Below are 1,007,768 nucleotides of genomic sequence, written 5' to 3'. Positions count from 1 at the left end.
CAACTTTAACAGATTCCATTCCTTTACACGCACAGTGGCGGAGTGGATAAATTAGGTACCAATAAAACGTGCACAATAAGCTTTTTCCCAAGCTCAATGGTTCACAATTGGGACAATAAAATGGACCACGGTCATAACCTTGGATAGTCAGAGTCATAATAGACTCGGCGTGAGAAAAAGTCAAAGCTGTCCAACTTACCCTGTGTAATAAACATATATAGAGTAAGAGTGTCTGGTATTGCTCCACAGAGGCTGGATTATCCTTGGACAAATCTGGCCAGAGCAAAAATAATGTGAGAGGGCGGCCTGAGAAACAGTATAGACAAAGGTTCAAACAGAGTCAACAGAGCTCAGTCACCCGGGAGGAGCTCGGAGTAGAGCTGCTGCTCCTTCACATCGCCAATAGGAGCCTGCTAAGGTGGCAAAAAGGCAACCACTATAGAGAGACAAGACTGGACGTCATCTGCAGGGAATGAACAGGTCACTTTCATTCTGTTAACGTCATCTTGAAATCCAATCTCTATGGAGCAGTACCTCCCTCTATAAAGTGCATAGAGAAAGTCGGGCGCCGAGTCAGAGTCACGAAAGCAAGTTTTTGTCCGTTTGTAGGATGAACCTCCATCTATTTGAAAGTGTTGGAGAAGCTCTTGTGTGGCAGATAAAAAAAGGTTACGGCTCTCCGGAGACAATGTGGCAGTAAAAGTAATACGAGGTGAACGCTATAAGACTCTTTTACGGTTTTACGAGGACTAAATGAGAGCTCTCCATGGTGCTGACGGCACTCATCAAAAGATAATTCATTTTTTTACGGTCAGAGATGGACTGGGAATAAAGCCTGTGTGGATAATGTCGTTCATCATTTTCGAAAGGCTTTAATGATGGATCAAGGGCTCAGTGCCACATTTCATTGCGGAGAGGTTGACGTTCATATTTGTCATTTTGGACGTGATTTTTGGATACTACAGGAGTATGTCGCTGGAGTATTTAAACTTTACATACAATCTGTTTGGTTGCTTATAGACAATTTATTTAAACGTCCATGAATATGTAGCTAGTGCTTTCTGTACATTTCGCAGCCTGTTACTTACTTGCTCATGTCGTAACCATGGCACCCAAAACTATGTAAGATCAGCCTCTGTCATCTAAAGCTCCCTGTAAGGAACATAAAAAACACTTTATCACACTTCTGACGTAGCAAATACCTTGAAAAAGTACAATAAGGCCTGTCTTTTACAATAGAAATGTGTGTGTAAAGATGACTGTGAATAGCTCTGGATTATGAGGCGACGGTCAAAGCTATGACAGCTATAGCACTTGGCTAACCACAGCTGCCTCACACAAAAAAGACATTTGTCAAGCAGAAAGGAGATATTTATAATCTCGTAAAACTTTATTGACTTGGGAAGATTGAGAAAAATGAAACTACTGCGATTGTGATAGAGGATTTGGATTAGCCATACAAAAAGCAAATTATGAAAAAAAGCAATAAGAGCCATTAATGAAGTCCATGGGAGAGAGCACACTAACCAATAATTCATATCATCCAAATTGCTTAAAGGCACACTGCGTAACATTTGGGACTATATTGTTGGCCTCAATACAAACATGTTCCTAATGACCAGCTCGATACAGAAAATACTATTACTGCAGCGGGTAATCAAAGGATGGGTTTGGATGAGGACCGAACCTGTTTGAATCTCAAATTCTACCGACTTTAGCCACATCGCCATGGAAACGAGCTGGAGACGTACCCACATAATTGCCGGTTACATCTTTCCTTTGGGTGGCTCACTATTGATATTTTCTGTAAGTCTTTGCAAATAAGAAAACAGTGAGAGACTGTAAAAGCGAATCTCTTTAACCGGTGCTAATCGAAGAACACACTTTGGAAGAACACCCTTTGGAAGAACACACTTTGGAAGAACACCCTTAGGAAGAACACCCTTTGGAAGAACACACTTTGGAAAAACACCCTTTGGAAGAACACCCTTTGGAAGAACACCCTTTGGAAGAACACCCTTTGGAAGAACACCCTTTGGAAGAACACCCTTTGGAAGAACACCCTTTGGAAGAACACACTTTGAGCGCAGTGTCCATTTAGCCCAAAACCGCGCTATTGAAGGCAAACACTGCTCCAGGTCAGTTTCCGATGAGGGAACAATGTACGTCAGAACGTTGTAACGCTGTAAAATGAACTACGAAACCAATACCAAAGAGAACACGACTGTCTGATTGAACTTGGACGGAGCTGGCGTTCCTCTTTGCCGGCTGTAAAGGAGGTAAGCCGGTCTTGTCAGTAGCGCTGTAGGTCCGTGCCCCACACCCCCAGGACAGATGATGACTATTTTTACCCCCGGAGGTGTTCAGTTTCTATGGCTGGTGCTACTGTATCCACTATCCCGCCCCCTCAACCCTCCAGAGACTCGACAGGCCTGGACACATACATGAATATGGATACAGGCTTAACAGAAGTAGCATGGCATTGTTTTGCTGATCTAAAGATGGGTTATTTTTGTATGATATGTATGGTCTCTATACCCGAAGGACGACTCTCTCACAACAACAAAAAACTATTTGAATTAAAAAATACTTACATGTGAAGGTTCAATTCCAGATTTGGCGTTACTTCCTCCATCTGTGGCAATTCTCTACACTTCCCCCAGGCCATAGACTATACTACAGTAGTAACAGCTTTACAAACATTAGTTTATTTCCAGACAGTGCAAATAACATACTTTTCACTTGGTGTAACTCATATCCACATGATCGTTTTAATAAAATAAAAACATGCTCAAACTAGAAACTGATCTATTTACAAGAAGAAGCAAATTTACACAACATGCACTTTGTAGCACATCTGTAAGAGGTCCTTCAGGGGGAAGAACAGGAGCATGGCACAGACTTTGAAGCGTTGAAAACAAGCAAGTTCATTTTAAGTTGGGTCTAGTATTTCTTTGCGTAATGTGAGTAAATCCGGTGGGAAGGTAATCGGTCGAGTGAACGGCAGGGCTTATACCTCGAACGCGGGGAACTTGGCTCTCATTGGCTGCAGGAAGTCGGCCAGGAAGTAGATGGTACCGGCCATACCTGGGGAAATAGAAGCGAAGAAGTATATTTCTGGACATGTTTCACCAAATTGTTTACTTTCAGTGAAATCTAAACTGTTAATAGGCCTGGAGTCAGACCTTATAATGATATATCCCCCCCATTTTTAGCTAGAGTTCATCTCACCTCATCACAAGTGCATCATTTTATGTTCTATTTGGGCCTCTTTTATTGGACCTTTTCATTTCTTAAAAAAAAAACTTTGATGAGGCCATAGACACATAAAAGGAATTGCGGATAATGAAATAACATTATTTGGTCTGGTGTTTTTTATGTTTGCAAGTACTAATATTTTATTGGCACCATGAAAATAAATGTTTTATGGTTTATGTTCGAGTAGGACCCTGAGATTTTGGCACTCACTTGAGTCACAAAGTCACATTTTATGGCCAAAGCAACACTAGTAAGAAGAGAGATGTTTCAAATGATATTAAAATGAGAAAATTAAGCTGGTTCTATGATCAGATCAGACGATAAACCTCACACAATGGGGACGTTTCATTGTAGGAGCAATTAAACGCTGTAAACGTTGCATAAACTGCTTAGAGAAGGTGTTATCTATTGAGTCTCTTACAGTAGCTCTCAGGTTTATGAAGCAGAAGTAAATTATGTGACCAATACACTCTGGATATTTACAACATACTGACAAGAATTGAAGTAAGTTACCCTTCTGCTCGCTGAATGTACTTTGGTATGATACAAGTTGCACGCTCATGTCTGCAGGAACCATTTCTGTTTGTTAATAAAGCCTGGTAGTAAGAGGAGTAAAGTACATGTAGTCTGCTGCCCCCTTCTGTTCAAAAGAATATTGTGCAACAGAATATAACAATCGATTCTTAACACTTGCAGCTCATCTATCGTTTGCGACATTAACCTGGATATGTCCCGGGTTCAGCAAATGCATTGTTTGGCCATTTTCTACTGCTTAAAGATATTGAATAAATAGTTTTACTGCAGTGTGTTCTTGTAGCTTATGCCTTCGGTGTTTGCTGCGTGTTCGAAATATGTATAGCATGCTTGGATGGTGCAAAATGTTACCTTCAAACAGTGAGAAAGGGGTGTCTGGGGTCCGACAGCCATGTCTGCCATAGTTCATGCACCAGTCTGCGAACTAGAGAGATGGAGAGCGGAATAGAAAGAGGTAGACGTGGAGAGAGGGAGGGGGACAGGAGCAAAGAAAGAGGGAGACAAGAGAGAAAAAATGAGATAGACAGTAAGAAGTGAGAGGTTATCATTCTGTCAAAATGCTCGTCTGAGGAGATCCCTGAAAGGACAACACATGTTTGTAAAGTGCACTTGCAACTCCTCGCGATCTTCCAACTCCTCGCGATCGTCCAACTCCTCGCGATCGCCCAACTCCTCGCGATCGTCCAACTCCTCGCGATCGTCCAACTCCTCGCGATCTTCCAACTCCTCGCGATCTTCCAACTCCTCGCGATCTTCCAACTCCTCGCAGTCTTGCAACTCCTCCTCGCAGTCTTGCAACTCCTCACAATCTTCCAACCCCCCCAGCGATCTTCTAACTCCTCCTCGTGCGCTTGTAACTCCTCAGTCTTGCAACTCCTCTCAGTCTTACAACTCCTGCAACTCCTCGCAGTCTTGCAACTCCTCACGATCTTCCAACCCCCCCCGCGATCTTCTAACTCCTCCTCATGTGCTTGTAACTCCTCGCAGTCTTGCAACTCCTGGAACTCCTCTCAGCCTTGCAACTCCTCACAATCTTCCAACCCCCCGCGATCTTCCAACTCCTCCTCGCAGTCTTGCAACTCCTCACGATCTTCCAACCCCCCGCGATCTTCCAACTCCTCCTCGCAGTCTTCCAACTCCCTGCACTTGCAACTCCTCCTCCCGCGCTTGAAGCTCCTTACAAACTCCTCACAATCTTCCAACTCCTCATTCCTTCTTACGTTTTAAACATGAGATGCAGTTCACATTTGAGACATTTTAAGGATTATCTTTTCAGTCAGACAGGGGGCGCTCTCACCATGCATGCGCGGAACAGGTGCTTGGGGTCCTGCGTGTGCCGGTACAGGGTGAGGAAGGTGTAGGCGTTCCCCGCGGCTCCGTGGCACAGCCCGTAGCCCTTCTTCAGCAGCCCATACCGCCAGACCACCTCTCCACACTGCAGCGCGTCGTCGAGGTACCCCGGGCCGCCAAACACCTACACACAGACGGTTACGCAATCAGTTCTGAAACGCTTATACGGACAAAATGTGACTGAAATACCATTACATTTTACACCCCATTTTTCCCCACTGCTGGTTTACGTCCTGGGACTTTTCAGTTTATTAAACCCTTACCTCCCCACCTGAACCGAGCACATTTTCTCCAGTTTGGCTTTACCCCAGTCCAAAAGCTTCTGGAAAATAGCAACAAAACTGAGACGAAAACAATGATGGAAATGTGACAAAAAAGTGATGAAAAATTGATGAAAAAGTGGCAAAAATGTCACAAAAATGTCACAAGATATTGACAAAAAATTGAAGAAAAAAATGACAAAAATGTGACAAAAAATATGACAAAAATGTGACGAAAAAATGGCAAAAAAATGACAAAAATGTGATTAAAAAAAAATGACAAAAATGTGAGAAAAATTTGAAAATAAAATAAAAATAAAAAAATCGACTAAAAAATGACAAAAATGTGACAAAAATGAGTTGACTACCCAACAAAAAAATTATAGAAAAACAATCTGATGACGTGAGGCAAAAGATCCTCTCGGTTCCGGTGGGAGTTAAGAGGTTAAAGGCATTTCCGGTCCGGTTCACCCTGTCTGTACTTAATGACCAGCGTTCTATACATTATCCCGCTTCTTATATGGCTTTTTGGAAAATCCCATTCAAGTCAATAGAGCTTTCTACTTGTATTGTAAAAGAGCCGTATAATAAGAAAAAATAAAATCGAATCCAAAATCGACATCGATCAATATGGGGAAAATTATCGGGTTTATATATATATTTTTTTATTTTTAATTGCCCAGCCCGATGTGACATACATTTGTAAAAAAGTTATGATAAAGTCTCATGAAGCAGGAAAAATGTCTCCAGTTTCCACCACCAGATGGCCCTGTTGCTCTGTGCTGACATTCTCCCCCGCCTGTACCTTGTAGGCCTGCAGCAGCATGTAGACGACCCCTGGGGAGCCGTGGCACCAGTGCACCAGCAGGTCCCGCTCGTCCCCGATGCAGGGGGGGTAGTTTCCTGTGGGGAGCTTGAGCGCGCACACGTGGTCCACGCTGGGCTTCACCAGTCGATGCAGGTACTCCACGGACCGCACCAAACCTGGCTGAGAGAGGGGGGCACTGTGGTTAGGAGGGCCTGGATGAAGCTCTGTTCATCTTTGCATTGGCATTTCATTAGGGAGGAATTAGGATCGGATGATTTTAGGAAAAAGAAAACATTATATGGGACTAATGAATACTAGCAACAATGGCATAATACACAGGTTTTTTTTAATCCCATTTTAATGCTTAAAACACAATATTTTTAATGTCAGATAAATAATTCTATGTTTTTATCTTTTGAAAAATATCTGGGACATTCTAGCAAACAGATGAATGAAGGAAAATGTGGATATTCAAAAGAAAATTCTCAGCAAATTTTGTGACGGATTGTCTTTTGGATCATATTGCCTGACTGTGGAGTAAAAGAAGAGTAAAAAAACAAAGACTATGTCACTGTATCCAAAGAAATTTACATGAATGCCTTTTGGAATCACAAAACAAACAAAAACAATCCAAATTCTCTAACTATACGAACAATTTTCCAAATGAATAGAGCATTAGACAAAAGCAGAGTGGCCGAGTCTGGCGGAGGATTGTGCCGTATATCCACACCATGGGCCCCGTACTGTATAGAAAATGTAATAAAAGGGGACAGCAGGCTTAACTCATCGTTTGATATAAAAGACGATCTACAACATTTGTCACAACTGTCCAAGAAGCCCCATAAAAACTAGTTTTCGGGGAGTCCAAGTGAACATTGTGGCCGGCGTCTAAGTGGATTTATAGGTGTAGCTGTTACAGGCAGAGCTGCGGTCGCCTGGGGGTGAAATCGCACTTTTACTTACTCCCAGAGGACTGCAGCCGTCCACACGCTTTTCAAACAAACGTCAACTCAAAACACATGATGCAACACAAAAACTTTTCAGGGAAGAGAGGGGGGAAAAAAACAGACGTCTGCTGATGCCGAAACCCCCGATGGGACGTGGCAAACTTTGAGTTTTCGGAGACTTTCTGACCCCGGGAGTTTGTCCGTTTACCTGCATGAGGTAGTAGTAGATGCCGGCGAGCCCGTGCGCCGCTCCCACGTACTGCTCCTGGTACCACTCGAACATCAGCGGGCTCTGCCTCTCCACGCGGAACTTCCTGCTCTGGAGCTCTCCGGACACGATCACTGCCTCGCAGACCTGAGCACACACGACACGTTCGTCGCAAACGTCAGGCCGGAGCTGTTAAACGGTTCTAATCTAAATGACAATGTGACCTGCTGGATGTAGTCCAGGGGGATCTTGTCCTGTCCAAACTGCTGGTTGATGAAGAGGAGTGAGTAGAGGTAGCCCACGCGTCCGTACAGCAGCTCGTCTGGTAGCCCTCCGGAGCCCTTCACCACCGTCTCATAGTACTGCATTAGGCTAGACCAGGAAACATCAGGAAAAATCAACATTTTAAGTGGAAAAAAGTTTACATTTGTGAGTATTTGAACTTGTAGTGACCCAGTGGCTGTATGAGTGGTCAGCATATGCCTTTATTTTCCATCATAGTGGTCTCTAGGACGCTCCAGGATCCATTGTTTGGTAGGATTTCACTGCTGACGGACCCTCTCACCAGAAAACCAACAAAACAATTGATCCCGAAGCGCTGTAGAGACCACCATGAACGAAAGCAAAGGCACCATGCAGACCACTCATACAGCAAGATCTCACATACAAGGTCAACTATGCAGAAACGGAAACTTTTTTTCGCATAAAAAGTTGTATAATTCACCTTTAAAGCTGCCCTAAGCGATATCAGAACTTTTTTATTTTTTTCGTCAGTAGGTGGAGTAGTGAACCCTGCTCTGCACCTCCTCCCTTCACCTGGCTTACCCCCCCCATCACCCACACCCCTCACTCTAGACCACACGCTGCTCTGATTGCATTCAATGAGACACGGAAATGTCACTAAGTTTACAGTGCAGAACTTCTCCCCCTGTAACCCGTGAACGCCTCACTCTCAGCCTCTCCGTGCTGCTGTAATTGTGAGGGGGAAAAAGACCTGAGGGCTCCCTGCAGATATTGGATTATTAAACAGATGAACATTTCATGAGGATTTCAGCTGCATCAGAGCAGGTCGCTCAGATGTTTATCAGTTCACGATGTTTTGGGTGAGGGGTGTGTGTTGTAGGGTGAGCTGTGAGGGAGGTGCGGCGCCGGACTCCTTCTGCCCTGTGGTGCATCTAGCAGTGCAGAGGGCAAAACAAGGTAGCTGAGAGTGGCTTTAATAAATGAATTTTGGGGTAAATCTTGTCTCTCAGCACCGCCTGACCAAAACATCTTCCCACCGCTCTGCTCCCTGCTCTTCAACCTGAGCATGGACAATAAACTTATCACCACACACTGACCGGTTGATGCAGTCGTCGGCCTCCTGGGGCCTCTGGAGCCGATGGTACACCGCCGCGGCCACCGCCAGGGGCCCGGTGTCCCCGCACAGGAAGGTGACGTCGTGGCGCCGGGTCAGACACTGCAGGGAGCGGCACACGTACTCGTGGGCCTTGTGGAGGAAGGACGTCTCGCTGAAGACTCTGTGGAGGTGCAGGTACAGCAGGGCCACACCTGGAGAGAGCGACAGTTAGCGCTACCAACTACACGATAAATCACTTTCTTCAGCCCGTACCTGCCCAGCCTGTGTACGCGGTGCAGTCTCGGGGGTCAGCTGACTTCAGTCCATTCTCCATCACAGCCAGCAGCTCGCTGATTTTGCCGCTCACCCTCTGGGAAAACTCCGGGGTGAGCTAAAGACATGACGGGGCAATGATTATCCTCACGCGCTACATTTGCATATATTTGACAGCACATTCAGCTGCTTACTCTCCCCTGGAAGTCAAAAAGCGCTTGGGTGGACAAAGGGTTCCCGTCATAGTCCGCGTAGGGATTCCTCAAGGCGCGCGTGTCCATTTTTCTGGGTGGAGATGGAAATGGTTAGTTTTTCAAACAGCAGAATCGCATATTGCCGCTTCTTGTGGTGCAAAAGCAACACTAGTACTTTCTAGTCCCCAGGCTTCAGTGTGGAACGACATCCTGAGTGTCCCTGTGGCTGCGAGGACGTCCACGCTGTTGTAGTGAAGTCCTCTCCATGTCTAGTTTTTACACTTAACATTGTCCCAAGAATTCAGCACAACAAGGCTGTGATCGTGTATTTATGTTAAGCTCTTAACCCCCCACCTGAACCGAGAACATTTCCTGTTTGACTTTAACCAAATCTAAAAGCTTCTTACAGCCTACAGGCCAGTGTAATGCCTCGTTTGAAAGCTAAGACCTACAAAACTGATGTAAATGTTTCTTTTCTCTTGTGTTGTTGCAATATTGTTGTCACTTAGACATTTTTTTGTCATATTTCTGCCACATTTTTCTCTTTTTCGTCAAATTTTGTGTCTTTTTTGTCACATTTGTTTATTTTTCGCCACATTTTTGTCCCCTTGTCTTATTCGTCATATTTTTGTCTTTTTTTGTCATATTTTCATCACTTTTTCGACACATTTTTGTCTCTTTTTCGTCACATTTAGTCTCTTTTGTTCTATTTTTGTCTCTTTTTAACCATATTTTTGTCTCTTTTTTGTCATATTTTTGTATCTTTTTTGTCACATTTTTGTTTCTTTTTTGTCACATTTTTGTTTCTTTTTTGTCACATTTGTCTTTTATTAATCATATTTTTGTCTCTTTTTTGTTATATTTTTCGTCACATTTTGTCTCTTTTTTGTCATATTTTTGTCTCTTTTTTGTTATATTTTTGTATATTTTTCGTCACATTTTGTCTCTTTTTGTCACATTTTTCACCATATTTTTGTCTCTTTTTTTGTTATATTTTTGTATATTTTTCGTCACATTTTGTCTCTTTTTTGTCATATTTTTCACCATATTTTTGTCTCTTTTTTTGTTATATTTTTGTATCTTTTTCGTCACATTTTTGCTTCTATTTTGCCATGTTTTTGTTTCTTTTTCGTCATCTTTTCATCACTTTCCCGCCACATTTTAGTCTCTTTTTTTGTCACATTCTTTGCCAGGAGAGAGACATTTTTGTCAGGAAAGAGAATGAGTTTGGACTCCAAGAAACAATCTAAAACATGCCCCACTGAAATAAATTCCTCTCTAGCCTATGTGATTTGAAAAAAAGAGCCACTAAATAGCAGTACAGCCATAAAACCAATGGCAACTCTGTGGACGTGAATTCTACCAGAGAAGTTGATCAGAAACAACATGGACGCCATTCCTGTCTGCTGATTTCTCTCCCAAACACACGGTCTCTCATCCATGAAGTTATTGGTCTCGGCCTCTGCAGCTCCAGCTGAGATTTCGACACCACTTTTCCTCGCACATGAACCCATCCTTTACGAAGCACGATCGACGAGGGGCGAGTTTCGCAGACATAAAAGAGAGTTATCGATCTTATAAGAGGGGGCAATAAAGCCGCGCGGCAGTAACGGCGACGTGATTCTGCGGGGAGCACACGCCACACACCCACCCCAAAACAAACACTCACAGCTTTAAACGCCTTTAGCTGCCTCTGTTCTGCTGCAGACAGGGCCAGGTTAGCCTAGCCACAATGCTAACAGCTCGCGCCAGAGCGTCACGCGGCTCCGCACCAGCTCGCGCAAATGTTCTAACGCAAGAGCAGAAGCTTTACGTGCTTTAAAAAGAGAAAAATACTCAAATATACCTCGATATGTGCGTGCGTTGGGGCTTGCTCGCTGACTTGCTCGTGAGGCTGTTACGTGTTGTTATTTCGGACGCGCTACCGCCATCGTATGGGCTGGAATAGTTACTGCCGCTGCTTCTTCTTCGTCTGCTTTTGGATTTCAATGGCGGCTGGCATCCACAACATGGTGCATTTGCCGCCACCTGCCGGGCCTGCTGTGAGTGGTCACGAGATACGTTGTTACATTTTTTTTAATTTATTTTTATTAACCTCTTAACTCCCACCTGAACGGATCCCATTTTCTCCTACCCAAATCAAAAAGCTTCTTGGGGAAAAAGCACCAAAACAGCCACAAAAAATGAGAAAACAAGGATGTAAACGAAACAAAAATGTGACAAAAAACACCACAAAAATCTGACAATAACTCAACCAAAAAGTGATAAAAATTCAACAAAAAAGTGACAAAAACGCACCAAAAAAGTGACAAAAACTCACCCAAAAAGTGACAAAAACGCACCAAAAAAGTGACAAAAACTCAACAAAAAAATGACAAAAACTCAACAAAAAAATGACAAAAACTCAACACAAAAATGACAAAAACTCAACAAAAAAGTCACAAAAACTCAAAAAAACCCTCAAAAAATAAAAAAAGGTGACACAACACAGCAACAACGCGAGGAAAAAAATCAGTTTTGTGGGTCTTAGCTTTCAAATGAGGTGTTACACAGGCCTATAGCGAAAGAGGACAGTATGCATTCGGTTTAGGCGGGTGGTGAGAGGTTAATAATTCAAATACAAACAAAGTAGGTACAAAATAGGTACAAACAAAATACAGTACAGTGTAAAGACCTCACTAGTACAGTGCACATCTTAAAGAAAATAAATAAAAAGAACAAGGGGCTTGTTATAGATTGTATAAATGGCATTCATAGTATAAAACGAAAAAGAAAAATATAAAGGGTTATCTCATTCTATAAGATTGTCTGTAAAAGAAGCCAGTTTTTCTGCATTTTGGTTGTTGATCAATAATAAAGATTCATAAAAAAGTTTCAGCTCATTCCTCCAATGAGTAATGTTAGGTTTTGTCTTGAAAAAACGACATTTATGTATATAATGTTTGAAAATGATATTGTTTAGACCAAAATCATTATGATTATTGCGGGAAAAAAAAACATATTTCATATCATTGTTAGATTGATCATCTGAATTCCTTTGGAGACAATCCATTGTTGAAGGTCCAGTCAAAACCTTTGGACAACTTCACGCAAACAAAAAAGATGATCTAAATCTTCTGGTTCACTTTCACAAAAGCTACAGTTTCCTACATCCATTTTAAATCTCTGTTTTAAAAAATGACTTGTTGGATAGATCCGATTGATTATTTTAAACTGAATTTCTTTTATCTTTTGACGGGACTGGGAATTTTAAAGCCACATTGCACTGTTTATAGGAGAGAAAAGAAGAACATAGCTAGCTTAAAGTGCATGACAGGCTTTAATGCTTTTGAAAATATGACTTATTTATATGGATGACATCAGCTGCATAATTTTATTTCATTGAAGCACAAATTTTAATAAAGAAATGTTGAAATTTGAAGCTACAGACAGGAAGTGACACAGGGGAGGGAAACATTCCATAGATTTAGAATGTGATGATGTCATAGTGTCAGATGGAGGGCGGGGCTAACACAACTCTATGGGAGAATTAGTTTTTGTTAGAAATCTCCAAAATGAAATGGAACGCATGTTTTTGCTGATCACTATTTGACAGTGATTGGACAAACCTGTGATATTGTTTTACAGGCCTATCTGAAAGTCCTTTCTACTGGACAACATCACGCTTGCGTCACGTGACCGCGGTATGCCGGTAATCCGGTTACCGCCCCCGGGCTAATTGTCAGCAAATTGCTCATCTAGTTCTTCCTCCCATTTACTCTTTAATTGATTCAATGAAGGAGATGCAGCATCTCGGATTCTGTTGTACAAGGCTGACACCAGGCCCTCATCAGATGGGTTGAACTCTAAACATTCATCAGGCCATGTTTTTGGGGATGAAACTAAAGAGAAAGTTTTCTTAACAAAACTGCGAATTTGTAGGTGTGACTGTTATATTTTGAAGTCCTTTTTCAACAGCTCAAATGGGACAAATTTGCCGTTTCTAACAAGATCCTTAACACACGATAGGCCTCTCCTATGCCACTGCTGAACAGATGGATCGCTCAGTGATGTGACGTGGGCAAAGTGGACATTAGAATGAATAGTTGAGTTGTGGCTAAAGCACTTCTGAATTTAAAATGAGTTCTAAACTAAAACCATATCCTCAAGGAGCCCTGGATAACTGCATTGTTTGACCAATGGCGCTTACTCTGTGGTAGTGCATTATTTATTAGGGAGCCTGGTGAGACTGGACTGCTAGAATGTTTTTCCAAGTGGACCCTGGAGATTCATCGTCCAACTCATCCAACAGCCAGAATAATAATTGATGAATATTGGTGGCCCAGTAGTACTAGAGAAAGTTTGGTAAAGCAAGTCCCCCGTCTTCTCTCGGTCTCTCCAAGAACTCCCTTCTGATTGGAGGGATATTTTTATTCCAGATGAACATGGACAAGCATTCATTCAATTCTTTGAAGTAAGATTTAGGAATGAAAACCGGGATGGTTTGAAATAAATATAGAAGTCTAGGCAAAATGATCATTTTTATTGAATTCAGTCTTGCCTCGGGCGCCAAATTGGCTAGGCCAGCCCCTGCTTATCGAGTTTCGTTTGTCCGCTCCTGAATCTTTATTTGGTTTTATCTGACAGATAAACGCTGCGTGTGCATTCAGATCACTTCATTCCCCTGTGATGGCGTTTGTGTGAGTAGCTGGTGCTTTCTTTGCTGCACGAACTTTAAGAGTTACAGTTCTTTTGAATCGGAGCTGAAGCTCAACGTCGATGTGTGAAATAAACAGATATTTGTCCTTTCATGTGATCTCCTCTGGAGTCGGAGCCTGGAGCTCCACTGTAGAGACTTGTTCTATATTGTTGCCTGCAAACATAGCCTCATGTGTGAGAGTCTCTGGAAGTCCAGATCAGACAACAGTGACAGTGTGATGCTGACCAGGCCATGAGTAGAAATGATGACCAGTTCTGACAAGAATGTTCAAAAAATGCAGTCAACATGCATACAATGGGCTGCTTGTGTCTTTTTGTACAGGCTTTCATCAAATTTAACAGGATGTTATTGGCTACTGGCCCTTGCAGTGACAATGAAAACATGTCTTTGAGGAAAGCTCCACAACAAAGCTGAAAGTCCTGCCACCTCTGCACCCACGATGTAAACAAACACAAGCCCACTGCCGTTTGCACAGCGCATCATGCTTGATCTCAGAGCAGCATGAGGCTCCATGCAGCTGTGGCATCACTCAGCAAACCGGGCGCTGTCCTTCCTGTCCGCTGTCTCTTCTCATTAAACATTAGGAGGGTCCCACAGAAATGAAGCGATAGCTCAAGATTTGGTAAAGAACAGTGAGTAAAAGTTCGGATGTGACTGGAGCGGGTTAATAAAAAATGTGACTTTAAATTATATTTGTTTGCATTTTATATGATCAATATTAAACACCAGCCATTAGCTCCAAGATAAAAGCTCTATATGAGCGCTGGTGTTTCCTTTCATCTCCCCTTGGTTTTCAGGCGCCAGTGGCTACTCCCCAAATCACAACCAGCCCTCCTGCTTTTACCAGGTGTTTTCCCAAAAGTGGCAAAAAAAGCTTCTCTTAAAGTATTCTGTGTAAGTATTCAGTGTGTAACTTGGCTCTGTTTGAGCACAGATCGCATAGTGAGTTGTACTCGTGTTCCCCTGGCGCTGTGTGTGAACTCATTGTTTGAAAGATCTTAACAAGTGATGTCTATGCTCCAAGTACAGCTGGGAAGATTTGATTTTGTGAACGGGAAGCAGAGGCGGCTCCAGATGTTCCAGTCAGCCGGCGGCTTCTCACTCAAATCAGACTGAAGGACATGAGCTCTGACTTTTCATACATAAACTACAACTTCTCACTACAAAAACGAAGCATCAAGCATGAATTGGGAACATTAATCTTGTTTTGAGTGGTTTTCACTTTCCTCCTGATCAGACTCTGCACTTGTGTGAACTGTATTTTAAATGTGCTTTATAGATAAACTTTGACCTTGACCTAGATCTTCTTTGCTGTGTTTCGCGTAAATGCCACTGGTGGAGGTCCTTCAGGCGGCTCTCGGGGAGCTGCTCCAGGCTCGTCTGAGTGCGCACCCCAGAGATGTACAAAGAGGCCCATTCAGAAGATGAAACACTGTGGGTCCCCTTGCTCCAGAGGCCTGCTGTCACAAATGCAAGCCATGAACTCTTTATGTGTGTCCCATTCTCCTGATGGGGAGTTACCATTGATGATATTTGCTTTATGTTTTCACAGGAAGTTAGGGTAATCAGAGGAGACACCAAGAGACTTCAGTATTTATGCATTTCAAATTGCTTTTAAACCATTATTTAGCAAATTCTGACATTACATTACAATTTGTGCATAAAAGATCATAAAAGCATAGATATACATTTAGCTATAACAATACACAGGTCATTTTTACTGCAAATACTGAGATAGAAAGGGGTGCTGTGGATGTCCCAGAGGTTTGGTGTCCTCATTGTGTCCTCAGGCTATAACACACATCGCCACATTCTTTTAGCCACATTCTGGCTAAAGGAGAAGGGCCCCTCAGGGAAGTCAAAACCAAATGAAGCCCAAAGCGATGATGATGATCAGGAGGAGGATTCCACACACAAGGCCAAGCACGTTCAGGATCTTAGCCGTCCTGGAAGCCTCTGCAGCGCTAGCCTGGTCTCCCACAGCACTTGCATCCTGTGCCTTTAAACAGAATCACATGCATTTAAGTAAATTTAAATCTCAAAGTAAATGAAATAGTCTGAGTTGACTGTTATTTGTTTATTTGTTCATTGTGCATATGAACAATAGTCTCCTTACCCTGTAGGAGCAAATAATGGCTGCAATCCCCAAAGGCAAGCAGCAACACAGCGTGTTGAAAATCGACCATCCCAGGTAGGATGGGACAGCGACCTGAGGTGCCCCTTCTTCCATTATCCCTCTCGTCACAGACTTCTCTTCACTGTTGCCAGGCAAGACAGTTTGGGGGATAAACTTGAGTGGAGGTGTCATTCCTTTAAGTGTGTGGGGCGTAAGGATGGGCGGATCGACACCATGGAATCGATTCTCAGCCGTCACTTTCTGGGTATCGATCTCATGATCAAAATATCGATACTAATTAATATGTACATGAGATATAAAACTGTGCGATCAACACGATTTGTATTCGGGCCAAACACCCCCGTTTTACGCAGCAGAATGGACCCTTCCACTCAACCGTGCGGGCGTGTGTGTGTGTGTGTGTTGTGTGTGTGTGTGTGTGTTGTGTGTGTGCGCGCAGAATGTCTCACCTAGCAACGACAATCTGATGGAGGAGCAGCAGAGCCCATGTGTAGCGTCAACTAGCAATTAAGGTGATAATGTCTGAGCGAAAAAGAAGCGCGGTGTGGGCCTATTTTTGGCCTCTCGACCAGGCAAAAGCACGGTGTAGTTTGTGCGATAAGACAGTGCTCCACAGCAGCAACACTAGCAACCTTTTCAAGCACCATAAGTTCACCCGCAGACTCATGCGGAGGCTGAAAAAAAAAAAAACAGACGGCAAGATGTGAGACTGCTTCGGCTGCATCTTTTAAACAGAGGGATTTGCTGGAAAGTTTCAATAGAGTTCGGGAATGTGACGTCATATCACTAAGCATTATGGGATTAGCAGCAATTGTAAACTAATGGAGATTTTAAAAGTTAAAATACTGGAGGTACTGTTCAATTAACACTTGGAGACCACAGTGTGTTAGATGTGTTTACCAGCAGTAACTCAGCAGCTAACGGAGTCGTTCCACTGGTTTTTTCTCCACTTTTTATACTGTTTTTAGCTAATGTTAGTCTATGGAAATGTTTGCTAACAGCTGCAAAGATGGCGGATCTCCATGGTAACTGTGGACATTCCCGAACTCTCTAAAGGCCCTTATAGATACAGACGGCATCTCTGGAATTGCCCATATATGGTCATTTTTGAAAACAGTTCAGGGGGAAAACAATTTTGAAAAAATCTGAACTTTGTCCAATTATTCAAAAACTACTGTAACAAATGCTGAATTATTATGAATATAGTTTCTACTAAATAAAGAAACAAAGACATGGAGAGGAGCAAAGTGGTTCAACAGCCCATAAACACATGAATAAAGGAGAATGCTAACATAATGCTACATGTTAGCATCGGGCTAATGCTAACGGTTAGCTAGCGCTTGCTACAACTGCCGTTTTTTCACTTCTACTGCACAATCTGCTGTGAGAAAATATCCATATGGGCCCGATTTACATTTGACTTTATTTACGTGATAAATAAGTTCATATTCGACAAGAAAATGGCTAAAAAGAGGGAAAATTATGTGTCTCTAAAGATTCTATTTTCCCCCTCGGCGAAGCCACGCCCCCCTCTATGATGAGATGTCGTATGTATCTATCCATGTAAGAGTTCGGGAAATTCCACAGATACCATGGAGATCGGCCATCTTTGCAGCTGTTAGCATACATTTCCATTAACTAACATTAGCTAAAAACAGTATAAAAAGTGGAGAAAAAAACACGTGGAACAACTCCGTTAGCTGCTGAGTTACTGCTGGTAAATGCATTTATTACACTGTGGTGTCCAAGTGTTTAAATGTGAACAATAACTCCAGTATTTTGACTTTTAAAATCTCCATTAGTTTACAATTGCTGCTAATCCCATAATGCTTAGCGATATGACGTCACATTCCTGAACTCTACAGTATTTGTATCCTTATGAAATCACTATAAAATTACAAAAAACAGTTCATTTGTAAAAACAGAGCAGTGCCATTGAAAAAACTCAACGTATTCTTGCAAATTTCTCCTTACGTAGCAGTGCATTTCACTCCCAGGTCTATTTCTTGATCAAATTTACACAACTTTAGCTTCACAAGTGTCATCTGTAGAGTGCAGTAACAAATATCCAAAATGCTTCTGACAAAAATTCAAAACCGACTGATCTGCTTTTGCAAATGAACTCAAATGTTTATCAACCGCTTAACCCCCGCCTGAACCGAGCTCATTTTCTCCAGTTAGACCATGCCCAAATCTAAAAACATTTGTGGGGATAACACTGTAGATCAGATTTTAAAGCATTCGTATCAATTTCATGAACTTGGAGACTAGTTTTCTAGCATTCTTGTGAAAGTGATCCTGAAAAGTGACCCTGCAAGTTGTCATATGTGCCTATAAACATGTCCCTGTTAAGAATTGGGATGCTACAAAAATGTTAGGAAGATTAGGGATGAGTTTGTACCCCCACCAACATTTCAATGTAGTGGCTTCTTCTTTCATTGTTTGAAATGAAAAAAATCAGGTAGCTTTAGGACCTTTAATACTCATATTATACCAACATTTATTCAGTCAGCACTAATTCAATTAGAGTGTTTTTTATTAATTAATCACCAAGAGACTTCAGTATTTATGCATTTCAAATTGCTTTTAAACCATTATTTAGCAAATTCTGATATTACATTACAATTTGTGCATAAACAAATCACAAAAGCATAGATATACATTTAGCTATAACAACACACAGGTCATTTTTACTGCAAATACTGAGATAGAAAGGGGTGCTCTGGATGTGCCAGAGGTTTGGTGTCCTCAGTGTTGTGAAGGTGGAGGCTTTTCAGGCTATAACACACATCGCCACATTCTGGCTAAAGGAGAAGGGCCCCTCAGGGAAGTGGAGCCCCAAGGACAAAGAGCACAATGAAGATGATTAGGAGGAGGATTCCACACACAAGGCCAACCACGTTCAGGATCTTAGCCGTCCTGGAAGCCTCTGCAGCGTTAGCCTGGTCTCCCACAGCACTTGCATCCTGTGCCTTTAAACAGGAATCACATGCATTTAAGATCTCAAAGTAAATGAAATAGTCTTATGCGCTGATTGTTATTTGTTTCCTCTTCTAAAAGTCAGGATAACATCTAACCAGTATTTTAAGTCTGTGCATATGAACAATAGTCTCCTTACCCTGCAGGAGCAAATAATGGCTGCAATCCCCAAAGGCAAGCAGCAACACAGCGTGTTGAAAATCGACCATCCCAGGTAGGATGGGACAGCGGCCCGAGTTGTCCCTACTTCCATTATTCCTCTCGTCACAGACTTTTCTTCACTGTTGCGAGGCTAGTCAGCTTGCGTGATAAACTTGAGTGGAGGATGGTCATTCCTTTAAGTGTGTGGGGCGTTGTCTTCACTGATTCGACCGCCTGAAAACAAGTCCAGGCACAATTATGCGTGGGCGTGTTCCATTTCTTATTAAAGTGAAAGTCTGGAGTTTGTCAGGAATAAAGAGAGAGAGAGCTCTCTTTTTTGGAAAAAAACGGTCCCGCCCCCGCCCCTCCTGATTGGTCTGGGAAGTCACGCCTCTTTTCCCGTGCACGTGAGAGGTTCTACTAGGAGAGACATTACGGTGACAGTGTCAACAATAGAGTTTCCAAGGTAACACTGCATTTTATGTTAGAAAATGGTTGTGTTTTTTGACGGGGGTAACACGTTTATGCAGCTAACTTTGAACTAAAATGTCAAATAAACTGGTATATCCAGTAAACATGTAGTTTTGACATCGTTTCGCATGGTTTATAGTTTACTTCTTTGATATGCTAACAGCTAGCGTACGATTTATTGTCCTGTCTTTTTGGTGTGTTTGAGTTCGGGAAAGTCCACAGTTACCATGGAGATCCGCCATCTTTGCAGCTGTTAGCATACATTTCCATAGACTAACATTAGCTAAAAACAGTATAAAAAGTGGAGAAAAAAGCCGTGAAACAACTCTGTTAGCTGCCGAGTTACTGCTCGTAAATACATCTAACACACTGTGGTCTCCAAGTGCTTTAATGTGAACAATAACTCCAGTATTTTAACTTTTAAAATCTCCATTAATTTACAATTGCTGCTAATCCCATAATGCTTAGCAGTATGACGTCACATTCCCGAACTCTATTGCTTTTGTTTTTTCTAATTTTATCTTTCATCTTCTGCAAAGCTCTGTAATGGGAGGATCCTCCGATGATGAATAAACCCCACCTGCAGCATCAAGCAGACCAGCTCCAAAAGCATCGGTGGCCGGGTCGTGGAAGCATGTTGGAGACCCAGCTTTAGGAGGACAGGACGGTGGACTAAGACCCAGGTGTTCTGCTTAACATCATCTCTCACTCACATTCTCTCTCTGACATTGAAAAAAAAACATGCAGCCTGCAGCCTCCAGAGAACTGCACATCTAAAGTGTCACAAGTAGAGACTAAATCAGATACATTTTTTGATCCTAGTGGGCACGACATCGGATTTATACCACATCGAGTTGTTTTCATGAGAATAAAGAATGCAATATAATACAGTTTGTAATTTCAAAACACACACAGCTAACACAAAAAAAAAAAAAAACATCTCATAACTTGTCAGGGAAACAGAAGATGAGGTGCTGGAGGTCCCGTCATGGGAGGACAAGCCCCTACACGGCATGTACCACCGAAACATAACTGAAGTGGCGGATATTCAGAAATCCTACCAATGGCTAGACAGAGCCGGACTAAAGGACAGCACAGAGGCTCATCATGGCTGCACAGGAGCAGGCCATGAGCACCAGAGCAATAGAGGCCCAGATCTACCACACCAGACAAGACCCCAGGTGTAGACTGTGCAAAGAGGCCAATGAGACAATCCAGCACATAACTGCAGGGTGTAAGATGCTGGCAGGGAAAGCTTACATGGAGCGCCATAACCAAGTGGCTGGTATAGTGTACAGGAACATCTGTGCAGAGTATGGGCTGGAAACCCCAAGGTCAAAGTGGGAAACACCTCCAAAGGTGGTCGAGAATGACCGAGCCAAGATCCTGTGGGACCTCCAGATACAGACGGACAAAATGGTCATGGCGAACCAACCGGACATTGTGGTGGTGGACAAAGAGCAGAGGAAAGCCACTGTGGTCGACATAGCAATACCAAGCGACTTCAACATCAGGAAAAAGGAACAGGAGAAACTAGAGAAATACCAGGGGCTCAGAGAAGAGCTGGAGAAAACCTGGAGGGTGAAGGCATCAGTGGTGCCCGTGGTCGTTGGGGCACTCGGGGCAGTGACCCCCAAACTGGAGGAGTGGCTCCAGCAGATCCCAGGAAATACATCAGACATCTCGGTCCAGAAAAGTGCAGTTCTAGGAACTGCAAAGATACTGCGCAGAACCCTCAAGCTCCCAGGCCGACGGTAGAGGACCCGAGCAGGAGGAAGAGACCGCCCGCGGAGGGTGAGGAAGAGTTTTCCTTTTTTTTTTTTTTTTTTTTTAATATAGAGGTGGGCACATATATAGAGGTGGGCATAGATTATTTTTTTAAAATCTAGATTAATTTAGATTAGTTTTGAAATTAATCTAGATTAAAATGGCCCGCTTGAATTCTGCCGAAGCCATTCAGAATATGTGTGCTACTCAAATAATGACTAAAAGTAAGTCTTTGAGAACGAGTTTCCCAGGTCAGGTGGTGCGTTAGACCATATCATAACTCTATCATAACTCTATCATAACTCTACCATAGCTCTACCATAGCTCTATCATAACTCTATCATAACTCTATCATAACTCTACCATAGCTCTACCATAGCTCTATCATAACTCTATCATAACTCTATCATAACTCTACCATAGCTCTATCATAACTCTACCATAGCTCTACCATAGCTCTATCATAGCTCTATCATAACTCTATCATAACTCTATCATAGCTCTACCATAGCTCTATCATAACTCTACCATAGCTCTACCATAGCTCTATCATAACTCTATTATAACTCTATCATAGCTCTACCATAGCTCTACAATAACTCTACCATAGCTCTATCATAGCTCTATCATAACTCTACCATAGCTCTACCATAACTCTACCATAACTCTATCATAACTCTATCATAACTCTACCATAGCTCTATCATAGCTCTATCATAGCTCTACCATAACTCTACCATAGCTCTATCATAACTCCATCATAGCTCTATCATAGCTCTACCATAGCTCTATCATAACTCTATCATAACTCTATCATAACTCTATCATAACTCTATCATAACTCTATCATAACTCCATCATAGCTCTATCATAGCTCTATCATAACTCTATCATAACTCTATCATAACTCTATCATAACTCTATCATAACTCCATCATAGCTCCATCATAGCTCTATCATAACTCTATCATAACTCTATCATAACTCTATCATAGCTCTATCATAACTCTATCATAACTCTATCATAACTCTATCATAACTCCATCATAGCTCTATCATAGCTCTATCATAGCTCTATCATAGCTCTATCATAACTCTATCATAACTCTATCATAGCTCTATCATAACTCTATCATAACTCTATCATAGCTCTATCATAACTCTATCATAACTCTATCATAACTCTATCATAACTCTATCATAGCTCTATCATAGCTCTATCATAACTCTATCATAACTCTATCATAGCTCTTGGGGACATTCCTTGCACATTCCAAGGCTTCAATTTTAATTTCTGGATATTTGGGAGCTGAGCCAGGACGGATTGAAGAGCTTCCATTTCTTTCGTATCCGCCGTCATTAACAAACTACAACCAGCAAGTCGGCGAAAATGCTTGACGTCACCTACAAGCCCCGCCTCCCCCGCTCGCTGAATGGTAGGTAGAAACTCAACCGACGTAACGCAGCCACTGAGATCAGACCCAGACGTACATGTAGGGAAATTATAATTGCCCGGAGTCTACGGATGGCTAAGGCCAGGCTAATGGTGACCTGGTCTGGACTTGGCCTGGCTTCTGTGGGTTGTCTGGATCTGATTTTTGATAATGCAAACCCCCCCCCCCCACAGGCTGCGCTTTTTTATTTAGTTCAAATCTCACCATTTACCGCTTCATGAAAGTCTATGTCCTCGCCTGCCGTTTTCTCACAGCAGACGTCGTCAATCCTGGGTGTGAAACAGAAACGTTGCCTCTCGAAAACTTCACCAAGATTCCGTCATGATCAGCGCAGCATTCACCTTGGGAACATTTTTTTTGCGTGCTCCAAACTATTGAAAATCGATACTCTCTCTAATTAATATTTTCAGTTTTCTTTCCCCCTGGTGGCTCTGCAGAAAAGGAGTGGCTCGATAAAGCCAACGTCTGTCGATGTCTGAGCATTAATCAAAGCCAAGGCCACACTCTGCCACGCCGGGGCCGCGACAGTCGATGACGTCCCTCAGCGGCCGAGGTCTTCACTTTCACATGGAAATGAGGAATAACGATGACAATGCGTGGGGAGGTTGGAGTTAAAACACGGAGGAGGGTGACAGTGACGAGTAGGGTAAAGGCTGGCATTATGTTGTCAGCCTGATGAGCACTTTTCACCACCAGGCTGCGACGCCGTCCAACGCGGAGGCGGATGGGTGTTGAAGAATAAATAATCAAATAATTACAACGTGCTTCATTGTTTGGCTTTCCCCCCACTTTGGCTGTGGTCCAAGTCACTCGCGAGTTATGTTTGAGTCGAGTGCAAGGAGAAGAACTAGTCCCGGATGTTGGAAAATTGGCCTGTGAGCGACCGGACTGGCCTATACCCCCAGCTGGATATAGTTTTCACCAGGTTTAGTCCACCTCTTAACCTCTGGAAACATCACCATGAAATCCGTTTGCTGTGTAACCTAATTATCTCCAGTTTGGTTTTAATGCAAATCTAAAAGTTTCTCGAAACAAAGTGTCAAAATAGAGATGAAAATTAGGTTGAAAACATGACAAAAATGCAACGAAAAAGCCATGAAAATGCAACGATTCGAATTTTAGATGAGTTTTGTAGATTTGGGTAAAGCTGAACTGGAGAACTTGGTTCAGGCGGGGGTTAAGAGGTCACTGATGGTCTCAAGGATTTCAACAGGTTCAAGGATTTTAACAGGTTCAAGGATTTCAGCAGGTTCAAGGATTTTGACAGGTTCATGAATTTCAGCAGGTTCAAGGATTTCGACAGGTTCAAGGATTTCAGCAGGTTCAAGGATTTCAGCAGGTTCAAGGATTTAAGGAGGTTCAAGGATTTCAGGAGTTTCAAGGATTTCAGGAGTTTCAAGGATTTCAGCAGGTTCAAGGATTTCAGCAGGTTCAAGGATTTCAGCAGGTTCAAGGATTTCAGCAGGTTCAAGGATTTCAGGAGTTTCAAGGATTTCAGCAGGTTCAAGGATTTCAGCAGGTTCAAGGATTTCAGGAGTTTCAAGGCATTTTCAAATCAAATCCAGACAACCCACAGAAGCTGGTGGTCGGTGCACATGTCTGCACCAGCGCACATTTGCCGCTTTTTATATGTAACTAGAAACCCTCAATAAGAAAACACTTAAAGGCCTAAAGCATAATTATTATTTTTTGTAGTAATGGAACAGGATTTGTTTGTCCCTCCGAATATTGTATAAGTAGACATTTAAGGAACAAAAGACATTTTTATGGGTGGTGAAGAAGGATGATAATACATTTCCGTTCCCCTGCAGTGTCTCTAATGCAGGTCGATCATTGCAGTTTCGCAAAAGCCTGAGTCTGAAAGTTCCGTTGGAAGTCAGACCTTACAAGAGTTGTGCTTGCAAAAACACACCCCAGGATATACTACCTCAGTGTGGCCAAAAGAACAGGACTCCAACAGATCTGACCTTCATCAGGCCTGTCTCATGGGGCCTCTCGTTGCAGGATCAATGGGATCTGAGCCACAGCCCTTTAGATTGTATTTTTTTTTTTATGTGTTTATCTTTCCTGCCATGTCAATATGTAATAAAATCTAATCTCTTCTGTAATATTTCTGTCTGCCTACATTTCTTACCATAATGCTGTTAACAACCTGTTGGAATTGAAGGCACAGCTTCTCGATGCGGACAAAGAAAGCTGATTACCTGACGTTTTCCAAATGAATCCATGCACTTCATGATTACAAGAGTCTGTCAGAGTGATCAAGTGCTTTTGTTGTGTGCAGTAAATGTTTCATGTATCACAAGAGCAAAGAGTGTATCTGCAGTTCTGTTTAACACCAGTAGGTGGAGCTCTTGCAGTAGAGATCAGTAAGATCCAGATGTGGTCATTACGTCACCTCGTCTTTATTTTTGAAAATGTAAAAGATTGAAATGAAACATGATTTTGTCTGAAATGTAACGGGAAGGTCTTTGTTCCTTTTTCAGATTTCATCCTCCATTTGCCTTTTTATTGTTTACATTTACAGACACTCAGAACAAGAGGGGGTCTGAACTTTTTGTCACGTGACTATGATGGAGAAATGAGGGGCGATTTGGGCTTTAAAGTTCCCTGTATGATCCTTTGTTCAAGCTTTTACAACTATTTTAGCCGCAAAGCCAATCTCAAGTTCGTCTGCACACACTCTTGTTTCCTCCCAGCCTCCCTCCTCCCCCCTCGGTCGCATGTCTAACCCCAGTTCTCTCAAAGTCCCTCTCTCCCGGCCGGCGGACTCGCACCGGGGGCTGTTTAGCTTGTCTAATTAGGAGTGCACAAAGCCAAACAGTGGCCGGCCCCTCCCTGAGCGGACTAACAAACAGCCTGCTCATTAAAAGCCAACCTAATGGGACACCCCCCACTATCCACCATCCAAAAAAACAGCAGCACCCCGCCCACATCCTGCCCACCCCCCCGAAGCCCCCAGAGCTCAGGAAGGAGGAGCAGGAGTACTGACGATTTTAATTACGGGCAGAAAGTCAGCGGAGGCGCTAAAAGACAAGTGCTGAATACCTAACGCGTCCAAGTTTGGTGGAGATGACTTTACTGGAATTAATGATGTTTTTATCTAAAAGCAAGATTATATTTTGACACTGAAGGACGACCGTGATGGTAAAATAATATACCTATCGGTCGTGTGACACTTCAAGGCTTTCCAGAAAAGCCTCGTTAAAAATTCAGAGCTTCAGAGCTGCTTCATTCTGTTTGAACACTGACCTCTTGTGGATAAACATGCAGCACGTTATTTAAGCTTTCACTTACAGTTAACACAATATGGACCAGAAAACATCTGTGCACTGAAAGAAATGTTGTGGTCTTTACTTGAAAAAACCTTGGAAACCGATTGTTAACTCTGTTAACTCCTCATTATCCAGTACTGTTAACTCGTCCTTATCCAGTACTGTTAACTCGTCCTTATCCAGTACTGTTAACTCATCATTATCCAGTACTGTTAACTCATCATTATCCAGTACTGTTAACTCATCATTATCCAGTACTGTTAACTCCTCATTATCCAGTACTGTTAACTCGTCACTATCCAGTACTGATAACATTTTTCAGTAGTGTTTGTTAACTTACCAATGTCCAGTACTGTTCAATTGAGTATTTCTTGAAACTGCGGACTATATCTCAACTTATAATTACTTAAACTACATTACATTAAATACATTCCTGTCACAAATAAAATTCAAAGAAACTGATTGCCTTGAAAATACTCAACTGGAAGATTTCAAGGAAGACTTTCCTTTATTACTGTCAGTACAGCAACACAATGACATTGAAAAAGTGGCTCTACAGTAGTGTTGTCATGATACTAACGTTTCAAACTTGATTCTCAATACTGATTTTGATAACAGCAGAAACAAAATTCCCTTTTAAATACACAGTATACTATATTTGCTGTAGTAAACTTGTGTCTAACGTGCCACTTTAAAGGCACACTGCGTAACATTTCGGCCAATACATAGAACAAACTACAGGCATTTATTTTATTATATTATATACTTTTATTGATGAAAAATAGCACCAATAAAAGCTGTGAGTGGCCCACCCCTCCTCAGGCCTGACTAAATCTACTTGGAGCGGGACGTCTCCAGCTCGTCTTTATGGAGAAGTCAACTAAAGGCAGCCAAATTTCAGACTTGAATAGGTTCCGTCCTCATCCAAAATCTATTCTTAGATTACCCACAGCAAAAAAAATGCCTTTTCTATGTCTAGCTGGTCATTCAGGACATGCTTTGAATCGGCAGTAGAATCCAAAATGTTGGGCAGTTCGCCTTTAATCAAACAGAAGCATGAAGGGAAATTTTAACATCGCTGACAATCTCCGCCAACTTTCTCGGCCTGTGGCGCCATTTCAATTCTCACCTGAACTTTTGCCGCCCCACAGTGACGCACAGCGAAACAAACTCTCTCACACCAGTAAGTTCAAGTTTAACTCCGCTGCTAAAAGTGGAGATTTAAGGGCGTGGAAGTGGATGATGCTAATTCTCCTGGTCCTCAGGAGACTAGAGCCCGAGCGGCCGGAGCAGTTAGCATGGCAGATTAGCATAACAAACACTGTTTACTTCTCCGGCTTCTCGGCTTGAAGAGGGACTCCATTAAAATACTCTGCCCGTCATGCGCCGCTGCAATTAGGAGAGCGCAGCATTTCGTACAAATCCGAGGGGAAAATCTTTAATTTTTATTTATTTACCCATGTGGCAGGTCCAAGTCATTCACAAATAGATACTTCTTTTTTATTTCCTATACATACATGTGATGGGTTTGTGAACAACTGCAATGAAATATCCATCTTGCCTCCGCCATAGTCCTTAGCTGAATAATGTCCAGTTAATTTTTACTGGGGAACAGAAAAGGGAGTATCGGAAACAAAATGGAACAAAAATGGCATTACGGCATCTACACGAAAAGTTCATTTACACCATTTAAAAAAAAGGTTTAAATCTAAACTTTGTACGATATAAATATGTTTTTCAGTGCATGACGATTGTTTTCTGTTCGATAGTTGGTGAATGAAGTCAAATTGTTCTAAGAATAGCTCTCTGATATTGTTACAAGCTTGTATCCCTCACGTGTGCCTCCCAGAACAATCTCCTTCCTGTCTGACCGGCCATACCTCCGAGTGCATTACAGTCCCATTAGGCGGCGGGCAGGGGGAGCTCACCCGTGGAGCCTGACTAACGTGCACCGGGCCGGGGTATATCCGTCACACTCCCCCCAGAGAGGAGGAGGAGGAGGGGGAGAGGAGGGGGGGCGAGCCTGGCCGAGCGCTGGCACAATGGGCCCGCGGGTCGCTCAAAGAGGGCTATTGATCCGCCGGCGGCTGAGGACAGGGGGACGTGGACGGAATGACAAGGGCGCCATGGGGAGGCGGACCCCGGCTAAGAGGAGAGGGTCAAGGCTGGAGAGTTTGGAATACAGCGCTGGACAACTTTACCAAGCCATGAATAAACCAAATGATATTAATGCTTAGTGGCCATGGGGTCAGACCTCACAAAAAGGAGATACTTAACTGGATATGATTTAGGATTTCGCTCAGAGGACAATTCTCTAAAGTAAAATCTCCAAAGGTCTGTACAGTCATTAACCTCTGACATTTTCTCCAGTTCGGCATAACCCTTTACAAAATTTCCAAAAGCTTCTTGACTGGACAACAACAGTGTAAAGCCTCATTTGAAAGCTAAGGCCAAAAACAAAGCAATAATAGTATGGATTTGACCTTAAAGGTGCACTATGTAACTTTTCATGGTACGAACCCCTAAGAACAATTGGTCCTGGAGCGTCATAGAGGCCACTGTGAGGGAAAACAAAGGTGCCACGCTGCACCCATAACGCCACCGAGTCACTAAAAGATCAAATGCGCACAAATATTAAGTTTTTTGTCTTCATCTAAAAAGTTGCATAGTGCATCTTTAAAAAAAAAAAAAACATATATTGAGTGAGTATTTGACCATTCCGTGACCCATTGGCTGTATGGATGGTTGGTGGCTTAATGCCTTTGGTTCTTAATGATCAATTTTTTTTCAGGTTTTTTAGGATTTCTGGTATACATATGTAACCATGGATACGGTGCAATAGATACAGACGGCATCTCGTCATAGAAGGGGGCATGGCCTCACCGAGGGGGAAAATAGAATCTTCTGGGAAACACAATTTTTCACTCTTTTTAGCCATTTTCTGGTGGTATATTACTTATTTATCACATACAAACAAAGTCCAGTGAAAATCAGGTCCATGTGGATATTTTATCACAGCAGACTGTTCAGTAGAAATGAAAAAACGGCAGTCATAGCAGGCGCTAGCTAGCGTTAGCATTAGCACGATGCATGCATAACATGTAGCATCATGTTAGCATTCTCCGTTTTTTTTTTAAAATGTATTTATGGGCTGTTGAACCACTTTGCACCTCTCCGTGTTTTTGTATCTTTATTTAGTAGAAACTATATTCATATTTCAGCATTTGTTAAAGTAGTTTTTGAATCATTTTCAAAATTGTTTTCCCCCTTAACTGTTTTCAAACATGACCTTATATGGGTGATTCCAGAGATGCCGTCTGTATCTATCAGCAGTGATAACCTAAACAAACCCAAATGATCGTGGAGCGTCCTACAGGCCATCGGGATGGTCAGTAAAGGCGCTATGCCAGGGGTGGCCAACCAGTCGGAGACCAAGAGCCGAAATTTTCAACCTTGATCCTGTGAAGAGCCACAAAGGCACCGACCATTAGCGAGATCCCGGGGCGGTACTTTATTGTGATTAAATAGAATGTGACCGTTTTATTTAATCACAATAAACTATAACTTTATGCCTTTTTCTTTTCTTTTTTTAAATAATTGTGTTAGATTGAATGGTTTTACTCCTCAACAAGATTGAAATACATGTATATTAAATGACATTTTGTGTTTCCTGTTCTGACTGAGACAGAATTAGATTATTATTATTATTTTTATTTATTTTTAATGCTGGGGTGTGTTTGTATGTGGGGCCCTGCCCACTGAGCCCCCTTCTCTGATTCGCCCCTGGCCTGTGCGCTCAGTGCCTGCAGCTTTGTCCTGACTGGACTGTGCAGAGAACGCACTCTAGGCTGCACTTAGTTCATAAACTTTAACCAGGAGCCTCTGGAGGATTTGAGAGTCTGTTTTAAGTTGCATCTGTTACAGTTTCAGTCACATGTGAAAGAAAAGTCATGACTTTGCGTATTTCCGCGTTACGATGTCGCGCTTCGCATCATACGCTTAATAAGAGCTCCGCTTTTTTCCATTTCCTAATTTTGATCTTTTTCTGTGAATATGTGGCCAAATTACATCAAATAAAGAGTAGCTGATCAGAAACCTGAAAAGCACAGAAGCTAATCCTAGTGCCACGATCTGCCTGTCTGTTGTTCAACCTACATCCCGCTGTGAGTGAGGCTGCACGGGCACCTTTTACACGCCGCCTCGAAAAGGAGGGAGATACAGACTCTCATTCATGTAGAGATGGAAACAGGGTCTGTAGGACGATGGTTGGATTTTTGGTCAAAGACTGTTACAGTTTATGGGAAATATTTACCAATTATTTTGCAAAGAGCCGCATTGTATTAAACATCTCCAATCATGCAAAGAGCCGCACTCTGATTGGCCAAGAGCCGCATGCGGCTCGAGAGCCGCGGGTTGGCCACCCCTGCGCTATGCTAACCACCCAAGCATCCATCGGGTCACTGAAAGGTCAACACGCACTAATATTAACTTTTTTTTCTATATTAAAAGTAGCACAGTGCACCTTTAAGCGACACACACAATGGGCGGTTAGCATGGTTCCTGGTAGGCTTTCGATGCTGATGGAGCCATCACCATGGTTACGCATTCCATCCAAATGTACAGTATGTTTTTTCACATAAGAAGTTCCATAATGCACCTTTAAATCAGACTTTTGTTTAAAATAGTTCTCCAAATGTATTTTATTCTTTGCCAATCCATTCATTTTCCTTTTTATTTGATCGTAAATGACATAGTTTCAAAACCTCCTCATCTTCACTGCTTCGGTCAAGGTTAAAAACATGTTCTGAACATATTTATGAAGGGAATTACTGCTTATATTATTAACTGGAGAGCTTGGTAAGTTTTTGGAAAGCTTTCACTGTCATCATAAAGTGTTACATTTGATCACATTATAGTGAGTTATTGCAAAGAAGAGAAACATTACAGGAAATTCTCCCAAAATGTGGCTCTTCAAAGCCTCCGTCGTCATTGACCTTCCAAAGATCACAACACGGAGCTAAACAAATCTAAAATATTCATGCTTTGTCCCCGAAATAATGTTTTAAAAGACAATTAAGCATGATATACTGTTTCCTTGGACGTCTCAAACAAGATTGTCTTTCTCTGCCCCGTTTTGCCGAAGTAAAGCTGTTTGTGCAAAAAGTGTCATGAGTTTCTGAAACGCGTGGATGTGTCAGTGCCTCTCACACGTTAATGAAAATAAAATATGACGGACAGCCGTACAATACATGTCTTAGCCGAGTTTTTGACCCTTTCTTCCCCGTTCATTTCACAATAGACGTTTCCGGGACACTTAAAAATCCCCTTTATTCATGAATGTCAGTCAAAGAAGCCCATGTTTTGCCGCTGAAATATAAAGTTTGGAGCCAAGTAAGTTTCACAAACCAATTATGCTCGACTCTGTGGTGTGTGAGGGTTTCTGAAGGCAGCACTGGCGTGAATAACGGGGAAACGTGTGTGTTATGGGGCCCGAGCTCGTGGGGTTGCCGTAGCGGTGATGTTGCAAACTGGACATCTGGAAAATGATGGAAAAGGGAGAGACAAATGAACACACGAGGGCGGCTGTTTATGTCCAGATCGCTTTGGAGCAAAACAGGAAGTTCACCGCAAAACCACCCGGGGGCAACACCTCGCAAATGTTCCCTACCCTAATAGCTTGTTTCCAGCTACTCTACTTTAATCTTTTTAGTGCACTGGTTCTAAGCAGGCCAAGTAGGTGCAAGCAAGAAGTGGCTTGTTTCTACCAGCCCTACTCCACTCTACTCCACTTGGTCTAGCCTTCTTGGCCTGGTTGTGTTTCCATTACTACTGTATCGATGGTGACCAGGAGCATAGATACAGACGGCATCTCGTCATAAAAGGGGGCGTGGCTTCGCCGAGGGGGAAAATAGAATCTTTAGAGAAACACAACTTTCCACTCTTTTTAGTCATTTTCTGGTGGAATATGAACTTATTTATCACACATATGTAAAGTCAAGTGTAAATTGGGCCCATATGGATATTTTCTCACAGCAGATTGTTCAGTAGAAGTGAAAAAACGGCAGTTGTAGCTAGCGCTAGCTAACCGTTAGCATTAGCCCGATAGATACAGACGGCATCTCTGGGATCGCCAATATATGGTCATTTTTGAAAACAGTTAAGGGGGAAAACAATTTTGAAAAAATGTAAATTTTGTCTAGTTATTCAAAAAACTACTTTAACAAATGCTGAATTCTGAATATAGTTTTCTACTAAATAAAGAAACAAAGACATGAAGAGGAGCAAAGTGGTTCAACAGCCCATAAATACATGAATAACGGAGAATGCTAACATGATGCTATATGTTAGCATCAGGATAATGCTAACGGTTAGCTAGCGCTAGCTACAACTGCAGTTTTTTCACTTCTACTGAACAATCTGTTGTGAGAAAATATCCATATGGGCCCGATTTACACTTGACTTTATTTGTATGTGATAAATAAGTTGATATTCCACCAGAAAATGTCAAAAAAGAGGGAAAAATTGTGTTTCTCAAAAGATTCTATTTTCCCCCTCGGCGAAGCCACGCCCCCTTCTATGACGAGATGCCGTCTGTATCTATGCTAACATGAAGCATCAGGTTAGCATTCTCGGTTATTTATGTATTTATGGGCTGTTGAACCACTTTACTCCTCTCCATGTCTTTGTATCTTTATTTAGTAGAAAACTATCTTCATATTTCAGCATTTGTAGTTGTTTGTAGTAGTTTTTGAATAATTAAAGAAAGTTTAGATTTTTCTCCAAATTGTTTTCCCCCTTAACCGTTTTCAAACACGACCATATATGGGCGATTCCAGAGATGCCGTCTGCATCTATTGCACAAGTTACTATTTTTACTTCCTGCAACAATTCCCACTTCACAATCCAAAACATATAGCCTAATATTCTCCAGGCGATTGCTTCTAAATATAAACCTATACCTATAATATCATATATACCTAAATATATAACTATATTCACAATTCAGCGTTGGTAAAGTAGTTTTTGAATAAATTAGATTTTTGCAAAATTGTTTTCCCCCTGAAATGTTTTCAAACATGACCATATATGGGCGATTCCAGAGACGCCATCTGTGTCTATAGCCATGGATTTATTTTGGCGTGCTGGATCAAAACAGGAAGTCACTTCTTGGGCGGGTTGTTATGATTTGAAGTTACGCACAGAGTCAATTCTACAACATGAACGCAACCTATTGCAAAGCCATGTCCATGAATATGCCCTTGTAACAATGGATACAGAACTGGATTCTACAGAGTAATGGAAACACAACCAGGCTTAGCAGAGTAAGGCCAAACCAAGTGGAGTAGGGTTGGGTCGGGCTACATCAGGAAAGCACTAAATAAATCACTTAATGAGTAGAAATGTAAATAAACTATAAACAATATGGTCAGATTTCTTGTGTCAGGGAAAGATCCATTTTTGTGCTCGCCTTCGAAACTACCCAAAGAACTTGTACTGTTGAAAATAGTGTCCTCGTCTTGCCCGGCCTGATTGGTCGCCGTGGAGACGTCCCCCCCCCTCGTGTCCACTCCACACCCCTCTAACCTTTCTCTGATTGTCTCCTCTCCTTCCCGATGTCTCCGAAAGCGTCCAGACCACACACACGGCCGGCGCGGAGGACGCATCTGCCCGTAATCACGCCGGCCGCCGCCGCCGCCGCACAAAATCCCTCCGTACCCCGACGCCGGAGAGCCAATCAGGAGCGGCGCGCCCGTCGCAGCGTGCGGGCCGCGGTAATCACAGGGCCGCACGCTAACTCCGCTAACGCGCTAACCGCACAATATTGAGTGCAATCACGGACGAGCGGCCCCCGTCGTGGCGGGAGGGGAGCGAGGGGAGGCCGGGGAACGGGGAGAGGCGTGCTTTTCGGAGATGAAACTCTATTCCGTTGGAGAGAGGGGGAGGAAAGATGGTCTGGGGGGAGCAGCGTGGAGCTGGACGTGTGCGGCGTGACAAGAGTTGCACTTTTGGTATGAGAATTTGTTGTCAGTCCGGCTGCTCGGAGGGGAAAAGGAGTTTGGTAAATTGGTTTAAAGAGAAAGCCAAATTAACTTCGTTTGGGCTTTGATTACGCCGCAGAAATGTGAAGAAAAATAGATTGCAAGTTTTCTTTCATTTCATCAAAACATCTGAGGAAAAAACAAGAAGAAATGTGGAGCAAAGGGGTAGTGAAGCTTTTGTTCCACCTGAGTCTGTGGTAAGAACGGGTAGTCTTCACTGAATACCTTGGATCATTAAATTTGCTGCATTAGCACCCAGTTCTGAAAACCTTCCACCTCATCTTTCACTGAGAATACAACGTTGTATATATAGATTTTTTCAGGAGGATAAAAGTCAAGCCAAAATCGGGTCCATATGGATGTGTTTCACAGCAACTTGTTCAGTAGAAGTGAAAAAACGGCACTCGTTGCTAACGTTAGCATATGTAGCATAGATTCCTGGCTAGCATTGGCCGTTTGTTTGTGTATATACAGATGGCACTGCACCATAGAAGGGGGCGTTGCCTCGTCGAGGGGGAAAACAGAAAAAAGGGGGAAAACACAAATTTTCACTCTTTTTAGCCTTTTCTGCCGAATAATGAACTTATTTATCACATACAAATAAAGTCAATTCTAAATCACAGCAGATTGTTCAGTAGAAGCGAATAAACGGCAATCACAGCTAGCGCTAGCATTAGCATCATGTTAGCATTCTCCGTTATTTATGTATTTGTGGGCTGTGGGCCATTTTGCTCCTCTCTATGACTTTGTCATGTTACTTAGTAGAAAACTATATTCATAATTCAGCATTTGTTAAAGTCGTTTTTGAATCAGAGAGAAATAGAAAAAGAATTGTTTTCCCCCTTTACTTTTTTCAAACCTGACCATATATGGGCGATTCCAGAGATGCCGTCTGTATCAATTTATGGGCTGATGCAGTTTACTCCTCTCCATGTCTCTGTATCTTTATTTAGTATATACTATATTCATAATTCAGCATTTGCTAAAGTAACAGTGGAGTAGTGGGAGAAGTTGTTTTCCTCCTCTGGTTGCTCGGAACATGACCATATATGGCCAATCCCAAAGAGTCACATCTGCTTCTATGTACCCAATACGGAAGTAAAAAAACCAACATCAGCAAAAAAAAACTTTCATGCAATCATGTTTCCTGGCTCTCATCTGGTCCAACTCCTAGTTTTGTTTCCACGTCCAAACACACAAACTTTTTCCTTTCGCTTTTGTTTTTTTCCCCCTCCTTCCACGTCCGAATCCCGCACAACACTCCACACTTTGTCATGATGAGCGGCTAACCCACAATTACAAGCCCCATTCTCACACAAAAAAAGCGAGCGGTGGGTAAATTATAGCCGGGGGAGCGGGCCCGGCCCACGCGCAGAGCCACGGCGGAGCGGAACAATGCGCTCCTCCCGCGGCTGGAGCGAGGATCGTCTTTGGCGGATCAGAGGTTACAGCCAATCACCTCCATTCAGCGCTAAAATGACGGGGTTCGAGTGGGAAGATGGCGTCATTACGAACAAGAGTGGTTAGAAAGTTCTGAGAAAACAGTAGGATTACGGGCAGAAACTTCTTCCACACGATTGTACTGCAGTGGAGTATTCCCTGTAGAGCCATGTATCATTTATTTACCGTCACTAGATAATGGCTTCATGAACCCGCCTCATTTACACCGAGCACGCTACGTCCGCGTCTATGAGCTAGCTGTGAGTCTTACCAGGATACCTCCTTGTTCGTCCCATCCTTGTGCTCCTCTGTGCTGCAGGTGTGGGGGGGCTCCCTTCAGTGTCTCAGAAGAAGAAATGTGTACGTCCCAGTTTGTTTACTTTGAAAACGCTGCTTCTTCAGGACCATTATGGACTCCCTGCAGTAAAAAAAAAAAGAAAGAAAAATAGCAATGACGTACAAAAGCATCCAGTAAAACAATGTGGAGCACAGAAACCAAAAAATGCAGTTTGCAGAAAAAATCTAATAATGCTGCTGTACCAAGAGAGAGGGAGGTTGCTGCTTGTTTACATGCCGCCATTACACAAAAAAAACAAAAAAAAAACAGAGCAAAGACGTACAAAAGCATCCAGTAAAACAATGTGGAACACAGAAACCAAACATGCAGTATGCAGAAAAAAAATCTAATAATGCTGCTGTACCAAGAGAGAGGGAGGTTGCTGCTTGTTTACATGTCGCCATGACACACACACACACACAAAAAAAACAGTATACCAGATTTTTTTTTTCGAGTAGTGGAGAAACAATTGTTTTGCGATTTATAATAATATAACTTCCACATGTCTACAAAACACCAGTCATCCCAGAAAGAGGATTCATGTTGCATTTTTGAGGCCTTCAGTTAGTCTTTAGAGTGGCACTTTGGCGGAATCGAGCAGCGTAGACACTTTGCACGGGAACTTGAATTAGTCATGTACTCTGGGGCAGGTAGAATGAGCCCAGAGTGTCACACCAGCTAAACATTTGGTTTGGACACAAAGGGGAACTTCAGTCATCTTTGCCCCCCCATACCTCTTCTGTTCTCGGAGTGTGTTTTGTGTCACATTGTCCCATTAAAGCCGGTAATAAACGGCTGTTCACTGCTTTATCTGCGTAAGCATCTTCCCCCCCCCCAGCGCCCATCCATCTCTGCAGAGAGCCCTCCGCAGCTCAGCGACGTTAACAGTCCCATTATGAACCAATGGTGCGGCTCCGGAGCTGTCCAGGGTCCTGACTGCACACCGGGATTCCATTAAAAAAAACGCACGGAGGATTTGTCTGACTGAGCAATGCCAGTGACAAAAAGTTGTTTGGGGTTGTGTTTGTGGATTTGTGGCGCGCAGATGGGCAATGTTTATGTGTGTTTGTTTACTTATTTGTTGCCTTTATTGTCTCACCGTGTTGCATAATATCAGTTCAAAGTGTAATTGATTGATAATTGATAATTATGTCATTCTCTCATTAAAAACATGCCTGAAGTGTTGCCTTGGCACATTCACGTATTTTTGAGTAATCTGTAAAAACTCTGATGGCGGCCATTTTAGGGATAGGTTTGCCTGAGTCCTCCTAGGAACGCCCCCACCTCCTGGAGACGCCTCCGAGCTTTGGTCACCAGCCGAGTAACCAACCACTGCTCCTCAGCAGAACCCCCTCCCCACTGATGCCACAGACAGCGTGTGGAGGGGGCGTGTCTGAAAGGGTCAGAGGTTCTTAAAGGGACAGAGGCCTATTTCAAGACATTCACTACAGCCATTTTGAAAGAACAATTTCATACAAGGCAGTTATTTTAATTTACTGCATTTACAGACCAACAGAAGGTTTGGTCATCATTGTAGTGTGCTATAGACTGGTGCTATGTGACTGAAAAAAGCATAATACCCCCTCTTTAATGATTAATGAGCACCAAAGTGATCGCCATCATTGTTCAGACCTGGAAGTCCCAAACTTAACCAGACACAAAGGGTTCATGTTAATATGTACTGTTACTATGACATCTGTTTAGATCAGGGGTAGGAAACGTTAGGCGCAGGTGTCAAATCAGGCCACCCACCTTTTGAATTGTGTACAGTAAATGTGGACAGATGGTCAAATGTTTTAAAAATGTTCCGGGGGAGGACTCCAGGATCCCCTTCTCTGTGTTTGACATACAGAAACTGACACACTGACACTTAGGACAATCATCAATCACCCAACACAGAGAAAACCCCTCATTTACACAGTACATTTTGGTCCAACACCAGAACAATAGATGCAGATGGTGCTAACACAAAGCAGCCCCCAGTATAAAACATGCATCCGATTTAGAGGAAAATCAATTTAAAGAAAATAAATCTACTGAGCACAAAACCTGATCTGATACAGACTACAGAGAGGACAAACCAGCATGTGGCTGTGTTCACAGAGCAAAGAGGTCAGTCAGAGGCAGTGAATGATTCGGCTAAAGATCTGCTTCCACTCTAAAGTCTAAATGAAGGCATCAAAAAATAACACAAAGCCTTTTTTTTTGCAATAATCTTTTTTTTGTCTGAGTCAACAGAGCCTCTGTCAGAGTCTTTGTTCAAGCTGCTCAAGACGTTAGCAGTTGCATAGATACACACGGCGTTGTGTCATACAAGGGGGCGTGGCCTCGCCGAGGGGAAGGATATATTTTGGAAAACTACGGGCCGTCATAGCTAGCGTTAGCATGTAGCATGACTGCTTCAAACATGACCATATAGATACAGACGGCATCTCTGGAATCGCCCATATAATGGTCATTTTTGAAAACAGTTAGAAAACAATTTTGAAAAGATGTACATTTTCTCTAATTATTCAAAAAACTACTGTAACAAATGCTGAAATATGAACATAGTTTCTACTAAATAATGATACAAAAACATGGGGAGGAGCAAAGTGGTTCAACAGCCCAGAAATACATGAATAACGGAGAATGCTAACTTGATGTTACATGTTAGCATCGGGCTAATGCTAACGGTTAGCTAGCACTTGCTACAACTGCCGTTTTTTCACTTCTACTGAACAATCTGTTCCGACAAAATATCCACATGGGCCCGATTTACACTTGACTTTATTTATGTGATAAATAAGTTGATATTCCACCAGAAAATGACTAAAACGAGTGAAAAATTGTTTCTCTAAAGATTCTATTTTCCCCCTCGGCGAAGCCACGCCCCCTTCTATGACGAGATGCCGTCTGTATCTATATGGGCGATTCCAGAGATCCAGCAACATTGAACCTCCATAAAGTAAACAGCACCTGTAAGGCTCACATCTGTGAACCCTCTTATAGAAACGATACAGTAACAGCTCAGCTCTTGCCTCTGTCACTTGTTTTACCCGAGGCGGTTGACGAGGTAATCAGGCGGTTGACAAGGATCAAATCTATTTTTGGATGTAGCAACTGGAGATGCATGAACTCATATAGAAAAGCAAAGGAATATGCAAAAGAATGTTTTGACTCATAGCTGTGGCATATCCTCATCTCAGCACCTTTATCCACCAATAATCACTTGAAGCACGTTGTAAACTGTAATGGAATTTGTCCTTCGGAAAGCCCTCCCTCCATCGACCGGTTTCCTCCTCGCGCTGGAGAAAGAAGCACCATCTTCATTTGGACTCATTTCGTCGGCGCGCTCCCATAATGACTTTTGTTTAAGCGTGTGCGCCCGGAGAAGGAGGGGATGATCTGAAATCGATGTCCGAGGATTAGGCGGCACCCTGGGGTGAGCTGCAGTCTGCCGGAGAGCGAGGCCTGCTCGGTAAGGCCTGGAGCATGGGTGTTGTGAGGGTGTTGGACGGTAAAGGTACTGTAGAGTTTTGTGAGTTATCCTTTAAAGTACACGTAAAATCAAATCAACTGCAAACAAGAAATGAAGGGGAAAAAAATATATAAATAAGTGTAATTTGTAAACCCTTATGGAAATATGTATGTGTATTCATGTGTACTGTAGTATTTCAAATGACGTCACACAAAGTTAAGGTCGCTATTTTGAAGATCAGACTGAACTGCAACATGCAACAATATCTCCACTCAGGACGAAAAAGAAGGGAAACTGATCGCCAGCAGCATTTTGTTTTGTAATCGTAATCATTGCTGAAGAAGATAATGGTAAAAAGACGGCTCCAGAGAGCACGTTTATGTAAACATGCAGCATGTGGTTATGTTTTAAAGGCTATTTACCAAGGATCTGCTTCCTCTCCCCAGACTCAGTGAACACATCCAAGAGGAAACAGAAAACCTTGAATTTTACACTTTGTCAACAGAGCCTCAGACTGAGTCAGAGTTTAAGCTGGTCCAGATGTTAGCACCGACCATGGTTAGCATTTAGCCTCAGCACAGGCTGTGGCTCACATCTCTGAACCCTCTGAGGAAAAACTACAGTAAGAGCTCAGCTCTCACCTCGCAACATGTTGTATCCAAAGCTAGATGTTTGGATTGTGGTTCAGGGCCAATGGGCGAGGAAAGCCTGTCTCTTTTGTCCTCATGGCGGGAGCTGACATTACTGTAATACCACCCCCTGGTGGCCAGGGGCGACTCCAGAAGACACTTTGGAAACAGGATACTTATGTAGCTTTGGGCCTTGTTTGCACTGCTTAAAAGCCTGGCTCCAAAGAGTTTTATTTATTTCTAAAAAATGCTCTGACTCATGTGACAATGACTTTACTGTGCGGACGTCAAACTACTCCTGGTATTATTACTTCTTATAATATAGTTCCCCACTTGTTTTTTTTTAATAGAAAATCTACATTGTTTAATTTTGTGTAACTATACTTCACATAACCATATTTAAATAGGGAAAAAGTAGCTTCTATCTTCACCTCGTTTGGAGCTATAGAGGAGAGGAGGAGAGGCTAAATGCTAAATGCTAAATGAATTGGGCTGAATGGATAATCAGCTACAGTATCTCTTGTATATTATATCTATGTTCAGGGCTTTCTCTAGGAGAGAAACCTGTAGCTCAGCAGCTCTGTCTAATGCAGACGGTGTCAGTAACTCTCCTGGAGGTTTAAGGATCAAAATCTGACTTTGATGCTGAGACTAATCACTAAAGGTTGGACGGATCCTCTGCACATTCTGCTGATTTAGTTGCAATGCTAGCTCTGTGGATGTGAAGGTTTCTCAGTTCCTCATGCACAATGCTACTGAAACATCCTGGCAGAGTTTCTAGTCATGGTAAACTGTATGTACGGATAAAAACATTGAATACAAGGGTCTGCATTTTGACCGTTACCATAGTTATCACTATAGAATTCTGAGCTGTCCATCTTCAGAGTTTTAAACAACAGACTGAACGCAACCTTTCACACGAACTGACTGCGCATCTCCTGACGGCAGAAATGAAGAGGCGGCGTGATGTTGATCGAAACGTGCCAAAGGTCTTCATGCTAGCAACAGCGCTAAAGTGCTTGGAGTCTTACCGCACGTGTCGGGGAAGGTGGACTGAACTAATCTCTTTTTCTCTTCACACTGCTTCGCATCACGACTTGTTTATCAAAACTCTCTAATGGCAACACGGGCCTGTATATCTGACATTTTACTTTTACGAATGCATGCCACATATCTACGGACTGTGCCATAAATGAGCCGCCCCAGGCCAGGAAGTAAAAAGCAATTAAAAGCCATGTCTCATTTAAAACGCGCTTGTTGCTCTTGGTTACTGCTCAGGGTCCGGAAAAGTGCCGCTCGCACAGGTTTGTGAGGGAGGTCGCCCTGGGGAAAAGTTCCGATGTGTGGAGTCGGATTTAAATAGAATTGCAATAATGGAAAATATGAGATTAGTCAAACGGATGCTCCTGCTCAGATGCGTGTTCCCCCCTTTCTTTCTCTCTGTGAGCTCCAGAGAACACCATGGGCTGCTAACTTTCTGTCGGTGCATCTGAACTTACATTTGCTGAGGAATTGAATATGTTTTGTTTGTTAAATGAACGGGGAGACTTGAATTCTCCCTGGATCATATAAGCGTGCTTTGGCTCTTATCGTCCTCATTCAATACGAGGACGTTTCAGTGTCACCAAATACGGTACGATGCCATTTGATCACAGGCCTCGATACGGTGCCCCTCAGAGCACTTGACGCCCGACGCACAGTGCGGTACGAGCTTAGAGCAAGCGGCAGTTATGTTTCTGGTTGTGAGTTGGAAGGTACGAGGGCATTGTGGTAAAATGTAGCAAAGTAAACCCTGAAAAACTCACTTGAATACATTGTAAACAAGTAAAATCACATATGATAGCTGAATGACAAACTGCTACCTCACTCCTGCAAGTTGGACTTTGAGTGTAGTGTAGGCATCAAAGATACAATATTAGCTAAAAAAGCCTAAAAAGCGTATTAATACTCTGTCAATTTGAAACTTCAAAGCTTATCTCCTCTCGGAAACTTGGAAACATTGCAAATAACGTCAGCACTAAGAACTAGGAACGATTCTCGTTGAAATAGTTTGCCGTTTGCTGCTGATTGGAACAGACGTACCTCTCAGCCAATCACTGTCAAGACAACCGAGTCAACCAAAGTGCAAAACACAAATGACATGAGTGCAACAATAAGAAAAATCTGTTTCTGAAAGACAGTGTACATTTAGTAAGAGACCCCAACAGCCACTGAAAAGGTAGCCTGGCCAGTGAACCACTGCTGTTCAAAAGCTGGACTGCCTGGAAATCTACTGACAGCCAATCAAATCTTGTACCACCATGCGTCTTCATCTCTAAGTGGATTTTCTTCTTGTATTTTCATCCCGTTCCAAACAGCAGAGTTGCCAATGACTTCTTGCGTCCTCAAGTCTTTAAACTGTTCACATTTTGCACACTTACGGCAGATGCCATAGTAAAAGCACTAACGTCCTTGTTTACAAAAGCGTGTATTCTGACTGGCCAGGAAAAGTTGGTAGAGCTTGATTTGCCAACTTCATGGAGCAAGAGGGGCACAAGCCGATCACATGTGTTTATAATGGACAATACCTCAATATCTGGTTATGGTTCGGGCTGGGAGTTGGAAAACGGTTAAGTTTAATAACAGGGGTACAATTGATGGTAAGGTTGGAAAAATGGTTTGGGGTTGGTTTGTTTAGCGTTATACAATGACATGAGCGTTAAAAAAATCAAATTAGTCAAGCAACGAATCGTTTCAACCCATTACCAAGTGCATTAAACTGACATGAGGCGTCTTTTTTATGGTTTATCGTAAGGGGATGGCAAAACGACAAAGAGTCTGCTGCTGTGGGACGGTTCAATAGACAACAACAACAAAGGACTCAAGCAATTCAACATTCAGTTTGTAAGTCTGCAGCAACACCTCATGTTGTTAGTATTAATATTGATCAATGTACTTGTGTTTTTTGAGAGACAGAAAATAAGGTAAGGCCTGTCTTCAAACCGATCTTTTCAACATGTGCTGCTTTGACACGGCCTTCCATCCCTGTACAGCGCATACAATGAACTGTCAAAATACCTCCATGCATTGCTTTCCCAATCTAATTTTAGCAACTAAAGGAAACCTCATTAAACTGCTATTTCTTCTATTATTTTTTAGGGGGGGCTGTTCATAAAATGTGCGAACGCCACACTTTGGCTTGCGCGGCGAAGCACATTTACATCCCTCACAACATTTCCCCATAATTAGATTTTCCCCCTGCAAATTAATTGCGCTTTTTAGGCGTGTAATCGTTTTCATCCGGGCAATAGGCATGAGCGTTTAATTGAGTGCATTGTGAGCTTGCTCCAGTCCCCGGCTCGCTCACCGTGGCGTTGGGAGGTCCGCGTGTATGGGGGACTGAAGCGGGAGTCCCAGCCCCGCCGGTCGGATCGCAGGCTGACGAGAGCGCCGTGGGGAAGGCTCTGACAACGGTGGGCAAGAATACTAAGTCGGAAAGTCAATGTACCGGGTAGAAATGGTTTGGAAAAGGTTAAAATCAGTGCGGGTAACGGCCATTCTGGTTTCAGTATCCGAGTTTTCAGTCAGTGTCTTTTGTTGGTGTGTAAATGTTAGAAATCAACAGCTCAATGGCCACTTAAAATCTAGGCTCTATGGATTTATGAATGGACTTTTGCTGTTTGGTGAGAGTGGCTCAAGTGGCTCACTGTGCCTGGGTTTATTCGTAATCATGACATTTACAATCAGAAAACGTGGAAAACACAGAGATTTAACACATTACAAAAACCTATTAGTAGGAATCTCTGCGACTTACTAAACTGAGGCTGTAACTCTAAATCGCCCCAATGGTTCTGGACGTGCCAAGGTCCCCGTACAAACAGTGGGCAGATGGTTTCGTTGGTGGTGCTGCACCTAAACTGTGGAACAGCTGCCCCTCAGTCTGCTCACGGACCAAAACGTTTTTTTTTTTTTTTTTATATGTAGAACTCACTGAATTAGGTTGTTAAAATGTTGTCTTTTTAAATTGTGTTATCTTTCTGTGAAGCATTGTGGTCTTCCTTGGAGTCGTTGTAAAGTACTCTATAAATAAACTTTCATTGATTGATCACGAAATACAACATGACATGGGATACAATCGGCGGGACTGAAGTCGGCGGGACTGAAGTCAGCGTGACTTAAGTCGGCGTGACTTAAGTCGGCGTGACTGAAGTCGGCGTGACTGAAGTCGGCGGAACTGAAGTCGAAGATATTGGATTAATAAACAAACTGACATTTCACGAGGATTGTCAGTTCACCATCTTTGTAATAATGCTAAACTGTTAGCTGCTAACTGAATCATGCTGGTGACAAGAGGACACCAAACATGCCGCTACTTGTGAAATGATAGGTGTGAGAATCCTGCCACAGTTTTGCGTCTTATTTTTACTCTGAGATGATAAAGTAGAAAATTAGCCAAAAATCCCAACGATTGATGTTTTAACATGCCGCGCTTCTCTTTAACATGAAATCCATGTCACAAGAAACATTTCTTACGAAATCCATGGACAACTCCATGGTCATGTGATCTGTGGCTCGTGAAAAGTGCCGCACTTATAGTCTGCTGACAGATCTTTGGAGATTTTGAAGTCATTTTGGCTGCCAGAGCTGCACATGATTTCCAGATTTTCCATCTTATCAAGAGTTTTAATAAAATTGGTCTATTTAGTTAAATTGTAATGCGATCCAAACGTTTTCTTAAAAGTTGGAGTGATGCGTCGTATGCCTCTAACAATCAAAGAAAATCTTGTTAACGCATGAAAAGTTGCGCTGGCTCTGGACAAATCGCCCTTGAAGCCTCTAAACGAGTACATTAAGAGCTGTCCACGCCGCGACTGACACGGGGAAAATCCGCTGGCCCGGCCGTGTCGTCTCTGTCAGGTCGATGCTAAGAGCGCGTTTCCAGTCTGATTAAGTTGCGGCGCGGGCCCGTTAGCATGCAGCTAGCGTGTGTGATGGATGGGGAGGGGCGGTGTCTCTAATTGTGATGTCGGGTTGTGTCCACGCGCCCCCTCCCCCATAGACACACATGGCAGATCGCGGAAGGCGCTGGTGGGGTTTTCGGCGGACTGTAAATGTGATATCCCTTTAACAGCACCACCGTGTTATTTTGAGAACATGGCTGATTTAGTTTTAGCAGAGCTGGTTACCGTTAAACGATACCAGCCAGTATCGGAAAAAATTAAGGTACTACCAGTATTGAAAAAATAAAAGAATCGAAAGCAGGTGCCGAAAAAAATTCAAGTTTTGATGCTGTTGGTCCAGGGACAGAATTAACCTCTTAACCCCAACCATAACCGAGATTTTTAGTAGTGTTGTCGTAGCTTCTTTTCAGCGCTTTTGTCACTGTTCTGTTGTATTATTGTTGCTTTTCTGGCATGTTTTTGTCACTCATTTGTTGTTTTTTCATTGCGTTTTTGTTGCGTTTGTCACATTTATGTCGCTCTCGTCTGCGTTTTCATCCTTGTTTCTACAGTGTATAGTAGTATATTGGTTGGTTTGCCCCATTTTCCCCGATTTTATACCCACTTTTTTTATTCTTGCCCCAATTTTTCTTTCAAATATTTTTTCCAAATTTGTTTTCCTATTTTTTCCTTTTTTTTTGTGTGTGTGTACAATTTATGCCCAATTTCCCCCCCAATTTTTTTAATCCAATTTATTCCCAATTTCCCCCCCCATTTTTTACTTATTTCTGCCACAATTGCTCCCAATTTTCACCCATTTCTTGACACCAGAGATGGAGATGAACCTGATAATGTAAATGTGCAGATCTTCCGCACACATTATTGTTCTGTTTTCTGGTTCTAAACGACACATATTTTAGTTTAGGCATTGGAAAAGTATTGTTCAGGTAAACCAAGTATCATTGAAGTACTGGTATTGAAAAAAATGTAACCACCCAGCACAGAATGATCACACGAAAGCCCTTCACCCGGACAGAGGATTCTATCCAGATGAAGGTGCCACACACATCTCACTGTTATTTCATGCATCAGGCCATCAGGAGGCTGAACTCTCCTCTTCCTCACCTCTGCTGCCCCCTATTGTGCACATATGTATTTGATAATGCTGTTCACCGTTGTCTTTTTGCATCAACTTATGTAGAGTCGAATTGAATTAGCTTGTTATCTACCATCTTAGGGTTAGATTTAGAGTGATTTTGCCTTCTAGACCTTCTAGTTTCTAAAAATATCACATATGCCGTTCCTAACCCTATCATAAATACAAATAAGTTGTTAAAAAGAAGCAGAATAGTTGGGAGTAGTTTCCTTACACACACATTTCAGTCAGTCTTCTGCAGACACATATACAGCTGCCACCGGAGGCCGCCATATTGATGATAAGTCATGAGACGATATAAAATCAATATCAACAGCGCTGTATCAACACACCATCATGCCAAATGTGATGCAACCAAGCATTTCATCAACCGAGATAAAAAAACTACGCACATATAAATGAAAAGAGATGGAAAATGATCGAACCTGACAATGATAGAGTTTGAAAGAGCCTCAAATTCAATCGACTAAAATCACATAAAACATCTCGAATTAATTGTGTGAGTGACAAGGAGCAGTTCAAATGCATTGTCCATAAGGCTCCTCACACTCACTGACAGATGTGGCCCCTGAGGTGAAGGTCTGGGGGCTGTTCTGACACCACGCGGTCAGCACTGTCTCCCAGCCGGTGTGGACTCTCCGGAGAGCTGCTCATGAGGGGGGGGGGGGGGGGGGGGGGGGGGGGGGGGGGGGGAGCCGGAGTGAAGTGCGGACAGTTGGACAAGTGTCAGGCAGGATGAGGCTCTCGGGGGAGCGGATGGGAGCAAACGAGAGTCCTCCCTCTCTGCGACTGAGCGAGGATGTGCATGCACACCTTTGGGAGAGCCACTGTCGGCTACTGCCCCAGACAGGAGCCAGAAATGTAAACAGAGTAAGTATTTCACCATCTCCCTCGACTCACAGCCACAGCCAGACACTATTTTATAACTTAAAGTGCATTTGATTTTTCATGGTTCTGCTTTATTTAGTTGAAGGAATAATGTCAGAGTTTTGTTATTAATTATGTTAGATAGATGGATAACTTCTGTTGTAAATAATAGTTATAGTTTTATTTAAGTGAAGCAGCAATTTCTTGCTAAGTAAGTTAAAGTGGGGGGTATTATGCAAAATGGACTTTTTCAAGCTTTACATCATGTTATTATCTCATTCCCTCATTAAAAACATGCCTGAAGTGTTGCCTTGGCACATTCACGTATTTTTGAGTAATCTGTAAACACTCTGATGGCGGCCATTTTAGGGATAGGTTTGCCTGAGTCCTCCTAGGAACTCCGGCAAACTGCATTTAGTCGACCAATGAAAATCTTGGTCGACCATCCGTCGACTAAACGACCAAAAGGGGGCAGCCCTGCTTTTTTGTGATGTTTATTGTTTCACTTCCTTATTATTAAAATAACTTCTTCTACTTCTTCACAACTTTCCTTCATTAAATAGCTGCTTCACTGAAATAAAATGAGTTATCCATCGGACTAAAGGACCTTAAGTAAACAATACAATATTAAACAGTTCACCTTTATAATACCACCAGGCCTAGATTAAGAACAGATCAGGACTAAGCCTACAAAGAGTCTTAAACAGACCTACCCAGGTCTTTGCACTGACTGCCCCACACCGTGAGCTAATGCCACCTCCAACAAAGCAGGATCATCATGGTGCTGTTGCTTTCACCTCTGTCCGTGAAATGAACACTTCCACAGCACTTAGAGTTGGGGGCGGCACAGCGGTTAGTGCTCATGCTTCCGCAGAAGGTCATGGGTTTGATTTCCACCTGGACGGGGCCTTTCTGTGTGGAGATTGCATGTTCTCCCCGTGTCTGCGTAGGCTTAGGGTACTCCGGTTTCCCCTACCACTAAAAACATGGAGGTGAATCCCCCAGCCAGGTGTTTCTGACCACCAGCCTGGCTCCACACATGGAGATGGGAGATGAGCTGCACTGCCACTGCCCACTACTCCCTACAAGTCGTTCGTTATACAGTTGATACATAATTGACCTCGAACTCACAGCCTTCGAGTTACATTTGGCACACGTCCATCCAACAGCTCCACTCATTGAACTACTTCCATCGAGTAATCTGAACTGTGCCGATTCAGCTGAGTTTAACAAACTCATGACAGTGAGACTGCAACAGCTGGTAATGTGCTGATGTGGTTGAGTGAGTCAGATATAGGGCTTTAAGAAGCTTCATCTGCCCTGAGGTCGGGGGTTCAAGTCCCAACTGTGTCTGTCTCATGTTGCATTCAGGTCTGAGAAACAGAAATTTAGTAAGACTCAAACTAAGCTATAGTTTAAATCTACGATCTGTGGGGAGGTATCGAACTCAAAGCCTTTGGTTCATAGATAGATCTTTTTTAGAAACAGTGTTTTTTCCAACATCATATCCAACGCTCATTCAATCCAGCACCCCTTTTGTAAAACGTGCTTACTTCATGTAAAGAATTTCATGAGGAAAACATTTAAGATCTACTAACTGGTTTATTTGACCACAATTCACAACTACTACTACTACTACTACTGCTATTAGGAGTACTACTACCAGGGGCGGACTGGGACTGAAAAACAACTCTGGACTCTGACCAGCCTGGCCCAAATTAGCGTAATTGTGCACTTCCACAAATACATATTTTAACCTCTTACCACCTGCCTTAACCAAGTGCATTTTCCCCAGTTCGGCTTTTTATTATTATTTTTCTGACAGGTATCATCAGCAAAAAGAACGGGAAAGGGGGTCGTAAAAACAGAAGCAAAATCATTAATATAAATAATAAATAATAATGGTCCCAAAATTGAACCTTGTGGTACACCATGCTCCACGGAATTCCTTTTAGATTCATGTTTTTTTATACTGGGCTTTACCCAAATCTAAAAGCTTCTCGACTGGAGAGCAACAATGTAACGTCTCATTTGAAAGCTAAGACCTACAAAAGTGATGGAAACTTTTCGTCATGTCGTCATATTTTTGTTGTTTGTTTAATCATTTTTTGTAGTGTTTTTCTCACGTTTTTGTCGTTGTTTTTTTGTCTGTGTTTTTCTCATGTTTTGGTTGACTTTTCCTCCTCTTTTTCTCGCTATTTTGATGCTTTTCTTTTTAGCTTTTAGATTTGGGTAAAGCTCAGTTGAGGCGGGACCGGTGGCCCTAGAGCCAGTGGCCCTTCTGTGCTCTTCCAGAATGGACATATGGCCAGTCCACCCCTGACTACTACTACTACTACGACTACTGCTATTAGGACTACTACTACTACTACTAGTCAAGAATGTAAATTGTTGAATTATAATCATTTATTTGTTCAAACACATGTCAAACAAAATCTACCTTCAAATGTGCTTTTTTTAACTGAAGATTTTTTATTTAGTTGTTTTACTGATTTGAGTTGAACGCTCCGATGCAACAGCTGCAGTTCACCTCACGTCCAGAGGGTGGTGCTGTTGTACTTACACTCCAGCCTCCTGCTTTCCGCATAGCCTAACTTTCTACATTGCAAATCCATTGTATTTCACCAGGCGCATGTTGAAAACCAATATTGGCTCAGTTTCTTACTGGAACCACGCAGAATTAAGAAAAAAAACCTGCACTACCTCATGAAACATTTGACAAAAGCTTGAAGAACAAATCGTAAATTCACACTTTTTTGTTTTGCCGACATAGTCTTTAAAGTCGAAATTCTTAAAACATCCTATCTTGAGAGCTCGATTTTTTTTTTTTTTTATCATTCGATTGTCTTGCTATCGCCGGGTTGGTGAGAATCCCTAAAGCTGTTTGCAGAGTCAGGAAATAGCAGAGCTGGAGAAAACATACGGGACTTCTTCAGGGGGAATCTATAATGAGGAACACAACTTTTAGTTTTTTTTTCCTTTTCCAGGGACTAAGTTGTTGGAGACACACTGGTAAACAGACTCCAGACTGCACTAGACTGCTGAAGATAGAAAAGATAGGATGTGTGTCTTTTGGTAACGGAAAGCGGGGGGAAAAGAAAGGCAAAGGATGTGGGGCCGTGCAACTGCAAACGAATCGATATTGCAATTCGAGGGTAAACAACGATAATTACACATTCGCGGCTGGGGCAGTGCAGCCTTCGCGATTCATAAAAAGTTAAGTTAAAAACCTGCTAATCCTGTAGTTTAGATCTATACAAACACTTGATTGTCACTGTCCTCTAGTACTTGACTTGTCGAGAACACTACATTATGGAAAGAGCATGCTAACTATTTTCTGATTGTTTTCGACAGACATACACACGGACTGTAGCCCATTTGCAATCCAGGAATGTGAATATTTGACCGGTCAACATGAAACAAATACTGTTGTGACGCCGATCGTCCTCTCTCCGAGCCTAAAGTATCCATATCTGTGTAAAGTCTTTGTGAAAGATCGCACAATGAGGTTGGCGCAGACCATTGTTCGTTTTGACAACATATTCTGATTTCATTTGAGTCTTTTGATGAATTTCAGTCTAGTTTTAGAAGACTAATTTAGTCAACTTTGCATTTATAATATTTATTATACTCCTATTCAATCAAGGTCCTCTGATTCCTGTTTGTTCTCCCACATGGACAAAGCAAAGAGCTGTCAATTTGATTTATAAAGCACATTGAAAAACAACCTTAGTCGAGCAAAGAGCTGCACAAGTACAGTAACAATATGTACAATAAACACAATGAAACTTAAGCACAGGTAATATAAAGGCACGAGCTGTGTCTGGTATACATAGAACTGAAGGCCAAAGCCACCAATTTGGCTTTGAACTCCTCTATAGACTGAGCTGAGCGTACATGTAGAGGGAGGCTGGTCCAAAGTTTAGGGGCCACCACTGAGAAGGCTCGGTCACCTCTGGACAGTAGAAGAAGGGGCTGGTCTGTAGACCTCAGAGCTCTGGAAGGGCAGCAGATACTTAGGTGCCAGCGACATAAGGCTCTTTCAAACTGTCATTGAAAGTTTTGATGACTCACTTCTTCTCATTTTTATTTAGTCATATTTTAGTCAATGAAAATACTTGGACATTTTAGTCGTAGTTTTAGTCTCATGAACAACTTTTCATTTAGTTTTAGTCTCATTTTAGTCAGCAAAGAAATTACTAAACATATTTCAGTCGACGATATGAACACTGGTGGGGACAACTATGGTCATCTTGAAATAGTGGTCCTCAAGTCCCCATGGTCCTCGCCCATGACCTGAACATCCTGGGGGTGATTCCATCAGTGGATTTCTTCTTCCCTCCCCTCCTGGAGCCGCCACCTTAACGTGGTGGAGGGGTTTGAGCCCCCGAATGATCCTGGGAGCTCTGTTGTCGGGGGCTTCGTGCCCCTGGTAGGGTCTCCCATGGCGAACAGGTCCTAAGTGACGGGTCAGACAAAGAGCGGTTCAGAAGCCCCTTATGAGAGACCAACAGGCCCGATTAATTGTGAGGCCGTCTTTCCGTGGACCCACCACCTGCAGGAGGAGCCATAAGGGGCTGGTGCAATGTGATTTGGGCAACTCCAACAGCTGCCCCCACGACCCAGAAACAGACAAGAGGAAGAAAATGGATGGATGGCTGGATGGATGGATGGATGGATTTCTTCTTCCCTGATGGCCCAGGGATATGCCAAGATGACAATGCCAGGATTCAAGGGCCTCACGTTTTGAGTGGTTCAAGGAGTCACAGAGTCCAGATCTAAACACCATTGAGAAACTTTTGGGATGTGCTGAAGATCTGCTCCCATCATCAAAACGAGATCTTGGGGGGAAAATGAAGGCGATGCTGGATCTTTTGAGCTTATTGAAACAACAGTGCTGGCATCAAGACACTATGAAGATATGAGCCGCTTCTGAATAAGGCCTCTTTCGGGTAAAACTCTTCATCTCAAGTGCAAGTTCATCAAATTAATCCAGACTCTTTTCCCTTGGTCGAATGCCCCCTCGGCCTGTAATGGGATTTGTGCGGCGGGTGGGGGGGAAGAGTCTAGGAAGCTTACTCTGGTGTGGTTAGAGGTTATTGCGCTGTGAACTGGCTCTTCAGTCCATTTAGCCACATGGCGGGCAGTCGGCAGTCCCTCGGAAAATGGATTTGTTTTGCAGCGCGGCAACAAAGGAGTGTTTACACGCGCGCGCTTTCAGCTCGGGGTGCTTTCATTTCCCGAGTCAATGAGTCGTTGGCCGGGATCTCCACCGCCGGGCCGGCCTGAGCGATGATCACTCACCGGGAGAGGTAAGAGAGTGGCCGGTGGAGAGAGGAAAGAGAGGGGGGAGCGGGGGACATAAAGACACTTAACGACTGGGAATGTGCTCCCTTTGAGAGTAATGGCGGTGATGAGGAGTGGACATATCATGGATAATAAGGCTTAAAAACATTCTGTTGGCGAACTTTAAATGTGAAATATATCCATGGAGGACAGTGAGTGATCAGGAGTTCAGACTGGCCTTGGAGCGCTGTCTGCAGTCGGTAATGGGAATGGCACAATCAAACGGCGAAAACAGACCTTCACTTTCAGCTAACGGCATGGCGCCATGATGAACACACGTTGTTATGATTAAAATTCTCGGAGCACTTCAGCAATAAGTGAAGATGAAAGGTGTAATGGTGACGAGCTAAAAAAAACGTAATGAGACGTTTGTGAGTTTTCGTTGACGGGACTCGTCAGCCAACTAAGCCTTTTGGACAGAGTACAGAAGATGACTCAAGAACCATCATCTAAAATGGACAACTCTTGTGCGACTGAAAGCCTACACAGACACTTCTGCCTTTTGTGGAGGGATAACAACAACAACAACAACAATAACAATAATAATAATAATAATAATAATGCATCGCTTTTATATAGCGCTTTTCTGGACACTCAAAGACACTTTACATTGCACTATTCATTCAATCCATACTTGGTGGTGGTAAGGTACTGTTGTAGCCACAGCTGCCCTGGAGTAGACTGACGGAAGCGAGGCAACCAGTCTGCACCATCGGCCCCTCCGACCACCAACAACCACTCACCCACTCATTCACTACATTCGCTAGGCTTCCTGGTGTTACCAAACGGTCTCCCATCCAAGGACCGACCAGGCCCTTCCCTGCTTAGCTTCCAAGGTCTGACGGGATTGGACAGAGCAAAGGCGGTATGACCATGGGATCTGTCTGTCAAAAGCTTAGTACAGTCTGTCAACCTTCATTCCAATTTCCAATATTTATTTTGAATGCTTATGGACCTAGATTAATTTGTTGAAAGACTTATAGCCTACTTCATAACTTTTTAAAATGAAACGGACAACAACTATGCTCAAACTAAAAGCATTTTCATCCAAAAGACTAAAACTAAGAGGGCTGTCAAAAACAACACTGGGAGTAGATCTCTATAACCCGGCTCTGTACCAGGGTAAGTTCCTGTGTAGGATTGTTTCTCAAATCACACAAGCCTTTCATGAGTGTCACATTCGTTTGTAATAAAGATTATTGGCTTTAAATGCACTTAGCACTGACTTCATATAGTGCTAGTCCTTGCCTTCAGTGGAGGAGTTCAAGTATCTCGGGGTCTTAGTTCACAAGCGAGGATCGGAGGGAGTGTGAGATTGATGTGGCAGTGATGTGGTCGCTGTATCGGACTGTCTTGGTGAAGAGGGAGCTGAGTCAGGGGTCAAAGCTCTCGAATCACCGGTCGATCTACTCACCTATCCTCATCTATGGTCATGAGATCCAGGTATAGACTGAAAGGACAAGATCATAGATACAGGCGGCTGAAATTAGTTGGCTGGGAGGAGGAGTAGTCCACCCTGGACCCGCCCATAGAAGCTGGAGGAAGTGTGCGTGGATAGGGAAGTTTGGGCATCTCTGGTCACGACCGGTTTCAAACGTTAAGGTAGACAAGTAATCAAAGTCAGGTAAATCAATGCATTGGGACATTTCTTTACACAAACGGCTGACAATTCCATTTATCCAAATCCCTTTAACAGACCCAAAACCTGGTGCGAGCCCTCTGGGATTTGGACGCATCTCGAAACGTCAGCTGTATTGATTCACCAGGCTTCCATTAAGTGCTTTTTGCAATTGCCTTATACCATCTGTTCCTAGAACTGCAGTGACTTAATGCATTCAGCTTCACGGCTGAACCAAGCTGTGGTCAAGTGAGAGCTCCTCAGAGACACAGCCAGGGCCATATGCTTTCACTTCAACCCCATGGAACAGGAAAAAAAAAAGAACTACAAGAGAGAGGGGGGAAAACAGTTTTGACAGTCCATCTCCCATTTCAACTGTCCCTCCTGTCCAACGCCAATGACCCGATCGATTCGAGATCTTTCTGCTTGCCCATCTGAGATAATAGCGCCGACGCCTGTCCGTTTTGATGTTTGGTCTCTGTATAAACGACCTGCTTTTGTATTCCGCCGTAGAAAAGGTCCCCCCCAGAACAAGCGACATTCATCTCGAGCTGTCAGGTTCCACGCGCCGCGCACTGACACTTGAAATCTTTATTTGCGGCTAAACAAATTCATTAGAGGGAAGACACAGCAAGGCCCCGTGTTTGTGAACTGCTTCTGTTTATGCAATTATCACGAGCTAAAGGTTAGCATGCGCGCACTCATTCGTTATCAGGTGTCAGGGACGGAACGATTCAGAAAGTTGCACGGAAAGTTTAAAGGCTCCGTATTCAGCCGGTACGTTTCTTCATTTAAGAGCAGCGATTTCTGAAAATAAAATAAACAGACTGGCCTCAGAAAGTTGTCAGATGTGCTTTGATTACATTTCAAAACCCAATTGTTTCCAGGTGAAAGTTTATAAGCTACAGGACCATACTGTTCCCAAATCTGAACCTCATTTGCTTAACTGTTCAAAACCCGAATTTCTTCCTCCATTTTGGGTTGGACACTAGAAACGCAGATGCTTCTCCCTTTAATCTCATTGTCCTCCAGTACTAGGACTCCTCCCAACGCCAGGCCAAAGTAAACGCGACAGAGAGAGAATGAGTTGTCCCCCCGTCGGCAGGTTTATTTGTCACGGGAGAGATTGGATTCTCCAGAGGGAGCCTTAGCTTTAGCATCGGGTTAGCACGTGATTATTAGACGGCGTTGGTCAGTGTAGCTCGGCACAGGAATGGGGAGCGCTGTGTTATAGATCAAGATAAAACCATATAGGACAAAACGATTTCCTTCTGTTTTTTCAGGATATTAAATACGTTATTGTTCGGGTATCAGAGCGTGATGCTTTGCTACGAAGTGGGACATGGGCAGGAGGAAAGGACATCACTTCCTGGTTAACACATGGAGTAAAAGGAGTTGCATTTCTTAAGCTTCCGCCGCGTCCCTATGAACAGTCACCCCGGAAGATTCAAAGATTGATCAAACATGGGGCTCAAAACACAACTAAAGCCCTTTTCACATGGGATTAGAATTACCTAGGGAAGCAAATCTTTCTGAAGTCCCTAGAGATTCCATGCCCATGCAAATCTGCCATGTCAGTAATTTGGAAGGTAAAAAAATCCCCTGAAATGTACCTTTTGGGTACTTCTGCAAACTCCATTGTGTACATCCATCCATTTTCTTCCACTTTTCCATTGCCGGGTCGTGGGGGCAGCTGTTGGAGCTGCCCAAATCACATTGCACCAGCCCCTTATGGCTCCTCCTGCAGGTGGTGGGTCCACAGAAGGACGGCCTCATGGTTCTCAGGCCTGTTGGTGTCTCAAAAGGGGCTTCTGAACCGCTCTTTGTCTGACCTATCAAACTCCATTGTCCCCGGGTAATTCGAATCCCATACGGATAGGGTTTAATTATATATTTTTCATGTTGGGAAAACCTTGTAGCATGGAAAAAGGTTCTTAAAAGTCGCCCAACAACCGAGCCCTTAATGTACCGTTTAAGTCCGCGGAACATTACAACACTCATGGCCCGAGGAAATTCATTATTAACTTGAAGTCGCACCAATTAATGGACCTGTTGATTTGATCTGCCGTTTACTCTGATCCTCCATTCTGCCAGAACTATTGAACTCCCATAACAGCCAACAGTCACGTGATCGACTGGCGTGACGTCAACATTTTCACTGACGTAAAGAAAGGTAATGCAAATCTTCTGCTTTATCGTTGCTTTTTTTGTCATGTGTTTTGGCGATGACAATCTTTTCGAGAAACCGTGGACGGCCCGGCTCCCCTGGCAGGTTCCAAAGCCCTTTGCATCAAAAACTCTTGCCCATTCCTGATCTAACAGGAGCGTGTCGACGTAAGCGAAGTACGGGCAACACGTGGATGGAGTGCAGATACGTATATGGGCCTAGATTTGCAGCTAACATCGCTTGACAAAGTGTAAACACCGCCAACACAACAGCCATTGATTCTGATACCCTGCTCTAAGCTTTACTCTTTAATGATTATATGTGATTTGTCCTGAATCCTGCCGTCATTTCAAGGTCCGCTTTTGTATTTTCGGATGGATGAGGCTTAAACCAATTGGATCGATGTCTGTCAGACCAACGTGGACATGCCCTGACTTCTGCATGAGCAAGCCTTAAGGACACTCTTTCAATACTTTCCTCCACTACTAACGTTTCAAACACAGAAAACATACTATCTTTAGACAACTTAACGACCACAGATTTCTCTTGCGGTCCAAAGGGAAGCAAAGGCATTCAGAATTTCCGAGCAACGCGGAGAAAAAAAAAAGCAGCGTTCGCCTGAGGATACATCGGCGATAATTGGACTTATCTGTTATCATTACAAGCTAATAGTGTTGTTATCAAGCGCTATCCTCCTCCAAGGACTGAATTATGGCTGGCTCGCTACTCTAAACAAACTCCTATAAGCCGTGTCGCCATTTGTTTTCTGACAAACTAGTGCTGAGCTAAAAATGAGGCCCTTTTTTGTTTGTTTTGTTGATCTCGGACAAGCGTTTTTTTTGGTACCTTTTTGATCTGAAACTTTTGCAGTAAATTGCTGTACTGACTTTCCTTTTAGGTTTTCAAACATGTGTGTCTGTATTTTCTGACACAAAATCCAAGTAATGAATAGAGCCAGGCTTAAATTTGCAGTACAACTATCGAGGCTAAAGAACCGGCCTCATATGAGATCAGGGGAAAAAACAAACAAACTCTCGCTACCTCAAATCGCAACCAGAACAGTCCAGTGTTGATTTATGCTAGCTAGCCCTTCGACTACTGCTTGTGCGCCTGGACTCAAACTTAAGCCTTCTGTGCAACTTTCGCGGCCAGCCTGAGGTCTGTGGTTCTCATTCGGCAAGTCATCCAAGTCATGATACTCCAGCCGCGATGTCCCGTGTGCTTTCAGTGATGGAAAAACAAAACCACTCACTGCTGGAATAATATAATATATTCACTATCAAGCACGTCACGCTTCCTGGAGTACTTAAAGGAATAGGCGAGGGAGAGATCAAATGCTAGCAACATCTTTTGTTGTTAGAGTGACTGAGCGCACGCACAAAGACCTGACAGGTACACATCAACTCGTCTAAGCTTGCGCAAGAACATATCTTAACTCCCGCCTGAACCGAGAGGATCTTTTTCCTCACGTCATCTGTTTTTTTTCCCATCACTTTTTTGTTGGGTATTCATGTCATTTTTGTAACTTTTTTGTCACATTTTTGTCATTTTTTCGTCACATTTTTGTCATTTTTTCGTCAATTTATTATCACATTTTTGTCATTTTTTCCTCCATTTTTTCTTCAATTTTGTATCAATTTTTTGTCATTTTTTTGTCACTTTTTTGTCACATTTTTGTCATTTTTTTGTCACTTTTTTGTTACATTTTTGTCATTTTTTGGTCAAATTTTCATCACATCTTTGTCATATTTTTGTATTTTTTTGGTCACATTTTTGTCAATTTCTTGTGACATTTTTGCCACTTTTTCATACATTTTTCGTCACTTTTTTTGTCAATGTTTTCTCACTTTTCTGTCACATTTCCATCACTGTTTTCATCTCAGTTTTGTTGCTATTTTCACAGCTTTTTTCCCAAAAGCTTTTGGCCTGGGGTAAAGCCAAACTGGAGAAAATGTGCTCGGTTCAGGTGGGAGTTAAGGGATTTAAAGCAAACGTGCCAGATAGTCCAGCGGCATAACCAGCTTTGTTGCGACAATGTCATGAAACTCTTGGCAAACGTCAGAACGGATGGTAAACCAGTCTTACGTTGGCTTAAAAGTTAGCAGGGGGGAAAAACATCCTGCTGTGCTTCACTATTCTCTTCCTCATGAGATATGGAGAATGACAGATGGAAACGGTTACCATGAGCTACGATCGGACAATGGCCGTTTTGGGGCGGGCTTTCGCGAATGGTCAACCAAACAATTCCCCCCCCTTCAGATCCTGGAACTGAACCTGTGGCCTTCTGTCTGAGCCACACCTCCCTTGCTCTGCTTCCCCGCTCTCTCTCATCTTCCCTCTTCTCTCCCCATCCCTCTTGTCTCCGTCCTTTACATGCCGCGCTGTAATTGCTTGTCAGAGCTGTCTGCGTGCCTGTTTTCCTTTTTTTTTTTTTATCCCCCCACTCGTCGCACCTGACAAGAAACACATATTTACACACAAAAATCAAATTACCAGACATTTCAGAGGGCGGCTATTGAGTTGCTATGTGAACTGCCCCGGAGAGTGCCTGGGCGGCGGCGGCGGAGATAACGCTTCTGACCATCCGTGTCAGGTGTAGGCCATGGACAGCAGGATGGGAGGGGGGTAACACGGTGTGACCTACAGTGACAGCCTTGACATGTGGACCAAAGAGGGCCAGTGCAGGTTAAGTGGGTACGGCTAAGAAGGAGGCGGAGACAGTCTTTCCTAGGTTGATGGTGTGTTTTACTTTTAGTTTTTAAATTGAATCGTGAAACGTGATCACAACAGATGCAGGAGGGTTATTCCCTTATAAAAGAGTTTAAGCATTGAAATCATATCAAAGCTGGACTAAACTATTCATTTTCTTATGGAGTATATTAACTAGAGTACATTTCTTCTTGCCACCATGCAGTCCATTCAGTTTATTGCAAACTCAGCCATTCTAAAATTGTGAAAAGGCCTATTTAACCTCTTACCATCTGTCTAAAATGTGTCTCTCCACATTGGCAATAGGCCAGTGTACAGCCTCATTTGAAAGCTAAGACCCACAAAACTCATCTTTTTCCTTGCGTTCTTGCCGTGTTGTTGTCACTTCTGTCACGTTCCCTTTCATCTCATTTTTGCCACTTTTTTGTTGCTCTTTTGTGGCTTTTTGGCTGCTTTTTGTTGCGTCTTCCTGCTTGTTTTCTTCTTGTTTTGTCACTGTTTTGATGCTGTTTCTTTAATCTTTTAGATTTGGGTAATGCCAAACTGGAGAAAATGTGCTCGGTTCAGGTTTAGTTGAGTTTGCACCAGATTTAGCTTGAACTAGTTGTAATCATGCTAAAATTGCGACAATAAAACATCACTAAAGGATATATTTACATTCACAGTTTCCTATGCTGACACGACAGGTGTGGGTTAAGAGTTTAAAGGTGCATTACGCAACTTTTATGTAAAAAAGACAAGATAACATCAGTGGGTATTTGACCAGCAGCTGTATGGGTAGTTAGCTTGGCACCTTTACTTTCCATCCTGGGGGCCTCTCGGACGCTCCAGGATCAATTGTTTTTCAGGTTTCAGTTAAGTTTTTCACTGCTGACTGGACCGTCTCCATGGTAGCGTGTGAGTTCCATCCAGAGAACCTACCAGAAACCCTAAAATGGGTAAAAGCAAAGGCGCCAAGCTAAAAATCCAGACAGACGCTTGGGATGCTGAAAGGTCAAATACATCAATATAACTTTTTTTTTTTTTTTTTTACATAAAAACTCTCATATTGCACCTTTAAATAGCCTATAGCACTATGTATTTCTATGACTAAGCTGTACACGCACCTAAAACAAGCATATAACTTTCACTATTCAAAAATATGGGGAAAATGTATCAGTGCAGTGTTAAAAATCCCTTTATTTCACCTTTTTTTAACCCCAAATCTCCTGCTGGTATTTCGAATTCTCTTTTTAGCCGGGCGTGAGAATGAAACCTGGTAATGAGTGTCGGGCAAATGTACAGAAAATTGGACCAAAATACAAGGGAACAGCCATCCAGAGCCGCCCATTCTCTGCTAATTACCCGTTTTAACTAATGGCTTCTCTGAATGAAATATTCCCCTTTGGAACATTATGGTAAACGCATATCAGATCACACCTCTCCCCCTAATTCGCTCCTCTGATAGTTAAATGATTCGCTGCGCGCCGCGGCCGGTGAATTAGAATGTCAGCGCCATTATCCGGAGGTCAGACGCCCGCAAATTGTCTCAGCTCATTATCGCGCGGCCGGTAACATTTGACGTATCACTGAACCATATGAAGACCGTCTATTCCAGCGGGCCACTCGTCACGGTGTCCGGGCCAAAAAAACAGGTGTTTTAACGGCGGAAATTGGCACAGAGTTTGCACGTTCTCCCTGTGCCTGCGTTGTTTTCCGTAACACAAAAAAAATGTTGACACTGTGGCTGCTTTGCCTAATGGTTCGTGATTGGATTTGCGGCTCTTAACTGGGAGCCGAGTCTTTGGCTGTCTCAAAAGAGGCCGTCAGACACACAGACAGTGATCAATACAAGGCATTTCATTTAAATCATCTAAAATTACAATGGAATGAAAAAACATAATATCTGTAGCGCCACAACAAATAAAAAGTGGCTGCAACAAATCCTTTTTAGTGCATTATGGCTTTCACTTGTGTCGCCTGCACAGTGTTTAATCCTGACTCTGGGATCAGCAGGAGACCTCTCACAGAGGTTGCTCTGCCATGTCAGAGACCTTTTCTCTGCAGCAAAAAGAAGCCAGTGCAGAGACCTGAGCGCTGGACTAACATGGTCGTATTTCTTTGTTTTAAGTGAGGATTCGCACTGGTATTTCACATTTTATAAACTTAAACAGACAGCAACAAGTGAGAGATTCAGGATTTGATTTGTATACACTGAAGAATTCACTTTCAGCTCGCGGCACAAATCTATGGTGCCATGATAAGCATGTACTTAGTAGTAAAAGAGGAAACAACCAGTTAACGCTCCCATGCGTTGTGTGCTAAAAATAGAAAAAATATTTTTCGTGGGTTTTTTCATAGTGAAACTGGACACTTTAATACACTTTATGTGTGGTTTTGGCGGCTCTGTGATGAACAGAACTGAAATAAAAAAACATTTTAGTCTGAGGGGGCGTGGTGTTGTGTAGTGAACAGCTGTAAAAGCGGTTTCCCATGGACATATCGGAACAGTTGAGATTTTAACATTTCTCTGAGTTTTAAAATGGTCAAAATCGGTCCAAGGACGGCTGAGAAACATCCTGTTAAAGTCTTCAATCCGAGAACCAGGCTGTTTAAATGCACACGCCATAAAAAGTTAAGTGTTTCAAAACGTGTCAATAATGTTGTCCTCGAAAATGAACTTGAAACAGAGATATTTAGGGTTTCATAAAACACTCGATATCTCCGAATCTCACTTACGGAGAGCTTCGAGTCTCGTCTTTCAAACGAGCCGTAGCATGTATCCATAGCTAGAACATAGAATACGCTGTTGTGCTACAAATATCATGAAAAATGGTCTGCATTGTTGGCACTCAACAGCTAGATCCCCAAAACAGCACGGTGTTAACACTACATTTAGTCAAAACTGTGTGAATGAAGCAAACTACTTCTCCAGGTCTGTTTTTGATGAGACTACAACGTTACTACATGTTTAGCATGATGATGTTGCACAATATCCCCATGGGAACATTTCATTTAGACTCACCGCACTCATTCGCTCCAGTTATTTTGTCCTTTTCTTTCTTCTCCACAGCGGACTATATCTGCTGTGCTTTTGTCATGAGCCGACCTGGCCTTAGCATAACGTGATTCCCTCATCAGTGGCGAGGACAATGCCACCCACCATGCAGGTGCTCAGACCGCGGCTATCCGCGCGCATGAGTGGCAGCTAACACGACGCACGCAGCATATATGAATGTCTAACAACGGAGCTTGATTAGGCCCGTATTTGTAAGTACAGCCTTTGTGAGGAGAATAACAAGAATGTTTACAGCTGTGCGAGATGGTCTGAATGTAATACCAATTAGGGAAGGTGGAATTCAAGTCGGCGTCTGCCCGAGATGAAAAGAGCGGTGTTGGCGAAGCATAAACCAGCACCATGTTATAACATTGTTCCCCCGACAAAGACAGACCGGGAGCAGTATTGCTACATTCACACAGAGTAATCCTGTTTAATTTAACCACTTCTTCTTCTACCGTGTCAGCACTTTGTTCTGTACTTCCTGGAGATTATAGACGGCCAGGCTTTTTGGTTGTGTGCGTCAAACAAGAGACGAATGGTCCGAAGTTGAGATCAAGAATGCACCCCACGCCACGCGAGGAAAATACATGTTTTTCTGCACTCCTGCAGTGAAACAGTCTGCACCAAGAGACCACAGGACACTCTGTTGTGAGGGTCAAGATCGAGGAGCAGCTGATAAACAGAAACTATGCTTCTGTGAGAAACTGTGACACATTTTCCCTCTCTCTGCAACAAGGACGTGTCTTATTTTATTCATGATGAATGGATAAATCACATGTTTAAAGCGCTGCACGGCTTGAGAAAGCATTAGAAGTGCTGTGACGCACCAGTGTGTGTTGTTGGCACATGGAGGAGTTGGTGTTTAGATTCATCTTGTAATTATTGGTGCAGGTCCTACATTACTATGCTCCCCTTGAAACAAACGTTGATTGCCGTATTTAAGAAGTACATCTACATAGCTGACGTTGGCCTGCATAACTGTAGACCTAAATGTTCACCTTAACCTCTTACCACCCGCCAAAACCAAATGCATTCTCTCCTCTTTGCCATTGTTGTCACTTTTTTTTTCCCTTATGTGTTTTTGTCACTATTTTTGTATGGCACTTTTGTTACTTTTTTGCTGGATTATTGTCACTTTTTGTTGGATTATTGTCACTTTTTTGTTGCTGTTTTGTCACATTTTTTGCTGAATTTTTGTCTTTTTTTTGCTGTATTTTTGTCACTTTTTTGCTATATTTTTGTCACATTTTTGCTGTATTTTTGCCACTTTTTTGCTGTATTTTTGTCACTTTTTTGCTGTATTTTCATCACTTTTTTGCTGTATTTTTGTCACTTTTTTGCTGTATTTTTATCACTTTTTTGCTGGATTTTTGTCACTTTTTTGCTGGATTTTTGTCACTTTTTTGCTGGATTTTTGTCACTTTTTTGCTGGATTTTTGTCACTTTTTTGCTGGATTTTTGTCACTTTTTTGCTGGATTTTTGACATTTTTTGTCAATTTACATCCTCATTTTCTTCTCGTTTTTTTGTCGCTATTTTGAAGAAGCTTTAAGACTTGGAGAATTTGGAGAACAGGAGAAAACATGTTCAGGTGGGAGTTAAGAGGTTAAAGTGAGTTTCCTTAAAGGAGCAGGCCACCGTTCTTCCATACTGTGACATGTTTTGTGGAAGAGCGTGGTAGCTTCCAACTTCACCCCCGTTTGGAGCCATAGGAAAACATTGAGAGAGGCCACATGCTAAAAACATCTTTGGTCGTTTTGCGTGACTGAGGGCACGCACAAAGACCAGACAGGTACGCATCAACTCGTCTAAGCTCAGGCAAGAACATATCTCAGTATGGAAAAACGGTGGCCTGTTCCTTTAAATAAGCACCGCCTCCTCAAGTGAAAAGCTTTCTACGGACTTTGAACTATTTTCGAGCCTTAACAGCGGTTCATTCATTGCCAATATTCGAGCGTAACCCATGCAAACAAGTGATATCAAATATAAATGACTGAAAATGACCCAAAACCCAAAACCAAAGCCCATAATCCAACATTATATCATCATATCTGTTCTTCATGCTGTCCTGCAACTGGTCACCACGCCACCAAAGTAAGTCGTATGTATTTAGAAATGCACAAAGGTTTTCACAAATATCTTCTTAATGGTGCTCGACGACAAAACAAATAACCAAGAGGTGTCAGGTTTGCACAGAGAATCTTCCGGCCCGTGTGTGACCGTTTCATTGACCTGGCTCCTGTTTGGTCCTCTTCATTACAATACCTTTCCGAATCAATCTCCGCGCCAATGTCAGTGTCACTTGTGCGCGTCGCCACTTAGGCTCCCCTTCCACACCTCATTCTCCATGCCACCTCCGCCCACATTAACAAAGCTTTATGACTTGACAGCCTCATCATCTTGTCACCTAAATATGACACGTGACAAGCATGCGGAGGAAGTCTCCCAGTGTGTCGGCCATGCCTGCTAATGTTTGCTGGCGTTCGACATTTCCTCATTGCTTATTTACGAAGGACAGACGTTGCAAATAACGTGAGCCCTGTAATATCAGTCTGGAAAGGCTCCCGTTTACATTGTTTGTTTGTGAGAAAGAGGGACCTTTAGGGGAGCTTTTCCTGCACATCGACCAAAACGCCATGAGCACAGTATAGTCACAGCACGTTAATAATATTTACTGTGTTTTGTAAATGTGTATAACAAGCAGACCTTTACAGGCAGGGCCGGACTTAAGGAAAATGAGCCCCGGGGCTAAAGTTTTTTCAGGGCCCCCCATAATAAATCAATATGTATTTATATAGCGCTTTAACTTATACTCTCTGTCCATTTCCTATATGTCTGTCGGATTTCTCTCTCTCTACAATGAAAGGATAAATGGTCTTAAACATGCACTAGTTTGAAAAAAAAATACAAATTTGTGAACCCCCCCCCCCCAAAAAAAAAACAAAAAAAAAACACATTTTAATATAATAGCCCCAATTTGAGCTCCGTAGCCCATGCAGAAGAACCTTTGCTGCTGCCTGGTGGCGGGACACATTTAAAAGGGGGGTCTGGGGGTCCTCCCTCAGAGATCTTTTTTATTTTAATGGTGCATTTTTGGTGCATTTTCATGCATTTTAACAGACCTGGTGTAGTCCTGGTTTAGTCTTGGCTTAGTCCTGGTTTAGTTTTGGCTTAGTCCTGGTTTAGTTTTCGCTTAGTCCTGGTTTAGTTTTGGCTTAGTGCTGGTTTACACCTGGTTTAGTGCTGGTTTAGTCCTGGCATAGTCCTGGTTTAGTTTTGGCTTACTGCTGGTTTACACCTGGTTTAGTGCTGGCTTAGTCCTGGTTTAGTCCTGGTTTAGTCTTGGCTTAGTCCTGGTTTAGTTTTGGCTTAGTGCTGGTTTACACCTAGTTTAGTGCTGGTTTAGTCCTGGCTTAGTCCTGGTTTAGACCTGGTTTATTCTCGGGTAAAGGGGGGAAGTATGCAAAGAGAGGAACTAGTTTACAGCCCGCATGGAACATGCATTTTTCACCGTATGCCCAGGGGCCCTTGAACCTGCTGGGCCCCTGGGCTTAGCCCCTGTGAGCCCCTTCATACATCCGGCCTTGTTTACAGGCACAAAAGGTGAATCCTCCAGCCAGGTGATTCTGACCATCAGCCTGGCTCAGCATCTGGAGCTGAGTTCCTGGACAACAAAGCACAACTTAAAGTAACCGCTTCAGGGAGCATCACTTTTGCGCTTCAATTGTTCTCTATCAGGTCCAGTTTTGCTCCAGTGAAGCAGAAATCTATGAAGAAAAGTTGAGAAAGAAAATCCGTGTTTGCCCCCGACACGTTTTGTTGTGCCGGTTGGTATTTGGCGTCCGGGAGCTTGTGCCGTGTGAGGAGGGCTTCGATGAGGAGGAGATGATTGATATTCTCTATTACGGGAGTGACGAGGGAGGACACTGTGCTCATAATGAATTGTGACACTTTAATGGGCTTGTCCACAGCCAGACAGAATCCGATCGCACCTCTGCCGTTTAGCCTTTGACCCGGGCGGAGGACGAGCGGCGCGCGCAAATGAGGCGCACGCGGCGGTCGCGGCGTTCGTGGCAGGACGGCGAGTCAACGACAGCTGCGCGTTGGTGCTAGTGCTGCTTTTCATTTACAGTTACACCGAAGACTGATTAGAGGAATAAAAACATCGACAGCTAAACAATATTTTTGAGCTCGTAAAGTAGGTATCTCTGTTTTAGATATTTGTTACAGTACTCGACAGATGCCACTTATGAAACTAAAGTTGTGCGAATTTATGGGCGATTCCAGAGAAGCCGTCTGTATAGATCTCTGCAATCACCCATATATGGTCAGGTTTGAAAACAGTTAAGGGGAAAACTGGAGAAATATCAAAACTTTCTCTAATTATTCAAAAACTACTTAAAAGGGACTATACAGAGTTTAAAAATGTTAAAACGATGTATTTTCCTGCACTGTCACTCATGCACAAGCTTAATATAGAAGGTGCAGTTATACATACGACCTGAGGTGGCAGTAGTGAGTATAAAATGGCCAACTTGCATCCAGCCCCTTTAAACAAATGCAGAATTATTGATGTAGTTTTCTACTCAATAAAGATACAAAGACATGGAGAGGAGCAAAGTGGTTCATCAGCCCATAAATACATAAATAACGGAGAATGCTAACATGATGCTACATCAGGGGTGTCCAAAGTGCGGCCCGGGGGCCAAATGCGGCCCTCAGACCAATTTTTGGTGGCCCTCTGCCTTCTTGCTGAAACGGGACACATCATCAGAGATAGTCCTTTTTATTTGAAATGTAATAATTCTACACAATTCTAACCAAACAACTAACCTTTTACTGTGAGACAGAGCTGGCACGAAGGTTTTGATCATAAATAAAGGTGTGGGGCGCAATTTAAACCTCTGCTAGTCAAAGGTTTTGCGGCACTAACCACCGATCTATGGCCCTTCACCCTGTGTACGCTTCAGTATGCGGCCTCCCATGAAAAAACACCCCTGTGCTACATGTTAGCGTCGTGCTAACGCTAGCTACGATTGCCGTTTTTTTGCATCTACAACAATCTCCTGTGAAAAAAACTATCCCTATGGACCCGATTTACACATGACTTTATTTATGCTTGATAAACAAGTTCATATTCCACCAAAAATGGCGAAAAAGAGTGAAAAATTGTGATACGAGGCGAGACCACGCCCCCCTCTATGAAGCGATGCCGTCTGTATCTATACTTGTTTGCTTACAGTGAATTTCAGCTCTTTCTTTCCGGGCCCACCAGGGAACTGCAGACTGTCGTGATCCTACGGCTCTTGGGGGAAACTTTCGGTCGATTTCTGTCCTTGTAATTTGACCAGGGACCAAACCTCCCAATCAGGGCCCAAAGTGCCGCTTTCATCATGTCTGACCAAATGAGGGATTTAGGAGGGCGTCCCTTTGGAATTTTCCAGGAACTAACACTGGTATTTGATCGCTGTTGTGTGCAATTTCTTTTTTTACAATTGGTTTTCATTTGTTAAGACATTTGTGACCTTGATTTTTATCAGGGAAAAGTTTACCCTAAGCCATGTGCATGCAGCTTCCTCTAAGACCGGCCATCTCTTCCTTTACCTAAACAGTTTTCTTCCCGAGTCGTCCGCCATCCCTGGTACGTCTTACTTGTTTACATGTTGCTGTGGCGGTCCCCCACCCCCCCTCACCCTCCGATCCTCTACCGGGACGCGGGACTAAAGCGCGGCCCCGTGGGAGCTCATTAGAATCATCGGACGGCGGCGGGGACAGAGGACGGTCAGCATGGGGCGGCGTTGTGAATAAAGATGGCTTCCCTCTCCTTCCCTTTGTGCGTCAGTGCCGTCCGTGAGAGATTGGCCGAGGATAGCATCTGACAAGTGTGGGACAGTTGTAACGAAGCGCGTGACAGGGAAACTTAGCAAGCGGCCGCCGGAGGAGTCCGAGACAGCCGTTTCCACCACTGTGACTGTATTTCATTTTCGTATTTGTGAATTCATTTGAGAGGCGGGGTCATGTGTTCGCGAGTTTATTTCACGCTGGTGATCTTAAACAAACAAATGTATAGGACAGGCTTCTGTAGAAATCAATACATTAGCTAAACTATATTTGTATGTCTTTGGACCAAAATGGTACTGCACATTTCTCCGATAATAAAAAAGCACAACAATGAGACATGTAACCCGGGTGACAAAACCCTATTAAATATCCTTTCTATTTGTTGTCAGTTTATGTTACATGCGTTTACGTTTCGTGCGCGTCACTACGTCACCTAGCGCTGCTATCAGACTAGCATAATATCCGGTAGTGGGTAGCTACCGGTAAGAGCGAGAGGGAGCCGTGGGTCGTCGCGCGGGAGTGTTTGTGCTTGCGTTAACCTGCGGAATTAGCCAGGTTGGATGGCGAGCTTAGAGCCCGAGCTAGAGCCTGTTTGAAACGTTGAGCCTGGATCCAAATGAACTGAATGAGCTGAACTGAATTCACCCAACCGAACCCCGGGCTGGTAGGAGGCTCCTCAGCAGCCGCCCTCTCTATTTTTGTTTCTTTTGGCGTCGCCAGCGGAACCCGTTCATCGAGGTCCCTTTACGAACTGTTACTTGCCCTGTTCCCTCACCAAACCCCCTGGATTTTGCCACCCCAACGTGGAAGTTGTGGGCTTTTTTTCCATCAGTGTTGCAATAATACCATCGTTGGTAGCAAAGAAAGGTCTGGAGAGTGTAAATATTGTACATAATGTTACACTATGATGAATACAATGTGTGAATGGCCTTTCGAATATTTTTGTTAAACATGCTTGTTTACTTTTCTATTTATCACAATATATTATTTGGTACCACTGAAACTTAATCTTGGTGTTCAGTCTTCATTACTCCATTCCTAGAGCCGGATTTAGTACTTCTGATCTAACCTAGTTTCATAGTATTTGATACTCTAATTAACTACTTAATAGAATAACTTGTAGGTTACAGACATCTTTTTCCTGTTTATGCTCTAGGTTCGTAATGAATATACTATGTTACAAACCTGGATTTTGATGCATCATAAATGTAACAAAAGACTGTCCTCCACATTTTTAAGTCCTACAATCCATCAAGGCTCAAAGTCATTCCTTCATGACGCCATCAATTGTTCCTTGATGGACCTTTGTAGGGTTACTGGGAAAAAACCTAAATATACCAAACACGCACAATGAGTGCACTTCAACGAACGCCACATCCTGGTCATATCTGGCCGACTGGAGGACGCCGTACTTGTGGCCAGTTGTATCAGTTACAATGTCACATGACTTTCCATCAAAATGGCGACCTCCAGTGGCAGACACTAGTCATGTCTGCAAATGACCGACTGACTTTGTTTGTTACCACTGTGAACGTTGTAGTTTTCATAAATATAAGGCATTACGGCTCGTAGTACAGAATGAAACAGAAGAGTGGGGAGAGACATTCGGCAAATTGTCAGAGCAGGGACTCGTACCTTCAACGCAGGAGTCAGGAGAGTGTTTCCAGGCGTAGTCGCTTTACCAGGGAACATGCAGCTTTCAAACTGTAAACAAATGTGGACAAAGTTGTGAAAAGCCCCGTCAATCTGTTTTCGACATTGACACGGACATTGGCGTGTTTTGGATGTGAGTTGAATCCTCTACAGTCGTAATGTTTTGGCTTAACCCTACTGAAATGCATTGGTACTAACACTCGCAGAATTCTACAGAAAAATCATGGCAAAAACAACATTTCTAATATCATTTCTGTGCCATATCCGGCCTCCAGTCTCGCAGGAGTGTCCCGCGGCTGTCCCTCCCCTGTCCGCCGCAGCGTGATTGACTCCATACATCAAACCCAGGCAGAATCTCCGCTCGGGGCCCGCGGGAGGCGTGCGGCTAATTGGGAGGGAAAAGGAAGGAGGAGAGGCAGCGGGGTGTTTGGTTTTGCCTTTCCCTGACCACCGTGGGGGGCTAGAGAGTGTTTATTGATGAAGTTTTACCCCCCTTTTGCTCTGCGGTGTCGGTGCGCTCAGCGCTGGTGCAATTAGGGAGTGTGAAGGAAGAGGGATCAGCGGTCAGGACCCGGGGAGGGGATCGGAAGAATGTCAGCGCGGTCTTGGACGTCCTGTATGTGTGAGGGGGTGTGTACAGTGTATGTGAGGAACTGGCATATTTACTAGAAATGACAAATTCTGCAGCCTTTTAATCCATCTATACACACAAATACAGTGGGAGGAACAAGAATGTAAACCCATTGGAATTTATCACATTTCTGCATAAAATGTGGTCTGATCTTTCTATAGATCACAAGAATGTGTAAACAGTGTCTGTGTAAACTAATACCACCCAAACATTTACATGTTCAAATATTTTCATTGGGGATAACATGTAAGCATTCACAGGACAGTGTGGATTAAGTAAGTGAACCTCCTGGCTCAGGATGCTCCTAGAGCTAATAAGACAAGTTTATGCAGTCATTTAGAGTCAAGTGTGAGCCAACCGGAACTGAGCTGATCACTGAGGTGTGGCTTAAAGCTGCCCTTCCCATTGAAAAACACACACGAGTTAAGAATTGTCTGTTGTTGAGAAGCACTATCTGATGTTGTGCACCATGCCTCGGAACAGAACACAAACATCAAAACCTTATCCTCACTATGAAGTATGGTGCAGGAGCCTCATGGTGTGAGGGTGCTGTGACCCTCAGGGCCTGGACAACTTCCTATCATGAATAGAAAATGAATTCACAGGTTTATCAAGATATTTGGCAGAAAAGCTTGAGGCCATCCGTCCAACAGTTGAAGCTCAAAAGAGGATGAGTCCAGTCAAAGTCCTGACCTAAACCCTTATCGAGATGCTGTGGCATGAACAGTTTTGTAAAGAGGAGTAGTCCGAGATTCATCCTGATCATTGTGCACATCTAATATGCAACTACAGAAATCGTCTGGATGAAGTTATTGCTGCCAAAGCTATTGATTCAAGGGTTCACTTACTTATTCCTCCCTGTCCTGTGAATGTTTCCATGGTCAATAAACACGTGCTCACATGTAATTGTTTGGGTGGTATTAGTTCAAGCAGACACTTCAGTTGTAATTTGACCAACAATACAAACTAACATAGGGAGGGAAGGGGAGAACTCAGCTTCCTGGCCATTATTACCCATAAGCTACACCAGCCCCATCTACGGCATTTCCCTTTGTCAAGCCGCGTGAATCCAGCCATTTCAACACTGTAGCGGTGCACTCATTTGTTCCATGTTCACGGAGCGCTCGCTGATGCTGCTCCCTGCTATTTTTCACCTGGGTTGAGTTCGAGCTGATGACGCAAGACACAAAAGGTACCGGTCGAATCAGGTCGAATCAGTTGCAGAAAGTTTTCAGCTATATGGGAGCAGATTTCATGGTGTAACGCAAGCAGAGTGATAACTTATTCAGGGCTAACCCAAACACGGGCAGTTAAGAGCCATTTGATTTAAAGGGTCGTCTTTCTTGTCAGGTGGTCAGGAGTTCACAAATTTCTGACTGGCCTTTAAAGTCTTGATATTTCCTTTCATTCCTTTCTACTGGCCATCATCACACACATGTTTTAGAATATTGTCACCACTTTTGGACACCTTTAGAGGTCAGGAATGGGATGTCGGGATTTGCAGCAATAATAAACTAATGGAGATTTTAACAATACTAGATTTAATGTTCACATTGAAACACTTGGACACTACAGTGAGTTAGATGTATTTACCAGCTAATGGAGTTGTTCCTTTTCACTTCTGTCAAAAATGTATGCTAACAGCCACAAACATGGCCGATGTCCGTGCTAACAGTGGATTTTCCTGAACTCTGTTGTCGTGGTCACGTGGCATCACAACGTTCTAAAGAGCCTATAGGTTGCGTTCATGTTATAGATTTCTCTTACACACAAACTAGCAATAAGTGAAGACTAAAAATTTGCTAGTCTGATGAACCACACCCACTTCTATTCTGCGTGAAAGAAGGTGAGTCTGGCCATACACGGTAAACAAGTGGCTGATTGGCGGCTCAGGTTGAACCAATCACGGTCATCACAGAGAATTGACATGGTCGCTGTGCCACTATGTTGTTAGTCCTATTAACATTAACATTATCCAAAACTTATCATGGGTGAAAGAGTCGAGGATTTTGCCTTTGCGTGAGTTTGTATTCTGTTAAAATTTTGTTGGGTTTTCGCTGGGTTAATCACAATATATGAAACCAGGCTGGTTTTCGTAATATGAATTTTTGAAATCTCGTACTTAATGAGGCTCGGACTGTTAGCATTGGAGCAGCGCGAGCTACACGTCACGCAAGGGCCGAGTCTACGGTGAAAATCCCGCTCGTATGTCCTTTTTAGGAACATGCTTCGTCAGAGCTGGGGAGGGGGAGTCTGTAAATCCGCCATGAATTCCCCCACGGCCGTGGTCATTATGGTAAACGGGGAGGAGTGAGCAGAAGACGTTTTTTTTTACAGTCTATGGACCAGACTAATGCCCTGCGTGGAATGGACAGGGAACAGTATGGCAGAGCCAGGCAAGAAATTTGCATCTTGGACAGTTACCATAGTTACCACCATAGAAGTTTCAGCTGCCCTCCACCTCAATTTCGAACGATACAGATGACATCGGCGAGGGGAAAAATAGAATCAAATAGAAAATAGAATCAAAAACGGCAGTCGTGGCTAGCGCTTGCACGATGCTAACATGAAGCATTAAGTTAGAATTCTTTGTTTTTTATATAATTATGGGCTGTTGAACCACTTTGCTCCTTGTTTGCTCCGTGTCTTTGTATCTTTATTTAGTAGAAAACTATATTCACAATTCAGCGTTTGTTAAAGTAATTTTAAATAATTAGAGAAAGTTTCCCCTGTTTTCAAACATGACCATATATGGGCGATTCCAGAGATAGGCTCTTTAGTATGCTGTGATGGCATGTTCTCTATAGAGCCCTGGTGGTTTGTGGGGGTTGGTCTATATCCACCATCGGCTGTTGTAGTGAAGCGTCCCTGGCTGTGGCTGGTGTGAGAGATTGCAGAATAGTTATGTCCAGTCACCGCGGGGCATGACCAGGGATGAACCCATTAAAATAGCGGCAGACAGTGTTGTGGACAATTGTTTTTCTATAGGAGACAGTTTAGCCGTGGGCAAAGTGCGCCCGGTTCCTGCCAGGGCGGCACTCGGCTCCTCTTCCACCGCACTCCATATTAGAGCACACTCGTTGTCAGGCCACAGGGGGAAAAAAGAAGTTATTTAACAACGGAATGTTGCTGTCGTAACAGGGATTTGACTGTCTACAAGAAAAGCTGAAAAGCATAGTAATGTATAATCAGCAAAAAAAAAAAAAGGTCAAAATATTTTTTTCCTGAGCTAAAACAAGCAGAGGTTGTACTCAGTTCCATTTATTTTTTTCACAGAGTTAAGGGCGCTACTTAGCTGTCCAAACTCTTAACTTCCATAGCACATTCCTAACATACCAATTCATAGCTAAAGGAAGGATCGGCAAAAACAATAGACTTTTATTCACTCAAAATATAAACTTTTTGTGACGCTGGTTGTTTTGGGGGCTTTGGATCAATGTCGATAAGCTTTCAGGCTTTTGTCCCCCCAGACCTAAACGATAGGAGGAATGAAAAGTTGTGAAATATGAAGGGGAGGGTGAGGCTTGTAAACGGGAACACCAGGGAGATGCTGAGGAGAGATTTATCCTACAAACACCTCCCATATTTGTGAGACAGAGAACAGAAAGGGCGTACGTGAAAACTACCTATACAAACCTAAATAAATCGGGCTGAAATGCTTAGCTTAGCTTAGCTTAATGCTACACATGCTAACTTTAGCTACAAGTGCCTTTTTACCCGCTTCTGGACAATTTGCTGTGAAAAAAACATCCTTATGGACCCAGATTTTGCCTTGACTTAATTTGTGTGTGATGAATATGTCTACGACTGCCTCGGCTAGGCCACACCCCCTTGTATGACACATTGCTGTCTGTATCTAAAGCAGGGGTGCCCAAACCTTATGTCTGTGAGGGCCAAAAAGAAAAAGTGCCTGTGCGTCGCGGGCCAAACACGGCGATGTGTGAAACACACATAACTGCATACAATAATAGTTACTTTCTTTTCTTTATGGTATACATTTGCATTTCAATCTATCTATGCAAATGAAATGCTAATTTAAAAACAAATATTAACTATGGCAAAAGACAAGTTTCAGTAGAACAAACTCAATATAGTGCAAAATGTAAACAACACCACCACCTGTATCTGCAGCACAGTGACTTTACCTCATTCATTTGTTAACTCAAAGAAAATGCCACATTAGATCATTTGGAAAGTGTCAGTTCAGCATAAATTCTTTCATAAGTCAATTTCTAACATGACCTTTGCAATAAAAGTTGGAAAAATGGCAAAGTTGATGTGCTACGACGCTCTGTGATTGATAAATACCACAACAGTGTTTCCTTAACTTTGCGAAAGGAGCAAAACAGTGCCCCCAATTTGACGCTGGTGGCCAAAAAGTGTACTGCATCCATATTTACCATTGAGAATGAATGGGAGAGAGTTGGTATTAACCCCTTAACTCCCACCTGAACCGAGCACATTTTCTCCAGTTTGGCTTTACCCCAATCCAAAAGCTTCTGGAAGAAAAGGTGTGAAAATAGCGACAGAATTGAGACGAAAATAATGAAGATGTGACAAAAAAGTGAGAAAATTATGACAGAAAAATCAACGAAAAAATTACAAAAATTGGACAAAAGGATGACAAAATTGGCAAAAATTGATGAAAAAGTGCCAAAATGGACAAAAAATTGACGAAAAATTGACAAAAAAATCGACGAAAATTGGACAAAAGAATGACAAATGTGACAAAAATTGATGAAAAAGTGCCAAAAATATCACAAAAAATTGATAAAAAATTGACGGAGAAATGACAATAAAGTGACAAAAAAAAAAGACAAAAATGTGACAAAATTTGAAAAAAAAAAGAAAAAAAACTACAAAAATTTGTTGAATACCCCAAAAAAGTGATGTGAGGAAAAAGATCCATTTAGATGAGTTTTGTAGATCTTAGCTTTCAAATGAGGCATTGCACTGGCCTACAGGATTTGGGTAAAGCTGAACTGGAGAAATTGCTCTCAGTTCAGGCGGGAGTTAAGAGGTTAACCAGATGTGGCGTAAAAGGCGGGCCAACGTAATTGTTCGGGACCCACTTAAGGCACCCCTGATCTAAAGAAATAAAAGTAGTGATATTTACACATGAAGACTTAGACTTATGTATAAGAATAAACATATTGGTGTTTAGATTACTTGTTGAAGCCCATGCCATCCTGTTAGCTATGACAATTGTGTACATCGTCTACCCAATTGTGACGGCTTTTATTATAGTCTGCATGTTTTTCAAGAGATCATAACAGTAAAAGGAACAAATCTTTTCTCATCCTTTGCGAAACAACTCTTTTAAAGCGTTGTGGTTTTTTTTCTCTGCAGTTTTGTCCAGCGCCTCGACGCCTCGGGCTTCCACCGTGCCCTGCCTTCACCTCCTGTGTTTATTTTCGGCCTCTTAGCCACCTGCTCGGCCCGCCGCGGCTACGGGAAAATTGAACTGTAATATCTCAATTTTCCAAAAGCGCGACGACGGCGCCTGACAGATATCCGCGCCCGGACGTAACTGATTTCGCAGCGCGCCGCGGTAATGCCGGGCGCGGCGGGGAAGGCGGAGCGGCCCCGCAGTGAGCCGTAAGTATGAATTATGGACGCGATTTGTACCTCGCCGTATCGCCGCGCGCGCGGAGAGTGATCGTACATGGCAGGGCGCGGGCGTTTACAAGGCACCGGGGGCCCGAGCGCGGCTGAAGGGTAAATAAACTGGAAATAAGAAACTGAAATGTTGGGAGTAATAACGTCGGATTAGTGCTACGGTGATGTACGGTGAGCCGAGAGGGACAATCTTCAGGACGGGCGTCGGCGACTTGGGGAGAATTGGGTGTTTAAATATGAATGAAGGTTTGGGAGACGGCGATGCAAAGTAAACTTGTGGGATTGCTGAGTATATTTCAAGTCTATTGAATTAGACAAGCCCATAAAATATGATTATTTATACTTTAAAGCATCTAGACTGACTTTATCGAGATTTGAACCACAATGTTCCTGAATGAAATACTGACCTGGAGTTATGTTTAAGTAGTCCTATATCTGATTATCGACTTCTGATATATATGAGCCTCCAGCAAACTCCAGATATGAACAAGACAGAGAATTGGCACCAGGTGTTGAGGTGGAGAGGCCATATGCTTTTTACCATAGGGGTATACTACGAAGATGGATGAGAGGGTTAGCTTGATACTACAAAGCAGGAAAACGTTTTAGCTTTGCAGATCTCCATGGTAATGGCCATGGCCTGTTCTATATAAAGATATATTTAGTGCAGAAAGGTACAGTGATCCAGGTTTAATGCTTTTCAATTATATTTTCTGAAGACATAATTGATATGTTACATCTCGTTTGCAAGGAAAGATAAGACTTTAATGATCTCACACTGGAGGAAAGAAGACCAAGCTACTTTTAAGGAAGTCTCTAGGTATCCGTTAATATCAGAGATACTTAACCTCTTAAAGGGACAATACCTAATTTTGAACCTTTTAGTCAAAATGTGACAAAATTACTATTTGGGTTGACTATACACATGAACGAATGTCACACAACAGGCTGATTTTTTCACAAATGATTACTTTTACAACATACTTTTATGGGGCAGAAAAGAAAAAATGACATGAACCGAGCACATTTTCTCCACTCTTCCACTACAAAAATGTGCTGGAAAAGCAACAATACCACAATAAAAAAGTGACGAAAAAACATGACTAAAGAGTGATTTAAAAGCAACACTAAATAAACAAGAAAGCCACGAAATGGAGACAAAAATGTGATGGAAAACATGACAAAAAAAAGTGCAAACACGCGCTACCTGGCCAATTGGCTGTAAGCTCTAATCCAGAAGCTTATAGATTTGAGTAAAGTCGCTCGGTTCAGGCGGGGGTTAAAAGATTAAACCCACAGTATCGGCATCAGAAGCAAAAAGCTGGATTGGCGCATCTCTATTGAAAAAAATAAAAAATATATACATGTAATGGATTGGTTTCATATAGTGCTGTTCTGGATACTCAAAGACGCTTTACATTGCACTATTCACTCACTCCATACTCGGTGGTGATAAGCTGCTATTGTAGCCACAGCTGCCATGGGGTAGACTGACGGAAGCGAGGCAACCAGTCTGCGCCATCGGGCCCTCCGACCACCACCAACCACTCACTCACTCACTACATTCGCCAGGCTTCCTGGTGTTCCCAAACGGTCTCCCATCCAAGAACCGACCAGGCCCTTCCCTGCTTAGCTTCCAGGGTCTGACGGGATCAGGCAGAGCAAAGGGCGTTATATATGGACAGTAAAAAGCACCAAACGCTTACCCAGTTAAAGAAACGTTCCTTAGGGGAAGCACTCATCACGATGGCAATGGTCACACGACCCTTTTTTGGGTCCCAACCCACCAGTTGAAAACCACTGGCTTAAAGCACATCTGTACACTTTTAACCAATAGTGGCTATTAGCACAAGTTAGCTACATTAAGTCAAACATCTGCCACACTCTGCAAGAGGACAACTGAGCGGAGACAACAAAGCACTTACTTTAACATTTCTGGAAGCAAAGAGTTGAGGGAGAGTAACTGGTTGAATTAAATACTAATTATCATCTAGTTTCAAGTTGTCTTCATTGAGAACACCTTCAAATCAACTTTAAGGTAAGTCCAAGCTCGTCCCACTCCCCCTGCTGTGTACACTGCTGTAAAGCCTCTAGTATCTCACATGTCGAACTCTGCTGTCTACCTCTGTGCAGGTGTAGGGGATTGTGGGTAAGCCCCCGGCCGTGTCAAGGTGACGAGCTGCAATTAAAGGCTGCTGTGTGTGGATGTAATCAGCTGCAGTGCGGTGGCCGGACTGGAGTGTAATTGTCTAAAAGCCCGGGGGGGTGGTGGTGGTGGGGGTGTGTGTGCAGAAAACGCCACGCTCGCGGGCCAAGCCTCGCAAATGGAGACAAATGGAGACAAATGGACACTGACCGCCATAACAGCTGACCAGGAGGATGCGCCTCGATCGTATGTGACCCCGATTAGCCGCTGGTGTTCCCATATGGAGGTACAAACCAGCTGTGTGCGAGAGGAAATGAACCTCAGCAAACTGAATGAAGTTATTTGGGGAGAGGACGGCGGAGCGACCAACACTCTTCACTTTGTCCCGTCATTGTGAAAGACCAATTTATGCGTATCCCTCTCCGCACCCACATGGGCGCTCGTGTCGCCTGCTCTGCTGATTCTAAAAATTGAATTAAAAGATTAGGAGATTAGGTTCGATCCGTTGGAAAGTCTTCCAAAAAAAAGCCAATTCAGTCACGAACATCGCTCTGTGGCGTTTGGAAAATTCTGATCTGTTTGTCGTGAAAAGATCCTTGGATAAATAGGGTCCCCTTTTGCCTGCAGTCTGAATGGAGCCTGGGGCAGCAAACTGTGGCCATGTCCCGCTGGTGTGGCCTCTTTGTGAGACACTCAAGGTCATCTCAGGTTTAGACTTTATTCATTTGAATCAGAGAGAATCTTGTTCGTGTTCAGACGTGGTTTTACACCCAGTCTGGGCCAGGTGCTCGGATGGGTCGTTTCTGTGTTGGTTTTTGATGTGGAAGAGTTTGAGGATCACTGCACTAGAGGACTGTGAAATCCTTTGCCAGTTTAAAACCTGTTATCTGCCATCTGGGGGTGAAGTTTAGAGTTATTATCCAAATCTCAAAGTGTATTGACTGTAGAGCTTACAGCCGATTTGCCAGTGTGATGCCTCATTTGAAAGCCACAACCTTCTAGTTTCTTAAAATATGTGCGAGATCTATCCATACATTTTCTTCCACTTGGCTCCTCCTGCAGGTGGTGGGTCCACGGAAGGACGGCCTCACAATTAAACAGGCCTGTTGGTCTCTCATAAGGGGCTTCTGAACCACTCTTTGTCTGACCCGTCACCTAGGACCTGTTTGCCATGGGAGACCCTTAGCCTGGCATCCAGACTAATCTCCGATGTTTATTAATAAATAAACAGGAGACTAGTCTGGCGACCCTATCGTAGAAAAGCTACTGCTTGAGGCGGGACTAATGTGGGACAACCGAAGCGCAGCAGCCAATGAGATGTAGCGGATGTGACGACAGAAACAGCGACAAGAAAGTTGTCGTCATTCGGACATTAACAATGGCGCTCCTGCCACACGGAGTTCAGTAAATGACTTCTGTCATTTTTCTGTCTTAAAAACTTAAGAATACAAGCATACCGGAGCATTACGTGAAGTGGTTGCTTGTGTTGAAAAACTACAAAACAAAGGCGCAACAACGTGACGCTTGTTCAGGGAGCTGCTCTGATTGGTCGGTGGCTCCATATCGCTGCGTCACTTCCTTTGAAAGCGCGCAATGGAGTGTTGCCAGATCCTCTTCTGTAAAGAAGCGGAGTCTGGTTGGCGAGACTAGGAGACCCTACCAGGGGCACTTAGCCTCCGACAACAGCCCCGCAGGATCATTCGGGTGCCCAAACCCCTCCACCACGTTAAGGTGTCGGTTCCAGAAGAGGATGTGCAAGATCTGTGCGACTGAAATACAACTTACATGAAATTTGCCAACAGGAAGGAACAGGTTTCTGTCACAAGTTCCCCAATGAGTCAAGTGATCGAACGTGAGGCTTGGACCGTCAAGACCTAAATAAACATGTCAGAGTGCTTTCTTGCGTCGTACCAGCAGCAAGAAGGACACGAATAGAATGGCGTCACTCAAATCGCAAGCGACAGCCATGAATATCAGACATGGTGCTTACGGTTTGAGGTTTTGGAGGCTGCGAAACCGAGAAATAGTCACATGAAGACCGCCATGACAAATGACGAGAAAGTCTTATCCAGCTCAATATCAAGCTGAACTCCTCTCGTTTGTCCCCAACTTAAGTCACACAGTTACCCAAGTATCCTTATCTGGCCTGTTAATATTACGAGAATAAACCAACGGGTAGTTGATTTTGCGGTTATTTAAAGCTGCGTAAACCACTGCGGTGTACTCCATGAGCTTACTAATTGAGTCCTGCTGCACTGAGAGGAGAAATCAGGGCTTTTCCCCGTGAAAATGTGTTTACTTACAGCACCCCATCGCCTTATTAGTATTAATCACAGTGACTTCAGAAAGCTCATATTCCGCCATTGGACAGTTTTGTATTATTTATGGCGCGTATGAAAATCCGGGAGTGCTGCGGCGGTGAGGGAAAAAAATAAAAAAATCTGCATAGCTAAAGATGTTGCCTTTTTCTTGTGGTTTACGTAAGTGTTCGGTAAACATTGGATTTAAGAAAACGAAAGTTAAGCGTTGTATCCCGCCACGGACCAATGGGAGCGGCGCGCTGGGTGCACTGCGGACCTTTTTGAAGCGGACCGAGCCTCATCTGCGAATCCTTTTGAGGTTCAAAAGAGGGCCGCGGCGGAGGATCTGGCCTCGGGTCCGCAGTGTTCAGCCGCTGGAAGGGTCAGAAAGAGGGGAGGGAGAAAGAGAAGGCAATGGAGCAATTAAAAAGCCATCTGTTAAATGTGATTAAAGGAGCTGGTCGCAGCAACGCACAAGATGGATTGCAAAAGAAAAGTGTGGGATGTTGAGAAATAGAAGGCAGTTTCGCGGTGTCTCTCGAGTGAGGGGGAGAGCGTGCCAAGGACCTGCTTTACGAGCAGTTTTGGAAATTGCATTCACTGAAGGACTACGGTAATGATGTAGGTTAGGGACTTATGTGCTCTCTGGGATCTGTTCACGTAAAAGAGTCATTCAAAAGACTGGCTAGTTTTTTTTTCTTCTTAAGTCACACACCTTTTCACTCAAGGCATACAAACTTACAGCGTGACTGGTTGTTTGACTAATAAAAAGGCTGCAACTTCTATTCCATATAAATTGTGTGGCAAAAAATGTTCTCTCGTCATGCTTGTTTAGATGTTATACGGTTTGTTGTGTTAGGTTAGGAGTCACCTTTGTAAAATTGAAATGTTGGAGAGCTGTTTAAAATAGCCCATAGGATCATGACTGTCACATCACTAACCCGGGAGCCTGTTGTACCCTGGTAGTCAGTTTTTTTCATCAATCTCCAATGTGCAGTGCCTATGCCAATAAGAAATGTGAATAAATTGATAAAAAACCAAAAAATTGTCAACCAAATCTTTGAGACCACTCACTTCCGACTACTCACGCGGACGGTGGGTTTCTGGTGTTTTGTAAATGGGTCCACGTCGACCCTTCGGGCTGAGTCCAGTCGGACCCTGTGGGCAAAGGCCCAACCACCAGGCGCTTGCATGCGAGCCCCAACCTCAGGCCTGGCTCCAGGGTGGGGCCCGGGCGATGTCACGGTCCTTGATTTAACGTCCAGAAGAGTCTTCTGAACTGCTCTTCGTTTGGCCCGTCACCGAGGACCTCTTTACTGTATAACACCCCAGACAACATAGCTCCTAAGATCATCACAGCCCTTAAACAACTCCAGGTCCTGGGATTGGAACAAACAAAAACATATATTACGTTTAAAGGAACAGGTCAGCGTTTTTACATACTGAAATATGTTCTTACTTGAGCTTAGACAAATTCATGCGTACCTGTCTGGTCTTTGTGCGTGCACTCAGTCACGCACAACAGCATTTGGCCTCTCCCAGCATATTCCTATAGCTCCAAACTGGGTGAAGTTGGAAGCGACCAAGCTCTTCCACGGGCACAAAGACCAGACAGGTACGCATCAACTCGTCTAAGCTCAGGTAAGAACATATCTCAGTATGGAAAAACGGTTGGCCTGTTCCTTTAAAGCCTATAATTTTTTGAAGGATCTGATAAAACGAGGGAAGCTTTCTTGCTGGTGAATTCTAGCTTTATAGGCATGCACTGTACATTTAGGCTACTGTTTGAAGGTCTATTTATATTCCTGTGCTCTGAACACAACGTTGTCCTAATCACCTCTTTGCAACATTTCCAGTGTGTCTAATGTAATCGTTAGCATCTGAATGACCTTTTCAATATTCCATGCACACGGCATTAATGCCATAAAACTTTGTGTAACTATTTTGAGCCATAAACTAATTCTGTCTGATATCTGTTTACACTGCGGGTTTCCTCTCGGTCTCATTTTGTTTACATGTGTTCTGTGCTTTCCAAATCCCTTTTATCCCTGCAAGACGCACAACCCGTTCCCAGCAAAATCAGCAAATAAAAAAACACCGCTATGTTTTACTGAATCTTTATTTATATTAAATTAAAAATATAGTTTTGACAGATTCATGTAACAAACATGAGGAACAGTATTTCTATGATATAAAGCTTTGGGTATGGTTTTTCAAAGAGCGGTGGTTTTGCAGAAAGGGGATGCTAACAGGGAAGCTAATGGCTAAGCTAACAATTCTGCCATGTCGTGGTGTTGATTCAAAGCATGCAAAACAAATGTGACAAATGAATGCACTTGGGAAGGCTGTGGTTAAAACTTGGCTCAGTTGTACTTTCGGATAAAAATTCCACACGGATTGGCAGCGTTTGGGGGATTCACAGGTATGCTAACATTAGCTTGGGTAGTGGGCGATAACGGTTTGCATGGTTGCTATCTTTCGTCATACCGATTTTACACATTTGCGGCAAAAGGTCCACTGAACAAGAATTCCACATGATAAAACAAAAATCAACAAGCACTTGGGGGGGAAAATTAGTCAACGACACACTTACATAAAGCAAATACTGTATGTACGGCTCGTATTTTGGAGACGGCGATCCCAAATCTCCGATATTTACAAATTCACCACATTTTGGCTGAGGTTTTTTATAAAAATACTATTCACATTTTGTTGTTGTCATGTGGTAGTATCCCCAAAAAAGATTCTGTACAGATTGATAATTTAAACACCATAGTAAATGACAGCCAAAAGCGACATATTGTGCAAGAAAGATGCAACTGAAAACAAAACAAAAAACGCTGCTATGTTTTTACGACGGCATTTTTGAATAAATAAAAAAAAAAATCCCAAAACAATACAGGGTAATGCACACGAAGAAAAAAGTTGAGACTCCCGTTTTGTGCTACTAACGTCGGTAAAAATAGCAGGGAGTCTTTCGTTCCACTTTCGAAAGGTGGTAGATTATATTCATACAAAGGTAGTAAGGGTAGTAAAACACACGTTACCATGCAGGATGATATTGGACTGTACATTAGACTAGTCTTAGCCTATTTTATTCAATACATGGTGGCTACATGCCTCTGCACCGTGGCTTGGAGAAAAATCGTAGAAAAGATGTAAAAAAACAAAAACAAAATAGTAGTCTAGCAGCAGAAAACAATATCAAAAGATTTCCCATGTACAGGATTTTTGTTGGACGGTGTCGATTTCACGGCAAGACCCCAATTTCAAAACCATCTGTCTGAGCAGTCGCTTAATCTTGAAACCGACTCACGGCCAGATTGACAAGGCGGCCATCTTGCCAAGTGGGATATTACCTAACCTGTTAAAAATAATGGCCCAAGTCGATTTTTGGTCACAATTCCTGCCTTTTTCATTCGACTCTCCAAACATTGCTGCGTTTTCTTTTTCGCTAAGTGATCATTGACTTCCTCCTCCGACTCCTTCACCTTCTGAGAGTGGAGTCGTGGCATTGGTTGGCTCCGAAACACCGGAGGCACAAACAATAATAAAATGGCATAATGAATGGACTGGAACCAGTAGACAATACTCTAAGAATGCCACGTATACAGTTTATCAGATGGAAAAAAGTTGGCGTACTGATTTCATACATAAATGGGAAATGTTTTATGTGCCTTGGTTCGTTTGAAGGAATTACGGAGGCTGGCACATGGATCTAGTATAAAAATCTAGAAATGTACCGAAAAAGGCCCTCGATTTATTCTCACTGATTAAATGTCCTGCCAATTTGTTAATGCGCACTTCTGCCGGCAACACGGGCAAGAGTGGGGTTAAGCTCTCGCTCTGAAAATAGATCTTAGTTACCAATCCCGCGGTACGTCTTTCAGTCTGATACAGTACTATTTCGCCAAGGAGAGAAGACTGGCCTTGTGAGATTTTGAATCCGATGTCATTAACAATCTGCCTTTTATGAGCAAGAGAAATAAGCTTAACACTGGGTTGTGACAAGAAACGTCCTGGTTTTCTTGCACCTCTACTCATTCGCATTGTGTTGGTCTGCGTTTGCCGTTTAAGAGTCCCCCCTCTCCTAAAAAAAAAGTTCCTCTGGGAGACCTGGGGGGGGGGGCTCATGAAGGGCACTCCGAAACAAGTCAGGTCTAAGTCTCATCTGAATTCCAATCTCCAACAAACACCTTCCCAGGGTCCGCATGATAATTTATAGCAAACACGAGCGAACCCAACCGTCGCCGTCCTTTCTGGGAAAACCAATTTTTTTTCCACCATTCCATCACGCCATATAAACAAGCCCTCTATAAATATTTTACACCCATATTAAATGCTGTCTTGGATTTCATTACGGCTCCCGAAGGGACTACAAAAGACCCCTTCATCAAAAAATGATGAGATCATCAAAGCGGCGTTAGCGATACCGTTTGAAGCTAACTAAATTCGCTCATAATAAGGGAACACTCCAAGCCAGGCGGTTGTACGTCAACATGTACTTTCCATTGACTTCTTCCTTTTTAAACGGTTGGATCAAAAGTGCTCGACGGGGGGAGGGAAAAACACTCCGCACAGCAAAATAGTTCAAACACATACGCAAAAACTGCAAACGGACTACACGCTAACATCGGCTACGTCAAAAATAAAATCTCGCAACGTCTTTCTCGCACAGGTTTTTGTATGGCTTGGCGGGAGCAGTGATGGCTGTTAACACCAGTGCTTCTTTAGCAGCATTGACTGGCACGTTGCCTACACTTCAGTAGTAGCGAGGATTCCCAAGGGTACTTCAGTGTTGTATCAAAATGTGATTCCTTCTCTGTGTGGGTAGGAGTCTGAATGCACAAGTCAAAAAAGACACGCAAAGTCACAGTCAATAAATAGGCGTTTCAGTAGAAGGGAAGTGGGAAAACTGACACAACGGAGATCATTACGCAAAGACATACTTATTATATCTTACATGTACTGTATATTTCTGCGAGAATGATCCAAAACAGTCAGTGGTTCTCAACTACAGTAGAGAGCAAGAGCCCATTTGATTCATTTTGTGACTTTTTCCTCCAAACTAAACCCATTTTAATAGACCGTCTTATATAAATAATCTACATTAGTCAAACAAACTAAGGGTCTTTATCCGCCTGGTAAAAACGGCAAGGCTGCCTGATTTTATTCTCGAATAAATATCGTGAGAAGAATGCTAAAACTTATAATTTATATATTAATATCTGTTAGAATCAATAAATGTACTGAAATATTGGCACAATTTTTTAAATAAATTTTAAAATAACGGAAAGCTCTATTCAAAATAAATACTTTCTGTGCTGTTAGGTCCAATTATTATTAGCTAGCAGCAATTGGAAGCTTCATTTAACCCTGTCGCAAACATCTCTATCCAACAATGTCGCCCTATATGTTAAATAACATAAATAGCCATGTAAGTAAGTTACAGTGTGCTGTGCTGGTGTCGTCTCTCTTACTTACTGCTTATCCGTCATGTTTTTGTGTGTGTCTTCCTCTGAGCTAGGTCTTTTTCAGCGCTCGACAGCCGGTGTTGGCACTTTGTTTACCGTGCAAAGGAAAGGCTTCGTCTAAATGCGCCAATCCACCATAGACACAACAGCAGTTCGCCCGGCACGTTTGGGGCATTTCTGAACGCAAATACACACATTAAAAAAGCATGTAAAAATAACAACGAAGAAGCTGTCGTTTTGGCCGTCACAGTATCACAGGTACAGTAGAAAGATAATGTCACATATTGGATGGAAAATCGGACAACACATAGTTATATTAGTATAGGCAAAACGATTGGATATGATTGCGTTTCAGTTGTCCGTTGAGTCTTTTGCGAACCAAGAGAATCCCTTCAAAGAACAGTCTTGTCTGCTTTATTACCGGCAGACTTATTGTAAAATTTGAGTAAAACTCCTCCTCAGTGACTGGCAGTGAGTTCAAGTCCTTCCGAAAATACTGTACGTCCCGAGAACAGTACGTCCCATCCCGTTCTAGGAGCTTAGTGTCTATCTACAACCAAAATGGACTAGAGATGGTAAAGGTGCTTGCGCGTTTTATGGACCTCTCCTTGGAACGTCGCTACAGTCTACAGCGGATGGCACATCGTTGGAAGATGCTGGGGAGCTAGCGAGCCACTTTCTGGCGTATTGCTAGCCCCACCTCTGGATGGGACCATGGATACCGGAGGAGGAGAGAGATGTTCGTTTAGGCAAAAGTCTTCGAAGGTAGGGAGGGGGGAGGTTTCTAGACGACAGTGTTCCTTTGCCGGTACGGAGGAGGCGGCAGGACGGTTCCGGGTTTGAGGGTAAACTCGGACATATATTCGGGGTTCTCGGCCACCGCTGGCCTTATGTGTCCGTTTTGCTTGTAGAATAGCTTAGCGTTGGTGGAGCCGGCTTGCGCGGCGTCGGCCCCCATCTGAGTTGATGATTTCGGCGGCAAACTGTGCTGCCAGTATTCCGGATTGTCAAAGGTAACCTTCAGCTTCTTGCCACTGCCTTTGCCCGTTGTGTGCATGCCGTGTTTCAGCAAGCTGGCCGGGTGCATGGTGGCGGAGGCGTGCCCCTGGTAGGCTGGAAGGGTGCCGAGTCCCATGGGCGCCGAGGTTGTCAAGGCGCCCGACTGACCCGCCTGGATCGCTTGGGCTGAGGTGCCAAGCTGGCTGCTCGGGTTGCTGAGTTTCAAGGTGTGGTGGAGGATGTGCCCGGGCGGGAGGTGGTGGCAAGCCAAGCCGGCCGGAGAAGGCTGGGCGGAGGGGAGCGGGTAGTGGGGCAGGCTGGTCTGGATGGTCAACGGAAGATGGGATCCTGAGGTGGTCGCGGAGATGGAAGCGGGCGCCTGGGAGGGCAGAGGTAAGCCGTTCCTCCGCAGCACTTCCAAGCCGAGGTCCGCGGGGCTGTGGAAGGTGTTGAGGTACAGGGGTTCGTTGATGTACTCGTCCTCCCCTTTGCCGGGCTGGCTGCTGGTGGGCGTACTGTGGTAACCTGGGTTGTCCAAGGCATGGATCTCGCCGTTTTTGCGACGGGTGACAAACGGGTTCTCCTCGATCGGATTCAGAAACTCTAAAGCGGAGAGTTGGGGGTGAGGACAGGGGAGAGGGAAAGAGAACAAAGAAAAGGGAAAGGTAAGTGAGATCAGAGTCCAGAAAGTCCCAGAGAAAGCATTGGAAAATACAAATCCAGTTTGGAAAAACCTAGAGCATGGACTACATTTGACCCAGTTGTCTAAAGGTTGTTCTTGCTTGGTTGCAAGATAGATTTTGGTAATCCCTAGTTTCCAGAATGGTTAAGTGAAGCAAGAAATGTTGGAGAGCTGTACAGTAGAAAGAAGAAGTCACATTTTTCCCACTGTGTGACATCGAATAAAGTAAATTTCTTTGTAGCAGTTACTTAAACATATTTACAATTCACAATCTCTCAGCAATGTTTAATGTCTTTCATCTTACTTCGCGATTCAGTCGGACATAATTGTACAGTCATTACGAGTTGCAAACCAATCAAACCCATTTAAATCCACATCCTCACATTTTTTCACAACTCGGAATCGCATTTGTAAATTGACACACACAAAAAAATGCACGAGGAATAAATGTTAGTCTAATGAGCGGAGAAGTTGTAGGCGGAGAGGATAATGAAAATAAAGACAGCCTTTTCCCGGAGCAGACGGGCACCGAGCCAGCACTTCCTTGGCACGGTGTACTCCATCAGCCGGGGGCGGAAATGCCGGCAAATGACCCCCTCTTCACGAGCTTCCAAGCGCTGTAATAGTGGGGTGCCAAAACCTATTGATTGTGCCCACTCTTCTTTGCTCCTTGACATCGGATCAGATGTGCATTTCGCCGCGAGCTTTGTTATATTTGGAATTGTGGAAAGAAAGAGAAATCAAAGAGTGCAGTTTGCGAGCGGGTGATGGACTGAATTATGATCAAAGGCATGACTTGGGCCAACATGCACCGCGCGACGTCAAGGGGGAATTGCAATCACTGGAGAAATGACTACAAAAGATGATGTTTGTGAAGAATGAGCGTGGAAGGCATTAAAGGTTAATCTTTGATGAACAAAAACATAATCTGATTTGGACAAATACTTACAGGGTTTTGTGCCATTTTCAATTCCGACACTTTTAGCTTGCACAATTGTCAAGTCAGAATCAATTTTAGTCATACCGTGCCGTTTGCAGTATACAAAGGGTAGCGAGTAGCAATGGCCTGCTAAGCACATACAATCATGCTAATTATTTTCAGGCAGGTTTTGTAAGTTGTGAAGTTCTGGGAATGCTGAAGCAGAGGCAGCTTCAGAACAAAAGTAGAAATGCACGATCCAGCGTTTTTGCTTCCGATACCATGACCGATACCAATAGACTTTTTTAATGGTAGGTGCTGTGAGTGAAAAGTGGATGTTTGTAACTACTATCAAGTCAACGAAATGTTACAGATCAAATGGTTTTCTGCTCATAAACTGTGATGGAAAAACATTACACAAGGATCACTGGACTTTTCTACGGCTACAGCTACCTGACTGAAGCTATTTGGTTTTGGTACATTAATGAACAACATCAATCTGATCATTATGACTTTATCTACATCATACATGTCTGTGGATGAACATTACTTCAACCACGCAATGTTCAGTAATCCCACTTTGGTTGGTTCTTTTTCTACCGCTAAAATCCGTGACACCTGGATTTTGTCGTGACATCGATGCCACACGAAACTGACCTCCACATCTCAGAAGTGTGTGTTGTCCAGCATAAAGTATCACTTGGTGAATTCCATGGAGCAGTTTCAAAGGGAAATCTATACGGTATAGATCCAGCTATCTACACTATAGTTTAAGGCCAGGCATTGGTTTTGCAACATAACTGACCTACTTGTGGATGTTGTTTGCTTCAATGTCACTTATGTTATGCCATTCGCAACACACTTTATCCTTCAATGAATCACTTGGACCCAAGGTTTTTTTCTGGATTTGGTAACATAGGCACAATTATATAACGCATTAAGAAACACAACTTACTCGTGAACTAATAATGAACTCATTTCCCTTGTGTGTGACCTTGCGTACCTGATGAGCTCTTGTCCTTCATGGGCGTCATGTATCCGTCCTCGTCCGTGTCTCCTCGGGACGTCCGGTGACTGTCGCTGAGGAAGATGGTGGGGTCCGCGCTGTACCTCTGTCCCACGCTGTCCTCCGCCGGGCCCTGGCTGTACCTCTGCTGCCCGACGATGTCCTCCCCCGGCGCCTGGCCTTTGCTCTTCTTGTGCAGGCTGCCGTTACAGCGCTGGTCGTCCAGAGCGGGACCCCCGGACGCCTCCTGGGTCCCTCCGGCCTGGGCCCCAGACGAGGAGCCTTCGGAGGGGTTGGGGCCGCCGTCTCGATAGCCAAACTGGTTCTGAGGACAAGGAAGAGAAGACGCATTGAAGTCATTGCTGAGAGTGTCCGAGTTCTGGGTTTCCTCTTCAATGAAACGAGTCCCTTCATGTTTTGTAAATGGACAAAATGAAGCTTTAATCATGGAACACAATGTAATGCAACAGTTTCTCCTTTAAAAGATTATCCATGGATTTTAGTAATGCGTGTCTCTTTGAAAGAACAAACAAATGACTTAATATTATCAAAGTGGAAGCGAGCTTACGCAACTCTTCCAGGTCGCCAGATCAACAAACATTTCTTGTGTTGCTGCCAAAAAAACTCCAACTTCTCCGCACTTTTGAACCAGTTGTTTTATCACCTGGAGCTAAGGCAGCGCTCCTCTCGACCCGCGCAGCTGTCTGTGCGAGGTAGGTATGCGCGCAACATCCTCCCGGGACAGCCAACGGATCGGGCCCCCTCAACCTCGGCAAAGAACAGAACGCCCCAAAAGAAAACTCCAAACATGACACGGCGGGCTGAAAGGCCCTCTTCGCGGCGCTGCGCTAGCCTGCCGCGGGCTGTTTCACCCGGGCCGTACTCCGCCAACTGCTTACTATAGCGGCAATTACAGAGAGAACACAGCAGACGGGGAGAAGGAGGGAGGGAGGAAGCGTCTGGGGAGGTTTCTTTCCACCTACTCCCGATGCCTTTCTGATCAGATCCGTCCGCCTCCCCCCAAAACTCTTCAAAGTCAGCCATTATCCGCCGTTTCTTTTCAAGTATGGGGAGCAAATCGGCGCGGATTAGATAACAGACTGCAACCGGAATAGCTAACTTTGTACGGAGGAGTCAAAGTAGATTTTTGAACTTTCTTTTTCGTGACTGACGTTACAAGGACAGTCCTATAAAGTCCTTAAAGTCACAGGGTGGAACGTTCTAGGTTACACGGTGCCACGTCAAAAGATAAACTGAACTTAACTCGATCTACTATGGGTGGGAACCTCTGGCTATCTCACGATACGCGATACATGGCTTACGATAACGATTATCTCACGATACGCCGATACTGCGATAATCGATACATTGCACAAAAATAACCTACGATACGTCATCATGTTTTTAATCTTCATTTTAACATACTGCACATTATTCATCATATACATTTTTTTTCATGTACTTTGTACCCCTTTTTTCTGTGTCTATAAATGATCCCTGACTTACTCACTGAAAATGGGTCTATAGATCTGTCAGTGACTTCATTTACATTTAAATAAACAAGAAACCACAGTCCTATTTAAAAAGGAACAAATCAACCCCAAATTAATCTTATATACAAATCTAAAAACTATTATTAAAAGTAAATTATTCGTGTGACGATGTGTGGTTCAAGTGCTTGAAACTGTAGTGCTGCCCACTGCTGTCCTGACTGAATTCTTGATCATTATTGGCCTCTACTGTGAAAACAGTGGAGCACTGCTGCCTCATTAATATGCATGACGTCATCAAAAGTACAGATATCGGAATAAAATCGGTATTGTATCATCCCGCAAAATATCGTGATATATTGGAAAATCGATATATTGTCACAGTTCTACGATGTACACTGCACGAGGTGGTCAGAGGTGGTCAGAGGTGGTCCGTAACTAAGTCATCAACCTCTGAACTTTACTTGTGGTGTTCTTGTTGAGAACTTATTGCTTTTATTCCATTATATTTGAAAGGCAAAACATTTCTATAAAGGTTCTAAAGTAAAGAAACAAATCAAGGCTAGTATGAATGCCTTGTATGTGTTAAGGCGGTTTTGCTCCTTCCCTCAGAGGCTTCTTCTCGCTCATGAGACCTGGTATATAACATATCAAGCTGCAGGCATAAAGAGCCCTATTTACTTTGTTTACACAGTTTTGCTTAATAAAATACGCTCTTTGCTGAGGAGCCCATTGCTAGTGCGAGACGCAAACATGGAGCCTAATGGATAACATTACATATTGACAAAATGGCTTGATCCTGTTTCCTATTACAAAGGGTTTTCCTTTTTCTTTGTGGAATCGGTTATTTCTCCTGAGGAAACCATTAATGCTACATTTTGAATGTAATTTTCAAGGTTTTATAGATAGCAGTCAGAGCGGGGAGACATAGACGGAAATATATATTTTTCTACCAGATAAAGATACAGAGACATGGAGAGGAGCAAAGTGGGTCAACAGCCCATAAATACTGTGACGTCACACATAATAATAAGCTACTATACTACTACTACTACAATCTGCTGTGAAAAAAACCTGCCAGAAAACAGCTAAAAGAAGTGATGAATGGTGATTCCCAAAACATATTCGTTCCCCCTCTGTGAGGCCACGCCCCCTTACATGATTATAGGAGGAGTCTGAATCCCAGATAGACATTTGGTCCAACTCAGAACTTGAAATTCCTTTCGAATTAATGAAAAAAAGCGAGATGATGCAGTGTAAACAAATGTGTTGGCAAACATTCCAAAGCTCACTGGAGGAGAGAGAGATCAGTACTAGGAGTGTCCGAAAAGAAGTCCAAACTTCCCGGCGCATAGTCAGAAGAGTTCTTGACTTGATGGAGTGGCTGTCCTTGAATATTTGCCGTGGCTGTCCACTTGGGAACACAGAGCCGGCGGCGCGAGCTGGGTCACTCCGCGTACAAGTGTGTGCTACAGCACTAGAGCCCACAATGCAAACAGCCCATCCCATTGTCTATCAGCTAACGGGCGGCTATTATACGAGCGACTGCGCTGTTTGCTTATAGAGTCCTGAGTAATGAAAGTCGGGGCCGTGGGAGTGGGGAGCCACACAAGCCCAGGTACAGATGATGGAGGGCGGCCATTAGCGGCAAATCAGCGGAGTATTGGAAGTTCTTAACCACCTTGAGCATAAAGGACAGCGAGTGTGGACGGCGTTTAACTGGAAATTAAAGACAGTGAAGGAGAGGTGAGTGGAAAGCTAAGAGAGATTTGGGGTAGACAAAGTACCGCTGGCAAGTACTAATTAGGGCCACATGGGTTTCCAAAGCGGACAGAAGCTAGCTTTGGTGCACCCACTCACATGAATACTACATTTAAAAACCTACTTGTAATTTAGTCCTTATTAGGCTTAGGGTTTTTTCTCTCACTGTATGGGATGTAAATGCTACATATCTTGTATTTAAAGATAGTAGGCAACACTTACAATAAAACTAAATAATTGCATAAAACCAAAGCAAAATAAGTTGAATTACTTCTATGCAAATCAGTTTTGACCGTGTCACTATTTTAAAGGTGCATTAAGGAACTTTAATGCTAAGAAAACAGCTTGTGACCCAGCGGCTGTACATGAGTGGTTAGCATGGCACCCATACTTTCTGTCACAGTGCCTTCTCCAGGAGCAATCGTTTTTTAGGGTTTTTGGGGGGGAATGTAAGCGTAACCATGGAGATAGTTCCATCAGCAGGGAAAACCTACCAGAAACCATGAAAGCAAGTGATCCCAGAGCGTCAGAGAGGCCACTGATGGAAAGCAAAGGCGCCATGCTAACCACTCTTACTGCTGCTGGGTCACTATAGGCCAAACATGAACTAATATATATTCAATAATGCACCTTTAACTTTTACTAAGCACAAAGTTATAGTCATTGTCAGTCCTATCTTATTTTAGCCATTAGTTTCAAGAATAAACACATGCATTCAAGAAAACAGAAGCATTTATATATTACGTAGTTTAAAGCAAATCCACAAGTATCCACGACATATAGGGTTTTGACAATATACCGATTTTGTGATATATCGCGATATTTTGCAGCACAGTACAATGTTGATGTTTTTCTTCAGATATCGATACGTTTCATGATGTCATTCAAATTAATGCTCCACTGCTTTTACAGTCAATTGAGAGCCAATACTGGAGTAATGAAATGTAAATAAAGCAGTGACGTTGACACCTGAGACAATCGGCCCATTTCCAGTAAGTTGGGATCCACTTAAAGGAACAGTCCACCGTTTTTACATACTGAGATATGTTCTTACCTGAGCTGAGACGAGTTGATGTGTACCTGTCTGGTCTTTGTGTGGCCACTCAGACATGCAAAACGACCAAAGATGTTGTTAGGATTTGGCTTCTCCCAACATATTCCTATAGCTCCAAACGGGAGTTGAAGTTAGAAGATACCACACTAACCCACGGGCACAAAGACCAAACAGGTACGTATCAACTCGTCTAAGCTCAGGTATGAACATATCTCAGTATGGAAAAACAGCGAACGGTGGCCTGTTCCTTTAATGCAAGAGAAAGGGGAATAATGTGCATGAAAACCAATGTTAAGCATATAAACTATGTAGCATGTAGTTGTTTAGAAAAAAAAAAAACAGTGTTATAGCACATGTGCTAATTTTCAACACCTGACCTAAGGAAAAATCGCATATGTTTATTATCATTGAGATACATCCTTGTCATGCTATTTGTGCAATATATTGATTATCGCAGTATCGTGAGGTTATTGTGAGCCATGTATCATGAATCCTATCGAACCGAATTGTGCAATACACAGAGGGTCCTGCACCTATTACCATCTCCAACTTTTAAAATATTGATTGATATGCAGTGAAAACACTGTCGCGCCATTGGCTGACTGAAACACTACCAAATCCGGAAGAGCAAGAGGCTGACAAGTTTTTTTGAGGAAAAAGTCAGCTGCTGCAGACTGTATACTGCTGTATATGTACTTATATGACCCGCTGTAAGTGACTGTGTGCGTTTCTCATTTCTCACCCGGTTGGAGTCCACTCGAGGTCGCGTCGAGTACGACGGGGGAGGCATGCTGAAGCCCCTGGGCACCAAATACTCCTCTGCATCCATCAGCTCGTCCAAGTCCTCCTCATCCAACAGGCTCTGGAAGAACTTACTGTCATTCGGACTGGGCAGCTTCATGCGGTCGTCCCCCTGTGAGCGTCAACTCAGTCAGTCTATCGAACATTGTCGAAATGTTGGAGGAGGAACAAGGAAGTTGAAAAAAATGTGCACCCACTTGAATGACCAGGTATCTCTGAGGGTCACGCGCCATTCGGCAAAACTCCGCCGCCAGCTCTTTAAACTTGGGCCGGCTGTCCGCGTCAATCATCCAGCCTGAGGGAGAGAGAGACAAAGTTATGGCTAAACTTTTGTATAAAAACGGAAAAAAGAGGGAAAAGACTTCAGCCTGTTATTAGTATCTATCCGAAAAGAACAGGATTGTGGCGTAATTACTATGATTACGAGTGCGGGGATGATTTCAAATCTGCTCTGAAGAATAAGACACACAAAAGTTTGGAAAATAAACTCTTGGTAGCGGTTAAATTACAGTGTGGAGGATGAAACACAATTGTCCAGGATATCCGTTTGTAAAGCAGCAAAGGTACAAAAGTGGGAGAAAAACAAAGCACATTTTCTTCATTAAAATTGTGCTTCTTAAAGAAATAATGGCAAAGTAAAAACACCGTCTCATTCATTAGTTCGTTCAGCAGTGCATTAGTTCAGCCCCGGCTCCGCCTCATCTCAGCTCTGGGGGAAGTAATGGTGAAGCTGCTCCGATGATAAAAGCCGTTCATGGACATCTTTTGCCCCTTTGCCCCATGGATCAGTGATAGGAATTTTTCTAAGGTCTGTTGTTGTTTTTGTACAACAGGTCAAATGCTAACGTTAGCTCTGCTGCTCGCTATGTCTAAACTTTAAGCTGTTGCTGCTGGTTTATTTGTGATCTTAAACATGCTGCCGAGCTTCACCTCTTTTTATTATTGTCACCGAATGCTGAACAAATGACTGAGACGAGCTGCGTGCTTTTATTTTGGCGTGCTGCATCGAAACAGGAAGTCACTTCTTGGGCGGCGTTGTTATGATTTGAAGCTATGCACAAAGTCAATTGGTAACTGGTATTTTTCCCAGTTGAAAATTACGACGACCTCGGAGCGTTCCAGGTGTATAAACTCATATGTAAACAAAACGGCCAATGCTACAACAGCTAGCTAATAAGACGCTAATGTTAAATGAACGTCTCTCCACTGTCAAATAATTCAAAACATCCTAATAACCAAAAGTAAAGTTCACTTCACTGATGTAGTGGTTTTGTTAAAGTCGTATCATTAGCTGGGAGCCTCCATTACTGTCTTCATCTGCATGCGAACTCGGAGAACTCTGGAGGTCTCCGAGTTTACAAGTTGTAATAACCAGTTTGAGCCGTACTCCAAGGCATTTTTCCCAGTCGGAGGTCGGATATTTACCAGTTACCAGTTGCCTGCAAGGCACCATCATTCCTTTCTGATATAATCAACTCTGAACCCCTAAAAACAAGAGAAAAACTGATTTTTACAGACTTTATTCCACTAATAGCTAGCCTATTCAAATTCTAACCAAGATCCAAAATTGGCTGTACCCCACTGATTCCTTCAATATACCTTTAATTGGGGTACGACATTGCAATAGCTTTTGTATTATTTACCACAGGGGTCTGGAGAGAACATTGTTAAGCATATGATTATTAATATATGGCCTCAAGCGTTTTCCTGCTTGTTATGGCGATCACACTTGACGCATTAGCACCTGGACAGCGCCAAAAATATGTACTTGTCCGCTCGAGGCGAAGGAATCCGCTGGCAACATTATTAGCAAAGATGGCTGCGGGGCTTACACACACACACAGCATTGTCAAAAAGCCACTTGGCACAACATGCTTTTTTTTTTATTATTTTGCACAATAATAATTACAGCATGACATTTCTTTTGGATTATGTTGAAGCTGGAACGCGTCCTTCTCTTTCCGCGCGGGTTTATTGTGAGAAAGTATTAAGAAGAAGTGAAACAATATTTGCTGAAAAGGTAATTAATTATGCGTAATGTTGGCGGGCGAATGAGTGCGTGGGAGTTTTTGGAGACGGCGTAAAAGTCATCCGACGCTGGCCTCAGACAGTCCGCGTTGAGAGGCGGCCAGTCGCTGGAAGTGGTCGAAGCGCAGAATGGTCCATGTGCCAGAGCGGTCCTCAAGGGGTCGGGGCAAAATGTAAAAATGTAAATAAGGGCGACTGTTTCACTGGAATTATCCGAATTAGGATTTGAACAGTTAAAGTCACACTGTGGAACATTCCTCACAAATGACACCAAAAAAAAAAAAAACGGCACAGCATATGTAGCATGAAGCTAATGTCAACTGGTAAATTTCCCACCTCCCACTTGAAAAATGCTTTGAAATGTCACCTGAAGTGGTAATTACAACTTGTAATTACAACTTGTAAAAGATGTCCAGACTGCTCCGAGTTCAGATATGAGATGAAGACAGCAATGGCGGCCCCCAGTGGAGGAGTGCAGCAAATGATAACATTTTGAATTGTATCTGGTGTGGAGAAACGTTCATATAAGGTTAGCATCGTATTATTAAAAAAATCAGTTGCCTGGAATGCCATTAGCTTCATGGTTGTCATTTAAAACACTTTGCTCCACTCCATGTCGCTGTATCTTTATTTAGTAGAAAAATATTTTCATAATTCAGCATTTGTTAAAGTAGCCTAATGGTTGAGGAACGGGAGAAAGTTCACTTTTTTTCTCCTCTTTGTTTTTCCCTCTGGCTGCTTCGAACATGACCATATATGGGCAATTCCGAAGATACCGTCTGTATTCACCTTTTTCCGGAAGTTTGTGTGGGCGCCCCCATGAATCGTGCCCGCCCCTTTTCTCCTGTCTGTTAACATTGGACTGGAGAAACCCAGATAAAATCAGTTACTATACAAAAACAACGTTTCAGTGTTGACTTGTTGGTGCAAATGAACATTGGACATTTTACACAAATCAACTGACTTAGCATCAGATTTTAGCTGCAAACCTTTCCCCTCGTTCTCCTCTTAATGAACGGGCTTCATGCTCAACCGGAAGTGTCAGAACAACAGAAGTGCCGAGACAAGGCAAAAAGAGGCAAAAGTGGGCAGAGCGGAATAAGGTGAATAGATACAGACAGCACTTCTGGAATCGCCCATATATGGGCATAACCATATTATGGTCATATTTGAAAACATTTAAGGGGGAAAACAATTTGTAGAAAAATCTCAACTTTCTCTGATTATTCAAAAACTACTTCTACTAACAAATGCTGAATTATGACTATAAGCGGTTTGTAATGCGCTGGTAAATACTTAATTACCGTGTAATAAAATATGGATTTACAACACAATAAAGTTTTTATTTATCACATTTGGTTATTATAAAATGTGGGTTAGCGGAGTTTCCCTTTAGGAAAACTCCAGATTTGGAGAGAAATCTGCTGCATTGCGTTTCCATTTCTCCACAATAGCACCCAGGCCTCGCAGCTCCAATAATATTTAGCAGATGAATATTAAAAGAGTGCAGTATTTGATTAAAGTGTGGTGAATGTGCGGCGCCGCGGGCTCGCAGGCGGAGGTGTACAAACACGATTTAGAAACAATAAGGAGCGAGAGTCAGCGCCGGGATCAAAGGCTGAGAGCACTACGCAGCATCTCTTCGCACATGCTGCAGAAAGATCTGAATAAGATGAAACGGAGGGGGATTGTGGACTTCTGCCGTGGCAGAATAAAAACTACTTGGAAAATGTGTTTTATTGGATTCTTGTCTTCAAAATCTTCTTTTAGAATTGGTATTTTGGGTCACTGTGTAATGATATGAATTTCAATCAATCCTAAACACGTACAATAGAAGGGAATCTTATTTGTAGAGCACATTTCGCATGATACAAGTCACCCAAAGCACTTTACAATGGATCACTTTTCCTTTACTCCACATTTGGTGGTGGTAAGCTTCATATGTAGCCACTGCCACACCGTTTACAGACTTTCTTAGCCCATGGCAAAAAAGTGCCACATTTTCTATGACTTTTCATACAGTTATGGCTCCTTCATAGCCCCCTTGGATTCCTAGAGGCCAAGTGCTCCAGTAAGATGGTCCTATATCAGTTTTGCTTAGAATCAGTTGATGAACAGGCATTGCCTTTTCCAAACAGATGACTGACCATCTGAGTGTTCACACATTACGTTGAGTAAAACCTTACATTTGACCATGACCATGTAGACGTCGATGGTGCAGATGGGCGGCTGAGGCAGCCTCTCTCCCTTCTCCAGTATGTCCGGGATCTCCCTGGTGGGAATCCCATCGTACGGTTTCCCCCCGAACGTCATCAGCTCCCAGATGGTCACTCCTGCGCGGTCAAAAAGGGGGACGGTCAGATACGGAATGTGGAGATGAAGGTGGGTTGTGGAACAGAGCCCTCACCGTAACTCCACACGTCGCTCTGGTGCGTGAACTTCCGGTAGTGGATGCACTCCAGGGCCATCCATTTGATCGGCATCTGTCACAGGAAGGACAAAAACAAAAACACATCGGTTAGACCAAGAGGAAGGGGACATGTGTTTAAATGTGATGTCCTGGTCCTAATAGTCACGAGTCAGGTCTTCTTCTTCTTCTTTGATTTTGACATCCGGATAATTCCTGTATTTATTCACAGCTCAGTTGTTGACAGTCGACGCCATTCTAATCTGGCTTTTGTGAAATATTGGAAAATCGACGTTGCTTTGAGGCACACTTACACTTCGCCGATATGAGCCAAGTACCTGATCGATTCGCTCCTGTCAATAGCGGATGTGCTTTTTAGGATACTAACTATGTCGGTCTGTGGGAGATGGAAAAGAATTTTGAGAAGTCTGACAAAGACACTACAATAATACCAAATGTTACATTGTTTCACAGCAATTATGTTCTGATCTGAACGTAGTCCTAAAAAGTAACCCAAGTTCTTTGACGTGTCTGACAAGGACACGGTGAGCGCCTACCATCACCGTAAGCACGTGATTTCCATTTCCCGACCGCGGCCAGTTTAGGAGCCAGTGAACAAGGCAATTACCCGTCTGTTTGCGCGTATCCGTGTGGGGCCTTGACACAGATACCTGCTCTTATGGGAAAAACGGTATCGGCACGGCGCTTTCATCTGCTGTTGATTTATCTCCCGCGGTCGCGACCATGTTTTGTGCTGACGACGGCCAACGGACAATACCCACAAGAAGTCGGGATCGTTTAGCGAGGACAGACAGACGTTCAGGCTATAAATACCCGCGCATTAGCATACTCAAATAAGGTCACGGGGAAGTTATTACAGGGAGAAGACCTATAGTATATGTCTGCCGAACACAGCATTGTGTGTGTGTGTGTGTGATGGTAAATACTTTGGTAACCTGGGCAGTGTATGCAGCATGTCTCATCACTTTTACGCTGATGACATTCCATCGGATTGACGGTCTTCAAACTACCTTCAGATCATTTCAAACAAAGTAGACCCTCATTGGTTCCGGTAGTATTTGCTTTGGATGACTCGAAGAGTTCATTTCACGAAGGGCGTTGAGATTGGCCAGCATTCAGGACTCTCGTGGAACAATGGTAAAGTAAACAGGAAGTGGAGTAAACAGGAAGTGGAGCAACCAATCAGCGAAGGGCGGACGTGTGCCGTTGTCGCTATGTTATTAGCAGTTCCGTAGGATTATGAGTCACGAAACTCACCTACTGTTAATGTGTTTTTGGTCATGTACCGCTCATTGAAAACCAAAACAAAACAACAACTCTCGACTCGCGCCATTTGTGGATCGTTTCCACGACCCAAGCGTGATGCTGCTCGAGAACAACATGTGACGGCAAAAAACAAAAACAAATGTGAACTGTCGACTTTTCTCAATCAGCGAACGTTGGTGCAGGGCCCAGAGTGATATCCCGGTGTATAAAAAAAAACAGAGCGGGACCATTCTGGATGAAGTAAAACCTTAAGAACTTTGACAGGATGTGGCATAATGTGGTTAGTCAAGCAAGCAATAGCCTACACTGAAAAATGAGAAGACAGTAGGGCTGCATAACTACGATTTTACTAAACACAATAGTTCCATTACATAGACTTTGGCCAGATCCCTACTTTGTTCTGAACACACAATTTGCAAACATTTGAGTGAATATAAGGCCACTCAAGGCATTTCATTCCTTTGTCTCACCTACTGACTGATCCAGGATGTTCTCCGCCTAAGGCCCGATTTGCTTGAATACCAAAACCTGTTCCGATGTGTCAATAGGGCCACAAGGAAAGATGAAACACATTTGCATGTTTTACTGGGCCAATTCTTCAGGGTTAAATATCTACATAAGGTGATGAATGTGTTAGCTGGGTTATTATCTCTTAAATGTTCCACGCAGGAGGTTTAAGTGTATAAAGGCCGTGAGAAATACCGGGGAATACTAATGGTTTCTATTGGGAGAGACTTATGTGGCTGTAAAAATGATGCAGTGCACATCGACTCCACTGCAACCGATAAAAACGTTCTTGTTAGACATGTTCTGCATGTTTTTTTGGCTGACTGTGGATTTGTTTCCTGTCTCTCTGTGTGAGTGTAAGGTCTCTGTACTCTCTTCTGAGTAAACCAGCATCAACTACAGCTAAACCGAGGGTTAAACCAGAAGTAAATTGGACCAAAACCAATGCTAATCAGGGCCTAAACCATGAAACCTCAACCTTTGGGAACCACTGCTTTAAGTATTAAGTATATTATGTATATTATAACACTGCAAGGACAAACAACACAACACCTACATGCATGTGGCGACACTTACACCAACCTTTCCTCCGTCCGCGTTGTACTCCTTCTCGTCGGCGTCCAGCAGCCTCGCCAGCCCGAAATCCGTGATCTTGATGTGATTGGGCGATTTGACCAGGACGTTCCGCGCCGCCAGATCTCTGTGGACCAGCCTCCTCTCCTCTAGGTACATCATGCCCTGCGAGGACGAGAAGCAAGAGAAAAAAAAAGATCATTTCATTAGAATCTAAGTATGCTAATGTATGCGAGAAAAGTGTCAGCGCTAGCATTAAATCGGTGTCATAACTGTCACGGTGGCCGACATTTAAATGCAATTTCTCACTGTGATCCCTCCAGACGTCCGGGGAGAGCGAGAGACAAAGCAGCTTTTACAGTGTTAGGCGTTTTGATTTGAGACGAGATGAGAATACGGAAGAAAGAGTTCTTGATTTGCTCGCTCGCAATTCACAGCGCACAAGAGACAGCGACATAGACTAACATGGCTGCGAGGCGAGAGCGGTTTTGCATACAGAACGGCGACTTTGCGCAGGGCGGCCGTCGAGGGATCACACTGCTAACAGAAGACAGAACAAACGAATGCGTTGTTTTGAATATCCAAGTCTCGAAAACATGGTTACTGTGAAAAGGATTGTCGGCGAAAAAGTGCTCGAAGTTTGTGGGAAAATTGAGGAAAGAGGTATGACACTGTTTGTTAACATGTGTGTGTCCGGATACTGGTCAACAGTGTCATGTGATCACTGTCGGTCCAACACAGTTCAAACCATTCACCCAACAGGAACCAGATGGATACAACCAATAATATTAGAACTGACATCAATCTGGGATCGCTCCGGCTTAAATCGTTCTGGAGGAGGACGCACTTTTGGAACAGCAAATCCATGAAATATTTAGTATTGAAAATGCTGTGTGTTTGAAAGTACAAGACGGGTCAAACGTTTGGAAACACTTTTTATGTCTAGGGTTTTCTTTATTTTCGACAGTATTTACACTGTGATTCTTATTGGAGGCGTTCAACTATGAACGAAGACAGGAAGGAAACAAAAAAGGGTAACTCAAAATATGTTTTATGTATGAATTATTCAAAATCCCCTCCCTTTATTCTTGGCATTTTCTCAGTGAGCTTCATAAGGTCGTCCCTGAAATGGTTTTCAACAGTCTGTGGAGTCAAAACTATTTTTGGTGAAGACATTGTGAAGCTTATTGAGAAAATGTCAAATGTGTGCAAAGCAGTAATCAAAGCAAAAGTCTGCTTTGAAGAAAACTTTTTTTGGTTTAAATTACAATTCCATAATGATTGGTTCCTTCAGTCAAAATATACAACGTAAAAAGCCTTGAAATCAAAGAAAACCCAACACATGAAAACGGGTTTCCAAATTTTTGACTGGTCCTGCATGTAGCAGCGCAGCTTTTTTTTCCTCATTGTGGTGACGTTGTTAATTAATTAGCATCAATGCACTCCACTTTTGGTTTGGTTCAAACAGAGCGGCGGGAGCAGCACAAGATGGATTCTTCAAATACAGCGACAATAGGTTATGATGATGTCACCATCATGATGTTACCATAGATGACCCCGAACAACAATTGAAAACTACAGATACAGACGGCATCTTTGGAACTGCCCATAAAACAAACTAACCTTAATCCTAACCTTAAGGATGGCGGAGTTTACCTACCAGGAAGCTAACGTTAGCTTCATGCTACATATGCTAACATTAGCATTTTTTTTGCTTCTACTGAACAATTTGATGTGAATAAACATACATATGGACCCGATTTTGGCTGGACATTGATGTGTGATAAATATGTTTGTAGTCTGCCAGAAAACGGGTAAAATGAGTGAAAAGCTGTGATTCCCAGTAGGGGTTTTTCTTCCCCCTCGGTTAGGCCACGCCCGCTTGTATGATGCGTTGGCCTTAGTATCTATAGGTTGTTTAGAAATGTTGTGATGCCAAACCATAACTTGCAGGAAAGGGTTATTAAACCATAGCTTGAACCAGTATAAAGGAGCATAAACGTTGCCACAGTGACGACAAAAGGACTAGAACATGTCTAAACCAGTCCAAGAGTAAGTATCATCATAATGCAGCTTGGTGAAAACTCTTCCAGCGGACTCGGACACAGTGCTGGCTGACAGACAGAGATATAGTATGCTGTGTGCGATGTGGGGTGGTCTCGGGTGGTCCCTGTCAGCCTGAGCGCACATGTGTATCTGTGCGTGTCAGCGGAGCGCGGCCCCGGGATGATGGATGAGGAGTCCGTCCAACGTTATCGATTTCCCCTCACATTTGTCTGGGAGCCGGCTTCGTGGGGCGCGCGCCCGGCCACCGCCCCGCACATTTTAACTCAATCTGCCTCCGTGTGTGCAGGCCGTTACCAGGGTCCTCCCGCACCACTGGAGGAGGCAGGCCGCGGCGGGGGCGGGCGGGCGGCCATGTCTGCCGAGGACAACGCAAACGGATTCATCGATTCTCCGGCAAAGTGGTGTTCACTACTTTCATTATGGGAAAGAAGTAAACCCAGCCAACCTGCTGAAACCAAATAAATACATCCAAAAAGAAATGCAAAAACACCCAGCAAGAAAGAAAAAAAAGATATATAGACAAAAGTATTGCATTATCCAAGAAGTACAGAAAGAAGCGCCGACACCGTAGTAGAAGAAGAAACGTAAATTGAACATCTTTCCCCGAGGATTACTCAAAACTGCATATGTGTATAGAAATACTGCTCCAGGTATTTCTATAAATGTTATAACATGGCTCAAAAAAGTCAACTTTGCAGGATATGTGCTCTTCAATCTTTATCTTGTAAGGTTGGACTTTTTTTACTTTCCCGGTTAGTTTCTGCACTCATGAGAACAATAAATAAAAAATCCGACTATACTGTATATCAATATCAGATCATGTTGTTTATATGCCACTTCCAATAAAGCATGTAAGTGAAGTTAATAGTTATACTTTATTATACTCTAGAGAAATTCATTCTCTGCATTTGACCCATCCTCCTGGGCGACCTGTAGGAGCAGGGAGCTCCAGCATGGGCCGGCGCTCGGGGACCTATCTTCATGATGTGGAGCCAGGCTGGTGGTCAGACTGGCCTCTGATTGGTCTGATCCATAGACTGTAAAAAATAATGGACGTCTTCTGCTCACTCCTCCCCGTTTACCATAATGACGACGGTCGTGGGGGAATTCATGGCGGATTTACAGACTCCCCCTCCCCAGCTCTGACGAAGCATGTTCCTAAAAAGGGCATAAGGGGCGGGATCTTCACCGTAGACTCGGCCCTTGCGTGACGTGTAGCTCGCGCTGCTCCAATGCTAACAGTCCGACCCTCATTAAGAACGAGATTTCAAAAAATGTTCTTACGAAAACCAGCCTGGTTTCATATATTGTGATTAACCCAGCGTTATCTCAGGAGGAATATCTAGCCTAGTCTAGTGTTGAAAAAATTGAAACCAGGCGTTAAAGTTGTTTTTAAGGTGTCGAAACTCCAATGCTTTTCAATGGGGGCCTAGTGGCGATATGGAGGTACTACAGCAATGGCAGCCCCCAGTGTCGTGGTCATAAAGCATCAATAGCTTGTGCAAAACTGAAAACTCCATACGCCTGAAACTTCTACTACACACATGGATTTGATCGTGTTGGCGTTTCAGTCGTGTTTAAGAGAAGTCGCAGTAATTAAGTCTGTCCAGAAGAGGGCAGTGTTTAAACAGGACGAAGCAGCTCTGAAGCTCCGAATCTCTTGCCAGGAAATCCTTTAAGTGTCACGCGGCTTCAATCGGCCATCACTAGTGAATCTTCCTGCACACACTACACTGGGAATCAATCACATAAATAACTTTGAATACTTTGAAGTAAGAAGGGAAATAATAGCGAGAAACTATTCCCCCCCTCGGTGTTTCACTTTAAAAGTCCCATTCAACTCGCATTTGTCTGAGAGCAGGCTTTAACGGGGCCCGGGCGTTCTAACTCAATCCGCCTCCATGTGCGCGACTATTACCGGGATTCTCTCGCACCACTGGAGGAGTTAGACCTTGGTGGGGAATTTTTCATTGTCTGCTGAGTACAATGAGCGTCTCCCCCCCTCGCCGCGCTGTTTTTATCGATCCCTCGGCAAAGTGGCGTTCGCTTGTTTAACAGCCAGTCTAATGCACTTGAATCGGGCCGGCCTCGCCAGCTCATCGCGGCCGCTCTGTTCGCTGATGAGTGCCAAACAGGAGGGGAGGGGCGCAGTGTGGGAGAGTGTGGGGGGGGGGTCGTGCTCACAGGGGCATGGTGATGTGGGAGCGTCTGCATGACAGGAGAAATAGTCAGGGGCCACAAATCTCAAGGCGAGACACTGCAGGTGAACAAGGGGAAAAAAATATTAAAAAGAATAAAGATATTGAAACTTTTGCTGAACATTACTGATATAAATATGGGAAAAATAAGTATTGCAAGTTTTCTGTCATTTTATGTTTTCATATTAAACATTGTATGCATCAAAATTGCCATTTTTCTGCAATAAAATCTAAATAATAACCCCGGATTTAAGTGTAGGCTTTTTGTTGTTGTTGACATATTAATAACAAAGACTTTTTCATTGGTGCTGCTTTAGTTTTTTAATAAGAAAACAAATCGGTAAAAATTCAAATTTTGCCTTGTTTTTTTTAGGTTCAAAGCTCAATTTATCAGGCTGTGATACAGTGTTTTTCATGACTTGATTTGTTTCAGTGCCACAAATATATGAAGTCACTTGTTCTTAATTAAATGTACAAAACTTTACTTTCATAAGTGGCATCTGTCGTTACAAATATCCAAAACTATTTACTCAAAGTGTGTAAAAATAGCAATATCTGCTTTTGCAAATGAACTCTTCATGGTGTTGTTGCAACAGTGGAACAGAAATCCTAACAGCCCTAATGTTTTGTGCCGTCTACACATGTGCAACTACATGTATCTGGTCTTTTTGTACCGGGTTTCTCCCAAAAAGGAAATTACCATACTGGGACTATGGCGTCAGGTGGATGCAAAATATCATTATTTGTGAATGAATAGGCCTATAACTAGTATTTAAATTCATTCCCATATAGTTGTGAACCCTTTCATGAGCAGAAATGGAGGTCTCAGATTAAATCTGGTACTGAGGGTGAAACTCAGCCCAGGACAGATGAATAGGCAGGTAATCAGCGGTGATCAGCTGAGAGTTGGGCCGTTGAGACTGAAAGGTGTGAGTTGGGTCGTTCAGACTTAGAACTACAAAGGTGTTTACACACAACAGAGCGTGTCCGTTAATAAAGGGGAGGGAATGAGCCAAGCATAACTCCTCCCAGTGGTCTATATATGGTCAGCAATCTGAGCTGGAAACTTCAGTGTTGCTGATGAAGCCTTTAGGACAACAGGCGAAAGGTCCTAGACTTCAACTACAGAGTACAGAAGATGAGTCAACAACTCCTGTACGACTGACAACCTACACAGACATAGTTTTGAGTAATCACCTGTTCATTTAGGTTGTTGTTTCTACAGCTGAGGCGCCAAGATCTGTACTTCCTGGTTATAGTGTGTCATTGGCAAAACTCAAAACTGTCCTCCACATTTTTAAAAGCCCATAATCCAACAATGGATCAGGTTCTTGGACCTTTGCCCGCACGTACAGACACTTGAGTTTGAATGATATAGAGCTCTTTCAGACTTTATCCTTTCTGTTAGTCAGCAAAACATTTATGTGATGGCGTTAGTCATTATCAACTACTTTTTTTACCAAAGAAGCTCCATTCCATCCTTGGTTAGAAGTACTACACATACACCACTTACTCTGGGCCTTCCACTGTCCGCCCTCACGCTGTTGCTGTCCTGTCTTGAATAAACGTCCTTTTTGTTCGGCCATGTTGTGTCAAATCACCGTCCAGTCCACTGAACAAATGACCCCGACGCCACTCACTCGCCGGCGACTCGGGCTTTACTTATTGCGCGCTCATCAGGTGTTCATAATCAGCGCTAACAAATTGGACAGGCGCCTATTGTTGTCGCGGCGGCGGCAATCTTCGTAAAATGACTCCAATTACCGCCGACAAGATATCACTTATGACAGGACAAGATTGCGAGCGGAGTCGGACAAGAGCTAGCCGTGAGCGCCCCTCGAGAGCTAACGAGACCTTCGGATATGCACTTCAATATCCTCGCCCCAGGGGTATCTTGTACCGCTTTGGAATTTCGAAACTCTTTCAATAACATTAGCATTTCCCTCCGAAGTGCGAGCGGTAGATTGACGTTGTAATTTGGCTTGACACGCGCTCCGCCTAACCTGTGAGGTTTCTGTTGAGTAAGCATCCAGGCTAATGTTACCTCGGCAATTAGCCTAATCTTTGGGAAAATGCTAAATTAAGCACTAAATATGCGCTGTTCAAGGTCCAAGGTGCTCGTGGCACTCGGTGTATAAATGAGATTGATTGATGGCGGAGATTGGTGTGCGTTTTTTTTTTCCCTCCGAAGTTTCAAAGAAGTTCATTAGATATGGAGGAATGCAAACATAGGGGAAAAATATGTCGACTCTAAAAATGTCACACAACTTTAACTTTGAAGCGGCTTGTATTTCAGAGACCAAAGCAACGTACTCGAAATGTTTATATGTACACATTTCTAAAGTGGCATTTCAGGATATCATCAATTCTTTATCAGGAGTTTGTAAGCATTTTGTATTCCTTGCCTCTCCAGTAGCCCGCAGTGCACTGAACACACCAGGAGAAAACGTACAAACAACTATACACTGTGTTGGGGAGAATGGATTTTTGTGACATATTCCATTGTTTTGTCCAATCCGAGTCCTGTGTTCTGAATACTTAGAATACTACTCATTTAAATACCACCCATTAGGAATGCAAAAAAAAAAACGATTTGGAAAAGCCCACAGCCCAGAAGGACAGAGGTAAACTTTAATCGGCTGTTGTGATCTGTTCTCTCTTATTAATGTAAAGATTATGAAAGTGAATGAGCATTGGGACGTATTCCTTTGACATCAAGAAAGTACTTGTATTCTAATCTATCCAGCCATCCATACATTTTCTTCTGCTTTATCCGGGGCCAGGTCACGGAGGCAGCAGTCTGACCAGAGATGCCCAGACTTCCCCATCCATCTATTCTAATCCAAATGCCCTAAAATGAAAGAGTTACTGTACCTGAATACAGTTATCCAAAACACGTATTCTAATTATGTATTCTAATTATGTATTCTAATTATGTATTCTAATTATGTATTCTAAATACATGTATTCAGTTACCCCTCCTGGAACTGCCAACTTAATGTGGTGGAGGGGTTTGAGCGCCTGAATGATCCTTGGGGCTCTGTTGTCGGGGGCTTCGTGCCCCTGGTAGGGTCTCCCATGGCAAACAGGTCCTATAGGTGACGGGTCAAAGAGCGGTTCAGAAGCCCCTTATGAGAGACCAACAGGCCAGTTTAATCGTGAGGCCGTCCTCCCATGGACCCACCACCTGCAGGAGGAGCCATAGGGGGCTGGTGCAGTGTGATTTGGGCAGCTCCAAACAGCTGCCCCCATGACCCAGCAACAGACAAGTGGAAGAAGATGGATGGATGGATGGATGGATGGATGGATGGATGGATGTATTCAGTTACTACCCAACACTGACTATGCATGGTTGGGATTTAATGGCCAAAGAGACTGTGCTACCTCTACTACTACAACTACTAATACCAAATCTCCAGCCGGTTAGACTAGTGTAACGGCCATCTTATTGTCAGACAGCTGCAGTACATCCAGAACTCTGCTCTTCTGGTCTCAGCTCCCATCTCAGCTCTGAGAACTCCCAGAGTCAGGACTAAACACAATTGTGATTCAGTTTCATGCAGCTATAATCTGGAACAGTCTAGGAGTTGACAATGTTCAAAAGAAATATCCAAAAGAAAAAAAACACAAGTGGTATATTCCAAATCTCACAGAAGATGTATCAATCTGCCCTCTTCACTTTAACACTGGTACCGGGCACAAACTCTTCCATTTAACTCCGCTGTATTTAAAATAGATTACTTCTGGCCGGTTCAGACGGGCCGATCGATAACATTGCTGATTACAATAAGCCCCAAAGTCGAGCGTGCCGCGAAATATTTATCCCCGCTGTCCGCGTCGGCACGAATTAGGAATCAATGGGCCACGCGGTTCATTAATACACTCCGGCTTAGGGCGACAGGCCGGCGAGGGGAGAGCGGCTCAGACTGGGGACGCAGGAGTCCATTTAGTTTCAGCCACTCCAGGATCGAGACTCGGGGGGTCCCAAAGGAGGAGGATGGGGGATGATTTTAGGGCGGGGACACCAGTGCTGATGGGGACACTTTGGCAATACTTTTGGACATGTTTTGAGGCGACTTATTGTGTCTGGACACTGAATAAGTTGCGTTCACGTGACACACATAAATCACTGATCTTCTTCTCCCAAACCAAGCATTTCCACGCCAATGGACGAGCAGTGCGGTGTTTTGGAGAGTAAAGACGAGCTTCTCTAGCTTCACTCTGTCACAGGTCATTATTATGCCAGTAGCCACGCTTCAGAACAGAAAACAATTTAACAACAAACAACTGAATCACAAATGCTGAATTATGAATGTATTTTCGACTAAATACAAAATGGAGAGGGAGGGACATGGAGAGGAGCAAAGTGACTCAACAGCCCTGAAATACTTAAATAAATTAACAATGCTAACCAGGAAGCTAACGTTAGATTCATGCTACATGCTAACATTAGCTACAAGTGCAGTTTCACTTCTTTCCTGTGAAAAAAAACATTCATAAGGACCAGATTTTGGTTTGACTTTATTGGTATGTTATAAATATCTTAAAGGGGGGGGGGGGTATTATGCAAGATCGACTTTTTCAAGCTTTACATCATGTTATTCTGTCATTCCCTCATTTAAAACATGCCTGAAGTGTTGCCTTGGCACATTCACATATTTTTGAGTAATCTGTAAAGACTCTCATGGCGGCCATTTTAGGGATAGGTTTGCCTGAGTCCTCCTAGGAACGCCCCCACCTCCTGGAGACGCCTCCGAGCTTTCGTCACCAGCCGAGTAACCAACCACTGCTCCTCAGCAGAACCCCCTCCCCACTGATGCCACAGACAGCGTGTGGAGGGGGCGTGTCTGAAAGGCTCAGAGGTTCTTAAAGAGACAGAGGCCTATTTCAAGACATTCGCTACAGCCATTTTGAGAGGGCAATTTTATACAAGGCAGTTATTCTAATTTACTGCATTTACACACCAACAGAAGGTTTGGTCATCATTGTAGTGTGATATAGACTGGTGCCATGTGATTGAAAAAAGCATAATACCCCCTCTTTAATAGTCTGCCAGAAAACGGCTAAAAAGAGAAAAAAATGGTGATTCCTAAAACACACCTCCTTCCCCCTTGGCGAGGCCACGCCCCCTTGTATGACACATTGTCGTCTGTATCTATATGTAATAGCAAAGTTCAACAAATCAAGACAACTGGACACGTCTTGTTTCAAACAGTCAATGTTTCGTAAATAACAGTCGTCCAGGAATTTTCCATCTCACAAATTTAAAAACCGTTGACCGGCCTGGGTTTGAGGACATTTTCGGTTCTTTAGAATACCCCGGTGCGAGTGACCAGTTAACAGTTAAAAGTAAGTTCCTTGAAACAAACAACTCTCTTGCAGCTGTAAGACTGCAACCGCAGGAGTTATTCAAGGACGTGCTACTCCCACAAACTACAAACAATAAAAACTCTTTCCTGTACAGAGGAAGTACCTGTCTTTCTGACCAAAAGGCACAAATCTCTCTTTTAACCATTCTTTTCTTTTCTTTTTTCTGTGGAGGAAGCAGAAAGCTCCCTCCTCAGAGGAAGAGCCGCGACTTCTTTAAACTTTCCCCAGTGCCGGCGCACTCCCGAGTTCAAAGTCTGTGTTTACTGCTGACCTTTCAAAGCAACATGATGAGCGCGCTGATGCTGCGGCAAAACTAGGAGGGAAAATGCGTCTCGAACCGAGGCGTAACAAGGAGCGCGAGGAGAAGCTTGCAAATTATCACACTTAGATGCTTTCTCTGGGAAAAGTACGAGTGGATTTGGGACTGTGCAGCAGAGGAGAAATTAGACCAAAATATTCTGCTGGTGCAAGGAAAGGACATATCTGTAAGTGTTCAAAGTCTTGTTAAGTGGCTGCAATCTTTTGAAACTCTAAGATGGAATATCAAAAGTTCAATATCAAGGTTAGCAAATGGCTCAAATGTAGCATATTTACAGCAAATTGAGATTGGTAATACAAAATGAATTTGACTAAACTGTTTGTAAATTTAGGCAAGACACAAACAACATTTCCTTGGGGTCTGCTTTAGTCTGGAAATTCTGATGTGACACAGAAAAGCTCACTCCTTCATCCCCTGCTGGGCGCGATCGGGGAATGATCCCCGTGTGGTCATGATGTGGAGTTCTTCTTTTACAGAGACTTCCACCAAAAAAACACTTGTTTACACTAAAAACACACGAAAACAAGATCCGGGAAGATGACTCTAGAACATCCCCAACTGGTGGAAGTGGGGCCAGATCTGGACCTCCAGAATCTTTAGTCCAGACACCTAAGCCTTTTCATCATCTAAATATACTTAATATCTTAAATAAATAGAAATAACACATCTACCTGTGCTAATGTTTTACATGGTTAAGAGCAATGACTGCATATGTCCAGACCCTGGGACAAAAAACGTGGAAGAGCTTGGTCGCCTCTAACTTCACTCCTGTTTGGGTCCATAGGAATGTGCTGGGACAGGTTCACGACTTAGGTCTTTTTGCGTGACACAGGGCTCGCACAGAGACCAGACAGGTACGCATCAACTCGTCTAAGCTCTGGTAAGAACATATCTCAGTATGGAAAAAAACGGTGGCCTGTTTCTTTAACCTCCTACCACCAGCCAAAACCAAATTCATTCTCTCCTCTTTGCCATTGTCGTCACTTTTTATTTCCCTTATGTGTTTTTGTCACTTTTTTATTACTTTTTTGCTGCTCTTTTGTCACTTTTTTGCTGGATTTCTGTCTTTTTTCTGCTGGATTTTTTTTTCTTTTTTTTGCTGGATTTTTTGTCACTTTTTTGCTGGATTTTTGACACTTTTTTGCTGGATTTTTGTCTTTTTTCTGCTGGATTTTTTTCATTTTTCTGCTGGATTTTTTTGTCTTTTTTGCTGGATTTTAATCATTTTTTTGCTGCTCTTTTGTCACTTTTTTGCTGGATTTTTGTCTTTTTTTTGCTGCGTTTACATCTTCATTTTCTTCTCGTTTTTTGCCTCTGTTTTGAAGAAGCTTTCAGATTTGGAGAATTTGGAGAAAACATGTTCAGGTGGGAGTGAAGAGGTTAAGATTCATTGCCTGCAAACTGGTCAATTTCCAACCTCCGACTAGAAATAATGCCTTTGATAGCTGTTCATACTGGAAATTACATCATGTAACTGCCTCCGTGACGTGAACCTATGTTATTGATCACAGTCAGTCAACCCAGTCCAGCCAACAATATTTCAAAACAAAGTCCCACTGACTATGGAGCCTGGGCCACAGAGAGTCGACCAAACAGAAGCAAAACTTGTACGTTTGTCATTTCCCGTTTTGCTTTGGATCAGGAGAACGTAAACGATCCTTCCTAAAAGTCCGCCGGTGTGTGTTTAGCGCTCCCTGCAGCCGCTGACATTTCCCTGATGGCCGCGCTCGCTCGCTAATTGTGGAGCAGAATCTGAATGTCAGGCCGACACGAGGTCGCGAGCGGACTCGACGCGGGTGTCAACAGCGCGTGAAGAGCTTTTTGGGGGAGGCCGCCGTTCCTGACCAGGCGCTCGAACCCTGGATGCGGAGCGCTCGGCGGCCCTTTCCCAGGCAGCCACTCGCGCCGCTTTAGAGAGGCTTCAGACGCGCTGCACCGGCACTGAAAGGTTAATCACCCGCCCTCCAAATGACACCCGTTTAGCATTTCAACAAACTTCACCTTCGCCTTGGATTTAATGGGTCATTTATGGAACACACAAAAAAGATCAACTGTTTTATCTTCAGAATGATCAAAGCGAGTTTACGGTTTAGGTATTCAGAAGTTTTTTAGACAGAGCTCACTGCCAGTAATTTTATTTTTCCATACTGAGATATGTTCTTCCTTGAGCTTAGACGAGTTGATGTGTACCTGTCTGGTCTTTGTGCCTGTGGAAGAGCTTGGTCACTTCCAACTTCACTACCGTTTGGAGCCATAGGAATATACTGGGAGAGGCTAAATGCTAACAACGTCTTTGGTCTTTTTCAGTGACTGAGGGCACAAAGTTCTTCCATACTGTGATATGTTCTTACCTGAGTTCAGACGAGTTGGCTATGGCTCCAAACGGTAGTGACGTTGGAAGTGACCAAGCTCTTCCACGGGCACAAAGACCAGACAGGTACGTATCAACTCGTCTAAGCTCAGGTAAGAACATATCTGAGTATGGAAAAACGGTGGCCTATCCCTTTAAACTAAGGAGACAGCATTAAAGGTTGGATTTTAGGCCCGAGCCTGAGCCCGGCCCGAGATATTATGCATGAGAGTCGGGTTTGGGTCGGGTCGGGTTTTAATTTTTTTCAATGTTTTTAAAATCTCGAATAAGATACACGCATCACTTTTTTAGTTTCAATAATACGAAATCTGATCATAACCTTCTTTAAAATGGACGAATAGTTTACTACTCTTGTGGAAAGACATAAACTTTAGTAACAACTGTTATTAAGCAGCGCGAGCAGAGCATGCAGTGCACACGTGAACGTGGCCCCGCCCCCGCCCGCAGCATCAATCTCACAAATATGATTGCGCGCTTCAGTCAGGTCTGACTCTGCAGCACTCCACGCACGGGCTGTCCGGTCTGGTCTTCTGCGTACCTTTTGGGCAGAGCTGCGGTGCATGTGTGCGCGAGCCCATCCCACCCTCCCCCACCCCCGCTGCGAGGCGCCGCGCTTCTGGCAGCAATAAAATGAAAAAATAACGTCAAAACGTCGGGTTTATTTCGGGCTCGGGTCTACATTTTACGATAATTGGTCGGGCTCGGGTCGGGTCGGGCTTTATGCCCGCGGGCTCGGGTCGGGTCGGGCTGAATTTTTTGGGCCCGATCTAATCTCTAGACAGCATGGACGTTTTGCAAAGACTTGCACAGCTCTATCAAAGGAGTGCCGAGACGTGTACGAGCTTTTCATCCTGTTCATATAAAAGACCGTAATGAAATAATGCATTAAATCACAAATCAAGCTTTGAGATACTGTTAAATTCATGAGACAGCTGCAAAGAAAAACAGTTTTGAGCGGTAATCAGAGCGATATATATCTGTGTTTCGAGGGACCGCTGTGAGCGTGCATTTCAATAAATCATCCTTGACGTCTTTCGCCAATTTTGGACGCCGCTTTCTCCAACTACAGCTACGATTACTGGGTAAATAACTGCTGCTAATGATGGAAACCCAGCTCAAATCGTGGAACTGGAGAGTGGACAGGGAGTTGTGCTCAAGAAAAAAACTGAAACGAACTTATAAATGTACAAATCCTCTGGTAGAAGCAAATGATTTCCTTTATATATGCTGCTTTTCGTTCATGTACTGTAGCTAGGTGATAAAAAAAGAAGTGATTTATTTTCTCGGAGCTAACAATCCCGGCAGAGAACCCAAAGTGAAAGTCATTCTGGAACAGCCCTGTTGGTTAAGTCCCCAATCCATCCTTATCGACTGCACCATTTTTACCGGCGAGACAATAAACTCCATCTCTTCAAGCACTCCGCGAGCCCTCTTTCCAACTCTGTCAACTTGTGAATTGTTTACCGAGGCTAAGAGCGCTCGGGAGAAGGGTCAAGGCGAAAGGGGCCGCAGCCATTAGCACCTGGCCCGCCGGGGAGCGCGGGATGTGAGGCCGCGGTAATGGAGAGAGCGGGGAGGATGAAGAGAGGCCGGGTTTTGGAGGAGTCGATGGGAGCGGCGGGGGAGCGCTGACGGCGAGGCGGGAGGGGACGGCCGGGATGGAACAGAACAGAGTGGAATAAAAGAAAAGCACTTATGTATCGGCGTGGTTTTTATTGGTGAAAATGACCTCTTTTCAACTCTCACACGTCCTCAGACCTGACCCATGTCTTGGCTGGGGGCGGGACATCACCTTTGCTTTGACAACAGTCCAAAGATCAGGATCAAATATGCGATGTTCAGGGGTTAAAGTGGGCCAATGGAATAAGTTGAAGAGTATCCTGGGCACATGTGTTTTGGTCTTGCCCCTGTCTGTAAAAAATGTGGACTTTCATATTTAAATGTATATCATTCACTTGAGGTAAAGAGCTGGACGGAAACAATAACTGTAATTTTTGGGGTAGTGAGACCAGAGGAAGGACAATTGCATTCAGAGAAAAGGCCAGTCGCCTTTACCACTCGCTGCATTCTTAGCAAAGGGAAAGCAAAAGGTCCTCCCTCTTTTTGACAATCAATGGATAAAGGTAAAGAACTCTACTAAATATCTATGACTATACTGCGATCATGCCCTTCACTGTGGAGTGAGTTTATTGCAGTCAAAGTACATCATCATTAGTACTTCAATAGTCCAACTTTTAAGAGGACTATTCAATACTTATTTTTGAATTAATTTTGGGCTTGTGACACATGTTTAGGCTTATAGGTGAGCTGGACCAAGCTATAGTGGAAGATAAACCTATTAATAATAATGCATTAGTTTTGTATAGCGCTAATGACGCTTTACATTGCATTATTTAGTCACTCTATACTACTGTTGTAGCCACAGCTGCCAAGGGGTAGGCTGGAAGCGCACTACATTCACCCATGCTTCCTGGTGTTCCCAAAAGGTCTCCAACAGGCCCTTCTTGCTAGGCTTTCGATGTCTGATAGTATTGGGCAGAACAAAGTGCACAAAAGTGCAACTCTATTTATAACCCCCTAATTGATCTCACTTGTTGGCTCTCAAGAAACACTCAGGGGGTACAAATAATCAAGATAATGTGATAAGAAGTAAATAGAGGCCCCCATGTAGCCTGGCCAACCAGCCATTCCTACTTTGTGGAAAAAAACTGCTAATGTTTTTAGCCATTTTTTGCCACAGATTCACAAAGAATAACCAACTAACCCCCTTTCAGATGAAGCTTTTAAGGTTAAAGGGAACTTTAAAGTCCCTGTAAAGATATATGTCCTCTGCATTTGACCCATCCTTTGAGTCCACTGGGGTGAAGAGTTGAGCTGTTTGTGTTTGTCAGAAGATGATGAAGTTTCTCAGTCTCCTCGTCATCGCAACATTCAAGACAGACACCAAATGTTGCCAAAAAATGTCCAACCCTAATGTGCAATGCAGATCTAGGTCAGTTCATCCCCCCGCAAAAAAAAGACTTCCATGAAAACCAACTACTTCCAAAGTTCCCAGACAATAAAGCAAGAAATCACATGATACATGCTGTTGCTTCCCCCATTCACCACGTCCAACCCGAGCTGGACAAACAGCCCGGCTTTGTTAGCGCCCAGCGAGGTGTGCTTCCAAGCGGGCCGATAAGAGCTCCACATGTGGTCCCGCCGCCCACCTCTCCTGCCCTCCCCGGAACACACCCGCACCGTGACCAATGCCGCTGTCCACCCGCCGAATCCTGGTCCGGGGCCGATAAGCGAGGGGACAATGGCTCCGCTCGAGGGCTGGACGGGGGCTGAGAAATGCCCGCAGACCTGGCATGGTCCCTGGGGGGAATGGAGCCAGCGTGAAAGGAACAGGTGTGTGGACATTGTGAGCGGGTGACAAATTCGATTTCAACCAAACTGCACAGCGGGGGGGAGTTAGCGCGAGCAAGACGCTGTTGTAGGCGCACGGAATATGTGAACAAATGCTAGGCGTGGTTCATCCGCTTGATTTCTTCCGATGGATTGCTTCAATATTTTGTTTTGGGGGCACTATTTAGCTATGCATCGGAATAATTGTTTCCATTGTTTGTGTCTGCATGCATAAAATAGCATTCCAGGGCTCAAAGGTTCCACCATTTTAGTATACATTCTACCATTTCTCCACTTTTCCCTTTAAAAGAGAGCTTCAAGTTCCAACGGGAAACATAAATCATTATCATTTACAACTGTTCCTCATAATAACTGGAAAAAGAGGGGCAGTAGGACCTCCCCATCAGGCCTTCAAAAACGCCTCCGCTGGTCAATGTCCACGAGAGGATACTTCTGTGCGCCGGAGTGAACAAAACAGCGGAACTCTCCTCAAAAGATGTTATTATCTGAGCAATTAAACGCGCTAATGTACCCGCAGATGACTTAAGGGCGGCGAGGTGGCTGCGAGCGGCGCGGATTAGAGTGGCTAAAAAGACATGCTTGTAGCCCCGCCACCGTATTTAACCGTCAAAGTAATGGCTATAATTTGGGCGCTCCTGGCTATGACACTGAGAAGTAATAATTTTTAATCGCGGGGCATAATTATCGCGGCTTGAAGCTGTCTTTGCGCGTATAACCTGCCCACAGGCGACCTCCGATGTGAGGGGACGCGATGTTGGTGTAGGAACACGGGGGATTTTAACAACAAGCTGCTGGACTAACATCCCCAGAGGTTCAGTTTGGAAAATAAATCTTTGTCAAGGAAGGGACCAGAACATACAGTGCGTGGTTACTGGGAATAATAGGCCGGCTTAAATCAATATAGACAGCGCTTTGAAAAGCATGTGGTCATATTCCATTATTTTAACTGGATAAAGGTTTCATCCTGGCTCAGACCTGCTCACTGCTCTTGCTAACAATCGCAAAAGTCCTTAATGAAATAGCTTCCCTTGTGATGGCATTTTTTCGTGATTCTCTTTAGTTGGCAGGGCACTGATAGAATACTGTATAGTGCTCTTCACAAAGAGGCTTCGCCCATTTAAAGACCAGTTCAAAAGACTGGCTCAATTCCAGTGGACTTTTGTTCAGAGTCTGATTACTTACTTTATCACAGAAATTTTGATTGAAATCATCCAAATTTTAAAAATGGACTGGTCTCTCTCTCTTATCCCTCTGACTCAGGTCTTCTACTGTCGGCCTGGGAGTATGAGGGGTTCAGCGAGCATCTTTCTGATTTCTGATGAACTTTATTGATCCCAGAGAGCAATTCATTTGTAGCAAACCTCCCAAGATTTCACCAACACATCATAGTGACTGTGTGTCAGTCTGCAGTAGCTGCTCCTTCAGTTTGAAGGTCACTGCCCCGAGTGGCTCCACTGATGCCTTCACACTGCAGGCCTTCACCCTCCAGGCCTTCCCCAGCTCTTCTCTGAGCCCCTGGTTTAGTTTAGTTTATTAACAGGGTGCCCCGTGAGATGTGCCATTTCGTTTTTCTCTTGTGTTCCTTTTTCCTGATGTTGCCATCCTTTAGTTTTAGTAACGGCTTTCCTTTACTCTTTGTCCACCACCGCAATGTCCGCTTGGTTCGCCATCACCATTCTGCACGCCTGTATCTGGAAGTCCCACAGGATATTGGCTTGGTCACTCTCTGTCTCTTCCCACTTTAACCTTGGGGTTTCCGGCCAGTTCTCTGCCCAGATGTTCCTGTATGGTAGACTTGGCTATGACGCACCATGTAGCTGTCCCTGCATGATAATCTGGCAACACACTTTACTCGCCTATCTCACAAGTTCATTTCACAGGGCTTTTGGCACAGATTGGCAAAATGTATTTGTCTCTTTGCCCAAGAGCAACTGTGGCTACCGCATCTGCAGCTCCTCATCGTGAAAGTGCGACTGAGACAAAGCAATGTCTACAAGCACATTTTCAATCGATAAAAGATCATACATGAGATAAAGTACACCCAAACCGTCTTCAATAGCCTTCCTCATTACCATCTATAAGTCACACAGCTAACACAAAAGTGAAAGTTGAAGGTTTTCGCAGAGTCCCAGAGAATGGCTGCATATGGCCGTGTATAATGAGCCCTAGCTCGCGGCGCTACGGCTAACGTGTGTGTGCGCGGAGAGGTGACCGTTCCAATCAAGGCGCTGTGTCCCTCGCAAATCCCGCTCTCGTGCATCCTTGAGCACTGCTGATCCGCGCAGATAATTACAAAGACCCGCGGGCTTATCCCCCTGACAGTGACGCGCCGCCATTTTGGCATCAGCGGGGACATGGGGATCTCCAGGGCTATGGGGGGAGTATATACACGTATATCCAATATGTTACAGAGGCTGCTTCTGAATCAACAATTGGGGATGAATCCGAGCCGCTCTGTAGCATTAGAAGCAAAAGTCGAAGTGGTGGCTAGAGTGGTCGTGTTGGAGCTGCAGTCATTTTAGTGGGATTACTATTAGTAGGAATACAAGCTTGTGAAGTGAAAAGACTGGACTTACCATTGCCGATTGAACAAGAAGCCTGAGGGCCACGAAAAGGTGGTGTTTGGGTGCTTTTAAGACCAAGCTCGAACTGTTTGCAGATCTGATCAATGGTTGACCTAGTCAGCGCCAATAGGCCGGTGTCCTTTTCTAAGCTCCTTTAATGGCTGCATCTGCCCCATCAGGTGGAATAGAAGTAAATAATGGCGAGACATTAGAGGATTTAACAGCTTCCCTTGATGCTGTATGTTTGATCTTTTCACCAGATTCATTACTGTTGGAAGTGACCGGGAGACAAACCATGTCTGGTGGATGTGACAGTCACAAACTGCCATGAGGAGGCTCTCTGGATGGAGAGCGAAATGTTGTTGTACAGGTCAAAATATGTAGAGTCCACTTGTCTTGTTTTAACCTGTTATCTGCCAGGATTAGAGTTATTTTCTCCAATTGTGCATATCCAAATCTCAAAGCGTATTGACTGGAGAGCTTACAGCCAGTGTGATACCTCATTTGAAAGCCAATACCTTCTAGTTTCTCAAAATATGTGTAAGATCTGTGTGAGTGAAACACAACTTACATCACCTAACCCTAAACCCTAACCATAACCATAATCTCAACCCTAACCCTAACGGAAAGTAACAGGTTAACTTTATAAGACTGAATGACCTGGATGACTGACATTTACACCCTTGATAACTGACAGAAACAGTAGTAAGCAACAGTAGTGGTAATCGTAATAGTAGTAGTAGTGGTGGTGGTAGTATTGCAGAAACCACCGCCACCTCCGCATGATGCACTATGGGCCAAATTCCTTTGAACTGTGGAATTAACGCTTCCCTCATTGGTTTGTAGAAAGTGACAAATGGGGCCCTGGTTGAAGGAACTGGTGAGTCCTGCAGTGCTCCAGCCTCCATGACTACATGGTACACTTGCCTCCGGGCGAACAACCCCTTGGTAAGGGATGTGTCGAGCCAAAATGTGTCACTGAACATCCTGCAAAACATGACTAAGGACCACTGGAAGCACCGCAGGCATGAGGCGAGTCCTACAAGTCCCTCTGTTGTCCATACATACTAAACAGACGCCATGTTTACAAGCAGATGCATTAGCGTGTACAATAATGTCCTTTGCATGTTCTTTATTTGCTCTTTATCTTGTCAGGCAGGAGATGTTTTGTAATCACGCCGCAACATGCTCCCTAACAAACTCGCCGATGCACAGGATTGTGGGCTTGCACTATTAATGAGGCCCTGGGGGAATGGAAATGTGGATATGGATCATAACCGAGCTACATCCCTCTATTATTCAATTCACTCCAACTTTATGAATACAAACTCGGGCGCATTAGTCATTCAGAGCTTCACTGGCGCCTTAAATGGCCAAAAAAACCCAAGTCTCTTTTGAATGGGATTTGCATTTCAAGAAGCAGATGGCTTTTGATAGCGTCGGTTTTATCACATTTAGATCTCTTTCTACACAGACTGTTAGAAGGGCGATGCGTAGCGTCTGTTTTAACATTATCAGTGCCTTTAATGGTTGAAATAGCCGAGATTTGGAGGGTATCTACTGACATAAGTGGATCATTTCATTTCAGAGAAGCTGTATCATCTTTAATCTTTAAAGTCAAGGGAAAGGTCCACTTGGGGAAACATTGTCACTCTGGGTTTGGAGTAGGAGAAACGCATAGTTGGAGCTGCATGGATTTGGGACGTGAGTACGACCTCTTTCAGGGTTTGTTAAACTTTCAGGGTGGAGGATCCTTTACTCAAGAGAAAAAAGATGACATGGACCCCCCATCGTCCGCTCCCAATCAGTGTGACGTCTGGGAATCGAACTTTGAACCCATCCAATTGGTTTGATGTGTCGGACTGAGAGTTCATATGCCTGATATGCCTGATCATGATCTTCTCAAAGATTCTCAATGGGGTTCAGGTCTGGACTCTGCTTCGGCCAATCTGTGTGCGAAAAATGTCTCCGGGATGGGGACTGTTGACTGGTTCCTGCTGATACTGAAAAAAGTCAAGGTACGACAACTAAGTAACTAAAACTGGTAGCAAAAAATAAGTTTGGATGCCTGGTCAGTCCTGAGACACTGAAGAAAGTCTTCTATGAACATTCTTTATGTGCTGGTTCTAACTTCTAGATAAGTGGTTCTCAAACTGTTCGCGCCAAGTACCACCTCATGAGACACAGTACTTATTGGCTTTTCTTCTTCTTCTTTTCAACACTTCCAACATTGTCCGATTCTCATTGAAGGCATTAAACTATGAGTGAACACATGGGATTATGTAGGAGACAAAAGTTCTTCCAAATTGCCACCCTTTATTCTTGGTATTTTCTCAATGAGCAAGGTCGTCACCTGAGATGGTTTTCAACAGTCTGTCAATTGAAAACCATTTCTGGTGACGACATTGTGAAGCTCATTGAGAAAAGAAGTTTACAAAGCGGTAATCAAAGCAAAGAGTGGCTATTTTGAAGAATCTAAAACATCATTCTTATATGGAAATAGTCTATACAAAATAAATTCTTCTTCCCGAAACAAGAAATCTGACACTATGTATTGCCTGACGAAGCCCAAGTGGTACATGGACTGCAATTTGAAGACCACTGTTTTGGATAAAGAATAGTTTTGTACTGTTCTGGTACTACTATAAAGTACAATTAAAGGAATTTGGTCAAAAATGGAAAGGTACTCCATCCTACTACTTAAACCATGCACTTTCTCACAAGCAAGATGACATTGTTGTCTTGGAATACTATACACAGGAAGTCAGTGGACCTTAATCTTTGGAAACATAATGTTGCTCTTGGTGTTTTTTGTTTTTCTGTATTGCCATGACTGCAATATTGCACAGCTCTGGTTCATGCTATGGAGAAAATATTCATATGAATGTCCCAAACAGCATAAAACGTGGCCACCAGTATTTATGAAAACAGGATTATGAGCAAAGGCTCGGCAGACCTTGTCCAGTGTATCGACAGCTCCTCTCTCCAAGCTCTAATTGCTTCTCATTTGCACCTCAGCACACTTCCAATGCCATCAAGCGGCGCTCCATCATCATATTCATCATATCCATAGAAAATAACAGGCCTCGCTGCATGTTTTATGGCCATGCAGGTAATTAGTTGTGCTGCGTGGACTATTATTCACACCACTGAGCCAATGGCACCTGGCTATATGCTCGCTCTGTTAACAATGGACTACAGGGTTTTCAATTTAGTGTTAGACCGTTAGCTTGACCATTATCCTGGATATTTGCTTACTCCGTGTGTTCTATACTTAACAGGTCAGTCAGGTGCTGCTTCTGTTGAATTTAATTTCAAAGGTGGGACTAACCAAACCACTAAAGGAATGTGACTTGTAAATTTCCCTCCAAAGAAGAAGGGTTTCTGAGCGATTTTCTCTGCTGATGGATACAGTATAGACATTAAGGTATCAGAGAAGGGGCGGGGCCAAGCCGAGGAGGAAGGAAGTGTGTTTGGTTTGGTTTATTAAAAACAAAGCAAAGCTGTTTTTTCACGACAGATTTTTTTAGTAGAAGCGCAAAAATGGCACTTGTGGCTAATGTTGACATATGTAGCATGATTGTAATGTTAGCTTCCTGGTTAGCATTGTCCGTTTTTTAAGTATTTATGGGCTGTTGAACTACTTTACTCCTCTCCATGTCTCTTTATCTAGAACGAAAATATTCAGAATTCAGCATTTGTTAAAGTAGTGGTGGAGGGATGTGAGGAAGTTCAGCTTTTCCTCCTCTTTGTTTTCCAAAGACCATATATGGGCAATTCCAAAGATGCCGTCTGATCTATAGCATTTTTGATTGATCACTCTGAAGTAAGAACGGCCCGCTGAAGAAATAAAAAAATGATAGACAGATTTGTATTTTCAGTGAATTCGACAAACACGATTTCCAAAAGTCCTTCGGAAAACAAAGACAGAGACAAACAACAGACTCTAAATCAAATCAAACTCTTTTTGTTTTGCCCAATATCAAAAGCGACGACTTAAACATAAAATGTATCTTCCATTTGAAGATAATCAATTTATTATTTGAAACTATACGTATGAACTTTCCCCTCTCTACTTACCTGCCGCTTCTTGTCTTATCCCTTTAGTTATTTTTTTTAATAGGGAAAGTAAGGATACGATCTACAATTATGTATTGTTGATTACGGAGAAAAGAACAGCGACTGAGCAGTCCTTGTGTTCACACAAGTGTCAGCGTGGGAGCAGAGACGGCTCATTCTCACATAAATGCGAGCATATAGTTGCTCCATTAACAGCAATTATACTCTGGAGTGTACAGGGAGATGAAAGCGTCTGGAGGACACAGGTGAAGTAAGGATAAGGCCATGCTTTGTTCATGATCTACTGATAAAATACAGTAGCCAGGGCTGTTTATGGGTTTGACAGGGACAGAGCTTAGAAATAGGGCTGGGACAAAGTACAGTTTTGGGATATACCGCAGTACGTCTTTGTTGTGATTGTATCGGAAACTATGCATTGCAATACTTTTGATATTCAACTCAGCTATAGAAAAAAGATAGATTTGTTCATTTACTTCTGATTGAGCGTCCTCAAATACTATTTAATAATCTGTAGTTTCTTCCTGATACACATAATTATAACAGCAGACATGTCACTGCCAAGAAATGTATTCTTCCAAAAGAACAATCAAAAAAGCCTGAAAAGAACATTCTCTTATAGAGCGATGTGCGCATGGAATAAATTACCAGAAAAAAAAGCTTACGAAGGAAAAACAATTACATTCAAACTATAAAACTGAAGGACTGATAAGGGACTGACATTGGGTTCAAACAGCATAAACTATTCCAAGGTAAAAAAAAACAAAAAACATTGGCTTAAAGAAATATGCCAAACCTTTTTTTTTTTATTATTATATACTTTTGGGAAACTTTAGATGACTTTATGGAATTGTTCAGAGGTGCCAAGGCAAATGCAAGAGGAGAGAAGCAACTAAAAGACAAACTATGAAGGTGAGCTAATGTCATGCTAACGGCAGCTAAATGCTACCATTGGCTAAATCACCTTCTTCAACTGCGGTGTGATGTTCATTCCAAAGAAGGCACATCTTAACACTGTGTTTGAACACAATGCTATCTCTGGTCACGCTTCCAATTGAGATGCGACGGCATGAGGAAGCGCGAGGGGGAATTCAGATGTCCGAGCGATGAAGGGTATGTGTGAAAGAGGAGGAGATGGAGACAAACTAATGAGTCGTGCAGAGATTTGTTAGCTCAGCACCCGGAGGAGCCGCTGACACCCAGGGCTAATCGCGGATATTCCGACCGGATTTTGGTGTCACCGAGGGGGGGAACCACGGGGGAGTCCGACGCAGATAACGGTAAACTTTGAAAATGCGGTCGGCGCGCTCGGCAAACACGGGCGGGAGAGGGGTTCAGAGGTCGCGTTGGCGCCGCGGGTTTTCCCTGACGAAGCACAAACGGGGTGTTTGCACAGACGGATAAGAGTTTCGGAGTCAAGGGTTCAAATTGTGGGATCGGAATTCCAAACGAGATTTACTTATTTAGTGCTAAACCAGACGTAAGCAAGGGGGAGTGGGAGAATTTGAACCCCGAGCTCTTGTGTCAAGTACATGTGGTTCCCAAAGGCACATTTTGAGAAGAATCTTAAGTTTTAAGGCCAGAAGCTGCAGGTGAATAGGGAAAGACAGATACAAACTTTTTTCTGTAGATTATTGATATAGGAAATAGATACGATATTAAAAAAACGCGATGTTGGTGTTACTTCCTGGAAATCCCCGGCTCAAGAGCGACATAAAATAAGCACCATAAAGGGTACGCTTTTTAGTCTTATTTGTATACACCTGACATTAAAACTTGTTAAAGGAATAGGCCACCGTTTTTCCATACTGTGATATGTGTGTTCCCGTTTGTAGGTATAGGAATATACTGGGAGTAGCTAAATGCTAACAACATCTTTGGTCTTTTTGCGTGACTGAGGGCACACAGTTCTTCCATACTCAGATATGTTCTTACATGAGTTTAGACGAGTTGATACGTACCTGTCTGGTGTTTGTGCGTGCCCGTGGAAGAGCGTGGTCGCTTCCAACTTCACCCCCGTTTGGAGCCATAGGAATACATTGGGAGAGGCCACATGCTAACAACATCTTTGGTCGTTTTGCGTGACTGAGGGCTCGCACAAAGACCAGACAGTTACGTATCAACTCGTCTCAGCTCAGGTAAGAACATAACTCAGTATGGAAAAACGGTGGCCTGTTCCTTTAAAACTGAATATTATTGGTATGCAGTACAATGCGTCAGTCCTGGATTAATCTACTACTAGTACTAAAAATGATTTCAACTCCTTTCAACCTGCGTACACTCGACCTGTGAGCATGTATGTGGTATACTTAATGACAGACAACATGGCGGACACTGGGGCTGTTGTGTCGCCGGGCTGACACGTCGCCCACAGCTGCTGTCGTGGCCGACCTGGGTGCCGCTTTGGAGATTGGCAGAACTAATGATGCTGCTAAACACTGACCTTTTGGAAATTCCGCCCCGAGGCAATGCCTGCTACTTAACCGCGGCGCGCTAAAATATGAATGCTAGCATGTTCTGTGTGTGCAATAATGGGCTCCTCTGATGCAATATGCAGAGCGTGGTTTCCTGTTTGGGTTATTTCACACGGGAGCGCGGTGAGCATGCTAACACGCTAACGCCAACTAATTAATCCTATAGACGGCAAACTCGCTGCAGTGCGTGTGAAGTAGTTATTTAGGGGCCTCGGGCTCATTTCAAGCCAGGGCCAAATATGCAAACACGAACTAAGCCTTTTTTTAAAGAGTAAATTATAATTCAACTACTTTTTTATAATTTGCTATTAAAATAGACTGTACATTATGCATCTGTTTTTAAGCTTCCAGTTTTTGTTTAATCAGGCCAACTATTTGTTGAGCTTGTTTACAAACTCAGACACCCAGTTAGTGTTTTTGTAATAAATGTGTTAGCTAATGATGTATTTATGAAGTGCTAATTATTGATACTGTTTAACCAGTGGCTCACTGCAGCCGCTTTTAGGTTCAGGGCTTTCATCTACCACAGAGTCAACACACTCCAAAAAATGAATATCAGCTTACATGTCTCAAATTGAGCAAAAATATTTAAATTTAAGTTGTTTTGATGAGCTAAATCAGTCATTAGTAACTCATGTCCCTAGAGGCCATAAGCGCCACTGCCGGTGTCGTAGCATGTTGCAGTTTTTTACTCATTAATTGTCCGTGGGAGTAAATACTACACTCACAGAAAAGACAAAGGGACAGAGGGATATTGTACATCCAATTACACAATGGAGATCTTTTTTTTTCACTGAAACTTGGCTGTAAATACTGTTAAAGTGGTGCTAGCCCACAGTTAGCTTTGCCCATTAGCCTATTAGCTTCTTCTTTGTGATTCTATTATCCAGAGACACCAGAGAAAGATGAAACAATCCCATTAACACTTGTGTTACCCCCAGAGGGACTACGAAAAGGATTTATTAAGGTAAACAAGTTACTGCTTTAAGATTGAGTTGGGCGTTTCACCCAGATTATTTCACTTGTTCTGACAATACATTTTGTCTTTATTCCAGGTTAAATTATCTGCAAGTGGGGTAATGCAATTGTACTTGTCTCATTGGTAGTTCTTATTTCAAGCTAAATGACCTCAGAACCTGTGAGACATGTCCTCAAACTCGCAAAGTAAGCTTGGTCCGATCAGGATAAAAATCGAAATGAGTGAAAACCATTGAAAATAAGATTCATATTCTCAACTCAAGTCATTTAAACCCATGCTAGTTTTTGTAGTGCAATGTCTGTTTCTTAACATTACATTATGTCCTCCTTTATTTATCCATTAGAAAAACAAAGATTAACATTATGTGCTCCTAGGCAATAAACGATAAAATTGAAGACATTTTAATGCCACAGAAACTAAATCCAAAGCTTGTGTCCGTGCCTTCATTACTCCACACAGGACGCTGCCAGCCTGTTCAGAATTACCCTCTCCCTCGGCCTGCACTCTCGCTCCGACCCCATATTTAATTCAGTGATTGATTCGTTCATTAGAATACATCCCAATCCTAATTATTCCATTAATAATCCACCGACGGATTAAAAAAGAAGGAAAAAAAAAAACATCTGTAGAGGGTAACGGAGACCGGAAAGATTACTCATTGATTTGGGGGAAATGGGGGAAAGAGAGGAAAGGGTTGGATCTTGCAGATGAAATACAGCTTTGTGCTCAGAAATGTGGGCCAAGACTGTGTCCTGCATTCACCTCCAAACGCTGGTGACAAAATACAGCAAGCGGGGATGGAGGCCACTGAGGCGGAGAATGTGGGAGGGAGGTGAGTTTGTTCGACCAACTAGTTATTTGTGGGGGAAAAAAAATAATCAAAGTTGGCCTTGTTGTGTGGGTTCAAAGAGCGCAATAAAGGAAAGGAAATGACCATATTTGGATTACAGAGTCATCTCAGTCGCTTTTCGTGCTACATGTGGATACCAAACAGGTCAATATTTGTGATTGGATAAGCTTGGGAAATGAACATGTGCAGGAATCACAAAATACCGTGTGTAGACAAAGATCTTAAATAAACTCTAGATAGGACATGGCCATAGTAAATGAATGGCAATTCTGGCGGCCATCTTGTGACTGGCCCGTCTAACCCAGTGCAATGCAATCAAATGGGAAACACCACTTACTTCATTGATGCTGTTCTGATACTGATCTATTTCTAGTTATTTCATGACACTTTGATAATTGTGACTGATCTAGATAATAATGTTGTGGCAGTTTTTCAAATGTTTTCCAGTTACACAGGAGGCATAGACTTAAGCTACATTTGTTCATGGATTCTCCTCTGTCACTTCAAATCATTCAGCTCAAATATAACATTTGTTTCCCATTTAAAACTGTACTTTTAACACTACATGACTATGTTTTGAATATGGGACAGTGATAAATGAATGCTAACCATTGAACCCTGGGAATGAATGGAGAAAACAAAGCTAATACGGCTAAACAACGCGACTAAAAAAAACAGACATTTCAAATAAATGACCTGATCCTGACTGAGATACGAGACTTAAGTGATACAGCCAACCACAAACAATGAGTGGGTCTCACATTCTACCGTTGAATCAATGGTTTAGCATTGGTCGCGATAGGGGTTAGCCTAGCCGGCCAGTCTCAAGATGGCCGCCACGCTTACCACGTCAACGGGAGCCATGTCCGATGTAGAGCTTTATTAAACATCTTTGCTTAAAACCTCTTAACATCCGCCTGAACCGGACACATTTTCTCCAGTTCAGCTTTACCCAAATCTAAAAGCTTCTAGAAAAAGTGTAAAATTAGCAACAACTATTGAAAGGAAATCAATGAAAAAGTGACAAAAACAGAACAAAATGGTGACAAAAAAGCGTAGAAATTGCAACCACAGAAAAGCGGAAACATTGTGAGCATAAAGATCTGTCTCAAACAATGTAGTAATTATTATGTTCACTTTGCTAAACGTCCATCACGGGTCAAAGTTAGTTGAAAGAATAACTTGACTCCACATCCTGAACACTCTCAGGTCGGTGAGGAAGTGGGTCAGCTTCACACGTGAGTGGAGCACATTGTGGATTTTAATTGCATATTCTTGCCGTAATGTGAACAGGTAATTGCTGTGACCGGATTTAAGTGGATTTGGCCCGAGTCATTTTGGACAGATGTTGATGCGTTATAGGCATTTAACCCGTGAAGACGCTTTCAAGTCAATGTTTATGTTCTGCTGCTCTTCTCGTCCCTGTATATTCAAAGTTTACTCGGGTAAAACATGTGACCTGGTGTGTGGAAGTGTGCTTGTTTTTAGAAGTTTGAATAACTGCAGTTGAACAATAGGAACATGGACCAAACCATCCGAGACAGTTGTTGGCTGATGTCTCTGAATGGACTTCCAATCTGGACCATTGTCTCATGAATGGTCTTTTACTCATCAACTGCCATTGTTCAAAAGAAATATCGATTCATAGGATTCATTTTCAATTGGATTCAAATTGGAAAATCATGACATTGCTCAATAATTTTCACAAGTTCATCGGAAATAACAAAATGATGGTCTAAAACGGGTACGGAACCTGGGGGTACTTTAGCACTTGGAATATTAGTTTCAAAGAAAGTTAGTGTCAATTATGTATTTAGTGTATTTAGCTAAAATTTGAACATAAAACTCAACACTGAAGAATCTATGTTTAGTTCTATAAATCCATGCCTTAAGCGAAGTATGGAACCAAACAGTGTATAGTTTTGGCTGATATTGACCACATTATTTTTCTCAAAAGTTTCCCATTTCGTCCAAGTCTCTTTCCTCTGTTTGATGAAATGATTGCACTTAAAGTTTCTCTAAGTTCCCCCATTTTGCTGGACGGGCGTGGTTGCATTCCCACATTGCATCCCGTCGCCTCCGCTCTGCCGACTTAAACCTTCTCAAACCCATCACCAAATCAAAGCACCGAACCCTGGGGGACCGAGCCTTCGCCATCGCCGCCCCCACCCTCTGGAACTCACTCCCCATCCACATCAGAAACTCAGACTCACTGGCCACCTACAAAAAACTGCTCAAAACCCACCTGTTTCAGCTCAACCAACAATAGCTCTGCCATCTTTGTTTGTCTGTCTCACTTGTAAAGCGTCTTTGTGTTTCCTGAAAAGCGCTATATAAGACCTATGTATTATTATTATTATTATCACTAAATGCGCCATTGATATCGGGCCGATATTTGGGGATTTTGCAACATAAGCTACCATCCGTTCTTGTGCAGATAAAAGGCGATATCTTTGGGACCGGCATTGGGAAGAGCAAAGTCAGGGCTTTTGAAACGAGTCTTCCCAAAACTCCTCAGGCCTCAGGGGACGGAGAAACTACAAGTTAGCTACAAGTTTGTTAAATATAAGTTTCAGTAAACCTCAGTCTACATAGAGAAGCTCCATGTCATTTTGAGGCACAGAACCTAGAGAGTTAGTTTTGAATGTGCAAACTGTCGCAGCTAGCAACAGTGTGCGAACCACCTAAAGTAATCAAATAAAATCGGCCACGTAGTTATGTTTTTACAGGATTATAGACCAGACAAAAATATCAATATCAAGCTTCGGCCTTAGAAAAACCCATATCGTGTGACCTCTCATCACAGTGGTCTCTAGGAGGCTCAAAGATCAATTGTTCGGAAGATTTTCTCTGTTTTGTGGGTTTTTCTCTCCAGAAAACCTACAAAACGATTGATCCTGGAGCGTTGCAGAGATCACCATGATTGAAAGTAAAGGGGCCATGCTGACCACTCATACTGGGTCACTACAAGGTCAAACACGCAAAAATCTAAACTTTTTTTTCCACATAAAAAGTTGCATAATGCGCCTTTAAGAAGTGAAACATATGCAGATTTTTTTCTGTGGTATTAATATATTCCCCGTACTGTTCTATAATGTATGAACTACTTCAGGACAACTTCACACCAAAAATAACTCAAAATTAAAGGCCACAATTCAAACATGGAGGATGTGGAAATATCAAACACTGAACAAACATTTACTGACAGTTTAATTGTATACTGTCATTATCTGTCTTTTGCTTTCGACCTGGCTATTGTACATGTTTTTGGTAGTTGGGGAAACAAAGTGCTCACAGTCTGACCCAGGACCTTCAACCAAACCCCCCATAAGTGTCGACCGATGACAGAAGAAAGCGCGTCTGACAGGTAAAGGAAAATATCATCAGTGAAACGGAGTGCGCTGTGTGTAATGTGTGTGCGCGTGACAGTTTGGGGCCCATTGTCCCCGGGGCCGCGTCCAGATTAATGGCCCCCATTATCTCAATGCCCAAAACACTCAGTGATGAAGAGTCAGCGCCGCCGTCACGCCGCGGCCGATCAATCCACTGAGCCGCCCGGTCACCGGCCCGGCCGCAGCCCATATACAGGCGCTTCACGTGTGTTTGGGCTGTCGTCATGGCGATGGCGGACAGGGGGGAGGGCTGGGCTGAGAGCTGAGAGGTGGTGGGGATGTAAAAATAGTCATACATCTAAGCACTCATGCAGTAATTGTGTTTGCTTGGAAATGCATGATTACAATTCTCAGTCTTGTTACAGTCTAGGCTCAATTTATTATGTTTGTGTAAAATATTACAAAAATGGAGGACATGGGCTGTTTCTACTTCCCTGACTAACAGATACAGACGGCATCTCTGCTTTGAACCAGTTGGGGGAAAACAAAGAGGAGAAAAATCTAAACTTTCTCTCTATTATTCAAAAACTACTTTAACAAATGCTGATATAGTTTTCTTCTAAATAAAGATACAAAGACATGGAGGGGAGCAAAGTGGTTCAGCAGCCCATAAATACATAAATAACGGAGAACGCTAACATGATGCTTCATGTCAGCATCCTGCTACATGCTAACGCTAGCTAACATTAGCTACGACTGCCATTTTTTCCCTTCTACTGAACAATCTGCTTTGAATAAACATCCACATGAACCCCTTTTCTCCTATCTGTTAACATAGGACTGGAGAAGTCCAAATAAAATCAGTTACTACGAAAACAAAGCGTTTTTTAGGCCTTGCAGAAAAACGGTGCAGTGTCGACTTGTTGGCGCAAATGAATATTGGACATTTTACACAAATCAATCTACGAAACAAACTATTTCCCTCGCTCTCCGTTTAAATGAAAGGGGTTCCTGCTCGACCGGAAGTGTCAATACAATGGAAGTGCAGAGACAAGGCAAAAAGAGGTAAAAGTGGGCGGGGCTTAATCAGGTGAATGGGCTGCGTTCACGTGACGTCACAACACTCTTAAGAGTTTGTAATTGAGGCTGAGGGCAGCTTTGGCGGTCACTATGGTAACAGCCAAAATGCTGATTTCTAGTCTTATTTTATTGCTAATTTCTCTGTAATTCCTGGGCCAATTCACATGAAACAAAAACTGTCACAAAGTTTAAAGCCCTCTCTTCCAGCACATGAACTATGATCTAATAATTCCCTCATAAACACGTCCAAAAGTGGAGTGTGTGTGATGTTGGCCAGTAGAAAGGACTTTAAAATGAATACTTGTTTGTTAATCTGGTCAGGACAGTGCCATGGGCTGATTTGCATTCGTTGTCCCACACTCTCAAACACACTGTCATTCACCCTGGCCTATTGTACATGTTTTCCCTGTTTTGTATGAAATATGTCAATGAAAACCAGACAGTCATGTAGAGTTTCAGATTTATCTCCATATGCAGCGTCTCGCCTCAAAACGATTCCTTTTTTTACTTGAAGAATAAATGACAAGAGTGAACTCCTTCTACTTGTTATTCCAGAATCCCCCGGTCCACCCTCCTCTCCGCTTGCACCTCCCTTGACCTTCCCCCGTGCTCTTAACATCCCCCCCCCTCCTCTCCCTGTTATCCAATCCCACTCCTCGGTCCTCCAACTTAACAATAGGTTTTGCCGGAGCCGCGCGCCGGCAGAATTATTCTCCCCCCTTTTGAGGGAAAATTGCAAGGCTGTGGAAGGATGCTCTTTGCGCTCGGAGAGAGGGTCCCTGTGATTATGTGGAGAGCTGCAGACGAGAGGCGCACGCACTTATTTATCCACACGGCGGAGTGGTCGGACGGAGAACACGTGGATGTACAGCTTTGAGGAGGTTACAAAGCGCCTCAGGTTCAGATTCTGCTAAATATAAGGCGAATCTAGGAGACAAAGTTAAAAATTGAATAAACATAAAGCATAAAGTAAAGAAATGATCCTTCTTCCTTGATCAAATTCAGGCAGGAAACCGTAGTGTTGTCCCCCCCCCCCCCCCCTCGGCGCAGACTCATCACGGCAGTCGTGGAGTAATAACGGGGACGGCCGCTCTTCCGCTGGATAATGTGAACATGCTAAGCTCTATTGACTCGCCCGCATTGATTTTTACAATTCGCTCAATCAGTCAGTTTCTCTGCGGGGAAAGTAGGCTTTGGGTTAATTTAAGAAGAGCGAAATACTGCTCTGATAAAAGCAGTTTGTTGTTTTACTTTTTGACAGCCAAATTTACGGGAAAATAGCGCTGTTTTTTTTTAAGATGGAAGCATAATTTAGAGGCAAATTTCCCTAATAGGAAGATAAAGTACACCTTGACCTTAACTGTATCTACGCCCAGATTTTTTCCAGTCCTGATATGCTTGATTGAAGTGAGTGACTTCTAAGAGCACTGCACAATCCGTAATGTACTAACTACAATATCAAAAGCCATACGAAAGGTCAAAACAGACCTTTGGGATTGTCCATATATGGTCATGTTCGAAGCACCCAGAGGGGAAACAAAGAAAAACTGAACTTTCTCTCATTACTTTAACAAATGCTGAATTATGAATATATTTTCTACCAAATAAAGATACAGAGACGTGAAAGGGAGCAAAGTGTTTCAAAAACGGACAATGTTAACCAGGAGCCTTATGTTAGCTTCATGTTACATGTGCTAACGTTAGCAACCAGTGCCGTTTTTCGCTTCTATGGAACAATTTGCTGTGAGAAAACAGCAACATCCATATGGACCCCGTTTTGGCTTGATTTTACTGGTGTATGATGAATAAATGTATGCAAGAAAACAGGTAGGTCCCTTGTATGACACGTTGCTGCCTGTATCTATGCGTCAAAGAGGAACAGACCCTCATCAATTGGAAAACAGCACAGAGAGCCGCAAAACTCCAACCACAACAAACAATCGCAGCTAAAAACAAGCTTTCGGACTGCGAGGAAAGCCGAGCACAGGCATGACATCCCAGACGACCCACTCATACTCTACCATGTAAACACAGTGCCCTCCGTCATGGTTTTACCGTCTAATAAAAAAATCATGTGACCTGAGACGGGTTAAACTCCACACACATACATCGCAGTCACAAGGTTTGATATTTGTGTGTAATTGACCATGGGTGTTCATCATGGCATCTTTACTTTCCATCACGGTGGCCTCTACAATGCTCCAGGATCCACTTTTTTGCAGGCTTCCTGATGAGAGGGTCCGACAGCAGTGAAAATCTACCAGAAACACTCAAAACAATTGATCCTGGAGCATCATAGAGGCAGCTGTGATGGAAAATAAAAGCAGTTGGGTCACTGGAAGGTCAAATACGCACAAATAGTAAATTGACATAAAAGTTGCATAATGCAGCTTTAAGGTCTTGTTCAGGTCTTGCTCACTTTCTAGTCAAGCCAGGAACTCCTCTGTGACGTAGCAAGACACGTATGTCAGACAAGTGCACGTGAATCACCGTGAAGCCGTAACGAAGTCCCTCGGGTCCTTACCTTGGCGATCTGCACACACCAGTTGAGCAGCAGCTGCGAGCCGATGTTGTCCTTGTGCTCGTGCACGTAGTCCAGCAGGCAGCCGTGGGGCATGAGCTGAGTCACCAGCTGGATGGTGGGGCTCAGGCACACGCCGAGGAGACGCACCAGGTGAGGGTGGTCCACGCTGGCCATGATGAGAGCCTCCTGGGCAGAAGAGCACCACTCAGAAACACGCAGCAGACGTGAACTCTCTGCGACATGCAAGCAAATAAACACCCCCATCCACACGCTAACCCTGTTTACATGTGTTACCAATGGCGGTTTCATCCATTTAAAGCTCCAATGTGGAAAATTCAATGCTATATGATGCTGAACACCGATACTGATCTATGATGTGGAGGAATAATATCCAATAAAATTCATTACAAGGCATTGGTGGTTCTTCTGTGGTCTCATTTTGTCCAGTGTAAAAGTCCGGGCAGATGAAGGGTCACCGAGATCCTACATCTGTGTGTTTGTGTTCAAGAGCGGCGCAGAGCGTGACCATGCATTACCACGAGAGTGCGGGGAGAAAAAAACACTCTCCTCGCTTACACACACTTCAGCACCAAGGACAGCTCCCTCAAACAGGTCTGTGTCTGGACAGCGAGTGCCAGCGTGGGAAATGAACAGGCGCAAGTGTCATCGTCGTTGATGTTGGTTCTTTTTCTCCCCACACAAATGTATATAAAACAAATAGACAGATACACTCATTTCCGACGGTGGTTAAAGTGATAGATTTCAAGAAAAAAGCAACAATGTATTATGATAAATAAATGTTTAGAATATGAACTTTCCAGCTTCATAAACATAAATATGATGTCCAAATTCGCCACTTGTACGGCAACACGACGGGGACTTTCTTTCTTCGAGCACTGGCCGCACGTCAGCACAGCGCCACCTGCTGTTCGGGAGTGTGCGTCATGAGGCCTTTAAAGAGCATATGACACAATAGACACATTTTTGGCTAAAACATAGTTAATATAAGTATATTTAAGATTTTGTGAAAGATTTGACCCAGCTTTCTTTAGTTTGGCCATTGTGATGTTTATGGTTTCACTTCTTTACTGGACACAAACAGGAAGTGACATAGATGAAGGCAAACTATTTTAAACTGTTGCCGTGCCAACCATGTTAAGTCATGGTGCGTTCATGTGGACTGGGAGATGTGACGTCATTGTCCCCAGTTGGTTTGTGTTCATGTGGTTTTTATGAGGGAAAGTCAAATAAAAACGGTCTTTTATCATTGATTAGCGCTTAGCATTGCTTATCATTTAAATGTGTTAGCGTCTCAAAAGCTAAACGTCAAGTTTCTTAGCTTAATCTTAATTAAAATTGCTGTTTCACTGAAATATAGTGATAATAATGCGACTGATGAACTTGCAACTGATGTTATCCTTCTCAATAAGTCATATTTTCAAAAGCATTAAAACCTGTCATATGCTCTTTAAATGGGACAAAACACACAACTTTTACTTTTTGTAAATATAGTGTAGAAAAGTCTTTCATCTTTCAAATTTAGTAAAAGCAACAAAAATCCGACTCAAGTAAAGAAAAAATACAACTTAAGTACGGTGAATTTACTTAGTTACTGAGCACCTGTCAGTTTAACATATTCATTTCATTTTGTCTATGATGTTAGGGCTGTGCAATTAATTGAAATTCGATTACAATTTCGATTATACCACTAAACGATTACAAAATTAGCATAATCAAAAAAAAGCGATTTTTTTCACTTAAAAACACTTAAAAACAAACAGCGCTGCTCAGTTTGTTTGCGCAGGTGTGAGGGCTGGCCAGCAGGGGGCAGGTGTGAAACAGAGAGCTCTCCTTAATCGAGGCAAACTTGAAATCATTTGTACTGTTCAGAAAACAGAAAATATTCAGCATAGTTTTTTTTTATATTTATAAATATATAAATAAATAAAATAAACACCTTTTTTTATAGGGCCCAAATAATAGTTTGAATAATCGTGATTTCAACTATGACAAAAATAATCGTGATTATTATTTTTCCAATAATCGAGCAGCCCTATATGATGTAATAAAATCCAGGAAGTACAGATCTGTGCGCTTCAGCAGTGGAAGAAGAAACAACCGAAGTGAACAGTATAACACAAACCTGCATGAGCGAATAGAACTTGCATATGTTTTCGACAGAGAAACAATGTTGTAACTTGGTTAAAAGCATATTTTTCCATCCCATCTCCCTGTTTGTTTCTCTGTATGTGAGAAAAGTCCGCCTCCTCAGTCCGGCCGCACCGACACTCACGGAGCCGTGTCTACCCAGGCTCGCTCCGGGGCATCTGCGAGATAGATGAGGTGCCTTTTTAAATTTAGATGCTAAAGAATGAGCTCAGAGCGGGGGGCCGCGGCAGCTGTGGGCGGGAGTAGATTAATTCTGAACAGGAGGAGTCCAGGGGCCACGCGGAGAGCCAGGCACCATCAGCGCGCTCATTTAAAACACAGCCGTCTGAGCCAAAAGAGTGCCACGCTGCAGCTCGGCGGCTCTGACACACCTGCGACGCGCCGGACTCAGGCTGATCGGAGGAGAGCGGGGAAAAATGTCCGGTCAGATACGTCAACGGGGCTGCGCTCAGACTGCGGGGCTACAGTGACCCAAATCGGATTTCTTTGACCCCCGTACGTGACCTGTTTCTGACCCTTTGGCTTTATACTTAGCGCTCCACTCTGTCCAGACACGGCTAATACAGTCATTACCGCGGTGTTATCTGACGTGCCGGCTGCTGTGGAGCCATTACCCGGAGCAGACAAACCGCTGGTTCAGATGTAGGTCGGCGTGTTGCGGTAACCTTGGGCAAAATGGGACAGTTTATAATTAGCCAGACCAAAAATAACTCTGCAAAGATATGTTTTGTTTCTCAAATAAACTCCATGAAGTTGCACGTTCTGACCAGATTGCAGTATATCACATTTTTATAGCAAAAATAAACAGAAGAATCTAAAACAGCTCCTGCTACTGCTACTGGTACTGGTACTACTGTACTGTAACGCACAGTGATGGACTGTTACGTGCGACCTGGCAGCTCGCTGTGGAGACGGACAAAAGGTGGACAATATTTTGGGAGAAAAACTGTGAGAACTACCTGCTCTAATGCTGAGAACAAGTAAAAAGCTCATTCATTATAAATGTATTAACTTTTCTGGAATAATTCTCTTCCTCCTGAGAGAGGAGATTTGAAGCAGCTGGACCTCTTATTTCTCAGCACTTTCCCTTCAAGGCCAAGCCACGGAGCTTAACCAGATAAGCTCCTTCGCTCATATTTTGCATAACACTGACTTTCAGGATTGTAAACAACAGCACACACATACCCCCCCCCCCCAACAACGCCCCCGTCGTTCTGCGTCTTGGCCCCGGTCAATGGCCAGCTGACCTTCTATAGAAACTTCCTTGATGTTTCTATATATGTGCTTTGCCTTAAAGGGATATTTCAGGATTTTTGACATAGGGCCTCACTTCCTAGTTATCCAGAGTTTTTGTAATTCATGCAGTTCTTATATTTGAAGAGTTTAGTGGCGCTAGGCTAGTGCTAGGCTAGCACATTTCTATGGTATCAGCTAGCCTGCATTAAAAACAGTCTGACCCGCTCCACAGAGCACCTGAGACAAATCACTTATAACACCAGACTAACCATATAAATGTCTGTGTTGATAGAATAATTTTTGGAATATAACTGACCTTGCATCACATGAACGATCGCATTTTGAGGGACTATTTTCTAGCAGATCACTCCGCCGCTGTGTAGCTTATACAAACTTACACAAGGTGATGCTGCTCAAATATAAGTTATTTTAAATACAAACTGGGATGCCTTGTGTTCGAAATGCGTGGCATTAATAAACATGCCTTGCCTTAATACTTTCATGATTACCAACACTTTTGTTGTGGAGAAACAGCAGGTGAACAGGAGATAATGTATTGAGAGATCACAATTTTGAAGCTCCCTGTACATGGGCTTATTGTGGTTTGGATTCCGGACACCTTGTTTAAAAAAATAAATAATCTGTAAACAATACTAATTACTTAATTTTGACTTCAATAAATAAAAATAATTACATACTAGATTCTTCTGAAAGTACAAAAGTCTAGGTTACAGCAACATTAATATTGTTTTACCAGCACTATGAAGGGCTGAACTCTTTGGACAAACATATCAATGCACCGTTCCTTCCTCCTGTCCCAAAGTGCTCTAAATTACAACATTATTAACTCTCTTCACGCTGCATTTCAAACAATCCGGCGCGTGCCTGCTAAAGCCGTGTTTACCAGAGGCGGCGCACTGCCCTCCCTTGCCACCAGGGGGTCGGCGCGCGGCAGATAAAGCGTTTTTGTGTTTGGTTAGGAGATGGCGAAGTCCGCACTCCGGTGGGCCGCCTTCCCAGTGGCTGAGCGTGAGCCTGCCTTTAGATTGCTGTTTAACAGGGACGGCAGACGGCGCATATTGGCTCGGGCTGGACACGGACACCCGCCGGGACGAAGGGGAGGAGGGGGGGAGGAGAGAGATGAGGAGGGGGGGGGGGGTGAGAGGAGAGGGAACGCTTCTCTGTCTCTTTCGATAAAATACAGTTTTCAGCTCTATTTGGGAGAGCTTGGAAGTAAACGCAGCAGACCTGATTATTCAATTATCTCATGTGTCCAGTCATGTGACCAGTGACGACTTCAACAATATTACAGTTATATAAATGTGTTCCTTAGTTTTTGTCTTAGTCTTTTGACAAAAAAACCCTGTAAATTACTTTTTATGAAGATTTATTCACCCACAATCTTATGTAAGAATTAATTTTGCAACTTTATTGATATTGATATATGACATATTTAGTCAATTTGCACCGCTTCATGGAGCTTCTCCCTCCTGTTGTTTTAGCAGTGAATATATAGGATGTGAGGCTCTTTCAAACAGTTTTTAGATGATGAAAACATTGTGAAGATTATAGTAGGACTGGGTGATTTGGCCTAAAATCTCTATCACAATATCACGATAACGATATATTTGACGATATAATTGACAACGGACAAAATACTTCAAAATTCCAGCCTTACGCCTGTTTGGAAGATCAATGCAAAGATATATATGATCTACTCAAGTATTTTACATACTTCATTTCATTTGACTTTTTAAGCATATCGCGATATATACGATACGATATGGCCCAACCCTAGATTATAGTCATGGTTTTAGTCAGCTTAACAGTAATCATAGGTTTAGTCTTATTTACTACTTTAGTCTTAGTTTTACCGACTAAAATTATGACAAAAAATGAACAGTCGTACAAATAGATGTTGTTCAATGAATAACAGCTAAACGATACATTTTGGAGCTCAATATTTACTGTCTGTACATTTATTTATCTTTCATTTTCTCTTTTTTTTTTCTCTCGTCACGGTGTAAAGCAATCTCGTGATTCCTTCTCTTTTGTTTTTTTAAGGCTGCAATTTAGATACAGACCTACTTACTGTACAATGCTGAGAGGCCTTAAGGGAATATGTAGGGAATAGTACTCTTACTGTGTGTGCTTAATATATTGATTGGCACTTAAAAAAGAACGATAACTTTGACAAGTTTTCAAGTTCAGTCTCTTGGGAGCTCCGCCTCTGTGTTTAAACCTGCAGATACAGCGGCCTCTTTACTTTCTCTCAGCACCTTGTTACTTTCTATGTCACATTGTCCAAAAGTCTCCGCTGTTGGAAGCTACGAGTCCGGGTCGATCCATCCTCTATAACGTACAGCGTAGTATGACGGGATTATTAGACTCACTCTCCTGTGTCAGTCCCTGGCACAGACTGCTCCTGAAATCAACTTTTAAGCCTGAAATTTTTTTTCATAGTTCATTATTACAATCTGAAATTTAATCAGAATACACCTTCTGTCAAAGGAGTCATATTTCTTCCTCTTGTTCTAATTATGTCGGTAAAATCTTATCAATTCCCATCGTTATTAGTTTGTTTCTCCATACAAAGGAAACCGAACCAAACATTATTTATTAAGTCAAATTCTGTCAAAATCCCGTCTCATCGGCAATTAACCGAAATTCGATTACGATTTCGATTATTACACTTAACAATTACAAAATTAGCATAATCGAAAAAAACGATTTTCTTTTTTTATTTTCAAATTTTTTATTTATTTATTTTCTTTTGCAAAGCAGACATGCATTATTTCATGGCGCTGGGATTATTTTCCCTTCGCATATCACCATGACTCATGCTTTTGCCTGACATAAAAACAAACAGCGCTGTGTGATGATGTCATCAGGCCGCGCTGCTCAGTTTACTTGCGCAGGTGTGAGGGCTGGCCAGCAGGGGGCAGGTGTGAAACAGAGACCTCTCCTTAATCGAGGCAAACTTGAAATCATTTGTACTTTTTTGACTGTCCAGAAAACAGAAAATATTCAGCATCGTTTTTTTTATTAATAAATATTTCAATAAAATAAAGACTTTTTTTTAAAGGCAACAAATAATCGTTTGAATAATCGTGATTTCAATTATGACAAAAATAATCGTGATTATTATTTTTTCAATAATCGAGCAGCCCTATCATTAGAGTCAATAATATCGTTTATCGCGATATTTTCCTGCCTCGATATATCGAACTTCAAAATTTGCTCTCATGACAGACCTAGTTACAACTTCCCCTCGTCACTACCAGTAATCCTGTTCACTTTGGTTGTTTCTTCTTTTACCGAAGCGCTCCGATCTGTACTTCCTGAAACAGAAAGCTGTCCTTCCACATTTTGAAAGCCTATAATCCATCACCGACCTTGTTCTAATTAGATTTAAACCTTAATTCCCGATGCCGAGGCTTGTGCCCGAAAGACTGTTTTTCAGCCTTGGTTATAATGTGCTTGCGTCCACTTTAAGTTACACAACAACACATTCTATTGCCTTAACCCAATGCCAAATCCATACAAACCAGACACAAAGCAATACCCTCGTAACACAATACCAACCATTCTGCCGAGCGTTTTCAACAAATATAGAAAGATATCGACGCCCTCTTTGCAAACTTTACTGCCGTCACCGCTGCATCGCAATAAAGCGCCAGCTCATAAACAAGTGAGTTTTTAATAGAGCCTGGTTCGATACGCGGCTGTCTCTCCCCCTTTTATTACTGTCAGCGTCCCACGTTCTGCTCTCCCAAGAACTTAGCGCGCAATTCCACGGCACAAGTGGCGAGCGGCGCCTCCACCCGCATTTAACAAGGAGAGATGAAATGAAAAATCGAGTGAAGAGCGACAGAAACACTCACGTCCATGAACTCCACGTTGGCTTTGGGGCCGGTGGCTTCGCTCAGGATTTTGATGGCGACGGGGATCTTGACCGTCTCGCCCTCCGGGACCCAGATGCCCTGCACAAAAAAGACAAGTGTTCGATTGTTAAGGATGGGAGTGCGTTTGGGAGTGCGTGAATGAGTGAGTGAGGAACAACGTTAGTGAGTAGGAAGTCAGCACGAAATAAGGTCTGTGCAATGAATGTTTTTGGGTAACTCCCTTCCATCCTCTTCTTGTTATCACCCTACTTACGGGTCCAATGGAACTGGGGTACCTGAGTTTCTAGTTCTCATTTCGAGCTCTCACAATCTGTCCTACATATCCGAATTGTTCAAGCAAATTAATTGTATGCACGCCTATGTTTCACGCCTATGTCAAATAAATGTACTCTTCAACAACAACAAAAAGTCAGGTACCCCAGCTTTAAGCCGTATAGCCAGGCGGCATCTCGTCATAGAAGGGGGCGTGGCTTCAAAGGGGGGGAAAGAGAATGTTTAGGGAAACACAATTTTTCACTCACCCTTTTTCATTTCATCGATAAAGTCAATTCTAAATCGGGCCCATATGGATATTTTTTCAGAGCAGATTGTTCAGTAGAAGGGAGAAACAGCAGTCTTAGCTAGTGCTAGCTAGAGTTAGCCCGCCGAAACAATTCTGTTGGCCCGCCAGAGAGTGACCTACTTTTGCGCTGCATGGTTCCATTCATTCTCAATAGTAAATATGGATGCAGTACACTTTTTGACCACGAGGGTCAAATTGGGGGCGCTGTTTCACTCCTTTCGCAAAGTTAAGGAAATACTGTTGTGGTGTCTTGGTATATATCAATTACAGAGCGTTGTAGCATCAACTTTTACAGTTTTCCAACTTTTATTGCAAAGGTTGTTGACATAAACAGTATATGTTAAAAAAGTGACTTATAAAAGAATTGATGCTGAACTGACACTTTCAAAATAATCTAATGTGGCATTTTCTTTGAGTTAACAAATGAGGTAAAGTTACTGCACTAAATTGCTACAATTGTTGATTTTGTTTTACTAAAATTAGGCTTTTGCCATAGTTACCATTTGTTTTAATATAGCATGTTATTTGCATAGATAGAATTAAATGCAAAGGTAGGCTTTCGAAAAAAAGGAACTTTATAAGTGACATGCTATCGTGCTTGACATCGCCGTGTTTGGCCCGCGACTCACAGGCACTTTTTCATTTTGGCCCTCGGAGACAAAAACTTTGGGCACCCCTGGCCTATACTATTATATAGAGGAAAAATTATTTTGTCTTTCAGGACATTTTTGGTCTTGTAAAGAGAGATCATGGACCCAGTGACTGATATTAATGATATTTTTTCTAATCCATACATTTTCTTTTTGGCTACGACTTGTGAAAGTGTAGTGTAGTTAATAGGAAAAACTGGCTCCTGCTGGGTCCTGTGACATGATCACATTCTAGAACCTGGAACCCAGCAATCGGTTGCGTTCACATCATTCTAGAATGTTATGTGATCGTTTGAGTTGGAACATGGGCCGACACAATTTTGGAAAGAAATGTTTTCCCGGGTCATTATTTGGGTGTGAGTGGATTCACAAACATGAAAGTCTTTTAATCTGATCAACATTGTGCACACTATTTGGAATATTGTCTCCCCTTTTGGACCCGTTCAGAGACAGTCATGTGACTTTAGTTCAGGAGGTTTAGTTTAAGTTCCTGTTTTTGCTTTGTTTGTTGATGAAAGTAAATACATTCATCAATAAAGAAAGATTTTGTTTGGCATTGCCAGAAAATGGTAATACATTGACAGCAGTGGAAATGGGATTCTGAAAGCAGCGGAGGATGTGTTTATTCAGGGCTGTACTTTTGGACTTGGGTGTGAATAATTTGTCCGAGGGCAGCAGGACAAACCTGTTTTTAAGAACTTCTCTGCCCTTGGATCAGCCTTGGTTTCTGTTTGAGCTGTACACACAGCTTTGTCGTATGTCTCGGTTGTTAGACAGCTTTTTTTAATGACTGTTGGTGTAGCTTTAACCTTGTTTGGAATATTGGTACAAATCATAAAAAGGGAGCGGATCAGAGCTAAGTGAAACTACTTTGGGGTTTGTGAAATTGTGAATGCTGAGGTTTAAAAATACACAAAGTTCTGGCCAGTTCTGTGCTCAAAGTATTATACAGTGTTTTTTGTCCCAGTCGTGTGGCCGTACGGGAGGTGGAATTAGCCGTGTTCATGTTTTTGTGAAGCTCCAAAGTTATTATTCACAACGCTGAATTAATTCATCTGATTTGATCGAGCAACTTTTATCGATCAAACGCTTTTTATATGTATTGTTTTTTTTCTTTTATTTCAAGAGTATTTGCATGGTGGATGACCTCACACAAAAGGAATTATGTTTTAAACACAAAAGGTAAAATAGATTTGCTTTGATACTGATGCTTCGGACTTTTGACATTGTCTCAATGGGCTTCGCGATGTTCTGACTTCAAAGCCTGTGACAAGAATACAGGGCGGCCATTTTGAAGAACTTCAAATACATCCTTCAATATCCTTATGTCTTCAATGAGAATCACACAATGGAAATAGCGTTGAAAATTGATCTAAAAAGAATAATCCTGCCTGATTTCATGATTCCAGTTCGGATTTGAAATAGAACCAGAGCATCGTGAATCTTAGGTCTATATTTTCTCTCCATACCTTGTAGACTGTTCCAAATGCCCCGGAGCCCAGTATCTTGACCCTCTTCAGCTCGGTTTCCTTTAGAATCCTCAGCTGAGCTTGATTGGGCGCCGTTCCACTCGGGGTCAGAGGCTCCACCAACTGTAAAGATACACACGAACATTCTTAGCAACACGACCATCTTCCAACTCTCCAACTCGACCTTTCAGTCTCTGCTTTTAGAAAAAACGGACAACTTCTACAGACGCGTGCCGCGAGATGGTTCGACTCTGGTTCACCCCGCCTCCCCGGGACGAGAGAACGGGTTGGCCTCTAAAGACGAGTGTTCCGAGCGATTTCATGTGCCATCACGCTCCGCAAAGGCACACAGCTGTTCATACATAAAAGCCGGGCCAAAGTGGGCTTAAAGGAGTGGGCGCCAGTGACCGCGGTGTGTGGTCGACTGGTGGACGTGGACGCTGGCGGGAGAGATATTAGAGACAATCGGGAATTTGAAGATAAAAACTGGACGTGAGAGCTGTAAAGTATGGATGGATAATTGTAATTTGTAGAGTTGAGTCTGACTTGAAAGACTCTGGGGCGCTCCAGGATTCATTGTTTTTCAGGGTTTCTGAAATGACCATATTTGGTTCATTGCCCTTTAAGGGGTAAAAATATACAGAGGTTTATATATAAAATATACAAAAAGTACTTTCAGGTCTCGTGCTGGTATTCAGGTGACAGTATGTGTTTGTGATGTTGATGTTTGAATGATCACACCTGTCATAGACAAGAGTTTTTGTAATGTGATTGTGCTTTGCGTGCAGTGGGCGGGGTCAGTCACCTCCAATATTGTTTGGCTAAATATTTTACTAAAATAACCTTTGGCAACATAAACACATAGTCCTAGAAAGAAAGAAAATACTCTAAGTAACTTTAGGTTACTTAGAGGCAGGCACCATATGATCAAATGTGGTGCCTGCCTTTTTCATGCTGTAATTTCACTCATTTCACTACGTCCTCCAAAACCAACACAAACATCATCACTTAACACAATTATCCAACTACAAAATGTGTGAGTTTCATCAACTCACCATGGTTATTTTCAAGTTATGTAAAGAAATGTAGCATGAATGTAGCCAGACCTGGGTTTTTTCAGTCTTCAGAGAAAACAGGAAGTTGAGAGTGGGGCAGGTCTCTGCTGATTGGTCAAATGTCACAGAGGCGGGACCTGTGATGTAGGGTGATCTCTTCTGATTGGCTGAGTGAGGACTACATGCTCCTTTACCTTATACTGATGTGCAGCAGAGAGGAAATATGTAAAGTGTGACCGCATATAGTCACTTGTCCTATAAAGGGTTAAGAGGTTAAAGGACCTATTTAGCATGTTTTGGGTTGATGAGGGAACCCGCCTGCGAACTCCACTTTGTTTCAGATTGTGGAAAAGACCATGTAAAACTATAAGAACAAGAGCAACACTCAAAAGTCACGCATCGCTCTGGGCCGCTCATAATCATAATGCAATTTGAACCCACGCGTTTTCCCGAGGTTTTCCAATTCAGAAAGAGTGTGATGAATTATGTCTGTCGTCTGGCTACATTAACAAGAAAACAATTAGGCAAATGAATAGATGTCAACACATGAATAATGAATAAGTCATTTAGAATGGCAGGGACATTGTTGCATATGAGCGTTTTGCGGAGGGCGCAGTCGGTGACGATATAGAGCGGCGCGTGGGATCCCCCGCAATAACATTTACATTTTTTAATATCCACCTGCATCTGTGGCTGCGCTCGGAATCAAAGCTGCAGAGTCAACTTTGAAAAAGATATAAACAGAATATACGGCGAACTTTGGGAGCAGTCTGAGTAAGATGGACGGTTTTTGTGCAGACGCGGTGCCATTACGGAGAGCTCGACGTGTGGAAAGTATTTCTTTACTTTAAGAACCGATGGATTTGTAGTTTGTGTCATTAAAGCACGTTTGAGTAATCCTATGTTTTGGTTAATTCAAGAGTGGATTAAAGCTATTTTTCCAGAACAAAATGTGTTGGAACTTGTACCTATGCAGTACATACACAATGGAATAATGTGGTCCTCCTGGTGGAGAGCTGACATTGCTGCAATACCACCCCCTAGTGGCCAAAGGGTGAGTTAAAAAAAGAATAAAAAGGATTCCAATGGACACTTTGCACCACCCTAACACCACTTAAAGCAGAACTAAGTAACTCATGCCCCTAGTGGCCATAAGTGCCACTGTAGTTGTTGTAGCATATTACAGTTTTTTACTTATTAATTGTCCGTGAGAGTAAATACTACGCTGACAGAAAAGACAAAGGGACAGAGGGATATTGTTCATCCAATTACACAATGGAGATAAGTTTTTTCACTCAAACTTGGCTGTAAATACTGTTTAAGTGGTGCTAGCCCGCAGTTAGCTTTGCCCGTTAGCCTGTTAGCTTCTTCTTCGTGATTCTGTTAGTGTGTATTGGGGCCTCCGACCCGGTGCAGGAAAAGTTGCAATTGTGGATTTCTGGCCAGAGACACCAGGGGGAGATGAAAGACCCTCCAATCATCCCATTAATCTCCAATTCTTATTCCAAAACCATACATTTAAACTGGGCTCTATCCATTATTTAGATTTCGTCACCGTTTTTACACATAACATGCTTTGTTTTTATTTGAAAGCATTAATTAAATGAAAACTTGCTGTACGTTTTTCACATTTACGTCATACTAAAAGTTTGAATTAAATATCTCAAGTTTAAATAGCATCTCGTCATAGAAGGGGGCGTCGCCGAGGGGGAATATAGAATCTTTAGAGAAACACAATTTTTCACTCTTTTAATCCATTTTCTGGTGGAATATGAACTCATTTACCACATAAAATAACCGTTAGCATTAGCCCGATGCTAACATGTAGCATCAAGTTAGCATGCTCCATTTTTTATGTATTTATGGGCTGTTGAACCACTTTGCTCCTCTCCATGTCTTTGTTTCTTTCTTTAGTAGAAAACTATATTTAGAATTATTTTCTCCCTTAACTGTTTTCAAACATGACCATATATGGGCGATTCCAGAGATGTCGTCTGTATCTATGGTCAATAGTAATTTGACTGTATTCACAAGAACTGTACATTTAAGTGAAATTAAGCCAAATATCAAAATATATCCAATATGAAGCAGATTTTGAATGTTTTGCAACAGAAATGATTACAGATGCTAATTACATTTGACAGAAGGGATCCCTAGTTGTTGGGGAATTTGGGGGTCATGTCCCCAAAACAGAAAATGTTCTATTGGCATAAACGGGAATGAAAGGCAGAAAATGTAGCCAAACTGCATGAATATAAATAGATAAATCAAAGGAGAAAATGAAATGCCCATCTCCGCTGCCTCTCCCTCTGCCTGTTTACTCGCGCATATTAACATCCGCAGCACAGGGCGCGTAAACACATACATGCTCCGATCGATGTCCCTGATCGATACGCGTCTTAATGAGTCCATCAGCCTCACGGGGGCCCGCCCCGCCGCGGTTTATCAGCCATAATCACCCGGCCTATCCGCGCCATCAAACAATATAACGAGCGCGTATATCAGGGGGTCGGCAAAGCGGGCTCTCACTCAGGCTGACAGAAACCCATTCGGTACAATGCGCTCCATGCAAGTACAAAGGATGACATTGCCAGCCGCTCGGCAATGACGAGTGGTTTAACGGCAGGTAGTTATGGCCGGGCTGCGAGCGGGAGATAGAAGACACGGGGCCGGACAACATGGAGGTGGAGCATGACATAAAGAGAGGAATGGTGACGGGGAAGTGGAAGAGAAAGGAAGTCCTATTCCCAGACTGTTCGCACTTCTTCTGTGGGGAGTTTATGAGTTCTCCCTGTGGCGGTGGGGTATGTTCGTCTAAATGGAGGGTGGGGACCTCCTGGGGGCAGCTTGGATTTATGACAAGAGGGAGTCAGCTCTTGTGCTGATTTGGGGGGTCACAGCCAACAAAAGTTGCCTCCCACAGGACCTTCCTACACAGCCATGAAAATAAACATAGACACAGAGAAATGCCACTTCATTTAACAACATCTCATTCGATTCTATTTTCTTATTGTCATTAAACAAATGAATCATCAAGACGTTCTTGGCTGTTGTCAACCACTGACCACATTTAAGCTGAGCACAGATTGCATAATTTTTTTTCAGTCTTAAAGGAACAGGCCACCGTTTTTCCATACTGAGATATGTTCTTACCTGAGCTTAGACAAGTTGATGCGTACCTGTCTGGTCTTTGTGCTTGCCCCAAGTCACGCACAATGAGCAAAGATGTTGTTGGCATTTAGCTTCTCCCAATGTATTCATATGGCTCCAAATGGGGTGAGGTTAGAAGTGACCGAGCTCTTCCACGGGCACAAAGACTAGACAGGTACGTATCAACTCAGCTAAGCTCAGGTAAGAACATATCTCAGCATGGAAAAACGGTGGCTTGTTCCTGTAAGATATTTTGTGAAGAATGGGGGGAGCTTGTAAGTGTAGTGGGGAACTCTGCTTTGTAGCAACAGGCCCCTGATTCCGATGGTCAAGAGTAGCTAAGCAGGACGAGGGGGGTGATCTGGACATGGAAAAGAAAGCCCCGCTGCTCAATTTGTTTCAATCAAAACTCCCCGGTTCGAAGCTAGACCTTTAATCATTCATCCCCAAACGTGTGTTTTCTTTTTCCATTCCGTCCACATCGCCTCCGTCAGCCCGGCATTTGGGCAGTAACGTCTCAGCGCATCTCATCTGCAAATTACCACAAAACCATCAATTTAGCCAAGCAGGACACACAGAAAAAAAAACCCATCAACACCGCGCATAACAGCACACGGACGCGGTCATCGGCGGCAGCAGATGTTGACCGGCTTGTGTTTGTATCCTCTCATTAGGACGGCGGGGAAAAAAAAAAAAAACAACCAAAAAATTAGGCTTAGGTCCACTGTTTCTCGTCTAAACTTGCCAATCCACTTTATTTAGCTGCTAATAACACGCCGCGCTGTGCCAAATGAGCTCCGGCGGCGGCGGGATGGAGAGGACCGCGACGCTTCATTGGGCAAATAAGTGGTGCGCGGGAGCCCCGAGCTAGCATACATTCACCGAATTACTGGCTATTGAATAAGTAAACAGCGGCTAGCAGCGTCAACACGGGGAGCGGACCTGCGGGTGGCCCATTTATGTGTTTATTTGGAAGAAAACAGGGTATTTAGTCTGTTAGGGTGTAACATAAATAAAGCATAAGACAGGGGCGTCTGCGCATATTGTCGTGAAAGTCGGCCCTCGCTATCACAGTATCACGCTATCACATTACGGACGCAATATCTGGGTCACAACGAGCAAGAGTATGTCACAGAATCATGGAGGACGTCGATCTGACCGGGGTTTACATGTTTTTGTCAACGCAGCCCAAGATAAAAATGAAAAAAGTTGATAAAATTTTTCTGCGGCCCTCTAGGGGTCCTCAGAGGTATTGCAGGGGGGGCATCAAGTACATTGAAAAAAGACTTAGTTTGAAAGGAAATGTGTCTGTATTTATTAAAGCTTACTAAATTAAAATTGAAATCAGCATTTAGCATACTATCATTATCAGGGCGAGGATAAAATATCGTTTTGCAATATATCGCAATACGTCTTTGTTGTGATACACCTACTGCATTGCAATACTTTTGTTAACTCAGGTATAGAAAAATATGATACAAATGTTTTTGACTTTAAGTTGATATGGTTAACAGAGGTGGTAATGTTACTTTGAAATGAAGTACAAGTAAAACGTAGAGACACGAACAATTACTAAAAGTAAAAGTACTTGGAGAAATATGTGACTTGAGTACTGTGAGTACTTAGTAGCTGTTTTAGCAAAAAAGTCCAAAAGAAAATAGTAAATTTCACGGAAAAAATGAAAAATGGACTCAACTTATTCTACCTTTATCATACCATTTGGAGCTTTCAAAAATGTTTTACTCATGTCTTACTGATATAGATTTGAAAACTCAACTTGTACTTTCTTACTCACATTCATTGAGGCTCCGTTGTGACCCTCTGTATCGGAATACGTATTGTATAGTACCAAAAGTGTATCGTCCTAGCCCTAAACTACTATAGTTTTGATAAGGCCTCATAGCTCCGGCCTAGTGGATAAGCCTGGGGCACATATGGCTGTAGAGGGTTCAAGTCCCAGCTCTAAGGATCTGCTAAAAGTGTCTCTTCACCTTTCTCCCTGTGCTTTCCTAATTAAAGGCGCACTGCGTAACATTTGGATAATTACTAAACATGGCCCTAATGAGCAGCTCGACTCATCAAAGTAGCGACCGCCGCTACAAATGGTAGAAACGATCATCTTGACAACGAATGTTTAACTTTGTTGTTTGTTGTTAGTCAAGATTTAATACATTCAATTAGGAGAATCAGTTTTTTTTTTTTGTATTTTGTTGTTTGAGTCAGTGTGAGGTTTAAACTGTTAGAGATAGAGGTCCAAGATCTTTCCACACTTCCAAAACACACTCAAACACGGGATGATTTGTGGAGATTTACTTTCACTATCTACCACTAAGAAATGGGTACAGGAACTTGAAAGTAAATCACAGAGAACATCCATTAAAATAAAATAAATTTTAAAAACCTCAAACTGTTTCTGTTTTTTTGCCCGTCCTGCTGCACTTTTTTCTCGGCCAAACCTTGAAACATTCGGACCTTGGCGTCGGTGCTTAAGCCAAAGCAGAGAGCGCGTAGAGGAAATTATGCGCGGGCCTCGTCCCCATCGATCCAGCCTTGACCGGAGCCGGTTTGATGGTGGTGTCTCGTGCACCCATCGCCCACGGGCTGCTTTTGGACCCCAGTGCAGCTACATGGATGCACACACGGGAGGGATGTGACTGCACTGGTTCACATTAAGCGGATTACAGTCGTCAATGCAGGGGCCGAGGTCTCTCTGACTGAGGAAAGGTTTTACTGTGGTCAGAAGATGAAGCTGGTCGCAGTCCCTGGTCCTGCAGCGCTTCAGTCTCTGAGTCCCAGCCGGATCCACTGTGCAGAGAAACACTGACCAACAAGCCCAGCTCTTCTCTGCAGCTTGTGTAAGAGCAGAAAGAGAGGACGGGGAGAGATAAACTCAGCTTTAGCTCATTAGCAGCAGCTGCATTAACGGCACAGTCAGGACTGTCGGGTTTATGCAAATGAGCCTTGTGGACTTAAAGTTGTGTTTGTAAATGAAAAGCTGCCTCCATTTAGGCCATGTTGTTACAATAACATTTGTGCGGCTTTGTGTGCTGGTACATGACTTCTCCTGATCTGTCCTGTTTAACCTGTCGACGAGCGGCGGGTCAGTGTCGGAGAGGGACAAACAGATTTTGTTGGTCTAACGGACAGAAGACGTAAAAATAACGCACACAGAAATAAGTGATAGATCTTTTCCCCAGTTTGTATTGGGCATACGGCAATCCTGCAGGCTTTCTATTGCTTTTACATTGTTGAAGGGACTATACATTTAAAAATGTAAAAATTATGTATTTTCCTCCCTCTACATGTTCCAGCCATGTCCTAATGTGTAGAATGAGCTCAGACCTGTTCACCACAACTGCCTCTACAATCCTGCAATGCCGAAGTGCCGTCATGCACGAGCTTAATATAGAAGGTGCAGTTAGACATATGACCTAAGGTGGTAGTCTCTTTAAGGCTGCACAATATACCAAAAATATCATAAGGCGATATTAGGTGATGCAATATCCGCGACATCATTACAGTCTTCATTGGACTGAGATCGACTTCTTTGCAAACAACAACAACAGAACTTAAACATGTTTAAAAGTTCATATGTAGTTAAACATGTGCTAACTCTGAGTTCAATTTTACACATTTTTTGATGAGCTGCTGAAAAACATGCGATTTGTGTTTAAATAGAATATAACATACCATGTTAAAATATCGCAATATAGTTATAGCAACATTGCACCGCCATATTGCATATCGCAAGCAGTGTTGGGCAAGTTACTTAAAAATGTTAATATATTCTATATTTGTGATTGCAGCTTTAAAAATGTAGTATGTTTGTATTCCATATTTGCTGTTTTAAAAATGTAGCTGAGATACACTACTTTGAGTTACTTTTGAGTTACTTTTTCGCAAAATCTAAGCTGAAAATAGTAAAAATGCCCCATTCTCTCGTGTTTTGTTTTGACGACATTAACTACAGACTGCACATCTTCTACAACAACCTCCAACTTGATTTGGTGCTGCATTTTATTTGGGGGGAGTTTGGCATTTTTTCGTTCTTTCATTAAATATTTTTGTTTAGTTTAGTATATTGGTTTATTTGGTAGAGATGATTGTATCTGTTCAGCTCAGAGAGGACTCGCTTGTATCAAAAGTCAATGTAATCGAGACCTTGTAATTTATTATGTTATGTAAATGTATATTGAATTGAACATGGGGTTGGCACTTATAAGCTCATTGCTTCAGCCGACTCCATTTTGAGCATCCACACTGTATGATTTTGGAAGATAAAATGAATGTGAAATTGCTCCCTCCCAAAAAAAAGACAGTGCATGTTAAAGGGGCTCGATGCAAGTTAACCATTTTATACTCACTGCTGCCACCTCAGGTCATACGTGTAACTGCACCTTCTATTTTAAGCTTGTGCATGACGGCACTTCAGACCCGAAATAACACCTTTCTGAGTGACAGTGCAGGATTTCAGAGGCAGTTGTGGTGAACAGGTCTGAGCTCATTCTACACATAAGGACATGGCTGGAACATGTGGGCAAGGCCGTGGGAACCCAGGGTGCTGAGGGCTCTGCAGCACCCCCTGGTGGATAGTTTGTGAACTGCAGGCAATATCAACCCCTTAACTCCCACCTGAACCAAACACATTTTCTCCAGCTTTACCCCAGTCCAAAAGCTTCTGGAAAAAAGGTGTGAAAATATCGACAAAACTGAGACGAAAACAAGGATGAAAATGTGAAAAAAAGTGAGAAAACATTGACGAAAAAGTGACAAAAAATTGACAAAAATTGACAAAAAAGTGAGAGAAATTTGACAAAAAAATGAGAAGAAATGGACGAAAAAAAGATAAGAATTAGACAAAAAAAGTGACAAATAAAGTCACGAAAATTTGACAAAAATGAGACGACTGCCCAACAAAAAAAGTGATGAAATAAAAAACTGATGTGAGGAAAAAGATCAATTTAGTTTTGTAGGTCTTTCAAATGAGGCGTTACACTGGCCTACACGATTTGGGTAAAGCGGAACTGGAGAAAATGCTCTCGGTTCAGGCGGGAGTTAAGAGGTTAATATATAGGATTTGTGCACAGAAAAAGTATTTTTGGGGTACATTTTGTCCCTCAGCGCCCCCTAACTAAAACATCTTCCCACGGCTCTGCATGTAGGGGGAGGAAAAAACTGAATTTTGTCATTTTTAAACTCTGTATAGTCCCTTTAATGAGCAAGCCACACCGGATTCTAGCCTTGGGTTAATTTCCATTCGTCGTCCCACATGCACACTCTCAAACACACTCATCCATCCCGGCCTGTTGTACATGTTTCTAGTGGTAGGTGAAACCAGTTGTGTGGCGTTTGCGTAGCTAAGTGCTTCGGCTTTAGAAACTGAGCCTCCAACTCTCAGAGATCTAGTAATGACAGTGTAGCTTTTCAAAGTAGCACCAAACATCCGATGCAAGGTCCGTTTCCTCTCCGGTAAATCTCATCGTTCTCCTTTGAACCGGAACCCAGACCTGCCCTTTCCCTTCCCCATTCTCTGTGAAATCTTTTAACTTTTCTCTGTGTTATTGGGCTGTCCACTCAGCTCTGACCTTCTAACATGGACGAGCTCCTTCCTATCCTTTAGACACAGCGAACATGAAAACACGTTGTTCCTCTTTCCACACGCCGGGGCTGAGAGCGACTGCACCCGGCGACCCATCCTTCAGAAAACACGGCCTCGCACGGTTCCGGTTGCCTGGAAACTGCTCGGTACATAAACAAATTCGAGGGGGGGGAAAGAGGCTACATATTGAATGTTAAGACAGAATGGGATGTGGGTGAAGCGGACTGCAGCGGTGAGTTGTTTATGTCCGGTTTGACCGCGCTGAACCGCTGACATCGGCTGAAAAGACACTCTTTGGAGATAATAACGGTGTCGGACAGAAAGCTGCACTCTCGCGTTCCGAGCGCAGTGTTATGGGCTTTTATTAACAGGTCCAAGTAAACAAACCCAAACGTACAATTTGGATTTTGAGATGAGGTCAGTAAGGTAGAGTATATAGATCATGTGTTCTGCCTTTGGAGCTACAGCGATAATCGAAGAGACTGGCAGAACAGACTCTGTGACCCACATGAAGCTAAAGCGTGCTATGGCGCTGTGAAGAACACACTTTGAGCCCAGAGCTGGTCCGGTGATGGATCGTGGGCTTTAAAAATGAGGAGGACAAGCCGTATAACTAATTCAAGGCGAGACACTGCAGGTGAATGGGGAGAAAACAAAAAACAAACTACAGATATCAATTTGAAACTTTTGCTGAACATTATTTATGTAAATATGAGAAAAAAGTGTGTCGCAAGTTTTCTGTCAATTTATGTTTTCGTATAAAAATAAGGCATTTTGTGCATAAAAATGTTTCTAAATTTTTCAGCAACAAAATCTAAATAATGGACAGACTCAGATTTAAATGTGTGGTTTTATTTTACTGACATATTAGTAACCAGTGTTGGGCTTTACTATTGTAATATATTCTATATTAGTGATTACAGGTCTAAAAATGTAAAAAAAAAATATTCCATGTTACTATTTCAAAAATGTAGCAGAGTTACACTACTTTGAGTTACTTTTTGGCAAACTATAAACTGAAAATAGTAATAAAACCACCGAGCAAAAGTGCAGTCAGAGATGTCCTTTTATTTCACTTTCCCCCATTCTCTTGTGTTTTGACATTAGCTTCAGCTAACTGCAGATCTCATACGCCGGTGTGCAACTTGATTTAGCATTTTGTTTGGGCGGAGTTTGGCACTTTTTTGTTGCATTTATTTAAATGCTCTTGTAACTTGAGGTACTTGAAATATAATGACTAATATACTCCTGTATTTTCAGTAAGCAACATGTTATATTCCCTAGTTACTGAAAGATGAGTAATGCTCTATATCAAGGTGTGTATAAGGTATTAACAAGCATTAATAATACGCTTGTAAAGTATTAACACACTGCTTAGACTTTTATCTGTTAATACACTAATAGGCCATTAATAATACGCTTATTCATAGCCAACCCTAAACCTAACCCTAATGCTTACTAATATGTAAAGAGCACACCTTAATCTAAAGCAACACCGAAAAATGTTATATATTTGTGTAACTCATTACTTTTGTAATAAAGTAAAGACTTGAGGAAAGAGGAGCTAATCATAAGGGAAAATATCTGTAAAAACTCCAATGTTGCCTTGTTTTTTTGTGGGTTTAAAGCTGAATTAATCAGGCTTTGAATTAAATATTAAATGATCCCTGTGACAAAAGTTTTCCTCCACTCTTTCATACCCGGCATCTCACAGAAGGAAAAACGCCATATTTGGATTGTAGCGTCATCACAGACACCCTTCACAGGACACGTGGACGTAAAATCTGTCAATATGAGGCTACTTCCGGTTATCTCGGCCTAAAACAAGCATCGTACAGGGTAAGTTTTGTCATTTTTATACTCTGACTTAAAAACTAAGATGCTAAAGGTGCACTATGCAACGTTTTATGTGGGAAAAAAAACAAAATTTGCGCATATTTGGCCTTTCAGTGACTTAGTGGCATTATGGGTGCAGCATGGTACCTTTGCTTTCCCTCACAGTGGCCTTTATGACAATACAGGATCAATTGTTTTTCGGGGAGGCCACTATTTGACAGTAAAAGTTACATAGTTCACCTTTAAGGGAGGAAATGATCTAAAAATCTCCACTTCGAACATCAATGCTTTCACCTGCTGTGTCTCGTCAGTGTTTGCCAAATACTACAACATATATCTTGATGATCTACACAACGCGATGCTCGGTGACGCTAACCCCACTGAAAACGCATCACGCTCTCTCCATGGCACTATTTTAAAGTCACTTTGTTTACACACGATAAAAGGCTCCGTCGTCAAAGAAAGCCCCGAATCAAGGAGTAAAACAGCTTTGTTTTCCGTGTGTGTGAGTCAGAACCGTCTTCTTGAAATGGAAATAGCGCGGGACACTTTTTTTTTCTTTCTTTTTGACAGCCCATACAAGCTGCTTCATTTTTCAACTCAACAGGTTAGCGATCTGTGGAAGACGGATTTGAATAGAACCGGGGGTGGGGTGTGGGGGAGCCTTCGCCGTCCCTGGAATCCCTTCCGCCAGACAAGCTTGATCTCCCGGTTCTGCTTTTGAATGCAGAAGCTCCACACATGCAAGCTATCGCAGGGTTTTATCGGAGAGAGGAGAGGAGCCGCAGACTGCAAGCAGAGCACTTTTTTCACCCCCCCTCCCAATATGAGAGCGCCTACAGCATTTCAATGGAGCGCTAACAGAGGGAGAGGAGACTGTGTGTGATGGAACGCGAGTATTTCTGTGGGCTTATGAGAGCTGACAAGAAAATTGAGTCTGCGCGAGGGAAGATTTTCAGGATTTTTTCTTTTTTTTTTTTTTTGCAAGGAAATTGGAATATAGAAAAAGCGGTGATCTTGCAGTTAATGGCTTTGGGTGAACCTCATTTCCTCTGCTAAAGCGTGCCTGCGGTAGGGTTTTTTCTTCCTTGAGAAATTGTGTTTACTTTGGTGGAACCTGGAATCTTGAAGTACTGAATCGTCGGTGATCAGTCCTGCACTTAGACTGTGTTCATCATAGCGCCGATGATTTATTAGCTTGCAGTTAAGGGTAAAACTGGAGGCTTGTATTTTGTTTTTTACGGACATGCAAATTCCCGCGACCTCCGGGGCCTGGTTTGATGGGAGATTGTTTGAGGGAATACCCGTTTGTTTTCACTGTTCTATGTCAGCAGCCAGCAGAGGGCGCTCCGGCTCCTTACCATAGAAATAAAAAGGAGAAGCAGAGTTCAATACTAACGTACGCAGACAGTTAGCAAGCGAGCTAATTCGGGAAAGCATGGATTATTTAAGATATTTTTTGGGAGTTTTTGAAGGATTTTTAACCCCAAATAATGTGTAGCCTCAACCGAGCACAGTTTTTTTCCAGTTTGGCTTTACCCAAATCTAAAACCTTCTCAAAAAAAGTGTCAAAATAGCAACAAAACAAAATGAAAAAACATAAAGTTTGGTTGGTTTATTGGTATATTTGGTCCGAACAGTGCATGTTGATGAACATACGTGGGTCTCATGCATGTAAACAAGCCACACCGGATTGTAGCTTTGGGCTAAATTTCATCCGTCGTCCCCCATGCGCACTCTCATACACTCATCCTGGCCTAGTGTACATGTTCTTAGTGGTAGGGGAAACCGGAGCACCTGGAGGATGCCTAAGCAGACAGGGGGAGAACATGGAAACTCCACACAGAAAGGCCCCGTCCAGGTGGGAATCGAACCCGGGACCTTCACAAAAAGACTTGATACATGTGTGTAATAGCATGGAACCTTTACTTTCGATCACTGTGGCCTCTACAACGCTCAATCATTTTCCGTAGGGTAGGTTTTCTTGGATGGAATGTATGCGTAGCCATGGAGACCGATGAAAGCCTAACCAGACACTTAAGGAATACAATTGGAGCGTCATAGAGGAATGGAAAGTAAAGGTGCCATTCTAACCACTCATACAGCCACTGGGTCACACAGAAAGTTCTATAATGCACCTTTTACTTTCTTAAAACATCACTAACAGTAGGTCGCCTTTAGGTTCTGACACCTGTAGTGTTTAAAAAAAAATCCCTATTGTAGCTTTGCAAAGACGGCCCAAGACTCCTTTGACCCGGAGACGGCCCTGCCCTCATCTTTTTTTCTCCAACTGCTGTATTTTTGTAGCATCTTTTATTTTATTTTTTTTACCTCGAACCAAAAAGAAAATCACAGCCTTCCCACAGTCTCCCACCGCTTCCTTTTGACCCCTGAAACAAATTGCTTTTTCGCAGCGAGGCGCACACCGCCGCGGCGCCGGACTCGCAGTGCCACAGGTAACAAAAAAAAACACCCGGGCCCCGACCTTCGATCCCGGCTCAATGAAGCGGGACTAATGCGCTCGGAGTCGCCGCGGTTTGCGGTGCCGGCCGGCGACACGTTTTGCTGACCTGATCTCTTCCCCGGGAGCGGCGCCGCGGCGGGGGCGAGGGGAGCGGGGTTAGAAGGGACAGCAATTTAGGGTCACCGCACGAGAGGCGAAAGACTACGAACACAGACGGGAGCCAGAGAGAATTCAAAGACACTCTAAGCCGGCGGTCTCCGAGGGCTTCCCCAGCAAATTGGACTCAACAAGCTTACGAAGGAGTGGATCTGAGGAAAGCTGAGGTCATTTAAAAAAAAAGTTAAGCAATGTGAGAGATCGCAATCAACCTATCACAAAGAGTCCAGTAATGTGAAATGTCAATAGTGGAACAGCTTTGGCCAACATGTGTTCATTTTGTGATAAAGTGGTCACAGGGGAAGACTCGAATATATGTTTTTGAAGATTGCAACAAGCTTAAAAGCTCCCCAAAAGAGTCCATTTCGCTTAATTACGCCATTAACCATAAACCATTTCAAACCATTTTCGTCTGGCCTTGAAAGGTCACTCACGCCTCCATCATTGGCTCCTGGTTCGTTCAGGGTGGAGTTTAAGGTCCCGTTATTCATGTTTAAGGCCATCGTTGCACTGGCCCCTGGCCGACCTCACCGAACTGGTAACTATCCATCAGAAAGTCAGGAGTCTCTTCCAACCACACCTCTTTGGTTTTTCCCAGTTCCAATTACAAGAAGTTTGGCAACCTCTCTTGGCCCCAAGTTGTGGAACTCACGTCCTGGATATCTGAACAGTTACTTAGCTAAAAGTTTTCACATCTCAGTTAAAAACACATTTTTTCTGGCTGGCTTTTAATTAATGGGCGAGGAAAGCCCTTATCTTTGGTCCTCATGGTGGGGGAGCTGACATGGCTGTAAAAGCCTGGCTCCAAAGATTATTTCTACAAATCGCTATGACCTGTGTGACAACGCTGGGGTAGGTGTCACATTTTTAACCACACTGTTTTTTGTATATTAGAAATAAAAAGTGGAACTCTATGATTGACAGGCTCTGGAGCACTGTAGAGGCTCGTAGCGGGTCCGCTGGGTGGGGCTTCCCGCCTTTTTGCCCTTTTAAGGAACAGGTTTCGTAGGAGGAGATAAAGCAGCCATGTTAATTTAACAGACCACACAGGATCATTACTATGAATGGGGCTGAATGGAACCGACCGATCTCTATTATGTAGATCTATTTTAAAGGAACGGGCCACCATTTTTCCATACTGAGATATGTTCGTACCTGAGATTAGATGAGTTGATGCATACCTGTCTGGTCTTTGTGTGTGCGCTCTGTCTCGCACAACGACCAAAGATGTTGTTAGCATTTGGCCTCTCCCAGTATATTTCTACAGCTCCAAACAAGTTGCCTGGCTCTGCCATACTCTTCCCTGTCCATTCCACGCAGGGAATTAGTCTGGTCACGGAGCAATTGGAGCAGTTTGAAGGGGCGGGCCTAACGCGCACAGATTGTCAGTGAAATAAACCAATTAGCGATTAGCGGACGTGACGACAGCTGTGTCCAATTTAAAAAATCTGAAGTGACTATAAACTCACGCGGAGAACGCGAGGCAAAATCCTTTACTACTTCATCCATGATTAGTTTTGGCTGATGTTAACGTTAATTAAACTAAAAACATAGAGGTGCAGCGAGTGACGTAACCTTCTCATTTCTCTGTGATGGTCGTGATTGGTTCGGCTAGGCCTTAGCCGCCAATCAACAACTGGTTTACCGTGCGTGGCCAGACCCACTTTCTCACTTTCTTGTAGAAAGAAGGTGGGTGTGGTTTATCAGGCTACCAAACAAGGGTGAAGTTGGAAGCTACCACCCTCTTCCACGGGCACATACAAAGACCAGACAGGTACTCATCAACTCGTCTAAGCTCAGGTAAGAACATATCTCAGTATGGAAAAACGGTGGCCTGTTCCTTTAATGAACAGTCTTCCTTACTATGAATGGAGCTGAATGGGACCCACTGATCTCTATTATGTAGATTTATGCTTTTAACACCGAACCAGTGACTCGACTGCTGTTGTTTTTATGTCATTCGTGTTTTATTGATGTTATTTTATTCTGTGACTTGTGTATTTTACTTGAAAGCCCGTTGTGCACCCTTTGGCTGTCTTAAGATGCTATACAAACAAAATTTGATTAATTGATTGAGTCATAGATAAACATTGCAACTTCGATTTATACGCAGTATGGAGTCATTTCTCGTGCATGCTGCTGACATCGTGCACATGCGAACACTACGTTATGTCGAAACGCCCCTTCAGATTGAAACGGCCTGTGAGCACATTACATTTGTTTACAATCCCTCCCCCGACGGACGTTTTTTTTTTCTGGATGCGCGTTTGCATTTTCGCTTGTTTTGCCAAATGATCGTTTTGTTTCCTGGCACTTTCGCGGCTCTCCCCGGGCGAGTTATGAAGCCGTTCCCGCCAGATCCGCGGCGTCAGTGTACAAAAGGCTGTGTGTCTTTGTACTCTCATGACTTACGACGTGTTTGAAGAGCGGCACGCAGTCATTCAAAGAGAATTTCCTAGAGAGGAGCGCGGATCTGAGGCAGGATTCAACTTGTAACGCGTCAAAATAAGAAAAATCACCGCCATTCAAGCGCTCGACATTTTCGTCAATCACAGCAGAGTTTGTTGGTTGTGAACTTTTTTTTTGTTTGAACACCAGATACGGCTAAATGTCTAAACTCACGTATTTACGTACCTCGGTCTCCAGGAAGCGGCGCAGCGCTCTCTTCTTCTTGATGCTTTTGCGCCGCACGTACACCGCCACGCTCAGGGCCAGGATCACCATCAGGAACAAGCTGCCGATAATGCCCGCCGCGATCAGGGGAGTCCTGTACGTACGGCCAGACGGAGGGAGAAACGTGGTCAAATTTGACAAAGTTTTCAAAAAGATGGATAGTATCATCATTGGTTCAAATAACAATGTGTTTTATTATTATTTCACCTTTTTATTGGTGTTGCTGAAGTGTATGTATGAATGCTGACATAATTGAAAATAGTTACTTTAAGAATAACGTTACTTTAAAGGGGCTAGATGCAAGTTCGCCATTTTATACTCACTACTGCCACCTCAGGTCAAACGTGTAACTGCAGCTTCTATATCAAGCTCGTGCATGACGGCACTTCAGACCCGAATTAACAGCTTTTTGAGTGACAGTGCAGGATTTTAGGGGCAGTTGAGGTGAACAGGTCTGGGCTCATTCTACACCTTAGGACATTGTTGGAACATGTAGGGGGAGGAAAATACATAATTTTGAAATTTTTAAACTCCGTATAGTCTCTTTAAGATAACTTTACTCCAGTAGAGGTGAAAAGTAGTGACCCAAATAATTATAAATATATAAATTATATATAAAGTACTGCAAGTACTGAGTAAATGTTTGAGTGTCAACGTTTGATTCATGTTTCAGTAGTGACGTAAATTGAGAAACTACACTGCGTTCCAAATTATTATGCAAATGACATTTTTCGAAGATTTTCTAAATTGTCAACTCAAATGAGAGTCAGCATAATTTTCAAGTCTTTAACTGGTAGAGGATCATTTAAATGTGGTGGAAAAAATTTCCTAGTGATAACAGTATTTTTTTCACAAATAAATATAGTAAAAACCTTAAAATCCACTGTTCCAAATTATTATGCAACTCATCGTTTCAATACATGTTAAAGCTTGTAATTAACTGAAAATGGTCATTTGTTGAATTTGTAGCTTTAGGTCATATTTACTGAAATCAGAAGCTATTTTAATCCAAAAAAATATTAACAGGTCAAGTTATACAGTATTTTACCATAGGAGCCCTTGTGTGAGAGCAGCTTCAAAATTCTTAAATCCATTAAACTTGTGAGTTTTCTGCTTGGATTTCTTTGTAGGATGTTAGAATAGCCTCCCAGAGCTGCTGTTTGGATGAAAACTGCCTCCCACCCTCATAGAAGTTTTTTTTTTTGAGACTTTATAGTCTGGAAAATACGGTACATGTACATATTCTAGATGTCAAAATCAAGATTTTTTCCTTAAAGATTTACTCACAGTAGCACGAGTTACTATTTGTTTTTACTCAATTAAGAGTAATAGAATATACAATTCTATTAGTAAAGAATGAGAATAAGTAGAATGAGGATACTTCATTAATATTACTCAAGTAGAAGTAAAAAGTATGGTATGAATAAACTACTTGCAAAAGCACAATCGCTTCAAAGTATGTGTACTTGAGTAAACTGAGCACATAATTATAGCAGGCTAACATTGTTAACTAGCAAACACTGAGTCGCTTTCAACCTTTGTGGTGAAATTCAAAGCTCCAAACAAGCCAGTACAGATGACAGCTTAAACAACCCTTCACAACAATGGAAAACTCTGGTAGGACTGAGATTCAGCTCGAAGCAAGCTGTACACATCCAACTGTATTGTTTAAAGGGGAAAGGTGGATAATAATGAATACCTTACAGTAACCCAGCGGTTAGTGATCTATTTTATATTACTTTCCATCCAGGTGGCCTCTGGGACAATCTAGGATCAATTGTTTTTTGGGGTTTCTGGTGGGGGTTTCTCTGCTGAAGGACACATCTCATCAATATCCCATCAGAAACCTTAAAAAACAATTGATTCTGGAGCATCCTAGAGGAAAGTAAAGGCTCCACGTTAACCACATACAGCCACAGGGTCAATGAAAGGTCCCATATGCACAAATATCAACTTTTTTCCCCGTATGAAAAGTTACACAATGCACCTTTAAACAATAAAAGCGGGAGCATATCCATTTTAAGTAGTTAGCTGTGGTCCAAACGCATTCCTAGGTTTCTTAGTGTGTTTGTTATTATATACAGTACTGTGAAAGACTCGATTGTTACCAATGCCAAATATCTTGCTTGTTCACGGTCAATATAAAGCATTCGTAAGTAAATACACAGCACACGTTTTTATTTTTCATAAATCTCTGCTTTACGCATACTGAAGGACAAAGCACTTTTTATTCCACCACTAAAAAACAGACCAAAGTGTAGGACCTTCATGTGCATGTTTTTAGTTGTCCTTAAAGGAGTTATTTCTACAGAATTGCTTTTTGATGATTAATAATATCTATTGAACCTTTTAAATAGACGGGAGGTCATATAATGTACCTAATCAACGTACTGTATGAAGGTAAGGTTCCATTAGCACTAAACTATAGGTCAATTTCATGGAAAAAGTAATAGCTACCATTTTCCTGGAAGATAATTCATTCTGAAATCGTAATTGCGTTTTTTTTTTTTTCATGTTTGAGTTGACTTCTTTCTCCAACTCCTTTCACTGCGCTGGTACCCTTTGAAGGAAAAAAAAAGGCTTCCATCACTAGCATGTCCTTGCAACATCTTTGCCACATAAAAATTATAGCAATTTCCCCAGCTTTCCAGATGCTTCTACTTTCCGTCGGTCATTGGGAGAAAAGCTTTTGCAGCGAAGCCTTTTATTACCCCAAGCTAGCCGGCTAAAACTTCTGCCGCTAAAAGCATTCTTACTCTGGAGATGTGCGCTTTACGGGAAAGGTTAGCACACTTTCGCTAGCGCTAATAACATCGCTAATGCATTTGCCATTTACATATGGAAGAATGCAGAGTCACTCTGACTTTTATCTAAGAAAAAAAATACATACCCATCTAGCATGAAGTAGCAAGCTCCTCCAAGCGCATGCTTAAAACCCTATTAGCCACCAAAGCCATTAGCCGCTAATGGAAGAATCGTGTAGCTTATGTAGCTTGGGTGATGCTAAGGTTGACTTTTTTTCCTGCTGGGATCGATTATCCCGAGCGACGCTTCGAGTTTCAAATTTACAAAGAGGTGTAATAAGATAAACAAACCAGTGTTGAATAGTAATAGCGCAGTTTGCTAGGCGGAAAGGTCGGCCCGGTTGCGTGCATGGAGGACAAAAAACAAGCTAGGGGAAGTAAACACGCCGACAAGGGACCTGGAGTACAAAAGGGGATTGTGGCGGCGGAGCTAGGAGAGAGGAGGCAAGGATTTCTCTAATTAGAAGGAAGGATTTTGCAGCAAGGGGTCAAAAGAGGAGGCGAGGGAATAATGGCATTGTCGGTGCAAATAGAAAGACCTCAGAGGACAAGCCATATTCGGATGGTTGAAAAGCACCTTTTTTATGGACTTAGGCATTTGGTGAAGGCCGTAATGAGTTGGTTTAATTGTAAAGATCAGCTCGTTTACGGGCGTCGTAATGGGCTCCGAGTCTGCGGGCTGTTTGGGAAAAGCGGCTGAATGAGGAGTCCGTAAAATAGTCGCAATTTGTACTGTTGGCACGACTGAGTTGAATCCTAATAGGCCCGCTGAATGGTTAAATAGAATAAAAGAATTGGAATGCGGGGACAAATATGCAGAGTCGTTGTAGACTATTAAAAGGATGTTTTGTCGAACGCAGTGAAGAGCACCGTGGTGGGCTGTTGTTTAGTCAAGATAGGGTGACCAGATGTCGATGACTGAAATTTAAGCACATTGTACAGGCAGAGGAAAGTGTAGAAAGGAAATGATGGAGCAAAGCACGGCTGTGAGCCAAAAAGGCCGGTTCCAATGTAACCTTTCTTGGATTTGCTGTAGAAGTCTGTATAGAACAGGTTTGCTGACCGGGGCAAGGGTTGGAGTGTTGTTGTGGACTCTCTCTTAGACAATAATGGAGGTGTTTGGTGTGTGTTGGCCTTTAATCAAGCAATTACTGCTGATGATTCGGGACTAGGAACATTTTTGGAACAATTTGGGATGTCTGGTCACCCAAGTACAAGGCCTTGTTCGGGATCTTGGTCTTTTTTCTTCTTATATGTGTATACTGTATTGATCAAATACCCGGGAGTGATACTGATGCGATAGTGCCAACTCATCCCTAAGAAAATCAAAATGTCTGGAATTTTATACAAAGTTAAGAATGAGTTTGGACTGCGATAAAGGTAAGACAGTCCATTTCCATTTTCAGGTTTTGGGCCAACTACGTACATTCATTCGGCGAAAGGTTTTCAGTCACATCCAAATATTGAATTCTCTGGCTAGTTCTACGTTAGGAAAAGTACCAAAAATTTGACCAAGAAGGATGGGTCAAATGGCAGAGAACTTGATTTTCTCCAACAATCAGCACTGAGGTCAACTCGACACCTTGATACGTACAATAAATCATCGTAGGAATTGAGTCTTTTCTGAAACTTGTCAAGCGATTGCACTGCGAACATTTGAAGGTCGAGTCAGAAGTCCCCTGTATAAATACTTTGGCATTTTGGAAAATTACTGGACTTGTTTTCTTGCGGTGTCAGACAGCAAATCGATACGGCTGTAGTTATATTGGCTTGGAGTCAGGAGACTGCGGGCCTTGCGCAGCTCAAATGGAAGAATTAGGTCTGGTGTCTCGGAGTTTGTTACCTGCAAAGCAATATCGCTGGCGTGGGCGATAACCGAAGTGGAAATAATCATAGCAAACTGAGAAGGAGCAACATACTAAGCCACGGAACAAAAGCGTTTTGTCCAACGGTCCTGAGCAAGAACGGCAATCAAATCCGATCCAGCTGCATTGGCAACAAATGGCGGTTTGTGATACCATAGCGTTTGACACTGTTATTTTATTATTTTTCACTTATTCGTAAAGGTTCATTACTGTGGAGCCAATGTTCACTGATTGTATCTCACGCATGAAGCCCCACATGTGGTTTATGCTAATGCCGGAGATAAGGCCAAGGTGTAGGTGTAGTTTACTATCCAACTGGGACATCTTGAACTCTGCTTTAGACCCAGCTTTCAATCCATCAGGAGCAGGATCTCCAGATCTTTAGGTAGGTTTGCTCAGCTATTAAGATTAGCCTATTCACCCTATTCTGGAAGTTCCCGTGGGCGATGCCATGAATTGTGCCCCTCCCCTTCTCTCCTAACAGTTTACATAGGACTGGAGAAGTCCGGATAAAATCAGTGACTACATGAATATAAAGCCGATTTTAGGCCACGCAGAGAAACGGTGCAGTTTTGACATGTTGTCACCGAGCGGTGAGCACTGGCATTAGTGCTCACCGCCCATGAGCCATGGTTTTATATCCTAACCCCTAAACTGGAGGAGTGGCTACAGCAGAGCCCAGGAAAATCATCAGACAACTCAGGTCAGAAAAGTGCAGTTCTAGGAACAGCAAAGATGCTGCGCAGAACCCTCAAGCTCCCAGGCCAACGGTGGAGGAACCGCCCATGGAGGGGGAGGGTGCTTGTTTTGTTTTATATATATATATATATATATATATATATATATATATATATATATATATATATATATATATATATATATATATATATATATATATATATATATATATATGCAAGGGTCGACAGTTACTTTATACCACTGGTCAACAATCTTTTCATTTTAATTTGATTAAATGTATAAAAATGATTCCCCTTATATACAAAAGGTTTGTAGCCTAAAAGAATACAGAAAGTCTTTAACAAGCCACATGAATAGGTATAGAGAGCTACTGACTGGCGATCCCTGCTGGATGGGGTCTGAACACATGATGTCACTAAACAGTAGTGTTTGAAATGTTTTTAAATTTCAGTTACTGGTGTATTATTGTGAGGAAATCAGTGTAGGATTCTACCAAAAGAAAATACTTTTCTTTGATTTTTGCACCACACAGCAACATAATAATGAAATGTAAATAAACACACACACAGGAAGCCTTACCTGTCCATCATCCCCACGCAGTCCTGCAGCCGCGGCCCCACGCACCTGACGACACAAAACACACTCCATCACACTCCGACACAACTCCAACACTTCAGCTGAAGTTTTCCCGTCTACTTCCGACATTTGCATGATAAAATTGCAGCGATGACACATTTACTGGCCTGGATGTTTCACTGTTACACCCTCTGAATTTTAATGCGTCTGTTCCGAATCACTTTTGACAACTTTGCAGCTAATATTTCTTTTTTTTTTTTCAGCCCCGACAAATCGTTGGCATTTGAAAACTTCTGTATCCAACTTATGTTTACTGCCTCTTGCTCGTTCTTACATCACTATGCGCCCAGAACGCCTTTTTGCGCTGTTGCTTCCTCTGCTGCTGGCCCATATATACTGCAGTGGACAGAAATGGCACAAAGGTGATCGGAACGCCATGTTGTTGTTGGTTTTTTTTTGTTTCTTGCTGAGTAACTAATCGCGCTGGAGGCTATTTTTGTACCAAACAAGGATCGGGGGGTGAAAGGGCGAGACCATAACAAGCCTAGTGGTAAGACATCTTGACACGGACGCCAATTAAAGGAGATGCTTCTTCTTAAATAAAACATTTTTGCACAGGCCGAGGAGAAGCATAGACAGACACAAGTGTATTTTCTGAAAATGTACAGTTCTTCGTCCATTGCCAAAACTATAGATGGTTATTTTTGATTTGATGTTTTTGGTTTAAGCAAAAGAGCCCAGACTTTTAAAATGCTTCACAATGTTTGTATCAACATTAGACTGATTTAGATAATGTAAATCTCCAGGCATAAGGGAGAACCCGTGAACAAGTAAGAAAAGTGTATGAAGTGTGCGGTGAGGGGTTTTACAGCCTTCAAACATAATAATTGTAAAAAATAAAGCTGAATACTTCGCGGATTTCGCTTATTGCGGATTCATTTTAGAATGTAACCCCTGCGATAACCGAGGGAACACTGTATATCACATATTTTAGTATAGGTATCGGGAAAGGTATCATTAAAGTACCGGTATTAAATATATACATATAAGATATTCCCAGCCATAGTTATGATGAAAAATCATACATTCAATACTGCATGCAATAGAATATATTGTATCGCAATATGTATGCATGGTATCGGGCCCTCAGATAGGTATAGGATCGCAATCCAGCCCCTAGTATTAGTAGTGATAGTAATACAGGGTCCGCAGATACCTGTTTCATTTTGTTTTTTCATTTGCAGTGATCTTAACCTCTTACCTTGACCAAGCACATTTTCTCCAATTCGGCATTACCCAAATCTTAAAGCTTATTGATTGAATATAAAACTCATCCAGGCTTCTTCCTCATCATGATTGTCACGATTTCGTCCTTTTGGTTGTGTTTTCATCACGTTATTTTTGTTGCTTTTTTGACATGTTTTGGTCTCATTTTTGTGGCTTGATCACATCACACACAAAAAAAGAAATGCGGCAAAACTTTCAATCTATGTATCCATCTATGTAGCCGGAATAGTGTTGGTGCTATTATTGACTCGCCCCGTCTTCCTCAAACCCTTGGCTCACCATTGTGTGCCGTGGCAGAATGGGATCTGAACGTTTGCTAATTAGCTTCTTGCCGCGCTGACAGCGAGGCCCTCAGATTGCATTCCAAAGCTAGCTTACCGCTCCCCATTTGCCAGCTAATTTGTTGTGTCTTGTGTAGCGCGCTAACAAACACCGCCGAGCAATCAAAAGTGTTCTCTGGAGCCCGTCCCGCCGTCCCTCACTCAAGGAGGCAGAATTAATGACCAGCCAAGCGCTAATCACTTCCTGCTTAGCGCGCGCTTAAAAAGAGGGAAAACAACAGCAAAAAAAATCTATTTTGCTTACGTTGTCGTAGTAGTAGCAGTTGGAATAGTAGGAGTCGGATTAGCGGTATTTGCTCGGTCGGTTGTCTCATGGGTTGGTTGTTGCAGAAATAATATTGTTGATCTCTTTTCCTAAATGTTGTGATGACCAGTTCATAGTAGAAAACAAAGCGTGACGATGGGCTCCAGTCTCACCAAGTTATTGTAGTGTGGCATTATTTTACCAGGAGTCGAAGTGGACCTCCATCATAGACCAATAAAAAATACGTAAAAATTGCGTCAAAAGATGATGAAAACACAACAAAAAAATGACAAAAAAGGGATGGAAATGAACCGACAATAACATGACAACAAAAGTGATGAAAAAGTGACAAACATGTGACGAAAAAAGCGCAACAAAAGAAACAGACGTAAACCAGAAGAAAGCCAGGCGTAGACTAGAAGAAAGCCAGACGTAAACCAGAAGAAAGCCAGACGTAAACCAGAAGAAAGACAGACGTAAACCAGAAGAAAGACAGACATAAACCAGACATAAACCAGAAGAAAGCCAGACGGAAACCTGAAGAAAGCCAGACGGAAAAAGACAGACATAAATCGGAAGAAAGCCAGACGTGAACCAAACGGAAACCAGAAGAAAGCCAGACATAAACCACAAGAAAGCCAGACATAAACCACAAGAAAGCCAGACATAAACCACAAGAAAGCCAGACGGAAACCAGAAGAAAGAAAGCCAGACGGAAACTAGAAGAAAGCCAGACGGAAACTAGAAGAAAGCCAGACATAAACCATAAGAAAGACAGACATAAACCAGACATAAACCAGAAGAAAGACAGACATAAACCAGACATAAACCAGAAGAAAGCCAGACGTAAACAAGAAGAAAGCCAGACATAAACCAGAAGAAAGCCAGACGGAAACCAGAAGAAAGCCAGACGGAAACCAGAAGAAAGCCAGACATAAACCAGAAGAAAGCCAGACGGAAACTAGAAGAAAGCCAGACATAAACCAGAAGAAAGCCAGACGGAAACTAGAAGAAAGCCAGACATAAACCAGAAGAAAGCCAGACGTAAACCAGAAGAAACCCAGACATAAACCAGAAGAAAGCCAGACGGAAACCAGAAGAAAGCCAGACATAAATCAGAAGAAAGCCAGACGGAAACTAGAAGAAAGCCAGACGGAAACTAGAAGAAAGCCAGAAGGAAACTAGAAGAAAGCCAGACATAAACCAGAAGAAAGCCAGACGGAAACTAGAAGAAAGCCAGACGGAAACTAGAAGAAAGCCAGACATAAACCAGAAAAAAACCAGACGGAAACTAGAAGAAAGCCAGACGGAAACTAGAAGAAAGCCAGACGGAAACCAGACAAAAACTACGTCTGGCTTTTCTTCTAGTTTCCGTCTGGCTTTCTTCTAGTTTCCGTCTGGACGCAAACCAGACCTAAACCAGACCTAAACCAGATGAAAACCAGAACGAGATATAAACAAAAATGGAAATGAGAAATGGAGGAAGACTATCGGTCGGCCTCGAAGAGATTCTGGCAAACCATCCGGCGCCTCAGGAGGGGGAAGCAGTGCTTCACCAACACTGTGTACAGTGCGGGTGGGGGGCTGCTGACCTCGACTGGGGATGTCGTCGGGCGGTGGAAGGAGTACTTCGAGGACCTCCTCAATCCCGTCGTCACGTCTTCCAATGAGGAAGCAGAGGCTGAGGACTCGGAGGTGGGCTCGCCCATCACCGGGGCTGAAGTCACCAAGGTGGTGAGAAAGCTCCTTGGTGGCAAGGCTCCGGGGGTGGATGAGATTCGCCCTGAGTACCTTAAGTCTCTGGATGTTGTAGGACTGTCTTGGCTGACACGTCTCTGCAACATCGCGTGGCGGTCGGGGACAGTGCCTCTGGATTGGCAGACCGGGGTGGTGGTCCCTCTCTTTAAAAAGGGGGATCGGAGGGTGTGTTCCAATTACAGAGGAATCACCCTCCTTAGCCTCCCCGGTAAGGTCTATTCCGGGGTGCTGGAGAGGAGGATCCGGCCGATAGTTGAACCTCGGATCCAGGAGGAACAATGCGGTTTTCGTCCTGGTCGTGGCACACTGGACCAACTCTATACCCTTCATCGGGTACTCGAGGGTTCGTGGGAGTTCGCCCAACCAGTCCACATGTGTTTTGTGGATCTGGAGAAAGCGTTCGACCGCGTCCCTCGTGGTGCCCTGTGGGGGGTGCTCCGGGAGTATGGGGTCCGGGGCCCTCTGCTAAGGGCTGTCCGTTCCCTGTATGACCGCAGCAGGAGCTTGGTTCGCATTGCCGGCAGTAAGTCAGACCTGTTCCCGGTGCGTGTTGGTCTCCGCCAGGGCTGCCCTTTGTCACCGGTTCTGTTCATTACTTTTATGGACAGAATTTCTAGGCGCAGCCAGGGGCCGGAGGGTGTCCGGTTTGGGAGCCTCAGAGTCTCATCTCTGCTGTTTGCGGACGATGTTGTTCTGATGGCTTCAACGAACCAGGACCTTCAGCACGCACTGGGGCGGTTTGCAGCCGAGTGTGTAGCGGCCGGGATGAGGATCAGCACCTCCAAATCCGAGGCCATGGTTCTCCACCGGAAAAAGGTGGCTTCCCCTCTGCAGGTCGGTGGGGAGTCCTTGCCTCAAGTGGAGGAGTTCAAGTATCTCGGGGTCTTGTTCACGAGTGAGGGACGGATGGAGCGTGAGATCGATAGACGGATCGGTGCGGCGTCAGCAGTGATGCGGTCGCTGTATCGGTCTGTCGTGGTGAAGAGGGAGCTGAGTCGGGGGGCAAAGCTCTCGATTTACCGATCGATCTACGTTCCCACCCTCACCTATGGTCATGAGATTTGGGTAATGACCGAAAGGACAAGATCGCGAATACAAGCGGCCGAAATGAGTTTCCTTCGCAGGGTGGCTGGGCGCACCCTCCGAGATCGGGTGAGGAGCTCAGTTACCCGGGAGGAGCTCAGAGTAGAGTCGCTGCTCCTTCACGTCGAAAGGAGCCAGCTGAGGTGGCTCGGGCATCTGTTTCGGATGCCTCCTGGTCGCCTCCCGCGGGAGGTGTTCCAGGCATGTCCTAGTGGGACAAGGCCTCGTGGAAGGCCCAGGACACGGTGGTGGGACTATGTCTCCGAGCTGGCCTGGTGTCGCCTCGGGGTCCCCCCAGAACAGCTGGAGGAGGTGTGTGTGGATCGGGAAGTTTGGGCATCTCTGCTGAGACTGCTGCCCCCGCGACCCGGCCCCGGATAAAGCGGAAGAAAATGGATGGATGGATGGATGGAAATGAGAATTAAAACACAACAAAAGTGTTGAAAATGCGACGAAAACAAGGGTGAAAACACAACAAAAAAGTGTCAATAACACAGCAACAGTGTGAGGAAAAATATCTGTTTAAATCCATTTTGCATGTCTTAGCTTTCAAATGAGGCACTGGCCTATAGGCTGTAAGAAACCTGTGGGTAAAGCCGAACTGGAGAAAATGTGCTCAGTTAATGTGGGGGTTAAGAGGTTGACATGGGATTTTTTTGGTGGCGTGTTTACCACTTGACACCGACATATTTCTTTTTTATATCCCCTTTCTTCTTGCGCCGACACATCTCTATTTGATTTTACACACACTTTGACATCATCCTCTTTGTGTCCATTTGCCCTTTGCCATCACCCTCGTACCGGTCGTCTCCAAAGCACTACTCCTTCCCTTTGTTTCCGGCTCATCTTCAGTTCATCTGCCCCCTGATCTGGAGCGGTCTTCTGGGTCAACTGCCTCTGGCCTGGACCAACCGCGGTTACCTTTCTCTCCCCAGACGCTGCCCCCTCCAGAAGCTATACGCAGCGTTAAAGCTCGGATACTCCTTTCTTTTTCTCTGTGCTCTGTCATGTCTAGTCTCTCATTACGACAGTCCCTTTCCCACCTTTAATGTCAAATCAGGCCTTCTAGATTTATCTGTGGTGAGGTCTTTGATGACGCCATAATGTTAAAGACAAAGACATCTGCAGGTTGACAGTTACCATAGATACCATGATGGAATTGACACTCACCCCTGGGTGCAGTTGGCGTGGCATGGGTGGCACTCGTTGTTGGCCTTGGCGTATTTGAAGATGAAGCTGGTGGCGCCCTGGACCCCGTCGGGACACTTCTCCACGCAGTTGGGGCCGTCCTTGAAGTGGAGACATTTGACGCACTGGTCCGGGCCCTGGTGGACACACGGGGGACAGCAAGGATTAGTTTGTTGAGATGGGTCCAACAAGGAGTTATACAACGTAATAATGGCATCCCGAGATGAGGGCTGCAAATAGTGCTGGGTGCCATCTTTGTCTATGTGGCATCGTCATCAAAAGTTAGATAATATTGATATTTTATGTCTTAAAAAGTCAATGAAATAATGTCTGTTTAAGGGAAGACAGTCAGGAGTGATTTCGAAGAGGCCTTGAGTAGCAGTGAAAACAAACTTTCAGCTAATGACCTACTAACAAATTCATCTGTCACATCTGTCCAACTGTTAATCCATCATCATTTGAAGTTTTTTTTTGCAGGTAGTGGCGCGGGGAAATATTTCTTAGGTGTAACAAAGAATGGATTGAATTAATTTCTAACAGAATCGGATGGAAAACACAACACCATCTGTGGAAGAGGAGATGGGCAATGATCGTGAATGCACTTCGACATCAAGAGCTGCGGTTTGAAGGTTCTGTGGTGGCCTTCACAGTCTCCTGACCCAAACATCATTGATGACTGTGGATAAACCTCCAAAGAGCAGTGTGTGACAACCCAGAAGTCTCCAGTTCTGGAAGACTTTTGTAAGGGAGGAAGGGCTAAAATCCTTCAGACTAGTTTAGAAATGAAAGACTCTTGGCTTATGGTATGCAATGATCAATGGATTTGTAACATTCTCGTAGACAACTGTCAAGAATGAAAACGTAGAGCAAAAGACAGAGGACTCGGCTTGGATACATCCGGACGCAGTGAGCAAATGAGAAACGAGAGATAGAATCATACCGAGAGGGGGGGGGGAGAGAATTGTCCAGATTCAATTCAAAACCCGGTCATTCCGTCAATTTGCTCACTTCCTCCCGCGCTTAATGCGAACGGCGCGGCTCCCGATGAATCCGTGCGCTCACTTATTACGCCCCGCGACCGAAATTGGCCAGAGCGTATTCCGCGGTGGCGTGGCAACAATTGGCAAAACGGAATATGGAATCGGGGCGTCGTCGAGAACGTGATGGGATGACAAGTCACGTGTCGGATGAAATGGAGTTAAGCACAGAGGCAGACAGGTTCAGAGGCGTGAGGCAAAGGCTGTTGGGAGAAGTGAGGAGAGGGGCAAACAATATCAGGGCTGGAAAGGGAAAGGAGTGGGTGATGATGACATGTTTCCTTGACATTGTTGGGTGGAAGACTATGCGAAACACTATGCAACTTTGCATGTCAAAAACAAGTTGCTATCAGTGCGTATTTGACCTTTCAGTGACCCTGCGGATGCTTGGGTGGTTAGCATAGCGCCTTTACTTACTATCCCGATGGCTTGTAGGACGCTCTAGGATCAATTGTTTTTTTGGTTTTCAATGATGGAACCATACCCATGGCTACGTATTCATTTCATACCAGAAACCCTAAAGAATAAAACCCTAAATGAATAAAATTCATCCTGAAGCATCATAGGAGCCACCGGGATGGAAAGTAACATACAGCCACTGGGTCACTGAAATGTCAAATACTCACTAATATCAACATTTTTTTTTCCCTTAAAAGTGGCATAGTGCACCTTTAATATGCTATGTTATGCTATGCCATAGTAACTACACCCAGTTAAGCAGTCTGTAATGCATAATCAAGGAAAAATTATGACAGAACTTTATGGAAACTTGAGATCATGCTAAAAACACCAGAAAGTGATGACTGGGTCACTGAAAGGTCAACTACACGCACATAAAACGTTTTTGTTTGTTTTGTGTTTTTTCACATTGGAAGTTGCATCATGCACCTTTAATATCAACTGGGACAGCAAACGTTTTACGACAGATCAGAGTTGTGATCGGATTGATCAGTTCAACTCAAAGACTGGCTCATTTACTAGCTTTTCAATAAGGCTACAATAAGGGAAAAGAGGCATTTTCTCTGCAAACAAACTCGTTGCTCACTGCGGTATTGCTGTTATAGCATTTATTCAGTTACATCTGTGTCAAAATGACTGCAATTTTATTTTCTGCACAGGAAAAAATGCATCCAGCCACAGCCAGATAAAGAAAAATCTATATCCTCTTACATCGATAAATGTATTTTGAATGAATTTGGTCTAATGTATTGGAAAATAAGGACCTCGAGACTTGCTCTAACAACTTTATCAAAAGTGTCAGGGAAATCTTAACCCAGTTCACAAAAGAAGGGGAATTTAGAAAACCGAGATAATCCTCTTTGACTTAACAGCTGCATTAGCAAACTGATGACAGGGACAAAACAAGGACTTACAAGTGATCACACGAACCCCGAGCAGGTCCTCTCTGATCCCGCTCTCGCTGTGTGTTTGAAGTTGTAATGTCACGGTTTCTTTGTATTTCGCTCCCTGTTGTGATGCAGAGCTATAGCATCCTGACTGACAGCCTCTCTCGCTCGTCTCTCTCTCCGCCCATAAATAAACATGAGAGTGATGGCGCGTGTGTGAGGAGCAGTCCTCGAGCGCTGGGGTATGTCCGGGCGGCTGTATGCGTGCTGTATCTACGCTGGCTGATTGACTCCAATGTGATTTACTGCTCGAGTGTGACCGGCCACCTCTGAGCATGCTAACAGGCTCACTCTATATCCCATTGACTTCTCTCACTCATGGGGGGGGGGGGCGGGAAATGATACGCAATAGACTGGAGTGTGCTGAGCAAGTCAATGCAACTCTTTCTTTATTGTCTTATAACTGTGACTTTCACTAGTTAACCATTAACACTTAATACAAATAAATGCCCAGGCTGATGTTTTGGGCAGATGTCAGTGCAGAGCTTTGTCCCTGACTGTCTGTTTTCCCTTTACCAAACTTCGACTGGAGCAGATGTTACATTAACCGACAATTCGCCGTCATTTATGAAATATTTTTTAGCTTGGACGGGAAATGTTGTTGAAGGCTGTCCGACAATTTTGACAGATTGAAAATGAAAGCCTTCATGAAAGTCCAAACACTGCACTGCTCTGTCTCCGGACTCTAGACTCTCCTTAAAGCACGACACGGCATCTAAACAAGCTTTTACTGTCCCAACATGAACCGACACCGGAGCTGAGGGTGCATGGATTTGGATAAACAAGCGAAGGACAGAGTGGCGAGAGAGATCATGCGAACTGCTGAATATTGCCCTGCTCGCCGCCAATGGTTTCGCCCAAAGTGTTTCTTTAACATTAGGTTCAAATCGAAGGAATGCAAATAATAAGCTCCAATTTGCATGTACAGCAAAATATGAGCCTTAACATTGATGAGCAGATGATGCTCTGAAAAAGTCATCACATTCATGCTTCTGTCCAGAAATCATGTTTAATTTAACCAAATTTATCTCAGGTTTCTTTTCCTAACATAAATAATAGGTGTATATCTCATTAAACACATAACAAATGGATATAATGGGAGATTAATTAATGATAGATAAAAATAGCTCAGATTTTTTAGAACCCTGTCAATCAACACGACAGAGAGAAATGTCCCTCGTGAAACCACTGGTCGGGAGCAACTTTTTCTTTCTGCGGTGGTGTACAAACTACCGGTTAATCGCTCGAGGCGCTGGACACTCCTGTCTCTCATGTGGACCTGCCTTTGTATGGGCATAACACAGAAATCACACGTGCCAGACGACTTAGCGGTGTTGGGTTTGGACGCAGAATGTGAGTTGAATGCAGAATGTTTCTATCTGCCTTGTCTCGCTTTACAGCAACTACTGTCCCTTACTGTTTGCATGGTCCTTATTATGATGTAAATCCATGCCTGATAACGTCCTTTGGGGGTTTATGCGTCGCTAGCGTCGCAGTGTGTGCGCCTCCACCTTTTTGCCGGGGGTCAACATCCACAGTTTCTATGGGGAAATTCCTCCGTTTCCGCACCTGAATTCTCCAAAAGACTTGTTTGACTTTTGGGAAGGTCAAAAACTAATCTGGATGCGCCGATTGGAGTGTGTGTGCCAAAAAGAGCGCCTCATGAAGTAGCAACAGTAGTTTATCATTCTCTCCCCCATTAACCTAGCTCTCACCTCTGCAAACCTGGAGAAGATATCTTTGGGGGGTGGGGAAAAAAAAGTCAAGTCGTCTTTTCATTTGGGGCGCTACGGTGAACCGGATGCCTCCACCTGGCCCTAACTGTTTTTCTTTTCTATGGCTATTAGCATTTCAGATACACAACTACGGCTGTGCCGGCGAAGAGTTGCCGACAAATTTGGGGGCCCCTAGAAAAGAAAATGCCCTTTTTATGGGTCTAGCCTCCTCTTGAGATAGATATCAATGGGAAACTCTCCCTGTAAATGAGACCCATGTCACGTTTTCCAGTGGCTAACAGGCTTTTCTGAAGAACAAGGTCCCAGGCAACATTTATGCCACATTTGCGGCTTGTATCACAAAGTGGCCCAAAAGAATGGGCTTAAGCCGCTCCACTAAAACCCTCTATGCAAAGAAGAGAGTCTGGAGTGTTCTCTAATCCTGATTTTGTGCAAAGTACGAGCAGGTGGAGGAACCAATCAAATGCCAGGCGCGTTCAGAGCAAACAAACAGGCCAGGTTTCGCAAGTATGCAAAATGGCCGCGCGTTTGTCCTTCAAACAATCCCAAAAAGAATATCGTTGTAACAGCAGCAGAAGTAAGTAGCATAAACGTCATGACCAGTGATGATAGTTTTGTTTGCTTCTTTTTCAGCAACTCTCACCTCAACATCCTTCTGTCTCAATTAACTCCACCACACAGGTACGCGCCTCTTCAACCACTCTTTCCACACCGTGCATCGAAACAGTGGGACAGTCTCTTGAGCACGCAGCAAATATGGGTGGAGTGGTTTGAATCTAACGCCAAGAGTCGTTCAGTAAGGATCAGCGAGAGCGCCGATGGCACTGAGACGGTCTTTTGTGTAAACATAAACTAAGATAGTTATCAATGGAGGTGGAACACTGTACATAGTGTATCATGCAATATATATATACTGTATATTTCCTCTCTGGGAGCCAGATGCTGCAAAAGACTGGAGAGAGGTACTCACGCAGACGCCTCAAAAGTTTTGCGCTGGTTTTCTCAAAATTACTTTTTCAATCCACTCAACATTTCCACTTCAGCTGCTCCGACAGACGCCACACTTTCCAGTCTTGGACTTAAAAAGTGCACATGACACTGTTTTATGTTTAATGTTTTAATCCTTGTGTAATTATGACTTATTAAAATGGATAACACCTGTTGTAAGTAATAATCATAATTTTATTTCAGCTTAGACGCAATTTAATTTCTTTTATTTATTTAATTTCTTAAGTTAACGTTCCAGAGAATTGTGACTCAATATAGATACAGACGGCATCTCTGGAATCGCCCATATATAGTCATGTTTGAAGCAGTAGAGGGGGAAAACAAAGAGAAGAACAATCCAAACTTTCGAAATTACTTTAAAACTACAAATGCTGAATAATCAAGTTTTCTACTCAATAAAGATACAAAGACATTGAGAGGAGCAGAGTTCTTCAACAGCCCATAAATAACAAAAATAATAGATCATTCTAATGTGATGCTTCATGTTAGCATCATGCTAGATGCTAACTCTAGCTACAACTAATGTTTTTTTTCCGCTTCTACTGAACAATCTGCTGTTAAAAACATCCATATAGACCTGATTTAGACTTGAATTTATTTGTGCGTGTTTAATATGTTTATATTCTGCCAGAAAACGGCTAAAAAGAGTAATGGCATGGCAACAGTTTAAAATTGTTTGCCTCTATCAATGTCAAACTATTGAAAACTGGGTAAAATGTTTAGCAACTTAAAGGGGGGGTATTATGCAAAATTGACTTTTTCGAGCTTTACATCATGTTATTATGTCATTCCCTCATTAAAAACATGCCTGAAGTGTTGCCTTGGCACATTCACGTATTTTTGAGTAATCTGTAAAAACTCTGATGGCGGCCATTTTAGGGATAGCTTTTCTTGAGTCCTCCTAGAAACGCCCCCACCTCCTGGAGACGCCTCCGAGCTTTCGTCACCAGCCGAGTAACCAACCACTGCTCCTCAGCAGAACCCCCTCCCCACTGATGCCACAGACAGCGTGTGGAGGGGGCGTGTCGGAAAGGGTCAGAGGTTCTTAAAGAGACAGAGGCCTATTTCAAGACATTCACTACAGCCATTTTGAGAGAGCAAATTTATACAAGGCAATTATTCCAATTTACTACATTTACAGACCAACAGAAGGTTTCGTCATCATTGTAGTGTGATATAGACTGGTGCTATGTGATTGAAAAAAGCATAATACCCCCTCTTTAAGAAAAGCAGGTAAAGTATAGTTTTAGCTCCCAGCTGAATGACTGAGCGTACAGGTGGGTTTTCCTTTACACGTTTCCTTTTATTTCCATAATCACCACCGTAAGAGCTATATAAAAATATCAGTGAATTAATCATACTGTATCACAAAGAATCGAGCGTACAATAAAAACATACCTTATTTCCCCAATCAGCTAGGGCCAAGACCATTGTGAGGACGTCTGGCGTACCCACCCGGCCTATTCTATTTGAACATTTCCTCCTTCCTCCCAAACAGGAAGCATTCCACACCGGAAAAGGTTATTTTTAGAGGGATTTATTGAGCTTTGAACCCAAAAAAGCAAGGCAAAGTGTGAATTTTTCAGTTTTCACTTCTAATTTGCTAATTCGAAAACTAAGATCCAAAATCCCCTCTGTAAAAAAGAACATTTGTTACTAATATATCATCAAAACTTGCAATACACTTTCCCAGTAAAAGTTTGATAGCTCCAAATGACATGTTTCTCCCTTCTTCACCTGCAGCGCCCGGCCTTAATGTGGTGTTGTTTCCGAGAGCGTCTCTGAGGAGTAAGCGTGCTGTCTGTTACCTGGCCTAAGCAGGTCATGGTGTTCCCGTCCATCTTGTCGCACTGGCTGTCGCACTCCAGGCACGCCGATCCGTTGGCGAACTCCCGCACGTCCCTGATAGACACAGATAGGAGCATGCATTATAGATTTGAGAGAGTATGCTCGCGCTGAAATATTGATTCCCTTCTCCCCCAACCCCCCACCCCCCGTTCGCACCGAGAAAACCAGGAGTGTATAAGTACACAAGAAGAATGAAGGCTGTGCACCCGGCTACAATCGCCGTGCGGTCCATTTGAGGCGAGGTGTGAGGGAAGTGGATATTTTTTTGAGAGCGAGGAAGATTTTTTGATCAAGTTAAGGGTCCGGCGTGTGGGAAAGCGAACGGAGAGAAAGCATGAAATATTGATGTTTTTTTGTTTTTAAATATATATAAGCATAAACTCACAGATAGAGATAAGGAGATTTTGGAAAAAAGGAGGGACCAATTAAGTTGGATGTGCATGAAATAATAAACATAGCTTTAAGATATTGGCGAGATGCTGAAAGAGAAATAATTGAAGGTCGTGTTGGATTTTCAAAAACACATATGCGTTCTGAATATGAGGTTCTAACTGCCAAAAACACAGACTTGCATGGAAGTTGCAGTGAAGCAAATACATATCAATAAGTATCAAAATGTTTACTGCATGTCTTATAATGTGTGTAGCACTAGATAAATTACATTTTCCTTTCTCTTTTGAACGCATCATCAGGGCAGCTTATGAGAATAGCTTAAAGGAACAGGCCACCATTTTTCCATACTGAGATATGTTCTTACCTGAGCTTAGACGAGTTGATGCGTACCTGTCTGGTCTTTGTGCGAGCCCTCAGTCATGCAAAACGACCAAAGATGTTAGCATTTATCCTCCCCCAATGTATTCCTATAGCTCCAAACGGGGGTGAAGTTTGAAGCTACCACGATCTTCCACGGAGACCAGACATGTACGTATCAACTCGTCTCAGCTCAGGTAAGAACATATCACAGCATGGAAGAACGGTGTGCCCTCAGTCACGCAAAAAGACCAAAGATGTTGTTAGCGTTTAGCCTCTCCCATTGTATTCCTATCGCTCCAAACGGGGGTGACATTGGGAGCTGCCACGCTCTTCCACGGGCACGCACAAAGACCAGACAGGTGAGTATCAACTCGTCTAAGCTCAGGTAAGAACATATCACAGTATGGAAAAACGGTGGCCTGTTCCTTTCAATTTGAACATGGGAAAATACATTTGGTGCTGAGCTTCTGGTAGCTTTAGGGGGAGGATATTTACGTAATGGCAATGACTGTTGACTTTAATAGGGGACTGGTGGCGTCTGCTCACAACCTTTGCTGATTTTTTTGTCCATTGAAATTGCAATCCCGATGCAGTGTGACCCTCTCAGTTCCTTGCTTGACTGGCTCATTTCTCTGTCCAAAAGCTTCAAAATTGCACCAATGTAGCAATAAATAGAGCTTAAATTCAAAACACCGACGCCCCAAAATAAATAAAAGTATTGATTAAGCAGCCATTCAAATAGCACCACATTATTAGAGCATTGACTTGACTTCACCAGCCTCTCTTTAGCCCGCCTGAGTAATGCTTTTGCCTTTCCCCCCCACTCTGAAAGCACTGAAGTAAACAATGCAAACTTCAATATCGGCTCTATACTCCGCAATTACAGCTCGCCGCCGCGGGCCCCTGAAGCGCCGCGTCGAGCGGATTGCACGGAGACCGAGCAATCCATAAATTTTTTTCCACTTGTTTGTGTCCAAATCTGGCATTATCTTTGGGGGGAGGTTTTTTTTTAAGTCGTAGTGCCTCCCGTGGTCGTCGATAGTGAGCGGCGGCTGATCAAAAACAGTTTTCCGGTTTTCGAGGGATCGATAGCGGCGGAGAAAGGCGCAGGGAGATGGGTGGATTTGCATGGGAAGACATGGCAGTGTTTCAATACGGGTGATAATAATAACAATTACAGAGTCAAAACAAAGAATGACAATGCAAAATAGGCCCTCATTTGGTGTCTGGTGCCTTGTTTTGTTGTGGATACAGACGGGCCATCATACAAGGGGGCGTGGCCTCGCCGAGGGGGAAGGATATATGTTTTTAGTTGTTTTCTGGCAGAATATAAACTTATTTATCACACACAAATAAAGTAAAGTCTAAATTGGGCCCATGTGGAAGTTTTTTTCACAGCAGGAAAATATATTTGTAATTTAGCATTTTACTTTGACAAATGCTGAATTATGAATATAGCTTTCTAATCAATAAAGATACAAAGACATGGAGAGGAACAACGTGGTTCAACAGCCCATAAATACATAAAAAGCGGAGAATGCTAACAGGATGCTTCATGTCAGCATCATGCTACAAGCTAACGCTTGCTATGACTGCTGTTTTTTCACTTCTACTGAGCAATCTGTTGTGAAAAACATTCATATGGACTTTATTTGTGTTTATATTCCTCCATAAAATGGCTAAAAAGAGTAAAAAATAGTTTTTCCCAAAAGACACTTCCTTTCCCCCTGGGCGAGGCCACGCCCCCTTCTATGACGCGATGCCGTCTGTATCTAAAAAAACAAAATAAAAAATGCACACTGCTAGTTTCTTAAATAGTTTTTAAAATAGAGCATTGTTTTTTTTTAATTCATACAAGGGGGCGTGATCTAGTCAAGGGGAAGGAAGCTTTTTATGGGCATCACAATTTTTAAGACAAACTATGAACATATTTGTCACACAAAAATAAAGACATAAAGACATAAAGTCAAAACCGGGTCGTTTTTCCTGCAGCAAATTGTCCAGCAGAAGTGAAAGACCGGCACTCTAAGCTAGCATATGTAGCATGAAGCTAACACTAGAATTACGCACACCATAGAACATAGAACCGTTATTTATTCACGGGTTGTTGAACCACTTTGCTCCACTCCATGTTTCTGTATTTTTTTTGTGTGGAAAATATATTCATAATTCAGCGTTTGCTTAAGTACTTTTGGAGTAATGGGTCCAGAAATGAGTCGCTAATGCTATAGAACCATGGCCATCAACCTTTTTCAATCAAATAGGCTAATATCTACCAGCCTAGTCTATTTTTTAAGTTTTATTTGATGAATATTTTTGTTGCACAATAGTTAAACTTCGCCTGCAACCACAATTTAGACAGCAGTATTAAGTATCTGGTCTAAAGTTGGCAGATGGAACGATATTTCCATCCCAAAGGTCAGACACAATCTGCCAAATAGCTGCCTAATGTGAAGCTATTAGCGAAAACGGCAAAATAAGCGACTGCGTACTGACTTTTACTGATAGCCGCGAGTACTGACGCCTGTGCCAAAGATCGACCAATGGATCGTCAGATGTTGAAAGGTGAAATATTTCATCAGGAAAGTCAAGTATGTTTAAACAAGTTGGAGAGCCATTGTTAGAACATTAATAGCTAACGTTTTTGGAACTTTTCTTAATAACATTGCCACTTCACTGGTGCAAATCTATGACTAACACTTATTAGTCATTATCCCATCAAACTAAGAAATAAGAACCTTGAAAACCTGTCATAAAGCTTGTGGCAAGTCTGCATTTCGTCATTATAATTGCAATCACAGTCGTTGTTTACATTATGTGACGACGTATGTATGAACCTTCAGAAAAGGACATGTTTCAGAAAAGGAAACTCCCTTCATTTCTCTCTTGTAACAAAATAAATTGTCTTTTCGGAAGAATCCTTTCAGCGGCCGGTGCAGAGGTATCTCCTTTTGTTAGCGCCGGTGGAAAATACAGGAAGGTTGAATTGGTTCTGAGAGACAAAGGCTTAAGCAGCAGTAGCATTGGGTCTCCTGGGTCATTGCTATTCCGTTCCTCCTGGTTGGCCTCCTTCACGGCTGGGGTGCGCCCGTGGGGAGGGCCCTGATGGGGGATTAGACCTGTTTTAGCTGGATTTTCAAGCAGGACCGCGACCACCGTTCACACCCGGAACCTCCAGCTTTTTTAATTAACGTCTTGCTAATCCGCGCGCTCTCTGCGGACGGCCAGCCAGCGGTTCCTGTGGCTCCCCTTAGCTTTGCAGCCGCTCCCCGTCTTGCATCGCCTTTTGTTTTATTCAGGAGAAAACGGAGGGGTGTTAGCGCGCCGGCTAATTAAGGAAACAGGCACAAAATGAGGCTGAGTGGGAGGTTTGTGATCAACAACCTGAAAACTTTTCAGCAATGTGAAATGAAAAAGTTGGCAGTGTAATGTAAGGACAGGTGATTGAGGAGATTGTAGGAAAACTCTAGACCGGACGTTGCCACAGTAGCCCATTGGAACTAATGTCCAGCTCTGGCGGCCATGTTGTTTTTGTGCATTCTACCATGTTGTGTTGTAATTTCTAATGAATGACTTTGATGCTTTGATATTGACATGTATGTGTGTCCTATCTTACGTCCATGTTCGACCAGACTGAAGCGGAAACATCTTGGGAATAATTAATTTTGCTCATTAAAGCTTTTTTACTAACTGGTGTAAAATAAATGTTTTAATCAATGATGGACGTGTTCATACAGTGTGCTGAGACAAAGATACTGCAAATCTGTCATCTTCTAATTCCTTATGACAGATGGATTGCCTTGCGTAATTAGGACTCGGAAAATGATCACTGTATCTCCCCTTTAAGCAGTACTAAATAACTCATGCCTCTAGAGGCCATAAGCACCACTGCATGTTGCGTTTTTTTACTCATTAGTTGTCGGTGAGAGTAAATACTACGCTGACAGAAAAGATAAAGGGAGAGGGGGATATTGTACATCCAATTACACAATGGAGATCATTTTTTTCAGTCGACTTAGCCTGTTAGCTTCTTCTTCGTGATTCCATTATTGGTGTCCCCTACCCATAGGCAGCAAAGTTGCAATTGTGGTTTTCTGGCCAGAGACACCAGGGGGAGATGAAAACCCCCCAATTATCCCATCGAGAAAGAGTCTACGAAAAGGATTTATTAAGGTAAACAAGGTAAACAAGAAAAAAAATAAGTTCAGGATTGTTATGTCACATTGTGAAGCATTGTGGGATTTGCGGTTGACCTTTTAATAAACCAACAAACTCTAAAAGATAAAAGGCGGAAGTTATTGTTCACATTAAAACTTTTTGACACTAGTGTTAGATGGATTTACCAGCAGTGACTCGGCAATTAATGTTGTTCCACAGATCTTTTCTCCACTTCTTATACTCTTTTTAACTCACGTCTTAGTCTATCGACAATGTTTCTAATAAATGTATGTTCCTCTTTTCACTTTCTACAACTAGCAGGGTCACTTATCAGGGTCACTGTCATAGAAATGCTAACAACCTAGCCTGCAAGTTCATGAAATTGATACAAATGTTTTATAATTAGATCCACAGTAATTTGCTTTAGTTTTACTTCAAGGCTCAGCCTAAAGAAAGCATAACATGGGATAATTAATATTCTGCCACAACAACTGAATGTTGATGATGACAGCTTTTCCATTATGCTCAAAAATATAGTGTAAGTCACAGAAATATTCCACAAGCTGAATAACCCTAAACAAATGAAGCTTGGATCCGATTTTTATGGATTTGTTGACAGGAGATGGCCCAGCCGTCTACTGTTACTACTGCTGCAGTCTGCTCAGAAGCACTATTGTACAATCTGTTGCATCATTTTGCCATAAGAACATGCAACTCTCTGTGCGTTTAAATAGAAAGACCACACACCTCTGCAGATTCACCACGTACTGCTCTCATTAATAATTTGCCATTGGTTTGACAGAGCCGGGCCCCCCGTGTACTGCAGTATGTCAATATACAGGTTTTTACACTCCTCCATTTTTTACACATTTTGTAATGTTACAGCCTTATCCCAAAATAAAAAATAAAAAACAGAAAAACAATGAGGCTGTAACATAACGAATTATGGGAAAAGTGTAGGGGTGAATGCTTTCTGAATGCACTGTATATATTTTTCCCCATTCCTGATCTTATTCAGTGCCGAATGCAACAAGTGAATTTCTCCATTGTGAGATCAATAAAGGATTATCTTAAGATTTAGCCATTTGAATTCCTAACTACTTATCATTGAATATTATGTAACTGGAGTGCTATTTTCTTTTTACATATATTTAAAAACATACAGGTTTGGTTGTCTGTTTGTACAGTCTGATGAACTTTTAACATTAAAAGAATTCCACCAATTCAGAAATTGATCTATATATTTGGTGTGAAGTAAGCAGATAAGGATTAGAACATAGAATAGATTCATTTTATATAAATAACTTGAAAGACTCATTTTTAGAAGATGTGTGAAAACATATCTGTATGTAATGTGTCTAATGTCAACATAGTTAATTAACCATTAATAATAAGCTATCATGTCTAATGTATTGCATGGTTTCTTGATGAGTTCCTTTTTCATTTGTGCATTATTGTTGTTGCTAGGTATTTCAGTTTGTTTGAAATCGTACCTTGGATAGCTGAGATTCCTCCGAGTAAGAAACGGGTCATCTGAGGTATCTATGTCAAACACCCCTCTTTATATTGCCTTTTACACCTTCACAGGCAGGTGGCTGCACACTGGCCCCACTAACGCCCGGGGTTATAGACATTGTGATCCCTCTGTGTGACAAAAGCCCAGTGTATTTACTGTAGTATAGGCCTGCAGAAGAAAAAAAAAAAAAAAGAAGCGGAGAGAGCGGAGAGAGCGGACACCCCTGCCACGCGCCTCTCCTCTCCCCTTCAAAGCCCTTCCCTGGGAGCCACAGCTTCAAAAGCATCCCTCCCACTATCCCAGGCAGGCAACAAGTCAACATGACCGCGGCGCGCTCTCACCACTCCTCCAGGGAGGAAAGGGAAAACGCAGGCTCTAATGGTGCTGGGAAAAGATGCTATTTATCAAGATGTGGCTGTAGTGGCTTACTTTTCAAGCTTCAAATCTATTCACATAAGGCAGGGTGCTATAGAATATGCAATATGTTGTATGTTGTAATGAATTATGCAATAAAAGGCATTGGAAATTCCTTCCGGATGCTAGAACCTCAAGCTTCTGTCAAAGTTACCACACATTGCCAGATGTGGCACAGAACCGACATTAAAGGCACTATACCTGATTTTATTGCTAGAGAAATAAAGAATGTGAAAGTATTTTTTTCATCCTTTAGTATATTGTAAATTCAAACATTTGTGGGAAAAACAGTGTGCATATATTTATAAAACATTTGAATCAATTTCATGAACTTTCACGATAAAGCGAGGGTAAAAGTGATCTCGATTTTTAGTATGAATACAGACCGTAAAAGCAGGGTCCCGCAATCCTTCTGACTTTTTGGGTTTTAAGCAGGAGGTGTCAGAAAAGTTACCACAGGGATAACTGGCTTGTTTTGGCCAAGCATTCATCGCTTATTGATCCTTCGATGTCGGCTCGACGTATCACTGTGAAGCAGAATTCACCAAGCGTTGGATTGTTCACCCACTAATAGGGAACATGAGCTGGGATTAGACTGTTTTACCCTACTGATGATGTGTGGTTGCATAGTAATCCTATAGTAATAGCAACCTATTTACATCAGGGGTTTTAACCATTTTTGATGTATGGGGCTCAACTTTTCAGCATGAACCACCTGGGGTCCATTGTCATATACATAAAGGCAATTCCGCTGTCTATGAAATGGTGCAACTTAACCTCGGGTCCTGGTCCTTTTTGTGTTTTCAGGTTACCATCATTTTAAAGTTAGCTACCTAAAGGTGTTTTTAAAGTCCACAGACTATGATTGGCCTTGTTCTGAGCAGTTCAGCACTCTGTGTTTGCTACGGCACCAAAGATTTGTTTGCATGCCTAAAAAGCTGGAAAGCGTGTATTTCGGGGATAAGGCGCTGTTGACGCTCATGCTAGAAGTTCCCGGGCTCCAGAGCCTTTCTGTGTGCTCTCCCTGTGTCTGTGGAGGTTTTCTCTGGTTTCTCCGACAACTAAATGTCCCTTCAGGGATGAATACCTTAATTGATCAATGAGACAACGGGGAAAAAAAGGTGCAAACTAGTACAGACCAGTGATAAAGTGTCCATTCCATATATAGAACAATTTTGAGATTTAAAACTAAAGTTTCTTCTGTGACATGCCGAAGAGCTGGTTTACAAGCCACATTCTTGCACATGTTAACTGTAAAATAGTTACAATAAAAGTTACTTATAGCTGCAATTTCTACTCATTCGAATAAGCTCTTTTACGCCACTGCTCGTTTAAATTCAATTACAGCAAGTTACCCACTGCAAGTAATAATCCGTCCCATTTTAATTGAGTTCCGACACTAATTTAGAAAATGAATTCAAACAGTAGAATGTAATTTGATATTTCGCTCAGTTATAATTGATTTTGGACACTGTAAACACCCCGTCTCTTCTGTGTGCGGCTCTTTATCGGTTCATCTCATTACATTTGTGCCAATCAGTGATGCGATTCTGCTCCTCCCGAGATGCAGAAAATTGTCTTTGCTTAATTTCCTTGTCATGTGCGCATAATCAACAGTTCGTTTCGGAGTGGCCGCGATGCCGCTGCATTCGGCATTGATCATTTTAGGTTATGCGGAGATGTGAAATGGCCGCCAGTGTACTGCGTTTGAGAAACAAGTTTTCTATCATGATGGCTTGTTGAAATCCGGGTGTCAGAAAGTGAATGTCGATTTGGATTAAATGAGATTACCCGTCGAACAGGTTGCAGGCCTCCACACAGGTGCGTCCGCGGCGGTAGAATCGACAGGAGAGGCACTGGTCTGGACCCGGGCCCCAGCATCCCTCATCGGAGCACATGCGATCACACGTCATACGCTGCTCCACTGCAAAAGAATCATATTCATCATCTCTGAGTCACAACAACAAATACAATCAGCAATATTTATGACACCAGACCTTTTATGCCTGTTGGGCATGTACCTCCAATTAAAAATAATCAGTGTTTGAGTGGCTCTGAGTGTTAGCGTAGCATTAGGTGTTCCCTATGCCCTGAATCCAGCAGCAGCACGTATAGGATGCTAGTTTGTGAATGAAAAGTTCAATACCCTTGTTGCGAGTCACTTATCGAAATCAAGTATCAAGAGTCCCGATAACTCCAGTAGTTTCTGTTTCACACAATTCAAAAATTGAGACTTTAAATGTTTCATTCACATCACAGCATTTGGACCCTGCACTTTCATTCTTTTTTATTTGTCTTTTAGATAATGTTTGCTAGCATCCAGAAACATGTCGGATATCCATGGCAACCAGGACTTTAAAACATTTTATAGAACCATATCCAGGGTTACACCAATGGCCGCTGGCTGCCCTGCTTTTTGACCACAAACGTGGGGGCCGCCATTGCTCCGCCGTTGCTGTAGTACCTCCATATCGCCACTAGGCCCCCATTGAAAAGCATTGGACTTTAGACACGTTAAAAACTACTTTAAAGCCTAGTTTTAATTGTTTCAACACTAGACTAGGCTAGATATTCCTCCTGAGATAACACTGGGTTAATCACAATATATGAAACCAGGCTGGCTTTCGTAATATGAATTTTTGAAATCTCGTACTTAATGAGGCTCGGACTGTTAGCATTGGCGCAGCGCGAGCTACACGTCACGCAAGGGCCGAGTCTACGGTGAAAATCCCGCCCGTATGTCCTTTTTAGGAACATGCTTCGTCAGAGCTGGGGAGGAGGAGTCTGTAAATCCGCCATCAATTCCCCCACGGCCGTGGTCATTCTGGTAAACGGGGAGGAGTGAGCATAAGACGTTCATTTTTTCTACAGTCTATGGGTTACGCACACTATGTTCCAGATGGTTCATGGCACATCTGGAATTGCCCATATATGGTCATGTTTGAAAACAGTTAAGGGGGAAAACAATTTTGAGAAAAATCTAAACTTTTTCTAATTATTCAAAAACTACCATGCCATGGAGAGGTGCAAAGTGGTTAGCCCATAAGTACATAGAAAAAGAAGAATGCTAACATGATGCTTCATATTAGCATCGTGCTAATGCTAACGCTAGCCAGCACTAAATATGACTGCAGTTTTTCACTTATACTGACAAATCTGAATAAACGTACATATGGACCCCATTTAGACTTGACTTTATTTGTATGTGATAACTAAGTTTATATTTCACCAGAAAATGGCTAAAGAGAGTGAAAAATTTTGTTTCCCAAAAGATTCTGTTTTCCCCCCTCTGTGAGGCCACGCCCCCTTCTATGATGACATGCTGTCTGTATATATCCGTCAACGAGGCATCCGTAAAATGTTCACATAAACCCCCCAAAAAGTGAGCAATTAGTAATTGATTACTCTTTCTTCTTTGCAACATTCAAGTAATGCTATTTTGCATAACAAGAGAATACTGAATGAATACATTTCATATTTATTTTAGTGTGTGTGTATGCTTTTGTAATCTAATCTCATTTCAATATAGTATTTCAACGTATCTGAAGATGACAATCACTGCAAACTTTCATACAATCTCATTTTCTTGGACTGAACTTGAACAGCTGCAAATGGCTCTTTAATAAACTTATCCCGATACAATGATAAACCCCATTAGCCTATCATTTCAGCAAATCTGTTTAGCAGCATCTACCCCCGTGCCCCGATTTGCATCGCTTCCCATTGCATTGAACCACCATTGGTATTCCCCGCACTCTTTCTATTAGCCTTCAGCTGATCCGGACCCTCTCTCCCCTCTCACGCACCCCCAGCGATCGATACTCCGGGGTGGTCAAGGGGGTATGTGAGCGGTGACTGACACCCCGGTCCTCCTGCTGGTGCTAGCCGGGGGGGAGGGAGGGGTTGCAGTCTGGTGGGGGCTAACCCCGGAGTCGATGCTATAGTCAAAGAGCCAAGTCCAAATGAAGAAGTGGGTGTAAGGGGCCGATCGATGTGGCGGCTAACACTGCGCCTCTCATTAGCGGGATAATGGTGTTAGCTACGAGAAAAAAGGGAAGTGGGACGGCGCGGTGGACGTCAACATGGGAGTCAAGGAGACACCAGTCACTGGAGCTGTCTCAATAAACGTCTGTGGAGGATTAGTTAAGGCTTGATTTGATGGACGCAAGAGGTTTACTTACAGTTGGGCCAAAAGGAAAGCCACAGTTTTGTTGCATGTAGCAGTTAGCATGTCCATCGAGGAAGACACAGGGCTAGCTTTGACTACGAGATTACTTTTTCAAACTAGACTTTGTAACCTATTCAAAAGGATTTCACTTAGTCAACTTTAAAAAAGCCAAAGAAATTCTTGTCGAAGCAATAAACTTATGATGACATCTGTTATTTTTCTCCTGCTAAATCTCATATTTCAACATCTTTAACTATAAATCAGCGACTTCAACGCACACGCACAAATGTATGCGAGCCATAAAGTGATTGATATTATGCTTTTGGCGACAATGTGGAAGGTAAACATCTGTTGACATCGTTTTGCAGGCGCTCGAGAGATTTCAGTTTCAATTAAGTACTTTTCATTTTTGGCATTTCGCAGGTGTCGCGTAGCGGGAGTATGGACTTACAAAGCCCATTCTGAACAGATTAAACAGACCAATATTATGCCGTTCCCTCTTTGCTTCCATCATTTCGGCGCTAAAAGGGTCTTCAATACAACACATGTGCGAATGACTCTGGCACAGTAACATCAATCTGGAAAGGCTCCTGTTGAAACTGTTAGTGAAGAGGATGGACTTTTACTGGGATATTTGTAGCTGATGTATGTATTAGGCTATGTATTAGCTTCTTCTATCTCCACGTGATAGTCTGTACGTTTAAATGTTTTACAAATGTAATAGATTGCGTATAATTGATCGACAGGGCCTGCAATTTTACGCAACGTATTATTAAATAGTATTTTTCCCTGCCTTTGCTGATCTCAGCCATCCCCGGGCCCTCACTTCGACCAATGAGATGAGCTTTCTGTGACCTGGCCTGTCAGGTCCAATCAGGAGAGAAGGAGGAGGGACTTGATCGTTTACTTTTGAATATTTGTTTCTCGCACTCCTGCTTTTGGAAACTAGGAGTTGCTTTCTGGTACAATCAATGGGGAGGGACTCGATTGTTTACTTTCATATTTCACTCCCTCCTCACTTTGAAATCTTACAGACGATCGCTTTAATATTAAGTTTTGAATAAACCCGCCCAACAATACCACGTGAATGGTCTGAACCAGTGGATTCAAGCTAAACATTTGAAACATTTTAAGATGGAGTTTTGTGATTGAAAATTCAAATTTCAAAACAATTTCTCGTACCACTTAAAAGCATCCGTGTGCTTGCTAACAATGCTACTGTTAGCATGAACTGGGAACATAAATCGCATTGTGGCGGACAATTTCCTATCATTTAAGTTTGTAATATACGTACAAAAATATCAATTGTAATACACTAATCAAACTTACATAAAAAAATAAAAAAATAAAGTAGTAAGTCAGCCAAATATAACATTTTGCTAATTGCTAGCATTGCTTCTAGCCGTATTTAAACTCCTACTTAAGCTTCATCTTGCGTCTTTGGTGGAGACTTACTGCACTCCTTGGGGTCCCTGTTGTTGCGCACGAGGACCTTCTGGCTGGACGTCCTGAACAGGGACGTCCAGTTGACCGTGTTGTAGAAGCAGAGGCGGCTGTTGTTGAATATGTAGACGTTTCCCGCGCTGATCTCCGACAGCGACTGGAACTGGAGCGAGGAGATCCAGCGCTGCTTCAGGATGAGCAGGGAGATGCCACTGCCGCTGCCAGACAAAAGGCCACAGACAGGTCAAAACCCCGGGGGGGGGGGGGGGAGTAGAAATAGGGACATGGTGTCTCCTGTTGACACACTAATGCATTTTAGAAGCATAACACAGACTCATGCGTAATGATGCACTTCTCTATTTACACTAGTACTAATTGGCACCCTGTTACATGACTACTGGTGTCAGCTCGTATTGATCTTTACATGTACACATTCTATAACACGGCTTCTTAATTATTTATCATATCTCCCTGCACTCCATATCACCCCGCTTCCTTCTATCCTTCAATTGCCCTGTCGAATGCATCCTTCAAAGTACACCAAAATACCCACCGACACCGAGTTAGTGGGCGTATCGCTGTTAGATAAAAGCCTTTAGCCCCTACATTACGTAAGTTCCAATAAGATTAGAGAATTGGCGCGGCATGAATCCAAGGGCGCCGCGCTTTTGGAGTGAAGGAAAGCGCCGCTGATCTCCTCTGTCTTTCCCTTCCACTTGTGAAGCACATGCAAGAAGCGCCATCAAAACCACGGGCCTAATCAAAGCTGCAGCGGCGGGCTTCAAAAGTCCATGTGAAATCCGCTAGCAAACACACCACCGGCCTCATTAGCCCGCTACAATAAGCATCAGAGGCTAGCCGGGGAATGGGTGGGGGGGGGATGCGGCGAAGCAGCGACAGCTCAATGGGAAATGCTCCTCGTTTCATTTGAATCGCAGGACAACAAAACGGGATTCGGGGCGAGAGACCGGCGTTCCCTGTTCAGAGAGGGAGCGGCTTTGTTGGTAGACGAAGGAAAACGCTTATGGAGGCTGAACAGAGTGGAAGTGTCTGACTGGGTAATGCTGGGGACAGGGCTGGGTCGGTGTTTTGGGCTGAAATACACTGGAAGGAGGATTATAAGTCTTGAAGTTTGGTGTGACGGCCCCCGACCATAGAAATCATAGAAATGCCTTCAGCTATCTGAGCCTGTTTCTACAAATACGTTTGTTAAGTGGTGACGTCACATCTCTACTTCCGGGTCTGCATTAAAAAACTCTTCAATGCCACAATCAATATTTCTGAAACTCGACAGAAAGTTACTTAACATACTTATTTATCAGGCCCTCTAGCCAAAAATGCTGTGCCTACTGCTATAAAAGTAATATTTACCAAAACATCCGGGTTTAGCGGAGAAAAATGCTAACGTCCGAGGCAGCGCAGTAGCTATGCTAAGCCCGGCAGTCGTGACTCTAGTAAATATTCCTTTTTTTAGCAATAGGTGAGGCATTTCTTGCTAATGTGTCTGATAAGTAAGAAGGTTCAGTAACTCTCCGTTGAGTTTCATAAATAGTGATTGTTGTTTTTAAAGAGGGGGTATTATGCTTTTTTCAGCCACATAGCACCAGTCTATAGCACACTACAATGATGACCAAACCTTCTGTTGGTCTGTAAATGCAGTAAATTAGAATAACTGCCTTGTATAAAATTGCTCTTTCAAAATGGCGGTTGCAAATGACTTGAAATAGGCCCCTGTCTCTTTAAGAACCTCTGACCCTTTCCGACACGCCCCCTCCACACGCTGTCTGTGGCATCACAACACTCCGCTCGTCTTTACAGTATTGAAACTACGATCGGTGCATTTTATTTTTTATTGTTGGAAAGGAGCTACTGTTTATCACTTTGTGAACAATGGCCACACAGTATATTATTTGGAGACGAACCTTCCACACCGGACGCTTGGAAGGGGCTCTTGCCTGAAAAATAACTGCTGTTTGGAGGCTATCTCTTTGCATCTGCCATGCCCTATGGATCTCTAACTATACCCCCATGGACGACACCAGGATCTGCAGGAGCCCATACGATTCAAAAGACGGACATTATCTGTGCAGGTGGACAGTGGTTTTTCGAGGTTACCCCGTTAGCTTGTTATAATCGACTACAGCTCATTGTTGATGAAAAGTCTGTAATAAACCACAAATGTGTAAAGCCAGGCTCATTGTGTGATCATCGTAAAGGCTGCTTCGAGTAGTTGCTGCTTTATTGACGTTATTTGTGCATAATATGCTGCCTGTTTTCAATGAATGTTGTGAAGGTGAAGGTTGTTAGCTTGTCGCGGCTAATAGTGCCTTAGCTCCGGGAGAAAACCACTCGGCTACGACTCACTGTAGATGAAATGTGAGCAATAAACTACACAATCAACAAGCCAGGCTCCGTGTGTGATCGTCATAAAGGCTGCTCCAAGCAGTTGCCTGTTTTAGTGACGTTTTCAATGCATAATATGCTGCTTGTATTCAGTGAATTTTCCCGTTAGCTTATCGCGGCTAGCTTGTTAGCTCCGGGAGAAAACCACTCGGCTACGACTCACTGTAGATGAAATGTGAGCAATAAACTACACAATCAACAAGCCAGGCTCCGTGTGTGATCGTCATAAAGGCTGCTCCAAGCAGTTGCCTGTTTTAGTGACGTTTTCAATGCATAATATGCTGCTTGTATTCAGTGAATTTTCCCGTTAGCTTATCGCGGCTAGCTTGTTAGCTCCGGGAGAAAACCACTCGGCTACGACTCACTAGATGAAATGTGAGCAATAAACTACACAATCAACAAGCCAGGCTCCGTGTGTGATCATCATAAAGGCTGCTTCAAGCAGTTGCCTGTTTAGTGACGTTTTCAATGCATAATATGCTGCTTGTATTCAGTGAATTTTCCCGTTAGCTTGTCGCGGCTAGCTTGTTAGCTCGGCTATGACCCATTGTAGATGAAATGTGAGCAATAAACTTCCAAATCAACAAGCCAGGCTCCGTGTGTGATCATTGTTAAACGGTTCTTTATGTGTGTGGTGGTTTTATTGACTTTATGTGTGCATATTTCTCGTTTTCACGTGATGACTCGAGGTTTAGCTTAGCATTAGCTTTCTCCGGAGGCTCTGTGCATCATCAAGGCCCAGCGCAGAATCAGACACTGAAATAAGTGTTCTTGTCACCGGTTTTAATCCTGGGTGTTTCGGTAACAGAAACACTGATGTGTGTCTTTGTAAAAGTTTCAGAACTGCTGTAACTCCGGTTCACAACACATGAAGCTAATCCTCCATGATGACTCTGTTTACATCTTAGGGCTAGACACTGCGGGGAGGGGGTTCTGCTGAGGAGCAGTGGTTGGTTACTCGGCTGGTGACGAAAGGTCGGAGGCGTATCCTGGAGGTCGAGGGCGTTTCCTGAAGGAATCAGGCGTTTTATCCCTAAAATGGCCGCCATCAGAGTTTCTACAGATTACTCGAAAATACGTGAATGTGCTAAGGCAACACTTCAGGCATGTTTTTAATGAGGGAATGACTTAATAACATGATGTAAAGCTTGAAAAAGTCCATTTTGCATAATACCCCCCCTTTAAGAGTTTAAAACAAAAACAAAAATGTTATCGAATATTTCTGCTAGGACCCAGAAGCGGAAGTCGTGACATCACACTTAACAAACGTATCCAAATGAATAGGGAAGCCAGGTGCCATACTGAAGTACAGCGAGGTATGTTTAGTCCTTTTTCTTTGCATTTCTATAATTTCTAGAGCTTCTGTATCATGATCTTATAATATACTGTTTAGTAGCCACTGAATATGACTCCGACCCGCAAAAAGCAGAAACATAACTGAATTTGAGTTAGTATTTAGCTCGGAGTCCACTTTTATACACTAAAGTAAAGTCTCCAAAGTATGTACACCTTTATGTGGTCGATAAGTCTACAACGGCTAAAAAAAAATATGCATCGTTCATTATTTGCGATGATTGATGGCTAATGGTAATGGCTATGGGATAAATACAGGCTAAAGGCTAAAGGACTCTGAGAAAAGTTGCTGGGACTAGCCAACGTGGTAACTATCCTGATACGAGAGGATCGAATGGAACCTGACCAGCTGTCTTGGTCATTTCACACTTTTGAAGATAAAGAAGTTGAAATTCTACGATGAGCGAGGAATACTTCCTGGACGAATGAGAGCCTTCACAAACAGGTGTCAGCATATTTAAACCATTTTTTTTTTTGGCTCTGTCTTCCTGCTTTTCTAGGTATGAAACAACACACTGGTCTGGCAACAAGAACAAAGAGTCATCGCTACTCGAAGACCTGATGAATGTAATCGCTACTGTTCTTGCCAAGACTGCCATGGGGCTGAACGACAGGTAAGTGGTGGCCTATCCACACCAATGGCATATCCAAGCATCACTCAAACCTTCACCAAATTCACACAGTTGAAGTCACCTTGTTAAGTTAGTGCTTTTCTGACTGTTCACTTTGAAAAGAGCCGCACTGTTAGCGTCATACAGACTTGCGCCAAAGCCGGGTTGCCATACCTGTACAGCACCCTGCCTCCGATGGTTGCCAGGTTGGAGAAAACCCCCAGATCTGTCATGTTCTCCGGCCACGACTGTATATTGAGGTAACCTGCAAACAACGACAGAACATGTTCTAATTAACACCATTCAGCGGGGAGCTCATTAGATCCTTTTGTGCTACAGAAGCGATGGAAAAGAGTAAAGAGTTTTTACCCGGAACTTTTTTCTGTTAAGTTCAAGCCATTCTTTGTGCGATGACAATACGGCACTAATTAAAAGAATGCGTTTAATTCGCCGCGCAATTTGTCCGGTTACACTTGCCTTTAATGACGGATTGTTACTCGCGGAAGCATCTGCGGAAGGCATTAAAAGCGGGGATGGCGGCCCCGGATATGGCGCGGGGCGAGAACGGTCATTGCTCTTCCTTATTGCCCGGGTTTTCATTATGAGAATGCAGTCTCAGTCCATTAGCTTGTTTGGCTGCGCGGCGATTTGCACTTTAAGATGACAGAGAGCCCCGCGCGCTCCTCGTCTCTTAGGGGCTCTAGCAGATAATGAATAAATACGCAAGCTGAGGTGAGAGCAGATCCCGCGATATGCAACCCCCCCCCCCCCTTTCCCAACTCCAAAAGATTCAATTTCCAACAAAGGTACACCGCGCTTCAGGTCATTTGGGCCAGCGATTCCAAATTATGTATTCAGGGTGACGATAAGGTTGTTTTACGCACTGCCTCTAAGCAAAGGAACATGGGCATTGTTGTTTTGGGAAGATGTTTCTGTTTCTGGTTTTCTGGCCATGTGCTGTAGAAGTATTTGATATTTTCTGTCTCCTCCGCTGTGCACTTAAACTCTAAAAGTCTATGGAGATTATGAATGGGAGCTTACTCTTGGTTTGAGTACTACAAAAGCCTGGAGTTCCAAACTGGAGGATTAACTAAATGTGTAACATGGGCTGGCACGAGATCGGGATTTTCTCAATGACCCTGGAAGAAATCCAGTTTGAAAAGCCAGAGCTGAGTTTCAAATCCGCAAGTGGTTCAGACCGATCGAGTTTCAAGATTTCCGTGAGTGGGCAGGTTTCACTTTCACCGACAACACAGTTTTATTATTAATTAACAACATGGTGGATAAAGAAAAAAAGAGGGATTTTGATCATGAGTCATTCCAGATTGAAAGTGACTGAACAAAACTAGCTTGAATGGATTCAAGTATCAGGTATCAGAGCCAACCCACGTCTTTGAGGATTTGAAGTGGACATATCATGCATGATTGAAGGGTGCCATGCCATTTTTATTCCAAAAATTTACCATTGAGCAGAGGTGCCATTGGTCCGACATTTCTAACCCAGTTGTGTTGTGGATTAGAGAACCATATACAACCATTGGCCCTAACCTTAAGGTCAGTGGACTCTTGCCTGAACCTAATATTATTTTTCAACCCTTACGCAATGGGACATTTTCAGAATGACACGTCGGACTAATGGGTTGTCGGACTCATGGGCCGACCCCTGATTGAGGCCTGAAAACTTAATTTTGGGTACCCCTGCATGGATGGACGTTTTACCTTTTTATCATTTTAAGGAAATGTGGATGAAACGGCAATTAAAACACTCAGGTACCAAGGCTAGTGAAGAGTTTGCTTTTGATTATCTCTGCAGGCATTGTTGGCAACTTCATGACGGCTTAGAACCGAACCAATGTTAGATTATGGGCTTTAAAAATGTGGAGGGCAGTTTTCCTATGGCACCGTGCAACCCAGGAAGAGCAGATCGGAACGCTTCAGGAGTACGTCAAAGAAGAAATACCCAGGTCTGTTTTTGACGAGGGACCAAAGCTCTTACATGATTTTAGAAATAGCTGACAAACGCCTCCTAGACAAACATTTCCAGTTATGAACAAATTAATGCATGATCTTTGTTATGGACGTCCATAGCCTGCCCCGAGCCAGGAACGTCTTGCACACCGTCATATTATTCACTGTCACCGTGCTACATTCCAGCCCCCAAGGTGACTTCCACAGCGCTGCCTCCTCCTCACCTGTGATCTCGTTGACGGTGCGGAACACGTTCAGCCTCTCGGGGTCCATGGGTCCGATGCCGTGATACATGTCCCTGTCCACACAAAAGCACACATTTATTAAAAGCAACAGCACGCCCCTACACGCGTGTTTCCCCGTACGCGAGCTTATCTACAGTTTGCCCTCGCCGCCGCTGTGCGATCTTCAAGTAGACATGAAAAGTACGCGTCCTCCGTGTTCACAAATGTGTCCTTTGACGGTATTTTTTTCTTATAACATTTCTCTGTTTCCCTGGATTTTTCACGGCCCTCTCTGTGTGGATACAATAAAGCGAGCGCACGGACTGTCCGAGCTGCTAATTCTCTCATTGAATCTCATGGGTAAACTTGGGGACGGCGCGGTGGAAGGGTTCAAATCCAGTGTAAAACGTGGAGGTTTCAGTCGAGTATCAATTAATCATAAGGTGCTGAATAAAATAGGAGATGCTGAACAAAGAAAAATGAGCCGTGGAAACAGATTGAATTGGTAATTGCGATACAGTCTGGCACAGGAAGAGCCGTGAATTGCGTCCAGGAAGATGATTTGTAACCGGAGATGTAAATATTTTGTTATTGAATATGGCTGAATCGGAAAGAAATGTTTAGGTGGATGGGCAGTTCAAACTGAATCATTTATGGCGTATTGACTGTGTCCTTCTACCTGGATGTAACCAACTCTCAGATTCCGCATTCTCTCCGTCCATGTTGCTATCTTAATGAACATTCTACATCTTCTCTCAAGGGCCTCCGTCGCCGGCCCGCTGCTCTGTTCCTCCCCGACAAAAATACAGATCAACTCTATTTTCAGCTCCGTCAGAGTCTGGAAGGATCGAGCTCCACAGTTTAGCCAACGGCCACAACGTACTGGATTTTGAAAAGAATTAGCCTCTTTACGAACATTATTCAACGAAAATGTCACTGATTAAGCTTCCATTGCTCTCATGATGTGGAATCTGGGAGTAACTGTTCTGATCCGGGGCAGCAGCAGTTGCTCAGGTCTAGGTTTAGCAACACGATATATGCCCAGATAATGAGATCAGATGACAATCCTGAATGACCAGGTTATTCCATCCATGGATTTCTTCTTCCCTGACCGAGAGCATGAGATGGATCGGCCGCCACAGAGTCCAGATCTTAACCCCATTGAGAATCTCTAGGATGTGCTGGAGAAGGCTCTACACAGTGGTAAAACCTCTCCCATCATCAGTGTAAGATCTTGGTGAAAAGTGAACGCAACTTCTTCTTGGAATTATTCTTACAGTCCAATTCTTCCAATTCTGAGTCTATGAAACAACAGCTTCGAATCAAGAGCCTTCACAATTACTACTCCGCATCGACACGGAATCCTGCCAACAACGCCACATTTGCACAAGGCCAATTTTTTTTTTCTCATATTCTGAACGTCTGCATACACACAGGACCTTGAGTGTCACTTACCCTTTAATTCCAGTGATGAGAAAAATGAGGTTGCCATTGATTTTGGTGCAGTTGACGAATTTGTCAATATTGCTGGCATCCACGGTCTGAGCTGTCTGCAGGCTGCCCGTCCCTATGCCGTCACAAACTGTAAAAGAACAAAAGAGAACTTCAATTAAGCCAAGTTTCTTTCCCTCTGAAACAAATGAGTCCACGACAAGTTACTGCAGGCAAAACTACAGCTTCTATTGGCGGTGTCTTAACATGTGCTTTTCACCTGTACTTTCTTATACCACTGAATAATAATTCATTCACAGTTTTATATGGGAAAATTGTGTATTCAAGGACTTCTTTTCCCGTAGCCTAAGGACAAAATCTAAATATGAATAAAGTAGCTCCCACATACAACATTTTCAGTCTTTTGTGTTAGTCTTGCAGCATGGAACTTTTATGTGGAAAAAAAACCAAAACCAAAACCTTGATATGAGTGCGTATTTGACGTTTTAGTGACGTAGCGGCTGTACGGGTGGTTAGCATGGCACCTTCCATCACAGCGGCTTCAATGACGCTCCAGGATTGATTGTTTGAAGGGTTCCTGGTCACCTGTCCGGCCAGAACACACACTTTCCCTATTCTTTACACATATGTAATCTGGGATCAGGGGTGATTTCTCAGAGTTCCCAATGGCTGTGATTGACAGGCATATCGACCAATCAGAGAAAAGCCAGATTTTGTAAACAAGGAATTTAGTAGTCTTACTATGCATCGGCCAAAGAGCGGAGACTTCTATGTCGTCAATGCCTCAAAAACGTAAGGATGCAAGGAGTCATTAGCAACAAGATTCAGATTGTAGGGCTGTTTCAAGCACATTTTGGAACGGGACGAAAAAACGTTCAATAGATGGCAACAAGAAGAAAATGATCTTCCAAAAGATGAAGCAGGTACAAGGTACATTCTTGTTCAATACATTTAAGAAATTATTCATGACAACGTGGTCTGTGTTTTACATTGGTTTGGGTCTTTGAAAAGTCCCAGATGGTCCTGGATGGATGGCCAGTCAACGTTTCCAGTTGGTTTTCAATGCTGATGGAACCATCTCCAACATAAAGTTCCATAAAACACATTTAACTAACAACATTTTGGATTTGGGGATTATTACTTGCTTGCCTGAATTTTCGAGCTTATAACCTGTTGCTTGCTGTCCCCTCTGATAAGGGGTTAGGGTTAGGGTTAGGAACGGCAAATGTAATGCAAGTTGTGTTTCACTCACACGGATCTCACACATATTTTTAGAAACTAGAAGGTCTTGGCTTTCAAATGAGGGATCACACTGGCATATAGGCTGTAAGTTCTCCAGTCAACATGCTTTGAGATTTGAATATGCATTATTGTTAACCCTAACTCTAAACCTAACCCTAGCCCAAACCTTATCCCTAAGGTCTATTTTCCCTCGCAAAAGTTTCAAAGGGGTCTGTATCGAAATGGATTCAGTTTATTTTGGGTAAAACGTTCCTCCGAATGACTTTAAATGAACGTCAAATTTGTTTCTCGCTCTGTCTCTTTTATCTCCCTCCCTCCTCCAGCTTAGTCATGCACACTTCACATTCAAGTCTGCGGCGTGCATCGGGATCCTTCTGATGAAAGCCTCGGCCGATCCGCAGCCAATTCCCCCATATAACGAATCTATTACATCTGCATTAATTAGCGCCGCCCGGTCTAGCGCGCGCGCCAAGCCGCCCCGACGCGAGCCCCCGCCGAAAAATGATGAATAAGCTCGCCGTTAAGTGGTGTAACCAGTTTTTGATGGTGATTTATACCAGCCAGTTCCATATCTGAAATGTTAATTTGTTATCATTTCCCACAGTTCCTTGGGCTATCCCTCATTAACTCCGCCCTCCCTCCCTCCCTCCCTCCCGTGGCGTGACGATGTAATCACGGGGGATTAGCCGATCGATGCGGTGGCAAGCAGGAAAAGGGGGAAAAGAGGGCATGCGAGCTAACAATGAGATCAATTTGTAGCATGGAAGTGAGCATTTCGATTAATAGCCCCAGACAAATTGATTTGTTTTGAATCTCGGAGAACTCGTCATTTCTAAGGAGTTAAGGATCAAGAATTATGAATGTAGTGTTACCATAGAAATCCACTGTTTTATGGGGTAAGTGCAAGCAAACATCTTTAACCCCTGAGCTCCCACCTCAACCGAGCACATTTTCTCCAGTTTGGCTTGACCCCAGTCCAAAAGCTTATGGAAAAAAGCTGTGAAAATAGCGACACAACTGAGACGAAAAATTGATGAAATTGATGATACAAAAATATGACAAAAATGTGATAAGAATTGACAAAAAAATGACAAAAATGTGACCAAAAGAATGACCAAAATGTAACAAAGAAATGACAAAAAATTTATAAAAAATAGATGAAAACATTACAAAAATGTGACAAAAAATGACAAAAATGTGATAAAAATTTGACAAAAAATGACAAAAATGTGACAAAAAATGACAAAAAAAGACAAAAAAGTTACAAAAATGAGCTGAATACCCAGCAAAAAAAGTGATGGAAAAAAAATCTGATGACGTGAGGAAAAAGATCCTCTCGGTTCAGGCGGGAGATAAGAGGTTGAAAGAAAATATTCTGATGATAGATGGGAGCAATGTCTATGTCAATGAGAAGGTTAGCGCCCCCTGTGGGTGAAACAGAAGCTCTCGTCCATTGAAATGAATGGGCAGAGATCGAGTGAGAACTTCTAATTTAAACTTTTGAACTGAGCAGCTGAACCCCACTGTGACATGTCGGTAACATTTGCTTGAGTAACTTTTTTGATTTTTGGTTTAAAATGTCATTACGGCTTTTGCCTTTTCTCTGTCCTTTTTAGATTGTTATTAAATGAAATTCATGCAGCCTACGGTGTGGTTTTCTAGATTGTACGAACAAAATCTATGAGCTACTATTGCTAACGTTAATGTGTGAAGTCACATGGCCACCAGGTGGAGCTATTCCCCCGAGAATGACCATTGACAGATAGCAATTGATAAACTAGCCTCTAATTTTCTTCCCATTCTAAATGAAATAGCTCCCGAACTGATGTGTCCATAAGCAAGACTGGACATCATCCTGTGGTTCTGACACTGGCTTGGAATATCTTATCCCCAGAACAAGAAATGATGCACAATTTCCCTCTGTTTTCAGTCAGAGGGGGCGGGGAATCAGCAAAAGTGCCCGGATATCACTCCCATCAATAGAACTGCTCAGAACCGGTGAGGTTATGGACCTTGGGATTTAAAAAATTAGGAGGATAGTTTTATTACGCAATAGATAGGATCTATTACCCAGTACAATACTGATTGGGATGCTTCAGCAGGAGAAGAAGAGGAAACTTCATTGTGTGAATGAAACTGAATACCACAAAGGGTATGTTTTTGATGCAGGGTACACCATTCTGACATGGTTAAAAGCTCAAAATTTTGCATTAAGTTCCATTTAAAATCTCTGTTTGTAGTTTCATTATAGCAACTTTGGAAACACAACATTACATGCCAAGTCCAGTCACGAGTGGATTCTGTTTCTCAAGGCTTTTACAGTGGTTTGTGTAGGCCACTCTCATGTCTGTTTTCATAAAACCATTAGATTAAAGGCTTTAGGGACAAAGCCTGAGTACACAGAGGCGACAGAGGTAGTGATTATGGGGGAAATCAGGAACGCAGCCTTACCGCGGTTAATTCAAATCAGTCTTATAGGCGTCTGATCAGGTGTTTAGTTACAGCTAGCACCAATAAATCTGTGATCCATGTAGGCTGGGAAAAAATGTGTTATTGTTTCTAGAGGAATGTTTTCTTTGCATGTGACGAGGTGTTCAGCGCCTGGTGCCCCATGTCTCATATTGTAGGCGGACTATTGCAAATACTTAAAGAGCTACTAACCCCTCCTTCCAGAGCCTCAATCTCAGAGCCTCAGATTTGAAAATCTCAACAGAAAGGGGGCGTCGCCTGGAGGACTAAGGGGCACGCGGGAGGGGTGAGGGGTGGGAGGGGCTTGAGGCTTCTGACTTGACGCTGCACCTGCAGCGCTCCTCGTAAACAAAGTCCGACCATGGGAGCATGGAGTTCCAGCGAGCTAACTTATTTAGTAACTTGTTCCACTGGGACAGCTCTACAGCTCTCTCTACACAGGGGGGGCATCGTGGCAGACAGCGGCCTTGTACCTGAGGCGCTGGCTCATTTATTCCTCTGTCATTTACAAAGCTAGCGGCTTAGCATTGAGCTCGATCGACGTTAGCATCGCAGCTAAAGGACGTAACTGTCCTGGCTGCTTCAGAATTTACCGATCTATTTTAGATGTAGACTTTTGCTGTGGTCTACGTGAACATGGGAGATGTATCTCTGTGTCCTCAGCAGAGTGTGTGATATAGAGACGTGGCTATTTGTGTTACACAGATTTTTATTATTTTTCTTACAGCAAAGTGCACAAAACATATCAAATAAATATGTAGGCCTGTATTATAGAGCAGGAACACTGTCTTTTTGAAATTGTTTTTGGTTTGCCATTGAAGATGTAAGACAGAATCATTCAGGTTATGTTTCTCTAAAGGCTTGACTGTAACATTGTGAACCCAAAGAGCCAGTTAGCCCTAAGTAAATAGCCTGAACTAATTTCTATTACTAAATTTAGTGAACTAAAAGGTTTAACCGACGTAACACATACACGAAACTACCACTGAATGATGACACTGTAGAGTAACGGCTATAATGAAGTATTTATATGTATGCTTTAGTTGAATATTGAAATATTAATGAAAATTATAGATCTTGTTTTGTACCAGTACTTGATTCTGCACTTCTGGCTCTTACAACAGTGCAATTTCCAAATTATAGCACAATTTCTTTGGTAAAACTTACTACAAACTTACAGCTCACATTTCACTTGAGGTTGAGCTGCATGTGCCACTCACTTGGCCTACATAGATGTGTGCAATAAACAAATTGAACAGACAAAGTTGACTGGTTATGTTATACAATACCAACTGTAATAAATATACATGCAGTAAGTTTTCAGCTTCTAGAAACAGAAAGTGGTGCTGCATATACCTTCCTGTGACATATCTGACAGAACATATACAGGCTTCATTTTTTTTTTACTGCCCACAATTAAATCTTGCATGAAACATTGATTTTAATCTATTACGTTGTCCAATGGGCACAGAGTGGTTCAGGCACAGGTCCTTTGTGTGCTCCTGATATGGGAGAGGATCCTCGACCACACTTTCAAACAGCAGGGCCATTAGTTGGTCAAAGTAGACTGTAAACAAAGCACAAAACATTTGTCCTTGTAAAAGCATTGGTCGTGTTGTTTTTAATGTGACATACCTGAGGTAGCTCTGGTCTTCATGGCTCTCACTGTGTAGTCTCCACGCTTGAATTTTGGATACACTATGACATACAGCAGCAAAACGATTTGCCTTTTTTAATCATAATTCAAGGCACCAACCTGCATCCTAAAATTTCACAAATAAACATTAATATGCAGTATCTATTTTCTAAACATTTCAAAGTGATAAAATAACTAGTGAATATTTGTTGAACCTTTAGGATTCATTACCTGGCCAGCATTCCTTTGGATAAGAGGCCCAGACTATTGTGAGAGAATCAGACTATGGATGCCTCAATATTTGAAGTGTGGTATTGTGGGCTTATTTTAGCTTAATCTTTCAAAATATGTGGTGTTAACAAAAGAGTAAGAGTCTCTCGCATGCTGCTGTGCCTACAAAGAATTATAAAGAATTACAAAGAATAATAAATTGATATGTGAAGTGTAAATACATCAATATAAATTAGATATTGGGAGGAGTAGTTGTAATTACACATACTTGATTTTGGCCACACTCTTGCATCATCCCCAACCAAAGGCCTGTGAAGACAGCGAGGGAACAGGGGGTTTTCCGTGGACATTCTGAATGTAGTTGCCCAGATGTCCACTCAGCCACAGCCTTTGATGGTGACCAGTAGAGATGATTCATATAGATAGTTCACAATGCTTTTCTTCCACCTCGTCATTTCCTCCGTTCACCTTTTCTGGCCCAGCGCATCATTTTTTTCCAATCTCTGGGACACAAAACACAAACCCCTCCTCCTCCATGCGCACACTGTTTCCAACCTCATTGCTCTAATAAGACAAAAAAATAAGAATATGAGTTCTATCATAATGCACAGTTATCCCAAGTTACATATTTATGTTTGTATTGTAATGTTTTACCTGGACTAGCTGGATGTCAATGACTTTGTTACTCGTTAGATTCATCATGGTGTAGCTGCCATACTTGGCTGAATGTCCTACATGAATGCAAGTTATACATTAGCTGACTTTTATTAATACTTCAGATAAATGTTTATGAAATGTATTTACCAGGTGAATCTGCCCGCATGTCCCCGCCCAGTGTAACAGAGCCGCTTTCAAGAGCCTCCCTGATGAGGTCATCCTGCTCCAACTTCCACTGCCAGTTGACCGTAGGGATGAGGAGCTTTGCCTGATGCCTATAGAAGCACTGCTCTGACAGTCCCTGAATATTGAAGGCCCCCAAGAACTATAAAATTAAAACATCTGTTATCATCGGATAATATATGGAAAAATAAAATGTTTTTGCAGTACCTTTGAAATCTGACTAAACGATGAGCCGGTGAACAGCACAGCAGCACAGAGCTGTAGGTTTCCAGCTGGGATGTTGTTCACCATGGGCTGACTGGACCACTGACTGGAGAACTCACAGCGAGGACACTGTTGAGTGACCCGCAGCAGTGTGCCGACTGTGATGGTGTCCACAGCACAGCGACCAGTGCAGACAGGACATCGCCTAAACAGCTCCAGCAGTTGGTCCTCAAGAACAATATGTTCTTTGTCCTTGTGTGGAGGGACTTCAGCAGGAATGCTATATAAAATAAAGGATATTTCATCCCTCAAAAAACCAGGACGCTGTATATATTTTTTCAATTAAAACTCTAGATTTCCTTTGTACCTTGAACAGTTCACAGTGCTGGCACTGTCATCGATGTGGAAGCTGGGGTCAGACGCAGACACCTCACACCTTCTCCTTTTTAAAGATGTAGAGGCTGCTCTGGGACTGTCAGGAAGAGGGATTTCCATCAGGTCCCCTGTCCCACAACCGACGCTTGTGTAAGCGGTCCGGGCTTGAGTAGCTGTACAAAACACAAACAAAATAAACACGTTTAAAATGGCAGTAATTACACAACTTGTGTCTAACTACAGTATATAAAAAAACAAAAGTGTAGACTGTTTTATACATAAAATGACAGTACTGTATAAAGGATAAATAGATTTCACCTTTGCGTCGCCTGCTCGGCTTCACATTGGCCTGGACACCTGCATGCCTTATAAGGACTGGATCAGTTTGGACATTTCTCTCTGCTCACTTTTGGCTGAAAACATAACAATAAATAATATTTATAAAGTGCACACACAAGTGACATGCAAACACATTGTTTGTATTGATGATTTATAGGAATACAACCTACGATATACTTCAGAATATGCCCCCTGTAGCAGATCAACCAAATATTTGTATCAGGTTAATTCTGGCTACAGTCGGCTACTAAAAACTTCCAAATGGTTTGGCATTTTGAAAAGCTGCGTCCAAATAGGTGTAAACTTTGGTTCACTTCAGAAAACTTGTCAACATGAACATAATTATCAGAATTTATCCTACTTTGTGAACCTGTTCAACAACAATGGCAATAACAACTATACTGATTCTGAAAGCACGTAAGAACAGCTCACATCTGTGAGCGCCCAATGACCACACGGTCCACCTGGAGAGGTCAGCCCTCTCCTCACTGACCGCAATCGAGCATCAAACGGGAGCAGAGCGCGCACGGAGCCGGTCAGTTTAGCCTCCGAAACACAGTGCATTCTAGCTATACGTTAGCTTTACAGGCTAGCTATACGTTAGCTTTACAGGCTAGCTTGTAGCTACTGTCAAAAGCTACAGTCATGTCAAACTTAGATTAGTTTGGTGCTCAGACTCGTGCACATTTGCGCACAGTGTTGGCGTAACTTTGCAGACTGATGCATTAGCAGGCTGCCCCGGACAGCGAGTAGACGCGCTTATAACCGGTGGCTGCTGTTCCTCAGCCACAGTGAGCGAGTGCGGGACACGTCGCCTGGAGCTGACGCTGCAGAGTCTATTTACACGCCATATTTTTTCAACAGATCTACACGACTCATGTGATTGGTATTATCAGAGGCCAAAACGGAGAATTTGTTTGAGACACTACAATAACGATCTATTCTGACGTGCACATCAAAATTCTATATACTGTACATGACTCAATCTGTGAGCAAAGTAGCTTCTACTGACAGAAATGACCGGGACAGAGTGAACCAAGTGCCTCTTTTTACAGCAGCTACAATCAATGCAATTACTACCAAACCCAAAATGGGTAAATCATTATTTTTCTCACTCACCTCACATTGTTGGCGGGGCAGCAGTGTCGACGGGGACGGCCTCGCTCTTCAAACGGAGAAGACTAGCATAGCCCAGTTAAACCTCCATGAAGTTGGCGAAGGAATCAGCACGTAAAATGGTCTTTGCAAACTCCAGCCCCACTACGCTACACTTCCTCCCCATCCTAACACAGTACAATTAACAACTAACAATTAAATTATACACGATAGACCACTAAAAACAATACTAACAAACGCCCTAAGCTAAATTGAGCGAACTAATCTAACAATAAAAGCAACTAGTGACTACAACTACAATATTCAACAACTAACACTACTAAAACTATACACTTATTTATAATAAAAAAGCTATCCTAATAAAATCTACCTAAATGCTATGACAACTAATCGCAAACCTGACAATCGATGAAAATATTCTCGCTATTCCAACTCCAACTCGCTACGGGGGCGTGAGCGAGACTGAGCCTTTTTATACCCCAGAGCGGCAGGGCCCGTGACATCATCTCTCGCCTCCTGACATCATCTCTCTCCCCTCCGCTAATTGGGTGCCGAATTCAAAAAATCAAATGCAGTACCGACAGTTCGCTGCAGATGGCGCCACACAGACGGTTTGGGACACAAAGACAGGATTTCAACAAATTTGCACTAAATTGTTAAAATAGTGACAGATACACGTAGACAACACTATAAGATACCCATTTATACAACTTAGCTAGAAAAAAAAGTTGATTTTGGGGTTAGTTGTTCTTTAAAGAGGGGGTATTATGCTTTTTTCAGCCACATAGCACCAGTCTATATCACACTACAATGATGACCAAACCTTCTGTTGGTCTGTCAATGCAGTAAATTAGAATAACTGCCTTGTATAAAATTGCTCTTTCAAAATGGCGGTAGCAGATGACTTGAAATAGGCCTCTGTCTCTTTAAGAACCTCTGACCCTTTCCGACACGCCCCCTCCACACGCTGTCAACACTCCGCTCGTTGTCTCAACAGTATTGAAACTACGATCGGTGCATTTTAATTTTTATTATTGGAAAGGAGCTACTGTTTATCACTTTGTGAACAATGGCCACACAGGATATTATTTGGAGACGAACCTTCCACACCGGACGCTTGGAAGAGGCTCTTGCCTGAAAAATAACTGCTGTTTGGAGGCTATCTCTTTGCATCTGCCATGCCCTATGGATCTCTAACTATACCCACATGGACGACACCAGGATCTGCAGGAGCCCATACGGTTCAAGGACGGACATTATCTGTGCAGGTGGACAATGGTTTTTCGAGGTTACCCCGTTAGCTTGTTATAATCGACTACAGCTCATTGTTGATGAAAAGTCTGTAATAATCCACAAATGTGTAAAGCCAGGCTCATTGTGTGATCATCGTAAAGGCTGCTTCGAGTAGTTGCTGCTTTATTGACGTTATTTGTGCATAATATGCTGCCTGTTTTCAATGAATGTTGTGAAGGTGAAGGTTGTTAGCTTGTCGCGGCTAATAGTGCCTTAGCTCCGGGAGAAAACCACTCGGCTACGACTCACTGTAGATGAAATGTGAGCAATAAACTACGAAATCAACAAGCCAGGCTCCGTGTGTGGTCATCATAAAGGCTGCTTCAAGCAGTTGCCTGTTTTAGTGACGTTTTCAATGCATAATATGCTGCTTGTATTCAGTGAATTTTCCCGTTAGCTTGACGTGGCTAGCTTGTTAGCTCCGGGAGAAAGCCACTCGGCTATGACCCATTGTAGATGAAATGTGAGCAATAAACTTCCAAATCAACAAGCCTGGCTCCATGTGTGATCATTGTTAAACGGTTCTTTATGTGTGTGGTGGTTTTATTGACTTTATGTGTGCATATTTCTCGTTTTCACGTGATGACTCGAGGTTTAGCTTAGCATTAGCTTTCTCCGGAGGCTCTGTGCATCATCAAGGCCCAGCGCAGAACCAGACACTGAAATAAGCGTTCTTGTCACCGGTTTTAATCCTGGGTGTTTCGGTAACAGAAACACTGATGTGTGTCTTTGAAAAAGTCTGCTGTGGCTCCGGTTCACAACACATGAAGCTAATCCTCCATGATGACTGTTTACATCTTAGGGCTAGACACTGCGGGGAGGGGGTTCTGCTGAGGAGCAGTGGTTGGTTACTCGGCTGGTGACGAAAGGTCGGAGGCGTATCCTGGAGGTCGGAGGCGTTTCCTGAAGGAATCAGGCGTTTTATCCCTAAAATGGCCGCCATCAGAGTTTTTACAGATTACTCGAAAATACGTGAATGTGCTAAGGCAACACTTCAGGCATATTTTTAATGAGGGAATGACTTAATAACATGATGTAAAGCTTGAAAAAGTCGATTTTGCATAATATCCCCCCTTTAATGGTTTACATGTCATAAACATACATTTTTTCCCACCTACGTTCTGGCCCTAACCTTAAAGCTGCCTTCAGTTACTCTCTAGGGATATCTCTTGTCAGTAGGTGGCAGTAGTGAACCCTGCTCTGCACCTCACTCCCCTCCACACCTGCCCTGATGGTGCCTTCAAAAGGAAAGGGAAATCCATCAGAATAATGCTAAGATGTGTGACAAAGTAAACGTTTTGGATTCCAGTTGGTAGAGCGGGTCGTCTCATGATCGGAAGGTCGAGGGTTCGAATCCCAGCTCCTGAACATGCACACTGCCATTGTGTCCTTGGGCAAGACACATCACCCACATGAGAGTGTGAATGGGTGACTGGTTCCGTGCTGTTAAGCGCTTTGGGGCTAATGAAGGTAGAAAAGCACTATACAAGTTGAGACCATTTACCATTTAGTTGCCAAACTGCTACGTTAATGCTAGTCTGTGTTTTTGACTTTCAGAATATCACAGTCCCATTGAGAACTAAACTTCTGTCATCATGCGAAACTCTTGGCCGTGTTAGCGCGCTAAGGGCAGCTTTAACCAGACAGTATTATCCATATCAAATAAATGACAGAAACCTAAATACTTTGTGTGTCTTGCCACATCTCATTGCTAGATGCCCCACCTTCAAAAAGGCAGACTACCCAGACTTTTATGCTTGGGATATGAGATAACATAAGACTTAAAGGGGGGGTATTATGCAAAATCGACTTTTTCAAGCTTTACATCATGTTATCATGTCATTCCCTCATTAAAAACATGCCTGAAGTGTTGCCTTGGCACATTCACGTATTTTTGAGTAATCTGTAAAAACTCTGATGGCGGCCATTTTAGGGTCTCCTGGAGACGCCTCCGAGCTTTCGTCACCAGCCGAGTAACCAACCACTGCTCCTCAGCAGAACCCCCTCCCCACTGATGCCACAGACAGCGTGTGGAGGGGGCGTGTCGGAAAGGGTCAGAGGTTCTTAAAGAGACAGAGGCCTATTTCAAGACATTCACTACAGCCATTTTGAGAGAGCAATTTTATACAAGGCAGTTATTTTAATTTACTGCATTTACAGACCAACAGAAGGTTTCGTCATCATTGTAGTGTGCTATAGACTGGTGCTATGTGAGATACTGATACACTGAGAGTACAAGTATACATAGTTGTAAAACCTATTGAAGAAAAACGAGTTCAGTGAATGCCAGAAGCTCCGATATGAACAGTTGCAGTGGATCACCTTTGGGACAGATGTCGGTACACGGGATGCACATCTTGATCCGGTTCTCCTCCACCTCCATCTTGTTGCTGGGACACGCTCGCACACATGAACTATGGTCCACCACGAAGTTATCTGCAACAAAGACCATTTTCAACATTCAGGGACAACATACTGAAGACCAGAAATGCCACGAGGATGTTGAAGATCGGTCCTCACTAGTTTGAATCTTTCTCTTTAAAGATATTTAGTCGTAGTTTGTGTCATAGTCATCGAGGCACAAAACACCCAGCGTTCAACTCGCCTCACATCAAGGCCTAATCCCCTTCTAAGTGGCCTATTCAATTAACAGAAATTGATTGTGTTTTTTAACCACGTTTGTGTTATAATCAAAACTAATGGCGTGGGCTCTTATTGCTCGGCAGCCGTAATGAGTCACATTAGCGCGTGTCGAGCGTTGACGATCAGCGGGACCTGAACATACGAAAAAATATAGACAAGATTTGAACATTTTCAGTTTGTTTTTTTCGCCGCCAGAAGCTTGAACAGATGGCGAACGAAGTGAAAGTCCTTGATCATCTCGAAGCATTCAGAGAAACTATAATAAGGTCGCCGGTTCTCTCCAGTTAAACATTTCTACAAAGTCGTTTAATCAAAGAGACAAAACATAAAGCGAGGAAAAGTTGTGTTCGCAGAGGCAGAGGCATTTTTCTTTCACAGACTTCTCCTTACACCCCCTGTTCGATTCCAACCTCGACCTCCGAAGCAAATACGTCGCTATGTTAACTGTTAAGAAACATTCCACATCGTCCTCTTCGCTCCGACGGGCCCCGCTTCTGTCCCTCCCCGACAAAAATACGAATCAACTCTCATACTTTTCTGCTATTTGGGAGTTTATCATCACAAAAACAATCACGCTACCCAATTTCTCCGTCGCACAGTAGGGGGTGGGAAAAAAAGTGACAGTCTGGAGCGGAGTGGAGCTGAGCGAACAGGCGGAAGATGTGGAAAGTGGGCGTTACTTGAGTTGAAAAAAAAAAATGGCTGCTCGTGCCAATCTGTAATTTGTTTACGGTGTAATCTTTGGAAACAGCAGGATTTCCGCCTCGTTTTACAGTTTCTCTGCCCAAGGAACATAAACACTAAAACTTAACCGCTCTTTCCCGGATTTTGTTCTCGATGTGGAATTAAATTGAAGTCTTCGAGAAAAGAAGACCCTGTTTGGATCATGAACTAGCAGTTGGTGTTGTTTACATTCCTATGATACTGTTATTGCTCCTTAGGAGGAAACTTATTAACTCTTCCCTGAGAAGATTTGGGATGTCAGAAAGGCGTAAGGAATGAATGGACCAAAACCAACCATTTCAAATCCCCGCACTCCCTCTTTGACTGTTTGGAAACAACAAAACATGAGGTATTAAGTCTTTCACGCTCGGCGACTCAATACTCGAGTGGTATTTCCACCGAAACCATGCCCAAAAACAAAACGGGGATTATCCGTTTTTGCGCGGTGAACTTACGTGGACACTTCTTGACGCAGAACGCCCCGTAGGTGTACTTGGCCCTGGGGTTGTGCTCCAGTTGGAAGGACGTCGGGTTGTAGACGAACGGCTGAGGGCACTGGGTCACGCACGCCCCGCTGTCGTTGAAGTTCGTGCAGGCCTGAGGGGGAGGAGGAGAAGAAGAGTCATCTGATCATAAGGCAATAACATTTAGGCTAATATTGTGACTGGAAGTGTTGATCTCGATATTCAGATCATGTAGTGCACATTTTGAACATATCTGGAAGCGTTAAAATAGGCCTATCCCGCATAAGTGTGGCTTATAAACCTGCTTTTGGGCAGAGCAGCATTGATATTTCACGTTGTATAATTTACAACACCTGAACCGAGCACATTTTCTCCAGTTCAGTGCTACCCATACCCAAATCCCCAAGCTTCTCGATTAGAGCCTCATTCGAAAGCTAGGACCTACAAAACTGATGGAAACTTTCTTGTTGCATTTTTGTCACATTTTAAAAACATCTTAGCAAATAAATGTATTTTTCCTCTGGGCCCCCCTGTAGAGCAACGGTAATGCAACAGTATTATCCACTCAAAAAATACACCTGGTTTGTCCAATGTCATTGTTTTGTTGCATATCAAAAATGTCTTAAAGGTTTTTACATACTGAGATATGAGTATACTTACCTGAGTTTAGATGAGTTGACACGTACCTGTCTGGTCTTTACGTGTGTGCTCAGTCACACATATAGACCAAAGATGTTGTTAGCATTTAGCCTCTCCCAGCATATTCCTATGGACCCAAACGGGGTACTATATTGTGAGGCGTAATAACACATGAAGAGCACTTTGACCTTACAATATAGTACCCCTTTTTATTCTCTTAGAAAATGTTTAATTTTGTGTGACTACTTGGATCGTGTAGCTACTCACGTACCCCGTTTGGGTCCATAGAGGAGAGAAGGAGAGGCTAAAACATGTTCGGTGTTTTTGTGTGACTCAGCACACACGTAAAGACCAGACAGGTACGCATCAACTCGTCTACGCTCAGGTAAGAACATATCTCAGTATGGAAAAAACAGTGGCCTGTTCCTTTAAATAAAAATAATCCACTGATCCTGTGCTCCTCCCACAAAGTGTACCTCTCCTCCTCACCCTTCCCGCTCCTCAGCTCACCTCAGCTCACCTCACACTGCCCTAGTCCCAGCCCTGACTTGAGTAATAGAGCTCGTTTTATAGTGTGACAAACAGAACCGCTAAAGTGACTGACGTCTTAGCGCTGACATTGTCTGGACACGCATCGTCGCTCTATCGGCCCTTTGTTTCCATCCCCTCCGAATAATCCAGACTTGTCGCGCTAGTTTGCACATAAAAAAAAGTTATCTTTACTCTGTTTACTTTACTCCCGGAGCGTCGTAAAGAGAGGGGCTGCACCATAAGTCTCAAACGGGGTAAACACAGGGACAGTGCAGTTGCCCTTCTTTGATCAGGCCACACATCAGCGTCACAGCTCAAGAGGCAGAGGAGGAAGTTGAAACTGTATTTTCAGCAGGCAAATATATATGAAAAAAACACTTCTTGAGCACCTTGGAGCTCTCTGTGCATGTACACCTACATTCAACTCTAACACATTAAAATGTAGCTAAAACAAGAAAGATCGACATCAGAAAACAACTTTTCATATTTCCCATTTGCCCCAGCAGGAGACAGATAGCACCCATTACGGCTGTGCTGCGATGTAAACGCTGAAATGTTGCTCCTATAAACCCCTTATGTTCGGCATCAGCCGTCACAAATGGCACTAATTGAATGGAATGAGGCTCTCAGTGAGTTACAGCGCTAATATCAGGCGCCTGGTTGGGTCCGTGTGAGGAGGAAAAAAAAAAAAAATGGGGGCTTTGCGGTGATAAAGGGGGGATTAATTGGAACCGTGAATCACCAATTCCGCAGGTTGAAGAGACGGCAGACGTTTACGGCGCTGCAAAATGACGGTCTATTCATCAGGCTGTAAACAAAGTGGATCTTAGTGGAGGCGGCGGCGTGATAAACAGGTGAAGGGGGAATAGGCCGAGCAAAGAGCGTTCCAACTTGTACGGTACATGGATTAAAGGGCACGCAGTTTGGTCGGAAAGTTACTTTGAGGCACCAAAACTATATGAGGGGGATATGTTAACGGGATCAGTCATGATGATGCGAGCTATAGTATTAGCCACTGTTAGCATACTGGTATAGAGTTCGGGAATGTGATGTCATATCGCTAAGCATTATGGGACTAGCAGCAATTGTAAACTAATGGAGATTTTAAAAGTTAAAACACTGGAGTTATTGTTGGACACCACAGAGAACAGAGTTGTTCCATGGCTTTTTTCTCTCCACTTTTTATACTGTTTTAGCTAATGTCAGCCAACTCTATAGGATATCAGAGCCAATACCTGAGAAAATACATTATTGTTGTATCAAGGCATGTTTACTTAAACCGCACATTTCGTACACAGGGCAGCTCAATGCAGTAATACTGAACCAATACCTATTTTGGCTCTCACCATATTAAAAACACAACTTTCACCATCTAAATCTAATATGGACATGCTACTCATTATTGTAAAGCTCTGAACCTGGAGAATTCAATCGCCGAGTTAGCTTTAGCATTTGCTAATGTATTTTTGATTGCAGCGCAAAATGCTGCTGCTAGCAGTAGCATGCCAATGCTAGCAGCAACTAATCAAAGCTGAGATCAGGCGACCAAAAGCAATAAAATTGTAGTATGATGCATAGTAGTACTGCAGCTTGTATGTTTTTTCCATTGATATGTAGCATCTCGTTTGCAAGACAAGATAAGACCATTCACGTTTTCGTTGCATCTGTATAAGAATAGCATTTGCCACGTTAGCTTACCTTCGTTGTTGTCTTAGCCGTTTCTTTCCTCTGGTTTTTGCCTTGGCTTTTTTGAATAATATTAAAAAACATCATCTAAAGGTGTTTTTTTTTCTTCTAGTGTTAACCTCGCGGCCCACAGGCTTTCCGGGCTTTACTGTAGTGCATTTCATTATTGCGTGCTACTATCATGTTTCAGCAGGACTGCCCACTACAGTAGAGTAGAGAGTAGAGTACGTATAGGTCTATCTATCCATTCTTGAACCATGTTGGCTTAAAGTGTGCTGTATGGAAAACCAGATGAAGCACACTATCAACCTTAATTATCTGACAAAATGAGAGCGGAGACATGAGACTTTTGACTTACGATGCAGAACATGTTCGCACTTCAACTCAAAAGCAAGGCAAATAGGACGCGGCTGTGTGTGTGTGGATAAATGTTTGAAAAATCACTGTCTTAGAAGTGTTCTCGGTGCATTATTCTTATTTTCATACAACAATACCAAAGTCAAAGTGTCCGCATAGAGTACAGGACCTTTTAACAAAAAAAAAAACCCCACACAGAAACAACTTTCGACTGTACTATTAGGGGCCACATGACTCACAAAGCAGTCGGTGTCCTTGGGGCCCGAGCAGCCTCCGGCGCACTCCCGGTGGCAGCAGTCGCTGACGTAGGGCCCGAAGCAGCGGCCGTCACACTGCTCGGCGCACACCGTCTTTGTCACTGCAACACAGGAGAGGAGAGAGAAACAGTCCCGACACGTACAGAGGGGGCGCCGACGGAGACAAATGGGGCCCCGCCAAAGGTTGGGACGCGAGGATGTGCGAGCGTATTATGACCACAGGAGGAAATGTCCGCCCGGCCTTGGACTGTTGGGGGATGTAAACATAGCAGCGGTGCAAGGGAGGGCTTTAAAAGTACGGCAAATGAAGCGGGAAAATGTGTCCTGTCATCTCGGTGGCCACTAAGACGCTTTTAGGGTTTCTGATAGGTTTTCACTGCTGATTGACCCTCTCCATGGTTACGCAGACAGTCGATCCAGAAAACCTACCAGAAGGATCACGGAGGCCACGGGGATGGACAGTACAGGCGCTATGCTAACCACCCAAGCAGTTAGCATAGCGCTGCTTTGGTGTTTTATATTTTGACACAAAAACTTGAAAGACTGGGTCATTTTCATATTGATTTTGTGTTTTTGTTTTACGAAAGAAGCCAGAACACTTTAATCATCTAAATCAGTGGTTTCCAACCCTTTTTGCCTCGCATACGCCTTGAGTCGCGAATGTATACTCCGAGTACCCCCTACCTTGATTATTTTGCCAATATTATTACAAAGTGACCGACTAAAGTAATATTATACAGTATTTAACAGTGTGTTGTGTTCAAAATAATGCTAAAATACTCTCACAATCAAACCATTTACTGAAAAACATAATTAAAACTAACTTTCCTTTGAAATTCATTTTGAAATTCTAATCAGTTTCACCTTTTAAAAAAAAATCTGAAATAAGTCCAAGTACCCCCTGCTAAGTGCTCAAGTACCCCCAGGGGCCCCCGTACCCCTGGTTGGGAAACACTGATCTAAATGACTGATTTTTACCCTTGGAAAGGAATGGAAGTCGCCCAAAATGTTTCAGTTGTAGGATTTGTTCACTCCACACACGGTGGTTCTATATTTCCCCTGGGTTAGACTGTCAGAGGTGCGACCACACACATGCATAGCCAAACACAGACAGTTAAACAGTGGTGGACAGAGGGCGCCCTGTTAAATTATTCTAAAAAGATCAAAATAGCTGTTAAATTAGCTCGGACATACACTTCCATGTTAGCAAGAAAAACAGCCAATAGATTGTTAGCTAACGTCATCAACCTTTGGCGGCTTTAGACAAGAGCACACTTTGCAGCAGAGTAAATAATGTACCTACAGCGCCATAGCGTTCATTGTGGGCTAACAAAGCTCAGCCGTGCTAGCAATTTGAGGTTGTTTTTTTTGAGCCAGCTCCACCATATAGAGTAGGAATGTAGGAAGCTGTTGCGCATGTTCAGATGAACACATGGAGGTCAGAATGACAAGCCTGTGTACAATAGTGACAGTGAAAGTCCATAGGAGCCAGGAACCTTCGGAGCCAGAGGCCATTTCCTTATGGTTACAGGAAGAATGGCCACAATAACTCCATCCTTCATTTTACAGTCTATGACGCCAACAGCCCTCTGTCCACAGTTCATTCACATCATTCATCCTGCCGATCATACATGGTTTTAGTGGTAGAGGAAACATGTGCAGAGACAAGGAGAACATGAGCCACAAATAATGAAAACGTTCACGTGTGTCGCCTGCTCTGCTTTTGTACATATGTATCCTGAACACATTTGTGAATTCGTTCAGGGTTCATACTGTATGTACATATTTTCGGACAAACATGGTATATTTATTTTCACGGTTCTCCTTTGGTTTTGAAATGTGTTTGTTTAGTTTTACAATATATTCAACGCTGCATAAAGGATTTTACCTAAACTAAATCAAACTAAAATAGGTACAAGGCCTTGCACCACAATGTCCGTTGGTTTCTTTGTACACATTTCTAACCTTAGCAGTGGGCCTAATCCCTCCAACTCAATGTGTTGAGGCTCAGTTTATCGGAAGCCGCACAGAGCCGTTAATCTAATATTCCAAATAAATATGTCACCGGAGATGAACCCAGATTATTCTGTTATTGAGCGTATCCTCATTTTGCCCACTGTCCAAGTGTTTAGCCCAGATTAAAACGGATTAAAGACTTGTGTTTTAGAGCGTCTAAATCATTTCTAATATTTTGAGGAAATTTAAAATCTTCAAACAGAGAAACAAACATGAACAAAGAACTAGATTGAATGGGAAATATTGTACCATATGGTCAAAATGTGCTATTCTGTTAAAGGCATTCGCTTATTGATTTTTGTTTGTAATATGTCAGCAAAACATGGAATCCTGACCCGTTCTATTATTCACATTCTGTTCACGCTTAAGATTGAGACAAACATACATTAAAAATCCAAACAATAGTGTGAAAATGGCCGTTCTTATTAAGCACTGGGACTGGGGCGTGTGCGCTGCTGATCTTTGACCCCGTTAGTGTTGGAATATATCGGCCCGGGACATGCCATGACCTGACGGGCCCCGTGCGTGTCGACCTGTGCTGTACGTCATGCACATGTGGAATAATCTGCAGTAATCCATCCACAAGGACAGGGGGGCGTTATTACGGGTCAGCCGTCAAGGAGGGTCAAGTGTCAGGGCTTGTGCCACAGGTTAAAGCCAATAGGGTCGACCGAGGCAAAATACCACGGAGCAAACCAACATAACAGAGAAGGCGAGGCACGGCTATAGGGAATAAAGGCTACAGGTATGAATTTGAAATGTTTGCTGTGCACTAACATTAATATAAGTTGCATACAAATGGACAAAATAGCATGTATTATCAAACCAAATATCAAAATGTTAGCTGTTGAAGAACAACATTTCACAACCTGTAGGGTCACTTTTCAGGATCACTGTCAAGTAAACAATGGAAAACTTGTGCAAATGCCATCAAATTAGATGCACAGTGTTTCTCCAACCATTGTCAGAGTTTAAAGTATACCAAGTTTAAATGTATGTGTTTACTTTGTTGATACAGGACCGGTCAAAAGTTTGGAAACACTTTTCATGAAGCTTTTTTCTTTATTTTCAACACTATAAAAACGTAACAATTCTTATTGAAGACATTAAACCAGGGGCATCCAAACATTTTCATCGAGGGCCTGATATTGAAGTTTATGCGGTGTTAAGGGCCACACATTGGAGGTCAATGCAAAGAAACATTCACGTGGGCTGATTTAAGAGAGGTTTAAAGTATGTCCCACACCTTAATATAGACTTGGAAGATTAATGCAGCTCAGACTCACAGGGTATATTACTTTTTGAGGCTATAATTGTCTAGAATTATCATCATCAATACCATCTCTGGCCATATGTGCTAATCCAACAAGAAGCTTGAGGGCCACACTTTGGGCGCCATTGCATTAAACGTTAAATGAGCACATGGGATTATGTAGGAAACAAACAAGCTTCAAATAACTCTTCTTCTTCAAAACGGCCTCCCTTTATTCTTGGCATTTTCTCATTGAGTTTCAAGGGTCGTCCCTGAAATGGTTCAACAGCCTGTGAAGTGGAAATCATTTGTGTGACGACATCGTGAAGCTCATTGAGAAAATGCCAAAAGTGCAAAGCAGTAATCAAAGCAAAAGGCTATTCAAACTTTTTTTTTGCTTAAACATAATTCAGCTCAATTCATTTTTATTTGTCAATTCATTTCACAATGAATTGAAATTGTTCATTCTCTCGGCCTTGCTGTGGAGCAGGGGGTGGGGAGTGAGGGTTGGGAGCACAGGGAGGGCAGGGAAGGGAGAGAGTTCAGCTTCCTGACAGCCTGGTGTATGAAACAATTCTTCAGTCGACTGGACCTGGCCCGAGGATTACGCAGTCTCCTTGAAGAGACAGTGTGATCTACAATGTAAATAGTCTTGGAAGAACAAAACAACAATACATACAACAAGTGTTTCCAAACCTTTGACTGGAAATGAATATTAGTTACAAAGATTTGCGCAATGGGAAAAAATTCAATACTTCAGCTGCTAAACATTAAAATAACTGTTCCCCAACCCTCGACCCGCCGACGACAGCTCCACTTACACGTCTGACACTGGTCCTCCTGATGTCCCCAGCACCTCCCGTTACACGAGCGGTGACAGCGTCTGCCTGCAAGGGAAAAAAACAAAAAAAAACACAAACTTTTAGACAACTTGAACTCGGGACTTTTGACAGGCAACAACTCCTCTCCGCTCAAACTTCCCCTGCCAGACTCCCTCAACCCGCGGACGCCTCTCTCTTCACGCTCGTCCCCGGCACTGGCAATAAGCGGAGACGAGCGAGTGACTTGTGGCCCCCCTCGCGGAAGAAGAAAAAAAAAAACATAAAGCGTGAACGACAAGCTAAAGCGGGGGGGCTGACAGCGCGAGCTCGTCATCAGCCGCTAATTGACTACGGGTTAATTACACGGGCGAAGTTGAGCGGTGAAGTGGGACACGCCTGCCTCGTGCACGCGCGGTAAATGCTAAGGACGAGTTTGGCTACGCCGCCGACGCACAGCTCATTTTGTCACTGTTTATTTCATTTTATTTTTTTTCCTGTTGGCACGGCCGTCCTCTTTGTTCCCGAGGTGCCGTCCCCCCCGCCTTTGCCGAGCGAGTCAACAGGAAGCGGCGTCGGGATAACAATACGGTGGCTTTTTTAATTAACTTTGATGGAGGAGACAGGCTGCCAAGATCCCCCTCTATGATGGGACTCCGGGAGAAAGGTGTTCCAAGTGCAGGGGTCTTCCACATTTTATCTTTTTAAAACATACTTACGCTGCTATGCCACGTAAATGGAGTTCACCCCGGAGAGTTGGCAAACAGGATGTTTCACATGCAAGTTTCCACTTCTGATTGTGGACTGTTTCCGTTCTCTTGCAGATTGTGTTCAACATGTTCCGAACAGTAAGAAAACACACGTAGGAGAGACCTTCAGCAAATTGTCTGGGCCAGAACCCAAAACTCTGAGGCTAGAACAGTGCTGAGTGTATGGCATTAGCCTTACTCAACTACCAAATGCACCTATTTTTTGGGAGATGTTTTTGGGTCTATTTTAAAGTGATAGTCTGTAAGATTGTAAAGTGAGAGTAAAATATCGAACCCGGGACTTTCTAGCAGCTCAAAATCTATTACATTTGCAAAACTTACAGACTGTCACTTTAATATGTAGTGGCACACCACACGAGTGGTCAGGAGAATGAAAGGTCTTGAGTTTGACTCCTGGACCATGTGGACCCTGTGTATGCTCTGCATGCTCTCTCCATTTCTGTATTTTTTGTTTGTTTTGTGTCACTTTCAGTCGAGCAGGAAGCCCGTTCATTTAAACGGAGAACAAGGGAAAACGTTCTCCGCTCAAATCTGATGTTTAGTCGATTGATTTGTGTAAAATGTATAATAATATAATGAGTTTACACTGCACTGTTTCTCTGTGCAGCCAAAAATCGGCTTTGTTTTTGTGTAGTAACTGATTTTATCTGGACTTCTCCAGTCCCATGTTAACTGCTAGGAGAAAAGGGGCGGGCACAATTCATGGTGGCGCCCACACGAACCTCCGGAATAAGGTGAATAGTTTAAAATTGAAGTGACAAGCTGCGATTGAAACCGTGAAAAGGGGGAATTTTGGACTGATGGACCTATCCATGATGTTCTCATAAAGGTGTCTGAATGCGGTGTGATATTAGTCACTTGAAAGGACTTTCCACCGAAAAAGATCAATATAGCAGGACAGGACCCAATCCCTCACAAACAATGAGCAGGTGACCATTTGGAGATTTCTTTCAAAAACGTCTTTTTGAATGTCAGGTGCCCTCCACCTGACTTTAGATGGATTCAGACGGAGGGCAGGAGTAAGTTTAACACGGTTACTGAAAGAAATCTTCAAAGAAATGAATGACAAATGTTTTCCCTGATCATTATTTTGTAGCAGTTGGATCCACAAACCTGTCATATTCATATTGAAGCTTAAAGTCTTTCCTACTGACCAAGATCAAGCTCAGGTTTTTGAACATTGTCTCCACTTTGAGTTGAAACAATGGTAATGGCAAAGATGCTTGGACAAGTGCAGTACAAACCTAGCTCAACATGTATCTGCTGAACCCTATAATGAGCAGCTACTAGACTCATTATTTTACACACCCAATAATGACAGCCCTTGAGCCTGTTGCAACGATGTTATTAAAAGCTTTTTACCGGCACCTTTTCCGATCGCTTTCCCTCGCTGCCTCCGACACACCTCCCGCTCTGCTCTTGCGAAAGGCTGCGAGTTTGCGCGCTAATAACAGGAATTATTTTCTTAAACTACGTGCCACTTTGCGTTCGTCATCCGGCAGCGTGCACTGTTCCCCAAACAAAAGGTCGCCATGCCCACATCAAAAAAACACTCCCAGTGTCATCGGTGTCGCAGCTGTCCCCATTGTTTCCTTCACCCGGAGAGAGATCGCGCTTAAAAAGAGCAAAAGAAGAAAACTGACACGCGAGAAAAGTTTTGAGTCAAAGAAAGAAGCTGGAAGTCCAAAACCGTAAGGGACTGAGGGATCGGGAGGGAGAGAGAAAGAGGGAGCATCGCCAAGTGCCTCGGACTAACTGTCAGATCGGATTTAGGCAAAGACGCGCCCTGGGAGACGCCGGCACCACGGGCGTCGCTGGTGGAGGGGAGAAGTGGTAGCGTTACATCGGGAAGGGCTAATGCTATGTGATGGTGGCTCGGGATGACCACGAGGCGAAGGGAACGGGTGACTTCTGGGACGGACAAATTTAGCGTCGGTGAATATGCAGAAGGTTTGGGGGTTGGCGTCAATGTTTACCAGTAAAGCGGAGCACAGATTCGTGATTTTGACAGATTTTACTAGGATTTTCAGGTTCCGTGACTTGTCGTGACTTGTTGAAGGCAGTGGAAGAGAGTCTGGTCTCGTATTGTGGAGGGTCGACGACTGGACTCTTGTTCGAATCGTGAAAGAGTCTTGTAATGTTTGCTCATGAGACTGAACATGGAGGCCCTGAAGTTCCGTAGAGAGGTCATACTTTTGATTCAGACTTACAGTGGGACGGATTTTTACCTTGAGAAAAGTGTTGATGTAAAAGAAAAGAATGTTTGTGCCATAATTCATGAAAGGAGGCTTCAACTGTCTGGCAAATATCTTTTACGTGAAGATCGTTCACCTCAGTTTGTTACTCTGTCCATTTTTGTGTTCAAGGTCACTGAAAGAAAATTCTGTTACAACCGTCCATTCAACGAACAATATCAGCAACTGACATTATCAAAATTGTCCCACACCGTCCTGTGCGACACGTTATATTATTCACTTTTCACAATATTCACTCAATTCAGACTGATGAACGTTTGGTTTGAGCCACGCCACTGGCTTTTTTCAATTAACTCAGGTAAACGTCCAACTGCAGAGGAAAGATGACAAAAGAACCTTTATCTGTGTGTATGGGGGTGAATGGGGAAAAAGTCAACCACTTACTGAGCATTTTCTCCATTTCGGCTTTGTCCAAATCGGAAAGCATCTCTGGCTTTTTCATCACTCTTCAGTCGTGTTTTTATTGTTGCTTTTTCAGCACGTTTTTTGTCGCTCTTTTGTCACTTCTTTTGTTTTTATCTTTGTTGACCTTTGTTTAACTATGAAAGTCCCACTGAGATAAAGAATCTCTTTTTCAGAGGAGTCCTGGCCCCAGAGCGGAACCTATTGTACATGTTTAAGTGGTAGGGTAAACCTGGAGGTGATAATCAAACTTGGGAGTCAGGTTTAAATGTATGGCTTTATTTTGTTGAGATTTGCTTAGGGATTTTGGATCGTGTTAAGTTTTCGCCTTGTTCTTTGGGGGGTTCAAAGCTCGATAAATCTGAAAAGTCCTTAAAAATATGGTCCAAGACTGGAACAAGTGGAGTTTGTAGGAAAGTGGAGAGGTTATAATAATGGAACGTAAACCTAATTTGGAGAAAACGGGGCCTACACGTGCGAATGTATATCCCGCCTTTAGCCCCATATTTGGATTACAGCGCCATCTCGGTCGCCGTTCAAATCTCCGGCTTGGGAGAAACATCTCAAAATAAACATATACTCTGACATTAACGCCTAAACGAATGTGAACCACTGAGTTTGATTGTTTTGCACTTACATCCGAGGTTGCTGTTGTTGGACGGCACCACCAGCAGCTCGGCCTGCGGGTTCTTGATGATGTCCCTCCAGTGGATGGTATCGGCGTGGCACAGGAACTTGTTCTGGTCCACGTAGACGCCGCCGTGGAGGATTTCTGCCAAAAAACAAACACAAATAAGAATGAAATAAATGAAGAGATGTATCACTCTCCAATGAGCTCATCGGCTCGTGCACGGGGCCGCGTATAGGACAATGGCAGGAAATCGATATCCCAAGGTTAACCCGCTCGAGTGCATCCGGGCTTGAGGAAAAGCGCTATTGACAAATGCGCGGCCTAATCCAATGCCGCGTCCAAAGACAATGATATTTCATAAAAAGAGCGGGGCCGCATTAGGGAAATAAATGGGCGCAGGCGAAAGCGCCGACTTATACTGTTGAAGGTTTTGAATGTCAACGTCGAAAAGAAAAGACATGAAATCATTCTACAGTCTTATGACCGACTCGTGCACAACAAGGCGTCTCCGCTCTCTTGACCTCTCTCCATCACGCCACCGTTAGAGGCGTAATCACCAAAATATGTTTCTGCCCAAGGACTGCCGCCCTCGACAGATGCGCAGGCGACGCGTGATAATCCCTAATCCCCCGTTCAGTCTTATAGGAAGCGCTGGGAAACAGGGGAGCGAGGCGGCGCGCGGGTAAATCCAGACGGCCGGCCTCATCAGCGGCAGCGCGACAGTGGATTTAGATACAATCAGCCGCGTCACACTTCTCCTTGGTTCAGGGGCACGGATTCCGTGAATGGACTTGTTCGACTTAATGAAATTTGGATAAAAAAGAGAGGAGACCTTGTAGCGGTGATTATGGCGGGATTAGCCAAAGGAGAAGAGCCCAGAGTGGATTATTTGTATACAGCCAGTGATATAAAGAAGCTAATATTACCCTCCGGCGTTTGATTTTACAAATAAAAAATGAAATTACAATAGAATAATGGAAGATACCAACTTTGTACTATTTTCGATCAAGCCAACCATTTGGGGAACTTGTTCTTTTAGACCTTTTTTACATTGTGTGCGATGTTCAACTTATTCAGCAAGAGCTATTTCTGCAACATGCATTTTACACCATATTTCTTTAGTGGAAAAAATTGCATTTAAATTGATTTTCCTCCACTTGTTTCTCTTTTCTGGATGACTGGCGACTGATTGCATAGATTGCATCCTGGATACTTGACATTTGCTTATAGATCTGAAGCATGTAGCGAAACTTCAGTTTTCTAGTGCGCTCAGTCACGCAAAAAGGCCAAAGAGCATTTAGCCTCTGCCAGTATATTCCTATGGCTCCAAATGGGGTGAAGTTAGAAGCGACCAAACTCTTCCACGAGCACGCACAAAGACCAGACAGGTACGCATCAACTCGTCTAAGCTCAGGTAAGAACATATCTCAGTATGGAAAAATGGTGGCCTGTTCCTTTAACATAGTAATAGGCCATTAATAATCGGCTTAGTCATAGCAAACCCTATACCTAACCCTAAAATGATTACTAATGCTTATTAATACTTAATGAGAACACCTTAATCTAAAGCGATACCGAAGCATTTGTAGATCATCATTTCTAAAACATTTACAAAATAATGACTGATCATTAGGCAATCAAGTGAAAATGTATAATGCAGTGTTAATATAAAATATGGATTAACAAGCACGTAGTAAGTAATTCTTCCATAATCTTAATAGAAAAAGTGGAGTGTATCGCCAGTTGTAAAGCAGCGCCTCATCTCCCTGGGCGCATATTCATACAGAGTCTATTCTTCAGCGCGAGACGAGGCTAAAGGAAGCTAAAGGAAGCTAATCATTCCCGTCCGACAGTGTGATTAAGGGGCTGGGCCTCGCCGTAGACGAGGACATCTATCCCCGAACTCTTTAAAGAGGTGACATAACGATGGTGCCCAAGGAATGGCCCCTACAGCCGCCTTCGTGTAATCATGTCCCAGTCACTCCGGGCGATTTATCAGCGCGCACACGGCCGTGGGGGAGAGAAGACGCGCTGTTCTTTAGTCAAATAACATATGGAGCGCCCTGTCAGCGCCGGGGAAGGAGCGAACGGAGGAGGGACAAAACGGTGACTGCGATATGGCGTGCATATGCTTAAAACTCCACTATGGGTTACGGCACCAATGTGAAAAAAAGTACAAGATTGGAAAAGGGGACGTCTGTATTATACTTCTGCATTACTGTGAGAAAAATGCCTTTTGAAGTTGCCATCCTTCAGTGGAATATAACAGCTCATTGTGAATAAAAATAGTTGTTTACCATCACCGAGTATGTTATGATGAAACAAAGCACAACTATCCATCGGAACGTTCTCGTCGCAAAACATCGTCGCCGTTTTTCCTCAGCTAACCCCGAAACAATGGCGTAACTTGGCTCGGAAACTAGGCTAATTTTTCTTTTTGCTCCACATTTCTTTAGTTGGTCACGGGAGGATTGGGCCGCGGCGGGTTTTTTTTCACTCTGTGGGAACCTAGTGGCACACTGTACTACATTCAAAACTGGGACGCTACTACGGCGATCTGACTGCTAGTATGGAACGCTTCTGGGTCAGACCAGTACGATTTGTTTGATTGTGGAAACACTCCAAATACTCTATTAATAGGAATGTTTTGGAAAAGACTGCGGCAAGATAATGGAAACGTTAAAGAGAAGGAGGAATTAAAGCTTAACATACAAAGTGTTGATATTGAAATTGTGAAAGAAAATAAACTTCTCATTGATGAGAAACTAAATGGGAAGAGTAACATGACATATTCAAAACAAAGTATCATGGAATATTGCAATCTTATACAGAGCAAAATACATTCAACAGAAATCCTCTACATACATTATATTGTTCACTAATATTAACAGAATTTAGTTAATGTACTGAGATATAGGGCAATACCTACAAAATCTAAATCCAAGCCTAGGGGGAAGAAAACTTCTCATGGGAATCACAATTTTTCCCTCTTTTTAGTCATTTTTTGGTCGGCTATAAACATGTTTGTCACACACCAATAAAATAAAACCAAAATCATGTCCATGTGGATATATTTTTTTCACAGAAAATTGTTCAGTGGAAGTGAAAAAAAGTCACTTGTTGCTAACAGTAGAATATGTAGCATGAAGCTAAAGTAGATTGCTAAAGTAGATTCCTGGTTAGCATTGTCAGTTTTTTTTAAAGTATTTATGGGCTGTTGCTCCTCTCCATGTATCTGTACCTTTATGCAGTATAAACATATGTTAATATTTCAGCATTTGTTAAAGTAAAGATGGAGAAAGTTCAGGAAAGTTTGACCCATTTTCATTTGTTTATTTGGTGCGTCCAGAGGCCTGGTTAGCAACACCCTCTCCGCTCCTTTAGAAACCCCAACCTCCCCAACCCCTTCGTCTCTCGAAACTCAACTTTCTCTGCCTGAGATCACGCAGGCAGGAGCAGCTGGTTGGTGTGAGGTTCTCCCCCAGGGGTGGCCTCGTTGTTACCCCTGCCCCCGCGCTGCTCGTGTGTGGGTTCTCCGCTGTGGGCGTCCGCTAACATATGTCCAGGTCAGGCGCGGGTCAGAAATGGACATCTCCTCTGGCAGTGAGACGCGGCGCCCGACCGAGAGGGCAGGGCAGAAAACGCACCAAAGTGTCACGCGGAATTAGCCGAGAGGTTGGAGATTTTTCAGAAGATGGTGGGATGTATAGTTCACACGCTGATACTGATATTATTCATGCATGAGTCTAAAACATATGCTCTTAAGCTCTTAAATACATCAATTAAAATGTATAGGCTTTGTAGTATTGATCAGTATTCTGAGAAAATAAACTAGTTTGAAAACAATCAAAAAATAAACTTACAAATCATGTACCGGTCGGTTTAATTCAGACTTTATGAAATACTGCTGGACTTTTTTGCTTACATTTTGTAAGCCAATGGGGAATAAAAGTAATTCAGCTTGAGTAAAGCTCATTCATATGGGACACAGAGGAAATGAGTGCGGTATCAGGCTCCATTCGTTATCAGCTCAGTGCCACAGCCCAATGACCTGCCACTGAGTGACATCAAGATCACAGAGATCGAGACATTTCCATAGTTACCACAGCTGTCACTACAACCATGTGCTAGAGGCAGATGACCAAGTGTTCCACTGGTGAGAGACACTCCCTTCAGTTTGTTGCGATTGTGATGCAGCATTAGCTGCTGACTGGATCAAGGTCGCCTCGTTTTAGCCAATCACAGCCAAGTGTCAAAACAACAAACCGCTAAACAAATCCATTAAACATTAGTTATTTGTGTATGTAGTGTAAATGTATGCAGCAGCACCTCAAGGATTTATGAATGAATTAGTATCAATGAATCTGCTTGGTTTTGTCAGTATAGAACCACCGGTGGTTCAGACTCAAATAAATCAGCGAGTGTGGCACAATATGGATTCACGTGTTTTTGTGAACAATTACGACGATAATAAAGCTTGAACTCAGAAGTGAACATTTTGAGTTTTGAAGAGCTGAGACATGTAGAAATACTCAAAGAACGAGACAAATCAAAGCTCCAGGTTAGTCTCTCATGAAGGAACATCATAAACATGGTCACAAACCTCAAATGACTGAATCCAAGACCTAAAAGGCCAATCAAATCCATTTTGCTGCTAATTATTAAACCGCTGATCATCCTCTCCAACCAACACACGACACTGCATGCCCAGACAGTTGCGGCGAGAATGATCTGTGCCAAGCTGCCTTTCCTTTGTGAGCCAATTACCTCGCTTTTAGTGCCTGCAGCCGAGCGCGCAAGGCCCATATTCTGAAGCAGTTTGGAGGCTCGCGATGGCCCCAGCACCAATCAGCGCTCATAGCTCCGCGGGGAGGCGGCTGATTAGCTTCATCAGTGCTGCAGGCCACTCGTCCCCGTCCTCTTTCACTGCCTAATTACACTAAAGAATACGGTGATAGCGGTGATCGTCCTCAAGCTTACGCAACCTGGACTTACTGGAGAAGTTTGTTTTTTCTGGTTGCTATAAATAACAACATAACTTCAACCAGGAAGATTTAGACATGGGTTAGACTTGTCCGTGTGACTTTGAAGGGATATTTGGTGGATAATTTATGACCAAGCTCTGTAAAAAGTTATCGGAAGAGGTGGAGATACCATATTGCAAGTAATTGGGACAAGCTCGTGGCCCATATGTAAGTCTGGTGAGATCCTGTGCCCAACTCCAATAAAGATGTGGAATCCTCAACGTCAAATATTTTAGGCAAAAGGTCCAACTATCCAATATCCGTCATTATTTTACCAACGTTTATAATGAAAGAACACTTGATGAGTAAGGACTTGTGTGTAGCTCGGAGTGATTCCACTGTTTAACTGCGGTTCGATACAAGCCACCATTTTACGCCAACAACGGCATGCTAACAAATCAATGACACCATTGTTAGAAAACCAAGCCAGGCAGCGCTCCCCCGGTGTTAGGTGTCAATATCTTCATGCTGTGGCACCAGTGGGTGAGCGGCCGCATGGCATGGAGGACACGCATGCAAGACCAATTAAGGACCCTTTTCAGTTTTACCCTTGTTTTTTCCGTGCGTTTATGATTTCAAGGTAAATGTATCTTTATTTTACTCGTTTGCATTTTTGTGTTGTTAATTTTGTGTTTTGAATCTAAATTGGCATATGCACCTCTGTATTTTGTTTGGTTCATTAAGCCTTATTAAGTTTATCATTGTGATTTCTCTATATATCCTTGTTTCTTCCTTCTTTTTAGTAATAATTTCTGCCTAATCAGTATTGTAGTGCTATTTTTATGCTTATGTTTACTATATGTAACCCGAGTTAGCCTTTCTTTCTTTTTCTTTCTTTCTTTCTTTCTTTCTTTCTTTCTTTCTTTCTTTCTTTCTTTCTTTCTTTCTTTCTTTCTTTCTTTCTTTCTTTCTTTCTTTCTTTCTTTCTTTCTTTCTTTCTTTCTTTCTTTCTTTCTTTCTATTGTTTCAAGCCACACACACATTCACACAAACACATGTAACCCCAATAAACCCTGCTAAACCACTTCAACCATGATGAATGCAGATACAGGTCGGCTCAGAATGGCTTTGGAAACTTCTTCCAGGTTTTATCTACAGCACAACTAACTTCAGGTAATCCAGATTGGACCACTTTATGTAGTAGAAGAACAAAACGATCAAAGCAGGGTTAGTTGGAGTCTATTTTTTGTCAGTTTCATTAAACAAAGTAATGAAGTATTGGTATTAGATCGATAAGTATGCCTGATATGGGTCTGGACCTGATTGCAAACGTTTGAAGAACCACTTTCTAACATTCTCGTCTCGCTTTAGTCGCCAAAGAGCTCTGAAAAAGGTGCGTCACTGAGAGTAGTTGCTGTCAAACACTGTACCAAAGCTCAATCAACACCGCGTGAATCATGCTACAGCGTCACGGCTAAAAGCTCCAAAAATGCCCCCTTTAACTCGATATTTGGGCCCAAGCACCAAAGTTTATCCATTCAGCAAACTATTCATTGTTTTCACCTCTCCTGGCTGAATTATAAGGCTCATTCTCCGTGACCAGAGCGCCCGGATTTGTCGGAGAAATGCAGCGCTTCACTCCAGACTTGCTGAGCACAGGAAACCGCAAAATGAAAATGATCCCTCTTTCTCTTCACAGCTGAGCGCTATTGGATTTTGATAGAAATTCAGACGAAGGCGGTGGATTCACAAAGGCTGCCGTTGTGCTGCCTGGCGGTGAACGCGACCAAATGATGATTAGGATAGAAACACAGGCATTCTTTTCGAGAAATTAATGAGGTATAAAGTTTTGCGCAGCCGTTTTGACGGGAAACACTTTTCTTTTCGGGAATTGATAAGACTTTTGTCTTGTTTAAACTTTGTTGTCGTTGGCGCTTTGAACAAAACATTGACATCTAATTATACCTAATATACTGCACTTATGCCACTTGCTTGTTGTCTGTTTTTCACTAGAACGCGCCAGTTAGGTCTTAGTTTGATTGGAATCGTTTGTGTGCGAAAGTATGTCTAGTTCACTTCTCAACACGGTCTCAAAGTCAAAGTCCCAAAACAATATGGACGATTTTCCAAACCGTGCCTTCACAACAGACTAGACTTTCTTTTCTGTCTTTAAAAAGGAAACTTACCTTCTGGTGGCACCGACAATTGACCAGGCTAACGGTAGCTAACGGTCATCAAGCTAACGGTAGCTTCCACAGCCCAAGAAGTGAGTTCCGGTTCTTGCCTAGTCGGCACTTGAGGAATATGATCAAATACGCACATTTTTAAGTGTCACGGTAATACTAGCGAGATGCATGTCCGCTCGACCTTTCTTCAGTGACAACAATTAAAAAAGAAGGGAAAAGCTAAGCTAGCAGCATTTTTACGATAAGGGCTTGTCACGGCCAGGAGCGATGTTTTCAGAGTGGAATCTAAAGGATAAATCGCCCGATAAGCACTACAATAATTAGGTAGAAGCGCGAATAAACCCGTAGGCTAATGCTAAGCAACAGCTTCAGGCATTTGCGCTAGCAGCGTTGCTAAAGTTAGCATCTGATCCGATCCCGTCAGACCTTGGAAGCTAAGCAGGGAAGGGCCTGGTCTGTACTTGGATGGGAGACGGTTGGGTAACACCAGGAAGCCTAGTGTGAGCGAGTGAGTGGTTGGTGGATGGAGAGGCCGATGGCACCGACAATAGTAGCTAACCACCACCAAGTACGGAGTGAATGAATAATGCAATGTAAGGCGTTTTTGAGTGTCCAACAGAGCGCTTTATAAAACAGATGCATTATTATTATTAATAAACCGTAGAGAAGTCTGATGCTGTCATCGATCCATCGAGCAAAGGAGCCAAAGTGTTCGAAAAGACCTCGGACTCTGCTTTAGAGACGACGAGGAGCGAGAGTGTGGGCGAGTGTGGACGGGGTCATGTCGCCCGATAAAACTCTCTTTTCATTGAGAGACTAAATATGAGTTTTGTTGTTCATAGTTTGGTGTAAAGAGAGACATGATTGAACAGGTGAACTAATCAATGATGTGTCAATGCGGTGCTTTTATTCACACACAGTACGTGCAGGATCGGAACCCAATCACACTTCTCGGGTTGTGGCTTTACCGTTAGCTTGATTTTAACAGACAGGAGAGAAGGATTTCGTTTTGAAGCACAATTTTCGGTAGGGATTTGACCTTTTGCCGGTGAGCCGCGGTGTCGTGCTGAATCCTATTGATTAGAATAGTGTGCCAGGTGCACCTTCGAGCTCAGTTTCAAAAGTGCTAGAAAAGCATTTGGGCTGCAGCTCAGAGGTTTGACTCAATGACTTCCAATTTGGACGATTTGAAAAATGGGAAGCGGCGCAGCTTTTTTACGCAGCGACGTGATCCGAACAAGTCAAAGGTGCCACCTGCTTCACATTACTCGAAATTTCACCCCCCCCCCAAAAAAAAAAAAACATAGTCGCGCTAATTCCCCATCCGGCGCTGACGACCCACTTCGCCTGAGCATTATTCGCGCGTTGTCTCCGTTCCCCCCGGCGGCTCTCGCGGGCGCTCTTCACCGCGATGCATCAGCGCTGGCGGCGGGCGTCGGCCTGTGACACTGAGCAGGCAGCTGGCGCGACAGAAGGTGCCCGACTGGAGAACCAAACAAATTACCTTCATTTTCCGAGAGTGAAAGAGGGAGAGACACACACAAACACAAACACACACACACACACACACACAAACACACACACGGGTGAGCGATACACAAGAGCGAGTCAATGGAGCGCGGTGGAAGAGGGATGGTGCCGCGAGGAACTGGTAGGTGAGGTTGTCCGGGAGCACGTTTTCAATTTACTGCGGGAAAGATTGTTGACGGATGAAGAAAATGGTTGTTCTTAGAGATTCTTGTCGAGATAAGTGCGAGGAATATTCGTTCATGCATTTATTTAAAGGCATAAAGTTTCCTCCACAAAAGCACACCTTGAGTAGGACTTCAGTTACGCAGTTCTGAATTCTCTCGTTCACTTTGACCATTTCGACTTCTGCTACAACCTGTTCCATGCACAGATGGAACACTTAACTGCCCTCAACATGTTTACAACTCAGCTCAGGAAGTTCGATGTTCAAAGTGCGCCGTCATGGATTTGCCATAAGATGAATGAGAACATTTCTTTTGATTCCCACAACTGATACGGACCGATTTGAAAACCAGTCCAGATCGTCACCCCGAACTGCCTTCTCTTTACATTGATATTATTTCAAATGGGCAAATGGGCTTTGTTAGATACACAATGGAATAATATGTATGTGTACTTTGTAGGTACATAACGTAAGATCCTTCAGGTTAGGGCTTAAGATTAGGGTTAGAGTTATGTCTTATTACATGATGTACCTACAAACTACTAATACATATTATTCCATTGTGTATTCAACCCATAGGTACAACTTATTACGCATTGGTACAGAGCTCATTACATTGTACTAAATGTAGTTAGGTACAATGTATAAATAAAGTGTTACCTTTCAAATTTTAATAACATAATGCTCTGAAAGTCAAACCTTTCATTGAGAAACATAATTGTAATTAAAGTTCATTTGAAAGTAATATTGAAATTCTGAGGTAATTCCAAGTACCCTCCCCTCCTAATGACTGTAATCTCTGTTTCAAGAATAGTGTACATGAAGAAAAGGGTTTTCAGTCAGAGCTTAGGCTGAGACAGCGTTGAGGAGTGAACTCTTTCGCACACAAACGATTCCAATCAAAATAAGGAAACAATAAGGAAACAAAAAATACATAAAAATGTACACAAAGTGCTACATTAAAGTCATAATTCATTCACACCATATTCCGACGGAAGCGAGGCCACCAGTCTCCTCCGACCACTACTAACTTCTCACTCACACAGGCAACACACACTTTCAATCATTCTGGCCTATTGTACATGTTTTAGTGGAACATGCAAACTCCTGACTTAACACATCTTTATAAAGTGCAATACAAATGAAATGTTAGGACCCTGTAGTAGCCTCTGCTATCCACTACGCTACGTCTGCTGAGCCCCGAGCCGCGGGCAAGAAGAGACTCAAACGGGCCAAGAACGGGACCAGAACGGGACAAGAAGAGACTTTAACGCTGCGCCACAAGTTCCCCTAAGAGCCCCTAAGAGCCCCTTTACCCCTGGTTGGGAAACACTGCCCTATATAACTTGTTTAAGCAGGAAATAAACACTCTGAACGACTGCATTACGGAAGATCTACGTTCAGGTTGATCTACGTTCCTACACTTGAAGGACACAAGCTACATGACGATGAGGATGAAGACACATTTTTGGCTAAATCAAACGCATTCGTGCTGCTTGAAATGAGTGGCGTTAACCTTAACATCGGGGCTCCGGGACGGTCGTCTGATTCAATTTGGCGTTGCAGCCTGAAAAGTTCGCTCCATCGACTCATAAAGCGTTTTGGTTTTGAAGCAAGTCGGATGTCGAGTTACGCGCACTCGCTCGGTAACTGTTTTTTTGTTGTGCCCGTGTTTCATGTTGCCATGGATAAAATATATTCAGCCTGGCCTCCGGAAGGATCAGCCTACTGGTAAATCAATAGGCCTTACAGCGTGTGTTTTCAAAGCGTTGTATATCTTTGCCAGCTCCTCTCACATCTCCAACCAATTTAGCCCCACCGAAAAAAGAAAAAAAAAGGCAAGGGGACGCTAAACGAGCGGTCATCCCAAAGGAGGCCATGAGTGTGTGTGTGTGTGTGTGTACAAGTCCCCACTGCACCGCGCCTCCCGGCATATTTACACAAGAAGAAAGCCGGTTGGGGAGGAGGTGGGGGGAAAGAGTAGTTGTTAAAGTGAAGTGGACTTCCCAAATCCGCGGTGAATAAGTGTGTAAGCTCCGAACTGCAAAGGAGCCGGGGGTTCGGCAGATAGATGGCGGAAGATTGGGGAGATAATAGAGAGGAAACGAAAACTATAGTGGAGGCAAAACAGCTAAAAGGCCAAAAATAATGAGCTTACAAAACGAGGCTTGTCTCTCTTTAGAAACGCTGCTGGATTAGGCAGTAGAGCTTCATGCACAAATGTGGCTCATAAACCTGTACTTTTGGGCATCTCGGCGTTGATGTTTCGAATGTGTGCACTTAGGAAAGATGTTTGGTGTGCGGCATAGGGAGCCATTATGTTACGATGTTATTGCAAAAAAAAAGTCCAACCCATAAAACACTGTGCCATTCGGTGTGCAAGAAAGGAGCTGTATTTCCTTAAAGCTGCACTATGCAACTTTTGGAGTGAACAAAAAAATCTGAATATTTGTGTGTATTTGACCTTGTAGTGACTTAATGGCATTATGGGTGCAGCGTGGCACCTTTGCTTTCCCTCACAGTGGCTACTATGAGGCTCCAGAATCAATTGTTTGAGGGTTTTTGGTTAGTTTGTGGTACGAACCCTTAAAAACAATTGATTATGGAGCGTCATAAAGGCGACTGTGAGGGAAAGCAAAGGTGCCATAAAGCCACTGAGTCACTAAAAGGTCAAATATACACAAATATCAAGATTTTTTTTTTCACTTCAGAAGTTGCATGGTGCAGCTTTAAATCATGTTGATTTAAGGCGAGACGCTGCAGGTGAATAGGGAAGAAAGAAATACATTTTGAGATATCAATTTGAAACTTTTGCTGAACATTGCTGATGTAATAATATATAATATTCTTTACCAGAAAGGAAATGACCATATTTGGATGATGCCATCTCTGTTACCTTCTGCAGCACAAAACATCTGTGAATGAGTAAGTGTGGAGAAGATGGCCGTTCCTGCATGAGCGCTTCCACATCAGAAGAAACAACTAAAGATAAGCTCAAAATAGTGGATTGTGCACATTAAGTCAGATTTGAAGCTTTATTCAGGATTTTACAACTACTTTAGACGACTTGGCCTTGGTGTTTTCGTAATACGTAGCGCGAGGCACACTTGGCGCCAGTCACTCTGTCTCCGGGTTTATCTGAGGGACTTTGAACTCTACACGAGCGCGGGGAGAGAGGAAGGAAGCGGCGCAGGTAAGGGAACAAACACGCGCTGTGTGGAAACGCCGCGATTCATCTGTGGGCTGGAACAGTGGCTTTTCTGCGAACGGCTGCGATGGAGGAAAAAAATGAACAAAGAGATTTGGCAAAGGGAGGTTTGGAATGTGATGAGGGAATTTCCAGTGATTGATGAGATGTAGTAGGCAGGACTGTAGAGCATACAGTTTTCTTAAAGCAGCCGAGTTATTACAAGTATTTGTTCATCATTTCAATTACATTTAGATCACAGTCTTGTTTGGAACATATCGTAGTTATCCATAATATATTAATATGTGGCATGCTTTCACTGTTTCACTTTTGTCATGTTTTTGGGCCATTTTGCTTCCTCAACATGAGCTTTCCCGGGACACAAAGCCATTTTCATACACAAGTTTGTTTGTTGTGTTTACGGTCAGGATCAAATCCACATTTTGCATAGTTGAATCTTACAAAGGTTCATAAATAAATAAATAAATGAGTAAACCTTTCATTGAAAACAACAAATAAATACTGGCTGAAATAGACTTTCGCAACTGATCGAAAGTTAAGAGCCATACATCTTTAAAAGGTCAAATCTGTGCAAAAAATATGGATTTAGTGTCATTATCTGTCAGGTCGTCCTGATGGCAAAGGCAAACAAGCGTTCTTGTTTTGAACGTGGTTGGGTTGTTGAGCTGAGGTGGGACGCAGGGTTACGGAACCAAAAAGTCTAGTGGAAGACCCACCAAAAAATGTGACCAGCACTGAGCCGGATGATCTGATTGGCTGTCCGTCAGACACTAGATGATGCTCAATCCACATTAAGGCCTTTACTGGAGCCGACTGAAACCCAATAACCATCAGAGGCATCTGCAACTACAGGTCTTCAAAAACAGCACATGCCTTCAAAGGCCTCATCTCCTTGAACGCCACAGAGCTGTCCATTTGGACTTTATAAGAGAGCACGAAACATGAGGCATTAAAAGGTGACCTGGGGTGCTTTTTCCTTCAGCTGGTGCAGATGTTACAGAGAGCAGTCTGTGGGACCCACTGGGTTTTTCAACAGGACAACAGTTCACAATGCCCGAGGACTTCTTCAGAAGAAAATCATCACTTTTTGGACAATCCTGCATGTTCCCCTGATCTAAATCCAGTTGAGAACCTTTGGGGATGGACGGCAAGGAAAGTTTATGAAAATGGACAACAGTTCCAGAAAGTAGCTGCCCTAAACTTTTGATCAGCTGCAAAAAACAGCCTATTTCAGTTTAATTGTTTCATTGTTCACATTGACATTTGAACCACTGGAGGAACAAACGTTTTGTGCACCACTGTATAGATTGATCATTTCCTTGTAATTTAAAGTTTTCTGAAAAAAAAGGCCTGTACGCGGTTTTATTAACGCTCCTGGCTCGTTGAGAGAGCCGCTCCCGCCTGTTCCTCCGAGCCTCCCCGACGCCTCGCGCCTTATCTGATCTCGGCGGCGTGAGGCGGAGGTGGGTCTCGCGGGTCCTTACTTCCCCATTATTAGCTGTGCCAGCCAAAGCGATATTGCGCTGGGTGACAAATGGCGCTTAGAGTAGACAGCTGCGGGGGTGGTCCGCTCCATCTCACGAACCTCCCCTCCCCGTCCCCTCTCGCGGATGCCGCCGATGTGTCTTCCCCGATAACTGTAATTGTGTTCTAAAAGCCCTGATTAAATTTTGCAAGTCTCGAATGATATTGTTTTGTATTGAATCCTTATGAAAAATACTCGGGGTTAAAAGACGTGGGCGAACGTTTTCCTTCCCTCTTCTTTACCGTTTCCAATGAATCTACGCCTCAAGTTCTTTTCTTCACACGCCAAGGGAAAATCCATCCGCATTAATAACTAATTCTGCCAACAAATTTACCCTGGGGTAAGGGAGAAAGCATCAAAATAAAATCAAAAGAAATGTGTGGCGTTGATAGGCTACAGTGGGGGGAAAGGGGAAAATAATGCTAAATCAAATTTTGATAACTTCTAACCATGTCATACATTGTTTTCTTGTAGTATTTTGCTTCTCGACACTGACAACGACTGCCTGGACCAGTTCTGGTAAGAAACATACAAATACTGACTATTCATGCACATATGGCAATTCAAATGATCAATCAGAGTTATCAAGCTGCCCGATCCCGTCAGACCTTGGAAGCTAAGCAGGGAAGGGCCTGGTCGGTACTTGGATGGGAGACCGTTTGATAACACCAGGAAGTCTGGGCGAATGTCTTAAGTGAGTGAGTGGTTGGTGTTGGTCGGAGGGGCCGATGGTGCAGACTGGTTGCCTCGCTTCCGTCAGTCTACCCCAGGGCAGCTGTGGCTACAATAGTAGCTTACCACCACCAAGTATGGAGTGAATGAATAATACAATGTAAAGTGTCTTTGAGTGTCCAGAAAAACGCTATATAAAATCGATGCATTATAATTACTATTATCAAGTCTCGCTTCCTCCCCTCCTGGAACCGCCACCTTAATGTGGTGGAGGGGTTTGAGCACCCAAATGATCCAGGGAGCTCTATTGTTGGGGGCTTCGTGGCACGGTAGGGTCTCCCATGGCAAACTGGTCCTAGGTGATGGGTCAGACAAAGAGCGGATCAGAAGCCCCTTATGAAAGACCAACAGGCCCGGTTTGAACCATGTGGCCATCCTCCCTCGGACCCACCACCTGCAGGAGGAGCCATAAGGGGCTGGTGCAATGTGATTTGGGCAGCTCCAACAGCGGCCCCCAACGACACGGAAATGGACAAGTGGAAGAAAATGGATAGATGGAAGTCTTGCTTCCTTTCACTCCTGGCTTATTAGAAGTGTCTGCCGGAGAATCATGTTTGTCTATGCTGCAGTGCACTACAAACTCCACATGTGTCTCTCGCAGCACAAACTATTCTCACCGCTAGTAACAAGCGACGCAAAAAGACCAAATATGTTGCTAGCATTTGGCCTCTCCCAATGTATTCCTATAGCTCACATTTTCTTGGAGATTACAGTTACAACAGTGAACTTTATCGCTCAACAAATGGGCATTAGAGTCGGTTGGTGTCATCAAGTAGAAGTGGACTTTTCTTATCTTCTTGAGTGGCTAGAAATCAAACTATTTTAGAGTGCTCTATGAATGAGCAGCGTAAATGATTACCATCGAATTCCCCACATACTGTAGTTAAAAATCTGTCTCACAGCTACTCTTACAAGATAAAACTATTATGGTTGAACTAATTCTGCGAGATATCTGCGGCATCTACACCTTGAGACACCTCGGCCGTCTCCGACACAAGTGGAAAGCTTCGCCGGGGAGAAATCGCCTTGTCGTGAAAAAACAAATGTGGCTGATGCGCAGGCCGTGTGGGCTGTTTGCGGTCGGCGGTAATTAAATTCACAGAGCTCGCTCGTTTTGCCGGGCCCAGAGGCTCGCGCTCTTCTCCGACGCGCAAATATGGTATGGTGTGTTTGGGCTCCTGGGCAAAACGATCGGGCCGCTGTCTCTCCACAACTCTCCACGTAACCTGTTTGACTCTCCGAAGCTTCTGCCGTCATTTGTGGAAGGGGGAAAAAACTCAAAAGCCCTAGAGAGTGGATGCCATTAGCAAAGAGCATATTCTCTTGGAGTAAATATGTTGAAATATTGAAGTAGTTTTGTTATCTGAAATGTTTAATGCGGCAATGTACGAATACGTTTTACATACCTAAACTTATTTTCTCTCAAAGCCCTCAGACCACTCTCTCAGCTGCAGCGCCCACCCCCGAAATGTACTTTTTCCCGCAGTGGCTGTTGTGTTTCCCTGAGTTTCCAAGTGAGCTAATAGGTCTCGGCGACTCCCAGGTCAAGAAAGTCACTCATCAAATAAATTGCCAGGTACAGTGGAGTGAACGCGAACAGCTCCGGCAGTCCCGTCCCATGCCATTTCCCGCGCCGTCCCGCCACTTTGTTATTTGCCCGAAAATAGCGGTTCGCTACAAAAGTAACTATAACAACATCGATGTGGAAAACTAGAAAGCGATTCGGATGTACCTCGGGGAGCCATCGAGAAATGAGTCAGTGTCGAGAGGAATGACTATGTACTGAACAGAAAATGTTGAGTGTAAGATAAGGTTAAATGTCCTGTACCTGTTTTTTTATTTCAGTTTTCAAACCAGTAAAAGAGTGAGTGAGTTCAGAATCACGTTTCACACTTTTCAATGAGCAGAACGGCACAATTGTATTTAGCATCACCAGGCAAGTCGTTTTAGCACCTCCAGTCTAGCTGTTTTAGCATCACCAGGCTTTTCGTTTTAGCATCACCAGGCTAGTCGTATTAGCATCTCCAGGCTAGTTGTTTTAGCATCACCATGCCAGTCGTTTCAGCATCACCAGGCTAGTCATATTAGCATCTCCAGCTTCGTTGTTGTAGCATCACCAGGCTAGTCGTTTTAGCATCTCCAGCCTAGTCGTTTTAGCATCTCCAGCCTAGTTGTTTTAGCATCACCAGGCTAGTCGTTTTAGCATCTCCAGCCTAGTCGTTTTAGCATCTCCAGCCTAGTTGTTTTAGCATCACCAGGCTAGTCGTTTTAGCATCTCCAGCCTAGTCGTTTTAGCATCTCCAGCCTAGTTGTTTTAGCATCACCAGGCTAGTCGTTTTAGCATCACCAGGCTAGTCGTTTTAGCATCTCCAGCTTAGTTGTTTTAGCATCTCCAGGCTAATTGTTATTCGTATCACCAGGCTAGTCATTTTAGCATCACCGGGCTAGTTGTTTTAGCATCACCCAGCTAGTCGTTTTAGCATCTCCAGCCTTGTTGTTTTAGCAGTTCCAGCATAGTTGTTTTTCACATCACCTGGCTAGTTGTTTTAGCATCACTAGGCTAGTCGTTTTGGCATCACCTGGCTAGTCGTTTTGGCATCACCTGGCTAGTTGTTTTAGCATCACTAGGCTAGTTGTTTTAGCATCACTAGGCTAGTTGTTTTAGCATCACCAGGCGAGTTGTTGTTATGCTGTGTTTCAGTCACATCGGAAGTTGGACAAGGATCAAACTTTTTGCCCAACTTGTCATGTTCCAGGACAGGTCGGAAACATCAGAGAGTAGAGGTGTGGCATGGCGTTTCGCGGTCCGGGGCAGTTTCACAATACTGATCCGATATCAATACCAAAGTGTTTTCAATGCATATGAATCGGTACCGAAGCTGTAATCTCTCATGCTGCTATGGTAGTTTCCATGTATCAAACAGCCATTTCAGATGAGCAGACAGACAAACAAACCAAAAAAATGAACATGAAAACTGATCCTTTAGATAGTGATAGCTATTGAACAAGGTGAAGTACCAAGGCTAAAGCCTGCAAAAGCCAGAATGAAATGCAACATGGGATCTATATCCAACAGTTGCGCCAAATTTCCTTCGAAAAGCCATTTTTTAAAGTCATATCAGATTTACAACACAGCATTTCCCAAAGTGGCCAAGAAAGCGTCGGAAACACAGCTCACCCAGACGCATTAAAATTGACACCCACAATAGAGCTAAATGGGCAATTTGTCATTTTCCCGCCAAAGAGCCGCAGCACTCGCGGCTTTCCCTCGCTTAATGTGCGAGGAGCGCGCACAGTCGCCCGGGCAAATCAACTATGACCGCTAAATCACCGCCATCTGGTCCCGGCGTATATTTAGGCCCGGGCCGCTTTATTTTGCCGAATTCACCTTTAGCTCATGAGCCCAGCAGATGCCCAGCCGAAGTGTTGATGAGTGATAATGATGGCGTATGGCGGCGATGAAGTTTGAACAGTAAGCAGAGTGGAACGTGGAGGGCGAAGGGCGCTGCGTTAGGGGTCAAAGCAACACTTTGGAATCAACAGTTTTATGGAGAGATGTGCAGTACAAACATCCGGCTTCTTCCACCATAATATGCTTCCATTCACTCATAAAGAGGTCGTTTTTCAAGCGCTATATTTTATGTTTTGCTGTTCAAAGCCTGTAGGTGAGTAGTTTCTGAGAAAATATAATATCTGGCAGAAAAATAAATGATGGGCCATAGCTTTGAGCCACCTTTGAGCTGCAGATAAAACCGTGTGAGAAGAGCTTACAGTGTGTCAGGATTTTCGCACAAAGGTCCAAAGATGTGCAATTTCTTACCAACTTTGCGACTATTTATGAGTTTAAAATGTTCACATCTAGGGCTACGTCTTGTGTGCTGTACTGTATTTGTGTGACTAAAATTTTGTATTACCATATTTTACAGTTATTAATCATATTACTACTACTGCATTTACAACTAAAGGCCCGGCCAAGGACAAGAGCTGCAAATGAGGACGAGCTAGAACCTCTTTATGCATCGCATCAGCTCTATTATGTTGATTGCGTCTAGCCTGGGAATACCCATGCTGCTGTGTGCGCTCGAATCATTTCCAACTGCACAGCAGCCTGGGGACCATGGCCGAAATCTGGGCATGGATTTGGGGACCAATCACAGAACGAGGAGGGACGGCAAGACGATGACACGCTATTCAACATACGGAAGATTGTAGTTTGTTGAGTGATAAATGTAGCATCTGAGGATGACCTTTGCTCTTCACCTGGTTACCGCATTCCAGAGATAACCAAAACCCCCACTTCAAGACCCAGACCATTTTATGGTCTTCACTTCCTGTCTTGTGAATGGCGGTTCAGGACAAAATTAAGACTGTGACGATCTATCCTTAACCTTCACAACCAGAGATGAAAACTCTCTATTGACCTTCGAATTGGACTAAAGACCGAATCTCAAACGTCCGATTTGAGTAATAAGCCAATTCTTCAATTCATGGACAGTGAGAATGAACTCAACCAATCTGTTCTAATGATGAATTCTTCCCCAGGTCAACAAAGACGCAATGTACAAACATACTGTCGAAATGTTGTTTGGAAAGTTGTGAAGTTGTTAATGTGTTTATCGCAATAGAAATGTATTTCTTGAATTCTCTCCCAAAGACATTCCCACTTGGGATCGTCATATCGAGTTACGGAGTGAATCGATTGGTCGAATCCACGGAGAAAAAGGGGCCGCCCCCTTGGTATAAAGGAAGGAGAAATAGCCAGAAACTCCCCTTACCCCTTCCTCTTCTTTAAAAAAACGCGCTTCTGAGAGGGTTGGAGAAGGAGAGACGGCAGGATGACATCCCCCGCTGAACTCTGACCTCTCCTTTGTCTCAGATGGACCACAAGAACTTTAAGTTTGAGCCCGTCAGTTGACGTGATTTTGTAACTATCTGTTACTTCTTTTAAGAACATTTGCATTTTTCCTACAAGACAACAACATTTTTGATCGCTGAGCTTTCAGCGAAACCAATTTGAGTCTAGCAAACCCCAAGGCACCGAGGAGCTGGAGAGAGACCCCAGCCTCGACCTGCATCAGCTTGAGAATTGCCACCCGAGAGACCACGACCAAACAGGCCGTCGGACACCAGAACTTTGGATTGCCGGACCACAGTTGGCGTGGAAAACCTTTCTCACGGTCGTAAGCGTATCTCACAGACCTAGCTCAATAAGACTCACATAACCACCTTACTGACTTTCAGATACAATTTTAGAACATTTTATCTGATTATTCATCCTGTTAGCCTTCTAAATATTCTGTTTGCACTTTAATATTTAATGCCGTCTGTTAATTGATTTCGATCATTAAACCTCCATAAACCACAGTTTGCTTTGGTAATGTCTGTGTTTATTATTCAGACTAAGGGTCCATGTGTACGTCCAAGACCTCATTTCCTTCAGATAAATCTGTAGTTTAGCCTCCTATTCTTACTTTTATTTTGTTCGCCTTTCGAACTGGTGCCCCGTTAAATTTTAAGGCTAATCTACAACCTATTAATTAATTAATAAACAAATTAATTGATTAATAAACCCTCTTACCCTATACTACATAAAAATAAAAAAAGTTGGTTCATGGATCCAACATGACAGCAACAGACGTGACATCTTTCGATCAACTTTTAGACCATGTTCTAAATAGTTTAGCTCGAAAGTTCACAGCGGGTACGTCATCAGATACGATGGTACGATTGGCTGTGGCTATGTGCAGACACATGATAGACATTCAGCCCAATAAACGACTATGGACGATCGTAAACCACACCTCTCCTATGAGAAAATGAACTGGGGGTCTCCAGACTAAATAGAACTTGTGATATGTTGTCTGGCGATAAATAAATAATACAATTTTAACAGTAGCTTTTGTAGAGGCCATATTTTGGGACATTGATACACTTAACAGCTCATTATAGAATGTCTGAAGAAAGGAAACAGCTCAAGCTAGTGGATGGAACACACACTTATTTTGAGTTTGTAAATTCATACACAAAAATAACTCTTTCATAACGATATTGAAAACCAACCTCAGGTAGTAGGTGAAAGAGAATTTGAAATTATAACCCCAATACAAAAAAGGATTTTGGAAAAATAGTGCTTCACTTCAGGCAACAGATGGGAGGTTTGTCTCTGGTCTTTAATGGGAATGAAAAACTTCCTTTATTTATTCCTAAAGTCTGGAAGGAATAGAATCCCACATTCTAGAAAGGTGAGAGTCCCGTACCACCTCTGTGGAGACGCTTACGCAGGCACAGGGGAAAACATGCAAACTCATATGACCCTTGTGGGATGTTCCGTCAATGAGCAGAGGACTCTAGAAAAAATAAAAGTGTGACAAATAACCCCCGGCTCCCTACCTGTGGAGCAAATAAATCTCCAGAGCCCATCTCCTCATTTGAATCCCTCCATGCAGACGTTCCTGGTTTGCAGTGCCCGCCAGCGCCGTCCACTCCCGTCATTAGTATTCGCCGCTCGCGGAGCCGATCCCGTTTGGATGGCTCTTTTGTTTGCCCGTGCTGATTGGAGGGCCGCCGCTCTCATTTAGATGCAGGGAAGCGCTGACAGAAGGGGCTTATTAGGGCCGCGAGCCCATCCCGCCTTAAGAGCCCGTGCTGCCTTAAGTGCAGAGTCTCCAGCTCCATTTTCATTTGCCGCCATTATTGAATTTGCCGGCTTCTCATTCGGCCTGATTGCATTTAGTGTCACCTCTAAGGAAAGGGGGGGGGGGGGGGGGACTGCCTGACGTACGGTGACACTCAGAAACAAACTGGGATTATGATTTTAAAGTCAAGAGGCAGGCACAAAGTTTGGAAACAAAGACACACTTGTTTGTCCTTTCACGCAGTGGACAAAAGTTTGGGTTTTGCTCCAATGTTGCGCGTTCAAAGCTTCTATTTTACTCATCCTTTACTGTATACTTTTTAGAATGCACTTATTTCATGGTTTACAACTTCAAACAAAGAAAACAAGTCAAATTAGTGCTTGGACTCAACTCTCCATGGCCTTGGTTTGCTGGAACTCCATGGCATGCTCAATCAGATTTTAATATAGAACCAGGAAATAGGACCACATTAGTCCAGTGCTCTATTTTTCCTGTTGGGTCCAGGGTGAGCATTAAAAGTTATTTTTATTTGAATTTTTAAGCTGCTGACAGGAAGTGACATAGTAAGAGGTGAAGTTCCAGAGCAGCTTATTTCCCATTGACATAACATGGTCGGCACGGCAACAATCGTTTGCCTCTGCCTATGTCACTTCCTGTCAGTGTCCAATAGATGCAGACGGCATCGCGTCATAGAAGGCGCCGTAAATGTTCCACTCTATTTAGCCGTTTTCTGGTGGAATATGAACTTATTTATCACACATAAACAAAGTCAAGGCTCATATGGATATTTTCTCACAGCAGATTGTTCAGAAGAAGTGAAAAAAAAAAACAGCAGTCATTGCTCGCGCTAGCTAGTGTTAGCATTAGCACGATGCTAACATGAAGCATCATGTGGAAACTAATATCAAACTGAAGAAAATGTGTCTAATGTGTCATATGCACTTTGACCTCTTAACCCCCACCTGGACCGGGCACATTTTCTCAAGTTTGGCTTTACCCGAATCTAAACATGTCTTGACGAAAAGTGTCAAAAGAGCGACAAAATGAGACGAAAACGAGGATGAAAGCTTGAGGAAAACGACAAGTTTAGATTAGCTTTAAAATAGGGTGTTACACTGGCCTATAGGCTGTAAGGTTTTAGATTTGGGTAAAGCTGAATGCACTTGGTTAAGAGGTTGAAGTACCGGCGCCGGGAGAAAATGTAACAGTACCCAGCCCTTCTCTGCACTGGCTCCTGTCACTCGGAGAATAGATTTCAGAACAGCTCTGCACCAATGTATATCTCTGACATGTTAGAGCCATATGATCCATCTAAGGGAGGAGCCTCCTGTTTGTCCCAGAGTCAAGACTAAACACAGCGAGGCTGGGTGCATCTAAAATCTGGAACAATCCAGGCTGAAAACAGTTCTTTTTAAGATTAGACTTTATCTTAATAAGACGAGACTCACAATGGTGGAATTCTCTATTCACAAGCACTTTGTAGAATTGAGGTCTACACAAATAAACTAAATATGTATCAGTGTTTTCCCCTTTTGTGTGGGCCTCAAATATATTTGTCTGTGTAGTTAGTTAGTTTTCTTCTTCTTTCATTACAAGATAATAAAGTTTTGAAATGCCAGTCAAATAGAAAACAACTTTTCAATAGGGCCTTGAGGTCAGCCTGACAAATCTTAATAAAGAGAGAACTTCATCTGAAAGTATTACATCCGGCTTCAGCAGAAGACGGCCGTGGCTTTGAACACTGATCTGTGCGGTAGCCCCCAGTAAACCCGGTATCACTTGATAGATCCTCTGCCACTCTCCGTCTTAATGAAATGACATTTGGAGGCGCTGGGCAGTGCTGACACAGCCGTGGGCAGAAAGCCGTTTGCTCTGGCCCCACCGAGTGACCCCTGGCCACTGAAGCCTCGCATCAAAGCTCCGGGTGCTGACAGTGTCCGCCGAGACTATTAGTTTTCCATTAGAGATCATTCCGCAGCTCGTTCCAACGCGAGCGAGCGCCTAACAGGGAGAGCCCGGGCCCCTGCCGACTGCCTCATCAATGGATTGTGACAATAGTCGGGAATATCATCATCACATCAAGGACTTACTCCAATATACTACATGGATTTAACGAGCATAGTGAGAAAGTGAGAGTCAGTGCGGTTTACAGTGAGTATTGTGACTGGATTTTCTTTTTCAAGCTCAATGAATCAGGCAGGATGATCAGAAAAACCTATTAGCCACAAAAGGGAAAAAAAAATCCCACCATTCATACCCCATGTGACAAATAACCATTTCGGTCCGTGTGACAAATAACCCAGAGTGTCCACTTCACCAACGTAGTAAGCTAGCTAACAAACTTCTTTAGTATGCTAGCTCTAAAACGGCTCAAAGCTGACATATGTGTCTTTCAGATCAGTGTCTTTTGTTTATGGCAATAACAAAAAGCTCTCAATACAGAAATAACCCATTGGAAGAGAAGAAGAACACCAATACACATATTACATATCAGTACCAGCCTACAGCGCCCTCTAGTGAGGCTATAAAAAGCTATGCCCCTACAGGGTATGTTTAGTCTTTTTTTTTTTACACTGGCATTAAAGGGATATTTCAGGATTTTTGACATAGGGCCTCATTTCCTAATTATCCAGAGTGTTGTTTATTTCTGGAGTTATATATATATTTTTAACTGCATTATTTTCATGCAGTCCTTATATTTGAAGAGTTTACAGGTGCTAGGCTAGTGCTAGGCTAGCGCATGTCTATGGTAACTAGTAGCCCGCATTAAAAACCTCTTCAAAATCATGGGGTCGTCCGCCAAACATTGCCATATCTGATTTGAACAAAACTACTATAGATCCAGTAAGCTAGCAGATCACTCCGCCGCTGCGTAGCTTACAACCAGGAAGCTGCTCAAATATATAATTTATTTTAAATGCAAAATATTCAGTCAACACAGACTTTTATATGGGTAGTGGTATTAGAAGTGATTTGCCTCAGGTGCACTGTGCTTGGGTAAGACTGTTTTTAATGCAGGCTACTAGTTACCATAGACATGCGCTAGCCTAGCACTAGCCTAGCACTGCTAAACTCTTCAAATATAAGGACTGCATGAATAAATATATATATATATATATATATATATATATATATATATATATATATATATATATATATATATATATATATATCTACAGAAATCAACAACACTCTGGATAACTAGGAAATGAGGTCCTATGTCGAAAACCCTGAGTTGATATTTGTGGGTATTTTACCTTTCCGTGGCCCAGTGGCTGTATCGGTGGTTAGCTTAGCGCCTTTGGTTTCCATCACGGTGGCCTTTGACTATCCAGGACCAATTACTATTTAGGTTTTTAAGGGTAGGTTTTTACTTGAAACCCTAAAAATCTACTAGATCTTGAGGCCACCGGGTGGAATGTTCATCATGTTCACCACCCATAAAGCCGCTGGGTCAGTGAAAGGGCAAATGCGAACTTTCTTAAAAGTTGCATAATGCACCTCAAAGAGACGGTTTGTACGAAGCTAGCCTGAAAACAGATGAGTGAAATTGCAAAAAAGGAACCGCCGGAAAATCTCATCCACGAACGCCAAACGTCTGGCCCGCTTTCTAAAACACGTGTAATTTCTTTGACATTTCCCAATCTCGTCGAAACAAGCTGTACTCTGGAAGCTGATATTCACCCGACATCTTGTCTCTGGGTTCTTTTCCTTTCGCGTTGCGTAACAGCGATTTTTTCAAAAAGCAACACGGGTCCTTTGGTGTTTCAACATTCTTTAAAAAAAAAAAAAAGGCCAGAGCTAAAAGATGAGAAGAAAAACAGCAAAACTTTCTTTCACAGGCCAAAAAAAACACACATATATATATTGAAAAGGGCTGTTCTTGCTCGCGCGGATCCACAAGTGCAGCGTTTTTCTGGACTAGCATTGCGCCGTTTGAAGCTCGCAGATATGTTTTAATCATTTGGCGCCTTAATGATGACACTCCATTTATTATTGATGGGCCCGATCCCTCGTCTCTCCCTCGGCTGCTGGAACAGTCCGCGGCGCCAGTGCCTATATTCCCGTTTTACCCCCTCCCTCTATTTGATCTAACCGTAATTAAACCGCTTTTTAGAGATCACACCACAAGTGTTCTGTTGAGCAAAGGTTGGGGAGTTTTTTCTTCTTTTTTTTCTTGGCCGGCTTTACTCTGCAGAGGGTCAGGGGAGATGCTGACTTCGGGCCTGTTTGCTTAATTACTGTATAAAAACCTTCACTTGGAAACAAATAATTGGCTGCTTTTTCACTACAAGGTGTTCCAGTAGTTTAATAAGCGGTTCACACGTGTCCGAGGAGTCCTGCACTGCCCTTCCCTTGCGTGTAATGTGCTCTCAGAATTTCCTAACGGCCCCGCCCTGCCCCGCCTACCCAGGAAGAGCACAGCCCTGCTCTCACGCTGCTCACTCAAGAAAGACAATCACACTCAGAGCTGCTAGAATATGCGCCGCTATAGCTTTTTATCACTGCAGTTGTGCAAACGTTTAACCAGCTCGTGTTCATTTCTGGATTACACACACAAATGTTTCTTTGGATGTCAAGGAGAAGCACCTTTCACAGGCAACGGCACAAGGCCAGATAAGAGAGTTTGTCTTTCGGTTCCGACAAATGCTTCCCAAACAAGGTCAGTACATGAAATACGAAAACATAATAAGAATAGTTCTGTAAAATCTGCACATATTTAGAGAGTTGTACTGTGTACTATGACACGGAGACGCTAATGCATGCTTTTATCACCAGCCGCATCGACTACTGCAATGCCCTGCTTTCTTCTGGTCTTCCCAAAACGAGTATCTCAGGTCTACAACTTTAACAAAATTCAGCAGCTCGTGTCCTGACGAAGACCAAGAGGCGGGACCACATTACATCGGTTTTAGAATCGCTGCATTGGCTCCCCGTGTGTTTCAGGATCGATTTTAAAGTTATTTTAATGGTTTTTGAATGTCTTAATGGTCTTGGTCCATCTTATCTTTCAGATTTACCTTATGAACCTTCACGGCTCCTTTGCTCCTCCGGCAGGGGTCTCCTAGTTAGTCCCTAAAGTCAACAAAGAGACTCATGGTGAGGCGTCTTTCCATTACGGCCCTCGCCTCTGGAACGACCTGAGGAGGAGCTCAGGGCTGCAGAGAACGAGAATGTTTTTAAGAGCAGGCTCAAGACCCATCTTTTCAGCTTAACTTTTAACTGACTAATCTATTTATTTAATCCTAATATATAAAGTTCATGTATGGGAGGTTATGTTAGGAAAGACTTTTGTTCTCATGTGGTTCTCTGGCAAGACAACTTTTAAGCGGCGTTGTGACCTCCGGCGAGTGACTTTCCAAAATGCAAAGAACCTGCCCGGCCTCCACAGCCCCGGCCGAGGATGCGAGCTCAGAAGTGCTAAGCAGTCGCATCACGCAGGATCAGCCGCATCTTTGCTGTAAATCTCTGCACCTGACAATTCAAAGACGCCGCGCATCAAACAATACGCTTCATCTCTTCCCCCCTGTACATAGAAAAGGTAAACACATGAAAATCCCCACGCTTTTCCGCTCACCCAAACGCAACACAAAGTTTGCTCCGTGTGTTCTGGCGGCTCAAGGCAAGACACTGCAAGTGAGTGGGAGAAGAATGTAAGTTACTGATGAAAATGGCATAAACATATTGCAAGTTTTTGTTCATTTAATGTTTGTATGTGAACAGAGACATATTATGCTTTTTATGCCAGTTTGTGATCATTTGTTACACTCAATACACAATGCGTTATCCAAATGGAACCATTTCGCTTTATTGTAGGCTCTGGAGCAGCAGCAGGGTCTTATAGAGAGCTTCCTCGCAGCTGAGAATCTACAATACGACAGCGTATTGCTTTATGTTAAAGAGACTAGAGGCAAGTTGGTCGTTTTATGCTCACTACTGCCACCTCAGGTCTTACATGTAACTGCAGCTTCTATATTAAGCACTTTGGACCTGAAGTAACAACTTTTTGAGTGACAGTGCAGGATTTTAGAGACAGTTGTGATGAACAGGTCATTCTACACATAGAACATGTTGGGGGAGGAAAATACTTAATTTGACATTTTTAAACTCTGTATAGTCCCTTTAAGGGTTGCTTGTTAATTATTTAAAAAGGTATTAAAAAGCATTAGTAATCTGTTTAAGGTTAGGATTAGGATTGGGATTAAGGTTAGGATTGAAATTAAGGTTAGGGTTAGGTTTAGGATTGGGATTACGGTTAGGATTAGGATTGGGATTAAGGTTAGGATTAAGGTTAGGATTAGGGTTAGGATTAGGGTATTGTTTCAATGTACATTTTTCTGGAATCCTTGTTATTTTTGTGCCCCATGGAGCACTTTGTGATTTTATCTGTGAAAGGCGCTACATGAATAAAGTTTCTTCTTCTTCTTCCTTTTCTATTCCATAAATAGCATGAATACGCATGTGATTCATGCCGCATTAGTTACACATATTAATTAACACCCTTTTCATACTTACCAATAAAAGCACCTCCTATATATAAATACATAGCGTGACCCAGGAAAGTAATTGAATCTCATGTTGCAACAGATTTCAGTTTGCCTTGGGAATCAGTCTTTATACTCACTATCAAGTGTCTTTGGTGGTTGTTGCTTTTGTTCGTTTTTGCTCGGGATTGAAGATGTCAAAGGGAAGCGCTAAATCGGATTCCCTTCCATTACTCTTTCCCTTTTTTCAGTAAACAACCTCACCTAATATCTCCCTCTCTGCACGTCTCAACATGTAACCAACATGTCCTTGATTACGAGCATTAACTGAATCTCAGCCTCAAAACGCTCTCCGTTAGTTCCACCTCCTGCCTAGATTACTATATCGAACTAGCACTTCCCTTATTGGGACTGACAAGACTTCCCATCGATCACCCCGGCCCATCGACCCGCTTGACCTTTCTCGTTATCATAAACAACATGAATAAATCATACATCCATCCAATCACGTCGGTCCTGAGAGGAAGTTATCAAATCATTATAGCGTACGCTGACTAAGCGGTGTTAGGAACTAAAACGGTTTGGGAACCTTTCGCGAGCCGACAAATCGATATCTAAAAAAAAATGAAGACGCAACGTGGGGTTAATTAGGATAAAGTCCGTTAATCAATGTTTTCGGCGCGGCGAGAGCGGCTGGTAATTCGGGGCCTAAACGCGGGCGAAAAAGTGTGCGGCGGACGGTGCAATTAAGCGCGGTGGAGCGAGAGGGTTATTAGCTTTAAGCGGGAGGAGATTTGGGAGCGTGCCAGTGCGGTCTAGATCTATGGAGGTGTCAACACCGTCCCGCTGTGTCCCGGGGGGAGCTGAGAGGGTGACAGAAGAGAGAGAGACACACAACAGTGCAATGGAGCTTTGTGTTGAGTCCATGTGCCACCAAAAAAACTCCTGGAACAGATGACAACCATCCAAATATTTGTTTCTCTTTCAATAGAAAATGCTCAGCCGAGTGACTATTGTTGTTTGCTCTGCTGAGTAATGGGAAGGTCAAATGATGTGGCGAATTCGTGTTCAGAACAATGAACAACAACTAACCGAAATCCTAGATGATGCCTACAACCGTAATTATGAAAGAAAAAAGTCCCTGGAGTCGCAAAAAACACAGCAAGGAAGACCATAATACTGTATGATGATGGTTGTGAGGATGAACTGCAGGATTCATTGGTTTCTTTCTTTTTTCTGCTTTTGTCTTGGTTTTCCTCGTTTTAGTATTTTCCCCTCCCGTTTGTGTGATTTAGTTCATGAAACTCTACTGTTTTTTGTTCCATTTCATTATGTTGAAGCTTTGGTAATTATTCTAATGTATGCATTAGATGTGGGACACTTGGGGATTTACTGACGCAAAAGCAATGAAACCATAACAACAAAAATCCATAAACACTTGAATTCAAAAAGGGAAGGACCCGCGACTAATAGTTCACGTGCAAAAAGAGTGGAGCATGTTCTTAATGAAACTTAAGACTTTCTGTTTTGTTTCAGACTGTTTTAAAATGATTTGGCATCTTGAGGAGCACATTTTAAGCAAAATCTGTGGGAAATCTTATATCTAAAGACCAGTATTGTTTAGCATTATGGCTGGTGTATGCAGTGCTTTTTTTTTTTTTCGTCTTATGCAATTTTTTTAAGATGTCACATTGCACGTTGTGAAGATTGTAAAATCATGAGCCCTTTAAAAGTAGGATTACGGTTAGAATTGGGATTAGGATTAAGGTTAGGATTACAGTTAGGATTGGGATAAGGGTTAGGATTAGGGTTAGGATTAAAGTTAGGATTACAGTTAGGATTGGGATAAGGGTTAGGATTAGGGTTAGGATTGGGGCTAGGGATAAGGTTAGGATTAGCATTAATGTTAGGATTACGGTTAGGACTAGGACTGGGGTTAGGGTTAAAGTTAGGATTACGGCTAGGATTGAGATTAGGGTTAAGGGTTAGGATTGGGGTTAGGACTAGGATTAAGGTTAGGATTATGGTTAGGGTTAAAATTAGGATTAGGGTTAGGATTGGAGCTAGGATTGGAGTTAGGGTTAAAGTTAGGATTACGGTTCGACTCGTCTCCACTGTACCATGTTTAGTTTATCGTAGTGAATATCAGGCTACAGACGCCATGTGTTCAGATGAAGCAAGTGCCGCATGCAAGTGGTGTTTACTTCCGCGGAAAAGTGCAGGGAAAGTCTTGTAAAATGCGGAGTCGGATGCCTGGCCTCTGTGGCTTGTGACTGCCTGTCATGCGGTGTTGACAGGACACTGACTGCGGTCCTATTTTCAGTAAGAGGGTGGCTCACTCTGCGACTAGCCTTCCCAAAATATCAGATACTGCCTGATGTCAGTCACAATTGGTTCAATTTGAAATCTTTGTTCCTGTCTCACTGTACGACCTCCGATTTTGAGCTATGACTTAAGATTTTTTCCTACCTCGAGTTGTCGTTCGTCGCAGATGGCCAATATCGTGCGGCGTACACCCGGCGTTAGCCAAACACATTCACACAAGGACTGTCCCACATCAACAGCACATTTAGCTGAATTATACTTATTAGTCCACGGCCGCTATCTCCTGTGTCTGTTGCGAATGAACTGCTAAACCGATTCGCAGCTGAGAGAATTCCTTCGAAAGGGTGAAATCAATCAACCAATAAACAAATACTAATTAATTGAAAAGAAAAAACAAGCTGTGTGTTGAAAGTGCAATTACTTCCCAGAGTCAATATCGCTGAAGGGAACTGATCGCACATCTGGCATCTTCTGAAACTTGTGAAATGCCTAAAAAGCCTGGGTTTTGCTGTCTGCTCCGGGGCGCGGGGCGAGCGCTGCTGGCAGATGGGTACTCACAGCTCCGCACTCACTTAGGGGACACCATTTGGCTTCCCTCCAAATGGCCAATTCCGCTAAATCGCAAATATATTTGGAAACACCGCCCCTCGCCCCGCACCTCCCCTCCAAACAAAAGCAAACATTAACTCAAACGGTTTTCACTCATCTGCATCTCATCGCGCTCATTATCGGCGCTTAGCAACATGGGGTCATTAGCTCAGCCGTCCGTGGCGTTGGCTTGCACGTGCGTCGGGGGCATAGCGGGGTGTCTCCGAACAAGCTCGTATCAGAAGATTATTCTATATCCCCCCGCAACTATAAAGACCGCCGTGGATGTGTGCATACCGGGCCGAGGCGAGCGGAATTGAAATCCGAGCTTTCTCCGGAGCGCCCCGCTGCGAGAGGAATGCGCGCGGGGAATAAGGAGCTGTTGTTTAATGTATTGTGTGCAGTGAGAAACGGGAATTATACCTCTCAAGCCATGGCGGCGGATCTGTGGGAGAGTGGAGGCTGCAGGAATTACTAATAAGTGCGTTGGGTGGAATGGTTAAAGAAGCTACAGCCTAATTACAGTGGGAGGTGTTTGATCTTTACGAGTAATTCTTAAACGAAAGGAAACAATGTGCAATAAGAAGGAGCTCCTTAATGCCAAGCTGTGTTTTCCGGAGAGAACATGTGCTTCCTCAGGTGGTACATACTCAGGGTCATTTCACATGCTAAGAATTCTATTGTGGTAACTGTGATAACCATCAAATGCTGATTTTTTTACGTGGTTTATGGTCAATATTTCTGTAATGGCTGGACCTATCCACATGAAACAAACATGACTGTCTCATAAAGGTGTCCAAAAGTGGAGATGATATTCAACATGATATCCTTGATGTTGGTCAGATGAAAGGACTTTCAGCCAAAAGATTGTCAGCTTTGGTAAATGGTCTCAACTTATATAGCGCTTTTCTACATTCATCAGGCCCAAAGCGCTTTACAGCACCCAGTCACACTCTCATTCATACACTAATGTACGCAGACGCTGGAGACAAGGCGGGTGAAGTGTCTTTCCCAAGGACACAAGTGTGCATCTTCATTCGAACCACCAACCTTCAGATCATGGGACAACCCGCTCTACCAACTGGACCACAGGCGCCCCTTGGTGAATCCAGATAATCATTTGTAGCTGTTTGGAGATGTATTTTTTCCTCCAAAACTGTGTGTCTCCCATTGACATTCTAGAATGTTGTGAATGGAACCCATCAGATGTTGGTTGTTATGCGTTAGTAATGCATTAAGGCTAGGTCATTATTTGGTGAGTATAAATCCGTAGATCTTAAGATGGCCGTCAGTTGCATTGCTTTAACGGTTATGAATACTATTTAGAGTATACATAGAGTATCTATATATTTTGCAATGTTCCAATGTTTCATTATGGTGTATACAAGCCAAGCCAAAGAGCAACTTCAACAACTTCTTGCACCTATGTTACTATTAAAGACATTCATTTGAGAAAATGTGCTCACTGCTTATACAGAGCACCTCTTCCAATGACTTTTATTTCAAAATGATCAAAATTGTATATTGTATATTGTAAATTGTCCGTCATCTTCACTGTTGAAATTCAAATTCACATACCGTTTCTAAGTATTAAGTTTACAAAAAAACTCAACGGGACCTAACACACAACCCTAGGGTAAGCCCCTAAAGAAACACCCACACGCAAAAGTAAATTGGCTGTTTTCTCCAACGTTAATAAACAAATGCAACATACAGTTTCTAAGTATTACATCTACCACAAACTCAAGGGGACCCAACACACACTCTTGGGGTACACCACTTAAAGAACAATAACAAACTGATCCTTTTGCTCTGGCTAAATTAACCATATATTGCCTGAGATTAGGCAATCTATTTCCCACTTCTGATGAATTATGAGTGAATCAGCGCCATGGTCTCATTGTCAAGGAAACCAGCCTAATTGTGAGCTTATTCAAAAGATATGTATCCCAAGGCTGCGGAGACGAGGGATTCCAGCGCAACCCGGCTGATTCATATGCAAAGCTGGAGCTGGCTAATTGAAGCAAAGGGGCACGGCTGGATCAGACCGGACCAAGGAGTCAGCGATTCGGAGTGTCCATCTTGTGAACTGCGGCAAAAAAAAAAAAAGAAAAAACGATTGGAAATATTGCTGGAAATGTGAGTGAAAGTCTTGTAAATTCTCCCTCTATGGATTCGCACACGGGCTGATTTTATGGAATTTCATATTCTGAAATGGAGATTACACATTGTAGACATGAATAATGCAAGTATCGAATGAACTGGTTATATGTTTTTAAAACTTGCATGAGTTTTGACCTGTTTTGAATACAACTTTCACATGAAACTGGTCTTGCAGTCTTTTTTGACGCTACATTCACCTTTCTAGAGACATTTCTTGATGTAAGGTGGGAACACTAACTGCTGTCACCCGTTTATCACGATATTTTCCTGCCTTAATATATCAGACTTCAAAATTTGCTATCGTGACAGGCCGACTGTCCCTACTGTTGATTTGTAAGGAGGGTGATTTCAGAATGTGTGGTTTCTCTTTCTTTTTGGAGCTAAGTTTATTTCAGGGAAGTGGCACAGGGGAAAAAAAAGAGAAAAGCTAACTGCGAGAATTTGGAACCCACCATTAAAATAAGAATTGTTAACAAACCTAAACTAAGACGGTACAAATTGCCAGCTTTAACGAGGGACCTGGATTCATGCGCCAGACAGACATTAGGCTTTCTCTCTGAGGTCAGGCGCAGAGAACATTAGATCCACATTTCATTCCCACTTTCTAATTCCCGCTTGGACAAAGTGAGTTTGGCTCTTTATAAATGTTGAATTGCAAAGTACTTTGTGCGTACTCCAGCTTCACGAGCAGCATGGCACGTAGCATAGTGGATTCAGTATTTTGGAAATCATACTGGGTGAAATGTATTCAAATATGGACAAGTGCTTGTCATTGTAATGGCATGGGCAGTTGGAAATGGGTGTTTTATATGAATAGTAGTAAAAGTAGAAGTCAAATTAGAAGTGTTGGATGTAGAAGCAGCAGTTGTAGTTGCAGTGAAAGTAGCAGGAGTGGCAAGAGTAGTTATAGAAGTAGTTGAGCATTTTTCCAAGGTCATGAACCAAAGTACATCTCAGACATGCTACAGCCAAATTAACCATCTCAGCTCTGAACCTCAGGGGGAGGTCTCCTGCTGGTCCCAGAGTCAGGACTACACATGTGAGAACCTCAGGGAGAGGTCTCCTGCTGGGCCCAGAGTCAGGACTAAACACTGTGAGAACCTCAGGGAGAGGTCTCCTGCTGGTCCCAGAGTCAGGACTAAACACTGTGAGAACCTCAGGGAGAGGTCTCCTGCTGGTCCCAGAGTCAGGACTAAACACTGTGAGAACCTCAGGGAGAGGTCTCCTGCTGGTCCCAGAGTCAGGACTAAACACTGTGAGAACCTCAGGGAGAGTCTCCTGCTGGTCCCAGAGTCAGGACTAAACACTGTGAGAACCTCAGGGAGAGTCTCCTGCTGGTCCCAGAGTCAGGACTTAACATGTGAGAACCTCAGGGAGAGGTCTCCTGCTGGCCCCAGAGTCAGGACTAAACATGTGAGAACCTCAGGGAGAGGTCTCCTGCTGGTCCCAGAGTCAGGACTAAACATGTGAGAACCTCAGGGAGAGGTCTCCTGCTGGCCCCAGAGTCAGGATTAAACATGTGAGAACCTCAGGGAGAGGTCTCCTGCTGGCCCCAGAGTCAGGACTAAACATGTGAGAACCTCAGGGAGAGGTTTCCTGCTGGCCCCAGAGTCAGGACTAAACATGTGAGAACCTCAGGGAGAGGTTTCCTGCTGGTCCCAGAGTCAGGATTAAACATGTGAGAACCTCAGGGAGAGTCTCCTGCTGGCCCCAGAGTCAGGACTAAACATGTGAGAACCTCAGGGAGAGGTCTCCTGCTGGTCCCAGAGTCAGAATCAGGTTGGAAAATCTGGAACAAACTTCCAGAAGAAGAGGAAGGCCTTAACTCTGACGATGGTCAAATCCAGACTGAAAACTATTTTATTTATCTGTGCATGTGGCACTGAAGTCATTCTATCAGCTCTCCTCGATTAATTTAATTCCATTATGATTTCATTAAGTGTCATTTTGTGTAAATTACTATATAAAGCATTTGTATTAGTTTGTAAAAGCACCACTACGAGCAGGACAAGTAGCATGAGCTGTAATAGTAACAGAAGATGAAGCAGTATTATTAGTAGCAGTAACCACAGCAGTCCTAGAAGTAGTCATAGTAGTAGAATAATGCAGGTGTTATTTCCTGAGTCTGGCGGTTGGTGACAAGCTGGGCCCTGGATGTTGAAGCCAGCCTAATAAGCCTTAGATTGACAGCGCAAAGCTTTCTACTTTCTGTCTTCCAAACGCGGTTGAGATCTCACACTGCAACCCCTTTTTTCCACATAAATCAAATGATCCTTTAAGATTCTGTTCGATTTGAAGTAATATCAACTAAAACCCCGGCATCGGCGCGGGGAGAAAGCGATGACTCATGATAAAAGTTAAGCGCGCCGAGCGGGACATAAGTCAGCCGGGGATAAGGACTCGCGCCGCGGTGGTCAGGATGGAAGCAGCCCATACATTATCGGCTAAGGGTGTCAACATGCCCTTACAACTCCCCCCGCTGTGCTTTATCACCGCGTTCCGACTCCATAAAATGCACCTTATTACACTAAATCTGTCAGCCGCTTTAATATGGATCACTGTTTGATGTGGCGCCATCCATCAATGCAACACCGCGGCAAAGTCAATGGCAGCGCGATGGATCTACGCACTTCCCCCCCTTCCCCGTCCCGTCCGTCTTTGGCCGATTCTCGACAGTGACGGCTAGCATTTCAGCGAGCGGCGTGGCATTTACAGTTGGTGATCCCGTCAGGTCAACTCACTGGCTTGCAAAGAGAGTTCACTGAGGTAAATTTAGACACTCGAAGTCCGATATGCCTTTGAAACCTCGAATTTAAAAAGGCCTACTCCATGCCATGTTGACTTGGAGATGTTGATGTGTTGAATTCTCTTCTTTAAGCGATCGTACATAGTTTGGAACTAAGTCACGTCTGTTTTCTCCTACTCCCCTTCAGAGTCTCGCCTTAAAAACAGCCTTTGTTTTTGAGTATAGTTTGACTATGACATGACAATAAATACATTTTGAATCGATGTTGCCTTCAAACTTTCTAAACTCTGACATATGGATTCACATTGAACTAGAATTACTGTAGGACTTCGGAATTTGCGCAGTTGCCCATTTTGACCTTCCAAATCATTGACATGGCAAGGCAAGTTTATTTGTAGAGCACAATTCATACACAAGGCAATTCAAAGTGCTTCACAGTTGAAAAGAATAATCAAGAAAACAGATCAAATCAATAAAACATCAACATAAAAGTAATCAATTACAGTAAAAGGAAAGAGTGCAGCTAAAATACTTTCAGTTATACGCATGGGCGTGTTTTGAGCCTGGATTTGAACATTGTCAGAGTTGAGGCCTGTCTCACATCTTCATGAAGACTGTTCCAGATTTTAGCTGCATGAAACTGAAACACAGCCTCACCATGTTTCTTATTGACTCTGGGAACCACCAGGAGGCCCCTCCCTGAAGTTCTCAGGGCCCGAGATGGTTCATACGGCTGGAACATACAGAGATGTGCTTTGGTGCTAAACCATGAAAAGACTTGTAACAAGCAGAGCTGTTTTAAAGTCTATTCTCTGAGTGACAGGACGCCAGAGCAGAGACCGGAGCACTGGACTAATGTGGTCGTATTTCCTGGTTCTTGTCAGGACCCGTGGATGTTCTGCAGCTCTAACAGAGAGCAGTTACAGTTGTCTAACCTGCTGGAGACAAATGCATGGATAAGTCTCTCTAAGTCTGGTTTTGACACTATTCCTCTGATCTTAGACATGTTTTTCAGATAGCAAAAAGCAGCTGATTATTGCTTTGATGTGGCGGATTAAGTTCAGGTCTGAGTCCATGATTACTCCTAGATTTCGAACCAGATTTTATTGGCAGCCTCACACGGGCATAGAAACGCCAAGGACGATAGTAATCTATAGGTTTTTACATGTTAATTTGCATTCCATGCTCATAATACTGTATCCCTCAAGACACTTCGAACAGTCTCTTGGTCTGCTGCTTCTTTCTTACATCTACAATCAAATCTTTCTCAAAACGAATCGAACAGAGTCTCATGTGATTGCCAGTGAGAAAGGCTGACACGTCCAGCCCGTATGTCCTCTACAGTACGGCCAAGGAACAAATAAGAACCCGAACTCAAGCCAGGCTTTTTTTTTTTGACAATACACCAAGGTACAGTCGAGATGGTCCAAGCTGCAGAGCAGGGATTGGGAAGATGTGCATGCAGGTCTTGCCTAAATCTGCAATTTACTTCCACACTTTAGGAATTCAACTTGTCAATTTGCATTTGGAAATAAGATTGGGGTTATTTTCCAATTCCTGAATGAATCTCCATCTTTTCGTGGAATCTAAAATGCGCACCGGTCCTCCCAACACGGATCTATTTGACCAGATATTTGCTCAGTTTCTTGATGTCCTGGGGAAACAAATCTCGTCTCCAATTTCGAAAATCCCGTGCGTGCCAACGGGGACTTGCTTTCCAACACGTATGTCCTCTACAGCGCGGCCAAATCACAAATACAATTTTTTAAAAATCCACCCACGAATGCGAGCCAGCCGTTCTTGACAGCGTACCAAGGTATCAGAAGTGGATTCGGCCTGTAATTTTGCGAGGGTTATGGGCGATTGTGGTGTTGGAGATGAAAGGAGTATTGGTCGGATTGGTCAGAGACACGGCCAAATCTGTGGGATGCGATGGATTTCTATCCGTCGCAAGAAAAAAAAACAAAAGAGCGACGGGAGGACAATGCAATGATTGTGCAACTTCCGTGCTGCCATTTTTGACATTCTACATGTTTATGGAATCCTGGAATGGTTTTGCGTTTATTCATTTAAGTAGGTAGAGCGGTAGAATACGTTTGGAAATTTACTGGGCGGATGAAATAAAGCATTCAGGACTCTGGGAATGGGCCAAGCAGATAAGCCGAAAAACCCACAAAGAAAGAGGCAGTGACAACGACCACACAACACCCGGCGGAGATGAGATCTAAAAATGGACATAAAACAAAAGAAATGAAAAACCTCCTGGGACGAACTCGTGAAAACGGCCCTAGAAACAAGACCTGGTGGGAAGAGGTGAAGAGAGATGAAGAGATGGAATCAAAAGATCTGATAGATTGCAGTAAAAAAGATATTGAATTAAATGAATGAAAAGAATAGATACCGTAATGTTTGCACTGTTGAGCACACTTAAATATAAGCCACACCAAGTAAATTCAAAATATATACACAATGGTTCAAAAGTTTGGCCAGTTTCTCTAATCAGCAGTGCTTGCATAATTGTACGAGGGCATCCTTAAACATAATGCACCACGAGAACACTGGAGTGATGGTTGCTAGAGATGCGCTTCTGCACACCTATGTAGGTATTTCATTAAAAATAATAATAATAATATGCATTGGTTTTGTATAGTGCTTTTCTGGACAATCAAAGACGCTTTACATTGCATTATTCATTCACTCCATACTTGGTGATAGTAAGCTACTAATGTAGCCAAACTGCCCTGGGGTAGATTGACAGAAACAAGGCAACCAGTCAGCACCATCGGCCCCTCCGACCACCATCAACCCCTCACTCACACACTACATTTGCCCAGGCTTCCTGGTGTTCCCAAACGGTCTCCCATCGAAGTACCGACCAGGCCCTTCCCTGCTTAGCTTCAAAGCCTTTATGGCCTTTGCTCTGTCCTAAAATCACCCATTTCCAGCTAGAACAGGCATTCACAACATCAACAATGTCAAGACCGTATTGCTGATTAATTTAATGTTATCCTCATTGAAAAAAAATATCTGTGCTTTTCTTTAAAAAATAAGGACATTTTAAGTGACCCTACACTTTTGAGCGGTAGTGTGTATTTTACATAATACTGTACAGGTCACACTTGTCTATAAGCCACAGGTGTCCACGTTGTAACACGCACCATCATCGCACTGGAAATACAGGACTTTTCTCTCCATGCCGGTGGCCTACAGGTGTTAAGAACTTAAAGGTTTATCAATCCTCCCCTGGGGAGTGTGGCCGTGGACAGAGCGAGTAGAAGACAGCGATAGAGTTTGCTGTCCGAGTTGTGCAGATGAGTGTCCACGGGAACCATGTGACACCTGCAGGTCATCGTCTCCACGCCACAGCTTGGATTTGGAGCTGTTATTATCTTTTCATGACGGAGTTCTTTCATTGAAAATAGACGAGAGTCACTCATGATTAAAATAACTTGGGTAGAGCTCTATCTATGATTAAATGTAGATGGTGAGAGATAAGTATCTTGTGCTTTAGCGAGGGTTATGTCCAGCGGTGGTGATGGCGAAGATGAAAGCGTGTTGGAACAAGGAAATTACCAGCGGTCGGTTTCCACAGCGGACCAATCAGCGGGCGCGTCCAAACCTCCGGGACGCGCGGCGGCTCTGTTTGCCTTTGTTGTATCTTGCCTCGGGCGCTTTCCCTGGCATCGATCGGCGCTTTGCACAGCTCTCCTGCGGGCATCGCCATTTATCCCTCATCCCCACCCCCCTCTCTCCACGGCTCCCACTTTCTTTCGGGCCCCGCTCCTGTCAAATACCTCGCAGCGGAAACAAATTAAATTTAGTGTCCAACAGCAGACGGGGACCACCCTTTTGTTCACTTTGGTAAACAGGGAAGGCGTGCTTAATGGGCTGTGTTGAGAGCTGCGCAGTTGAATGGGGAAGACATCAAGGGCTGATTTGTGCTTATACGAGTATGCAAATCATGTTGGCCTTGATTTGTTATTCATACTAGGGTTCTTATATAACGTTACGAAAGTGTATGTTTTACAAAAGCCCCACTGCAGAACAGGAGCAGGTAAATAGTCGTAAACTGTTCCACGCTCTGCTAGACACAGACAATGCGGTTTGGAATACGACCCATAATGTCCAGACCGTGCACAGTTTAGGATGCAGTACACGGCGTTAGTCAACAGGTTGCATTCACATGACAACATTGTAAAGAGATTCTCGTTTGAAACTGAGTTGGTGCGGCTAAGGGTTCTGTTGTGGTAACTATGGTAACCTTAAAAAGGTCAGATGAACTGAGATCAAATGACTGTCTCACAAAGGCGTCCAAAAGTGGAGATGATATTCCAAATGATGGAGAGGAGTAAAGTTAATCAACACCCTGTAAATATGGACAATGTTAACCAGGGAGCTAACGTTTGCTACGATAGATACAGACGGCATCGCGTCATAGAAGGGGGTGTGTGGCCTTGCTGAGGAGGAAAACACAATTTTTCGCTCTTTGTTGCCATTTTGTAGCGAAAAATTAACAGATTTATCACATACAAATAAAGTCAAGTCTAAATCAGGTCCATAAGGATGTTTTTTGTTCAGTAGAAGCGGAAAAACGGCAGTCATAGCTAGTGCTAGCTACCGTTAGCATTAGCATGATGTTATGTCCGTTATTTATGTATTTATGGGCTGTTGAACCACTTTGCTCCTCTCCGTGTCTTTAGTAGAAAACTATATTCATATTTCCGCACTTGTTAAAGTAGTTTTTGAATAATCAGAGAAAGTTTTGATTTTTCTCCAACTTGTTTTCCCCCTTAACTGTTTTCAAACATGACCATATATGGGCACTTCCAGAGATGCCGTCTGTATGGATTGCCATGCTGTGAAAGAACATCCATATGACTATATTTGTGTGTGATAAATATGTTTATAGTCTAAAATAGTGAAAAATTATGATTACCATGAGAGGTTTTCTTCCCCTTTGGCTAGGCCACGCCCCCTTGTATGATGCAGTGCCGTCTGTATAGGCCCCTGCTCCAACTAAAATGATCACATTGACACTGTAGTATTTGTCATTATTTGCATAATATCCCCACTTTAATAACAGGGTCAAAAAGTGACTGGCTTGTGACATTGTTACTTCAATGCGTCAGTTTACACCAGCTCGCAAAAAAGTTAATATTTAATTCCCTCCATTATATGGGCATATAAATGTTCCAACTTTTCACACCCAGTTCCACCTCGTGAAAATGTTGACCTTCCATGTATCACCTCATATTATACTTGATCTCCCATCTACCACCAGGCCAAACACCAGGATAACAATGGTGTTATCCTGGTGTTTGGCCAGGTCTGAAAAGAACTCTAGAGAAGCTCCGAGTCCAAACATTAAAAGTATGTTTATCTCGTAAAAGTGGTGTGAGAACGTCCTTAAAAGTGCACGCAGGAAATGTGAGCCTGCGTGCATTTAGAAAAAAGTATCAAAGTTCTGATAGAGTTTTGATCATTGGAATATTTCAAAGTTGGCCGCGGGCGCTCGTTCTTAGCTCAACATTAAGGCTCGTGATTGAAACATGAGTGATGAGGGTTGATGTGGGGAAAGGCCCCGGGGCGGAGGTGTCGTCTAATGGAGGAAAAATGCATATGAGGACAGAATGTGTGGAACCTGAGCTACCTTCCACCCAGTCAGAACCCAGGAAAATGTGAAAACGGAAAACAAACTATTGACTCATGCCCTGAATCCTTCACGCAGACAATGCATCATAATAATACATAGACTTTTTTTTTAATGAAAAGCAATACAAAGCTTTTCAGATGTAAAGATCGAATTGATTAATGTCCTTCGCTCCACTAGAAAACATTTCAAGTGATGATACAATTTGATCAGAATCATTTCGGTATGCGCTGCCCGTTCCTCAGAAGTTCTAGAGTTATCCTTTCTGGCAGCTAACATTCAAGTGATTGGACTGTCTCTTTTCATTTGAAGAATTTGAGTTCCTCTGCTGACCTTTATATCATATCACAGCTTTCCATTATGAGCTGTCGAGCAGACCTCTTCAGACCGACTTATCAAATAGCGCGAATATAGACTGTTACATACCCTGGATCCTCGGCAACGATATGCTCACTTTCTAAGGCTGTGACGTACAGACTGTGGACCATAAAAGATGCCAGTAACCCAAGGATAGTGGGATAGTGATCACTTTGCCCATTGCTTGAAACAGCCCTGTCCGACCCGCCTTCATTCCGGCACAATCAACTTTCTACATTGCAGCTCCTATACTTGAAAGCAGCCATTTTCCAAGCGTGTAAACAAAAATGCAATTACCAGGAAAATGGGAGTGTTCACAGATATTTGATCCTTATGTACAGCCAGGCGGAAGATTAGTTTATAGACTTCAAATGTTGAGTTTTAATTTGGGGGACCTAATTAAAAAGACTATTAAATGTGCGGACGCAAAAAAAACCCCAAAAAAACAAATCAAAAATGAACACGATGGGGTGCAGGGCTGAGGGGTAATTGGCGGTTTTCTAGCGAGCAACAAGTCGGGAGGTTTTTCTGAAGTGGGTGCGCCTTACCAGTGAGGTTGCGAAGTCCGAGCTGCCTCAAGCCGTAGTAGCCGTCCCGTCTGTAGTTGAGGAAGATGGCGAGGGAGTAGCGTCCCTCGTACAGCTTGGTGCCCCGGATGATTCTGAGGTTCTCCAGGGGAAGGGTGTCGAACTGGTTGAGGGCCACCAAGACGTAGCCGGTCACCTCTCGGATGGACTGTAAAGAGGGAGAGAAAGTCAGTTGACTAAAACGGAGACATGTGCTGCGTTTCAAATGGTAATGATAACAAAAAAGTACACCATGTGGCCAAAACAAATTCGCCATCTGGGTCTGGGGCTGCTGCAGTTGGTCAGGCCTATGTTCAGCAACATGATGTGGCCAAAGAAAGAGGTTAGCTGAATATACTGAATGTCCATCAGTTTCTTCCCTGATGGCACGGGCATATTGCAAGACGACTTTTAAACAAAGACTGAGGCACCCTATATGTTAGAATAATTAAAAAGCATTAAGTCATGTCTCGCATTAGAATAGTCTTCACCAGGGCATGTGTTGCATCAAACCAGTCAAAATGGCTGCCAGACCTCTTTTATACCTTACGGTCATGTGACATGTTCACAGAGAAACAAACAAAAGACGAATATGTCACACAAAAAGAATGAAGTCTACATTTAATACTGTGTGGCCTTTAAAGTATATATCAAAAAGGACTAAAACAACTTTAGTTACACATTTTGATGCGTTCAATTCAATTATTTCAGGCTTTCACAGCTTACATGTCCCACTTCCTTACAACGCACTGCCGTACTATAATGGAGATTACCATATTCCAAGATTACTTAAAGGTACACTGCGTAACATTTTGGACTATACTGTTGCCGGCGAAACAAAACATGTTCCTAATGACCAGCTCAACATAGGAAATGCTATCACTGCAGTGTGTAATAAAAGAATGGATTTGGTTGGGAACCTAACCTGTTTTTATCTCAAATTCTACTGCCTTTTGAGACGTACCCGCTCCCGGTAAAGTTTACAGTCATATCTTAGGAGGGGTGGGCCTCATAAATGTTTGTTTGTACATTTATGAGGTATTTTTCAATGGTGAACATATCTGTCATAAAAAGAATGCTTGTATTTCAATTTTATCTATAGGGTAAAATTCTACGCGCTGTGGCTTTAAGGCGATTCAATTAAATATGCCTTTTTTCTGCCTAGCTTGTATGTAAAGCTTGTAAAACACAAAAACAAAAACATGACGAAAACAAGCAAAAGTACAGAGGCAAAATTGCAAAATTGCAGAGAGCAATGTTCACATTTTTTTAAGATTGGACAATTTCATAACAGCACAACAAAGCCTGAAACCCATAAAATCAATATTACAATAAGCACATATGATGTATTTTGAAGCTATTAGGACATCTAACATATCAAGCATAACAATTTGATTGAATTTTCGGCAGCAAAACCTCCAGAGCCACTACACTGAACACGGGGGTCCCCCAAGGTTGCGTACTCAGCCCGCTTCTGTTCACTCTGCTGACACAAGACTGCACACCAAAGCACAGCTCAAACCTCGTCAATAATAATAATACCAGCTCCCTCTAAATGTGACAAAGACAAAGTAGATTTTTGGGGACTTTTGGAGAGTTCACATCAGCGTGCCCCTCTGACCACCTGCATTCGGAGAAAATGCTGCTTCTATGACATTATGAATATTTTCTGCTGGACAAACCACACCATTTGCTGCAGCGTCAGTTAATTCATGGAAAACTGTTTCACATTAACTCGCAAAAAAAGTATCTTTTCATCTCAGGCCGGGGTATTTAAGTGTCAAGACCAAAGCCAAATAATGTCATTATTCATAACCGAGGCCTGGCTTCTACCCTTTCTGTTTTGACACAAAGCTGCATTTTAAAGACCAGCACTGCCTCCTCGAATACACTTAAGCTGCTAATGGATTCTTCTCATTTTCCCTGTGCCGTGCGTGCTATTTGCATTTCCAAATGTCAAGCTCATGAAAAATTTGGACATACGGTCGGGAATGATTAAAATGTCAGCTCGATTGCAGAGTGATTACACTTGTCTGATTGGGAGCTTCCAGCCGACATTTCCGAGGAGCAGAAACACACTTTTAAAGCAGTCTATTGCGTCAATACCAGGGTTTTGAACTTGATTTTTTGGTGCAATACTCAGAGCTAACAGATATCCTTAAGTGCTCTGATTTCGTCCCAAGTGGTTTGCTGCCGAAGAGAGCGCCTTAGACCTATTGTGCGTCAAACGACCTTCTTCAAAAGTCCTTCTGATTAAAGTGGTTTGATGAGGCTAATTATGCAACCACAAAGTCAAGAAGACCAAAACTAGTGATGGGATTCTGAAGCCTTGTCGCTGCATCATGCTATCCACTGATTTTTTTCATAACAATAGAAGGCAGTATTGACACTGCCCAATGCCAAATCGAGATTTTTTTGTAAGATGAATCCAAAGGGAATGTGGAAAAGTATCCATGTTGATTTGTTATACCTGATGTAGACAAAAAAGAGACAAAGGCCTTGGTGTTGGTTTGGGATAGAGTTGAAAGGTTAAGATGAAGAGAAACAATAGATACAGACGGCAATGAATAATGCAAAGGGGCGTGGCCTAATGGTAATCACAATTGTTCACTTTTTTAGCAATTTTCTGGCGGACATTTATCACAAACAAAGTCAAGTCAAAATCGGGTCCATGTGGATGTTTTTTCACAGCAGATTGTCCATTAAAAGTGAAAAAAAAACATAGCATAGCTTAAACAGCACAAACATTAACCATGATGCTAGCGTTAGCTTCATCCTACATATTAGGATGAAGCTAACGTTAGCATCATGGTTAGCATTGTCCGTTTTTTAAAAGTATTTATGGCCTGTCGATCCACTTTGCTCCACTCCATGCCTTTGTATCTTTTTGAAGTAGAAAAATATATTCATAATTCATTTGTTTTGTCAAAGTGATTTGTTGATGTAGTTGTGGAGTAAAGGGAGAAAGTTTGTTCTTCTTCCCCCTCTGGCGGCTTCAAACATGATCATAAATGGGCAATTCAAAAGATGCCGTCTGTTTCAGCATGGAGAACAGAGCGGTCTTCAGAAAAGGGCAAACATTTCAGACAAGAATTTGGTGAATCCGAAGAACGTCAGTAGGTGGAGACTGAGATGAAAGTCTGCACAGGACGAGGACGGTAAAACCTGGCGCACTTGTACAGCTGCGGCACGAGAGCTGTAACAAAAGTCCTTTCATAATCATAACCCTTTTTAGCTTTCTGTTGCTGCTATTGCTGCTCTTGTTAAAGCACACATAGGGCCTGATTTACTAAGCCAGGTGCTAAATTGCATGAACTACTTTGAGTGTTTATGAAAGACAAAAATCGAAACTGCACCTCCACTTTGGCATCCATTTTGCACATGTACAAACGGGTAGTAAATCAGGCCATGCTAAGAAAAATAGTTCAACCTCTTAAAGAGACTAGACGGAATTTAAAGCCCACATTGTAAGAAACTACCGTAAAAATATGGCAAGTTTCTACAGTCAGATACACATTTTGGGGGGTTTTCTGTTTGGCAGGAGTTGATGGATGGTGGTTGGCTTGAATTCCATTAGTAAACAGGAGTTTTGTCTATCGGTTGAATTAAAATTTGTATTGATTCGTTCTTTTATATTATCAATTTTATTTCCGTCCCTGGCAAGTGGATGTTAAGTCTTGAGGGCTGAGTGATTTGCCAAGGCGAAGCTGGCTTCAAGGGTGGTCTTTCTGCATATCATCTTTTCCAACCTTGATTACCAAGAGGAAGTCTCTGACCTTGAAATTAATTCAGAGGTTTGCCAAAAAAAATGCATAGTGGTACTGTAATAAAACACAATTAAGCAAAATTAAAATGTGTTGCTCATTATTTTGTGTTTACTTGTCTCCAGACGTTTCATAAGCATCAACACCGAAAAGGGCTCCAAGGCAGGTCGAGGGAATGTCATTTTGAAGAAAACTGGGAAACTGGTGGTAAAACCGTGATCATCAATCCCAATGTTGGAACATATTGTTTTTCTAAATGATTAAAATTGCAGATTTGTAGTTAAAATGTGTTGATATTTCAGAGATCTGTGTTCATTTGAAAATGTTCCACAAAACACTGATCCTAGGAATTGCATTTGAAGTCTTATTTTGAAAAGCCCAGTTACTTCAATCAGTATGATGACGTAGGTAATTAATATTGTAGTTTACCGTCGAATATGACTACAGTAGTCCACCGTCAAATTACGCCAGAACATCTTACAGTAACCCCCCGTTAAAATAGAAATATTTATGGTTGAATACTGTAACATTTATGGTTCCAAGCTTGTCTTCTCTTTACTGTAAATTTACACTATTCTTTCTTACTGTCACTCAAAAGCACAATTACAGTTTTGTTTCTTATAGTAAGACAGAAGGTTTAGTTTACCTGCTTGACTAGTTTCGATCACTTCCTGTGATCTTCCTCAGAAGCGACACCTGGTGGTGGAGGTGACGTGTCGTAGGCAATTGGGACAATGCCAGGGTCATCCGTGCCGAAAGTAACAAGTAACAAAGTAACAAGTACCACCGCTGGATCAGAGAAGCCATCGAGATCAGGAAACGTGCATCAACATCTATGAACCGGGACGGGGGAGCGTACACCTTATCCCACACTTGGGATGCCGTCCTGGAGAAGGCGCCAGTCAGTAGGGGGCGTAAGCTCTCCCTACTGACTGCAAAATCCATGTAAGCTGCCTACGACACGGCACCTCCACCACCAGGTGTCGCTTCTGAGGAAGATCACAGGAAGTGATCGAAACTAGTCAAGCAGGTAAACTAAACCTTCTGTCTTACTATAAGAAACAAAACTGTAATAGTCTTAACCTAAGAAGACATTATGAACCTTCTACAAAGAAAAAAAAAAGTGTGACTCAAAAGGTTGTTTGGTTAAAGAAAAAAAAAGTTAAAGCTTATTGTCTCACAGGGCTGAACATATTCACATAAACGAAACAGTATTTTAGACATTTGTGATTCTGATACAGTGATTTAAAAAAGCTTCACAGGCTTTTAAATGTCTTAAAGGTGATCACCAACCTCTCACCTCTTGCAGTTTGATGCTAATTACGAGAAATACGCAACCGCCAAGCCGAGAAACTCCAACCACATATCGTCTGGGAGTGGAACTGACAGTGTGATGTTCTGGGTTGATTTTTTTTTTCACGTGGATTGCGTGTGCCCCTCTCCCTCCCCGCTTCAGCTCCCACTCCCATGCAATATTCATCTGAAGCAGGCTTCCTCTACACACGGACCCACATTCTACAGTTGTTTTAAAACCACAATAACAAAATCCCCCCCCCTCCCGTCCTACGCGCCTAATTAGAACGCCGCGTTTAATATTGAACAGGGGAGGGTGAAAGACGGCGGATCCTGTCAAAGACGCTTCTTTCGCTGGGAGAAATCTGGTACATTTCTTCTTCTTTTTTTTGCAACGGCGGAAAATGGAACAACGTGAAGGGAAGAAAGAGACAAATTGCGAGTAAACAGTCGTATTTTGTAAAGCGTTACATAGGGTCGTGCAAGAGCCGCAAACATCGGGAAAAATTAGCAAACATTTCATGACTAGCTCCATGTCATAAAAAAAAAAAAAAAAAAAAGAAGCAGCTCCAGCCTGTAAGCCAATTAGTTCACCCCCATGTTACATTGTGAGTCATATAGTGGATCTAAGTGGAGATTAAAATTGAATGCTTTGAGGGAATAGGGCTGGATGGCGGAGCAATTACAGAGAATATGTTGCCGCCTTTAGGTACAGTGCTTGCATTCAAGATTCAAGCTGCTGAAGCAACCAGACGTCACTTTAATCTGACGCAGTTAAAGTTAATGCGAAACTACAGGTCACCAGTGATGACTCTGTTGCCTTTTCACCCACACTACATCGCATTAAACAAAATTAATGGAATAAATCACAAGTGTGTACCTTTTACGATGGCTTTTACAGGTGAAAAATGACGACTCGTGACTCACAACTTAATATGTTAGGTCTTTTTTCCAACACGACCAGATTCCCACTCTAGGCCTTAAAGGAACAGGCCACGTTTTTTCCGTACTGAGATATGTTCTTGCCTGAGCTTAGACGAGTTGATGCGTACCTGTCTCATCTTTGTGCGTGCGCTCAGTCACGCTAATGTTGTTAGCATTTAGCCTCTCCCAGCAAAGGTCATCAAGCTGTTCCACGTGTCCCCTATTTAAATACAGTTTTGTGAAACATTACGCGATAGAAGTCTAGTTGCACAAAACAATCTTTGCTGGGAAGGGCTTAATGCTAACAACGTTTGCGTGAAGGAGCGCACGCACATAAACCAGACAGGTACGCATCAACTCATCTAAGCTCAGGTAAGAACATATCGGTGGCCTATTCCTTTAATCCTGCCGATGCCTTCGAACTCCTCCACTAACGGGTCCAACACCAAGCCGCCATATCTATCTCTAACCCCAAACCTTGGACCAAACCCGAGGCCACAGCAGAGTTTGGTTTGGTTGGTTTATTTGATAGGGACTGTGCATGTTCACCTCTTAACCCCTGCCTTAACCCAGAGTATTGTCTCCAGTTCAGCGTTTCCTAAATCCTAAAAGCTTCTTGACTGGAGCTTACAGCCAAATCATCATAATCAAAATAATAATGCATTTGTTGTACATAGCGCTTTTCTGGAGACTCAAAGACGCTTTAAATTGCATTATTCATTCACTCCATACTTGGTGGTGGTAAGCTACTGTTGTAGCCACAGCTGCCCAGGGGTAGACTGATGGAAGCGAGGCAACCGGTCTGCACCATCGGCCCCTCTGCCTCCCACCAACCACTGTCTCACTCACTCACTACATTCACCCAGGCTTCCTGGTGTTACTGAACGGTCTCCTGTCCAAGCCTTGCTTAGCTTCCAAGGTCTGATGGGATTGGGCATAGCAAAGGCGGTATGGCCACGGTAATACCTCATTTGAAAGCTAAGACCTACAAAATTGATCTGAACAGTTCTTTCTCTTCATGTTGTTGCCTTGCTATCTCTTTTTAAACATTTTTGTCATTGTATTTTTGCCTCTTTTCTGTCGCTTTTTATCAAGTTTTTGTTGCTGTTTTGTGGGTCACATTTCCATTACTTTTTTTCAAGAAGCTTTTAGATTCGGGTAAAGCCAAACTGGAGAAAATGTGCTCGTTTCAGGTAGGGGTTAAGAGGTTGATCAACACACCACACCGGATTGTAGCCATGGGTTATTTCGCATCCATGCCCCACAAACGCTCTCAAACACACTGTCATTCATGTCCTGGCCCGATTGTACATGTTTCTAGTGGGAAACCTGGAGGAAACCTTCACAGACACGGGAAGAACATGCAAACTCCACACAGAAAGGCCCCAGGAGAGAGTCGAACCCGGCACCTTCTAGCTGTGGAGCACGAAATGATGCATCAACAGACAATAGTCCACCCCAATTGCTAAATCCTTTGAGCCCAATGATATTTTCCCCCACCATAACAAAAAAAAAAAAACAAGAAGCATCAATCTACTTGCTTCTCTGTATGTAACACCGCTGTGACCAAGATCTACTGCCATTTAATCACCACGCAACAGGTCACATACCTCCGGGAGCCCAGTGATCATTAAAGACCTCGCCGTTCCCGTCAAAATAGCCCCCGTCTGTGCACCGAGGCTACTCTACACAAAGCTCATCGCTCACAACTCAACGATTGGTTGTCGAAGAGAGAGGACATTAATAATTCACACTTTTGATTGGCCACCAGACACATCCAGGCCATTAAAAGCGTGGCCCGGTGTAGCTGCGCACGCGAGATAACAGTAGGTGGCTCGGTTTAGCTGCTACTTTTGGCGGTCGGCGGCGGGATGCGCCATTGTGAGGCAGCACAATGGGAAGGAAATGGACAGGAGAGGTGCTTATTACCGCGATTACAAGGTGCCAATCACGCGGAGAGCCACAGAACAACATAATAAAGGAGTAATGGAGTTGGTTTCAAGCGCACACTTTGATTAGCACGGCGCTGACAGGAGGGCTCCATTGTCAAGTACTTCAAGACTTGTAGCTTTTAAGACTTAGAAGTCCAGACAAACAAAAAAGACTGGTCATTTAGCTGAAGAGACTGTCATAAAGTTACACCCACTGACCAACTGACTTTTCCTCGATTGAAAGGACACTGTAGTTTTCTTTCTTAGGTTCTCAAAGCACTGCACACTTTGTTGTCTGTAAATGAACTTTGTCGTCGGAATCCAAAATCCTCTAACCTGAGTCGACAAACCCTTACATGGAACTTCTGGATAAGTGGAACTTCAAAGTGCCTTGTCAGTCGGTTCAGCTAACCCTGGGTTTCTCTGAGGATTTGTGAGCTCGTTCATGTGAAACAGGAGGATCCAGCACCAAGGAAGCAAAGAGAATGTTCACATTTGTTACCGATCTCATACTATTATGTGGACGAGACATTGGCCTTTTTCATGTTGTCATCGGAAATCATCGTCCTCTCTTCCCTCTCTGCTCCGCCCTCCCTTCGCAAACCATAGAGTTTAGGTGACAAAGCTTCGGATTTTCTCGTCTGATTCGTCGAAGAGCTGTCTTCTTATCTAAGCTGAGAAGTAAACCTGGTCCAGAGCATGTAAAGTTGCAAATCACCCATGTTGCTTCGGAATATTTCACTAAATCTATTGTTAAAATTGCTTGCTTGAGATTTCGTGGAGAAAAAACGTGTCTTCAAGAGGTTTGCTTTGGCCCGTGTGGGAATACTAAGGATTTCAGTAATTGAGATTTAACGGTCAATCTATCTGTTGTGACGACTGTGTTGCACAAGTGTGTCCAGTCTTCAGTGGGAGTGCAAATGTTTTGGGAGCTGTGTGAAAATCAGTGCTCAAGGTTTTTCACAGCAGAGTCGTGTTTTGGAGAAATGTGTGCGATCAGCTGGTGGCTGTGGGCAGTCAAGGGAATGTAGTGTCTTTTCAATTGAGAAAAAAAAAAAGATCTATGTCTTAAGTCTTGTTTTGTTTTCATGTTTCTGCAAACGGCATATTTACTCAGGATTATTAGTGGCTACGAACCTCCATAATGTGTTGTCTGAACAGTCAAACACCATGTGAAATTATATTATATAACTTTTTGTTTCTGTTCAAAAGCAGGACCGTCTGGAACTTTGCTAACGGCCGATCAAATCTCGAAACGTTTTGTATCGATCCAATCACAGAGCACGTTGTAGAATGTACCTGCGCAGATGTTGATGATTAATCTTCTCTCAGAGGATTTTCTTCTTACATTGATTGAAACAGCCATTGTGCATTCGTGTTTATGTTTATTAAGAACCCTATTCGCTTCCGTCAGTCTACCCCAGGGCAGCTGTGGCTACAATAACCACCACTGAGAATGCAGTGAATGACTAATGCACGAGATTGTAAAGCAACTTTGGGCATCTGGAAGAATATATAAGACTAATGCATTATTATAACGTAATTTAAAGGGCCTCGATGCAAGTTAGCCATTTTATACTCACTACTGCCACTTCAGGTCATACATGTAACTGCACCTTCTATATTAAGCTCATGCATTACGACAATTCGGACCCGAAGTAGCAGCGTCTGTCAGTTGTGGTGAATAGATCTGGGCACATTCTACACCTCGTACACATGGCTGGAACATGTAGGGGGAGGACAATACATAATTTGAACATTTTTGAACTCTGTATAGTCCCTTTAAACAGCAGACTATTACCAAAACATATGCATTTACCCAACGCCCAATGATATGAGAGCATAAAGGAGTCATTTATGTCCTGCTAAAGTTAACCACAGCGCTGAACCCAGACAGATGTGAACCGTGGTGTAAACGACTCATCCGTAGCATTGAGGAGCATCGCGTCCCAACGTCTGTTTAGCCTCATTAAAACTCCATAAACAAACGGCAGCTTCGGCGCTTCATCTTGAGTCATCCAAAAAAAGAGTATCTGTATAATCCACCGGTGTTCGCTAGTTTCCCATAGTGTCTACAGAGGCCGCGTGCAAGTGAATGTGAAATATGAAGAGTCTTCAGCGTGGTTTGCCTGCTTTGTGATATAACAAATGAAAAGTACAATTTCTTTTTTCTTCTTTCTCTTGTGAAATATGACAGCAGGGGCTCAGCCATACTAGCCCGTTGATACCAGCCGTCCCTGAGCATGGCGCCTTTACTTTCGATCACAGTGGTCTCTCCAGGATCAATTGTTTTGAAGATTTTCTGGTGAGAGGATCTGTCAGCAGTGAAAACCTTCCAAACAATTGTTCCTGAAGCTTCTTAGAGACCGCTAAATATGCCGTTACATCCAACTTTTCTCTGATTGGTTGATACACTTGTCAATCGGGAATCTTAAGAAAACGCCCCTGTTCCCAGAGTCTTTGTAAGGAATAGGAAAAACCTGTATTCTGGCTGGCCGGGCTACGAAAACACACGTTACCGCCGTATTATCAAACACCCTCTTGGAAATAGAGCAACGCAACATCCCTTAATTCCCTCGTCCGGCCCCAAAGCCAGTCCTCCTGACCCATTGTAACCCCCGGCGGGCCCTCGCAGAGGCGCTGGCTTCGGGGGGAGCGGCTTGGCGCGCACCACACAGCCTCCTCTGTGCCCCTTTCTCCACTGCCAGCCTCCGGACCCCGCTGGCAAACGCGAACCGTTCCTCTGTTACCTAGCAACCACTGAAAATAAACCAAAAAAAGAAAAGAGAGAGAACGAGAGAGAGAAGAAGAAGAAGAAGAAGAAGAAGAGAAAAGCCTTGCTGCGGGATTGAGAGCGCGCATGGGCCAACGCCGACTTCGGAGGGATCTTTTGTTGTAATTTACCTAATTAAATTAAAGGATTACGCTGCCCTTTTGCGGATATTTCCTCCGCTTCCTCGCGCCGAATTGTTGCTCGGCGAATCAATATTTATCCGCGGCGCTTCGTAGGAGGAGGGAGCAGGCGGGTGAAGGAGGGAGGGAGGGGAGGGGAGGTCCGGGGGGAAGTAAACACAAGCACCTGTGTTTCCACTCCTGCCGTATCGAGCGAGGCTGCGTTTGAAGCAATAACAAGCCGCTAAAAGAGAGCGCGGCGAAGGCTACAGCGGGGTCGTCGGATGGAAACCATGGATGGTGTTTAAAAAAGTAAGAGAGATATCAATTTGGAACTTTGGCTGTAGGTGATGGCGAGTTTTCTGGTGTCTTTTGTTGTAATTTTCGGCAACAAGAATGGTCGGTCTTATTTTGTTGACTCTTTAGTTCCGTGCATTCGTTCTGAAGGAGTCTCGCGCATTTTCTTCCGTTTTGAAAGAGCTGTAAAGAAATCTGTTTTAGTTTACACTGCCGTTCAGGAGTTCAGGGTCACCGAGACTAGCTTTATGGTTTCCACAAAATCTCAGCGGCTAGAGACTAGTTTTATGTTTTTCACGAAATCTCAGCGGCCTTGAAGAATGAATCGAGGAGCTTCAGAAGACAGAAGGCCATATTGAGTGTAAAATCCAACACACAGCTCAAAGGAAAGCCAGTTTTACAGCTTCAATCATCAGTTATTCTTTAACATGATAAGCTCACACAATGTACAACTGGAACACTGGAGCGAGGGTGCTGGAAATGCGCCTCTATTCATCTATGTTGTAGGTATATCAGTCAAACTCACCAGCTAGAAGAGTCATGATGTCCAGACTGTTCCAGATTTATTTACTGTCATCCTCATTGAAAAAGAAAACGGTGCTTTTCTTTCAAAAATACGGATGCCTCCTGGTCCCTTTCTGGATAGGTGTTCCGTGCGCATCCCATTACAAGGAGGCACCAGGGAAAACCCAGGACATGCTGGAGGCATTGGAGAGGGAAGTCTAGGTTTCTCTGCTCAGTTTGCGTGACCCGGCCCTAGATAAAGTGGACTTAAGGTGTCACCTATGCATGCTGTGCATATGTTGGGTCTGGTTTATCAAAGTCCTTTTTTTTCTGCTGACTACAATTAGGAGGAGCTCAGTTACCCGGGAGGAGCTCGGAGTAGAGTCGCTGCTCCTTCACGTCGAAAAATGAAATATATGAACTTAAAAAAACATAATCAATATCAGTTACTGGGTCCATGATCTCTTAGTACAAGACCAAAAATGTCCTCAAAAACAAAATCATTTTTCCTCTGTATAACAGTATAGGCCTTTAGAATGCTGTGATGTCACCTGCAACCCAATTGGGAGGAGGCCCCGTGGAAGGCCCAGGACACGCGGACTGGACTATGTCTCTGAGCTGGCCCAGTGTCGCTCGGGTCCCCCCAAAACAGCTGGAGGAGGTGTGCATGGATCGGGAAGTCTGGGCATCTCTGCTGAGACTGCTGACCCCCTGGCCCCGGATAAAGCGGAAGAAAAAAGATGGATGGATGGATGGATGGATGGACAACAATTAGAAAAACTAAAACTAAATTAAAAGTTTTTCTAAAATAATAAATAGAGATGAAAAGTAGAAACTAAAATCATCCAGATTTCCAATGACAGTTTGAAAGTGCCTCAAAACATTTAAATTTATTGCCAAAGAAAAGCTCTGAGCTTTGTTCATTGTTCATGTGGGAAAAGAAAGAGGAAGCAAAGAACCTTGATTAAATATTATTCAGTGTTATAAACAGAGTGAATATACATGCATTTTTTAAGAGAATGATTTGAATAAAAAAATTGTCAAAAGGTGTTCATGGATACTTAATTCACCTGAACTTTGCATTGTCTTATTTACTGCTCTGTTTTACTGCCTTAATGTTCAGTGCAGCCCTGTGAGGCAACTCCTGTTGTGATATTGGGCTGTACAAAACCATTGATTGATTGATTGATTGACATGGGGCTCGAGCTCCACCCAAAGGCGAATTTCCCCTATTACAAAACGATTCAATAGATATAACCTGTAAATCACGACAGCCGTCACTCTTCTTCTAACATGCACGGGTCGCTTCATTGTATTAAGTAGGTGCGGTGACTGTGCGACTCTCCGCTCGTCTAGCTCCAAAGGTAAAGCGCCGGCTCATAATTACAAGTTCGTCAGATCAATACCAGCTCCGTCTATTTTCTTCTTTCTTTTTTCCTGCCTGAGCACCCACTGGGACAAACATAAATCGGTGCCCAAACATAAATCGGTGCCTATGCGCTGTCAACTTGGAATGAGATGCCGCTGGAGTAACTTTCTTTTGAATAACAAAAATAAAAGCACTTTCTATGGCCTTGTGCTGGACTGGAGCAGTCAAAGCAGACATCCCCAGCCTCCCCTCTCCACAGACCCTTGTTTCCCCGGGGAAATACCAAGGTGTCCCCAAGCCAACCATGCATGGAGACAGGCCCAGCGCCCCACGAGGCCGGCCTGCACACAGCTGTCATGTCGCGGGAGTTTTGATGTTTACTTCCAAAGTTTATATCCCATATCACAAAAAGAGGGAATGTTTTCCTGTTCAAGAAGAGGTTTGACATTTTATGGAGTTATTTGGTCACACTTACAAACACATCTTGATCAGTATCTCACTTTGTGTTCAGAAAATACTGTGTTGATCTATGAGGTTATTTAAAGGTTAGGTTCTTCTGGTTCTTCAGCATCAGCACTGTCCGTACACCCCTCCTGTCTTCTTTCTCCCCTTCACAACAAACCCCCATAGCATTCTGTAGGGCCATGAACAAAACTAAAGATGCACCGATCCAGTATCGGCTCCGGTATTTGACACCAGTACGAGATCGGTGCATCCCTAAACAAAACACAATCCGGTCTCCCTCAACGACTGCTTGAAGGACGGGATTTCCCCATGGAGACAATAGTCTACACAGAATATCAATATTTTTGCCAGTGGAAAAGCAGTATCTCGTTCTAACGATGCACTGGAGGATTGTTCAGTGGCTGAAAAACAACTTATCACTGGCTCCGGTTTAGTTCTGATTCAGTCCATAAATCACTGCAGGGAACGGTACAAGTTAGTTAGGCCTTGGGGCAGAAAGTCTGCCAAACTCAGACACAAAAGTACATCCATAATGGTTTTCATCAAGGATGCTAATGGTGGAGGGCACCATTCCTGGTTTCACATTTTCAGACCGAATAACTCTTGTCTCTTTTGATATCACAGGGCGAAACTTTAAGGGCCTACATATTTTAATTGTATTCATTTGAACTAGTTAGTAACCTCTCTGACACCATTCTGATTCTTTCATTTCATCAGAATCAGAATCGTTTTTTTATTGCCATTGTTTGAGAACAGGTTTACAAACAAGGATTTTTTGTTGGTGCAGACGTGCAACATAAAACATATAACACAGAATTTATATACTATAAGGCTATAGGGGTTCCCTCCTGGAACCGCCACCTTAATGTGGTGGAGGGGTTTGAGCGCCCGAATGATCCTGGGAGCTCTGTTGTCGGGGGCTTCGAGCCCCTGGTAGGGTCTCCCAGGGCAAACAGGTCCTGGGTGACGGGTCAGACAAAGAGCGGTTCAGAAGCCCCTTATGAGAGACCAACAGGCCCGATTTGAACCGTGAGGCCAGTGCTTAATTTGTAAATTTGTAGTTTCAGGAACACTTTCAGTCTGATGTGATGGATTCGGGAAACAGGCCAAAACATTTGCTGGAACTCTCTCATTAAACACCATTATATCAGATCAAATATTTCTCGCATCCTTTACCCTGAAAAACTGAAATAATGGGGGAATGTGTTCCCTCAAACGGGGGATCAAATTAAGCACTGCATGAGGCCGTTCTTCCGTGGACCCACCACCTGCACAAGGACCCAAAAGGGGCTGGTGCAATGTGATTTGGGCAGCTCCAACGGCCTCCACGACCCGGCAACGGAATAGGATGGATGGAAGGGCTATAGGGGCAGGCATAAAGAATATTAAAATCAATAAGAAAAAAGTGTAAAGTAAAATATGGTAAGATGACAACAATTGACACCGAACAACAGCGGGATTGTATTTACAGACGCGCCGTAGGTATATAAAGTGATATAAAGTGATAAGGTGATTTAAGTGCAACAGGGTTCATGAGTCTGATGGCAGAGGGGGAAAACTGTTTCATGGATCTGGATAGACCGCAGCCTTTCCTGAAGACCACGCTCATCTCCACTGTCTTCTGGCCGGTCAGCTCCAGGTTGCTGTGGCTGCACCAGAATGCCAGCATGGTGCTTTCATAAAAAGCTAAATATTTGATCATGAATTGACCAAATTGCCAATATTATCTGACACTACAAACACATTTCCAGATGACATGTTCCTGTCAAAACGTCATCCAAGAAACATCGTAAAAGGGTGAGTTTGGTCTATTGTTTACGAAGATGTTACAGGGATAAACTAGACAAAAACGATTTATGAACTGCAACCAAAAAGCCCATACGTAGTTTGTAATCTTCGCACTGCTGACCATCCTAATGACTCATGCTTGCTCTTACCAAGGAGAGCAATTTAATCCCGCAAGGTCCAAATGAGGACAACTCTGCCAATGCCTGATCAAAGAAATCAATGAATGCATCTCGTAACACCCTCCGGTTGGGAACAAACAGGTAGGAAAACATGACTAGCGTAGCTGGGGGACAAAAATAAAACCCATGAAAAGGGAAAAAGAAAAAAAAAAATAGCGCTAGATTTCTTTCTCCGCACTGGCTCGCATCCAGGTCATTATTTTCGGTCCGGACTGGTCTTTTGATTCCGAGCCCTCTGAAGGTTCACAGTTGTTTTGCTGTTGTTGAAAAGCGCCGCCGTTGGCTGCCGCGGAAACGGTCGATGCCGCCGATGCTCACTCGCAAATCAGCGCGGATAAACTTCCTCCACCTACGCTTCCAAAGGAGGGATGTAGGAAAAAAAGAAAGACGAGGGGGGGGGGGATACAGGTCAGAAACCCGCACCGCTTCTTCGCGAGCCTCTTTTTCATCCTTCAATCGGACGGCAATTAGTGTGGCCTAGCGTGGAGTCCAAAAGAGAAAAAAAAACCCCAAACCCCAAAAGATTAGCTTGCATCGTTGTTTCGCTCGAGGCAACAAAAAATGTTGGACGGTAGCGTGGAGCTAAATTGCGTTTTGTGTCTTCCGGATGCGTTGGAAGCCGAGGGAGACGAGAGTGCGCTGTTTGTTACTCTCGACACAATAAAGGCGGGAAAGGACTCTCTGCAGTCGACGAGCGTTAGCTGAGAGGCAAATGCGGGATGCTGGAGCTGCCAGTTATGAGAAAATAGTTTGATTTTCACATGGTACGGTGGGAGGATGTCGGCGATAATGCACCCTCACAGGTTAGTGATGGGCTGGTTTCCTCGAGACGGGGAGGAAGGAAGCAGGGTCATCGGCAGTAGGTGTTGAAAATGGTTGGAGAAAGCTTTTGAAGGCAAGACGCTGCAGGTGAACAGGAGAAGTCGTTTTTTTTTTTTAGAGATATCAATTCGAAACTTTTGCTGAACATTACTGATATAAATATGAGAAAGAAAGGTTTTACAAGTTGACTTCCGTATAAAAAATAGGCGTTTAATGCATAAAAAAATAGCCAAAATGATCTATATTTTCAGCAATGACATGACTTTTGGAATAAGCTAATTATAAGTGGAAAAAGATTCTGTAAAAAGTCAAATGTTGCCCTGTTTTTTGAGTTCAAAGCTCAATAAAGCGTCTGAAAGAAATGAAAAGTATTGTTAAAGCAGTACTAAGTAACTTGTTTACCTTAATAAATCCTTTCCGTAGTCCCTCTTTGGGTGATACAAGTGTTAATGGGATGATTGGGGGGTCTTCCATCTCCCCCTGGTGTCTCTGACTAAAAAAACATGCTTGTACCTTGACTGCCACCGGGTCGGAGCCACCAATACACACTAATGGAATCACAAAGATGAAGCTAACAGGCTAAAGGGCAAAGCTAGCTGCGGGCTAGCACCACTTAAACAGTATTTACAGCCAAGTTTGAGTGAAAAAAATGATCTCCATCGTGTAATTGGATGTAGAATATTCCTCTGTCCCTTTGTCTTTTCTGTCAGCGTAGTATTTACTCTCACGGACAATAAATGAGTAAAAAACTGCAACATGCCACGACACCTGCAGTGCCGTTTATGGCCTTATGAGTTACTTAGTGTTGCTTTAAGGCGAGACACTGCAGGTGAAAAGGGGGGGGAATAGAGTTTTCAATTTGAAACTTTTGCTGAACATTACTGATATAGATATGAGGAAAAAACGCACAGTGAAAGTATTGTGAGATTTTTAGCTAGATGTTTGATTGAATGATTTTTGCAGATGTTTTTTTAATATCTAATTCCTAACCTGATTTAAGCTTTGAACCTGAAAAACCCAAGGCAAAAATTCAGTTCTTACAGGTATTTCAAACTAAACAAGATCCAAAATCCTCTTTCCTCCCCCCTCTTTGTGAATATTCGGCTACATTTAAATCTGGGTCTATCCATTATTTCGAAAATATTGGCAATTTAGGCTATATTTTAGCACAAAATGCCAGACTTCCTCAAAGCAAATACTCTGCCAATTTGATTCCCAAACATGTAAAGCTTGCGGAGGGAAGCGGAACTCGGAGACCCCTGCTAGACCCCATTCTCCGTTACAGTCCATGCCATCTGACTAAACAGCCATTAAAGTAATGAAAACACAAGACCCCTATATAAATACACAGTAATAACTCCAAAGTGGGGGAATTACTGTACCTCAAATATGCGGCTATTAACTTAAAAGATAATTAAGAAAGCTAATCTAGCAAAAAGAGCATGATGTTTTAAGCTAATGGCCTAGATAATTTATTCCACCGACTTTGCAGATGCGAGCAAACCCAGCCGGTTCCCACAAATGCCTCTGGGTCTTCGGTTAAAAAACAACCAAAAAAACAACGACGCAGAATTACAACATTTAAGGAGTTTGAAAAGTAAGCCGCCTAAAGTTAGTAGACAGTGAAACGAATCTCAAGAGGAGCTGCAGTTTGTTCTGGTAATGGAAGAATAATAAGGGACTGTTTGACACTTTTTCCCCCCTCATTCGGTGTTTTGAAAACGGCAAAGTGCACGGCTGTGTCATTTCTCTTTTCTTGGCATCGTCCAATTCAAAACATGCCAGAATTGACTGCGCTTCGACTACTTATAAAGGTATTGGGTGATAGATATAGATGGCCGCGCATCATACAAGGGTGTGGCGAGTCGCAATTTTTCACTCTTTAAATGCTTTTTATCACACACCAATGAAGTCAAGCCAAAATAGGGTCCATATGGATGTTTTTTCGCAGCAAATTGTCCTGTAGAAGCGAAAAGGTTGGTGCTACATCGTATGCTCCGGAGGGACAGTCTGCTGTGAAAACGTGAGATATCATGACACAAATTAAGGTTAGGGCCAGGGAAATGGTCAACCTTAAAGTTAGGATTAGGGTGAGGATTAGGATTATTTGTATTTTTACACAAACCAACTCGATCTATACAGAATCACAGCAGACCGTCCCTCCCGAGCATACGATCTAGCACTAACCAAGCGAAAAATAGCACTCGTTAGCTAATGTAGCATGAAGCTAGTTTTAGCTTCACTAGCTTCCTGGTTAGCATTCTCCATTTTTTATGTATTTGTAACCCACTTTGCTCCTCCTCATGTCTCTGTATCATTATTTAATAGAAACATATAGTAATAATGGGTGAAAGTAAATTTTTTCCCCCTCTGACTGCTTCAAACATGACCATATATGGGTAATTCCAAACATGCCAGCTGTATCTATATAATAACAGATAGAGACGCTCTGGAATCATCCATTTATGGCCATTTTTGAAAACAGTTAAGGGGGAAAACCATTTGGAGAAAATCCCAACTTTTTCTAATTAGTTTCGTTCACTTGTTTATTTGAGCAGCTGAAATTCTGCTCAAAAGGAGTGGGCCGAAGAAAAAGCTTCTAAACGCCCACCCCCGGGGGCTAATTATTCAAAAACTACTTTAACAAATGCTGAATTATGAATGTAGTTTTCTACTAAATACAGAAACAAAGACATGGAGAGGAACAAAGTGGTTCAATAGCCCATAAATACATTAGAAACGGAGAATGCTAGCATGATGCTTTATGTTAGCATCATGCTACATGCTAACACTAGCTACTATTGACGTTTTTTTCACTTCTACTGAACTGATCTGCCGTGAATAAACATCCAAATCGACCCGATTCAGACTTGAGTATATTTGTATGTGATGAATAAGTTTATATTTTGCAAAAAAATGGCTAAAAAGAGTGAAAAATTGTGTTTCCCAAAAGATTCTGTTTTCCCCTTGGCGAGGCCACGCCCCCTTCTATGACGCGATGCCGGCTGTATCTATACTTGAGTATGCTGAAAATAATTGCCTTAAATAAGAAAATGACTTAATGCTTGAATTTGGAGAATTAATGCTGATATTGACAACCTTAAAATTTCCAATGGATAAAGTGTGTTTATTTTTGTGTTGTTGTATGTGTTTGTGTTTTTTGTGTGTATTTTTTCCTATTATTTTAACAAAGTATTGTGCGGTCCATGGGCAATTGTATTTCAAGACAGTCCAAAATATAATATAGTATAATATAAAAATGGCCCAATTCGGAACATTTGAAAAAAAAAAAAATCTTGAGAAAAGTTTCTGAGGGAAAAATAATTACACAATTCTCCTTCAACGGACTGAACTTGTGACATGGAATAGGACAGATTTTGGCGATATGGACTCAACTTTAACTTAATGGCGCATGGGGGTGTTTTTGGTCACGATTAGGGCCGTGCGAGAGCCGACCCGTGCCACAGTGGGACCGGCATAGGCTCCATCTCTTTCTCTCGAGACACGAACCCAGAGTAAAGAAGTCATTGTTGTGCTTGTTGTAGTTACTGTAGCATCTGTGATAGGCGCTTCATATTGAAATTTTAATTCTTCTGCTCATTTGGTCATATTTCTAAATCCGCACGCAGCTTACCCACCTTTGTAAACTCTCCCCGGTTTAAGCTGGAGTTTTTTGTTGTCTCCCCTCGCTCCGACAGCCTCCCTTTGATGCCGCTATAAGCCGATTTGTAAAGACAGCTGGATCGCCCCAAAACGCACAGATGTTTTATCACAAAATAATGAGATATTCAAATCCGGAGATGCAGCCCGATACCTGGAGATATCCAAATAAATCTGGCATTATCTCCGCATAACAAATACCAACAACAGCCCCGAATTTGATAATGAGCGCTAATACCATCCACAACAGAGCGGTGGGGAGGCCCGCGATAATGAGACCATTTCGTGTTGATGTTTCGGAGACTAAAAGAGTTTTCTCACCGTCAATGAAAACATGAAGTGTAAACTACAAAGCACATCGGTGAAATATTTGTAGTGTATTTTATTATGTGGCGTTTTTCTATTGTGCTAAAACGGTTCTACCGTTTCAGTACTTCTCTGGAATACATTGTAAGTTCTGCGTTTGAAATGCAAAAGTGTAAATAGATTAGATAAATACATAGTGAACACTGAACACATCCAAGCAGCTGGCAACAAACACAAAATGGATTTTTATTTTTTTGGCAGCAGAGGGAGTCTACACAGACCAAAGGAGGCAGCTCCACCAGTGGGAGCCTTCACTAAACGAACTTAAAACAGAAATGCCCAAAACTGTCTCTTTTTTCAAAACCTTGAACACAATTCATGAATTGCAGAATTTGATCAAATCCAATCAAAGTGAAAACACATTGATTGGATTGGAGATGAGCATTTCGCTGTGCCACATTTTTGAAAATGGCTTATTCTTATATAAACCCCAAAACTTCCATATATAAGACGACCCACTCTTATATATGAGCCGCTGATAGAAGCTAGAAGTTTGAGACCAAAATTCACTCAAAGACGCTTTACATTGCATTATTCATTCACTCCATACTTGGAGGTGGTAAGCTACTATTGTAGCCACAGCTGCTCTGGGGTAGCGAGAAGCGAGGCAACCAGTGTAACTACCACCAACCACTCACTCACTCACTACATTCACAAGGCTTCCTGGTGTTCCCAAACGGTCTCCCATCCAAGTACTGACCAGGCCCTTCCCTGCTTAGCTTCCAAGATCTGATTGGGCAGAGCAAAGGGGTATAGCCTTTGACCTAAGAACATAGTGTACAGTGTTGAAGGAAAAGACATGTGTGCTATGTGTCAGGAACAGTGTCCTATGAACTGATAAAACTGTATGTTTTAACCCCAGAAAAGTGATAAAACATGTCCTTTTGTACAATATATCAAGACCGGCGTGTTACATTATGCACTATAGAGAAAGACATGGCTTATAGTGAGCTTGGCTTGGCGGAGCTACATTTTAAAGAATAATTAATGGCACACCTGTTTGTGGCATCTGTACGAGTTGGTGAAGGGAGGGAGTTCACTTACTAAAGATTTGATGAAGGGACCGGGACGGAACTGCAAAGTGGAAAACGAGGAGGGGGAGAGAAAAAAAGGGCATCCAGGGACCCAAAAAAAGTGCGACTCTGTTATAAAACACAAGAGATGGGACACACATTACGGTGATTATAGCTCATTTCCATACATATAGAGCTCTCCGCCACAGAGTCAAGGAGAGTGCAGCGGCGCATAGCAGCAACTCCGCCACTCCTTCGCCAAGTGCGGAACAGTCCTACTCCCCCCCCCCCCCCCCCCCAAAGTCAATGGGCGAGAGGGGACCTGTTTACCAATGTGCTTCTGCGGATTTCGCGCGAGAAGTACGCACTCCTTCACCTCGTATCGGCAGTTTAAGGATGCGGAGAGTACTCGGGTGTGACATTCAAGCTTTTCCGTAATCTGGTTAAAATAAGACACGGGGAAGATGAGGCTATTGACTTTGGGATAGAGTGGAGGCGTTTAATGTGTTCCTGGAGGTGGCTGAGTCGTTAGCGTGGCCATTCGGGAAGGTGGGTGATTTTCTTTGAAGAATAGCATGGGGTCGAAAACAGAGCCCTGAGGCACTCCCAAGGGCACACAGGAGTCAGTCGGTCAGCAGTTCAATACCAGACTCATACTCCACATGGGGTCTGGAAATCATATGTAAAAGAAAAGATGCACCTTGTTTGTACTTGTGCTGTGTAAGGGAGGCAATTTGAACACGTGTCTGGGCCTATATGCTTGCCTGTGAGTAAAAAAAGTAATATGTGCAACTCCCCTGAAAAAGAGATTCTGAAACCTTAGTAAGACTTTACCATAGACTGTAAAATTAATAATGGAGTTATTGTGGCCGTTCTTCCTGGACATAAGGGAATGGAGGCTGGCTCCGGAAGTCCCTGGCTTCTATGGACTTTACGTTGAAACGTTTTGGCCTCTCTTTAACTCATTATTAATTACAGGCTCGTCATTCTGACCTCCACGTGTTTGTCTAAACATGCGCAACAGCTTCCTGTATTTTCCTTTTGTTATTTTAGCTTGTTTTCCCACCCCATTCTAGTGGAGCCGGCTCCAAAAACTCCTTCAAATTGCAAACACGGCTGAGTTTCGTTAGCCCACAATGAATGGGGCATCCTCCGTCCATCGCTATTTAACTGACTATGGGCTTACTCGTAAATTATATAAATAACAGTGTTTTTACAAGGACAACTTAAATACATGATGTCCCCTGATGTCCCGCTCCCAGCAAAGTTCCCCAAAACAGCTTAGTATCCAATGCTGATGCATGTAAACGAATGGAAGTGGCAAGGCAAAGCTAAGCTATCGGAATGAATGGGCCGCAAAGCTAACGTTAGCCACACTAGCCACACACCTGAACACCAAGGGGCCCGTAGCAAGAATGTTGGTAGGGGGCAAGAGAGGACGTCATTCCACCTGACAACTCCCATAATGCAGTTCTCTGCATAAGTTTTCCTCAGAACAGAAGGCTGAGGTTCTTTAGGTCATGAACAGTGTTACTATTAACTGTTTTTTCACTATAATCTGGTGGAGCCATGAGTAAAACAGTCTGTCCACTGCTCTTTATAAGTTAACATTAGGGAACCATGACTCACTAAAGCAGCAGCAGGATGAGGATGAACAGTGCCACAGAGCAGTGGTGGAGAGATGATGTAACTGCATCGTCAATAGTCATTATCCTAATGACTATGAGACTGTGTACATGAAGCGCTTACTGCACGCTTCAGAATAACGGCTTGGTTCATGGGGGCCCTTGACTGTTGGGGGCCCCAGGCAGCTGCCTGCCTTGATAATGGCAAGCTACGTTTCTGTGTACGCTTGTACAATGACAGTAAAGCACTTACTTACTAGCAATTTCTACATTTTCTATCAAAATGCCTGTTCCTTTTGACCTTGTCCAGCAGCAAAGATCAGAGCCTACATTTCAACAATGGAGGCATTTCGTTTTAAAACTTTATTTCAGGGTGCTTGAGGCATCCAAGAAAATCCCCCATAATGAGATATCTGCTTGTATTTCTATCTGTCTCAGTATAGCTTTAAACATGCATGAATGAAACAAAACACAACTCCAGGTATGTTTTACACATTAAAACAGACCAATATGATAAAAAGTTAGTTTATTCCAGTGACAATGCCATCTTTCAGTCCCACAAACAAAGCCTCTAAGTCCAGTCAGGTGCCTCATTCACTCTTCTATGTGACCATTGCCGCACTTATCGGTGCATGTGAATCAGTATGAAAAGGTGCCCAGGTGGAGAGGACAGGGGGGGGGCCTTTGCAACTTCAAATACACATTCCTCATCAAACGAGCCCTCTGTAGTTGCACCCACACATTACGCTTCATACTCTCATAGTGGCTTCCCTTTAAGGCACTTTACTCCTCCGCCGGCACATTATAGTGAGTCAATTTTGTGCACGGCTTTATCAAAAGAGCCTAATTGGACAAGGTTTGGCGTTAAAAAAGAAAGAAAGAAAGAAAAAGGAAAAAAGGCGCACCGCAGCAGGTTGAATGTGAAAATGAAAAGGAGAGCCGTTCGCTGAAAAGGGTTCATCAAAGCGCGCTCAAATTACACTCGGCTATTTTAATGCACGTTTTGATCACTTGCCCGCAGAATAAGTGAGGAAATAATAGCGTGAAGAAGTGAGTAATGACACGCTTTTATAGCATTTGGACACATTTGTGCACCTTGTTTGGAAATAGAATCAAAGGTTTAAGATAATTACATTTAATCATCTGTTAAAGTCGAAGTGAGCGGGTTCTTTCGGCGCTAATTCGGGCCCAAGGCAGAGGATTCATTTCAGAGCGAGGATTGATAAAGACAGACCGGAGACCGAAGCACCGGCCAGATTAAATTTAGAAATATCAATTTGAAACTTCTGCTTCACATTACTGATATAAACCATGTAGTGGAAGTTATTTTTGTTTTTATATGAAAATAAGACAGACAGGAAATGAAAAATAAATAGTAGAAAAAAATCTTAAGGGGCGGAAATACAGTCTTGTTGTACAGGGTGTCTCAGTCTGTCTACAGTCCCGTGCAGTGGGTGGGAGGTGTTGTCCATGATGGAGGTGAGCTTGGCTAACACCCTCCTGTCCCTCACCTCCTCCACAGAGTCCAGGGGGGCAGCCCAGGATGGAGCTGGCCCTCCTGACCAGCTTGTTAAAATTGTATATTGTATTTCGCTGCTATCTTGTTTAGTCATGGATCGAGCCAGGTTTAAAGGATCTATATCAAGCGATTTTAGCCATTCCAAAGTTAAGTATAGGCATGTATATGATATATTGTACCGCTACCATTATGGAGCACTCATTTTTGTGATAAATATAAGTGTTTTCTGGAGGTATTTTTCAAACCCGGAAGACACAACGCTTCGATTCAGTTAACTCCGCCCCCTCTCTCCGCACATACAACTTTACCGTAATATAAATAAACAACAATAAGTGAAGTACTTCACGATGCAGTTATACGGAGTTGACATCTGCAACACAGCTTGATAAATGGCTAACACACAAGCTAATATGCTAACACACAAGCTAACCCGCGTTTGGATTGACTCACCGCTCTGGTCCATCGCTGTTTACATTGTGGGACTCGCGTTGGTTATAAAAGTTAATCCACTTTGGTTCTGGCGAAGGTTCCCCAAACATCCATCAGAGACAGTCACAGAAAAACACCATTTTGGTGATAGTCGCTGAATCCAGGAGAAAAAAACAACTTCGATTGGCCTCTTCTTGAAAAAAGTTGAATAAACTCCCGTCCTCGTAGCCAAACGCGTGACATTATCGTTAGTTAAGAATAAAGAACAGGTGTGTCCAGTTATAACGAGCTCCATCTTCAGCTGCAGCGCAAACATGACTGATCTGTTCAGATGCTCAAGGCGATGTGTTTGTTTTGGCCACAGCTGACCTGGAAGCACCTCTGGCACATCCTTTTTTTTTTTTTTTCTTTGCATCTCTCTAACGACAGAAATAATGAAAAAGCTGTTTTAAAAATTAAAACCAGGCTGTAAGACATTACATTACAGACGTCGAGCACTTCCGTTCCGCTGTTACGACACAACTGAACACTCAGTCGTTCACCAGGAGAGGGAGGAGCAGCTGCTCAGAGAGCAGGATTCAGGAGGATTACTGAGAGCTGCGTGGATGAAGCCACAAACCACTCTGGGGGTGTTTTTGATAAGGAAATATCATAACAACACGGCTAAAAGCTCTAAAATGTCGATTTTGCATGATATAGGACCTTTAAATGTATGGTTTTATTTTGTTGACATAATAGCTACAAACACTTGGATCATGTTTAGTTTATCGTTTAGAACAAGTTATTTATAAGTGGAAAAAATCTGCCTTGTTTTTTGCTTGCGAGCTAGCTACTTTCACACAACATGAACATCGGAGAGCTACTTATGCTTCAAAAACACTTGTGTAAAATGCAGCTTAGATGGAGTTCACTTCACGCAGAATAATGATGGTATTTCAAAGAAAGAGACTTGAGTTTTGTCCTTACAGAAAATGCATCTAAAATGTAAGAACTTCTGGCTCCTGAGCAACTGGTTGGAAATGAAAAAAAAAATGAAAATGTTTTTCAGTCCGAAACTGTAAAGTTTGGAGTCTGTAGGAGCTTCTAAAGTGCACTGGCCCTCGTCTACGCCCAGCCATGACTCAAGTATTGCTCATTTTAAAACCATTTTATAGCATGACAAACGAAATGACGTTTCAACTAGCACCTTTCTACCTGCTTTAGGCACTTAAAGCGTTTTACATCAAGGAACCAGTCACCCATTCACTCTCTCATTCGAACAACAGTGTACCAAAGACACTAGAGGCAAGGTGGGTGAAGTGTCTAGCCCAAGGACACAACAACAGTGTGTACTTGCGGGATTCGACCCGCCGACCCTCCGTCACAAGACGACCCGCTCTACTCTCTCGCCCCCAAGTTACTGTCTTCTTACCGCTGACATTGCCCGAATGGTCCCTACACGCCTTCTGAAACTGGGGAAAGTTGAATGAATGAATGAATATTTATTCGGACCATAAACAAAACATAAAAACACAAATTTATATGAACTCAAAATACAACCTGCCATGATTGAGGCCGTTGGGAGCTCAATACATACATACATACATCTTAGGACAAACTATTTTCGTTGACCTTTTGCACATTTTAGATTAGGCTGTCCGAAAAGGAGTACTTTAGTCCCACCCCTTTTAAGTACTCTCAGTATCTTGTTCCGTATTACTTATTAGGCTTCTTTATAACAATCATTTGAGCACTGTGATATAAATTGTTAGGGATAGTTGCTAGGGATACAGTGTGAATAGTACCAACCAATCAACATCTGGTTTACAACACAACAGCTTCAGATACCTAGAGAACATTCATTCTTTGTATCGACCCTTAAACTGTCTGATATTTGGACATCGTTTGAGGTCTACATGTAGTTTGTTCCATATTTTAGGACCACAAACATACACAGAGAAAAAAAAATGCATTGTTAAGCAGTCAAACTTTCAAAGTGTCTTTTCAGCACATATTGGCGTTGTAGGGAAAACATTAAATTGGGCACCACCGGGGCTCTATCTGTGCACGACCCTGGCAGGACTCCATCGACTTCGTAGAACATTTGATCTGAAGGTAAACAGCTTTCGAGGTGAGCTAAACCTCGCGCTGCTGGGCTGGTCCAAAACACATGACTCCCAGCGCGCCATATTAGCAATTATTATGGCCAAACGCAGCCTCTCAGACCACCACCAATCACTCCATGGCATCACTACTTTCACCGAAAAGCCCAAGGACACAGCAGCAGTGTGGAGTATGGGTAAACAGTAGCTCCTGGTGGGACTCATCCAGACCTATATAGTATTTCCAATGGCGCGGCGGTGGTGTGCGCTGCCTTTGTGTGCGTGTATCCAGGGCTGAGCCTCGGGCGGCCGCTGTACTCCCGGCTCTCGGCGCTGATCCTCATTGCTCTGGACAGCCCGACAATCTCATCTCGACCAATCCACAAGCGGCGTCAGGACACATTTGGACCCACAAAAAAAGAAGAAGACCCCGACTCCACACACACACACACACACACACATGCGCACACATACACACAAAAAGCACCAAAGGGAAGCAAAGTTAGTATCATTAACAGTGGCGGTGCTTTGAAGGCCAGGCTGACGCGGAGCTCGCGACATCACATTATGCGATCGCCTTTGGGGGAGCCTCCATAATGCAGTCGAGTGACACAGCCAGTGCGCGTCAGCCATAGGCAGACTTGACGCAAAGCTATGGGGGGATAGTGAGATGCACTGACTCCGGCGCCCGGGCTATATTTAAATTCAAAAGTTTTTTTTTTTGTTTTTTTTTACCACAAGGTCTGTAGAGTTTATTCAGCGGCGAATGTTCAATGGAGACGCGCTAAATACGATTCGACATCCTTCCTTCTTTAGACAACTTTTAACCTCTTAACCCCCACCTGAGCAGAGCACATTTACTCCAGTTTGGCTTTACCCAAATCTAAAAGTTCTTGAAAAAACAATCATCTAAATAGCCACAAAAACGAGACTTAAATGATGAAAATGCAACAAAACTGTGGCAAAAAGGTGACAAAAATTCAATGAAAAAGTGTCAAAAAATCCCAAAAAGTGACAAAAATTCAGCAAAAAAACTGACAAATAAGTGACAAAAATTCAGCAAAAAAGTAGCAAAAAAAAAATCCCAAAAAATGACAACATTTTTGAAAAAAGTGACAAAAAATTGACAAAAATGTGGTAAAGAAGTGAAGAAAAAAATCGGTAAAAAAGAAAAAAAGGACAAATAAATGACAATAAAATGACAAAAATGCTATAAAAAACACTTCATGGCAACAACAACGGAAAAAAAAACATTTTACATCAGTTTCATAGGTCTTAGCTTTCAAATGAGGTGTTTCACTGGCCTATAGGCTGCAAGCTTCTGTCAAGAAGCTTTAAGATTTGGGTAAAGCTTAACTGGAGAAAATGTGCTGGGTTAATGCAAGGGGTAAAAGGTTAAATGGAGCATTGTAGACAGGGAGCTAAACCGGGTCAAACCTAGGATGTAAAGGGGCGGACGGACGCTGACCAATACTGTACGAGGAGAGGGCGGGACCTGTGATACAAACTATGTAATACTGTAATACTGTTTCCAAAAGCCCTTCTTGGCCACACACTAAAAATACTGTCCTTTTCAAACACTGATGTCAAGACTTTTTGATCTCTCCTATAACTGATATTTCTAACTCTGATGCAGAATGAAACACCCCACTAACTTCATATAACAGTACATGAATGAATGAATGAATGAATGAATGAATTTCTGTTATACGCAGACTCTGCCCAGCCCTTCCATAGGCTCATAAGACACACAACACACCAACACAACACCAGGTGCCAGACAGTAGGCACTCCATATCCACCTCAAACTCTTATAAATAGACACGTCTGCCGCCTTTGCCAGGCTTTTCAAACAAACAAACCTAACACACATTAAAACTAAACAACTATTTCAACTTGTAAAGTCGTCACGGCTCCGGAAAACAAAGCATTTCACCACGAAGCTCCCCATCTCACCCAGCCGGGGAAAGCTACTCTGGGAAACTTCGAGTATTCTGTATTTTGGTCAGTATATATTTCCTATGTCCGGTAGCATTTAGCCATCAAATATCATTCTTACCTCTTACCTCCAGACAATATGTGGAGAGAAGCATCATTTCCAGGTCCGTGAAGCCGTTTACATCATAAGTGTTGACAGTTTATGCAATTTTTCCCCGATTTTTCTCGAACAGCTTCATAGCTAAGGGAAAATCCAGCATCTGAAGTGGCCCACAAGAAGAACAGTTTTGGGGACCACTCCTATGGGACTTTGCCAACCCTTACATTGACCATTAGTCCCATCGTCCTAACATGTCAAACTTAAGTACAATCGGACACTGGTTGCTGTCATATTATGGGACTGGTGGTTTACCATAGCCATGAAAGACCACATGCACCAAAAGAAGAAACTCTAAGAACACTTAACCAGTGACCACATAATCCATGGAGGTAAAGCCTTCTGTGGCCGGTGCACAATTGTCTCCTCCAGCTCTGTGGAAAAAAAAGCCGGTCCCAGGAGTCCGAATGTCACCGGAGTCCCGCGGGGTGAGACGAGGTGCTTAACGGCCCTTCTCAGTGATTGATGAGCGGGTCTGGGGCTTGCGGGACCACACTGTTGGCACAATGCTGGGAGGGGGGGGGGGAATCAATTCGTATGGGTGAAAGCGATTTGCTTGGAGAGTATATGATCGTATTTGGAACTGCTAAAAGCACCTTCGCAAGTGTTTATGTTTGTGCATCTGTCCCGGATAAACCAAACGATAAAGACAAATGAGCTGTCGTTCGCGCCCGTCTCTCAGTCACACTCACATTTTATGCCGAAAACACAAAAAGGAACAGCCTTGTGTCCGCAAATGTCCGAGCCTTCTGCTGGTAGTGAGGTTTCCACGGCAATAACCTCCGCGTGAATGCTTTTGGATTTGATTCTGCACAAATATACACTTCAGTTTCACTCATCCCGCAGCTCCAGCGTATTTTGGGGTGTTTTTGTTTTATTATATTCATGAAAGAAGTGTTCGGAGCCAGAAGGCAAAAGAGCAAGGTCACTCCTCACCCCCCCTCCCCTCCGCAGACAGCGCGTCCGGCAGCTGTGGGACTGATTACCACGTCAGCTTTGATCCGTCTTGTCTCTACATAACACGCGTGCAGGCAGCGTGTGCGTGCGTGTGCGTGTCTGTGTGTGTGTGTCTGAGGGGATTTTCAGACATTTTGCCTTAATGCCAGGGCCGTTTCCAGCTACAAACAGATAAAGTGCATGGACGGGGGTCAATAGGACACTCAAGGGGGCCCCTAAACGAAGGGATGAGTGCTTCATTTTGGAATAAGGTGTTCTTCAGAATTGGCCCACACTGCAGGTGAGGTGGAAAATATACTTGGAGGGATAAAATTGGATTCACTGATAGGGCCAAGTTTAAATTTGTCAACAAACTTAAGGCAAAATCCATCACAGAGGGGGTTTTGGACATCCTCTATCAGGGATCTCCAAACAGTCACTCTCCAGACATGGTTTGGTCACTCGCCCAAGGCTTTCTACATTTCATTCTGAACATTTTGAACAGAAACTGAACCAATCAGGTCAAGAAAGTAAAGGACGGGCACAAAATTCAGGTCCTTTTCTTTCATTCTGTTGAAATATCTCGGCTACAAACTGGTGAACGACTCCAAAGTCACATAGTTAACACTCTTTAACCTCTAAACCAAGAGCATTTTCTATCCAGTTCAGCTTTACCCTAATCGAAAAGTTTGAAAGCTAAGACAAACCTGATCTGAACGGATCTTTTTCCTTGCGTTGGTGCCACGTTGTCACTAACTTCTATTGACGTTTCTTTTCATTCCTATTTTGCTGCTCTTTTGTGGCGTTTATGTCACTTTGTCGTCAAGTTTTCGTCACTCTTTTGTTGCATTTTCATCCTTGTTCTCAGCTCTTTTTTGTTGATTTGGGTAAAGCCAAAGTGGAGAAAATGTGCTGGGTTCAGGTTAGGGTTAAGAGGTTAAGCATGAGAAGCTCTTTGATGGTTTTGTTATGTAAAAGTAGATCACAGGAAAAGACAGTTGGAGACCCCTTAAAGGGGGTTATTATGGAAAATTGACTTTTTCAAGCTTTACATCATGTTATTATGTCATTCCCTCATTAAAAAATGCCTGAAGTGTTGCCTTGGCACATTCACGTATTTTTGAGTAATCTGTAAAAACTCTGATGGCGGCCATTTTAGGGATAGGTTTGCCTGAGTCCTCCTAGGAACGCCCCCACCTCCTGGAGACGCCTCCGAGCTTTCGTCACCAGCCGAGTAACCAACCACTGCTCCTCAGCAGAACCCCCTCCCCACTGATGCCACAGACAGCGTGTGGAGGGGGCGTGTCGGAAAGGGTCAGAGGTTCTTAAAGAGACAGAGGCCTATTTCAAGACATTCACTACAGCCATTTTGAGAGCGCAATTTTATACAAGGCAGTTATTTTAATTTACTGCATTTACAGACCAACAGAAGGTTTGGTCATCATTGTAGTGTGCTATAGACTGGTGCTGTGTGATTGAAAAAAGCATAATACCCCCTCTTTAACATATTTACTGTTTATGTATATTTAGTCTACATGAAAAACCTTTGAAAACACAAAACAAAAAAATCCGAAGTCCGAAAAGTCCGAAGTGCCGTCATGCACGAGCTTAATATAGACACTGCAGTAACGCATAGGATCTGAGGTGGCAATAGTGAGTATAAAAATGACCCACTTGCATCTAGTCTCTTTAACAATATTTGAGAAAAAATTTATAGGTGCTTAAATATCATATTTAGGACCCAAATACTGTCATGTTCAAATGGAAATCGTAATTTCAAATGGATATTGTTATTATTCATCACATTTTCAAAACTCCAAAATGTGCCAAACTGAAAGACTATTGGATTAAAGCAAGTGATGGGGGAGGTGTGGCCAAAGCAGGTCAGAGCTATTACAGTCATTATGCAGCTATATGGGAAGCTATGGGAAGAAAAGGACATCTGACACTCTCTGAAAAGTCAGAAATTCTTAGTATGGTAAAGTATTGAGCCTCCTTTGGGACCCCGAAACAAAGCACAGGCCCATCTTGAAGCCAGAAACGTCCCCACTTCGTGTGACACAATACCCACACACTCCCTCTCTCCCGCAGTTATAAAACATGCCACGTTCCTGAGCTAAACTACTTCATTAGTCGGCAGCGAAATTGGCCTAATCGAAGATGGATGTGCCGCTTTGCGAAGGTGCGTTCCAGGCGATACAGCTATACCTCCGTGTGCCCGATCGCGGCGGGGATGGGCGCGCTTTATAAATCAAATTGTCCCCATAATGAGATTTGAAGGAAAGCATAAATGACAAATTGTGCTACCGAGACAAAACATCTCAATTGGATCAAATGGCGGCCACATAGTCACCGTCTCCTCCGTTACGGTAAAGTTGCCTTCAAATGCGGTTACGGCATAATTGATTTAATTACATTCGATTCATTTATCTCGTGATTTTCCCGCCATTATTTATGCCTAATCACGAGGACCATCTATCACTGTAAAACATACAACCAAGCTGCGAAACCTGTGTCTGTAAATCACTTAACACAGTTTTTCTCTGCATCAAACTCTTGATACTTCTACTACAGAGGCTTCAAATCGAGAAAATTCAGCTGGAGATTTTATATTCGTAGTAGTTAAGAGGTTGCTAGGTCAAAGTAGGACATTCAAACACCTGTCAAGTGTCCATCCCGATAAGTAAACTTGGTTGGGGCCGCGGTTACTAAACCGGCCCCGAAAAAGCGGTGGTTTGTGGCGGAGTGTCAGATTAAAAGTGAGGCTTTAGCCCTATTCACACGGGATTAGAATCAGCCAGGGACTTCAGGTAAAAAGACTGACATCCTCTGAGTTTCTATGCTTGTGCGAGTCTGCCGATTTTTACTTTGGGTACTGCTGCTAACTCCGGAGTCCTCATGTAAATGGTAAATGGTAAATGGTCTCAACTTATATAGCGCTTTTCCACCTACATTAGGCACTCAAAGCGCTTTACAGCAAGGATCCACTCACCCATTCATACTCTCATTCATACACCAATGTACGCAGACACTGGGGGCAATGTGGGTGAAGTGTCTTGCCCAGGACACAACGACAATGTGCACTTTCAGGAGGTGGGATTCGAACCCCCGACCTTCCGATCATGAGACGACCCTCTCTACCATCTGTGCCACTGTCGCCATGTGATTCTAGTTCCTTGCGAACCAGCATGTTGGAGATTGGAACGTCTAAACAAGGGCAACATCGATTCAAAACAATTTATTTTTGTCCGCATTTAAGGTACAGTAGTAAAATTATGCATCAAAGTATTACTCCAACCCAAATGCTGTTTGTTTATGCATAGTATAAAAGAGAAAACCAAGATGAACTGGAAGCACGACCCTGTTGTCATTCAAACTTTCATCTAACGGCATGCTAGCAAGCAAAAAAAAAAAATCCATTTTGCATCGTACGTCCACTTTAAGAAAGGAAAAGTTTCTCAAATCCCTCCTGAGAACACTGCCTTTAATTCAATTACACTTTGATGAACTTTGTTGGATGTTGTACAAAGCTTTGTCTCACATCTCTACTTAAATATTCATGGTAACTTCAAACTTCTTGTGATTTTTCGCCAGGGCCCTTCTCTCAAAAGTTATCGTCGGGGTTTGGTGTCTTCCTCTTCTGGCGCGCCTCAGATCTTGGCCTCGGTGAGGACTAACGGAGAAGAAAGAACGGCCCCGGGCGGATCCACGCTCCCCACGGAGAAAAGGAAATCATGTCGGACGCCGCCGATTGGTTGAGATAATGGTCTACACGCGCCCAGTTGGAGACCGGGTCATGAACAGGCGTTAAAGCAATCAAAGTTACAGTATTAGGACTGCAGGGGTGGTTAGAAGAGATCAGCAAGGATTGGGTAGATATATAGAGAAAAAAATAAGTATCAATGGAATGCTGGGAGTGTCGGGCAAAAATATTAGTAACAAGGTGGATTCATAGTTAGCTATATTACAGGCCTAACACTAACCTTCTTTGTCATGTAAATCTATGAATGACTGAGGTGTTGAAATCAGAACAAAAATTCACATCAGGCTTTTCCTTCCAAAGACCTGTAGCAGGAAAATACCATTTGACGTTGAACTAACTCAGAGGGGTCTTCAATGAAGATTCTTGAGTCATCTTCTGCACTTTGACTCCAAAAGGCTTTGTCAGCGAACTCCAGTTTGCTGATGAAGCCTTTTGGATGAGAAGCGAAACGTTCGCTTAGACTTCAACTGCAGAGTACAGAAGATGACTCAAGAACCTTCATTGAAGATAGACAACTCCTGTAAGACTGAGAGCCTACACAGACAACTCAGGGGGGTGTTCAAGTTCATTGGGCCAAGATGCCTGTGTAAACTACATTCAACATTATAGTTATTTAATTCGAGCTACAATAAATTGAAATTAAGAATTTGGCAAAGAAAAGTACTGGTCCGAAGATGGAACCTTGAGGAACACCGTGTGTGTTTTACAAAATGTTCAAGTAAAAATGCATCTACAGGTGTTATTATTATTAGAGTTGATCAAATAATTATATTGACAAACTAGGAGTGCAATAATATTAAATGTAATATAAAAACATGGGTATGAATCAGACGAATGGAAGTGCACTGATGTAGCTTTCCTTCAAAAGTCGGTCAAATCGTTTCTTTGGCTTGTGATTCTAGAGGCCGCTGGATCCGCCTTGTTCTATTATCCAGGAGACAGAAACGTGGACGCTGCTAATGACGCTGGACCATTAGCGCTAGCCAAGAATATTTACAGCCGAGTCAATAGAGGATGGACATCGAATTTTAGCGACTTCCCAAGAATATGTCGAGAGTATGGAGTCATTGAAGCCATGGAAATTAAATTTGTAAGAACAATTTCTGATGTTTGATCATTGATGTGTGCAATAATGTTTCTCAAAATCATCTTGGGGACCAGTAATGTTGTGCTGGTGGGACAAATTTTGCTCCTGGGCCAAGACAATGTTGGCATGAAAATAGAATGTGTTTTGGTTTCATCTCAATTCTCAAAACGTCTATCAATGAATGTAACTTGACAGATTTTTAGGGGTTTGTTTATCAAATGTAACTCAACAAGCTTATGTAGAAACCAAAATCAAAATGAACAATCCCAAAGTAGATTTCTCTTGCTTTTTTTTTTTTAAACATTCAAGACACTGTCGGTCCAGACTCCTTGCACTCTTTGGCACACTATTTGGATATGTTTCTACGCTCGCATTCGACTGTGCCGCAGAGTGCAAAACACTCCATTAGGGCGGCAATTTGTAATTCTGAACAGCTCATCGGGGCCCCAGGAAAGCGGCGCTGAAATTTAGACAAGTGGCACACGCAGATCGTATCAACAGATGCGGCGCGGTTACACAATCACGCTAACACCAGCTAAATGTCACCAAAACACAATCTGCTGCCAACCAAATGCACCATTGCATCCCCGGGAAGTGAAAAGTGGAAAATTTTGGGCCGCGTCAAATCCAGAGAATAATACGTCTTTGAAAGCTATTTAACTGTCGTGTTTGTCGTAGGAGGTTATTTTGCTGCCAGTGTCAAAGATCTGAGTGTGGTTCGAGCCTTGTAGTGAATGTCATTTCCATAAATCTGAATGTGGATGTAGAGGTTTGTCATCTCATTACAAACATGGATGAAAGAAAGCGTCATGCTCTTTGACTTAATTACAGACTGGGTTTCCTTTGCCTCTTTAGCCTAAAAGATGCTTTAGAATCGTGGTTTATTTTATTTTGAGTTTCGTGTGTTTCAAAAATATCTGTCTGTAATTATCTGTATAATCGTGATCGTAGCTTCGACTATATACATTTTAGTACGTTTCCAATTCGTAATTTGTAAGAATAAATTAGCCGCTAATTCTGTTAGCATCCCTATGGCTTTTTCCCATGTAAATTAGCATCGTGCTAATCGCTCGTTAATGAGATCGTTTTTGTTTTGTTTTAGCTATCTCTAAGCTACTTATTTTATATTTTCATCGTGTATTTGCCCAAATAAGATTGTAATATGCATCCTTTATGTTTCTGTATGCTACAGTTTTACAGTCCTGTGTACTGTTCGCTATCTGTAGAGCTAGTTCACACACTAGTAAAGGCAGAATAACGACGTACATGTGCCCGTTCTTGGACCGAAATGCTGTCCACTCCAGAACCACACATCAGGAGCCGAGCTTTGGACATGAGTGCGTAAAACATCTCGGAGACCTGGAATAGCAGCGTCTTTAACATAAACAGTTTGATTGAGTCGCAATGTCCTTAGTATCTGTCAAAACAAGAGAAGCATGTGACTAATTGGAGACTTCGATTTGCAACACAAGTTTTCCGCTCATTCCAATCCGAGGAGAAGCGTCTGCGGCCGTGGGGTTCCCCTCTTCCTGCGTATAAATTATCTGCGCATTAACGCATTCGGATCTCGAGCAAAACACTCTGCTTTACACCTTCACACAAACAGCCGTCGTTTTCAAGATAATTCCAAACTGACATTTTCTTTTAATACTTGTGTAGGCTATTTAATTAAGCCAACATATTCTTAATAGCCTATTACTCAGACGAGCCAAGATTTGTGTTTGAATGTGAAAAAAATGCTATGAGTTCACTGTAATAATGGAGGAAATCGATAGTTTATTGTGGTTGCTATAACAGTATTTGCAGCGTTTAAGTAGTTTCAAAGGGAACCCAGCTCCGAAAAGTTTGGGCAACTCCTTTAAAATAAACTACGTTGGTTTTCCTAGAGGCATACATCTTGTCTTGTCCTTCAGTATATTGTGTTTTTAAATCAAGCTAGCGTGAGCATTTAGCTTGTAGTTGTTTACTATTCTTAGCTCGGAACTTTGCTAATCTGTTGGGAACTTAATTCGTTGGTGATTCCTGTTCCTGTCCCAAAGCTTTACCTGATGATTTTGTAAAGTAGTTTGCATTGGATGGATCTGGGGGACCCAAACCAAACAGGAACGTTTTCGGGTGCGAGTCTCTTGAGGATATAAAGTCGTTGCTAAAACTTTGATAGACTAGATTCGTTCACTGTTGGGGGATCTATTGCTGTACCCGTTCTATTGTACCGTTGACAACTGCGGGTGAATCGTTAAGTCCTCGTCGGAAAACTATCTACAGTTCGTTTTGCTTTTGATGTAGATGCAACCCTTGCAGAATTGGTACGGTACAAATACGACTTACTATTGATGCAAATCTATCAACTTATGGGTGTTTGGAACCATCTCAGCCACACTTCTTTGATTTAATACCTACCTACTATCAGAAATAAAGCTTGAAAACACAGCCCTTGTCAATCCATATGCTGCTCTGCCTTAGGAATATGACAACCCTCTTTCCACGCACACTTTCCACGGTGAGCTCTTATGAAGACTTCAATCGCTGCGACTCTCCAAACGTGGAAAAGAAATATTCAACATCTATCAACTGTATGAGCTCTTAAAATTCTAGACACAAGTGAAACATATCTTAGGGCTATGATGTGTTGCCTTCAAAGAACCGCACAATCCTGCAGACAAGAAATAAACTTGTCCGCCTGGGAAACTGCTCTTCTCTCCGATTTTAGCGAACAAGATCTAAAGATTTTGTTCAAATTACCCAAAGTTGGAGGAGACGTGACTAGGACAAGAGCGGTTGCAATATTTATTCAGGAGTTTTCGCGGAGCGGGACACTGGCCCCGGCTTCATTTCCCCCGCCCCAAAAGAAAAAAAAATTATGAAGAAGTTAAGACACTTTTTTGGCAACTTTAAAGCTGGCAAAAAAGTGTGCCAATTTGAGCGAGGGATTGGAGACACAGTGATCGCAATGAGGCCAGGACATGAGGGCTAACAAGCGTTTAATTGAAGCAGAACTTGTTTGGAATTCAGAGCACATTCGGAGTTGGGAGAAGTTGCTGTGCGAAAGTTTGCTGAACTTGGTCTAACCCTGCTCTGTCAGCTTTGCAAGCCAGTGGAATCGTACGAGCCTTTGGCCCGTGGGAACCGGGGTGAGCCATACCGTCCCGGGGCCTCCACGAGCTGGACATGGTTTCGAAGCTATAGAACTTTGTCTTACAGTATGTTTGCTGGGTTTGGGAGCATGTTTTTTCCCTGTCAAGCAACAAAGGGCCAGGCTTACACACAGGAGGGAATTCTCAAAGGTAATTTCTTAATGTATTTATAAAAGTATTTAGATTACCAGTGGGTGTCTCAATATCATCTTGGTGCCAGAAGATACAGGCTGGCACCTGTTTGCAAGGTCATTGAGGCAAAGAATCATCCTTACAGAACCATTTCAACCATCCTTGAAATTAAAACAAAGACTCCATTGGTGAATATGAATCTGCTCTGTGGATTTATGATCAACAGGAGAGACAAGGAGGTGAATTCGTTCTTCAGAAGCAGAAACACTATCAGTGCCCGGACTTTTACAGTAAAAAAAACAACAACTCTGCGGTGGTTTTCTCCTTGTCACCTGTGGCTCGGGGTTAAGCAGAGGAGTGGATGATAAAGTCAGTAGATTATGGATTATGCATCGTCATCGTTTCAGGAAATGTTGCAGAGACGTTGTAACAATGGAGCCACGTAAAACGCTTTTTGAGATCTTAGGCTATACAGTGGGGAAAAAAAGTATTCGGTCAGTTTCACATAGACATTCTATTGGATTTTGGCCAAATACTTTTTTCCCCCACTATATCTACACGAAGACAAAATGCTAAAATGTTCAATTCCAGGCCTGTGTGAGGCACTGTGACGCTAACAGATATAACAAATAATAGAACAAGATGTAGAGGGCACATGCGCAGTACGGCACATGGAATGTAAACAGTGAAAATGAAACTGATGCAAGGATTAACGATCTACAGAAGAGACGAGGAGGAGAGTTGAATCTTCAGACGTAACGGGACTAAAGCAGAAAAACCTGTCAGTGACTTTTACTGTCAGTCCAAAAACACAGACTGACTTGGCCGTGTTTTTGTCTTTGTCACCTGTGGCTTGTGAACTGCAGTGGAGCAAAGAGGAGCGGAGTAAAACCATCATAGATCCATAAGGAAAAAGTTAGTAGATCATGCATCACAGACACCACTCTGGAGCTGTGATGTCATCGTTTTAGTAAAAGTTAGAGACGTCGTAACAACGGGGCCACGTAAACGGTGTTTTGAGATCTTTCCACTCTGGGACCTAGATTGGAAAATGTTCGTTTACAGACCCCCAAATCGCAGGTTTCCGTGTGGATGATACACTGGACTGAACAAATATTTTTTGCGTTTAGCCCTGAGCTTTACTCCATGTGGACGGTGCCGTAGAGTGTATTATGTTTAAAGAGAGAACTCAAAACCCACCTGTTTAAATCATATTCTATATTTTCTCACTTGTCTCTTAATCTGCCTTGTCTGATTTCTTTGTTAAATTGTACTTTTGTGAAGCATCTGAGTGTCTAGAAAATCCCTGTCCAAATAAATGAATTACTATTATTATTTCCAAACCAAATCCTGTTAATGAACACATACAGGACTTGTAAATGTGAGCGCGCTACGCCGATCGTGGGCTAATCATTCTACAAGTTAATGCATAATATTACATGAAACCTTTCAGTGTTCTTTTGCTTTGTCCTCCCTTTGATTTCAAAAATGATCACGAACGAATGAACGGGGGGGGGGGGGGGGAGTCAAAGTGGTGCGGAGAAGGTGCGCGTGGGCGTCATATCCCCGTCTCCGCCGCGGCAAATGCGCGTAACTGAAGGAGCATATCCTCTCCCATCCATCACGCTTAGACCTCAAAGAGCCTTCATGCATCCTCATTTGTGTCGCCGAGCTGCGGAAAAGACGGAGACGCCCGTGGCCTCAGATTAAAATCCACAAATCACCGGCAGGCAGGGGAGCGTTTAAGAGGCCGGGTCGCCAGTGTGGCTCGGTAATCGATGTGGTTACGGGCGGGGAAAGGGTGCAGGGCAGAGTTTGACACTGTAGAGAAGATCGAACGACAAAGGAGGTGACGTTAATATGAAGCGATTATGGGAGAGATGCGTTTAGTGGACTGAGGAGGGGACCTTTCTGCCCTAGAGTTTTCAATATGGCCGCTCTAATTTCATTTTTCCTTGGTTTTGATTCCCGAAAAAGTTCCTACAAGAGACACTTTAGGTTTGTTTTGGGCTTTTTAACATAAAACCTACTTCAAACTTTTGTCACTACAGATAGATGCACCCACACAGACATACTTTTCCAGTCTTGTACCTAGCAATATTTGAAGGTTCTTTTCAGAAGGACTTTTCAAAGGCTGAATGTCTTTTTTTTAAAGCCACTTTGTGTTTCATACGAGCACATGAACGATACTTTGACTCTGTACCTGTATTATTCCACATAGTGTAACCGCCCTATGTAGCTGGGTCTCAGAGAAACGTAAGGAAATCTTTAGTGAACACAGTCACAAACCAGTGAACCATAAACAAAGCAACGTGGTTTATTCTATTCGATGGAAAGAAGAGGAATGCAAAGAACATCAGCAGCAGAAGAGACTTTATCAACACAACTAAACCCCTCCATGAACAGGAATGGCCATCTGACATCTGTCCCCTGTGCACAGCAGCCTCCTGCGACCCAGGCCTGGAGAGCTCTGTCATGCTAATGCTAATGCTAGTCAGACTGTTAATAGAAGGGAGGGACTGAGCCAAGATGAATTTGGTCTATAAATGGTCTGCGATCTGAGCTGGAAACTTTAGTGTTGCTGACAAAGCCTTTTGGATGAAAAGGCGAAACGTTCTACAGAGAACAGAAGACGACTCAAGAACCTTCATTGAAGATCATTGAAGATCATCAGGGGGAGAACATTGAGGAGGTGGACAGTTTCAAGTACCTGGGTGTTCACCTCACCTGGACTGGTCCCACAACACCAACTCCCTGTACAAGAAGGGCCAAAGTCGCCTCCACCTTCTGAGGAGACTGAGGTCCTTCGGAGTGAGCAGGCCTCTGCTCAGGACTTTTTATGACTCTGTGGTGGCCTCTGCTCTCCACTACGCTGCCGTGTGCTGGGCCCCGGGCAGCACAAAGCGGGACAAGAACAGACTGAACAAGCTGGTCAGGAGGGCCAGCTCCGTCCTGGGCTGCCCCCTGGACTCTGTGGAGGAGGTGAGGGACAGGAGGGTGTTAGCCAAGCTCACCTCCATCATGGACAACACCTCCCACCCACTGCACGGGACTAAAAGAGCTGTGCAGCTCTCTCAGTGGCAGACTGAGACACCCTCAGTGCAGGACGGAGCGCTACCGCAAAGCCTTCATCCCCACTGCTGTCAGACTGTGCAATAAGACTGTGAAGTAACATGTGCAATAATCTCTGTATCAGCTGCACTTTATTCCCTGTACCAGCATCACTTATTGGCATCCTGCACTAGGACTGTAACTTTACTTATATGACCTGTTCTAATTTTTATCCTATTTTTATTGTTGTTGCTCGCCTATTTCTGCTGCTTGTTGTACATTGGATACTTCGTTTTTATTCTATTTAACTGGTTGCACATTTTCCTGTCTGTTTTTGCACAACTCTGAGTGATCTTCTTGAACGCCGACTGTAACAAGTGAATTTCTCCATTGTGAGATCAATAAAGTATGATCTTATCATAGACAATAGAGCTGTTCTGTTCTGTTCTGTTCTGTTCTGTTCTGTTCTGTTCTGTTCTGTTCTGTTCTGTTCTGTTCTGTTCTGTTCTGTTCTGTTCTGTTCTGTTCTGTTCTGTTCTGTTCTGTTCTGTTCTGTTCTGTTCTGTTCTGTTCCTGGGTTGCAGGTTCTAGAATGTGATGATGTCACAGGACCCAGTGGGGGGGAGGAGCCAGTTTTTTCTATTAACTGCATTACACTTTCACAAGTCATATCTAAAAAGGAAATTTAGGAATTGATATCAGTCACTGGATCCATGATCTCTCTGTACAAGAAACAAAATAGTTTTACCTCTATATAACATTATAGGCCTTTAGAACACTGTGATGTGACCTGAAACCCAGCAATTCCAATAATACCGTTTCAAGTAACCTTTCTGTGTCAGGAACCAACAGGCATCAAAACGTGGTGTCTTCAGAAGGAAAACAAACATAAAATGGGTACTTCCTTTTTTTTGTCTCTTAACCTGCTTTTGATTGACTCGCTTGATTTATTCAACTTTCAAGCCCCCAAAACAAGGCACATTTGAATTTGTACAGAAACACAGTTTATTTGATCAAATCTGACAACGAAATACATTTACACCAGGCTCAATCTATTATTCAGATTTCCTCGAGGCAATTTGGGTTTCACACTTGCCTTAGTGTTGCAAATGAAAATGACGTGAAAGAAAACATGGAATGATTTTTTTTTTCTTTTAAGTTTTGTATTGAAAAAAGTCCTGTTCCTCAGCCTTAAAGTGACAGTCTGTAGGATGGACTGTTTTACAAGTTTAATAGATTGTGTTTAATTGAGCGCCTGGCGTAACATAAGTAAATCATAATAACTTTGCATCTCTCATCACTTTACAAACTTACAGACTATCCCTTTAAGTTAATACAAAGTCAGATGATCAGAAATAGGAGAAATTGAGACGGACATGGGACACACCAGAGGCTGAACATACAGTATAAGTGCACTACATGTACTTTGAGTTTTTTAAATGCTGAATAAGAAACTTCCAAGTCCTGAAATGTCAAAAAGCCTCCGTAAAAGCCGTCCCGCGCTCTTCCACGTGCGAGCGCCATAATTCATGCTAATGCCGGCGTTCCCGGCAGCCCCTCTCTGCGCCGCGCCGTTCCAAATTGATTTAGTACATTAATTACGGCCCTGTTACGCCCGTGTCGCCGACAATATTTTACAATTTGATAAGCAAAAGACGCGCGGCGGGACGGCGCTGATGAATGGGCGGAGGGCTCCGGCGCGGCGCCCTTTTATGGTCGTACCTTTTAATTTAACGCTAATCACTTCCTGCCTGCGCGCGTTGCTCCGCCGTAGGTTGCGAGACTTTCCGCCCCCCCGCAGGGACCCCGGCTCCGGAGCGTGTCAAGTTCGATCACGGAGATAGAGGAGGACAGGGCGGAGAGGGCGGAGTGAGCGGAGTGAGAGGAGGAGAGGGCGGAGAGGGCGGAGTGAGAGGAGAGAGGGGAGGGGCCACTTATGACTCAGGTTTGGAACAGACGGACTGAGTCTTATGTCACATCACTTTCGTCAAGGAAACGGCCTCAGAAGGTTTTCAAGAGGAATATTAAAGCCATAAAGTCATACAAAAAATACATTTCAACATCTTGGAAAATAATGACATTGTTCAACTGTGGGGACTGCATAATGTCATAAAATTGTTTTGAAAAAAAATGTCTAAAAAACATACAAAGTTTCCCCTCCTCTGTTTGAATGCGCGGTAACAAATCTTGAATGCGGCTCTTGACCTCCTGTTCAGCATTACCCAAATCTAAAAGCTTCTCGGCTGGAGCTTGCAGACTATTAGGCCATGGATAACGCTTCATTTGAAAGCAAAGATGTGTTTTTCTGGCTTTTTGACATGTTTTGGTCACATTTTCGTGGCCCGATTACAGTGACATTACACAAACAAACCATAAATGTAGCGAAAACGCCCCCCAAAAATAAAGTCATGAAAACGTGATAAAAATGGGACAAAATGAAATGTGACAAAAACATGACCAAAAAAAGCAACTAAAACCTGATAATAAAATCAAGGCAGAAGCTTGGGTGAGTTCTGTAGGTCTTTCAGACAGCCCCAGTCTAGAATTCAGTGCCCAGTTAACATTTCACATTTTAAGGACATAAGCACTATCCTCTTTGTCTTGTTTTGATACAACATTTCTCGATCTGTCGTCTGTTCATTACTATTCACATGGTGTCTCCTGTCCCGCTCCCCCTCGGCCCATCTGCTGAGGGACTCCACTCGGCAATGGGTCTCTAAAGCCTGTCCGTCCATGGGAGTGGATCTCTCCCTCTGTGGCTCTCCCCAAGGTTTTTCTTTCTCCCCCTGGGTTTTTGGGTTTTTCCTCGCTGTGCTGCAGAGTCTATGGACAGGGGACACTTATTTGGACTTGGCCTGGATACTTCATTCACCTGAACTTTACATTGTCATATTTACTACTCTGTTTTATCGCAGCCCTGTGAGGCAAATCCTGTTGTGATAACGGGCTATACAAAACCATTGATTAATAAAGGCGAGGGTTAAGGGGTTAAAGCATGATCAGATCAGACTTGCTGCTGTCATGTCAATCATAGTGATTTAACAGAAAAAATATATATTTAGCCCTCGTTTTCTGGATCTGGAGCGAAGATGCTGCGTCCCTCAGATCGAGCAACGGCATCGGAAATGTTTATGCTTTTCATAAAATTGATATTTTGTTTGTAAGTTTTCTCTCCTCGAGCAGCATCGATTCCATAAAACTTTTGTAAAAACTCCCTTTCCCGCACGATCAACAATTCATCGATGAGTGGTGTGACTCACTCAAACCAAGCAAACCATTCTGAATAAAATGGCCTTGCCTCGCCCAATAACCTTCCATGTTCTGACCCCGGAATGTCCACTTCTGCCGGACAATCCACCGTATTCCATTGTGCTGAATCTGCCTCAAGTCCGCGAGCGAACGTCTCAGAAAGAGTGAGAAAAAAAAAAGGATTTGAAGCGGGATTTTTCGCAGGGGCCTCGGCGTGACTTTACCTAAGCGTATGCGAGTCTAATGTGTTGTATAAATATGTGCATTTGTCCGCGGCGCTCGGGGCGAGGAGAGCACGAGCGCCGCCTTAACGAGCGCCCGGAGTCTCCCGCAGGACCACCCCCCCCCCCCCCCCCCCCTCCCCCCCGCCAGGCTGGGAGGACGGTCCCGACGGACACGTGTCCCGCTAACGAGTGCTTATTATGCAAAAGGCCGCTGTCACCGCGTCGATATGGACGGATGGAAGCGAGAATGGACAGTTCTGGGAAAAAATCGTTTTAAGACACATGTCACTCACAGATGTGCCAGACGCTAAACACTGCAACACATGGCTAAATGGATAAACTATAAGGGGGGGGGGGGGGGGGGGGGGCATAAAGAGGCTTAGTCCACTATTTTGTTGAGTGGCTAATTACACACAAAGCTGAGATTAGCAAGAAAAAACTATCCTTGTTCAAAAAGTAAACACAAAATCCTTCTGAACAAAACTTTGTGACTAATGAGGGCTGGGATGAGGCCCTTTTGTCACGATCCGACACTTAGGGGCTGATCCGATATGTATCGTGACACAGTTAGTTATATTTACCTTCAAATGTGCCCAAAAGTGTCCACGACTAGAAAAAAAGAAAGGTTTAGTGCCTTTAAAGGAACAGGCCACCGTTTTTCCCATACTGTGATATGTTCTTGCTTGAGCTTAGACGAGTTGATGCGTACCTGTCTGGTCTTTGTGTGTGCCTTCAGTCACGCACAACGACCAGACAGGTACGTATCAACTCGTCTAAGCTCAAGTAAGAACATATCACAGTATGGAAAAACGGCGGCCTGTTCTTTTAAGGCGAAATATTTCAAGAAACAAAACTGAGGAATAACACCTCCACATTGGAAGTGGAAGTGCAAACATTTACTAAGACTGTTTTGATTAACTTGACATAGTTGATAAAAGTTCAATACTTTTGTGAAATATGTCAAGTTAAAAGGATACTTGGCATTGTGTCAAAAAGTATTGTGACATTTCAACCTGGATAGACTCAAACAGAGACAAAAGCAGCGACTAAATATATTTAGATTTATTGACATATATATATTGTTGGCGATCAGACCCCGGCAGTCGACAACGATTTATGGATAAAAGTAGGAATGCCTGGACACTGGTGGTGGTATGGGAGACCGGGGAAGGACGGAGCAGGGTGAAGCCACCGACAGAAGAGGCAGTGAAGGGGTGGAGGTGGGTCGCAGCACATTCGGGAAGCGGACATTGGCTGGAAGAAGGTGATGGTCGAATTTACGTCCAACATTTAATCTGAATGACACGGTGCTACATTGCTCTCAGCACTTTTAGCTAAGACCCATTTCCTTTAAACTTAGCATCCATGTTACAAAATCCATGACGAGATCATAAAAAACAAAACACTGTATCACTTGATTGATAAACCCTGACCTTAACGTAGCTCTCTAGACTAGCATCTGGATTCTTATTCCTCACACTGTGGCACTAATTGTGATGTTTGCCAAAGAAATGCCCCTAATCCCACCTCACGCGTCGACTCTTATGAACTTTGAGAACTCTTTACTCCGCAGATTAGCACGCATCTCTTTGTTCCTCTATTACCCGGCAATTAGCGTCTATAGGTCTCGTGCAGGCGGAGCGCTAATGTTCCCGGAGTTAACGGCTGTAATTATAGCGAGGCTGGAGTGCGCCCTGCTAGCCGCTAACAGCCTCCCGGAGCAGGCGGCGAAACCCAGGCAATTATTAGCTCCGCTGCTAGTAAACCAACAGCATACAGTTTGTTTACTGAACTCTGGGACGACTTTTTTATTGCTTTAACCCGGGGATGGGCAAAGTGTTTGACCCAAGGACCACATTTTTATATATCGATGCATAAAAGCTGACACATAATCAAACTTCTTCCTTATTGCAAAAGCCTGAATAAAACACAGGACGTTTAAAGGTTTCTCCACTTTACAATCGAGAGCGGGATTATTCGCGCGGGGAAAAGGTTAGCGGCAGCTTTTGTGCAAACTGACAATGGACCTGAATGTCTACAGAGATTTGAGCATGGGGGGAGGGGGGCTACTTGACCTCCGGGGTGGCCTCGTCCTCCGGTGCTATGTAAATATCATCTGGCGGTTGAAGAGCTTATTCACAAAGGCCCGTGTTTAGCTAATCCGCTAAACACACTCCAGCTTTCATTACGGGCCTAATTAGAAAGAGGGATTGTTGCGGAAACTGAACGTCTGCCAGAGGCGGGGGACGAGCGGCGAGGAGGGGTTAAATGTGAGGGGAAAGTGAGAAGAGTCGCCAAAAAAAAAAAAGATCTCAAATCTCTCTTATGGTTTTTTAAGGCCAGACGCCGTCATCAGACTTGATCCACTCGTGCCTGCGCTCAAATGGTGTGGAGTTAAGGTGACACATTAGACAATTTTTGCTAAAACATAGTTAACACAATTATATTTAGGATTTTGCCCCCAAAAAATGACCCAGCTTTCTATAGTTTGACAATTTTGTGATGTTTATAGTTTCACTTCCTTATTGGACACTGACAGGAAGTGACGTAGATAGAGGCAAACAATTTTAAACTGTTGCCGTGCCGACCATGTTACGTCAGTGGGAAAATGAGTCAAGCTGCTGTAGATACAAACGGCATCGCATCATACAAAGGGGCGTGGCCTCGCCGAGGGGGGAGGAAGTATGTTTTGGGAAACACAATTTTTCCACTAATTTTAGCCGTTTTCTGGCAGAATATAAACTTAATTATCATATACACGTAAGATCAAGTCTACATCGGGTTCATATGTATTTTTATTCACAGCAGATTCAGCAGAAATGACAAAACGGGAGGTGTAGCTAGTACTTGCTAGCATTAGCATGATGCTAACAAGAAGCATAATTTAGCATTCTCCGTTTTTGAGGATTTTATGGGCTGTTGAACCACTTTGCTCCTCTCCATGTCTTTGTATCTGTATTTAGTAGAAAAATATATTCATAATTCAGCATTTGTTAAAGTAGTTTGGGTATTTATTGCTGTCATTTAGTAATTATAGAATGTTTAGATTGTTCACCTCTTTGTTTTCCCGCTCAACTGCTTCAAACATGACCATATATGGTCAATTCCAGAGATGCCGTCTGTATCTCCGGATTCGCTCATATATGGTCATGTTTGAAAATAGTTAAGGGGGAAAACAAAGAGGAGAACAATCTAAACTTTCTCTCATTATTCAATAAATTATTCAATTATTCAAAAATTAAATATTCAAAAACTAACCCTAACCCTGCTGTTGTTTTATATAAAACTCAAAATAGGGCAAATAATGAAAATTTAATCAAAATCGCATTCTCTACTTTTGGTCAATCTCAATAATGGTCATGAGACTTTATAATCCACAGGTTTACAGCCTTTTCTTTGGCAGAAACAGAACATAGTTTTGGAGTTTGGACGAGACACTCGGGGAGTTTTTTGTGTTTAAATGAAAGTGGAGGAAAAGCGTTTGTTTTTGTCTGAGGTTTGTATAAAAGGTCTGTTCATGAATCAGACGTGAACTTATTTTTCATGACACATTTGTACTTGTGCTGTTCGTGATTGATGCGCTTCAAACAGGTCCCTCCTGAAACAAACTGAAACAAAGCATTTTCATTGTGACATCATCTGCACGCTCTCTATACGAGTTTATCGTTTGAAAAGATGCTTCAGCAAACACCGAGGCCACGGCGTCCAAATGAAGAATGACACTTTCTCTCGTCGACTTGTTGAAACACATCGAACACCGCACACAATCCTACAGTTTTGAACCCAGCTCTTCTCAAGTGTTATTTAAAAAAAAAAAAAAAAGAACCACTTTCCTCAAGTTCCTCCCAGCGCAGCGAGAGAACAGACTTTACTTTCTCCTCCGGCTGCGTCTGAGCAAAGAGTCGCAGGAATAAAAGCAGGTCTTATTCTCACCAGATCCCGCGACTGGAGCAAGGGAGATGTGCGTCTGACGATGGGTTACTGTGATGCTGCCGTCCCACCGGGGGAGGGGGGGTCAGGCCGGGACGCCACGCAAACTTTTCAGGAGGTCGGAAAAGGACGGATAATTGACTCTGCGTAACTTCAAATCATAACAACGGCGCCCAAGAGGTGACTTCCTGTTTCGATCAAGCACGGCAAAATAAAAGCACCGTCTTATTCAGTAGCTCAGCTTTCTTCCTGCCTCAGTATTAACAGACAAAACACTTCAAATGTGTGTATTTAATTATATTCTGCAAGTACCTGCTGCATGAATTAATGAGACGAGCTGTGTGCTTTTATTTTGGCGTGCTGGATCGAAACAGGAAGTCACTTCTTGGGCGGCGTTGTTATGATTTGAAGTTGTGCAAGGATCTGTATCCTGCTATTTTAGCCTCTGAAAGTAAAGTATATGCATTTATATGATATATTGTGCCTCTACCACTATGGAGTACTCATTTTTGTGAGAAATATACGTTTTTCTGGGGGTATTTCGCAAACCTGGATTTCAGGTTCACCAAGAGTAAGTCACAGAAAAACACTATTTTGGCTGATAGTCGCCACATTCTTTAGGAAGGTTGAATAAACTCCCGTTGTCGTAGCCAAAGCGCTTTACGTGACATTATCTTTAGGTAAGAATAAAGAACAGGCGTGTCCAGAGCAGGTTAGAAAGAGCTCCTTCTTTACAACTCCCAGTGCAAACATGACGTCTGTTCAGACGCTCGCGTTTGTTTTCTCCGCAGGGGCAGTTCTGACACCTCAGGCACTTCCTTTTTTTTCATTTTATTATCTTTGTTTTTTAAAATGTCTTTATTTCTTACAACAGAAATAATGAAAAAGCGGTTTTATAAATTAAAATAAGGCCATAAGGCACTACATTATAGACGTCGGGCTCTTCCTGTTTGGTACTATGACGTAAAAAACGTCAAAGTATCACGAGTCAGTGGTTTACCAGGAGAGGGCGGAGCAGGAGGATTGCTGAAACTGCATGAATGAAGCCAAACTAGTATCTTCATTTTACTGTGCGGACGCCGAACTACTCCTGGTATTATTACGCCTTACAATATAGTTCCCCTTTTTATCCGCTTAGAAATTCCACATTGTTTAATTTTGTGTAACTATACTTTGTCGTGTAACACTTCACGTAACCATCATTTAAAAAGGGAAAACGTGGAAGAGCTTGGTAGCTTCTATCTTGACCTCGTGTGGAGCTACAGTGGAGAGGAGAGAGGCTAAATGCTAACGCCGTCTATGCTGTGTTTACGTGATTGAAGGCACGGGTGAAGATCAGACAGGTCCTAAAGAACTCGTCAAAGCTCAGGTAAGAACATATCTCAGTATGTAAAAACGGTGGCCTGTTCCTTTAAGGAAAAGTGCTTGGAGGTTCCTTTTTGTGAGTTTGTTTTTTGATACGATCCAACAGCTCTGAGATAAACACAGACATTTCCAGCGTAGCCAGTGACTTCCCATCAGCATCTCTCTGTTTCCTTTAACTGTTCGTGGATTTGTGCAGGACATCGCTCATCCTGATTGGGAAAAACTCACACACATAGAGTCGATTCAAATGAGTCAGTTTGTTGATGGTTCACTTCTAAAGAGCACCTCAATAATGTGTTCTTTTAACAATGAAGTTCACCGGTTTCTAACTCACTGTAGCGGTCTGATTAAAGCCCCTCGTCCTCGCTCCAGTCACTCTCAGCTCAGTGTTCTGAACAGAGGGCCCGAAATATGGAACATTCTGCCAAGTCGTCTCTCAGAGCTTTCACCAGCTCACTTTAGAAAAGCTTTGAAATCTCTGCTCCTGAGTGAGAGCAATTCTCCTCACGGCATCCCTTTCTTAAACTTGATATCGTACTTCTGCAACTTTTGCTCGATGACGATGTATTTATTGACTATGGCATTACTTTACAGACATACTGGTGGAAAAATAACCGCCTTATCACGACTTTCTATCACGACCAACATGTCTGCCGTCCCGCACCTGGCCCGGCGTCATGGCCACATTGATCCGGCCCAGACCCTCAGGCGACATCATTAGCTCCTCGAGCCGCAGAGGGGCACCTGGCACCTGTCCGGACTTTAGAGCCAGAGCCGGTCTGAGCGAATGGCAGGAGGGAGACGGAAAAGAAGCCACAGAGTCTCAAATTGTGACGATGCTTGTAGACACATTCATGAAAGACGAGATGTATCACTTTGAAACTTTTCTACATGAGGTGAAGATGAAGTGATGTTTTTGCAAACCTTTGTTGCTCAGAAAATAATTGCCTTGAATAGACCAGAAAAGGGCAGAAAAACACTCTCCACATTTGATACTTTTTCTTTTTCACCTATTTATTTCTTTTTTCCAATTTTTCTTACCCCATTTTTTTTCGAAATGTATACCATTTTTTCCCCTCCATTTTCTTTCCCAAAGTTTTACTCTACTTTTTTACCCCAAAAAATTTCCCCCATTTTTTTTCCAAATGTATTCCATTTTTTTCTTCAATTTTATCCCAATTTTAATTATCGCTTTAAACTGAGTTGTGCTCATTAAGTATTAATAGGCATTAATAATCATTATAGGGTCAGGGTAAGGGTTGGCTATAAATCAGCCGATTATTAACGAGCTATTAGTATGTTCACAGATAATAGTGTAGTAAACCGTCCCAAAGACCGAGCGAAAGCTCAGAGGGGATCGGACTTTTGCGGTGGCTGCACCAAAATTATGGGTTGCCCTTGCACATAAGACCTGCTTCTTCTGTGCCTGTTTTGAAAGCTGTTCTTAAAACGCACTTGTTCACTTTGGCTTTGAACACAGCTTGAGTTTTTGACATTTTACCAGATTTTATTCTTTTGTATTCGATGCACCTTTTGTTTTGGGTTTTATGTTATGTTTGACCTTTGTAGCACTTTGGTCAAATCAGTTGTTTTAAAGTGCGTTATAAATAAAGTTGCCATAAACCGTGTGTTAACACTTTACAAGCATATGATCAATGCTTATTAAAACCTTTTTAATATTTAATGAGCACACCTGAATATAAAGCGTTACCCAATTTGATCATCTTTTTTCTTTTTTCCCCCAATATTTCCGAATTCCCCCCCTCTTTTTTAATTTCTTAAAGCTGACCTGACTTTTTGTTGTTGTCGAGCACATTTTTGTTGTTACCACCAGAGTATATTGCTTGTTGCATTGTCTGTAGAAGTAGAAGAGTCTACATTTATTTTGGGGGTGCTTAAAGCAGTACTAAGTAACTCTTCCCCCTAGAGGCCATAAGCGCAACTGCAGGTGTTATAGCAAGTTACGAATTTTTAACTTATTAATTGTCTTGGAGAGTAAAGACTACGCTGACAGGAAAGGCGAAGGGAGAGAGGGTTACTGTGTATCCAATTATACAATGGAAATATTTTTTTTCACTCAAACTTGGCTGTAAATACTGTTTAAAGTGACGTTAGCTTTGCCCGCAGTTAGCTTTGCCCGTTAGCATGTTAGCTTCTTCTTTGTGATTCCTTTAGTGTGTATTGCTTTCTCCGGACCGGTGGCTGTCAAGTTGCAAACATGGTTTTCTGGCCAGAGACACCAGGGGGAGATGAAAGACCCTCCACTCATCCCATAAACACTTGTATTACCCCCACAGGGACTACGAAAAGGATTTATTAAGGTAAACACGTTACTTAGTACTGCTTTAAAGCTATACACGACATGCATACCATTAATTAACTTGAACAATTCTGATGTGCAGGAGGGGATTGTGGCAGCTAGAAACAAGTTTGGGCCAAGATGAAAAATGTCACAGTTTGAACGGGAGAAATCAGGTTTAACATTTGAAATATAGTTTTTAAATTCATGTGTGTGAAATGTCTTTTGAAGTTACAAGGTCCATATAAATGCAGATGCAATGACTCAGTGCAATGATAACACCCCTTATCGAGTAGATTGGTCAGTTTCTTTGCTCCCAGGTGTAAGATTATGAGCTGAAATCATATAGATCAAAGAAAGGTCTCCTTAATAGGAAACTGTCCAGGTTCAGGAAAACAGCCAACCCATGAATGACGAGCCCGGCCTTCACAGCACGTCTCTAATCCTCCTCTGAAACACTCACCCCTTTCCGCTCTAATCCAAAGGTTCATTCATGATTAAATATGAAAATGTCCGAGTCCTCTCCCCAACTTTGAACACACAAAAAAAAAAAAAAACAGAAAAAAGAAGGACAGTGAGATCTCTGCGCTGTTCTGTTTTGAACCCAAACCTCCATCGCATCCATCTCCCTGTCAGCTCCTCACCGCCGCGCCATCGCCCAGTCTTGGCCCCCGCAGATGACCCCCCCCCTCCCCCATCAGCGGACGTGAAGAGAGAAGCACCCGCGGCCCCAACGCACGGGCGCCCGGGTAAATTTAGCTCCGCAGCTGCTCCTAAAGTTCCCCTTTTGTTTTGGGCCATTCTTTACACTGTCCTTTTCCTGTCCAGGCCGTCCACGCCGGCCACTCAAGGGGAAGAGTTTTCTACAGAGGCACCGTCGGTCAAAGAGGGTTTGAGTTTCAATCTGCATAAAAATCTGTTTAGTTTTTCCACTGACAAAAACCTCCCTGACAGATTCAATGTCACCGTTCTCAACAATGTGTCTAGCCAAGTTTGATATTTTAATTAGAAGCAAAAACGGCTGTACTGAAAGACACATTAAATATCCAAAATGTGCTCAGAAGACATTTAAGGCGAGACACTTCAGGCGACTAGGGAAGAAAAATAAAGACAGAAACATGAGAGAAATGTTTTCGTATAGTTCTTATGCATAAAAATGGACACAATTGTGCACATTTTCAGCAACGAAATTGAAATAATGGATAGAGCCTGGTTTAAATGTATGGTTTTATGTTGTGGATATGTTAATTACAGAGATTCCAGAGGGGATTTTGTTGTTTAGTCTTTGAATACACAAAGTGAAAATTGCCTTTGTTTTGTGGTTCAGAACTCAATAAAAAAGGCTGGGGATTAGATATTTGAAAAACACCTTTTTTAAACTTCAAAACTAGACACTCTAATACATCCTATGTGTGGATTTTGTAGCTCTGTGATGAACAGAAGTGAAATAAATGACGATCAAAAACTTGTAAAAAGTCAGGATCTGGACATTAATATATTATTGCGATTCTTTTCTTCTTTTTTTAGTCTGAGGGGGCGTGGTGTTGTGCAGTGAACAGCTGTAAACCCGACACTTCTCTCGTTTGACAAAGCAGAGCGGCTTCTCATGTAAAGATCAAAACGGCTGAGAAACATCCTGTTAAAGTCTTCAATCTGAGAACCAGGCTGTTTAAATGCACCAAAAGAGATCGATAACATGCAGTGGTTCAAAACGTGTCAACAATGTTGTCATTGAAAATTGACTTGAAACAGAGATATTTAGGCATTTGCCTCTTCACATAACGTTAGTGACCGTCCAGAGAGGAGAGAGGAGGAGAGAGGAGGAGAGAGGAGAGAGGAGGAGAGAGGAGGAGAGAGGAGGAGAGAGGAAGAGAGAGGAGAGAGGAGGAGAGAGGAGGAGAGAGGAGGAGAGAGGAGAGAGGAGGAGAGAGGAGGAGAGAGAAGGAGAGAGGAGGAGAGAGGAGGAGAGAGGAGCAGAGAGGAGGAGAGAGGAGGAGAGAGGAGAGAGGAGGAGAGAGGAAGAGAGAGGAGAGAGGAGGAGAGAGGAGGAGAGAGGAGGAGAGAGGAGGAGAGAGGAGGAGGAGAGAGGAGGAGAGAGGAGGAGAGAGGAGGAGGAGAGAGGAGGAGAGAGGAGGAGAGAGGAGGAGGAGAGAGGAGGAGAGAGGAGGAGGAGAGAGGAGGAGAGAGGAGGAGAGAGGAAGAGAGAGGAGAGAGGAGGAGAGAGGAGGAGGAGAGAGAGGAGGAGAGAGGAGGAGGAGAGAGGAGGAGGAGAGAGGAGGAGAGAGGAGGAGGAGAGAGGAGAGAGGAGGAGGGGAGAGGAGGAGAGAGGAAGAGAGAGGAGAGAGGAGGAGAGAGGAGGAGAGAGGAGGATGAGAGAGGAGGAGAGTGGAGGAGAGAGGAAGAGAGAGGAGGAGAGAGGAGGAGAGAGGAGAGAGGAGGAGAGAGGAGGAGAGAGGAGGAGAGTGGAGGAGAGAGGAGGAGGAGAGAGGAGGAGAGAAGAGGAGAGAGGAGGAGAGAGGAGAGAGGAGGAGAGAGGAGGAGAGAGGAGGGGAGAGGAGGAGAGAGGAAGAGAGAGGAAGAGAGAGGAGGAGAGAGGAGGAGAGAGGAGGAGAGAGGAGGAGAGAGGAGGAGAGAGGAGGGGAGAGGAGGAGAGAGGAGGAGAGAGGAGGAGAGAGGAGAGAGGAGGAGAGAGGAGGAGAGAGGAGGAGGAGAGAGGAGGAGGAGAGAGGAGGAGGAGAGAGGAGGAGAGAGGAGAGAGGAGGAGAGAGGAGGAGAGAGGAGGAGGAGAGAGGAGGAGGAGAGAGGAGGAGAAAGGAGGAGAGTGGAGGAGAGAGGAAGAGAGAGGAGGAGGAGAGAGGAGGAGAGAGGAGGAGAGTGGAGGAGAGAGGAGGAGGAGAGAGGAGGAGAGAGGAGGAGAGTGGAGGAGAGAGGAGGAGAGAGGAGGAGAGAGGAGGAGAGTGGAGGAGAGAGGAGGAGGAGAGAGGAGGAGGAGAGAGGAGGAGAAAGGAGGAGAGTGGAGGAGAGAGGAGGAGAGAGGAGGAGGAGAGAGGAGGAGAGAGGAGGAGAGAGGAGGAGAGAGGAGGAGAGAGGAGGAGGAGAGAGGAGGAGAGTGGAGGAGAGAGAGAGGAGGAGGAGAGGAGGAGAGAGGAGGAGAGAGGAGGAGAGAGGAGAGAGGAGGAGAGAGGAGGAGAGAGGAGGAGAGTGGAGGAGAGAGGAGGAGAGAGAGGAGAGAGGAGAAGGAGGAGAGTGGAGGAGAGAGGAGGAGAGAGGAGGAGGAGAGAGGAGAGAGAGGAGGAGAGGAGGAGAGAGGAGGAGGAGAGAGGAGGAGAGAGGAGGAGAGTGGAGGAGGAGAGAGGAGGAGGAGAGAGGAGGAGAGTGGAGTTAATCAGAAAGGAGAGTGTTGCAAAAAAACCCCGTTATCTCTGAATCTAGAAAAAAAAATCAGTGATTTTGATCAAAATTAGCCTCTGTTTAGCTTTGGATTTATCAAGAACCGTTTTCACCGACGGAGAGCTTAGAGTCTCAGCTTTCAAATGAGCCATTGCATGTGTCTAAAGCTACAACATAGAATACGCTGTGGTGCTACAAATATCATGAAACATGGTCTGGATTGTTTGCACACTACAAATAAATCCCAGAAACAGCGCGGCCTCAACGTGTTAAAAGGAGACGTTGTTACAAGAGTGCAACGAAAACCTCATTTTGAGAAACGGCTCTAAAGCAGAGTTTCCACTTAAAAAGCAAGTCATTAACTAACTGCACCAAACTTAAGGCCTTAAACATCATTAGATTTGTTTGTAGCATAGTCTTTGACACTAAATAAAACACGCTAAGGAGAAAACTTGCAAAAACATTGACCACCGCGTGAACAACTGATGCTTGAATCTCCTCAAACCCATGAGTTAAACCTTCCTGAAGTTTCCGCTGCCGCCACCAAACAACACCGTGACCTCTTCAAACCCCCTCCACTCTCCCTCTCTCTCTGTCTCTTCACTTAACGCTCCCCCAGATGCCTAATCGCCCCGATAACGCCGCCGCCTCTAATGGCACTGTTTATGGCGTTCATTTGAGAGCGCGTGGCCCGGTAATTAGACCGCGCCGCACTCCATTTCGCAGCAGGGGGGGGGTGGATGGGTTGGGTCGTGCACGCTCACACACCCGCCCTGCAGACAGCTACACTGGCTCTTCAAAACGCTACTTTCACTTCTAGCCACATTGTCTCTACTATTATCTTTCATTGTAATTCCATTATCAGCAGCGAAACTATCTTCAAACTTCACGAACAAAAGGGATTCGGCCGAGTTCTCCAAATAGTCAAAACTTCGCACAATTCTCCAAGAAAGATAACGTAATATCGTCGCGGGCGGGTGCGGGAGAGAGGGTGGTCCGACACGCATTTAAATTAAACATTGTGGGAGCTCGCCGAAGACCAAAGATAGCGACCGAGCCGGCGATGTGATGAAGAAAAATGGGGCGTTTTGTAAAAAAATAAAAGGCAATTGTTCATTGAGACATTTGCTAAGGCTGCAACTTTGGGAGAAGAAGTTGCGGAAACAATGGAAAAAGCGAAACTCTGAGCTAGTTTTTTTCCTCCCACGTCGCCGCTATCCGTGGTGCTGAATCAAGATGCTGGGGTTTAAGGTGAAACTCTGCAGCGAGGGTAAAGGATATTTAGAGATGTCTATTTGAAGCCTCTCCAGAAGGACAATGACAAAAACATAAGGAAATATGTCTGGTTGATTTGCATAAAAACGACCAAAAGTGAGAGATAGGAAGGTTTAAATTGATGGGATTATTTTTTATGCCACAAATAAATTGAACGAAATCAGGAACATTTTTGATACTTGAACTTTGAATCATCTGCTTTTACCTGGAATAAGTAAAAAAAAAAAAAAAAAATACAAAATCTGATCTTAGGTCTAGCATCTATAAAGCCGTTTTTTTTTTAGTAAATGTTTGATAAACAAATCCTTCAGAGCTGAATATAGAGCTGAGAGATTTGCTTTCAGTAAGCGCTCACTTAAGTAAATATGTTGTCACTTCAGTGTGGGAAAAATGCTTTTAGAGAAAACATGCTTTGAAATGACAAGTCCCCGTACAAATAAATAAATAAACAAATAAATGAAACAAAGCCATAATAACAAAAAAATTAATGATAATTGCCTCCCATTAGCGAAGCAGGGCAGAGCTGTCGCTGTCCGTGGTGCTGAAACCTAAGCGGCTCTGGAGCGCAGGGCAAAGAGACTTACAGTGTCGCTGTCTGTGGTGCTGAAACCTAAGCGGCTCTGGAGCGCAGGGCAAAGAGACTTACAGTGTCGCTGTCTGTGGTGCTGAAACCTATGCGGCTCTGGAGCGCAGGGCAAAGAGACTTACAGTGTCGCTGTCTGTGGTGCTGAAACCTAAGCGGCTCTGGAGCGCAGGGCAAAGAGACTTACAGTGTCGCTGTCTGTGGTGCTGAAACCTGGGCTGATCTAGATAGAGCACAGGGCAAAGATTTCTACAATGTCGCTGTCTATGGTGCTGAAACCTAAGCGTCTCTAAAGCACAGGGCAGACCCGCAGTGTCACTGTTCGTGGTGCTGAAATATCAAACGCGAGACATCCAACAGGATTTACATTTCAAAGGGGTTTTCCTACTTTAGTGCACAAGAACATCTATCAGTGTCGGTTCTCTATAATATCTAAAGGCTTCTTATATTTTTTTCTATCTTTTGATGTTAAAAGAGAAAACTAGCCAAACAAACAACCAACTAAACATATGTACATCTTCAATTCCCTTTCTCCACTTAATAACATGTACTGTAATAACATTGTACTGCTCTACCACATTCTGCACATTTGGATTGGTCATGACACAGCTCACACCCGCCTTCACGCTTCACGACTGGGGGACGACGGAGTGGCCCCGCCAGGTGCGGTCGGCGAGTACCTTGAGGAAGGTCAGGTTGCGGTTGCGGTCGATGCTGGTGATCTCCAGGTTGCCCATGACGACCTCGCAGTTCTCGTAGACCTTCTTCAGGCTGCGGTACTGCTGCTCCAGGTCCGACAGGCTGCTCAGCTTGTTCTCCGTCCCGGCGCACACTGGACACAAGGCACAGAAATGGACAGAAAATAAGGGAATCGGTCAAGCTGGAGTCACTGGTTTTCAAAATGGACGAAGACCAGCAAACAAATACCGACTTAGTTCAAACTGGACCTTCTGCACTTTTTGGAGAGATAACTTGAACAAACCACTGGCTCCAACGTATCTATCTATATGATTGTCAGTAGAAGCAAAGCTAGCTAGCATAATGTTAGCATTCTGGAGCATCGTAGAGGCCACTGTGAAGGAAAGCAAAGGCACCCATAACGCCACCGAGTCACTAAAAGGTCAAATACACGCATAAATCATGTCTTTTTTTTTTCTCACATAAAAAGTTACATAGTGCACCTTGAACAAATGCTGAATTAATAGCACATTTTTCTACTAAGTAAAGATACAGAGACATGGAGAGGAGAAAAATGGTTCTACAGTAACACACAAAAAACGGAGAATGCTAACCAGGAAGCTAACATTAGGGTCATGCTACATATGCTAACATTAGCTTAAGTGCAGTTTTGCTGTGAAAACAACATCCACATGGACCCGACTTTGGCTTGGCTTTTTTAATGTGTGGTAAATTTGCTTATAGTCCGCCAGAAAACTGATACAAACTATGAAAAAATTGTGCTTCCCATGAGAGGTTTTCTTCCCCTTAGCTAGGCCACGCCCCCTCTGTATCTAGTACTCTCTAGGAGTAAAAAAGAATCATGTGTCGGGCCTTTCCTCTCTCTCTGCTCTCTTGCTGATATCTTCAAAGTCCTGTAGCATAGACTCCCCCCCCCCACTCTCTCCCCCCGTCAGACCGCGAGTAAAGGTCAACCGCTGCTATTTGAATATGTCTGATTAAAGCTCGCCGCCCGCCCCTCTGTAGGTCAGCGCCTGTGAGAGAATCAGCACCTCCTCCTCTCCGCCGTCTTTACCCTCCGATCGCACCCAAACCTCTCCAGCCTCAGACACACCCACTTCCCGCTCCCCCCCCCCCACGCTTTCCCGCTCATTATCCGGGGTTTCCGAACGCGGCGGCTCAGTGGTTGTTCAATGAGATCCGCTTCAAAACTTCTGAGAGACAACGGAGTAATGAGTGGATATTAAACAGTGCTACGCAAACAAAAAAGGACTCTGGTAAAGCTGTACTATGAAGTCATATTAGTCAAAGTAAATTGGCAAATCCACAACACTGACTTTGTTTTATACGCTTATAGAACGATTGAAAATGATCACCCCCCTCAAGAGACGTGTCATGTTTAGCATCGATATGAAATAAGTCGGAGTCTTTAATGTCATTACCCTCGCACCGGTGGGTGTTCATTTCAGAAGGCCCTGGAGGAGCATGTTTCATCTAGAGGCTTACCGTATGTTTATGGAATACCACAGCTGATTAATGCACAGCGAAAGCGAGGAAAATGTCAATCATCAGTTCTGTGCAGAGAGTGGAGCACTGACGCAGAAGTTAGTCAAATATGAGCAAAAAACTAAATTCTTCCTGTTTGAAATATAGGGTCAATGTTATGGTTTTAAGTTTCAAATTACAACAGACATGGGTGATTTGTTTTTGCTCCTGAGATTTGAACAGTTATCCTCTGGTCGGTTGGAGAAAACTCAGACAAACTGCCGCACCGTCAGAGCCTCATTTTCACAATCAAGTGTTTCATTATTCGTGAGTCACTGTTTCGCCACAGGTTTATTTGAGGAAATGCACTTAAAGCAGCTCCTACAGACTCCACAGTTTCTAGTCTTGTATAGACGTCGACCGATATGCAGCGGCTGTCCGATATATCGATACTTCCGATATCAGCTCTCGGCCGATAGTATTCATTCTGGGAGATAATGATGGCGACTTTGCATTGGAAAGGAGTCCTGCCACGAATTTCTCGGCCTCAAGATTGAGAATTTCCGTGGTGAAAATGGGTCACAAGTTTGTACATTTCGTGTCATATTTAATATTTAATTTATTATATGTTGCAGCCTTTTGCATTATAACAAATAAATAAATAAATAAATAAAACAATGCCTTAATAAAATAGGAGTCAAAATGTATAATAATTGCCTGTTGTGTCGCTGTCCGTGGTGCTGAAACGGGAGGCTCTAAAGCACAGAGCCACAAGACTTCCAGTGTCTCTGTCCATGGTGCTGAACCCTGAGCCGCTTTACATCACAGGGCAAAAAGACTTAGTGTCTCTGTCCATGGTGCTGAAACTTGAGCCGCTTTACAACACAGGGCAAAAAGACTTAGTGTCTCTGTCCATGGTGCTGAAACTTGAGCCGCTTTACATCACAGGGCAAAAAGACTTACAGTGTCTCTGTCCGTGGTGCTATTCACAAACTAGTTTAGCCATTTAGTTTTGCATCTCTAACACCAACAGAACACATGCACACCTTTAAACCTGGCTCTATCTGTTTTTCATTGTGTTGCTGAAAACATTGGCAACAAAGCAGCAAAACAAAACTTCCAATTGCGTTTCTTTCCCTCATATTTGCAGCAGATTAATCTACAGTAAAAGTCTCAAACCGGCCCTTCCTTTACACCGCGCTGCACCCTTTATTTCTTCAATTCCATCCTCCCGAAATGATGACCCACCTATGAACCACACGAGGCCTCGCTCCTTTGTCCCATCGCCCGGTGTATTGCTTTATAGATCCGGCGTCGGAGCAAAGATCCCCCCCCATTAAACCCCCCCTCCCTGTATGAGTGGGACACAATGACCGCGGGGCCCCGGCCTGATAAACCAAAGCCGCTGACCGCACGCTTGAGTTATGAGACCGGGAGGAGGAGGAGGGAGAACGGGCGAGGAAATATCGGACGGAGAAATTGGCGCGGCGGATTTCTGTCTAAGTGAAAGGTGAGCCGGTGTCTGTAATAATGCGCTATTGAAGGACGCTTTTATGGGCCGGAGGTGAGAGGAGGTGAGGGGAGCCGATATGAGCACAAAAGGGGGCCGGGGCTGAGACACTTTTCATAGAGCTTTTTTTTTTCTTCTTCTTCTTTCACAGAGTTTCATGAACCGCGGCGATCGGAGAAGGGGAAGGGAAAGGGTAAACAAGACGGAGAAAAAAGGATCTGAAATTGCCAGAAAGTGTCGGTAAAAGGTAACGTTCAGAACCCCGTCGAAAGTAGATGAATGTGATGATGTGTCGGGTGTGAGAGTGGAATTAAACAGCACCAGTCTGGTTTTGGGGGCGGGATTAAAGTTAGGTTGGATGCTGTTGGTTCAGGTACAGCATTAACCTCCCACATTTTCTCCAGGCTGGCTTTACCCAAATCGAAAGGCAAAGAAAGTGGCAAAAGAGCGACAAAAATCTGCCAGAGATGCTACAATAACGCCATAAAAAAGGGACAAAAAATCACGACTAAAAAATGATGAAAATGTGATGAAAAAGTGATCAAAACTACAAAAACACTTAGGGGGTCTTAGCTTTCAAATGAGGCATTACACTTTGCCCAAATCTAAAAGCTTTTTCAGTGGAGAAAACGTGCTTGGTTAAAGCGTGAGGTGAGAGGTAATAAGAATAGACTTGTTTCAGCTCAAATACATTTTCTTCCCCCAATTATGTTTCCCATTTTTCCATTTTTTTTTCTCCACTTTATATCCAATTTTTTCCAATTATTTTTTGTCACATTTTGTCACATTTTTGTAATTTTTTGTCACATTTTTGTCATTTTTTTGGTCATTTTTTGTCACATTTTTTGTCATTTTTTTGTCATTTTTTGTCATATTTTTGTCATTTTTTTGTCATTTTTTGTCACATTTTTGGTCATTTTTTTGTCATTTTTTGTCACATTTTTGTCATTTTTTTGTCATATTTTTGTCATTTTTTTGTCGTTTTTTGTCACATTTTTGTCATTTTTTTGGTCATTTTTTGTCACATTTTTGGTCATTTTTTTGTCATTTTTTGTCATATTTTTGTCATTTTTTTGTCATTTTTTGTCACATTTTTTGTCATTTTTTTGTCATTTTTTGTCACATTTTTGTCATTTTTTTTGTCATTTTTTGTCAATTTCACTTTTTCATCCATTTTTCAAATGAGGCATTACACTTTGCCAAAATCTAAAAGCTTTTTCAGTGGAGAAAATGTGCTTGGTTAAAGCGTGAGGTGAGAGGTAGTAATAAGAAGAGACTTGTTTCAGCTCAAATACATTTTCTTCCCCCAATTATGTTTCCCATTTTTCAATTTTTTTCTCCACTTTTTGTCCAATTTTTTGCACAATTTTTCCTTGTTTTTGCCACAGTCTCTCCCATTCCCCCCTCATTTTATCAGAGATGAACCCGATATTGTACATTTGCAGATCTTCCACACGTTATTGTTCTGTTTTCTGGTTCTCGTTGACAAATATTATATCATAGATATCGAAAATAGTATTGTACAGGTATCGGTATCATAAACCAAGCATCATTAAAGCACCAGTATCGATTTTTTTTATATGGTACCCAGCCCTATGCTAGAGTGAATCTGCTGATGCGATTGTATTTCAGATAGATATAGATGACAAATTAAAGTGGGACAAAAATACACAAATCACATAACTAAAAAGGGTCAACAGAGACTATATTTTATGAGGAAACTGGTGGATGAAACCATGTTGAAAATGTTTCACAGTTGCTTTTGTGGAGAGTGTTCTGACTTTCTGTATCATCTGCTGGTTCGGGGTCATGACTGAGGCACAAAAGAACTCCCTTAGGAAATAAAAAACTGTTGTATTTGTGTATCTCCACTCACTGCAAATGAATTTCCCCACGGGGACAATACATTTCTACTACTACTACTACTACTACTACTACTACTACTCAATGGATCCAACGTGACAGGTCTAGTCAGGCCGATGAAACATGTGAAGGTTTAAATCGACTGCACCTCTTTTGATTGTACAGAAAGTTAGATTTCCGCGAAGAACGACACATGAACCTCCAGTGTGGTCCAAAGCACATTCTAAAAAAAAAGTAAGTAAGTAAAAGTAAGTAAGTAAAAGTATCTACAGATGCTCTCGTCGGGCGCAGACACTCTTGGATCCATACTCTTAGTTATGGCAGTAACATCCAGCAGCAGCAGCACTGGTCGTTTGTTTAAAAGGCCCGAGGCTGTGGTAAAGTTGCCGTGTCGCGAGTCAGAGACAGATCCATAGGTGGAACCAGGTGCACATTTATAGAAAGAGCCCAGTGGGGAGTGCGTTTACAGTAGCCGGAGCGGAGAGAATGCTAATGCCCCGGTCGGGCCCCGCTCTGCTGAATAAAAGATCTCGCTCTCTTTCTCTCACTGTCTCCAAATTCAATCCAATTCGGCTCACTTTCGCGACTTTACCGTCTCGGGCGGAGCGGGGTCGACTTTCGAGAAGGCTCTATCGCGCGTCGTCGCTTTAAATACTTGCCTGCTGAAGATGTAAAGAAACCGCATTCAAAAGGGAGTTACAGATCTCCTCAGTGTCTCTGTCATTACTGGGACGATTCACGGGAAACACCAAAACAGTCACAGAGTTTAGTGTCTTCTCTGTCAGCACGGATTGATTATATTCCTCATAAAGGTGTCTAAAAGTGGAGGGTTATGGAGCAAAAAAGTCAAGTGGAAGACCCAAAAGAATGTCCCAGAGGATCCGATTGGCCGTCAAGACACTGGATGATGGTCGAGCCAAATAAAGGCTTTTGCCATCAGGGTGAATACCTGCTGAGTTGCCCTTGCTATATGTGCTGTGTGTAACTAGAGCTAAACTCCTTCTCCTTCCATGTCTGTGAAAGGCGCTATATAAATAAAGATCTTCTTCTTCTTCTTCTTCTTCTTCTTCTTCTTCTCGACATCAAGACCCTGAAGACCGTTTATTGCTAAGGCAAGAAAACACTTGAAAAGGTGAAACTGCAACATAAAACAGGAATCAGCTGCTTGCTTTCCACACGCACCCGCTCAACACATGTGTCCGTCATGTCACGGTTTGAAGTAAAAATGAAAAAAGAAACGGCCCAAAATGCAGACTGCAGCGAAATAGATTGAATATGTGCAAAAATCAAGAAACAAGAAACGGACAAAAAACAAAAATAAAGCAGGAGCAACTGAAAGGCAAACTCAGACAGGAAGACAATGAACTGACTAAGAACAAGGGAAACACAGGGGTAGAAATACATGAGGAAACGGGGCACGGGTGAGACACATTAGGGCGGGGCAGGCAATAACGAGAGGGACGTCAAACGGAAAAGCACAACAGACCAAAAAAACATGTCGAAATAAAACACCAAGGACATAAACACGAGAAAACAAACCAAAACAGAGCAACAGAAAAAGCAGACCATGGCACGTCAGACCTGAAACCATACGTAGTATTTGCTGTTCCAAACAATAACAAAACTCCAAGGTCTTCCAAAGACATTAGAGGCTCAGTGCCATTATTGACGATTGAGTCACATGACCTACTCAGACCTACACCTTTTCTTAAAGGAGCCACAACAGAAAATGCAAAAACAATAGAGCAAACAGTGCCCTCATGTGGACATAACTCACTTTACTCATTTTGTCTTTCTTTTGTCTCATCCCCATGTCTCCTTGCAGCTGAAGCTCTACTCGGAAAGATCCAACCAGGCAACATGTGATATTGTTATTTTCACTTTTCAACTGGCCTTAAAGAGTATCTGACACATTAGACACAAGCTTTGTTTAAACATAGTTAACACAATTATTAAACTGTGATGTTTATATTTTCACTTCCTTATTGTGCACTGACGGGAAGATCCACGCGAAGACGAAACTTTCTTGTAAGCTCGAAGCCAGTTTAGTAAATATGTGCGTATCTTTGTGTTTGGTCTTCAGCTTGACTTCGCATGGCCTTAACCTCTTAACTCCCGCCTGAACCGAGAGGATCTTTTACCTCACGTCATCAGATTTTTTTCCCATCATTTTATTGTTGTGTATTCAACTCATTTTTGTCATTTTTTTGGTCACATTTTTATCACTTTTTGTCATTTTTTGTCATATTTTTGTCATTTTTTAGTCATTTTTTGTCACATTTTTTGTCACATTTTTTGTCACATTTTTTGTCACATTTTTTGTCATGTTTTTTGTCACATTTTTTGTCACATTTTTTGTCATGTTTTTGTCACATTTTTGTCACATTTTTGTCATTTTTGTCACATTTTTTTGTCATTTTTGTCACATTTTTTGTCACATTTTTTGTCACATTTTTTGTCACATTTTTTGTCATATTTTTTGTCATTTTTTTGTCATTTTGCAATTTTTTCGTCAATTTTTTCGTCAATTTTTTCGTCAATTTTTTGTCAAATTTTTGTCCATTTTTTGTCAAATTTTTGTTATTTTTTTGTCATTTTTGATCACATTTTGTCACATTTTTGTCACATTTTTGTCACATTTTTTGTCACATTTTTTGTCATTTTTTTGTCCAATTTTTGTCACTTTTTCGTCAATTTTTTGTCATTTTTTTGTCATTTTTTTGTCATTTTTTTGGCCAAATTTTTATCACATTTTTTTTATCACATTCTTGGTCAATTTTTTGGTCAATTTTTTGTGACATTCTTGCCACTTTTTCATCTATTTCTTATCACTTTTTTGTCAATGTTTTCTCACTTTTTTGTCACATTTCCATCATTGTTTTCGTCTCAGTTTTGTTGCTATTTTCACAGCTTTTTTCCAGAAGCTTTTGGACTGGGGTAAAGCCAAACTGGAGAGGGGTTAAACCGTTGCCGTGCCGACCATGTTACGTCAATGGGAAATGAGTGAGAAAAGCTGCTGTGGAGCTTTAACCATCTATGTCACTTCCTGTCAATAAAAACAACTCCCAACTAACAATTCCCAACTTCTCTCCATTCAAACTGCCGCTTCGCTGAAAGAAAATGATAATTATTACTTACAACTTCAAAACAACTCATCGCCTCCGACTTGTAAGTTCTCGTAATGATCTGTTGGTTAAACAAAGCCGAGTGTGAGAGCTCTTTGCACCGCCTGACATCCCGTTTCTGATCTTCACTCTGAGGCCCGTTACCCCCGTCTTTTAGCTCCGTCTCCTCTGATCATGAACTGCGCTCGTCCTCTTTCCGCTCCTTTTGTCGCTCCTTTCCTTTTTTTCCCTCCCCCTCTCCTTGATCAACCGTTCCTCCCGTGGTTTGGGATCCCTCCCCTCCGCGCTCTCCCCTTCATTACCATCTGGCCGTCGTTAAAAAGTGACACAGTGGACGTTCCGCTTTTAAACGCGGCCCAACGGTTTGACGACTTTTACGGCTGCGATTGAAGGGAATCAAAGTTTGGAGATTTGGGCGGCGGCGGCGGCGGCGGCGGCGGCGACCCCGGGCGAACCGCCGTGGAACTTTGTAATTGGGCGGCGTCGACGACAGCGCATTAGCGACCGCGGTGGTTTAAGGAAACGAGATGAGAAGTGATTCAAAGGAGGATTTAAGTGTTGTATTGGTCAGATTTACATACTGTATATTCAGCCTGGTCAAATTTGAATCATTGTTGGATTCAATATAGACCTGTAACCAAGAAAGCCACACTTTAATGGAGAGGATCTTCTCCAGTTCAGCTTGACCCAAATCTAAATATTTTCTAAAGAATAAGTATTCTTTGCTTCAGACTACTCCTTTTGGGCATTATTCTGTTTTAATGGCTCAAATAAACTGGACTAAAAAAGAAACTAGAAACTGATCTAAGATTTTTCCTTGTGTTTCAATGCGTTGTTGCCGCATTGTCACTTTTTTTTCTCCCATGTTTGTTAGTTTTCTGCTACATTACTTATAGATTACTTTTTTTATCATGTTTTTGTTACTCATTTGTTACATTTTTTCATGTTTAGTTACTTTTATGTCACGTTTTTGTTACTTTTGAGTTACTTTTCAGTTATTTTTTAGTTACTTTTTCGTTAGGTTTTTTGTTACTTTTAAGTTACTTATTGTCACATTTTTGTTACGTTTTAGTTACTTTTGAGTTACTTTTCAGTTATTTTTTAGTTACTTTTTCGTTAGGTTTTTTGTTACTTTTAAGTTACTTATTGTCACATTTTTGTTACGTTTTAGTTACTTTTGAGTTACTTTTGAGTTACTTTTGAGTTATTTTTTAGTTACTTTTTCGTTAGGTTTTTTGTTACTTTTAAGTTACTTATTGTCACATTTATGTCACGTTTTTGTTACTTTTGAGTTACTTTTCAGTTATTTTTTAGTTACTTTTTCGTTAGGTTTTTTGTTACTTTTAAGTTACTTATTGTCACATTTTTGTTACGTTTTAGTTACTTTTTTGTCTGATTTTTAATTACTTTTTGTCACGTTTTTTTTCTTTTTTCTTTCATACATTTCTTTATTAATTGCAACAACAACAACAAAAAATACAACAAGGGGAACAAGTGTTAAAATACAAATTTGGATTCCGTGGCCATAAGACCGTTGGAAGAGTTAAAAAATTAGTTTTTGTAATTTTTTGTCATGTTTTTTTGTAACTTTTTTGTCATTCTTTTATTTTATTTTTTTTGTCATGTTTTTTTTTTTTTTTAGTCATGTTTTTAGTTACGTTTTAGCTAGTTTTTAGCAAGGTTTGTGTTACTTTTTGGTGGTCTTTTCTGTCACGTTTGTTTCTTTTTTTTTGGTGCGTTTTTGTTCATTTATTGTCACAGCTTTGTGCAACAACTGTTGCATTCAACATTTTTTGTTGTATTTTTTTTTGTGTTTTTGTAACTTTGTTGTCGCTTTTTTGTTGATTTTTCATCCTCATTTTCGTCGCTTTTTTCAGGAACCTTTTAGATTTGACTAGATTTAGATTTTTGCCTGGATAATAACTGGACTAAATGTGCTTGTGTAGGTGGGGCTCAAGAGTTTAAGAGTTTTTTTTAAAGAAAGGCCCTGCATAGGAATTGATCGAAATGCATTCACCCTCATGAAATGAAATGGCAAAATATCCATAGTAAAAGATGAGTTTGGTTTCTTTTTGAAATGAAAGCTCAGGGATAAAACAAGCCGAGTGTCTTTTCCAGTTTGGCAAAGTAAATAAGTTACCGACGATCCATATGTTATAATTCTAAGATTGGATTCCTCCGACTGTGGCCGGTACACAGTGAAAATGGCGGCGTGTGTGGGCGGCTGCAGTCTGGGGTCAGCGCGGTGACACGACACACGTGAAACCGCCTCAGGGTCAGCTCTGTGTTTGTGCAGCGCGTTTCAAACTTGACGCTCCTCAGTCTGAAACTCTCCGTGTGTTGCACAAACTGAAAAGAAAGTAATTATGGAAAGAATGGAACTCTGGAACTATCAATTTAGAGGCACAAAAGCAAACGCTGCCACTTATAGAAGTCAATATCCATGAAGAAGTTTACTGCTCTGGACAGAGGCCGATCTGTACTTGACTGTGTAGTACTATCGCTGAGAACTTTTACTCCATACATTTGATAAGTAAATACAGATACATTCAAAAGATGACAAGATTCACCAGAAGTAATATACCACCTTTTTTCTCCATAAACATAGGTTTTGTGTCATTTATAATAATAATATTTTCAGGTTTTTCTGGAATTAATCATGACAGTGCACTTTTTCGGGTCAAGTCGGGGGGGCAAAGCTCTCGATTTACCGATCGATCTACTTTCCCACCCTCACCTATGGTCATGAGATCTGGGTACTTTATTAATCCTTCGGGATTAATAAAGTATATCGTATCGTATCGTATCGTACAAGATCGCGGATACAAGCTGAAATGAGTTTCCTTTGCAGGGTGGCTGGGCGCACCCTTCGAGATCGGGGAAGGCCCAGGACACGCTGGTGGGACTGTGTCTCCGAGCTGGCCTGGTGTCGCCTCGGGGTCCCCCCAGAACAGCTGGAGGAGGTGTGTGTGGATCGGGAAGTTTGGGCATCTCTGGTGAGACTGCTGCCCCTGCGACCCGGCCCCGGATAAAGTGGAAGAAAATGGATGGATGGATGGATGGATGGATGGATGGATGGATGGATGGAGGGAGAGATGGATGGATGGATGGATGGATGGATGGATGGAGGGAGAGATGGATGGATGGATGGATGGAGGGAGAGATGGATGGATGGATGGATGGATGGATGGATGGATGGAGAGATGGATGGATGGATGGATGGATGGATGGAGGGAGAGATGGATGGAGAGATGGATGGATGGATGGATGGATGGAGGGATGGATGGATGGATGGATGGAGGAATGGATGGATGGATGGATGGATGGATGGATGGATGGATGGAGTGCACTTTTTATTGGATAATATAATACGAGATTTAATATAAACAAATATATACGACTGGTTTTGAGCATGATCGTTCACAGAACTGGAGTTTTTTTCATTCGCAGAATCCTCCTGTCTGCTCTTTAGATTTGTTCTTCCAGAGGAATGTTTTCAGCCAAGAACAGCTAAGTTTGTGGTATTTTGTGAATCCCACCAACAAACTTATGCGTAAGAATGTGTCGTGAATGAGACCCATTATGTGGCAACGTTTAGCTCCTCTTTTATCAAACCGGGGCCGGGGCAAACGGCTCTAGACCTCATCACAGAACCAAAGGCCTCCAGTTTGGACACATAGCGGTTTAGCACGGGCCGTGGAGCGCCGCTCCAACGTGACCAGGGGTCTGCTAAAGAGAGATTGCAAACCAACGATTTCCATTCAATATTCCTGTTTGTTTGAGAAACGTGTTTACACAGTTCATGGCTTTAGTAAAGTCATGGAATGCAGTGTCCCATCAGTGGAGAAAAACAAGCATCTCCTGTATCACGGTCCGACGCAGCCTTCGAAAACCAAGGCCCGTCCAAACCGCGGGCGCTCTTCCATTCACTTCACATTCAGCCTCACACCTCTACAGTGGAGCCGCCTGATCAATACAGTTCAAAATAAAGAGCTTCTCTCGAGGTAGAAAAACCAATAAGTGAATTTCTAAAGCGCGCCGACTCCGGCAGAAGAACGCGTGACCTCAGAAAATGTCCGCTGATATCATTTCTGAGGCCGCTTTGAAAACCCGGAGCCATCGACCGGGGCGGCGAGGCAACAACGCCGGAATAACAAGGAATGGAAGAGCGATTCGTTTTCCTGATAACAGGGAGTGGAATGCAGGTAGGAACATGGTCAAAAGTGCACTTCCAGGCAAAGAACTGACGAGTAAAACACAAACGATAAAGACTTTAAATGGACGATTTTGTGTTTCGGTGTGAAAGGGTCAAGAAAAACATAGCCAGCGAGAGTGTTGGACCAGCTATTTCTTTTTGGATTCATACAACATGAACATAATGTCGGCAATGTCCAGCAGCTTTCTTGAGCAAACTTGCTTAAACCACTTTATCCTGAAGCGGCACAAAAAAAAGAAGATCTTTACAAATCTATTACAGGCTTTCGAAACGGCACAGGCTAATTTAACTCCCCCCTCCGAGTTCCTACCACACTATTAGCCCGGGTCGTCTCTGTGACCTCCTGAAAGCAGCGTTTAGAGAATTTCATTTGTGCTTTCAGACGCCCGCTCTTTTCTGCCTGATATCTCACCACTGTTGTAAAGCCCCTAATCCCGGCTCCTGCTTCGTCAGCGCCGCCTCTCTCCCGAAACCGTTCATCCGCCGCAATCACGACGTGGGACTGAGACTGTTTGGGTGGGGGTGAAATGTAGCCCGGGCGAAGTATGTGCTTATGTGGAAGATATGGGAGGGAGGATGGGCTTAATGGTCGTAATACGGTCTCTCCATGCACACCGTTTTCGGAAAACCTGTCCACACTGGTCGTATCAACTGCCTGAGGTGTATTTCCTGGATTTTGTTTGAATCTGGAAGTGTCCTTTGCCTGTTTAGGACCCATAACCAGAGTGTTGGGGTAAACATAAGCCTGTATGAGTCACATAATCACCAGTGCTCTCAGGACCGGCGCTAACTTTCAGTCTATGACCCAGAACTCAGCCAACTTTCACAACACATCAAAGCTACAAGAACAAAATGCAGTAAAAGAACTGATCCGACATCTTTAAGCAGCAGACGATGCCCGAACAACGCAATTACTAAACCCACAATGATGTCAGGACATATCGAGGCTGATGTCGCCGCTTTTATGAGCCTCATCCCGGTTATGACAATATCCTGGGTATAATGTGAACATGTGCCGAACACTTTGACAAATGTTGCTAACGTGCTGCACATTTTTAGAGCCTTTAACCGAAAGGACAAGAACTGTTTAAAGCAGCTCTTAAAGCAGGAGAACAAGGTCCCGGCTTCAGCAGAGGACACTGTGAAAAGGGGAACAGAAGTACAGGCTAGGTTTGTGAAGAAGTAGCAGTTCAGCCGGAGCAGCAAAGTGGTGGTTTTGTAAAGGAAACAATACAACTGGTTCGTCCAATGCCATTGCTATGTTACATAAAGTAAATGGGAACACATTCTTTGACAAGTTCAGAGGAATTCCACATGAAAAAAGAAAATGTTTTAGATATGAATGACTGTCATCCCATGATTCAAACGGATTTGGTTGGCCAACTTGTGGCCGATCCACAAATGATCGAGCCACCTGCCCGTGGCCGCCCAGGCATCCCCCGGCCTTTTCCACAAGGTTACCTCCCAAATTGTCCCTGGCGGAGCTCCAGAGCGGCTGATCCGGGAACGCCTCCATCAATCACGTCCCAGCAGGGGTCTTCGCTTTCCCCCCCTGTCTCTCCGTGCCCTCATACGTGCACCGGGGCCTCTCCAATCAAACAGGCCTGTGGTTTTCAGCCACCCGTCCACACGTTATTTCCCTTTTGTGCGTCAACCAGAGGAGCAGAGGATCATTTCTTTGGTAGAATTGTTAGTCCCCGTCGTGAAATGTCTACTTTTACAGTACACAACTGCTTTTACAGTGGACATAATTGAGGCTCGTATATACTTTATCTTGGGTACAACTGCATTGATATTGACGCTGAGAAACGAGGCCCAGAATTGGAAAGAGGTTTGCCTGGAGCTCCCCCTGCAGAGCTCCCCCTGCAGGCAGCAGTGGGAAAAACAAACTTAATTGCAGAGAATGTTGTTGTCCATGTCGCCGGGATGCGCTTTAAAAATAGCCTGTGTCTCAGAGAACAAATTTAAAGTATAAAGTTACAGATACAGACGGCGTCTTCGGATTGGCCCATATATGGTCATGTCCGACGCAGCCAAAGGGAAAACAAGGGGAACAAACTAAACTAAGACACAGAAACATGGTGGGGTGAAAAGTGGATCAACAGCCCATGAATACTTCAAAAACAGACAATGCTAACCATGATGCTAACGTTAGCTTCATGCTACATATGCTAACTTTAGCTACAGGTGCCCTTTTTTCACTCCTAATGAACAGTTTGCAGTGGAAAAAAAAAATCCACATGGACCTGGTTTTGCCTTGACTTTGTGTGTGTGATAAATATGTTTATAGTTGACAAAAATTGTGAAAAATTGTGAAAAATCGTGATTCCCATAAGAGGTTTGCTTCCCCATCGGCTTGGCCACGCCCTCTGTATCCATCACCGGTCTCCATGGAGATGCTGCTGCTCCACATTGACACACAAACAGCTCGGAGCCTCTTCCCAATGCTTCATTTTGATGACCCTACAGCTGATCTTCATGAGCACCTTTGGCGTAGAGTCTCACAACAATAACCCACAATGTTCCGCAGTGTGACTTTAAAACGAACAACCGGCACTGACTCCCACTGACTCCATCTCTCCTCGTCAAGGCGGGGAAAAGTTCTTGGGTGCAGTTCTGTACAGGTGGGTTGGCGCCATCATCGCAAACCCGTAAAAGAGATTATGTACGCGCTGCGGCCGGGCTTAATGACTCGTTTGGGCCGCTTTCCAGCCGCTGCCTTCTCTTTGAGGGGAAATGGGGTTTGCAGTTAATGTCGCACACAGGCTGGCAGCGCTCACGTGTGCGCCACTGGGCTGACTCACATATGAGGGGGGGACCATATGGAGAAGTTGGGCAGTGTTTGGGCGCGCGGAGTGGATAGACTGTGCTTACTTGGGCGCTTTTTCAAGTGAGTCACGCTTGGCAGGGTTTCAAAGGGGCGTGTGACACAAAATAAACTTTATTTTTTTACCGTGCAACCTGCAGGAAAGCTAAGCTGTTTTAGATCAAAAGAGCGGTTTCTAGCCAGTACAATGTGACACAGTGATCAAGATGGGTTTGACAATATCATCAGCAGCAACTCAATGCGCCAAACACTTTGAAGAATGTCCTGAACGAAAAGGACAGTGTGATATGTCACCTGTATCCCTTAAGTTAAATGGAAATGGCCATGTAGGGTCGAAACAGCTCAAATCATGATGAAAACAACCAGATAACAGCCGTTTTAACAGACTTGTGAAGTGTTTCTGTACTTTTTCAGGCAAAACCAGTTGAGAACCACTTATCTAAGAGACTAAGGGCCAGACCTTGTGCCTGCCCTGCTCCAAACGCATTGTTAGATGGGCGTCATCTTGCTGTTGGGCGCTGCCTCATGTTCTTCCTTTAGCATTAAGGGCTTTAATAAGCTCTATCGGTTCTAGTTCAGTGTTTTTCAACCTTTGTTGAGCCAAGGCACATTTTTTTCATTGAAATAATCACGAGGCACAACACCAGCAGAAAATGTTCTCATCAAAGTGTCTTGACTAGGAACACCGTATAGTCTCACTAGCCACAATGCCTCAATACATCACTAATTCTCTTGTCTCAAAGAAATTAACTACCTGATATGGAAGAGTATTATATGGTTACTCTGCCGAACACTAGACAGCAGAGACACTCGAAATCGGTACATTATTTGTGGATAATAATGCATTTGTTATAAAAAAAAAAAACAACTAGGTGAGATTGGATAATTTCCCAACGCACACCAGACAATATCTCACGGCACACTAGTGTGCCACGGCACAGTGGTTGAAAAACACTGGTCTAGTTAAGTAGCTGCTTGGATTAAATACTGTCCATGTCCGGGGGAAAACTGTTCCTGCTGGCGTTGTCGGCACTCGCTCGGCTGTAATTGTGTTAACTCGACCCAATCAAAAGCACAAGTTCACCGACCACTCCCTCATCCCCCATTCCACTCGCGAAGTCGGGTTGGAGGAAAACGGTTGTTCTAGATAACATCGCCATTAGCTACAGGAGTCTGTCCACATAATGTGCTCAGTCTTGGAGCTGCAAGATATCACAGGGCGCTCCTAAGTGCAAAACGTTATGCTATAGTCTGCGTTTAGAAACACAAGATCGAGACCAAAGGCTCTTCAACCATCATTTGGGTCACTCATCCAGTGTCGCTGAAGAAGCTTTGTGGGATGAGAAGCAAAACAACTTCAGGGTACAGATGACGGCTCGAGAACTTTTGTCCATGCCTTTACAGGTCACACCATTCACACCACTAAGACTGACTCGATCTAGACATTAAGATTTCATTGGACTTCTTAAGTTTTGCTTCTGTTCACCCTGTTTTAAATGCGTAATGTCTGCTTTTCTGGTTTAGGTCAGTAGCCACACTTTCCCCTTCCCTTACAGCCAATGTACTTCAAGGACGAAAGCGTTCATTCATCAAATGTTACTGGAGTACAACTAAGAGGTGGTTTAAGGAGAGACGCTGCAGGCGAATGGGGAAAGAATTTGAAACATTTGCTGAACTTGAATAAGCTATTTGTAAGTGAAAAAATGAGTAAAAATTCATATTTCGCCTTGGTTTTTTGGGGTTCAAAGCTCAATAAATCAGGAAACTATGACCACAGTGTGAAAAAATTCATAGGCATGACGTCAAATTCCTCCAGGCCCCACGGCGAATCCCAAACAAAGTAATGCCGAAAGACACTTGGTCGATGGCGGTTCAATCGAATGTCCCGCTGCACCGCTGAATGTGACCTCGGTAACAAAGCAGTATGGATTAGTCTTTAGTTGGACATAATGGAGCGCGCAGATGCATTGTGAGTTCAAACAGACATATCCGGCTCAGTGACCCCTGAATGGATCACTTAAAGGGGCCGTGTAAAGGTAAATGTGTCCTCAGCATTTGACCCATCCCACAACGCCACTGCTTTTACTTAACATGAACTAGGACTGCGGCCTTCAGCTATTGTTCTATACTGGGCTTTTCGGCAAACCAAAAACATCTCAGGGAGCCCCGCTGGGACACGCAGTTCTTTCATTTATACTCGTCTCAAACCCAAGGTGAGGTTATGGATTGAGTTTTGTTTATTTCAGTGAGTCACGTTGAACAAGCTTTCAAACTTAACCCTGAGAGCTTTCCTGTAAACCATTCACATCGATGTAAGAAAAACATGTCCTGCAAGTGTTTGTTTATTTAATGTGTTCATATGAAATTAAGCTTTTACTAAAAATGGTCAAAATTGCAGAGATTTGAGATTAATCTGTGGTGATTTATCCATTTATTTAACCAGAATCTGATCTAAGGTGAAACATCTGCCACCACCAAGGCTTTGGACCAATTCCATCAACTTTAAAAAGAGTTTGGAACATTTTGCAGCTGATTCCGATCAAAAGGAGCACGACATTGAAAAAGGAGGAATCGATCGTGTGAACGGAGGCTGTAGCCGGTGCTTGGTTTGAGAGTGATGTGTGATGTGAATACAGTAAATAAGCCGAGTCATGTTTTGTACATAAACATGTGCCGATGATTTAAGGTTGGAAACTAATCTGATCAAGTTGTGCTTTTAACTTCTTAACCAGACTTTGAATATAAGGAGTGAATGTCAGAGAACTGTCCATAATAAAACTGACATATATTTGATGTACTTTTATATATTAACAATATTATCACCATTTAAAGTGCTCACAGATGGCAGCATTTTAAAAGGTCACCATAGATAGATCCAGGTTTATATTTAATGGTGACATATTAGATACACAATTATTAATCAGAAGGGATATTGGACATTTTGTGAGGTTTTTCAATAAACTGTTTTTTGTTTTGTTTTGTTTTTAAATCTCAATAATGCTGGGAACTACATATCGCTAGCCACATAGCATAACTGCCTAAGTCATTTTGTATTGTTAAAATGGCAATAAGAGAAAAATAAGAGATAAGCGATAATAAGAGAAAATGTGTTTCCTATAAAACGTCTTTTTACATGTTTTCCAAAATCAAAACAAAAATGAGTCAGGCAATTATGCGATGTGGCTAACGATATTAGAAAAGCCTTGAAATATGGTAAGGCGAGGCAAGTTTATTTGGAGAGCACAAGGCAAATCAAAGTGCTTCACAGTAAAAACATCAACATAAAAATGCATTAGTTAGCTTTAGCTTTAGCTTCCGCGTGTTTAGCCCTGACTCTGTGAACCACCAGGAGGAGAGGACCCCTCCCTGAAGTTCTCAGGGCCCAAGATGGTTCACACTGCTGTAGCATGTCAGAGCTGTTTTCAATTCTATTCTCTGAGTGACAGGAAGCCGGTGCAGCGACCCGAGCACTGGACTAATATGGTCGTATTAGCAACGTTTTTCAGATGATGCAAAGCTGCTGATGTTATTGCTTTGATGATTTTTTTTTTTAATCAAGTAAAATACTGTAAATCTGGTGTTTGTTGGCGCATCTTTAAGTGGAGATGTCATCAGAAAAATTGTCCCTTGAATTTACAATTTCAACAAAAAACATGTGGTGATTACGAGAGAGAAAACTGGCCCAAACTCTATTCTTGCTGCCTGGAACTACTGGACACTCTGTTCTTTTATTTGTCCTCCCCATAAAAGATGACATTATGGACTGATTTGTGCATCTAATTTTATTCACAACATAAAAAATAAAAAAAAGAGCCTTAGAAGCCGTCGCCACGTGTACTGTACAGACATTCTGTGGCTACAAAGACAGAGAAGGTCGCGAGTGCTGCGAGGTCGCAATCATTCGGAGCCTTGAGAAAACTGTGCGTAGAGGAAAAAAAAAACAAAAAAAAGGATGTGAGAGTGACAGAGAAGGAGTGAGCTGGGAAGGAGGTGAGCGTGCGAGGGAGGGAGCGAGGCCGGGCATCAGATGACTGACATTTTGGATTCTCTCAGCAATAAAGCGTGTCCCGGGACGCAGGCTGTCACGCTCCGGATACAGCCAGTCACACTCAAGGCCTCATTTGCCTTTCACTTGCTCATTACAGCCAACACAAACTGATTTCCTCCCGCGGGGTCCCCGGGGCCCAGCGGAGGTTCAGGCTCCCGTGCACATGTGCAGTCATTGGAATGTGATGGGTGAGAAGAAGGGACTGGGATACAACATTTTAGAGCGCGAAGGTTAGAACGATACGGAACAATACAAGAACATTGTTTTAAAGGTTTCAACAATGCTACGTATATACATTTTATTACCAATCCAACATTTTTAAATACTCTATGTGACTTTTTCCGAGGGTTTGCTGATGTTGTGTGGGGCAAACCCAAATTGTCAATATGTCAATATGCACTAAGTATGTTTTTTGTTTTTTGTTTTGCTCCAAACACAGAACGCCGCCAAGTTGTTTCTCTCCAATTTGAGGTTTGTGAGGATCGTTGGACTTTCCCTGTGGAGAATCCAACATTGAGGGCTGTTCCAGTAGAAATTTCACAAATGGAATTTGGCCAGAGTAGTTTTTGGCAGGCCTCTTAGTTCTAGTCTGTTGGACGAAAATGCTTATAGTTTTAGCCACATTTTAGAAATTTCTATTTGTGATTTTCGTCTAGTTTGAGTCTATGAAAACTTCGAAAGTTTTAGTTTAGTCAACGAGAACTCAAATGATTTTAGTCTAGTTTAGTCGACAATGAACTCAAAAGGTTTGAGTCTAGTTTAGTTAACAAAAGCTCAAAGGGTTTTAGTCTAGTTATGTTGACAATAAACTCAAAAAGTTTTAGTCTAGTTTAGTCGATAAACTCAAAAGGTTTGAGGCTAGTTTAGTCGACGCTAAACTTGAAAGGTTTTAGTCTAGTTTAGTCGACGCTAAACTTGAAAGGTTTTAGTCTAGTTTAGTCGACGATAAACTCAAAAGGTTTGAGTCTAGTTATATTGACAATAAACTCAAAAGGTTTGAGTCTAGTTTAGTTGACAAAAACTCAAAAGGTTTTAGTCTAGTTTAGTCAACGATAAACTCAAAAGGTTTTAGTCTAGTTTAGTCGATAAACTCAAAAGGTTTGAGGCTAGTTTAGTCGACGATAAACTCAAAAGGTTTGAGGCTAGTTTAGTCGACGATAAACTCAAAAGGTTTGAGTCTAGTTATATTGACAATGAACTCAAAAGGTTTTAGTCTAGTTTAGTCACTTTCTCTTTCTCCTATTTGTGTCTTGTCTCAACAAAAAACTCATAAACGTCTCCTCATCCTCACCATCACATTATTGTGATTCCTTGTTGACAAAAACTGCACTGAACTGATGAACTGGATCGTCCAACTGGTCGTAGGAATACACTACATGTAAGAATGCCTGTGTCCCTGGTCAAGACTAAAAAATGTTCTGTGATTTCTTTAAAACCGCAAAAGCGAAACTTCAACACTAAATTAAAAAAGTGGTTAGTCTGGAGAAAAAAAAAAAACTCTTTTTAGATTGGCATATTTATATAAAGGATAACATAAAGGCGAGGAACACTGTCTGGCTCGCACTCAAGACGCCATATCTGCAGGTGCCAAGATTCTATCAAGCACACTCCAAACATGGGAGCGGCTTCAAACGGAGCGGCACAAACTGAACCCACATGCAGTCCATCAAAAGTGGAAATAAATAAAGATTCATTACACTGGGAATTGAGACACCGGAAAGTTTATCGTGTTTATTGAGATCCTCTTTGCATCTATGGGCCGTCATGTAAGCACCACCTACTGTTCAGGACGGGGCATTTTAAAGCTTTTGAATAGGACGCCATCATTTTGACTTTGGAGAATGTACTACAGATTTAGTGTGGAGTACAAAAGCATTACACTCACACATCGAGGCATATTGTCCTACGGTAAACAGCTAATGATGTCCTGCAAAATCCATCTATCGTCTTCACCATCTTCCAATTTCCACCCATCTCCTGCTCATTTTGTCTCCTGGATTTGAATTCCAAGTGGCCCCGGCCCATTCGTCTCGGCGCGGATCGATACCCATTCTGCGCTGCTGCGGGGGCGGAGGGATGTAAATAGCAGAAATCTGACAAACCCGGGATATAAAACAAAAGCCTTTCAATATAATCAACAGCGACGCCCGGGCCATTCCTCAAACGATCCATAGGCTTATTAAAAGGAGGACAATAATTTAGGCCCGAGTGCCGCGGATGGACGCGACGTGACAATAGCGGCGGATGATTCAGGGCGCGGGGCGGCGACGGGGCAGGAGATATGGAGGGAGAGACGGGGGATGAAACGGGAGCGAAGAGGCTTTAATAATGTGTTGGACATGCTTATTATGATGCACTATTATTGTTATGGTAAAAGGCGCTGACGCTGAGGTCATCAGAATGTCAAGTCTTTTGTGAAAGGGTCCGCGTCAGGGTTAAATATGCACAGTCGTCAAAGATCTGGAGAGGGGCCCCGGTTTGCCCAAGTGGCATCCTTCAAAGCAGAGAACAAAGGAATTGTCTACACAAGGAGGTCACAAGGTCTGAGTGCAAAGGTAATTTTCTATAAGGGCACGCGTCAGGGAGATCCAGCCTCTTTAACCTCTTAACTCCCACCTGAACGGATCCCATTTTCTCCAGTTTGGCTTTACCCTAATCAAAAAGCTTCTCGGGACAAAAGCACCAAAATAGCCACAAAAAATGAGAAGAAAACGAGGATGTAAACGCAAGAAAAATGTGACAAAAATTCAAGAAAAATTCAACCAAAGAGTGACAAAAATTCAACAAAAATGTGACAAAAATGTGACAAAAATTCAACAAAAATGTGACAAAAATTCAAGAAAAATTCAACAAAAATGTGACAAAAATTCAAGAAAAATGTGCCAAAAATGTGACAAAAATGTGACAAAAATGTGACAAAAATGTGACAAAAATTCAACAAAAATTCAACAAAAATTCAAGAAAAATGTGACCATAATTCAAGAAAAATCCAACAAAAATCCAACAAAAATTCAACAAAAATATGACAAAAATTCAAGAAAAATTCAACAAAAATATGACAAAAATTCAACAAAAATGTGACAAAAATTCAAGAAAAATTCAAGAAAAATTCAACAAAAATGTGACAAAAATTCAACAAAAATGTGACAAAAATTCAACAAAGATTTGACAAAAATTCAAGAAAAATTCAACAAAAATTCAACAAAAATGTGACAAAAATTCAAGAAAAATTCAACAAAAATGTGACAAAAGTTCAACAAAAATGTGACAAAAATGGAAAAAAAGAAAGAAAGAAAAAACATACAAAAGGTGACACAACACAGCAACAACGCGAGGAAAAAGATCAGTTTTGTGGGTCTTAGCTTTCAAATGAGGTGCTACACAGGCCTATATAATAGCCAAAGAGGACAGAATGCATTTGGTTTAGGCGGGTGGTAAGAGGTTATTAAACTTGTGCTGGGGGTTTCGATCTTAAAGCTAGGTATTCCTCGTCAAATAGACCAAAGTAATTGTACACTAATATAGATTTGTATGTATTTTAAAAGTTTTTACCATAAATTGCACAAGAAATGGGGGTGTTAAATTTACAGTAATAAACCGTGAAAAAACAGCTGGAATTATTTTTCAACTGTCATTTTAATGACAATTGTCCTGTATTTTTTACAGTAAAAAACTGGCAGCCGTGGTCGCCAGTTTTTTACTGTAAAATTGACAGATTTATTTTTTCTAAAATACAGATTTTTATGTATTTTAAAACTTTTTACTGTAAATTGCACAAGAAATGGGTGTTAAATTGACAGAAGTAAACTGTGATAAAAACAAATGAGACAGTGCTTAACTTTAAATTGAATACCAAGGATCCTGTATTTTTACAGTAAAAAAATGGCAACCACAGCTGCCAGTTTTTTACCGTAAAATGTACAGATTTTTTTTTCACAGTGTGCAAGGGAAAACGTGGAAGAACTTGGTCGCTTCTAACTTCACTCCAGTTTTTAGCTATAGGAATATGCTGGGAGAGGCTAAATCAGGGGTAGGCAACGTCAGGTCCTGGGGCCAAATCTGGCCCTCTAGCACAGAACCTCTGGCCCCCAAGATGATTTCGAGAAATATCATTATGCAAATAAAAGATCAAATACCTGTTAAAGTACTCTTAAAATGTGAGTAATGGTGTCAGTATTTAAAAAATGTAATGTCGGTGATGATCAACAGTGATTTTCCGCCATTTTCAGTGAGTCACGAGGCTATAGGGAACTTTTTTTCAATATTTTCCATCTGAAACTGCACGGACACTCTAACTGTGTCTGTTAAAATAAATGTTATTGGGTTGTTTTGATCATAATTTCAGTCTTAAAGGGAAATCTATTGGAAACTTGCATGGAAAATACAATATTTTTATTTGGGTCCTCTGCCTGTCATCCGAGGGTAATGGTGGGTCCCAAAGCCCGGCCACTTGGGAACCACTGATGTAAAACATTGGCATTTGCACAAAATAGTTCTTTACTTTTGGCTACAATGTTGAGATTCGGCCCTTGGGTGTTTTTCCAATGATGAAAATCGTCTCTCCACGATGCAAACTTGCCTACCCCTGGGCTAAATGCTAACAACGTCTTTGGTCTACTTTAAACTTCTTGCAGAAATCTCACTTTAGCGGTGATGTAAGCTGAGAGGCTGAAGTGGTCTAAACCCCTTCATAAGCAATCCATCCTTTGCTAATATGAAGAAATACCAGTTCATTCATCATGATGTAGATTACAGTACCTCAGACCTCTTGTCAGGGAGAAACTAATGCAGCTCCATCTGTGTCCGGTCTGTTCTGTGTTGCCATAGCAGCCTTAATGCAAGAGCGTGTTCATAACACTAGACCCTACATTTATGCTGTGGGCTTCTTAGATGTTTTATTTTTTCCCTCAAGTTGTTCAAGCATAATGGCCACTTTATTTCATATTACATGAGCCAGCTTTACCTTACCTTACCCTGTGCCAATCACTGAACAGGAAGAGGAGAGTAATATTTGGTTGAACACTAAAATTACCAATAAACTAAAAAAGTAATTGGTGCATTATTCAGATTTCCCTGTCGTAGATTTGTTCGTATCACACCGGCCCGAGTTGTTCCCTTTGCGAAGCCACTATTCACGGATCCGGCAGTCAACAAAATGATCAAGACCCGTTTTGTCTTTGAAAGCGGCGATCATTACGGCGTCCTCCCCGTCCGACAGCCGAGAGAAGGGGAACAGACAGGCGGAAGTGGAAGAGACGAGATGAAACCGAACGAGAGGCTGCGCTGACAAAAGAAGAGGGAGATGTGAAACGGGCCGGAAATTCCAACTTGTAAAGCGTGTCTTAGGAGGTGTTTTCCTTTTCCTTTCTTTTTTTCTTTTTTAAAGTATAGTTTTGGACCATCAATTTCTCGCTGTGCTTTTTCATGCGCGTTCAAGTCTCAAGTCTTGTTTTATTCTGGGGGACAAAAAAAAAAGGTAGAAAAACAAAATGCAATGGCTGTGTTTGTCAGCCAGTCCGCCAAACTTGTCAGACAGTCACTTGCTTCACTGATACCAACTCGCAATGTTTCGTCAGCGGCAGGTTCAGTATCCAGAAACCAAAAAAAAAAAACTCAAGCAGGAGAACTGGCACTTGAAAATATGACTTTGCGATGCAGTCGAAAGGCAAGACCAAGCAGAGTGAAGACATTATGTTCTTGCAAAGAATATTACCTCATATTCCCTTGTTTGACATTTTGGTAACGTCTATGATTGCTCCTTGGGTGCATGATGTGACACCAAAATCAACTTTCCATAACTTTTGCTGTCCAAACATACTGTACTTAGAGTTCTACAATCTAGATATAACTTAAAATAATGTTTATTCACTGTACAATAACTTGCAGGACATTTCTTGATGTTACAATAACTTGCAGGACATTTCTTGATGTTACACTCCTGATCACAATTTTCAGCCCGGTTGAAGTACAAAGGACAAAGTTCTTGCGTCTTATGAAGTGTGAAGGAGCCTAAGAACTAGGGCTGCACGATATTAAAGTGACTGATATGCGATACGGCTGTGCAATATCGAGATAACAATATTATTGCGATATTTCACCAAACATGATATGTTCCATTTTTTTCCAGCAAATTGTGTCAAAAAAACACCCCATCAGGACCAAAACAAGGGTAGAATTTAACACAGCCAGTAAATGTTTAACTAAAACTGAACTTTTACACATGACTTCAATGCATGAGTTTGAGTTTGCAAAAAAAAATGGGTCGATCTCAGTCAGATGAAGGCTATGGTAATGTTGCGATATATTGTGGCTTCTCACGATACGGATATTGCATCAGCTAATATCGCGATACGATATTTTTCGCGATATATTGTGCAGCCCTACTAAGAACCCTTCATCCATCTTCTTCCACTTGTCCATTGCCGTGTCTTGGGACAGCCATGGGAGCTGCCCAAATCACATTGTACCAGACCCCTGGTGGTGGGTCCACGAAGACTAGGTTTGACAAAGACAAACTTTGTTTGTTTGCAATGGGAGACCCAACCAGGGGCACAAAGCCCCCGACAACAGAGCTCCAGGACCATTCGGGCGCTCAAACCCCTCCACCACGTTAAGGTGGCAGTTTGAGGAGGGGCTCTTAAGCACCAACCATGCAAAATGTGTATTGTCACCATTTTTCAACAGGTCTCAAAATTTTAATCAGGCATGCATTTAAAGTTGAGTCATCTTGCAAAGAGACACATATGAGCGTGAGTTAAGACCTGACAGAAAAACAGGCAGATGGGGCTGAAAAAGAAAGGCATTTCTTTTTCAGGTTGCTAATGCAACCTGTGTGTAAAAAGAGGCCAAATACTACATTTTTCATTTGTGTTTTAACTCGACTGGAAGGGCCTCTGGCCTATGATGTAACGCCCTACGAGGAGGCTGAGCACTCTCTGGTCTTGTCGGCTGGTCTTGATGATAAACTTTAACACGCCGATGTCTACCTGGATGTCCAAGAGTTTATGTTACTGAGTTACAGACACGTTGAACACACTCTGCAAACATTTCTGCACATTTACTCAAGTAAGCAAATTGCCAGTGTTATCCTAGCTAGTGACTGTCCAGCCTTTACCACCTTGTAGTTCCTTGCAGTTTTCAACTCATGAAGGAAAAAAGGCCAAAAAGGGAGAAGAACCACAAAGTTTTCCCCAGGGAGAAAGAAGCAAAGTGCATGAAAACTCCTCACAGCAGTACAGTAACTTCAATCGTGTTACTCGTAAAAAGTAATTAAGCGAAAGTAAGTCATCATCACTTTTCCATATGTCGCACGGAAAGAACTTGTGAAAAAAAAGAGACACTCATTGTGACCTTTGGGCGTCTATCAGAAGCTGGGATAATTATGGGATGGAATGGCCTATTGCGCTGCAGCTAAGTGAGGGATGCTTATTGCTCATCGAGGTAGTAATGAACTGGCCTATTATACTCAGCGGCTCCCAGGGACAGCGGCGCGTTAATACATTATCTGATGAGTTCAGCGCAGATCAAGAGAAAGGACGCCTCGCTGTTCAGATGTGGTCAGAGCGGGCGGCTAATTGTGATTGAGACTGTTAAATGACAAGCCTTACACTTGATGAGGAAATATAATGTCCGGAAACTTCTGCAGTGAGTGTGAGGCGACGTTTTCACCAAATTTAAACGTTTTATTTTTAACAGCGCAAACTTAACACGGACAAAAGTTTGCATCTGCTTAAGGCAAGTGAACACAGTGATTTTTAGCTAGTTTTAATGACAGAGTCAAAACAAAGAATAAACTTGCCCCGTATGATCTTTATTTTACATCATTTTGCCACCAGGAAGTAACTTTAACAACCCGGCCGCTAAAAACATGGTAATATCCTTTCTGGGAGACAGCAGTGGCCAAAGAAAGTCTTGTACTTAAAGGTGAATTATGCAACTTTTTATGCATTTTTTTTTTTTTTTTTATAATTGTGAGTATTTGACCTTGTAGTGACCCAGTGGCTGTATGAGTGGGCAAGTTTATTTGTAGAGCACAATTCATACACAAGGCAATTCAAAGTGCGTCACAGTTGCATAAGAAAACAAATACAATCAATAAAAACATCAACATAGAATTAATCAGTAATTAATATAATAATACAGTAAGAGGCAAGAGTGTAGATAAAATACTTTCAGTTATATGCATTTTTAAGTCTTGTTTAGATTCGCTCTGTCTTGAGCACTATTTTTAAGTCTTGTTTGGACTCGCTCTGTCTTGAGCACTATTTCGCTCTGTCTTGAGCACTATTTTTAAGTCTTGTTTTTACTCGCTCTGTCTTGAGCACTATTTTTAAGTCTTGTTTGGACTCGCTCTGTCTTGAGCACTATTTTTAAGTCTTGTTTAGAGTCGCTCTGTCTTGAGCACTATTTGTAAGTCTTGTTTAGAGTCGCTCTGTCTTGAGCACTATTTTTAAGTCTTGTTTGGACTCGCTCTGTCTTGAGCACTATTATTTGCTGGTCAGCAGTGAAAACCTTCCAAACAATTGATCCCGGAGCGCCTTAGAGACCACTGTGATCGAAAGTAAAGGCTCCATGCTGACCACTCATACAACCGCTGGCTACAACCGCTACAAGGTCAAATACACACAAATATCAACTTGTTTTTCCACATAAAAAAGTTGCATAATGCACCTTTAATAATTTTAGAGACTTTTGAGCGAAGAAGACTTCAGAGGGCGAGGCAGCATTATGGTATCTATACACACAGTGTTTTGAGATGTGAATATCAATAAAACTTGATAAAACATTTCTATTAGACTTAATCAGCTGCCTCTTTTTTATTCAATTTACCCAAAACCCAGGCACCTCGTCTCACTCCAGCTCACTCCTTTAACCCTGCTGACAAAAGGCTCGCAGAATTGACACTAACGCCGCGATCAAACCGATTTGCAGCACCTTTAACAACGCGTTCGCTCTGACCTTAAAGAGTTCCGCCCTCCCTGTTCGCGGATTTCCCCGCTCATCGCGTTCCGAAAACCAAAGCCTTAATTGCTTCTGCCGCTTCACTCGCCGAGAAATGGGGCAAAGCCACCCGGCGAGGAAAAAGGAATTGGGATTGACAATAGCAGAGTCATCATTATTCCACTTAAAATGCGCAGGAGCGTTGATCTGTGGCTCGCCAAAGGGGGAACGGTCATATATATTGTCTTTTGCCAGATGGAATTCGAAGGAGTTGTAATGGAAGGCCACTAACTGTAAAGAGGAGTGTGGCCAAAGGTGTTTAAATACTCGACTCAGCGTTTTGTATGAAGGATCACAAGCCTCGGAGGTAGATAAAAATGGACTTACGATAATGAACTCGAGAGCGAAAGTGGTCGTGAGAAGCAGAAAGTTAAAAATGCCATACATGCCTCATAATTACAGTACAAGGATCATGCAGCTTTGGTCGCTAACAAGCAGTTTTCAAAAGAATCTAAAGAAACCAAAACAAGGCCAGGACCGTCCTCTCTGGGAAACGCGAGGTGAGCCAAGTCATTTCTCTGCCTGTCTGTTCGGAGACGGGACGGGTCGGGACACGGGGACTCGCCTTGGACAGCATACAACAAACAGCGGACATGCCAGAATGTTTTTTTTCAAAGTCTTGTCAAAGAGGTCTGGCAATTAAGACAGTTCCACCTTCAAACTGCACAAATGACTTAGGAATGGAATTTTAGAGCATTGTTGTTGTGCAGATTCCAATTTAAAGCATTCACATAGCAAACACCAAAATATTGGGGGGTGGAAATGTTTAACGATAATAGGAAAAACCAATACCGACAGTTGATAGGAAAGGCATTGCGTGGGTATATGAGCCTGTTTAATTCCATGTCTAAGATACTTCATTAAAGACAATGGCCACTGCTGGTTTATTAATTGATTAGGGCTGGGATTTCGCAGATCTCCCCCTCGACATCTCACAAAGTCAGGCCCAGCATCAAGGCTAATTAAATCAGAAGCCTGGACGAGAGATATTGGAATGGAAATTCAAAAGTGACGATGGATGGAAGTATTGATGGATGGATGGAAGTATAGATATGGAAGGACGGAAGTGTAGAGATGGATGGATGGATGGATGGATGGATGGATGGATGGACGGATGGAAGTATAGATATGGATGGACGGAAGTGTAGAGATGGATGGATGGATGGATGGATGGATGGAAGTATAGATATGGATGGATGGAAGTATAGATGGATGGACAGAAGTATAGATATGGATGGATGGAAGTATAGATATGGATGGATGGAAGTATAGATGGATGGATGGATGGATGGATGGATGGATGGATGGATGGATGGAAGTATAGATATGGATGGATGGATGGATGGATGGAAGTATAGAGATGGATGGATGGATGGATGGATGGATGGGATGGATGGGATGGAAGGAAGGAAGGGAAAAGGGTAAAATAGTATTATTCTAAATTCTTTATTTGTGGTATTTTCTCATGAGCTTGATAAGGTCGTCCCTGAAATATTTCTTTCAACAGTCTGTGAAGTGAAAACCAATTCTTGTGACTACATTGTGAAGCCCATTGAGAAATGTCAAAAGTGTGCTCAACAGTAATCAAAGAAATAGGCGGCTATTTTGAAAAATCTATTCAAAAACTTTGTGAAATACAAAACACAATTCCATATGTGTTCATTCATACATGAGTGCCTTAAGCGAGAATCTACAATGTAATAGAATCATTCAACACCAAAGATGAGACAATTTATTTGCTCACAACTCATTCAAAACCTGAACATGGCCTACAGTGTTTCCTCTGAAATTGAGTTCTCATCCTGTTGCTGTTTGAAAATGGAGGCAAACGCTGGAGCCTTGGTTGTAAAAGGAAATAGTTGGCACAAGAAAGAACGCTTGACTTGAGTATCTCACGAACCCATCAAGCCCATTCTGACGCACCTTTTTGAATTGCAAATGCCTCTGTAATTAAAACCCCTTCTCGCGCCGCTCTGGGGGGTATTCAGATGAGTTCTTATTTGGGCCCCGCTCCCCGCAATGACCGCACTCACTGTAGCCTTGAGCGCCTTGTCCCTCGCGGTCCCTCCTGTAACTTAGCAGCTTATTGCAGCGTTATTGCCCAGGCGTTCGGGAGAGCCTTCCACCCGGCCGCGGGGCATGTGTGACAGGGCTGACAGGCCCCCGCGAGTCCGCTGTCACTGTCGACGGGAAAAAAAAAGAAAAAAAACACAACCCCTCGAGATTTTTTGTGTACGGCGAAACGGAAAGCGAAGCGTGACACGGGCGGGACGAAATTGAAACATCATACCGGCACGCGAGACATGCGAGTGTGTGGGAAACATACGGAACGCGCAAAGTCTACCGGGAGTGTGGGGAGTTTGACAGGGCTGCCCGGGGAGGGGCCAAACACCCAACGCAATTACTCTTTCCCTCTGACGGCACCTGCAACAAAATCGAGGAGGATATACAGTACAGTACACTTTGTCACATAAGGTAAAGACGTTGAAAGGGGAAACTGAGCGGGGGGAAGTGCGCATGAGACGTTTGTTGACTGGAAGGAAGGACTTTTGCACAAATATCTACAGAGAGATCTTTTCAGGGTAAAATACCTTCACTGCAATGGTTGTCATGTTAATTGTAAATAGCGAGTGTTGGAGCCATTTCAGCGAAAGGTCTGATGAATAACTTTCTAACATGTTCGTCTTAAAAAAATGTGTCAACGAAATGATTACGTTCTAGTGTCCGTCGACAAAAACAACACTGGTGTGGCTGGAATCAAAGGTGTTGCATTGTGGAGGTAAATAGCCTCTTGACCCGGGCCTGTAGGGGCTTCTGAACCGCTCTTTGTCTGACCCGTCACCAAGGACCTGGTTACCATGGGAGACCCTACCAGGGGCACGAAGCCCCCGACAACAGAGCTCCCAGAATCATTTGGGTGCTCAAACCCCTCCACCACCTTAAGGTGGCGGTTCCGGGAGGGGTGAACCACAGACATCTCAACATATTGCAAACAACACAACGGATTCAGAGTAACAAGAATGTTTCTGTGCAAGGCAAAATGTGAGCTACAAAGTAAATTCATAATGTTTTCCGTTATTAAAGTTATTTCAGTGTAGATCTTTATAATGATGATGTGGCACCAGATCCTGCTTTATTTATACCACACAGATTGTATGTATTGTCTGCCTTTTCCCTTGTGTTTCTGTGGTGAGTCATAGCTCCAGAATACCATGCCAGCTAAACTTCCACTGTCTGGGACAGGCGGACTGCCAGAGATGTCCAGTCTTAGAGTTTATTCCTGATTCACACAGGACATGTAAGAAATAGCAGCCCTTGTTCTGAATGATAGTCTGTGATGCAGGTAAACTTTTTTAACCCAAAGGCCAGATTGCTCGTGAGTAAGAGGTGGGTATTCTCAGAAATTCTCAGAAAGTTCTTGAGTTTTGTCACTTCAAACATGGTCCTGAAGATTCACTCACTCCATCGAACATATCAGTGTTTTGATGTAAAAAAAAAAGCTTTCTCCAGTTAAACTCAGGGCATTTTCACACATGTTTGAGTATGTGGGCCGGCTCAAGACCCCTTTTGTTTCAGCCGCATACAGTACCCAAATCAAATGTTGGGAAACGCTTTGTTTGTTTGTTTTTCTGGACCATTTACATTGTAGATTCTCACTGAAGGTGTTAATTTATGAGTGAACACATTTTCTCAATGGGCTTCCCGATGTCGTCACCAGAAATGGTTTGCAATTCACAGACTGTTAAACCATTTCAGGGACGACCTTTTGACGCTCATTGAGAAAATGGCAAGAATAAAGAGGGCGGCCATCGAAAGAGTTTCCAAACTTTTGACGGGTGCTGTTTACTTCAAAGTTAGTTCAGTCGCATTCACAGGCTCCGCGCACCATCAGTCATGTAACAACAGCTGTTCGCCAAACGTACTCCCAAGACAACGGGCATCAACTGACCCAAAAGCAACCCTTCAGGTCGACCTCGCTATGAGCCAGTGTGAAAACGCCCTTGGACAAAACCTTGACTTTGCATTCTTCACAAACTCTTATGTTTTACAGCATGTTCCATCCACTTCCCATACATAAAATAAGTGCTTAAAAATCATCCCAAAGTTTGTGGAAAGCGTAAACAGCCCTGCATATCTTTCCACTCGCTGCCCTCTATCTAAACTCCTAACCGCGGACGCATAACAAATGAGTTCCGGCGACGAGGAGGCATTTGCCCCGGTTCGCGCTGGCGTCTGTGTTTAGAAGAACAGTCGTGAGGAGCCAAGTCTCCGCGGGCTCACCCCCCCCACCACCACCTGCTCCAGCTGCGCTCCTCCGCACAGATGTGGCGACTTAATTAGCTTTGCCAAAAGGTGCCGCGGCGCGATTACCCCCACTCCGCCCCGAGAGAGAGCCTGTCACGATGGGAGCTATATGTTTGCGGACTTTGACAGCCGGTGGAGAGGCTAGAATGAATAATAGTCTACCCCCCTTGTGTAATAGAGGACAACAATGTGAGATTACTTTTAGAGGAGGCACGTAGGCCATAACGGGACGCAGTGGAGTTTGATTGGGGATGTTTTTGTTCACGTGATATTAGTCACAATTACCACCGTATCCCCAAATGCCATCGTAGCAATCATCGTAGAAAACATCTCCACTGAAGTCGTGGTAAAGTAAACACTGATGTGTCGATTCCCACGGGACGAGAATCACCTGAGAAGTTTGCAGAATCACCCTATGGGAAAAAATCGGGTCTTTTTGTCCCCCCTGAGGTTTCTAGTTCATTCTAATCACATTACCATACCGCCCAATCCCGTCAGACTTTGGAAGCTAAGCAGGGAAGGGCCTGGTCGGAACTTGGATGGGAGACCATTTGGGAACACCAGGAAGCCTAGCGAATGTAGTGTGTGAGTGAGTGGTTGGTGGTGGTCAGAGGGGCCGATGGCACTGGTTGACTGGTTGCCTCGCTTCCGTCAGTCTACCCCAGGGCAGCTGTCGCTACGATAGCAGCTTACCATCACCAAGTATGGAGTGAACAAATAATGCAATGTAATGCGTCTTTGAGTGTCCAGAAAAGTGCTATTTAAAACCGATGCATTAATATTATTATAATTATTATTTTGAATAACTCAAAGCTCATTAAATCAGGCAGGAATTAGTTATTAAAAAAAATCCATCTCCGAACAACCAAGACTGTAAAGTTTGGAGTCTGTAGGAGCTACGAAAGTGGACATAATGTTGAGAGTGGAATAGATACAGACGGCATCTCGTCATAGAAGGGGGCGTGGCTTCGCCGAGGGGGAAAATAGAATCTTTTGGGAAGCACACTTTTTCCCTCTTTTTAGACATTTTCTGGTGGAATATGATCTTATTTATCACATACAAATAAAGTCAAGTGTAAATCGGGTCCATATGGATATTTTCTCACAGAAGATTGTTCTGTAGAAGTGAAAAAACGGCAGCTCTAGCTAGCGCTAGCTAACCGCTAGCTAACCCGATACTAATATGTAGCATTATGCCAGCATTCTCCGTTATTTATGTATTTATGGGCTGTTGAACCACTTTGTTCCTCTCCATGTCTTTGTATCATTAGTTAGTAGAAACTATATTCATAATTCAGCGTTTGTTGAAGTAGTTTCTGAACAATTAGAGAAAGTTTACATTTTGTTTCCCCCTTAACTGTTTTCAAACATGACCATATATGGGCAATTCCAGAGATGCCGTCTGTATCTATGAAAACCTCCCAGACAGGAAATGACCATAGTTGGAAAACACATCATAAATAAGCATCGTAAAGGTTAAGTTTAGTCTTTGTTTTACTGTGACATTAATCACAAACTGTTCTTTCTAATACAGTATTAATATCAGTCAGTAAGTGTCAAATTCATACCTGTTTTATTTATTTTTTTCCTCACACTCTATACCATGTCCCCACGCGAGAACGAGAACAATACAAGATTACATTTGGAGGAGGCCATAACGGCGTCGAGTGGAGTTTGATTAGCCATGTTTGTGAATATAATCACGAGCTGCGGCGGAATGGCGTATGTGCACAAGGCGTCCGGGGCCGTTCCGTCTGCCGAGCAAACCTCAATGACCTACTTGAGAGTGAAATGTGCCATAAAGAAACGCTGATGGACCGGAGGCAACGGCGCTAATGACGCTGGCCAAACGGCGCGCGCCAGAAAATAGTCCGCCGAGGCAATTTCACACCTGGAGTCTAAACTAATGTCGAAAGATGATGATGTTGATGATGATGGTGATGTTTCTATAGGCTGGACGCGTTCATGATGGTCGGAAATGCGCAAGATGTTCTCGGCGTGACTAATGGGAAATGCCTTTTCAATGGACACATCCTTGAACTGGTTCGTACCATCAGAATATGTCTTTTTCTCCACTATCATTCAGAACGGCAGGTCAGGCCGGCCAAAGTGACGAGACTCTGGCCACTTCTTTGAGGACATTTGTAAAATCAACTTTTGTGATACATAAAGTGAATGTTCTTGTCTTTTCTGCATCTGATCAAAACCACTGATGCCAGAACCTAGTTACTTAGTACAGATAACTATAATCTGTAATCTAACACATTACTATTTCCAAACAAGTAATCAGATTAAAGTTACTTTTCCAAATCACTGTGGGTGACTATTTTGTCGTTTTCCTTTGGAAAATAATACATTTCTTATATTTGCATCTCGGTGAGTGACGCAACACAATGTGACTAGTCACGTTTTCAGAGTCTGTAATACACCATCGTAGGGTTGGGTTTAGAGTTTTTTTCTCCTATTATGCATATCCAAATCTCAAAGTGTATTATCAGGAGCTTGCAGCCGACATGCCAGTGTGACATCTATTTGAAAGTCAAGACTTTCTAGTTTCTAAAACTATGTGTAAGATCTGTGTGAGTGAAACACAACTTAGATCTCATTCTCCGTCCCTAACCCTAATCATAACCCTAACCCCAGGTGTTAGTGTCCACTGAAACACAATTTGCCTGGCCTGCCAGACACTCCTCCTGTCTGTTAAAAGAAGAACCGTCAGGGCGGCTGCTCGCAGCCAATCATTTCACGATTTGACCCATATCGGTTCAATGACGCACCAAGAGACGGAAGCCGTCACCTGTCACCACCACGCACTCTTCTCAAACAATAAACATGGCGGTGCAGTGACCGATACACTGTTTTCTTCTGCTCTTTCGTCTGTTTTAAATCATTGAAAAATATTACATCCCTAAAACTGGAGCAAGAAACAGCGTTGGAAGCGTTCCTCGTAAAAAAGGACGATTTTGGAAAGGCTTCCTGCCACTTGTTACTGTGACGTATCTAGCGTTGCTCTAATTGGTTGATGCCGTCAATCAATCACGCCCACCTGGAAATAGTTGAGATCATACTTACTCCCAGACTAAATGTGATATGAAAAAGCATTTAGTTTGGCAGGCCAGGCAAACACAATATGGTTTCAGAAGGATTTTGGTTCAAGTACTCGCCAATACCAATAGATGAAAGGTCTGCGGTTCATGTTAGAATACTTCTTACTTCTACACAAATATTTTAAAGTAGTAACATGACTCTTACTTGATGTCTGTTCCTTATGGTTATGATTTTTGGGACACAGGTTTTCAATCTGAACATGACCTCATTGTTTCCATTCACTTTGAGCCCAGACAAAGTACATCTCCAACTAAACCCTTGTCTTTCGGGCCAGGGAGCACGGATCTTTCACTTTTCCTCTCTGACATTTTGATTCTGATCACACCGGAAAGCACCGGCCGAAGCACATCCCGACCAGAAGCCCGTGTCGAAGGCATTTCTCGCGCACGCCGACGGCTGAAGTTCAATGTTGTATACCACATATCAACAACAAGGCAATAACAAGAAAGGGCTCGCGAAAAATGTCATCTTCTCGCAGATTTGGGATTGAGAATGCCAAGTGGACTCAAATATCCAGGCCAGTTTGAAGCGTCTAGACTTCAATCCATCTGGGTTAGCCTTGTCATCACGAAATCTCTTTGAGAAGAAGAAGCAGCGACGACGGCGGCGGCGACAGCGACATCTCAAGAGGGCGGCATGGTTTAGGACATACAGTATAATTGTGTTATTTCTTCAAAGTTCTGCCATTAGGTTCTCAATTAGTTCAGTGTGTGAACTTAACAGGGTTTCCACAGGGCATTAAAGCCACTCAAGTCATTGTGCCATGATATGGGCTGGGTACAGTTTTGTTTTGTTCAATACCAGGACTTCAGTACTTGTTCAGTGCTTGGTTTACGATACCAGGACTTGAACGATACCCTTTTCGGTACCTATACTACATTATTCGTTATCTAGAACCATAACACGATAAGATAATGTTTCTTTTCAGGTATTTTAGCTAGAACAACCAAGTAACTTTCTCTCATGCTGTTTCAGGACGCACCAGGCCTCAAAACTCAGTTCCAGTCCCAGTTTAACAGTACCCAGCCCTAGTCATGATTAAGGCCTTAAATGTGGCCATACTGCATGTGCTCTGCCCAAGGAAGCTAAGCAAGGAAGGGCTTGGTCGGTACATGGATGGGAGACCGTTTGGGAAACACCAGGAAGCCTAGCGAATGTAGTGAGTGAGTGAGTGGTGCTGGTCGGAGGGGCCGATGGCGCAGACTGGTTGCCTCGCTACAATAATAGCTTACCACCACCGAGTATGGAGTGAATGAATAATACAATGTAAAGCGCCTTTGAGTGTCCAGAAAAGCGCTCTATAAAACCCATGCATTATTATTAATATTAAATGTCAGTGAAAACCATTCAATTGGGTTTAAACTGTAAGTAAATGTGACTCTCTTGTATCATATAAGTTCATCACAAACACAAAACATCTGGTCTACAACACATTCAACTACACTTTGACTGGGACACAATTTATTAGCTTTTTTGCTATTTTTTTGGTCCATTGTATTCGATGTTTGGTGGAATGTTTGCATATCTAAAGAAGCTAATTATGCAAAGATCTATTAATGTATTTCGATAACTATGCAACAACACATCAACAGTAAAGTAAGACAAACCTATCAGTGGGTGAACAATCAAACTCTTGGTGAATTCTGCTTCACAGTGATAGGAAGCGCCGACATCGAAGGATAAAAAAGCAACGCCACTAGCCAGTTATCCCTGTGGCAACTTTTCTGACACCTCCTGCTTCAAACCCACAAAGTCAGAAGGATCATGAGGCCCAAAATGAATCTCAGTCCAAGTCCAAGTCCAACTAAACTACTTCAGAAATGTAGTTATTGCAATGGGTTTGTCAACACAAAACAACCAGAAGACATAAAACAACCAGCTTTTATTCACCTGCCGTTTTTTTTTCTCAACAAAGCTGATTCCTATAAATTCCTATAAAGCACGACTCGAACCGAACCGACAACGAAACAGCGGACGCGGTGATAGCGATCGGCGGCAAATGAACACGGAAGATGATTTAATTAGGAATTCCCGCGAGAGGCGCCGCAAATGACGGCGCCTCTCATGCAAATGCGAGCGGATTGACCCTGGGAATACAAGATAGAATTATAGGCTGCGGCGCTAACCAGTGATAATTTACAATACAATAAAGGGAAACCGAGAGAGAGAGAGGGAGAGAGGGGAGCTAGTTTGAATGCGGGATGAGTAAAGGGACCCAGGAGCCTTGTTCATAAAAGCGCACTATAAAGAAATGGTTTGACAAAATGGCTGGCTATCAATCCTCGCGGAGAGAAGGCGGCTTTTAAGATCTCGCTTCGCAGAGGTGTGAGGAGAAATGTAGACGCGCTTATTCCGTCTGACAAAAAAAGGCGGTCAAATGCTTCAGCTCGAATCCGTCCACAAGCAGGACTGTTATTGGCAGAAAAAATATTGGCGATGTGCTTTTTTTTTTCTCCCTTGTTATGTAATACTCTGTTATGAAACCAGAAGAACGCTAAGATTACAACCTCGATAAATTTCAATGAATGCCAAAGTGAGCACACGAGAAAGCTCTAAGGCCACGCCGCGCTTCTGTTCAGCCCCGCCGCATCTTTCATGAAATAATACAAAGAGTTTGTCTCCTTCCACAGGAGAGCGCTGGTGAAAATGGGTCCATAAAGAATGAAAAACATCTCCTGGAAATGGGCTGCTCGAGCACAATCGCACCCTGTAGGTAAATGATGGCCTCCTCTGTGCGGGAAGAGAGCGAGCGCCGAGTGTTCCTGGGATAAAACACAAAAACAAAACAACGCTAACGCTAAGGAGGGAATAAATATAGCTGACCGTTTTTATGTAAGCGTTTTTTGCTCCAGCGGTTGTTTTATGAATCCCCAATCGTCTGCAACAAGGAGTAAATCTAGGTTAAAGAGTTCTGTACCAAACTGCTTAACTCTTGTAACATCCCAGTTCCACACAGCGAGTTCACCGTTGACCTGCTGTTTAGCTCACTCAGTAAATCATTGGACTTCCACTCAGAATACTGGGGTTTGCAGCTCATTTCGCCCCAAAGTCGTGATGCACAGCGCACAAAGGTACATTTTTCAGGCCATAGTGAGTGAGAGGGAGAGTACGGAGTGAATGAATCATGCAAGAAATCGGAATGCAACTTTGCACGTCTGGAAGAGTGCAACCTAAAACTGAAACATAATGTCTGCAATATACAGAAAGACAGGAGCCCATACTGCTTTCGCTTCATATAGTTTCCTTTGAGCGTTAAGATGCACTATGCAACTTCTTAAGGTGAGAAATGTTATGATATTAGAGCGTATTTGAGTTTTTCAAGGTTTCTGGTAGGGTTTCTGGATGGAATGTATAAGTAACCATGGAAACAGATGCATCAGCAGTGAAAACCTGCTGATGCATCTGCAACTTTCAATTTTAACTTTTTTTTCCCCCATAAAAAGTTGCATAATGCACCTTTAAAGTGCATATGACACATTAGACATCAAACATAGCTAACACAATTATATTTAAGATTTTGCTACAGATTGTACCCAGCTTCCATTTTTGTGATATTTATAGTTTCTCTTCCTTGTACGTTTGTGTGACATCACACACACCATAATAAGCTACCAAACTACCAAACTGTTGACGTTTCATGGACAAAAACAGGAAATATCACAACTTCATCTGAATCTCCTGCTGAAACACCAACAAATAAAAGACCCAAAACAATAATATAGCTCACCATTTAGTTAGCATTAAGTTATTTTGTTATTTAAAATAAACCTGTGTATGAAAAAGAAAATGTGATAAGTAATGGCAGAAAAGCCTTACTAAAGAAAGTCCAGAGTAAATGTAATACTTCTTGTGATCAGATGTTTTTTTAGAAAGAGCCTTGTAGTTTGTAAAAATCTGCTAAATCCCATTATAGTGAATAGGGCTAAAGTTCTGTTGCGATGATATCATCACTTAACAAACGTATAGATACAGACGGAATCTCTGGAATCGCCCATATATGGTGATGTTTGAAAAGAGTTTGCGCTAATGGCAACGCTAACTCGCGCTAGCTACGACTGCCGTTTTTTCCGCTTCTACTGAACAATCTGATGTGAATAATCATCCATATGGACCCGATTTAGACTTGATTTTATTTGTATGTGAGAAATAAGTTTATATTTCGCCAGAAAATGGCAAAATAGTAAAAAATTGTGTTTCCCAAAAGACTCTGCTGTCCCCCTCGGCAAGGCCACGCCCCCTTCTAAGACGCAACGCCGTCTGTATCTATGTCACTTCCTGTCAGTGGTTTAAATATTCAAATGAATGACTTCCTGGAGGAGTTGGTTTCACGTCTCAGCTGGAGGCCGTTCTCAGGTCAGCTGGACTGAACAAGGACTCACGGAGGAACGATCGACCTGAACTCACAATTGCAAAAATTGAATAAAAAAAAGAGCGTTAAAGTGCGTAAACAATAGCTATACTCCCCTCGTCTGTCTTTGCCTTTCGATTTCCCACAATATCTGCTCTCCAGACTGTGCGCTGGAAGTTTGTGCAGATAGAGCGTAAAGCCTGAGTAAATCGCTCATATGTCAGGCTGGCTCCCGTGGGTTTGCGCCGCCGCTGTCTGTGGATCAAATTAAACTGATCTCATAATGTTCGGATTAGATTTGCGAGACGTCCCCCCCTCGGTGCGACACCCTATTAGCTTGTAGCGAGAGCATCTTTCATTATATCCCCCCACCCACTCCTTTAATATGAAAATTACAGTCGTCAATATGATTTTAATACGTTTTCAATCGAGGAGACGGTAATGAAAACAGGGGCGACTGCAATCGGAGCGCGGCGTTTGACACATCGAAAACATTCGCAGGGAAATATCACCGACAGGGCGCTGTGCTAACGTAAATATTGAAGTGAATTAATGCCTAATAAAGATTGTAATTTGATCAGGTGTGGCATTTGTGAGCCGGCGAGGAGTTATTGCTTCATAAGGTTGTTGTTTTTCGAATGGAAACTCACTCACCATATTCATGCATGAGGTGGGTGAAGTGTCTTGCCCAAGGACAAAACTAATATGGCGCCAACTGTGATGTTTTTTTTTTTTTTTCACTCCATAATGACAGAAAATTAGTCGAGTCAATGAGGTGGAAGAAGTGATGGTTTGTTTGCAAATTCCCATCATCAGTTTTTGAAAAGTTGAGCCGTTAGTTCTGCTTGGGCTAACTCGTTTATGCCAGAATTGTGGGTCCTATATTTAGAACAGGACAAATGAAAAATGAAAAATAGCAAAAGAAAAGCCACAGACAGACACCTGGAGTTCACGATGAGAAGCCTGTGTTTCTATGATGACTTAAAGAGGCATAAAGGTTTCAACGGAAAGTCCAAAACAACGAGGAACTTACGGAGTCTGCCCTCATCTCCTATAGATACAGCGGGCATCTCTGGAATTGCCCATATATGGTCATGTCTTTCTCTAATTATTCAAAAACTACTTTAACAAATGCTGAATTATGAATATAGTTTTGTACTAAATAAAGATGCAAAGACATGGAGAGGAGCAAAGTGGATCAACAGCCCATAAATACATAAATAAAGGAGACTGCTAACATCGTGCTAATGCTAATGCTAGCTACGACTGCTGTTTTGTCGCTTCTACTATACAATCTGCTGTGAATAAACATCCATATGGGCCTGGTTTATAGATACAGACGGCATCGCGTCATAGAAAGGGGCGTGGCCTCACCAAGGAGTAAACAGTATAAACTTATTTATCACATACAAGTAAAGACAAGTCTAAATTGGGTCCATATAAATGTTTTTTCACAGCAGATTGTTCAGTAGAAGCGAAAGACCTGCAGTCATAGCTAGCGCTAGCTCGAGTTAGCATTAGCACAATGCTAACATGAAGCACTCATGCTAGCACTCTCCATTATTTGTGTATTTATGGGCTGTTGAACCACCTTTCTCCTCTCCATGTCTTTGTATCTTTATTTAGTAGAAAACTATATTCATAATTCAGCATTTGTTGAAGTATTTTTTGAATAATTAGAGAAAGTTTAAATTGTTTTCCCCCTTAACTGTTTTCAAACATGACCATATATGAGCGATTCCAGAGATGCCGTCTGTATCTATTCTATTGCTGGGTTGCAGGTTCTAGAATGTGATGATGTCATAGGACCCAGCTGGGGGCAGGAGCCAGTTTTTCCTATTAACAGCATTACACTTTCACAAGTCGTAGCTAAAAAGAAAATATATGAATTAAACAAATGATCATTAATACAAGACCAAAAATGTCCTCAAAAACAAAATATTTTTATATATAGTACAATAGTATAGGCCTTTAGAATGCTGTGATGTCAGAGAATTCTAAAGGCCTATACTTTCTTTTTAGACAAGACTTGTGAAAGTGTAATGCTGTTAATAGGAAAAACTGGCTCCTGCCCCCACTGGGTCCGGTGACATCATCACATTCTAGAACCTGCAACCCAGCACTCGGGAACCAGTGAGCGTCCCATGAAAGAACTGGATCGATTTGAAGATTTGACGATGGCACTGACACCGATTCCAACTTTGTACTATCTCATCAGGACTCTCACTACAATACAGCGCTCCGCTGTGCCAGCTCTCCGTCCCAGATACTGCAGACCGCGGCATAAAAAAAAGTGAGGCCGGAACTTTCCCCTCCACTTCTGTGTAATTTGCCCAAGGGTCCAACTTTTACTTTTTGTCTTTGGTCAAGAACCTTCCCCACTCTTTTTTATCCCCCGCTATATCTACTTCTGCACCTGGCCCGATTTACTACCCGCAGGCCGCCATTCGTTTCGTGGCCTGATCCCTCTGTCATAAAGCATGTGTGGAAGCGGGGCGGGCACTTTTGGCAAGGGAGATGCCAATTTATGGGGTGGCCGGTGTGGACAAAGCACTTTTACGGCCGCGATTTATGCCGCGCCGAAGCTCTCCGTTACTTTGAATTACAAAAGTTGGCAAGAACGACCTTCGTCCCGCGCCGTTCTCCCTTTTGAGGTAATTTGTGTTTGCGTGTAGCCCCGTGGGGTACGCCGGCGGAGATCTTGTATCATTTACGCAAACATTGCCGGTTTAGCGTATGCCATTTTAAAACGGTGGCTGGAAATGGGGAGCAAGGAGGAAGGTCAAATTAAAGGTCCGACGGAACGGCTGATGGAGGCTTTAGAAAAGGCTTTTGAGCACATTGGCTTTGGTAATGTAACATGGATGGTCACGAAAATCTGAATGCAAAACAGGTCATTCAAGTGATTCTGGAATAAATGGGAACCCAGTGATGAAATACGAGGACCAGTGACATCGCAATTAAAAATCCAAGACAAAGATAATCTCATCTTTTGAATGATGAAATACTCGTGTTTAGAGGCATTTTTATCCTGCACTTCTTTGTTTTCCAGCAAGTTACACAGCACTTTGCTACATTTTGTGTTCATGCACTTTTCAATCTTAAAGGGACTATGCTGAGTTTAAAAATGTTTAAATTAAGTATTTTCCTCCCCCTATATGTTCCAGTGTAGAATGAGCCCAGACCTATTCACCACAACTGCCTCTAAAATCCTGCACTGTCACTCTTGATATAGAAGGTGCAGTTACATGTATGACCTGAGGTGGCAGCAGTGAGTATAAAATGGCCAATCTAGCCCCTTTAACACTTCAATGAATGTCAAATGGCTAAAACGGAAAAAAAAAATGTTTGCTAAACCTATACTATGGCAGGAAAGCATGAGATCCGAGGCAACACTGTGTGCAAAAAAGACATGGACCACGGCAACGCATTTCGACGAGCATTTTCATCAGGGCAGTGAACAAACACCAGCTGTCACCATTTTAAAAGACTGGATAAGTCTAATGTCAAATGGAATTTAAACACATCACTTATCATAATGACTGTGTCACAGTTGGATCGGCCCCTGAGTATCGTGATAAGTATCGGATCATGACAAAAGTGTCTCGTCCCAGTCGTAAAAATGATGCTAGCTATCCGAGCTGGGTTAGCTTAAGGTACAACAATTTGTTCTCCTACATTGGACCCATTCTTCGATGCCGCAAAGATGCACCTATTGTACATGTTTTTAGTGGTAGTGGAAACCGGAGGACCTGGAGGAAACCTATGCAGACACTGGGTGAACATGCAGACTCCACACAGGAAGGTAGGAATCGAACCCAGGAACTTCTAACTGCTGACATGTCATTCATATCTTTTCTGTGGTTTGAACATATCAAAGGAGGGGGTCTCCTGGCCACGTATGATGCAAATGTGGTTGATGGTCGACAACAGCTGGAAACATCTGGATCGTTCAGAGTTTGATGGTTAAATGCAAACCGTTATAGGACAAATACAGAATGTCGTGATCTTCATATAGGACATCACAACACTGACAACCATTAAGGGGAGACACTACAGGCAAAACTAAATTTTTTCAATTTTCAGGTTTTGGGCCAAATTGGTCTCTGAACATACAAGCTTTCACCCGGAAACAGAAAATATACCTAATCTTCACAATAACATGTTTAAATATTGCGCTGATTCAATGTTCCCCCATAGACTTATATGGGAGAATGCAATTTCAAGGGCCTTTTTCTCAAAACACATTTTTCTGTCATTGTGGCGACACTATGTCCACGTCGGTCGGACCTAAAGACTTCACATTTTCCAGCCTTGGACTGAACAATATTTGGAACATTTTTTCAGAGGGATTTTGTATTATTTAATCCCTAAGCCCCATTTATTGAGTTTTGAATGTCAAAAAATAAGGCGAAAATTATTTTTTTTACAAATTTTTCCACTAAAAAACACTTTAAAACAAAAACAAGAAATCCAAAATCCGCTCTGAAAAAGCCTTGGCAACTCATTTATCAATAAAATTAAACCATAAATTTGAATGTAGCTCTATCCATTATTCAGATTTCGTCGCCGAAAAGATGGGAAATTGGGGAATTTTTAGGCATAAAACACCTTGTTCTTATATGAAAAGATAAAATGACAGAAAACTTGCCATGTATTTTTTTCTCACATTTATGCCAGTGATCCACAGCAAAAGTTTCAAATTGATATCTGTAAATATACATTTTTTCCCTATTCACCTGCAGTGTCTCGCCTTAATAATGTAACATAGAGTTGGCCTAGAACTCTATTGTGGTGACATCTGGCAACGGTCAAAAAGCTCATTTTCCGATGTCCATGGTTCTGTCTCATAAAGGCGTCCAAAAGTGGAGATTAAGGACTTTAAGCCATAAGACGGATGTGGTGCTGTGACGAGTTTGGTGAATCGATTCATTTCCCAATAACAATCAGGGGAGACATTTCTTTCCAAAAGCGTGTCTCTGCTCTTCCATCATTCGCATTGTGCATCGCGACATGGTCAGGAGCAGGGCTGATTTAGCAGTTAGAGACCTTCTCGGACGATTACAGACTAGGTTTAAAGGCCCTTGTGAGCAGGCAGAAAGGCTAAGAGTGTCTTTAATTTTATGTTTCACTGATCTAACGTGCGGGCCGTGACCTGTGCAGAGGAGGAGAGCGGATTCCTGCGCCCGGGGAGCGCTTAATAGGAGGAGAAGGTGGGGGGGAAAATGAAAATCTTTGTTCAATAATGTACTAAAGACATATTAAAAGAGCGGCGCGGATGTTGGACTAAATTGGCGTGGAGTGGAGAGGCTATTGTTAACCTTGAAAGCCGCGTTACAAAGAGCTGACAATGGGGCGGCACAATGGCTGCGGAAAGGAGTGAGTGGGAGGAAGCAAATAGAAAAGTATCAATCCAGGAGAAATGAAAAATGTTATTTTGTCTAGTTTGAGGCTTGGACTAGACAGAAATGATTTGACAGGGCCCAAAAATATGATGGAACCGTGAAAAATAATGATGGAACCTATGCAGTCTTGCCTGTGTGTTAAAAAGTATACAAAGTGTAAAGGGGAAAAATGTAACCAATGTTTACAAAGGGAAACAAATTTAAGCTGTACCCAAATCCATAAGGTCACAGCCTATAGGCCAATGTGATGCCTAATTTGAAAGCTAAGACCTACAAAACTCATCTAAATGGATATGTTTCCTCGAGTTGTCACTTTTTGACACTTTTTTGTCGCATTTTTGCCACATTTTCACTGCTTTTTGTCGCTTCCTGTTGCATTTTCATCCTTCATCCCGTCTCATATTTGTTGCTATTTTGACACCTTTTTCAAGAAGCTTTTAGATTTAAGGAAAGGAGGAGGAAACGCGTGGAACAAAGCTATATAAAGTGTAAAAAATGTGTACAAAGTGTAACAAGTGTATATAACATATGGTAACGGTTTAGATAGTGTAACCAAAGGTGTACAAAGTGTAATGAAGGTTTACACAGTGCAACAAAGGAGTACAAAAAGTGAAACAAGTTATTGTATATAATGTGTAATGAAAGTTTTATATAATAATTTAGACAAAAGTGTACAATGTGTAACAAGGGGTACAACCACAGACATATTATTAATAGACACAATGACAACATTCGAGGGGGAAATCATGGCGGATTTACAGACTCCTCCCCAGCTCTGACGAAGCATGAGCAAGAGCTCTTACGCCAAACCGGATGTGCGTCAGCGTCCGCCATGACAAGATGCTTCCGAATTGGTCTGTCAGTTAGGAAGTAGTTAGGAAAAGGAGCCTTGATGCTAACTATCATGGCCACTTTAGCATAGGGACCTCTGGTGCTAACTAACCGGTGATTAGGAGCTATGTGCCATCCCACAAGCCACTGCGCCAAACCCCCCCACCCCCCTCGCCCCCACCCTCGAGTGATTCATGCGCAACCACTGTTGATTGACAGGAGCACATTTAATAATAAAAATAATAATAATTTAAAAAGTAAGATTCTGCACAAGCCAAACTTAAGTGTGATAAATAAATATGAATATAAAAGTGATAAATCCATGTTGTCGTCCCCACAGCTCAGTCACATGTCAGTGTTAAAGAGGAAACTCAGTAAACGGATTAAATGCTTTTGTTTTTATTTAGTAGAAACTTAGGCCACATGGATCATTTGCATAATGTAGCTTTATGAAACAGCTGTTGAAATAAAATAACACTAAAGGGAAACGTTTGGATCATTTGGATTTATTTTTCTCTATTTTTCTTAAATGTCTTTGTTTGGACACTATGTTGTTGTTGGACACTGTACACTAGGGGGCGACATGCACTTTTGTTTGGCCTGCACTCCACCAATAACTTTAAAGAAGAAGAAAAACAGCTGTTGGTGATGTCACTTCCCTTTCCCCTGTTTAAGGACGGACGGATTGTTCAAAATGCTGCTGAAGCTCTAGTTCCCAAACTGCACAGACCTAACAGTCGACCCATGAAAGGTTAAGGAGTTAGTTGCTAGTGTTAGTGCTTAGAGGATACAATTTGATGGTTTCAGACGCAGCCAAAGTTCCTAAAAAGGGCATAAGGGCGGGATCTTCACTATAGACTCCGCCCTTGCTTGAGGTGTGGTTCGTGCAGCTCCAATGCTAACAGTCCGGCCCTCATTAAATACAAGATTTTTTATTTTTTAATTGTAACTAACCCAGCATTAAAGGGGGAATATCTGCAGAAAGATTAGGAAAATTAGAAATCAGTTGGGAACAACAAGATGTATTGAATCTGTGGTTGATCTCATGCGTCTGTTTTAACTGGTATATTTTTTCATTGCACAGTAAACTTTATTACCTGAACGTGCAACGCCTGCTGATATGGGTTTAATCTTTTTTACAACCACATTATACACAATTAATTAAACTAGAGTGCCCTTTGTGAAGCTGGAACATCTACGTGACGGCCAAACCTTTTTTGGTGGCTCATAATCGCCCATTGCTGTTTAGTATGTTCAACTCCCCCTGCTGCCAACCGTGGGCTACAGCGCTTCACTACCACGACCACAATGGAGACGTTTCATAACCAACCGCGCTGAACGGCTATTTCTTGTTCTTGTCCGCGCTCCCACACTTAAACAAACCTTTCTCTGCTCTCAGCTTCCCTTGACTTCACCTACTCCAACCCGTGGCCCATGTAATAAACTTGCGGCGGCTCGGCTCGGCGCTGCACCTAAGACCCCGACAACGCCGCCTCCCTCCCTCCATCTCCCTCTTCCCACCTCCACTTTTTTCCTTTTTTTTATTTTTAAACCACTTTTGTATCACACTCTGCGAAAAACGGCAGCCAGCGAGACACAGGTCGGCGAAGGGCAAATCAATCCACTTTCTTTCAAAAAACATCCAAAGTGGCTTTAGCTTCTCACCCCCGGCGGGATACACAAATCTATTCCGCAACATTCACAACGCTTTCATTTCGACTCCTTTTTTTTTTCTTCCTTTTTTTCTTTCTTCTCACCCCCCGAACGCTGTCCCCATGCGTGAACCTGACGCCCCCATTCCTCACCGACACATCTGAGAAAGGAAAGGAAAAAAAAACTTCACACCTGGAAGGGGTTTTTGAAAGCGCCACGACGCCGAGGAAAGTTCAGAGGAGGGGAAGGTGGGAGAAGGGGAAGGGGCTTTTTCGTTTTCCCGATGCTTTGCCCCTAAGGTTCTGTGGGGAACTGTGGGTTCAAGAGTGGGAGCGGGTACTTGTGTCTTGGAAGTGGAAGCGATGACCGAGAAAAAACATCGAAGTAAACAAAAAAAAACCTGAGAGGACATGATATTTTGAAGGGAAAACATGGACTTTTCAGGCAGTGACTTCTGACTAGTCCCTGTTTTAATCAAAAAGACGACATGAAGAATAGATGCTCGAGGGCTTCTGCGTATTCCATGGACAGGTGAAGGTGAAATCGAAATCTCAGTTGGCGCAATGAATTTTGGGATCGCTCAGAGACAACGGACAATGGCTAATTTGAAGATATATGTGTGGAAACTTCTATGCATACACCGTTTAGCCTTTCCTTCACACAGAAGCATTGTAATCCCTCCCCTCATAAAATGCTGAGAGAAAACATGCTCATGTCGGCCTAGTCATTGTGTAGTCTGAAAGTAAAGATGACTTACTTTCTGCTTTTCTATATTACAATTTATTCATTGTGTGTCATTTTCAGGGAAGAATTTTTGATGATTTGTTAATGTACCACAGTTTTGTAAAATAATCTTTATTGATGCATATTTTACATTGGGACTACTGGCAGATAGCGCATCTATCCCGATTGACGGAGGAGACAGAGAAGAAGAAGAGGAAGTAGAAGTGGAGGAGAAGAAGAAGAGGCGGAATAAGAAGAAGAAGAGGAGGAGAAGAAGAAGAAGAGGTGGAACAAGAAGAAGAAGAAGAAGAAGAAGAAGAGAAGGAAAAAGAAGAAGAGGAGAAGAACAAGAAGAAGAAGAAGAAGAGGAAGAAGAGGAGAAGTCGAAGATATCCACATGATGAAGAAGAAGAAGAGGAGAAGAAGAAGAAGGAGAAGAAGAGAAGAGGAGGAGGAGAGGAACAAGAAGAAGCACAAGAACAAGAAGAAGAAGAAGAAGAAGAAAGAGAAGAAGAAGAGAGGAGGTGAAGAAGAAGAAGAAGAAGAAACAACAAGAAGAGGAGAAGAAGAAGAGGAGAAGAAGAAGAGGAGGAACAAGAAGAGGAGGAGAAGAACAAGAAGAAGCACAAGAAGAAGAGAAGAAGAAGGAGAAGAAGCACAGGAAGAAGAGAAGAAGAAGGAGAAGAAGAAGGAGAAGAAGAAGAAGAAGCACAAGAAGAAGAGAAGAAGAAGGAGAAGAAGCACAGGAAGAAGAGAAGAAGAAGGAGAAGAAGGAGAAGAAGAAGAGGAGGAAGAAGACGAAGAAGAGGAGGAGAAGTCAAAGATATCCACATGACACAACAGGAACGGACAGTCGTTCTTTGGACATGTCATCAGAGCAGGTGGCGGTTTGGGGAAAGTCCTCACGGAGGGAAAGAGATGGAAGATGGCTGGACAATGTGCTGGAGAAAGTGGGAGGGACTCTGAAGAACTGTGATGTTAGGACAAGGGACAGGATGATGGAGACGTCTATGGAGATGATTTGGAGTCGACCAGATGGATTAAGAAGAACAAGATACACTACGCTGATCCTTTAAGATGCTTGTCTCTGAACGTCTTTGCTTCTTCACCTGCAGTGTGTGGCCTTCAGCGAGCAGAATAACAGAAGCAGATGGAGGCGCCGCACACGGACTCCCTCTGTCGCTAATCTGGGTTTTTATGCGGCGGAAAAGCCGACGTCAGCCCGCACGGCTAACCCCAGGACATCCTGTTAGAGCCACCTCCGCGGGCGCCGCCGCATCCCTCCGCGGGGTGACGCCAGGACAGGCGGCTCCAGCGCCAAAACAAAACTCATCTTTCACAGCGACCTTTAAGACGGGGGGATTTGGGAGGGCCGTGTAGCGCGCTGTCTGTCGGGTCCACTTCTGATTTTCAATGGATTCACACATACACCACAAAAAAAGACATTTTCACTGTTTTCCCCCCCAAAAAAAACCTTCTGCCTGTATCAACAACAACTAAATTTTAAACCGACTTTGTGAACGTCTCTCCTTTTACCGTCATTGAAGCTCCATCCTCGCCCGGCCAAAAGCGCTCTCTCTTATTGTGCAATTAGCCGCTGCCTTACTGGGTCATGCTAATTCCAAGTGCCTTTCAATCTACATTAGCCCAACTGTCAGTCTCCCCATCCCAAATATTTGGCCCCTATTATCTCCGGGCACTCGACGCGACGGCCTCTCGGAGAGGGAGACGTTTTTACGGGGAGGGAATGAACAATCCGGCAAAGTCGAATATGACGCGGTGACTTTTAACTTTCAAGCTTGAGTATTTAGCTTGCCGTCCATTTTGTTTTGTGTTTTGAATAAAGCTTTATGTTAAATCAAGTGGTAGCGTGTGCTTTTAGCCCTTATCCCACCAACTTAACAGAACCCAGCTGTAGATCAGGGATGTTTGGGTAAAATAAACACAATGTATTTTAGTCGGGGGCACCTGGGCCCAGCTGCCTCCAAAAGATCAGGCGCCTGAAGGGAGCGCCTCCGAAATCAATGCCTTCCAGTTCGAAACAGTCGTAGGAAGAGGAAGAAGAAGGAGAAGAGAAGAAGAGGAGGAAGGAGAAGAGAAGAAGAGGAGAAGACGAGGAGAGGGGGAGGAGAAGAAGAAGAATGAGGAGGAGAAGACGGAGGAGAAGGAGAAGAATGAGGAGGAGAAGAAGAGAAAAAGATGAAGAACAGAAGAAGAAGAGGAGGAGAATGAAGGAGATAACGACGGAGGAGAAGAAGAAGAATGAGAAGAAGAAGAGGAAGGAGAAGAGGAGAAAACGAGGAGGAGAAGAAGAAGAAGAAGGCGAATGAGGAGGAGGAGGAGAAGAGAAAAAGATGAAGAACAGAAGAAGAAGAGGAGGAGGAGAATGAAGAGGAGGTAAAGACGAATGAGGAGAAGAAGAAGAATGAGAAGAAGAGGGGAAGAGAAGAAGAGGAGAAGACGAGGAGGAGGAGAAGAAGAAGAAGGAGAATGAGGAGAATGAGGAGAAGGAGGAGAAGAAGAGAAAAAGACGCAGAACAGCAGAAGAAGAGGAGGAGAATGAAGAGGAGGTAAAGAAGAATGAGAAGAAGAAGAGGAGGATGAAAAGATGAAGAGGAGAAGAAGAGGGGGAGGAGTAGAAGAGGAGAAGAAGAAGAGGAGAATGAAGAGGAGGAGAAGAAGAATGAGCAGAAGAAGAAGAATGAGGAGAATAAGAAGTAGAAGAAGTAGTAGTAGTAGTAGTAGTAGTAGTAGTAATAGTAGTAGAAGAAGAACAAGAAGAAGAAGAAGAAGAAGAAACGTAGCAGAAGTAGAAGTAGCAGAAGAAGTAGTAGAAGAAAAGAAGGAGAAGAAGAAGATGAAGACTTACACTCCCCTCACCTGAATGTAAGCAAGTTTGTTTGTTTAGCTTTGTGTAGAGTTGACTAATCCTTCACTTCCACTAACTCCTCTGTGAGGGCACCTCCAGAGGTTCCTTCAGGAGACACTTGGAGCTGATGATACTTTTTACTTTTAACACATTTTTCCCTCAGAGTTAACCAAGCGATCAGACTCAGATTTGTCATAATTTAGCTTCTTCAAACTCACAGCGCTGGGTCTCAGGTCTCACCGTCGCATTTCCTCTTCATTACCAAACGTTGTTCAGTTCAAGCTCTCGCCTGCCTCGCTGTGAAGGAGCTGATCAGACACTTCTCGCCACATGGTCCTGTTTTTCGGACGGACCTTTCCTTTCCCGCATCTCGGCTGAGGCGCTAATGGAACACGTTTCAAAGGGAATGGAAGTGACGTCACTCTCGGAAATGAAACGGTGGAGATCCTGGTGGGGCTTCACAGTAATACTCATTTAAATACACATTTCATTGTGCTTGTTCCTGACCGCCTGTGTCGCTCTATGGTAGAAAAAAACAGAAAAAACTCTCTCTCTCTCTCCGGCTGCAAATGCACTTCCTGACTCCTGGACCCCTCCGTCACTCACTGCTTTTTTTTTTTTTTTCCCTCTTTTGTGCGCCTTCCTCTCTCCAAACTCCTGACAGCGCAGTCGCACCGTCGCGCTCCGAGCCTCTCCAAAACACACCGGTGGATAAAAAAAAAAAACACTTATTTATTTTTATTTTTTTTGGATGGCGGCTTCAAAGACCATTACTGGCACCTTTGAAAAGTTACCACGAGCTGGAAGTTCTCTCGGCAGAGCAGAGTGGAGAGGGTTGCGGATGGGGTGAGCGTTCTTTCGATTTTTTTTTTCTATACCCCCCTTTGCCTTTTTTTTTTTTTCGTTTTTCTTTTTTTTTCCCTCCTCTTGATTCGCGCTCTTTTGGAATACTAAGCAAATAAGATCAAGGCGCGTTGGTAAGCTCGCAGAGAGACACGGAGACTTCTTATGAGGCGCAATCGGATATTTGGTTTCTGGAAGGAAAAGAAAAAAAGAAAAGAAAAGCCGGCAGCCGACGAAGAGAAAAGCACCGGAAAGAGATACAACAGGGGACAAATTTCACCAAAACCAGCCTGTGATTGATTTATTAATGTTTACTGTGTCTACTATGATCAAAAGATTTTACTTTAGACACAAATTAGCGTTGAAAAGTGTCCTCTGAGCTAAATGCTAACTCCAATTCAGCTAACTTTTTGCTTTTAGGCTCAGAATCATGCCTTGCCATAGTTTAGTATTGTGCCTGGCTCCTCTATTCATTTGTATGACCATTTAAATCGGGTCCAGGATTTCGACGGCTCACAAAACGTGCGCATTTGTAGGAAAAGGCTCAGAGCCAGTGGCGTAGCAAGGGTACTAAGGGGCCCCGAGCAAGAATGTCAGTAGGGGGCCCTCCGGCGTCATTTGGACGGGAGCGGGTCACCTGACAACTCCCACAATGCAGTTCTCCGCATGAGTTTCCAACAGAAAAGAAGCTGAGATGAGTGTTACAATAAACTGGTTTCACTATTAGAAATAGATGAGGAGAAGGAGAAGAAGAAGAAGAAGAAGAAGTAGAAGCAGTAGAAGCAGTAGAAGAAGTAGAAGAAGAAGAAGTAGAAGAAGTAGAAGAAGTAGAAGAAGTAGAAGCAGTAGAAGCAGTAGAAGAAGTAGAAGCAGTAGAAGCAGTAGAAGCAGTAGAAGAAGTAGAAGCAGTAGAAGCAGTAGAAGCAGTAGAAGCAGTAGAAGCAGTAGAAGCAGTAGAAGAAGAAGTAGTAGTAGAAGAAGAAATAGTATTAGTAGTAGTAGTAGTTGTAGAAGAAGAAGTAGTAGAAGAAGCAGAAGTAGTAGAAGAAGTAGAAGCAGTAGAAGAAGTAGAAGCAGTAGAAGCAGTAGAAGAAGTAGAAGCAGTAGAAGCAGTAGAAGAAGTAGAAGCAGTAGAAGCAGTAGAAGAAGAAGAAGTAGAAGAAGTAGAAGAAGTAGAAGAAGTAGAAGCAGTAGAAGCAGTAGAAGAAGTAGAAGCAGTAGAAGCAGTAGAAGCAGTAGTAGAAGAAGAAATAGTATTAGTAGTAGTAGTAGTTGTAGAAGAAGAAGTAGTAGAAGAAGCAGAAGTAGTAGAAGAAGAAGTAGTAGAGTAAAAAATCAGTCCACTGATCATCATAAGTTAATATGGGGGAACCATGACTCACTAAAGCAGTGGCAGGATGGGGGGAAACAGCGCCAGAGAGCGTTGGTGGAGAGATGGTGTAACTGCAGCACCAAAGAAGCATTAAGAAGACTGAATATCAATCGTTTGACACAAGCTTTTAAATAATGGACTAGTTCGCGGGGGCCCTTGAGTGTTGGGGGCTCCAGGCAGCATAGATTTCAGTTAAAAACCATGACCAGCTTTGGGCATTGGCAAACCAGGCAGCCCCCTTTGATGCCATCTACATCTCTAAACAGTGGGGGAAAAAAGAAGTCCAAAGAGAGCAAACATACACTGGGACACATACTGTAAGTAAGTGACCCCTCACCTGCGCCCACCCCTTCGCACCCCCCCCCCCCCCCGCAAATTACCTCCATAACAGCAGAGCGGCAATACGAGCGATTTGTCCGGGACTTAGCGGAGCTCTGGAAACACGAGCCTTCCACAGCTGTGCCATGGGAGGCGGGAACAGCCCCAAACGGTGGATTAATCATATTTGTAATAAAATGGGTGGATTTGAGGAGAAAGAAATGGAATAGAGAGCTGTGGAGATCAGACCAATCTAAATATAGAGCTACACGGATCTTGGACGTTGCAGTTGTGATTTATTGGTATCATTTCGGATATTTCAAGGCCAACCAAAAGTTTTCTCCAGTGAACCTGAGTTTAATATCCAGGAAAGGAATACTACTAAATCAAAATAAAGTCTGGCAAAGGAATGAATACACTGAAACTAAAAGAAGTATATTGATGTCGAAACTCATTTTAACACTATTCATGTTTATTTTAATTGCCAATCTTGTGGTTTATGGAACTTTTTATGCAAATGTCGTTTTCCTCAATACTGCATATTGACAAACGCTTTTTTTTATTGGATTCACACACCTGCCACGTTATTTTTTACAGCTGAAAGTTTTTTTTTTTTTTTTTCTATTGGACAACATCACACTCATGAAAGTGGATGCTGTCTCCACTTTTGGACGCCTCTCAGACAAAATAATTGGATGTTTGTTCCTGTGCGCTGACAACGACAATGCACTTTGCTACAGTTTTTGTTTCATGTGGATTCTTCCGGACGTGAACCAAAAACAAAGGCAAAGAGATCCGCGGTTCGCCATTTGTGCCACGGTTACCATAGTTACCACTGCCCACAGACGCAGACGGCGTCGCGTCATAGAAGGGACCCCAGCACAGTCCTGACCCCCAACTCTGAGAAACCCTGTACTATAAAACAACAACAAAAAGTCTTCATGTAAACAGCCCTGCCTTCAGCACCACGGACAGCGCTCTCCCTTTACGCCATTGTTTTCCCTGCTATGTCTCGTCATAGCGGTGTTTGGAAAAGAGCAGGTGCGATCAGACCGTCTCCTCTCGGTCGCCCACGGTTCAGCCTCGGTCTTGGGACTCGCAAACATTTTTTTTTTTGGAACACGAGGTTTCTCACGGAGCTGGCGGCGGGAGGGAAAGGGGGGGAGAAGATTATGATCCGCATTAGGATTAAAGTGGCGGGGGGGAACACATCTCCAACATAGCCCGACCCCCCCCTCCCTCCCCCTCCCTCTTTCCGACCTTGAGAGGACACGTACAAGTCATAATTCGCCCGTGAGCGCATATAAAAGACCGGAGTGGGGGAATAACGGGAGCGTGACAGTGTTCGCGGCGGTGTTTAAATGATATGGAATGGAGTAAAACCATAAGGGGCAAATGTGAGTGCCGGGATAAAAGGTCAAAACACTTTGGAGCACAAGCACGGGCCAGACACGGCGCATTTGATGATTTTCGTCTTGGAATCGATAAAACTTTGCCATATTTCTGCCGACTCCCGACACGTGACCTCCTCCCCGGTGCTGTAGTAAAGCTCCCGTCCTCCTTCACAACACTGTGTAATCCAAATAAGGTCATTTCCTTTGTGGAAGGTTTTGATCACACCTACAGACAGTTTTCCACTTCTTTTTTCAGAACAATCATGCTGTTGTTTTCAGGATAACAATATGATGATAACGAAACTAAAAAGCCTCCTAACCCCCGCCTTAACCGAGCACACTGTAAATGTTTAGTACATTGATTACGGGGTAGGCGTTTTAGGCGTATAAGCTTCTCGCTTCAGCCTACTCCTTTCTTTTTAGCTCCTGTAAAAGAATAATGTGGATGTGAATGTTGTGAAAATGTAAACTGCTCAAAAAATAAATAAATAAACTAAACATTGTCTCCAGTTCGGCAGCTTCTTCAAAAAAGCATCAGAAGAGCGACAAAAATGCAACAAAACGGTCGACACAATAGTGATGAAAAAGCAACAAAACAGGCAACAAAAAAGTATTCAAAATACGACAAAAAAGTGACTAGTGCAGAGAGAAGCTTGTAGATTTGGGCTGAGCTGAAGTGGAGAAAATTTAAGATGTTAAATATGACATGACACATAAAATGTTTCTGAGTCATCATTTTATGTACGCCTGAAAATAATGAATAGTGCCTTAACCGTTTTCTATAGAAATGGAAAGTTCAGGCTAACCTAGCTGCTTACTCTCCTCTACTTCACATTTATCAAACGTTCTGGTCAAGTTTTGGCCAAAAACATTGAAATTAACCACACAATCCATCTCATTCATTCCTGTCCGTCACTAATAAAGTGTTTATCTGATTCAGCTGTGTCATGCGTTGCTATGGCGACGCCACAGTGCAGTGATATCCCTGTGATTTCACTACCGGACTACGTATGCGGTTATGCGAAAATAATGCACGCTTGTTAGCCCCCACCAGCCAATCAGAATCCAGTATTCACCCAGACCATGGTATAAAAGATTCGAACGCCCTGGCAATTTTCATCCACATTTCCAATATTTATTTTCAATATTTAGTGACCAAAAATACTACTATTATTATTATTTTTTTTTTCATGAAACTGACTCAAACTAGACATGGCATAGCGAATGGTAGAAAACATATTGATAAACAACATTTTGGGCCCGATCTTGTGCATCAAAACGCAGACGATAGCAGCACTTTGTGATCTTGCCACTCCAGACTTATCGCATTGGGTGGAGACACACACATTCACACAAGATCAGGCCCCACAACTTATAGGCCACGTTTATGAGAAGCATAAATAAAATCTCGCACACCGGCTTGAACCAATCATGCTTTCATAAAGAGGTTCACGATTGAAAAGTCACTCAAAGCAAAAGTCCAGCCTCCCCCATCCCCGGCGCCGTGACATCTCTCAGACAACTTCGCCCGACGCTCTGTATTGTATTTTTAATGGCTTCTGTCGTCATCTCTTTCATTCCCAAAACAGACCACGCAACAGTTGTTTTAAGCTTTTACACCAGGGCCTGTCACTTCTTGGGCTTTTTTTTCCGTTCTTCTCCAGCTCCATCGCCTTCTCTGCCAGAACCCAAAATCAAATTCCTTTTAGTCCTTTCAACGTTTTACTCCCCACATTGCCCTTGTCTTGGTCTATCAGCCGCTCAAATTTGCACTATCGGACGGAAGCCTTCGCCTGTTTTATTACGTCTTCCTTGTTATTTGAATTCCTATCAATGCTCTGCAAGTGCATTAACCGAGTCCATAACTCCCAAACAGCATTCTTTTTATCGCAGCGAGCGCCAGACTTTATTCTCCTCCGTCTTTTCACTGCGATTTATAATTAACCGAATGAGGGCTCGGTGTCCTTTGGATGGGATCACCCCGAGGAGACGTTTCACACTTCCAAAGCTTCCAAATGCTGCTTTTACGGCGAGGTATTAGCAACCTATGCGTCTATAGAGCGGCTGGGATCGTCTCTTTGCAGCTCCGGTCCTATAGAGTGGCTTTGTATCGACTTTAAAGACACCTGAGCTGGAAGGCAAAACATTTAAATCTGGTTTATCTGAGCTTCTATGTAAGCTTAACATTGTCATTTGGCCTAATTTCCCACAATGTTCAATCGAAAACAATAGATTCAACATTTACATTCAACATTTTTAAATACACGCCTGATCTAGCAAGCTTTTCAATACATTTCAAAACTATATTGATCAAAAATGTAGAAATTATTATCTGCGCAGAGCCACAAGCAGATTTAATGTTCTGGTTTAGACTTAATATAGGGCAAAACCAGGACCAATCTAGAACCAGACCACAGGAGAGCTTCTGAAACAGGGGTAGGCAACGTCCGCGGGCCAAAACCGGACCTCCATTATAGAATCTCTGGCCATCAAGGTGATTTTGAGGGATATTATTACACAGATAAGAGTTCAAATGCCTGATAAATTACTCAGGAGTCTCCAACAGGTGGCTCGCGGGATGATTCAATACGGCCCCTGACTTGTAGAGCACAAACCCGGAGCATATATATGTAAAAAAGAAGTCTCTAACCCATTCCTGTACAGAGTTATGAATGTTTAATCATCAGTGTGCTCATTCCAGCCACTAGGGAGCAACTGAAATAAAGGAAAGAATTCCACACGTGTCCAGCAGAGGGCACAGACATTAAAGAGATCAGGATAAAAACAACTAATTATAGCCACGTGGTGAATAATGATGAATAATGACTAAAGTGTAGCAGAGACTTGTGACATGGGCTTGTAAAGTGCAATACAAGTGGTTACAGTCCTTTCAGGCTCATTACTATTCATTTATCAAAGCAAGTTTCCTCAATAGAATCTTCCCAATCAAAAAAATGTTTTACTGGAGCTTTTGTTTATGGACCCCGGCAATACACTCCCGATATATTTTGCCCCCCAGGGAAATTTACTTGGAGACCTGGTGTTCCCAAACGGTCTCCCATCCAAGAACCGACCAGGCCCTTTCCTGCTTAGCTTCCGAGGTCTGACGGGATTGGGCGGAGCAAAGGCGGTGTGGCCTTAAAGCAAACGCAAACAAATCCCTTGGACTGACCTTCCGCTGGCACTGGATACAAGCAGTTTAAGTGTGGTAAAAAAACAACAGCTTCCTTAATTATTTAGCAAGATGTTCTTAGAAATAGCAGCAGTAGTTGGTGCTGAAACGATCAAAATGAAACCGGCGAAGCTGTGTGGACAGGACAAAACCTTTAAAGTCCGACTGAAAGCAACAGATGAATGGAGGCACAACAAAAGAACTTGTTAAAAAGCTCAAAAAAGAGTCAGTTTATCAGAATAAAGCCCGTTTCAGGCCCCGGGAAAGGTACTTGTAGCATTAGCTTTTCATTATTATAAGTAATAGGAGTGGTCGGCATCCTTAAAATGCCATTAGCCGCGGCGTGCCTTGCTCCCCGCCTCGTCTCGCTGCCCTCTTTGCCCTTCCCCATGCTCAGCCCTGAGCATTGTGATTAGCTTTATGGACGCTAAAGGCAAGGCGGAAGCTACAAATGATATTACTTAGAGCCTGAATAACCACACGACACACGGAATCATCATCAACTGTGGCAAAAAAAAAAAAAAAAGAAAGAAAATTCCCGGACGAGCCCACGTTTTTCTTTTTTCATTTGCGACGCCTTTTTCCCAGACTGGAATTTATGCGTGTGCAAAAGCGTGGCGTCAGCACAGGAGAAGGAGAACCTCGGCGGGCAGGTTGGGGAACATGGAGGGATATTAAATTACAAGGCGTGATGGAAGCGGGTGCTAAGGGGAGCGCCGTAGATCGGGCAGTGTCAGGTGCACTTAGGAAATCAGGCGAGACAGCGACCGGTTCAATTAGAATGTAATTATGGAAATGCCCTCCCCCACGTCTGCCCAAACGCATTCAGGTCCGCGGTGGGCTGCGCCTTTGTAGTCGTTTGACAGTGACTCTGATGGTTCCTGTCAGAAAGTTGGACGGGGGGAGAGATGTAGGGGGCAGAGGAGGTAGCGGAAGTTAAAGCAACACTACGGAATGTTCGAGGTCGTGGAAGAGACTGATGAATGCTCGCGTGTGGTCATTAAGACAAGGGCAATGCGAGGGAAAAGGTTTTCAAACATTCATGACTGATGGAGACTTTCAAAATAAAATCCAGTGTTTTTTTGTGGATTGAAACTTGTGTCGGATCCAATGGGCTAATCATTGGCGGTTTGGCAGGTCCGTGTGGAGAAATGGCACTCGGCGTCGCTGGAATTTAATCTTGTGGGATTTCCAAGAAGAAAAAAAAAACAAGAAAAAGAAAAAAAGAAAAACCCAAGGAGATAAAAAATGAAGCTAGTTTTCTGATTTCTATTCCAGATAGAGATTCAGGGCCAGTAAAAGAAATGACCAGTTCTGACCACCACTTTTAACATGCAGGAACCGTCCAAATAAGGAAATAAGCAAATAAATAAAATTGCCTTGAGATTTCTGCAATACAAGTATGTATTTATTATTAGCAGGTATTTTCCTCTCTGCTCAGTTTGGTTCAGCTGCGTGTCTCTGTCATTCCGGATTTAATCAATGGATTCCTCAATACATTCTGTGATAAAAATCCAACATACTCACATCATAGAACAACTGCGTTTGCAAACAGCAGTGCCTGTTACTACAGGCTCTACAGGCTCTATGCACGACTTCTGAGGTCGCGGTCCTTCCACTGCCTTTTCCCAATAAGGATTTTTCTTGCTCTCAATTTACCGATCCTCACCTATGGTCATGAGATTTGGGTAATGACCGTAAGGAAAATATCGCGGAAACAAGCGGCCGAAATGATTTTCCTTCGCAGGGTGGCTGGGCGCACCCTTCGAGATCGGGTGTTACCCCGGAGGAGCTCGGAGTAGAGTCGCTGCTCCTTCACATCGAAAGGAGCCGGCTGAGGTGGCTAGGGCATCTGTTCTGGATGTCTCCTAGTCGTGTTCCTGGCATGTCCTATTGGGTCAAGGCCAGACTCAGGACATGCTGGTGGGACTATGCAGCCCGCGACCCGGTCCCGGATAAAGCGGAAGAAAATGGATGGATTGTCTTGCTCAAATCAAGGAATAGTTCAAGAAAGCAAACGGAGAGAGAGTTGCTGATGGGAAGTCACTGGCTACGTGTTAAAAACATTGTTACTCTTTTTTGGCTCCAAATACTTGACGTCAAGACTTTTTATCTCAGAACGGATAAACAACACCACAAAAATGAAACAAGTAAAAGGCTGCATACGTTTTGAGTGGCTCGTTCAAAATCTCAAATTTTTACTTAGTGTTAGCCGTTAGCTTCAAGACACGATGAGCAGGAAGTGAATTATTTGCTCCTGACGCAATGTTTTTAACATGACGCTAATCACTTCCATAACTCACTGCCTGCTATGGAATTTTAGCTAGCAAAACACCACTACTAACTCCATCCATCCATCCATCCATCCATCCATCCATCCATCCATCCATCCATCCATCCATCTTCTTCCACTTTTCCGTTTCCGGGTCGTGGGAGCAGCTGTTGGAGATGCCCAAATCACATTGCACCAGCCCCTTATGGCTACCCCTGCAGGTGGTGGGTCCACAGAAGGACCACTACTAACTCATACAGAAATAACAGGACAGGAAGATCAGCGCCTCTTGAGGATCCAGTCGGAAGTCACATGACACTCGCGTATATACAGCCCATAGTCTATAACGTTACATGAAAATATTGTCAATTCCTTGAAAAGAATTTCCTTGGGGAGCACCCCCACATCCCCCTTTTCAGCCTATGACAACCAGCAAACTAAACAGCTGACTCATGTCCTTTGAACGTCTCCTTATTTGACAGCATTTAGCGTTTAGCTTTAGACCAGAGACGTGTTAACTAAAAACTAAAAATCCCCAGAGGTGAAGAAATGGGTGTACGACACTGTGTTCTTATTCCCTCAAATGATTCAGTACATCCATTAAGATCATGCAGAGTTATATATTACATGGCCCACCCCCATTGGGTAATCCTGCTTATTTATGGAAATAATAGCATAATCCCTCGCTATTTCCGTCGCATAAGTGAGAAAAATGCGATGTTTTCAAAATGTATGTTGTGGCGTGAAGGTTGATGGTCGGGAACCTGGTGATTTACGCTGCATGAGAGAGAGCGAAACATGTTCCCAGCCCTCCAGCTAAGAGGTTAAGTCTGCTGGTCCTGTCCGGTAATCACACCGACTAACATGGAGACCACGGGGACAGGAAGCTGGATCCAGGTGGTCACTCATGGTAAATATCTGAGCCGTAACGTCTGAAGATTGTGCCAAAAAACAGCTCCAGTTCAAGTTGCTGGCATTTCTTAGCCATGTTTTCCCTTTCCTGTCTAGTGTCTGCTGTCTTTTTGCCCTTCAGCGAGAGAAACTTTAAAGTGCACTTTCCTTACTTCACTACAGGCCGGACAGTTGCTGCGTCTACAGCGGTAGTGGTTTTTGATATATCCTGCACAGGGAGCAGGTGAGGCGCGGGTTTAAAGGTCTCTATCTCAGTCTTGTCTCTTTGGAGAGATCTTATAAAAAGGTCAAGGCACGAGTAAAGCTGCAAAATAGAAGCAATTGCCTTCTTGTCTTCTATAGTAGGACTTCACAGGAACTTTATTTGGGTTTTCGGACTTGTGTATTTAAATAGACACAATGCAGGCAGACCTTTTATTTCATATAAACTTCCCCAAACGAATTTCACAAAAAGCCTCAATGATTCAACAATTCATCATAGATTTTGAAATTGTTAAGTCAAAATTCATTTTTCTGACATTTTGGCAACTCACTTACAGATTCTACATTTGTCAGTCTTGTACTTAATATCTTTTCTCTTTTTACCAAAGGATTTTTGAAGATCTAATTCTAGGCCTGATACCGGGCACCATATGTTTATTTGATACCAGTGCTTTGCGATACTTGGTTTTCGATACCAATACCTGAACGATACTTGGTTTTCGATACCAATACCTGAACGATACTTTTTTCCAATACCTATAGTAAAGATTTGTCATCTAGAACCAGAAAACAGAAGAATAATGTTTGGAAGATCTGCAAATTTATAATATCGGATTGATCTCAAATGTGTGAAAAATTGGGAATAATTTGGGGGAAAATAGGGGAAAATCTTAGTAAAAAAATAGAAAAAAAAATAGGAAAAAATTGGGAAAAAAATAAGAAAAAAAAATGGGAAAAATGGGGTAAACATTAGGCATAAAATTTAATTAAAAAATATAAATAAATGGGAAAAAATAAATAAAAATTTGTCAAAAAAACAGCATCAACAGTTGGATGAGATTTATTTTCAGTACCTGTTTTCGATACTTTAATTTTTTCAGTACCATTCTGGTATCGTTTAATAGTACCCAGCCATCATAAAATAATTGGCCTTCTGAATATCACCAGGTTCGGATCAAAGCTAATAACCTGGGACTAAAAAGGGTGCAAAATAAACCTAAATTGCCTCTAAATCGTTTTCGAAATGTAAGATGTGATCACCCCTGTGGACGACTGAGACGCTACATAACATGATCTGTGAAAATAGTGACCAAAGTGCTCATAGGAAGTGCAGAAGTTGACTCTTCCTGCAGGTATAGGTATCCTGATGCCTCCTGTGTGTACTCATGTGCCTCTGCGCTCTCCAGCCTGAGCAGAGTGAGCATGTCGGGAGCAGATGCCCGCACCTAACCGCCCCATCTGCGCGCCGGCCCTGCCAAAGCACTAATCAGGCAATCCATCTCCTCTCTACCTGCCACCGACCATTACCGCCCGGCCAGTCACCGCACACCAAAAAAAAAAAGAAGAGAACCCCCCCCCCCCCCTGCATCTGGGCCCTCCGCCGCTCGGTCCCGCGATGGAAAGTGAGCGCGTGAGCCGGGGAGAAAGGTAATTAGTGGGATTTTGGCGGCGCAACATTAAGGTCACTCGACACATGGTCCGAGGAATTCGACATATGCCGCGGAACATTTGGAGTCCGGGCCAAATAGTCCGGGCTTTCTGGGAGAGGAATGGGGCGAATGATTCAAAACTAGACTCATTTTGTGGAGAGGAAAGTTTGGTTTGGGGAAATTTTCCATTAGCCTCGACACTTTAGAACTTTTCAGTCAAAGAATAGTCTCTAAACATGATATTGTTCTGAACTTTCCTTCAGAGGTCTCTTTTGGATTTTTTAAGTTAAAATTCAAGATGGAAAAATCTTCAATATTTGATAAGTTTAAGATTGGAACCAAAGTGAGAAAAATGCATTTTGAGAAATTGACCCTTGACATGACAATTTTCCAAATAATTCTATGAAATAACTTTGAATTAGTACAATAATGTCAAATATGGCCTGCCGGAACAATTCTGTTGGCCCGCCAGTGGGTGACCTACTGATTAATATGAACTTTTCCCATTCATTCTCAATGGTAAGCCCTTACAGTATGGATGCAGTACACCTTTTGGCCACCAGCGTCGAATTGGGGGCGCTGTTTCACTCTTCCCGCAAAGTAAAGAAAACACTCTTGATGCTCGGTGTTTATCAATCACAGAGTGTCGTAGCAAATCGACTTTCCCAGTTGTTGACATTAACAAAGGTACAGTGGGGAAAAAAAGTATTTGGTCAGTTTCACATAGACGTTGTATTGGATTTTGGCCAAATACTTTTTTTCCCCACAGTACGTGTTGAAAATGGACTTTAACCCTAGAACACTATTGCTTAAATTCATAACACCATCACTAACGCCGGGTGATTTTTACCCGAGATAATACACCCCATCAAAACATGATACATTTGAGTCGTGTTCTTTTATATTAAACTGTGTCATGTCTAATAAAATGAAAGAAAACATTCATGAGAGGACCATATGAAAATGCTCCAAAATTACTGGAAAATTTGGAATTTGGGAACTAAAAAATCCTAAAAAATAAAATAATGAAGATGGGAACTTGTTTTTTTTGGTCCACCCATTCCTGGGATATGTGAGACTTCTCTGGCGAAGGCTCAGTGTCCTTGGCTCACAAATATGTGATATTTTGAATGGGTATAAATGACCAGCTGACTAAAATAACTATGTGTTACTCACTGGCTGTAGTTGAAGTCGCAAAATAAATGTGGCAGCCCTGAATGTCAACCATGTAAGGGGGCAAGATTGCCTGATTAAATACACTAACCCTACCCTACGTTCTATCACTATCGCTGGGTGAAAATCACTCACACTCACATGTGCCTGTAGGAAAAAGTGTGTTTTGGATTAGGGCATGGTGGCGCAGCGGTTAGCGCTCACGCCTCACAGCAAGAAGGTCCCAGGTTCGATTTCCACCTGGACAGGGCCTTTCTGTGTGGAGTTTGCATGTTCTCCCCGTGCCTGCGTAGGTTTCCTTCGGGTACTCCGGTTTCCACTAAAAACATGTACAATAGATTCCCCTCTGGGGCCAGGACTCCCCTGAAAAAGAGATTCTTAATCTCAGTGGGACTATCCTGGTTAAATAAAGGTCAATAAATAAATAAAAAAACACCCAGGCCATCAAATATGTCAAAGACAAAGCTGAAGCTGCCCAGAGACCCAGGACACTCAGAGAAACGCAGCATAATGAAAATCAAATAAATGTATTTGTGTATAAATGTATTGAAAAACACCCAGCTATGATGTTCTAGGGTTAAATTGAATTCATGCTGAACTGACACTTTCAATATGTTACAAATGGGCCTGCAGTGACTCCCCTTAAAGTGCTGTCAACTATCCCAGACTGCACTTTCTTAGCAACACTGTCAGAGCTATACTTTTCAGGGGCCCCTGTGCACACGCCTGCTTTGCTCACACTTAGTAACGGCCCTGTAGACAACATGACATCTCTTGCCTCAGCCACATTTACTGTAACACGCGCCACCGCTCGTATTCACGCTTTGATACGCGCTCCTTTCGCCCAGCCTGTGCATAATATTTCCTGTAGCCCGCCGCATACCTGTCATCCCGGAATAAAAGCCCGCAACGACTTAACCATTTTGTTTCCCCCTGCCTTTCCAGTGTGTGTTTTCTCCAGCTTCCCACACGCTTTACTAGAAGACGGGGCCGCGTAATGAGCTCCTTAGCTGGTTTTACTCACACACAAAAAAAAAATCCACCTGCCGGCAAATACGCTCGCGAGTGAGTTTGTGCCGTGTGTGTGGTTGCCCGCGGCGACGACTGCACGAACCGCCGTTAGAACGCTGCCGTCGAGGCGGGAGGGATTTCGTCTTGGCTGTGAATGAAACGCTTCGGAAAGTAAACGTGCGTCAGCGGCTGCCAAAAAAAAAAGGAAAACAGAGGGGGGGAAAAAAAAGGAAATGTTGAGAGGGGAGAGTAATGGAGATGCAGCAGTTGTTAGAGGAACAGGGAAATTGGCTCAAAGTGGCGTCAAGCTAACAGTTGTGGAAGTACAAATGATGTTTCAGTGCTTTGCCGAGGCTCTAGCTAACGAGACAGGCAATTTCAAACGGTTTATCGGCGGCACGTTTTGAATGCGGCGCTAAAGTGTGGGGAATGAGGAGAAGTGATAGCCCGATGCAGCCGTTCTCAAACACTGGGGCAGGTGCGGGGGTGCGGACGTCCTGGAGAGACCAAAGTGAGGCCTGATTTAGTCGGATTTACATTCATTTTGACAGACATTTCCATTTGTGTTGCTCAACAGTGCAGCAGCTTCCCTGTCTCTTGGTACAGCTGCATTTTTGTCTTCCACATTGTTTTACTGGATACTTTGGAGCACTTTTGCTGTGTTTTTGTGAGGCTCAGTGGCTCATATATTATTATTTTTTTCTTACTGCAGAGAGTTTATAGTGGCCTTGAAGGACTTTGTAAACAAACAGCTAGCTTATGAGCTAAACCCATTTGAGACCGACACATTTCTTCTTCTGAAACAGCAAGAGGCGCTACCGGAAACACAAAAAAAGGGAGGATGGTGAAAGTATGTTGTGGAGCGGAGGAAGCTGCGCAGGAGGAAGAGCTGACCAGTGCAGGACACCACGCTCTGAAACAGGGACAAACCCCAAAAAACATGGTGGAAAGGTTGACAAACAAAACACTTACTTACTTTCCTAAAGGCTTCTTTGAAGATCATGTGAATATGTCAAGGCAGATTGTTAGCTACGGCCTTATTTTATTTACTGTTGTACATGTTTTGTTTGTGTTGTGAGAGAAACAGAAGCATCTGGAGCAAACATGGAAAATATGCTACTTCTGCCTGATGTTACTGTTCCATTATGACTAGGACTCACCACCGTATCAAAAGCAGGTACTGATAAAAAAAATCATATCTTTAGAAACCAAGTTGCCTGTTGGTCCAGGGACAGCATTAAAGTGATAGTGTGTAAGTTTGCAAAGTGAGGAGAGTGAAGTTGTAAAGTAAACAAACAAACTCCTCCCCTCTTTAACCTGAAAGCCACTCCGAGTTTGCAAACTGAGAATAGCAGGGACAGAATTTTCAAAATTAAATGATATAGCTCCTCCCCCTCCCCTCCTGATTGGACAGGAAAAGCTCGTCTCATTGGTCACAGGGACAGCCCAGGCGATTCTGATTAGTGTCTTAAATCAGCAAACGTTGGGACTTTAGAAAATATATAATTATTTTTCTTATGTTATGATAAATTTCAGGCCCATGTGGTCATCAATAAGCGATCTATTATAGTACATTTAAACTCACAGACTACCACTTTAACCTCTCATTTGAAAACAAAGGAAGTGCATTGGGACAGTGTGACTGCTAACCGATTGTCAACAGCTTTCCTCGTGGTGACATTTTGTTCTTTTTCTTCTGTAAAATAAGCCTTGGGAAACGCTCTGCTCGGGTCTGTCCGTAGCACCGCCTCTTCTCCGAGCGAGGGAACACGGAGCGCCGCGGACAGGCTGCAGCTGCTCGTCCAGAGACGCCATGTGGGCAGAGTGGGCAAAGCTGGCACCGAACGCCCCCCTCCACGAGAACAAGCCTGGTCAACACCTGATGTACTCGGACGACTGCACCACAACAACAAAACATTCAACAGAATGTTGTTTTGTCCTCAAACTCAGAGAAATACTGTGCTTCTAAATAGAAATGAATCCATTTGATGAACTTGCAGGCGAGTTCGTTGGCAATTTATGATTCTCAGTGATGTGAAAGAACTGGCCCCATACCTGGAAATTTAATTCAGACAGATTGATTATTTATTCATGCATAAAGTAGATAGATTACTGATATACATATGGAGGAAAGGTATTTAAAATGAGGCGTTTGTGTAAAAATTGTTAAAATGTACCTGTGAATCATCAATAAAGTCGGGTTTAAAGCCATTTATTTCGTCTCAAAGTCTTTTCTGAAGTGACTTTGGATATTTTGTTAACCTTTTAATTGCCGGCTGAACCGAGCACATTTTATACAGTTTGGCTTTACCCAAATCTAAACACATCTTGGGGGAAAAAAAGTCAAAATTATGACAAAAATGTGATGAAAAAAGCAACCAAAAAAAGCAACAAAAGCGCAGCAAAAGTGACGAAAACAAGATGTAAAAAAAGGTCAAAACACACCAAAAAAGTGACGAAAAAAATAACAAAATTGCAACAAAAAGGTGACCAAAAAGCGATGAAAAAGTTACTAAAAAGTTACTAAAACGTGGCAAAAAGGCAACAATAAAGTGATGACAACGCAAACCAAAAAGTTCAAAGAATGCAACAAGAATGAGACTAAGAAGTGTCAAAGATATGACAAAAAAAGTGGCGATGAAGCAAGGAAAAATATTCACTCAGTTTAGTAGGTCTTAGCTTTCAAATGGCCTAGTTCGTAAGCTCCAGTCGAGAAGTTTTAAGATTTGATCAATACCGAACTGAAGAAAATGTGCTCGGTTGAAGGCGGGGCTTAACAGGGTAAGTAAACTACTGTGGGAACACATGTATTATTGAGGTTTTAAAAGCTTAATTAATAAGGCTTAAGGACAAGAACAACTCATTCTCGTGTACATTGGATTGTTTCCAGGTGAAAGGTCGTAATGTCGGGAACAAACGTGGCCCGATATCTGGGAAAGTTGGGGAGTTGTGCCTGCAGTGTCTCGTCTTAATGGAAGGCTTGTGCGGATGGATTTCATAGCTCATCAATGCGGGCTATTGTCATATCGTGACGGCTTACGAACGGCTTCTCTACAGACGTCTGACGGGGGAGAATGAGGGCTTTGTGGCGTGGCAATAAAGTCAATCGGTTTTGGTCATGAGGTTAGTCCAAATGTGCTACCATTTCAAAGCGTGTCGGGGAAAAGTCCGACAAACGGTCCATGGAAAGGTCACGGACTGTGGGAAACTAGAGGCAGAATGAAACGGCAAATACAACAACATTGAATAACCATGATTGTGATTTCCTCGGTCTTTCTGGGCTGGCATGTGCTCCCTGTTTCTCGTATTATAGAATGCACCGTTTTTTTCCTCCCTCTCGACGAATATGCGAGCGGATAGAGAGACGATATGGCGCTAATCTGCCACCCTGCTGAGGCGCCGCGGAGCGGAGGTGTAGCTACAGCACCCACACTGGGCCCAATCACCACCCACGGGCGCCCTGTCCCTCAGCAGACCTTGAGAAAAGAAAATACAAGCTTCCGATGCCAGAGCTTTATATCCTGCCCTTCGGTTTCATCGGTGTCCGCGGCAAATGTTACGATTACTACTACTTTTAAGTACTTTCAACTATGAATGAAACACTTGGGATATTCATGAGGCCGTCCCTGAAATGGTTTAACAGTCTGTGAAGTGAAAACCATTTCTGGAGACGACATCGTGAAGCCCATTGAGAAATGTCCAAAGTTTGCAAAAGAATCAAAGCAAAACAGACTATTTCAACTTGATTTTAGTTGAATCTCTTAACCCCAGCCTTAACCGAGCACTTGTTCTCCAGTTCGACCTTACCCAAATCGAAAAGCTTCTTGACAAGAACAAGGAATAAAACTAGGGGTGGGAACCTCCAGGTACCTCGTGATTCATCACTTTAAACATGCTACTCTAAACCTTTACTTTAACATACTACATATTATTTATCATTTACATTTCTTTTAATGTGCTTTGTAACCCTTTTCTGTGTGTATAAATTACCCCCGACTTACTAAAAATGAGTCATTGATCTGTCAGTGATTTCATTTACATTTAAATAAACAAGAAACCGCAGTCCTATTTCAAAATAATCCTATGTATATTATACAGACAACATTAAAAGTAATATTTGTGTGACAGTGTTTGGTCCAAGTGCTTAAAATTGCAGCGCTGCCCTGTAGTGTTCTGACTGAATTCTTGATCATTATTGGCCTCTATTGACTGTGAAAACAGTGGAGCACTGCTGCCTCATTAATATGCATGACTTGGCTCATTAATATGCATGACATCATCAAAAGAATCGACATCGGAATAAAGAGTATCGTATCGTCCCGCAAAATATCGCGATATATTGGTAAATCGATATATTGTCACAGTCCTAATGAAAATCAAAATAAACATCGAAAGAGCGACAAACACGCAGTAAAACACGCGATAAAAAGCGATGAAAATGCAACAAAAAAGTGACAAAACAGGCGACAAAAATGCAACAAAGAAGCGACAAAAATGTGACAAAAAAGCAACAAAAATGCAAAAAATAAGTGGCGACAATTCAAGGCTCAGTGTGTTCATTCAGTTAGAATCTATAATGTACATAGTCTTGAAATAAAAGAAAAAACAATATGTTAATAAAGTGTTTCCAAACGTTTGACTGGTCCTGTCCTGATATAGAACAAAATCTTGAAAAAATCATTTTGAAATATTTGCTGTTGCTTGCTCACATAATTATCTGTTGTGAACTGCTGTATTCCCTTCTGCAAACAAACTAACCTGCGGGTACTAATAAATAAACCTTGGACCTTGAACAAAAATATACTATTGTATGTCTTGAAGGCTTGAAGCTCCATAAATCAGGCATGAATTAGAGAAATCCTTCTGAAAAACCTTGAACATATTGCTGAGTAAAAGACTTCTCCTGCAGATATGTATTGCAAGACTTCAGTTGTTTCTGTTGGCCTAAACTGCCGATAAGACAAGCGACTCAATCTAAATAATGGATCCAGCCGTTGTGGATAGTTGTGTATCCTTAAATAGAAGTTGTGAGTATCTGGGCCTTGGCCGCGCTCTCCGTAAACATTCTCCGCGGCACGTGTTTGTGTCCATGTTACACCAGCGTGCGGCCGCCTCCTCCAGGCCCGCTCCAGCCCGCTCCCGCCTGGGCCCGGCTCGGCTTACCATCTGTGGGCAGGCCGGGTGGTCAGGGCCTGGCGGAGCGGGGGCACGGTAACAGGGTCTGGAGAGAAGCTGCTGCCGCCAAATGGCTGAAAGGGCCCTGGGGAGACGAGGGGCCAAACTGCTCAGAACGGTGGGACGTAGTAGTATTTTTTGGTACTTTATCTCGCTTTGCATGGTCCTGTTTGCTTTGGTTGTTTCTTGTCGTTCTTTAACCGGAGCCGAGTATTTGGGATCTGTTATTTAAAAGAGCTGTTCAGAACACTGCTTCCTTTTGATATTGATTTTTTTTTTATTATTGTAAATATTAGTGCGTATTTGAACTTTCTTTAGCCCAGCGCTGTACGGGTGGTTACCTTGGTGCCTTTACTTTCCATCCTGGTGGCCTCGAATGCTCCATAATTTCAGTTTTTTTTAGGGTTCTGGATTGAATGTATATGTAACCATGGAAACAGTTCTATCAGCATTGAAAACCCGACAAAACAAATGATCCTGGAGTGTCTTCAAAAGGTCACCGAAGGGTCAAATACACATTTAAATAAATACAAATGGTCACATTTATAAAGCTCCGCTGACCCATTCACACTCTCAGTCATACACCAGTGTACGCAGACACTGGAGACAAGGTGGGTGAAGTGTCTTGCCCAAGGACACAATGATAGTGTGCGCCTTCGGGATTCAAACCACACCCAGAACAGCATCATCAGATGCCAGCGCCTAAAGCATCCATACCACACTTTACAGACTGGACAGATATGGCATTTTAAGTTATTTAAATCCAAGGGGTTTTGTAGAGAAAAATCCATCCATCCATCCATCCATCCATCCATCCATCCATCCATCCATCCATCCATATATCCCTCCATCCATCCATTCAATCTCTCCATCCATCTCTCCATCCATCTCTCTATTCATCTCTCTATCCATCTCTCTATCCATCTCTCTATCAATCTCTCCATCCATCCATCCATCCATCCATCCATCCATCCATGCCTCCATCCATCCATCTCTCTATCCATCCATCCATCCATCCATCCATCCATCCATCCATCCATCCATCCATCCATCCATCCATCCATCCATCCATCCATCCATCCACCCACCCACCCACCCATCCATCCATCCATCCATCCATCCATCCATCCATCCATCCATCCATCCATAAACATTTTGCCTTGTTTTGGGGTTTACAGCTCAATAAATCAGAAAGGAAATCTAAAAATCCTCAAGAAACCCTTCAAAATACTGTTCAGTCTAAGTTTGGAGTCTGTGGGATCTACTAAAGTGGAGATGTTGTTGCAAGAGTGCAACAGAAACCTCGTTTAATGTGGACATTTCCATCGTCTTCATCCGCTGGAAATGAAAGGAAATGGAAAAGAAGCTTATTGTAAAGCGCTTTTCACATGAGTCGCCCAAAGCGCTTCACACACAGTTTGTGAAACGCCCATATTTGGATCACAGCGTCATCTCAGTCGCCTTTCGTGCTACACGTGCTCAAACTGTCGATCCTCACTCGACGAACCCGCTCTACTCTATTCGCCACTGTCGCCCCAAAACTAATTCATATAACCCTTAACCAAGCTTTGACGACGTGTTTCTTGCGTAAACATGTATTTGAGTGGCAGCTTTCGGGCGCGGTGGGGGCGGCATGGCGGCGGTTGGTTTGGCAGTGGCGGTGACAGTCTTCCTGCTGCCGCGCAAGCTGCTCTCTCTGGCCACAGCGCACGCAGAGTACAGCCTGGTCACTCGGCCCCCAGAACCGTACCATCGCATGCCAGCAACCTCAAGCATCCATACCGCAGTTTGCAGACTGGACAGATATGGTGTTTTCAGCCATTTATGTGGTTTATACACAGTAAATCCACTGACGGTTAAAAAACAGCAACACAATGAGACGAGGAATGGCAAAGAAGGCTTTTGTTGGTTGGTTCAGGCAAATTGATGATGGTACTTCAGTTTTGGTCAAACGGAAGCTGCATTATATCCATTTAATTTGCAGCAAACCATATTAAGGAATAATATTCAAGATGCGATGATGCCAGTTTTACCTACTAGAGTGGACAAGAGTGGAATGAAAACTTCATTTAGAGAACGTTTTGTCACATGGACATTTCCACCATCTTTATCCTCTGTTGTCTTAGCTTATTTGTAAAGCGCTTTTGACATGACATGAGTCGCCCAAAGCACCGTGGACACACAGTTTATGAAACGACCATATTTGTATCCCAGTGTCATCTCAGTTCGTGCTACACATGGATACCAAGCACAATAGTCAACATTTGGGGATGGATATGCGTGGGAAACTGGGCAGTGCACCGCAAATTTGTAGATACTTCCTGGAAGTCTACGACTCGCTAGCGACAAAACGTCATAAAACAAGCATCGTAAAGGGCGGGTTTCGTTTGAACTAAGACATTAACCCTCGTGTCGCCTTCGCGGGTCTTTTTGACCCGCTGTCATGTTCCGGGCATTTGGATACAAGGTGACACAAGGGGGCGCCCTTCCAACCTTCTCAGTGTAAATGTGAGTTGACTTTCTTCAGAGTGAGACTTTAGGTCAGACACCATGAGTGACAGTAACATGAGGCTAAATACAGTGAGCTCTTTGTTTCCAGTAAAAAGGCTGAGGCCTCATTGCTCTTCAGTCACAGACTGAGAAGTGAAGAAGGAAGTCACGGAGCTGCTGCTTTAGACAAAACTTCTGACTTCTGCTGCAAGAGTCATATCATATTCTGAAACTCAAATATGTGGTAAAAACACAATATATGGAAAATTATTATTACAAAAAGAAAAATATTTGAAAATCATGTATCTAATAAAAAAAAAAGTTTTTTTATTTACTCTCATTCTAAAAAACAAAAACAAACAAACCCAGGTCATTTGTTTCTGCTGTAGAGTCACGCTTGACCCAGTTCCTCTGAGTCGTGGTGCAGCAGGACTGATGTGGACAGATGTTACAGGAGAAGCTTGTGAGGTTCATTTCTTCAACAGTTACTATAGTAACTATTTTCTCCAACATAAAAGTAGATCTACCACAGTCCTGTCCACATCTGTCACGGTCCACCAGGACCCACCACGACTCAGAGGAACTGGGACACACATGACTTTACAGCAGATACAAATGGTTAGGTTTTGTTTGGGTTTTCTTTTTTAGAATGAGAGTAAATTAGAAAACACATTTTTTTGATTAGATACAGGATTTTAAAATATTTTTCTTTTTCTAATTAATTTTTTTTTTCCATATATTATGTTTCTGCTATAGATTTGAGTTTCAAAATATGATCAATAAATCAATCAAAGCTTATTTATAAAGCACTTTCCATACCGAAAGGTATCACAAAGTGCTTTACAGATTACAACATTTGATATGATGTAATATGACTCTTACATGCAGCAGAAGTCAGAAGTTTTGTCTAAAGCAGCAGCTCCGTGACTTCCTTCTTCACTTCTCTGTCTGTGACTGAAGAGCAATGAGGCCTCAGCCTTTTTACTGCAAACAAAGAGCTCACTGTATTTAGTGTCATGTTACTGTCACTCATGGTGTCTGACCTAAAGTCTAACTCTGAAGAAAGTCAACTCACATTTACACTGAGAAGGTTGGAAGGGCGCCCCCTTGTGTCACCTTGCATCCAAATGCCCGGAACATGACAGCGGGTCAAAAAGACCCGCGAAGGCGACACGAGGGTTAAGGGAGAAAGCCAGCTCAATGAAGCTTAGGTGTTAATTCTATCAATCAATCAATCAAAACTTTATTCATAAATTCTACCTGGTAGACTAATTTCAGCATCCCCTACTTCCAGCCAAAAATCGCCTCCGAGAGGGCCACAACTCCACCATCCGTAGCAGATCCTCGGTCCCGCTTTTAAGCCCCAGCAGTCATGGTTCGTTCGCTTCCCAGCTGTGCTGCGACCCGCCTTCACTGCCGGGGTCTGATCGCTAAAACTAATATACATGTCAATAAATCTCTCTGCTTTTGTCTGTTTGAGTCTATGCAGGTTGAAATCTCAACACCATGTGAAGCCATTGTAACAATGGGGACAGGAAACTGACCACACAGGACGTTATAATTATGTTCCATTCCTCTTTTTCTGTAGTCAGCAGATCACCAAAAGACTCCACTCCTAGTTGTCAATCCTTATGTTTGTTTTTTCGTTTACTTCCAAGTCACAAACATCACAAACATACGTCACTGCCAGGCCCCGCAGAACCGCGGCGAGCTGCTAATAGCATTACCCGACTGTCAGTCATCCGGTACTGCTGATCGTGGAGAAATCCTCTCATGTTTACTTTGCATAAGGTCAAATGGAAACAGCCATTAGTGCCGCGTTTGGAGTTGTGTTTTCCAACGCCCCCCCAGCCCCCCTTCCACCACGCGTCGCACTGTGTTTACTGGACTCGCTGCTGAATGCCTAATGATGGATGGAGCGGTGCTTCGTAAACAGAATCCACAAGGCCAAAACCCGCAGGGGGGGGACTTGGAGGAAGGCAAATCCTCCCCAGATCATGTGACTGACTTAGATCTGCTCCCCTCCATCAAATCATTTACATAAGGGTGAGAATCACGCTGGGTTAGTTATCAGGTGGTTAGCATGTTGGCTCGATGTATACATTGAAATTGACTCGGGCAACTGGGGGAATAATGTGGGATATGGGATTGAATTGATGAAGAAGATGATGAGGAACCTCCAGAGCTGGGTCACTAAGCCTTAACTGCTGCCTTAGCATACATTAGGGCTCGATTGGGGACCGTTTCTGGGATGGTGGAAGCAGGAGGTCCCTTTATGTTCATTTTTAAACTGGTTTTAATCAGAAGAACTGTCAGAATGTGTAGCTCAGTCTGCTCTAAAAAAAAAAAAAATGATCAAACATTTTTTTTAATCAACAAATCAAACAGCTGGGTAGCCCTTAAGTCAAGCCAATCTCACTCTAAATGTACGTCTTTTATTGATTTTTTTTTTCGAAGGTTCATAGGTTCATTCTAAAGAGCTCATTGATACAGACAGCATCTCTGGAATCGCCCATATTTGGTCATGTTTGAAGCAGTTAAGGGGCAAAACAAAAAAGAGGGAAAATCAAAACTTTCTCCAATCATCAAAAATGCCATCCATCCATCCATTTTCTTCCACTTGTCCGTTTCCGGGTCGTGGGGGCAGCTGTTGGAGTTGCCCAAATCACATTGCACCAGCCCCTTATGGCTCCTCCTGCAGGTGGTGGGTCCACAGAAGGACGGCCTCATGATTTTAACCGGGCCTGTTGGTCTCTCATAAGGGGCTTCTGAATCAATCAATCAATCAATCAATCAATCATCAAAAATGACTTTAACAAATGCTAGCGCTAGCTTCCTACCCCCTTGGCGAGGCCACGCAGATGCAATGCCATCTGTATATCTATAGTTTGAAATTGCAGCTGAAAATTCCATTGCGGTAACTATGGTAACTGTCAAAATGCAGATTTCCAGTCTTAGTTCATCACTAACTTCTCTTTAATTACTGGGCCAATTCACATGAAACAAAAACTGTGACAAAGTTCAAAGTCCTCTCTTCCAGCACAAATGAACTATGATCTAATTATTTCCTCATAAAGGTGTCCAAAAGTGGTGACAGTGTTCAAAAATATATGCGTGATGTTGGCCGATAAAAAACATGAATAATGTGGCAGATTTGTGAGGTTTGTGAGTAGAGTTGTATTGGACACCTGCCTCCAACTGAGATAGAATTCTATAATATGAACGCAACCTATAAAGTGTCACTTTTTGAAGAAATCTTGACAAAACGACATCGGAAGAAGAAGAACTCTGCCTGGTATGAAAAGTTCCCCCCCGACTAAACTAACAAATATGCTACAAAAGCAAAATCTTAAATATAACCGACTCTGCTTGAGAATTGTAGTCCATTTCCTCAAAGTTTTTCAAGCATAACCAACCACTCCGAACGTGATAAGTCCTGTCCCCGGCTGTTACACAAACTGCTCAGCTCCTTTCCCCATTCACACCACAGTGTCAGCGCCGCCCGTGAAGGCGTCCCCACCAAGCGCCAACCCACTGGCCCAAACTAAACCAAGATAGTGAAACATTTGGCCCCGTCATGCGTGACTCCATTGTGCCGCGCGCCGCCGCAGGAAAATTAATTGCTCTAATTGAGTGGCGGCGTTCATCAGAGTGGTGTTCTCATTCGGCACATCCATTAGGCGCTCGCTTTGTGAGAGCATCCCCGAGGTGGGCGCTATCTTTCAGAAAAAAAACTGTGAGGATATCTGCGTGTGGATGTAAACATGTTGGAGGTTTTTACCAAGCTCCCTTGTGTACGAAATGCATGGTATAAATAAAGTTGCCTTAAAATGGCCCAGTCTCTATGTTTTTAAAGTGTGACACGGCAGGTGAATAGAGCTTTTTCTTTAATTCATAGATATCGATTTGAAACTTTGTCTGTGGATTACTGAGATAAATATGAGGAAAAAAATGTATTACAAGTTTTGCATTTTATGTTTTCATATAAAAATAAAGCCTTTATGCCTAAAAATGCCCTAAATTCCACATATCTTTGGCGACGAAATCTGAATAATGGATGGAGCCTGGTTTAAAATGATGGTTTTCTTTTGTTGACATATTTGCTACAAAGACTGTTCACAGGTTTTATTTGGATATCTCTTTTTTTTTTTAAATAATGTGGGATTTTCCGTGGGAAGAATTTTGTTTTCCCTCTGAAAAGCACATTCAAAATATTGTCCAAGACTGGAAAGTTTGAAGTCTGTAGGTGTTACTGATGTGGAGATGCTGTCACCACAATGTGAGAAAAATCAGTTTGAGAAAATGGCTCTTGAAATTTTCCATATACACCTATGGAGAAACATTGAGGCTATATCCACAAAAGTCTTATATTTTCAGAAACTTTCTTTGTAAGCTCGAAGCTGGTTCAGAACATCCACATGGGTCGACTCAGGTCTGTGAAACTGGCCTGTGTGAGGCGCTGTGACGCTAACACAGATAATAGAACAAGATGTAGAGGGTGCAGTAAACTTTTGTGGAATGTAAACAGTGAAAATGAAACTGATTCAAGGATTTAGGATCTACAGAAGAGACGAGGAGGAGAGTTTATTCTTCAGACGTAACGGGACTAAAGCAGAAAAACCTGTCAGTGACATTTACTGTCAGACTCGGCCATGTTTGTTTACAGACCCCCAAAACGTCGGGCTTGTATGGACGATACACTGGATTGATAAAATATCTTCAGCTCCTTCAGTCCTCAGCTTGACTTCATATGGACAGGGCCTGAAAATGTTAAAACTACGTATTTGCTCCAGCAATGTCCTAATGTGTAGAATGAGCTCAGACCTATTCACCACAACTGCCTCTACAATCCAGCACTGTCACCCAGAAAGTCAATAAATTGGCCCAAAACCTGAAAATGGAAAATAAATGATTTTGCCTGCAATGTCTCCAAGTAGAACCCATCCTTTAGCGCTGGCCTTCAACACAAGCTGCATTGACAAGTATGGACAAAAGATTATGAACTCGTCATGGGCTGAAGTCAACGCTAATTAAAAATTAGAGGAGTCGTTGAAAAAGAAAACAGCATCATTGGAGACGGCGGCCATTTAGAATCTTGCTTTGTTTTCTTTGCAGCCTGCTCCACTCCTCTCCGTCTCGGTAAATCAATCACTTGTTGCCGGTCCTGACAGTATGAAGTTTCCACCACTTCCGTTACACGTGCTGACAGCAGGTCACCCGTCCAGCCGACAGCCCCGCATTGATCTCCATGCCGCCATAAGTGTCCCACTGCATTAAGCAACTCTATTTGTTATTGTAGCAACAGCTCAGCTACGAGCCTCTGCTCCATCCATCATCCTCCGCTAGAGCTCGGAGCCTTTTTTTTTCCCCTGCGCAGACGGAGCTCTCCTTATGCACATACACTACATCTATTCACCACCGCCACATACACGCGTGACAAATGCTCTCGGCTCGGGGAGGCCCTTGTTTGCTGGGTGCTTTGTCGGCATTGTGATCGAGTCTGGGCATTGTCGCGTGTCGTGCGCGAAGGCAAACGCTGGAGAGGAGCGAGGTGCGATCGGGACGACAGCAGGCGCCGAGCTGCGAGTCTGGGCTGCCCGCGCCGTCCTAATGAGTTTGCGTTGCGACTAATTATTTTCGCATCTTCACACGAGGCCGGCTAATGTTGTCAATTAACCTGCATGTCTGAGGGAAGCCGGAGGCGAGGCGAGACTCGGGGTTCTGATTGAGTTAGCTCGCGGTTGTAATTCGATGTGTCTAACAAGAAGCTCTCCCAAAACCTGAACTGCTGTTGCTGCAAATGTTTTGTTCATCGACTGATGAGCCCACAACGCAACGCCACCGAGTGATTCGAAAACATCCCGCTTTTAAGAACTGTTGATGGTTTGCACAAAACGTTTAAGAACACTGCTGATAACAAAATGGACTTTTTGAGGCAGGAAAATACACCAATACTACGGAGGACCTTTCTTTTCCACACTCTAGAAAAGTCTAAAGCACAAAAATCACAATAAACATGAAAGACAATGGCACACAATAAAATATACAGTATTACAAAGAAAACTGGACAATAAATAATGAGCCCAAACATATACTGGTAATCTGTTATTCACTGATGGATAAGTCGATATGGTCGGAGCCAGCTGGGATCTGGCAAAAAAACTTACTTTGACCTCAAATATGAGTTCGATTTATGTTAAGAAATCTTCTCCTGAATGTTAACACTTTGCTCAAACCAGTCTGTCACTCACTCGGATCTGGACGAAGCCAAAAGCAGACATTCCATCCATCTGACCTACGCTCTTTTGTTATACAATTGTATAATGACAAAGCAAGATCCCAGATTGCTTCATTTGCCCCAAAAGAAATTTGTCTCGGACACAAAGGCTGCCGAATAATAAAGAAAACATCCAATGACATGGTGACAAGTGAATCCAAAGTTCCATAACACTCACATCAGCTTTGCTCTTTGAGGAATCAGCTCTCGACCCGTTTAGGTTTCTCTTTTTGTTTCTGATTGGAACTCGTGGTCCTGGATGGGGGAGCTCATACTGGGAGTGCTGGATGTGGGAGTCTCCTCAAATATGTGCCATTGTGATGGATTTTCTTTTACTCCCATCCCTTCTCGTGCCGTACACGCCGACTATGTCAGCTCTGATGAAGCTTCAGCACAAATTCGACCTGCAGCCTTCATTCGTCGCCTCATCAACGGCAACCTTCACTGATCATCCAATCACGGCCCCAGCTCAAGCCGCACCTTCACGTCAGCCATTCATCGGCTAGCATCATTGATGTTCAATAAAACTTTTCTAACGCAGTCTGTCTTTGTGAGTCTCTTCAGGTTTAAATGTTATTGTTTTGTTTGACAGTCAAGTTACCAAACCACGCGGACATGCCATATCTAATTACACTTCCAATTCCAGCATGATAGAAAATAAGCATCATCATCATCATCAGGAAGTACAGTCTTTGTTGTACCCGGCTTCTGATGTTGCCAGAAAGAGTGAATGAAAGACTGGACGTTGATTATTATTCATGATTCTTTCCATCTTGTTAAGTAAAGATGGAACTATGACCTGCTTGGGACTGTCAAAGAACCAAATCTTCCTTTAAGACTATCAGAAAAAAAGCGCATCTTGGAAGTTTTATGTGAAGACTTTCTCCTTATCTTGAAATTGCATGAAGCAGCAGCTCGTGTTCCAGCCCTGACAAGCCTGACAACACTAGTATGGAGACTTTGGAGTATAGCTTTCTCGCCCTATTCTTGCATTCCTGTCAGCCGTACGCACTCAGCCACGGCGCGGCATTAGTCGAGCAACAAGAGCACCCCCCCCAGCCCAAGGAACGACCACTTCAACCGCCTTCCGGAAAACACGCTGTCGTTTACCCGCGCGCGCTCAGGTGGTGACAAGCCGCCGGGTGTAAGAGCGCTTTCGACACGGCTTTCGAGAACGGAGGGAGAGAGGTATCAAAGCCAGGAGTGCGGAAGAGGGGGCCCGATGGGGATGGCTTCTCCGGACTGAGAGCCGCGTCGGAAAAAACACACTCAACGCACCGAGACAACGGAGAGGCCTGACCCCGTCACTCAGCCGGAGGAGGGAGAGTACGAGGAGCGAGGAGGGAGCCGAGATGAGAACACTTCGGGAAGACAAGGAACAGGGGGAGAAGAACTACTGCACTCAAAAGAAAGGAGAGATAAGAGAGAGTTGAAAGATATCATATGGGGGGAAATTAAGCAAGTAGTCTATAATGTGGTCAGATACACAGTGCATCTAGAAAGTATTCAATCCCCTTCACTTTTCCTACAGCTTGATATGTTACAGCCTTATTAAAAAAAAATGTAAATTTTTTTTAGTAGCCTAAAAATAAACCTTGAAAAATCCCACAAACAGAAGTATTTACACCCTTTGCTATGACACTCTGAACTCAAGGTCATCCTGTTCTCACTGATATTGTCCTTGAGATGTTTCAGTGGATTTGACTCGATTTGGAAAGGCAGCATTGAAGGTCCTGAACAGAAGTGTCCTCCGTCAGACGTAAATGGAAGAACCACTAGTTCCTGGTTCCTGGAGCCGCCCAGCCGTACAAACGAAGCAATTGGGGAGATGGGCCTTGGTCAAGGAGGTGACCAAGAACCTCATGGTCACTTTGACTGAGCTCCAACGTTATTCTGAGGAAATGGGAGAATCTTACCGACAATCATCTTTGCAGCACCCCAACCATCAGGCCTTTATGGTAGTTGCCAGACTGAAGCCTCTCCTCAGTAAAATACCCATGACAGCCTGTTTGGAGTTTGCCAAAAGGCACCTAAACAACTCTTATACCATGAGAAACAAGATTCTCTGGTCTGATGACTATTTGGCCTGAATGCCAAGCGTCATGTCTGGAGGAAACAGGCACCTCTCATCACTTGGCGAATACCATCCCTACAGTGAAGCAAGGTGGTGGCAGCATCATGCTATGGGAATGTTTTTCAGTCGCAGGAACATGGAGAATAGTCATGATAGAGATAAAGATGAATGCATCAATATACAGAGACATCCTGGATGGAAACCTGCCCCAGAGCGCTGAGGACCTCAGACTGAGGCGACGGTTCATCTTCAAGCAGGACAACGACCCGAGGCACCCATCCAAGATAAGTAAGGCTTTGGGACAAGTCTGTGAATGTTTTTTGAATGGCCCAGACAGAGCCCAGACTTGTACCGATTGAACAGCTCTGGAAAGAGCTGAAAATAGCTGAACTCCCCATGTAACCTGACAAAGCATGAGCGGAGCTGCAGAGAAGAATGGGAGAAATAACCCAAATGTAGGCGTGCAAAGCTTATAGCATCATACCAAAGAATACTTGATAATTGTCGCCAAAGGTGCCTCAACATAGCACTGAATAAACGGTGAATATTTATACATGTGATATTTTAGTTATTATGTTTCATACATTTGCAAAACTTTCAATTTATTACAGTAAAAGGTGGGTAAATATCAATTCTTATCTCGGGTAAACCTAAATGAAAAACCTCTCTCGCAGCATCAGCAGAAGAAGTAGACATCAGTCTTTCTGTTGTTTGAAAACATGGCCTGAGGAAAGATACATTTATCTTTCCTGATTCAGAGAAATTACAAAAATAATGTTGTATTGTCCTCTTCACAGATTAATCTAATAAATGGCTTGAGGACATACAGTTTTGCGTAAATGAAAATGTAAAAGGTCAGAGACAGATAATGGGGGATTGTACTTGGACTCTTTAACAGAAGCCTTTGGGCAATGCGTGCATCGAATAACATTGGAATGATTATTTTTTCATTAAGAATAATTGTAATGGAAACAATCTCAAGGCAAGAAAACAAGTCGAGAACCCTGTCACCTGACGGCTTAACCTGACCTTTCTTGACATTTGTACGATGAAAGTTCCTCCCACCTTCAGTTTTCCAGTCAAAAGCTCACAAAGAAAAGAGTTCTTCTGAATAAAATCTGTGTCTCGGCGCCGATATCTTCCCCTGCCTCGCTCTAACTGCCCAGTCCAGTCGAGGTCATTGGAGCAGACTTTCGGAAAAGCTACGATTCTTGCAGTTTTTGCCTAATTGCTGTGAGGCCTCGGTTTGGGGCGCTAAAGTGCAGCTATAGGGTCGGGGCGAGGAGCCGGAGAGGAATATGCACAAGCAAAGCGCTGAATCATGCGGCGCCCTGATCGTTTTATATGAGCTCTTTAGATAACAATTGCTGCGCTTTGACTAACTGCACTGCATTGTCTATTATACGCTCTAATGGTGTGGTCCCGGGCGGCCGTTTTTTTTTGGTGATTGTTAACTCCTTTTGCAGGACAGAGTGCGTCGTTATGCCGCGTCAATTGGTCTGACAATGGAAAGAGATGTGAACGAATGGAATCTTTTGAATGGATAAATTGCAAGAGTTCAGACCGACCTCGTTGGTGAAAAGAGAAATCTTTTGCTCCACATTTTGAACCGGCTGGCTCTTAACTCGGGTTGCAAAGGTGCGGTCAATCCCTGTTCAATTTCCAGAAACTTTCAATTTGAACTTAAGCTAGGAAACATAGATCGTGACCATACTGTATGAGGAGTGGGCGGGGCCTGTACCCAAGCCTCTACAGACTGACACATGGCACAGACTCTTAAGACTATATGATATTATAATAACTACTGCACACACATGTGAATGTATGGCAGATGGATCCAAACAGTGAGTTTGTTATTTTTCCTGAAGGAATTTTGAAACCCTACTCCTAACATCTAAACCCGTCTGAAAACAAATAAAGCAGAAACTTCAAAGGCCATTTCTTAAAAGGCGTGCTTGTTTTATTCAAAAGTATTATTCAACATCTTATTTCTTTCTGGATTTATTGAGGGTTGAACTCCAAAAAGAGGAAATAAATTGGATTTGTTTTTCCTTCACTAAAACTACTTTGTTTTGAGGGGATTTGGGATATTTGAACAGTCTTTGTATCTGCCCTGTCCATTATTCAGATTTCATCGCTTCAAATGGAAGAAAAGCTTGTAATCCATTCTATTTCTTATATCCCCCTCAGTAATCCACAACAAAAACAAATTGATATATGTTTTTTCTTCCTCTTTTCACATGCCTTGTCTCACCTTATAAGAAAATTCCCGTCCAATGTCAAGGGACCCCTGACCCCAGAGAGGTATCCAATGTACACACTTTTTGCTGTGAGCCATCACGCCAAAACTCTAATTCAAAGAAAGATTGTAAAGGTTCACAAGAAAAAGGCAATGTGCATAATTCCTTTGTTTCCCCGGGCATTTTTCATGTAAATGAATAAACAAACACCAGTGAAGGTCTTTCGCTGGAATAAACGATTCGCCAAAGTTGTTGTGACCTCTTTTCTTTCACTGCTGCTCAAGTTTCATGCATGTGCTTCACAAGTTATCGAGGCATTTTAAAGTACACCTTTGTGACAGCGCGTCCCCCCGAAATTAACAGATCGCACGGATTGGACTCCGGTGAAAGAGCCATAAATCCCATCACAATCATGAAGTGTTTTGCGAACGGCTGAGTGGGTCTTTACACCGTGTCGATTGTGCACTCGCGGTGGAATAATAACCCGTTCTGCTCCCCCTGACAGAGCGCAGAGGAGAGTGCGAAGCCGACATCAAGAGGGGAGCAAGCCGAGTGTGAAATCTATCCATCGAGGGCTCTCTGGCCCCAGCTGAGCTCGGCGCGTGGCACCACACGGCACAATAATCAATACACTATGTGGCTGGGACAGTTCAACAGGTTTGGACAATAGACAAGATTCTCGACTGTGTATGAAAACAAATCTGAGGTAGGATATGTGCCATCCCGAGGATTCCAGTCCAATATGTCAAATCAATCTACGGCCATCGTCTCGCCAATGTTCATGAGGTTTGGTTCAGTGAAGAGGAAGAGCTTGTTGAAGATCCGCTGCTTCTCCACATATAAAGGACTAAAGTGGACACCTCCCTGGGTAAGTAAGTAAACTTTATCTATACAGCACTTTTCTCCGATGGGAGGAGGCTCCAGAGAAGACTTATGGCACACTAGGATGATTGGGTTAAGGTATTGTCCCCATTGGGAAATTCGTCCCCTGCATTCGACCCATCCTTCAATGCCACTGGGACTTTTCTTTCTTTTCCTTTCCTTTCTATACAGAGACTCAGGAATTGCTGAATGTATTTACCATCAAAAGTAAGGCATTCCGTTTATCAAAGTCTTACTCTCTATCCACACTTCCTGCTGCTCCTCCAGGGGCCTGGGGATGTCTTAGGTGCTGGAAGTGTGGAAATCTCTGCCTCCACAATTCTGGAGAAAGCAGAAGATGGATGGTAGTACCAAAAGACTTTTATTTCCCATTCTTGGCGAATTTTAGTGTAACTTCAAATGTCCATCTTACTGTGTCAAGTTCTCAGGAGCTAACTTTCTCACTTTCTTGCAAACAGGACAGAAAATGTTCATCACTATTTGGAGTTTACGCTGTCATGCTCCCGTTTGAAGCGTATAACATGACACTTTCTTGTCGTCCCGTCTCATCCGTCAGAAGAAGCCTATGTGTGTGTTTACTGTGACGCGGCCCGCTGGCATCAAGGACACATTCTGACACGGAGATAATCCCCTCCACGACTTCATAGAGCCGCCTCGGAATGACGCGCCGCGCAGCACTAAATATTTACAAAAGACTCATAACCGGCGTGAATGGAGATCTATTGAGATGAGAGTGAGGAGATACGACAATGGGGAGGAGTGACCTTGGCGGGTCGGAGGAGAAGAAGATAGTGATTATGTTGGAGCTGAACGCCACAGTGGATGAGTAAAGTTTTGTTTGTTTTGAATACATTGTGAGGTGGTCCGCAGTGAGTATTGTACTTAAGTGGAGTACTTAAAGAGTCATTTAAAAGCCTCATAATGCACACTCCAGAACAGTAGGGGGCAGAGAGCAGATGTACTGTCAATGCCACTGACTTTCAAAGAAGAATGGTTGTCATGGGTGGCGGATTTGATCTCCAATCTCAGTCTTCAGGTCAGGTCATCAAGTCTGAACATCGCATAAGCAGAACAGATCCAATGAAGTTGCGATCAATCGGATGATGTTTTTCAGCCTTGTAAATGCACTTTCTCTGTTCTCTGTTGCTCTCTCCACAAATAACAACTGACTATGTATATATAAGTGTTTTTGTCTCCTTCAACTTCTTCCAACTCTAAAGTATTTTCTACAGCAGACATGAATGAATGAATTTTAATCGGACCTTGAAAAAATATCATTATACATCCATTATGCCAATGGACAAAAAGACATGAAAAGAAAATGCATGTCCGAATGGGAGCGGGAAGAAGAATATCAGCTTCCTTCAACAACAATTTTTAACACTCGCCGATGACTTATTTAGCAAAAATCATTTCTTTGCATCTTTTATTAAACTGAGTTATAGTTTGACATCGTTTGAGTTCTTGATCCAATTTATTCAATTTCGTAAAAGAGTCGTAAAATACATTCCAACCACCACAGTGTTTCAGACTTTGGCGTTGGTTGCATGTATACCTAAATTGTAGAAGCTACTCATGTATATAGACGTTGATTTGTTTGATTTTATGAGCCAAAACTCTTTCAGTGGTCACTTGTCAAGCATCAGCCGCCAGCCAAGAATGCTCGCCCCGCCGCCCGCTCCAGCCCCAGTTTGGAGGTTTATTTCTGGGTATCCTCAAGTGGATGCGGGCCCCGGGGAGCGCTCAGATGACACGCCGCCTGTTCCTGGAAGCTGGAGGTCGACTGAAGCGTTTTTCCATCGGTGCGCGAGAGTGGAGGCACCATGGGACTGTCAGGACAAACTGCCCTGACGAGCTGAAGCGCATGTCAGCAAGAGTGTACGTCAAAACTCAGTCACCCAAAACAGAACCTCACGGATCTGTGTATTTTTATTTGTATTTGTCGTCCTCAATGTCCCAAAATGTCTCCTCTGAATATGACCTATCAAATACTGAGGTCCATGTGCTACATCTTGCTCAACCATAGCTAGCTAGTTCCTTCTAACTAGCAATTTTGTTTTTTGACCATCTTCTCGCGAGCCCTTTTCTGTTCTTGGACATTGCATCTCCGTTGCAATTAAGGCATTTAAGTTCCAGTTCATCTGTCTGCTTACGTTTCTCTTTATCACAAGTATTATGACCACATCTAGCACATCCCCGCGTTCCTCTGCAAACCGCTGCAACAGAAAAAACATCTGAGAGGCGCCTTTTCAAAGGGCATAACCGGATAACTCACATAATCCAGGACTACTCTCTCGGGCAATTCATCAAAAAAGGTCAAACAAACAGACTCACTTTCTTCTCTCATTCCATTCACAAATCTTGACAGACGCTTGACTCCACAAACATTGGCGATACTCAAAAATCTCTTTTCATCAAAGGAGACAGCAACTCAACTTATTACCCCCTTTGTTCTTTTCTTTCCATCCAGTTCAAAACATTTGATACTCAGGTTGCGTTTATACAATGCAATATTAAGGGCAATAGCATTCCCTTTGACTTTGTGTTTTATAGTCAATATTTACCATGCCATTTCTTGTCATTTTGTCCTTCGTCCTCCCAGAGCTCTTCCTGTATTTTGATTATCTACTAGCTAGCACTTTTGTGTTTTGACTATAGCACTTTTGTGTTTTGACTCTTTTCTAGCTCGGACCTTTGTGTTTTGACTATCTCCTAGCTAGTACTTATGTGTTTTGACTATCTTCTATCTAGCACTTTTGTGTTTTAATTATCTTCTAGCTAGTACTTTTTGTGTTTTGACTATCTCCTAGCTAGTACTTATGTGTTTTGACTATCTTCTATCTAGCACTTTTGTGTTTTAATTATCTTCTAGCTAGTACTTTTTGTGTTTTGACTATCTCCTAGCTAGTACTTATGTGTTTAGACTATCTCCTAGCTAGTACTTTTGTGTTTTGACTATCTCCTAGCTAGTACTTATGTGTTTTGACTCTCTCCTAGCTAGCACGTTTGTGTTTTGACTATCTCCTAGCTAGTACTTATGTGTTTTGACTCTCTCCTAGCTAGTACTTTTGTGTTTTGACTCTCTCCTAGCTAGTACTTTTGTGTTTTGACTATCTTCTAGCTAGTACTTATGTGTTTTGACTATCTTCTAGCTAGTACTTTTGTGTTTTGACTATCTTCTAGCTAGTACTTATGTGTTTTGACTATCTCCTAGCTAGTACTTATGTGTTTTGACTATCTTCTATCTAGCACTTTTGTGTTTTGACTATCTTCTAGCTAGTACTTTTGTGTTTTGACTCCCTTCTAGCTAGTACTTTTGTGTTTTGACTATCTTCTAGCTAGTACTTTTGTGTTTTGACTATCTCCTAGCTAGTACTTATGTGTTTTGACTATCTTCTATCTAGCACTTTTGTGTTTTGACTATCTTCTAGCTAGTACGTTTGTGTTTTGACTCCCTTCTAGCTAGTACTTTTGTGTTTTGACTATCTTCTAGCTAGTACGTTTGTGTTTTGACTCCCTTCTAGCTAAGTACTTTTGTGTTTTGACTATCTCCTAGTCGGTACGTTTGTGTTTTGACTATCTTCTAGCTCTGTCGTATTTTTACTATCTTCTGGCTTGCAATTTTGTATTTTGACTATCTCCTACCCAGTACTTTAGTAATTCTGTCCGGTTAATGGGTAACATTCTAACCATGGTATTTTCACTTTTAACGGAGTACCATTATTAGGGAATTATACTCTTCTCCATCTTGTCGGAGTAGCTGTTTCTCAGAGCTCAAATTCCATTGTTACTTTTGAAATGCGAGACGGAAAAACCAGCACATCTCCATTGTTGCAGTAATAACATGACTTGAGGGGAATTATTTAGACAAGCCTATTTACTGCTACACCAAACTGAACAAAGAAACTCCGACAAAGAGTGTCAAAAGTCTCACAATCATTTCTCTTTTCGAGACAAACCAAAGCCTGCTATTGAAAGATTTTATTATTGTAATTATTATTGCTTTAGGACTGCGTTTTCCATCAAAACCTAAAAAAAACATGTTTGATATTGGGATCTGCCTGCTGAAAATGTGGAACAAAATCCCTTTAAAGTGAAATTAATTAAGATTTGAGCAAAACAATTAATTACAATCATTTGTATGGGTAATTTTTATTGTTCTAGGGATAATCTTTTGTGGATCCGCCTTCAATAAACACACCTGGAGTGTCTTGCTTCATTCCTGTTTAATTCTGTCATTTCTCTGAAGTGTCCTCATGTTTTCAGTCCATCCAGTCTGAGCTGGTCTGCACTGACCTTTTATTTATCATGGTGCCATTGATGTGTAGCAAGGCATGGCCAAGAATGTATGGCAATGTATGACCATTGTTAATTCACCTTCTTCACATATTTTTGTAAGAAACTCCTGAAACTATAGATTATTTCCAATTTATGCAGACCGTGTTAATAATTTGACCACATTACGCGCTCATGAAGCCATCTTTCAAGTAATATCCATAAAACTCCGCTCCAAACTTCAAATTCTGCATGAAACAAAGGGGGGCTCGGTTATCGCTAAGCCCACTCGGCCATCGCGGACCAGTTTATGGCCTAAAGCCCAGACATTTCCAGTCCTCGAGTTGATATAAGGACCCTATCTCAGCACTTCTATCAACATTGGTCAGCGCCAGGCCAAAAGTTCACCGCTGTCAGCCGCCAAGTAATGGCCAAGGATTTTACTACCTTTTGGGGCGATACGCAAGAATCATTGTCTGACTGTAAGCTCTACGGCGGTGCAATCAACCATTCTACGCGCGGTCATGGAAAAGTAAAGATTTCCAGCTTTCTATACACCTTTTTTTTTCTTATAGCTTTAATGCGTTTGGGCCGACAAACATAGGGGTTGCCAATTTGAGCCCAGATCAAACAAGTGAGTAATGCATGTCCAAGACACTTCCAGCAAAATAGTCTCTGAGACATGGGACACACTAGCGGATTTTAAATCTTTACGGATCTCATACATTTTTTTCCACAATTAATCTCTTGAATGAAGGCACGGACTAAAGACCTGACATGAGAGACAGCACACTATTTTGGGAAAGATTTCTAAAACGAGTCGTGTCAAACCCAAATAAACAATACTGAAAAACAGCGACCTGTGTCTGTGTAGGCTCTCAGTCGCACAGGCGTTGTCCATCTTCAATGGATGTTCTTGAGTCATCAAGAACCTTCATTGAAGATTCGTGACCTGTACTTTCATGCCTCATATCTGTAGAAAGAGGGACACAGATAAACATGTGCGGGAGAAATTCTGGCTTTGCATCCAGGCCACCACGTTACTGTTGAGACGTACGTAATTGTTACTTACAATTTGAAGTTTTGGAGGGTCTGAACACCATCGTGCTGACCCCACACATGACGAGCTCGGTGCCAAAGAATTATTTGCAAGAAAGGCTTATCGAGCCTCATGTCTCCGAACTCAGTGAGAGGCAAAAAGGGCTCAGTATCGAACTAAAACTCCTCTTGTGTGTCCCCAGCTTCAGTATAGGTGTGGTGTGTGATTGATGGTGGTCAGAGGTGTTGTAGTTGTAAATTGGCTGTCAAGCTTCAATCAGTCAGCCCAGAGCAGCTCTGGCTATTGACATATCTTAACACATCTTGTCTTTTTTTTCTTGTCTATTACTTCCAAACATACTTGCCTATCCACCAACTTACTTACTTACTTACTTACGTACTTACTTACCTCCTACATTATGTTGATTGCTTTGACGTACAAAGAGATAGAAGAGAACCATAGGGTGCCCATGAACCACGAGAAGAACAGAGTTATGAAACTTTTCCCGTTTCTCAGTGACAAAAGTTGCACTAATTCCAACTCCCTGAAAACTGATGCAAAAATATGTTTAATATTCACCACAGGCATTATCCCACCAAACACAACAATCCACGCCAATCCCATCCAATCTGTTTACACCCTTTCCCACAGACATTCTAACAGTAGTTAGTGGACAATACATCTAGAAAAACCATCAACTTCACACAAGATTGATTTGAAGCCCAAAGATGTTCTCTGAAATCTAACTGGTCATCAGCCTCACCGCCAACAGCCTGGTGCTCCAAAAAGGCTGTCTGTCCATCCATTCGGTTACACCTGAAGGGACGACTTTAAATCAATTTTCCCCTCTCAGGCTCCCTTTTGATATGCTTTCCCTTTAGCTGCTCTCTCTCTGTCTGCTCTTTTGAGGCACTGAGCTTCATACGCGGGATTTAAGTTTTGGGAGAAAAGGGAAAAAAAAAAACATTTGTGAAAGACTTTGGCTGATGTTTCAAAGACGGGAGAAGACTGAACAATATAAAATGACTAAGCTTGGTGGCCTTAAGAACTCTATTCACTTTGTAAACAGTGTATGGTCAAAAAAAAAGAGTGACTTATAGATGCAAAATAAAGTACATTCACGGTTTGAAATAGTCTCCCCAGACAACTTTCTGTTACTTTTTTCTTTTGTTCCTTCAACGTAAGCAAAGAAAGTATACTAGAAGGCACTGGAAAGCCGTCCTGGCCCTTCCAAACTCAAGCAAGTACATACAAATAGCCCTCTTTTATTCAACAGGGTAAATGTATTTATATTGCGGCAACGTATTACATGGTCTCCGTTGAAGCGTTCATTCGGCGATCCCTCACAAATTTTGAAGACGTGGAACAGATGGATCATTAACCTTGCAAATGGTAGGTAGAGTCAGCGTACCTTTTTAAACATAATTATGTAAACTTTACTCCTGCCTTGGAGGAACCTGGAGGCGGATATTTACTATAGAAAATAAGAGACCGCACAAACAAAAAACAATTGCTTAGAATATGCTGCCCCTTCCATGACTGGGGCAGCAGTCATCTTCTTTGACTGTCACCCAAACTGTTGGAATATGGAACTGTTTGGGAGTCCACATCACACCTTGATCTCAATTAAGTTTTCTTATGTTTTGTTCACTCATCACTTCATGAACCTTCAAGCAGATACGACTCGAGGAGCAGCAGACAGTCCGAATCATTTGAGTTGACAGTCTTGTGTTCGAGTCAAGAGTCCCAGAAAACTTGTTGCAAGTCCAGGAAATGATCATAGGAACCTTGAAATATAACAGAACACTTTTTATAATAGTCAAATATATATTGCGCTGTTCTACCTGCTTTAGGCACTCAAATCGCTTTACATCAAGGAACTAGTCACCCATTTACACTCTTATTCACACACCAGTGTATGCAGACACTGGAAGCAAGGTGTGTGGACACAACGACACGACGACACCTGAGCACCACTGTCGCCTTAACCTATACATTGTACCAAACTACCAACTTATACCAAACTGATTAAGTTTGGATTCAAGGATTCAAGTAATACGTTGTATTGGCTGCTGCAATAGAATAAAGATATGTGGAATAGAATCCTTCAGAGCAGGTGAATGTCAAACAACATCTTACACTCTCAAAGGTTTCTGCTCCAGTGGCCACTAAACATTATCCTATAAAATGCAAATAGTATACAAATACCATGAAAAGGACAAAACATACCTCCCATTGCGTTAGTATTGCGTCTGGCTTCATTTGTATGGGGGATGGAATTTTAAAACTGGCCTAATGGCTAACAAAAATGTGCGCATTTGTTGGAAGAGGCTCAAATAGCTAATGGCATTTCTGTGATTTCTACGGTTCACAATATCTATATAAACAGATTTGTACTTTCGCTTAACGCAGCAACTGTCACTTGCATCGGAGTTATAGTCGACCTGAAGAACTGCATCTATATGAAATGAAATCAATGCACTTCTTTCTTCAAATCGTCGCAAACAAAAGGCCGTGTTTCCCCAAGTCTGGGAGTGGAGTGGAACTGCGTGGGCTCGCGCCGCAGCAAACATCCATCTCCAGTAATTAGGCAAAAGTGAAAAGTGGCTGGCAGCTTCAAGTGCGTGGCAGGCACTAATTATTACCTGATCAGAGCTAAGCAGGTCACTCCGTCTCCCATTCTTATCTCAACCACGCAGAAAGGTGCTCCAATTGTCATGCAAAGCTTCGTCCCCCCCCCCTCTTTTTGTGACCAGAGAGTGCAAAGTCATTTTATTTTTGTGCTTGAGAAATTGCTCTCTTTTTAGTTGAGGGTTGGGGAGGGGGCAATTATTAGCCCTGTCAGTAATCCATCAGGAGTTAGACAAGGCCCCACTTTCTTTGGCGCACTGCACAATTGAAATCCGTGAGCCTGCGGGGCCAAATGTAGAGCACGGAATATATCGAGTTTAAAAAAGTCGCCGGAGAATTACGATCCCGAACGCAACGCGGAGGAAGAACGGGTTCGCGAAAAACATTGGGGTCAGAAGTTAATGTTTTATTGTTTTGTTAAACTGGGGGGGGGGGGGGGAAGTTGGCATGGGGGAAACTTATTTTCCTCGTCACTTTTTTTTTTGCATCAGTGAATGTGTTCAAAAGAGCGACAATGTGCCAGGCGCTCTGACAAAGAGAGGGTAAAACTTTGGAATCTGCATGCAAACCCTGGATTGTGTCGAGGGTTTTGACAAAAAGGTCATGTTTGTGAGACATGAGCTCAATCAGTGGCTTTGCGCTTCTGACGGCAATTAGCGACTCATCAACTGAGGAAAGAGTGTAGTTTCTGAGTGTTTTGTCAATTGCTGCTATCTCTCACCTTGACACCAAGATTCAAGTTGAAAGCTTCATAGCGGATTCAATTGTTGATACCGTAATGCGTCTTATCCCTGTTTGTGGCTAAAGGTAGATGAATATAACTTTGCACAACAAGTTTCCAAGCTGTGTCAAAAGTCTCATGAATGGGTCTAGGTTAATATTCTAGCTTCGATCTGCTTCAAATAAGAAGCTCGGAGGTTTTGATAAGACATGGAAGGGCTACTCGATTATTGAAAAAATAATAATCACGATTATTTTTGTCATAATTGAAATCACGATTATTCAAACGATTATTTGTTGCCTTTAAAAAAAAGTCTTTATTTTATTTATATATTTATTAATATAAAAAGAAAAACTATGCTGAATATTTTCTGTTTTCTGAACGGTCATAAAAGTACAAATGATTTCAAGTTTGCCTCGATTAAGGAGAGGTGTCTCTGCCCCCTGCTGGCCAGCCCTCACACCTGCGCAAGCAAACTGAGCTGATGACCTGATGACATCATCACACAGTTTGTTTTTATTTGTCATGCAAAAGCATGAGCCGTGGCACGTGAAATGCGAAGGGGAAATAATTCCAAAATCTTTTTTTTTTTTTTTCGATTATGCTAATTTTGTAACCGTCAAGTGTAATAATCAAAATTGTAATTGAATTTCAATTAATTGCACAGCCCTACACCGCACCAACAGTCGCCAACAGATTGAACTCTTTCAATTTCAATTTCTCAAACATATACTATTCATACACACAGCATGTTTTAAGACGTAGTTCCAATAAAGCCAAACTTTCACGCTGGTCATTCCTCAATCACAGTCTCAGTCGTTGAACACATTTTTCGTTTTGAGGCAAAAGGTACAAATGTCGTTTTAAATGAAGCCACATTGACTGAAAAGTGTTGAGTGTTTTGCTGTGGAGTGTGTTACGTCCTCTGCATGGGCGTGTTTTGATGACGAAGTTCCCGAAATGTGATTTTATGTGTGGCATGCGTCATATCGAAGGGCAAAAACTATAAACTGAACTGATTGTATGGACTAGTGGTTCCCAACTGGAGAGCTGTGACCCAAGAAAGGGCCATGGGATGAATTTCAGTTGCCAAAACTAATTGTTGATAGACAATTGGATTGCTTCTGGTAGATGCTTGAAATAGCTTGACTAAATTGGCGAACATACTGACATAACGTTCCTTGTGTTTGGATCGCAGCTTGTCACGACCATTCGGACGTTGCTCCCGAAGTTCCACCAGCTGAGAACCGCTGGTATAGACTCTGTGTCAAACTATACTGTTAAACAAAAGTCTTTGCAGAAAGTGACACCTCCACACCATGCAGGCTGTGTACTCTTGTATTAGCTGTGGTGAGTGGAGGCGTGAGTCAAATGAGCATGTGTTACTCACAAAACAGCCCTGACAGGTACAAGCGCCTGACAGACAGGTTCCTGACAGCAGCCAAACCAGCTCATCAGCACACATCGCATTATGGAAATCTCTCTCTCTCTCTCTCTCTACACAAATACATTGCAGCTCAAGTCTGATACACCGAAACTCTGACTGCACAGCGAATCAAAATATATCACTTCGAAATCAGCAAACATAGCATTGCAAAAGTAATACATGCTTTTCGAATGACAGAGTTGATGAATACTTTTTCGAGCTTGGTTTGGTGACGGGCCAAAGTATAATGGCAATGGCAAAGGCAGTTCAACTCACTTTTCTAAAAGCATTCCATGAAAGTTGTCAATCTAGACTTAGGATTGAAGACAATGTGGCTCACTATGATGTCCCCAGTTCCGATTCCTTCCCTTGAGAGAAACAAGGGATCAAGATTCAATTTGCCTTCCATGTACGATCACTTCAGGATAATATAGTTTAACAAGCAGAAACTACATCAATGTAAGTAGGTAGGGCTAAGGGAATGTCTAACTACTTCATCAGAGCGCTAAAATCCAGTTTTTGGACGAGAGGAAAACCAAACCTGAGAACTACCCATCAACTACCCATCATATACTGAAGGGGTTGCACGTTTCTATGGCATGGAGTTTACCCCACGCTCTTTAATATTGGCAACTACAGCCCGACCATCGATATATATTCAGGAGAACCAGTTTGCAGTTTCTCCTGCGAGTGCTTAATAAGATGCATGAGGCTGCTCGCAATATTAATGTAAAGAAGTGAAGAGTAGTCAGTTTGTTTGAGATTCCAACTTTGCCTTGAGAGACGCTGTCTTTACACCGGGCTGAGGATCAGGCCCTTAATCCACATTGTTGCTCAGATGTTAACCGTTGAGTCCAATTTGCTTATAGATATTCAGATTTTACTGGCACAGTTGGGCGAGAGGCGAGGGGAAGTTTGGGGATCGTCTTGGTCGTCAAAACCCAATCTTACTTAGGACGCCATATTGGCAACAATCCAGTCTGACTTTATGCTTTATGAAAACGTTCATCAACAAACCCTTTACAAACTTGGACCAACCCGGGTGGCACCTCACATAGAAAGTGCCCCCTTCGGGTCAACCCAGTGAGAAATCCCTGGACGCACCCCTGTTTATTCCAAAAACAAAACTCAACTCTTTGAGAAATTCCACCACAATCACGAAATGACTCCAAAATCCCAACATATTTTAACATTACTGCCATGTTTTCGCCATCACGACTCACCGATCTCACCAGCCTAAGCTCACGTCCTCTGTCTATTTCATCTCTCACTGGCATTATGCTGATGTGATCTGCTTTGCAATCAAGCGCACAGGCCCGTAAACACTATGAATAAGCCATGGTGTTTCATGAATTATGGCGCCGAAACAGCTTGGCCATATGACGCTTATGTATAATGATTGTTATCAATAAATCAATACAATACTCATCCAGCCGGAGCATCTGGGCAAAGGGAAGGAGGAGGCATTGCTTACCTGGAAGAGAGGAGAGAGAAATATTCAAGTTAGTCATCGTATTTCATCATTAACGTCACGGGAAGATGGAATGAGCATATAGTTTCAGGTTATCACAGCAAATCCCCCCCCTTTAGTACAATTAATTAATTTTGCTTGTTAGTAATGGGCTCTGTGTGCAGGGAATGCTAAACGAAAACATGATGCTAGTTCTGGTTCACTTCCTGAGCCTTTACCTGTTTCCTGTTTCCTTTTAAACCTATAGGAAGTTAGCCCCAACAGTCCCAACATTGTTCATTGTTTGGATGTTTCCCCAAAACCATCAATATAGCACTATAATAATCGCATAAAGCACACTTTTTTTGGAAGGAAACAGAGATGAATGTAGCGTATAGCAAACAGCACTGATATAGACGTCAGAATGCACAAAGCGTATGGGAGATTTCCACTGGGACAGCGAGGCACCGGAGACTTAGATGCCGAGTAGCCAAGCTTGACCGGGAAGACAAGACGGGTATGTTCAGAGTTGTTTGATTGATTCAAAGAATATGAAAAAGACTCATAGACTTGTTGACGATTGTATAAGGTGCACAAAAACAGTAATAGTCGCAGTTTGGTGATATTTTTTTCTCTACCACACTGCACACTGGGATCTGCTGGGAAAAGTCTCCTGGAATCCTAGACTTCAAAGACTTTCCTGACAAGATTATAGGGCAAATAAAACAAAGGGAATGGGAATTATCAAAGCGCTGTTCACAATAGAAAGTGTGGAAAGACGATTTGCTTTGGTCAGTAAGCAAAAGTAAAGTCGTTACCCCTGCTCTATCCTCCATTTACTCCCGGCTCAAGATCTGGCTCTCTGCTCCTGATCGCTTGAACCGAAAGCTGACAAATACAAAAAAGGACTCTGAGCACTTTCCTCGCCGTGTCGGTGGATAAAACTCCCGGTACTTGCGCGCGATATTGTGCAAAGATGTTAAGTGCACAAGTTTTTTTTTGTTTTTTTTTGCGATGACACCCCCTCGCTGTCAGCCGCTTTGATTTGTTTTGGTAAAAGCCCCATTCCTTTCCGCCATGAAAACACACGCCTATCAGCTCGCCGACAGCGCCACGCAGATAGCGCCGCCACCTTTACGGCTATCACGGAACACTTAGCCATTTTCACGCTCGCTGGCGCCGCCGCACACACACACACACACACAGACACAGACGGGAACGCACTCTCCGGGAGACGCTGCGGAATCGCTCGCCGAGTAAATAAGCCTCTCTGATCTTTATTCGCAGAGAAAGACATATGATGCTTATCGCCGCAAAGTAAATTTAGTGAAATATGTCAAAGCGGGAGTCGTCTGGTGGGGAGAGAGAGGGGGGAGAGGGGTGAGGGATGACGGGGCCTAGGGTGAGCGGGGCCCGAGGGAGATCAGGCTGTGTGCGTATCGATCTGAGGTGGAAGAAATACAAAACAAGTTCTGTAGTTTTTTGAAGTAATAAACTCGAGAAGACGGGAAAATACTACGACCTGCCACTGCTACTGCTACCACCGCATGTACTGATCAGAATCAGAGTAGTATTTATTGCCATTGTGTGAGAACAGATTCACAAACTAGGATTTTTTCTCGGTGCAATCGTGCAACATAAAACATATAACACAGAATTTAGATGCAAAGCTATGAAAACTTAAAACTGTAGGCTATTTACACATGTGCAGGTGCATTAAGTGATAGCAGTGGATCTAAGTGTGGACAGACCATAGTGCAATAGAGCAGATTACAGTCAATCTCAGGGAGAAGAGCCAGGGGGAAAGTACACAGCCCTGAGGAGTTCCATAATACAATACTTCAGCTCCTACTACTACAGCTACAGCTCGTGCCCAAAAATACTACTTCTACTCCTACAACTGTTTCAATTATTGCTACCAATACGACTACTGTTAGTTATTGTATAGTGATGCACTTCAAGTGCTGCTACCATTGCAACTATTACTACTACTATCCTGTTCATTTGGACAATTCATGAACTTGATTGCCAACAAATGTCATGGTTTTTTGGGTCACTTATAGTCTGGCATGGGTTAATATCAGCAGAGGTGGGTTAGCATGAGCAACGAGGTATAAAAAAGAGAAAGTACTTAAAGAAAATGTTACTTCAGTTCTGTGAGTGTTTGAGCCAAAAGTCTGATTTATGTTAGTGATAATAAATTATGGGTGACAGAACACAAAATAATTGCAGTATTTCCATATATACAGTATGTAATGTTATTTTTACACAAGTAAGAATGCAGTTTCTTCATTGTAATGTTACTCAGGTATGAGTAAAAAGTACTGTGTGATAAAATTGCTCTATGAACCACAGTTCTCACAAAAAGTAAATTGATAGGCGCATATGAAAGACAAATTATTCTTTCTACTTCTTAATCCTTAACTCTAATCCTTTGGGAGAGTCAGAAGGATGAGCAGAAATACTTATAATAACACAATAATGTCCCAAATCCAGAGTATATAAATGTACACACGTTTGTAAAGGCTACATTACAATGTTATTTCTGGACACTAAAAGATTATTTGCTGAAATCGTTCTTCGATAGCTGCGCTGTGGAAGACTGACGAAAGCGAGGCACCGTCGGCCCCTCCGAGCACCACCAACCACCCACACACTGCATTCTTGCAGAGTCAAGGTGGGTGAAGTGCCTTGCCCAAGGACACAACGCCAACCTTTCCGCTTTAAGACGACCTGCTCAACCATCTGTGTGGAATAGACTTCTTTATTCAAACCTTGTAAAAAGTTATGTCTCTGTTATTACTTAAGGAAAGCAAAACATTAACCTCTGAACTCCAGGCCTGAACTGAGCACATTTTCTCCAGTTAATCGAAAGATTCTTGAAAAAAGTGTCAAAATAGCAACAAGAAGACGAAAACAAGGATACAGTGTTACTACCATCACTACCGATACTCCTATACTACTACCATCACTACTCCTATCTTGTTTTTGTTTTTGTAATTTGTGTTCTACCACTTTGCACTCTCCCTTAATCGATTCCGAAACTTGATCGCTAACCAGTGCTATAGGGGTTTTTTTCGGGGGGGAAGAACACCTGTCTCCTTCCGCCGCCATAGGGCCAAACAATCCGCTCGGCTTTAGCTGCTGATTAGGAAGCGGAGGAGAGGATTCCGGAATGGTGTGTCCCCTGGAATGGCTTCAGCCCCGGCCCAATTAGACCGCTCGCCTCTCCGACGGAAAAAAAACAACGCCTCGCTCTCTCCGACGAGCGGGCCCTTTTCCCGCCGACTGATGCTTCATTACCGAAAGGCATCAAGCGCTGTTTCCCTCCACTTCAGCGCGGTAGCGAGGGTCCGATGGGGGGGGATTAGCGTGTTCACCTGATCCTATGGAGCAGCGGAGAGGCTGGTGGAAAGAAGAGAAGCTAATCCCAGGTTAGAACATATATAACTGTGAGCGGAATAATAGTGGCGCTGGATGCGAGCAATTGGCCTCCAGATGAAGTTTTGAAGGTTATTATGAAGGAGTGGACGGAGCTGTATTACCGTGACAATAATGGCAGTATTGGTCATTTTAGGAGTAGTAATAATAATAATAATAATGCATTGGTTTTATATAGCGCTTTTCTGGACACTCAAAGACGCTTTACATTGCAGTATTCATTCACTCCATACTCGGTGGTGGTAAGCTACTATTGTAGCCACAGCTGCCCTGGGGTAGACTGACGGAAGCGAGGCAACCAGTCTGCGCCATCGGCCCCTCCGACCACCACCACTCACTCACACACTACATTCGCTAGGCTTCCTGGTGTTACCAAACGGTCTCCCATCCAAGTACCGACCAGGCCCTTCCCTGCTTAGCTTCCAAGGTCTGACGGGATTGGGCATAGCATAGGCGGTATGGCCACAGTAGTAGTAAGGTGGTAGTAGCAGATGTAGCACAAATGCAGTGGTTGTGGTAACTTAGCTGTAGTAGGAGCTGTCGTAGTTCCTATTTTAGGGGTTACTGAAGTAGTAGTAGTAGCAGTAGTAGCAAAAGTAGTAGCAGATGTAGCAGAAATGTGGTGGTTGTGGTAACTTTGCTGTAGTAGGAGCTGTCATAGTCCCTATTTTAGTGGCAACTGTAGTAGTAGTAGTAGTAGTAGTAGTAGTAGTAGTAGTAGTAGTAGTAGTAGTAGTAGTAGTAGTAGTAGTAGTAGCAGCAAAATTAGTAGTAGTAATAGTAGTAGTAGCAGATGTAGTTCAAATGTAGTGGTTGTGGTAATTTTGCCGTGGTAGGAGCCGTCGTAGTCCCTATTTTAGTGGCAACTGAAGTAGTAAAAGTAGTAGTAGTAGTAGTAGTAGTAGTAGTAGTAGTAGCAAAAGTAGTAGTAGTAGTAGTAGCAAAAGTAGTAGTAGTAGTAGCAAAAGTAGTAGTAGTAGTAGTAGTAGTAGCAAAAGTAGTAGTAGTAGTAGTTGTAGTAGTAGTAGCAGATGTAGCATAAATGTAGTGGTTGTGGTAACTTTGCTGTAGTAGGAGCAGTCGTAGTCCCTATTTTAGTGGCAACTGAAGTAGTAGTAGTAGTAGTAGTAGTAGTAGTAGTAGTAGTAGTAGTAGTAGTAGTAGTAGTAGTAGTACTAGTAATAGTAGCAGATTTAGTACAAATGTAGTGGTTGTGATAACTTTGCTGTAGTAGGAGCAGTCGTAGTCCCTATTTTAGTGGCAACTGAAGTAGCAGTAGTAGTAGTAGTAGTAGTAGTAGTAGTAGCAGATATAGCACAAAGGTAGTGGTTGTGGGAACTAAGCTGTAGTAGGAGCTGCCGTAGTCCTTATTTTAGTGGCAACTGAAGTAGCAGTAGTAGTAGTAGTAGTAGTAGCAGCAAAATTAGTAGTAGTAATAGTAGTAGTAGTAGCAGATGTAGTTCAAATGTAGTGGTTGTGGTAATTTTGCCGTGGTAGGAGCTGTCGTAGTCCCTATTTTAGTGGCAACTGAAGTAGTAGTAGTAGTAGTAGTAGTAGTAGCAGTAGCAGTAGTAGTAGCAGTAGTAGTAGCAGTAGTAGTAGTAGTAGTAGTCGTAGCTTCCAAGTTCTGATGGGATCGGACACAGCAAAGGCAGTATGCCCCTAGAGGCCATAAGCACCACTGCAGGTGTCGTAGAATGTTGCAGTTTTTTACTCATTAATTGTCCGTGAGAGTAAATACTACGCTGACCGAAAAGACAAAGAGAGAGAGGGATATTGTACATCCAATTACACAATGAAGATAATTTTTTTCACTCAAACTTGGCTGTAAACACTGCTAAAGCGGTGCTAGCCCGCAGTTAGCTTTGCCCATTAGCCACTAGCTGCTTCTTCGTGATTCCATTAGTGTGTATTCGTGGCTCCGGCCCAGTTGCAATTGGGGTTTTCTGGCCAGAGACACCAGGGGGAGATGATATTACCCCGGAGGGACTACCTGGAAAAGGACGTTTTTGAAAAGCCTTCCTGCCTCTTGCTCCTGCGACATATCCAGCGTTTCTCTAATTGCTTGATCTCGTCTGTCAATCACGCCCACCAGGAAATTGCTGAGATCACGCTTGCTCCCAGACAACATGTCTTTGGAAATCTTTGAAAAAAGCATGTAGTTTGGCTGGCCAGGCAAAGTAGTATTGAAATCTAAATCATTTGAATTATATCCAGATCCAGAAGTATTAGCAATCAGCTCTAAAAAAAAAAGTCATATTATTGTTGCAGACGGTAGTTTAGTGGTTTCGCTACTGCCATGCACCTAGAACACTGCTCCGACCTCAACATCATGGGTTTGCGGCACAGCCATTGTGCTGAATGTCTCTTCCAACTCCGGCGAAAGTACTGATAGCAGTGGTAGTTGTTGTGCTTACCATAACAATTTGGGAAATTGCGTATCCTCCACACTCCCCATTAACAACAGCTGGAGTAGAGCAGCATTAAACTGACATGAAAAATAACCAAGCCCCAGAAGTAAACAACGGCCAATTTTCCATTTGAACAGATTTGTTTCCTTCTTGCAAAAAAAAAAAAAGAATGGCGTTCATTTTCCGCAAACTCGAGGGATTTGCCGCCCGGGCGACACCCGCGGAGGCACCGAAATAAACCTCATTACTTTGCAAGCGCGGGGCGAACGAGAGCCGCGGCGCAAGAGACTCAGCTTTTTAGCGGCCGCTTTTATGAGAATCGAGATTGTTTTTTATCTGTCAAACATCACATAAAGACAGAGTGGGAGAGAAGTAGAGCGTCTGCGGACATGTATATATATATATATATAAAAAAAGAATATAGTCTTTTATTACGGCTCGGATCAGACAAGAAACGGGCATAAGATGTATTGTCCACAAGATCAGGCGATAGCTCCTCGTATCGCTAACATCAATGCGCCGGACACCGGTGGAACAGAGAGATGGAGCCACGCAGCGGGAGATGGGAGGGTTTTGTACTGGCAGATAAGTGCGGAGAAGATGAAAAAGGCCTCGACTGATCTTATCCAAAACTACAGTCCCTTTTATGAGGCATGTGCAAGTCCTAAATAATGCATGTATGCGCGGAGAGAGTGGGCGTTTCAAGTTAGCTCCGATCTATGAAGTCAAATCTTATAGAAATCAGCGAGATACGTTGTGTTATTATCCTTTAGCTCAGAGAGTGGCCGAGCTTTCAACAGAAATGAAATGTCTGTGTGAGTCCAGCTTATGGTTTTTGCTGTGTTTGTTGACTGTTGGCTAACTTCATAGTAAAGACATCACAGCAATGTCCAAGATGTCAATGTCCAAGACTTCCCTGTAGAGTTCGAACTGATTTGATCAAGAGTTGGTCATACGTCGGGCTCAAGAATAATCAAAACAAATACTGACAGAATTCGTCCAAATTCGGATACCGCCGTACTTTTTGGCGAGTGAGCAAAGGCCCGTTTGGAGATGAAGGGGCACAGAATTTCATAAGAACATCTGTCCAACTGTTAATCCATCATCCTTTTGGGTTGTAGTTGCAGCCAGGGGCACAGGGAACATTTCCTGGGTTCGAACAAAGAATGGATTCTATCAAATTCCCCAAAATTTTCAAGGAAAACCTAACACTATCCGTGAAAAGGATGAAGTTAAAAGGCAAATTGCTTCAACAAATGGGTAATGATTGTATAAACACACGCCAAACACCATGAAGGACGACCTCAAGAGTTTTAGTTTCAAGGTTCTGTCAATAAAGGGCAAAAATCCCTCGAACTAGAAGTGAAAGACTCTTGGCTTCCTAGAAAAGTGTTCTTCTTCTTGACATATTGGGTGGCCTTGTGGTACCAACTCAAACTAAAGTTATTTTGAAAATCCGGATTTTATTTTGGAAGTGTTATGGGAACGTCTCATCTGTGACGTCACGCCTTTTGGAGATCATTCCATCTTCCCCGCGCTTCATTGTTCGCATTAATAGAAATTTTCCTCCGGGCTGCCCAAACTTTCTCACCTCACTCTATGTGTTCACCAAAGATATTTCCGTATGTGAACTTTGTCACTGGGTTTAACTGCAAAGAAGTCTCGCACGCAGCTGAAAATGTACTTTCAGACAGCCGCCGCCGTCGTCTCTCGCGCCCAAGCATTAGTTGTTTGTATCTGGCAATCCACACCACTGAAGGATCTTACGGTGACTCTATTACTGCTCCTGCATTACATCTCGTCTCGGCACAATCTAATCTGTTGTCCTTCACGCGGCGGCCGCCCTGACTGTTGATCCCCGCGAACGCACCCCCACCATCAAAACACTATCTTATCTGCTTTCCTTCCGAACCGGCGGCCGGCGGAAGGAGCGTGACTGCGCAACGAGCTGGCGGATGAAGAGGCTCTATCCGTCAATCTCAATCAAACGGCACCATTAGGGGATAGTGGATTAGCGGACTAAAGCGGCCCGGCTCTAACTAGCGCCCGCGTGGATCGGACGGATTTAATAACTGCGCGCAACGCCTGGCTGTTTCTCCAGCGCGCCCCCATGAGGAGCCAGGATGTTTCTTGTGAGGCGCATTCTGATGAGGGCCGTGTTTGGTGGACAGAACTTTGGTCAGTAAGTCATGCTCAGACTTTTCTTTTTTGGCCCGTTACCTTTAGTAGACAGGAATTTCCCATGGTCATTTTCAATCGTAAAATGTTTAATGTAAAGATAACACACCAGACCCAAAAAAAGCTTGTTTTTGTTTTTCATAAACCTATAATAAACGATGTACTGACGTCGACATGGTCCGCCAAATAGCTACTTGTGTTAATAAGCACTTTGTGGCTTTATGTCTGTGAAAGGGGGTATATAAATAAAGCCTACTTATTTAATTAATTACTAAGTCCCAAAAGCAGTCCAGTTGGAACAAAAGATTATGAACTTGTCATGGGCTCAGGTCCCCAACTGTACCTTGCGAACCATCCGGGACCTCAACTGTCAAAAAATAATTGCTGTTTACAGTAATAACAGGTAGAAAAGCATTAACAATTGGGCTGAATAATGTGTTATAGTTAGTATAGTGACTATCCTTATTTTATAACTCATACTGTTTGAAAGGTATAACTATCCATCCATCCATTTTCTTCCACTTGTCAGTTGCCAGGTCATGGGAGTTGAAGTTTGGGCTTTCCAAGTCACATTGCAGAAGCCCTCTATGGTTCATCCTGCAGGTGGTGGGTCAACGGAAAGGCGGCCTCATGGTTCTAACCGGGCCCCATTGGTCTCTCATAAGGGGCTTCTGAACCACTCTTTGTCTGACCCGTCAACTAGGACCTGTTTGCCATGGGAGACCCTACCAGGGGCACGAAGCCCCCGACAACAGCTCTCTCTCTCCTGGATCATTTGGGTGCTCAAATCCCTCCATCACATTAAGGTGGCAATTCGAGGAAGGGTTGTATATTACAGTGAATAATTACATAGTGTCATTTTTTTTTATCTTTTTGTATCTTGGGACCTAAAGCTCATGACTCCCACCAACTCCCAGAGTGGTCCATTTTGGGAACCACTGCTCTATGTAATAGTTAAAGAGGAAACATTAATATTAGGAGAGTATCACTGGAAATCCTTTTGAAAATGACATCCATCTTTTCTTCTTTTTTCATGGTGTACCGGCTTTCTGCAAACAGCTATTCTCACTCAAGTGTCGCAAAGGTAACAAAAGGTTTAATTTACCACATCCTCCTGAAACTTGTTACACAGTGATATGACACGGCTCCTCTCACATCGCACTGTCATCTCTTCAGCGTGCTGCCAACAGGGAGGAGACTGCGGAGTCTACAGGCCAGGCTGCTGGGATGCTGAACTCTCTCCCCTCCTTCTGTCGCAAACTGTGGTCCACGCTGAGCCCGAATTTGCACCAACTTCAATTTCTCTGTCAATTGGCATCAAAATAATTATCTTTTTTCTTTTAACAATGAACTATATGTTCTTCAAATGGACCATGGATTGTGTTTGGACAAAAGAGGAGTCATTTTTTGAGCTTGTCAACAGCTTAAATTGTCTGAACAATCAAGAAAAAAATATAAAAATACATTTCCTATTTCCTATTGTGCAACGAAAAAGAGGCCTTATCCCGGACGAGCCCCCCATTTTATTTATTTTCTTGCTTGCTGTAGAGAGATGGCAACATATTTTCTCGTAACGGCTTGTGAAACTAATGTATTATGAAGAAGGTATTTGTAAAGAAGTAGCCTCAGCGAAAATCGAAGAAGTGGAAGAAAGAAAGAAACACGAATTGATGCGCGGACTGGCAGACACATGCCATGCACCGCTGCGTCTCTGATTCCTCTGCTATGGCTCACCTGCGAACACGCGGAAGTCGGAGGCTCAGACCGCTATCTTCCATCTCTCCGCCATGTCACGCCGCTCGAAATCTCCGCCGGGGCCGGGGGGAATCGCGAGCGAGGAGCGTTCATGAAATAAAAATGATGTTGTGTACTGCAAACTACACTTATTTTCTCCCATTTTTTCTTTTTTTTTGGTCCAAATTTGAGCAGTTCTGATGTTGCGAAGGAAGTAATACCCCAGACTCGCAAAGTACACAAAATAACACAGTTGTCGCGGAGTTGATGGCTCTGGAGTCACAATCAGCAGATAGTTATGCTGACAGCGTGCCAGAATGGTCAGCTTGGATCTTGCTTGGGAAGAGGGGGAAGAGTAAAGATGATTGTTAACTTCGACTGAGATATCCCGGAAGATTTTAAAAGACTGTTTTAGGACACATAGAGTGATCGCTGTGTGGTTTGCCTGCCCTCGAAGCAACACTGAAAAACCAACAACGCCATAAGGCACTCAATTTCATTCCAGGCTGCACGAGTAAATAAGAATGAAGTGCCAAAAGATGGGGCGAGATGACGGGCTTTTATTTGACAGCAGTATGGGATGAGTGAGCGTTGCTTCTTGACTGGTGCCATTGAAGGACTGAACTTTTGTCGCATGTCATTTAGTCTTGTTCACGAGTGAGGGACGGATGGAGCGTGAGATCGACAGATGGATCGATGCGGCGTCACCAGGGATGTGGTCGCTGTATCAGTCTGTCGTGGTGAAGAGGGAGCTGAGTCGCGGGGCGAAGCTCTCGATTTACCGATCGATCTACGTTCCCACCCTCACCTATGGTCATGAGATTTGGGTAATGACCGAAAGGACAAGATCACGAATACAAGCGGCCAAAATGAGTTTCCTTCGCACCCTTCGAGATCGGGTGAGGAGCTCAGCTACCCGGGAGGAGCTCGGAGTAGAGTCGCTGCTCCTTCACGTTGAAAGGCGCCAGCTGAGGTGGCTCGGGCATCTGTTTCGGATGCCTCCTGGTCGCCTCCCGTGGGAGGTGTTCCAGGCATGTCCTAGTGGGACAAGGCCTCGTGGAAGGCCCAGGACACGCTGGTGGGACTATGTCTCCGAGCTGGCCTGGTGTCGCCTCGGGGTCCCCCCAGAACAGCTGGAGGAGAAGTGCCTGGATCGGGAAGTTTGGGCATCTCTGCTGAGACTGCTGCCCCAGAAAATGGATGGATGGACATTTAGTTGTGATCAACAAACGCGCAATCGTAGAGCAAGGCACTCATGATCAAGATCCCATCAGGCTCATCTACTGTATATCCGGTCACGGCTTCCTCGATGGTCCCAGTGTTACAAAAGTAGGTTTAAAGCCACTATAAAATATTCTTAATGGATAGTTTTAGTTGTCAGTGGTGAACACTATTCTGCCCTGAAGATGCTTTGGAAGAGAAATGGAACCTTAAATGTATCCTAAATGTAGCTTATGGATCATTTATTTGAGCCGAAACAACCAAGTAACTTTCTTTAATGCTGTCCCTGAACCCTATAAGCCTCTAGGTGGTGCGTTTCATTTTTTTTTGCAGCAGGAGCCTGTAAACAGAGGCACAAATGACCTGACAGTTCCCTTGACATGAACATTTCATCAGGATTTCAACTGCAACGGGACAAAAGGTTTTACCGTTCACCTTCTTTTGTAAACCTCTTTCGGAATGCTAAAACCCCGGCTGTGGTAGTGCTCTAGCTGCACTTAAATCCTCGAGTCTGCCCTCATCTGACAATGCAAACAAACGTTGAGTTGCATCAGGGCGATTCACTGAACAATTACCTCCTCAAGATAAAAAAAGGACAAGAATACCAACAATGCTTATTTATTCTGTACAGTAAGTATGCAGACACTGATCAATGGATTCTTTGTGTGAAACTTGAGTGGAGCTTGGAGGGAGCCACGCTGGTAAATGTTTGTTGTTTTTTCTCTTATTTCAGTTCTGTCTCATGGCACAGTACGATGAACGAACATCACAAGATCACAGGGCCATGGCTTATTGTTCTCTCAAGAAAAGTGAGCAAACACGACGGGATCCATGTGTGTTTCTGCGTACTCCGAGAGGCATGTATTGGCTTATGTCTCAACGCTTTTGAAAATGTTCTACTTCAGTGAAAAATAGAAACGTACAGAGTTATTTCATCAAAGTATTGCAGTGTTGTTCGTTTCTTCAATGCCCTCTTCAAAGATTCTGGTGAGTCACATCTTAGCTTATCCCGCCTTTAGAAAAACCCTCTTCCGCTTAATCTTACATGATAAAAAAAAAGCGCCCCATTATGCCAAAACTCTGCAAATAACTCCGGGCCTTTGTCAAACCCGCTTTCAAAGGATCTTAATTACCGCATTAGCAGCTTGTTTGGCTTGGAATCCCCTGAGCCTCCCTGCCGTCGCCGCGCCAACGTTCGACGGGGGGAGGCTCGGGCGAACACGGACCAACCCTCCGGAACTCCCCAGAGCAAATCCCCCCCCACAATGACGACGCTGGAGCCGCTTTATTTCCGGACCACGTCTCGCGCCACTCGGAAGATGTGTCCTCCGAGCATAATTTTCCGTGGAAATTTTTTTTTTCCCGCTGCATAAGTAGCGTTTTCACAGATTTGGCTAATTGTGGAAGCTGTGAGCTGCGTGGTGGCTAGCGGGGAATTCGCTTCATCACAGTGGTGCGATCGGCATTAGCATAAAGAGGCTGCGAATGTATAAACAGTCCGGGCGGGTCGCGGGTGATTTCCAGATGTAGGAGAGGCTAAAGCATGGGAGAATAAAACTGTGAGCTAACTTTACTTTTCGTGACCATCTGTCTCTTATAATTTGAGTATTTCACTTCCTTATTAGACCACAGCTGTTGCCGTGCTACCATACTGCCATGAGCGAGTCTCAGTTCTACCCTTGGAACATGGAGCTGTCTCTCTTCCCATGTAACTGATGTTGTAGAGCAGCCATTCTCTTCAATATAAGGCGAGGTGAATAGGGAAAATATTTAAATGTAGAGATAACCATTGGAAACTTTTCTGATCAATACTGATATGGATATGAGGAAAAAAATGTATTGCAAGTTTTCTGTCATAATACGTTTTCATGTCAAAATAAGACAATATATTCATAAAAATGGCCAAAATTGCAAAATGTAAATAATGCATAGATCCAAGTTTAAATTTCTGGTTTGATTATGTTGAAATATTACAGGGATTTTTCAGTATTTTAATAAGCTGTGTCTGGAATAATAAATAACAATAAATCTGTAAAATACCAAATTTCGCCTTGTCTTGTCTTTTTGATTCAAGGCTCAGTAAATCAGGCAGGGAAATAGAATGGCAAAAAGGTCGTTGCGGCGTGATGTTGTAGTTACTTCCTGGAAGCCTCATAAAATAAGCCTTGTAAAGGATAAGTTTTGCCTTTTTTTATACTTTAACATTCAAACCAACAAGGTAAAGGGACTATACAGAGTTTAAAATGTTAAAACTAAGTATTTTCCTCAACCTACATGCTCCAGCAATATCCTGTGTAGAATGAGCTCAGACCTAAACTCCTCTAAAATCCTGCACTGTCACTCAAAAAGTTGTTACTTCGGGTCCGTCATGCCGTCATGCACAAGCTTAATATAGAAGGTGCAGTTACTCGTATGGCCAACTTGCATCTAGTCCCTTTAAGGAAGTAAACTAGCATAGACAAAATACTTACTATATTCAAACAATTACACATAAAGTCCATTAATGTATTCAGCAGCTTAGACATAGTTTAGTCCCATTTAGTCCTGCTTTAGCCCTATTGTGATCTGGGTTTAGGCCTGGTGGAACTTATTTTATGGATAATTGTTGGGGAAGCTAACTTACAGCAGCTGGAATCGATGGTAATGTACAGTATTGAGAGTAATGACACTAAGCTCTATTATGGCATTTACCCCACAACAATCATTATGGCAGTGGCGGCAGTTTATCACTGTAAAGCTATGTCCAACACCTTCTTACCGCTTTATCTCCACAACTCAAACTAAAAAGTCATCTCAAAAGCATGTTTTCGTCAGCTGAGAAACATTATATCCTGCTCAAAATCTGGAGCTATGTTTCTTAGACACGTCGTCATTCAGTTTGAAGGACGGGGCAAATGCAGAGGGCACATTTTCTCACAGCTACGACAAAAGTCTCCAAACACGAAGCAACGGACTGCATCTGTAAAACAGCATCCAATCAACGTGTTTGTGCCACATTTTCATAATGCCACCGACCCACACCACAGCTGTGTCCTTTGCAAATTGTCATTGACTGATGCAGCCTTCTATTCCAGACACAGATTTTTTATGTTGACTGTAAATCTTGAAGAAGAAAATAAAGACTAAAAACAGCTCTTTGAATAGCTTTCCAAAGGCCTTGACAGTCCACTAGGCCGGACTGGATTACCTAAAGAATCGCAGCCTTTACCATTTCAATTCTTTCCAAGTCTCTACGTTCCTTCTCTCGATAGAAAAGCCTGCTTAAGAAAAATAAATGTATGCAACCCCTCCACAGCGCTGTCATCGCTTAACGGCTCATGTCTCCAGCTTCACCCAGAGAAAGGCTGGATGTCACTTTGGACAAGACACGACGCGTCACCTTTAAAGCCGTCGAGAATGATCGCACAGTCAAGCTCTCACCTGAAATCACCTATCCATCTCCTGTCTTCTCAATTCTATTTATAGACTCGGGAAAGGTAGGTGTACTGTTGGTATGTATATTTAAACAGCAGTCAGTGTTATCGATTGAAGGTTGATGCCGAAATGCAGCAAAGGTTTTGTTCCTTTTTCGTTTGACCAAGACTTAAGTGCCTCGAGGTGGACCTCCAACAATGTTCAAATGCTGCTCGCTCATGAAACACCCATAGAGCTGTGCTTTCTTACATTCACCATTCATGCAGGTTTGTATTGTGTAATCATTAGGATACAACACTGGTAAGATATTGGATATGAATTCTAAAAATCCAATACTGAATAGACACCTGTTTTGACTATGACTGTTTTAAAAATACACCTTCATCTAAGTGACTGTGGACAAGCTGTACCTCATTCTGAAGCTTTCTACCTGGAGGATTCAATCTCCGAGTTGGTTTGGCACTCCGGAGATGTACAGTATGTTTGATCGGCACGCAAAACTAATCAGAACTGAGACCGAAGCGATGACTGGTTCACTCCCAAGTTCAAATATAAAAAGGTTTGGAGGCCGAGCATTTTCCGTCCAAGGCCCAAAGCTGTGGAACGCACTTCCAGTGCCCCGCGAACCATCACTGAGTTGAGTGTTCACAGTTGAAGACACATCTATTCAGACAATCTTTCGATACGGAGCCACTGACTGATGATGTTAAAGAGTTTTACAAGTTGTAATGATCAGATTAACATTGAGAGTTGTTTTAATGTAACCTAGTAGTCATAGCTAAGGATATTTAGCGTACAAAAGTCTAGTGATCCTTGTTTAATGTTGTTTTTCCATTGCAGTTTATTAATAGATAATACTAAACTTTATTGATCTCACAAATTGAGAAATTCACTTGTTACAAAGAGGTCACTGTTTCCAGCCAAGCTACTTGTCTCATGGCCTCATGGCATCGGTTGGCATAGTACATCGGTAGATTCTCAAACCCCCAATATCGGAAGCTAAAGCTGGATGGCTGGAGTTATCATAGACTGTAGAATAGCAATGGACTTTGTGAGTAGGGCTGGGTACCGTTCGTTTTTTTTCGATACCACTACATTAACGATACCTGCTTTTCGGTACCGGTGCCTTAACGGTACTTTTTTCGATACCTTTGTTATTTTAATTGAGTTAAAATAATGTATATAAAAAGTATCATTCAGGAGAACAAACAGCACACCGGCACAAACACGTCACATCAGAAAACAGGCCGCAGCAGCGTCACCTGTAACTTCATTTTTTGAGCAGAATTCCCACTAAAGCAGTGATAAAAAGAGAGAAAGGACGTTATTACCTTCTGCGGTGCAGAGACAGATCCACATCAGGCACCGTTTTCTTTCAGCTAAACTTTTCTAAACACACTGCGCTGTTCGACAAAGTGAAAGCTCCTCACACGTCAAAGATCTGTTACATAGTGAGAGCGCTCACTCTGTCACTGAAAATGCACCATAACTGTTCCAAAAATGGCTAATGCAGAGTGAGCGCTCACCTTTTCCAAAAAACAATCTTTGATCCCAAATGCTCCGGTGCAGCCATTTGGTGCAGCATGGAGTTGTAAACAACAGCGCGTAACTTCTGCGGGGCTTTCGCTAAAGGTAAAGCCAATGTGTTTCTCGTTGTCATAGCGTGTTGTCACTAACGTGTTGTCACTGCTTTTCTATTTGTCTGAGAGATCTAGATTCTGATTCAGTCCTGGTTTAGTCCTGGTTTTTAACCAGTTTACTGTAAGTCCTGGTTTAGTCCCTGTTTAGTCCCGGCCGGCTCAGACGCGGCTCTGCCATCTCTGATAATGACTGAAGTGTGAGTAAGTTACAGTTTTGCTTCTGCATTTGCGCTGAAGCTGCTCATGAGTTCAGGCTTTTTTAGACTCACTGCGGATAATTTATTGACGTTTGGAGAGAAAAAGTACCGAAAATTAGCACCGAAAAAAAATAGTTTTTCGATACCGCCCCCTACCGGAGCTTTTCGGTCGGTACCAAGTAGGTACCGTTTAACGGTACCCAGCCCTATTTGTGAGCGGGGCTTCTCCCGTAGTCTTCTCTAGAATTCGATAAGTCAAGGTCAAGGAGGTTTGTGTGTTCCCAAATTAGTCATGACGACAACTTGTCTTTAGAGAGCTGTCTGACATGTTACAGTGTTGCCCCTTCACCAAAGATGTACGAGTTGTATTTTAGATTCATCTTGGCTTGTCCTTGGCCCCTCCTACTGCACAACGTAACCAGGAAGCTCTCTGTCAACCTCACACTTGGGCTCACATCCTCACCTCTCTGCTCTATCCACCGGGAACTTTACAGAACTACGGCTACTACTGTTTGTGGTCACGGTGGCCCATATTAGCTAAGAAAACTCTGGGCGGGCTGTTCGCTACAAGGAGAACTGCATTTTGATAAGCTGTTAAGACGTCACCGTTGAATAGAGTGATTTATATTCCCAATAGTGGCGGGCGGCGGCGGATCGCCCCTCGGTCAGCCTTGGAAATGAACGGGGCGCTCCGGTGAAGGTGCCCTTGCGGAGATTTGTGCGCTGGCGTCGTCACCTCAGCAGGGTACAAAAGAAACAGGGGGGTTTTGATGCCTCCTACATAAAATCCGTGATTAACTGCGACGATCAGAGCCGGCGGGCGCGTTGACGTGTGCATATGCTGCACGTCCGGGCGGATGGGTGGATCTGGCTAAGGCTCATAAATGAAAACAATAGAGGGAATTAGCATAGCGTGGCCGCAATTCAGGACAGGAGGCGGACATAACATTATTGGTGGCTTAGAAAGACTGTAGGGAGTGAAAAACTGGGCTGGGCAGGATTTTGAATTAACCTCGGCAGGCTGTAGTGGGAATGACAGTATAAAACAGTGTGAACAAGCTTTTACTGTATGCTAGCAAATCCATGGTGCTGTGAAGAACTGGCTTGTACGGGTAAAGCGATGGATTCCGGGCTTTAAAAAATATCAACAGCTTTCTATCTATGGCACAATCAAAATCCAGGAAATACAAATAAGATGAAATGACCAAAGTGAAGAGCATTCGTAATTGTGTGAATGAAGTTTAGTACGACCCCAGGTATGTTTTTCAAGACCAGAAAGGTTACTTTCAAGTGATATCACAATATTGTTGGGCAAGGTGGTAACTATGGTAACCCAGAAAATGCTGATGTTTTTGGCTTGGTTAAGGGTTGATATCTCTGTGATTCCTGGGCACATCCACATGAAACAAAACTGGCACCAAGTTCAACATCTTGTGTGTCTGCACAAATGACGGATGTCCAAAGTGGTGTCAAACGTAATATTAGTCGCTTGATGGGTATTTCAGCCAAACAATGAATAAAGCAGGATTGGACCTATCACAAACAAATATCAACATCTTTGGAATTGCCCATATATGGTCATGTGCTGAATTGTGAATAGATCTATTAAATAAAGATACAGGGACATGGAGAAGAGCAAAGTGCGTCAACAGCCCAAAAATACTACTTCTAACCAGGAATCTAAGATTAGCTTCATGCTAAATATGCTAACGTTAGCAACAAGTGCCATTTTTCACTCCTACTGAACAATTCCTTGTGAAAACATCCATATGGACCTGCTTTTGGCTTGACTTAAGTTGTGTTCGACTAACAAGAGTGAGAAATTGTGACTCCCAAAAAATACTTTATTCCCCTCGGCAGCTAAAGTACTTTGTCTAATGGACAATAGTCTGTTAGTCTGAAAAAGCAAAAAGTAGTTTAAGTAGTAGTAGTAGTTTTCTTGCCAATAAATCTGCTATAGGTTTACAGTTTCTTGTTTCAAACAGTTTGACTTAAATTACATGCTTTTTTTGATTGCCTATTTGTGGTTTTTCTCCACATATACACAGTGTGATAATGACACGGTTGACAAGTGCATCTCCCAGTGTTCCACCCACATTCTGAACCCGCAGCAGCCACAATCCCAATCCAATAGAAATTAAAAGTAGCTCAAAATTATAGGCGACGCGTCTTCGAATCCTCCACATTACCAGTCATTACCCGCTATTCATTCGCTCTCGACAGACAATAGCTCTCACTTCATAACAATTACGCCGTTTGACACGCGCGCTTGATGAAAAGTGCCGGCGTTATTTCAAAACGGCCCGAAAATGATAATAATGATTTATGCTTTAGACTTTGCAATGAACTCTTCAAACAAAAGGCAATTGACCCCCTTCGCTCAGATACGGTCGCCGCGCCACCCGGGCTGGGCTCGCCGCGCCGCATACCCACGCTCGTGTAATTGAACCAGGACGCAATCTGTCATTCAGTGGCCGCGCCGCTGCCGAGATTTCATTACAATGGGAGCTAATGTGGAGAAAGCAATTATTCCGCTCCCATAATGCACTACTTCAGCACAACGGTGACCTTTTCCGACTGTGATTGTTCATTTTCGGAAGGAAGACGAGTGAAAGGGAACTTGCCTTGTCGAATGTACGCGCATATCAAGGACTAGATATATAATTCTTTGCTGTGCGGGAGGGAAGGAAACACAAGTAATTGAAGTTTATTCTATATCAGAAGCGGGGGGATGGCGTGGGCTGATGCACCGCCCGTGATTATTGGTTGCAAGTTCTCGAGTGTGTTTGGCACGGATGATTGTCACCCATACGCCTGAGTACGATGATACATGCTTTTAAAAGCCTGCAGTGCGGCGGCAAATACAAGTCTGGCAGCCTTCGATCAAGGGGTTTCCAAACAATGTTCCATACTTAGAAAGAAATCCCGTTTTTCATCTTCCATTTGTTTCCATGACTAGGCGTCTTCCAGGGCTGGACTGGCCATCGGGAGAACCGGGAGTTTTCCCGGTGGGCCGACGTACTTTTGGGCCGGTCGGGCCAATCAGATCTAGATAAGCCCCAGAATACCTGACACCGGCCCACATTTAGCGGCAAGAGCCATTAGAGTCTCTATCATGCAATTGCACAATTCCTCCACTAGAGGGATGTGACGCCTTTATACCCTTCTGGTGGCGCTTTTTTGAGTTATGATTCCCACATAATCTAGTATAGTGAGCAATGGGCCTTTCGGACATAACTCTCATGCCCCTCACATTGCAAATATAAGAGGAAACACCCTCCAGGACCCACAGAACCTCAGACCTCTATTTTCTATACATTTTAGACAAATGTTTGCAAAGAAGTGCATGCTGGGAGTTGCCAGGTGACTTCGTCGTGCCCCTTGTCGTCAGTGCAGTTTGGAAATCTTCTAGTTTCCATTGAAAGGATTTACAATGTTTGGACTCTTTGGGACTTCAATTCTCACTCCACACCTCTCTAACTCCGTGGTGAGTTTTACCATTTCCATCCATCCATCCATTTTCTTCCGCTTTATCCGGGGCCGGGTCGTGGGGGCAGCAGTCTCAGCAGTGCAGTTTTACCATTTCATTGCCTAAATCTACAGTGCGATCATTTGGTTGGTTTTGAGAAGTTTATTTGTGTTGCAGTCGCAAGAGGAACCTCATTAAAGGAACGCATTGTTAAGTAATTTTACAAAAGTTCCATCAAGTTGTAAATGACAAGATTAAAGGGCTTATTGTTTTGCTTATCACCTCGACTATTGCATTGAATATGACTGTTTTTTGTTTTTTTTAGAGGGCCGGTCTTGACCCAAAAGTCCCGGGCCGTTTTCTTCTGTCAGTCCAGCCCTGGCGTCTTCACAACCTTTTCCCTCGGCAGCCTAATCGTCTGATGCACAAAGAGGAAAGGAACCTTTTAATTTGACGAGGTACATTATGGACTCATCAAGACCCTGTAGAAATGCAGAAAGACTTTGGGAGAGGACCTACAGGTTGGCAAGCTACAAAACAATAGCTCATTGCTTCCCTTGTGCTGCAACAGATCTGTCCTTTTCGAGGCCTGGATTTATCAGCTAATGCCAGCAATTCACCAAAACACCCTCGGAAGTAAACAACAACCGCGATCGCTCATGTAGGACCCCGCGTGAAGCCAATCATTACTCCAAAAAGTCACGTATCGTTCAGAACAAACTTCTCTCAGCTTAGTTCGTTCAGAAGAAAGATTGTTCTCCGATTGGTCAATCCCCCTGTCAGTCATGCCCGTTGGAATTCGCAGAGAAAACGCTGTATCCCAGATTATACAGAACAGAGTAATAGAGTTGTCTGGTGAGGAAGACATGGAAACTCTATTTTCTAACTGAGCAGTGCTATTTTTCTTACCTTTTGGCTGATTACGCTTGAAATAAGAAAAGATTATGTAAGCAGAACTCGCTATTCTTCAGATCTGGGGTTCCCATGGTTTGGAAACAGGCAGCTGATGACACTTTTTCCCGTTTCAAAGACGTACAGTCCGTGACCCGGCGTTTTCTTTGCGAATTCCGATGGGCATGACTCATCCGCGCCGAAGCAAATACGGCAGCTTACCCGAGTACAAAGACAATAAAAAAGGACTTATAAAACATGGAAGAGAAACAGAGCGAACCGTTTGCCAAATCAACACACGAGTTACGAAGTTCGTTGAGAATGATATCGAAGTCTTTTCACCAAGCTTCATTCTCAACAACCCAGTCCACACGACGACCTTCCAACTTCCACATTCTTCTAAATTGCAAACATGGCAGAAGCTTGTGGATTCCAGCCAAAGAGAACAAAGCGGTGATTTTTTTTATCGAAGTCTTCAAAACCTACAGGACTTATTACAAAGGAGCCGGCACCTTGAAAGATTCTCAAAATAGACCCCATTAATTCCGGCAGATCCCGGCGGGAGCGCGCGGACCTCAAACTTACTCACACTTTGAATCAGTCTTTAGCAACACTTCAGGTGCACCCGCCGGGCTCTCCTTTTGATAGATTCTGCATTAAACCTTAATAAGAACATTTAGAAGACTGCCCCGGATGAGACGGAAATCGATCACGTATCGACTCGGCAACGCAGGGAAAAAGGCAGAAAGATATTTAAATGAAAGCAGAGTGCAGTGTTGACTATTATGACCACTTTGGGCGCATTGGTCCCAAACATGTATCTATGAAAGAACCTACTTGGAATGGGGAGAACATCTTTCTGGAGTGTACATAAACCCAAGGAGCAGCACAAAACATGGACAATATCTACAACCAGAGTCAACAGGTTCACTCAAAGCCGTGGGAGTGAATCATAGACACAACTCCAGCTCTGTTTTTGACACAGGAAGAATGTTATAACATATGTCTCCTCTCATGTTTTGGCTAATTTGCACAATCTTGATATCACTTCGACTTTCTGAGTAAATCCTCGGCACACTATTGCACAGATGATGAAAATCTTGACCACTCACTTTGAAGTGTGGCGCGATTTTCCCAATAATTCCACTCATGATTAGCAGATGGCATCACGCTGTAATATTACACCGTCTAAATCCCAGAGAACCATCCCACAGTTACGTTTCCAGAGGAGTTTGTGGAGGCACTGCTTTCCGGAGGTTTCCCTTCATGTGACCCACTAACACAATGTAAACTCCATTTCTTTTTGGGGGACTTGGCCTCAATAATACATAGAGCGACTTTGGGACCAATTGGGGTCAGGCTGCTGTGGGAGTTCCGGCGTGATACTTGTGGTGTAGGTGTGCGTCTTGTGGGAAATGTTATGCTCTGTTTGGAGGGAAATGGAAGTGTTTGAAGTGCATTGAGGAGATAAATTGAGAACACTTCGGGTTTAAGTGTGCGGTCCCGGATTTTTCCTGTTTTCAACGCAATTTGAAATCCATTTAGGAAAAATATACTGTATTTTTAGTGATCATCCACCCAGAAGAAACAATCATCCTCTTCCGGTTGACGTCTGTACGTGTGTGGCAGATTAACCAGTCTCTATAAAAGAATCACACGTTTCACAACCAGGCGCGTAAACACCACGGAAATGGTATCAAGAAGCATAACAAGAAGGGCATGAAGGTGGCTCAGAGGAAGGAGCCCGCTGTCGCCCCGAAATAGACTGTTCTCCTTCACCCCTGTGTTAATAAAGTTATGCTTTGTTAACAAAAAAACAAAACAAAAAAACAATCATCCTAAATACAACTGTGCAAGCTTTTGTAGTAGCTGCTCTAAGCGATGTCTTTTTGAATTCTTTTTGTCTGTTCTGCCCCCTCATCCCCTCAACTGGCTTCCCCCCCTAACTCCTGTCTACCATAGACCACACGCTGCTCTGATTGCATTCAATAAGATACGGAAATCTCATTAATCATGCGTAAAACACACATTTATCAGCATAAATATGATATGTAAACATTTTAAGACTTTTTATTATTTGCTTAACTGCAACTTTCATGTAAGTCTTTTTTTTGGCATTCAGAACACAGAACTAGGTTTACAATGTAGAACTTTTTTTTCCAGCAACCCTTGAACGCCACACTGCCTCAACGTGCACAGTGGCAGAACTCACTTACGAAAAAATGTCGCATAGAGTGGCTTTAAGGGGTGAAAACAAATAGTAAAAAAAAAATGGGGGAATACCCTCTCTTGGAGCCGCCACCTTAACGTGGTGGAGGGGTTTGAGCGCCTGAATGATCCTGGGGCTCTGTTGTCGGGGGCTTCGTGCCCCTGGTAGGGTCTCCCATGGCAAACAGGTCCTAGGTGACGGGTCAGACAAAGAGCGGTTCAGAAGCCCCTTATGAGAGACCAACAGGCCTGGTTAGAACCATGAGGCCGTCCTTCTGTGGACCCACCACCTGCAGGAGGAGCCATAAGGGGCTGGTGCGATGTGATTTGGGCAGATCCAACAGCTGCCCCCATGACCCAGCAATGGAAAAGTGGAAGAAAATGGATGGATGGATGGATGGAAAATGGGGGAATACCGGAAACAAATGTGAAGAATTGGGAAATTTGGGGGTAAAGGTGTATAAATGGGATTAAAAAGGGGCTACAAAAGAGAAAAATAGTAACATAATTAGGGGGGACAAATAGGGAAAACTAGGGGGGAAATTAGGTCAGGACAATTACTTTATCTTTGTTTCACTTTGGACAGTGCATGTTAATGAACACATCACGCCGGATTTTAGCCATGGGCTAATTTGCATCCGTCGTCTCCCACTTGTACTCTCAAATACACTCTCATCCTGGCCTATTGTACATGTTTTATATCGGTAGGGGAAACTGGAGTACCTGGACAAAACCTACGCAGACAAAGGGAGAACATGCAAACTCCACACAGAACATCCATGGGACTTTCTAGCTGTGAAGCACTGTGCTGCCCCTTTTTGAGAGAGAAAATGAAGATATTTGCAGCACATACAGTAAACATCGCTTTATCATCTTTATCGAGACGCAACATCCAATACAGAGGTTGAGCAATAATAAGCAAATAAAGCGAAAAGCTAGAGACATTAACAGTAAATTCAATAACACAAGTCACCAGCGATGGAATGTATGATTGGAAATAAGTAACAATCAAGAACGCCAACAGCTAAAGCGACACGATATTCAATAAAGAAATGTAATGTAAGGTAATGTCTTCATTTAAATGCAGAGTGTTGGTTTATTCTTTAGGAGCGATCCCTATTTATTTAAATCACTAAACCCCTGAACGTGACAGCATTGCAATTCCTCATATTGCACAACCGCTAAGCAACATTCAGAAGTTTGCTGTTCAAAGTAAGGACATTTTTTACACAAAAACATGCAAAGGGAATGGGCAAACGCATGTGTAAATGGAGTGCGATGACATTTGGGTTACTTTCCACCATATACTGAATAGAAGTACATACAAAACTTAAAATAAAAAAGCTAATAATAGGTTGGAAGGTCGGTGGTGGGTATTTAAATATGTCGGTAGGAAGGAGGTAGACTCTTGGTAACCTTCTCGGGGGATTGAGCAATGATCTGCAAACAAGAACGTGCCGCTAACACATTGTGCGTCCCGAGGAAAAGCTCTGAAATTCTAAATGTCATCTGCAAATGTTACGAAACTGTCTTTGCGTATTCCTTGCCGATGCGTTTGAAAAGCCCTTTCATGCCGCGATAAGATATTCCGCCAAATACTGCAATATTAAACAGCCTGTCCCTATATCCCCCGCTCCCATAGACTTCCACAAATTTGCACAGCGTCTGAAGCCCCCCCAACGCAAACATCCCGCCCCAACATGGCCGACTTCTTTAACCACTTCATCGACTCTCTTCTCCATCGTCTGAACCGCCAACCCTGCAGCACTCGCGCCATGTTGGTTTTTTTTTGTGTGTGTGTAAATTCTATCATTCTTCTATTCCCAGTTTGATTTCTCCACGCTTGTCATCCCGCTGCCCCGAGCTTGTCCAAGGCGTCCATTAAATATTCATGCTCTCTCATCAATTGCTCCCCCCCCAGTCGGCGCGGGACGACGGGGGAAACGGGCTGCGATGACTTTGAATTATTCACAGGGCCAATCGGCGGGCTATTTTGGGGGGATTTTTTTTTTCTTTGTCGACCAATCAGGGTGGAGGATTTGCGGGCAGGGCTTTTGATGCGGTCCGCGGTGGGGGGTCCGTTTATGGGTTTAATTTGATGCTAATGAGTGTTAAAGCCGCGCCACGATCTGAATGAATATGCTCGGGAAACAATTGGTTGGGCTTTACTATTTACATTATATTTCTTATCACTTTTCAGGTTCGTTTTGCCAGACACTAAGGTTAGAGATGTTAAAGATCTTTTACCTTTACATGTTTCAGCCGCCATCTGCAGGCCGTCATCAGGGTGTCCCAGGTGTGGGACAGGAGAAACGCTCCTTCGTCACGGTTGATGGTGTCGGTGCTCCGTTTCTCCTGTCCCACACCTGGGACACCCTCCTCCATTGATTACGCCCCCTGTCGCCCTGAATCCACCGGGCGGCAGGGGGCGTGACCAGTCTGTAAGACCTGTTGGGACCGTCAGACTGGTCACGCCTCGGAAGTAAGAACAGCTGATAAGTGACACGTCACCGCACACCGGTGATACTTCTGATGACGGCCTGCAGATGGCGGCTGAAACATGTAAAGGTAAAAGATCGTTAACATCTCTAACCTTAGTGTCTGGCAAGACAAACCTAAAAAGTGGTACTAGAACACAAGTAGACACAATGAACGTTACGAAGGTCATTATATTTCTTTTTGTTTTTATATTACTTCATCTTTCATTTACATAAAACTATATGAAAGGAAAGAGTAGTGACCCAACGTTTACAACTACAAAACCATCAGCCCAAGAATCAAGCAAATTGATAGACAAAAAGAATAGACAAAAAGTGTTCAGGGCTACGGAAACTTCGACTTTTGCATCTGGGGCTAATTACTTCGCTACAACTGCTGCTACAACTAAAACCATTACCTCGACAATGAATGTCATTACAACTGGTACTTCTACTACTGCAATCAACAGCAGTTGTTTCTTCTAACGTAAGTACTTCTGTAAGCTCGGTTCTACTTGCAGGGCTTCACAATCTCAATGGGCTATCCACATATTTTAACCTCACGTTTGGATTATTCCACACTCAGTATGTTGATTTGGACCAGGGCTCCTGCAGAGTGTACCTCATGCCTCCTGACTAAGGGAAAAACGGTGTGAGCATCATCCTTGTTTTGGGCACCTCACTGTCAAATCTGGGATTCTGTTGATTGTCTTTAAGCGTTTGCACGCCATGGGCCCAACATATTTGAGTCTAGACTGGTCAGCTGATACGCTTCTATATATATATTCTATGGAGCGGGATATCATTCTGGTCCCCACATGCTCATTTGCCGTTGCTTAAGAGTGGTTTACTTGCGGTCACGTGTTGTTCGCGAGCAGCTTTCATGGAAGTTCCTTCGAAAACAATCCATGGATGGGGCACAGGAGAGCCGAGAGTTTTTCCCAATCGGCAGTAAATGACTAAAAACACATCTGCCCTTCGTTTGCTCGCGTATGTTCATCTCTAGAAATTGAGTGGCTGCCACGGTCACCAAACTCAATCAGCTGGTAAAGTGTTGAGTCTGGTTTCCAGGCAACCTAAAAACGGGCTAAAGGTGACAGAGTCTCCTCTGTGGCAGCGCCCCGACTTTGGAGCGGTTTTCCTCTGTCTGTCAGGTGTGAATTTGTTGGACAGTTAAACAAACCTTTCTCTGGCCTTCAAATGCTCACAAATGGAGAGTACCTTGGTTAAGCATTTTTATTTCTAAGCATATCTGGGATTGAATGAAATGTGAAGCAGTTTGATCGACTAAAGCAGTTTTTGTATAGTGTGCTATACAAATAAACTTGATCCCGGCAAGGCCACTGCTACTGTATGTCTCCCTCTGCTACTCTATAACTCCTATAGCTACTACTACTACTTCTCCTTCTACCACTACTGCTACAACTACTACTACTGATATGTCTACATCAAAAGTATTAGTTGTAGCCCATATATGTAACTACTACTACTACTGCTGCTGCTGCTCAAACTGTTACTATTTCTACTACCGGTGCTACAACTATGTAATACTGCAAGAAAAAGTAGCTTGTTTTTGGCTCTTACTGCTATTTAAACAAACACTACTACCACTACGCACTGCAACATTTACACAAACGCTAAGGATTGCGCCCTTATCTGCAAAGTCCAAGTCCATAAAAGAATCGTTTTGATCACAGTCCAAGACGAATGCAGTTCACAAACAAGAATCAACAGAGGACTGGGCGTTTGCGAGGAGCTCATTTAAAATGGACAGTGTGCAGATGATTCTAGGCCAAGAAAGCAGCTTGGGAAGGAGAAAACATTTTTTAATCAGTGGGAGAGGGGAGTTTGCTCGCTGTCCGGGGGAGTTTAACACGCGGGTCCAAAGATAGCGACCAAAGAGGGTAATTTTGGCTTGTGGAAAATATCAGGAGGTTCAAGGAAAGAATGGTGTGTGTGAGTTCAAGCCATAATGCACAAAATTTCACCCAATAAACAGTAAAAATGCACACTGACACTGGTAATGCTTTGAGGTCTGAAGTCCGAAATCTTGTATTGATGATGGGAGAGAGTGACCACTGTGCAAAGCCGTCTCCAGTACATCCCAAAGATTCTCAAAGGGGTTCTCAAAGATGTGGACTCTGTGGTGGTAAACCATTCGTTCCATGGTTTCTACAGGTGGCAGCAAGTCAGATTTAGAACGTTTTAATGCCTATTTACTATCATTTTTACTGCCACAAATGTACAAACTCTTGGCACGTTTCACATGTAAGATTTGTAAACATTCAATCAACCAGGGGAATGAGGGGAATTTTTAATATTCCGATTTAAATTGGACACAATGGGAAACTTTGGAGCAAAAGATTGTGTAAAAATTCAGTCAGAACTGCAGCTGAAGTTGTTTTGGACCAGGGTATTTGACAAATATATGCAGTAAAATAGTTTAACACAGCCTTTGTAGTATTTTCTGCCAAAGGAAAAGAAATTCTCTGTAAGAAATTTTGATTTAATTTCAGCTGGAATCCGATTTAATGCTTTGAAGGCCTTAATTTTTGCGGAACTCATTTAAATGACTTGGGTATTGTTATCTTGGAAAGAAGACATCTATTGGTGGAATTACCCGGTCATTCAGGATGCTCAGCTCATTCTTTGGGTACATAGTGTGTCTGAACCTCGACCTGACAAACTGCATCAGCCCCAGATCAGAGCAGTCAGTTACATCCAAGCGGACACTGTCTTTTGGTCAGACAGTGTAAGAAACTCTCGTCTTACGGATGAAAGGCAAAGAGTCCTCCATTAAAAACAGCCCAGCAGAGATGATTACTTGAAAGCTTTTTCTACATCTTTCAAACTCTTGGCTTCCAAACATCACATGTTTTTCAGGGTAACGCTCCTTTCCTTAGTGGGTCGACCCATGTCCCGATTAGCCCGCACTTAGTGTATTTCTACTGGTGTCTTGTTTTGCATTAACCTCTCATGAACAGCCCGCAACAGCGCTCCGCCACTTTATTGACCCCGGCCACGCGCAAATCAATGCTCTATTCATTCCCCTCTCTTTTATGTGCCATTCAGAAATATATTGTGCGCCGGCGATGCGTGCCAACACAATAGTCTCCATTCCGCACCATTAGGCCAGATTCGGCTTGTAAACGCTGCTTTATGTGCTCCTGCAGTCGTAAATTGTGCGAAATGGGAGGTGTCGCCGGCTATGATGTTCACTAGCTGCAAATCATGTTCAAAGCTAATTATTTAACCGAATGCAGTGTGTCAATGTGTAACCTTGCTGCGACGACGTTACGCGCGGGTCGATCACAGGTCAAAAGCGAGGGGGATTTTGTGCAAAGAGGCACTTGTGTTCTGTTTCAAAGCCTGTTTTGTTACTAACCCAAGCAGGGCTAAATAAGTAACAAGGTCTGATAAAGGACTGACTCCAGATGAGAATAAAAGCCAAATCCAGGACTGAGCAAATCACTAAAGAGTCTCTAAACACCGATGTCCAATCAGCAGCTCCCCAAAGGCTTTCTACATTTCGATGAGAGCTTGATAAGAGTCATTTTGGATTCGCTTTCTTCTCATCCTGAACATGCTGACCACAATCTGCAAACAAGTACGTCAATATGGTAAAGTAGTATAAAAAAGAAACTCGAAATATCATATTGGCCATTAGCTCTCCGGATGGAACTCCACCAACGCCATGTCGCTTACACAAGTGTCTTTGAGGCAGGTTGTTACGTAGAAAAAGCTCACGTGGGTAAATAAAAAAGGTTAGAGACCATTTCACCAAAGGCTGCCAATTCTTGTTTTAAAACACACATTTTGCGAATTATGTTGCAACATTTTCCCTAATCAAAAATGTGGAGTGGTGTTTTGTTTTATCTGCACATTTCAATGATCTGGCATAGTGATGCTATCATCCTCTTTCACTCCCCACTCACCACCCGCTAGCTGACATCAGAATCATTTTGATTCATGAAGCTTCTCTCTGTTTTCATTGTCCATTCACCTTCACCGAACCTGTTCTGATCATGGCAGTGCTCATATGGTCGACACCTGCCCGCACTCTGATTGCTACATTTCAGAACGACTAAGCCCCAGAGCAGGGATCTCCAACCAGTGTAGTTCGTATGTATAAGTAAAAGGACAACATGCAAATCATTTTCTTGAATTATGTTGATACATCTTCGTCAAAAAAGTCAGTAGTGTCTTCAAAGCCTAAGTAGCTCTCTGTTTTTGTTACTTAAAAGTAGCTCAACGGATAAAAAAGGTTGGAGACCCCTTCCCTAGAGGCATTTTTTTTGTACTGAACACAAATCTGTTGAGAATGAGCGAACGCCTCATGATTAAAAAAGAATGCACAAAAACTTTCTCAAAGTTTGTTTTTCATCACAGCACCATGGATTTGCTAGCATGTTGTTGACTGAAAGTGAGAGCTTGTGTTCACTGTTTTATATCGCATAGTTCCCCCTACTGCCTGCAGAGGGTGTTCAAGGCCCATTTGAAATTCTTTGGTAAATGGTCTCAACTTAACTAACATTCACATTTGAGTCGCTGCATATTGTTAATCCCGTGCAGCACACCATTGATGTCCACGTATGAAGCGGCCATTTTGTTTACGTCCTGCTCGCACCCCCAACCCCGCCTCCATCCCTCTCTCTTTTTTTCCCCCCTGAAGCCACCCTGACTGATGAAAACAATTAACATCTCTAATTACCCTCTTAAATCTTGCTCCAACGCGGGTCGCCCATTGATTTGATAGACTTGAGTTACGACGTGGAGATCCCCTCGCCCCCTTTTTCCGATAAACCTGCGTACCCCGTATACAAAAAAAGGGCCTTTACAGCGGAGCGATTGAGTCGGCCGGCGCGAATAAATCTCCGAGTGTGGATAGGGAGGCGAGAAAGCGAATAGGGTCCGGATGGGGAAGCTAACATCTGGCAAAAAAAGGCCCATAACGTCCCGAGTGCTAGCGGCGTAATGGCGCGATCAGTCAATGGGATGAATAATATGGAATGAGGTTCGTAAATACCACGTTTGCTTGATGAATTTAGCGACTTATCAGGCGACCAGGCTGAAGAGTGGCGATAGCGGAGGAAGGCGGAGCTGGGACGGATTGCGAAACAGTGGGAAAGCTTAAGACAAATCTGCCCTTTAAAAATGAGCATTAACATTAACATTTTTAAGAATTACATAGACAAATACGCTGCCTCATTGCAGTGTACAGTATAAACAGACTTTTGGTTACCGCAGCATTAACTTCTCACATTTTATAACTTGGAAAGGTTGAAAGTCATTGTGTCAACATGGACTGGGTTGATCTTTATCTCATTGGGAAAGAATGACATCTGCAGGCAACAATGAGTGTGTTCATATGCTCTTGATCATCCCGGTTACTAATGAGGTTCCTGGTTTTGTCTGTGCTCATGCAAACACTGTATCCTGATGTGAGTTTCCTGGACAAGCCAATATCCAGGTTACTATAAACCAGGATAGTGGAATATTCCCACAGACACGGGGCCATGTATCCTTATGTCTCATCGATGTTTCATACTGAGCATGTGCGAACAGGAGAGAAGCGGAGCAGAAACTTTCCCAGAGTGGCTGTATCTCGTACCTGGGCTTTTAAAACTTTGTATTTCTTAAAAAATAAACAAAACATTTCAGTAAACTTGACAAAACAATCACTTTCTCTCTCCGCAGTAGCTCCAGTGTCTGTCAGCGCTGCTCTCGGACTGAAGTGTTATTTCGGACTCTGCACAAACCTGCACTGTATTTTTTTCTCTCCATTCCTCACGTCTGTCGCTGAAGCTGTGACAGCTCTACAGTCTTCAACTTTCTTGGATAGTGCTTGTCTCTGTGTTCAGAGAAATGTCCAAAAAAAGGCATGAGTTAGCAACATCACTAAAGTGTTTAGCTCCTGACCCTATTTGTCATTCGCCCGGCTCCGGAGCCCAAGTGTCCAGGATAATATCGTTGTATGAGTGTCCTAGTTTCTCTGTGAATGTGAATATCATTAGAAATACCATGTACTGCAGTGATTGTAACATTTTATACTTTGATTCTGCCTGTTCTATAAATCCAATATATGAACAACACAATGTATATTTCTGAGTTCAGGTGAGGAGACGGAACTAAAGGGCAGCCTCGCTCCACCTTTACTTCTTAAATCCTCTGCCTTGTGCGGAGATGGCGCAGCGACAAGTGAAATGTTAACAGCTCCGGATTTGGAAATAACAATAGCTATGTCTGGCAGGCAGATAGCTGGTGACAAAGCCTGCCTTTAGAGTCTACTGCAAGAGGGAGGAAAAAACAAGCTGCCAATGTCCTCTGGAAACGTGGACTTAAAACAGAAGTGTCCCCAAAGTGAAGTGCACACTCAGAAGGAGGACGCCACACGTACAGTAGTGCACACGGATTGTATGACAACGCCACGGATCTTTGTTTACAGCCTAATCGCCTCAGGAAGGAAGAGAGACAGGTTTTTTCTTGTCTAGTTTAACCATTGCTGAGTGAAAGTACAAAGCAGCTCGTAAGGAAATTTTTGTTCTGAGACTTCTTAAGACAAAGCTGCCATCGAGAAGTACTGAACTACTCCTGCGCATATACAAGGCCTACATCAGATCTCGATTGGAGTACTGCTCAGTGCTGCTATGTGGTATTGGAAAAACATTGGTGAACTGTCTAGAAAGCCTACAGCGGAGATGTATACGCATAATTCTCCAGCTGCCATACCGTGCAGAAATAGCACCTGAGCATTACAGAAGGCTAGGTCTGATCACACTGCAAACAAGACGTAACTTTGCACTGTCGTGTTTTGCATATAAAATGTATCATGGACTTTCACCCAAAGCATTGGACCAATACCGTCCCACACAAAAGGTTCTACCTTACAATGTACGCAGACCAAACTTTGTGTTGCCTGATGGGACGCTGCCTGTGGCAGGGGCAGTGCGGAGGTCGTGTTTTGTTCTGGCTGTACAAATGCTTAACATCCTGGACTATGGCTGTGTCACTCAGCATGGGTCTATGGGGGAATTTAAGGGGTACCTGACAAGCAATTTCAGAAATGAACAGTTTGTGAATTTTCCATTTTGCTAGGACCTCCCTTTTTAATTTTTTTTTAACTCTTCCAATGGTCTTATGGCCACGGAATCCAAATTTGTATTTTAACACTTGTTTCCTTTATTGTATTTTTTGTTGTTGTTGTAATTAATAAAGAAATGTATGTACTTCGGTACTTACTGCAGAAAATCTAAGTCTTTGGAGTAGAAAGTAGAGTGTTATGAACAACGGACCTCTTCTCTTATTCTCTGATTATATTGGGACAAAATACTCCTCCTTGGAGCTTTTATAGAAACGTAGTGGAGTCAGATCCAATTTCGAAGCATTTATGGAAGTGGCCTGGGTCATGAAAAGCTCAGCAGTGGCACATGGACTTAAAAATGTGGCTGTGGGTCACTTTACCCGGCAGTCGTCGCCCTCGGCAAATAAATCGGCCTTACTGAACGACCACTCCCGCTGCTCTTATCTCTCGCTGATCAGATGCAAAACACAGCAGAAGAATTAAACTGTTTACCACCGCGCTATCCTGCCATCCCGAACACCACGCGATAGCCGTATCTCCCTCCTCGATCTCCAATGATACGCTCCTAATAAACAGTGGAGCGCAGGGGGGCCGCCCGGACCGATCGACCCGTGTCCTTTCCCCCCCCCGACATGAAGGAGTCAGCGAAACGGGGGCGACTCGCGTGCAATTTCACACAACTGAAAGACAATAGCAATTTGGAGATAGCATCTAGGCTAGCGGGTCCCGGGAACGCAATCTCCCGGGTGGACGTGAGTGATGTCCCACCATTTCTGCCTCCCCTCGCTCCCCCAAGTGACTGGTTAGTGGCGGTGATTTGTTTACCGCGTGTTGCCGTGGAAATGGCGCACTTGGGGGGGGATTCTCTGCACGAAGCATTTCACCCCCAAAGTAGAAGATTTTTGGAATAAGCTAAAGCTGTAAAAACTGTAAAAAAAAAAATCAATACTTTGTGCTTTTGTTTGAAGCCTGTTTGCAGATCGAGTGTAAATCTCAGGCAGATGGAAATTCCTACACCCAAATAATAACAATTTGGAGATAGCATCGAAGCTAGCATCGGCCTTCTTTCCCTCAACGTCCAGCAACAACAAGCCACAACACAGAGGAGGGTTGGATAACCTTATCGAGCCGCCGCTGGTCCGGATTCCTTAGGGCCGCCGGTATAAATGGGGGGGAAAGTGTATCGAGCGGGATGGGGACATTAGCATTAGCATATACGGGCTTGTTCGAGGAAGGAGCTTTAAAAAGGCAATCGATGGGGGATGTGAGTGGTGGGCAGCGAGGTCGGGCGGGAGCGGGCCTCTGGGACGTCCCGGGCAATCACTGTTACAATGGGGACAGAGGGGGAGGGAAGACAGATGAGGAAGGAAGGGGGAGAGATGAGAGGTTTACTGTAAATTATATGGGGAGGTTTTAAATTTTGTTGACTGGACACATTTGGTTGAGTTGGGAACGTTTTGCTTCAGTCTTGAGAAGCTTCTTCTCACTCTTGTCGTCAAAACATCAGGCATAAACACACAAGCTAGAGTTCTGTATAAACTCTGGCCACTCCTGAGGGGAGGAGTCAGGACTGTGATGACCACACCTCCTCCACTTCTGCCCATAATCTTTGTTATGGGCAATGTTGAAACGGGTACAACAGCATTTATTTTTCGCAAACTTATCCTGTATGAATTTGGGAAGCCTATGTCATACTGGTACTGCTTGTCTTGGTGGAAGAATATGTTCTACTATTCCCTCTCCGTTGCTGCTTTACCCACGACCTTATTCAGACCTGTAACACCGAGCAACACACCAGCAATACACTGGGAACAGAACAAAGAGTATTCTTATCAATCCAGGAAATCAGAAATCAAAGTGCTCAGGAAGTTAAAGTAAGATAATTATTCTGTGGCAAAAGTTCTCTTTAGGATTTTAAAACTGAAGCCTATGAAAGAAAAACAGGGTTGGTTAATCTAAAAGCCTTAAAAGCCTATGTGCTTGGTGTTATTCTTATTTCCTGTGCATAGTAGCCATAACAGCCTATAGCGAGTCCCAGCTTTTTAACAGTTTCACTATTTTAAAGCAGTACTAAGTAACTTGTTTACCTTAAATCCTTTCCATAGTCCCTCTGGGGGTAATACAAGTGTTAATGGGATGATTGGGGGGGGTCTTTCATCTCCCCCTGGTGTCTCTGGCCAGAAAACCGCAATTGCAACTTTGCTGCCTACGGGTCGGAGGCCCCAATACACACTAATAGAATCACGAACAAGAAGCTAACAGGCTATCGGGCAAAGCTAACTGCGGGCTAGCACCACTTAAACAATATTTACAGGAAAATTCAAGTGAAAAAAATGATCTCTATTGTGTAATTGGATGTACAATATCCCTCCCTCCATTTGTCTTTTCTGTCAGCGTAGTATTTACTCTCACAGACAATTAATGAGTAAAAAAACGTAACATGCTACGACACCTGCAGTTACTTAAACGCTCATCTATAACTTCAGTTACAGGGATCTTGCATTGTTTTACGGCAGAATCCTGGAAATGTCCTTCAATATTAAAAATCTCTAGCACAATGGATAATTCCTGGACAATTGAGAGCCTACACTAGCAAACACACTAGTCCCGCGCTCAGTGTCTTCTCAAAGCTCCATGTAAATCTATAGAAAAGTCGACTCAGCAAAAGAATTCCGCAGATTATTGTATTAGACCGTTTCTTCGTTTCCAGAAAGCGCGTGTTAAGAGCAATTTGGCCCGACAACTGAGTCTCCGTTTGACAATATTCCAACAAAAAAAAAGAAATCTCCAAACTCAAGCCAGTTACCTATTCAGCAAAAAACCAAGCCGTCTTCCCCTCACCTTTCCATTTCCCCCTCCTGTTTGCACATGTAATCAATTTCAGCCGACTTTATCGACGATTGCCGCCCGGCTCCCCCTTATCTTCTCTCCCCGCTACGAAATTCCCTTTTTTAATATATTGTTTGTAGATGGTGTTGGCTCGGCGCTTTTTATTCCTGAGGCTTTCATGGAGCGGCTCGGAGCGCTCGGGGCTGTTTACTTGGCACTTTTCTTTCTTAATATATCAAAGCCACGGCATTTCCCCCCCCCCCCCCCCGTCCAAAGCATTCTTGTAAGATTTCCAAAAACATTCCCCCCACCTTTTTGACAAATGAGGAATCAGACGGCGCTCCGGTTAACGCGATTTAGGCAAAGTATGAGACGGAATTAGTTGGAAAGTCGGTGGGAGATTTGTGCTCCTGTGAATGTTTTATGTTATGGCTTTTAAATAGTTTAATAGAGGAGTTTTATGCTCTTTGATGCATAGCCGTAGCTCACACGAGGCGGTGCGCGGAGCATCTGGAGGGACTGAATTTATGTTATCTCAAATAATTGTGTAAGAGAAATACAGCATATCCGCTTTTACAGACAGACTATTGATTGAAGGATATAAATGTGCATAAATGGAAAATGATGTAAATTCAGTCATCCAGCTGGTTAATTCAAACCTGCAAAATATTTTTTTTTAAACAGAAAAACAACTGGACATCTTTTCAGCGATTACCATATTTTTCTAATTGTGAAGTTGAGCGAGTTAACTATGGTTAAAGAGGTCGTATTCTGCTTTTTGAACCATCTTCAGGGCCGCTGCAAGCCATTATGGCACCCTAAGCAGAAATGTTAAATGGTGCCCCCGATCCCCCCTGAATGTTTTTTTTTTTTTTTTTTTTTTTATCGGGGTGGGAAGGAGCGGTAGAGCTCATGAAAAACGCTCTCTCAAAACTACACCAATAATATTTGTGGAATTAAATTAATTGAGTTTGCTGTAGACGTGGCCCCTCCCCCCCGAGTTTTCCAGCTCCGCCCCTGCAGCCGCGGTGCACTTCCTCTCTTTTCTTTCTCACTCCAGAAAACACTACATGACGCAAACGTTTTGTCAGAACATCTGAGCTTAACTTGTTTACCTTAAGAAATCCTTTCTGTCGTCCCTCTGGGGTAAAGAAATATTAATGGGATGATTGGGGGGGTCTTTCATCTCCCCCTGGTGTCTCTGACCAGAAATGCACCAATGCACACTAATAGAATCACGAACAAGAAGCTAACAGGCTAACGCGCAAAGCTCACTGCGGGCTAGCACCACATAAACAGTATTTACAGCCAAGTTTGAGTGAAAAAAATGATCTCCATTGTGTAACTGGATGTACAATATCTCTCTCTCCCTTTGTCTTTTCTGTCATTGTGGTATTTACTTTCACGGACAGTAAATGAGTAAAAAACCGCAACATGCTACGACACCTGCAGTGGCACTTATGGCCCCCAGTTCTGCTTTAAGTTAGCAGCAAATTTACAACGTCTGTGTGAAGTCTCCTCACGCAGAACAGAGATTCCTACATGCGTTGTGGTCGCATTGGCAGACAGTTCTATAGCTCTTCTTTGTCAAAGTTCTCTTTAAATACTGGCCGTTTTTTGTCAGCTGCGTTACCAAAGAGCGGTGCAAATACTGTTCAATGCTATTCAGTCCCTCGGAGACTTGATGCCCGACACACAGCGTGTTACGAGTGTATAGGAAGCAGCGGAACTGATTATCTTACACTTAGTTGGTCACAAAATGCTGTATTGATCTAAAACTGCTTCAACTAAATTCTCCCTCTGCAACTCTTTCTGGTTCAACAAGCGCACTCTCTCTAAGCCCCATTCTTTTGCCTCAGCGCTGATGTTTTGTTATTTAAAATTTGAATTCATGCCCAGGTAAAGAAAGGACAGTAAGGAGAGAGAGAGAGACTGGGCTGATCAGGGATTAAAGTTGGCATAAGCAAGCAGGAATTAGATGTAAAGGAAGAAAAAAATGCATGCTAGCAAATTGACGGTGATGTGATGAACACTGGACCGGGTCCAATGTTGGATTGTGGGCTTGAAAACTGGAAGAAGAAAAGCTCAAAACTAAGTGAATGAAGCTTCAACGCTGACACACCTGCATTTATAAACAAAGTGTCTCCTCTGGAGTAGCAGGAGTAGATTTTCATATGGTGCAAGTAATTATCCACCATCTGCATGTCTTACGCCACGTGGTGTTTAAATATTTATTCATATCAGCGACACACTGCTGACGCTCCAATGGAATGGGAAAAAAAGGACAGGGAACAGTTGTTAACATTCCATGCACAGAGCCTGACACACAATAGGTTGTGTTCATGATATAGAATTATATTTCAGTAGGAGCAGGTGCCAATACAACTCTATGGAAGAAAAAGCTGTTTTTGAAAGAAATTTCCAGAATGGCATGTTTATTTATACCGTGCATTTCATACAGAAGGCAACTCAATGCGCCAAAATTCCATTCAGGTTGAAGTTAAAAGGGCTATACGGAGTTCGAATATAATATAATCGTATTTTCATCCCCCTATATGTTCCAGCCATGTCCTTATGTGTAGAATGAGCTCAGACCTGTTCACCACAACTGCCTCTAAAATCCTGCACTGTCACTCAAAAAGTTGTTGCTTCGGGTCCGAGGTGCCGTCATGCATGAGCTTAATATACAAGCTGCAGTTACGCGCAAGACCTGGGGTGGCAGTAGTGAGTATAAAATGTCCAACTTGCATCTATAGTCTGCATAGTCTGGGGGGGGTATGTGTGTGCAGTTGTTTACAATCCCGAAAGTCAGTGTTATGCAAAATATGAGCCAGAGACATCAGTCCTTATCTTATTTAGTTCTGTGGCTTGGCCTTGAAGGGAAAGTGCTGACGGCGTTGGAGAGATAAGAGGTCCAGCTGCTTCAAACCTCCTCTCTCAGCAAGAAGAAATTTATTTCAGAGTAGTTCATAAATGTATAACTAATTGGCTTCTAATTATCTAATGTGCTCGGTTCAGGTGGAGTTAAGAGGTTAGACTATGAATGAACACATAGAACTATTTAGAAAATATCTTTAATATTCGAAATTCTTCAAAATTACCACCTTTTATTTATAGCCTTTTCTCAATGAGCTTCATAAGGTCGTCCCTGAAATGGCTTTCAACAGCTTGTGAAGCTCATTGAGAAAATGTCAAAAGTGCAAAGCAGAAGGCGTCTTTTTTATTCAAAACATAATTCCACTTGTGTTCATTCATAAATTCATGCCTTCAGTGAGAATGTACAATAGTCTTGAAATAAAAGAAAAACAAATGCATAAAAAGTGTTTCCAAACTGTTGACGGGTGCAGGATGTGTTATATATATATATTTCTGGGTGAAAATTCCATAAATGCATTATACTTGCAGGACCTGGACCACAAACAGAACCGATGTGGAGCAAAAGCCACGTATATTTGTCATCGGATAAACCTAATTGGTGCGAGTGGAGTGCCCGGGCAGAGCCTCGGGAGTAGCAGCTGGTTTGGGGAGGATTCGAGCCAATCAGGGCGATGGGCGCGTTTGTTTCGCAGACACGGAGCAGGTGGAGGAGAACACAATCCAATCCGAGCCTGTTTGGAGAGTGGGCACTCGCTCCGGTCTCTCCGAGCGGTAATGAGGCTGTTTGGGAATGTGCGGCCGGCGCGGCATCAAGGCCTGAATGATAAATGCTTTTGTACGGAGACACGGAGCACACAAGTCCCTTCACTCCGCACGCCATTTTCTTTATTAGGATCCAATTCGCGAAGCACTCTTAGGGCAAAAGCAAAAAAAAGTTGTTAAAAAAAAAAAAACAGCAACTACACAAACACGCCGCAGCAAAACGCCACACACTGTTCAATCAATGTGTTTTCATGAAACCGAAATTGCTTTTTGCATCATGTGCGAATGACGAATGTGTTCGAAAGAGCGACAGAACGTGAACCGTCCTCTGAGTCCAAAGCACTTTTCACCCTCAAATAGACATGATCATTTGTAATAACTCCAGGCAGCAACACATTTACATCATGGTATAGATATGATACTGGTAACAGATATCTGCATAACTACGATACCCAACAATGCAGTAAATCTAAATGAATCTAAGTAAATTTCCCTGGGGGCCAAAATATATCGGGAGTGCATTGCCATCCATAAACAAAAGCTCCAGTAAATTATGCTTTAATTGGAAAAATAATATTGAAGAAACTTTCTTTAATAAATGAATAATAATGAGCCTGATAGGACTGTCGCCTCATAAAAACGGCTTACACATAGTTGTCATTATTTATTCCCTACTAATGTAGCCACATCCGCCCTGGGGCAGACTGTCCATTTACCATGTGCCTATAATGTGTTGTTTGTATCCTGATCTCTTATTATTTCAGCCCTCTGCTGGACATGTGTGGAATTCTTTCCTTTTTTACATTTTATTTAAACTGCCCCCTAGTGGCTGGACTGAGCATCCCTGTAAATTCTTTAAACAAATCATAACTCTGCACAGGAATGGGCTGGACACTTACTTTTTTGTACTTTTTTTTTTGTGATCTACAAGTTGATCTACAAGTTGAATCATTTTGCGATTCAATCTGGGCCGGTGATCCTTGTTTAATGTTGTTCCATTGGTTTATTTATAGATATAGTCGCTAATTGAGCTGGAACATCTCGTTTGCAAGAAATTGTAAGACTTTATTATTATCCTCACAATGGAGGGAAGAGAATCATTCACTTTTTCACTCACAGCGGCCACTTCTAAGAAAGTCTCTTGGTATCGGTCAATATCGGTAGGAGAGATTGACTCATCTCTAATAAATCTTCAAATTCATGGACTAAATACCATATCTAATTCTAAATCATTTGACATTGAAAGCCTCTTGGGACGCCCTCTCAGTGTCTTGGGACCATCCCCCTAAGGCTCCTGACCTTGACTTTGGAAATCCCTACTCTGAAACGGTCATTCCCAACCTTCTGAGTGATCGCATGTCGAATAAAAGCATGATTTTACTGATTAAAGTGAACTAATGAGAAAACATGTCGGCTTATATCATCATGTCAGTCTCACAAAGAAAAAAAACGACTCATTCTTTTGCACTCTGCTCGAGCTGTGGGTCAACTATTGAAAAGAGAAAACGCATCCTTACACAACAAAGCCCGTAGCGGTGTCTGATTAGCAGTTAGCAGTGACCCCCAACCGTATGGCACCGCATGTAATCTTGAGAACGCAACTAGTTTCCTGGCAACTCGCAGCATCGCGCGGTAAACAGGGCTACGCGCGGCCGGGATGCCTGCGGTGCCGATCCACTTTTAACTCTGCATCGTTAAAGATCCAGAAATGGTTGCCATGTCAGAAATCCACTCCGCCGGCTAAGTTTGGACGCGTTGTTTGTGCACTCTTAAAGGGACAGTGTTCTTGTTAACGGAGTTTTGACGTTTGAGCGAGCCAAAGTCGGCCTTTTAGAACTTTTTAGCCATTGCGTAGTGTTTTCTATCACCGTGTCGTTCCTGCTGCTGCCAGCAGGGGGAGCTCCAGAATCCATATCAGCCCAGTTTTTATACCAACAAAGTCTAGTGATCAACATAATCAGAAAACTGTTGTTGTAAATACTAGAATACATCCAAAAACAATCGTTCTAATTCTTAATCTTTCCCCATCACCTCTTTCCTCATTTGAATTTAACTTTACACCTTCAAACCCAGTCCTCACAATCCCATAATCTCAAAAATCTACCATTACAGCTCTTCCTCAAAATGGCGACGCTTGTTTCTTTCTATCTATCTATGTTTCTTTCTTTTACCATTAGTCCACTGGAGGTCACACCAGCTGGTGCAACGCGAACCTTAGTTTATATGGGGCAGCTGTGTCTCTCTTGATATCACCCCCTCCACCACCACCCCTTCTAACCGCCCCCCCCCCCCCCCCCCCCCCCCCCCTCCCCCCCCCCCCCTCCATGCCTATTGGAGGAATGTCTGCAGCCTTGGGGGCCTTGAAGAACAAATAACACAGGGCTCGGTGTCAATATCTCTCGCGTATCGATCCGGAGACGCCGGCGTTACGGGCTCTGGGGCGGGATAAACAAGCGGCGGCCGCCTTTGTGTGCAACAAAGCACAGATAGAAATACCGCGATCTACTACGAATGACGTGGCGGACAAAATGATCAATAAATATGATTGACACACAATAAAGAAATACTCTTTACTATTCTGAGTATTGGCACTTAACCTCTTCACCCCCGCCGTAACCGAGCGCACCTCATTTGTAAGACGGATTGAAGATGTTTCCTTGCGTTGTTCTGTCACTTTTTTGTTGCCTGTTTTGCTGCATTTTTGTTGTTTTTTTAAATCAACTTCAGCATAATTAAATAGACATATGGACTTAAAAAAAAACATAGAAATAGAACCTTCAACATTGCAAATTGAGTGTCAAATCAAAGAGTAACATTGCTAACAAGGAAATCATAAGAATGCTATTAGCTCCCTGCGCATGCTAGCAAAAAAAAAAAACAGCTAGCAAAAAAGCTCCCTGGATTTCTTCTTTTTAGCGTTATCCTTATACAAATGAATGATGCCCCCTTGTGGTGAGGTTTTTGTGCTTTTTTCCCCCATCATTAACTAAGAGGATTTAGCATTTAGCTCAGAGGCTACTGTTTTGCGCTAACACTCATCTAAAGTGAAATCTCAAAAGGTTTGTACATTCATAAATGATTTCTTACAAGGCTCTGACATCACCTACATGTGATTGGTGGGCTGAAAAATATAAATTGTGACTAATTAGCAATGTTTGATGGCTAATGCTAATAAACACACATGAACAGGCTAACGCATTCTGAAAAGTAGCTGGCTTGCTAACTGCGAGCATGCAGACTTGCCACTCAATGTGTTGCTGTTGCTGGGATGGAATGCTAACTGCCATGCCGTTGCTACAATATGACGTCACAAGCATAACCTATTTGCACTTGCTAATCATTGCCAGCAGGGCGGCGTAGTTTATTTAATTGTTCAACAACTTTTCAGCGCCCGTTAGCCTGCTCAATGTACTGTATTTTTCCTGTAGTCGTTAGCATTAGCCATCAAACATCGCATAGTATGAACGATCCAGATGTTTTCAGCTGTTGTCAACCATTGACCACAATTAAAGCCCAGCATTAATGAATCTACAGACCATTTGAGATTTTACTGAAGATACAAATTAGCTTAAGGCATTTCTTTGCTTTCTATGGTTAAAGGAATCCTAATGGCGCTGGTAGAAGAAGGTACAGTAGGACAACAGCCAATTAGTGGTAATGACCAATTCTTCCAACTTTCTAAGAATCCTCCGCGAGTCCAACATGGCGAAGATACTGCGTTCCCTCGAGTGTGAGGCCAGAGGCAGATTTACAGGCCCGCGGTTTATGAAGACGGCATGTGGCCCTGTCAGCAGCTGACGTCCGATGGCAGGTGGTGCGTGGCTTTGGGGCTGCGGTCTGTGTGCGACGCGCCTGCTTTAAAAATACCTCGCCCCTGACCCCCGAGGGCCTCTGCGCTCTTCACATAGTCAGGATAGTCCGCCGGGTGCCCTGTTTCAAGTCGAAAATATGCCCCGGAGTCGCATTTTGCCTTATTCACCCATTTTCTTGTGTCTTCTTCTGCTGCTGGAACGCTCCGATCTTTACTTACGGGATTTGTTTGTGTCATAAATGGAACAAAAAAGCGTCCTCTACATTTTAGAGCCTATAATCCAACAGTGCGATGGTTCCAGGCAGTTTGGCATTCAAAGTGTGTTCTTCTATTTGCTCCTGGATTTGCTAGCATGCCGTTAAATGAGAGTTACAGTAGGTGAAAGTTGTTTCATTCTCATTACAACCAGCAAAGGGTGCTCCAGGGCAATTCGAAATCTTGATTAGCCTCGTCTCTCACTTCTTGTTGCCTTTTAAGCTTATCAAAGCTGAGGTGCCCACAAGAATGTTTTGAAGTCTTACTTATTTGCCGTGGCCATTCATTTTAAGATAAGATAAGATAAGGTAAACCTTTATTCATCTCACAAAGGAGAAATTCACTTGTTACAGTCGGCGTTACTTCACAGTCTTATTGTACAGTCTGACAGCAGTGGGGATGAAGGCTTTGCGGTAGCGCTCCGTCCTGCACTGAGGGTGTCTCAGTCTGCCACTGAGAGAGCTGCACAGCTCTTCTACAGTCCCGTGCAGTGGGTGGGAGGTGTTGTCCATGATGGAGGTGAGCTTGGCTAACACCCTCCTGTCCCTCACCTCCTCCACAGAGTCCAGGGGGCAGCCCAGGACGGAGCTGGCCCTCCTGACCAGCTTGTTCAGTCTGTTCTTGTCCCGCTCTGTGCTGCCCGGGGCCCAGCACATTGCAGCGTAGTTGAGAGCAGAGGCCACCACAGAGTCATAAAAAGTCCTGAGCAGAGGCCTGCTCACTCCGAACGACCTCAGTCTCCTCAGAAGGTGGAGGCGACTTTGGCCCTTCTTGTACAGGGAGTTGGTGTTGTGGGACCAGTCCAGTTTATTGTTGAGGTGAACACCCAGGTACTTGAAACTGTCCACCTCCTCAATGTCCTCCCCCTGGATGTTCAGCGGTGTGTACGGCAGTGGCTTCCTCGTGAAGTCGATCACCATCTCCTTCGTCTTACTGATGTTCAAGCACAGGTGGTTGCGCTCACACCAGTCCACAAAGTCTATGATGACTGACCGGTACTCCAGGTCGTTCCCCTTAGACACACAGCCCACGATGGCGGAGTCGTCGGAGAACTTCTGGAGATGACAACTGTCCGTGTTGTATGTGAAGTCCGATGTATAGATGGTGAAGAGAAACGGTGAGAGGACGGTGCCCTGAGGGGCCCCGGTGCTGCAGACGACCACCTCAGACTCACAGCTGCGCAGCCGCACATACTGTGGTCGGTCCGTGAGGTAGTCGATGGTCCATGCGGTGAGATGTTCATCCACTCCAGCGTCCTCCAGCTTCCCCCGCAGCAGCGCCGGCCTGATGGTGTTGAAGGCACTGGAGAAGTCAAAGAACATGACCCTCACAGCGTTCCCGGCGTGCTCCAGGTGCGTGAGCGCCCGCTCCGACAGGTAGATGACAGCGTCCTCCACTCCGATGTTGGGTCTGTAAGCAAACTGCAGCGGGTCAAGGGTGGGGCTTACCACAGAGCGGAGGTGGGTGAGGATGAGCCGCTCCATCGTCTTCATCAGGTGGGAGGTCAGGGCGACTGGTCTGTAGTGGGCCGGTTCCCTGGCGTGCGCTGTTTTAGGAACTGGAATCAGACAGGAGGTCTTCCACAGGACGGGGACCTTCTCCAGGCTGAGGCTCAGGTTGTAGATGTGGCAGAGGACCTCGGAGAGCTGGTCTGCGCAGGTCCTCAGCAGCCTGGGACTGATGCCATCTGGTCCTGCAGCTTTCCCCCGCTTCAGTCGCCTCAGCTCCCTCCTCACCTGGTCCGGTGTGATGGAGAGGGGGGAGTGAGGGGAGGACCGGTGTGGGGGTGGACTGCCGGAGGTGGGGCAGGTGCTAGAGGAAGTCCGTATGATGGGGGCTGGAGACGTGGGTGCAGGGGGGCTGGAGGCAGGTGAAGGTGGTCGGGGGAGGGGGGCAGTGTCCACTGTGCTGGAGACGCGTGAAGAGGAGGGAGTGGGGGGAGAATCAAACCGGTTGAAATGTTGGTTGAATTCATCTGCCCCGCGCTGGTCTCCATCAGCTGTCCCTCTGGCACTCTGTCCAAAACCGGAGATGTTCTTCAGTCCCCTCCACACGTCCCGTGCGTTGCCCTGCGCCAGCTTCTGCTCCAGCTTCTCGCCATAGTCCTTCTTGGCCTTCCTGATCCTCCACTGGAGTTCGTGCTGGACTCTCCTCTGCTCCTCTCTGTCCCCTGAGTTGAAAGCCCTTTTCTTTTGGTTCAGGAGGGCTTTAAGTTCAGGGGTCACCCAGGGGTGGTTGTTGGAGAAACACCGTACCTTCCGGGTTGGTACAGTGTTTTCCACACAGAAGTTGATGTAGTCTGTGATGCAGTGGGTCAGGCTGTCGATGTCATCTCCATGAGAGCTGCAGATCATGTTCCAGTCTGTGGTCTGGAAACAGTCCCTAAGTCTCTCTTCAGCCTCTTCACTCCACACTTTCACAGACCTCTTCTGTGCTGGCTCTCTTCGCACCTTGGGTGTGTAATCCGGCCACAGTAGGACGAGATTGTGGTCTGAGCGTCCGAGCGGGGGGAGGGGGGCAGAGGTGTAAGCGCCCTTCACGTTAGCATACAGAAGGTCCAGGGTCTTATTGTTCCTTGTGTGGCACTTAACATACTGTGTGAGTGTGGGGATAGTGGCAGAAAGAGAGGCGTGATTAAAGTCACCGGTGATGAGCAGCAGGGCGCGGGGATGACGCATCTGGGTCTGGGTCACGGTGCTGTGGATGCGCTCACAGGCTGCGGCGGCGTCGGCCGAGGGGGGGATATACAAGCACAACACCACCATGTGTGAAAACTCCCTCGGTAGTATGTTTAACCTCCAATCCCTCACCAGAACCAATCACATTTTCTCGAGTGTTTCATGACCCAGATCTAAAGAAGAGACAAGAAGAGACAAGAACAGCCTGAACAAGCTGGTCAGAAGGGCCAGCTCCGTCCTGGGTTGCCCCCCTGACTCTGTGGAGGAGGTGAGGGACAGGAGGGTGTTAGCCAAGCTCACCTCCATCATGGACAACAGGAGCAGGTCCTTCATCCCCACTGCTGTCAGACTGTACTACAAGACTGTAAAGTAACATATGCAATGACCTCTTTGCAAAATCAGCTGCACTTTATTCCCTGTAGCAGCGTCGCTTATAAAGTGACGAACTGTGGAGCCCTTTTCCCCGCCCACATCTTGCTAAATGTGAGAATATCAATGTATTGAGGTTGGCTTTTCTCGACACATCCGTCCGCGTTGTTTTGAATACCACTAACATCTCTGCGTTTCACGAGCGCTCGCGTCTGGCATATCATCAATGTCAGCCTTCGCGCCTCCATCTCCCCTGGCTGCTCTCGGTGGCCATTTTATTTCTTACATTTTTGCCCGCGCGGCGCCGGGAGAGCTCTTCAAACGCGCGGGTTACCGGTCAAATTCAAGTGCGTCCTGCCTATTTGTGAATACGTTTAAAGAAATCTCTCGGAGCTGCCAACTGTCCAATTAACCTGGCGTGCACTCTTTTTGAATCCTACTTCACGCCGATGCATTATGTGAGAAATCGCAAGGGCCTAGTTACATTAGCAACTGGAAATAGGGGCCATTTTTGACAGGCGCTCGCTTCGAAATCATCTTCCATCCACTTTTCGTTTTTAAATGTGAGAAGATTTATTTGAAAAGACGCCAGCCCTCGATGGACCTACGAGGACACTGTGGCGTCTGGTGTTGTGACTGAATCTGCTTTTCGATAAGAAGTTTGGCCGCGCTGTTGACCTCGAAGCAACAGGTTGAGATGGATGTTGGGTGGATTTTTTTTTTCCAAAAGATCTTCAATATTTACAAGTACAAGTACAATCTTCTGTGAGGTTGACAATCAATGGGTCTTGGTGGTGCAACACGGCCAAAGTTCAAATGTTTACTCTCATCTGTATTGAAAATATTCAGTTCTAAAAGTTCAAAATTACACAGTTTATCAAGTTTGTTTTAGGTCAACACTACTAGCATACACATGGACGGTTTCAAAGACTATTTTTTATTGTCCATTTGGTTTGATCTGTAGTGAATGAATCACAGATGCTGATCATTCATTAGAATTCTAGGCCAAACACTCGGTTTTCAAATGTGGCAGTATTTTGAGCAGTAGCCTCTGGTTGTAGAAATCCCTGCTGTCCCTCTCGACAGTAAATAGAGAGAAAGGTAGGCTACTGAGGAGTTAGCGTAATTGTGAGGCTCAGTTTGAAATCTTTGTTTGTTTTCGTATCGTGATTTTGTCTCGCCGCCTGACTTCACAAGATCCCCACAATTCAGAGGCAAAAGGCCCAAAAACACCTTTGTTTTGGGAGAAAGATGCCTTGACATATAAATGTGACTCCGTGTTTACTTGTTGCTAAAAGGTATAAATAAACGTATTCATTTTCTGTTGCTCTAGCAACAACCTTCTACATCAAAGTGCCCTCTGCTCCCCATCATTCAGAACTGAACCGTCTCTGAAATCCTGTCAATTCAGCTTGGATGATATTGAATGAAAAGTAGTCAATGCTTCAGGGGTAGCTATGAAATTGTTCAGATACAACAACAACATTTAGTATCATCTTAAAGGTGCATCAGGCAAAAAGCAAGTTCATATTAGTGTGTATTTGACCTTTGCATGTGCATGTTTAGCATGGCCTTTGCTTACCATCCAGGTGGCCTCCAGGACGCCCCACGATCAATTGGTTGCGTTCATGTGACAACATTCTAAAGGGCCTATAGCTTAAAATTGAGGTGGAGGTGAAAATTCTGTGATGGTAACTATGGTAACTGGTGAATTGCAGATTTTTTTTGTCTTAGTTTTTGGTTAATATCTCAATCATTACTGGAAGAATCCACATGAAACAGAGGTTCATCGTCTCCTCTGTCCGCACATATAAACCAATGTCCAATTACTTTCTCTGAAAGACATCCAAAAGTGGTGACAATATTAAAAAATGCGTGATGTTGGCCAATAGAAAAGACCGTCAGACATAAAAAATAATATGTCAGGTTTGTGAATCCAATCACTGTCAAACACTGATGAGGAAAAACATTTTTCGTTTGGAGATTTCTTACAAAAACTGTAATTTTGTACCATCTTATCTTATCTTATCTGAGCAGCTCTCTCAGTGGCAGACTGAGACACCCTCAGTGCAGGACGGAGCGCTACCGCAAAGCCTTCATCCCCACTGCTGTCAGACTGTACAATAAGACTGTGAAGTAACGCTGACTGTAACAAGTGAATTTCTCCTTTGTGAGATGAATAAAGGTTTATCTTATCTTATCTTATCTTATCTTATTCTCCCACCTGACATGACATCATCACATTCTAAATCGTGAACACAGCCTATTGTTTTTCTGTGGTTCCCTCAGGTTTTCTTGGTGAAACTACGTGTTCCCATGGAGACGGTTAAATCAGCAGTGAAAACCTACCAGAAACCCATGCTGACCAACCAAACAACCGTTGAGTCACTACAAGGTCGAATAGGAACAAATATGAACAGTTGCATAATGCACCTTTAATTGCTGTTAATCTTCGTATGTTTACTTTTTATTGGGGACAACACAGCAGATACTTTTACTCCAAGCAGGATGAATGAAGAAGAAATATAAAGAGAAATAAATATCCAGTGATCACTATTTTAAAGAACTTGTTATCCCGCCAAGCTCAGAACCGGAGACTTCCTTCAGACGACATAAAATAACAATATCCAGTTCCTCTGACACTGAGCGCTGCAGTGTAAGCCCGGGCTCTCCACTCCTGCCACAATAGTGTTTTTCTCCATTCGGTGTCTATTCAGACAGCCTGACAGGATCCCTTCGTCCGCTCTCGCCGCTATCGCTTCTGTCACGGCACAAAAAGCCCCTCCGCCGAAGCCGTCCGCGGCGCCGAGGAAGCACTTACAGCCGGCTGTCAGGCGGATCCAAGGCCGAGGCAGGTCGCGCTGCCGGGGAGACGCTCGCCCGCATGACATTACCTCGCTAGTATCCGTGTTTTATCCGCGGAGACCGGGCGGATAGCGCGAGCGAGTGGGAACAAGAGAGGCTGTCACGCGAACAATGGGGAGGAATGACAGGGTTTGGAGACCGGTGATTTCTGTCATTTGTAAAACAATAAAAGGGAATCAAAGAAGTCATCATGTCTGCCTTAAAGCGTGTGCAGAAACAAAAGTGAGGTTTGGGATGGAAAACTGCAATGCATCGTCAGGTTAGGCAAGGCATTTCGGGCTGTATTTTGTATCAACATTGTGGGTTCATCCAGGTTCAATGACTGGGTGGGGTGTTGCTAATTTCTGGAGATATTTTTTTTGTAGTTCAAGAAGTTCTTATATTTGAGGAGATACGTGGTGCTAGGCTAGTGCAAGGCTAGCGCATTTCTACGATATCAGCTAGCCTGCATTCAAAACAGTCTGTCCACAGTGCACCTGAGGCAAATCACTTATAACACCAGACTAACCATATAAATGTCTGTGTTGATAGAGTAATTTTAACCATTTTGCATTTAGCATACCTTATATTTGAGCAGGAGTGTGTCAGACTGTTTTTAATGCAGGCTAGCTGATACCATAGAAATGCACTAGCCTAGCACAAGCCTAGCGCCACCAAACTCTTCAAATATAAGAACTGAATGGATTACAAAAAAGAATATCGCCAGAAATCAGCAACACTCTGGATAACTAGGAAATGAGGCCCTATGTCAAAAATCCTGAAATATCCCTTTAAGAGAAGAGTGGTCACGAGAAGAAAGAAGTTTAACTAAGTGTTAAAGCTGCCCTTATCCCGTTTTGCTGGTCCGGCACCGCTGCATTCAAGGAGCTGCCCAAAGGCTTTCCACATTTCTACAAACCTTGGCCATCTACAAACAATTACAACAAGGAAAGACCAACTCTTCAGGGTGAACTCCTCCGAAGGCCCACAGTCTTACGCGCATAAGCAGCTCTCTGTAACAGTTAACATTAGCTCCTGGCGTACTTTTTGCTAAACCCTGTTGTAAATGATGCAACACTGTATTTGTTTGATGCCATTTCATGTGCAGGGGTGTTCAAGAAGGAGGAAGCCCACCCAAAGGTCCCGGAACTGAACTCCAGACTTTGTCGCGATAAGACGAGAGTGTTACATGAGAGACTTCCATCGGATTGAAAAGCAAAAAGGTATATATACAGTTATAGATGTTTGGAATACTGCACGTTTAGTATGAGATATAAGTAAACATTTAACGGACACGTCTGGCGTATCATCAGTGTCAGGCTTCACACCTCCAGCTTCCGTTGCCGCGGTGCCTTGGGTGGCCGCCTTATTTTTACATTTAATGCCTCCGGAGAGTTCTATGTTAGAAAAAAACGCGCGAGCAGGTGGAAGTCTGTTGGTATATTGTAAACGAATACCTTTGTGCACTGTCGGTCTCATTCCTTTTAATGAACAAGCAGCTAGTTGGTGAAGTTTGCTTTACCCTGACTAATTGCTCCCGGAAAATTGTCAAACGGGCTTCTAAACTCATCCGTGTGAAGAACTGAGGTGCTGAAAATGAGATTACATTAGATCACAACAATTTCCTCTTTTATTGTTCATGAAGGGCCTCACATGAGCAGAGAAAACTAATGCTTGGAAACACGCCATGCCGGATTGTGACCATGAGCCCAGCCCTTCAATAAACCATGTTGTATTACGAAATTATGGAACCAAACCAGATTGGCCGTGTGAAACTGGTGTAAAATGAGTGTTATTAAAAAGTCAATACGTTACTCTGTGATACCGCTTCATCTAGGGAAAGGGAAGGAGGAGGGATTTCTTACCTAGAAGAGAAAAGAGAGAGAAAAAATACAGATTAGTTTCAAGTTAGTTCCCACATTTTGTAATTAACTCGGGAGAAAAATCATTGAGATGTGCAGATCTATGTCTTGGCAACAATGCAGCGGTTTAAAAATGTGACACTTGACACACGTAAGATACTCTCTCATTGATTACGACAAATGAAAAAGTAGCATTTTCTCAAAGGGCTTCACGATGTCATCACACAATGTAAATTTGTGTTGGAAATAGTGGTTTATTCTATTCAATGCAAAGAAGAGGAACGTAAAGAACATTACATTGGAGAAACCGAACAACAGCTACAGAAGAGGCTTCATCAACACCGTAGGGAAAGCACAAGCGGCCCTCGGTCTGCTGTTCACCTCCACCTCAAAGCACCAACCACTCCTTTGAGGACAGGGAGGTGAAATATTTAGCTTAAGAAAAACGTTAAAAAGAGGAGTCAAAGAAGCAATTTTTGTGAAGAAACAAAATCTCTCCATGAACGGGAATGGAGGTAGGATGCGGTACAGCAGCCTCTGAGCCTCTCCTGGGGAGCTCTAATGCTAATGCTAATGAGGCTGAAACTCATATATAGTCTGTGGGCTTGGCTTATACTTTAGTGTTGCTGATGAAGCCTTTTGGATGAGAGGCGAAATGCTCTGCACTTCAACTACAGAGTACAGAAGATGGCTCAAGAACCTTCATAGAAGATGGACAACTCCTGTACGACTGAGAACCTACACAGACATGTTGGAAATAAAGAAATGCCAATACGCTATAAACCTCTGAGTGAAAACACTGCAAAAATAGTTAACTTTCATGACTTTACAGGTGTTCAACAAAGTATAATCTTTCTAAACTTTCCTGAAACCAACTCTGCCAAGTCCCACAAAAAGCTGATTATCTAAATACATTAAACACATTTCCCAGAGCGTTTTTCAAATAAATTCCCATTGCTATTCATTATTTACAAACTATAAAACTTTCCCCGAAACCCAAACAGCGGCGTCGAGTCGCGGCGGGGGACGGCGAGCTGGAGCGAACCAAACGCACCCTTGCTGTTATTGGAGCCGCTCTTTGTGTGACCAGCTTTCCCGCCTTCCCCCGCTGCCAAGTCCGTCTCCACTGCCGTTTTTATTGAAGCCGCTGTAAACACAGGTGCTGCTACCCGGCCTCCAGGGACTACCCCCCCCCCCCCCCCCCCAATTGGCTCGAGATTTTTTTGGGACCGTCTCCTATACCGCATCCCACTTTTATCCTTTTTTTGCGCTTGTTTTAGAAGTGTCCACGCGGCGCACCTGTCTGAGCGCGGCCGGTGTCATGTGACTGCCCGTACAAGCGGCTATTTTAAGTCGCTATGAGTGACGGGCTAAATGTGCTTTTTGTGGCGCAGCTGTCCAAAAATCTGGAAGGGGGGGGGGGCGGTTAGGGGGTGAGGGATTGGGGAGGGTCAGCTGTTTAGCTACAGGCACTACAAAGAGCAACGGAAACTTATGCTAAGAAGAGTTGTAGCTCGTAAAATCCGCCACAACTGTCGTGTAAGTTGCTACTGGGTCGAATGTCCCCTCCCGCTGCTTTACGAAGGCCACCAAAGAGTCAAGGCTGACGGGAATTTTGTGTGGAGTTCACGGGATGGGGTGCCAGATCTGTGGAAACACCGTGGGGTTTCTACGAGGACCAATGGGCACAATGTTTGTCAGTACAATCTCACGACTGGAACTGGTCTGATTCTTCTTTCATTTCGTAATCTTTATTTCTCCGGTCGACACTTTGTCCTGGAATGGCCTGCTGCAGCACCGAGCTGGCCCGGTTACAGGATAACCCGTTTGGGCCAACGCACCGCGGGGTCCGTCCATATGGTCGGACTGGGAAGAACCGGCCGCTTCTGTCCGCGGATCATGGAAAGGGAAATTACGCTCGGAACAGCTCGTACCGCTTTTCGGTTTTATGCATCTCAATTAGGAGCTGCTACAGCCTGAAGCGAATGTTTAATTAGCAAAACAAATTGTAAAAAAAGAAAAAAGAAAAAAGTCAGTTATTAATTTGTGTAGTGATAAAAAATGATGAATAGGTTCCTCTGAAAAATTAAATGCCGTCGCTTTGCACCTTTTGTCTTTTCTTTCCATCTTTATCTGCACAGAACAGACTTGGTGATGGATTATGGCCTTTGGATTTCGCATCTTTATCTCAGCAGGATTGTTAAACCTCTTTTAACACAAGGTTTGTAAATTCAAATTCAAATGCCTCAATCCGATACTGGCATCCGATATTGTACCGACACCTATTCTGGCTCTCACCATTTTAGAAACACAACTTTCACCAACTAAATCGAAGCGAATATGGGCATGCTGTACCTCATTTTGAAGCTCTGAACCTGGAGAATCCACTCTCTTTGGATCGCCGAGCAAAATACCGCAGCTAGCAGCAGGATGCTAATGCTAACGGAAACTAATCAAGGCTGGAACAGAAACTAGCCTCATTCCGATTTCCAACAGAGTTAAGCTATAAACCACGCCCTCGCAAATTCTCATTTTTTTCATTTACAAATGTTTAAGGTTATGTTTAGGAAACTGGAATTGGTTTGAATGAGAACAATGTGTGTTGGAAAGTGGAAAGACGCCAGAAACTCTTCTCGGATCACCTAAAGTGGACTAATAAAATGAAATTGTCCACTTCTGGAGTGGCCCAGTGTTTGTATCTTATGAAATGCTGTTAAAGAATAACTGAGCAAACATAGCTTTTTTGTAATGCACAAGCTAAAATGATTACTTTGTTTGAGTTTTCCTATTAATGTAACCAAACCTGACATATACCCAAGGATTTTTAGTGTAGAAAAGACTATCTCACGATGGGGAAAAGAGGACCATTCACTTTTTCACTCACATCGGCCACTTTTAAGTCTCTTGGTGTCGGTTAACATTGGAAATCGGTCGATCCTCAAACCCTCAGTATCGGTAGCGGATCGGTGCATCTCTAGTTCAAACCAGCCACACTCAGACTTACTAGAGTGTGGAGAATGGAGGAGACTGTGGCGGATTAGATGGAGTCATTAAAGTCCCCAACATATCGCTCAATCTTCACGTTTTTTCCACAATAATCCAGTTCGAAACCCGAAGTAGAGTCTTCAGCGCGAGGAATGCGAGGTGTGAGTGCGTCCTATAGAGGTGAGATAAAGAGAACCCGTAACTGACAACTCTGTAAACTCATTTGTAGCGAACACATCTCTCCAGTAATCCCAGCTGTAAATACGCTTGTTTGGCCATTTCTACATTTCAATCACTATAGTTTGCTTGCCATCCAACTCCGTCTGAGTAAACACACCCAGCTGGCCAGTCCGTGCCGGGAATACAAGCCTACAGATGTGCTGGCAACACATAGGCCTGATTATGATACTGTCGTTGTCAGGAAGCCAGCGACCGCTAATGCTAAGCTCAGTGCTAATTATCCTCCGAGTAGTATTCCAACCAAACTGGGGCTCTTAGCTTTACCTGTGCCCCGTCTGTCAATTTGTGCAGGACCTCTCAGTTACAGGTGCTGACGCGGCAACTCCAGGCGGTAAATAAAGTCCCGGAAACTGCCGTGGCACTGGTCAAGTTGTGAAAAGTGAGACTGTGCATTTTTTTTTTTTGGGGAGTAAATGAAGAACAAGTGCAAGTGTGTGCAAGTATAATGAGACGGTGCAGGTGGATAGGGAAAAATATTACATTTAGTGGAATCTATGTGAAACTCTAGCTGTAGATTACCGACATGAATCAGAGGGGAAAATGTATTGCAAGTTTTCTGTCATTTTAATTTTGTGTTTTCATTTCATAATAAGGCATTTTGTGAGCAAAAATTGCATAATTTTCCAGCGACTAAATTCTTTTTTCTTTTCTAATATGATACATTAGTTAGAAATATTTGCTCTGCTGGATTTTTTAATCCTGTGTAGTTTTTTTAAACTAAGGTTGGAATGAGATATTACCAAATCATCTCAGTCGCCTTTCGTACAACACGTGGATACCAAACTGTCAGCATTTGTGAATGAATTAAAAATTGGCCACTGTATGAAAAATCTATGTCTTGCCATGCTTTAACCTGATAACCCCCGCCTCAGGCCCCGTGCATAAGAAGTCAAGCTCCGTTGTTATGACGTCTCCAACTTTTACGAGTGGTGTCCGTGATCCATAATCTACTGACGTTAGAATGAGTTTTCCTCATGGATCTATGATGGTTTTACTCCGCTCCTCTTTGCTCCACTGCCGTCCACAAGCCACAGGTGACAAGTAGAAAAACACGAGTCAGTCTGTGTTTTTGGACTGACAGTAAAAGTCTCTGACAGGTTTTTCTGCTTTAGTCCTGTTACGTCTGAAGATTAAACTCTCTCCTCCTCGTCTCTTCTGTAAATCCTAAATCCTTGAATCAGTTTCATTTTCACTGTTTACATTCCACTAAAGTTCTGTCTTGTTGTATTATCTGTGTTAGCGTCACAGCGCCTCACACAGGCCTGGCAGATGAATCACACCGTTTTCACAGACCTGAGTCGACCCATGTGGACGCTCACATTTACTGAGCTGGTTTCGTGCTTGCAAAGAAAGTTTCTGAAAATATAAGCGTTTTGTCTTCGTGTGGATATAGCCTTAATCGAGTGCATTTTCTCCAGTTCAGTCTTTACCCAAATCTAAAAGCTTCTTACAGCCTTTTAGCCAATGTCACGTCTCATTTGAAAGCTAAGGCCTATAAAACGGATCGAAATGGATCTTTTTCCTCGTGTTGTTGCGTTTTCGTCCCTTTGTGGCTTTTTTTTTTTTGTCGTGTTTTTGATCCTCCTTTTCATCTCGATTTGTCAGTATTTTGAGGTGTTTTTCAAGAAGCTTTTAGGTTTGGGTAAACCCGAACGGGAGAAAATGCACTCTGTTAATGCAGGGTTGAAGAGGTTCACTGTGTTCCCTCACCTGGAACATGCCTGAAGTTGTATTTTTGCTACATTAGTGCAGTTTGGAGGATCCTTTTTATTTGGATTTGTTAGCCTGAACAGAAAAGTGTTCACATTTTTAAAGCCCATAGCTAATCGTGTGTTGTACATTTTGCATCATTCCCACTGCTGCCTGTAGAGGGCGCTTCAGACCAATTCAACGACATTATTTCACTTTTTTTTTTAAACTATCTGCAAATGACTTATGTAGAACTTTGGAGTGTAAATCTGCAAAAATTGTGAAGCAGCTGGATCACCTTGACAACACTTGACGAAAAAAGGGACACACACACACACACACACACCTCGCCTCGCTACCAGGTGATTTTCCAAAATAAATATAAAAAAACATCTGTCCCTGACTCGGCGAGCGGCGGCGGTAGCACTCAATCAATCTCTCGGCGGAGTGAGTGAGTGAGTGAGTGAGTGAGTGGACCGGGCGCAGCTATCGGCGCGCATCATTGGCGCCTCGCGTCCATAACGGCCCTGGAGAGAAGCGCCGCACTTCAGCTCGCAGGTGGAAGGGGGGGGTGAGGAGGGGTGAGGAGGGGGGGTCGGTGCACGGCAATTTGTTTCAGATTGTTTACCACTTTCCCCGAGTTTCGGCACCGGCGGAAAAGACACGAGTGAGAGGGGGAGGGATGGTGCAAGTGAGGTTAAGGTGGACTCCGGAAATGTGTCCTCTTGCTTTGGGAGGAACTGGGGAACTGGGCAATATAGGGTCCTTGAGGGTGACCCTATTGTACATGTTTTGGACCGATGCAGATAGAGTGGAGTACCGTTATTTTTTTTTTACCAATACTTTTAAGAGACTAGATGCGGGTTGGTCATTTTATGCTCGCTACTGCCACCTCAGGTCTTCCGTGTAACTGCAGCTTCTATATTAAGCTCGTGCATGACGGCACTTCGGACCCAAAGCAACAACTTTCTGAGCGACAGTGACAGGATTTTAGAGGCAGTTGTGGTGAACAGGTCTGGGCTCATTCTACACATTAGGACATGGCTGGAACATGTATGGGGAGGAAAATAGTTCATCTTAAAATGTTTACCCTGTATAGTCCCTTTACCAATACTTGGTTTTTGATACCTGTACTAAATCATTTGTCATATAAAAACATAATACAGATTAATAATGTTAATGTATGCCTTATCCTTCAATTGAATTTCTTTCTTTTCTCTCATTTCTCTCTGACATTTTTCCAAATTCTCTTTTTCCCAAATGTGTTCACTTGTTTTTCCCCCTCATTATCTAAATTTTTCATTTCTTTTTTCATTTTCTTTTTCAAATTTTGTCCCAAATTGTTTCCATTTTTTCCCCAAATTACAGCAATTTTATCTCAACTTGTGTTTTACTTGTTTTTTACTTTTACATTTTGAAGGGCCATCAGCGTTCTTTTCGGTACCTGCTTTTGATACTTTTACTTTTTTGATACCAGTAGAACCTAAATCTTTTTTTTTTTTCTTATACCAGACTGGTATCATTTAACAGTACTCAGGACCACACAAGGAAAACCCACTCACACATGAGGAGAACTCGCAAACTTCCCCCCAGACGGGCCCTGACAGTCGGAGACCGGTAATTACGAGTATGTCAAAGATAATTTTCTATTTTTACTCAAAACTAATTGTTTGGTTTCAGACAAATAAACTGCCAAACGTGTAAGTGAGCACTATGTGTGTATTACAAAGCAGCGCTAAATGAATCACATCTTCCCTCAAGGACGACCAGGGCGTTTGGACACTTGGAGAGTCACAGAATTAATGGATTTAAGGTCGAGTTAGAAGTCAATGATGTCTGTTGATGACGTTTACATACAAATTCCAAGTTTCCGCATTCAGGTTTTTCAAGCGACTGACCGTCCTCTCTCCGAAGCACTAAGTACCCACGCCCGTGTGGAGTTTTAGAGATCTCCACATGTCCCCACGCAAACCTACGCCCAGGCTCATTACAACAGACGGCAGGAGCAGCGGGACTTAAAAACACTCACGCACCATCGCAGCGTGGCTCAGAAAACGCCATGAACTCTGGCTGGGGACCGTTCTATTGTTTTCAGATACCAGTACTTAAGCGATACTTGGTTTACGATACCGATACCTGAACGATGCTTTTTTTCAATACCTATACTCAAATGTGTGGGAGATCTGCGAATTTACAATATCGGGTTCGTCTACAGAGTTGAGAAATGTGTGAAAAATTGGGAGAAATTGAGGCAAAAATAAGGAAACGTTGGTGGACATGTCCATACCAGTCCTAAACCCCTTAACCCCCACCTTAGCTGAGCACATTTTCTCCAGTTTTACCCAAATCTAAAAGCTTCTCGACTGGAGAGTTTACAGACTATATGCTCATCTAAGCGTGTTAATATGTTTAAGTTGTTTTGCGGCCGGGATGAGGATCAGCACCTCCAAATCTGAGGCCATGGTTCTTCACTGGAAAAAGGTGGCTTCCCCCCTTCAGGTCGGTGGGGAGTCCTTGCCTCAAGTGGAGGAGTTCAAGTATCTCGGGGTCTTGTTCACGAGTGAGGGGCGGATGGAGCGTGAGATCGACAGACGGATCGGTCGCTGTATCGGTCTGTCGTGGTGAAGCTGAGTCGGGGCAAAGCTCTTGATTTACCGATCGATCTACGTTCCCTCCCTCACCTATGGTCATGAGATGTGGGTCATGACCGAGAGGACAAGATCGCAGATACAAGCGGCCAAAATGAGTTTCCTTCGCAGGGTGGCTGGGCGCACCCTTCGAGATCGTGAGGAGCTCCCGGAAGGAGCTCGGAGTAGAGTCGCTGCTCCTTCACGTCGAAAGGAGCCAGCTGAGGTGGCTAGTGCATCTGTTTCGGATGCCTCCTGGTCGCCTCCCGTGGGAGGTGTTCCAGGCATGTCCTAGTGGGACAAGGCCTCGTGGAAGACCCAGGACACGCTGGTGGGACTATGTCTCCGAGCTGGCCTGGTGTCGCCTCGGGGTCCCCCCAGAACAGCTGGAGGAGGTGTGTGTGGATCGGGAAGTCTGGGCATCTCTGCTGAGACTGCTGCCCCCGCGACCCGGCCCCGGATAAAGCGGATGGATGGAAGTTGTTTGATTGCATTTTTGCCACATTTTTATCCCATTTTCTTTGCCTGTTTTGGCTGTACTTCGTCACGGCACAAAAATGTGACCAAAACATGCCAAAAGAACAGCAACAAAAACCTGATGAAAACACAGCAAGGATGTAAACATGACAATCAAAACGAGGAAGAATCTTAGATCAGTTTTATCGGCCTTAGCTTTTAAATGAGGCTCTACATTGGCTCCAGTCAATAAGCTTTGAGATTTGGGTAAAGCCGAACTGGAGAAAATGTGCTCGGTTCAGACGTGGGGTAGGAAGTGAAGGAAGTTCCCTATGCCTGTGATCTGCTGTATGTTTGCACTGCTCTTCCTTCACACACAGACACACACATCGAGCGTGTTGCGCTGGGGGGTCAGAGGTCGGCGGGTGGCGAGAGGGGGCAGTGGGAGAGGCAGGAATGGTGGTGAGCATTCCACATTCTCCGACTATAGATAGAACACGGCTGAGATAACCACCCTAATGATAGAGGCGATCACCCACTGCACGACTTCTACAACGTCAATTATTAAGACTGTTAGTTGTTGTTTTTACAAGAGAAGACGCTCTCAGAAAAAAACTGGAACCACATGTGCGGATTAGAAGCGCTTTGATGTGCGCAGGCTGCTCGGTGCTCGAGTTCTCCCAGCGATAATGCTCCAGCCCCGCGCTCCTGTTATCATTAATAAGTGGCCGAGAGGCTGCAAATAGACGTGTTGCTTGCGTGGGAGGACGGTACGCGTCGGGGCCATACGCAGCCCGCTCTTATCACATGAATGGGGAGTGTGTGAGGATGTGTTCACTTGGAGGAGGTCTAAGGAGCAACATGGAAGGAAGGAAGGTCAGCGCGAAAAGGGAAGCTGGGGAGTTGTCACAGAGCCTATAGGTTTAGAGAAATGTGATAAGTGGAGTCATCAGATATTCACTCTCTGGTCCAATCAGGAGGGGAGGACACGTGCACAATCTGCTGTCTGTTTAAACATATGTGGGATTCACTTCATGGATGACTTTTGTGATCTCGCATCAGCTGCAAACCTGCTTTGTTACTATGTTGGTTGTGTTTTCCCTGATGAATAAATATGTGAAGAAAAGAAAATGTAATCGCTCCTGCAAAAAGGGAAGCAGCGACATCAGCCACTTTTCGCAGTAATGGTTTACTTTTTTAACCTCTTAGCCCCCACCTGACCTGAGCATGTTTTCTCCAGTTTGGCTTTACCCAAATCGAAAAGGTTCTTAAAAAAAAAAAGAAAAGAAGAAAATGTGAGAAAAAAAAGTGAGAAATGTGACAAGAATGTGTGGAAAAAGTGAGAAAATGTGAGGAAAATGAGAGGGAAAAAGTGAGAAAATGTGAGAAAAAAAGTGAGAAAATGTGACAAAAATGTGAGGGAAAAAGTGAGAAAATGTGCGGAAAAAGTGAGAAAATGTGAGGAAAATGGGAAGAAAAAAAGTGAGAAAATGTGAGGAAAATGCGAGGGAAAAAGTGAGAAAATGTGACAAAAATGTGAGAAAAAAAGGGAGAAAATGTGAGGAAAAAGTGAAAAAATGTGACAAAAAAGTGAGAAAATGTGACAAAAATGGGAGGAAAAAAAGTGAGAAAATGTGAGGAAAATGCGAGGGAAAAAGTGAGAAAATGTGACAGAAATGTGAGGGAAAAAGTGAGAAAATGTGACAGAAATGTGAGGGAAAAAGTGAGAAAATGTGACAAAAATGTGAAGGAAAAAGTGAGAAAATGTGACAAAAATGTGAGGGAAAAAGTGAGAAAATGTGAGGAAAATGTGAGAAAAAAAAGTTAAATAATGTGACAAAAATGTGCGAAAAAAAAGTGAGAAAATGTGAGGAAAAAAGTGAGGAAAAAGTGAGGAAATGTGAGGAAAATCCGAGGGAAAAAGTGAGAAAATATGACAAAAATGTGAGAAAAAAGTGACAAAAAAGTGGCAAAAATGTGAGGAAAAAAGTTCCATTTTGCAGCTTTCAAATAGGGCATGACATTGGCCTATATGGCCTGTAAGTTCCAGTCTAGAAGCTTTTAGATTTGGGTTTAACCGAACCGGAGAAAATGTGCTTGGTTAAGGCGGGGGTAAGAGGTTAAAGGCACACTGTGTAACATTTTGCATTCTACTGTTGCCAATACAAAACACGCCCCTAATACTATTTCTGTACTGATGTAATCAAAGAATGGATTTGGATGATGATTTTGGATATTTAAATGTGGCTGCCTTTAGTCGACATCTCCATGGAAACGAGCTGGAGACGTCCCGCCCCTCGTTAAGTTATTAGTAAAATTAAAACTATAGGCATTTTTCAACAATAACAGTATCTGAGACAAACTAAAAGCTTATACTGAATTCTTTTCATGTGGCTTTAAGTGATATACACCATTAACCCAGTGTTTGTGGGAAAATGGACATGATGACGCTTCCCTGACCCCGCTGGACCGGAATGTTGTTAGCATTCTGGCTAAATTAACCTCGTTGTTTCTTTTCCGCGGCGGCGATAAGACTTTGTTGTCCGGATGAGAAAAGCAAACAAAGCTCGTGTTGCCGAGAGTTCGTTTAAGCGGTGCCATATGGGGGGGAAGAGCCGGACACTGAGGCAGCCGGCCACTTCCAAACCCACGGCCAAATAAAGTTAAAGACGGCGCGGGAGACGAGGGAGGGGGGATGGTGGGGTTCAGGTCGAGGCACTTATGGAACACAATCCGTCTCCCTCTCTTCCACATTTTCCGCACAATACCACCTTAAATGGAGCCAGCGCCTGTCGGGGAGTATTTATATCGTGACAGTCGAGGAGAAAGAGGAGGACGGAATAAGGAGCTGGTGGGATTTATTATTATCTGCCCGGGCCCGATAAAACTTCCTGTAGCGTTTGTAAAAAGGCCAAGTTGGAGTTAGAGAGCGCTGTCACTGTTCATTTTTCAAAGGTTTTTGTTTTTAGAGTTTGCGGCGACTTGCGTTACAGAATCGACTCCCAGAATGTAACAGTACCCAGAAATCCGACGTGAACGCAAGGGGAAAGCAGATAACTTATTCTATGGAGTAATATTAGCTCAAAACAATATAACAAGTAAAGAAAGGAGCCGTGGGACAACTCAACTAAATCTGTCAAACCGTCAAGTATCCGAAGTTGAGACGCTGCAAGTGAAAATGGCAAAAATTAAATGTAGAGATATCAGTTTGAAACTTAAAGGAACTATACAGAGTTTAAAAGTTATGTATTTCCCTCCCCCTACATGATCCAGCCATGTCCTAATGTGTAGAATGAGCTCCGACCTGTTCACAACTGCCTCTAAAATCCTACTTCAGGTCAGAATTGCCGTCATGTAGGAGCTTTATATAGAAGGTGCAGTTACACGTATGACCTGAGGTGGCAGTAGTGAGTATAAAATGGCCACTCTGCAAATAGTTCTCTTTAAGCTGTAGATTACTGATATAAATATGCAAGTTTTCTCTCACAGCTTATGGTTTCAAACTGACCTCCTGACCCTCACCTGAACCGAGCACATTTCCTACAGAAGAAAAGGATGAAAACGCAGCAAAAAAATTAAACCATGACGAAAAAGCCACAAAAAAGTGACAACAAAAGCCACAAAAACTCAACAAAAAAAGTGACAAAAATTAAATGGAAAAAGAACATGAAAAAAAAAAGATATGTTTAGATCAGATTTGTAGGTCTTAGCTTTCAAATGACGTGTTATACTTTATAGGCCTATAGGCTGTAAGCTCCAGTCCAGAAGCTTAAAAGAAATGCACTCAGTCAAAGCAGAACTAAGTAACTCGTGCCCCTAGAGGCCGTAAGTGCCCCTGCAGGCGTCGTAGCATGTTGCGTTTTTTTACTCATTAATTGTCCGTGAGAGTAAAGGCTCATTCATACTTCACAAGACGCTAGAACTTCTTGTTCTTGCACCCTGAGCTGCAGAACAAAATGAAGTCACTTCTGCAGCCCAGGGTGCAAGATCAAGAAGTTCTTGTGTCTTGTGAAGTATGAATGAGAAGATATATTTGTTTTAACTTGGCTGCAAATACTGTTAAAGTGGTGCTAGCCCGCTGTTAGCTTTGCCCTTTAGCCTGTTAGCTTCTTCTTCGTGATTCTATTAGTGTGTATTGCGCCTCTGGGTCGGTGCAGGGAAAGTTGCAAGTGTTGTTTTCTTGCCAGAGACACCAGGGGGAGATGAAAGAACCCCCAATCATCCCATCAACACTTGTATTACCCCCAGAGGGACTAGGAAAAGGATATATTAAGGCCAAACTTCCTGGATACCTGCAGCTTGCTAGCATCACATCACAAAATAAAAGGCATGAAGTTTCCTCTTTTTTACACTCTGACATTTAAACTAAGATGCCAAGGAAGAAAATGAGCTAAAAATCTAAATCTATTAACAAAATCTCCCAGGCATAATTTATAAACGGACTGTAACAGCATTTTAAGAAACATGCCGTCATACTAAAATCGTAAAATTTGCTCTTGACTTTGAAATTTTGGACCAAGACCTTAGCAGCGTTTAATTAGTCACACAATAGGCCGTGTGACTTTACCGAAGGCTTTTCATTCCCTGATATTTGCTGCGTCCAAGCATTTTCTGCTTTGTCACGCTTGTTCTCGCCCAGGTACAAAAAATGCAAACAAGCACCGGCGAGAACGTGGCACCGTACCAGGGGTCAAATGACGCTAATGGGGTTAGCGCCTTTAGCTGCTATAATTGACTTACTTGGATCTTCACAATGGTCCGCAGAGCCGACACTAGCGCTGGAGAAAATACAGTAATAATAATGCTGCGTGGGCTTTCTACAGGTGCGGGAAAAACCAAGATGATGATGCGGTCATTTTTGGGCGCATCGACCGCATACACTATTGTTCGGAGGGAAAACATCCAGGCTTCACCTCAACGGCTAAAACTTTGTGTAAGAAGGGATGAGTTTGGACTCTCATGGTTTGAGATTAGTTTGAGTCTTTTGATACTGACATTCCATTAGGTAACATGTTCACAAAATCAAAATCTGGAAGAGATACAGACGCCACCATGTTTGGAATTGTCCATATATGGTCATGTTTGAAGCAGTGAGATGGGGAAAACAAAGAAGAAGGAAAACTGGACTTTCTCCCATTACGCAACAGTGTATGTGTTATGTTACTGTTGCTTTTCGGGCATGTTTTTGTTGCTCTTCTGTTGCTGCTTTGTTGTTGTTTTTTTTGGTCATTTTTCTATATTGTTATCACGTTGTTCTTGCTTTTTTGTTGCTTTTTTGTCACATTTGCCGCCATTTCGACGATTTTTATCAAGAAGCTTTCAGATTTGGGTAATGCCAAATTGGACCCATGTGCTCAGTTCAGGTGGGGGTTAAGAGGTTACAAATCTGATAATACTAACAAGGAAGCTAGCGAAGTTAACATTAGCGGCATGCTACGTTAGCGTCATGCTACATTAGCTAACTAGTACCGTTTTTTTTGCTTTTATTGACATTTTAGCTGTGAAAAAACATCCAAAGCCTGTTTTGGCTTGATTTTATTGGTGTGTGATGAATACATGTATACAAAATTGTGACTCTTAAGAGAGATATTCTACCCCCTCGGGTAGGCCGCGGCCCCCAATAGGGCCTTGAAGTGCCATGCGACAACAACAACAACAACAACAACAACTGAGGCTGCGAAGAGTGAGATATGTGAGACATTGACTTGAATTTTGTCTTATACTTTACTTTATTTACCAAATTGCTTTGTAGATGCTGTTCAACAGGCTCAGAACAAAAGGAACATCCATCTAAAATGTGACTTTTCAAGCGGAATGTAGAAAACCTTTGCGCTGCTGGTGGGAGATCAACATTCAGCATTTCGCCACACAATTGGCACGAACCGTCCTAAACCATTTGACCAGTCCACCTTACATTTCCATGATGTAAATGCCCCTTTTCTTGTTGCCCTGGGACACAAAGCCATCCAATTTTCCAAGCTCGAAAAGAACCAGCTCTACTGACGACCGTTCTCCCACCTGAGCCACATCCGCTTTAAACCGTGCGACTTGTGACTTATTTTTGTGGTGGTCTTTGCAACAACAACAAAAAGAGCCTGCACAATTTGACATAAAGCAAGTCCCCCAAAGTTCCCTTGAATAAGTTCCACTCCAGCAGCGACTTGGTCTGCAGCGGAGTTCATAAAAACGCAGTAATTGAAAAGCCATATCCCGGAGACCGCTCTCTCTTAACTCTCTCTCTCTCTAAAGCTGAGCCAAGGCTTACTGCGAGCCAGCAAATAAACTCACAGACACCGCTTAATAATTTATTTGCCCGATATTGACTCTTATTCTGCTGTGTTTCTTTTTCCGGCTGTAACTCATTAAAACGGAGCTTCCTTGGCACAGTAATTGGACCGAGCCGGTGAAAGAGGGCTGCCATTTTGTGTCCGTATGATTAGCAACTGCGCGGTCTTATGCTAGCTTCCTTTTGGGAGTGTTACAAGTCTGAACCTGCAACATGGAACGGTCAGATGATTAATTAAAGATGGTTTAAAGTCCGACGGTCGATGAGGAATGAAAATAAAATACATTAAAAAAAAAAATCCAAATCGATGACAAAGACCTTGAGAAGTTTCGGAGAGCGGACGGGAATAACAAGCAGCTGCACTCTTGCGTTTTACTCCTGTTTTCATCAATGCACTTGATGAACAGATGAAAACAAAAAAGAAATCTAATCTCGTCAAAGGATAAAACAGACTGGATTACAGCGGGCGTTTGCCAAAGAGGGATACACACGGGAATATTTACCTGTTTGGATGAGAAAAGAGTGCTAGTTTGCGAACGGAGCATGGGGCCAATGACAGCGCTCCTTTTCCCTGGACACGCAGACTCTACAATCGCAATTTTCAGAAGCTAGCTCCACAAAGTTCATCAATTGTGTCCTATACACGCATTTCCGAAGACATGCAAGTCTTTGAACTCGCAGTTCTGGTGGTCATTTTGAATACCGAAGTAGAATTATTCAGTACTACAACATGTAATCTCGACTCAGGATGAAAATGAAAAACAATTGAGTGACAGTGGCATTGTTGTGTACTCGTAATGATTAGTCAAGAAGAAAACAGTAAAAACACGGCCCCAGAGACGCAAATGTGGCACAGACGTAGCAGCTCTGTCTGTCGAGCTACAGCAGGATTTACTAGAGGTCTGCTTCACTCCTCAGACTAAACGCATCAAAGAGGAAACAGAAAACCTTTCATCAGTCTGAGTCAGTGTTTAAGCTGCTCAAGACGCTAGCATGCAACCGTATAGCAACTGGCTATGGCTTCACCATGATAAACACATGGCTCACGTCTTTGAACAACTCTGACCTCTGTCACCTGTTGTATCCAAGGCTTGATGTTTGGAGTGTGGTTCAGGGCTTTCTCTTGGAGAGGTCAGAGCTGAGCTGAAAAGCTAGATGGTAGCCGGTAGCATGCTAGCTTCTTGCACAGCTTAAACACAGACTTGCTGGTTTCTTCACATAAATTTGCGCTCGCTGGGGCCGTTTTTTAACTGCTATCTGCTTGAGCAATGATTATGACTAAATAAAAATGCCATTGTCCATCAGTTGTCGTCAGATGTTGTAGTACTGCATAATTCTACTTCGGTACTGGCCGGCATAACAAAAAAAGGGAAAGGCATGTATACGTTCTCACTGAAGAAGCACACCTGCTTGTTGCATGGCAGGTAGAAGGGGAATCACGAAAGATATTAAGAAGATACGAGCCATCTTTGTTTGTACCTAAGGGCATGGTAGCAAATCAATAAGAGTGATCGCTGTTGTTGTCTACTTCCTTGATCTTCGCCGGATGTTTCTGTGGGCAAACGGCTAATGCTTCAAGGCCTCTTAGCGCTCTTTCTTAGATTTATCTGTTACAGCACAAGCACGAATTGTGAAAACCCCTGGAAGCTTTAAACATGTGGATTGGTAGTGCACAGTCTGTTTAAAAAGTCATATTTATTCCATCAAAAAAAAAAGGCTGAGTGTGTTTCGGCTCCCGACCGCCATTACGTTTACAGCTTTGGCGCCCGCTCCAAATGAGCTCTGGTTTATGGTTTATGGGCTTTGAAAATACCTATTATGCAACAATAAATCCTGATTTGATTTCAGTCATTTGACAGCGACCATGTACTGGAGCAGCTTTGTCCCAGGCTGTAGCCCTCACGGCTAATTTCCATCTGCAGTCCCTGAGACACACAGCACTGTGCACATAAAGAACAGTGCAGACAGTGCTAAATACATTTTGTGTGGATTCAGTCAAAGGCAAGGAGTGCAGAGAAGTTACCCCGTGCCCATCCGAGGCACTTCTCATGTTTAAAGTCGACCATTTAATTATGCAATGAGCATCCAAATGTTTCTAACTCTCTCGTTATTTATCCATCTCTCTCCAAGAGGGAGCCGTGTCAAGTATCATAACCTTGCATACTGTTTGACGAAAACATTTGCGGATATCCATGGCGACTGTATGAAGAAGGAAGGGAAAGAAAAAAAAAAAGTGCCAATTTCAGACAGGCGCCCCAGGAGATGCCGCGCTGTCGGGTACTGCCAGTTCTGTTGCCTCTGCGTTCTCGCCGGCTGCGCTGTGAGCGGGAGAAATCTCTCTCCCATCCATCATACCTCCGCCCTCCTCCTCCTCCGCATGCCCTCAAGCACTCCCCCCCCACACCCTTTTCGTCCTCGGCAGCCAAACCCGGGAGATCGCGCCGCCGCCCGGGCCCGAGCGCTGGCCCGTGACGGGGAATTTTTTTGGGAGAGCCCGATTGGGAAAAAGCTGCCAATTGCTAATTTGCGCTGGGGTAATCTTTTTGTGACACGTTTTTTCGGGAGGTGAGGATGGAGGGAGTTGGGAGGGCTGGTGGGAAGAGATTTGAGGAACACAACCAAGGTTATGCTGGTTGACTAGGTCCCAAGGTGCTGCTCAAGGATTGGCCGAGTCAATTCACTTTCTGCTCTCAATTTGTTCATGTTTTGTGTCATGATTTTATTCATGTAATGTGTCATTTGAGGCCATATGGTCATGCATCATTGTGAGTCGGATTAATGTGTAAGGGCTGCTCTTTAGAACATCTCAGCAGGAACAATAAACCATTGCAGCCCAAAATCGAAGACACTATTTCAGTAAACAGCATGCTAGCATGTCAATGGCACCATGATAAACACTTGTGTTTGCATAACGGGTCTGATGATGGATTATGAGTTTGGGAAATGTGGCACAAGCTCCAGGAAATATACGTTGGAGCACTTCCAACAGAAACCATCCAGGTGAAAGGGATTGCTTAGCCGTGTGAATGAAGAAAGATACTACTCCTGTTCTGTTTGTGACTAGACTACAAAACAAATACATTTAAAGGTGCATCATTTACGGGAGGAAAAAGAAAAGTTAGTGGGTATTTGGTTTATTTGGTTGGGACAGTGCACGTTAATGAACAAACCACACCGGATTGTGGCCTTGGGCTAATTTCCATCTGTCGTTCCCCACTTGTTCTCTCAAACACACTCCTACGCAAACACTGGGAGAACATGCAAACTCCACACAGAACGGCCTCGTCCCTGGTGCGAATCGAACCCGGACCTTCTCGCTGTGAAGCACGAGCACTCACCGCTGTACCACCGTGCCGCCATTTGACCTTCCAGTGACCCAGGGGCTGCATGGATGGTTAACAGGGTCCCTTCACCTCCCATCCCGGTGACCTAAGACACTCCAGGACCCTTGTTGCTAAGGTTTCTGCATACAATCCATCTAGAAAACCTTCCAGAAACCCTAAAACACCTGAGCGTCCACCGTGGCCACCGTGATGGAAAGCAAAGGCACCATGCTAACCACCCAAGCAGCTAACAGTTGTTTATTCAGCACCAGCATCTTCCAATAAAGGCGATAAATGGTAAATGGTCTCAACATACTGTATATAGCACTTTTCTTCCCTAATTAGGCCCAAAGTCTTTTGTTTTTAAGGAACCTGTCACCCATTCACACTCTCACACCAATGTACGGAGACACTGCGTGGGCAAAGGTAGGCCCTCAAAGCAATAAAGTCACCAACACCACATCTCACAGACATGTTTTTCATCTTCAACTATTTAAATATCGGAAGAGTAGAACTATTGGCATCTAGGTGAACATCAGGAGCATTTCGCAATTGGCCTCCAAGCAATCCATACCAGAAACATTACCGCCAAGATAGGGCAGCATCCATCACACGTCCACCTTCCTTTGCCCTCTACCGCCGACCCCCGAGAGCTTCTGCTGCGCGTGCTTCAATGGCGCGTGACGGTGCGATTCCCAACCCTGGTCTCCGCCCGACTGGCCGTTAACCGACAACTGTGGCGAATTAACACTCAATTACCTCCAGCGAGATCCATATCTGTATGCTCCACCGCGCCCCGGGGTCAGTGAAGCGCTCCCCGGCAGCAGGGCATGCCCGGGGGCTGGCTTTGGTTGTCCAGATTATGCCCCGCGGTGGACGAAAAGCCGGTCCAACCCACAAAAGGGCTGTGACCATCCGTCTTCCTAATGGCTCTGTCACATTTCATAATAGATTTTAATTCAGCTACGTGCCACGCGGAGGGGGTAAACGGGGGCGCGGCGATCCGGTGACAGGGCATGGGGGGCGTGTATGGGGGTGGCGAGTGTCCAAGAGCAGCGGTGTGGAATAGTTGATTTAGTGCGTGTCGGGGTTTTTTTGTGCTAATATGAGCTTTGAAGGGCGTAATGTGCTTGCGATGCGGCTTCGACGGTGCCATGGTACCCCCGGGGAAATCTGTCCTCAGCATTTGACCCATCCTTCAATAGCGTTGGGGCAAACTCGATGAGCAGTGGGGGACTAGCAGTCATAAGCTAATCCTCCAGTGAGAAAGGGTTCCCACCGACTAGTACCAAACTCTCGATAAAGCTTCGAAAGTCTCCACTAAAACCCGCAATTTCCCAAGTACTTCACTGCCCAATAGCGATACTTTCACGAAAAAGTCCTAAATGCTAGTTCACCAGTGATTCAAAAGCTTTATAATAGATGTACTGCACACAGATGTCTTCTCATACTATAAATAGAAGGGCAAAACTGATTTCATTTAATTCCGCTCCTAAAAAAAGAGGCATAGGGCCTTTAGTTTAGTCATGGTATGGAAAAGAGCCCTTCCAAAATCCATGGACAGTTATTTCTGAAACACACTAGGTTAGAATTAGTCAGCCTCCTCCTGATCAGCTCCTTAAGAGAGTAACCTGAGTACTGATTTCCGATTGCTCCTTTCATAAGTAACTCCTTTCTTTATTGATTACTTGTTTTCAAAAATAATTAAGTCAGATTCTGCCGATAAAACCTCCACCACCTCGACCAATGGTAAACGGTCTTAACTTTTCCACCTAAATTGTGCACCCATCCACACTCATTCATACACCAATGTACGCACACACGTGTTTTATCCCAAGGACACAGTGTGCGCCTACAGGAGCTGGGTTTCAAACCCCCGACCTTCCAATCACATCGCCGTCACTGTGGCCCCCGTACAAATGACAACTGCTTTTGCCAAGATGCACTTTATCGTAAAGTGCATTATAACTGGAACATCAACAATGCTGACACAAGCTCAAAACAGTGGCGTCCTCCATTGTTGTTCACGTTTGTGTCGTGAGTGCAAACATATCTTTTTCTGAAGGAACATGACAACAGTAGAAACTGACAGTGACTTATTGTATTGTATTGTAGCTTCTGAATCTGATTACTGGTTTAGACGCATTAGATTACTCGTTACTGAAATGAACGATGAAGAAAAGTGCACACAAAGTGCATCAAAAACAGGTCAGTATTAGAAAAATTAAAAGAGCAAGCCATTGTCAACTAAAGGCTGACAATGAAAAAAGTGGTAATTTTAGAACATAGTCATAATGCATTACGAATAAAGTCGTTGCTGGCATCATCCTGATAAAGATTTGAAGAAAGGTCTCACAACATCATTGTACTTTTCCAGTGAAAAGATAAACCTAACTTAGGGGGAAAAAATTGGATTTCAACAATTTAAAATGGTCTAATTGTACCTGAACAACTTTTATCAATAATAAAATCATTCGTCTGGCTCTGCCGGGTTTAAGAGGAAGGTCAAATCTTTTCACTGGATGGAAATCTAGTTTCTACAGACTGAACAGAACTGTTTTTATGAGATTTCAAGGCAGTTGATAGTGGCTGATTTGAATAAGGTCGTTTGACAGAGCTGGACAAGGCCAGAAGCAAAACAAAATTTGAACAGAATGTAGTTAAATTGTTGAAAATGTGTGACGGCACAGTGGCAGAAACAGTCATTAGAAGATGTAAGGTCTTCCATATGCAAGGCCTTCAAACTCAATCTCCGTCTGGCCAGATGGGGCTCATGACCCACACCTCACCTCACAAAGACAATACCTCATCTGGGTCTTTCTGAGTGGCTTGTTCAGACAGCCCAGACGTCAAATCAAGGAAAACTCAAGAGCTGACGATTTATTTTCCTATGATCATTTTCCATCCACAGTGAGTTAAGAAATGTTTGCATGGCTTGTGCGGTACGTTGGCCTCAAACAAGAACCGGCGAGTTCCCCAGCGTGCGCCAGAGCCTCCATCCCACTCGAAATCTCGAGATCAATGTGCTCCGAGAAGTAGGTGCGAGTAAACACAAGGAACCGGGAACAATCGGCGTAAAATGCCTCTCTGTGCAGAATCATTTCCAAACTGTGCAGAACTGCACCCGCGGGGCCCACAAGCATCAAACAATATACACCCACGCAGTAATGGAGAAAAATATCTAAATCAAAATTGCATCTGAAGGAATGGGGAGAGTGTGAACTAAAATATATCTATCACATCGACAAAGGGTTATTTTGGAAACGAGTGTACTCCAGAGTCATATTTTGTTTTTACTGAGATTTTGTTGGGATTTTAAAAGGAACTAGTTTTCAATAAGAAATGGATATCAGAATGGGAGATGGAAGGTTTTCATACAATATTGTCGAACTGTTTGTTGCAAAAAGGCAGGCTGGCTTGAGCACCGTCCAACTGTGTCTACCTCCCAATGAGAAGGTCACTGGACCACACAGGATCAACTGTCACTCATTGCGTAAGACACTTCTCGCAATCTGACCTGAGCCATGACCAAAACCAAACCAGAATGGATGATTGTCTGGAATTGTCACTGTTTCTTTCTTTCATTCTAATCTGGAACATCTCAGCTGAGTGCCTTTTACATTGTTGTTTCTACACCACATTTGATTGGAGACGAGATTTCGCCAGACTGCGGTCCAGAAGCCGGAGGGCCGGGCCGCCTGGCTGTTTGGCTGAAATCTCTCTGTCTCTTGGCTGTCCGTGCTGCTGACTCACCTCTGCCTCTGGGCTCTGCGAACCCACCAGCCTGCTTCTCCCACCCACCCATCCATCCAGCCAAACCCCCAACCCCCCTCTTCGCTCCTCTTGACAAATTGATATCTGATCTACTCTGCAACTGGCATGGGCACGGGCCGCCACTCCGCTGTCTCCCAGTCCCAACAGCTGACGGATTAGCTTAGGGGCCCCTTCCAAAAGCTGGACCCGCATTGTCCGATGAAAGGGGGGGAAGAAAGGCCGTAAATTAGGATAAGGCGAGGAGCGCGTTTTGGCGTTGATCACAATGCCCGTGCTGTCCGCGTGATAGTTGTAATAATCCGGGAGCGCTTTAGACGGCTGAGGGGTGGCATTCGAAGGATGTGGCAGCTCGGTTATTCTTAGAGCGAGTGTGTGTCACCTACATAACAAAGCTATTTCAAGAGGAGCAGAGATTCGGAGGCTAAGCATGTGTAGCACTTTCTGACTTTGTTTGTGACTGACTGCTAAGGTCATGGAGTCTCGTAAAAAATCGAGTCATATGACAAAATGTGATAGTAGGATCGGTATGACTGTAACTCTCGGTGATATTGTCAAGGCTAAAGGAATTCCAGTCGCTGGAGTCAGCCGAGCCAAATTTAGTACTAGTTTTGCATTATGTAACAACAGTTCAAAATATAATCACGTTTTCCCTTCAATGTGTCATGAAACCAATGTGGCATGTTTTGCAATAACTTATATACTCTTTATACTAACTTTGTAGAGCATGTTGAGTCATAATAAGGTAAATATCAATGTCTTGTCTCATTCTAGATATTATTTCATTATGTGTGAGTTTGAGTGTGTAGTACCTGTCTGTCCGGCGATCCTGTCATGATAAAATCCCCTTAAATGTTTATAATCCAGTGCGTCCTTTACTTCGTGTTTTTATAGAGTTGATTGAAGCGTATAATTCCTCTGATCCGAATGCCTGGGCTCGGGAAGGTTCCCTCTTCCTGTTTCAGTTTCACTTGTGTCTCTATGATGTAGTCGAGGTGGTTATGTTGTTCCAAATGTGTGTTTTTACTCCTCCTGCCTCTGCTCTGAACAGCTGGAACGCATTGCCATTGATTCTCACCACTCTAACACACCTGCAGCCACGCCCACTCATCACCAGAACATGGGCGAGCATTTCACATTGACAATACAAGGAAATCAACAGCACCTTCCCTGTGATCCGCTGTGAAGCATAGGAACCGTAAAGGGATATTTCAGGATTTTTGACATAGGGCCTCATTTCCTAGTTATCCAGAGTGTTGCTGATTCCTGGAGATATATTCTTATATTTGAAGAGTTACGTGGCGCTAGGCTTGTGCTAGGCTAGCGCATTTCTATGGTATCAGCTAGCCTGCATTAAAAGCAGTCTGAGCCGCTCCACAGTGCACCTGAGGCAAATCACTTATAACGCCAGAGTAACGATATAAATATTTGTGTCGCTTGCATTTTGAGGGACTATTTTCTAGCAGATCACTCCGCCGCTGCGTAGCTTATACAACCACGAAGCTGATGCTGCTCGGGTCTTTTAAATGCAAAATAGTTAAAATTACTCTGTCGACACAGACATTTATATCATTAGTCTGGAGTTATAAGTGATTTGCCTCAGGTGCACTGTGGAGCGGGTCAGACTGTTTTTAATGCAGGCTAGCTGATATAGAAATGCGCTAGCCTTGCATTAGCCTAGCGCCAAGAAACTCTTCAAATATAAGAACTGCTTGAATTACAGAAAAAATATCTCCAGAAATCAGCAACACTCTGGATAACTAAGAAATGAGGCCCTATGTCAAAAATCCTGAAATATCCCTTTAAGTCCATGTAGGGCCTGTATAAGTCGGATTTTCAAAAAATAAAAACTGTCCAAAAGCTTGGGATGTGGAGAGCCTCTTTCTACAAAGTTCATACAATCATTATTTACTCAATATGTGCTGTTGAAGATAGAAAAGTTTAAACTCCATGCCAGGGAGAGATGATAGAGCAGAGTCTGAGGCAACGGCACTGTGAGGAGAAAGGGTTTTAGTCAAATTCATGGAACAATTTAGCTTCAGTAAAAGTTTTGGGATGCATTATAGATCTGACCTGAAGGAGGAGGGGATGCTCTGTGTGTGATAGACAGAAAGTGCTGATACCAGCTTAAATAAATATCTGGCTAACTTACTTTTAGTATTGACAAATCGAGTTTTGACATACTTGCCAACATTTCCTGTACTTGCCTGACAGCGGACCGAAAGCCGGAGGATCTCGCGCTCAACAATAACGAAATAAAACTACAGACGTATTCAATCTTCCACGAGCTCCGCGTCAACTTGGCTTAGGCAAAGTTTTTTTTTAAATGATTATTTAAGCGCAAAGTTCAGGCATATCTCGCGACGCATTTCTCCCCAAAAATACCTCCACATAATCCACTGTCAACAGCCAAAAGCGCATTCTGCCCTGACATTGTGTGACAGTTCCCGGGGCTCACACCTCGCGGTAAAGCACGCCGGGCCTATTTTCTCCCACTATCTTTTTCTCATCAGCTCCTGGCACTGTCCCATCTGTTCCAATGAAATCTGATAGAGTCTGGAGTGGTAGGGCCATCTCATGTCTGTCCGACCCGACCAACCCCCTTTTTCATTTTGTGGTCAACGTGCTCCTTTTGTGCTGCGACTTATGAAATCCTATTTACTTTGCTCAGGCTTTCGTGGACATTGGACGTCAAACCTTTTGTTTGTCTTTTAAAAGGGACATAAATCAAAGCCTTGCACCATTTCAACGAGCCAGAATAACAATCAGGTAGTAGTAGCATGTTTCGTTTTCTCCAGATATTCCACATAAAAGCATATTTTTAGGTATAATTTATCTAAATGTGACCATCCAAGCACCATCAGGCCTAGTTCATAATCAAATCAGAACTAAACCAGGTCTTAAAGGGGTTTAAAACAGATCAGGAACAAATCAAACCGGATCTTGATTGTGAAAAGAGCCAAACCTTCTTACTTTTTTCATTCAATTTTACAGATTTTCCATGAACAACCTCAAGAAACATAGAAGATATCTGATTTTATTTATTTTTGTAGGTAACGTTCTTTTTTCCCCATAAAATTATGTTGTTTACATGCCTTTCCTATGACATCGCGCATTGTTCTGGCGGCCATTTTGAATACCGAAGTAGAAATATGCTGTACTACAACATGTAACAATATGTCTCTAGTCTGGATGAAAATGAAGGCAACAGAAAACCTTTCTCTGTGATTTTTACAGTTTGCCTTATCAACAGAGTCTCAGTCTGAGTCAGTGTTTAAGCTGCTCAAGACATTAGCATGCTACCGGTTAACATTTAGCTTCAACCATTGACAGTTTATTCAACACGATAAACACATGTGTGGCTCACATCTAAGGCCAAGGCTTGATGTTCTTGGAGTGTGCTTTAGGACTTTTTCTTGGAGAACTCAGAACTGAGCTGTTGAAGCAAAATGCTAACCGGTAGCATGCTAGCGTCTTGAGCAGCGGAAACACTAACTCACTGGTTTCTTCCCATGAATGTGCATCTCTAGGGCTGTGTTTTCTTTTTGAGCAATGATTACGAGTACATACAAATGCCACAAATTTCATTCAGTTGTCTTTCATTTTCATCCTGAGTAGAGACATATTGTTACATGTTGTAGTAGTGCATAATTCTACATCGGTATTCAAAATGGCGACCATAACAACAAAAGTCACATGACTGAAAAGCATGTGTAAGTAGTAACTGAAGCAGGCAAAACAGGTGAAACCTTTTTCCTATAAAGGAGTTGGCGACAGTTGTAGCTTCTTTTCTTTAAGTCATCGGTTCTCTGGCCGAGTCTTAAACAAAATGGAAATGAACGGATCCTTGTGAAGAGCCATGAATCCCATCACTGCTAACGAGGACTAGATCATGTCTAAACTGGGCATAAACCGCATCTCAACCAATCTAAGTCAGTTCAGCAGAATGTCAGGCTTTAAAAAATGGTGACAAAAAAACGGAGAGAAAAAGATCGGGAAACATCTTAGCAGAAGTGGCTTGCATCTTAAAAGCTGAACGTGATTACAGCTTGCGTTAATGCCATCTATTTCGTTCTTTTTTTTTTTTTTTTTGTAGCTGTAAAAGCAAATATCTTCAAAAATGCCAGACCCGTCGCCTCTTCAAGTGGGCTCTTAAAACATTCCCTTTGTTCGCGTTCCAGGCGGAAAACAGAAACAAGAAGCGGCATTACAAAGGATTGATTTTGGCTGAAGCCCATCAAATTTAAGTGTTCAAATTATTTTCATTTTAGTCTCGACAACATTTCGTTCCATTATTCATTTACTTTGCTTCATCCACATTCCAAATACTCACATGATTAATTCTAATTCAGTGAGACGAGCAAAACCCGTTACAGATCGATACAGACACATCTTATAACTGAGTTGATAATGTTGGATTCATTCACTTTTTTTTAAATACTGTCATTGGAAATCATTGTATAAACTTGCAAATGTGAGAAAATGGAGAGTAAATTCCAGACTCTTTGTAGATGAAAACTGTCTTGCGATTGTGACGGCACAATCATTTACGCTTTTCTTTCTCAGAACAACGTTTGCAAAATGGTCCGAGTTGACATTTTGACAGTGAGTGTTTGCTGTTAAGACCTGCAGAGGACATGGAAGGGTTTTCAGGGAGTAAATCGAGTTAATGGCCAGAGTTGGCAGATTCTAAGTGACCCAACAACTGATGACTGATTCAAAAGAATCATGCAAGTTTGTTGAGGTCTGTCTACCCTCCTCATGTGTTCGAAAAAATCCACAAGTTTGAGCGTCTGTTCTGCCCTTTAAAGTTCAACGTAGAGTTTTTCCACAGAGAATGTATTGTTTCCTGCTCATCACAGACGACAGACTATGATATTCTTTGCTTTAGACCAGGGATCACCAGCCAGTTGCTAGAGATCTATCAGTAGATCTTTGTCGCCAAAGACTTCACGTCACTTTTTAGAGGCATTGTCAGTTGTTCTGCAAAAGTTTGGGTAAACAAGGAGAAGTATAAGAACCAAAAAAATCAATTCATTTGCATTAATCATCATGGCCACTACCTCTCCAGGCTGAACTCCTCCTGAGTCGCATGGTTACGCAAGTATTTTCAAGTAGTTCCTTGACGTTTTTGTTGAAGTAAAAGTAGCTTGTATTCCAGAAAATGCAGACTGTCCCCCACTCCAACCGTTCTTTCGTTATTCTGACATTTTATGAAGACTAAGATGTTTTCAGTTGGAAGAATATTTTGAAAAAGTAGCAGATAGTTACTTGACGATTCTTTAACTAGTTTTGTAATTCTTTTACATTACTGCCTGAATTAAAAAGCAATACAATTACAACAGCAGTGGATTACTTCTAATGATAGACGGGGCAAACTGGGGAGCCTTCAGGATTGAGTAGCACAAGGGCCTTAGACGAACACCATCACCGCTTTCATTTTTTGTTGTTGACATTTTTGTATCTAATACAAATGAACTCATAGTTAAACAAGGCCCTATCGATTACAGCTGATTTCAGATTTTTGGAAAACAATGCCTACGACTTCAGAAGAGTCCATGTTCTTCAGAAACTGTCCAGTTGCCGACTGTACACCCCGTCCCGCGTTCCCCAAAGACTGCCCCTTTGTACTCGCTGTCTTATCCCATTCGGGTGAAGTTTGACAGCACGGCGATAAGCCCATGTCAAAAATAGCACGTCTCTGTTCTTCAGCCGCGGCCGATCGATCCGTACAACCCCGCGGCGCACGTTTGACGAGACCTTGACCGGCGACACACAATTCCATTACTCACACTAGGGCTCAAAGTTCAGCGGACGGTCGATACTCGGAGGACGGAGACGCAGGATACCGACTGGAGTAAAAAGCAGTGCCGCGTTCTCTTTGACCCGACCACAAAAAGAAGGTCGAGGAGAGAAAAACAGACCTTGAGCACTGAGGAGCGCAGAGAATGACAGTAGAATAGGTGATAACCTACAACTGTGGGAGAGAATCTTCTAAAGAGAAGGAAAGACATGAGATATGGAACTTTTAGTTGTCCTGATTGATGTTATTGATCGCAATAAGCCACAAACTGAACAATCACTTTTCTCAAAAACAGGATTCTGTTAAAACTGCCCAAAATATGCAATACTTGATAACTATTGTAAATATTGCAAACTATTTTATTTTAGGGAACTTTCTAAACCATTTCAACACACGGAACTCAATCTTACACCTGGTGCAACAACAGCGATGGTCCAGCTGGTGCACTCGGCTCCTGTAGGTGTAGCTCATATTTGATAAATACTACACTTAACACAACGAGAGACCTTACATGCAGACCCATTACCTCTCCATGCGACTGTGTTGGTTGCATTTGATGTGGCCCAAGAGGATTTTTCCGATTCCACATGAGGCTGGTGCTTAAGCCTCGAAATATTCCTCCACTACACATTGCAAACCATTTTGCCTCGATCTGGAGAATATCCCGCTGTTATTGCACCAAAACGAGTCACAAGTACACACTTCTCCCTCGTGATGACAGGTGTTACCTTTCGCTTTTGCTAAAGGTCAATGAGCCATCTCTTATTTTCTCTTTACAAAAAAGTCACCTCTTCCAGCCCATTTTTCAGTTCCACCGGTGAGGAGCTGTATGTAGAGCACCCAGGGACCCATCGACTGATCTTGAGCTTGAATCAGTCAAGATGCACCGAGTGGAATAGTAAGCCTGTTGTGCATTATCCTTAGAAGGGGGAAGCCAGAAAACCCACACGGTTTAAGAATTGTACATGATGCAACGAAAGAAGTAGACAGCTGACGTTCAAGCCCAATTTCAGGCTAGCATCTTCGAAAGCTCCTCTTACCCCTAAAATTGAATTAAAGCAGCGATTCTCAAACTTTTCTTGCCAAGTACCAGCTCGTAAAACATTTGACCTTTGTGAAGTGTGTGAATCAAGCTTAAGCCAGGACTAAACAAAAAATGGTCTATAATCGGCCTGTTCTGGATTCAATGATTGTGTTGAAAATGCTTTTCAATCAAAGCCCCGATGTGGCACTCCACCGTTTCTGCGCGTGTGCTCCCTGGTCCTCGATTCGAATGATTGCTGGTTTCCCATCTGCGCTTTCCTTGAAGTTCAAGTATCCATTTTACGGGGTCTGGAAGAATTACCTTCCCTGGGCTATTATTTGCATATAGAGCAGTGGGCAGCCTTGAAGCGCTAACTACATAATGATATAGGAGGATCACCTTGGAGGCCTGTTTTCATTTCTTCTATGACTAATAATAGTCTCCGGGCAACGCTCCTCAGAACTGATGGATGCACATTTGTTGCTTTGTAAAATAGTAAAGCGACCCCGTCGAAATGTACAAATGCTTCGGCTTCGACGCGCGCCACGCCGTTTGCCTTCCGCCATTTTTCTCCCCGCGCTGTTGCCTTCCCCGCTACTAAATAATCGTCCGTTATATATTTACGCGGAGGAAAACAATTATCATAAATTACAAAGTGGCGGGCCGCCTCTTCCGACAGACACGCTCGAGCATGCTTGTGATAAAACAAATATTTCCGTCTCCGCGGCCGTGATGGAGTGCGGGCAACAAGCGAGCGTTTAATTTTATATTTTCCTCCGTGCCTTTTAATGAAGTGCCGGCCGCCGACGACCAGGGGGCAATGAGGCGGAGAATGGTGTCCTTCCTCGGGAGCTATTTCTCCTCTCCACCTCGTAGGCCTTATCTTTCAGGGGATTACAAAAAGGTCCATTACCCAGCGGCGGGAGGAACAATGGATGCCCCGGCCAGGTCGCTTTGTTTGAGATGCGTTTACAGGAGATGCACACGGCGATGCGTACCGGGCCTCATTTGTTTACCTAGAGCCGTCCTTCCGAGACAAACGCATTTCGAGAGTCGCTGTGTGTTACATTCGCCGAGTGCAATATGCAGATGTAGGAACTTACTCGCAGTGTAATCGAGAAGTGTAATACGTCAATTAAGGCGAGACACTGCAGGTGAATAGGGAAAAAATGTATATTTACAGATATCAATTTGAAACTTTTGCTGTAGATCACTGGCATAAATGTGAGAAAAAAATACACGGCAAGTGTTCTGTCATTTCATCTTTTCATATAAGAACAAGGTGTTTTATGCCTAAAAATGCCCCAAATTTCCCATCTTTTTGGCGACGAAATCTGAATAATGGATAGAGCTACATTCAAATGTATTATTTCATTTTATTGATAAATGAGCTACCAAGACTTTTTCAGAGCGGATTTTGGATATCTTTTTTAGTTTTCAAATAAGCTGTTTTTTAGTGTAAAAATGTGTAAAAATGTAATCTTCGCCTTATTTTTTGACATTCAAAACTCAATAAATGGGCCTAGGGAATAAAAAATCCCTCTGAAAAAATCTTCCAAGTATTGTTCAGTCCAAGGCTGGAAAATGTGAAGTCTTTAGGTCCTACTGACGTGGACATAGTGTCGCCACAATGACAGAAAAATGTGTTTTGAGAAAAAGGCCCTTGAAATTGTTTTCTCCCATATAAGTCTATGGGGGAACATTGAATCAGTGCAATATCTAAACATGTTTTTGTGAAGATTCAGTATATGTTTGGTTTCTGGGTGAAAGCTTGTATGTTCAGAGACCAATTTGGCCCAAAACCTGAAAACTGAAAAAATTTAGTTTGGCCTGTAGTGTCTCCCCTTAATACACAAATGGACGGCACAGTGGTTAAGACTCAAAGTGATCGTGAAAGTCGATATAGCAATCACTGTGACAGATCTAGTTCTGGGTTCGATTCCATAACCACATGGAGTATTTTGAAGGAGTCTGCTGATGTTGCCATCCCGTTGCAATGGCATCATTTGCATTCTCTCTCTAGAGTTCAGGATCGGGATGTCATGTCGCTAAGAATCATGAGATTTGCAGCAATAATAAACTAATGGAATTTGAAAAGGTAAAATAGGCATTATTGTTATTGTGCACATTAAAACAGTGTGTTAGATGTATCTTCCAGTGACTCTGCAGCTAACGAAGCTTTTCCACTGCTTTTTTTCTCCACTTTTTCTCCACTTTTTAGCTATTGTTATGGTGCGTTCCAGGCAATTAGTACATTTCCCACCTCCCAGTTGGAAAAATGCCTTGGAAAGATGCTCGAACTGGTAATTACAACTTGTAAACTCGGAAACTCCTGTCAGCACTGATAACTGTAAATGTAAATATGACCTTTAGTGATGTTTTATTGTAGTCATTTTAGCATGATTCTATATGAAATGTACATTTTGTAACTCACCTGCTCAGGGACTGCAGGTGGAAACTAGCTCAAGCTAAATCTGGTGCAAAGCATCTTTAATTAATGTGTTTGCACATTGTCCCTGTTTAATAAACGAATAAACTAAACTCAACCTCAAGACTATTATGCTACGAGTTCGCATTCGAGATGAAGGCAGTGGTGGAGCAACTAATGCTAAAACTGTCACAAAACCACTGCATTGGTGACGTTTGGTCACATAACATTAAGTCGCATGTTTTTAATTAGATCTGGTTTGGAGAAACGCTCATATAACGTTAGCATCGTCTGAGCTAACTGTCGTAGCATTAGCTGCTTTAAAACGTACGACTTTATTCCCCCTGAACACTTTAAGGTCTAAGTCATAATTTTCAAGTGGGAAAGACACCAGTTACCAGTTGCCTTGAACGCACCTTATGTCAATGGGAAATGTTTGTTAGTATCGACAAACATGGCGGATTTCCATGGTAACAGTGAAGTCATAACATTCCATCCCAAATTCTATAGTAGAGGAGTCCAAAGTTTTCAGATCCTGACCTCCCAAGTAGAATATATTTTGATTTCATAAACAGTAACACAATTTCATTACTTTTGATGAACTCTCTGTTCAAAGTAGTTTATCCTTCAAATACAAACTCCAGCTGACCAAAGTAAAGGCTGGTACGATGACGATGACAATTTGTAATCTCAAGTTCCATTCCCTGTGTCTGGGTAAGTTCCTTCCACGTGTTCCGCTTCTTCCCACTTCTACAAGATATGAACAATAGGATCCCCTGTGGAGCCAAGATGAAGTGTGGTTGTGACTGGCTCGTTTACATGCATGAGTCAAGTGCCGTGCCGTTAACATGCACTGTCCCGAACGAATAATCAACCCAGTAAAAATAAATGAGTGTCTGTAAGCTTGTCTTCCCGGCAACTGTTGTGTTGCGTCCCGTAAAAGTCCTGACCGCTGTTTACCTCATCACGCTATTCTTAGTCGCCCGAAGCGGGGGGCCCCGGACTAACCAGTCTTTACCTTCATCCCCTGACAGACTGGCCCATGTGGGGGGGTAAGGTAACACGCCTGGAGCTCTAAACAAGCCGCGATGACACGTAGGAACCTATGTGTCATCACCATTAAGATCTAACCGTAAACTCCCATCTCCCGTTGTTTCTAGGGGGAAACCTCTAACGCCAGGGAGGACCTTACCCAGACAATGACTCACAGCGTTTCCAGGACCAGGCAGGATCACTTTTTGCTAAAGGGGCCACGCACTGACTGGTAAAAGGGGTAATGCACATCAACTTTAACCAAGCGTTGACCTGTTTCTGCAGTCGGCATCGTATTCTGCGAGAATGGCAGATATTGTCGAGCTCCAATGAAGAAGCTTATCAGCATTTCCGGTTGGGCGCTCGCTTCAAGAATACAAACGATGCACATAAATTGGAAGCCATTTAGAAAGCGTCAGACACTGGTTAAATCCGTGACTTTGCATGAGCAGTCGGTGATGTGAGGCACCGCGGGGCAGAGAGGTGAAATGAAGGCGAGGCGCTGCAGGTGTAAACATCGATTTTTCACGCAGTGGTTACAGTTGAGATTTTTTGTTAGTCTTCTCCTTTTATTTTTCAGAGGAATTCTTACATCTAATCCGTCACGTTCACGTTTTAGAATGTGATGATGTCATAATATGTCGGCTGGAGGACAGTTGGTAATACAACTTTATGGGTGGAAGGCAGTTTCCTCAATTTTAAACTATTGCTGGGTTGCAGGTGACATCACAGCGCTCTAAAGGCCTATACTATTATATAGAGGAAAACTTATTTTACTTTTGAGGTCATTTTTGGTCATGTACAGAGAGATCATGGACCCAGTGACTGATATTAATGATCATTTGTCCGGTGTCCATTTGTCACATTCTAGAACCTGCAATCCAGGTTCTAGAATGTGATGATGCCACAGGACCCAGTGGGGGGCAGGAGCTAGTTTTTCCTATTATTACATTACATTTTCACGAGTAGTATCTAAAAAGAACCAAAATTATCATTAATATCATTGACTTGGCACATAATATCTCTGTATAACACCACAAATCTCTAATTTTACCTGCCCCTCATTTCATTGAATATTATAGGCCTTTAGAACGCTGTGATGTCGCCTGAAACCCAGCAATAGATACAGACGGCATCTCTGGAATCAGCCATATATGGTCATGATTGAAAACACTTAAGGGGGAAAACAAAGAAGAGAAAAATCTTACATTTTCTCCAATTATTCAACTTTAACAAATGCAGAATTATTGATATAGTTTTCTACTTAATAAAGATACAAAGACATGGAGAGGAGCAAAGTGGTTCAACAGCCCAAAAAATACTTGGAGAATGCTAACATGATGCTTCATGCCTCATACTACATGCTAACGCTAGCTAGCACTAGCTACAACTGCCATTTTTTCACTTTTACTGAACAATAGGCTCTGAATACCCTTCCTGGAGCCGCCACCTTAACATGGTGGAGGGGTCTGAGAACCCGAATGATCCTAGGAGCTTTGTTGTCGGGGCTTTGTGCCCCTGGTAGGGTCTCCCATGGCAAACAGGTCCTATAGGTGACGGGTCAGACAAAGAGCCGTTCAGAAGCCCCCTATGAGAGACCAACGGATGGATGGATGGATGGATGGATGGATGGATGGATGGATGGATGGATGGATGGATGGATGGATGGATGGATGGATGGATGGATGGATGGATGGATGGATGGATGGATGGATGGATGGATGGATGGATGGATGGATGGATGGATGGATGGGCTGTGAATAAACATCCATATGGACCTGATTTACTATTTCAATAAATAAATAAAAATCTTCTTCTTCTATCCCAAAAGATTCTTGAAGCCATGCACCCTTCTATGACAAGTTGCCATCTGTATCCATAGGCTGCTTAAAACGTTGTGATGTCACGTGAATGCAATCTATTCTGATTTGAGCTTTAAGCCCAAAAAACAAGATTTTTTCACAGATTCACAGAACAACCAAAATCGCTCAGGAAGTAGCTTACCTCCAGCTATTGCCCGAGCGTAGCCCCAAGACCTGTTGAAGCCAGTCACTATAGAGCAGCATAAGAGTCCCTATTGCTTCTACAAATGACTAGTTGCTGACGAAGCCGCTTCAGCTGCGAGGTGAAACATCCTGAAAAAGTACAGATGACGGCTTGAAAACGGAGGACAAACTACCCCGCAGGATCACGCTACAAAAAGCTTCTATTTGGAGAACAGTCTACTTCTATTTGCAACTTCCGCCTAGTGTTAGCAGCAATTTGCAACTCATACAGCATTATCTGCAATATAATGAAGTGTTTTTGTGCTTGCTTGAGGACATACCGAGTTGGCTGCGCCGGCAGTAGTGTTAGCCGGGCGCGCCGCGGTGTCACAAACCGTGCACCCGCGCATGTTTGATTGCATTTCTATTCAACGGGGCTTCCACTCCAAAAACATGACATTAAACTTAATTAGCGTTTGCGGAAATAGATTTGCTTCTAATTTAATGAATCACCGAGAAGCCACTTTATTGCGAACCGTCGATGAAAGGGAAATGATGCGCAATTTACAAAGTTCATTTTGGAGGAGAGCAGGGGAGTGCGAGGAGACGCGAGTTAATGGCCGACGGCAGGCGCGATGGGAAACACTGAACAGAGAAAAACTCATTTATTAGAGATGTACTTACACCAAAGTAAATATGGAACAGAAATGATGGTTGGTACATTGTTCAAACCCTTTCACGGCCACATATATTAAGTCTTTGAAAACGACTTTAGACACCTTAGCATTTGCATTTTCGAGAAGTACAACTGTACATAATTGTATTTCAGAGACTTTGATTGGGTCCAGAGCGAGTTTGGTGAAGGTGTCTGGACTGTTAAAGGGCGGGAAACTTCTTGGATTATTTCATTTGATGTACGTCGGAGTGTGGGCTGGTGTTTTGCAAGTGTAGGAAGAAGGAAATGGATTTAATATGCATGATTATTAAAACATCAGCGAATGGAACAAAACACCACTCCAGGTAGATATGTGTTTGAGGAGTTTATACCATGAAGATCTCAAAAGGTCGATTTTGCAACAGAATCAGTAGTTTATTGAAAAATCTGCTTGTTTCTTTATGTCTGGAAGAAGAAGAACAAGAAGAAGAAGAACAAGATGAACCAGAAGAACCAGAAGAACAAGAAGAACCAGAAGAACAAGAAAAAAGAGAAGAACGAGAAGAACAAGAAGAACCAAAAGAACCAGAAGAACAAGAAGAAACAGAAGAACAAGAAGAACAAGAAGAACCAAAAGAACCAGAAGAACAAGAAGAAACAGAAGAACCAGAAGAACCAGAAGAACAAGAAGAAACAGAAGAACAAGAAGAACCAGAAGAACCAGAAGAACCAGAAGAACCAGAAGAACAAGAAGAACAAGAAGAACAAGAAGAACCAGAAGAACCAGAAGAACAAGAAGAAACAGAAGAACCAGAAGAACCAGAAGAACAAGAAGAACCAGAAGAACAAGAAGAACCAGAAGAACCAGAAGAACAAGAAGAAACAGAAGAAACAGAAGAACCAGAAGAACCAGAAGAACCAGAAGAACAAGAAGAAACAGAAGAACAAGAAGAACCAGAAGAACCAGAAGAACCAGAAGAACAAGAAGAACAATCTTGTGTTCTAAAATATGTACATGACAGATCCAGCCGTGGTGTTCTAATCTACACCAACAAACACATCAGTGCTGCAATGCATATTCTTCACAATGAAGGCAGACTGAGTGCTGAAACCTATGATGCACAGCAAGGTTTATAGAGTACGTTCTGCAAAGGGAAAACACTGCAGGTGAAGAGGGAATTTGCTGTAGATTACTGATATGAGGGGGAAAATGGGGATTTTGGGTGCTAAATGTGTCAATAGTTTTGAATGGTAAGTGTGGGAAATCGTCTGAGCATTACAAGGTTTCGGGAAATATCCAGGAGTTTCATCTTTACATGCCTTTTGCCTGAAAAAGGCCTACACTTGTAAATAAATATCACTTTTTGCAAGATTTGCGAGTGTGGGAGATTCCATTTTTCACAGGATACGAGCATTATCACGCACAACCTCTCCAACGCACCTGTTATGTAGATAACATTTGTGAATCTCCTGCTCTCTAAAAGTTGTCACTTTTTTGACATTTTTTTTCCCATCACTTTTTTGCTGTGTTTTTGCCACATTTTTGCCACATTTTCATTGCTTTTTGTGACTTTTTTTTGTTGCTCTTTTTCGGCTTTTTTGTTGCATTTTCGTCTCACGTCTCGTCTCACAAACTGGAGACAATCTGCTCGGTTCAGATGGAGGTTAAGGGGGGAAAACAAGATAAAAATGTCGGACTTTACATATTCACCTGCCGCGTTCCACCTAAGGGGAGGGCAGCACCTCGTGACATCAGCGGGTGGAGCAGAGCGTTTTGAGTCTCTTGACAGGGTTGCTGACTGAACATGCAGAATCGCTCAAACATGCATGAACCAAAGCGAAGCACAACATTCGGCATGTGTTTCATCACCGAACACTATTAACCAAAAACTAAAAACAAAGTCATTCCAGTTTTTTTGACCCTTTAAGCCTCTCTACACAAACAAAAGCCGCAGATTAGGAGCGAACGGGCAGGAGCGAGACGAGGCCGCGGCGTATCTTTTGGTTTCTGGGCCGGACGGAGCTTCAAAGGCGTCCGCCGCGCAGTGAGAAAAGACTTTATCACACATTCACAGAGACCATCACTGCTCCTTCCCCCCCCCCCTTCCCGTCTCTCCCTCCAACGCCGTCTCTCCAGCGCGTCCCGTGGGTCCTTCTCGCCTTTTTCTAATCTGGATTCCCACTGTCTCCTCCATTACCGACGGAGCATCAATCGGGGCCCGGCGCGGCATGGCCCCCGCGACTCCGTGGGGTATCCCTGCCGACCACCTCCTCACCCTCCGTGTAATCCTCCCGGAAAAACGCCGGCGTGGCAGTGGAAATATTATTGGGCTCGGCGCGACGGGGCGGCCCGGGGATTAGCATAATGTTTCAAACAGGTTGAACAAAAGGCCGCTGTTAAGTTTAATCAACGGAAAAGTGTCCAATTCAAAGCGGATTGGGACGGTAATTGTCATTGTCAGAAACGCCGTGCCCGAAATGTAAAGCAGATGACAATCCGCCGTCGACGTTCACGAAACATGACAGGCTTGGTATCCTCGTAACCCGCTCAGTCTTCTCCACGAGGCTATGTAATCCAGATATGGTCATTTTCCTTTGTGGGAGATTCCAACCGCGAAAGTCTGCGGGGGATCATCGGTCGACTGTGCAAACGCATTTTCCATGTACTGTAAAACGTTTTCTTTTTAGTCAGACCAGTGTGGGGTTTCGATTGTCGACTTTCTGCAGGTTTTGTTTTGGCTCAAATCATCAGGACAGAGGATTATAAACACCGGCGTCGGTAAAAGGAGGCAACTGAAATTCGGAACCCCCTAAGACTGTAAACCGGGACGAGGGGGCTTTGTTGCTTCCAGACTCCTGGGACACTGCGCTTAACTCTTTGACAGCCAGCCATTTTCAAATCAGAGAGCTCCCCACTGCCAGAGGTTTTTCAGGATTTTTACTGTTTTTTCCAAGACTCACAGAAAATGTAGGTCTAGATCTATGTCAACACGAAACCCACCGAAAGAAAGATTAGACTCTCTTCTTTCATCTAAAGAAAAAGTTTGTTTGTACCTCTTTCCATTCTTTAGTAATCGTCCATAGAAAATAGTTCAACCAAAATGCTGTTTTCTGACCAAAACGCTGAGAAATCGAAAGATCAATGCTGCCACCTAGTGACTCAATAAAAGAACTTGTCCGGATTTCAATTGACATCTATAGTCGTCATTGGCAGTCAACGAGTTAAGAAGTCAAACTGCGCTGTTCTCCTACCTCAACTGGTACCACCAACACCTGTGTAAATCAGCTGGAAAGACACGTCGCTGCAGCATCATGTGACGAACTCTGAAGAAGACCGCAGTTAGGGTGGTCGAAACTGGCAGGTATACAACTTGAACTGCACAAAGGCACCTTTTGTTTTTGTTTTGAGAAAAAAAGTATTTTGTAAATTGTATTTTTTTGGTCCTGTGACCTCATTAGGGGCACTACAAATACAGGTGTTTTCTCCTCCTGCTTTAAGTCTGATGAAGGGCTGATTTGTGGCCCCGAAACGTCACTTTTGTGGTGCGCGAAATAAGAAAAATTGATTGGAAGCATTCAAGCTGTGCGGATCTTTTCGCTTTCTCAGGTATGACAAAACCCCCACACTGGTCTGATGAAAAAGAAAAGAGGTTTTGCATGTTTAACACAAGAGGACCAAATGAACAGTCTTGTACTTCATATTTTTTGAAGTATTTATCAAAGGAACTTTTCAATATCTTTTTAAAGATTAAATTGAATTTGGAACCCCTCAAAGCTGAAAATTAGCTTATTCAAAAAAGAAAAAAGATGCAAATTCCGCTCTGACTTGACTCAAGATATTAAAGGGAAGGAAACTTTAAATACATTTTTTCTCATTTGTACGTATGTTTGATATCCCACTGCATTTCTTTCCCCGATTCACCTGGACTGTCTTAATTTTAAAAAAGATGACAAAATACATGACATATAAGGAAAGAAACCATCTGTTTATCCAACCACTACAAGACACGCTCGATTTCCAATAGCAGCAGCGGTTTGTTCCATGTTCTCGATCCTGCCCGAGGCCCCAAGTAGCGGAGCTCATTTGCACATGTATCACCGAACGCCTCTCTGTGTTTCTGATCTCTCTCTCTGATGGCGCTTTAGTCTCGGCGCGCTGCTGCCGACTCGCGGTGTCAGAGGTGAGCGAGCGAGGCGGTGGCTGAATTCATTTCGCTTCCTCGCTTCTTCTGTTCGAGTTCAAGATATCAGTGAAAAGCGCCCGCGACCTCCCTCTTTGTAGAGCCTTTTGAAACGCTACGAACACATGTTGGGCCATTACTGATGCGCCGGCTGAGTTAACCCCCGCGCTGGCCTCGCTTAAAAATGGATTTCGATGGAGAAGAGGGCAGCGTGCAGCTACTAAGCACTCTGCCTCTAATAAGTTGGACAGTATAGTGAATAACTTTAGAATATCCGTTTTGACACTGCCGCAAAAGACAAGAAAAGTAATAGTAACAAGAATAATGCCTTACAGAGAAAACAATGAAATTTAGCCATGCCAAACTTAAACTTTTGCTGTTTCACATGGGTTTTAAATATGTCCATATTTGTGAATGAATTAGCCTGGGAAAATGACCAATACGCCGCCATGTTGCAGTTATTTCTGGGACATCTCCAGCTCTCTAGTGACAAGACGTCATAAAATAAGTAGGGCTGAAACGACTAACCGATTAATCAATGACTAATCGATTATTGAAATAGTCGACAACTATTTTAGTAATCGATTAATCGTTTTCTGGTTTAGACAGACTAAAATGGAGCAAAAATGAAAAAAAAAAATGTAGTATTTTTGATGAAATCCTACTTTGTATATACAGTTAGGGTCTGTGTACATTTTGTTCATTGTAAATTTCATGAATAGAGCCTCCAACAACCATTTCCCTTTGGTTTACTCCATCAACACATCTTCCTAAGCTATATGTGATTAAAAAAAATAGAAAAAATACAATTTTCCTACACCATTCACAGCCAAGCGATTACTCGATTAATCGTAAAAAATAAAGGACATTAAAGGAACAGGCCACCGTTTTTTCCCAAACTGAGATATGTTCTTACCTGAGCTTAGACGAGTTGATGTGTACCTGTCCTGGTCCTGTACCTGGTCTTTGTGCGTGCACTCTGTCACGCAAAACGACCAAAGATGTTGCTAGCATTTGGCCTCTCCCAGTATATTCCTATAGCTCCAAACAGGGGTGAAATTGGAAGCTACCACGCTCTTCCACAGGCACAAAGACCGGACAGGTACGTATCAACTCGTCTAAGCTCGGGTAAGAACATATCACTGTATGCAAGAACTGTGTGCCCTCAGTCACACAAAAAGACCAAATATGTTGTTAGCATTTGGCCTCTCCCAGTATATTCCTATAGCTCCAAACGAGGTGAAGTTAGAAACGACCAAGCTCTTCCACGGGCACGCACAAAGACCAGACAGGTACGTATCAACTCGTCTAAGCCCAGGTAAGAACATATCTCAGTATGGAAAAACGGTGGCCTGTTCCTGTTAAAGCTAAGATGTTAGATAGGTGAAGTGTCTTGCCCAAGGAAACAACAGCAGCATACACAGGAGGATTAGCATGAACTGTTTTAATGCAGTAACAGCAACACTTCGATAAAAACAATGAAATAGATACATCTGAAGGTATAGCTCACTTGGATAATCACTCGACTTTTGTATATCTGTTATGAGTTTATATTTCTTTTCCCGTGAGGCTGTCAACCTTCCACCAACCTCGTTACACAAGTAAAATGTCGTCTTTATCCTGTTTTCGCACCATATGCACTTTGCTCACCTCACTTACTTCCTGATCGCGCCCTGTGATTTCAGCAGGGTGAGGAAGTTCGACTCTCGCTCCCGAACAGCCTTCCCTCGCGAATCCGATAACCAACATCTTCATTACCCACGTCCCGCCGCCCCGTCCTCCAACATGGCCGACTGCCAACGGCGCACATCACCGAGCGACACAACACCTGCCCATGCGCTCGCCAACACCTGCTGGCTGATAACGGACACCTGCTTTTGCCCGCGCTGATTATCGCCCGCTGACACAATGCGAGATAATAACCAGCTAAGCGCGCTCATTCATCCTTTCCGGTGGTGTTCTTTTCTTTCTTTTTTTTTCTTTTCAAATTGCCGTGTTGACTTGAGTTCGTGCCAAGCTAATGATCAGCCGATCTGCGCTGACATTTCAAAAAGTCCAACGCGAATCTGCCAAGCTGCCAGAGGGAATTTGCTGCTCAACTTGCAGTTTTTAGAAGCTGATAAGACACCGTTCCTGCCACAAACAGTTTTATTTAATATTAGGACCAAATTCGCAAACAATTCTCAGCAGGAGGGTCGATTCCCTCCAGGATTTCTCGTCAATCTCCGCCGTTTGGGGACCAAAATTTCAATCGAACTGACCTTTTAAATGCAGAGCTCCTCTACACGCCTGTGGGGGCGCTGTAACAAAACCATTGATGGGAAGAACAGTGAGCAAGAAACACGCTTCTCTGATTGGTCGATTAAACTCCACTTCCGGTTCCATCTTTTGTTTACAAAAAGGAGCCGTATCAGACTGTATCAGACTGTGGCTGTGCTGTTTTTTTTTTCACAATGTTTCAATCTGACAAGTGACAATGACAGTAACTACGCTCAGAACATAAGTATCGTTTTACGGACGAAATGGGAGATTAATGAGCTGATACACAGGAGCAGCAGACAAGGAAAAACCAGGACTAAACCAGGACTAAAGCAGGACTGGCGGACCCAGGAGATATTTTTTCTTCACACAAGACAACTGCGAAGGCTCCGGGCCGGAGACGTGGAAAAATACAGACTGTCCAAGAGAAACAGACGCTCAACAAGGTACTAAAGGATCTAATCAGGGCTTTACTCTCTGGCCTCTGTCGCTGCTTATATCAATGGTTCTGCCTTATATTTACGAGTCTAAATAGAACCCACTATATTCTGTAATGAATGTTGTGATTGCCTCCGCTCTGTTCTGTCTTTGCGTTACTCGTCCTACAACTTCCTGGTTTTGTTCCGCTCTCTGGCTCAGTTGCGTTCACAAACCAAATGATGCGCTTCAGAGTTCGTTTGAACCGAGTCCCACGGTAGCCGGACCAGGGTTCGCTTCTTTGGCCCTGATCAGAGCCCGTTTGTGCGTTCACAACACCTCAAACGAACAGGACTATCTGCGCAAACGGGCCGGGATTCGAATCAGGAGGGGGTTGTGAATGCGACCTAAGTCTCTACTTCCATTTTTTAAGTATCATTTCGTGTCCATTGTCGTCCACTTCCTCAAAATGATCTGACCCTGTCTCATAGAGTGCTCGTTCGTTCGATTTCGTTCGGGGAGTGGCGAAACTGTTTGAAAATCGCCCGTCAGACTTTCAGACGTCGGCACGGAGTCACCGTCTGAAAGTCACATGGACTCAGTTTCTTCCCAGTTACCGAGGCAGTGTGAACGCAGAAAGCATGTTGATGAATGAATGTGCAGACAGTGCTGTTAATAGACAATCTGGAAATGACTAAGACTAAAAAGCTTTTTCGTCCACAGCCCAACATTTACTGCTGAAGAACTGCACGAGAGTTTGTTCTTCTGTCTCTCCAAACTACAGCACTCAGTTACTCACATCACCGTGAATTTAATTGGGGGTGCCAATTTATGAGGAATACATCTTGTTTTTTTTTTTTACCTAAAGACACTTATTAAGAAATCCTCAAACGCTTGAACAGGATCCAAAGATAATCCGCAGTCACCCAACAGTCCCTCTCTTGGCACCGCTCCCTGGAAGTCCATAAAACCTGACCCTTTGGCTCCTTCACCAGACTTTTAAAATGTCTGCTTTGAAATAAGGCCACATTTACACCCCTCGTTAATTGTTTACGCTGATTAGTCTATCTGCACTCCGGCTCATTTCACGGCTAACCTCAAAGCCACGGCATAAAAACTGATCCCATTCATTGCTTCCATACGCATCATCACAATGTCAGCAGCGGGAAGAATAGTGCGTCTACAGCCAGCTAAACATTTTGTGGGGGAGTTCAGTACAAGGTGAGCGTGTTTATTCCTCAGCAAAAGGGAAACGTATTGCTGCTATTGTCCTGACCTTGTGGCTGAATTAATATTGTAATATTGAGAGATGGGAGCTTGTGGGACTGGATTTTGACGGATATGGGCTGCTGGAAGGACAAAAGGGACCTTTCCCAGAAAACATTTCTTTCACCATGCAGTATATCTACTGAAAAAGTGTGGAGACTGTTCCAGAGACTGTTGTTGGATTGTTTTTATTAATGTCCAACAGGGCTGGGTACCATTAATAATATATTTTTTTTAATAATACCAGTACTTTAACGGTACTATACGATACTATACCTTAACGATACTTGGTTTATGATACGATACCTTAATGATACTTGGTTTATGATACGATACCTTAACGATACTTGGTTTATGATACGATACCTTAACGATACTTGGTTTATGATACGATACCTTAACGATACTTGGTTTTGCGATTTGATACCTGAACGATACTTGGTTTACAATACGATACCTTCACAATACTTGGTTTACGATACAATACGATACCTTAACACTACTTGGCTTACAATATGATACCTTAATGACACTTGGTTTATGATACAGATACCTTTACGATACTTGGCTTACGATACCGATACAAACATATTTCTCATATAGAACCATAAAACAGAACAATGATTTTAATTTATTCCACGAAAAAACATTTTTTGTATCATTTATTTGGGAAAAATATATATATATTTTAATCTCTGGGACCCAACCGGCATCGAAACTTGGTCTCTAAAGATATATATATGTATAAAGATATATAATCGTTTAATGGTATCTATAGCCCTAATGTCCAAACGTAAGACACAGTAAGAAAACTTGCAACTTGCAACTTTTCCTGCTCCGACCCGGAGTCACCAACACACACAAATGGAATCACAGAGACGAAGCTAACAGGCTAAGGGGCAAAGCTAACTGCGGGCTAGCGCCACTTGAACAGTATTTACAGCCAAGTTTGAGTGAAAAATTGGTCTCCATTGTGTAATTGGATGTACAATATCCCTCTCTCTGTTTGTCTTTTCTGTCAGCGTAGTATTTACTCTCACAGACAATTAATGAGTAAAAAAATGTAACAGTGGTGCTTCTGGCCTCTAGGGGCATGAGTTACTGCTTTCATTTCTGTTTTCAGTCACAGCTTGTCATTCTGCGGTCACAGTGGGTCCCGACACCAAACCTGCACGGTTATTTCCATTCATTAAATCACATGCTGCATAAAGTTACCACTGAATCAAATCGCTTCCCTTCACTTGAGGTTCTCCCACCATCGAAAAGTCAGAGCGAAAATTGCGACCTTTAGCTAACGAATTTATTCAAACACTCCAGTGCACTCCAGCTTTGATTACGAACAGGTCACGGCTAACGCGCTACAATCATGCCCTTCCGTACACTTGTTCAACTTCCAGCAAATCAAGAGCAACAGTAATACTTGAACTTTGGATTCTGCTCGCGAGACGGTACATCGCGGGGACCATGTGCCAAATGTTATTTGGATGGCACTATGACCCAAAAAACACCATTCTTTTTCTGCCAAACTGAGGCTCCTATCCCCTTGTCACGTGATTATGTCAACTGTTAGATCCCTATGCAGGTAGGAACTAGAGCTTCAGCTGCGTTTGCACAAGCCGACCGTCCTCACCCAGCGGCGGAAACAACAGAGGAAGTGACATCACCAACAGCAGTTTCATAAAAGGGTCGAAGCCACTGATTATTAGCCCAACGTAAAGCACAACACTGGAAAAATGGCCATCATGAGATCAATGACTTAAAATTGCTTGAATTAAAGTTCTTCTATGTTGAATTTGAGTCGGTTTGAACTAATCCGAGATATAAATGCTAGCGCCAATGGAACAAGAATAAAACCTACTTGGAATCACTCTGGAAAACTTACCGCCATTATGGAATAGAATCATCTTGTGTGTGCCCAGCTTAAAGCGACTATACAGAGTTTAAAAATGTTAATATTAAGTGTGTTCCTCCCCCCACATGTTCCAACAATGTCCTAATGTGTATGAGGCCAGACCTGTTCACCACAACTGCCTCTAAAATCCTGCACTGTCACTCAAAAAGGTGTTAATTCGGGTCCAAAGTGCCGTCATGCACGAGCTTAATATAGAAGCTGCAGCTACACATTTGACCTGAGGTGCCAGTAGTGAGTATAAAATGGCTATCTTACATCCAGCCCCTTTAAGGGACCAATGTGTATGCAATGTCGACATGTTACCCTGTTTTCACTCAACGTTCATTATCTTTCACCCTCTTTTTTGGGATTTAGGAAGATTCCTTTTATCTGTGGTAGTCGTTGGATTAAAACAATGCCATGAATAAAGATGATTGCGTATAGAGTGCCATAATCCGCACTCTCCAACTCCTGATTCGATTCACACTCCTCCAAAGCGAAACGGCGCAGGCGTATTCCTCCGGCGCATTTATTTTAACCCGGGAAAATGGGGACAAACAGGCGCGCACAAATCGAATTTGCACACAGACGCACATATATAAAGATTACATTGCCACGTCAGGTCCAAATTGATTCAATCGCCGTCGCTCTCCACGGAGTGATGTATGGGCGTCGGGTTGTGGGAGATGTGATTTGCGCTCCGACGCGGCGGGGTCCCCATATGCCGCTTCACCCCCCCCCCCCCGCCGCCCGGTCTATCCATCCGTCTCCTAATGATGGGGCGATGAGGGAGAATGGTGCAGTGTCAATGGACGGGCCGCCGAGAGATTCCATTATTACGGCAATAAATCCTGGTGATCCGGGCCGCCCTCGCCTCGCCGCCCGCGCCCCGCCCCCCCCCACACTCCACGCCGAACCTCCGGAGATCAGTCTGACGGCAGTGGAGTTTGAATACGGAAAGTTTAAAGCTGCTCTGGTCCGTGAAAGGTGTAATGTGTGCTTCAAAACTAATCCACTCGAAGAATTGGGATGTTAGAAATGGGTTTGGACGACAACATTTAGAGATATCCATTTGAAACTCCTGCGTTACTGACATAAAAATGAGAATAAATATATAACCTTTTATGCATAAACCTTTCCAAGACCCACGTTTAAATGCATGGTTGTATTGTGTTGATGTATGAGTTGCAAAGGAGGGATTTTGGATCTTGTTGGATCTAAAGTGTTGCCATGGTTTTGGGGTTCAAAGTAAACCAGGCAGGAATTGGATATTGAAGTTTTTTCAAGTTTGGAGTCTTTGAATCAGACTCTCCAGTTTAGGAGCCACTAAACTGGAGATGTTGTTGCAAGAGTGGCACGCAAACCCAATTTTGAGAAAACGACCCAAAAGTTTTGTGACGTTTATCTTGATCTGCACCTGTCTCCAAGAAAGCAAATGACCATTTAGACTAGAGCATAATCCCAGCTACACGTGGATACAAAACATGTCAATATTTGTGAATGAATATGTGTGGGGGAAAAGTCCAAAAGTTGCGGCCATAGACTGTAAAATTAATAGACAGCGTCTGCTCACTCCTCCCCGTTTTCGTAAATGGGCCACATTCGAAAGGGAGTCCATGCTGGATTTATAGAGTCCTCCTACACAGTTCTGACCTACCTAGCTCTGACCAAGCATGTTCCTAAAAAAGGGCATGAGGGTGGGATCTTCAGTGTTGACTCGTGGGGCGAGTATTTCGATCGAAACCGCACTGTTACCTCTGATCCTAACGGGCCGTCAATCAAAGTTTGGCCCTCATTAATATACGAGATTTCTGAAATGTACCTTACGAAACCCTGCCTGGGCTCTTTAATTGTGTCTAGCCCTGCGTTTTCACATAGGAGGAATGTCTAGCTGTAGAAAGTGTAACAAAATTAGAAACCAGGCTTTACAGTGGTTTAAAACGTGTGTAAAGGGCAATGCTTTCTAATGGAAAACTAGCTTTAGGCATTCACGGAATTCTGCTACCTACAGCCATTGGTTGCAGCGCGAGGTTGTACAGTAGTTACTTCCTGGAAATCTCCAGCTCACTAGCAACAAAACATCATAAAATAAGCATCATAAAGGGTTGGTTTCGTTTGCTTTTTTTTTCATTCTGACGTTGAAACTAAGATGTTAAGGAAAAAACTAGCAAACAAAGTCAACAAATGACCACTGCTAAAATCATTGTTTTCACCTGCCGTTATCCCCTTATCTTCATAAAACTCCCATTTAGGGTTTGAAAAACGGGAGAAAAAAAAAATCTGTATGAGAACCACTATCTATTGACTGGCTATACACGTTCCTTTACTTCCTCAAAGAAGTTCTAACCCATTATAAGGCTAAATCCTCGGTCCCAAAACGCCAAAATTCCAAGTACAAGCAATGAAAACAAAGTACCGGACAGAGGAGCCTAACTTATCTTTCCCCCACATTCTCCTTCAACAAGTGGAGTGTGTCGACAAGCTTTTGGGTTCGCGGAAACCTCTCAAAAGTTCAGCAGTCCATTCATCAGCGAGCGAACGACTTCCACCCTTCAGTAGCCAGAGATTTACAAGCCAGCCTCCGCGCTAATGGGACCAGCACTCCGCCGCTAATGTCTGCCCCGATGGCACCAAGTCGAGATAAAGGCGAGCTCCTCCGCGCACCGCGATAAAAAAAAAAAAAAAGAAAAAAAACAATGGCCGCGTTGAAATTCCTGAACCGTGAACTGCCCCGGGGCGGGAGGGGAAGGCGAATCAAGCGGCACCCCTCGCTTCTCCTGCCAACTGCTATTTGTCGAGTGGCATTAGGTCCAATCGTGTGATTAATTAGGTGGGAAGGGAGAGTGAGATTGGTGGATAGGGGATGGCCGGGGAAATAAGACGGACAGGCAAATAACAAGAGAGCCGGCTTTATCCGACGAGGAGGGAAAGGCGAATGAAACGCTGTAACAGGATCAAGTGGACTTAGCTGCCTCTGCAAGCTGGTCAGATGGGTGATGGTCGAAGCTAGCATAGAAGTGCGGAAAAAAATGTCGAGCTAGCCTCCATAAAATGCTGCAGATTGGAGCCTATACTTACAATTACCGACTCCAGTCCAATCCAGTGATAAAAACGCCTTAATTTTCTGTATATTTTCACATGCTAATAGGGAAATAAAGACATTACAATACACATAGACTATTTTCCTTTTCGTCATTTATTTAGGAATCATCTCGTCCTATGGCATAAGTGTGGAAAATGCCATGGTTTATGTACGACCGTTTGTTTTACCTCTTTTGGCATCAGTGTCTCGATACTGTACAACGGAGCTGAATGTTTTGACTGCCAAATTGAGAGTGTAAAAACAGCCGAAAAAATCGTCTGAAACAACGTACCAAGGCGTCTGCTTTTTCGCAAAATATTGAAAGAAAAGGACTACGTGACAGCTCGATCATTGAACAATTCCGTTTGAAAATGCCAGTTCTGATCTGTGAAATGTGCCAAAGCGACGGAGGAAAACTTCACTAATGAGTTAAATAAGGTTTTGTATTCCGCATGAACAGCCTGTAACTTGCATTGGCAATGTTGCAATTATAAGTTTTGAGAGAATAGTCTTCATTCAAGATACAAAACTTGCGATGAGCAGTCTAAACAAGCTGCTTGTTGAACTAAGGGTTACACAAGCACTCCTGTCGCTCTGTGACCAAAACACTCTTCTTCTCCCCCCCCCTTTGCTGCTGAAGGAGCTCTCATGTAGAGTACTGGCGTAAGGAAAACACTTCACAGGAACAAGCATCCGAGCTCAACCAGTATCAGACACGGCTGACTGAATCAACCGGGGAGTAAAGGCAAGTTGCTCGCTTTAGTGAACGCTAGCCATCATATAAAAATGTATTGACACTGCCTGATAGATACAGGCGGCATCCCGTCATAGAAGGGGGCGTGGCCTCGCCGAGGGGGAAAATAGAATCTTTTGGGAAACACAGTTTTTCACTCTTTTTAGCCATTTTATGCCAAACTATAAACTTATGTTTCACATACAAATACAGTCAAGTCTAAATCGGGTCCATATGGATGTTTATTCACAGCAGATTGTTCAGCAGAAGCGAAAAAATGGCAGTCATAGCAAGCGCTAGCTAGTGTTAGCATCAGAACGGCGCTAACATGTAGCATCATGTTAGCCATCACCGTTTTTTTTATGTATCTATGGGCTGTTGAACCTCTTTGCTCCTTCCCATGTCTTATCTTTATTTAGTAGAAAACTATATTCATAATTCAGCATTTGTTAAAGTAGTTTTTGAAAAAAGAAAGTTTACATTTTTCTCAAAATTGTTTTCCCCCTTAACTGTGTTCGAATATGACCATATATAGAGTTTGGGAAAATCCACAGTTACCATGGAGATCCGCCATCTTTGCAGCTGTTAGCATACATTTACTAACATTGGATAAAAACAGTATAAAAAGTGGAGAAAAAAGCCATGGAACAGCTATGTTAGCTGCTGAGTTACTGCTGGTAAATACATCTAACTCACTGTGGTGTCCAAGTGTTTTAGTGCGAACAATAACTCCAGTATTTTAACTTTAAAAATCTCCATTGGTTTACAATTGCTGCTAATCCCATAATGCTTAGCAATATGACATCACATTCCCGAACTCTATAGGACGATATATATATCGTCAAAAGCATTCCATAAAGATTTAAAAATACAAAATGGCCCAGTGTAGTTGTCGTTTTTACATTGCTAAGCTAACGGTAATGCTACAATGTCTGCGTGCTTGTATTAAGATTTATAACATCCCAAGAGTTTTGTTCAATGCTATCTTACAAGTATTAAGCCAAAGATCCAAATAATAAGACAATGCAGCCATATTTTGTCCACTGTATTTGAATATACTCGGCACAGAAGACGCACCAGCTAGGCTAACCATGACGCTAACATCGTTGATTTAGCTTGAACTCTCCCTCACCTCTGCTTCCTCGTCTTCCCCGGCCCCCGCCCCCTCCCCGGATCCTCCCTAATTAATCGGCCGTCGTCAGCCGGGATCGCTCCGGCTTGTTTACTCTTATTGAAATTAGCGAGGCTTGCCGTCCCTGGAGACGCGGGCGTCACAAGCACCGTTAGCTGGCACCGGAGTAATTAGCAAAGCGCGGCGCTAACGACACCTCCGCCGCGGCTGTGTGGGAACGCGGCGGGCGAGGGGGAAGCCGGCAGAGGTGACAGGGGACTCCAGGGAGAGGAGAAAAGCTATATTTGCAAGTATTTATTGTTATTAAAGAGTTAGCAGTCGAATGTTACCGTGAGGGGAAAATAAAAGGGAGCATTGGACAACACCGTTTTGTTTTAGCTTTGCTCATGGCCTTCTTTTTCTTTTTCTTTTTTTTCATAGAATTTACATGATTTAGTTCTATTTGTAGGAATTTACAGTCAAATCTGTTTAGTTTAGTTTATTTTTTTATCAGGACAGTGTGAAGTTGCATAAAATAAATGGCTGCACCAGATTTAGCACTATGCTAATTTCCATCTGTAGTCCCACACAATTAAAGCAAATAATAATATGGCCTACATGTAAGAATTTGTATAGAATTAGGAATACGAGAATTATGAATAAGAGAACATTCTGTAGAAAAATATTTATTCCAAATTATAGACGTTGCAATTTAAACCAGTAACAAGAAGTGACCGATTTTTAACTATGTTCTGATTTTGCTCTCTCATAAAACACATAAAGGCTCATTCATACTTCACAAGATGCAAGAACAAAATGAAGTCCCTGCAGCCATGGAAATATTTTGTAACTGAAGACAGTTCCATGGCGACAAGGCAAAAGTGACTTTCTTTTTGTTCTGAAGCTCAGGGTGCAAGAACAAGACTCTCTTGCATCTTGTGAAGTATGAATGAGCCTTGAGCCGTTATGCACTTAATCAGTATTTTTACATGGCACCTTTGATTTGCTTTTAGCTAAAAATGAAAGCTTGAAGAGCACTTTCTTACCGTTGACTCATCACGTTCACTTTTAATGATAAGTGCATGGCAAACAGCGTTTCATTGAGCGGAAACGGCATTCCCATACGTGCGAAATTAACTTTACTTTTATTCATTTTGGAAAAAGAGTAACATTTGTGAATAATTTCAGCATCAGTTGTGGTTTGAACAAGGATAGGCATAAATAAGCATTGCTTCAGCCTATTTCTTTTTTGGTTGAATATTTTGTGTTTTCTTATTGTTCCTGTTTGGAAATTGCATTGATTTAAATGCATCAATCAACCAAAATAATCCATTCATTCATTCATTCAATAATCAATTAGCTTTTTGTTAGCGTAAAGTGTCTAAAATGAACCAGAATTTCCAGATTTCTTGCACTTCCCATTGGTTCTGATGTTATAGTCCTCAAAGGAAGCTGGACTTTGAGAAGATCCCTCTAGTTATCTCGCACGAATAGCAATTTGATCCGTCCCAAAATAGCAGTTAGCCTAACTAACTTCTGTAACAAAAGTTTGTGGAAATGAGGACTAGAAGGCTGCCGCAAGAACATCCTAATTATAAAAGAATTACAAGTCGCGGCTTAGTTAACGGTGCGCGTGCCAGAACTGCCTTCTAATGACAGTCGGTTGAAATACCTCCTTGGCTCATTTGCCGAGCACGGCGAAAAACATGAGGTGGGAACGCAGTAATGAGAAATTAAAGAGAATTATGGCGGCTCGCGGCAGAGTCGGCATCGCCGCGGCTGCTTCCACCTTGGCTTACCTCAAGGCTGCCACCCCCCCCCCCCCCCCCCCCCCCCTTCCCCTCCCGCACTTCGGCTAGCATCTGTACCGCGATACCGCCATTACAATGATTATCACCCCTGTCAATCACAAGCTCCGCCCCCCCAAGGGTAAAAGCGGCCAATTTACAAAGCATTGTAGCCACGGAGGTGAGATTGTCGCGGAAGATGCCTTTTTCTCGCTAATTCACACAGCAGGAATGAAGTGAGAATGAACGTAGGAGAGGCGGGCGGGCGGAGCGGCCGCGGCGCCCGGGGAACGGCGGAGGTCACGGCGGTGGCGGTAAACAAGCTTAAGACGGGCTCAATATAGGCTTTGATGTGGCGCCGGGCAGACAGGGGTTAAACTTGTTAGGAGGTGCGCGGAAAGGGAGAGGAGGATGTTTGACGACGTGTAAGGAAGGGATACAGGTGAGGACCTGGGGAGAACAAAGGCGGTTTAGACGGATTCGGCGTGCGAGTTGGGTAAAGTTGGTGTCAAAGTGGATTTTTATGATAACATTCAGTAATAAAAGGCTATTTAACAGAAAGTTTAAGTAGAAAAGTAAAGGTTACTCATGATTCGATATATCTCACGATACATGGCTCACGATAACGGTACTCTCGCGATACGCTGATATTGAGAAAATTGATATATTGCAAAAATATCACGATACATTACGTTTTTTTTAAACATATGCGATTTTTAACCTTTTTCATGATTTACATTTGTGTCGTGTGTCTATTGAACTATTGAAACCACCGTCCTGTTTCCAAAATGAAAACATGTACCACAAGTTCATCTTATTTATAACTGCAATCATTGCAGGATTGAAGGAGTCATTAAAGGAGTTATACCTGACTTTTTGCTCTTTTTGTCGAGAAAAAATGTTTTTGCCCCATAAAAGTATGTTGTGTAGTCATTTGTGAAAACATCAGCCTGACGCGTGAAGTTCATGCCACATTATGATTTGTTGATGTTGTATATGCTCAACCCAAATAGTCAATGTGTGACAAAATGACTCCAGCCGTGATGATAAAAATGCCCATTTTGTCACATTTTGACTAAAAAGGTTCAAAATCCGGTATAGTCCCTTTAAATGTATTATTTTTGTGTGACAGTATTTGGTCCAAGTGCTTAAAAATCGTAATCGTACTGCTGCCTCATAATGCATGACATCGTGATCCAAAGTATTTTCATCAGATGAAAAGTATCGGTATAGTATCGCGCTGCAAAATATCGCATTATATCACAAAATCGAACCCCTAGTTGTAATGGTTTGAACCTTTGCCTTTGGAATTGGCGAACTGGCAAATCTGTGGCACAATCATGAACACACTTTGGACTTTGAAAAGTACAGTCGCTGGTTCAATCTATAGGGCGACAAATCCATAAAACACAGATCGTAGCAGTCGAAGAAACAAAAAGGATTACTCAAGCCTGCCTGAATCGAGTAATACGACTCCTGGATTATGCTTCGATGCCATGTTCTTGATCTTTGAGTGCCCCCACAGTATATGTTTAGTCTCTCTCTTCTGCACTGAAAAAGCCAGTCCATACTCGGAAATGTCACACGGAGAAATCCATCAAAAGTCCCAACACCGGCACCAAACTTCCTGATCCAGTCTGTGGCCAAACCTTTCAATTCAACTTTCAGCATTGTTTAAGAAAATCGAGTTCTGGCAGACTTTCTCGCGCAAGTATAGAAATGAAACGATATCTTGTAATTATGCTCTACTATCATGTCTACAAACGCATGTTGAAAATTACTTTTTCTAACCACCTGCTGGGACGCACTACGCATTCAAATTAGCCGCTAACTTTATCTGCATTGCTTGATATTTCAAATAGACACAGTTGTAATTACGTGGATTCGAACAGCAATGCTTTCTATCAAGAAATCCACAGTCCTGGGGAAGAAACGATTCCCTAAACAACAGGGTTTGCAGCTTTCACAGACATTTCGTTGCTTGCAGAAGACATTTCCCAAATTGCGATTTCGATTTGATTGCGATTCAACCCATTCCATCCATCATCCTATGCCTTCTCTCTTCCTGCTGCTACTTTTCCACGCTTTCTTTCCGACTTTACCGCTGCTCCACACAGGGAATAGAGATTTCAGAGAACAAAGCCGGCAGGTCTTCTGAGAGACAAAAGAAGACTTGTGGAGTAAAATAGAGGGGGGAGAAAAAAAGGGATCAAACGGAAAACTCAAGGTCGAGGGGAGTCTCAGTAAAGCTCCTGTGTGGAGGATCGGAGCGAGGCAGATGAGAAGAGCTTTCTCAGGACGGTGTGCGTCTTCATCCGGGCGTGATTTGTAGGCAGAGCAAGCCGCGGTTCAAAAGGTTAACTGTAAAGCAAGTGCAAAGAAAATGGCAGAAAGATCATGTCATGTTTGTAGTTCTTGAGCAGCGTTTCTGAGACGTATCATCTTTGTGGATTTTTCTGCCCCTGTGGGGGAATTTGCCCTCTGAAGAAATTCCACACTTCCGAAATACGTGCGAGGTCAATGTTGAGGTGAGTGGAAAATGTGCAAACAAGGGAGCGAGACCAGACACTGGGACTAGAGCATCAGTGTAAAGGTTGAAATATTCGCAGGACAAGGGATTCACAGCCGAAAAGCAAAGTAGAACTGAAAGAAGGCCTGAGGAACACTCCAACAAAGCGAGGTCTGATCTTTGTTCATGTGGAGCAGCGTGAAGCAGAGGAACAAGATTAAATATGATTATAATGAATATTATCAATGCAAAGTCGACTAAATTAGTCTTAAATTTAGACGACTAAATTAACATGCAATTTTAGTCGGCTAAAACTAGACTAAAATTGAAACGTTTTTTTTTACTAAATCTCGACTAAAATTAAATTACATTTTAGTCAAAAGACTAAAACTAAAATAAAATAAATCAAAATTAACACTGCTCTGTAGTACAGCCATAACCTTGGTTCCATCATAAATAACAAGGCAACGCACTCGCTAATGCTAGCACGGCTAGTAATGACCACAGAAATAATAATAGAAATCCTGGACCATCTAAATTGAGAATGCTATTCCTGTACAAGCGAATAGGAAAGCAAGGCGCGTAACTTAAGTATTCCCTACTTGCACATGACCCATGATGCTTTGCGCCTTGAGGGGTAGTAGCTACGACCTGGAGGCTTTTGAGTGCGAGTGAAGCTACAGCCAAACAATGATGACAACAATGATTCTGCTCCAACAATCGAAAACGCAATCCGGAACTACAAAGCACACAAGCTTTTTTCCCGATCGACTTTTCAAAATCAATGGATAGAAAGGTACAGATGTTCTTAAGCTTTGGTTTTGTGGAATTGGATGTTTTTTTTATGGTATTAGTCTCTTCGATAACAGCTCGCAACGCCATGTTGTTTACAGCAGCGAACCCCCCAAGGTGCAATGCATTATGGTATTGCGCAAGTAGCGAATGGCCAGACATCTTTTACAATTATGTTTAAGGAACAGGCTACCATTTTTCCATACTGAAATCTGTTTACCTGAGCTTAGTCACCCAATGTATTCCTATAGCTCCAAACAGGGGTGAAGTTGGAAGCTACCACGCTCTTCCACGGGCACAAAGACCAGACAGATACGCATCAACTCGTCTAAGCTCAGGTAAGAACATATCTCAGTATGTAAAAACGGTGGCCTGTTCCTTTAAGTGGCCATTGGATGTATCCGACCCTGCGAAAACAAATAAACTTAACTGAGATCTGTACATCCATTCATGATTTCTAGATGGACCTAAATGTGGTCGATGGTTGACAACAGCTGAAAACATCTTCGTGATGTTTGATGGGTGATGCTAACGGCTATAGGAATAATACTGTACATTGAGCACAGATTCTGTAAAGTTGCCAAGACTAGCTGACTTGCCAACTGTTGGCGTACCTTAGGATCGAACGTTTCACCCCCGGATACTCTTTTTCTCTCACTCTTTTTTTGCTTCTCTACTGAGCCATCAGCAGAGGAGCGATATCTAACGGTCCTATTGGTCATTGATCACTGCCAACAGACCCGAACGCTGTGGCAGATTCAGGTCAGCGACTCATCGACGGGAAAATCTCTTCAAAGTCCCTCCCATGGCTGCTCACACACTTTAGTTTTCTTTATTAATTTCAGCTTAATTAACTTTGAACGCGTTTTAGTTTCTTTTTTCCGACTGCACCAGAGCACTTTAATTTCCTTCTTCTCTCTTTTTTCCCTCTTGTGAACCGCCTAAGTAGTTCAACAACAACAGAAAAAAAAAAAAAAAAGGCAAGGCGCTGTTTTGTTCAAGGGAGATGAGGCTGCTCAAAATTCAGACTTCTCCCAAAAGGGCCCGGTTTATGTAAATACGGCGTAATAAACAAAAGGAAATATTCAGCGAGGCCAGCGAGGGTTGAACTCGGAAGCGGGCGGAACAGAGAAAGTTGAACAAATTGCGCGTCGGATTTACAAGCGCGGATGGGACCTTTTTAAAATCGGGTCGCGGAGTCAGCGTTCAGACAAGGAAGTGCTTTGGAAAAACCGTTTAGTTTGAACACTTACACGTACTTTTTCGCCGGCACTTACGAGACCGAAGAGCTAATTTATTGCTCACCATTGCCAATCGCTTTGGAAGGCAGAACAGACATGTCAAAAGCAATGCACAAACCTCTATTTTAGCCAAACGTTTGCTAGCAAATCAATGGCGACCCGATAAACGCAGTCCAAGGGTTGAACTGCGCAAAAATGGTCCCATTTTGTTTAAAGAGGGGGTATTATGCTTTTTTCAGCCACATAGCACCAGTCTATAGCACACTACAATGATGACGAAACCTTCTGTTGGTCTGTCAATGCAGTAAATTAGAATAACTGCCTTATATAAAATTGCTCTTTCAAAATGGCGTTAGCAAATGACTTGAAATAGGCCTCTGTCTCTTTAAGAACCTCTGACCCTTTCCGACACGCCCCCTCCACACGCTGTCTGTGGCATCACAACAACACTGCGCTCGTTGTCTCAACTGTATTGAAACTACGATCGGTGCATTTTAATTTTTATTGTTGGAGAGGAGCTACTGTTTATCACTTTGTGAACAATGGCCACACAGGATATTATTTGGAAACGAACCTTCCACACCGGACGCTTGGAAGGGGCTCTTGCCTGAAAAATAACTGCTGTTTGGAGGCTCTCTCTTTGCATCTGCCATGCCCTATGGATCTCTAACTATACCCCCATGGACGACACCAGGATCTGCAGGAGCCCATACGATTCAAAGACGGACATTATCTGTGCAGGTGGACAATGGTTTTTCGAGGTCACCCGTTAGCTTGTTATAATCGACTACAGCTCATTGTTGATGAAAAGTCTGTAATAAACCACAAATGTGTAAAGCCAGGCTCATTGTGTGATCATCGTAAAGGCTGCTTCGAGTAGTTGCCGGCTTTATTGACGTTATTTGTGCATAATATGCTGCCTGTTTTCAATGAATGTTGTGAAGGTGAAGGTTGTTAGCTTGTCGCGGCTAATAGTGCCTTAGCTCCGGGAGAAAACCACTCGGCTACGACTCACTGTAGATGAAATGTGAGCAATAAACTACACAATCAACAAGCCAGGCTCTGTGTGTGATCATCATAAAGGCTGCTTCAAGCAGTTGCCTGTTTTAGTGACGTTTTCAATGCATAATATGCTGCTTGTATTCAGTGAATTTTCCCGTTAGCTTATCGCGGCTAGCTTGTTAGCTCCGGGAGAAAACCACTCGGCTACGACTCACTGTAGATTAAATGTGAGCAATAAACTACGAAATCAACAAGCCCGGCTCAGTGTGTGATCATCATAAAGGCTGCTTCAAGCAGTTGCCTGTTTTAGTAACGTTTTCAATGCATAATTTGCTTGTATTCAGTGAATTTTCCCGTTAGCTTGTCGCGGCTAGCTTGTTAGCTCCTGGAGAAAACCACTCGGCTATGACCCATTGTAGATGAAATGTGAGCAATAAACTTCCAAATCAACAAGCCAGGCTCCGTGTGTGATCATTGTTAAACGGTTCTTTATGTGTGTGGTGGTTTTATTGACTTTATTTGTGCATATTTCTCGTTTCCACGTGATGACTCGAGGTTTAGCTTAGCATTAGCTTTCTCCGGAGGCTCTGTGCATCATCAAGGCCCAGCGCAGAACCAGACACTGAAATAAGTGTTCTTGTCACCGGTTTTAATCCTGGGTGTTTCGGTAACAGAAACACTGATGTGTGTCTTTGTAAAAGTCTGCTGTGGCTCCGGTTCACAACACATGAAGCTAATCCTCCATGATGACTCTGTTTACATCTTAGGGCTAGACACTGCGGGGATGGGGTTCTGCGGAGGAGCAGTGGTTGGTTACTCGGCTGGTGACGAAAGGTCGGAGGCGTATCCTGGAGGTCGAGGGCGTTTCCTGAAGGAATCAGGCGTTTTATCCCTAAAATGGCCGCCATCAGAGTTTCTACAGATTACTCGAAAATACGTGAATGTGCCAAGGCAACACTTCAGGCATGGTTTTAATGAGGGAATGACTTAATAACATGATGTAAAGCTTGAAAAAGTTGATTTTGCATAATAGGCCCCCTTTAAGGGCTTCAAGCGGAATGGGAAGATGGCTATTGAGCAAATGCAGACAGGAAATACAGATCCAAAACAAGCACAAACCTCCATGAATGTGGTACAATGCTACCCGAGCTACGTTTTGGACAAGGGAACAATGACATGGCATGGTAAAAGCCATTCTGTTTAGCGGGGAAAGGTTGGAACGAAGCTAAATTGGCTTTTTGAGTGCGGGAGAGGGAGATAAACTGAATTTCCAGGAATACAAAAACAAAGGAAGTAATATATGACATTACAGCATGATTAACAAGCTCAAAAAAGTTCATTTTGCTCAACATAGGTCCTCTAAATGATCAATTTCATGGGGCAAATGGGCCGTATGGTGAAGCTTGACCAATGTCGAAAGAGGACAACCCAAGAGGGACACTTGGAGGTTGCTGCTCACGCCCCATGTCGGACTCCCACAGCGTTACATTTACGCTATATGTCCACCGTCAACACGAGTTTGCGGCGCGGCGGGTACTTATCGAGCGCATGTAGCATTGGTATGTACAGAGTGCCTTTCCGTGTGCTTCTCCTCCCCACGGGCAAAGGGAAGCTGACGGATGGACCTCAATAGGGGCCCGGACACTCCCATTTAGTGGCACTGATGAACGATGAAAGCTTGTTTTACAACGTGCCATTCCCACCACTGCCTGAAGAAGGCGCTCCGGGAGCATTCCGAAAGCCCGACCACCCTGAACCAACCTGAATTAGTGATATACGTTTCTACCCAATAAAGATACAAAGACATGGAGAGGAGAGAGAAAGTGGTTCAACAGCCCATAAATACATAAAAAACGAAGAATGCTAGCATGATGCGTTATCATCTTGCTACATGCTAATGCTAGCTACAAATGACGTTTTTTTCACTTCTACTGAACAATCTTTCTGTGAATATACATCCACATGGACCCGATTTAAACTTGACTGTGTTTATGTGTGATAAATATTTCATATTCCAACAAAAAAATGGCAAAAGAGCGTTTCTCAAAAGATTCTGTTTTCCCTCTCGATGTAGCCACGCCCCCTTCTATAACGAGATCCCGTCTGTATCTATCACAACATTCTAAAGAGCCTGTAATTTAAGTGGAGGGCAGCTGAAAATGTTATGGCGGTAACTATGGTAACTATCAGAATTTCTGGTCACAGTTTATTGCTCCTTGCTCTGTAATTCCTATTTGATGTGAATGTGAGCCAGGTCATCTTGGAATACGCCCAAGCCATCAGGGAAGAAGAAGAAAACCATGGATGGAATAACCTGGTCATTCAGGGAGTCAGCTGATTCATCATTCTTTGGGCACATAGTGTTGCAGAACCTAGACATCGTTCAATCCAATGTCTTTGATTGTAGTTTTTGTTTCTAAAGTTTCGACATGTTCGTAGATCTTCCGAAAAAAAACCCGGTGGTCGAAGTCGCCGTGCATATCTTTACCAGCCCTCCCTGCAGAAACACTCCCGCTCTCCTCAACACTAGATCACTAACTGCGTCGCGAGTGGATTTATGGGCCCCATCACTCAGCGGCCATGTTGGGGCGATGTTTCAGCCGACACGCGAGCACGTCGGGAGCGCCGTTTAATGGATGGACGGGACATCGCTCTTCCCTTTAGCGGCCGTGACACTTTTACGGCGTCTAACGAGGCATGTTGCGGATCCCTAATTATTCGCTCGGCGGCATATGGGACTGAGATGATGGAAAATCCCCAGCAGACGGACGGTAAGACACAAACACTCGGAATGTGAGTTTGAGTTTCGGGAATAAACTTATTTTCAGTCACTTCTGGAACTGTCAAAAAAAAAATGAGACGCTACGAAGGAGTTACTGCTGCTCGAGAAACTGTTTTTTCTCTTAATATCTTAGTTTTATGACGATAATATTGACTTATAAGTGAATCTGGATAGTTTTTCTTAATCTAAAGGGTCTTCTTTGTGTTTTTGAGAACTTTATGCAAGACGCGCAACAGCTCCCAAGACGTCAGCCCAAATTTGGCAGCGGGAAGGTCATAAACACACATATTTTAGCAAACAAATATGTGAAACAGCGTTACAGATGGCCTGACATTTCCGCCCGCGTCGGAAACCCCCAGCGCGTGTGTCGGGCCCGCCGCCGGTGCGCCGCGCTGCTATTTAATTAGCGGGTAAACATGTGGCGTCTAAGCGGTTAATTAGCGGCGGAAATTGGCCCCGCGCCGGTCCGAGCCGTTGTCCGGGAGCGCGGCTGGTCGGCCCCCCGGGGGGATGACCGGCGTATGAGCGCGGCGAGCACAACGGCACAAGCGGATGCTCCGTTATGCTCTTAATTAAGGCCGGGATTGGAAAAGCCGGAGACGATGTGGGTCACGGCTCGGCGTGTCCCGCGCTAATGAATGACACGCTAGCTTCATTCGGTAACATGTGAAACTTCATTAACTATTGTAACTGTGACCTGTCCTATTTGGAATTAAAGTGATTTTCTCATGTGATGAAACAGCTGAAACCATTACATATAAGTCTCTCCTCCTGCTCCCCTTCGCTGTGCAGCTGTTTCAGTAAAGAGTAATGAAACAAGCCAGTGAGTTTCGTGTGAAGCTATGGTGAGTGGTTTCACTTCGTAATGAGAGGATGAAGCTCAGCAAGAGATGGAGAGGTGAGGAAAGCCTTTCCTGGACACGTAGGTCCCTGGGAGGAGATCGTAACAGCGCCTGGAGAAGATCCAAAGATCACTCAAAGATGCGGAACCGGCTCTAAACACCACACTCCTCAAGCCTCGTTTTTGATGAGGAAACAACACAGCTCTAAAAAGTTAATTTGGCATGATCAACCCCCCATGAATGCTTATAATCTGAGCAGAATTGATTTATTCAGAGACGAAAACATTCCATGAACCAGAGAAATGAGGGAAAATGTTCAAAAGCAAACCTGATACAACTGACAACTTTTGAGCAAAAAATGTAGTTGTATTCATGATTCACTTATGCAGCAACAAATTGAGCATTGTCTTTTTTTTTTTAGTAAATGACATTGAAGGCATAACTTAAAGGAACAGGCCGCCGTTTTTCCATACTGTGATATGTCCTTGCTTGAGCTTAGATGAGTTGATGTGATTGAGAACTGTGTGCCCTCAGCCACGCAAAGTGACCAAAGATGTTGTTAGCATTTGGCCACTCCCAATGTATTCCTATAGCTCCAACCGGGCACACTGTGTAACATTTTGGATAATCAGCTCGACACACAGAAAATGCTGTTTCTCCAGTGGGTAATCAAAGAATGGATTTGGACGAGGACCTAACCTGTTTAAAGCTCAAAGTCTGCTGCCTTTAGTCGACATCGCCATGGAGACGAACTGGAGACACAGCCACTCCCTATAGGGCTTTTCCACCAAGGTGCTGGTTCTGGGCTGGTTCAGAGCTGGTTCTGGTGCCGGGTTGGTTCCATACTGACTTGGTTTCCCACCAAAATGAGAGCTGTGCCTATTGTCATAGCAACGCTTTGGGAAGTCAGCATCAAACATGGATAGTAGCATCTTACTACAGCCACTTCTGGTTATAAAATACAGAAAAATAAGTTTATGTTCCTGTCACAGCAGCCGGTAACATTTTGATTTCTTCTTTCTAACTGTTCCCTCTTGTTTTAGCTGAAGAGCATAAAGCAGGGCAACAGCTAGTTTCCTCCACAGACTGTTTTGGCTTCTCCAGGAAGTTATAAGCACTAACTAACAAATATTGATTGTTTGTTGGAGGAGAGAGCCACGCCCCCAGCCGCTGACATCACTGGTGCTCGTTTCTTGGTCCAGCTTTTAACTGGTTCCCAACCGGCACCAGATTTTGGAACCAAGAGCCAGCGTTTTTTTTCCAGTGGAAAACGAAAGAACAGGTTCTGAAACTGGAACTGGCCCAGAACCAGCACCGGCACCAGCTTGGTGGAAAAGGGCTTAGAAGAGGTGAGCCTCATTTTGCCAAAAGAGTGAGTCGGTTGTAGAATTACATGAAGCCAATGGTACTTTACCTCACTGGTTCGTTGGTAGTACTTCCATTCAAGAACTCCCAACAGCACTATTACTCACTTATTTTGTGCAATCGATGTATTTGTGCACAGCCAGGGGCCACTTCTCGCAGCACATACTTTTTCCTGCGAGTGCACTGTATAATGCACAGTTCAGCGTAGATCAGATAAGTCAAGCGAATAAACTTTCTCAGACTTTCTCTGACCTTTATCCTCACGCAAAGTCACTCCTTACATTCTGAACTTTATATAAACTTCCCCGGATTTTAACCAAAGCAGAGAAAGTCGACAACCGGCGCTGGAAAGCACTCTCTTTTTATGTATCTGTTGGTGAAAAACAGTGATTTCTCTCTCTTTTTCCGACTTCCACAATCCCAGTGTCCCCAATCAAGTCCTAATCATGACTGTATTCGCCATGTTTAAAAATGCTGGCTCCCCTCTGACCGCGCCGAGCAGTTGTTGTGATGCAAATGAGCGTCCATCCGCCTCCCCCCCCCCCACCCTCGTCCTCGCCGCACCTCCGCTGCTTTAATTGAACCTTCTGATCTGTGGCTAATTCCGCTAATTAGCTGCACTGTGTTCCCAGCTGAATGTTTTGGGGCTTTTTTTTTTTTTCTTTTCCCCTTCCACTCCATGCTTTGTGTGCGCTAAGCTTTCGCTAAACACCGGCTGGCATTCAAGCGCGTTTCCCTCAACCAAAAACAAAAAAATCTGAAAAAAGAAGTTCCATGTCTATCCACAGACAGGTGCGCAGTTAAAGCTAATCACGTCGCATAAAACGGCGCAGATGCTCTTTATACGGAGCGGCAAATGAGCGCGAACTGCTTTATGTGGTATCTTGAAATGTGGAGAGGCGTTTTGTGTCATCATATCGGCTTTTTTACTGGGCATGTTTTGGGAATCGAGCGTTTGACCAGTTCTTCATCCAGGAGTGCCCAGCTGGAGGAACGTGCTAGCTCTGCGGAGAAACACCCAGAGACCCACCCTCGCTGTTACCGACAAATACCCGCCATGTTCTCGTCGAGTTAATATTGCACTACATTAATGCGGCGGAAGAATAATTTGTGCATCTGTTTTGTGCTTGCACTTAGCCTTAATTTGGATAAATAGAACCATTCATTGAGTTAAACTGACAATGTTCGTCGTGGTCATTTACAGACTCTGGAATTTCTGGTCACTTTGTCCATGCGCGGATGCTTTAGGGAGGAGGTTGTCACGGTTTCTTGGTCATTTTTGTGATATTTTTAAGTGCTTATGATGATGATAAATGTGAGTTTGGTTGTTTTTCTGGTTAGGAAAAGGGATATAGGAGAAAGGGATTAGATGACAGAAGTTTGTGGGTTCATGAGTTTGTTATAAGGGGAAGAAATATCAAATCTGGTACCACACGTTCTTTCTTTCTCATTCAGAAACTAAACAGCATAATATTAAACCTCTCGACCCCCGCCTGAACCGAGAACATTCACTCCAGTGGCAAAATAGCGCAAAACGTTTGACATAAAAGCAACAGAACAGAAACGAAAAATGAGATGGAAAAAGGGACGAAAGAGTAATAAATGAATAATGTGACATAAAGTGTCTTTAAGCATCCAAAAAAACTGGATGTATGGCTGGTTAACATGGCACCTTTGCTTTCCATCCCAGTGGCCTTTAGGACGCACCAGGACCAATTGTTTTTTTTAGGTTTTGTAGGGTTTCTGGCATGTTTTCTAAGTGGAATATACACAACCATGGATACGGATCCATAAACTGTACAAACCAACGAGAAACCCTGAAAAACTATTTATCCTGGCGCGTCCTGGAGGCCACTGGGTTGGAAAGTAAAGGCACCATGTTGACCACCCATACAGCCACTGTGCCACAAAAATACGCGTTAATATTAACTTTTTTCCTCAAGAAAACGCACCTTTAAGAATAACAATGGCTTCCACTTGTATTCCGCTTTACAAGGCTGTACTCCCAAGTTTCCGGAGCAGTAAAGTAAACTAGAGCCCCTGTTGGAACAGTGACGTGTGATCTTTATTTACTCATGTATTGATCCATTTATCGCGCTATGTGCCTTACTGCCGCTTGATCATCCCCATTTAGTCCACATCACCCAGTTACATAACACGGCACAGACGCTCTTTATAAGGTCCCACAACAGAGACAGTTCTGTATCTGCCAGCCAGCGCACACTTCATATGCAATCAGCGAGTCATCGGAGACCGGCGCGAATGCAACGCTGTTTACACCCCCCCGTCCGTGATCACTTTTAATTTCCACCTCTGTGTAATCCATTATACGTACCCGTGCGCGCGCAAACAGGCTACAAACGAAAACGGGAAAGCGTTCATTTGAAGGAGGATCAGAGGGAATCCTATACATTGGCTCCGGGTTTCGCTAGGTGGCTCGGCAGAGGCTGCTCGCTCGCTAACGCTCGGCAGATGGCGGGTATAGCGCGCGCAGATGCTATAGGGGAACGGCGGGAAAAAAAAAACGAAATAAAAAAAGAAGTGTGGATGGAAGTTTTAAAACACTAGGGCAGTTGGAGACATTAAAGCAGCCGGCCAAGTTGAAGTAAAAAACTTTGATGTACTGGGGCTGAAAATGGTCCGGCGGTAGCTATGGTTACAAGGAATCATTACACTAGACTTTTTGTTCTTTTGATATATGGGTCGATCACTCTATGCACTGATGAGCAACTTCTTTAGCTTTTGGTTAAGTTTTTTTTTTTGCATTAAGGGAGTAAGAATTGGGATCATAACAGCAAATCTTGACAAAAGTGAACACTCTTAATCCTTCTTTCCCCATTACTCGCAAGTGCTGGTAGATTTCGCGATGACTAGGCACCCCCCCCATTGCTTCTCCCTCGCAAGACACCCGATTACCACAACCCTCCCACTGCTAAAACTAGCTGCTTGCATTGTAATTAGTTCCTTTCTTCCAACCCCCTTTGACTTTTGTACGAGCCATCACTGCCAACTCAGGAAAAAGAGGAGTTCATTTCCTACAAGAATACAAATGAGTATAGATGGAATAACGACGGATGCAGTTAAAAATGTAATAGAATGCTCTCCACAGAGGTCGGAATCGGAGTTTGGAACATCTGCATGAAACCGTTATGGGCTTGTTTTGGTCTCTCCATTTGCAGTGAACGGTCTTTATGAGCCTGCACTGCGGGGACAGGGAATATGGCTGGCAGTATATGAGGAAGCACTGGAATAGCTCTGAGTAGAAGTGAGCTTTGTCGGTGTGGCAGTGCAATATCTGAAATAGTGCAATGACGCAGAAATGTCATATATTTGCCGCTTCATTGTTGTGCTGGCTCAAAGGTTGTTCTATCGGAGTAGATTTTCAAATATCATGGGCTGGACTGAGCTATTCCTCATAAAAATGAATGAATTTTTTGTTTCAAATTGACATTTTCGTGGGGTACCTCAAGGATTGATATTAGGACCACTACTCTTTATCAAAATACACTATTACGATATGGTAGAGTGAAAATTCAGGAAACAATTTTTTTGAACTCCTACCTATAAAAGACAAGGAGGGTCGGGGGGTACCTCAAAGGTTTGTATTAGGGCCACTACACTTTGTAATAACTGAATATTACAATAGATAATGCAAAAAACATGAGGCCGGAGATCTATGGTGTTCCTCAAGGGTTGATTAAAGGACCATACTTCATGAACTTCAATAAAATTACAAGTTGCATTATGTGAAATGATAACTCTCTTTCAGGTTAAAAAGTTTTGCCAACAGCATAGGAAAAGGTTGTTCTCCGCACTTTCTCCCGACATCTAGAAAGTAATTGGAAGCTGTGCCTTACTACCACGGTAGCACAGCGGTTAGCGCTCTCGCTTCACAGCTAGAAGGTCCGGGTTCGATTCCCACCAGGGACGGGCCTTTCTGTGTGGAGTTTGCATGTTCTCCCCGTGTCTGCGTAGGTTTCCTCCGGGTACTCCGGTTTCCCCTACCACTAAAAACATGCACAATAGGCCAGGATGAATGATGTGTGTGAGTGAATGGTGGTGGTGTCAGAGGGTCCGTTGGCGCAGACGTGTGTAGTTGCGAAAGCGCTTCTGACAGTCTCCCCCAGGGGAAACTGAAGCTACAAATGTAGCTTTCCACCACTGAGTATGGAGTGAATGTACAACTGTCTCATGTAAAGCGCTTTGTGACTATATGTCTGTGAAAGGCGCTATATAAATAAAGATCTTCTTCTTAAAGCTAAGCTACTAAGTAACTAATTTCCCTAGAGGCCATAAGCGCCACTGCAGGTCTCTTAGCATGTTGCGGTTTTTTACTCATTAATTGTCCGTGAGAGTAAATACTACGCTGACAGAAAAGACAAAGGGAGAGAGGGATATTTTACATCCAATTACACAATGATCTTTTTTTTTCACTCAAACTTGGCTGTAAATACTGTTCAAGTGGCGCTAGCCCGCAGGTAGCTTTGCCCATTAGCATGTTAGCTTCTTCTTCGTGATTCTATTAGTGTGCATTGTACTGAGGCAGCGAAGTTGCTATTGTGGTTTTCTGGCCAGAGACACCAGGGGGAGATCATCCCATCAACGCTTGTATTACCCCCAGAGGGACTACGGAAAGATTAAGGTAAACAAGTTACTTAGTACTGCTTTAACATATTAAACTAATTGTGTGTTTGCTCCATGAATATAGAGCTACCATTTTAGCCAATTAGCATAAATAATCCAATGGGGCGACATGACTGGCCGGGCTCTGTCGCTCTTCTCTCCTTTACTGTATTTCCCACCACCCCATTAGTGATAACAAATCTCGGTGCAACGCGCTAACCTTTTCCCCCTGAACCGTGCAATATAACAGAAATGCTACGTAGGTTAGATATATTGGTTTGCCATTTTATCTGGCAGACACTGGCCTTTTATTAAATATCAGATTTCATCCAGTCACAGTCGCGTGTCACCGGGATGATCGATGCTCCTCAGTGGCCACATTAAAGCAGTCCGTAAAATCCGCAGTATGGGATGGTTATAGTACTGCACACACTTTCGATCATTGTCCATTAGGCCCTTAATCAGCTAATGGATTTGGGGGATTTTTGGCCATTCAAAGATGGAACATTTTGTTTTGAATAGCTAACAGCACTTTCAGTCCTATGACAACCATATTATATCGATGCTACCTCATGAAAAACAGTCTTATGCAATACAATTACAACAGAATTTGTTTCCCCGGTCCCATATTAGTCATGAAATCTAGTCATGGAACGGAAAGCGGCGCCCACATAGCGTCTTCAAGCATCCATCTGAAAGCAGGCGAGGTAGGGTCACCTTGGCACACGCAGCCAGAGCATTATAGGTAGATGAGAGATGTTTTAATGGTTCCACAGCTCATGATGATGTCATTTCCGCAGTTATTATAGAGGTATAATGACTCTTGGCATATCAACGCATGCACACGTTTTGATGAAGTGTTCTCTGAAAGGCTCTCTACAAATCCATGAACTCAATTAGGTCATTAGGCATTTTAGACTTTTCTCAAAATTTACATCGGTGTTGGAATATAAATGACCAGATCCAGATGACTTCCTGATATTTAAAGTGAGGCAGTGGACAATGTTGAGATAAAAGTCTGAACTTTTCCTTTGCAATGCTTATTTTATGATATTTTGTCGCGAGAAAGCCATAGATTTCGGATAAAAGTCGCGATCTTTAGCCAAAAATCCCCGGGTGATCAATATGGCACAAGGCTTTCAGGAGGACAGGTTCACCTCATTTCTTTGTTCCTGTCCGTCGTGCACAAAACCTGCCTGGGGTGAGCCTTGAAAGCGCCATATGCCGGTTGTTAGCTCGGAGAGGCGCGATGCTAATTAAGTAAATGAGAGAGTCTTATGGACAGATGGGAGGGAATACAGCCACACTTCCAACAACTGTTTAGATCAACTATTACCTGCCATCTCTGTTACTCCAAACCGACACGGCACGAGCGAGATAATGAGTGAAGGCAGGACACAGTATATATAGTGACTTAGTCTGAGAATAATGCATGTGTTGCTACATAAACCCCATCCAGGACAAAGTTGTGATCAAATTTGGACATAAAAAAAAAAGAAGATCAAGTCTGGACTTAAAAGTGACACGTTAATGCAGTATGTCACAGCATCAAAGGAGCACCTAAAATATCAGAAAACTGTGAAAATGAAGCATCCCAGCGATATCAAACATGCTCCGAATGCTCAACAAGGCACGGATAATCCAAACTAATTAAAACGCTGTTATGAAAGACATGTGTGTATTTAATCTTACTTTGAGGTGAAATGTTTTGCAGTGTGCCTTTAACTCATGGCCTTTAGAAAAATGTCATTTATGTTGTGATATACTAGTTACAAAGATTTATCATAGAGGAATTTGGATCTTGTTTAGTTTTTGAATAAACTATTCATAAGAAATTAAATACTAAAAACAAAATCCTTCTGGAAACATAAAGTGTCAAAGACTTAGAGTCGATGCCAATGTCAACTTTATTTATATAGCACATTTAAAAACAGCTGCATCTGCCCAAAGTGCTGTACAACAGACATGATAAAGTGCAATTAGTGAGTAAAAAGACAATTTCAAGATGAAGGCCAGAGCAAAAAGGTGGGTTTTCAATAATGACTTGAATAATGACATGAATAGACTGGGTCATTTTAACATGGACGGAACGGAAGGCTGTTCCAGAGTCTCGGAGCCGTTACGGCAAAAGCCCGGTCTCCTCCGGTTTTCAGCTTTCGATTTTGGAATCTCCAGAGTCATTTGATTGGAGGATCTCAATGATCGACCTGGATCACGGAGCGACAAAAGCTCTGAAAGGTAGGATGGAGCCAACCCCTTCAGAAATAAGAAAAAAAAAAAAAAAAAATCAACAGTATCTTACATTGAAGACTAAAGCTGAATGGAAGCCAGTGTAGGGAGACCAGCACAGGAGCTATGTGCTGGTAGTAGGAGCTACCAAGTTATGAGTTGGTTGTAGGTGCTACCAAGTGAACTGGTAGTAGGAGCTACCAAGTTATGAGTTGGTTGTAGGTTCTACCAAGTGAACTGGTAGAAGGAGCTACCAAGTTATGAGTTGGTTGTAGGTGCTACCAAGTGAACTGGTAGTAGGAGCTACCAAGTTATGAGTTGGTTGTAGGTGCTACCAAGTGAACTGGTAGTAGGAGCTACCAAGTTATGTGTTGGTTGTAGGAGCTACCAAGTTAACTGGTAGTAGGAGCTACCAAGTTATGTGTTGGTAGTAGGAGTTACCAAGTTAACTGGTAGTAGGAGCTACCAAGTTATGTGTTGGTAGTAGGAGCTACCAAGTTAACTGGTAGTAGGAGCTACCAAGTTAACTGGTAGTAGGAGCTACCAAGTTATGTGTTGGTTGTAGGAGCTACCAAGTTAACTGGTAGTAGGAGCTACCAAAGTTGAGATGTTGCAAGAGTGGAATGAAAACCTTTCCTTTGGTTTTGCACCAAACAGTTCATAGCAACAGTTTCGAAGGCCCACCAGTCCCCACCAGAAAATGGCTATGTTCATCACAAATCCCAAACCTTCTTTGGTGTGTGCTGCACAGTGGTCCCTCTCTCCCATCATCAATACAAGATCTTGGTGACAAACTAACGCATTTGAAAAGAGTTCCCCCATACAACCCCACTCGGACCAGAAACAAAAACAGCAAACACCCGCCTCACGGGCTTGCTCCTCGGCCGTTTAGCGAGCCCTTCCCTTCCCTCTGCCGTATCATTGTGTTATCTCCCTTGTTCTTCCTGCCTCTGCCGGAGTGGACTGTACCTCCGCGCTGGGGGTAAACGGAAATGAAAGCTGACAAGTGCCGGTGTATCCAATATTCTCCAATAACGGACCGTCGGCGAATCTCTCCACTCCCTTTAGCCGCTAACAGACATTTGGAAAGCAATATATATGAGCCCGGCTGGCATTTTCAGACTGCGAATCTACCAGAACTCAATGTTTGGGGGGGTTTATACTGTATGAACATGCAATGATGTAAATGAAATCATGATCGGACCGCGTTCCTTCTATGACTCAATAAAATACATCCGAGACAAGAACATTCTGAGTCTGTAGGAGCGACTCAAGTGGAGATGTTGTTACAAGAGTGGATTAAAAGCCTCATTGTGAGAAAACGAAAGGAAATGTGTTGGGGATCTGTTTTGTTTTCTGCTCCCCCTCCCTTTTTTCTATTTTGTGCAGGGCGTGTTTGACAGGGGGCGTGGCTGGCTCCTCCAGGGGAATGAGGCACACCTGAATAACAAGTGAATTTCTCCTTTGTGAGATCAATAAAGGTTTATCTTATCTTATCTTGAATCAACTCCACTAATTTCAGTCTTCAAGACCCTGGGCTGCACACCACTACTGCTGCGTCCGAAATGGTCAGATTGCTAAGAGCTCTTACGCCAAACCGGATGTGCGTCAGCGTCCACCATGGCCAGTTGCTTCCGAATTGGTAGGTCAGTTAGGAAGTAGTTAGGAAAAGGAGCCTTGATGCTAACTATCATGGCCACTTTAGCATAGGGACCTCTGGTGCTAACTAACCGGTGATTAGGAGCTATGTGCCATCCCACAAGCCACTGCGCTCAGAGCTCAGTCACATGTCAGTGTTAAAGAGTAAACTCAGTAAACGAATTAAATGCTTTTGTTTTCATTTAGTAGAAACTTAAGCCACATGGATCATTTGCATAATGTAGCTTTATGAAACAGCTGTTGAAATAAAATAACACTAAAGGGAAATGTTTGGATCATTTGGATTTATTTTTCTCCTTAAATGTCTTTGTTTGGACACTGTACACTAGGGGGCGACATTCACTTTTGTTTGGCCTGCACTCCACCAATAACTTTAAAGAAGAAGAAAAACAGCTGTTGGTGATGTCACTTCCCTTTCCCCTGGTAAAGGATGGACTGATTGTGCAAATTCTGCTGAAGCTCTAGTTCACTAACTGCATAGAGGTCTAACAGTCGACCCATGAAAGGTTAAGGAGTTAGTTGCTAGTGTTAGTGCTTAGAGGCTACAATTTGATGGTTTCGGACGCAGCCCACTTCTCTGCCAGATTATTCCGTCTACTTGGTAGAGTTCAGAGTTCAGTGAAAGCTGTGTGAAAACTCTTTTGGATTCTAATTTTTGTTCCCTGTGCTCAGGTGCCTCTCCTGGACTTTTCCACCCAACCTATCGGCCAGCCAGCCCCCTGTCTCCACTGCCCATCCTGCCTGCCTCCTGTCGGGAAATACATTTTTGAACTTTGTTTTGTCTCCAGCTCTGCTTTGGGGTTCCTATACAAACCTTAACAAAATGACCATATTTGGTCATTGTGTCATCTCCGTCGCCTTTCGTGCTCCACATGGATACCAAACATGACCGTATTTGCGAACGAATAGGCGTCGGAAACCAGCCGCCGTACCGCGAAGTTGCTAGCCAACAAAGCTTCATAAAAACAGACTAAATCCAACATTCTACATGAAATACTCAACAATCTTTTCCAATGCCCTTTCCATAAACTCCAAATAACATTTTCTTTCTTTTCTTTCAGCATGGCTAGGATTTATTTGGGCCTTAATTGAATTTACAGTGTTCCCTGAGCTGCGAAAGCCTCCGAAAGCTCCCTATAATCCAATGCCACGCCACAACAATGAGTTTTCTCCAGCGGACCTGCGTATGCCCCTCCATGTCCGCCGCCTCCAAAAAGGAACGGGCCCGGCTTCATTTTTTTCGCGGCCACGCGGAGGGCAGCAGCGTGACCGTCTGGGAAAATGTTGCAACAATCACATGCGCTTTGACATTTTGTCTATCTGCGCTTCGCGGGGGAAAATAGTGTAATCATGAGAAAGGGTTTTGTCCGCCCGACTTTCTTAAGGGATGTTCTCACAGCCTTCGTCGGTAAATACGGGAACACACGGCTGTTGTGGAGGCTAATGGGATGAAGATGAGAGAGGGAACCGAGGTGTCAAAATATCTCTTAAAGTTATCCGAAAGAAAAAGCAGGTTTCTGATCATGTTGGTGGTTTTACCTCTGCTGGAGATGCCAATTCAAAACTAAAAGATGTCGCAAGTTGTGAGTTCAATTCAATCGGTCACATGAAACCTCGTGATTATCGTAAGCCCACAGCTAACATAGTCCTTTGCTAGTACTCACACATATGGCGGATTTCCATGGTAACAGTGAATTTATATTCACACCCCTTTGCTCTGCCCAATCCCGCCAGACCTTGGAAGCTAAGCAGGGCCTGGTTGGTACTTGGATAGGAGACCATTTGGTAACACTATGAAACCTGGCAAATGTCGTGTGTGAGTAAGTGGTTGGTGGTGGTTGGAGGGGCCGATGGCACAGATCTATTTTTAGCAATAGATCGAAGACGTGATATCAAAAATACTTGATTAAACATTATAACGTCATTAATCAGCCAATAAAGGGCATACGTTTGCCCATTGTTGGGGCAAAAATTTCACGCGGCCATTGGATTTTTATCATTGGCCAACTACAGTGCAGCTGTAAACAAACGGATGAACCCGGGGAGGAAAAACAACTCATTTGAGAGACTTAGTTGAAGGTTTTTGAGCCATGTCCTGCACTCTGTAGTTGAAGTGTAGGACCTTTCACCTCTCTCTCCCGTCAGTGAACACTGAGCTCTATAGACTCTATAGCTCTTAAAGCTTCTTAAAGACCACTTGGGAGGGGTTAGCTTGACTAAGTCCCTCCCCTCTATCAAAAGGCTACTCTCAGCCTGTGGGTAAACAACCTTTCAATTTGGCCTGGTGTCACCTCGGGATCCTCCCAGAACAGCTGGAGGACGTGTGTGCGTATAGAGGGAAGTCTGGGCATCTCTGCTCAGAATGGCCTGGCCCCGGATAATGGATGGATGGAGGATGGATGGATGGATGGATGGATGGATGGATGGATGGATGGATGGATGGATGGATGGATGGATGGATGGATGGATGGAAGTTCATAACAGGTGCTGTAACAAGCATTTCAGGCAAGTATTCAATATTCTGCTAAATACAATTTCATCAACACTGTGAATAAGAGACACTGATGTATGGGTCAGTCTATCCAGGTAGGAGACACTTCTCCTGCTGCGTAGTATGGGGGAAAGGGATTGTTTTTGATGAGTGAACGTTTGAACAGCGGATAACAACATGAACGCCATTATCTGTTTGTATCATTACATTAGCATTACTCTGAGCGGGTGCCAGCTGCTGTAAAACTACTCTTTACGAGCCGTAAGTAATGGCCCCTTTGTATTTCCCACAGTAGACTTTGCATTATTATGTCGCCTTCTAATGCCCCAATTACTGACAGCCTATGAAGAGTTATCACCTCTCCATTATTTGTATTTGCATTACAGCGCCAGTGACCTCATGAACCTCTGATGCAAATGACGATCTTCACACACTTCACGCAGCTCTGGACAAACAACGCCGCGCACACACTTTCCGCTTCTTGGGTCTAGCGGGGACATTGCACACACTTGCGTTCATTTCCATTGTTTCCCAGCCTGTATTCCTCTAAAATGACTTTCAACTACTGTATGTTCCAATGTTGCTTTATTTATACATATTGCTTGATTCATTCGGATCATTTCTACACTCAAATTGCCTCCACTAAACCCTCTTGACACAAATCGGAAGTAACTGGTTTTTCAGCGAATTGTGCCAAATGACGACTTAAAGATCAGTGTCAAAACAAAACTAACGTTGACGTCGGGGAAGGTTCAAGTTAAAGGTGCATTATGCAACTATGTGGATACAAAAAGTTCATATTTGTGCGTATTTGACCTTGTAGTGACTCAGCGGCTGTATGGGTGCCTTTACCTTCCATCACAGTGGTCTCTAAACGCTCTATGATAAATTGTTTTGTAGGTTTTCTGGCGAGAGGTTCCTTCAGAAGTGAAAACCTTCCAAACAATTGATCCTGGAGCGTCCTAGAGACCATTGTGATGGAAAGTAACGGCGCCATGCAGCCACTGAGCCACTACAAAGTCAAATACACACAAATATCAACCTTTTTTTCTGCATAAAAAGTTGCATAATACAGCTTTAAACTGAACTTTTACACATGTATGAGTTCAATGCCTTGTATTGGCTGAGCTTGCACAAAAATGTGTCGATCTCAGTCAGATGAAGACTTTAGTGATGTTGCGATATATTGTGCAGCCCTACTCAGGGGCGGACTGGGACTGAAAAACAGCCCTGGACTCTGACCAGCCTGGCCCAAATGAGCGTAATTGTGACACTTCCACAAATCCATATTTCAACCTCTTACCACCCGCCTTAGCCTTATTGTCCCCAGTTCGGCTTTTTTTTTTCTTTTTGGATTGGTATCATCAACAAAAAGAACTGGAAAGGTGGTCATTAATATAAATAATAAATAATAGTGGTCCCAAAATTGAACCTTGTGGTACACCATGCATTCCTTTTAGATTCATATTTTTTTTATACCAGGCTTTGCCCAAATCTAAAAGCTTCTTGACTGGAGAGCAACAATGTAACGCCTCATTTGAAAAGCTAAGACCTACAAAAGTGATGGAAACTTTTTGTCACGTCGCCACATTTTTGTCATATTCTTGCTTTGTTTGTTTTTTTGTATCAGGTTTTTTTTTTGTCCGAGTTTTTCTCATGTTTTTGTTGCCTTTTCATTATATTTTTTGTCACTTTTTTGTTGCTTTCCCGGCACATTTTTGCTTTGTTTTCATCCTCTTTTTCTCGCCATTTTGATGCTTTTCTTTTTTGCTTTTAGATTTGGGTAAAGCTCGGTTGAGGCGGGACCGGTGGCCCTAGAGCCAGTGACCCTTCTGTGCTCTTCCAGAATGGACAGATGGCCAGTCCGCCCCTGGCCCTACTTTGTATTGAGTTGAGTTTGGACTAACTTTTTTTATTTAGTGGCTTCCTCTTTCAATGTTTGGTATAGAGCCTTTAAAGCACAATAAAAATGCTGAAAATACTGTCAGTCCTGATAAAACTTCCTATAGGGGACACCCCCCGAACCCCCTTTCAGGTCACATATGATGCATGACCCTGGGATTTGGACAATGTGGTACTTTTTTTGGTCTGTGAAAATGGAAGGAAATCTGCCCACCACGAAGCTCACCGTGAACCCAGAGCGCTAACCCTTATTACCACGGCAACATTTCCCCCATGTGCCTCTCCAAAACATGTCCACAGTCTCGCATATCCCGCACAAACCGGGCCAGTGTCCGTGCACGTGTGTGTGAGTGTGTGTGTGTGGCCCCGGCGTGATTAATTGCAGCGTTCAGCGGCGGTGATGGCTGCGCCCCCTCGGAGACGGCGCGCTGTCTCCCCCACTCCACCTGAACCCAGCGCCGGACACACACTTCATCTCGCCGGCAGAAATGAGAGCAAAAAAACCCTCCTCTCTCTCTCTCTCTCTCTCCCTCTTGCCTTTCTTTCTCCGTGTCTTCCATCTTGCAAATGAACCCCCCCCCTCCACATCTCCCCCCCTCCCATCCCGTCAGGCTCGCGCTCACCTTGCCAAGAGCGATCGCCCGGCGAGAAAATGCAACGCAACTCAGGGGGGACATGTGCTGTTTCTACACTCCCCTATTGTGCGGCCGCTCAGCCTGGGATGTTGTGATAAATGCAGGGAGAGGCGGAGAAGACTTTTTTTTTTTTGGAGCTCTTAAGCATGTTGTATAACGATTTTCCTTGTTCAATATACCTGAAGTGCAGGGGCTACATTAAAGCTGCATTATGCAACTTTTTATGTGGGGAAAAAAAAAAGTTGATATTGTGGGTATTTGACCTTGTGGTTGTCTGAGTGGTTAACATAGCACCTTTACTTTCGAACACAGTGGTCTCTACAAAGCTCCAGGGTCAATTGTTTTGTCAGTTTTCTAAAGAGTGGGTCTGTCAGCAGTGAAAACCTTCCGAACAATTGATCCTGGAGCATCCCAATGACCACTGTGATGGAAAGTAACGGCACCATGCTGATGCTCATACAGCCACTGGTCCTACAAGGTCGAACACACGCAAATATCAACTTTTTTTTTCACATAAAAAGTTGCATAATGCAGCTTTAAATTACAATTGTCTATCAGTTATGGAATATTTTTTTAGCTTGGGAAATGATGAGGGCCGTCCGTCATTTTAATCTCTTAACCCCCATCTGAACCGAGCACATTGGGCGCATTGAGTTGCCTTGTATAGGAAATGCGTGGTATAAATAAAGTTGTCTTGCCACATTTTCTACAGTGAGGATGAAAACGCAACAAAAATGTGACAAAAAATCCACAATGGAGTGACAAAAACGTGCCAGAAAAGCAACAGTAATACAACAAAAAAAAGACAAAAACGTGACGAAACCGGGTCAAAAAAGAAAAACAAAAAGGTGAAAAATCAACAGAAACAAAAAAAAAGCTTCAAAAATGTGATATAAACGCAGCGACAGCGCGACAGAAAAGCGAGGATCAGTTTTGTAGGCCTTAGCTTTCAAATGAGGCATTACACTGTTGCTCTCCAGCTTAAAAGAAAACCATCTAAAAACAAAAATGTGCCGGAAAAGCGACAAAAAAGTGACAAAAACACAAAAAAATGGGACGAAAACGTGACGACAAAGCAATGAAACAAGCGGTGGAAAAAACAACAAAAACATGACCAAAAAAAACCTGAAAAACAAGAGACAAAAACACAACGAAAAAGTGACAAAAAAGTGACGAAAACAGTCCAAAAAGCCACAAAAAAAGTAATAAGAAACAGCAAAAAGCAACAAAAACAACAACCAAAAATGGAGCGACGACGTGACAAAAAGCTACCATCACTTTTCTAGATTTTAGCTTTCAAATGAGGCGTTACAGTGTTGCTCTCCAGTCAAGAAGCCTTTGGATTTGGGTAAAGCCGAACTGGAGAAAATGCTCTCGGTTAAGGCGGGGGGTAAGAGGTTAACATATGTATTCGTGGAAGTGTCTCATTTACGCTCATTTGGGCCAGGCTGACCAGAGTCCAGGGCTGTTTTTCAGTCCCAGTCCGCCCCTGCACGTAGATACCAAACCTGACTTAATTCCTGGACACCTCGCTAGCTACAAAACATCAGGAAAGAAACATCGTACTGTGTGGCCTTTTTTAATCAAAGATGTTCAAGAGAAAACTGGTGAAAAATAGTAAGTAAGTAAGTAATTGTAGATTGTTGTGAATACGTCCTCTCCTCAAGTCCAAACAGGCAGCATCTTCCCCCCCCCCAGTCACCTTCACCTCCCCTCTTCTCTCCCTCATGAGTTTTATGTGGCTCTAAAGCAGCCCGAGGTGCGGCCATATTTCTCTCCAAGGTGACTGGGACACAACGGCCGAAAGCGGAGGTGAAGCGACGTGACGACTCCAGCTATTGTTCAATGGAGGTTGACCCCAAACTCTCCACCGAGGCGATCTCTCTTATCTATCCGCGGGGACACACACCTACACTATTCCCTCCCCGCCCCGCTCGGCTGTCATGGCTGCCACTTTCTCGAGCCCACTCATTTATTACAGGTCAGCGTCGAGTTGTGGGGAGGGAGGGGAGGAGGCGTTTAAAAAGGACAACACGCCCCACCTGCATGCTTGTTCCAAAGGCTTGTGGGAACAGGACAGTAACCAGTCATTTTAGATGTTTTTGTATCTACTGACATCAGTCCAATACACTCACACAAAAAGGAGAAGGAGGGGATCTGTTTGTGTTCGCTGGAAGTAATTATTGTATTGGGTAAATCAAAATACTCCCTTAAGGACCGAAAAATCTGGCTCTGAAAAGGTACGGCTCTTTTTACCAAGTGAGATCCGGTTCGAAACCGTTTACCTTGACGTGATAGTCTGTAAGTTTAAATATTGAACACATTTAATAGATTGTGTGTAACTGACCGTCTGGGTCTGAAATTTAAGGTAACGTAAGATAACAAATATTTCAGCAACTAATATGGAATTTGCGGGATACCACTTTGACCAATGAGACAAGCTTTTCCTGTGAACCGGCCTGTCAGGAGAGAGAAGGGGGAGGAGCTTGATTGTTTGCTTTACAAAATTTTGATCCTGCGCTACTCATTTTGCAAACTAGGAAGGCCTTTACTTTCAAACTTCACTCATCTCTCCATACTTTGCAAACTTACAGACTATCACTTTAAAAGCCGTTCAAAAGAGCCGGTCGGTGATGAAAGTCACATCGAATCACTACACTTCACGGCACGCTGCTGATACTTCTGAGTACTCCATCCATCCATCAATTTTCTTCCGCTTTATCCGGGGCCGGGTCGCAGTAGCCTGGCATCCAAACTAATCTCTGATGTTTATTAATTAATAAACAGGAGACTAGTCTGGCGACCCTGTCGTAGAAAAGCTACTGCTTGAGGCGGGACTAATGTGGGACGACCGAAGCGCACAGCAGCCAATGAGAACAGAGCGGATGTGACGACAGAAACAGCGACAAGAAAGTTGTATCATTCGGACATTAACAATGGCGCTCCTGCCACACGGAGTTCAGTAAATGACTTCTGTCGTTTATGTCAGAAAAACTAAAGAATACAAGCATATAGGAAGCATTACGTGAAGTGGTGGCTTGTGTTGAAAAACTACAAAACAAAGGCACAGCAACGTGAAGCCCGTTCAGGGAGCTGCTCTGATTGGTCGGTGGCTCCATATCGCTGCGTCACTTCCTTTAAAAGCGCGCAATGGAGCGTTGCCAGACCCTCTTCTGTAAAGAAGCGGAGTCTGGTTGGTGAGACTAGGGTCGCAGGGGCAGCAGTCTCGCGTGCCCTGGGTCTTCCACAAGGCCTCCTCCCACTAGGACATGCCTGGAACACCTCCCACCTCAGCTGGCTCTTTACGACATGAAGGAGCAGCGACTCTACTCCGAGCTCCTCCCGGGTAACTGAGCTCCTCACCTGATCTCGAAGGGTGCGCCCAGCCACCCTGCGAAGGAAACTCATTTGGCGATCTGCGACTTTGTGCTTTTGATAATTACGGCTGAAACATGTAGAGGTAAAATAATTCAACATCTCAAATCGTAGTGTCTGACTAAATGAACCTTGAAAGTGATAGTACTAACAAGTAGACTCATTGATCGTTACTAACCGTACTATGTTCTTTACAAGCTTGACGAGATTCAGACTGTTCAAGGCTCTCGCAAAGGTTTACAGTCTCAGAATTTCTTCCCTCATGTTTGTACAAAACAGCAGGACGATGGTAAATGACTCTGGACTGTCCGAGCCGGGTCAGTGTTCCCATGTCAGTCAGCCATGATCGACAGCTCCCCCCATGACTAATCCGTGTCTGGGCTCACGTCTGACTCCCCCGCAGTTTCACAGAGTACAACTGCAGCCGCCTTGACATGAGTCTACGCTTATTTTTTTTTCTTTTTCATCCTGCCACAAGAAGAGGACTGTCTCGATGCCAGGTCCAACTGACTGAAGAGCCACTTCATCCATCAGGCTGTGTTGAAGCTGAGCTCTCCCTTTCCCTTTCCCTATTGTGTGCATACTTTGGTGTTTTTGACAGTGTCTCTTTGTGCTTTGTACGTGGATGAATGGACAATAAACTGACCTCAACTGAATTTGGCAGCAATCAAGAAGACATTGAAATTCAGCTCGATAAAACTTGTTTTCAATGACATAAACATTGATGTGATGATGCATAATTTGCCGTTTGAATTCATGCCCATAACATGAGTCAGCCTTGAGCAGACTGGTGAAAACTGAGCGTGAATGCTCTGGTTCCTGCTCTTTCAAAAAGCCTGTTAGCCGCTAAAATATTCACTCCAGCAAAATTATTGTATTTTACATTTTTAAGAGGCAGACACACATCGATCTCTGAACATATAAGCTTTCACCTGGACACAAAAACAACTCATCTTCACGTTGCCTATTCACCTGCTGTGTCTCGCTTTAATCTGTGAAATGTTGTGTACGTAAAGGTCCAAACCCCAGACCCCGAAAATGCTGTTTAATCATCACCCTCGTCATATCAGGACATCTCTCAAAATGTCATGATCAAAGTGCGTCCTCATCGTGAACTCGGATCTAAAAACGACAATGATCTTCACACACTCGCCCGGCGCTGATGACACTAGCTTTGTGAGCGCAGTTCTGATGACGCTGAATCCTAAAATCACCCTCAGCCAGATGTTGCTGAAGGGTGTTGTCTTTTTGTAATGTCTTTGTCCTGGTTGTAACATCCTTAGGGTTGGTTTGAACAGAACAAAGTCAAAATCATGTGCCTCCTGGAACACAGAGACTGGGTTTACACGGGGCATTAAAAAGCATTCAATTAGATTCAAACTGGCATTATATTGAAATTTATTGGAAAATGATGTCATTGCTCAAAAGTTTTAATCGTCTAAGTTAATCGAAAACACCAAAATAATGGTCTATCATATTTAGTTTTGGCTGATATTCACCACATTTTTGTCCAATTCTCTTTCTTCTGATTCATGAAATGTTTGCAAATATGTGAAGATTTTATTCTGTGTTTAAAAAGCATTACAATCGACCTTCAATGGCCGCTGGTTGCACAGCTTAAAGACCGCGATGCAAGGGGCCGCCATTGTCCGCCATTGCTGTAGTACCTCCATAGTCCCGGCAGGGCGACAAAACAAGCTACTTTTCCATTGGAAAGCATTGCACTTTAGACACGTTAAACAACAACTGTAAAGCCTGGTGCCTAATTTTTAAAAACGTTCTACAGCTAGATGTTACTCCTGTGATAGCAATGGGTTGCCCCACCTGGAACCACCACCTTAACGTGGTGGAGGGGTTTGAGAGCCCGAATGATCCTGGGAGCTCTGTTGTCGGGGGCTTTTGCCCATGGCAAAAAGGCCCTAGGTCACAGGTCAGACAAAGAGCGGTTCAGAAGCCCCTTTTGAGAGACCAACAGGCCCGGTTTGAATCGTGAGGCCGTCCTTGTGGGCCCACCACCTGCAGGAGGAGCCATAAGGGGCTGGTGCAATGTGATTTGGGCAGTTCCGACAGCTGCCCCCACGACCCGGCAACGGACAAGTGGAAGAAAAAGGATGGATGGATGGATGGATGGATGGATGGATGGATGGATGGATGGCGCTGGGTTAGTTACAATTAAAGGGACCAGGCGGGTTATCGTTATCGTAAGAAATCTCGTATACGAATGAGGGCTGGACTGTGATTGATCTAATGCAAACGCCTGTGCCGAGTCTGCAGTGAAGATCCCGCCCTTATGCCCTTTTTAGGAACATGCTCCATCAGAGCAGGGTTGGAGGAGTCTGTAAATTGACCATGATTTCCCTTTGGAACGTGGTCATTATGGCAAAACAGGGAGGAATGAGGAGGAGTTGTCTATGAATTCTACAGTCTATGGTATGAACCCTGACTTAGCACAAAAACCTGACCTGAAAATGGACGTCAAAATCAGCCAAAAAAAACAACAGTGTAATCACTATTTGGTACAGTATAGGTATCTAAGAAAACTCTCTTGGAAAGCTGGGCCATTTAGATTTTTTTTTTGGCCGCGACTAACAGGCTTTTCTGAAACGCGCGCCAAAAGCCACATTCAATCCAAATTCTGCGCCCATTCTGCCATTTGCAGCAGTAAAACAACAATAATCTCTTTATTTCCCCATTAGCAGACATTCAGAGCGAGCCCCCACAAAGGCGGAGACGGGGAGAGAGAAAGTCTCAATCCCGCGTGCTGGTGCGGCGCCAGAGGGGAAGCCTGAGGAGCGCTACAGATCCCTCATTTGTGGTGTAATTACACAGATTAGCGCCGCGGATGTGTCGCCGCGGATTAGCCGACGCACACACACGGCGGGTTCGCGGGGAGACACGCATGACACGGGCGATCACACGGAGTGGGCTTTAGGATGAAGAGGAGAGCGTTTGGCTGCGGCGGAGTCTGAAACACGCGCAATAGGCAAATCACTCTGAGCCCGAGATCAAGACAGGGGGTCAAAAGTCAATAATTAAGGCTGGAACAATCATTTTTTCCATACTGAGCTTACCAGAGTATGGAAAAATGAGCTTAGACGAGTTGATACGTACCTGTCTGGTCTTTGTGCGTGCCCTAAGTCACACAAAACGGCCAAATATGTTGTTAGCATTTGGCCTCTCCCAGTATATTCCTATAGCTCCAAACAGGGGTGAAGGCACAAAGACCAGACAGGTATGTACCAGTTTGTCTAAGCTCAGGTAAGAACATATCACAGTATGGAAGAATTGCGTGTCCTCAGCTACACAAAAAGACCAAAGATATTGATAGCATTTAGCCTCTCCCAATGTATTCCTATGGCTCCAAACGGGGTGAAGTTAGAAGCGACCACGCTCTTCCATGGTCACGCAGAAAGACCAGACAGGTAGGATTTTTGTTTAGTGTCCTAGTGTATTTTTATTTTGACATGTCTGTTCTGTCCTTGTGGTTTTGCTTCGCTTCCCTTGTGTTGATGACCTGCCCCGCCCTAATGTGGTTCACCTGTTCCCTGTTCCTTGTGTATTTAGACCCCTGTGTTTTCCCTTGTCTTTGTGGATCATTGTCTATGTTCATGTTCGTCTCTGTCTTCAGGTTAGTTCGGGTCCTGTTTGAGGTTTTGGTTTGTTGCTGCTTATGCTTGGAGTTCCTCCATTAAATGTAATTTTGTGAAAGAGTTTTGGGTCCCATTTCTTCAGTTCATGACAGAAGCCACAAAACTTGCTGGAAAACCAACAAAACCCATCAAATTCACAACTGAAAAAAAAAAACACAAATAGTTAGGCTCTGTTTTGTGTTCAAATGAGGCGTTACACTGGCCTTGGGGCTGTCATTTCTCCAGTCAAGAAGCTTTTAGATTTGGGTAAAGCCAAACTGGAGAAAAAAGCGCTGTAGGAGCCGCTGGAGTGGAGATGTTGTTGCAAGAGTGGAACGAAAACCTCATTTAAAAAAAACAAGCCTAAAGTTCTGCACATGTCCATTTATATCACTTGCCATCACTCTCTCAGACAGGAAATGACCATATTTGGATTACAGCATCATTTGTGGTACACAATAAAAGCATCATAAAGGGTACGTTCGGTCATTAAAACAGCTAAGGGAGGCAACTTTCTAAAAAAAATCGATGTTTCTTGCCAGCAGCGTTAAAATATTCCAAATATCTGCAGATGCCACATGCTAACTTGCCTCCATATTGCTTTTTTCAAGTCCTTAACAATCTATGAATGTGAATTTGACTTCCGAACCCCACAGCGATCCGATGTTCAGAGTTCTCACATCATTGAAGTAAACAGTATCATCTGATAAAGACTAGACGAGATGAAACTATGGGGTTTTCCAAGTTCTCCATAATGCAAATCCCAAATAGGCCGACATATAAAGCACAGTTTATGAATTTTCCATCCATCTATTTATCCAGACGTGTTGAGAGACCGCTCAGCTCATTTCTCCTTTCAGCCACTCTGATTAAAATGCCGCTCTTTACCAAGGCTACGCCGAAGTGCCGGTCCATTGTGATTCTAATGCCCCTCCGATTGTCCGCACGATGAAAGGCCCGACGGAAGACACGGCGACAAAGGAGAGAACTCTCCTGAACGGCCTGTGGTTGAGTCGTACGGCACTCGATATCGCTCCGCTGGCGCCGAGCGCGGCCCGCCCCACTTCCGGAGCTGGACCGCCGCCCGAGTCCACAAGAGCTTTCGCAAATATACACTTCAAGCTAACAAACAAGGTCCTCGTCGCGGAAGATAGATCGGGCCCTGGAGCTCGGAACGGCAGCTCTGGAACGTTAGAAGGAGCAGCTTTTGGAAGAACTTTAGGGAAACGGGATCCGGAGGTGAGACTTACATGAGATACTTGTCTTTTTTAAATGATATAATAATCGCATATAGGTAAAAGGCATGGCATCTGCTTTCACTTACCATTTCCATCAATGATTGCCATCCATTGTCCTATAAACAATCTCCAGGTCCTTTTACCACTCTACATTTCAACAATTCAACAAAATGTGGATATATTTGAGGAAAACATGGATGGACTGCGCTTGTCAGGATTTAAAAATTTGCCTGGTATGCCCTCTGCAGGTGGTCATGGGAACGGAATTACATGTTTTCTTAGAGCTAGAATCCAAAAGTCAACTCGGCGATCCCTGCTCCGACCCTTGATTACTTCGATTGTGTCCTTGGGGAAGACACTTCACCCACCCAGCCCCCGTGAATGTGGAGAGTGAGAGATTGTCCGACACCGATCTGATGGTGGTGTCGAATGTTGGAGGGGATACTGGAAAAAACTTGATGTTGTGTTTGGATTCCAAATGCGCCATACTGAACCTAATCCCATAAAAGCCATGTCACTGTCATTCCGTCCAAACTTTAAGACAAAACAAGAACAATCTCTACAGGCTGGTACATGGCACAGACTCTGAGCCTGTTACTTGTCATCTCCCTTGATCAGGTGGGTGAGGGTTGGGGATCAGGGTTATGATTAGGGTTAGGAACGGCAAATGTGATGTAAGTTGTGTTTCACTCATACCTCACACATGTATGAAGAGACTGGAAGGCTGGGTTTGAGTATCTGCCGATATTTTCAATTTTAAGATCAATAAAGTTATTGTCATGATGTTACAGATCAAATATCAATTATATCTCTTGATAAACTAATGGATGAACATTAAACAAGAATCCCTGGACTTTTCTACACTAATTATCCTTGGGTGTATGACAGGCTTTAGGCTACATTAACATAAACAACTCAAGTGGTCTGATCATTACAAATAAGATCAGTTATTTCTTAAACTAAAATACAAACACTTGGCTTCAGCAGTGGTTAGTTTATTGTTTTAGGCTTCTTTAGGTATTTCTATCATAGTTCCTGACCCAGCCTTGATTAGTTTTTGTTAGCAACCACTAGCTTTAACGTGCTATTGCTATCACGGCATTTTGCACAGCGATCGAAAATGCGTTTACGGAGGTAAAAACTAAATGAGAGGTTCTTAGCTTTAAAATGATGTACAGCATGCACGAGCTTAATATAGAAGGTGCAGTTAAATGTATGGCCTGAGGTGGCAGTAGTGAGCATAAAATGATTCAGGACAATTACTGAGAGCTGCGTGAATGAAGCCACAAACCACCCTGGGGGTGTTTTTGATAAGGAAATAGCATAACAACATGGCTAAAAGCTCTAAAAAGTCGATTTTGCATGATATAAGACCTTTAATATAGAAGGTGCAGTTACACGTATGGCCTGAGGTGGCAGTAGTGAGTATAAAATGGCCAACTTGCATCCAGCCCCTTTAAGGCCATCCATCCATTTTCTTCCACTTGTCCGTTTCCGGGTTGTGGGGGCTGTCGTATTTGTAGCCGATACCCGATATTGCATCGGCGCCGGTATCCGATACAAGTCCCGGTTCGGTGCATCCCTAACTCTAAGGTACTTGCTTTCAAATGAGGTATCCGTGGTATATAAGCTGTAAGATTTAGTTCTAACCCTAACCCTAAGGCGGCAGGTAACAGGTTAAAAGTACATGATACTGTAGTACTGCACACACAGGTGAATATACGGCAGATGGACACAAACATGGAGTCTGTTCGATTTCCCAAAGCCCTTCTTCTGTATCGGCCACAACCTGGAACACTGTCCTCTTCAAACCCTGGTGTCAGACATGGCCATGATGATGATTCCTTTGACACTTTTCATCTTTCTGTGATCGATAACTATCCAATCAGACTCTTTTGCAGCAAATTCACGTCTCTCTCCTCATGGCTTGTCTTTGCTCATCTGATCAGACTTGCTATTTAAACTATAAGTCAGAAGGACAATGGGTTTTATGAGTGAATCTGAGTTAATGCAAGCAAGACTGAGGTTGAGTTGTGGCCTTCAGCTCAACTGCAAACCTCCCGTGTCATTTCATTTCTCCTCATTTTACATATTTTTTCGGACAACACTCCGCCTCTTGTCTCACAGCCGTCATTTACACGCCGCGTCTGTTCATCGCTCTCCATCCTCGTCTCGAAGACCCACTTGAGAGCCTTTGTGCGACTTTTCTAAAGATCCCTCTCTCACGGGCGGGAACACGCGGCTTTGAGTCGGCGTCACCTTGTTTACGCTGACCTTTTCAATTAGATCTCATTACGGCGGGGCCTAAATATGAAAAACCATCGCGGCGAGGAGGATGCGGCGCAGCCTTCGCGGGCTCAATGAGAAATAAATGGTGTTTATTGTTTGCTTAGCCGCAGCATAAATTTAATTAGGATTTATGGCGTATGAATCCATGGGTGAGTGCCGCGGGAATTGTGTTTGGGACTAAAACCTGCAAGTCATGTAAACAGTGACAGATTGTATCAGATGAAAATTGTTTAAAAGCCCTGATATAGGTGTGCTTTCACCTGGAAACAGAACATGTATTATTTCTACATCTAAACATACAATTTAGGAAAACTTGCAGTATTTATTTTTTGTCATATTTATAGAGTACGTTTCAAATCGATGTCTCGATTCACCTTATTCCGCCCCGCCCACTTTTGCCACTTTTTGCGTTGTCTCGGCACTTCCGTTGTACAGACACTTCCGGTCGAGCGCGAAGCCCGTTCATTTTAACGGAGAACGAGGGAAAATATTCTCCGCTCAAATCTGATGTTTAGTCGATTGATTTGTGTAAAATGGCCAATGTTCATTTGCACCAACAAGTCAACACAGCAGGGTTTCTCAGCACGGCCGAAAAACGGCTTTGTTTTCATGTAGTGAGCCCCATGTTAACACATAGGAGAAAAGGGGCGGGCACAGCCCGCACAACCTCAGATACCTGTTTGCTCCAGAAAGTATGAGTAAATATAAAAGGGCAAACTGCTATTCTTGGAGGAATTGTGGAGAGGAAAATGTTAATTACACAAATATTTGCTTTACTTGTAAAATAACACAACCTTACTAGAAAGAAGACTTTCAAATTGTTGAAGCGACACTGGGGAAGAAAGTGGATTTAAAATCTGAAAATATTATATTAGGAAAAATCCCAATTAATATAATTTCAGATGAAAGGCATATTTTTCAAGTTCTCAGAATTACAGCTTTAAAGATCATTACAAAGGAGTGGGAAAAAGTAATCCACTGGATATTAAAAAATGATTCATATTATACAAGAAGTAAAACTGAATGAGAAGATAAAACAAAATAAGGGACATGATAATGCAGCGGCTTGTTAATTGAGAAATATTTTAGTTAAAGGGGCTAGATGCAAGTTAGCCATTTTGTACTCACTACTGCCACCTCAGGCCATACGTGTAACTGCACCTTCTATATTAAGCTCGTGCATGACGGCACTTCGGACCCGAATTAACACCTTTTTCAGTGACAGTGCAGGATTTTAGAGGCAGTTGTGGTGAACAGGTCTGGGCTCAGTCACACATTCGGACATTGTTAAAACATGTAGGGAGAGAAAAGTACTTAATTTTAACATTTTTAAACTCAGTAGAGTCCCTTTAAGTGGGTTCAATAAATGGGGAAAAAAAACTATGGCTGAATCTAAAACAAATTTAAAAAAATCATTCAAATAGATTTAAATAATGTCATGAGTGTGTTTTGGAGTGCTGGTGGGGGCTGCAGTCCGGCGTGGCGTGTTTGGGTCCCATGTGTGTACACTGTCCCAACCAAATACATAAATATATTATACTCCCAAGGCCATTTATATCATGTAGATCTTTTGAAAACGGCAAAAGTAAACACTGGTACACAAGACAAACTAAACTAAAACTCTTTCCTTGTTGTTTTATCACTGTTTTTGTTTTGTAATTTTTACTATTTATCAACTGTCCCATCCTTCAGCCCAGACGCCCCCTAGTGACGGCTTTTTTCATGAAACCCTTCAGCCTGAGTCACGTGACACGCGTGTTTTGAAACGCTTTGGGACTTTGGAAACCGAGCTGAATCGCTGGTTCAAGACGGGCCATCCCGACCGCCCTGTAAATATGTATTACCCTTTGGAGCTGGAGAACAAAAGCACCGTTCTGGGTGGAATTGTTCGACGACACCATCTTTTTTTCGCATTTTTGAAACAAACCTGGAACACACACCAAACTCCAATGTGCCTTTTTTTTTTTTCAAACCAGACCTTCTGATTTCGAAGCCCCCTTTCTTCGTCTGGAGATCCAACAGACAAGCCTGAATGATGCAATAAAAGGATTTCTCATGTGTTTCTCATTCCACTGCCAATAAATGTCGTCTTGAACCGTATCACTTCACATTGTCACACTCCTGGATGGCAGGCCGCGCGCTGTCTATAAAACAAATGGAACCGAAAAGAAATTAGAGGTTTTACTATTCCCCGTGCGGTCCCCTGCATCAGGCGATGATAATAATCGTAAAAAAAAAAAAAAAAAGGTATTGTGACGAGACGATGAGGAATGCTGGGTTGTGGGGAGCGGGCTGTTGTAACGGGATGGAGAAAGTCCTTGTGAAAGCGGACGGATGGTGAAAGAGAACTGGGGGAAGCTGGCGGTACTTGGCTCTGAGCGGAATTACAAGTGGCAGCGAGAAAACCTCCAGTGCTCCGAGAGGGAAAGGGCCTTCAGTCTTTCCTGACCGGGGCCTCGGCCGGAGAGGAGCGGACGAGGAGGAGGAAGCGCGGGAGGACAGCGGAGACGTCTGAATAAGTTTGCACTCGTTGACTTTGAGATGAGAAAATGTGGAAGGAAACAAAGCGGAATCTGTTTGAATGTTTAGAGAATGTATTAAGTCAATGATCCTCCTCAGTAGCACAAAATCGTTTTACTGTATGTATATTCCAGCTAAAAAGTGCCAATCATAACAAATAAGTGTTGTAAGTTACCTCAAAACAATAACTAATGCTGCAAGGTTTAATTATATTGAATCTTGACGGCTGCAATAACCGAACCTCAAGAGGCTGAGGTGTCTTTAATCTTCTGTCTCTGGCGTTTGAGTGACAGACGTTCACCAGTTATTATTGTGGAGCCTCTGATCTGAGTTTCAGACGCAACAGATAGGTCTGAGCTTCCATAAAGCAGAATCTGAAGTGTTTAGACACTATGCCACTTATTTTAGTCCACGTGGCTGTTCCCCAGGGGTACTCTGAATGTCAGGGAAAACAAATATTTTTGAAAGTAGACTATTGTGCATAAGAGCATGTTGTTTGAACAGTTTAAAAGTAAGATGACCTCCTTTGTTCATCCTTTTAGCGGTTTATACATTTAATTGTGTCAAATAAAAAAAATTCAAATCAAATCGTATCGCAATTAGGATTTATTTTCAAAATTGTGCCAGTGTTAATTTCGTCGACTAAAATATTTAGTCTCAATTTTAGTCAAAGTGATATTTTTGACGACTAAAATTGGACTAAAACTAAAATAAACGTTCCTCATGAGACTAAAACTATGACTAAAATGTCCAGATATTTTAGTCGACTAAAATAAGACTAAAAAATTAAAAGCAGAGACTAAAATCATCCAAGCTTCTATTGACCGTCTGATAGAGCCTCAGATCATGTAAATTCACTGCCAAATGAACAGGTTTGTGCTTTGTTCATGAGGAGCAGCTCCATGAAGCAGAGGACCACGATTAAATATGATTATAATGAATATTATAAATGCAAAGTCAACTAAATTAGTCTTAAATTTAGTCGACTAAATTGACATGCAATTTTAGTCGACTAAAGATAGACTAAAATTGAAAAGTTTTTTTTGGACTAAATCTCGACTAAAATTAAATTACATTTTAGTCAAAAGACTAAAACTAAAATAAAATATGTTGTCAAAATTAACACTGAACCGTGCAGCCTGAGCGCCAACCGTTGCCATGCCATTGGTTCGACAACCCATTGGTCCGACATCTCATTATCCTAAGATTTACCATTGAGCAGAGGTGCCATTAGTCCGACATCTCAGTTGTGTTGTGGATTAGAGAACCATATACAACCACTGGCCCTAACCTTAAGGTCAGTGGCGGCACGGTAGTACAGCGGTTAGCGCTCGTGCTTCACAGCTAGAAGGTCCCGGGTTTGATTCCCACCTGGACGGGGCCTTTCTGTGTGGAGTTTGCATGTTCTCCCCGTGTCTGCGTCGGTTTCCTCTGGGTACTCCGGTTTCCCCTACCACAAAAAACATGTACAATAGTCCTGGAAGAATGAGAGTGTTCATTATGTTCATTAACATGCACTGTCCCAACAAACCAATAAACATTGCCTGAACCTAATCTTGTTTTTCAACCCCTACTCAATGGGACATTCTCGGAATAATGAGAAGTCGGACTAATGGGCCGAACCATAGACTGTAAAACTTTGACAAACTGGACTAATTATGGCAAACTTCTTCCTGAAAGCGTAAGGAAATGGCAGCCAGCTCCGGACGTTGGTGGATTTTCAACTGGAACTTTGCCTCTTGAAGTCATTATTGAACCTGTCAGTCAGACATCCACATGTTTGTCTTGCGCGGTCAAATTGCTAGCATGAACGAGCTCCAGCTAACCCACGCTGAACACTATGGGGGAAGCCCTCAGTCCACTCTTATTTTACCATCTAAACCTCCTTCCTTGTCGTGAGTCATTGACACTGAATGCTCGTCTCCACAGCGCCAACTACTATTCTAAAGAGTTTGTCCATAAAGCTTTTAAATGGGGCCAAGGTTGACCTTTATGGACATGTAGTGGAGTAGAAAGTATAATGTTTATCTTTCAAACGTAGCGGCGTAAAAGTCAGATGTTTCTACAAAAACACAACTCAAATAAAGTTCAGGTCGTTCCACAATGGGACTCTACACTCAAAACAATATTAATATTTCTGTTTTTTACATCATTACATTACAGCCGCATGAGCAACAATCCGTGACAACGCAACATATCATCCAACGTTTCACTATCATAAACCTGTTTCCACTTTTACCCGGCGAGCAGATGGCTCCTCCCCGCGCCTTGCCGTCACCTGCGCCGCCGCTCCAACCACCTTCCAACTCCCTCCCCGGCTCCCATTGTTCTCTCGTTAGCGGCCGTTTGATGACACCCGTTTAATGCTCCAATGTGTTATTAAGAGGGTGCCATCTCGCGCCTCCTGAAAGAGCCGACTCGGGTGCCAGGGCCCAGGCGTCGCGCTCGGCCAAACTCCGCCGCAGTAGGAGTTGGCAGCGCCCCGCCTCCGTGCGATGGGCCGAGCCAAGAGCGCTCCGCGATCAGGCGGCGGGGAGCAGGTAGGATTCTGAGGAAAACCGCTCAAGAAGACATTTACTGTTGATTCTAATATAAGTAAACGCTTTTCGACTTTGTGACGGCGTTTGATGATTCACAGTGGACTTTAGTGTCTCACGTTTTGGGGATTTTGTTTAGTTTTTGGCTCGACTTTGCCTCATTTGTTCCACCTCTGCTGTTTCTACTTCCCTTTAAGTCCTATTCTGAGGTCTTAAAGGGGGCTGTTACACAAAATCAACTTCTTCGAGATTTTTCATCACGTTACAAAGTTGTTTTCTCGTCAGATCTTGTGCTGCATGTGTTTCGACCCACTTGCACATCTTGGAGTAATTGTTGAAGAAGAGCAGAAAGCTCCTCCAGAGGTCCTATGTATCCAGGAAATGCGCTCCTCACCTCTCCATCTCTTGCGAAGCTTCATCCGCTCATCGTGGAGTGAAAACACTCACCATAGCATCACTACAGCCAGAGTCAAGCAGTGCATATTGTATATATTTATGTTTTCTTTTTGAATGAGAAAATAATCCCCACTGCTGCACATATAAAGAAATACAGTTGGCAACTCAAATGACGGTAACGCTTTATATTAAGGTGTTCTCATTAAGTATTAAAAAGGTACTAATAAGCATTCATAATATCCTTGTAAAGTATTAACATTATACTTTTATCTGTTAACATACTAATAGGCCATTAATAATACGCTTATTCATAGCCAACCCTGAACCTAACCCTAAAATGATCACTAATTCTTATAAATATTTAATGAGCAGACCTTAATCTAAAGCATTATTTTTCCATCATAAGCCTTCCCTGATCCACCAGACTCACTTTGACCGTCTCAGGGCTCAAATTTCCACCACAACAAATGATATCTTTGCTAAACTTTGCTAACTTTTGCATCGACAGCTACGACAGAGATCAATTTAACTAAATCAAATCGATTTGACTGTGCTTTGTCGAAACCAGGCATGAACAGGGACGTCCCGATCCCATATTCAATATGGACGTAGGAAGTTGATCCTGGTTCTTTGAGAGTATCGGATTGGGCAAAATTAAATCCAATCCAACATTCAGTCCACCTCTGTTTCTGAATAATAATTAGCCATGTGCTCCTTGTGCTCTTGTACTGACCCGGATAATGCAATGGGCTTGTTGCACAATGTGGCTACGCTAGTTCCTCTGAGCTGAAGCTGTGGGCGCTAGTACTTCCTGTTCGTATTCATTTCCATTAAGATTAGCTTAGACCCGTGAGTTCCTGGTAGAAATATTTCCATAGAGGAGACGTTTATGTTTGTAAGGATCAGGGAGTTTGTCTTGAAGCTAAAGGCTAATTTAAACTCTTAACTCCCGCCTGAACCGAGAGGATCTTTTTTCCTCACGTCATCTTTTTTTGTCACATTTTATCACATTTTTGTAATTTTTTATCACATTTTTGTAATTTTTTATCACATTTTTGTCATTTTTCGTCAATTTTTTGTCAATTTCTTTCTGTCTTTTTGTGACATTTTTGCCACATTTCCATCATTGTTTTCGTCGAGAAAATGTGCTCGGTTCAGGTGGGAGTTAAGGAGTTTATGCATTACACAACTTGAAATAGTGCCTTTTTATATATATATATTTTTATAGCATGTTAGCCTTTAGCTTCAAGACAAACTATCAATCCTTTATGATCACAGGCGTCTCTGATCTGAACTCGTTACATCATGATTTGAACACACAGTAAATGATCATCTACCGGGAACTCATCGCCCACAACATAATCTTTGGAAAATATGATTATTTTTCCAGGAAAAGAACACAGACAGGAAGTCCAGGCGCTCACACCTTCAGGTCAGAGGAACTAGCATAGCCACACCGTGCAACAAGCCAATAGACCTGAAAGGCTTTTGGAAGCAGAAAGAGCTGGAACTATCACATCTACTGCTTTGCTGCTGCCATTTGGTGAAACTGCTGTACTATGCAATAGGTCCACAGTCTAATATTCTTACAAAGAGCACAATATCTGAATGTATTTATATCTAATGTTATGTTTTATATTAAAAAGACTGTATCCGTATCGTCTGAAAACATCAGATCGAGAGCTCCAGAAAGCGGATTATGACATCCCTCATAATGCTGTATGTCTTCTCAGACTTTTCCCTCTGTGAAGAGCCTCTTGGATGCCCCGCACTTATGATTTGCCATGTAAATATTTGCGCGTTTCCCAACCCGCTGGAATAGAAGCCTCTTTGTGGCCTTGGCGTGCTGGCAAAGAAATGTCAAGAACTGGCTGCTAACAGCGCATGGGAAGATGTAGGAAGGAGACAAAAGGCCCGGCGAGACTGGACATCTTTGTTTGGAGATCGGGGGTTGGTTATAATGGTGGCTCTGATTCGAAGCGAGAGTCCCCGGCTGTGGGGGCCAGTGGACCGCTGTCTAAAGGCTGGGGGGGAAGCGTTCCATCAACCCGACGCAGGAACATTTGTAAAAAAAGGGAGAGCGAGACTGTCCGCGGCGATGACAGAGGAGGGGAGCGGAACAACTCAATGACATCCCCGTGCAGTCGTCCTATAGGGGGTCGGGGTGAGGGGGGGGGGGAGAAACAGCTGACGCTTTCAATGGGGAAAAAAGTGGGACAAAAAGACACATGCAGGAGAATGAATAGGGCACGTCGCCGCCGCCTACGTCTGTGCCGCTTCTCACTTCAGTATCATCGAGGAGGGTGAATGTGCTCAACTGTCAAACTGTGAAGAAGGAGGATAAGAGCAGCTCAACTATATGAACTTTTCCTCTTCAGCTGGGGAAAATGAACCAGATACAGTCGCTTACGAGAACATGAATAGAGACGTATATAAACAAAAACGTATCATGCCTAAAATGCAGAAAATTGACTTTTTTCAGTATGTTTTGATTATGCTCGGACTGGCAACTTAAAACGTGAAACTAATGTATGATAGACTCATTCCATGCAAAGTGACATGTGTAGCCTTTGTTTGTTATCATGTTCATTATAATGATTAGAAGATTACAATGTTTTAAAAATGGACTGTAATTATAACAAAGGCTTGACATATGTCGCTTTGCATGTAATGAGTCTACATCATAGATTAGTTTCACGTTTTAAGTTGAATAACAGAAGTAAATGCACTTTATCATGATGTTCTAATTATATGACGAGCACATGTAAACGCTAATGCACTAACTATAATGATTTGTTAAACGAACTGCAACGCTTCACCCTGAAGTCATTGAATCATCAAAGCACAAGATGAGTTTCCAAAAGTCAGGAATATTTTCTATAAATATAAGCTGCTGAAACTCACGGAGTGCAACTTATTTCAAAATGCATGTGTAATGTATAATGTCATGTCTAGACCTAAGGATAGACTGGCTCAACTCATCCCAACCTCCACACCTGCTCATGATCACAACACAAGACATAAAACCCTCTTAAAGGGAAAAACGAGGACACTCAAGTGTACAAGTTTTAGTGTGGCGTGCAAAGGCCCCGAAATTTGGAACAAACTGAACACTGAAATTAAAACTGCTACATCTTTGGCCATTTTTAAAAATGAATTAAAAATTGAGCTTCTAGGAAAATACAATAAACCCTAGTTGGACCTCTAAAAACAATAAATAAAACAATAAAAAAACATTTAAATAAATAAATAAATAGATAAATACAAATAAATAATTAAAAACTTGTGTCTGATGGTAGTATGTCCCAATGTGTGTGAGCATATAGTGTGTACTCTTTTAAATTGATGCATTGCTAAAGTAATAAAAGTAAGATATGGTAGTTTTAGATTAGAGTAGGTAAGGTTAGTTATAGGTTTGGAAGGTAATAGGCAACAAAGGTAATGTTTCCTAGGTTGCTAATGTATTAATGTATGTTTGTGTTTTTAATATTGTGTCTTTTCTTGGGCCCCATATATAAGCAAACTGTTGCTTCAAGGGTGTCCCATTCATGAATATGCATTATTCCATCAATGAATGTGTAAATGTTTTTACTGTATGTTCATAATAAACTAAACTGACACTGAAACTGAAACTGAAGGAAAACATTTTCGAAAAGTACAAGCGGGAGAGGTATTTTAAAAGTCTGGCTCTTTTGTTTAAACCAAAACAAGTGTTGGCAATACCAGCTGTAAGTCAGAAACATTTTCTTTGTTATGTGACTGAGTTGGGTTTGAAAGTATTGCGATACATGGTCTCCGATACACAGATATCACAACAAACGTATATCAACAAACCTCACTCAGACTCTCATTCACACACCAGTGTCAGTCACGGGAGTCAAGGTGGGTGAAGTGTCATGCCCAAGACACACTAGCTCAAGGTCAAGGTCAAGTTTATTTCTATGGCACATTTACAACAACCACGGCTGCCCAAAGTGCTTCACAACACAAACAGATGATAAAAACTATGAATACAAATACAAACAAGGCATAATAACTACGTCAAAATCAATTAAACAAAAATACAATGGAGAAAGTTGAACATATTAAAAGGCCTGTGTAAAGAGGTGGGTTTTAAGGGAGGACTTAAAACTGCTTAGAGTCGGGGCCAAACGGATGCTGAGGGGCAGACCGTTCCACAGTCGGGGGGCAGCAGCAGAAAAAGCTCTGTCTCCTCTGGTTTTCATGTGCGTTTTGGGCACATCCAGAAGGAGCAGGTCAGCTGAGCGAAGTGCTCTGGACGGGGCATGGACAGAGAGTAGCTCAGACAGATACAAAGGTGCCAAGCCATTTAAACATTTAAAAACAATTAAAAGAATCTTAAAATTGATTCTGTGACAGACAGGAAGCCAGTGCAGACGGGCGAGCACAGGTGTAATGTGCTCACGTCGCCTGGTGCCGGTCAGCAAGCGGGCCGCTGCGTTTTGGACCATTTGTAGCCTCGTAATGGACGCTTTGTCCAAACCACAGTATAAAGCATTACAGTAGTCTAGACGAGTGGTAATGAGCGCATGTACTGCTTTTTCAAGTTCGTTTAGAGGAATGTAGGATTTAACTTTACTTAAGAGGCGCATCTGAAAAAAGCTAGTTTGGATAACTGAACTAATTTGCTTGTGTAGTTTAAAAGAGCTGTCCAACATGACGCCAAGATTCCTCACACACTAACATTGTGCACCTGTGGGAATCGAACCACCGACCCTCCAAGGTGACCCGCTCTACTATCTGTGCCACTGTACTGTAAAACAATATCATGGCCGTACACACCGCTCTCTTTGGGAATGACTAACAAAAACAAGTCTGTCAATCTGCACCACATACACACAAGCCCTTCCACACAGATGGTCTGAAGAGCTTTGCCCGAGGGCACGTCGTCAGCACACATCGACCGGGGCCGGCTCTGAGGTTTGCTTTGGACGTGCTCTCTCAGTTTGCCGGCCCTCAGAGCTGCAGAAGCGACCCAGCGCTCGTGCCATTTCCTTGAACACCAGAGCGGCCTCTCAGTGGGAGCAGTTGGTATTTACCTCGTCGGACGGCCTTCTGTCGGATCAAAAGGGCGGTGGGGGGGTGGGGGGGTGGGCGGTAAACGCACACAAATCCCTAAACCTGACAACCGTGGCTTCAGTAGGTCTGCGAGAACTATCGCGATCGCAACAGAAATCAGAAAGATATATCATTTCCAAAATATTGTTCAAACGTTTCCCTTCCACAGCTGAGAGCGGCCCCCCTCGCGCATGTGTTTTTGTGACATTTGCAGCCTCGGCCAGCAGGGAAGGTGGGGGGGACGTGAGTAGGAGGGGGGGGGGGGGGGAGCTCCTCGCGCCGAATGCCAGAATCAAATTACCGTCAGCTGGCAGAGGGACGCGCTCCTCCGAACAGCGCTTTGTAGGGGGAAGACGGCGAGGAAATGAGAATTTATTACAGGCTAATTACGGCTTTTTTTTGATAGCATCAGTCTAGACCGGCGCTCGCGGGCTTGACAGAATGAGAGATGAGAGGGTGAAGGAATTCAATCTCGCTCCAAATTAGTCAACATTGCTATCATGACGCAGTATCGGCCAAAGGGAGAGAGGGGGCCCGGCGCCAGATTTCACGCCCGGGCCCGGATTGTTGCTCCAATGAGACGATGAAATAAGGTGGGCACAATGGGGGCAATGAAGATTCAGATTCAGCACAGACGGACACTTGTGGGAAACTCATTGTGACAACTGAAGAGGGAGTCTGGCTTTAACGTTATTCCAAAACAAGAACAATATCAGAGTTTTCCAAGGCTTCAGTTTGTGTTTTGTTTCCTGTGTCTCACTCATGCTGATTCATAAGGAAATAGTAGGAAACGGTGAAGTCCACACTTTATTCTTTATTAGGATCGCCATTAGTCGCTGTTGGGTGTAGGTAAGGCTGCTCAATTATTGAAAAAATAATAATCACGATTACTTTTTGTCATAATTGAAATCACGATTATTCAAAAAAACTATGCTGAATATTTTCTTTTTTTTGAACAGTCAAAAAAGTACAAATGATTTCAAGTTTGCCTCGATTAAGGAGAGGTCTCTGTTTCACACCTGCCCCCTGCTGGCCAGCCCTCACACCTGCGCAAGCAAACTGAGCAGCGCGGCCTGATGACATCATCACACAGCACAGTTTGTTTTTATGTCAGGCAAAAGCATGAGCCATGGCACGTGAAGTTCGAAGGGAAAATAATCCCAGCGCCATGAAATAATGCAAGTCTGCTTTGCAAAAAAAATGGGGAAAAAACATGTTTTTTTTCTCGATTATGCTACTTTTGTAATCGTTTAGTGTAATAATCGAAATTGGAATTGAATTTTGATTAATTGCACAGCCCTAGGTGTAGGGGCAACCCAAAAAAATTGCTGTTTCTTGGCTCTATGTCCATCAGAACTTTGTGAACTCTTCAGAACATGAAGAGACTTGACTGTAGTTTGGCCTCAACCGTTAACCAAGACATTTCTTGTTCATCTCTTGGACGTACGTTTGAAATGGACAGTGACTCTAGCTGTTCTGTTCTGAGCAATTTGAAGTTTCCGATGACTCTTTTGTGTGGCGTTGGACCACACTATGGGGCAGTGATGTAGATGAGACAACAGTTTTCAGAACAGGAGCTGGACAGGAAGCAGAGCATTCCTTTGACATCGCTGCCCATCATGTTGACATAAGATTGATTGAATATAACACAGTGACTATCCATCAGAGACAGAACTGTGCCTGTGTATCAGATGGTTACTTATTACTATTCCCACTTTCTACAACTCCATGTGGATTCAGCCATGTGTTACAGAAACTTAGCAAGTACAGCAATGTGATTATTTTGGCTACAGCGACAACCTGCTGTAGCTGTTTTCTTAGCTCTTTCTGAGAACTCCTTAGTCACTGGATTTGTTTAACAAATGCGTTAAGTCCCGAAGCATGAAGCGACTTAAGGAGCCATTAGCGGCTAGTTAGCAACATTAGCTGCTCGTCTTGTAAACACGGCAGGCCCAGCACTGGTTCAATTCAGCAAAGACTCTGATTTAGGGAGTGTAGTCCGTCAGCTCGAGAGTATTTCCTTCACTTAAAGCTGGGATGCCTGATTTTGAAATTTTTTGTCAAGTCTAGCTCCACAATCCCTCCTGCATATCTGCCTTGTTCAAGCAAATTCAGAAATGCACATTTCAAACTGAAGCAATGGGGACCACAGCTAAAACAAATTGCACTCATTCAACTTCCATCTTCCATCGCTCAATAAACATTCGGGTGAAGACAATGCAACAAGGTCTTTACAACATACTCTGTGGTGGCAACAATAAATGTACTTTACTACTAAAAGAAAGTCAAGTACACAAGTTTGAAGAATTCTCGCCCCATAGGTGTGACGCACATCAAGCGATATCGGTTTCGGGACCACATTGATGGGTACGAACACATGGTTTGGAGCCGGTACCGGATCGGAGTCATTCATAGGCTAAAGGAAATGAATAGGTTGCATTCATGTGACATAACAACTGTCGAAAGAGATTATAGTTTAAAATTAAGGGCGGTGGGCAACTGGAATCCGTCATAAAGCAGCTTTTTTTGTCGAGGTTTCTGGTTGATGTTTCTGTTGTTAAATCTGGGTAAATCCATGAAACAAAAAACATCACAATGTTTCGTGTCTTCTCTGTCGACACACGTATAAACTAACATCCAGTTATTTGCCTTAACCTCTTAACTCCCGCCTGAAAGAGGATCTTTTTCCTCACATCATTAGATTTTTTTTCCAGCATTTTTTTGTTGGGTATTCAACTCATTTTTGTAACTTTTTGGTCATTTTTTGTCACAATTTTGTCATTTTTTTGTCAATTTTTTATCACAATTTTATCACATTTTTTGTAATTTTTTTGTAATTTTTTGTCACATTTTTGTAATTTTTTTGTCAAATTTTTTCATCATTTTTTTAATCAATTTTTTGTCATTTTTTCGTCAATGTGACATTTTTGTGACATTTTTGCCACTTTTTTCGTCAATGTTTTCATCAATTTTGTATCACGTTTTTTTGTGATTTTTTGTAAATTTTTTGTGATTTTTGTCACATTTTTTCATCAATTTTTTTGCAATTTTTTGTCATTTTTTCATCAATTTTTCGTCCCTTTTCTGTCACATTTCCATCATGGTTTTCGTCTCAGTTCTGTTGCTATTTTCACAGCTTCTTTCCCGAAGCTTTTGGACTGGGGTCAAGCCAAACTGGAGAAAATGTGCTCGGTTCAGGTGGGAGTTAAGGGGTTAAAGGTGTCTTAAAGGGGTGTCACTTTCCCAAAACATTTGCCATAAGATGAAAGTGTCAAGCGTGTGAAACCACCCACAACCACATCATGATCGATTTCAACATTTCTCACTTCTCTTTTGGGATATTTCCTTCAAAAAGTGTTCCTTTGTATGGGTCCGTCCATCTGAAACTGTGACATCATCAAATTCTAGAACGAGAACGCGCTCTATTAAGATTGGAACTCTCGGCAGCAATAAACAAAACGAAAACCCGTTGGGCATTGTTGCACTGTCAGCTTTGGTGTTCCGCTTTGTTTTTCCCAGAATTGACTTGAGCTCCAAATCTGCCTGGCTTGTCCTGTCCGTCTCCCGTCCAAACCCCCCTCCCCCCCACTCCCCCTCTCGGACTCTTGGGAGGGATTAACTGTCATCTTCATTTCGTGCTTGGTCGTTTTGACTCGTCTATTGATCCACAATTACGGAACAAGCTTTGCTAAAAATCTTAATAAACGTGACATCACCGCTTTCTAAGTTTCGGCTGGAATCAATTTATGTGGGAAAAAATTCTCAAAATGGACTTTTCTCTCATTGGAGGCGACGATATCTCCACTTAAACAGACCCAATTTTCCAGCACTGCGCGTGACAAGAGCTGAAAGCCCTTTTTCAGATGGATTTGTTGATATTTTATTCCGATTCCGCTTTATCGAGCTTTGAACACGCCATCACAGTTCTATTTCTGAAACTACTTTATTCAAAGGTACACAAGATTCTCTCTGGATAAACAAGGACACAAAAAGTCTAGTATCTTGCATAGTATCAACAAAATGAACCCTTCCTCTATACATGAAAGTCTAGGCATTTTTTAACACTCAGAATGCCTCATTTCTTTAGGAAAAATGAGGAATAGAATGTGTTTAGTGCTGAAGAGTTAGCCAGGCTGGAGCGCCACAGACTGAGGCTTCACGGCGCGTTCACAACTGAGAAAGTAAGTGAGAAGTGACTCAAAGGTGTGCAATACCAACTCTCGTCAATCACTCGGCCGTAGCTACGAGCAACGCGACACCGAGAGCGGGCGGACCATTTATTATATGAAGAAAAATCCATACAAGAAAGTGTCTCGGTGCATTTAAAAGCCCTAAACTGGATTTATTACCGAAGTGCATTGTTCATTGTGTTGATTATGGACTAAAGTCAGATTTAAAGGTGTGCGTTCGACGAAAGACAGTGCTCGAACTCGGATCTTCCGTTCAGCCGTGCAGCGGTGTCTCTACGCGGATCATCCGTCTCTCCGCCGTACGTTTAATCAGCATGTTAAACACCGCTCGTATCAACTGCTCTGCGACTAGACGTGATGGATAACCTCCGCCGCCTTTTTCACGGGGAAAGAGAAGACGTTTGAAGCAGTGCAGATGCAACCAATGAGTGGCAAAGGTGTATTCTGACTGTGTTTTGTTGTTTTTACATGTCATGGAATACAAGTTACAAAAGCTCAGAGCTCAATAAATCAGGCTGGAATGATATAGTCTTGTTAAATCCAAGACTGGAAAGTATGGAGTCTGTAGGAGCTACTAAAGCGGAGATGTTGTTGCAAGAGTGGAACGAAAACCTCATTTGGAGAAAACGGCCCTAAAGTTCGGCAACGTCTCCACGTGCATGTACAGCAGGGGTAGGCAACGTCAGGCCCTGGCTCTCGAGATGATTTAGAGAAATATTATGACCCAAATCATAGATCAAATAGCAGAGCTCACCCTTTTAGGTCATAATCCTAAAAGAATACTCATCTATAGGTAGAAATGACTTAAATCTGCTTGAATAAAGAGATTAAATCTAAAGTTGGAGTAGATTTGGTCTGGCCTTAGAGCAGATAAAACCTATTCTTGGAATGGAATGGAACAAGCACAAGTTTTTTCTTAAATCAGATTTTTTTGTATAATTTCAAGTGAATAATAAATAATTTTCACAGTTAAAGTAAATTTGTTTGATTTCCAGTGGGATTTCTATTTGTTCCATTGGCATTAGCGCTTTTATCTGATCTTAGATGAGTTCAAACCGACTTAAATTTAGCATAAAAAAACGGATTTTAAGTAATTTATCTAATTTAAGATGGATTTTTTTTACAGTATATATGATGTACAACACTGGCATATGTAGAAAGTGATGCTTTACTTCAATTGCTTCAATTGGACGGTCCGGCCTTTGGTCGTTTGACGATGAAGAAAACCGGCCCTCCACCGAGCAAACTTGCCGACCCCTGATGTACAGTATATTTCTTCCATCTTTAGCCTCTGCTGTCGCCCACAAAGGAAATGACCATATTAGGATTAAAGAGTCATCTCAGTCGCCTTTCGGAAGTACATGTGGACACAAAATATGTCAATACTTGATAATGCATGGGAATTCAACCGGTGTGCTGCAATATTTTGATAAAACAATGTCGTCTCTCAGTCATCCCGGTAGTTAATAAGACTCAAAAAAAAAGGGTGAATCAGCACAACTGGACTAGTCACATCTGCCATCACTGGGTATTCACCATCCACGGCCATCGCGTCTATATCTGGTGGGTGTGGTCACCATGGACAACAGCTCTGGGGAAGTTGTCTGGATGGACAACGAAACTGTCGGCTCGGTTTTAAAAAGTAAGTCCAGTTGTGTTGCTTCACCCTTTTTTGGGCTGCAATATTTGATTTATTTTCCATACAATAAACATCACAATGGATGAGTTTGATGTCAAAGGAGAAAACTAGCTAAAAAATCTCAACATTGACCACTGCTTGAAAATCGATGTGGCCTGTTCCACTGACTTGTATCAACACAAACAACATATTTTCACTTGAGCATGGATGTTCAAAAAGGACAATCACAGAAAAGTCAACTGAACAAAGAAAGAAATTCCTAAAATAGGAAGAGTTTCAGATCAGTTTGCATGTGTTCTTGTTTAGGACCTTCCCCCGCAAACCAGGAGGTTTTGGTATCTTCCACAAAAAGGAAGGAAATGACCCTTTCTGGTTTTCTTAGCACAGCATAGGAGAGAAAAATACCAGGCTTTTCATGTTTTCGTGAAGGGACTCTACACACAAGCTTTCACTTTCAGCTATGCTAACAAATCAATGACACCCAGATTAACACGTAACAGGTTTGGTGATGGATTAGGGGCTCGAACAAACACGGAGAACATTTTTCCGTGACAACTGTGATGCCAGGAATCAGAGTGCTCACTCGAGTATTAGGATTTCGACTGGCGCGCTATCACTTTGCAGTAGCTCTTGCTTCAGCGCAATCTTGGGATACCGCATGCACGCTATGGAAGTTCCCCCCCCCCACGAGGCAGCGCGCGCTCCGGATTCCTGCGCTCGACGCTGCGAACCATTTGCATCACAAATATCTCGGGATGCCAGGGTATGCGCGGAGAATAAATAAATCAGTACGGGGTGCCACTTGGCTTTCCGTTCACGCCGCCGCGTTCAGGTCCAGCCATCCATGGAAGTCTGTCCGTCACCCGCGCGCGCAACTTCGAACGCATTTCAAGTCTATTATGCAAAAAACGGGATCCGAAATTGGAAGCGCGTTCTGGCATTTGGTCACGCTTGGTAAAAAACTGTCTTTTTACTCATATCAGCCAAGTGGCAAATTCTATGAAGAGAAGGTGGGCGGAAAAGTTGGAATTTTGGATCCTGGCTAGTTTTTGAATACTATTTACAAGTGAAAAAGCTGCAAAAATTTCAATTCCAAAGGTCAATAAATCAGACTGGAATTAGATCCCTCTAAAACACCCTTCAAGATATTGAGTCCAAGACTGGAAAGTTTGGAGTAGGGATCCATCAATACCACTTTTTCTAAAGCTGATACGAGTACTTTGATTTAAGTACTTGCCGATACCAAAATTACCATATTTGGATTGCAGCATCATCTCGGTCGCCTTTCGCAGCTACAAGTTGATACAAAACATGTCATTACAATCAACATTGCGATGGATGAGTTTGATGATCTAGCTAAAAGTCTCAGCATTGAACACTGTATGAAAAATCACCAGTTTTCACCAGTCCTATCTCGTCTTAAGTGTGGCAATACATGACTCTACATAGACATGACTTTATTACAGTCTACACTCCCTAAATCAGAGTCTGTGCTGGATTCAACCAGTGCTAAATGCTGTCTTCGTTGCACCAGAGTGCTGCAGTGTTTACAAGACGAACAGGCTAATGTTGTTGTAAGAGTGGAACGAAAACCTCATTTGGAGAAAACGGCCCTAAAGTTTGGTAACGTCTCCACATGCATGTACAGGATATTTCTTCTTTCTTCTTCTGTCTCCCACAAAGGAAATGACCATATTTGGATTAAAGAGTCATCTTGGTCGCCTTTCGGAACTACACGTGTACACAAAATATGTCAATACTTGATAATGCATGGGAATTCGACCGGTGTGCTGTAATATTTTGATAAAACAATGTCGTCTCTCAGGTAGTTAATAAGACTAAAAAAAAGGGGGAATCAACACAACTGGACTAGTCACATCTGCCATCACTGGGTATTCACCATCCACGGCCATTGCGTCTATATCTGGTGGGTGTGGTCACCATGGACAACAGCTCTGAGGAAGTTGTCTGGATGGACAACGAAACTGTCGGCTCGGTTTTAAAAAGTAAGTTCAGTTGTGTTGATTCACCCTTTTACAGATAAATAAAATAGAAGTGCCAAGTTTAAAGTGCCTTGTTTAAAGTGTTCACAGCTTGAGGAAAGAAACTGTTAATATGTCGATCAGTAGAACACATGATGGAGCGATACCTTCTCCCTGAAGGAAGCATCTCAAAAAAGGCCTGAGGCATCATTTGCAAGTTGTAAAGCTCGATTCAGTAGTCGAGCTACTAAAGGTAAGTAAATAAGAGCTGAATAAAGAGCTACAGCACGTCCATATTTAACAACAGTTAGCTTTAGTATAATCAAAATGTGGTACTTGCTGAGTTGCTAAACACAAACACACGGCTAAGTGCACATGGTGTTGTAGTAGGTTTAAATGAAAACCATTAACCATTTCCGAAAATGACCATAAATCAATAAAGCGAGACGTGAGAAACAAATCACCTTGTCATCGTATCTGTATTCAGTACCTGCGAGTACTCAAATGAAAGTCCATGTATCAGTTATAGAACAAAGTATCAGCCCTTGTAATGCCACTCACATCAGCTTCCACCAACTCCACTCGTCTGTATATTCACAAACACAGATTGTGAATAAGTTTTGTTGATGCCTGACCGAAGTCTTTCCCCGCGGCCTTAGTCCAGTTCGTGTTATGTAAATCACGCAGCCCTGGTAAAAGTAAACATTTTCCAAACAAGAAAGCGAGATTTGAGAAAAGTTCTCGTGCACTCAGAACGCTCTTTCTGTATTATGAAACAGTATACCAAAGCTTTCTCAACTGTTTATCCAAGAGTGGGAACGCAATCGGACGTTTCTTCTCCGGTTTCCGCTTTCATATTTATACCAAGACTTAAAAAACAACCATCGTCTCACAAATCGCTTATCGAAACTGTCATCCACTCAGACCACTTCTCTCAACTTTATAAAACTGTTCAAAAAAATTATATGTGAAAGCAAGACTTAGAAAAGCACGAGAAGTTCTCAAACGCGACGTCTTCTTGTTCACAGATCTCTCTTCCGTTCCTTTCTCTATAGTCAATCAATTAGAAACTCTACAAAGCCCTCGAGCTTGAAGTATGCAAAGTAAGACACTGTATATAGAAGAAGGACATGAAGTTCTCATACTCAAGCTTTCTTGACTCATTACCATCTTTGCAAACCTGCACTTTCAAACAATTAGTGATCGGATTATTCTGGACAGAAGTAGGCAAAGGTCTCATGAATGCTTGTGTAACTGTCCATATCTATTTATCGTAGAAACATGGTACAGGCACAGAGGAAAACAGCAATTTTCAACAACCAACAAGGCTCAAAATGTTACGAAATGAAGAAAATCGAGACTAAATCTGAACTTCTGCACATTTTTAAGCAGAATCCTCTCATTTGCATATCATATTTGTGTCCTGATGCTGCAAAACACGCCATTTGAAGGTGCAACACGTACATAAGTAGCTTCTTTATATGCTATCTGACCCCTTGCACTTGATATCTAGCACCTGTCTCGATAAATGAGAGACGGATTTTGCGATACGTTGCAATGCATTTCGTGGTCAGCCCTGCTCTCTCTGCGAGCACACTTTTTGCAAATTAATCCTTTGGTTTTCGGGAAGGGGGGATGAAATGGAGTGCGACGAGTTCCCGAGTGTGACAACGCGCTCGCTCTTTACAAAATCCCCACACGCTCAACTTACTCGACACTTAGAAGCACGTCTGTTCTCGATACCCTTTCGGAACTGCAAGAAACGCACTCGATTTCAAGGACTTGAAACACTAAATGTGAGTGCATATTTGTCGCCCACTCTCTTCAACATTCCTTCTGCTTCCCCGCGTCCAGTTCTTTCTTTGAAAAATCTCTCCATCTAAGACTTACAGGTTCTAATTGTAACCGAAATGACCAAACAATATCTCAAACATGCTCTGCCTTGCAAATCTACTTGTTCAGCACTGCCTCCTGTTTGACTGATCGCTTTGTGCATCCCGCCTACAGCTCTTTCTCCGTGAAACTATCGCAAAAATCGGCGCAAACTTGATCCCCGTTTTGTCAACGCCAACAGCCGATGAGAAACCGAATTGACAACGGCTCGACGTGGATTCCGACCGCCTTCGAGAAGAAACACTTCGATCATTAACAAGCGCGAGCAGGGGTTCCCTATAGAAGCCCAAGCAACGTTTTCTCTAAGTCTCTCTCTTTCCAACACAGAGGGCTCCTATGGCTCCGTATACGCACTCAGTTTAAATAATTGAATCGAGCGTGAAGTGTTGCCAATGACCTCCTAGTGCGAGAAACATAAACACGATAAATAAATGAATCGGTGGCAAGACTCAAGAGGCTCCATATCCTATTTTTGTTGTGTTTACAAACCGGAAAAAAGAGGGAGCGTGTGAGTTTTGAACTGTTGGTCGTGCTCGGAACTCGTTTCTAACTTTCCAAACCGTATTGTCTATCAAGGGACAGCAATGTAGTAGAAATGTACAGCCTGGTATAGTTGACGAACCATAGACATGCCTTTGATATAGTATGTGTGTTTCTTAGACTGGACGACGGAACGAATTCCGCTTCAAGGGGGGGGGAAAAACAGGTACAGAGCCTTTAAATGATTCACATAATACCGTGTAACAAGCGTGCCAATCGGGTTCAACAAAATGTGACTCAGTTCCAAAAGCAACAGCGTGGGAAAGACAACGACAATCGCTCGCACGCTGCCCCAAACGCGATACGCAGGTGGCGGCGGTGGTGGTGGCATCAAAAGTTCTGTCAACTTTCCTCCCCCAGCGTCACACACACACGACCCCCCACCGGAGAGCGCGCGGTGCCAGACGAACAGGGCAAGTGTGCGTTTACCTGATTGCGACGCGCTCGTCCCGATCAGCAGCGCCAAAGTAGCGAAGATCCCGGCGACGAACTTCATTCTTTGCGATCTGTTTGTTTCTTGGGGAAAGGGGGGTTGAAGAAAGCGAGACCGTCCGTGCGCGGAGACGGGGGGGGAAAAGCTCGTCCGTCTTGTGGTAAACTCCAGTTAGAAATCACATGTCCAGTTTTGGGCGAAAAAAAGGTACAAAAAAGGAGAGAAAGAAAGAGAGGTATCCAAGGTTTTAAAAAAAAAAAACGAAAAAAAAAAAAAAACGAACCGACACAGCCTTTGGATCAGGACGCGCGTAGAAATGTTTAAGATTTTTCCAAGCCAGTTTCTTTTGGTGTTTGTGACCGAATAAAAACCCTCGTGCGTCTCCTCCCGCTCCGGGTCGGTTTGTTTGTTTGTTTTGTTTTGTTTTTGTGGTGGCTCCGCTGTCCGCGCGCGCCGTGGCCGTGGTGGTGGTGGTGGTAGTAGTGGTGGAGAGAGCGGTTTCTTCAGATCGCTTCTGCGCGCTGTGCCGCCGGTGCCATTGACTCCTCACCACCGCCGCCGCCGCGCGCACACACACAAACGCGCGCACACACACACACACACACACGCGCTCTGCGGCCGAAGGAGCTGGAGAGAGGAGCGGGAGGGAGGGAGGGAGGAGGGAGGGAAACGCGCGAGTGATAGACACCGTTTTCAGCCAGTTATGGGATAAATTGAAGAGGACATGATTCGCGAGCTTGGAAATGGAGAAATGGCAACTGCGCCGATGGAACAAGAACGGTGTGTGGGGTGAGGGTGAATAAAATCATGATAAAATAAACTTGAATTCATGTTTCGTACATTATGGCAGCGCAATCTTCTTTCTCTTTATGTTGTTGTTGTTGTCTTTGTTGCTGCATGTGAAGCACTTTGCGCAATCGCGTCGTTGTAAATGCGCTGTTTATAAATAAAGTTGAGATTGGCATTTGTTTCCAGAAGATTGTTTTTTTTTTTTTTTTATGTTTCTCGACAGATATGTTTGAGAACTAAACCCAAACAATCGGGCATCATTTCAATACTTTCAGTGAAGGTTCGGAAATCGGATCGTCTGCCTCGCCCTCAACCAGTAACACCGTTCCTTTTTTTTTTTTGGTTTTCTTTTGTTTTGTTTTGTTTTTTGATCACTGATTTGCGCACGTTTGGCATTTTCTCAATGGGCCTCAAGATGGTGGTTTTCACTTCTTCACAGACTCTCAAACTATTCCGGGGACGACCTTATGAAGCTCATTGAGAAAATGCCAAGAATTATGGGTGCGCAATTTTGAAGATTTTAGATTATGCCCAAAACATATTTCAACCTTTTTTCTTGTGTTAATCAATGTTTAATGCCTTAAATGAGAATCATACAATGTAAATGATGTTGTAAATAGAGAAATACCTATGCATTACCAAAAAAAAACAATGGTCTGACTCATGCGCAAAAATATTCACTCAAATAAGAATAACATTAGGCCTACCCTGGAATCATCTCTCTGCAGCAGTGACCCAGTAAGAGTAAAAAAGTACACAAAACACAAAGTAGCTACATTTCTTTTATTGAAACAAATTCGACAAAATGACTGAATAATCACAGACTTGCCTTTTGTTTAATCCCCTCGCATTTCACATTCATTGACAAATATTGAGGACCCTGGACAGTCAAACACAGTCCGTTTTGTTGTTGTTGTTGTTGCTCCAGCCAGGCCCCGCAGTGGCCGCGGTTGTTGGGCCGCGGCGGATGGAGAGGGAAGAAGGTGGAAGAAAGAAAAGGGGAAAAAAAGATCGCACTTGTATGAATTGGAGAGGTTCGTGGAGAGAGCGGCGCACGGGAGAAGAGGCGGGATTCGGCGTACTCTGGCGCCCTCTAGGGGACACAGAGCAACATGACACAAACAGACTCGTGGAATAAGCATAGTGGCCCTTGAGTAGATGAGTAAATATATCCAAATGTAAATATATATATAGGGCTATGTAGGCTACACATGAAACCACTTTATAGATACAACGTCAGACATAACGACACAATGAGATCTAAATAATTTCAGTTGTAAAGCTTTGTAAAAGTGGCAACTAAAACATTACCACAACTTGTTTATTTAAGTAGAAGATGGAATCCATTATTATACTTAATTCAATTGATCATTTAGGAGAGACCGGGGCTATTTGTCATACGGGGTAATTTGTCACATTGCTTCTATATAGCCACACTAGAGGGCGCTATAGGCTGGTGATGATATATAATATGTGCATTGGTATTCTTTATCTCTTCCAATCAGGGGGGGACTGGCCATATGTCCATTCTGGAAGAGCACAGAAGGGCCACTGGCTCTAGGGCCACTGGTTTGGCCTCTCAATTTTCTCCTTAATCGCTAATTTTACGCCTTAACCGAGCTTTGCCCAAATCTAAAAGCTCAAAAGAAAAGCGCCTAAACAGAAAAACGAAAACGAGGATGAACACGGGACAAAAATGTGCCGTAAAAGCAACAAAAAATGTGACAAAAATGTGACAAAAACGTGGCATAAACGTGACAAAAACCAACAAAAACATGACAAAAAAACAACAACAAAAAAGAGACAAAAACACAGCAACAAAGCAATGAGAAAAGCAACAAAAAAGCCACAAAAAAGTGATAAAACACAATGACAAAGCCACAAAAGTAATGAAAAAACAACGAAATCATGACAAAAAGTTGCAATCACTCTTGTAAAACGTTTCATGCGTTTGAGTTCCCCCCCTGTGAAAAATGAGAGAAAAAACAAAGGTGCTGCGTTTACATTATTGGTGAGTGTGCGGACATGCAATTGTGCAGAGCAGCGGTGGATCAGACAACGGACGCTAGGGGGCAGCACCTCCCCGTTAAAAGGACCACAGTCCGCCGAACCAACCAGAGAGGTAAAAAAAAATACACTGACCCAAGCCCGAGAGAAGTTCAAAAGTGGCCATCCAGCTTATTGCGCAAGTAAGAGTTGAAAAGTATTTGGTGAAAATACTGCTTATAGTACTGGGTAATATTTTGCGAGGTAGTTGTCAGTGGTGAATCAAAACAAATAACGTACATTATTTCCAAAGTATACACCATAAAATAATAAAATAATAATGACTGAAAATTATTAGTTTTTGCAATATCGCCTGAAGTGCACCCTAACCCCCGTGCGTAATTGGCGTAACAAACCCTCTCCATCCCTCGTTCCAGTCGTGCGTGTGCGTGCCCCTCTCTATCCAAACAGTTGTATCTAATTGTAGCACGCCCCAGCTCCCTCCCTGCCTCTCTCTCCCCCCCTCCCTCTCTCACCCCCCTCACTCTCACGGAGCAGCAGATCATTTGGGCAAAGGGAGCAGCGTGCCTTTCTGCGTAAACAAAAGGTCAAGACGTCACTGGTTTTACGCGCGTCGGGAAGCCTCTTTAAATCGGTGTTGGTTTTTTTTTTTTTGTCCAATTGCGCGCGCTGTTGAGGCTCGTGAGTGTTGTGTGTGTGTGTTTTTTTCTTTTCTTTTTTTTTTGGAGGGGGAGTAAAACATGACCGAGTGGAAGTCCCGGGAGTGAGCGGCTGCGGTGCGCCCTCAGCGGTGCCAGGATGGAGCGGAGCGGCGCGTCATGGCTGAGAGCTGGACTCGTACTGCTGTTCGCCGCAGGTTAGAAGTTGTTGTTGTTGTTATTGTTGTTGTTGTTGTTGTTGTTGTTGTTGTTGTTGTTGTATTTTTAGTAATTATTAGTGTTTACTTAGAAATCCGTTAGTCAACCAAATTAAGCGCTGTCAATTAGAAACGTCAGCTGAACCTGAGAAAGTTGCCGTCTTCTGTGCCGTTTTAAAATTTCTGTCAAAAGTACTCCTCAAACTGCAGTATTTGGTTCTGAATGTACTGATGATCATATGTGCGATACAATAGTCACGTGACGTCCACAATGTCCTTGGCACTAATTTAGAGAGTGGCCTTGGCATATTTTATAAAAGATGCGTTCTTGTGAGGAAATCCAGAAGTTTGTTGATTACTTTCTTTGGTGCCTCCTTTAAATAGACAAAAATCAGATTGATTTGACTGCTGATTGGCCAAAATGCCTTGAGCCACTGAGCTTGATCAAATCCCAAGTACAGCCAAGACTCTATTGTTTAAAATTAGTAATAGAGCATAGATCATACAGTATAAAACCAATTGACCTTTAGCAAGAGAATTTACCTTAGTAAATGTTAGGTAGCTCCGTCATGAGGTGGAGTGAAACATTTGTCATAACAGGGGAGAAGTGCGTGTCAGTGACTCTTTTTGGTGCAATACTGCAGCGCAATATCCTCAAGATCGAGACTGGCACTGGGATAAAGAACCTGGAGCTGCCATAAATCTTCTTAAACCCTAGAGGCCCCTGATCAGGGGGCAGTTTTGGTCCGGGCAGTTGGACGTACTTGGACACAAGGGGGCGCCCTTCCAATCTTCTCACTGTAAATGTGAATTTACTTTCTTCAGAGTTAGACTTTAGGTCTGACACCATGACTGACAGTGACATGACACTAAATACAATGTGCTCTTTGTCAGTAAAAAGGCTGAGGCCTCATTGCTCTTCAGTCACAGACTGAGAAGTGAAGAAGGAAGTCATGGAGCTTCTGCTTTAGACAAAACTGCAGACTTCTGCTGGATATAAGAGTTATATCATGTTCTGAAACTCAAATATGTAGTAAAAACATATGATATAGGGTAAATTATTGATCATTATTACAATTACAGAGAGTCAGGTGCGCCCCGGTTCCTCTGAGTCATGGGGGAACATGGTGGTCCATGGCAGATGTGGACAGGACTGTAGTAGATCTACTTTTACTTTGGAGAAAATAGGTACTATAGTAACTGTGTCGAAGAAATGAACCTCATGAGCTTCTTCTGCAACATCTGTCCACATCAGTCCTGCTGCACCACGACTCAGAGGAACTGGGACAAATAATAATGAACTCATAATTTAATTAATAACAGGATTTTTCACACCTAAGGAATACTTTAATTTCAATCTTTCATTGTTACATCCAGCAGAAGTGTAGTGTTCAAACGCAGCATCTCCATGACTTCCTTCCTCACTTCTCAGTCTGTGACTGAAGATTAATGAGGCCTCAGCCTTTTGAGATATAAAAAAGGTCTCACTATTTAGCGTCATGTTACTGTCACTCCCGGTGTCTGACCTACAGTGTAACTCTGCAGCCTATCAAATCATAGTGACTCAGAGTGGGTTGGGCTCAATGCCAACATCCAAGCTCTGACACTAAAATAATAAAACCCAGGGCTTAACAGTTTAAATGCGACCAGCACAGTCGTGTGGACTAGTCATGCTCTGACACTACCAAGCCAGTTCCCTTCTTTTGTCAGTCCAGTATTAAGTCAAATATGTCAGGTGGGGTCTGCCCCTGTTCCTGCTGTGGAGGAGCTCGAGGCTGCAGCGGCTTTGTCTCCCCCGTGGCTCTGGTTCTTATTCAGCGAGGCAACATATTAGTCATGATTCTCCAACCACAATGTCCTGTGTGCTATCAGTGCAGTGACAAAACAAAACCACCAACCGCTAGAATATCTTATCTCGCTTATCTTCCTTCTTGTCGCACTTGAAAAGTAAGTGTGCCAGATCTTCCAGCAACAGAAACAGCTTTTCTGTGACAATGACCAGCAATGACATCTCATAAAACTATTTTCAAACAATACAGATGGTAAGCAAATCCTACCTTGGCTCTAAAGAGGAAACATTACTTAAGGAGAATGGCTGGAAGCAACGGTTACTACAACGTATGATTGGACAATGGTCATTTTTGGGGCGGGGTTTTGCGAAAGGTCAATTGCATTTCCTCCATTGCAACACAACATTTCCGTTTCCAGTGTTTGATTTCTCCAGATAACTCTTTAACTATATATGTGATATAATGGTAGTATTTATAGAGTAATAATGTGATTGTTTTCACACGCAAGAATGTCCAATGGCATATCTGATGTCACCGATCAAGGTTGCAGTATCTCAGGACATGTTTTAGACATAATATTTTTAAGGAGTAATAATAATGACCATGACTTTAGAGCTGGCTTCACACTCATACTCACAGCCTAGATCCATGTATGCAGGGACAGTGCATGCAATGTACAACAAAGACGCTAATTTCCACCTGAGGTCCTGGGTGTAGGGTTGCAAAGGGTTGGAAAATTCCTGATAGATTCAATGGGAACTTTAGCACAGACATTAAGAGAATTTTGTGGGAACTTTCACAAAATATCGAAGAACACTAACCTGTAAGTCCATGAAATTGATACAAATGCTTTTAATGTCTATATACTATGAAATATTGCACTCAAATCATGTCACTGAGCAATAGGAGTTTTGCAAGCCTAGTTCCTGGGAATACAAAGCCCTAGTACCTTTATTTATCAAGCCTATTTATATTTTCTTAACGTGACTCAGCTCTCCATGAGAATGACGGCCGATTAATCGTCAACTCAAGCCCTATCTCTCCGCCTTCATGCCGGTCTGCAGCACGCATCAGACCTACTGACTATTTGTTCGCTCGCCTGCCTTGACAGATAGTGAAACCACGAGCGGGGCCTGACAAACGCGTCCCGTCGTTCAGGGAGGAGGAGGACACGTCCAGGAAGCGGCGCGACCAGAAACAAGCAACATCAGATCACGCTGTGCTGACTCGATATTGTGTTACGTTTGAGATTGTCGACATGGCAGAGCTGACCTCGGGGACAAAAATGTTCAAAATGTTCCCGAGAGCTTTGTCATGTGATACGCCGCAACATTGTATGTGAGAAATAGTTTTTTTTTTTCCTCCACAACTTGAAATCCAATAGCAAAATTAGATAATGGTTCCAGTGTGTTGGCACAAAGATTTTTTTCTAAACTTTTATTATAGGAAAATTTCTGCAACTTGTTTTACACTTAACTGAATTGTAGTTAACAGGTTGCGTTCACATGCTACATATTCCATGGTGGTAACTATGGTAACCGTAAAAATGCTGATGTTTTATCTCTATCATTCCTGGGCTTATCCACAAGAAACAAAAAACTAAATCGTGTCCATATGGATGTTTATTCAGAGCCGACTGTCCAGTAGAAGCGATGAAGCGTTGTGTTAGCATTCTCCGTTGTTTATGTGTTTATGGGCTGTTGAACCACTTTGCTCCTCTCCATGTCTTTGTATCTTTATTTAATAGAAAACTATACTCATAATTCAGCATTTGTTCAAGTAGTTTTTGAAGAGAAAGTTTTGATTTTTCTCCAAATTGTTTTCCCCCTTCCCTTTTCAAGCATGATCATATATGGGCGATTCCAGAGATTCCGTCTGTATCTATTGGCACCTTCCCTCCACCTGACATTATGACGTCACGTCACATTCTAGAACATGAACGCAACCTTTTGGACCTTCGCAAGATGGCCGCCACATTTGCCATCATAGAAATAAAAGGGAGCAGCACTGTTCAATCTTTCAGAGTCGGTGGCCATTGCTCAATGTATTTTTCCTACAGCCGTTAGCAGCAGTTGTCATCCAATCGGTCACATAAAGGCATATAAAGCCTCGTTAGAAATCATGAATGAATGCACAGACCTTTTTGAGATTTTATTTTAGTTATTTTATTTTATGAAAGTGGCCTTTGAGCTAAATGCTAAATCAAGTCAAAGTTTGTAGAGTCAGATACACATCCATTGCCCACTAAACATTATTTTATATTACGATAATGATAAAGAAACCACAAAAATTAAAAGGACAAACATACCTTGCTATACGTTGGTATTGCGTCTGGCTTCCACATTCATTTGTATGGGAATAGAATATTTAATTCAAATTCGGGATTTGCACACAAAATATGCACATTTGTAGGATCAGGCTCATATAGCTAAAGGTCTTTCTATGACTACCATTGGAATGCCCCATCAAGAGTTTAATTACAGTTCTCAATTTCAGCATGCATTTTTCATTTATGGATTCATGAAAGGGTTTAGTAAAACATCGCAATGTTGGCACCACAGTATTCAAAACAATCAAATAATTTAACATTTCCCGTTGTAAGACGCGTAAACACTCTGCTTGAATGTAATTTCCAAAGTCTTTATTTACATTGATCGCATTTGCAAGGGCCAGTTTACGAGTGTTTAGCAGATGGGGCCATCAAAGCCAAAAGGTATAAAGTTTATAGAGCAAAGGAAACATTACCTTGTATGGACGATGATCCTGAAGCTTTTGCCATGCTTGTGTTACAAATGAAGCAGTCATGAGTTTAGAGAAGAGTCGAGGGGAGAAACCAGGAAAAATGGGGATACATAAACTTTCACCACAAATGAACTGCCCTTGATAGGTCAGCGGGACATTCGGAACCAGCCCATGCTACAGAATTGTGCAAGAATCTTCGAAATCATCCCAGTAAAAACAAGCACGGCATTGCTCAAGACACGTCAAACTTCCATATCTCGGTCCTCAATCTCACGTAGCCTCCGGGAAACGCGATCGAAATGCAGCAAATCTGCCAAGTGCGTTTTCAAAGGGCCTGATCCGATCCTTATGCGAAACACAGAGGTGCGTGTTAGCACTAGCGCCTTATCTGACGTTCATGTTTACGCAGTCGCAAATGGACACGGCGCCTTTCTGTTGACCGCACTCGGCAAAGGGACGAGACAGGGGTGCAGACAAAGCCAAAGCACGTGTAATAGTGGTAATGGAGGCGCTTATCTGTCCACGGCAGGCCAAGCAGTGCCATGTGTCCACTGCCTGGTTACTGTGGGAAATCAGGTGAATGTCTGTGAGTCTTGACACTTAATTTAATAAGGAGTCACATTTACTTCCGTAATAAAAACAATTAGTTTGATTTTATGATTGACAAAGGTTCACGGGTTGTCTCCTGTACTGTCCTCTCATCCAAGAAGCTTCATCAGCAGCACTAATGAGGTTCAGCCTGTCTCGATCTGCCCCCAAAACCTGAAGGATCCTGACAGGACACACAAGACAGCAAAGGTTTATCTTTGTTCTAAAGATCTTCTCAACTTTTTTTCAAATAATGGTAGTACTAGCACAAGTGAAACCCCCCTGGATTCCACTTGCTGCCAAAACTAAGGTCATTAGTGCTGCCGAGTGCTGACGAAGCTTCTTGGATGAGAGGCGAATCGTCCAACTCTTAAAACTAGAGGACACGTCATGAATGAACCTGAACTGATATTACAAGTACTGAATGAAGTGCTGACACCGTAGAAGAAGAAGCAGGAAAAATAAACAGGATTAAAGCTTCGTAAATGCTAATACTATTCCAGGTATGTCTTTGTATGTTGTAAAGCTCAAAAAAGTCGATTCTTGCATGATACAGTATTGGAGTGGCAGTTATCAATGTGCCAACCAAAGCACTCACTTCTACAAACCCCGTACTATTTTAACCTATGTTCTATGTACAAACTGTCATTCCGATCTCGTGTTTCCCCAGCCCAGATCCTGTGCGTCGCCTCTGCCTGCGACCGAGCCTTCTACCGGGAGATGATCGGAGACTTCTGCCTCACCAAGCTCCAGTTGGACATGGCTGATCTGGACCGCGGGCTCTGGTGCAGCTGGCCCCACACAATGGAGTGAGTCCATGCGTGAAGAACAATATTTACTGTGCGCTCTATTATAGAAGCATGCCCGGCGGTGACAGATAGGCGGGCATGCACAGAGGAGATGAGCCGCTAGTGCCAATTAGCACAGCATTTGTCCGGCCATGTTATTTAAAAATGGAGGAATGCGGCGCTTTGTCTAACGTTGAGTGTGCAATATTATGTTAATTTGGATTGGATTTGGAATTTGTCACCTTTGAGTTGTGTTCACGACATTCCAGAATTGGATTTGAGTTATTTTACATGAAGGGTTCACACACAAATGCAGACTTTCAGGATTTCGCAAGAATCCTTTGCCCGATTCCCTTGAGTGTTCACTTCTGGGACTTTAAACCAATAACCCAAACATAAACTCCAGAAGTCTTGACCAAACACAGTCAAAGCCCCTCTGTAGTACTATCAACGAACAACAACTGTCTTTGTAACCGACTGAAGCCACAAGACTCACAACCTTTCACTACTGAGCCATAGGATTGGAAACTTTGATAGAAACAATATACTTGGTCTCTGCACACTTTCTAATGAAAACTTCCAAAACCCACTATTTACAACAGGCTTGCCCACTTGGAGCCAGTTTCACTCCGTCGCAACGTCATTGCCAGTAGCAGATTGAGTCATAGAAATAACAAGACTGGCCCACAACACAGAACAGGCAAAAGAACGCTTCTGAACCTGTAAGTCAAAAGTGCTGCAGCTCCTTTAGCTCTACATGAATTGAATTTATGAAGTATTTTTAATGGGGTTTTGGTCTGATGCCATTTGTATTAATTCCAAACCATTACTCTGACGTGAGCAAGCGCGTTGGCCACTTTACCCGCCTCCGCTTACACCAAAACAAAGCAATCCCTGCAAACTATCGGGCCTGAGCGGACTGAACCAACCCCAGAGTTTGTCTCAAGTGGCTAAACAATCCCATCAGGTCCGAATTAGCCGAGCCGGTAACCGAATCCAACCGTGATTTCCCAACTGCAGCGCACAGCGTATCCATGACTCCATAGAAGCGTATTGTATGTATTGGCCGTTTTACTCACTGACAGGCAAACAAGTGAACACGAGGTATGCGCTAATTCCAATTTAGATCCCCCCCCCTCCCCTCTGTCTCGCCTTCTCTCCTGGCTCAGAATAAACTCATTGCGGTCTGGGACACTCCAGCCCTGGATAGAATGTCGAGCGATGGATTGGGGATTATTAATAGGAAAGCAAGTGCAACACAAAAGGACTATTGAGCTTGAATTGGGGTTTCTGCGTATGGAAAATGTACTTATGCAGATGCTAGTTTCAATCTACAATAGACTCGATGTTGCATGGAGACTAGGGATCGATCCGATACTGGTACTCCTGGAGTGGCCAAGCATTTTTATTTTAGTTTATGAAATGCAGTTAAAGAACAACAGATCTAACATATTTGTAATGCACAAGCTGTAATGATCAGATCACTTTATGTGAGCTGTTTATACCATCATACAGTATACTCAAGGATAAATGCTGTAGAACAGTCCAATGATCCCTCCTCAATGTTTTTCCATTAGTTTATTATGAGGCCATAGGTATAATTGATAATCGATACGTAACATCTCGTTTGCAATACTTTATTGATCTCACACTGGAGAACAGCCACCATTAAGGAAGTCTCTTGGTATCGGTTGTCGAATATCGGCAGATACTCAAACCCCCGTATCAATTTCGGTGTCAGAAGTGAAAATGCTGGATCAGTTCAGTTTATTTAGCCATATGCAGTATGAAAAGTACAGTGTGCAAAGAGCTCAAAGTGCAATGTCAAGGTATAAAAGGACATTACCCCGCATAAAAACAAACAAATAATACCAAAAAAATAAAGTGCTTTGTTTTAAGTCATCACAGCTTGTGGAAAGAAACTGTTTGAATGGTGATCAGTAGAAGATTTCAGAAAGCAATACCTTTTCCCTGAAGGGAGCATCTCAAAAATGGCCCAAGCAGGGTGGCCTGAGGCGGATTCAAGAGGCTTTATGGAACACACATTTTCCTGTGCCTTCAGTTATTGGCACTCTTCTGGCCAGTGCGTTGTGTTGTCTCCATTGTAGCACAATGTTGGCTCTCATCCAGAAGCATCACTACCATGATTAGCACTATTTTTCCATCATTTTCCAAAACCTTCTAAACTGGTGTTAGTAACTTTCTTTGATAGTGTAAGCAGTAGAGATATGTGGGGATAAAAGTGATCAGATTCTAAATTGTACCCAGTAGAATGTCCCACCTGCTTGGACTGTGGCGCAGCGGTGAAGCGAGGGTGCCAGCAGGCCGGTATGCCTCTCGCGGTATATTTAGCCGCGTTAATCCCGGCGGCGGTAACTGGAGACGCTGCTTTGACTGTTTTCCGACAGCAGGAATCTCTGCCCTGCAAGGACATCTCAAAGACGGGCGGCTCTCCAGTTCAGACTGCCGTTAGAGCCAGTGGGGTTGGAGTAAAAATGGATAGAACTAAATGCAATCATTAAGATAGGATGTGACTTGTATATATTATGTATGTTTATTGATCTCACAATGGAGACATTCACTTATTGCAACGGCTCTCAAGAGACACTCAGAGGGTGCAAACGTGCAATCGAGGAAGAACAGGATAATGTGGAGACAAGATACCTCCACACTTACTTCACTACTTAAATATGAAAATGTTGACATTGGAAGTGCAAAGTTTACAGTCATGGTGCAGGTGGTAAAGTGACTGATACAGAAGTTATTGCATGGGATTTTGCATAGAACGTTTTTTTCACACTCGTTGTACGGTCTGACAGTAGTGGGGATGAAGGACCTGCAGTAGCGCTCCTTCTTGCATTGAGGGTGCCTCAGTCTGCCACTGATGGAGCCGCTCAGGTCTTCCACAGAGTCCAAGGGGAAGCACAGGACAGAGCTGGCCATCTTGACCAGCTTTATCAGTCTCTTCTTGTCTGGTTCTGTGCTGACCAGGACCCAGCACACGGCAGCGTAGTAGATAAAAAGCCCAGAGCAGAGGCCTGTACCTCAGTTAGGACCTCGGTCTCTGGCCCTTCTTGTACAGGGCGTCGGTGTTGTGGGACCAGTCCAGTGCCGGGACCCAGCACACAGAAGCGTAGTAGATAAAAAATCCCTGAGCAGAGGCCTGTATCTCGGCAAGGACCTCGGTCTGTGGCCCTTCTTGTACAGGGCGTTTGTGTTGTGGGACCAGTCCAGTGCCGGGACCCAGCACACAGCAGCGTAGTAGAGAAAAAGCCCTGAGCAGAGGCCTGTACCTCGGCAAGGACCTCGGTCTGTGGCCCTTCTTGTACAGGGCGTTGGTGTTGTGGGACCAGTCCAGTGCCGGGACCCAGCACACAGGAGCGTAGTAGATAAAAAGCCCTGAGCAGAGGCCTGTACCTCGGTAAGGACCTCGGTCTCTGGCCCTTCTTGTACAGGGCGTTGGTGTTGTGGGACCAGTCCAGTTCATCGTTGAGGTGAACCCCCAAGTACTTGAAACTTGTCCACCTCCTCAATGTCCTCCCCATGGATGTTCACCGGCGTGTTCGATCGGCGTCCTCCTCCTGAAGTCGATCTCCATGTCTTTCGTCCTTGCACTCACACCAGTCCATAAAGTTCACGATGACCAACCAGTTCTTCCGGTCATTCTCCTTATTTTTCTGCATCTTGACAGTGTTGAGAGTCGTCTTATTGAATCCAAACAGAATTGCAATCATCAATAAGAGGCGAAAGCGTGAATGATCATTCCAAGATCCGACATTGACAAAATTTCCCTTAGTTTAGTTTAATCAAAAGGTCAACCCTCCCTGTCGATTTGGTTTTGAGATATGTGTCAGAGGAAAAACAGTAAAATGGAAACTCTCAAACTTATCCCACACTTTTAGCTTAATGTCCGCCAATCAGTCAAGTCAGCAAATGAGTAAACGACCCCCAAAACCTGACGTGTTTGTCTTGCGTTCGTCCCCAGGATTTACGAAGACGTCACCAACTGCACCTTCCAGATCGCCGTCCACATGGGCTGCTTCTGGCCCGACCACGTGACGGACCTGTTCTTCACCGACATCCACCGGACGTACTTCCAGGACTGCGCGCTGACCGGCCGGCTGCTCCACGACCCGCCCGTCAGCGTGCTCGCCCCCTTCATCGGCGTGCCCGTGCTGGTCACCCTGCTCATGACCGCCCTGGTGGTGTGGAGGAGTAAGCGCACGGAGGGAGTGCTATAGAGAGCGAAAGCAATAAAGGACTAAGTGTTTATTTTTTTTGTACTGTGTTAGGCTAATGTGGTGCATGCTGATCACACATAATAAATGAGACGGAAGAATAAATTGTTTGGTATATGAATCCTGCGTGTGTCTGTGTCGAATAATCTCGACTTGGCCGTTCACAAAGAAATTGAATTACATAAGATTCGAACACAATCACTTTGTCGTTATTGTGTCTCTTCTACAATATTCACAATCAATCGAGTTCCAGATACAATTTAGTGCATTTTGCAACTGAAATAGTTGAGCCGTTTAAAGGTAAAGTTGTCGTTATTGCAGTGATGTGGCTCCATGTTCAGTCATGGTCCGACTCCAGTTACTGTTATGGAATTGCTCCATCTAGTGAGCAATCTGTGAACTGCATAGCTTTGATCGTTTTTTTAAGTTACGCTGGCACCACCACCACCACCACTACTACTACTATTACTACTACTACTACCACTACTACTACTACTACTACTACTACTACTACTACTACTACTACTACTACTACTACTACTACAACTACTACTCCTACCACTGCTACTACTACTACTACTCAGGGGCGGACTGGCCATATGTCCATTCTGGAAGAGCACAGAAGGGCCACTGGCTCTAGGGCCACAGGTCCCGCCTCAACCGAGCTTTACCCAAATCTAAAAGCTAAAAAGAAAAGCATAAAAATAGCGAGAAAAAATAGGATGAAAACAGAACAAAAATGTGCTGGAAAAGCAACAAAAAGTGACAAAAAATGTGATGAAAAGGCAACAAAAATGTGAGATAAACACAAACAAATGATAGAAAAAATAATGAAAAAAAAACAACAAAAATATGACAAAAATGACGTGACAAAAAGTTACCATCACTTTTGTAGGTCTTAGCTTTCCTTTGATCTCCAGTCGAGAAGCTTTTAGATTTGGGTAAAGCCCAGTATAAAAAAAAATGAATCTAAAAGGAATTCCGTGGAGTATGGTGTACCACAAGGTTCAATTTTGGGACCTTTATTATTTATTATTTATATTAATGATTTTGCTTCTGTTTCTACGACCACCTTTCCAGTTCTTTTTGCTGATGACACCAATCAAAAAAATAATAATAAAAAGCCGAACTGGGGAAAATGCACTCGTTCATGTTAAGGCGGGGGGTAAGAGGTTAAAATATGTATTTGTGGAAGTCACAATTACGCTAATTTGGGCCAGGCTGGTCAGAGTCCAGGGCTGTTTTTCAGTCCCAGTCCGGCCCTGCTACTACTATTGCATCTGTATTATGACAGGCATTCCACGGGTTTTTACACAAAACCAGAGTGATGGCCACTACTGGAATTTGAATCAACAAATAAATAAACTAATAAAAAAGATTCAAAATTGATATAAAATAATGAAATAACATAAATGAGGCTATGTCAGACTGAAATCTGATGGACATTTTATTATCAGTCAATTTTGTTTCACATTAAGAAAAAAATAATAAGAAAAGGTAACAAGTGATTTTCATCATAAAGGGCATGTAAATGTTCCTCTCGAAAGAAGACTTTTCGCTGCTTGAATCACTTGTACAATTTTTTCTAAATGAGTTAGTTTGTAAGTTGTCGTGTGGGACGTTACATCTTGATATCCAAGGATAAGCCCTTTATGATCAGGGCTTCCATGCAACCCAGTAAAAGTACTTTGTAACCATGGTGATTTCTGTTTCTGGAGATGATACTCGCATAGTGTCCAGGAACCTAAAGATAGAGAGAGAGAAAACATTTGACCAGTAATAAAAACAATTCAACAGGTCTTAAATGTGATGCATGCACTGGGTACTGAAAGTAAATGTCTTACTTCTGTCGGATGCGGTTGGACAGTTCTTGGGCTTGTTGGGCGTCATGTTCTTTGAATTTTCTGAATACCGCAAAGGTCTGCACTAGGCCCATGTATCGGTTCAGTGAAATGGACCTCCTCACCTCAAAGCACTCGCACCTGCATACAGAAAAGAATAGATCTCATAAACCAACATTATATTACAGTATATACTACGTATTACATAATGCATAATCATTTCAATGGCAATGCGACACTCACCATTCCTTTTCAGGGTAGGGGCAGGAGTCAAACATATCTTTGATTAGCTGCAAAGAACTGGAGCCAAGATGAGGGTCACGAAAAGGTAATATGGGAGCATAAAACTGAAACACAAAAGGAACCACAGTCACATGGAGAGGAAGCGGCAGCAGTGAAATAAAAGAACACATTACACCTGTGCTAAAGTCTCTCCATTGGCTTCCTGCTGAGTTTAGAATAAAATTTAAAATCCTGCTCCTCACATTTAAATCCATAAAGGGTTTAGCTCCGCTTTATCTCCAAGACACTGTCATTCCATATCAGCCAACCAGAGCTCTCCGCTCTCAAAACTCAGGGCAACTAGTAATTCCTCGAGTCTCCAAAATTACTGTAGGAGGCAGAGCCTTTAGCTACCAAGCTCCGGTTTTGTGGAATAAACTCCCAGCCCACGTTAAAGAAGCAGACACAGTCCCTATATTTAAGACTAGGCTCAAAACGTACCTCTTCGAATTAGCTTATAATCAGGTCAGTTAGGTAAAGCACTAACCCACAGCCCGAAGTAAAGCTGCCTCAGGAGAAACACTGCTGTGGGAAGTACGGTCCACTGAGCGCTATCCTCTTCTTCTTACTGCAGACTTTGTTTTATCATGATACAATACTTAATTTATTTGTAGTCTGTTCATCACTATTCACATGGTGTCTCCTGTCCCACTCCCCCTCGGGAGTGCCTGTCTAGATCGAATGGAGGAACCTGGGTGAACGGAGGAACTGGCATTCTGGAATCTGAGGACTGGACGGTCTGCGATCTTGGCCCGTCTGCTGAGGGATCCTTCGGCCCTGGGTCTCTATAGCCTGTCCGTCCATGGGAGTGGATCTCTCCTTCTGTGGTTCTCCCCAAGGTTTCTCTTTTCTCCTGCTGGGTTTTTGAGTTTTTCCTTGCCGTACCGGAGAGTCTAAGGACGGGGGACACCCACGCCGCTCATCGCTACCTTTGGACATTATATTTGCCTGGATTCACCTGAACTTTTAATTGTCATATTTATTGCTGTGTTTTATTGCCTTGATGTTTGTTGCAGCCCTTTGAGGCGACTTCTGTTGCGATATTGGGCTATACAAAACCATTAAACTTGAAACTTGAAACTTCTTAATTGTTGTCTATATATCCACACACCATGGTCTGGTACTGGTTGGGGATCACTGCTCTACAAAACAGATCAGTTCTCACCTCTTTGCAGACCTCCTTCAGCTTCTCAGAGACGTCTCCATACTCCACATCCATGTCCAGAGAGTAGTTCAGCAGGGCCAGGCATCCTCCAGGCTTCAGAACACGGTACGCTTCTTCCAGGAATCGAGGCCGATCGAACCAGTGCGCTGCCGTCATGGCCGTCACCAAGTCCACTGTCCCATTCTCAAACGGAAGCTGTTCAGCGGGACACTGCCTGAGAGCAAACACCTCTACTGTAGACAGATCCTCAAAGAGGACAAAGGCACACATTTATAGAGATAGAGTTGGATCCAAATTCTTAGTATGTGAATGTTGATGGGATGTTACCATATAAACACACTGAGAGATGTGTTAAGGCCATCATTTACTGTATTTTTATCATGTGATGGATGACTGTGCCAAATTTTGTTTTGTCTATATCAAAGATTATTTTTTATCTTTCCCTATCAATTTGTTCTTTGTTCCAAAAGACAGTGTGGTTACAAATATGTTACTGAAGCAAGTGCGCCCTCTGCTGGCCTTAAGTATTGCAGCATTTTCCACAATCAAACCAGACACACACTTTCAGTCGAATACCCATCAAAGACCAAACTCTCTCCCTGACATGTCGACGTTACGAACCTGTATGACACATTGGGACACGTCTGATTGGCTTGAGCGTTCTCTAACTGGGCGGGGCTTATGTCCGTGCCAACCACTTTGTCGAAATATGGAGCCAAGAGGACGGTGCCTTGACCCGAACCACAGCCCACGTCCACAGCCAGGGGAGCGGGGAGTGCCATCTGAAAGAAAAGGGGCCAATTACTTCAAATATTTACATTCACATAGTACCATTGTATGCTTCTTTTGCAATTGATTGTGATGATAAGGTGGCATTATTGTTACAGAAAAAAATATTCAGAATTAAATACATTTTCCGATTACATTTTATTGTTTCATGCTCTACATTGTTGTGTTGGGCTTGTGGTATATATATATATATATAGTGAGATACCATATAAAATCCACCCCCTTCACATGTCTCCCAGGTCAAGATGCTGATTAGATGCAAGAACACTGCACAGATGCCTCAGGCTGTCTACAATAAAAGTCCACTCTGAAATGTTCAATCAGCACGTTTGACATCCTGCTCCTGCCGTAATGTGTTTGCAGAAAACGAGGAAGGAAATGACGTAAACTACAAGTGAAGGCCTGAAGCTTTCATGTCACAACATGCAGCTGCCAAACACTCGTTCCCAGGGTTGCCGCGTACAATGCAATTCAATGACTTCCTGTTTTCTCACCTTTTGCTTGATCATTCCCATAATTTTGCTGACCATCTCGTTTGGCATTAACCTGTATTTGAGATAATCAGCCGTGTGGTCCTTGTCCTCAAAGTATCTCAGGGCCATGTTTGTCTACGGGCTGCTTTGTCTGAGCAAGGCAAGACTCAAAGCTTTCCAAACTCCTCCCCTGTGACAAGTGACAAACTCATCACACAATAAAAAAAAGTGATGGGGAGGAGCAAAGTAAGGAGGACCTCATTTTCAATCCATCAGAATATGAAGTCTCTCTTTAAGAAACATTACATTATCATTACTGTAACATTGTAAGTCAGCATAATATTTTAGATTGTTATTATCATCAGAAGTTTTTGGATGCCTATTTAATTTTTAGAGTTTTAAATGGTCTCACAGCTCCACCACTAATGGATTTTACATCAAAATAAGCAGGGAGAGAAAAGGGTAAGAAAATGACTGAAAAGACCTGTTTAGGTGAAACAAGTGTTTTAGAGAAACAAGTGTCTCCTGCCCCTCTGAAACAAACATTTTAGCTTTTAAATGTGTAAAATCAGGATGAATTAGATGAAGGCTAATTTGCTTAACGCAATCTGCACAGGTGTGTTCCGAAGTCGGATGACCATCCAGGCGAGCTAAATGCATGACAGTCCAGAAATAAGAGAGTGTGGTTTACCTGTGTCTGTTTTCTTTTTGATGAGGCCATTGTTGTGCTGTAAGCTAACCTGGTGTGTTCAGTGGGTTGGATTTGTTTGCGTTTTTGGTCATAAGCTGTGTGTGCAGGTTACGGAAAATACAACGTCGTCATTGTCCATGGCACTAATGACCGTGTGTGTGTTCTTCTTTCCCTCTGGTCAAATGTGTGTGTGTTGGGATAAAGTTGCTAGTTGTCATCGTGTTGCTAGTTGCTGTAGAGGTAGGCTCTATGGGGAGTGGATTCATGCAAGAGACATTTAATTTTTTTTGTCTTTGATGGCACATTTTTCTTGCTTTTTTCCTTTTCTCCCCTCTGTGCTTTACAGTTTTATGGGGGGAGTCGGTATGGCTTATCTGAATGGGATGTAAATGAGCCCTATATCACAAATAATAGGCTGAAATTTGATGGATATCTTTTCATCGATCAATTTAGTTTCACATTAAGAAAAAATAATTAGAAAATGTGACAAGTGATTTATTCTCTCTCTTCTTTATTAGGGCAGGTATTAGTTGTAAAATGAGTGCAGCAAGAGTCCTATTTGATCTAAAAACAAAACAGCTATGAAAGCACAGAGTCTGGAGGTGATGTTCTTGTTTATAAACTTCTGATCTGAAATCTCAGGAAATTCCTCTTAAAAGACTTTTCACTGATTGAATCACTTGTACAATTTCTTCTAAATGAGTTAGTTTGTAAGTCATCATGTGGGAAGTTACATCTTGATATCCAAGGATGAGCCCAATAGAATCAGGGCTTCCATGCAACCCAGTAAAAGTACTTTGTAACCATGGTGATTTCTGTGTCTGGAGATGATGCTTGCATAGTGTCCAGGAACCTAAAGAGAGAGAGACAAATAAATGTTTTGACCAGTAATAAAACCGTCATCCGGGCCACTTTAATGTCTTACTTCTGTCGTATGCGGTTGGACAGTTCTTGGGCTTGTTGGGAGTCATGTTCTTTGAATTTTCTGAATGACGTAAAGGTTTGCACGATGCCCATGTATCGGTTCAGTGAAATGGACCTCCTCACCTCAAAGCACTCGCACCTGCATACAGAAAATATTAGATCTCATAAACCAACATTACGATATGATCTATTACGTATTACATAATGAGTAATCATTTCAATGTCATTGCAACACTCACCATTCCTTTTCAGGGTAGGGGCAGGAGTCGAACATATCTTTGTATATCTGCAAAGAACTGGAGCCAAGATGAGGGTCACGAAAAGGTAATAAGGCAGCATAAAACTGAAACACAAAAGGAACCACAGTCACATGGAGAGGCAGTGAAATAAAAGGACCTTCTGAATTGGTGTCAATGTATCCACACACCATGGTCTGGCACTGGTCCCTCAGAGAAAAAGGTTGGGGGCCACTGCTCTACAAAACAGATCAGTTCTCACCTCTTTGCAGACCTCCTTCAGCTTCTCAGAGACGTCTCCATACTCCACATCCATGTCCAGAGTGTAGCTCAGCAGGGCCAGGCATCCTCCAGGCTTCAGAACACGGTACCCTTCTTCCAGGAATCGAGGCCGATCGAACCAGTGCGCTGCCGTCATGGCCGTCACCAAGTCCACTGTCCCATTCTCAAACGGAAGCTGTTCAGCGGGACACTGCCTAAAGAGCAAACAATGGCAACACACTGAGAGATGCGTTGAGGCCATCATTTACTTTTTTTTATCATGTGACGGATGACTCTGCCAAATTGAGTTTGTCTATGTCAATTTTAGATTTTTCCCTATCAATTTGTTCTTTGTTCCAAAAGACAGTGTGGATACAAATATGTTACTGAAGCAAGTGCGCCCTCTGCTGGCCTTAAGTATAGCAGCATTTTCCAAAATCAAACCAGACACACACTTTCAGTCGAACACCCATCAAAGACCAAACTCTCACCCTGACATGTCACCGTTTACAAACCTGTAAGACACATTGGGACACGTCTGATTGGCTTGAGCGTTCTCTAACTGGCCGGGGCTTATGTCCGTGCCGACCACTTTGTCGAAATATGGAGCCAAGAGGACGGTGCCTTGGCCCGAACCACAGCCCACGTCCACAGCCAGGGGAGCGGGGAGGGGCATCTGAAAGAAAAGGGGCCAATTTCTTCAAAAATGTACACAATAAATATCCATATACATTATATATACAGTGGTATGCAAAAAGCTTGGGCACCCCTGTAAATTTTCATGATTTTCCTTTATAAATCAGAAGTGAAATAAAGTTTATATGGTTTATGGAAAGTGTGCAAGAATTATTGAAACAAAATTAGGCATGTGCTTACATTTAGGCGCCCTTGTCATTTTATTGATTCAATACCTTTAGCACTAATTATTAGAACTCAATATTGGTTTGGTAACCTCAGTGACCCTTGACCTCCATACACAGGTGAATCCAATCACGACAAAGGGTATTTAAGGAGTCCCAATGTAAGTGTCTCTCCTCTTTGCATCTTTTCTGAAGAGAGGCAACATGGGAGCCTCAAAACTACTCCCAGATGACTGAAAACCATGACTGTTCAACGTCATGGTTTAGGGGAAGGATACAGAAAGCTGTCTCAGAGATTTAAGCTCTCGGTTTCAAATGTGAGGAACATTGTAAGGAATTGGAAGACCGGAGGCACAGTTCTAGCTAAGGCCCGAAGTGGCAGACCAAGAAAAATCTCAGATAAGCAGAGGCACAGGATGGTGTGAACAGTCAAAACAAGCTCCAAAGGGTCGCCACGTACACAGTGCAATGCAAACAAAATTCAATGACTGTTTTCTCACCTTTTGCTTGATCAGTCCCATCATTTTGCCGACCAGCTCGTTTGGCATCAGCCTGTATTTGAGATAATCAGCCGTGTGGTCCTTGTCCTCAAAGCATCGCACGGCCATTTTTGTCTATGGACTGCTTTGCCAGAAATGTGTCCCCCGAATGACTGAGCAGCCAAAACCCAAAGCTTTCCAAACTCCTCCCTGGGACAAGTTACCCATTGACAAACTCATCAAACAATAAAAAATAGTGATAGGGAGGAGCAAAGTACAGAGGACCTAATTTCCAATACAATACAAGAAATATTAAAAACACTGGACAGAAAGCCTTTTACATAATCACAACATTGTAAGTAAGTATAATATGTTAGATTTTGATAGTATTTTAATGCCTGTTTAATTTTTAGACTTTTAAATGGTCTCACCCATCCAACATTAATGGATTTTACATCAAAAATAAGCAAAGTAAATGCCAGAGCTTTGACCACAGGCGACTGTAATGATGTGCAATGACGCAGGACTAAACTCAGTCAAATGGTGGTGTTGATCAGAGGCACTCAGCATTACACTAATTTTTACACAAAACCAAATTCCACTACTGGAATTTGAATGACTACATAAATAAATAAATGGAAGAATAAAGGAGATTCACAAATGAGGTTATTTTATTATCGATCAATTTTGTTTCACATGAAGAAAAAATAATTATTAGGGCAGGCAAGTGTTGTAAAATTAGTGCAGCAAGAGTCCTATTTGATCTAGAAACAAAACAACTATAAAAGCACAGAGTTGACTATGTCTGCAGATGTTTTTGTTTATAAACTTCAGATCTGAAATCTCAAGAAATTCCTCTAAAAAGACTTTTCATTGATTGAATCACTTATACAGTTTCTTCTTCTTCTTAGTTTGTAAGTTTTCATGTGAGAAGTTACATCTTGATATCCAAGGATGAGCCCAATAGAATCAGGGCTTCCATGCAACCCAGAAAAAGTACTTTGTAACCATGGTGATTTCTGTGTCTGGAGATGACACTTGCATAGTGTCCAGGAACCTAAAGAGAGAGAGACAAATAAATGTTTTGACCAGTAATAAAACCGTAATCCAGGCCACATCACTTTTCCTCATGGATGGATCTCTGTAGGATGTCAACGGTTTGAAAAGGCTACTGAAAGTGAATGTCTTACTTCTGTCGTATGCGGTTGGACAGTTCCTCGGCTTGTTTGGAGTCATGTTCTTTGAATTTTCTGAATGACGTAAAGGTTTGCACGATGCCCATGTATCTGTTCAATGAAATGGGCCTCCTCACCTCAAAGCACTCACACCTGGATGCAGAAAATATTAGATCTCAGAAACCAACATTATATATAATTCAAATTACATGATGTGTATCATTTCAATGTCAATGCGACACTCACCATTCCTTTTCAGGGTAGGGGCAGGAGTCGAACATATCTTTGTATATCTGCAAAGAACTGGAGCCAAGATGAGGGTCACGAAAAGGTAATAAGGGAGCATAAAACTGAAACACAAAAGGAACCACAGTCACATGGAGAGGCAGCGGCAGCAGTGAAATAAAAGGACCTTCTGGTTCTTAATTGGTGTCTATATATCCACACACCATGGTCTGGCACTGGTCCCTCAGAGAAAAAGGTTGGGGACCACCGCTCTACAAAACATAAGTTCTCACCTCTTTGCAGACCTCCTTCAGCTTCTCAGAGACGTCTCCATACTCCACATCCATGTCCAGAGTGTAGCTCAGCAGGGCCAGGCATCCTCCCGGCTTCAGAACACGGTACGCTTCTTCCAGGAATCGAGGCCGATCGAACCAGTGCGCTGCCGTCATGGCAGTCACCAAGTCCACTGTCCCATTCTCAAACGGAAGCTGTTCAGCGGGACACTGCCTGAGAGCAAACACCTCTACTGTAAACAGATCCTCAAAGAGGACAAAGGCACACACTTTGGATCCAATCTCTATCTAATGTTTTTCACAAAGTCTTTGTATGGGGAGACCACTTGCTCTTTTGGTAATACGCCGCTGACCACCAGGGGGGTATCACAGTAATGTCAGTACCCTGCCATGAGGAACAGGGAGAAGTGCTATCCTCGCCCATTCTCTGAGAGTCACAGTTAACGGGCAAGGAAAGCCCTTCTGTTTAGCCCTCATGGCAGGGGGGCATTGCTGTAATACCACCCCCTGGTGGCCGGGGGCGAGTCCAAAAGACACTTGTTAAATAGGATTTTAATGGTGACTTCACACCTCCCTAGCACTGCTTAAAAGTCTGGCTTCAAAGAGTTTTATCTTTTATATAAATTGCTATGACCCATGTGACAACGCTGGCATTATTAACCAAGCTGTTTTTGTCCATCAGCACTAAGAAGTGGAAGCCTAAGTCTATGATTGACGGCTCTGGAGCTCTGTGGCCTGTCCACCCACCCTGTGATGGCTTTGCAGGAGCAGCCATGTTGATTTCACAGACCACTTGGTACGGGGCTACATCCTCTGTTTACAGACTAAGCTGCTCCCCTTAGGTCGAAGGTACAGGTGCCCCGCCCTGTCTAAAAACAGGACCAGGCAGTCATTTGTGCCTCAAGTCATTTGCAACTAAACGAAGATGATGTAAAGATAATGAAGTAGCCAATTGTGATTTTTCTTTTTTATTCTGTACAGATGGTCTGTCAGAGAGGGTCTTACATTTTTATATAATTTAAACTGAGGTTGACGGGCTGTTGTTTGAACTCAGGCCTGTTCTTTACGTTGTCAATAGTTGGATCTGTCTGTTGTGTATTTTTACTCACTGCAATACATTTTCTACTACTACCACCACTCGGGATCATCCCTATGAAAGAGGCTGAATGGATAGCCGGCCATCTCTTGTATATTATATCTATGTTCACAGTTCACAGTTGAACAAAAGCAAGTGCACCCTCTGCTGGCCTTAAGTGTAACTGTGCGTCACACTGTGTTTAGCGTGTCAAAAAACAAACACTAACCCTGACATCATGTCACCGTTTACAAACCTGTATGACACATTGGGACACGTCTGATTGACTTGAGCGTTCTCTAACTGGGCGGGGCTTATGTCCGTGCCGACCACTTTGTCGAAACATGGAGCCAAGAGGACGGTGCCTTGACCCGAACCACAGCCCACATCCACAGCCAGGGGAGCGGGGAGGGGCATCTGAAAGAACAGGGCCAGTAACTTCAATGCACTCGGTTAAGGCGGGGGGTGAAGAGGTTAAAACTAGGACAGAAAAGAGGTACTACAATGGAGGCTCCCAGCGTTTCCAGTACAATCCATGCAATGCAAACAAAACTCAAATGTTTTCTGTCCTCTCACCTTTTGCTTGACCATTCCCGTGATTTTGTCGACCAACTCGTTCGGCATCAGCCTGTATTTGAGATAATCAGCCGTGTGGTCCTTCTCCTCATAGCATCGCACGGCCATGTTTGTCTTCGGACCGTTTTGCCAGAAATGTGCCCCGAATGACTGAGCAGCCCAGACCCAAAGCTTTCCAAACTCCCCTTCCCCCGGGTTGGACGCCGCCAAGTCTGTGACACGTTTCCCATTGGCGTAGTCATCGAACAAAGAGATAGTGAGGGGCAAAGAACTGGACCTAATTAAAATCGACACTGTGTGACATTTCAATCAAAAGAAGTCACTGTTGTCAGAGGATGGGAATCGAGAACTGGTTTTACAAATGGAACCGGTTCTACTTCGGAATACATTTTTATAAAACCTGTTGTTGATCTTGTTTTGCCACTCAGAATCCCCACCAACTTTCAGTGAAAACAACCTTGTGACAAAATGCAATGTAATACACACACTTTACTCCTTTTTTATTGGCTTTAATTGGTAATTGAATGTCTTGAACTCTGATCTTAGATTGTGGTTTCTCAAAAGAAGCTGGTCCGTTTTGATTATTTTCATCACCATGGCATTGAGATCCTATATTGTCATGAAGGGTAGGATGTTGTGATTGCTGAACATTTTCCGTTGTGAGATCAGATTCCCCGACGATCGCTGGAACGCTGGACGGTCAGGGTTTCCACGCGATCCAGTAGAAGTACCTTGTAACTAGTGTGGCTTCTGTCTCTGCGGATGACACTTGCATAGCGTCCAGCAACCTGAAAGGAGATTTAAGAGTATGTAAAATGAGAAGAAGGGGCAGTGTATCTCATGCAACAAGCTACATTCATTTTCAGAACTCAAAGCAAGACCGTGTTTTGTTGTGTTCTTGACTGACTCGTCTTCTTTAAAGGTTGACGTATAAACTTGGTGTTTTACGGTTAATAGCTCACTTGTTTCGGATTCGGACGGAGAGTTCTTCAGCTTGTCGGGCGTCTTGTTCCATGTATTTCCGAAAAGGTGAGAATGTCTTCACCAGGCTGATGTATCCATTCACCGACATGGGTTTCCTCTGCTCCAGGCCCTCATGCCTAGATGTAGAGACCTTAGATGTGAGTCAGTATTTCTTGGTAATAACAGTCAAGAAAATACAGTACAATTCTCACCAGTGCTTGTCGGGATAAGGGCAGGAGTTAAACATGTCTTTGTACATCTGTGTCGAGCTGGCACCGAGGTGAGGGTTCCTGAAGGGGCGCAAGGCGTCATAACCCTAGAAAATAGAAAAAGTCAGTCGCAAGCAAGCAAGCAAGCTCACCTGACCCCCGTCCAGCACATTGCAGGCCCTTTGACGTTCTCACCTCGAAGCAGATCTCCTTGAGTTTCTCTGAGCAGTCCCCGTACTCTAGCGCCATGTCCAGACCATAGCTCAGCAGGGCCACGCATCCTCCGGGCTTCAGCACACGGTCCACCTCCGCCCGGAAACGAGGCCAGTCGAACCAGTGCGCGGCCGTCATGGAGGTCAGCAGGTCCACTGTCCCGCTCTCCAACGGAAGATCTTCAGCCGGACTCTCCCTGGTGAGCACAAAGGTTTAAGAGTTGAAATAGAAATTCAAAATTGGACTATTTTTCCAGTACGGACAGCAACGGTTGCTCTGAGGTATGATTGGACAATGACTGTTTTGGGGCAGGGTTTTGCGAAAGGTCAATTGTTCAACTTTCCTAAACAAAAATAAAACAGTGCAGTTTCACTCTGTGTTCAGTAGAGAGAGCCAGAGACCACCATTTATCAAAAGTGTTTCTTAGAGCAACTGTTTTTTTTTTCTATTTATCTGCTTGACCCTCTCTTCAATCAGGTCCATCCGCTTAATTCCTTCGATGAAAGAAGTTGTTCAGACTAAATGGTTTACACTTGGACTGAGCATCATCGTTCTTAAGCACAGTGATTACATTCTCATTGACCATAAACCGAGTCAAAACATCTGCATTTTGAATATTCAGACAGCACATGTGTACTTGACCTGACATCACATGAAATATCTTTTTCTAACGCTCTATAACAAGGCTCAGAGTTTCACTACCTGTAGGTGACATTTGCACACTGCAGATTGGCTCGAGCGTTCTCCAGCTGGGCGGGGCTTATGTCCGTGCCGACCACTTGGCTGAAATAGGGAGCCAGCAGGACGGTGCCTTGGCCCGAACCGCAGCCCACGTCCACAGCCAGGGGAGCGGGCAGCGACGTCTGGAAAACAAACAGAAAAAACTTAAAATCCCTACGTGAGAAAAGAGAAACCTTGGGGAAAACCACAAGAAAGAGAGATCCACTCCCAAGGACGGACAGGCAGATAGGCCCACCATTTATGGGACTCCCTCTGCAGATTGGACTGAAGACTGTGGAAAAAAAAGGTCCAGTCCTCGTTGGAGCTTCAGTCCCTGTTGGATAAGGGTTCCTCTGCAGAAAGGACAGAAGACCGTGGAAGAACGTCCAGCCCTTGTTGGAGCTTCAGTTCCTGTTGTCCTGTTGGATAGGGGGTTCCTCTGGAGACTGCGATACGAACATCCAGTCAGTCACTTAACACTAGAGCAGAGACGGACCAATACAAGCCTATGGGGCTACATGTGGCTACTTTAGGGTTTTAATACCTCACCGAAGCAATAATATAACCCACACTCACTGAATGTCATGTGATACTTTAGCTCCTCTCCTGATTCGCTGTGTCTGCTCCGCGGCAAAAGACAAACCCCATGTGCGGAAGGAAACAGTCAGCTCCAACTACAGCACATCTTTCATTCAGTCATTGGGATGAACTAACTAACTCTGTGGTCAATGATTTTTTTGCACCACATGAACTGGATTGTATATGAGCAGCGTTTCCTTGGACTCTGGACTGATGGGTTAACTCCAACACAATATAACTCACTAACTAGACTCTAAAAGGCAGAACAGAGAGGGCAAAACTCTTTTCACTGCTTTTGGTGCCTTGTACTTGACACCTGTGATGAATAAATAAACTTGAAACTTGAACCATGTCAGAAACCATGTCACAGTAATGAGTTAACCACCATATAGAAACATCTTTATAAATCTATTTTATTTGTTTGGCCTGATCATTCATCAACTTCCCAGCACCAAAGTTCCAGATCCTCTCACCTTTTGCTTGACCCGTCCCATGATGTCGCTGACCACCTCGTCGGGCGTCGTCCTGTGTTTCAGATACTCCGCCGCATGCTTCTTGTCTTCAAAAAGCCGCACAGCCATGTTTGCCCTGTTCGCCACTCGCTGTTTTGTCCAGAATAATCACATGAGTAGCAAAGACTCCCTCTGGACTCCTCCCCTCGTGAGCTATTGCCAAATGGGGCGTGAGTAAAAGGTTGTTCAGTGACATTCTCCCACACAGAGGGCCCCATGGGAGTAAATTGATTCAGCTGGAGAGGAGGCCCCAGTTTGAAAAGATGATAGTTTGTAAGTTTGCAAATTCTTGGCAAACTGTGAATTTCTATCCACACTGCAAGTTCACTCTGTGCAAGTTCATAATGACCTTTAACACTTGCTCAGTAATGATTAACACAGGGAAAGTCACTTAACAAGCAGCAGGATAGATAACTATATTTTTTGCCTTTCAGTTTACTTCAAATTTAGCTCAAAAGTTGCCTGTTGAGTCCAATAATCTTTGAAACATCCTGATTTTCACCAGGGGTTTGAGAGTGAAGTCTTTTTGATTGGGAGAACCGACAGTGAATGTAACTGAGCTGAGGAGACGCTGTAAAAGGCCTATTCATGCGCTTACACCAAACATACACCAGATGGCGGTGTTCACCAACGTAAAACAGAAGGACCGCATGGGATTTTTACAATAGGAAAATATTTGCAGTTACTATTCGTTTTCAGGAACAAAGATGACATTTGAAAAGACTGAGTCGAGACAATTCTGACTTTGTTATTACTTTCCAAGAAATTCCGGTGTATTAAGTTACTAAGTTTTATTGTGCTGTGAGGGCAAAGAGGAGACATTAACACACACATTTTCACCTGGGAACAAATTCAATACCAAAACTTCACAGTCGGGTGTTCAGCTTCAAATGGTCTCTACAGTCGTGTAAAACAAAGTGTTACCACCAGATACTATCTCATGTAAAAAGTAACTATCCTATACATTTAAACCATCGTTCTTATTTCACTGGAACAGATCAGAGTCCAGATAAAATACTTTCAGTGTCATGTGCGCGGGTTAAAAGAACTGTTTTTAGCCTGAACATTGTCAGAGTTGAGGCCTGTCGCACATCCTCATGAAGACTGTTCCAGATTTTAGCCTCAGCGTGTTTTGTTCTGACTCTGGGAACCAACATTAGACCCCTCTCTGAAGTTCTCAGGGCCCGAGATGGTTCATACAGCTCCAACATGCCATCCATCCATCCATCCATCCATCCATCCATCCATCCATCCATCCATCCATCCATCCATCCATCCATCCATCCATCCATCCATCCATCTTCTTTCTCTTGTCCGTTTCCAGGGTCCGTTTCCTGGGGTCAGCCGTTGGAGCTGCCACGTATAGCTCCTCCTGCAGGTGGTGGGTCCACAGAAGGACGGCCTAACGATTAACCGGGCCTGCTGGTCTCTCATAAGGAGCTTCTGAACCGCTCTTTGTCTGACCCGTCACCTTGGACCTAAGGTGGCGGTTCTAGGAGGGGTAAGCAGAACTGTTTTAAAGTCTATTCTCTGAGTGACAGGAAACCAGCGCAGGGACCGGAGCACTGGACTAATATTGTCGTATTTCCTGGTTCTTGTTAAACCAGTCAGTGAAGTGCCAGGAACCCATTGCCACATTTGGTCAGGAGCACCTAGTGGGAAGATTTGCATAGTGTGCATGTCCTGGGTTGATGGTGTAAAGAAAGTTTGAGGAATCAGCCGACAAAGTTACAATTCCTTATATGAATCTATGAATGAAAATCGACTAATGAAATGATTAAACTGGACATTTTGCTAGTTTTAAAGATGGATTGTAACAGGGCAAGTCTCAAAATAGTAAATGTATGTTTTACTCCTTTGAAATGGATCCCAGAAGAAGCCATGAGGCAGCAGGACGCGCCGAGAGATGGATGGATTCCGGAGAAAATCCCAGCTCCCACAGAAGCTCAGCAGGTAAAAGCCGATTGCTCTTTTTGGGCAGAGTCTCTGAATTTAGAACTCAGGCAGCAAAGAAACCGAGAGGAATATCCCTGAGGAGGATTATGGCAACACAGTTTATCTCCCTCATTCAGTTCTTTACATTGGAACGTATTGACTTTTCAGGCTCATGCATCAATAAAGAAACATATAACTTAGAGTGTTTTTTGAGACACAACCTCTCTGTTCAAATTTACACATCATTCGCCTCGCAAAACCTCCCATTTTCGATCTCTCCTGCTTTATTTGGACTGTAACCGGGAGCAGGTTTGCTGTGCCGGCGATAAACGCGATACGGCGGCGGGAATGGTGCCGTCTCCTCCTCGGCTTTTATCGCCCTGCGGTGCACAATAGTCTGCGCGCTCTTCTCGGATATGAACGTCTTAAATCTGGAATCTATTAAAACTTCACTGGCCCGTGCTCCCCAGCTGTAAATGTCCGAGTGCCCAGACGACGAGGCCGTTTACGCGCCAGAGCGGCCCGAGAGGACGGCCGGACCAAGGGCTGACCCGAGACCAAGCAAAACCTGGACAACACAGGACTAAAGATACAAAGGAACTGGATTACCTAGACCAAAGACTATGCAACATTAGGACTAAGGACTCTTCATATTTGACACATAAATAAACCTTTTTTTCAGATGTAGATGTAGGTTCGATCTCTGCCCATCCATTTCAATGGACGAGAGCTTCTGTTTTCCAGGATGGGAAATGGCCAGTCGCTTCCTGATAGGCCAGTCTCTGACATTAGCAGCCAGTGATGTGTGGAGCCCCAACCATGACGTCACCTCCACAAGTCAACGTTATCTTAAACTAATCCAAACTACCCCTCCTGGAACCGCCACCTTAATGTGGTGGAGGGGTTTGAGCGCCCGAATGATCCTAGGAGCTCTGCTGTCGGGGGCTTCGTGCCCCTGGTAGGGTCTCCCAGGGCAAACTGGTCCTAGGTGACGGGTCAGACAAAGAGCGATTCAGAAGTCCCTTATGAGAGACCGACAGGCCTGGTTAGAACCATGAGGCCATCCTTCTGTGGACCCACCACCTGCAGGAGGAGCCATAGGGGGCTGGTGCAATGTGATTTGGGCAACTCGATCATGACCCGGCAACGGACAAGTGGAAGAAAATGGATGGATGGATGGATAATCCAAACTAACCCAATAACTGACCCTAACCCTTAAGGAGAGTGAAGTTTTACAAGCTAACCGTATACCTTACCTTAGCCCTCACCTTTAAGAGACTAGATACAAGTTGGTCATTTTATGCTCACTACTGCCACCTCAGGTCTTAAACCTTCTGAGTGACAGTGCAGGATTTTAGAGGCAGTTGAGGTGAACAGGTATGGGCTCATTCTACACATTAGGACATTGTAGGGGGAGGAAAATACTTAGTTTCAACATTTTTAAACTCTGTATTGTCCCTTTAAGGATACTGAAGTTTATAAAAGGTGTCTTTCAGACGCTAGAAGGAATCTGACCAACCAGGGAGTCGATATGCAAATGTGGCCTTTCCCATCCCAGGAAAATAAAAGCAACCCAGTTACTAACCGTTCTCGTTATGTCAATAAGAAATAGGGAAACTCAAATCCCCTGTATGCATGATTAAATAAAGGATCCCGACTTCTCGTATTTAAATCATGTTTTTGAGCACAATACGGCAAAAACATTTTTTTTTTAAATTAAATGTGCGACCATTGTGGGATAATTGAATGCCCACTTTTGCTCCTCCACTACATTGTGAAGAACAGCAGACAGCAGTGGAGGATTGTGGGTGATTTGATCCTTTATTCGTCCAGGGTCTGTCTTTGCACTTCGATGTGGGTGAAGGTTGAAGCCAGGACTGGAGGGAGAGAGTGGAGCTGATCGCCTCTCGATATTGTTTTATTCAAGGTTTTCAGTCGTGAATGCAGCCGTTCAACTGCGCTGAGAGAAAACCAGTCAGTGACAGTTTTACATACTGAAATACTAAAATATTCACTACTTTTTTGTTCGTTCATTAAACTCAGTCTCCTCTTGACTCTAGAAATTGGAGCTCTTAGAACTTGCAGCCGCCATCTTTGTTTAGGAAATAGCGTATACATGCCGTTATATCCTGATTACTGTTGGAGAATCCAGGTTTCTCATTACAGGGAAACGGATATTTTCGGATTCCTATAATCTATAATAATTATATGATCAAAAACAAAACCGGATTGTCAAAAACTCCTGATGGCAACCGGGAAACTAGAGTGCACTCGTTAAAATAAATATTAAATTAATAAAGCACTAAAATGAGTCTGTGCCAGGACTGAATCATGGTTTAGGACCAGGACTAAACCCTGTGTACAGAGCGCGGCTAAACCAGGACTAAAAGCGGCATAAAACTAAAGTAAACACGGCCTGAATCAGCAATAAAACGGGGCTTAGATAAAGTCCAAATGTGGACGAGCCACAGGCACATGGCGACGATTGTTGGTAAAAGTCTCTCCCCTCCCTCTTGACCCCCCCCCCCTCTCCTCCTCGGTATATGGATGCTCTCGCGGCGGGTAATCCCGGTACTCCGCGGCGAGAGCGGCGTATTGGTTTTGATGATAGAAATGGATTAAACAGATTACATTAAAGGCGGCTCTAATTGAAGCCATCTATCCTGGTCCTGCCGCGCTCAGATAAATGTGCGGGAGGCGGGGGGTGTCGATATACGGGGATATAGGTCGTCTGCCTCACCGGCGAGTGGAAAAGTACTGCTGGAGACCCGGGTTTGCTCCGTCTCAGGATTCGGGTTTGAAGTGGACGTGCGGTCTCATCCTCACACCGGCTGCAGGGGAAGAGGGAATAAAATGAAACTAAACTTTTACTGTAAATTACTGTTATGAATGTGAGCGAAAAATGTATTTATCTTACCTTTTTTTTTTATTGTGTTATTGTTGCTTTTCTGGCTCGTTATTGTAGCCCTTTAGTTGTTGTTTTTTTGTCTCTTTTTTTAGTTGCTTAGCTTTGGGGTTTTTTAGCAGATTGTTCAGTAGAAGTGAAAAAACGGCAGTCGTAGCTAGTGCTAGCTAGCGTTAGCATGTAGCATGACGCTAGCATTCTCTGTTGTGTATGTATTTATGGGCTGTTGAACCACTTTGCTCATCTCCATGTCTTTGTATCTTTATTTAGTAGAAACTATATTCATATTTCAGCATTTGTTAAAGTACTTTTTGAATAATTAAAGAAAACTGTTTTCAGACACGTCCATATATGGGCGATTCCAGAGATACCGTCTGTATCCATCTCCCTGGCTGGAAGCTTTTCCCTGCCTCTGATTGGTTGATCACTTTCTGTTCCAATGACATCATCTGCTTACGGCATCTCTGGAATCGCCCATATATGGTCATGTTTGAAACCGTAAGGGGGAAAACAAAGAAAAAAATCAACTTTCTCCAATCATTCAAAAACTACTTTAACAAATGCAGAATTATTTATGTAGTGTTCTACTAAATATAGACACAAAGACATGGAGAGGAGCAAAATGGCCTATAAATACATAAATAACAGAGATTTCTAACAAGATGCTTCATGTTAGCATCATGCTACATGCTAACGCTAGCTATGACTGCCATTTTTTTGCTTCTACTGAACAATCTGCTGTGAATAAACATCCATATGGACCCGATTTAGACTTGACTTGATAAATGAATTAAAAATGTCTAAAAGAGTGGAAAAAGATTAGGTTTTCCCCCTCGGTGAAGCCACGCCCCCTTCTATGACGAGATGCCTTCTGCTGGGCTGTTGATCGAATTTTAATCTCATCGCAATTTTAATAAGGGTCAATTAATTGCGTTTTAATCGAATAGATTGATAATTGGCCGGTCCTGTCGCATTCTGGGGAAAAAAATCCGGCCCAGGGAATACTCAGACTAACAAACAGGAAGTCACATGGGATAGAAAGAGAAGAGACATCACCGGGGAGGATTTGCTTCAAACTTTGAACGAGGGATGTACTCAGGGGACGTGATCAGAGACATTGACTGAGAGACTGAATGGGAGAAGTTTCTTTTCTTTCTTTTTTTCCCTTCACCCTTTATTTATAGTTAGTTTTTAGTCCTACCTCGCAGAGAGACATTCAATCCAGTAGGTGGAGACAAATGCAAAGTTCAGATGCCAACCACAATAAAACCTAACAGAAGAAGAAGAAGAAGGAAGTGAAGAAGTTCTGGTGAATTTATGACCAGGTGGATTGTTTATGCTGCAGCCGAAAGAAGAGTGGATTAGCTGGACATCTGACAGTCAAGTGTACGTTTTTTTTAAAAATCTTTTATACTTTTATACAGTAAATACAGTGTTCACGTGTATTTCTTTATGCACATATTAACTTGTTAGTGCTAAACTATGAATCGAGGCCTTGTGAGACAGTCACAGTTTTGAATCCGACCTCAGCATTTGTTTACTTACTGTTACAAGAAAGGCCACATTTATTGAAAATCGAGATAGATCAATATGGTGGAAATAATTGTTATTATTTCTTTTTCCAAACTCTCCCCAGCCCTACGCTTACACCTGTCCCAGGGCGGAGGTTTGGTGTCCGGATTGGTCCAGTGTGCTGGTGGTTGGAAGGGTTTTCCAGCCGACTGTGAAGCCACTGAGGATCAGAATCTCCAAATCCAAGGCCATAGTTCTCTGTGGGACAAAGGTGGCGCCCCCTCCAGGTCAGTGCACAGTCCTTGCCTCAATTGCAGGAGTTAAAGTGTTTCGGGGTCTTGATCTCCGTGAGGGATGAATCTACAAAAAAAAAAAACGCGACTTTCCAGGAGGAGAAGACCATAAAGCTTGCTTATGGATGAACAGTCTTCTCTTTCCCAAATGAAACGCAGTTATGAAAATATAAATTGACTCCTGGACTTATGAGCTGAGCACCTGCTCCGATTAAAATGGGCCATTATGAAACGCCATTGTCGGCACCGAAACATTGCTAATGTAAATTTGGGCCTAATGGAGTGGAACTGGTTACCTTAAAAGTGCACCCTTCATTATCCGCTAATGTCTGGAGATTACGCACGTATGAGAAAGCGTAATGCAAACACGGGAAAGGTGGACGGAAGTAGGCCCCGGTGTGCTGCGCCTGGAAATGAAGTGCATCAGCTTTAATGTGAGATGTTGCCATAAAGGTAGAAAAATAAGAATGTATGTGAATTAATTTTAGATTATTCTGTCTGTGTTATTGCAAATTTCGTCCTATTGTCACAATACAACCATATTTGTGTATTCATGTAAAGCAGCTAACAACTTACCCCATTATAGCACTAATTGCCAATGAGTATTAAAGCCATATATTTGTATGGACCAATTGCTGTGCCACCATTGATTTATTCCCCTTGTCACCCTTGTTAACTGAGTAGCAAGAAAATCAAAGAATCTATCAATCCAGTATTCAATAAGTTTCAAAATATTCTAACCTACTCAATATGGGTTCTATAGGATCGTAAGGAGACTGGTAGTGATCACTCAATTATGAGCTTAAGAACCCTCCAACCACAATTGAAACACGGACAACGACATAAGAAAGAATGAGATCTTGTATTCAACAGGTTGACTGCCTCAAAAAAAACATGGGCATGAACAAAAATGTTTTCGTAAATCCCTAATACCGTCCCTTTAAGTGTCCACAAGTGCACCGAGAAAACTTTCCATTTCAGTTGCACCTAGTGCTCACTAGTTGGATGGCGATTCAAAGTTATTTGTTCAGTTTTTTTGTGTGGTGTCAGGCCTGACCCAAAAAAAAAAAGTAGCAACATAAAGTGTCTGAGATCTCAGAAAAACAAAACAATCCTCCAAACAGCGGGAAATCCTTCGTGTCCTACCACCCCTTAAGGAACCAGGTGGTCTTCGGATTTGGAGCGCCCTGCATGGACATCTCGAGTGGCATCCAGTCCTTAGATGGCACCTCAGCAGATCCTATCATAAAAAAACCAGCCTGCACACAAAATGTGCAGTCCAATTACTCAACTTAGAAAATATAAATTTGAAAACCCCTAAATTAAAGATTCACATTTGTACCAAAAAAATACATAACATTTCCATTTCAGCAATTCTTTTTCATATCTAAATCATTCTTATTGGCCAATAAACATATTCATACAAAAAAATCATTTCAGTGCAAATCAACCGACTTCAAAAAAAGTAAACCGCGCACTACGAACTCGTGTGTCAACAACACCACCACGCTCATGGAGGGTTAGCTTAGACCTCACATGCAAGTGCATTAGCTTAGGACGCACATGTGGGTGCGCTAGCTTATTTTTTCACAGAAGGAACCACAGCTAACGAATCATTAGCAGCTTTCTAATAATCACATTGTTCACAAAATATCATATCCTGACTGGTTTTATAGCTAAATCATACTTCGAATCACATTTCACGATCGCAAATGTACAAGACTCACCAGGATTTTCTTCAACAAACACACATATTCAAAATCCACTGCTCAACAGGTTACAGGACTCCACACAACTTCCACAACACCGTTGTGCATCTATAAAACAAATGTAATGCTCAAAACTATGTTCCATTGAGCTATTTACTCATTCAACACAGGGAGAATGTACAGAGAAATTTACCTCGCTCCGTGCAGACAGATGCCGTGAAAGAAAGCTACCTAGCTCTGAGCAGGGAGTTGCCGTGAACAGCGCGGCGGTGCATTCACGGTACATGGGAAAACCCAATACTCAACCAAAAAACGTAACATTCATGTAAAATAAAAATAAAATAATACTTTGACTATAAAATAACATAAAATAACCATGGGTTACACTCTCCCCCTCTAAACAGCATGAGTCCCTTCATGCATTGTTGACCAACTGGGATCTTGTGAAGGTGACGAAGCAGCTTTGGAGAATGCAACACCTAAGGTTTGAAAAAAGGAGCTAATAGCCAATGTCAGTGGCTCTCCTAATCCATCGTACGTAAACTTCTGAGGCGGGCGTCTCTCTCTTTCAGAGCGCCTCAACCTTGCTGGCTCTGCAACACCAGCATTGGCACTAACATCTTTGTCATTACCGACAACAGGATCTGGTGGAGTGAGATTTGTGTCAGTCACGGTAGGTGTCAAGTCGGGTTCAGGAATGAGGTCCGAATGAGCAGAGTCAGTACTACTCGTACTAAGGACTTCAGGTTGTGTCAAGGTAGGTTCGTCATTGTCAGGTAAGGACGTTTGTGGAGTAACAGTTTTGTCAGGGGATAATACAGGGGGACGATTGTCTTTAAGTGGTTGGACTTTGGGAGGTTGTATCGCAGTTTGAACAAAAGGGCCTTTCGTAATGATTTGCGGATCCCATATGCCGACACATAACTCCTCTTCATCACTCATTTCATCCTCATCACTGTACTCTCCTTCATTGTCACTGTCCCTTGCTTTTGCATTGTTCGTTTTACTCCTGGTCCTCATCCTCCTTTGATTTCCATTTTGTTTCGATTCATCCTGGTCCTCCACAGGTAAAAAACCGCAAGGCAGAAGCAAATCCCTGTGTAATGTGCGCTGGGGACCATCTCCTTTTTCCGGTTTGAGAACGTAAACAGGACTGTCTTTGATTCGTTTTACAACAACGTGGATGTTTTGTTCCCAACGGTTAGCAAGTTTGTGCTTTCCTCTGATGTTTACATTTCTTACTAAGACTCTATCACCTGAAGACAGTTCAGCAGCCCTGATCTTTTTGTCAAACCGCAGTTTATTTTTCTCACCCATCTTCTTTGAGTGTTCAGTAGCAAGGGCATAACTCTCTTGGAGGTTTTGGCGAAGATTTTTGATGTAGTCGGAGTAAGACTTTTGACCAGTCTTGCCTGGGTGAGTGCCGAGAACGAGATCAATGGGCAGCCTTGGCTGTCTGCCAAACATAAGTTCGTATGGAGCATACCCTGTCGTGTCATTTTTGGTACAGTTGTAGGCATGGGTTAACGGCCTAACAAAGTCTCTCCAATGATATTTGTCTTTGTCATCCAGCGTGCCCAACATGTCCAAGAGCGTCCTGTTGTACCGTTCCACCGGGTTGCCCCGGGGATGGTAGGGAGTGGTGCGGATTTTACTTGTCCCAATCAAAGCGCAAAGTTCTTTAACAAGCTTAGATTCAAAATCTCTGCCTTGGTCACTAAGCAGACGACTTGGGATACCATAAGGGATGATAAGGTTTTCCCAGAGAGCTTTGGCTATTGTTTTCGCTTTTTGATCTTTTGTTGGTAATGCAACGGCGAATTTTGTAAAATGATCCGTCAGTACCAACACATTTCTGGTGTCTCGACTATCTGGCTCAATAGACAAGTAATCTATGCACACTAGTTCAAGAGGGTAAGTTGTACGAATGTTCTCAAGTGGCGCAGCCTTTTGGGGTAGGGCCTTTCTCTTGAGACATCGGGAACATTTTTTGCACTTATCTTCGATGGACTGGGCCATTCGTGGCCAGTAAAACCTTGCCCGGGCGAGATTTAAGGCTCGTTCAACCCCGAGGTGACCAACCTCATCATGTACACCTTGCAGGGCTCTGTTACGATACTGTTTCGGCAATACTAACTGGTATACTGGGGAATCTTTGTCGTTGAATTTCCGGTAGAGCACGCCATTACTGAGCTCAAGTTTGTTCCATTGCTTCAGCAAGAGTTTGACATCTGGGGGCTCACGGTTTGTTTCCTTGGGACTGGGTTTCAAGCCTTTTTCCAACAGGGCTATGACACGAGCAATGTCGGGATCTTCCTTTTGTGCCAAGCACCAATCAGCATCTGTCATTGAGGGTAAAACGTCTTCCCCATAAGCCTCATTAACTGATGTGGGGTCAATGGCGAGAGACTCTACAACTAAGAGGGGCTCTAATGTGCTGGACACTGAATGACGCTGACACAAGGCGGAAAATGTCTCATAATCGAGTTCGTTTTGCGTGCAAATGAGACGTCTTTTCATGTCCTCAATGCGAGCTTTTTCTTTGACAAATGTCTCGTCTTCATGAGGTGGCTCTTGGGGTCGCCGTGACAACCCATCAGCATCCTTGTTCGCTTGGCCTGCCCTGTACTTTATGTTGAAATGGTAAGTAGACAAGGCCGCCAGCCACCTATGTCCTGCCGCATCTACCTTCGCAGTTGTTAAAACGTAAGTTAATGGGTTGTTATCGGTCAGGACAGTAAATCTGGACCCGTAAAGGTAGTCACTAAACTTTTCACACACAGCCCACTTGAGAGCTAAGAATTCAAGCTTATGTGTGGGATAGTTCTGTTCACTCTTAGAAAGCCCACGACTAGCATACGCAATCACTCTCAGCCTCCCCCCCTGTTCCTGATAGAGCGCGGCTCCCAAACCATCACAGCACGCATCAGTGTGTAATACATAAGGGAGTTGTGGGTTGGCAAAAGCTAGAATGGGTGCGGAAGTCAGTTTGTCGATTATTGTTTGGAATGCGGTTTCACACTCGTGACTCCACAGTTCCGCAAGAGGCTGATTAGGACTGTGAGCTAGTTTGGGTAGTTCTCGCTTGTAAATCTTGCCTCTCTTCTTTGATGGGCGGTAACCTGCAGTGAGACAGTTCAATGGTTTGGCTATTTTGGAGTACCCTTCGACGAAACGCCTATAGTATCCGGCAAAGCCTAGAAAACATTTAAGCTCTTTGAAATTGGACGGACGTGGCCAGCTTTTCAGAGCAGAGATCTTTTCAGGATCCGTGTGGACTCCATTAGCATCCACAATGTGACCCAGATACTTGACTGAGGTTTTGAAGAAGTGACATTTTTCTGGGGATAACTTAAGCCCATAGTCTCTCAGGCGGGTAAGAACTTTCATTAGTCTGGTTTCATGTTCTTCCAATGTGTCCGAGAACACTATTAGATCGTCCAGGAAGACAAGCACTTCGTTGAGATGGAGATCGCCAACACACTTCTCCATTAAGCGCTGAAAAGTGCTTGGAGCGTTTGTGACGCCCTGTGGCATTCTATTAAATTCATAGAAGCCAAGGGGACACACGAAAGCCGTCTTAGACTTGTCGTTCTCTGCTACCTCCACCTGATAGTAACCGGACTTAAGGTCCATGACTGAAAACCATTTAGCTCCACTGAGAGCTGTGAATGTCTCTTCAATATTTGGGAGGGCATATGCATCTCTTATAGTTCGTAGATTTAACTTACGGTAATCTATGCATAGCCTGATCGAGCCGTTCTTTTTTCTTACCAATACAATTGGCGAGGCGAAAGGACTCTGTGACTCTCGAATGATTCCTGCATCAAGTAGTTCTCTGAGATGCTGTTTTACGGCTTCTCTGTCGCTTGGGTGTATGGGCCTTGGCCGTTCTTTGAAAGGTGTTTCATCGCATAATTTGATTTGATGCTTTACGGCTGTAGTGTGGCCATACGACATGTCATCAAGAGCAAACACTTCTGGGATAGATTGCAACTTCTGCAGAATTCGTTCTTTCCATTGCTCTGAAATAGGGGACTCATTAAGACTGAATGCAAGTTTGTCATTGTTCGAACTGCTTTGATTTGTGGGGTTCTGACTTTGACCAGGTGCGAGTGGAGAAACATGTTGGGCTGCACAAGCTTGAGCAACAATGCTATTTGGCTGCAACGTAACACTATGTTCACTCACATTGCGTACTACAACAGGTACTTTGTTACTGGCATTGAAGGGGATGTCTACCAAAGCCGACTCAAGGAGAAGTCCACCAGGTAACTTGTATTGCTCATTTGGTTCAAGGACAAAACTTGAGTTCTGGTTGTTTTTCTTTAATCTCACGTTGCCCATTAAACATATTTTGTGTTTTGCAGGGATTGTTAATGGCTTTTTGCTGTGTAACGTGACAGGACAGGCGTGAGTATCGTTTCTTTGGGCTTGGGCGACATGTTGGAGGATCATTGCGAACTGCTTGGAGTGTAGCTTGCGAATAAACTTGGGCCCATCTTGGTCAAATAACTGCCCATAAAGTCGCAAAAGCACATTCGTACCTATCAACAGTGGGATTTTACTGTTAAAGTGGCACTCAGGAACAACAAGGGCCAAAACAACCAGTTGTTGCTCTTTGCCTGCAATGTTCTTGGGAAATGTAATATGCGTCTGAATGTAGCCCAAATAAGGGACATTCTGCCCTCCTGCTCCCTCAATCTCAAGAAGAGCATGTATTGGCTGGATGGACAGGTGAGAAAGGTGCGTTTTGTGAAAAGACTCAGAAATGGTTGTAACTTGTGAGCCTGAGTCCATTATGGATTCACAAGGTAAGCCACCAACAAACACCGAGGCTGCACAGCGTGGGCCTATTAGACCTTGAGGCAAGAGGGAGTTACAAGAAGGGCCTTCTGTGGGTTGCATTGGTTCTGTGATTTGCATTTCAGGGTCGTAACTTGGTGTCTCGGGACTAAAGGAATCAGAGGTTTCAGCTCCTGGATGTCCCACGACAGGAGCTGCCACTAGTTTAAAGCAAAGGGGGAAGTGACCTGTCGTGCTGCAAAGTCAGCTTGTTTCTTTTTCAGCTCAGCATTCTTTTCACGGACAAGTGTAGGATTTGCATCATTCGAACAACTAGCTGCAATGTGATTGTCTTCTCCACACTTAAAGCAGAACCATGCCCGGGGTGTGCCAGGGACTTTAGCAGCAGCCCGCGGGTGCCTAGTGTTAGCAGCTGAGGATTCTTTGGGCTCGTGCTTCTCTGTTTTGGTTGAATATCTTTGGTTTTGGACAAGCATTTGGACTTGCTTGGTTAACTCAGCTACTTGACTTTCCAGCTTAGTAGTTTCATTGGCTTTTGGCTTCACCATTTTTGGTTTTGTAGTTACAGGGGGTTCAATATTTGAGGTGGTGTTCTTTGGTCTTTGAGTTAACTCTTGCACTTGTTTTGTGAGTTCATTAACTTTTTGTTCAAGTGTAGCGGTTTCATTGTCTGTTGAAGGGGCAGCTGCAAGTGATGCTTGGTCGAAGGTGGGCATACTAAAGACTGAGTGAGCATGTGCGGCAGCCTTTGTTGCACCCAAATGTTTTTTCATGCGGTCTAATTTGGCTGACCGACGATCTTCCTCCGTTCTTAACATGAGGAGGAGCTCAGGAAATGAGGGTGGAATACTCTTCCTTGCCTCAAGCTGAAGACTTATTATCAAGCTTTGGTCCCAGCAGCCACGAATAAACTGCTTGAGGAGCAGTTCGGGAACATTTGCAGGCGAGGCTCCCCCTCTAGAAATGACTCTGGTAAGAAGGCTGTGAAGACGATTCAAGAAAGCAGATGGTTTTTCTCCACTGTTTTGGTTAGAGCCAAGGAATGCAGTAAAAAGCTCTTCTCCGTCCTCAACAACTCCAAAGGCAGACTCAAGTTGAGTGACATAAGCGCTTGGTGATGCTGTGACCCCTAAAGGTTTAACAACTTCAGATGCAGGGGTTAGTAAGCTCTCAAGTATTTTTCTCACCTTGAGTGCATCAGTCAAAGAAGGGTCACTGAGAAGAAGATCAACTTGGGTGCGCCATGTCTCATAATCGACTTCACCATTAGGCCGTGGGAGTCGGCCTGAGAAAGTACGTATCTTTGCATGCGCAAGGGGCGTGTGAGTTTGCTCATTGCGAATAATGTGCTCGACCACTACTTTCTGAATACACGAAGGGTTGAAGAGGCTCTCGTCTACGGGTACTGAGCCCGCAGAAGGGTCAATCTGTGGCCTAAAAGGACCTGTGGGCCCTACAGGTTCACTTAAGTCAGTATTTGGAATGTCATCAGTGGTCGTATTGACGTTTTGGTCAATAGGTTGGTTAGACTCGGTCTGGGTTGTAGGGGCGGCCTGTAACTCACTTTGAAATAAGCTAAGGAAGGCTGCTTTCCCACTACCCCCCATAAACTCAAGTTCTTTCAGGTATCGACGGGCCATTTCTTTGCCTAACTCTTCCTGAGTAATGTCTCTGACAGTTTTGGAAAACCATTTTACTGTTGGGTCTTCGGGACTGATAAGTTCCCCTAAGGTTGAAGGATCTACCTTTAAGATAGCCTGTTCAGACTCATACACTATGAGTGTTCTACCTTGGGGCTGATGTGGCTCATCGGGAATCCTAATGATGTTTGAGATTTTACCATTTATCCCAAAGACATTTGAAATGTCATCGTCACTAAAGTTTCTTTCAATACCCGTGACACTCAGGGTTTTCTGGCTGTCAGCTCTAAAGCGTTCACAAAGATCCATCTCCATTTTAAAAGGTATATCGTGTCACAGTGTGTCGTATGGGTTGGAGGAAAAAACACTATGCCAATCTCCTGGCTGGCTCGCCACTAGGTGTCACCCTTGTTAACTGAGTAGCAAGAAAATCAAAGAATCTATCAATCCAGTATTCAATAAGTTTCAAAATATTCTAACCTACTCAATATGGGTTCTATAGGATCGTAAGGAGACTGGTAGTGATCACTCAATTATGAGCTTAAGAACCCTCCAACCACAATTGAAACACGGACAACGACATAAGAAAGAATGAGATCTTGTATTCAACAGGTTGACTGCCTCAAAAAAAACATGGGCATGAACAAAAATGTTTTCGTAAATCCCTAATACCGTCCCTTTAAGTGTCCACAAGTGCACCGAGAAAACTTTCCATTTCAGTTGCACCTAGTGCTCACTAGTTGGATGGCGATTCAAAGTTATTTGTTCAGTTTTTTTGTGTGGTGTCAGGCCTGACCCAAAAAAAAAAAGTAGCAACATAAAGTGTCTGAGATCTCAGAAAAACAAAACAATCCTCCAAACAGCGGGAAATCCTTCGTGTCCTACCACCCCTTAAGGAACCAGGTGGTCTTCGGATTTGGAGCGCCCTGCATGGACATCTCGAGTGGCATCCAGTCCTTAGATGGCACCTCAGCAGATCCTATCATAAAAAAACCAGCCTGCACACAAAATGTGCAGTCCAATTACTCAACTTAGAAAATATAAATTTGAAAACCCCTAAATTAAAGATTCACATTTGTACCAAAAAAATACATAACATTTCCATTTCAGCAATTCTTTTTCATATCTAAATCATTCTTATTGGCCAATAAACATATTCATACAAAAAAATCATTTCAGTGCAAATCAACCGACTTCAAAAAAAGTAAACCGCGCACTACGAACTCGTGTGTCAACAACACCACCACGCTCATGGAGGGTTAGCTTAGACCTCACATGCAAGTGCATTAGCTTAGGACGCACATGTGGGTGCGCTAGCTTATTTTTTCACAGAAGGAACCACAGCTAACGAATCATTAGCAGCTTTCTAATAATCACATTGTTCACAAAATATCATATCCTGACTGGTTTTATAGCTAAATCATACTTCGAATCACATTTCACGATCGCAAATGTACAAGACTCACCAGGATTTTCTTCAACAAACACACATATTCAAAATCCACTGCTCAACAGGTTACAGGACTCCACACAACTTCCACAACACCGTTGTGCATCTATAAAACAAATGTAATGCTCAAAACTATGTTCCATTGAGCTATTTACTCATTCAACACAGGGAGAATGTACAGAGAAATTTACCTCGCTCCGTGCAGACAGATGCCGTGAAAGAAAGCTACCTAGCTCTGAGCAGGGAGTTGCCGTGAACAGCGCGGCGGTGCATTCACGGTACATGGGAAAACCCAATACTCAACCAAAAAACGTAACATTCATGTAAAATAAAAATAAAATAATACTTTGACTATAAAATAACATAAAATAACCATGGGTTACACCCTCATAGCACCAGGCCTGTTCACGTAAGCCCCATTACTGGCATCAACACAGAAGAGAGAGAGAGTCCCCGCCCCTTTCTGGGTGAAAGAAACTCCTTTTACTCAACAGTGGATGAAACGAATTCTTGGATCGTTTCTTGTTTTAGGCATAAAATATTACAAAGGGAAATGGATATGGTCAGTTCACGACTCCAGAATGCTCATTCTAGCCACTAGGGGGCATTTCATTTAAAAAAGGAAAGAGTTCCACATGTGTCCAGCAGAGGGCACTGACATAATAAGAGCTCAGGATATGAACAACACATGATATAGCCACGTGATAAATGGACAGCCTGCCCCAGGGCGGCTGTGGCTTCAATAACAGCTTACCACCACAGAGTGTGGAGTGAATGAATAATGACTACTCTGTAGTACTTTGAGGAACTTGTGACACAGGCTTGTAAAGTGCAATACAAGTGTAAGACGTTATTAATGAAGCTACAGTTAATTTGGGGCTTTGACCAAATCACAGCTTATTATTATTCGTTTATTGGAAAAAAAATCTCTATTATATGCGACCCGTGACGCACTGTGGGAGCTGAATTTCGGGCCGCAACCCAAATGAGTTTGACTTTGAAGGATTGCAAAAACATTGTCTGAATATCGATATCGACATATTGAAAAAATATATATAAGTATTCATTTTTGTCAATGTCTCCCACCCCTACTGCACAGTCATACTGTATATTGTGAATGGCAATAATTACAATATAAAGCAACAAGCGACAAAGCAAGCAGATGTTATTGATGTAATGATCACAGTGCACAGTGGGGTTCAGCCGCTTCTCTGAATTCTCTGAAGCAGCACCTTTGTCTTTTCACATTTGACATAATACAAATCAAACAAATCAAATAAATTAGATGTTTTCAGCCAACCTTCATTTCATTTCAATGGATGAGAGCTTCTGTTTCAACCACAGGGGGCGCTTACCCTTCAGAGATGTTATAATGAAATACAAAGTGATCAAATAACACAATGTCGGTGCCCAAATTGTCTCCTCTACAAAGCCCATCTTGCTAGTGACCAACTTTGACGCTAGCTGCTATTGTTTCTATCCTTCTATCCTCCAAACCATTTCAAATCCATTGCCTGATGTCATCTTGTAGCACTATTACACCAATGCTGAAGTATTTAAAGAGAGTGATGCCACCTGATGCTCGCTCACCTGCCGACCCTTAGCCTCGTCCTATAGGTTTTATGTCACCGTGTCGGCAGAATGCTGAGGGATCAGGCGACCTTTTGTTCGGGCCTGGTTACAGGCGCGGGGTCGTTAAAAAGGCTGTTTAATTAGCAGCGCGGCGGCGGAGAGAGGAGCGGCGCTCATAGACATGGATCAATGGACTTCAGCGAGGGCTACAATTAGCAACAGGGACCTTTACGCACACGACACACGGGGAAGAGGGAGGACGTTAATGCTCCACACAGCAACGGAAGGGTTAAAACTGTCCTCTCAGTCTGTGACCAGAGGCACAGTCATTTGTTTAAGTCGGTGTTCTGAAAAGTTCTTCTGCTTTGAATGGTTAGCTCTACCTCTCATCCAAGGCCTTCAATTATACAAATATTTTCTTCCAAACCCGACTGTATACAATACCCATAAGCAGACTACGACTCAAAAATGTGAAATAGTTGTTATGACTGATTTAAAGTGCGAAGAGTTAGCCTCGCTCAGTACATGCACTGTGTCCCTGTCGACGATCAGCAGCCGCCCGGGATTGTGAGGTGACAGGAGTTTAAAATAGACAATACAACAGTTGTGTCCAAACATAAAGCTTTTTTAACCTTAATAATTTTGAAGATATATAGCACTAACATAGCTGCATTGGCTAAAAAGAGAGACCAATGATATAATAAAATACAGTACAAAACTACTGCTGTGTTGGTTTTATGTAGTTCATCCATCCATCCATCCATCCATCCATCCATCCATCCATCCATCCATCCATCCATCCATTTTCTTCCACTTTTCTGTTCATGGGGGCTGTTGGAGCTGCCCAAATCACATTGTACCAACCCCTTATGGCTCTTCCAGCAGGTGGTGGGTCCACGGGAGGACAATCTCATGGTTCTAACCGGGCCTGTTGGTCTTTCATAAGGGGCTTCAGAACCGCTCTTTGTCTGACCCGTCACCTAGGACCTGTTTGCCATTGGAGACCCTACCAGGGGCCCGAAGCCCCCGGCAGAGCTCTCAGGATCATTCAGGCGCTCAAACCCCTTCACCACGTTAAGGTGGAGGTTCCAAAAGAAGTTATGTAGTTTAGAGGTGTCCAAACTTTTTTCATGGGGGCCGCATTTTGACCGCGGGCCGCACTTTGGACACCCCTGATGCAGTTCATCGTAAATGTTATGGTAGTTTGTGGTTCTCTAGTAGTAGTTCTGTAGTTCTGAATCATCGGAGAACTGGTTCGCTCTCACAACATTCCCTGGAATTTACAGGCTGCTTTAATGCGAAAAGGAGCGTGTACGGCAGGTAATTCCTACAATAGGAACAGGAAGGGCAGGGTCCAGGGGGCGAGCTGGAGAACCCGGACCGGGAAACTGGGCATTCTATAGTTACAAAGCATGTTGCCTTTCTGTTAAGTTTTTGTGTCCTGTAGCATTCAGCATGTGGCAGAGAATGATGCGATAATCAAGCTGAACTTTTGCATTAACAGCACTGATGGCTTTCTTGGTTGTAGGCAGAACTCAAGGACGCAGGGTGAGAGAAGAAATTGTTGAGTGAGTGTGGTGAAGTTCCTGGCCCGATGAAGCCAGCGGGTCGACAAAATCAGAAATGAGAGCCTATGGTCTGCAAGCCAAACCCCCTCTCAACCCATGAAATCCTGTCCATAGACGCAAAGAACAGAACCGGTGACAAAAGGCAGCCCTGTGGACGCCACCATGTGCTGTGTCTCTCGCTGCCGGCGACGTGAACCGAACTCATGCTACTCCTGAATCAGAGAGCCCCCAACCAGAAATAACTTTTCTCATTCACGCTTCTATTCTCCACATTCAAAAACCATTCTGTTCCTAATTTGGCTTTTTTTTTCCCTGTGTGACCTCCAGTAAAACAGCAGAAAAGTGCCGTTTGACATGCACATGCCGTCGTATCCGCCTCTGCGCCTTTGCTCCAAACCCGTGTAACTACGGCACACAGCAGCCGCTCGCGGCAGCAGCCAGGAGCCCGTCCACCTGCTGAGATCACAGTGTGAGCAGCCAGGAGCCGGAGAAACAGCTCCACTCAGGTGTGCCACTGCGCCTGCTGCTCTATTTTTACAAGGATTTGTGGGGTTAGAGAGGAATGGGGGCAGGGGAGGGGGGCGAGAGGGTTGGTGAAAGAGAAGCCTTTTCGACAGTTTTAATGTGGCTTCAAGCTTCACCCATTTTCAGAAAGGGAAAAGAAATTAATCAAGGTCAGTTCCAATCACTCTCTATCGGGGGAAGCAGTTACGCCCAAGTATCATCCATTCAGGCGTTTGTAAGATCTTAATTATACAAGAGTTTTCCATCATGACATAAGTTCTTAAGCCGTCCTCTGGGCTCTCGATGTTTCGCCTCAGACCAAAGAACTTTCGTCAAATAATCTTCTCATGCAGGGCTCTGTCCAAACCAACGGCTACACCCCTGGGCCAAGTTATACTAGGGCGACAGTGGTGCAGTTGGTAGAGCGGGTCGTCTCGTGATCGGAAGGTCATGGGTTCAAACCCCAGCTCTCGTTGTTGTGTGTTGGGCAAGACACTTCACCCTACTTGCCTCCAGTGTGTGTGCACATTGGTGTATGAATTAGAGTGTGAATGGGTGACTGGTTCCTTACTGTAAAGCACTTTGGGTCTAATAAAGGTAGAAAAACGCTGAGTCCAATTGAGTTCATTTCAGTTAGCCTAAGTTGTACTCCAGAACACAGTGGCAGCTTCTCATTGACAAGGCAGGCTGAACATCCCCTAAATTTCCAATTGCCAAACAAAATACAATTCATTTTTCAAGTGTGCTCAATTTATGAGAATACATTTATGAATCAGGTGTGTCAGTGAGGTCTTCCCACTTGTCTCTCTGTCCCTCAGAGTAGCTGAAACTCTATGGGAAGTCCCATTAAAGCTCTTTTTGAAAACTGCCTCTGATTGGCTAACTCTGAAGCTGAGCTTCAAAGCAGGGATGGAGTTGTAACCATCGACTGTTAAAAAGAATAGACTCCTCACTCCGTCCTGTTTACTACAATGACTACGTTCGAGGGGGAAATCATGGCGGATTTACAGACTCCTCCTCCCCAGCTTCTGACAAGGCATGTTCCTAAAAAGGGCATAAGGGCGGGATCTTCACTGTAGACTCCGCCCTTGCGTGACGTGTAGTTCGCGCAGCTCCAATGCCTTTTATTGTAACTAACCCAGCGTTTTCACAGAAGGAATATCTAGCTGCATCAACTTCTCAAAAATTAAGCACCAGGCTCTAAACGTTTCAACGTGTCTAGTGTCCAATGCATTCCAATGGGAGACTATTGGCTATATGGAGATACTAGAGCGATGGCGGACCGATGGCGGCCTCTAGTGTTGCGGTCATAAAGCAGAGCAGTGGGCATTGGTTGTGACACCCTCCAGCTCATTGGCTGATTGGCTTCATCCACGAGAGAGAGAAGCATGTTTGTAGCATTAGCTGCTCTCACTGTGAAGCTACAAGAGGAAACTGAAGCTGTTGAGGCCAACATGACAGGCTGCTATTAACCATTATTTTTTGAAACTCTAAAAACGAGGCAGACTTCCATACAAATCGGTTAACTTTAACATTTTAAGAAGGTTATACTTACAATGTTACAACAGATAATGTCTTTATTGAGAGTTTTTTAATGTTTTATGTTTGCAAGTCATTTGGCTGAACATCCTTGCATGCACTTTTGCCCAGCGCAGTTTTATTACACAATGCAGTGAACATTTAAATCCATTTGGAACTGTCATGATGTAACACGACCATATTAAAAAAGCTGAACATGCCTTGACTGTAATTTCAAACATAGTTCCGCCTGGCTCCCCCTCCTACCGGGCGCCTTTAGTTAACACTCCCCTCACACGGCGCACATTTAGCCTGATAACTGCCGCGTCTAACGAAGGCAGAGCGGCGGAATGGAGACAATTTGTTCTCCAGTTAATTACAGCCCGGGATTCGGAGCAAAATAACCAGAATAACACGGGGGCCGCAGAGCTCCCGAGTCCTGCCGCCGCCTCCCTCTCAGCTCCAGTCGTGCGGATAAAACGATAACATCATGTAAATCCGCCGCTCCAATAGGGTTACTGTATCTCATTTTACAGTCTGATGTGCATTACCGTTAATATTCACGCCAATTGACCCTCTGTTTTGTAGGCACTGTAAATTTGAAGCATGGTTAGGCCCGTCTTTATGGTTCTATGGTTCTTTCACCGGGATTCCCATTAAAACTTTCCCAAACCCCAGACTTGGTCGCTCTCAGCCCCCCCCTTCGACGACGGCACACCTGTATATTTCAATTTCGGTTCATTTCTCTCTTTGTTCCGCACACAATGCCTCAGCCGGCGCTCTCTGGTTGAGAAACAGCCCCTAAACGCTGCGTGACGGGGCTGGATTGAAGCGCGCGTAATGAAAGACTTCCACATAGTAAGGGGAAGCTGCCAGGGCCCGCGGCTGCTGTAGGCTGCTTGGCACCGGGGTACAATGTTTCTGTCACAGCTGGTCGGGCGGATGCCAGCGCTTTGGAGGAGACAAGTTTAAAACGGCTTTTTTTTTCTCCCCCCCCTTCCTTCCTAACTAAATCTTGTAGCGTAGGGGATTCCGGCGGTGCAGCTACGAGAACTGATTGTTTTTTGGTGCTAAAAAAGTACGAATGGAAAAGTTCTTTTTGTTCCGCTGCTTCGATGGAATGAATTGCCATATTTTGTCACATCTATCCACGTGGCTTGTCTGTTGGATGATCGTCTTATGGGGAATTCAAGTGCACTTATAGAAATGTGTAAGGCGAGCAGTGTTGGGCAACGTTACTTTGAAAAGTTAGTCGATCATTTTCCATTCCACCAACGGGGTCTCCAAAAAAGCCTTGCAAACAGCCCAATGCCTGTTGTTAGAGAATTAACAATGGTGTTCGAGAGGATAGATGAAGAATAGGCAGCAGTCTGGATGTCTTATACTGGAGAAGTTTATTTACCATCGGTGCGGGACCCGGAGACATTGCGCTAGTCCTACCATTCAAGACCATCTATGCTTCCACAGAAAAAGGATAAATACCCTCTCAGAGCGTCATACTGATCATACGCAAGCAAACATTCAGTGGCTGAGAGTTTCCTCAACCACACAGGCAAGGTAAGGCAGCGATGTTAGGGTTAGGCTGATTGGCTGGCTGGAACATTTGTCCCGGGCAAACAACTTTACATTGGCCCTGGACTCCATGTTGCTTGGTGATATCAGATCGACCCTCTTTAGCTTCGCCACCAGCGCTGTATTGTCCTTGTCTCAAGTAAGTTCAAAATAATGTAAGTACAGGACTCAAACTAATGCATTACTATTTGAAAAAGAAACCAGTGCTTTATTACCTGCAAATGCAAAACTAGCGTGTTACTTTACTCGATGCTTGGAAAACGTAATCTGAGTAACGCATTTCTACGATAACCCGAACACTGAAAGCGAGGTGAAGGCTAGTTTTCTCCTCAACATCTTAGTTTTGATGTCAGCGTATAAAAAAAGACAAAACTTACTCTTTCTATGACACGATTTATAGAAAGCTTCCTGCAGCTCGGCAGACACGTTGTTTTTTGAATGTCCATAAGTCATAGAGCCCCTTTGGAGCCTCCTTTACCAGGGCAGTGGAGTTGGTCGTCCATGTTCAGTCCTCTGTGATGTGGTTCCCGAGAAATGTACAGGTTGGGACCATCTCGACATCGTATTGTCTGACACCTGCCTCACTGAAGACTCTGAAGGATGTAGTTCCATGTCTCAGCAAGAGGTCATTCTCAGGCGTTCTGCCTCTTGTGGACAGGAGAATACGAGGATGAACGCAGAACGCTCATGTGACAGCCCTAACTGAACAGAAGGGCTAAATTCACAAGCTCATATATTGTGTTTTGAAGATTCTCATTGATATTTAGTCAAATAACAGTCTGTATATAATTTGTAAGGACTTTACTTGTTAGCTGTAGTTTTTACCCAGTCTCCCCACAACTATTTCTCTATTTTTGGTTTATATTTTGTTTTCAGCTAATGTTCATTCTCTGGCCACTGTTTGCCAGTACCCCTCCCTGACACGTCCAATTAGCATGTTCCCATGATCCACACATGCAAAAGTGTTTTTTACCGTTTCCCCCATCAGTGTCCGAGTGCTCCGCCGTGTCCCTCCCTCCCGAGCGTCCGCGGAGGGCGCCGGCTGTAATTAAAGGCTAATCTCGGCGGCGCATTCAGAGGCGCGTCCTCATCAGCTCTTCATTAGCCGGGCTGTTTGAGATGCCCGGCAGCGACCACGGCGACTGACCCGCACACGCGCGCCACTCACCAGCAAACGCATCAACAAAATTCACTCGCCCTTTACAGTTATTACGCTATTTAAAGGGCGCTAAAGCAGACGGATCGCGCAATATCGGTTTTAATCATGCTTTAATCGCGCAGTGTTGAATCCTCGTCACAATGATGTGGAATGACCATTGGTTTTGTAGTCAAATGTTTTCTGTGCTTCTTATTATTATGAACTAGCAGACTGGTTGTTGGAAGCATCACGGTAAACTTTACTCACTCCCTCTTCGTCGTACAGATCATTGTCATTAGAATTCAAGTGTTGTCTTCAAATATGCAGTTTTGGTTCAGGCCCTTCTATTTCGGACCTTTGAGCTTTCAGACGCACCAATAGTGTTATCCAGAATGTTAACAATGACCCAGAAGGGAGAGCACTGCGTCTTATGACCAAAAGGTTGATGGTTTTTGAATCTCTACTCCTCCCGGTGCAGATTGTCATTGTGTCCTTGAAAGGGATGTTCATGGCAAACCCTTAACTGTTTCTGATTGCGTTTTGGGCTTTTTCTGGAAACTGCATTTGTGGTTTCTGTGCTCCACATTGTTTTACTTTTGCCGTGTTTTTGTCTTGTTTGGTTTGGCAGATTTTTTTTTATGGCAGAGAGTCCATAATGGTCCAGAAGAAAGCAGCTTTTTAGAAGGAAACAAACAGCTAGCTTATGAGCTAAAGACATTTAAGACTTACAAATGTCTTTTTCTGAGACACTGAAGAGGCACCAAGAGCCCCCCACACCTGCAGCTCAGTGGAGGCGTCACAAGAAGGACTGCAGCAAACAAGGAAGGGATAATCAAGGAGGTATCCAGGCGAGACTCACTAATGGTTAATCGACGTTCACTGGTGAATAAAATGGATTAACTGCGAAGCTCTTCCCTGGAGATGGTGAAAGACTGTCGTGGCACGGAGGAGCTGCGCAGGAGGAAGGAGGAGCTGACCAGTGCAGGACACCACGCTCTGAAACGGGGACAAACCGTCTCTCCGGGTGCTACGGCTTCCTCTAACTCCAAAAACATGCTGGTCAGGTTGTTCTTCATTCTTGCAAGTCCTTCATGACGGATGTATGAACAATAAGAAGTCCTACCTTTACAATTGGAGAGCATGAATGTGGCTCTGTCGGGTCCTGTACAGTTCACATGAAGTGAGTGGGAAAGGTTGTATTTAGTAGATCTGCCCAAGAATACAAAGAGAGTGCGTGCCGTTGTGTTTCTGAAGTTAAGGTGGCAGTCAACAGGTGAAAACTAAAATGTTTTGGTCGAGAACTCGCAAAAGTCTGTGAAGATTTTCCACTGCATGAAAAATCCCTGTTTTCTTGTGACGGGTGTTAGGATCTGGTTCTTTTGTATCACGCGAGAACAGTTATTTGGATATAGCCAAAGCATACACTGGAGATAGAAGTCGTCTCAAAGATAAGGCTTTTATTGCCATTGTTCCTAGTTACAAAGTTGTATAACCAGCTGGTGACTTCAAAGAAAGAGAAGAAGTGAAGTCCAGAATTCCGTTGACAGTCGCCTTTTATCCTAGTCTTGCACTCCTCTACGTAGAGAGGGTGACTGCCTATCAGTGAGTCAGTTGTTTGTGTCTATGTGTTTGTATATTATCTGTACTTTGCGTTATGTTCAGAATGATTATGGTGTGGACCATTGTCTATCAGCTCATCTCAGTGACATGGTCTTCTTGTTGTGTAGCGTGTAAGCAAAGCATGAGTCAGAGGCTTGTTCAGATTTCGTTAGAATCCTTACAATCCCCCTGTTACTTACTCCCTAAGAGTAAGTATAATATTAAGTTTTAAAACTAAACAGTCTAAATTAGCCTTTAATTAACTCTAAACTAACTGAATTTCAGCTTGTGTTGTGTGTGATCCTATGTATAGTGACATTCCACCTTCACCTCCATAGCTAGGCGTGGCTTTAACGTGATGCTGACCACCTCCAAATCAGCTCTGCCACCCTTTCAGTTCCAGTCAATGCCAGCATGTAGCGTGTTTTTTTTTTTTTTTTTTTTTTGCAAAGCACATAGTGTATTATTTTTATTACTAAACATCGTGTACCTCCCAATAATCTAATTAAGCAAACCTACAACTATTTCTAGCAAAGCACAGCGTTATCATGTGTGATTAACTTTAGCAACATTGTGTATCAGTAATGTAGACCCTAGACTATCACGTCCAAGGATTCCAGCCTCATGATCTCCATCTCACCAATATCTGTAACAGAATTAGAGGGGAAAAAAGGGGGGACGTTACCCTACTCTCCCTCACCCCCATGTCTAACTTTGTTATTTTCCAATTGTACCTGGTAAATTTGCGGTTTGTCTACTACTTTTATAAATGACTGTGTCTATGGCCTTTTTTAATTCAATTCAGTTCAAAACATGTATTGTCAATTCTTATCCCAATCAAAAAATGTATCTGTCTTATGGTCAATCCCCAGAAATACGAGACAATTACTATTATTTGTTATTTTAACTAAATTAATACCCAATATAGTTCCCTTTCTTCCAAAGTTTAATCCAAAGAAAAAAGAAAAAAATTGTTTTTGAAAATTGCTAAGCAAGAAACCACCACCAAGGCCAAACCGCACTCCAGGCCCAACAGTCCCACGAACAGAGCCCCAAACATTCCCCTTTAACCCAAACAAATCTGCAATGAGCAGCACACACAAGGCTAAACTGAAACAACCTCCCCACAAGAAAACCAAGAATTAAAATAAGCACTAAAAATTAAAATACAAAATCATAATCAAGAGGCTCTTACCACCTCTGGCTGTTCAATCTTCTCATCACCGAGTCTCCTTCCTGTATTTACTCCAGGACCCTGTCCTTGGGTTCCTCGACAAGCGTGTCCTGTGCACCTTGGTATAAAAACTTAACAGCAGAGTTTAGTATTCTCATATATTCAATTATTTACTAGTGTTGCTCTTTCAACAATATTGTTTTGGCACTTGGCCCTACAGTCAGAGGACATGGCCTTTTTGACCTGTGAGATCCTCATGGAGCTTAAATCCACAGGCCTCCACAGGGTGAGATCTCATTCCAAATAGCACTATAGTGCAGTTAGCCATTTAAGTTTTAGTTTATGCACATACCCCCTGTTGATTTAGACTGTCCCCCTGTTCAGATTTAAAGTAAGCAATTGCCTGTGATTTTGTTTGGTGTCATTAAATACTGCTGTGGTTGTGGTAGAGGAGGCTGAACCATGGGCATGTACACCCCCTGTTGTTTTGGCACATCGTTCTCATGGTACATATTAAAGTATTGCATTTGGTTTCCATACTGTCCATACCATGTCTTCATGATCCACACATTTAACGCCGACATAGATGTTAATTTTTTTTTTTTACTTTGTCTTGTACTATTTTCCCTTTGAAAATTTTAGGATCTTGTTCCTGCTCCAAAAGTCCCTGTATCTTATGGTCAATGGCTCTGTTATATGTTTGAATGGTATTTAGGCTTGGCATAAGTCCTTTTTTGCTAGTAATTATACCATATTTTTTGCTTTTTCCATCCACTGCTTTAGGTCTCCCACTCTCACTATAATATCGGTTTTAGATTTTCCTGGCATCCATTCTCTGATTAACTTAAGCATCATTCCTCTAACAGTTTCTGGGTCTGCTTCGACCCATTTTGGGCACACTTGTTCAAATATTTGACTATTTATGGTTGCATCCTCCCTCATTTCCTTCTTATCCATTTTGTAACTATTTTTTATCATTTTATTATTATTATTATTTTTTTTCATTTATTTTTTTTTAACTTTTTTTTATGATTTTTTGCGCGCTTTCTTAGTTTTCTCGACGTGTTTGCGCACGGAACTTAGTTTTCTCGACGTGTTTTCGCACGGAACAACATTTTTATTTTATATTTTTGTATTTTTGTAATTTTTTTTTTCTCATTTTTGTAGTTTACCTAGTTTTCTCGACGTGTTTGCGCACGGAACTTAGTTTTCTCGACGTGTTTTCGCACGGAACTTAGTTTTCTCGACGTGTTTTCGCACGGAACTTAGTTTTCTCGACGTGTTTACGCACGGAACAAAATTTTTATTTTATATTTTTTATATATATAGTTTTTTTTTTCCATTTTTTTGTAGTTTACCTAGTTTTCTCGACGTGTTTGCGCACGGAACTTTAAATAAAACCTTAACTGTTATCTAAGGAATCCTTGTAAGAAGGAACGGCAATCTTTTTTGTCATTTTTCTTTTGCCTTTCATCAGTGTATGTCAAAATTTAAATAGGGAAGTACCAAACCTTAAGAGCGAGGCCACTCAAATATAGGGAAATAACACGCTCGAGCGTGGCAGAAATTTAGAAAAGGTTTTCTGCTTACCTTGTTCTGAGGCCTCTTTCCCCTTTGAGTGGTCACGTGCTCAGGCTGCGGCTCCCAACAAGTACAATAAATATTAAAAAAAATAATAATAACAGCGATCCTCTACTCTCGCGAAGATATCCGGGTCACGGCACCAATTGTTAGGATCTGGTTCTTTTGTATCACGCGAGAACAGTTATTTGGATATAGCCAAAGCATACACTGGAGATAGAAGTCGTCTCAAAGATAAGGCTTTTATTGCCATTGTTCCTAGTTACAAAGTTGTATAACCAGCTGGTGACTTCAAAGAAAGAGAAGAAGTGAAGTCCAGAATTCCGTTGACAGTCGCCTTTTATCCTAGTCTTGCACTCCTCTACGTAGAGAGGGTGACTGCCTATCAGTGAGTCAGTTGTTTGTGTCTATGTGTTTGTATATTATCTGTACTTTGCGTTATGTTCAGAATGATTATGGTGTGGACCATTGTCTATCAGCTCATCTCAGTGACATGGTCTTCTTGTTGTGTAGCGTGTAAGCAAAGCATGAGTCAGAGGCTTGTTCAGATTTCGTTAGAATCCTTACACGGGCCTCAACTGAAAGACTCATCCCGCTCTTTCGTGAGCCCGCACCCCGGACACATTTCCGGAACGATCCTAAATGCCTCATGAGACATGCGACCTTTGCTGAGAAACGCCGCGTACTACGTCGTAACTGGGAAGATCACTCTCTTCACATGATTACTGATAAAGAACATTGTGTTAGACGGATACACGCAAGGTCGGTGATGAGGGTGCCCATTTCAATTAGCCGGAAAAAAAAAAAACCTTACGGGATTCTATTGCGGACCCAGTGGAGGATTAATACGCGAGCGCAGGCTTCATTTGGCACCGAGCGATTAGCCGCTAATTAGCCATTAGTTATTCGATTAGCCTTTTATCAAGCTAGTCATGGTCAGGAGGCAGGGGCAGCGGAGACGTCGTCACCTTGGTTGATGTAATTAGAAATCGGCCTTGAAGGGAGAGAGTGAGAAGGAGGAGAGAGATACAAAGAGAGGAAGAGTAAAGGCAGAACTGGACAGAACTGCTTATTAACATCTTCAAAACAACATTAAAGCAAAAAAATTTGGGCCCTGCAGATTTAACACCTCGTAGCCTCCAAATGTGAAAAGTATTACAGTGTTAATGGCTGTTCAAGGAGTCAAGAGTCTTTCCAGGGATCTTAGCTCTTTCTTCCTTACAAAAGTCTTCCAGAGCAGACTTTTACTAACTTCAGCTCGGCCTGATAAACACAGTTCAAGCAGAGCGGCTCAGAATGGAGATCATGTTGGATTACGGGCTTCAGAAATGCCTACAAAGCAACTACCAAGAGCTGCATTTGTGGTTTCTGTGCTCCACATTGTTTTACTGGATGCTTTTGGACATCTTTGCCGTGTTTTTGTCGAGGTTCGATGGATTTTCTTTCTGCAAAGAGTCCATCATGGTGCTGAAGAAAGCAGCTTTCTAAAAGTAAACAAACAGCTAGATTATCAGCTAAACCCATTTGAGACCAACGCATTTCTTTTTCTGAAACACTGAAGAGGCACCAAGATCCCCCCACACCTGCAGCACAGCGGAGGCAGCACAAGAGGCGCTACAGGAAGCAAAAAAGGAACAAATGAGGAGGTATCCGGGCAAGACTCCCAGCGAAGCCGCACGCGCCTTCTCTTGTTCGAGCTAATGGACGTTCACTGGAGAATAAAACAGATTATCACCTGTTTTATTCTTTCACCATCAAAGACTGTTGTAGAGTGGAGGGAGCGGAGGGAGCTGCGCGGGAGGAAGATGAAGGAAGTGGTGGAGCTGACCAGTGCAGGACACCACGCTCTGAAACAGGGACAAACCCAGGATCAGAGGAGACTGAAGGCATCCAGCCAGGTTTTGGTTGCTACGGTTTCCCCGACCTCCGGGTCAGGTTGACCCATGGTGGCAGCGCGGCTCAGTCGTAGCGGGTCAGGACAATGTAAATTTTGCATATGTCCACTTTAACAGTCCTTATTTTACCAAAATGCTGTTCTTGGACATATCGGCTATGCATTAACAGTCATTAAAACAGTTTTCCCGGTAGTGATGCCAGGAGAGTAGTGAACAGGTGTAGTCATTTTCATGTAAAAAGAAATAGCACTTTCACATTTTTTGGACCCTTTTAAGACTTGTTTGCAGTACAACACAGTTTTGTAAGGAGGTGTGGAACAGATCGGTTGGAGAGTGTCGACCGTGCAGCGTGGAGCGAGAGAGAGAGAGAGAGAGGTATTTTGGCCCGTTTCCCCGCGGCTGATCAAAAGGAACGACAGATTACAAGCTTTTGGGGGAAAACTACATCCAGAGGTGGTTCACAGTAAATGGAATGAAAGAGCAGAGAAAAGTGGTTGCCTTCCCACGCGGACCCAGCGGGACTGAGGAGGGGGGGTGGGGGGGGGGGGGAAGAGTGCCAACCAAACGTAATCCGAGCAGACTATCGTTTGACAGCCAGGCATTTGATACATACGGCACGGGCTAATTTGGGATCCAGCGGTGGACGATTTGGAAGGGCCCACAAGAGGGGAAGCCGCTCCACTTTTTTCACAATTCAAATCCAATATACCTGACAAGTATAGAAATAAAAACAACTATCCAGCTTTATTCCACAGTCCAGGTTCATGGGCGAGAACTTACTGATCCTCCATCATCCTTGTATCCTCGTCTTTCTCTTCAGGTCTCCACACATTTGTCTTCTCCAGTACATCCCTTTACCTTTTTGTGAAGGGCTTTGTGTCACGTAAAAAGGGCTGTACATGTGAGATCCCATTCCCTTTTCTAAATGCATTTGCCTTCGCTTAATGTGTCCATGTCCACCTCCTCATCACCTTGTGTATCCAAAGTCGGAAGCACGATCAAACCCGAGTGTGTTCGTGCGAGGTGAAAAAGTAAAAAGTAGGAAGTAAAAAAGCCAAGCCGTAAGGAAAGTGACAATTTTAGCTCACTTATCCCGGAGCAGGATTTGAGCAGGATAAGGTTAAGGAGTACTTTATTCTTGCCGTAGGACAAGGGTAGGCATCGCCAGGCCAGGGAAGCCAAATCTGGCCCTCCAGCACAGACCCCCTGCCCCCACGATGATTTTGAGAACGGTCATTACACAAATCACTTTTTTTTTTCTATTAAAACATCCCAGAACCAGGAAATGTGATCATATTAGTCCAGTGCTGTGGTCTCTGCGCTGGCTTCCTGTCTTCATGGTCGGGCACCCTAGTATATAGCTGACATGTTGCAGCCGTATGAACCACCTCGGGCCTTGAGATCCTCAGGGAGAGGTTTCCTGCTATATGTATTTTTATATATTTGTATCAGTTGATTTGTTTTATTGTGTTTTAATAACTTTTAAGAAGCTTTTAGAATTGGGTAATGACAAACTGGAGACAATAAGCTGGGTTCTGGTGGGGGGTGAAGAGGTTAAGACATATGATGACCCATCTCCAGATCTGGAACCATGGCTTATGGTCACCTGGATGGAGAATTACCCTGTTGTGCATGTGTTGCCCAGAAATCTCTCAGTTCTGGAAGACTTTTGTAAGGAAGAATGACCAAAAATCCCTCAAACAAGACTTGAAAGACTCTTGGCGGCCTGGAAAAGAGTTTAAAGCCGTCATACTTCCCATTTTGGGGGCGTTCACATTGTTAGACACTTTTATCCGAGGTGCGTACACTGTATACACCGTCCAAGCCCTTGTAACTCTGGGTCGCTTCATAACGCAGGCTACTTAATGAAGGCACTCATTTCTGTTCCATTTCCTGAGTTAAACGACCACCCGACGGCCATTGTTCGCCCGTTGAATGGCCGCCATGATGGAGAAAAGAGGTCCTACATAAGCGCCCGGATGATTAGGCGCTTATTGTGGCAAGACCCGCCCCCCCCCCCCCGAAACAGAACAGAACCAGACACGACACGCCGCGACGTCAATCTGCGTCTACCATTTATTACACTTAATTACATTCTTAAATAAAAACGATTTCACCGAACAGTTTTTCCTTGCATAGAGATATTACAATACCAATTTAAAAAAGGAATTATGAAACAAACCGGTAACAAAAATAAATCTCATTTCTCATTTGTCCATAATAAAGAACGTTATCGTACCCATACGGCATAATTTACAAATGATAATCATTTTTCAAACACTTTGTACAGCGAAAAGAAAAGCGGGGACGAAGCGGATGAGGAGGGGGGGAGGTTGGGATGCTGGTAGAAAAAGGGGCTCGAAAAATTTGCGGTGAATTTTTCTTGTTTTGGGGGAGGGGGGGGGATGGGAAACAACGAAAGTGGGAGAAAACGCGGAAAGAATGTGCTTTTGCATCTACTATACAGACTCAGTGTTCAGTGTTCCATTACCGTGAAGTACAAGCAGGCATAAAAAAAAACGTCAGATACGCAAGTGAGATTTTCTCTTTTTTTTTCCTTTTTTTTTTTTTCCTTTCTGTCAGATTTTGAAATTTCAAAAGTTAAAAAGAGAAAAAAAAGAAAAAAACAAAGCAATATCGGAGTGCAAAATACAGACGAGAGAACACACAGGCACAGCAGAGTTGACAATCATTCAGCAAGATGGCGCACCGCATCCTCTGAGACAGACATTTCCAACAAAAACAAAAAAGAAAAAAAAAAAAAAAAACATTCACGTTTTGAGATTTCAGCTCCCAGCAAAGGGGAGGACGATTTTTTTTTTTTCCTTTTTTTTGTTTTCTTTCTTTTTTGTTCCAGTGACAATCCAAAAGACATTCGCCGATTCAGTCCGAAAAAGCCGCGTATGGAATGGTGTGACGGACGTACACAGTAATGGGGGGGGGGGGCATTCGGACGCATTCGGAAAAAAAAAAAAAAAGGAAAAAAACGGAACAGAAAGCGAATCCCCTGTTCGGGACGTGAATAAAAAGAGCTGCCGTTTAAAAAATCAGGCAAATTCTCGCTCCCAAGATGTAACACAGCAACACTAACTGCCTTCCTATGGTGTACCTACAGTGTATGAAACATTTAATAGGTCTCAAGTGAGAGAAGTGACTGATAATCTGAAGTGTGCTACGGAAAGGTGGATCTGACTATCGGTTATAGTGTTTCAAGGGAAAACACCTTTGTGCTAGCTAGTATTGTTAGCTACAGTAAGTAGTGTATTTTTATTGAATATTTTTATCATTGCTTGAATTTCCTGTTTGAGTCAGGTAAACTTTAAATCAAACAATCAACAAAAAGGAAATAAACATTTGAATTTAAAAAGTGATGGTCATGGAAAAACAAAAAATAACTTTTTTTGGAAGGTAGTTAAAGGGATATTTCAGGATTTTTGACATAGGGCCTCATTTCCTAGTTATCCAGAATGTTGCTGATTTCTGGAGATGTTTTTTTGTGTAATTCATGCAGTTCTTAGATTTGAAGAGTTACGTGACGCTAGGCTAGCGCATTTCTATGGTATCAGCTAGCCTGCATTAAAAACAGTCTCACTCCACAGTGCACCTGAGGCAAATCACTTATAATGCCAGACTAACGGTACAAATGTTTGTGTCAATAGAATCATTTTTGGAATATAACTAACCTTGCATCACATGAATGATCACATTTTGAGGGACTATTTTTTTAGCAGATCACTCCGCCGCTGCGTAGCTTATACAACCACGAAGCTGATGCTGCTCAAATATAAGGTCTAAGGACACAGACATTTATATGGTTAGTCGTTATAAGTGATTATTATTAAGTGATTGCCTCAGATGCTCTGTGGAGCAGGTCAGACTGTTTTTAATTCAGGCTAATGATACCATAGAAATGCGCTAGCCTTGCACTAGCCTAGCGCCACGAAACTCTTCAAATATAAGAACTGCTTGAATTACAGAAAAAAATATCTCCAGAAATCAGCAACACTCTGGATAACTAGGAAATGAGGCCCTACGTCAAAAATCCTTAAATATGCCTTTAAGTCAAAACCAGGTCCTGGGCTTGAGTTGGTTTATCCTGGGTGCTCCAGTGCAGGAGTCCTACGTGTTCATAGAGACGGCGTCTTACACTTGTCATCTAAAGCCCACTGTCATTGTGCGAGTTTGATCGTCTGACAGAATAAAAGATCACTCGTCATTGGGAAAATCGGATGTCGCAGCCTGAAAAACAGGCCGTAGGTCTCACAGAGAGCTACGAATCAATCATCTTTGAACAATCGCACAGCGGAAACGAGTGCGTTCCCTTCTCCATCACGGCTTATCTGTTACCCGGATGTGCTGCAACCCACCTCCACCCCGCCAAAAGCAGAAACAAAGCTTTCTAATTGCTGCTTTTGTTCCTGTCTAAGTCTCTTCAGGTTGAAATAATTAATGAAATGATCAAATAAATAAACAAATAATGAAAAAAAACTTCCATTTGAATGAAAAAGACGTTGTTGATGTATTTACATAAGTGTCGCCACTTAACTGTCATCTGATATTTATCCATATTGACCTCTCAGCCATCCTACACCTTGGGATGAGAACTTGCACTTTTAAACCCATAGGTTCCACCTTCATAAATCTTCCACAGACAGAGAAGACGGGGGCACACAATCCCCTTTGTCAGACATTCCATCCAAAATAAAAGGACGTTTTCTGAATATCAAATTTAGAATAGGCTTTAAACATTTGCAGATATTAAAATTCCAAATTACATTTTTTTTTTTTACATTTTCCAAGTGACTCTGCATACATAATATTTCACATTGAAGCAGCATTTGATATGCACTATGCAATTCCATATCATGTCTGGATATGATCAGAGTTTTATTCGTAACCAATATTGGAAAAAATCCTTTTAGCAGTCCCCATTTGCCAAAAACTTGAGCTACCAACGATATTTAATAAAAGTCACATCCCCAACCCCATTTGTTCTCGGTCATATTACTTCACATCAACAAGCTGCCAAGTTGAGAAGATTTTTCATTTGAAGATTTTATGTGTGCAACGTGGCAAGGAATGACAAGCAGATAAGATCATGGCAGGGTTGGCAGTCCTGTCTCGTATGGTGTTTCCAATAGCTACTTGTAATGCTTGGTGTAAAGGCCTATCCAAGCATTCACAGTGAAAGATGAGGGAAAATTGATAATGATGACTAGTGTGTTGTTTAAAATTATGAAAAGGTTTTGCCATTGTACCAACAGGTCCCAAGTTAGAAAAAGGTGTATAGTCAGAGGTGAGCAGTGAACTAATGTTGATTGCCTTGTGACCAATTGTGTCACATATTAGTAAATGCTTCGAGTCTTTAATTTAAAGAGTTGAGTTGATCAAAATGCTTGAATCAGCTTGATATCTTTTTAACTGAAGTAATTTGTAATTTGCAATTATCACTGGGAAGCCTTGCGCAAATTTTGGCTTGCAAGTGAACTTGCTTGAAACCTTTGTTGATTGCGTATCAGTTTCTTTCCTCAATGTCTTAAGCTATCAGACTGTTTTTTAAACAATTCAACATTCAAAAGACAATTTTTTCAGTAAATTTTTAGTATCATAGTGTCATATAGCTTATTTAATATGTCTGATATGCTGTCTTGTCCTATCTCATAGCTTGTTTAATATGCTAGCTAGTGTTTTAGCTTGCTTAGCATGTCAGATATGCTAGTTTATCCAGTCTTTAGCTTGTTTAGTGTCTGCAATATGCTAGCTTGTCCAATCTCATGGCTTGTTTAGTAAGCTAGCTTGTCCAGTCACTAGCTTGATTAGCATGTCCAATATTCTAGCTTGTCCAGTCTTATAGCTTGCTTAACATGGCGGATATGCTTGTTTGTCCAGTCTTTAGCTTATTTAGCATCAGCAATAGGCTAGCTTGTCCAATCTCATGGCTTGTTTAGTATGCTAGCTTGTCCAGCCTTTAGCTTGATTAGCATGCCCGATAGTCTAGCTTGTCCAATCTCATGGCTTGTTTAGTATGCTAGCTTGTCCAGCCTTTAGCTTGATTAGTATGCTAGCTTGTCCAGCCTTTAGCTTGATTAGCATGCCCGATATTCTAGCTTGTCATACCTCCTAGCTTGTCCTATCTCATAGCTTGTTTAAAATGCTAGCTTGTCCAGTCTCATAGCTTGCCTAACATGTCCGATATGCTTGTTTTGTCCAGTCTTTAGCTGGTTTAGCTTGCTTAATGTGCTAGCTTGCCCAGTCTGATAGCATTTTCCAGTGCCTCACTCAGTTTGGAAAAGCAGTGTGGTTAAGTTTAGGCACGTGATCATAGCAGACTTTGGTTGGAAAAAGGAAAGAAGCTCGTCCCATATGCTAGTTTGCATGTAGTCAGTTCAGGTACTGTCAATCAAAATAATTCGCTGCACCCTTTGACCTCCACGATGTTTTGTTTCTCTCAAACCCTTGAAATCATTTAACCCGCACATGATCCTTCTGAACAGTTCCAAGGGTTTACCATAAAAACATGTACACATCCAAGCTGTACATTCACATTGACTTGCTTCGATATGCACCTTCCGAATGATTGAGCGTGTACTGTTGAAAAAAGTTCCCGGTTCATGGCCTGGAAGAAGAAGTCCGCAGGAAAGTTCTCGGAAATGCATAGGCCCGATTTTTTTGTTTGTTTTTAATCTGAGATGAATTCTTTAGCTGCTAAATTGGAAGTGTTCTCCTACGGCGTTGCAAATGGGACAAACTTCATTAAAACCAGTGGCTAATATTTCGAATGCCAATCACTCAGAGGTCCGGAGAGATCATTTCAGGCATCAGTAGTAGACACTTGTGTTTTTTTTTTTTTTTTTTGGCTGCATCCTTTCCCATGGTCTTTTCGAATTGTCTTTTTTGTGAACAAATATCCGATTTTTTTCCCCCTACAAACAAAATAGGCTTTACATACATAGCGCAATGTGCTATCTCGCAGTCAGCTAGCTGCTTCCGACGACTTGTGCATTTGTGGCCGTCCGCGCTTTTGATTACGCCGTTTCGATGGATCCCCCGAAGCGATATCCACATCACGGCAATTCGTACAAAAACAAACAAACAAAAACAAGAGTCAATTGTGCAACAGTTTGTGGCATTCAATCAAAATCCCAGAGGAAAAATGACCCTTGGATGCCATTCTTGGAACACTACGCTGACATTCTAGGAGATGGGTTTCCCGGAGTCGGAAAAGTTTGCGTCACCTAGCTCGATGTATGAAAGCGCGATCCAAAATTTCAGTCTTCACAGCACGTTTTTGTCCAATCTTCAAGTCTTCCAGAAATATCCAGTATCCGTTCAAAGTGATGGAATCGTGAAGAGAGGTTCATGAATATTTTGTCCAGTTGGCGCAAGTGACAGACGTTTAATGCAAAGTTGTTTGAATGTGATAATTCCGGTTTAAAGTGGTACGGAAAAAACGGCTAAACGTAGCATTCTTGCTTGGGGATTTGCCATGGCTACTTCCTTCGACCTTTGGCCCCCTTAAGACCTCACCTTTTGATTTGACGATTTTAGTCTTGGCAGCACAACGGTTATCGCCATCCATCCAGTCACAGCATTTGATTTGAAACTGGCTGGATGTTGGAAAACCCTTCAGCTTTTTCAGTTTTCAGATCACAGTGCATCTATCCAATCATATTTGCACAAAAATGTCATTGTTTCCGAAAATCCAGCCAACCCAGCCAATTTACCGGCATCCAAGAACATGCCATATCAATTTGGTTCCGATGACAATATCATAGCCTCACTAACTCTGATAGTCATTTCAACGTATGGCTATCCACTCTGCGAGGTCTCAAGGGGTACCAAAGTGGAAAAAAAGACAACAACAATGCAACGTCAGCCATTTTGGAGCTAAATTTACAAAGTTTGGTGAGAAATTGTTGCGCAAAGAAGGCCTGGAAAAACAGTCCATTGGCAAATATGCAAAGTATCCAGAGCTGCCAAGTGGTCCACAAGTTAGGACAAGATGTTTTGTAGTCTAAGAATAAGACGATTCCAAGATATTATCCATTTGGAATCTGAGAAGTAACAAGTTTGGTTCATTGTCTTGGTTTTCTGATCCTTTCTGCGTCGTCCATAGTTTGATGCACGGTTTTGTCTTCCCGCTTCTTTCCCCCCGACCTCCCTCCGGACTTCTTAGATGTGCCGTTTCATGTGTAGCGCCAAGTGGTCCGACCGTGAGAAACACCTGCAAGACAGTAAGCAAGATAAAAGGAAGGTTAGCTTGGCTGCTATGCTACATGCTAAATGAACCGTTGCCCCACATCCAGAGGGATAAAACGTATTGATTGCATTGAGCAAGGTATGCTTTTATGTAGTAGATTACAGACCCCTCCTGGAACTGCCACCTTAACGTGGTGGAGGGGTTTGAGCGCCCGAATGATCCTGGGAGCTCTGTTGTCGGTGGGCCCCTGGTAGGGTCTCCCATGGCGAACAGGTCCCAAGTGACGGGTCAGACAAAGAGCGGTTCAGAAGCCCCTTATGAGAGACCAACAGGCTCGGGCTACAACCATAAGGCCGCCCTTTGTGGACCCACCACCTGCAGGAGGAGCCATAAAGGGCTGGTGACCCGGCAACGGACAAGTGGATGGATGGATGGATGAATGGATGGATGGATGGATGGATGGATGGATGGATGGATGGATGGATGGATGGATGGAACATTACAGAACATTTTCTCTTATTCATAGTTTTCAGTGACATCGCTTGAAGAGGACAACCCATGACATTACATTAAAGGCATTTAGTACAATACATGGGCGGGTTTATGGCAGTCCAGACCCCTCCCCTTTGCAGTGGGCGGAGTTGAAATCGATCTCTATAGCTTGTGTGTTCATGTCTTACAACTGACAAGAGCAAGAAGAGGCTTCTGAAGATCGAAGCAAAACATCCTCAACTCAATCACCCCAGTCCAGTCGGTGATATTTGAAAATTACAATGGGAGATTCCTGGATGACTGACTTACAATACAGAAACCAGTACAATGTTCTGTCTCCTGAAAGAGACTGAATGTTCAGGGCCTCCACACAGACTGTCAGAAACGACCCAGGTTAGCATTCGTCATCGGCGCTAAAACGTTGCCGTTAACTAACGCCGGACCACTAACGCGGCCCGCAATTAGCCGTACATGCGCGGCAAATTCATAATCAGCAATTTCCATCCTTTGCTAACGACTCCAGCTGCAAAACGAATGCGCAGAGTGCTTCCAGATGGATGTGTTTTTCGAAAGCAACAAGGGGAGGGGAGCGGCGAAAACATGTGCCGCCGAAATGATAGATAAATTAGACGGGGAGAAAGGGGTTGTGGAATTGGCGGGGCGTAGCGCGGCAGCGGCTGGAAAACGCAGTCAAATCGGGCTATTTTTATGGAGATGTTTAGTCAATGTTTGGTGCTCGTAATGATTGCCGTAAATTGACATAATGCATGCTCTCCGCCGGTGTTTGTGTGGGCGCGGAGCGGAGTGCGCTCACATACCAATGAAGCAATATTAGCAGGCAGAGAGAGGCGTCTGTGTTCGCAACATAGTTTGGATATTAGTGAAACAGGATTGCCAGTATTCTGCAATGAGGGGAGTAAGTTAATGTTGGATTCTACGGCTTATTGCTTTATTTTATTGATATTTGTGAAAAGGATGTTCTATCAAAATACAGTGCCCCTTCCAGATTTCATACATTTGTTTATATGTACATGATTTTGAACGTCAAGACAATTTCATATCACACAAAGACATTCCCAGTCAATCAAAATGCAGTTTGCAAATGAGCTTAATAACTGGTTGTGCCACCGTTTATAGCAATAACGCAAGTCAAGTGTTTGCAATATCTGGTGATGAGTTTGTCACATTTGCAGGATCAGTTTAACTCAACCATATTGGAGGGTTTGTGTGCATGAACGGCCCTTTTAAGGTCAGCATCTCAATTGTATTTAAGTCCGGACTTTGACCTGGCCACTCCTGAACTTTAATTTTGTTCTTTTTGAGCCGTTCAGAAGAGGATGTGCTTGTATGTTTTGGGATCCTTGTCCTGCTGCGTGGCCCAAGAGCGCTCGAGCTTGAGGGTTTGAACTGATGGTCGTACCTTTTCCTCCAGGATTTTCTTCTAGACAGTCAATGCCACCATCATGTTTGATTTTCCGCAACACATGTTCATCACAACTGATCACAGAGGGGGCATTTACTTTTTCAAACAGGGCCTGATAGGTTTGGATTTTTCGATCCCTTATGCCCTGGGTTTTAATATTTTAATTATCCATCCATCCATCCATCCATCCATCCATCCATCCATCCATCCATCCATCTTCTTCCACTTTTCCGTTTCCGGGTCGTGGGGGCAGCTGTTGGAGATGCCCAAATCACATTGCACCAGCACCAATGGCTCCTCCTGCAGGTCGTGGGTCCACTGAAGGTATTTTAATTATATACAGGATATTTTGCACTTATTATGAAGGAATACTTGAATTTCAATCTTTTATTCTTATATCCAACAGAAGTACAGTATAATGTTCTAAAGCAGAATCTCCATGACTTCTTCTTCACTTCTATGTGACTGAAAAGCAGTGAGGCCTCAGCTTTTTTACTGACAATAAAGAGCACAGTATTTAGCGTCATGTTACTGTCACTCATGGCATCGGACCTAAAGTCTGACTCTGACTAAAGTAAATTCACATTTACATTGAGAAGGTTGGAAGGGTCCAAGTGCGTCCAACTGCCTGGACCAAAACTGCCCCCTGATCAGAGGCCTCTAGATTTTAAGTAAATTTGGAAACTGCATTCTGTATTGACTGGGAATGTCTTTGTATGGTAAAATTGGCTTGATGAGAATCATTGAAGTGTGATAAATATAAACAAATGTCTGAAATCTGGAAGGAGGCATATTAACGTTTTCATGGGACGCATTTATCCACGACATCAATGACATGTGAATAATGGACAACGCCTGGTTTAAATGTATGGATTTATAATCGTTGGCATATCACATACACACACTTTTCAAAGGTGATGTTGGATATGTTGTGAAGTTTTTGAATGAGCCGGTTATGAGTGATTATTTTGATCTCATTTGCCTTGTCTTTTGGGCTTCAAAGCTCAATGAATCAGGCGACGAATTAGAAATCCCTGCATGCGTTTTTGAGCAAATGACCTTTGAAGTCTCCCACATAAATCTATGCAATAATTAAAACTCAGCAATTATTTGTCTCCAAGTGAATTTGTTTTCCCTGCGGCGGAAACATTTTGCGCTGAACCTTTTTATGTTCAACATTTCCGAAACACGTCAGGTACATTATTTTCGTGGAGGGGGGTTTTCTTCTGGCGGCCAGGGTTGCCTAAACTGGGTGGTGTCATCTCCTCCAAATCACATGCATCAGTAGAGTGAATTAGTGGGCTTTATCACCATGGAGACGAGGACATTTAGCTCTCTTCCAAGTCCATTTTTCTGTTTTTTTTACAGTTCGATAATTAACAAGACCCTCCGTTTTTAGCCTAGTTTTTTTTTTTACGATAAATATATTTTGCATTCGCACTTGAGTGATCCTTTCGTCAGCTTGTAAATCTGCTTCAGCGGCTCAGACGACAGTATAAAAGCGTAATGAGGCCGTTAAACATGTCTGCTGAGTAAAAACCCGATTGTTGCACTAAACCCAAAGCCGGTGGGTGCCATTGTCCCATCGCTTTAAACACGCGCGCCCCGGAGCAGCTACACGTCATTAGCCTTGTTTTAATGCTAATTTGCAAACGCTCTCTTAATGACAAGCAATCTGCCCGGCTTCCCCTTAAATAAAACAAGGCAAAGGATTTTCTAGCCAGAGGAGATGGGAATTTGAGCGTCGTTCGCGTTCTGTGGAGGGGATGACTGCTCTTTTGATGCGCAATGTCAGCTCACAAAGAAAACGGGGGGATTTGGCACATGTCTTATTGCTATTGTTGTGTATTTATTTAGACAATATGAATAGTTCGCAATACCGTCGATCAGTGGACCGAATATGGCTCGAATATTGCACAAAACTTCGCTCTCTGTTCAGGAAGTTTGAGAACCATTTTCCAAGAGTGTTTTCCCTGCTCATTTGGTTCCAAAGTCACTTTTTTTTGTATCTGCTTCATCCGAAAGACAATGACCTGCTTGCTACAAATTTTCGTCCAATTTTTGACACATTTTTGTCCTGACTTTTGTTGCATTTTCATACTCGTTTTCGTCTCGGTTTTGTTGGTATTTTGATCGAGGCTTTTCGATTTGGGTTCAGACAAACTGGAGGAAAATGTGCTCGGTTCAGGTGACAGGTTATAGAGGTTACAAAAAATACATAAGTGATACAAAACACTGCTTTGAAATGTGATACTTCCCATAAGGAATGTATTGGTAGCAAACAACAGCAGCTTTTCCAGAAACAGTGTTACTTTTCATGTATCTGTTCTATCCTGATCTAGTTCCCAAACTGGAACCGCCACCTTAACATGGAGGAGGGGTTTGAGAACCCGAGCTCTGTTGTCGGGGGCTTCGTGCCCCTGGTAGGGTCTTCCATGGTAAACAGGTCCTAGGTGACGGGTCAGACAGCGGTTCAGAAGCCCCTTATGAGAGACCAACAGGCCCGGTTAACCATGAGGCCTGGATGGATGGATGGATGGATGGATGGATGGATGGATGGATGGATGGATGGATGGATGGATGGATGGATGGTTCCCAATCTTTGGTAAGGCTATACAGAAGAACTCAGGCGGTATGTAATGAATGTTTAGGATATACTGAGAATCTAATAATCTGATGAATTTTGACACTTGATTTGACTAAAAGCCCTTTATGTTTAAAAATTAAAGTGTATAGATAGTGTATAGGGTCTATTCTAGGGTCTAGCTGAACCTAGACTCTAGAATAGACCCTAGAAGCAGATCAACTGAACATCCTGAACATCCAGGTTATTCCATCAGTGGGTTTCTTCTTCCGTCATGTTCCAAGGTGACAATGCCAGGATTCTTAAGGCTCACATTGTGAAAGAGTGGATCAGGGAGCATGAGATGGATCGGCCTACACAGAGTCCAGATCGGAACCTCATTGAGAATCTTTGACATGTGCTAGAGAAGGCTTTGTGGTCACACTCTTCCATCACCAATACATCATCAAGCTTATAATGAAAGAGGAAAGATCATTAAATTTCAGCTCAAATTGTGACTGAACCTGTGTCAGACCCTCATTTTGTGTTAATTTCGAGGAACTTGTCATGTCATGTCATGATCTTCCAACCAATTTAGATTTAATGCCAATTATTACTGCAGTAATGTCAAGGGTTTGATGAACGACAAAAGAAAAGCAATGAATATGTTTTGCTCTGTTCCTTAGACCCCTGTTCAGTAAAGTAAATAAAACTGACCAGCAGACGGCCTCTTGTCTGATTGCGACTCTCTGACAGGCCTTGGCCGGTCATTTCTATTCCCACCTCCGCCGTGGACCGCTCCCTCGCCAGGACCGATCCAAACCTCACAGCTGTTGACTGTAGACTCTTTTTTTTTTTTTTTTTTTTTGACAAGACCTCCACCGAGATTTCACCAAGACGTCTGGATGAATCAGTGTTTTTTTTTGTTTTTTTTGTCTGTTTTGTTTTTGCCAAAGAGAGTCAAGCCCCCTCCCGTCACCCGTCAGCCGTCTCTCTCTCTCTCCCACCGCCCCACCTGGATCGGGACACCTCCCTTTGTGTGCGAGCGAGCGCACGTCGGGGGCGAGGGGACTTCGTCGGAGACAGATGGCGTAGTATGACTCACGACTCGGGGGCACGACACCAGCTGGCAGTCCGTAACCCCCCCCCCCCCCCCAGTACCATAGTCCCCCCCTCTTACCCCCCCAGCTCCTTCCAGGCGACTGTTCCTCTGCTCCTTCATCACAGCGGGGAGGCCAACACTCTCGAGGGTTTTCTTTTTTGGGCATCGCATGACAGGGATTTAGACTGGAGTTGCTGGCGCTCTCGCCTCACAGCAAGAGGGTCTCGGGTTCAATTCCAATTCAATGACTGTGTAACATGCTTTAAATGTAGACTTTATAGTTTAGTTGAATACGTTCTGGATTTGTGTTTGCTTTTGATTGTATATTTTTTAAATGGCAAAGCTTTTTCCCCCCATTCTAACACAGGGTTTCCAGGTTGTAAAATTGAATGTTGATCAATTGTTTTGACTGAGCTGATTGTATCAATAGAACTAGGGATGCACCGATATCGGCGCCGATACTGAAAAATATCGGGTATCGGCTACAAATACCAGTTTTTACTCTCTTTTTTTAAAGCAGTACTAAGTAACTCTTCCCCCTAGAGGCCATAAGCGCAACTGCAGGTGTAGTAGCAAGTTACGATTTTTTAATTTATTAATTGTCTTGGAGAGTAAATACTACGCCGACAGGAAAGGCGAAGGGAGAGAGGGTTACTGTGCATCCAATTATACAACGGAAATATTTTTTTTTCACTCAAACTTGGCTGTAAATACTGTTTAAAGTGACGTTTGCCCGCAGCTAGCTTTGCCCGTTAGCATGTTCGCTTCTTCTTCGTGATTACATTAGTGTGTATTGCTTTCTCCGCACCGGGGGCAGTCAAGTTGCAAACATGGTTTTCTGTCCAGAGACACCAGGGGGAGATTAAAGACCCTCCAGTCATCCCATAAACACTTGTATTACCCCCACAGGGACTACGAAAAGGATTTATTAAGGTAAATAAGTTACTTAGTACTGCTTTAATTGTTTAATTTGTTTATTTTTATTTATTTATTTTTGACTCTCAACGCCTGAAAAACATAACTTTTATACCACCTGAATTCCACCTGGAGAATTCAATCGCAATTGCCGCAGTTAGCATCAGTATGCTAAAGCTAGCATCCTAATGCTAACAAAAACCTGGGACAGAAACTAACATAGAAATACCTAAAGTGGCCTTATAAAATAAAATCGACCATTGCTGAAGCCAAGTGTTGTATTTTAGTTTATGAAATAACTGACTATCTAACATATTTGTAATGATCGGACCACTTCATGTGAGTTGTTTATATTAGTGTAACTTAAAACCTGTCATATACAGAAGAATAAATAGTGTAGAAAAGTCCAGTGATCCTTGTTAAATGTGTATCCAAGAGTTTATCAATAGATCTTACTGATCCGTAGTATCATGACAATAATTTTACTATGGAGAAAAGAGTCTGTTTTTCACTCAGTAAAAAGCCGCTTTAAAGAAATGGTATCGGCAGACACTCAAACCCCAATCTATCGGTATCAGTATCAAAAGCTGGATCGGTGCATTTCTAAACAGAAAGTTGTGTGGAAGTAACGTAATGTTCAAACTATTGAGCGCACCTGGATATAAGCCACACCTGTCTATTCTGCCAGCCGCAGGTGTCCATGTTGTAAGATGGGATATTTACTCAGAAAGATGGCACGCGGGAAGATTTTTTTTATTAAATGCATGTTTTTTTTTTTACTAAACAGTGCCAGTAACACGGTAGTAAAACGGCAGTAAAACAGCATAACTCGTCTGGTCAAAGAAATAAAAAATGCTTGTAGACTTATAGTTCGGAAATGACGATATCTTTGAACCCAAACTTTTTCCAAAGGTTTGAGAGTAATTCCCTTTTCTCTGTGTTTTGACCGTCCACCTTTTTTTGTTGATCATTTTTGCCTCAGTGCAAAAACTAGGCTATGGTGTAACTAAATAATTCAGTTGTTTTCTTTGTCAGTGACTGTACAGCCCCAGACAAAAGCTCTGATGGCTGTACACTGGCCAACACCACTTCCAAACGGGGGGGTTGGATCGGGGGGTCTAGATGCAGCATCTTACAGTAGTCCAGCTGGGGCCCCTGATTAAGATGACACATGTGTAATGGGGTAACAATGACCGGGTGTCCAAAGCACCTCGGGGGCTCGGGGGGGGACACACTCTCTTTTTTCTGTTTTGTTTGACCGGAACAAAGGCCATGCATCATTCACGAAAGCGCAAATTCAATATCGGCCGCTGACTTAAATGGAGAATTAAGGGAAGTCAATCTGTCTTTGCTAACACGGCCATATGGCAAAGTGGCCGATTTTTCTTTCTTTTTTTTTTTAATCTCCTCAAATTGGCACGGGAAATAAGAAAGAGCGGTTTAAATAGGCTGGTAATGACGGCTATTTTGGAGAATTTTGTCATCGGGGTAGACACGGAATCGGGATGTGGTAATTTGACATCATAAATCACCGTGTGTAAAAATCAGTGCCATGTAAATTAAAAGGGACATGCGTGTTGCCATGGAAAGTGCCAGCCCCATAATAGCCCATTGAGTGATATTGAAATTGATGGAAAAACAGTTCATTAAAAGCCACACTGTGGAACATTCCGGGGTCTCGTGTCGCTACAGCGCGACTAAACTCATTAAGCCCCAGTTCAAACAGCCTAAAGAGCATGACAAAGGGAGGGTCACTGTTGTTGTGTCCTCGGGCAAGAGAACTTCACTCTCCTTGCCCCCAGTGTCTGTGTACACTGGCGTATGAATGAGAGTGTGAATGGGTGACTGAGTGCTGAAAGCCGGTGGAAAGGTGCCAGATAAATGTCACAATTTTATTTGTATTTTAGATGTCTTCAAATGGTCCAATTGAAGAGCAGTAAAATATTTATCATTTGCTTTTAAAGTATTGTTAAGAGTACCGTACCAGAGAAGAGTATTTTCGATGAATCCTGAAAGATACTCATCCCTAGCTCTTTTGATCGGGCTAAAAAGGCTGTGGATTCACACTGACTCAAAAGCAACGCTCTTGAAGAGGCCCTTTAGGTCTAACCAGGGCCAGTGTAGCAAAATCCTTTGATATAACTCACTTATTTACAAAGGCCCTTCTCCAATCTGAGAGCTCAACATCTAGGCCACACAGCCCCAGTCCTGACGACAGACAGTTACTGTAGCGAGGCTGTTTAACAAGGTGGGTTACACTTTTACTCTACCTTGATACATTGTACCAATATAAATTCAGTACGATGTAATCTGCTTTGTAGCCATCCGTAATCCGTGCACATTTGTTGTACATGCACAATAGAATCATGTGTATTAATACTTTGGAGAAACATAATGTAATAAGACATAAGACCCTGAGTGCTAGGGCTTAAGGTTAGGGTCTTATGTCTTTTTAAATCATGTACCTCCAAAATACAAACACATCCATTGTGTATATAACCCATAGATACAAGTTATTTCACATTGTTACAGAGCACTAAATACTAAACTTGGTAGGTAATGTATCAAGTGTAGTGTAAAATAAAGTGTTATCTTTTGGTCAATCTCAATAATCATCACCAAACTTTATAATAGACAGGTTTACAGCTGTTTCTGTGGAAGAAACAGCTCCTAGTTTAGGAGTTTGAATGAGATTGGAAGATTTCTGTGTGTTAAATGATACTGGAGGAAAGCACCGTTTGAGAGGTGTGTTTAAATTCATGAATCAGCGACAAGGATTATTTTTTTCAGAATAAAATGATAAAATTGATTGATCAATATGACCATATTGTCCAGCCTTAGAGGAACCAACAACAAGGAAAACCGCTCCCTACTATACTTGTATGGAACCTCTTGATCATCACTAAAACAGCCCAGTACAGGTGACCGTTTATGACCGATATACCGACCGATGACCGATATTAACTTTTCAAGAACATCATTTCACATTATCAATAAATGCTTTCGGTTACTATTAACTCTCTGTGGTCGATGGTTCGATCCTCACAAACCCATGGGTCTTTGGTTCGATCCCCACAAACCCATGGTTCGATCCCCACAAACCCATGGTTCGATCCCCACAAACCCATGGGCCAATGGTTCGATCCCCACAAGCCCATGGGTCGATGGTTCGATCCCCACAAACCCATGGGTCGATGGTTCGATCCCCACAAACCCATGGGTCAATGGTTCGATCCCCACAAACCCATGGGTCAATGGTTCGATCCCCACAAACCCATGGTTCGATCCCCACAAACCCATGGGCCAATGGCTCGATCCCCACAAGCCCATGGGCCAATGGTTCGATCCCCACAAACCCATGGGTCAATGGTTCGATCCCCACAAACCCATGGTTCGATCCCCACAAACCCATGGGTCAATGGTTCGATCCCCACAAACCCATGGGTCCATTGTTCGATCCCTACAAACCCACGGGTCAATGGTTCGGTCCCCACAAACCCACGGGTCAATGGTCGATCCCCGCCTAAGCCAGCGCTCACTGTGTTGGCGTCCTTGGCCGAGACACAGGACACTCACACTGTCTGTGCGAACGGCTCCTTGATGTGATGAGCCTTGGAGGCGTGAATGTGATTTTACCGTTTTATTAAATCTTAAAATGCAATTTGAACCACTTTGATGTATGTCTAAATAATAAAGACGAGCCATATGACGTACAGCCATCTGATCTGGATAAACGTCTCGCTCTAAAAACGCCTTATGTGATTGATCGAAACATATCTTGCTATTGTTGCTAACGGGGGATATATTGTTCAGTGTCACTTTTATTGTGTATAAAATGAAACGTAGCATGTCTCTCTGAAATGCCACCTGGGTCCCTGAACGCGTTATATTGCCGCGGGGTCCCCGAAGCAGTCGCGGAGGATGCTGCGGTAATTAAAAATCAGGCTAAAGATTTCTTACAAGTCAATACGGCGGCCACTCGATGCTTGATGATCTTTTGGCCTCCGCAAATTAACGCGGAGGGGAATTAAAAAGACGAATTGGGGAGAGAATCAAGCTTTGTAATGGGGAAAAGGTGTGGTCGTTATCCGGGCTTTAATTAAATGTTAAAGAGAGGGATGGAGGAGGCGGGAGTCGGAGCGATTGGAAGCCAGGACAAAGTTGAAGGGCGTTGGGAGGACGGGTCAACGGGGGGGGGATGAGACGGGGCTGATCCGGGTTTAAGGGAAGGCCTGTGCGATCGCTGAGTCTGGACGCTTCAGGCAATATCACGGTTTGGAGGTCAGAGGACGGAGTGTCGACCAGAACAGATTTATACTCAGTTTGATCGAAAAATAGGGTTGTTTTAGAGATGTTGTTTTTTACATTGAAATCATAGAAATGCTTTTGCCGTCCTACAAACGTTCCTACAAATGTGCACATTTTGTTAGGCGTCAAATCCCAGACCTGATTTAAAATGAACATTCCATCTCCATACAAATGAATACGGTCCAGGCGCAATACTAAAGTACGCCATGGTATATTTTAAGTTACGTTATACATATTAATCCCTGTAGGGAAATTAGTTTTTTGCATGTGACCCATCCTAAGTGCAGCTGGTGTAACCTGTAGGGCAGTGCGCAGCCAGCGAGGTCCGGCGCTCGGGGACCCATGTCCAGATGTGGAGCCAGGCTAATGGTCAAAAACACCTGGCTGGAGGACTAACCTATTGTACAATGGTTTAGTGGTAGGGGAAACCGGAGTATGCAGACACGGGGAGAACATGCAAACTTGAATTGAACCTGGGACCTTCTAGCTGTGAAGCACGAGCGCTAACCTCTGTGCCACCGTCATTTTCCTGGCATTTATATCATTTCTGTGTTTTCTTTATCAATAACATCTTCCAGGATGAGGTTTAGTGGCCTCTGGATGTGTATCCAACCCACAAAAAGCGGAAACTTAACTGAATTTGATTTAGCATTTAGCGCAGAGGACAGGGATAATTTGTATCTTCAGCAATATCTCAAAAGGTCTGTACATTCATGCATTATTTCTAATTTTTGAGGTTTTGACCTAAATGTGGTCGATGACAGCTGAAAACATCTGGATCGTTCAACATTTGCAATGTTTGGTGGCTAATGCTATCAGCTATAGGAAAAATACATGGAAAGTTGCCCAGATTAGCCGCATACGTTGGCATCGATTGCTATTTTTCCTTATTAGGCGGCACGGTAGCGCAGCGGTTAGCGCTCTCGCTTCACAGCTAGAAGGTCCGGGTTCGATTCCCACCTGGACGGGGGCCTTTCTGTGTGGAGTTTGCATGTTCTCCCCGTGTCTGCGTAGGTTTCCTCCGGGCACTCCGGTTTCCCCTACCACTAAAAACATGCACAATTGGCCAGGATGAATGATGTGTGTGAGTGAATGTATGGTGGTGGTCAGAGGGTCCGTTGGCGCAGATGTGTGTAGTCGCGAAAGTGCTTCTGACAGTCACCCCCAGGGGAAACTGAAGCTACAAACGTAGTTTACCACCAACGTGTATGGAGTGAATTTACAATTGTCTCATGTAAAGCGCTTTGTGACCATGTCTGTGAAAGGCGCTATATAAATAAAGATCTTATTATTATTATTATTATTATTATTATTATTATTATTATTATTATTATTATTATTCCTGTGGCTGCAATGGCGACTTTCAGAACTCACAAGGTATAATTTGACCGATTGGTGGCTGGCCAACGCCAACGGGGAAGAGGGCCTGTTATGGGAATCACAATTCTAGAAGCATTCTCTTCTTCTGTTTATGCATTCATGGGCTGTTGAACGACTTTGCTCCTCTCTATGTCTCTTTATCTTTATTTGGTAGAAAATAAATGCTTAATTCAGCATTTGTAAAGACGTGGTGTGATAGCATAGTTCTTATCCCCGTTTGTTTCCCCTCTGGAAGCTTCCATTGTGACAATTTATGGGTGTTCCCAGAAAAGCCGTCTGTATCTAAGAAACCTACAGTATACCTGACTTTATTCTTGTGGTAGCTACGTGATAAACCACATAATTATTCTTTCTTTGGTCTAAATCTGATGAAATCTGGGTCTGGACCTTTGGTAACTTCCACGCACTGAAAAGCCCTCTCCATAGTTAATATTCCACAGGAGCAGAGCTGGCCCCGGCGGATTGTGCACTCTTGTTACCGCTCTCCTTCTAATGCAAAGAGGCTGCGCGAATCAAGGCCAGGGCTTTAAGACGCCAGAAACACTATTAATATGCTGCGCGGGACCTCGCAGGGGCACCGCTGCACCCCTTTTCCCAAATAAAAAAGTACCACGCAAACGGGTCGGAGACATTAGTAATCCTGCCAGCGAGCGAGTCTTCAAAGTGGGTCAGTACCGAGCTCACACGGGCCATGTCTGCTGCATATTTTCCTTTGGTAGAAAACCTTTCCCTAAACAATGGGGAAAGAGCGGTGCGACTGAGGAAGTGCATCAAACTGGTCGGGGAGGAGGAGAGCGCGGGGGGGGGGGAGAGTGTTTAAAGGTGGGAGGAGGATGTGTTTTGACAGAGCTGTCAGACTGGTGCAACTTTAAAGGGTGGAAGCGGAGGTGGGAGAGAACGGCAAGAGTGTAGAAGGAGAGGAGGGAGTATTTTAGGAGTACGGAGGGGGTGCAGTGGTAGTAGAGGAAGTTATGGGAGTTGTACTCGTAGTAAAGGCAGTAAAGGAGTCTTGGATCAGTTATAGATGATATGGAACATTACTGTCGCTGTAGACACCTTCATTCATCAGTTTAAAGTTAAGTCAAGATATTTTGTTGTTTGTCTATTGTTAAAATCGATGAAACTTCTTTAGCATCAGCCTCCGAGCATAATTGTCTAAGTACTTCAAATTTTTGTCTTTGCTTCATTCGTACAACCAAAGAATTGCCCTGAGCCTCCCAATAGGCGGCTCAGGGGCCAAATCAGGCCTCCCAGAATGCCACTCCGGTCCTTAGCGTCCCAAACAAGACACTAAATCCAACTTTACTTTGATGAGAAATACTGTATTGTTCAGTCTATGTTCACAAATGGTATATTCATTAAAAATAAGTTTATGATTCAAGCGAAAAGTTGATTTTGAAAATAGTGTTGCGTTGTATTAATACAAAGTTTTGATTTCACGAAAGTTGCCGGCCCCCATAGTGTCAGTTGAGGAAAGAAAGTTGCGTCGTTGGGCAAATGGAATTGGTGACGAAGCACCAATAGTTCTAAAAATGTTCTCAAAAAGCTGTTTCAGCAAATGTGTGATTCCAGATTCATTCACACATATACAGTAAATACCCTGTCTCATCAAAAAAGTGTCCTTTAGCTGGATGTAACTAACTGTTCTGATCTGCGGCTGATGCAGTCGTTCAGGTCTTAGTTCAGTAAAACTATGAGCTCAAAGAATGAGATCAGCCGATGACCTGAACATCCTGAATGACCAGAGTATTCCATCAGTGGATTTATTTTTCCAAGATGACAAGATTCATGTGGCTCACACTGTGAAAGAGTGGTTCAGGGAGCATGAGATGGATCGGCCGCTACAGAGTCCAGTTCTTTGCCCCATTGAGAATCTTTGGGATGTGCTGGAAAAGGCTTTGCACAGTGGTTACACTCTGGATCTTTTCACATTCGCCTATGTTAAATGCATGTGCCTGGCCTGTGTGTGGCGCTGTGACGCTGCCACAGAAGGACTTCTTTAGAGAGAAGGTATTATGCTTTTTTCAATCACACAGCACCAGTCTATATCACACTACAATGATGACCAAACCTTCTGTTGTTCTGTAAATGCAGTAAATTAGAATAACTGCCTTGTATAAAATTGCTCTTTCAAAATGGCTGTAGCGAATGTCTTGAAATAGGCCTCTGTCTCTTTAAGAACCTCTGACCCTTTCAGACACGCCCCCTCCACACACTGTCTGTGGCATCAGTGGGGAGGGGGTTCTGCTGAGGGGCAGTGGTCGGTTACTCGGCTGGTGATGAAAGCTCGGAGGCGTCTCCAGGAGGTGGGGGCGTTCCTAGGAGGACTCAGGCAAACCTATCCCTAAAATGGCCGCCATCAGAGTCTTTACAGATTACTCAAAAATACGTGAATGTGCCAAGGCAACACTTCAGGCATGTTTTTAATGAGGGAATGACAGAATAACATGATGTAAAGCTTGAAAAAGTCGATTTTGCATAACACCCCCCCTTTAATAGAAGAAGACAGTACATAGCACATATACAGTAACTTTGCAGCTGACGATATTCATGTACTTCTCCCGTTACCCAATGTCTTGTGATAAATATTCCAAAATCTCTCTGTATGGGTGTTTTGAGTTGGGCGTGGTCCTCACCTGTCGCAGTGGTTACATTTGAAGGGCTTGGCGCCCGTGTGTTTGCGGTAGTGCCTGGTCAGCTCGTCGCTGCGGGCGAACCGCCACTCGCAGCCCTCCCACGAGCACTTGTACGGCTTCTCACCTGCAGGGGGCGACACACACACAGAAAACATGTTTAGCATCAAAGAATCCAACATGTACAACGACATACTACACAGGCTTCGGTCGCTTTCACATTGTATCCCTTTAAAAATGCAACGGTCAAAGTAATTCAGCCCTATTGCTCCCGCTCGCAAAGACTTTCTTGCTGAAGCTGCAGAAAGTAGAGCAGTGACTTTCAGCCAGAGGAAAGGTAATACCTCTCGCCAACGTTCAGGAAAAATGAAGCAATTTTGACTTTTCCATTTAATACAAGTGATAGCATTTATTACAGTTTGAAATCCAGACTTGCTGGCAGTGAAGTGTGGAAATGTATTCCTGCAGAACTTATGTCAATCTTTCAAAGTTAGTATAAAGCCACAACTCAAGTCAATAAAACCTACAAATGCGTTTGCCGCCGGAATGGCCTTCTGTATCTCTCAAAACCTAATTGTATCATGTTGGGACTATTCAGTGGGCGGAGGGCTACATTTGGATCAGCACCAAGTTTATTCAGTTTTATGTTCACAATGCAGCAGTGTTGGACGGGTCAAATGCAGAGGGCAAGTCTTTTAAAGTGATCGTCTTTAAGTGTAAATGTTTGACAACACTGGTTTACAACAAATTTAGTGTCTATGTGAGCTTTGTTTAAGACAATTTTGATTTGCTGATTCCAAAAATCACATCGGCCTGAGACTTAACATACGTGGTATTAAAGTGATAGTCTGTACGTTTACAAAGTGAGGAAAGATAGACTGGAATTTGGATGTAAATAATCAAATTCCTCCCCTCTTTAATCAGAAAGCCCTTCCTAGTTTGCAAGATGAGTAGAGCAAGAACAGAACTTTTAAAAAGTAAACGATCAAGCCCCTCCCCCTCCCTCCTGATTGGACCTGACAGGCTGGTTCACAGAAAAAGCTTATCTCATTGGTCGACGCGGGAGGATACTAGACTTTGATTTGTTTCTGAGATCCGGGAAGGAGGGACTTTACAAAAAATAACATGTACTGTATATATGTTATTACTTACTTTACATCCAAATGCAAGACCAGGTGGTCGATATTGCACATTTTATTAAATTTGTAAAATATTTAGTCTTCTAGACTATCACTTTAAATGTGCATTATGCAACTTTTCAGTTTGCGCATATTTGACCTTTTAGTGACCCAGTGGCTGTATGAGTGATTAGCATGGTGGCTTTCCTTGCCATCCCGATGGGATGCTCCAGGATCAACTATTTTCAGGATTTCTGGTAGGTTTTCACTGTTGATGGATCTGTTTCCATGGTTACGTATACATTCCATCCAGAAAACCTACCAGAAACCCTTAAAAACAGAAATAAAATTGATCTTAGAGCGTCATAGAGGCCTCTAGGATGACAAGAAAAGACACTAAGCTGAGCACCCACACAGCCACTGAGTCACTGAAAGGTCATATTTTTCCATATAAAAAGTTGCATTATCCACCTTTAAGTCATTATATTTTTCCTGTTTTTGCTGATCTCAGACACTAATAAGAATCCCCGGTGCCATCACTCTGACAAATGACACAAGCTTTCCAGTGTTCTCCTTTTGCAAATAGGAAAGTCTTTCAGGTTCATCTGCAATCTTACAGACTGTCACTTTAAGGCTCATCCATGCATTGGCACAGTCGATGCCAATGTAGCTCCTTATCAATTGGGAAAAAATACTAATACTAGTCCCACTGTCCAGTCCATGTTTAGTCTATGGCAGCAGTGACAGGGGGAGGGTCGGTCAGGGGATGTGGGGGGGGGGGGCTGGGGGTAATTAGGCCGGGAGGGTAATGTCAGAGCCCCCATGGAGAACCAGCTGTGTCCAACCTAAGAACATGTCCCGTCTCATCCCATCTGCCCACAATTAATACAAGGGGAAAAAGAACCCAGCTTTCAGCGTGGCCTTATCAAAGCAACGCAATCAACATCACAAGAACTCCGCTGTCCACACCAGCTGCTTCCACAAGTTGTCTGGACTGGACGACTTGCTAACTGTTCGAAAACGCTATATACGAAAACCAAGTCAATTCAATACATTTAACTTAAAACATAATTAAAGTTTCATTTAAATCAATATATTGATCTTTTGACCGGCTCCAGCACTTATGTGTAGATAGACTGATTGGTATCGATCGGCCCATCCCTCATGTCTATGTGTGGAGGATGCCGTGTAAAGTGTGAGACTGGGCTTTTCAGGATTTCAAATAGCCCTTCCAATACAGTGAAAACAAGCCTTTACTCTCAGCTTAAGGCATGGGAGTGAATGGATGGCGGCATGATGAACGGACTCTGAACGGAAAACTACTCCAAACTGGTCCGGTGATGGATTACAGGCTTTAAAAATATGGAGGACAGGTTTGTGAGGCACGAAAATCCAAGAAATAGAGATCAGAGCGCTTGAGTAGTGGAAGAAGAAACAACCAGACCGACCACAACATCGATTTTGTATAGTGTTGTATGTATTGTATGTCTCCTGAGGAAGTGTTGGCGCGCTAACAGGCTCGTCGGCAACTCTGAACGCGACAATATTGCCGGGAACAATAACAACGCTGACCTGCAGTCATGGGTTGGGGGGGGGAGGGTGGGGGCGGCCATATTGGAGAGGTAACAGGAGCAGAGTAAAATTAGCGGGTGAGGAAAGGAAGAGGTGGCGACAGCGACGAGGTGCGAAAACAAACAAAGTGGGAATCGTCCCAGCCCAGATGTCAGCAGCCAACGCTACACCAGGATGTACATCGCTTAGTAAACGGGAAATAGGCTTCGTTTTTTTAGTTCGAAGGCACGCCGCGGAACATTTCACCCGATAATTAGAATGAATTACAAGCATTCATTTCATTACGTCGTGTTGTGACAGCTGTCCATTTTTCCAAGCGCTTTTCTACAATAAAAGAGTCCTATAGCGTAGTGTTTTTACTCCTATGAGCTGCTATTATCTCTGCTGTGGAGAAGCTTGTGTGACTGTGGGCCAGAAATCATCATTATCATTACACTTTACAATATTTAAATGTTTGGGCAGCTTGATCTTTTACTTTTGAGATTTTTGTTCTCGGAGGAGGTTTCTCGTCCGATCATGAGGGACTTTCAGATTTCACTGTCACGCTCTCCTCACTTTGCAATCTTACAGACTGTCACTTTAAGTATTCAGAGTAGAAAGTGCATCAGCTCAGATGACAAAAAAATTGCTTTGCAGCTTCCAAAAACTCAAAAGTCGGCAACACGGTGGGGACATTTGCTCTTTCGTTATTGCGAGTCAGGACATCTGCACAGCGCCACCTACTGCTCTGGAGTATGCATTTTTCGGCTTTTAAACCAAACAAAACACATGGATAAACTTCGGAGCCTTGTAGTACTTTCAAATGGAGTGGAGTAAAAGCAGTAAGTTCTCAAATACTTCTCGATTAAAGTACAGATCCAGCGCAGTATTGGCCATAACTGTTTTTCATATTAAACTCCACAATTAATTCCACTTTACAGGCGGAAAAAAACAACATATCAATCCAGGACACATAAGCAGAACACTCTCCCTGCACTCAAAACTTGTACAAACAGTTCCCAAATGTGCCCTCCGCTTCCCAGAATCCCCTGGGAGTAGCCGGTCCGGCCAATCGAATCCCAGGAGCCAGCGATGCCTGTGTTGCCTGGTAACGGGCGCGTGAAGGGGGCGTGTACGGAGCGCGTGTGTGTGTGTGTGTGCGTGTCTGTCTGTGTGTGTAACGTGGACCGGCAGCAGCGGCGGCGGCAGAAGCAGCAGCAGCAGCAGCGAGTCGGTGCATCTGGCTGGGTCTGGCAAACGGCACGGCGCCACCGGCCAATTAGCGAGCACGCCGCAGAGCACGGAGGCAGTTTCCATGGCGACGGACGGCGAGGGGAGGGGGGGGTGCGGGGAGCGCGGTTGTAAAAGGAGGAGTGGAGGAGCCCTGCACTTAGCGACTGACTTTGTGGGTTTAGATGTCAGTGAACAACAAACGTTTTTGTTTTTTTTTGTTTTTTTTGGGGGGGGGGACCGTCCTCCAGACCTGAAGTGCTGCCATTAGATTTGCAAATACTATGTCTGCAAAAGTCAAGGCTGAGTTGGCAGGGTGCGCTTTAAACATCCAGACTCAATATGAGGCGCTAAACTAATGCGATACGCTTTTTAAGAGCTAAACTACAGCTTTCATACATCATGGGTAACCATGGAAACAGGATTTCCACTGTACATCTGTTAAAATAAAAACAGCTTTCAATTTGACTCTGTGCATAACTTCAAATTGTCAAAGTGACTTCCTGTTTCGACACAGCACGCCAAAATAAAAGCACGCAGCTCGTCTCAATGAGTAGTCCAGCAGGTACTTGCAACAATACAAGAATATATTTAAATACACACATTTTAAGTGTCTTGTCTGTTAATAGTAAGGCAAAAAGAAAGTTGAACGAATGAATAAGATGGTGCTTTTATTTTGGTGTGCTGGATCGAAACAGGAAGTGTTTTTTCAAATCGTATTTTGTATATCAGAAAGTGCTGGTCAAGACAGGGCATCTTTATTTGTCTTTTTTTCCACAAAATTGCTCAAAAAACAATAACAATTAACGCTGGTGTATCCAAATATTTCCGTATCCAAGATTTTTAGTCCCAATTATCCAAATGTAGCCGCGTTTTTAGCCTTTGTTTGGGACCTGGTCTTGTTTTAAGTCTCTGAGTGGAACGACAGTCTTTTCTCTCCGTCTACTGGATTACGCCTTTTATAATCTGATTAGGCTATGTGACTGTGGATTACCGTGGCAACAAAACATCTACTGTCGGAGATCTACTTAAGTGGATTAAAACGGGACAGTGTTTTGACTCCCGGGGTGAGTGACGCGCCGTCCAATCGATAGCGAGACTCGGGGAACACGTATGAAAGAGTGTGAGGGGTTGTCACACTTCTATAGTCCACACCTCATCAACACAACTATTTTTAGATCTTACTGCAATGAATACTTATCAACCATCAGAAACTGGAATATTGATGGCAAAAAAGTGCCTTACATCAAGTGTTTTGAGTTACTACTTTAGTACAGGAGCTTGAGCACATGTCACTGAGTGCATGTGTCTCACTTCAGCAGCACTAACCAGTGAAAGTCTAATTTAGAACTTTTAGCCAGCTCTACACCCCTGTCTTCCCCACCAGGCACATGGGGGACCCCTGGGGGTACTTGAGCACTTAGCAGGGGGCCCTCGGAATGACCTTACATTAAAGAAACGGAGGAAGAAGGTGAAACAAAGTCGAATTTCAATAGGTTTTCAGTAAAAGGTTTGAATTTGTGAATTTCTGCTTCATTTTGAACACTCAATCTTAGATAAACAGTTTAGTTGATCACTTTGGATCCCGGAGGCAGGAGGTACATGGGACAAAAAGCTTAGGAACCCCTTCTCTATATCACTGATCTCTATAAACACATTACTATGACAAAGGAACTTGAATTTTTGGGTCCACTGTGATCGTAATACTATTCTAAAACTGCAGAATGACTGTTTTAGGGATCTATTTTTCCAGATGGACATTTTTCAGTTAGGAAAAGAGACGTGTGAATGCCAAAAATCCTCCCAAGAAGGCCTTAAGAGCATGATCATGAGTTGAAAGTCTATAGTCCATTCAAAACTATCTTCTGTGTTGCCCATGCCAATCGTTTTGTCGACCAGAATGAATTCCCATCGGATCCGCGGATATTCTTTAGCATTTCCATCATTATCGTCCAACATTAGTCCATTAGCTCGCGTGTCCGCCGCTTCCAGGCAAACACGGGACGCTCTGCCGCGCTTCCAAATCACATCAGCCCTCCTATGTTTCCCCCTTGTAATGCGATAGAGTAGTGTAATCCCATTATGTGTAATCTGTTACTTCCGATGGCCCCGGCTCTTGCACGCGTTAAAAAAAAAACACAAAAAAAAAACACACACACGGGCACGCTCAAAAACCCTGCCCCCCCTCCTGCAGCCTCTCAGGTGCCAGTGTGGAGTCGTTTAATTGCGTTGGCTCCATTATCCGGAGTCAGATTGGGGCACGGGGGGGTCCCAGAGGTCATTAAGGAGCACTAGGAGAGGGGTTTACAGGCGCTACCACTAGTACTGCTGCTTCGGGAGGGGAAGGTTTAACAGGGAGCGGCGCAAAGTTGAGAATTTGCTGCGTTGTATCGCGGTAATTGGAGAACTATTAGGTGTAAAGGGCCGTGTACCGGATTTATTTTTGTTTGCACAAGCTTAAAATGGGAGTGCACATTTGACATTGTGGTCGGAGCTTGTTCCTAAAAGCATTTTCGAACACGGTGTTTGTCAGGGAGCGTGAGATGGATCGGCTGCTGGAGTCTTAACCCCCTTTGAGAGTCTTTGAGATGTGCTGGAGAAGGCTTTGCACAGCGGTCGCACTCTCCCATCGTCGATATAAGACTCTGGTGGCAAATGAAAGCGACACTGACCAAAGTATGGGCTCTTCTCTCCATGTAAAGCCCTTCAATTGCCGCACACATACTGGATAATAATGACAGGCTCACTGACCTATACACTCTAATATGTAATACTGCTTAAGGTTGGTGTATGCTCACCTCGTTAAATAAGGTAATGCGATGTAAAATGTTACTCTGGCGATGGCGTAATGGCGGGTGCGAGCATGCGTGTACGTAGAGCACTCCCCATAATGGGCTTTTAATGTTGTTCGATACTACATTTAGTGCCGTAGGTATCTATCTCTAAGAGCTGTCACCCAAACCCCTTGAGAGCTGAGATAACGGCGGAACATCGGTCTTGTTCTCCAGCCGCAGAAAGGTGGGATGATGGAGGGGCGAGAGGACGACAAAAGCGAAAAACTAGAGGAAGAGTGATGGAAGCCAAACAGTAGAAGTTTAGCTTCCATCACTCTTGCAGGACGCAAAATTGAGGTGCGTTATTAAGTATTTGAAAGGTTGCAGCTGGTAAATCACCGGAGCTGCAGTTGTTGATGGAGAAAACAAACTACTGGTGGAAATATATAACTAACTTTTCTGAGAATGCAATTACATTTAGCACATAGGACTGTCCAACGTTATTGCTATATATGCTGAGTTGTCCATTTTCATGAAGGTTCTTGAGTCATCTAATGTACTCTGTAGTTGAAGTGCAGAACGTTTCGCCTCTCATCCAAAAGGCTTCGTCAGTGAACTAAAGTTTAAGGAGCCATCTAAACATGGAGGAGTTTTGGATGGGTAAGTCCCTCCCCTCTATTAAGGGCTACTCTCACCTGGTCATTCAGACTACAACGAACTACAAAGACTTACAACTACAATATGTTTACCCAAAGGTGAGAGTCGCTGTTAATAGAGGGGAGGGACTTATCCAAGCTAAACTCCCCCCCAGTGGTCTACATGTAGTCTGCGGGCTGAACTTAAACTTTAGTTTGCTGACGAAGCCTTTTGGATGAGAGGCGAAACGTTCTACACTTCAACTACAGAGCACAGAAGATGCAAAAAAACAGCCCAAACACAGTATAAAACAAAAACGCATGGTAACATTTTAAGCCTTGGTTTGGTTCTTTGGTTGTTTGGACACAACTGGATGACGATTTTGTTGGAATGTAAAGATGTAATCAAATATTGTCATAACATTGCTGTCACAATACTATAGTCAGTTATCAAATATTGTTTTTCCCCATATCCTCCATTTGTCAAACTTTGAAATCATGAAAACTGAATGCTTAAGCCCCCCCAAAAGCCGGTATGTAAGCCACAATTGTGTATGACATGGCCACAATATTTGTATGGAAAATGGAGCTGTATTTTACTCTCTTCTTCTTCATGCGTGGAGAATGTTTTGATGAATTGTTTGTGACTGAAAGTTCTCTCAATCCCACTGCGAGGGAAAGAGTCATACAAACAGGCGACTTGCTTCATCATAAAGTTCTTACAAAACTTCCTGCCAAAAGAAAATCATTATTCGCTGATGAAGCTTTTCGGTCGTGTTCCAAGTGCATATGCAGGCTCATGAGCTTTTCCCCATGATGGAAAACGTATGCACGACTGAGAGCTTGCTCAAACTTACCACCCTATGTGACAAAGGCTAAAAGAACAGGAAGAGGGAAGTCTTGCGTTTCAAAGTGCTCTTCACACAGAGACAACCAGAGCCACCGGCCCGGGCCCAAACCCTCCCCGCTATCCCCCGACAAGTTTAAAGATGTCATTACTCAAATCCGCTTTTTCTTAGTTGTTATTTCCATAAATTACGGGGCAGAGAAAAGGCGACGATTTAATCTGGAATTAGCGGCGGCGCAGTTGAAATGGCCGTGCCCCGTAGAGCTCGTGGTGAATAGGCTTACGAGAGATAAGGAATTGTACAATTAGATTTGGGGCCGGGCTGAGGGAGCGGAGGGAGCACGCCGGCTTACTGTCTGTCTGAGCGGATGGGTCTATCACTTACCGGAGTTTGGACGGACTTCTTTGGCATTTCACGTGTTATTTAGTTTGTCTAGTTAGGAGCCAGTTCGCTTTCCCTACCAGATTCCTTTTGCAATCATCGTGCAAGTTTTTTTCTTCACACTTTCAAAGGCTGCTGCGTTGAAGTGTCCCAGGTGATGGTGGTGTTTGTAATGGGTTAGGGGAAGTGTGGTCAGAGCAGGTCCACGCTTTGAATCAGGGGCAGAATTATTACGCAATTACTTTCTCTCAAACAAAATGGAAAGGAAAAGACATCGGGAAAAAGTCTGAGAAGTTAGAAATTTGGGATGAACCACTATTAAAATGTTGAATTATGTTGGTACAGGACCGCTGAGCCATCAAACGTTTTGTTGCCAACAGCCAACAAGGTCGTAAGAAGTGGGTCAAGGGGAAAAGACGCAAAGAAACGGTCAAAGATGTAAGAAAAATCAAGCAAACACCATCAGGAATCCATTATCTACCAGTTCTGCCCATTCCAGTGGCTGTAACCAACATGAAGTGTCCAGAAGTACAAGGTGTCAAGACGTTGCCAATGTGAGAAAAGTGTCTAAAATGTCTAGACGAGGTCCGGAATGATCTAAAGACAAAGTTTCCACAGGTGTGCAGGGTAATTCCTAGCCCGATTTCACAAAACATAAATCACGCTAAACTAAATTGGTTCAAAGTTCAACGAAGTCATCAATGAAGGTTCTTGAGTCATCTTCTGTCTTTGAAGTGTCGAACATTTCGTGAGCGACACTCAAGAACCTTCAATGAATATGGACAACTCCTGCACGATTGGGAGCCTACACAGCCAGCCAAGTCAGTTTAGCAGAGCGCAGGCCTTTTATCATGGCGCTGTGGTTGTGGCGTAGCTTTCCCTCAGCAGATTTGGTCGGCATGGCGCGTAATCCCAGCGGTTCTGGAGAGGCTTCACCCTGGGGGAGAATGCGTGATCGCGTGCCTGGCCTTTGTCTCCAGCCCGGCTCACACCTCCTACGTGAGTCGGGGAGACATCCAGGGTGTGATCGCACGGGGATCCGTAAAAAAACAAAAAAAACAAACACGGCTTTTGACAGCATGGTGTGGATGGGGGATTTGCAGCAGGAAATGGAAAGTACAAAATCGTCAGAGGAGGGGAGAGGGATGGTGTGAACGTGCAAATTCAGAGGTTGGAGCAGCATTTTTCCCACATTTTGACATGATGCCTTGAATTTACATCAAGAGCAGTGGGTGACCAATTTTATCTCCAGATCTGGAGCAGGATCTTGGTCAGGAGCAACGAGATGAGAATTATGCCACCATGTTTTTTAAGTCTAATTTCACAGTTTATTTAAACTGAACATTGTGTCAACAAAGAATGTGCTTCGCAACTTTCATAGGTTGAAAGTTCTCTTGGGAAAAGGGATCATAATAACAAAACATACTAAGAACCCAGGCACTCCAAACAAATCCAAATAACATAAGGAAGTTCTTACCTTTGTCTATATGGCCGGTAGGTTTTCATCAGGGGTTTAATAGGATAGGCATAAAAAAGCCCTGATGAACATGTTGGCTTGGCCTTTCAAACAAAGCCCTTTTAAGGGTTTTATTATTTGTTTGAGGTGCCTGGGTTTGGAGCCTTTTGGAGCCTGTTGCTTTGTAAGAATATTCACCTTGCGATGAAAGACTGGTGAGGAAAGACTTTCCTGGATACGTAGGATCTTGGGAGAAGCTTTTTGGGAGCTCTTTGTCGCCGCAGTGCCAAGAACAGCCACTTGAGAAAACCCAAAGATTACCGAAAGATGCTCTTAGTGACTCGAAGCACAACTCCAGTTGGCTTTGATGAGAAAACAACTTTGTAACATGGCTCTAAAAAGTCAATTTAGCAAAAATACTCGGTATTTCAAATAAAATGTGTTTGGATTCTTCCTGTTCAAGTCGTTTTGTCTTTGGACAAGATGGTTCATCCATTTGTGTCAATGTGTTATTAGTGATGTAGCATGGCGCAATACAAGCATGACTCTTCCAGTCTGCCTTGCCCAATGACACAATAATAGCGTGAACTGTCCGGTCATAAAACAAATGTTCATTCAGCCGAGCTACTACAAAAAAATCACTGACATCTACAGTCTGTTACACTTCATATTGCCCAAGAATTTGAATGTTTGTCAACAGTGAGATATCAAAATTGTACTTGCTAACAAACATCCTACCAATAAAATCCAGGATCTATGGAACTTATGTCATCTTTCCTGTCAGGTTAGAACAGCCCCCATTAGCATGCCATGGGAAAATTCACTAATTACTTTCCAATCCACGCCCAGATTGTCTTTCCAAACTGATTACACCTTTTGCCCATTCCCCCCGGTTGTAACCACCTCGCTCCTGACCTAGACTCCCAGACTGCGCGGAGGACGACGGAGTCTCGAACACTGGGCGAAAATGGCGCCTTATCCAGGTCAATCCATCCATCAGCGCGCAGTTACTCAGAGCAGGACAGCCCGGCGACAGGGGCCTGAGTGCTTTCAGATTGAGATGGAGGAGCGGGAGACTTATAGCTTCTCCGACCCCCATCCCCCTCCCACTCCGCCGCCGCCGCTTCCATCTTCAGAAGAAACCTTGACAAGAAAGGGCCCGTCCTGGCTCGGCTTGAAAGAATGAGGATTAGCAGAAGTGGTTTTTTCGAGTGTCTGCATATTTTTATCGGACATGGTCAGAGTTCCATAAGGCGACGCGGATTATCCTTTATGGACATTTTGTTTCGAGAAGCAGGTGCGGATTTCGCAGTTATCTTCGAGTAAAGGTATCTTCCTAAACCTGAAAGATATGTCGTGCTATATATACTTACTTTTAACCGCGTTATGACAAGGTTTTCTCGTGAGGAAGAAGATGTATTTGTAATTTTCATAGTCATTTGTTTACATCATAACTTGCAGCCTTATGCTGTTTATGTCTATAGTCATCATCGTTTTAAAGCAAAAGTATAGTCTTCAGATCGATTTCTTCATGAATTCCACTACTTTGACCTTTAGTAAGGAAAGGCAGACTGACCAAACGAAGTTCTGCCGTGTGGGAGAGCATAAATTACCAACGCTTTCAAGGCTTCGTCATTCATGCTTCTCAAGGATCTCGCGGTGGCGGTTGCACAATGGCTTTTTGTCCATAATTTTTAGTGTTTGATTGTATATTGACCCAATGTGCATTGCAGGGAATGGCCTGGGAACTTGCTGTCATGACGAATGATCAGATTTGCTTTGGTAGGTCGAACTCCTCAATCCATTGGTGGAACAACCTGGTCATTCAGCCTATTCAGTCAGTTGACCTTATTATTTTACCATAAACCAGCTGCAGCAACCATATATCATACAAACCCAGGCGGAAACTTTTTTATTGTTCTGCTTCTTCCTTTTGGGCCAGCCGGTGTATTTAAAAATGCAACTATAAAGCAAGATATCGGGGCTTTTACAGCTTTTGGAATTGCCTCTTTCCGACACGTCTATTGCCCGACACCGAGAGTAAGTCATTCACCTTCCGAGCCACTTAGACCTGCCACCGACAATAGGAGTCAATCAATTTCATCAGAGGCAGGTGGATCGGATAGCGGGCCTGTCTCCCAAAGCCGCCCTCTCAGGGCCAATTAGGCGGCAGTGAATCCACGCAAGCACCAACTAACAGGCGCTTTGCAAATTAAGTGCCTTCATTAATTCCGGAAAGAAAAAAAAAAAAGAAAAAAAACAACAACAACCTTCCTCGAGTTTTAAAAGGGGTATTAAGGATTTGTAAAACAGTTGGAGCCCATGTGGAGAAGCAGCTTTTAATGAGTCTGGTAATGCTTCGGAAGAATACAAAGCCTGTTATGATGGAAGGTGAAAGGCACGTATTGCACCACATATTTTCCATCTTCCCCATGTGACACGGGTGAGGTAATTTGAGTCATTTCTTGCGCATATGCATCATCAAAACAGTAAGAGGTGGTCGTATGTCTTATTATATTTTTAGATGGAAGAAAGGTGCACTGCAAGAGCACATGCAGTCCTGACCCTTTTTTCAGCATATTTTCCCAATCTTGTGCAGTACTGTGCAATCAAAGAAAACGCATGTGACCAATGTCGAATTATGTTTGGGATTTGAGTATTCAAGTGGACATATTGTTGTGGCTTGCGAACCTGCTTTCTGGCTTCAGCATAAATAAATGTGTTTTTGGGCATGATGAGAAAAGACTGTTCTTTTAGGGATGTCGTATGTCCAGTGGTAGCAGGGGAAATGACCTATGCCACAGTCGTGATGTCAAGGTTAACCGGTTTCACAATTGCCGCGGTTCTAAAAAGCTCACGGTAGGTTAATCGTAAGAATTCTCGGACCCACGGTAAACCGCTGTCTCGCCTCATGAGCCGTGGCGTATCTGTGTGCCAAAATGGTGCCCTTCACCTAGTGTTGAAACCGACCCAAAATCAGTGGCATGTTCAATAATCCAATGTGCAGAGCAAATCTTACGCATTTCCTTGATTATTGCATAACTTTGCCAAAGAAGAGCCCCAAAAGAACCATGTTTTGGTATGTCACAGTAAAAACAAAAGTGAAACTGTGCAAGCCCATTGAAATCAGCTAAATTCATCAGATCAGAAAATCTTGCTATAGAATATCCTTCCGAAACATTCAAGTTTATTCTATTTGGTTGACTATATTAAAGGTGTTTGAGTTACTTTACTTGCTCGATGACCATGCTTGCACAGGCTATAGCACTAAACATTGACCACTGCATCTATTAATTGATCAAACTGTATTCCACACGGATCTTCAAAAATCTCTCACTGTGATGATGAAGAATATGGAAAAAAACATCCTGTGAATACAACAGACTTCTTGAATGCCCTTTCCCTTGCAATCTAACAGAGGATAGCCAAGCCTTACCCGTGTGCGTCCGCTGGTGCGCCTTTAGGTGGGAGCTCTTGGTGTACACCTTCCGGCACCCGTTGAACTGACAGCGGTGAATCCTCTTCTTGTTCTCCGGTAAATCTCCCACGCCAATCACGCAAGCACCTCCGTCTTCCTCGTCCTTTATCCTCACGGGGAGCGCCTGTGCTGCCACTAACCGCGCCGCGCTCAGACCGACCTTCCTTGCCACCAATTTCAACGTTAAGGTCCCGTCCGCCGAAGCTGTCAAAGTCTGGTTGGGTTTGACGAGATGCCGTCCGAGCTCCGGAGAAGACGGCGGCGTCAACGAAGTGACGGCGCTGAGCTGGGCTTGGTGGACGCCTTCCAGGCCGTCGACGTTCTCCATACCGTGATTCTTGGGTTTGAGGTCCCTTTTGGGGGTCAGGTTTTTGCGGTTGGGGCAAAGGAGGACAGGGGGCGGGCTCGGGGGTTCTGGAAGCATGGGTAAGTCGGGAACAAGGTCGTCCGAGAGGTCTTCTTCGCTGTCTTCCTTCATGTAGGCGGGGGTGAGGAGGCCGTCCAAGTCCTGGTCGAAAAGTTCGGAGAGTCGCTTGGGTTCCGTCTGAAGGTAGCGTTCCAGTTCGAGGCAAGTCTGCGGGAAGAAAGAGACAAGTGTTAGAGAAGTCTTTGACCGAGGGTTTGTGTGTTGATGGGCGGAAAATTGTTCTAGTCATTGAAAGAGATGTCTTGCTACCATCGTCTGTGACTAAAACATTACGTTGCCGTCGCTGTGTGTCGAGTGTACTTGACTAATTACTACACAGTCGCACTTTGAGAAGCTTGTCAGGCTCAGGAACCGTATACCATAATGAGAATTCAGCCAAGGAACTACCTGGTGTTAGCAAATACACCTCTGACGTGTACTTTGGCAACATCAGTGAGCAGACAACTCGATCTCGATGCTCGTTCTTCAAACCTTGTGTCGTCATATGTTTTGCCATCACCAATCCCAGCGACTAGCCGTGCCCCCCCCCCACTTGCCTTGCCCCGGCGTGTGTAATCAATCAGTCGGTAATCAGGTAATCTCGCCCGCCTCGCTGCCTATCTGCGCTCGCGATCGTGTGGCAGCTGGCAGGATGCTAAGTTGCCTGCCTCGGATAGCTGATGGCACACAGCCCCCCCTCCTCCCCTCCCTCGCTGTTAAAGCATATCCTCCGATCTAATGACTGCTCAATGTGTCAAATGGGATTTTTTTTTTCTTTTTTAGAGAAGCCACAAAATGCAGTTAGTGTCAAGATTTCCCCCCTTTTTCCACTGCCTTGAAATGTTACCGGGGAGCGGGGAAAAAAGAAAAAAAACCAAGCAGCCTTGCAAAGTGTGGTTAATGGGAGCGATTGGTGGTCCAGGTGCTCAATAGACTGGAAAAGATATTTTTGGAGAACGGAGCAAGCTGTTTCTACCTGCGTGTGGAGAGAAAATAGACTTCTTGGCTCATAGAGTCGATTTGTTGAGATTTTACTCACGGGTTTAATATCAAGACGGCAGAACGGGGGTTGTAAAGGCCTAAACCACGGGAGTGACTGAGAGTTTTGAAGGCACAAGATAGTATAGTGATTTGATTTCCTACCTTTTTAAGACTTTTGGTTCAGTAAACTAGGTATAGCCTGCTTGGTAAATATGTGTTACATGTGAAGAGTAAGGTGTCAAGAAGTATAGCAAGGCAAGTTTTAAATCAGAAGTCTTTACGTATGCTCTATTGTTCACTGGTCTTGCTTGTGAACAATAGCAATCTACTTATTTTACTTATTCATCATGTTACAGAAGAAAGCTGTAAGGATCCAAATCCAAATATGAAACAATACAACAAAAGATTTAAAGAAAATGAGTGGGTTTAGCCGGAAATCTTGTGAACATATAAGTGTTTGTTGTGTTCTGTAGGAAAGTGGAAGGGAAGTAAGCTCATGTATAAAGACTTTGAAAGAGGGGGTGGGAATTAATAAATGTTAAACTTCATCCCACTCCTTTTCGAGCAGCGGTGATTTGTCTGTGTTCTTTGGATTATTGTTTAATGCTATGCGTATTGTTCATCCTTGTTCGTGTGCTGGAAAAAAAAACACAAAACTAGCTATAACATCTGTCATGAAAACCTTTCCCTGTTTTATTGACGATTCTTAATCATTCATACTGTAAACACGAAAAATTGATGCCACATCAACAAAGCGCAAACCCCAACACTAAAGCTGCACGACTCAGCACTAAATCGTCATCAGATGTCAGAGGATCCAGTGTTACATTCATTTTCCCCCAAGATCTTGTATTGATGATGGGACAGTGTGACCAAAGCCATTCTCAGTGGGGTGAAGATCTGGACTCTGTGTGGATCAATCCATCTTGCACTCCCTGAAACACTCTTTCTTGGAATATGCCTGTGCCATCAGGAAAGAAGATAATCCACTGACGGAATAACCTGGTTGTTCAGGATGTTCAGGTCATCAGCTGATTTCGTGCTTTCCAGGTGGCCACGTTTTACTTTTATAGATACAGACGGCATCTCTGGAATCGCCCATATATGGTTATGTTTGAAAACAGTTAAGGGGGAAAACAATTTTGAAAAAATCTAAACTTTCTCTAATTATTCAAAAACTACTGTAACAAATGCTGAATTATGAATATAGTTTCTACTAAATAAAGATACAAAGACATGGAGAGGAGCAAAGTGGTTCAACAGCCCATGAATACATAAAAAAACGGAGAATGCTAACATGATGCTACATGTTAGCATCGGGCTAGTGCTAACGGTTAGCTAGTGCTAGCTACAGCTGCTGTTTTTTTCACTTCTACTGAACAATCTGCTGTGAGAAAATATCCATATGGACCCGATTTACACTTGACTTTATTTGTATGTGATAAATAAGTTCATATTCCACCAGAAAATGGCTAAAAAGAGTGAAAAATTGTGCTTCCCAAAAGATTCTATTTTCCCCCTCGGCGAGGCCACGCCCCCTTCTATGACGAGATGCCGTCTGTATCTATCTGACACATTTCTGACGCCATAGAAAGAAGACAATAATGTGCAAAAGTTCCATTTCAATCATGACTTTTCCCATTTAATTCCATTCCAGCCTAAGAGAAGGTCGCTGCTTCCCCTTTCATTTCAATAACTGCTACATATGACTGGGCAATACTCCGCCGGTCGCTTTTAAACAGATTCCCGAGCTCATCTTGCATTACCTGGCAAGCGACGACAAAATAATTCCACCGCGATAGATACTTGGACGAGCGCGGGGCCCGAGCCAAGCCCCGTGGATCGCTCCCAAGTCTGCTTAAACGCCACGCTCCTATCAAACAACATTTTACAGCCCCCTCCCGACAAGACCGCGCGCGCCAAGATAGCAAGATTTATTCAGCTGTAGTTATGGTCGGCTTCATCCCTATTACTCCGCGCTTCTCCCACCCCCCCGGCTCTCCCCCCCACCCCGTTCGGGATAGGACCAAATAAAAGTCTGCATCTCCTATTTGTCCGCTCCTGAGAAGTCTATTACCCAACGCCGGCGCTTGGGCGAAAGGTTGGGGAAGAGGTGTCCGCGGATGAAGCTATTAAGGACAAGCGCCAAGGTTGATCCCCGGGTTTGTGGATGCCTGCCGTTTTAGCTTGTAGCCGCTAACCTGTTCTGACAGGCGGGGGGGACGAGACAGGGCTGTCCGCTGGGCCCAGTGAACTTCATTTGTGTGTAAATGCCAGCTGACAGACGAGCCTGCTTGTTCCATTATCGCAAATAAGGCCGTATAGACTCCTCCGCGCGCACACGCCATCCCAGACTTTCTTTCTTGTTTGCACCTTCTAAAAATACATCGACACTTCGCTTGATTTATTCTTTTTCCCTTCTGTATCGGGACGCGGAAAGGAGCAAGGGGGGAAGCGGCTGTTGCTAAGGCGGTATAGCGGCTTCTCCTCGAAAGTCTTCCAGGAACAAACGGTTGATTTTTTGTTTTTTTTAGTTTCTTTTCTTTTTGAAGGGGGAGTGTTTACGGCATTTGCATACTGACACCAAATTAAAAATCAAGTCGAGGGAGAGACGAGACGAGAGGAGACACCCGCTCGCGCCGCATGCGTTGAAGGCTGTAATAATAATAACTCTAATCGCGAGGAATCTGAGGCCCGCCGCGTCACATTGATGGATGGCCAAAGGAGTAAATAAGTATCGGAGCAAGGGCAGAAAGGGTGTCGGCAAATAGGCGGGATTCATTCATGTGCTTGATTTTAATATTTAATGCATACAAGCGCGCATCACCTTGATTTGACACGGAGGATTGCGGACCAAAGAGACGCTTAAGGTATAGGCGGGTGGAGGAGGATGCAAAAGATAGTTGTTGGGCCAGACTTTGAGAGGTTTGAGAGGAGACACTGCAGGCAAAACTCCTTCATCGATCTTTATCTGGTCAAACTCTTCTTCCTTTTGCAGATTTGATTGTTTGTCGGTAACTGAATTGAAGACTTATATGCTACGTAATGTCCCCTCACATCTCATCGACAGTCCGACTTCCAGGTAAATTAGGGTGGCATACTGGCATTTAAAGGAACAGGCCACCGTTTTTCCATACTGAGATATGTTCTTGCCTGAGCTTAGACTGGGAATATACTGACAGAAGCTAAATGCTGGCAACATCTTTGGTCTTTTTGCGTGACTGAGGGCGCACAGTTCTTCCATACTGTGATATGTTCTTACCCGAGCTTAGATGAGTTGATAAGTACCTGTCTGGTCTTTGTGCGTGCCGTCAGTCACGCAAAACGACCGAAGGTGTTGTTAGGATTTGATCTCTGTCAATGTATTCCTGTAGCTCCAAATGGGGGCGAAGTTGGAAGCGACCACGCTCTTCCACGGGCACACAGAAAGGCCAGACAGGTACGTATCAACTCGTCTAAGCTCAGGTAAGAACATATCTCATAATGGAAAAACGGTGGCCTGTTCCTTTAACATAAAAATATACAATGTGAACTCAACAACAGCGTGCACAGACCGCCTTAGCTTCACGAAACAATGAGTCAAACAGCCTGTACGGAATATGCAATCACAACATGGCCTTTGGCTGCGTGACTCCTGTCTCGTGCTGCTTACGACACCCACTTTCTCCACTCATTTGCACCCTATCCTCGGGATCACACTTACACCCCCCCTCCCCCTCCTTCAGTGCAGACACGAGCTATTTATGGCAGCTGCCGTCAAAAAAGAAGACACTTTATGCATAAAAGTCACCCAAATTGCCCATTATTTCATCAACAAAATGTTAACGATCAAGCAAGCTTTGAATGTATGGTTTTATTTGTTGATTTCTTTATTTGTTGGGTACAAACCTGGAAAGTTTGGAGTCTGCAGGGAGAAAACTGGCTACCACTACATGACGAATTGATGTTTTCGTCTTGCCTTTAATAGTTGCGCTTGTAATAATGTCTTCCTGTGTCCACGGGGCCTCGCTATGCTTTAAAGTGGCTCCTGCCTCTCTACCGTCAATGTACAGTATCCTCCGACTGTTGCACTCTACAGTAAGACCTTATTGTAGCCCTCTCCCCGTGGGTCCTAACCTAACATTTAGCGTGCGCCAACCTCTCTCCACGCTTGCCCTGCTGACACAATCCCGTTCCGGCAAATGTCACACAACCCCCCCCCCAAAAGGATCACCCCCCCCCTCTGCGAAAATAAAGTGAAAGATCTTCTCCCTGTCGCCTTGACTACTTCACCTTGCCCCCCGCCACCCTCTCTCTCCCTTCACGCCCCCCTGCCTTATCCCCTGCTCTATCCTCTTTTCTGCTCCCTCCAACTATCTCCCGTGAGCACACATCCAGGTTTGGCGTACCTCAGCGTTTTGCCGAATCGGGTCCAGACATTTAACAGCTTGTGTTATGCAAAATTGACTCTTTTTTTTTTTTTTTTTTTTTTCTAACCATGAGATAATGTTGTTACTTCCATCATCAAAACCAAGCTGGAGTGGTGTCTTGTTTCTTCCATCGCTTTGAAACACTTTTCAAAAAGCCAGTTCTGAATGGATGCAGAGCTGAAGAAGGAGCGTGTGTTGCTTTGTATTGTTTGTGGCATATTTATCAATAACAATGAAATATGATGAATGTAGTGATTCTGTTGATTGCTATCTGGTATAGGTTTAAGAAACAGGAAGCCATTGTGTTCTATTAAGTAGTGAAAGGGGTGGGAAATGCACAAATGGTAAATGGTCACGTTTATAAAGCGCCTTTCTATCTGCTTTAAGCACTCAAAGCGCTTTAGATCAAGGAACCACTCACCCATTCACACTCTCATTCATACACCAGTGTACGCAGACACTGGAGGCAAGGTGGCTGAAGTGTCTTGCCCAAGGACACAATGACAGTGTGCACCTGAGGGATTCGAACCATCGCCTGACACGAGCCAGACTGATCCTCCATGTTAAGAGTTACATGAGGATACAGTCTGGAATTGTGCGATTTGAATCTCACTGACTTCGGCAAAACCAAGACGAGCCAATCATATCACGGGAGGCGGGAGTTAATGAAACAGTGAAGATGGCGGCCGCAACACAGAGATCGTTTTCCATTGCCTTTCTTCTGTTTTAAATGAGCTGGACTTGTCCTTAAAGGAATAGTTCACCGTTTTTCCATGCTGAGATATGTTCTCACCTGAGCTTAGATGAGTTGATGCGTACCTGTCTGGTCTTTGTGGGTGCCCTCAGTCATGCAAAAAGACCAAAGATGTTGTTAGCATTTGGCTTCTCCCAATGTATTCTTATAGCTCCAAACAGGATGAAGTCTGAAGGGACCAAGCTCTTCCACGGGCAAAACCAAACAGGTATGTATAAACTCATCTAAGCTCAGGTAAGAACATATCTCAGTATGGAAGAACGGTGAACTATTCCTTTAAAGTAAACTATTCATTTACTCGACTGCACCTGTGGACTACAAACAATCATGGCAGTGGAGCGTATGTCGCTTTGTGTTTGATTGGTTCACTCCCGTTCAAACTGCGATTGTTAGCCCTGCCTGGAGTCTCGATTTGGAAATTGTGTCCTATTACCAAGATTCCAAGCTGTCTTTATATGTATTTGTAAAACATAAATAAAGTCAGTCTGGCTTCAAGCCAGGCTATTGGAACCGCCGAGACGACCCACTCTCCTCTCTGCACCACCGTCCCCCCACAAGGTTACACTTTATCCCACTCTTTTTTGAGCGTGTACTCTTAATCAACATGTGCTGATGGTGTTTTGCTCTGATGCTTTTCATGATGACATTCTATTGCAAATAATTATTAGTTTTTTTACTTTGTTCTGTGAAGAGAAATAGTGAAGGGTGAATAGTAAAGAGTGAATGTGTCACAAGAAGCTACACATTTCATAAGATGTGAAAGGCTACTAACTTGTTTCTAGCTCACAAAATACTTCCTGTAAATCCAAGCAATGCCTCTTTAATTGCAGCCTTTTTTCAAATCAACAAGAGTAACCTTTCACAGTGCGATTACTATGCAATTGTGATTACTTTTCCCTCCTTACTATTCCGTTTTCCTATTCCCTCTCCTCCGTCGCTCCATCACACCCCCCCCCTCCGTGTGCCTTCCTCCCCCAGGTGGTGACATTAGCGTTTTGCGCGAGAAGGTCACGCATTGGTTCGCTTCTCTCCACAATCCTGTCACTTTCCAAGCCTCATTATGCTTCGAACTGCGCAATCAGGCGTCTCTTCACAGCCTCCCACCTACACATGCCGCAGCCAGACCAGTATCTCTGCCTGTGTGGGCAACGGCGGCCAGATCCAGAGGAACAGGAGACCGCAGAAAGACTCGTTTGGATATGGTCTCTTCAATGTCTCTGTGTAGCAAACATTCAACGTTTTTTGACCCTCCAAAACTTGCAGCGAGACTGATTTTTACCTTCACAAGCCAACCAGACTACACACTTTTCCAGTTCTCTACAAAGAAGTGTAGTCTGGGACCCGGCGTTATCTTCTCGAATCACGATGGCCCGTGATTGACAGGCGGATTAACCAATCACAAACCTGATCTCTAAGTCATTAAACATACAAAGACCAGCCTGGCGAGATTTGACCCTTCCAGTGAATGAAAAACTTTCGCTTCTGTCACCTTGAACTGCTCACGCTAAAAGTTCCGAGACTTCACACAGTCATAAACGTCACATGACCAGCACGCACGGTATAAACCAAGCACAGGGAGGGAATTTGTTAGATTTTTTTGTGTGGAAACCCAGCATCATTTGGCTGTGCACAAAGCCAGGGTCCATTTCCTAAAAGGCTTTCGTTGGATGATTCCTTCAGAGGAACAGGGATAAGCTGGGACAATCCATTGGCCGCCGCACAAGACCATCGCCGCATTCCCACAAATTGGAGGAAATCACTTTAGCGGAGCGGAGCGGCGGCGATGGCAGCCGTCCTTCACCCAGAGGCTACAGTGGACGCTTGTTTCAATGGGACAAACGCATTTTAAGCTATTCGAGCAGATTTCTCATAGACTTTTGTGGTTCGTACAGTATCTTCCATATATTTGAATGACCTGGAGTTGTTTAAAAAGTTAAGAATCTCTGTAAAGAAAAGAGAGTGGGAGTTGAGAGACTGGACTGGTCAGGATTGAGGCATTGGCCAACAAATCAATGGCACTGTGATGAATACACTTTGAGCACACAACTTTCATTTCGGGTTCACACTAGGATACAATAAAATCTATTAAATCCCGAATGAGAACCGCTGGTCGAAATAACACTTGCAGATTTCGCTCTCTGCATAGAATCTACATTATTTTTTATAACAATTGCGCCTTTCAAACGGACTAATCACGACCTTTCAGTTTGTAATTTCAATGGGAATGTGCTTAATCTTGCTGCAGTTTCTTTCATACTGTAAATATAATGCATTCCGTCTATTCTAGTCGCATTATCCTTTATCGGCGTTGCACAGCGGGCGATTTCGTGCACTGGTGGGCATGACCGTAGAGAAGCTTGTCTTCAGATTACGTGGGCATTTGTATACATAGAAATCCAATAAGGCTGATAATGTACGGCGTTCGGTGAGCCGTCGGATGAAGTCGTTTTTAAAAGAGAGGCCGTTGCCGGAGCGTCGCGGGGCCTTGGAGCTGCGGTAACGGTGTCTGTTGCTAATGTGGGGGCCGGTTTCTAAAGCATGCCTGTGTGGGATGTTCAAATGGTGAGTGCGTAAAGGAATTTGAGACTGCGGTGTTTTGATCAACAGTCTCTGCGAGCCCATAGCATAGGAGGAATGTTCCGCATTGTCGGGTTCATTTGCAGTTTCTTACGATGTGAACAAAAACATGTGCGTGGTGTAGGTGACGGGTTTGGTTGAAACATTGCATTGCTATGTGTTGGCAATATAGCATCTTAGTCTACGTCCAATGGTGGTGGAGTGGCCATTGCTCTCGTCTCACGATATGAAGGTTTGATTCTCTGACTGAGAGGGATTTTTTTTGGTGTTGACTGATAGTGGTGATTCCCAGTATAACAACCCCTGGTGCTTCAGTTCCAACACGATTCATTTCTCATTCAAACTACAGGGAAAATATGAATCCCATATAATCTGGTGACCACCACACAGGTTGAGAACTTTGAGGGGCTATAAGCTATTCACCTCATTTAGGAAGTGGCCATTTTATGTCAGCACATCACCCTAGTCCTTTTGTCGTTACATTGGCTTTCAGCCCTCAATGGTCTTGCCACTTCATACCTGTCTTAACTTTTGACTATTCGTGACTCTGGCAGATCCTTGAGGTCATCAAACCAGCTCTTGCTGGAAGTGCCCAGGCCCAGGTCCAAGCATTGGGGTGATTGGTCCTTTTCAGTCACTGGAGCCGGACTCTGGAACAGGCTGCCCTTTCATATGCACCATCACTGATGTCGGCCTTTTTAAATCCAGGCTGAAGACGCATTTATTCAGACTGGCTTTAACACTCAGTAGCACGGCAAAACTTTAGTACACTTAACCTGTTTTATCTTACTGTTTTATTGTTGGTTATATGAATGTTTTTAATGGATTTTATGTGATTTTATTGTGGAGCACTTTGGTCGCCTTGAGTGTTGTAAAGGGCTCTCTAAATAAAATGTGATTGATTGACTGACTTTGGGTTGCACTGACCATCAATGCAACCCAAAGCATGTGAAAACATGGCCAAAAATATGTTTTTCATGGCGTCTTCCTGCTCTGTGATCAGCCACGCAGACTGTTTTCCCTTTGAATGTCTTCACCAGTTTTCCGGTTTATTCCCATTTGAGTTTTCGGAACTCCCTGTGATTGACAACAGCTGAAATCCCCGCTCACAGGAAGTGCTTGGATTGAGTGGAAATGGTCAAAAGATCATACAAAACAGCTTTTAACATGAGTATTGGACAAGCGATCATCAGTCAGTGTTGATACTGTGAATGTCCTGAAGTCATGCAGTAGTACTTTGGAGTATATCTGCAGAATCATACGCTCATTACTATTGTATTTACGTCTATGTTTAAAGAAGAATCGTCTCTCTGCACCGGCTGATCTTCCTCACCCCTCTCTCCTCTCCGACAGATTTGGCCCAGCTCGGAGACTCCTGCCATGGGCCATCAAAGCCCCCGCTGCCTCCCAACTGTTAGCACCCCGCTAGGTCGCTAATAAAAAAAAGGGCCTGGCTTATAAATATGAAGAGAGGAGCGTGTCTCGGTGCCCTGAAGGAAAACCCCAAAACAGCTCTAAAGCGGTAAGGGGAGGACACGCCTCATTAATTTGCCGATGTTTAGCGAAAGCGCCGATGCCCAAATGGAGGAAAGATGCAACGTGGATGAATTGAGGAGTGAGGTGAAAAGGTTAGCTGCAAAAAGGGGGCATAAAAGGGGCACTAAATGCACAGGGGGTGGGTTCAAATGACTAATGATTCCCCAAAGCTGTTCCTGGAGAAATTAAAAAGATGTATGCGCTATGTTCAAAAGAATTAAGGCTAATGGATAATTGGGTTGTTAGGGCAGTCGGCTTTTGTGGTATTCCCTTACAAATACTCAAGCGTGTGTGTGTGTTTTGATGAAACTGTGAAGAGTGCACAAAACTGGAGTTGTGTCATGACAGTTCTGTATTTTTTGAAGCATCAATGCTACTTCTGGATCCAAACTGTTGAGTTTCAAAGACAAACACAACAAAAAACCCAACTTTATCTGAATCACCTGCTGAAATAACAGCAGATGAAAGGCCCAAAACAGTTTTACACACAATTCGAATAATATGCCACCATTTGTCCAGACAAAATGAAGATATTTTTGTAATTAAAACAAGCCTTCATCAAAATCAGCAAAATCCCATTATCGTGAATAGGGCTTAAGTTCCGTTGGACCCGGAAGTGGAGAGATGACATCATCACTGAACAAATATGTTGTTTATTAGGAAATGTGAGCGATGTCACAGCATTGCAACTATAGAAATCATAGAAATGCCTTTCGCTATCTGAGCCTATAGCATTTGGTTAGCCGTCCAATCCCGGACCAGTTTTAAATTGAACGTTCTGTCCCCTTACAAAGGAATAGGGAAGTCAAACGCAAGACTAAGGTATGGGGAGGGATGTTTTGTAACCTAATCAAAGTTTTTTTTAATCTTCAAAAAATCTTAAGAACTTAGAAATTCACCATCCAACCAACCAGCGGTTTAAAGAAAGAAACATTTAGTGGAGTGTAAGGCAAAGTATCGACTGGCGAAGTAAAAAAGGCCTCTTTTCTGCTGCTAATATTGAGTCGGCCGAATCATCTCTTTATTCTTTGGAGATCGAGACTTTTGATGTAGTTTTTGCTGTAAAATGGTGTCACTTCTTTTATTAGTTTTGTATAACCCCCGAGAGATGAGATCAATATTAGCGAATTTCACTTCTCCAAATGACTACCTCCCATTAAATTGCATTGTGCCCGGTCAGGTGTTTGGAAAACATACTTTTCATTGTTTTTTTGGACGCCAATTATCTTCCCCAAAATTGGAAAAAGATTGCATTTTTGGGGGCCGATGTGACATGTTGATTACATATCTCGGGCACCGCTGTGTCCGCAGCCATCGCGCACCAGATACAATAATGATAGTGTCTGAAATTTCTGCAAGTATGGGAGAAATACAATAGACCAATTAATGTAATGTTAGTGCTGTGTGTCTTGAGCTTCAACGGGAGATGTAGCGTTATAATAATTGTAATTGTGTTGTCAATGCACAGATACAAATTCGTAAGGCACCATTTAAATGTGGAGGACTCTCAAATCTTGTATCATTCAGAACTAACTTTGTAACTTCTCACCTGCAATTAAGAGCTTAGTGGTTCGCCTCTCGAATTGGCACAAGATTGCGATGTTTCTCAATCTTAATCGAGATTTTTAAAAGTTCTATTTCAGTTCTTCTCAATCGGGTGCGCCGCCATGTTCCAGATCTCCATCGGAGCTCAATGAGATACCACCAGATCCCGGTCTACACATCTTTCAATAGATTGTGGAAAGTATCCCTTGTCTGGTAGGTCAGGTTAGCGGAAAAGGCAACTGCTATACCCAGGACCAGCCTTTAATGACAAATGCATATCATCAAATCACTCAGAAAATACGTTTGCCCATTGAGGTGCGTTTTACGATCGATCATTTTGTCCAGGCCCAGTTATGGTCAAAGTACTTGATTTCATTTCTTAAGTAAAAGGAAAGATGGCCTCCTGCAGATCAAATATGACTCCAATATACTGTAAGTAAAAGTTGTTTGGTCATTTTTTATTTGTAAGTAATGTCATTGCCCACTTTGCAAACTTGTGGGGACTCAGTGGACAACCCTGGTCCCTGGAAGACACGATTTGGTTCATTGCAAAACTTGTCTGCCGACTAATTCAAGAAATGTCTACAGTCTGTAGAAAGTGTTGTATTCATATTACGAATGCAGTGGAGTAAAATCAGTATGTTCTCGACTATCAATACTACTCAAGTAAAGTCCAGACCCTGAGTAAGAAAAGTTGAAGTCAAAGTCGTCTAAGAACCACGAGTTTGGCCGTTTGAATCCCGTCTTTGTGTCCTTGGGCACAGCCTGAGTGATTGTAGTGAGTGAGTGGTTGCTGATGGCGCAGATTGGCAGCCTCGCTTCAATAGCAACGAAAGAATAATGACTACAGAGCAGCGCTTTGACACACTTGTGACTTGTAAAGAGCAATAAGAAGTATGTCATAGCTGTAATCGCGATAAAATAGGAATGTGTAGAACTGATCAAATTACAAGTACAATCCTGATAAGATATGCACATTTAGACTTACAGCTATTCCTCCAAGTTTTTCTTCTTTTTTTTTTATTTGGACAAGCAAGTTCAGAGTCTCCCAGAGTGCCTTTCCACTGAGGCCTCCTAAATCACGCTCCTCCCCGGTGTGGAGCTTCGCCCCAGGCCTTGTATATAGGCGCGTCTCATTGATCTAATGCGCCGGGCTGGGGCCATCACTTTGAGGTTGACAGCTAAATGACCAGTGGCCCCAGGCGTTCGCCACCTTGCCCCGTTAGCTTTAGCTCCACCGCTAGGCTAAATCAATACCAAATGATACCACGCCTGCACCCCATCAGCGGCCGCCATTTTAGCTGACAGAGACGGTAATCTATAGGTGTGACTCCATAAAAATGGGTGGTTTCGAATTGAGATGGAGAAGCACAATCTCTTTTGCTCCTTTTGTAGGTTTTGTCTTGGTTTATGTTAATATCGCGGTCTATCCCCACAAAACCAACATTTCCAAAAGCTTTGACGTCTTATCTGCCTTTTCAGTTCCTGACTAATCAAATTTGAAGTGGTATTGTTTCCTCAACTGTGATCAATCTCCATTATTGATGCAACTTTCAACAAACATTTCTCATGGCGCGGAAAGGGACGGGAATTGATAAGATATTATAAATATCAATGCCATTGATTAGTCTGAGCTACTCTGACATAAACTTCATCATACAAAGCATTTTTTAAAGCGCTATTGTAAAACGATTATTAAATTAAGGGGATTTAAAGCTGAAATGTTTATTTCAGACGAGCAGGAGACACAGATTTGTCTAAAACGCTCATTTGACTAATTCCCGTTGCGACTGCCAGTGTTAACAGTGACAAGCAGAGAGGCTGAACACATAAACAGGTTGTTAGTGATTTTTTAATTTATTTTATTCAGCAATCTCCTGTAGCTCGTCTGCGCCGTAGAGCTCCTTTGCACATGTAACACGGCACATGAACCATATCATAAAAAGCCAGACCAGTGCAAAGAAAGTTAAGCAAATCGCAAAGTTCGAACATCAGGAGCCGTTAGTGACAAAATATCAACCAGTAAACAGTCATGGCCTTAGCACTGACATGGTAGCATCATTAACAGAACTAAGTCACAAGATGAATATAGTGAGCGCATGGACCTTTCATCTGCGATTCGGAGATCAAACCCACAACATAAACCAAATCTATATCTTTGCCCGATCAAGTCCCAGCTGCCCCTTGAGCGTTCTGTTTATTCGCATCTTCCAGACTCCTCGGAGAGCGGCTCGGCGTCAGTGAATCCCCGGACGGCGCCTGAACCTGCCTATGGGCTGGAAAGCAAGGGATGACCGGGTAGTCTCAATGGGGCGATATCAGCAGGGGAGGAGAAGCTTTGGGGGCCGGGGCGATGGGACGGGGGGGGGGGGCTTATGGAAACCAAAAGCACCAGAGGGGAGTGACAGAAGGACAGCCAAGACACAAAAGGAAGAAGCTAGAGGCGAGAATCCAAGCTCATTTATCTGTCTAGCGAGAAAGACATGCTCGTGGCAAGAGCTAAGTTGTAAGTTGTTAAAACGCAAAATTCTCGGAGACCGTCTTTTTAAAACAAGATATCTTGTCTCTGTGGCGTTTTATTATGTGTAAATCCTTGTAGCTTATGCTGCGTTCTGGTTGACCTCAGAGGTCAGAACGATAAGCTGGGAAAGATGTTTACTCATGTTGGAAAGTTTAAAGACAGTGACAGAAATAAGTCATTCAGGCAAGTTTAAAACTACTTTTCGCTACTGGAAGGGTCACCCTTCAGGGTCACTTTCACAGAAATGCTGGTAAACGATGAAGTGAAATTGATGCAAATGCTTTATATTTAGATGCAAAGAGTTTTTTTTCCCACAGATATGCAGGTTTACAATATACTAGAGGAGGACAAAACAAACACTCAAAGACGCTTTACATTGCATTATTCATTCACTCCATACTTGGTGGTAGTAAGCTACTATTGTAGCCACAGCAGAAAGGTATAGTGCCTTTAGGACCTCCATAAGGCAAAGCAAGTTTATTTGTATGGCACATTTCATGTACATGACAACTCAATGTGCCTCACAGCAAACACCAGGCATCCAAACACGATAACAAAAAAAATGCAATAAAAAGCATTCAAAAATTACATCTTAAAAATATGTATATATTACAATTAGTTAAAATACAATCAATTGCCATAGGCAGTAAAAGGGTGTCATTTCAGCCTGGACTTAAACTTGTTGAGGCAACATAAGAACATAGGAAGCCAGTGCAGAGACCAGAGCACTGGACTAATATGGTCTTATTTCCTGGTTCTGGTCAGGACTCGAGCTGCGGCATTATGGATAAACTGCAGTTGTCTAACAGCTCGTTTGGAAAGGCCAGGGAACAGGCCGTTACAATAGTCTAACGGACTGGAGACAAATGCATGAATTAGTCTCTCCAAGTCCGGTTTAGACACTATGTTTTTTAAAATTCAGGTCTGAGTCCATCATTACTCCTAGATTTCTAACTTGACCTTTCAGTCCCAGTGAAAGCGTTTCAAGATGACCAATGACAATTATCTCAGTTTTATCTGTATTTAAATGGAGGAAGTAGTTTTGCATCCACACACTAATCAGTTTGATACAGTGACACAGTGTATCTACAGGCCCGTCAGTACAGCACCGTCTGCGTAATTGTGATAGGACACATTGTTGTTGGATATTAATTGACATTCTTGTATTAGTTTGTTCCTGTATTCACTCAAATGTTTAGGCACTTCAAGCTCTACACTTGTATTCTCTCTGTCTAAGTGTTCTTCTTTCTTAACTGTGGTGAGAAACCCGTTGCCTCGTAACCTCCGCTCGCTCCATCCACGAGTCTCAAAAGGTGCACGCTGAGGATGCAAAAAAAAAAAAAAACTGAATCTGGCGTCATAAGCAGATACGAAACCCCATTCTTTACACATCAGCCTACCCCTGCCTCGAGATAACGGAAAACGGCTTAATTACACACACACACACGCACACGCACGCTCTTATCTGGCAACGTGAAGCCCGCGGTAATAATCCCGATCGCAGTCGCAGACCTGGCAACGCGGCGCCTCCGGTAGTTTTACACACGGAGGAGTCGGCGCTGATAAGGGGAAAAAACGCGGCGGCGGTGACTAAATCTCGAATGGCTGACAGCCGATGGGAGAGGAGCGTCCCGCTGCGGAGTGAAAGGTTGGGGCGGTGGAAGCCTGGTTTTGTTTGGATGGGTGGGCGAGATAGTAAACAGAACGGGGGGGGAAGATGTCTTTTGTTTGGGATTCGAATCGGTATACAGGATATTGTTTCGTGCCTAAAGGGTGTCTGTGGCTGCTCGGTGAGCGCAAAGAAGGTCCCGAGTTCCGTTCCTTGGCAGGACGGGGTGTTTCTATGTGGAGTCAGCATGTTGTTCCTGTGTCTGGGTGGGTTTCCTTTAGGGATTTCGGCCTCCCATCCCATAAAACATGGACAATCAATCACCCAGCCTGTCTGTTTTGGCTTTCTATCATAGTTTTTTAGCTGTAGCTTGCAGCAGTATATAAGGAATAAAAGTCTCAGCCACATACTGAGCAATCGAAAGCACGTAGTTCATTGCAAGGAGGAACTAAACTGTCACTGCACAAGAGGATGTACCAACACTGCAGGAACATATTCCAAAGCGTTCACTGCTTCTTGTCCACCTAGCTCAAAACGGAAAGGCATTCGTTTTTGCCAGGCCCGTGCTCGCTGTTGACCCCCTGTGTCAGTGCCGCCCCGACACGTGTTTGTGTTGTGAGGATCTTCTAAAGCAGCTTTCATCTCTCGCCGGCGCCACACTGATGGAGCGGCCCGGGGTTGGAGCCGCTGACCCCCTGCCTAATGGAGCGGAAAGTCTCCATCTCCCAACGCTTTCCCCTCCCAACCAAACACAACAGTCCACTGATCAGCCTGACACCGGAGGACCTCCCCTGTCTTCCTACAGGGGCTAACAAGGGGGACGTGGCTCAGGGGGGGAAGGAACGGGAGTTGGAAGCCAAGGAAACGTTGACTTGATTTAATTCGAACAATGACTAGAAAAGTACAAGCATTGTCCAGAATTGTAATATTTCGATGGCAATTCTTCTCAACTCATGAATTGTTTCTCTTGACTGTCAAGATCGTCAACACAAGAAACAATATAATTACCCAACAGAAGTTTTCCATGGACTAGCCCATCAATTATTTTGATGATTGAAGCACCATATGTTCCATAAACAATGACTTGGACTCTTGGCGGACACGACCCTAAAAATTAATCGGGCACCACTTTTCATGAGGGTGTCCACTTATACAAAGGCCCAGAACAACACCAATCTTATTTTAGTTTCCTTTTTTTTTACATATTATTCCTGGTTGTAGTTCATGTGTCCGCTCATTACAAGATCGTAATGTTTTATTCAAACTCCTTCAAGAACCCCTTTTTTTTTTTCGCGATCTGCGTCATTAAAATTACTAGAGGAAGAAATTTCCGACAGGATGACGAAATTTCGTTGAAGAAACCAGGGTGTGGAGTGACTAGAAAATGTCCAGCTGTGTCAGGGTTTGCTGTTGTTGATGTTTTATCTTTCTGATTGTTTGAGATGTCTTGCTAAATTGAGCCAGAGTTTAGCATCGCGGGCCTTGCTGACAATCCTCAATCTCTTTGCGCTTTTGCGTTTTCGTTGACTTTGGTTGGACTCAAAATCTCTGTCCTGTGTCGAAGAGAATTGGATGGTTCTCGGAACGTATCAGACTAGAAACGTCCATCTGTGGCAGTCATTTTTTACATGAAACGATAGAACCGAGAGAAACGCTGTGTCGTTTTATCTTGCCAGTTCGATGAGCGCGACCATGTCTCCAGCCATATCAAGCTGTCTTTTCGAACACATGCTTCCCTCAGCTCACTGCCAATCAAAAAAGGTCAAAAACAAGTTCATTAGGTTCACGTTCGACTGTATCAAAGCCACTTGTCGAGCAGATCAACCCATTCCCAGCTCAGCAGCGAATCTGGAAGCTTTAAGACGCATGACTAAGCTCACGCGTACATTTGACTTCCCTGAATCCCGTCATTGCTACGAGCATTCTTAGTCATCAAAAACCAGCTCTCAATGACTTTTGCTGCCGCATTGAAGACACTGTTCGATTGCCAACCTCCGCTATTAAGACCTAGCGTCATTATCCCCCCATTAACCGCTTGTATTCAAATCGATTCAAATGTAAATGTTTTCCCTTTGGCTGCCGCTCATCCGCGCACCACACGGAGCGCTTCTGACGGATGATGACATATCCAGTTGTACAAACAGTAAACATCTGCTCCCGGGAAAAACTGAGAAGTGAAAAAAAAAAAAAAAAAAAAGAGGCTCTTCCGACAACACAGTCATCTCCTCCGCGCTTAACACCACTCGACATGATTACAAACTCGCTTTCCTTGCTAGTTCCTCACCGAGAGGCGCAGGGTTTTTAAGGTTTCCCCCCATGAAGACGTCAACTTTCAAGACTCGTGACAGGGCATGGCAAACGGGGGGGGAAATGGTCCGTTGTTCTGGTGTTTTGCCGCTGAATCGCAAAGGTGAAGGTGGAAAAGGGATACGGGATTTGAGATTTTTGGAATGGATTTTTTTTTTTGGAGGGGTGTTTTGGAATGGAAGTGGGTATAAGGGATTATCCGTGTAGCACTCGCGGGGAGGGGAAGTCTGTCTCCGTATAACTGGATTTGGCTGAGCGGGGCTGTGTGTCGGGAGGGAGAGTGAGTGGCTAGTTGCTCCTCTCGCCTGTCAAAAGCATCCTAATCTAATCGGAGGGTAGCTTTCAACACGTGGAAAGAGGGAGAGGAAGGAGGGACGGACAAGTGGGGGACCTGGTGAGCGGGTGTTTGGCCACAGGCGGTACAGAAACTGTACAGTTAGAAAGGATTGAAGCCAAAAGTTCTTGTGCTGTCATTTGTGCGGGGTTGTGTAAGTGTTGCCTCTCACCTCAAGAGGCTTTGTAAGCAAATCAGCATGTTTTTTGGCAGCAGGTTGGATATAGAGTGATCTGGTAGGGAGGGGTTTACTTTGCGACTGCTAAAAAGCTACTCTTCACTTATTCAACAGCCTTGCAAGTTTGATAAGTCATGGATTGATCAAATTGTCAAAATGATCACTTGCTGCTACCTCTTCGCTCTCCTCTTCTTTACAGCAACATTACGTGCAACCTCGTGCATCTTATTAAGCGCTCGCAGGACAAACTGTTTCTCCCACTGTGAGTTAAACACTGTCCATCTCCCGAATACATCGATGGGTCCCACTCTAGCACCCGTATTAAAGAGCGCGGGGCAGAAATGTAATCAGAACACCTGCAAAAGGCAAAACGTCTTGAGATGTGACAGAACTCCCTCCACACTAAAACAACTCAGTACAGTTGACAGCTTGCCAGAGCGAAACGGAATTGCTGCGAAACTCACTTTTTTTTAGCGCAATGCTGTTCCATCATCGTATTTCTTTAATGCATGTCTGAGAGACAGACTTTCAGACGGTCTTCTTCACTCTGGGGCAGCATGATGGTGGAGTGGCCGGTGCCTTTTCCTCATACCAAGAAGGGTGTGGGTTTGTGGGTTCAATTCCACCACCATTCCACCTGGAAGGATTTGATAGGAAATGGAAAATAACGTGCTTTATTCAAGAGACCCCTCCTGGAACCGCCACCTTAACTTGGTGGAGGGGTTTGAGTGCCCGAATGATCCTAGGAGCTCTGTTGTCGGGGGCATCATACCCCTGGTAGGGTCTCCCATGGCAAACAGGTCCTATAGGTGACGGGTCAGACAAAGAGCGGTTCAGAAGCCCCTTATGAGATACCAACAGGCCCGGTTAGAACCATGAGGCCGTCCTTCTGTGGACCCACCACCTGCAGGAGGAGCCATAAGGGGCTGGTGCAATGTGATTTGGGCAACTCGATCGGTTGCCCCCATGACCCGGCAACGGACAAGTGGAAGAAAATGGATGGATTCAAGAGTTCAAACTGCACACCCTCGCAAGTCATTCACTAAAATACAGAATGTATTGCCGAATGTATCGTTGCCACCATAGGCCTTATTATAGTTAGAGCTAGAAATGAGTTGGTGCTGCCGCTAACACGCTTTTAGCGCTTTTATCCCTCCTTTCAGCGCAGTTGAAACTGTGAAAAATTACCCTGCCTTACATGGTAACACTAAAATAGCATTGTAGTGGAAAAAAAAAACAATTGCCAGTAGCCTATGCAGTACTTACGCTATGCTTAATCTACTTTTTGTGCAAAGGTTGGCGTCGACAGCGGTTCTGCAGCGCGGCTAGCAGCTTGCACACGGATTTTGGGCTGCGCGTGGGGGGGCACGGGGATAGAGAGGGGGGGGCGGGGGGCCTGCGCTGATGCGGCTTGCCGGATGCTCGGACCTCATTGTGCGCGGCAGGCTGGCTAATCTTCATCGCGGCACACAATGACGGGTCAGGAGAATGGGCCGACTTGGCTGGAAAAGGCACGGCGAAACAAAAGCGGCGAGAGAGGGAGGTGGGTTGAGTTGGATGTGGCAGCGGGGGGGGGGGGGGGGGACCGAAAATAACATAGAAAAGATAAAGCGAACAGTGGAGTGTGAAAATTCAGCTTCCTTGGTAGTAGTAAGGGTATATTTTGGCAAACCGGTCACGTCCGCTTGCGAGTGTGGAGTGGCGCCCATACTGATAAGAGCCCGAACGTTTCCAAATGGCGGCAAAAACACGCTGCTTTTTTTTGTGTCTTTTTGTGTTTGACTAAAGCTTTTTGGAATGAGGGCTTTATAAGACTTGGAAGGAACGACGCGCAGTGACATAACTGTGAAATGCTAATCAGTTGCCGCGGTGGAGGCAAATGAGGAAATAAGGATGTCAATATAGCAAATTTGGCATGAGAACTTTAGCTACAGTCTGGGCTTATTCAACCAGGCAACATTTCTCGCTTATCCTGTATAGATTTATTTAGTAGCATGTCAAAGATTGTTACCTCAAAATGCTTTTTATTAGTCCAATATATCGAACCAACTTGATTACCTTGACTTAATTAATGTTTCACCCTTCTTCACAGGAAGTTCAATTCTCAACAACAACAAAAAATGTGTTTTATGAAGAAGAGAGTGCAATGACAGTAAGACGGTAGACTGTGCTGGATGTTCTTTCTGCAGGGGCGTATCCGAGCATAAAGGGGCTGGGGCATTGAAGGGGAACCACTGACAACAACAACAAAAAAAGAGTCCGAAATCAGAATCTTACAAAAATAATTCAAAAAATCATTTGTTATTTGTATGATTCAGATTGTGTTTAAAAGACGTTTATTTTGATTTTTTTTTTTTCAGGGGGCCCCACCTCCCTTATAGTACTTTACAGCACTTTTCAAGATAACCTCTGGTCGACGAGGTTATTTAAATGCGGTTTTAAACAAGTGTGTGTTTTGAAGGAAGTGAGTGACGAGGAGTCTCTGATGTGCTTGCTCAGGCGGTTCCAGCAACAGGGTCTCGGTTTTGTGACAGTAGGTTTGGCATCGGCTGAACGGAGAGCTCGGCTGGGCGTGTGGTGGTGCTGTAGCTCAGAGAGGTAAGCGAGGGCAAGGTTATGGAGGGACTTGTAAACAATGGTAATGAGATACAAGAGGGATGGGGAGCCAGTGGAACTCTTTCGGGACAGGAGCTTTTGTGTTTGCGGGAGGAGGCGCGCGGGAGAGTTCTAGATGCTTTGGAACACTGGATTTTCTTGACTTAAAAGCAGTTCTTTCACCACAAAAGATTTCCTTGTGACTCAGGACTCTTTCACTCCTCATTGTCTTTTCTTTTCACATACTGTATATTATGGTTTTGTAAATCCCACTCATTAGTTCATGCTTTCATCGTATCGTTGGGCAAGACATTTCACCCATCTTGCCAGTGTTAAGTACATACGTGGCAGCCAGTCGGAGAGGGCTTTGGTACAGACTGGCAGCCACATATCCATCACCCTGCCCCCGGGGGCTTGCAACCGCCGAGCGCGAATGAACAATGCCAAGTTGTAAAATCTTTTAACAAACTGCTCTTGTTAAACGCATTTCCCCAAATGCGCCACTACTACTACTGCCGCATGTTTCATCCCCGTTCCTTCGCTCTTTTCGGAGCAGCATAAATCAAAATTCCACCCGGATCCATTATTCAAAACACGGCATGCAATTTGAGCTTAAAATCAGTGACAACACCCCGCTGGATCTGTTTTCCCCTCATCTTTTAGCTAAACTCCTGCTGTCGAATAAATCTTTCACTGTGCAATTCCCATACGCGTGTTTACAAGGGAAGGGCGACATTACAAGTAAAAGCCACCAGCAACTGCGTTTTGTCATCATTCTCCAATATGCAGAGCTAAACTAGACACTGTAACGGATTAGGCGATGAAAATAGAAGGTGACATGAGGTGAAGTGCTTTAAATGTCCAAATACATGCCATTGCATCATGAAATTACATTGAGGGAGGGTTAGTCCAGAGCCACTGTGACTCCAACCTGACCAGAACTCCAGACAGTAAAGGTCTATAACCTTCTCGTTGATAGGCAAGAGCACAAAACAATAATTATAAGAGCAAGGCAGAAACTACTTAACTACAGTTAATGCCAAACTCATAATGAATAGTTCTGCACACACTTCACTATATCATTAAGTAGTTATTAAGTGTTAGTCACTTAAGTAATGATTTGTTCATGAATTAAGTGTTAATTATTGGCTATAATAAAGTGTTACTGAAACATGGATATTCAAAAGTAAGTAAAAATTTGCTGTTATGACACTGTTAAAAGTACAATTTCACCAAACGAAGGCAAATGTACCCATGTAACCAAACTATTCACTCAAGCAAGAGTAAAATTACATTAAAATATCTTTGCTCAAGTAGAAGTTCAAACTATGAACCTAATAATAACTCATCAAAGTATATATAAGCCTTTGGAGAAAATACCTAAATTCTGAGCAACTGTTTGAGTGTAAATCTTACTATTTTGTGAATGGGCAGACAAAACATTTAAAAAAAACTTGAAAACACATGTATGTCCAAAGAATAGACCAAAGACGAACATGAATGAGATTGGAAAAATAAAATGAAATAAATAAATAAAATAATTAGACACTGTTACTTCAAAATAAGAATATTGAAGTAGACATAAAAAGTGCTGTGCTATAAAACGTCTCTTACATGCCATTAAAAAGTACCTAAAGTAATTGTACTTGATCAATAACTGCCAGTGTCTCCTCTTATGTGTTGTTGTCCCAGATTTACTCTCGTAGCAAAACGATGCCAATTAGCCAAAGCCTGTCGCCGGCGCAGTGGCTGTGTCCTGGCTAGCTCGCCACGTTCCAGAAGGGGGTGGGAGTTATTTGGGTCGGCAGCTATTTTGAGCCGGTGATGTTGCCAGGAATACATGAGGGAGAAGCCACTGTTTTATAAGAGAGCACATCAATAATTTTCATCCGTGCAGCCACTGGAAGAAAGGCGATGTGAGAGAGAGAGAGAGGGAAAGTTTATCGAGTTTATGCGTGTGTTTGTATCTGCAAGAGTGCCGGTGGTTTGGAGAAAAAAAATAAAGTGCTTGGTTTAAATGAGGAACAAATATGAAACTTTTCTTGCCCTAAAAACAATAAGTAAATATAGAAAGTAAACTATGAACAATTTAAAGCCGTTAAGTATGAAAGTGTCGTACTACTTTAGATCAGATTCTATGTTCTATGAAATTTTAAGTAGTAAAACGTTACAAATTCTTTTAGGGAAGAGTGAATCGTTATTATGGGAGACCCAGGGGCCACAACGCTTTGAGTTTTGGGAATTGCTGCACTAGACTATTGGCTTCACTGGCGACCGAACTCATTTGTCCAAGTACATCACGGCATAGCACCTCTAGCTCGCCACCGAACAGGCTCATAAATCTGAACAGAACTATTCAAACTAACTCTTCGCCACTTTACAAAAGCGTTATTAAAAAGTGTCTTGAACTCCCGCTCACCCCAAACACACTCATTTGTCAGACTTTTTAACCTCCGACCCAAAACCCTCGCACTCCGTTCTCCTTTTGCCCCGTAATTACTTGTTTTTTTTCCCCTCCTACTTGCGATGCCGCCGGCGTGTTACAGGTAAAGGCCAAAGTCGACGAGTTCCAAAGCCCCCGTCTGCTATCTCCTCCCCAGCTCTACATTGTCTGCATGAAATTGGGGTGAATCTTCTTGGCACACGTCTCCGCACCAACCAGCTGCTGTGGGGTGAGCAAGTTCACAATTTTTTATTTTTTTTCCTTCCTCCCTTGCCCTATCTTTTCGGTGAGGCGGAGGAAGCGCGCGGCTGCGGCGAGAAGGAAGAACGTCTTTCAATATTTTAAGCGGCTTGGGCTAATCTGCCGCGCTCAGGTTTGTTTTGAAAGGGGTGCCGTGGGAAAAAAAAATACAAAATAAATAAATAAGTGAATTTGAGGGAATGACAAAGTCCCGCCCTCCTCCTCCTCCGCGTAGTCTAGCGGGGAGCACAGAAACGGAACAGCGGAACTCGGGCCAAAGCGAGCTGACCTGGTGAGAGTGTGCCAGTGACCTGCTTTAACCGCGACGCCTACGCTGGTGGCTGAGGAGTTGTTATGGAGCGATAAAAAAAGAAAGAGACATATTTCTCTTGGCTTTGGGAGATTGTCGATACACCATTTCAGATCAGTATCAACTTTTCAAACCAAAAAAACGCAATATAGTCATCGAGATGTGTTTGAAATGATGACCAGACACATTTTTTGCCACTGGTTGCCTTTTCATCAATGTGTCTCGGTGGCTTAGTGGTTAGTGCTCTTGCATCACAGGCAGAAATCCTGGGTTCAATAACTGAATTGTTTGGGAATCTCTCATGTTTCTGGATGGGTTTCCTCCGGGTTCTCCCTCCGGTTTCACCCTATAACGTGCACAATCGGTGAATCCTCCAGCCAGGTGATTTTGACCATTAGCCTGACTCCACATCTGGACATGGGCCCCCAGGCACTCCATCAAAGGCAGAGGACAATGACAGTGAAGCTCCTGAACCTTAGCCTGTTACTTGGTGCCGCAACCCGAAACCTAACCCTAAGATGATAAATAACAGGTTTATAGTTTTGTTGTCAAACCTCTATCAAATGATCTTTTTTCCTAAAAGTACTTATATTAGATTTACATTTTCTTTTAAGTAATCTTGATTCTGCCACAAAATGAACATTTGTAACAGTCAGAAGTGTCAACATTTGGCTGAACTAATACAAAAGACCCAAGCATTTCAAAACAAATGACCAAGTTAGCAGGTTTATGAACACCCATTCTTTTACTTAAACAAAGCACCTTTCATAATTTAGTCTCAATCACACTCTCAAAAATCCTTACACTCCCAGTTCTCTTGCCTTTAATACAATACCTCCATGGCCACTGCCTTAACATCGAGAAACAGCACATTTTCTCGCTAAATCTCCCCATTTTGCTACCACCACCAAGTACAAGTTGTCAAAGCGTCCCATTTCTAGGTACAGTACGCCTACAGTACGTCACCCAGCTTCCCAATTTAGCCCCTTCGCGTGCCGCGGAAGGCACATCGTCAAAACCCACATATGTTCCCTGGCAGGCCGGGTCTTAATTACCGCCAAGAGATTGGGGCTAATCAAAAGGTTGCCGGCCCACCATTACGGCTAAAACAAGCGCGGAACAATGGGGAAGAGCGGTAGCCTGTCACCCAGATAAATGACTTCTCCCACTGGTGCTTGTTTAATCACTTGGGAGGGGGTGCACTTCCCGGGAACACTTGGATGGTTAAGCAAAATCGTCTCGCGAGCTGTGTCTATGCAGAATGAACGGGGGGAAATTTAAGGGCGCTTGTCGAGGAGTGAAAAATGGCTGCTTTTGACATATACTGCGGGATAATCCCTGTTCAAGTAGTATTTAAGGTCAGGAAGACATCGCCGCTACGCAAGGTTAGGGTGACAAGAACCTGCATGACACACATTCGGGTAAGGGTGATTAAAAAAAACACTATTTGGACAGATTGTTATATGGTGAGTCAGTGTTTTGTGTGTATAGAAGTCGACCGATATGGGTTCTCCTCAGGCCGGTGTTGATTTTGGGGGATTTTGATTGACCGATGCCAGTATGCACCGCCAGTATTTTTGGCAGATTATTCCAAATGTCTTGTCTATAATCCTGTGTAGCTGTAAAATGTGTTGAACTGTGGCATAGGGAAGATTTATTCAGGACTCTCATGTTTAGTAAGAGCTTCAGAAGGGGCTCATTTGAAAGACTTATCTCGTATCTCTTATGGCTCCAAAATTATGAGCAAAAGTCTGCAACATAAGATATACAAAATACGAGTTGTACAAAAAAGCCTCTAGCACTTTCAGTCACAGAGATATTGGCCTTTTACTGGCATTATATGAGCTGATAACCAATGACCTCTCGCTAATATCTTTTGGCCAACATTTCAAACACATCTTGATCACTGTCTTACATTATGTTGGCTAGAAAATACTACAGGGACTGTCGGTTCATGCAAACTTATGTAAGCTGACTTTGAGGAAGCTCCACACAGATCAAATGTTGTTTTTTGAAGCAAATCCAAACCACCTGCCTTTACCTAAACTCTTCGCAAACCTCCCGCGAAGACCGATGGCCTCGCGAGCGCTCGGGCATCTCCTGATGACCCGTGTGCACGGCTTCGACCGCATTCAAGGTCAAGAGTGGAAATTCCAGCCGCGATCCCCGCCAAACGCTCCATAAACCAGTCACCGCCTCCGCAGAGCACGGGGCGCCCTTGGTACTGTCAGCGCCCGGAGCTTAGCGCCGTGATTGATGGATACAGATGACACAGACAAGCGTGGGTGTTTACGCACTCCAAATTGCCCTTGTATTTCTGTGACCCCATTTTTCCCCCCTCTCGATCTTTAGGACAAACATGTTCGGGTGGAAGATTTATCATCAAAACTGAAGTAGCAAAGAAAAGTACGCGTATGTATTCGTCAGCATCATCAAAAGGATACACATTGCTCCAAAAAAATGTGTAAATGTCGCTTTGAGTGCTTAATGTGTAGGTTTAAAAGTTGAGACCATTTACCATCACAGTCTGAGCTCTTTTTTGTTTTATTTGCTTCATTCACTCAAGTTTGACAAATCCTGTTCACTTCAGTCCTCTCTTCTTCTGCAGCAGACGTGCTCCCATCCAAGTTTCCTGGATTTCATTGTGTCACAAATGGAACACAAACTGTCATCCACATTTTGAAAGCCTGTTGTCAATCACCAGACCAGCTTTGAGCACATCTTCACTCAAAGTGTGTTCATCATGTAACTGTGAATTCTAGAATGCCATGCGCTGAAAAAGAAAGCTTTTCCCCCACTGCAGAGGGAGCTTCAGGTTAAAGGGAAAACCTGACCAGTCTTTTCTATCACGGTTTACCGTCTTTTCTTACAGACATGTCAAGTTATAAAACAAATATATTATTCAAGAATGTGCAATTAATCGAAATTCGATTACAAATTCGATTATTACACTAAGCGATTACAAAATTAGCATAATCATTTATTTTATTTTTTTGCAAAGCAGACTTGCATTATTTCATGGCGGTGGGATTATTTTCCCTCCGCATGTTGCCTGACATAAAAACAAACAGCGCTGTGTGATGATGTCATCAGGCCGCGCTGCTCAGTTTGCTTGCGCAGGTGTGAGGCCTGGCCAGCAGGGGGCAGGTGTGAAACAGAGACCTCTACTTAATTAAGGCATTCTTATAATCATTTGTACTTTTATGACTGTTCAGAAAATATTCAGCAGAGTTTTTTGATTAATAAATATATAAATAAAATAAAGACTTTTTTTTAAAGGCAACAAATAATCTTCTGAATAATCGTGATTTCAATTATGACTAAAATAATCGTGATAATTATTTTTTCAATAATCGAGCAGCCCTATGTCGACCGTAAAATTTATTATTCAGATATAGATTATGGTAATACATCTTTCTATGAGGAGATTGACCCTTTGAATTCCCTCTTTTTATTTTTATTCCTGAGATTATTTTTACACTTCAGCGTCGCCCACTCCCACCGTTGTGATTGCAGGATCCCGTGGCTTTTCTGGACAGCTCTGAATCCCTGGAGGTGAGATTAGCCGGCCCAGACTCGCAGCTATCCAAACAAATAGGCCAAAGCAAATGTGCGGCGCCGGCCAAGGCTGCCTAGCAACAGGTAGAGACGACACGATAGCGCGCGCTATGACACCGAGAGCGATGGAGGGGCTGTTTCAATGGCTGGACATGCTGGGACTGGGCTGCAACCAAACGCCAGAAGATTTTGCAATTAAACGTGCCAAATAAAAAGGGAAAAAAGGAATTCCATGGAAAGTGTACGTAATAATGTGAAATGGCCATTGAAAAAACGATGCTATGTAATTAAAAACAAAGTTGGATTCTTCACTCATTCCATACATTTCATAACAAAAGGCAAACATGAAAGTGAATGAATCGGAATTATACATCCAGGCAATTGTGCAGTCGTTTTTAACCGCCCTCGACGCTCTTCTATCTTTCCCCCGAGGCCAGAACAGTGCGTTTACGGGCACTTCAGAGACGCCTTCGGCCTGTTGTATGTTCAGGTGCATGCTCTGGAGCCCACTTGGACCTCCGCCAAGACGCCGCTACAGAGCAGTGTTGACACAGCCGTCCGGAAGGATCCCTCCGTCAGTGTCTGCGAGGGATTAGACACCTGCAGCTACGCTATGTTCGATGTCCTCTTCAATCTGACAATGATATCTCCATATTCCTGAACTCGAGATTGCTTAGGTCATCCCTACAAACTGTCTTAAGACTCTTAACGCACCAAGACATTAACTGATGAACACATTCCTCCAGAACATGACTCTGCAGTGAGAACCGTGAAAGAAGATAACATTTAAGGACAGCTTGTTGGTTAGGAAGCAAGTCATTGTGATTGTCAGCATCACTCAGTTCATGTTAATCCATCAATCAATCAAGCAAAGTTTGTTTCTCGAGCACTTTACAACAACACTCGGCAGACCAAAGAGCTCTACATAAAAACCCAAGATCCATGACTTTATACAAACCGTCCCCCCATTTGCACTTTTCATCCAGTGCTGCACCAATTTGGAGACGATCCGGCCAAGCTTCCGGCAGACAAACACGGGTTACGGAAGGGCAAATCATCTTTCCGAGTGAAAGAGCCATACGATACAGAGAGAGAGAAGAGAGAGCGAGGGAGGACTTGTGATTCCGAACGCATACAAAGCGACCGGCGCTGACTGCTCCTGTCTCGCCTCCCCCCGCGGTTTCAAAAGCCGGATGGTGCCACTGGAGCATGTCGGATGACTTTAAGGTACTGAAGCAGCTTCCCAATTTCAAATGATGTGAAAGTCTCCGCCGAGCTACGTGCGCGCACCGCTATGAGAGCGATGTTTTAAAAGGAGAAAAGAAATGGGGAAAGGGATTCAAACAGCCCGTTGTTACTGGATCTTAATCACACCTGGAGAGTTGTGCGTGGACTTGAGCACATACAGGGTCTACGTATTACCTTGCGATTTGAAGTGTGAGGTTTAGCCAGCACCCCTGCAAGGTTGCTTGGTTAATAGTACCGTGATGGTGGGGAACCTGAGCACCCAGAAACGGGACGAGCACGCTGGCTCTGCAAAGACAAACCCATTCGGCCTCAGAATCAAAATCCATGACCTTGTTTGTGTCGAAATGTCCATACTAGTATTCTCTTTAAAGGGTATGCTGCATTTTGAAGAGTATTCGTACAAAACAGAAGAACCGACAGAACGAATCACGAACATCACGAACACTCTTTTAATCGTTTGTTGATACATTGTTCATGAATAAACCAGTTAAATAAATGGTTACGGTGAAAACTCCCTAGCGTTAGCTTCGTAAACGATCGAAAGCTTCCCCTCTTTGGCAAAGAATGGTAAAAATCCGAGCCGTCTTTCTTCAGCAATGTAAAATCCTTCTTCTGTGAAACTTCTCTGGCTAATATTTACTGGCTACACCGAACACCCCTCACCCCAATTCTGCCAGTCAAGCCACAAGCCCCAGACAATCGAACGCTTCCTCCTCGTCAACTCTGATCACAGCCTCACACCTCTCCGAGAGCGGACAGATTCATCGGCTAATCAACACGAAAGGGGCTGACACTGGAGGCAGCGGGGGCGGTTGGGTTCATGGAAGGAAAGGGGAGAGGTCAGTGGTATGGAGCTCTCCTCATGCAGAAATGTCTTTGGGTTGTTAGCCACTCGCACATTTTGGAAAATCCTGATTCCTTTGATCATTTCTTGAACTGTTGAGGCACTTCGATTAGCGCTCCCTGGTCCGAGGTCCAGGCCCGAGTAGTTTTGCTCTCAAAAATGACTTTACGGGATTTCGCTCTCATTCGTTTCAATCCAATATACTGCGGGGTCTGTGTCTTTCAGTCGCACTGGAAGGTTATTGTAAACGTGGGAAAAAGTTGCCAGGTTTTGCATCATCGTCGGAGCTGGAGCAGATTCCAGTTATTTGCGGGTCAAAAAAAAAAAAAAAAATGCCTGGAATTACAATGCACAGACGCTAGAATATGCTCTTGCTAGTCATGTTCAGAAGGGAAGGGAATTCGGGCGCAAAGACGACCACACCTGAGGAACGTTTTGAGCTTTTGAGACTGGGAAGTGCAGGATTGCTCGCTAATAAGAAGACTATAAGGGCTAATTGTACCACGCAGACTGGAAATAAAACTCGAAATGAGGCAGCGTTTTTTTTCCGAAGCAAGAGCTGCACGTTGAAGTCTCCGAGCAGCCCCCTCGTTAGCATAAACGGTCGCGCCGCTTCCGAGCTAAATTGAGTTTTTCGCCGTTCCACCTCATCTATCTGTTTGTGCTAATTGGATAAATGTGTAGCTCTTTTCATTACAATATTTTCCTCTCCCTCCTCGTAAACAGATCGTGCGTCTTCCCCGAATCGATGCGTCGCCTAATGACCTCGTGCCTGAAGGTGGCAGTGGGATTTACGGCTCCGAGCCCGGGGAGCCGAGTCACGTTTTTAAACACATCCAGGAGCGGAGGCGAACGGAGAAGACTGGAATGTGAACGTGGTTACAGGTCACATTCGGAATAAGGATGTTAATAAGGTTAATAATGAATAAGGACGAGACCTGACCAGCTGCAGTAATCCAAGACACGACGTTCTGTTCCGTCATCTAAAAACTACCAGGAAGAGTAGACTATTTTCCTCGAAGTCTACAGACCGTCACTGGATTTGCTCCGAACTGTTCCGCACTGAGGCCTCTTTTCAGGAATGGGATTCATGTTCAGGGAAATGGGCTAAAGAACGGTGTGAAGTGGCTTTTTCTCGGCCAGCTGAAGCCGTGTCCAATACAGAGAGTAGCGTGGCGGGTCTTCTGACTGCGAGCGAAGGCAGAGGAACCAATTGGATACCAGGCATGTGAGCGTCATGAGGCTGCGGACTGGATTCCTGAGAGTTAAAATTGTCAATTTGGAAACTAAATTGTCGGAAGTTGACTACAATTTTTGGAGAAGTGCTTTGAAAAGAGTGATTGTGGATTGTTGGGTGGCCCCATGGAATCTTTGGATCTACGAATGGAGCTGTGGGACACACTGAACTTTTGGAATGTCTGGTCTGGTGGCTGAGGCTGCTGCACATATGGCGGGTCACTGTTCTGTCCCCAGCCTTGTGCTCCAGTCCTGGCCCCCGACAATCTGCTTTACCCTTCTTTAACCCAGTGCCAACAAAGCTAAGAACAAAGAGAATGCGGCTTTTGATAATTTGGTTCATGAGCTGGACATTTCCAAACCGACTTCAGCTTAAAGAAGAAATTAATGTCTTCCACTGAGGGCCCATTTATTCCTCGAAGTCCAGACTCCACATAATGAGTCCGCAATCCTCCCTGACCACATTTTGTTTAAGAATTTCATTTCAATTTGCTAAACTGCACAACCCTGACTGACAGCATTCACAAGATTGTCAGAAATTTGAAATCTCTCGGAGCAAAAATGGAGGCAATAAATGGTTTACTTTGCATAAGACAGCAGCGTCTTTGAGTCGCTGACATCCCGCATGCCCACGGAAAACTACAAAAATTCAAATTATTACAAATCACACGAGAGGGCACTAATACTCCTCTCCCTCCACTGCGTCGTAATAGCTTTTTTTTTGCAAGGACCGGACGCTATGTCAGTCTGAGGCGAAACCAAATTAAGTCTGGTTTTACTTGGGAGAGTCTCGGAACTTGATTCGCCGCACACTCCGCCGCTCATACTTACAGTTGACGTGACAGTTTAATATAGCCGCGGGCGCGCAGGCGAGACGCTACGGGAGCTCTTTTGGTACAAATCACATTACGGGGCCCGTGTTTGTCCTTCTGTCTCCTGTGGCTGAGCGATACGGAAAGCACGCGTTACAGGCCCCCTGATTGAATTTGAATTTGCATAAAATTACATCAAACGGCGTCGGCGGGGAGAAAGGTCAGGGAGACGGGAGCGAGCGGGGTCTGCAGACGGCCGCTTTGAGATCTGACATCGGGCTAAACGCAAGATCCGGAAATATAATGGAGGTAAACATCTTATTAAAGGGGGACGCTGCAGGTTTTTTTTTATTTTTTATATGATGATAATGATATATGTACCAATATCACAGATACCGGATTGTTTTAAATTGTTTTTAAAAAAAATTTGGCTGCAAAATGACAGCTCTCAGATTATTAACGTGGCATGTAAACATAATCTGATTAGCTGATATTCATATCATCTGATTTATTTCTGATCTTTCACACGTGGGCATGAACTAAAGGAAAATACAGCAAAACAAATGTGACAAATACAAAGATCAGAAGACATTATAAAAAGACTTCATCCATGAAATAAATCTTCCACCCTGAGTGTTGTGAGTGATTATTTCCTGGTTCAGTCGTCCTCCTTCTCTTCACCTGCACATTTTTTAGAAGTTGAAGCACAGCTATTGAAGCCAAGCTGACTGAGTTTGAACCCGAGACCTTTGAGTTTTCTGTTTCCCATCCGCTACCAAACCCCTGGCCTGACTTCCTTCATGTACTAGACACTAGGGAAGTCAGTCTGGACCGCCTCGGTTGAGCCGGATCAAATCTCCAGCCAAATTTGGCCGGACCAATCGCAGTCCAGGAGGCGGGTGTTGGTGATGCGTCACTCAAGGTATCCAGGAGTTTGGTGTGCTGCAACCAAGAGCGTTTTTGGATAGTTAACTTTGCAACAGACGTGGAAAAAGTAGGACTTTCTGCGGATTGTATTTTTCGGAGGAGAAACCGGTGCAGACGCTGAAGTAGCTGCTTCAACACTTTGACTTTGAATCCTGACGGGAACGCAGTAAGTGCCTGATTTAATCGATGTGATATGCAGCGGTTTCACTCTGTGTTGAAATGTAATGTGTGATATTTGAAGCTTGTATTTTGAAGTCTTGTCGAGAGTTGTGTCGGATTCTTCCTGTGTTGTGGCCGGGCTTTGTTCCAGACTAGTCCTGGTTCAGACGCAATGATTTAATGTTGGTCTTGATCTAGTTCAGTTCTGTTCAGACCCACAGTTTTGTCCTGTCAAGGAATACAGAAATGTGACACTAATGCTATGGACACCGCTTTGACTCCAAATCCACACATGGAGGCACAATCATTCTCCACCTGGTTCTGCAGGTGGGCCTGATTGAAAGGAGAGGCATGGAGATCTTTCAGTTGTTCAAAAAATGCAAACCTGCACTGGCTCATGTAGAACCTGGAGTTTTGGATTCTCTGATTTCTGAGGATCACATTTCTGGGTTATCTGATTATTCTGACCATGTAAACGTAGCGACTGAATCAAATTTCTTCATTAGAAACACACATGTGGACGAAATATCCACGTCAAAGACACCAGGGTTGGTTGTTGTCGGATTTCTCGTTCAAACGCCCAAAAGACAAGGGCATAGTTTGAATATTTTAGTGATACTACAATTACTTTTTCCCCCAAATAATAGTCCAGTGAAGCAGAGCAGCTGGGCATGCCTTAACAAGAAATGTAATTAAATCAGAATTTGGGCCGGCGTTGTCATAGTGACTGGGAGCAATTTGTAAACGCCGCACTTTCCCAACCTGGTGGGAATCCTCCTGTCACGCACCCCGGGCTCTGAAGAAAGGATTGGATCGGCTGACGTTTCAGGCACGTCCAGATGTTTTGATTGATGTTCATCACTGATACGACAATGGATCAATCGTATTATTGTTCCTGCACACTTAGGCGCATCGAGGTCATGTTCGCATTCTACAGCGAAGGTTATAAATCGATATCTTTGAGTTCCCCGTCTTATCCTCTCCACCTGCAGCGCCGCCGGGCCTTGTTGTTGGTGAACGTGTAGGCACTGACTGACGTGAAATTGCGCGCCTAATTGCCCGCCGAGTGCGACTTTTGTTGGAAAAATTGTTTATACTCGCTCAGGATTGACAGCTCTAATTGTCATTTGGAAGTCTTTCTTGTCAAAAGATAATTATGATTTACTACGGCGGGTGCTTCGCGGAGGAAAGTTGGCCCTTAAAAAAAAAAGAAGTTCCCATTTCGAAAGTCTCGAAGAGTTCTTTGAATGTTGAGTCATCCTTCAGTCAAGCGGAGGAGGTTTCTTCTCCTTTCATTTTAAAGTAAAGGAAAGCTTTGTCTGGCATTGCAGCGCTCAGATTGCCTCCATTGCTAACCTTAGCTTGCACATTGGAAGTCAAAACAATGCAAATAATGCCTGTCTTTTGACCTGATGCGTAACTTTGCTTGGAGCGAGACATCCTAGGAGATCTTTGCAGTAACTGTGTGTTGCATTAGGTCCTCTTTCAAATGTTGTATCGTGATCCATTGCAGGAAATAGCATTATTGTTGTGGATTATTCATATATAGTTTAGTTCCTCATCTTATAACCTGCAATGTGTAGTGTGGCTTTAAAGGTCAGATGACTATTCCAGGCTCCATTGCTTTGTAAAATGTACATTCTCACGAAAAAATCCATCTTGAAAGTTTCGGGCTGAAACAATCAGGCTCAAATCATCAAGTTCTCGCATGAGTCGGCGGGTTTTACAATTGCCGACCACAACTGGCACTTTAAACAATACTAATCTCAGTCTCACAAGCACAAATGATATTCGCGAAGACTACATTTCTGGCGAGGTATTGATATTCGTCTGTGATTGGCTAGAACGAGATGGCCCAGATCCAATCAGCAGCTTATATACCAGCCTGTCGAAGCCTTTCCAGATTGCCATGACTGTGCACCGTATTACCCATCTGCCTTTTGCCAGGTTTTAAAATAATGTACCTGAAAATACGCTAACACATGCCAGTGTAGTTGCAGTTTCACCAAATGTAACTTCGGAATCGGTAACGTGCAAGAGAATATGACTATGAATAGGATCATAACAAGTTTAGTGAAGACATCTAACCTATAAATGTGTGACGTTTATCGGAGTGAGGCCTGGTGTTTCCAGGCAGAGGAGGACAATGCACAAATGAATAGGATCTGGCATCATAATATACATAAACAGTTTGAAAAAGCTGATTCGGCGTGATACAACCCCTTTGCGTAGCATTGCATTCCAAAAACGATTGCTTGTTTTGGTTTTAGCGCTATTCCACCAACCCCCCCCCCCACACCCAAACGACCAGCCGTCGCTCTGGAGTTCTTAAGTGAGCAGAGCGTTGCGTGCCTACAGTCTCCAAACAAGGCCCTTTCAACAACCCGCGCGGGGAGATGAAAAATCCATAGCCAGTGCGTTCTATAAGAGGAATAGACACTGGCTGGGAGTGTAGCGAGCGGCAGCAGACAGGATGGGGGAGGCAGTGGGGGTGGGGAGGATGATGATGTGGGGCTGTGGGGGGGGGGGGGGGGGGTAGTGGGCGAGCGGAGGGGACTGCCGTATGCGAGAAAGCATCTGGGGCCCACCGAGGATTACATAACGGACCTAGACGCGCGTGCGTTAGCGTGCAAGCGCCACCGCGACACGCCGGGCTATATATAAAGTGTGCACTGTGCAGGTATGGGAGTCGGCGTGGCTTCTATAGCATCAAAAGAGCCACTATGGCCAATCTTAAAGAAAGTCTGAAAGATCCGCAATAGTATTATTATCCGCAAAGCATGCACTTTTTTTTATTTGCACCTTCATAGAGCACTTTTTTTTCTCTTGTTTGCCAACCCCTGTTCTATAGCGATGAACAGGGCCGTGGGAAGATATTTTGGCTAGGGGGTGCTGAGAGACAAGATTGCCCCAAAAAACGCTAATTCTTTGCTTATTTCCTATTTATTTAATATTGCTTGTAATGCATAGACGATCCACCAGGGGGTGCTGTAGCGCAAAATACAATTGTTAAATATTTTAAAGTGCACTTGACAAGTTACAAAAACATAGAACACTTTTAAGATTTTGTCACGAATTTAACCCAATTTGCCATTATTTGTTTCTTCCTTTCACAGTGCACTAAATCAGTGTTTCCCAACCAGGGGTACTCGAGGACCTAGCAGGGGGTACTTGGAACTATTTCAGATTGAAAAAAGGGGAACATGTATGAATTTTTGGTTTATTTTGACTGCAACATTGTCCTTTTTCTTCCAAATACCACTTTTAAGTAATTACTTTCTAAATAAACTGTAACACCCTTGAGGTAGGGGGTACATGGTTGACTACTGAAAGACCAAAGATACAAAAAACGTTGGGAACCTCTGCACTAAATGACAACACACAGTCGGAAGCGGCACACTTGCGTCCAACAGCTTTGCTCTGATTTACAGTGTGCTGACTTTGATTAAAAACCCATGTCATAAAACCGTCAGAGTAACCTTAAAAAGACACTATTTCTCAGTTGCTTGAAGGCGATTCATAGTGTGTTATGTTAGACCGATATAAGTTTATCACAGGAGATAAAGATTCATTTTTTTAATCCAAATACAGAGATATTTCCACGTTTTAAGGTGTCCCTCGGTGTGGACGAACGATCTGTTGGTGGAGTTTATGAAAGGATTCAGAAATACCAAGCACTAGAGGAAAAAGAAGCAGCTGAGATGAACTATGGAGGTAAGCTAACGTGGCTAATGTTAAGCTAACAGCATGAAAATCACCTCTTGCAACCACAGTATGTAGTTAATAATAGAGTTCGGGAAAGTCCACAGTTACCATGGAGATACGCCATCTTTGCAGCTGTTAGCATACATTTCCATAGACTAACATTAGCTAAAAACAGTATAAAAAGTGGAGAAAAAAGCCGTGGAACTGCTCCGTTAGCTGCAGAGTTACTGCTGGTAAATACATCTAACACACTGTGGTGTCCAAGTGTTTTATTGTGAACAATAACTCCAGTATTTTAACTTTTAAAATCTACATTAGTTTACAATTGCTGCTAATCCCATGATGCTTAGCGATATGACGTCACATTCCCGAACTCTATACAGTGTCTTTGTTCAATATTAACACAGCTCGCCTTCAGGGGCAAGATCATAGTTGTTTGTCTTTTTTTACTTAGCATAGTTTTGTTCGCATGCTCGCTGTATTTTTGCTATAGCCGTTAGCATTAGCCATCAAACATGACAAATTAGCAACAATCCAGATGTTTTCAGCTGGTGTCAATCCTCAACCACATGTAGGTGAGGTCAAAGCCTCATAATAAATAAATAAATCATTGATGAATGTACAGACCTTTGGAGATTTTTACTTCAGATACAAATTAGCGAAAAGTGTCCAGTGAGCTAAATGCTAAATCAAATGCAGTAGGCACTCAATGGCCACTAAACATAATCTTATACGATGTTAGTGATTAAGAAACCACTGAAATTCTATAAATGCCATGAAAAGGACCAAACATACCTCACCATAGATTAGTGGGGATAGAAATATTTAAACAGGCCCGGGATTGGACGGCTAACTGGAACTGGCTCAGATAGCTAAAGGCATTTCTATGATTTTTATGAGGCGAGATGGTGTGACATGCTAGCACACAAACAAAGTCACTGCATCATTTCTTCATTGGTTTACATAAGCTAACAATACATATAGTCATTTACAAATCACTGCTTTTTCTTTTTGTCGTCGTCGTGCGCTGACAGCTTGTAACCAGTGAAGTGAAATCCCGACTCCATCAGCCCCCTCCCGCCCGACTGCAGTCCTGAGGAGGAGGCTGGAGCTAACCGGACTGTGAAACACTAAACCCCACAGCGGACGGAAAGTGCGTGCCGTGCAACTTACTCCACCTCCTCCCAGCGCCCGACATCCCCATCCGTGACTGAACATGGAGGATGTGTTGCCGAGCGCAGTGCAAAAAAGTCAACATGAGAGGGGCCGGGATGCTAAGATTCAGAATGACAGCGGTCTGATGTGCAAAGTGATGAAGATGGAATTAAAGATGACATGTCTGGGTGGTTGCATGGATATCAGAGTTGTTTCTGTGTTATGGTATGCACTGCAAAAAGTATTTAACTAGATCAGTATAAACATCTCAATTTGAGTATAATAATCCAAATTTTAGTTGTTTTGACTAGATTATTTCACTTGTTCTGAGATGTTTCTGACTCGTTTCGATACGTTTCGTCCTTATTTCAGGTCATTTTCTTTGCCTATGGGGTAAGAAAATTGGTCTTATCTCATTGGCAATTTTACTTTCTTATTTCAAGCGAGATTTACCCCAGAACTGGTCTGAAATGTCCTCAAACAAGCAAAGGAAACTTGGTCCGATCAGGAAAAGTGTCTAAATGAGTGAAAAACCCCTCAAAGCAAGATACATTTCCTCAATTGAAGTCATTTAAGACAATGCTTGATATTTACTTTTTGTAGTGTGTTATTTCTATTTAAACAGGGACCAAAAAGGAAAGTTGCATTCTACCAGCTTATAGGAAAAGTGCTGATATCCATCGGGATGTTAATGTTACAGTACAAAAGTGATTCTAAATGTGGATGAGAACATTTTGACATCATCCGTTACATACCTTTAATTCAAATGCGATACAATTTATTCTCACAAATCCACTCTCTCATCATGCAGTTATTGATCATGCAGAATCTGATATTTTTTGGTTAAATGCGGAAATGTTTTGAAAGTAGTTCATGAAATAACCTCCGCTGGCAGAGTGTTCCACTGAATCATTGCGATTACAGAGAAGCCTGATTTACTGAGAGCGGTTCTACATTTTGGGACGCTGCGTTCTCCTCGAGAAGCCGATTGATGCATTTTATTAGTACATAAAGTTATATGTTGTCTCAGGACATGAATAATTTTAAAAAGTAAGCAAACATTAGCATATGAGAATCTCATACTTGTTACAATGGTGATCTCAAGCGCATGTTACTACATTGACTCAAGTGCTTCTAAGTTTCTTCACATGATTTTTGAAAGTTAAGGTGCACTGCAAAAAGTATTTAACTAGATCAGTATAAACATCTCAATTTGAGCATAATAATCCAATTTTTTGTTGTTTTGACTAGTTAAAAACATCTTGGGCATTTGTCCTAGATTATTTCACTTGTTCTGAGATGTTTCTGACTCGTTTCGAAACGTTTCGTCCTTATTTCAGGACATTTTCTTTGCCAATGGGGTAAGAAAATTGGTCTTGTCTCATTGGCAATTTTACTTTCTTATTTCAAGCGAGATTTACCCTAGAACTGGTCTGAAATGTCCTCAAACAAGCAAAGTAAACTTGGTCCGATCAGGAAAAGTGTCTAAATGAGTGAAAACCACTCAAAGCAAGATACATTTCCTCAATTCAATTTAAGCCATTTAAGCCAAAGCTTGATATAGTGTGGGGTCCAGAGTCACACTTACATTTGTTTTTTTTTGCTAGCAATACAAATATTTGGATAATTTAAGTGTTTGCCCGTCAGCTACTTTTAACACTTGGATCCCACAAAAACCCTTTTTCCCCCCCCCACGTGGTAATGAACCGGTATCCAGGGTTTTCCTGAGTATGAAATCCCATTTGGAATTGCAGTGTCACGACAACGCGACTGAGTAATGAACTGGACGGATTCCAAAGATCCGGCTTCCGGCGGACTGCCATAAATCCCTCCCTCTGTCCCGGGACGGTCCACAACCTCCCGTGTGCACAGTCGGACTCCCCCCATCTCCAACCCCACCCCCCCCCCAGCAGCAGCAGCAGCGGCGGTGGTGCACGGGGGACCTGGCCCAGCCGCGCGTGATGAAGGCCAGCCAGGCGAGAGGGCTGTAGGACGCTCTGCGCGCTATGGTCACTATAGGTAGCACATATGGGACTGTGTTACTAAATATAGCGCGCCGGTATGCTTCAACTGTATTTAAATTATGAAGTCTGCCAAGGGGAGACTGCAGGCGAAACTTCCACCTCGAAACACATACTATCTGCACTATAAGCTGGTTAATCATTGCTCTTACTTAATGTTTGTCCCTCGATTGAAATGGGAACTCCTACCGACTTGTATTTTTGAAGAACGATTTGTCAATATCTATTTCCGAGCCTGATTTATCACGCTTTGAACAGCCCAAACAAAGCCAACAGTTTGAGTCAAAGTTTGTGCTTGTTCAAAGACAAAACAAGACATCCAATATTCCCTCTGACAAGATCTTACACAACCAACTCTTAGTAGCAACCATTTCAAGTAGGCCTTGACGACTGGAAATGTTTCTTTCAATATTTATCTCCTATAGAAGCATAGAAAGATCTGAATGTGTAAAAATGACTGTTGTTTTGGTCATGTAGCTTTATTAACACATTGAGTGCCAACAATCAACACCATTTTTTATGATATTTGTAGCGCCACAGCGTATTCTATGTTATATCTATAGACACATGCTATGGCTTCTTTGAAAGCTGAGACTCTTAGCTCTCCGTAGGTGAAAACAGTTTAATTCTATGTGCCTCGGTTCCTGAGAAATCCAAAGCTAAACAGAGGCTAGTTTGATCAAAATCGCATATTTTTTTCTAGAAACTGCGATAACGGGGGTTTAATGCAACACACTTCTTTCTGATTAACTCCTCTCTCCTCTCTGGACAGAAACTAACGATTTGTGAAGAGGCAAATGCCTAAATATTGACTACTACTAAACATTGTTGACATGTTTTGAAACACCGCGTGTTATCGATCTCTTTTTGTGCATTTAAACAGCCTGGTTCTCGGATTGAAGACTTTAACAGGATGTTTCTCAGCCGTCCTTGGACCAATTTTGACCATTTAAAAACTCAGAGAAATGTTAAAATCTCAACTGTTTCGATCTTTCGATTGGAAACCGCTCTGCAATTTATTCCATTTTTGGCACTCAATGTATTAAAGGTTTGCTCATCTATAGTAAAGCATTCAAAAGTCTCTCATTCAGTCTGGCCTCAAATGTAAAGGTGTCTAAACGTGTCCAAGATGGAAATCAAGATCCAGTTCTTAGAGCAAGCTTGAAAAATGTCGGAGCATTTGAGAAAACATTGGGGAAACCCTTTTGTTTGAAGAATCAGATGCTTTACAGAACACATTTGGAGTGGTTTTAATGACACGGTTGGCAGGTTTTAAACATGCGTCCCCACGGGAACGAGACACTCAGCTCTCGGCAGCTTTTGCGACATCTACTCAATTCTGCTCATTCTTTCGTATTTGTTTTTGTCTTGTTTTGACAATCGCCTCTGATTTACTTCCAGAACGCACATTAGCACCATTTGAGGATTTATGAAGCCAAAAAAACGGCACCACAAGGCTACGGCTAAGCTAATCTTCCCAAAGGTTAACAGCTTGACCTACAGGAAATAAATTTCTTTCCCATAGACGGCGGCTAACGATAACGCATGGTGTTTTGAAATTGTCCTTTGGATCGCGCGGGCAACTTTTATCGGTCATACAGAGAGATAAATAAATCGCATCGCCCTCTTCAGCACGATTTTGCAAGAAGAGAATACTAAATATACAAGGTTTGTGTTTATATTTTATGGAACGTGCTGTGTTACAATGGTTTACTGACTATCAAATAATGCCCCCCCCTGTTTATTCTTGTAAAAATAATGACTAACGTAAGTTCTCTGCGCGTGAACAAAACGCTTGTCTGAGAGGCAAATGAGTCTGTGCGAGAACGACTGCCAGTTTACGAGAAGAAAAAACAAAACAACGCACAACAACCGGTGGGAAAAGCCGCCGAGATAACGAGCAACTTCTCCTCCACGCAACGTAACATTTGATTTGAACGGCTTCCACAAATAATGATCTCTCTCCCTCCTCCCTCCCTCTTTCTCTCCTCCTCAGTCTCCTCTCTCTTTTACTCTCGCTCTCTCGTCTGCCTCTGCTCTCTTTCTCCCCCTTCGTCTCCCCATCCATCCACAAATATTGATTCTATCCACTTCCTCTTCCTCCACTCTCTCTCTCTCTTTTCTTTCTGTCTCTTTCGACTTTCTCTCTCCGTCTTCTCTCTCCCCCTTTCTCTTCTCTCCATCCATCCATCCACCCACAAATAGTGACTCTCTCTCTTCTCTTCTCCTTTTCCCCTCCCTTCTTTCCCCCCCCATCCATCCACAGATATTGACTGGCTCTTCTCTTTCTCTCCACACTCTTTCTTTCTTTCTTTCTTTCTTTCTTTCTTTCTTTCTTTCTTTCTTTCTTTCTTCTTTCTTTCTTTCTTTCTTTCTTTCTTTCTTTCTTTCTTTCTTTCTTTCTTTCTCTCCCCCTTCTCTCACTCTCTCTCTCTCTCCCTTCTCTTTCTCTCTCCATCCACAAATAATGACTCTCTTCTCCTTTCACTCCCTGCACCTCTTTCAGTGTTCTTTCTCTCTTCATCCTCTCTCTACCCCCCTTTCTCTTCTATCTAGAAATAATGACTCCATCCCTTCTCTCCCCTTCTTTTCCCCCATCCATCCACAAATATTGACTGGCTCTTCTTTCTTTCTCACTGTCTTTTAAGTCTTCCTCTCTCCCTTCTCTCTCTCACTGTGCATCTCTCTCTCTCTCCATCCACAAATAACTCTTTCTTCTTTCACTCCCTGCACTTCATTCATTCCATGCTATTTCTCTTTTCATCCGCTCTCTCGCCCTTTCTTTTCTATCCATCCTCCTTTCTCCCTCCCTACTATCCCCTTTCTCTCTCTCCCAAATATTGACTGGCTCCTCTCTTTCTCTCCACTTCTCTTCCTCCACATTCTCCCTTTCTCTTTCTTTCTGTCTCTTAAGTCTCTCTCTCTCTTCCTTCTCTCTCCATCCACATCTCCTTTCACTCTGCACCTCTTTCCATGCTCTTCCTCTCTTCATCCTCTTCCTCCCTTTCTCTTCTCTCCATCCATCCACAAATAATGACCCTTCCTCCCTCCCTCCCTCCCTCCTCCTCCCTCCCTCCCTCCCTTCCTTCCTTCCTTCCTTCCTTCCTTCCTTCCTTCCTTCCTTCCTTCCTTCCTTCCTTCCTTCCTTCCTTTATCCCTCTATCTCTTTTTTCACTCACTACTTCTCCCTTTTCTCCCTCCATGTCTTTCTCTCTCCATCCACGAATGACAGTCTCTCTCTCCTCCTCCTCATCTTCCTCTCTTTTCCCCTCCCACACCACATCTCTTCCTCCCTTCTCTCCCTATATCTCTCCCCCTGCTCTCTCTCTCTCTCTCTCCCTCCATCCCTCCCTCTCTCCCTGTTCTAAATCCAGCTTTCCTACTGTTTGTTTCCAAGTCGGAACAAGCAACTGCATTTGGGGATTTGGCAGCCCAGACAGCGGCATTTCGGCTCTGGCATTATTAGTCGCAATAATGGAACAAATACCAGAAGCCTCGCGTGTGCGCCATGTGTGTGGACCTACCCCGAAGAAGAAACAGTCTCTCTCCCCCAACCCCCCCTCTCTTCCCCCTTTATCGAAAAAAAAAAAAGGAACTCAATCACGCCTCCAAGACACAAGGGGGACATAGTCGTCACTCTTTCCGGGGCTACAACGTCCCCCCTATGTCACCGCATAAAAGTATCAAACTCCAAATTGTGCCCGGGGATACAGAAGGTCGGACTTCTTTTATATATTTTTTTCTTTTTTTTTTCTTTTTTACCAGCGAGCAACACATAGTAATTCTTGTTGTCGTTGGCAGTCGACGGAACGGTCGCCCCCAAACAAAGCGGCAAAGTGTGGGGACGGTTATAATCCAGGCATTTAGAACGCGAAAAAGGCAAAAGGAGGAATAACAAAGCGGTGTTCTCCCTCTTTGACACTGGAACGACTGTGTCTCTTTGCCCGGCCTTAAAATCGCTGGAATAGAGGGTAATTCTTGACATTTCACGGTCGGTTTGCTTCAGCTGAACTGCACTTGTTGAAGAGAGAAAGAGAGAAAGAACGCTCTCTGTACAAATTTAGGGGCAGATCCAATGTTGCAAAAATAATAGTCGTGCCCAATTGATCGCCATAGAATCAAGGGTGATGTACATTATCCTTGGCATGAAACAAAAGACTGATAAAATAACGCCCTACATGATAAATAATAGGGCGGTTAATGCTCTCGCTTCACAGCAAGAAGGTCCCGGGTTCGATTCCCACCTGGACGGGGCCTTTCTGCGTTTTCTCCCACTGGAAAAAAATCTTATCTTAGAAAAATTGCTTGAATTGTGCTAAATATGTCTAGTTCCATGGATAAGATTTCATTTTTTCCAGTGCCCCGTGTCTGCGTAGGTTTCCTCCGGGTACTCTGGTTTCGCCATACCACTAAAAACATGTACAATAGGCCAGGGTGAATGATGTGTGTGGGTGAATGTGCGGCGGTGGTCAGAGGGAGCGCTTTGGGCCCGATCGAGTCCATTTACAAAGTTTAGTCGGAGCGCCCTTCACTGGGAACACATAGACATGCTAAAAAACTGTATGCAAGAGTCGATTTTTACTGAACGGCATGCTAGCAAATCCACGGCACAGCGATAAACTATCTCTTTCGAATTCAATCGACAACGCAGCATAATCCCAAACTGTGTGAACGAAGCTAAATCCTTGTTCCGGGTTTGTTTTGGACAGCTGGCGGAGGTGTCTGGACTTCATTGGTTTCACCGTATGACGTTTTATCAAGATTGTGGGCGGGTGAGTTGCACGAGGCAGAGAGACTGAATATGCAGGATTACTGAAAGACGTTGGAATGACGAGGCATTTTTTGACGGGGTTGTGACATTATAGTCAGTCTAAAAGCTCAACAATGTGTGTGTTTCAACCGTTAGCCCTACATCTTAGCCAATAGCAAGTCATTCTCTCCATTCCACGGCCACTTTGCCAGCTGCAACACACTCCCAAGCTGAAAAATAACCCCTTTGCTCTCTAAATTTAGAGCCCCGATAACGCCAACCCCCCCCCCCCCATCCGTCGGTGAATCTTCGCGAGACTGCAGCCACTCCGCTCAAAGAAAACCTGACGTTTCGGAGCGCCTGTTCCATTTGCATTAGGTATTGATTTTGTTATGCGAGGCGGAGGGTGAAGGAGGGAGACGTGCCGCCTGGGCTGGAGAAAGAAAGCTCGATGTCGGCGCGGCGCAATATGAGCAGGAAAAATAAAATAAAATACATCGCCACTGACAGGGGGGGAAGGCGAGAGGATTTTTTTTTTTTTGAGACTTGTTATGAGAGGATGCGTTGGTGGCTAACAGTAGGATGCCAATTAGGATGCTTGGCCGAGACGAATGCATCCCTGGTCACGCACGGCTTTCTCTCTCTCTCTCTCTCTCTCTCTCTCTCTCTCTCTCTCTCTCTCTCTCTCTCTCTCTCTCTCTCTCTCTCTCTCTCTCTCTCTCTCGCCTGTCACCCCCCTCCCTCCCTCCCTCGCTCCTTCACCACCTCCTCTCCCTGCTTTCTGCCAGGCCTCCTCCTTCCTCGCGAGAGAGAAGAGGAGCTCTTATTTCATGCGTTATACCGGCATCATATTCCTAAGCAGTGATTCCCCCCCCCCCTCCTCCACCCCTTTTTTTTCCTGCCAGTCAAGTACATAATACACATCCACGGAATCTCCGACCGCCAACAACCACTTACACACCACATACATACCCAAGCAAGGTGGGTGAAGTGTCTTGCCCAAGGACACAGTGGCATCCTGCACCTATGGGGCTGGGATTTGAACCGGTAACCTTCCAGTTATAAGGCAACCTCCTCTCTCAACAACAATTTCACTTTAACTTCGTGAGGCTTAACCACGTAGCAAGGTTTTGGCGTAACATTTCTTTTTTGGCAAAGGAGTACCCCAAGGCTCCAACTTTGTACCGTCACTGTTTCCTATAGCTCGGGTACTTCGCCACTGATATTCTCTTGTCGTAAAGAAAAGATAGTTTGGTGAGTGGATTTCAAATTGGCCTGATGCGCCCCCTGTCATCAGTAGTGGGAATTGCAAGGTACAAAAACAAGCTTTCACATTCATCTTGCAGCATGCTAACAAATCAGTTGCACTGTGATGAGCATACTTTGAGCGCAGATTCTGGCTTTTAAAAATGAACGGGGTTGCACAAAACTTCACGAATAAAGCAAATTACTACTGCTCCAGAAACGAGGGAACAACATTACAGTATGGGCAAATGCTTGAAAAGGACGACTTGGCATAATGTCTCCCTTATTTGGAGAAAACTACAAAAGCAATCACTAAAACACTAGCACATCAATGTCGGTATCTTGGAAATGAATGAAATATGTCTCAGATGTCTTGTGAGATGTATATTCTCATCCGATAAATGTTTGATATAGCTGGAATAGACATTTATTTTCCACACGCCGCCACCGATGCTCAGCAAATTGTGGGTAACCGTCCACACAATCCTAATTAGCAACGTTCTGCTTCCAGTAAACATTTGAGTGGGTTCCTTTTGGCTACTATAGCAACTGCGCATCACTTAAACCACCACACATGCTTTTTTTCTTCTTCTTTTTTTCCAACTACTGCAAGTGCAAGACATGTCCATGCATCAGATTCCACACCATACTGAAGAGTTTGTGCTAATACGTGTTACAAAGCGATCTTTTTTTTGGGGGGGGGGGCGTTTTTTCGAAAAGCTATATAAAGAGGCAATTAGACAGCGCAGTAATGGCCGTGGAAAAAATGTGCCGGCTGCCCACGCACCCTCCACCATGTGCCCGCGTGGAGCCCCGGTGCACCTCCATCCATCCAACCATCCATCCATCCATCCTCCAAACCTGCAACCATCTCCATCACCACAGCGCACAGAACACCACATTGCTCCCCCCATTCTTTTTTTTTTTGCGCCGCGTAAAACACGACACGCGCTGGAGCTGTGTTCCAATATATATTATGGATAAGCGTGGGGAGTTTTTTTTCCCTTTTTTTTTTTTTCCTCCTCTCCACGTTGTCCGCGCAGCTCAGTAATCAGAGGGAAGTGGATGTATTATTCACGATTCAATTCGGTCCCTATTACGCGCGGTGGTGGAGGGTGGAGGGTGGGGGGAATCCACGGCGCTCCATCATCCCCAATCGCATTTGACATCTTTATTACGCGTCTGTTCCTCGTCTCATCCACTTTTTTTGCCGAGCGCACGGAAGACTTGTCACCCGGATGGGGAGACGTCTCTATACGCCACTCCACTCCTGTTTTATAGTCAAAGTAAGGGAAGGGGGTTTGGAAACTATTGGCGGACAGGCGCGCGATGTTTCCAACTACGATGCGTAATTAAAACAAGCTTTCGTGAGGTAAACACGGGCAGGTTTGCGTAAAAGTTGATTGGAATCGAGGAGAGGAGGATGAGGAGGAGGAGGGGGGGGCTTTACGCACGTACCTGCTGCCAGTTCTCCTCCAGCGACGGCATGGCGTTGAAGTAGCCGGTGTCGTGGACGAGTTGGAGCTCCTGAAAGATACTATGGTTCGCCAACACATCCATGTCTCGAAGCGCTCGGGTTTTTTTTTTTTTGGAAATGCGACGAGACGACAAAACGACAACAGGAAGAAAAAGAAGAAAAAAAAATGTGTATGTGTATATATATATCTGTTAGGAAATGATCCACAAGGGGAGAGGCGACGATCGGGATGCGGTGGACGTCCGGCGGGCAGCAGCGCGCATTATCGGGGAGAGATGCGAGGAGGTGATGCGGGCTCCATGCGTATCCACTGTTGCCAAAATAGACAGTGATACGGGGGACAGCCAGGGGAAGGGGAGGGGGGAGAGCAGAGGAGGAGGAGTCGCGTAATGGGGAGAGGGAGAGGCGTGGCTTTCGGAGTAGGGGATGGGGGGGGGTGCCGATCAGCCCCGCCTTCGCCCGGCCGTATACGGTGAAGGGGGGGCGGGTACGGAGCGATTAGGGCCCCGGCGGAGCTGCGGAGAGGGGGCCGGGTTCTGGAGAGTCCACGGGTGCGCGGTTGGCTCCGTCGCCTCGTCACTCACGCCGAATGCGGGGCGAGATAGGTGCGCTATTTATGGACGGGGTATATTAGATTTGGTTCGGAGGTTCGTGGGGCCAGTCCGGACGGAGAAGCCGCGGAGTAAACACCGGGGAGAGTCCACAAAGCGGGGCAGGCGGATAGATGGATGGATGGATGGAAGGGAAAGTCAATATGGAGATTGTGCGTCAGGCGCGCGCGGGGCGCAGGGACAAAAAAAACTACTGCTGAACATGGCGAGACCGAGAGGTGGAAATGAACTTTGTGAACCCCCCCCCCCCCCCCCCCCCATCTTTCGAATGATTTTTTTTTTAACTCTAAGTACACTACACAAAGTAAACATCAAGCATTGGCTTAAATGACTTGAATTGAGGAAATGTATCTTGTTTTGAGCGGTTTTCGCTCATTTAGACACTTTTCCTGATCGGACCAAGTTTACTTTGCTTGTTTTAGGACATTTCAGACCAGTTCTAGGGTAAATCTCGCTTGAAATAAGAAAGTAAAGTTGTCAATGAGACAAGACCAATTACCCCATTGGCAAAGAAAATGACCTGAAATAAGGACGAAATGTATCGAAACGAGTCAGAAACATCTCAGAACAAGTGAAATAATCTCGGACAAATGGCCAAGAACTTCTTAACTAGTCAAAACAACTAACATTTGGATTATTATGCTCATATTGAGATGTTTATACTGATCTAGTTAAATATTTTTTGCAGTGTAAGTCTCATTGTATTTCACGTTCATTGTGGAATACTTTTAGAACAAGGCTTTTTCTGTCATTTTGAAGCTTCAGAGTTAGTTTCTGTGGTATTATACCTCAGAGAGAACCTACCTAACCTACACTGGGATGATCTCTGGACCCAGTTCTCTCAGTGTCTGCTGTGTTTTGCAGTATTCTCAGTGTTACATGGCAGATCCCATGTGCCTTTGCACCTGATCTGACTGACCTGCCCTTCTTTGTGACCTCATCAGGTGCTTTTAAAAAAAAACAAAAAAACATTTGAAGGCACCTCTGTCAGTCATCATCATTCTGTAAAAGTATTAAAATCATGAAAGTAAGTTGTATGTAAGAGGACGACAACCCACCCCTGTCAGCCATTGTTTTGCTGTATCAGCATAATGGTTTGAGATTAGCAGGGGAAATGTGCGTTACATTTTACCTGAGAAACTATCATTTAATCTAATGTAAGTCGTGGTTTTCTGTGCAATAGTATTGGTAGAGTCTTTCCTCAAATTAATTTTTTCTATAGAATCTGCATGAACCTGTTTACAACCTTGACAACCACCATGTGGGATCAGGGAGGAAGTGGGTAAACACTGGTATGATCATTTGACACTTGTCTTATCCCTGAGTGGTCGAACTTTCGGTGTTACAACTCTCCCCATGTTACAACCATACTCTCCCCTCAACCATCTCCCCTATACACTGCAAAAAGTAATTAACTAGATTAGTATAAACATCTCAATTTGAGCATAATAATCCAAATTTTAGTTGTTTTGACTAGGTAAGTTATTTCACTTGTTCTGAGATGTTTTTGACTCGTTTCAATACATTTTGTTCTTATTTCAGGTAATTTTCTTTGCCAATGGGGTAAGAAAAACAGTCTTTTCTCATTGGCAATATTACTTTCTTATTTCAAGCGAGCTTTATCTTGGAACCAGTCTGAAATGTCCTCAAACAAGCAAAGTAAACTTGGTCCGATCAGGAAAAATGTCTAAATTAGCGAAAAACGCTCAAAACAAGATTCAATTCAATTCAAGTCATTTAAGACAATGCTTGATATTTGCTTTTTGCAGTGTAAGGTCTTCAATAATATCATTTATCGTGGTAGTTTCCTGCCTCAATGTATCAAACTTTAGTCCCACTCAAAGCAAACATACATGGTCACCATAAACCAGAGCATATACCTGGTTTATACCAGAGCATATACCTGGTTTATACCAGAGCATACGCCGTTCAAACTGAGGCTGTGACGTGAGATGAAACCTTTGATTCAACACTGACAGGAAATGCCATAAAGAGTAGCAAACATTTTAAATCTGCTGCCGTGTCCACCATGTTCTATCAATGAGAAATGAGTGAGTCAGAATCCTCTGGAACTTTCAGTCAATGTCATTCATCAAAGACATTAATAGAAATAGCTTTCCTCCATTAAATTGCTGCTTCACTGATAACTATGATTATTTCTTACTCCAGATGTTATAAGTAAAAGAGACTATACGGAGTTTAAAAATGTTAAAATTATGTATTTTCCTCCCCTTACATGTTCCAGCCAAGTCCTAAGATGCAAAATGAGCTCAGACCTGTAAAATCCTGCACTGTCACTGATAGACTTGTTACCTCAGGTCCGAATTGCCATCATGCACAAGCTTAATATAGAAGCTGCAGTTACACGTAAGACCTGAGGTGGCAGTAGTGAGGATAAAACTTGCATCTACAACTTGCATCTAGCCCCTTTAATAATAGTTCCCATAGATTATCTATATACAGTACATGCACACATTGAAATCCACCAACTCACATAACTTTGCATTGTTGTGTACATATATATATATATTATTGATCCCGATCCTGATCACCAAAGTCTGCCACACCGACTGATCGATGGCCGCCTCGCTCTCCTGATTAACTTCTCCACCGTTTCGAAAGCCTGAAGTTGTAGAAATCCCCCACATAATCTCCGGAATCCTCACTAAAACTGTCCTAAACCGGGACAAAGTTTGAAATATCCGTGTCTGCCCGGCCCGCCGTCCCTGTGCAAATCCCTTAATAAGATTTGAGCGCTAATGATTGGTGGGCTTTAGCCGACTTTGAAGTGTTGATTGACGGCGACGGTTCCGACGCGACCAAACTTCTGCGCATTGATTTTTTTTTTCCCCCCCTCTCTCTCTCTTTCTCTCCTGACGGACAGCTGTGCCCCGGTTGTTTTTCAAGAAAGCTCAGCTAACAAGAATTATGAAGTGCGGCTTATTCGCCCGCGCAGATGTTCCCCAATTAATTATTAAAGATGGAATTTTCCTTAAGAATATTAAAGACACCGCACCGTTCCTGGTGCCGCAGCGGTGCTTTGAAACTTTGGGAATTTGCTTTGTAGAATGCTAATAGGAAATATCAACAAAATGAAAAACAAAGTGTACGCATAATATTTATGACAATAACAATAAAATATGGGTCAGAATGCGGTCTCTTTATATTTCCGAATGTAAAAAAAGCAAGGAAGAAAAAAGTCTACAAGCTTCTCGTATTGCTGCAGAAAAAGCTTTATTTTGATTGTGGTGAGCGGTTGCAGCCAAAGCTGCCCCGGGGCAGATGGGCAGAGGCAAGAAGGCCAATAGGCTGACAGTAATGGTGAAAAAGTCCTATATTCAGGCTTTTAAAGCTGGCAATGGGAAACACGTGTGTCCGGATTGGTCGGCCCAACATGGTTCAGTCTTCCTGATCTTATTTGATTAGATTTTATTTATTTTTTTAATTTATTTTCACATGGTAAAAGCACTAAGGAGAATTACCGGAAACCCTCAAGGGGCTTAATAGGTGCTAACATCCATAAGGTGAGGTTAAAGGCAAAAACATAAACTAAATTAAGTTACATTGTCAGCAAACAGAATCTACAGAAGCACAATACTGAGTTCAGAAATGGATCCCATGAGAAAAAGAGCAATCACTCAGGAGCAGAGATTTCAAAGAGTTTCTAAAGTGAACTGATAAAAGCTCCGTGAGAGGAGTTGGCAGAATATTCCATGTTTTGGTTCCTCTGTACAGAACACTGAACTGAGAGTGACTGGAACGGGCACACGGTGTTCTAATTAGATTGCTACGACGAGTGTGAAATTCATTGTTAAAGGAAAAAATATGAGTTTTTTTAAATAATCATCAGTTCTGTGACGTCGAGAGAAGTAGCTCGCTAATTTGTCCAAACGCTGTAAGTAATGCTCATCTCTCGGTCCAAATGGAGCTGGAGAAAGTAGTTTTCGTGAACTTTTGGCGATATAATGTGCTGTTCGGTGTGGTCTGCGTGGGGCTCGCTGTGGCCATTAATTAGTTGTTTGTGCTGCTGTTATGACCGAGAAAGGAAAAGGGAGGTCGCAACGGTGTCTTTCTGTGTGTATACCGCTGTTATTGGCCGCTGATTTCGTGTTTTCACTTTTGGGATGGTAAAAGAAACCTCGCTTCTCCTGTGCTTCCAAAATCGAGTCCAGTCGTTGACCTCCCCCCCCCCCACGCACTACAAGAGACAATCCTCTGACTGTCTTCAACTTGTCATGCCTCGGGAAGACTCACCGCCACTGAAAATGACAGCAGAAATCAGGGAAATACCCCTAGGTTTATGCACTTCCAGAGCTGAAGCCTGCCTTACTTCTTCAGGACTGTTCCGGCTGCTCGAAAACTAAAACACAGCCTCGCCATTTTTAGTCCTGACTCTGGGACCTAGCAGGAGACCATTGCCTGAGGTTTGTCAGAGCTGAGATGATTCATAAAGCTCTGTTGCTTGGCCATGATGTAGAGTTGCTTCAAAGTCTGTTCTCAGAGTGACAGAGACCTGAGCACTGGACTAATATGGTTGTATTGTCTGGTTCTATTTTTCACTTGATGATTTGAGCTAAGGTAAGGGTTGAACTTTTAGTTGCAGTTGAGTTTTCGATTGTAGACTGTACACCAAACTTTGTCCTCTGCATTCGACCCATCCTGAGGCTAATGGCTGGAGGTGACACATAATATTGTGCATGTTTTTGGTTGGGAGACTGGAGTTTGCAGGTTTCTGGATGGGTTTCCTCCAGATACCCCAATCAGAAAGTCGTGTTTCAGCCGAATACAGCATATCGATCCAGTTGGAAAGGGATATTAAGGGCCATTTTTCCTTTTTGACCCATTATTCAAACTCCTGCAGCTCATGTGTCCCATTGTCTATATCTGTTCCTCAAAAAAAACTCCATCTCCCACAATCCTAACCCTCCTTTTTCCCTTTATTATGTTCACCCAGGTCCCAGAGGTGAAGTCAAGTCCGCGTTCGCGAGTGAAAAATGCACATCCCAATCTTTTCTCGATCCGTCTTGTCCGGGCGGCGTGAGAAATGCTGCTTACTCCGCCGCTCGGTGTGAGGAGCCTCCGGAATCTCGGGCCGCGGGCTCCATCTCCGGCTGTAATCGTATTACGCCGAGGAGGGAGGCGGGATACGGGCCCGGGCAATTTACGCTTGGCATTTGGGGAGCGCTTGGGGAACGACAGTGCACGGAGCTCCCGCTGACATCCATTTCTCATACATACGTGGGGCTTATGTGTATGTTATGTCACGGATACCCCTGATGCCTTTGCTGTTTTCGATGTTTACCACATATTTGGGCGATTGGACGATTCTTTCTTTCCAGATGACGGCACGGCTCCCAACCGCTATCTCTTCTTTAAGACGCACTTCCAAAATATTTCATTTATTATCGTTTTTTCCGTCGTGACATATGCCAGAGAACTCCCCGACCCGGCTTCCCCCCCCCATAGCCTTCCATCACTTTTATATCCGGGGAAGTATATTTGATGGTTTCCTCAATGGCTCTCCCCTCCCCACAACAATCTCGTATCGCTCGTGCCGCTCGCTCGGGGAACGGCCTCGGCGAGGATCTGACGGGACAGAAGCCGGTTGACAGACACGTAAACGCAAACACAAGACGGCGCGCTGTGGTTTGTGGAGGAGCGAGGGGGGGAATTCAAGTGGAGAGAGAGAAGAGCTCCGAAGATGTGGAGGGGTGGAAATGAGAAAATATGATGCCAAAATGAAAGATAACAGGCTAGCGCTATGCTAAATTGTGAAAAAGTGTTTGTCCAGTTACATTTGGAATTAAAATATCCACTTCTTTTCACCAACAAGATCGGCTCAAGAGCTTTTAGAAACAATCAAAGTCTTCGAGCCAGGCTTTTAAGCTGTTTTTGACACATATAAAGTTCACAAAGGATTGAATATTACATGGGACCTGCTAGAGTCACCACAAAGACTAAAGAGAAGTGTTTTCCTCGCCCATTGGTATAGCTTTTGGACCGGCCATATTCAGATGTATTTTCCTGATTGTTGAGAAAGCAATGGACAGTTGAAGGTTTAGCTCACATGATAATGGCTGGACTTTGGACCAGACCACCCTGGACTGCATTTTTGCTTTCATTCCAAACCGAAAGGCTCACACAGCTTCTCTGTTCTCTGTGGATGGTCGAGAACAAATGACATGACGCAACCAACTTCAATGTGGAAGGTGTCGAGTTGTTTTTTCAGTTATTGTTTGGTGATAGTGCAATTAGAGTAAAATCGTCTTTAACCTCTTAACTTAACTGGAACCGAGCACCTTTTCTCCAGTTTGGCTTCACCCAAATCTAAAAGCTTCTTCAAAATAACAACAAAAATGAGACAAAAAACGATCATGACAAAGTGTGATGAAAACACAACAAACAAACAAAAAACATACAAGAGCAACAGAAAGGCAAAGAAAATGCAACAAAGACACCACATAAGAAAAAAAAAGTGAAAAGATCCATTTAGATCAGTTTTGCACTGGCCTATGGGCTGTAACCTTTTTGATTTGGGTAAAGCTGAACTGGAGAAAATGCACGTGGTTAAGGCGGGGGGTACAGCACTAAGTAATGTGTTTACGTTAATAAATCCGTTTTGTAGGCCCTCTGGGGGCCATACAAGTCTTGATGGGATGACTGGGGGGTCTTTCATCTCCTCCTGGTGTCTCTGGCCAGAAAACCACACTCGCTCCGGGTCGTAGTGTGATTCCATTAGCGTGTATTACACTAATGGAATCACAAAGAAGAAGCTAACGGGCAAAGCTAACTGCGGGCTAGCACCACTTAAACAGTATTTACAGCCAAGCTTGAGTGAAAAAACTGATCTCCTTTGTGTAATTGGATGTACAATATCCCTCTGTCTAATTGTCTTTTCTGTCAGCGTAGTATTTACTCTCATGGACAATTAATGAGTAAAAAAAGGTAACATGCTACGACACCTGCAGTGGCGCTTATGGCCTCTAGGGGCATGAGTTACTTAGTTCTGCTTTAAGGCAAAGGTTAAGAGGTTTAAATAACATTCATATAATGATAGCCGTGTCTAGAGGAGCTTCTTTGGATCATGCCAGGAGGACTGAGAGCTCGCACGGACATTTTGGAAGCCCCTTTGTCTGAACGATTTCCCCGTTGGACCACTGCTTTGCACATGACTAAACTTTCCTGACACATCCACGTTTGCCGCGCTGGTTCACATCACTGTGGCTCCACACGGCTGGCAAATCTGAATTATTTAGTTGATATGTCCTGTTGTTTTAATGCATTCTTTATGTGCTTCAAACCCCAACCAGGAGCTGTCCTTTGTTCCAAGTCCCCAAAAACATCCAGCTGAAAATTTCATGATTTGTGCCAGTCCAAGTTAAATCCCAAAGCTTTTTCGCCAAATCTAATGTTCTCTTTCGCCGTGAGAGAAACCTTCGCTTGTGCTGCTCTCTTTGTTGAAATTTTGTAATCAAAGGAATATTTTTTTCAGAATTTGTGGCTAAGATGAATAACCAAAAGGCATGCTGACATTGAAGCATGCCCGGTGTCATCTTCCGTAACAATGCTCCTATTCAAAGTGTGGTGGAAATGCTAATGTCAGGTGGAAAGATTTTACTAAATTTCCAAAAGCTTATGCGACTACATTACACCTTGCAGGAGTTTCCATTGTCAAAGACGGGTCGAAGTCAAAAGTTCATCCTCTGAAACCTTGCCTAAAGCGCAAAACGTAAGAGCAGCAACTTTTGCAGGTGAATAATAGGGCGAGTTTATAAATGTGACACTTTTGCTGTACGACTGGTGTAAAGAAATAGAAATCTGTAAAAATTCAAATTTCCTTGGTTTTTGGGGTTCAAAGCTCAATCCCTTCCTGTGTTCGAACGTCCACCCTAGTCCCTCAGCCCTCATTCACTATAAAGGCCTGCACTGTGTGGGCCACGTGTCCGAAATAGCAGCGCACTACAACGACTGTAAATTCGCTAAACTCCGGGAATGATGTATTTCTGTGATAAAGACCAACCAAATTCAAGAGACAGTGGAATATTTCTGGACAAATATTAGATCAGTTTTATTTAACATGGACTTTACAGATTGGATTATTGCCTTTTTGCCTTAGGGGGAGAAGCTTTCGATCATTTAACAGCTCGAGCTAAAGGTCAGCTGCTAATGTTAGCCAATTTTCACCTGTTATAATCTCACTTACCATTAATAAGACTAATCAATTAATCAGACTTGTAAAACTGGCTGGTAAAATCATGGGGATGTCCACTCCTCCAACCTCCCTGCAGGACATTTTTGATCACTCCACATTGACTCGTAAAATCATAGCCGATCCTTCTCACGTCTCATTTCTGTTATGCAACGGACCCTCCTCCAAGATGAATTTCTCCCTCGTGAGACATACAATAAATGATTCTGATTCTGACTGTGTTCGAAATACTCAAGTAAAAGTGAACAATAGGGACATACAGGGGTCGGTCTGAACGGAGAGATTTTACTTAACTACCTCGAACTTTCATGGCAGTGCAGCTTAAAATTCTTGTACCTTGTAAAAGATGGTTCAGGTGACGTCAAAATCTCTACTTTCCCAGACCAAAGCCAAAGAATACAATCCAAGTGGGAGCGTCAGCCTCTCAAAGACAAAGACCCCATGCCTTGAACGCAGCATGACTTTGCCATCTTGATTTGGACGGTGGGAAGGATTTGGTGTGAGGAGGGCTCCTTGGAAAAGTAATAACATTGCTCCTTCAAAGACCATTCTAAAGTTAGGCTCTCTCACAAAACCTTTTCATTGCAGGTTTTTGAAAAACATTGAAAAGGTCACACTGTAATGACGCACACACAGTAAGAACTTAGCACTGGAAATCAACTTTCAGTCATTGGCAGAAATGTTTCAACTCTTTTTGGTTAACCATAGACATAACCACCAGTTTTGGCAAGAACCTTTCTCGTCAATGGAGCAAAAACAGCTTCTTAACCAAACACTGCCTCCCGCCGATCCACTCGGCAGTACGTTCACCTCTGCATATGGCCTAATAATTGAAAACGTCCGGGGCACTGTGCTTTGGGATTCAAATTAAAACAACTCCGCGCAGCGAGAGGAAACTGCATTACCGGCTGTGACGCTTTTAAAATCGTTTATTCCGGTCGCTGCCTCCATCAGCCGAAATTAGCCAAACCGTCATGTCCGTCCGGGCGGCCTACCTTTCCACCGCGTCCGAAAAAGGCCCCGTGCATATCGCAGATAAAAAGTAAGTGCTGGCCATTATCCGCGAGCACATTGCGTTATATTGTGGATGCTGACATGGCTCTTACCTGGCGCTGGCTGCTTTTTACTATATTAATAATGGAACAGGCACTATCCATCTTTAGGGATATGAGGCTGCTAATCACGGCAGCTCCCTGCAAACCGACCAAATGCGGCAGGAAAATATGTGGAAAGAGGAAGCGCGGTGATAAGGTTGGGCTTTTGTACGGCGCTGTCATGGGTTTCAGTCACACATTACGCTATTTTCATGACTTTTGACCACTCAAATGACAGAGGATTTTGCTTCGAAATGGTCATTTTCCATCACATGAGACGGGGTTGATGGATGGGTTGTGTTCATAGAGCTTGATTAAGTAATTTCCAGACTAGGAACTTTCATTTCTTCCGCTAAATAATTGTTTTTGAGGGAAACCGTAGAAAGCAAGTTGGTCGATACAGATCGCTGGCGTTACCGTGGTTTAAACTCCATGACACTGGTGTATATGAATATGTAATTCGGGGTTTGTATTTGTCAAAGCAGTCACTTGTTGACGTTAACTGGGTGAGGCAAAAGAAGGGTGAGCAAATCGATATCTTCCGTAGCACTGATTGAGAACAGATTGAGCATGAAAGTAAGTGGAACTCCTGATCAAATGTAGCTCAAGAATTGGAGCTTGTACTGCGGTCAATACCACACACCTTAACTTTAGCCATGACTAAATCCGACCTGTGCTAACTGTATTGAATCACTCCCGCAGTCAGAATTCCCTTACCTTTTCCCCCGACAAATTAACTAAGCTTCCGAGTGTGATTCCTCAATTTCTAAGACAAGCAGCTTACCCCTCAGACAGCGCACATCTGAGCCCTTAAATTTCACTCCAATTTGACACGACCACCTGCTTTTCGAGGCCCCTGCGCGCTCCTCTCCACCCCCGCTCCTTCCCTTTCATTAGTCCCCCGCATCTGGGGAGCCTCGCGCACTCCTCGCCGCCTCCGTTTTTTACCCCATTCGCCGTAATATGACAACCAGCATGGCCCGACGCGTTCCGGCGTGCCATTTACTGCCGTATTCCTTCCGCTTTCCAAACCCCCGTCGCCGTGGAAATCCCCGATAACCTTTGCAGCCTGAATGGCGCCCGTCTCGTAAACATCTGGCCCGACCCGTGCGCCATTCGGGATCGCGAAAACTCACCGATGATGATTGATAGACCCCGGTGGAATAAAGATAGGAAGGGCATATATTGGACCCATTTCGGGAAGGGCTTGTGTTCAGGTGCCAGGATTTGACGATGTCGTAACCTCAGATCGTGGAGGGGGGACGGTATAACTCTACGGGACACGTACGCTTCAAGTACGATCCCACTATTACGACCACCTTTGGTTGACCTTAGTTCATTTGTGACTGTTTTTGTTTCATGACTTCCGAAATACGTGCTTGGTCAATGTTGTGTCAAGTCGACGGGAGACAGAGCGACATAAACATGGACCACAGCAGCAGCAAGTGCACTCTCCTGTTTCAGTCCTATTGGCGTCTCAAGGCCTTCCCAGTTCTATTGTTTTACTTTGAAGGTCTGAGTCGCACCCAGAGCACATGGCTACTTAATATACGTCAACAAAAGGACTTATGTAGCTCTGATTGCAGCTATTCTGAGTTCTGAGTCTGCTCTAAAAGTGACATGGAAGCAATGCAAAGGTCTCCTCTGTGAAAGTATAAGCTGCTGTGGACGTTAGCACTAGCCTCGTTAGCATTAGCCTCTTTATTTATGATGGAACCAAGGTAATGGCTGTACTAGAGACATGGTATGGTCGTGCAGCATGACCCAGTATGATAAATAGTGATTTAAATGAGTGACTGAGTGATGCTGAGAGTCCCAGTGACTTACTGCTAACCAACAGGCCTTTTCTGTTTCTTCTCCACTTTATGGGACTGTTCCTCAAGCTCCAGCTCCACATTTCTCTTTTTCAGTTCTACTTTCCTTTGTTTTTAGACTGTCCCATGCAAAGATTTCTACAGTTCTGGGACATTTACACTGATGTTTTTGTTCTAACTTTCGCACTCTCTCTTGCGCACTGTCAGCTCGCTTCAACATTGACCAACCACATATTTCGGAAGCAAGGAATTACAATGATATTTTGCTGTAAACCACAACAGAATTTTGAAAGCATCCTTGGGTACCGCCGTAGAGGTTGTGTTCACATCATTCAAGGAAGACAGTTTGAGTGTGAGCAAGGGCCGATATATCTCGATACCACAATAGAAATCTTAGCTCCACTGATGACTCTCCAAACTCTTGACATCTTTACTATGCTGCTGTAGGTTGTAAGGGAAGGGAGGAAGGCGGTCGGAAGTGTAAAGGTGGGGGTTGAAGGTTGCACCGCGAGAGCGACAGGCCAACGGAGTGGAAGAGATAATGAGCACCCGGGGCTGTCTGGGGAGCGAGCTTCTTTTTGCCCCTGAGAGATGACTGCGAGGGAGAGCGGAAGCGGCTGGGGAGAGGGAAGAGCGGCGGGGGCGGGGATCCAGGGTGCCCTCACAGCTGGGGAGCGAGGAGAGGAGGTAGTGCTTCCAGTGCCAGTTCCCAAAGACAAACTTACGACGCTTTACTGGGAGACTTATGGTCATTTGTACCGTAGATGGCATTTTTTCTACGTTTTCCCTTTTTTTTTTACTGATTTTCCGGACAGTTTTGTAAAGAAAGAAGCTTACATTACTTCTTCATCAATATCAATAAGGCGAGACCATCAATTTGAAGCCAAAGAGTGAGGTTTGGAGTCTGTAGGAGCTACTAAAGTGGAGATGTTGTTGCAAAAGAGTAAAGAAAACCACATTTTGAGAAAACAGTATTGTAACGTCAGCACATGTGCCTGTACATTTCTCCCGTCTTTTGTCACAGCTCTCCCCCGCAAAGGAAATGAACATATTTGGATTGCGGCGTTATCTCGGTCGCCTTTCACAGTACGCGTAGATGGAAAATATGTCAATATTTGTGAATGAGCTAGCGTGGGAAACCAGCCGCTGCGCCGTGATGTCGTTATCTCTGGCTCGCTAGCAACAAAACGTCATCCAATAAACATCGTAAAGGGTTAGTGTCGGCTTTTATTACTCCCACATTAATACTAAGATGTCAAGGAAAAAATATATGGCTACAATCGTGGTCTGCAGAGTGAAGGAAGAGGAGAGTTCAGCTTCCTGGCTGTCTGGTGGATGGATCTGGTCATTGTTGATGAGCCGTGTCTCCAGAAAGGACGAAACACCTTGTCCACTGAGACGAACTTGATATCTAAAGTGTGCGTTGGTGTCTTGGACTGTGGGTTAACTGATATATCCAGGATGTTCTCTTCTCTAACTGTTCAGCAAGGCCTTTGTTTCATTCAGTTTGATCCAAAAAACGCACCTGAACATAACAAAATTATCGCAAAATGGACACAAACTTCAATGCAAACTCCTTGTGTTCCTTGTCGAGCTGGAAGCTTCCTCCAAAGAGTTCAAGACCGTACACATGCTGCGAGAGATCTTTGCTTTTTCCTCTCTTCTGTGCTTCGTTTCCAGACTTTGACATTAACTTTTGAATTTTGTGACATCTCTACAGCATAGGATACTGCACTGTTGTCAACCTGCTACCAATCCCTTTTCCATACTGAAACATCTACAACTCTGGAGACAAGAAAGTGCCAAGTCGATGCCATGGAAATGCCTATTCGATGTTATTCCAAAAGGCCACAGACACGGAGACAGAAACGAAACAAATACGGCCTAATTCCTGTCAGTTCTCCGCTCGATGCACTCGCCGACCTCCCGCCAGTGAAGGGATGTCAGGGGCTTTTCTCTTCCCCCCCCCCCCACCCTCCAAAGAAAAATGTGGCTTATGATTCGGCGTTGGGTGCGCTCCTGTCTGCGCCCCGTTGGTTCCAGGCGACCAGAGAAAAGAGCGCTTTGTCCCGCTCCTGTCACTTCGCGACCAAAAGGACAATGCCCCCGTGTCAGGCATCCAATTAACGCCAGTCGGCGAACGTACAGTGGTCACATCGGCGGAAATGATAAGACGGGGAAAAGGCGAGGGAAGAGGACGAATGTGATTGGGGGAAGATGTGGTACAGGCTCCTCACAACGGCAAATAATTGGTATTTTTGGCTCATATGTTTTAATTATAGAAGATTATTGCAAACATCTTTGTAATGACATTGTAATCTCGTTGTCATTAGGTCTTCGAAGAACTCAGTTTAATAAATATTGTTTTTTGGGACTTTAACCTGACCAAGGGCCGGACCCTCCAGTTGTCGCTAGAAGTAAAGCATCACTTTCTACAATGCCAGTGTTGCACATCATGTATGACCTAAATGGGTGTTCAGAAATTTTAAAGGGATTGACTGTAGTTTTCACATTTCTAGAGCATTTTAACCTCTGAACCGAGCACATTTTCTCCAATTCGACTTTACCCAAATCGAAAACGTCTTGAATAAAGCGTCAAAATTGAGAGGATGAAATGCAATAAAAAGTGACAGAAGTGAAAGAATTCAGAAGTTAATGTCAAAGTCAGGAAACGAAGCACAGAAGAGAGGAAATAGCAAAGATCTCTAGCAGCATGTGTACGGTCTTAAACTCTTTGGAGGAAGCTTCCAGCTTGAGTTACAAGGAATACAAGGAGTTTGCATTGTAGATTGTGTCTATTTTGAGATGATTTTGTAATGTCAAGGTGAGGGTTTTTTTTTGGACTACACTGAATGAAACAAAGGCCTTGCTGAAGAGTTAGAGAAGAGAACATCCCGGATATATCAGTTAATCCACAGTTTCGGTCCAAGACATCAACACACATTTTAGATATCAAGTTCGTCTCAGCGCAGTAGGTGTTTTTTGTTTATGGAGACATGGCTCGTCAACAATGACCAGGGCCTCTTCCGAAACGAGCAGATCGGCAAGAGGTCTAGCGCCAAACCGGATGTGCGTCAGCGCCCGCCATGATGAGGAACCTCTGAATTGGGCTGGCAGTTAGGAAGGACTTAGGAAAAGAAGCCTCAATGCTAACCATCACAGCTACTTTAGCATAGGGGCCTCTGGTGCTACCTAACCAGTGATAAGGAGCTATGTGCCATCCCATAGGCCACCGCGTCCAATCCCCCCACCCCCCTCGGCCCCACCCTGGAGTGCATTTAATTTCATTTAGTAGAAACTGCTACTGTAGCTTTATGAAACAGCTGTTGAGATAAAATCAGGATAAAAAAAAGGGAAATTTGATGGCTCATCTTGATTTTTCTTTTTTTTCCTCCTTAAATGTCTTTATTTGGACATGATGTTGTTGCGTATGCAATACAGTAGGTGGCGGCATGCGCTTTTGCAGTCTGCCAGTAACCTTAAAGAAGAAGAACAGCAGCTGTTGGTGACGTCACTTCCCCTTCCCCTGAGTAAGGACGGTCGAATTGGGATAATGCTGCTGAAGCTCTAGTTCACTAACTGCATATAGATGTAACAGTTGACCTCATGAAAGGTTAAGTATTAGAAGCTAAGATTCGGACATAGAGGCTATAATTTGATGGTTTCGGACGCAGCCCATTCGACCGGCGTTTGTGCTGCAAAGTGAGATCGCACACAGCCTCGATCCATGGCAGCTTCATCCACCAGACAGCCAGGACGCTGAACTCTCCGCTTCCCTCACTCTGCAGACCACGATTCTAGACATATATTAACCCCCACCTGAACTGAGCACATTTTCTCCAAGTATCGTATCTTTTTGTCCGAACTTGCGCTCAGTCTTTCTCCCCCCCCCTCACTTCTGACATGTTCCCCCATTCTTTCTCTCTCCTCTCCGGCCGCTTTCTCTTTTGTATATTCATGCGTGTACCTTCCCGTCTTAATCCTAGCTATTACTCGCATGGCTGGCCGTGTCAAGGAGAGATTTGCTCGGTGGCGGCGCGCGCAGGGCCAATATTGACAGGGCGACCGCCGCGTCAGTGATCAGCGGGCGCCGGGGGCTTAGCGGAGTCGCGGGCGCCCCTAGCTTAGCTCAATGAGGCGGGCGCTGCGAACGGGAAACAATGCTTACGGGGAATCCATGCAAATGCTCGATGCCGGGCGCAGATTGTCAACACGGCGATAAGACGGCGACTTGTGCTCTTAATCCCGCCGTTTACTCGAGTTTAGACGGGACAAAGAAGAGGAGCGACTCGAGTGGTGTTAGCCGCCCGTTTGAGAGTGCGCCATGAGCGGCAACGGCAAACTTTTGACTTCAGGGGATTTTGGAGATTATTCAGATGATTGGGGCTATATTGAAAGGACCTATTTACAACCTTAATATCTCAGAATATTTCTTGACTTTCTCGAGTTAAGTCTTCCTTTTCTTTTTATTCATGCAGTCCTTATATTTGAAGAGTTTAGTGGTGCTAGGCTAGTGCTAGGCTAGCGCATGTCTATGGTAACTAGTAGCCTGGATAAAAAACCTCTTCAAAATCATGGGAGAGTCCACCAAACGTTGCCAGATCTGATTTGTCGAACGCTCCTTGGTGAATTCCACATGTAGTAATGCTGGCCGCAGGTAAACAAACTACTGTAGATCCGGTAACCTCGCAGATCACTCCGCCGCTGCGTAGCTTACAAGCTGATGCTGCACAAATATAAGTTTTTATCAATGCAAAATGGTTATATGTAAAGTTATTCAGTCAACACAGACTTTTATATGGGTAGTCTGGTGTTCTAAGTGATTTGCCTCAGGTGCACTGTGCTTGGGTCAGACTGTTTTTAATGCAGGCTACTAGTTACCATAGACATGCACTAGCCTAGCACTAGCCTAAATAAAATAAAAATATCTCCAGAAATCAACAACACTCTGGATAACTAGGAAATGAGGCCCTATGTCAAAAATCCTGAAATATCCCTTTAAAGGCCCTATACCTGATTTTGTTGTTGTGGTCTAAACTCATTGCTAACTTTCTCAACGCATTTCCAACATCCAAACAAGGAATTACTATGAGTTATAAATAGGGCTGATACATTTTTTACATGATACTGGTGCTTTACTGAGACAACCAAGTCATTGATGTTCCTGGACCAACAGCATCAAAACTTGGTCTCTAGAGATATATTTTTTCCTGTACCTGCTGTAGCCGCAGTCTGTCCACTGCTCATTATAAGTAAACATTAGTGAACCATCTATAATAGAAAACGCTATATCAATGGCCGCCGCCTGGGCGCCGCCATGTTTATTTCCCATACCGACTTTGAAGCTAAGCAGGGAAGTGCCTGGTTAGACCTGGGATGGGAGACCGTTCTTCGGATGCTAAGCAGGGAAGTGCCTGGTTAGACCTGGGATGGGAGACCGTTTGGGAACCTCAGGAAGCCTGGCGACAGTAGTGAGTTTGTGCGTGGTGCCGGCCCCCACGTTGCGGTCCCGCCGCCCGCGGGCATTGACCACGGGTCCATATGGACCGCGGTGCTGCTGTCCGAGGACAACCCGCCGTCACAACACCGCGAGTGCACGAGGTCTGACTGCCCTCCGTGTGCGCGCATCGACAGAGGGCGATGCGTGTGTGCGCGCGTGCGCGCGTCTGTGTGTGCGTCGGTGCGTGTATGTGTGCGCGCGTGCATCACAACAGGGCGGTGTGTGCGTGCGCGCGTGCGTGCGTATGTGTGCGCACGTGCATCAAAACAGGGCGGTGTGTGCGTGCGTGCACGCGTGTGTGCGTATGTGTGCGCGCGCGCATCGAAACAGGGCGATGTGTGTCATTTGCTTTCACGTATTGTGAGCCCAGAGGTACATTTTATTCTAAAGCAGCTTTGAAAGCATTGCGAATTTTATTGTACGGTTATGAATACTGTCTAACAACGATCATTAGGCTATTTCATTTCATAACCAACTTATTTTTTTTTTACATTGTACACTACCGTGATGCACCAAACCACGGGTCCTGCACCGTGAACCGAACCGTTACAGCTGAACCCCTAATATTTATCCATACTTATTCCACTGTCTCTTGAATTCTATTCCCTTTTAGCGAACATATTGTCGTTGTACTTAATAAGAAAGGAGTACGGGTGCATCAAACACTCAAATTGCAGTTTGTTTGAAATTATTTTTAGCATTATTTATTTTACACATTTGTAGTGGCCATAGTTTTTGGACTGGGTTGGGAACCATGGTCTACAGCTGAACTGTGTGACCGGTTGGACATTTCTTTGTAATAACTCATAATCTCAGCATTTCACATGTGGAGACTAGCGAGGCCCGGCCGAAGGCCGGGTCTCAGCTAGTGACTCACTAAAGCGGCAGCAGGATGGGGATAAACAGCGCCACAGAGCATTGGTGGAGGGATGATGTAACTGCATCACCAAAATCATTAGAAAGACTGTGTATAGCAAGCGTGTACTGCAGGCTTCAGGATGACGGGTTGGTTCATGGGGGCCCTTGACTGTTTGGGGCCCAACAGGAAGCTGCCTGCTACGCCTCTGTTTATGTTGCGTTTTCATCCATGTTGTTTTAACGCTTTTATCCAGATGCTTTTAGATTTGCATAATGCCAAACTGGAAAAAAAATCTCAGTTCAGGTGGGGGTTAAGGGGTTAAAAGGGGATGTTTCACGCACAATTTAGTTTTTAGAGAAAAATTAATTAAATTAAGGCGAGACACTGCAGGTGAATAGGGGGAAAAAAATAAATGTAGAGATAACAATTTGAAACTTTTGCTGAACATTACAAATATAAATATGAGAAAAAAATGTATTGCATTTTTTCACATAAAAATAAGGCATTTTGAGCATTAAAATGGCCAAAATTGCCTATATTTTGGGCAACGAAATCAAAATAATGAATTGAGCCAGATAAAAATGTATGGTCTCATTTTATTGACATATTAGTAACTAAGATTTTTTCAGAGGGGATTTTGGATATTTTGTTTAGCTTTTCAATAAACTAATCATCAGTGAAAAAATCTGTAAAAACTCAAATTCCGCCTGTTTTTTTGGGTTCAAAGTTGAATAAATCAGGCTAGGAATTAGATATTAAAAACTCCTTCTGAAAAAACCTTCAAAATATAGTTGTGTCTCAGACTGTAAAGTTTGGAGTCTGTGGGAGCTTCCATAAGGGCTCAGGCTCTGCCCGAGCGCGGCTTCTCTCATTCAGAGAAAACCAGCCCTGAAGTTTTGTAGCGACTGCGCATTCGCGGCCCGTTCTTCGACTTTTCCGCACCAGTGTCTCGTAGGAGGAATAATACCATATTTGGGTGATAGCGTCATCATGAGGACCCTTAGCAGGACATGTGGATGTAAAATCTGTCAATATTTATGAATGAAAACCCGCTTAAAAGACGGACTTTCTACGCGGCGCAGCAGCTACTTCCGGGTTGCCCCCACCTCGCAGACAAAACATCATAAAATAAACATCATGCGGGGTGAGTTTTGTCATTTTTATACTCTGACATGAAAACTAAGATGTAAAGGGAGGAAAATAGATAAAAAATCTCCACTTCGACCACTGCGAGCCGTGTCTCGCCTTAAATTACCTGGAGTTATGTTTCGAACTACTACCATATCTTTGAGTAATCTTTGGAGCTTCACCCGTGACTCCTGAGGTGCTATGCGTCCTCTCATCGAAGTGAAAACACTCACCATTGCATAGGTGTTTTTTTTAAACAGCCGCACAGCAAAGGGGAGCAAGAGGAGGGGAGGATCGGGAAGTGAAAGTAATGTATTTTTTTGTTTCAGCGGATCGATATTCAATTTTCTAACCAGCAAAACCAAAAAACGAGGTTTGCCATGTCTCGCGTGGAAAGACCTTGAATCTCTCTCTGCACCACGCCGTGACAGGAGGAGCGTGCCCTTGCATCCAACGCAGCAGCACACAACGGCGTGCCAGGTGTGAAAGTTTACACAGCCGTGTCATCTGTCCCGGTAGCAAGGTCAACCCCTTCGACTGACAAACCAAAGAGAAAGACAAAACGGCTCATTTCTTGGAGGGAAAACTGCAAAAAATATTCCTAAATTAAATTGGATTCTCCTTTTGATAGATTGAGTCATCCCCCCTCCCGGTAACAATCTTTAAAGCGAAAGCCAAACAAAAGCCACCTCCTGACCTTTCACCCTTCACCTTTTATTAGCATTATTCCCTCCGTTCCCTCCGTTCGTTCCTGAAGAGAACTCTGCGACGGCCCGATAACATTAGCCATCCAGCGCGGCCTTTTGTTCTTCACTTGACCTCCTGATCCTTCCCCTAATCCGCCTTCAGATGGACTTAATGCCGACAGCTGGCGCGGCAGAGGAAGTGTGGAGGGGAGGAGATCAAGTGGCTTCGAGGGCTCTTATTGTGAAAGGAGTAAACATTAGGGCTGTTGAAAGAAGCAAGAAGTGTGCCCCGAAGAAAGACAGGCCACAGCGGGGGGAGAGGTCGGCTTGGAAATGTGGTCATTTATTAGATATATAACTTATTTACTCTTTGAGCAACATTTTTTTGTTTTTGCGAACAGAATCATTTCTTTGTGCTTGGACCCGGGAGGCCAAATAGTCAACGGCAGTCGTTCTCAAGGCTTTCCCAGAGAACATTTTCTTTCCCAATTTGTTGCTGAAAAGGTTTGAAAACACTGCCTGAATCTAACCAAATAACTATCTCGGAACAATAGTCAGAGGAGGGAAGCTGAATTTTGCATTGTATTTAACAGATTTTAAAACTGCACAGGGTTTTGTTGGGTGATATGAATATTGTTTGGGTCGCGATAAGGTCGTGGTGGGTCCTGATGCCGCTCCACTGATCTGAAGTTCTGTGCAAAGGAAAGAGAGGAAGGAGGAAGAAGGAAGGAAAGACAGGAGGAGGAGGAGGAAAGAAAGAAAAGAGAGGAGGAAGGAGGGAAGGAAAGAAAGAAAGATAGAAAGAGAGGAGGAAGGAAGGAAAGAGGAGCAGGAAAGAAAGAGAGGAGGGAAGAAAGATTGAAAGGAGAGGAGGAGGAAAGAAAAAGAAAGAAAGAGAAAGAAAGAGAAAGAGAGAAAGAGAGAAAGAAAGAAAAAGAGAGGAGGAAAGAAAGAGAGGAGGAAAGAAAGAGAGGAGGAAAGAAAAAGAAAGACGGAAAGGAGAGGAGGAGGAAAGAAAAAGAAAGTAAGAGGAAGGAAAGAAAGAGGAGGAAAGAAAGAAAGAAAGACGGAAGGAAGGAAGGAAGGAAGGAAGGAAGGAAGGAAGGAAGGAGGAGCAGGAAAGAGAGGAGGAAGGAAAGAGAGGAGGAAAAAGAGGAGGAAAGAAAGAGGAGCAGGAAAGAAAGGAAGGAAGGAAGGAGGAAAGAAAAAGAAAGGAGGAGGAAGGAAGGAAAGAAAGAGAGGAGAAAAGAGAGGAGGAAACAGAGAAGGAAGGAAAGAGAGGAGGAGGAAAGAAAGGAAGGAAGGAGGAAAGAGAGAAAGAGAAAAGAAAAAAGAAAACAAAAGAAAAAGATTTTTAAAAAAGAAAGGAGAGGAGGAGGAAAGAAAAGAAAACAAAAGAAAAAGGATTAAAAAAAAAAGATAAAACAAAGAAAACAAAGAAAAGAGGAAAGAGAAAGAAAGAGAGAGAGAGAGAGAGAGAGAAAGAAAGGGATGGATCGATGGATGCATGGGATAAAAAATATATAAATGGACGAGAGAAAGAATGAAAGTATTTCCTATTTAGTAAAACGATTATTTGTGATACAACTGGGCGTTTTTCATACATAGTTGCCCGTGAAACGTTCCATCACACTTCAAATGCTGTCGACTGGATTGGGTTGATTGAGCAGAGGACAGTTTTTTGGATGATGGAGGAAAAAAAATAAATCCATCAGAGTGACTCCAATAACAAATATTCAAAATACATACACCCACTCGGAGTATCCTGTTTACATGCAGTGTATTTGCGGTTTTGAATATGGACCAACGGGACACATTTACGGGCCTCAGCTTCACTGAACAGACGTCACTTTCTCGTCCGCTCTCAGACGGAAAAACTTTCTGACCGTTCATTCAAACCCCCCTGCGCTCTCTGTTCGCTCTCCTTTCAAGTCCTTTCAAGCAGCTCTGTGCGTATCTCAAAGCCAGTCAGCCATTACCTCACCGCCTTCCTCTGTGCCCCCCCCCTCCGTCTCATCTGCCTGTGCTTTGAACGCCGGGCGGGCAACCTCGCGAACCGATCGTCCCATTTAACCACAAACGAAGAACGGTGAGCGAGAACGTCTAGTGGGGGGTTTGTGTTTTTTTCAACAGGGGGAAGTTGGTTTGGAAAGTGCTCCTCGCTATAGCTAACGATTTGGGGAAAAAGTGGATGAAAGAGGAGCGAGCACGGTGCAAACGTTTGACCTCGAAAAAGGAGAGGGTCACTGGGGGTTTGGGCCAGCTGCTGCTCAACGCGCCGATGCCGGGGTTGATGAACTGCGGAGGGAGTTTTGTCCACATGGCACCAGAGAAGAAGGTCCGCTGATAAAAGAGAAGAGAAAAGTTATCGTTTTGTCCAGCTTATCACACAAGAACAATGGGACTCATTCACAAACGTTCACCGCACGTTCACAAAACTTGTTCCTAGCTGAAAACGTCTAAGAACAAATCCTAAAAACATTCAGGAGAACTCTTACAGCTCTGTACACAATCTCCTGATGGAAGCCAACATTCTGAGTCATAAATATTTCTACATATTAAATCATGTATTCATTCATTCCACAATGTAAATATCCTGATCATAAATTACAGATGCCTTTATACTGAAATAAGTTGGTAGTATCACTTGTAGTCTCCTTGTAGTCTGCCGTTCACTAATATATAAAGACCAATGTGGGTCTCGATCCTGCAACCTCGTGGCCCCGAGGCGCTTGCTCTACTCGACGAGCTAACCAGCATCTATTTAACAGACTGACCTGTGGGAAGAGAAGGAAAACCATTCTGTGAAACATTTTGTAATGAGGGTCCTTGAGCGCGTGTCGATGATTATTTGGGGGTTTTGTTTGTTATTATTAGTTTTGGATTCGTGTTTGGTCATTCATTTCCTTTGGCTGCCTTTTGCGAGCGGCACTTTTTTGTCCTTATATGGTGAATCAGAGGCTGTGACATTTGCTAATTAGTCCTCGTACGTGCTTGCAAGACGAGTTGATTCGTACCTGTCTGGTCTTTGTGCCTGTGGAAGAGCGTGGTCGCTTCTAACTTCACCCCCCTTTTGGAGCTATTGGAATATACTGGGAGAGGCCAGTATATCATCTTTGGTCTTTTTCCGTGACTGAGGGCACACAGTTCTTCCATACTGTGATGTGTGTGTAAGCTCAGGTAAAAACATATCTCAGTATGAAAAAATGGTGAACTGTTCCTTTAAGAACTTGTGGTGAATCTGGCGCAGTTTCCTGACACTGCCTTCGTAAGAACGGATTTCAAGAAGTTTCTTAAGAAGATGTTCATGAATGAGGCCCATTGATTGTGAAATTCAAACACTAAGTAGTTTTGTCTAGCATTTCATTGGTAGGACTTAAAAATTCTGAATGTCTATGACCTGTCTATGTCTTTATCTCACTTGTCCAGCGTGGAAAGTCCCCCTGCACAGTTTGTTAGTGTGAGCACATGATCTGCCGAACCACAAGTGTTGTGGTAAAAATGTTAACAATCTTTATAATTAATTGTGATAACAACACTGAGAAGTGCTCACCTTCTGCTGAAAGGGCAAGAGCCCACAGCTGCTTGTGTAGCAGAGTCTAAAGCTCATCAGAGGAGCAGATCTCACGCACACAGCTCAAAGCAAACTCAGATGATTTCATACCACTGGGATTCCCCTCACATGTCACATGCTAAGGGGGAATGCTTTGGTCTGACACAAAAACAAACGGCGCTGTGTGAGAACGTGAGAGACTTTGCATAGTCTTATGATTAATGAATAAATAAAATATAGATGGAATATTATTTTAAGGCAGCAAATAAATGTTTGAATAATTGACTCTGTGTATAACTTAAAATCAGTACAACGCTGCCCAAGAAGTGACTTCCTGTTTCAATCCAGCACGCCAAAATAAAAGCACACAGCTCGTCTCATTGATTAGTTCGGCAGGTACTTAAAACATTACAAGAATATAATTAAATAAACTAATTTTAAGTGTTTTTTCTGTTAATAGTGAGGCAGACAGAAAGTTGAACTGCTGAACTAATGAATAAATTGGTGCTTTTATTTTGGTCTTCTGGATCGAAACAGGAAGTCACTTATTATGATTATAAGTTATACACATAGTCAATTGTGAATTAAATTATGACTAAATAATCATTACACCGGGCTAAACCGCTCTAATGCGATCCTTACAGTTTCATATCATTGTCATTATAGTTTATTTAGTGGTAAATACATAAGTTTTTTACCAGTACTTTCCCTCCAGTAAGCTGGCTCTAACTGCTGTAAAGTAAAGTCCATCTCCACACACTGGACAGACACCTCTGAGCACTGCCCGCCCTGACTCCACTCCACTCCTTGTAAGCAGTTGTTGCCGCATGTATCGTTGGCCGGGGGGGGTCAGCTTGCATCTTGTCCAGGCGCGACTCGGCGACCCGCCCGGTGGATCGATGGCACCGGGGGAATATGCAGCTCATGGCTCCAGCGGCCTCTGCTCCGTACAGGGGAAATGCTACACTACACGCTTTTTATACGCCATCGATCGCTACGTCCAGCCCCGTGTTACAAAACAGGGCTAAATATACAGTGGGCAGCACAAGAGGCTTTTGTCAGCGGAACGGAGTCAAAGCACTGGTTAGCCGAGCGCGAAAATGCAGTCTCATCAAGAACAAACGTATCAGGTTAAAGCCAATGTTAGCTATATAATAATTTGAAAATGTTTTGTTTTGTAGGAGAGATAGTAATGCTGTTACTTATTACACTATTGCTAATAGATAATGGATGATTTTTGGGCAAAATCAGGGACCAAGGCAATTGCCAAGGGCGGTATCTACTGGAGGGGGTGATCATTTTCATATTCACTGGAAAAAACAATGGTCTTACAAGTGTGTGTATTGAAGAATGTACTGATTTTGAGATAATTGTGACCTATTGTGTATGATTTTGGTTTATGGGGGAAACCAGGAAACCCATCTAGACACATGGAAGAAAAAATAAACATACAAACAACATACCACACAGAATTAGCATTGAACTTTCTCACCACTCAGCCACGGTGCTGCCAACTGGAGATGCTGCTGGTAAATATATAACACTGAGGGTTTAGATTACTGAGTAGAAACATATTGTTCAGCTTTCAGGGCAGTCATATATTTGAGCAGAAACAGGCAGCTGATGTGCAGAATAGTGGTCATACAAGCGTACAGAAAATATAAGGCAGGGGCTAAAATGTTGCTTGGGGAGAGCCCCCAGAACCAACACATCTACTACAATTGAAACATGAATCAAGCTTATACTGATTAAAGATGTGCTGAAGATGATATGTAGAATAAAATTGAACATAAAGCTGATATCCGTTGTTCTATATTCAGGTGGCACTCTCAGAGTTAAACAAGTTTTTCCGACTCACGGAAAACAAATCCCAGTCTCTGCACTGCTAATGCCCAAACAACATGGAGAGACACTGAGAGAGATAAATGAGTAAGATGCATAGAATTGTTTACTGAGTGGCTAAACTATCAGCAGATACAACCACTGCTCTCTATCATAGTTGATGATTGAGTGTAGAATGAAGTCGTATTTCCACAAAACTGAATACTTCCCGACCCCACTGTGCTGCAATGTCTACTTGGCCTCTAAAAAAAGCTTATTTCTGTGTACAGATAGGTCGCTGGGTCCATGTGTATGAACTCCATGCTGCCCCAAAGCCAGAACGCGGCCTTCCAAAGCCGTAGCTGTGCAGAATACGTCTCCGAAATGTGTCATGATGAATCAATTTTCCGCGCAGCACGACGAGGAGCGCGCCGCTGTACTCATGTGACGATCATATGATAGCCCGATTCTCCTCAATCACGCCGCGGAACAGAGGCGCCCTTTGTTTTCCCGCGCGGCCCTGCTAATCTCTCTCAGCGTTATTTACTTTGAAAAACAGCCCGAAATATTGAAAATTACGACGCCGGCACAGATGCGGCGGATTCGTCACAGGCCCTTTCCCCGACGGTAAACAAAAAGCGAGGCTCCGATTTGTTCAACGGCGTCAAATTGCCTTCTGAATGCGGCGCCCGGTCGACATTAGCGCGGCGTAATGCGTTAGCTTTGTCATTACCGACCGTTGTTTTCCCCGACGGCAAACTCCGCGGTCCGCCTTCCCCGTCGACAGCGCCACTTCAAGCTCTTTTCCCGGGAAAACGAGTGCGGGCGGCGCCAAGGCCCGAGCGCAAAAAGGCGAGGCGTGCAGGCGGGCGGCTCGCCAGGCCAATCATCCGCGGGCAATAATAGAAATCTTGTGGGTTGATGATAGAGCGGGGCAATCAGGCGGGCAGGCGGAGTGGGTGCTTCAAGCCGGCCTCTCCACCTTTGTTGGGGGGGGGGGGGCGATAGCAGGGGAGAGGGTTCCAAGCAGACATCTGGCACAGGATGGATGGAAATAGACTGTGAGGGTCCGGGACTGCCTTTCCCCCGACGAGATAACTGCAAAATACAGTCTGTCATTTATGCTGGCACACGGGCCGGGGGACGGTCTGTACTCGTTCACATTTACTCAAGTACGTGTTCTTTTGGAAGAGCCTGGACTTTTTTGGAGGAGTTTTGCCCATAGAATTTGTAATAGCATTGTTGGCAATCTAATTATGGCCTGTTTTAGAAGTTAATAAGCCAATAATGCAAAAAAAATTATAATAATGAGCAAACCATGCTAATCAACCATGCAACGTCATTCTTATTTGTTTAGGCTGTGGATGGGTGAAATTGATGAAGTATTTGGGGTACTTCTACTTGAATGAAGGTTCTGTTTTGGCCAATCTACCCATTTCTGCACCATGTTCAGTTTGAAGTGACGGGGAGTAACGGATACATTGTGTTACTCAGCCAATAAATGTACACTTCATACTGCAAGATAATGAGAGAGAGAAAAATGAAACAACTGAGGAGAAAGTTTGGTGATCTGCAACCAGCATAAGCAATAGGCATCCATGATTTATGATGAATATGATGCAAAGCAACACATGGGTGTCATCATACACCACATTTATTCACAGATATAAAGCAATTCAGCATCAGAAAATAATGCTTTGATTGGATAAATGATGTGATTGGATAATGAGACACTGCTCGGTCAGAAAGTCTCCAACACATGCACAGGTCTAAACAAAAAGGTTTGACTCATTCATAATGAGACCAGGGCACATCCAGTCCACTTATTATCTCCAAACATTTTTACAATGGCATTTGTTTTTTGTTTTGTTTTTCCTCATTGGTGAAGTCTTTTATCACTCACATGTGAAACATTTTGTTCATTTATGCCATATATTACTCAAAGCACCACTATTTTACTCTAGCACTTTTTAATAAGGCATACCTGGAAAACATCCACAAACACTAGTAATGTTACTAGTAGCATATGCTCATATACTACATTGTTACATTATTAGTTCGTTACCCACTTGTCTTAATGTAATCCTATCTTATCAAGCCCATTGCTCGCCTTGTTCATCGATTCTAAATGCTTGGCTGAGTTTCCATATTTATGCCACAATGACAATAGTGTTATTTTGAACAAGTCGGCCATTGTTCTGACATGTGCTGAACTGTTCCCGGGGACATGAGGAAACTGCAGATTAGATGTGCTTTTAAGATAATGAGCTTATTCATGAACACATTGAGAAAAATGGGACTCTCATATCAAGAAACTGAATGAAATCTGTAAGAAAAGTGAATGTATCATTCACTGAATGTGATTCCCCCTGGCTGTACTGTGTGTAACTGGTTTTATTAGGACCAAATGTTATAAATAAGTAATATGGGGGATGTGGTTATCATGAACATTTATAATGTTTTACAAAGAGATCAATTCAAGGCCACGATGAAATGCTGTATTTGTGCAGAATAAATGCAGTTCATATTTCCCATGACATGCACAGAGGTTGAGTTACTCTATAGGCACTGAACAGGCATTTACTTATGTACAAACTGTAGCAGCTGCATAATACTTTGTCTGTGAACTAAAATATATGATTCCAACTAACTGAAAATGTAACATCCAGTGAAAAAAGAGTGGGGTTTTGTTTCAGTAATCCTAAATATTGACTCAAAAAGATGATTCCATGATGTTTTTGGTTTGTATTTTCTCAGCACAAATAGTATTTTACGCTATACTACAATACCAAGGCTAAGCTGTCTAAAGTAGTTGTAAACACCAAAATTAAGTCGAATCAATATTCAATAATCACACATTTTCAGATTCAGAACATACAGGGACAGTATTTGAAGGCTGCTTCAGAAAAAATAAAACAGGGTTCTTTTTAAACATGAGCTGCTTTTCCTTCTTTCTTTGATTCTTAAGTAGAATTGTGTTAACTGTGTTTTAGCACAAATGTGTCACTTCAAGTCTTCCTGGAGCATTGGTCAAGTAAGTCTCAAGTCCCGAAAATTGTGACTGGAGAGCCCCTGGAACCACATTCTGCCCAGGATTTTGACTTGAACCAGCTCTTCTTAACAGTTTAACAGGTTTAGCTCACCTAGAAAGTCTCCTGCCTTTAGACAAAGTGCTGTGGCATTGCATCCGCTCTCGGACACCTTGTTTATTCACATATTTGTCATTATGAAGCTGTATATATTCAATGGCACATTTCTAGCCTTGTCCGTTTTATAGCCATGATTTTCCTCAATTTTAGGTCACATTTCAATTTCCACGCCAACATTTCAACCACTTACCATCCCTTTCAAGTGTTTACGCCTATAACCACTTGGATGTATGCCTCCATCGGATAACCGCACCTTTCCGTCCCATAATTTGGCTCTCCTCATGCACCCCCCCCCCACCACCCATCTCCTCTGCAGACCTCTCCTCCTCGCCCCGGTCCCTTCATCCCTCTCTCCAGCGCCGGTGGAGTGCGTCTCATTGCGAGCGGCTAATTGGCGCTAATTGGAGTCATTCAGTCGGGGTTAATCAAGGATGACTTCCACAGATTACACAGGCCTGGTCCCGGAGATGGATCGGGCTGGAGAGGGGAACGTTGAACTGGAGGGTAGAAGTACACGTGTTTCAACCAGAAAGCCATACAAGGTTAGTTTTAGTCAGAATTTAGATATACTGAATACTGACATTACAACAGCAACAAAAAGGAAAGCAAGAACAAGTTTGCAAACTCCTATATGTGTAAAAGTTAGGACGATATTGCAAGTATCGTTACTTTATCGTTACATTAATCCTGCACACCTTTGTTTTTTGAACACATAACATATTACTTACTGTATCGCAATAAGTCTGTGTAGGCTCTCAGTCGTACAGGAGTTGTCCATCTTCAATGAAGTGCTTGAGTCATCTTCTGTACTCTGTCGTTGAAGTGCCGAACGTTTCGCCTCTGGTCGCCTCTTGAGGTGACTCAAGAACCTTCATTGAAGATGTATCGTGATTTGCATCAGATCGGCCCTGAGTATCGTGTACGTATCGGATCGTCCCAGCCCTAGTAAAATTGCCCGCTATTTGCGCACATTTGGGGGAAACATGCAATGCAATACATACAATGGATAGAAACTGGTTTAAAATTCAAATAGTCCGTTTATTTGGTTCAATCATTGACAGATGTCCCCTCCTGGAACCGCCACCTTAACGTGGTGGAGGGGTTGGAGTGATGGGTCAGAAAAAGAGCGGTTCAGAAGCCCCTTATGAAAGACCAACAGGCCCGGTTTGAATCATGAGGCCATCCTTCCGTGGGCCCACCACCTGCAGGAGGAGCCATAAGGGACTGGTGCAATGGACAAGTGGAAGATGGATGGATGGATGGATGGATGGATGGATGGATGGATGGATGGATGGATGGATGGATGGATGGATAGACATTTTGGTCTTTTGGTAAATCTGGAAAAATCCCAAGTATGTGCATCCTGTTGAAAAATGTATTAAACAAAAGAGGCCTTAGAACAAAGTTGAAGAAATTAGAATAAAGATAGTGGAAAACTAGAACAAGTTTGATCATGACGAAACCTCTTGTGGTGAAAGGCGAGAACCTTTATCCATACAAATGAAGTACTTGTTGTAGTGCCTTTTGCTTTGATTACAGCACCACTCGCCATTCATTCAATAACCTGGTCATTCAGGATCTCACACAGAACCTAAACCTGACCAACTGCAGCAGCCAGAACAAAACAGTCGTCATTCGTGTTGGTGCTATCGTCAGACATCTGCCTTGTCACGTTTCTGAAAATGAACCATCCCGACCGTTTTCATCAAGCCCCATGCCGCGGCGCCGCCAGACTGTTCCATCTCCTCCGCTGACCTGGTTTTTTGGAGAGTACCCAGATGTTGAATTTGGCTCTCGCCGCCCGTCGCGCTCCAGAAAAGACTTCTTCTCACGGAAAATCAGCCGGGTTTAGAAGCGTGGGCAGGCAGCAGGTGGTCCCAATCACTGATGATAATGACGCGCTGTGGTTCACGCCGGCTGATTTAGGAGTATTTGTGGATTCATGGGTGTTGTTGGAGTCCTTCTTGGTCCACCAACAGAGGTCCAATCGAGTGCAGCGATCGGTGGCGCGGCTGTCTTAAAGCGGCAGTGACAAATACTGGGTTACAAGAGACAAGTGGGTCACCAAAATCTGGATTTGGGTCACCTAAAAGTAGCAGCAACAGTAGTAGTAGTAGAAGTCGTAGTAGTAGTAGCCTCCACAGCATGGTCATGGTACGCTTGCAAACCCACAACAACGCCAACATTTCCCCTCAACGAACCGACTTCCATGACCTCCACGCCCTCTGTGACCGGCCCGTTTGCAGCGCTCCAGTCGCCTCATCGTCCCCGTTGCGTTGGTCTGAAAGAGGCCCACGGTAAATGATTTGGGAGAGCCGTACACCGTAGCGCCGTACCCCTCGGGGACCGCGCCATTACGGCCACAGCCGCGGTGGACAGAGACTGATGGGGCAGGGGCGCGCGGGTAATAGCTTCTCTTTCTGCACTCCCAACGTCCGCGCGCAGACGTGCTTTCATCAGGGCTCGGCCAGGTCTGTTCAGAGGCTGTTAGAGTTCAATCATTTGGAGAAGCCGAGAAAGTGAGATAGAGGATTTGCGCTTGTTTTGTTTTTCGTGTCATAAATAGGCCGAATTTACTTCACGGTGCAGTATGACTTAGCGGTGTCTAAAGGCACCGTTCGGACAGTCAGGCTCGCACATTTGTAGAGGCAAGGCGAGCCGAATGTCTTGCTTAAGGGCATGAGAACAACAGAGAGTGAGATTGGATTTGAACCACAACCCTTGAGGAAGACCATTGTTCCACCTGAGCCACTGAGTCACGAGTAAATAGAAAGGGCTGTGGAAGCTGTTTGTGGAACATGAGTTTTCCATCATAAAAGGGTTGTATTTTGAGCTGAAGATACTTTGTCATCCAAGGAGCTTCTTCAGTTGTGCTTAGGTTCTCGTTAGACTTTTGCCAACAGCCAATCAAATCTCTAAAAGGTTTTACATTGATCCCATCACAGACCACGTGATCACGACAGGAAGAAAGAACTGACCACTCGTAAAATAAGACATTTTTCTGGCATTTAGTGGTCACCTGTCACACATACAACATTCCAACACTTAAAGCCTTTATTGATCTCACAATGGAGAAATTCACTTGTTACGTCAGCGGTCAAGAACGCTCAAGGGATGCAAAATAGACAGGAAATGTGCAATCAAAGACAGGATAGTGTGCAAACAATTAAATGGTAAACTAAAGAGTAAATAGAGGTATCTTATACCGTATACAATGAAGAGTTGAAAATAGAAACAAGTCATCCATTTCCGATCCATGTAATGTCACCAAAACATGGCGTCCAAGCTAAAATGTCTCACAAACTAAACCATCAAAAAAACTGTCGCACAACCATGAAGGAAGCATAAGATGGTGAAGAAAGCATGCGCACTGTGATAAAATAAAGTAGTAGTTAAAGTAGTGATTTTATTGACCACTATTGCTTCTAATAATTATAATTTTCTAACATCCATGAAGTCATAATACTGCAGTACTCCACCCCCTGTACTACACTCAGGGGGTACTCCACCCCCCTGTCCTCCTCAGTGGACCAGTGGTACATATGTCTCGTGTCCCGGTTGAATGTGACAGATGGGCTCATATCGTGTGCATATGTTAGCCGGACTGTGCGGTTATGGCGCGGTTACTTTCCCCAAAGGAAGCATTAGCCCTCCGCTGTAAAAAGACTATTAGAATCCACATCCTCTCGGAGCGAGCGTGGTGGCGCGGCGCAGACATGCTCGCCATTTGAAACGGAAGATAAAAGGAGATTTGTGACTCGAGAAGGATTCTTGTTGGATTCGCGGTCCACACCTGGTTAGCTTTAGCATGGACTCCGTTGGCATATGGAGTAAATCACATTTGCAATATGAATACACGTGTGTCAGGACTAGCAGCTAGCCCTGACTACACAGTGAACAACATGCATGTAAAGCAGCAGTCTATAGATGGGCTTCCATTACTTTTTTTTTTTTCGGACCAAGGCTTGAAGCTTGAACTCTTGCTCTGGAAGACACTTTGCCGCCCAAGAACCGTACTTTCATTGATAGATTTTAAAGTTCCATTGCCATTTCCAGTTTCACAAGGCTTTACCTATGCACTACCTATGTAAGCACTCGCTCCATTAGCATTAGCCTCTTTATTTATGATGGAACCAAGGTTATGGCTGTACTACAGAGATTGTATGGCCATGCAGTAAGAGCCAATATGATAAATAGTGATAAGTGATACTGAGCGATACTGACAGTCACAGTGACATAACGTTATATGTGCTAGCCAACAACCAGAACAACCAGACCGACCTTGGCTTTCTCTGTTCAGCTAATATTTCTGCCTGGTCTCTCTCTCGCGTTGCCCTATAGCACATATTTCGGAAGCGAGGAATTAGTCGTGCAGATTAAGCCCTTTTTTTTTTTTTTTGCCAAATTGCGATACAGATGTCGGATTTAGCATACAATTTGCCAATGCCCTTGAGTTGCAGAAAAACCCCGTTAGCCACACACACGAAAAATCAATGTGGCTGTCATTTTTCAAGAGGGTTTCCAGTGATTCCGTTCCAGTAAATACAGCAAATGTCGGACTCTGATGATAATGGTTTTATTTACTTTTTATAGTCAGACAATTACAAGATCATGCTCTGTTGTAAGAACTCGGTCTAGTTTCCAAGAAATTTGGTGCTAAACATGCAGAGATGACAAAGACATTGAGGCTTTTATTGGCAAACAAAAGGAAATGAGACTTTGTTCATGTTGAAAATGACCCCATAAGCCATCCTTACAAGGCCCCCATATATAAGCACTACCCTCACAGCAGTGTAGCCTCTTCATCCAGCGCTCCCAATCAATACTCACTTGACAGGTGTGAAATACAGTCCACGTTCCCACAGTGGGGCCCTGCTCCGTGTTCTCTGCCCCGTTTAGACCGCTCTGACAGCAGCCCGGGCGTGAGGAGATCGGTCTGCAGAGGACGTGATCGGTGATGACAGGGAGGAGAAGGAACTCGCCTGCAATTTGGATCTTTGGAGTAGGCTACGGCACTAAAAAGAAGGGATTTTTGGGTCATAAAGAAGGCTTGGTTTGTGGTCAATCGCTTGCTCGCATTTTGAAGAATTTAAAATATAAAACATATTGAGCAATTTCACCTTTTTTTCCCCCACATAATCCCGTGTGGTCATTCATAGTTTAATGCCTTCAATTAGAATCAAATAGTGTTGTAAACAAAGAAAAGCCTTACATAAAAAGTGTTTCCAAACTTTTGAACGGTACTTGTATCCTTATACAAGTTTTTGCTTCATGTACATTGTGCACAGTAATGACTAAGGTGTTAACGATAAATCAGGTTCAAACATTTGCTATATTGACAGTTAAAAGTCAATACTGCCACAATTCTTGTCTGTCCACCATCCCAATATATAACATAACAACACTGTTGATCCAATAATGTAATAACATTGTTGATCCAATAACGTAATAACATTGTTGATCCAATAACATAATAACATTGTTGATCCAATAACGTAACAACCTTGTTGATCCAATAACGTAATAACATTGTTGATCCAATAACGTAATAACCTTGTTGATCCAATAACGTAATAACATTGTTGATCCAATAACGTAATAACATTGTTGATCCAATAACATAATAACATTGTTGATCCAATAACGTAATAACCTTGTTGATCCAATAACGTAATAACATTGTTGATCCAATAACATAATAACATTGTTGATCCAATAACGTAATAACATTGTTGATCCAATTACGTAATAACACTGTTGATCCAATAACGTAGTAACATTGTTGATCCAATAACATAATAACATTGTTGATCCAATAACGTAATAACATTGTTGATCCAATAACGTAATAACATTGTTGATCCAATTACGTAATAACACTGTTGATCCAATAACGTAGTAACATTGTTGATCCAATAACATAATAACATTGTTGATCCAATAACGTAGTAACATTGTTGATCCAATAACGTAATAACATTGTTGATCCAATAACGTAATAACATTGTTGATCCAATAACGTAATAACATTGTTGATCCAATAACGTAATAACATTGTTGATCCAATAACGTAATAACATTGTTGATCCAATAACGTAATAACATTGTTGATCCAATAACATAATAACATTGTTGATCCAATAACGTAATAACATTGTTGATCCAATAATGTAAAAACATTGTTGAGCCAATAACGTAATAACATTGTTGAGCCAAAAACGCAATAACACTGTTGAGCCAATAACATAATAACATTGTTGATCCAATAACGTAATAACATTGTTGATCCAATAACGTAATAACATTGTTGATCCAATAACGTAATAACATTGTTGATCCAATAACGTAATAACACTGTTGAGCCAATAACGTAATAACATTGTTGATCCAATAACGTAATAACGGGCAATAAGGAAATGACGCTGTTGAGCCAATAATGTTATAACGTATGTAATAATTAATACGTTATTGGCTGGTTATTACATTATTACATTACATGAATTAATCTGTTATTACGCTTTTGGCTCAACAGTGTTATTACATTATCTGCCATTATTATGTTGGCTGTTATTATGTTATCGGCTCCTACGGGATTCTTTCATAGAATTTGCCAGTCGAACATAGTTATTTGGTGTTTTTGTGTCTAAGCTCTCTGTAATTACTACACCTACTGTCCTAATGGTCAGTATCTTCTTCCAGAGTGCGGTGACACGCCCTACTAAGTCCAGCCTACCACTTTCTATTAAACCTTCACCCATGTCCTCCAAAATCCATTTGACCCGACAGTGTGCTTAACCCCGAACATCCAATCTGCGCGGCTCGCCTGGAGTTTTTCCAAAAGACCCTCTCCTCAACTTAACTTCTTCCACGGCTGACGTGCCATCTCTATCTAGTCTCCCCCTTCCTAAGCCTGAACCAATCTGCCGTCAGCCACTCACCCATCTCATCAGCTCTCCTCCCCGCGATCCTATTTCTCCAGCCGGCGTGTTCCCCTTCACAGTAAGTAATGTCCGCGAGAGGCTGGCGCTTCGCAATCGCCGAGAAAAATCTAGCGGTATAGACGACGTTATCTGGTGATGGAGAAGTCACGGAGGAGGCGTGGGAGATAGTGGTAGTTTTGGCCGATCAGTGGGTCGGAGGTAAAAGGTGGATTTACTGAAGTGGTTCGTGGAAGATGGAGTTTTGGGTGAAAAGATGTGGTTTGGCCATTCTACAGTGTATTTTCTTTACATTGTTTTGTTTTTATCAGTGTTGCTTTTCTGTACATTCAAAGATATTGTTGAATTTGTCCAAATGGTAAATGTCCATCGATTCTGACAGTCATGCAACAAAACACAGCTCATTGTGGATGCCATATGTATACATAGACAGACTTGAATTGTAGGACTAGCGCAATGTCTCGAATTCAAGTCTCCAGGCCCTGTACCGATGGTGAATAAACTTCTCCAGTACAAGACATCCAGACTGCTGCCCATTCTTCATCTATCCTCTCGAACACCATTGTTAATTCTCAACCCGGGAACGTGGAATCTGGCCCTCCACACCGTTCCACTCCAACGAAAATACGGATCAACTCCATTTTCAGTTCCATCAGAGTCTGGCCGGATCAGGCTCAACAGTTCAGATCGCGCCAACAGGAAAGAGGATGGCATCAACGTCCGTATGTTCAAAGCATCTATTCCACACGATATCACCTTAATACTCCAACAATGGCGGAGTTTCATTACAAAAACAATCACACGATATGATTAAGCTTTCCTTGCACTCACTCCCGTTCCTTCTCTCTGCCCCTTGTGAAAGTTTTGAAAAGGGAAAGAGAAGGCTTCAAAGCAATCTCCTCTGTGACAGGAGTTTACAGTTCGGCCGCTCCTAAATAGTCGTTCATTCTTTTATTAGGAGTGTTATTTCCCAAACTCTCTTCGGAGTCGACCCGGCGGAGAGGACCGGGGCGGACTGAAGTGGAGGTAGTGGGCGTTAATGTCCCTGTCATTTGCAGGCGTCTGGAGGAGAGTGGAGCTGAGTGGACCACCAAAACATCAGGGGTTTGTAGCTGATTACAAGATTTGGTGTCCAATTCCTGCCTGATTTATCGATCTTGGAACCCAAAACAACAAGGCGGAATCTGAATTTGTGCAGATGTTTTCACTAATAAATGGCTTGGTCAACATATATGGCTTATTTTCACCCTCGCAGGCAGCAGTCGATGTGTTTACGCTGACTCTTACACATCTCAAGTATAGTTTCGAATTCAAACCAACCTGCCAGCCCGCGCAAACAAAGGGCGCACACATTTCCGAATCCGTTTTTTCCGCTGTAATCCAGCTAGATTCGTTTACAAATTCCCTTTCACCGGGCGACACGATTCCAAAAACGCGGCGGCTGCCAAAGCCCCGGATTGTGTGGGGGGCCCTCTTCAGCCGCCGCGTTATGGACAAGTGCCTTTTAGTCTGGCCCTGTCAATGCCGACCAAAAGGAGGAGCGAGCGCACAACCGTATCACAGGTGGCCAGAGCGGTCCCCCGTCTCGACACCTGGACCCCACCCCCCCACCGCCGGACCCCCCTCCACCCTCAAGCGCCGGGGAAAATAGCGCGCTCCCGCAAATTGTTTCCTCGCCAGAACGTCTGAGTGTCCTCGGCTAATGCTCCTCTTCCATCAAGGCAGGCCTCCACAGCTGGAAAGCACTGATTGGACCGGGCTACCACCTCGCGATTGGGGGGGGAGAAAAAAAAACGATTTAATTCACTCCTCTATCTGGCTCTGTTGTTTAGCTGCCGCGGCGGCTGGACTTGGAGACGCCCGTTTCACCGGTTGGAGTCGGTGAGGAATCGGCGTGTTGGCTGCTCAAAGACGGGGCTCATCAGTCGGAGTCATTTGGGGCGGCCGGTTTATCGCGTCACTTCTGATGGGCAGACGACCCGAGCGGGACGACTTGTAATTAATAACTGGAGGAGATACCGGCCTGCAGAGGGACTATGGGAGGGGGTGCAAAGACAATCACAGAAAAAGGAAACGTTTTTACAACTTTTTACATTTTCAGGTCTGGAAAAGTGCCCGATCTACACAATCATTCCATAGATTTTCTATTTGTATCGAATATATCAACATCATTCAGATCCCATCACCACAAATATAATCAGTTTCGGTTATTTTTGCACCTTGCCTTATTTACATATATTGAATGATAGAAAACAAATCTCCAAATTGTTTTCTTGTGTCAGTAATTCACAGCTGTGAGTGAAAATGTTGCAAAGCAAAAGCAAATTGAGCACAACAGGAAGGTTTTGAGCAAAAAAAAAAAGTGCACCATTTCAAACGTTTTCTTTTTTAGCATAATTTTTGTATTTGACAAGCTTCTGTAGCAAGTTACTTTTAGTACAATAGATTGTGTTTTGTCATAATCCCAGATGGAGGCCAGGGACCGATATAACTATGGGAAAGAAATCTCCAAATGAAATTGTACAGATGTTGAAATTGATACTTGATCGTGATCGGAAATACAAACCTGTCATATTATTCCCATGGCTGAGAGTCCTTTTTTACTGATCAGGCACCTGTTTTGGCACCACTTTTGGACATCTAGTTCATATGTGCTGGAAGAGAGAACTTTGAACTTTGCGACAGTTTTTGTTTCATGTGAATTGGCCCAGGAATTACAGAGAAATTAGCGATAAACTAAGAACAGAAATCTGCATTTTGACAGTTACCATAGTTACCAGTATGGAATTTTCAAATGCCCTCCACCTCAATTTGAAACTATGTCTTTGTTAAGTGATGACGTCACAGCTCTATACTTCTGCTCTAAGTTCTCATAGACTGGCAGATGTGTGAGAAACTACAAAAAAACTTTTCCATATCACACAATATTCCTGAACATACTTATTTATCAGGCCCATTAGCCAAAAATGCTTTACCTACTGCTAAAAAAGTCATATGTATCAAAATCGTTACATTAGCAGAGACAAATGCTAACGTCCGAGTCGGCGCAGCAGCTACGCTAACCCAGGAAGTAGCGACTTATTACTTTTTTAGCAGTAGGTGTGGCATTTTTGGCTAGTGAGTCTGAGAAATAAGCAGAGGTGGGAGTAAGTCACTAAATGCAAGTCTCGAGTCAAGTCCAAGTCGTGAAGGTCCAAGTCTCAAGCAAGTCCAAGTCAATCGGTCATGGGGTCAAGTAAAGTCAAGTCATAGCTTTTGTTAAGTCAAGTCAAGTCAAGTCTTGCTTTAGCCAGCAAGACACCTCAAGTCACAAACGCCAGCGTGTCTACTTTTCAAAATGTGTTTAATCTTGAAAATAACAAGTGCTTTCTCAAGATATAGCGATTTTGAACATTTAGGCGAAAATCAAACTTTTAAAAATCTCATGGATTTGGATTTAAAGTTTAATTAATATATAATCACCAAAAAATTCAAACTATAAATATTTTAAATGCTCCAGTCTATGTACAAAATTACTGGGACAGCATTTTAAGGAAGGGGGCCCGGGGGCCGACTTAAAAAAAAATGAAACAGAGTCTTTTAAACATGAGCTGCTTTTCCCTGCAGTCTGAAACATAAATATAGAATAATATTTTTATTATTGTTAGTCTCTGGCAGTTTTTCTGTCAGTGGTTCCCCTGTACTGCCCCAGCCCCTGTATACTCGGATTCGCCCCTGCTCAAAATAGATTCCGCGTAGCCTTCAGTCCCGCTGTCACTGGGCTGTGTGCGGATGCGTAAAATAGCCTCTAAATGCTGTAAACTTTGTGTAAACGAATTAAAACATCAAAAAGCCCCAAGATTTCTGTTGATCAGCTCTTACGCATCGTCGTTCTGGAGGCTCCGTCTGCGCTGTAGGTCCAGCCCATTGTTTCAAACATTTTCCTGTCCGTAAATCTCCTCCTCTTCACTGTCTTTCTAAAACTTTTAATGCATCCAAAGAAACACGTTGTATTTCCTCCTGCCTTTTCGCGCTGTATTGATTAGACGCTCCGTCGGTAAACCGAACACGCATTTGTCTAATTACCATAATGTAAACAAAGATGCGCCGCTTTTACAAAATTAATCCTGATCTTTCGACAGTTTCTCTCAAATAAATAATAAGTATAAAGTCACAGCAAGTCATTGTTAAGTTAAGTCTCGAGTCACAAACAGCAAGTCCCAAGTCAAGTCAAGTCTTTTTGGAGCTTTGGTCAAGTAAGTCTCAAGTCCCGAAAATTGCGACTCGAGTCTGACTCGAGTCAAGTCATGTGACTCGAGTCTCCCACCTCTGGAAATAAGTAGGTTCAGTAACTCTCCGTTGAGTTTTTTCTCGCATATTTGCCGCTCTGCTAGTACCCGGAAGCGGAAGTCGTGACGTCACACTTGAAACACAATGAAACACCCTCGACAACCCAGTAGCGATGACCCATACAGTCCTTCAACTTTTAGAAAACAAAACACCAATGACACAGCAATGGAAGTTGACTCCTGTCCTTTCTTTACTGAACCAGAGTCAGTGCAGTGACTCAGAGTGGAGGCAGTCGATCTTTAAAGAACCACTTTAACCTAGAAACCTCCAAGTGTCGTCAGAAATCAGCAGCCCACGTCCGATGACTAACACCTCCACTCTCTCAAATCCATCCGCCGCCAGTGCCGCATATTGTAACATTCTTCGCAAATTTTGTCAGACATTTTCAAATTGAGCGAAACTACTCTTTTTATTTATTTTTTTTCTCCTTCCCCCAAATATGATTCATCTCCTCGCACAATGGCAGCAATTTCATGTCTCTTATGTCAGGTTTTCTTTCTTTTTTTTCATCCCTGCACAGCTCCCCGGCAGAATGAATCGGGAAGTTATTACAAAAGAAAAGAGAGGCGCGTTTCATTTCCTCACCTGTGCGCACAGAGTGTTCCTGGCAGATAATGAGCGCGGGCTCCCTGGAAACGGCGTTGGCGGCGGGGCGGACATCGCGCCATCTTATCTGCATCTCAGGAAGGAGATATATGAGCTGGCAAACACACGGCCGTGTTTTCTCTCTCGCCGCTTTGGCAAGGCGAGATTTGAGGCAGGTGTGAGTGCGGCGTGTGAAGCAGGTGTAAACACGAGGCTCGGAGGGGGGGCGGGGTTTACGGCTCGTCCAGACACTGGCTCATTTCGGTTGGAAGACTGAAAACTTGTATTATCTGAGAACTAATGAGAAACCGTAGAGTTCGATCCCAGAGGTGCCGTTTGTATCTATAGAATTTCACTAGAATCTGATGTCATAATCTCAGATGGAAGCCAGGGACCAATACATGAAAGCAATTCTGAAGAAAAAAATCGACCAATATTGAAATCGATCAGTATTTGGTAGTGATTGGATTGACGCATTCATCTTCTGGCCGAAAGTCCATTCTGCTGACAAACATCATGCACCTGTTTTAACAATTGTCACCACTTTTGGACACCTTTATGAAGAAATAACTGTAGACTGTAGTGCTGTAGTTTACATTTGTTTAGAGGGAGAAGATGTTGAACTTTGTGACAGTTTTTGTTTCATGTGGATTGACCCAGTACTGGCAGAGATATTATTCGATCACCAAGACAATGACAGTTTCCTTAGCTACAGTGGAGTCCTTATCTAGCATTAGCATGTAGCATGATTCTAATGTTAGCATTGTCCATTAATGTATTTATGGGCTGTTGAACCACCTTGCTCCTCTGCATGTAAGAAAGTTTAGTTTCCAAATTGTTTTCCCCCTCAACTGCTTCAAAACATGACCATATATGGGCGATTCCAGAGATGCCGTCTGCATCTATTGCCGTATAGCCTTACTTCCTGATTCAACAGTGTGTTTGCCTGTGAATGTGTGGCAGTTGGAGCGGCCGATGGCGCAGATTGGCAGCCTCGCTTTCGTTAGTCTGCCTCAGTCTGACACAAAAAGCAGTAGAAATCGGTTTCAAACTGGCATTGAATTGAAAGGTCTCACAAAACACAATTCTTCCTTCAGAGACTGGAGTTCTGACTGAAAAGCTCAAAAGTTTAGAGCGATCTGATGAACAACATGACTAGGAGCACTTCAGACCAGGACTACATCGGTCACAATTTGGCCCTTGTCAATGGCTTTTTTGAAACCAACCAACACGTGAAGTGGAACTGGCCATTGACAGGTAAAGAGATTCTCTGCTGTTCACTCTCCTGGACAGTGCTCATAGTGACGGAGCGGTGGCTGAATGAGGGGCATTCTCAGCCTCATAGCAACCCGGTCCAGGCTTTGATTCTGGCCACGTTTCTCCGCTTTTCATCTGGGGACTCTGGTTTCCTCACAGTATCACGTCCAAGAAAGCAGTCTCATCCTCCAGCTTACTCCTGTTCATGATGTGGTTACGAGATCTGGAGAAGATCTGCAAGGTTTGGTGTTATTTTACCATTTGCAGTACCCCCTCCTGCCAGCAGAGTGTGATGATTAAAAAATATCAACGCATAATCACGCACGATATGTCCACTTTAATCTTTGGAATCTTGCTATCACAGTTGCTAGGTCTCACCCATGTGTTGTATAACGTGTAACCGCTCCGTCTCGCTCTCTCCGGCGTTACCTGAGCCTCTTATTTTCATTCCTCCCTCGCTCTCTCCCTCTTCCCTCGCTCCCGTCTCCTTCCTAATCAGATTTGGTCCCATCATCGGCGACGGCATGTCTGGTGCACCGGTGAAACGCGGAGATGACGGGCGCTTGTCAAAAATGCGATCTGGAAGGCTTAGCGAAGATGAGAGGACGGCTATCAGGAGGGAGGCTTTACCTGGCGTGTCACATCAAAACGAATACACGCGCCGAGGACGCTATCGGCCAGCGCAAACTGATGGTTATCGGCAGTAATAAAGAACAGAGTGGACACACGGATGTTATCGCCAGCAAATACAAGCCACTGGACGCTAAAGTGTGGGGCTCTATGAGGTGTTTAAACGTCCCATGGATACAGAACAAACGGTCAGAGCTGCCAGGTGGAACGCGGGGAAACGACTCGGACTAAAACAGAAATATTAAAACAAAACATTTCATGGATTTGCTATTGTGGCAGCCTGTTGTTTTTGAGACTTGGCCGTGACGGACTTGGAGCGGAGCTTGTTCCAATCGGCAGTGGAGAGTTTGTCCTCTTCTCCAGGGATTTAAATAATATTACTGTGCTAATGGTGTTTGCACTGTGAATTGATATCGATGTGACTCTTTCCAGATTACTCTCCGTCTCGAGCAGTGATTCTTAAAGTTGGGTTTGGATCCCCCAGGTGGTCGCAAGGCCCTGGGCCGGGTCACAAAATGTTTTCATATTGAATTAAAAGCAAGCAGCAGGAGAGAATGACTGAAATCCAATTAAATATCCAAATGAACTGTGTAACTGCCTGTTCCACGCTGTTTTAACGTTTTGTTGCCCTAGTCTAAGCATAAAAGGCATCATTCGCTGGTCCATCTTCAGTGTTATGAAATAGGCAAAGCAAGTTTATTTGTATGGCACATTTCATGCACAAGACAACTCGATGTTTGTTTATTTATTTATTTATCTATCAGGACAGTGTACAATTACATTATGCTCGAGAACAAAGATGACCTTACCAGACTGTAGCTTCCCAAGGTAATTTCCGTCTGTCATCATGCACAAGACAACAGGCGAGGACTACAATCCCACATGAGAAGCTTTAGAGTGGACTACAAAGATGGCCGACGGAGAGACCCTGAGATCAGCCGAAGTGGAGGCGGGGCTTAGTGTTTCCGGCTGACAGGATGTGACTTAAAGGTCATTTTTCTAACTTTGTTTGGCTCTAAAACATCCATAAAGATCCCGATCAGACGGACAGAGGGACACATCCCCCCATTGCTTCAACACCAAACACAGAAACGCAATAAAATACAATAAAATAAAAACACAATAATAAGCAATCAAAACAAATCAATCGATACACTTACTTTAGTTTAAAAAAATGTGTTAAAATTCAATCAGTTGCCAAGCATGCTTTCAGCCTGGACTTAGACATAGTCAGGGTTGAGGCCTGTCTCATGGAGGCTGTTCCAAACTTTTGCTGCATGAAACTGAAACACTGTGAACCACCAGGAGACCCCTCCCTGAGGATGTCAAGGCCCGAAGTGGTTCTGTAGCATGCTACATACTTTGATGCCCGACCATGAGGAGACTTGTACACTAGCAGAGCTATTTTAAAGCTGTACCAAGTAACGTGTTTACCTTTTATAAATCCTTTTCGTGGTCCCTGTGGGGGTAATACAAGTGTTAATGGGATGATTGGAGGGTCTTTCATCTCCCCCTGGTGTCTCTGGCCAGAAAACCATGTTTGCAACTTGACTGCCACCGGTCCGGAGCCACCAATACACACTAATGGAATCACGAAGAAGAAGCTAGCATGCTTACGGGCAAAGCTAACTGCGGGCTAACGTCACTTTAAACAGTATTTACAGCCAAGTTTGAGTGAAAAAAATTATTTCCATTGTATAATTGGATGCACAATATCCCTCTCGTCCTTCGCCTTTCCTGTCAGCGTAGTATTTACTCTCCAAGACAATTAATGAGTTAAAAAATCGTAACTTGCTACGACACCTGCAGTTGCGCTTTTGGCCTCTAGGGGCAAGAGTTACTTAGTACTGCTTTAAAGTCTATTCTCTGAGCTACAGGAAGCCATTGCAGAGACCGAAGCACTGGACTAATATGGCCTTATTTGCTGGTTCTGTAGGTGTCTAACTGCTCGTTTAGAGAGGCCAGTGAGCAGACCGGTGTGTTCAATGTTAGTGGTATTGGAACACTAAAATGTGATGAGGAACTGCTCGACTGCTTCAATATGGTGAGTTTGATCTGTGTTAGATTTTTTAATTAGTTAACATCGTTACCATGATTACTCAAATCAATCATCAAAACAAGGAAACCTAAAAGATCCATCCAGCTTATTTATTGCCTTCTAACCGATGCACAATCCGAAACCACACCTCGACTGATCTGGACCAGATAGTGGGAAAGGTGGGTCCTGTGTTCTTCGTTAGCTTTATGTTTTTTAGCACACACTCGACACACGCTGTATACGCCATCACGTGAGCAGACTTGATTCGAGCTTCAATTGTTGAACTAAAACCGTCCCTCTTTTGTGAGTCACTAATGTCAAATCCATAGCGTTGAATGACTAATCAATGCCCTTCATAATGACAATAATGAGGAATGCGGTTAGCGATCTCTATCATATTTAGCACAATGCCGTATTGTGAAAGGCCTCAGATGAGCTCCACAAAGCCTCTGGGCGCCCAGGTAAATGAGTGGAGTGGAGAAGAGGCTGGCTTTGTTACAATCTGCTCCCAATCAATCTCCCGCCGCTCGCTCGCCTGATTAGCAATTGTAAAGATGATCCCGCAGACGACTGTAGCCGCCGCAGTGAATTATGGGTCTGGTATCGGAGGATCGTTTTTTGTTTTTTGTTTTTTTTTTTACAGCAATGAAAGCGATTAGTTTGGGAGAGTTATGTAACAGCTGTGACTAGAAAAGGCAGAACATTTCTTTACCTGCAACACAAGCTGAACATCGAGTCAATCAGGTGTTTGAGTATTTCTGTTTCACCGGTAGTCGACCAGATTTATACGGAAAACTTCAAATTCCCATTTCGCTCACCTCCTGGCAAAATTATCAGTGGATAGAGTCGCTTTGTTACCGCCCGCTCCCAATCAATCTCCCTCATCAGGCCGCGCGCTATCTTTATTAACAATTCAGGAAGCAGCCCCGGGCCCCATTTGGAAGCATTAGCTCGAGCCCATGTAGCGACACTGTCTCTGCCTCCGCTCCGTTTGCGAACGCTGCAGTCTCTCCACTCCGACAGACGCTTTCCGCTCGATAGGGAGAGAGGCAACGGACAAAAGATGATCCGGCAGACAATTGTAGCCGGCGCAATGAAATGTGGGTCTGCTATTAGAAGTCCATTTTTACTGCTATGAGGCTTATTGTTCTGCAGGCGGCGGCGTCTAACTGTTGTGTCTAGTCAAGCGAATTCTAAGTCTGTTCGTCTGAGGAAAAAAATCAAGGCACATATGCGGTATTCTGTTTTAGTGTATATATACTTTAATATGCATCCATTGAGAGACAGCAAGTTGTGTTTTCATCTGTGTTATTTCTGCTTTTTCCGTCTGCTGATGTCATGATTTTGTTCCATGATGTATCTCTAATATTTGTCAGCGTTAAGTATTATTCAAACTGCTTTGATGCCCTCTGTGCCAGCAGTATGAGCTCAGGGAATATTGCGAATATTTCCGTACCAATACACTAGAAACAGAAGTCCCACAGGGCGACGTCTTTGTCCCTGTGTTATTTTCAGTGAATTGGTCCGTTTTCCAAATATGATGATAGTAAGCACATACAAAACTTACAGGCAAAATGATTTTAAATAGTTTTTCATGTTATCAACATTTTCGTAGTTATTTATGTGAAAATAAAACAATAAATAAGTAAGTTGTAAACTTTTTATGGCAAGACGCTGCAAGTGGAAACATTGATTTTTCATGCAATGGTAAATTTTTTTAAAACATTTTTAGCTAGTTTTCTCCATCAACTTCTTTTTTTTATTGTTTTAATGTTGAGCCAGAGAGGGAGCAACTACAACATCGCGCTGCACCAGCTTTTTTTTACAGACTCCATATTTTCCAGTCTTGGACTTTTTAAAGTTCTTTTTTTGGAGGGATTTTTTAAATATCTAATTCCCAGCCAGTGTTTTGAACTCAAAATAAGAAAATGTTACTGTGTCTATCCATTATTTAGAGTTCGTCACTGAAAAAAATCAGGAATTTAAAATGTCATCGTTTTATACAAAAGCAGAAAATGACAGAAAACTTCCAATACATTTTTTCCTCTATAATGTCTATCAGTAATCTACAGCAAAAGTTGATGTCGCTAAGTTGTATTTTGTTTCTTTATTCACCTCCAGCGTCTCCCCTTAAAGATGTGGTAACCAAATGATTTTCTTGTAGTCGAGTAAACAACATGTGGCACCATAGATCTACATCGTGGCATTTGTGAAGGAAATCAACCCATGTGCGCTGTTGTGTGTCAAAACATAGTGCATTTTCCTCCAATTAGGAAGTCAGAGGCCATTAGCGGCCCACCTTGTTCCCGTCTCAACCGTACATGCCTGAGACGTGCTTCTAATTAACCAAAGGGAACAATCAGACTGTGCAGGAGTCTACGAGAGCCAGGGAGATTATACTCAAATTCAGGTAGTACAGCTTTAACAATCTCTTTTTATTCATATTGTCTTGGTGATGTTTTCAAGAACGTCGACAGTGAAGACTGAAATGAACTGGACCCAATCAATATTCTTGGTTGCAGCCCGTCTGTCAGTCATATCGACTTAACAACACGATCGCAAATTAAGGAAGAAAAACCTAATTAATTATTACAATTACCACCAAATTTTCATTACGAGAAGCTAGCACGGACTTAGTTCCCCAGAGCTTTTTCGAGCAATTCATGCTTATTAAATTGTTAAATATTGCTCCGCAGAAACATACAACCTGCTGGGCTTTCTTCTCTTCAAAAATCAATCTTTCCTTTTCCATTTTTAAACCCGACAGCCTGTCTCTCTCCTTTTGTTTAGTCCCGTGTGGCCCTTTGGCATGGACGCAGGCTCCTGTTGTCATGGAGCGAAACATCCGTGTAACCCCACTGGATTCGAACCGCCGCCACCTCCCCATCGCACCGCCCTCCCCCATCCCGACCAGCTGCTTTCTACAGGTGTTCAACCGAGATACAAACAGTCCTTGACCCGATCTCTTCCTCTTTTTTTGGAAAGCATTATATCTACCGCAATTAAATCACCTAGCAACGCTGCATCGTCAGAGGGAAACCAAGAGGGGGGACCTGGCGTCGCACAAACAACATTCAAAACAGAAAGCACTTTTAATCGGGATCAACGTGAGGAATTTTAGGGCTTCCGAGACAGATTATGGCATACTATGGAGCTTTATCATTTTAGATAAGAAGGAAAGGGTAATATTTTTGCGGAAATGTATTATCGGCCCAATGCGCTATCTCAAATAAGTTTTATGTGAGCCATAAGTGTGCACGAGATCTGTCCTCACAGATAAGAGGGTTCTGAAGAGCATTGTACTAACATTTGTTGAAAGAACTGTGAGTGCTTTGAATGGAATAAGCACTCGCTAAACAATCAATGGTGTCGACGGCTTGAACCTCTCCTGAGCATGTACAGTTTGACTATGTATGCGCTTCCTCTTTCATTATTTGCCTTTAAGTTTTCTGATATGGCTCTGGTTCACATCTCGTGGCCACTGAACCTCATCTTTTAATATGTTAATGGAGATGCCTTAAATGTTTAGCTTTCTGGACTGTGTAAAGCAAACATATTCCAAGCAAAATAAGGTGAATGCTCCACTTTAACAATGTAAACAGACTCTGAGAGCAGGGTAATGGTGCGGAGAGGAGATGACCCAAGCATGAATGCTAATAATGTTACTGTGCTGGAAAAGTATCTATATTAGCACTAGGAATGACAACTGGGATGGACTCCAAACACATATATTACAGTATTAGAAATTCACAGTATCAGCACATCACCCTGAATGACCAGTACCTTCTAGTTCTTAAGCAACAAAAACAAATGTACTAAGCCTGGTTTCTATTTCTGTGAACTGTGAGCAAAGCCTTGGATGAACCAAAGGCCCACTGACGAAGAGCCGGCAGACTTTAGACTCCACCTACTGAGCTTCCCCTAGTCCTCCCCTGAGCTAGAACCGTTTAAATCTTCTGAGAGACGTTCCCTACGCAACCACTTCTCCATAGCCTCTATGTAGATCCTGATCAGGACCAATAGAATGTTTATCTTATTCATCACGACTCGTCTGCCTCCGAGCAATCTCTTCAACGCTATCTTGTTTTTTTATCTGTTACCTTAAAACTTGTTATATTTATCGCTACTTGAAAAAAGTCCGCTGAGTACTCTCAAACACCACAACGCTAGTGCCGAGGACTTTAGGGTTAAACCAGTTTAGTCTTTTGTCCATAAGAAACTCAAGTCACTGTTCCTTAAGCAGGACGGTTTTTCAGTCTCAAGAGATTTTGAAAAGACTGGGGGGTCCACACACCGCCACCTTAACGTGGTGGAGGGGTTTGAGCACCCGAATGATCCTGGGGGCTCTGCTGTCGGGGGCTTCGTGCCCCTGATTGGGTCTCCCATGGCAAGCAGGTCCTTGGTGACGGGTCAGACAAAGAGCGGTTCAGAAGCCCCTTATGAGAGACCAACAGGCCCGGTTAATCGTGACCTTCTGTGGATCCACCACCTGCAGGAGGAGCCATAAGGGGCTGGTGCAATGTGATTTGGGCAGATCCAACAACTGCCCTCACGACCCGGCGATGGAAAAGTGGAAGAGGATGGATGGATGGATGGATGGATGGATGGATGGATGGATGGGGTTCCACACTCCACGATTGAACTTGGCACGATTATAGAACCACTTGAGGTCCGCACATAACGAGAGACATTTTTTTGTAAAATTATAGAAACTAGCCCGTGCTTCTCCTGCGTGTCCAAAATCGTCTTTAAAGTTTGTTTTACTGGGACTGGGGTCTGTTCGCAGTAAGTCTAGAGCTGTTGACACCACGCTACTAGACAAGAGCCTTCCACTTGTCACGACTCGAGAAGACTTGGTGCGACTGAAAATGGTTGTCAAATTAGGCAAAGACATTGCCTCATATGTTCTCAGCTTTAGAAAGTCAAGTCCCAAGTCTTCAGTCAATTAGTCAAGTCACGATTTCCAGAAATAACTTGAGTTGTACATCTCTGACTCTTAGTATATGCACTTGTCACGGTCTCCTACACCCCCCTACTTTACAACTCCTGATGCTATTCCTGTTTTCATCCTCTCAAAACATAATCCACAACCCCCATCACTGCTTTGCCATTGCTTCTTAACAAACTGTATTCACTACTTTGCATCAACACCTCACCATCTTGTTTCCCCACTTGTTTCGGCCGCGATGTCTGTGTCATTTTCAGTGCCATTACGCGCACAATGGTCTCAAAACGCCTCTACCCAAAACAGGCACTCACCCTTCAAAGCAAAGCCCATCTCGCGCCGCGACCCATAATCACGGCTCCATTTCTACGTTTCGCAATCGAGTTCCGCCGAGGCCCGCCGCGGCTACGCCTCGCCGAGCTAAATCAAAGTCGGCGCTTGTTATCGCGTTTCATATGCAACCAGAGGATCGCGGGCGAGGTAATGTCGTAAAATAGCCGGTCCACGGGAGACCTCTATTACTAGGCTCGCAGGTTCGGACGCATAACTTACTCAAAATAGGCCCCTGGAATAACGCGAATGCTGGAATACGAAATTAGACACGGTTGTAAATATGAAAAACATAAGGCAGAGGAGAAAGAGAGTGCGTGCGGCGGAATTGAGGCCTGGGGGTGCCGTGATTTTTGCACACACGGGTTTTTCTTTTGGCGATACAAAGCCAGCTCCAGCGGTGCTTTACAAGTGCCGTAAAGTTGTTGCCATAATGTGCCGTGGCGTAAATTTCGCAGCCGGTTAAAAGTAATGCCGCGTTGTAAATTGTAAAAAGGGCGACGCGGCAGGCGACAAACATTTGATGAAGATTGTTTGGAAGAATGGGAAGGCATGGAACACACCGATTTCTTTTGCACGTAATGGAGGAGAATTCCTTTTCTCTTCAGTATATTGTACAAGGAGACATTTGTGACATTGTGTACATGTAATTCAAAAGCCTATTTTATACTGTATTTTAGAATGGATCCGGCCAATAAAAACAACGTAGCACAATAAAATATACCTTGTTATTTTTTACCAACAATATTAAAGGAACAGGCCACTGTTTTTCCATTTTGAGATATGTTCTTACCTGAGCTTAGACGAGTTGACCTGTCACGCAAAACGACTAAAGATGTTGTTAGCATTTAGCCTCTCCCAATGTATTCCTATAGCTCCAAACGGGGGTGAAGTTGGAAGCTACCACACTCTTTCACAGGCACGCACAAAGACCAGACAGTTACTCATCAACTCGTCTAAACTCAGGTAAAAACATATCTCAGTTCCTTTAAGTGTATTTAACATGCGCTCGTGTTAAATACTTTAAATAGTTTAAACCATGCTGAAATGTTGTTTCCTCGTTCAAGGCAGAGCTGGAGTTGTACTTCATTCACTCAGCTTTGAATAATCCTCTTGTTTAATTTAGCTGTTTCTTCTTCTACGGTGTCAGCGCTTCAGTCTGTACTTTCTGGATAGTCACTGTTGAAACCCAAACCCCATAATCCAACATTATATCGATACTGAGCTGCTCATAGTGATGAAGCCGTGCTGAAGCTGTAAACCACGCCATAAATCGAAACGTTTTTTTATATAAGTTATTCCTACGGCTGCCATCAGGAGGAGCCCCAGCCAAACTCTTCACCAGCTCTATGAATTTCATTGTTGCTAGTCAATTCTTACAGAGACATCATTTAATATTATAAAACGCTAATGCTGGGGCACCAAACGAATGTTCATGAGGCCCATATGCAGAATGTGTCCACTTTTAGCTGCATGGACATTGGACACAGGTTTGTGGACATACAATGTACTTGGGTGTGTTGGCCCTCAAAAGAAAGTCATGGGATGAATGTCTTTGGAATGTTCATAATCTTGGTTCACCTGTTAACAGAATGAATAGCATTTCTGTACATTGCTTTGTTCAATGGAGGAGTGTAAGTTTTTCCTTCCCACATTTTACTGATGTGTCGTTCACTCTTTTGAACAGCTCCGACTGTGTCTTCTTTTCAACATGAGACCGATCTTTTCCTCTCTGGTTTTCATGCGGTTTTAAACAAACATAACCAAACAAGGGTTTTTTGCTACAACGCTTACTTGGCAAAGCAGTTGTATCCTGTTTCCCCATTAGATTTTTATAAACTAGCACATTTAAAATGAAGGGATGAAAAAAGAAACTCCTGTTACCGTTGCAACTGTGTTTGACAATGTAATGAATCCAAGCCCTTGTATTACTTATTTATACTAACCAGCATTTGACATAAAAATCCATCCATCCATCCATCCATCCATCCATTTTCTTCCGCTTTATCCGGGGCCGGGTCGCGGGGGCAGCAGTCTCAGCAGAGATGCCCAAACTTCCCGATCCACACACACTTCCTCCAGCTGTTCTGGGGGGACCCCGAGGCGACACCAGGCCAGCTCGGAGACATAGTCCCACCACCGTGTCCTGGGTCTTCCACGAGGCCTTGTCCCACTAGGACATGCCTGGAACACCTCCCGCGGGAGGCGACCAGGAGGCATCCGAAACAGATGCCCGAGCCACCTCAGCTGGCTCCTTTCGACGTGGAGGAGCAGCGACTCTACTCCGAGCTCCTCCCGGGTAGCTGAGCTCCTCACCCGATCTCGGAGGGTGCGCCCAGCCACCCTGCGAAGGAAACTCATTTCGGCCGCTTGTATTCGCGATCTTGTCCTTTCGGTCATTACCCAAATCTCATGACCATAGGTGAGGGTGGGAACGTAGATCGATCGGTAAATCGAGAGCTTTGCCCTCCGACTCAGCTCCCTCTTCACCACGACAGACCGATACAGCGACCGCATCACTGCTGACGCTGCACCGATCCGTCTGTCGATCTCACGCTCCATCCGTCCCTCACTCGTGAACAAGACCCCGAGATACTTGAACTCCTCCACTTGAGGTAAGGACTCCCCACCGACCTGGAGAGGGGAAACCACCTTTTTCCATCCAATATAAAGGAAATAAACGACAACAAGTGTTTGAATGTTGTTTTTTACAAGAAGAAAAATGGAAACGTGCGCTTTCATTTGACAACACGCTGTCATCCATTTCCAAACCCAGTGGCTGTTTCCAAGCACATTATTTAATATCACCGTGGCTAGCAAATAAAACATTCTATTATCGTCGGAGCTAAATCTAGCCTTGAGCGCTGTTCTATATGCGCCTCCAACCTGTGCATGTAATATCATCCATTTTCTCATAACTCCAATGTCCCCGAATGATATCCCAGACGCAGTTTGGACAGAAATCGATTTTAGAGTTTCCCAAAATGGCTTTGGTTCATGTTTTGGAATCTTATATCATAAGGGAAGAAAGAAGCCTCTAGAACGGAGTGCCCAAGCGTGGCTCAGGGGCCAAATGCGGGCCTGAGACTAAGTTTTGGTGGCCCTCCGATAGTCATTTTTTACAGCAAGTTTACGGTAATGATTCATCGAAAGGTGTTGCTTTTTAAGGATGTTATTAAGAATACACCGGCGGATATCAAGCTGTGGTTTTGGACAATGTTGCCTTCGCAGTCAGTTATCAAAATGAAGCAACTGGAAGACGACCTGGGGGGTTTTCACTCCGGCTCTGGTTAGGTCGACGGGTCAGTGTGAATCCAATCTGAACCAACAGATCGTCGGGTTGAGGTGGGTGTGGTGTGAAGGCGTCCGACCTCGAGCCAGACTAGTTTTGCTTGCTTTTATTCCTCTTTTGACTTCTCTCTCAAGTTCCTTCTCTCGTCAACCTCACACATCAATCAATCAATCGTTTTGTATCACCCAATATCACAACACCTAACAGGACTGCACAGACATTAAGACAGTGAAACAAAACAAGATACAAGACAATGTAGAGTTCAGGCAAATGTAGTGTCCAGGCAAACATGATGTCCAAATAGGTGTGAGCAGCAGATGGTGACGAGACTCTCCCATCCAGCAAGAAAAAACACAAAAAGAAAAGAGAAACCTCTGGGAGAACCGCAGAAGGAGAGCTCCACTCCAATGGAAAGAGGAAAGACGGGTTTTAGATAGACCCAGGGCTGATGGGATTCCATCTGCAGACAGGACCATGGAAGAACGTCCAGTCCTTGTTGGAGCTTCAGTCCTTGCATCCATCAGCCTCACTGTATTTAATCTCGAGAGTGAAATGATCGAGTAACATCAGGGAAGTGTGAACGTGTGTGGAATCTGATGCTTGATGCCCATTGTCTTGGGAATGAGTTCGGCGAACAGCTGATCGTTCATCGCTATCTGGATCAGCTGTTGACGTCCTGCTCCCAGCAAAGTTATCCGTAAGGCATCAAAAGGTTATTTTTTTGGATGAACAGTTACAGCGTGGCTCTATCGCAGTACAAAACCATAATTAGTATGTCATATACATTTACGTAACATTAGATGAGCCGGGAAAATGTAATTCGACTGAAACCGAGAGGAAACAACACGTGTGTACTTCGCAGCATGCAGTCTCATTTTGGTATATACTTCACATCCTCACCGTCCCCCCTACCGAATCCAATATGGCTGCTCAGATCGGCGGTGGAGGCAGCGTGACGGATTGCTCGTAAGCACCCCAGCATGTTCCATCAAAGCGGGCTCTCTTCTTTGTCAGGCCGGTGGAGACAGAAGACTTCCACGCGGCGTCTTCCCACCGGAGGGACCCGCGCCGCGTTCAATAATTCAGGGGATGTTGCCTCAGTCCTGGGGAGAGAGGAGGGGAGTGACCGATGAAACGTCCCAGCTGAGGTGTGCGGGGAGGAAGGGGGGAAGAGGTGGAGATGTACGAGGAATGGGTAATTATCTGGGAGTTTGTGGAGTGAAAAGCTTGGATCGCTCGGTCTTATTTGAGCCTGTTCGTGGATGTTTGTAGATGAACATATGGACGAGCACTCCCTGGCCACAAAAGTCACCACCGTTGCCTTCGCTGCGGCATTGGACCAGCAAGTGTCTACAATGTCGCAAGATTATAAAGTTGTTCCCTCGTTCAAAACATACCTGGGGTAGTATTTTTCTATATTCGTTCTTTCTTCTTCCTGCACTTTAACGTTACTTGTTTTACAATACTGCTACTTGAATGATATTCAACATACAACAGAAAGATAAAGTTTAGTTTTTTTTCATAATTTATCTGAGCTGCAACAACAAAATACTGTTCTCTGGTGCTCAGGTATCAAAAATTACTATAGAAATAAAAGGTTTTTCAGCATCAATGCTTTTTTTCAAAAACAATAATGCCTTTAACTATAAAGGAAGCACAAAGTGTAATCCATTACCGACTCGTTCCAAGCAGTTCTGTCCTCTAAGTGAGTTTTTCACGGTACCATGGATTTTACTAGCATGCTCTTAGCTGAATTTAATGTTTTCTTTGAAAAATTGCAGATTTTAGAGCTTTTTACTGTGCTACAATGTTAGTCTCTCTTCAAAACATTTCCAGCAGCTGTGTTTCAACCCACTTGCACATCTTTGACTCTTCTGGCTATTCTTTCCTCTGTGGCTGCAGCTCCAGGGGTCGGCCTATACGCTTCCACCTCTCCATCTCCTACTAAGTTTAATCCTTTCATCACATAAAAAGTACAAACACTCATCATAGCTTCACTACAGCTCTCTCTCTTCATTGAAGCAGCTGTGCAGCTGATATTTAGTTTTAGCAGTATTATAGTGATAAAGATGTGTTTGACATTATTATCAAATATCACAAAAAGCAGAATATCCGCTTTTTAAAGCCTGTTGTCACCGTTTTACAGTGTGTAATTCCCACTACTGCCAACAGAAGGTGCTCCAGCTCAGCTCCAGCCTAACTAGACCAGACTCTCACTTCTCTTTCCTTCACAAAAGAGCAACTCAAATTGTAAAGTAAATCATCAATGTGGAGATGCCCAACAGAATGGGTTTAAGCATCAATAATGTCCTGGCTAAGAGCACAAACTCTCAAAAGAAATGGTCTTTTTTTCCAAAGCTTTAAGTGACCCATAAGCCTGTTTGACACTGTCGTTATGTGAATACAAATAGTTGTGAGCTCTGTTTTATACAACCCCTTCCAAAGTCCTGGTTCTGTTTCACACAAGGCCTTGCTCACTTTACAACCAGGACGGTCTTCTTCGCTTCTCCCTAAGGCCTCAACTAAACTTGTTCTAAATCCCAGCGCCCAGCTTCACTTCACCTGCTGCATCACGTCCGAGCCTCCTGGGCGCCTTCTGCCTTTCCCCAGACCGCGGGATTGGGATGTTATGTGCAAAGAAGAAGCCTCCGGACAGGGGTAAGGCATCAAAGCTGACAGGCGGAGAGGAACAGGCGCCTGACACTATGACACAGGGATGACCAATTAGTCCGCGCTGGCCTGGTTTGGTCTGGGATCGGTCCGGTCTGCTCTCCCCTGGGGCCCGAGAGGTGCAGGTTAACGGGCTTCTGCGCCGAGTTACGACAAGACATCTTCCATAGGGATTGCGAAGGAAAGAAATTTCTAAAGTTGGGCTCTGGTCTGTGTCGGTTTGAGTGACGTGCCGCGGAGAGTTTGAGAAATGACTTTTTCTCACATTGTGAGCTTAACTTTCAGTCTTCTTAGAGAGACCGATACGAAAATGGATGTAAAGTTCAGATGAGTTTCAACCAAAAGTTTGTCTGACTGTGTTGGGTTGATCTGAAACAAGCGAGGTCTTACGAAATCCAACATCCGCATGGTTAATTTCTGTTGCCTTTTCTTAGATCAAGAACCATGAAGAGAAAATTCACTCAAAAGGCAGTTAGTCTTGTGATGTTCGAGGTTGCAACTTTACCAACACCTTACTGAACATAGCTGGTTTCACTCCTCGTGTTCTGCCAGTTTCCCACCTGTCTCAGAAGCTCTTCCTCTCTCAATCCGCCCGACCTTTGTCTCTCTGTAGAAAAGAAACCAACAAGGAAAAGTTCCACATCCTTTCTTTTCCCTCTGTCTGAAGTTGTTTGCTTATCCATCATCGCCACCACCGCTGCCCTGGGGCTTATGGGAAATGTAGTTCGAACGTGTTAAATACCATTCATGGGCAGGCCGGTTATGGCACAGGTAAGAAATCATCTTATGGGCCGCCAGCTTGACATCTCTGGTTTAGATCAATTTATAGTGTCATTATATTTCTCACAATCATGTGGGCCAGAAGATATACGCTCGACTGACCTTAAAGGTGCACTATGGAACTTTATAGGTGAAAAAACAAACTTGATATTTGTGCGTAACTGACCTATTTGTGACCCAATGGCTGCATGGGTAGGCATTTTACCTCTACAACGCTCCAGGATCAATTGTTTTGTAGGTTCTCTGGTTAAAGGGTCCAACAATTGATCCTGGAGCACCACAGAGGCCACTGTGATGGAAAGTAAAGGCACCCCGCTAACCTCTGGGGCACTAAAATGTCAAATGCACACTGATAAAAAGATGAGTTCTTCACATAAAAGTTCCATAATGCACCTTTAATGCATCACCAGAACTGTCCTGAACCATTGCTAACGATCTGCGTTCATCATGCCACCATTGATGTTGTTAGCATGCCGTTAGATAAAAATGCTGGCTTGTATCATAGTTTTCTCAAGCGTAACTCCCCCTGCTGCCAGCGGAGGGCGTCCCAAGCAACAAGTGTGTTATTGTGCATGTTTTGGACTGACGAGGGAAACCTTAGTGCCTTGAAGAAACCGAGCGATCGTGAGCTCCATTCCCATTTTCTCGAACTGCACATATAGAAATCCTCCACATCTTTCACATATTCCACGCACACCTCCACCTCTGCTCTTTATCCCCCCTGTCTTTGTGTTTTATTTACCCGGCCCCCCCGCCCACCGCCGCCCGGCCTTGACTGGCCTAACGATGCCTGAGGCCGACATGTCACCAAGGACCCCTGGTGACCCGCTCCCCCTATACCCTCTCCTCTCTCCTCTCTCTTTGGCCTTGTTATTATGGCGAGAGCACATAAACGCGACAACAAGTTACAGCCATCTTAATTCCCATGATGCCACTGGGGTTGCGGAGGGGGGTATATAGGGGGAAGGACGCTTTATTGCACGGACGGCGAAACAGACATGATCATTAAGAATTAACCTCGCTCCCAACGTGGCTATTTTCAGAAGGGTGATATGTGGCCTGACAGGTACGGCAGAGGACGGGGGCCAATTCCGTTTAATAAAAGGGCCAACTCAAGAGCCGCAATCATAGCCCTGCAGTTACGACCTTAACTTACTGCGGTAACAAGAATATCAAATGATGTTGACATTAATAACATACTGTACATAAAGAAAAGCTCAACATTTTGTATTCTAATGTAATAGATTGGCTGTTGAAGACATTTAATGAAAAAATCTACTTACAGTGGTGAGAAAAAGTAAGTACACCATGTGGAATTTCTCACATATCTGCCTAACTTGGTCACTAAATGTGGTGTGATCGTCATCAAAATCACAGGAATGATTAAACAGTGTCTGTCTGAACTAATACCAGCCACACATTTACATTTGATCATATTTTTAGTGGCCACAACATGAAAGCATTCACAGGACAGCGTGGAATAAGTAAGTACACCGCCTGAATCTCGCTGAGCTGCAGCAGTTTAGTAAAGAGGAATGGTCCGAGAGTCATCCTGATCTTTGTGAACGTCTAATCTGCAGTGACAGGAAAACAGTTATTGCTGCAAAAGAAGGATCAGCCAGCTATAATACAGGGGTTCACTTACTTATGTTGTAAGTATGTCTCAGGTTTTTCTGAAAAATGTTGTGATAAACTTGTGAATTAATTTCTAAAGTTGGGACTATATTTTGCCAGTAGTGCTGTGGAGCATCCAAGAGCTCTTTCGCAAACCAAAGTTGAATAGTTTGGGAGGAACACACAACGTCATGTGTGGAGGAAAAATGGAACAGCACATCAACATCAAAACCCACATACTCACTGTGAAGTCTGGAGCAGGAGAATCATGGTGTGAGGCTGTTTTGTTGCCTCAGGGCCTGGACAAAATGATATCATCAATAGAAAAATGAAACCTGAGACATTCACAACATGCATGGAATAAGTAAGTGAACCCCTGTATTAAATATCTGCTGATCCTTCTTTTGAAGCAATAACATTTTTCCCGTAGTTGCAAATGAGAAACTCAAAAAGATCAGGATGAATCTCGGACCATTCCTCCTTACAAAACTGCTGCAGTTCAGTGAGATTCAGGCGGTGTACTTACTTATTCCACGCTCTCCTGTGAATGCTTTCATGTTGTGGCCACTAAAAATATGATCAAATGTAAATGTTTGGGTGGTATTAGTTTATGTTAGGTATTAGTTTTATCATTTCTGTGATTTTGAAATTGATCACACCACATTCAGTGACCAATTTAGGCCGAAATGTGACAAATTCCACACGGTGTACTTACTTTTTCTCGCCACTGTATAAGTCCAATGAATCGAACCAACTGGATTTTTCTTCATTTCAGAGGTGATGTTTAGCCACAGAATGTAGATCTCGACTTTGACTGACTTTGAAGGTTCGATTGATCGGGCTTGTACCCAATGAACTTACACACAAAGCCTCCATTGACTTGTTGATTTATTTGTAATGGTTTGCATCTGTTTCTGTAGAAGAACTTTTCATTTAAAGCTTGATTAACCAAGAGAGTCCCACACAGATTCAGATTCTTTTTCAAGGAAATCCGTATATATATATGGCCTCTCCGACATAAATGAATACTAGTATATACTAATTAAGCTGCATATAGTGCTCGCCCCAGGGTTGGATATGTCTCTCCAGGCTGAACACGTTCTACCTTGTGGAGGTTGAATGGTCTTCTTCGTTCTGGGTCATTCCGGTTGTTTGATTCCCGTTTTTCCACATTTGCATCGCCATGAATGCTAATTTCCCCTGTCAGCATCAGAGCAATCTTCCCTTCTTCCTAAATGTAGTTCTCAAGACAAAAAAGCAACAGCCACAATAGCAAATCAGATGATCTCCCAACACCGAAATGCTCTTTCTTTTCCGAACGTGTTGACCCACTCTCGCCTGATAACTCGCCTTCGCCGCCATCCCGTCCCCATCGCGCCTTTGTCTTTCCCTGTAAAGGCCAGAAAGAAGGTTGCGACCCATGTTCCCCCCTATTGTAGCAAACAATGCCGGCGCCGCTGCACACGCGTGATAACCATTCCACTCCGCTTGGCCTTTTCCACCTTGCCAATCTCTCGCCGTGTCCGGAGGCCCGCGTGGAAACCAGAACACACTCGGCGTTCGGGGCTTTTCCCGCCCCCTGGTCCGGGGCCACGGCGATGGGCAGGGAAGCAGCGTGGTCTAAATACCTCATTAACTTTTGATGACCGGCTCCTTTTTGGCTGTATATCTTGAAAGCTAACAGGGAGCCAGACTGCTTATGGCTATTGATTCTGCAGCGCATACACACACGCACAAACCCCCCAACCCCCCCGCCCCCCCGCGTGTCCCGGCGAGAGCTCTATGGAGGGCCGCCAAATTATTCATGCCAAGATCCATGTTAATGACGGAGAGGGAACAAAGCGTCCGGCGACGGTTTTAAAAGCACAAATTGCATTAGTTAGCGCTAACAGCCTGAGAGCATTAGAGTTATGGGCGAGCTGAGCAGAAAAGTCACTGTTATGTAAGAGATGTGGGGCTAATATACGAAGATATATTGAGGAATTTTTAAATAAGGCTGTACAAAATTGTACAAAAAAGCATTTAATTTCATGTATTTACAATTTGACTTGATGTCCATAGCGACAGATTGGGCTGGTCAAGTGTTGGATTTGGCCTGGTCCACCCTCTGCAGGCAGCAGTGGGTATAACATGTGATTAAACAGTCAAAATGGCATGCTGGCGAATCGATAGTGCCGTGGTTATGGGCTTTGAGGACAGTTTTGTGTTCCCTAAAAGTGAGGAGATACAGACTGGTGCAAAGGATTACAAAAAAACGGTGTGATTGGAGTAATATACTACTTCAGGAATGTGTTTGATGGGGGAACTTTTTTTCAGTAATGACTAGTTTAATTGAGGCGAGACTCGGCAGCTGAAAATATGGATTTATCACACAGTGGTCACAGTTGACATTTTGAGCTAGTTTTCTCCCTTAACATCTTAGTTTGAATGTCAGAGTATAAAAATAGACAAAACTTACCCTTTTATGATGCTTAATTTACGGCATTTTGTCACTACCGAGCCGGAGATTTCTAAAATGTAACAACAACCTTGCGCTGCACAGATTTTTTATTTTAAAAAACAACAATTAATACTTAATAATTTATCAACAAAATTAAAGCATACATTTAAACCTGACTTCATCCATTATTTACATTTTGTTGCTGACAATTGTTTTTTATGCATAAATGCCTTATTTTCTTAGATAAAAACATTAAATGACAGAAAATTTGCTATCATTCTTTTTCTCATATTGATATCAGTAATCTACATTAAAAGTTTCAAATTACCTTAAAGGTGCACAATGTAACTTTATAAGTAATAACAATAATAATGCCTTACACTTGTTGCAAGCCTGTATTACCAAGTTTCTCAAAGTGCCACACTGTAATTATTCATTCACTCCATACTCGGTGGTGGTAAGCTACTATTGTAGCCACAGCTGCCCTGGGGTAGACTGACGGAAGCGAGGCAACAAGTCTGCGCCATCGGCCCCTCCGACCACCACTCACTCACTCACTACATTTGCCCAGGCTTCCTGCTGTTCCCAAACGGTCTCCCATCCAAGTACCGACCAGGCCTTTCTCTGCTTGGCTTCCAAAGTCTGCCGGGATCGGGCAGAGCAAAGGCGGTATGTGAAAAAAAAATCTTAATATTTGACCTTTTAATGTCCTAGTGGCGTTATGGGTACAGCTTGGCACCTTTACTTTCTCTCATAGTGGCCTTTATGATGCTCCAGGATCAATTGTTTTTAGGAGTTTGTACCAGAAACTGGACAGAAACCCCCAAATAATTGATCCTGGAGCATCATAAAGGCCACTGTGAGGGAAAGCAAAGGTGCCAAGCTGCACCCATAACGCCACTAAGTCACTGAAAGGTCAAATATGCACAAATAACAAGGGTTCTTTTTTTCACATAAAAAGTTACATAGTGCATCTTTAAAATTTTGCGTCAAATACATCAAAACCTATATTAAAACCTGTTTCTTTCTGATATAATGACAGTATAGCAACAGTAAGTACAGTTGAGTTTTCTGCTATTGGCCTCTGTTTTTGTCCTCATTCTGAACGTGGACCAGGCACTGGCCCATTACACAACCTGCCCTGTAATCTGTCACTCTGCATTTGACTCTTTATACCCCCTTTTCCCCGGACTGCGCTCGAAATGTTCAAGTTATTTGCATGGTAAAGGCCAGACAGACGGCTAATGCCATTGTTGGGATCCCAAACGGAAGTGCCGCATGTAAATGTGGATTAGCCGGATAAGGCCGCGGTCGCCTTCAATAAGTATTATGGCTTTTGTGGGCCGGCATCTGTTTGTATAGAAATGAGCCACTTTAAACCTGCGACTACCACTTCCACTCTCATCATTTTGCGCTCAATCAAGATTCTATACTCTCTGCACGCTCATAAATAGAGGGTGAATTACGTTTGAGCCGTTTTCCCTCTAAATCATCTTTGCAACAAATAAGTTAACAAAATAAGGATGACATTTTAACCTGACTCTGTTCATTATTCAGATTTTCTATTTGACTGCTCCGGCTGTATGAGTGGTCAGCATGGCCCCTTTAATTTCCCTCACAGTGGCCTCTATGATGCTCATTCTTGGGGGTTTTGGTAGGTTTTCACTGCGGATGAAACCATCGTCATGGTTACGCACACATTCAGCAGAGACAATGAGCATCTGATATCTGAGCGGACTCATGTCAACTTTTTTTTTCTGTTTGCATTAAAACGCAACTAATGCAAAAAGCGACAAAGAAGCAACAAAAGCATGCCCGATAAGTAACAATGACACAACAAAAAAAGTGATGAAAGAGCGACAAAAGTGTGGAGAAAACATGACAAAAAATCGACAAAAATGTGGAGAAAACGTGACAAAAAATCGACAAAAATGTGGAGAAAACGTGACAATAAATCGACAAAAATGTGGAGAAAATGTGACAAATATCGACAAAAATGTGGAGAAAACGTGACAAAAAATCAACAAAAATGTGGAGAAAACATGACAAAAAAATCGACAAAAAATGTGGAGAAAACGTGACAAAAAATCAACAAAAATGTGGAGAAAACGTGACAATAAATCGACAAAAATGTGGAGAAAACGTGACAAAAAATCAACAAAAATGTAGCGAAAGCATGACAAAAAATCGACAAAAATGTGGAGAAAACGTGACAAAAAATCGACAAAAATGTGGAGAAAACATGACAATAAATCGACAAAAATGTGGAGAAAACGTGACAAAAATTGACAAAAATGTGGAGAAAACGTGACAATAAATTGACAAAAATGTGGAAAAAACGTGACAATAAATCGACAAAAATGTGGAGAAAACGTGACAAAAAATTGACAAAAATGTGGCGAAAGCATGACAAAAAATCAACAAAAATGTGGCGAAAGCGTGACAAAAAATCAACAAAAATGTGGCGAAAGCATGACAAAAAATCGACAAAAATGTGGCGAAAGCGTGACAAAAAATCGACAAAAATGTAGAGGAAATATGACAAATAATCGACAAAAATGTGGAGAAAACATGACAAAAAAACAAAAAAAAATGTGGCGAAAGCGTGACAAAAAAAACCCTCCGAAAACATAACCAAAAATGTGAGAGCGTGGCGACAAGGCAACAAAAAAAAAAAAGAAACGTGTGATGAATTTTGAAGGCCTTAGCTTTCAAATGAGGTGTTACACTGTTGCTTTTAGATTTGGGTAAAGCAAAACTGGAGAAAAATGTTATCTTTCTAAGCCTACTTATCCATTTCTGCAATGGGCTCTGTGATATGGACTCACACTGGTCCAAAGTCCTTAAACGTCCCGCTTGGTGTAACAGTAGGACCTTCCTCTCCTCTTCGGACTGTTTTCCTCTGAGTTTATGAAACGCTTCAGGGGAAAGTCCAATCCTACCTTTAAAAAATGTCACGCACCTAATGACCGCGAGCCCGACAGTGTCCGCCGCTGATAGTGCCGCTCTGTGACCCGACCCGTATCTGGCGCCGCTGTGTTTCTCGCCCCGCGCTCTTCCCTCCGAAGGGAATAGGTGCGGAAAAAAAGCAGAGGGAGGCCGGCGATAAGGCTAGCTCGCCGGTTAGCGCGCGGGTCGCGGTGCCGTTTAGAGATAGCGCGGCTAACATGGCAGGAGCTAGCCGAGCGTGACCGCTTTTGACTGCGCGGCGGACTTAACCGCTCCACCCCCCGCCCCCCCACCCCGCGGTCATGCCCCCGCCCCCCCCTCCCTTTGCTTATCTCGAAAGGACCACAGGCGTCACGAGGGGGAAGAGAAAGTGCGGCATCACGGAAGAGGAGGGAATCAAAGCTAATCGGAGGCTAGCGCGCTGCTGATAAACACGGATGGGGAGAGGAAACGCTATTGAGAAAAGTGTTACAAAAGTATCAAAACCTATTATTTCTTTTATTTTTTTTTAACAACACATCAAAAATGTGATGAGAAAGCAACATGAAAAAAAAAAAAGACTAAAACACGACAAGAGCACGACAAAAACGCAGTGACCAAAAAAAGCTCCAATCAGTTTTGTCGGTCTCAGCTTTCAAATGAGGCCTATAGGGTTTGGAGGTTAATTAATAGTTAAGTGTTAAGTGTGACAGACACTTAATAACTACGGAAAAACACATTAATTTCAAGGACCATGTTAATAACTGCACAGACTGCTCCTCCCTAGCCCCGCCCCCATCCTTCTGTGTCTGTGTTCATGACCGTTTCTCAACTCCCCAGCCCTGACGTTTTTATGTATGTGTATCTTTATTTTTATGTATTGTAATTTCGAACATCTTCTTTTGTAAGGCGCATTGAGTTGCCTTGTGTTCAAAATGCGCAGTACAAATAAAGTTGCCTTGCCTTAACGACTACAGTATATGCCTAATGAATAGTTCTTCACAGACTTGACTTATTCATTAAGCAGTTATTAAGTGTGAGTCACACTTATCCTCATTTATTAAGGCTAAATAAAGTGTAGTTATTATATTATTATTAGTGTCACTGTGTTATTGGCTGGGTTTTGTTTGGCAAAGGAAAAACAGCAATTAAATTCATTGAAAATTGTAATCTTTAACCTGTGTCCTTCATATATAAGTTTCACTCAGCGTATGGGCTGTAACAGTTGATGCTGAAATAATATTTGATGCAATTAGGCTTTTTTCAATAAAACTTCAAAAGACTGTCCAACATAACCCATTAATGAAGCAGCGTGAGTGTCGAGGAGGAAGCATGACCTGTGCTCTTAAAGGTCACATCTTTCCTTTTTTAAGATGGAACAAAACAGCATTACACGTTATGTAATTAAGCCCTCATCCTCGGCTAACAAAAGAATCCTGGCAAGCCTGCATCGATCTACAGAAGTTAAATGGCTCAGGTTTAGAAAGTGAAAGAATATGGACTTTTAAAACACACACACACACAAAAAAACAGTTTGGGAAATGCACTCCATAGGACGCGTTTCCCCCGGACAATTCCTCATAAAAGCGCTATTGGAGCCACTTTTGCCGAAGAGAAAACAGAGGTGTCTTTTCAGCGGGCTTACAAAAAGCAAAAGATGAGCGGACGCATCGATTTCTCCGGCCGCTGTCCGCGCTCCAGCGACGGCCGGCCTTGAATCTTAAAGCACATGCCGCCCCCGCGTCTGTGAAGCAGGCTTTACACGGGTCCAACCAAAGACGTGGGCTACATGCCATCCCCGGCAATCATCTTTCAACTTAAGGCGAGGCGCGGCAGGTGGAAACATCGATTTCTAGCCAGTTTTCACCCGTAACATCTTAGTTTTAATGTCAGAGTGAAAAAAAAATTAACACTTACCCTTTACGATGCTTATTTTTGTCATATGGTCATTTCCTTTGTGAGAGACGGCAGCAGCTATAGACAGGAGGAATATACACATTGTATGAGCCGGCTTTACTAAACTGTTAAATAAACCTCCATATGAGGTTTTCATTCCACTCATGCAACATCTCCACTTTAGCAGCTCCTACAGACTCCAAACCGCCAGCCTGATTTATTGAGCTTTGAACTGCAAAAAGAACAAAAAACCCCACTGTCGCCCAAATACTAAAGAAAAAAAAAGAACTTTAGATGTAATGCCAGTTTGAATACAATATAAAGCTTTATTATGACCCTTAACCCCCATCTTCACCAAGCACATTTTCTCCAAAAATAACTATCTTAAAGCTTCTCGACTGGAGAGATTACACCATGTTCCAAATGATTATGCAAATGACATTTATCTCTGATTTTCTAAACTGTCAACTCAAATGACAATCAGCATCATTTTCAAGTCTTTAGCTGTTAGAGGATCATTTGAATGCGCTTTGTAGCTGCTGTTCTCTTAATCTGATGTATTTGTCTGGCAGAAACTGTCCTCATTGTGCTTTTGTCTGCACAAACCCATGTGTGTGCTCTGAATCAGCCACAAATCTCTTAACAGTACGAGGATTATGCTCGATCTTTCATGAAATATCGAAGGTTTTCACACCTAGACCGAGGCATTCAACTATTTCACGCTTTTCATCAGCAGAGAGATCCTTTTTCTTTCCCTTATTCCTTGAAAATGTCGCTCTGTTTAATAATGTGGAACGAAATAATGCAACTGGTGACGCCACAAGAAAACGTGTCAAAAAAGCAACAAAACTATGATGAAAACACAACCAGAAAGGTTCACAATCATAACAAGGAAGAAGCTTAGATGGGTTTTGTAGGTCTTAAGGGGTGGGGGTTAAGAGGTCTAAGGAACATGAACCCCGAAAACATTTTCCACGCTCATATCTGCTGCTAATACTTTATTTCTAAATCCATTCACACTGTTGTTCCGTGTTAAATTGATATCACTAATGTTTTTTTCCGCCTTCAGTGTGTCGCCCCAAAACACATCCATCCAATCCGTTCCTTTCCCGGGACATACGAAGCGTTATTGCCCCGGTATTATTGACCCCTTTTTCATTACTCTTAACTTTTTACTTTCCCCCCTCGTATCACTGGAAGGATCTCTCATTTTCCCAGGCATCGCTCCCCGCGGTCCCGGCCCGGCGTGCCTCATCATGCCGGCGCTCATCGGGGAGACAGACTGCTCTCCAAATCTGATCTCCAGCCGCTCTCTAGAAACCAGTGTTTTAATCTAGTGCCGACCGTTCCCGCCGGGGCCTGTGGGCACTTACCCGAGCAACTCACCGCTCTCATCTGTGATCACAACATAATGAGTAAGACTTACGGCGCGGGGAAAGTCCGGGGAAGAGCCGAGATGGGGTTGGATTACTTTTGCCGGAGATCTGTCGCAGTTTTCTTCATTATGGAGGGAGTGCTTTGCTTCTTCCTGCTCTTTTTCGGTGATACTGTCGAGATTCATACTCAAACATATGTGACTGACTCCAAAACAACTCAGGGTATGCCAGATCCATCCATCCATCCATCCATCCATCCATCTATCCATCTATCCATCTATCCATCCATCCATCTATCCATCTATCCATCTATCCATCTATCCATCTATCCATCCATCCATCCATCTATCCATCTATCCATCTATCCATCTATCCATCCATCTATCTATCTATCCATCCATCTATCCATCTATCCATCTATCCATCTATCCATCCATCTATCTATCTATCCATCCATCCATCCATCTATCCATCTATCCATCTATCCATCTATCCATCCATCCATCTATCCATCCATCTATCCATCCATCCATCCATCCATCCATTCATCTATCCATCTATCCATCCATCCATCTATCCATCTATCCATCCATCTATCCATCCATCTATCCATCCATCTATCCATCTATCCATCTATCCATCTATCCATCCATCTATCCATCCATCCATCCATCCATCCATCCATCCATCCATCCATCCATCCATCCATCCATCCATCCATCCATCCATCCATCCATCCATCCATCCATCCATCCATCCATCCATCCATCCATCCATCCTTCTACTTTTCCGTTTCTGGGTTGTGGGCATCAAGATGGTCAAAAATATCGAAGAGAAAGCAAAATGTCCCACGTTTTATGCCAGATTTTATATAATATTGGGCATTTAGCCAAACCAAGTAAGAACAAATCATGAAGTGTATTTTGATCCTAACATCTCAAACCACAAAGCGCCTGGTCTCATTCTCTGCTTGAAGAAAAGTGAGCGAAGTTTAAATCGTGAAGGCAATTTGAGGACGGAAATGAGCAAAAAAAAAACACATACATTTCCTTCATTTCCAACTCGTACTTTCATCTCTCTCAAAGTGAACTAATTCCTGCGACGACAAAACGAAACGCTCTTTCAATTGTTTTGTTTCTGTGCCGCTGTTTACCCCAAAGCTCCGAGCTTTCAGTGGGTCTGCGATAACTCCCTGTTGACCCCTTAGCATAATTTGGAAAACAGAAAAAAAGCTATACCAAACCTGCTTTGTGCATCTTTTTAAGTTCGAAGATTTCTTTTAGTTCTTTTCTTCTTTGGCAACAAAAATGAAAAACATATCCAGGAGAACTGTCGACAGATGGAAAACAATCAATATTTAATGAGAGCGTGGCATCTCGCTGGAGAAAGAAAAGGCCATACGCTGCAAAACCAAAACTAAAAACATGGACCTTTTTTTTCTGATGATTTATCCAAAGCTTTCGTTTGCACGTTTATACTTTGCCGTGTATCCACTTTCTTATCTTGATCACTATTCATGAACTGGTGAGAAACACGGTGACGACAAACAGAGCATCCGGGAACACTTCTCCCACATTTTGTTATGTTACAGCCTCATTCCAAAATGGATTAAATGTGTTTTTTTTAGTATGCTTTTTCACTGATCGTCCTTGTTGATGTTTCTACAACATGACCAGAGCAAGGTCAATGAAATGGACTTGATTTGTAAGGCACACATCTCTATAAGGTCAGACAGCTGAGCAAGTCAGAACAGAAACCAAGCCCTGAAGTCAAAGGAACTGTCTGTGGACTTATGAAACAGGATTGTATCGAGGCACAGATCTGGGGAAGGTACCAAAAAGTTGTTGCTACATTGAAGGCCCCGAAGAGCACGGTGACATCCATCATTTCTAAATGGAAGGAGTTCAAAACCATGGGGACTCCTGGAGCTGGCCGCCCGTCCAAACGGAGCAATCCGGAGAGCAGGGATGGTCACTCTGAATGAGCTCCAGCGTTATTCTGAGGAAATGGGAGAACCTTACAGATGGACAACCATCGCTACCATAAAGGCCTGATTGGTGGAGAAGAAACTCTTTTGAGGGTGCTCTCTTTTTTCCTCCAAGCCCGGGTCCTTGACCGTCAGCCTGGGAGCTTGAAGGTTCTGCGGCCTGGACTCTGTCTCATGTGTTTCCTGGGATCTGCTGTAGCCTCTCTTCCAGTTTGGGGGTCACTGCCCAGAGTGCTCCAGTGACCATGGGCACCACTGATGCCTTCACCCTCAAGGCCTTCTCCAGCTCTTCTGATATTTTTCTAGTTTCCTGATGTTGAATTACGTCAGCCACGACGGCTTTCCTCTGCTCTTTGTCCACCACCACAATGTCCCGTTGGTTCGCCATTACCATTCTGTCTGTATCTGGAAGTCCCACAGGATTTATATATTGTTTCTCAAGAATAGTAAATTCCATATACCACAGGTGGTCCCCATACCCCTGGTTGGGAACCACTGCATCATTATCCCCCAATCGTATCATTAAATAAATGCTTGAACTCCGTGCATCCTTGTTTTGTTGCCACTCTCGCACAAAGCGTGGCAGTCTCCTGCGGCGGCTGTACATGCTCTCTTGTCAAACGCCGCGGGGGGTGTGGCTTCTACCCATCACGCATTGCCCTCGGAGAAGCCAGGCGTCACCAGCGGAGTCGTTAACCCTTTACGTGTGGCTGCGTTGCAACAGGCACTGGCTAAATGAGTGTCGGAGGCAATGTAGCGACGCCAATTTGTTGTTCTGGTTCAGTGAAGGGTTTTGACGAGCGTAAAGCAGGTAGCACTGGAACGAATGAGCGACGAGCCAAACCTATTCAAGTAGTCGCCAGATAGACAAAGGACGATGGATGAACACAGTGATCATGTTTCATACAGGAAACACTAATGCAGAGGCCGCCACTCAAGATCTTGAGCAATAGGTCCTGTTAGGAGTACTTACATCAGAGTTAGGGCAAGTTTTCTTGGCGGAGGCCGATTTTCTTTATTGTAAATAGACCGAGGGCCGAAGCCGCTGATTATGAGCCCAAAGTAAAGCACAACACTGGAAAAATTACTATCATGAGATAAATGACTTAAAATTGCTTGAATTAAAGTTCTTGCATCCTGAATTTGAGTCGGTTTGAACTAATCCAAGATACAAATGCTATAGCGCCAATGGAACAAGAATAAAACCCACTTGGAATCAGACAAATAATAGTTTTTCACTTGAAATGACACAAAATTATCTGAATTAAGAGAATAACGACTACTAGAGGTTTTATCTCATCTAAGACCAGACCAAATCTACTCAAACCTTAGATTTAATTTCTTAATTCAAGTAGATTTATGTCATTTCTTCCTGAAAACGATTATTCTTTTTCCAGTGCACTTCTTTCAAATGCCAGTGTTATGACCTAATTGGGTGCATTGACAGTATTTCTACCTTATTTTCTCCCATTTAACTCTAATAATGTTAAAAGTACTCTGTGATTTGTGTAATAGTGTTTCTCAAAATCATCTTGAGGGCCTGACGTTGCCTACCCCTGACTTACATGGAGGTTTAGGCTATTACGCACATTTGTTCACTATGTTGATGTTTTTGGGGGGTTAAACAGTCCTTCAACACCGCAGATGTATTTGTGAATAGATACTGTGTTTAGCAAGGAATATGTTTTCCCCCCTAAATGTACTTTCTGTCAAGTGAAATTGCCACCGTCTATTCCTACCATTTTTTTTCCCGTGAAGCAACATTCTATTATCCCCTTATGCTCTTAAGGAAAAGAGCAAAGACGAGGACACCAATTTCAAAACACTCCAAAAACGCTCATAAAAATGCTGCTGCTGTCTCCGCGCGCTCATTGGTCGAGCCCGCAGTGGAGTGGCGAACGTCCTCCTCCTCAACCTACTCCACTGACCTGCTTTCAGAAGACATCTCCTACCTCCCTCCCCGCACACATATCAACATTGGGGGTGGGGCTAGCGGGAGGGAGCCGGGGGGGCTGCAAAGTGGAGAGGTCTCATCACACACACTTGACAGAACCAGCGCTCTAGGCCACGAGCAGCTTCCAATGATGTATGAAGATGGCCGCTTTGAGACAGCCTCCCTTCCAGCTCCCCCCCCCCCCCCGCGGTAACACACACCAACATGCACCCGAACCTCCGCGAGCCCCCCGTCCTCCTGCAGCTCTTCAGGGTAACGCAGAACATACACCTGAACCTCCATGAGCCCCCCGCTCTCCTTCCCCAAAACATGTACCTGAACCACCGTGAACCCCTTGCCCTCCTCCCACAAAACTGTTACACAAAACCACATGCACTCCAAACATCCGTGAGCCCCCCGTCCTCCTTCACCCCCCCCCCCCCCCCCTTCTACAACACATAAACACATGTACCCGGACCTCCGTGAGCCCCCTGCCCTCCCGACACTGACATATATGGAGCGCGTGCAGACTGCAACTTCTTAAATATTCATGCGGTGTCTCGGCCGGGGATGTGCTGAGTGCAGCGTGATGGCGGAGACGCCTTGGAGACAGGGGCGTTATTGAGTGGAGGCCGACTATGGGCAAACACGGGGCCCCGCAAATCACTATGGGGGCCCTGTGGCAAATGTCGAGCTTCACCTAAAATGTACTGTTTTGCAAGTGTCACAGCTTTAAGGGGAGACCCTACAGGCAAAACTAAATTTTTTCAGTTTTCAGGTTTTTTGGCCAAATTGGTCTCTGAACATATAAGCTTTCACCTGGAAACAGAAAATATGCCTAATCTTCACAATAACATGTTTAAATATTGCGCTGATTCAATGTTCCCCCATAGACCTATATGGGACAATGCAATTTCAAGGGCCTTTATCTCAAAACACATTTTTCTGACATTGTAGCGACACTATGTCCACGTCAGTCGGACCTAAAGACTTCACATTTTCCTGCCTTGCACTGAACAATATTTGGAAGATTTTTTCAGAGGGATTTTTTATTATTTAAAAGTTATTTACAAAGTTTTCCACTAAAAAAACAGCTTATTTTAAACGTAAACAAGAAATCCAAAATCCCCTCCGAGAAAGTCTTGGCAACTCATTTATCAATAAAATGAAACCATAAATTTCAATGTAGCTCTATCCATTATTCAGATTTCGTAGCCAAAAAGATTTTTAGGTATAAAACACCTTGTTCTTATATGAAAAGATAAAATGACAGAAAACTTGCAATGTATTTTTTTCTCACATTTATGCCAGTGATGTACAGCAAAAGTTTCAAATTGATATCTGTAAATATACATTTTTTCCCTATTCACCTGCAGTGTCACGCCTTAAATGCTTTTCTCGGCAGCCAAAAACAAACAGCCAAATGACACGACAATTTCCTCCAGAATTTGTTGGAATTGAATTGAATCCATTCTTTCTACCCATAAAATGTTCCTTGGTCCTTTTGCTGAACGTGATTACAACTTAATCACAAAGGGAAAGTGTTGTATGTTTTATTTGCGTGTTTCCCTGAAGTACTAAAACATGTACAATAGGGTCCCTTGTTAAATAAAGGCTGGAAATAGACAATAAACCCCCTTGCAAACAGTCCCACAATTGTAGTAACAGTTGTACTTGGGGACTGTCAGACCTGGCTAACGGAGCGGGCAGCCTGCCACATGGATTCCCCGTAAATGTCAAGCGCGCGTTGGAGTTTGCGATTGCGGATTTGGCAGGGCGTCCTCCGTGATAGCGATTGGTTATTTCTGTCAGTTCGGCGCCCGAGTCTCCCTAACAAACATGTCCAAAAATGTGTTCCGATTCCTGAGCGACAGCCGCGGGCGCGACAGAGACGTGGGTGAGGCGGACAGCCGAGCCCGTGTCGCAAATTAGGAAGGGACGCTAGGCTAATGGCGGCTACATGCTAGGAGATCCAAACAGTGTCAAAACAAAGTGTGAGGGAAGGTCTGGTGGCTGACACAACTGAACCTGATCCGTGACATCACCAGTGACTTGGCCTGAGACTCAAATGTGTGTTTCATAGTTAGAATGAAGGATGGATTCAATTAATTTCCAACAAATTCTGAAGGAAGACGCAAACAACATCTGTGAAAAAGCTTAAATTACAAAGCAGATGGCTTCTACATATGGTTAATGATCCTAAACACACCCTAGGCTTTACCCACACAAAAACAAACCAGGTATAGTTTCAAAAACCTTTGCTCGGAGCCAGTTCAGTAAATGTGTGTCTCCACATCCACACTGCGATTCATCTGCCAGGCCTGTGTGTGGCGCTGTGAGTCCAACAAGACTGTCCAAAAACAAATCCGGCCCTCCACCACAGAACCTCTGGCCCCCAAGGTGATTTTGAGAAATATTATTATACAAGTAAGAGATCAAATACCTGTTAAAGTACTCTGAAATGTGGGAAATTCTGTCAGCATTTCTTAAGTTTCCAGGCCGATCATCCCACTATGTCGTAAATCAATGGCATTTGCAGGAAATGGTTCTTTTACTTTGAGCCACAATGGTGCGGTTCGGCCCTTGGTGTTTTGGCAATGATGAAAATCGGCCCTCCTCGAAGCAAACTTGCCTACCCCTGCTGTAGATGGCAAAAACTTAGTAACCTATTTTGGAAAGTATATAGTAATACTCTGTGAAAATGAAACTGAGTCATGGATTTACGATATATAGAAGAGGTGAGGAAATGAGTTTATTCTTCAGACGTAATGGGATTAAAGCAGAAAAACTCTCAGTGACTGGGCTGTGTTGTTCTCCTTGTCACCTGGGGGCCAAATGCAAAGATGTTTTTTCAATCCAGTGTATCGCCCCATGTGGACGAACACATTTACTAAGCTGGCTTCGTGGTTACAAAGAAAGTTTCTGAAAACATACGCGTTTTGTCTTTGTGTGGATATAGCCTGTGAATAACGTACACGCTGGTGCTGTGATGTCATTGTTTTCGTAAAAGCTGCAGAGGCGCTGTAACGACGGAGCCACGTAAACAGCGTTTTGAGATCTTTCCACTCTGGGATGTTTGGAAAATGATACGTGGATGTACAGTGGATGAAACGCTGGATTGCTAAAATATTGATGTGTTTAGTCCTTAGCTTGACATAGTGTGGACAGGGCCTTCAAATCCACAATGGACGAAGAAGTGCAGTCTGAAGGTTTTGCCATGGCCTTCATAGTCTCTAAACATCAGATCAGTGGATGACCTTCAAAGAGCAGTGCATGCAAGACAGCCCAGAGATCTCTTAGTCCTGGAAGACTTTTGTAAGGAAGAAAGAGCAAAAATCCTTCAAGCATCTTCCTCTTTCTTCATTATTAACACTGATCTGGGGTGCCAAAACCTTCGCACCCCACTGTACTTTCTGAGGTAAAAATAACCTTGCTCTGTGAAGAGGTCCAGGGCTTTTAATGCTGCTGTACCTGATTTTCATCGCATCCTCCCGCGTCACAATGGCCAGACAAAGGCGGCCCCCGTGGTGCAGGAGTCCACTCGTCTCCTCGTGACCTTGGAGCGCCGTCTTGATCTTTGCTCTGTTTTTAATGGACACCCCCTCTCCCCATTCGCTCCGTCTCGATGGTGCTCTAATGTACGCTGGAGTGTCGGCGCCTGTTTGCCTTCAGCACACTCCAGTCTAATCAGGGGATAGGGCTCTTTGTGGAGAGTGTGGAGAAGGCCCTCGAGCCCGCAGCCAATCAACACCTCATCACGGCCCCCTCGGAGGAGACGGCGGCGAGAGAAGTGGCTCGCCTCCTTGGCTTTCACCCCCACTGATTTTCGTCTCATTGATCATATACACAGCGAGATGAATGCATTGGATTGTTTGGCTTGTTTTAGTTTCAGCGCATTAGAGACAAAAATTGGGTAGTAGACTGTCGCTGTTGTCCTTGGTGCCGAAACCAGCCCATGGAGCGAGCATCACATTATTTATCCTTGTTCAGAACTACTACAGTCATGGTTTCGTCCTATTTCGACCTGGTTTAGTCCATTCTGCTTGACTTGTTATGGACTGACTTTTGATCTGACCCGACTCATATTTTTCACAAGTGCTGCTTGTTTTGAAAACTTGGAGAATCACTGATATCAAGACTGTACCAACTCTTTAAGTTTATCTCTTTGTTCTTTGTTTTCCGTTCAATCAAAGGACATTATCCTTTACTTTCTTTGAGGGAAGACTGTAAGAGCTGCTGAAACCACAGTGAAGGCAGAACTTTGATTGTGTCTGTATTGTTCTCCTCTGGGTGTTCATCAGAGTATTTGACAATATTAACGCAATATAAAGAGCTCAATAAAAGCAACAAAAGACTTACCTGGCCTGCCAAACTACACGCTTTTTCATAGATATTTCAAAGACATAGTCTGGGAGCGAGCATGATCTCAACGATTTCCCGTTTTCATCAACTAATGAGAGCATCGCTGGATATGTCGCAGTAACAAGCGGCAGGAAACCTTTCCAAAAACGCCCTTTTGTACGAGGAACGCTTTGAACGCTGTTTCTTTCTCCGGTTTTAGGGATTTAAAACAGTGCATCGGTCGCAGCGTCGCCATGTTTTGGAAGAGTGTGTGGTGGTGAGTGGCAAAAATCTGATGACAACATGGCAACAACGCAAGTAAAAAGATCCACTGAGATCACTTTTGAGGGTCTTAGCTTCCGAGTGAGGCGTTAGACTGGCCTGTAGGCTGTAAGCGTTGAGATTTGGGTATTGCCGAACTCAACAATCACTCAACGAAACACTTGGATTAACTTTTAAAGGGATTATAGGGATTTTAAAAATGTTAAAAATCATGTATTTTCCTCCCCCTACATGTTCCAGCAATGTCCTAATGTGTAGAATGAGCTCAGATCTGTTCACCCCAACTGCCTCTACAATCCTGCACTGTCAAGGTGTCACTTCGGGTCCGAATTGCCGTCTTGCACAAGCTTTAAATAGAAGATGTAGGTACACATATGGCCAGAGGTGGCAGTAGTGAGTATAAAATGGCCAACTTGCATCCAGCCCCTTTAACATCCTTATTTCCAACAGTCCTCATTGATTATATGCGTACCATACTGTACCTGCACAGACTCTGAAAACGGCATTGTTTTACGTCCTTTTTATGTCATGAGAATTACAGTAGAGTTGCGTGTACAGGGACTTTAAACTGTCAACATCACAATCGGCAGCATCGAGAATCAGAAAAAAAAAATCGTTTAAGGCTGAATTCACAGTCAATCTGGTCTTTACGGAGACCTCTTTTAAGCACCATCTTGGGACTTTATCCTCTTTTCCTTTCCCCCTCGCCGACGCCATTGATCCGCTCCCTGGAAAACTCCGCGCAAACCGCCAAGACGCCAACTCCTCTCCTCCACCTGCCCGCGTCAAAAACCGACAGTAGCAAAAGAACAAAACAAAAAAAAAACACATCCACAGAAGGCACTAATGATGTTGTCAGGCCCGCGATTGTCTTTGAACGCGCCGCCGCAAACGCCAGGGCCCGGCGCGAGCATCACACGCCGCCTCTCCATCACTGTCAGACCCGGAATTGGGAAAGAGCGAGGTGGTTTCCTGCGAATCTGAAACGTGTCTCTCCGAGTCTTGTCATTTTTTCCGCGCCGCTTTGGTGTCGACGGCGGCGGCGGCGGTATCAGCAACAGCGAGCGTTTCATCTCGCGAGCGGATGAGGCGGAGGCAAACACAGCGGCAAGCAAATGCAATATTAGCCTAGGGATTCCCGAAGCGTCCTGGAAAACACGGAACGCAAGACAGGGTAATTTTCGAAGGAGCGGGGGTCGGATAAGTGCTGCGTTTGAGGATGAAACGTGGAAAAAGATATTGCAGACCTCAGCCAGGGCAGTGCTATAAAAATGTCCAGGATTTTAGTACCATAATCTTATAAAAGTGCCAACCACCTCATGACATCAGCAGGTGGGGGTGGGCACTGGGCATTATTAGCCTGATTCAAGCACGATTACTCAAACGTATGAATGAAGCGTTACGACAGGGGTTCCCAAAGTGGGGGTCGGGATCCTAAAGGGGGTCACAAGTCACTGAGCTGGAAGATTAGCTCAAGATACAGATACAATCAGTTTGTAATCCTATTATTTAACCTCTTAACTCCCGCCTTAACCGAGTGCATTTTCTCTAGTTCAGCTTTACCCAGAATCTAAAAGCTTGCAGCCAGTGTCACGCCTCATTTGAAAGCTAAGACCTACAAAACTCATCCAAATGGATCTTTTTTTTGTTTTTTTGTTGTTGCCACTTTTTGTCACTTTTGTTGGTTGGATTTTTCTCACTTTTCTGTTGCTCTTTAGTGGCTTTTTCGTCACTTTTTCATCACTTTTCTGTTGCTCTTTTTTGTCCTTTTTGGTCACTTTTTCATAGTTTTTTGTCACATTTTTGGTTGCATTTTCCTCCTCATTTTCGTCGCTATTTTGACCATTTTGACCAAGGAGCTTTTAGATTTGGGTAAAAGCCAAACTAGAGAAAATGTGCTCAGTTCAAGTGGGGGTTAAGAGGTTAAAAAAAACACACATCTTAGTTGATCACATAGTTATTTAATGTCATTTTCTATGTACTTATATGATCATTTTTCATCTGTTTACCCTTGAAATGAGTGTTAAAGGAACAGGCCACTGTTTTTCCATACTGAGATATGTTCTTACCTGAGCTTAGACGAGTTGATGTGTAGCTGTCTGGTCTTTCTGTGTGCCCTCAGTTACGCAAATAGACCAAAGATGTTGTTAGCATTTAGCCTCTCCCAGCATAGTCCTATAACTCCAAACTGGGGTGAAGTTTGAAGCTACCAAGCCCTTCCAGGTTTACCCTATTTAAATACATGAAAAGTTACACGATCCAAGTATAGTTACACGGAATTAAACATGTCGACGCACAAAGACCAGACAGTTACGCATCAACTCATCTAAGCTAAGAAGCTAAGGTAAGAACATGTCTCAGTATGGAAAAACGGTGGCCAAGAAGTTGGTGGTAGCAGGAAGAAGGGTCTGCTTCTGTCAGTCCACTCTCGGGCAGGACAGGTGGCAGGTTTTTCGATTCTATTCATTATTATTGTTTATCTGTAAACCATCATCTGACACCTAAACATAGACAAGACAGACCTTTCCCATATACCTCAGCCACCACTGTGCTTGGAGTGGATAAAAAAATTGTCTCTGGTGAGGCGTTTTGGATAAATGTTAAAAGAGATAGCCTACACAAATAAGATTATCTTTCTTTCATAAAATCTCACAATATTAGATTATGTTCATAGTTAAGCTAATATGCAGTATGCCAGTTACTGTACATAAAACATTCTACTCCAAATAATCAGGCAGCAGGACCACAGTCTAATATCACAACAGTGCTCTTTGAAACGTTAGCTCTTGAATTGCGATTTTCCATAAAAACATTCCTTTAAACTCTTGCAAAGTTGCAAAAACCAACGTCTAATCTAAACAACGCCTTCTTTCTGCGCACTCCAGTTGATGTTTTTACATGAGAAAGTGCACCCTTGACTCCCTCACATTGTCTTCTTGTTGAATTGTTTTGCCAGTCCTTTGCCCGGGTGAATTTGTAAAACGGCCCGATAAGCGTTTGTCGCGGGAAACATTCGCTCGAGCAAGCGTTTTTTTTTTTTTCTCCCCCCCCCTGTCTCCTTGCACCTTGTCATCTTCATAAGTGATTTCATGTTTACTCGCGGGCTGAGGCATTATACTATAAAATGTGCGTTAGGCGGTCAGGGTTGGTGACATGCCAGCGCGCACTCGATCATGCCCGATAAGACGCGATTGTAGCTTTGATTAATGTGTCAGTCACCAAAGGCCATGAATAGCATTAAGGGGGGGTGAATGTAGCGGGGTCGATGCTAAGCTACACAAAATAGACGTAGGTTTATAAATGATTTCTGAATGCAGGCGTTGACAAAGTGTTTCTTATGTAAGACAGAGTGACATCTCATTGCCCGTGTGTGTTTGGTAAGCAGTGCACCTCGCGGGGGGTAATGGTACACGTGGGTGAAGCGTGTCGTGCCGGTGTAGCACATTCTGTTCAGTCCACCATTTCAATTGGTGCATTGAGTTGCCTTCTGTACGGAATGCTTTGTACCTTAAGTGCAGGAGAAAAGTGGAGCCATCTATCTGTCTAGTTTCAACCCGATATAACCCGTATATGGTACATGCTCTTTGGGCTGGACCACAATGGTAAAGGAACAGGCCACGGTTTTTCCATACTGAGATATGTTCTTACCTGAGCTTAGACGAGTTGATGAGTACCTGTCTGGTGTTTGCGTGTGTGCTCAGTCACGCAAAAACACCGAACGTTAGCGTTTAGCCTCTTTAGCACTTCAACGTCCGGCGAGTAAAGTCGAAGTGCTCCTAAGGTATTATTACGCCTTATAGTACCCATTTTTATTCGCTCAACATGTTTGATTTTGTGTAACTATACTTGAATTGTGTAATTACTCATGTAAATAGGAAAAAAAAGGAGAAAGCTTGGTAGCATTAAACTTCCATAGAGGAGAGTGGCTAAATGTCAACAAGATGTTTTTGTTTTTGTGTTTTTGCGTGACTGAGCGCACGAGTAAAGACCAGACAGGTACGCATCAACTCATCTAAGCTCAGGTAAGAACAGATCTCAGTATGGAAAACAGTAGCCTGTACCTTTTGAAGCCAAAGTTGTTAAAGAGGGGGTATTATGTTTTTTTCCATCACATAGCACCAGTCTATATCACACTACAATGATGACGAAACCTTCTGTTGGTCTGTAAATGCAGTAAATTAGAATAATTGCCTTGTATAAAATTGCTCTCTCAAAATGGCTGTAGTGAATGTTTTGAAATAGGCCTCTGTCTCTTTAAGAACCTCTGACCCTTTCCGACACGCCCCCTCCACACGCTGTCTGTGGCATCAGTGGGGAGGGGGTTCTGCTGAGGAGCATTGATTGGTTACTCGGCTGGTGACGAAAGCTCGGAGGCGTCTCCAGGAGGTGGGGGCGTTCCTAGGACGACTCAGGCAAACCTATCCCTAAAATGGCCGCCATCAGAGTTTTTACAGATTACTCAAAAATATGTGAATGTGCCAAGGCAACACTTCAGGCATGTTTTTAATGAGGGAATGACATAATAACATGATGTAAAGCTTGAAAAAGTCGATTTTGCATAATACCCCCTCTTTAAGGCTAACATGTCATTAATACACAAGTTTTAATATTCACTGGTTCCTCCCCATGGGGAATTTTGTAGAAATCAGGTCTCATATGAGGTTTCAAACACATTACTTTATTTTGTAAAATTAAAGTGTTTCAAACAATAAATAGTAATTTATTCAAATTCACGATTTCTGTGACTACATTGTGAAGCTCACTGAGAAAATGTCAAAAGCGTGAGAAACAGTAATCCAAGCAAAAGGCGGCTATTTTGAAGACTTGTTTGTGTAATCTCTTAACTCCCACTGGAACCAAGCACATTTTCTCCAGTTTGGCATTACCCAAATCTAAAAGCTTCTTGAAACAAACCGTCAAAATAGAGACGAAAACGCGCCCGTAAAGCAACAATGACACATAATTCCATTTGTGTTCATTCATGAATTAGCGCCTTCAGTGGGAATCTGCAATGTAAGTTTTTTGGCTAAACATGGGACGATTTTGTATAATAAGGGTTGGGACAGGTGGCAACCCTAACATGGACACAGGTAGTGACATAAGCAGAGATTGAAGTTCCATAATTGTTGCCGTACAATTGATTCCGGGGAAGAGAAAGTTTCAGTCAGCAATGTGGCCAGTTGTTATAGGAAATGGTCCGGAACTCCTCAGTCACACTCTGCGACTTTTCTCTTTAGGACAGACCAAAGCCTGTACCTATACTGTACAGCCTAAAGCCTCTCAAGTCGCTCTCCTACAAATCACATTTCAAACCTCGGAATAGGGGGACGAGATCTTGCCCAAGGACACCGCAACTCATGCACTCGCACTGGAAGCTGGAGTCAACCCACCAGCCACGAAGTGCGAAATCATCCTGGATTAATCCGGTCCGCGGGGCGAGATATTACGTAAAAAAAAAAAAAAACCACGAGCAAACACGAGCGCATTGTTAAACTCCCATTGTTCACTAAACAAACGCATGTCAGAACAAAGCGCGGGGAGCGGGGCGCAGATTGGGATGCAAATGTGCCATCTTTGTTTTGTGCCGGCTTGACACGTCTGTTGCCGGCTGAGAGACAGGCCCTGTGTTCCTAATGACGAGGAGTGGGAGGGGCTTCAAAGAGCAAACCCGACTCGAAAGGAGGCGATGGGGATGACTTCATCGTTGCACGATCCCGCGGCGAACGCACGCACTAAAGGCTGCTAATAAGAAGCAAGATGTGACACGGATTTCAGTCTGTGGGTAATTGTGAATAAGCAGGTGAAATTCTTGTTGGTCAGGGTTCTCAAATAGTAGAAATAGTGAAGGAAAACCATTTGGAACCATCGAGAAACAAAGTGTACGAAGTTGTATGTGGATCCTGTTGAGCTCAATTGTGGACCATGTCATTTCGGTAAGAACAAGAGGGCGTTCCAAGCCACAACAATACTCCGTGAATACTCCACGGCCCGCGCGGTCTTTGACGTCAACTTCGCATTTCATCATGAACTTTCGCGTATCCGGCGGGCCCTGCCACTTTCAATCGCGCGCTCCAAAACAACTCCAAAGTCTTCCCTCGACACCAAAAGAAGTACCGTGCAACTCTTTTCAAATGCAGATCTCCTTCACACTCCTTTTTTTTGGGGGGGTGTTGCTTTGCTGTAGGCTTCGACTTTCCCACCTCCAACTTTCTGCCGCTAATAAGCCAAGGTCTGTCCTGCCCGGATATCAAGGGGGAGTGCACAGGGCATGTTCCATCTTTCCAACCTCCCCCCCTCCAAAAAAAAAACAGTACGCACCACTCCGCTCCGAGCCTTCTGGAGACTGCACCCCCCTTACCCTTCCGTGTTTGAAGTTTGACAACTGAGAGAGGGGTAAGGGGCGGGGGGCGTCGGGGGTAGAAGCTTTCATCCAGTCGACACCGAGCTAAAGGGGAGAGCTGTGAAAGATGAGGGTGCACGTGGAGTCGGTAGGAGCAAGTTTTGGATGGTGAGATTGGTTAGAAGTGAAGTTTTCGAAGAGTGGATGTATCGGGCAAAATGGTGCTTGTACATGAATCCAAACTTTACTTTTGGTTTTAGTGGAAATCCCCCATTTTGATAGCCTGGCCATCCAGACTACACACTTTTAACCTTGGGCGTCATCTTCTTGAGTTCTGGTTGACAGGCGGATTAACCACTAGAGGTGTGAAAGGTGCTCTGTAAATAAAGAAACATAGGTTCAGTCTGTACCCAAACAAGCAGAGCAACTTATCTGAGAATGTTGATGAAAAATATCTTCTTAGAAACCGCGCTATTTTCCTTCTTCAAATCAATCATACAGGATTTAAGTGATTTTACAAATTTGTATCTGTGGTTGGATTCCTGATTAAATAAATGATTATAGCTGTGAATACAGTCTCAGACGCTCCTGCTTGCTAAATTGTAGCCTGGCCAGGACTGGCTAGCTGGCCAGGCTACTTTTTTTTCTTCACTGCATTCTGTATATTAAAGGAGCTATACCTGATTGTACAAAGAAACAGGGTCACTCAAATTTCAAATCGCTATTTTCTGGTCCAAACTCATCTCAAACTTTCCTAATTTGTCACAGGGACTGAGTTTAAACCAGGTTTCACAACTTTCAGGGAGGAAAACTGTCACTGTAAAAAAAATGCCTACTAGCCTCACATTTTATGACTGTTTAAAAGGCTTTAAAACCAGTGTTTTTTGGATAAATGTCTGCTGTTACCATATACTAAAGGACAAAACACATTTTATTCCAATACAGAAAATTTAAAAAATCAAGGATAGCTCCTTTAAGAGCCACCTTATCGCAGTGTGGAGAGGTGACAGGAGTGTAATTGCAGGAATATGCATGGTTTAAACCATGAGGGTTTTCATGTTTATCATTGCGTGCGGGTGAATTACCATTACATTTTTATTTTGATGCATTTAAAATCCTGTTTAATAGCATATTAAAGTCATATTTTTGTATATTTCATATTCCAGTGATAAGACATGGATTTTGCTTCGTTCACGTCTTTTCATGTGAAATCCTGTATCCAAATCGAACCGATCACATGCACTTTACATTGCGATCCCACACCGACTGCCTATACTCACTATAAATCACTTGGAATGAATAATTTCGAATGCCATACTAGCGAGGCATAACCTCTTCATCACGGCACCTTAAACTAATGACCCGCCACTCCACACATGTATCTTCAACTCTACCTTTCCTCTCTTCATCCCATTCATCTTATTTCACTTATCCTCCATGACACAGCGTACAATCGCTATCCATGCTTAGTGTTCGGGGGCGCAGCAGGGGTGATGTCCCACGGCCCCTTCCTCGTATCTGCACACCGACGCCCTTGTCCCGTGCAGAGTATCTACCGACTGCCTGGCGCTCCAATCCCGGCTCTGTGATGCCTCTCGCTAACGCATGAAGTCCCCCCCGGCAACGCTCGCCCACCTACGGTTTCAAGGTTGGCGCAGCGCTGTCATGATGAGTTTTTTGAGCAGTGAGCGCACCTCCCCCTCAGCTCTTTAGTGCTGGCTTATTATTGTGATCTGGACGGGCAAATGGAGTCTTCAATTCCATCGCTATCTGAAGGTATGCTGTAGCTTAATAAATATATAGTGTTGTATTGTCAAGGAGCTGCAAATGGGAAGAAAAGGTGCGAAGAAAGCAGGCTGTCATTCTAGTTTGATGATCCAAAACAGAGTTAGCCAAAAGAAAACACAAACTGAAGTGCACAAATCAATTAGGAATGTTCAAAAACAGAATGTGCAAACGTGTGCCTGCAGGTGGTCCAAAAGGGGCACTATTTTCTGTGTAATTTAATTCTATAACCTACATTTGAAGTGATTTATATCATGGAATTATAAGCTGATTAAGAAAAAAAGTGTATATTCCACTCATGTTAAAATAGTTGAGCTTCTTACCCTCGTCGAAACATACCTGCTGTAGTATTATGGCTTCATTGACGCATGTTTGAGGAAATCTGTTAATTTGGTCATGTCCTCATATAATAGCGCTCCGATTGTATTTTCTGAAATTGGTTGCGTGCACTTAATGGTGAGTTTATCACTGCGCCATGGACTTGCTTGCCGTTAGCGAAAAATGAAAGCTTGTTTTGTGATTTATCACCTGTTACTCCGACTGATGCCTGCACAGGGCACTCAAGGCCTATTCAAAGGTTTGACCAACCCAGTATCACTCCTTACTGTCTTTTCCAACATAGACATTATTTTCAAGTTAAAAAACGTAAAATATCAATGCGGAGATTCCCAAATGTGTATAAACCATAAATATCCATGACATTTTGTGATTGTTTTTTGAGTGTCTGCACTTCCACTTGTCTTCTAAACCTTTGCTAAAGCGCTGTGTAACCCTGTACGCCTAATTACTATTCCACCGCTGTCCAATGACACGGCTCTGGGGAGCCAGTGTTCAGAAGTAGCGCGAGGTCAGCGGAGGAGTTGGAGACACTTGCGTCGTGGGGTCATAAATCTCGCTCACGGCCTTGGCGGCGTAAAACTCTTTTTCCAACACAAAAATGTCACACACTTGTCCTCCATCTCGGATTCTTCCTTGCATTGCTCTATTCCGCCCACTCAAACTTGCAGTGAATGTCGCCCACACTTGGAGATTCTTTTAGGATTGTTTTAGTTTGGGAACTATTCAAACTTCGTCAACTTTGTCTTTTCCTTAAAAAGTTATTAGGTACCGAGTTGTATTTGACGCCTTTTGTAGTCGTTTTAGGTAATTCTTTTTTTGCATACATTTTGTTGAAATAACATCTTTTAAACATTGGCACTCTCTTCATAAAAAGGGGGTCCCACAAAGTTCTGATCTAAAGCCCATGACTTTTACTGCAATAAACACCTCACCGGACATCCTAATTGGCAAAATTTTAACACAATATTGAAATACAAATACATTTTCATCCCTTCTTCAGAAATTAAGACAGATACATGTCTGTCATTCATCCATCCATCCATTTTCTTCCTTTATCCGGGGCCGGGTCATGGAGGCAGCAGTCTCAGCAGAGATGCCCAAATTTCCCGATCCACGCACACCTCCTCCAGCTGTTCTGGGGGGACCCCGAGGCGACACCAGGCCAGCTCGGAGACATAGTCCCACCAGCGTGCCCTGGGTCTTCCACGCCTTGTCCCAAAAGGACATGCCCGGAACACCTCCCGAGGGAGGCGACCAGAAGGCATCCGGAACAGATGCCCTAGCCACCTCAGCTGCTCCTTTTGACGTGAAGGAGCAGCGACTCTACTCCGAGCTCCTCCCGGGTAACTGAGCTCCTCACCCGATCTTGAAGGGTGCGCCCAGCCACCCTGCAAAGGAAGCTCATTTCGGCCGCTTGTATCTGCAATCATTTCCTTTTGGTCATTAAATTCATCCATGTTTGAGTAATCTTTGAATACTGTAGTCTAACCAGAAGAGTCAGTGCTGAGGGGCCTTCACATACTTTGGTTCTGCTATTTCCCTTGAGTTTCTCCCATGGACGAAGTTATCTCCGAAACCTCCCACCCACCACCTGCTTTGTAGAAAAAAGGCAAAAAAACACCGAAGCTTTGCTCCACCAGAACAAAACGCTGCAGCCTTTGGTTAGAACCAGCAGAGGGTTTTCTTTGATGGTCTTCAAGGGACTGAAATGATTTCCAGCTTGTTGGAAGATAGGCCTAGCAAAACTGAATTAATGATTTCTCAACCAGCAAAATGATAGTCATCAAGATGTGTTTCTTACCAAATGGCAATAATAAAATCCTTTGATAATGTCTCACCTACTGTCCATCGTTGTTCCCTGTTATGTGTGTTATTCGTCAGGACTGAGCACTTTTTAAAGCCCACAATCCATCACATGGCCCATTCTGCGCTCAAAGTAAGTTCATCACTGCGCCATGGATTTGCCAGCATGCCGTCAAATTAATATTAAACAATTCCCACTGCTACCGGCAGAGGGTGCCCCAGGCCAATTGGAAATCATGACCAGCCCAATCTCGCTCAACAGGAACAGAAAGCTCTCCAGTCCAGCTGACATGTATTGCACATCTCCACCGTTTTCCCCGCTCTTCTCCGCGCAGACCATCTTTGTGCTCGGACTTTTATGAGGACATATACAGCCCCTCTGACATATCACTCGCTATCTCCTGTTGCATCACCCCCTTTTTCCTCTTGCCGTCCAAAGCTTTTAACCCTGTCAGATAAACTCGGGATTTACGCGGCGTTGCACCCCAGACCCCTCCCGACCGTTTCATGTTACAACCTGTTTCCGACACCTACCACAAAAAGAAAAAGAAAAGAAAACCTTGAAGGAGGAAGTTTATCAGCCAGACGGACATGATATTTTCTTCTACTTTTAAGAGTCCGGGTGTCAGCTTGATGGATGGCGTTTCCGGGGGTAGGTCTCCACGGGGCGATATGTTGTCTGGCGCATCAACGGCGGAAAGGCAATGAGGGGAACTGACAAGAGGGCAACACCGAGCGCGACTCGAGCGCTAGTCATTACGGCGAGAAAATCCTGGCGGGGGTTTGCGGGGAATCTGGGGCGATTTGAAGTTGGGAAGTTGAAAGATTCGCGGGCCGTGTCTCTCTGTGCTTTAATAACAAGGGGAGACGCCGGACTTTTTTAAGTTTAAGAAATGCTCCCGAGGCCTAGGGGAGCTCATTATCTTTGCCGAGAGGAGAGGGAAGAGGGGCAGAGAGGTGGTGCGAGGTGCAGGGTGGATGCCGCTGTGCCGGACTGTGACGTCAGGCTTGGAGGGGGGTTTGGTTTTCGGGATATGCCATGTTTGGAAGGGGTTAGAGTTAGTGTATCGAATGTTTCTGCGGAGTGGGACGTGCATGTGTTTGGTGATTCAGGTTTGTTTTGGAGGATTTTTAGGTTCTTTAAAAAACACAAGGTTGCACTGCACTTTACAGCACTGTTATATCATGGTAATGGGCTGGAGATAGCATGGTGTTAAAGTTGACAAGTCCTGTTTTCATCATAGGCTGTAAAAAATAATAGACATCACCTGCTCACTCTTCCCCGTTAATGCCATAATGACCACGTTCAAAAGGGAATCTGTTGTGGATTTACAGACTCCTCCGACCCTGCTCTGACCGAGCCTGTTCCTAAAAAGGATATAATGGCTGGATCTTCACTGTGCACTCGACCCTTGCATGACGTGCCATTAGCGCTAATGCTAACGGCCTGTCAATCAAAGTCCGGCCCTCATTAGTATACGAGATTTCTAAAATGTTCCTTACGAAAACCAGCCTGGTTTCTTTAATTGTAACCAACCCAGCGTTATCACAGTAGCAATATCTAGCTACAAACCAGCTTTACAGTTGTTTAGAACGTGTCTAAAGTGAAATGCTTTCTAATGAAAAACTAGCTTTGCCAGGTACTGCAGCAATAATGGGCAATGTCAGCCCTCGCTGTCAGAAAACAGAGCAACCAGTGGCCATTTGTTTTCACACTATTGTCATGTTTCCAGATCCTCTTTACACTGACCATGATCATGCATCCCCTCCTGCAATTGCCACCTTAAAGTGGTGGAGGGGTTTGAGCACCCAAATGATCCTGGGGGATCATTTGCCCCCATGACCCAGCAACAAACAGGTGGAAGAAAATTGATTGATGAATGGATGTTTCATGCATCAAACTTAACACTTGAAAACAAAAGTTAACGTAATACTTCAACACTGCCAATCTCTGCACTATTGCTCCATGTGGCGCCATGTGAGGTGCATTGTTAAAATAGGGTATTTTGCTTAGATTCGATATTGTTGGATAGAAATGGCTAAACTGATGGATGTAGCGTGTTGGTGCTAGCATCCGGCCAGGCTGCTGCATGTTGCTCTGAAGGCGCAAAGCTTCGATGTCTCTGGTGAGGGAACTGCATTGGCACATAATAGAAAGCTCTAATATTCCCCCGTTTAAGCTACACATTCACAAGCATTTTTTACTCCAAGTGCTAAACCTTCTCCATACTGGTGCAAGAGTGACCTCAGGTAAGTGGCCATTGACCGCACCCGTATCTTGCCAGGACAATCGTAACTTATCACCAATAAAACCTAATCCCCCACTTTCCTAAATGTTAAGCTATTAAATATTCATCATTTCATTGCATGTTTAATTGGATTTCAAATGCTACATGCCGTTTTAAATACCACTTAATATAACTTGAACTTCCAGATAATGGGGCTATATAGTCTTATGAAATTGTAGCTTACATATAATGACTTCTATCATGTTAGCAATCAACATTTCGTCCGTTTCCAGTTCCCCAAACTGGCAGCGATGCAATTCCAGGACAAGCTTGTTATAATATTGCGACCCTGGGCACCGGTCAAGGGGTCACCTTATCACCACTACTGTTTGACATACAGCCGCAGACACGCAGGTCGCCCGCATAAACTAAATCCGATACTGATATTGCTTTTTATTGATTTCCTTGTATCTGCCTTGGAATATATAGCGCATTTATAAACACGATATGAAAAGCTCTGATTATTACAGTTTGGCGTTTGACTAATAGCGTCATCACGGTACAGCGATGGAAACATAACTCATGGCCGGACATATAGGAGACGGAAGACTATAAGTTAATATTGGTTGTTGGGGGGGGGGGGGGGGGGGACGGTAGGAAGGGAGGGATGGGGAGATAATTTGTTAAATGCCACTGTGGCCGAAGCGGAGCCGAATAAGATTTCTCCTGGACATCACCGGTGTATTTTATGGGAATGACCTCCAAGGCTGCGGTATGGTTCGATATATGGAATACATGAGCATAGATATAAAAGGGCATCCAGGGGAGTCGGGAAAAGCATAAAGCATAAAAACAAGGGAAATGCAAGAGAATGGGTGAAATAAACTAGAGGGTAGAGAATATTAGCAATTCGAAGAGCTTGAATGAGAGGGAGGGAGTGAATAAATTGCTACCAAAGTTAAGAAGGAGTTTGTTAACACATTTCTAAGACCCCCATTCTTAGCAGGGATACATTCATTGCTGTAGCTATTATCATCTTTTCAAAATGATGTCAAAGAATTGTACATTTTATATATATAGAACAAAACTACCATCCTAAGAGTCTTTTCCGTCAGGTTTGCCTGAGTTATAGCGTCATTAGGAATGGCCAGAATGTCTGCAGTTAAAAGCGGAGGTGGCCGTATCTCTGGTAATGATACTGAAGAATCCATATTATTGAACAGGACATGAAATCGGCCATCTTGTGGGAAATCCCGGCCATAAAAACGAGGCGTAAATAGCTGTTTTGATTGGGCGGCATTCCGAAGCACAATCCCGATAGTAATGGACTTTTAAATGGGGCTTATTTCAATGAATCAACATTGGATACATTTCACATGATAACATCAGTGCTTTACGAGAGCGTAAATATTGCTACAGAGCATTGTATTCCAAATGGGGGTTGGGGTCCAACCATGGGGTTCCTCACATGACAAGAGATGGTCAGTAATTTGGTACATTTACTTACCGGTAAATACTGTCCTTAATTATTTCCTTTATAGCAGTTTTTTTCCCTCTGTAATTCCAGGTCCAATTCACATGAAACAAAAACCGTCACAATGTTCAAAGTCATCTCTTCCAGCACGAACTCTGGTCTAATTATTTCCTCATAAAGGCGTCCAAAAGGAGTGGCAATATTCAAAAAATATGTTGGCCAGTAGAAAGGACAGGTTTGTGAATCCAATCACTATCAAATAATGATCAAGGAAAACATTTGGACATTTCTAGCTAAAACTGTTTCTCTCCCACAATGGAAGCGGAGAGTTCAGCTTCCTGACAATGTGGTGGATGAAGTTGGACTTCAGTCAGTTGAACCTGTCACTGATGGAGAGTCTGCAGTCTTCTCCCTGACTGAAGAGCCTGTTTGATAGACCTTTTATCTCCCCCTGAGATAGCCCTATACGTCGAAGGAAAGCTAGGCCCTGTCCAGATCATTGTTTTTGAGCCATAAACACTACATTGTCCGGCTTGACTTTCAAAGAGTGTACAATGGCGTCTACAGTTGGGATGGGGGGCCTCTGTAGATTATCTGCTGTTTACTCTCCTCCACTTTTTGTCACTCCACTTGCAGTTGTTGAGATCTGGATCATATTCCCATAACTACCCTTAGATAAAAACTCTAGAATTGTATCTGACGTAGGGTTCATTCTGTCCCAAAACAAATTGATCTACTTAATTTGACTTATTTTTATCTATGATATCCCTAGATTTTCAGTCAGTTTTCATGTATTCATCAAATATCAATGAAAAGCTTGAGAGACTTCACTTTGTGCGTCTGTGAGCTTAAAAACTGACACCGGTTAGCTTATGCGCCTCGCTAGTCCCTCCTACTTAAACGCATATTAATATTAATATAAATTCTCATCTTAATCATGCATTCTCTTGACTGTATGTCTCCCCTTTCCCTTTCACTCCTCGGCATGTCCTTGTCTTTACAGATGGCACCTCCACCTCCCACACCGACAGCGCACTTACTTCACCGCGCTCTGCTTCCAACTCCCACTCGCTCCTATATACGCATTACCATATGCTAAAGCAACCACAATCACCACAAAATCCAACTTTTCAAAATTCTCCAAGCTCTTAGAGAAAGGAAAAAAAAAATAGGTGTGGTTGGTTTTCGTAATTAGCCGTAATTAATGCTAACGAGCCTATCGACAGCAAATCGTGCGCGTCGGCCATGTTTAATTAACGTATGAATGGATAAAGTGCGCGGCTAACACGGCGTCAGTGCATTGTTGACTGTTTGTATTTGGCCAACACGGATCCGGTAGCCGCGTGTTCATTAGCATACGTGATAAGGGGAGCAGCGCGGCGCGGATATTAGCATGTAAATAGCGCCCGTTCGGAAAAAGCCAGTGCATTGAGGAAGATGTCGACATTCAAAAGGAGCAAAGGAAAGCGGCGGATTTGTGGATGGATGCCAGTTTCAAAGAGGGGGAATGAAGATGTGTGCCAATAGAATGGGTTTAAGTGTCCACAAACGATGGTTTTGGCTAGGTCCGCGCTTGACGGCGATGCTAATTTGGTGTAAAAGGACCAGATTAGGAATAATACGATGGCGGCGGAGTGGTTAGCCCTCCTATCTCCAGTGAATTGTGTGGGGATTTGGACGCTTTTGACCCTGCGTGAAGCGTCTTGGCCAAAAAAAACAAAATTAGCACGCAATGATGAGGACCAAATTAAGGAAAATATAACTAAAGGGGGAAAATGGAGCTCTGGTAAAGACAAACACAACTTTCTGCTGTTTTGTATGCTTTTCGTTCTGTGTGAGTTCTCCATGGCAGAAAAGCTTTTCAAGTTGTCATCTGTACTGAGTAGTCTGTACTGTTTATGTTTCACGTGTTAGGGCTACATGTTTTCGGGAAGATGGCTAGTTGCGATTTTCTGTCAAGACACTGTGATTTCAAAAGTTACTACACTTTCTTTTGTAGAGTTCAGGATGAAATGCTTTAAAGTCACTGTTACCATGGAGATCCACCAGCGCTTTACATAGACTAACAATAGCCAAAAAAAAAACTGTACAAAAAAGTAAAGAAAAGAACAAACAGAATAGTTTATTATGGAAAAAGTCAGTTGCTCATCCCATAATATGCTCGACATCACGATCCCGAACTCTATAAATTTCCATGATAATCCGCAGAAATGTAAACTAAAAATAGTGAGGGCTACTTTTAAATTACGCAATTTTATTATTTTTTTCAAGGTGAACTGTTGCCGTGCTCCAGGTGTCCACGGAAGTCGGATTCTTCAAGCTTTGACCTATAAAATTCAAACAGAACTTCACTGATATCATTAATGTACCTAATAAATAGTTTAAGTCCCAAAACGGAGCCTTGAGGGGCACCGTGGGTTATTTTTGCCTACTGATTTCGAACATTTGGACAACCTTTTAGCCAAGCATCTGCTAAGCCCAAGACATTTGAAGACCAACACAATATAACTTTATTGTTGCGTTGTCACCTCTTTTTTGTCACATTTTGTAAGTGTTTTTGTCGTGTTGTCGTGATTTTCTCATCCAAAAAGCTTCCTCAGCTCAACGGTATGGAGGAGTTAGACTTTCCATTTGCTCCACCTTGTCTAGAACTTTTCTCAACTGCTATTAAAATATTATCGAGTTTTTAATAATGTTACATATGAATGCACCTATCCAATGGTTTTCAATCATCCTATCTGAATGAAAATCACATTTGAGAGTTTTTCCGTCTTGGTCATTTTCAAAGCGTTCTGTTCAATAATTCCTGTGCCGTAAAGCAACCTTTTTTTTTTCCGCCCACTTTGCTTAATTTGCCCTCAGCCCTTTAGTGAGCGCCAGGCGGAATGTCACGTTTAATATGCACAACCAGCTCCTTCCCAGTCCCCCGAGTTCAGTCGCGCCAGATGACGAGCAGGCTGCCAGGGGTCACCCGGCAAAACCGGTCGCACTCTCCAAACACCCAGGAGTGACCTCATGTCGACACGAGGCCTATTGCTGCCATTTTGATCAGAATTCTACCGCACAATCTTCATCACACACTAAAAATGTCCCTCACGCTTATATATTTTTTCCTGAATGAACAAACTTTTGGATGCTTTGGGCTTAGGTATTTAAGTATGCATTAAAAAATGGCGAAGTGAAGGTGAATAAACCAAGAAAGAAAAGCACGGAGGAGCACGTCCACACTTTATCAGATTCCTCAGAGGGTTTTGAGCTCTTGAAAAGAAAGCAAAACGCAAGGAATGGAACAAAAAACAACTCTTTTATGAGACAACATTACACAAGTTCCAAGCGACCTTTAACTCATGGATGTGATATCTCACTTTAAACCATTTCTAAGCTTCGTTTACTTGTGTCTCGCGTTGGATGTTTCTCCCCCCTCACGGACCGCTTCCTCTGCCTCATTGCTGTATGCCCCGTGGGGAGTTTTTCCGAGCATAAAGTTTGTGTCTATTCGGAAAAATAAAAATGTGCTTTAGCGATTTGTCAGCCCCTGTCCTTGGGGAGAAATGTGGCAGAGATGGTCTATCCTTGAAATGTATTGTTTGGAAACGCAGCCAGAGCCATCTTTCAAAAGCGTGTGATGGAGTGCGCGTCTGTGCGAGCTATACGGCTCCGTCTTTGTGCAGGAGCTATTGAATTGTTTCCTTACAGACACATGCTATATGGTGTCTCTTGTGCTTACAATAACTCTCTTAAGACTTTTACACAAGTTAAAAGCTAACCATTCTCACTCCAAAAAAATAATGTTGATGAATAACTGTGTATTGGAATCATAACTGTGAACACTGCCTGTTCTTCCTGACAAAAGTCTTCTAGGTTTAAGAGATAATTCCAGTTTTTTTGTAGGTCGACCCACAGGTTTTTGGCTGATGTTTAGGTCAGGAGACTTTGAAGGCCAAGGCAAAAGCTTCAGCCTTCTCTTGAGGTGATCCATCATTCAGGATCATTATAAATTCAACTTTATTCCGAACCATTAAAACATGAAATAAAAGGACTAGACCAATACCGATGTCTCCACAGTCAGACTGATAAAGTGCCGCATTCCATTTTATACTATACGGACTTTGCATGTTCTCCAGTTGTCTGTTTCCTCTGGGTGCTCTGGTTTCACTCACCAGCTCAAAACATGCACAATTGGGCAATCTTCGGGTCGGTTGATTCTGAAAACGAGATGGATCAAGTGTCCGCAGATGGTGACTTCGATGATGACCTTTTGTCCGTTGGTGTTTGAAGAACAACATCGTCCTTCTCGTTGGAATACTCTTGGGCTGGGATGCAAGATGTCAGAACAGTTGTTGCCATGCGGAGAACAAGTCCCTAACAAAACATCAATATAGCCTAATACCAATTACCTATTGTTTCGTACAGCCCAGCGATCAACAAAGACGATCATGAACTGGAACAAGGCTTGTAAGCTTGAGTGGTTTTGAAAGGTGGTTTGGAAACAGAAGCCAGTGTTCCTGTATTGATTATGGCAAACTTTCTTGAGAAGTCTCTGAAAGAAAAATCTACTTAATCTTCAGACATTTACATTATAATCCTACTGTTGCACCACAGACACCTGCAGATAAAAAGAAAAAGAAAACAACAAGAATATAAAGAAGTAGGACAATAGAGTATTATGTAATCTAAAGCACGCCAGTTCTTCATCAATAACAATCCGATGCAAATAAATGCTGGTGTTTTGCGACTGCTGACGGAGTTGACAGCCGACATATTCCGCGCAAATATTTGACAATTGTTTCTCGTTCCGTTCTGATGCTTTGTCTGAAGGAACAAAGCCTTATCTCTTGTTGTCGTTGAGACATGACGTCCTTTTATGTCCCCGTCTCTCCTGTCAGCTCTGTCACCACACATCAGTCCCCGGACCCCGCCCCCCCCCCTCGCGGACACGCCCCGCCACAATAGACGCAGGAGACACCGAAAATGGCAGAGTACACCCAAGGGGCCGGCAGTCGAAAGCTCCTTCAATTTCAACAGAGTCCACGCTGTCAACACTAACATGCTTTCATCGACATTCTCAAGTGTGTGTTTCAAGGCCATTTACAACTGTTGAGGTTTTCATCCATGCAATTGTTGGATACAATTTGTTGGGTTTCGGCTTGTGCGTAAAAAGTTCCAACAACACAAGTTAATCCGTCCGGCTTGGGTCGGGCTGGATGTTTAGTTTAAGTTCTCGTCCCAGGTTTTACCCCCGACTGTCCTTTCTGTCTCTGCATGTTCCCCCTGTGTCTGCGTAGGTTTCCTCCAGGTACTCCAGTTTCCCCTACCACTAAAAACATGAACAATAGGCAGGGGTGCCAGTTACTTTGAAAAAGTGATCCAATTACTCCTCTAAAAATGAACTTGCTTTATGATTACTTGAGTTTAAAGCAGTACTAAGTAACTCTTGCCCCGAGAGGCCATAAGCGCAACTGCAGGTGTCGTAGCAAGTTACGATTTTTTAACTTATTAATTGTCTTGGAGAATAAATACTAAGCTGACAGGAAAGGCGAAGGGAGAGAGGGATATTGTACATCCAATTATACAATGGAAATATTTTGTTTCACTCAAACTTGGCTGTAAATACTGTTTTAAAGTGACGCTAGTTAGCTTTGACCATTAGCATGTTAGCTTCTTCTTCATGATTCCATTAGTGTGTATTGCTTGCTCCGGACCGGTGGCAGCCAAGTTGCAAACATGGTTTTCTGGCCAGAGACACCAGGGGGAGATGAAAGACCCTCCAATCATCCCATAAACACTTGTATTACCCCCACAGGGACTACGAAAAGGATTTATTAAGGTAAAAACGTTACTTAGTACGGCTTTAACCTCTCAACCTCTAGCTGAACCGAGCATGTTTCCTCCAGTTAGGCATTATCTAAAATCTTCTTGAACAAAGGTGTCAAAATAGCGATAAAAGAAGAAGAAAACTGGAATTATTTTTTAAAAAGTGACAAAAAAAAGCCACAAAAAAGTAACATCAAGTGTGAAAAACTCAAAAAAGTGGACAAATTGAGATGAAAAAGAACGTGAAAAGGTAACGACAACACGGCAACAACGCGAGGAAATAGATCCTTTTAGATCAGTTGTGTAGGCCTCAGCTTTCAAATGAGGCATTACTCTATAGGCTGCAAACTGTAGTTGAGAAGCTTTTAGACTTGGGTAAAGCTGAACTTGAGAAACAGAACTCATTAAGGTGGGTGGTAAGAGGTTAAAAGTAACTAAATTAGATGACAAGTTACTTTAAAAGTAGCCGGATCTGAAAAGCGCGTTACTATAGCAATGATCAAGTAAAGTTCTTTGGAAAACCAGGCATGATCACTCAAACCTGCAGGAAAACCTGGTTAATAGATTGAAAAAGATACACACAATATAGGACGTAAAATCCAACTCTCCTGCTTGTTTAAACATGACATTCAGTCTATTCCCTTCTGACAGACCATCCCCAAATGTTGCCCACTGACCCATAGCTATCTCCTCCTCCCTCTCCCTCCAGCACGTGCCCCTATCCCCCCAAACAAAAGCCCCCATTGAGCCAAAAAACCCGCCCCGCCACTGTCTGGACCGTCCTTCCCGAGGGGGACGCCGGCCTCGCCAGCGCCTATCTCCCCCTCCGATCTTAATGCACGTCTTCCGCAACAAATTGGCCGCTTTGCTAAAGACGGCATGAATATTTGATGCACCGAGGGGGTCCCGCGGAGTGCCGGGGATACAATAACGGCCTTATCTTATTTAGCCAGACAGACAGGGTCGGATCTTGGCCCGACCCGAGTCTCCCGGAGGTCCCTCGCGAGCCCAAATTGACCAATCACGACCACGGCTCCGCTGCTGCATGTCCACACATTCTGAAGTGCAAAAAGCCAATATAGAAGCGCTGCCATTTTGGACACGGACCAAATGCGGAACAACCGAGTGACAGAATGCTATTTGTTTTCTCGATTGACTTAGGGGGAGATTGGACAATGGCTTTTTAAGGGGTTTATTGCGCCCAGGAGCGGAATAAAACAAGCACTGGGGTTGAGGGGAGTGAATGAATATGGAAATTTTAATTTGGAGAACAAATAGAGCGAAGGATGATGATGAAGATGGACTGCGGAGGTGGGAGAGTGAGCCAGGAGAGGAGGAGAGGAATGGGCTAGGGGGGGGGGGGAAGCATGACCACCTGTGTGCAAGCGGAAACCCGAGGTTTCAGACTCTGCAGATAAATAAGGGAATATAAATAAATGTAGATGTTTTTTTTGCTATAGATGACCAACATACATGTCTTAGGCTAGCAATCTTATAATGTGTATGTGGACTTAATGGTCAAATTGCATGAATCAAAGGACAGGTTTTAAAAATGGACAAAACCAGGTCCAAAAACTTGTTTGTTTGTAGATTAATCTGTAAGTGTGCCAATTTGGATACACTTATTTGTATTTAATATGTAAGTAGGACTCAGCATACTTCAAGATGAGAGACTATGAATGTTAAGCACATATTTGCTAAATATTTCAAATGGACTCTCCCTATAAAAAGTGTACAGTTATATTGCTTTAGTGGTCTGAACATTCAATATGAGCTCATTTTCCATCAGGAATGTCAAACTCATTTTGGGTTTTGGGCCAAAATTCAGCCCCCACGGCGGGTCACGGGCCACTTATAATATCTTGCAATACAAAAGCTGTAATTTATCTTATTACTTTTCCATGTGGAAAAGCCTGTGTAGGTAAAACGAGTAGAGCCCTAAAAACAGGTATCTCAGAACACAGAAGTGTGTTAAGATGCGAAATCTTAGATTATCCTGTGGCAGCTCATTTTAATGAATTTAACCATTCCATATCATCTTTAATGGAACAGGCCACCATTTTTACATACTGAGATATGTTCTTGCCTGAGCTTAGACAAGTTGATACGTACCTGTCTGGTCTTTGTGTGTGCCCTCAGTCACACAAAACAACCAAAGATGTCGTAAGCATTTGGCCTCTCCCAATGTATTCCTATAGCTCCAAACGGGGGAGAAGTTGGAAGCGACCACCCTCTTCCACGGGCACGTACAAAGACCAGACAGGTACGTATCAACTCCTCTAAGCTCAGGCAAGAACATATCACAGTATGGAAGAACTGTATGTCCTCAGTCACGCAAAAAGACCAAAGATGTTGTTAGCATTTGGCCTCTCCCAGTATATTCCTATGGCTCCAAAAGGGGTGAAGTTAGAAAGGACCAAGCTCTTCCATGGGCACAAAGACCAGACAGAGCAGATCTAAACCACCTGCGCTCTTAAATAAATCCACTTTTTGACATTGTTTTTTGATGACTTTCCTCAACATCTGCACCTCTGTTACCACTTTTGGTGCGCGCTATGAATGAGCTGTGATTTTAAAATAGTGCTGATTCGGTCATAAGCCCTGCAGCCGAATAGATGTAAAAGTAAATTGACTTTGTCGCCGATAAAAAAAAAATCTTGATTAAGCATCCATACAAAGTTTTGAACATGTCGTGTCACGCTAAATGACTCACTAGCATTACCACCCTAATATTTCAAACCTATTTAAGAAGTTGCAGAGCCTCTCTATCCGGCTCTGCACATGTAGTCTCTCTGTCCCTTCATTAGGGGCCCACACACACGCTCTGCGGATGCAAATGCCACCGCTCTGACTGCCGCTGCTGCTGCTGATTCGGCACTTCGCGGCGACAGAGTTCCAGTAAGTAACCAGGCGTGTATTCTCACTGAGCGAGGCAGGCTGGCTGTTCGGAAAAGGCGAGGCTCCGCTTAATGGGGTGTTGGAGGAAATGTGACGCTCCTGGCATTAAATACAAACCTAATTGGCAGTGACGTATGAAACGGAAAATTTGGGAGGTTGCAGAGTTTGTGCCGTGAACTTTGGGCTTAAAGGTGAATAAAAGTGATGTGGACAATCAACTTCTATATTATTTCTATAGTCGATAGGAGAAAAGCTACATTTACAGATATCAATTTATAACTTTTGCTATAGGATACACTGACACACTTAACAATGCCCCAAATTGCAGATATAACCCCCGCCCGCCTTAAACAAGTGCAGCTTGTTCAGTTCAGCTTAAAGCAGTATTAAGTAACTCATGCCCCCCCTTGAGGCCATAAGTGCCACTGCAGGTGTCGTAGCATGTTACCTTTTTTTCCTCATTAATTGTCCGTGAGAGAAAATACTACGCTGACAGAAAAGATAAAGGGTAGAGAGGGATATTGTACATCCAATTACACAATGGACATACTTTTTTCACTCAAACTTGGCTGTAAATATGTTTAAGTGGCGCTAGCCCGCAGTTAGCTTTGCCCGATAGCCTGTTAGCTTCTTCTTCTTCTTTTCGTGATTCCATTAGTGTGTATTGGGGCCTCCGGGTCATATCAGGGAAAGTTGCAATTGTGGTTTGACCCCCCAATCACCCTCATTAACACTTGTATTACTCCCAGAGGGACTACGGGAAGGATTTAGTTCCTTAGTACTGCTTTAACCCAAATCTAAAAGGTTACAGCCTATAGGCCAGTGTAGCATCTCATTTAAAAGCTAAGACCTACAAAACTCATCGAAACTAATCGCTTTTTGTCACTTTTACGTCACTTTGTCATCAATTTTCTGTTACTCTTTTGTGGCAATTTTGTCCCACATTTTTGTCACACTTTTTCATTTTTGGTCACGTTAAGTTTTTTGTCGCTCGATCATCGTTTTATGGTCACCTTTTTGTCGCTCAATCATCGCTTTTTGGTCAAGTTTTTGTCGCTCGATCATCGTTTTTTGGTCACGGTTTTGTCGCTCGATCGTCTCTTTTTGGTCACCTTTTTGTCGCTCGATCATCGCTTTTTGGTCACGTTTTTGTCGCTCGATCATCGGTTTTTGGTCACCTTTTTGTCGCTCGATCATCGCTTTTTGGTCACGTTTTTGTCGCTCGATCATCGGTTTTTGGTCACCTTTTTGTCGCTCGATCATCGCTTTTTGGTCACGTTTTTGTCACTCGATCATCGCTTTTTGGTCACGTTTTTGTCGATCATCGCTGGAGGGGGTTAAGAAGTGAATTCATCCCACATGTGTAATGGATATTTGGAGGAAAGATATTTTACCATCAGGCCTACAAGAAGTATCCGCACCCTTCTATAATCCGAGCATTTCAACCATTCAACTCAACAAATGCAATCATTACTATCTGCGAGGCGCTATCCTTGAAAAGCACACTGTTTGCTTAGTCGATCGCACAAACACCATAACCGCTTGGACACGTTGAAAAATAAAGTCCGCGCTCCGTGTTCCAGTGTTTGTTTCCTCTGGGTGCTCGCTTCAAATGGAGCCCGTATTCACGCTCCGGAGTGCAACCTCACCCCAAGGCTCCCGCTGCAGTAGAAATTCATCAAACCCACTGCTTCTCCCTGTTATCTCCAGTTTTCTCTGGTCATTACCGCTCCTCCACGGGGCCCCTTAAACTCGGCTGCTTGGGAGGCACTTTTTACGAAGAGAATATCCACCATTTGGGATTTTTTTTTTTTCCTGTTCCTTTTTCATGAGCTCATAGCGTAATGTCGCCTGGTGTTTTCAAGGAGATACGAGAACTGATGGAGCGAGCTGGTTCAGGCCGTTCGTTTTTGGACGTATGGCGAAATAACAACCCATGTTATCTTTGGGACTGATGCAAAACGCTAAGCTAGAGACTTTCGGTTCTGTTGCCGTGACAAACTTAGCCATGCTTCTCTCGAGATCAAGCCTGCTCTGCATTTTTACAAAGAAACTATAATAGCTGGCTGCAAAGTTGATCTAAAACCTTTGAACTATTTTTAACGAGAGTGTCCTTTCAAAAGATTTGCTAAGTTTGCACATCCTACATTTGGCCAGTCTCTCTTTCCGTTGACATATTGAAGAAGTGTGCGCCTTACCCACTTGATCGTAATGTGGAGCTATTTATCATTCTCTTCCGCTAATCCATCATAATCTGACGCCACTTGATGGATGACCTTACATTCCTCAACAGTATCGCGGCATATGCAAAAGCGGGCGCGAAATCGTCACCTAACATCTCCTTTAACCCGGGATGTCAGCGAACCCCCGGGCCCCGCCGGATCGGACGTCCAGCCAACTCCCGTCACACGGCTAATTAAATCTGCCGGGGATTCATTTGGGGCCTAATGTGTTTTTAATTGGATTTACAGAAAGGGACGGGTGCGAGGGTTCAGGACTGGGGTGGAGAGGAGAGTGCAGAGGCGGGATGGGGAAGGCGGATGGTGGATGACTCGCGCGTTTGTCCGGGAAAGTAGACTTTGAATGAGGTGGGGATCAACAAGGCTTTCACAACAACTGGTCCCTTTTGTATGGTGTAGTCGGAACTCACGCCTGAACATCCTTAACAAAGTAGTTCTTCACAGAGATGAGTTCATGAACACGTTTCACAACTTTCAGGGAGCATCACCGTTCAACAACAACTCTTCGCCTCGTTCACGATCAACAAAACGGCTTTATGATTTGCTGCACAGCGCACAAAGCTATAAAATGAAGGAAAAAAGTGATTCAAATGTAAAAATCTGTAAGTTTAAAAAAAGTTAGTCTGTAAGATTAAAAGTCTTACAAATTGAATAGATTTCTTGTAACATAACATTAACATATGATTATTATAATAACCCCTTTGCTGATCTCAGACACTAATCAGAATCCCCGTTGCCATCTCTTTGACCAATCAGACGAGCTTTCCTGTGACCCGGCATGTATCTGTACTTCTACTTGAGTAAATAAAATAGTCACCTGTTCCACAGTGAGTAATTCTTTCAGCAGCAAAAGCTTCTTGTTGACACATGATCTGTTTCTCAACGACGAAATATGGGGGAGTTTATTTCATGGTTAGCCCTGGGGCCTATGGGTAGATTAAGTCGGCCCTGGCTCAAACACTCATAGTAGCATTTTGCCAAAGTACTTTTTTTTACTCTTATTTAAGTCATTATTTAGGTCACTACTTTTTACTTCTTCTTGAGTAAAATCATTTCAAAGAAAGTTCATTTTAGTTGAGTAAATATTTTCTCTACTCTACCCACCTCTGCAAAGAACACTGTTCTGCCTGACAGTTACTGTGCTGTGGCTTTTGTGTGAAGCCTCCTTAAAGCATGGTCAGGCACATGTTTTAAAGTCACCCAGGCATGGGGAGAATGTGCAAACTCCACACAAAGAGGCCCCATGTGGACCTGGGACCTTTTCGCAGTGAGTCAAGGGAAAGCATTTTGCTCCGTGGCTTAATCAGGCTCTCTTCAATGATCCACTTTCAAGCACTGAGTTATACCGAAACAGACGGGCCTTAGTTCTGAAGGAATGGACCATATTTAGACGTCTGTTTTGTGCCATCACAACAAACAGATGAATGCCGGGGGTCAGGTTTTGCCCTCCATGACTTACTCACCCTTACACAGTTATGTAACCGACATCATCGAAACAAAACTTTGCACCAGACAACATGGGCGCCTGACAAACTCGTGGACATGCTGACACATTACAATCCTTACGATCCATCAGCTCAAGACTCCAAGCGCAATTGTCTCACTTCACTTTTAATCGTCTCAAGCCTTAATTTCATTGTTCAGCGCTTCATGGCATACATCTCCAATCTCTCCTCTCATCATAAAAATAATAGATATCGATGGGCCATTTGACTCACATTAAGATATGAAACTTTTTTAATGACGCTGAGCAGCCCTCTCTTTCTTGTTCCAAATCCCTCGGATACAAAGCAAGAATGTCATGGCACAACTTCTGCAATAACCTGACCCACCATCTTGGTATTCCCGGCAGCACGTCCAACAAGATTAAACGCGCTGGGTTTCAAAGGAAAGGGGGTCAATGTTTAATTTTTAGTTGAATTGATAAATAAATTATAGCAGGGATCGATGGCGTTTTAATCTGAGTTTGACGAGCAGCCAGGTCGGCGCGCCCCGCTCCCGCCTACGGCTCCGCACGATATCTGATAATGAATGGTCCGGCGAGATGACCCCAATGCTCTGCGGTTCAGCCCACTTTGGACAGCGAGAGCGGATATGATAAAGGACACTGATAATGAGATGATGTTGTTTTAATGCGCAAAAAATAAATCTATGCGTTCAGGCGAGACACTGAAGGTGAATGAGGAAAATGTAAATGCATAGACGTAAATTTAAAACATTCCCGATATATTACTGACAGAAAACTACACCTAGACCCGTGACTTTCTGGAGGGGCAAAAGCTCAAACACATTCTTAAGGGTGGAAAACTTGAAAAATGTTGTTAAATTTGGTGTCTCGATCTGTACAGCAAGTAAGTGTGTGCTTCAGAGCGTGGTGTCCTGCACTGGTCAGCCCCTCCACCTACCTCTTCCTCCTGCAGCTCCCTCTGCTCCACAAAAGTCTTTCACCATCTTCTGGGATGAGCGTGGCAGCTAATCTGTTTTATTCTCCAGTGAACGTCCATTTGCCAGAAGTAGGGACAGAAGGCATGTGTGGCTTAGCTGTGAGTCTTGCCCGGATACCTCCTCGTTTGTCCCTTCTTTGTTCGCTTTTGATGCCTCCACTGTGCTGCAGGTGTGTGTGTGTGTGTGTGTGTGTGGGGGGGGGGCTCTTGGTGCCTCTTCAGTGTTTCAGAAGAAGAAATGTGTAGGTCTCAAATATCTTTAGCTTACAAACTAGCTGTTTCACTTTTATGGACCATTATGGACTCTTTGCCAGTTTTTTGTGAGGTTCGGCGGATTTTTTACAGCATAGGCATACAAAAGCATCCAGTAAAACAATGTGGAACAGAAACCACAAATGCAGTTCCCAGAAAAAAGGCAAAAAAAAAACGCAGCTGTAGCAAGAGAGAGGGAGGCTGCTTCGTGTTTACACGTTGCCATCACCTATATGCATGGCCCCGTCGTCTATCGACACTATTTTGAGTTTGCCTCAATCGCTGGTACAGTGGTGAGTCTGGATTGCAGTCTGGTGACCGTGGCATCAATTACATTTCCAGAGCTAGCAAACAAGAAACAGGAAGTGGAGCAAACCAATCGGCGAAGGGCAGATGTGTGTTGTTGATGTGGTGTTTTTAGAGGTTCTGCGTTACAATTTGAAAAGGCTTATGTCGGTGTAGGTCACTTTGGGCTCCCCGCTTTTAAAGTTCCTTGTAGAAGAAAGCCTCCTAGACCGCTTTAAGTGACCATTAGGAGGCGCTGTGGGGCTGCGTTCATGCTGGTCAATGCAATGAACTACTTCCTTTTGATATTGAATTGTCTGTGAGAGTAAATACTATGCTCACAGAATTCATTAATTACACAATGGAGATCATTTTTGTCACTCAAACTTGGCTGTAAATTCTGCTTAAGTGGCGCTAGTGCACAGTTAGCTTTGCCCGTTAGTATTTTAGCTTCTTCTTCTTCGTTATTTAGTGTGTGTCGTGCCTCCAGTTCGGAGCAGGGAAAGTTGCAAGCATGGTTTTCCGGCCAGACACACCAGAGGGAGATGAAAGAACCCCCATCATCCACCATCAACACTTGCATTGCCCCCAGAGGGACTACGGAAAGGATTCCTTAAGGTAAACAAGTTACTTTGTACTGCTGTTGCTAAGCTGGCTTGAAAATGCGCAATCGCTTTTTGCAATAGGGGCTGGTTACGTGGTCAAGAAAAGTTTGGGACCGCCTGCCCTTGCGTGTGAGAAGAAAACACGTTGGGAGAGCAAGATGGAGTTTCCTTAGAAATCAATGGCGAAGCAGTGACCAGGGAAATCACAAAACACTGATTATATTAGTCGCCTCTTTGTTTCCAGGTAAAGGCACATGTACAAACAGCAAACTGGCTCAAAACCTAAAAATGATCAAATTGCGTTTCGCCTGCAACGTCTCCCCTTAAAATATGGATGACCTCCAAAAGCCGACGACACGTTTTGGCAGCCGTGCCGGAGAGAGTGTGGGGGTAAAAAAAACAAAATAAAAAAATCTTGGATGCCATTCCGGAAGACTTGCCAACGCCATTATAGTTCCCCCATTGGATTCCCTCAGAGTCTTCATGCCCCCTTTGGAAATGTTTGCAGCAGTAATGCGATTTCAGGCGTCATTAGCTAATAGTGTTACTGTCACGGTGAGGCTGTACGGAGGGTGATTGACAGCTCACTCAGAGAGACAGAAGCAGTGCCAGGCTAGTTATAAATTGGCAAAGGGTGGAAGTGTTTGGACATGATACTTCTTCCCTCGTTCGACGACTGCCACCACCTGCAACAAGAAGGTCCCGGGATCAGGGTATAGGTCATTTTCTCGCAAAGTTCTGTTGATTTGTGCGCTGAGCTTCAGGCTACACCTTTCAAAATCTCTTGAAAAATATGCTCGGTGTGGGCAAAGGCTCTCGACCCACTGAAAAAGGTCCAACTTTTTGAAAGGTCAATGTGAAAAATGAGTCGAAAATGTACTTCCAGAACCGAGAGTTTCGAAGTGGGTGAGACTGTTGAGCCGAAACTTGATACTGTTGATACTCTGGTACATTTTTTAACTTAATCTTGAACTATTAAGGAACTAACATTGAACTAATTGTGAATCAAAGTGAGTAGGGAAGGAGTAAACGATGACTTGTATGTCGGCACTGGTTCATTATCTCAGCATTCACTTGTTCTTGTTCTTGTAGTCTTCCAAAAGCACATTCCCGTGGTAAATTCATGTTGCTTTGTCTAAATTTGGAGCAGGCAGGCTCACAGTTCATCGCCTGCATCTTCAAACACCGCTCTCATGATTTATTGCAATTTTTTTAGAAGATTTCAGTCTAATTTATTGTTTTCTATAGGCGCAGCAGGGTTGGGGCCCACCTACGGTTTCACTTGTGCGCGATTGTTATTGTCCCAAGACTCTGCTCCTATTGTTCTTGTGAAACCCATTAACAACCGACTTTATTTAGCAATTGCTGGAGGTATATCTTCTTGCTGCAGGGAGGTGTCAAAAAGGGGAAGTTAAGGCAGGGAACTCAAGGCCACATTGACGTGAACGGATAGATTGAAGGAGTGTTTGGTTGAGGCTATGCTAATAGAACGATGCCATTGGAGCCGAAGAAATTCTTTTGGACGCAAGTTATGACTCTTTTTCACATTTCCGGCCGTGACAGACAAATCAGAGAAAGCCCAGATATGACACTGCATTTGGTAAACAAGGAAGTTTGGGGTTTTTATGATACATTGGCCACAAGACCGGAAACGATACAAGGAGGCATTGTCAACTCTGTTCAAGTTTGAAATGTGGAGGATTCAACACGAAGACACCTTTAATAGATGGCAACAAGAAGAAGAAAATCATTTGAGAGAAGATGAAGCATCTTCATCTAAGCATCTAAGCAGGTACTTTCTTGTTATGTACATTTAAGAAGGTATTTTACTCGCGGTTAATTCGGTTCCTGCCCTGACTGCGTGGTCTGTGATTGGATTGATCTAAAAATGTTGTTTGGAAATTTCCAGACGGCCCTGAGTGTATGGCTGACCAAGCACAGAAAAATGTTAAAAATTAAGCCGAAAACAATCATCGTCAAATAGGGGCGGACTGGGACTGAAAAACGGCCCTGGACTCTGACCAGCCTGGCCCAAGTGAGTGTAAATGCGGCACTTCCACAAAGACATATTTTAACCTCTTGCCTTTTCTCGAGTTCAGCTTTACCCAAATCTAAAAGCTTCTCAACTGGAAAGCAACGGTGTAACGTTAAATTTGAAAGCTAAGCCTACAAGAGTGATTGCTGCATTTTTGTCACATGTTATGTTGTTTTTTGTTGCTTTTTCATTCCTTTTTTTTGTGGCTTATTGGCGTGATTTATTCCTTTTCCGTCGCTTTTTTCATTGCTATGTCGTCATGTTTTCGTCACGTTTTTGTCACTTTTTTGTTGCTTTTCTGGCACTTTTGTCGTTGCTTTTCACCCTCGCTTTCGTCGCTATTTCAATGCTTCTCTTTTGAGCTTTTAGATTTGGGTACAGCTCGGTTAAGGTGTGGGGTAAGAGGTTAAGGAGAAAATTAAGAGGCTAGATTGGTGGCCCGAGAGCCAGTGGCCCTTCTGTGCTCTTCCAGAATGGACATATGGCCAGCCCGCCCCTGTCGTCAAAGATTCTTAATCCATCATCTGGTGGTAAAGCTTCGTCAGCAGTTCTAATGATCTTTGTTTCGACATTTAACGCGGGATTTTGTTTCTCTTGCCTCTCACTCAAACCATCTCCTTTCTTTAGCCAAAATCTCATCGTCGTCAAAGATGGAGATGAACTGCTAACTGAGGGCCGCTAGAGCTTCCTCTGCAGTGTTGGATCCACCTCTTATGCAGTTCTGTTTTTTTTAGTGTCTCGAATATGATGCTTTTTCCTTGATTTGATGAGAATACAGTCAGGTTAAAAGCTCAGAAACGTCAGATTTTTAATGATATGTTTTGAGTCTTACCTCATTATCCTAAAAACACCGCTTGGGCCTTATCTACCGCTCTGCCAGTATCAAGACTGTATCAAGAGTGGATTGACCTCCGGCCCGCTCGCTCGCACCTCCCATCACCCGCCACGGCGCTAACCCGTTTGGACAGTGAGTGGCTCAGACAAGGGATACGCTGATAAGGACGATGCCTCTCCTCCATCCACTTGACAGGGCGCATTTAAATGATCTTGTGACCGCCACCACACGTCCGCTGTGTGAACGGTGATAGGCGTAGCAACATCGGCATTGGTAGTAGTGGTTGCAGACGCAGTTGTATACCTGGGCCAGATATATTAAGATTGAATGTAAATGTTTAGGTTGATGGGATTAGAAAATGGACTCAAACTCAACTCAAAGAAACAGTAGTAGCCCTTCCTCCTCACATCCACGCATTAAAACTAAAGTCACGCTCTCCCTCCCACCTGCACAGGCCTGGAATGGAATTGATCCTTTCCCCATTAGCTTCTCTGATGAGCCGTGATGATATGACGAAGGCGCGTGCTGTGTTTAAGTATGTGGGCCGGGTAGTAGTCGTGTGTGGGTGCGCAGTTCCGCGGGAGGGGGTCGGTTGGGTGACATTGGTGTATTGATTTGGACATCATCTGGGTAGTCAAGGCGGGGGGGGGGGGGGAGGAGTGGAGTGTCACCTTGTTGATGTCAAGAGGCCAGAGAGGTCCCAGCCTATGATTACGAGCGATGTTAACTGTGCACTCCATGTCATCTCGGCCTCCATCTAATCCTAATCTCAGCATTCCTGTTTCATGGCATCCATAAATTCCCTCTTTGGGACCTCCTCAAAGTCAAATTTCTAATGCCAGCTCCTTCTGTACATACTGTATATTTACGATCCCTCCTCTGTCCATTCCTCTGACCCCTGAAAACTGCATGGACAGTATGACTTTATGTACAAAACATGCACTGTCCCTCAAAGCTCCCAGATTATCTGAAATGTTTTATTATGTTGGTGAATTCAAATGACAGCCAAAAGTGTGTTGAGGCATTGGAAATATTTAGACTTTTCCCAAAGTGGGCCTTTGTAAAATGTCAAAATGTTTTGTTTGAATGGTAAGAAACAATGGTACCTTTACCACATTTTCGAGATTTCATGCCTCTTTGATAATTGTGACTGATCTTATGTCAAAATTGTATTTCAGTTGCAAAGAATTCAGACTTTAGTTCCATTTTCCTCTGTCAAACTCTTCAAATCATTCAGTTCAATCAACTATAACATTTGTTTGTTGATTTACAACAGTATTTCTGTACTTTTTAACACTACATGACCGATATGTATTGAACATGGGACAGTGATACATGAATGCTAAAAGAACTTGATATGTAAATACAGTAAAAAGCGTTGAGCCATGTACTAACAGAAAGGCTGTTAAAACCATTGAAATCTGGTCACAATATATGTAGATTTTTTTTTTTTTTTTTTTTTGTCAATTTCCCTTCCCCCTGGCAAGTTTTATGTATTTTGCACAAATTACCTCATGTTTTTTATGGAACGTATGTACAACATTTCAATAAAAAACTAAAAAAATAAAAAAAATGAATGGAGAAAACAATGCTAATATGGCTAAGCAACACGACTAAAAAAACAGATTTCAAAGAAATAACCTGACCCTGACTGAGATACGAGACTTAGAAGTAATAAACCAATCACGAACAGCGGGTGTATTTTGCCGTTGAATTGATGTTGGTCCTGGTTTAGCATTGGTTGCTATAGGGGTTAGCCTCGCCGGCCAGTCACGCTTGCCAAGTCAACAAGCATCATGTCCGATCTAGACTTTTATTAAATATCTTTGGCTCGAGAACTGAGAAACTAGGGTTTTTCATAGTATCCTACGATCTAGCGCCCCCAGCGAACGTACAGAGAACCAACACTCTCACACACTGTATACTAATGATAATCAAACTCCTACATTTCTCTTAAATTCATCTTCATTTTGCATTGTCTGCTGTCTTCCAAATCCTGGATAGAGTTTTCCCCGGATTCAAAACGCGTTGCAAATTGGCACCTCGAACAAACACGTCCAGTCGCCTCGGAGATGATTATTTCTTGAAACTGCCCAACCCTTGTCTGGTCTTGCATTTCCGTTTAGCATTTAGCACGTCCCCATCGCCCCTAACCCCTCATTACGTGCAGTTTATCATGCCAGGAAGAGCCGCGCGGAACAACAAATGAGACCGGGGAGAGGGAAAGCGTCCGGGGGATATCGATTCCGCCTTTTCATGCCAGAGTGGAGCAACGAAAAATATTGGGCTATAAAAGGGAAACAAGGATATGAAGCCATTACGGCGCGCACTTAATTGATCGCACTTCCCATAACGGATTAATTGAGCGGAAAATGGCAGATGGCGGTGATGAATGCCGTAAAAAAAAAAAGGGGCCGGTCAGCGCGGAGCTCGGCAGGTTGAGGTCTGGCGAGGTGCAGTGTGAGGATGACGGGGGAGGGTCCCGTGGGGGGGATGTTAATCATGTTGACTTAATGGCACGCGCTGTTGCTCATCTACTGGCGGCTTCTTGGTGTGTTTCTTTTGCAATTTTGTAGAGAAAAAACAAACACGATTAGCACTAAAAGCTCAGGCATATTTCATCTTATCTTAATTTATTATACACAGCCTGACAACATAAAAGTCGCCACAAAAAAAAGGTCACACGCTCTTGATATTTGGTTGGAGAACTTTTAGTTTTGATTATAGTTTCAATGAGCTTCTTCAAAGTCAGTGTTCATTCATTTTTCACCAAGATCTTGTATTAATGATGGGAGAGTTTGACCACTGCGCAAAGCCTTCTCCAGCACATCCCAAAGATTCACACTGGCGTAAAGATGATTTCTTATGCTCCCTGAACCACTCTTTCACGAGCCCCATGAATCCTGGCTTTATCATCTTGGAATATGTCTGTGCCATCAGGGAAGAAGGAGAAATCCATGGATGGAACAACCTGGTCATTCAGGATGTTCAGGTCGTCAGCTGATCTCATTCTTTGGGCACATAGTGTTACTGAACCTAGACCTGATCAATTGCAGTAGATCCCAGGTCAGAACAGTCACCTACCAGTTACCTACCTAACCCTAACCCTTGCATCCAGGCAAAGGTCATACAGTGTATTTAATGCTGTGTTCCAGGTAACTGGTAAATTTCCGACCTCCACTTTGGAAAAATGCCTTGGAGCCCCTCAAAGTGGGGTAATTACAACATATAAACTGGCAGATGATCAGAGAGGTCCGGGTTCACGCTATTTTGGTTCTTATAGCCAGAAACTACTAGACTTCGTACCTGATGGTTTCGGCTACAACTGTGGCCTTCCTCAGAGGTTGTCAGGTAATGTTGCTGTGACGTGTCTGGTCAGCTGGATCTCGATGACTTCCAACGGTGGTATTTGTTGCTCTCAGTGCCGATAACATGGGCATTGTCCCAGTCCATACGATGGTTCTCCCTCTTGCAGTGGGCTGACAGGGCAGACTTCAGCTGTTCTTGTTCTGCTTGTTGTCTGGTGGCTCGCGTGCACACTTTTGATGTTTCCTTCTCACATTCTGCTCTATGCTCTTTCCTCCTAATGCTGAACGCTCTGCCGGTTTCTCCCACATATGAGGGGGCGTGCCAACTGTCCCACACCTGGGACACAGTTCTGAAGAAGTCGGACAGCAGATGGCGATCAGCTGACCAGACATGTCACAGCAACATCACGTGAGAACCTCTGAGGAAGGCCACAGTTGGAGCCCAAACCGTCAGGTACAAAGTCCACATAAAGGTCTGGCTGTAAGAACCAATATAGCCTTATTACTAGAAGACCTAATGAACCTAGTTAGACTATGCTCTGAGTTCAGATAAAAGAAGAAGACGGCAATGGCGGCCAATGATAAAACTTTGTAAAATCCACTGTATCGGTGAAGTGAACCTTTGCTTTTGGTCACATCATCTGGTGTGAAGAAATGTTCACGCAACGTTAGCTTCTTATTAGCATTCGCTGTTTTGTTGTCATAAGAGTTTGTTCAGCTGGAATACAGTTACCTCCCTCCTGGAACCGCCGCCTTAACGTGGTGCAGGGGTTTGAGCGCCCGAATGATCCTGGAGCTCTGTTGTCGGGGGCTTTTCGTTCCCCTGGTAGGGTCTCCCAGGGCAAACAGGTCCTAGGTGACGGGTCAGACAAAGAGCGGTTCAGAAGCCCCTTATGAGAGACCAACAGGCCCGGTTAGAACCATGAGGCCGTCCTTCTGTGGACTCACCACCTGCAGGGGGCACCATAGGGGGGCTGGTGCAATAGTGATTCGGGCAACTCCTACAACTGCCCCCACGACCCGGAAACGGAAAGGTGGAAGAAAATGGATGGATGGAATACAGTTGCCAGTTGCCTGGAACGCAGCATTGGTATAATACTGAGGTTCTGAAACTATGGTGCTTGCAATTTTAGACCTTATTCATATTTTTGTATACGCTCACCAAAACACCTGTGCACCAACTTTGGCCTCAAAGAAGTGATTTGGTTTGTCATGAAGCATTTATTGGACTTTGCTTAGGGGTTAGGCTGTACCGTCTTCCCTGCTGGATCTATTTTACACCCCTTTGCTCCAGCTGCTAATTATGTTGACTTATTGACACTGTTTGGAATGGTTTCCCTCTTCCTCCCCTCGCCTCCTCTCTCGCTCAGGTGCGCCTCCGTCGCCTCGTCTCGCCGCATGTGGATCTCTCCGTGCGCATGTTTGCCCTGACAGGCCGTGCCCCGGTGGCAGAACGAATGCTAATTTAATCAATTGGCCATAAATCCTGCGGCGCGCTGACTCATGCGTCTGGGGCCCCCGGGGGGACGGTGGCTCCGACACAAAGCCCTGCCAGTGCAGTTTGTCGAGGGCCACGCGGGCATCCATCTCTCCCGCCCGCGTCCCCCAGACCCCTCCATCACTGCTGCGTCCGGAAAACCTGCCCACGCGGTCACAGAGTGCAGAGGAGCAGGGCGGCTGACACACTTCAGCGGCGGCAGTGCATGCAAAGTCTGACCCCGGAGTTAATCTAGTTGTTTCTGAGGGGGTGGGTTCAATCCTGTGTCCTCTAGGAAGCCATGTCATGTTCTTTTGACTTGAGTGACGATTCATGGCCATAGTCTGCCAGTGTGGTGCTTTCTTTTACCTCATTTAAAGCGCAAGAGCACGAGTAACTAACTGGTCATTAGCAGATGTATCTTGCCAGTCACGTGCACAGACGAGAATACTAGTTGCCGGTTCCAGAGCTGGTGGGGCAGGTTGCAGGTAGTAGCAGGGAAGCAGTGGCCGCATTGCATGTATATATCCATGAATTCGAGGTTGTTCTATCCCTTACCCTTGGGTCGGTCCACTGCTGCTGGAGTCGGGCGTTTCTCGTGGCATTTGAGGAGATTAGTAACAAACGAGTTCGCTCCTCGAATGTGACGTCATCTCGTCTGCCAAGAACTTAGGGGGGGGAAAAAACCTGAAAAACCTTTATTTTTTTTGTGTGGGCAGTCTACATTTGTCCGTCCTTCACCTTTTTGAAAAGCAAAGGGTTGAAGACGGGTCAATACTTGCAAACTGAGCAACATCCTACTTGTCAGAAGGGATAGCTGGCAACAAAAACTCACTTTATAAAAGACACACTTTTAGGGACCAAGCAGTGAGACAATGAGACAAAGGCTTCAAATCTCACAAAAGGCACTTTATTGGCCACAACAAACATGGGCCGATAAAAGAGGTCAACTTAATGTAACTTTACAAAAATAGAATGTGCAAAGGAAACTAAATAACACAAACAAAACTGACCTCCAGAAATGAGACAAAAGGCAACTTATATACAGCTTGGACCATACCAAAACATAATGAGCAGAAACACAGGGGAGAAACAAACAAAAGTAAGGGACAAACAAAGCCCCCTTAACCCCAGTCCCCCTCTGCAGTGGTCTGGTCCACATAAGGCCGCCTCCAGCTCTCTCCAGGCCCTCACCACTGCTCAGTTCTTAAAGGGACAGAGAACAACATTACGTTCCAATCTCATATAAAGTGGTTACCACTGTGTGGCTGGGCCATCACACACACTAAAATCCGTCACATAAAAATTAGCATGAATGAAATGTAATACACTTTTAGAACAGAGGTTTACTGACATTTTTATGTTTTAGAGTTTACAGTATCTAGTCTCTGTACAGTCAATAATATCATTTATCGCAATATAATTCCTGCCTTGATGTATCGAACTTCAAATTTGCTATCGTGACCGGCCTAGTGGCAAATATGTGCAGCCACACTTCGAACAGTCCACCCTAAGGACCGATCGAAGCCACATACAAAGCTTACCACCACTGCGTATGGAGTGCATGAAAAAAAAGTCCTTTGTAAAGCGCTTTGTCATATGGGGTCCCACAGGAATCAGTTTTGGGTCCCATTCTCTTTTCAGAATTTGCGTTAAATATGGCATGTGGTGAGAGGAAGGGCATCCAGCATTAAAATTTTCCAAATGAATTGACCCGACAGCTGACATCTGAATACCAGATCATTGCAGTTTTTTGTTTTTTTTTACTGCTGTAAAACAGTCTCTCCGGGCTGCTTAAGACACCCTATTGATCAGCATCAGCAGTCATAAACAACCATGCGTTCGCACCGCCATCCATCTCCCCGCTAACTCCCGCTGCTACGCTGCTAACCAAAGAATTATTTATCCACACTGCTGACATACCGTAGCGGCAACTTCCATGACACGCCTACGTGCTGAGGCAGCGTCTTGAGGGAGGGGTGGGGGAGACGGAGTGACAGTGGCTTCGAAGTGACAATTTTTCTCTTTTTTTTTCACAGAGTACGAAAAAAAATACAAGGAAAGTGCGACAGAGCGGCGCGTGGAATTTGGGCTCGGAAAAAAAATGTGACAGGATTTGGAAGTGGAGATGGCATACCCCCCAGCATTCTGAGGATAGCTGCGGCGGCGGTGGTGGAAGTGTAAAGGGGGGGGTAGGTGTCTCGGCGGCCCCCCCCCCAAAGACATGCCATCAATCTGGGGGAGCAGTAGCAGGGGCTGGCGGAGACTGCATCTTAATCTGAGCTCCGGACGTGAGGACAGACAGGTCGCGATGGGCGCAGCAGTAAATAACTCGCTGCTCACTGTCCCAGCGCTCTTCACATGCACACACACACACACACACACACATGCTCACGTGCACACTCGCAGACAGGCAGGGTGCTCCGTCGGCGTTTTCTCTGCATATTTAGACGGATAGCTCAAGACATCAAGTAGTGCCTTAAAAATGTGGCGGGTGGGATAGCTTAAGTTAAACTGAGATGGCAAATTATGGTCGACTTTTGAACGAGTTATGCACAATTATGGAGAAGTGAAATTGTGTTTTTCAATTCAATCTGTTTGGTTCATTCACTCTTTCTCTTTTTATATCCTCTGCTGGCAGATCTGTGGACTCCTCGACCACCATGCGGCCACATTCATCGAGGTCACCTTCATATTGCCCTCTACAAGTTTATCAAAGGTTCTACACTGTGATTATTGGAGGTGCGCAGTTTACTTCTTGAGCAACCTTTTGAACCGTACGTCTTGGAGTAGTTCTGTCACACAAACACACTCACAAAAAAGATTTGGTTTCTGAGTAAATCTTGTTTGTTGAATCACATTAATAAAACACTTTGTTTCCTCTACACAGTTATTCAGGGTGTGCTTGTTTGTTTCTTTACATTGTAGATTGTGTCTTGGCCAAGGACAGCTGGGACTAGAACCGCTGATATTTGGATCCTTGGACGAACACTCGACCTGTCACAGCAAATCACAAAAGCTATGGTTATTCACATTGTTTCAGATATTTTTTTGCAAACAAAGAAATATTTTTCTGTGTGTGTGTCCTTGCAATTACGTCATTGTGAGGCCCAGTTAGAGTTTTTAACCAACAGAGTGAGGACATTTTTGGAAAGTGAGGACTTTTGGGTGATCCTCACTTATTTGAAGGACTGTTTGAGGGTCAAGATGTGGTTTTAGGGTTAGGGTTAGGGGGTTAGCGTTCAGGGTTAGGGTCTGGGTAATGCATAATGTCTATGAATGTCCTCACTAAGATAGAAGTACAAGATCGTGTGTCTGTGTGTGTGTGTGTGTGTGTGTCTTGATTTAATGGTGTTTGTTGTGCTAAATTGACTTTCTAGACCATTCCTTTACCATGTTACATTGTTCTTGCTTTAAAAACATACTTGGAGCTGTGTTTCATCCCACTCACACATCTTTGAGTAATCTTTGAATCTTCAACAGTGGCTGTTTTTAGCAGCAAGGCAACAATTCCCCCCCAAAAAACCCTCCTGAGGTCCTACGTACCCAGGAAATGCTTTCCTCACCTCTCCATCTCTTGCTAAATGTCATCCTTTCATCGTGAAGTAAAAACACTCTTTTGGCGAGATCTCATGAAATTCAGGAAGTGAATAAGTGGATATTTCATTTCTGCTGTATTGCATTTTCTTACCAACAAAGTGTAAGATTGTGATAAAGATGAGTTTGACATTATTACCAAATACCTGCAAAAAGATGATTAATAATATCTATCTATCAAAAATCTTATTGCAGAATAAAAACATTGTTTACTTACTTATATCACGCTGCCCTTGTCCTGATTGATCCGTCGTCATCTCAGCTCTGATTCTCCCACTGCCACATGGGGGGGGACGGGGGGGGGGGATTACAGCAGGTCCATCCGCTGGCCAGGCGCTCTGTGAAGCCCCACTGGAGATCACACTCCCCCCCTTTACGCTGGGAACTTGTGCGAGTGTACGGCCTTGGAAGGGGTCAAAGGCCGGCCCGCTGCAGTGGCTCCGGGGCACGTCGGCGTTTTGTGTCCCCGCTGGGATGCCGGTCGCCATGGTAACCTCGGAGCTGCGGAGGTGAAGGCTGCTGAGTGACAGACAGCAGCATTTTTAATATGAAGCTGGAGCACACATCACATTACGCAGCACAAGGTCGGCTTTGGGCTTTTGATGTGGATGTTTATTACACTGTTGTGAATACACTTCATTATGAGGCTTTTCAGAATCTCATCTCATTTTGATTTGACTTTTAATGTTGTGAATAACATACATAATGGTTTTCAATGTTTGGACAAATTCACTATATTCCTTCTTATCATTCCAACACTCAAACTGCCTCCACTACAAACTATTTCTTGTCAATAGCTGGCAGCCATGTTATTTGTTTAGGGTCCCCCATAGCAAAGATCGAGTCCAATCATTTTGTACTTTTATAAATATGATATTTTGAATTACAAAACATGCAATGACATGGGTTAGATTTTCAAAAGTACTATTAAAACCTGTTAATTAATTGAAAATGTACAAAGGTGACAACCGTTTTTTCTGCAACTATTAGGTCCCATAATCTTTTATGGTTTAGCTTCATTCACACATGTTTAGTAATGTCTCCTCCTATCCACACACCTTCCCCTGACTTGGATTAAACCAACATTCTTTATTACACAGTAATCCACTGCTGCCTTGGAAAGATTGCCAATTCTTCTTGAATTTATTAATGAGCCCTTTAGTGAAAATGTAAGTTTTTCCAGCTTTAAATTAAAGAGAACATCCTTCACCCAAAGAGGTGGAAAAGCTTCCACTTTAGCAAAATAAGTCTACGAGCTAATAGAGTAGGAAAGGCGAAGGCCTGTTTGAGGAGGCCAGATAAGTTTGCAGCAGGAGGATTGCCAAAGATAGCTGAAAGTGAGTTTGGAGGAACGGTTTGGCCATATGCTTGTCTAAGTGTATCGAAAATATCCCTCCAAAAACATGTCCGGATTATTACAGTGCAAAAATGACTTTCACCACAAGGCATGTCTCTAAGAAAGCCACACTGTGAAACATTCCAGCGAATATGTTGCCACATCACAGCAACTAAACAATCATAAAACCCAAATGCATAAACATGTGCGATATGATTTGGGGAACTTTTGACCAATAATAAATGTAAACATTTAGCTGTATTCATTGGGTGAGATGGTTCACAGTATGGCTTAAAACATCTGTACAATGCTCTTTGGCCAAAACAGTGGAGTTTCATTCCCAGAAATTGTAACATCTGTTTGTGCCACTCACATAAACAATATTTCAATCACTAAAACAGAGAACATTAGTGCACTTTCAAAGGCCTGAGTTTGGCATTATATATGGACCTTACGATTTGGTTTTTAAATTCTATTCTCACACACGTGCATTATTTCTTCCAGCGCTCGCTCTGCCTTTGGCCTTGAGTCTCCCACGCCGGTGGCTGAACATATGGAATCATAAAACCCCAGATGAAAAACACACATAGCTTTTCCGTTTGACACATGACCTTCCTCAGATGTCACCTTTCCCCACCTCAGTTTGGAAAACACAGTTATCAATTATATTTTATGACATTGTACGCACGCGTAGGACCATACATTCACGCGGCCTGACTTAACCGGACCATTTATTAAAAACATCTTTTTGATTCATTCTGATATAAAATCTATTTCACTGGAGAAAGCCAAAGCTAATTTAAATATAAATATTATTTTCCTATATATTTGACTCTAGTTTGTCTTCCCTGATATAGGCTACATCAGGAAGAAGATAGGGTGCAAGACAGGGGTTCTCAAATGTTTTGGACAGGGGACCCCTTACTGGACCCCTCTGATCAGTGTGATGTAAGTGAGTGTTCAGAAGTTTAAGATAAGATACATTTATTGTTATTTTAATATTAATATCATTGTAGACTTAACCCTTTAGTTATTCATGATCTCAGATTTGAGCACTCACTTCTGTTCTTTCACGGGACATTGTAGCATTAACCCTTTAATGTTACTCCCTACGCGTTTTTTTTTAAAATTACTATTATTTTCTAACCATTTGGGGAACAGACAGTGTCTTTTTTTTGTTTTTTTGATAGACCTCCTAGTTATCTGCTCTAAACCAGTCCAAACCAGCATAAACAAGTCCAGCCAGACCTGATCTAAACCTGCTCGAAACCCTTCCAAATGTACTCTAAACCAGTTAAAACCAGGTCTACATCAGTCAACACCTGTCAAAACCAGCATGAACCAGTCCAAACCAGGTCTAAACCGGTCCAAACCAGGTCTAAACCGGTCCAAACCTGGTCTAAACTGGTCCAAACCAGGTCTAAACCAGTGCAAACCAGGTCTAAACCAGTCCAAACCTGGTCTAAACCAGTCCAAACCTGGTCAAAACCAGGTCTAAACTAGTCCAAACCAGGTCGAAACCGGTCCATAACAGGTCGAAACCACTCGAAACCAGGTCTAAACCAGTCCAAACCTGGTCAAAACCAGGTCTAAACTAGTCCAAACCAGGTCGAAACCGGTCCATAACAGGTCGAAACCACTCGAAACCAGGTCTAAACCGGTCCATAACAGGTTGAAACCACTCGAAACCAGGTCTAAACCGGTCCATAACAGGTCGAAACCACTCGAAACCAGGTCTAAACCGGTCCATAACAGGTCGAAACCACTCGAAACCAGGTCTAAACCGGTCCATAACATGTCGAAACCACTCGAAACCAGGTCTAAACCGGTCCATAACAGGTCGAAACCACTCGAAACCAGGTCTAAACCGGTACAAACAGGTCTAAACCGGTCCAAACAGGTCTAAACCGGTCCAAACCAGGTCTAAACCAGTCCATAACAGGTCTAAAACAGTCCAAACCAGGTCTAAGCTGGTCCAAACAGGTCCAAACCGGTCCAAACCAGTCCAAACCTGCTCTAAACCAGTCCAAACCAGGTCTAAACCAGTCCAAACCAGGTCTAAACCGGTCCAAACTAGGTCAAAACCAGTCCAAATCCGTATAATTCAGTCCAAACCAGCTCTAAACCAGCCCAAACCTGGTCCAACCCCAAACTGGCTATTTGGTGTATTACACACTTGAACCGAATGGTAGAGATAGGCAGATTAAGAACAATATTTGATTTGATAAAGCGTGCTCTACCAAATGGTTGAGCAAACTAATAAAGGGTCAAGGGCCAATACTCAGTCGCTGTTTAAATGAAGACGAAATCGCAACAGCAGTCACGCTAAACCCGTTTTGTATGATACTGAATGCTGTTACGTTTTCAGTACAAGGATAAAGTGATTGAAACCCATCCATTATAAGACTTTTCCTTCCTAGATATATTTGTTATGAAAACACCATGAAATCGATACCGCTGTCCTCGATCTGAGGCAGAACCTGAAAACAACTAATAGTCGGCAATTAAAAAACGAAATCCCTTTCTCCGCACGCATTGAATTTCAATGTTCGCCGCCGCAACCGACGCGACACACCACCAATTTAACAAGGACCTCATTCTCTTCATTCAATCCCTAACCTTATAAACCGTCTATTAAAAAACATAGCCTTTGACACGTTCCAATCTATTCTGTTGGTCCGTTTAGCCAATTTAATACCTCGTTTTATGCACAGCGTTGCATTTTTAACGTCCCCCTCAAACCATCAAAAGTGGGGGATATCAAACCTGTCACTCAAAGGAAAGAGAAAAGCATTGTGGGGGATTTCTTTTTTTTTTTTTGAGGCGTCATGCTACAAACATTTGAATCCAAGTGACCTTATACGGAGACGGCTTTTCAAAATGGAATTACCTGAATTGCATATGAAAACGCACACCTGGCTGTGGTTGCCATGGAAACTTTTGACTGTGAGATTTTTTTTTTTTCTCTCAAAGCGAGGTGAGAGAGACGGAAGGAAGGAGGGAGGGAGGGAGGGAGAGAGAGAAGGCAAAAAAAAAAAAAATGTATCTGCAGCTGCAAGGCAAAAAGAGAAAGTTATCTAACACGGAGGGAGATTGTGCTGACCCAGAACCTTTGCGCTAATCTGGGCTGTAGGCAACGGCGGACGATTTCAATCAATCCGTCAAGGTGTCGGCTCCTCCTCGCGCTCTATATATCGCTTTTTCTTCTTTTTTTTTTTTTTTTTACCCCCTCTCCGACTCCCCCGAACCCTCCTCCCCCAGTGGATTCTTGTATCTGTCCATCCCCACTCTATTTTTTAAAGGGCAGCCAAAAGAAGTGCAGGGTATGGCCGGTAATGAAGCGGTATAGATAATATGCCTGAGTGGCTGCAGCGCAAGGCTTCCAGTCAAAACACGGACCAATTAATTATTCTACGCGATACACTTGAGCCTATATATAGTCTATACGGAGAGTCTACAACCTTTTTTACCTTGTGAGCTGCCTTTCCGAAACAAAATATGGCAGAGCTGCATATGCTAGTTTGACTTTTAGATACTGGTACCTTTTTTGCTACAGCTTTGTTTTTTTCATATTATGGCATTTTCTGATCATCTCTCTGATCATTGACCTAACACAACTTGGAAATAGAAACGATTCATCCATTTCCGATCGCCAGACAAAATATCACAAGTTATATTTAGTTTAATTCATTTTGGAGAGGTGTGGTTTACGATCGTCCATAATCGTCTATTGGGTACTACGAATGTCTATCATATGTGTCTGCACGAAGCCATAGCCAATCGTATCAATTGTATCCGATGACGTACCCGCTGTGAACTTTCGAGCTAAACTATTTAGAACACAGTCTAAAGCTTAATTGAACGATGGCGTCGCGTTTGCTGCTGTCAAAATTCAAGATTTTTTATTTGTCAAACCACGTGAATGATTTGAAATGATCTTTCTCTCATCCTTGATTGTGGAGCTGGGTGTGGGTGAAAAGGGGTGGCAGGGAGGGCAGGGAGTTCAGCTTCCCGATGGCCTTGTGTATGAAACTGTTCATCAGTCGACCAGAACTGGCTTGTAGATTCCGCAGTCTGAAGGCATTACCTTGAAGAGACTGTGCGATGGGTGAGACGGGTGGAGTACATGCCCTTAATGGAGGGGAGAGGGGCTCATGTTGGATCCATCCATCCATCCATTCCATCCATTCCATCCAATCCATCCATCCATCCATCCATCCATCCATCCATCCATCCATCCATCCATCCATCCATCCATCCATCCATCCATCCAACCACCCAACCACCCACCCACCCATCCATCCATCCATCCATCCATCCATCCATCCATTTTCTTCCGCTTTATCCGGGGCTGGGTCGCGGGGGCAGTAGTCTCAGCAGAGATTCCCAAACTTCCCGATCCACGCACACCTCCTCCTGCTGCTCTGGGGGGCCCCGAGGCGACGCCAGGCCAGCTCGGAGACATAGTCCCACCAGCGTGTCCTGGGCCCTCCACAAGGTCTCATGTTGGATCCGTAAATATATATATATATGTTTTATCGGTAAACAAACTGCAAGCTTCCGTATGTCGAATAGTGCGTCATCGTCTTGCCGTCCCTCCTCGTTCTGTGATTGGTCCACAAATCCATGCCAAGATTTCGGCCATGGTCCCCGGGCTGCTGTGAAGCATTATTGTCCAACGTATGGTCCCCACAAAGTCCAACTCATCTCACCGTGTGCCATGGCCTGGAAACTTGAAAATGGTGCTTTCAACTTGACGTCCAAAGAAACATGTTCCTCATGGAGACGTTGTAATAAACCAGAAATGAAAAGGCGCAGGTAAACGTTTGTACTACAGCAGCAAAAGAGGTTCGCGGCATGTGTTCCAGCAGCTCTGAGTGTGTTTGTTTTCCGAAAGCACCGCAGTGTGAGAGGATTCTTTTCCCCCCAATTTTATTTACAAAAAACAATTCACAATATGGAAGACAGACGTGCACTCTACAAGTAAACTCAAGAAAGTAGCAGTGTTTAATGATGGTAGTGGCACATCATAAAAGAGTGAAAATGGCATGCTAGCAAATGGCGCCGTGATGAACACACTTTGAGGGCAATGCAATGATGGATTATGGGCTTTGAAAATGTAAAGAAGGGTTTTGTTTTCTATCTATGATGCAATGCAATCCAGGAATTGCAGATCGGAACTCTTCAGCAGTAGAAGAAGAAAGGACCAAAATGAACGAAACATAGTGCGATTCAGGTATGTTTATGGTAAGATAATGGCAATGCAAATGTATACTTCTCTCATGAATCCTTAAGTGGTTCTTCTGTCATTATTATGTTTTCGTCCAGGTTGATTACTGCTGATGGTCTGACTCCTCTTATATTTTTTGTCCTTTTTACTGGATTCCTCCTTTTACCAAATCTAAACGCACCTTAATTAAACTCTGGAGACTCACCCTTGTTTTTCCTCCAAAGCAACACCGTTTTTCTCAGACAATCCAGTCCCGCGTCAAGCTTTCTCATTTTCTGCCACAATTTGTAATTTCCTGCTTAGATTGCCGCGAGTTTGAAGATTTGTATTTTTCACGCAGGTAAGACGAGTCTGCACAACTGCATATTTAAATCCTGGGCACAAAGCAGAGAGCTCTTCTTCTGCAGAGACATGAGTGTGATAAAACAAGACTCCTCGTATGCTTCTAAAGAGGCCACATTATTAGATACGCCCGTTTTATTGCTTCCATTTAGAGATGTTTGAGGCTTGAAAAACAGAATTTACAACCAATTTTTATAAGACATTTAGATTGAATACAACTCGTAAAAAAGAGGGGCTTTTTGGAGCCTTCAACAAATGCTATGGTTGTAGAACTGTGGTCATTTCAATAAGCAAGCAGGCCTTTATCTGACTGTCTTTTGGAAATCAACAAAAACATCTCCGTCTTGTCCATTCTTTACACTTTCAATCACCTTTCTGTGTGGAGTTTGCATGTTCTCCCCATGTCTGCGTAGGTTTCCCTCTCGGGTACTCCGGTATTCCCTACCACTAAAAACCAATGGCCGCTGGTTGCTCTGCTTTGTGACGACGACACAAGGGGCCGCCCATTTCTGTAGTACTTCCATATAGCCGCTAGTCCCCCATTGGAAAGCATTGCAAACAACTTTAAAGCCTGGTTTCTAATTTTCCTAGACTTTCTACAGCTAGATATCCTTCCTATGATGATGACGCTTGGTTTGTAGAAATATCGTATACTAATGAGGGCCGGACTTTGATTGACAGGCCGTTAGCATTACAGCTAGCGCAGCGGGTGCGGCTACGACTGAACCACGTGTCCCGCGAGGGCCGAGTCTACAGTGAAGATCCCGCCCTTATGCCCTTTTTAGGAACATGCACCGTCACAGCCGGGTAGGAGGAGTCTGTAAATCCGCCATGATTTCCTCCTCGAACATAGTCATTGTGGCAAACGGGGAGCAGTAAGGAGGAGCTGTCTATTCTTTTTAACGGTCTATGCTAAAAACATGAGAGTGAATCCTCCAGCCAGGTGATTCTGACCATCAGCGTGGCTCCACAATTGACTCCTGTATTGGGTCAAATGCAGAGGACAAATTTCGTAGCATTTGTGGTACAGTGACAAATAAGGCACCTCAACCTTAACCTCGAACAGCTTGTCACATGTCGACGAGCCCTGATGTGACTATTTCATTTCTTAAGAAACTTTGGAGGCAGCTGGACATTCAGGATGTTCAGGTCGTCAACGGATCTCGTTCTTTGGGCACATGTCGCTGAATCTAGACTTGACCAACAGCAGCAGCCGCAGATTAAAACAGTTGGTTACATCGTGGTGAAAGACCCTTTTTTGGTCTGAATTTGAGAATGATCTAAGCCCTGCGGTACAAGATCAAATATTCTATCAGATGTAGGTGCTTCAGAACTAATATTTTGTCAGGGAATTCTCCATCTCAACATGCAGAACAGCTTAGAATGTGCGGTATGACCCTAGCCCTGTATCGCTAAGCCCGCCCCAGCACCCCCATACTATTGCAAATCAATACAATCCATACACACACACACCAGTGCAACGGTCCGGCAAAATTAAGACTTCTCCCTTCCCCTTGCCCGCTCCGTTTGAAGGACGCGAGCCGGCCTAAACATGTCAGAGGCCGTCAATCAGCCGATAGGTGCACGTTGCAGACGGTTATACGGCCAGTCCGTTTGGAGATTGCACCAAAAATGACCTCGCGCGTCGAGATGATGGCCATAAATTGCTCCAAAAGTCTTATTTCCCTCCCAGGATTCTGACCAGCTGCCGCCTCTTTGCAACCAATTTGGCGACAGACGCTCCAGTCAGACAGCGAGACCCGAAATTCAACTGGTAATGAGCAAGTTTTATGGCCAAGGAATGCACTGCAGATGGACACGGTTGTAAATACTACTGTATATATGAAGGCCTGTAGCACGGAGTCTGCAGGGGTCTCATTGGGAGAGGTGTGGAGAGAATGGGCTTTGATGAGTGACCAGTAATCAAGAACGTGAGACACAAGCATATGTCTGTGGAAAAGCAATGGGAGGGAAGAAACGGTTGGAATAATAATGAGGGAAAGGGAGATGCAGTGCTCTGCTGCCACCTAGTGAAGAAAGGCGGGATAACAGTAACCTCACACAAATTAGCAGTGTTTTTGTAGCATTAAATAAAGACATTTGAACTCAACATTTCATGTGACAAAAGAAATCTTAACACACTTTTACATATGTTTACAATAAGTCCTGTTTTTCACATTTTTTAAATCTCCTTTGGTTTATCATTTTAGCCCTATTTCCAGAATACGTATTGTTATTGATGACATACTCCAGTGCTATATTCTCTCTCTCTCTTTTTTTTAGTCAGAGCACATTCTCTCCAGTTTGGCTTTACCCAAATCTAAATGCTTAAAAAAAGCATAAAAATAGCGACAAAAATGTGACCAAAAACAATGGAAAAAAATGTGATGAAAACGCAAGAAAAAGACCGCAGTAAGTGACAAAAAATTTACTAAAAAGCAACAAAAACAGAGACAAAAACGTGGCGAAAATGTGACAAAAAGAGGTACGATCGCTTTTGTAAGCCTTAGCTTTCAAATGAGGCACTACACTGTTGCTGTCCATTACAGAAGCTTTTAGATTTGGGTAAAGCTGAACTGGAGAAAATGTGCTTGGTTCAGTCGGGGGCACGAGGTTAAATTTGTTTGTCCTCCTTTCATAAGCTATATTGTAAACTCAGACATTTGTGTGCGTGTGTGTGTGGGGGGGGTTTATGAAATTAATTTGTGATTATGAATTAATTTCATAAAGTTTTTTCGCATTTCACATGGAGTCGTCCCTGAAGAATTGGTTAGGAATGAGTTTGGACCACAACTAACATTTTAATTTAGTGGCTTCCTCTATGATTATTTGTTATCATAATAATAATATTCAAAAATCATAATCAAAAATATAGGCCTATTATTGTAAGCTCCACTAGGTGTATTCGTCTTCGTCACTATGCAATGAATATAAAGTTCTGCAGATTACTAAAAAAGCCAAAACAATCGATAGGCGCCGATACACAGCCACTCAGCCGGCCTTCGGGCAGGTTTTTGGCACATGCGCAATTCCCGCCCGGCCGCCCTCCCTCACTTCGGCATTCTTCGGAAGCGTCGGGGGCCCTTTCCTCAGGAGCGCTTCGTGCTTTTCCGCCCGTGCGTGCGCCTCCTCTCGGCTGCTGTCGATAGAGCTGATCTGGGGCTTTGCTGTCGTCGTCTGCCTCGTCCTCTCCGTGTTGTTGTTCTCGGTGACGCGACGGAGGTGTAGCCTGACGCGGTCTCTTACGTGTCGGTCTGAATAAAAGTGGAGCTCCGTGGACCCGGGAGTGACGAAGCGAGTGTGTGCTGGTAAGAGGATATACGCGTCCGATGTTTGCTGCGAAACAGATCGAGACAGATGGCTGCCCGGAGACGTACATTTTGCTGTTGTATGCGCACAAAGCCAACAAAGAGATCATGGCGGCGGTGCTTGCAGAGGCCAACAAAATGATTCAGTCTCTTGCAAGGCTGGCTCACTCTGAACATACTTTTAGGTATTTATAATGGGAGTGGGTTATGGTGCAGCTTGTATTTATTAGGCAATATCTAATAAAGTGCAAGGAAGAATATTGTAGGATTTTTTTTTGTATCACGAAAGCAAACGTTTGATTTTTACAAGTGGGGTGCCCTGGGTGTAAAAAAAAGAAAAACAAAAACCGCCTTACAGTGCTTCGCAGACATTTCCCTCCATTTCCACTTATGGTTGATACTACTTAATTTGACAGCACGACGCGTTTATTTAACGTGCCATTATAAATATGTTTTGCAGCATTGTGTTGACGCGGGAAAACGCAAGTCTACATTTATTTAAAATCACCGAAACGGAGGACGGAAGACCATGCATTCAAACTGCGGGCTACTTGCTAGCATGCTAACAGGACGACATGGGAAAACGCATGCAAAAAGGCGCTGTTTAGCCTCGCGCTAACCGGAGCTAACGCATCTTTAGCCAGTCACGAATTTAGCATTCGCCCTTCAGCGTATTTGCGAATATGCGACGAAGCGTCCATATAATTCACGTTGCTGTTCAGAAAAAATGCATGTTTTAATTTTTCACGTAATTGTAATGTTTTGTATGAGTTGTGCACATGCAACATACACGCTTTGCCACACCCTCTTCTGAAAAGTCAAGTCAGCCCACTTGCTAATATGCTAACTATAGTTCCATGATAGGAGGGAGTATGTTATGTAAGAGCTAACAAAGTACCTATGCAGTTAAATACAATGTTTGAGGATACTTTTATTGATCGTATTTTAATTTTACAGCACTAAACCCAAAATATAAATACAATACTCAACACAAAAGTAAGAAGTGTAAAAAAATAAAAAAAATAAATCCTTGTGTTTTGTCCCATTTTAAAAGCTTTTTGATAAACACTCCAGAGCTATAGGGGAAAATACTCCTAGACATGACAAAAGCTCAAGTTAATACATGCAAAAAGTTAACACGCTTCTCTTTCCAGTTTGTAAATGACCATGGAGGCTGGTGCAGAATCACAGCAGGGTGGAGAAACTGCTGTTGCCGAGTCCGAAGCCCAACAGATTACCATGGCTCAGGTAAAAAAAAAAAAAAAAAAAAACTACATAAAAAAACACTAGTACGACTTATGATAATTTGAAAAAGCGCTGACTAACTTCTTGTCTGTCTAATGTGGGAGCAGGTGTCCATCGCAGCCGGTCAGGTGTCCTCCAGCAGCCCCACAGTGACCCTGGTGCAGTTACCTAACGGTCAGACGGTGCAAGTGCATGGGGTGATCCAAACTGCTCAGCCTTCAGTCATTCAGTCCCCACAAGTACAAACCGTGCAGGTGAGTAATCGAGCATATATGACACAGATGGAAACGTGTGAGTGTGTGTGCAAATCATTTGATGCTGTAGACACAAGATTTGCCTTAGGTGTGTGCATAACGATTTGTCCTGTATTCAGTGTAACACAATTCCCGTGGTATGCTAGGAAAGGCATCTGTAGTCAAACTGACAAAGCAAGACATATATGACCTGTGCTTTTAAAGCCACACGCTGCTCTGGTATTGAGCAAAATGTGATTTGGTTAAGCCCTGGTTTGAATTTGTTTTATTCCAGGTCTGTTCTGGAATCCGCCCTTGTTTACAATAAATATTCTAATTCCAATGTTTGTTTTTTTGCAGCGGGTTACCGATAAACCTATTGTTTGGGGGGTAAATGGCCCATTGAATCCTAGGGGTTGCTGACAATTGGACTAAACCAGTTGTTCCCAAAGTTGGGTCTGGGGGTCCCAAGATGATTTTTGTTTGACATTATTTATTTCTGAAATGAAGTAAATACATATGACTAAACTAGGTTTTAAATGATTTTTTTTGGCTTGACTTATGTTTATTGTTTTTACAGTTTGGGTCCCGGACTTATCACATGGTAATTTTGGAGGTCCCGGACAGACAAGTTTGGAAACCCCTGGACTAAACTAATGCAGTTGTTTTTCTCTTTAGATTTCAACAGTTGCAGAAAGTGAAGATTCCCAGGAGTCTGTAGACAGTGTGACGGATTGTCAAAAAAGGAGAGAGATTCTTTCGAGGCGCCCCTCGTACAGGTTTGACATTTTGTCCTGTTTTAAATGCAAGGAAAAGTAGAAAAACTTTGTGTAAATAATTTTTCTATCAACAGGAAAATCCTCAATGACTTATCATCAGACCCTCCTGCTGTGTCTCGCATTGAGGAGGAGAAGTCTGAAGATGACACGACCCCTGCCATCACCACAGTCACCATGCCTACGCCCATTTATCAGACCAGCAGCGGACAGTACAGTACGTTCAAGTATTTAGCTTTTCTTAAACTGCAGTCCTTTCTTTCTCCATCAACTTTCAGTGCCATAATGTGTCCATTAACCTGTATCTCCATTGTATCAATCTGTCATTCACTTTTGTGCCTCTGCAGTCGCCATTACCCAGGGAGGTGCTATCCAGCTGGCCAATAACGGCACAGACGGCGTGCAGGGCCTCCAGACCTTAACCATGGCCAACGCCGCCGGAGCACAACAGGGCGCCACCATCCTGCAGTACGCCCAGACCAGCGACGGGCAGCAGATCCTCGTGCCCAGCAACCAAGTGGTCGTGCAAGGTCTGCTCACAGAGTCGAGCCAAAGAGAGATTGTTACTGTTGTCGCATGATACTGATGAATGTTATTGTGTGTAGCTGCCACAGGAGATGTCCAAGCATATCAGATCCGCACAGCTCCCACGAGCGCCATCACTCCCGGGGTGGTCATGGCAGCCTCCCCTGCACTGGGTTCAGGAACTGAAGAGGTCACACGCAAAAGGGAGGTCCGCCTTATGAAAAACAGGTATGTTTCCTCTACACACAGGTCATAATCGGTCCTGTATCCACTGATTTTGGGCCATATTATGTAGTTCAGCTCTCAGTAATTTCAGCAAATTTCCATTAAGTAATTAATGAGGTGGTTGATGATTTGAAATGCTAAAAGTCATTACCGTTGTACACTACATAACACTCAACAGTCCACATAAAGGTTCTTGAAATAAATTTTGTAAACCGTTTAAAGTGATACTCTAAGTCTCAATGTGTTACACATTTAATAGAATGTATACAAGTGACCTTCTGGGCCTGTATTGTGATGTAAAGTATATTTTAGCATAACATCACCCTCCCTGAAGTCCCTCCCTTTGTTGAACTCAGCAGCCAATCAGAGTCTGGCAAGATTCATGCGGACCAATGACACGAGCTTTCCTGTGCACCAAGAATAAGGAGCCCAATGAGGAGGGGAGAGGGAACGAGATTGTTTTTCAAATTCCAGTCTCTCCTCATTTTGCAAACTAGCAGTGAGGGAGGGGGGGGGGAGAGGGGGAGGGAGCTTGAGTGCGTGGCGTGTAATTGTGATTTGCAGCATACCCCATGCCCTGTTAAACTTCTCTTCTGTGCCACACAGGGAGGCTGCTCGGGAGTGCCGCAGGAAGAAAAAGGAGTACGTCAAATGCCTGGAGAACCGCGTGGCTGTTCTGGAAAACCAGAACAAAACTCTAATTGAGGAACTTAAAGCACTCAAAGACTTGTATTGCCACAAATCGGAGTAGACCCTTGGCGTGGGCCTGCAGAGGGCTTCGCAGGTGCCTGATTTACCCCCTGTACAGAGACTGCACACACCCTCCCACTTTTGTACTCGATGTTTCTTTTTTTATAAACTGCTCAAATATCCTTCACCACCCACACAGCAATTTGGAAATCCATCCTAAGTTATTCGCCCCTAAAAAGGATGAGGCGATTCTCTGAATGAAATCAACTTGGAGGATCCTTATTTGCACCAAAGGGAAGACACTGCTGCCTGGAACGACAGACTCGGCGACACCACCAGCAATGGGGAAACTGCCCGTCAACCACAATCTCAAAAAGGTCCCGTTTTCTAGTGTGTTACTAATCCTTTGACAGTAAACTGCACATTTTAATCTCTAAGCTGTGTTTCTTTTCAAATACTTATAGAACGCTTGCATTATGCCATTGTTTTTATTTTACTTTTTTTTTTTTTTTTGTACTTTACTTTGCCTTGAACAAACTTGTGAAACGTGAAGTTTTCGAACGCTTCTTGATGTGAGAGCAGCTTTACGAATCCACTCAGAAACCCCCGGAGAGCTCAGTAACGGTTAATATTTGACGATTGTAATTCAGCTACCCAAGTGTGACTCGTATGGCTCATTGCGTTTGTTTTTTTAATTTTAAGACGTGTAAAATAGTTATGAGATGTACTGTACAGTTTTCTATGGAAAAGTTCTATATAGGATTAAAAAGGAAAAAAAGATGCATGTAAGAAATTAAGTTACTTTGCACACTTTTGTATTGCTATCCAAGGTTTTTAAATATGGAAACCAAATGCAGTGAGCCAATGAGTTGCTTCAAAAACCAAGGGCGAACATGCAAAATTGTATGAATCCCGTATCGACAAATATATTTTGCCTCTTTGAATAAAACCAACATCTGCACTTTTTTTGCATATACAATCCTACAACATTAAACATTAGCAAAAAAACGGCCGCAACTTTATACTACATTGCCAGGATGACAATGGGTTTATCCATCAAATGCCCCAATACAACTTTATGAAATCATGAAAATTGACCAGACAGATGCCATAATGTATTATCTTGGTATTATGTATATTCTTGCTTTATATGTTGCTTTTCACTAATTTTGTATTTTCAATATTGTATACAAAAAAGTACATTATGTTAGTTCATCCAAAATTACATTTCTGGCAGCTGTTAAAAATAAACGTGTTTCTGGTATTAGTTTTTGCTTTTTATTCCCCCCAAAAAATCTTCACAACTCTTTCTTTAGTGGCAGTTTTGTTGCTTGGAATATATGGATGTCTCTTTCTGCGTCAAAGTAAACCTCTTCAACGCCAAACCGTTGCTTCAGCATGTTCAGAAAGGAGTTGTCGCGTTCGTAGCGGATCTTGCAGGAGAGTAGAACAAGAGTGCTGTCTGAACACAAATGCTCCATGGTTTTCAGCAAGGGGATGAAAGTATCTTCCAAGTACACGATGTCGGCCCCCAGGACCAAGTCGAATCCACCGGCCGGGTAACGGTCGAGGTGCTCACCCCATGTTAGTTCAGAAACAGTAGCTGACTCCAATACGGCGGGGGGCAAGTTGGATTTGACGTTGGTGGAAAGGGAGTCCAAGGCAGGTTGTCGGTCTGTGATGGTCACTTTGGCACCTGGAATAATAAAAACGTATATGAACAGGGGCGCTGCCAGAAATTCTGGGGCCTATGTCAACAAAAAAAATCTGGGCCCCCTACATTTTTTTTTTTACAGATAAGATTTAACCCAATAAATATACTGCGTTTGTTGGTCAAAATTGACAAAATACACAGATTGAGAAGCACATTTAATTTACGCCCAAAAAAAAAAAATAGTCCTAACCTTCCACCCCATTATGGCGCCCAAGGTATTTAATGAGGGTTGGACAATAGAATGCAGAAATCAAACAAATTAAAGTGCGTGACAGGTTGAGTGATTGATCGAATCACTATCATTTTTCATTTTCCAATACTCACCTAACAAGGCAGCTACAATCCCCACCAATCCAGTCCCTGCTCCCAACTCAATCACGCTCTTTCCTTTCAACTCCACGCGTCCGAGTTCGAGGTACATGCTCATGACAACAGCCTGAAATAGACACAAAAAGCCCCGCGCAACAACATTTGATTTATTTATAAGACTGCATGCAATGATAACCAACGACTTACAGCATCCCATACGACTGCAGCCACCCCGAGCCTCTTCCAATCTTGCACGATGCGTATGTCGCGATCGCAAAAGCGAAACTCTGCGGACGCGTTATGGAATTTGGAAAGGATAGGAAAAGAATTCTCGTTGTACGGGACCAGAGCCATGCTATATTAAAAGAGAAAATAAATATGGAATTCAACGTCAAACTCCTGCCATGGTTCTTGAAGCATGTGTTGAGTGCCACTTCCTCTCAGCACACTACGCAATGATGCCACCTACTGGAGAGGATAAGGAATTATTTAAGCCTTCTAATGCTTTGCTAAGGAAACAATGCAACGCCACTTCTACTTCAATGTCATAAACACCCAAAGCTTTGTATTTTGTATTTAATTTTTTTTTTGTACACATATTTATATTTTCAAACGAGTGTTATATTTATTTATTTATTTATTTTAACAAAGCGCATTAAATTCAGGTAACCAATCGTATTCGGTGACTTTATGAATGGGCGTAGTGCGGGGCGTGTCCTGCAATGACGCCACGTAGTTCTGTCAAGTGTGAAAAAATTGTAAAATAAAACGTTACTTCCGTTTTAATTAACCTGATAGATTTCACCAAATTTCGAGTATGTGAGCATTAATATGTACACAAACCGTCTAAATAATACATGTACTTCAAATGTTTCTATTCTCGTAATTTATTAGTGACCGTTTTCCTTAGTCTAATTTAATATTTTATTTTGAAAGCGGAAGTAACGGATAAACTAAATGCGCTGCGTTGCGTTTTTGACAGAAGACGTGTCTCCTCCAATGCTGGAAAGGCAAGCTAACGTTGAATACCTCTCCCAAATACCACCACAGTTGCGCTTCCATCTTTTTAACCTCATTTAGGACAGTCTTTGGACCGTTTTTATACCATCGTCATTTATTTATTTTTCCTTTTATTGGGGATATCTTTGAAGGATTTGCCGCCTCGGACTGCATTCCCACCGCTGAAGGAGCCGTGAAGAGTCGCAGAGGCTAGCGGTGTTAGCAGCTAGCCATGGAAGAAGATAGAGAAGCCCGCGACAAACTGCTTCCCTTTTTACTCTTAAAAATGAAGTATTAGACGTTGACGACCGCGCTGACCGTGTTCTGTCCCGGTTGGGGTGATGTTATGCTAAGAAGTGCGCCACAGCTAAGCACACGCCCCGAATATGTCAGCTGTCGTGCACGAGAAAGATACTAGCAAACATCACATAATGGGCTTTTCATTTGGGAAACATGGCAGACAGGCTTGAATTATTCGCTGTTTCCATTATTGTGTGTCAGGTAAATAGGGCCATCAAAAGAAGCGTTCAAATACTGTGGTCCTTCTTTTTAAAACCAATTCCAGTTCTAAAATAGTCCAGTCTTTTTTAGCTCTAGTTCATAGTATGTGTGTCCCAACATTCAAAAGAACAATACAATGGTTAGTATGACCATTCACTTGATCTGACTAGTTAAAGCCATCACTATTCCACGTTTTATCTTCTAAACAACTATGCCTTCCCTAGAGGCTTTGGTACCATAAGTTAAAGTGGCTCTGAAGCCTCACAGCTGAATGTAAGCAGTGTTTATTCATACAACTTGCATGGAAACAGCAGGGCTATAGAGTATTTCTTTGGCGGTCAGCGATGGGGGGGTCCATATCTTGCTGCATCTCCCCGGGGGACAGTCCGAAGCTTCGCCGACGGGAGCTGGAGCTGGAGGAGTGTCCCATCACCACGGCGGAGGACGTGAGCGAGGACACGGGGACCTACCTGCAGCACATCAGCGACCGAGAGCTGCCGGACGGTCTGTTGGAGTGGCCAAGCGTGGACGACTGTGTGAACTTTGCCTTTGCTAATAGTTTGTGGTGTTGTTTTTGCAGAGCTGGCGCAAGAGGAAAACCCGTCGGACCACCCGAAGGCCAGCACCCTCTTCCTCAACAAGTCCCAGACGGATGGTACGAACATTTTGGAAAGTGATGTTGTGTTGTTGATATGGAATAACAAGCTTTAACGCTGTGTCTTCTTGTTATAGTGCGGGAGAAGAGGAAAAGCAACTACCTTAACCATGTAAGTAAACGTTAACTTTCTTTCTATGCAGAGTTTGCAAGCTGCTCCAGATGCCTCAAAACAGAAAAGAATGACTTTATTGTCTACCATACACTTTGAAAGATAGACCTTTTTCTTTGTCTTGCTCATTCCCTTGCGTACACATGCACACAGGCCTTAATAAAGACATGTATGTTTACATTTCAGTAAGTTAGATGATTTCTCTTCATCAAACCAAGTGCTGCCGTCATTCACTGCTCCTAACTGGACATTAAAGGACGGGTCAAAAAAGGACGGGCAGAGGACACATTTTGAACATTTACTCTGTAGACACACACAGAGTTTGGATTTATCAATATCAAATCGCAATCAAGGTTTTGACTGCTGCAATAACCTAACCTCACGAGGCTGAGGTTTCTTTTTCTTTCATCATTTTCATTTGAGTGATCGATGTTCACCAATCTCAGGTTCAGCTGCGACACATAAAAGGTCTGAGTTTGCATGAAGCAGATTCTAGAGTGTGTCGAAAGAGGCTCTGTGACTCCATCCCGGACTTATTTTCATCATGTGACTGTCCCCCAGAGGCACTCTGAATGTCAGGAAAGGAGGAGAACCCCTCCAGAAGAGGGTGCTGTCCACATAAAAGCAAATATTATTGAAAGAAGATTGTGTTTTGTTCTAATGTGGGGCAATTCGAGCAAGAATATGTTGTTTGACAGTCTAAAAGTAACATGACTTCCCTCACTCATCAGATTAGAAGTTTTTTTTATATCGTAAAGCGAATCACAAGATTTGTCTGAAAACTCGCAGTTAGGTTTTTAGGCAGCCCTTGTCATTATACAGAGAATGTGTATTGCTTGTTTACTTTTTCTTCAGCGACTGCGTGGTTGAAAGTAGAAGAAACTATTTTATAACACTTCATTATTATTAATGTTCGTCTCCATCTCCTTTGTTGCCTTTAGAAGTGTTATTACAAAACACTGTAATATATTGATATAACTATTCCTGAACAAATGGATAAGAAGTACATATAAATATTTAATTGACCTGTCTTCTGTTAGATGTCTCCTGGGCTCCTGACGAAGAAATACAGCTCCTGCTCAACGATATTCCTCGACGACAGCACAGTCAGCCAGCCCAACCTCAAGAGCACCATCAAATGGTGAGTCAGTAACATATTGCTTTCTTGAGGGGAAATTTTATTGAGTGAGAGAAAGTAAGTAAAAGCCCGAGCTCCGGAGAAGTAAATGTGAGGACTTTTAACGACAGGCAGGAACAGGAAGACACGAGAACAGCAGTCTGCAGATGCACACAGTGATTCATTTTGTCTTTTTCAATTTGCTTCCATTCCAGCGTGGCATTGGCCATCTACTATCACATCAAGAACAGGTAGGAATTCTTGAACCCATTTCCAGTGAACTGAAGTAGCTTTTGTTGTCTTGTTTGCATGTAGCCTTTAATTCCACCCTTAACCGCTTGCTTGAATCGTAGTCTGTTCATTGTAAAACTAATCATTTTTGCATGCTCGTATTGTGGAAATCGAAAAGCATGATAAACAAGTCTGACTGTAACATTGTCATGTGGTCATAGCTGTGAGTGTTTGGTAAATAAAATCAGAATGAACTTGGTAAAATAGATCAATCTTTTTCAAATTCTTACAGAGACTCCAACCGATCATTGGACATATTTGATGAGAAGAAACATCCGTTAACCGTAAGTTCTCAAGTAAAGCTAATTTTTGAGTGTCCTGCCCGGAGTCTGTGCTAACTTTATATGTTATATATCCACAGCGTGAGAAAGTTCCGGATGACTACTCAGTGGTGGACCCCGAACATAAGCTGATCTACCGCTTCATACGAACTCTCTTCAGCTCGGCACAACTTACAGCCGAGTGCGCTATTGTCACTCTGGTAGGTTGAAAACTGCACGGAGATCAAAGGCTCTGGGTATATTAGCACATCTGGATAAACACTGTAAATGAAGGGAGGAGTACTGCATGTTGTGACATAACGTTTAACTGTTATGAACATTGCAGTTACCACATTATTGCAATATTTCACCAAACATTATAACACAGTATGCTCCATCAAAATGTGTCAGAACAAAACCTTTCTTTTCAAATACACCATCAAGCCTCCAGTCCATGAAATTTGTCACGTTCTTGATCTGCTCACGATCAATTCGCAAATCACCCTTTTAAGTGTCCCCCAACAGATTTCCCAGGGGTTTAGTCATTATTACTTCATCTTTAAAGCCTTGAGTGGTCGACCTCGGCCACACTTTCCTCTCATTACAGAGTGACCTCACCCAAGATGCTTCAATCCAACGGACTTACAATTTTACAATAGGGTCACAAAACGTACCTAATAATTCTGCTTCCAGTCTAATATTGAGGTCTTGGATAATTTGGTGATTTATAGTATTAATTGGGGTGTAGTCAGTGTATGCTTTATGTTGTGCCGTGACTGTAACCCATCGTTCTCACGGCAGGTTTATCTGGAAAGGCTTCTCACATACGCCGAGATGGACATTTGCCCGAATAACTGGAAGCGCATCGTTCTGGGTGCCATTCTGCTGGCCTCTAAAGTGTGGGACGACCAGGCTGTGTGGAATGTAGACTACTGCCAGATCCTCAAAGACATCACAGTGGAGGACATGTGAGTATCGTATGATCAGTGACTCCAAAGGTGCCATAACACAGACTAATGTGGACTCTTTGGTTTGTTGCAGGAATGAGATGGAGCGTCACTTCCTCGAGCTTCTGCAGTTCAACATCAACGTCCCGGCCAGTGTTTATGCCAAGTATTACTTTGACCTGCGCTCGCTGGCCGACGACAACAACCTCAGCTTTCCCCTGGAGCCACTGAGCAACAAGCGAGCACAAAAACTGGAGGTCAGTTACTGCATTTGCAAAGACAGAGAAAGAAACAAAATGGAAGACAACCTGAGAGCAGGCATTGTTCTCGTTGACCCAACGTATTCGACTTATTTTATGAAGGTGTTGCCAGGAAGATTTTTGCCAATTGGGTTAGAAAATTTGGCTTTGAAAAGCAAAGCAAAGCAATGGAAGAAATATAAAAAGTAAAATGTAAGGGAAGAAGGTGGTTGAGTGGTAACTTTTTGCAACTGCTCGATCTCGATCCGATTTCTCACTATCCCGATTTTTCCTCATCAATAAATTTGCAGATGGTGAAGTGAAGCACGGCAAATTGCCATAGAAAGACAGAGCGCTGATTTTTGCCTTTAAATTTGTTGAAATGCATTTCACCACAACAATAGTAAAGCAATTACATGTTACAGTTCAGTAAATTAACATCTTGAGTTCCTTTCTGACACAAAGCTGCCATATACTAAACTGAAGATGTAATGTAATGCAATAACCTTTCTGTTATTGTTATTTTCTGTCTCTAGGCCATTTCCCGATTGTGTGAGGACAAGTACAAAGACTTGAAAAAATCCTCCATGAGGAGGTCCGTCAGCGTGGACAACCTAATGGGCATCAGGACCACCCAGGCTGTGCTTTCCTGAGCTGCTTCCAAAGTCCATTATAGAGACCATATCATGCACTATCATGTTCACTGTAACGGACTTGTTGCATTCACAGCATGGTACATATGAAGTCTTTTTTTATTAGTGGATGTCTAATTTTGAATTCTCTGAAAGGATGTAATTTAGCATGAAAGTACTTCCTGAAGATTCCGACTCTTCCTCCTCGACAGATGGAGAACAAACTACCCCGTGGTGTAGTTCAGCACACGGACGACGAGTAGACCTTGTTTTTGCTTACTGTGTAGGCCTCTATTAGCTGTGAAATGTATAGAACTTTATTTAATTTCAAATAAATGACAGTGGGTCAGTGCCCAAATGGTGATCTTGTTTTGTCAATGTTTTATTATTATGTGTTGTTGAGAAAACTATCATCTCATTTGCTCCAAAATGCAAATATCCAGCTATTCGTCATAAGAAAAACACAGATTTCCTTGTGTCTTAAGTTTGAAAGGATGCTCGCTGACTGATATTGGTCATTTTGCCATGTGGTAATATGACAGTTGATTTTAATTACCATAAACCTTGTGTCCAGCTCCAAACATTGGCTGCAATTGCTTGCTGCAGTTCTTACTCTTTCCACCAAGGGGCAGTCCAACACCATCTACATTCAGCCATAGAACCACCAACTGCTTATTTCCCTTTTATTGTCAAAATCAAGTTAAAATATATTTACTTTTAAAGTGCTCATAAAGAGATAGTATTTGTACTTATTCCGCTGTAGAATATTCCTGGGAGAGTTTTCCTTCAATACCTCCATCCATCTGGGCCTGTGCAGGTACTGTAGGTGTCATACTGAAATGAATAGCATGAGCGCCTGTGACTGCTCGCGTGTCCTGTTGGGATCACAGTGCCGGGGCAGCTTCATTAATCTCCGAGCCGTCCTGGGACCGTCCTGGGACTGCGGGTCTGAACTCTTCAAACGGAGCTTTTGCCGAGCGAGCTCCTGCCCCCCCTGGGGGAGACGGGCCGTTTACCCTCTGCACGCCTGGGTCACTCCTCGTATCACACTCACAAGCACAATGTCAAAGCTGGCATCCATTCAGCCCGTGGAGACGAGGCAGGAGATGTTTGTGTGAATGAAAAGGAACTTTGGACCTTTAGCTTCTGGTGGTTTCAAAGTTGACTGGGCTATTTGATTGGCCATTACAAAACATTTTGGTTCAAACTGGCATTCAATCTAAATACATTTCTTGGAATATAATGACATTGCTCAACAATTTTTACTGCACAGGTTCATCAAATATAAAAATTCTGGTCTAAAACTCATTTAGCTGCAGTTTTGGCAGAAAATGTAAAATTTCAATTTCTCAAATTGTGCCCAAGTTACTTTTTGAATATCAAAATCTGCAGATTTCTTACGTTCATAGCATTATTTATATTGTATTTGGGTCTTAACATGGCATGAAAAAGCATTAAATATGACTTACTGCCACCGGTGTAAACCCTGTTATTTAACCAGTCCCACTGAGATTCTATTCTCTTTTACAGGAAGGTCCTGGCCTCTGTTGTACATGTTTTTGGCGGGAGGGGAAAACGGATCACAAGGAGGAAACCTTCGCTGACACGGGCTGAACATGTGAACTCCACTACCTGGGATCTTCTTGCTGTGAGGTACGAGTGCTAACTGCCACGTCTGCTATTCTTGGTTATTGTAAATGAATGGATACAGAATGTTAATGAGTTTTTAAGTTTTACAAAAAATTGTGAAGGTTTATTTACTTTCCCATAGTTTACATTTGCTCGATTGAAATTAGGGCTGCGCAATTAATTGCTTTCAAATTGAAATCATCATCCTGGCTCACACTCCATTGGTGTGAATGAGAGCCCTAATTCTAATCCATAAAGGGGCCACAGAAAATCTACTTTGTGTAAGCGAGGAAAAAGCAGTATCTTCAAGTCTGCAGGTCTAGTAATGAGTCAATTAACCTAAGTTACCTAAGTGGTCACATAATCCATATTGTAAGTCTATATTTGCATGTAACTAAGACAAACATATTAAAGGCTATAGTTCACTGAGACAACAGAGTCTTCATAAATAATGAAGGATATCATCAGTGTAGGATGTAACACATCCTGCTGCTCTGATCCGCCAGCCGGACTACACCTCGCAGCGCTGTGATCCTCAGCCTGTTAGCTGCACAGCAGTTCTCTGTTAATTGCCAGAGCCACTTGTGGATACAGTGAATGACTGGAGAAAGTATTTGCAGGTGTATGTTTTTGCTTCTCGTCATCATTTCTCTACATCGCTGCAGTTGAAATGTACATATTACAACAATACAAGTAAACATTTCTCAGTCAAATGAAGTGAAACTATTTGCTGTAGAAATTACGTAGAATGCTCAAATTAGAAAGTTCAAATACTTTGAAATACATTCTGTGAAGATTGCACCCATAGACTGTAAAATGAAGAATGGCCGACTTCTTCCTGAAAGCAAAGAAATGGAAGTTCCTCACTCCTGGACCTTCCATTGAAAATGTATTGCCCCTTTTAAGTCATTATTGAACACAGTCTGACCTCCAGTCTCTCTTAACATGAGAAACATCGTCCTATTTGTATTTCACTATTTTCATATTTCTGCCCTATTGTAGCTAGTGGAGCTGGCTCCAAAAGCCCAGCCGAACTGCTCGCATGAATGAGCTCTAGCTAACCTGCACTGAGTCCGTTCTTAATTTTACAATCCCCCACCTGTACGGCAACAGGACGGGGACAAACCACCTTCCTCGTTGTGACTCATTTTCTTTGACAGTACATCGCACAGTGCCCCCTGCTGTTTTGGAGTGTGACTGCTGGGGCTTTAAATGTTCATTTAAAATCTGCTCTAATTTATACTTTTTACTTACCAATTTTTTGTTTCTTTTATTTATCCTTGACAAGCATAAAACGGGCTCAACTCACAAAATGCTCTCTGTCTGGGTGCTAATTCCTGGGAATAATGTAGGACGGCACTCCTTGTCAGGAATAAACTTTACCGCCATATACAGTTTGTCCCGTGAAACTTAATGTCTCATTTGCAAGAGAGACCTGTTTCAAACATATCAGTGTGTTGGAGTAAAAGTAAATATAACAGCACTGCAGTCATTTTACTGTGATACTGACCAGCTCTGTCGAACAGTTGAAATAAATAACGTGACCCCTGAATTAAATGATTATAATAAAAATGGCTTACACTTGTATTGCGCTTTACAAGCCTGCATTACCAAGTTTCTCAAAGTGCATACTCGGTGGTGGTAAGCTACTGCCCTGGGGTAGACTGGCGCAGGCTACCAGTCTGTGTCATGGGCCCCTCCGACCACCAACCACTCACTCACACACTGCATTCATTCAGGCCTATTGTACATGTTTTTAGTGGTTGAGAAAACTGGAGTACCCAGAGGAAACCTACGCAGACACGGGGAGAAAAGGCAAACTCCACACAAAGGCCCGTCCAGCTGGGGATCGAACCCAAACCTTCTAGCTGTGAAGCGCTTCTTACTGTAAAGCGCTTTGGGCCTGATAAAGGTAGAAAAGCACTATTTAAGTTGAGTCCATTTACCATTTACCAAAGCATGAGTGCTAACCGCCATGCCGCCTGTACTAAATAGTCATTAGTTGCAGCTCCTTTAATTGTGTCCTTTTGCATAAATCGTCCATATTGTGTAAAAGTCAACGTCTGACCACCTTAGGGGCAAACATGACATATGTTTGCTTATATCCGTAGCTTTGCTTTTTGCCTCCTCTGATCCAGCCCCCTACTGGCTCATGACGGGGCTTCCCTCTCAGCCGCACATCCCCACTGCTGCCACCGCTGAGCTGGCATCCGAACGCCGGCCCGCTGCCGCTGCCGCTGCCTGGGAGCAATTTACACCTTGTCTCGCTCACCTGGCTCCTGGCGTAGGAACAGCTCCCACACTGGCTGAGCGGTGCAGAAGCCCGGGACTGAGAGACCAACTGCAACTGAATCCAAATCCCAATCTGAATGTCCACAATGAGTAATGTCAAAGGCTGCAGTTCTTTAGGTAAACCCCGTGTTGGGCGGGTGCTCGGTTCAGCGTTAATCCCTGCATTTTGACCTTTCCCAGCTCGTTTAATTCACACACAGAGGACAGAGGCATGTGTCATTGCGCTGCGACAGATCTCTATTATTGGAAAAGGTTCTACACGAGTGAGCCGCGGTGCTGCGTCGGCTGCTTGGTGAATCACAAATACAAAGTGCTTATCTATACACAGTGCGATACATGCTTTCATTTGCGCAGCACAGAGGCGACATGAACTTGTGCTTTTCTGTGGGAAAACGACACCATAAGCAGTCCTGCAGCTGCGGGCATCAGCGCTACAATGTGCTGGCAGCGGACATTCAAGCCACATCAATATTTTTGTCAACGATATTTGTTTAATGGCAGACTCTGATTACTAATAACTTATATAGCATGTAAGCTTTTAGATAATAGAGTTAAACCCCAGAAGGTTCACTTAAATCCTGCTTTGTTGGTGATGAATACCTTTCTCTCTGCAAATGTAATGTTTTAGAATCTCTGCACTCCGCATAACCAATCACTGATTACAAAGTTATTGTTTCAGGATACTGTTTGTGTTTTCAAAAAGGTGAATATGAAAATTCCCTTTAGTGTTGTCTTCGATGTCGGATAATGGCAGTTCTAGGCAGGGTTTGTAGAGAATATGTAAGAGTCCATACACGTGGTGAAGGTGGTGAATATTCTCAGATAGAAGGAGTTCATTTAGGTTAATTTAGAGAGACGGTCATACTGAGCCACTGGGACATATCTTCCCCTTCAGGAAGCAGTGAAGCGTCCCATCTCATCTCTGCAGGTCTTGTAGTAAACTGCACAGGAAGGAATTTTATGGCTTAAAACAGTCCCCACCATTGGATCATTTCTTCATCTATATGTTTAACTAAAGAGTTCATCGCAGTTTATAAACAGAATGACCAGGTTATTCCATCAATAGATTTGTTCCTTCCCTGACTGCACGGGCATATTCCAAGATGACAATGATGGGACTCGTTATGCTCAAATTGTGAAAGTGTATTTTCTATATTTCTGGCAGTCATCAGCTGCTTCTGTTCCAAACGTGCACAGAACCCTGTGGTAAAGCGTTTACTAGCCGCTCCCTCAGTCCCTCTGATCAGTGGCAGCCCGCAGCAGCTGAGCCTCCAGCCCATTAAACACAGTTTTGTTCTACTCAGCGCGTCATCATCACTCCAATGCATCTGCTGATCACAGCACCGCACAGAGGAGCATAAAACCCCCCAAGGTGCAGATCACCTCGCACAGTGGCGAGGGCTGTGTCCCAAACTGGCCTATACAGTCCACTACGTCCCACATCAAGAGGTCAGATGTTCTACCTTTGCAATGTTGTATTTAGGAAAGACAGAACTGTGCTGCACTGCGTGCTTTAAATCAATTATGTTCCTGTGGAATCACCTCAACAACAAGAAACTGACCTGGACTTAATGTATCAAAGATAGAATTGCTAAGTTAACACAGGGGGGTTTACACAAGATGGAGCTCATTTGGCCCTGACTTTACGGACTGTACGTACAAGGGGTAAAAATCTGGATATTTAAATTGATAAGCATCTCAGTCATCCAGGTAGCTAATTTAAGCTTTATTGTTTGTGTGGCCATACCAGCTTTAGCTTTAGCATGACTAAACCGCAAAGCCAAAGCTGACAAGCTAAATCCTATTCATTGGAAATTCCAAACCTATTTATTTTGTTTTACAATCAATGTATATAACATAGAGTTTTTTTCAATTACGTAATCAACATATTCAGTTCATCATGATATTGCAACCAACAATTACAAAAATGTTATGGAGAAAAAAAAAATAGCCTATTCAGTTCAAACTGCAGCCTGTGTGGATATTTATTCTATTTCTCACAGTATTATTTTTCTAATAATGTATTCTTCCGCACCCAGTATAAACTTTCTGTATTTTTTATTGTTTTGCAAAAACCTTCTATACAATCGTTTGAATTATCACCATCCGTCACCATCAGATGAGTCGCTGCTGTTGTTCAAATGATTGGTTTGAACGATGAGATGATATTTGAAATAATACTGGCCAGATGTACTGTATTGACAATGCAACGCCTTTGACTGGCTCATACCACTGGGTCGATCCTAAACTAATTGTGGATCAAAGCGACATTGAATCCTTGGTTGACCTTCCGTGATCAACTGGACAATACAGTCGTCCCTCAGCCAAGAAACGGCAGTAAAGTTAACGAAGCAGAGTGGAAGTCAATGATGTAGAGCTGCGGACTTTTGTGAGGAATTCTCGCTAAATAATGTTCAATTACCACAAGACGGCAGATGAAAATTATTTAAAGGGTGTGTGTTTTCTTTTTTTACTCCGAGGGGTGAAGGTTGGAGATAAGGCTTGGCACTGGGGGTTTATGGACCATGGTGCTTTAGATTGCCCCGAACACAATCCATTTTGGGTGACAGCGTTCCGCACTGCTATAGGAAATGAGCTGGGGCTGCGGCACAGGATTCTCGCCATTGCGCGGCTTCTTGTCTTGTCTGCTCTGATTTCAGAGCGGACGCTTTTTTTCCACAAAGATGATGCTGAATCATTAGAACCAGTGTGCTGTGGAGGATGGATGGACTTGGTGAAGGAGGGCAGTGTTGGAGAGAACAGATTTAGGCAATTCTTCAGAGAAAATTCTATATTATTTCTAGTTTTTTCTTTCCATTCTCTTTGTTTACTTATTGTTTTTCAACCATGGAAGCATAACCTTTCAGCTCATGACTTAAACGTATGCAAAACAGCATCTCTGATCATTTCCCCGCCCCTTCCCTTTTCCTCATCTTTGTTTACTTTCGTTTGTTTTTTGAAAAAGCCCAGCTCAGCACTCCACAGTGAAAGAATAATAATAATAAAAAATTAAAAAAAGACTTATGCTGTGTGTTTCTTGCAGTGCAGCAGGCTCCGAATCGGCGCTAACAGTTAACAGGATTAGGCACGGCTTACATAAACGTCTCCCATGGCAACGGGATGAGGCAGGGGAGGAAGGGAAGCCATCATGACAAAAAAACATCATCACGGGCTGCACAGCTGACTGTCATCCGCTGCCATCCGTGCACTCACCGGGATTTTCAGCTTTGGCGTGAAGTGCGAATGGTGCACGTCACGAGGAACGGAATGACAGTTGAGTAGCAGAAAGGCATTCATAGGAACCAGAGGGTCACTGGTTCGAAACCTGTCTGAATACAATGCAGTGCGATTGTATTGACTCCTGACAAAAACGGCAGGAAGTTTGATCATTATTTTTGTATTTTGAGCCACTCGTGCATATTCCTTACCTTCCGATCCCATCGCAGAGCACTAACAGTCAAAAACACCCGCTGAAGCCTCACTGACAGCAACACCAAGTGGAATCATGCTTGTTGAACCAGGAAGCAGAGCTGAGGGAGAATTTGTGTAAGCCGTATTAGATCATTAAAACTATTTCCAACCAACAAAGCTTAAGATTAGATGTGTTTGAGATAATCAAAGACAGTCAACATCCACGTAAACTCAAAAATGTTGGTTTTGGATGGCCATCTGAGAGTGAGATGTGTAAAACTTCCTGTACTTGTACTATTATAAGAGTACATGACCAGTACAGTGTTGGACACATGGCTGCCCCCTCTGTGTGACATATTGGCAGCATAGCCCACAGTCTGGTCCCCGTTGGACATAGCAGGCCTTTAGAACGCTTCATTTCCCCATGATTCCCCCTCGGACAGACGTATATCGCTCACTGCCTCCCCCTGGATGAATGCGAGTCAAAGTCGGCTCAGGCCGGTCCCGGGGAAATGTCCCAGGGCGTTACGAACATGCTTTGTCCTACCAAGAGGTCACGTTAACCGAGGCTTTTAACGGAATGAGTGGGATTTGCAACCACGTCAGGTTGGAAACGCAATAAAATGGACGGTTTGGAGAATCCACTTTTTTTTTTCTCGTCCTTCAAGCTACGTTGGCTGTTTGTGTCTGGTATGTTGCACCTCGAGAATTTGGTTTTGACGTTGTGTTGTTAACAGAGCCACAACGTTGTTCATTCACACAGTTTTGAGTCATCCTTTTCACCTGTCCGTTTGTAATTTCTTAAATGTGCGGAAAAGGCAGTTGTGGCACGGAAATCTTGATAAATGACCCCCTCAGTGTGTTCATCACGGCACCTTCGATTCAATAGCATGTCCTCTGCTTGGTCTCATGACACCAATCTTGCTTTGAAACTCCCCCCCCCCCGAGCCATTTTCTCCCACACTCTCCTCCAAGCTCCGCGCAGTTCTTCCCCATCCCCATCCCGCGTTGCTGAGTCGTGCCGAAAAGATGGCTACGCGATGAGCTCATTCGTCACTTTCGCCATATAGAGTACGTCTCCGCGGTGGAGTATTCAAATCCAAGGCCGTGATAGCTGATAAATGTATATAATTACACAGAGTAAGGGCCCGTAGTCTCCGCATCGATTTCTCGGCTCATTTAGGGAATTAAAGGGTCTGCAAATTTCTACGCACGACGGACAGAGGCGGAAGATTAACTGGAAATGGTCCCATCCTTCAAGGCCAAGACTCGGATTCTATGTGTGTATGTACAGTGAGCAGATGAGAATGTGAACTGCATAAGGAGTTTGGCCGATTTGTAGGAGCACAGTCAAGTAAAAAGCATTAGGAGTCTGGCTATTCTGAATTTGTTTTCAGATTCTAACGGATGTCAAGAGATTTGTCATCAATATTAGTCACAAGTGTCGTTATATAGCAGTAGGTTTTCCTGCTGCCGTCTCAGTTTATAGGCCTTTTTAGAATTATTTTTGATGCCAGACAGAGTGAAAAAAATAGAACTGACATGACTGACATGTTTTGTATCCACATGACAAACGGAATCTGCCTGACAACACTGTAATCCAAATTCCCTTTGTGGAAGATATTGCGACATTTCATCTTTTCAGTAGCTCATACATACTGTAAAATCTTAGACTTCAGACCGATTTTACTGTTTAACTCCCGCCTGATTTTCAACTAATATAATAAAACCATTAATTTCATCCTGGGTCTTTCCATTATTTAGATTTTGTCACTGAAAATAAAGGCATTTTGGCCATTTATACTTGATAAAAAGCCTTGTTTTTTAAAGACTTAATCTGACAGAAAACTTGCAGTCCCAGATCACACTGTTAGTTATCTCCGACAAAAGTTTCATATTGGAATCTCTAAATGTAAATGTTTAGCCATTTACCTGCAGCGCCTCGCCCTTTTAAAGCCATTCCTATATAGTACTTTTATTATTTTGGCTCCATTCATGTATTTTTTTCATGTCCTTTATCATAATTCCATTTTTACCCGCCGTGACAACCTGAATTAATCAACGGCGACTGAAACGACGGGTTGACATTGCTGTCCCGCTCCCATTTATCGCCGCCGCCCCCCCCTTTCCTAAACGGCGGAGTGTGTGATGTGAAACAGCGTGTTCACCTTCAGCGCTCTCCCCTGGCACTCGGTGTGTGTGTTTGTCGACCGCGGGGGGGTCTTTAACCTACATAGGTAGAGACATTAGCGGGGCTAAAAGCAACGCCACATACCCCCACTGGAAAACAGCCAAGTCAGCAGCGGGACGGGAGCGCCGAGGGGGATGTTCGGACAGAAGGGGGGAGTGGATACGCTTCCTCCCTTCAGGCTGTGTCCTACCCCTATCCTACCGTGCACGTCTTGTGATGGCCAGAGGGGTACAGTGTAAACACGGTGTTCTACTTTCTTCAGGATTCGGCTCTAAAGGTTGGAAATAACTTTGCAAAGACAGTGGTCGTCCATGTTACAGAGCTGCATTTATGTCTCTCGTGGAAGGTCAAGTCAAAGGTCAACTGTAGTACTTGCCCACATCTGGTGATAAGCTATTTCGAGGTACACATTTCCCGAGACTAACATGCACAGTTCAGTAATTGTTCCCCCAGTGGCTCGATGGCTTTGTTCCTGTGCTCGCTGTATGCAGTGAAAGTGGAAGATAACTACCAACTACTCAAAGAGGATTATCCCTTGATAATGATGTGAAGTCCGTGACTGTATCATCTCTCTTGAACGGCTCTTTAAAGTGAACGGTATTAAAAGAGCCGGGGCTTTTCCTGTCTGCTTTTTTGTGCACTTTTGCACAAATGAAACGGTGCAAACCCTACAAAACAGCTATGCAGAGCAGAAACCACAAAACATGACTTGTTAAGACAGTTGTAGCTTTTATTCAATATTTGTGCATTCATAACTCAAGTGAAATGAAAGGATCCCAATAAAGTGCCATAGATTCCATCACAATCTCATGCAAAGTAATCACTTTAGTTTGAGTCACGATCTTCTCCTGGCATTATAATATTTAGAATTTTAAGATTTCCCTCTGCAGGCAGCAGTAGGAACAGAAAATAAGGAAAGACAAGGGTTCAGTTTTAGCTCCTGGCATGCTACTAGATCAATGTCGCCACCATGACTTACTACTTACTTCTCGAGGTTTTTGAGAGAACAGTCTTATAACCTTTCTTTTTCTTACCTTCCAGTGTTTCCTTAAGTGTCTCCCCCGCACCGCTCCATCGACTCGCTCTGAGTGTAGTTTTAATTACCCCACTGTTTTGTCCACTGCGTGCTGGAATAATCCGGCCCGTCTCTGGCTGCTGAAGGTGAACGTGGTCCCGGGGCAGACCGTATAAAGGGATGGACTGCAGTCAGGGGTCGATTCTCATTTGGCCGCGGCTCGCCGTGGCTGATGCCGGTGATAAGGCCACTGTTGAGTTGCATTACTGTGCTGTCGTCTGGCTGCTACCTGATTAGGCTTATCGAGGTCATTTACATCGCGGCTCCGGGCTCGGAGCTGGGTCGGATGCTTCTGCCCAGTCAGCTTATAAGCCGTCAACTGGCCAAAGATACTAACCTGAGAGTTCAATCTGAATATCTGTATCTTCCCCTAGTGTGTGGTGATAGTTCGGTAGATGTGAACTCACATTCACAGTCAGATGAGGAAACAGCGATAAACACCCACAAAAATAGCCAGACATTGATGGAAGCATATAGTGTGCATGGTAATGTTGATTACCAAAGATTATTCATCTTTGAATTGAAACGATATCTTTATTATTTTAATTTAGTGACGTTTTCTCAAAGAAACAAGTTGGCAAAATAGTCCATGAGATTTTTTGTACTGAAATATATGTATATATTTTGTTTATGATTTTATTTTATTTTTTAAAAAGTTGCACAATTAATAATAATAAAAAATAAATCTAGCTGCCCCTTATTAAAAAAAGAAAAAGAAATGACAAATTTCTGCTTAGTGAATTTCTCCTTTGTGAGATGAATAAAGGTTTATCTTATCTTATCTTAAAGTTGTTGACCTTTGACCTTGCTGAGTGGAATGTACCTTGCAACCTAGCAACAGGAAAACTTCCAAAATATGCCCATATTTGGACAAATTTTCAAAATGACATCGTAGAATTCCAGTTGTTTGAGAACTTTGAGTTTCTAAGTGTCCGGTCTGTTCACATCTGCCAGTTCACATTTAGACATTGCGATCGCAAGCAGCTCGTCACAGCAGCTCATCGGCCGAAACCAGTTCTTCAGCAGATTTGCAGCAGATCAGTCAGTTTAGAAACAATATAATTTAGTTCGTACAAACGTCTGTGACAAAAGCAAGACGCTAGAAGTCCCAGACATGGCCGAGGTTTTCGACGCCCCTCAGGACAAAGCGATGCGTTTGACACAGGAGCTTCAGGCGCTCCGAGAGAGGGCGTGTCAGTGGAGACACGAGAGACAAGTCCTCCTTCAGAAAGAGAGGTGGTTTGCAGAGTCATGGCAGGAGCGTGAGAGGTTCTATCTTTGGTTCTCCCTTGTCAAAGAAACTAACTGGTCACATCACGAGTTTGAGAACCAGAGACACAGGATCAACCGTAAATTATTCTATGACCAGCAGCTAAGTGAGCTTAACACCGCTCTTCAAGAAGCTGAGGTGCGGGAGGAGCTCCTTTTGAACGTGTTGAAAGAGGAGAAACGACATCTTGTTATTGAAATCGAGAGAGTCGTCCCTGAGACTCAAACACAAGCACCAGGAGAGGACAGGAATCTGCAAACCCATTTTGACCTTGGCAGACCAGCAGACGGTGCCAAACCTGGTTACGAAAACAATGATCATGTTCCTGTGACATTTGGGGATTTTCCAGAAGGGTTTGAGTTTTTGAACAAGCCTTCAGCGGCTGTAGTTGAAATGGTTCCCCTCGGTCTCCCTAAAACACAGGCAGCTGTACAGTCTGTAAATCTATGAATAAAATAGTTGTTGATTAATTGGTTAGTTATTTCAGCCTTTTTTTAATTGCATGACCGTTGAAAAGGCAGAGATAACAGCTTTTATTGGCATTAGATCGACCGATAACCAATGTTGAACAATACTTTAGCAGATATCGAGAAATGAAATGTTCACAGATGTATTTTTTTTGTGTGCTTATGGTATTCAAAACACAGTATTTGGTTAAAAAAAATGAGTTTAAGCATAAAAGTTGACTGCCCTTATGTCTATGTCCCTACTGAAATATTGACATTTTTCCATAGAATGAAAGAATGGACTGTAGCTGGCTGTGGAATTCAAGCGGTATCCTGCCGAGAAAACCCCCCTCCCATTTAACAGTGGCTGTCAGAGATGATAATGTGCCGTAATAATGACACCTTGTTGTTTTACAAATGTCCCTCTTCATCGCTTTAATCCGGGAGAAAGCGCCGCCGAGGCAGGGGTGACCCTCATGGCCCGTGATCAATGGTACAGTCTATTAACTCGAGGCACTTTGAACAGGAATTCTCAATGACACCGCCTGACAGCTGTCGGTGTAGCGCTCCCGTTTTTGAGTTCAATGTCAACATTTTCAGATTATTTTTGGAAGATAGAACTCGTTGATTGTGTCTCCGCCTGGGGAAAACCTTCAGGTGACAGGCTTCGTCGTTAGCAGGACCGCGCTACGCGACATGACGCCGGAGGAACGCCTTTAGAATGCAGACACTTCTGGGGACGGATGCCAAAGGGAAACCGAGTTAGCCTCCCCTCCTCCCCCCACGCACCTCCGCTACGACGGTGACCCCCCCAGGGACACGTAAGGTCAGCGAGGCAGGCCGCGGGGAGGGAGGTGATGATGAAGCTATTGACGGGGAGGCGGAGGTGCTGTTGCTTCGGACAAAAGGAACCACTAAATCAGTGCCATAAACAAAAATGAAACAGCGTTTTAACGTGTGCTTCAGACTCAACAATTCCCCAGAGCCAGAAGCATCAGTCATTTGGCGGCTCGGATTAACTACACGGACTAATTGTGTTCAAGAGAATGGAACTGGATGTAATCTATTAGTCAAATACTGTCATGTAAGACGAGACATGGCGGTTGCAAACATTTTCTTCCTTAACATCTTAGTTTTAGTGTTGAGCGAGCCGGAGATTTCCCAGAAAAAACTAGAACAGCACACTGGCCGGTTTCCCATGTATACAATCACAAATATTGACAGGTTTGTTGATGCTGCAATCTAAATATGGTCATTTCCTTTCTGGGAGACCACAACAATATTACAATACATGTTTGCATACACTTAAACTAACACTAACATTTAATCTACAGCAAACGTTTCCACACCAATAAACACAATAATAAAAGCCTCCTCACACTTCTGTATGTTTTAAGCTTTATATAGAAAGGAAATCCTGCACTTCATCAAAGGGTACTTCTACTTCTGTATTCTTATGGTTATTTTTAAGCTAATGGCTAACGTTAACTTGCTGCAAAAGAAATGTCAAATCTGTGCCACAAACCTAAGTAATTTATTTACAAAGATAAAACATGCTAAACCTATTCTAGAAATAAGTAACATCAAATGGAAACTTGTGTAGTTCTCCTTGATTTGAGCAGGTGAGTGAAATAATTGTTCATTTAAACTGGGAAAGAGACAGCTATTTCACTGATTTTACATTTTAAAAAAGTTATTTCCTATTTTAAGTGCAAATATACAATTGCATTGGTAGATTTCTTTACTTGGTGAGTCAGAGTTACTCAAATGTATGAAAAATATTCTTTATACCTGTCATTTTAGCCACTCATAAGTGATTACATGTTATGATTTCTTTTCTCTCAGATCAGTTGTGAGTTTTCATACTCGACCGTTTCGACTGCTCACGTCCTGCAGTCTTCCTCTGACACATTTTTTTGCAAAAAGAGGAAGGAAAGACGATGCAAGAGATACCCTGGTGTTTCTGTTAAAAGGTTTTTTGGCACACTACTGCCCCTGTTGTTCACAACCTGCATATATTGCAATGTTTACCTTTACCTATTTATCTTGCAGACACTTTGAAGCATGACTAGAGGTTATGCTTTTAAATCTGTATGCGTATGGGAATATGGGGAATGCAGTGCAGCGAATGGAAGCGTTCGACCAACAGTCAGTAGGTCGCTAAGTTCAGTACCTACAGTGGCAACATAAACCCACCGAGAGTGTGACAAAGAGGCTGAACAGAGAAAGTCCAAAGTGAAGGAACGTCGGTGTGGTGGGACAGGAGGAGTGTGCAGATGAATGTTGGTGAATGATGAGGTGTGTGATAGGAGCTAATCTGCTGCTGCTCAGTACAGTGCTGCGCCTGTGCTCAGAATGAGAATGGGGCTCTGGTGCAGGCAGCCAAACCCACTGCTTTTTTTTGTCTTTGTGCAGTCCAGCCACGGCTCTCGTCGGCACTCTGTCATTTGTGGCCAGTTTGTGTTCAAAACTCTGTTAATTGCTTTGCTAAGGGATGGAAATGAACGGAACGCTTCACGTGTGTCACATATGTTCATTCATAATAAAAAATAGATTACATTTGCTGAGGAAAAACATACATTTTTTGCCCAATGTGATTTCATGGTGATAAAATATAGCAGTTTGTGGATAATGGCCACAAACTGCTATCCACAAATCGGAATGAGCATAGTAAGTGCTCATTCTGATAAAAAATTGCTATTATTTACAACTCTCCTCAGTGCGGTTCTCTTGTTTGCATAGAAGCAAAAAAAAATCTTGCCAACATTAGCGACTATTGATACCAAATGTCAACTTGAAACCCCCCGGAGCATGGGGGGGATGAATTGCAGCGAGCGTTTGTAATGTCGCTGTTTTTGTGCACTTGGCGAAATTGATGGATTCTGATCCCGCTGCGGATGACAGTGGAAAGTCATTGAGGGAGAAGTTTTTTTGGCAGCCGGCACTTTTTCACGGGCTCCCCAGTCAAACGGATAGGCAGTGTGACAGGCCAGTCAATAGAAGTCCTCAGTGATTATGCAAGTTGCTTATGCCTAATGAGAAAGGTCAGTGCTTTGCCAAGAGAGTGGGACCCGTGCCCAGGCTCACACTGCGATGTACAGGCCACACTTCTGTAGGCTCCGTGTCCGGGATAAACACCAGCGTCACTTAGGCAGGTCGAGTGGGCCAAGTGAACAGTTTGTCCACAGAATGATTACATAAGACCCTATAGCTGTATAGCAAGGTTGTGCAGAATGTGTTAAAAATATTTCTTAAGTCATTTTGTTCTGTAATCCTATGATGGTAAAGTTTCTTTGGGAATTTAGTATATTACAGACTCAGACTTTTATTGATGTTCAGTCAAAGCAAATATACAAGGAAGGAATGACTTTATTTGTTGTTTTTAGTGGTAGGAGAAACCAGAGTACCTGGTTCACCGCTGTGCCCGCGTGCTGCGCTACAACAACACATCTTACAACATTTTTATTTTGATTAGCTGCTGGTGGTTCATTTGTGTTATTATTCCTCATCAAAATATGTCGACTGAAGCAATGTTTGATTGGATCAGAACAGTCATTATTCATTTCTATTTTTCACTTTATTTATGAACTCTTGCCATAACAGGTGGTTGTAAATCCATGATATATTCCAGGTTATATATCACTGTCAATACACTATCATCTATAAATCTATTCTTTTTAAAGCTGTACTTCACAAGATTTATCCACTTCCTTTTCACTGCGTGTTGCTTCCTCGTGGTACTGAGATTTTACCATCCAAACCACGGGCACGCACGTCTTTTGTGTGTCTTTTTGCGACGACGCAGTTTGTCAGGGGAACGCACAGTGCAGTGCTTTTTGGAAAGGCAGGGATTGATTATGTTTTATTGGCGCAGCCTTTCTCCATATGGCAAAGCGATTTGCGTTATGGCTCCGACACCCCCCTCCCCACACACACACACACACACACACACACACTCCCCCCCCCCCCACCACCACCTTCGGGCTAAGCTATCTTTGGTTGACAGAACAGCGTCCTCTCTCTACACTTTATCTCCCTCGCTCATTGCTTTGATGTGTTGTGATTGTGTGGCGGCGGCGGCAGCGGCGCGCTGCTGGGGAGGTACGGGGGAAGAGGGAGGGAAAAAAAAAAAGAGGGGAGGAGGAGGGGGGGAGGGAAGCAGAGAAAAGCATTCTGCAGTGAAAATGTGCTCCCACTGAAGCGTAGAGAGACTGCAGCAGCACGGCACACCAGCCCGTGCACCACCTGCAGTCCAGAGCGGGCAGGAAATAATCACCCAAGACACAATGATACAACACCCCGCTTACTCTCTCCTCCTCCCCCCCCCCCCCCCCCCCCCTGCTTCCTCCTCTTCCTTCGCCTCTCCCGACTCCCCTCTTCCTCTCTCTCTTCGACCCAATTCTCCACACAATCACCCCCCCCCACTCCCCAACCTCCCCACGTCTTGCGACTGCCTCGTATCTGGCTCGCTCGGTGACAGCTCGCGAGCCCCACTTCCAATCCTGCGTCTGTGGCATTTGTCGTTCCCACTCCACACGTCTATCTTCCCGTTCATTCACTCACTCCTCCATCCTCAACACCTTTTCCCCCAGGTGACTCGACGCACACTCCCGCGCACACTTCCCAGAATCCCTCCAAACGAGCTCCTTTTTGAGGCATCCCCCGGTCACAGAGCTCCCCTTTCGGCGCTTTTTAGTCTTTTGCAAAGCGTTCTGTTTCCGAGTCATTCTACCCATTCCCCAACCCCCCCCCATCCCGCCCCCCCCACCTCCTCACTCTCGCGCTCCCCTCCTCCCGCGCCGGCTTAGTAAGTGCTGCAGCATCAGTGCATGTGTGTATGTGTGAGGGAGAACCAGCGAAACGGCGGAGCGTCTTCAGCTGGAGTGCGCGAGCGCCGGGGATCCTGAGCCGTTTGACAAGCGGGGGGGCTCGGCTTGCCCGTGGATGTACGCACCAGGACGGGTTTTTTTCTTTTCTTTTTCTTTTTCACCCCCCCTCTGCTCCCATCGAAGGCGTACGCAGGAGAGTGTGCGCGCGTGTGTGTGAGAGACGGTGAGCGTGGGCATGACAGCGTGTAACAGTGTCGTCGATCGGCTCTGGACCCTTCGCATTATGCAGCCGACGGTGCTCATCACACTTTGAGGACTGACTCATCCACGCCGGGCTCAGGTGGAGGGATAAAAACGCAAATGGATTGAACGATATGAAGATGGGCTTAAGCTTCTGGCGCACCACCAGGTCCCTCTAGACTGCCCATGAGCCGCGTCTCGTGAGGGGATGCCAGTGGCTTCAAACTGGCACAAAATTGGACCGGCAGACACTCTACCAGACAGGTAGACCAAAAATTCCGAGGCTTTCTCTTATCGCCCGAAGGGATTCAAGCAAAAGGACCTCTTCCTTCGGGTCTTTCTCGCTTGGCATTCTTTTTTGGGGGGGATTCTTTCCCGGAGCTGAAAGGGTGAGATAACACGCTGGCAGACGAGACGGGACAGACGCAGGCATGGCTCGCCTCAACTGGTGCCTGGCTGCTGTCATCAGCTGGGGCAAGTTTCTCTTCGCCTGCTTCTTTCCTCTGAGGGGGGCTAAGAGAGACAAGGTAAGACCCTGCACAGGAGGGACTCCCAAATCACCAGGGATTACGATTGCCTTTACTAATTGCGCATACTGTAGATTGTCACATTTGAAGACTTTGAATATTTTGTCTTATGTTGTGCATTTATACGACTGGGCCTCAAGCACAGAACTTAATCCCTGCTAGACCTAAACCGTGCAATGACGTAGCTGTGAAAAGCTCTTCACTTTGGACCATGGGCCTGCCTGAACTGAGTTCCTGTTAAGTGCTGATTCAAGGTCAGTGTTACAGTTCCTGGTTGTCCCCAGACAGGTGCTCCAGTTAAAGATGCTGAGAACTGATGGGGACTAGTTTTGGCTATACCAACATGGTCAACCTGATACATAGGGTCACCTTGCTTGTCTATGGCTGAATGGTAATGCAGCATTATTGAGGCTTTATGCATTCCCCAAGAAGCACTTTCCATTTAGCTCATTTATCTCCTCGCGACTTGCAGTTCCCTCGTTTTCTGATGCCTCTTTCATCTCTGCGCCATATTTCAAAAGTCCTATGGCACATGCTTGGAAAGGGAGAAGGGCCAAATGGAGTTCATTCAATGGTATCGGCCGAGTACATGTTTCTCTTTCCATTGTTGCTCCAGCGGTGGCGTTCTAAGCAAAAAGCCCGACCGCAATCTCAGCTTGCCCGCTTCCCAACAAATAATCAATCATGTGCAACAACTCCAGCACATCTAAATGGCACCATTTCCTCTTACAACACTTGCGCACATGCAGGAACGCTAGTAACGCAGCCTAGGGTGATCTGCAGATGAATGGTCATCAGCGGGATCATTTTTTACACGGATTTCTTTTTTTCCCCCTGTGACATTTGTTTAAACGCCACGAGCATTCGGAGCCAGAGCAGGGCTTTTTTCCTCTCAGTTGATCGCAAATTAACATAATGCACCGCAACCCCAGAAGCTTGTCCCCAATTGGAATGGTCTCGTAAACAGACACCACCACCGCCACCACCATCCGAGCTACGTATTTTCACAAGCCTTGCAGACCTTTGACAGGAGAAACTTAATTATTCAAAGTCAAAGCTGTTGCATGTGGAAAACCCATAGGTGTTGGGAAAAGTCCAGCGGTTGTGTTACCCCCCAACCCCCCTCCCACCCCCTTCGCTCGGCGGTGGTAACGGCGTAGCATGCAGTGCTGCAGCCGCCCGTCTCTCCCTCCTCACACCCCCGGCACCCTGCTCCTCCCACCAGCGCCAGCCCCCCCTACCCCACTGCCGCAGCCCCTTATCTCTACGCCCGCGCTCAGTCCCAGCACCCCCCCCCCACCACCACCACCACCTCCCTCCGCCGCGAACGTGGTCAGCTGGATAGGAGCCTCTTAACTGCTTTTGCACATTACAGACTTCCGCAGCCTTACACAATGACCATAATGTTCGTTCAGTCATGGCAGGCTCGTCCGCATTCGCCTTTCGGATCAGTGTTACTCGAGGGTGTTGGAGGCAGGATGCAAAGCGGCATTAAATCGAAAAATCTTGGAAAATAATGACAGTACGGCACAAGTTCATGAGTGATACAAAACGGATGGTCCACAGCACATTCAACAATAGTTTAGCTGAAAAGTTGCCTGTTGTGTCATTCCTCTATTGGCTGGAATGTTGGAAGCATGGACATCATAATGGCATTAAAAGCCCCATCCCTGCCCTGGGACATTTACGTTGCATGCCTGTTACATATGCCCCATTTATTGTCTGGCAAAATGAACTGAAACACATATAGTTATCACTTCACCATCATATTTGAATTTGCATAATCACGTGGTTGTTTGACACATAATGGAGCATGCCCGTCGCTTCAACTCCTTCCCCCAAAAACAGCAACAACAACAACAACACCCATTCCAACAAGTCATACCCAGGACCACTTGCACATTTAATCACCTCACCGCTTTGTCGCCCCACGGGTTGCCAGAATCGTCCGAATCAACCCTAGCGGCGAAAATTCTCACACTTTTTTTTTTTTTTTTTGCGGCGTACAAGGCGTCTATTGAATCCCCCAGCTGCGCCACTAAAAGCTATACACAATCACGTGGCAGTGCCGGGAGGTGAAAGTGGAGAGGTAAACGCTCTCAGTCTTTTTTTTTTTTTTTTTTCCCCTCAGAGAGAGAAAGAGTGAGGGAGAGAGAGACAGCGGTTTGCGAGGTGTTCAGTTTCCATGGCAACGCGGCTCACACAGTACTCCCCCCCCCCCCCAAACCTCCTCCTCCCCTCTTTACCCTGTATTCGCGCACCAACCAGACCAGCGGTACTACACCGGATACTGTTGTTTTAAATGCATAAGGCCTTCCCCCCCCTTTCCCCCCTTGTTCCCATGGTTACGGAGGGTTAACACACTCCCTCACTTTTGAAGTTTTGTATCATTTAATTCAATCTGGTCATCCTTTCGCGCGCCGCGACCTCGTCCGTTTTCTCCTTTTGTGGCGTTTAATCACCGCTTCCTTTTTTCGGCCTCTCCTCGCCGCGGTGTTTACTCGCCGGCCTATTCATTTAACTAATGTCCCCGCGGGCTGTAAATTAGCATCGAGCCTCGGAAACCAGCGGACAGCCAAAAAAGAAGCCTCTCCACTCGATATAGGCTGCTCAGAGCCACCCCCCCCCCGCCGCTCCATGTATCGCGGCACATGCGACACCTTTGATAGCGGAGCGGGGACCGGGGCGCACGCCGTACTCCGGGCCGGGCGCTCGACGGTGATGGACGCTTTGTTATTTTAGCATTAAAGTTTTAATGTGACGGATCCTCAAGCGGCAGCGAAAGTCTGCATAAGTGATGGGAAATACTTCAAGTCCGCGGTTTCACTCATTTGGCTGGCTGTAAATTGCACAGAACAAGGCGGAGGATTTGAAAAGCTGATCGAGAGTGTTCGCATTACGGGCCAGTGATGGAATGGTTTACTTCTTCAACACTATGGCAGTTTTATGTTATAGAATGCACTCTCTCTTTACCTTTTTCTGTCGATATATCTTCAAGGGAGTAATGGGAGATAAGATGAGGCTCAAATTTACACTGTAACTTCCAACTCATTGCGCTTACTTGGAATAAGTTGTAAACCCGATTACAACTAATGCTAGTATGATTAAGAGGGCTTTCACGGTATTCATTACTTATGATGCAAGTTCTGATTACTAGACTTGTTAGTACAGGCAACTGGGAATTCCTAGTACCGATTACTTTTGTTACTTAAATATGGTCTTAACCTGTACTATTATTCTTGTAGTTACGGTTACGAGACAGTGAAGTTCCCGTTACAGGGGGCAGTAGAGGACACTGGGGAGGTTAGTAAGAGTTGCTAAAACCATGCTCTGGATAAAGAGAAAAGCAAGTAAAGCCAAAGTTAAGCCTATGTTATTCAATACTGGCAAATCCTAGTAAATGGGACAGAATCTTGTAATGGATACTTTAGAATGAGCGTGAGCACAACAGGACGACAAATAATCATTACTGGCATCATGTAAAGTTAGTAAATACTGGCAAAAAAATTCCCAAAAAATTGGAACGGAAACATGTTGCTGCAAAATGGAAAATCAATTAATCACAATATTCTCTTGAAAATATACTTCTTACATGGAATAGAGGGTAAATGCTGAAAATTTCAGCTCTCCTAGTAATTATAACACTTTTTTTTCATGTTACCACAGTAATCGGAAATTACAGTGTACTTGAATTAAGCAATAGTTATCTGACAGAGAATGCATCAACATGTGGCTACCTGTGTTTTTAAGTTGGGTCTTGGATGCCAGTATTATTCATTTGTTGATTTTTGTATTTCTATAGTCGCTGTCTTTCGTCAACCTTTGGGGGTTTGAGGTGGGGTCACGGGCGTCAACTGCTTTCTCCCCCTGCCATCCAATTGATCTCTGTTGGTAATGAACGTGCCACTAGCGAGTGCATTGGATCAAAAATAACCGAAAAAGAAGCGTAAAAGTGGCTTGCGTCACAGGTTGCCTTGCTTTAATCACGTAAATGGGACAGCACAATGACCCAAATCTAAAGTCAGATTTGGGTGGAAAGAAAGTTAAGCTCAAACAACATCACAGAAAAAAGCTTGTTTTTATTTGCACACTCCTACTTTTTATAGAAACTTCTACAAAAACTTACTACAATCAGTACTCAAAGAATAATTCCACGTAATTGTTTACTTAAGTGAAAATAGATACTTCTATGTACTTAATTAGAAGTATCACACACAAATTTGACTGAAAGGCCCTATACCTTATTGTCCTGTTTCTTCACACGGACGAGACTGAGGCACATTTCACAACTTGCAGGGTCACTTTTCAGGGTCACTTACTCAGAAACGTGAGAAAACTAACCTGCAAGTTCATTAAAGTGATAGTCTGTAAGTTTAAATATTTGACAAAGTTAATAGATTGTGTATAATTGACCGCCTGGGTCTGAAATTTAAGGTAACGTAAGTATGATTAAATCATATTTTTTCTAAAGTCCCTCCCTTTGCTGATTTCAGCAACTAATCAGAATCCGCGGGATACCACTTTGACCAATGAGACAAGCTTTTCCTGTGAACCGCCTCTCAGGTCCAATCAGGAGAGAAGGGGGAGGAGCTTGATTGTTTACTTTAGAAAATTCTGTTCCTGCACTACTCATTTTGCAAACAAGGAAGGCGTTTACTTTCAAATTTCACTCTCCTCACCAAACTTGCAGACTATCACTTTAAATTGAAACAAATGCTTTGTATTTAGATGCACAGTTTTTTTCCCTACAATATACCAGAGAAGGACCAACACTTTTTCTTCTAGTACTAGAAAAAAAACTGGTATATATACACATTTGGAATTTACAATTGTTTACTTTACTTTCCTGCAGCCTTAGTTTCACCAACAGAGGTCACTGAGAGGTCACTGCGAAATCACAAATCAAAATACTTCCTTAATCCAGTTCAAATATGTCATGGAGCAGAAAGTATAGATACAGGCTCTAGAAAGTACTCCAGTCAGAGTAAATAATAATATCATAAAAGTGACTTAAGCATCTAAAGTGTGTAGTTCCTTTCCACCTCTGACTGATGCTGAGGCTCTTCATGGGGAGGTGAGGGCTGCTGACTTCATTCTCCTCCTCTTTAATAGCAGAGTATTACTTTCCCATAATGGCCCAAATCCCCCTTTCTTCCTTTCTTTCTCCCATACCAGCCCAGGCGGGTGGGAAACAGAGTGGTCCGTGCGCCTGCCCTCGCACTTGTGTGCCGCGGAGCACTCCGGCGTGTTGCACTGGGAATAAGGGACTCACAATGTTGACCTCACTGAGCAAAAATGTTGTACTGAGAAAATGCAACCCTCCCAATAGCCGGCCCCGAATCAATGCTTTTGCGCAGGTATTCAAGTGAATGGCACTCGAGGTGGGAAAAGGAGCTAAACGTTTTACTGAAGAAAGAACGCCATAACTGTTAAAGAATATAGATGAGTAAAAAGTAGTTTTCTGTGTAAAAGTGCCACCCCCTAAGCAACTGTTAGCGAGCTTTATCAAGAAGTTGACTAAAAACGGCTTTGTATTCCTGTAGTAACTGATTTTATCTTAACTTCTCCAGTCCTATGTAAACTGATGGGAGTACACTAATGGCGGCACCCATGCGAACTTCCGGAAATACGGTGAATTGAAAAAATATGAGCGTTATCGTTAGCTAGCTTGCAGCAGCTCACAGACCCCTGTTACTGCTGCAGTGGCTTTGTCTCCCCCGCGGCTGTGGTTCTTATTCAGCGAGCAAAGCAAAAACCACCCTCGACACTTCTTGATTACAGTTTTCACTAATTAAAATAGCCGTTCTTGGGCTTGGGTTAAACTAGGAATCATTAGAAAACCCTGCTGAAAAAGAAAAGGGAGTATGTGTAGTAAAAGATTAGGAGCCAGTTAGGAGCTTTTTTTTGTTTGTATTTGTAAGCAGTTATCACCCTATTCCTAAAAGTGTTCCCAAGTGTTCCGGATGTAAATATAACTGGGCAAAAGTAAGTCACCGTTTCGGCTTCTATTATGAATCCGAGGATCCACTAGAGGCTGCTAGCAACCCGCAAGAATCCACTGACTATCTAGTCCATTAACATGACTGGTGCAATATAACCTGCAGCGTTTGCGTCCCCGCGTCCACACAGGGATTATTTGGTGACATAGCGTTAATAGACACGGAGACACACGTAAACATAGCGAGATTATGTGTCGGCTTCGGCCTATGGATTGGGGGTAACCGTTACAGTGGAAGTGATGGAAAGCAGGAGGAATCGATAGAGGGTGTTTTCTCAAAATGAATTGGCTCTTAGCCTTTTATGGATCTGACTGGGGAGTGATGTAATGTACCCGCATGGCTAATGTAATGTGGATTCAGGGCTTCACTTCATAGTATTGTTGACATGCAAGTAGTAATTACTCAGATGAGTTGAGTATTCAAATTTGGAAGTAATAGCTTTGTTTCGAAAACAATGTTAAAATACTGATCAGCGTAGCCTTTTCCAGTCTGACATAATTCTGCGTTCTCACAGCTCAGTTTATCCTTCCCTTCTTTGCCCTGTTTTTAACATACAGTTCATTTACTGGTCAGGGCAAGCCATTTGAGTGAGACCTGCTTCTTCAAAGGATTTCCCCAGGTGCTCTTGGCCTCTGTACACCCAAACACATACAAAAGGCCCTTTATGGTCAAATAACCCCTTTTACACAAAAACTAAAAACTGACTCCAGTGTGTTGTCATTCAATCATTTCACTTGGAACCATTTTGCTCCACTGTTTCTTTTATATTATATACTGAGAAACCAATCCCAAAGTGAACAACACCAGACCGCAACGCCAAATAATGTGCACTTTTGTGTTTAAGCCCGTGTTTGCGTTTTGCCAACTGCTCGACTCTACTGTACTCCCAGCAGGTTTACAGTTCTCGTACTCGTCTCCATCTGGATCAAAGCAGCCGGCCAAGTCCTGCAGATATACTTTGTCGAAGGGTGGGGGGGGGGAAGGGGGCCCGGCGATGAAAAATTGAAGTGACATTAGCGCAGACATGAACTAGCATGCTTTCCAGGAGGCAAGGAGGTGGAGGGGAAGGAGAGGTGAGGTATGCGTCGCGGAGGGGAAGCCAAAAGTGGGTGGAGAGCGGTCAGTGAATGGGCCATGTGTATGTCAGAGCAGAAAAAGTAAAGGCAAAGGAGGGGAGCGAACAAGGATCATTTGAGGGAAAGGTGCGGGGGGGGGGGGAATAAAGACTCCCGCCTGCATTTTTTTTTTTCTTCCTCCCTCATTGGCGGAATAAAGTTACTACACTTCGAGAGGGACAAGTGAGGGAGAGCTAGAGACTGCGAGCGAGCGAGGAGGGAGGAGGGGAGGGATCTCCGGTGAGGCAGACCGACCAGGGCCATCAGAAGGGAGAAAACCACAGCGGAGCAGCCTTCCCGAGATAACCAACATGGATCTAGGCCGCCGAACTTTACCTGGAAGCAGAGCACGGGATTCGTGGGATTACCTTGGATTTCTGCAGTGAGACGTTGCTTGGAGGAGGGGGGGGGAGATTTCAGGATGCCCTCCGTCTCCCTGTCGTTGCCCTCCGCTTTGGCAGGGAGGGCCAGGACGTGGGTCTGCCTCTCGTGCATGTTTTGGGTAAGGGAGCCCCCAAATGAGGATTATATTATCAAAGGATCTACGCATTTTGCAAGTTAAAGCTAAGCATGTGGACTGTAAGCAATAGAACTCGTCTGCTTTGGGATATGTTGTGGTTATGATAACATTTATTTACCAAAAAAATGGGATAAGTGAGAAGAGTCAAGAAACCGACAGCGATTAGGTCAAGATCTTGTGGATGTTTTTGATTTAGAAATCTCGAATTTGGAGTGTGAAGCGGCTTGCAATTGTAGAGTGTTGTGGAAGAGTCACAGATGGAAGCAAGTTGCATGTCGGGCAGAAGGCCAGGATATGGGTCAGCTTATCCTTCATGTTTTGGGTTCAAGACTCCAGATTTATGGATGAGCAAAAGGGCAACACATGATCTGAACAACAGCAAAGAGTGCCAGATGGGTGTAAGAAAACTGTAATTGTAGATGGAGGTGTCTGGATTTGTTAAAGATTGAAAGAAAGCTCGCGAGATGTAGATGTGTCGGTATGAATGGATTGCCACTTCGCTGACCTTGCGCGATGTTGTCAAGTGGGCGTACATGTTCAAGTGTCACGTGCAGAGCGAGTGAGGGTTCACGGCCAAACCTGCCTCCTCTCGCAACTGTCACGGTGAGAAGTTTTGGAACATACATGTGACATCGTGGCATTTTTGTTTTGTTCCGATGCTCGATTGTGAACGCTGTAGATGTTGCCGTTTTACTGTAGATGTGAGAAGAGCCCGAAAGGCGGATCTCCAGCCGGGGTTGGGTCTAATGTACTTGACTCAGTGCTGTTGCGACTGGCAGCGCCGTGTTTCTTTTGCGTCGGGGTCCACGCGGCCTCAGCACTAGAGCTATTTCTGGGTTTCTCCTGTATAATTTAATCTGCTGCTGCTCGCTTCTCTCCCTCTATCTGGGACTGAGCGACTGTGTCAGGAACCGGGGGCTTTCCAGCGCAGCATCCAGAGCGTCCGCGGTCGGAGGAGGGAGAAAGTAGAAAGTCCTCAACGCCCACTCGCTCCAGTCTCCAACCTCCTCCTGGGGGGATGCCATTAAGAGCACTGCTCCTCTTCTTCACCTGCAAAGAACTGGCAATTAAATCTGCCATTGAGGAAGCAAAAATGGAGGCATCTTTCAACTGGAGGAAATCCACTTGTCATACTTTAGCTGTTTGTTTCTTTTAATCCAGTTGACAAAAAAAAATAAAAAATAAGGGCTCTAATATTTAGTTGTTTAGCTTTGATTCCAGCACCCTTCGCTGTGGCATTTGTTCAATAAGCTTCTGCAATGTCCAAAGATCCAGTGTTGCATTCTCAACAAGGTCTTGTATTGATGATGGGAGAGTGTGACCACTGCGCAATGCTTTTCTCCAGCACTTCTCAAAGATTGGGTTAAGATCTGGACTCTGTGGTGGCCAATCCATCTCATGCTCCCTGAACCACTCTTTCACAAGCCTTATCAATCTTGGCATTGTCATCTTGGAATATGCCCGTGATGGAATGACCTGGCCCTTCAGGATGTTCAGGTCATTAGCTGAGCTCATTCTTTGGGCACATAGTGTTGCTGAACCTCGACTTGACCAACTGCAACAGCCCCAGATCAGAACTGCAGGTTCAGGTGCAGGATTGTGATTGTTTCTTGTTGTGCATTAATCAATGGCAACTACCACTGAAAACATGTCTCAATGGGACTGTCCCGGTTAAATAACAACAATAACTCATACACTATAGGAAAATACCAATAGGGAATATGGATACGCAGCAAATCTACCATGTATTACAGTTTAGGGCCCTTTATCTGATTTGTAAAAGAGACACTGCTGCGTCAGCAAAAAAAGTACAAATGACACTGCTGCTGATCCACTTTTGCACATGCCACTCATTTTGCTCATGAGTAAAAACACTTAGTAAATGGGTTGGCAACTTCAGACTCTCCAGCATAGAACCTTTGGCCCCAAGATGATTTTGAGAAACATTATTGCACACATCAAAAAAGGCTTAATCAATCCTTTAAAACGTTCTGCTAATACTAAAATCTGGCATTTGAAGAAAGTGCTATTGTCATTGGTCTTTTGCCGAGAAAAAAAAAACTACCTGTCCCTTCACAAACGTACCTATCCCTGCAATACACACTGCCAATGGTGGTCACAAACAGTCGCGGTTTATGAACTTCAGACTCTTCCTGACCTGCGTGCAACATTTGCTTTAGCGCCCAGAAGACTGTTGTCACGCTTCCTGGGAGAAAAAAAGGTGCGTGTTGCGTTTCCGTATACGCAGAGTGTGTAACCATCGCACCCCGGCGTTAAATGAGGCATCTGCCCTACTTTTCAGCAGCTCGCAGGAGGTGGAGGCTGCCTGCCATTTGGATGCAAAGAGAGGACCCAGACAGGCCACGCGGCCCATGCAAAATACGACATCCGGGAGGCCAGATGCTTCATTGGTGTCGCGAGGTGTGACATCAGCAGAGGGCCCAGAGTGACGTGCTACAGAGGCAGGTTCAGAGAAAGCGCCTCAAATACACGCCGTTAATTATTGATCAGGCCCCACGCGCCCAGAAAGAATATTAGATGTGATGCTATGACAGAAGCGGCCACAAATGCAGAGTAGTTGCTCACGGTGCCGGGCCAAGTACTTTTGCGAGCTCAGTACTCCTTTACAGTATGTTAAACTGTAATGTTGCTAACCAGCTAACCACTAGCATAGCTGCAGCGTACGGTCCATTCTTTTCACCAGCTTCAGGTTGAATCCAACTTGTGCAACCAGTGCTATGTTTTTGATATCCATCCATCCATCCATCCATCCATCCATCCATCCATCCATCCATCCATCCATCCATCCATCCATCCATCCATCCATCCATCCATCCATCCATCCATCCATCCATCCATCCATCCATCCATCCATCCATCCATCCATCCATCCATCCATCCATCCATCCATCCATCCATCCATCCATCCATCCATGACATACTTATGGACTGAGCGTGATGTATTTTTCATGAGATGGCATAATTTTCGACACATGTATAAGTCTAGTTACCAGGCAGCAGTGTCTTAGGAGTGTCTAATTATCGTGAATTAAATGTTTTTGAGAAACAGCTATGACACCCAGCTGGGCACAAACGTGGACTTTTTAGAGATGTCAGTCCAGGCTAAAAATATGGCTGTGCTAAATAGCTAAAACTTTGAGATTGCAACTGACCTTGATGCTTTTGCTGCCGCCATTATCAAGGGCAAAAGCATCCGAGTCCCTTCCCACATAAAACGTCAGTATTCAGTTGCACATCCCTAACCTTTTTCCCATCGTAACAGCACAAGTACGTTAGCATAGCCTAGCCCGGTGCTAGCGGCTCCCCTGCACATCGAGACGTACGCAAGATCCATCATGTCTTCAGTTGTCTAACAGAGTCCCTTATTGACTGCGCCAAATCCCGTGGGAGCTCTGTAAATCGATCCCAGTTTGATTGGAGCGCTGCCGGCCGCCACGCCTCCTCTGTGTGTCCCTCCCGTACGTCCCTCACGTGCGCGGGACATGTTCGCCGTTACAAAAGTCGAAGTAGACGTTCACTGGCCCAGTCCATCTCATTACGCTACTCTTGTAAACAAACTGTATTTTATAGGATTTCTGTCAAGCAATGCTCCGAATGTGACCAAGACAATGAAGAGAGCATGAGTTTTAGCAATTGTTGGAAAAACAGGAGGAGTTACATCTTGCATCTTATTTGCATTGTTAAGCTAATACATAAGGTTTATTTTTGACTTCAGCATTGTGGGTATTGTGTAATTGTTGCTAATATTGACCTCAGGATGCTGATGAAGCTGGATTGCTAAGCCGCTAATTTACTCATTGCTAAATTACTGAATGTGTAATAGGCTACTGGGAATACAGAGCACTTGTGAACAGCCTAAAATAGAAATATTGGTTTTGCCTGCAAAGGTTTGGATGTCCAGGTGCTGTTGGATGTCACGCTGATTTGGTGTGACGCGTAATAGGTCTTAATTTAATATTTCGAACGCTTGCCTTACCACAATCACGCTCTGGTTATGCCTGTGTCTCTTTCCCCTCCAACCTGTTGGACTAACAAACTTTAGAGTATTTCATCCTTTTAATTTCGCAGTGATGTGGTTAATGTGGTCTGTCTCTTTTGTCTGACAATAACCTCCTGAAAAGACGATAATCCTTTTCCTTCTCTGTGAACGATTGAGCTGTCAGGGGTTGCAGAGCCTCTAGAGCAGGGGTCTCGAACTCATTTGACTGGGGGCCAAAAATGCAAACCCAGTGTTGGCCGGGGGGCCGCAACAGACAAAGCCTTTTTTATTAAGTCCATTATGATTTAGCAACTTTTTATTGTTTGCTATTATATACCTCAAAATAGACTGTACATTAGCTGTGCTAGCATTTTTAAGCTTCTGGAGCTTCTACATTTGAAATGACAGACTTAGACAATCAGTGTTTTTTTAATTAATCTCATTTTGATTTAGGTAAAGTGGTTCAGGGCATCAGTAAATGATCGTTCAGGAGTCGGGTCCAATGTCTGTCTGTGCCTTTCTTGTCTGTGCTTTTTCTTTAGAAAGAAATGCGAAATGTGCTACAAATGTCATTTTAATTTAGTGTAGAAAGGCCCAACCAGAGACTGGAGCTGATAAAAAACTAAATTTTCAATTACCCTGTCATATAAATAAATACATCAATGAAAGTGTAGACTTTGCAACTGTCCAAATGCCATTTTAGAGACTCTGGTGTGTCTGAGATCAGCTCAGTGAGATTCACCTCATGTAAATAATGTGGAGTCATGACTTACAGTTAGAGAATTGTAATTGAAATTGAATTGAAATTATTTGCAGTATTTTTATACATTTCCATATTCTCTGGCTTCTATGGATCATGTTTTCGTACATGTGTCCTTAATAAAGATTAAATGAATAGGCATGATGTGCTTCTTGTGAGTACACAATGTTGCTCTGAGAGAGATGGAGAGAAGAGGCTCCTCACTTTACTGATGTGACCCTTTTAAAAGCTAATAACGATGTGTTTGCTTTGCAATGCCGTAAAGGAAAAGATGGTCAAGGTGCAACAACTTCAGTTTCTCCCTGGCGTTCTGACAGTCTCCCACCTGTTTCAGAAGCTTCTCTCTCACAGTCCACTGCTTTTAGTCCGTTTCTTAGTTGAAAAAAGTTGATAAGTCGTCTGCAGAAGTGCCGTATCTCTCTTCCCCCTGTCTGATGTTGTCATTTGGCGCTACCACATGGTGCCTCATGGGAAATGTAGTTCTCACCAACTTTAATGCAACTTTCCAGCAGGCCGCATATAATATAAATAAGGAATCATCTCTCAGGTAATTTACATGCTTGGTATTGGTTTGGTGATGGTTGAGGTACTCACCGCAACCATACTGAACCATTCTTATATCATTAGAGACAGAGAGGAAAGTCATCTATCTTTTGCTTGTAAACATGGAAGAAGTGGAATTTCTTCAAAATGTCTCATATTAAATAGTAAATAAGTGTATTTCTTCCTCTCTTTTGCTCTCATCTTTCTCTCAGTTGCATCTTGACGGCCAGCCGCACCTTTGAACAACATGAAACCATACTCGGGCCCAGTCCTAGTTCCCCCGGTCCCCACAGACCTCCTGTCCTGTCGGGTTACCGCACATGCAGCCCAGGCCTCTCCATCTCCGCGGCGCTCCCATTTTCCAGCCACTGACCCACTGTAGCGTGTGTCTCTGTGCATGCATGTCGTGTCAGCGCGCCCGTCGCTCCGGCTTAAACAATGCTCCGAGTATCCGTGGCCAGGTGATTTATATGTGATGTGACTGGGCGCCTCCCCGTGGGCCCAACTACAGCGACCCAGGCACCGCGCGCCACTCTGGGCACGCTTATCAGGCGCTGGTCTGGAGCCCTGCCCAAATGTTTTCAGCACAGAGACAGAGAGGAGGGATGGATGAGGCACACGACAAGATAAATGAGTGCCACAATGGAGAACAAGGCATAGGCGGGAAGATTGACATACTTTATGCAGTACAAGAATTCATTTATGATCAAAGAATTAGGTGAAATAATTGGACAAATGAGAACTATGACCAAAAATATTGCAATATCACAGTATATTGTGAAGTTTGGGGTTTGATGCTGATGAACTAGTTCCGGCCCATTTGCCATGTTGATCTCTGCGTGTCAGAACGAGTGTTGCTTTAGTGCAGTGGCTCTGAACTGGTGGACCAGGTCCCAAAAGTGGGTCACAGAACTGTTTTCAGTGTGTCGCAAGCCTTTCCCAGAAGACTTTTCTTTAAATATTTATCTACTGAAAGTCTGTTAAAATGACTGTGATCCTTTTATTCTATTTAATGCCTATTCAACAATAATATGGCTCGCTGCTTGTCATAGGGCAGGGGTAGGCAACGTCAGGCTCAGGAGCCAAATCTGGCCCTCCAGCACAGAACTTCTGGCCCCCCAAGATGATTTTAAGAAATATTATTATGCAAACAAGAGATCAAATACCTGTTAAAGAAGTCTTAAAATGAGAGAAATAGTGTCAGTATTCAACATCCCACTTGGTCATATTATATCATGTAAAACGGGGATTCCAGACTCTAAATGTGGGTCGTGGAACCATTTTCAGTGGGTCGCGAGTCTAAAGGGAACTTTTATTCAATATTTTCCATCTGAAACTGCATGGGAAATGTTTATTATTGGGTTGTTTTTATCCTAATTTCAGTCTTGTCAACAAAAACTTGTGTGGAAAGTACGAGTAAGAGTTTGAGCAAAGATGAAAATCGTCCCTCCACGACGCAAACTTGCCTACCCGTGTCATAGGGCATGAACACTGTCCTCATAAAGTGTCATATACTGACTTCTATAAACTTAAAAACAGCATGTTAACCCTCCATATGTGTTATAGTAGGCAAGGCAAGTTTATTTGTAGAGCACAATTCATACACAAGGCAATTCAAAGTGCTTCACAGTTGCATAAATATAAGAAAACAAATACAATCAATAAAAACATCAACATAGAATTAATCAATTACAGTAAGAGACAAGAGTGTAGATAAAATACTTTCAGTTATACGCATTTTTAAGTCATGTTTAGATTCGCTCTGTCTTGAGCACTATTTTTAAGTCTTGTTTGGACTCGCTCTGTCTTGAGCACTATTTCGCTCTGTCTTGAGCACTATTTTTAAGTCTTGTTTGGACTCGCCCTGTCATGAGCACTATTTCGCTCTGTCTTGAGCCCTATTTTTAAGTCTTGTTTGGACTCGCTCTGTCTTGAGCACTATTTCGCTCTGTCTTGACAGTAGTACTGCTCTAAACCGTGTGGATGTGTGATTATGTGGGAGTCCCGCCGCTGCACAGGTGTGTCGAAGCACTAAATATGCTGACAGTAAGATTATGCATGTTAGCTTATGAGCTATGTTTGCGTCCATATGCTTACCTCTGCAAAATATACAAATGAGTTCCACATATGTTTGGCAGAATAGATTAAACCTGCGTGTCACCGGAGAGAGGCCCCTGCAGCCGCACAGGTGAAGGAGGGAAGGTATAACAAATGTCGAAGCTATGATGTTAAAATTGGTAGCCGGGCCCTGTGTTCGAAGCCGCTAGCACATCTTTGAGTAATCTTTGAATCTTCCCCAAAGCTTCATCCTTTAATCACGCAGTAAGAAGCATTCATCATAGCTTCACTACAGCCATACTAGTCTATTCGTAACACTTTTTTTTATTTCCAATGCTCCATACACTCTCTCTTCCAACTCCCGCTTTATCCGCGGTGGCATTGGGAGTTCATTAGCCGCTGCCTAATGATCATAAGCGCTGTGGACTTGATGATCACAGCACATTGATTTGCATGTCTTTTCCCCGACACCTGGTATCGATCATATTGTACACAAATAGCTACAGCTACACTAGTTTGTCCACGCATCAAACATCACCTGTAACCATGGATACCCTCCCCCCCCCCCACCCCACTTCTACTGGGGAGGAGGATCTACTTCAATCTGGCAACGCGCCTAGTGTCTGTCCGCAGGGATCAGCCGCGTTCAGGCCCATAAATAAAACATCCTATCTGTTCTCGTACACCGATCCATACTCCCCAGTCGTCTAAAGGAACAAATATGTATTAATAACACATATATTATTAAATTGTAATCTGCCACGAAGCGCTGGAGCGTGATTAAGAAGGAGAAGACGCCGCCGCCACTGCTGCTGCCAATCACTGATGTACTCATAATCACAGACAAGTGGGCCCCCTGGGTGTCGTAACTAGAATAATGGCTATATCCTTCCCCGAGTGCTCTCCGTATGCAACGCTGGTAAATCTACGCGGCGGCCAGCGCTTGTCAATAGGTTGTTGTTCTGTCGGTTTGTCCATATGCTGAATTATGGAAGAGCATGTTACGTGTTTCGCCCAATCGGAAGTGAAAACAGACATAGGTCGAGCATGAATGTGTAGCTTTAACCATTGTCCCTTTTCGCCAAATCATGGGCTTCACAAAAAGATAAAAGCCTTAGATTTGGCTCACATGTTATCTCATAGCTCAACATTAACCATGCCAAGTTAGGAGGTAATCTCAGAAGGTTTAGTGGAATTGTTATCCTGAAATCTATAACTTTCCAGCGGAATGGTCAGACTCTTTGGACAAATGAATGAGAGTTCTTTACTTTGTTGGGGGCATTGGAAGATATTTCCTGTAAAAAGCCGGGGGATCTGTTTGAGATGAAGAGCTTATGTTGGGCTTTATTTGAAACTAATATAATGGGGCAGTTATTGGGCCCACATTGTCCCAGTGAAATGGTCTGTAAAGAGAGAATGCATTTTTCATTTGTTGCACACAAATGGTTTGATAATTGGAAACAGAAATGTACCTACACTGACACCTGGATTCATTACAATATTCCTCATCACATCAGTATTCTTTCATTCCATTTCTTGAAAAAGTGTTTTTAAGGGGGTCCTGACACCAAACATGGGCGAGTAAGTGATAAAGTCCCAACTCGTTATGGCCGAACTCTTCACAAATTGCAAAGATGGGTGGATCTGCTTCCTTTTTAAATTGAGATTCTCTGTATAAGCTGTAGGTTTGCACTGGAGCGTGTCCCGACGGAGTGGACAGAATGTTGCAGATCCCTCTGTTTGGCTGTTTGTTTTGAGATGCCGTGTGTAGTGCAGTGAGTGGAGCTGCCAGAGGAGTTTACTGAGAGGTGAGGCCCGCCACGTCTGATTGGAACAAGGAGTCTGTCTCCGAGCTATTTTTAACCACAAACAACAGACCTGCACACAGCTATAGTGGAGGTCCACCCATCAGTCACGGCGGCGCATGGAGTTTTCATTATTTATTCATTTGTAATAATGTCTACCGAGGCCAATCAAAACATTCCAATCATAAAACATATTATTTGGCTTGTTTTTTTCCATTATTATGCTTTGTACACAGTTTGTTGAAGAGTTTTTCACGGTGCTACATACAAACATTCCCACTGCGGTCTCCTGCCTCTCGTCTTTACAGAGTCCCACAAAGCCGACTATTGTTTCGCTCCCAAATTGAAAGCAGGTGTGGCTCGTGCTTTTTCATCTTTGGGGGGTCGCTCATGTAGCCCGCGCTCACCCAGTCAAGACGCCCTGGAAGACTTTTGTGGACTCTATGACCCATCGAACAGACTTATTCCTTAGGTGCTTGCTTTGCTAGTATTCGGTAGTTGTGCAGTAGATGTAAACCCAGGCTGAAGACCATTCTCTCTCATTGGGACGTCCCATTCTGGACACAGTGGCGATGAGGGAGATTTGGAAGTCTGTGAATCTACAGCCCTGACATTCATGATTTAGTGTAGAGGTTACCAAGCTTTTCTCTTCAAAGGAAAAAAAAAAAACTGAGCACTAGACACGGGGAGAACATGCAAACTCCACTTGGACAGCTTCCCAGTGTTGTGGTAAAAATCTGTCAGAGTGACTACCAAGCAATTCTACAAAGTACACTCCGCCTGACGCATAGCTGGCAGAACGTCTTCTTACTTTTGACTTTGAAACAGAAAAGACTCCGTACATTCCTCAAAAGCACCAGATCTTTTTGTCTTTCCTCTTGTAATCTCGTATTCCGGAGCTCGTCGCAGCCGTAAAACCACCTAATTTCCCTCATTCCCCTCAGTCTGTCCCGGCGCAGAAGGACAGAACGGTGCCTTTGAACGCCTCACCGACCCCCCCCCCCCCCCCTCCTCCTCCTCCTCCTCCTCCTCCCCCCCCTCACTCCTTCACCCTCTCTCTCTCTCTAAGTGGGGTCGCGCTTGAGGTAGACTCTTTTCATTAGCTAAGTGCAACTGGGGGAAGAGGAGCAGCGGCGCTTGATTTACCGCGGCCCGCTGTCTGTGTTTTCTCCCATGCTCCTCCAACGCTTTCCGACCCAACTCCTGTCCATTCCCTCCCCTCTCTCCCGGGACCCCCCCCTCTAACACGACCACCACACGCTCGGCTTTTACTTGCTGCTAGGATTTACATTTGGAGCAGGTCTACTTTCTCACCTCATAGAAGAAAATGGTTTGATGGTTCTCCCCTTGGTTTAAGATCTGGAGATGGTTCTCTGATGCTGGGGGGAAACAGTTTGGTGGGTGTGTCATGAGACTGCCCAAAACGATCTACTTGGTTTCACCAGTGCAAAAATAGCACTGGTTTTGCTCAAAGTCTTATGGAAGATAATACATTGAATCATTCTTTTATGTAGTTGATGAATGCGGCATGGATACCAAAGTTCTGGGATCCATTCTGGTCCTTTCTGGTATTCTGAAGAAAATACATAGGTTGCAGTCCTACGCATTGCAGTCGCCCATTGCTCCTGGCAGCTTGCCCACATGTTCTAGAAGTTGATGAGGTCATACTTTCAGAGAGAGTTCAGGGCACAATATAAGAAATAACTCTCCAAATGTTGAATCTGGCCATTATTTAGTCGTGAATGGATCCACAAACCTTACATGCCACACATCACAGTAATCAGTCTGGAATGGCTCTGGTTTGGGTGGATTTTTTGGGGGGGGATATTTGCTGAGGATTGGATCAAGTGGACATTTTATTAGCAACGAACATGTCTTCTTTTGAGTTTGTGAAATTACAAATCTTGCTGGAATTCCTCTTGTCGTGCAAGGTTTTCCACAAACCTGCCACATTCATCCTTTGCCTGAGTGTCCTTTCTACTGGCCAACATCATGCACAGGTTTTTGAACATTGTCGCAACTATAGGAGATCTTCATAAACCTGGACCTTGGACTTTGAAATATGTTGGACTTTGTGACAGTTGTGATCTCATATGAATAGGCACAGGAATGACACATAATGATCTATAATGGAAGACATCATTTTGATTGTTACATGGATTGTTTGACAGTAAAATATCCTCTTCTGTTTTGATATCACTTTTTCTTCCAACCTGTTATGAATATGAATGGCTAAGTGGCAGCTGGTGATACCATTTGTTGTGGCTAAAGGAAAACTTCAAACCATTACCATTCCTCTTCAACCAATGACTTACTTTGGAGGAAAGCTTTATGGTTGTTCCTTGAGCATCTGTATCTGAAAGCTATAGTGTTCAGAGTTGGTTAATCTGGCAAGAGTGGACATGATTCCCAGCTACACAGCATCGTTATAAAGTCATGTTTTAAATCCAAAAGCAAGCCGCTACCTCACAGAAAGTTATGCTCCGAACTCCAACAAAGTGGTCACGTGGAATTTAAATCCGGCCGTAGTTAAGGCCAATCTTCCTGACAGGTTTATCCAGCGGAGTTTCCATCTCGGGACATGTGCACTGTAATCTCTCCTCCGAACGGCATTATTACCAGTCATTACCAGCCAAATGAGCCGGCATTACCCTGACGACTAGTCTCTTCTTGTTCCTTTTTGTTCTGTTTGAAGCCTGTTTTTCCCCGCAGATGACAGGAGCGCTCATAGATGGAAGATTAGCCCCGTGATTACGAGCGGGATTGTGAGATTTCCTACAGCCCAATTATCTCTGTTCCTGATTATGTCAAATTTGCTTATGACGGTGTTCCCTCATCAAGAACATACCTGGAGTCTATCTCGTCTAAGTCACACATGTTTTTTTGGTTTGCTTTGGTCGTCTACTTCTGAACAAACAACTCTCTCTTGAGACCATGAAATGCCCCAGTGCGTTTTTTAGAAATCCGTATCCGTTCAATAGTCCGGGTTACCACTTCATTTGCCTTCACTATGAGGTATTGATCGTCTACCGTCATATTTAGCCCTTCCAAAGTGGCAATAGACGCCAAATCTGAGTGGTCTAATGACAAATGGAAGATTTGGAACAATGGGTTTTCCAGTTCCCAAAATTAAGGAAGAAAACACAGAGAATTTCTCCAGACATCTAAACTAAACATTAACAAAAGAAACAAGACTATATGTCTGTTTTTATCTAAGGGTTTTTTAATTGAAAACCTTCTGAACATTCAGCCTGTGTTATATTTTACCTATAACAAAATAGTTCCTAAACAAATGAACAAACCTATCAGCGGATTGCACTGATATAACAAATGCAGCACCGCACTTGGTTCTTTTGGGACTCTTCCTTTAGCAACGTTGTTCAGCTATCATACGAAAATGAATCCAATGCACAACAGATTTTTCAACCGTGGGTCCTAAAATTCGTACAATTAACCTACCGTGAGCTTTTCGAACCACGGTAATTGTAAAATGGGTTAATCTTGGCATCTGTGTTTCCAAACATATGACCAAAGTATGAAATGTCTCCTTAAAGTCGCCCCAAACGTCCGTGGCTTTCTTCCAAACAAACTATGTTGTTTTAGCGCTTTTCCGAACCCTCGCTAATCAATCACGGTGCGATGGCCGGGGCAGCTTGACCCCGGTTGCCGTGGCAGCCAGGTAGCCATGGCGTACGGCCGACGCGCAGCTGGCGGAGTGCGGCGGATTTTAGCCGAGCTCTGTGCCAGGCCTGGTCTTTAACGCGGGGGCCGCTGAGTGGCACAGAGGTGCTTCAGACGACTATTTATAACCTCATCAGTGGAGCAGATGTCACTCGGTGCCGCTTCTTCGTCCTGGAGTTGAGGAGATGCATGCAGCGCTTGCTTTTGACTAATTGGTGTAATTTTATGAAGAGATGGATTTGGGTTTATTTCCCACAGTAATTGGGCGATCATTGTGGACTTCTCTCATTCGTTACAGCTGTTTCCTGGTTTGGATTGGCCTTTGGTTTTATCTCCTAAGCATATACTGTCTACAACCAGCTGACAAATCGTAGTGCATGTACTTATATACTATTTTACCTCATTTTGGACTACAACATATCAAACAATAGCTTGATAATGGTGCTTGAAAGGCCTGCCCCTTTGTCGCATTGTATTGTACTGCATTATAACTAATATTTTGTTTAGATTCCTTTCTGTGCCACATACAGAGAATCCAAATTAAACTTTTCTAAAAGGTGCAAAAAAGAAAGTTTATTTTCTAGGTCATAGTGTGCACACAAGGCAACTCAAAGTACTTCACAAATGCAAACAATTACCAGAAGATCAAATCAGTCAATAAAACATCAATGTAATCATTATTTTAAAGTGATCATCTGTAAGTTTCAGTGTTATACAAAATTGGATAGATTGTGTATGAAAATTTGCCTGGGCCCACAATTTGACGTAACATAAGTCATATTATTTAAATTTTCTTTCTTAAGTCCCTCCCTTTGCTGATCTTAGCCATGAATCAGAATCCCCGGTGCCATCACTTTGACCAATGAGACGAGCTTTCCTGTGAACCGGCCTCTCAGGTCCAATCAGGAGGGGAGGGGGGGCGGGACTTTATTGTTTACTTTACTTACAGACTTTAGGACATGGAGGACAGCACAATAGAACAGTTTTCAGCCAGAATCTGAACAATATCAGACTTTAGTGCTGACTCTGGGCCAAACAGGAGACCGCTTTAATTGAGAGATTAACAATTTCCTGCAATTGGTACTTGATAAATTCTGTTTCCAAGTCCACGTTCCCCTCTCAGTCATCTTTTTTTTTCTCTCTAACTAAAAACTTCCCATATTGTCCAACTGTGAGCAACGTTTGGCAACATCTCCATGACTCAAGCCCGGACAATGTTGAATCGAACACCGCCCCGCGTTACGGCTTTCTGTTTACATGAATTACGAGCATCCCCTCCAAACATTCGGGACCGTTTTCTCGAAGCGACCCGGCGAGCACGCATCCCAAGGTCAGTCATCATTCCTCCGCCGCAGCTCACGGCCGGCCCCGAGTGTGACAAAAGCCATTAAGATTTAGGGAGATAGGCCCGAGAAAGCGCTGAGAGACAGACTTTGTTTCCGGGGAGCTTCCGAGCCAAACAGACTGCGGCACGGACGAGGGAAATGTGGGTCTTTGGACGCAGATAAGGAAATGAACTGAGAGGGGAGTTTTCAGTGGGACCTACCTGGAGAAGAGGGATCAGAGGAATGGCTCTTATTATGCTAGCTAATGCATTTTAGTAGCATTTGATGGAAGCTTCAAGTGCTTGTCATATGAGATGAGAGAGCATATTTAGTGTTAGTATGTGGTTACCGTGTAAGCCTGTACTTTTTGTTTTGGTTGGGCTGTGTATACTTGGCACTGTGGCTTTGTCTGGGTAATTTAGAAGTCGAGATCAGACCAGAAAAATTCCCACTTTGTTCAACCAGTTAAATCATCCGTATTTTGGGTCACTGCGGTTGTGGAGAGAATAAAGTAGACAGTGTGAGAAACGTGTAGTACAGCACTCGGGCGTAACCAATTCAAATCAAATTTATATTTAGTAATGGCCGCCCCCGTGCTCCAAAGATAACAGATATTCCTTTAGATAATCCTGACAAAATATATCGCATTGCAACAATATTTTGTCTCGGTGTGGGAGGTGTGAGCTTATACTGTGTACAGTGTGAATGCAGAAGCGCCCATCTGTCCAGCCAACGTGAATGTAGCACCGAGATCGCCCTCATCGCGTCTTTAAATGCTAGCATGTTTGAACAGCCTCACCAGGCCCACGGATTAGCCCCGCTACACAAATACACAGAGGAAATGACATTAGCGTTAGCACAGTGACTCACCCTGGAGCTAGTCCGACATGAATATATCACTCTTTGCATACTTGTGTGTATCTACTGTCCTTGGCATGTTATAAAAATGTCCCATATTTGTGTTTCAGATGCTTAACAGGGTACACTTACATGATTAACATATGCTATTCCTGGATATTTCAGGGAGCTTGAAGGCAACTCATTAATTAGAACTTCAAAGTTAAAGATTCCGCTGCCTGAGAATAAACTGACTTATTACTTATTACATTTGCAGCCTTTACCTAACCATGCAAAAAGCTATAATGCTATGCTAGATAAAACCTGCAGTAGCTTATGACATAACAAGTAAAAGTTAATGTAAGTTCCAAAAAAAGAGCTGCAGTAAAGAGGCAAGAAAGAAGTCCAAATGTTCCTGTTCTGGAACTTCTTCGTGTCTTTTTCACTGTGTTGCATTACTCATCCCTGCGCTAAAATATATTGGTGATCAGCAGAAATTACTCTTAAAACACTCCTCTGCTTGTGTTAAAGCCTTTAAAAGAGCTGTGATTCACACTATGTAGACTTGGTGCATAACGTGCGACCCTGTCCTGAATCCCATTGCAACCTGGGGTCCAATGCAGCTGAGCAGCTCCATCAGTGGCAGACTTTGACACCCTTAGTGCAAGAAGGAGTGCGCACCCCCACTGTTATCAGACTGTACAACGCTACTTTTTGATATTTTTGATATTTACCTGTTTTTGTTGGGCCTCAGTCTTCTTGCTGTGGTGGCACACATGAGCAAAGTGGGTAACTTTACTGAAAAATGACATATTTTTCACTATTATGATCTCAATATCTACCATTTTAGTGTGATATACAGCTGGCATTCGTGTTTCAAGGCTAAAAAAAAACTACTAAAGGAACTGCAAGGAACTACAAGGAAGTGCGCACTGTTATGTCCTTGGGCAAGACACTTCACTCACCATCCCTTGACTTTGGAACCGACAACCCAAGTTTGAATCTGCCCTTAGTGGCCGCCACACTCAGCCGACCTTAGCCCTAATTACACGGCATAAGAGTGACCTAGAAGCAGTGAAAAAGAAGCACGGTGTGAGAGTAGTTTTGAATAGTGAGTTGACAATGAATGACCCAAATCAGTAGCTATAGTGAACCAGCTTCTTAAATCGTTTTTATGTTTTCAAGCATCTCATTACAGTTTGGCCGATGTCTGTATTGTTTAAAAACTCCTTCCTCGCCCTCGAGTCTGAAAACCCTTCTGAACATCATTGAACTGGGTCAGACGTAACCGAACCCCATCTATGTCCCTGATCAAAAATGCTGTTTCTCTTGGCCGTGCGCTAATATTTTGATTTGACTTTTTTCTCTCTTTTTTTTGTGCTTCTTCTCTCCTCCGCAGCCCGACGAGCTGGAGGGCGTCCACACACACTCGTTCAAGCTGAAGCCGTTCAAGAAGGCCAAGAGCTGTGATATCTGTAAGCAGGCCATCACCAAGGAGGGCCTCATCTGCAAAGGTGAGGACTCGGAGGCGTTGTTGGTTGTTTCTTCTTCTATTACGGATACACACCAACCTGTTTTTCCTGGATTTCTTTTGCAGAATATATCGAATCTGAAAGAGTTATCCCCCTTTTTAAGTACATAAACCATCACCGTATGTGTTCAGAGCATTTCTGAACTCAAATTCATTACAGTGACATTGATTTGTTAGAGTGCCACAAGCTAAAAATGATTTCTTACATAGGCTTTTGAATATTGATCATTGCAACGGCAGCTGCTGAGTTTGGAAAATGTGAAGAATCATTGCAGATGTGCTCAGAATCATGTTTATAAGCCACACATTGGCATGATCGGAGTTGCAGTTAATGCTAACTTCCTGTTGGCCACTGTAGGATAACAACCACTTCCTGTCTTCATAAATTATGTAATGAGAAAAAGATTAAAAGTGAAAAATAATGTATTAAGTAATGTCAAGCCAAGTGAATTTCAGATAAATCAGTTCAGGAAGTGGCGCGATTTTAACATTTGTCAGCGTCAAGTTAGCGTTAGCCTTTAGCTTCAAGGCTAAAACACTTAGATTTATAACCACAGAAGTCTCCTCTGGTGAAGTATTTGCATCCTGAGCTAAGTTTTTAACATGTTGTGAGTGAATATCCAACAGCTGCATGTTTTCTGCCACGCACTGTTTCAAAAAATGTATTTCAACAAGACATAGCTAACTCTCCATAGGAATAAAACAAGGGCAGTTGTTACCCTGGGAAGTTAGCACCATGTTCCGTTGGCAAATCTCACTCAGAAAGGCCCCACTTTGCCCCAGGAATCGATCCTAGGACCTTTTTATCCAGAGGCAGTATTGTTAACCACTTGCCAACTATGTATTTCATAGAAAAGAGCAGTGTAACCTAAAGTCGGTACATATGGAACTGCTCTGGTTCTCAGATAGTAAAAAAGTACACGAAGTAGGGCAAACATATTTCCTATTAAAAATGTCGGCAGGTTGTGAGGTTGTGAGGGGAGGGGCCAGGGGGATCAGACAGGCAGATTTGGGAGGGCAGACGACGGGGTCCGGGTGAAATTCCTACAAAGACTATTTGGATAGTGTTAAACGGATATGCTCTTTTACTTGGAAGGCTCTGGAAGGGGGAGACAGGAAACATGCAAGCCAGGGATTGTTGGCTTATATCGGCACTTCATTCAAATTGCAATCCGAGCTTACACAAATACTGTATGTTGACGATAACGTGGATGGAGGAGGGAAGAGTCTAATAACTTAAGGCCTTGTTTGGACTGAATTATCCTCCCTGTAGCAAAAATCTGAAACACCATTGTCCCATTGCAGTTGGACAGCTGCTTTTGAATATTGAAATGTCCCGTCATCCATCTCCTTAAAGAAATATCTAGTATTTGTGCATTAAAAAGTATTACATTTGACTCCTATACTGTACACTAAGCTCTCCCTGCAGTCTTCCATGCGGGTCTAAATTTAGCCCTGCGCCGGTTTATTGTCACTCCAAGAAAAGTCCCGGGTAAATAACATTAGGCCGCTCTCCCCCTCGCTCCCTCTTCTCGCTCTCAGACAAACAGAAACATGGCAGCGCACGGAGGCGAGCTTTGGCTGAGGATTTTCAGTTAAAATTAGCATGGCCGCGGCTGCTGCATTAGCCTAGATAAGAGGGAGATGGGTGGAGAAGAAAGGGGGAAATTGGGGTATGGGGGGATTGGGAGAGCTGCAGAAGGTCCCGGGCTTTCATCCTGGTTTTGTTCATTAAAAGTGGAGCTGCAGCGGGGAGTTAAAAAGGCTCCAATCTGGAGACACAAAACAGACAGAGCTGAGGGAGAAGAGGAGAGAAGGAATGGTTATATTTCTGTTATTTTATTCAGACATATTTGGTCCACTACTTCATGGAGCTTCTCTCACATGTGCAAAGCTCCAGATTCTTTCAAACTGTGTCTTTGGAAGCTTAGTCCCTTCTGTTTTCAGTGTAAAATGATGGCAATATCTGGAGATTTTGCACCTTTTCATTTTGTTTTTTGACTCATAGTAACACAAGTGTTGACAAAATGAACACATGTATTGACAAATGTCTGCATTGGGTGGACCTTCTAGGTGTGAGGCAAGAGCACTGGTCACTCAGCTCTTGCCTCAGAGCGAGAAAGTCCCGTGTTGGATCCCCGGTGACATGTTTGTGTAGGTTTCCTCCGGGTGCTCCACTAAAACCACGGTAAATCTGATAGAGACAATGTTAATGTATTTGTATAATGAAAAAAAAAGCTGCTCTTCTTCATGTTTATTGTCCTCTTCTTCTTCTTCTTCTTCCTCTTCTTATTCTTCGCATTCTTCTTCTTCTTCGCATTCTTCCTATTCTTCTTCTTCCTATTCTTCCTATTCCTCCCATTCTTCTTCTTGTTCTTCCTCTTCTTCTTGTTGTTCTTCCTATTCTTGTTCTGCCTATTCTTCTTCTTGTTCTTCTTCCTCTTCATCCTATTCCCCTTCTTCCCACTCTTCCTAGTTTTCCCATTCTTCTTCTTCCTCTTCTTCCTTTTCTTCTTGCTCTTCTTCCTCTTCTTCTTTTTCTTGTTCTTGTTCTTCTTATTCTTCCTTTTCTTCTTGTTCTTCTGCTTCTTCCTCCCATTCTTCTTCTTCTTCTTCCTATTCTTCTTCTTCCCATTCTTCCTCTTCTTCCTATTCTTCTTCCCTATTCTTTTACTTATTATTCTTGTTCTTCCTATTCTTCTTCTTCTTCCTATTCTGCGTATTCTTCTTCTTCTTCTTGTTCTTCTGCTTTTCTTCTTCTTCTTGATTTTCTTCTTTTTCTTCTTTATTTTCCTGTTTATTTTTCTTCTTCTTCTTTTTCCTCTTCCCAGTAGAAAGTGTCAATATGAAAGTATACTCATAATTTGTCAAATTGATGGCGTTGAATTGACTGGCACAACTTTCAAACAGAGAAATTACGTTTTTTAATATTACATTTTTAGCTACGGTCCAAAACAAAGTTCGGGGATGAGTTAAAATCATTGCACATTTCACAATCTGGTTTCATATATTTACTTTTCTTCATTTTTGTAACTTACTCAGATGTACCGTTTTAATAAAGTCAGTCATTTCCAGAGAGAACTTTTAGCCACTCTTTGCGACCTGGCTTGAACATGTACGGGATGGATCTGTCAGGCCTGTGTGCAGCAGTGGTCAGGCGGGACAGGAGTGAGCACATGCTGAGTGTGTGATGAGTTGGAGTCACCGACAGGAGCAGATAGGACAAGTCATTACGAGCGGACGATAACAGCTCCCTGTGGAGACGCTCACAGCCTGCTGGCACTGGTTACACCAACCTCCTGAGTGCACTTTCATCACACGTTTTGGCTTTTAAGTTAATCATAGCTGTTCGATAATGGCCATCAAAATTCCTGCGCACTGTTTTGATAAGGTGTCTTTTCATACATACTAAAACAATGCCAAGTTTTGGTATCTATAGACAAAAATGCAGTATGTGAAGTTTTGGGAAGCTGAGATGGAAAAGCTCCCACTGTCCTCACTTAGACTAGACCATTTATCACCATTACCCTCATCCTAATTATTTAGGAGACCACCCAGACCCTCACACCGCACCTGCAGACCACCCGGGTCGCCTGACAGGTGTGGGAGGTCGAAGGTCGTACCTGTCATTGCGACATTACCAACATCTCTCCTCCTGCTTGCCATTATGTAATAACTGTTTAATGGGAGGTCCCCCTTTTTTCTTCCTCATGAACAATATCTGCACATTTAGCTCTAGTTTCAGTCTTCAGTGATGACACGAAATTGTGATATATTATATATAAAAAAGAAATTATATTTTTAAAAAAAGAAAACAATAACAAAGCCACAGTGAAAATGACTGTTAACACGTCCTCTCCACAAGAGGGCAACATAACAGCGCCGCAGCACATGGCCACAGTGCTGACCTGGTTTGAACACTCAGCAGAGGCTAATGTGTGTCTCCTCTCTTTCAGTGTGCCGCCTCTCCTGCCATAAGAAATGTGAAGTCAAGGTAAGATATACTCTGTGCTACTGTGCTTTGTTGTAACGCTGGCTCCTGGTAACAGTGCATGTCATCATACATGTAATTCAGCCACCCAGGCCTGTCACGATGACCAAATCTGAAGTTCGATATATTGAGGTAGGGAGATATCACGATAAATTATATTATTGAAGACCTTTATGTGCCATCGAAACTAACTCAAAAGCTCTCTAAAACTAAAATATCCCGTGATAAACATAAAAAGAAATGAAAGACAACTTATTTCAGGCTGCAAAAACTGCCTTCAACAAATGCTTTGCTCAATGTATCAACAGTTTATGAGAGAGAGTTTGGACAGTAAGGTTTAGGCTGTATTATAACAGATTGGATTGTGTCATTTCTGCTCCGAAATGTCAGTAAGTGTAATTCAGGTATAATAGATTAGTAACTCTATGGCAGTTGTAAACCAAAGAGAGATTGTCACCGGTCACTTTGAGGCTCTCTCAAATGATAATTGAATTAGGATTGTTGTAATAATCATGGACTCAAGCCTGAATTTTAACCGTTAAAGCAGTACTAAGAAACCCATGCCCCTGGAGGCCATGAGTGCCATTGCAGGTGTCGTAGCATGTTGCATTCTTTTACTCATTAATTGTCCGTGAGAGTAAATACTACGTTGACAGAAAAGACAAAGGGAGAGAGGGATATTGCACATCCAATTACACAATTGACATACTTTTTTCACTCAAACTTGGCTGTAAATACTGTTTAAGTGGTGCTAGCCCGCAGTTAGCTTTGCCCGTTAGACTAGCTTTTTCTTCGTGATTCCATTAGTGTGTGTTGGTGGCTCCGACCTGGAGGCAGGGAAGTTGCATTTGTGGTTTTCTGGCCAGAGACACCAGGGGGAGATGAAAGACCCCCCATGTATCCCATTAACACTATAGCAGCCTATAACAGCAGCCTATTACCATCTATAAACATAGAGCGACTTAGAGCGACTTGTCCATGTGTTTATCTCTAGAAGGTTAAGTGACTGTAATGGCTGTAGTTCATCCAAAACGCTGCTGCTCCAGTCCTGACTGGAACCAGGACATACAACCATATTAGTCCAGTGCTCAGGTCTCTGCCCTGGCTTCCTGTTGCTCAGAGAATAGACTTTAAAATAGCTCTGCTTGTTTCTTGGTATTTGCTTTTGTGAGAATAGCATCAAGCTATTTGTGGGCATGTTGTCCTGTTTGATATGGCCTGCACTACAGTTTTAGGACCGGATATGGAAATGAGAGAATGCTGCTGATCCACAAAGGCCAAAGCAAGGTTAAAATTGAGCCAAATTCGGAGAAAAATGTAACTTAAACAGAGCGTTTGCACATCGGTTTAGGTTCATCTCGGTCAGATGGAAGACCACAGTGATTTCGCGATATATACATAGCGCCACCTAATGTTGCGCAAACAATAATTGGGAGTTTGGAGTTTATCATGTGCATCTTCCCACGGCAATGGCGCGGCACTCTCTCCCAGCGTGCAGGGAACAGAGCAGCACTTTCGGAGGGGCAAATGAAAAGGAAGGAAGAGTGGAGCAGGCTTTTCGTGGAGGGGAAGTGCGTCGGAAGCCTATTCTTAGTGGTTTTAGCTGGGACTCGCGCCGGGGAAAATGCAATCTCTTTTCCCCTTTTTTTAGACCCTGAATTCTAAAGCCAGCTCTGTACCCAAACATTTTATTTTTGTATTTTTTTTTTTTTTTTACTAGGAACACGAAGAGACCGCAAGAGCTGCAGGAATAATCAGGGAAATGTTTCTTCAAAAAACAATGGCCAATCTACAATCAAAAAAAAAAGAAAAAAATCACTAATTGGTTGTCCTTGGTAAAACGACCTCACAATCAAAACAATGTAACCCTCGGCGGCGAAGCAAAGAGTTTGTGCAAACAGAGTTGTGGATTTAGGCCTCGTAAATTTCTCATGAAGCACAATGAACGTGTCGCCAGTGCGCGCCGGGTTTATTGTTTCAGCACGCCGCAGCTTCCACATGTAAAAGCCAAACTGGTGTCGTTCGCTTTTACGGACGCGACCCATGTTTTGACAGAGTTTAATGAGGCACTTGCAGTCGGTAATGGGGGAGTAATGGCGCTAAATGATTTTAGCATGTCTGGCACTTGTTTTTACGGATTTGAGAAAGATACTTTGTTGATAAAGACTTAGAGAGTCCACCGAGCTCATACAGTTACACGAGCATCTTTTATACCTGTTTGTTTCGTAGAAGTACCTCATCGGGGTCATGAATACGTACAGCAGGCTGGATTCAATCAATCACTTCTGAAAGACGTCTGTATAATGCACTCTCTCTCCCCCTCCATCATCCAGCTCATTCAGCTGTCTTCCTCTTCATCTCCTCCTCTTCACCACCGCCGTGTGTTGGCCCCACGGGGAGATATTTCACCTCTCCTTTCATCCCAGCACTGGCGTTTCTGCCACAGCCAACAGTTTAGAGTTATTGATCACATCTTACTCAGTTTACTCTCTGTCAAAGTTTCTTCTTCGTTTGTATATTTATTATATAACAATTGTAATTAGATTTAAGTTTTCCTTACTGATGGCAAGCTGTTTTCATAATATGGTGATTTATATTTGTGACTGTATTGCCTTTACTTGTTGCATTTAACCTACAACAGTTCTGGAATACAGTCTCTTTGCATGTCACTTCTTATGCCGATATCTCAATAAACATGCTGCATTCCAAGCAACTGATAACTGATCAATCTACCACAAGATCCAACCTCAGAGCGTTCCAGCCAAATACATCTTTTGCTGTATCGCCCCTTGAATGCCCTATCCCGTCTGATCTGGCCTGGTTATTGCGTGGTTGGGAGACTGCCAGGGGTTAGATTGAGTGGTTGGTGGTGGTCGGACGGTACATTGTGTGCAGCCCCACTTAACTGTGGCTATATACAGAGATCACCGACCCCGGATATGGAGTGAAAGAAAAGATTCCCTTGTATGTTCACAAAATGGCTAATGCTAGAACAGTTGGCATTGGATTCAAACCAGAAAGCGTTATATTGAATGCTGCGATCAATAACAAAGGGTCACGTCATCATTGGAAATGTATCTGGTACCACTTTGCCTGGACAGCGGCATAAACATAATTGAAAAATGTCATGCTAGCAAAAACTGATTCCCCATGTTCTGGTGGAATGTGTTATATACATTTTAACAAGACATGTGTGCCTGAAACATAGGTGTTTAGAACGTTGTCATGTCATCTGAAACCCAACACTCCACTCCATTTGTAATTGCCAGAATGTGGTCCACTGACTTATGACAGCTTGTGGCTTCTTCTACAGTGCCAGACCATATTTCATTTATCGTAAGTAGCATATACAGTATATACACGTCTTAACATTCTGAAATGATCGTGGCAACGTTCGTTATAACCTTCAAATACTCCACATTTCTGCGAGACAGGCGCTAACTCAACCACACAAAAGGTTAGCGGGGGGAATTTTCCTCTGAAAGATACCATCACGATTTACAATAGCTTTGGCACCGCTTCCAATGACATCAGCCGGTCCAGCCACTCCAACAGGCTATAATTAATATGAATAAAACGCGGCCGCTACAGTGTCATTCAGCGGAGGGGGCATACCGTAAATTCCTCGCTTTCCCCGCGCTCGACTCCCTGTAATTTGGCCTGTCTACGGCGACATTTGAAGCGTTCAGCGCCGTGTTTTCCTTTCGGTAATCTTCAAAACCGTCTCGCCATGTGGTGCGGCCATCAAAACGTATGAAAACGTCTCATCCAGAAGAAATACGCTCGCTAATGTGGCTCGATGAAGCGCTAACAGCCTAACCGCCGTCGCTATCCTTGTTTAGCTTTCCACTCAACCACTTCGAGATGCGTCTTTTGGGACTCTTCAGCATGGACGCTTAGACTTTGACGACCCGTTTGCGTTGGTTACAAGCCGTATGGATGATGATGAGGTGTGGAGGGGGGGGGTTTGTCTGGACAGAGGTTGCTGGATAGATGCCCGAAGCTGTTTTTTTTGCACGAGGGGGAATTACAGGACACCCAAGCGGTCTGCTGCAGACTTTGGGGCCCGCTGTCGGATGCGAGGGGGGGAATGGTCTCCGAAAATTGTGGTTCTTCTTTTGGGGTGAGTCAAAGCTACGCACGGCATAATCATGTAGGATAGGATTGAGCGGTGGAATGTAAAGGAAACCAGCTCTCCTGGAACAGCTTGATGGTTAAAACATAGCTCTTGTTCACATCTGAAATGTGGCTGTTATGTATTCTAAGGCTTTGACCCAATACCGACAAGTCCTACCGATGTGCCCCACGTATTTTGTAATGTTTGTTATTTTTTGTCCCAACAGAACCCTTTGAAAAAGTGCATCATATTACGAAATAATATACAAATCTTTTGCGCCTCATAACCAACCTCTCAGTGGTTTGAACTGAAGTTGGTGAACATTCTTGTGCATGCCTTCGTTGGTTTCTTGGGCAAGACCCCCCTCACCTGCAGCTCAGTGGAGGCACTACGGGAAACAAGGAAGGGACAAACAAGGAGGTATCCGGGCGAGACTCACAGCTAAGCCTTCTATTAGTTTTGGCTAATGGACGTTCAATGGCGTATATAACAGATTAACTGCTAAGCTCTTCCCAGAATATGGTAAAAGACTGTTGTGGAGTGGAGGGAGCTGCGCAGGAGGAAGAGGAAAGAGGAGGTGGAGCTGATCAGTGCAGGACACCCTAGGACACCCTACTCTGAAACAGGGACAAACCCAGGATTAGAGGAGATTGAATGCAGCCAGCCAGGTTTCCTCCGGATGCCACAGTTTCCCTGACCTCCAAAAACATGCTGGTCAGGTTGACCCACAGTGGCGGCGTGGCTCAGTCGCAGCGGTTCAGGACTAACACCTTTCGTTGTACGCTTGTACAATGACAAATAAAGCACTTACTTACTTACATTTCACCAATTTTGCCCATGTTGAATGAGGTGTTTTAGTGATGGGTTGTGTGGTGGTCACTTTGAGTCGTTATTTTACTCCAGGGCAGCTGTAGCTACATATATATACTTCCAGACCCCCCCAAAAAAGTGTCATTTACCTGGATGTAACTAGCTGTTCTGATCTGGGTTTGCTGCAGTTGGTCAAGTCTAGGTTCAGCAACACTATCTGGCCAAAAAAGGGAGATCAGCTGACGACCTGAACTTTACTCCATTCATGGATTTCTTCTTCCCTGACGGCACAGGCATATTCCAAGATGACAATGCCAGGCTTCATCGGGCTCATCGGGTTTGGGGAGCATGAGTTGGATTGGCGACATCACAGAGTCCAGGTCTTCACCCCATTGAGGATCTTTGGGATCTGCTGGAGAAGCCTTTTGTGCAGAAACAAGCTGTAATCAAAGCTATAGGCGGTCCAACGAAATATCAGAGAGTGCAACCTTTTTTTTTTGTGGTGACTTTTTTCTGGTCAATATTGAAATCGTTATGAACTTAACCGTGGAACCGCATTGTCTCAGTCCATTCAGAACGCAATCTTTTAATCACTTCACAAATCACTACTATGACCAATCGAGCGGACATGGTTGCAACATTGTCCAAACCAAAGACAAAGTCGCTGTCGTCAAGCTGCGGCGCTCCGATGTTGACCCTAGCATTAGCCGCACGCATGTAAGCCCTCTGTTCTCTGTCAGCCACCGTGGAAACAAGCCCTCACATTTCCCGAGGAGCCTCCCGGAATGCCGCTGCCGTGGTTTGCTCTGTTCGATCGGGCTACGGCGGGTTGGAAGGGCCGGGAGAGGTTTGGCAAAGGGAGGTGTACGAAAGCCAGACTGGAATGATGCGGAGGGAAAGCAGGAGAGAGGGAGAAAGAGCTACTAGCAATGACGCCGAATGTTTTTCATGCAAACAGAGCGCTCCGAGGAGATGTTTTCTTCACTGCAGCCTTGGCCTTGTTTTACGAAATTGTGTTTACATGTTTACGCTACAGGCGGAATGCTAATGCAGGAGAAATGTGTTTTGCGGCAGATGGAGGAAAAAAATGTAGCTGGTTGAGGTAGCTTGTTGTTTTGAAATTAGCTCGAAATAGTCCTCAGTATGTTGCGTTCGTTCATCAACAAAACATCATGAACAACATCGCAATCTAGCAGCAATAACAGAACATAAATGCATCCCCCACTACTTTCACCGCTGAAAACATGCTTTTTAGTTTGTCAAAACAAGAATCCGGGCCCATGTCTATTTTTACATGTTCCCACTTTATCTGAGCGTTCCCAGTCTGAGAGAAGCACTACTCCCCTCTTACATAACATCGATAGGACACGGAGCGTTTCTGCCGAGGAGGGGTCAGCAGCTTTATGAGCCCAGCGATTAGGCTTGTTTGTCCCAATCATCCGCATTCTCAGCCGGCTGGGGTCTGAATTACCCCGCGCTGTTTTGCGGAGGTGAAGGGGGTTCGGTGTTTTTTTTCGAGCTCGCATGTGAGGATGTGTGAAGTCTTTCATTACCGCCTCGCTAAATGACAAGCTCCATTACACTTATGGGGCGACTTTGTGATTGGAGCATGCAGAGTTTCAGACAAGATCACAAAGGGGGAATGTATAGGATTTATTTTGAGAACGGTTATTGTATGTTTGTGTGCAAGCTCTCAGTCGTCCAGGGATTTTCCGTCGTAGCAAAGTGGTTGGAGAGAGTAGTAAAAGAGGCCATCTTTGCTGAAGATCAGGTGGAACTGGAACAGAAATAATGATAATACGATAATAATGATTCACAACATCTTGTCCAACAAAGCTTTCCATATCTAAGATCGGAAAGATCTCAACATGTTTGTTTTTGGCTATTTGCTAACGTTCTCTACCTGATATTAAAATCAGTCATCATGTGCCATCTTTACTTTTGGGGTCAATTTTCGGTTCATTGAGCTAATTCTGTATCAACACTTCATAATGGGATTGCACAATTTGAGAAAGAAGGTGATATTTGATAGCTGTCTTGAAAATTGTGATAATAATATACTGTAGCAACATTTCTATTAGATTTAGTAGCAGTAGTCACATGTTTACAGTAATCTAGTATATTATACAATTAGAATACTATTTTAAGTGCTTAATAATGCTTCAGGTTTAGGCTGAAGCCAATACCTAACCCCATGTCTAGCTGTGACACTATAACCAAAGAAGGCTCATAATAAGACAGTTCTTAATCCTTATTATGATGATCAACACAAAGCATGAACATCAAGAATCAGGAATGAGAAAAGAAAAGGTAAATTTCTCTAAACGTCCACTTTTATCTATAGCTATTTGTTTTTCAGCATATAAAATGGCTAAAATGGATCTAAAGAAAGTCATGACTAAAACTGAACTTTTGCGCTTATTTTACTTTCGACCACGGTGGTCTCTACAAGGCTTGTTTTGTAGGTCTGCAGCAGTGAAAACCCTCTCAACAATTGATCCTGGAGCGTTGTAGAGACCACTGTGATGGAAAGTAAAGTCGCCATGCTGCCCACTCACACCACCGATGGGTCACGACAAGATCCAATATGCACAAATATCAACTTTTTTCACATAAAAAGTTGCATAATGCACCTTTAAGTTCCCTGTGTTTTGGTTTTCCGGTTGTGTTGGCAAAAAAATACGTTGAGACCTTTTTTCTTTGCCTTTTTGTGTTAAATAATGAATGAAATAATGGTAGTTGAGTTTGCGATGCCTGCTGAAAGTTTAAGAAGATAGTTTTATTTAACTTTTTTTATTCATTTTGAGCAGAAATTTTGATACAGCTGGAAACATTAGACAACATCATAGAGAGAGTGCAATTGTCAGAACTCTTTGAACATGTTCAGTTTAAGTCTGTTTCAACCTCAAGCTCTCACATAGGTAGCTACGCTGTATATAGCGCGCTAGCACGTCAAAGCAAGCGGCCATCCAGGCATGAAAGTGGAGAGGTAGAAGAAGCTGGTCCCATGTCACGCACACCGTTAGCAAGAGCCAAGCCTCCTTCATTCCACAGCACAGAGGCAGGCCTGTTTCCCCGGCAAAAAAGCGCGTCCCATCAAAGCTCCGACGCGGCCCGTCTCCATGGCAACGCCCTTCAACACCAGAGATGCTAGCCGGGACGCGGCGTTGGCAGACAGGCGCTACGGCCGCCATAATCACCGGGTGCTAGCAGATGACGGATGAGCCAATATACCTCGAGCCCTCGTCGGGGAGGTCAGGGGATGGTTCACCTCGAGTGTGTGCATACTTTCCCCCCTCAGAGGAGCGGACAAAAGGCCCCGGCTGGGATATCCGCTCAGCTTCCCAAAAGAACTGTACGGGAAAGTTGACTTGCAAATTAGAAGGGGACAAGGGATCGGATTACGCTTGGGTTTTGTTGGTTTCACAATGAATTCCTCACAAAATACAAAGGTTGATGATCGCGGAAACTCAGTGTTGGTTGGTTGTTGTTGCTGCGGTTTGTTTTTGTAAAGAGAGACCGTATGCCAGAGTAATAAGGAAATTAAACGCAAGAGTTGTTTTGGACCACTGTAAGTTTATTTTACATTTTACAACTCGTAGTGGTCAAGTTTGTTTGGTTTTATGGCGAAATAAAGTTGGATGTTACAATCTCGATTCTTCTGCAAAGTGCATTATATTGTAAAGAGCTTTTATTTGAAAGTAAGGGTTATAACTAATTGTAACGAGTTAAGAGTTTACAGTGGCGCTACATCGCTCTGCATAACTTGGGGTATCTGTTTTTTTCCCCCCAGACATGCATTGTTTAAACGGATTTGTTGCACCTATGCCAAAGTAATGTAACTTTTTAGCATCAAGCATAAACGAAAAGTATTCTGAGTGGGATTTTCATCTCCAAGGAAACAATCAATCTCCCAATCTGCGGTAGTTTCCAGCCTGACCACCTCAGCCACAATACATGGAAAGGTTGCCATTGAATTTCGCACAATGCCTCCTAACATAGCCCACTGTACAATCATTTACATATGGCAGTGCGAGTATCCAAGTACAGTTTCATCATCCTCTTACTTCTGTGCTTCACTTTTACAGTATCATTGCGTCGACAGCTCTACTGAAGTCTTGGAGGAGCAGGGAGAGAGAGTGAAGCAAGAGAACTAAACAGAAAAGGGGAGGGATACAGTTACCGTCTACCCCTGGAGAGCTCTCTCATTTTGGGCACTGAAATCACAACGCTGCCCTCTAAACCACCTCATTTCTCCTCCCGGCCATATATAGCGCGTTTGGACAATTCTTGACGCGCCGACAGGGAAAACGAGAGACAACTTAAGCGGTGCGAATACGCTGACCTGGTGCACACCTCCTTTGCTCACTGATTCAGTAGCTCGGACTTGGCACGCGTCGAGGATTACCGCTGTTATTCGGAGCCAAGAGGAGGAGGGAAAAGTCTGCATTTGGTACTCCCACCCTCACTTGCGCTAGAGGGGGGTCCGCGGGCAAACGGGAATGTTGTGAAAAGGAGCAATCGCCGCGGAAAGGCAAGAAGCGAGATCTCTGAATGCAGGTATGTCTTTGAAATGGCAAATTTCCACACGTTTTCTGGAATACCAGCCATTCTTGGGATTCTTTCTCATGCTGTATGTTCTCGTGCGCATCTTTTGGGGGAAACTGCTGCATGGGAAAGTCGGAGCTAAGGGAGTTGACATCCCTGCCTGACCCGACGTAGTGATTTGTGGCGGAACTAAGGCGCTGGGAGCGACCGGGCAGCCCAGCATGCTCCCACACGTGTTTTCACTCACTGCGGAACATGCTTCTGTTTTGGTCCCGCCGCTATTGTTACGGGGGGGGGGGGGGGGGGGTGCTACTGTTAGACGTTTTGCAGCTTGATTCCGTGCTGCCGGATGGAGAGGGATGTCGATAACCTCCGTGCCCCTGCGCTAACGCGTGAACGGCAGGTAAACATGAGCGGTCAAGAGGTTGTGAGGCTTGTCAGGCTTGTGTGTCTTGTCACCTCCTGAAGGGGGGAACAAGAAGGAGGAATGTGGTGATGTTGTCATGGGGACATAGCTTTTCCCAATGGAGCTTATTCTTCCACCTTGCCTACCTTACATGAAAACTTCAAAACATCTTTCTTTTTGTTTTTGTTGGCAAAAGTGCTCATAGTGTTCCCTCCTGCCATATTGCTCCAGAAAGTTTGAACTAAAACAAGTCACCTTCTCTATTCTATATCTTCCTTTCTTATTAATATTTACTACGTCACTGATTCCTCTGTTAGCAATAGCATCTCTCTTCTCTCACGTCTTCTCTAAAAACAGTTCCAGGCTGAATTGTATGGTCCATCGCCAGTGTCTAAATATACCTTGTTCCCATGCCTTGGTGCTGGAGATATGGCGTTTCCCGAATTTAAATACAGCTCCTTATTTACATGTACAGTTATAGTGAGATAGACATGTGGAATTACATACACCGTTCGAATTGGAATATGGTGATTATGTATACCAACAGCACTACTGCATTTGTGTAAAAGTCTGAAGAACAGCAGTAGATCAATTGGTGAACATCTCCACCCTCTAACTGAAATCATGGGGGATTTTAAAAAAAACTGCTTACTCATTAGTTTTCCCCATCTCTACTTTTTCCTTCTTATTCCTCTTCTTAAGCCCTATTCGCACGGGATTAGAATTACCTGGAGACCTCGGCAAAGCTGAATTTACCTGTCAGTAATTCGCTCATTTTTACTTTACTCCTGAAATGATGAGCAAATAATAACACTGAATGATGTCTTGGTTTGTTCGTATGTGCTGTGTTTAATGGACAAAAGCCCTTTCTTACTGTCGTAGTGTTGTATCTCTGAGATTTGTTCTTCTCATAAGACAGCCGGTGCCTTTCTCTTTGAGTCCGTTCACCCTGATGCTCTTCCTCCATCTAAACTTAGCACCAAGCGCATCCAAACTTTCCATCAGAGCCTCCATGGTGGTTGCCATGACAATGGGGTCACGCTTCCGGTTCAAGTCTACATATTGTTTTCTCTTTTATACTTTTTAAATGGATGAAAAAAACTGCATTTGGGTCGGAATAACACTGTTAAAAAGATACTTCAGTAGTTGAGGTTGCCCATAGACCTCATTCCTTTGGTTATAAATGTTTAACGAATTACTCCAAGTAAAAATTGGGGCAATTCTTGCTTTCCAAATGACCAACGTGGCTGATTCGTAAAGGAATAGAAATTGTGTCAACTCAGTGATTTTGACTTTTTGCCTGAGCTTCCTTTATAATTCTAATCCCAAATAGAGTTTGTATCTCTATTTTTGAATCTATACTTAGAACCTTCTTGAGATTCAACCATGCAAAATATAATGTCTTGCAATTTTCATCTAGTCTCGAAATTTCAATCCTTACCCTTGTTCAACCTTTTTAAAGCCTGATTAAAGTAGGACTTTTCCGAATCTCCAGAATGACTAGACCCTTTCTGTCGCCCCAAACAGTCAGATTTATGTCGCTATCATCACAAAGATGTTCTGAGAGCGATGCTTCACACCTGCGCTGCTCCCGCGTGGACCATTTGTCTCCTCCGTGTCTCAATACCATCCATCAGGACACTTCTTTTGTTGCGTCATGAAAAGCCGCCATAAATTGAAGGAAAGTACTTCAAAGCAGAAGCAGGAGCACAGTATTCCAGCAGCACATTCAAACAACGTTGATTTGCACATTTTGGCATCTGCGTTTGGCGCTCGGAAACCGTCATTATCAAATGACCAAGAATATTGCCAGCCACACGTACGGCTACATTACAGGGCCGGCTTAACAAATTTGAAGCGCGTTTAGCAAATTTACACTTTCAAGAGCGTAAAAATTGGTGCTTTCAGTACGATAATTGCCCTAACTGATCGTTTAAGAGGATCTCGTGTTCCAGGAAACCTGTATTTTTTTGTGATTTCTGGAGCCACTGATTTTGGCTTGGCCGTGTGTCTTTTTCTCGCCTCACTGTGCTGTTAGTGGTCAGATGAGAGAAGACGTCCCGCATCCACCCGATAATTAAGCAGGAACTGATAGGGATACTTCGAATATGAAGACAAGCCCAATGCTGTACAGGCCAGTAATGAACAAAACATGTTGATCTTCATGGTTATTATACTTTTGTGAATAAGTTTGTTCATAAACATTTTGATATTGTAAACAGGAAGCACTGCCTGGTCGTTGGCCATCAGGTATGTAAGGATAAAACCGATTACAGAAATTTAAGTTGTAAGATAAAAGCTCATACTTACTTTGTGCCACTTGCCTGATGCTGGCTCCTTGGAAATGTATTTTTGTGAAGGTAAAAGCAGATGAAGTTGCCATTCTCAGTGTAAGTTATCAGTTGTAGCGGTAGCACTCATAGTTCTACTGTTTAAACAGGACTCTACAAGCTAGGGCTGCTCGATTATTGAAAAAATAATAATCACGATTATTTTTGTCATAATTGAAATCACGATTATTCAAACGATTATTTGTTGCCTTTAAAAAAAAAGTCTATCTTTATTTCATTTATTTGTTAATCAAAACACTACACTACACTTTATGTTTTCTGAACAGTCATAAAAGTACAAATGATTTCAAGTACGCCTTGATTAAAGAGAGGTCCCTGTTTCACACCTGCCCCCTGCTGGCCAGCCCTCACACCTGCGCAAGTAAACTGAGCAGCGCGGCCTGATGACATCATCACACTGCGCTGTTTGTTTTTATGTCAGACAAAAGCATGAGCCATGGCACGTGAAAAGCGAAGGGAAAATAATCCCAGCGGCCTGAAATAACGCAAGTCTGCGTTGCAAAAAAAAAAAATGTGGGAAAAAAATAGGAAAAAAAAAAAAATAGGAAAAAAATAAAAATAAATTATAATCGATTTTTTGCGATTATGCTAATTTTGTAATCGGTTACTGTTGTAATCGAAATGTGCGCCAACAGAGACCCCCTCACCAGCACACAACATTAGTAAGAGTCTAGATCGGCGCAACATATGCCTCTGGTGGTCCGCCCTGCCTCGCTTTGCCATCTGTCAAAGCTATACGCGCCTTCAAATGAATTCACATGATCAACGATAATGTCCAGGATGTATTATGAGAGCTTGAAACGAGTTGAGACACCAGCTAGCAGTTAAAATTCTACACCATCCCTATTTCACTGTTTGACAAGTTCTTGAATAGAAAGAAGTTGTAACATGGGAGGTGAAGGTGAGTTGTAGCTGTACTCTCTCCCATGTCTTTCCCATGACTCACCGCTCGAACAACCCCCGCTTTATGACGTGCGGCGGCCGTGCCCCCGCTGCCTCTGAATCCGCGGCGGGCTTTTAAATTTTGTCGGTTTGCAACCTGTGTCCAACGGCGGCCACAATTGCACATCTGATATCCATCATTTCCTCGTTTCATGCCGCCGTCTGTAGCTCGCAGCCATTCGCTCGAAAGCTCTACGAGGTCCGACGGAGCAGCCAAACCAGAGCCCACTCGGCGCTCAGTGCGGCTGACCGTGATCGAATATCTGCTCCTTCTGTGATCCCTGGACTTTCGCCTCCACAAAGTCCGTTTTTATGAAGCCCCAAATCCAACACGCTGGCTTTTTACGATCAAATAATGCTCCTGAGCGCCGCCGACCAGCCAAATAGCGAGGCTTCCCGATGTGATAAATCTTTACGTTGCGGTCGTCTGAAGCAGTTAGCATAGCGACCATGCCAAAGGGCTAATTTTGATTTCTGTAGCATGTGGTAGCGATTTAGCCCATGCCGTGCCGCCCTCAACATTTAGACAGCTGATTACTCGCCGGGAACATTTGTCGCATGAGAGCTTTCTTGTGATGCGAAAGCAGCGGCCGTGTCAGCTCAACCATCACGCCATTGTTTTGTCGCAGTAGGGGGATCCCGTTGTGTTGCGAAGCTAAGTGGGTGATGAAGGATTCCAGCAACGGTTATTGTGCCGCGGAGTTCACATGCGAGTCTTCAGCGAAAGTGCTTTTGTGGAGATGTGACCGACAAGTAATGTTTTCAAGACGTGAAGCAAGGCACAGCTGTGTCGTTGCACTCTCTCCTCCCTGGTTGGATCTTTAGGTCGAGTTCGAATTCTAGCAGTTTGTAGCAGACTTAAAGACAATTTAACTTCATTTTTATAATTGGAGGAAGCCAGATGTCGTGAAGAGTTGAAATCGTGTTGAGTGTTGGCGTGGGAGCCATAATCACAACCTGCTTGATGTCTTTGTGCAGCACTTAAGATATGTTGACTTCCTTCACACTCCTTAACTCCCAATCTCATTTTGTTTTAACATGATAATCAAAACGTAGAGGGAAATATGAATGTGTGGAATGCTAGGATGGAGTTTTGATCCGTAAGAGCAGTTCAAAGTTAAGAAGTCCTATCTTTTAAGTCACTAAGATACAGAAATAATGTCTAGTCATCATAATCCAGTATTCAAATGCAGCTAAAGTTGAAGTACCAGTATTGCGTGGCTGTCCTGCTTCATTGATTTATTGCAGATGAAATGATGTGATTTTTCTTTATTCATTAAGTTTCTGTGTTCACAAGTGGAAAACAATCCATGCTATTCTGTAGCTGACTGTAGTCCTTGAGTCCCATGAATCAAAACGTTATAAAATATCGCAAAATGGGGATTTCAAATCAAAACCTGTAATTTTAGGATTAGGGAGTCGATTTGTGTGGGCATAACCGAGACGAAATGTAGCCATAGTTCCCTAATAAAGTTGACAGCTGCGATGTTTTCTCAATTTAATTCGTTTTATGGACTTCAAAGCTAGTTCTGAAAGGAAGCCTAGCGCAACATTCCTTTGCATCTTTCGCTCAACTCTTTCTCCGTGCTGTTGATTTAGCTTTAAGCTGTAAGATCTATGCGGAATTGAAGGAAAATCGCAATTAGATTGGTCACATTTAGTAAGTGATGTCCCGCGTTCAAAGCTCTCCAAAAGGGGCCCGCCTCAGTCCTTATTTGGCCCCCAAAGACCGGAGAGCGGAGGAATTCATACTTTCTCGGGCAAACTGCCACGGGCGCTCGCGAGGCTCGCGGGGCTGAGAGGCGGGCGAGAGGAATCCGGTGTGCGGTCGAAGCCTCGGCCGGAGCCAGGGAGATGATTTATGCGCAGTGGCAAAACATGCTCTCTCCCATTAACCCAGCTCCGCATGATCAGGGCAGTTATTACGTAGAGGGGGCGAAAACATGTTTGTGTGTCACTTTGGACGCAGGATAATTGCAGGGAAACAAAATTCGGCTCAGTCAGATTTGTTTGTTGGTGTTGCCATGGACGCCCGAAAAACGATTTGACCACTTGTCTGAGAAAATTACTATTGAGGTTCTTGGTACTTTAAGTGTTGGACATTTTGCCTCTCATCCAAGAAGCTTCGCATGACAGTGTCTTCTATGCGTGGGGCTGAGGAGTTAAACCTAAGACCACCATCTCTATTGCTCACAGGATTGTGTTCCTTCGCAATAATGGCTGCTTTCACACCTCTATCAAACCATTTCGTTTCTTTGGCTGAGGTTTTAACCTCTACGTCATCAAAGGAGTGGCTGCTGGCTTTAAGATGGAGATGAACTGCAGACAAAAAGCTGCCGTAGCTTCGTCTGCGGTGTTGGTGCAACCTCTTTTGCAGTTGTTGTTTAGTTGCTCCGATTTAATGCTTTATGCGTGGTTCAAACAGATGGATTTTTGTAACTTCGGAGCAAACTAAGCCACACTAATACCAATTCTCTCCTACTTCCTAAATCCCAGCGCCTGTCCCCAATCAGGTCCTAATACGTGCGTGTGCAGGCTTTCGTTAGTTAAAGCTCAGTGACTCAGCTCTGAAGGCTCTTAGCTTTCAAATGCGGGAAGGCATGTTCATCTGCAGCTTAAGGCAATCTAAGTTCAGTTGCAGTGCCTTCTTTTAAACCGCAAAGGGCGCATTCACGACAAACACCTTGAATTCATTTGGGTTCCAGTTATCAGATCTATCTTGCCACCCACCTTTTGTGATGTTACACATACTTTATCCCCCCCCCCCCCCCCCCGATCCCCCCAAAGCACCGGCACAACTCACCGCACAGCCGTCAAATATCCCCCTGATCCACGCTTTCATGTAGCCTGGACCCACATCAATGGTGCTCTGATCCCGGTCAATCTGCCGGGACTCACCTGAGCTGTTTGCCCTTTTTACATCAACAACAAGCCCCCTTCCCTAAACCAACACCCCCACTCTTCCCCCCCCCGGTGGCTGGTTCTCCTCCCGTGGCCGCTCAGACGCCCCTCGTGACTCTGTGAGATCATAAGCCGCTCCCCTGTTTTTAAAAAGGCTAAACTGCTTTCATGGTCCGTGAAGCTTCTTTATGGTCTCCTGGTCTATTTACGTGGGACTAAGAGCTTGTGGAGGTCAGGGTGAAGCGAGAGCTCAAAGCCAGACCCGCGTTTGTGTGCGGAGTATGAACGCTGCTGTGCGCTGGATGGGATGGGTCCTCCTGCGTAGAACGTTCCATCACATCAACGTTTGAGCACCGTCCTGTACACCTGGGAAAATAGAGTTTTGGACCCCTGCTACTGATGGGATTGATGTCTATGTCATCCCTTCACATTAATGGTTCGAAGGGGACATTTGGTTCTAGCCAGGTTTGCATACAAAGGCCAGACTTATTCAAATATACTGAGGCCTGTAAAGAGACACTGAGCCTTAAAAAGCACATGGCTGCACAATTATTTGCTAAATCCACTTACCCAGTGGAATCAAGGCATGTGATTGAGTCTTGACAGGCGTGAAATGTGTACAGTTCATGGGACCAAACTTTCCATGCATTGAGGCGAACCCCTCGTCTTCTATAACAGTCATCCCTTTGGCGCGTCTCCATCTTCCGACACATCAGACTGAACCCAAACAGCTCCGTGCATGCGCTGTCAGTGAGGCGTGTGGCGCGGGCTCTCACTCCGATGCGTCTGAAGCGTCTGAGCCTTGTCTTAGCCCGCGCAGCTGTCCAGGCCTTATAAGGACGAACCCGGCGGCGTTCCCTTCTCACTTTGACCACGGTGATTCAGCGCGGTTAGTCAGCGAGACGCACTCTTTGAAGGAATGCGAGATGGACCTGATTGCGCGCTCTGGCTACCCTCGCTGGCTGCGATATGAAAACAGGGTTCCTTAAAGTCAGCTTTCCATAAGCAAATATTCAGGGACAGGAATGAGAATGGCTTTTTCACCTTCGGTATCAATGCGGTGCAGTGTCATCGTAGGGATGTCGGTATCTCCTCTCTTTGGTGAATGATGGGCCCTCGGGTCACCGCGACCTCTTGATATTCTGTTTCAAGCTTCAAGTCCTATCGGCAAAGTGAATAGGCCTGGAGTGCTTCTTATTTACACATCAACGTGGATAATACAAAGTTGTTGGTGTTGGTGTTGGTGAAGTTCTTCTACTTGCGTGCCCACAGCCTGGCCGTTGCCGTCCCGGGCCCTGCATTGTCCGTTTCCCAAGCGTATCATCGTAGCAAGTGGTGGACTGATGCCTTCTTCTCGCACATCAGAACGCGCTATTACGCCGAACTCCGATAGCCGTGCTGATAACATTACAAAGTCGCCCGGGCTTTTGTTTGTCCAGAGCCAACTCATTACCGCTTCCTTCCTGTGCTCCACTGCTGCCCACTGATAGCCCCGTCTCATCTCACTCATCCATCAGCATGAAGACGTGCACGTTTTTCAACTGTAACTGCAGGCACGTACGCGGCAGTGAGTACCAAAAAACAAGCAAATACTGTACGCTAAGGTTTGGGGACAGTTTCCTCTCCTAACAAGTGAATAACTAGACTACTGTCACTGATATCCAAGTTTGTTTTGAATCAGCCACTAAGGCACCAATCTAAAGCTATTTAAAAACAGGACCATTGCGACATGAGGAAACCAAAGCCAGGGGAGAGTATCATGGGCACTGGCTGTTGCCAAGAGCTGGATTTCTTGCAGTGATCAGTGTTGAGTCAGGTGAAGTGGGAAACACAGTAACAATCACATATCACATGTTTCATTTTGCTGTTATTATAATAGAGTGAATGCTTCATACATTGCTAGGATATTTTTAACCAGCTTTTATTTCTTTCCAGAATAACAGTGAACATAGATACATAGTACATAGTCGTATAGTATCGATTTATCCATCTCTAAATCTATCTACATATTACTGGTGGTATTAAAATTCATCATTCATCATGCATCATTTATTTAGTGGTTGTATTTAGTTTTAGAGTTTTATTTCAGATGCTTCTTTGTATTTCCTACATTTTGATTTACTTGAAGAGGAGATGGAAACACTTCGAAGGCAATAGCAGTTTGATATATTTTGTGCTGCCTCATTGGAGAATGATCTTTCTAAATAAGTTTATGTCGGCTTAACTGTGTAAATGAACAAGTTTGACAGAAAAAGCATCTGTGCCGCTAAAGTAAAGTGTGATTAATTTCGATTCATAATTTAATCGCACTAAACCTCATTAATTGGAATTAATCGGGAAACGTGGCCCTACTATATACAGTGGGAGGGAAAAGCGTGTGAACCCTTTGGAATTTCTTACATTTTTGCCTGAATTGGTCAGAAAATGTGGTCTGAAGTGAGCAGTGTCTGCTTAAACTAGTGCCACCCAAACAATAACATGTTAATATATAGTTTTTAGTCATAACATGTACGGATCAGACCACATTTTATGACCAATTTATGAAGAAATGTGAGAAATTCCAAAGGGTTCACATACTTTTTCCTCCCACTATATCAATCTGTTATGACTGAAATATGCTTTTGCCACAATACAATACATATCATGATAAATAGAGGCGCATTGCGATACACTAGTATTCATTAAAGCCGCACCGCGTAGAATTTTACCCAATAAATTATATCATTGAAAAATACCTCATAAATGCACAAGCAAACATTTATGAAGCTCACCCCTCCTAAAATATGACTGTACACTTTACCGGGAGTGGGTACGTCTCCAGCTCGTTTCCGTGGAGACGTGACGAGTGGCAGTAGAATTTGAGATTTAAACACTTTCTCATCCAAATCCATTATTTTATTACACACTCCAGTAACAGCATTTTCTGTGTTGAGCTGGTCAACAGGAGCTTGTTTTGTTTCGCCGGCAACAGTTTAGTCCAAAATGTTACGCAGTGTGCCTTTAAGGTATTACAATAATATCCCCTGAATGAATAGAAAGAACTTTACTGCCAGAAGCTACAAACAAATCAGCATCAAACCTGGTACTGATGCAGACGCCAGCCTTCTTTAAAGCCGTAAACATCTGAGCCTTTCGTTTGTCCGTGACTGATTTTGGGTGACGCTCCAAACACGGAATAGATCAGTGAAGTAAAACCAAAGCCTGATTCGCAGGAGTGCCGCTCGAAAATAAATATTGACCGGGATTTCCGATGGCGAGTTTCCCCCCCGATCCGACACAGTGGAGACCGTGTACAGTGCGGAGTGATGGGGTCAGAGCAGGTCAGGGAAAGCAGAGCGGTCCTAGTGCCCGCTCTCTCATCACATGTCGGCCCAGTCTGCAGCTTACGTTACCACATGACCTGTATGTGCTTTGAACATGTTTGATGAACCACTGTGGCTCATCTTCTGAAGAAAGCCTTTTCCCAACTGAACTGTCACCGAGCCATTTTCCCACATCCCAAAAATAAGCATGGGTATTTTCATTGCTGGAAAGTCCGTGACCTTTTACATAACTTCTTAAACCTTTTACTCTAGAGATGATCATTGAATATACCGACTCATTCGTCCTTCTCTTGTGTTTTGCAGGTGACCACGTCGTGTCAGACGAGCACCAACTATGAGCTGGTGAGTAGATGCAGCGCGTGCGAGGGACCTCTGCCCGGCCGCATGACCCCCCTCCGCTCCCTCCGAAGGCTTCCTGTAGCCCGCCGAGAGAGTGTTCAAACAGGCTGGAGGTCAGGGGGGCAGAGGCCAGAACCATCAGGGCTTCCTCCGCTTCCTCCGGGGCTAACCTTTAATATATCTACACCAGCACGTCATGTGGCAGCTAGTTCAGGGGAGACGCTGCAAGAGAAGTGACATTTTGATTGTTCTCTATTCCCCTGCAGTGTCCGGCCTTAATGACTATGAGCTGCTTCAATCTATAAAGTGCAGAGTGTGTTCTCAGGCCCGGCATCAGTGATCGGACCAAATAGGGCACATTCCTGGTCTGCAGTCTCTCTCTTTGCTCTGGACTGGGCTCATAAACAGTCCCCCGTGTGTTTACTGAGCCTCTCCTCCACATGCATCACTGTCACACCCTTTACTGCTCCTCTTCCTCTCATTTCTTTTTTTAAGACACTCTCTTCCTAACTTATAGTTTCCTTGGGTTATTTGTGCCCTTCCGCTCAACTGAAGGCACCTTTGACCCCCAAATACCTTCCCTTTTTTTAATGAATTAAGTTTTGTTGATCTTTTTCTTCTTTGAAATGTATTAAAATGTAGAATGACAACACACAAACCAGAAAATAATGTTGGGGTTTTGGAATATTTTTGCAAATTGAGGATGGATATTGAAAGACGTATTAGAATTTAGCTCCAATTAGAATAAATCCTCAACAGTGGAGGCTCCGCCTGGTGCCGGAAGTAAAAATCCTATTCTAGATCTCCATAGTCTTTTCGAAAAGTTTAAATATAAAGAGTTATATAAGAAAGAAAATGCCAAATACTTGAAAATGCAGTGAAATCCTTTTAGAACTTTTCCTTTTTTTGCTAAATTTTACTTTTAAAACCTTGATATACTTTTTTGTTTTCTTCCAAAAGTCCATGACTATTTTGACTGGGATTTTAAATTCCTGCTCCAGGGGCGGATCCTCTATTGTTTAGCTCTATAACCAGCGGATGCGTAGTTCGTTTCCCACCTGCGTACATAATATTGTGTATTTTCTCCCTCAACCTCAACCAAAAAAAAGCTATTTAAAGGTGCATTATGTAACTTTTTATCCATGTCTAACCCAGTGGCCGTAGCCCCTTTATTTTCCATCACTGTGTCCTCTATGACGCTCCAGGATCAATTGATTTTCGGGTTTCTGGTAGGTTTTCACGGCTGATGGAACCATCTTCATTGTTATACATACACTCCATCCAGAAAACCTACTGGAAACTCTAAAAAACAATTGATCCTGGAGCGTCATAAAAGTAGCCAAAACTAAATTACATAATGCACCTTTTTCAGCTTTTCTCCTCACCTTAAACCTTAAACTGGAGTCCAGCCTGGAGTGATTCCTCTCAGTCACCCTGCGCTGTCTCTCAATATCCAGAATTTGCCTGAATATTCCGCCCACATATCTCTGGTTGTGTGCTGTCTCCCTCTGCCCTGACCTCTCCTTGGTGTTGTTTCTTCCTCCGCCGGTGTGACAGAAACAATGACTAACCCTAACCCTCTGTCTGGCTTCTCTCTCCAGCCTCCCACTCCGCAGCTGCCTCTAAAGCATGTAGACACTCCGGTAAGTAACTGCTCCTACTCCTACGCCGCACATGCTTTAGGAGCTGCCCATTCATTCAAACACCGACCGGATATTCCTATGCCAGCTCTCTGACATAGCAATATCCCGGACATGATATTACCGACTAAATCTGGGATCCACTTTGAAAACGCTGTTTCTTTTGGATGGTGTGATGTTTGGTCTTAGTTGCTTATTTGTGTCTGTCTGCTGTGATTTTAAATGGCTTCTATGTGCAATACCATCCCAAAATATGGCAAATGTTGTGTTGTCCGTGATTAGGTTTGGGAATGCATATTACGCTTACATGCTGAGGTGGCAGTAATGAGGTAATTTACTTAAAGGGCATAATCCTCAAAAATAGCGTTTTTTACTTTCTGTAAGAATTTAACAGTAGCAATGACATTCATAGTGCTGGTGAACTTTTTGTTTCGATTTACGGCGTGGTTTACAGCTTGGAAATGTTGGATTATGGGCTTTAGAAATGTAAAGACAGCTTTGGGCCACCGTTTTTCCATACTGAGATATGTTCTTACCTGGGCTTAGACGAGTTGATGCGTACCTGTCTGGTGCAAAAAGACCAAAGATGATGTTCGCATTTTGTCTCTCCTCTATAATTTTGTCTAACTAGACTTGGATCATGTAACTCTTCACGTAACTGCATTTAAATAGGGGAAACATGGAAGAGCTTGGTCGCTTCTAGCTTCACCTCTTTGATCTTTTTGCGTGTTTGAGCTCATGCACAAAGACCAGACGGGTACACATCAACTCGTCTAAACTCAGGTAAGAACATATCTCAGTATGGGAAAACCTCATGTGTGACCATGCTCGTGTTGTTTTCTGTCTTTGATCCCGTGGTCGGAGTGTGTATAAACTATCAAGTAGATTGGACAGATTCACATGGACTCACTTCCTGCCTTGTTAGTGACAAGTTTTCCTTCATAGGATTTCAAGAACATGGGTTGGGACTAAAGCAGACAAAAAATGAATAATATAAAGCTGTGGTACCTGATTTTTCCTACACAGACTGTGAAATGCTTTGATTTGGCCCAAACTCGTTTCTAAGTCTCACAATCCCTCCTGTGTGTCTTCATTATTTAAACAAACTGCTTATATGCATGTTTCAAGCCCGTGTGAAGCTTTGAGCAGTGGCAAAGTGAAGAAGGGGGGGACCGCCCCCAAAATAAACGGCATAAATTTAGATTCTACTTTTATCTTCCATCGCTCAATGAAAAAAAAAGTGAAGACCATGCAACATGGTCTGTTTTTTGCTGTGTTTACAACAAACTGTGACGATAAAGGCACATTTAATTTACAACAACAAAATGTCAGGTACCCCAGCTTTAACCAACAGCGGGACAACAGGAAGACTCAAAAGCATCTTGTCGTACTCATCTATTGTTGTACAATTCTTGGTTCTTTGGCCCATCTCTGATCAGCAGCGAATACGATCGCTGCACTGACTCATTCACATTGGAGCTAACTCATCAGTCCTTAAGTGCAAACTGTTTTGACTGTACTTACTCGACAGGATGGAAGCACAAAAGCCCCATCTTTGTTTTGGCTAGTTTTGGAGTTTTGTGGACCTGCCATTAGTCACTGTTCATTTGTCAGCCTGAGTTGTTGTGATTCACATCGAGTCCAGGGATTTTCACCCACTGATGAGGAAAAGACGATATTGGACGCCACATTTAGACAGTAGGTTCAGAATTTGGCGTAAACAAGATGAAACCATGATCCGGCCCAGCAGTGGCACCATCCTGTCAGGTTCCGGTTGGGTTATTGAATTAACTACGATTCTGCACAGTGTCATAATGCTCCCATGTCAAAACCATCCCCATTGGAGTATTTTTGCCTAATTCACCCCTTTTTAGGTAATCCTGTTCACTTCGGTCGCCTCTTCTTCTACTGCTGAAGCACTCCCATCTTTGTTTTGTTCTTTTTCTCGTGCCATAGAGGGAAGATAAAACTGTCCTTCACATTTTTAAAAGTCCAAAATGTAACTCTAGATGTGCCGTGAAAGTAAAAGTATGTTTAGTCTGAAATCCTGACCATCATTTAATTATTGTTTCCAAAGAAGCCGAAGAACCCAAAAATGATGTGTGTTTTTTTAACCTCTTACCCCCCGCCCGAACTGTGCACAATTTCTCCAGTTTCACTAGAACCCAATCTAAAAGCTTCTTGAAAAAATCGGCAAAACAGGCAACAAAAAAGTGATGAAAAGGCAACAAAATGGACAAAAGGGCAGCAAAACAGTTGAAAAAAAAAGGATGAAAAAGCAAAAAAGCACACCAAAAATGCGACAGAAACGCTACCAAAAAAACGTATAAAAAAGCAACAAAACATACGACAAAAAAGTGAAGAAAAAGCAACATAAACATGACCAAAAAAGCACCAAAATGATGACGAAAACTGACGAAAACGCAAGAAAAAAGCTTCGACCCGTTTTGTAGGTCTTCAAATCTGGCCTATAGGCTGTAACCTTTTAGATTTGGGTAAAGCTGAACTGGAGAAAATGCTCCCAGTTAAGGCGGAGAGTGAGAAGTTAAGCCTCAATCGTGTAAAGTCCAGCTCACCCATATCTTCATTTCATTGTAGATGCATACTCAGACATCATACTTTTGAAATTCTATATATACTTTGTGTTTCCCAAATATAGGAATTAACAGGTTCAATTACAGTGGAAATAAAAGTTGATCATAAGAATCACCGGTAAAGGCTGAAGAAACAACAATTAAAGCCACCCCAGCAGCAGGTTCAATATTCTTACTGTATGTACAGAGTAAAACAAATCTATTTTCACATGATGATTATATAACGTTGCCAAAGGAAGAGTCCCAAAAGAACCACATGCAGCTGCCTTCGTCATGTCACTGCAATGATCGTAAAATTGCAATATTTCCTCAGAATAACCGTGAGCCTAAAATGTATTATGGTGACATCCTTCCCCCAAATACCGAATCATGTGTTACATCAGTACACAGTGTCCCAGCATGCAACAGTGGGTGGCAGCCCGGTTAAACACCGGCCAGTCCCTGCCTTACCTTCTGTTAACGTGTAAACAAATTGTCCCCTTCCCCTCTGTTTTTTGTTTTCACCACTTCGCGGCCGCGTCCAAAAGCTCCGGTGTAACCCGGCCAATGTTCCTCTGCAGGCCCATTCCTCCATCAGCCCAAACAGGTGTTCCCAGTTACTTTCCCTAACCCCCCTGCCAGCTCCGTGCCACTTCAAAATATTTTGTACCTACCTTCCACAAAGAGAAATCTGCTCTGACATCTGTTCGGACCAGTACGCTGCAGATCGGCTCCTCGGTGCCAGAAGCAGGTGCCAAGGCAGCGCTGTTTAGCTTGACTTTGGTAAAGCGTGAAGGGTGCGGGTGAGGACAGCGAGGTTCAGAGACCTGCAAAATAAAGTGGCCTGCAAAGAGTTTGGGATGTTATGCAGCGAGATGGGATGTTATAGCAAAATTGTTTGTAAACCATTTCACTGGATGCCAAGATCAAAACAGTCTTTTCTTGACGTTGGCCATGTTAAATCACTGCATCGAAATGAAATACTGAGTGAATTAGACACGTGCATTGGTTAAAAGCGCCCTCACCGCTTTACTTTTATGAAAAGTAACTTGTTATGTGCCTTTGGTCGTAAATGATGATGTTCAAGCACCCAGTTTAGTATGTTCACCTATGGTTAATTTTTTTAAAAAGCTTAAGTGCAAGATTTATAACATACTGTGATTAGCTGTATTTAAAGGGACTATAAGGAGTTTAAAAATGGTAAAATTATCAAATTTTCTCCCCTAAATGTTGCCGTCATGCACGCGCTTAATATAGAAGGTGCAGTTACACGTATGACCTGAGGTGGCAGTAATGAGCATAAAATGACTAACTTGCATCGAGCCCCTTTAAGGCGAGACACAGCAGGTGATTTGGGAAAATGTTTTAATTTAAAGATATCAATTTGAAACTCCTGCTGTAAATATGAGAAAAAAATGTCTGTTTCTGTCATTTTCTGTTTTCATATAAAAATAAGGTGTTTTATGCCTAATAATGCCCAAAATTTCCCATCTTTTCGGCGAAATCTGAATAACAGATTGAGCTAAGTTTAGCTTTAAAATAGGCTGATTTTTATTGAAAAAATCTGTACAAAAAATCGTCCAAATATTGTTCAGTTCAAGGCTGCAAAGTTTGAAGTCTGTAAGAGCTCCTGATGTGGAGATAGATTGAAATTAGGATTTCCGATATAAACCTATGGAGAAGTATTGAATCAGTGTAGCTGATTCTGTAGCTGTCGTATTACTATGTACTTCTAAGTGCATAAACTCAATAATTATTTTATATTATTGTGGCACATATTGGCTAATTCTACATTCCTTAAAACGTATTAATGCTTGAATCTAGCAGTTAGTTTTTGCTTTCTTTCTATTGATTTCATCTGTATTATGCCATACCATGTACAACCCCAGCCGAGTACTTTCCGTGTTAGTGCGTAAAAGGCTGACACAATGTTTACTCGGGCAGCTGAGGTGACTCACGCTAAGCTCCTCCATAGGTCCAGACATTATGGAGATGTGTTGTTTTGACCCACAGAGAGGAGTGGTGTCCTGGAGAGACCCCGCCGTAGTAAAGAGCAGATACAAACTCTCATGTACTCTTAAAAACATGTCAAAGCAAACGTCTGGCCATGATCAGGCTGTTATGGTTAACCCAGAGATGATGGACAATGCTTAGATATAATTGTCGTGGCTGCGTTGGCTCTCGCTGAGACTGGACCTCCGATGTAGATATCTTCAGATTTTGTTCCCTTCTAGTAGCAGTAGTAGTGGTAGCAGTGTTGCACGTTGTAGTAGCAGCAAAATCTGGAAGACATATCTGGAAGCGTTCATTTGTTGTATAACAGTGCAATTTGTCTGTTTGGATTTTCGTCATGTTCAAAAGCAAACAGCAGCGCTCTGGTTTGGATCACGCCTTGCACCGATTAGCCGAGGACGTTGTATTCCACACCTCCTGGTCCTCGCGGTTACACGGACTTCTTTGCACGGCACGTTTCCTGTTTGGGTCAGTAGTATACATCGGTATTTGTTCGTGCCCATGCCTAGACTGGTCTTTATGAGTCCTCGATAGGACTTAGACCACCCAGTCTTAGTTCTGTCCAAGAGTCAGTTTAGGCCTGATTATGGGGCGGAATGATCCTGTAATGCAAAGGTCGACGATTCGAATCCTTGGATCTTTTGGTAAGAAGCTTCACCCAAATCCAGTAGTTTCTTTTCCACCATTCCAGCTCTTTGTACACTTGTAGCTACAACTTCGCTCCGCACTTCTAAAGAGAGATGTTAAAGTAAACGATGATTCATAGTTTAGGGTCAAGCGTCAGGGTTTGAGGGCTTATGGGAAATGTGGGCGTAGTCCTTTCAAACACTTAAAATACCAAGACGGAGACTTCTAATCGCTCATGTTTTACTGTAATTACAGAAAGTTAGCATAAACAATCTGACATCAACATATCAGGGTTTGAGATTGAGGGATAGCAGTATTAACAAAAGTCTAAACATGTTTTTAAAGCTGAAGTGAACTTTTTGTTGGGGTAAATGAGCAAGACTGAACTTCGAAGGCTTCCTATTTGGTCCTTGCTTCCTGGAGTAGGAGGGGCCAGAGGAAGTAGGTGGAGCTAAGCCAGACGAAGCAATAACAGGTCACAGTAGCAGAATATTCAAAGGATGTAGGGTTTAATGACTGGTTTCTGATGAGGGAAAAAATGTAGTTCCAAAAAGTTGAAGACATGATGCCCCCTTTAAAAGTCTGTTTCTACAACTTATGAGTTTACCAAAGCCGTACTGGTAATCTGGGTTGACGTTTCGATCAAGTATGAATGTTTCTATTTATTGTCGCATACAGAAGCATGGAGGATTAATGCCAGATAATGGGATATGTCGGGAAGGGGGGGGGGGGCGGTACAAAGTGGGTAGGACCAAAACAGTTCGCACGCAGAGAAGCCAGATGGAGAGAACAGGCAAGAGATCTGAGGAATGATGGAAGCGGACAAGACGTAGAGGACTTCTGATGGAAATATTTTATTTTTTTTGCGCATGGATCCGAGGTGAAGAATCATGACGTTGGTGGGTTCGTTTCGAAAGCGCTTTGCTGGTCTCGGCATGTCCAGTAAGGTAGGGACCTCGTTTGGACGTCCGCCAAGTTGGGAGAGAAATTGCTGAACGCGATGGATGTCGATTATGGCAGTGGCTTGTTTCGTGTTAGAAGTGTTGCAATACCAAAAAAATACTATGGCATGAATTCTGTAATTGGACATCTCTTGTACCTGTTGTGAAATGTTCGAGAACCACTTAGTTAGAAGTGGTTCTGGTCATTAAGTCTTATTACACTTCCAGGTACCATGCTATCTCCATCCTTACTATGGATCCTGTGCTGTAAAGCCCAATTCCACCCTTTAGCTTTTCTATTTGTGTTGTCTTCCATGAGGCGTTCACAAACCCATGTTGCGAGCAGACGTCTGCAGCTTGTGGTGTGAGTCGTGGCAGAGTAGCACCCCGGGGCCCTGTTTGCTGTCCGCTTGCATCTGGTTCCCGTCAAATCACACTTCTGTTTCCTTTTTTGGCTCTGGGCGACGGGATTAGCTTCATCTGTTTGTTAGTGTTTAACCTTGTAACGCACTCACGCTCCACTCCTGACATGTACAGTGTGTTTACATGCGCTGGGTAGGATTTCATAGGTGCACCTGCTCTCTGCGTAAATGCAAATGTGTAATGGGCGAACTTTCGAACGCAGAATCGGGATTGAGATGAGGCCCTGTAGGTGGATATTTGAAACCTTTGCTGTGGATTACGAACATATACAAGTTATTTGTTTCATGCTTCAAGGCCTTTTAAGTGTATGAATGGTCGAAATTGGCTATATTTTTGGCAACAGAATTTAGATAATGGATAGTACAATGTTTGTTGTACAATCATTTGAGAAAGGGGCCTTGAATGTAAAACTTCCCCTAAATCTATAGCGAAATGATGACTCAGCACAATTATTAAACACCTTATTGTTAAAATGGTCCAAGGATTTGTTTCCAACTAAATGTTTGTTGGAAACTGGCCCAAAATCTGAACATTTGCCTGCATTGTCTCCCCTCAAGACAAAAACAGTGTTGATAAATGGGCTAGAATATTCATAGAGTTACATTAGACTCTAGAACACATTGCTCCAAACTCTTTATTTCGACACAATCGGCCACAACTTGATGCAAAGTCCTGCACTCTCCAAACAAATCGTCCTAACCTTGACCTTCTTGTTCTTTTCCAGGGCTCTCAGAGATCCTGCAAGAGCGTGGAGATAAAACGCAAGCAGTCCCGGTACGTCGTCAAGCATCCATCAACACCTCTCACGAGTCACACGGCGTGAAACAATACCCTCCTCTTGACCTTTTCCACTCCCCGCACGATCATTTCAAAACGGCCCCGGGCTTTGAAGACTCGCACGCCTTCTTTCCGCGGCGTTTTAGCTAATAGTTCAGGTTCTGCTTCGGCCACTGTGCCAGGTTGCGTAACACAAGCGGGGGTCGTGTCAACACTGTAAAGGAATTGTGAATCTTTTAGCCTCCAAGAAATATACGAGGCGGCCGGGGGGGAAGTTTACGTTCGAGCAAGTGCATGTTTGATGAACTCCCAAAGAGGGTTGGGAAACGGGCTAATGTTCCCCCAACGGCTGGAAGTGCTCAAGGTAGTGCGGTCAACAAGCGGGTCACGAGAGGACAAGAAGACAGAAGTCATGCTCAGATGTTGAATATTGTTAGTATATTATGAAGAGGCTTGAGCCGCGTCCAAATGTCCATAACTCATTCTCGACATGGCAGGCGAGAGTCCGTAAGCCTTGGATAAATACCACTTTTTGATGGAGTTTATGAAATTCACCAGAAGTGCCAAGTCAAGAACTAGAGAAAAGACCGTTAAGCTCAGAACTCCCAACTGAACTGACCGCATTTTCATAAAGTTTGGCTTTAACCAAATCTAAAAGCTTCATGAGAAAAAGTGTCAAAGCGATAAAAGCGAGAGAGAAATGAGGAGGAGAACCAAACAAATAAGCAACAAAGACTTGACGAAAATGCATCAAAAAAAGGGATGACAAGGTGACAAAAGAGTCGCAAAAAATGTTGTAAAAATGACAAAAGAGACAATAAAAATTAGTCAAAAAAAGTGACGGCAACAGCGTGAGGAAAAATATCAGTTTGAATCAGTTTTAAAGCTCTCAAATGGGGTGTTACACTGGCCTATAGATACAGACGGCATTGCGTCATAGAAGGAAAAACAGATTCTTTTGGGAAACACATTTTTTCACTCGTTTTAGCCATTTTCATTATCACATACAAAGTCTAAATCGGGTCCATATAAATGTTTTTTCACAGTAGATTGTTCAATAGAAGTGAAAAAACGGCAGTCGTAGCTAGCATGAGCACAATGCTAGCATGAAGCATTATGTTAGCATTCGCCGTTATTTATGTTTTTATGGGCTGTTTTATGCACTGTATCTTTAGTACAAAACTATATTCATAATTCAGCATTTGTTAAAGTAGTTTTTGAATAATTAGAGAAAGTTTAGATTTTTCTGTTCTTTGTTTTCCCCCTTAACTGTTTTCAAACATGACCATATATGGGAATATTAAATATAAAATCTTGTCTGTTTCATAGTGCAGTCCTCTGGTTTCTCAGCAGTTTGTTGACGTCACATTAGTATCAGCACGGCTCGCTTTGACCCAAGTGAGAACGCGGTTCCTTAATGAGCACTGATTGGCCCTGGACATGCTGATGGGTGCAATGGCCTGTTTATCAAAGGGGAAGCAACAGTTCATGGATCCTTCTGACTATAAAAGGACTGTATATGTTTTCGCCTCTCCCCTGTTGCAGGAGTCAGAGTGTGGTGCCGGCCATGGAGGAGCACTACGAGGTGGACCTGGTCTACATCACGGAGAGGATGATCTCTGTGTCGTTCCCCGCAGCGGCAGAGGAGCGCTCCTACACCAACCATCTCAAGGAGGTGGCCAGCATGCTGCGCTCCAAGCACGGGGAGCACTACCTGGTATTGCTGACGTTAAGAACATACTGTATGGACATAAGCATTGAAATCTATAGACATCAGCCCTTCTGTACATAAAACTGTAAATAATAGAGCTTGTAGAGTTCAGTATGTTCATTTGTCTCTTTGGATGGGTGAGAATATCAAGTACCCACTGAAGCCATGGTTATATATATGTTTTGTATTCCTGCAGGTGCTCAACCTCAGTGAGCGGAGAAACGACCTGATCAATTTAAATCACAAGGTACAGAAAACCCTTTCTGCTGAATAGATCTTCATTGATTTTTTTCACCACTATTTCTTTAAGGGCCCAGGTTACGATGTGTTTAAACGGACCTGCTTATTTGAATTCATCTTGCTCTTTTCTAATGTTGTGCAGGTCCTAGAGTTCGGCTGGCCAGACCACCACGCTCCAGCGCTGGACAAGATCTGCAGCATGTGCAAGGCCATCGACACGTGGCTCAACGGAGACCCGCACAATGTGGTGGTGCTACACAACAAGGTAAAGGATAGACCAGAAGAAAAGCATTCCTGAAATGATTTACATGAGTATTATAGTGTTATATGAATGCAGTACTTTTTAATTGTGTACCATTAGTAAAACGTTTCTCGCTTGTGTGGCAGGGTAACAGAGGTCGGACAGGCGTCGTGGTCGCTGCTTACATGCACTACAGCAACATATCCGGAAGGTAACAAACTCCCCCCTGTCAATAACTACTGTTTTCCTTTCTCTCCCCATTACACGCCCCCAACCTGCAGAATTCCAAGCCCATGCGGCTGTTATGGCCAAACACCAAACGGCTTATTTCCCTCCTCTTGAAATAGATGTCTTTCTAAAGCTCGCAGATGTTTGCAGAGGGGAGCGAGCCAGGAGGATAAGTGATGAAGGCTATGGGGATTGGAGTAAATCTCTCACTTCGAGGAGGCCATTTTCCACTCACTTTTTGTTTGTTATTGGATTTTTCTTGCAGTGCTGACCAGGCGTTGGACAGGTTCGCCATGAAACGCTTCTACGAGGACAAAGCGCTTCCCGTGGGACAGCCTTCACAGACCAGGTCTGAACGAGCGACCTCGCCCACTCTGGGTTCTCTCAAATTGAAGTGTCCAGTGGCACCATTGTCCAGTTTGACAGCGTGGTGCATTTATGTCGATGTGATTCTTGTATGTCGAACCTATCTATGTAATCTTGTAAATGAATAACTTTTTTAGGGGAAAAGGGAGAACACAATATGACTTCCACATCATTCAGGCTAAACTAGTGAGGCAACTCCTCCTCCTCCTATATAGTCTATGTATTTGCCATTTAAAAACAGGTATGTCCAACCAGTAGCTCTCCAGACCTTTCTTGGTCGCTCACCAAAGGCTTTCCACATTTCTTCATGCACTTGTCAAGTCACATTTTAGAGGAATTTACTTTGTGTTCTGAAGATTTGAACACAATCTGCAAACATTTAGGTACATAAAGGGATGTACATGGACAAAATCCAAGTCATTTTTTTAAATTTAGTTGAAATATCTAGGCTACAAACCCTCCCAGGGGGAGCTCCTCCTGAGTCGCATAGTTACACAAGTGTCTTCGAAACGTAAAAAAGCTTGGAGACCCCATAGACTGTAAAAATAATGGACGTCTTATGCTCACTCCTCCCCGTTTACCATAATGACCACGGCCGTGGGGGAATTCATGGCGGATTTACAGACTCCCCCTCCCCAGCTCTGACGAAGCATGTTCCTAAAAAGGACATACAGGCGGGATTTTCACCGTAGACTCGGCACTTGCGTGACGTGTAGCTCGCGCTGCTCCAACGCTAACAGTCCGACCCTCATTAAGTACGAGATTTCTAAAAATTCATATTACGAAAACCAGCCTGGTTTCATACTTTGTGATTAACCCAGCGTTATCTCAGGAGGAATATCTAGCCTAGTCTAGTGTTGAAAAAATTGAGAAAAGTTTTTAAGGTGTCTAAACTCCAATGCTTTTCAATGGGGGCCTAGTGGCGATATGGAGGTACTACAGCAATGGCGGAACAATGGCGGCCCTCAGGGTCGTGGTCATAAAGCAGAGCAGCCAGCGCCCATTGGGAGACCCCTTATCTATAATCATGTGTGTACTGCCCCTCATGGCTCAACAAAGAACTGCAATATGGACTTTTTTGTGGTCAAAGTCTCTGAATAAGACAGATGTCGTGAGTGATAAGCGGATCAGTTCCTGAAGAGTAGCAAGTGTGAGGATTCATTCACTCAGCATCAGGCTCGTGTCACCCTCACCGTGGAGGGGTCAGCTGCACAACGTTCCTCGTGGCACCACCAGGCTTAACCAACAACACAGCAATGTTCTCCTCCTCCTCCTATATAGTCTATGTATTTGCCATTTAAAAACAGGTATGTCCAACCAGTAGCTCTCCAGACCTTTCTTGGTCGCTCACCAAAGGCTTTCCACATTTCTTCATGCACTTGTCAAGTCACATTTTAGAGGAATTTACTTTGTGTTCTGAAGATTTGAACACAATCTGCAAACATTTAGGTACATAAAGGGATGTACATGGACAAAATCCAAGTCATTTTTTTAAATTTAGTTGAAATATCTAGGCTACAAACCCTCCCAGGGGGAGCTCCTCCTGAGTCGCATAGTTACACAAGTGTCTTCGAAACGTAAAAAAGCTTGGAGACCCCATAGACTGTAAAAATAATGGACGTCTTATGCTCACTCCTCCCCGTTTACCATAATGACCACGGCCGTGGGGGAATTCATGGCGGATTTACAGACTCCCCCTCCCCAGCTCTGACGAAGCATGTTCCTAAAAAGGACATACAGGCGGGATTTTCACCGTAGACTCGGCACTTGCGTGACGTGTAGCTCGCGCTGCTCCAACGCTAACAGTCCGACCCTCATTAAGTACGAGATTTCAAAAATTCATATTACGAAAACCAGCCTGGTTTCATACTTTGTGATTAACCCAGCGTTATCTCAGGAGGAATATCTAGCCTAGTCTAGTGTTGAAAAAATTGAGAAAAGTTTTTAAGGTGTCTAAACTCCAATGCTTTTCAATGGGGGCCTAGTGGCGATATGGAGGTACTACAGCAATGGCGGAACAATGGCGGCCCTCAGGGTCGTGGTCATAAAGCAGAGCAGCCAGCGCCCATTGGGAGACCCCTTATCTATAATCATGTGTGTACTGCCCCTCATGGCTCAACAAAGAACTGCAATATGGACTTTTTTGTGGTCAAAGTCTCTGAATAAGACAGATGTCGTGAGTGATAAGCGGATCAGTTCCTGAAGAGTAGCAAGTGTGAGGATTCATTCACTCAGCATCAGGCTCGTGTCACCCTCACCGTGGAGGGGTCAGCTGCACAACGTTCCTCGTGGCACCACCAGGCTTAACCAACAACACAGCAATGTTCAAAATGCAGATGTGGCAGTTAGGTGTTTAGTTGGCTTTTCGTGCAATTCTTCCTTTCGTCCATCCATCATCTCCTGCTTTCTGCTGGAACTTGTTTTACACGCCTTTGAACTCCTTTTCGACGGGACATGCCTCCTGTGTCTTGGGTCCCGCCGATAGTGTTGACAAAAGTGTGTCGACCCAGCCATAGTCCAGACAATACCACCTCGTATTGACTGAAATGTGTATATGATAATTCATGCTTCCTTAATACAAGCTTGGGCTTTATTTGCCGTAGGCTGACATGCTTTCGTTGGCTCCTGTAAAAAGCAGAAAACCGCTCAACTGTGGAACATTCAAGCGAACATTCCTCTTGGTTTGTCTCTAATTGAGTCTAAATAGTGATAATTGTGTGAGAAAGCTCCCGCCCGATCTCTCCGGGGAATCCATCGCATTCTTCGACCCGCATTACGCCAGTTTTTCCTCCCTGGACGCGGTTCCCGGGGCTAATGTCAGGAGCGCATTCCAAACCAGCGCTGGTCAGAGCCGCGAAGAACCAGGCTGGAAGTATTTAAACAATGCTGTGTTTGGAATGCGCCTCACTGAAGGGGTCCGCGCTCCGCTCGCTCATAAATCTGCCTCCGCGTGTTTACTACGCGACCCCCTTTTGTGCATTATGAGGCTGTTAACTGTCCCGACCAGCGCAGCCCCCGTTACCTGGAGAGACCCAGCGGAGGGGAAGGGACGGGGGAAGGTTACTGAAACGTACAGAACATGGATTGGGTAGTGGCGCCTTGGTGGATCCCATGTCTGATCTTTACAGGTTTCGTAGCTTCACTGTCATTAAACTAAACTATCCCCAATAAATGTACCGTAAATCGTCCATAGTTACAGTACATATGCGTGACATCCATCTGCGATTGTACTGTACCGTTTGAAGATCATTATTAATCCATATAGCACACTTCATATAAACGCCGGGCCCGTGACCTCTCCGATGCCAGATAAATGCACTTGCCTGTACCCCGTCCTCTAATAGCCATTCTAATAGCCACCTCCATCACTCCCCATGACAACTCTAATACCCCCAACCCTGACGATACTTCCACTCCACCTGGTCAACACTCTCCCACAAATCTAATTGAATTCCACACAGGCCTAAACCATCTGGACCAGGACAGCGAAGGGGCGGTGGAAGGGCTTAGGGTGCGGCCTTCGACCTCCACCCCCCCCCCAGGTGAAGGTCGCAGGTGGTTCGGCCCCTTATTATCGCTCATTAATGCGCCCCACCCCCCTTCAACCAGCCTGGTATAATGGGTTCTGAAGAGGCTTATGGGCGCCTTGGGAAATGGCCCCCGTAGCATCATTTAGCACTTAGCTCGTGCACAGGTGAAAGAGGTTCCCATGATGGATGGATGGAGGGCGAATAGGTTGTTTAAGAAGAATGTGAGTGCAATTCTGTATGTTGGGTCCTTTACTAATGCCAACAAGCTTTAAACATGATGATATTTTCTTAAAATCTTAGGGGCAGTTGACAAAAACACAAAAAGTCTCTGCATGGCCAGGTCCAGATGTAAGAATGTGGAACTCATGGCAAAGCATTCTGTCCAAAGCTCGCTGAATCTTTCCAATAAAGATGTACTTCTCCTTGACCGTCCTGGCCGTGGCTGTGACCTCTCCCCTTTTCTCCCCTGTGTGTTTTCCGCAGGTATGTGAGATACTTCAACGGGCTGCTCTCCGGCCACATCAAAATCAACAACAAGCCCCTGTTCCTGCACCACGTCATCATGCACGGCATCCCCAACTTCGAGTCCAAAGGAGGTCAGGAGGGTATTTACAATTCTATTCCTATGCATCACACCTACTATTTTGCACATTCATCTCCACTGTACTGTAAGGACCTGTGCCTCTTTCACAGGCTGCCGACCTTTCCTCAAGATCTACCAGGCCATGCAGCCAGTTTACACATCAGGAATATAGTAAGAAACTGCTTTTAGGGGCTGGGCACAAATTGTGTGGTCAAATATCTACAGGAATGCTTTTTATTCCCTTGCAGTAATGTACAAGGAGACAGCAACACGAGTATCTGCATAACCATCGAGCCGGGCCTGCTGTTGAAGGGAGACATCTTGGTAAATAAACAGTGAGAGACAGGTTCAAGTTTCGTATAGACATTCAACGTTAAATCGGTTTCCTTTCCGCAGCTGAAGTGCTACCACAAGAGGTTCAGGAACCCCACTCGAGACGTGGTGTTCCGGGTGCAGTTCCACACCTGCGCCATCCACGACCTGGGCGTGGTGTTCGCGAAGAGCGAGCTGGACGAGACCTTTAAAGGTACCATTTCAAAACGCTCACTTGTTGTTGTTTTTTAGCCTTTTCAGACCTTTCTAAGCAGGATTATGCTTGATTATTGTGTTTTTGCAGCTCTTTTATTACTTTTTGACACTTTTTTGTTGTATTTTCAAGCCGAACTGGAGAAAATGTGCTTGGTTCAGGTGGGGTTTAAGACCGGTGAAAATATTGTACATGGAAAACTGGTTAAAATAAAAATCTACAGCATTCTTTGAGCTGTTGAGACTGAAACTAGTCAAGTCAACAAAAGCCAGTTCAAAGAATAAAATGTCCTCCTCCTACACATCACATCTCCAGGTTGCTTATGATCCGGGAATAAGGGATGCAATATGGTTTGGTCTGTTAAACCTGAAATGTGCTGTAAAAAGTATGGCATCATTCAGTTGGAAATGGCGCCCTCTAGTGTCCAGGGCACATCTGCATCCCACCTGCAGAAGAAATGAAAGAAGAGAAAATGCAGAACTTTGGAATACAGCTCATCTTTTATCTGGATTTTTTATTTTTTTCCGTTTCATGTTTTCACAGATGACAGATTTCCAGAATACGGGAAAGTGGAGTTTGTCTTCTCATATGGGCCAGAGAAAATTAAAGGTAAGAGAGTTAACATTATTTTGAATAGTTTTAGCTTTATGCACTGTTTTCCCTTACCTTCATGGATTTTCCTGTAACAATACTTCGATGGAAAGTTACTTGATTTGACTCTCCTCCCCGTCAGGTCTGGGCCACCTGGAGAATGGGCCGAGCGTGTCAGTGGACTACAACACCCAGGACCCCCTGATCCGCTGGGACTCGTATGACGACTTCAACGCTCGCTGTGAGGACACGACGGAGGGAGTGCCCGGTGAGTTGGGACAGCAGGGATAAATCTCTTACTCCTTTGGTCTTTTGGTGGGCATTCAGTTTTTGTTGCGAAAAAATTCTAATTATTATGATGATCAATTTCTCACACCGCGCATATAGACGGGGGGGCAATGTAGCTGAAATGTCCTCCTGCAAGCTTTGAACCATCTCCACACGCCGGTCCCACAGTGGTGCCTGCTGTTTCCCATGGGGCCGGTTTTCTGTATGGGACAGTGGCCAAGGCGGGTCGTGTTACAGGTTCCGTGGGGGGGGTTGGATTGGGGGCGGCAGCAGCAGGCGACTGACGCCCGCCTATTTCTGCCACACTATTTAAAGGACTAATTGACAGGCCGCTGGAGGAGGGGAGGGGCCGGGACTCCTATACATTTATTAAAGGGGGGTATTATGCAAAATTGACGTTTTAGAGCTTTTTTACTATGTTCTTCAAAAACATACCTGGAGAGGTGTTTCGACCCTCTCTAGCATTTTGGATGGCACGAAAGAGAGGTGAAAGCAGAGGTCTTGACAGCTATGGCTCTAAATATCTAGGGGAATTAGAGGAAAGGGGTGGGGCTTATGGGGAGATGGCTTGAAAACCAGGAAGTGAAACTATTCTCAGCTTTTTTAGATCAATACTGCATTTTCTAACTTACAAAGTGCAAAATAAATAAAGATAAAGATGTATTTGTCTTCTTGAGTTACCGTCAAAGTAAAAAGTACCCGCTCTCGTTCCCGTCTGCGCCACTATCTGTTGACTCAGTGCTTAGCCCCTCTTTATGCTGCTGGCTCCACTTCACCCATTCTGTGTATGTAGGGCCTTTTACAGCTCCAATTCATTTTTATGGACTTCCCTTGAGAGGCGTTTGTGGTAATTGCGGCGATGCATTCAGGTCAGTGGGAATCGCCAGCGCTTGCAGGTTTGGATGGGCTAATTGAATGGGCGGCCCGAGATTCTCCGCGCTCAGCGAAAACGGCCCGCGCCGCTGTATTCATTTCTGTAATTACAACATTCACTCACTCGGACAGTAGGCTGTTGGAAGAAGAGCGAGAGGGGAGGAAAAAACTGCTGTGGTCAACATGAATTTGAGTTTTTTAGAGTGGAAGAAGAGGGAATGAAATCTTTTTAGCAGCTCTCAAAGTTAGCCTGTGTGAATGGAAATCTGTGGGATGCTCGTCCTGACTTGGCCCCCGCTCTGCTTTACTTTCACGCACCCCACCAGTCCACCTCCCGACAGACGTGCCCTCGACACGCAACAACAATGGAGGCTATTTCGATGCTTGCTCTGGAGTTTTATCAGCCTAAAAATAAAGCCAGCAAAGTGAGCACAGTGGACCAATACAGCTTTTTAAAGGAGAAACTACGCATTATAAAGTTGTTCCCTCGTTCAATTTAGCTGCTTCTTCTTCTACGGTGTCACCACTTCGTTCTGCACGTCCCCCACATTTTTAAAGCCCATAATCCAACATTATATCTGTTCAACGTGTGTGTATCAGGCTGTGCTGAAGCCGCAAACCACACTGTAAATTGAAACAGAAACTTTTTTTTTTTTAATAAGCAATTATTAAAGCTGCCAACAGGAGGAGCCCCACGCCAAGTCTTCACCAACTCTATGAATTTCATTGTTACTATTTAATTCTTAAAGACACACGGGTCAATGTTTTTAGGCCTATTTTAAGCCCCATATGCAGTATATGTCCACTGTGTCAAGCAGGTGCAGCCCTAGATTATTCTTTGTTTTCTTTTTAGCGCTTTTCACATGCCGTTTGTCACCCAGAGCTTCCAGAGAGAGCTTCTGAAGAGGCTGATGGTTCTGCTTCTGCCGTGGAGGTGGGGCGTTAGGTAGTAGCAGCTGAAATGGCAGGATGATGGAAGCAAAGGGCGATTGTGTTTATATGAATAGCTTGAGATGTGATCAATTCAACCTTTTCTGTTCTGCAAAAGCTCATGGTTCTGATTACTGCTCTAAACTTCATCAAAATTAACTTTAATCCCTTTTCTTTTATCTGTTTTACTGAATGTGGTGGAGGGCAATGATTAAAGACTGTTCCATCCTGATTTGATGCTATTTTAGGTGATAATTGTTGAACACTATGAACTAATGATGTCCTGGTCGCCCTTACATTTTCCATTTCTCATGTGTTTATCATTGCTGCGCGCTTGACCCATCCACCAACAGGCCTTTAGCTTAACCGCGCCGACTGTAAAACAAACTACCAAAGTCCCGTAATGAAAACATAATTGTCGGAGCCACTGGGGGAACAACAAGCCGCTGTCCGCTTTTAACAAAGTGACCTCACGCAACCGGACATCCCAAATATCTGCCGTGATCCTCCCGACAGTTCAGCGCTATTTTTATTCCCAATGCTAATCACTCAGCGGGTGTCACTCGCACAATCCAGACTTGTTTATTTGACCGGGCGCTAAAGCGAGCGTTTCATCTGCCGCAAACGCTTAACTCCGGCGCAAAAGCCATTTTTAACCAAGTCTGGAGACCTTGGAAATCCAGGCTAAAAGGGCGCAGTGAAAGATGTTGCTCTTAGAATTGTCCAGAGGCTTAGTAGCATTAAGCTAGTGGGGGGGGGGGGTTTGGTTTTCAAGTTAATGCCTATTTGTTGTTAGCTCAAGGTGTTAGCATAGCTTTGTGGACAAATATTGCAGTTAGTCAAATATTGCAGTCTATTCAACCAACAGAGACTAGTTTTGAGTAGCTGAACACATCATTTAGTCATCATTCTCCTTCTATTTGGCCAAAGATTCAGTATTTTGGTGTTTCAGTGTGAGTTTCCTGAACCTGTTGATGCTGCAGTGGAATGCGTACGTGCACCTTGTGTCTGTCAGCCTGCCTTAGCTCCACTAATAGCCCACCGCTCCGGCAGCTGATGACCCCTCCAGGTCAGAGCAGTCAGGAGGCCACCGGCTCAAGCCAACAAGGAGATACCAGTGCTGCTGCTGCTGCTGCTGTGGTGGTGGGGGCATGAAGCCACCGGAAGCCAGCTGAGAATGGCTTTAGCGAGTTATTACGTGTACTGTGGACGTCTTTACGTTGTCATAAAAAAGGCAAGTGCTAAGCGACAGCTGTTGCGTTTAGCGTTAGCAAGAAGGCTAATAAGCTTTGGCTGTTATATATTTTTAAAACGCTGTTCCCGACATTGTAAGCCACACAAAAACATCCCTAAAGTTGTGTTTTGAACCACTCGCACTTGTTTGAGTAATCTGTGAATCTTCCCTGGTTGGTTATGCTTAGTGTGTAGCAGCAGCTTTTAAAATGACTCGTCCAGGAAGCTCTTTTCTTACCGTACAATCTGTGGCAAGGCTTTATCGTCCATCGCAGAGCACCGACAGGCAAAAACATCTGCCAAAGCTTCACTACAAGATAGATAGATCAAATCTTTTGTACTTCTGCAGTCTGTGGCTCACATTCACACAAGTACAGCAGAATCTATGTAGAATCAAAAGCATTACAACACAGTAGAAGCAGTGTTTTGGATTCATATAGCATTTTACAGCTGACAAAGTGAAATATAGAGGTCGCAATATATTTGATACGCTGCTTGACCACAAAAGAAGTCGCAACATAAAAGGTCACATGCTCTAGTATTTGGTTGTTCCGCCTTTAGCTTTCCCTGTGGTATTGTTTCACTAAGCTTCTTCAGTGTCTAAGATCCAGTGTTACATTCATTTTTCACCAAGTTCTTATATTGATGATGGGAGACTAGTGTGACCATTGTGCAAAGCTTTCTCCAGCACATCCCAAAGATTCTCAATGGTTTTAAGATCTGGACTCTGTTGCGGCCTGTCCATCTCATGCCCCACGACTCCTGGCATTGTCACCTTGGAACATCCCCGTGATGGAATAACCTGGTCATTCACAATGTTCAGGTCGTCAGCTGATCTCATTCTTTGGGCACATAGTACATCCAGGTGACGACTTTTTTGGGGGTCAAGCTCGGTTAGTTTTGCTTAATATCTGCAAGAAACATCAGACCTCCTCTTTGATATTTCACTTTGATTTAATTCTGTAGAAATGTGTTGCATTTTTCCATCTACCGGGCGAATACATACATGCTGTACAGTAGTGTGGTGAGCTCGGACTAGGACCAGCCCGCGCCCGCCCTTGTGCCTGGCCCCCTCCCATATTTGGCAGGGCTCAGGAGCATGTCTGGAATAGCTGGGTAGTGACAGACGCACAGACAGGGACAGCCATAGTTAGACCAGGACACAGCAGCGGAGTTTAACTCTTATGTGAGCTTCAACTTTGATTCTAATGAAGAAAGCTGTGGGAGGAAGTAACGGAAACACGAGGAGGCCATTTCTCGCTTGTTGGTGAGTATGTTCTCGCATTTCTGGCTTTGTATTAGGTCAAATTTGGAAAGTTGTTGGTGCTGCATACATGGCAGCAGAAGTCAGTTGATTCTACCCACTTTCTTCTTAAGTGTTTGTTTTTAGCGTTACTATGCTAACATTGTTGCATCCGCTGTGTCTTGGCACCTAAGCACGGCGAGCAATTTGTGTGCGGAACATTTTATGAGCGGCCTGCAATTTGGGCTCACCAAAATCATTAAAGACTTTGCTCGGTAGCATCACAGAAAGGGCTTGGATTTACGCACACTGCCATAATCCCAAATCATTTTTCTGCAAAGCTACATTCCGTGAGCCAGTCTTTGGTCTCGGTGTCGTGCTGTGTGAATAAAATGCTGGACAAACATGGCCGCCCTCCAGAATTCACCTTCCTTGATAGAATTTGCCGCGGGAAGGTACCTGAATAGCACCCGGTGAGTGTCTCTTGAGTCCCTAACGCTCGTGGTGGGGCGCCTTGCTGACAGTGCAGCAAGCAGGTTCAAATCCAAGGCCCCAAACTGCGCAGAGAAGAGCGGTAGTGTTCTCCTTTGCATAATCCTCCCTGTTCAGGTAAAGGCACTGATCAAAGCTGGCATACAGAGGTTTATCCAGATGCAAATGGAATGTATGCTCATAGAGGAGGGCGTGCTTTCCAGGGATTGTTTAAGTTGTCATAGTAACTAGCACTTGTTCATTGGAGTTATTGTCACGTTGCCCTATAAACACATCAACATGATGGTGAACTTTGGCGTTTTTCTCAAGTCTTTGGCCTCTGCTAAATTGTTTTGTTGCCGTGTTACGTCTTTCTCAGTGTCTCATCATGAAGAAACCTTTGAAAATCCTCCCCACAATGTCATTACAATACTGTACGATATTCTGAAGGGTGGAGGTTGCGTCAGGGCAAGAGCCTCTCAGGAGCAGTGGGCGACCGCAGCGCCCAGGGACCCACCTTCAGATCTTTAGCCAGGATCTTAGTCAGGATCTTCAAGTACTTTGCTTCAGGTTGGAGCAAGCTGTGTATGTTTATAGTTCATGTTGATTGGGCCACTCTAAGCACAGATATCAAACCTGGGACCATCCTGCTGTCCTCCGTTATGTTTCCGTTTCATCACTTTATTTTACACTACCTTGATGCATTGCACCAAACAAAATTTAGTACAATGTAGCAATGTGTAATAACTTGTACCTATGCAGTACATACACAATGGAATAATGTGTATTTGTACTTTGGAGGCCCTGCGGACCTTAGGGTTAGGGCTTAAGGTTAGGGTTAGAGTTTGGGTCTTATGTCTCATTACGTTATGTACCACCAGAATACTAATACACATTATTCCATTGTGTATGTAACCTGTAGGTACAAGTTACTACACATGTATCAAGGGCAATGTAAAATAAAATGTTATCAAAGCTGCTAACCCCGTACATGTGTATTAGTTTAACAGTTTGCCCAAGTGTTAAAGTGCATGTGACAGGTTTTAATGCTTTTGAGAATATGACTTATTTTGAAGGATAACATCAGTTGCATAATTATCATTTTTATTTCAGAGAAGCAGCCATTTTAATGAAGAAATGCAGGGCAGAAAAGTTATTTTAATTTTATTTTTTAAGCTGCTGACAGGAAGTGACATAGTTAGAGGTAAAGTGCCACAGCAGTTGGACTCATTTCCCATTGACTTAACATGGTTGGCATGGTAACAGTATAAAATAGTTTGCCTTCGTCTATGTCACTTCCTGTCGGTGTCCAAGTGAAACTATAAACATCACAAAAATGGCCAAACAAAAGAAAGCTGGGTATATTCTTTAGCAAAATCTTAGATATAATTGTGTTTACTATGTTCTAGCAAAACTGTGTCTAATGTGTCATATGCACCTTTAACGTTTAACATATATGCATTATGCAGTTGACCCAAGTTTTAATTTCCCAAACATAAATTGCACTTCTAACTGAAAGTCAGATTATAATTCGATCACTCTATTGTGATGACAGATGTGATTTTGGAAAGCTGAATTATAGTTTGTAAATACTATAGCCTATAGTGTCACATGACCAAGACTGTCAGGTGTGACCTGTCCACACATGTATACTGAGGTCTGTGGAGCTAATCTCCTCAGAGACAGAGATGACGGCTCCACATTTGTATGGCCACCAGCCAGATGCACTTTTTTTTTAACGACGGCACTGATCCAGCCCGGTGACAGACTGACGGACGCACCCCAGCACCGGGAGGGTAGACAGCTCCCAGGCAGACAGGAGACAGAGTTCAAGCGAGCCTCATCTGATCCCATCGCTCTACTAATATGCACGACATCAGAACTTATACGGACACAAAGACGGGACAGGTGTAGCATGACCCAGCACCATTTGAACCAGCAATCTTAACCCAGTTGTACAGAACATCATCTATTCTCCAACCTTTAATATTATTTATTACTATTGTCCATGTTTGGTATTTGAATAGTGTCCTGGAGCCATGGAGACACAGGCGCAGCACAGGGACAGAGCCTGGTGCATTGAAGCGACAGCCCCTTTCTGCCTAAGTGCTACTGTTCAGCGCTGTTTTCCTTCGGTCGCCAATTCAAATCCCAACGCGCCGCTTGTCAACTAACTGCTCCCCTGAATCGGCCCCGCGTTTAGTCTGCCCTCCGTGCAGACAGTAGCGGGGTGGATTTTTATGACAGGCCGCGAGCTGACAGACAGGCGGACACATGACATCACCCTGAAAGCCATCTCTCTCTCTCTCTCTCTCGCTCTCTCTCTCGCTCTCCCGGTGTCCAATCCGAGCGGGTCACGTTAGCTCCGGGCAGGCAGCTGGACTCACGAGGGGGGAGGGACACCGGAGAGGGGCCCCGCCGGCAGACATGGCGAATATAAAACTCCTGCCACTCACTGATACACCGCCATGACACCTTTTGAAGCAACTGTCATCCCGGCCAAGGCGCGACATCGGCAGATCCATTTCAGCCGACGGGCTCTTAATGGGTCTGGGAGGAACCCACACTTTTTCGTTATTTTACTGTAAATAAATGTGTTTTTTTTAAAGGCACACTGCGTAACATTTTGGATTATACAAAACATGCTCCATAACCAGCTAGACACAGTAAAGGCTTCATGTTGGTAGTGGTTAATCACAGAATTGATTTGGATGAGGACTTCAAATATTTAGATCTCTTGTTTGGCTGCCTTATGTCGACATCTCCATGGAGACGAGCTGGAGACGTCCCACTTCCAAGTAAAGCTACAGTCAGGTCTGAGGACAGGTGAGCTGCTCACTGCAAAGAAACATGTTTGTAGTCTTTTTTGGGGGTATTTTTAACAATATCTCTAATGAATGCTTGTATTTATTGGGTGAAATGTTGCACGACATGGCTTTAAGTTTGTTACTATCTGGGTCCATACAGGGCTGGACGATATGGCACAAAAAAAATTATGTCAGTTGTTTTTCTCATGTTGATTGATCTCGATTTCCGATTTTGTCTTTTCATAATAAATACATGTAGCTGATTCATGAACTTCGATATCTTTTAGACAAACCTTAACTCAAGCAAAAATGCCCAAGAAAATGTTGCGTATTTCTAGATGACTTTTTGCAGTGAGGGAGAACACGCGGTGAGGTCTCTATCCCAGCTCCAGTGAGGCGTGGTGTGGACAGGTTGTTACGGCCCGGTCAGAGAGCTGTCAGTCAGGGGCAAAAGCTCCCAGCAGCGGCACGCAGACAGGCCGCCGTCGAGCCGATATGAAACGTGTGATCTCACCAGCAGACGCCCAAAGACCTGCTGACATCTCCTGCTTTAGTCCAGGCGTACGGCGGGATTCCTGCCCAAGCATGTCACCGGTAAATGTGGACATGTATAAGGTTAACCATCGCACGACAGGGGGGGGGGGGGGGGGGGTCCAGGGGAGCTCTTTGGATGATTTGACTCAACATAATCATCACTAGCAATAACCAGTGAAGGGACTGACTGCTGTTAAATGGTTTTGGAGGCCCTTCAAATCAAAAAGACTTTACTTTACTTTACAAAGGCTTTAGAACTGGAAGAATGTCAACACTCTCAATTAGCAACAATGGTCAAATTAACTGTTGACTTGACAGACCGAGGAACTCTTTCATTCATCAGCTAATCCTGGGACTAAATTCGCTTTGTGCAATGTCTTCGTGAAATGTCTGGAAATAAGACATTTCGATTCGACTAGGGAATAGCCTTCATTTCGAAGAACAACAATAAACTGTGGAGTTTCAGAAGAGAGGTCCCCTTTTCCGGCCATTTTGAGAGTGTAATGGAACTCACAAAGGCTGATGCTCCAGATACTCGACTAGCTTAAAGGAAGGAGGAGAATAAAGTTTCCGAGGTTAAATAATGTTCTTTTTATCCGGACGCCTAGCTTAAAGGAAGGTCGGTTGTAGCGTCTCTAATCTGCACAAGGGTTTTCTAATCATCAATTAGCCTTTTACACAATTAGCTAACACAATGTACCATTAAAACACTGGAGTGATATGTATCTATGTAGGTATTCCATTAAAAATCAACAGGTTCCAGCTAGAACCTGTTGATTCACAGCATTAGAAATGTCTTGATAGTATTTCTGATTTATCCTCATCCTCAAAAATTAGGACATTTTAAGTGACCCCAAACTATTAAACAGCCAAAAATGCTTTAATGCTGTTTAATTTTATGGGTGTATTTGTTGACTCATTTTGTACTGGCTGTATTAGACAGAGACACTCAGCAAACTGTCGGAGCCGGGACTCAAAGCCATGACATTGAAGTTGTTTTTTTTTAACAGTGACATTCCCTCCATCTAACTTACCAGTAGTCTTGGTTATTTATCATGGTAAATAGTTCCTGGTACTGTTTTGCGTAACCTGTCCCATGTGCTCGTAGTAAATCTCACAGTGATGAGTGTTGCGAGTGGAAACAGATCTCCATATGTTAGTCTTAAACCCTGCCTGTTCACACTGGCCCTGCTACTATTTCTAATGTGTGCCGCTTATAAAGATGGGTTGGTCTTTTTTATAAGGTCATTGTGTCTCTTAAATGCACCAGGGCAGTTTGGAGTTTCCACAGCTACTGACAAGCAAGGAAACTTTGGATTTAACAGTTGTTGTTGGTCGTGCATCTCCTTAAATCACGCATTAAATTGCATGTGAGGAAGATGAAAGGTGATATAGTGCCTTGTGATTACAACTGAAATGGTCCCAGAATAGAACCTCGAGGAACCTCTAGTCTAATTCTAGTCGTGTTTCCAGTGAAGCTCTTTGATTTGCCCAGAACGTTGTTATTTTTTCAAGTAGGCTAAGCTATTACTACTATTACTTTTATTATCTCTCAAGATTGGAATTGTCAAAAATATTGTAATGAACCTTTTTTTGTAAAGATGTAAATAATACTGTACCAAGAGCCTGGATGCTGTGATGGCTTGGCTAAATAGACTGTTTGATTATGCTAATTTACATATTTTATGTTTAGTTTAATTACATTAGGCCCCTAAATTAATTGAAATTGAAATTTTATCGGCCACAGTTGGCAAAGTACAACAGCTGCAGTTACTTCGGCAATATTTTGTGAGATTTTAGCTGTGAGAGTATTCAAAAGATGACTATTACCACCAATCCCAATACAAGGCTCAAATGAGCGTGACAGCAGTGACTGAAATGCTCCTGTGCTGTATACGGTTGTGTCTGTGCTAACAAATGATCCCAGTCACTCACTCATGTTTGTTGATATTACATGTCCCATCAGTGTTTCTACTCCTCATCCCAGCTGCTCCAGAGCACATTACCATCAGCCCTGCTTCTATTTATAATAAACCATTGGCCACAGGTGCTCCGATGGCTTTTTAATGGCCTCGGCGACCGCGTCGCGGCAATGAGACGTTAAGAGCAACACTTAAGAGAATACACAGGCAGGTGGCAGGATGAGCCCCGGCTGTGGCACGCTCACCAGAGTCGCCCGTCACATGAGAGGAGGGAATAGCAACAGCAATAAGAACACTATTTACTACTGGGACTGTCACAGCAAAGTTCAAGGCGGAAACTCAGGGCGTTTTCACACACGTGGGTGTGAAAACCCGAGACTGCCCTATTTTCAACTGCATTTACTTCAAAGTTAGTTCAGTCCGTGTTCATTCGTACCCGCACTAGCGATGTACCATCAGCCACGTCACAACGATCAGCTGTTCAACGAACTTATTCCCAGGACAACGGGCATCGATCTGTCAATGCACCGACACGCATATTCAAAATACAATAAGGCTGATATGCGAAGTGAGGGGGAAATAACCTTAATCGGCTCATGGACAGGGAAGCTTTACCAAGCTTTACGGCAGGAAGGGAACGAGGGGCAGAAGAGAGACATACTTTGTTGAAGTAAAGTTAATCCATTTTGCGTCAGAGTTTTAATCCAAAGTTCAGCCCAAGGTCAGTGCTTCACCTGTTTCAGCCGGAGCACAGTGCTGCGGTTGGATTCACACTGACCCAAAAGTGCCGCTCTGGGGTCGAGCTCCAGGTCGACTGCAAACGCCCTCAGTTTGAGAATGAACTCTATATTTTGTTATTTGGTTGCTTCTTTGTCCATTGGAGTCACTACCATTTTCTGCCCTAATCATGTGTTAAAAATGCCTTACCTTACCTTGGCCAAGGTAACGTTAAGGTGTACCTTATTGTCCCTGTAGGGAAATGTGTCATGCTGTGTCCCTCAGTCATTCACGTCCCAGTTGTCGTAGCTTGCCTTGCCAGTGTACAGTGTTTGTTTATTGGAACAATGGAGCAAAACCCAGAAGTCAGGACTTGAGTGTAGCTTGTGTTGAGGTGCAAGATAAAGTGAATGTGCTTTGAAGGAGGAAGCAAAGGGACGTATATAAGAAGCACCCATGCAGGAACTTTAGCTTTAGCCTTTTGATATATTATGTGCTATGTAAACAGTAGCAACCAATCGAACCATTCACTTACAGCACACAGTCATTGTTTATACTGCCCTATTGGTCAGAAGTGGTTTGCCCATCAAAATGCCATTGCAGTTGGCATAAAGCTTGGAGAAAAACTGTCATGACCATCCAGCTTAAGAGATGAATGAGTTGGGAGATGTTTGTATACAGTACATGCCAAGTTGTGATGGTCTGAGTCAACTGGATGAGATATTTGGAAATATCAGTGTAATCTTTTCACGGTCAACTTGGCCGAACGTACTTCTAAATATATGGTTTGTCTAAAGCCAGGGGAAGCAGGCACTGTAGTCAGAAACAAGTGGTGGGCTATTTGTGTGAAAGCCTCTCTGACTCAACCGGGCTAATTTGAGGCCTGCTGTAGCTATTTATTGACACCAGAAGAAAGCTATTTCTTCTATTCAGATGGAGCGTGCTGGCAGGCTTGCCTGTACCGCCAAAGCTAAGCCATTGCTCTTTGAATTGTACAGGGATTTGCATCACAGAGAGAGAAAAAATATTCCCAGGCTAGAAAACCAAGGGCTGCACTCAAAATCCTATTTCATTATTTAAATATAAAACGATTTTATTACATTTTGTTTTTTGTTGTTTTTAGATCAAATGTACATTTTTATGAACACCTTTAGCAGGCAGGTCCTCTCTCGTTGTTGTTCCTGTTGTTCCTCCCATGAGAGTCTGTTTCATTACGTTTAAAAAATATTGTTTGTTTTCAGCAAATTGTGCTAAGATAAGGCTACGAAATAAATTGGGACCAAAACAAGGCCAAAATGGACTAAACCAAAAGCTTTTGCAATTTCTAAGTTACCATGCATTTAAAGTCTTGCAAATTGAGTGCACGCGGTAAATCAGGGGAATAGTGCAGTACTAGAGCGCTGTTTGCTGCCCGGTCCACACATACCACAAGTGATGGCTAAACCCAGAGGTCGCGACCCCGTGACGCTGGTTTAGCAGGTTCCAAACATGCTCCACATTGTTTGGCACTTCCGTTCTGTACCTTCACACTGACACAAAACTCAACCCTATGTTTGGCCATTTCAGAAAATAAAAGCAGTATAAAATGTGGGAGGTAGTAATTTAGCTTAGCTTTTTGGCTGTGATCACGATATTTTGCTAATATACTTGTTACTAATGGATTTGTCCACTGTATATTCCATTAAACGATGTTATGTTTATCCAAGATGTAAAAATACAGAATCATTTAAATACATTTTAGTTTAGTTACCATGCATTTTCTTTTCAGATAAATGGGGCTTCTTGAGATAGTGAATATTGTGTCACGTACTATTGCAACAATAAGTTGGCGTCATTTTGATGGTTGTGTGGATTTAGTTTCTTTACTTGCCATTTACAAGTGAAAATAGTCCAAAAAAAGAAGTGTCTTCTGAAAGTGAAGATGACAAACAATTTGAGGCTTTTTCTAAACAGTAGAGGTCCAGCAGATGGTCCCTGAGGTCAGACTGCGAAATCCCTGACTTGAAGATTAATGGTATTCTAATGGTAGTCCTGGATTCAAAACGAAATGTTGAATAAAATCTTCTCTTACAAACATTTATTCCCAGTGAAGTCATAAATCAGACGAGTGGTGACACCGGCTCCGTTGGTTACAGCAGTTGTACCTGGATTCAAAAGTCAGCAGTTTGATGATGCAGACGGCCCTTGTTCTCTTGGGCCTGAGTGTTTGAGCAAATGAAATCCCATTGAATAAAATCCCATCCGAGCCCACGCATTACAGCAGCAGTCCTCTAAAGTTAGCCTTGGAGAAACTCAGCAGCTCCTGACACTGATGGAGGGGATCCCCTGCGGTGACATCATCCGGCATGGACGCCGCATTCCTCACATGGGTCACATGGGAGTTGTAGTTCAGCGGAGGTCCCACCCCCACAGTGCCGGGAATGGGGCAGCAGTGCCAGCCCATGGGCTCCCCCTCTCAGCAGCAGCAGTGGTACAGCCCCCTCAAGCCCCACTCCACCACACGCTGTGATGGGAGGACGTGAATCATAACGGGCTACGCAAGGTGGAAGAGTTCAGTCAGAGCAGAGAGACTGGAGGGATAGAGTCTACTAACTGTGGATGTTGTTGCGTAGATTAACTCGTTTTGAGGGGATTACGACAAAGGTGTTCAATGTTGACCTTTTGGTAAGACGTTTTTGCTTCTCATTCTAACACTAATCTAGAATATGTTAATGTATAACTATTAACTGCTTCCATTTTATTAAGAAAAAGGTGTATGTAATTTGAGTCTTCCATTGTAACCATTTCGGGTATTGAGTAACAATTATTCATATTCAATTCTTTTGGACAAAACTTTTTTTTCTTTCAGTTGAAATGTATATTTTTATATGGGTATGTTCTGTTGAAAAAAGTTCTCGAAGCTCCACCACTGGTTGAGAACCACGGACACAGATATGTAGACATTGTTTTTCAGTGTTTCCAGTATTTGCTGATAAAGAAAGAGTCAAAAAATTAGCTTTTACAATGTTTAAGCTCTTACAAGGAAAAAAATGTGGTTCCTAAAATAAATAATTAATGCTATTTAATGCCTTTCTTTACAGTTGTGTATGTTCAGCTTGTGAAGTTGATGCGATTTTGAGAAAAAAAAAGGCCACTTTAATGCTGATCTGATCTGACTGGCTGTAGAGATAAGACACCTGCCGTTCTAGTTGAGTGAGTGCGAAAGTAAATCCATGCGTCATCATTATCGACAACCTCGGGGGGACCATTTGTTTACAGCTTTCAGTGCGGCTTCCCGGCTCCTCGCTGCTACTGCGGTCCGCACGCTGCTGTTGTTGACACGGCTTTTCAAATAGCTGCGGTCGGAGCGATCCACCATCTGTCCCCGGGGTCGCTCAATTTGGAAGCCCGCATAGGCCCCAGACACATATATATATGTCCGGGATCGCTTTGCAAACACATGAGCTATAGCGTTGGAGGATCACTTTCTTCATGCGGGTAGGGCGAGACAATGAGCAGCACATTTTATTGAGGGATGTGTTTGTGTAAGCTCTCAGTCAGCCAGGACTTTTTTTCTGATGCCTACCCTTAGAACGAGCGCCTAGATTGAGGTGGAACAGCTAAGCATGCAGAAGCTTCACTGATGAAACACCTTCACCTCAAATAACCCAGTTAGTATGACAACTCAGAAAAACTTTGCTCCAAATAGCAGGGATATCTAACAAATGATGCTTGATAGATATTTTAACTTAACACGGGGCCCACATTCTCTGAATTGACTTTCTTAACCTTTTAAGATGTAGAACGTGAATTACCGTTAGGATGTTTTGGATGTCTTACAAAACCAAAACCACTGATGGCATTACGCAAAGTCATTGCTATCCTGCTAACATGATTCAGCAGCCAGAAATCAGTGCTAACTAAATAGACAGCTCATCGTTGCCAGTAGAGCTCTGGCCATGTGTGCCCACACTGACGCAACGTGACAGGGGCCTGAGTCCAGCAAATGGGCTATTATTAGCACCGCAGGAGCTGGGCACATGCTGGAGCTTCAGGTCAAAATAGATGTTTACAGTCGGGTCCATGGGATGATGTGTGAGAGAGACTGAAAAATTTGCGATCGTTTTGCAAGTATACTGTCTAAAAAGGTTTGGATGCTGTGACCCATATCACTACAGCACAATGGTTTTGTTTTTGCTGGCATTGTTTTGTTCTTTGCAACGTGTCTGCATCTAAGGACTATTAATGACAACCAATGTCCTCTGTCTTTGTTTTAGATGCTGATCACACTCAAGGCCCTATCGACGGAAGCCTATATGCCCGGGTCCGCAAGAAAGAGTCCCTGGAGGGGGTGGTCACTATCAACGGCCTCCCAGTCCATGAAAACCCTCTGACCAATGCGGACACCTCCCTCCAGACGACGAGCCACCCTCTCCAAACCACCGACCAGACCCTCCCCGTCACCGGCCCCACTGCCCTCCCCGCGGTCGACCACACCCTCTCCGTGAGCAGCGACTCCGGGAACTCCACCGCATCCATCAAGACCGACCGCACCGATGAGCACAGCCAGTCCCTTCAGGGCGGGGTGATCGCCAACAACCCGGCAGTCGCCCACCCGCCCATCAGCCCGCAGGAGAAGAGAGAACTCGACCAGCTTCTGAGCGGACTCGAACCTCCCAACCAACGGCAAGCCTACCTGTCGACATCCACCAGCCCAGGAGGTGGAATTAGGCACCTTGTCCCAGCGCAAGTCCACGTCAACGGAGGTCATAACAGAGCGATCGGGGCGCCCACGGGGGAGCGGGAGACAGATATTCTCGACGACGAATTGCCGAACAGTCAAGAAGGCAACAGCGTGGACAGCTTAGGGACCATTTCTTCCTTGGAAGGTCACGCTACTCCGGCGGACCTCTACTACCAATCGCAAACTCCTGTCAGCCAAAACGACGGGCCCTACCTAGAGAGAGGGGGTGAAAAGTTGACCGAGATGCCGGTTCACGGATCTAGAACGCCCACAACAATGCAGGAACACGACTCTCCGTCCCCGCAGGGAGGATACAACAGCTACCAGAACGGGAACGGAATGTACCGCTCGCAATCCTTCGGGAACCAGCCGGGCAGCAGTCCGGAGACCAACCCCAAACTCATGCCGAGAGCCCCAGAGAGGAGCACCAGTAGCAGAGATGCGGTTCAGAGAGGTCTCAACACGTGGCACCAGTACAGCCTCCCCGACGACCCGTTTGGTCCGCCTCTGCAGTCCACCCATAGCCTGCCCCATTTCCCCACCACAGCCTCGCAGCGGGACATCGAGCAGTCCATCGAGGCCCTAAACATGCTAATGCTAGACCTGGACCCCATCAACTCCCACATGTCCAAATCCCACAGCGCGCCGCCCGGGGAGAACAACCTCAGCGCGTCCCAAGTTCCCTTTTCCCAAACGTTGGCGAGGCCGTCCTACCAGGCGGACTCCGCGATCCATGGGTACAACAACAACTCCAGTCCCGTGAACAGCGCCTTCCATCAGCCCCAGCGGTCGCCCGGGAGGGTGTCTGCAATCCCCAATCAGAGCCCGGTCATGGAATCGCCCGCTTTCTCCCCGCAGCGGCCCAACACCAGCTACCAAAACACCACCCCAACGCACACCCCTGAACCCTACGTGCATTCGAGGCAAGCCACCCCCCACTACACCGAGCAGTCCAACTTCAACCAGCAGAAACCGGTCAACTCTTACCAGGGCGGAATGGTGTCTCACTCCCCCGAGCTCCAGGGTCCCTCGCCCTACCAAGGCTACAGTGCCTCCTCCTCCCCCATTCCCACGCACACGCCCCAGCCCAAGGAAACCTCCTCCACGTCTTTGGCCAGAGAGCAGGATCCAGAGGAGGAGCTTAACTTGGAAGGCCTAGTGGCTCATAGAATTGCAGGTAAGAGAGCATAGTCTAATTTTTGGCAAGGTATTCATCCCAGAGTCACAGTGAGGTGTTGGAATTTGGTTGTTAGCTTGTAGCTTTCAGTTTGCAGCCGTGGGTTTTTTGTATTAACGCTTTACATTCACTGACTAACACCACACATGCGACTATACTTTTCACTATATGCAAACGCTTTCTTTATGAAACACAGCAGCTATTGTCTTCTGTGGTGTTTAGGATGTAACATTGTCAGTTCTACCAAGTGTCGATAAATTGCGTGGGTCATACTGTATATTTTACCCATTCAAATCATGTTTTACGTTTTTCATTTTTCTCACCTTTATTTTCTGTGGACTGTCTCACTGCACTCTCCACTCCTTCTCCTCCTCCTCCTCCTCCCGCCTCACCTCCACAAACCCCCTGACCTGCTCCTGCCCCTGCCCAGAGTACAACGCTCGAATCCGGGGCATCAGCGAGAGCATAACCCCCCAACAGTCCGACCGCCTCCGCTCCTATTCTTTCTCTGGTTTGTCATTTTTCCACTCACTTTTCTGTTCAACCTTTTTCTTATACTTTTGCACTTTCTGCGCAACCTATTCATTATTTTGCGAGCGATTTCTGTCTTGGCAAGTGTATTACATGATTTTGGGTGAATCCAGGCGTCCGATCGAGAGGAATGACCCCAGAAGTGACGCCAGAGTCGGGCCGGCGTCGGACCACCAGCGAGGGCCAGTACCAGAGCAGCCTCGAAAACCGCTCGGCTGTAAACTCTCCAGACTTCACCCAGAACCTGGCCCTCAACCCCGGAGGACGACCAAGAGATGTACGTACCACTGGATTGTTCTGCCCTTTGTTTTGAAAGTTGTAATCTAAAACTACAGTATTCTGCATCATACACCCCATCTCCTCCCAGCTTTCCATCTAGATAATATGTAACCTTTGTGTCTGCCAGGGCCCTATGCACAGCTACCGCGAGGCTTTCGAGGACCACGAGACCAGTGGGAGTCCCACGTTCCGAGGCAGCGGTGAGTGCTCCCCTCTGACCGCATGCTTCCAAGCGTCACCACAGACTCCTTACTACAACATGTGTTGGTTCAGTCTGCAGTTAGAGACTAGAGGCAGAAAAGGACCATTCTTAGTTCCAAAGCTTTTATTACACAAAGGGAGTACATGAAACACATTTGTATAGTAAGTTGTTTGAACACATTCACATGCACTAGTTTCTTATTTCCATAAAGAAGAACTCGGCTGGCCTGTCTGGGAAGCAGACAAAACAATGAAAGGTTTGCAAATAAGGCGTTTGAAGCACACACCCATCTTTCTTTTTCCTACTCAACTACAGCTACATGCTCCTGTGGCTTTTGACTTTGTTGAAGTACTTCTCAGCTCTTTTTGACTCTGGTGGTATAACCTGGTCTCATACGTTAGCATCTGCGTTCATAATTTCCTATGAGTTGGCAGCTGTCAGCTTGTCTTGTATGGGTTCTTATGTTTCTCATTGAGTTCAACATTCCAGTCAGGAGAATCAATATTTACTGGTTTGAATATATATCTTTGCTCATTTTACCACTGGTTTGAATGCTCAAGGTCGCTTTAGTACATACAGTATGACATACAGTATGAGTTAAAAAGAAGCAAACCACTGTCCACGCAACATATTTATTTTGACATCCAGCATCAAACTAGTAGCAGATAAAATGCAGTTTCTCCACGCAGTCATGAGCCTCCCACACCGATCCATTGAACACCAGAGCCCCACAGGTCGAGGTCACCGCCGGACACTCCGGCTTACCCCCCTGCCCCCAGGCCTCGTACCCGGCTGCGTTCCCGTCCAGCCACAGCCACTGCCCATCCAGAAAGCGCAGACCCATCCACACGTGCTGAGTGGTGACACCCTCCATCAGCTCCCTTTGTATCAGCATCAGCTCTGTCTCTGAGGAGATGGACGCGAGGTCTTTGTGGTGCACCCGGCAGTGCTCCATCGCTTCCTCCCAGGTCTTCTCCTCCCTCACAACATGCACGCTGAAGCAAAAGAAATGTGAATCCATATTGGGTGGTGCATCATGCCACTGGTAATTGATGAGAAGTCCGTAATCTTCATTCAGCGCAGGATTTGGCTGGCCGTTATCCCAAAAGAACGTCGTCACTTCTCCACCTCCGGACCACCGCCATTTCGATTTATCGCTCATGTTTCTCAGAAGTCCAAACCAGATGTAGCTAGAATAGTCCCCAGCCAGATCTCTGAGACGGTCCATGTCCGATTCGTCATTGACCGGAGCGAGATCAGCGTACTCTGTTCGGCAATGTGAAAAAGCATCAGACCAGTTTTTTTCCTCTTCGATGTAGACATACTTGCTGAGGGTTATGGATATGCCCAACAGTGCAATGAGCCAGAGGAACGCTGCCATGTTTGCAGGAGAACTGACTTGGTTTGGGTATTTGATTTGACCTTCACCAATATTTGCATGGGTTACGCCCACCTCTGTCAAATCGCAGGAAAACTGTTTTTATTGATAGCGCTCTCTACATGTGAACAAACCTTGTCTTGTCTTTACAGGAAAGAAAATCTATCTATCTATCTATTATGTTACATTGTTTGTGGTGTAAAAACTGGATTTCTTGTATGTATGTATGTATGTATTGTACCGTCAAGTGCGCGTCTGAGCTTGTTTGCTTATTTGCCTGAAAAACAAAATACTAGGTGGAGTGATCCCAAAGCTAAGACAACAGTGTGCGGAAGGCTCTTCTTTCTTGTTTCGAATACAAGGGAATTGTATTCCCTGCCAGGTCAGGATTTATCAATAAGGCAATTCAAAGTGCTTTAGTTACACAAACTTACAAGAAGGCAGATACAAATCAATCCATAAAACATCAATATCAAGGGAGAAAAAACACTTTGTGTTTGATAATCACAGCTTAAAATGAACTGTTTTCAGCCTGGATTTGAACGTTGTCAGAGTTGAAGAAAAGAAAAGAAAAAGCGGAGCCTCGGCCTCACCGTGTTTAGTCCTGACTCTAGGACGAACAGGAGGTTCAGAGCTGAGGTGGTTCATATGGCTTTGATATGTCAGAGATGTTCTTTGGTGCAGAACTGTTTTAAAAGTGTATTCTCTGAGCACCAGGAGTCAGTTCCGAGATCTGAGCACTGAACTAATATGCACTGCAGCTGTCTTTCTAAAATGTCAGCCAGTAGATTTGGATGTAATCGGAATTGAATAGATGATGCAAGTGGTACATTTTCAAGCCACACAGAGCTTCAACAATGGTTTTCCATTTGGTTTAAGGTGCACGTGTTTCTTATGTGAGGATCAAAATTCTGGACGTGATCTGAATTTACACAACTATGGAAATTAACATTGCATGCACACAGGTCAAAACAAGTGATGTGAAATTTAAAAAAAGTCAACCTCAGTAACAAATAAGTTTGAAATATACAATATATATTATTTGTTTTTAGTTTTTTTTGTTTTGTGAGGATGACTTTGTAAAAAACAAACATTTGCTAATAACTGAGAACCCATCCAAATGTTGGATTGTGTACTTTAGAAATGTGGAGCACAGTTTTGTGTTTTTCTTAAACCCAGGAAGTACAGATCAGAACGCTACAGCCGTAGAAGAAATGACAAAGTTAGTAGGATTACTCAGAAATGACTGACTATTCTAGGAAAGTTTTTGATGAGGGAACAGTGTAATAACATGAAAAGCTCAAAAGCGTCTCCTTTAAATGAGGCACAAAAAAAAAAGTCATCACAAGGTGGAACCAAGTATGTTGAGCTGTGGAGAGGAAGACTGACTAAAGATCAAGCATTACTCGAACATGAAGAAATGACACTACACAACAGTTTTATTTGTTTTTTTATTGCATGAGGAAATGAAGTAGCATGGTTAAAATCATGTTTTTAACTCCATCATGTCAGAATGTAGGACCTTTATGTAAAGAAGTGACTTATTTACTATGCAGATTTGAAATTCTCCGCTCACCTTTAGCTGCAGTACATACTCACGACAAGCCCAAACTTATTTTACTGCAAATCGTCGATCATGGCCCCGGTTACTTACGAATGAATTCAAACAAGCAGGATGTGATGTTTTTAGTCGCAAATAAATTGGAATCTCAAGTTGTAGTAAGAATCTGTCCAATGATACACAAAAGGCAGAAGAAAGAAGCCTCTACCCACAAAGCCCCACAGCCCATGCCTGGTGCAGGACACAGAGACATCGCATCACCATCTGCCCTTTGTCCATCCAACCACAGCCACACCCTGGCGAAAATTGCAGACCCATCCAGACTTGCTCTCCGATGTTCCTTTTGCTCAGTTCTCTGCCGATGTAATACATCATTTAGAATTGTGGTTTGAATGTGCAAGGTAGCTTTTATAGTACATACAGTATGAACTTACAGTACATAGTTAAAAAGACTATGTTTGGAACTACTGTCAATGCAACATATTTATTTTGAGCGTCAAACTAGTAGCAGATAAAATGCAGTCTCTCCACGCAGTCATGAGCCTCCCACACTGATCCACCGAACACCAGAGCCCCGCAGGTCAAGGTCACCGCCGGACACTCCGGCTTACCCCCCTGCCCCCAGGCCTCGTACCCGGCTGCGTTCCCGTCCAGCCACAGCCACTGCCCGGCCAGAAAGCTCAGACCCATCCACACATGCTGAGTGCTGACACCCTCCATCAGCTCCCTTTGTATCAGCATCAGCTCTGTCTCTGAGGAGATGGACGCGAGGTCTTTGTGGTGCTCCCGGCAGTGCTCCATCGCTTCCTCCCAGGTCTTCTCCTCCCTCACAACATGCACGCTGAAGCAAAAGAAATGTGAATCCATATTGGCTGGTGCATCATGCCACTGGTAATTGATGAGAAGTCCGTAGTCTTCAACCTGCGCTGGATCTGGCTGGCCGACATCCCAAAAGAACGTCGTCACTTCTCCACCTCCGGACCACCGCCATTTTGATTTATCGCTCATGTTTCTCTGAAGTCCAAACCAGAAGTACTTAGAATAGGCCCCAGCCAGATCTCTGAGACGATCCATGTCCGATTCGTCATTGACCGGAGCGAGATCAGCGTACTCTGTTCGGCAATGTGACAAAGCACCAAACCAGTCTTTGGCCTCTTCGATGTAGACATACTTGCCGAGGGTTATGGATATGCCCAACAGCGGAATGAGCCAGAGGAACGCTGCCATGTTTGCAGGAGAACTGACTTGGTTTGGGTATTTGATTTGACCAACACCTATATTTGCATGGGTTACGCCCACCTCTGTCAAATCGCAGGAAAACTGTTTTGATTGATAGCACTCTCTACATGTGAACAAACATTGTCTTGTCTTTACAGGAAAGAAAACAAAGTCAAAATCTATTTTGTTACATTGTTTGTGGTGTAAAAACTGGATTTCTTATGTATGTATTGTACCGTCAAGTGTGCGACTAAGCTTGTTATTTGCCTGAAACAATTTGACTGAACAAAGTACAAGGTGGACTGATCCCAAAGCTAAGACAATAGTGTGCGGGAGGCTCTTATTTCTCGTTTTCAGTACAAATGGCAAGGAATTTTAGTTTGTTTGTAGAAGAAAAAATACTTTGAGTTTGATAATCACAGCTTAAAATGAACTGTTCACAGCCTGCATTTGAACGTTGTCAGAGTTGAAGAAAAGAAAAGAAAAATGGAGCCTCGGCCTCACCTGATTAGTCTTGACTCTAGGACAAACCGGAGACCACTCCCTGAGGTTCAGAGCTGAGGTGGTGCATATGGCTTTGATGTTCTTTAGTGTAGAACTGTCTTAAAAGTATATTCTCTGAGCACCAGGAGCCAGTTCCGAGACCTGAGAGCACTGGACTAATATGTACTGCAGCCGTCTTTCTAAAATGTCATCCAGTAGATTTGGATGTTATCGGAATTGAATAGATGATGCAAGTTTTACACAGAGTTTCAACAATAGTTTTCCATTTGGTTTAAGAGCGCACATGCTTCTTAAGTACATCAAAATTCTGGGCGTGATCTCAATTTACGCAGCTATGGAAATTTTGCAAATAAGGGCTTAACCTTGCACGCACACAGGTCAAAACAAGTGATGTGAAATTCGAGTGAAGTCAACCTGAGTAACAAATAAGTTGTATGTTTAAAGAGAATATAGAGTAATGTCCCTCCATAACCTTGTCCTTATCGTTGTGACCCAAACTCAGATTTCTCTTTCTCTCAACTCTCCGAACACTGCAGCATTTTCGGTATCAATGCCCATCAAAAGGTTTATTACAACCAAATAAAACAAAACAAAAAAACATCCTCTGTCTTAATCATATGAAGATTTAGAAGTGTGTTTATCCCCCTGTTTATTTCCCTAAACCTGAAAACCTGACCAATGGCAACTGTGATGGGAGCAAGATAATTTGTCTTTTATTTTTAGATTAATTTGAACAAAATAGAATGAAAGAGGTGTCAAAAGTAATGTCTTGGTAGTGATCCCCACATTAGACAAAAAACCTCCAAAAACACATTGATCCCATATGCTGATCGGGGATTCTTACATTTATATTCACAATAACACACAATAATAATAACAATAATAATAATGATGACATATTACCTAAAAATAAACAGCAACACAAAATGTTTCTCACAAAATAGCACATTGAAAAGGGTCAACAAACTTACGACTAGTGACTAAGCTATTTCTAATCCAAAGCAGTTATTAATTAGAAGTATAGAGATTCTTTTAGTTGCATATGAATCGTAGTCTTGCATTGCAGTGTTGATCAGTCCAATGATGCGCCAAAGTCGGATTGGATTCAGAATCAGTCTCTTGTGTACTGTCAGTGTTTCGCGTCCGAGTGGTTTCTACCCGCAAAGCCCCACAGCCCATGCCTGAAGCTGGACACAGAGGCAACCCTTGACTATCCGCCCTCTGCCCGTCCATCCACAGCCATTCCCCGGCGAAGAAGTGCAGACCCATCCAAACCACTTGGTTCGTTTTGCTCAGCTCCTTCCCAATCTGCTCCAATTCAATGTCGTCTCGCGGAATAGCCAGTTTCTGTCCAGTCATTTTACAGTGGTCCAGAGCTTCCATCCAAGTCATCATTTCTGCCACCAAGTCCACAGCGGAGCAAAGGAACGGGTGCGCATACCGTGAATATTCATCATACCACTTGCCCTCTGCCATGGCACCATACGTTTGCCTGCTCGATTCCGGTTGCGTTGTTTGCCAGAAGAACTCCTTCACCACTTCTCCGGATGGCCAAACCCAACCGGTTTCGCTCTTGGCATCGCGCTTCAGTCCAATATAGATCAACTTCGTATTTTCTCCAATCACTTCCAAGGCGAGATCCAGGTCCTGTTGGCCGTTGATCACAGCCAAGTCGACGTGGTTCTTCATGCAGTAAATTCGAGCTTCCTCCCAAGTCAATTTTTCAAGCACCAGAACATATTTGGCAAACGCTGGAGCTAGCCTCAGCAGTAAAAGAACAAGCAGGGTGGCATCCATGGCGCTAAGAGACCTGCGGACTTGGCACCCAGAGAAGACAGAGCTACAAGGGTGTGACTCCCTACGTTTAAATTGACTTTTTGTTAGCCAGCATTTGTGTAGCTTTTTCAAACAGTTCTGTTGGGTCGAAGAAAGAGATGGGTTCAAAACAACCTAGATTTGTAAAATACATTTGAATGTACATCTTCACCTGATTTGGCTAAAACTCCCGGCTTAAGTGAAGGACATGCAAAAATAACACTACAGGGTTTCAGGGGCTTATGTGTTGTTGTTGGCAAATTGAACAGAATAACAACAGACACAAAATCCAACAATACTTCAAAGAATTCATGCCGCTGCTTCACTTTGAATGTTTGTATTGTCTTAACTGCTCCTGATCTAAATCAATCATATTTACAGTCTTTGAAAGATAATAAGAATACAGATGCATCTGATCGGATTACAATTTTCCGATACTGGCCAAATCTTTTTATTAAGATTTGGTTTGGGGAATGTATACATTGTGTTACATCATGCAGACTTTTTTAGGTACTTTGGACACTTCTGAAGCTTCATTTTCACGTTCGAGACACTTGAATGTAATACATGTGCGGAGACATAAAAGTCTCATTACTGAGCTTATAAAAATGCCACAGTTATCGTCATCCCTTAAAACAAAATCCTTCAGGCACCTAAGCATTGATATTGTTAGTTTTATCATTTGTGAGATTGACTTTTTGCTATTTGCTCAGAACCCATCCAAATGTTGGATTGTGTACTTTAGAAATGTGGAGGACAGTTTTGTGTTTTTCTTGATAACCCAGGAAGTACAGATCAGAACACTACTGCTGAAGAAGAAATTACAAAGTTAGTAGGATTACTCAGGAATGCCTGACTACTTTAGGAAAGTTTTTGATGAGGGAACAGTGTAATAACATGAAAAGTTTAAAAAGCTTTTTCATGTCTCCTTTAAAAGAGGCAAAAAAAAAAAAAGTCGTCAAGGTGGAACCAAGTATGTTGAGCTGTGGAGAGGAAGACTGACTAAATATCAAGCATTACTCGAACATGAAGAAATGACACAATTCAACTGTTTTATTTATTTTTTTATTTCATGAGGAAATGAAGTAACATGGTTAAAATCATGTTTTTATCTCAAACATGTCAGAATGTAGGACCTTTATGTAAAGAAGTAACTCATTTACTATGCAGACTTGAAGTTCTCTGCTCACCTTTAGCTGTAGTACATAGATAAAAGTCAAGCCCAAACTTATTTTACTACAAATCGTCGATCATGGACCCGATTCTAGCAAACTTACGAATGAATTCAAACGTATGTGATGTTTTTAGTCGCAAATGCATGGCAATCTCAGGTTGCAGGAAGAATCTGTCCAATGATACACAAAAGGGGGGTTATCACTACTTGTCACCTGCGAGGAAGAACCCTCTACCCACAAAGCCCCACAACCCATGCCTGGCGCAGGACACAGAGACAACCCTTTACCATCTGCCCTTTGTCCATCCAACCACAGCCACTCCCCGGCGAAAAAGTGCAGACCCATCCAGACCCGTTCTCCGATGTTCCTGTTGCTCAGCTCTCTGGCGATCCGCTCTAAGTCTGCGCTGGCTCTTGAACTAGACAATTTCTTTCCAGTCTTTTTACAGTAGTCCAGAGCCTCCTCCCAAGTCATTATTGCTGTCACCAAGTGCACCGGCTCCACCGTAGTCGGCGCTGCTGTTGTCGGATGAACAGGACCGCTCGAAGAAGTCGTCTCCACTGAGCAAAGAAACGGGTGGGCATGGTAAGAGTAGTCATCGTGCCACATGCCTTGATATATCCCACCATTCTGTTCCTTGGTTGAAGATGGTTGGTGCGCTGCCCAAAAGAATTTATTCACCACGACTCCGGACGACCAAACCCAACCGGTCTGGCTCGTGGAATTGCGTTGAAGTCCAATCCATATGACCTGTGTTTCATTTCCAATAGTTTTCAAAGCCAAGTCCTGTTCATTTTTGTTGTTGATCGTAGCCAAGTCGGAATGGTTCGTTCTGCAGCAATTTCGAGCACCTTCCCAAGTCAGTTGTTCGGTCACCAGAACATAGTTGCTGTACACCGGAGTAATCTGCAGCAGTATCAGAACAGGGAGGGCGGCATCCATGACTCCAAGAGATCTGCACTTGGAAATATCTGTGAAGGAGAGAGCTGAAGGGTGTGACTCCCTGAGTTTTTAAACAGTTTTTGGTAGTTAGCATTTGCATTGCCTTTTTAAACAGTTCTGTTTTGTAGTGTTTAGAGACGTGTACTAAACAGCTTTTACCATTGAATCAACATCTTCGCTTATTTGGTTAAAACTCCTGGCTTCACACTTGTTTTTCACCTTATTCTACACCTTGGGCTTTTTAAAGTAAAAGTTTGTATCTATATTTCTTAGACCTACTCATGTTCTATACGATACGGTACTTACTTTAGTTGGTTTACTTTGAAGACTTGATAATTGACCATGAATTAAACAATAAAGCACAATCTTCTTAAGTTTGTTGATATAGTTGCCAGTTCTATTGAAAACTGAAGTCATAACAAATGCCAGCAGCAGGCGAACGGACAGTACTTTACTGTTTTTTGCATGTTTTGACTTGTAATACACTTCGACCACAAATGATCACTCTGATATGTCCAGGTTTTTCCACATGACACCATCCCACTCATGTCCCATTGTCAAAGGTGACCGTATTTGCATATGCTTTGAATTGGTTCCAGGAACATAGTGAGTGAAAGTGAGAAAAAGGTTGGCCTTTGATTTGAAAGTGAAATGTTGTCCCCGACCAATGAGCAATGGATTTCACCAGGTCTCGCATTCTTCTGTTTTAATGTAGAATTTCCCCTTGATATTGAGGAGAACATGGGCTGTTGTCATACTTTATTAAAGACTTCTACAGAGGCATTACTTTGTGGAAAAGACAGACACATTATCCTTTGAACCTATTTGAGCTTGCAAGGATTGTATTTATTGTTGTTAACATTTATTTTCCTTAAAGGGCTCGATGCAAGTTTGACATTTTATACTCAAAACTGCCATCTCATGTCATACGTGTAACTGCAGCTTCTATATTAAGCTCATGCATGACGGCACTTTGGACCCGAATTAGCACCTTTTTGAGTTAGAGGCAGTGGTGAACAGGTCTGGGCTCATTCTGCACATTAGGACATTGCTGGAACATGTACGGGGAGGAAAATACATTGTTTTAACATGTTTAAACTCTGTATAGTCCCTTTTAAGGAAAGTTCTTTATTTGCGCCTTGTGTGGTGGGTCTGTTCACAATTTGAAAGCGAAAAACCAATGCAAATTGTCATTTTGCATACCAAACTCTGCCACTTCTGAACAAACTATAAAGACATATTGATGCCATCCGAACACACATTAGCATGCTCCAACAAAATAAGTTTATATGTAAAAGTAACACACTGCATGAAATATATAGTATACTTAACCACCGCATTCTTCATACAGCATGTCATTTGGTGCCACAACTCTCTCTGTATTAGCAAGCAGGCCAGATACAGTATATACGAGATCTATGCCAGGTATAAACATGCACTAAATCATAACTCAATGGGCAAAATCACTTCAAGCAAATGATTTAGATTAATAACAGATAAAATGCAGTCTCTCTCCACAATTATGCGCTTTCCACTTTCTGACCTGTCCGCCGTTGAGCACCAGAGCCCCACAGGACAGTCTCTCCCCCGGACACTCTGGCTTATCCCCCAGTCCCCAGGCCTCGAACCCGGCTGCGTTCCCGTCCAGCCACAGCCACTCCCCGGCCAGAAAGTGCAGACCCATCCACACGTGCCGAGTGCTCACGCCCCTGTTCAGCTCCTTTTGTACGAGCATCATCTCTGTCTCTGAAGAGATGGATGCAAGGACTTTGTGGTGCTCCTTGCAGTGCTCCATTGCCTCATCCCAGGTCTTCTCCTCCCTCACCACGTGCACGCTGTAGCAGAAGAAGTAGGAAGCGGCGTAGGAGGGTACATCATGCCAGCGGTAGTTCAGCAGCTGCCCGTACAGACTTTCGGCGGTGTTGTCAGGTTGCCTAACGTCCCAGTCGAACCTGGTCACCTCACCCCCTCCGGACCACATCCACCTGTCGGGATCACTCGTGTTCCTCATCAGTCCGAACCAGATGAAGGTGTGATAGTCGCCGGCGAGTTGTTTCAGGAGCTCTGTGTCGTACTCACTAGTTATCGGAGCCAGGTCGGTGTAGAAGTTCTGGCAATGTGTCAGAGCCTCGTCCCAGTACTCGTGTTGCCTAATAAAGACATATTTCCCGATTGCTGAAGATGACATCCACAACAGTAGAAAGAGTGTGAGACATGGATGCATGGCTGCCAGAGATTTGGACTCCTCAACTGCTCTTGCAATGGTGTGCGAGTTCAATGTATAGCTTATGTATTTCACATTTGCATAGGGAAGGACGCTTTCTGTCAAAACATAAGACACAATGCACTGAATGCTTTGAATATGTGACAAAGAGCTATTACAGTACACCAAGGAACACAATGTCCTCAAAGCTGAAGATGGGAACGCCTTTCTATAGCAATAGAGAGACACTGTCATAATCACATATAGAAGAACAGTGCATTTTTAATTGATTATTATTTATTTACACAGAGCAGCATAGTGGCACCGAATTCCACAACTACTAAAGCATGTACAATAGGTCCCGCTCTGGGTCCTGGTCTCACCTACTAAAATAAAGTACTAATAAATGGGATAAATGGGACCTCCCAGATGTGATGTATATTGTGGCCTCTTCAGTTTTTTTTTCCTCGGATAGCTGTAGTTACTGTGTTGATCCCATTGATTAAGTGCGAAGTTCATGTCACTTGCCGAGCAACACAGCGCTGTGACATCAGCAACAGGAGCGGAATCTGGTTTGGAGTCTTATCTAATTTTCCGAACATTGAAGACACTTTTTAAATATAAAAAGGCTCTGTATGTGCCTTTCTATGACATTGATTGTGCTCAGGCTGAAAAATAACTGGTAGAAGTGAAATAGCTTGTTCACAGGGTAACTTTTATTTATAGCATAAATACACATATATTTTCAGAAGAGTGATATGAATTAAAGAGTATATTGCAAGCTGCTAGCTGCTACTACAACAACCTACTAATTAGTATAAGAATGTGTGTTTTTTTTTTTTTAGTAGCAAAGAAAATACAGCTTCTCATCACAGCTTTGAACATTCCAGTCTTTGACAATTGTGTCCTCCACCTTGTTCCCACTGATGAGCTGTGATGTTCCTGTCACCTGCAGAGCTGCACAGCCTTGTAGCGCGGGACACCAAGGCTTACCCCCCAGACCCCAGGCTTCATACTCCAGGGGCTGTCCGTCCACCCACTGCCAGTCCCCAGCCAAAAATCTCAAACCGATCCAGACTTGTTCAGTGATCTCTGCCTTGCTCAGTTCTCTCTGCATAAGCATGAGTTCTGTCTTCGACGCCACACTGGCCAGGTCACGGTGGTGACTCCTGCAATAATCGAGTGCTTCCTCCCAGGTCTTTCTCTCCCTCACCGTGTGGACTCTGTAGCAGAAAAAGCTCCATGTCTTGCTTCGCGGCGAGTCATTCCAAGTCAGGTCTGTCCGTATTCCTCCTCTATCTTCCTCTCCTTTGTAGTTGTTAGGTTCGCCGGGATACCAGAAAGTCTGTTTCACTTCATCACCTCCGGACCATAACCACCGTTTTCCATTGTTTGGGTCCCGCATTAGTCCGATCCAAAAAATATGCCTCTTTGGAGCATTGTGGTCATCAAAAAGAAGATTTGCATCGTACTCATTACTGATAGGTGCCAGGTCGGTGTACTTGCTTCGGCAGTACTCTTGTGCATCATCCCAAGGCATAATCTTTCCAACATAGACATACTTTCCAAACGTTACAGACACGAGCAGCACGAGCAGTAAGCCATTTGGAGTCATGGCTGAGTTATGGGCAAGAAAGAACCTCGGCACAATTATTATCTGCCCTGATTTGCATGGGGTGGTTCTGTGACGCAGCCCTGCTTTGGATCTGAATGTCCTGATCGTTTAGCTTTATTACCTAAAATCACTTTGCATGGTAACACTTTGCATTGACAACTTCACATGCAAGATTCCTGCCATGTGGCTCCCTGAGTAAAGACTTAAAGCTTTAAAGTTGGATGGATGGATGGATGGATGGATGGATGGATGGATGGATGGATGGATGGATGGATGGATGGATGGATGGATGGATGGATGGATGGATGGAAAAAAATGTGTGATAATTTTGTTGTCCAATGCTGTGTGCAGTGCTGAATGTGATGATCGATCGATCGATCACATAGACACAAAGAGTTCACTGGAGTTCACTTGCACTCATCCATCTGGACTTTTTAAATAAAATTCTCAAGGCATCATTGTATGCATCTGTACGTTTCTGGAAACTGGACTTTTTTTAATTCACCCTCAGATGTGCGGTGTACAGAGATAAGCAATAGGCTCGAAACATTGCTAGTTTCACCTGTACAGAGCAGGAGGAGAATGGTTTTAAATAGGCACTAAGGCTGGACTTGAATCGCCTTAAAGTGAACTCCACATAGGCGGTCATTTTCTAACTGTAAATGTGGGCGGAGTTTGGTGTTTAGTGCAAATTTGAGCTGCAGACGAACACCAGCAGCCTGGTCAGACGGTTCGGCCATAAATTGTTTTACATGAGGAAAGTGAAAGTTATAAAATCATGGCATTTGACAAAGAACGGACAACATGTGCCAAAGATTCTCTATACCAGGTATAAACTTGCACAAAATCATAACTTAATGAGCAAAATCTCTTCAAGCAAATGATTTAGATTAATAACAGATAAAATGCAGTCTCTCTCCACAATTATGCGCTTTCCACTTTCTGACCCGTCCGCCGTTGAGCACCAGAGCCCCACAGGACAGTCTCTCCCCCGGGCACTCTGGCTTATCCCCCTGTGCCCAGGCCTCGAACCCGGCTGCGTTCCCGTCCAGCCACAGCCACTCCCCGGCCAGAAAGTGCAGACCCATCCACACGTGCCGAGTGCTCACGCCCCTGTTCAGCTCCTTTTGTACGAGCATCATCTCTGTCTCTGAAGAGATGGATGCAAGGACTTTGTGGTGCTCCTTGCAGTGCTCCATTGCCTCATCCCAGGTCTTCTCCTCCCTCACCACGTGCACGCTGTAGCAGAAGAAGTAGGAAGCGGCGTAGGAGGGTACATCATGCCAGCGGTAGTTCAGCAGCTGCCCGTACAGACTTTCGGCGGTGTTGTCAGGTTGCCTAACGTCCCAGTCGAACCTGGTCACCTCACCCCCTCCGGACCACATCCTCCTGTCGGGATCACTCGTGTTCCTCATCAGTCCGAACCAGATGAAGGCGTGATAGTCGCCGGCGAGTTGTTTCAGGAGCTCTGTGTCGTACTCACTAGTTATCGGAGCCAGGTCGGTGTAGAAGTTCTGGCAATGTGTCAGAGCCTCGTCCCAGTACTCGTGTTGCCTAATAAAGACATATTTCCCGATTGCTGAAGATGACATCCACAACAGTAGAAAGAGTATGAGACATGGATGCATGGCTGCCAGAGATTTGGACTCCTCAACTGCTCTTGCAATGGTGTGCGAGTTCAATGTATAGCTTATGTATTGCACATTTGCATAGGGAAGGACGCTTTCTGTCAAAACATAAGACACAATGCACTGAATGCTTTGAATATGTGACAAAGAGCTATTACAGTACACCAAGGAACACAATGTCCTCAAAGCTGAAGATGGGAACGCCTTTCTATAGCAATAGAGAGACACTGTCATATTCACATATAGAAGAACAGTGCAATGTTCTGACAGGAAATCTTTTGTAAAACACTGTGTTGTGTCGCGACAAAGTTTTAATAACCATTGTTAGCCCCGAAATGAACCCTTCTTTGGAACGCCAGGGTCTTCACAAAGGTTCTTATCTTGCTCATTACTGATTGGTGGCAGATCAGTGTAGGTGCTGTGGCAGTACTTTTAAAAGTATGAAGCTTATTCTGTCCCACATAGACGTACTTTCCACATGTTAAGACACCAGTGCAGGAGCAGTATCCAGTATGGCTGTCTCATGACCAATAGGAACCTCAGTCTTAGATAGAAGAGCATGGATTTGCATGAGGCTGGATCACGCTAAACACATGTTTTCGGTTGTATCAACAAAAGAAAAGTCCAGATTGATTATTTATGAATTAGATGAACTAGATTGCCCATAATATTATTGAATAATAATAGTTGTTTTTTTAATTGATTATTATTTATTTACACAGAGCAGCATAGTGGCACCGAATTCCACGACTACTAAAGCATGTACAATAGGTCCCCCTCTGGGTCCTGGTCTCACCTACTAAAATGAAGTACTAATAAATGGGACCTCCCAGATGTGATGTATAGTGTGGCCTCTTCAGTTTTTTTTTCCTCGGATAGCTGTAGTTACTGTGTTGATCGCATTGATTAAGTGCGAAGTTCATGTCACTTGCCGAGCAACACAGCGCTGTGACATCAGCAACAGGAGCGGAATCTGGTTTGGAGTCTTATCTAATTTTCCGAACATTGAAGACACTTTTTAAATATAAAAAGGCTCTGTATGTGTCTTTCTATGACATTGATTGTGCTCAGGCTGAAAAATGTAATGAAAAATAACTGGTAGAAGTGAAATAGCTTGTTCACACTGTAACTTTTATTTATAGCATAAATACACATATATTTTCAGAAGAGTGATATTAATTAAAGAGTATATTGCAAGCTGCTAGCTGCTACTGCAACAACCTACTAATTAGTATAAGAATGTGTGTTTTTTTTTTTTTAGTAGCAAAGAAAATACAGCTTCTCATCACAGCTTTGAACATTCCAGTCTTTGACAATTGTGTCCTCCACCTTGTTCCCACTGATGAGCTGTGATGTTCCTGTCACCTGCAGAGCTGCACAGCCTTGTAGCGCGGGACACCAAGGCTTACCCCCCAGACCCCAGGCTTCATACTCCAGGGGCTGTCCGTCCACCCACTGCCAGTCCCCAGCCAAAAATCTCAAACCGATCCAGACTTGTTCAGTGATCTCTGCCTTGCTCAGTTCTCTCTGCATAAGCATCAGTTCTGTCTTCGACGCCACACTGGCCAGGTCACGGTGGTGACTCCTGCAATAATCGAGTGCTTCCTCCCAGGTCTTTCTCTCCCTCACCGTGTGGACTCTGTAGCAGAAAAAGCTCCATGTCTTGCTGCGCGGCACGTCAATCCAAGTCCGGTCTGTCCATATTCCTCCTCTATCTTCCACTCCTCTGTAGTTGTTAGGTTCGCCGGGATGCCAGAAAGTCTGTTTCACTTCATCACCTCCGGACCATAACCACCGTTTTCCATTGTTTGGGTCCCGCATTAGTCCGATCCAAAAAATATACCTCTTTGGAGCATTGTGGTCATCAAAAAGAAGATTTGCATCGTACTCATTACTGATAGGTGCCAGGTCGGTGTACTTGCTTCGGCAGTACTCTTGTGCTTCATCCCAAGGCATATACTTTCCAACATAGACATACTTTCCAAATGTTACAGACACGAGCAGCACGGGCAGTAAGCCATTTGGAGTCATGGCTGAGTTATGGGCAAGAAAGAACCTCGGCACAATTATTATCTGCCCTGATTTGCATGGGGTGGTTCTGTGACGCAGCCCTGCTTTGGATCTGAATGTCCTGATCGTTTAGCTTTATTACCTAAAATCACTTTGCATGGTAACACTTTGCATTGACAACTTCACATGCAAGATTCCTGCCATGTGGCTCCCTGAGTAAAGACTTAAAGCTTTAAAGATGGATGGATGGATGGATGGATGGATGGATGGATGGATGGATGGATGGATGGATGGATGGATGGATGGATGGATGGATGGATGGATGGATGGATGGATGGATGGATAACATACAGCACTGCACACAGCATTGGACAACAACATGATCACACTTTTTTTTTTATTATCATTTAGGCGACATATAAACTTAAACATCAGGTTTCTCAAGACAGCATGCAAAGTATTCACTTGATCCGACACAAAGAGTTCACTGGCACTCATCTATCTGGACTTTTTAAATACAATTCTCAAGGCATCATTGTATACATCTGTACGTTTCTGGAAACTGGACTTTTTTTAATTCACCCTCAGATGTGCGGTGTACAGAGATAAGCAATAGGCTCGAAACATAGCTAGTTTCACCTGTACAGAGCAGGAGGAGAATGGTTTTAAATCGGCACTAAGGCTGGACTTGGGTCGCCTTAAAGTGAACTCCACATAGGCGGTCATTTTCTAGCTGCAAATGTGGGCGGAGTTGGTGTTTTGTGCAAATTTGAGCAGCAGCCTGGTCAGACGGTTCGGTCATAAATTGTTTTACATGAGGAAACAATGTTATAAAATCATGGCATTTGACAAAGAACGGACAACATGTGCCAAAGATTCTCCAAATTCTGTTCACTGGCTAACTGCAGGTGGAAATTACAACCTGGTACAATGCATCTCTCCTTTTTGAGGTTAATGTATATTTGACATTGTCCCTGTTCAAATAAATTAACTAGATCTCCAAGAAGCTGAGGAAATAGAAGACTGCAGGGAAATAGCTTTTTACATTGTAAAGTTTGATCACTGTATGACTACAAATCTAATTTCAGAACATTCATGCAATTCAAGAATAATAATTTCAAAATGATTTCTTTATGTAATCACACTTTTGCTATTACAAACAGTGACCTTCACGATAGGACATACAGTGAGGAGAATGATAATTGGTAGTAGTATTGTCATTCTTAGTGGCAAAGGAAATGTAGCTCGTCATCACACGGTTGTTCATTCCACTGTGTGACATCTGTACTTCCGCCCACTGCCGTCACCTGCAGAGCTGCACAGCGTTGTAGCGCGGGACACCAAGGCTTACCCCCCGGACCCCAGGCTTCATACTCCAGAGGCTGTCCGTCCACCCACTGCCAGTCCTCAGCCAAAAACCTCAACCCTATCCAGACGTGTTCAGTGACGGCTTCTGTGAGTGCGCCCAGTTCTTTCTTCATCAGCATCAGCTCTGTCTCCGATGCCACACTGGCCAGGTCGCGGTGGTGCCTCCTGCAGTGATCGAGGGCTTCCTCCCAGGTCTTCTTCTCCCTCACCGCGTGGACTTTGTAGCAGAAAAAGGTCAATTGGTCAGTACCTACTAAGTCATTCCATGTCAAATCTCCATAAAGGACTCCTTTATCTTCTTGGCAGTTGTTGGGTTCTCCACGACTCCAGAAAGTTCTTGCCACTTTGCCGCCTCCGGACCACAACCACTGCTCACAATCATTCGGGTCCTGCATCAATCCAATCCAAATGTTGCCATGCACGCGGGCGGCATCGTTCAGTTCAAAAAGCAGGTTAGAATCATACTCATTACTGATAGGAGCCAGGTCGGTATACTCTTGGCGGCAGTGGTCTTGAGCGTCGTACCAATTCTTCACCTCCTCTACATGAACGTACTTGCCAAACGTTGCAGAAATCGTTTGAAGCAGCAGAAAGACCAGACTGTTTGAAGCCATGGCTGTGTTATGGCAAAAAACTGAGCTCAACGCAATATAGACATAGACATGGATTTGCATGGGCATGGCAAGCGGCAAACAAATAAGTTTTGGCGACACAAATACGTTGAATGTGTGGAATTCACTATAAATAATGAGTTCTGCCTCCGACCTTGTTCAAGAAGGCGGATTTGGAAATTTGGTTGATTATAATATGCTCAAAAGAATAATAGTGTGAGGAAATGCAGTCTGTCCAGGTGGTGTCTGCTGTGAGAAGAATGGAAAGAAGATGCAAATGCAAAAGGAAATTTTATTCTTTTTGTATAGGAAGGGATATTCTCTGACACAGGAAGTTTCACAGAATCATTGACTGGCTGCACAAATCATTTTATTTTGTTTTTTATGATCTTTATGAAACAGAATCACACAAAGTCTGAAAAGGACAAAAGCTCTGCCCATGCTTACAGATCACTCTTCTAGGTTTCTAACAAAATTGACTTTTCTTTGCTCTTTTCACAATAAAGCTAAAACATACATCAACCAGAAACACACAGAAAAACACACTTAACACACTTAATTCTTTTTTTTCTTTTTCTTTTTTTTCTGACAGATGCTTATGTATTATTTATTTATTTATTACGTTTTTGTTTTCCCCGTCCCATGAACAATAACAAAACAAAAAGAAAAATTAATGTGGAATATTTGTTCACTGGAAAAGACATGATAATGAAAAAACATCAAATGCAAATCGGAAGAATTACAAAAAAGATGTATCCACACAGAATGAAAAAAATAATAAAACAAAACGGTCTCCAATTTTATGACTTAAATAAATGTAAGTATAAAAGTGCTGCATTAAATATACCAATATGAATGGCAATAAGTAGCAGGGGGAAAAAAGGGAAAAGCAACATAATTTCAGCCAGCTTAGGAAGGAATATTACGTGAAGGCAAAGTCTGAATATAATCAAAAAAGGGTTGCCACATCTGTAAAAAATGTGCTCGTAGACGTAAACTTAATTTTCTCAAGTCTACTGAAATGAAGAGCATCTCTGACCAATGAGTACGGTGCAAAATCTTATCTTATCTTATCTTATGTCATTGTATTGACCCATGCCTAGCACACAATGAAGAACTATGACACAGGATAACACATTTAATTCTTAATGGGTTTATTGACTTCAACAAAAGAAGGAACGTTTTCCAGAATAGACTAGCGTTTTGAAAGCAAAAGAGTTAGACAGGACAACATTCTCTGGTGCTCAGTCCTAGATCTAAACTGGCTTAGTCGTGGCAAAGAAAATGTAGCTTCGTATCACAGTCGATGGCACTCCACTGGCGAACTTTGCGCAGTGCATTTCCATTTCCGTGACCATCAGACTGCCACAGCCCCTCTTTGGCAAGGGGCATGTCACCTGCTCATCCGGACCCCACAACTCATAGTCAAGCGTCTGCCCATCCGTCCACAGCCATCCCCCGGCCAAAAAAGTCAGTCCGATCCACACGTGCCGCGTCGTGTCGCCTTTGCCGAGTTCTTTGTCCACGAGCAACATCTCGCCTTCGCATGCAACGCTCGCCAAGTGCTTATGGTGCTTCTGACAGTACATGAGTGCGTCTTCCCATGTTTTTTCCTGTTGGGTTACGTGGACATGATAGCAGAGGAAGCCACTTGTGTGAAGCCAGGGTGCTGCGTCAATCCATAAATGCTTATATATGGCTCCAAAGACCTCTTCATCATTGCCATTCGGCGCATTCGGGAACCAGAAGAACTTAGATACTTGCCCACCTCTGGACCACATCCAGACTTTCCTTTGTGTGTCTTTCCTCATCCCAAACCAGATGTATTCTTTAAATGGTACGCTGATCTCCCAGAGAAGGTCCAAGTCATGTTCAGTGCTGACCGGAGCCAAGTCGGTGTGGCTGACGCGGCAGTAGCTTTGAGCAGTCGTCCAATGAAGACCTGGCACTTCAACGTACACATATTTGCTAATCGTAGCTGAAACCATCAAAGGAATGAGGAGTATGGAGTTAAGCATGGTGACTACCTGGTCAGCAGAGAAGCTTTGTGAAGATTTTCGTTTGAAGGGAAGCAAAAGGCGTTTTATTAGAAAGACATTTGCGTCGGAACTGGATTAGGTTAAACAAATCATTGATATCAAAATGGCTGCCCATTTAATCACTGGTCCAAGCACTAGGGACTTTGTGTGGGTGGTTGGCAGTGGTAACTATTCATTATTGTTGTTATTGTGACTGTAGTATAAACACAAATACAATGATAACTGTAAATCCTTTTCTTAATTTGAAAAACATACCTGAGAGAACAAATGCCCTTGTTGTTCAAATGGTTAGCCAAACAACTACCTAACTGTAGAATCCAAACTTTCTTCATCAGAGAAGTGTATATAACGTGGAGGGCCACAGACGGTGGTAATTGCAGTGATATATTCATGTAGACAAATTTAGGATTTGGGTTTTAACCTTGAAACCACAGTTGATACAACAACCACACCTTTTTTCAGACTCTGACCTTTAATGCAGCTCTGTCTCACTCTAAAGCATAAGGTATACAGTCTAGAATTATTAAACAGTATTCAGTACAAGAACTATCTCTGATGATGTGTTCCAAATCAGCAAGAAGCCTGAGGGCTGACCAAAATTTGTCCGAGTTCCCCATTTAGTCCCCGGGCCGCACTGTACCAAACCATTACTCATGTGACATCTTTTATCCAACAACTCTAGTTAATTGTGTGTACAGTATATGTTTAGCCACAGGCACCACTCTGTATGTCATTCCAGGTCTTCTTTGGTGTTAATGAAAAACATATTTTCCCATTTTAGCAATCAGAAGTCACATTTGTAAAATCGCTGCTACTTCCAGAAAGTGCTCACCTGGACAATGCGCTTGAATCCCAACACCACACAACTTTTTACTGTAATGCTGTCAGAGTTTAAATTGTTTTTGCAAATCCGGACTTTTATTGAGAGAAGGAAAAAGGGTAACACTTTACATTACGGGCCGGTAAGTCCGTGGTACTTATAGTGGTAATTACTAGTAATGACAGTGGTAATTACAGTGGTACTTACAGTGGTACTTACAGTGGTAATTACAGTGGTACTTACAGTGGTAATTACAGTGGTAATTACAGTGGTAATTACAGTGGTACTTACAGTGGTAATTACAGTGGTACTTACAGTGGTAATTACAGTGGTACTTACAGTGGTAATAACAGTGGCACTTACAGTGGTAATTACAGTGGTACTTCTTGGTACTTATTGTGGGACTTACAGTGGTACTTACAGTGGTAATTACAGTGGTAAGTACTAGTATTTACAGTGGTAATTCTAGGTTATTATTGTGGTACTAAAAGTCATAATTACTAGTAATTAGGGTAAGGGGTTCGGTAGACACAGAGTTACCACTGTATCTCTCATTACTAAGAGATACAGTGGTAACTCTTAGTAATGAAGGTCAAACTTCTATTTACTTTGGTGCTTTAAATGATAGTTTCTAGTAGTTACAGTGATACATCTATGGTAGTTATTGGTAATTCAAGGATACTACAGCAGCAATTCATAGGTAGTAAATGTGGTACTTCTGCATACAGAAGTAATTTCTAGGATTGTGTGATTATAAAACAACATAAAACAGCATTAGGGAAAACAAGAAGTACAACCTTCATTACTAAGAGTTACCACTGTTTCTAGAAGTACATACCTTGTAATTGTCACTATAGTATCCTTTAAGTACCACAACAAGTCCTTAGAATTACCACTGTATTTCCCACCATAAGTACCATTGTAAGTACCACTACAAGTACCACTATAAGTACCACTGTAAGTACCACAATACCTACCTAGAATTACCACCATAAGTACCACCATAAGTACCACCGTAAGTACCACCGTAAGTACCACTATAAGTACCACTGTAAGTACCACAATAACTACCTAGAATTACCACCATAAGTACCACCAAAAGTACCACCGTAAGTACCACTGTAATTACCACTTTAAGTACCACAAAAGTACCTAGAATTACCACTGTAATTACCACCATAAGTACCACCGTAAGTACCACTGTAATTACCACTTTAAGTACCACAAAAGTACCTAGAATTACCACTGTAATTACCACCATAAGCACCACTGTAAGTACCACTGGATTCGACAAGCTCTTGATTTTTGATTACTTGCTTTACTCTGGGTTTAGCATCAAAGAGAACCCACTAATCTGTCTAAAAGTTGTGTTTCATTGCTACACTGTTGTTTTATGACAAAGAAATTTTAAGTTCTCTCCAATATTGTGAGTATTCCAAGTTTTGACCATCCTAAAGGGCTCTTTTGCACTTGACTCTCTAAAGCCACTCATTTTGCATGATATCTTCTCGTACAACAATAGAGAATTTGTTGTCCTACTCAGTTTGCAAATGACCTCACCTGGCAGGACACTGGACCAAACCTTTTCCAAGCATTTGAATGTTTGATCTTTTTTCCAGTCCCTAGGGGAAGATGCAAACTTCTCAAAACTCTTTGACTTGCCTTCACTGACCCCTGCCGTTCAGCGTAGTGAAGTGAATGCACGAGAGAATGATTTTAAGACAGATTTTATTCGTTAATCTCAACTCCAAACTCAAGTTGTGAAACTAGCAACTAGCAAATATCAGATGGTGTAACTATTCAACACGGAGAGTCTATAAACATCATTGCAAATTTAAGTATGGCTGCAACAAAAAACAAAGTCCTGATAACACGGACATTAAAAATCCAAATCTACAACTATAGTAAATGATATTACTGTATGTATACATTTTTAAGGAATCTAGTCAGTAGCAAAGGAAATGTAGCTTGCGGTTGCAATCGTATGCACTCCAACCCTCGATGACTTGAACATCTACCAACTTTCCGACTTTCTGACCTGGTCCCTGCGCCCAGAGTGCTCCACATGCGACGGTGATGTCAGGACAAATGGGTTTCTCTAATGGTCCCCAAGATTCATATGTGAAGGGTTGTCCGTCCATCCACTGCCAGTGTGCGTCCAGAAAGTGCAGCCCAATCCAGACTTTCTGGCTGGAGAGTTCTTTGCGCAGCTCTTTTTCCATCAGCATCATCTCTGTCTTGGACGCCACACTCGCCAAGTCATGGTGGTTCTTCCTGCAGTACTCGAGAGCTTTATCCCAGGTCATCCTCTGTCTTATGGCATGGACCTTGTAACAAAGGAAGGTGCGATCCTCAAAGGGTGCTCCATCAAACCAAGAGTATTGGCTTGATATGAATCCTTTATCTTCAGCTCCGCCAAGGTTATTGGGTTCCCCTATTTTCCAGAAGAACGTGGTCACCTCCCCTCCTCCGGACCACATCCACCCTGTGCTGCTGTTGGTTGTGTTCATCAGTCCAATCCAGCTGTACGGTCCAAAGTTAGGATACAGCTTCTGAAGGAGACGAGTGTCATATTCACCGTGGATAGGAGCCAGGTCGGTGTAGTTGGTACGGCAGTACGTCTGAGCTTCAATCCAGTTCAGCGCTGATGAAACATAAACATACTTCCCAGCCGTGACCTTAACCCTCACCTCCAACAGCAGGAGCAGCAGCATTGAATACGGAGCCATGTCTGTCATGGAAGAGGACAAACCACTAAAGTGAAGTGCAAGACGTGACTAATTTCAGTTGTCCCTAATCCTATGTTTACATGGGAATGGACACGCCACGCCCCTTTGGAAATCTGAGATCCTTCGGAATTCAGTCACTGAGCTTTAACTGCTTGAGGCCTGCACTTGCACTTCCTCATTTTGACTTCATTGGCCCAAAGTGCTCCACATGCTACGGTGATGTCAGGACAAATGGGTTTCTCTAATGGTCCCCAAGATTCATATGTGAAGGGTTTTTTTTTATAAATTAGATTTTTTTTTCCAGAAGCAGGTGATAGCGGCAGGTTAATGACAAATTCATTTATATCCTCCTGTGATGTGGATGTTGTTCTGTTATAATTGATTGTACAGTTTCTGTGATTTTATTTTGGCCGCCATCTTAATCTGAATTCTGTTTTGAAATGTGTCTTGTAATCCCATGAGGGCTGGGCACTTACTTATGTGCAAGACTCAATAATAAGAATAAATCAAATGGCAGTAGCATGAAGGCCGTGAATCTGTGGTCCTGGATCTACAGCGGCTCCAGTCTGCAGGTTACAACTGTGCTGCGATAAACCTCGAAGCGTTGCACTGTGGTTAACCTGCAGGCTGGAGCCGCTGCACATCCATGACCGCAGATTCACGTCCGTCTTTTGTATCGGACCAGTGATTGAATCCGATACCCTCAAAATGCCCGGATCGGCTACCGATACGGACACTGAATATCGGATCAGTACATCCCTAACAATAACCATCACCTCCAACAGCAGGAGCAGCAGCGTTGATTATGGAGTCATGTCTGTCCTTTGGAAGAGGAAGTGAAGTGCAAGATGTGACTAATTTGAACTGTCCCTAATCCTATGTTTACATGGGGACGGACACACCACGCCTCTTTTGAAATCTGAGATTCTTCGGAATTCAGTCACTGAGCTTTACCTACTCGAGGCCTGCACTTGCACTTCCTCATTTGGACTTGATTGTGAAATAGTGGAATAGTGCAGGACCCACTTCTCCTAATTCTTATATTAATATGTATACCTGTGTGCTTCTCCATCTCCGTAAGTGGCCGCTGAAGTGCAGTACTCCACTGTGAAATGGTGGATTGGATTCATGTTATTAGTTATTGTGTGTTACTTTCGTGGATGTGGTTGTAGTCTTTGCAATCGACTAAATCTCCCTGGACATTGGATGAAATCTTTTCCATGAATTTGAATATGAGATTTGACTAGTTCTTGCATGGCTTTGATCTCAGTATGTGCAATGGTTACTCAAGATAGAAAAAAAAGCCCGGAGTTCATACATTACTCAGCTATTGCTTTTCGAGTTAGACGGTGGGACAAGCACACACCTGGAAAAGATGCAAACCCCTTAAGATCATTCAGCTTGCTGTCACTATTAACATGTTTGCCTGTGCACTTCTCCCTCTCCACAAGGGGCCACTGAAGTACAGCACTCTCCACTGTCAAATAATGGATTGGATTATTGTGTTTGTGTAGTAGTGTTACTTTTATTGCAAAGGCTCCCTGGACATTGGACTAAATCTTTTCCATGACTTTGAATACCACAGTGTTTGCGTGGCTTCGTTCTCAGCTTGAGCATGGTTTCACAAAATAAAAGCCTGAAGTTCAAAACATTCGTGTTCTCGGTTGTGCTTCTTGTGTTCGGTGGGACGAGCACAACCTGTAAAAGATGCCAACCCTTCAAGGTCCTTCAAATTGCTGCCACTAATCCTTGAGGTTACAGGATTAGGGGTAGCATACACATTGAAGAATTTTCTGATGAATTTCAATAGGAGGGGACGGAACCAAACCAACTCTGTAAATGGGATATTTGAGACAATGACAAGGATAGTCAGAGATTCACTTCTATGCATACTTTTTTTTAATGCAAAATTAACACATTCTAACAATTTATTCAGTAGCAAAGGACATGGAGCTTCCTGTTGCAATCGCATGCATTCCACCCTTTAATTCCATTAACGTTTGTCAGTGTGTCCGTTCCTACTTTCTGAACTGGCCCCTGCACCCTCAGTGCTCCACATGCGAAGGTAATGTCAGGACACATGGGTTTCTCCAACGGTCCCCAATTTTCAAATGTAAAGGGTTGTCCGTCCATCCACTGCCAGTTTGCGTCCAAAAAGTTCAGCCCGACCCAGACGTTTAAGCTGGAGAGTTCTTTTCGCAGCTCTTTTTCAATTAACATCATCTCAGTCTCCGAAGCCACACTCGCCAAGTCATGGTGGTTCGTTCTGCAGTACTGGAGAGCTTCATCCCAGGTCAGCCTCGTCCTTATGGCATGGACCTTGTAGCAAAGAAAAGCAAGGTCCATGTGGGCCGGTGCGTCATTCCAAGTGTAATTAGGCCAGTTCAAAATTACTCCATGATCTTCATTCCCACGATGGTCATTGGGTTCCCCTTTTCGCCAGAAGAACGTGGTCACCTCCCCTCCTCCGGACCACATCCACCATGTGCTGCTGTTGGTTGTGTTCATCAGTCCGATCCAGCTGTATCGTCCAACATCAGGATTCAACTTCTGAAGGAGGCGAGAGTCATATTCACTGTGGATAGGAGCCAGGTCGGTGTAGTTGGTCCGGCAGTACGTCTGAGCTTCAAACCAGTTCATCTGAAATCGTACATAAACATACTTCCCAGCTGTGATTGTAACCACCAGCCCCAACAGCAGCAGCACATTTGGAGTCATGTCTGTCTTTCGGAAGAGGGCAAACCACTGAAATGAAAGGCTAGATGTGCTGTAGACTCATTTGAAAGTTCCTGATCTTATGTTTGCATAGGGTTGGTCTGGACAGTCCCTTAATAATTGTGTTGTTCTCTTCTGTATCTAGATTTACTACTTTACTAGGTCTGGTACTCTGGCTCAGGAGCGGATATGTTCTTTGTGTCAGTTAAGTTATGTTGAAAAGAATTGCATTTTGTGTTTGATTGTCATGACCTGAGTAGGCAATTATTTTGTTAACGTTCTGGTGTAGCTGTACATTTGTTTGAGGAAAGGTTTAAGTCTAAGCCATTTTTTTTTTTTTTGTTAAGCGCTTGCCTTCAGTGTAAGAGGACATGCTTTGTTTAATGTTTTTCTGATGTCTGCCACCTGTTCAATTTAGTTAACATTTACATTGGGTCAACAAGAAAAGAATCAATTAAGAGAATGTAGCGTTAAATGACTTTCAAGTGCATTCCACTCTTCAATAAGCATTTTCTATTGACTTCTTCAAACCAAACAAGTATTTGTCTTATCAAAGTTGTTGCATTTTGTAGACACTAATATGAAAAAAGGGTTGGGTTTGGGGTTCAGGTTAGTTGGAAGTCATTTGGATGTTGTGACATCCTGTAACTCGCACAGAGGAAGTCACCAGGATATCTGCAGCGGATATCCCATAATCCTTCTTCCTTTCATTTGCATGCATTGGTTTTGAATAATTCCATTGTTGTCCAAGGTGCCATTGCAAGCTGCTAATAATGAAAAGATGGTTAGCATTACACGCTTCTTTACCCTGGTGGCATGGGGATGATTAGATTCAGATTTTATGGCTGAACTTTAAAATGTTGTTATGAATTAAAAGTGTTGTATGTGAATCATTAATGGAAAGGCTCATAGCACTGTAGTGTGAAGTATTTTAATATTTCAAAATCATTTTAACAGTTGTTTGAAACATATAGGCAGATATCAAACAATCAGGCATTACAACTTCTATAATAGATATAAATGATGAAAAAGAAGAACACAGCTGCAATAAAACACCAAAAATGTGCCGATAACAGAGAACTAAGAGCACTTTGGAACTAATTAAAATAGTTACAGATTTCTTGCTTTACAAAAACTAACTACTAATGACAATCGCGGATACAGTGAGTAAGTATTTTGGTCAGTAGCAAAGAAAATGTCGCTTCAGGTCGCAGCCATGAGCGTTCCACCCCAACATCTGCTCTACCTTCATCAGCGTGTCCCCTTTTTTTCTTTATTTCTTATTACAGTGAAATCTTCCATCATCACATACATACAGACATCTACTAAACATAAAGTATTGCATGTTTAAATGTTATTTGGTGATGCAAAGATAGCTGCATCAAAAAGCTACACATAGAAAAGCAAGGGAGTATGATTCAGTGAATATGGTTGGACATTTCTAACTTACAAAAATCTATAGTTGACAGTATGAACGCAATGCTTTTTTGGTTAATAGCAAAGAAAATGTCTCGCCATGTTGCAGCGCTTAGCATTCCAGCCCAATACTCGTTCTGCATCAATCAACGTATCCCCATTGACAGTCTCTTTTGGCCCCTCCACTCGCAGCGCTCCACAAGAGAGATCCATGTCCGGACACGTGGGTTTCTTCCAAGGTCCCCAGGATTCATACCTAAAGGGTTGTCCGTCCACCCACATCCACTCCCCGGCCAAAAAACGCAGCCCGATCCAGACGCTCCAGCTGGAGAGTTCTTTGCGCAGCTCTTTTTCGATCAGCATCAACTCTGTCTCTGAAGCCACACTCGCCAAGTCGTGGTGGTTCTCTCTGCAGTACTGGAGAGCGTCATCCCAGGTCATCCTCTGTCTTATAACATGGACCTTGTAGCAGAAGAATGGCAGCAGGGGTGTAGGTACCGTATCCACCCATACTTGATAAGAGATTGCTGCAACATCTTGTCCTGATGTGATCCCATTTGGTTCTAATGGTGCCCAGAAGCACTCCTTTGCTTCTGATCCTCCGGACCACATCCACTTTGTTCGGTCAGTGGTGTTCCTCCTCAATCCGATCCAGGTATAGCCTTTCCCAGAAATCATCTTGTTAAGGAGACTTTGGTCATACTCGTTGCTTACAGGAGCCAGGTCGGTGTAGGTGGTTCGGCAGAACGTCTGAGCGTCAATCCAGTTCAGTTCTTGTTGTTCATAAACATACTTCCCAGCGGTGACTGTAACCACCACTTTCAGCAGCAGCAGCAGTGTCAGATCTGGACTCATGTCTATCCTTTGGAAGAGGACAAACCACTGAGCGAAGGTGACTTGATGAGCTGACTTTTGTGAGGCCCTAATCAGATGTTTGCATATGGAAGGTGTGGCCATCTGTTTGTGTGGTGCAGCCGTTTAGATTATTGGTTTCTTGGTTGCTTTTATGGGACATATCATAAATAAAATAAACTTCAAACATAACCATGATGGTAGACCCACATCATATATACAGTATATGAACAAGGGCAATGGGTGTAAGAACTTTTACTATTGATTTCTTTTTAACAAATCAGACATTGTGTCAACAGGTTGCTATTTTGTGCAGACATTGATGTGAAAAAAGTATGTTGTGATCTTTATGGCTCGTAAATGCTTTATGGAAGGACCTGCGTCGGATATCCCATAATCCCATTTCCTTTCATTTGCATGCTTTGGCTGTGAGTGATTCCAGTGATGTCTTTGGACTTTCTTTCAGCATCACAGGCTTCTTTTCTCTTTTGACAAGTCGATCTTTGAGGTGAGAATTTACCCCTAAAATGTAGCCGCATTCTTTATCAACTGCAACTACCCGAGAAAGTGCTCTAAATTACTCCAGCTGCCTCCGATGAAACAGGCCGGAGCTAGTGTGTCTCTGTGAAGTCTAAAATCTGGATCTGTCCAGGTTCGCAGTGCATTAACCAAATTCTGCACATTTATGGAGCCACACCACCACTTTTTACGCTCAAACAGGAACCAAACTGCTGATTTCCCCATTTCTTTACTGCCAATACGCGCTTGCCGAGTTTATTCCCCGCAGAGGATAAAGAAAGATGAATAAATGGATTCAAAAGAGAATGCAAAGCACAACAAAAAAGACGACTTTTATTACTGTGTTTTTGCATGAATATAATTTGTATAAATCATGTAAGCGGAGGTTGTTAAAAGTACCACATGCAGTAAAGTAAGATGGTCAATCAATAAATAGTATCCAGGACACGACCATCCCATAATCCCATTTCCTTAGATTTGCATGGGGTTTGGATGGTTGCACAGAAGCCAAAGACACAACATCCTAAGAAACAACTTATTTGCAATACAAGCTTTTTTACACTTGTGACATGTGGATCGGGGGGTGGAGAATTCACCCCTGTTTCAACCATTTCAAGAGAGGGCAATTATCAAAATACAACAATGTAGCAGTCTCCTTTCTCAAGTGTATTCATCAGACTGCACTGGTTTTATTGATTCAGTAGATCATTATTGGTATACTTAAGCTTTTTACTTTGCCACTGGCTCTTAGACCAATGTACTTTTAATGACTTAATTCATTCAAACTCATTATTACTGTAAAATCTTCCATCATCACATACAAACAGACATCTACTAAACATAAAGTATTGCATGTTTAAATGTTTTTTGATGATGCAAAGATAGATAGCTGCATCAAAAAGCTACACATAGAAAAGTTAAGGAGTATAATTCAGTAACTACAGTTGTAAATGTGTAACTTAAAAAAATCTGTAGTTGACAGTGGCCATACCGCCTTTGCTATGCCCAATCCCGTCAGATCTTGGAAGCTAAGCAGGGAAGGGCCTGGTCGGTACTTGGATGGGAGACCGTTTGGTAACACCAGGAAGCCTGGGGTGAATGTGGTGTGTGAGTGAGTGGTTGGTGGTGGTCGGAGGGGCCGATGGCGCAGACTGGTTGCCTCGCTTCCGTCAGTCTACCCCAGGGCAGCTGTGGCTACAACAGTAGCTTATCACCGCCGAGTATGGAGTGAATGAATAATGACGACAATGTAGCGCTTTGAGAAACTTGTTAATACAGGCTTGTAAAGCGCATTACAAGTGTAAGGCATTATTATTATTATTAGTATGAACACAATGGTTTTTTGGTTAATAGCAAAGAAAATGTCTCTTCTTGTTGCAGTCGAGAGCATTCCAGCCCAATACTCGTTCTGCATCAGTCAACTTCTCCCCATTGACTTCTTGTTTTTGACCCTCCACTTGCAGTGCCCCACAAGAGAGATCCATGTCCGGGCACATGGGTTTCTCTAAAGGTCCCCAGGATTCATACCTAAAGGGTTGTCCGTCCACCCACAGCCACTCCCCGGCCAAAAAACGCAGCCCGATCCAGACGGTCCAGCTGGAGAGTTCTTTGCGCAGCTCTTTTTCAATCAGCATCATCTCTGTCTCCGAAGCCACACTCGCCAAGTCATGGTGGTTCTCTCTGCAGTACTGGAGAGCGTCATCCCAGGTCATCCTCTGTCTTATTGCATGGACCTTGTAGCAGAAGAATGGCCACGGGAATTCAGGTAGTACATCCGCCCATGAATGAAGGTGGATCACTCCAACGTCTTGTCCTGTATTGATCCCATTGGGTTCTAATGGTTTCCAGAAGCTCTCAGTCACTTCTGTGCCTCCGGACCACATCCACTTCTCTCGGTCGGTGGAGTTTCTCATTAGTCCAATCCAAGTGAAACTATAGAAAGCAACCATCTTGTTTAGGAAGCTTTGGTCGTCCTCATTGCTTACAGGAGCCAGGTCGGTGTAGTAGGTCTGGCAGTACGTCTGAGCTCCAGACCACTGCATAAGATCAGGTACGTAGACATATTTCCCTGTTGCTTTTGTAAGAATCATAAGGAGCAGGATAAATTTGAGGTCTGGACTCTTCACTGCCATGGCGTCTACTGAACCCGCTGCTTGGAGGTGATTTGTTTAAACCAAATCATTCTGGTCATGAGCTGCTTTCACCTCTTCAGCAGCAAATTTATCAGCAGTCCCTCCACCTTGACTTGGTTTGCCAGACATAAGTTCTGTGTGTAAAGCGGGGGTGCCTGACTTTTTTCCTTTTTGGTAACACTTTATAATAAGGTTACATGAAGTCATGCATGAATAACATGAAATTATGTCTGATGTAATGCATGATTTCATGATGTGTATGTATCCATTACTCATCATGAGTTCACATGACGACATGTGCTGTTTTATAGAAAGCAATCAGATTCTCAACAGTCAGTATGGTTTTAGAACAACGGCACTTATGGAATTAATAGAAGAAATAACAATAAAGAGATTGCAGCTCGTATATTTATTGACCTCAAAAAGGCATTTGATACCATTGATCACAATGTTCTATATAGCAAACTGGAAAGATATGGTATCAGGGGAATTAGAGTGGGTTAAGAGTTATTTAAGAAACAGGCCGCAATTTGTTCAAATTGGCCATTCTCAATCCTCTTACCCGGAAGTATCTGTGGACTGCCACAAGGTTCAGTAATAGCGCATTATTTATTCCTATTGTATATTAATGATATTGTTTCAAAATGTTTCAAATGTATCCTTTTTGCGGATGACACCAATATATTATGTTCTTGTGATAATGTGCTGCAGCTCCAAAGTCTAATCACATCAGAAATGAATAAATTGAAACAATGGTTTGAGCTGAACAAGCTGTCCTTAAACCAAAACAAAACAAAACTCATGATCTTTGCAAACTATGAAGAAATACCCAAAGTAAAAGTACAAATCAATAATACAACAATTGAGCATGTTTGAATACATTTCTGGGTGTGCACGTGACTGCAGAATCTGCTGGAAGCCGCACATCAACGATATTAAAACAAAAAATGCTAAAAGTATTGGAATTTTAAGTAAAACAACAAGTATACTGGATCAAAGAGCTCTGCATACTCTATATAATACATTGATTCTTCCATATCTGGCTTATTGTTGTGAGATTTGGGGAAACGCGTATAAGAGTAATTTACTACGTTTATTTATCTTACAAAAAAGAATAGTACACCTAGAGCCGAAACACGTTGGCAATTTTATCTCATCTAGCCATGGTTAAATAAAGGTTTTTTATTATCTCGACTGTTGGAGTGCCTCAGTTTGTTTGATTTTTTTGCTGAAACTGATCCCTGCACTGAAGAGCACCCAAAAGACCGAGTTTATGCTGCACTGGTGAGGTGTCTGCAAACAACAGACCAAAGGGTGCTCACTCTTTAAGTTGGCCCAATAGTTTTTGCATCAACCATAGACAATGTAAACAACTTCTTTGAATAGGTGCTGTATTTGACTGCTGAACAACAATGAACAGTTGTGTTTCACGTCAGTCAAGGGGTTTTATGCTGCAGTCCCGGTCGCGGCGAACATATATTTCCCACAAAGACGTATCGAATGAAGTAGGGGAGAAAGGAAGCAAAAATGCACCTAGGAGTAAAAAATCGAGGTTTTTAAGGGTGGCAGATTCCGAAAGAAAGAGACAATTGTCAAGAAAGGTGAATAAAAGTAATAGATTCAAAAGACAATGCAAAAACAACAATGTAGACCAATGTACTTTTTTAATGATTTCATTCATTCAAACTCATTATTGCTGTGAAATCTGAAAACGCAGACATCTACTAAACATAAAGTATTGCATGTTTAAATTGTATTTGATGATGCAAAGATAGCTGCATCAAAAAGTTGCACACAGAAAAGCAAAGGAGAGTAATAATAAAGATGATTGGACATTTCTAACTTACAAAAATCTGCAGTTGACAGTATGAACACGATGCCTTTTTTGGTTAATAGCAAAGAAAATGTCTCATCTTGTTGCAGCTCTTAGCTTCCCAGCCCGATACTCGTTCTGTATCAGTCAACTTCTCCCCATTGACTGTTCTTCTTTGCCCCTCCACTTGCAACGCTCCACAAGAGAGATCCATGTCCGGGCACATGGGTTTCTTCGATGCGCCCCAGGATTCATACCGAGAGGATTGTCCGTCCACCCACAGCCACTCCTCGGCCAAAAAACGCAGCCCGATCCAGACGGTCCAGCTGGAGAGTTCTTTGCGCAGCTCTTTTTCGATCAGCATCATCTCTGCCTCCGAAGCCACACTCACCAAGTCACAGTGTTTTTTTCGGCAGTACTGGAGAGCGTCATCCCAGGTCATCCTCTGTCTTATGGCATGGACCTTGTAGCAGATGAAAGGACACTGCATTGAAGGTTGTACATCCACCCATGAATGAAGGTAGATCGCTCCAACATCTTCTCCTCGAGTGATCCCATTGGGTTCTGAATGTAGAAGTCTCCAGAAGCACTCAGTCACTTCTGTGCCTCCGGACCACATCCACTTCTCTCGGTCGGTGGAGTTTCTCATTAGTCCAATCCAAGTGAAACTAACTAAAGCAACCATCTTGTTAAGGAATCTTTGGTCGTCCTCGTTGCTTACAGGAGCCAGGTCGGTGTGGTAGGTCCGGCAGTACGTCTGAGCTCCAAACCAGGTGTTAGACGATGGTACGTAGACATATTTCCCTGTTGCTTTTGTAAGAATCATAAGGAGTAGGATGAATTCGAGGTCTGGACTCTTCACTGCCTTTACGTCTACTGAACCCTCTGCCATATGACTCACGACAATCAGGTCTTCTGACAAGTGTGTGACGCTCACTCTTTAAGTCGCCCCAATACTTTTTTGCATAGGCCATCGACAAAACAACTTCTTTGAATAGGACTGAGCATACTGTATTTGACTTCTGAACAACAATGAACAGATGTGTTTCATGTCAGTTAAGGGGGCTGATGTAGGCTGCTGTCCCGGTCCCAGCGAATAACTGGAATGTAGAATGTTTCTTTTTGCTCTGTTTGAGGCAAGGCGAGTCTTTTCCCCCATAGTTTTTTGGCAATTTTTAACGTGCCTGGTGGACAAGTGAAAAATACCACAACAGAAGCCACAAGTTCCGAAATAAGTTAATCTTAATTATGCACTTCTCTATTTTAAAATTCTTGTGATTATCAGAGAGAGAGCTGTTGTTAAAAGGAAGCCCTTTTGTCTGACGCCTGTAGGACATCATCCCAGGTGTGTGACAGGATCTGCTTTCCATTGTCTCGGTTCATTGGTTCTGGTGAATGGTAGTAAACTTGTACATTTCCCTGAACACTCAAACATCTGTCAATCTTAGTCAAAGCACATGTAAAGCATTTCTTAGAGACCTTCCACGTCTATTCTTTGATTTATTTTTTGTTGCTTTGGGTAAATGAAGATTATGACACAGCTGGCAAAACAAACTTTGCTTTATTCACACAATTTCATCTCACAACAGCACTACAACACACACGTGCAGCCATGAAAACGTGCACAGAAAATAACATCGTCAACACAGCACATCCTCCAATATACATAAGTGTGATGTTTTTAGTTTTTGAAGATTTCTCTGCAGCTTATTGAAGGAGATTCATGTTGTACTCACTGCTGACATAGCGGTCATCATGAACCTCATTCTAATAACAAATTGTGATTTCCTTATTCACCTGCAGTGTCTCACCTTAACACGACATGTCAATGCTGATCCGTTACTGTCCGATTTTAGTAGCAAAGAAAATGCAGCCTCTCACTGCAGTTCCTCGTGTTCCACTCTGTGACGACATCAGCATGGGCCATGATCTCACTCTGATTATATTCATGAGTCCCTGTGACCCGCAAAGCCCCACACCCCACCGCGGGACACTGCGTCTGCTCTCCCCAGGCTTCATATTTGAGAGGCTGCCCGTCCACCCACAGCCAAACTCCGGCTAAAAAGCGCAGGCCGACCCAGACGTGCTCGGTGGCGTTTCCTCGCTTCTGCAGCTCGTTCTGCATCAGCATCATCTCTGTGTCCGAGGCGACGCTGGCCAGGTCTTGGTGGTTCTCCCTGCAGAACTCCAGAGCTTCCTCCCAGGTCTTCCTCTCCCTCACTGCGTGCACTTTGTAGCAGAGAAAGTGGGTCCCCCCTCCAAAGTTTGAATCAGCGTCATGCCACTTGTTGTTTACCAGCTGTCCGAACATTTCACTTGGGCCTGGCTGTCCCTGTTCAGTATCCCAGAAACATGTCGTCACCTCTGCACCTCCGGACCACATCCATTTACTTTTGTCCGCAGTTCTCCAGAGTCCGATCCACATGGTTGCTGCAACTTTTGAAGATTCCATGATAGCTTTTTGAAGGAGCCTCATGTCACGCTCACTGCTGACTGGAGCCAGGTCGGTGTAGTTCTTTCGGCAGTACTCCTGAGCAGCATCCCAACAGAGATTATGTGGAACGTACGTGTACTTGAGCGAACTTGCAGAGATCACAAACAGGGGAACGAGCATGAAGCTTGGAGCCATATCTGCTTGATATGGAAGGACACAGACTCTGCTTAGTATTTTTATGTCCGGATGATGTTAGTATTTGCATAGGTGGGGACAGTTCAGGCCATGCATAGGACATTTGGTTCTTGAATAAACAGCTTTGGGATTACAATAACAACATGAACAAAGAATGACAATATCAACATGTAGCAGGTCGGTGAGGCTCTTCTGGTTACAGTGACCAGTGCATGTGCCCAAGATGCAAAGAGTGGAACCCTCAGTGTCGCCATTCGATGCCACCAAACATTATATGAAAAAGCTTGTGGGCTTTTAACATTAGAATATAAAATGACATAGAAGGGTAGCATTGCTTTATTGCTCTGTATGCAAAGGTACATTTGACTACCAAACCCAACATGAGCTAAACCCACAGCAAACCATATTTTTTACTCTCAAGCTGTTTTTAATAGCACAGAAAATGCAGCTTCTCTGAGCAATCGACCATATTCCACTTTTTAATTTTCCCAACGTGGATCACACTATCCCCACGAGACCCGCTCACCCGCAAAGCCCCGCACCCCACCCGTGGACACTGCGTCTGCTCGTTGGGTCCCCAGGCTTCGTATTCGAGAGGCTGCCCGTCCACCCACAGCCACTCTCCGGCCAGAAAGCGCAGACCCACCCAGACGTGCCCGGTGGCCGTCCCTTGCTTCTGCAGCTCGTTCTGCATCAGCATCATCTCCGTTTCCGAGGCGACGCTGGCCAGGTCTTGGTGGTGCTCCCTGCAGAACTCCAGAGCTTCCTCCCAGGTCTTCGTCTCCCTCACTGCGTGCACCTTGTAGCAGAGAAAGTGTAGGTTGTTTGAAGGAGATGCGGCACTCCACTCCAGGTTATCCAGCAGGCCAAACATATCTGTACTGTCTGGATGCCCGTCACCCCAAAACTCCATGGTCACTCCAGCACCTCCAGACCACATCCACTTCGCATCGGTGGCGTTCCTCATGAGTCCAAACCATATTTTCCTCTGTAGTGAATATGGGAGAGATTTCTGAACAGCTTTTTTGAGAAGCCTCATATCGTAGTAATTGCTGACAGGAGCCAGGTCTGTGTATAGTTTCCGACAATGTTTCTGAGCTTCTACCCAAGTAACCTGATCTTCAACGATCTCGTACTTGAGCGAGCTGACCGACACCACAAACTGTAGCAGAATGAGCATAAGTTCTGGAGCCATGTCTGCGCGTTAATGAAGTACAGTGACTGTGAGGTGTTTTATACCATCAAAATGAGTATTTGCATCGAAGCGTGACGTTCAGTCCGTCTCTCAGGAAAAACGACCATCGAATCAAATATCTTCATTACAAGGTTGGCTGTGTGTAAACCTATACATCTGACTCTTATTCTGATCTAAGCAAATCATTCCAAAAGAACGACACATGCAAAGTAAGTTCCTTCCGCTCATGAGTGCTTTTGCATGTGTATTGAAATACTTAGGAAACTATGAAAAATGAGATCTGGCATATGGCTTTCTACAGGGGCTTCACAGGGATCTTACTTCTAGTTGTGAATGGTGCCTTTCTTTCTCTGTCAGTTTTATGTGATTGAGTTATATTGAGCCCTCATCTGCCATCTCTGTGTCCAATGTGACTCATATTTGTCCAGTCTGAGGCGTAACTTTGTTCATGTTTGTTTTCTCATTCCGCCCTCCCTTTCAATCACTCAAGTTTCATCACATGGTCAGACGTTCATTAGGCAAAACCTTTATAAACGTACAGCCTTGCAGAGTACAGGGATGTCTATGTTCTGTGATTAGAATGTTCAAGTCGATGAGATGAACTGGCTGATATTTATAGACTTTTATTTAAGAGGTCTGCGTTTGTTAAAAAGGCACAGTTACACCGAAAGAAAGGTCTTTATTTTCTGCAGGACTTCTTGGCTTGACTTGACATGATCTGGTTGGGAGGTCTCTGCAGCAGGCAGGAGGTCTAAAGCAGCAAAAATACAAAAAGTTGCAGTTCAGGCAAAAATCTGCCAATAGACTTGACTTTAGGTTGGTAAAAGTGCAAACCTCTGTGTGGACGAACCTGTGATGGAACGGTCCGGCCGTGAGTGCAGGGGAGTCAGAGGTGTTTGGACAGAGCGAGATTCGAGATGGCCAGAGTCACTCCCACCAGCCAAGAACCAAGCCTAGAAATTTAAAAATAAAAAAAAAAGACACAAGAGCGACACATGGCATGCAAACAGCGGATATATGACAATAAAGCCACCCTGCAACACACTCTAGGTTACAGGTTACAATGTCACAAATGCAGCTAAACTCAAGACATAAATAAACGTGCTCCGACAGTGGGGTATTTAAATAAAGCATTTGAAAGAGAACCTGATGTATTTAAACCTCATGTTTGGCTGTCTGTAGTCAATGCAAAGCAGCAGCATCTCCAGACAAGAGAGGCGTGTCCCGCTCCCTGCAAAGTTACAAATCAGGTCTGAGAAGAGATGAGCCGCTCACAGTAAAGAAACATGGTTTTAGAGATATATCTTTCACCACTGATTCTGCCCCTAAAGATTTTAGATACAGGCTACTTTTCTACCAACTACAGTTGATCGCCAATACCTAATAGCAAAGAAAATGCAACTTGTCGTTGCATCTGCGGGTCTCCCACACTTTGACCTCTTCGATGTTACCCACTAAATTTGTTTCCTGATCTGAAGACTGAACCGTAGTTCCGATCACCTTCAGAGCCCCGCAGCGGTTCGCCGGACACTGTGGCTCCTCGCTCGGCCCCCAGGCGTCATAGCCCGGCGGCTGGCCATCGATCCACACCCACCCGTCCCCCAGGTAGCGCAGCCCCACCCAAACGTGTTCGGTAATCTCGCCTCCTTTGCTCAGCTCTTTTCGCATCAGCATCATCTCTGTCTCCGAGGCAACGCTGGCCAAGTCCTTGTGGTTGTTTCGACAGTGTTCGAGCGCTTCTTCCCAGGTCTTCCTTTCTCTTTCAGCATGCACTTGGTAGCAGACATAATGGGCCTCCTCGAATGTTGTTTTGTCTACCCACATGTTGTTCACAAGTGCTCCATAGTTGCAGGCATCACAGTCCTCAAATTCATGCTCATCCCAGAACAACGTTACCACCTTTCCACCTCCAGACCACAGCCAGTTGCTCGAATCGGTGCCGTTCCTCCACAGTCCGATCCAAACACAATCGGCACTATTGATGCCAAGCTGACGGATAAGGTTGATATCGTATTCACCGCTGACAGGAGCAAGATCGGTGTAGTCCTGTTGGCAGCATTTCTGAGCAGTTTCCCATGTTTGGTAAATTTCCTGATAAACGTATTTGCCAAATGTTGGCAAAACAGCGAAGAGCAGCAGAGTGGAAATGCAGTTTAGTGCCATGGTCGTGTCATTGGAGATTTTTCAGAGTAGCACATGGTTTTATGACTCAGTGATTGGTTGTGTTTGCATAGAGATAGAACATTCAGTCCTAACCAAATGACATCAAGTGGACTTAGGCAAAATCAACTTGTAGGAACTTTTTGTGATGTTTACTCAAAACAGACCGGGAGCATCATTCGCCCTCAAATGGTCAAGTTTGAAGCTGATGAGGGAAAACAAGGGGAGAAAAGAACAACTCTTTCACCAACTACCTCTACAGAGAAGATGCTGAATTATGGATGTATTTTCGACCAAATAAAGAAACAAAAATAGGAGCAATGGCCCAAATTTGTACTGCTAATCATCTATCCATCCATCCATTTTCTTCCACTTTTCCATTGCACCAGCCCCTTATGGCTCCTCCTGCAGGTGGTGGGTCCATGGAAGGACAGCCTCATGGTTCTGACCGGGCCTGTTGGTCTCTCATAAGGGGCTTCTGAGCCGCTCTTTGTCTGACCCGTCACCTAGGACCTGTTTGCCATGGGAGACCCTACCAGGGGCACAAAGCCCCCGACAACAGAGCCCCCAGAATCATTCGGGTGCTCAAACCCCTCCACCACGTTAAGGTGGCGGTTCCTGGAGGGGTGTACTGCTAACCATAAGGCTAAAATTATCTTCATGAAACATGCTAATAGTTAGCTTTGAGTGGACAATCTGCTGTGTTAAAACATTCATGACGACTTCATCTATTTTATATTTTATTTTGTTGTAAGCCAACGTAGGAGCAGCAGTCCACCTGTTTTTCGAGAACTTTGCTTGCATTAAAATTGGTAGCAACATGATTGTGTAGGCTCTCAATTGTCCAGGTTTTCCAGATTGAGTTGTCAAAGTTTACAACCAGCTGCATCACAACAATTCCATTTTAAGTTGTAGACACAGTGTGAAATGCACTTCTACACAGCACCAGACCACACAGCTGTTGCCGTAAGAAGTCTGTGGTACAACTCTTGCCTGTGTGTCCTATTTTGTCCATTTAATAAAAGGTTGTTCCCAAATCTGACTTTGAATGGGAAATGAACGTTTTATGGTCTGTGCGTGCTGTGCCGGCCGGCCCCGGCTTAAGTGGAGCACTTCACATACTGATTTTTTGATTTGCCTAAGCTTCACTATCAGCACTGTTTGCATTGTACCAATACCAAATGGATTTGCTTATTCCATCAAATTACAATATTTTTGTATTGTTATATTTGTCATGATTTTAATACTTATTTATGATGATCTTTTTTTACCTTACAGCTCGCACTCCTCCTGGACTGGCCAAAACTCCGCTGTCCGCCCTCGGAGTGAAGCCGCATTCGCACGGCGGATCAGGTCAGTTCAAAATATAGATCCGCCTTTTCCCCATGTTGATTTAACCACTAAACTGTGTTACGTCTGTGTAGTACTGAAGTAGACGTAGTAGTAGTAGTAGTATCACTTTTACATCTAGTGCTTAAAGCTGTTCATTCACCTGCTAATGCTAACGCTAACCTGCTGTGCCCTCCTTTGCCCTTTTCTGATTGGCTGATGGCAGACTCTGAATCTAATGACGGGGAGCAAGGTAAGAATTTCCTTCAGCCAGGCTTTTATGCACGCTCCTGACACATTTGTAGTTCTTTATGTGAAATATAGAACCTATACATCTAAAAGAAAACGTGTGAATGTGGGGGTTGTTTGTTGTTGTTGCAGATTTCCAGGGTGTGGTGGAATCCAGAGCACAACACGTCAACGCCCCCGTCTCCTCTAGAAGTCCCGTGCACCAGACCACTGACGGGTACGGAAAGTACATGATTAACATCCGCGAACTGGGGCTGAAAGCAAGCAGCTGATGAATAATCACAACATATTAAAAGCTTTTCTCAGGATGAATACTCACTGGAGGAGACTCAAAACTTATAACTGTTGACTGAGCAATATGTTTATGTAAGTGTCACTCATACAGGAGTTTTCCAGGCTTGATGCTTAACCTCTTACCACCCGCCTAAACCAAATGCATGCTGTCCTCTTTGGCTATTATATAGGCCTGTGTAGCACCTCATTTGAAAGCTAAGACCTACAAAACTGATCTTTGTCCTCGCGTTTTGTCACCTTTTTTTATGTATTTTTTTTTGTTTTTTGTTTTAATTTTTGTCACATGTTTGTTGAGTTTTTATCACATTTTTGTTGAATTTTTGTCAATTTTTTGTAGAATTTTTGTATTTTTTTGTTGAATTTTTTTCACTTTTTGGTTGAATTTTTGTCACTTTTTGGTTGAATTTTTGTTGAATTTTTGTCACATTTTTGTTGAATTTTTCTCACTTTTTGGTTGAATTTTTGGTGAATTTCTGTCACTTTTTTGTCACTTTTTTGTCACTCTTTGGTTGAGTTTTTGTCACAATTTTGTTGCGTTTACATCCTTGTTTTCTTCTCATTTTTGTGGCTGTTTTGGTGCTTTTTTCCCCAAGAAGCTTTTTGATTAGGGTAAAGTCAAACTGGATGAAATGGGATCCGTTCAGGTGGGAGTTACGAGGTTAAAAAAACTTTTTCGAGCAATATATTATTTGGGTAAGAATGAGGAAAATGGACCCTGCAGAGGTCAGGGTTGAGGCTCCTCTGGATTTCAAACATGTCTAACATCATTTGTCAGTGTTTGCCATGACATTTTTTATTGATTTATTATTTTTAAATGGTACTACAATGTCATGTTTGCAGGAGAAGCCCCGCGCCCTCGTACCCCCACCGCCCTGGTTCTCCCGAGGGCTCCCAGGTGAACATCATGGGCCTGCACACAGTCCCGGGCAGCCCTAACACCCTGCACCGCACCGTGGCCACCAACACTCCCCCCAGCCCCGCGCTGCAGAGACGCCTGGGACAGGGCAGCCCCTCGCTGACCCGACACCAGCCGCCGCCCGTCCCCTCCAGCCCGCTGATCGCTCGGAAGGCGGCGGCCACCACTGCGGGGGTGCCTCCCAGTCCGCTGATGGGCCGCAGACCCACGCCCAGCGGTCACAGCACGCCCGACGACTTGGGCTCTCGCCAGGGCAGCGCGCAGCCGCCGCACACCCCCGCCTTCCCCACGTCCCCGCTGCTGCCCGAGAAGAGACACATGTCGAGCGGGGACGCAGAGCGCACGGACAACAAGAACCTGACGCCCACTCCGGCCAGCGGGGGCAGCACGCCCAACCTGTCCGGGACAAACACACTCCCAGAGATGCCTAAGTCCATATACGGTGAGACAAAGGGATCGCCCAAATGATTTAGCTACCAGTTATTCCACCCATGTCACAGAAGGGCTTTTTCTATATTTCTACTTACAATATTAGTAACTTCTCGTCTTGTCCCAACAGATGGCTACCCCGACATCAAAATGAACGTCAAGTTTGTTCAGGACACGTCTAAGTTTTGGTACAAACCCGACATCTCCAGAGAACAGGGTGAGTGTGGCGTTAACATCCCATCTCTCCAGCTCATTTCAAGTCGTCTTATGCCATGTTTTTCTCTTTTTAAGCGATCAATCTGCTGAAGGACAGGGAGCCCGGCGCCTTCATCATCCGGGACAGCCACTCCTTCCGCGGGGCCTACGGGCTGGCAATGAAGGTGGCCTGCCCCCCTCCCACGGTGCAGCAAAACAAGAAAGGTAAAGCTCCGGAGTCTTTGTCCATTCAGTATGTTACGTTCCGCACGTTGTCATCTTGAATGGTTTTGCAGTTTGCGACATGACGAACGAGCTGGTGAGGCACTTCCTGATTGAGACCAGTCCCAAAGGAGTGCGGCTGAAGGGCTGTCCCAACGAACCCTACTTTGGTGAGTTCATGAGGGACAGTATTCTTTCAAAGTTTAAGCCAACGTTTTATCCATGTTGAGCTGCAAGTTTGGGGAATGCACTTTTACCATGTGGAGAATGGAGACCCCGAACATCATGAGAACTCATGGTTGAAGTCACCAGAGATAAGATAAATCCTGCTGTGAGACATGACTGTGACTTTACCGGGAGTGGGTTCGTCTCCAAATCGTCTCCATGGAGATGTCGAGCAGCAGAATTAGAGTTTAAAATTGGTTAGGTCCTCATCCACATTCATTCTTTGCTTAACCACAGCAAAAAATAGCATTTTCTGTGTCGAGCTGGTCATTGATTTATTGATGGCAACAGAATAGTCCAAAATGTTACACAGTGTGCCTTTAAGGGACACTGCACTGAAACATTAAGCCAGGAGGATTTTAAGACTGGATGAAACCGGATGCTGAGATCATGGACATAAGGACATTTTCACCCAATGAATGATTTCACACTTGAAACCACTGACTAAATGATTCTGACAAGTGCAAACGTGATGAAAGAACACCCAAAGAAACATGTCGGACAACATCAGCCTGTCCTCTCGTGCTCTCACAGATTACAGCGAAATAGCTCGTTTCCATCCTTATTTGCTTAAGACGCATCCATCTTACAAAACCACGTCAGTCCAATATTACCTTCTCTGAGCAATACACTTTAGATGAGAAAGAGTGCTGCCCCCTTCAGGCTATAACTGTACACAACAAACTTCATAGTAATAAATTCTTCCATTCTTCTCTAGCGTCCCATTGTCAGCACTTACAGCTTTGCTCCTGACTTTCTGTTCGCAGGTTGCCTCTCAGCGCTGGTGTACCAGCACTCCATGACCCCTCTGGCTCTGCCCTGTAAGCTCATGATCCCCGCCAAAGGTCAGCACAATCTCAACCGGAGGAAAGGCGACCCCGAGCTCAGGGATAAAAAAAAATCTCAATTCGGTTTGTTTTCACAGATCCAAACGAAGAAGCCCTAGAACTGGCCACGCCGACCGACCCCGTGGTGGAACTTTTGAAGCAAGGAACAGGTACGTCTCTCAGCCGCACATTCACGCTGCGATCATGTTTAAAAGGCGGGACTGAGATGAACAATCTGCCCTTTTTGATTTGCCCACAGTCCAGAAGCCTCCTGAAGAAGCCCACGGTAAGCACTGGTTTGCATTTGATTCTGCTCACAGTTACTAATCATTTTAGAAGAACTGCATGCACGTATTGTGTCATACAGAGGGGCCAGACAGTATCATAGTCCTCTATCCACTCTTGCAACAACATCTCCACTTTAGTTGCTCCAACAGACAAACTTCCTCCTTCCTTTGTTCCTTTAACAAAACTTCATTTCGGCCTTTAAAAGACAGGGGTAAAACTTTCCCCTCCTCCTCCGCCGGCCTGTACTGACAGTGACAGCCTGTGCTCAGGTTAGATTTAGCGGGTCACTCTGCCCTGGCCAGGCGCCCGCCCCCCTCTCCCCCTGCGCCTCGCATGATGGCCTTAACTACCCAGCATCCATCACTGTCAGCAGCACCGGCACCGCCCCGCCCTCACCGACTGTCCCTTTTACCGTCCCCCCTCTCCACAGCCTGCAACGTCCTGTACATCAGCTCGGTGGACATGGAGTCGCTGACGGGCCCCCAGGCCATCGCCAAGGCCCTCACCCAGACCCTGAGCTCCAACCCCCTGCCCACGGCCGCCACGGTCCACTTCCGGGTGTCGGCGCAGGGCATCACGCTCACGGACAGCCAGAGGAAGTGAGGAAGCTGCTGCGACCTGCATTTTGAAGGTGTCAAAGCAAAGTTTGTTTTACGCTTCTCGTGTTTTGTAGGATTTTCTTCAGGAGACATTACCCTCTCAACACGGTCACCTACTGCGACATCGACCCCCAGGACAGAAAGTAAGGCCGCCGCAGAGGCACGTTTGAGGGAATGAAGCCACGGCTCTTCATTTGTGCATGTTTGTGTGTTCACAGATGGGGCAAAGAAGGAGGAGGGTTAGTAAGGTAAGAGCAGAGCAACCAAACCCCAGGTGTTAAAGCTGCATTATGGAACAAACTTGATATTTGTGCGTAATTTACCTTTTTGTGACCGTACGGCTGTATGAGAGGTCCACATGGCGCCTTTACTTTTCATCACAGTGGCCTCTACAACTCTCCAGGACCAACTGTTTTGTAAGTTTACGGGTGAGAGGGTCCGAAAACCTTCCAGAAACTCTAAAAACAATTGATCCTGGAGCATCATAGAGACCACTGGGATGGAAAGTAAAGGTGCAATACTAACCGCTAGGTCACTAAAAGGCCAGATATGCACAAATAAAAAGTTTTGTTTTTCACATAAAGTTCCGTAATGCAGCTTTAAATATGACTTTTAACTGCTTACAGACAAAATACAGATATATAGAAGATTTAGAAAAAGATGTATGTGCAGACAAAAACGTGGGACTAGAAACATTGTGTAACAAGATTAAAACCAAATAATAATCTCACAATATTGACTCTTCATGTTATGTCATGTTGAGCAGTGTGCCTGTACTGTACACAGAGCACCATCTAGAGGCAGCCTCACACATTGCAATTTCCTTCTTTTCTGCAGAACCTTGAGAAATCTGCTCTATGTAACCCACGTGATCTAATCAGCCCAAACTCTTGACATAGAGTTTAGATTAGAATTGTTTCGAGCTTTTCACATTCACAGTATAAATACACCGACCTCTGATGCTCAGTCAGAGAATAAATACTCACTTAGCCACCAGGGCGAAACCTCATTTTAGTACAGTCTGCAAAGATATGTGCGAGACTCTTTACAAACACATAACTGGAGTAATCTGTTAACCCAATAATCAGATCTGATGCATTTATATTCACTTTAGAAATCTGACTATCCAGAAATCTGACTATCCAGAAATCTGACTATCCAGAAATCTAAAACTCCAGGTTTTAAATGAGCCAGAGCATTTTTTCGAGAGCAACCCCACCCTTAAATCTGCTCCACCTGCAAATATATGTATAAAAAAAGTTATATAATAATGTTTTTACTTATTTTCCTGGTTAGTTGTGAAAGATCAGAAAGAAATCAGGTTACATCTTTATCAGATAATGTATATCAGATTGTGTTTACATATCTCTTATAATCTGAGACTCCAGAAATCAGATTATTTTTAGGTTTTTGGTCTCCATGTAAACGTAGCCAATGATTAGTCAAGGAATGACTTAAAGGGGAGTTTTCACGGAAAGCAACTCAAACTGTTCTGATTTTGATTTCCTTGTCTGTGTCCTCAGGCTGTTCGGTTTTGTTGCGAGGAAACAAGGAAGCACAACGGACAACGTGAGCCACCTGTTCGCCGAGCTGGAGCCGCAGCAGCCCGCCGCGGCCATCGTCGACTACGTGACGCGGATGATGAAGCGGTGAAAAGCCTCCGCAGCGGCCATGTTGGAACTCCTCCTCCTCAGTCATTGGTGTGTCTCTCACCGGGGAAGACGATCCTTTTTTTTTTTTTTTTTCTTTCGGAAACAAATTTCTTTTCGTCCCGTCTCTTTTTGCCTTGCTGGTTTTGTCTTGAGTTTTTTATCAGCGGTCGGGGACGGGATTGCGGATCTACGTCGGCGCTAGAGGAAGTGCGGAAGTGCGGGAGCTCGGAATGTGACGGAACGGCGGTCACTTTGAACGCAGGGAAGCGGCTAACCTTTAAGAAGAAGAAGACGCTCGCGGAGAAGGCGACGGAGGGACTAAGTAACGTTGAGAAGAACTTCAGGTTTTCATGTTGTTTGTGTCGACTGACTTAACCAAAGGTAGTTGCAATACAAAGTGCAAGAACGGCGTAGCTATTAAGCCATTACATTTTCTTTCAAAAAGGACAACAAAAAAAAAAATCAAGTTTATTCTTGAAATCGTCTTCAGGAGAAAAAAAAAGAAAAAAAAAGTCGGCCACGGCGGCTTTTAGCATAACAGTGTCTGAAGACCTTATGCATGTTAGCTTGATCTTTAAGCTCGAATCTTCTACCTTCCACTAAAAAGAAAAAAGAAAAAAAAAAAGTCATAGTGAGTGCTCATCTTACTTGGTCTGTGTCGGTAAGGGCTCTGCAGTGACACTTTAGCAGACCATAATGAACACGAAAAAGAAAAAAAAACAACCCAGAAAACTGTCACTTCACTCCTCTCCTGAGCATGTCGCGCGTCCAGGAAACCACAAGATGGCGCCACCCGCTCAGGCATCGGACCCACCTTTTTCTCCTTGACTCTTTCGCCATCTGAAACACACTGGAAAGTCACCTCACGCCTGGACCTATGCACTGTTTTTTTGCATGTTGTCCCCTTCAATCTTGCACCGCCCCCCCTTTCCCTTTTCCCTCTTCTTATCTCCATAGCGACATCCAAACGCCGTCACCGAAGACATTCTTTCTGTGTCCTACAGAAGAACAAAAAAACAAAACAAAAAAAAGGAGAGAAAAAAAAAGTCGTCTAGAGGTTGTATGACTTGTCGAAGAGACTGCATGAAAACTATTTTGTACTAGAGACACCCATCGTCGAAGTAGTGAGGCTCATTTCGGGGCGACGTCCGACGCCGTAGGAATCCATTTTAATAAGAAAAAAAAAACACACACACACTGTGCGCTAATGCCTGTCCGTTTGAAACCTTCACTCACAATAAGCTAAGGAAAATTGCTATCATTGTACATAGATATAACTACTTTGAAAGATGACATAGCGGAAAAAAAGTATTTATTTTTGTTGCTTTCGGTCCCTCATGGTTGCTCATATACATATATTGTACAGTCTAGATGAAGAACCTTAAATGGGCGAGACAATATAGAAAAACTTATTTTGGCTAATGATTTCAAAGTCTGACGATTTTGAAATGTGTTTGAATATGGTGTACATTACTTTGTACATGTGTATGTTTGTTCTTTTTCTTTGTTCGTTTCTTTTGTTTGTTTTTTTCGGCTCGTCATGGTTTTCGTTCCTCTTTTTTTCTTTCTCCTCGAGGTAGGGCATGAATGGGGTAGAAGCCGAAACAATGGCTG

The 1,007,768-nt window shown here is 43.4% G+C and overlaps 10 protein-coding genes across 14 annotated transcripts; 3 read left to right on the top strand and 7 right to left on the bottom strand.

The window, feature by feature from the left end:
• Positions 1–2,692: 2,692 nt before the first annotated feature.
• lancl1 (LanC antibiotic synthetase component C-like 1 (bacterial)) lies at positions 2,693–11,135 on the bottom strand. The gene is made up of 10 exons (XM_079581457.1): positions 11,018–11,135; positions 9,172–9,262; positions 8,978–9,095; positions 8,706–8,916; positions 7,590–7,737; positions 7,366–7,512; positions 6,208–6,390; positions 5,090–5,266; positions 4,144–4,216; positions 2,693–3,087 (listed from the first exon to the last, which is right to left on the bottom strand). The coding sequence occupies exons 2-10, from the start codon at positions 9,256–9,258 to the stop codon at positions 3,011–3,013; spliced, it is 1,221 nt and encodes a 406-aa protein (XP_079437583.1). The 5' UTR covers positions 9,259–9,262; positions 11,018–11,135; the 3' UTR covers positions 2,693–3,010.
• Positions 11,136–85,253: 74,118 nt separating this feature from the next.
• Positions 85,254–579,715, bottom strand: LOC306981807 (receptor tyrosine-protein kinase erbB-4-like). 4 transcript variants are annotated; one of them, XM_079581509.1, is made up of 27 exons: positions 579,588–579,715; positions 326,008–326,159; positions 267,876–268,062; positions 226,077–226,211; positions 222,016–222,081; positions 217,909–218,027; positions 214,448–214,589; positions 212,949–213,062; positions 200,885–201,011; positions 199,430–199,503; positions 197,412–197,502; positions 192,883–193,088; positions 189,051–189,183; positions 180,379–180,472; positions 173,366–173,520; positions 167,486–167,530; positions 161,500–161,632; positions 144,606–144,728; positions 141,904–142,002; positions 134,615–134,800; positions 101,008–101,163; positions 98,632–98,707; positions 98,411–98,557; positions 94,394–94,491; positions 94,138–94,308; positions 89,088–89,415; positions 85,254–87,086 (listed from the first exon to the last, which is right to left on the bottom strand). In XM_079581509.1, the coding sequence occupies exons 1-27, from the start codon at positions 579,652–579,654 to the stop codon at positions 86,269–86,271; spliced, it is 4,242 nt and encodes a 1,413-aa protein (XP_079437635.1). In that variant the 5' UTR covers positions 579,655–579,715; the 3' UTR covers positions 85,254–86,268. The 4 variants fall into 4 exon arrangements, with proteins under 4 accessions (XP_079437635.1, XP_079437633.1, XP_079437634.1 ...); XM_079581507.1 differs by having other exon boundaries at positions 85,255–87,086; positions 101,002–101,163; XM_079581508.1 differs by having other exon boundaries at positions 85,255–87,086; positions 101,002–101,163; positions 134,615–134,797.
• On the bottom strand, positions 559,181–598,114 carry LOC306981820 (putative methyltransferase). The gene is made up of 7 exons (XM_079581532.1): positions 597,961–598,114; positions 597,299–597,459; positions 596,678–596,891; positions 595,474–595,577; positions 595,234–595,371; positions 594,942–595,133; positions 559,181–559,192 (listed from the first exon to the last, which is right to left on the bottom strand). Exons 1-6 carry the CDS (start codon positions 598,066–598,068, stop codon positions 595,046–595,048), a joined length of 813 nt encoding a protein of 270 aa, XP_079437658.1. The 5' UTR covers positions 598,069–598,114; the 3' UTR covers positions 559,181–559,192; positions 594,942–595,045.
• LOC306981994 (uncharacterized protein) lies at positions 593,078–608,028 on the bottom strand (the record flags this gene model as incomplete). The annotated part of the gene is made up of 13 exons (XM_079581735.1): positions 607,892–608,028; positions 606,822–606,982; positions 606,102–606,315; positions 605,910–606,013; positions 605,697–605,834; positions 605,466–605,522; positions 604,735–605,011; positions 604,415–604,575; positions 603,084–603,297; positions 602,812–602,915; positions 602,581–602,718; positions 602,429–602,447; positions 593,078–593,386 (listed from the first exon to the last, which is right to left on the bottom strand). Exons 1-13 carry the CDS (start codon positions 607,997–607,999, stop codon positions 593,078–593,080), a joined length of 2,004 nt encoding a protein of 667 aa, XP_079437861.1. The 5' UTR covers positions 608,000–608,028.
• Positions 599,237–601,539, bottom strand: LOC306981819 (putative methyltransferase). The gene is made up of 6 exons (XM_079581531.1): positions 601,412–601,539; positions 600,567–600,727; positions 600,053–600,266; positions 599,794–599,897; positions 599,556–599,693; positions 599,237–599,483 (listed from the first exon to the last, which is right to left on the bottom strand). The coding sequence occupies exons 1-6, from the start codon at positions 601,517–601,519 to the stop codon at positions 599,396–599,398; spliced, it is 813 nt and encodes a 270-aa protein (XP_079437657.1). The 5' UTR covers positions 601,520–601,539; the 3' UTR covers positions 599,237–599,395.
• Positions 608,029–644,588: 36,560 nt separating the features above from the next.
• On the bottom strand, positions 644,589–723,012 carry klf7a (Kruppel like factor 7a). The gene is made up of 4 exons (XM_079581530.1): positions 722,652–723,012; positions 674,747–675,362; positions 661,321–661,444; positions 644,589–646,525 (listed from the first exon to the last, which is right to left on the bottom strand). Exons 1-4 carry the CDS (start codon positions 722,751–722,753, stop codon positions 646,474–646,476), a joined length of 894 nt encoding a protein of 297 aa, XP_079437656.1. The 5' UTR covers positions 722,754–723,012; the 3' UTR covers positions 644,589–646,473.
• Positions 723,013–847,481: 124,469 nt separating this feature from the next.
• On the top strand, positions 847,482–852,492 carry LOC306982104 (cyclic AMP-responsive element-binding protein 1-like). 2 transcript variants are annotated; one of them, XM_079581901.1, is made up of 9 exons: positions 847,482–847,660; positions 848,815–848,908; positions 849,013–849,159; positions 849,719–849,742; positions 849,817–849,917; positions 849,992–850,131; positions 850,262–850,444; positions 850,520–850,667; positions 851,271–852,492. In XM_079581901.1, the coding sequence occupies exons 2-9, from the start codon at positions 848,822–848,824 to the stop codon at positions 851,413–851,415; spliced, it is 975 nt and encodes a 324-aa protein (XP_079438027.1). In that variant the 5' UTR covers positions 847,482–847,660; positions 848,815–848,821; the 3' UTR covers positions 851,416–852,492. The 2 variants fall into 2 exon arrangements, with proteins under 2 accessions (XP_079438027.1, XP_079438028.1); XM_079581902.1 differs by lacking the exon at positions 849,719–849,742 and having other exon boundaries at positions 847,484–847,660; positions 851,271–852,489.
• On the bottom strand, positions 851,841–853,812 carry mettl21a (methyltransferase 21A, HSPA lysine). The gene is made up of 3 exons (XM_079581903.1): positions 853,585–853,812; positions 853,393–853,504; positions 851,841–853,050 (listed from the first exon to the last, which is right to left on the bottom strand). The coding sequence occupies exons 1-3, from the start codon at positions 853,729–853,731 to the stop codon at positions 852,653–852,655; spliced, it is 657 nt and encodes a 218-aa protein (XP_079438029.1). The 5' UTR covers positions 853,732–853,812; the 3' UTR covers positions 851,841–852,652.
• A 554-nt stretch (positions 853,813–854,366) lies between these two features.
• On the top strand, positions 854,367–859,488 carry LOC306981802 (cyclin-Y-like protein 1). Its single transcript, XM_079581466.1, has 10 exons — positions 854,367–855,381; positions 855,458–855,532; positions 855,610–855,644; positions 856,685–856,785; positions 856,977–857,012; positions 857,285–857,336; positions 857,414–857,533; positions 858,114–858,280; positions 858,354–858,516; positions 859,035–859,488. The coding sequence occupies exons 1-10, from the start codon at positions 855,222–855,224 to the stop codon at positions 859,149–859,151; spliced, it is 1,026 nt and encodes a 341-aa protein (XP_079437592.1). The 5' UTR covers positions 854,367–855,221; the 3' UTR covers positions 859,152–859,488.
• A 16,770-nt stretch (positions 859,489–876,258) lies between these two features.
• Positions 876,259–1,006,877, top strand: tns1a (tensin 1a). Its single transcript, XM_079581436.1, is given in 34 exon segments — positions 876,259–877,040; positions 901,083–901,197; positions 905,171–905,208; positions 924,907–924,945; positions 926,544–926,585; positions 933,884–933,933; positions 935,482–935,653; positions 935,844–935,894; positions 936,030–936,152; positions 936,275–936,339; positions 936,622–936,705; positions 940,736–940,882; positions 940,884–941,006; positions 941,084–941,159; positions 941,232–941,361; positions 941,905–941,970; positions 942,095–942,220; positions 957,227–958,870; positions 959,515–959,678; positions 959,808–959,880; positions 1,000,208–1,000,282; positions 1,000,485–1,000,511; positions 1,000,640–1,000,724; positions 1,001,645–1,002,159; positions 1,002,277–1,002,363; positions 1,002,438–1,002,566; positions 1,002,638–1,002,733; positions 1,003,556–1,003,633; positions 1,003,714–1,003,785; positions 1,003,875–1,003,901; positions 1,004,334–1,004,502; positions 1,004,577–1,004,645; positions 1,004,721–1,004,750; positions 1,006,026–1,006,877. Coding segments are annotated over 34 exon segments (5,013 nt in total). The 5' UTR covers positions 876,259–876,944; the 3' UTR covers positions 1,006,156–1,006,877.
• The last annotated feature ends 891 nt before the right edge of the window (positions 1,006,878–1,007,768 follow it).

This window comes from Gobius niger (assembly GCF_951799975.1).
Source record: "Gobius niger genome assembly, chromosome: 23".
Lineage (NCBI taxonomy): Eukaryota > Metazoa > Chordata > Actinopteri > Gobiiformes > Gobiidae > Gobius > Gobius niger.
Note: the sequence above shows the minus strand (reverse complement) of the source record. Positions and strands in the feature narration are given on the sequence as shown.

Bases quoted from the DNA above. Each gene is read 5' to 3' on its own strand.
- lancl1 (XM_079581457.1), bottom strand. From the start codon at position 9,258: ATGGACACGCGCGCCTTGAGGAATCCCTACGCGGACTATGACGGGAAC. The intron at 5,267-6,207 runs GTACAGGCGGGG...GTCTGTGTGTAG, and splicing joins TGCTGCTGCAGGCCTACAAG to GTGTTTGGCGGCCCGGGGTA. The intron at 3,088-4,143 runs GTAACATTTTGC...CTATTTCCCCAG, and splicing joins CCCTTTCTCACTGTTTGAAG to GTATGGCCGGTACCATCTAC.
- LOC306981807 (XM_079581507.1), bottom strand. From the start codon at position 579,654: ATGAAGTTCGTCGCCGGGATCTTCGCTACTTTGGCGCTGCTGATCGGG. The intron at 222,082-226,076 runs GTAAGTGCAAAA...TTTCCCTTGCAG, and splicing joins CAACAACAGCAACCTCGGAT to GCAGACGCTGTCACCGCTCG. The intron at 213,063-214,447 runs GTAAGTTCACCG...TCTTTGTTGCAG, and splicing joins CTGCGTCAAGAAGTGTCCAC to ATAACTTCGTGGTGGACCAT.
- LOC306981820 (XM_079581532.1), bottom strand. From the start codon at position 598,068: ATGGCCCTGAGATACTTTGAGGACAAGGACCACACGGCTGATTATCTC. The intron at 597,460-597,960 runs GTGAGAAAACAG...CTTTTCTTTCAG, and splicing joins TGGGAATGATCAAGCAAAAG to ATGGCACTCCCCGCTCCCCT. The intron at 595,134-595,233 runs GTAAGACATTTA...CTCTATCTTTAG, and splicing joins TCCAACCGCATCCGACAGAA to GTTCCTGGACACTATGCGAG.
- LOC306981819 (XM_079581531.1), bottom strand. From the start codon at position 601,519: ATGGCCGTGCGATGCTTTGAGGACAAGGACCACACGGCTGATTATCTC. The intron at 599,694-599,793 runs GTGAGTGTTGCA...TTCTGTATGCAG, and splicing joins CCCTACCCTGAAAAGGAATG to GTGCGAGTGCTTTGAGGTGA. The intron at 599,484-599,555 runs GTAAGACATTAA...CTCTCTCTTTAG, and splicing joins TCCAACCGCATACGACAGAA to GTTCCTGGACACTATGCAAG.
- klf7a (XM_079581530.1), bottom strand. From the start codon at position 722,753: ATGGATGTGTTGGCGAACCATAGTATCTTTCAGGAGCTCCAACTCGTC. The intron at 661,445-674,746 runs GTAAGGCTTGGC...CGCCCCCTGCAG, and splicing joins GCACCAGCGGACGCACACGG to GTGAGAAGCCGTACAAGTGC. The intron at 646,526-661,320 runs GTGAGGACCACG...ACTGTCTTGCAG, and splicing joins AAATGTAACCACTGCGACAG to GTGTTTCTCACGGTCGGACC.
- LOC306982104 (XM_079581901.1), top strand. From the start codon at position 848,822: ATGACCATGGAGGCTGGTGCAGAATCACAGCAGGGTGGAGAAACTGCT. The intron at 849,160-849,718 runs GTGAGTAATCGA...TTGTTTTTACAG, and splicing joins CACAAGTACAAACCGTGCAG to TTTGGGTCCCGGACTTATCA. The intron at 850,668-851,270 runs GTATGTTTCCTC...TGTGCCACACAG, and splicing joins GTCCGCCTTATGAAAAACAG to GGAGGCTGCTCGGGAGTGCC.
- mettl21a (XM_079581903.1), bottom strand. From the start codon at position 853,731: ATGGCTCTGGTCCCGTACAACGAGAATTCTTTTCCTATCCTTTCCAAA. The intron at 853,505-853,584 runs GTAAGTCGTTGG...TGTCTATTTCAG, and splicing joins CTGCAGTCGTATGGGATGCT to GCTGTTGTCATGAGCATGTA. The intron at 853,051-853,392 runs GTGAGTATTGGA...TTATTATTCCAG, and splicing joins GATTGTAGCTGCCTTGTTAG to GTGCCAAAGTGACCATCACA.
- LOC306981802 (XM_079581466.1), top strand. From the start codon at position 855,222: ATGGGGGGGTCCATATCTTGCTGCATCTCCCCGGGGGACAGTCCGAAG. The intron at 857,013-857,284 runs GTAGGAATTCTT...AAATTCTTACAG, and splicing joins TACTATCACATCAAGAACAG to AGACTCCAACCGATCATTGG. The intron at 857,337-857,413 runs GTAAGTTCTCAA...ATATATCCACAG, and splicing joins AGAAGAAACATCCGTTAACC to CGTGAGAAAGTTCCGGATGA.